The sequence below is a fragment of the Temnothorax americanus genome, unplaced genomic scaffold (assembly GCF_048541705.1).
Source record: "Temnothorax americanus isolate GAGA-0224 unplaced genomic scaffold, ASM4854170v1 Scaffold13, whole genome shotgun sequence".
Taxonomy (NCBI): Eukaryota; Metazoa; Arthropoda; class Insecta; order Hymenoptera; family Formicidae; genus Temnothorax; species Temnothorax americanus.
The window spans coordinates 1528224-2497975 of NW_027509264.1; the positions used below are offsets into that span (position 1 = coordinate 1528224).

Genomic DNA, 969752 nt, shown 5'->3' on the forward strand with positions numbered 1-969752 from the left:
GCTCTCTTCTTCATCTCGCCGCTCGCGAGCGACGACGGAGGTTCCGCGCGACGCTTCGGGTACGATAAGGTGATTAATATCCGTTTCTACAAATGTAGATCAACTTTGATCTCGATTTAACTTACTCTCTATACTCTTTTTCTAATTTTTTGGTAAAAAAAAAAGATAGAAAATAAGTTAAACCGAGATTAAAGTTAATCTGCATTCATAGAAATAAACATATAAGTCGATCATCACGAGGTACGTTAAAAGCCTAAGGATAATTCTCGCAACTGGAGCTCTCTGTTTGGACCTTTCGGTGATTCTTGGATACGGCGACACGCGTCGAGTCACGTGCGTGAAAAATGATTGCAACGTGCACGACACGCGACCTAGATGAGGCTCGTTGCGATGATTATGCAGTCCTTTAAATGCGTTTACCGTATCCGAAGTATCGCGGGAACTCCGTGCTCGCGGGGCCACGAGAAGCGCTCCATCGTCAACGGAACGGAACGATATATCATTCTTTATCGGTCGTATTATATATGTACAAAACGAAATATCACGCGACCGCCGCAAATTTCTCGGTGGCGTATAGAAAGAAGCGCGACGAGCACGTTCGACGAGCGGTATCTCTCGCGGCTCGCCTGTATACATTATATATATATTTATATATATGTATATAAAAAAAAGCGCATGATTTCCTTCATTTCCCCTCGCAATAACTATCGTTATAACGCAACTCGCATATTTATATATTTATATATATATATATATTAATTTATATATATCTCTTTCTCTCATGCGCTCTCTTTTAGCTTCTCACGCATCCTTCCTCACGCTCTCCTCACTTTTGACATATTTATCGTCGTCCCTCGTTCTACCGCCGGACTTTCGGCGGCGTCCAAAGACATACACGATAGTTACGAAGTATTGCTTTTTTTTTCCTTAGTCGCGGTGTCGATCGAGCTTCGCCGACCGCGATCCGGCGTAACAATAATAAATTTTGCATCCTCCTGCGACGAGCCGCGCCGGGAATCCCGCGCTCTCCCCCGGGTTTTTTTTATCTTCCCTCGATCGCCTTCGATTCCGCAATGTCGCTCACGAGGTATTTGGGATTCGCATTCGGGTATGAACATGTATCATTGGGTTTCTCGAGAATCTCCCGGCGTAAATTCGGAGATTTTCTCGGATCCGTTTGAAAACATTGGGAATCGAAGAAGCAAAATCGCGCTTTTAGCAAACAGTGTTAAATTCATAGCCAATTGTACTCAATTTAAATCATTTTCAATCATTCCTATAAAATCGCCACTGCTCCTACTCAATATGTCATTAATTCAACTAAATTAATGTTAATTTAACTGAACTAATAAAGTTAAAATAATACCGTTTTGCGTTAGAATAATAAATTTCGACACACATGGTAGTTAAAAATAACAAAATGTTATTTAACAAGGTATATTAAATTTCATCCTTTAATATTTAACAGTGAACGCGAGCGTATAGTTTCGTCGAGGTCTCTCGCAAAACTATATTTTACGTCAGAATTACTAAACAAGCTGAATGCTCCAATTTTTCTCTTTAGAATCTACGTCTTTCTTATAAATTACAGTAATAAATTACAATAATAACGTGTCCGATTGTTCTATTATAAAAATGTGAATTCGGTCGGACAAATCGTTGCCGGGACACGTCCGCTTTGTGGGGTTCATGAACAAAAGCGCCGAGGGAAAAAACCGATGGGGGACCGGAACTCATCCAGGCGGCTCCTATACGCTCGAAGGAAATATGCGCTAAGCGTAAAGTTAACTCGAGTACAGGACTTCTTCTTTTCCTAAACATATCGTATCGTTTTCTGTTTCTTTTTCTCTCTCCCGTTTTTTACGTATCGTTTTTTTTTTGCAAGTAGACGAGCACACATAGAAAACCGCTTGCAACGACCGCCCGGCCGCCACGCCGGGAAGCCGCTGCCGCACACACATGCTGAGCTTCTCTACGAACGACAATGCGCGCGTGTCGGATAACGGCGTGTCAATGGGCAACTCAGTAACAAAGCGCTACGGGATAGCATCCCCTCGAGCTCGCCGGAGCCGAGAAGATTGTCAGATATCGAAGGGACCCGCATCATCCAAGGTCACGCCCGAGAACATTGTTGGGGAGAGACGATTTCATTTATTTACTTTAAAGATATCCGCTTTAAATCGACAATGGCCGTAAAAGAATTTTGAGACTTTTCAGTTTTCCATGATAAAAATCAAATTGTTTCCTCTCAAGTTAACATACGGAAGTTAAAATCCTGGAGAAATGATATTAGCGAATAAAAACGCATTCTCGTACAATGTTCTCCGTTGCTGAATTGGATGAAGCTGAACCCTCTAGTTACCGAGGGGGTCGAAAAACTATTGCTCTCCAACGCCGTATTTTTATAATCTTGAGCAAATAATTTTACATCTCATGAATATTAAGTTCAACGTACAACGTACACGTCCCGGTGCGACAATGAAAATCACTTGCTCGAGATTACACTAATGTCGAGGAAAATCGCTCCGAAGCAATTTAACTACGGTTTCGAGGAGTTAATGTAGGCGAGCCTGTGTATTTGAAGCCGGGTTTCCCGAGGCTTTGATGGCTGAGCAATTTTCCGCGTCAAAGCTTACTGAATTTTCGCCCTTACTCTATTTATACGGAGGAAAATAAAATTTTGCCTCTGCGCCGACGGTTTGACATATGGAATGAATCACAGATCGACATGCCTCGTCCAGCCTCGGGCTCCCCTTCGAAGAAGCCGAAATTATTCTATCAAATTCAAGACGTTTAGACAGAACGTGTCGCGAAATAACAAAAATCCCAGCGGCGTGTCTGTTAGTCGTCTTTACAATATAAAACATACAATGGTTCCTATCAATTTATCTATTTTTTTCTAAAAGCGATGCGTGCGAGAGTGATATGGACAGGCCAGAATTTTCGTAACTTTGATCTGGAAAAAATGACGCAAGATTAAAAATGTGTATGGTCGTGTGTGAAAATTAAGTGTTGCAAATCAATGAGGCCCCGTCGCTAAAATCCCTTGTGATTTCGTGGTAGAAAAATCTTTCATGATGCGAGGACGTGAAGACTACTTTCGCGGAATAGTGGCGTGTTGTCGGCTATACACAACAGCCCAACAGAGATATGTACAGCGATGTTACTTGTAAGGTTCACTAGCACACTCCCTTAACCGTTCGCTAAACCCCACGTTAACTCGTCAACTAATACGTACGTTTGTAGTTATGATTATGTATTTTTATTTTTTTTTCTCCTTTTAATATATATCGTCTACGCGGAACACAACGTGGTGGAGCTGCGTTGGCTCGCACGTTGGCTCACCGTGTACTCCTATATATTTATATATATATTATGCGTTATATTTCGTTTTTTTTTGCATTCTTTACTTTCTATTAGTCGGTTACTTCATTCGACCCGAACCACAGACTTCTACACTTTTTACTTTTTTTTTTCCTTATTTACCCAATATTGATAAACACCGACGAGTTCAGCTATATCAGTTATAGAGAGGAGGGGCTAAGGTTGTGCCCTGTAAAAGATAGGTGAATTAAGATGAATCGAAAGAAATTTATTTCGGCGAAATATTTGATCTTCGAAGCCAGGGAGATTTGTCTTAAAAATGCGTTATAAGAGGTCGGGTTCGTTAACAACTTAACTGAAAAGAGAAAAAGCACTGATGTGGAATTTAATCCCGTAATGGAAAATTAATAAGGAAAAATTTCACGTTTCAAACGTTTCGTGAAAGTTTCTATATTCTTTTTCCTTCCCGATGAGAATTGAATGGACACGTATTAAGAGATATAGAAAAAGAATTCAATCATCGCAAAACCAATCCCCTATATTTTGAGGATTAGGAATTTATAACTTGACGAAACGAATCTCTCTGCATATATCGATTCTTGTTAATCCAACTATTTTTTTCCTGGGGATGCTCTCTTCGGCGGAGCGCGGGGGGTGAGGTTCTTTTTTTCACAGGGCGATCCCACATACACACGGTTACATAGGACTTCTTCGACGACACAATTCAAAAAATAATTTCTCATTTTTAGTAGAAAGATAGGCGGGGCATTTTTCCGTATAATGGTAATATATTATCGTTTTTTTTCCCATTATTATTATTACTCTAATTATTATTCTTATTACTTATCGTTATCGTATATTATTATTATTTTTAATTATATTATTATTTCTTCTGGACATTATTACTTCGACGCATCCCGTTACGACTGTCGCTCGTCTCGTCACGTCGCGTCACGTCATTTTTTATTACGTGACGATATCACGTCGCAATAGTTCTTACACGTTTACGTGATACGATACTATTTACACGTGTCTACGTTGTCTACGACAAATCGGTAGATTCGCTCAGGCAGTCACGATCAAAATTCATCAAGTTTGAAATCTATCTATCAAACTCAAATCAGATAATTGGGTATAATTGATAAGTGGAGCAGTGCAACAATTCTGAAACGATAAAAGTGATCACTGTCACTTTTGATCATTTTCTGATATCAATTTGTTTTAATACCATTTTTCAAGAACTTTTGCATTGACTAGGTATTGCTTTTATTATTGGGAAATCAGTGTATCACTTTACTTGCTTAAAAGCTTGTAAAAACTCCATGAACACTCTTACTTTAAATATTAAAGAAATTATATTTTTAAAATAAATTCCGAATTTTTTTTATAGATCTTAGGACCTTGATAGATTTCGATTCTAGATGTCACATTTATACTTGGCTCATTCAATTACACGTTCGCACGTGCCAGCAAAATCAATGAGATAACGTTGCCGATCATGCTATGCATCCGGCCGATTTGAAGCGATAGTGTGTTTCTTGTGTACTTGTGTGTCAATCGTGCGTAGGCCTGGGTCGAGATTTAAACGCGAACCGTCCGTTTCGCGCGAACGTCGCGTTTTCTCCTGACAGAATCTCTCGTGTTATTTATTAATCTTTTTTTATCGAAAAAAGATCGCGACGCGTCCGATATAACTTTGCGACTTTACCCCATTTCTTGCGTTCGAGCATATCACGGGGGCATAAGTTCCTATATCTTTACATGTTTGTACGTGTGTGTGTGTGTGTGTGTGTGTGTGTGTGTGTGTGTGTGTGTGTGTGTGTGTGTGTGTGTGTGTGTGTGTGTGTGTGTGTGTGTGTGTGTGTGTGTGTGTGTGTGTGTGTGTGTGTGTGTGTGTGTGTGTGTGTGTGTGTGTGTGTGTGTGTGTGGCATGTGTGTTTTCTTCTTTCTATACATATAAAAAAGCGGTATCGACAGTTCCACTTGAGTTTACGATCGTTTTCGCGGGTTACATTACGATATTTTATCTACATTTACCATTAAGAGTTCGAGTAGCTATATTTACAATTGCTTGTCTCGCATCTAGTACACCAATTTGCGCCTTGTTAAAAATATCTGCTGTATATTTGCTCTCCTTTGTCTCTTTCTCTCTCTCTCTCTCTTTCTCTCTCTCAATCTCTCTCTCTCTTTCTCTCTTTCGTTCCCTTTCAATCTCTCTCTTTCTCTCTCTCTTTCTCTCGCTTTTCCTACGGCGTCTCGCGACGCGATCTACGGCGACGTCCACGGACAGTTTGTTTAGATGTATCCACCCCCGCGGGGCGGACACGTCCCAATCAGAGATGCGAGGTGAGAGCATCCCGAACCGAGTGCCAGATAACTGGACGTTCGGAGAACGTCGGCGTATCTTTTTGTATTGAAAATTATCCTCTCGCCCCGCATCTTCCGACCTCGACGCGACGATACCTCGAGATACCTTCGCTCCCGCGTGCGTGCTTACTCGTGTCTTGTAGACCCTATTGAATGACATCGGCACGCTGTATTCGACCGACGATCCGAAAAAGTCCAAGACACACTCCATACTCCCCACTCACCCTCCTTTTCGCGAAAACACTACCGGATTTTCGTCGCGGACGGCACTTTGAAAGTTCACACGCACGCATCTCTTCGTCCCTATAATACCTCGATTTTCGCCACCTCTCCTTCTCTCCCTCCCTCTTCCTCGTGTCCCTCTGTCTTCCCTATAAACTAATTACCATGTGTAACAAGCTTTATATTCTTCATTTCGTTAATAATGCGACTAGCTTAATTTTGACACTTCGCGATCCGTCACCCACACCCGCCGTCTTCGCACGCACGATTGATCGATCTAGAAATCTAGGATAGATCGCGATCGCGTGGACGCGCTTATGGCACATCGACGGGGGTAGGTTTGCATTCGGACACGGGACGCATCCGTGGTCGCTCGTGGTAGATCATCGCGTCTCGACGACGAGCGCGGGGAGAAGAGACCGAGAGAAGGATCGAGGAGAGAAAAAGTGCGACGTCGCCGGCCGCTCGCGCTAAATTGCAATTTTACGACACGCGGCGGCAGAATTTTCCATTAACGCGTTGCTCTCTTTCTCTCCCGTTTCGTAGTACTCGGATTCACGCGCGAATCAAGTCCCAAGTTATACTCCAAACTCGCGTCGTAGTGTCCTCGAATCACGAGTCGTGCCTGTGAGTCCTGTTGCGCCTGTTGCCGCTCTTCCGCCTCTTCCTCTTGGTGTCGCGGGTAAACGCGACGTTACCGGGATCGTCGGCGAGCTGGGGATACCTGTGCACGCTGTGGATGTCGACGCCCTCATAGCCGTCGACCGTGCCGCGGCTGATCAATTCATCCTTCTCCTCCTTCGACCAGTCGCCCCTACCCTGGAAACCGGCTATCACCAACTGCTTCTCGATCTCCCAGGCTCTCTCGACCGCTCGTTTGTGCGCGTGTTTCAGAATACGGTGTCGTTCTTGCTCGGGATCGGCCCCGTACTTGATCACCACGGCCGCGTCCGGATTGTGAAGCCTCAGCTCCTTCCACGTGCCCGCACCGTGCTCCGTCGTCTCGTGCGTGGACACATTGAACATGCTGCCGAGTCTATGGAGCTCCTCCATGTCGTCGCGGATCTTCAGCGCGTTGTCCTTGACGAAGTAGAAGACGTCCTGATCGTGCACGCTGAAGTGTAACGGCAGGAAGTACGAGTTGTTGAATACTGACGTCACTACGTCCTGCACCACGCTGTTCACACCATCCACCACGCTCACCAGAGCTCGACCGCCGACGCGCGATACCAAAATACCCTCGCCGAAGACCGCTCGACGATGTGCCACTCGCGGTAGGAGGTTCCTCGTTTTCGGTTCCAACTTCAACAAAGGTTTAGGAACGAAACCGAGGTCAGAGAACTTCTCTTGCACGCGATTCACGATGCACTGCAGGCCGGACATCACGCCGAAGTCCGGAGTCAGTTGCGGGGATGTGACGGTCGCGCTCGGTTGATACACCATTTGCTTCGTGTACTCGGAACCGAGCATCATCGAGATGTCGTAGCCGTAGAGCTTTAGCCAGCTTCCCAAATCTGTCATGTATTCGACATTCTGCTTAAAGTTGACCGGATCGTTATTGCGGAAGCGATAGATGAAAATGTCGGTCGGCGTGGTGAGTTCATTGGCCATCTGTTCCCAAGCTGGCGTCATCCATTGTCCGACAGTCGGATCGTAGAGTCTCTTGTTCAGGTAGATCAACTTGGTGTTGGGATCGAAGAGACCTCCGTGGAAATCGATGGGCAGATAGAAGTCCGGATTGGTATCCTTAATAATCTTGCCGAAAGGAGTGCGCCGCATTTCTTTGATGAGATTGCCGTTAGTGTCAAAGAGAGCGAGAGGCGAGCCATTTTGGTCCGTCGCGACGTAGAAGCGTTGCTCGGACGTCTCCACGGTCATCAAGAAATCGCGCGAGTCATAGAGGAATCGGAACGTCTTGGACGATTTCGGGAAGTGCACGTGCGTTATCAGATCCGGAGTCTTTGGATTCGCGTAGAAGAATTGAGTGATGTTCTCTCGGTCGTCGTTCATGGACACCAGTCGGCCACGGTCATCGTAGAAGTACCAGATCTGGAATTTCTTGTGCTCCGACGCATGAATCAGCTGGCCACGCGAGTTGTATCTGAAGAAAAGAAATATCGCACATCGTTTATTAAAACATTTTTCAATCGGTATTCCACAAAATAGCTTTCAGCAAAATTTACTCTTATTTTATAAGTGTAATTTTAGAAATAGAAAAAGAACAAATATTATATCTTAATATAATCTTAATTTTATATCCTTAAATTAATTAAATAAAAATAGGAAATACATACCTATACTTGTGCTCCCCGCGAATCACAACGAAACCGCGTCCATCGTATGAATTGAACTCAACGTCACCGTACTGGACCACTCGATCGCCACTATCGTAGCCCAAGGCGATTTTCTCATTATGTTCAGTCACGCCGATCACATTACCGTTCTCGTCGTATGCGTACTGCCAATTGTTCTCCGTGTCCGCTACTTCCAGCACATGACCGTCTGCGTTATACGTGATCTTTTCCATTCTGGACCACTCTTTCTTCTCCATCGACTCCTTTCCAATCGTGAGCTTCCTCATCTTGATGCGATTGCGATTATCGTATTCGAGCTCCATACGGAATACGTCGAACGATCGGATGTTCATCAGCACGGTCTTGACGCGTCCGTGCTCGTCATAATCCGTAACCGTGAAGAACTGTTTGCTACTGTCCTGCATAACCGATCTGTTGAAGAGATTTCTATATATCCTGAGATCGCCGACGCCCTCCAGTACCCCGAGATTCTGGTTGTACTTGAGACGAAGTTGAGGTAGCTGTTTGCCGTTGATGTCGACCTCGATGCCGGATATTCGCGCGTTACCGTCGTACTGATAACGGTAATGAGCGTTATCCATGCCGCTCTTGCTGCCAAACTTGATCTTCTCGTCCTTCACGATACCGGCGTGATATTTGTATTCGATGCGCATCTCGAAGTTTGGCTCATTGATGTCGATGCTGCGCACCAGACTGGTTGTTTCTTGATAGGTGTAATGTATCGAAGAGAGACCTAAGAAAAGAGATTCGCATTATTTATATTAACAGATTGTGTCTCTAACGTCTTTGTTTTACAAATTAAGCGTAAATAAACAATATTTATCTTTTAACCACAACTAGTAAAATTTAATTAAAAAATAAAGATGAAATAGATATTATTGTGACAAAATTATATTAGAAAGAGCCACTTACCGGCAAGTGTCGTTTCAAGTTTTCCAGCGTGATCGTAGACATAAGCGACCTTTCCGCTTTGATGGGGATATACCTTGGCGAGAATCTGACCGTCGTCGTTGTAAAGGATCTCATATGGATGTCTGTTCATCGGCGAATAGTACTGATACTTGTAAAATCCGAGAGAAGTTTGAAGAGAGAACGTATGGATGTGTCCTCTTGGTGTGGTCAACGACTGTAATGCTCCTGCTTCGTCATATTGAAGAAGATAATCGCTTCCACGCGGTGTGGTGACCTTCAGCGGTAGGATACTGAACATATCTTTGAAAGCGTACACCATCGACGTGCCGTCGCTGTACTTGATTTCGAATAACCGGCCAGATCTGTCGAAGCCGTAGGTTTCGCTAATGTCACCCCACGTCCAGCTTGTCAATCTGCTAAATCGATCGTATTCCAATTCGACGCCGGCAAAGATACCGTTTCTCGGTCCCCACTTGACCGGTCTAGCCGTTCTGTCGTACGTGACATTCAACAGTTCCATCCGATCGTCCATGAACACGGCCACGGTGTTCGTCTCTCTATCGTATTCGAGAGACAACAGGATCTCACCGTTGACACGAAGCTTCCTGCCGACCTGGGCTATCGCCTTCGTGTTGCCACGATTCTTGTTCCCTTGGATTTTCCGGAGGAAGTATCGCCATTCGAAGCGATTAGCCAAATCCCCGGCAATTTCCGTTCTCTGTTTAGCTGGCACGGGATAGCTCTCACCCAGCAAAGGCTCGAGCTCTGCTAGAATCGAATATGGCATCGAGTCGGTGCTAACCGTGTGAGCCCATGGTGTCACTCTTCCGACTGAACCATCTGCGAGAACTGTCGTTCTCTGTTCGGCCTCTCCGATCTTCGTAACGACGGATGATCCTTTTATGAGCATCGAGATAGGCTTCCTGTTGTTCTGTCCGACTTTCACTACGGCACCTTTCAGGCTGAGATCAAATGTCAAGCTGATTACCTTGCCCGTAGGAGTCACCGCGCTCGTCAGTCTACCAAACTCATCATAATTATAAACGTAACTACGTCCGGTACTGTCGAGCTTTGTTTTTAGTAAGCCCGTGGGTCCGTGATAGTCGAAGGTAACATTGTAATCATCGGGCGTGCTCAATTCCTGCAGCATTTTCATCCTGGACATTCTCAATCTGCATTTTTGTCCCTTCGTGTTCTCGATCGAATTTACCTGACTGCTGTAATCTCTGAGTAAAAAGACCTTGTTGCCAGCCGCATCCGTCACCGTGCTCAGCTTACCGTTACTGGTGTTCACATTGTAGGTAAAGAGATACACGGTTTCGCCGGTCAAAATATTCTTCGTGGCAATATGTTGGCCGAATCGGTTGAACACATAGATCTCCTGTGTGTCGGGCGCATAGATTTCGTATTCGCGCGCGCCGCTCGCATCAGGAATGCTTGCCGTCACCGAGCGAATTCGATAATTAGCCTGGTCGCCGATATGAACTACCCCATCGGGGGAAACTGCCACAGCGGATATGGTGTTGAATTTAGAGGTGGATGCCAAATAATGATCCGCCTCGAAGCAGTCGCAGCCGCGCTCCAAACAATTGCACTTGGATTCGGCGCCGGCATACGGCGATATTTTGCCGTCAGTGCCGATCACGCGAACGCGATTGATCCTCTGCGAATCGCTCTCGGCGATGTAGAGATCGCCCGATGGACCGAACGCGATACTCTGCGGCATCACGAGTGTGGCATGAGTCGCGAGTTCCGTGTCGAACGAGGCCGATGGCGAAGCGCAGTGAAGCGGACGACCAGCGACGACTTTAACGCGACCGTCCGGCGCCAGCTGAAGGACCATATGATCGTCAATCATGTGCAGCGAATTGTCCAGAGGATTGATCGCCAGCTCGGTTGGCCAACGGAGGTGGACTTCCTCGACGTTCAACGTGCCCTCGCAGGGTATGGGCTTCCAATGCGACTTGTGCATGTGATTGCCGATCACGGTGGTGATAATGCCGTCCCTGTCGACCATTCGGATGTTCGTGCCGTCAGCGAAGTATAGGACATTGTCCGCAGAAACGGCAACGCCTTTGGGATAAGCGAGTTTAGCGTCTCGCGCGAGAGCGCCATCACCGCAATGAGCTTCATCGCCGGGAAGACAACGTTCTCCGGAGCCGACCACTGTCTCCCAGTTATGTTCGGGATCCGTGTAGTCGTTGGTATCGCGAACGCGAATAATCTGATGAGATTCTGGATCCGATATGTAGAGAACGCCGTCCAGAGGACTAAGAGCAATGTGATAACGATATGATACTCTGGTTGCGCTAAAAAAAATTAATTTAGAGTTAAATTAAATTTATGAAAAAAAAGTTATAAAAATTATTTTATAAACAGTATTAGTTACATACTTCAGTCTGACCACAGTTCTAACTGTTCCATCGACGAGGATCTTCCTGACTAGATTGAAATCACCGACGAAGATGGAGCCGTCTGCGGCAGTGGCGAGAGCAACGGGCGCCAAGAGACGCTGTTTCGAAGCTTGTCCGTCGCAGTCGTAGCAATCCAGCGGCCTTTGATGACCATCTCCCATCGTGGTGAGAATAACTCTCGGTTTGTGCTTGAGATAAATGTTCGAGCCATCTCCCTTTTGCAAAATACCCTCGTGGAAGTTATACCTATGATGAATATCCAGATTCCAACCGCCGACTTCCGAAATAGACATGTCATGACCGCTCAACTTCGTCGTCTGTACGTCCCAGATGATGTCCTTGCAGTCACTGTACTCGTAACCGACCTTGACCATAGCGGTCGTCACCCCGTAAACGCGTTGACGATAAACGTTCAGGCGGTTCCAGGCGTAAGTGAACTTGATCACGGGATCGGCCTCGAAGATCTTCTCGAAGAGTATACCTTCGATCGTGATTCTCAAGTGTATCAGATTTAACGTCGGCGGAATGACTTCCGGCGTCAGCTGCAGTTGTATGGTGGAGAGATAACCGGCCGCTCGGGAACTGTGATACACCAAATTCAGGCCCGTCCCGGGTATCTGCAAGCTTTCCTGTATGACCTGCGACTCCGCCAAGATAGCGCTCTTGTCCGGGCAGGCACCTTGGAATCCGTGCTTCCAGGTCGCCAGAACGACCGGCTTCATGAGATCGTAATCGTGAGCCGCGCACGCATGCGGAACGTGTATGGGTGGCTTCTCCTCGGCGGTGCTCATGATAATCTTGTCGATGATGACGACCTGTAGCAAAACAAATGATATCTTCATTATCTTGTCTTTAACCGTAAGATGAATATCAGGAGTTCCTGGTGACGCGCGATAAATTTATTTTATTACATCGTGAGAAATTCAGGCTCACCTCGTTCCAAGGCACGAAGACGATATGGCTCTGCGGCTTAAAGGGCGACCTGCCGAATTGTAAAGTTACGGCACCGCCGCCGTTCACCAGGAGATCGAACCAGCCGTCGTCTCTCGTGAGAGTGAAGCCTTCCAGCGGTGTGCTGGTGCTCACTCGCACCCCCATCAATCCCGTGCCAAGGTGCGTGACAACGCGACCACGTATGACTGCCGACCGGCTGTTAGACAACGACTGTGTTAATCGCAGGAAGCTCGCGAGCGAGTATATAGTCTAAGATCATTTCTCTGTGTGCTTCGTTGTACACTACCAACAAAGCAATCGCTATTCTCTAGGCTAATCTCAATCTACTACGTTTTACTGTTCACACTTCTCGGATATCTCCTCTTCCGAGTGCATACCGACGAAAAAATACTGTCACTTGATAACGTTCAATAAGAGGTCTGACTTTCAATATTTCGTTAAGAAAAAAAAACTTGACTTGGGCTGCGGTCCACTTGACGCTACAAATGCTTCGAAGCATTCCTCTTCTCTTTTCTTTCAATGAAGAAAGAAAGAGAAGGACGCTCCAAAAAATTTGTAGCGTCAAGTGGACCGCAGCCTTGATAGATAAATTAAACGCGTGCCTTTTTGTTTTTATGAATTCACAGATAATGAACAAATGTATGATAGAAAATGAGAAAAATCTTCTTTTTACTGCTAATAGAAGATTAGGAACATCTTTTTAATTATACGTTATAATTCGATGTGAGTTGTATCTATTACAATAAAGCGATAAAGTAGGGGTACAGAAAAGACCTCGGGTGTTTTGCTTCAGGCCCAAGTGGTTTAAGAATAGATCCTTAAGATTGATCCATAATTCGATATCTGTGATGGAAAGAATCGCTATAATTAAACGCAAAGTGCGCGTCTCACGGATGTTTAAAAAGACAGGGGCAATCGAGGGTGAATTTGCATCAAAGGGTAATGTGTGTCCATTTATATATGTGTGTATATGTGACAGAATCTTTTCGCCGGTTAATAATTATCTCGATATCGGGCATTAATCACCGCGTATGCAGATATGTTGAATATTTAACGCGATGTACTTTCGTCAATTTTGCTTCTCAGTGCTAAAGAGGAACCACTCGACTCTTCGACCGTCCGCTGCACGAATAACGGCGAACGTGATCGGTGCATTTCTTCTCCTTTTTTGTCATTTCGATGTTTCGACGAGATTTTCTCGAATCTCTCTGTCAGACTGTAGTTGCCTGTGGTTTATTAAATAAGCAATATAGTGTACGACAGTCGAACCTTCGTGCCTCTTTGGCACTGGAGCATAATAGTCGAGGACAAGTCACTACTTATATAAGTACAGTCAATATATATATTTATATATACACGAATAACACAAAGTCGGAAGCTCAACGTAAAAGGCACGAAACACAACGTAGGAATCAAAAGGTAACTGAACCATGCAACATGAGAATGTGTTCAACAATAACGGAGGACGAAGTGCGAGCTCGAACGATCGTGGAATGTGTTCCAACTGTTAAGATAAAGACTCTTAGATCGTGTATTTCGCTCATTTTTCATAGTATCCTGCCGCAAGTCAATGAGAGAACGTAGATATCACTAGCATTAGTGAGAGTAATCCTCTCCTGATGCTCGATGATTCTTGATATCTATGATAGATGTTGCACATCCAAGCTCTCTTATCATCTTGGAGACGATTGATACTCTAAATGTGAAATACACGATCGAAGGAGACCTGCTGAAAATTCAATCAAATCGAGATAGGTCAAGGCTTCTCAAGCGCAGTCGAACGCACACACGCACGGCTCGTCGCGATCGGGATGCAGGATGTATTTATGTACAGATACGTGAGAGATACCAAATGCACGAAAATATTATCAAACAGCAGCAGATTTTTTTATTACCGCTACGACGGATCTTATTACGGATCCTCGTTCATTTAGTCGAGCGTCTGGTTTTTCTTACCTTGTGTTGAAGTGATTCCAGAACATACTGACCGGGCAGCACGGATAAAACAGAGCCGAGTTAAAATGATGCGATTAAAGGCGAAAATAGGAGGAGGAGGACGCGGGACCGAGGGTACGGGTCGGGAGAGAGAAAAAAAAGTATCAAAGGATTTCCAGAGGCAGGAGGATGAAAATATAGAAGAGTCTGAGGAAAACTTTCCGCTTTTACGAAGAATTTCGATACGTCGCGTCTCCGGATTACTAGAATTTGCCGGTCCCTTCCAATGGACCCGACGCGTCGGGGAGAAAAAACTGTCCGGTTATTGTATCCCCTTCCTACCCCCTTAGCCGGCATGATGAGCGAAAAGCTCGAGGCTTAAACATGGACTCACACATTCACGCAAGCTCCACTCGGACGGACATGAGAAAGAGAGAAAGAGAAAGTATCGAAAGAACGGGGGGGGGGGGTTGGATTGATATACCGATAGATAGATCGTAAGGGACTGTGATCGGAATAGACAGAGAAAGAAAATGAAAGAGAGAAAGAGAAATAGATTGATGGAGACGAGGGCTGGGGGGGGGGGAGGCTTAGTGCAGGGCACACGCTCGCGCACACGTACGTACAAAACATATGTAGAAAACTGTTGGGATGTGATTTCACACGGGTCACAACAACGCAGATATAATATATTGAAATCTATGTATATGCATCCTCGTGTCTGTACTGTTCGGTAATACATGTGTACTGAGAGAGAGATGTACAGGAGTATGCGTGTATCTTGTAATATGCGCGCAGAGGCAGCTAAAAGATTACCGGGTCCCTGCGAGAGAGAGCTGGGACCCTATTCTCTGTGTGCGCGCTTCTTCCCGCTTAGTTAAAAATAGAGATCGATCGGCTTTGCTCGACTAATCTTTCAACCGATTCGGTTCCCGGCTCGAGTCAAAGGGACCGTACATATATTCGTATTATTAATAACCTTTAGTCGTCCCGTCAAGCATGCAACTTTTTCGACCTTCGCGATTCACGCTTTACACAGGCTCACCCCCACCCCCCATGCACTTCCTTTGCCATACGGATCCTTTGCCTAATTTGAAATACATGTGACCTTAATTAACGATGTCGAGGCACTAATAGTTTCCGAGCTGTAAGCTGTTGAAAATCTGGGAAATCTTGGAAGCTTTAAGAATCAAATTAAATAATAAAATCTTATTTCCTCACTCGCGAAAATGTCTTCAGTGAATTTTACGTCAATCAAAATTTTATTTAAAATTTAATCGCCATAAAGAAATTCTTGAAAAGTAGCGCTCAATAAAATTAATTTTATATTGTTCAAGAAATCCATATGCAAAAGAAAATGTGGCAAACTTGTGTGATACCTTGTGTAGCGTCAATGTGTTCCTATTTAATGCTGCCATTCTCTCGTGATCGCGCATGTGTTGAGATTCCTATTTCATTTCTTTACTCAGAGACACGCAGACTGTAGACGCAACATCGACATCGGGACGGACAATTTTCGCTAACGATTTCAACGCGCTGACGACGAGGATCATGACGACGACATTGGTCGCAAGGACGAGAGGGGAAAGTCTCGCGCGACGATAGACGGCGAACTTACCTCTCGTTGAAGGTCTCCTGACGAGCGTAGTTCTGCAGACTGCCCTCGTCGATTAGAAACTTCATTCTCTCGAAGAAGGATGCGGTGATGGCGGGCGGTTGTTTCCGTAGTAATATATCGATTGGCTTAGGAGCTGAAACGCACAGCTGGCTGCTGCGGCATATGTGATTGGAGCAACATTCCGGGTCGGCGCAATCAATGAGACCATCTAAAAGATACATTATTTTTCATTAAAGTCGCAAGAAAAAGATATACTTACTGATGACAGCCTCGGGCGGTTGCTTCATTTTGAACAAATATTCTAACTATAAATACTATTTAAACAAATACAAGATATCTAAAATTCCAATTTGCATTATCTCTTTTAGCCTTCAGTTCATTTTTTCTATCGTTTAACTTTGAATTTAATTAAATTATATTTACGAAATATATTATACAAGAATATAATAATCAAGTTTCTCTTTTACTATTAAATTAATGTAAGAAAAAATGAAACAATGTTTAAACGCTGTACCTTTATCGTTGTCTCGTCCGTCGTTACATATCTGTTCTAGAAGCACGCTGCAATCCTTGCCGTCCCAGCCGTTATAGCACTGACACTCCCACTGCGCGTCGTTCGACACCCTGCACTGTCCGTGGCCGGAACAGGAATTTGGACAGCCCTCCATCGTGCAGTGTTTTCCGTTCCATCCGGTGACGCATAGACACGTGCCATTCTTGCATTGTCCGTGCTCGTTGCAGCGAGGATCGCATTGCTTCAGATTGCACAGCTCGCCGGACCAGCCTGGCAAGCAGTCGCAGGCGTTGTCCACGCAGTGCCCGTGAGGCCCGCAATCAAGATCGCACAGTTCTGAAACACGAAGCGAGAGGCTTAAAACGATTGTTCGAAGTGCATGGAATAATACGAAAGTATGTTAGTCCAAGCGGACACTCAGAAGCAAAGCGATGATCGTTCGACAAGTAAATAAAAAGAGAGAGGGGGGGTCTAGAAAAGTGGACAGTTAATCGGGAGTTTCGTAAAAATTACTTCGTAAGTTCTGTCACCATCCAAAAACCTGGAAACACAGGAATCATCAATTCACCGAAAGTAGAATCGATACTCTTAACCCAATTCCATATCGCGTTTACTTCGCTGATTTTAAATGTTACAGGTCGACATAGACATCTATTCAATGTGCTAATTTCGACCAGCTTGCTAGCTCTTAAAATAAATTTATAAACGCATAAATGTCAAAAGATAAAATGAGTCGGTTTAAAATGCCTTCAAAAAGATCAATTACAAAAAAACCAATAAAAAGATACCATTTTTAAAGTATTGTAGAAAAAAAAAACTAACAAAAACTGTCTTTTAATTTTTAATCTCTTTTCTCCCATATATTTAATTCTACTATACAATACAGATAACTACTCTATTTTTAATCTTTATAAACTGAAAAATGACATATTCATATGTTATTTTTACTTCTTGTTCGATGTAAAATATTCTGAAATATAATTATGTTCGCTCATTCATCCACTTACCTTTCGAGCAATCATCACCGGACCACATGGGCTCGCAGAGGCAGGTCTGGGTCTCCAGATCGAAATTCCCGTGACCGCTGCAGTCCGGCAGGCACTGCAGTGCCTCTTTATCCATTTGACTGCAGTCGGCTCCTTTCCAGCCCTTTTTACAGATGCACGTTCCCTCGGCGCAGAAACCGTGGCCCGAGCAAGTCGGATGTGGACAGTCGACCTCTTCGCAGTACTTCCCCTTGTAGCCGCGTACACAATTGCACTTGCCGTTGGTGCAATGCCCGTGACCGTTGCAGTCGGGCACTTCGCACTCGTCGTGTCGCAGGGAGCACTCTTTGCCCTTCCAGCCGGGATTGCATTGGCACTCGCCGTTTATGTACTCGCCTAAATCGAAACGACGGGATTATTTGTTGACGGGACGCGAACGAGAATTATTTATGCGCACAAAACTCGCAAATTTGATTTCGGACAGAGACTTTCAAAGATTAAAGCTCCCGATAAGACGCAAATTGTCGCCGTAACTGATCGACATAGAAAATATTTGTATTTCAATTGATTGGATCCAGAAATTACAAGAGTGCATTAATGTACTTCTCTTGAAAAATAAGTTACTATATTTTATTCACAGTAAATAAACACAACTGCGTATCGCTTCGCGAGTGCACTGAGGGAGAAACTGGCGTACCAAGCACCCAGGAAATTAACATGTATCGCGAGTATTTGCAAAAGTGCAATACTGAAACGAGTGAAACGTAATCGGCTTTGATTTCTATTTAAAAGAAATCAATAAACGAAGCCGCGCGGAACTTGGTTTTTTAATCGGTTAAAAAACCTACCAATCGTTATTTCTTTCTATTTCAATAGGATTTTAATCAAACCCGTAACCAATAACCGATTTTTGAAGTTTATTAAAATTCCAATACGGATTTCAATTTAATGTTATTTTAATTAAACGGTTGAATCCTATTATCAGATTTCTCAATATTTTTATAGTAATAATTTTATATAATAATACATATGCATGCACAGATATACATAGTATATAAAACAATATAACAAAAATATATCAAAATAAATATAAATTATTGTAAAACCGATATTTACACGATTAAAACAAACAAAAGGCGATTAACGATTAACTTTTACCCGGGAATATTTTTTTACCAGGTAAGACAAGCTCACCTCTTTGACTGCAAAGAACGGGACAGACACTCTCGCTGCAGTCTTCGCCACCGAAACCAGGATTGCACTGGCAATGACCGAGAAGACACTCGCCCTTGCCGCTACAACCGTTTGGGCAGTTATGCGTCATATCCTCGGCGATTACGGCGATGAACGAGACTTCATGAGGATCTCCGTCGTCGTTATAAAGCGAAAGGAACCAATGTCCCGGCTCCATATACTGGGTTACCTCCTTCTTAATCGAAGGCTGTGAAAGTCATCGGAAATTGAAGTTAAACTGTCACCACTTGATCACGTATACATGCGTATTCGTCGTCGAGCGGGAGAATAAAAAAAGAAAAAAAAAAGACATTCTCTAGCCGAGATTATCGGCATATTACGCGAGAAAGTGAAATAAAAATGGGGTAGCGGCACATACAATAACACTAACATGGGACGCCCTGGTGGTCCGAGCCTTGAAGCCGCTGAGAACTTCCAGTAGATCGTACTGCGTGTGCGTGGGCAGCGCGTTCCTCCTCGCGTACACGCCGATGCTCGCACCACGCGGGATGTTGTAGTCGAAGCGAACGTAGGCGGCCTCCGATTGGTAAAACTGCATGTTCCAGTAGCCGTACGGCGGTATCTCCTTGCTGAGCTTCTGTCCTAAACCGACCTGAGCGAAGGTCGTTCCGTCAGGCGGAAAGGACCTCGCCGGGAAGGTTCGCGCACCTACGGACGGAAGTCGCAATCAGAAGCATGTACACGACTGAGGAAGCTCGAGTTTCCGTTGGATAATGTAAGTCGAGATCGTCATTAGTAATTTTAGTATAATTAATTGCGTAATCCAACTACCAAAAAGTGACTGCCTAGACTGCAACTTGTACCGAACAGCTGGCTTTAAGAGGAAAAGAGCAAAATTGGCGTTAAGTTACACAGCATCGAGATTACATTATCCGACAGACGTAAGAATTCACTCTTGAAATATACCCAAGTCTAGGCATGGATGCTTATGCATGTTGGTTACGTGAGCGTTATATCTTTTCTTTTATACATTTCATTTTTAAACGGATCGATTAATTTTAGTATCAGTTATTTCACAATTAATGGAACCGCGGTGAAAATTATTTTTCTTTTGAAAATAATACGCACTTTTGTGCATCAACAATAACTGTTACAACCGCTAACAATTAATTCGGGACATTCCGTGCAGGAATTTATTAAGGAATTCATACTGGTGACTTAAAACTACATCACCGTTATAATCTACGTAAATTACACTACCCACTACCACAAAACACATTACAATGACTACAACAGTACAGGCAAATCAGCGTAAACTCGCTTTTGACCAGTCCACGAGTGAAACGACAAGCGAAGAATTGAGCATCAGCATCAGCGAAGACGGAAAACACAGAAAGTAAAAGTATCAGAATAGAAGAAAATGGAAGAGTGATTCAGGAAGAAAAGATCAAAGATCAGAGAAAGAGAGAAAACGGGGCCTCACCTTCGAGAATCAGTATAGTGGGCTCTGGGGGTAGCGGAGTGCTCCCAGAGCAAGGCCACGCATCAGTGCTTACTTCCGGCTCGTAAATTGACGCGGAAGTATCGTTGATTGACTCGCCACTCACCGCGGTGTCGTCTGTCGACGAAGGATAATAGTCCTCGGTGGTGGAGGTCGCGTCAGGCCTTACCGAATCTTTCACGGATGACTCTCCGTCCCTCTTATCCGTCAGTCTCTCCCCCGGCTCCTCGGGGGAATTCTCGGCTAACAGAGTGGAGTTAATGCTCTCGAGCTGCTCCTGCTCGAGGTCGTCGTCGATCGCTGAAAAGTTGTCCCACTCGTCAGAGGATGAGCCCATGCAGGGGCAGGAGCACTCGCACTCGCCGCCGGCCCAGATCGGCGCCGGCGGCGAGGCAGGTGGCTGCGGCGGTGGCGGTAATCGCGTATCGATCGCGTCAATCGATTCTTCGTCGTTAGCTGGGATTTTTTTCATGCTTGCTGCGGATGGCTCCGATAGCCGCTCGGCCGTGCGCACCTGCACCTGATCGACGCTATTCCCGGATGAATGGCTAATCGCGCCGCTTTCCGTCGGCACCGACACCGACAGGACGTACAGCGGCCTCGAGGAAACGGCGGACGAGTCCTCGGTGGCGATCGTTACGTTTATGAGCACTCGATGCGATGACGATGAGAATGAGGACGATGAAGAGGACGAGGACAACGGCTGCGAATGACCGTCGCGGTATACAGGTACCTCTACGATCTGCACGCGTTGGGTCATCGGATGGACGGACCAAGAGGACCCGGGTGATGCGTTGCCCGATGAATCATGCACCGTTTCATGCAGGGGAGGTTTCATGTCCGCTGAAGGGGAGTTATAATTGGTCTTAATCGATGGGGAATTTTCAATGGATTCTTCAGCATCGATGGACGCCTCGTGGAATTGTTCTTTAAACTTCCGAAGAAACTCTTCGTCGCTCTTTTCTCTCACGACAATCTGTGGATCGTTTTTATTCCGATCCTGTCGAAGAGCGGCGTTCATTTTTACATCGTTGTTGAGACTCACGGATTCGGATGATTTAACAGGGCGTTCCGCTTTTGCGGTTTCAACGGGTTGTTTCTTGTGACGAAGGTTGACGATCTCCACCTCGTCCTGCCCGTAGCTGTAAATCGGGACGGGATAGTCTCGTTGCAGTTCCTCAGATTGCTCGGAAGTTCTAGTTATATTGGATGAGGTCTCGGATTCGGAAGAGGTAAATTCTCTGGAGAGCTCCCGCGTTTCTTTTACGATGCTGGATGTCTGGGATTCTACCGATTTCGCGGTAATATTTATCGTCTTTGAGATATCGTCGCTTTTTGCAGAAGTGACCAACCTCTCATTTTCGTCCGAGCTAATTTTTTCCTCAGACACGTCTTCGCGATCTTCGGCAACCTCGATTACGTCTTCCACAGATTTCTCGACGTTCTCATCCTGATTCGGTAGAGCATTAAGCGCCGTTTCATTATCTACGCTCATACTAGGCGAAACTGTGATAGCATCTACTTCTTTCTGATCCATTTCTACGGAAACTAATTTTTCGCTTGAATTACTTACGTCCGATTGTTGGCTCTCCGTTAGTTCCTTCGAGTGTATTTCTGTTACGGTCGTTGGCTCTACAGTGCCATCGTCTATATTATCACTGTAATCGACGGGGAAAACGTTACTGCCATTTTCTGCAATTCCGCCGACTACTTGGCCGTAGTCGGTGCTATCTGCGCCAAGTTTCGCGGACTCCGCGCCGGATGCAGACGTCGTAGCCCCGGTGCCGCCGGTGCTGCTTTCGGCAATGTCCGAACTTTCGGACGTGCCGGCGTTATCGGTATCGCGGACGAAATCCGCGGAGTCATCGCGGCTGAGTTTCGCCATCGGGACTTTCGAGGCGGCGTGCACCTCTTGATGCCGCGTCTCGGCGACGACGTCGATACCGTCGACGGCCGGGAACTTCGGGGTGCGTCTCGAAGAAGTGTCTTGCGGCGATGATCGCGGGGTCGTGCCGGACGTCTCGTTACGGGGCGATTGGCGAACGAAAGTTAACGCGAGAGAATTGCCAGAGCCGACAGAGACAGAGGACGAAGAGGCGAGATGATCGACAGCGACAGTGGTATGAGTCGAACGATCGTACGAGTAGTTAGTAGCGGTAGAAGAGACATTCACGACAAGCTGTACCGTCCGCGAGGAAGCTGTTGATCCCGGTGACTCCGGCGGCGCGTCCTCGGCGTTCACGGCAGCTGCTTCGCTCGAGCGGTCGATGGCTCCTCTCACCGGATTCCGACCGTCCGCATGCTCCGGATCATGCACAACCTTACCAGGAAACTCCTCCTCATGCAACGGGACTGACCGCTGCCCGGACTCCGAGGTCTCCGCCTCGGCGAGAGCGGCCGGGGTCAAGGGCAGCTCCTCGGGGTCACGAGGGGGTGGTGGCGCGACAGTTTGGTGCAACGCATGCTCGTTAAACGTGTCCCTACGTTTGCGGCTGTATACGACAACACCATCTAGCAACATGCTATCCGACGTGCTAATACTACCTCCTGACGACGACTGCTGCCGCGTCCTGCCGCTCGACTGCGACGACGTCGACGTGGACGATGTGGACGTCTTGTTCGTCTCGCCCGAAGACGGCTTGGCGTCGGTGTTCTCGCCCACCAGGACCGTGCACGCCTTCGTGCCTTGGTACGACCAGTTCACTAAATTCGACGCTTAATAAGGGATCAATTAGGATTGGATGTAGTGTTAGTTTATCAAACATTACGTTATGTTATTTTTCACGTTACGCCATATCGATCGCTTCAAGATCAAATTTCACCCGCAAAAATTAAAAAATGATCTAAAATACATCTGATAAATAACGACGCGTTCAAGAAACTTTTGCATTTTAGAAACGTCTCTCAGATATCCGTTGTTTAAGAGCAACGTGTTTAAACAGAGCTGTTAAATCTCTAACTCAAGATTACGCGCGCTCGATGTAAAAGACAGATATTTCGTAGAGCAAAGAAAGATCGCTCGGAATGCAATATGCGAATAATTACCTGCGACGTAGGTTAATGCCGCGGTCAAGCAGAGCGAGAGCATAATTACTACTATGGCAATTAGTTTCCAGCTGCACCAATCGATTCCCTTGCGGAAATGACAGCGGATGCTTTGTCTCCTCATCGGGATCATCGACGGGGCGTGCCCGTAAGGTAAAGGTACTCTGAAAACCGATGAAGGTCGATTTGTAGCCAGCCGCATGTAAATTCCCGCCACGACGGTTCAGCGGATCCCGCTGAACACGCGCATTACCCCCCCTCCGCTCATTAGCGGTCAGAGATTAATCTTTATCCCCCGCTGTTTTATCCGAAAAGTTAGATAGCCGTCCGTATACCCGAACCCGCCGTTACACGGCGTAATTTCTCGATGCGCCGCCATTGTAATTAGAGAAACACCGCCGTGGAATTCGGCACCTCGGTACAATTTTCAGGCACGTTCGCGGCCGAACTCTCGGAGTTTCGGTACGGCGTGGAGTTTCGTCCCTCTTTCTCCCGCTCTCTCCCTCGTGACGTTCGAGAAACTCGTAATGTATTCTCGCTCGTTACATACCTCCGTGGAAAAGCGGCAGCCCTCGAGTGTGTTTGTATTGAACGTTGCCGCCACCGCCGCCGCGTCGTGCCGCCGTTTCTAAGTAACTCACAAATGTCTAACCAAAATATTTAAACGCAACCGTCGGATTCTGAAGCGCGAGCAGGAAAGCGCGTTTGCTTTCGTTGCACCGGGTGATAATAGAAAAAACGTGAACCAAGCGGCGTCTACCAGGGCGTCCTCTCTCCCGCTTGTTGATTCTACGCGGATTGGACGCGCATTTTTTTTCTATCGCGCAAACCAAATAAAAGCGGACGATTTGGAGTTTCCCCGAGTGAAACTTCCGGCCTCTGAATTACCCATTTTGCAGCCCCCCGAATGTCAAAATGTTTGACTTATTCGTTACAAAGTTTCAATATTGAAATATCCTACGTTTTTGAACGTTAAGCCCTTCGCTTTTATCACATTTACATTTTCAGGATATTACGTTTTGATTTTTAATAAATATAAGTAAAATATTAATTTTATGCGAATAAAAAAGAATATTGGATCATGCCGTTTCTCGTAATTTTTTACTATTTCCGTAAAACGTCAAAAAATTTCACGATGTACAAATTAATGCAGGTACAAACGAATCACATTGCGCACTCGCCGGATCGGCCGAAAATTAGCATTGGCTATTATCAAATTAGTTTTCTCATTTCGTATTACTTCAATATCGTTCTATTCAATCTCTTAAAAATGACTCGCTCAACTTTCGAGCCGGGGCGTTAATGCCATTTAGCAAATTTGCATACCGTAAAAGCGGAGAAACTCGAATCTCCGTTCGCTCCCAGGGTGGCGCGTTATCAAATTCCATTCTCCTCTCTTTCTCTCTCCCCGCGGCCGAAGGAAGTTCGTTTACCGGCTTCGTAAACACGATGTGAAATCTCTCTCGCGGTAGCAGCCGTTTTGCAAGTTTTCGACGCGGCGCGCTCTTCTCTGTGGATCTGCGGCGAATGGCGAATGGTCCTTGTAAGAACCGTAAGAACCCGTAAGACCGACGATTTTCCACGGGCGGACGTCACGAGCGTAGGCGAGAGACGCACGCTTTCTTGAGGTACGACAATCCACGCTCAAACATTGACTCATTGTGCCGCGAGTCGACCGAATGAATGGATGATTCATGAGGATCTCTCGAGTGGCACGAAGAAAGAAGCGGCGGAACAGAAGTCGGCCCGCGCGGCCCTGTATTCGTTTAGCCTCGATCATGTGTCGGTTTTCGGAACACGAATTTTCTCTGCTCGGTATACCACGACGACGACGGTCCAATTCATTCACCATCGAGGACACCTCGCCGCCACGGCGGGGGGAGGGAAAAAGTATTGTGCGAGTGCGGTAAACGCTCTTACCTGTCCATGTTGTTCTGCAGCTCCACCTTTATTGGACTGTTCCCCGTGGACTGATTCTTGTTGTTGTATTCATTCTTCGGTATCTCTGCAAAAGAGAAGAGAAAACAGAGAATGAAGACAGTTTGTTATATTCGCGTCTGACAGATCGGCGAAATTTCTCGTGGGAAACAACGTGGGCGCCCCGTCAAGGTTTTTCCCCCCGCCCGTCCAAAATGTAAATGCAATTCAGCGCGATGTAGTTTACATTTTACGTAATGCATACGAAATCGTATTATACGGGAAGCGTCATAATATACGCGGAAAATTGGCGGTAAGATAGCTTTTTCGACGAGCTCGCGCACACTTGGCGCCTCCGAGAGGAGCATTTTATTCCTCAATTTTTAAAGTTGCGCGCACGGGATTAGCCGCCGCTCTATCAAGTTAACTGATTTACCGAGGTAAATGATATCGTTAGAGCCGCTAATAGACAGCACGTATTACGTTTTGACGTGGGATCTCTATCGGTTTTGACGGGGCTAAAAATGACCGCCGTCAATCCGTCGTCGGGATAATCGCGCCCCCCCCCCCTCGCTTACGTTTACCCTCGCGCCGGCCATTTCCGATTACGCGCGGAACGTGTAATTAGGAGCGCTCGAGCGCGGAGGCTGATGGAGCGCGCGAGGCGTGGCCGACCGTTAAATAAATTACGACAGAGAGAGCGTGTCGATTCTTCATTTTCAACGGCGCGGCGAGGCTTTTCCCCCCGGTGAACGACCAGACGCGATTCTTTGTGATGCTAGACGCGAACGTCTTTCCACTCGCGCGCGTTTCCCCACACGCGTCAGGCGGTCGCGGGGCTCTTGTTGAATCGATAAGTATATGATTCATCGCGGTTTCGACTTGAATTTCAAGCAACCGCGCGAAGGGAAGCCTGCGTATATGCGTTCTCGTGTCTTAGAAAACCGTCGAGGATTTTGTGTGAAGACGAGGAGAAATCGTAGGAAAAAAAGGGGCTTCTATTCAAAAAGAGGCTAATTTGGTAGTATAATGCATTGGAAATCGTGACTTTTTTCTTTTGTCATCTTTCAAGATCTCCGGAAGGTATGATCTCGGAAATCGAGGCGGTATACATCCTGTATACGCGATTCCGCATATTTGACGGACGATGGTGAACGTCGTGATGACTGGATGATTAGTGGTGGATGGCGGTGGTCTGAGGGATCACACTCTCGCAACAATATGCACGAGTGGTATTAACGCGTTAATCCTCAACCGAGGGAACCTCGAGCACACAAGTTTCGGGCATGAAATAGCGGAGTAACACGAATTCTATTACGTCTCTCGCGATACCCTACTGAAATATTAGAGTTAATATTAGTCGCGATAAAATAGCTCGTTCGCAAAACGCGCACTTTTACATTCATTCGCGGTTAAAATAATAATAATAATAATTAAAAAAGTTGAACATTTATATAGTCAGCGGAAAAATATCGCGGAAAAAAAATCAGAATTACATATTTAAATCCAGGTATAATAACTAATAAAATAGAAATAAGCACGTTGAAATGTATTTACATTTGAAACAAGCTGTGAATTAATTTTGGAAGTTTAACTCGAGTACTTCTCTCTCTCTCTCTCTCTCTCTCTCTCTCTCTCTCTCTCTCTCTCTCTCTCTCTCTCTCTCTCTCTCGGTCTCTCCGCGCGTCGAGATACGGTCGCGCGTGGTAGCGCGGTGCGCATTTAAAACGCAGTGCTCCAGCGTTTTGAATATTAATGAGCCACTTTACACGTTTACGCGCGCAAGCGGCATTCGAGTTCGAGCTTTGTTGTTCTTGACACTTAGCTCGTCTCGAGCCCGCTTCACGAAACCCCTTTTTCGAAACGTGCTCGATACGAGGAGCGAGCGAGGCAGAGTTTGGTTGCTTCAGCGCCCCTTCGTCTTCTTACGGGGAGCTGAGCTCGTCCAACTCTAATGTTCCTCCGCACCTTTAGGCATACCTGGGCGAAACGGTAAAACGCGGGCGTGGGAAGAGAAGAGGGCCCCAGAGCCGAAGATGCTGACCCCACCACCGCTAATTGTAGGTGTTGGCGCTCCGGCCTCGAAATCCGGTGATTATGCCATTTAGGCAGATATCGGTGATTACGGTGATTTTCGGGGATATACTCGGGCTCTACCCGGAGGGTGTCTTTCTCGTTTTTATTTTCCTCCGGGGTGCTTAGGCGCACGAGACGGCGACCTCCATCGCCCGGAATCGAATTAAAGGGGAATGTCTGCTAATCGGCGGTTCGCTGGCGAGAATCCATTCTAATTGGCGACCCGCCAGGTGATTTACCACCGATGATGCGCTCGCGAGAGGCATCCTTACGCGAAGAATAGCTTTGACGAAGGGTTGAACGTGAGTACGCATCGAATTGGAGCCGTGTTGGCCGTGTCAAATCATTTAAAGGACTAGAATCCCGGTTGCGCGATAATATTGAGCTATATATTTCAAGTCGAGAGCTGCGAGATAATTTTTCTCGAACGAAAAATATACGAAAAGAATTTAGCAAAAATATCTAGTATTAGAGACAGCAAAATGTAAATATTTTGCAAAAAGTTAACTAAGTATTTCACGAATTAAAATGCTTCTCTTTCATTACGTACCGTTGCAATTTGCGATCATGAGAAATCCCGCAGTAAACTTTTAAACACAGAAGAGATCAATTTATTAGGTGCACACAAGTATTGTCCAGGTAACGTAGTCCTTTTGGCACATAAATATGTTTCTCACTTTACACACCAATCACGCAGCTCATAATTATAACAGAAAAACGAGTTTAGAGGTTACTTTAGGTAGACTCGAACGAAAAAAAAAAAAAAAACGAGAGCAAATTCACTGCGTGAGCAAGTGGCTCTTAGGAAGGAAGATCTCGACTGTGGACTTAAGCATTATGCAGACGACCATAAGCGTCAGGCGGTGTCATAACCGGGCAGTCAATAAGACGAAGGATCGTAAGGCTCGTAAATCACCGTTCGACCTATCCCACGGATTTTAGAGAGAAACCTTTGAAGCGAGCCACGTTTGCTTTAGAAAAACATCAGGGTGCACAGAGAACGCATCGGTGGAAAAGTCAACCCCGGCGCTCGACCATGGAATTTGAAAAATCTTTACGACGAGCCGAACAAGGGAAAGGAGCGTGTCACCGGGTGCCCGAGTATTTGTGCCGGACACTTCCCGAGTCGCCGAGTGGACCGGGGGAGACTTTATACGTAGAAAAGCTTAGGTTTCGCCGTTGTTTTCTCTGTAGTCGATACCACGCGTCGGTGGAGTACCTCGGAAAAATGTCGCCGCAAGGCTCCCTTTTCTTTCCGCGAGTACGCTCGGTGGCGTGGGTATGGCAAAGGACAAGTGAAACTGTCAAGGGATTTGTCCTTCGCCGTCGCTCAGGGTTCGTGTTTCGCCCATTGTTCTCCATATGGATATATATCGCTCATTTATCTTCGTGCAATTTCTAAAAGGTCAAGTTAAATTTTAACTATAACATCGCGGCCGATATTACTTATATTAAAATAATTGGCTCAAACAATAAAATTTGATCAAACGACTCGCGACGTCACGATTCCAATGTTCGCGATCTCTCTGTTGCTTTTTTTATTACTTCCTCTCGTATAGTTACTGCTATCTACCAGTGCTGAGCATTTGTATAACATCTCTTTTTTATTCTGTTGAAAAGTTACCACCGGTATACAATGTTATTTCATGTTACGATCCTTTAAATTAGATTTGTAATTAATTTGCCTATGCGGGCGTAAGTTTGAAGAACTCGCGAAAGACTAAGTTGGCAAGCCGACTCGTATTCGCTCTCCGCGCAGACCAATCAGCGGCGACTAAATTTTGAGAATCGTTCGGCTTGTTAGAGTCAAGTTAGTCTCGAGGCTACTCCAACAAGTCTCGACTTTTATTTCGAACTTTTATTTCACGAGAAACCGCGTTTTCTCACGCGCAACACGCGCATCGCCGCGCGGCGTTATCACGTGCCTTGCTTTTCCAAGATAAAGCGGAGGGATATCTCTGGAATCCTTCGGCAAACAGACGAAGGCGTATACGAAAAGTTTGTTGAAAAAAAGGAAAAATTTCGGATAACGTAACGCGACTTTCAAGTCAAGTCTTAAAAAAAAAACCTGGGGACGATAAGATGCGCCGAGTACAAAAAGAAGTTAAAAAAATTATCGACACTCCTCCCTTCGGCTGATCTTCTCATTGGTTACCACTGATTACGACGTATACCCTCGTCAAAGATGTCACCCGCCGTCGTCCTTTGCTAAGCCTTCTTTCGACGGCTTGGCGCAAACATCGCCGACATTATCGGGGGGGACACATCCCACCGGCCCACAACAGGGTACTTGTGCTCGCAAAGGCGCGTTTTTCTCCCTAACAAATATTTATCCGTATTTACGTTGATATATGTATATTTGTTTGTTAATCACGTGATACTATTAAAAGCATTGGAGTTTCATATTTGTATCCTCGCGAAGATAAATCGATGCTTTAGAGAGATACGAGAGAACGAGGACAGCTACGGAAATAGTCTCTTTCATTTCGTGACGCGACTACCTGACCAGATGTGTGTGCGGGTATGTGAGTGAGCGAATGTATATGAGAAAGAGAGAGAAGGAGGGAGAGAGAAAAAGAAAAACAAATTCTCGGGCCAATATTCCTTAATTAAGATAATGGTGATCGCGAATCTTTTGACGGAGATGAAAGGGAAAATGTACGGAGTATTATTAAAACTATCATCTATAGATTCTTTGACCAATCTTGTACAATGGATAATTTTCCTAACAAAGATACAAAGATCGATAATTCTCAAGCTGTATACTACGTTTACGCGAGCGTTACTTCTGTAGTAACTTACGATAATTCCTTCGCGTAAACGGGATTTTGTAGTAACTTACGATAATTTACTCCGCGTAAACGTAGTAATAGACACATTAACACAAACAATTAAGAATAAGAAAAGTTCGAGCAATTCATTTTTTAACAAATAACATAACTTTACTGATCTAAATATTTTGTGTATTTAATATTTTTAAAAATGTGAAAATGCTATTGTGTAATTTCCGTTTCGTGTAGAACGAATCGATTTTAAATTGGCCAAAGGTACTCGTAGACGTAGGAAAAGGGGAAAGCTGTTTCCCACGTCTCTGTATGACTGCTCGCTCTCATTCCTTCTCTCTACTAAATCAGACTTAACGATCCCTGCCTGCGAACTCACTTGGTATATTGTAGAAGTTACCGGATGGGGTGCGTACGAGACAGGATGGCTCGAGATCGGGATCGCGTTCGTGATCGCTCGCTGCGTGACTTCCTGGCGGTCTTCCGTTGAGCCGGCTCATTGCGGGGTTACGGGGTGGCACATCAGGCGGGCCCCGTGGTGCCGAACTGTCCAACAAACACCCTGCAACAACAAAAGAAAAGGCACGCTCATTCTGGAGATACTGGACACCCTTTAACATCTTTCTTAATTGCGCGGGATCGGGGAACAGAGTTATAAATTTCGAAGTCCAGAGATAAAAATGTCAAAAAAAAAAGAATCTTTAAGAAACCCTTTGCCCGTGAAATTTCCCTTTTGAAAAGGCAGACTTTTTCTGCCTTTGTATTTCGTCCTTGGTCGCTGATGTAATAAAAATAAAAATCAACCCTTGCAAATTGCTACGAGAAGGAAGATTGCAGGAGGCGAAAAGAATTATCTTCAATAAATGGCTACTGAAAATACGAGACATTCTTAAAAAATTACCTGTCTCGGAATAAAGTTAGTTCTGACGGTTGGTAAGAAAAACGGCGGGTCGACACGACGCGAGGATTCGCCTAGAATCTAGGGCGGCTGGCGGTCTCGAGGCTAATAATGCTCGCACCGAGTAATCCAGGGCAGATGGCCCCGGCCTCGGTTTTCATCTGGCGAAGGGTTGAGTCAATCTCACAGATTAGGCACAGTTCACACGCGACGCCCCAACACCGCGACTGTCGCCGGGGGTGGATGGCAAGATGGAACACCGCTAACCCTATCCGCGAGCGATCTAGGATTTCTCAAGCCAAGATTTTTTTAAAGCCAAAGCCCCAGCAAAAGCTCGCTTTCGAGCATTGACACAAACGCGAGGCAGCGGTGCGGATTTGCGGAGTGTCGCGGATTAAAAAGTTGGGAGATATTAAAAATGGACAGCCACGATTCCTGATGCGATTCCTTGATTCGCGATGTGAGAGACCGTCTCATTATTTATTTCGATATTTCCTACGAAAGCGTTAGCAGATTATAGCTAGACGCGTACTGTAATATTCAGCGGGCTTTATGCACACCGGAGGTAAACGCAAGCAGTTGCGAAGTTAAATTTCGGTCGGATAGTTTTAAGCAGCGCCGTACGTACTCGCGTTTGCGTTAGAGAAATTTACTTGCGGTTTACTTTGTTCCAATATGCGATATTTCTCTAAAATATCACTTTATTTTATCGTTAGGTATTCTTCGTTAATATATTTCGAGAACAAATTTAAATCTCCAGTTTTAATTTCTGACGTGTGACCGTGTACCAGTCCGATCGTTGTCATTCGAAAATAGTCGAATTCGGGCATTACGTCAGCGAAGAGTCCGAAGGGATCCGGTATGGGAATATCGGCAAGAAATTCGAGCCGCTTTTTCTGCATCGAGTGCCAGCCAATGAGGCGGATTCGTTCGTACTCTTTTTCTGATAGTCGTAACGAACGTCGCCTGATATCCTATTGAACGATAAAGGGCGCAACAGGAGGCGGCGTGAGCGGAAGAAGACAGGGGGAGTAGCGAGGGGGACCGGGCGAGCGAAAGATGAAGGAAGAGGGTGCGAGAGGAGAGCGACGAAAAAAAAAAAAAGGAAAAAGTTTTATCCCGTGCGACGACAAAGGACTTTCTCAATCTCGTCTAATCGCGTGCTCGTCTCCCCTTCATCCTTCCTTCCACCCGTTCGCCGTAGCTACCAACTTCGATTCGTGCTTCGCTTGCGCGACCCTTTCCCCTGCCCTCCTTCCGGCCCCCACGACTTGGTTCAACCAAGAGCACTCGACCCTTTTACGACCGAACTTTCCCAGTTTCGACATTTCGCTCTTGGTCTCCCCCCTCTCCCTTTTCTCGGTGAGGCACCATTTGGCATTACTACAAATGTGCATCGGTCCATCGACGAAGGTATAGAGACGCGTAAACTAGCGTAACGTTTCAAGGGCAACGGTGCCCCTTTTCCAAAAGTCAGAACCCATCTCGGAAAAACACTCCTTTTACATATATAGGTACTCAATTAACTGTGCTTACAATGGAACCAATTAATATATATCGGCGTAATTAATAATAATCATATATTAATAATATATATCCCGAATGGGTGAAACTCTTTTATTGTATATCTTCCTTCCCAACCCCGGATCCGTGTTCGGCGCGATCAAATATGAATCCTTATATTAATATTTCCCAACTCGAGGTGATTAAATTTTAATTAATGCAACAGTACTGCCCAAGCTGTAGAACCAGCATGTGCGATATTAAATTTACGTATATGTAGATCTACATTTAAAAAATATTCTCAATCAAAATGATTATCTTGGTGCTGCTGCGAAATGAGCGTCGCGAGTCGTCATAATTTTTGCTAATAGAAATTTCAGCGAAGCGGACACTATATAGTCGACAGTGCGCCTTGTCAACCGTTTCTATTATACCTGAAACTTGTTAACCCCAGAATCCGTTCGTTACGTACGAAACGTCTGCGCAACTCAAGAGCTCGAGCGCTCGACAGGAGCCGCGCCAGTCTATTCATCCTTGCCGGAGCCATCGAGGCAGAAGAGTCTGTGGCACGTCGTTATTCTTGCTAATAGATCGGCGGGAGTGGGTATTGTCCTGACACAGTTACTTGAAGGATCTCACCCCGTCGTCGTCTTCGTCGTCGCTCCTTTTCTCACCGTTTTAACAGTTTGAGCGTACGCGAGAAGGAACGAGAATCTCCTCCTCGTCGTCGTCGTCGTCGTCGTCGTCGTTGTCGTTGTCGTTGTCGTCATTCGAGGAGAATAAATAAAAACAGACCGAGGAGGACCAGGAGAGAAAGTTCGAGCATCGACAAAAGGGCACGGGATCTTGCACGCCGCTATCCAGTATCCAGGATGAGCATCGCGCGACAAAGGATGCGCGCACGCGGGTAGGTAGGAAGAAGCGAAGCATCCGTGAATCGAATTATGCTCGCCTGGTTTGCGCGCGACTGAATCCACATTCGTGAAGAGCCCTAAGGGCGGAGGGCAACGAAAAGAACACGTCGTCACAGAGGACCCCGGGCTGAATGAGTCCCTGACCTCGAGGACCCGATGCCGCACACCCGGCCGACGTAATGGATGCGTGCCCATTGAGAGTGCGTCAAAACGCGTAACATAATATCGGGGCCCTTACGCGCAAGAGCCCATGCCTAATGGAATTTATTAGAGAAGGTACTTCTTTTTTTTTCCGTGATCCTCAGGTACGGAGAATCCCCAACGGATCGAGCGTTCGCCGTGTAGAATCAAGAGGTTCTCCAGATCGTCAGATTGTCTTCGGATCACTGGAGGCGTTCTTTCGATATGGAAAAGCTAACTGGGACGACCGTATATGGAAAGAAAGTTAGATCTTGAGAGCAATTGATCGCTGCTCACCTTGTGCGATGTGCAATCTGATCACGTCAAATGCCTCTTCGTAGTTTTAATTCGAACATCAAAATAATAAATCTTTAAGCGATAAATCTATCTAATTTCGTTATTAATAATATTATTTCTACAGATTTTATGTGTGCGTCAAGTCAATGTTATTCATTTAATATATGGGTATGATGTGTGTATATGTACATATGTATATGTATATAAAATTTGGCAACAAAACACCGTTACTTTAATTAAACGTTACTCATATGCGAGGATTAATAGCAATTTTATAATTATACAAATATAAAATTAAAAAAATTAATATACTAAATTAAATGACTCGCGGTGTATCGTGAATTCAAATTATGAATTTTTGTTTCTGATAAAAAGTATAGCCACCGCTTTTATTTTCGCCGAAAAAGTATGACTCATGTGAAACCACTCTCTGGGATAAAATGCCGTATAAAGCAACATCGTAGCAATATCTACGGAGATTTAGGAGGGGAAAGGCGGGAAAGGTGAACAAACGATTCGGGAGCCTGGTCACGTATCAAAAAGCAGAGTGGACGAATTTTGGGGTGCAGAGCGAAGAAAATGAACAAGGGTTAGTCTCGTGTCCGGATTAGCTTTCGGAGCGAAACGAATTAATACTATATCGCACGTTGGATAAAGCTGCGTATATTTCCACGTGCCAGCGGCAGTCGCGTGAGAAGCTTCGCGTATGGTCGTAGTTTTATAAATCCACCGTAAGAAATTAAAACAAAATTGCCTTACTTCTCCATGGCTCAAGTCTATTTATGTAACTTTTTTATAATTACATTAAATGTATGTGCGTGCACACGTAACTGGGATTTTCAGAAAATGTATCTGTAAGTTGTGAGAATAGCGAGTTTGACTCCTTCGAAATGAAAGTTTACAAAACGACACTTTTGCTTCCTTCATGTCAAATAAATATAGCTCTAGCACTGCTGCTTTTTAAGATTATGAGAAGTTATATAGTATATGAATAATTAAAGGTGTCTATTTTCGTCGCAGATATCGATAAACCAGTCAAACATTTCGGTCGAAGACGCGAAATAGCGTAAGCTCGAAACGAACTGCTGTCCTACTCACCAATTTAACAAACCAAAGTGAGATCGTTTAAACTTATGACGATGTAACTGAATTTCTGCGAAGCTGAAAATAATCGACATCCATGTCCTGTATTCTCGAACGGAAGGGTATCCCGAATCACTTAAATCATATCAAATAATAAGGTGCGCACAGAAAATGAGACAGAGATAGAGATAGAAAGATAGATAGATAGATAAATAGATGGATAAATAGATAGAGAAAGAGAAGAAGAAGAAAGAAAGAGAGAGAGAGAGAGAGAGAGAGAGAGAGAGAGAATCTTATAAAAATATTATCGAACGGATATACGCTATTTTGGTTCGTCGCATAACACAGAACGTTGGATATATCGGGAGATCCACCAGGCTTCTCGGTTCCTGGCGAATCCTAAAGCGGTTGAGCTATCTTGAGTTTACGTACATACACCCCACCGCCGATGCCGCCGTCGCAGCCTCTTCGTGCTACCCCCAGAACTTATGGAAGCCATGCCCAGAATTTGTGGAACAACCACTTTACTCCGAGAATCACTACGTCGCTGTAGTATCGGGTAGCGTTTGCAATTTATAGCAATATCCGGAAGTTTTCGCAAAAATTTTCTGCTGCTCGTTGCATCATGTTCCGCATGCACGCACGCGCGCTCGTATCAATTTACCATAATTTAATTACGATAAAACGCTTAACTACGCGCGCAATTAGTCTCATTAAGGATGTTGGGCAAAATGAAATATCATGTTTCTACGTAACCGAAGATCTTCCCTGAATCCATCCCTGTTCCTGAAGATCACGATCTACCGGCCGTCTTGTCTCGCGGTATGGTCGGACACATCGCACATTATGTCATTATCATTATATCATATCATTACTCGATCGTATTATAGCACTTATTATATATGAAAATATATTTTATTTTTGTTTATTTTGTATTCTTTATATTTATAATTTATAAAAAAGATAAATTTAATTCTTAAAATAAAATATATTTATCTGTTCCAATCATACACGAAGATATCCATATCTTCATTACTTTAATAATCGCGACCACCTGCTGACGGCATGTCAATAATCATTACTAATCCCCGCGTTTTCGTTCCTTAGAAGCGAATCGAGTTCTCTCGTTTCATCAGTGGGTCGGACGTGCGCGCGCGACGTCGTCGCATTACGTCTCGTTAGGAGATTTTCGCCGTCAAGTGACCCGAGAGCGAAGGGAAAGCCTCCTCGAAACCCTCTCTCACTCACTCTCTCTCGTTTCCTTCTGGCATCAGAGGAAAATCTTGAAAAATGAAGGGGCGGGCCGGCCGGTTTCTCCCCGGGAGGGGAAAAGAGCTCGGGTAGGGCGAAACAGTTTTAATTGGAAGTCAGAGGAGACGCGGTGCAGAGGGAGAGACACGATGTAGAGACGACGGGCGGGTTGGAAAGAGCGGAAGGGGGATGAACGGAGGGCCGATAGCGGCGGTTCTTTACCCTCGCGCTCGTTCTACGCCCTATGTGAACTCCCGTCCCTTACCCTCGTGTTACATACATTTTCGCGCGTACGTGGGTACATACACGTCCGGACAGGGCCGGCTGGAGATTCGATGAAACCTGGGGGAGAATATAAAATATATCATTTTTTCAAGTATCTTTTCTAATCAGACACTGTACGTTATACAATCAAATGCAGACAGATATCTTTAATGTCATATATTTTGAGCTTCGTATAATCTTTTTATTATTCATTATAATCAAGTTGCTTCATCACTTCATTGAGCTTATGCTCAATTATTTTCTTACTAATTTATCATGATTGCGTATATTGTCTTTCTTTTATTAATATAATTCATATAAGAGAGATAGAAACTTTTGTTGATTCATTATTGCAGTGAAACTATATCTTTCGCGCCGGCCCTGCTTTCGGACGAGCTTGCACGCCCGTGTAACTTCGAATGCACTAACATCTGTACCACGAAGTCGAGCATCGCATCTCTCGGCGGCCTTAAACCGCGCGGAATGGCGTGGCGGCGTCGGCGTCGGCGTCAGTGCCGCCGCTCGTTTTTCCTACGGACAAAGTGGAAACTCCACGAGGAGGAGCGATCCGTCGAGGGGAAGAGGTGGGAAAAGAGGGAGAGGAAAAAAAAGGATTTAATTCGTTTCCCATTAGAATTTACGTGGCTCGAAAATAAAAAGGGAGCGGAATAGACCGAGCGAAGTCGGAGAGCAGCGAGAATTCGTGGAACGCTTTCCCGCCGCCCAGCTCGACCATTGGATTTTTCACGGCACGCCGGTGTCCTGGAAAATCGAAATTAGCTTTTCCACGGCGGCCAAGTCCGCGAGAGTTAACAAGGACGGAAGTCGAAATAAATGGTAGCTAATAAAAAAAGAAAAAGAGAAAAAGAGAGAGAATGCGCTCGCGCGCGCGCGCGCGTGGCACTTGTCCCGCGTTCTCTCTTTGAAATCTCGTCGGCGCGTTTCAGAAGAAATTTGCGATGAAAACTCGCCTACGGACCGAGACGCGAATTCACAAAAAGTGTACGTGAACTAATAACGTTCCTGCACTTGCGCCGCGTGTTTACGGCACTAAATTAGGAAAACTGAAATCGGGAAAGCTCGTTAGTAACGCAGCACGGCAAAACTGTGCAACCGATAGAATTATATCTGTTTTAATCCTGATGTATGTGAATTCAAAGAGTTAATACGTTTTCTCATCGGACCGTGATAACTACGTCCGGTATCCGCCAAAGTTTGAAACGTATAATATAATTCACCCTAAATATACCGTCGTATTTAAGCCGAAGCTTTAGATGATACATGGTCCGGAAAATTTCTGTGTGTCAGCCTAGAGAGCTATTACGCACGTACGTGTAACGTGCAAGAGGGCGGTTGCATTAAGTACGATATATCTAAGAGGATCTCCTTCCGCGAAAGTACGCTGAAAACTTTTCACGTTCGGCGAAAATAAGGGGCTCCGGGCTCCGGGCTCCAGGCTCCGGGTTTCGGGCTCAGGGTGAGAAAATGGGGCGGCTTAATTCGTTTCCCATTAGAATTTATGTGGCGTGCACGCGCCGCCGGTAGTGGAAGAGCCGCGAGTGGGCTAGTCTTCTAGTTTCTCTTCCTTCTTCTCCGTCTCTCTTTCGCTGTCTTTACGACCAGGAAGTCCGGCGTGTCTAGTGTGTTCGAGTGGACCTCCGCGAAACACCTCGATACGACACCCTCGGCGATCCTTTCCTTCGAAAGGCGAGACTAAGCCGAGCGTGGAAAGACGAGGCATTTTCCAGACGGGAAACGGCGGTTCGAAAATCAAAGCGTCTGATCGTGTGAATTCGAGCGAATGCCCCTTACCCTTATCTTTTGCTCTCTCTATCTTTTGCTTTCATGTGAAAGCTCGCAGGATATCCCTGACATCATGCATAAAAATTGTTATTAGTCAAATAGCGCAAATCTTATATTTCCGGTTTTCTCTTTCAAGTCAAACTGAATAATATTCGAGTGATTATTTTTTTTGCATTAGAAATAAGTTTTACAGCATGAATCTCGCATACAACATAGTTTTTATAATATTCTATAGTTTTATAATATTAGTAGTCTACAACCTAATAAAGACTTTTGATCAAATTAGTTTTTAATTCCTTTAATCGTTAATATCATTGCACTGTAAAATGTTACATGATAAGAAGTAACATTTTGACCACACGTTAGGACGTGAATATCAACTTGACCCTGTTTAAACTGTCTTTCAAGGTATACTCAATAATTTAATCTTAATAATATCGCTCTCAATCTTAATAATATCTCATTAATTTTGTACCGTATTATAAGATAATATAAGAGTGCACGAAATAACTTATATTAATTTTTAATGATAATAACATCTTTTACTTTTTAATTCATAGCAATTGCTCACGCGAAAGTTCTGTGTCGTGGAAGGATACCTATCGATTGAGAGCACCGATCGCGCATAAAGTGTGTTCGCGAGCAAAGTGCAGGATGTCATCAGGAATTGCGGCCGATATAATTGGTACCCTGTTTTCGGCGGGCTGCATCGGCGAACCGAAAACACATGGAAAACGCTGTGTGTGTTCACGCGAGCGATCGCCGAGCGGAACGTACATACAACGAACGACCGGTTTTACGTCCCCTAACACGCCAATTAAGAAGACGCACGTGAGTTGAAACTCGAAATTTTTTTCGCATGCCCGCTTCCAGTCCAAAACGCATCTCTCGTTATAAACATTTCGATCAAAGTTACGAGCGCGTTGAACAATCGACTAAAATAATTTGGAACGTGCTGTTTCTCCGTGTAATATCTCTGCGGTTAAAAATCGGGCGCTATTAGTAATTACTTAAAGCGATCGGAGCCTCGTTCGTTCACGTGTCTACGTTCATTGTTGCGCGTTAATCACGCTCGAGAATGATAAGTATCTTCGGGCCGAATCGCAACGGTCTGCAATTCCGAAGTTCCGAACATCGGACGGCAATGGGGTCGCTTGTAAAATTGCTGCAATTTGGTACCGAAGAAACGCATCGGACCGAAACACCGCTAACACTCCGAGTAACCCTGTAAGCCGTTCTCATCGGCAAACTTTTGCGGTCGAGAGTCGGCCGAGCCGAGAGCCTGTAACTCGCCCACGTGTTCGCGTCGTCAGCCATTATCGCCGATCGATGATCGTGCCCTGACGATCTCTCCCCCCGCGCGCGCGCGCGCGTGGGCGAGTTCTCTGTTCTCTCCAACGTGGATGTCATAATATCTGCGCGCCGACCATCGTGTGAAACGCCGCGTTTCGCGCCGCGATTTGATAGCAAGTCTCGTATACGATCGCGCTTTACGCGCGCCAGTTACACGCCGGTTACACGGACACGTCGCGAGTAAATTGTCCCGCAAGACCCCGCCGAAGGATCCCGCCGATCTAGGACGCGTGGGTGGCTACGGGGTTCGCAATCGTCGGCGAATCGGTGCCTCTCGATCGCCGAGCGAGTCGCATTATTGTTTCACCGAGTGAGCGGTCGGCTCGGGACGTCGGCTAAGTATCATCGATACCGGCTCGTCCCTCGTCCCAAGAGAATTGCTACATTAACCGATAATGCGAGAGCTGTATCGCGGGTATACCGATATTCCCCTGAATTCTCCTGCGCTTTTATTTGCACAGATAAGTATAATAAGAGTAAGTAATATAGGTTTAGGTCTTTATGTCAAATTTATTTCAGATCATCTAAGCTGGTCTGTATCAATAAAGTAGAAGGTAACGTCAACCTATATATACCTGTGCAATTTGAACAAACGTGAGTGCATGCAAAACGATATGTCAAAGATAACATGTAATACCGACGATATATTTATGTACCTCGTTATTAGGATGTCGTAAAGGTTTATTGCGAAAGCAATGATCTTTTTCGCTCGTTAAGTGACTTTGCAATAATATCAGGCATCGACTAACTGCGAGCGGACGACGTTCGCGAAATTAATTAGTACGAACAGTCGTGGCGCCGCGCCGTAAACGTATCTCGGCAGCACCTTCAGGCATTTCGCGCTATCGTTTAATCAGCGAACTGAATAGTAAGTGTACGATTCTTGATAGTTACGCCGGGTTTTGCGTAATCGGGCGACACACACGGAGATCGACTCCCGCAGGAAAGTCGTTCCGCGGCCGAATGCAGTGCGCGCACGCACATATATCGCGGCAGTTATTTATTAACCGGTCATTTAATGGAGCTCCCCCATATAATGTTTTACGTTTTACCGCAATAGCGGCGGCCGTAAAGTGTTGCTAACGATTACCCATGTATCTCGCGCAGATCGACGAGCGTATCCCGTGTTACGTTTCCCCCGGCTCTTTATACGACACGGGCGACACGGGCAATTGGAGATCTACGATCTATACACGGGTTAGCAGGTCTTACCTGAGAAACGTGGAGAAAGAGAGAAATATAGAGGCAGGAAGAGAGAGGAAAGGAGAAAGAGAAAGAGCGAGAATTAATCAGCAACGAACATACGGGTGTTAACCGATCGCGCTCCTCCATCGGCATTTCGACGTCGGTATTCGTTAATCGGCGCAATTAACAGTCGATGGAAATCTTACGGCGATCGTTCTCATTCGATCGGTCTTGACCGGCATGAGAGCCTATCGGGCCCTTACGATCTACGTCCTACGATCCCATACGATCTACGGCTATCTCGCGCGGTTCTCTCTCTCTTCGCGGTGATATAGGATCCCGGAGAACGCGGTCCGACTATTAATTACAGGCTGCGGAGGAGGCAAAGTCGTTAGTACACCTACGTAAAGAAAGGAGTGATTTAGGACGCGCCGATTCCTCTCTCCTCCACTTCCTCCTCTTTTCCTCCTGAAACCCCCTCCTCCTCCTCTTAGAAACTTTCGAATCCGGATTTCTCGCGCGGCAAACGTACCTAATGAATAGGGCCACACTCATAGGAGGCGCCGATAGGTCGATAGATTTCGCCGAAATAGCCCGGGATATCTGCCAATGACGTCCGCAACGATATCTGTTATGTCCACAATGCACCGGATTTCTACTTCTAAGTCAAATTGCATTACGGAGTTGAAGACTCCCTCTTTGAAATTGAGTAAAGAAGGAAATTCTACGTTCTTTTTTTTTTCTGGCACTCCTAGACAAGCATAAGAAAGTGCAAACACAAAAATTGCAAGCGCCGCGCTTATTATCAGATTTGCAGCAAATTTTAAAATGAAAAAAATAAATATGCGCGCAACTGTATCAACTGCTCGTCACATAAATCTGTTTAGCAACCCTAAAAGTTAACCCGTTTTCTCGAAGGAGCAGAAGGTATCGTAAAATGTTTATCGGCTGCCATCCCGGAATTTCATGTAGGAAAGGCTCGAGAGATCGGCGCGATAACTGTATGCGCATCGTACGGCGAAATTTATTGCCGGCGGTACGCACGACGTTTGTACTACCCCCTTATGATTTTCCCGATCCCACGTCGCCATTCCTCTACCGTAATCGCGCGAAAGGAAATTATTTCTTTACAGAAATACGCCGGCACACGGGTTTTTCGGGTCGGTTAAGGCACGGGGCCGAAATAAATCCACAAAGCCGAAGTTAAAATCGATGCCGTGCGGCCGTTTGGCGAGGATAGAGCGAGAAGAGGCAGAGAGGTTGCCCGTCGGAGGAAGAGGAAGGAGGGAGGAAGGAAGGAAGCGGCGAGGGAGGTAAGGGATAGGAGCAGGGGAGGGAATAGGAAGGGTATAGGAGATTCGAGACGGGTGGCGGGCGACGTGGGCGAGGAGGAGATCCTGCGTTTGGCAGCTCGTGGATATTGGAAGGAGGCCCGCCGCGAGACGAGAGGAGGTCGTAGAAGACGATCCTAGGGGTCGTTCGTCCTCCTCCCCCCCTCCTCCCGAAAGCAGCCTTATTCCGTCCTTATGCCATTGAGATTCCGCCGCTCCCAAACTTTTGCTCGGGCAATCACATTTTCCGAACCGGCTCGCGAGCGAACGGATAACCGATATCCGTTGCAACTGTGCGCTATTAATAAGAGCCATGATTCTGTTAAATCGGTTACGTTTTTCGGTAACACTATATATTCGGAGAGAGCTTTAGCACACTACATTGTTTATGTCTGATAATATTCATTGGCGACTTAACGACTAACTTTGTACTACGTTAAATATATTCATATCTTAATCTGCAATATTAAAGTACGAAGTCCGTTACATAAACGATAACTATGTTAAGCAATTAATTCTAGTCTTGAATATAAATTTATATCCGCGTTTTAAAATAGTCATAATAGAGAGGCCTTTGGAATAAGATTAAAAGGTAAGATTTCCTATCTCGAGAAACGGCGATGGCACCTACGGACCAATGGAATACCAATTTCGCGACCAAAAGTGTCGAGTTCGTCTCGTACCAAGGAAACCACTAAATTAGTTGCCCAGTGGCCGAGGCACTCTAGGAATACCAAAGTTGCAAGTTTGCGATGCAGGATAGCTTCATGGGGTGCAAGATTGCTCAATTTCGAGTGCGGCATCCGCCGCGGCGTATGTATTAAAGTTTGGCCGGGCATGGTACGATGCGTTTTACGGTTCGGTCGAAATGACTTCCTCGACTACTCGAGGAAAATGGCAGCTTCGTCGATACCGTGGAACAAGATGCGGGGTAAGCAAACAAACTCGGTACGACACGTTAAGAGAGAGAGAAACATATAGATACAGATAGTATATTATATTGTATGTACATTATATAATATCGCACAGATATATGATATCTATAACGAATCCTATATGAGGAATTTAATCTTGTAAATAAGCGCTGCCTATTACTCTGATGTATACTTTGTAAAATATAACGCATAACCTGTGGAATGGAATGCTAAATTATATATTTTTTCCCGAAATAGATAGCATGGCTCGTACGAATTCCACGAAGTTTTTCATTTTCATAAATTGAGAAAATAGATATCAGCTCAGCTCGTATAAATTCCATGAAGTTTTCCATTTTCATAAATTGGGATTTTCCAGTGGTTGGCGGCATATTTTGTAAGCGCGAAACGGAACAAGTTCCATTGATGATATAATACTAACGAGTTTTTCTGTAATTACTTCAATAAATCGATCATCAGTTGTTTTTAGTATACTAGTAATGCAACAACATAAATCAATTACTATTATTTTGTTAAAATGTTGAATCTTTAATTACAGTTCAACACGTCGCGCTATATTTTAACATAACTTCATCAATCCCAGGATCACGGCATTGTCCGACACGTCCGATTTTTCGAAGTTCCGTAAAACAGCGTCAACCACGTTGAAAAGTTCAAGTTCGCATGTCGCGCAATGGGATGAAACCGCGAGAAGATTGCTCAATCTCGCAATCCGCGACAGAGCTGCATCAAAGTTTGTGGTCGTCTTATTCTCTCAAAGAGAGAAAGAGAAAGAAAGAAAGAAAGAAAGAGAAAAAGAGAAAAAGAGAAAAAGAGAAAAAGAGAAAGAGAGAGAGAGAGAGAGGAAAAACCGATGTTGTCCATCGATAATGACACAATCCGGCAGCGAAATCGGCCCTATCGATCCGAGAGAACCGGTAATTGCTCTCGTTCCTCTACCGGGATCCTCAAATCTCACGCGTGTGAGGGGCGAAAAGCACGCCTTTATCCCACGCGAACTTCGGTATAGCAATTAGATTGCGTGGTGGACCGATCCGAACCGTCTCAGAGCGACCGTGGTAGACGAGCAACCGATAACCACGCACGTGCCTTTAACGAGGAATCGAAGCCGCCGCTGCCGCGTTGCCGTTGGCGTTGACGAGAGAGCCTCTCGCCGTGGCGTCGCTTCTTGGATCGTTTCTTCCCTTCGCCTCGGCCTCCGTGGAGGGGAACCCCCGTGTGCACCACCTTACACCACCGCGCGCGCTTGTTATTACGAGACGTTAATCTCGACGGAGCAGCCTGCCGCGTAATTCAAGAAGGCCAGCCCCGTCATATAGGTATTTTAGCGCTCGAGGCGGTAATAGGCGCGCGCTCGCTTCGGGAAGGTTATTACAAAGGCGCTCCCTTTCTATCTCTCTCTCTCTACCTCTCCCTCTTTTGCTCTCGTATACGTCGGTAATTCTGGACATCGTGTTCAACGACTTAATACACGTCGGGAGATCAGCGCGATTATAATATAATATTACGGCTAGACGCGTGAAGAATCCCGCCGTTAACGGAGAGTTTATTACACGTGCGTCCCGCGCGCGCACAAAAAGCGCAATGCCCGCGTTTTTCACGGGGAATCGTTAATTATTAATTTATTCGTTTGGGTATACACTCTATCTGCATATCCGTTAAAAGCGCGGCTGGATTTGTATTGAAAGCACGCTTTCGAGGACTGACGTTTTCTGCGATTTCAAAGCGAAAATTTATGGCTATAACACTCTCTAAATTTTCAAATCGCTTAAAAATTTTCAAAATTGCTCTGGCACAGAGTAGACTAATAAAAAAAGGTATGTGCAGATATTGAAAGAAAACATTAAAATAAAATCAACTATAAAAAGCCATGATAGTTTATATTACTCCGTGGCATCTCTGTTATCCAAATCAATTCAGCTTTAGAATCAAAATACAATTAGACAACTAGAATATATCACTTTTTCCAAATTATTTCGAATAATCAGCATCTGCCAGTTACATCGCAATGTGCACCCGCTCTTCGTCCGGATTCCTTCAAAATCGCGCGCGCGTTAATCCACCGCCCTTCCTCTCTCGAACGATCGCGAACTCATCGACTTGTTTTATTTCCGTCGACGTTACGAAAGTTCGCGACGGTGGTGTACAACCGCGGAATCCGCGCGGCGCGCCGGAAACCGGAAGCGACGCGAGCCCGTGGGGATTGTCGGCGCCCCTGCCCCTGTCGGCCGCGTTCCGAGGGATATCGTTACGGTGCATTCAGAGGAACGCAGCGCGGACTGGTATATACCCGGGAAGAGACCCCGGCAGCCGACTCGAAACTTGAAAATAGTTAAAGTGAATAACTTTAATGCGTCGCGCGCAGGGCGAATCGGTCACGTTCGTATAGGGCGCAGGGCAACGGCGGGTATGGCGACCGCGATTTAACGTGCAAATCGCGTGGCACGGAGGGCGGCCCGAAATTAATTAATTCCCCCTGTGACAACGTTACGTTCGTTCTCGAAAATTGTCGCAGTTTTTTTTATCTATTCCCGATAAAAATGCTTTCACGAATTTGCGCTTTTAATGTAATCGCGACACACTTTCGCGGAATTAGAACGATTCGGAATAGAAACGACGACAAAAACACAAAGTCAAGAAAGATTACGTTTTTTTTTATCACGAATATCTTGCCTGCTTGAGGATCTGTCAAGATAATTTATTTGCCTCTCAATAAAATGTGCGACAATCGTATTTTGTTTTGATTTTCAAATTATCTATGAAACTTCGTTTTCTCTAATATAAAAAAAACATAATTTTTTCAAAATTATGCTTTGTTACTTATTGCAGTTATAATAACAGAATCGCTTCACATTTTCTTGACCAGGAGATATCGGAGATAAATTTTATCGACTTTCTGAAACTACTCGATAAGCAAATTAGAAGTAACACGGGAGAGGAGTCCACGACTTCATGTTTCAGCTTGCACCTGGCGGGATCGATCAGTTTCGAGATTGGACGAAATGCAGCGCACGAAGGACGTCCGATCCAAGATTTTTGTCACGGCGTGACGCCTCGTTCCATCCTTCGTCCACCGTGGCGTTAACTAAACCCGTTTCATATAATTATTGGCGATCGCGCGGCAGCTGTTCGCGGCGAGTACCCAGCAGCTTCGACGATAACGATGATCGCGGTTACGACTACTGTTACTACGATGTGGCGTTCGGCCACCACACGACGTCTTATTATGCAAATTTAATGACGTAGCCGATGCGATGTTCGTACTCTCTCACGGACGCGCCGCGCCGTGCCGCGCCACATCGGTGGGCGGCGAGTTCGTGCCACGGTGCCTTAAGGTTTCCACCGGGGAACACCTGATAAACCGCGCGACATTTGGAAATGTCAGGGTGATAAATACGGCTCCTGCGTGGTGGTAATGCAACCCGCTCCCTCTCGCTAACCCCTCGTCACGTATGTCTCTCCGCCGCGCGCGCGTTGTCGTTCTTCCCGCAGCTTTTCCCTGAGCTTCCACCCTCTTCTCGCGCTCCCCCCATGCTCTCTCACGGTGAAAGTGTTGCGCCCGCGGGCGATCGATTCGCGCCGGGGATAGAGTTTTTATCGCGGCTCGAACGCTATCGCGAAGTCGGAACGAGTTCGCGGCGGATCTTCGCGAAAAATGGCAGCTTTCCATTCAGCGAAAAATAGAGACACCACAATCACACAGAGCCTGATGGCCGATCCGCCACTTTCAGTCAATCAAACTTTCATTCGAGCAAATGTACGTACATTAAAATGAATAAAATTCAAGTTCTAATTGACCCCGTCACTGACACCGAAACATATCCATTTTTTAAGATGTTTATATTCCGCGCGAGAAATTTTTAAAAGAAAGAAATATTTATCTTACATACATGCTCCTGCATAAGGCATAATTTTTGCGAAAACCAATATAAAAGAGCATTAAGTTGTGCATTAATAAATAATTGTATTGGCTTTCATGTCAGTAACTTAAATTGTCACTTATTATAATTATTATGGTCCATGTCACACGATTCCAGCTACGGAAACATATCATTTGTCATTTCGAACGATTTCTGATTCAAAAGTCTCAAAGGAAAATAATTTTTAAAAAAATTCGCAGTACCGAGTGACGGGACGGCATCAAGAAGCGACGCTATATATAATGCCCCGTTTTTCAGCAACGATAATTATATTCGTTTTTCCGTTCGCTTCGTCGGAAAATCTTAATGGAAATGTCGTGCTTGATGCGTAATAGTGTTTAAACGGAATTTCACTCGACGGCTTGCATCGTGCTTCGGCAAAATGAAACAAGTTCCTGTTCCCGACAGCGTATGGTACCTGGAATTTTCCCACGTCCTAAGACGCAACGTTCTATAATATCAGAAAAGTCTGATGAGTTAGGCGCCAAATATTTTAACGTGCATAAATGACGTTGGGTAAATTTTCTCTCCCTATATCAACGTGGTGCAATCATTTATTTAGGACGCGGAGTTACGCACAATTTCAAAACTAGTGCGTTAATAGTCAAAATAAATAAATAAATAAATATCGGAATTACTATGACCATTCACCTGATTCACTTTCGATCGATCCCCTTTTCGCATCCATCGTGCAACACGAGTACGTCACGATGACAAGTAAATCCGGTTACACGATACCGCGTAAGATATAATACTGTCCACGTTTTCTTCTTTCCATTAAAACGCGGGACTCTCGTCGTCGAATAGTTAAGAGACGCATAATGGAAAATTTCATTTTCATACGCCGTAAAGCAGTTTTACACGCGAAAAAATTTCTCCGAATCACGCCTTGGATACACGTCGACTTGACAAATAGGGCCCGCGTGATAATGCAGTCGCGTGACACCCCTCTGCTCCATCTCTGCGGGGATGTTTTCGTCTTGCTGCTTTTTTTCATCGCCGCGGGGAAGCGTTGCCTCGGGACAATCGATTCGCGCCGAAAATAGAAGCTTTATCACGACAGGCGGGAGTAGTTGGATCGCGTTGGCTTGAGGATTCTTAATTATTATTTTGCCGGAAACCGGGTTACTATCTGGCATTAAAGTAACGAGCTTTTTTTATGAAAAAAATTATCGCAAGTAACATACATTTCCATAAGATTCGAGCTATTTGTTTATGCAGATGTCTGTAGATAATACGACCGCATATTATCTTTTTAACTTGCCGTCAGCGTTAAACAATGCTGCGTAATTTGGAATAGCGCGGCACAAATAAAAATAAATAAACGTCAATTTTAATAAAAATATTAGTCACTGTGTTTTTCTATGGAGAAACCGAGTTATCGGGAACACCACTCTATCAACGCCACTCCGTTTCGCATTGTTAAATATTTAACTACACTCCGATTCTCTTTGATTGATTGGCTATATTCTCCCGTATATTCAGGGAAGAGCTGCCTTTCATTTTTAAATTTTGCACGGAACAGAAGCGATATCGTCGTTACACGCGTCAGGATCACCCGTATTTGATTCTACAGAGTCTAACGGGAAGCAAAACCTTTTACAATATCGTAATAGCGTCGATAGCGCACAATGTTTCATTATTAAATTATCAATAATTTTCATCGTAATCTCAAATAATTTGTGCAGTTACACGATCGCGATATATGACAGGCGTAAGATGTAGAAAATTAATGCAATTAATTTAACGATAGATTAATTTACGACGAGAATTAGCACGCAGTTAAGTCCTGATGCCTTAAGTCCTGCCAACACTTCGACGAGAGATTCTCCTTCCAACGAGATTTCTCCATCAACGCTTCGCTCAAGCCGGTTTTGACGGCCGTGTAAAGAATAAAGAATGCATCGGATCGCGCGATATCGGGACGCGAACGATATATAGAAAATCACGTTCGTTCCGCGGCGGGCGCGAGCTGATTCCCGGTGGCCGCGCGCACCGTGGCGGAACACCGTGGAAAGAAATGCCACCCACCTCGACCACCACCGTAGCAGTACGTGTACTCGTTGTAATCCATGGACGGCCTCTTGAGTAATCCCTCGCCCGGCACTAGATCCAGCAACGCGGTGGGGTCGCACATGGAGGAAAACGTACGCCTCTCTTTGTCATCGACGAGAGCGAAAATGGAGACGCGGGCGACGAGCCGCGACCTCGTCGCGATCTACGGCTACGCTTCGAGGGCACCGAGTAAACAGCGTCGCGATCACATATGCACGCGTCGTCTGGGTCTCGAATCACCCCAGGAGAAAGAGAGAGAGGCGTGTATAAACGATCCTTCCGGTTTGAACTTCAAAGGGGAGAGAGACCCGCGACGTCGATGGATGACGCGCGCCCGCGTACGACAAAGCGCGCGCGAAACCCCACGGTATCCCAAATTAAACCTCGCCGCGAGCGCACGTAGTCGTTGAAATACGACGAGGCGAGAGAGAAAGGCGAGTGGAAACCCCCGGTGCACCTGTTCCCCCGTTTTACACGCGAGGGTGGGAAAGAAGTGCGCTCGTTCTCGAATTCGCGCAGTCGGACTGTCGTCTGTCGCGGACGGCGGTCACCTCGGGCATCGTTGGCGTTACCTCTTTTGCGGGGCACACGGTCCGGCACCGCATTCATTCACTTGCACTTGGCGATGCACAGAATTTCACAGGCACTCCGCGCACATTTCGCATCAGAACGTGCCCTTCGCGAGAAGTCGAGAAGTCGGAGCGCAGAATTGCGGGTCTAATGCGCAATCCATTGAGTATTCACGTTTGTCACTTTGTTACGTGTCACGAGTAACTGCGGGCAGCCGTGCGGTTCTCTTTCTCGTCACGACGGAGATTAATAATAATCTGTTTGGTCCCGTGACTCGCGCGGGACAGGCCGTGACCAATTGAAAGCGGGGCACAGCGTGGGACTAGTCGGATTGCTCCGAAAATTTTCGGAGTAGGTGACGAGGGTACGGGTTCAATTCGTTCCGCCGCGAATTTTTCGATCGACCGATAAACGACCACCGGCGATTCCGTCCTCCCATCGACGATGTCCAGCAACGTCGGGGAAGCGACTTCGCGCTCGCTCGTGGAAACCGGAAGTCCCCTCGGTCACGTCACTTCGCCGAAGGAGAGAGAGAGGCCCGGTCGATCGACGTCCTGTCGTGCAGACCGGAGTGTCAGCGGAGACGCGCGGATTGCGAAAATGTTTTCCGAGAAAATTTCAGGCGACCGCGCGATGCGGGTTGTCGGTGGTTCGTACACGCGACCGGTTCACGCGATCCTCGAACAATTTCCCTTTTATGGCCGCGCGATCTATCGTCTGACCGCACGAGATCCGACGAGTGATTCAACGTCCGGGATCACCGTTTTGTTTTTCCACACTCGATCGGATCGCGGATCGACACACGCATCGACCTTGCGAAGACCCACGCGACGCGATCTCCGTGGACCGTCGAGAACCGTTCCTCGTCACACTCCTTTGGAAGAACCGCACGCTTGCGCGGTCGGTGACAGACTGAGGATAGAGGGGCAACCGATGACTCCCGACACTGTGGAGGACGGTGGATGGTGAAGTAGTGGGGAAGGTAAGAGAGTGGGGTAGGGTGATCCTTCGGCGGCGCGGCGGGGAGGTTTGCGTAAGGGGCATTTTGGAGCAAGGGTGCGGAGGAGGCTTTGGGTGAGACTAGGCTGGTGAGGCGAAGGGGTCCGTCCGGGAAAAGGGGGCGCGGAGAGAGGGGAAGGGACAACAGCCGGTCCTCGACGATCACGGCACCCACTACTCCACTGATGCTGCAGCGGATCCCGTCGAAAGAAGACCCGTTCTCTTTCACGCGCCGCCGCCCGCCTGGTCCGGCTCTTCTTCAGGTTCTCGCACCTCATCTTCCTGCCATCTCCGGCGGCCAGGGGCGGATATGCTACGTGAAAACTAACGAAATTCAAGTCCCGCTCCACCGGAAAATCCCGCGAAAGAATATCCTTAGGAGTTCTTCCGATAAACATCGATGAGAGCAAGCTGACGGTTAACTAATTTCGCCTAGTTCTTTTCCAGCGTACTGTTCCTATATAGTAATTTCTTTTTTGTAATTTCTAGTTTAGGAGAAGCCGTGAAATCAATTAAACTTACAATTAGAATTAACTTCAACGTAATGCAGCCACGTTTCTCAAAAAATTAAAATTGTCGACTTTGTTACGTTAACGTATATCGCAAGAGCACATTTTTCTTCAATGTCCCTCTCGCTGTCCCACTGAATCCCAAAAATGATTAACTTCGTACTTCTCGAGGCGGGGCCACCATCCGTTCCTGGCCCCGTTCGTTTTATTGGGATGACCAGTTTCGGGCGGTTGATGAACGATTAAAGTGTATCGCGAATATTAAACGCAGAAAGGGAAAGGGAGGGCCCGCGAACGGGATAACGAGGTATGTTGCACCGTCCGTACTCTCGATCTTCGCCCACGATCTTCGATTATTATTGGTTCGGTGTGGGAGCGGACGCGCGGCAGACAGACACACTGAGGGAATCGATTAGCGTGGGCACGGCTTTGCAGATTGGAAATCGAAGAATTTCTCCGATGTTATTCGTGTGTGCGGGCGATTGAAATGCAGCGGGGCAGAAAAGGTGATTACAAGGACGGTAATCACGGCTATTGAGGTAATATGTCATCTCACAAGAATGCGCGCTGCATGAATGGGCGTAGCTTTCGTATAATAACAGACGTAGCATAAAGCATAAAGTATGAAGATCTACGAATGCAGAGTCACATTCCCGAACCTAGCTGTTACATTCTTTTTTTAATATCGTAAAGCACCAAAATAATAGCAAATGTCGACAAACGTAGAATATTTGCATCTATAACCGCTCGATCCACAATTATGAGGATTACATTGTTCTGTCACGTTATTCATTACGTAACGAAAATTGCTCGTGGTACCGGCGCATTTATTATTAATGCAAAAATATCTGAAATCCGTGTTGCTAGAATAGCAAATAATTAATGTTGTTACTGGATAAACTTTGGAACAATGTTTTTCTTCTCCGGATAACTTTGCGGCGCGATTGTGTATATGCGGTACACAATACAGGAGAATTTTAATCATTCTTCCTAACTAAAATACACGCGCACACACGCATGGTGCCGAAAAAAGAGATAAAATACCATATGCTACAAATATTGTAATCGTATATAATATTGTTGTTCCTACAATGCAAAATGCAAAATACCATGCAATGTAATCATCGGTTTCGCGCGATTTTCACATAATTTCGAAGAAAACGCAAATAAAATCTTTAATATTATATATTTGTTTTTTAATGAACATCGGCTGCAAAAGCGCTTCAGTGTTAATAAACTTTATGTTTGTACAATAGTGTTATTCGTTACGCAATTATTGCTTTTCGATCACTTTCAATTTATGCTTGTTCTCTATCCTAAACAATGTATGCAAACAACGGTTCTGTATGCAACGCGAGAGGAATGCGTTATGCACTATGTCTCGCTCTGGATTTAGAGAAAAATAGAAAGTTAAATGAAACGTTCTTTCCTAAATATCTTGCCTTATAGCACGTGAGAAAGAGAAAGAAACTCTCTCTACGTTATCTCATATGAAATTCAAATTCTGTAATTTCAATGACAAATAAAAAGATTTTGCACTTGATTTTTCTACAAGTAAAAAAATTACAATTTATGCACGCGCCTACGTGTGTATATGTATATATATATATATATATATATATATATATATATATATATATGAGAATGTACATGAAATCTTGTGAAATTTTCTTGCACATTGACTGTCGAGCGATAGCATTTATCAAAATAACAGGTTCTCACGTAGATTACGGATTTAATTGCAATTGTGTTTCCGCAAAAAACATGAGCAAGAAAATCGTTTAGTGCGTCAATAGAGAAATCTTGGCAGCGTCTATGTGAGTGTTCCGGAAAATGTTACCGATATCTTCTTCGTTAGTATCGCGTGCAATTTGCTCGCCGCGATTAACACCTCATTCGTTCACGCGATTTTTATCCCGCGGCGAGTTAACGCCCGAAAGTGCGAGTTAACGAGTCAATGGGTGACGTAATGAGACTTAAATGGACCAGAGAACACGAATGTTTGCGAACGGGAAAGTATTGGCGCAATGCGAATCAGGCAGCGGGTGATGATATTGCATTGTTCGCGGAAACAGGCGAGAGGTGGATAGGATAGAATAGCACCCCCGTAACGGTGGCGTCGTGCCATCTCGCGTTCAAATGTTTGCCAAGGGGTTGGGGGAGGGACGGGGGTTGAGAGATCGTCGACGACGTCGCGACGGCGGCTGGTCGAAGACCGGCTGCTGCCGGTCGTCCGACTGTCGACGACCGGATACCATTGGATTCGACGATCCGTTCTCTATTATGCGAAGTTTACCGCTTCGAATCTGCCATGCAGCGTAGTATTTTGATTTAAAAATCATCCCAATCTATACTCTCTCTGTTTCCGAATAAGGCTTTATCAAAAATCCCCTAGATAAATTTCATGCTTCAATATCTTTTGGAAACGTTTGCTTTTAACTGACCAATTTTTTAGGAAAATAATAAAGTAAATAGGTAGCAGTGATAAAGCGCGAAGGCTGAAATTTAAACGGAGGAATTTTACTCGCAATATATATAATTCTTTATTCGTTGGTATATAGTTTGTACACTGAACGAGCTATTTCTTTCCGGGCAATATATCGTTTAATTCATAGAAAACTGCGTAACACAGCGAAGAGAAAGAAAGAGAGGGGGGGTGGAGAGAAGATATATATATAGTTTTATAGTTTTAGATATACAATGGAAATTTGTTTAATATTTATACAATTATACGCGCGCAAACCATGTTGAAAACTTAGACAATAGCCATAGATTTTAACAGCAGGTTTATATACCGAGAAAGAGAGAGAAAGAGGATAAATTAAACTGCATTATCTAAATTCCCTCGGAGCATCCATTTAAATTCTCACGGCGCGGAATTATTTTTCGCGGGAGATTTCATACAGCTGGGTTGTTATAAAAAATTCATTTAGCGGTCGGCACGTCTGGCGCAGGGAATCCGCTCGCTCCTTTCGCTCCTTCACGCGACTGCTCTGAATAATGCGCACGCTTTCGAATTTCCCGGGTTTCGGCTATCGTTTTACCGGGTTACCCGGATTCTCTCGGGTTGCGATCTCGAAACACAGGGTGAGCGTGACCTAACAGATAGACGCTTCCCGTGTTTTTCTGTCGGTCCAAAACCGAGGCTTTCTCATCGCCGGCTGTGTGCCGCACCGCCGCGCCGTCGTCTCCATCGCGTTTTATCCGGTTGGACAGTTTCGCGCTACGGTGCGATTAAGTTGTACCTATCGTGAAACGAGAGAACGGGTAGATAAAAACCTTTCCCCTCTCGTCCGTCGCTTCGCGCTTTAACGGAGCCGAGATAATAAAGAAACCGAGTCGCGCGCGGTAAATTATGATGTTTCGAAGAAGGCTACCTGGCTACACGACCGCTTTGCTCGTTGAATCATTAAAACGGAGCGCTCAACGTGCTCTTCTAATTTGCGTACCACTTGTGTGGTATTGAAGTTTGTATTTGTATTATAATTAGAACGCGAAGCTGTAGAAATGATAACGGTATGTTGACTTAAAAGATTCGCCTCTCTCTCTTTCTCTATCTCTCTCGTTCTGTCTATTTAACTCTCTCGTTTAAGTGTATCTTATTATAAAATAAATTGCATGTAGCGAATGTAACTATTTTATCATCAAAGAAAAAGATATAATCGATAATTACAATTTATTGCAAGTATAAGCCACGCAAATACATAGGGATGGACTGTCCATTCGAAAATGAATGATAATCGAAAAAGATCAATTTTCTAATGCGGAGATCTATAGCCTCGATTTTATTTGGACGATTCAATTCTACCCTCTCTTCGTTACTTTACTCTACTGCGATATTGAAATCCCAGAAAAGCTTTCGGCCGTAAATGGTACTCGACATTCGCGGAAAATGGGGCTTTTCGTGATCCGAGTGCCGGGAGTGCTGCAGCGACCTTGTTTGCGGTTGAGAGAAACGAAAATGGTCCATGATACTTTCTACTATGCGCAACAAAACGATCTGATTCCATATGCATCAAAACATTGTTGAAATATCTCTATTGTACTTTAAATAAAGTTCAAATGTACTGAATATATAAAAAATAACACAAAGAATATCATATTTTTAATAGCATCTTTTTGAGATAAAACTGCGATATTATAAAAATGAATGAAATATATGATCAGAAATACTAGAATAATCCTGAGATGTGATCTTTCCTTCAGGTCGCTTGTTTATAAAATAGTACTTGATATATTATAATATTCGAGAATCTTTATCTTTATACAGCATCAAGAAAATCATTCATGATGGGTAGAATTAGATTACACGATAAAATCTATGCTATGGATGTCACATTAGAAGATTGAACTTTCTATAATTATCGTTCATTTTTAAATAAATAACTTTATGCTTGTAATACGTTTGTGATTCTTTCATGACTGCACCCAATTATTGCTTCACGAGAAACATTGACACATTGAAATGTGGCGACATCGACACTGATGTTTTCAACAGCCTTATCTTTGACACAGCCTCTTTGTCTCGGAAGAACGTACAACGTACTCCCTCAGGATAGCGATGGTGCACGTTTGAGTAACCCGACACTCTTCGGAAATCCATGTAGCGCCAGTAAACTTTCAAGGTAGACGAGGATGAAGGCGAGAGATCGGCTCGCGGATGCGGGCGGTACGGCACGGCACGGCACGGCACGATCACGGCATCGCACGTCACAAATGCGTTCGGCGTAAATCGACTTTTTATATCGGTGTTTCGCGCGAGAGACGCTCGAAGCCGCCGAAGCAGTCGCTCGTTAGAAAAAGGGTAATCCCCGTATCTTACGGACTTTATGTCTCTATATCGCGAAAGGCATCCCGCCCTACGGACGACTGCGCTTAATCCCCTTAATCCACTATCGGCTGTAAAATAGCCGGGGCAGGCCAATAAAAGTGTAAAAGTGCGAGCGCGTCGGGACTGCGCGGGAGGTCCCGATGCGACGATGAGAGAAGTCCCTCGCTCGCGCGGAGGGGGAAGGAAGAGGGATAGTCAGAACGCGAAGAAAGGGAGAGATAGAGGGGGGCATCCCTCACGGTCGCGGCATCTGCATACAAGGATGATGGCTTCGTAAATTGCGGCGCTCATGGCGATGGGCTCTCTCGCTCCGTCCGGCGTGCGCTGCACTCCGACGCACGTCGCTCTCGGTCACGACCGCGCGCGCGAAGGCTGGCTGCCACGAAAACTTCCTTCTCTTCCACCTTCACCTCCTCCTCGCGTGTGTACCTCATTGCCGGTGTACCGCGGATAAACATGCATACACGCCGGCCCGGAGTTCCGTGTAAAAACAGGTCGCTTTACGGCCGCGCGCGGCGCGGCGGAGAGATAACGAGTATGTAACGCCATAACTCCATACGGCAGTCTTTACACGCCAGGTGCGCGATGCGCATCGCATTTTTCGGCTCGATAATGCGGCCCTCGCAATCATTTGCATTCAAACGCGGACGCGATTTTGATTTCACGAGGCAACGGTGGTTGAAGAACGGACAGAGCGGAGAGGGATGAACTAATGTAGATAACATTAAACGCGTCAAGATCAGGAAGACGAGATCAATTCTAGCACCGCGGAAGAGATTAAAATATATCGCGCGAAGAATAATGGAACGTTTATCTTTCTCTAAGATTTGGATACAATCGCTTAAGAAGAATCGTGACCAAAACGGACCCTCCGGCAGCCAGAAGTTACTGCGATCGTCGAAGTTGGAAAGTTTCGTGATAACGGCATTTCCAATCATTCATCCGAATATGAAAATATAGGTAGTTTCCATAATCTTTCGAACTTCCGCGCTCTTTATTTCCTTAAACTTTGCATATCGCGCGGCACCTTGATGCACTCGCGGCCGACTAAGTCATGGGCGGCGAAGAACTTCCCCAAACGACCACCGGAACTTCGCTCGCACGTCGCCGCCGTGCTTCATCGTTGTTAGTTTGGTTAAACATGCGTTTGTCGCGTTCCCCGTACGAAGAACGGAATAAGTTGCAGTCTCCGCAGCGCGGAACTTATACGAAGCGTACACGGGGGGCGGATTTTATGAATAGTAGCGCGAAGTCTCCCGTGTTTGGCATAAAATTAACGTTTATAGTTAGAAACTTCAAACGATCGCCGTAATGTTTGCAATACAGCGACAGCACGCGATCGAGCGACAATCTATACCTAGAACGTAAAACCTTCTAATTTAGTAATTAATTTTCATATAACTTATCGTAAGAAGTATCGTCTTTTATTGCCATTAAGATTATCGGATCAAATTTATATCTATAAATATTTTAATACCCATTTTTTGTTCAAATTATTGTAAACAGTATTGTAAATAAAATATCATATAAAAAAGAGGGCGTTATTTAAATTAATGTCCTCTATTTTTAAACTGATAAGGTGGATTGGTGATGTGTAGTGGAAATGTGGCACTACATGAAATGATTCAGTTTGGACATCTGGCTCGGTAAGATGAATCTAAAGATTACCTTGTCCATCAGACTGCTGGACCCTCCGCTACTTGCTACTTGCAGAGTCACGTTGGACCTGTTCACTGAAATCTGTTCCCCCACGGGATATATGGTAGCGAGAACGCGTTTGTTCGATGACACGTGTAAAAATTATAAATTGATGCGTGGGAGCTTTCACCGGTTCGAAAGGCGAGAAGAGAAAATAACCGAAGAATAAGGCAGAGTTAAATAAATGATCCTCTCGAGCGTCGTTAAAATTTCTGCATGATTGAATATTATGAATTAAGCGGGGTCTAAATGGCAAATCTAAAAGGCACGGAGGGTACAGCATTTATCAAGCAAATGGGGTTACATTTAGTCGGCGTTTTTGTATCCAACTCGCGAGTGTTGGCAGAATTATTAAATCCTATTCTTTGAGGTAAATCTTTTAAAAATGCATTAGCTTATTTCCATTACCATTCACTTTCAGAACTGTATTATCAATCGCGGGAGAGAAACACGTTCCGAACTCTTTACCATAAAGGGGACCCCGTCCTCTCGTATACCTATAACGCGAAAAAAATGTTGCACGCGAGGGCAGATCTGATCTTTCCTTTTGGAGAAGCTCCCCCGTTCCACGAAACTTTTGGGACCGGCCTTTGGCATCGTGCCATTCCGCATGAAATAGAAGGCACCGAAGTGAGAAAAAGACGAAGAAAACGAAGAGAAGAAAAGAAAGGGATACCGAAAAGAACTATTGACCGGATCGGGATGAAAGGGTATCCCACCCTTTTTCGAAATCCGAGTGGCGCGCCGTCCAACGTGTGTTCGTGCTCCTATCGTATCCCATATCTCCTCGTCGACGAGAGCAACAGTTACTACCACCATTGCCATTACCGCGGGCCCGATCACCACGCACGTGCACCACGCACACGTACGGTTCACACGGAGAAGGAGGTGCAGCGCGCAAGGTACTTTCGTGCACAAACGTAGTTGGCTTTACGAGAGAGCTCGCCTGCCATCTGCCCGATACGCAATCCGCCTTAGCTTCTCCTCCTTCTTTCTCTCTCTCTTTTTTTTTAACGTAATCCCAGTCGTTTTCCAATCTTGGACTCACGGGCCTCCATCTCGCCTTTCTGCCGGGGTCACAGCCGTGAATCCATTCAGCAGCGGTCGTATTGGTCGTGTCGAAAAATCGAATTCGAGATTCCGGGCTTTTCGGATCTTCACCCCCTTCGTGCGAAGTTGTCGTGGGATATGTCAACTCATAACTGAGTGTTTCGATTCGACGCGGAGTTTTGTACTTCTGTATTGGTCCTGGAGGCTTCTAATTGTTGGAAAACCCTTTTTTCCATGTGAATTCGTAATGCTATATAGACTCGATTTGACACGCGGCTGAATATTTGCAAACTTCTTCGTTTGGTATTGAAGAGCTAAATATAAGATAGACAAAGTACTGTCTACACTAATCATTAATCGTATAACTAGTCAAAATTGGAACATATATAGGTATTCGATAGCGTAAATCGAATTATGAAATTTTATTTCTTCGATATTCCTCAAACTTCGTTAAGTTAGTTATAATCGGATAATAATAACACTACCTAGATTGCTCCAATTATTAAATGCATTTTAAACAATTATTAAATGTATTTTTACTTCGTAAAATAGGACAGATATTTTGCCGACAAATCATCATCTAAACTCGCTCTTTGAAAAGTATTGTGCGCTAAAAACTCTCAAACTCCCTCGGACTTTTCTCTCATCTTGGCACACAATGCGCTCTCAATTTTAAGATCTCGAAAAACTAACTTTCTGCGGGAAATTTTCCGTAGATCGTAATCTATTTGCGATATCTGCGACTACTATTTTAACCCGAGAGTAATACGGTGTCGAGTTAGCAGTCACAGTGGGAATACCCGCCGTTTCCTTAATGCACTTCCTGTCCTTACGACAGACTAAAGATCTTATCGAATAGGTTCGGAGCCGTATCTCACGCTTGCTTCCCCTCGTGTTTCGTAGCCCTTACTCGCGAGACCTTCGGGCTAGCTAGTTCCGGCCATCCCTCCGTGTCCGCGAGACTCGTGGGGGGTATCCTTGGGAGGTAGGGAAATGGGGGAGAAGTTCTTGCTAAGGTTTCCTGCGGGCACCTTCGACCGCTCACAAGCGGGGTGCATATCCGATTGTTGAAATGGCGCGATCGATGATAAGACGCCCGCGCTAACTTTAGCCCTCGCCCGAATAAAACAGAAATAGGTTGATAGTCGTCCTAATAACGTCATTTTACATGACTTACTAAATAATCTAAATAATAACAATTTAATATTATTTGACCTTTTTTACTGTCATTGTTTTATTGCTGTTTTTCGAAAGTATAATGTATAATGTATAATGTTAGAATTAAAACAATAATAGATTCCTCCGATTTATTAATAAACGGAAACACATTATATGGATGTAACATGACGTTTTTAATCGATAGTAATCAATAATACTTTTCCTAGTTCTATAAATAAGAGTGCAACGAGCACTGAATTGGAAGTTTCATTGCCGAGTCATACGTCATGACCTGGTTTAAAACATAATAACTAACGACATTTCCTTCTTGACCGATTGTGCGTCAACTTGCAACTGACGTACAAGAAACGTCAGAAATCCTATGACGACAGGAGTAAGGATAGTTACAAGAATATCTAGGACTATATTTCGCTAACTTGGACTAATCTGCGATGTCTGGAAATATTTCGTACAGCTACGGTACGTCATATAGCCAAATGTCATTGTCAAGCTTGAACTTTTCGCCGAGAATGGAAATTAATTGCGCCCACCTCTAAATTAAAACGGGAAGAAAATGTCTCTCTTTTTCTCTTGTTTTTGGCAAATGACGCAAGCGCAACCATAGAAGGTCATGAGCGCAACATTAAAATAACGACAATTAAAATAAATTTAATGTCAAATGTGACGCGTGAAAAACATCTATCTGCGTAAGCGATATGTATATATGTAAGGTAAAGGTACCACTACCCGGACACTTGAGCATCTGTGTCTGGATGCCTTTAAAAAAATATAAATTTATGAAACTAAAGCGTTTGGATATTATAACTGAAGTTTCAAACTACAAGAAAAAATACTTTTATCTTTGATTTTAATTCGCGTTATACTTATAAATAATAAAGGTGTCCGGATATAGATACATGTCCGGGTATTGGTACCTTTACCTTAAGTCCGTGGTGTGTGTAGGCAGAAGCTTCTTTAAGTTTGCGAGCGATTTAATGCTTTGTATGTACGAGAACAAAAGATAATTATTTTATGTATTGTGGAATTGAAATTATTGCATTCGAATGACGGGAGTACTCCGGCATCGAGAATCGTTATTTTACAACAGACAGCAAGCGGAGGGAACCTCCCAAGGCGTGGCCGACTCTTGATATCCTCGATTTAAGTGCTTCGAGCGTACGCCGTATACTAATGATAAGTAACGAGCGCCTCAGAACAAAGGATTGGAATAAATTTTCGGCAGTCGACATTGCGCGGGAGGAGCCGCTTATTTTCTGGCGTAAACGTCGCTGATGCTAATCTCGGAGGCCCTACGGGAGACCTTCGAGTGCCGGCTTCTTCATAGGCTTGCCATCTGACACCGGGGCCTCTTCAGGAAGGAATCTGGTCTGCGTTTCGGACTGAATTATGCTAATACCCTCCCTTCCTCCCCCCTCCCCCGACATCCGTGATTCACGTCGCCCTCTTTGCTGCCACGCGAATTGAAAGGGAGAGAAAGTGGTGTTTCTCGTGGCGTTTCGCTAAAAATCTCCTTATGCCTCTGCAACTGTTATTTTAAAAGTAAATTGCACAATATAGTGTGAATTAAATATTGATCATTGTGCGCGTATCTACCTTAAATGACATGTAAAGATTATCGCAAATTTTTATACGATTCACATCTTTTACATATTTGCTTCGTAATAATATGTCAACAATTGCTTTAATTATAAATAACTGAAAATAAAGCATTATCTGTTTATTAATTTGAAGTTGCAAATAGATAATTTCTTCCAGATAATTAATGTCAAAATGCAACTTTGGAGTAATTTTTAAAAGCAGTACGTAAATTTTAAACTTGGCGCATAATTATCAATAAATTTATTGGTTTTTTTTAATAGTAATAATTGTAACAGCTGTAACTCTGAAATAACATGAGACTATCGGTTTGATCGTACGTTTTATAATACGTAGAATACTTTTTCATATCGAGCATAAGGAAGATGCACCTCACGTGCATACACTTCAACTTTACAATTTACTTTTACAAAACATATAATATTGCTTTTAGGGTGCTTGCGTGGCCATGAAGAAAAGAATGCGGCGTGCAGCAGTGGTCGGCGGGCGTAACTGCAAACAATGTTCCGCCGGTTCCGCGTTTTGTGTAATGTATCAGATGCATAGGCACGCACGAAAAAACGAAACGTGTGTGGCTCTCCCGGCCGAGACGAATAGTATTGATATTTGGGGCCCACCTCCCTCCTTCTTTTCTCCCAATTCCGCACGTGAGCCATGTGTCTTTTTTTCATGTTACGTCATCTGCAGGCGAGAAAAGTGAATGCACCATGCGCGCGTTCTCGCAATATACCCCAGTGGTTCTCATAAACCACAAAAAAAGAAAAAAAATTGCGCAAAACAAATATTAATGTAATATAATAGTATAATATATACAAATAATTTATATATATATATATATATATATATATATATATAATATACTATCTCTTATTTTTAATTGCGATAAATACTTTCAGTTTTAATCTTTAAATGCGGTCACGGACGATTCGCGATAACATGTTAAAAATATATGCGGGCTGACCTCGTTGAAGGGCTCGCGTTCTATCATTAAACTGTTTAAAGTTTTGATTGTTTTGAAGAACGATATATTTATATCGGTCTATGAGAGATATGTGATCAAAATTAAGTCGTAACTCGGGAAGCGCGCTATATTCCCGACAACGCTGCTCTGCTATCGAGAGAAAGAAAATTCATTGTATCACTATTTCAATAGAGATGCTTTCCATTATTAAAAGTTCATCCTTAGAGCGTTCTAATATATGACTAAATTACTTATTATTCAAAGACGCAATTAAATTGCAGATTTACATATCTATTACGACGCGGGTCGTCGAGATTGCCCTACTTGCGTCTATACATAAATGCAGGAACATGATGGATGACACGAAATAAAGCGCGGAGTCGCCCTCAAGACAGAAGTAATTCAATTTCGCTCGGTGTAGGACAGTTTAATTTTCATATTAACGCGATTAAACGGGGTTTGACTCGAGGGTTTGACGTTACAAAGATCATTAGATCGGAAAAATTGGTACAACTTATCACTCGTCGATCTTTGCCTTCCTGCGAGCAGGTTAGAAAGAGCGGAAGAGTGAGAGAGTGAGAGAGTGAGAGAGAGAGAGAGAGAGAGAGAGAGAGAGAGAGAGAGAGAGAGAGAGAGAGAGAGAGAGACGCATTGTAACGGGCGTATAAAGCAGTAAGCAGCTTCTTCTATCGATTTCCGCTTTCAATCTGCGGACAATGCATCAATAAGGACAAAGTGTGCCGCGAGCAAAGATAACTTTGTGGAACTTCGCATACTGGCGCGTTCAATCTTCTCTCCGAGCTGTGCGATATCGGCACCAATATTGCGCGCACAAATGCAACCATCTGCACCACACATACACACATACTCGCACACACACACACACACACACACACATACACGCGCGCGCGCAAGTAAGCCTGTCTCGTAATCGAGCTTTTTAAATATACAGACGCAGAATGTGCACCCAATTTAGCGAATGGAGTTCTTGCGTAATAATAAGTTAGCGGTCACAAAAGCCAAAGTACTCTTTCTTCGCGAGACGATATCGCTCCCATTTCGATGGCGGCCACTTATTGAAAGCGAAATTGTCAACTACCGAAGATTTTCGTCAATCACAAAAGGTCGGCGGTACGTGAGTTCCGGCCGGAGAAAAGGGCCGCCTTATCCGCGATCCAATCTCCATTAGGCCGACTGTTACCGCGATTTTCGCGAACCGTTCGACATTTGGCTGCGACGGTCGATCGAGCGGCATGAAAGAAGAACTGCACGGATGCGAGCGGGGGGTACAACATTAATGTGTTCGTTGACATTGTGTTTATCTCGGCGTGTACACTGGCGAGCTAGGGGGTAGGCGAGAGGAAGGGCGAGAGAGATGAAGCAGCACCGGCTTTACAGGGATAATTGAAACGGGCAGCCGCTCAGAACGCCAAAAATAAACAAAGCAAAATGTATTTCAACCGTACTAATTTAAATAACTTTCAGGTCATTGTCCTTCCGATTTGATTTCCAACTTACGGTAGTCATTTATAATTAATCATGTTACTGGTATTAACTTGTATTAATAATTGTAGAGTTCAAAGCATTAGTTTAGAATTAATTATATCACATCGTGAATCGAGAAGAAAAAGATTGTCTTCTCTTTGGATAATGATGGCATATCAAATATTCGTAAATTTATCAATTTTCCTTCGCTTTAAAAGAGTCGACGTACTGAATCCTTAAAGTGATTAGTGAGCCAAGATTCGCAACCAAAATAATATCGCAAAATAGAGCTCTGAGCGCAACTGAACCGAGAGCCAATGTTGACGCGGGATAGTCGAAGAAAGGGAAACAGAACGCAGGTCCTGGTCTGGTCCGATGGACACAAGAAGGGGGGCAACGTCCCTCTCCCATGGATGATGGATGTCGGGGCCTTTCAAGTCCGTGGCGTACGGTCCCCTTCCGTCCCGGCCTGTGATTATCTAATACGACGACGCCGAAAGGGGGATCCGGCGGACTCGAAACGATCGTTCTCGTCGTGCGCAGGCGAGAAGGCAGAGGGGTACATTCGATGTTACCAAACCATAAACGCAACTGTATCGAGCCGGCTACCGGGGTTTTCTTGGGCTTTCCCGAGCCGCTACATCCTGAAAACTCGTTCGCATCCCGTTCCTTTCTCTTTGCCCCCTTCCCTTCCTTGCGTTGATCCCTGCCGAACGACATACGGCTACCCGGAGACCGAGCCGCTCGCGATGAATGGCGGATCCGCGACTAAAAAAAAAAAAATATGCACGCACTTACACACCGATAGGGTAACCCCTTTAATCTGTCAATGTGCGCTGCGACTCGCGCCGACTCGTGCAAGGAGAGAAAGGATACGCCTGGGATCGCCTTTTCCGGTGGGGCTTCTCCGGGCAATGAAATTACCGGGCTGCCACTCAAATTGGCCCGACCGGCGAACAATCGGGCCTATTACGTGGCATTTGTCAGCACGGTGCTGCTGTCACCGTGCGCAGCGAAGGCCCGTCTCGCATTACGCGTTTTCCTTTCGGTCTTCGCGAAAGGGGTTGGCGAGACGAGGGGTCCCGCGGGGACCCGCGGTGTTTAGGCAGGCAACAATGTGGCGTTCTTGCACAACGAAAAACAGGCACGATCGCCACCTGTCGCGACGCGTGACACCGGCAGTGGAAGCAGCCTTGCAGCAGCGTGGAGGAGGTAGATCGAGAATGTTGCGTAAATTAAAGCAGGCACACGTGTTGCAAATTGATTAATGATTGATGTGGGAATGAGGGGGTTGCGAAGACAGAGAGGTGGTTGAAAAAAAAAAAAAACGAGTGATGAGTTGGCAGACGAAGTACGCAAATGTGTTTCGGCCACATTGCAGAGTCTACGTTACGCTGTTGTGCCATGACAATTTATAAGAAGCGTGTAATTTCAGAACATATTCGAGCGCCGAGTGTTGAAAACGCCAATTTAAAGATTGAACGAAATCTGTCCGTGCTTTTAAATATTGATGATAAATTATTTATTGTATCACACTCGTCTGAGAACGAGTCGTCTCGTTAAGATTCGTCCACCTTACGATTCGTGGAATAGATTTAGGTTCGCATCGCGGGTTCGTGTCATTTGTCTTTGTCGTCGGCGACAAAGTCACGAAGAAAATGGCGGAGGACAAACTTCCCCTGTCTTGACCGATCCCGCGCGATCGGATCGTTTTAAACGAGCAGGAGACGCAGGTTGGTATCGACCGTTTCGGTTTCGCAGATGGCCAGCTGCGAGGGCTTCGTCGCTTCGATATACGATAAATATGGGCGGTTTCGCTTGGCAGCGACAGGTTTAAGAGGCTTTTAAGAACGCTTCGCCGATCGTTCCGCGATCTTTCTCCACCTAATCCTCGCCGTTCACTCTTTTCGTCTCCCGCTATGCCTCTCCTCCTCCTCCTCCCGAGATCGCAACGAAGATTCGATGAATGAAGAGCAACCTGCTCCTCCCGCTCGTATATATCCCGAGGAATAATACGTGAAGATCCTCGAAGCATAAAAAGTCGAAAAGCGAAATCGAACGTTTACTTCGAAGGGAGGGTCACCCGTTTTATGCGAAAATCATTTAGCTATAGATCAGATATATGTTTCGATTTAATTGTTCGAGTGAAAGCAGATCCGTTTTTAGATGACGTGTTATTCTTGAGAAAGAAACTAGCTAGATGAAAGAGAATTCAAGACGAGCGAGGAATCCAATTTGGCGAACTAAAATAATAAAAGTTACGAGAGTCCGTTAACGATAGTCCGAATCCCGTTGAATTTCATTAATTTATACTGGATCACTGTTTCCATACAAAGTCGAAGAGATCCTTTGCAAATGTATTTGATTTATAACTCTGTAAAACGTGATTGTGCGATCCGAAAGTTTTGCCCTTAATAAATGGAACTTGGACGTTCGCGAAGTACGGAGTGGTCCAATTATATTCCGCCCCTCTTATGTACGCTTTGTTATAAACTCGGTCCATATTTTTTATCAGTTCTGATAAGCACTTATCGTTAAACGACTCGGAACTTTGGAGGCGTGCCCGATAACTCCGAGGTATTATACTCGAAGTTTAAGCTCGGGAGAAGCGCGGAAGTCAGAATCACTTCGCACTGCCATCGCGCCGCGCCGTTTCGAGCCGTTTCGGCAACGGCGAATCGTTCCTTTGGACGCGGGATATTTCATCGAGCGTAAAGAAAAGCCGTTGAAATAACGTTCGCCGAGCTAATCGAAGCGGACAGCCGTCGTGAAAACTTCGCGGATCAAACTTAGATATTAAAAGCTATGTAGACCCGAATTAATTGACAATTGAAATAAATCGAAGAGAAACGCGAGACTTGCAGCTCAAAATATATATATTTTTTTCACAAAAAATTACATATATATGTATCATTATTAAATATATTATATTCTTTAGAAAAAATTCAATTTAAAAAAGTTTAATTATACATTTTTCATCCGTTCTCTCTAATCATAAATCGATGTTTTTCTTTTCTCATATAAAATATGTTATGTTAGCATAACCTACTTCTCGTTTAATACATTTTGTTACGGGCGACTTCCTTTAATAATGACATTATACATGTATATAAGTAGACGAATGTATACACAGTCGATATTAAAAGTTTATACATGATAGTATTAAGGATGTCTTATACCAGCTTGCGTCACATCGTTGAACATCAATAAATCTGATGTTTAAAAAGTCGAGCGGTCTGTACTAATATCCTCGTGTTTACCCTATTCGATCTCACCCTCGGATATCTGTCTTTTTCATTCCTTCTCTCTCTCTCTCTCTCTCTCTCTCTCTCTCTCTCTCTCTCTCTCTCTCTCTCTCTCCAGAACTTCTTTCCTTGCTTCTTGTCCGACGTTAACTGGACGGCAAGAGAGTGACCCACGACCGATTATTGGATCCTTCTTTGACCGCAGACTTTACCCTCTCGACGAAATATGCTCGTATCAGCACGCACGAGCTCTTTTATTGACGGTATATTTCTTTCTTTCCGTCTTCTGTCATGATGGTCCTCGGTGGACAGCTCGTAATACCTTTATATGGCGCGAGTAAGCGTCTGAGAACGACACAATGAGAAGAATCGAGTACTGATGCCGCCTAATCCTTTATCGACTATATTGCAGACGACATATAGCGTCATTTTATATAGATATACGACAAATTCTAAGATTTAAAAAAGTAGTATCATATTTTAAAAAGACATTCAATTTATCTTCTTTCTTAACAACATTTAAATTAAGGAAATCTAAATTAAAATTTTAATATACGCAAAATAACATAATACTCAATTTTCTCCTATAAAAAGGATTTTTAAAAATAAAATTTGAATCATTTAAATATTGACTCGTTTATGATAGAAGGCATAGTATTTTTGATATAAAAAAAGAAAATGACTGTAAAATAGACACGGATTCGATTATATTAGCGACGGGAAATAAGATCCACAAAGATGCAATTATTTCATGGAAAAAAAGTATTAAAAAAACGCTTGATGGATTACGCTGATGTTCGCGTCTTGAAAAGATTCGATTAAGGGTCTGATTGCTATCCGAAAAACCTCAAAGATTTTCTTCAGTTGGATCGGCGTAATATCGTTCGGCGCGTTCGCGGAGCGGAGTGTTACTCTCTCGAAAAGGGTTCGTTCATTTCTTTTATCGGGCTTGAGAGCAGTTTAGATTGCCAGGACAAGCGATTTCGAGAAGCAATTCCGATTAGGGGGGAACGGGCGCGGTGACTCTTCGGTTAGGAATTTCGAAGGGTGTCTAATTGCTTCAAAACTTGTCACGCGGCTTCGATCCCGCGATGCTCAGTTGGAGTCCTGCGTGATTAATGGAACTTTCAAAAAAGGACGCACTTATCTCGATCCCTTCTATGAACCAAAGAAGCCTGCCTCTCCGTAATGCGTTTTCCCGGTGATCTGGATCGAACGGTCTGTCATACGACGACACGAGCGAGAGACGGTTCGAATCATGTATATGGCCTTCCGAACGAATCCCGAACCTGTCATTAGCTTCTGTCTGCCGGAGTGAGCCTGTCTCCACGGATACAGATAATTATGAAACGAATATTCTCCTCCTGTTGGTTTAGACCGATAAGTATTTTCGCGTTAACAGTTAGGCCATTAACGATCAATCACTATTTTCGAAGCTCTTCAAGTTAAGTATAATTGATAGCCTCTCCTGTTATATATACCGCGTGACCTAAATCCATCGAACTTTTTACATAGCTTTTATTAATGAATTCAGAATGTACTTCTCTTAAAAAAAAATTCAATAAATTGGTTTTGTGCCTCTTTCTCTCTCTCTTCTAAATTTTAATATTAAGTAATTGTATATTTAATTTGTAAGTTTATTTTCATTCTCACAATTTTCTGACTGAAGTATTAGTAAAAGTTTCACTTGTACCACTTTTCCTACGCATTGTATAGAAATGTTCGAGAGAACGTAATCCAAGTCGTTAGATTCACCTAATTAAATAAAGTAGCGTATTATGTGCAATTCAATCGGCGAGGAAATAAGAAAAGTTGGATATGTTTCCTAGCTCACCGTGATGCCGTCTCGATATTATTGCGACGACAAGCAATAAATAACGCGAGAGAAAAAGAGATATATTCGACACGTTTTAATAATTCATTTAGGAACTTGGGTACTTTCGTTCATCGAGTCCAAGTCAATACTACGTGATACGATCAATGCGCTTCGAGTCGGTCGAAAAACACGAGCACCTGACTACTCGCTTCAAGTGACTGCAGATCCCTTTTTTCTCACTTGCTAACAAGAGATATCTTTTCTCTTCTTTTTAATAAAATGGCAAGAATCTCCGAGACACAAAAGGGCGATGAATTCCATTTGCCGTTCTTTCGACACATGTTAGACATCAAGTTTGACTCAATAATTTTCGCGATCGTCATATATTTAGAACTTTTTCTTCTTAAGAAATTTAGTGAACAAGTTCCAATCGAACCGACAAACAGTTATTATATCTGTTTATGTGCTTATTTCTTTATCCCATATTTACTAATGATTATATATGCAATGTCTAATGCAAATTAACATTCTTGCAAATGATACAAAAAATTAGGAAATATACCATTTAGTCTAATCGTCTAATAAAGACAGGCTAAAAGAACCTAATGCTTCGAGGCATGATACGAGCAGACATCTGCCACGTTCGACTCGGAACGTTGCTCCGCATGAGCGGCGCAAATGTGTTTGTCATATTTCCAGGCACTCGAGCATCGTCGCGGTGCTCCAAGGAATTAGGGGAGCGCTTATTCAAACACGCGCGGTTAAAAGTGTCCGCGTTCTCCCCTCTCGTACGTATTATCTCGGTACGTCTATTGGCAGCTTTGTACATGCCGCTGATGAGTTACACCATGCCGAGGAGGAGAGCGACGTGCATGCCGCGTCCCTTCTAGTCGAAGAAAGAAAGCACCGTGGCATGCTTATGGGAACGCAGTTGCGCGTGAAAAATCCGTGTATCGATGTGTCGGAGTCAAACTATAACGGGGGACTCCCAATTCCACGACTGTTGCGCAAACATGCTCGCGACTTTGTAAGTAGAAAGCTTCAACTGTATTTTTTTAAGCAATTAATTTGTCATATATCAATGTTATTAAATAAAAATGTTGAATTACTTTTTAAACAGTTTCCTCTCTCGTTTCCCGTTCACCTTTATTTTTCAAGTAAACATTATTTTCATTAAGATCACTAATTTTACGTAATTCAATAAAGTTCAAATCAATAATTTTAAAGTGCCACAAATTGAATGAGATAATAAAAAATTAAAAGACTTGAAAAACGAATAAATTCCAATTTCGATTAAATCGGCACATCTGTCGTCGCTATAAGGGTTAAATAGAAGGGTTAAATAGATGTGTCGCGCAAAGTACGAAGTACTTCGTATTGCTATTCCGCTTCCACTGAGTGCCAAGATAAATGTTGCGTGTCCGCGTGATTTCAACTATCTAAACGGATATTGGGAGTACGCGCGTCTCTTTGCGCGCGCGCGCGCGTGTACTCCGACGTGAGTTTACCAACCGCGTTATCCGCGCACAAAAGGCGATGCATTAACGCATACACGCGCAGCCGAGTGATATTGAGATGTGTTAAGGGAAGATGAAGGTTCAGATGGAACGTTCAACAGGGACTGGAAGGCTTGTCAAACATCGAGAATATCGACGCCGAAATCGGAATGTCGGCCGCCTCCTCGTCGAGTAGGAGCGTAGTTTTGGAGACGTGTAAGATATAGAGATATATGTGAAATGCGAAGCTGTAAAAGACCTGCCAACATTTGCGCAATCAGTATCTCGCGACATACTAATCGGATTAATTATTGATTATCATTAATTGCCGATCGTCGTCGTTGTTACGTTCTATTTATATGTGAGAAAGACATTAATATCTAATATTTTCGAAAACAAAAAATAGATAATCGTCTTGCAAACGAAAACGCTTCGTTCAAGATAGAGCCGACTGCAGTAGATAAATTATCTGAAACTAACGCGCGAGAATGGCTGTTTAGGGTGGCAAGAGAAATTCCTGACACGTAGCCGAGAGTATAGCGGATAGCATAAGAGTAACAGCGTATAACGGAGTATCGAGGGTCGTGATGTAGGGGATTAGCAATTTCTCCAAGTGCGTCTGTGTAATGTCTCTGGGGTATCGTATTGGCTTGCGATCCAATCGTCCGAACCATCGATCACCTTTCTGCTGTGGAAACGGAGCGAGAGTCTCTCTTTCGATTTCTCGGTGGTTACGGGACGTTCATATCTCTCGATATATATATACATATATATATATATATATTGTATGTTTATGTGTATGTATGTGTGTATGTCTGCATACATAAACATATGTATTGTATATAAAATGATCCACAATGAGAATCGCATTTTATTCTGTCCGTTTATAGCTCACAATCAGCTAAAGTCAATTAACTTCAAATTTTAAAGTTTATAGTCTGTCACGTTGTTTATTTTCGACTCTAATTTTAGAAAGAAACGAATAAGGTAAACTATGTGTCACTGCCGCGCCGTCGTGGTCAAATCAACTAAAAATATATAATAAAAGTGGCAATAAAATGCAGTCAACGATAAAAAAAGTAAGCAAAAATAAAAAAGAGGCCTATTTATATAAAATTATTCCAAGTATCACGTTGTTTGGTCAGATAACTTTCCGGCGTAACGTCACTTAACGCGCAAGATCACGCATACGTTTTCTACCGCGCGTGTGTTCGAAGTCCCATCTGGAACTGTTTGTGTTAGGAAGTGTCGTGTTTCGGGTGTTCCATCTGGGCGCTGCTGGGTCGAGGATCATGGCCGAACTCCGTGGAACGTGTAACTCATATGCAACTTGTGTACACATTGTGACACGCGGCCATCCTATACGTTTTCCGTAATATTGCCATCACCGCCTTTTAACATATCGGTTTCGTTTTCACGAACGATACGTATAATCCCGCCGCGCCGGCGAAAGAAACGCGCGCGAGTTCCCTCGAGAGATTACACACCGAGTCGTAAGTTTTTCGACGAGTTTGATGAAAGTAGCACCGTGTCGTAACATGTTCCATGCCGAGGAAAACGGAGGTACGCGAAACGGAATTAATCTAATTAATTTCCAAATGGAGTACCTTAGTACTCCACGTACTCGACGCTCTCGGGCATTATGGACTCTGTTTCATCAAACTTGCGCTTCCTATGTTCGGGAACTGACGGTCCGGTCGGCTAATAAGGAAAGCTCTCAATTTTCGAAAGTAGGGCGAATCACTCGGTCGGAATTTTTCCAACGTTCTCTGAAGAGAGTTCGCGACGCGACCCTCTTTCTTTTCCCGAAGTTTGGAACGTGCCGAGTGTCGCTAGATTCTATCTGGATTTAGCATGCACTATCGATGAATCTGTTTCAAGATGCGATTGTTCCTCGTCACGTAGCACTTTTTATTTCGGCACCGAACCCTATTTTCCTTTTTTCCGCTTGGATCGAGGCGTGTTATGCACGCCGCGTTATATTGACCGCAACTGGACCATCGAGAATTGTTTAGGGCGAACAGATGAGAGATTTCGCGGTCTCGAGGCGGCGGTCCGTCGCGTTTATTCGTGAGCTAAAGCCCAAAAGCGACCGAATCGTTTCGTTCTCGGCGCATGCATTGTCCAGTTCGCAAGAGAGATTTGCATTTTAGTCCCAAACAATCCTGACCGAAAGTCCACGGCGGGCACAAAGCCCGTTCGCATGGTCTTTTCTGGATGCCAGACAGCATCCTCACTGGGTGACCGGTTTCTTTTTATCTTCGTGGCCAGGGTCTGGCAGGCGACTGGCTAGTGAAAAGGACATTGGCGTCCCGTCGTTAGCGAGGATGTTTGGATTACGGGTCGACGATCCTAATTTCTTTTTCGTTGAGGACAATTAGCCCCTTTTAGCCTTTTAATATGATACTGTTGGTACGGGGAGTGGGTCTAAAGGGACCATCGCGGGATAGATATTTACCTGGGCCATGGAAAATTGGAAAAACAAACAGGTTAGACGAGGATCTGCAGACCGGAGTTATACGAAAAGAATTGAATTGTCAGTGACCAATGGGCTCCGAGCGACCACGGTGATTTCAGGTGCCTGAGTTGCTTGCGTAGAACGGTTGGTCACGATATTATATTTTTTGTCATTTCATTCGTGTTTGTTTGCTTTAAACTTCTAAGCAGTTTTTGTTAGTTGAAATGCGATTAATTTTTGTTTGGAAAGGACCTTAACCTTTTGTTGTTTAAGAATTGACTAATTGATCTTTTTAGATAGAATTTCAGCTTGACACATTTCGATACAATATTGCTACCTGTTGTAATTATATTAATGTAATTTCATTTTTTCACACATAAATAGTTAATCGTTATCTAATTAATGAACATATCGTTTTAAAGTAAGGAATATTGGTTATTGTTTTAGATTTAACAATTTTGTTTGTATATTTTAAATTTGTTAAATTTAATGATATCTTTTATATATATATTGTATTAAAATATATTAAAAATATATCGATATATAGGTTTTCATATTATGTTAAAATTATCGTTTAAAAGTTTTAAAAGTCTCATATTAAAATTTTTATCTGCGTTAAATGTGTGAAAAATCATAAAAGATTTTTTATCTTCATAAGCAGAGGTTTCCTTAGGGTTTCATGGAGTTTGATTCCACGCAACGTGAAGAGAGGGACGGTCATTAAAAAAACTATTGTAAATACCATTGGAGTTCGAGTTCTAAAAAAAAAAATCTACTTTTGGAGAACCGACGTTTAACACCGTGTGACATCAGTGAGGACTCGACGGTTGGATCTTTGCGGACGCCATTTGTCTCGGAAGCCGGAAAATTGGTTTCATAAACACAGGGTGCCGTCGAGGGCGCTCTGCATCGGTCGTCTTTCATAACGATCTTTCAATAAGACGCGGACGAGCGGGACGGCTGCATAAACATAAGACTTTTTCCGCTTGACGTGTCGACAAAGTGCGAATAGATGAGCCGTTAAAAACCTATTGGAATGCTAGCTTTGAGAAAAAATTCCAAGTCTGCATATGGTCTAATAACAGAGACGCGTTTCTTCCACCCGCGGTCATTGATGCTCGTGTTTCCGAAGGTAATCCTAAACCATCCCAAATCTCTCTCTTCAATCCCGCGAAATAATAAAATTACAAAGATGACCGAGCAATTTCATCCTTGTGTGTCGAGAAATTACTATCCTACTCGCAATTCAATCGGAGAATCCTAGTCGCGCCGAGATATCTCAGAGTCTCCAGCTTTCTACGAAATCGATTTCTGTGATCTACGCGAAAGCCGATGCGGGTGCGTGAATGTGAATTTTATACATACTAGACACTACAGACGCGCGCTTCGCGCGCGCTATTTAGCTTTAACATTATGCTATTACTATTAGACTATTAACCCCATGATACACACAACTGTCAAAATATACAATGACAGCTGTAAATGAAGTAAGCGCAGCAAGAGAACCAATCAGCATCGCGGAAAAGAGGCAACAATAAACTATCCATGCCTTTTTTAGAAGAGGATATAGCATGCCTATACTGCCTATATAATATCAATTTATCCTACCTGCGAGAATTCTTCTACGGAATATTTAATTCTGTTACCATCTATATACAGTGTGTATTAAATTTATATCGCAAATTATATATTGTAAATGTTGATCGCTAATTGCCACATTATTAACTGCATCTGATTGTCGGAAAAAATTAATAAATAAATACGTTTGATTAATTAACGTTACCCGGCACAATGTAAAAAATTATATCAAGACTTCTACAGTACCCTGAATTGCCGAAAGATGCATCTGGCTTGCATTAACGCGCGATATTAATATAAATGCGTTTTGCCTAAGTAAGAGAGCTTCTAGCGCACAATGCGTGGGATAAATCTCGTGAGAAAGGATACCGGCCGCGTATAGAACCGGTTTCGCAATTATCCCTAGAGCTTTCTAACCGCTAAGTGATTTTTAATTCGTCGGATAGTCTCGTTTCAGCGAATGTGCCGTCTGTGCGCGATTATTTTTCATAAAAGCCGCGAGACGTTTCTCGAGATTGTTCTCGCGTGCGCATTTTATCCGCGCGCGCTGTAATGATACGTTTTCTCAACGATATGGCTGATTATCCGTATTATCCGCGGTACTTCGTGATTGCGCGCGTATCCCGCTTCATTCTGCCGATAAAGCCGTTCTTACAAATGCGTCTCACGATCGCGTATCGGGATAAATGATAATACGTATACTCAATAGTCTCCGCGAGACTGTAATTTACACGCGATTATTTCGATAATGCGAGATATCTACAGTCACAAGCTGCAATCGATAGCGATCGTTAGAAATCGACGTGCCATTAACTCAATAACCGTTTAATAGCCGCCAGATTTAATCTATTCTAATAAATATGTGTGTGTGGTATTGATATAATCTCGATTTTTTAATTTGAATATATTCTGTCAGTTTTTCAATATCTCTGATATAGTTAGAAATCGTTTGTTAATCTCTATACCACAAATTAAATATAAATATTTAGAATAATGATCTCTCTCGCTCTCTTTCTCGGGAACAGATGGTTCAGTAAATTTTCTCATCCATTTTCATATTTCATCACTCGTTCTGGTTTAATCCAAAACTCGTTAACGAAAATACAGGACGTTCGTGTTACGCTTGTTTACTCTAAGGTCTATATGATACGACGGAAGCGCCCGTTAAGAAAGGGGTATAAACCGTAACGATTCTCGGCCCTCGGAAGGTCTTCTGATCGGCGGGTTAACCGTATGCCGTGAATACCAATAGTCGATCCCATTCGTGGTGGAAATCACCGCCCCTTATGAAGTCAATTTGTAAACAAGCAGAACGAGCCGGGGATCCTGCAAAGATGACTCGCCGATGGAATTGGGGACAGATGTCTTGGGACAGGTTGTAGGCTCGATAGGATTTTCGTTCTTCGAGGTTGCGCGCGAGCGTCGTGTTCGTTCAGTCGCCTTCCGTATGTCGCGACAGGTATAGGGTTGAAAAACCGGCATTCCCTCGTCTAGTGTTTACGTATATATTCTCGTAATCGAGGACCCTTTCGCTCGCAGGCCAGATTTTTTACGGTTGCCTTTTAATTCGAAACATCCGTCGATATTCTCGTTAAACAAAGATTAGTCATGTTGTTACTGCACTCTACGAAATTCTCATTTCCTGTTTTAAACGCTGATGCGCGCATCAGTAGTGATCAATTAAGACTACTTTAAGATCAACTAATTTCGACTTCTACATAATCAACAGCTATATGATTTAATCACCTGACAGATCTGTATGTTTTATAAACTTATAATTAATATCAGAGATAAATTTAAGGAAAAATTAAAATTTTTCACGGAATAAAAGTCAATGTCGTGTTTTGCTTTCATATGACGAGGAATTGTTTTTTTAACCGTCAGTTCTTGGCCGTTTAGTATCAATTATTAAAACAAATTAATTTCATATCAAAATAAATGCACTTACGGAATCCGCTGATTATGTTATCGTTACGTCGTCTCTAAAAGAGCAGTGTACATACCTGAAACAAAGAAAAAACAATCGATTAGAATAATGCGTAGCTGACAAAATCCTTGTTATAATAAAAAAAGTAGTAAAATAATACTTAATAAATATTAAAAATATTGCTTTGTGTTTTATATCCTACGAGATTATTTAATGACTTTTAACTAGTTTCGTATTCTAACATGTTTAAGTACTTGCGAACAGTTATTTTACGTCGCAATGTCGACGTTGATAACTACTGCTGATGGCAGAAGAGAATCTGCGTTCTCCACAAATTTAGCGTAATGCCGGACTCTGTAACATTCAATAATTACGCTATTGCGCCATAATAAGCTGAACGCAATAAAGCCCAAACAACGATTAATTAAATACGAGGGACTAATTCCCTGCCAACAAACGCATATATGCGTACAATAATATCAAGTTCGCATTACAGTATAGAACAGGTAGAGAAATAGAACTATTTAAAATAAATTGTTAAATGCACATAATCATACATCGACGTAATAATAATTAATCGCTCTATTTTAACGCGCACACCCTCGCGAGGAATTATGATAAAGAGGCACATCGCGGTTCAATTTGTTCAACAATCCGAAATGTGACGGTGATTTATACTTTAATCGAGTGCGCTGTCGATCAAACTGCGCCGACTTCCATTTCGCTTCTTTTAATTCACTTCGTAATTAAGCGCTCGCGCTCGCGCGCGCGCGCGCCATGTTTCCGCACATTTAAAACTTTACGGCGACTGAAATGGCGAAGTTCGGAATGTGGCGCGGTGCACGCTATCCTTCTATCTTAGGCATCATTAAATTTAAGGGTATTTAAGGGGCGATGCATGTTCAGGCGGGAAACTTTAAACTTTCTTTTCCTTTACGCGGATGACTTACGCCACCCCCACGGTGTCACCATCAATCTTTGGGGCGGGCGAATGGCTCGAGCACGGGGGTGTACAGAGCGCTATAGCGCCTCTCGGTTCACCCTACCGAATAGTTGCCCGAGGTATCCTTGACTCGCGAGGTGACGTGTGTACGCACACTCTTATGTACGGGCCACCCGATACGCTTTAGATTAAAACACACCCTCGGCAATATCAACTCGACTTTCGGTCGTTACCGGCGGTTATTACGTTCTGCGAGGGACATTCCGTTGACTAAATAAAAAAAGATCCAAGCTGATGCACAGCAAGTGCACACGATCTCGAGACCGGCATGAGACGACAGAAGGGGAAAACGCCATCAATTGATTACTCACGCTGTAGCGCGTGTGACGGAAATGGTGAATTAGAAGCGGAGATTTGAAATTATAGTAAGTTCATATTTTTTTAATACTACAAGCGAGACTACAAGTATACGTATAGGAATACACATTATACTGCAGATTATCCCACAATAAATAAATATGCACTTGCTGATTATATCATTTTTCCGATCTCGTCTCGTAAAACGTAAAACATTATTTACAGTCGGCGTGAGCGTCCTCGCGGCATTCAATTTTAACTGATGCACGAAGCGCGTCAGGCGAAATGGCGAACGTCTTCTTAATCGATCGCGGATCGCTTCAATCGAGCGTAAATTTCGCACGGTCTACGGTTTCGGCCTGGTAGTCACGTCGATATTAATGATCGGCCCCGGTATTGCAAATACTCGGTCCTTCCACTATCTCCCCAGGCGGCGGCGGGGGTTCCAGAGTTACAACTCCATGTAATTATCTGCAGGCAGGGTGAATGCTAATGGGAAGAAGAGAGACGGGTTCAAGGCGCGCGGGTGAAGGCCAGAGCCGGATCATCCGTTGGCGAAATACCACCTCCTTCTAGCCCGAGCTTAGGAGAGCAGCCAGTCAAGAACCTTCTTCTCCTTGCCTCCATCTCGCGCGCCGTAACCGCGCCGCGCGTCTCCTTCTCATAAGAGCGGTTCTCTTAGCCTCCCACGCGCGAGCGAACGAGCGAACGAGCGAGTGAGCGAGCGAGCGAGCGATCCCAACTTCGGCGATTGCCGTGGCACAATGCACCTGCACGTGCATCGCACCGAGAACTTCGAGAGCATCTCATGAGCGAGCCGTGTAGCAGGTGACTGCCGGCACGTACATAAGTTATTCGCATTGAAATACCTCTTGGAAACGGTCTTGAAAGAATAATGAGCGCCATTGAGGGGGATTAAAGTGACCCGGGTCGGTTATGTATCTGCATATACGACAAAATTGAATTCACCCGAGATACGAGATACAGACGGTCCCGTGCGAGGAAATTACAAATTTTTCCGCGTACGTGTGTTAGAATTTCATCATTCCCTCGATGCGTTACGTTATGCATCCGAATCGCGACTTTTACGTTATAGTGAACATGATATTTCGTACATTATGTGCTTCACCGCTATGGGATCTGACTGAGAGAAGGGAGATTTGATTATTTTATAACAAAATAATCAGGGTTATCACAGAAAATGAGTTTTGAAATTCTCTGACTTTTCCATGCTTTGCGAACGATAATGGAAAAGTTTCCATCACCAATATGTGATCTTAAATTTAAACATTTAGAAGCAGAGATTGCAGGAAAGATATAGCTTATACATATTACTACAAGCAACACAAGTTGGAAGTTTAGTAACATAATATAATCCTGAATGCAAATTCAAATCAACAAAAAATAAATAAATATTGTGCTCCAAAAGTGTTCTCTCGTAGTAACACGTAAGACATGACTTGTAAAATGCGTGAGTTACATTTGATTAAAAATGTTAGATATGATATTTAAAAAATTATAAATACTCTTCAGAATAAGAGCATTTAAGAATGTAAATAAAGTTAAAAATTCCAGGATTTTGTACATATTTCCCTGATTTTTCCTGGCCAGTTCAAATTTCCATAATTTTTCTTGATTTTCCCGATTTTCTAAGTCGTTTAGCAACCCTAATCATTTACTTTAATGACTTACTTTCATACGTCGAACACATGTTAAAATGCATCCTGTCATTTATGTATGTCATTCACAATGTCAAGGTCAGTTAGATGTCTCTTTTGTGATCGTATAAAGATTAATAGATGTCGTCTATTGTGATGAATAGTTTTGAAGGAACAGTCGAAATAACGATAAGCTATTCGTGGAAACTTTAAATAATGGTTTGGAGACGAAACACGTCCAACATGATCCATGATTGGAATTCGCTCAGGTACGTCACCGTCTCCGCTTTTTTTTTCCATGTAGGTTGTTTAACAAAATTGAGCCTCCCACGAATTCCTCCAGCCTCCGGCGACTGTCATTACCGGCAGGTAGGGTGAACGAAACCACGGCAAATTATCGTGATCGTTTGGCGGCCTGCTAGCAGCACGATCGATTTGCGAAGCACATTCGCGCTTCACATGATGTATCCACGGACGTCGCGGCGGGAAGAAAATTGCTAAGAATGCCCCGTGAGTATCGCTCATCGCCCACACAATTTTCTAAGCTTCCGACTATGATTCATTGCCACCTAACGATCACGAAATGCCGGAGACGTTTTCTCTCGGAGAAGATCGTCATCTTGGAAGGATACCTTCTTCCTCGTTCGCTGATCGGTGAGAACGTTATTTTGTATGCTGATGACTCGGTGCGGGCGGCTAGCAATCGCACGTCGTCCCGTAAACACCATTTCCCCCGCGGAAAGTTCTGCAGAAGACAGCGATCGTCTAGCGGACCGTTTAAAGTCTGGTCATAACAGGCGGGTGAATTAATGGAAATGCACGTCCGGCGGAACGGTCCGATAGACGTATGAGAAAGACCCCGAGGGCTCGGCCCCGGATTGATAAAGGCTGCTTTTAACCCTTAACTGGTATTCCCAGTACGTCTTAACGATGATATATGACGTGACAGGATCACGCCTGACCTTGATGGCCGTGCAACGAGGATAAATGGAGCCGTATACTATTTGGCCGATGCTCTCTCTTTTTGAATAATGATCGAAAGGCGGAGTATTTTTTGATGGCGATCGTTAGATGATAGGTAAGATATACGCGAGATTTGCACGATCGATAGAGTGCAGAAAAAAAACAAAAAGCAAGTCCTCTTACCTGAGCGACATAAAAGTTCGAGATGAGTCATTTTCACAGGACCAATCTTTCCAGACATTTCTTACAACGTCTCCTTAGACGCTCGTCTTTCGGATGGCGGATTTACATACGACAAATAGGATTAAATAATTGTCGATTATGAAGATAGATAGACACGTCTGCGTATTCAACAGGTGCCGCCGTAAGTACGAGTTGCCACTTTTTTTTCTTCATTCACTTTTACTCGTTCCGTTCGCCTGTATCATCCTTCGTTGGCACAACACGAAACGCGGGCGCGCGGCAGACGGACGGGGAAGGAATTACAAAATCTTGTCTGGCAAATATTTGTACGATAAACCGCGAGAAATGTCATCCCCAGAGGATCGCGAGTAATTGCACTGCCGAGCTCGCCGAGGAGCGACTCGGTCTCCACCGGGAGCGAGCGTGCACGAGACTGGACGACCGATTGGGTGCGAAGAGTTGTCCTCGCAGGCCAGGACGGACCACACACGAGGGGGTCCCATTGTTTCAGATCAAGCTAGGATCGCTCAGCAGCATACGCAAGGCTAGTCAGTAAGACTCGTTGAGACGTGCCTCCGTACTTGTCGACGAATTAACGTCGATTAGCATGCTCGTTAGGCAAATGCTGAATCGCGACGATTCACGACGACGGAACCGCTCAGACTGATTGAAATTTGCATTCGGTGTCTTCTTTGAGGCTGCCGATAAGTAGGTATAGTGGCACAAAAAATGGCTCTGTTCTTCTGTGAAGGGTTGGGTACTGTTGTAGCTTATATAATAAAGAGCAAAGCATTCTCGTTACTGAAACGTTTCGTCTGCAGGTTTATGGATGTCTCAGATTATTATAGATAATTAGAAACGTTACCATCGAACCTTTAGATAAAGGGAGAGAGAGGGGGGGGGAGAGAAAGAGACAGTGAGAAAGAGAGAGTAATATACGCAACTTCATGTATGTATACGTAAATCTTAGATTCACGATTACCTTTTTTCGAAGTAAATTACATGCTATTGAATACACGAAAAGGGAGAGTAATGTATACATTCTGTGATGCATCATTATGAGAATTCATACATAGTGGAGAAGCTTGGTCACAATGAGGATAATTTCAGGAGAGAGAGAGAGAGAGAGAGAGAGAGAGAGAGAGAGAGAGAGAGAGAGAGAGAGAGAGAGAGAGAGAGAGAGAGAGAGAGAGAGAGAGAGAGAGAGAGAGAGAAAGAGAGATATCCATTTAGTTATGGTGGATGAGTGTCTCTTTGGTGAAGAAAGGCACCACGCGAGGAGGGACGTCGCGTTTTATCCACGGGTAGGCATTTTGACGGATTTAACGGTCCCATTTCCATTCTTCGAAGATCTTTTTACCGCGCGGTATATACCGATCTACTCTCTCGTAATCGGTTTTGCGAGGCATTGCGTGGCATCTGCCCGCGAGATTAGTGCACGCGATCGAAGCTTTCAGCCTTCTGAAAAATTTATGAGTTATGCGGGGTGCAAAGCGAGAGAAAAGAGAGAGAAAAAAAGCCGCGCGTGTGATCAATAAGTATCGGAATGCGTCGATTTATTGTGCGAATTCTATCGCACGCTATCGGGGTGACAGTTTTAAGCGTTTAACTTTAGAATGAGTTTCAATTGCAGGCTTTCTTCGCAAAAAAAAAAACTCGCGCAATTTAAACAAAAAAGAAACAATATATTGAACAATATTTCCGATAAGATTTTGTACCATTTAACATTTCATGCTGCCATTAATAGCAAATATCTCTTACAAAATTAAGACCATTTAAAATAACTTTAGTCAATATCTTTTAACGGAGCAGATAATTCGATTTAAATTATATTTTTAATAAGCGCACTCGTGATTTTTTTTTTATTAAAGAGATCGTTTTTATTATGTTAAAACACTAACGAAACTTTTTTTTTCTAGAAAGATGCACAGTTCTGATGGCGACAGATCGGTTCCGTCGACGTTCGGCAACTGCTGGTTGCCGTTGACGTCCTGTGAAACGTGATGGAACGGACGTAAAACTGGGGACGACGAAGGAAAAGGGTAAAAATCGTTTCGATTTCCCTCGTCGACCTTGCGCACGATTTTCCACGTAGCGAAGCATGCTTGAACGGTTGCATCGTCCTTCCCGGAATAAAAGAGCGCATTACTCAATCCTTTCGGTGCTCTACCACCCGCCGTCGTTCCTTTGGGGAGAACAAAAAAAATATATATCTCGACTTCCTCTTCTTCTTCCTCGGCTGAACGAAAATCGTGAAGCAACTTCGGCTCCACGCCCCATTTGCCGAGTCGTTTCCGTAAATAGCTAATGGCCAGAGTATGCTGCCTCCAACGTGGTATCGTGTTTCTCGAAAGGCAAGCTTGGACTAACTGACTATCCCCCTCCGTGAGTCTCTTTCCTCACACACGTATATTTTCCGTTTGTGTTTCCTTCGTCTCGCATCGTCGTGCGGCTCGCAGCGACTATTAAACGCGTTCGGGAACATTACGTCCATAAGTTAGCGTTTCTCTAAATCTTTCTTTTCATTTTACAACGCGAATTTGGAACGAAGAAACGTGTTAAGCGTTAACTGCATTCAGGCGCGTTTGAGTTAGGGGGAACGATTTTTTTATTCTACAAATAAAAAATCTTTGTGGAAAAATGAGGAATCTATTCAAAGAGAACCTACAAATCATTATATGCGCTAATTATTTTTATAATTTATATGCTTTTGACATATCATTTATTTGCTTTAGTATAATATGAGCTAAAGATGTACACATAACAGTAAAATATTATATATAAAGAACAAATCGAGATAATAAAAGGGATAGAGTTTCTTCGTCACTGTTTTCTCAGCGATCGTTAGATGTATCTCGGCCTTTTGCGAATTCGAACGTCTTATAGGACCCATATCGTCTTAAGGGTGCAGGGGCGAGGGCTTGGCGGGGTCATCTGAAACTGCCAGCTGTTCGTGCCCGAAGACAGCTATGGAGAAAGGCAAAAGAACCAGGGCAACGAGGGGATGGCTATCGGAGAGCTGGTATAGAATCATAAAAGGAAAGGAAAACAATGCGCGAATCTCGCAATAAGATGCAACCGGAGATAAGTCTCGGCACCCCCCAAAGAGGTCGGTCTGGTTCAAAAGCGAGTTATTATTACCAATGGCACAGTCCTTTCGTAGTGCACCAGGTGCTTCACGAAGATCAAAGAGGACTGCGAGTTCCGCAAGCTGGAACGTGTTACTCTTTTAGCGTGGGGCCCATCGACGTTAATGGCATCGACATTTCGCGAGCGGACGAGTGTCTGCCGGGACGGTTCAATCGACAAGGATTCTGACAGATCTAACGCGCAATACGTGTGTCCTCCTTTGTGCCCCGAAATTGGAACATCGCGTTCTGGTCAGGGCATCAGAGCGAGGGACAGACATCTATATCCACTCACAACGGCTGACCCGCGCCCGTTCTCACCTCGGACGCATTTTATCGGCGCGCGTTAAAACAATTCCCCAGTACCGATGATGGACGGAATGGGAACGATCGCGTTCGGATTAAAGAGATCGCGGAATTTGATCGATTATTCTACGCGTGGATTGAAGAGGGTGCGTTTTTGCAATCAATCCAGTTAGACAATCTTTCTTAATGCAATTTTAAAATTTATATGTTTATCAAATTACTCTGCATTTCATTATAATTTATATATCAGAACATTAAAGTATTATTTTTGCTCGTGTTTTATCATTCTCTTTATTTCTTAAATATTTGTGTATACAAAAAGCAAGCATGTTTGTCTTAAAATAAATAAATTTGTTTATCCACCTCCAATATCAAAATGTATTTCTGTCACTATATTAGTTTTGTGTATGATTGCATATCGCAAAATGGAAATAATTGTTGGACCATTCACCGAATTACCTATAAATTTTGAATGACACTGATTTTGATAATAGAAATTAATTAAAGACGAACATAACGGATATGACGATTACTCCCATTGTTTGTCCCGGATCGATTTCGCGGTTCTATTACGCTTTACTGACGGCCCTTGCGCTCTAATTGCGCGATATTCGCGGATCGAATGCGAATTCAATGGAGTCACTCTGCGAGTCTATTACACCGCGGAGAGATCAAACGTTCGCGCACACGATCACGGATAGGGTTGCAGCTGCCGCGCGGAGGCCACAATTTCATCGAAAACTTCGCGACCTACATACATAAAACCACTTTGCGCACCGACGGCACAAAGGACGTAGCGCTCATTCATTTTGAGTTCGCGCGGTAGTGTATCGGTGTCCGGCTCTAACGTTGCTTTGCCCGGCGACACATTTAAAAGCTCGCGGGAGTTCGCGCCGCAAAATTTTTCGTTAAAACAAAAGAAGCGTGCGCGCATACGCGAGAGAGCGAGAAAAGAGAAAAAAATTTGGAAAGCTTCGAAGGTAATATATACGCGTGGGGAGTCTAAAATGATAATGGATAACTCGAAGGTATGGCCCCATGAGAGTGCAAAAATAGTTCGTTCGCGATATTTCACAGTGGTAGCTCGTTTGGCAGGAAGAAGAGAGAAAACATCGAAGAGCACACAGGAAAAGCAATGTCGTTTGGAGAAAGAGAGAGAGAGAGAGAGAGAGAGAGAGAGAGAGAGAGAGAGAGAGAGAGAGAGAGAGAGAGAGAGAGAGAGAGAGAGAGAGAGAGAGAGAGAGAGAGAAAGAGAGAGAGAGAGAGAGAGAGAGAGAGAGAGAGAGAGAGAGAGAGAGAGAGAGAGAGAGGAAGGCAGAATATAGCTTTCTACCGGAGTTTAATATTGTATATCATGCCAGAAAAGACGAAGCGGGCGTAAGAGAGAAGCATGTACCCGCACATGCAACTGTATAGAGGTATCTGCACGCGCAGATGCAGCAATGGCGTGTATTTATGTGTGTATATACGTATGTACACAGAGAGGACGAAATCTCTCCCGACTATCCATACAGCGGTGCGCGCGCGCGACACGTGCGTTAACGTAATATTATTAATGACTTTTTAATGAAATAAAGCGCGCGACAGGAAATTAAACGCTTCTCTTCTGACGCTTCTCTCTGCTTTTCTCTCCGCTTCTACCTTTCTCGCCGGTTTATCGCCTCTTCGCTTCCATCTTCCTCTTTTTCTTCTCTTTCCTTTAATTTACGTCTTCTATTTTTGGTATTAACGCACATCGCCTTTTCTTTATTTTACGGGTTAATTTTTAACATAAAGTACGTCGTTTCGTTAATTTTGTAGGTACCACATAACGGTGTAAATATACGGATTATATAAATTGTCACGCGTTTAATGGTTAAATTTTTGGAAAAAAAATTGTGTTACACTCCAGTACGTTTCAAATATTTCTGTCCTATCTTATATTTTTGACTGTTATACAAAAACAGACAAAAATGTCTATTTGTAAATTGTCTCTTTAATATTTCGGCAGCTTTAAATCTATGTATTATTGGAACTTTATTTAAATCCATAATCGGAAAAAGAAATAGAATTTTTGTTTTATACAAATAAAACCTAAAATTATATTTGACAATTAATAGCGTAGTGTATTGTTTTCGATTGACTGCGAACATTTATTTCTTCGCTTAATGAGAAAAGGATCAAAATTTTGCGCTGCAATAAGTACGTCGCGACCTCTGCTGGCCTAAATTAAATTTTAATTATATGAGAGTTAATTAAAATTCTGCGTGTTTAATAGACTCACGCGCGGAATGTGAATTAAAAATTTATTTCAGACGGGTTGTCTATGGATGCACATGTTTATTAACACGAATATCATAAAATTAGAACTGCACAGGCGTACATTTTAAATAATTATATAAATGATAATTAGCTACTAATTAATTATCGCAATCAAATTACGCTAAGAATAGAATGGATCTGATTTCATTGGCGATTTTATGAATTCTTTTTTTATTCACATGAACTCAAAGGTATAAGAAATTTTAAATAGATGTGTCGAGATATCCGTAAGCGCATATCAATTCTTGAGACATTCGCTCCTATGAATATGCAAACTCACTTCAGGTTATTTGTTCCGTGAAACGTGACGAATCGCGCGGCGTCCTTTGATTGTCGTAATGAACGTGCCAATTAGAAAGACAGATCTGACACGTGCGGGGAGAACCTGAGATGGCGAGGCATATTTGGGACATTGCATCGCATAATATAGACGAAGGAGGAAAGAAGAGACCGAGAACTTGAGGCAAAAGGCGCTAGCGATCGCGCGCTATTTAAAGATTTCAAAGAGCGGCGATTCGACTTGCTCATAAATATGTTCGACGTAAATCTTACGACGGACCCCTCGGCGGACCACAAAAATCCGGAATCACCCGCATGCGGGGACGCAGCCGTCATCATCACTGTCAACGATGCCGGAAGTCACTGATTTTTCACGCTCTTTATCACGGCACTCGCCGCCATTGGCTATTTGCGGTCAACATCTTTTTTCTCGACGAGAGTATAAATACATCAAAGTTAGATATTGGTATTAATTGTTAATCTGGAGAGTTAGAATGGCGCAAAAACTCTAATTTGAATAATTATAAAATAAAATTAATAAGCAAATATATCGCAGATTATACACGGAAAAAGGTATTCACCGTATAAGATCATGCAAGGCGGACCATGAAACGCGCTGCGCCCTGCCACTACGCTGGGCCGTGTCCCCCACTTTTTTCCGTCGTGCGCCCATGCAACGTCTTTCCTCGTACTAAGCACGGTATTTTTCCGTGCATTGCACCGGCTTTCGCGTTGCGAACGTAGCACGTCGTATCTTGCAGCGCTGCGCAAAGTACGAAAGCCGGTGCGATGCACGGAAAAATATCGTGCTTAGTACGAGGAAAGACGTTGCTGCGCGGCAGCGTGTTTTGACATGGGCGCACGACGGAAAAGAGTGGGGGACACGGCCCAGCGTAGTGGCAGGGCGCAGCGCGTTTCATGGTCCGCCTTGCATGATCTCATACGGTAAATACCTTTTTCCGTGTACGTATCATAATGTGATATGATATTATTTTTCCCCTCAATCGTTCGCATAATTTTACGATGTACCCATCAGATATCCTTTTATTTAAAGATTCGGATATAATCAAAATTGGATTTTTCGGAGCGCGACGTACGATAATTTTCCGGCAGCAATGAATTAATCATGGCGCCGCTGTCGAGCTCCGTCAAGTAGGAGACGCTTCGACCCTCTCGAGAGTTTTTCACGGCTCCAGCAGGGTCGTTCTCCTCTTTCTGGAGGGTGACTTGGAAACCCGCAAGATGGTTCTGTGGAGTACGACGGTAAGAAAAATATTCGTCATCGTGTTCGCGAGAAGCTAGGGGATAAGGGCGTTTCTTGCCGCTTCCCGGCGGCGGTTCCGGTCCGATGTGTTTCCGCAAGCGTGGCAAAAACCTCGCGGGGAATTGTACGGGGTTCGTCGTAGACTTGCCATTTTGGCGGGGTGACAGACGGACGACATTCTTAATTTCGTCAGATGTCGACGAGAGACAGGGGAAAGAGGAACCGACGGAAGTCATGAAGCTGGATGCGATTATATTCCGACATAGAGAGTATTCCGGGCATGTCGTGACGTTTGCGTCTATTAAAGTCCTTAAAAACGTCAAAACGACTCTGAACAAATACATTTTAGGTGATTATCAATAAAACATTAGTATTTTTTTCTGTCAAAGCATAACACGCATCACGTAGTTAGACTAAATTTCAATAGCCTAATCAGAATATTTACTCAGATGTTGAATCGGACTGTACAGCGATTTAATTAAATGTGCGAAGTAAAGCTCAGTTAATTAGTTGAAAGAGCCTCTTTGATGTCTCGAGTGCTATCGGAATTGTTTAAATATCATGCGATCCACATCTTTTAATTAATTATGATGAAATAGCTTAATATAAATTATAATTACGTGTAAGTTGATGTTTTAATATAAAATGTTTAGCGTGAACTCGAAAATGCTAGAAACAAACAACCATCAGGGATTAAATATAACGTTTGATGGAGAAAGGAATAATTGAACAAGATCATATAAATATGTTATAGATACGAGATCCAATAGAGTCTTTCTTCGGATGCGGAATAATACATGCTCATCATTGATGATAAACGTAAACGGAAATTCAATATTCAATTAGAAAATGACAGTCATCGTGCAATTAAATTTTAAATAAACAATAAATGATATTACACCAGATATTGCAGCGCGAAAGCCACATACACAAACTTTAGATACGGTATTTCAATACAATCCTCGAATTCACCAAATTGTGTATGTATACGTCATGCGTTCAGAAGGTTTTTTCAACCCGTTACAATACACACGCACACACCGGCTTTCAGATACGAATTCATGGATTTCGCCGAATGATGAAAGAGACTGACTGTTGCAGTCTTCCGCGCCACCCCCATCTCGTTCACCATCAATTTACTCTATCGGGTACGCGCGTTGGCCGATGACGATGGTACTAGAGAGATCGGCGTTTGGGCGTGGATTTCCATTGGAGGCAGTCGTTGACAATACCCGGGACAATACGAGCACCGGTGGGTGCCGTATGCCGACACAAAGGCCGACAATAGATTGCTAAAAAGAAAACCAAGTAAATACGAGAGCCCTCTCGTCTCGTACACGGGAATTACATTAATGAAACTAACTAATGCTGGAACAATGGAACCAGGAAACTTTGCCTTGGCTATCCGTCCTGAATCGCCGGCTTCAATCTCCCGCGTACCCCCTGCGCTCTCCACGTGCCCGTCAACCTGTACCATTCGTCCAGATTCGCGAGCGACGCGACGAGACGAGACGAAACGCGGCGCGACGCTTCGACATCGATGCGAAAGCACAGACGTGAAGCATGTCGCGGCGCGGATGAAAAAAGCTGCGATACGTTCGCATACTTCTTTGACAGGTGATTGACCCGATGCAGCGCAAACTTTCAGATTATTGGCGTGCAAAAAACGGAAACGGCGCATGTTGCCAATATGTTATCCCGATTTCCGCGTTTTTGATTGGTCAACTATAATTTATTTTTATTGCATTGTTACTGAAATCACAATAATCGTTATGATTTAACGAAAATTTGTTATACATATATCGTTCAAATTAATTTTACAGTTTACATGTATAATGCTAATAAAAAATCAATTTTGTAATAGTGGCTATCGATGATATTTTATAAAATGATATATTATATATTATAAAATCATAGTTAATTGTACGGCATTTCATAGCTGTAGTCTTTTTAATAGATGTCAGTGCTATGGATAAATTTCGGAATTGATTTGAAATTAATCACGCATAGAATAAATTATATCAATGTATAAATGTTACAAGTTAAAACAATGATTTCTCGTCAACTCAAATAAGAGATTAACGATAATAGGATTCGTATTCTAGTTATTACAGAGAAATATGACATGGTAAATATATGGGAAGGAAAACACGCGCGAATATCTCCAGAATTCGTTTATTAAGCTATATTTCATTATAACTCGGCGAGAAATTGTCTTTGCGAAATCCGTACGATATCAGTCGAGCGATAATTAAATGCTTTGTTAATTATTCTCGTTGGCCCATTCTACTGAAATTGGCCCGCGAAATACAATAATCGGGTAGTTCTCTGTGATTTCCAGATAGCCTTAATAGTAGGCTAGTGAGCGAGGAATTATTGCTGGCCGGATTCTTGAACCAAGGAATCCATTGAATTTCATGAGTTGCGTTTTATGCGATCATCCGTATTTCGCAATATCATTTCTTTATAAAAAAGAAATAAGATAACCATTGAGAGAGAGAGAGAGAGAGAGAGAGAGAGAGAGAGAGAGAGAGATTAAATTTAATGCCATATAATCACGTAAGAGATCAATGTTATAAAAGAATTAATTAATTTGCATCATATTTTTGTTATTTGGTAGCTGAAAAAAAGTTGTTGACGATGTGAGTAGAAAGAAATTTATTTATATAGTAATAGCGCGCATATGTGTAAAAATGAAGGATGAATGAATTTTAGATAATATTCTATAATATTTTATTCATTTTATTTTCAATCTGTTAAATACCAAATCTTTTAATAACGTAGCCCGCCGGTATTCGTAGTCGGATCTTATATGTTATTGTTATAAGATCGTCTTAAGAGTTCATCTTTATAGATACTCCGTAGCCTGCAATGAAGCGAATCGTAGAGCATCTAAAGATAAACTTAAGACAATTTTAAATATAAGATCTGACTATGAATACCGGCCTTAAAAACAAATAATTTTATATTTGTTCTCTATCTTTTCTAAAACGGAAGCTTTTTATGTTATACTTCGTCTTTTGCTCCAGTTATTTCTGTGCTTGTAGTAAATTATTAAAAGAATTTTCACAGAAATTATGTTTGCTGTAACAAAAATATCTCTCACATTATTTTGTGATTCCAATGCAAACTTAAATTAAAACCAGCCGTAGTTATTCGCGCCAGTTATTTGGAAATCCGCTTTATTGCTTTTCATTCCTCAAACCATTTCGTAGCATGGACAGTTTTAGCTACGAATCGCTATCATAAATTGAAAAAGCAATACACTGAAATGTTATTTCCGAACCGAGATTTCTGTCTGAAGTAATTGATCGTTCGGGCGTGCTATATAAAGTCAATCGAAAACTCAATCGCACGAGTTTACTGGTTTAATCGAAAATATGCGTTCAAATGGCCATATATGTTTATAGATGGATGCAGTCGTGTCGTATTACATTCATTCGTAAAGATGCTTATCTAAAAGACATGATATTGTAAAAAATTCAGGTTTGTAATCTCCGTAAACTTCATAAGAAAATCCAATATCTACGATAGGCAATAGCAGAGTTTGTCATTTTATCGATAAACTGTTACTACATATGGTTCAAGCATAACAGAAAGCTTGCATTACGTGATTGCTTTTAAAAATTTGGGGCAAAGAATTTTTATATATTTTCTTTGATGGAATCTATGTACAATAATAAGAAGAAAAATAATAGCAAAATTAAAATTTCACAATTTAACAAATAAGATACTGATTTCCGTTTATAAGTGAATGAAGATAACTTTGTAAATCTTAGTGAAAGCAACGAAGCAATTTCAATTTTTAAAGCAATCACTTTGCATATAAATATTTTATGACGAAAGAATAAAGATCCATCTATGTTTTAATATTAGATTTTCCTATGATTCCAGCATCCATCACTTCCCCAGATTGCGATTTGTTGTGCTTTTCACTTATTTATAATATCCGGTAAATTTCTCCGTATTTCCTCTGTTTCTTCTGTTCATTGTCAAGGTATTCTCCGACAAATTAGTCTTCCATCCTCTTAACGCACGTCGTCTTGCTAATTATATCACGATGGGAGACCATACCGTATTCTGTTTCTAGACGAGCGATTACAAATGGAAGCGCGCTATCCTCTTTTACGACGACATCAACCCCGCTCCCACAGAATGCATTCAGACATAAACTCCTCGCAGATAATGTCCCGATCGCACTCGACATCCGCGATCTTCACATACGGCTCTCCCGTTCAAACAGTCGACCCAATTCGACGTTCCATCACTTGGACGCCGGCGCCGGCAGCTCTCGCGTCGAGTCGTCGTGATCGTGGAATTTCCGTGGAATCGCGAGAAGATGGAAAGATAAGGGGTGGTGGAAAATACAGCAGCAACCATCACCATCACTACCACCACTATCACCGCCACCGCCGCCCCGAGCATCCCTTGGCCTATGCCACATTCTGAGAATGCCAGGGAAGCTCTCTCTCCCTGGCGCACCCTTCATTGCCGGTCTGGCGGAAGGAAGAAGGCGAGCACTGGGAGGAGGACGGAGGGCAACGTCGGGAGGTGGCTGGGGGGCAGGAAATCTGATTGCCAATACATTCCATAGCCCCGCGAATTTCAAACCAATTTCCTCGGTCTATTGCCAATCACAAAGAGCCCGAAATTCTTCGCTGTCGGTTCGGAACGAAATACTTCCCGTGGTTCCTTTCAGACAATCGCCGTGCCCCTTTGACCTCCATTGGTAGCGTCTTGGTAATCTTTGGATACCTCGCTCTCGCGTTACTATACTTAAACGAACGTTCGTTCACCGTCGGCGAGATTTACGACGACGGAAGCCGACTGCTCCAACCGTCTCGATACGCCAACGTATCGACGAGATTTAGGTATTTTGTAACCAATGGGATTGCAATTGATCGAATTAGATTAATGTACGGTTCGTAAACGTTTATATTTTCAGTATTGGCTCACTATGAGGCAATAATCAAAATATCATCATTCATTGTTGTATTCTTTATTTGTTATATTGGCGCAGTCTATTTAACGATCACGATAACCATGTTAATAACCCACCGTTGCACCTATTGATAAACGGCTTTAGAGATAGGCATCATCAGTGTTCTATGATTTAATGCAATTTATTGGCCAATTTTGATTGATGTTGGGATTAATATATGGGTGCATTGTAAACAAAATATCATTTATAATCAAATTCGCGGCGAAAATGTCAATTTTCTCACGTTACGGGTCTTTCGTATGAGCCGGCGATGTACACACAATGCTGCTGGCGTACCAATAAACGTCCGACATGCGTTCCGGATTTTGAGAAACACCCTCCATTATTCACAGGAACTTCGTATACGCCCGAATTATCCTTCCCTACGAAAAGCGTCAGTTTCAACCTCAAGAACGAAACCTGTCAGCGCGGCTGGTATCGAGAAAATTGATTTTAAAATCGCTCATTTCGGGACAATGTGGAACTTCCATTTCTCATTCACCCTTGGTGGAAATCCATGAATCCTTGAATCGATTTGCTTCGATGCACGCAAATATTTTTGCATGTATCGCCAATCTCAGTTTCATTTGCGTTCAAATTTTCGCTAGGAAGAAATCCGTCATAAGTTCCTCAAAAAATTTCGAAGCCAGAAAACTAGGAAAAAATGCTATAACTTTAGAGAAAACTTTTCTTTTCCAAAATATATCTAACAAAATTCGTGTCATACACTTTGGAGAATTATTATCCTAAATTCCTAAAACAACAAAAAAAAAATTAGCAGAAAAATATATACTTAATAATATAATCATAACGTTCGAACTTTTCATTCGACAAATGTTTTCTTCTTAACCGTTCGAGACGTGTATATAAAACAGCACACAAGTCTTTTCACGGAAGTCGAAATATGATCTTTTCTCTTTAAGTATAAAATGACGCCCGATTATTTCCTTCAAATAAACAGGTTGCAAACGCACGCACCATCGTCTTAATAATACCTCGATACAGTCGACGCGAAGTGGGTTCTCCTTTCAGAAAGAGATCGCGCAATGGGGGTTGTGGGGCGGGTGAGCGAGAAACTCGGCAAAAACTACCCCCCGGAGAGTGCCTTGCGAGCGGAATGTACTATATAAATCGAATCGAGGAGGCCAATTTCCCGAGCGCGTACAGTTACGTCGTTTTCGATAATAATTGGCAGCATGAATGGACGTCACGGCTCGCATAGAAATGCGACCTCGCCGCGTCGCGTCGGTCGGGGCGCTGCGCCGCGCCGCGGCGTGTGGCTGCGCACACACCACCCGGACCCGTCATCTGAATTTGATTCCTGGATGCGTCTGGTCATTAGCGAGTCCAGCTGCGTATATAGCCGTCGTTGAGTTCGCGCATACACGCGTATGCATACGTGCTTATTCGTGTGTGTTTGTGTGCGCGGCCGTCAAAGTCCATTCACGCACGCGCTACTACAAACGGGGCGAGTGACGGCCTTCGTCATTCCCGACGGAGCGCAGGGTGCAGGGCGCAGGGCGTGCGGGAAGGAAACGCGGTCCGGATTTGTCCACTGGCGACATTCTACAGAAGGGTGGCGCAGGGTGCGCGTACACGTACACGCGCACCCTGCACGTGGCACGCGGAAGTCGATTCCGCGACGTGAGGTAGGGTACAGCGGCAAAACCATCAAGGGCTCGCGTGTCTCTATATGTTAACTCTTTAAATGACGCTGATGTCGTTTTCTGGGTCGCTGGGGGTCAAATGTCGGAGACACGTCCCATGCTTGTACACGCATGAAATTTTCATCATCCGGCGATTATTCACTTTTGTCTCGCTTTTACATAAATAAGCATATGGCGTTATTTCAGTGCGGATAAAGAGATGGGCAAATATAACATGAGTAATGTGAAAACGAATGAAAAAAATGATACATGTATATGTATGTGTTTGGAGAGGATTCGACATTGGTGTTCGTGCGCGATATGTGAAAGTCCGTTTCACTGCAGAGTTATATCGTTTGAGATTTTCATCTGAATATTAATGATCAAAGGATGCAGCAAGTACCATCGTACTCGACAAATATTCACGAGCTGTTTCGTTATTTATTACATTCAAAAATTTTAAAAATATTTTTTACATAAATATCTCTAGGTATAATAGAGAGATCCCTTATTATCTTCACGTAATTATAAATTCATATATTTTCTGCCGTGGTTCTTAATACTCTTATTCGGTTGAGAAAACTTTTAAACACAATCAATCTCCTTTCTTCCTCCCCATTTATATCTACGTTAGCTCAGAATAAACGGCTACGTCCCAGTGAATCTTTCTGGACCGGTACGTTTAAGCGCTCTCGAAAAAAAGGTGATCTGTCTCCTATATAAGCATTTCTCTAAGTAGGTATTCCGAGCCCGAATATGAATCCGAGCGGATTATCGGCGGGTATCGATCCCTCCACAGCGGCCATCTAGTTATGGCCGTCTTTTCCTTGAAGGGAAAGGGACACTCGACCGTCGCTTGTTCCCAATTTCCCGAACGCAGAGACGTTTAATGCGCTTTGTGAGCGATTTGCCGGGCATTCTGTCGCAAGGTCTATACGCTGTTTTGTATCCTCTCGGCGTAAATCTGAGCTGCCATTATTGGCGCGTTTAAAAATGCTCGCAGCACGCCGGTAGAAAGACGGGGGAGGGGGAGTCTTCGGGGGCGCATTACTTTTAGCGGTTCCATTGTCGCTGCGAATGTTATTAGGGCATTACGGAGCAGACGGCGGATTAACGGCGTGACGGCGCACTGTTACGTGTTTCAATGGGCGAGCGGGAGGAACTTGTCCGTCAATGGGGTCTTTCGGTCCTTAAGCTTCCCCTTCCGTCCTTACTCGCCGTCTTCCGGTTTAGCGTCTCCTTAGGCCTCGCTTCTTCGTCGCGTTCCGCTCGCTCTATCATCTGCGTTATCGTCTTGTACGGCGAGCTAACTAACAACGAACATCTGAGCTAATCCTAGGGCGACATACATATATCGCAAACATGATCATAAACTCTATACTGGTTTATAATAAATCCATACGTATAATATTATCACGCTTTATATTATAATTTTTTTAATGAATACATTATAAGTGCTTAAAGATTATGAATTATTTAAAAAATGGCTTTATATTTTGTTTTATTTTTAATATCTTTTTAGATTTTTTATATATACGTAAGGATCATACTTCTTAGGATAACGATTGTATTAAGTTATGGTGATTGAATATATAATGTGGCTGGAAAACAATATATGTATAGAAATGATTTGATTAACATATATACGATATTTGTTCTCATGCACTGTTCAAAAGAACGCCAAGCATTACGTTCAATAGTTGCTCCAACGAGCAACTATATTGAAATTAATCGCGATCCTAAGAAGTCGTTGACATCTAATTGAGCATGACGGCAGCAGTAGTTGTTAGAGATCGCGAGGTTGACTCATTATACGACTCGTCGAGAAAATTGAATCTGCACAGAAGTAGAACCGGTATAATCTGTACGCATCATGCCTTGACTATAGTTGAATAAAAAATAAAATCTCGGATTTTCAGTTGTCGTGACTTGTTGCTTATCTCGATACTTTTTGCCACTCAGTATGAAGTATTATTTATCGAGCCAGGAGCTCATGCGAATATAATTCGACGAGATATTATTCATTTATGCATTCAATGATAATTAATTTTGAATGTAATGCTTGTACAGCACAAATATGAGCTATTTGGAGCATTAATAGGTAATCGTGAAACAAAATGTAGCCATACGTGGTAATTACTGTATCCCAATGTACAATTATACGATCAACTCCCATCATTTTGTCACACATAGAGTGTGAGCAGCGGCAACGTTGCATTGGAATGTAGACGTGCCGTGTAACAAATTATTTTACGAAATTAAATAGATAACGTAAAAATAACAACGCAAAAAATTAGTATAAAAATAAAGATTAATTTAAGACATCATGTGTTACATTGCTTTCAAAATGCTCTTTTATCGCAAAGTTTTCAATTATAAAAAAAAAAAAGTTAAATTACTTTTTTTTTCAAAACAGCTTCGTTAAATAAATCTTAAGCGTCGTCTACAATGGCAGCAGGAGTATGCGTAAGACGTAAGCAGTAAGCTATTGACCAACCACAGTCAATTATTCTTGAATTGTAAAAATCCCATTAGTCAATAACTTACTGCTTACGTCTTACTGTATACTCCTGCCGCCATTGTAGACGACGTTTTAGTCGCAATACTTTATATATCTTGCTCGATTCTTATACGAACAGCTGGTTCTGTGCGCAAAATCGCATAAACGCGACCCAATCCGGTAACTGATAGAGACCCGACAGCTCGTTAGTTTGTTATTGCGGCGCACCTTTGAAACGAGCGCCTTCTATAAAAAGCGGCGAATCGTCCCGCCGACTTTTATGACGAGGTACAGGTAATTGCGAGCTGGATAATTAGATACCGACAGCGTCAAAACTTGACTGTACCGACGCATTTTGGTAAACCGGCGTTCGCCGACGTATTATCGAAGGTGGCTGACCTTGGTTACGCTGGGCATAATAATTACGTGGAGGCATTTACGACCGTGGGTTAACTGTACCCGACCTCCCCTTTCACCCCTCGCGACGTTTATTACTTGCACTTCCTCCAACCCCTCTCATCGTTCGTTTCGTTGTCCTCGATCAGCGTCTGCTACCACCGCCATACTTTCGGTCTTGCGAAGCCTCATCTCCTCCGCCGCAGTGATTCTCAAAACCCTTTTCACTCAGCATATGACGTTACTTGTCATATTACATTAAAATAGATTTACTTAATAATAGTATCGAATAAATTAGATTTGAAACTCGGAACTTTATATTATCTCAGACTTAAATTCTTTTTTCCTTGTTATTTCATAAGTGAATCCATGTATTTTTGTATTAAATCGTCCAGCTAGTTTCATTAAATTAACATTCATTAAATTTGTGTTAAACGAAATTCTATATGAATATAATATTCACAATTTCGCGGTGCACGTCTACTGAAACTCCACTAGGATACGCCCTTTGAGAATGACTGCGTCATCATCGTCTCTCTACGGATCTAGTTTCTCTAGACCCCCTTCTTCGAAGCTGATGCACGCACGAACGATCAAGAAACCTCTAACTATAAATACGCTCGCGCAACGCATCCACTTTTTTACAGCCGGCTTGCGTCTCTATTGATGTAAACCCGACCAGTCCGGGCGGCGTTTATTGCTACCGTTTGCGCGAGCCATCCTGATCGGTATCCGAGGCCAGGATGGGTCGGTCAGTGTTAACAGGGCCGTAGAACGCACGATCTTGCTCAACCCTTGCCCTCTCCCGGACGTGGCTTCATTAATCATTAACCGGCACATTGAGGATCGATGGCTTCCGCGCAATTAGCGGCGGATGCCATATAGCACTTGAACTTGTTGAACAGGAATCACAGAAATCACCCAAGCGCATTCTCTGGCTTATATGATATTATTTTAGTGTATTTTGGCACATTGAATATTTCTTCTGTCTTCAATGATTAACATTTTTGAAAATAAACATTTCAATAAACTAAATTTCACATGCTTTTAAAGATTCAATACGTCATTTCATATTTATAATTTGTTATTGTAGCGATTACTCTATTAATTTATTTGATATTGATACTAAAAATTTTATCAATTTAGTCTTCAATAAAAGTTTCTCCTCCAAATAATATACTATTAAAATTAGATTAGATATCAAAATATATTTTTTCCCATTTTCCTAGTTACCCATTTAAATCTGAATTTTACATGTATAATTAGCATTTAAATTAAAACTTAAAAAAAAGAGAAAACTTAATTTTTTTACGATATCCACATCATACTATTGAAGAAAAACTATTTACGTGAAACGTTAAAATATAGTACGTTTATTTAATAAAGAGTGTAATAAGATTGACATTTTAATCTCGATCATGCAATTCCGCAAGCTCTGTTCGGAAATCGTAAGTTCGCACATATTTAACCGTGGCATTTAAAAGGCCGGCGTGTTTAGTGGCCCATTAACATTCGTTATCACGTCTCCGCCTTAATGAAAGCGGCACCGAGAACGCGGTTTATGATTATCGAGGATTCCTCCTGACTAAAAATGTTTCCTTCGAGTGTGCGTGTCCCCAGCGGCAAGCTCTTCCGCTTTTCCTTAGCGCGTAGCCTATTCGCCGTTACTTTTACGATCCGGTCTTTATCGTCCATTCCTCGCTCCATTCGCGCCGCGTGTATATGAGAGCGAGCGGAAAACTTTCCGTCGAGCGGCGCGCCGCGTCGGTTCGCAACCGCTTTAGCCGGCCCTGAACTCCCGTAGGACTGCCGTCGGGACTTCCCCGGCTAATCGGCGATTACGTTTTACGACGGGTTCCTCATATTTTTACGAGCGCCATTCCGCGGCAGAAATATTCTCGCTCGTTCTTCCTGGAGCCTGGAGCTGGAAATGTGCGACTAAAGATTTTTCCAGGTTCGCGCGTGCAACGGCGCGGCGGCGGCCATCGTCGACCCGGCGCGCGGCGCGGAGTATAACAACCGGTATATGCGAAATAATAAAACATAGCTCGATAGCGGGATACCTCCCCGATGCAATTACGTATTTTATAGCGATTCGATAATTCGACGGCGCCGAACAAAAATTAATTTCCATTTAATCGCACCGTTATTTCTTAATCCGTTATGCGTAAATTGCGTCAAATTCTGGTAAGTTGCATATATCGTGCCACGTGCCGCGTATGCGAGCGGAAATTGTATTAAAATAATACACTCTGGAATCCGAAATGTTCTAAAAATTGAAAACACTTGTAAAAGTAATTTCTTTTTACTTCGCAATTACATTAAGAGTCTCTTCGCATTATAAACATTTATTTTCATTTTTCGTAAATGTGCGAGAAATATTCGTCGCACAATATGACGCTGGTATATCGGGGCAGATTATCGGAGGGTTTCGACGACAAAAGCAGGCGAGCCTTTGCGGTTTTTCCGGGCCTCTAGAGGAAAGGAAAATCTGGAGGCCGCAGCTCGTCGTCGCTCCATTTCATTGCTGTCAATTTCGCATACGAGATATTTCATTAGGACGCGGTCAAAGAGGAAGGGAGAGCCCTACGTCCTCGCGTGTCCCTAGACGCTGATCATCGTGCGGGGAAGACGCACGAGAAAAAAAGAGGGGATTATGCTGAGCTTTTACTCGCGGGAACAGACGGTTACTCAAGCCCTCGCCCCCTTTTTCCTTCCCGGGGTATGCATTTTCATATATTGGCATTCATCGGGCTTTTGCGGCCGGCGCGATATATGAATATCATTACCGGATATGTTTTATGGTATTGCAGGCTGACGCCGTGACGGATCGATCAGCTGCGCGCAGCGAGAGGCACGCGCGCTTCATGAAATTCCGTGCGCAGGCACGGAGAAGAGATTGACAATGGGTTTCCTCTCGCTTTCTTGATTAGTCTCGCGAATTTCTCGCGCGCGCAACGTCGATCTCCATGCACGAACGTGTCCGGCCGCCTGTGCAGCTCGAGGACGACGTGTGAAATTTGATTGTGTACCAGCCTAGGAATTTAGTAGGGGTGGGGTTACGCTTGAGAATAATACCGTAGAGTTCTCATGGCCTTATCGTTATTGTTCACAATGAGTTCTGCAATTGCTATATACGCTTCAGCTCGTCCGGCTAATCTTCATGCCTTGCTCGTGCCTCACGAGTTTTCAAATTTTGTTTTGAATTGTGAGTATTGACTTTGAGTACTATTACTTATGACTTAATTCATTTTCTAAGAAATAAAAACGATTCCATTTTTTTTTCTTAAAAATACGAAAGATCTTTTTAAAAGACTGAAGTAGATAATATATATAAATATACATCCTCTGTTTCAGACGGTAAGGAAAAAGTGGCAAGTATATCTTTTAAGTATTTACTTTCTTAAAATGCTTGCTTTTAAACTTTCTTCGATTTTAAGTTTTATAATGCTTGAAATAAATAAATTCAATTATGTTATTAGGATAGCATTTCTACTGCTAAAAGCAAATTTTACTCGTGAGCTTCTTTTGTACAAATTTTATATCTTTATAAAGTTTCAACCTATATATGTATAAGTAATATACATACGAATTGTTCAAACATAAGGCAACTCACGCCAGTATTTTGCACTGTCGAGGGGTCGAAGCGAGAAGATGGTGTTTCCCGGGAGGTGCGACCATCGATAATCGAGAACAAACTCGATTACGGAGGAAATCCGTGCTCGCGGAGGTGTGGATGCCGGGTATTCTTTTCGCCGGCGCGTCGTTGATCGATGAGCTACAAATGGCATAGGAGGGTCGCTCGATAAAACGAACCACCGACCCCTCTATACCTAGAATGGATGCGTTTCGGGGGTGTGTATAGCTCGCGCAATAAGAAGAAGTTAATGACGCTGCAGCGGAGAATTATCTCTCGGCTTCACCCGGGTCGAGGGGTGGGCTTCCAGGGGAAGATACTCCGGCTCATCCCTGGACGCGTAACACGATATCGAGGAAACTGACGGCGGTAAAAGGAAAAAGCGAGAATCCACGAAACCCCTTCTCGTAGCGTCAGTTCCAGCTATATCGACGCCCTGAGCGGGATCTCTTCTTTATTTAACCTGAGAAAAGTTTAGCGGAGAAGATAGAAGAAAAAAGAGAAATACAAATAGAAGACGTCAAGATCTAACTTAAAAGAAAAAAATATAAATATATATGTATAAATTTTTATATTTGATAGACAAGGAATGGTTAATATATAGTTATTTACGTTTATACATTACGTAATTTATAAAATTAGACATTTTTGCGGATAAAAAATCTAACGTATGTCTTATATTCATATCTCATTAAATTTCGCAAAATTGAATAAATTAATAATTAAATCGAGAATGGTTTTGTATGATATTTAAGCTAATATAATTCCGGCGTATTTTACGCTTTTCACTTTTTGACATCCTTAGTGAATGTCTTGACCATCCCTGTAGACAATCGTTAACAAAGCTGCAAACGAGCAACGCAGGTTTTTCGACGAGGCACGTATAATTAGGAAACAAAGCCAGAACCTGTGGAAGAAGTTCTGTAAGCTTGATTGGCTTCGCGAACGGTCGAATAGCTGATTCGGGACTCTAGGTTTCCAAGGGTCCGAAGGGTCGGTCCCCGGGGTACTCACTAACGCATACGCAAAGAGACGCCCTTCCTAGAAGGAAACTTCGAATCTCTCTTGTTACGGGCAGGAGAGAACAAACGACGTTTCACAGCGGAAGCGAAAAAGCGTGTCTGAGTCAATGAGGACTGGACTGGTTGCAATTGAAGGCTGGAAGTTGGAAATCAAGTATAACAGCTACGTTTTCACATCTACTTTTTTTTAATAAAATTTATTAACCACGTACCAAAGTATAGTATCGAAAAAACGGCGTTGCCACCATTTACAAAATTATTAAATATTTCCATCAATTTATACCTGTCCCTATAGCTCAGAATATATAATTCTTGATACTCAGCTGGGATATACTTGATCCCTCACGATCGGGGCTACTGGGTTACGTTCATTGGTCACCGAAATGCCTCAGGTTGTAGAAATACGTCGACGATACCGATATCGACGTCCCGCGAATACTCCACGTGAGAAGCTCGCTCGCTCGTGCGGATGGGCGGCAAACCCGGACTGCAGGTACGCGCGTGAACACACGTAAAGGTAGAAGCGCGGGGTTGGCAGCTGGCGTAGCGATAACAATACCCGCGGTGCTCGTATAGCAGTCAGGGCAGCCCTGCACTCGCGCTGCTCCGTGCATATACGCGCGCGTTCTGAAATCTCGAACTGCCCTCCGGCCGTTCGTGCGCTCTCGCGTTGCTCGCATTAATCGCTCTCCCCCCCTTCTCCATCTCCTGCCCCCACTGCATATCGCACACCCCGACCGCGTTTTTGTAACGTTCTAGAAAAAGGGATGGAGATAGGGTGGCGTATCCCGCTATGGATGAAATTACATCGTGAAACACTCGCGCGTTTCGGTCGGAGATGATCGCGTGTATTTTTTCTGCACGCGTCGCGTTGCTATTACTTGCCTGTATCATTTTATTGTTACTCACCCTCCTCACCCTGACGAGTGGCAAAGTAAAGGGGGGGGGGAGGGGCGGTCGTATAACCCGAATCCGGGTTGAGGTTGAAGTTGAGCGAGTTTTGATTAGAGCAGTGTAAAATAGAATCATGCGTGACGTTTTCAGATACGGCTGACATTATTTTAACTCCGCACAATTTTGCTGGGTTTTGATCTGGGCCATCTCCATGTATCTAAATCTTCGTATCGATCTGTGCAATCTGACGATACGTATTTATCTCTGTGATTCGATTTCCCCGCGTTTTGTGGCGAATAAATCAGTTCTGTGGCGAGCCACGAAACCATGTCAAATGTTACCATATGGAAGCACAACATTTATTCCTCGAAGAACAGCCGTTTTTGATAAATAAACATCGAAAAAACTTGCGCGTCCATTACATCGTGCAATAGAATATCAAAATTTTGCCTTCTGCATTATTCATTGTTGCTGTTTATTAACAAAAATGTCACGTAGAAAATAATCTTTAGTATAAATGTAACTTCTCTTTAATCTTTTACATCGTCTCATAATAATTTCATGATCCGTATATTTAATAATCATAGGCTAAGTTTAATACTGTTATTCCCGAGTTATCGATACACAATCAATATTTATAAAATTATGAAGCTGTTGTGAATCTATTTAGACTGCAAATAATAATTATATTTGGTATTTGATATACTATATTTTGAGATACATTTTATATTTCGCATTATCTCGCCACATGGAAACGGTATATTATTAGCACAAAGTAATACGATAACCTGGACCGTCTATCAAGATGTCAATTTATAAAATGGTACGAATTACTTTTAATTGGTGAAAATTCTCCGCGTGTGCAGTTATGGTTCATTCTTAGCGTAATCGGAATAACCATCGCGCATGTTTGTTAAAATTACTCGAAATAAATCAAACACGCAGCAACGCTTCTGTTTACTACGTAAACACCACAAATATCGAAACTATATTTTGGAAAGAAAAACGCTGCAGAGATAAACACATTTGCATTGTTTATTCGATTCTCGCATGAAGCAATAGAATAAACGGAGAAACGAGATATAACAACTTTATCTCTCATGCTATATATATATATATATATATATATATATATATATATAACAAATTTCTGCCAAACGTAAAAGTTGATTATGTGAATGCTATAACATTTATTAACGGTTTTATAATTATCGTGAGATTCAAGTCATCAAATGATAATAATTTTTACGATGACGTAAGCCGTTGACGTAAAGCTGCGGAAACACTGAGTATGCCGGGCATGAGTGTCTCGTTTCCTGTGTCGCACATTTTTTATTTATATCGCAAGGTTATTACGCGTTACGAACGAAAACAATGAGGTCAGTTATTGGCACTTTGATGACGGTGCATCCGCGCAACGCGAATGGAACGAAGCAAATACTTTTTTTCCGCGAGTATTACGAGCTGCAACACGCTGCATTCCCGGTAGTCTGCGCCGTTACAACATACATGTTTTCAATTCGGATCAGCACGGCTGTGTGGCCGTGCCAGATTTCTATAATCGGTTGCCCATTTAGGCCAACCGATGGATGTAGTCGAAACGATGTCGTCACAAATAAAAACGCGTCGATGTTACTACCAGGGAAAATTGCTGGACAATCCGTTTATTTGTTAGATGATACCGACATCGAAATAGTTATTTCCGTACACGGGCACGAATATTTCGCAATAAGTACTATTTTCGCCGATATCGGCACGTTAATGCTCGCGGAGATGGCATTTGTATCCTTTTTTCAAATATTGTCGTTTGCTAAAATTTACGAAGCGGGGTTTGGATATGACGTTTGCTTTTTAATCTACACGCAGTTGCACGTATTTGTGCTTTTTATAGTAATAGTAATTTACCGACGAATGTACTTTCGATAATTCATACGCGCGTAACAATTTTTGCAGCACGGGCAGCTTTAATTCCGCGTCAGATACGGCTTTTCTGGGGTTCGACGAGGAAAATCGGTGGCTAAAGTTACGCAATATAATGCGAGCGTATCTTATGTTATCGATATCGACGCGACATCACTTTGGAAGCGATGATGAAACGGCCACGACCAGCGAGATCTAACGACGCGGACTTTCCGCTGCGCGAATCCGTACGTGAAATTCATTTGGACGGGCAGGCATCGACGCAGTTTTCAATCGGCTGGCATCTATCAATCATCGAAACTCTTGTTTCCTCCTTTTTCGGTTATCGTCGCCTCTCCCCTTCCCGTTCGTCGGCGCCCTTTTGCTGTCTCTCGACCTCCGTCCACCCACCCGCTTTTTCCCTTCCCTATATAAGCGTGTCCCCGGCTCTCTCCCCGAAAATATGCACCATACAAATAAAACGACGCAGGCTGCGCAGCGCATATCAATGCTGTTTTTATCGTATCGGTGCGCGACAAACGAGCGCACGGTTCACCCTTCTTCCGCCCCTTTTTTCAAACTATTGTGTTTTATCCGTGGGACAGGCACCGCCCGTATCCATGTTGTTGGCGACGTAATTAGTGATTGTTGTGCGTTCAGATCGATAACGAGTACTGAATGAGATCGTCTTTGAGCAAGTATTCATTGAAACTGTATGATCAACTTTGTCGAAATATTGAGCAGAAAAGAGATTATCGATGTAGATAATATTCCAATGATATCTGTTAACAAATAGTGAAATAATGACATAAAAGTAAGTTCAAAAGGTTTGGTTTAGAAGTTAGAGAAAAACCACCAATCGAGTTTGCTATTTCGCAGTTAAGAAATTTACGACTTTTTGGAGACGAATGTTCATATTTTATTTTGTTGACGCTCGGGGAAGCTCTCTGCAGTTTATGGTACCTGTTACGCATAAATCTGATAGCACCTGAAAAAAGGTATAGCATCCGGCGTTTTTCCACGTGACTTTATATCGATCGAACATAACTTTTCAGAATACGTAAATATGCATACTGAAAGCAGCGAGCGGAGAGATCGACATATAAATTCTGTATCATTCCGCTTTCAATTAATTTTACTTTGATCTCTCGTAAACAAAATTTTATAATCTCTTTATAAATGATCCGAAAACATGATAATATTGTTCATGTAGAATTATGAATATATATAAATTAGGGTAAAAATAATAAAAGATACTTAATATAAGGGTAGAGATTAGTAAAAAATACTTAATATAAAAGCCTCTTTATCTTTCCATTTCCAATATCCGTCTGTTGACTTATCGTAACATTCCATTTGAATGAAGAAATTTTATTCGACAATTCTCGATTTTTAATGACTTACCCATGCGCGATTGTTACAGATCGACGACGAGTCCCGTAGAACAATAATCCGGAGTTACTCATATAATAGACGTTCCCACACAAGCGCCCGTCATAGATCATATTCCACGCTATATAACGCTTAGTCGCGCACGCAATACGGCGCCACGCATTTCTCCCAGATTTTCTAGCCGCTTCTTTTGTCCCGGTTTCAAAAAGCTGAAATTTTTTCCTCCCCCGGGCGGATTCCGCATTGTAAGCAAATCCCGTGGGAGAGAAGGCGTAGAGGACAGTCGCGTCGAGGTATCGTCGTTGGGATTCGGGGGTACGGAGGGTGCCGAGGGACGCAGTAGGAGATCAAGTTCGAGGGTGGTGAGACGGGAAAGGGGGATCGAGAGAGTGGAATAGAGCGGGGAAGGGAGGAAGGAGAGAAAGGGTGGCCGCGGTAAAACGGACGGTACACCACTGGGCACAAGAACGAAAACATTGCACTCTCTCGGCCAACAAGCCGGGGTTCGTTGTAATTAGTTCCTGGCGGAGCGAGAGTTGAGCCAGCTCAGCACACAGACGCATACACACGCGCCGTCGGCCATTGCGCGAACGCGAGCGCGCTGGAGCACACACAACGCAGGGAGAGAAAGAGAGAGGAGAGAGAGAGAGAGAGAGAGAGAGAGAGAGAGAGAGAGAGAGAGAGAGAGAGAGAGAGAGAGAGAGAGAGAGAGAAGAGAGCTCCGCGCTATTGCGGCAACGCTGATGGCGGAGAAGCAAATAGGACGCAATAAACACGGCACTACATCATCCGTGGGCAACCCTTTATGCGACGAGACCGGGCGCGGTGCAAAATCCCTATGGACGGACCGGGCTCCGGGCACGCTCGTGGTGGCGGACGAGCGGGCGAGCTTCCGACGCGCGGACTGACAAAAAGCTGCAAACGAATCGGGATTCAGGAGCGAAGAGGTCGTGACGGACCGAACGCGGAATGTGGAGATACGTGTTCGATCGTGCGTACGTATGGTGTGTGTACAGAGATGACTTTCGGTATTCGGGCATGAGGGTGCCCTCAGGAGGGTGCTGTTAAAGATTAGTAGCATGCGGTTTCTGAAACAGGTAGCTTTCCATGGAACTTGGCGACATGGAGGTACCTCTATCGTGTCCTTGGGTATATTGTGTCAGTACCATAATACCATCAGGTGCTTTGAATTTCAAGAGGCACACTGATTTTGAGGTAAATTCTATTCAATGTGTGCTAATAAAAATTAAAAATCAAAGCATTCCATACATCTGGTAAAAATCACCGAACGTTCTATCTCATAAATACGCTTATACAAAAAACTCTTCTTCTTCTTCTGACACTAACATTCCCATCGCCCATCGCAGAATCTTCTTTATTGAATCTGCGCGCTGCACCAGACGATGCTCGATCTTCGACCTCGGCTGTTCCTCGAATCTCTCGAGAGATGATGATGACGACAGGCGAGCGACGACGCCGAGACAATGACGGCAGTTGATGTCGAGGCGCGATGGCGCTTATACGCGCAAGTTGTGGCTGAAGCACGACGATGAAGCTTTCATGAATGCGGCGATCTTGAGATAAACAATCGGTGCCATTGTGTGTAAAAGGGGAGATACCGCGCACCAGCCAATGGCAGTGCTCCTCGCGTGTTCTCGTGCACGTCTTGGCTTTTTCCTTCTTTCCACGTTTCGCCGGCGCTCTCTCGCGAGAATCACGTCGGGACCAAGCACAGTGCCTGGTTTGTGCCAGTCCAGCTGGTCGCGATTGAACGGTCTGCTGATTCTTCGCGTATAGAAAAAGAGAGAAGGTAGAGAGGGACGGAGAAAAAAGAGAAAATCTGGCCACTCCAGCGGAGTGGCCGACGCGGACAAATTGATGGCGACGATGAATTTACGAGATTGACGCAATTGTCGGGAACGCGAATATGCGTTTTGATTCCATGTTGAACGACAGCTAAAACGTTGCCGGCCGACGAATTGTCCAAAACTGACTCGCGGGTCACGAGACATCGCGCCGCCTTCGTGCTGTTACGAGTTTGAAACAACTAACGTTCCATTATGGCAATAATATGTTATGGTAATATAAAAGCACAGCACACTTATATATTCGATACGATAACAAAGTCGCATTAGTCTCAATGTAAAAGAATTCATACAGAGTTTTTCGCGAACACGATAATCACACACAATGACACAATTATCGTCTATTCTGTATGATTATTGCATATAATATGTCTTGTTAACGTACTCGACTCGAAATACTAATATATTTCGAAATTGTGATCTCTCTTCAGGATTGCCGCACTAGTATAATCCGTCGCGCGATAATCAAAACTCGCGCGAAACGCTTATATAAATATACTGAATCATCATATACTTAGCGAAATTGGACATCTTTTAATATTCCCTTCAGATTAGACAAATGATACTGAGAAAGAAATATGAAAGCGCGGATTGAATCCGGTTATGAGATCTCAGAGCTTAACTCCGCGAGGCAATTCGGCTTAATTAATCCTGATGCTGCTGGCAGACGTCGCAAACGACTTCGCGCGTTGAAGTCATCTCTTAATTAGCCAACGACAATGCTCTGGCTTGATAGCCTTACGTATCACAATTAACGTAAGATTACCGCGAAAAGATTCCGCAAGTTTTCGCTCGAATAAAGGGGCGCGCGTGCGCGAAGTGTCTGAATACATTTCGTAAATATCTCATAAGATTTCTGAAAGCTTTCATAATGATGATCTTTAATAAGGATAGACGTTGTCAGTTATTCTGCAGCGTAAAAATCTCTGGTTTAATCCGGATGGAAATTTGTAACTAATGGCTTATTATATAGTAAAAATATAAATTTTCAAAAGTATTCAATATATCAGAATATTAAAGATTTATTTTCACGGTATAATAATAGATATTCAAATTATAAAGATATTATCGCGTAATATTTCATTTTCTCTTTTTTTTTGGTGATATTAAATATCAAATGTCAAAATTAATAAAATATTTTTTTTTCGTAATGGATTAAAAGGTCACTGTAATATTAAATCATTTCATCAGTTATTATTAATAATTTAAAGCACTGGCCTTTAATTTACACGCAAAATTATGCGGAAAAATTTTGGTAAACATGATACTATTATTAATTGATATATGAGTGAGAAATATTGATTTTTGTACAATTATGTATTATAATCAGTAATATGAATTAATATTATACGTTAATTTAATGAGATACATTAATTGTTCGACACTGAATACTTATTATTAACGTGGCTTTAAATAAATGGCCTCTCATCACATCGTTCTCTCTCTCTCTCTCGCAAAAGCCTTCCATTCTCTGCTCGCCTGTCTCATCGGATTACTATGATTTGAGCTTAGGAATGATTCATCTTCTAATTGCATGACGGACCACCCTCCGATCCGCCATAATCAAAACTCCGGTTGCTCATTAATCATCTCGGTCGCCACCATCCTTCGTGCTAAAGGTGCAAATGCCTCGATGAATTGTCGTTCGGAACAAGGAAGAAAGAAGCACAGAGATGAAGAGACAATGGCGCGGAATGTTATACACCGTTTTCCACCCTGAGATTAATTTTTTAGTCGTCAAACGATTTATCATCCCGAGAGCTCCTTCGCGTGATCAATACTTAAGTCAAAGTTGTGAAAGCCGCATTGTCTTGGGGATAAGACGCCGGGGGAATCGATTTATCAAGGGAATACCCTCCCCCCCCGCAAAATCTGATTTCCGCAAAATTATCGTTAATTATCGCGTTAAATCGATATTTCAATAAGTATCAATTTGCGTCGAAATTTAGAGGCGCATGTAATATGTAAATTACGCGACTATCATATATTTAGAGTGAATAGATAGGCCGCAGCGTGTTTCACCGATGCGCGTGTCATTCTCTTTGGATTTGCCATACTTAGCGAAATATAGCCATTAGTCACGCTATAATAAATGCTATCAATCAATCCAATCTGCCTAATCCCGTCTGTATTATTTCACTGTCTTTTTATCTACCTGCCTATCGCGTCGACTTCCTCGCGTGTTCGCAGCTATGTCGATTCCACGTTCGTTTATCAGGATATAATGACTGTAACGAACTTTCGAGACAAACAGCTGCTTTCAGCTCTTTCACAAAATCGTATCGACTCGCAGATATATGTGTAATATACTTAGAGATATTTGACATTTTTATTCGTCTTGACACATATGTTATAAACTTGTTTGCTTCAATTGTTATTCTTGTTTTGAATACTTATGACGAATTATATGAAATTAATTATATTAATTATTGTGTATTCTAAACTGACGTAACAAAACTCCTGTTCTGGTATGGTATACCAAAATAATTATAGTTATTATATCGGGCAACCGATCATAATTACGGCAATTACTTATTTATGAATAACATGAAATTCTTATAATCGGCGTATTTTTTATTAAATTTTGAACTATTACAACTTAATATTGAGCGCAATTAATATATAAAATTCACGTGCAATTATATAAATTTTATTCACTGGTCTCTGCAATGCTTTTCATTTTTTCCGATTTGATTCCTTTCATCGCGGAATCAACTTTCCAAATGCCCGTTTAGAATTTCCCGGACTTTACCGCGATGGTTCCAATAACAACACGGTGGAAAACACGCGTCGACATATTCGTGAAACATGCATGAGCAGGTGCAACGGCAATGGAAATCTGCAAGCGCAGCTGCGCTTAATGAGTGATGGATCGCGGTATGCGCTTTACAACGCCTCCGCGTTAGTCGCGCAATTGCTCGTGCTCGCGCCAGATTTCACACCTGTTCGGCGCTTTTAGTCAAACGCTTCTTATCCGTTTCTCTCGTTTAACACGTTGACGGTCATCCGTGATCGACACCTGATTTTTCAATGACGCTCTGGCGATCACTAATGACCGGGATTGTCATTTTTTAAAAATCTTGTAAAAAATTAATACCATAATTTAATATAAAATTTTGAATGTCACGAATAGCTAGATAACAATGTAAAAATTCGCTAATATATCGAAAAATTCATTACAATAATTTTATTATATAATTATATCTCGTTATTTTCAGAGAAAGTTTGCTAAAATAGTTTTATTGTATCGTATCTTTTTAAAATATATATATTTGCACGTAAATGAGAATGCAATCTTAACGCCACCGCAATGTTAAATACAAATTTTAATGACCGGAATTGGTAAAAAGCACCAAATGGAAAAGTGAATTGATGAAATTTATTAAAAGTTATTTATTTTTACCATTCACTGGTACACACTGCGAGCCATTATCTATATATCTATAAAGTGTTTATTACATTCGCGATTTCATTACCAAATTGCAATTTTATTGTCGCGTCACGTCACGAGCCCGAAATAACGTTTCTACCAGCGTGTATGCTCGCCTCGGGGCATACCGGAATTCGTATGGTCGAAAAGTTTCGTTAAAAGTCTCGTAAGCCCTGATGGGATCATCCCTCCGTAATCACAGCTATTACCTTGAGCGCGCTTGTGTCGGCGTGCGTTTCACATGTACGAAACGATGCCCGGGGCAATCGATAATCCGAGGTGAGTAAAGGTGAAAAGGGGTAGGTGCGAAACGAGCGGCGAGGGAGAGTGGAAGATTTTCACGGATAATCATGGGGTGGTAGATTTTGTTCGCGCCGAAGATGAGAGCGGATCGAACACCGAAGGAGCATCGACGCATCGCTCGAGCTGATTTCGTGCGATAACATTTCATGTAATATAGTAAGTGCTTCATACCCCCATTTTGCATCGATAATGAAAATTATTTTGTATTTCATTAGCGCGGTGATCAAGTACAATGAGATCGTATTGAAAAAACTCTTTTCCATTCCGCGACATGAATATTAATGCCGAAAAGTATCAAAGAATTTTGACATGAGTACGACGTTGATATCTGTAAACGTACATTACAAAATTATTTACATGACAAATAATAAGTTAATGCAACAGTATAAAATTAATTTACTTAAAATCGTCGAGCATCTAAATTTGTTTACTTTCGCATTCAGTTATAGTAAAAAATTAAAAAAAAATACATATTTTTATGTTAAATATTTGATTAATATATTCGTATACGTGTTTAAGCATTCAACGTGTTATTACTAAAGGGCATAGAATTTTGGGGTTGCCGTTTACGCTTATCAGCATATTAGGTTACTTGATTATTTGGGTGTCGGATTATGCAAATTTGCAGGTATTAGTATCTCCGATCGATTAATTTACACGTATATTGTCACATTACAGCAGGCGTATTCCGCCAGTAAATGGTTTCGCGACTACAAAATATGTCGCGTAATTGCGTAAACTTGAATCTTCATTAATTTTGCGAGAATTCTTATTATTCCATAATATGGATATGTATGCTCTTGTCTGAACAGCTTGCTAGACTACGATACAAGGAAGTTGGAACCAGTTCTTCTTCAACAATGGAATCAAATCGCCCGAGGAGTCGAGAGAAAAGGATGCTACGTGGATAATAATGATATTCAGAGAGGTAGTGCAAACTTTTCGCATAAATGAAGACTAAAAGATGAATAACCTCAGCGGAATTAATGAGGAATTATCGGAAAAATAAAGAGATAGAGTAGCGGAACACTTTAAATAAAAGACCTCGCACAATCGATCGAACGTATTAAATACGTGAACAAGAAAGTTCACCGAAGAAGACCGGCAAGGTTTGCAATTCTTTTTGCAAACCTGATGATCTTTACGCTATAAAATTAGACTATGTGACAAATAATAGATAATTAATACGATTTATTTAATGCGTTAATCTCAAATGTTTCCTTTAAACCTTTTCTTTTTCTGAAAATTTTATTTGAAGATTTTTATACGATGCAGTAACTGTTTAATAACAGCGCGCGATTATGGATAAGCAAAATGAGAGCTAGTTATCGATGGATTGAAATGAAAGCTACTGAGCGCGATAGTAATCATAGCACGCGATAATAATTTATCAGACAATGAATATTATATCAATCGATTGTTTATTGTACTTACGCTAGAGAGAGAGGAATTATAGATTTGTGATTTCGATTTCGAGAACTCACCTGAAACAAAAAAAAGGAACATTTTGTTAGATAAATTTATATAAAACGGACACATCTATGTTTTATGCTCCGATATAAATCTAATTTATTACAAACAATTTATTGCAAACCGAAGATGTATGATGTAATCAACAGCGAAACTACCATAATTGTTATAATGTAGCTTCGCAAATGACATTTTGATACATTCAAATAAATTCCAATCACGTATGGCCGCTGCAATTTCTACTGGAAGCAATCGGTATGCAGATACGCAATCACATGCGGACCGCTTTAGAATTCCGCAACATATATACATATAGTATCTTCAATGCGCAAAAGTATTCACGACGAAGTTTTAGTCGCAGCTGCAAATTCGAAATAATACCTCTGAGATTTGTGGCTTCGAGCGAAGCGTGCGTTATATTTTCGTTATATTATCGGGATGATGGGTATACGCGGATACGAGATAGATAGCGTTAATGTTTGCCGTATCGCGCGGCAATAGCTTTTAATGAAATCCTGTCGATGGTTTGGCGAGCGGCATAACGCGATTTTAATATCCTCCTTTATAATTGGGGACGAAACTATTAATTGCCACGAGGAGCAGGCAAATTCATCTTTGCGCTCGAGCGGGATGAAGAAGGGGGGGGAAAACGACGGAGTATCGCGGTCGAGAGGGGTTGCATATTCCGGGGGTTGCGTCCCCGTAGCTCTTGGCGTTTCAACCTCCTCAGCCGTCCGTGCCGTCCCTTCGCCTCCTCGCGCTATACCTCCGCCGCTGCTTTCCTCGCCCGCTCTTCTCGGCCAATCTCCTATCTCGGTACTCCACCTCGCGGGCGCATATTGAAATATAATTAGGGGTGGTTTAATAAGCGACGGTCTGCGGCTTTCGCTAAGTCTCAACAGCGTAAGCATCAGCGGCCTGTTAACCGATACATCGGCCGTGTTCTCGTTTAACGAGCTACGAGCTACGAGCTCGCCGAGCTTTGCTGCGGTTGCATCGCGCTCGGGCTCGCAAGCCGACATGAAATGTGCAGCGCGCGCCGGCTGCATTCGACAGGCTTTCGAGACGGACTGCTCGTTCGGATGTGCGCGGAAGTACCGCCGCGGATGCGTCATACGTCTCTGGGGGCGAAATTTTATATTCGCTCGCGATACCCTCCGCGGGGTTATCTTTTCTTCGCAAAGATTATAGTTTCATGGAATTGTGCGAGAGCACGTCGGGTTCATGGAATTACGACGACCGGAAATGTAGCTCGTTTTATTAGCGAGATAATGGCACAAACAGAACGGTTCTCGAAGCGAACTTGAGGCATCTTATCCTGAGGCAGTGGACACCTTTACAAATAATTACAATTGCAACTTTTTATCTAACGCATATTCAACGTGTGATCGATTTATATCATTTTCATTTCGCGTTAGTAATGATGTTAATTCCGTTAACAATTGCCCAACGATCTTCGTGCGATGCCATACCTGTCTTCACTCTGAAATTTTGTGCGATCACGGCACTTTCGATGAACGCGAATTTTACCATCTGTGATGCAATGTGATAGATCGACATTCGAAATGATCGCGACGGGAAATCGTGGCACGCCTCGGCAAAGTCAGACGCTTCATTCCCGCGACAGAAGTTCCCCTGGCTCCGCGTGCTCGCATTCGAGCGAGGAAACTTCGCCGGCATGCTCTCGTCGATCGTAAGAGCCATGAGTGACGCGTAATTACTCGCATCCGAATAGCAGACAACTGGGATTGAAGGGTACCGAGGCTCGGAGTGACAGAGCGTGTCAAAGTTAAGCGCACGGGTAGAAAAAGATCGTGACACTAATTGCTCGAAAATATATACGCTACCCTGGCACCGACTCGCGGAAAACTCTACTCGCATTTTAGCGCGCGCGTGCGATCACATGCACGACGAGGTGAGAAAGTGGAATAAAAATGGAATCACGCTCGGATAGAATCGATTATGTAAACCGATTAAATTAAATAGTCATCGCGCAATGTCGCCGCTGATGGGCGATATATTAACTCCCATAAAATATTTATTCGACAATCGAATAATGTATTTAATTCGGCATATTATAAAAACGTTACATTTTTTTGGCGAATTTTACTCCGCACGCAGTCGACATTCGAGCGCGTTCGACATCACGACCGATTTCTTTATTACGAGATCATTTATGTTTAAAATACAATCATTGCAATATTTGGGAAGACGATTAATTTGATAGAGTAATTACGGCGATAATGATCGCGTCTCGACAACAGCCGATTTCGTCGACGATCTAGTGTATACAATCCCTTGTTATATCCAAGATTCCGCGGTGCAGCACGACTTCGATCCTTCCCAGAGAACCGGCAGACGTTTTGCCGAGAATTAATCGCCAGAACGGAAATCGTTTGGCGCTAGCGCCAGCAACGGTGCAGCTGCAGCCGTCTGGTACGGTCTGCTTACCTCGACACGCCGGAAGGTTACGACCTATGGCAAGGGGTTAGTGCATAAACGCTGCGCCGCGCGAAGGAGAGAGAGAGAGAGAGAGAGAGAGAGAGAGAGAGAGAGAGAGAGAGAGAGAGAGAGAGAGAGAGAGAGAGAGAGAGAGAGAGAGAGAGAGAGAGAGAGAGAAAGTCCCATCCAGACGTCCGGGGGCTGTGTTAAACAGCTACCACTACTATAGCCTCAGCTACACTATCTCGCCGGTGTGCTGCGTTTCCTGGGTGTTGCGCCACCCCCCAAAAATTCATAACTCGGTATAATAAGGGCTTAGCGAACGTAACAGCTGACGCGACCCGCAACCATCGAACTATACCAGCTACGCATTACGCGCTTAATTTACTGAACAAGTTTAATTGCCTTCCAAATGAACTTTGCTCAGTCAAAGAGAAGCGTCCCTTTGCCCCTTTTTTCTCTTTCTACTGGCACATCCGTTTTATCGAGGGATTTTTTGTTACCAGTCAGAAGTTAGGAATATTTTATTCTCTTCGCGTACTTTACGTATTAAATATCCATTACGGCTATATATAGATTAAATTTACTTTATTTCTATCTTATTTCTATGTGTATAAATGTATATATCTATGGATATATATGTATATGTATACATATGTATATAGATACAGAAATAAGATAACTTTAATTTGTAGCCGTGATGAATCTTAATACCTGTTATATATATATATACACTTATGTAACATATATTACACACACACACACACACATATACATAAGTATATTAAATATATATATATGTTTCACATCCGTTTAAATGTTTAAAAATTCAAGAAATCACAATGTACAGATTAATTAAACATATTGCAGTAAAGAGCAATTATTCGGCGGATAGTTGTGTGTCTAGTAATTCATGGCAGCATCGTGGACATCATGTATATCCATTTCGACTTGCTTTATGTGTTAGTATCATCGTCCTAAATCAGTTTATTACGCATGTAGTCTGCGCAGGGTCATCAATCGCCGATTAATCAACCGGAAATGGTCGATTTAATGCGTTAACGTTACGGCCGTGGATACGCGTTCGTATACGATACGATTTCGCACGTATCAGTGGCGTTAATTAATGTAATATAGGCGTCCGTGTTACCCCAGCTACGAGGATGCCATTTGGTGCCAGTTTTTCGACTAACTAAATCAATTTCGTGGGTAAAACGCTTTATCAGCGACAGCGGATGCTCCCTTCGTTGGAAATGCCGCTGTTCGGACATTGTCGTGTCTGTTTTACACGAAAAATACTCTCCCTTTAGAAAACCAGGGGTATAATCCTCTCGGATGTAATAAATCTGCTGCAGCAGGTTTATCTTTCCATTACATGCTTCGTCTTTTGCTGCCAGATTTGTCCGGTAAAACGCAATTTGTTCACTACTTATAGCGAACAGGATAAGATAAATTTATAGAGTATACGAAAAAATCCGACTATAATACCTGAGATTAGAATCATACACACCAATTATTTTAAACAAATAGTATGGCCAAATTTCTATGATATTCTGTGATAGATATGTAAGACGAGAGAGAAATACGTCTGCTCAATCCTATATCGGTAAATTTGGCAAATATTGATCGTCCCAGAAACTGTGATATGTACCTATATACATACGTAGAATCCTAGAAAATCGTATCGAAAACAGAAGCAGTATCCTCGTGCACGCGATATTAAGTTCCGTACACACATTAATCATTGAAAAGCAACTAAATACTGAAGCACTCTTAAATTATGCTACGTGTGATATATAATTTCACCGGTACGTCGTTCTCGATCGTTCGGTTAATTCTATTCCTGCTCACAATAACGAAAAACAGGGAAAATGGTTTGGTTTTATCATCCTTCGACATGATGACGACGTCATTCTCGGACAATCTCGGACAATCGATTTGCCCGCGTGCTCACGTGATGCAAATAATCTCTGTGGTCGTGCTATCAACGATCGCGAGTGGCGCTTCCGATAAGCAAGAAGCACTGGCCGGTGCATTTCATTTGCACGTTAATTAAAAATAAATTTAGCCTAGCCGCGGAGTAGAAGAGTATATGCACTGCGGCCCGATATCTCACGGTCGTTATATATGTACTCGGGCAAGATCCAAACCGCGTCCGTAAGCACAAAATAATAGATGCGAAAACACTCGGATTTTTATTGCAAAGCATCGCGTTTTCCTCTCGGTTCTGTTTGCCGTTTCTTTATCGCGACACCGTTGTCAATTTACAGACTTTTTATGATTTAATATTCAACAATGCTGTGAGGATGTTTTGTGCTTATAACTCTATGTGCTCTGTGTAAAATTGCAATTGTGTTTGTATATTTAGCTAGATAGCCGACAAACCGCAACGTTCTCATAAACCATAAACCGTATTGATTTAAAAATGATTAAATATCATTTCTATTTTTATATTCGCATAAATTGATTACTTGCGCTAAATTTGTGATATCTAGGTTTCATATCTCATGAGTCGCAATGCTAAAAATGGGAATTTACTTATACAGCATCCCATATAAATGACATATTCTAATAACATTCCGCTTCATCGACATCGAGAAATTTTCTGCACATAAGACTTTATAAGTTTATCACGAAAGCGACTTAACTTCGTTAGTATGGTTTAATCTACAACGTGTATAAACGACTCGCCGGAAGTTTATCGAATATTTGAAGCGGAATATTTAGAAGCGATATGATATTTTTATGCGGAAACGTACTCGTTATGCCGGATAAAAAGTTGGCCGACGAAGGAAGAAGGAACCATAAAAGATAACGCGGTGATCGAGTAACTGACTAACTAATTAACCAACCAACTCCCCGGCGAACTATCCGATTAATACGTAGAAACTCGGATAAACTTTGTTACTGCGTGCAAGTTCCATAACAGCTGCGTTTATCAGCGAACTTGCAGACAGGCAGTGGTATACATTTGTCTATTCCCTCAGCTAAGTATAAAATCCTAATTTATTCCGCTCAACGACGCGCGAATAAGTTTAGTTCGTACACCAGAACGTATACTATAGTAACAATAATGGTCAGTTCGAACATGCACTCGTATTCTTTTTATCAAATTACCTATAAACTATAAGTAAATTTCTCAATGACCTCTATATCATTAGTTTCATTCTACAATTTTTTCGAAAATTAGCGGCGATATATGTAATTATGATTAACTAGAGATACAATCAAATTAAAGTAATTAATCTTTTATTTTCAGTAAAAAAAAACATAAAAAAGCAAAAGCTTAGTAGTTGTTTCTCGAATTGCAAAGAACGTAAAGAAAATCGAAATATCATAAAGAAGAAATAATGATACGATAATCAAATTCCGTTAATAAATTAACGCGATGATGATTGTAATTCCTTAATGTAAAGCTAAAATAAAGCGGAGCTGGACAACGAAGTTAATATATCCTTTACTTCGTAAGAACTTTGACTAAGAACGTCTGCAGCCGTTTCTCATTGCAGTTCCGTGAATAGAAGCAAAAGACCCGTGCCGCGGCGCATCTCTGAGCAATTTGCGGCATTTTCGAGGTCGCGTGAAGAAACCGAATGGTGGACGGTACAAGGGTATCGTCATTCGCGCGAAGCTTGAGATGAAAGGAAGTGTACTGCCGGAAAAATAAAATGATGACGTATGACGAAGCGCCAGACGCGTGCCTATATATTAATAGAGGCGCCAGTTTCCGATCCTCTTCGCTGAAGTCGAATCTCTTTCCTTTCATTGAGTTCCCCTTTGCCTTCGATATAGAGTAATGGTATCAACGCGTTACGTATACATGCATCAATATGGAAGGAAAGTATCTCTCTCTTTGTCGCTAAATATGGAGAGAAAACTCTCGATAGTAAAGCATTAAATAAAAATCTTTCTTATTATCTCTTTTCTTACAATAATAGAAAAGTATCCATCGCGCGCGTATTTAAATTAAAAATAATTTCTAAAATAGAATATTATAGATGGATGCATTAATCACAAAAATTAACAGTAATATCCAAAAGTACGTTCTCTCCGAAAAAATATATTGTCGGCTCAATACCGCGATAATACATATGTAATCGATATGTATGTCGCGATAGTGGCAAGAAACTGTCGATACTTTCAAAGTATCAAGCGGAAAGTGTCGATGCTAAAGTATCGGAGTATCGGGGCGAGACTATTGAGATTGCTTCAATAGTATTGAATATCGTTAGCGATTCCATCTATTGCCGGTCTCTCGATATCGTCATTTTCGTACGAATGGCACACTCATCTCTGTCCAGGATTCGCCTGGTTGTTCTTATCAGTTAATTATCTCTCACCCGGATGGCGACTAATTATGGGCCGGAAACTAGAACGCGTTCCGAGCTTGACCGGAAGTGTCGTGCTTATTGTTCGAAATTCGTAGCGACGTGGGCTTTTCGATACCTTTTGGACGGAGAGCACACAGACAGAGAGGGGAAACACACAGAGAGAGAGAAAAAGCGGGATGTCCGATACAGCCGCCGGCTGTGAGCAGACGTGTAAACGCACAGAGCACTCGCTCGCTTTACTGGCTATCGGGTTTGATGCGGTCACGTATACAGAGAAGTGGCGCAGATGTTGCGGAATTGTTCATCGATTGTTTTTACCTAGTTCCGCGTTTTACGGAGCGCCGATATTATTTATCGACCTAACGCATCCCCCAAATTACGCGCTATTTCGCGTCTCCGCTTTTTATTACGAATATTCAGTAATATTTCGCCTCCGCGTTATATAATTCGAACGCGTATATAGAATAACATTCGCTACAAGTTAAAAAAAAAGTAGCCTACGAGAGCTAACAATGAAAAATATATTTTTCGTTCCGACTCAGGAGCTGCGAAATATTGGCGTATTGTTGTTCATACGTACTGTTTACATATTTTAATTCTAAAAATAGAAAAGAATGTTGCGTAATATGAAAAAAAAAAAAATAAAACGATTTTTTAAATATAAACTTAAGAGGACTCGACTCGTATGTCGAACAATGATTTCATATTACACGTTTTATCTTATTGTGTAATGTAAAACAAAAGAGTCGAACATTTAATCAATTAATATAGCAAAATGAGAAAAACATAGTTTATAATTGGGTAATAATACCTACTGATTTCCGATGAAGTTTCCGATTCATATATTCCTTTCCTGTCTCTGTCCTGAATTTTAGTTTTTCAATTTATGTCAGCTATATAATGAAAATCAATATATATTGCTCTTCCCCCATTCGTGTGCCATATACAGAATATTCCACTTTTCGTGCATTATTTTTTGATAGATTTTCTAATGAGTTATGATACATGCAAAATTGTTACAAATATAATTCTATACGGTCTAATTTTGTCATAAAATTATCTTGTTTCAAAAAAGGAGCTACTTTCAGTTTAAATATTAATGGGTTTCCAACATGTAGAATTTTAAAAACAAAATACAATAGAGTGAGATTATATCGAATCGTTTCACTTATTCGATGAAAAAATATTTTTGCCACTTTATTTACAGATTAAGTAAAGACTAAAAAGAGCGTCGCCTGAATTTTGTTAAAAGCAATCTGTTTCACGTAATTATGCACGTTGTTCGCGAATCCCAGCTTCAGTTCGAGTTTCCAGTCATGAGCGAGCGAGCTGACAAACGTCAGCGGCCGTAATTAGTAGTGAAATTACGCGACATAAAGTGACCGTCGTTGTGTTGCTGCCTTAATTTATTAATAACGCTCTAGAGGCTCTAGACACATTAGATAAATGCTTCGTCCGGCGATATTCAAAGTGATTAATGACAGCTGTCGTGACGGCGCTCGCGTACGCGATGCAGACGGTCGTTTTATCACATCCTGATTAAAATACTATCGTTTCCTCTCGGTTTCCAACATGTAGATAAGACTTCCGATTGCGTGCGGACTATAAGAATAATCAAGCAAATTTTTTTCGAGATACGCTCCGCACACGCTTATTAAGCGACGTCGAGTTACTGTGAGGAAATTTCATCCAAAATTTTACATTTTAGAAATCCTATTAATCTTCTGTTAGATACAATTAGTCGCAATTTGTTAGCATGTATTTAATTAATAAGTTTAAAAATAAAATTAATTATAATATGTTGTGCACATTAAATCCATACATGCATTTACTGATATATATATATTTTATGACAATTTAATAAATAAAATAATATTTTTTAGACATTTAAGCTAAATTTCGTGACGCCTTTTGTGTGAGAAGCAAAGCGTAGTCTCGATTTAATTTCGCTTCTAAATTAATAAGTAGCGACGACGGGCGGCGCGGATACTTCTCGGCGCAATATCGCTCGTTCTTTTATCATCATGCTGATAGAAGTTTCACTCGCGACTCGCAAAACGTTTCGAGTGAAGAAAACGCAGAGGAGGAAAGAAGAGAATGGGAGAAAGAGCGTGCGGAACGGTGTGCTTTTATTGGCGCGAGTCTCCATAATTGAACCGACATAAGTACTCTTTTTATATCATCGTTGCGAAATGATGGAAGAGGATTACGTCGATCCCGCGGGAGGGAAGCCTGATGACATCGTGGCAGAGACGAAGGACAGCATTACCAGAATGAATATACGAGAGAGACAGTGATATTTAAGGATACGGGGGGAGACGAGGAAGGATGAGAAAGTGGACGAGACGAATTTCCAGGTTTCTCTCGTCGACTCGTCTCGAAGCGAGCCGAGTCAGCAGGACGCTCCTGCGTCGTCCTTCTCCTTAACTTCGGCGCCAATATCTTTTCGTCTTCCTACTGCTGGCTCTGCCTGGCGTCGTAACGCTTCCTGCCACGGACATGCCCGGTTATAGCGAACGACGAATCGCGGAAAAGTGGTTCTCATGTCGCCAACCCCCCTGCGGCGACTCGCTCTGCACTCTCCGCCGACTAAAGTGGTCTTATGGAATCCGAGCTACGCTGAGAGAAGGAAGGTAAAAGTTTATTCGGCCCGCGGATCATAAAAGCCAGGCAAAAAGTATTCGAGGATACCGCGCCGGATAGCCGGATCGACGGCCGTAACCGATGAGTCGAATCGCCGTTTGTGAAAAATGGGGCCGACACTAAAAATTCGCCACGGCACGCACTCGGGCTACTTTTTTATCGCGCGGTTTTTCAAAACAAAGTGAAACACGTTTCTCTCGAGTGTATCGAAAAAAACTACACAGCTCTTCGCGATATATCTTAATTTATTCAGCAAGATATTTCGTATTCAAGTGCCAGAGTTTTGAATTCTGCATCGGTTTGTTTCCTCGAGTGAATTGTGCTGGCTGGCTAAAAATTGAATCGTGACAGACACAACAGTAAAAACCATATCGCGCAATGTATGATGTATATACTTTTATGCAGTTACAAAAACATGAGAAAAAAACTTTTAATTGAACAGATGGCTTCCAGAAAAAATATAGGGGTATGACGTTTTATTTTTACTTCATATTTTAAAATAATTTTCCGTGATTAAGCCTGTTATTACGAAATCGGTTCATTTATGCTATGAAAAATGCATGGTTGAAAAATGCATTAAAAGAGATTGACTTTCATGGTTCTTCTTGTATCCGAACAATTTTAATTGCAATGATTGTTATGTCGCATGGTAATTTCGGAAGGCAAAGAACGATGTAAATAGCTGCTCGTGGAAAGAATATGAGAATCCTTTGCTAAATTGAAACAAGGATGGAAGGCAGAAAAGGAAGGTGAAGTCGCGGTCTGCGCCGTGAAGCGCGTCGAGCTGTAATATTATTTTTTGTTTGAAGCCGGCCGGCGTTCTCTCACTCGCGCATCCAAGCCGACGATTCTCGACTGTCTTTCTCACCGGAAATTAAAACCCTTTTTGTCGCGAGGCCTCGATGAACACGCCGCAGAGATCTCGCTTTTTTCGCGTATTTTTAGGTAGACCTCCAGCGCGGCCACCCTCGCCGATGGCCGACAGTCCGAAGCTTGCGCTTCACGTCGAATTGCTCGAACGATTGTCAGTGGGACTAATTAGTGACTGACATTTCCTGTCGCGGCGAAGCATTGTTAGTTCGTTCTTTTGATTTTCAGAACATTTATCCATGTGGTTTGTTACGATGCGATGGTCCAAAGCGACAAAGAAATCGCTCGTCACGAGAATACTTGCCGAGGGTACAAAAGCATAAAGTCGTTTCGCAATATAAAAATGTTACCCAACGTGTATAAACAAAATACAAACAAAATACATACATTGTTTAAAATATATTTTAATTACGGCAAATAATAATTGTTAATTAGTTTCGAACAGATGCTTATTATGGACACTACGTCAAATTTTCATTTTCTAATCGCAAATATATAATTAATCGCATTTTGTTTTTCAATGACATTTTCTTAAACGATTAGTCTTCCGCGCGTTTGCTTTACGTGATAAGCACCTAGAAATGCACGATCCTCTTTTCGATTTATCGGTCATTATTTTTGACGAGCCATTTTGACGAACACTGGTATATTTTCAAGCACACGCCTGCATTGAGAGACACGTACGACGGGACGAGAAAGCAAAAAAACGACAGAAATGTTTGCTAACATCGATGTACTCTACCATAACGTGTTTGAAGGGAAAAGATAGAGTGGATTCCATGACAGCAAGACACACATTTGAAATTCAATTAACCGAACTAACGTGAAACTTTCACATTTCAAACTTCGCGTTTATTCTGATTTAATTCCCAATAGCTGAACTAATATACTGCAGATTTGAAATTGCAGCGTATCGAACCGATGTAATCGGCAGATTACTTTTAATTATCGATCTTCTCGTTGCTTATTCGCCACTTGTTGTCACACTCAATTTCAGATTTCAACCAGCGTGTTTGCGTTTGACATTATATTTGTTTAGATTGCGAGGTATCATACAGAGCAAACTTTTCAAGGCATTTTCAAAATATTGTTCGGGGTATGTTGCAGTTCCTGTTTTCTCGAAGGATTGATTCACGTGCATGTGTATGTCAGTCATAATAATTAATAATTAGCACTGTATACCATTATGGTAATTGCCCGTTGGATTTAGTTATTCGACATCAAATGGAATAGCAACGCACATTTAAACCTGACAAGTGTCGATGTAAGACGCAGTGAATCAGCTATTGATGTATTGAGCTAACCCATCATAAACAAATTTAAGAAAATAAATCTTATTACCTTAAGCCCGCACGGAGAGAAATTTTTGTTATATTTTACCCTTAAATTCACTACAAACTTGGGACAACTTGGCAACCAAGAAATTTTTAAAATATGCAAAAGACATTTTACAAACAACGTGATAAAAATTACCAAGCAGATTGGTAAATTTTGAAAAATTATTGAAATTTCCTAGATATATTTTAGTAAAATTAATCAAACATATTTTATATTTTAATGTAATAGATATTAGTATTTTTTATTATGACAGATATTAATCAGAATAGCTCGCATAAAATTCTTGGTGGTACATGTCCCACAACTACCATGATTTCAAGGTAAATTTTAAGAGAAAATTCTCTCCGTGCGTAAATATCAGTTCTATAATTAGGAAAATGCTCAAAGTTCAAAGTTTCATATTTATTGGAACACGTTCTAATTAAAGCCACTATATAATAAGAGTAGCTAAAATTCACCCAATTGACCCAATCGATATTCCGCCTCTCTTTCTGGTATTATCTCTTAAATCTGCTTTGACTTTAATTAATATCCCTAAGAGCTGCTTATAAAAGATGCCCGCGAAACACCGTCGATAAATGTATACAAAAGCAATCGCATTACGTAAATTCAAACGCGTAACTTGGTATAGCAAGCTGCTCCCGAGCGACCGTCTTGGATATCGGGCAGGAGGTTATTAAGCCAGCCGGGAGCTATCGTCGTACAAAGTAACCGCGATCCAATTATTTACGTGCGAAAGATCGATCTCTATCATCGGTTGCCGCGGCTGATCTCCTTCCCCTCTCCCCTTTCTCTCTCTTCTTGTTCCATCACATACACAACGTACGTCGTTCGCGAACCCTCAAGTATTAACCCGCACCCCGAGCTAATCCCGACCTACTATCGGTTGCTTAGGAAACTAACGGCAATGGTTTCCATCGACGCAATGGGCCGCTTGATGGATTTCACCCCTGCCAGCATCGCGCGCGGTGATAAACCGCTGGTTGACCCGCGCATAGCCAATGTGAAGAGATTAAGGGGTGATTATATTATAATTTGGTTACACCTTAACTATAATCGATCGGTCCGCGCCCGCGTTGTTAGAGAAATTTGCCCATTTGCCTGGAGAAAATGACCTAGTACCTTATAGCTATATGCGACTATCATCATCGTCATGGTGCTGTAACTCTAACCGCTCTTATTATTTAAATTTAAACAAAAAATATTTTTTTATCAAAAAAGATTTTAGTAAAAGAGAAATTATGCATTTCTCTATTTCGCTACGTTAAATGCTTTAATCTTTTTTTCTTCAAAGAATCTTTAGCTTCTGTATTTTAACATTAATAATTTATAACTATTTCGAACTATTTGTATATGCATGCATAATTAAAGAAAAATTAAGATTTTATACCGCATTTTAATATTATCATTAAAAACTCGACTATTTTTAAACATCGTAGTACTTTCTTTTACGTCTATTAATCTGGCTACGTAATCCATCGTGCTTCTTCCCGTCCATCCTTCATATTACAGATAGTAATCAGCATTAGTTCTTCCTCCTCTTTCCCCGAGTATGGTATTATTATTGATTCCCAGCCGCTCTTTCTGCCTCGCGTATCGGCCCGACCACGGTGTCAATAGTTAACAGTAATACAAATCGTAATGCAGAGCCAATGAGTAGTCCCTTTGCACAGAAAAGGCTCGTGTAATCAGACAACCTCACGGAGGATGTACACGATGTCCATATCGACTACGCGCTCTCTCCGCTCTCTTAACGTTGTACAAAGCAAATGCAGATCAAAGAGGCCATTCATCGTCCGTCCGCAGCCATCCGCGCATGTTGTATCACATGGCCACATAGCAACCCCGGCATCAGGGTTATTACTTCATCCCCTAGCGCGAAGTAATTCGTTTTCGCGGGCTGAAACTTCCGCGCTACCATCACATCACACGCGTGCGATACCGTAAAATGGAGTTAGATCGCGTCGACAAAGGCAGCTTCGCAGCGGAATAAGAACAAGCCTTAGAGCTACCCACTGTCAAAGAAATTCGGTCCTTTAAATTGAATCAGTGTCAATTTCAAGTAAAAATTAAAAATTTTCATATAGGTACTCTGCGTAATTTCTAAGAAGAAAATTTCGTAGCTATTTCATCGTGAATTGTAGCCAACACATTATTTTCTTCGAGTATTAAATGACGTTACAATCTCTATTTACCGTCGCGCAAAGCTGCCCCTGCGGGTGCAATCTAATCCCATCTTATGGTAATACATTCGCTCCGCCGTGTATGCTGTAACCTTTGGCGATCGGTTACATTCTCGCAAGTTACGTTGGCGCACGCGTAGCCGCGGGCACCATAATGCGATTACACGGGATTAATATCTGGCACGCATAATGCGAATGATCGAACGGCGAGCGAATATAATGCCGGGTATGGCGGCATTGCCGGTTACGTCGGTGTCGAAGGACGCTGCTGGATGGACGCTGGATGGAAATTGGATATTCGCGGAAACTTTGCTTTTCAAAACTGATATCCTAATGCTTCGTTAGCGAACAGTGCCGACGATTCGCAGTCGCGCGTAACGTGCGAAGGTAGAAGCGTTCGGCCCGGCCGCGCGCAGCGAGCAGAAAATTATTACCTCGATAGATTAACTCGATATCTCTATAAAATGGCGCGAATATTACTGTGCGTTGCCGACGAAGCGCGCGCGGGGACACGGATACATCGTTCGGGGCTTAATACAGAGTTTTGGAGATTAACGTTATTACACCGGACTGTTTCATCCGCGTAGCGTGAGCTAGTTCGTTCCCGAGAGCGATTTTTGGGAATATCTGCGCGGCCGCGTTCGCAAATGGATCTGAATTTTGTTTGTGAAACGTGTGCAGAATTCTGACTTATGTATGCTGAAATATTGCTGCGGATATGCGGTGCAGTATGTAGTATGCGCTTATTAAATACATAATTACAGGTAGGCATAATATTACCGAGGGTTGAGCGTAACCCTTTCAGACGAACCAGATTGCTTATTTTCTGCAAGTTAAATGCGAGAAACACATCGAAATTCTCTTATTTTATATTAATAGCATGTTGCTCTAAGCGTGTACAAATATTGCTAACGTATATAAATGTAATGATTTTATCATATTGAAATGTGTTCGCATAAATGTATCTATTACTGTCATGTTTATTAAATTATTTAGAAAGAGTTGGAGAATAACACACGTAACGCAGATATAATATATTTGTGTTTCGCAGCGTTTCCCGTTTATCAACCGGATTATTAAAGCGAAGCACATCCGGCGTAAATATAAGGTCTTAAATGTGAAAATGTGTCTGCAAAAGAAGAATTTGATTTAAATTATTTGAATAAAATATAGATAAAGAAAATACACTGATTTGTGCAACACAATGTGTTATTTTTGATTTTTCTTCCAATCTAATCCCGTAAATCAAATCATTCAAAATCTAGCGTGATTATCCCGTAATACCGTGGAAATACCGTTCGGTATAATACAAATCGCTTCTCGACAAGCCGATATCGCATGACTCGTCGCCGACCGAAGTAGGTCGTCGCGTTTCTGGCAGATAGAATCTTTTTGACTGATAGACAGGCGCAAGGTGGAATATCGACCCGTCCGCTCACGAGCGTCAGAACGAGGAAGAAAAGGAATTGGCGTTCGGAAGGGTAGAATTCTAGAGAGCGACTTGGCCGACTTGGAAGCTATTCGCACGATGCCCGAAGATCGATCTTTCCTGCATGGAATAAACGCCCTTGCATGCTCGCCTCGTGTATATAGTGAATGCGGTTTCCTATAACTCTCGGTCCCCAAGATGCTCATTGCATTGATTGTATTTCAAGACCGTATAAATTTACTATATATAGAATTATGCGTGCTTAATAATTTTCCTAGCACGGTCTAGTCGATTAGTCAATGACATCGAAAGGTAAGTCGATTAGTTATAATTTAGCGCGTACGCTTCTGTTTCATACGACGTAAAAATTCGTATCCCATGTGTTGGGGTTTCCGGTCTGCGCGATTTTCGCACACACTCGTGTTTTCATTGCGAAACTCAGGCCGCACGAGAGCGAGCGCGTAGGTTTCGGAGTTAGCGACTTCGTGGCTTTGCGCCCAACCGCTCACCCGTCCGTCCGCACCCCACCGCCAATATCGCTATCCTCGCGCACCTGCTGCGCTATCCGTTTTAATTTGAAGTCATTTAATCAATGCATCCAGGCAGCATTGAATCAAAACGTCCGACCGAGCCGGTACCTCGTGTGCGCCAAACAGTTCCACCGCCTCATCCTCCACTCCTCTGCATCGCTACGCGCTCTGCTTCGCTACGTGTCGCCCGTCTCTCGTACCCTCCTACCTTCCCGAGCACCCTACCGTTGAACATTCCCGCACTTCGCGCAATGAATTAATCAGGCAGAGTGATGAGGGACGCGCCACCGCGCGTATGTATACGTATACGTATACATACCGATGTCTGACGAAGCGCGGCGTAATTCCGTCGCGTCGATTTACTGTAACAAAAGAGATGTAAAACGGGGAAGGCCAAACGCTGGAGGCCAGAGATATCACTATGAGAATTACGCGAATCACGCATGCGGATCGCGAGTTGAGTATCAGTCTTGAAAACGGGGATGACTCGTCACGATTCGATTTCCACGATAAGAGTTAATGAAAAAGGTATTAAAGGCTAGAAATGGACGGGAAATAATGAGGAAAAATGGATCTTTAGTAAAAGAGTGTACACTTTTGGAATTTCATCAGTTAACGAAATGAATCTGACATTGCAGGACGAAAAAATTCCATCTTACAAATCAGAAATATACGTGTATAAACTGATAATTCTTTTAAATATAATTCGAAAGTATTACATGTTTAAGACATACGCCTTACTGTCTTTACATAATGAAACAAAATTGCCCTACATGGTCGAGAGTCAATTTTGTTTCATCGAGCACGGAATCAGATTTAGAGTATCGAAATGTAGTTCAACCATGCTCTCTCGTAAATAATGAGAAATTTTTGCGACTTTATGATACATTTTTCTAGATTCACATTGCTCAGACGTAAAGAAAAAAAAACAGAAGAAACTTGCTCAATATTTATTTTAAACAACTTTTAGAGACAACCATGCTTTCGATATTAAAAGTAAAAAAAAAAAAAAGAAATGCGCAATGATTTCGAAGAATCTAACAAGATTTGTTCAATGTATTACTGTGTGCACTTTATAGAAATTCACCATGTTATTTGCTCTCTTGCGAGATCATTTGGGCTCAACAAAATGGTACTTTGTGCAAAACTCGATACCTTTCGGCGTTATTATTAAACCGTGACATTAAGTGGATCATTGCATCGGGTCATTATATAATGAAGTATCAAGTGGCGCGCTGTGTGTTTACGTGTCGAAATTTCATATTATAATTGACAATCACGATGGAGCGATCGCGTGTAACGCAGATAAAGTGGGAGATAGCGTTGCGATATCGTTGTATGCAGGGCGGCCGGGCAACATCGTAAGTGGAATAACGTGTCGATAATTTAATCGAAAGCTCGTTCCGGCTCGTTCCCGCTGTGCGTTCCGGGCTGGTCTCCTCTCTCATCTCCGCGTTTCGCAACGCGAACGCGCTTTTCGTACGTGCATATCGCAGGAAGCTACCTACTTCGCAAACTATGCCTATTAATATCTTCGGTATGGATCTCAGTGACCGCACGGGCCAGAGGGAAGCTAAGGCAGATAGACAGAAGGAGGGTTGGCGATCAAGCGTGAAGCGTCGATAGTCGGAGCCAGAGTTGGCAAAGAGTAAGCTGTAGCCGAGAGATAGGCAGACAGCGAGGCGGGAGAGGAGAGAGGGGTAGAGTAAGAGCAAATAATCGGAATCAGGGAGAGAGGGAGAGGCAGAGAAACGGGGAGAAACGGAGGACGCGTGAGAGACACGGGCGAAAAGAGGCGCAACGTGCGACACAAGACGAGAGAGCGAAACTCCGATCACGGCCCCCTAGTCAGTTCTGTAATGAAGCTGGTGCGCGGGTTCGATCCCGGCCATCCCCGGCGCCGCAGCAGCCCCCATAGTCACCGACCGCCTCCTCCTGGGTCACCCCGTAATGCACCCGTTCGATCAATATTGCTTACGCGGCATCGATGCACGCGCTCCGTTCGGTATCGTTCGACCCGCGAGACGAACGGACGGATAGACGGACAGGCGGTTGATCGGTTGGTTCGAGGTCGAGTTCATCTAGCGCTTGGAAACCACCCTTTTAGTTACTCCTCGGAGAAATTCCGATACTTCGATATACGCGGGGTTGATCGTTCGGTATACACGCGTTTCCGTGTATAAGCGCAACTTGCTGCCCGACTCCAAGTCGATATACGCTATTAATAAGTCACGAGTCGTTTCTCGAAAAGGCGTTCGTCTTGGCGTTCCCTTTCTAAGAAACCAAAAGTCGAGCAACACAATGTACGACATTCTCAGAGTAATATCGTTTAATTCTGTGCGTTATTAATGTAGAATCATCATCAATCGATGTTAATATTAACGCGCAGAATATAATGGAAACATAATGAATAAAAATCAAAAGCGCAAGCTACATAATATTATATTATATGGCATACTAGTTGTTATAGATGTTATTTATAATATGCGCTATAACTCATTATGCTTATTATGCGAGCATGGCATTCGTAGAAGCAGACGCGATTCCGAGAGCGCAGCGAAGTCAAAAGATAAATCGATGGCGGGCACAGGGAGAGAGCGTAGGACGGCTCTCTCGATGACTTTTTCTCGTTCGACCTGGAAGGTTACTTAACCCCGTGTCCGGAGTAACTTACCTAACCCGGGGCAACGTAAACTCGCGCGAGGGATCGTGAGCGGCGTGTGCGAACCGGTTATGGTCAAGGAATCTGTTTCTGCTCCCACGCGTCCGCGGTCCCCTCTACACTCCCGGCAATCTCTTGATGCACGATGCATCTCTCCTCATCGTTTGCCATTCTCCTCCTCCGCACACGCCGGGCCGATCCGACGTGCCCCGGGATCAGAAATTACTGCTCCGTTCCACGGACGTGCATTGACCGGTCGGCGTGCGAGCGCAAGTAGGATGCGATCGAGCGTGACTCTTAACACGGGCTAGTCGTCCATGACCCCCTCACTGTTAAACGCGATGCTCCGAAGACACGTACGATTTCGTGCACGCGTACGCGCGTGTGTAGGGAGCTATGTGAATCGGAGCGTAGCGAGACTAGCGAGCGATGCATTTCGTTTCGGTCATCCGTGTTCTGATTCGCGAACGTCATTACGGGTCGCGGCGTGTATAGGTACGACCGATTCCGATCCTGGGAATTTCGGCGAGCGAGCCGCACACCCTCCGCATGACGTACGGTCGATGTGGTTTTCTGTCTGCATCGAAAAACTTTCCATCGTCGAGCGAGGTAACGTTAATGGATGAGTTTCGTCGCGTTAAATCATTGAAAGTCATTATCGCTCGATTATCCCCTAATTACGAATTTTCGTCGTGCCCCCTGAAATAATCGCTCCTCCTCTCTCCCATGTTTCGCACCAATCTCTATAAAATCGCGATGCTGCCCATTTAAAGTAATTACAAACTAGTTAAACTGACTTCAATGTTTATGTGCAATGTACTTTTTACAACTCTGATAATACATTAATTAGTGCACAATTTGATTTGATGTATAATTTCATTAGGAAACACTGTTCATACACATAAATTTACACTAGATGTAGAGAAATGTGGAAGCAGAAATATATTTTATGAATTTAAATCTAATGTCCTTGAACTAAATTTTAAACAACTTTATCTCAGGATTATATAATTATTTATAAAAAAAAATACCTTTTTAATTTAACAATCTTAAATAAAGTTTTAAATCTATCAAAGCTCCTTATTTGTAATTCCCACATTTTGCAATATTTTCTATAAATGTTGCATATGTATATATAAAGTATGTATATATAAAATCTCATTGTCAGTGTACATGTTAACAACAAAACGCTTCGGGCACCAAAAATACTCGTCGAGCATATTCTTCTATCCACCGCTTTCGTATTCTGAATGACGTGAGAATAATCCATTGTCTAAAGCGAGGAGAGAATGGCAGACAGCTAGGTCGAACATTTTTCCCGACGAGCGCTGTAGATACATCCGCTCTTTTATCTATCGGGACTTAATTGCCGCGAGGATTGCGGTACGAAAAGAAATTGATTAGCCGCTCGACGTACACAGTTCGTCGTTCGAAGTGTAATACGTGACTTGGCGAACGGTTCAAGTAGGGCGCCCAATGCCACTGTTCTGCGGCTTCTCGTTCGACGGCTCAGAAGATTGCGCCATTACGCTTCCCGGACAATCAGTGCGAGACAAATGAGAGGAATACTGATGCGAGTGCGAAAGAGAAAGAAAAATAAAGAAAGAGAGAGAGAGAGAGAGAGAGAGAGAGAGAGAGAGAGAGGCAGGAAACGTCGGGGTGGGAACGAACAAATCCCGAAGAGACCGTGCCATAGAGAAACGTGGACAGAGGCCGGGTGTTGGAAAAAGTTCGGGACGGTGCGACGACGCCGCCATTTGCATTCGGACAAGGAGGAGAAAGAAATAAATTAGGCGAGCGCCGAAGTGACTTTCAATTGGGGATGTACCAGCTTTTTCCTCTACGCCGCGGAGCTCCGCTGACGCGGCGCGGGAAAGAAGAGACATGGTACCCAGCCTCAAAAGAGGACTTCTGCTAATTGCATCCTGTCTAACGTCGCTCGTTAGCCGGCATCCGCGGCGGCGGAACCGACGAGCTCGACGAGCGGGCACCAGAAAGTTCGTGGTTTCGCTTCGTGGGTGAGGGAGACGGACGGATAGTCGGCCGGATAGTTAGCGACAGGGAAAGGGGGAGAAGGCACACGGCCAAGTATATATATAAGCAAGGCTCGACGAAGGAGGTTGGGGAAAGTTACTTGAAAGTGGTACTTATCGACGTCGGTGGTACCCGCGTAAAGAGACATACCTAATCAAAAACTCGACGGAGAGAACCGTGGCGCTTCCTTCGTGGAATAACGCGGCTCTCCAACTTCTTCCTCTCGAAATAACCACGTACGTAGGACGATGTTATTTACGTTTCTCGTGATCGCGTCGATGGCGAGAGCGAGCGAGTTATGAAACATTTACTACTAACCCTGAAGCCCGGTACATGTAAAAAGACGCTTTATGATGGCGTCTTATTTTTAGAATATTTACTACTATATATACTTGCAATGCACCGAGTCTTGCAATATGTTTGATTTTTAATTTGTAAGCTGCCTCGGTTGGCAAATGTAAATATGAATCATATATGCGAAATAAAATATAGAATCCAAGATTAATCTTTCTGTCCGCGCGCGCGCGCTTTTCCATTAACAGCCTCATAACAGCAGTGCGTTACTGATGTTGATGTTCCCAGGACTCGAATTTCACACGTGTGATCGATTGCCGACCGGGGTAACGCGCGAGCTCCCTTGCGTGCGATGTAAGATCGTGAAAGGCTTTCGAAATGCCGAGGGGTTGATTCATTAATGGAGTTTTGATTCTCCTTTCAGGAAGCGCCGCGTCGGCGATGCCGCGTCAGAGGGAATCTCCACGTGCAACTTTCCCGTTCACAATTAACACTCTTTTGTGCCGTGCGGTGCCGATGCGAGGATGGAGAACGAGGCGCGCCTCGGCTATCACGACGAAGCGTCCGCCAGCACGTCGCTTTTCGGTTCGTTCGACTTTGATCGAAGCCAGCCGTGCGCGGCGCGGCGCACCGAGGCCATCGACGTGCCGCGCGTTCTCTCCGGTAAAGTTAGGTTCATATCCGACGTGGTCTCTACGGGGCTCAAAATCACGCCAACCGACGTCGACGTCGGCTGACTCTGTCCGTCGGCTCGTTGTGTGCAAGGCATCACCATCGCCATCGCCATCGACCGATCCGAAAAAGAACGCCGTACGTCGACGGAGCACGCACGCCACGCTCCGCTCCGGCACGCGAGCTTTCCGACGAAAATTCGTCTCTCCCTCTCGTTTTCGACCTCAGCTCCGACTTGGTGTGTGTTCGTCCGCCCACGGAAACCACCACCCATCGGCTGCGTGGCTCGGATTACTTTAGCCGCTTGACAAAATGCCTCGTCCTATCAAGAGAAATCTCGGACCCTACCCTCCGCGACGAGGGTCGCTGACCATGCCGCCGCACGTCCCTTCGTTACGTGCCTGGATGCACCCCTTCCTGGCCCCTTCACCCTTTTCGACGACGGAGCTTTTGGCTAAATTGTCAGGCACTGGAGACCCGGCAATCGAAGGGTGACGCGTATTGCGTGTTCATCGACAGTTGATTTTGCTAATATGCAGCGACCCGGAAAGCGAGTGTCCATACCACATCGTTATTTTACTTTTCAATAGTCTTAAAATAATCATTATACAAGGAAATAAAAAAAAATTACAACTTAAAAAATTATATTTTCATTTTTCCCCACCTTATTTATCTAACACTTTTAGAAAATTATATTTAAAATTACTTTCACCACATTAGTAAGAGCTCTGTTACCATAATTCTAAAGATATATAAATTCCAATTTCTCCTTAGATATACGAAGGGAGAGTACACTTAATTATCTCGATGACAAAAATACTGCTTTTGCATTAAAACCGGATTATTCACAGAGTCACTAATTATTTTTGTGACTCTATCGGATCCTTCGTAATACTTTAAAGTACAGTATACAGCACTCTTATTACGTCGCCCTTATGGATTAACAAGCACAAGAAAATTATAAAATAGCTAGAAACATCGTTCATAAAATACGGATGACTACTTGAAGAAGTAATTTCTTTTGCCGGGGACTTCGCTCACCCTCGAGAGCAGCCCGGAGACTCGAGAGAGGTCTAAGAGAAGGTCTAAGAGGATATCTAATTCCAAATCAATTTTTATGCGATGAATATTACAGCGGGACCGAGGAAATAAATAAGGCATCAGTCGGACTATGGGAGGGTGCGCGACTCCACCTTGTTCACCACGTCCATTCTGCGCCGCCCCGCTCGTGCTCGTATGCCATGGTATGCCGGGGACGCACACTCGATAAATCGAAGCCTTTAATCACGGCTGAAGGGTCAACCGGCCCCACCGAGTCGTAACGCTGAGTTTCGCGTGGACTAGAAATACACAGTCGCGCTTCTCTTTTATATTTAGTAGCGTCCAACGTGCTGTTAATTTATCCGACTATTGCGACTTTTCTGTTCTGCGCTACAACCTACGACATAAATCCCCGGGACACTTCAATATTTCATCGAAATCGCGCTATCTCCATCGTGTTCGCGGTTCATTTTCGCTGCGATTCGCGGTGAACGACGAGGCTAAGCGGTTCCATAGGTATGAAGAATGTGCTTAAAACAAGAGTGGAGATGTATATCTAAAATTATACAACTCAATGGTGTTCTTTACATGTGAATAACGTGCAAAAGAATTAATTTCATTATTAGAAAAAAAAAACATTTTTCTAGATCCGAATTAAACAAACTGCGGCGACGAACTATGACGAATGGTGGCAATCTATATATATATATATATATATATATATATATATATATATATATATAGAGAGAGAGAGAGAGAGAGAGAGAGAGAGATTTATATATATATATATATATATATATATATATATATATATATATATATATAACAACGCAAGATTATTAAATATATTTATATTTTCGTATTTTTTTTTTCTATCGTGTTCAACGATGTCACGATTGTGTGATTCATCCAATAAAGTATAAAAGATCGCGAGCCCCCGATAATTAATCGTCAACGAAATAAATAGACGCAGAAGAGATATATAGGAAACGAGCACATAGAGGACGTAGAGAAATCGTTTGCCATTCAGAGCGTGTATGCAAATGAGCGGTAGATGCTCCGTTTTGGTACGTAAAAAAAAGAAAAATAAACGTAGCGAGTTGCGTGCGCGCTTGTCGCTCTCAGATAGACGTCCGATCCGGCAAATTTGCATTTTTAGCGAATTTACAATTTGATTAGGGCTAAGCCAGGGCTCTCGCGGATCCTTAAAGGTATTGCGAGTAACCGGAGCGTTATCTTGGTGCGCGCTTTTGTTGCTCGTGTCGTCTGGATTCATAGAAAGCTGAGATTTCGGATAAGTTAGGAGATTTTTCTAGCGTGAAGCATCTCGGCCGTTGGGCCGAGAGAATAGGACGATAAATGCAGGTAGTCGGAAGCAGCTTTATTTTCACTTTTTAGACAGCATGATAAATGTCCTGGCGTTTTAGGTAAGCCTTTCGTGAACAAAGAGATTCACTAGATTAGAAGATTAGATTTCTTAATTTTAATCTTACAATTAGAGATCTTCATTAAATGTAATCTTATTACATATATCTCGTTCTTTTGACGGACCATTTTTTTAATCTCTGTTTTTACGTTAGAAAATCAACGTTACGCGATAAACATTTCATTAAGGCATTAAACACGAGAGAAGTACGTCTGGATTAAATGGATTAATTAATGGACAAATTAAAGTAATAAGTAATTGAAAACTCAGTGATCAAGAAATGTACGCAATTTCTTTTCAAGCTTAACTTGATATCAATTCCTGATGCTTCATGCGCACTGTTCGATCGCACTCTCAAAGAACTACGATTAAACCTGCTTCAAGATCGGTGAAACGTCAGTCTTAACCAGTCTTAAAAGTGCAACGATGAGACTTTCAGAAGTCTCGCTTGGGTTCGCCGTGAATCTCTAGATAAATGTTTCAAGCACTGCTTTGGAACGAACGTCTGATTTCTCTCGACCTGTACCCTTTCTAGATCCGGACAGGCGTTCAAGACAGAAGTTGCGCGCTCCAGTTTCGCCTTATCTTCTTCCGTCTAGTTTTTCTTATCCTCTTCCTCTCCGTCCGTCCGCGCGAAAAAGAAACGGCACACAGAGAAGGACACGAAGTGCAGGTACCCAGGCGTCGAAACGGGAAGGCAAGCGTCGCTTTGTGTCTTTTTTTTCTCCCCTATCTACCGACTCGAGGGCGCGGGAAAAGCGCTCCGCGCGGCGAGGGAAAACGACGCAACAGACCCGACAAGCGGGTCAAAGAAGATCGCTGAAAAGAGCCCGGCTTAATCTAGTAATGTGATCCCCCAAGGAAACTTGGAAAAATCGCTACGAAAGACTAACTTTCCATTCTCCGTTCTTCGAGGGGGCAAATTCGCCACGATCCCCGGAAAAACAAAGTCCCGGGAAAGTGAGGTTCATGTCGCGGCCAAGCAAAGAAGTTACAAAATTCCACCTTCAGGCAGATACATTTCTTTACCGGCACCGACCGTATATCGGACGTGTTGCATTTTCTCCTTATTTTCCTTTTCTGGCACACACGCGAATCCTGATAAATAGTAGTCGTTATACGTACGAAATTTGTACCGTGCGAGATAACGATCCTTCGTGACTGCCTACGCGAAGGGCACTAATTACTTTTTCATTATCCGATAAGCGGTTGAGCGAGTACTCGGTCGTTTAGATCGCTCTTTAGAACCGCGCGCGCGACAGCGATGTAATGTTCACGTTATAGCGCGACAATTGAATACATATTGAATGAACACAGCTACGATCTCGACCTACATTAGAATTAGATCTAATTGCGATCTTTAACACAGTAAAGAGCTACGGCTTCGCGAAACCTCCGTTCGTTCTATTATTCACACAAATGAGCGATATCGATTCGTATATATATATATATATATATATATATATATATATATATATATATATATATACACGTACACGTTTTCCAATGAAGACATCAATATTCTTAATAATATGGTAACTACTACGTGTGTGTGTGTGTGTGTGTGTGTGTGTGTGTGTGTGTGTGTGTGTGTGTGTGTGTGTGTGTGTGTGATTATTGATAAATTTTTTAATCTAGTTAACTTTTTTACTCGCTCTCTGTAAAATAATCTTTCAGCCTCGCACATATGTGACATATGTATATATAGACACATCAATTCAGTATAGCATCACAAATGTCGCATCCGCTAAGTAGTTGTGTGTGTGTGTGATGATTACACAAGTACAACATTTATTTATCGTGTCAAGATGTTACGAAACGGTGTGTTTTTGTCCAAATTTCCGAAGATATCGACACACATAGTCGTCTCATGTTAGTCTACGTGTGGGTGTTCTTGTCGAGACAGGGCGTTCCTTGGCTATTAAGGTGCATCCACTTCAAATCACACACACATACACACGCGCGCGCGCGATGGATATGTACATGTACACACAGGGAAGTGCTTTCTGACGATGTAACCGGTAAGCTATCCCCGGGAGTTTTTCTCTAAGCTATCTAAACAATAGCTTTATCTTAGAAGGCGCTATAGCGAAGCCTGCACTATAATTCCCTAAGGGATACGTGGGACTTCCTTAGAGACTGATAGGCTAATGCCTCCTGGATAATATTAGTCTATCTTTATTATCAGAAGCCACCTGAAAGCATTAAGAATTGTTAACCCACTTTCGTCAAACGCTTCCCTCGAGGTCGACGATCATCTTCACTGCAAAGTTAGCAATAATATTGCGCAAACATTTCCAAGAATTCTTGAGCGATACTTTTCACGGAGACCACCGTTATTGATACTTGAGAATTTTTCTTTCTCCTTTTTAGCTTCAATTAAATGCTAATATTAATTGTATAAAAAAAAGTAAAATATAAATATCTTTATATCTTTTTCATGTTGTTACTTGTTTTCAACGCTTTTTTGTTTAGTCCAGTAATCAACGAGTCTATCAATGTCGATCAATTTAATTAATTTTCTATCTCTTTCTTTCCAAACCGCTAAAGTTATATGTATTATGTGTATGTGTATATAAATGTTATAATACATATACACGTAAAATAAAAGAAAAAAAAGGTTAACAAGGTTAACAAAGTATATAATTAACGATTGATATAGAATTCTACCTTGCAAATTCCAAAACAACCTATCATAGTTGTGAAAGAATCGACGCGGGGATCTTTCGACACAATGGACGCGATTAAAATCGACTGCGTACGCGAGAAGAAAGCAGAAAGCTTTGGCGGATTCGGTACCCCGAAAGCTCTCTTCTATGTCGAGCGGTGGTGGGTTACTTTTTCCCTCGGTATCCATCCGCGATGGATAAAGTCTCTTCTCATTTCGCGAGAAACCCATTCGCCCATCCCCAAGCCGTCTTCTTTTCGTCTTCTCGACTCTCCCCTTTACCCTGTCTATCCATCTTCCAACGCTTCGCTCTCGCCTCTCGCCTCGCAGTCACTCTCGCCCCCGATCGCGGCCTGCCTCTACCTCCGTCCTCCTTTTTCTTTGAATTTCCATCGGTGTTTTCCGCGCCGCTCGAGAAACTAGCTCCGCCTGCCGAAACGAATTCCACGTTTCTACTGATTCCCTTATTGCGGGCGGCCTAGACGACCGGGTAAACAGACGGCAAAGGATGTCCTATTTTTTATCCTCGCGTTCTTCGCATCGAAAATCCTAATATAAAAAAAAATCGGCCTCCTAAAAGCATATAGTGGCGATGTGCATTCCGAATAAATTCAACAAAATGTAGGCGTATTTTAAAAATATTTTTTCGAACAAGCCATCGATTCAAGAATTAAGTGTTTCTGTTACACATATAATTAAATTATAATATTTAAATTTAATTTTAATGCAATTTTATATTTTTATGAAACTTTAATTCGTATAGTTAGAATTTAAAATTTCGGAAAAATGTAACGCCAGTTTAATAATGCATCAATTTAATTAAAATGGTATGATAATATTTTATATGTGAAACAAGATAAACGCATTTCGTTGTGCTATAATAATTAAGCAAATAATTATAATACTAGTATACTTATAAGTAAGTGCATGATATTAATGAGTTCATCAACGCTTGTAATAAAGTATTCATAATTATATAGTCAAAATCATAATTTAGATACGCGATAATTCAGTTTAACATTATGCAAAACGTTTTTCAAAACGTCAAAACAATTTTATTTGTTTAAATATTTTTAATAAATTCTAAAAATAGTGGTTACTAATTATAAGCATTTGTATTTGCAGAAAAATTCTATTTCTGATATCTGATGGAATTTATCATGATAAATTAAATTATTTTCGAGTAACTTTAGAATCGATTCGGAATTGCTCTAATAGTTTTTGAAATGGCATTACAAAGTTAAAATTGTTCTAGAAATTATCGCTCGATTTATCTCTCAAACATAAGAACATCCAGTGCAATTTATATACCATTTATTATATTATACTAAATAATATACTAAATTTGCATTAATATAAGATTGTCGCGATGTCAAAATGTCGTAAATTCATTATTTTGAAATTGCTTTTACCAACGTTTATTCAACGTGATTTATCGTTTTTTTCAGTCGACTAAATCCTTTTTTTCTATGTTATAATTTATAAAGAATCTAGACAAGATTAAATGAAGCTGAATTGACTAATTAAGAGCGTCGATGAAAGTGAACCCTTACACGTCGATTAATGAAAAATCTGACCTTACCCTTATCATTGCATATATCGCGGGTGTTATCGCGGTATTACGTTAGTGTCGCTGCTACCCAGACGTGAGTTTGGAGATCGCTATCACCCTTTTGACGTAAAAGGGTGTGCGTCCAAGCGAGTTCGGGGTCTTATCGGCAACGTTTGATCATTTCCCGTGAAAAAAATTGCAGGTTGTTACGTGCGTCCGATACGTTTACATTACGAGATAGTGAGGAGAGACGGAAGAGGAGATGGTAGCTGGAGAAGTCGGTGGTTGATACGCCAGCTTAAAAATCGAGCAAAGTGTATCGCGCCAGGCTTTTCGACACCCCTTTTCGCATTATAACTATTCGCAGCTTGCAACCCGTTATTTTGCGGTTAGCCCTTCTAGCGATAAGTGCGTGTAGATGTTTGCTCGTTATCCTTCTCCCGCTCTTTTGCTCTCTCAGTCCCCTCCCCCGCTTCGCCTCCACCCGTCACGCCGCCCTTTCTGCGCTTGGTGCGAGAAATTTACGATCGTATGTCGTGGAACAGCGATAGCACCTCTGCACCGTTCTGCGATAAAAAGCTTCCTGGGAATTGGGACAGAAGCAGGGGTTGACGTGCAGGAAGTGGAAGTTGCGGCGTTTCTCGGCTGCCTTGCATTGCGCAGGATGAGCAGAAATTACAACTATCAAAGTTATGAGACGCTCTGTGTATTCTATTACGATTTGTCTGAGAGATATATCGAAAGTGATTCGTTTCTTTTTACCGTTTAAACTATAATTTCAAATTTGTATATAATAATAGTGCGATTGCTATTTGTATTACCATTACTAGAGAGTAAAAGGATGCAAGTAAATAGAAGGAAATGGATTATCATCTTTTTATCAGTCCTTATTATCAGGATTAATAAAAGAGTTTCAGAATTTCTATATAATTTCTGCCGCGATATTACATTTAAGGAAATAACATAGCTTACGGCAAGCATGTTTTACTGTCTAACGAGAATGGGGATCTCGTATTAATTACGCTTGGCAATTAAATTGTCATAGGAACGTCGAATTAGAGATCTGTTTTCTAATTAAAATGCTAATACGTGAGGGTGAATTCACGTAGGCATTATGGAAAACGCTTAAAACGTCGAGAGCGGCGGGGGAAACCTACCCCAACGGCGCGAATTAAACAATCCCCCAATTCCACTTAAAATTCCATGGTGGTCCACCAAAAAGGCCAGTCAGGCAACACGTTTACGAGAGCGGAAGAGAGCTGGCACTTAATTACCACGCCCGAAGTTATAATCTGTCGTAAAATCTGAATAACCGCGTCCAATTCCTCAACTTTATCTAAATCCGAATAAAGCAAGAGTTTCTATCTACGCATGGCTATAAGAGAGAGAGAGAGAGAGAGAGAGAGAGAGAGAGAGAGAGAAAGAGAGAAAGAGAGGTGAGTGTGTGAAAGAAAGAGAGAGAAAGAAATCCGTTATTTTCTTGTTTAAAAATATAGATTGTATATTATATATATAGTATAAAACTGCATCAAAAATTACTACCACGTGAGTGTTCATATTTTATATTAATGCGGTTCGCACACACACACACACACACACACATTTCTATTAAAATATTAAATATATATACCTGTCTTTTTTTAAAACCTAAAAATAGAAAAATTTCTTTAATCGAATATTTTTTCTCCCCTCCCACTCCTCTCTCATTTTCCAACAATTACGTATTCGACTACACGTTGCGGTGGGTATCTCATTTAAAGATCACACGTGGCAATAACGGTGGGTTAATCCACTCGTACGTGACACGCAATTGTCGCATATGCACGATAATCAAACACTAACAATAAGTAAGAGTAATCCACGATTTGAATTCAACAGACGAGTATCGTCATTGTCGATAGCAAAAGGTCAAGGTGGCCGTTTATATCACGAAGAATGAATATTCGGATATGGCAAGTCCGACGCGCGCGTGTCTAAGCCACATTCGTCAGGGGCGGTGCAAGGCGAATTCTAACAGAACCCATCCTTGCCGTCTCTAATATACTCATCCAACCTCCCGTTCTCCTCCCCCCCCCCCCACCAATTCTGCCGGTCAGGAATCTAGATAGAATCTCGGTACACTAGTTATGCCGCGCTTCGGGAGACATCGTGATAGCTGCGTAATATATTCACGACGTTTCACGGTTGCACGAGCCACCCCTTCGCGTTTTCACCCTCAACCCTGTCTCCTTCTTCGCCACGGTGCTGGTCTGCTTTATTCCGGCTATACCGATTTCGCACGAGCGATCATGATTTATGACACTTTTCTCATTATCGCGACGAATTCTGCCTGCATGGATCGCCCTGTGGATCGAGGATAGATCGGAAGGGTCGATGTCATTCCACGAACGCGAACGCATCAGACGGAATGGAGTAGGGAGGTCGAGCGAGGAACGGTCGCGTGCTTTCGATGCATCCGACGTCGGCATTTACATTGTTCTATGCCGTTAATAGCAGATTTACACGGCTTACGTGAATTCGGCACTAGCTTAATTGTGGGGGAACTGTTTTGCGCGAGAGCTTTGGAGAATATTTAACAGGAACTGCCGTAATAACGTAACCATGTTACATTTAATTGATTTATTTAGCTTAGTCAACTCGAGAGTGGTGTAGTAGTGGCTAATTAGCGTGTAGTCTGCATCATTATGGCAGGATTGTTTTACATAATATTCACCTCAATACTATGCGAATATATATTTCGCAGAATTTTTTCAGCGTCCTTATAGCATTAACATTATTTGTGCAATAATCCTCGGGATGGAAAAAATAAATAAATTATGTTCCTCCTAACATTATTGAGAAATACACGAAAAAATTTTGCCGCATCTCTAGTACGAATATCTTTTAAGAACAGTTCAGAAGATCCTGGCAGGTTCAGTTCTGCGAGAGCATTCCTGGCGCACATGCCAACGTTTGGCAGATCCTTTATGTCACTAAATATTCCGCACACAAAGACGGAATCATCAGCCTCGCGACGTTCGTCTGCGAAGGTACAGACTCGGCATGATCTGTAAGCACGTACCTATATTCAGCTCGCGCGGCACCTCGGGTCCTAGAGTCCTTTCAATCCCGCAGCCCCCTTGGAACAGAGTATAAAGTAGGAGGCGAATCGCGGCGAAGCGATCAATTGTGTTGCGGAACTGCGGAGAACTGCCATTGTCGGCGGAAAGTTCGGAATTATACATTGGAAACTTGGAAAATGGAAGGAAGGAAGGAAGGAAGGAAGGAAGGAAGCAACGGACGCGAACGAAGAAGCGCGAGGAAGGAGCGGAGTCTGGATTCGGTTAGGTGCCTTAGGTACCCAGTCGGATGCAGCGTAGGTGCCTGCGGATCTTCTTCTCTCCCTCCACCACCTTGTTCCCTCTATTCTCCTCTACCTTCGCAGCCACGTCTTGGCAATTCCCTCAACCACTGCCAAGTCTCTCTCTATCTTTCCTCTCTCGTTTAAAGTTTTCACGGCGTTGGAAACGGCGCTACGTGGAATAGGAGACGATTCTGGCGAAGCACGGTATGGCTTCGATTTAATTCGATGTTGATTCTGATTTAATTAACTACCGGCGCCCGCCGATCGGCCATAACGTCAGCGCCGTTGGTTGGTTCTTGAGGCTCGCGCCAATTCTTAATGGGCGCCATGAGAATGGTCGCCAACCCTCCCCTCGCTCAGCAAGTTTTCGTTGTTATTTCTGCCGGAAGAATGTGTAATAGGATCAGTTTGGAAAATAACAATATTTTCTAGTATAACATATTTGTGAAGTAAAGATGATATGTAGGATATTCATTTATGTGTAATACTTTGAAGTACTTGAAACGGTGTTATCTATGGTTCCTTTATATCTTAGAAGTAATAGAATTCTGATGAAACATAGATGTAATGATAACATTAGATAAATCCGAAAAAAGCATCCTTGATGTATCCTCTTAACTTCGCGGAGATTAATTCGCATTATAACAGGGGAATTTTTTTACGACTTCTTCCGTCATCGGATTGTGGAATGTGGAATGATATTTCAAGCGTGCGAAGATTAAGCATCACCTCTCTCTAAGAGCACTCCCAGATTTTTAAAGCTCAACAAAATACAGTACTAAATCCGGACACTACCGTCGTTAGTTTAAAAAACAGGGATCCGTTGGAAGAATCGGACTGAAAAGAGCTTGACGCAACGCAGGCGAGCGATAGATCGCGGTTTTGCCTTAGGAGGACACAAAACGAGCAGACCGAGTTCGCGCTCGTTAAAGTTTAATAACGGGAAAGTGCATATGCTGAGATGCTTGGGAGACGCAGAGCGACGTTTGGTCCCGGCGCGCATTACACCTCATATATGTATGTACTTTTGACCCAGTATATATGCGCGAATAATAGGCGCGAACGAGAGATGCGCTGGCCCGTCGTGCTTGAAAAGCGTATATAGATAACGAGGAAACGTAATAGCCACTTTGTCCGTGGTGTTTCATGCTGTATCAACAGCGCCTATATCCCCAGCTTTTACCTCTCCCGCATCCATTTATATATCGCGAATACATCTACGGCATACATCCGCCCACATTACATACCTCCAGTAGCAGCGCGCCAAATCCGCTCGTAGACACACTGTCTGGTCGTCTTAGCGCTCCATTTTGATTACTCAATCAGCATTGACAGATAACACCGTACAGTAATACCGCACTGGCTCCATCAGGATAATTGCGATACGCGGCGAATGTAAATATTCAGATATTTTTCAACATCGATGGGAAGACTTCGAAGCATCAATTGCTTTCATTATAATTATATTGTAAACGTAATTTTAATCTCAATTTAACAAATAATTTAAGATTCCATTAATAAATTAATTTACCAAACTATTCAGAATCTCTAACAATATAATTCTCGTAAAAAATGGATCAGGTCAAGAATTCCGGAATGTGCTGTACAATTAGAGTGTGTGTGTAACATTACTAAATCTTAAATAAGTAACATTATTAAATCTTCTCTACATTAAGTTTTAACAATATATATGTATAGGTACTATAGAGAGCGAAAAATACAAAGAGAGAAATAAAAAGAGAGATAAAAAGATAAATATATATATATAAATTTGGTAGCCACTTCAAGTAACCATTTAGAAACTCTTTTATTCGTAAAATGTCACGTATTCGAGAGAAAAGATAAGAACGTTGTAGTTTAATTGTTCTCGAGACAAGAGACGACCCTCTATCTAAACAATCACCCGCAGTGCACTTTGCGCTCCAATTCAAACGTCGACTAAAGTACGAATCTGCTTGTGCCAGCGAGTTGAGACAATTAACGAAGGCTCCACGAGAAGATGGAGTTTACAGAATTAGGGATCGTTGCATTTTGCAAAAAAGGAAAAAAATCGCTGAGATTAAAAAATAACATTTCGAATTTTTTATATTAATATGATGACTGAATATACCATTGACATCGATAAGAAGTTAATAAATTAAAATTTATCATAATAATAAGAGAAAACTTATCGTTGACTCATTAATGAGTTCATACTAAATTTAATTACATGGTTAAATAACATTACTAAAGTATCATTATATCGATTTCTTCCTTTTTTTTAAACAAATGTAAAGATATTTCACCGGCAAATTTTCAGATGCTGATTATTCTAGCAACGTGAGGTATCATCACAGACAATTCTGCTGAAGTTAATAATTTTCGTTTGTATCCCGCGCAGAAGAGTAATTGTCCAGTTAGCCTCAAATGTGTAAAACAGACCAGCGCCGCGTAGCAAGTCGATGCCAAGCGCAGCCGACGCGCGGCTATTTTTTCATTAAAACACTTGACGGCCTACGTAGGTTGAGCGGCACTGGCACACGGGGTGGCCGGCCTCCCTGAGCGTCGAGCGAGATAAAGGTCAGTTTCGCGACGTCGTCGGTCCGACCGGTAGAGCCGGCTAGAAACGAATAAAACTAACGGCCATTAATCAGGCCTTAGTTGTCCCGAGCGCTGCAGAAATAAGGGTGTCGCGCGAAATAAAGACCTCTTTTTCAGACGCTTTAAATCATGGAGTTTATTTTCCGAGATGCGCTGGGCGAAGGTTTCTTCGCGAGTCACGAGGCGGTTATTCGGTACCGGATAGTCGGAGACGACAGTGCGGAATGGAATGGTGTCTCGATGTTAGCTAGCTAGTTAACGCAACACGATTCACAGAGCTCGGGCAGTAAATAGAGAACGGTAGAACGAATGAACGAACGAGTGAACGAACGAACGAACGAAGGAAGGAAGGAAGCAAAGAGCACAGGAGATGGCGGTTGGGTCATCATCTCCTTCCACCGTTCGCAACAAAAGGCAGAGGCGAAAATCTATTAAGAGTGAACTCGAAAGAACAGAGAGGAGACGAAGGATGAGGTCTCCGCAAATCCGTTTCTCCTTTTCGTTTCTCTTACGTCTTGTCTCGGCTAAAGTGGCTTTGCGCGACGGCAGGTCTTTCGAGTTTTTCGACAATAAACAATGAAAACTGGACTAAAACGGACGAGCCCCGAGTCGCACGACGGTTAACGTAATACTAACAAGGTTGAGATTTAATTTGGAGTATCCTGAGCGACGCGCGTTGCCTTTCAAGCGCAACTTTAAAGCGCTGCAATGGTAGACTGCACATGCAACCGCGTTGCAACACGAAGCGTGCTTCCTTCACGGATCGATGCAATTTGTTCGTTAAGCGACGCTTTGCGCCGCGCACGGAAAGTAGTTTCGTCTCTCTATTCGCAGACTTTTTTAACACAGCGTTGAAATTTTAATTGCTGTAATTGCGTTGCGATGAAAAGAGTTGAGCGGTTTTTGTATTTAATCTTGTGGACTTTACAACTCTCTGTAAATTAGTTTTTCCGTTTCTACTTAAAGTTTATAATCATTTATACATAAAAATAAGTTAACATTTTACCATAAAATTTCTCGTTTATCATCGTAAAATGTAAATATAAAATATATTTGTACATAAAATATATTTGTACATTTCAAAAATATAATCGTTATTTCTGAGCTTTAAAGAATTTTCTCTTCGTGTTTTAACATTTTTTAAATTAATACTTAACTGTTCCTCTCAATATAACGTATTCTGTGCAAAACTTTGAAAATTAGTATGAACGAAGACATATTTCCGGAATAAGTCACGCACGTGACTTCTCACATAATCAACGATGTAAAACCGGATCTTCTTCCGTTACCCGAGGAAAACGGAGGCGGTTGACCTAATTTAAACTCAAGATCGACACCATCACGCGAACAGGTGCCAGGTGACGATATCATTTCGCTGAGGCAACTCACGATTGGCCCAAATTTTAGTTTAACCGACTTATTAGCGACCCCTATGAGTCTTGGCGCTCGGCCGTTCTCCGAAACGTGCGGTGACCCTCACCCGGAACACAATTAGTCACAATCTACCTTAGTTATGACTTATTCGCCGTAGCTGCCTGGTGCGCAAATTACTTAACTTGGTCAGCTTATGCGGGAGTTGCCACCCCTCCTTTTCCTTCCTTCCCGTCTCGCGGTTCCCATCCCAGAACTTTGGGGTTGACTTTATCAACCGTCGTAGATTCTCATTAGCCGGTCGTCGTCGGCGTCGCCGTCTTTCTCGATGTCCGTTGTCGTCGTCGTCGTCGTCGTCGTCGTCGTCGTCGTCGTCTTAGCTGAGGTCTTTGTAAGATTGCAGAATCAGGAGCGGTGCATTAATTTACATATATATATATATATATATATATATATATATATATATATATATATAGAAGATACAAGATTCGCGGTCTGTAACTTGCTGCTTAAACTCGCCTTAGAGACTGATACATTCAAAGTCAGTTATTATATAATATAATTAACAATTACGCGTGCATCGGAAGGACGTTGTTCCGACACATGGACGACATTTACAAGCGGGCACGAAGCGCGATCTTACAGTTCGCAAGAACAAGACGAAGAATTCGTTAACGTTCGAATGGTTGTCTGAGTTGTCTCGCGCGTCACGGAAAAGTGGATTATCGACTCGTCGCAGAAACCCCTCTCCAGCCTCCCACCTTGGTGGTGCAATGAACCACGGGTGCGCTCGGACCCTACTGGCGTTTACTTCCTCCCGCAGTAACCCACATTCGCGATGGTAGAACCAGTTTCTGACTTTTATCGATCGATCGTCGTGAGAAGGAGCGTTGTAGAGCGGAGCAGCGCATCAGCATGTCGGCGAGAGAACGTGTCACTGATGTAAGCCGCGGTAAAGCTCTCGCAAGATAACGGAATCGCCGTTGGCGAGCCGGGCTCGAGATCGGGCTCGTAACACGGCCCGACGCGACGTTAAGTCGGACGTGTTAGAGACGGGCTTAAAACCGAGCAATTCCTGGAAGCGACCGACATTAGAAGTAATTGTTGTCGGCTTTCCGTCACTCCGCCGTTCTCTTTCTTCTTTTCTCTCCTCCCCCCCCCCACTCTCTCTCTCTCACCCTGATATGTTAGGACTTGAGAAGGCTCGCAGTATTCTCTGGCAGTGCAGCTCTCGTGCTCTCCGGAGGACGCTTTAAACCGAGTTATTATCTTTTCGACACGCTTTCGTAATATTCGCGCGTGGATTTATGCGTACGTTAAATTTATATATTACACGTATTATACGAAGGTGTACGCGCGCCGAGTAATTTCTCCTGCTTCGTGTTTGCTGAGTTCGTGATGCCTCCGGGGTAAGGTGTAGATTTATCCTTGCTCTCCCAGCGTTAGCTTTTGTTCTCGAACTTGATGCGTTTTCCTTGAGCGGGCACGTTAACCTTTGATGTTTCTTGCGCCGGATGTAGAAAGTGCAAGAAAATGTGCGAAATTGATTCGTTTTTCTGAGCCTGCCTTTAATTTAATATTCTACCAAATTGTTTAATTTTAGATTATTCTTTCAAAATTTTCAATTTCAGAATCAGTGTTTAATAATTAGAAACTATACTCGCGTTATAAAACTTGTGCTTAGTTACCTGCATATTTCAATCAAATATTAACAAGTATGACGACACATAAATGAAGATAATCTACCGCATAAATATAATTCAGCTTAAGATTAAAAATTTCATTTCATACTCCCACAATAACGAAGTTCGTTTGCAAAGTGCCATTCAACACGCTCTATATGCGCGATATACATTTATAATGCAAAAGATAACCGCAGCACTTCAAAAGTTCTTGACCCCATATGAAACAAAGACATCGCGAGCACGATAGTTAAAGCTTAAGTAAAGTTTAATGCGTGCTCTTATACTTGCGGACACATGCTGTAGGACGGTACTGGAAGCATCTCGAGGGAAGGATGCGCGAGAATTCCCCCGCATGTGATGCGTAAACGCGCAAGCAGGCAATATTTTATGGCGCTATTTCCGATTTTTATGATATCATCGAGAAAGGCGCTCGCCCCGTTCGCTTTATCGGAGATAGATGAGGAACGGTATTTCGCGCCACGAAAAACTGCGTGCCGATAGCGAGACAAAGTGCGACAAGTCAGCGATCCGGAGCACATTGAGCGTGTGCACACAAACTGCGAATGGCGCGGTGCCGCCGCCGCGCCCATTTCCCACCCTTCGATGTCTGTTTTACGAGTCTGCATGCGGGCGACGTTTATTTCTTGCCTCGTTACAAAGATTCTAACGGTAAATAACGCGAAATTTCGAAATCGGATATAAGCGAGAACGTGTCGTAAAGCGATCGCGACGGTAAGCGTACGGGGGAGGAAACGATTGCCAGCCAGCCAGCCAGCATTGCGCTGAGAAACGCTTTTTACCTCGCGAAGTTACGTTTACTGCCACGTGGATAACGGCGCCGGTAAGGGGATAACGACGAGTTTACAGATCGTATGGCAGTTTGCGAAAAGACCGGTTCGATCACTGAAAAGCAGATTTGCCTCTGTAACGCGAGTGCGCCACTTGCACTTGCGTCTTATATCTCGCTGCAACAAGATAGATAACGTCCGGCAACTTTCTCACCGACCGCTCCGCTGTATCTGTTTGAGTAATGAATCATTCATAAGCTTCAAGCTCTTGCGTCGGAAACTTTATTTCGCGATATCCGTGTTGCGCGGCCGCGCGCCGTCGCTTGTTGGTTCTATCGCGATAATATATAACTTTGCATAACTACACCGCGTTAATTCGCGTTAATCCGAATTTCAAATTTCAGAGGAAATCACGGACTAATCTTTAACTTTTCCTTTCGGCACTTGAAGCTTTCGGAAAAGTTTTGAATACATTTATCTTCGACGTTGAGGAGGACTTATAATGGCATGTTAATAAATTTCCACTTTGAAATTACATTAAATAATCGATACTTTGCGAAATACATCTCAGTATATAATTTAACTTTGCAATTGATATCGATATATGGTCAATGTGAAGATTATTTTGAAAGCATTTTATTTATGGATGATGCTCTCGAACGTGAGGGGATATTCTAAGGCGATGTTGCATACTTAATGTTTTGTACATATCGCGTCTTTTAAGGAGCGCATTACGAAGCGTGCCACGGTGACACGACTAAATGGCGGAGCTTATATATACTGTCCTTTCAAACGTGTTTTCGTCGACGTCCGTTTCTGTAGCACTGTGAAAAATCGAGTCAGACTGCTGACTTCGGGGTCAACCGGTGCGCCCCATAAAGGCATTATTAATGCAAGCCAATCCCGGTGCGGCGCAGAACGAATTGCCTCTATAAAATGTAATTTCGGAAGAGTTCCGATACTAAATTTTGGATAACAGCGCTGCCCGGATATTCTCATCCCAATGTGGCAGTTCTTCTGACGATACTTCTAAAAAGAGAGCTGAAATTCCTTGTAAAATTCGGGTCTGATTATCCGACCTCTCGCGTTCTAATGTCTAAAACATATGCCATTTTACTTGATTGAGTTTTGTTTTATTGTATCTTTCATTTGAATCTCGGCTGATTTCACCAAATCAGATTCTCGAGATTTATCAAGAATATTTTTATCCCACTTTTTCAAACGACTTGACACTTGATTACGCTTTCGAGCTTTATCAAGCTAACAAATTTTGATAAATGGATGGACAGAGCAACCTGATACATAATATTGAAATATACAGTTTTAATTGGAGTTTCTGCCTGATAACCTGATTTTATATTGAATAGCGAAGTAATTATCATAATAACTATAATCATAACGAACTTACAATTACCATTTGCTCCGAGTGAAATGTCACGTGGCATAAACGTTTTTGTATATTTTTCCGTACAATGCACCGTTAATAAAAATAGAATGTTATTTATGATACAGACGCGATAAATTGAGATTTTTAGCTTTGATAGAGCAACCAGTGGAATTATCAACGATAATCCACCTTATCGCGACTGCTGCACGAATGTTTGCCTTCCATATCTCCCTCTCCCCGTGTGTGTGTGTGTGTGTGTGTGTGTGTGTGTGTGTGTGTGTGTGTGTGTGTGTGTGTGTGTGTGTGTGTGTGTGTGTGTGTGTGTGTGTGTGTGTGTGTATGTGTGGGTGTGTGTGTGACTTCTCGAATTTTTCTTCCATTTCGGGGCTGGCTCGTGTGCGCCTCGAGCGCTTTAGCAAAGAAAAAAGAAAAAATAGAAAGAATCCTAGTAAAAATGTCTGAAAATGATTCTTATTCCGGTCGGGACCGGAGCTGCAAGTTATCGAAATGCGGCCGTACTCGAAATAGTAAGAAAATAAGAAACGATTGGAGCGTACACTCGCGATCGACCGTAGCGTTTTTAGAGAGAAACACGGCACGGCGCGGTGGTAACTTTGCTCTACATAGCCAACTTCGAGAGAGAGATATATATCGGTGAAGGTATATTTATACCGTTGTAAAATTCTTATAGGCGCGGATAGAAGCCGATTGGATCTCACGATTCATCTGACGTCACGATGTATATACCCTATCCCTATCCGTATACTTATGTAACGTACATGCTCTAGGGTATTCACATTTAACTTCCGGCATTTTTAATTTTCCCTCGCGAGACGGTCCATGTGCTTCAGTTCGCATGGATTGAAAGAGAACCTGTGCGATAATCCGTCCCTTTTTGCCTTTCAAGAATACATGTAAAGAAATAGCAGACAACATAGTAACAACGCGAGACAAACTCCTACAAATGGATATTATTCCGAACGATAAATTTTGTTTTATCGAACAAGATAAACTCGTTCGATCGAAATCTCGTCCCGAAAATGCGAAATAAAAATTCTCTACCAATCGGCGGCTCGAATATTTTCATTTTTTCTCATCGAAAAGAACCTTCAAATGAACCTTATTCGCAACGTCTTCTTCTTCCTCTGTCCTCACACTCTGCTACAGGCGGCATCGTGGTCTTTTGAAACTAGTCGGAAAGGACACGATCGATGAATTTCGTAACGGCAAATTTCCGCGGCTAAAGCCCGGCGTTGCGGGTGTGGGGTTTTGCTCGGAGAGGGCATCGGGGGTGAGAGCCCGATGGATGGTGGGCAGGGACGAAGGGAGTGGACTGGGGGAGTAGGTGGCTCGTGAGTGAGGACGAAATCAATAGCGCCGTCGGGTTCATAGCGCCGCGCAGGAAGCGCGCCGTAGAAAAGGGACAAATGTAAATAAATTTAAATCAGAGCGGCAGCAGCACACAGCGTGCAGGGATAGGGCAACGGAGGTTGGTGCCTCATCCACCACCGCCGACGCCGCCGCCGTCGCCGCCGCTAAACCCGCCAAGCGGATTACCCGGTAGCGAGAGCCATAGGAAATTCGCTTTAATCAGCAAAGAGTTGAAAATCTCGCCATCCCCTGTCGCCGTCCGTCCGTCCGTCCCTTTCCTCCCTTTCGTTTTCGCATCCCCGCGACGTTCTGTAAAATATCACGACGACGACGAGAGACAATCGCGAACCTCGGCGAAAATCGGCGCGCCTCCGCCTCGTTAATACGCGCGATCCGGATCCGGATCCGGATCCGACGGATCCGGTTTCTTTTGATCAATCTTCCTCCCGGACTCGTCCGTACCCGGCATCTAACTATGTCGTCCGATCAAAGTCTCGGGCTTGCCTCCCGATTATCGGGAGTTTGTGAGTCAGAATCGAGGAACTGTTCGAACGCATCTATTCGAATTCTTAATCAGATATTTCGCGCTTTCATTAATTCTCTCGGTAATCTTTCAATTTTTCTTCTCTTATATATAATTGTATATTCGATATAAAAATACTTAATACTCTCACATATAAATTGTTTCAATAAAAAAAAAAGAAATAAAATGCAGTCTCGCTATAATATTTAATAGTAGTTAATATCTTATGTCCTTCTAATATTAACAGTAGTTAATTTTTTTTAGAGATTAGAATACCAGAAAAACACCGCCGCGAAGCACAGTAATCTAAATTCAGGTAAATAAACGTTCTCTCTGTATTCTGTTCAGAGTTAATTGAATTCCTGCGTTGCGTTATATTATGACGTTCAAATTCACGCGAATCTCGTGTCTCTTATTTCGATCGGAGCCGACGCTGTTGATCCTTGAACGAGTAACTATTACATGGATATGTGTTGAATATAACAGGGGAAAGGAGAGTGAGAGAGAGAGAGAGAAAGAGAGGGGGAGAGGAGTAAAAATTTAGTCCGCGTCAAAGAACTGAGGACCGTACGTGCTAGATGAATTTTGCGTTTTAAACCTGCAAACCAGTTTTTCACTCGATATTCCATCCTCTCTATACCCGCTATAACTTTATCGCGATATGTACTATTATTGTATTCTGTTGTCACCTCTTGCAGTTTTGCCGCACTGAATTATTGGTCGCTTTCCGAGGCTGTTTTCGGTTTTTGATCCTTGACCCACGAGAAAACTAAACAATGGATATAATCTGATAATTGATCTTTCGCAACGCGATATCGTAAATGCGCGTACCTATATTCTGCGTGAAAAACAAACATTTGACGTAGATTTGGAATACGGTAAACCGAGGGTTAGATTGTACCAGGGAGTGAAAAGTAATTTTGCTCCAATATAAACATAAGTTGTGCAAACATTCAAACAATGTCGAACACATTAATCAGCAAACAACATATAAGAGAATTTCTCGAATTATTTAACAACATAAGAAATACAGGAATTTCTTTTCGCCGAAAAAAACTGCTATTTACATACAAGTATATAACACTCCTTCATCCGTAATGCACTTTTAAATATCCCCCGCTATACTTATCGCGTGGATATCTAAACAAAAAATTTTTAATGGATTAAGTTATAAAACATGCTATTCCGCGACGGATAAATTCGCGCACACACCCACATAAGCGGCGTTCTGTTTAAATTTCCGGCTACGAATTAAGAGTTAAACAGATAAAAGCGGATTGCGATGGAGATTTAGAAATGTTTTAATCTGCCGGAACCGCCTACGTAGAATACGCGGAATTGAATATTTAAACGACTCGACGGTGGCGGCGGCGCCGCACGCGCGCGCGCGCGCCACACGAACGTTAATCCGATTTCAAAAATATTTCACGTGAAGATATTTCGTAGCTTACAGAGCATCGGTGAGAAAGAATCCTTACATTAAGCATCGCACAGGCACAGCGCGTTTCATATTTTTCTAGCATTTCTGTTTGAAACGTTTTTTCCGTGCACTGCTTACACTCGCAAATAAAATCGATTCGTTCGCATCTTTTTAACAACGCGGTAAAACTCTCATTATGTCTGACATCGACCCGATAATAGTAACGCTCAATGTCGTTATATGGAAAGAAGGGGACCCCGCGAAGTATCTTAACGATGCAAATTCGCGCGCGTTGAGGGTGGCGTTGATCGACATGATCGCGGGAGAGCCGAATGGATTTTCGGGATGAACGCGCGAAAATATCTGGATCGTGCTGCCGGTCGTCTTCTCCCGAAAATGACGGCTGAAACATATAACAATGGTAGCTGCGGTCGTTATTCACGAGTCGGTAAGAACGGCACCCTCTCTCGGCGCATTACGGGCTAGTCTCTCTCTCTCTCTCTCTCTCTCTTTCTTCTTTTATCTATCTCTTTCTCTCTCCTCGTCTTTCTCCTGTTCTTTCGGTCTACGGCCTATACCCGGCTTCCAACATCCCTTCTCCCCCTTGCCATTTTCCCGGCAACATAACGACTACTTGCTGACGTGATAATAAATTCCGCTCGTTCTTCTCGCGGCCTACCCTCCGACACCCTCTCCATATCCCCTTCACATTTTCCACTCTGCACCCCGACGATCGCTTACTGCCGCTTTTGCAGGTGTCCTTCCTTCTCTATTTGTGCTCTAAAATTTTCCAATTACATAAATTTCCTGCCGGTCAACGCAATGTATTACTGTAACTGTGTCTCGCGTCCAATGTGTGTGTGATCGCATTCCTATATTCTCGACTATAATTTACAGTCGCTTGCAATTCCCATGACAATCCTCGTTGCGATAGTCGGGGACACTATTACATACGTTACAATCAAACCTGTTTATACCACTTAAGGCCTTTCCACTTCACCATCTGAATGTCGGTTATCCATCGGCTATATCATATCGATTAATATAAATTGGTTCGATTTTGTATTTTCATGATATATTCGTGGACTATAGAGTCGAGCAATTACTGTACTTTTCTATGTTTATAGCTTCGAAAATTGGACTAACCAAAGTTCGGATCCGTGTGTAACAAACCATTACGCATGAAATACGCGACTCTCCACTTTGCATTTATATACATGGCGTTTATAAATAACCTTCGGTGGAGGAACTTCGGTTTGTGTGCAAAAGTCTCGATGTACCGGCGGGCACGAGCGATCGAGTTTTTCAACGGGGCTCTATTGCGCCGTCGAGGGGCGATTTTTCATCTGGCAAATTGCCGCGCGGAGCGCGGAACCGTAGAATTTACGCGCATTTCGTATCGGTAGGCGCGCGCATTTCTTTTAAAGGGCGAAGTACCAATATCGGATTTCCATTTTCCCGCGAGAGCCAGACCGCCTGGCGTGCCCTTCGGTATTTATTCACGAATACACGACGGCAGTGGTGGATATGAAAAAAAAAGAAAAAAATAGAGAAAAAGAAGAACGAGTGAGAGAGTAGAGTATTATACAGACTGATTCGCGAAGCCAGCAACCAACAGTGACGGAGTTTACGCCGCGGAAAGGCGACGGTATAGGTGGTAGGTATAGATGGAGAGGATGGGGTTAAGGACGAAAGGGACGAAAGAGAGAGTTGGAGGGAGTGGAAAGCGGGCAGACTCCGAGGCATTAGAATACCTTATCCTTTGCCTGGGGTGGTCGAATGCAGAAGAGTGAAAGGAGTCGCTGCGGTAGTAGGGAGGAAAGAGTGTAGACGGAGGCAGAGCAGCCCCAGGGATTGCACCACTGTAGGCCCTCCATGGTTTCACAACCCTCTTTTCACTCCGGCACAGCGCGTAGAATCGTAAAAAGAAAAAGAAAACCAGGAAGAAAGAAGAAGATGAATAATCAAATACCCGTTTTGAACGCACACCGGCGAGGCGAGAGTTTCATTCACCCACGGGGTTAATCAGACGTCTGGAGGAAATACATTATAAATAATTGTTTCCGACTTGGCTCGAGCCACGTAAAGGCGCATAAAAGGCACCAGAAACATCTCGCGAAATCTCCATGCGGAACTAAGACGAGGGGAAAAGAATATATATACAATTACATGTAAATGTAATATTGAACACGATGCCAAATCTAGTTTTATATAAAAACCACTTCGTTTTAATATAAATATTTAAATATTTTTAAAGCAATATTGCAAAAATTTTTTTGTAAAATTTTAATTTTAATATTCGCGAAATTCGGTCACAATATGATTTGAGCAAAATTTGATATTACAATCTCTTGTTCAGTTAGCTCGATTAATTTGGATAACTTGCGAAAGAAGTCTGATTAATAATTGTAATCGACAATGTAATAATATAGTTCGTGACATGATTAGCGTCCGCGCGTTCATGCGTTAAACGTGCCGAGATGAATACCATAGCCTACATTTATCTCGATACTGAGAATAATCGAGTTAATCAAATCTCTGCAGGAAATGTCTAACTATTAATACAATCACCGCGTAATGAGGATAACGTGTAATTAAAATGTAATTAATTGTCATTCGTTCCACGTGCTTGGTAGTGAAAAAGACACCACCGTCGAGTGTGAGCATTAAATGCGAATTGAATATATTCATCTCGGAGTGCTACGGATAATCGAGTGGAATTTAAAAAGTGGAGAGATGATTTATTCGAGACTTAGGCTTGAGGGTTCGTCCTTTTCTTCGTACAGTCATAATTTACACGATAAATTGTACAAAAAAATCGTTGATACCATTGGACATACGTGGAGTACGAAGAGTATTTCGAACGTTAAAGCAAAATTCATCAGCTATCATAAAGATATGAAATAAAAAAACGGTCGAGAGCGCGCCGTAAAAATTGCGAACAGAAACAAATGATTTTTCCGGTTAAAATAAATGATTTTTGAAAAACCTGTAGGATTGTAATAAAGTGTAAAGTTTATTTAAAAGAAATACATCTCCCTTCTATTATATGTATCTTTAAAAAAAAAATCGAAAAGAGTAATTATTTCCTTGTAAAGAAAGGACTTAATATTATAAAAAGTATAAATGGATTTATGGTATAAATGCGTTTTGTGTATTTCCGCGTACTTCCATTATTAATTTGCAATAAAATTAACTATTCTTTTCAAAGATATATTTTATTTAAAAAAATTGAATGTTGTTTATTAATATTTACGAATGTGAAAAATAGAGACGTATAAACTCCGTATATTTAAAGTACCAGACTCTCTTGTTTTCACGAGTTAAAGAGATCGGTAGTTTTAATATATGTACTCTTCCTAATCGCAGATCCTGAATTTTTCGCGAGCAAACAGACAAAAAAGCAACGGGGGACGAAAGAGCCTTAGTAAAGATTCAACGGCGGGTTTTGTCGGATGTCTTCGTCGGATGCGAAATGCATGATGCCGCGGAAGAAATAAATAACCACAGCTTCTCTCCCTCGAAACGTAATTTAGATAGCAGAAGACCGGCAGACAACTACGTGGCGTTCATTTCGCTCCGGTATTCACGAAAACTCATTTCTCGAAGGAAACTGTGGGAAAATAAGGGGCCATTATTTCCGAGATGGTTATTCAATGGCATTCAATTACTGCGTGGATCTTACGTTTTACGTGGATATCGTGTTTTGATGTTGACCGTGCAGTTAACTGCTCCAACATTTCATATTAGTGAACTCCACACGTATATATACAATTTATAAGATAACGCAAAAATCACTTCAACAAAAATGTCGGAGGCTGATAAATACAAATAAGATCATGCACAGAAATATTTTCTCTAAATATATACAAAATTAAATTGTGCGTTGTTCTTCACTATTTTTTGACGATTAACAATAAGATTGTATATCTCTCCCCCTATATTTATTTTTATTTATGAGAGACTAATATTTTATAAAAAGAGCAATGCGGGTATTATATGCGGAAGGCTATATGAGAATTGGTATTTGAAATTCGGGTATTTACTGTTACATAGTATAAATTCGAGCTATTATCTTTCTCCAAATATCGCAATCCTGCGATGCGTTTGCATTATGGTTATTAATGCTGCTGAAACCCTTGCAAATCGCCATTTCCGCAGATAGGTACAAAATCGCGACTCCGAATCGCTCGTAGCGTCTCGAAATGCTTTTTTAGTCTGGCCATTATGCGGATAAGCGGCTGCGAATCGTGCAATTGAGAAATATCGCCCCTGAAATTATCTGGCACGAGCCAGTCTGCGATATAGGTTTTGTCGGCGCTCGCAGATAATCGGACGCCATCGTGCTTTTGCGTCTCGGCGGCGCGGCGGTGGTGTTGGTTTTTTTTCTCGTTTTTCGTTCGTCCTCATTCTTTTCCTTCTTCTTTATTATAACGATAACGGCCCGACGGAGAGATGCGGTTAATATGAAGTATCGGCGATGAAGAGCCGGAAAGGAAAGAGAAAGAGAGAGAGAGCGCGACAGTAAAGAGCGAAATGAAAAGGGAAAGAGAGGGAGTCAACTACCAACATAGAGGGTTTGGAAAATGGAGAGAAGTGGGGCTGAATGAAGAGAAGAGAGAAGGAAGGAGGGAGAGAGGGAAAAGCAGCTCCCGAGGGAAAGACCCGTTGCTGCGAGGGTTTCGAAGGCCGAAGTCTCGAGTACCAAAGTCTACCATCCCTTCCCCATACCCTTAGATATGGCCTGCCGTCCAATCTTTACAATCCCCCGATCCCCGACTATACCCACGATCCCCTTCGGATTTTCACTAATTAATTCCTCGAATTCGCGCGCGGGTTGTCTTGAATTTGTTGAGGGTGTCTGAGAGCGAGTCCACCAATCAGTTTGCAAATCGAACCATCGTAAATGAATAAGATATTTGCTAATGACTCACAGTGGTAATCCCTCCCAATCGTTCACTTTTGCGAGCAGTCGGTCGGCCATTTGTGGACTTACCTAAAACAAGAGAAACAAATCGTGAATTAGAAGTATGAAATATAATGTATTATCTTTTCTTACAATCTATACAAAAATTGTATTTAAATCTTATTAATTAATATCACAAGTTTCATTCAATGTATCAGAGTAACTTTCATGTAAAATGATGTGAATCAATATTTCTCGGACAGAACGATTCGTTTATATTTATGATACGACTTGTCATCTCGTGTCAAGCTGATCACGGGATGTAGCAATAACGTATGACTTTTCGGCACGTTACTCGCGTGCGCGACATACGTCGTAAATGCCAGCTGCGTTAATTCGGTAGATTATGACGATACAACCTGTCCCATTATGGCCGATAAAACAACGGCATTTGGTGTGTTTATGGCGTGCGCCAAATTCCGTTACATCGCCGTGGTACATAAACCACCGGCGAACGCCGGAAATTACACGATGGCGCCGAACAAAGTACGCAATTAAAGTCATGGTCATTCGAGCCGATCGAAAGCCCATTTGCTCTCGGTAGCGGAGCCATCGTCGAAAATCTCATTTTTTTTCCCCCGCACTTTCGCCATCGTTTTACGGCAATTCTCGCGTTGTGTCTCCCCCGCGGTATACTTCGCATTTTCACGTGTTAAAAAAAAAAAAAAAAAAAAAAAAACAGGCAAAAAATAAAACAACAAAAAGGGGTGCGTCGGACTCGTCCAGCCGGCCAACCGACGGGGGGAGAGGAAAAAGAGCGACCACTGTGTAGAGCTCAAATTACGGAGCGGCGTGGACGGAATAATTGAAAGGCATCCTGTCACGAGAAGAGCAAAGGGCCGAGCCAAGTGCAAATTGAACCAGGAGGATGCTAGAGCCCAGAACGCCTATCTGTTTCCGGTGACCGCGTGCCCGGTACGAAGATGAAAGCGAAGTCATTAGATCGTCAAAGTAACATAGCTGACTTCGTATGTTTGCAGAGCAGAGAACAAATTGGCAGATTTGGTAGGCGCCGCATCTATGCGTTAAAAATACGGAATTTGTTGCCCAACAGAGATTTCGATTCAGAATAATTCGTTTATTTTGTAATCTCAGAAAAAAAAGAATTAGGACTATTAAAAATTTCACGTACACGCATTACATGTGCACGCGTAGATATTTCAGATTATGATCCAAAAATGTTTATAATTGCTACCATAATTTCAAGAAAATATTTATTGTTACATATTATAATTTTGGAAATTTATCGCTGTGTCTATAAATCGTACTTTTCGAAGGTGCCTACGCTGTCAAGAGATCGCTATTACGTTTTCGAAATGAAGGAGATACTAGCGGAGTGCAATGTCTACGTTGAAATAAATATACGTGCCACTGATTATTACGCGAGTAACCGGCAGCGCGGACGGTGTTTTGTCGCCGTCATAACGAAATCCAGGAAATTTTTTTCATTCAACGCCCATGCCCACCGTCCGTTAAGCGGATATTATTATCTTCACGTTCCTTCTTCTCGCTTCTCTCTCGTCCGCGTTATCGTCCGTTTTTCCCGTCGCAACGAAACTCCGGCATTCTCGCGAGAGAGTACACGCGTGACGTTGATGCTGTTGCCGACCGAGATACTAATTAAAAAATTAGCGTTAATTACGACGGACACGCGGCCGCGCCGGCGCGCGCGCAACCTTACGCATCACGCGCGACGACTGTCGGTATGCGAGAAAGGGAGTCCAGGTGAAAAACTCGACAAATGCATTTTAATCAACGCTTCGTCGGCTTTTCTTCGCTCCTGCGTTGCGTGCACGGACGGACGAACGAAGAATGTCTAAACGATAAGAGGATTCCCATTTGCTCTCTTACTGCGAACACGGCGGATTTTCATCTTATATATCCACGTTTCTATCTCATGCAGCTTGATTATAAAATACATTATTCATTAGTACCTAAATATAATGATAAATATCAGTATATTAACAATTAATGTCTGGTACAAGAATAATCTGTATCATATATAATTATATATACTACTATTATATTATTACACAGTATTTATATAAATTATAATATTATATTACATACTTATATTATTATCGTTATATATATATAATTATATATAATACTATTATTAAAAATGGTCTTTTCTTTCAATTTAAATCAATTCTCGTAAGCAGCTCAATCAGGTCTCTCTATTGCTAGTTTTTATCTTAAAGAATCTTGAAACTTCAATATACTTACGTACGACGTTACAAAAACACATCTTTGTAAATACATTTCGTGTCTCGCTCGCAGTTCGTGCGCCACGACGATATATCATAGGACTAATATTTTCATTGAGTATCTACGTTTATCCTTCCGAGTCATTAATTACCACAACGAGCTTACGCGAGGTAGATATCGATCGGCGAAGGAAAGCCCCGATAAGCTCAGTGTGACCGACTTGGGGCGACGACGTTCCGGCAATCGCTCCGACGCCTAAGGGTAAATCGCGCGAGGGTGAGGCGCCAAGGCTGGGCACGAAATAAAAAAGTCCATCTTCTTCACGACCCTAATTTAACGTAGGCTACAACGTCGAACGTGAATTCTCGCGCCTCTTACGTTCGTTCCCTTTGTCGCCGCGACCGTGCGATCGATGAAAGAAAAACCGGTTTGCCGGTCGCAATAACGTGCGGTCCGACGGAGATGATCAACGGATTAATGAAAGCGGCGCGAGGCTAGTCAAGCGATTTGAAATCGCTCGCCGGCGAATTTTTTCCGCGACCCGCCGCGCCGATATGCCGGTTATTAGACCGAATTAAAAAGTACGATCTGCGGCGTCATGGCCGAACAATAATTCACCCTTTCAGTCGACGTCGACGCAAAATGCACTGCGTGTCGTTCTACTGCTCGTTCGGTCAGGAACGCGGACACGTGCACACATATATGCAGTTTGCAGCCGCACTCGGCGTTCATTTCGAAAGCCATCGCGTACGACTCGCGCGTCAATCACGGCGTTGGTTGTTTATTGTCGTTTCATGACGCAGTTTAATTTTCTTCGACCACACGCGAGCGACGATCTTTATTGTACGGTTTGTACTTTAGAACTGCGATCAATGGAAGGATAAGAGATAGTGTCTGAATATGCTCTAATATTGCGCTTAAAAAAGTGGCATACTCTACTTTTGGCATAATGATTTTGCAAAATGACATTATTCAATCGACCTAAATTCCGTCTTTTATTATAAGAAATATAATCGCAAAGTTAATTTTTCTAGTATTTAATTTCTAAGTATGTCAATCATGTTTTTTTTTTTTAATAAAAAAAAATCAATAAAACATTGTTAAAAATAAATGTCTTGATTTAAAAGCGAGAATGATATATTACACTCCTCTATGCTTAAATAATCGAAGTATATCTCATTTTATATATAATATCTGTTTAGTAAATATAGAGAATGCACATTAATAATTTAATTTATAATACAATATTTGAGGTTTTATATGTAAAAAACGAACTACGAATTCGCTTACTTGTCCAAGAAGATAGTTGCTGGCTACGAAAGATAGGAAATGGAGAGGATTTCTCGGTAGTAGTGCCATCGGCATTTCAAGAGTACACTCGACATCTTAACACCCACCTCTTGAACCTCCGTAACCTGATCTCGTAGTGTATCCACGAGAAATCGATCCAACAGGTTAACAATCTTAACTACCCTCGATCGCCACAGACTCGCGCGTTCCTACTCATCTTTTTTTTGTAGGTTTGTTTAATGGAGAAAGGAGAGCTTTCGTCTCAGATTCTGGTATCCTCGTCAATTTCACTGCCCCCTTCCAAGCGCCATGATTTAAATACGCACAACCGGCACGGCCGGTTATCCCAGGATAAATCTCGGAGACCCCAGGAGAGACGAAAAGCCTCGGAGCTTAATTGAGTATTTCGCCATCCTTTTCTCTTATCCGCTTTCCGTCCCGCGCCTACTCTTCACTTCCGGCTTGATTAATTTGATTTTAGTTCTCAACCGTGTAAATAATTGCCGTTATGTGCGACAATCGCTACTATAGAATATTTGTTTGCTCGAAATTGCTCGCGGATCAAAAATTACTTTTACAGTTTGCGAGAAATGTCGTTATTTTCGTCAAATTTTTACAGATGATAAAGATTACCAAAGATCAAATATTTTTTATACGAGCAGTCACTTCAAAATTATCTGAAATACAATTTGAGGATAGTTCAAGAGTCATCCGTGACCGTTGAACGGTATTCAAAATTGATATCAAAGGATGATCAGTTTATGAACGATAAATGGAACGCCGATATGAGGTTTCTACCTTCGTGCACCTAGTATATCAGATGCGTTGCACATCATATTGACGATCAATGGATGCACCACGAGGATCATAACCGCACCCAAAATCATTAGGGGATCGGAAACTGATTAAGGGGAGAGGAGTTAAGCCCGGATCAAGCGTATGAAAAAGTCACGGTGGTCCCTCATTGTCGAGCCGACCTATTCATTTGGTGCATTATCTGCGTGATTCACGTGCGGTTGATACCCATCTATAATTTCGCGCCCGCCAGCGTCTCTGCCCTTGCAAAATTCAATATTTCTATGCGTATTAGTCACTAGTACTTCATCTTTTGCAAAACAATAAATAAAATTAAAGAAAAATAATCGGAAGGTATAAATATTCACATAGCACGAGTCATAAATTTCTCATTTCATAAATTTTTAAAGAAAACTGAATTTATCCTACAATATCGATCAGCGTAAATTATGTTATTTACAAATATATAAAATTGCAATGCATGGGGGGGCAGACTCCTTATATTTTAAAAATAAAATTAATATATATATACGGAAAGAGCAAATTGTGTAATATATAGGAATCTTTCTAAAAAGAAAAGCGATATAGCCATATACGATCTCTTGCAATAATATGCAATATTATTACGTCGGTTTAATTTGACGAGGGTCGGAACAATACTGATTACAATTAGGCGGAACGTCACGTCACTCACGTCGGTCGCATGGATATATCGGGCACGCCTCGACAAAAAGCGTTCCCAGCTACAGAACAACGTAGGGGTGAAATGAGTTTTGAGGCAGCCCCGATTTCCTGGGACATATGCGCTCTAGAGCAGTGTTGAGTAATAGTTGTGATTTATCGAAACGATATGTCGAGACCGTACTAAGGGCGGTCAGCTGGCACATAATCTTCGTAGGAACATCGAGGTATGACGAGGCGTTGACAAAAAAGAAATCGGTTTTGCAGGGAAGAGGGGGGGTAGAGGACAACTCTCTCATCTTTGGAATTCGATGAATCTTTTTACAAGAAGCAGTTTAGCGTAATTTTCCTTTAAACGTTAAACTCAACTTGTAGAAGTTTCTCCTTGAAAGATATAGATATAAGATATGATGTACAAGTACATTTCAATTTAACATGCGCAGAGTAAAATGGATAAAATGTGGACCAATTGCGAGCTTTGGATAAATGAGGCAATATAATTTTCAATAATAAAATTAATCGCTATAATTGTAATTTAATATACAACTAATTATGACCAATATAATTAACATATTATATTAATAACAATAATATAATATGGTCTTACGATGTCTGATAATAAATAGATGCCCGTTAGTTTTCAATGATCTTGTAATAATTATTAATTTTATCTGTACACACATTCGTTACGTATTGTCCCATTTAATCAACGATTTCCTACAATTCTATTCTCTCATACATAGATATCATATTATATTCTACTGTTCGCAGAATACTTAAATTTCCTTCACTCGAACCAATACTAATTTTGAGTTAACGAATGATTTGTCCCCATATTTTAAATGTACATAATATTGATTATATAAAACTTGTCGCTTATTATCGCTTATTATATATAACGAGATATATAATAATTATAAAAATCTAACAATTAATAAACATGCAAAATATTTATGTTATTACAATATGCACAAGCTAATCGCAAGGGAATGCTGTAAAACTGTATGATTAATATACATAACTCCATTAATGCATTCACTTCGCAAATGCATGTAATCGTCCCTGGGGTAAAAGTAAAACATAAATGTACATGTGTTCACAGACCTATTAAATTTTACGCATGATCCAATGTCTGTAATGTAAAATTACGGTGTTGCTTTAAAGGAACAGTGTACTATACCATAGGCACACATACTCTCTCCTTATCATTTAGTCCTAATCAGAGCATGCATCAGAATCGATTAACCCACTATTTAATTCCACCGTGGTCGCTTCATGACTCCACATGCGAAACCGATTCGTTGGGAAAATTATCCGAGCTTATGCTCTGAAAGGGTGAATCGTCTCTGGCGTATAGACGAGAGCAAAGACGAGATGGGTAGTGATGATTCGCGCAGGACGCTTTGGCTACCGAGGGAGGGTTTGTCAAAGTGACCGGTCGTGACTCGGTCGTGCTATCAGCTGGCTATCATTCCGGTTTGCATTCAGGAACGAAAGCAGAATGTATTCGAGTGGCTCTATAGCCGCCTTGGGAATAGTCGCTTCACGTTGTATGCACGGGGATGCTGTGTACCCCCTTTGGTATACATGTACGTGTATGTGAAACCCTATGTGGGTTGCGTACGTATCCATACGTACACACGGAGCTTCGCTACTCGGTCGCTCCCTCCTGATTGCATGTACGTGATACGCGTACGTTATGCGAACGACTCGGCTTCCGAAAGCCGCGTTAAGGGTTTCAAGGGTGCGATATCGCGATATTTTCGGGGCATCGATACTATTTTTTGATTCTCAGATTCACCTCGAGTACCGTATGTTGAGAATAAGCGTAATACCTCTTATAGATGCGGATTAGTTCAAATTTCTTACCGTATGTTCCTACTATATAGATAATATACCTATGAACAATGATAACATTGTTTAATAAAGATTAGGTTAAACAAGATCAGCGTGTTGTTAATAATCTTCCTTTTTAAGTTTTAAATTTCATTTTAGTTTAAACAAGATCGACCTTCCTTTATTTTTTTCACACACTCTCTAATTTTTATTTGATAAGTATGGAAGTATCTAAGGTTTATCTTTGACTTTATGGGAATTGACGTAAATATCAGCAAATCAATCTTGTTAATTTCTTTAATGAAAATTTACATAACAATAGATGGGACTATTGCAATGAGAAATTACTTGCGTATGTGATGACGCGTAAATGGACGCATTTAATCGAGCGTGAATACACCCACGCGATATGCATACATTGTGCAGGAGCCTACGATCCATGAAATGTACGTCAAAGGAAGGTTTTCAGGGATACGTTGGACATAGGATGTTATGATTACAAGTCCACATGTAATAGTAACGATTTGAATAACGATGCCGTCAAACGATAGCGTTCTGTACGCGCATGCGACAACGATCGTTCGCAATACACATGGCGCATCGATCAAATATTACAGCGCTTAAACTGAGCCGCGGTCATTAATGTTTCAAATTATTTATTTAACGAACCGTACACATTGCGAATGGCTAATGTACCGGCTATTGAAAGTGTTATGTTACGAAATGAGCTTTGATAAACCAAACTGTAAACTTGAAATTAAATCTTGTTCAGAATGATTCGAGAATCGCATGCTTCTATAAAGCATAACTAATAGTTACGCAAACTGCGCGCACAGTTTCGATATGCATCTACATTTGCCGAATTTGCCATATGTCTAGCGATGATATGTAATCTTGACGGAAAAAAAACATCTATCGAGGAACGCTCTGATTAAAATCGTACGCATTACATGAATAAGCATGTAAAATAAATGCGCCAGATATATCGAGGTGCATTGCAAGAACCAAACAAGATTTGTGTTATTTCATGCGATTTATTTTTCGCGAGTGATTCAATGGGCGCCGCTAATATCGTGAATTGAAATCATTTTGATTGCGTCGTTACGCATACTGTGCGTTTATACGCGTCCGTGGAAAGCGCAGCGACGATAACTGGCGGTCACTGGCGTGAATATGCATGGCTAAAAATCTGCACGTGCGAATCAATAATTGGATTCGCCATTCTCCACGGCACCATCGGCGGAGACGTAAAAAAGTGCAGTCGGTTTTGCGCCTGCAATTTTCTTCTCCCGTATAATTTTACCAGTTTTACCGATTCGCGTTGTACTTCATTTCTCTTTAAAGATCGCGTACCCCATTTTTGCTAGAAATATCGTTTATAAAATATGCGAATTTTATGATGAGCTCAGAGCCAATCTTTTCTCAATAAAAAGTTTGTAGGACATGCACCAGATGTGCAAATTTTAAATATTAATATATCTTAAGCTTAACGTTAAAGATATAATTAGACAAAATCTTTCAATCTTTAATTAAATAATTTCGTAACTATAATGCTACCTCATTGAAGAAAATAGTTATCTTTTTGTCTTGTTTTTATGTGGGTAGATAGAAAAATGTTCGTTGCTAATTATTTATTATCAATTTTACTGGGCAAGCTAAAATTTTTAATTCATTAAATGTACAAGGAGGAATCACCTCTGCCCGGGTATTTTGTAGTTTATACACGGTGAAGAGTTTAGGGTCGTTCGAAGGTAAGTTTTTCCTGGCGGGACCATTTCTACGAGTTACGGGCGCGCAGTCTTGAAAATCTCGCTTAAGGGATTCGTCCGGGTTAGAATCGTAAACGAAGAATTCCCCCGGCCATAGGGACGGACCCTAGAAACGTTCGTAGGTAGACGGGAAATAAGGGACAGAGGGTGGCTCCGAGCTGCCTTCTCCCCTCCCCCTCGTCCATTTCATCCGCCCGTGTGTCCACCCTTTGATTTATTTAATTTTGTTCCCCGATTTGTAGGAGATTGCGCACATCGATACCGTTCGGTGAAGTACGCCGATAAGTCGACTGCACGGTGCACAGAAACCCGATACGTTACAAAATCAATCATACTTCTAAAATTACCGTTCGGTATGAAGTCTCACGTTGCTATGTAGAAAACAAATATTGCTATTCAATTTTACATGGCCAACGTCATTGAACTATATATGTATCGAAAACGTACGACTTCTATTAAAAACAGATAGAGGTAACTTCTGCTGTCTATCATAGCTAAAAAATTCACCACCAATGTCTGTTACCAATGCATATAATGTCTTTTTCCGGATTGCTGTTAAAAATTCTATCAACCTGAATTGATAAAAGTTATTTCATTAAAAATAGAGATTACAAAATCCCTTATTGCCCATATAATCAAATTTTTACATTTCTATTTGCATCTGATATTTGTCATCATATTTTAAATTTCAGTATACATTAGGGAAAAAGTAAATTTCAATACGACAGTAATTTATAAACATTTTTGTCGTTGGTCATACGTCAATAACACAAGCAAACTTATGTTTTCAACCATTCGGAATTTACTAGATGATGAGAACTGACAGTTCTCGTTCCTTGTTCATAGCCACGCGAAAAACAATGACGTGCTCCGGTATGACATACGATTCAATGACTGCCGCAGCGCATAGCAAATGCGATTTTTGATATGCTGCATATAATAATATATATAACGAGACTTGTCGAATCAAGAGCAAAATTTAATTGGCGCAATTAAATTCCGCGATCACGTGTGACGACCGAGCGGAGGCAAGGAGTCGCTCGCTTACCCGAATATTTATACACGAAATAGTTCAATTACCTTTAATTACATTGGCGCTAACCGGAAGGAATGCCGGATTTCAGCCACGCTTATTTCGCATTCGTGCCATAAATGATTCATATGCGTCAATTCGCGATATATCTCGCGAGTATATTATCTCACGATAACGCGAAATTACCTCGATCGAACTGACAACCCGAAAGATGCTAAATCGATATACGACTCAAAGAGAATGTCCATCTCGTGCAATTTTAACTAGTGATAATACCCGTGCACGCAAAGTCGGACTAATCGTCCAATTACACACGATCACTCGTTCGAATCGATATAGAAACTCGAAGTGTTTCTCGCGTTTCGCTCGAACAATGGCTGCGATTTACTCTTTCTAACCGGTCAGCTTTTAGCCGCAGACGATCTCGGCAAGCAGGACGGAGGAAAAAAGCTCCGACGACTAGCCGCGAACTAACTCGGACCACGCCAGACGGAGTTTCACTTTTAATTAATTGAATTCTATAATCTAATCCGGTTTCCACACGGGCGTTCATAGCATAGCGACCCCGGTCGAAACCCGCACGTTCACGAATGAACTGCATGAACTGCGTGTACACGTGTGCGCGTACACATACACACACAGCTGTCGGGGCGTGCATTCAAATGGCATCGTCAATAAGCCAGCCAGTCGATTTTCCGTCTCGATAAGGTCGCGATAAAAGACACCCTCGCATGTGCACACACACGACCGGCGGGGGATCTCTTTCGTCGATCATCCGTGTTTTATCAGACCGGAATTATGCCACCCTCTGATAGGTGCGCGTATTCTCGGACGACTTGGTCCAATCGAGAGCGGTCGAGGATCCACGTGAAATGCAATAGGAAGAAAATCTATTCCGTAGGAATATCGAAGGGCCGTCCCGCTATCCCTCGCATCCATATGTCCGACTACGACGACTAGTCCCTCCGAAGATAGACGCCGATCCCGAAGGGCGCGGGTGGCCGCGATAGGATTCCGGGCACGTAAGCCTTTTCTATTTATTGCACCTTTTTCGGCCGGCCCGGCTTCGCCTAAATCATTGCGCATCCCTTTATTGAATGGGAAGAACGAGATGCATGGTTTACAGCCGCCGCCATTCGAGAAGCGCCGAGCGCTCGTCCTACGCTCGGAGCTTCGTCCTTCTTCACTGACAGCCGTGAATAAAGTTTCCAATATCCTATTCGATCGGACGCCCATGGCGTTCGGAGAAGAAACTCGAGAGAGAAAAGTCCGGACAAACTCTTTTTCTTCTCGGCGACGTTTATTTTTCGTGACTCTAACAGCTCTAAAACCTGTCGTCTCGCTGCTCTTTTTGCAAGAAAACAAAGGAAAAAATCGGCAAAAGCTAGAGGCTAGAGCATAAACCACGATCATGTCAAATAAGAAGGATATTTTTTTAAATTATAACAAAATTTTAATTACATAAAATCAATTAATAATAATTAACAATATGGAATAACAGACTGCCGTTGAAGATTGGATTGTTCTCTTAGTTAACGTACAGGCGCGGTATCGTTTTGCATGACCGAGTTTCTCAATTAGAGATAAGGATAATTACGTCGGCAATTTCCGCGATATGTGTGTGCTTTTGTGCATAGTTAGACGGCGTACAAAAGACAATGGACCGCTTCCCGCTACTCCGATATCACGTCGATACGATTGTATGGACAACGTTAGGAGTCACTGGAAGTAGCTATTTTGAGAGATAGATTCTCCGCAAGCAGAATTTAGCACGTTTTAATATTAGATTCGCTCAGTTGGACGCCATCCATACCTTCGACCGTGCAATGAAGATGTTTACACGATTGAATAACAGTCAAATTCGCTTTCTTGGCTTCTCACAGCACGAAGCGATCGTATTTCTTCGCGGTCGTGCCTCTCATCCGATATTCCTATTAAATAATATTGTTTAAACGGCACAATTTTAACTTATCACAAAAGACACGTATACATTCCACTAATATCGTGCAATAATCTGTTAATTCGTCATTCTGATTTTCTAAGTATTCTATCCACCAATGTAATCATTCACATAAATCTTAAAAATGTTATCCTACTTTTAAAACATTAAAATACTTTTTTGTTAAAAATAATTAAAAATTAAAAATTTTAACAAGTTATAATTATAATAAGAACAGAAGTATGTAATAACTAATAATAGCAGTGCTTTAATAATTAATTTATCAATTGCAATAATCAATCAATTTGTTTCTAAATAATTTGAAAAGCTGAGTCTAATTCGCTGTAGTTTGTCGGATTGATCGTGCGGTGCAATGGGAAGGTTAATTCGGCCGAATTAAACTTCGCTTGACCGGTGACCTTACGCAGTCAAATATGCGTCTCGCATCGGAACGTCGAGAATCGTGAGAGCCCGACCCCTCGCGAGAGGTCGAAACTCGGGATTCGTCGGTCAACCGTGCGAAAGAGGGTAAAAGGGATCCTCCGTGCTCGGTCGGCAGTCCTTTTTGCCCGACGAGGTACGAAAATCCAAAAGGGTTGCTATTTTTTTCTCCCCTCCTCGCTTAAGGAAGCCAGCGGAAAATTCTTTGAAAGCGGCCAGTGCCGCGGATTACTTTGCGCCTGCAGTCGCGGAGACCGAAAGTGGGGTTGGTTGATCAAAGGATACGATCGAGGTAGGTTGAGGTAATATCCGGCGATCCAGGTGTTAATGAAGGGAGTTCAAAGGACGCTCTCTCGCCAGTGGGCCGCGACAAGTAAAAAAGGGCCATCGACGCGCCTCTTGAAGGGACTGACGGCGGCAGGCTGAAGGAGCCGCAAGATTTCTCCCGACCGTGTCTGTGTCGGATAAAACGTAAACACGATGCACAACGGGTACTTCGGAGACGGTCGAGAGAGATTTCGACCTCCATTATCTCTCGCCGTCGGTCTCTTTTACGGTAACATAAATATCTTCACACGAGTAATTTCTACAATTTCTACGATGTAACGTAACCGCGAGTTTACTTCCGTCCCTTTTGTTGCTTCAAGTGTTCCTAACTTGTAGTGTAGACGTCTCTTCCTTTTCCACCTATGCTCCCTCTCCTCACTTCTCTCTGTCTCTATCGTTCTTCCTCTAGCGGAAACACATGGTAATTCTGGAGATAGCTTTGCACAATTAAACTTCGTGTCATGATTCCGCCCTCGCGTGCTTATCGCAACCGGACAATGCGGAAGGTGGTAAGCGGGACGTGCTTAGAAGGACGGTGGAACAATTAAGACTAATTGCAATGTAGTACAACGATCAGACGTTTTAATAACACGAGCTATTAAAATGGAGCATATTAATTCCACCTTCTAAGAGTTTGAAACTTGAGTCGATTCTGAACTCATCTTTCACGATTCTGAAATTTATTTTAAGAGTGCCCTGCAATAACCCTGATTTTCACTATACTTTTAGCGCTATATGGAACCATTTTAACTGTTTTAGCATAAAGATCGCATTTAATTTATTGACTCAAGACATATCCTATGTTTCAATTTATGATGAAAATAGTGCTGACTTCAGACCCACTTTGTTTCAGATTCGTTCGTCTCTTATTCGAGGCATCGTACTACAAGGGATTAAATTGTGTCTCGTAAGATTTTCGCATCGCTACAGAGTGCCATATAGTGGCATCCATTTATCCGAGTTTATTTTTAATGAAACAATTGGTTCAATTATAGAGGCTCACTATACGTTTGGGAATGCTGTATGATTGTATGTTAGTTCCCAACGAAATATGACGTGCCTTGTATAATAGAATAAAGTACTAAAAAAATATGAGGAAAATACAATATACATATTAATGCGACGATAAAATTTTAAATTATTTTTTAAATCATACTGGTGTATTCTTTTTGGTTATTATAAAACATATGTTTATCTGAGAAAAAAAGAAAATGCGATATATTAATTTAATAAATTACATTATCCACATATAACTTAATGTTCCTAATTTAATATCATATATTCCAAGCAATATAAAATTATTAATTGCGATACAAAACTTCATTATTGGCAAAAGCCCTCGGAACAAGTTGTTTGTTCTACACTATAACAAGCTTGTATCCTAGAATACAAGTTTCACGGCACTTTGCTTGTTAAACTATAGCCTTAGGATGATTCACATGTGAACCGGGCTGCGGTATAAGGAACACGTGCAACGCATAACGCATGTCGTTATGCTGGCACTCCTCGTCCGGTCGCTCAGAATGTAAAAGCACAAACGACTTTTAGTATCTAAATCCCGGCATGATTGGCTACGAGTTTACGACCGCGGCAGTTATAGTCATTAGCTGCTGTGTCATTGATAACGTGCAATCAGGATTGTATGCAATTCCGCCGCCGCATAAATATAACAAAATGGACTAACAATAATGTTGCGCATCCGCCTTTGGAATTATAATTAAACGCAAATCGCTTTTCTCGCTCCGCAGAACTTTCATATAACTTTCTTGGTGCGTATAAAATGTAATCGGTTTACGTGCTTCCATAATTATGATAAAATAAGTAATAATAATTTGTTAAAGCACTTTCGGAGACACACCACGTGTCTGAATCATTTTTAGTTCTGTTCTTTACATAAAAATTGCAATATTCCATTATTAAAAACCATGTGATTAAATATTTTCATACATTAATATAATAAAAATTTGTTTGATAAAAAATATGTAAAAAAAATAGGTTAAAATGATATTCGTAAAAAATCACTGTTATTTCTATTACTATTATTTAATTAACAAAAACGTAAATTAAAATTATAATTACATTATGATATAAGAATTTATCAATTTATATCAGTGTAGAATATATTTATCAGGTTTAAAAATAGTATGTCACGAGTACACGACACTCTTCGTAGAAGTTCTCCAAAGGGAACATTTCTATGCAGATGGAGCCTAGCAGGCACGACAGTCGTCGAGACAATTAAGGCATTTTTCGGTAATTAACTGGGCACGTCACGCGCCGGCCGTCGTCCGTGCATCAAATGAGAAGCCTTGTTTCTCTCTTACTCGAAGCGATCTCGAAATTCGTGTGCGACTGAGCCAGACGTTTGCAATCTCAAGATTCATTGCATTCATCCCATGAAAATAATTATAGTAGATTCTATTTTAAATTTTCTAAGACAGCATTTCTTGGAAAACTAAGCTCTCAAATTTAACCTTAAGTATTTCACGAAAATAAAAGATTATTGAAACAGATCAAATTTTTTGTACCAAAATGACTAAATAATGTTAATTATTATTATTTCTATCATTGTTGTTACTTTATTGTTCTTATTCTCGTTACCTTATTCATCTTCATATTCATACTTGTATTCATTTTTAATATTTAGAGATCATAATTTTGTTGGATCGTAAAAAATATCGTAATCAAATTAAAATAAAAATTACGGCAACAGGTATATTTAACAATGTTTCATTATTCTGTTGACAATGTAGATAGCGACGAACATTGACCCTATAGCAATGCTCGGTGTCACATGTCGCGGTGAAGACCACTACGACTTCGTTAGTTCTGGCACATTGTTATTCATCATAATTTCGTTTCTTCTGTCTTGTTGTTTTCACCTTTTTCCATCGAAAATAGTTTAGAAACTGTCATGGTTGATTTAAAAGCGCGCGTAGAATATCGCTTGGTCTAACGTAGGCGTGACGATAGTTTACGATTTCAAACAAGCAGACGGCTTTTAAAGGGTCAGTATCTTAGCGTGTCCATAATTTGTAAGATAAAGGAAACTTTATATACCATTGTGCACGCAATCGATATCGTCGTCAGAATTATAGGAGTAAAAGTTAAATATAAAAATGACCTCTCTACAGAAAAGCAGAACCGCCTCATAATTTTACAGATATTTCCAAATCAAATAAATCATGATAATATGGTTACAAATAAGATATAAGAAATACTACCATGAATATTCATAATCCTGCTCTGCACTAAAATACTCTAACATTTTTCCGATTAAGCTTCATAGAATTATATAAAGATTATTAGCATATCTAAATTAAGCAAAAATGACAAATATGTATAAGATAAAATTTGCTATTGTCACTACAATTTAGTGTAATCTGATTCTTACGTTAATTTGACACGCAACGTAGTTACGTAAGAACGTATGCGTTAACCGATTGTCAATGCGAGAGCGAGAATGCGTGCGACCGCGTATGCACTTTTCCCTCGTGCATATATACGCATCTGCGCGGCACGTGTCATCATTGGTTCGGTATCGGTTCAAGAATATCAGCTATTGTAAGGACCAATGACAGATAAGAGATTAGAAACACACGTGGCTCGCAGAGGCCTGCCGTCTCTGACAAGCACGTGGCTTATGTCATCGAATAGAAGGAAATAGAAAAGATTATAGGACTAGAGAAGAGAGATCGTTGCGCTCTTATCGCTAACCGATGCCACAGCAGGGATTGTATTGGATTTAACAAGGGTCTAGAGATTATTCGATTAAGATTTTTTTTGCGATGCTAGTGAAAGAATTAGCATGTGACGTCGTTGTTACGCAGTCTCTGAGTAATTTTAAGATATTTTTAAATAAATTAATATAGTGTTTTAAAAGTTTTAACATGACAAAACGTATAAGTATAAAAAAAATTAACTTTTTGATAAAATCATGAAGTAACCAGCATTAGAATCATTGAAGCACGGAAATATAAACCTAAAAAAATAAATGTTTCAACTAATAGTACCCAAAGTTGTAACACAATTATTTCTTAATTTTTTATTTCTTCATAATTAAATATCTTATAATTAAATATTTATGTAATGAAATAATAAATTTCAATGTGTAAACCAGAAATAACTCGGAATGATAAAATCCAAGTAGCATAACAAGATAATAAGCTACTTTTTTCGATCCCACGTACACGGTAGCTAATGGAAGCTGTTATCCTTATAATTAGCGTGCGAGCGACTTTATCATTGCGACGAGAAAGAGACGGTGTTGCGCTTAACGAGCGATCATTTCACGGGGTCACGTGCAACGCGTGGCGGCAAAGAACGAAGCGGTAAAAAGACAGGGCGAGTACATGCCATCAGACAGATACGAGTGGCTGGTTGGCTTTCCTCTTTACTCGTCTTTTCCTCCTTCTCCTCCACCTATACTCCGCCTTCCCGTATCCTCTACGCGCAGCGCCCCGTTGAAAAACGAGAGTGTTTATCAGGGCGCGTTTAGCGTAATCTCACGTCCCGAGGCACTCGCGTAATTAGAATCGCCTCCGTGGCCCTCCTCTTAGTCTTCCTCAAAGCACAGTACTTACGCGACGCAAACGTGCGCACATATAAATACATATGCGTACATACATGCAATATGCCGTGCGTAAACACGCGCGCGCGCACGTACGCACGTTCCACGCATTACCGACCAGTCTCGCTAATTTCTGTCTTTCGTTGTTTCTCTCTTTCGCATTCTCCCTCACTTCCACTCTCTTTACTTCACTCACTCCCTTCTCCCTCACTTCCATTCTCTTATTCGATCTCAGCTCCAATTTAGATTGAAGCATGAGATGGGACATAGAATGTGGTCCAATGAGAAACTCTCTCCGTCTTGGATTCTATCTTTATCTTCCGCACAGATTCTCATTTTTTTCTTTTACTTTTCAGACAGCTACTTTTTAACCAGAGAGATAGATTAAACTGTACGTTTTATATTTGTTAGAAACCATATAAACCATAGAAAACAATTAAATATTTCTTTAATGACATTTATATTTGCTGACATTTTGATACGTTCATTTCTTTGAAGAAAAATAATAAGTACCTAATAAATAAATGAATTTTATATATAATTAAAAAACGTTAATATCAAATTAAAGAAAAACGTTTAATCTGTAGAAAGTTATTATAATTTCTTTTTCTCTTCGTGAGGTTTTTTAGAAAATCTTTTTGACTTTTTAACGGCGAGGGGGAGGTGTATTGTAAAGAAGAGGACCGTCGTTAAGCTAACGAGCACGTTTGTTCTGATGCACGTTTCATTCCCCGGGGAATCACGATGAGTTTGAAAATTATCAAACTGATAATGAGTACGGTGCGGGTTATCGCGTGATTTACGGCAAAATACCAATTTCCTCTGTATAGAATTACCATGGATGGGTGTACAATTTCAGGGCTCGGTTCAGCGAGCGCTGAATGTTTGTTACGTTTCCATTGGAAAGCGGGCATTGATCAATACGACCTACATTTTTTGTATCAGTTGCTTTTTAATTGTTCCGACTTCCTCCAATTGCAACTTGATTAATACTGCTATATCTTTACATACGGCCGTTTATTTAATCGTCTCGCTTTTTTTGTCGCGCTGTGTACAACATTGCTGCATTTCCGTTATTTTTCTCGCAGTCTTCCCGATCGGTAGCGAGTAATCCAATCAACAAAGAGGTCAACATTATGCAAAATTCTCGTATACATGTGCTTGTGCAATTAGTTTGAATCGTTTGGGCGAATTGTGATTTCTTGTTTCAATCCTGCTCGATACAACAAACATTGTGAAAACAGCGTAATGTAACGACGAGTATCGCAATATCTCCGAGGATTAATTGACGTGACTAATTAATACTACTTGTATAAGAAATATATTAAAAAATCTATAATACTATAATATTTTCCGATAATACGATATTAAAACGACGACGATGGATTATTGTCGTAGTATTATTAATTTAATAAGAGAGTTTTAATAATAATTTCTTTTTATATTGAGCATTAAAAAACTGCAATGACTTGAAGTTTCAATGGACAGATAATAAAAAGATATTTCTCGTAAGCGCAACTTCAAATTACATATATTAATGTAAACTTAATTTAAGTTATCAACAAGTGATTTTGATTCTAGAAAAAGAAGAAAATAAAGAATTTGGGTCAAATTTTTCTTATTGCAAAGTTACACGAACGGTTTCAGTGACACTTTTCCCAACTTTTCATATAGAAATGGTCGTTCAATCCGAGGTGCACGGGACTCGGCACGGTCTGGTGCCGTCTGCATTAAACATCGGGGATCTCCGAGTACCTAGAGTCTCCCGCTGACAATACATCAAAAATGCGTTTTCCATTATCCGCTCGCGAACAAATCGCGTCGGTCGGGCCGGCGAAGCGACACTCACCGAATGCGATCGCTCTCGCACCGGGCACTGGGACGTAGGTCAATCTCCCAATCGTCGACATTTTTTTTTAATGGATAATCCCGAACAAACCAATTCCGCCGTGCCCTACTATCGCGACGTATGTAGACGCACGTATCACGATTTTCGAGCTTACGCTTCGCTACATACCGTAGCAGATGGATTTCCACGGATCGCCGCACCATTTTCGGGCGCTCATTCGTTTATTGCATAGGTAACTATACTGGATGATGGACGAGCACGAATGCAGATGACAGAATTGAAAGTGATCGCCCGGTCGGATGTGTCTCGCTGTCTCCCCTTCCTCTCAAGTTCTCAAGTAAAGATAACATTTTAACTAATAAATGTAACTAACTCGTGAATCTAATTGTCCACGTTACAAAAGTGATGCATTTCACAATTATAAATATAATTTTTTAATTAAATATGCAAAATATCAAACAGGAGAGAAAGAAATTTTAAAATGCATTCAAAATTCATTAAAAAGGTTAAGTATTACGTAGATTTCGTTTTTAATCTGTTCTAGCGATAAAAATGTGTATCCGTGGCATATGTTTCTGTTATAAACGGTAGTCTCAGATAGAACCGATTTGCTGATCCGGTTAACGATAGACTCATAGCCGGCGAGCCGATCAATAGATATTTAAACTTCGTGCGTATATCGAGCAACTGACCCGCGGAACTGACTGGCGCTGAATGGAACGAATAGCGGAGCGTAATTCTTTATTTATCGACTTCGCAATGGTGTTCTCGATAAAGCTCGCGCGCGTCCAGACAGCGAAAGGATCGTAAAACCGGACAACTACACGCATAAAAATCCAAACACGCCCGCGGTTCGTTACCCATCGAGCGGAATGCATTTTTATTTACGCGCAGCATCGCAACGGTTTCGGCACGTCCCCGATTATTCTTTGCATCGTTCATTTCGTTCGATTTCGCGCATCATGTTCGTCGCCCACATACACACTTCTAAATGTGGCGCTTATTTTCAAAACACCCTCCGGATTAGCCGTTTCGCCGTGCCCCACACAAAGCAAAGGCTCCCCTACCTTCCTCGATAAATGCGGGTACGTGACGAGCCAGGTGGCACGTCATCGCGATCGCGACGTTCCCTACCTTTTTGTCACGCTAATACGCATACCTGACAAGCCACAATGCCTTGCTTATTTCGTTACCGAACGCACGCTTCCCGTTACAACCCTCAATGGTAACTGTATATCTGTACGAGTGTTACAGCATCGAATTCGAAACTACCCTTATTCTCACTGAACCGTTTGCTTGTACGTAGAGTGGAGTAGGCTGAAAAAAGATCGTAGAAAACGCGGCTAGTTTTAAGAGGATCGACTAACAATGATAATAGTGTAATAGTGGTATTCTCATAAATCATATTTGAGCGCGAGAAGAATAGAATAATGTCGCTCCATCTAGCACAAAATAATAATTCCGGAAGCACAGCCGTTGTGGAATGTAATTGTATGAAATGCTCGACTTATTGTTAGTTCCCATCAGCTGTAATATTTCTCGCATTGTGTCGAGGGCGTGGTATAAAATATTGGAATTAAAGATTTCTTTTCAACGGACGTTATTGCATATCGAGTAATGTGACAAATTATTCGCTAAAAAATTTTATATTCAATAAAAGGGTCAATCAACGCAATATTTAAAGAAATAGGCGAACACATATTTGAATATGTTTGACCCGTGTTCAAGGGAGGTACGCTGTTTGACCAACAAACTCTTAGGGTGTAGCGATTGTCTCGACCGTTTTCCTCCTGCTCACAATTTTTGTGATATGTCTATATGAACCATGACCACCACCATAGAACGCTCTAGGGGGGAATCATAATACCTTTCCCGAAGAAAGAATTTCGTGGGTGGGCTGCGTAGGGTTGAATGCAGATAAGGGCAGGGCGTGCCACTTAAAAATCCCATTAAAACGATCGACTTGGAGTGTATCCCGACGGCAATCCCGACGAGAATGAAGTCCGTTGATACCGGCCAGACGACCCGACCCGTCGCGCCATATATGTGTGCACGTGTGTGAGAGCGTGCGTGCCACGCCAAGGATACTTTTCGTACATAAAACAGATCTTCTCTCTCGTACAAGCCTTTTTCCGTCTAACGATATTACCAACTATGCCTACCACGGTGCGGCACTTCATGCGTCGACAAATTTATGAACACCTTTTCTCTGTCCAATTTCCTTAAAAAAAAAAAAAAAAAAATAACATTCGTTCGTCCGTAGAACCGGTCCCCTCCGGCCCCATCTCATTTTTCATAAACGAGGCGTAACCCGAAGCTACCGTATTCAGGGGCGAGATGGGAAATGTTTTCTAGGATACGGAAAGCACGCCCTATATAGAAACGGTCGTTTACACAAATCAGTAGGGCCTCGCGAGGACACGAGTTCATTCGAGCTTATAACGGGGTAAAGATGAAATGTAGCGCCGTGCATGAATATGCACGCGCGCGCACATGTGAGCGTGTATATGCACGCGGGGATAATATAGTATAAAGGGGTTGCGAAATTTCCCTCGTATTGTCGCAAACCCCACCTAGAGGCTAGAGATATTTCAAGATTCGTTATCTTCCACGTCGCGCACGACTTGGAAGACCGATGCTTGGGATTACGCGTGGAATATGGCGACGATAAGCCACAGACTTCCTTAATAACAATCCGTTATTATCGCAGTCGCGTTCTGAGTACCTGTCACTATACGGCTAAAAATTAACAACGACATTTTTCGATAATTTAAAAATAGCAGATTATTTGAACGATATTTTGCCAGAATATATACATATTTCATTCACTTTGATTAAAATATGTACGTAAAACTGTGAGATCTGCTGTTAAAAAGATTCTTATTCGATAAAGTGATTGACGTTCTAACATGGAAATCTGTTCCAGAAGAGATGTTAATTATATTAGATTTGATGGATAGCTAGTTTTCATTATAGAATAAAAACAAAAAGTTAACTAAATATTCAGATAGAAAATCAGAGAAAGACCAGCAACAAATTTCAATTCGCGAAGATTCTAAAATAATTTCTTTATATAGATTCGTCGTCTTTATAAGAAAGTTCGTGAAAAGTATTAAACTAATGATACGAGAATCGTGCCAGAAATTTAACAAAATGTGAGTCATGTAATAATATTCTTTATTATAAAATAGGGTGTGTAACACGTGCGGGTTGAGAATTGGACACGAGTGCAACTTCCCGCACTTGTTTCACAAATAACTATTTCTCACTTTCTTAAAGAAATAATATACCACTAGCTCTTCAAAATAACGATACAGGGCACAATTAGGCGATGCGACGGCGCTTTGCAAAGTTTCATCGTTATGGATTTACTGTAATGCCACTAAATTTCAATTTGAATCTATATTTTTTATAAATGCTCTACAGCGATAACAATACGGCGCTTAAAATTGAATGTAAATTAATAAATAACTTTAAAAAAAAAAGAGAAAGAAATAAGACATGAATTAATAACAGTCTCCAAGAAGAAATGTGTGACTCGCAATTATCTTTAGACGAGCATATAACAGTTTGCGAGTATGTACACATATTTACGTATATGTATATAAAACTTATATGTATATAGACGCCTGATTTCACGCGAAACGATGTGCATATTTTTCGTAGCTGGCACGATGGCGAGTGAGCGAGGCGAACCATTGGCGTGCCTTCGAGATTCGCGATCTTGATCGAACTGTCACCCCGAGAACGCGTGCAGGTTGTACGCACAGATTTCTTGAGATGACGATACAGCACGTAGGTACACGTCGCGACGTCGTGTCGCGAATTTTCCTCGTCGGGGATTTAGCATAATTCCGTTGGCTAGGCGCCCCGCGCCACGGTGAGAGACGGTCGCGGGCGGGGGAAAGGGTGAGTGTGTAGGTGGCGGCGGCGGTTGTGAGAACGGTGACGATGGTGGTGAACGTGTTTTCTTTCGTTCTCTCTTTCGCTCTTTCTCCCTCGCTCGCAAGGCAGGCATGCCGTGACAGCGTGTGGGTCCATTTGGTTCTCAGTGGTCGCTATGGTAACCTCGACCACCCTCTTCTTCCCTCTCGACATCCGCCACCCGGTTCTCCGCTACCCGGTCCTCTCAAACTCTCGCCCTGCGCCACCCCCCTCTCTCTCTCTCTCTCTCTCTCTCTCTCTCTCTCTCTGCTCTCGCTCTTTCGGTATCCCTTCTTCTTCCACTCCTTTCCTCTCCTTATTCGAACTCGCGCGCGCTCTCTTTTTCCTGTAGTCATCTCTTCCTGGCCAACTCGTTTCGTACGATTCTCTTTTTCTCTCCTACGTATGGCTATATAACTAACCTGCTGTAGCTCCCTTCCTGGTGGCTGCTGTCGATCGGGCCACGCCAGTAGGCTAAAGGGTTAATGGCCCCCTTAGACACTCCCGTGACTAAAAATTACAGCTACCGTCGCCATTGGTCAACGTTCCTATAGACAGTGACAGGCTAAAGTCGAATCCCGTTCCTACCTTTTCGTCGCAAATGCACGTTTCGACTTGAGATTTCCCTCTGTTTTATATCACATGTGCCGATGTAGAAGCAAAATGAGTTTATTTATGGCCTTTGCGGCTTGGTACGTTGCGAGGAATTCTGGTTACGGTGCGAAAAAAGAATGAAACGTTTGGAAAACCGTGTATCGTCTCGCCGCTGGCATCTACGATTCTTGGTGAGCAAGCCCGAACGTTAAATAAATCGTTTTAAACCGAGAAAGTACAAATCGCGAGGAGAACGATGGCGCCAACAAATCTGTACGTTACCGCGTGATGCTCGAAGGGGAAGAAAGATGTAAAAGCTTTACAAAAAAGTGCTCATAATGATTTTATATTTATACAAAAGCAAGATTTAATTTGTAAATTTTAATTATATCAGCATTTTTTGAAGAAAATTATCTAGGAAATTTGTATTCATTTAAGCATATTATTTTGTAATTGATTCAAGCTTTACTCTAATTTTTATAGTGTTCTGATTTTGTCGAAAAATAAGAGATTTTTTCTCATCCTTTAATTTCGACATCATTGTATAGCTATACGTGTTAGGATTTAAGGAATTTCTCTCAAACATGTGTGGTCTGTCACAGATTGCCTCTATTCGTCTCTAGCAATGCATGCGTGCGGTTGTTTAAGTGCAGACTCTCTCCCGCATTCGCAGACTAATCAAATTTACGGTCTCATCTCCCCGTTGTGAACGTTTCTGCCGGTCCATTTAGCGTCTGTTCGTATTTAACTCATGAGGAGTTACTACGCGGGACAGTGTTCGAAGTTTTCTAAAGAATCGAGAAAATGAAAACGGGGTAACGTACAAAATTACAACGTATTGTTTAAACTTTGATCGAGTATAATTTTATATTTCCCTTTTGAATATTTTATTTAACAATTGAAATTACTATAATCAGAGAATCTGGGTTAATCTGAAATTAATATTTCAATTTTAAAACGACAGTTAAAATAATATTGGATAACGCAATAATTACTAATGTTCTAGTTAGAAACACGGTTTTGTAGCTTTAGAATTAACAATATTTAAGCACACAATTGACATTGACAGCACGGTTTTATTGTAAAATCTCAATAAGAATAAGATTTGTAATAAAAATAATATTACTTGGATTATAACGCGCATCACTGTGTCGGAGCCAACTTCTTGAAACTGTTTTGTGTTATGCTAAGAAATTTTACTTCGCACATTAATTCAAGGTATTTAATCCGAAATGCGAATGCGATCGATACGATATACCCGATATTGCGACACTGAGTTTGAGTTGGTTCGAGTCACGATCGACAGGGGCACGTCGACGGGCACAGCGGAGCAGCAGACTCGTCGTCGTGCCAAGCACGACCGGTGCCACGATCCCGCCCCTTTTCACTTCCGGTACAAGGTGCGCTCCGGAGCACACACGCCGTAAGCTAGACGGTAGGCGGATCGATAAGGAGACGAGTACGAACAAGGCTGCTCTACCTCGAGCGCGCGGAGAAGAAAGAGGGACGGAGAGTCGAGGGGTGAGATCGAGAGAGGGATGATGGAGACGCGGCGGGGAATGGAAACGCGGTCGACGACGGAGGGAGAAGAGCGGCAAGAGAGAAAGAGAAAGAGAAGGGGGGAGGGGAGTCCAGGTCGGCAGGAGACGTGCCGCGGAAGAAATGAATTCGAAAAGGGGTTATCCGCGCTATTCCGCTCGTATCTATAGCCGCGGCCTATCGATCTGACGGCATTATTGCTGCAGGAAGCAGCGACCTCAAATTCAGCCATCTGTGCCGCGAGAGCACCGCCGTTCATATTTCATCGCGAGGTGCTTGCACCGTGCCGTTACCGTCGCCGAGCCGCGGCACCCGACGCTTAGTATATGCATCGTTCGCTCTATCTCACAAGCATGCAAGCACTTTTCCTTCGTGTGTTGTGCGCTTCGTAGTCATTACTCCACCCCGAACGGTACATTGCGACGCGTTGCAAAGGCGCTATTAGAAATTTGATTAAAAAAGATCGCGAATTGACGAGATATAATGCATATTTTCTTTATCACTGTTGGATAAAATTTTGCAACTTCATATTGTAAATTTAACTAAACACAATAAGTAAACGCCTAATTTTCTGCTACGGACCATTGTGACGATCTTCATTTAAATTTGCGTCTTTATTCACTCCTGGAAGCTTCAAAATATAGTAAAAAGTGTAATTTTTTTTTTCAAGTGCACTAGTCGCACAATCACGCGCGCGTTAATGATTTATTAACAACGTATAATTAAATGATCAAAGCTTTCGTGCCGCAAGATCAAAGAGATAACGAATTAATATTGAAATGGACGCGAAAATAATAACGGAGGTTATAAGCAGAGGCTTCGTACTACTCGATATGCAGCTCGGTCGCTTCCGTGAGTTGGTCTAGCATTTTCTCCCCAACCGGAACCTTCACCCTATAATCTTGTCGTTACCTCGTCTTCTTTTGCAGCCCGCGAACGATGACATATCCCCTAGGAATATCGCGTTCTTCAGTAAGCGCGCCTCGTTCTTTAAATTCTTCGCATAAATTCTTTCTGAGACGCGCCGAGTAATATTTGCGACTTTTGAACGTGAGATTTTCACTTCTCTTCCTTCAGCATGTTTCCGCGTGCAGTAAGGAAATTGATGCAAACGACTCTATTCAGATATTTTTCTATTTCAATAAAAAAAAAGAACATATTTTTTGTGAATAATGTATAAAAGTTATCCTTATTGTATCTTTTTTTCTTGTAACATTGCAGCTGAATAGTTTAAATGCGCTTCCTTGATATTAAAAGATTAATACCATATATGTCGGACGAAACTGTAACATCTCTGGTGTTTGAGAAATTCAATATATTCCCTCAGAATCTCACTGTGCGAAATATAGTTCGCGGAAGCGTTGAGTTTACAGTGTGCAGGATAGCGATAGTGAAACAAAATTAATTTTGTGGTAACTGCAAACCTTGGCGGATTTAGGATATTTCCACGATTGATTTATCATCCATCAATTATACTCAGACAAATTGGATTTACGAATCGTTCTAAAATTGACGTCGGATAAAAACAAATGAATAATAAACTGTGATTGATCGATTTGCATATGATGCTTTCATCGCGATGATATATAGATCGATTTCCGTGATGGCTTTAATGGCCTTTAATCAAAATTCATTGATCAACGACCTAGGATCCTGCTTTCTATAAATAAAAAATTCCGGCGTGAAAGGGTTAATGAGTGGATTAAAGGTTTTCGCACGAGAGAACGCCGAAGTTATCTGTGCTAGCGCCTCGAAAGACGCAGATGGAGTTGTTGCTAGCGGGGGTCAGCGTTATAAAGGGTCTGCATTATTTATGAACTTGCTGCACCATTGATGAGAGCAGCTCCATCTTGTCTCTCCCTTGCTCTAGCGATACGAGAACGTGCGTCGGATTGGAATCGGTACCGGGCGATTCATCGTAGAGCGGAACAAATCGCGCGTGAGCAAATCGCCGCTCACATCTGTCGATTCTTGTAAATAATTAAAACGTGCGTCATCCTCGCGACATACGGGAAACTTGTCGGGCATATTAAACGAAAGGACTCGGCACTCGCTCGACTTTAGGAAGTAGCAAAAATGATCTATTAATTTTATCGTAAATACTAATGTTGAAAACGGCTGATTACTATATAACGGTGCAAAATCGTTAGTAAAAATTTATGGATCGAATTTCAATTAGTAATTAATAATAAAGAATAAATCCGATATGGGGAGTCGTGAAGATATATATTCTCTTCGTAAATTTATATTCTAGCTTTTCGTGAAAACATTAAATAGAAATTTGTTCTCCTGATAATGCGAGTTATCAAATGATACTGTCAGGACAATCGATTTATTACATCGGCTAAAAGGCCACACGAAGATCGCGGAGTTGAAACCCTCTGTAGAGCGCACCTAATTCCACGTGGGATTTGCTAATCCGGGGTTGCAGAGTCGGTCATTATTTGGTGTCGCGTGATCTCGGGGGTAAAGCAGCGCACGGGGCGTATCCCGGTACTACGGAACGCGCTGTATTTATCCCTCGATATATCACCCGAACCCCTAAATGCCCCGGAAAAGCTCGTCCGACCGAAACTAGGCGCGTATAGAGCGCCGCAGTATCATGGAGCAGAGTACGGGATAGCATTTAGCCATAACACGGCAGTATCGATTTTTAATTCGCTTAAAAATCGCTTTAAGCTGTGATAACGATTGAAATATCTTTTGCATTAGCAGCCGTTTGTCTAATTACAGAGAAGATTAAATCGAATTGCGCAGCGCTGCACCGGCCCGCGCCGATACATTCAATCTCTTTGATCGCGTCATTATTAATAGCTCTTTTATCGGTACGTTATTTAGTACTCCGTCCTTAGCTCTCTATCCTATTCGATCGCGTATCTCTTTTTTCATCCATATATAGTAATTGTCTTTTGTTCGCGCAGCTGAAAATTCGCTATTGAACTTATTGGAAGCGCGGCGAGATATATAGATAATCAAATAAACCAATAAAATCTAATAATTTCATGACAACTTATACACCATAAATGTTGGATATACATATCTATATAAAATATAGGAAAATTATAGTAACGTACAGATTATCTTTTCTCTAGCAAAAATATTGAATAAGTTTATCACAACTAACACACTTTTCGGATTTCGTTATTACATCTTTGCTAGCAAGCGTTACAAGATAAAATTTAAAAAAAATGTTATCTCGGATTGAATATATTTCAGAGATAGTAAGTCTGGTAAGGAGAATCAAAGTTTATGTCACCGCATTTATCACAAGGGAGATTACTAGTTGACTACTAAGGACAGTGCGAACCCAGCGCGCGAGGAAACTGAGAGAGAGACAGAGAGAAAGAGAAAGAGAGAGAGAGAGAGAGAGAGAGAGAGAGAGAGAGAGAGAAAGCATAGAAGACCGTGTGTCCTCGATCGGAGCGTGTGTCTACGTACAGGCCGATAGGTATCGATCCCGTTGACTCTATTCAGTGTGCACGACTCTCGACGGGGTGAGTTATATACCGCGGGCCGGTGCTGCTACGGTAGAGTAACCTCCCTTGTACACGCTTGGTAGCGTGTGTGCTTGTGAAAACACCGATATCGTTATTTATGCATCGCGCCGATGGTAGGCTGTATATCTCGTCTCCCGAATGTATCTCACTCACTCACTTTCTCTCTCTCTCTCTCTCTCTCTCTCTCTCTCTCTCTCTCTCTCTCTCTCTCTCTCTCTCCCACCTCCCTCCCCCCCCTCTCTCTCTCCCTCTCTATCTCTCTCTTTCACTTTGCTGCACTTGCAGTCCTTCGAAAACTGCGCCGCGCCGGGGCCCGTCGGTGAAGTTACGGTTAGATTGTGGCTTTCTCGGGAATTCTCTGGATTTTTACGTGCATTCTCCCAATCCGTCGCGTCGCGGGATTCGTTTCCTCGTATTCGATGTGTACTCCACTCCTCGTGTTTCGCTCCCTCGGCGATATCGTCAAGCATCACCGAGCCGCTCATCTCTTTCTTTCTTTCTCTCTCTCATCTTTATCTCTCTGTCTCGTCTCCGTTCTCGCAAACGGTGCCGGGATTTAATGCTTTGTGGTTCAGATGTTTTCCGTGTTTCTCGCAACACTACGTGAATTAATCACGCGCCGATTTGCCGGTATGCATGGTCAACATGCGTACATACGCAGGCAACGTTGCTATTTCGCAAATAGGCTAAACGCATTGTTGAACAGTGCGGACGCGCGGCAAACTCTATGCCCGACGAATGCAATCATTGCGACGCAATATTATTATATTTTGGGAGTAAATGTTTTGTGATGTTAGACAGTTATCACGTTCATGGGTGCTACAATGTAATCGAGCCCATCACGGAATCTGGTGGCATGCAATATAAGAATGTAAGTTTATTTCATAAAGGCAACATATATATGCAATATAATCGCTTTTATGCACTTGAGTTGAAAGTAATAGCGAAATAATATATTAATATTAAGAACAAAGAAATTATTGTGCATTATCTTTATTGTATATATTTAATTCAATCGTAAATTAAATGTATATAACTATCCATTTTTACATTGGCTGGAAAAAATGACCCAGCAAATGGAATTTTTATTCCCGATTGATGAAATCGAGCATTCAATAGATCAACGTTAACTATACTTTCTGGCACTATCGTTCGCTATCTCTCGCCGTAGGTTATTTTGCCCCATTTCCAATCTATTCATCGGGCATTGTCGCCGATTGTTCACGATCGCACGATTCAATATCGCGTTCGGTGTCTCTCCGTTAACGACCGTCAAAGTGCACCGGATGCCGTCAATAGTAGACGCGAAAGTGTTAACGGGCGCGTTGCGAAAAAAAGTGAGAAAAAAAAGTGCGAGTATATTGCGATCATCAGTATAAAATGAAAAAACGCTCCCCCGCGCGACGGCGGGATGGAAAATGTGGCCGAATCGTTTTTATCTCGACGTACGCGGCTTTAATTTCGCAGTCATTACCGTTATTATTTCTCCGCGTTCGGCCAAACAATTTACACGATGAATACGCTCGAGTATACAATAACGTACAGAATTAAAAAAGGGATCGACACGTATGAGCAAATATTTCCATACTGACGTTGCTGTACGAGCGCAACATCACCGTCCGACTGAACATTGGCTAATTAAAACTATTTATCCCAAAATGTGTATAAAGGTTCGTTTTAAAATCATCATGGAATAAACGCCGATTATTTGCTCCTATACGTCATCCGGTTTGGCTTTTCATATCATAAACGAATAAAATTATACGCAGTTAACAAAACGCCTGCACACATTTCATGACTCCTATATAATCCAGAGAAATGCTTTCAAAACCGAAATTCTATCAAGAAAATCTGACAGCGTCGCGATAAGTTTTTCTTACGCCACCAATTTCGTTTTCCAATTTCGACTCTCTTCAGACTGTCGAATAGCGAGACTTTCCTCGATGATCGTTGAGTGGATGCTCTCCTCGCGGCTTTGTTCGCCGCAACGAAGGCCAGTGATTAGAGGTGATTCCATTTTTCCAGTTCACCCTCTGGACTACCGCTTGAACTCTCATTATTATAAAGTCACTAACGAACCGAGGAAGCGCCCCGCAGACCATCTAATTTCTCTCTTTCCCTTTTTCGCGTCTGTTCTTTTTTTTAAATCTCTTCTCCCGTCCCCTCCCCGTCTTCTCTCCGATTCTCTCGGTTTCCTTATCGGCCTACGGCCAACGGACCAAATCGATTCCCATCGCAACTCGCAATCGCAAACTGAAGATTGAGGCACTTAAGCTACAAAGTAGTGACGACTTTGAAATATCTGCTTAAGTAATCATAACATATGTAGTAATATCTTGAACTCTGTTTGTTTATGCACCTGTCGCAAACTTTGCCTGCACATGCACTTATAGCACATAAACTTGTGTTTCGTTGGCACGGAGGCAAGTGCTATAAATAGTTTCAGAAGTTATAGAACGTTTGGAGTTTACGATTATGGAATGAATACTTTTATAAATTTTAACATTACGCAACAACTCTCTTTTTAATCATTTTAACATTGCAGATTGTGATTAATCAAAATTTTGTTGTTAAAAAATTTATATATTACATTATTTCTCGCATTATTTATTACAGTTATGGCATTTACTTAGTAAAATAAAGTAATATCATTAGAAAGTAATTATAACGATAAAAAGATTACAACGAAAATATCTTTTCAAGTAAATTGAAGTAAAAATTTCGATGAGAAGAGCCTGTGTTCCGGTACTTCAAGGAGTTTTCATACAATTGAGCAGATTCGATAAAGTTACCACCGGTTCGCATCCTTTCGCTCGCTTTCCGACGAGTTTGAATCATCGGTTTGAAACGCGGTAGTTCGAGCCATTCATTAACGGAGAAAACTTTTAATACCCACTTTTATCAATAACATCAATTCATCAGTGCATTACGTAAAAACGTACTTTACGATTATGCTTTTTGATGTTTTTTATACCTTACATTCTCAATTGTAAAAACAACGTAATTGATAGTTAATATATTCATATTAAATGTTAAATATATATATATATATATATATATATATAAAATAATAATAGAATAATAAACGAATATTGTTAAGGAAATATCACTTACATACTTATATAGGTATATAATCAAAAAATTAAAATATACATAATCAATAATAATAAGTAAAACACGACCGTTATGATGAACAATCATTTCTCTCTAATTCATGAAATACATAATATTTAAAAATAAATCAAATAACTGGTTATTCTGGCGCAGGAACAAAAAAATAGCTTTCCGAAAGCTTTAGCTCTATTTGAACAATAATAAGAGCCATGGGCGTGACAAACTTATTCGCATGGAAACAACGAAGTCTTGAATTCGAAGCTTTCGTAACAGCCAGGAATAATAAAGACTACCCAAGGTAAATGTTTTCACGACGGGTAAGTACGTGCGCACCATGAATATGCAAATCCGCAACAAATTTCCCCTCCTCGCTCCTGCTCCTGCGCCCACGAAACACCTTTTTCTGGTTGCCTGATTAACACCTCGTGAAAGTAAAATCAGCGAATTAGCGATTCCGACTTCCGCCATTACGCGCCCTTATCTTCAATTAATTCAATACGTTCCATTATAATCGATTAATTTTGTTATTAAAATCCCGACGCTCGTTCTTAATTCGCGGTAGATGCCCCGTAGCTGTTTTCGCTCTCTATGTGTTTTCTATGATAACTTCCGCAACGTCACGAAGCTCTTTAGCCATATCGAAGCAATTTTATCTCTCTCGTATCTTCTTTTAAGACGTGTTTACTTTGAAACTTTTAAACCGCCGTACTTTCCTGCGAAGACACTTGTTTTTCGCGTCATCATTCGACGATTTTATGTCTATCTTTAATTTGTTGTCTTTCGTATTTTTTCCAGAAATAATAAGCTATCTGAATTCACTCATTTCTCTCTCTCTCTCTCTCTCTCTCTCTCTCTCTCTCTCTCATTCTCTCTTTCTCGTTCTCTCTGGAATGTCAGTTCGAAGTTTCCAACAACGTCCAGAATAACCAGGTTAAAGTATCTGCGATGCGTGAACATTTCGTTTAATCTTGTTATATCAGATTTCAAATGAGCAGAGATATTCTCGGATGGATCTTCGCGGCAAAAATGCGCGGAACGATATTATCAGCGACTGATATTCGCGCTTTAGTTCGAAACGCAGGGAGAACTGCAGCTTCGCCAAGGTTCTCCGGATAAGGCTTTGTAAAAACTTTCAACCTCGCACCGACGTTTCAGCGTGTTTTATCGTCGCTCGACGTTAAAATAAAGTGACCGCGACGCGAAGCTCTCGCCTGCCGCTCTTTCAGCCATCCTCCTTTCTCAACCATACTCGTCTATCCGCCGTAGTCTCGCTCTTGCTCCGGACTCCGCTTCGCGTACACGGTCTGGGATATTGTTTTAGGGATGGCGTTCGAGCATCAACTGAAAATAGACCTGCCGTTGTGACACGCGTGCGTCTCATCCCTCTCTTTGCACCGTCGCGTCGCCTTCACGCCGGCCACCCTCGACGTACCGCTCCCGGCCAATGTCCGTTTCCCTTTCCCTTTTAACTCATTCACGCGAGTGCAACCCTCGCCTTTCGCGGCATTTTATGGCAATACTAAATTTCGATGGGTGCGTGAAATAAAACGATATCAGGCCTGTTTCCCACTGGCCACTGATACCGACTGCCTATTGTCGCTGAAACTGTCAACAAACCGCGTTTCGTGAGCTAAACCAAGGGAGATTATTCATCTCGTTCTCCAATCCGTGAACGTTTTTCCATTTTACTATCAACTGATATTGCACGACCGAAACTGAGCACGAATGTGCGAGATACTAAAATAATTCCTATGTGTGAGATAAATTTGATTAGTTTTCGTTTGTGACATGGAGATAGAGATAATATGACTGCGATAATAGAGAAAAACGATATAATATTGAAGGTTTAATTAAGCCAGAACAAGTTAATGTGTACTTCATTATGCATGGTTACTGTCGTAGTTTAGAATGTTTCAATGTAAATGTTGCCTGCAGCGTAATATCGATCGCTTCAATAACCTCAGCTAGATGAAGAAAAAATATTCTGAAAAATTCTGCTTTAATCACCAACTTCTATATTTACCTCTATATTAAACATAATTTTTCATTGATATTATATAATATCGTAGTATACCGTTTCGATATTAATTATTCAAATTAAGTAACATAATTAAATTATATTTGTACGATATCAAAATTTCAAATCAAAATTATGAAGAAATTACTTTGAATAATGTTTAAAGCTAATCGTTAGCTAATCAAGAATTACGATAATTATAATTTCGTTATTTATATTTTAAATAATAATATATATATATATAATAATAATAATAATATATTAAATAACGAAGAAAAGTTGTATTTTGTATATTCTATATGTTTTTACAAGAACAGATATCACTAGCGCGATTATTGTTCTAACTTCATGAAGTTTCTCCCTTCAGAAAATTTGACCGTGTAAGGACGACAAGGGTGGCCCCGCCGGAAGTGACGCCTAACAACGAGGAGGAAGGAACCTCCTCGTTTTCCCGGTCGCTGCAAAACACGACAGAGATTTATTAAACTCCCCCGAGAGACGGAAAAGAGCTGAACGAGGAGCGGCGAGCAAACAATAAATTTAGGTTTAAGAAAACAGGATACGATGGTTGAAGGGGGGGATAGGTGACCGCGGACCGCTTTAATTCGAAGGCGCCGCCCCCTGGAGATTGTGTTCAGGTTGATTTGTGACTTGAAGACGATGATTTTAAATTACTTGTTATTTTGCCGTACCGTTTGGCGCATCGGATCACGAAGGGATCAAGACAGAAATCTCGTTGGATATTATCGCCTTTTAGAGTAATCCTAAAGCGAAGTCGTGGAATAAAAAATGGAGAGTATGTGTAAAAAATGCACGATTAGTTTTGAAAAATGCATGAATGATGACATTTCTCACTTTTAATTTTAATGTGACAATTTAATTTAAAATGTAATAATTTTAATTTTAATGTAATAATTTAATTTGATATTTATATTTTTCCTGATGTAGATAACTTCTTGAAATGTTCATAAATATAATTTTCTTCAAAGCAATGTTTTTAATTACACTGAATGATCAATTCCACATAAAGACACGCACGATAGCACTAGCCGACCGTCTGTCTAGTAATCTGCATGGCATCAATAATTCAGCAGAGATAGTTAAGAAAGATTTGGCTTGAAATGACACGATTTGTAATACACGTAAAAATTATTCGGATACTTTTGAACGAACATGCGTTTGCACGCTGACTTCCGTAGGGAATATCATATTTTGCAACAGGAAATCGAGGAAATATGACAGAAAACGTATAACATCGATTGCGAACGGCGCAACTCGATGTAACGCACCACCGCCTTTCGTTGTTGCTGTACATTTCCATTATTGCGCACTTAAACGTGCCGAAACAGAAAATTCGAAAAATTCAATATTATCGTATTGGTGCATTTCGTGCCTATCGGAAATATGAAAAGCATATATCTATGCCGACACAAATTTTATTGTACTACCTGCTGCGCGAGTAAAAATAGTTTGTCGCGAACGTCGCGAATCACTGCAGTGAAATGTACAGTATATCGAATTCCAATTACTCAACATGCTGCAAGCGAGTTTTTATCTCTCTCAATGCAAAACTTTACCTTTCACCATTGAAATTCGTATCATACTTTAAAAATTAATTGCATCTTTTATATTGAAATGAATATTTTATATTAAAGCGAAACGGAGCAGCGCATTGAAAGCAACACAATTCATTGATTTATGTATTCACAAATAACACGTCAAGCCTAATATATAATAAACTATTTTCATATTTGTAATAAGCAGCACATGCTATCATAAATCTATAAATTTACGAATATTAAAATTTTTAATCCATATTTGTATAATTTCAAAATCTTGTTAAATAATAAATCTTAAATAGTAGAATCCTTAACAAAATAATACTACTTCTATTCATATCACATATATGATCAATGATATAAATTTTTTCCAGCAAAGTACAGATTGTTAATATTACATAATACAAAAATACAAAGTAACGGATCTTTCGTAATGTCTTTAGTTATTTTTTGAATGATCAGAAACTTGAATTTTTAAGACATTTCTAAATTATAATCTGCCGAATAAATTATAATCTGATATTATTACACAGCGTTATACAGGCGTTTTTCGCAAATGCTGACACATCGCCGTGCATTATCACGCCACATTCCTCTTTTCGTAAACGTGGTGCGGCTACCCACTGACCATGCCTGCACGTAGAAAGTGCCGCGCGTGCACGGAAATTCAAGCACACTCTCTCTTACTATCACAGCGGAGCACCTTTAAGGCAGCGTCTGCAAGCGAGGAACGTTCCTGGTGCATCGGTCGCGATAAGGAACGCCAAGGGTTACCGGCGATGGTCCGTTCTAATTAATCAGCGATTCGTTAAAACCGTCTCCGCAGGTCGATAACGCTCTACCGGGTTTGCGTTCGCCATCAGAACCCGAAGGACCAACCAGGGACAGGAGGGACGTGGGAGGAGGGCGACAGAGGGTGGGTGGCAAATCAGAGAGGGTGGCTCGGGAGACAGTGGAGGGTGCAGGAAGAGAAGAGAGGGTCTGGCCGGAGGGCGTAGCACGGGTTGCGCCGGGCTATACATTACGAGCTTTAGTAGGGTTTAGCCGTCGCTATGCGGTCACCATTCCGGACCACCTATACATGCGATAGCGCGCGTGTATCGTGCGTAGATACATATACACGCGTGAGCACGAGCGCGCGTGTAATCCCGCGCGTGGATTCGACGGTACATGCGTAGGTCAGCGCACGTGTGTATATATCTACTGCTCGACCTCTAAGTGCGTATCGAGGTGTGCGTAAGCTGTTCGCACGCACGTCATCGTGTGCGTGCTACATATGCGAGACACAGTGTGCTCGGCTCGGAATATACGGGGTGTGCGGAGAAGGCCCGGTTTCGCTCGAGACCATGTAGTAGTCTCCGTGACACTCGACCTCAATGCCCCATGCGATAATGTCTATCAGCTCCATCACGCACTTTAGCGACCGTCTGCGCCAAGATCTTACTGTTTCATCTAATCGTCTTGCGTTAACGAGTACGCTATATTAAAATTATTTCTTGCTCCTTTTTTTTTTTTTTAATCCGTAGCTAAAGGCAATATTTCTGTAACACCCCGTTGACGCTAGTATGCACTACGGCATTTGCGACTCGAGATAAACTGCCTACGTTTGGTAATTTTATGCGGGAATTTATAGACTCCGTGTACACAAGGATGTCTAATTACAATTACTGCGTGCCGCCTGTGCGCGTTGTGGCTTTTGTGCACGTATAAAAATAGCCGCATTACGAATCGCGAATAAGGAGGCGAACGAACAAAAACGTGGGCGATCCACTGCAACGCGCGTTTAGACGCTGCGTTGGATGGAGACGGCATAAGTACTGATGCGAGTCGCAATGAAAAGTTCCGACCGTGTAGAAAGCAAAGTTAATGCTTCGCGAGTTCGCGGATAAAGAACTTTTCCGCCGGCCTCCAAGTTAACTTCGTGACAATTGACAATTCGATGAGACGCGTTCGCGTATTTGCAAAGATGAGGAGATAACTCGATAATTTTCGCGCAATGTATTTGCATCATATCCTGTTTTCTGTCTTTGCGCTCTTCCGCGCGTTGTCGAATTAAGACGAGTAAAGTCACACTACCCACAACTATATAAATATGTGTATGCACACACGGATCCGTGCGCAAAATGTCATCAGTTATTAGATTTTTATAAGATATCTAAATATTAAAATCTGATTCGATTTTTCTCGAAATCTTTGAATTCAAACCTTGCTAATTTAATTAAAGAGATTTACGATCAGAACATATTAGATATTATAGTCGAAATATATATGCTAATAAGATACGATAATGAAATATATCATGGAGTACCTAATGTGATTTTATTTAACGATGTAATAATAAATAATTTAAAAAATACTCTTCCTACGCAAATATAGAAATCTAAATTCGCAGTAAGAATAAATTTGCATTTGTGCATGAGTAATTAACAATAAACCGCATAATAAAAGTTTCATTTAAATACGCACCAACGTTTTTGTTATTTGTCATATATTCTATTTGCAAATTTTTATTTAATTAATTATCATAAGATGACTTTTTTAAATTAAAAACGGTCTATCCAGAGTAATATTAGAAAGACCAATGTGCGCGGCGTAAATGCATTCGCCACATTTGACAGTTGGATATTTCATATAGAAGCGGACTACAATAAAGAGAGAGAGAGAGAGAGAGAGAGAGAGAGAGAGAGAGAGAGAGAGAGAGAGAGAGAGAGAGAGAGAGAGAGAACACATTTTCATGTATTTAAAATAGCGTTTTGTATAGCGTCTATACAAACAAGTATTATCTGTGGAAAAAGTCATGACCACGGTTTGTTATCGTCCTCCATCGTTTTCTGCGTAATTTGGAATACACGCATTCAAGAAGTCACGTTTTGAAGCTCACATATCTCGTCTCACGACAGGTGTTGCTATTCGCGCTTTTAACAAATTAAAGTGCACGGACAAAGAGAGACGTTTCTCCGGGACTAAAAGAGCCGTAGGGACGAAGGGTAAGGGTACGCAGTCAGAAAGAGATGTACGGATGGAGAAGCGGAGGTGGAGGCGAGCGAATTGGTGCTAGGCGAAAAGAAGAGAGAGGCAACGCATAAAGAGAAGCGTCGAGACGTCAGGCGTTTCTCGCTTGCACGGCTTCGTAGAACCACCTTGCTATTATACTGATTACATTTCCAAATGCGCCTACTCGGGATGCTCTCTCCTAACTCTTCCTCCCGGCTCTTTCTTCGCCTCCCGGTCTCTCTCTCGTCTTTCACTACTCCAGCAACATCTACGATCCGACATGTTCTATCTATTTTTTTGCGTCTCTACGGATTTTATGACACTTTCGTCGCTCTTTCTCCCACGGTGCAATATTTCAAGAAATCTTCTCCGGCCCCTTTATCTTTCTCAGACGCGATGTAAGAGCGACTTTCACGCGGAGATGCAGGGTGGACGATTCGCCTAGTCTCGCGACGAAATTCCAGCGAGTTTCCGTCCACTTCCATTTCAGCTTTGTGTGCGTATTGGTATAGAGAGTATCTGAATTTCTAAAAAGGCACGGCGGTCGTTGCCGAGACTCGATGACAATGCGCCGGTAAATCACCCCGGCACAAGACAAAAGGCGGAATTCAATAGGAAAAAGTCGGTCACTGCAACGACGTACTATGGACGCAAAGGCCTTCGTTCGACTGATCGATTTCGAATGAATATTTACGACGATCCGTGCACCCACCACTTTTTGACGCGCCGCGCGCCGATTAGCTCTAAGGAAGAGGTGCGAATAACAATAAGTTTGCGTTGCCGTGCGATAAACTCACCATTTGCATGCGCGGACTTTGTCCCTCTCGCGCATACGAGCTTATGGAAATTATGGAAATCATTTGATAATATCGCCGTAGTAAATAACGAGCGACAAAGAAAGTAACGCGTAGCTTAATAGAGAGTTCGCCAAGTTATCGTGCTATGTACGCCATATGCTTCGAGATATTCGCGAGCGCGCATCCGGTCCGCGTGATAATGCGACATCAATCATGATGATAACGAACGCGCAGAAAGAATCCGCCTGTCTACGAAATATCCCGCGCAATGACCGGACGAGAATAAATGCTGGCGAGTATTGGCAAACAAAGAACGTGTAATATATATCAGCGCAAACCGATTATATTTGCATGCCAACGATATCGACAGCGTTAGGTCATCGACCGACGACGAGTTAAGTATTTTTAATAGGAGACCCAACCAAAGAAGCTCTCTACTCTCGCATTCACTGAACCGTTCGTCAAGTGCAATTGATTACCGCTGTACCGAGAAGTTAATCACAGTCATTCGTTGTCGACTGAACGGAGAAATAAGTTTCAATCATATTAAGATTGAAATTTATTTCTCTTGATAAGGATCACTCGCTAATTCACATAAATATTGTGTATTATGTGAGTGTATTCGCGAAAAAATCTTACACGTGTCAAATTTATTTGGCTCGTCAAGTCAACAAAATATATAATTACATTCATGGATTCTCAAAAAATTTGTTTCTAAGTAACATCCAAGCGATTAAACAGTTAAAGAATTATATTATTTATGCACATAAGAGTATATAATTACGTACTATTTTAATGTTACAATAATATTAAGAAATGGAAAGTATTATAGACATCCCACGGTAGATTTCTTCGCACGCGCACGGTAGGACTTTTCTAAGGACCTTTCTAACGAGATGCGCGGGAGACGGTAGGATCAGCAATGCAATTCTAAACGCGCGGCGACTGTGCAACGCCGTCCGCAATTTCCTCAGTGCACTGTCCATTACGACTTTCGAGGGACAATGAGACTTTATGGACGATTCCTCCCTCACCGTTCTTATCCCCTTGTAGTACCCTACGTGACACCAGTCCTAATGGTGTGCCTGGAGGACGACACACCCTACACCATCAACGTACGCCGACGCGACTTTGCCTTTCTGCTTTATGCAACGTGCACGTTGAGACATGTGTCATTATTTTCGCGCAACTATCTTCCTAGTTACCAACGGCACGTGCGACGTGCCGCTACTCGAACGTGCCAGCGAGATAATACATGTTGCATTTGTTTTCGTTAAAACGCTGACAAAACGCTGCTTCCCAACATGGCGACCCTTTAATCTTCATTCGCGCCGTCTCGTTTGGGATAACCTCGTTTTCTCTGGCGACAATGGCCCTCTCCCTTTTATTGCCACGTGTTGCTCTATCGCGTACGTCAAAGTTCACGGTATTATTATCGCTATAACGTTATTTCTGTCGCAAATTCAAAGATGCACTTGTGTGCGCGATATAAGACATATATTATGTTGAAAAATATCAAGCTGTCGCTCCGAAACGCGACAAATGATAATTTGTCTTAGTGCATATATATATTAATAATTAATTAACTAATTAATATTTTAATGGGCTATCGTGGGATTGTTGGGTATCTACACAAATACGACTAGAAAACAAATATTCATTATCGTATGAATGGTAAATTTTTCTCTATTATTTCGACGCGTAATAAATATTCATTCGTCTTTATTGTGCCCACGTATTCGATACTGTGCCCGCGATAATATTACCATCGTTAATTATAATTTGATTCAATTTCCTCGTTTATAACAATATCCTCGTTAATCCGCATCATATTTTCACTTTTAATCCCGTATCGAGTACTGTCAACGAGTATACTGTTCACGCATTGCTGATTCTATATTATCGATCGTCGTATAATAATCATGTATAATTGGTAAATTACTTGTTAAGCGACCAGAAAATTATGCCGATCCAATATGAAAATCGAGATCATAAATACTATAACTTGTTACATATTATACGCTTCGGGATTTTCCGGCTTTGGCTGCACGTAAGGGATTAAGTGGCGTTGAAAATTACCATTCACCCCCCCCTTCTCACGATCAGATTTGCAACTTAAACGAGTTAAATGACAAACTAAAATGTTAATATGTATCATCAAGAATAAACATCAATAGTGATCAAATTTCATACAACATCATGCCACTTCGACACGTGATGACGTTCTTTTATCGATTGACAATTATTGTTGGTCCATCATTATGTCATCCAATTTATTGCAAAAATTAACAGCATCACATTATTCGATAATATTACATACTGCCTTCGTTACAATTTATATCTTCATAGTAAACCATTTAAGTGACATGACATCGTACAATAATTTGAAAAAAAATAATAATTAATCAAATTTTTTGTCTGTTCCTCAGACAAAAACGTTGAAAATATGTTTATATTATATTAGTATTCCTGCGGCATGACGAAAAACATCTCTTGCCGCGGGGGGGTCGATGTTTTCAAGGCACATCGGAACAGATTTCTAATCTAAAATGTTATTACGTTGTCAGTTCTGTTTATGCATATAAACGTCAATGTGTACATAAAATAATTCGTGCAAAAAAACTCGCTCCAGTTATTTTAGTTAATCAATGGTCAAAATTGTTAAAAACATATTCCATATATCAAAAGTCTGATCATTCGTTTCGTGAAACGGCGTTATCCCGTGACTGCGGTCATTAGAAGATAAATATGATTTCCATTTCGATCCCCGGATCATTTTTCTTTATCAACCAACAAGTTCAAGAATCAGAGAATAATCTATAAAAAGGTTCGCGTGAGTTCCTAATAATGCGCGTGGCAAACGTGCGTAAGAAGTATAATTTACAGCGGACTTTCGTTGAAAACCTCGAATAGAAAAGAAAAACGACGCTTTCGTCATCCTTAGAGACGCTGCAATCAATCTCTATTCCAAAGCGAGGTTTCAAACATTATCGCGTATATCGCGTGTGGAACTCACGCAAACGACAAAATAATCTCGGGTGAGCAATTCGTAGGAACTTATCTGCTCGACATTTACGAGCAAAGCGGAGGCTTTTTCGGAGAGAGCGGTCAGTAAGCCATATCGACAGCGCTACGTAAAATCAATATTTTCTTTAATACGTTTTTTTAGATATTTTCCAAATTATTAGTTTATTTCCAAATTGTTGTAATTATTATTATATTTGCATTTTGAAATAATTGAGATCTTAACTGTTTCTCTGATAAAACAAAATAAATTTGAAATATTTAGTATATTTCTTGATTCGTGTTGTAAAAGGTACATCATATCGTCGCAAAATTGTCTAAAGTGAACTTGGAAACTGGAAATTGCAATATAGCGCCGGCACGGTACCGGGACGCAATTCCAACATATCAATAGCGATAGAAAACGGTGCGAAACCATTCCCCCATCCGTTACACGTTATTCCGTGCGAAAATAGAAATAAAACGATGATTTTTTTTAACGTAGCGTAAATGCGCGTATAATTCGTGTTAATCGCGGTTTTCGAAACAAAATATCGTCTGCGCGTGAAACGCTCAAAGCTAACGGCTTAGCGGGGACTAATTTCTCCTACTTATCGAATCGAAGCACCGCCCGGACAAATTTATCTCCCTGCGCGAGCCTCACATTCCAGTATGCAAGTGCATCGAGACTCGATTCCCACCTACATGCCTATCTCGATGATCGAAATAACAATGGCATGACATCCATCTCTCTAACAGCGAATCGCATCCGCCTGACGTGCAATTCGGAGCACCTCTTTCTCGCTCGGTGCAGCGGCTGTTCACAAACGCTGGGCGTGGTGGGGAGACATGAAGCGCGCCCCGAGGCCCGAAAGGCACGCGACCGATCGCAGGGGCCAGGTATAAGGACTTGGGGGAGGGGAGCAGGAAAAAATGGAATGGAATAGAGAATCCAGCACGCGTAGCGATTATTAGGAACTCTCTTCGCATCCCCGAACACCCACCTGGCTGGTACATCTACGGTCCTCTATGCCTATCGGTCGTACGGTTGCCTCTATCATTGCACACGAGCACTGCACGACACTCTTAAATCACCATCATCTTCGCCACTGATCTCCCCGCTGGAAACCAATCTCTCCTCCCAAGCGAGTCAGCTCGATGGACCAATCAGCGAGCGACGCGGTACAGCGATCGGTCGGTTGGATGGTCACAAGGAAACACCACAGTACCAGTACCGCATTCGCGGATAGATCCAGGTAGAGCAAAAGCTTGCTCCGAGCTGGACGACACTACACTATTGTTCGTTAGCACTGCTGGTCCGCCGTCGATACCGGTCGCATTCCTTCCGAAAGCTCTCGAATGATGACTTGGGACTCAGGGTGGAACGACCTAGCACGCGACTCGAGCAGAGTTCGGGAAGCAGAGGTGGTAGAGTTTGTCGACCGAGTCCACCCGACTGCACCCACCTCGAGACGCGAGGGCGCAGACCGTGTTATACGCGACACGGACAAACCTACGGTGACATTGGAGACGCGCGAGATCGACGTTCGCGGTTCCGGGGCTGGCAGTGCACTGACTCCGGCCTCCTCGTTCGACCCGACAATCCGCGGCTCTGACTCCCACGCGGCGCATGCGTAGCTCAACATGGCTACGTTGCGCCGTCGTCGTCGTCGGTCGTCGTCGTCGTCACCGTCGCCGATGTCGTCGTCGTCGTCGTCGTCGTCGTCGTCTTCTTCATGCCCGTCACCCGTCTAGCTCGCTCCGTCTCTTTCCATTGTGATTCCCTCTGTGCGCGATCGTGCGTGTGGCATTGCGCGCATGTGTGTGTGTGTGTGTGTGTATGCTGGTACACACGCGCTGTCGTGCTTCATCCCCCAAATCGGCACCCCCGAGAGAGGAGGGAGAGGGAGAGAGAAAGAGAGAGAGAAAAAGAGAGAGAGGGAGAGAAAGAGAGAGAGAGAGAGAAAGGAGAAAGGCTTCTGCCCCGGCGGCAGCAGCCACGTCCCGCGAAAGAGGTGAGACAGCGCGTCGGCGGTTCTCGCGCTCTTTTCGTGTAAAGCCCGGTCTACATAGGCCGCAGTTCGCAAAACGCAAGCACACACACAGTCAACATGTCAACATAACCTCTTTGTTAGGTTGACATGTAGACTGTGCGTGTGTCTTGCGTTTTGCGAACTGCGGCCTATGTAGACCGGGCTTAAGAATAAGACGCGGCAGGTGGTTTACACGATGGGCGATTGCCGGCGTGCGCCCTTCTTTGGCGTACGCGATTATCGGGTGTCGAATGAGTTCACGTGATCGAGCACTTAAGTCATGGACTGTTCCCTGCAGCATACGAACGCATGACTTCTACAGGTCATGAATGAAATTAGGGTTAACTGCGGCGATTATGCAACGCATTGATGTACACCTTCTGTTATTTATAATTCGTGTGCACGCAGTGCACGCATTTAGACGCAGAACGGAATGAATAAAATACCAGTTACGAATACAAGGATAGAATTTACTCACCAGTCGATGCGTCGTCGTCGTTGCTTTCTCCGTGATGGCCCGGTTGCTCCAGGTTGCTCCAAGACTCGCACTGAGCCGCGGCAACTTTATACTAATACGCAGACCGTTTCTTCGTAATGTTGCGGTATCATTTGCACTCTTAATCGATGAAAATCACACACGCGCTGCGCTGCCAATATTTATTACGCACGAGATGTGTTTAGAACGATCAAACAACACGCGAAAAAACGATCGTTTGCTATTTATTAGTCCAGCACGCGACGCGTTCCGTCCGATGGCCAACTATGAAGACGCCACGGCAACTTGACGCACACCATTTCTTCGTGATGCTGCAATATCACTCTCGCACTTATTTGACAGAAATAACGCTTGCTCTACCGGCAACGATATGTTGTAACATTATGATCGTCCGATTCTTCGTTATAATCTGCACATATATGTCTCCGGCGCGAAACAAACAACTTAAAAAAAAACGTCGTGCGATCACCGCGGAGTACTTCGATAACGACTCCAACTTAATAATCGTGATTAACTGAAATCGATGCTCGTAATCGACCTTCGTTGCTTTGTTCTAATAATCTGATTATTAATCTATTATTACCATTATTCTCTCCGCCTTCTCTCCGCCGCGTTTTCGGTACATTACCTTCATTTAAAACAATTACTGTGAGCGAACAAGTATCGGGAGTGTCAAATCGGACGACGGCGAGAAGCAGCAAGCAGCGAGGAGGCAGGCTTCGATACCGGGCCAACAGCGGTGCGCCGACGGGTGAGTGAACGCATTTATCACATACGATGGTCTTCAGGGTAACGTGTTTCGAGTTACGAGTCGTGTGTATTCTTGCCTCGAAAACTAAACAAATTGTCGAAAAATTGATAATATATAGCGAAGTTGAACGGAAGTCTGGCAGCAATATCTTAAATTATTTATTAACCCGGGAACGGTCACCTGAGGTGATTTTTACACCTCAGTGTCGAAAAAAAGAGGCTCACGTCACAGCAATTTTAATGTGCCTTTTTCATCTTTTAAATATTTTTTCGATTTCTCATTTTTTTCCAGAAAATATCGTGAATAAATCTGTGTACCTACTTACTGTCCTCAAATACTAATAAATTATAAAAAAATATGCAATATGTAATTAATATCTAATAATTTCTTTTAATTGGAGGATAAAAAATATTCCAAAATATTTAAATGTGACCATTTACGCAAAAAAGAATTAAGTGACCGTTTCCGGGGTTCAACATCATTCATCAAACAAGTGTTACGTGTTGTAAGGTTGCAACTTTTTTTTTTAAACGACCAATTTCAAATTTAATGTCTCCTCCGAAAGATAGCCCAGTTTTCTTCGCTCGAGCCCCAATCGTGCGGGGGGTGCAGTTTGGAATATATAAATTCCTGTAATCAAGTGGACTCGAACCCGGTTCCTCGGAGTAACGAGTCTGGCGCTTTACCACAAAACCACACTGCCACCCTTTAAAAAAGAGACGGGCGCCACGCGCGACGTCTCAAACAGTATATAAGACAAAATTTTTAAGTATTGATCCACACACGGCTCATGTAACAGCTGTAGAATTACTGGTAAATACAAACAAGACTATAGTAATGCAGCTGCAGGTTGCAACGTGGTACCAAAACTCCCAAGCTCCCCAAGCTTGACGACCAATTTCAAAGTAGCTTCTAATTTTCTCACGGAATTTTAATATAAAGATTCTCTAAAGTAACATACATACATACATATTTGCGAAGAGACTGCCTATTGTAATTTAAAATCAGAAAGGATGATAAATATAGAAAACGGAAATGTCGATTATGAGACGCTGCTATGATAGGTTTCGAATTTACATATTTGTAAATCGCTTCGTTTAAATCTGAACCCGATTCTTAAGGATGATAGGATAATGACACCTCGCTGATGCATATGTAAATTGAAACGAAGCTCTGACTGACATCGAGAGACTGGTCTCGCCTTGGCATGTTGATCGAAACGAGATTATGCTGCAGTTGCTATAGGTATAACGTATAACATGCATAACCGTGATTTTCCAATGGAAGATACAACGCATTGATCGAAATAACATTGTGATTAAGTGGACGCGGTTATCCATATGTTATGACTATTGATCGAAAATATCTTTAATTGTTTATTGACATAACTAAAAGAATAACGCTTGCAGTGTAAAGGATAAAAATACGGGATAAATTATTCATATAAGAAAAAAGTTAAATTTCAAATAGATTTCCGACAAAAATTCTTTCTATACTCTCCATGCACTCCGCGATATCACGCCTTTATTTCCATACGCTGTCTGACTTTACGTATATATCCCGCCTTCCTCTATTCTCCTCATTCAAAGGTCGTCGTTTTATACATTGGACCATCTCTGACTCTTTCGTGGATCAGCTCTCCTTTCCGATCTTTCTAGGTATCTCGAAGAGGAATAAGAGGTACGGAACGGAGGCCTCGAACTCACGTCTCCTCTCGCGCTCAACCGAACGAACTATCCGCCTTCTTTGCCCGCGCCCTCCATTCTCTTCTTGACTGCATTTTCGTCCCTTATTAGATATTCTATTTTATTGAACGAAGCCTTCGTTCCTTCCTTCCTGCCTTCCTAGTTCCTAGCGTTCCCACTTGCAGCCTTTCGCTTTGCCGTCGACTATACGCGCGAGGATACGTCCCTCCCTTCCTGTGGGAATCTATCTACCCTATCTTCTTTTCAATCACCCTCCTCTCCTCCCTGCTACCGGTACCATCCGCCAGAAACGCCTGCCCCTCTTTTTTGACGACGTGCCTTTCGTCCGCGACATCGTTTTATTCCGCGTCTCGAATTTCAAACGTTATTATTCATCCTTCCGCGAAACTCCTTCGCGAATCTTAGATCTTCGTCGTCGAGTATTTCCGGTTAGGCGCGCGCCCGGATATCATTCTTCTTTTTCTTCTACCTTTCGACTTTCGCGGCGTTACGTGGGAGCTGCACGTTGATTCTGCTTCTCGCAAGGGAAACGGAAAGTTGGAACGACGATGGGATGGTTACGATGACCGAGGGAGAATGGAGAATGTAAGATAGACGAGAGTGAGGAAAGAATTTTCTCCGTATTTTCAAAAGAGGTCGAAACCGTATTTTGATGCGGTAAAAGCTAAATTTTATTCCCATAAGATTCTATCGGGGTGACTACCACATTGAATCGCACAATATGATCGTAAGTTTGTAAATGGTCAAGTTAAATTTGGATACGGTTTGACGATTCGAATTCGGTAGTCGACGAATATTCTCGCATCGAAAATTCAAACTATACCTGAAATTCAATTATTTCGTGTACTACGTATATTTCGAAATCGCATTGACTAAAACTATTGTATTTTCTGTTTCTAAATCGGCTTAATATAAAAGTAATTGTGCATAAAATATTTAAATTGATATTAATATTAAATATTAACTATTCAATTTTAAATATGAAAAATTTAAATGATTTTAATGCATACATTTGCCTATATAATAAAACCTAAACTGGACTAAATATTAATGAAGTAAATTATTTTCTGTAATAATATATCTATAAGGTTAAAGTGTACAGCGATAGTAATTATGATAATTGCTACCGGAAATTTAATATCACCAACACACACACAATAAATCCAACAAGCTTAATGCTTGGCGCAAATCATAAATTAACGCATTTTCGCTGACGAGAATAATTATTTAATGTTATGTTACGTCGCGCAATTTCCAAACACACTTTTTCGTTACTTTTGGCACTTTATCTTTCTTCTTATGCTTTTTCACGGAAATGAGAATAGGATTCATTCTATGCGACCAGTCAAATAATCGGTAACGAGACAGCGATCTCTTCATTCGACCCTAAGTAACTCGGATTCTTGAAATAACGAGGTACGAGGGGACGTGCGACCGTAGAAAAGTGGGTAATCTTCGTCCTCGTCGTCATCGTGCGAATGTCGTCCACACGTACGTGGCGGAACGGGGAACACGCAGAGTCTTCGGTCTCGTAATAATATCCGCCCGAACAGGACCCGCAGGGCGCACCCTTTTTCTCGTGGTTCTTCTGATCCGAACAATCATCGTCTCTCTCTCCGGGACGTCATCCTCGGATGATCCTACCGGGCTTCCCTCGTCGATTCATGCAACCGACAACGAAGCCTATCGCGTTTTAACATCCCTGCTCGCGCCTTTACAACATGCTTGTATGATTACCTTCCAGATACGGAAATAGTTATCCTTTATAGTTAATAATTTTTATTGATATTTTATACCAGGAACCATATACCAAAAACGTAATAATAAAATGTTAAAAGAAACTCTCTTATTACGATTAAGTTTTTATGAATTAAAAAAAGCATAAGAAATACTTTTGTATAAAATTATAAAATTATTTTGCTACATTATTTGCTATTTTAAAGATCGGAAGTTGTAGTTTTATTCTAGCCGTTTCTCTGTTACCTTCATCTCCTTCTTCGTATCTTTCGTCAACGACTGATTATGTCAGGCGGAGTTAAGACCGCGTTTGTTTATCTGATTTAACGTTATAACGGCAGGCAGTGAGACAAGCTACCGTAGAACGTCGTGGTGGTATATTTCGTGTAACTAAGATTGAGCAGGAGAAAGAGAGAAACGAAAATAGAGGCAGCAGGAGAGACAGCAAAGGACATGGGACGAAAGAGCGGGGAATGGAGGAGAGATATCCAAGACGCTCTGTCGCCGGAGGCGAAGACGGCCCTCCTTCGAAGAGCAGTTTAGTTACGATGAATGGACCGAATGAATCACGCGGACCAATTAAGGATTACAGTAGGCGACGCTCCACCATCACCGGTCCCGCTTTGGAGTCGATACCAGAGGTGCGAGGACCACACAAAGGTATCCCCAACATGGGGGGGGGGGGCAAACCGAGTTTCTTCATGCTTGCTTAGCCTTCGCTGGCTTGCACTTAATTGGAACTTAAGTATACTTTCCGGGCGCTACATTCCGTCGCTTTCCGGAGTTATATCGAGCTGAGAATTTCCTCAGATTAGAGACAAGAACAATTTTAAGCAAAGTATCGAAACGTTAAAATTTCTAAAACCCTCTTATTCCAATTAAGAGCACTGATCTCTTTTAGTAGTTAAGTAAATTTTTTTTTTATTTGCTTCCTTATAAAAAGGAAAAAATTATATAGCAAAAGAAATAGATAAAAGAACTGTTTTAATTATATCTCTCTTTATCTAGTATCTTTAGCATGTATATAATAGCCACAATATGATAACTCATCGTCAGTATAATACAATTCTTAGAACGAGCGTTTATTTGCTTGCCTCACTAAAGGTCTTACAAAAACATTAAATGATATCACATTAATAATATTATTATTAATCAAATTCATGCGATTGTAGTTAAAAGAGAAGCGCGGAGAGAGAGGAGAGAGAGAGAGATATTGTCAATTGATTTTGTGGGGTAACGCGCTATTGATCGGCAAACTATAAAAATTGACGAAAAATTTTTTTTTGTCAGAAAGTCGTATCTCTTGTTAAATATACTATCTCAGAGCTATACCGTTTTCAGGGCTAGTTACGAATGTTCCTTATCGTAACGTTCGATATAAAAACAGATAATAGAACATTTCGAAATGAAATGGAATGAGCTGATTAATCATCATGTTTTTTTATCCGCGCGGATAGCACTCACTAAATTAATCGAGAACTTGTGAGATATTTAATGGCTGAAATAGCTCTGTGTGTGTAAGTCGTTCACGATTTTCTCATTGATATATACAACTGTTAAGATATCTATTATTTTACCAAAATTTCAACATTTATTAGATTACGCAGCAACGTAAGGCTTCATTTTTGCCCTAAATCTCTAAATTTTATTATATGAAAGTTTTAGATAAGATGAAAACAGAATAGCACATCGTGCAGGATTAACACCGTGCTTTAATTTAGTGGGTGCTATACGCGTTCACTTCGTAGTTTCAGAACCAATCTACCGTACGCGCGCGTATATCTGAGCCATCTACTAATTTATCTCCGACAGCGCCAACCGAGCTACGTTACCAGTTACCACCTCTTTCTTCTATCGTTAACGAGATCATAGACAGCACGTCACGCTTGCAACATCGATAGATTTCACATGAGATTTTTTTCCGTAGTCTTAATCACCGGATAGATATATACCGCGTAATTCCAATTTCGCACATGTCGAAAGAACCCGCTGCGCTTGTCCGAAGTCCTGGAACGCTCCCAAAGAAATCCTTCTTTCGTGAGGTCCAAACGATCACTCGGATATTTTTGTGCCGTTGCCAGATTCGTTTCGAAACTCGCGATTCAGCCGTGCCTCATAGTAACCGTACAACGATAGTAGTAGCAATCGTTAAGACAAAGAAAGAAACGAAAACGACGCATCATACGACGTATATATAAAAGCATATAACTTATTCATGTTGATACGTGCTATATATATTCGCATCGATCGTTGCGAAAATTTTCAGTTGTCATTCGCAAACTATCACTTTTCGTCTTTCATGCGCGCGTTCATGGTCGAGCTATAAGGTCCACTTTAATATAATTTATACACGTACACTTTAGTAGGGCAGATGCTTCTAAGAATATCGCGAAACTAAACATATCTATTACATTACAAAACATCTTTAACAATATTGGTTTGGTCTTTCGTGACATTGTCAGTGTATAGCCAGTTAAGACACAATATCAATTTTATATATATCTACATGGCATATAAATAATTTTATTAAAATTTGAGTCAGACAAATATACTAATAAATCGCACGAGTATACTAATAAGTAATGCAAAGCAATAGAAATAGATCTCTTATTTTATTAATGTTATAAAACAAATTTATCTTTATCATTCGAAAGCATTTATTTAATTAAAGATAAGCTACTAATAAAACAATCCGATTAGATACAACTGCTGTACTCTAACTAATTAAGTTTGCACGAAGCTGATGTATTTAGAACAGTCAAGACAGTACCGAAGAGAAATATTTTTATTTATTAGCGATGATTGCTCGGTTAGCGGTGCATATACATCTAAAAATCCATATTTTAATTATAATGCAAAGCCCTTTCTCTCCAAAATGACGCTTCGAGAGACAAATAGCCACGTCTTTTGTTTAGCCACGTGACTTTATGAAGGGGTGATTATGCGGAGATTGGGGAGGGAGAAACGCGTGCCCGAAACGGAAGAAAGATTTTCCGCGTCGACGTAATTTGCTTCGTGGACACTGACTGTTGTCCAAACGCCGAAATTACTCGTACCATTAAATCTGAGAAACTTGCTCGCTATCGAATTAATAAACAAATGGGGAGACTTTCGAGACGTTCGGTGTTATATCCGTTCAGCGAGAAATCCCTTCACGTGCGACTAATAACAACGTTCGCCTTTTCTTTCCTGAAAGCCCGGAAAACTCGGTAACTATACGACCGTTCTCTACCGAAGAACTCTAATTTCTCGGATTTGGACTGTCACCGCTTCATACGACCGCGACGGCGCGGCGCATTTACTGACCGCGGTAGTACATGGAAAAGATCGTGACCAGCAAATGAAATAACCCAGGATCGTTTTTCTTTTTTCTCTCCTTATCCCGACCTGTCCTGTCAACTGTAACTCCGCAGACGTTCTACGCGAAGTCGTGACTCGGTCTGCCCGAAACGATGGAAGTAGCATCTCGTAAACGTACTCGGAGCCAACGAGTTGAAATCAAATGGCTATATATGATATTTAGAAATGGAAAAAAAAAACATTTTTTATTTCGCTCGGAAGCGTAGTTTATTGATTCAACTTATCTTATTTTTAGACATTATAATTGTTGGGAAGTATATCGTTAACTTTCGCATTTTTTCTATATCAGAGATATGTTAATGTTTATTCAAATAAAAAAGAAAATCTTACAAATAAGCAGCATATTTAAATGTATGCCATAAAAATCGAGATACTGAGCCTCCAAAGTTTCAATTTTTACCAAAATTTAGTAGAAGTTGAAACTTTGAGGCTCAGTAGCTTGATTTTTTATACCGCAAGAGGTACTGAAATTTATACCACGCATAAAGCACACCTAAATTAACGTATATTCAGAGTTTCACGAAAATCTATAGAAAATCGATTTTCTCTAGTATAAGGACCGGTGAACGTCCTTAAATGCGACTGAAAAATTGTAGAAATAGCAGCCTCTTCCTTTTCTCGACCCTTAATTTTCGAGAACTCGCGCCGAGGGCGCCCTACGAATCGCTTCGCGTCATCGATAACGTCCTAACATTCTCCGAATCCGGCAACGCGAACACGTACGAAACACGACGAAGAACGAGAGCCGTCGAGGCGCCCACACCGATGCACTCTCGCCGAAGCCAGAGCTATCCATCTTATACGCGCGTCTCTCCGAAGAGGTTTTATTCCGTGCCGTTCCCAACCCTCTGGCCCGTCTTTCTCCCGCGATAACGCCAGCCTTACAACTGATTGTGAGCGAGGGATGTCGCACCCTATTCGAACGTTCCTCCTACGTTTCGTTCGGGATCATCCGAGACAACTTAAATCTTCGACACCTTCCTCACGAGTTCACATCTCGATGCCCAGCATCGATCGCTTTTGGCTGAACGTTACTATACCCGTGTGTTTGATCCTTCATGATTATACTTTATTGCGATTCTTTGTTGCAAGCATTGCTTTTTTACGCGCAGTTTAGATTTTCACGAAACATAATGCCCAAATAATAGACGGATATATTCCGCGAGTGAAATAAAAAACAGTCGATTCAGACAGCCGCGTTAATTCTTCCGAATACATAGAACATATTACAAGCGCGAGTTTTTGTGCCAAGTAATTTGATGCGCTGCGTTCGAAACAAATGGAAATGCTTTTACGTATTTTCTATTTGAGATTAAATCACGAACGTTATTGTGCGTAAATTTTAAAAAGAGAACGACAGCAGTTATTCGATTAAATTTAATGGCTCCTCCGAAAGATAGCCCAGTTTCTCCGCACGAGCCCCACTCGTGCGGGGCGGTGCAGTTTGGAATATAAAAATTCCTGTGATCGGGTGCTGGACTCGATACAGTAACGATGTTATTGACGCGCGTAGTGTTTCGGCTGTCATTAGAACTCTGACGCTTTTAGAAATACAGGTATTAATAGCGAGCCCGCGTCAATAACATCGGCAATAGCAGTATCGTTGATCACACGGTAAACGTGTAGATATTAAGAATTCATTTCCAATAAACACGCGAATTTTACTTGCATAAAATTATCGCTCGCATAAAAGTGGGCAACGGGATTCGCTGATGATCAAATGTCATTTGCATACCATATAATCGCGTAACGAAACAAAAGTAATATCATTTAATTCAGTTATTTTGAATAAAAAGCGACTGCAGACAAATATAACAGTAATATAATTCGAAGCGCTATGTTTAAGCTTTGACTCAATAACGTTAAATCGATAATAACACGAATGGAAAATAATAATCGTGCAAATATACAGAATTATTCGGGTAAAATCCTGCAGGCTCTGTTTTCTTGGAAATTATATTGGAGAAACAGGAGAAAGAAATTCCCCCTTTTAATATTTTAAGCTTGTTCGATGTTAACCCGGAAACGGTCACTTAATTTAAATTCTTTTTTGCATAAATGGTCACTTTTAAATATTTTGAAATAAAAGAAATTATTAGATATATTAATTACATATTGCATATTTTTCTATAATTTATTAATACTTGAGGACAGTAAGTAGGTACACAGATTTATTCACGATATTTTCTGGAAAAAAATAAGGAGAAACCGGAAAAATATTTAAAAGATGAAAAAGCAGCACATTAAAATTGCTGTGTGTGTGTGACGTGAGCCTCATTTTTTTCGACACTGAGGTGTAAAAATCACCTCAGGTGACCGTTCCCGGGTTAATGAACAATTTATTAAGATATCGCTACCAGACCTCCGTTCAACTCCGCTATATATTATCAATTTTTCGACAATTCGTTTAGTTTTCGAGGCAAGAATACACACGACTCGTAACTCGAAACACGTTACCCTGAAGACCATCGTATGTGATAAATGCGTTCACTCACCCGTCGGCGCACCGCTGTTGCGGCCCGGTATCGAAGCCCTGCCTCCTCGCTGCTCGCTGCTTCTCGCCGTCGGCGCCGACGCTCCGAACATGCACTCGCGCCGGATATCGATCGGAAAAACGCGGCTAATTACGATCCCGCGCGTTAATTAATACGATACAATGATCGCCCGTGCCCGTCGTGTAACACGGCACTCCCGGCCCATATTGCACACGAGATCCGCACGGCGCTTGAAACGCGCGTAATGAGGACCGTCCGTTAGTCGAACGCATAGCGACGGACGAAGAACTTGGAGGGTACGCGAAGACAACTTCATACCGACGCCTCGCGCGGCCGGAGCGGTCCACTTCAGGAGGCGAGCGAGCGCGCACCCGAGCATTGTCGTTCGTCAATCACTTAATTAATTCGTCGCACAACCGATTATTCGACACTCTCGAAACACTGTCGCGCGTGCATTACGCCGAACAACACGGAGCGTTAACGAGTCCCGGTATAAAGTAGATCGTTTCCCGTCGCCGCGGAGCCGACGCCACGCACACCGGTTGCCGGAGAATTTCGACTCATCGCGACCGTTCCCGTCGACTTAATACCGCACGGCGATCGCCCATTGGCCGGACACGTATAGCGGCGGATGAAAAACTTGGCGAAGGTACGCGAAGACAACTTCACGCCGACGAAGACGCCTCGCGCGGCCGGAGCGGTCCACTTCAGGAAGCGAGCGAGCGCGCACCCGAGCATTGTCGTTCGTCAAACGCTTGATTAAGTCGTCGCACAACCGATTATTCGACACTCTCGAAACACTGTCGCGCGCGCATTACGCCGAATAACACGGAGTATTAACGAGTCCCGGTATAAGTAGATCGTTTCCCGTCGCCGCGGAGCCGACGCCACGCACACCGGTTGCCGGAGAATTTCGACTCGTCGCGACCGCGACCGTTCCCGTCGACTTAATACCGCACGGCGATCGCTCATTGGCCGGACACGTAGCGGCGGATGAAAAACTTGGCGAAGGTACGCGAAGACAACTTCACGCCGACGCCGACGCCTCGCGCGGCCGGAGCGGTCCACTTCAGGAAGCGAACGAGCGCGCACCCGAGCATTGTCGTTCGTCAAACGCTCGATTAAGTCGTCGCACAACCGATTATTCGACACTCTCGAAACACTGTCGCGCGCGAATTACGTCGAATAAGTACCGAAGTATCGATACGGAGTATTGACGGGTGCCGGTAAGTAGATCGTTTTCCATCGGCGCGTAGTCGACGGCACGCACCGGTTATCGGAGAATTTCGACTCGTCGCGATCGTTCTCGTCGATTTAGCACTTGAACAACGTTCCACGTCGACCGTGGGAAACATACCGAAGACGCGGAGCGAGTCTCGTCGCGGCGACGAACGGTCAACGGTCGCGAGTCGCGAATCGCGAGACACCTGAAACTATCGGCGGACCGAAATGCGCGACGGGACGGGAGGGGACGTGCGCGCGCACACTAGCCTAAGCCTAATACGTCATACGTCATACGACGTCATTACGCATTACGCCTCGCGCGCCGCGCGGAACTAGACGCACACAGGACCGAGCGTCGTTGAGTGGCCGCCGATCGCTCGAATAGTCGAAAATATATTCGTCCGATGCTCTCGAAGCTTCGCACGCGAGACGTGGCGGATAAGCGGGTGGTAACAGATTCCGAGGACCGTTCCCAGCGTGGTAAAGCAACGCTCGCTTGCTTCTCCCGCACAAGGTTTGGCACTCGATCCTTCAATCGCGTTCAATATGGCGGCGCGTATAACACTCACTTTTACACAAATTACGAAGAATTTCGGTTCGTCGCTGCAAGATGATCGTCCGTCGTCCGGTTCGACACACCCCATACTTGTTCGCTCACAGTAATTGTTTTAAATAGGGGAAAGATACCGAAAACGCGGCGGAGAGATTAGAGAAGGCGGGCGCGAGATTCCGGAGTACTGGTCGTATACGACTGCCTACCGGAGTCAAAAACATGGCCTTGCGTGACTCTCACGCGCGCGCTTAATATTTTCAAATTGTATCTCGCGAGGCCACACTGACCTAATATTGCCGAGCAGCCAGTAATTATTTAGTTACACGCGCGAAAAATATGGTTATTCCATTTTCCCGAAGGTCTATCGCGAGATATAACGAATAATAATGAAGTAATAAATATGTGATAGAGATAAGCGATAAGCATCTATTAAAATTAAACCAAGTTACATTTCTCGCTGGAAACGTGGAACGAATCTCTTCGTAAGATCTTAGAAAACTATCGTGCGACGATCGCGTCAGTCAAAACGAAACAAGTACGTCTTTGCGTGGACGTGTCTTTAACAATTCCGAATTGTATCTCGCGAGGCGAGGCATACTGACCGAATATTGCCGAGCAGCCAGCAATTACTTAGCTATACGTACGAAAAATATTCCGTATAAAATCCCCGAAGCTCTGTCGCGAAATATAACGAATAATGATAATAATAGATCAATAATCAGATTATTGGAACAAAGCGACGAAGGCCGATTACGAGCGTCGAACGATTTCAGTTAATCGTCATTATTAAGTTGGAGTCGTTAGCGGAGTACTCCGCGGTGATCGCACGATTCGGTCCTGCATTCTTTCTCTCGCGACAGTCCTTCCCTAACTGAATACCGATTATACCGAATCGAAAAAACGTATCTCGAATAACACGAAGCTTACCCTTAACCCTTACCTCGTCGCGGCGGCGGCGAGTGGTGGGGGTAACTTCGAGATACCCGAGGCGCACTGAGGCGTAATATAATCGCGCGGTCCGGGCCGCGGATCAAAACAAACGCGACGTCGCGCGACTCGCTACCGCCGCGGGCGTCGGCCGCGGCGTCAAATTCTTGGAAATCAACGACGTTTTGTAAGTTGTTTGTCTCGCGCCGCGCCGGAGACACGTTGCAGATTATAACGAAGCGAAGTTTCGAGTTTCGAGAGAAAGACTACTGAAATAAATATCGACGGCAGATATCTGCGAATACACGCGAACGAGAGACGAGGCTATATAATAATCGTTTTAAACGATAAGCGTTCATAAACTTTTGATATCGTTTGGTAATTAAACGATATCTTTCGTGCTCGTTTCGAACAACATAACGCATTTGTTCGATATAATCGCGATGGTGATTACGACGTTTCATATGACCGATTATCGTGCTCAGTCGCGCGTGATTTGAAATCGTGAGCAATGATAGCGTTCAAGGGAAAAATCCGGCGCGTGAAAGTGCATCGTGAGAAACGAATCGAATTATTTAATTAACGTTAATTATCATCCGCGGGATCGCGGTCAGTAGTTCCCCACGATACTTATAGACCAGCTCGTTTCGAATCAACGCGACGGCGCAACGGTTGTTCAGGCATTCTATTTATTAAGACGCCGTTATTCCGCATTATTTATTCGTCCGCATCGCATCGCGCGTGCGAACGCGGATTGAGGGTACACAATGGTATTCGTATTAATGAAGGTACTCGAGAATAATTTAACGCCGCTCGAATTTGCAGTCGTTACGTCTCGAAACGGCCGGCGATCGCTGTTTTTTCGCGTCATCTACTTGTCGTGTTTAATTACGCTCGAATAATCACGATGATCGGGAATAGCAACGTGATCGTCGTTAAATGGACGCCTAGCGAATCTCTCGAATTATTCTGAGCAAACATTAAAGGTATCTTTCAAATTGTCGAACGATCGGGATATTAATCTAGCCACCCACAAATTCATAAATGTCTCTCGTCTAATGAGAAAAAATATAATTCGACATTTTATTTCCGACTGTTCTTATATCAATTATTTCAGTAGGTAATACATATGTATGGATAGAGTATAGATTCATTTATATAATATTTAATTATTAAACACTTGTGTGCGTAGACATGTAATGCGTCGCATAAAAAATAAAACACGTGCTTTATATTGACCAACGTGATCGTCGCATACTTGGTTTCCAGAAATCTCGCGACGACTTGACATCACGACGAGATTTCCTTCGCGTTTTTCAAGAGAGCGAGCTTCGTACGTGGTTCGGGAGTGCCGAGAAAAATCGGATGATCATCATGTTACGATATATCGTTGCCGGCAGAGCATGCATTATTTATTATTTCTGTCAAATAAGAGAGTGATATTGCAGCATCGCGAAGAAATAGTGCGCGTCAAGTTGCCGTGGCGTCTTCATAGTTGTCCATCGGACGGAACGCGTCGCGTGCTGGACTAATAAATAGCAAACGATCGTTTTTTCGCGTGTTGTTCGCTCGTTCTAAACGCATCTCATCGTGCGTAATAAATATCGGCAGCGCGAGTGTGACGTTCATCGATTAAGAGTGCAAATGATACCGCAACGTTACGAAGAAACGGTATTTATCGTATAAAGCGAGGTATAAAGTTGCCGCGGCGTCTTCGTAATTATTCGGCCGGAACACGCAATTGTCGAGGACCGTCAAAGTGATGAACGATGAAAAAGCATTGATTAACGCGCGGGGTCAGTGACATTTTCTCGATCGAGACTTTGCGAGTGAATGACGGAGCGTTCCATCAATGCGAGTCTTGGAGCAACCTGGAGCAACCGGGCTATCACGGAGAAAGCAACGACGACGACGCATCGACTGGTGAGTAAATTCTATCCTTGTATTCGTAACTGGTATTTTATATACATTCCGTTCCGCGTTTAAATGCGTGCGCTGCGTGCACGCGAATTATAAAAAATGACAGAAGGTGAAATTTATTTTTATTTATTAGCGATGGTTGCTCTGTGAGTGCAGGAGAAACGTGTTATTCTTTTGCAATTCTTTTCTTTCTCCAATCCATCACATCGAATGCCTTTCGGCGTTTAATCCTTCGAGTCTGCATTCGTATAACATTATGATTTTGAGTTTGGCGACTTTTTCATTCTCGGCAATCTTTCACTTTACATTGCGAGTCGGGACGGCAGCGCGCCGGTAATAAAATGAGAGAAATCGGTGAAGAATGAGGGACGGGCGTGGGTGGAGGAGCGAGACAGAACGTGCGGCGCGCGGCTGCTGCGAGGGGGAAAAAAAAGGAGAAAGAAACATTGCGATGCCGAATGCATGACGACGGACGGATATAGGCGAGAGGGAGGAAGCGGCGCGGCGGCTCGCGGATTTCGTCGGGGTTCTCGACAAGTTTTCTGCAATCGGTTCGTTTGATGCGGATTCGCCGTCCGCGCCTCCACCCACCTGCGTCCAAATCGAAGGCTTTCGCGAAAGTTGTGACATTCCGCCGCGAAGACGCGGAAAAGACAGAGAAAATGTAAGAAACGAGGAGCAGGTAGATAGGAGAGCCGGAAAGGAGAGAGAGATTCCGAAGAGACGGAAAAGGTGAGAGCAAGAACGGTAGATTGATAAAGGGGAAGGGGAAGGAAGGTAGGGATGGCACGCGAATGTCTCCCTGCGTGAGTCGCGGAGGAACGGAGAGATTGCTGCGTGAAAACTTGCGGCGAACTCGCGCGATGTTTACCGCGACTCGCTCCGAATCAAGTCGGTTCTTCTCTCAACGTTGACGAACCGACCTGTTTGTTAACCAGTCGAGGAATTAGTTTCGGACTTGCGTGGGGGGGGGGGGCGGGGGACGTTTAATTAAAAATCTGGAGATTGTCGCTTCTGTCTGTCGACGACTGTCACGAGTAAATGTTTTTCCGTAAGGATACTGTAAATTTAAGATTGAAACGTTGTTATTCCTCTTTTGGTATCGGCAGACTCAAGTTACACGTCTTACGAGAGACATGTACAAAAAATCGAGGAATATAATTACCGCGAGACAAATTTTGATATTAGATTCTGTTTACGTTCTCGTTGTTTAAATACTGCATTTCTTTCGTATTAACAACACCATGTAGAATGGCATCATTTGTAGCCTTTTTGATTTATAAAGAACTGCATATTCGTCGCGGTGTAGTCAAACTTGACTCTTCGTTTCAAGAGCGACCGCCAATATTTGCTTGTCTCCGAGACGAAAGCCGTGAAGAGCGGCTCTAGCGACCGGAAGATAGTTGGCATGTGTGCGCGACGAGCGGAAGAGAGTGGAAAGAGCTCGGGTTACTTCGTCGGAATACCAAATACCCATTTTGCCTCGCCTGACTACCCTCGAATCGGACCACTACTTGCGCGGGACTTCCTAAACTTCTCAGAAAAGTGGAATTTTCTCGAAAAACCATTATTCTTGATTTTAGCCCCCCCTATACGTAACTGATCGCGCGAGAGCCAACAGTTTCTCTCATTTTGTAGCATTCATCGGATATTTGTTGTAAAATGACTAAGGGGAACGTTACGTCTCTTCTTTTTGTTTTTACGATCTTTATCATTGGATATGGCACGGTTAACTACTAGAGAATAATAAAACGCGTTTACGAAGTCGGTAATAAATAGTCACTGGCATGACTGTCAAAGTAGAAATCAGTGGCTGGTGAACGCTAGATCGATGTACGTATTCAGCACACAGGCGTGCATGGTGACGTATAGGTGACCGCTGCAGTATATCCTAGAGGTGGATGAAGGAAGGTGAGGATGCATCTTGCGTGAGTTAGGGTTGACCGAGCTGAATAATGCATTGAGTTGCCTCCGCCATAGCCTCTATATTCCCGACATCGTTGCACGCGTTACACGGTGTACAGCCGCTATATATGCAGTCTTGTCTTTGCTGTTTAGTAATTTGGTATATGCGCTTGTTGTCACGTAGACCCACGTTTGCCGTCAAATTTACGGGATAGGTGTATCTTTATCATTACGTAACAACGTGCTTTCGTATAATTTTTATACACTTATTACTATAAATCTGCTTAGGTCTGTAAAGCGTATTTTTATTTTTTATTAGTATCGTCGGCGCATTACAAAATAATTATACTATATACAAACTCACCGTATAAATATCCATGAGAATTATCATAAACGTAACTCACCTGCAACAAAAAAAGATAATTTTTATTAACATGTGTCAAAGCAAAAATTATAAATTTAATTGCAATATAAAATTATATTTATGTACGTACACACACGTAGTCGATAACAATAAGCATATGTGTACCTACATAAAAAAGATACAATATTTTTTTTTTCAAGATATTAATAATTCGTCAATTTATTGCTGCCTTGAAAATATAAGAAAACTTTATTACAGCAGCAGATTGTTTTGCATTTCCACAAAGAGCAAAACTTAAGCGTTTTACGAACAATAAGGACTTGTTCAACAGGTCCGGAAAGAAACAGTTTGCACGTAAACATTTTGCGCGTAAAACTTCTCATTTAGAATATCTTGTGTTTCTGTTCATGGAAACTATATCATATTACGCGACACCAGACACTTTCGTTTTCATCTTTGATAGGCAATGTTTGAAAGACAATTTTGTCATTCGCAGCAATGTATCGCACGTTCCGCTTTTACGTTCCAAAAACGCGATCTCGAAAAAAATAAACCAACGAGGAGTATTGTAAAGTTATATACGAGGAAAGCTAAGAAAAATTGATATATCTTAAGCTTTTCGTAGGGAAGCAGGCGTAAAATTATTTCATCAGGCGTTATCGTGTGTTACTATCATAAAGCAGTTTTTACTGCCATATACCGTGAAAAAAACTGTATTTTCATCAGTAAACACGACGGTCGTTTGAAAAAAGTGGGTGATAATCATATTTTTTTTTATATCTCCGCATCAAGGAAACGGCGAACTTCTAAACAATACAGCCGCTATTTCGCTCGCAGTATCTTATCTGATCGCGTAGCGGGAGAACAAATAAACTGCGAAACGAAATTCATATATTATTTTCTAGAGAAAACTCTTTCATAAAATTTGTGAACTATATTTTAAAAATTTGTAGGAAATTTAAGAGAGCTAAATCTATGTATAGAGAAGTTTGTAATCTTAAAATATGATATACATTTAAAATAAATTTTACAAGTTGTTAGTTTACTCCGTGTCGTCTCGAATTTTCTTAATAAATTAAAAATTTACGTAGAAATCATTTTTTTAATCTTATCAGCAATGCTACTATATAATAAAAATTCAGAACAAAAAACGGATGTGCTAGTACCGGTTTATTGTTAGCCAGCAAATTTTGTTGGATGGCGAAGTTTACATTGTCTGCGGATATCAAACTGGTTCACGGTGCGGATATATATATGCGCTATTCGTCTAACTATTCTCATTACTTCGCGCTTAAGATTTCCGTCAGAAATACGTCCGGTCGAGATTACAACCATTGCAGTTCAATTACATTCAGTAAGAGCTTATCTCGACGAGTGGATTTCGTCTCGCGTAAGCAGCTTGCAGAAAGTTCCGCAGATATGGCGACGATGCATTCCGGTGCGCGAAAATTTCGCGAATTCTAAGATTTCTTCCATCCGAGCGTAATCTTTCAACATCGCATTAAACGAATTATATCTAACTCTTGTTCCTTTTTTGTAAAAGCAGAAATTTGATACGCATTCGACAGCCAGACGGTGGGAGGTAAAATTTCATTATTATGATTGGTTCATCCGAGATCTTTCCTTTCAGAAGAAATATAATTCTGCGATACTATAGTAGAGAAGCGACGGGACGGGAGACTTGACGGGAGGGGATGCCGCGGATTAAAGGCGAGAATGTATTCAGTTTAAGCTTCTCAGAGTCGACTATTGGCTAACAAAAGAGATAATAAGCTGCTTGGCGTAACAAGCAGATACGTCAATAAATACCTATCGCAAAAGTATTTATCATAATAGTTATATAAATTATATCCAATAATGTTTGACTATCTATAGAAATATATAACACATTTAATATTTATTTTAAACTAATTTATCGCAGGATTCGAAATATGAGATGAATATTAACGTAATGTCAATTATGATTTTACAATATTATTGCTTAAATAATATTTTAGCAAGTTGTGATTTCGTGATATGTGTTAGCGTTAAAAACAGATTTTATTAGTGTTGAAAATTTGACAGTCGCAAAATAGAATGTCGAGGGGGGGGGGAATATCTGGTAGGATAGGAAATGCAGAACGGGGTGGAAAATTCAGCTTTTGTGGAGACGATGTCAATGTCCTTGCGTCCCTATGCGAGACCATCCCCTCTTTGTGAGGTTTGCGAGTCAAACCAGGCGAGTAATTATTATTAGCATGGGTGCTAACGAAGCCCTCGTGTTTTGGCGACCGCCAGACCAACCACCCTCGCTTCATCCATGAGCAAACCGCGCAGGTAGGGGGAGGAGGGAAAGAGCGGTATATAGCGACGGGAAAATAAATTTCACCGACTGTAAATAATCGTCGTAAATTGGGCTACCGCGAACAATAGACACCCAGGGTAGAAAGCTCCTTTTCCGGGCTGGCTTTACCGAAAGGAGCTATCGCCTCGCTACGACGGGTGTAAAGTCAGTGGAGAGGGGGGGGGAGAAAGAGGCTTGGGGTTATCAAGGAAATCCCATTATTAATTGTCGTAAGCAGCGATAATTGCCGCGACGGTATCTCGTTTATGTTTTACGAGGTTACGCAACGCCCGCGGCCGGCAGGCGTATTTCGTGTTAATTATCGGTAACGACTGCAATTACTCACGGAAAACTCCTCGTAAGGATCCCTCTTGCCGGTCGTTTCCGCGTGTCGTTTTACCCGACTCGCTCCGATTTCCCGCCAAACGCGATATAAACTTCCTTATTTTGTACCAATTTGATGATACCGTTCTGTGCAAACCGCCGACGAAACTTTTATACGATCTAAAAAGCATCCTTTTATGACGAGACAAATTCTCGCTCCAAGCTCCAACTGTTAGACGGAACCCCACATATTGCATGGCACTGAATGAAATGCTTAGATAAACATGATATTTCTATTATTACTTTATATAATTTTTGTCGGCGCTTTTTGTGCACGTAGAATAATTAATTTATTTATTATTAGTAATAAATTATTATTAATAAATTGTTAATTTTATTAATTTTATTATTAATTTTTTGGATAATGTATAGATCGTGTGTTGTATGAAAACATATAATCTTCGCGATAACAATGTGTAGTATGAAAACAATTAAGTGCACCGCTAACTGCGTAAATCAATATAATCATTTCACATTATATTCGTATAGCTTTAGCTCGATACTTTTTTATACATGATGCTCGTTATCTTGAATGCAACATATACAGGGTATTGTAACATGCACAACTGTATGCAGAATGATACGATCCTACATCTCCAAACATTTAGCAATTTCGCGAAACAATAATCGCGCACGATCCAAATTTATTCTGCATGCGTACAATTAAATCTATACGTTTGGGCATTTTGGTACGAACGTTTTTCGGTTCCTATACATTGAAATCATCATTGTGTGCTTGCCATTTGGTCGGCTGCGTCTACTTTAATTGCGCGAACGATACACAGGAATGCATACATTCGTCCATATACGTGATTTCACGCGGCTATATGAATCCTCCGCTTTGGCACAGCGCATGTGTACATAAACTCCGAGCAGGTCGGGCTCAGTCGTGTATATTTTAGCGTCTGTGAATAATCAGCAATCAGCAGTAGCTGCGGCAATGGCGGCGGTAACAAATTGCACGTGTACACACACAAACTAGACATGCAAATTCGAGAAGCGCGAGTCTCGACCTTACCCGAATCCTAGCCTACCCGGCCATTCCTTTTGATCTAACGAGTCGTGAAATCGCTACGGGGAATCGAGCTATCGCTTTTCGGACGGATTGGATTATCTATCGCGAATTTGAAATATCTACTGCTATTTCTTGGAGTGGAGATTTGTATAAAAAATTTTAATTTACCTATAAAAGTGTGTCATTGATAATTACGATATTTCGCGTATATATTGTGGCCTTTCTTATTAATAATTCAGCTATTTTTTCTTCCACGCGGTATATTGTAAAAACCATATAATTTTACGAAACAGTAAAACCAATATCTATATTATTACTTAATTTAAATAATATTTCATACAATTTGAATATTATTCATATTGCGATATATTTTCTAATAATTTATTGTATAATCAGTTGCATAACTGACAATTGTCGTTCACTTTTGACATGCATGCGATATGTTTAATTTTGCATTAAATATTCGCTCTTGTTTAGCCAGTTTGTCGTTAAATGTACCGATGTTCATGTTTCTATTATCATCTGCGACGTGTATTACATTTCTCTGATAAAACCGTAAATCGATATCAACGTCGTAAGCAAATGTACAGCGTGATGCTAATTCGCAAATTCGCTTCGATAAATCGTCACGGCGTATTTTCTGTGGTAGAGAATCTAGCAGAGATACACACAGAGAGCGATACGGAGAGCTAGAGCCGATGACACGGTTGGGGGATATAACGAGAAACGTAAACGTTTGCCTCAGCAAGCCATTCTCGAACGACAGCTCAAATGACGGTATCTAAATTGGCGTCGAAATACTTTGCCAAGTCTCGCATAAAGTTTATCAACTTCATCGAGACGCAAAGGTTCTCTCGATATTAATCATATAATTTTATACTCGTTGATTGATTATTAATTATATGAACTAAAAATGCATATCACATAGTTTTATATAGGGTACAAAATTATCATTAAATGGAAATCATATTAAATGGAATACCTATCATAATTGCTGGAAAATCAAAGATTATTAGATATACTACTCTAATTTCCATTCTTACAAATAAGACTCCTTGATCGTAAGCACTGCATGTCCCATAGAAAGAAATTAAGACACGTCACCGTAAACAAATATCGAACACAAGAAGATCGAATTACGAGATATTTTTTTGATTGTTATTATCAGATTGACCGCGTAAATGTACCTATCAGTGCTGTGTAACAACCTCTTGGCAGATCGACTAAGGATCGTTTCTCATGGTTAAAGGTTCACGGCCCAGGTAGATAATTGACAGGCCCGTGCTCTGGGCCCATCGTTGAGAATAATTGGTGATCTTATCGGGAGATGTCTTGTATACGAATCGTGAACAGAGACGAAACGCAGTCTTCCTTCTTGAAGAATGGGCCGCGTAGGTGCCGATCAATCTGATACTGATCTGATTGCGAGGGTGCGGTCAGTCGAGCAGCTTTGGGAACAGGTTAACGCACGCTGACCTGTTTTAAATTCATGCTTTTCACAGATAAGATGATCCGCTTTCTGCATCATTTGCATTCGCGATCATACAGGTGTGTCGATGATTCACACTAGTTTCAGGTTGTGAGACAAAATCTTCTCAATTGGCTATGTCGTCATAGTTTACGTAGAAATTGATTGAATCTTGCGTTTCAAAAATTTCAGTTTAATTATTAAATCTAAATTGACATCAAGCTTTTTATAGTTGCATTATTGTATAGATTGTAGTTTATTCGTTGAGTTTGTTCATGTATGCACTCCGTTCTAGCACGAAATATGAAATATAGTAGGAACGTATTTTATGCACGTTTCCGAGACATAAAATAGGGATTTATAGTTAGTAATTTTCGTATCGAGAGTGGCGTGTGCATAATTGAATAAAAGTAGGATACAGAATGCTGATTCGAAGAAAACGCGATAGCGCGTAGTTTCACGAACCGGTCGGAATTTGGGTTATTGTACGCGCATAATTTCTTGGACAATGGTCTTCTGCAAGAGAGACAGCCAGATATAACTTGTCGTGCGGAGTACGCTTGATATTGGTATCGATATCCGTTCTTATTACTCATGATGAAAATCGCATTCGATTTTTCGCGGGATTCCCGTCGCCGTTGTAAAAGACTTCGAGGAAGGATTATTCCGGCAATCGAATGTATCTTCGAAAGATGCCTTTTCGGAATTGCTTCTAGATACACTTCGAACGATCTTTTCAGTCTCCGCTGCCATCCACCGTTAGGTAGTCAAGTGCAACCGCAATTCGCACGCAGCGCATTCCTACGGGCGGTTTTATGGTCTCCGCGGAAGTAGAGACGTGGATTCCGGGCGTAATATGAACTTTTGATGTACTCGCTGCTCCTCGGCACGGCAACTTCAATTGCACAACATACAACGGAACTTACGTCGTCCGGCCGAGTATCGGTGCCTGAAAGGCGGCAGTTTATTGGCGGATAGATCGCATTACTTCGACAGTTAATCTAAATGCCGGATAAAATAAGGGTGGAGAATCTCGAAGATGAAACGGAAGAAGGATCGCGTTTAAGGTTCGCTGACTGTTTTATATTTTGCTGTGAATTATGGGACATAAATATTGTGGTGACTGTCGCACAGCACGCGCGATATCGAAAATTGTTATCGAAACGCGAAGTATTTCCACGCGAAAGAGTTATGATTCGAAATTGTAGTGTATACTTAAATTCACTATTCAGCACAGATATTCAACAGCATATTATTCAGGCAATTATATAACGGTAATCTATGTTAATGCAATAATTATGACTGTGCCTGTTCGTATAGAAATTTATTTTTCATGATTTTTAATATTCACTTTGCAGAATTCTTTAAGCAATTGAATAATCTGGAATAATCTGGACATGATATATAACAAAATTTATTATTTTATACTACCTCACTTATGTTTAAAATAGAGAATCGTTTCATCTTACTGTGCCCCTCAATTAATTCGTGCTCCAACAGCTGCGACGGTTTTCTCGTTTCGTGTCGCGCAAATGCAATTGCATGTCTGTGACCGAGCGCGTGCGCTCGATTGTGTATGCTCCATTATTTCATTGCGGTTGCACGTTCGCGTTAAAACACATGTGTACCAAGTTTTACGATGCAAATCATGCGAGGCATGGCATGAACTCTGTCGTACCGTTGTGCCAGTGATCGCGGTTTGTGCGAATAACAAATTTCAAAATTGCGTTTTCAATCCTTTCCAAGCTCATTGTCAGTTTAATTGAGAAGTATTGTCATGATTTAAGCGGATAAAGCTGTACATTTTAGATGTGCTTTATCCGCTCGTCAGATTTCCGCAGCGAGCACACGATATAAATTGCGATGCCACCTTGACACGGTGATGTCCATCTCCTCAGAAACTACTTTGCCCCTTGAAAGGGGTCCATCGGTCGTGTTCGCCGATCCCGTCAAGTCCATCGCGGCACGATTATCCGAGCGAGAAAGATTATTTCGCTTATTCTCAAATCGCGGCGCCCCGCTTCTTCTTCCTCGCTAGCTTTCTTCGGGATTGCTGGCAGGGCTGAAAAGTGGCGACGGAAAGGTCGCTCTTTCGCGAGCGCCTATCGGACCCTCGCGGCTTCAGGCGCAGCTGTAGACGTTCTCAGGATGCGGAAGACGCGGAAGAGCAGAGCGAACGGGCAGGAGGGGACAATGAAATTGAAATGGCGAAAGCGGATCACAGAATAGGTTGGCTTAACAGGGGGTGGCGGCGGAGAGCGAAGCAGGTCGCGCAGGACGAGAACGAGGGGGCTAATCCGCGCGGCTACAGCACTGTCTGCGAACGCGTTCGTGCACGCGCGCGCGTCTCTTGCTCCACGAAATTAATTTTAAATCGTAATATCTTCGTCGAGTAATCAATATCAGTTCGTGGAAATTTGCCCGTTACACGAACTCGGGTAATTACCCCTATCCATCGGGGGGGGGGGGGAATTTCGCGGCAGTATTAATAGCATCTGTTATTATTAATTGATTTTTTTGTACGATAAGCGCGAACCGCGCTATATCAGAATTTCTATATTGATGATATAGCTTATAGTTTCGCTGACTATGTGATTTTTTACCGCAAAAGTGTACGAGCAAGTCTCGGTTTTCATGTATTCCTATTTCGTCCGCACTTCACGGTCTGATTGGATTTGCTAACACGGGATTAATTATTACAAATTTGTAACTCGAATTATTCGTAAATTGAATACGAGGCTTGTGTTTCGTATATTAACTGGTCTAACGCTGCGCGGCTTTTCGTAGTGTAATTGGTAATTCAGATGCAGTGAGCAATCGTTACAGGTATATTTTCATCTGCGGAAACAGGGAAATAGTTTTAACCAGTATGTTACGCAACAGACGGAAAAAAATACGCGGACGATGATGGAAAGAAAAAAGAAAGAAGAGTTTGTCTTGAAACTTTTTTCTCCCTTCGACATCGTTTCCCTTTATCTCGTTCGCCTTTCGTACTTCTATTTCAGCCCGTACAGAGAACAACCGGTTCTCGACATTTTTCTACGAAGAGTTCTCGCGAGGACTTCTTACTTATCGATGTGGAAACACCCGAGAGATGAGAGAGGGCGGAAGAACATAAAGGAAGGAAGGATGGAGAATGGCAGGAGGATAAAGGGAAAGGGGAAGACGGCGAAAGAGAGAAAGAGAGAGATGAGAGCAGGGAAGAAGAATGACGAGTATAGGGAGAAACAGGAGGGCACCAGCTTGCTCGAACGACCAAAACACTTGAGAGTGGGACGAGTAGAGAGTCGGTTGAGGGGGAGACGTCGCGACTCCCCGGCACGAAAACTGGAAAAAAAGCATCTGACTTTGGAGAAAGGCGACGCGGCAGGTTCTCCATGTTCCTCGTTCCCATCCGCGCTTTGCTCTCTATTTTGCTCCCTTCTGTCTCTATTCCTCTCATCTCTTTCGTTCCTTTTCTCCCTCTTTCTCTCTCGCCTCTCATTAGGAGAAACTTTCATCGGAAGTTCTCTCTGCAGGCGCAGTCTGCAACACCGGAGGCAGCAGTGCGAGGCGGAAGCGAGTGCAGTGTAGTATTTATTTCAGCCCCTAATGAGTTTGCAGGGCGCTCTTCGTACACGCACACGCTGATCGCCGCCGCGCCGCGACGCACCGTACTCGGCTCGATGGTGCGCGGAGCGGCGCGGCGAGACGCCCGTCGGACGGTCGGCTGGCTTCGCCAAGTAGAAAACGGAGCTTAAGTTTTCGTTTCCCACGTGGAAGGAATCGGTATATACGCGCCAACTGGCTTTTTGGCATTTTCGTCGTGCGCCGTTTCTCTTTTTTCCGCGAGTCGTTTACGCCGCGCGAGTTAAAAGGGTAAGCGGCTCTCTCCCCCTTTCGGCACACCCCTCCCCCCGCTTTTACCGGGTGTTCCTCTATACACCTTTCGCCGCTGTCGTCGCCGCCACCGCCATTCCCTTCCATTCCTCTCTCGTGAATTTCTCCGCGCTCTTTTTGCGCGGTACTTAAACGCAGAAAGAAACGAGGCCGTTAAAATGTTCCGCCATGCACAATTTATCATGGGCTGCGAATGGTAAACGCACGCCCGGGCTCGTCTCAAAGTCCAGAGAAAAGAGACGCGGCTTAATAATGTTCCACGTTGCAGAGAGCGTTACCGGAGAGAGCGAGCCCAAGCCTGGGCGTGCACCAAGAAAGGACCGCCGCTACTTTTCTCGCGCGCGTTCGTTAGAGACGCGCGGACGAGAACGCCACGATGAACTCCTTTTCTCCATTTTTTTATAGACACTGCCGGCATCCGGCATCTCCTAGAGCCGCGTTGCGCCGCGGGAAAGGGCAGAATGCGGGCGGAAGTTTCGAAAGCGTCTGGATACGTGCCTTTAAACTCGGAACGTTTACGGATAACTCGTAAAACAGATGCGCTGGCATTTCGAAGCGCATAAAGAAAACAATAACAGGTGAAATACGCGAGCTCCGTACGTAAATACATGAATGCGTTACGTTTTTACTGCGAACGATACGTGCAATGTCGATCGGTCTTTTCGGCACCCATGATATCTAGAATTGAAAATATTGGAATGTATGAAAAGAGAAAGAGAGAGGAAGGAAGAGAGAAAACGAAAGTCATAAAGACTTTTTAATTAATTTTGCTATCAGCAAAGCGTATTAAATTAAATGCATGTATTATGCAGCGTGAATAACACGGAGGATGATTCAGTCGTTTCTAATTGTCGCGAAATACGACGGCATGTGTCAAACACCGACTGTTGCTTCTCACTTATTCACGTTCAATCGACTTTGAAGGTCCGAAGGTCGCGTCGACGTTTAATCAGCTTACGCTTAAATCCCTTTAAGGACTTAAGTCCTGCTTTCGTCGCACGGAGTTATCACGCAAGCTCAACTACTTGACCAAGGCTAGTAAACGTACTAAAGCGGCAGTAAAGTTCTCGCGGATTAATTGATGCCCTGTGTAGATGGTCGCGTCGCTTTTCGTACGAAGTTGAAGCACTCCAACACTTCACCGGTGCCACGGACGAATGGCTAATAAACTCTTCAATTGATGATGTTTAGGTAACTATGCGCAAATAAAAGCGTAGGTATAACTATACTAAATTAGATATCAGCTTAGTAACATAATAATATATGATCCTAAAATAATCGAGTACTGAATAACGGAGAAAATGTTTGATTATTAAGTAAGTAAAATATATCCGGATATATGTGCGGGCTCTTATATTTGAAAAATTGTTATAATATATTTATCCATTAATGGCAAGAAATTAACGGAGATAACAAGAATGTTGTTAAAAACAGCTCTATTTTTAAATTATTTATGGTCAAAATGTAATTTAGTTGTGCACATACTCGGTTACTTTCGATCGCGCTGAGCGCATACGTGGGTATTTGTTTTAATTAATAAATAATTGAAACAAAACAAGATATACCGCGATTAACGCACATGAAACTACGACTGTTTCCCACTGTTATCGATGCGTTCAACAAATCGTATGTACTTTCAATACTTTCGAAAATAACTATATCCGGATGCGTCCATCAAACGTGCAAATAATTTAGAAATGGAGACGTTCTCGAAAGTGAATTGTATTTTACAAATATATATTCAGTCACATCACCAATTATTAAACAATTTACATATTATAGAATAACGAACAAGTTATTGTCGATTTTTTATTTTTATTATAGATATTATTACATCGAGTTTATAAATTTTTTGTATCTCTAAAATTTGTTTTTATCTCTATTTGATCTAAAATCTCTCCTGTAGCGAAGTGACAATAGGGTAAATCTTTTTTAGCGAGTTCTCGCATTTAGCGGCACAAACCTACGTGATTTTCCGCAGCATTCATCGTCGAGCTTGTCGAGCTTTGCGAGGAAAGCTGAGGCGAGTTTGATCCGATCCCTTCGTTGCCGTGTTTACTTTGGAGTGTTCGTTATCGCTCGCTAATTGAGCCCTTGACGCGGCAACATTTACGCGATGTCTGTGCAGCCACGTAGTAGAGCATAGCTCATGCGTTGCAGGTTGCTCTTTCTGCTCTCTCCCCCTAGCTTGCTCCCCTCTTTCCCTCGTTTCTCTTTCTCGTCACTGCCGTCCGTTTCCTGTATTCCCGTTTGGCTGCGTTCACTGCCAATGCCACCAGAAAATCGGCGGTAGCGACACCGACAGCGCTAAAGACAGCCAGTGCGGTACCGACATCGCTCATTTACTTTGGCTCGCTTCGCGGAGTCGGATTTAATTACTGGATTTGTCGTGGCGCGCGCGGAAGAGCGTGACAGACGCGGAATGGCTGGAACGGATGGTTTGCATTATGATTCCGTCGCGAAACGTAAACGACAAAATTTATTTCGCTCGCGATACTCGGATGTCTCGGTGAACGAAGATCGAAATGACGCTCTGTATGCGTAACGAAAGATTTATTCGGTTGCTTGCTTTAATTTTGTTTTGCTTAGGAAGAAACAGCAGACGTAATCTCAGAATGATAGTCGTCATAATTATAATTTTGTATAAAAAGATCTGCAATATGGAGAGTTATGCATGTGGTACTTTTTTTTATAATATTGTTGTATATGTAGAGAAAGAACAAAAGATACCAGCACATTGACTTCAGTAGAATTAGTTGTGTAGTTTATTTTAGCGGTTTGTTGCATCATGTTTTGTAGCAACATGTCAAATTTCATCTCAGATATGTAGTTTATGAAAAAAAATACACATATCGTGTTGTAGAATGCGAAATTTAGTTGAAAAAATGCTGTTACCGTTATGTGTGTGTGTGTATGTGGAAATATTTAAATATATAGTTTTTAGAAAAAAACTTTTTTGTTTAGAGTCTCAGAGATATTAACGATGCGCAACAGGGTAAACAAACAAAGCAAATGGTAAAATTCAGACGTATTAATTGAGACACAATAACCATTCTTGTTCACATTTTTGTACAAACCACTGGTTATTTATTTACTATGTTTACTTGTACACACACACACACACACACACACACACACACACACACACACACACACACACACACACACACACACACACACACACACACACACACACACACACACACACACACACACACACACACACACACACACACACACACACACACACACACACACCACACACACACACACACACACACACACATGAAGTTACCAACGAATGCAGCTGTTGTCGATTTTCCCAGATGCGTTTGCTTTCAGCCTTTATTTTCGCTATACGAACTGAAAACGTTCCGAAGTAGGCAGCATTGCGCCATAGACGACGAGAAACAAAGCCGCGCGAGACAAAATACGGGAGAAAGAGTTAGGTACCGGGACGACTTTTCTTCGTAGCGAGTCCACGTATTTTCGAACAGAGTCGGGCGTAGTGACCGGAAGTTCGTCGCAACGGGTTTCTCGAGGGGCCATTCCGATGATGGATCGCAACTCTTGCGAAAGTTCGGCCTCGAACCGCGCGGAAGAGAGACTTCGAGGGAAGAAGTACTCTTTAAGGTATTACACGGTGTCGATTCGCCATGATTTCGGGAACTTTGAGTCACCGGCAGAGACAGTCTTTGTTCTAATGTACCGAGACTTCTGTACAACAACACATCTCGAAATAGGAAACGAGAAAATACTTTTCTATTGTACTATCGCGTTTCACGTAGCATAACTAGAATAATATACGAATATAGAAGATAATATTTAGAATTAATAAGTTTCTTAAACTTATAAATATCAAACATGTTTTCATCATACTTAATTGAGTTATACACAAGCGATCGATGAGATATTAATTGGGCGGTGATGCAAATCGCGATCGCGATATATCGCTCACAACAGACCTTGAGTACTTCTTCTCGTTATCGTCATAGACGGGAGAATGGCTGCGTTTCCGCGGACGAGTCGCCGGAGGAGGTGCCGGTCGGCGCGATAGGTCGGTATACGCTTCGTATCAGAAAATGATGATGCAGCCAGGCCGTGTGATGAAAAATGGCGGGTTCGAGTGAAGTCACCGGAATGAAATGCATGGATTGGTTTAGCCCGGGGCGCCTGCCACGGAACTGGCATAGACAGCAAGTGATGGATTACCGAGCACGGCCGTTCCGCGAGTTCCCTCGGCATGTTCGCGCTCTGAAGACTCTCCTCGTCTCCCTTGCCCATATGCTTCGTATACGTCACTTTGACGTATTCTACCAACACGCTCTCTCTCGCTACCTCTCTCTTCCTCTCGCTTTCTCTCTGTTATAAATTATAAACGATAAACACGTTAAATTTTAGCTAGAATATTTGCAGCATTATCCATGTTCGAAATTATGATAGCGGATAGTCTAATAATAGCGATAAATTCATAGCGGATACCGCGACGTTTTATCGATTTTCTTCTTAACTTTAACCCGTGCGTCGTACCGAAACTTGAGCCTTTCTCGGAGGTGCTTCGTCGAACGATTGTTTTGAAAACTTGTTGACTTTAAACATAGATAGGATCAAAGCTAAACCGCGTTATTTCGCAATGCTCGCGGTACATCATGAACTTACAATTAGTCCAACCATCCATAATAATTCTGAGAAGCCAATAGATCCATTGTCTCTGCTCGCTGTTGCCAGGGGCTTAAAGTCTCTGGTATGTTCTAGAACATTGTCAGTCAGTCATTATTTTCTTTCGATCGCGAAAAATTTAACAGTGAACGAAAATGTAACTCTAAACGAATTCAATCCAGAACACTCTCACTATTCGGTTTACGCGCAATTTCTTAATCCTAAACCTCGTGTGAATTTGTCGTTTTCTTTCTTTTTGTATATTTTGGTTATATAATAAAGTGACGCGTCAAGCTTACATCTTTGCATCTGTCAGTACGTTTTTCCACATTATCTCCATCTTTCTTCGTCACGTCGCATCGCGAACAATCCATTTCTTGTAATAATCAATCGATACGAGTCATAATTATTGGATTGATTAATTGAATTATTGGATTACTACTTGATTTGCTTCATACATTACTTCGATCATTAATTTGAGATATGTCTTCTGTCGTCTATACTTATAGTCAATCTCGAAAACTTTATATTTGATCCAACCATGAAATTCATTTATACTATTTATAGTCCTTTCTCCTTGCTTCGTCTCGACATGATTATATCACGTTTCTTTATGGACCCTTTACCAAAAATTCCTACGTCCTTTGAAAGCATTCTCGCGTGTCTTATGCACGTACACGCGCGTGGAGCAGATCGATTACGTCGCCCTTCCTTATTTAGTACCCTCGTGAAACGATTCACGAGTCGCTCGTAAATTTGGCAAAATGCTCTGCTTGCAGATGTTCATTTTGACGCGCTCCACTAAACGTGATGTCGCGTTGACATCCTATCCCTCTTTTTAGGCACAATGAAATTCACGTGCTGCCGAAGTATGGAGTCGACCCTTCCTGCTCCTTGAAGAAATTTCGGTGAATTCGATGTGGCTCTTTTGCCTCGACATTTCCCTCTCTCGAACTTGACATTCGCCTTTTCATCATGGTTCCTCTCGATGCGCCGATTCGTTTTGATCGTTCTTCCATTAAAACAGTTTCCTAGCCGTATTCGAATATGCACACCCTTCCTTTGAAGTATGTCTACGTTCTTAAACCCTCAAAGAATCGCGTGTGTGTTGGACAGTTATCATACAAAAATAAATTCTAATCAAGTTCCGCGAACGTTCGTATTAATATCATACTTTAAAACTTTTATATATTTATTATTACATTATAGTTTGGTGTTATTTATTATTTTAACACTCAAATAAATTAACTTTATGTTCATATATTTAACATACTTTGTTCCAATTCATTGAAATAAGTGTATTAAATTTACGCATGCATAACCGATTGCACGCTTAAATATTTAGCAGCAACCCGTTGAACTAGAAAACATATTTCACCGGTACATAGTCTGGTCGCAATTTCTCTTGGAGAAAACTTTGTTCATTTCGTAGTGACCGCCTAGCTATTCGCGAATACGTTTTACTCGACGACGTCCAAGACGTATGGTCATTTGCGACACAGGTCGAATTGTGTCCCCTTTCGTAAAAGTTGAAGCAAATTTCTCGTGCGAACTACAAAGACTCGGTCAATGTTTCATGTCGTGTCGGTCAGACCTTTCAAGATTGACGTTTATTTTCTCATTGACGCCGTTTCCGATCGTTTTGATCGCTCATCCTCGAAAAATAATCACTCTTTTGCACATACATCACACACACGCATGCTCGCACGCGCACGCGCGCGCGCGCGCACACACACACACACACACACACACACACAGTGGCTATTTCAATCGGTTCTCTCTCGACCGCGGTATCCCTCAGCGGAAGACCACTTTGACGTTATCTCGCTCGAGCGAGCTAGGGTTATCTCGTGAAAGCGGCTTTGAAGGCTCGCGCGTAAATAGGCACCTCGAATAAATGATGACGCTGGAACAGGACGGAGGAAGATGAGACGGGGAGGAGCAGCCGCGTTACGAAGATATCGCTTCTTCTTCCTTTGTACGGCGAAGTATAGCGCCGTATAGCATCTACGGGGAAAATCCTCGTGCGGTCGAGCAAAGGCGGAAAAGGATCGCTTATCGGCTACCCAGCGCAAAGCAGCGCGAATTTCACGCGAGAAGAGAAGTAATGGAGTGACGAGAATGATGACTTAAATAACTCGAATGATAGATGTGATTGAAATCTTCCTTTTTTGTTTTGAATTAGTATCATTATAATTGTACGGAAAAATCGACGAGATTGGTGGTTAGATATTAGTTGTCTGGATGAAATTAAATAAAAGCTGAATCAACAGCAAACTGGAACTCCCGTCGCGTCGTCGATTGCGAGAAATTCCATTAATTATATTAATTGACAAGTTTGTGTTCCATAGGGCGGAGGTAGGTGAAAACTTTCATATCGGCTGTAATTGCGATTTATATAAGTTGTCGATGATGAGGGGTTTCTCTCCTTCGGTCTTCCCGATCTGTCTTGTTCTTTCCGTTTTATTTTTCGCGAGCGATTCACTCCGCTAACTCGTTCCGTTACTCCTGAATGTTTTCCTAATCGGAAAGCCGACCGTGTCATCCGATCACAAGGAAGCGCGTAGAATTTCCTTAAAAAATGTCAAGGGCATGCGCAATACTTGTCGGAGAAGTGCAATATGATCTGGTTTCAACCTTGATCGCGCGGTAGGTAGGGTGACTCTTGCGGAAAGATCGCATATCCACGTTTACAAGTATAAGTGCAGGCAGGCATCTATTATGCACGATCGCGATTGAATTTACTTGTCGTTATGAGAACGGCCGCATAAACACATGATGACAGAATAATGTCGATATTAGATATCAGATATCACGGTTCGATACGACGTTAGCATAAATTAATATAGTACAGCTACGGTGCGCAGCAAGAAATACCGTACGAAGCTAGTTCAAAAAACTCGACATTTTATTATATTGAGATATCCCATCTTAAATGCTTTACGAAATCAGATGGATTTAATTTTCATACAAATATAATGAAATTTTAACATGATAACTGGCAACTGCTATATAATAACGATATAAAATTGATGTTTTATAACAGATATTTTATAACAGATCGTATATATCGCGCGTTTACTCGTAACATTCCGTAACACAGCGCTTAAAAATATTATGGCTCGATAAAGATCGCTTCGAGCATAATTTTGCAGTTATGCTCCTCGATAAACTTCCGTCGACTTATCGCCTCGTAAATATTATTGAGTTTCGACCGAATTCAGTTGGCAGCCGATGTGTTAAGCGTACAGGTTTTACTCGTCAGAGTCGCTTTAATTCCGCCGCGTAAATTCATAGAAATTCGTCCGAAATTATCTCCACTTGCGGCACTCGATGAACCGCAAAGTGCTGCGGACGCATAACTTTCGAAAGTGAAGTTTCGCGAATTTCCTGCCGCCATTGGCGCGGCTCTTGTAACCACCAGAAAACGAGGTGGTTGCGAAGGGTGAGAGGAAGGGATCGAGGGAAGAGTAAGCTCGCGCGCGGAGTTTCCGGAGTGATACATCAAAGTAGATAAGTAGTCTAGCACGCGCGCACACGCTCAATGCACCAGGTGGGTTAACGTGAGTGCAAGATAACGCAGAGTACACACAACTGTACGCGCTGTAAACGCGCGTGTAAAGTACACGTGGATAATGCGTAGGTTGTTGCGAGCACTCGAACTAGCGCGCGAGTCGGACGCGATACGTTGCTGATGTACTTTCAAACGTTATTAAAAGTTAATAACCGTCGATCGCGCGCTACAAGATGGCGCGGAAGCTTTTTGTTGGGATTTTTAGGCAGGCAGTTTGCTACTGATAAAAACAATTGGACAGAGGTTGCATAAAGAGCTTTTCCATACACACCAGCTCTTCATTTTTTTAATATCAATTCTTAGCCTCCTTTCGAAAAAAATTGCAAGTTTCCACACTTGTATAAAAATAATTTGATTTTAGCGTTACGTGATACCGGTGATACGTCTTAATGCACAAGCATGTGATTGTTAAATTACATTTCAACTTTCGATTATATGGCACAATACAAAGCTTATATCGGAATATCGTTTGATTATACGGACGGTATGTTTGTAGGTCAAAATGCATCAGTGTAATTTGATAATTATAACAATCATTAGGCTGCATTCTGCGAATGTCATCGTGCAATAGTAGCTGGGGATTTCGTGGTACTAACGCGACAAATTAGGTCGATCTTCGAGGCAGAAGTGCACGTCCTATCCGAGTCAATAATGCCGGTCGTGTACCGCCGAGATTGCCAAAGGCACGTTCACCGGTGTCAGACGGTTGGCGTGAATGCCGATAGGTATCGATATTTTCGGCAAATATACTGGGAGATAGTCGAAGGATATACGCTTCTCTCTCTAGGATCGCGACCCGGTATGACTGTTACATCGACGAGAAAAGCCATTCTATTATATGATTATAAGTACATATGCTATTCTATTATATGATTATAAGTGTGCATGTGCGAATATTGTGTAAAAAAGTTTCATGAACAACGGAACGAAAAGGTGAGAAAATAATAGATCGCATAAAAAGAAATTGGATATTATATTAAAATGCCATTAATTTATTAATTAAATCTATCACTTTATTGATCATCTTGCAACAGACTCAAAATATTTTTCATAAAAGAAAAGTTGAATTAAGTATTCAGATACATTTTTTTTTACATTTAAAACAAAGAATGAGAATGCCCTTGGATGTAGCGTGAGAATGTCTGCAGATGTAAACGTTAATACGGCGTATATGATTCCGTTCGAGGCAGTCTTTGGAGGATTAACAGACTTATTTAGACGTTTGCTGCCAGGTGCAGCTATAACGTGCGGCAGGTGATGCGATCGCTTCGGGACTTTTCACGGTCTTCAGCCAGCACATATATGGATGAACGAGATACTCTTGAGCGTATACGGGTCGTCCTTGTAAAGACCAGATTGTAATCATAAGTATTCTCTATGCCAGATTATTTCAAACATCACGATTCCCATTAAATGCACTTTATTTTTCCTAAAAGGATTCTTTTCAGATTCGGTATAATTAATCAATACCGTACAAAGTTGTGTTCTTGAAAATTTTATTTTATCTCCCTTTTTGTATTAAGTGAACAACGTTATATAAACATATCATGACTGTGTTTAGAAGATTTTTTTTGTTAAAATACTGAAATGTTATTACTTCGGACATTCGAAGAAATCACGTAATCCGCGATTAATGCAGTGTGATTTTATGAGAATGATCCGCGCGGAGTATAACGTATGACGACCTTTTGACGCGCGGCTTCGACCGGTATCTTCGTCCGGAGACATTCCGCAAACGTCATCATGAAGCAGATCCTCCGACGCCGACCTTAAATCGTCAGATACACACCTTAACGCCACAATCGCGCGCGCGATAATCCCTCATCAGGAGGGAATGTCACGCAGCCGGAGCTGGAGCCCGCAATAACTTTACTGGCGTATTATACGGCCAAGGCATCCATAAACGTAGATAATCGTATCCCTCGCACGACGAAACACACGTATTCCGCGACGATGCACTTCCCGTTCATGTCCATCAAGTCTCGGGGCGCTCGCTCGACGTTATATCGGTACTTGCCACGGCATGGGCATGCTTCAACGAGCCTGTCAAGCGCACACCTTATTCCACTGAGCCTCGTAGTTTAGGATAACGAGTTAAATTTAAGCGCGTACTGGCGCCGCGATTTGACTCTTGTGGGATTTAACTTGAGCGATAGCAAAAAGTCAAAGAAATTCATAGATTTCACAGAAGTAATCGGATTATAGTTACGTGATATTTCGCACAAATAGGATTTTATATAACAATATCAATGGACAGTAATACGTGAAAAACGATATACTTATATGTGTACATACATCTGTACATGTATGTAGAATAAAATTATGTAAAATGACACTAAACACTTCGTGTCAGGGATAATGATCAGCTTATCATACATTTTAGCAGTATATACTGACTCAGGCATTCGGGCATTCGGTAATCCGGACTTGTTACACGGCTGCTTGCGGTCGTAAAACCAGCGGCGGAGTAAACGGCATTGGATTACGTGACGTCTTATGAACTCGGCGCGTTTCGAAGACCGCTGTAAATATATTATTAAAAGTTTCCCGTTTTACTGAGTGAGAGAGAGAGAGAGAGAGAGAGAGAGAGAGAGAGAGAGAGAGAGAGAGAGAGAGAGAGAGAGAGAGAGAGAAAAAAAAGAGTCAGCGTCCTGAGTTAACCGACGAAGGTCGGAGATCGTGCCATGTTGAACGCTTTTTTCGAATAACGTCGGTTTTAGCGGGGAATCTATATAAGTCATGGGTTATCCAGTAACCGACCGTAAGCAAACGAGCTCGAAACCATAAAACCTAGAAGAAATAGAACTGAGACGTCCATCGACACTTATCGCTGTCATTTACGAGAACGTATCGCGGGAAAGGGTTACCGATGCTTAAAACCTACATCATCGAAATTTACGGCGGATATTCGTCAACTGTAATTCGAAGCACGACGATTGAGCGAAAAGGGGGAGAGATTAGGTGACATCTCTACGCTCGGAGCAACTCGATGCACCGCCGTTACGGTCAGAGAGAGAGAGTTTCATATTACACCGCGTTAAGGAGTTTTCGTAATGGGTGGCATTGCTTTAACGAAACCCGAAAGTATTTCCTCCGCTTTGACGTAATTATATAGTGACGTACCTATAATTAGGTCTCGCGAATGCCGTGTTCTCTCAAAACGTTAATGACAAAACTTTGACGGACTGTTTTTCAGAGCGACATGTAGCCTCTACTATATTTACACAGTTTATAAAAACTTTTGCTTGGCACATCATCATTATTTCTAGGTCATAATCGTACTATGTTCTATGTAACTTTTTTACAGAGATATATGTGTGCTCGACATTTGCATAATATGTCATTAAAAGTGATTTATTATTTTATTTATGGGCAAAAGTAGAAAATTGATTTAAATAGTACACTATCTACATTATTCGGAAAAATATAAACTTTTTCTCAAATGTTTCTAATTAAACGTCGAATATATTGGATACAATTTGGTTTTCATACTTATGCAAATTTTAAATGTTATAACATACGTATATATTTTGTACAAACTATATACAATTCTCTTGTTGAATCCCTCCCTCGTACATGTTTCAGTGTCTGCATGATCGATCAGGAATGAACTGGGGCGATCGCAATCGTTTCCCGTTTACGTTCGTCCTGGTAAGATCTTCACGCCGTTGAAAAATATTCACTACGTGACGAGTTAAACCTTAGCCGATTCGTTGTTCGTAGAAAATCCTGGATCTCGCGGAAAATAAACCCGACTTCAACTGCATACACACGTTATATGCCGGATTTAAATTGCTAAGACACTTCGATTTATCGCGATCTCGATCGCGATACTTTAAAAATGCAATTGAAGTTTTCTTTTGGAGTTATTTCTGGTAGCTGTTAATTGACATATAGGTAAACGAAATAGATTACTGTCAATATATCAAGCCGTATAATCGAAATATTATAAATATTAATTTTAATTATAAAATAAAACTAATTATAATGTTAAGTAATAAATTTACCGTTTTGAAATGTCTCATCAGAGTCTAACGAATCCGAAACTAGTCATAGCTAAAATCGAATATATGAGATCCTCCTTATCGGAATTAAAGATAAAGAATTTATACATTTTTAATCGGACTCTTGCTATAATGATGATAGAAATTGGAACTTTTAACAGACATAAATTATCGATAAAGTATTAAATTTGAAGCTGGATTTCAAGTTAAACTAGCATTAATGATGAAATTAAAACGAATTCAGTTTCGTCGCACTGCGGTATCAGTTCTTATTGATATAAGTCCAATTGTTTGGTGCGTTTGAATATAGCTGTATCAAATGGCAGCGCGAATATAGAATACAGCTGGAACGTTTAATCGAGATTACTTTACTTTTCATTTATGCCGGAAAATCTTTACCCGGCTTCCCTGAGGACCGATTGACCTCTCGTAGCGGCACGAAAACTGCGGATCTCGCGGGAGATAAACTCCACGTAGTTGGAGCGTATACTATATACACACAAAGTGCCGGGTTTATATCGACTTGGTGTATACGTATCGTCTTACGTGGAACGTTAAAGCCGCGCCGGGTAAACGCGGAATCTCGCTCTCCTTCGTCGAGTATCGCTTACACGCGACCGTATAAACGGGAAATGACGGGGTACTACGAGGCAAACTGTGCACTAGCGCTTTTTCCCTTCGCAAATTCCCGTTTCCACGTCCATCAGAATATCTTTGTCTTCCTCTTTCTCTATCAAAGCGCGACGAAACTTCACAGACTCGTATTTCCTTGGTCCATAAGCGCATCAATCCTGCTTGCTGGATTTTTTCAAGTGTCAATTTATTATTTTCTTTTTACATTAAAAAACGTCATATATAAATAACAGCTTTATATAGTTTTTCTATAGTTATTCTATATTATCATTATTCATTATTTATGAATTGCATTAAATCATCTATTGTACATTTTTGCATTATGATACTTATTTCAGCAAAATGTTTGCATTTAATTTCTTACGATATTTCACGAGTACATTTTATTTGGAATAAATGTGTCTCGACTTACCTTGACCGAACCTCGGTTTCTTCAAATCACTTTTCCAGTTGTGTCAAATAATTCTATCCATTTGTGAGACAATTAAAAAAAAAAATTTGTTTTACGAGAAATATTTTCAAGAGACAAAAGTCGTTCGGCAATTTAAGACAACTGAAATGTCTGGAAAAGGTATGTACGTCACGACATACGCGAGAAGACAAATTGTAAAGATACGACACAGCACGTATATCACTGTCCGCCAATGTATTTCAGTGGCCACGTGTCAATTTAAAATTTAATACTTACCTCGGTCGTATTATTGATGCGCGAGACGCACAGTAAAAAATATTTAGGCAGTAGTAAAAATTGTAATTCGGTTACCGCCTATAGCAGTTTTTCAAGTGCGCACATAAAATTTGACATAAAGCTCTTTCGCCCCTATTTATCTGCAACCTCTGGTTGCCGAACTTTACGGTGGTTATAAAAAATGATTTCGATCCACTTACAGACAAGGCAATAAATTTTTGGTTTCCGCCAAAGTGCTCCCATCGTGAGATTACCTTCTCGGAATATCGCGAGGTCACGGGTTTGTTTCCTCGCGTCATATAATATTTTCGTCTTTTCCGAAAGACGTCGGAATCGTAGCTTGATGTTTATCGAGCCTCTCTGCTTAAATCGTGCATTTAAAATGATTCAGCTGGTTGACCCGGTGTTGCGCATTTGTGACGTTACGGCGTGACGTTTCACGAAGAAAATTGTAAAGAGGGTCTCGATATGGAGGGTGACTTGCACCAGGTGTCGCGACAGTTACTTTTAAAGGGGTTATTTCGAGGGTAACTGCCATGAAGTGCACCCTTTCCCTACGTGCAACTCGCCACCCTCGCGACTTCGTGCGAAATTATTATATGAAGCAATTTTTACGAACACTTCCTTTGTCACCCGAATTTACTTGAACTTTGTTTGATAATCGTAGTATAGCGAAAGCGTCAACGGTTAAGTAAAAAAAAACGTGTCAGAGTAATCTGCGTTCGTATCAGATACTATATACATATATAGAGCAATAAATTCTTTATTTCATGTATGTCACATGTAATATGTGCATAGAAATTAAATATCTCTTTATGATCAACTTTTAACTTATTGATAATACGCAGAATGCGTAATTATTAATTAAAACAAGTAATGTTGTGAAAAACAAGTAAATTTCTAATAAGAAAGAACCAACGCGCGTTATTAAAATCTATATACCAAATTCATATTTTAATGTTGGAAAACCAGACCATCTATTCCCGTATCTTTGCCGCCGGAGCAACTTAAAATAATGAAGAGAAAGAAGAGAAAATAGAAATATAAAAACGGGTCAAAGATTTAAAAGTGTGGTTGAGGCGTTTCAGTAAACCGAAACTAATACTGCCATCTTGCCGAAAGCGGAGCCTGTGTAGGACGTGTGCGTGCGCTATGCATGCAAGATGTTTTTCTTTCGACAACTAACATTGCTGGCAACAACTCCGACCACTCCCGACTATCTGACTTTGGCGTGGCAAGAAGCAGCTAGGGAGATAGAAGGTATCCCCTATTCACCGCAACCACGTTGAAAAATTTAGTTGGACATAACGAGTACTAGCCGAGTAGATGAGGTCAGGCCGTTACTTTTTTTTCTTCATGATGAGGCAACATTCACTATTCTCTGTTCTTTTATTGAGGCCGCTCATGTTAATCTCGAGAGCTTTTATAAACAACGGTCTTAAAGATCCATCGCGAGGTATTTAATTAGCGCAATATTTATTTATAGTACATTTGCATTCCATATTACAAATAGCGATGCATTTGTTTTTTACGTAAGAGATTATAATAAACAAAAAATATGAAAAGAGACGAGCAAAAAATACGTATTATATATTTATCACTTATATACTTATCATTATATAATATGTGAAAAAATGCGTGGAATGTATACGTCATTGCAAAAATATAAGAGGTGTTTAATTAAACATGAACGAAATGGAGAGATCTGAATACTCGGTGTACGCTGCTGAATATGCACAAGAGCAAAACAAATGTGAGACGACACGATGCATAAATGCATCTGCCTAATGCATCCTCTACCAGCAAGTCATCCATATCATCGACGATGTATCACGATATCTTTTTTGGGCGGAACATTCGTAACAGAGGAATCAAGCTGCTAAATATAGAACTGCTTTGAAATTGTATGGACATCGTTCGCGCCGTAGGAAATAAAGCATATTGAAATAATACGTCTGTAGTATCAAAATTTCACAACGAAGTCTGGTATAATTCTTTCGCCATTTTCACACTATTCACATTTTGTTCGTAAAAACGTATGTGCATTTTTTAATAGAAAGAATATATTTGTTTGTATGTTGGTTTGTTTCTTTTTTCAATAAGATTGAAATCAATATAAATTATAAATGTTTGTAATTTTTCTAGTTTGCATGTTTTCTCTCGTTAAATCATTTCCGATTGTTTCAAATATACATGATTCTTTTACTTTATGCAAAATTATTAACATTTTCGTTTAAGACGTTTTGTTATAAAATTGTAATCTTCATTTTATTTACGGTTTCTTTAAATAATTTGAATCTGAATTTCACACGCGTGTGCAAATGTAAACGTATATATATTAAGTATCAAATCGACTGTGAGTCATACGTTGATAAACGCAGCTTACAATTAATTTGCAATTTAGCAGATTATTGCATGATTAGCAAGTATTATGACGTTCTGCGCGCGCGTGATCTTTCCATACAAAATTATCGATAGCTTGAAACGTAAGGAAGATTGACTGTCACACGTATGTCCCCCGACAGCTACGAAAGCGAAACTGATTGGCTGCTAAATCTCCGGCTTTTTCGTAGGATTTGCCTTTTTTCCACGACGTGGGTCTGAATTCGTCGGTAATTGGGTATAAATCACGGCTTGCCTTCACGACGCGGAATTCCGTGATGCCTTTGTACGCGTTGCATCATTAGCGAACATTATATCTGGCATGTTGGATGACAGCACCAACCTGAGCAGGTTTTGTCTAGTTTACATGGCATGTCCGTGCGTGTGAGTTCGCTTGAGTGTATGCGTGTGTATCCAACGAGCGTTCGACCAGCTGGACTTACCTTTTCCAACTTTCTTTATATGGATGCAAACACGTGCGCGTCATTTAACACAATATAAATGTGATATCATTCGATATATATATATATATATAGATAAATCTGAAGAAACTTAAAAAGCATTGTTATCACATTTTTAAAAGTAATTTAAAAATTCATACACACATCTATTAAGTCCCGCTTAACATATGTATGATTTACACATGTTAGAAATCAGTAGCATCATAATTGATTCCATAGGGATAAAATATTATGAGACCTAAAAGATTCATTGAAAATATCGAAGAAGATAATCTCGATTGTGTTTCGAAAGTAATATATAACGTCTATAAAAACACCGTGATTTATTGTTCGGAAGATGAGTCGTTTGTTGAGCAGGTGCACTTCCCATACAGGTATGTAAATCTTGCAAGCCCGCAGGCACGTGTCTGGTACTCCTGTACGAGGCACGACTTATCGCTTATATTAATTTTTGTTACAAGACCCAGACCGGGAACCGACAGTGGAGGCGGGTCGTTCTCGATCTTCGGCTATTAAGCAGGACGCATATATTTTTGGATCTCCTCGCAGCATTCGAGGGGATGACGGGTACGCGTGTTTCTCGGTTTGTTGTCGTTCGTGTTGCACGTGGTGCCCCGGCGTGCACCACGGGGGGTCTCCGGACCCCACATAATGCTCAAAGATACCGACTATAGGCTTATGTCACGTAATAGTAATTCTTTTTCATCCGACTAGATTATTTTTCTCTAATTTTTTCTTATGCGTCTATCGGGTATTAGAGAAATTTTTATCTCTTTACGCACGGAGATTAGGTATCGAAGAGTTAAGAATTTCCTGTCGGTCCGGGTTTTAATCCTGATTGATTGATACTTGAATTTCTTTTGCCTCTATTCCTTGCCGGGAACTGATTATTTGACGTTAGTCGCATATTAAGTCTGTCCTGGGAATAAAAATCCGTAGCAAGAAATCTGTAGTCAAGAGAATGGAATATACCGTTATTTCTTTATCCGTCTTATATGATTCATACGATGATACACGAGTGCACCGACCATATGTCTTACCATATCCGAACGTTTGTCAGACTTACTGAAGTAATACCTAATGTGCATGGGGAGTCGAGCGCCTTTCTATAAGTCAAGAAAATGGAACGTAGAATTCGTAGAAGAAATTTCGTTGTTCTTTGCATAAATTAAAAATTATACGTGTCATTTATCGTCAGCAATCGTTGATGGTTTCGGTAAACGGGTCTTTTCGAAGAAAGAACGAACGAAAATCGAGTCCGTTGAAGGTATAGTCTTGACCAACTTGACGACTGTAAAACGTTTGCCCCGAAGAGGATAAACAAAGGCTGTGAAAGCGGGGCAAGTTGGTCACCCTTCTCCTTCGCTGCTTTCTTCTCGCAATGTCGTGCTCGTTTCATCTTCCACCTTGCCTTCTCGTCTCGGGGATTTCCAAGGAGGCGCGCGAAGAAAATGAAATTCCAACGTGTATTTACTCTTCCCCGGCGTATTTTCCTTCGATATTAACACGTCGGCAAACAATCGTTATTAATTTTATTTCCGATTGTTTGCCGAAAGCTTTGGTGGACGTAACAAGGAACTTGACCGTCAAAATAATTGTTGACAACCCACACGCGTATATATGCATGTACACAACATACATTTATACTTTTTATTACTACACTTTCATACAGAAAAGATGATTCAATCATAAATAAGCAATTTTTTTTTTGATGTCTGAAATTATTAACAATATGAACTATGTTTCAATAATTTCATCTTACTACAAATTTTAAACAATATAATAGAAACTTTACGGGGATTTTAAAAAATTAATACGAAGGTAAAATTAAATAAAATAAAACAGTCATATTTAAAAGAACTCTATTATCAAGTTATTTACTAAATTTTGCAGTAGCATATTTAAAAACAACATGATTTAGCATAAGTAAATCGTGTTAGTGAATCAAAGTATTAAACTTTATTATTAGATTATAATTGTAAGTAAGATGTAAAATTAATTAGATACCGAACACTCTCAGGAAAGTCAAAGGAATTGATTGACGAACTGCTAATTAGTTTGAACGTTTATAGTCGCTTAGGACGGTTGATTGCCAGTAAATAGTAATTGCGCGACTGTCAACGGGTTAGCGATCAATGATAATTGATTTGAACGATTTTGTGTCAAGTAAATATAATTAACGATCTCATTTCGTTTAATAAAAGTACAATGATACGTTTAATTATATTGCGTCGTATTTGCATCTTACGCGTTTAATTTATACAACGCGGCAATTAATAGAATAGGGAAAATGCCACGATATGTCACGCTTGCCTTGCACTTGACTGGTTTGAATGACAATTTCATTGAATTATTAAACCAATCCAACACTCGGCATTTAAACGAAAATGACATTTCCGGTACGCGATCGTGACTTTTTCCCCCTGCCTAGTAAATCACATATCTAGTGCAAGTGTCGTTCAGTTCCGCGATAATAAATATCGGAGGACCGGATCAGCTATTGGAAGGAAAAAAGTTATTGAAAATAGAGTTCGGGATGGTCGGGCTGCAAAAATTTACCAAACGTGACTCTTTCCAGGGGAACGCATGCCAATCAGGATTTTCGAATTTCATGTTCCACGGTAATTACGAGGTAGCGCATTTTTTTTTTCGTTCTCGTAACATTCACCCGCGCTCTCTCTCTCTCTCTTTCTCTCCCCCTCGCGACCGGAACGTGTTCGGGCATTGCTCGTGACACAATTCGTTCGTTAACCGCGTGAAATAATAATTATTATCCCGCGGGTAGCCCTGGGCGATCGCACGAGCTATCCGAAAGGGAGGAGCAAACGAGTGGATGATATTTTATACTGTGGAACAGTCGGCCTGAAAATTGATAAATCGCTCGTCTCTTGTACGTTGTTCCGGCGGACAGTCCGCAATCGATGATAAAGTCGGCAAAAGGTCATTGATTGAAAATATTTCACATCAAAAACCAAAAACTGTGAATATAGTAAAAAAGACAAATAGTGGATCATAGGAACAAGCGGCGAGGGTCACGAGGTTGAATCTCAGTTACTAGCTTGAACTGTAAAACCGATTTTATTGAGCTTGGACAGTAAAACATACAATAGATGAGATTTATTTTTCCTTTTATTCAGTGAACTGACTAAAACAGGCTTTTAGCATGACAGTCCAGAAAATAATACAGCAAATTCATAATTATAATATTTAATTTTTATAGAAGACAAAAATATTGTTACTATTTATTGATTTAACTTTGCAAAAAACAATGTTCCAAATATATTTATTAATCGCTCCATTTTTATCTATTAGTCCATGAATTTTTGTTTTAATAAACTTTTATTGAATTACTTCAATATTCAAAGTCAACGTATTATTTATTAAAACTGTACACACGTGTTTTTTATTCATGTTATTCATAAAATTTATGCCTACACATATGTACACATACATCATATCTTTTTATATTTTTAGTTATAAATGTTATGTAGTTAACAGATCGTTCCGCATAGAGAGTAAAATTCTTTTGAATGCCGATTGTTTAGCTATCCTATTTCTAACGAAATAAACGCAGCCTGTCTACGAATTTTACCGATGGCAAAACGATCGCGCTCGACCGCAGCACTCGTAACTTCGTTTCAGAATTTCATCGACGTCGATTAACCCAGATACGCCTCAGGGCCAAGTCGAACCGCAACTGGGGTTTAAACTTTAGTAGTTTATTTAGCAGTTACGCGTGCACTGAAACGTTCTAAATAGTGGAGTGCTTTCCCGCGTGCAGTACATTATAACAAGCTCGTTTTGTTGGTGATATACCAAAACATCTATACCAATATTCCATAATAAATTATTTAAATTTCGCGAAAGCTGGTGTCGCGAAAAAATTGACACATTTTACATCGCGATCCTTTATAGATGTTTTCTCGCCAGTTGTATTTTTGAATAACATACGTAGCCAAAGATATGGGTGTGTATATTTATACTTTGCTTTCACATAACAATGCTTTATTTTATATATCAAAAGAAACTTGAACAATAACTATCATATGTTTAAAATATATATTCAATAATATTCAATTATCAGAGTAAATAAAATGGATACAGTTTGGCTTTGCTACATTAATTTTTTAATTGAGGGCATTTGTATTGTAACATTTTATGTATTATAAAAGAAATTCATATCTACGTACCATTTAATTAAAAATAATATATATCAACGTTATTGGGTAATGAAAATGTATTTGAAATGTTACTGAAATAATAACAATATGATGTCGTATAATTAATCAGAAAATACTACGCTTCTTTCTGTAAAAAATTCTCTTAATTTGGCCATTGCATCGGTTAAATTTAATAAAATTTACGCAATGCATAATATAAAACTTTCTAATATGAGTACACGTTTTGTCATGGAGAACATTCAAACGCTTTTCCGTCTATATGTATATAATTTTCGTCGATCTCGTTTTTATCTCAAGGTTCTGGGACTTGCGGAATACGCTGTTCCAAGCTTCCAGATGAAAACGTAACGTCACTCTGACTTTAGTCAACGCCAAAAGGACGGAAGTTGGGTCGATGAAATGCCAGGAATTAATGGAATGCTCTCGCGTGTTGCGTCTTATATAAAACTTAGTACGACGTTTTTGTAGTCATAAACAATTTTCAGACAGACGTCGTTCTCGTTAATGCATCGGCATACCTCCGACGAAAGGCGACGAATACCATACTTTGCGAGATCCAACGAGACCTATGAGATATGCAATGCAGTTTGATATGTATAAGATATATTCGTGTTGAGTTGAAAACGGTATAATTTCAATGAATAGTTTTTGGCAAGTTCCATTACAATAAAGAAAAAAGGACACATGGCTTGCTAATCAAAATGCGCGTTGTCATTATCATGGACAAATCTAAAAATTATTATTTATGAGATTAGAAGTTATCCAAGTTGCATGTCTATTTCAACTTTTGTTATCATACTGCACATGCATTTATTTTCCTTCGTCGTCGTTCTGTCGCAATAAAGAAGCGCTTTTTACGCGGTGTGTGGTTTCGACGATAAAGAAGACCGCTATATGGAGACCGGAGGTGCATCCTTTGTCGGTGATTTGTTACTTTGTACTATCGCCTTTAGGTATATCTATACGTATAGTTCGTTTAACCATTTCGCAACACTCGCTCGTCGTTCGCTACCACGATTGTACGTTGCAATCGGAGCATTATGCACCGAGCTGAATTGTCCAGGAGGAAAAGCTTGGCAATCCTCTCGGGTGAAAACTACACTATCCGCTTTATACGGTGTTTCAAATTACCGCGAATGTGCTTTCAATTATAAATCTTTTATTGAATTTAGGATTATTTTTGTGTAAGAAATTTAATTAGATATCATCATCTATTGTGATTTTGCATTTGTAAACATTAAATATTTTGGCATTTAAATCTTTCTTGAAGATCCGCAAATTAAATCGAAGTTTTATCTACGGTTACAGTATTATTATAGTTCTAAACTTTTGAATTCTCTTTTAGTATTCAATCTAAATAATATAAAAATTTAAGAGACATCTAAAGTATCCATAAAAATTGGCTTACTGGCATAATTTTTAGATATTTTTGCGATATTTTACTATCATCTGTGATATACAGATGACGCGCGTTATTGTAGTAACTGTAAATTTTCTAATTTAATTATTAATATTTGTAATTGGAAGGGTATTTAAAAGTAATATGAAACTGTCTGTATAAGCATAAGCGGATGCATCTACGGTTACGAATAAGGATTCTCGCGGTCGCGAGAATGTTCGAGTTTCTTGGCAAGGTTGCAACTGTCGGTTATCTAGATAGAATGTATCTCGTAGGGATAATTGATTGTTTGTAAAAAGCGCGGTTTATGTTGTCTTTAAATTGTACGTGTACACAAGTTAAAGTGATCTAGGGGCCGAATATTACCGCGAACAAAGTACCGTGAGCATGCAAACTATTCTTCCACTATATGCGATTATTCATGTTCCGTAAATCTTTCTCCTATTTGCACACGCGAGTATAATACTTTTATTTATAACTTAATTTTCCAGGAAAAGAGTACGCACGTACACGATCCTGGGATTTGAGCGTAAAGCATAATAATAAATAACACCGAGTTACTAAAGTTTAATATGTTAGTTGAAATACAAGAAAACAAATATAATACATACAAGTAAATAATCTTCCATAAATCTAATTGGATTTTTACATTATATCTCTTTAGAAGCTCTTACACAATTAATCTAAAATATTTCCGTCGTTCAACGGCAAGACCCAGATTTATATTAACGTCACAATAAAATATATCAAAAGAGTAAATCATTATACATACATTATACATTGGAAAAATGTGTAGTCAAAAGAGTTTATATGTACGTCTTATTGTAGGTATATATATAAGCAATACAGTCGTTTCAGGTGTAATTTTAAGAGGCTAATCTGAATAAGTTGCGCTCACACTTCGAAAGCTCGTAATTTCTTGTCCTAATACAGTCTCACGCTACATAGCTGTTGTCGTTATTGCATTACAAAGCTTTTCACGTCGCATTAACCCCTAAAGCTCGTGCTCGCGTAAGTCGTTCAGTTCTTAACGCGGTAGCACGGTAATGTTATATCGTGACTGCAAAGCCAGCCAATCGATCGTCAAAACCTGAATTTAAAGTGGAAAGGCTCGGCTTACGGCGGGATATCACCCAAGAAGAGTGACAAGGGTAATACATTTACTTTATCTTCATTGATGCTGATCAATTTTAAAGCACAATTATGAGTTTGCTTTACATATGTCGTGATAAAAAAAAATATATTCCTTACAGAAAATTTTATAAATTATAATACATTTTAAGGGTGTCTAGCGGTCGAAACCTGGATTTCCATGACCGCTAGACACCCTGATTTAAAGTAAAACTTTGATAAGTTTAGATGCTGATCATAAATATTTTAAAAGTACATATTTATGTAATAAGTTATGAAATTTTCAATTAATTGGAAGTTCTTTGAATTATGATTCGTGCCTACTATACGCTTCTTCGAAGCAATGTAAGCTTCCTGGGAACGTTCAGCGAGCATGTAACAAAGTCGTATCGGTATTATGCCCGATATGGCCGTTTCTGCAGATCATTCGGCTACGGAGCGTGTAATAACGATTATTGTGCACAGCATGCTCAGGAAATTGATGGTTCGCGGTGCTGGGAACCTGTCTATAATGCGATCATTGAAGCGTCGATGACTAGCAAACTGACACTGATCGGAATCGTCAAATTCTTGCCATCGGCGATCAGCATTTTTTACGAGGCGACCTTCTCTAACGGCAATTCTCCCGAGTTGGCTCGGTTAGGTGATGACAGAAAATTCGCTCGCACACACGTGTACGTGCACGTGTTCGAAGTTTGAATGTACCCAGTGCACGCGCCGACCGAAGCGTGTCGCGTGTTAGTGACACTGTCACTGGACGACTGTCACTGCCAGGTGTCAACATCCGTGGTAATACTCCCCGTTCTAACGGATGATCTATTCAACGTATTGTCGTTCACTCCTTTGTGAAAAATTATCCAAATTACATTCAAATCGCATATACAATTAATAATAATATTATCTGCGATAATTTAATAACTTTAAACAAAATTTCTAGCAAATGTAATTTTATATATTTTCATTTCTGATATATTTATATAAAATTTTTATATAAATTTTTAGAAGGTCGTATTTTAGTAGTATTTTTGTGCCATGTTTACGTGTACATCAGTAATCTAAAAAAAAGATCTAGCTTTCATATTGGGTAATACATTAGTATAAATTTTGATTATGCTGAGAAAATTGAATTGTGCATCAGAGAATTAATGTGCAGTTGATTTCCGAAAGTCGAGCATGATAGATATACTGATCTTTATCATCGCGGAATCAAATACGTTTATTTCGTAACCCTCGCGGCAATATCTTGGCAGGTACATTCATGTTAATGAAAGAGAATTTCGCTATTTGGGAGTGCAGCACCGAACCTAACACGCGATATTATCCGTTCTCCCTTTGATACGACTTGAATGTCGGTGCCGAGCTGAGTCACGGTTAAAGTCAGATACGTGCATGATACTCGTAAGGGGCAGAAAAAAACACAGCCGACGACGGAAACATCCGGTTCCGGTATCGCGGGGAAATCTTCCCCCGACCGAAGTTCTTCCGTTAATTACCGCGTGTGAAAAACATGCACCGAAATATATCAATGACATCGCTATTTTTGTTATATATGGGGCTCGATGATTTATTACGTCGTACGCAGATCTCCATTTATAAAATCGTTCTGTCATTTTGGAGGGAGTGATATTAATATGCCAACATAAAAGCATTGAGAGCGGCTTAATATTGCTATTATCTTCACTGTCTTATCTTCGTATCTTATTATTGCTATATGAAACTATATACTTTTTCAGCATTGTCAATCATCCTTTTAGATTTAGATTAGCGAATGCTGATGTCATTCACGTGTGACAAATTCGTTTGTAAATATCTTTTTATCTGACGCTATTTTGATTTAAAGAAATAGCGCAGTTGAATTGATAGAATGATGCGCGTTCGGACACACTTGCGATTCATTCGATTTTAATGACGACTCGAAGTAACGGTATTACGTTCGGCATTATCGGCCAAATGTAGGCCATCCGACTTATTGCGAGATCCTAAACTGCGAAAGAGAGCGGAAACATTGATGGTCAGTAACACAGTTATGACCAGTTATGACCACTTCTCGTCTCCGATATTACGTTACCATTCAAAGACTCGCGCTGCCAAATGCACCTCGGAGAACCGGATAAACGATCGCTCTTTATACGGGTTAACGTAATCAACGTAAAACGGACAAATAGAATTCGCGTGATTGCAGTTTTACGTTTAATGTAACATCGTCTTGCAACGCGTATCAGCATCCATTTATGCGCAATGCGCCGAAAAATAAATCGCGGCAATCGAAGTTCCGATGAGGTGAGGAGATCATTATGGTAACGTCAGCAATCGCGTGCTAGTGGAATCGGCGGTAAAACATTAAGGGCACACCTTCCGATGCTTCAAACGGCTCTTTGAAGGTCGCCGGTTCAATATATGCTGATCTTTCTCTTTCTCTCTCTCGCTCACGACATCGGGAAGTCAGGAGGTTTCACTTTGATCGAGAGCCTCGGGAATGATGCAAACGAGGGTTCATCGTGCTCGACCTAACGAGGATTCATTTATCTCTCGGCTGATGTATAAACGTAAATTCCGCCGCTCTAACTTATCCTCGGTATTCTACGGCAAGCACCCATGAAACGTCTCTTGTTGAAACCGCGCGCCTTTAATTGTACGACGCGAGTATATGGTAATTGGACCTCCTTATTTATAAATGAAAAATCGATGTCTGCGGGACAGCGTGCGACGCTATATAAACCTCGTCTGCGAAAGATTCCACCCCGTTGTACAATTTCTCACTGCGGCGTTTCTTAATGTCCACGGATTTGTCACGCTTCATCCGTAATTGTGTTATTTATTCTCTCGGTGAAGCAGATCCTTTAGTGGATTGTTCCAGTTATTGTATCGTTAAAATGTCTTTTTGAGTTTTTATATCGATACATGTTTTAAAGAATTTTTTTATTTTTCGGATATATATTAGATCTCATAACATATAATTATATGATTATATTAGATTTAAAAAAGACATTTTTTTTATGAAATTTGAGTTATATGTGAAAATCTGTTAATATAAATTTATTGCTTCGTAACTTCGTATTTTAGAAAAAAAATCTTGTATTTCATATTTGGTATTCTTTATGTTACAGAAGCAGAGCACGAAGGCACGAAGCTTTGCAGCTCGCTTTGCAGTATGGTAAGTCGAAAGTCTTTCTCTAAAACTGCATGCACTGCGATGGTCAATAAACGTTAATGTAATGCAAGATCTGTCCAATTAAGCATCATATTGAAAATACAGAATACTACGTGGAGAATAATCGATGCGTTTAAATATAGGAATTAAAATATTGCTCGTATCTGAGCCCCTGGCAATCGCGTCATCGAGAAACGTGTTAATGACCGTACTAATGAATCACGCGCGATAACCTCGGCATCGACGCTCGGTTATATTACATATGATTGACATTAATCAAGTGCGCTGAAATTTGATATAACGATTTAAATTACGTTTTTCATGCGTCATGGCGTATCGCCAATAGGGTGATATTCGATATTTTACTGCTATTGCGCCTGAATATTTTGCGTAAGGTCTGTACGGATAATATCGGTCGAGCAAATATTTAAAATGTTGTTTATTCTGGTGACGTCATTAGTGCATTATTGCGTCCGTACTGTAGGCTATATGCTATTGGTTGCTACACGAGACCGCTGTCCATCGCATCGGCCATGATCAGAATTATAGCGATGGCTTCGTCACATTTCGCGGTTTATCGAACGATCTTCGTACTTTCAATATGATGATGCACGTTTATTTAAACAATTACCTACTCTCGTAATATTCTAATCATTAATATATAAATTATTGCTTCAGAATTAATTAAATTACAGTTTTTTTTAAAAAAAGTCTCCGTTTTCAATCTAATTTTAAATCACATGATATCATATGTTGAGAAAAAAATGGCATTACATTAATGAATGTACATATAGAAAGTAGAAGTTAATGAAGCAAAATAACAATTTCAGCTATAAAATTTAACATTTAGTAAATTTATTATTGTGTTTTAAAAAACGCGTCTTGATTTTCAAATCAACATTTAATATTGAATTACTCGGTATTAAATTCAATATAACCGCGAAATGTATACGGCATGATATAATTATTTCACTGTTTAATTTACACAAACTGCTATGTTCCGAGATCATAAGACAAGATCTGTTTTACACTCGGTCTTATCTCGAATACAAGTACTATATCGGAAACTCCCGATAGTGCTCTAAATTCCTTCAAGTTTACGATTTCACAGCTACCATACAGTAAGTACGAAGTGGCGAATAAGAGAGAGTATCTTCGTGACGAATCCCAATTGGGTTTTCGCGCTTTGTAGGAATAATGCGTAGCGATGCGTACGATTAGGTAGCCAACACGTACATTCGAAATACATGTGACGTTATTCCCGCGGGTAACGCGACAGGCGTTTCCGATCGTAACACAATATCTCACGAAATCGACACGGTAATATTTCCATGAGAAGCGTTAACGACGCTGCCGAGATTCCTCTACCTTTGCGACTACGTAACTCCCTGCGCGGCTGTAAATACATTTCTTTCGTCGGGAAACGCCATGCCTGTCCCGCGTCCCCGAGGAAATCGACTCTGAGCGCGGACAGCCAAGTTTGGAATTTTCAACTTTTGCGCGGAAGCAACGAGAAAAAGTAGGATTATGGGGTGCAAAGAGAAAGTTATATCTGTTTTGACGTTTCTTAAATCCAATGCTTTTATTATTCAACGCACATCGAGTTTTTTGCTCTACTATTACTAACTACTATTATTAACTAATGTAACTATGGCATTGCGGTAAAAAAGAGTTCATATATTTTCTCAGTTAGTTTGCATACGTGAACGTGTATATTTAACATTTATATATACGTAACTTATTTGTTAAACGTTTACCGTATAAAAGAGAAAGTTTCAGAGTCATATAGAAACTTGGTTTATGACAAATCAATCAAAGTAACCAGTTTTTATTTTATCTCTTTGAACATATTTCAAACAGTCGAAGAGAAACATTGGAAAGATTGATTTATCTCTTAAAATCACTTTCAAATTGCGGTAGAAAAATCATTTAAGTTTTTATTCTACGTTTGCACAAAATATCGATTTTTCCTTACATTCATATGTTGCCGCAATTTTAAATATGAGTAATCGATGATAAAATTACATTTGCAAGGCGATCAAACGAAAAGATAGGGAAGCAAAGCATTAGAACGTATTCGCGTTATTATATGCTGAAAATTTGTTTTGGATCGGGAATATTGAGAATCTCGAATGCACATATTTGAATGGCGATAAGTGTAGACACTTTTACGTTTTCAAATCCTTCTTTATTCAATGCAATTACCTCCTTGTGCGCGGATACCCAATGTTCTACCCACTTTGTATTCAAATCCACGTATGCCATGTCGGAAGCACTCACGTGCGAACAAACCGCTTATTCCTTATTCCACGAACGAATATAAACTATTCACAAACGATACGAGCGGAATACAGAAAGTACCTATTTATTAGATCGACGAGCGTTCAGCCCTTACGCTCATCAAACTGAGAGCATTGAGCGATTCGTACTTCCTCGTTTTAAGATATTTCTTGGATAAGATATCTCTTGAATAACTTTACCGCTTCTTTAATCATACCACTTGTTAATTCCGTCAATCGTATATCATTGATCTGGAATCGATCTAAATAACACACAAGCCTAGATTAAAAGCGTTTTAAACAGATTTAAAATACATTTAGAAGATTAAAAATCGAACGTCTTTAGAGAATATTCTTCAGACGATAGTGTTAACTATTATAGAATAACGAACATGGAAAAAAATTTAGCTAAATTTAGTCGTAAAATATTTTTTGCAGCAAGAACTATATTTTTTGCAGCGAGAGCTATAGTTTAGCAATAGTAGCAAAACCTTTTGTTCTCGCTGCAAAAAAATATTACTCTCGTTGCAAAAAATGTTAGTTATTTATATATATTACGACTATTTTAGCTATAGTAGCTAATCTTTTTTTTCGTGAATAATTTATAAAGGAGTTCGGTTTATGTTAACGATGATTTTTCACGTATTTTTGTCCTGTAAATGCTAGCAGCTCGAAGATAATTCTATTTCGCGTAAACGACACGTAGAAAGCTTTGTTTCCGAGACTCGGCGTTGTAAATAACGAAGAAAGGATCAAGGAGATCGGGGTGTCTATCCAGTTACGACGATAAAGCGAGTACACCTGTAACGGTGGTGCGGAGCGGTACGAAGAGAAAGAGAGAAGATAAGAGAAAGCGGCCGAAAGGGTTGACAAGGTTCCTGGTAATTGTCACCGTTGCTCCGCCATTTTCATCACAGGCCAGGGGCAAAGCTCTCTGAAAGCTCTACAAATTGCGTACCCCTTGCGTTCCATTCACCGTGAAGCCTTGGATGGGGAGCCATAAATTTTCATTATTTTATAGTCAACGCCTCGCTTATATCCGCAACAAGCGAAACAAGAAAAGGCAGAGGGGAGAGACACGAGGAGGAGGAGACAATGAGTGGAGAAAAGGCGGGGGTTATAGAGGAAAAAATAAGCGAAAACTCTCTTTGCACGAGATACGAAATCTGCAGGCTCTATTTTGCTTTGATTTCGCATACCACTAATCGCGCTTTTTCTGTTTTTGTTTATAATTTTACATTTCCATGCAGTGTGTCATTTTTTATTGACTTGATTATAACATTCCTCTGCAGCTCTTTCCAATTTAATTCTCGCTGCACTATGGAAAGTATGGCAAGTGTCGCACATGTTGTTTTTAGTATTCGATTTATTTGTATTATTCGATGATTTATCATTAGTAATTAACGATACATGCGAGATGATGCTCTCTATAATAGCAAAATGAATACATCATCTTACCAGCCTTACTAATAATTATCAAGGTGCTATCTAGGCTGAAAAGTCAAGCCAGCGTAAAAATCATATATATATTCTCTCTAAACTTTTTTTTTATTACACTTTTCGGCCATTTTCGTGAGTTCCGAGAATACGAGTGGGACGATAATCACTAATATTTTCACCGGAGTCTTTTGCCCGCCTCGTATACCTCCGCGGCAGTTCCCCTGGCTTTAATTCCACGGCAGCTTCCACCTTAATAAACTTTTGCCTTTATGTTGATGGAGAATAAGTTCGGCCTTCGTCAAGACCCTTTGTCGCGAACCCCGTGTCGTGAAAGCATCACGACACGGGGCCTCGGCTACTATGTGGAAACAACCGTAGAAACAGCCCAGGTCCTCGAGGTGATTTACACCTCCGCCCGCAGTGCGACTGAAAGTTTCCAACGGGACGCCACGGTAGGTGGATAGGAGTTACGCTTATTAATTGACGATTTATAATTGCCGGGAGCTAGTCCGGTTCGCTGTATGGGGGCGAGACCGAAGTTGCGTGCACCCCCCAAGGTGCTGCCGCTAATAGGGCGGTATCCCGACGTTTAATTAGCCTGCCGCGAGATCTATGGATCCCCTCTCGCGCTATGCTCTTCCTTGCCTTTCTCCGACCACTTTCTAATATTCCTTCGTCTTCCCACAAATAGAACGCCGAGGGTTCGGCATAACCGCGGCAACTCAAGATTCTCGTAATGGATCATGCAGAAAACACAGAATATATCTGTAAGACAAAAAGGTTGCAGACGAAAAGATAATAATACTACACAGAAAATGTATGTTCATATTTTGGAATTCTTGTTGAAGAATTTTTGTGCCATATGAGAAAAAATATATTGCGAGCAATAATTATAAAACAGTGCTTTTACCGTATAAGATCCGGAAAATTGTAGCCGAGTCTATTAACATTACATTACTGGAAGTAGACCGCAAGTGAGAGTTTGAATACCTGACGCTCCAAGCTAAATCATTTTTACTTACAATAAAGTTGCTTTTACATCATCAACTCACATCACACTCACCTGCGAGATTAACAATAGAGGTGCAAAGGTCGATTACATAAATTACCGTGTGGGAGAGTTGAACATTGTCTGATACCACGAAGAGCCACCCATGCGCTTTAATTTATTGTAGTTGCTTAGCACGAGGATCCTCAGGGCTGATCGACGTTCCTCGGTGAGGCACGGAGTTAGACGTTCGTTGTTTCTAAGCAGTTACTTCGTAATATACCTTGATTTTTTTTGGATTACGGTTCCTCGGGCTACGAAAAGTCGGTCGTCGTGTTATGCTGTATATCGCGCTGTTTCGATTGTTCCATCATTATATTAAAGCGTTTAGACGATCGGTTCTTTTTTGCGAGTAACGTGCACGTTTCCGAATCGCCCTCGAAATATGATAGCGATCTCGAAGGGTGGTGCCCGAATGCGTGTGGGCGTCGTACGGATGGATAGACGGTGAAGATGGAACAGGGAAGGGGTGTTAGCAAAGAGTTGAAGAAAGATGATCGTCGGTTACAAATAACCGGCCTAAAGGCGAAATCGCTGCCCTGTACCTCGCAATGAATTATCGCCGTCGCAGGCCCTGAATTAAAGTAATCGGGCGTGTATACTCAGCGGGGTACTATATAGTACGTAAGACGGGATAAATGGACCTTCTGCCTCCCTTTGCCTAATGTATATATTTAATCGTTTTGAGTGTGTTTTCTGACGTTGTATACAGATCGTTCTAGCAATTTGGCATTAATCTTCAGAAACGTCTTCTTTACTTAAACACATTATTTAACATAACAATCCAGGAGTTTTGACAAATTACTCTCTTTAAGACGGAAAATAAAATCTTACTCTGGAATTAGTTCTCTCGTTTTTTCTTAAGCGAACTTTGTTTTAACAAAACTTTAATTTTAAATTTTCTTAGTTTATAATATTTAATATTGAAAAAATTTCATCGACTTAATTAAAATATAGAGTATTCAAGTAATAATCTATTTCATGCTAAACTGTATTTCAAACTTACTTTACAATAAATTTTCATGATAGACGATAATAAATGAGAATCCGCACGTGTGATGTAATATTTATCTTATCATTGCACTACATGAAATTCTATTCTTACTAAAAACCGTGTTTGCATGAGAATTAATTATGAGTGAGGGATGTTTGTCAATCCTGTCTGACTGCGGCCCTGGCTTCGCCCGCTGGGTGAGTCCTTTAAATTACTCTGCGCGCGGGAAACAATAAACTCGCGAAGTTTATAGCAGCGACCCGACCGAAAGAGGGAAACGATGGACTCTCGGTTTAATTTCACGAGAGCCACGTCGGAATAGGAGTACGTGAGTTGTGTACGTGCTTCCGTATAGGCGTAGACACGCGTGGCTGCAAGAAAACGGGCACCCTCGCCGAAAGGGCGAAATAATATTCAGATAATTACGGCACGCAACTTTAGTTTCGCAAATTGATGGGAAATGATTAATCATGCAAACCCAGCAAATTGTTCAGTCTATACCTTGTTATTTGTTTCATGTAAAATTTTGATGCTATTAAATAGGAATGGTTGCAAGAAAGCAAGCGACCACCATCAGCGGTCGTTCCGAATAATTCGGAATCGTGTTTAATTTTATAAATTAACACATAAATTATTTACGCAATTCAGTCTATTTTGTTTTATTTGTGAATTTAATACTATAATTTGATATAAATGAAGTTTTTGTAAGTCAAGAGATTTCACAATTTTAAATATAAGTTAAAGAAAATATTTTTTATATTTAGCATTTATGCATATTTAATATTTTCTGTATTAAATATGATTTGTTATAAGAGAGAGAAATTATAGACGCGCAATAAAATATAACAGCAAATTATAGTAACCGTGAATTATATCGTTATCGGGGCTATTGAACTTCATTATTTATATATTTATTGTTGTACACTTTTATTACACTCAATTTCTTATTTTAACGGCGCTTTATAGACGCTGCGTGCCTCGAGGCTGTCGCAGGCAATAACGAAATTTGCCTTCCCGACTTTTACTCTCTTCTGCCACCGCTTTTCTCTCTCCCTCTTCCACTTCCTCTATTATACCATCGCTCTTCCCTCCCCGACCGGCCTTGCAAATCGCATCCGCATCTTTTTTCTCCGCGCCTCCGTCCCCGTCACGTTTTCGCGCGGTATGTAAATGAAACTTTCAGCCGGCGTAATAAACGCGCTTTGCGATCGTGGCGTTTTACTTGAAACGATTTTTGTCGCGTCTCAGGGGGCATTATTGTAATCGGCCGCATTGATATCCTTTTCCTCCTGGAATCGACCGTTCTGAATCTCCGTTTCCCCTGCGCCCTTGCTCCCGTCTGCTTTTTTTCTTCTGCATTCATCCTGTTCATTTCGCGTCGCTTCTTCGACATCGGTTTTTCAGGTTTGGTTAATACCCGACTGCATATACCGTGCACGTGCCCGGAATTTTACGGCAGAGCGATTAGATTTCGGATTTACCCCGCATCGCGTCGCGCGATATCAGGTGTACTTTTCGAGTGCGCACGAAGAAGTACTTTCATTCTCGAAGTATATCCTGATTCCGGATGCTCTGAGCTTTCAAAGAGATAGCAAGAAAGTCAAAGTATCTGCTCGAAAACGTGGTCGGAATTTTGTAGCTGCGACATTCGAACAATTCTTAAACGTTGTTCTCATATCTTTAAAAAGTTTCATAATATTGCTACGGCATTTTACAGGATTATTTTTTATTTTTAATTATGAATTAAAGTCCGCTTCACACAGACGACTTCTAACGCACGTTAGATTTCAGAATAGATATCTAATACATTTTCATTTATTTTTTATATTATATATTCTGATGTATATATGTAGGTCTGGAAGTATGTTCCGGGACTTTTATTTTTGATATCGGTATATTCCGGGACATTTGGCAGTTTCCAGGACTGTCCTGGAAAAAATTGATGTCCTACGGCATTTTTTGGGACAGTTTTTTGAATCTGATTACATATATATGCGTTATATTCCAGGACTGTACATTTCAAAAAACGTAAACAGTCCCGGAACATACCTCTGGACCTACATATATATATATATATATATATATATATATATATATATGTGTGCATTCTAATATATATTTTATATATGTGTACATTCCAAGTTTTTAATTGTTTTTATTACGGCGCATAAAATCATAAATAGAATATTTTCTTGAATTTTGCTGCGAATTATAGATCGTCTAAAGTAGGTTTTAGATTCAGTCGTATCTAAAAAATGATCCACTATATCTAAATCTAAATTTTTATTTAAACATTAGAATTACAATTCATATTTAACTCCGTGATTCTGTGTTCAACCGCAAGGCGCCATTGAATAGGATTATTTGTTCTGAGTGAGAACTAGTAAATAAATATTTGCATGGTCACCAAAGGCAAGGCGAGAGCTCGACGATAGCATTAGGTCGTTGACGACAGAGAGACATCGAACCTCCATTATTTGCTTCAGCTCCGAGACACAATCAAATCGAACTGACGCCCATGCCTTTCGCTCGCGGATTCTCTGTATTTCCGTGACCCTCAAACAATGCGGAGACGAAAGAGAATGGGTTGTACACACGCGCACACGGCTCCGTGCTTAAGACGCCGTAAAAAGGCAACGGCAAAAGACGTAGGCAGGGATCGCAATGGGAAAAGAGTTCGGTTTCCCGAACGAATTGCGACTCCATGGACCATTGCGTAGGTATCCTCATAAAACATCAAAGCTACGACGGGAATGATTGAAATTGTTTCCTCGACCACCGGCATCGCGGAGAAAGCTCTCATACTTCCGCCGGACCCGTTTCAACTCGGATCCGTCTAGATCTTTATAGTCCTCGGACTCGTGCCCTCTTACGTTTTCCACGACCGATTCCTCGATTGTCTTCCGCGAACAACAAATTACATTCCGACGCTGTGTCGTTCGCCCACTGATTTTCTCGGCGCGTGCTTCGTCGTTTCGTTCCTTTATGATTCGCCTCTCTGTATTCAGTCTTCACTTATCTTCAAGTCCTTATGATATCGCGTACGTTAACGGAGCTTTCTTTCTTTCTAGCAACAAATTTTTATTTTTATATGTTCATAAGGTCTATGAATTTGCACGAGTGCGATGTTTAATTTTGTCTAAAAGAAATTATCGTATCTTTATTCTATCTTTTAGTGCGAATGTGTTACGTATACATTTTGTAATACCGTATACATAGATATTTATCTTTCTTATATACGATGATGTAAGAGATATCGTTGAAATCTTAGTTCGGAAGCAACGCGCAGACTAAGGTTGCCGTCTTTATCATATCTTTATTTCCGTCTATTGGAAATCTCGGTCAAACGAGAAATCCTTATCAGAAAACTCGCAGGGAGCGTGGGCTCGGTCCTGGATATTACAACGCGGAAGCAGAAAGAGACGTACTCGAAAAAAGCTTCCACCATCCGCCGCCGCGGCGGCAAATTATACGAATGACGTTATCGTAGAAAAGTAATTTGGTTCCATGCTAATAGGCCCTCTTTTTACCGCCCCACCACCAATTTCACGTCCACTCTTTCTCTGAATAATGCATAGGTTGAACTTGGGTTTGATAACGGCACGAAGGAGCTTCTCTCGGACCATTGGTGAAGAGAGGGGAGGAACATCATTTCCCACTTAGTTCGGTATTAAAAGGGATTCGGGTCGTTCTCTATTCTCAGTTCAAATGTACGCTATGTGCAACGAAGGACAAGTGCCCGTCCGACTAAAGTCCGCGGCAGTTATCGAGAATGTACCGTAGCGCTATGTAGATCTTGTGCTGAGCGAATCCTTTTCAATTGGAATATCGCTCACAGAGTAATATTCAAGTTAATAACGCGTCGATCGGTATAATTCGTTGCGACCAATTATGACATTACTCTTGTTGACGGATTACGGACAACATGGATATTAAAAGTACAATTTCGATGCCGAACAGAGATCGTTGCATCGTCGCAATTATACATATACTCTTTTAATCATATATACATTTAATAAAATAATTATATTATTTTGCTTGCTTTTTAATGTTTTATATTTCATAAATATTAAATCGCGTACTTATATATTTTTCAATATGGATAAACATCTATATATATTGCCTGTATAAAAAATATCAGGAACTCGCTAAAACAATAATCGTTTTGAATTACGGCAAAAAACACTGTATAAAGATTTGTCAACATACACATATACATACAGTTTTTTTTTTACTGAAACGGTTTGTGGATCTCCTGCCTTGTGGCGATTTATTCACGGAACATATGGGAAAAGTTCGTTTTCTCTCGATATGACTAAACGAGGTCCCGAGCGTAAAGAACGATAGAAGGATGGAAATGAGTCCGGTAATACGTAAACAAGCGAAGAAGGAACTCAAGGGTTCTAGAAGAGAAGAAAAAAGAGAAAGGACGTACGGGACGGGGTGCGATCGAACGGCCGCGAAGAGGCAATCGGAATCAGGCGTATAGGAGGTCCCTTCCGCCCCCGGGTATACAACTTGCTCGTGGCATCGGGGATGCTCGTGCGTAGCTGCGAGCAGAAAAGAAAAGATAAAAGGAGACGGTGAGGAGGAGAAAAGAGGAGAAAGAGACACTGAGAGACACGAGGGAGGCGGGTACTCAAACGTGACCCATGTACTCCGATACTTCGCCGCTGTCGCTGCCGGGTATAGGAGACAAACAGCCGCGTATCCTGCTCGCTTTCGGTAATCAGCTGGACATACATAAACATAGGCAGTCGGGAAGAAAAACGGAGAAAGGAATGGAAAATGGATGAGAAGTGTTCACTGCAGACATAATGCTCTCGAAGGGAGCCCCCGATCGTCTCTGTGCGCGAACTTACGTCTACGTATCAATAACATTCTAGCCTGGAAGGTGCTTCCAGTAATGGACTCACGTAAGGGTACTTTGTCACTGATGTAGAATCTCCTCGCGATCTGCTCAACATGTTAAAAGGTCTAGAAGCTTGAATGTTTGCGTGTTAAAAACCTGACCGCCGTAAGTTCACAGACACGTTACGTTAGTATAATATCTGCTTTCTTCTTTACATAAATTCCCGCTTAATTTGTAATGCGATTCATAAATGCTCATGAGAAAATTTATTTCGTGTTATTATGTTGAATAGTAATCACATAAATCCGCTTTGAATTCTCCGCAGGAAGGAAACATGCACCCGCTTGTTTATGATATTACGATGTATATAGTGGGCTGCATACAAATGAATATCACGTATCTCTAAAACGCAAATTAGAACGGCGAGTAAAGTAATTCTGTGTAGAAAAAAAGTCTGGAAACAAATCGATGACTTCTAACTTCAAGCTATTTTTGTGACTCGACGCGAGCTCCTCATATAAAGTCTTCCACAAGAAATATAATCGATAAAACAAAAGACTCTATTCTCGACTTTACGCCCTACGTGCCGTATTGAACCTGATAAGTTAGGATCGTGTTTATTCTGCCTTATCGGTAACCCAGATCTACACAATCTGCGGACTCAGCGCAACTTCTGGTATTCACGGAAGTGGGGTCTTTCGAACTGACTTGGGCTCGATCTCGGTTGAAATCGTATTCGTACGATTGCTGTTTGCCAACCGCAAAGTTTGACGTGTCGCGATCTAAGGGGCAAAGGATGAAGGGACTGAGGAGAAACGGGACGCGAATAACGACGACGATCGGATTTGCGAGTCCGTCGAACGCTCACGTTTGTTGAATCCAGCTGGAGCCCTTGAGACGACGCGGCCGAGATTAGTCTGTCTTCGAGTATAAGCGTGTGCGTGTGCGCGCGCGCGCGTCCGCGTTCGCGCAGAGTCGGTGAAGGGTTACCCGTATTTAATTAAACTGTTACTTCGCATTGATTGCCAAACTTGGGCCCTGGGCCGCTCGCTGCAGAGAAGATTATCGAAGTTCGCCGCGCTTCTACTCAGGCCATATCGAGAGGCTGCCAGGCAATTTTGCGAACTTCCAGCCACGCGATAGCGCCAACCTTCTTTGTCAGTTCCGCTTTATTACTACCTTCCGAGCGAGCCGATGCAGTTATCAGCATCCGTATCAGGGAAAAGTTGAAAAAATTTTCAAAGTTGAGAGTGCAAGCACGGAACAGGCGGTTATTGCTTTCAACAGGTAAACTCTGTTCCATAAATATGTCAGTCAAGATAACAGCAGCAATGCAAAAATCAAGAAAACGTCTAAAAGATAATTATGTTTTAATTATTGCTGTCATCGTCCAAGAAAAAGAACAAATAGGAACTGATTGTTAATCGTTAATCTCGCGCCGCGAACTTAACATTCGCAGACGTTACTCCGAATAGCGTAAAACAAGCTCCGCGATCGATCTAGGTTATTGCTTATGGTGATGTATGTAATAGATACGCTGAATGGACGACAAACGATAATCGAGATAGCGGTGCTGCAAGAAGCTAGTTAGTAGGAGTTCCGGTTTTGCATCGTGATAGTGACAGGGACGTAACAAACTGTTAACTAGCTCCTTGTGGTAAGTATCTGTGGCCGGAAAAAGAAAAGTTCAGAATGCGGCGCTCATCCCGCACGATCACCCGCTGCAATGATTTGACGCGAGGTGAAGTAGCTGCAGCTGCAGTTTCCCGCAAGTTTGCGCGATGATCTTGGCAGGGATGTAATATCTAACCGGTAAGAGCGGTTTAGTGATACTTCGGGACAATGTACTTCAGTGAACGCTGGATAATTCACCGTGCATAACGCATCGTGTTAATGCTGTTGACTATGTATGTGTTTCTCTATTGGAAATAATACACATCAAAGATCGCGATGCCATGAAAATCAATGATTAGATATTTGGAACGGGGTTGTTTAAGTAATAATTTTAAGAGTCAATTTCTCGCATGATGATGAATCTATCAAGATTTCTTAAATTTATCATATTATCGATAATTGAATTTAATTTTTGCGTAAAGTACGTTATATTATTGCTGTGCTAATTTCATACAACATGGCAAGTTTAAAGGAGATGATATTTGGAATATTCGATCACACATGGACATTTTTAACATAAGAGCGTGTTCGTAAACCCCATCATAATCTTGTCAAAAACATTGAAAGTTGCGTGTAGGAAGTGGTCTAGAGCGATTGGTAGCTATACTAGGTATGAAAATAGCCGTTGTATGTTCGTTGCGATAGAAAAGAGCTTTCCAGTGCATCCTTCCCCCGCGCTCTGTTCGCGCTACTCTACTTGCTGAAATTCAAGACCGGCGTCTCCTGTCGATCGAGGGGTAGGCGAGCGCGAGCAAGAGGGAGTTTCATTTAAGTTAGAAATTGCTTCTTCCGTAGCGATGATGGGCCGCAAATTGGGCGCGAAACAGAACGCGAAGGAGAGGAGTCTCGAACGCGGGCGAGATGACGAGAGACGGGTGACGAGGCGATGAGAGGGCGCGATGGAACAAGAAGGAACGGTGGGATGCGTGAACGAAAGGACGTATCGATTTTTTATTTATGCGCCTGTCTACCTAGCGAAAATGCAGTCAGCGCTAATGGCGGGTCTAGCTACTGGCTGTAATTCAGAAAACAGCGTCGCGATATTGCGACACGGTATCGCGGCGAGTTGCAGCGAGTAGCTCGGAGTGAATCGCACGAGTTTATCACGTGAAGCAACGATGAGACATCGTCAGTTGTAGGATCAAACGAAGTGTTAACGACCCGCCGAAGCAGAACCGATCGTTACGGAGATATTCGCGATGATAGACGCTAGTTAATGCGAAACGACGCAGATGAAATCCGATATTCTATATGAGCAACAGAGGACATTTTTTTGTGTATCAAAGTGCCCAGTCATCGCGTTCTTCGATATAACGAGCCATGATTATCCGAACGGCGACAAAAGCCCGCGTTACTAAAGGGTATTTGATAAATCGTGCGCGATGTTATCGACGATGTCAAATATATTCGTAAAATGCGAAATTATGGTAAGACATGAAGAGCGGTAACGTCCAATAGTAACAAAGAAAAAAAAATTTTGATAGCGTGTGATAAAAAATTTTATTTATTTATTTACAATTATCATAGTTTAGGCGTACCTTGTCGAAAAAAATTATACAGCAGAGAAAGAGAACACTAGGACTTATCTAAGAAATTTATAACACGTAAAGGAGGATTCCCGGAAGGAACGACGGGAATTCTTCCTTCGTGTGAATATCGAAAATCGGGGGAGACGACGACGTGGATTAGAGTGCACGACCGGAATTTTGCGGTGAAATCCATTTCTGTGCCGGAACTATGACCGACCCAGGAGGGCTTTCAACCAGGACGAATGAATACCCCGAAGGGGGATTACTTCCGTCTCATTAACGTGGCTCGCGATTCCGCGCGCGGAGGAATTGAGAAATTCGTCACGCCCGCCGCTCGTACACTGGCGAAAATCCTAATTCATTCGGCACTCGACGATGAAAACGGCGATTGCGTCGACTGTTAATCAGAGAATGATGTAACGTCGTTCATTCTGCTTTTTGCGGCAAATAATAATTTGTTTTTATTATTTTTAATCTGTTTTGCGCTAAGGATTTTGAGTAGAAAAATTGAAGACCGTTAACATAATCGAAGACACTATTAATTGGCTTAGAGTTATATACGGAGCATTGCAATGTAATCCGATCGTTCAAAGTATCAATACATATTTTATACAGATATAGAGATATAACGCGCATTACGCAATACACATGAAAGAGTTACTATGTAATTAACAAATTTAATATAATTAATTAACGAATAAAATATCAGTATCTATGCGAAAATCTCATAGGACAACGCAAAACTTATTTTTCGATTCAAGATACTTTCTGAAATTCTATCTTATTAAAATTAAAACAGCTTTAGGAAATATTTTTATTTTTAAACTATCAGTTAGGCATAATATAATCACTTTGGCTTGTAATGAATTCTTAATCCAAAAGGGAGGCGAATGTCATCTTGGTATGATCGAAGGCGTCGCTATTAATCCGGGACGCTTCATGGCGCAGTGTGCAATGATAATGTAATCGTCTAATACGCTCCCCCGGATGACGCGATGATTTCCACTGTCATGCTAATCCGCGTAGCCCGTAATTGCGCGTTTATGCGCGCCCGAGAGCTGGATTGACCTCGAGCATTATGCGTCCAGGATGTGTCCCGGGTCTGTCATAGAGGAGGAGGGAGATGGCAGGAATTATTTGCTCGTGGAAGAATAGAAGCGTACATATGATGGATGGCGCCAGCGTGTTGTCACGTTGAGGGAATAGGTAGAGGCCGTCATGCTGGAGATTGAAATCCGCAAGTTTCTCCCGCTTTCCTTTTCATCTCGTTGAGGCGCGGAGTCGTCGCAGTCATTGTGATTCAGCTGAAATCTTAATGGAGTATCGAGAATTACGGTAGGATGTATATTACGAGCCGAGCCTCGCCAGTCTCGCATTACGTCCAATAAAAGGGGAAGCTCCAATCGTATTTTTTTTTTCCGGAAACGAAAGTTGCACCGGAGATTCGATGCTACGTCACGTGCGCTCACTTACTGCCGCGATACTGAATACGTTTCCATTATAATGCTTCTAATATCCATTTGCGGAAGCTTCTGTATTCTTCCGGCTTATGGCGTATATATTTAAGCCTCATCGCGCGAGAAATCGTTTTTATCATTCTGCCATCCGCAGATAGATCTCCTATTACGTGTGGTATGCATCGTATTGCGCACGGACACTTGCCTCTTTTCTTTATTTTTTCGATTGGCCGATATAGTCGGTAGCGGCTGCGCGATGAATTGATTTACTCGTCTTACGCCGCACGACTGCAGTGATAAATACCTATCACGCGCAAGTGTCCGCTATGTTGAGTACGGAGTTAGCCGTATAGCTAGCTGGTTTCCAGGTGGTACGCGTTGGATGAAGGTGGTGCAGGATGGGCTAGACGGGCTCCGAGATATGGTGTATACCTTCGGAGCGATACGTCATCCCTGACAAGCCGGCGTGCCGATAACCCCCCGTCTACGACAAACCCCGTGTGTGGCCTCACACCTCATCGCCGCAAGGGCCATCCATCATGTTTGAGTAATGTAGGGGAACGATTTCGCGTTATTGCGAATGACCGACTCTGTCGCACGTGTCCTTTTACCGTTCTGTCTCTTCCTGTGGATTATCTTCAAAAGATTTGTTCCGTTAACGCGATGAACTGATATCATCGTGCTTTCACGACGGTTTAACATCGCTCCTCGCGATTTCGCGATCGAAGATTGGTTGAGCAAACGAGAAGCGGAAAAAAAACACGACACCTACTTGACGTCAAAATAAATTGCGACATGTTATTGTTAGCGCTCTTATAATTCTTCATCTCTTATTAGCTGTGAATGTAGATATTAGATTTTTATATTGGGTTGAATATAAAAATATATAAAACAATATTCTTATCATATACTTTATGCAATATGAAATACCACGAATAGATGTATATACAAATAGATGAATTTACTCACCGTTATGGACGAGCAGCGCAGAATCACGGGCAACAGTGATAAGATCACTATCGGTGAGTGTTTCGTCAGATGCGTTACCGGAAGTTGGTGTGTCGCTGAGGCCGGCACCACTGCCGGGCATATGATACAGGGGATGTTGTTGTTGCTGTTGATAGGCACGCTGCTTGTGTTGACTTGTGTTGTAATGATTGTGATGGGATTGGTTGGTTTGATGATTATTTTGCGGATAGGCGCGACTACGTAAACTTGAGGTATTATCCTCACCCTCGCTGCCACTTAGACTGTAGGCCGGATAAAGCCGTCCCTTCCCTGAAACAAAGGTCGAAATAATTCGTTATATATACCTCTTTTCGATGCTTTAGCTTCAAATAAAAGCTTTTGGATGACAATAATAATAAATTATGATGATTTCTAGAAAGTTGAAATTAAAAATATTTATCAGAAATGGTATTGTGGCAATATAGGCATATAGATATTAATTGATTTAGTTAACGATTCCAAATTTTTCAAAGAATCAACGAGAAGACTAAAATTACGATTAAATTAGAAAATTTCCTAATTTACATTGAGATGTCCTATTTATATTCTTTTTATTATTTTATTTTATATAAAGTTCATAAAATGTATAACGCATAAAAGTAGTCACAAAATATATCGTTGTTTAATTTCGGAGTTCGCTCTATCGTGGCACGAGATCTGACGGGGTTTGCGTTTGTCACAAAAAGAACAAAATATCGCTGGTATCTCAGTGCAAGCTGTCGCAACATCGGAAAGAGATCGGCGCGACGGCCGAGGATGCAAGAACGTGCAACGCATTAGGAGACTCCGAGGATCTCACGAGGAAGAGCTGGGAAAACAATCCTAGCGTCACGCACACTTGCACAAATAGCGAAGAAACGCGAGACTTCCGCATCCTTCGGCGCTAGACGCGGAGGATCGTTCAAGGGGAAATATCCGGTACGGAGACGTCTTTCTTTTGGATCCCCGTGATCGGCCTCTATGATTTCATCGCTTTTACCTTAGTCGAAACGGTCCCGCGAGACCAATGTTCGCGTGACACTTTAATGTTTCTTTTTTTTTTTCGGGGCAATAACAGCGCGTAAACGCGGGCTTCCGACTATCGACGGAGGAGGCTAATCGGTCCCAGGAGCATGCTCCTAGTTGTCATCGTTTCGGAAATATCTCAGGAATGTGGATTCTCCGCGGTGCCAGATGCTGCGTGACGACGAGTGAGAAAGAAAACCGGTTTTCGGTGATGAGACGGAAAAGAGAGAAGGGGGGTCGCGGACTGGTACGTTATGGAAAAAGCTGATGGCGCGACGACCCGCCTCGTTATGGCGATGCCTTCGGGATAAATCGCGCGAAAACTTTGATCGATGCTTCCCGCCTTTGACCTCTGACTCCTCGCGCGGCTTGTGCGGGGTCTTGCATCAGCGACATCGATATCGCAAAGTCGGTTTTCTTCCCTGAATCGGCGTCTTTGACACGCCGCTGGCCGATCGATCGACCTGTCGCCAAGAGTTACGTCGCGCCATAGAAAAAAGAGGCAGAGGTTCGTTAGCATCTCGTTGAGAAGCGAGGGATGAGAAATCGTGTTTCTCGATAACCCTGCGCTTCTTCCGCGCCGAGACAAAATGGTTTATGGGTGGACGTGTATCAGTGTCCCGACGACGGAATCGATTATCGACAAGTCCGTGGACATTGAAGAGAGAAAGAGAGAGAGAGTGAGAGATCGGATGGAAATTGCAATTCGATTAACCCTTGATTTGATTGCGTGTCCGATATGAAGCGCACAGAGTTGTATCTTTTTAATTATTTTAAATTAAGCAGTACAGTGTTACAGAGTCTTTTTTTCGTTGAAGCATTCCAACGGATTGATAAATATCGTCTCTGTTTATCTTTGACGTTGCAATCATCGGCTCCTTTTTGTTAGAGCTTCGGATTTGAATACAATATGGCTTTGCTGGGAGGCTCTTCTCTGTGTGATGGATGAAGTTACAGCGAAATGCAAATGTTATTAGTGGTATCTATCGGTAGCGCGTAATTCGACATTCAATTATGGTTTGCGCCGTATCGGACATAATGCATCGCGCGCTCATCACGATCTATATATATGCCACCCTCGTGTGTACAAATAATCTTCTGACGTGGGATGGACGCGCATAAAGGAGATTCTATTCGGCAGCATTGTTAAAAGCAAAAAAGGTACCGTTACCAATCACGTCGCGGCGGTTAGAGGGGTCCATTATAATTAGGTTTGACCGTGCATACCGTTAATGGACACAATATACGGAGCTGCGTAACAACGCGACTCATCGCTAACCGAATTATTCTGTCGCTCCCTCCGTCTATCTTGCATCCCTTCCCTTTTCCCTCTCTGTTTCTGTCGCGTTGCTTCCTCTTTTTCCTCTCTGTCCCATTGTTTACTTTTGTCCGTCCATCCTCCAAACGGCCCCAGGCTAAACAAACTTACGGGGTTTTAACGGTTAACAAGCTTAGTGATTTTGTAATTGGGTTACTGCAGTCTGCCGCGGATGGAAATCGTAAAAATTCTTATCCCGACGTGACAGGTTCCGAGTACAACGATGGACGAGTCGTGATCTCCTTTGTTGCTCGCGATTGAGCTCCCTGATACGGTTTACTACATATCGAATAAACCATACGTAAACATGTGCTACCAGTGGCAAACGACGTTCGCAACATTATTACGCGCAACATTAAACCGCGCATCGGAGAGAATAACCCTGATATAAACCTTACACGCGTTCGCATCCCATGCGTTGCAAGTACCAAAGAATATCTTTCGGTGCTTTGAATTTTACAGCATACCGAACATGTCGCAAATAAATTTGTAATGTCATGGTATGTTATATACGAGAGACCGAACGTCACATATCAGGTCCGAATGTCACGCAAACACATCGGGGGAAAAAAAAACAACAGTCATCGATATTGAAAAATGATACCTTGAAATTTTATTGCGAACTACGCGAAGAATAATCGTTTTCGAAATAGTTTCAGCATGAACGCGTGAGAAAAGAAGTAAAATACATATAGAAATTACATTTATGTTGTATACAATAATATTATCACATTTTCTGTGAAATACATACACGCGCTATTTTCAGGCTCCTTTATTGAAAAGGAACGGATTGAGATTTGAGTCTGTATCGTGACAAATGTGAGAAAGAAAACCTAGACGCGGCGTGAAACGATCTCGTATGCGCGGATACTCGCTTAAACATTTTCTATTTTCCTGCGGTAAGTGAGATTCTCTTCGAATTTCACGTATCCATAATACATTATCGGGTTACCATGGGGGAGCATTGTGGCCACCATACAGACTCCGTTCGTATATCGAGTACTCGTATGCGCGCATGTATATGAAAGCTTGTAAATTTCTTCGTAACCTTCAACGCGGATTAGGTTAACCCCTATAATATCACCATAATTCCCATGTTACCGCAACTGAACGCGTGTGTATTACGTGCACGTGATAATCTATACTTCTATAAATACAATGCATATGTACCGTGATGCGTCGACTTTATTATATTTATGGCGAAGAAACGATAATTCTCTAAAGAGATGTACAATTTTGCAAATCTCGTCAATTCGCGAATAATGAATTAATTGTGAGTAAATATCATTTTTTTATCTCTCTATCTCTTTTTCTCTTTATATATCATGAAATTTCGGATATGACATGTGGTGAAATCGACGCGCCTCCGCGACATCTGACTTCGCAGCAGGTTCAATTTCGTGCAGAGTATATCGCTTGTTTTATATATTCGAGCATGCAGATGGATAATATTCCGCAACGTGAAATATCGTGACATAACGTTACGACGTTTCGACACGCATAGATAACAGGTTTATAAAATATCTTCCGGTAACGAGAACAGTGAACTTTTCATTGTCGTGCTAGTTATGAGGGTAGGTTTTCCTATCAGTTACAGTATATTAATATTTGTATGGTATGATCATAACTATAGCTAAAGGTATAAATAGACGAGCAGATAACATACTTGCAAAACTGGAACAAGTATACATAATATATATATTTGTTAAATTAATTATTCATGCGCGATTTAATTATACCGATATGTAAAATATGATTTAATTATTTCGTTAGTTAATTATCATTAATTCGTAGATGTAGTACACAGCAGCATGAATTTATTTAAGTATCGTCTCTATATTCAGTGAATTCAGGACTTGTGCAATCTGCGCTATCGATTCGTTATTAAATCTATTATGCCGTAACGATATTTTTACTGCGCATATCGATCTGTCATCTTATTAATCAATTATTGATTTTTATCTGACATAATATTGATTTTTATTGTTCTACTAATTTTATCTTTTATCAATAGTAGTAACAAGTTTTTTATTAATAGCAGATTTTAATTTTACGTGTAAATGATTAAATTTATTTTTAATATAAATAGGTAATTCTCCTGGAAAAGTAAAACTGTTCGATTTTAAAATAAGAGGAACGAGGTGCCACACATTTCAATTTCTCGTTTTATTAAAACTACAAGAAAAGTCTTTGATTTATTAATAAGTCACATAATTTGAAATATAAAAGTCTAACAAAAAGTAATAGCAATCAATTTATTTATATATTTATAAATATTTTTTTTAATAAAAATAAAGTAAAGCGCATTTATATCAAATAGACAATTTGATGCGCAAAGGATATCTAGCTATATTCATCTAAATTACAATGATTTAACATGCAAGGAACAAAATATTCAGCGTTTGTATTTTACAGTACATTAAACGTTTTATAGATAACGGATCGGCTGGCACGCGGCCTTGTTTTTGTTTCGTATGTCGCGTTTTTTGTGTATGCAAGGTCGCCGCTCTATGATTCGCGCGCCAACCTTGCTCGAACAAACGGGACACGCTGCGAGCAACTCGGTGCATCGTCGCATTACTCCCCGAAGCGCGATCGCGACAAGTACAGGAGAAAACGCTAGCGCTCCCCACGAACCATTAGCGGTCATACCGCGCGCGATTAATTGATTTGCACGATTAACGATCCGTATTACGGCTATTTGTCGAAGCAGATATCTCGCGCGGTTGATTTTTTTTTAGAAATCAAAACGATAAAGGAAATAGAAGAAAATAAAAGTTATGAATTATCATTTTATAATGCTGATGGGCAAATCATTATTTCTTCAGCTTGGACACAAATATATTTTGCGTCGCATTTTGAATTTTTTGCCGATATAAATGTATTTTGTCGATTGCTTTCGCGTCGAACAATTAAAGCAACGGACAATTATATATATCGAATAATCCATCGCGTTTTCGTTGATTCGATTGTATCGAGTACGAATTAGAAAGTCATCGATATTATTATTCAATTTTTTTATCTTAATGGAACGTCACAGGTACAGAATGGATTAACTCTGGATTGTGAGATGAGTATCATCGCAACGCGTCTAATTAACAAGTATCATTATATTTATATTAATCTTGTATTAATTTTAATATTTTGTTATTGTATAGCACAAACGCGGTGTTTATCGATATGAGTTGTTGAAATCTTTTGCTGTTCGAGGTTTGTTCGTTATTCTCATTCGCGAGACATCGCGTGTATCAAGCAGACTTAGTGATCGGTGCGATCGTATTTTTCTGTTGCATTACAGCAAAGTACGTAATCGCGTGCGGTTGATATCGGGAATGCCGTGCAAAGTGATGCGCGATTATCTTATTCCGGTGATTGGTGCGCGCGCGCCGCGTATACGCGAGTGTTAAAAGCGCTATGAAGGAACGAGAGATGGAGGAGGTTTGGAAGTATCGGACGACCGATGGCACCGCAACTATGGGGTGAGCAATTTATTGTTTATTATTTTATTTATCATTTGCAAAATTAATCGTTTATAATTATATGGTGTAAACAGTTATTATATTTTTTGAAATATTAATTGTTTTGGACACTGGGTTGTAAAACCTGGATACATTTGTTTCTACAGATTAACTCCGTTGTTAATTATCATATCAGTAAGCGATAAATTATAACTTACTTTTTTCAATTTATGGTAATGGATCTGTTGAAGTCATATCAAATATGTATAAGATATTACAGACGTACGTATATATATGTATTAAGTTAAGAAAATAAGAGTATTACAAATAAATATTACATCTTATAGATCCATTAGCCTGAAATAAATGGATTAAAACAGATTACCATTTAACTTTGGGACATGCACAATTATTGAGTTATCGTAGAAATTAAAAAGACGTTTTATAACCAAAGTAAACTTGTTAAAAAGTAATATAACGAGTGCTTTCTGTACAAGAGAAATTGTTTCCAAATCTAGTAAAAATATTATCAATTCATATATTATTCATACGATTATCAAGCATTCTATACGCCTTAGTGAGAACACTATAAAGATATAGAATATATTAATAATAATATTCGAGATTAATTGTTTAATATTAAGTACATTATAATCAAGCAAATTCTCAAGTTTTGTTTAGATAATTGAAATTATAATTGATTTATTTAGTGAAAAATGCATGCTAGTAATATTTATACTTATAACGCACCGATTTTATGTTTATAGTTTATCCACAAACACGTTAATAACTTAATCACTTGAACCGAAATAAAATGCCGCGAGAGCTAAAACTTAATATTTGTAATTAACATTTCAATCGGTTGATGATTGCTATAGTATACGTAATATTTGGATACGGAGAATTAATAGATAATGAACAGTAAAGATCAATATTGCATGAGCTGAGTGAAAATCGGTAACATATAACAGATTATTATAAACGCAGTTAGATGTAAGTGTGTGAACTATAATTTTGATCAATTTTTATCGTTTATAATTTGAAGACCATTTTACCTTAACATTCCTGTATTCAGGTAAACTTTTACTCCAAATTAACTTTCTGAATATTAAAGTATTATACGGATGAGACACTATACCGACTTGATTATCTAATGTTTTACGCGAAGAAGAAACGCGGATCCGACGATTTTATTCTCGTAAGAGTACCTGGTCGGGTAGCTTATCGGGTCACCGAGTAAAAAAAATTCTCTTTGCCATTTTTCTCTCTCCCTCTCTCTTTTTTCCGAACCCGTTTTTTTTTATCTTGGATTACATCGCAGATAAAAAGATTGCATCGCCGATAGGACAGTAGTGTCCATTGCGAGATTGGATCGGATGTTTCACGATCTTTCTGGTAATGGCGACCAAGCACACTGTCCGGACGCCAGAATCGTCTTTGGATTAATCGATTTGCGCCAGTGATAGCATTCCCGAGACGAGACGGAGAGTACGCGTTTCACTTCCTTGATTTCTATTCGCTCGCTAAATGGAAAGAGCTTACGTCGATATCGCTCGAATCGAGGCTTATGGTTTTCTTTCTTCGTGGATCCGAGAGTACGTTCAATAAAAAGTAGCACCCACTATTTTGGTGCAGGCTATTTCGAAAAATGTAGTGCTCTTGATAATACGATTTCGTCACAGAATGTAACTTGGAAAAGAAAATATAGATATGTGTTATTTCATATTATTATATAACATTAATTTGTGTAATATGCAGCATAATTAAAAGCGGATTTTTTAGATAATATTTATTTAAATTTTCTCTTAACAGTGTGTGATGTTATTAATATGAAAACTATTAAAGTGATATTATTGTGACATATTTTTCTAAATATTTAAAGCAGAGTTTCATCAAAAGCCGACTGCAAATTTCACTGCGCGAAATTTTATTCGCTTAACTCGTTTGCAAAAATTCATGCCGTAATCTCTCGTCACACGTGTCTCACGTGTGAATGAATTTCGAGGACGAGATGCGAGGCGAAAGAAATAAAACAACGAATAAAAACTTCGTCGCGCAAGTCGGTATTGCGCCCGGTGGAAGCCCGGACTGTGTGCACGGTGATGTACACATGAGTTGCAAACCTCGCGTGCTCAACACGCGCAACCTTTCCTCGCTGCATCGCCTGCTGATATACTGACGTAGAGTATCGGCCAATTATTTGCGCTTAATGTCGTATTTGCACGGAGCGAAGCGGAGAACAAAAGGCAACGAAGACGAAGCGCGGACGGGTGTGCGAAACAGTTCTCGCGGTAACAGTTTCTAATGAAAAGTGAATGGCTGCCGATAAAAGTCGAGAAATACCACCATTTGTGGTCGAAACGACTATCCGGTTTTTGCGAGCTTTTTTAAGCCGGTAGAACTGGTACGGATGCCAACATGATCCCCTGCGTTTTGCCGTCATTTTTTACGTTTCATTCTGATCTTAATTACGGATATCAGATATTGTATAATTATAATATCTGATGTGATATTAGGTACAAGAAATTATGACGTGAAATGAATTCGTTATTTGTGAATTTTATAAAAAAAGAGTCATAAAGTTATTTCTATATTTAAAATAAACTTACTAAAGCTGATAATCAGAACCATCATAATATTATGAGAATCTCGTATTTTTAATTAAATTATAGTTAGAAATTTGTAACTATTACTATTATTTGCTAATTTGTAATTAATTTGTATTTTAAATGGGGGAATACATCTTTTTTATTTTTTTTATATGATCGTATATCAAAGAATCTTCGCATTCTTTGTTAATAATTGCAGATTTTTCGTTAGAAATTGCCGATTATTCTCAGCAATCTAAATTCCTTCTCGATACTCACACGAGTGCGTGCAGGCAACTATAGGAATATATAGTCCTCGTTTATAGGAAACTGTTGATTACTTAGTCATGGTATTAATACAACATCGCCAATATTGGCAGATTATCGGTATCAGATGCTCGTATTATTGCAGCGGCTGATTATTCCGATGTCAACAGCTCCAATATGCGCGTTACCCCCCGGAACTGATTTTCACTTCGAGGCGGAGGAACGAAAGCATAAATGTACGAGAGGGAGAGACCCCCTTTCTCCCGTGCCCGCTAGAAGACGTAAAACTCGGGATTACGGTACACGGCTCGTTTCGAGATGTTTGCGCGAAAAAAAGAGGGTGAAGTTGGTGGATGATCGTAAAGTTCGAGATTACGCCGTTCGGGTTTAACGGGGCAGAGCTCAGCCGCCCTCTTCGTCGCGCGAAATTTGCATGAAACTGTTGTAAGAGATCTCACAAGAAAGTGGCAATGAAGGCGCGAGATATATATAGGCATCGTTACTGGACTGACAGAGGCAGAAGAGGAGGCGCGTGCAAATAGGAGCCTATACGTTCTCGAAGAAGATGACGCTAGGCGCAGACCGTAAAAATGGGTTGTAAAAAAATGTCGAATGTCAAAGACACGGGCATTAAGGCGTTTCGCGACGAAAACGCGACGTTGTTCCATCGTATCGTGAGAATCCACGCGCGGTCGGATAGCCGCGCGCGCGCGCGAAACTTTGCAACCCTAATGAAGAAATAAGGGCTGAATTCATTCCGTCGGCACTTTTTATTTAAATTCGGAATTATTCTCGTGAAGCATCGTTGCCCGTGTGTACTCGTTCGCGTATTAGTTTATGCAAAACAGGATCGTTGCGAAACCCTTTTTCGGAGCACCATTAGGCGAAAATGCAAATGAGAAGCTCGCATCGGTTACCTTTCACCATCGACCGGCGCAGGGAAATGCAATTTCGTCGAAGATTTGATCGATTATCGAAGCGAAAAGTGGCAGTCGGATGCGCCGAATGCGCTCGCACTACTAACTAACTTGAAACTGGTTCTCAAGCAGAATCGCATGAGCGTAATAACGTTAAAGAGCCCCGGCTGTTACAAAGTAGCTACCGCGGCTCGGAACGCCCGACGTGCAAAAAAACGTGGGTCATATGATTGCACTTGGAGGATCCGCCAAATACGGCGTGACCGTTTGATGTCCGGCCGCCGTCAGGCGTTTAGAGAAAATTATCGAGTTCTTGCGCATCGATCGCTCGCTATTTGCCCGTTCGTGTCTCGTCTGCGCAAGGCGTGCTTCGAATATCGATCTAAAGTCAACGGTCCGAGATGTACGTACGTACTTGCGAGCGCTCGACGACAGCAAGACAAGTTAAATTTCACGTCCTCGCTTAGAGTTTTCATCGTTTTCATGAATAATAAATTGAACGAGCGGAGTTAAGAAATAGAGAGAAAAGGAGGGAGAGAGATCTGCAAAAATTTGGAGTACTCGAAAGTTATTATTGTAATATCTGCTATTGCACTTTCGAACATGGAAACTTTAACAGTTAATTATCAAATATATTTACCATCGCGGGATAAAAGTATATTTGATGTAATATAATCTGTTATGAATAAATATTTTGAATTTATAGAAGCTACCGCATATAAGGATATTACAGGATTTATACTTTTTAAAATATTATTGACTAAAATACTTGTCTCTCTTTTTTTTATGATTTATAATTTTATATCTGTGCATTATATATATGTGCATGGATAAAATCATATATATATATATATATATATATATATATATATATATATATACATATATAATATATATATTTTTTTAACAAGATATAGGTCGTATAATTTTCGTTAACGCTTGTTATCGATAAAAGAAAGAGAAATAGAGTGAGCAACTTCTATGAATTTACTTATTCGTTTAGTATATGCTTACCACGGTTATTTATAACAACTGTGAGCGAGCGCTATTATGTGTCCTTATATTATAGACACAGTGGAAATTTATCGATCATTACTAAATTTGTATGCTATTTAAAGAACAATTTTCATAAAGTGGTATAATTTGGAATTCGTATAAAGATCTAATGATACAATTAAGAAATAGAATATATACGGAAATATTATTTTATTAACATTTAATAGATAATATTTATTATGACTTATGTACTATAATATACAATATTGATCACTTATTATAACTTTTGTCTTTATATATTTATGAATGTAAAATTATGCACTTGCAATTAATTAACATGCTTTCATAAAAATATAATGTTAAAAATTTTTTTGGGAGCTAAATCAAATTAGACTTTAAATATTTAGTTAAAATATATATATATATAGGCATAGATATATCTTAAATATATTTAGGTTAAATATAGAAAACATAATATAAAGTAATACTATATAATTTCGATATTTCTATAAAATAATCTTGTAGGGATATTATAAGATATATGTATATATGTGTATATACGAGTATCTATCTTTCTCGTAAAGTGATAAGAGACGCATATATAAATGCTATAATATATTAATATATATTATTAATATTATTTTAATATAAAAAATATTTTCTTTCATATTATATTGCTAGAGATTAATATACGAAAGAAAAACATAATAATGTTTTATTTGCAATATTATTCCACAAGAGATGACTACTTATTTTATTAAACATTTTATATACAATTTTGTTAATTTTATAAATTTTTATTTATTGATTAATCTTTCCATTATTTATTCATTTATCGAATGTGGAATAAATAAAGTTATTTTTATGTCGTATTAAATTTCATCGTCGATAGATGCAAATATACATCGCAATGGTGACGAGGTCGACGATGATTCTTTACGTACGACTGACGCATATTTTATGCCCGTATAGAGCACGTGAAGCAACGAACTGCCGGAAGGCTCGATCGCCTGACAAACTGCCGAACGATTTTCGCGTCGCGCCGTAAAATTTTGGTCGATTGCCGATATTCCCTACGTACGCGTACTGGTGATCGATGGGTCGCTCGTGGATACGTGCGAGACTAAGCGCGTTTGTTTTAGACTATATACCGTTTTTTTTTAGCACAAGCTTTTCGTTTCTCTCTTTCTCTCTTTCTCTCCTAACCCCCTGCGGTCGTTCGCCAAGTGCTGGATTAAAAAAACAAGCTCGATAGCTAAAACCGCGTAAACCGTTTGCATCACGCAAATTGTAAACAATGCTGAAAATAATCCAGATGTAAGTAACGCTGCGGCTGCATTCTGCAATCGGGTATGATTTTGGCCGGTCTGCAAAATTCTCATAGCAAATTTTCGTGATTTTTCTGATTTTTCCAAGCTTAAGTCCATGTCATGATTTAGATCTCTACGAAATAATTACGTTTCTTAGTCACCAGTCGTTTGCTTCCACTTGTAGATTAATACAGAACATTAAGCTTTTTAGAGTATTTCTTTCTTTATATAATTTCGACGTATATCAGATGTGTCGCATTATAAAATCAATCGTTGAAGATGTCCGTTGAGTTTGAATAGCAGAGCTAGCAGGATCTCCTGTGCTATCAGTAACGCAATTTACGAGACGCATAATGTTGCTTTTATATGATGCCATATAAAATGCGCACCATACGTGCGCAATAGACACAATACACACGAAGAGTGATATTCATCGTACGGCGGCGTGTGCATGTGTGCCAGATGCGTGATAAAGGCGTCTGCGCAGACAGATAAACATTCATTCCATCCTCCGTTTATAATTACGCGCGCTGCGTTATTTATCGTGCTCATATATATAATGAAAGGGTAAAAACGAATTTATACGGCCGCATCGAATTGTTCAATGCATTACTTTCGCGTCGTTCGCATAATTGATGCGATCGGACCAACGCCGATTCTCAATTAATATTAACGCGCACCGTTATTAGTGTTATGAATCATTCGCGCAAGGTAGTCCGTGTGGGTGGTACTATTATCTACGAATTACCGAACTGCAGACGTTCCTGCCGACGGAAACCGGCGTGTTGTAAGATCTCGGTGCTCGTCCGACTTGTGTGACAAATGTGCGAGTTAGAAGGAACTTCCGGCGTGATCACGAATGCAATACTGAAATAGAATTAATGTTGCGCGAAATATGGATGGATAAATTCTTATCGATCACAAAGCTCGTGTTAATAATTACGTTGCAAACTGATAAAATAATGAAAAGTTGTTGCCTTTAGCAAAAGTTTTGCTATTTTGTAGATGTCATAATTTTTTTTGTATATGACGTATTAATTAGATTATTCGTTATTTTTAAGTAAGAATTATGGCATTTTTTATTATACAAATCTCTTGTACACATAATGTGGTTGTAGTTGTTAGTTATGCTTCACAAATATAACGATAAGATAGAAATTTGAGCATGCGTATTTTTCCGAAATCAAGAATCGAAAGATAAGGTTTTTCTTGCAACAGACGCGTCGTAATTTAACGATATCTGTAACGAACCAATTTAGAGAGACAGGCGATACGGCTGGGACCCTTAAAATTTCTATTAACCCAACGAAGAGTGAGAGGTCATTAAAAAAATTCTGGTAAAAAGTAATCTGCTGATAAAAAGGGTCAGAATGCTTCCCGGGAAAGGGCTTTTGAGTTCGATGGGACGAGGTCTAACTATGTTTACGTGGCTTATCTGTATCGGCCACCCTCTGACACGTGTGACTTATCAGCCAGATTATCGAGCTTTATTGGATCTCATGTTGATTTTCGAATTTACATAAATCTCGACGTATTTAATGATAAGCGCGGTATCTCACGCGTGGAATTACAAAAGACATTATATAGATATAACGCGATATTTCTTTTCCCAAGCGCGGCAGATAGCGTACAAGTGGTTGTGTGATGTGTTTCGCAAAATATTTTTTAATTTGAAACCTGTAACCCGGTCGCAATCCCCGCTGGCATTCGTTCACCATAAGCATCGTCCCATTGCGTTTAAACTTTGTTCTCTGTCTGACTCGTCCCTTTCTCACTCGAGCTTTTTATTTGCCCCGGTAATATCACGATACTAAGTGCCTGCCTCGTCACGTGGGACGTGGGTAAATAAGGGACGCTCGACTACCATTCCCCCGTCGTCGTTTTAATGCGCCGAAGCCACGATTCGTGTTTGCACAGCGTTACAACGCTTCCATAACAGTTTTTCCTCTTTACGCAAACGAGACAAACGATGGAATGGCCATTGGCGAAAAACGCGGCGCGGCGTGCCGCGGCTCCTCTCGGATTTCGCGAGATTTTTTTAAATTCCCGTTCAGACCGGCAAATCGAGATGTCGTCTCCCTGCTGTCGAATAGTGCGCATACTGTGAAGGGACATGCACGATTGTGTGTGTGTGTGTGTGTGTGTGAATGGGTTACTGACGGGATTAAGCTGGATATTTCGTACGACGTTGCACATTTCTACACTGCGCAGCTCGTATCTGAGTATTGATTTATTGTAATTTACGTGTGCGTGTATACGACCTCGGTTTGACTAATGATGAATTGTCAGAGTAATGGCTTAGCAACGAAATAAGCACCAAATTAATTTTTTACATTTTTCAGATATTTTGCAAATATATTTTCTAAACGAATATGATCACCTTCCTTTTTTCTGTTGAATGTTTTAAGCTAATTGATTTGTAACGTGATCGGAAACTGACTCGATTTTGATCCGCGAAAGTGACTTCGACCATAGGAACAACTTTCGCCATTGATCGAGCGTGAAGCTGGGAAGACATTCGGAGTCGGAGGGCTTTCTTTCTCGCATTTGCGAGAGTTAGCCGAGGAAAAAAGCGAAACCTGGCTCTGCCCTCTCATCGGTCCCGCGGTATACGCGAAACACGTACAGTTCTATCCATACCCACGCCGGAATATAAGGTTACGTATGTACACGCGGCCGCTCTCGCGGGTTCCGGTTCACAAAGCACGTCCCTTCTGTATCCTATTCGTCGGTTATCTGCACGGTCTAAGGCGCATGTCGCGGCGAGCCTTTGGATTTAGTATAGATCTCTCCTTCTCCTTCTCTCTGTCTCTCTCACCCTCTCTCTCCGTCTGTCCCTCTCTTTTGGAGCTGACCGTCCGTTAGTTACGTGGGCCCTAGGTATCCTCACATAAATTTCTGTATCAGACAATGGGTAATTGTGCGCGATCCACCCCTGTGTGTGCATGCGGCGGCGCGCCGGTGTGTCCGACCTACCTACCTGCCCGCACGGACAGAGCGAGTGACTGTAATACGCGGATCCTAGCGCGTATATACGTTTTCGCGCTCACACGTGGCGCGTATGTATGTATGTACGAAGCGAGCCACACACGCCGCGGCGCGCCCGCAGCGAAGTGTGAGTGGGCGTTGCTCTTCGAGATGCCAGATCCACCGTGCAGATAGTCCAAGTACAGCCTGAGTTACGTCCTCTCCTTCGCCCTCTATCGTTTCCCACCTTTCTCCCCGCTTCTCTAACTCGTCTCTTCCGCAGCCTTGCTCTTCCTCCTTCTCCTCCTCTTCCTTCGCCATCGTACCGAAAGCCATGCACTCCGGGCATAGCACCGAATTATATTGGTCCTTGCGTCCTTGGCGAATTGTTGTGAAGTCCGACGGACGACCGGCGGAAAAAATAAGGGATCGTTTGCACGAGTTTTAATTTAAATGGCCCTTGTATCTCGAGTCGTATCATATTTAGATCGATCAGACTGCATTTTCGGACATATGATATACGTGATCTTATTACGTACCACGATAAGACTGGAGTCCGGAAATATCTGATTACTACCTCTGTTTTCAACGTATCGTGTTAACTTGTACTCGCGCTATGCAAATTGTTTTGCAAAGCTAGTCCCTATACTAATTTACGTTAATTCTGATTATTAATAACGCGTAGAAAAGTAAGTAGAGATATTTTTGCACATTCTTTACTGCGAATGTTACACAATGCAAATATGGCGGAAGTAATACGTGCCGTGAATGCGGTCAATGTACTTTTGCCATATAAGACGGGTACGATATGATTTTAATACTTTGACGGAGTTTCCAGCGCTGCTCTATTTTTACGGCTCTCCAACACCTTCGCTGGGCTTTAGTTAAAGAGGGAGAGAAAGAGAAAGAGAGAGAGAGAGAGAGAGAGAGAGAGAGAGAGAGAGAGAGAGAGAGAGAGAGAGAGAGAGAGAGATGGGGGGAGCGAGAGAAAAGCGAATCTCGAAGTCCCGGAAAATCTGAAACTCTCGAGCGAGTCGTGCAAGCCGGGCTTTACGTTGCTGCGAGAAATTCGAAAATCTCGAGAATGGAACTGCCATTAGCGTCGCCGTTTGCGCGAGTCGGCTCTCGTTCCATATACGCGAATACGTACCCACCGCACGGTGAAATTGAACGGAATAACGTGCGTGGCTCGACGTTTTCCTTTGTTCGGACGGATTTCACCGGTCCGGCTGCCCGGTGTCCGGCTACGTCGCGTCGGGGTTTCGTCGTTTCGTTACCTCCTCCGACATTACCATATTCCGCGCATTGCCGCTTTAATATCGCGCTATGCCGCTGTTTCATGCGAAGTGCCCTGTCTCGCGAAATTACTTTCGCGAGGTTGTGCGGTATAATCCGGGCGCCGCGCCGGTTCTACGCTCCTACGTATCTCGCACACGGTTCTCCCCGTACCCTTCGCATTTATTCGTCCATCGACAGATCATCGAATTAACTGGCGGTAGCGCCACGAGGCACGAGAGACATAACTTACGATATCATTAAGATAGTTCGCGCACTTAAGGTAGTTTGACGGTAATTCCATCAATGGTCCTCGCTTGATGAGGAAAGCGGAAATAATTTTAAGTGATATATAGTCATCGCCGAAGGTGCTGCTCATGTTGCATGTGTTCAAATGTGCACATAAGTGTACACATGTATATAAACTTTTACATCGACATTATAATCGAGAAATGCAATGTACATATATATATAAAGATTTTTATTGCTCTTTATAATTATACACGGGTCGATATATTAAAATTTTATTGAGGCTGTATTCAATTTTCGATGCTTTGTTTACGTACGAGTAATGCGCCCTCTTATCGTTGTGTATAAATTAAATGTTATCAATATTAATATTTATCAAAGGGCCTCACATATAATGGCATTCCCCCACTAATTATTTCATTTCAAGCGCGAAAGGATTTTACTGTCGTGTAAATATCATATTTGTCAAAGAAACATTTTTATCATTTGCAATTTATTGTGTATTACGCGTTTTACAAAAAGGAGACACATAAGTAATGGAAATAAAATGTGAACTGCGTTATTATGTTGAAATTGCATCTACCGTGCAATGAAAATTTACATTAAGCTCTATCGCATCGAGTTTTATGAATATATTGATATAAAAGTTTTAATAACAATTTATTAAATCCCGTCATCTACAAAATTATTATGCAAATAAAACGTTCTATGAAATTCATTTGCTGAAATAAAGTCCCGCTTGTTCATTTTTTCACATTTTATTCTCGTTATGAGTACATAGACCACTTATGAATTACGTTTATCCATTATTCTTTATTTCTAAAAAAACGTCATGGTTTTTAAAAATTAATTTTGTCTACATTTATTTTTAACCAAAATTTAATTTTAACGTTATAATATTAAATATCGAACCTTAAAAGGTTATAATATTGATAATATTGTAATAAGTTTTACGCACAAAATTATGGAAAACTGACTGTGAATTTTTTATAAACTCTATAGGAAAGGTCACTCGGTGGTTCTCAGAGGCACTGTCATATTATAATATGTAACATATGTTTATTTTCTATGCAATTTAGTTTCTGCGCGCACAATGGAGCAGTGGGACCGGCCGACCTTCTTAGCAAGTCAAGTCCGTCCTTTACATCCTTAAGACTATTGTCTCGGACTCGGGCAAGAAAATCGTGTTCATTGTGTCGGGCGTAGATGACACGCGACATCGACTATATGTTCCATTCGTACGTATATTACACGTACCGAAGAACGGAAACATTGTTGCTCATCGTGTTAGACAAATTAGTACATTGTTCTTGTTGCACCGCTCTTGTCGCTCGTTGTTTCAGTTCTCTCCTGCCTGCTATTATGCGTTTGCGAGTTGTATTATATCCCAACCAGAAGTGATAAGTTTTGTCATAAATTTTTTCACTATATAGCAAAATTGCTTATAATTTTATTATAATTATTGAAAAGCACATTATGTGTGTATGTGTGTGTACATACATACATTGTGCACCTAAGTGGAGAGAGGATAATATTTCGGAGAACTTTTTGATATTTTCATAAATGAAATTTTCTTTTTTATCATAAAGAATCAAGACTATGTCCGTTCATTGTCATCAACATGGCTAATTTGAAAACTTGAAAGTGTTCTCGTCGATGTAAATTCTCCTCCGATGTTTCCGCGTTCGAAAATTTTTTCCTCAATGAGACGGCGAATATGTTCGAAGAAGAATGCGCGAAACTGAAGCGTGCTGTTAAAGGTCAGAGAAACTGTACGAGGATAGACGAACCAGCCCGAATTGAGTGGAATAAGAGAGGGAATGTGGTCGTTACTTGCCACGATGAGTCTGAGAGTTGGTTTCCCATGGGAGCCATCTTCAAGCTAACGGTTCCCCAGGAGTAGATATGTATCCTAGCTAACCGGGGTTGGTGGTAGTCTTCTCGTTCGTCCTGTGGGTCTTGGTACTTTCGCCCGCCTGGAGGGTTTATATTCTAGGTGAAAGTATTATTGGTATAACGGCGTATGTTTCGACTAAATAGCGCTGGTCTTGCATTCCTTTATATCATTTATTTCCGTGGTGTGGCAATCGTCGGATCACACTTGCTACGTGAGTCTAATATGATCGGCAAAATCGTCCATTTAGATTGTTCATACATATTCTTTCTTTCTCTCCACCTCTCTTTTTCTCTAGCTGCTCCTGCAGTTTCATAAGGCGAACACGACTCAGAGGATTTTTCCAAGTGTTATATAACGTTCTACTGTATTCTGTGCAGATCCGTGTTGCGGATTATAAGTAGAAAATCCCCTATGCGGGCGTTTAATCAGACCTACAAATAGGAATTAGTGTTGAGCCGCGTACAAACAATGGCGGGAGCGGTTGATTGACTTTTCGCTTCTTGTAGTGGCTCTTCGTGCTCCGTATCGTGTCATACCTATAGTACGTCGCCTTTTGCAGGACCCCTCTTATTTACCCCCGGGTACAGCAGGACCTACGGATCCCCATCGGTTAGTGCGGTAGGGCGTGATAATCCTGCACCAAAATGAGATCGCGCGTCGGCCCGTCAGATGAGATTTTCCCGAAAAGCACTAACTTCCATCGGCTTTCCTTATCGGATTACGTGGCCGAATCCAGACGATTGAAACTTGGCGCGCTGCGACCGATCTGGGAGATCGATTCTCGCATCGATAACAGCTGCCCAATGCGCAATGAGTACCGTGCAATTTAGATCAGAAAGTTACGATAAGCTGGGCGGATATACGATAATGATTCGACAGCTGGCGCGCTTTGTAGACGTTATAGGGAGTCAAGGAAAATTAGATTATCTGGCGATCGCTAGAATGTTGCGTAACCATCAGTTATTCAACCCATTTGCCAATATAACTTTTGGCTGTGATGTATAATAAAATTATGAAATGTTACGTATATAGAAATGTTACGGGATATAGAAGTAAAGTGAATATTTATAACAGTCAATTTGAAGTATACCATTAATAAAAACGAGCAAAAAGACGTGATATTTCTGTATGTATGCGATTTGTGATTTTGTGTCAGAATACCTTATGGCGGACCTAGATTTTTAACGACAATTTATGTCTTGCATTTATATCTTTTCACATTTTTCGGTTATGTAATAGCAGGTCTTTCTTAGAAGTTAAAATTAATTTTGGAGAAAGCAACCTTATCTTTTAAACTTTAACGTCGATATATTTTACAATATTATTATTATACCATACTGCAACCGGAAGTTTTACTAATTTTCTCGATACATATACCCTTACGCGCGGTCTGATAATTCATGCTCCGGATCTACGCTCGGCATCATCGAGCAGCGTACGATGGCGACGATATATACGAATCCACCCTATAGGACATATTTATTCGCGGTTTAATGCACGAAAACGAGCAGAAATGCGTGCGCCAGCGTGTTCGTGGAAAAGCAATGATATAACCAAGTCGTTTTGTTCGTGTTAGAGCGCGTTACCATGAGAGAGCGATGGAATTCGCTCACGCGCACGTCGACACAATCGGACAATGGAGCGATTAACTTGCATTGGCGGGTCCGTTGTTTATCGTACGGGTATTATTTGCCCGCCGGCAATCACACGCTTAAATTATTCGTCGCGGAACAAGTCCGCGCAGACTTTACATTGCTTTAATCGCTTGCCAATAATTTGACGACTACCGATGCTGCAATGCAAACTACCGCATTTTCCACGTTTCCGTCCAACGCAATTTGATCCTTAAACTTCACATGGGTGAGTGATAAATATATTTTTTCACCGAGAGACTCGCGCTCTGCCATTTTATAGATTAATGCAATTTAATTCGCGAATTGTTACGTTAAATAGGTCAGTCGTATTTGTCTCTTTTCCACAGCAAATGTCTACAGCATCTCAATTTTCTGCTGCATAATTAATCTTATTTCGAAGCTTACGATTTATAATTGTGTCTCTATTATCCCGACAACGTACAGTGTCAGCACATACGAAATTGTCGTGTCGTCGAGAATTTAATTATCGCTCGAAATTGAATTACTTTGTCAAAACAACAATCTACTGTGACGCACCAATGCAACGCGGTACAAAAATTTCCGTACCACGGACCACACACACGCACACATACAGGTGGTTGCAGCCTGAGTCGTATTACCTGACAGCGCGCTTCGGTATAATGTAGTGTAGGGCACTCTGATCCTACCGAACAAGGGCGCGCGCTTTAATAATTCTTTTTACGGCCTACGCTCAAGGATTACGCCGGTAGCCGGGGCGAGCGTTTAATTATTCATGGCCGAGGCACCGGGCAGCGTGACGATCGGTAGCTTCTCATTAACTCGTGACGGCGCGCTCCTTTTTTTTTTACGTGCCAATTTTTTACGGCGAGTTATGGCAGTCGGGCGAGCAGAAAATTGACTCGCGCTCAGCATCAGCGGCCGGCCAGCGGCGGTGAGTGATTCTCCCGATTGCCTCTTTTCTCTGATGCATCGGGTTTTCGACGTACAAAAACGCGCAGTTTTTGCCTCCGTCAAAATATCGTTCTATCAAGTTTGTGCAATTATGTTATACACGACGCATTCAGCTTGTTCCTTCTGTGCCGGAAATCGGAGAACAATTGAATTAATCGTTCGTTTAATTGATGCGCATCAATCTCTTGTTAAAATAATCGTGAACAATCGAAATCTGATATATTATATTTTTATTTTAAAATAACCTACAACTACAATTAAAGTACCGGTAATAATAGAGGAGAAAAATCTTTACAATCCTTCTGTCAGAGATTTCATTCCTGACTCGACGCCCTTATATTTATTTGGAGCACCAGTGAAACAGGAGCAAACGCGCGAATGGAGAAGCATCATTTTAGAAAACTGGAAAAGAAATAAAATAGCAGCAGGTCCGCGTGCGCAGGGTGGCGATGAAGATGAGAAGCAGCGAGAGAACGAGAGAGTTCAGTAATTCGTCGTAACGCCACGCCAATAATAAATTTGTAAAATAAACAGCTCCGCTCGTTGCAGCGCGCCGGCTGCATAATTGGAGTCGTTCGTTTAACTTTCGAACAGTCGGCGTCCAGCTCGCGAAACTTTCCGATGCTGTCTATACGTTCACAGCGAGTGGAAAAGAGGCGGGTTAAGGGGGAGAAACAGCAAAGGGGCGCTTGTGCCGCACCACCGTCAGCATCATTCGAGGCAGGCGGGCGATAGGCAGCCATCGTGGTTGCCGGTATTTCCGGAAAATGTAAAACCAGTCTTTTTCGCGGCAATCCTCGACACCCGCCGTCGCGGAACGAAGATACGCAGATGTAATCCGTCTATCAACACCGCAGCTGCCTCCGATCTCTGTAACGGCAGACCTATGGAACTTTTCCTAAAAATAAAACCACACACACACACACACGACACGTACACCACTCGTGCTGCTTAATCGCGTTTCGTAATTTTCAGCATTTCGTTGTAATCCGCAATGGTGAAAATTCCGATCTCAAAATGCTCTTTTAAAAGGTAATGTCACCTAATCAGTCGCGTAGCAATTATCTTTATTGTATAACTGTAATGGTGACTTTCTCTTTTTTCCTTTAATATCATTTTCTCGGTGCACACCTCCGTCGTTGCAAGCTGTCATTTCATTAAAAATCTAACGCTTCACTAATATGACTTGTCATATTTGCAATACTTGGTCTACAAGCATTACGGACGTTATCGGACATCTGCATTTATTTAAAGCACTTTTGCGAGGGCATTTTTGTCTACGTAGGATGACCGGAATTACCGTCATCGTGCCAGACGGTCGCTCCGACGGACGCAATTAAAGGCAGTAATTTACAAGGACGGATAAAGAAGGGGTGGCTCGTAACGCGGCCTGTCCGGTGGAATGTGCCCAGACCGTATCCATCACGGCAGCTATCCACGCGCAGAAAGGGTTTGTTAGGGGCGAGATAAGAAAACGCGTACATGGGCTTTGCGGGGTGGCCGGAGGTGGTATGCAAATGCGGAGGTCACCCGGTATATATTGCGCCAGCCGACGTGTACGCACGCACGTCGACCAGGACGCCACGTATCCTCCGCCGCGGTCTTTGTTATTGTAATGTCCCGCGAAGATATCGCATTCCCAGTTCGCTTTAGTAAAGTCACCCACGGGCATCCCACACGGCACACTGAGACGTCTGCTGCTTTAAAGCTCGCGTACGCACACACAGGTATGGATTCAGATTAAGTATGCGGGCATTCTTGCGTGCGTGCGTCTGCTTCACCTGCTCGCGTTCACCTGCGCACGTTAACATAAGTTGAAGTCGATCGACGCCGGGGGTCCTTATATTAAATCGTTGATACTCAAGAATCCTGTCCAGACGGGACGTGGGAGAGGTTGATCCGCTTGAGAATTCGAAGAGGATCACTTACAATTCGCGTGGAACTGAAAATGGCAATAGAGTCTGTATGTCACATAGAAATATATGCCTGACCGTGAGATTTAGATGCGCATACAATCGGATTAAATCGCCTTTGGGATTGAAAGGCACGTATTTAAGATAGAAATTCACTAAACGAGTATTCGCTTTAACTGAAAGTATCATTGACTTGTTTCAATCTTTATTTTACGAATAAAACATTGTTTTCGTTTCGTTTTTAATTGATTTTTTAATATTTACATTAATTATCGTTAGAAGTATTTGTTTTAGAACATATTTTCAGAAATGGATTTATCATTATCTAATAACGTGAAAATAAGTTGTCACGAAGCATTACAAATAGGTCGCTGAAGAGATTAAAATAAGCGCTCTGAGAACAGGAAAATATGAGTTTGCGGCAAACGTCGATCGATTTTATGTCAAAAACCATTTATTCCATATAGCCTTATATAGCCGTCTCTCTTAGAGGACAAATTTGTCCACTGCACTTTCCGTTGAGTGAAAAGCTATGTTCGTAGTCGCTGTATCTTGCATTACTGAAGAATGATTGCCGCCAGTTACAACATGAAAAAGTTTATAGAAGAAAATACGTAAAAAGGACTAAATTATATAACGGATTAGATTAAATGATATATTTGTTATTAAACGCAATTATAAGTTAATGAAATAAATCAAAATTAAATTAATCAAATATCAAACCGTAATTGACTATATAGAGATTTTTTGATAGTATTCATCCTAAATAACATTACCTGGCTAGATTTACGTAAAGGATTCGTATTTACAACCGTGTGCTAAAAATAATATAATCAATCAAGTATCAAATTTGTCAATCGAATTTTCATCTGATAAACGAACATCAATAAGTTTTTAAATCTTAAGGTGATCCTAAAGCCGTGATTCTAACCGGTTTTTTCTTAGCACTAATCTTTCAATTGGCTTTATAGAAATGCAAAATTCTTGTCTAGAATTAAAGTACGCATCAAAATTTAGGTCATGGTGGTCGAATTTATATCGAAAACGAAAAGAAATTAATATTTTTTGTTATACGTGACGACCACCACATATAAATTCGACCACCATGACCTAGATTTTGATGCGTACTTTAATTCTAGACAAAAATTTTGCATTTCTATAAAGCCAATTAAAAGATTAGTGCTAAGAAAAAACCCGGTTAGGATCGCGGCTTAGGATCACCTTAAATGTATTGCTATAATTATATTACTTATTTATCTTCGTGCGTTACACATATTGATGCGCCGTGATCGATCGCTGTATAATTCAACAATCTTGGAACGAATTTCGCGGCAGATTAATTAAAGCAATTCGTCCTTTGTTCTGTCTTTTGCTTCTTCTCTGTCGATCGCCTCGCGAGCGCGAAGCCGCGGAGGATTTTATCGGCGCGGTCAATCGTCGACGGATAAGGCCGGAAATCCGGCGTGTGTTCTCCGATATCAACGGCGGCTTCGCCCACGCTTTTCGCGCGGAGATGCTGCCTGCCTCTTTCTCTCTTCGTCGACCAGCTTTCCACGATGTCACTGAATATATATCTCTTGCTCGTATTCCGATGTGTCTCTTTGTCGCGACGAACGTGGAGCAGAGCACCGCTTTTCCTTTTCCCGAGGGGAACGTTCCTCATTTCTCGCCAAGTTCCGTTTCTTTTTTTTTCGTGGTGTCCGTGATCCCTAAGCAAGCGTTTCCGCGCGAGACGGACGAGCGAAGCTATTTTTTAAATCTGCTTATCCTTATCTGCGCGCCTGCTTAAAACCTATACCCGGACCCCTCTTCGGTTTCTTCCTCGCGGCTAGCTTTTCCTTACGTTCAGTTCGTTCTTTTCTTTGTGCCTTCGTCGTTTCGCCGTCGACTTACCGTTCTCATTAACCGAGCTTCATGCACAATGCAGCCAGTCGTTTCTTTTGTCCCTCGCCATCAGGATCTTTTAAGTGTATTTGCGCGCGAGTGCATGTTTGTTGCACAGTCCAAAGCGAGTGTAGCGCTATTAGCCACTTCGAACACCCCGAATCGTTCTGTCTTTGCGAGCTTTGAGGCTACATTTTGCGTGCTCGGATAATTTGACGCTTTGTATTTTGTCTCAACGCAATATTTCCACTGTTTTTTCTCATTTCTGGCGCGCGTATTTTCTCTGCGCATACCTTTGTTGCATCTCCGATTAATTTTTATACACTATGCGGTGTTTATTACACCGGGAGTATTTGCTGATTTAATTAAATTCCTGCGCGCGTGGTTTTGTTGTTACTGAAGAATGTGGCTCTAATTTACTCTGGACGTCGTTGTACGCATTAATTAGGAATGTCTTTATTTATTATTGGGGGGGGACAGATTATTCATATAAATAAATTAATGCTATATATACGCGTATATAAGGTGACTTTAATATTACGAGTAAATAATCTTTCTCTTCTGAAGTAACAATTCTAACAATTGCGCGTCGAACAAGCAATAAAACCTAGAAACATTTAATAGCGTAAGCAACGAATCCTCGTTATCGAACAACTTTTGGTATTAATAAGAAGGGATCGAGAGTTAGAGTTCCAGTGTTCTCGGTATTAGCCGTAGTTATAAATGAAGAAGGGCAGCGGTGCAGCGACAGGAAACACTCTGATGAATGGAACCAATTTACCGAGTTGGCGTCTAGTCTATTTTACTTCTTCCTAAGCCATGGACCTATTGATCTCCCGTTTCTCTCTTATCGTTATCGTGCTATGTTGGTGCACCAATACTCGCAATGGTCTAGTTAACGTCCTATATCTGATTAACGTCCTATATACTTTAACATTTTACAGCGTGTATGTCTTTATAACAAAATTATTTTATAATGAATTAGTTTAGTTGTCATGTCCCTCGCCTTGTTTCTCATTTATTTTTGTCTCTTTGATATAAAATTTATAAACCTTGTTTATATATTTTATATCAAAAAACTTATATTCATAAACGTAATGCTTTCCACTATAAAATGTGCTTCAAACGTTAACTATTTCGGACAGTCAAATAAATTTTAACATTGTATGACATAACAGATTGCAGAGTGTTAAGTAATGATCATTATCGAGAGTTAGCGCGAATCAAGAATTCAAGGGACCGATATATTGAACACATGCTAGGTGATTTAGATTAATAAGGCTGCAGATAGGTGCACGCTGATGCTCCCTCAGCACTCCCTCGGGATGATGAGCTCCCGGGGTTTCGAGGGGGGAGGGGGGCAAGGGGAGCACCTAGTGGAACCAGTCGCACGGAGATCTACCTCGCCCGCGGGATAATCCTCGAAACCCAATTATATTTTACTGCGACTCGACTCCGACTTCCATCCCGGCTCTCTCAACCGCAGAGGAACGAAGACGAACGAGCGCCGTTTAGGCGATGAAATACGGATTAGCCGTTATAACTGGAAATTGCCACCCTCTACTTTCTCTCTCTCTCTCTCTCTCTCTCTCTCTCTCCTCTCTCTCTCTTTATCTATCTATCTGTCTATCTCTGTTGCGTCCTCTCCATCCGATGCCACCCTGAAAATCCCCTTCGCGAGAATCAGGAAAGCATCGTCGGCAGCAAATCCTTAAAGCATTAGTACTGGCGTTAAATAATTATCCGTACTCAAAATTTATGTCATAATTACGCTGATAGTTAAACGGAATAAAATTCACGGCACGAATAATATAGAACGTGTTTAACGAATTGTGAATATTTATACATATATATGTACTCCATTGGCGACGTCGATTCTCATCATCTTATCTAGGACGAAGTTTCCTTGGCTCATAATTATAAGGGATTTTGTGGTCTTTGCTTTTTTCCGCTAATTTATATTATCTTTGTATATAGCACAAATAGTATAGTTCTATCGCAAATTTATATTATCAAAAGTGACATTTCCTGTTTACAATGCGTAAGGTCGTATTGCAACATTTAATGCCACATTTAATGAATTGAAATATTCATAGATCTGATGAATATAATATATTCGGATTATATATATGATTGATGTCTAGTAAAGAACTAATTCATTTAAATGAGCACACGCATATATTATTTGCCTTGCTGACTCGCGTATTTCAAACTTCATAGTGGGAATATTCATAGTTTTTACAGAAATCTTTTGTGCATTCTAAGGAATTTTCGAGAGAATAGAAAAATATTGGCTCAGAATCGCGAAGTGGGTCAGGGATTCCTTAGACAGTGTCTTCGCGGCATACCAGTTTTCATTCTGCGATCGCCTCATCCCCAGGTTCTGTTATTAAAAAATTCCCTTCCACTTTCCTATGGCTCAATAACATGGAAATTTTTTTTTTTTTTTTTTTATTGAAACCTTGCACATTTCAATATTAAAGACACAATTCTCCTACAAACCATGCGGTCGCGCATATGCGTGTTTATCTTTTAGCCCAAGGAATTCATCTCTATTCTTCGCCAAAATATGCTAATAAAATTATTTTACGATACCGCAATTGAAATACGATTTAGCCAATGAATAAAAATACTAGAAAAGTTTAATGTACATAGAAATCGTGTATGTACATTTTATTATATTATTTATGAAAGCCTGTTTTATACATCACTAGCATGCCCCGCCGGGCTCCCCCCCGGCCCCGGGTTTTTTTTTTTTTAATAGTTATTATGCTATTCGGGGCGGAGACGAATCCAACAAATCATAGATCATTAAAATCTGTCCAGCCGTTCTTGAGTTATAAATGATGGTGTAACTAACCCGACTTTGTTATATATATATAGATTATCTATTACAGTATTTTGGTATATATTGCATTGGTTTTCATTATATTACAAGATAATTGCTCGCGAAATTTTCATTATGTCTCCAAACGCGATAAGAACGAAAAGAACATAGAGATTATCGTATACTAGAAGAAAGAAGGGTAGTAATCGGCCGAATAGCCCTTGAGCCGTGCAATTACCCTGCTATCCTTTCGTTATCAGGACGACGCAAGTTAGCCAAGCAGACATGGAATGGCCACTATATGTCTTCCCTATATCTGCGCTAACGAGTAAGTAGCTGCCGCGGCGACGTTATCGTTTCTTTTTTCGAACGTAATTACTTTCATTTCGAGCGTAATTCTTTTCAATCCAGTAGGGAAGGCATATATATCGCGACGCGATAGGTTCCCCGTAAATCTGGGGATGACTTGATGGAGAAATTGAAAATTTTTCGAGCTCACGCTCGTTTTGTATGGAGAAATATAGAAATACTGGTGCTGATTTAAATTTTTGATTCTCGGTTAACTCGAGAATCGATCGGCCATGTTAAAATATCGTTCGACAATGTTTTTTTTTGTATCTTGTACGTTTTTCTATAGAGTCGATACAACTTATAATTTATTCTCATGTGAAAAAAAATTGTTATAAGGGAAAATTTGATTCCAAGATTGTCATTGTGGGGGGAAAGTTCCTTGTTTTTAAAAATCTGAAATGAATGAATTATATTTCTCTCAGCGTGTCTTTCGCCCAATTAAATATATCTTGAAGGTTTATGATTTATGCTAATTCCTCTTTCAAGTTAGATTAGCTTTGATAGCGGGAACTTTTTATCAGTTATTAGAAGCATTATAAGTGAGAGTATTGATTCTCCTGATACGAGAGATGAAATCCTTGAGAATATTCCAGGGGTGGACGAGAAATTCCTAAAAGAAAGTCCGTTAAAAAGTTATACCACCGTTGCTCGCGGCGGGCAACGCGGTATTACAACAGGGGTTGCCGTATTGATCCTGAAGGGGCGCCGCGCGCAACGTTCAGTTCTCGGGCATCTCCGACGATCTTCGTGGAATAACCTCACCCTCGCCCTTAATGTCTGTATCCTCTGCCACCTTGTCGTGGCGGTTTCCTAACCCGGGGCAACTCGAATTGCATATCCGCCTTTCGATATCTGCATCGAAGTGTAATAGCGACCAATAGAGTTATCCAATTGTAAACCTGCGGTATTAATGATCACGTCCATGTATGGCGAACTGCGCGTCCGTCGTTTATTGTCGTTTTCTAATACTCAAAACTCGAATTATATAACAAGATAAATTTCGAATAAAGTTTGCGACTTATTTATGGACATTTAGCAATGTGAAAAAGAAGTTGAAGAAGCGGTGTTCAATCAAATCTTCACTCGGAGAAAAAGTCAGGTCTAAATTGGTCAAAGAATCCGCAGATATAAAAGAAGCGTGATGATAGTTCAGCAACGTTGTATATTTCCTTCCTCGTTTTTCGTCTCGACTTGGATGTGTCGGTAAATCAATCGCGACGAGTCGATCCTGTTGAGAGCTCTTTGGAAGAAATTTGATACCGATTTGAAGTATCCGATAGGTGGATGTTCGATAAAATCAATTCAAGATAATAATGTCCCAAGGCTCGCGCCATTTGCGATTTGCGAAGGCAACTTTTTCGATCTCATCTCTCGTTAAACGCAAAGTTGTAAGAAGACGCGCCCTTAATTTTGATAGGTAATGGCTTTTTGTATTTATTGCATTGAGTTTGAGAGATATTATTTAACTATAGGAGAGTGAGGCAAGATAGAAGGTACGATATAATCCTTGCGATTTCATGGACGGATACTTCACGAGTTCGATGAGAACTTAACGAGCTTCGACATCTTCTAAGGGATAACGAGTATCTTCGCTCCACAGAGGAATAGGAGATAGCGCACAAATTGGATTTTAATTTGAATTAATTTTCCTTTATTGATGGCAGTAAGGGAAGGGCGCTTAAAAGCAAGAGTTTGCAGCAGTTACATCATAGAGAGATCGATTCCTGTGTTCATCATCCGTTTTCTTGAATTCATGCTCGATATCCTTTGATCTTTGAGCACATTTCTGAATTTTATCAGCATTATCGTTTTGCTGTTGATTAATAATAATTAATAGCGATATATATTATCGTGCACTAATATCTGTAATCAAAAATCTCATAAAAGGGAAATTATGATGAGCTTTTAATGGTAGGCTTTTAAATTTAATGATAAGTAAATTTGTTTGGAGTAAAAATTTACGACAAAAATCCATAATTTTTTAAGAATGTTAAAATCGATCATGCACGATAACATAAATCATAGATATGTAAGGGCACATTTTACTATTTTACAGAAATTTCATATTAATATTCATGTAAATTCGGAAATCGCGTAAATTATGGAAATACTCATTATCGGTCAAATTTTGCTGACCTAAATAACGGTAAACGCTATCACTCACGAATAATTATATGCAGTGCTGTTAAAATTTCCCGTTGCATTACTAATTGTAAACGAGAATTGGAAAGCTCGAAATCCATAAAGGGCTGAAAATCTGTCGGATAGTCGGTTAGTATCTATATGGTACTCAAATTACGGGGTAAGGGAGAGGGATTATATGTACGTAGTCGAGTAAGTCGAAGTCAGCACGCGATTGAAAGGAATTCTGATCAAACGAGAAATTAGACTTTCCGCGCGAACGATCAGACGATTCCGGAAAACAAAGAGAGCCGGGGGACTCTTTGGAATACTTTTAACGATGTTCCATCGAAGTCTATCCGGGCCGAATGAGAGTGGCCGAATGAGAGAAGACATTTTAAACGGAAATAATAATCTCGCTCCGGTGAAAAACTATTTCTTCGCGGCGGCGCGGTCAAAGGTCAGAGGAGGAAGAGAGATGAAACGACAGCTTCTGGGAAAGCGCGGTGAAAAAAAATCTTTTCGCACGCGCGCTAACGACGTGCGACATCGGAGCACGTAGTAGTAACACGGAATTAAACAGGATGACGGCAGATACAGTAATCGCGCTACGCCGCCGGAGAACGAGGTTATTTTTAAAGATATAACAGACGCCCTCGCTAGAAACGGACGTAGCGCAAATACGGCGCCTCGGTAGCGAGAGTTACATACACACAGCGTAAACATACAAATATTAGATCAGAGCTTCGTGCTATGTACATCACAGCGACGTGTGTCAAGGATTCGTCGTGCGGTACCGTACCGTGACAAAAATTCTAATGGCTTTACGACGCTCCTCGCCGCTTCACGTTATTGCGTTTTAACCCCTTAAATTGATAGACAGCGATTTTTTTTTTTTTTTTTTTTTTTTTACAAAATACCTTTCAACGCTTCTCTTCTAATAACTCAATATCTAATTGCATGAAATGCATAAATTGATATCCCTACCGAACGACCTTCCTCTTTGATTCTCGATATCTCGAGAAAAAGGTTTTTTACATATATGAGAGAGAATCAAGATAAAAAGAAGATTAAAATATAAATTAATTAATAGTAATTTTATCAACATCTCTTTAGTTATACAACGTTGGTATTATAGATCTATATAAATGTCAGGAGAGGTCTGATTCCAGCGTAGTTTTCCGAACTCGCTCGTTTATTCGTTCCGTGGTATAGGAGAAAGAGTAAAACCAGTGACAAGTGGTAGGGAAAGACAAAAGGGATGCCAACTGATGTAGCCCTGCAGATGGCTCCATTAACGGATTCGTGGATAATCTACGAAAATATTGCGCACGGCAACGGAAGTACCGTGCTTCCGTCCGGGAAATACGGAAAATTCGGGTCGAGAGGGCCCTTCTGCCGTCGTTCGCTCGCAATTTTTTCCCTCCGTACGAAAGAGGGAGGAAACGCGAGGAAAAAAGAGAAGCGAGTGGAAAAATAGGGAATGGGTCCACTTTTCTCGGGTGGATGAGAGAGAACTCGCGTCTACCCACTCTCTTTTATTCACCATGCTACCGTTCCGCTACCATCTCCTTTTACCAAAAGCCTCGCTGTATTGCAATCTCGTTGTATAGCTCTCTCACTCAACTAGATTTTTGAATCTGCGCGTCCGACGCATAACTGGAAACTCGTGAATTTACGATGAACTTTTCTGATATAATTGCGAGATACATATTTGAAAAATAATTAAGAGATTTTGTGAAAAATATTCTACGTATATAGAATTATGACTAATAGCTGTTTTTAACAAATATTGTAATTGTCCCATTCGTGAATAAAAAAAAAAAATCTTATGAAAAATATAATATAAATATAATAAACAGGATAGAGATATATACGTTTAAAAATTATAGACTATTCGTCAAACATATATGATTATATGTATTATTTAATTATACAGCCGTTTGTTCAAGTTTAAAATACAGAAACATGTATGTACAATTCTACCTGTTACTCCTCGAAGCAACAGATCTACGTTAAAAACGTGTATAGAGATTGTTATATTTGTCCACGTTACACAACGACCGCAATCCATAATGAAAACTCGCGAATCGATAGACCGATACCCTGAAGCGTTAATTGTATCGTGTCTGACGCGGAACGACCGATACGACGGTGGGGTCGGTGATAAAGGAAGAAGAGACCTTGACTGGCTTCGCGCGCTCCGGCAAAGACCTTCGAATACGGAACTAATAACGCCTCGTATCCGGAGCCGGGTTCTCCAGCCCTCAGCCCGTCGAACCTCCGCCACTAACTGTGCGCTCCGTGCCGCCGCAGTCGGGTGGAACAAGACGGGTGGAAAGAGACGATGGGGCCAAGGGTAAGCTACCTTCTCGCCCAACAAACGTTATTACTTTCCTTTAAGCGATCTTCCTTCCAGAGCCATCTCGACTCACACCTACAGACGCCACCGCTGCTTTCAATAAACCACCCGCGACTTAATGGGCGGTTTATGCAAATTCTTATCCTCGGCACAGCGCCCGACCTTCCCCCGGCAAGAGAGAGAAAGAGAGAGAGAGAGAGAGAGAGAGAGAGAGAGAGAGAGAGAGATATATATATCTCCGGCACCTTCTCTATTTCTTTCCCCGGCTTTCTTACGTCGTTCGCCTTTTCGTCAGGCCCTTCCTCCCTCTCATCTCCTTTCACCGCGGCCTTGTTACCCGTACCTAAGTGTTACATTGCTACCGAAATTTCCGGTTAATCCCTGTTTGCAAACATAAAATGTTTCGAAGAGATGTTTACTTAATATTCATAACATGGAATGATTAGTGAAACTTTCATTTTAACTTTGCATAAAGTATTTGAGAAGACAATGATGTCGAATCGAAATTTTGTCTTATCTGTCATGATAATTATCTACGATTTGAGAGAGAGAGAGAGAAGTAAGAATTTTCTTTATTTTTTATATAATAAATAAGCTTCTAATTATTCGGTGTATTATTTAATCTGTTTACAATGATAAAATATAAATTCTACTAAACATTTTGTACTTTTTGTATACATTGTGTTTTCTAACATTGCGTTATTGTACATGTTTCGATATACGCAAGATTATGATTATTATACTATATATATTATAACTATTATATATTGTGTAATATGAAAACCTAAAAAGGAATAAAAGGCCGCAAAGAAATGGAAAGAAGTATGGCATAAAAGAAGGAGAAAACAATTTACGTTAATTAACGGTAGCTTTTGTTCAACTCTCTAGTTCCGTCAAACAAAAAATAACGTGCTGGTAGCCTTCGTTAAAAAACGCTCGACACCCTTTGTTATAATTTCAGGACTAACATCGCAGTGCGCCTGTTCTTTGATCATTCTACGACAAAGCGCTCATTATGTATATCTTTTAAAATCGCGCGTCGAAATTATACATATAATTTAACAAATATATAACTAGAACAGGAAAGCAAACTGTTTTGTTATGAACACAAAGACATGAGAAAAATAATTTTATAGTATGATAAAAATTGATAATTCACAAGTTATTATATATTAGTATTATTATATATTATATATTAGTATTGAATTATATATATATATATATATATATATATATATATTAATATAAAATGACATTTATATGTATATCGGTTGCTGCAATTTGATGCGGATTAACAATTTGTAATTTAAGAACAAAGTATCGCAGAAGACATTCTAAATTATATCAGGTATCAGGGCGATTAAACAAAAACCAAATCCGTCATTAAGGGACCGATATAGCTAAGTAAAAATTGTACTTACTCAATTAAAACGAATCGATTTCGGGTAAAAGAAGTTTTCATTTTTTAGGGGTAACCGGAGAGAGCAATTTTTACACTCGATTTTATAAAAAAAATCAACTGTTAAAATGGAATAATTAAACATATACCAGATGCAACCTAAGAATCTAAAATATAGGGAAAATCGGTGTAATATTTTATTTTCGCGATATTCACACCGGCGAAAAATCATGAATCAAACGATTTTCATCGAATAGATTCGGCTTTCAGCACGCAGCGCATATTTCATGCAGAATGCATAGAGACGCAAGCCGTAACTCCACGGGATATTTGATACCTTACGTTACGCTCATACGATCTCATATTTGTTCTGCGCGTGAGTACTGACGAATGTTTGCCAATTTCCTCGTCTGGCCTATCGCGGGCCGTGATATCGGCAACGGATTGTCCCATCTATCGTAACGTTCGACCGAGTCCGACTCCGAGCGTGCACGTAGAGACGGGCGCACTTATCAGGCGCAGCGGGCTTCCGGTTCCGGTGACTTATCTGTACTCGCATTGCGGCGAGATTTCTTTTTCGCTCGCGCACGTCCCGCTTTTGCGTTCACGTGCGTTCCGGCCGGCTTTCTCGATCCCCTTTCGCAGGGAGGGCCGCGCGCTGGTCGCTGGCCCTGCCAAGCATGGAAATTCCCTGTCGACCCACCCACTGTCTTATCTCGTCACGCCTGCAACTTCCACGATGCAAATCTCCTCGGATCGCGCGCGACTGAGACCGCCAGCTCCCCCGCGGCGTGAGGATTTTAAATTGACGGAACCACCTATCGCTATCGCACGTCTCCACATCTCCGCTGGGTCGGAAACTGAATTGGTTGATGGATGCGCTTTCGCAACGAGCACGCCATTTTTCTCCGCGTGTGCTTGCATACTCACACTCGAGGAAATGATAAACATGACGTGTCGATAGGACGAAAACCTGATCCACGTACGAGCAAATATCAAGATCAATCTCTGTATTGTCTATAAGGATTGCCAAAATTATTACAATGATGACATGCCTCCCATCAGGAGTACATTTTATGGCTAAACTGTACAAATTATTATTGTAAACATTTGTCTTTATTCATTTTTTGAACCTTATTAGAGAAAATTTTTTTACAAACATTATTTCTTTAAATTTACTTCAAATATCACGAGCCTTATATTACGCTTATATTGTATTTCTTCTGCTAGTTTCGTAAAAATTATATAAGTATATTGAATAGATACAAGAGGAATTGGTATAGAGTTCAAAGGTCATCGTTGATGGTGACGTACGATTACGCCAGCACTCTCCTTGGGATACGAAACGCATACGTCACTTCCGACAACTAGCAGCGTATTTGTACGAACGTTGCATCGCTGGCAGATTTATCAGTTAACGCGAAATTATATGTTCTGTCCGTGTTCAAGATTCATCTATCATCTTACAATTAGAATCTTTTCCATAATTATACGATGTGTGATAAAAATCTTGGCGCTATAAGCCTACGGATTAAATGAAACATTAATTCCGCTGCAAATGATTTTAGCAGCAAAACAGCCTTGTCCATCAATCTTTTCTTATCTTCTATTTGCTAAAGTTATATTGGTCACATTTTGAAAGAGGGTTAGGGTTAAACTTACACATAGCGAATACATAAATTAAAATAGGTTAAAAACTTTCTTTCGGTTTTTAATATATCACGTAAAATTATATGTAATAACAAGCAAATATTCAAAATATTTTCAAGTTATTCAAAATTTTACAGAAAATGCTTGACTCAGGTAGCGTAGCGAAATTTTGCGTTTTCCGAAATCTTTGCATCGATATGTGCGTGTTTGCCCAAATAGGGAGCAGTCATGTAGTAAACCCAAAGAATGCGAGTGGAAATTGCTCTTGCGCGGCGCGGAAAGCACGCGCCGATGCATTTCAGTCGCATTTTCCGACGCGGATAAACGTTGCCTTGAAAACTGTCGGAATTTCTCACCGGGGACAAAGAGGAGGAGAGAAAGGAGATAAAGAAAAAGGAGAGAAAGTTCTTGCATAAGAGGATGGAAGTCTAGGAGAACACGTTCATGAGAAGAAGCGAAACGCGAGTTGTGCTCGCCGGGACGTTGACGTACATGGAAAATATCGAGGGAGAGACGCGCGCGCTAAGAAGACGTACGCGAAAAGACGAGGGCGAAAGAATGATCGATCGATCGAGAGGGGGAGATTGTCTGCTGGACCGTCCGTATTCGAGATCGCGAGGAGAGGGCATTGCACGGAAAGGCTCGGTTTGAGGGCATCCGCGCGAAAAGAGGAGCTCCTCTATGGCGGAATCGGTAAATTTAGATGCGAGACGAAAGAAGGGAAGGGCCGGGCGGGGGAGCGGGTGGTGGAAGGATATCGACGACGAGCATGAGGAAACGGGACGAAGTGCATCAGGCATGCGGCTCAGGCTTCGTTAGGCCGCCCCCTCTGTCTTTCCTTCTCGGGGTCTTCGTCGTACGCAGTTCTTATTCCTATCGCCTTTGGCAATTTCCCAGAACTCTTTGAGAAAGAAAAAGAGAAGGAACGCCTCTCCCTACGCGCATCGCTATATACACGCATTAAAGCGAATGTGTAATGTATAGTCGACTGTTGAGTATGCCTATATAGTTTCCCGTATACGGTATACCAGTAAATCATGACAACCTAAAATTAGTGATTAACAATTACATATATGAAAATGAAGTATCACGTATTGTATTAGAAGGTTGTATAAAAAAGTAGTAGTAGACGTAGACGCTGTAACGAGAATAGTGACGATATCAAAAAATTGTGACGATAAAAGAACTTTCATCGAGAAGTAAAACAGTTTATAAGACGGTATCTTCAGCTGTGCTATGAATTACCCGACATATTCTATATGTCGGCTGTTAGGACAAACGAGTTCGAGCTATAACTCGTGTTTCGCTGAGCATTTGCCTCGAGGCGCGGATACGGCTAATGCTCGACGAATTCAGTTTCGGGGAGAATTTATGTTTTCGCCATTGGCGCGAAATGGTTCACATTGATGCGCTATCCGCGTGCAAGTTTCTCGCGAGTGAAGTGCGAAATGTGGCAGGTAGATCGCGGAGCTAGGGAAAAGTTGCGGATTTCACGAAAGTTGGCTCTCGATATACAACACCGCGCGCGAGGAATTAACGATAATACTTTTTACGATCCTTCTTCCTCGTCTAGACATTATTTTATTCAATGCTACAAAGCAGATATGAATTACTTTATTATGTCACTCTGATAAAAGTAGTATATAGTTTCGTTGAATAATATTCTTTTGTAATGAATCACGTAGGTGCAAGGAAATATTTTAATAATTAAAAAAGAATTATTAATGAGAGAAAACATTTCATAAATCAGTGTGAAAAATACTTGAAAAAGGCAATTAATAATTATAGTTTTATCGTCATTGTAATGCTGTGGTATAATGCGATTTTATCTTAAATTATTAATTGTAGTGAAAATCTTTCTTGCAGTTGCGTGAAAACAATTAATCATTTGTATCTATTAACAGATTCTTTCAATACCAATGCATTCAGTATGCGCAACTTGAAATCTCGAAACGTGTCGCTTTCGATTGTGGACGTCGCAACTTGATGATTACGACCAAGCTTGCATATGTGTATATCCGCACACATCTATACTTGCCTGATGTGTACGGAAAGCGGAGAAAGTAGAAGAGAGGGCTAAGGTAATGTTTAACGCTGCCGCTGCGGCATTAAATTACGCGATGCCGACCAAAGGGGGTTCGTCGAGAATTCTTCAGACAGTGAGGATTACAATGCCTCCCCGTCTCCTCTTTAGTATTCATTCGATGTGAATAATGTACCATTAAATTATTGGTCTCGATCCGTGCAGGCGTTAAACGATCGCCGAGCCTCAAGCTCCACTTTGTTGAGGTGTGTTCGTTAGCCCCGAGGATTCCGACGTTGTCGATCGATCGATCCATTTTTACTTGCCTAATACAGGTACTAGCTCCGTCTAGTTAATGTGTTCGAAGATCAGATTGGCTCCTAGTGTTGGCCAAAAGCTGAAAGAGATTAGAGGCCGGCGGGAGATGGACGATAACGGATAGTAACGTCTTTTTACACTTCTTCAAATTTCTTAAGATTTTTCTTTTGTTGGTAAATTATATATTGTAAATTCATTTACCACAAATGGCTAAGTTTCTGTGCCTTCTCTTTTTTTGTATACACGATATGTTTTCAAAGCAAATATTTCCATACGTGATAAAATTTTTTAGATATTAGAAGCGCACGAAAAAGATTTTTTTAACTGATATTTTATTACGTTTGTATACACGTTTAAGTAAACTTCAGCGTTACCCCAGGACCTAGCTATACTGAATATATAAAGTTCCGCGATTGATAAAATAACTGTTAACGAGAAACACACATAAATTCTATTCGTAGTTTCATCGAATAACCGGTCTTTTTGAAATTTCAAAATTGCACCGCGTTTTTCTGTGATTTCTATTTTTTTTTTTTTAATAGGAGGGGAGAGCCGATATCTATTGGATTTTATGGTAAACCAAATGCGCTGTTCAGGTAATCGTGAAATTGTCCTTCTGCCTGCTTAATTTATTTTACAGTTTTGTTTTTTCTACTTTCGATTCTTTATTTCTTCCCTAGTCGCTCTTTCGTGACCGGCAAACCTTCGTCTCCATTGGCTCAATATACAAAAGTATATTTTCTTGATATGTAAGTTAATGCGCATCCACTTATTCCTCCATTCGGGACTGTGTTCGAGAACCACGCTCTTAGCGCTAGAGCGTCGTTCTATCTTTGTTACTTAGGAAAGTTAAACAAGGACAGAACACGTTCAGACTTAGCAATTTTCTGGACCGTGTGTGTTATGTACGTGTGTGTGCATTTCTTTTTACAATCCCTCGGTTTTTCCACTTATTCTTGGCAATAATTACATTACGTGCGCGCGCGTATCTACGATATTGGAAAAATTTCAATTCCGCATTTTTTAAGAGAAAAAGAAGAAGGAAACTGCTAAATGCGACCTGCCGATCTGTCACAAGAAATATATTAAAATAATAACAACATGTTAAAATATTAAACTTCACTTGTTGTATTTTAGTTAAATCCGATTTTGTCTAACTTTGTGATAAAATTTCGCTAATGAGTATATAAATTACTTTGTCGAGTATAAATGAGCTTAATTGCTGCCAATGACGACGTAGAGCCGTGAATCAACGTAAATTAATGCGGAACGAATTTGCAAGGCAGTGAACGCCGGTTTTAACGAGGTTTTTAAACGTTATCGATCGGGCTCCGTAATAACACGGAGAATAGACTGACTCTTATGTAATATCCTGTAGTGGATTCCTTTGAGATTCCGCCTCCCGATTCGGCGACTTTGTGGGATAGATCGTTCTCTTTCGTCAGGTACTTCTGATCGCCGTTGTTACGACAGTCGGATGAAAGATTCATCGACTGTTCAGGACAGAAATGTTCCTCGAAGAGGGCAATCGTACGCGCTGCCGAGCCAGGAAATGCAAACACGTATGTGTATGCATTGGAGATCATGTGTACACGTACATATATATGCGCTAGTATCAGGGATATTAAAGACGCCATAAAGACGCTCGATACTTGAATGAAGGAACCGGATATGAAATATAAATCACGTATATTCTCCGCTCTTATCGATTTACTGCATTTTGGGCTAGAAATATAAACGGGAATATTACCGAATCTATATTATCGTTGCCTCACTAATTATTTCATAGAAAGAACTCCAATATTAATGATATTGAAATTTCAAGAGGAATAAAAGCGGAATAATTATGCAAAAGAAAATATACATTACGTGCGTCACTAAAGATTAATTGATATTAATTAATTTCGTGGAATTTCCTCTTGTTACATAACAAAAACGGCGCGGAGTAAAACTATTGAAATGGCAATACTCGCTTAACCGTGAAAGAATGATGACGATCGCATAGCATACGAAGTTATCCATTTTACGGGTGGTTAGCGTGATTATACGCACAATGCGGCTTTTCATCCCCCTTTCGTCCACCCACCAATTCCAGTCACTCCCACATTCGCCCACATACGCCGGTCCATCCGGTCGACCCTTTAGGATAGACAGGAAACCGACTATCCCGAGGGACAGATGGACGATCCGCCATCGGTCGCTGACCAGTCAGCGTTTCCCACCAGCGCTCCATTTTCCACTTGGATATCGCCTAATAATTTCGGGGATTTTCACCCTAATCCTTTAATGTCCTTACTCACGGGCAATGGTCAAATCGAATATCCCGTCGAAGCGGTCGGCGCGGTATCACGCATCCCACGTATCGGAGCGCCAACGAGCGCGCGATCGCGCCGCCGATACCGATTATATTCCTCGCTGCGGATCTCGAGATTCGCATTTCCACGCTGCCTGAGTGCCTGCAGTTGAGGTTCTAGCGATGTTGCGAATAATCCATGCGCACATCATGCGCAACGCGCATAAAATTCAAGGCATATAAACATAACAGACATATAAATTTATACGTTGAGTCTATTTATATATTATTCTATGAATTTTTTATTATAAATATTACGTAACGTTTACGGATAAGTAAATCATGTTAATTTTGCTGTACACGAGTACCGTTCGTGAGTTTAATGATGAATAATGAAACTTTTGACATGCGAAAGAGCATGAACAGGAGGAAAGGCCTTGAGTACCTCTTAAGCAAGGCATTTGTACCAATCTCTCAATTAATAAACACGGACAGAGAACGTGTCTGTGTGGAACGAGACGCGTACCAGCAGGCGCAGTTTTTTCAGCCGTCAACGTGATGCAGTGCAGAGGACCGCCGACGGTGCGCTAGAACCTAGAAGATTTACGACCTCGTAATCATCTCCTGATCCACGAGCAGAGCGATCCCTCCCTCTGGTCGCCCATATTTTCTGTTTCGAGTATCCAATGTTCATTGTTCGTGGTTGGGCGTAACGAGAGAGAGGGAGAAAGAGGCTGATATAGCGAGGGCGGTGTAAGTGAGTGCGCGAGGGAAAGAAGTGAGGGAAAGAAAGATAGAAAGAGAAAATGTCACCGCACGCTTTTAATTCGTTTCGCACCTTCTGGACCAGTGAATCGAGAGACGGATGGTTCGACCGCTGAAATTTGCTCGCGCTCGCCGAACGCGTCGCGTCGCCTGCTGTTAGATTTCCTATGGTCGCCTAGATTATCCTAGTTTCACGATTATTCCCGCACCTCGGTTAATCGAAGTTTTCAATCAAATCGCCTCGAAATCCCTTGAGTTCTATCTCTCGCGAATTCCGGTTTCTCCGAAATCTAGAAAAAGTGCACTTACATCTCCAAGTTCATCAGCGCCAAGTTCGATTGCAATAAAAGAAAATCGGATCAAATACCAAAAACAATCGACTACTAAATTGTTGATCGACTGAAATTCTATAGAAACGAGCATTTAAAAATAAAATATTTTTACGGCTCTGGTCGATATCGAACACTATACAGTCGTTATTTCGATACACTGCAGTCGTGATTTCTCCGTTTGATGACAAAAATTGACTTGATGCTGCTGCGTTACTACACAGTGCTTCGTTTCAACAACGATTCGCGCATGAACATTTATATTGTATCTAGCAATTTGTGCACGAGAGCGCCGAATAATTGTTGAATGGTGAATTTAACGAAATTACATCATTTGCAACTCTCAAAGCAAATTCGAATGATCGCGTACGTTGTCTTTGATAAAACCGAACGCTGTTATATTAGAGTTCGTGTGTACGTCTACTAATGTGTAATCCGATAAATCGGCCGGGATCGTTGAACTCCACGATGGAATCGTTGCTGCAACGAGGATAACCGGGAACATAGCCTTGGGTCGTAGCCATCGTCGTCATCCAGTTGTGGCAACAGGATGGACATTCGCGCTATCGACTCTATTACAATTCACTCGTTCGCTTTGGCAACCCTCGTTATCTGAACGCAGTCACGCAAATACGGAGACACATTGTCCATCCGGACAATGCACGCGGATTCAGAAGCCCGCGTTTTCCGCCGAATGAAAAGTTGTCCATTATGTACTACCTCGGCGCTTTTTAACCATCCGTAGATCTCCGCGTGTTCCGGAAAACAAATTTTTCGGAAGGGAGTTTCAATTTTGTCATTGATATACGCCTTTTACGACATGATTGACGAGTGAATCGGAAAAACGGTTGTTTTGACTAATGAAATTGGACTCTTTTTTGAAATTGGTTTCTTTTGCAATTACGTTAGGAACAAAACCAATAGAATTTTAGATGAAGTGTTTACTTAAATCCTTTTAATTCTTGAAATGGTTACTATGCGCGATCATTTAATGTACATGAAAAATTTGTTTTGCAATGCAAATACGTTTAATCAAGAGCTTAGAGACACGAGGGTTTAAAGAGCGTAATAAAGACTCGGAAGTCGATGTTGCGAGTGGAAATAACGTGTTGTTTGGAAAGTGGGGTGCGACACGCCGATGGGGAAAAGGAAACAATGCGGGGGAAGGCTGAAACTTAAGGTATAGTAGAAAAGCACCTGCAAACCGGAGGAGGAAGAAGTAAAAGTGGACGAGAAATTCGTCGCGCGCGTCGCCATCGGTACGGCGGGGGAACGGGAGAAATCCGTTTTCACTTTCCACGCTGAATCCCAATGCCGCCGGTTGAGAAACGAAGGAACAAAACGCGTGAGTTGTCGGTGCGCACCGCAGTCAGACTGCGGCTCGGCATGCAAATGTGACCCCCCTTTCTCCCCTTTTCTCGCTCTCGCTCTTTCTCTCGAGATTCTCTCATAGCTTCTTTCCTTGTTTCGTTGTAAGGCCGAACCTAAAGGCCTCGCGTGGATGGAAGCTTCTTTTCTTCCATTGTAGTCTCAGGTTTTTGCGGTGAAAGCCGACAAAAGGGGGAGCTAAGCTCGTACGTGCGGTTTCGTAGATCGCAATTCAGCCGAAGTTAAAGATGCATCAATCGTTCCCTAATTGAACGCAAAGCAATAATCGGGGCATTTCTCAAGTTAATTAAACATGACTGCATTGATTTATACAAATCTCATTTTGTTCATAATATGTAAAACAACTTCATTCTCTCATATTGATCCATTGCACTGTATTAATTTGATTAAGTTTTTATCTTAGATAATTGAGACATATAATGTTGAATTAAATCCAGAAAGAAGATTTTAAAAGAGAATAAGAGTGGATTTTTTCGGATAAATGTCTGCATAAAAATTACTTTACAGGTAAAACAAAGAGATACATTGTAATATTCAACACATATACATGTATATTTATTGTGCATAAAATATCATTATTTTACTCTGTGCATTTCGATTGCCAAATAATTGTAGAAAGATAATCTTTGTTATCACGATGTCATTGTGAAGATATCACTTGATGGTATCGAGAATAAGGCGAAGTATAGGGTGATAGAATTGAGATGTGATGTCGCAGAAAGATCACTGAGTAAATCTTTACCGCGTACAGACAAAGAGATAAAACGAATGAGCAATAGAACGGAAAGAATGAATCGGGAGTTTGGAGGAAGAAAGTGCGATTCGAGAGGTTGGAGCATCGGGCGGGTGTCAGAGAACTCAGTTATGGCGCATACATCTGAACTCACCATGTACAGATATGTGCCATCTGCGCGAACACACGCTCAACTTGGTGCCGAGTTCGAGTTTGCGTTGACTTTATGAGATCTTTTTATCCCTCAATAATCTTCCTTGTCGGAGCATCGGCCAAATAAATGTATCTTTTCATTCTTCGAATGCATGGCATTCTGCATAAATCTAATAATCGTTGATCATTAATTAATCAACGATTGAAAGAATCTCTTGAACTCTATTGCTTTTTTAAATTAAATATTTTATTCATTAAATAAGGCAAAAATTATGTTTTCTTTATTAAAAAATTATCCTAGTAATACCTTATTAAAATTTTTTTGTAGAAAAAGCTCTTTTTTTAAATAAACTTTTGACTGGAAAATAGTATGAGTGAATTGAAAAATCGCTCTATATTTGTGGTGGAATAAAATAACAAAGTATGTTGCTATATTGAATATAATTATATGTATGAACACTAAAATATCTTGTAGAATCGATTTTTAACCCTACTAAGTAATTCAAGAGATGATACCCTATCCTATAGGATGCAACCCATTCTCTTTTGATCCTGTTTTGTATCGGCGCGTACTCGTTACTGAGAGTATTAGAATTAACGAGCAGCCACAAAGTGGTAATCGGGATAGTAATCATCGTTAACACTGATCGTTATCACAAATCGTACAAACTTGGTTCTTAGAAGCCAGCTAGTGGTTCGTTCCAAATTACTTGCCGTCTAGGAAGATTTGTTTCAAATTAGTTTCTCTCTCTCTCTCTCCCCCCTCCCTCTGTTTTAACACTGATTTATTTTCAAACATAAAGTCATTTGCGATATGTGATAGGTTTGTATTGTTTGAATTTAACTTGACAATCGATAGGCACTCGTAAAATTCCAAAGCGTCATTGTCATCGTGAAAACGTGATATGAATTATCTAATGATTGGCTTACGTTTTGTACTAGCTTGCAATAAAGGCATTTTGTACATTAAAATATATATGTATTCAGCTTTTATGTTAATTAAAATGGAATTTATGGTAATTTTAATTAATATTACTGGTGAGATGGATCAATTGAATGCCGCAATTTGATAACTACCGACAAACATGATAGCATACCAGCAAACATGATACTCAATGTTTTCATTAAACTGCAATCAAATAGATTTTATAATTCAATTCGATATATTATTTAGAAAACGACAATGAGTATATCAGATTTTGCATAAAATTTTTGCTATTGCAGTTAGTCTACACAATGCACAAGCGATTCCTCTCGTACAGTCACACCTCTTTTAATATCTTTGATGCTGATAATTATAATTCATACCGCATTACATACTGCCACATGCTATTTGAGGGTAAAGAAACGAGTCATTCACTATGAAGTGTATATGACAGTTATGTTTGATAATATATTACGTAGGTGTGTGTTTTCAAGTGCGTACTTGCACATGAAATCATCGCTTGCGTGCCTGAGCGAGGACTAACGACGTTAAGTTGTCGTAAAGACTCGTCTGTGATCGTTAACTCTGCCAGTTCGGTGCAGGGGGTAGCAGGGGGTTTAGCAGATTCTATTAACGAGTCGCTCTCGAAACATTCGTGATCAGTGTCTTTTTTTCGTTTATCCAAGTCCCAGGAGGATCGAGACGTAAGCCCATAACGTTGCGAACATATAAATGTTATCGGTATAAAGATAAATGTGCACATTATTGCGACAAGGGGGTGTGAGCGCGTAAGGGCTCGATCCGTTCGATTCGCTACTTCGGACGATTCGCTATTTCAGATACACCGAGAAAAGAAACATTTAAGAGACAGTATGACATGACGTCTCGTATCGATTTTGGTATCGCCACGCTGACTCACTCTCAGCAGGGCCGACGAGAAACAAACGGCCTTTATTTCGCCGAGTTATCGCTGCCTCGCGAACTATCTTAATTTCCCGTCTTCCAATTAAGGTTTCTTCGAAGGCGACCCGTGCTCCGAAGGTCACCGAATTATATGGACCATTGCTGATCTTTATGGCGAGGAAGTAACCGTGGGGTTCGCTTCCCCATGGTATGTATCTTTATTAGCGGCCATTGCAGAGTGCTTTATTCGGACGCGATAATGCCCAATGTATATATATACCCAACGTGGTAGTCTCGATATAAATTAATATTGTATATCTCTAGCGCGATATAATTCTCGTTCGGCAGAAATTTTAATTGGAAATATTCCCGAGTATAGTAGATGAATCGTGCAGATTATGCGATCGAGATTCTTGTCGATGTATTTCGGAAATGAGCTTTCTTCGCGCGTTCTTTGCACCGGAGTAACGGCGAAAATAACGACGACGTGGCGCGATCAACAACGCGTTAAGAGCGTGAATAAGGAATTCGATCGCGCCGGACACGCTCGACGCGGCTCGGAATAAACGGTTGAAATTCGCTCGTAGGGAGCTCGGGACAATAATTAGCTCCTGCATGCACGTGCGTTAAGTATAAATCAAGACAATGAACCGAGCATCGATTCAACTACCGCTGTTGCTTGGGCTCGCGTGCGCTCGGAATTAACCTGGCGACCATGCACCTTTCCGTGCATGTGCCACGTGCGTGTGCGAGCAAGCGATGCGGTCGCACACCGAGATGGAACGCGCGCCATAAATGCGCGCGTGCATCGTGATTCGCACACGGCGATACGCGTGCGAATATAACGTCGTTTTGCTTAACGCGCCCGCTCGTGTACCCCGACACGCATCTGCATGTGTGTCGCGCATTCAGGTTATATATTTATATCGGTTCGTGCTTCGCAACGACAACAACAAAGTGCAGATGCTGGACTACGCGGACCCCGGGATGGCGGCCTTTGATAATTTAATTTATACGCCGTGAACGATCTCTTACGGCCCGCCGACGTGCCGAGCTAATTGTATAAATTATTGCTGCCTGACGGTTCGATAACCGTCGAGTTCGCGATGCATTTCGCGCTAACGTGAAAGAATTCTGGTGGAATCTCTGCTCGCGCAGTGGCGGAATAACATATATGCGGCTCACGGAGCTGCGGAGGTGTGGTCCTTGAGACCGGAACATGGACATTGAAATAATAAAAATTAATTTATTGCATCTTTTACAAAAGTAGTTTATATATATTCTTATCTTCACTTTATATTATTATTATAAATATTTCTAGATATATATATTAAATATTATTATTAAAATTTTTAATAAGTGACAATTTGCGCCTTAGATGTTAATAATAATGGTAACTAAAAATTATCCAACATCTTGAGTTTTTTTTATTTTCGGCGGCATTCTCGTTATAGAAATAATTTTGTTCCTGTGAACTCTAATACGTATCTTAATCCGCCATTGTGCCTGCTGCAGATCGCCGATGCTGAGAACGAGTCGGTTGCCACACGATTGACCTCGTACATTTGGCGCGAGACGATGCACCGATAAAGTCTTGGAATTTTTATTCAGCGGATCGCGCGCGTCTGTGTTCGTGGAATTCACGAGGCGTGCCATCGATCTTTGGCACAAGTATTTACACAGTCTGGAGCCAGTGGAAAAAGAACGGCCTCGTCCATTCCGATCAATTGTGTCAAGTGTCGGAAAAGTTTCGTGAAGTCCTTGACACACCCGTCCACCATCACTGTGCGCTCCAGTTTCCTCGTTAGCGCGTTGATTGGACATGATCAAGCTGGCGCAATATGCGGGTTTAATTAATTAGCGTTAACCTGGGAGAGCTGAGTTTGCTCTGAGGAGTGCATAAACTCCTCGAAAGTTAGGAATATTCCAATATTCATCTCGCAATATTGCAACAGTAAATTTTTGAATGCATTTTAGCATGAACAGTTAATGCATTCTATTTTATATACATATTAAACTTTAATCTTTAATCTATACTAAATAGTTTTTAAGTTATTAACGTTCAAACATACACCACCCGTAAGGATTTTATATATTAGTATAGATTAAACGTCTGTTTAAACACACATTTTCTATAAAATGGGCGAATTTCTATATATATATATATATATATATATATATATATAAACTTATTATTATATATAAGTAAATTGATATATATTTTTTAGGTTTTATGAAATTGCTTATATATTATTATATATTGCTCATTATTCTATTTTAATCGAAAGAAAGGAAGAACAAGTAGTATATAAATTAAAATTGGAGTCATACCTACAATTTATTCATTTTCATAGATTTTTATCATTATCTCATTTTTTGTTATCAATTAAGAAATATCTAGAACGCATGAACGTCAGAGGTGATAATCATTCCCGTAATAGACAAGACCATTGGGAGCGTTTTCAAAAACTGACGCACGTGTCAGGCCCCACCTCGTTTCCTATCACTCTAATCTGTCACGATAGATCGTCGTTGACGCGACACGAGTCACGCCTTGTGGGTCACGATAGCTCGCGTTTCATTTGCCGTCCAATCGAACGTCGTTCATCGACGTTCCGTTACCGGTGCGTTTACACGAAGAGCATTTCGTCCGCGAATTGTTCCGTCGCGTAACTTCAAATCGAATATCGTGTCCAAATCGTGGCAACACGGTCCTGCAGTCAATCGCACGGATCGGTTGGCTCGCAATCCACGTGGAAAAGTAAATCTCAGCTTCGTCACGAAGCGTGACCGATCAAACGAACCGACGGCGCACCACGCAAAAGCAATTAATTCCCCTATTTATTATCCCGAATCAACCCCATAAAAACAGCAAAAGAGAAAAGTGTATAGCCGCAGCTATAACGATGGCATGTTGGGGAAAGGAAACGGCGCTGGGAAGAAAGAGAGAATTGAAAAGAGGGAGAGACAGAGAGCTCTTTCCCTGGTAATCGACGGAGATGGGAAACGCTAACAGAGCGCGAGACACGGCTGATGCGAACGGAGACCTGTATGTCGGTTCTGGCTAACTCATGCTGACCAAACGGTGCGCGGGGGAAGTGCGTGACGTCACTGATGACTTATGGCCGTCATAAATCAACCCATTGAATTTCACAGTGTCGATATTTCGCTGCGTCCACCCCGCGCAGCTCCTCGTCGTTCCACCATCCCCGCCCAAACCGATCGTCCTCGAGAGAGTTGGCGGATGATGACAAGCGGCAAGAAAGAAGCCGATGCGCGAATTTTTACCGGATGTCGTTTCGCATCGTTCCTTTCCCGTCGTTCGTAATTTTGTCGAAGAGAGATATCTGGTGTCTAGCCGAATTTTATTCATATTTTTCGTATTTTAAATCACAAAACTCAACTAATCACACAGCGAAATAATATAGACATTACTACACTTTATTATATATATTAAAAATTTTTGTATATTACACACACACAATAGAATTATTATCTAATATTGTGATAATAATTTTAATAATTATAATTAAACATAAACATTTATCTTTGTAGTCACCTGTTCGCTAGATTTGACATAAAATATGTATCTGAGCTTGTTACGTCTCTTTCTCTCTTTAGACTTTACTGACATTTCGTGATAACTAAAAATTATTTATAAATGTCATGAATGAGCGTTATCAATACATATTGCAAAGCTGTTTGTTAAAATTATATATCATAAGTAAAATATTGCGAGTCGATGAATTTGTTTTTCACTTGTATGGAAATATCGAGGGCTTCATGAGTGTTTTACTGTGATAAATTGACATAACTGATTGAAAGCATTACATTTTTATCAACCAAATCAAATGAACGCTAATTTAATTACAGCGATATTAATTCGTGTGCCGGCTGCTAAATTGATAAAGCGGACATCATCTGGAATTTTATTCAGCATTCGCTATGCAAAGCACGAAAGACCTAATACTATAAACATTTTTCATAAAATGATTGAAGTAACGAATATATAATATAAATCTTGCCGTTTTTCATCGATGGTGAATAATATAAAAGAAAAAAAATATGTAGAACACTAAACAGTTACTTCGAAACTTTTTCTGCGCAGTTATAGTGTCCTGCAGAAAATATCTTTTGGTCGCAAATATCCACCTTATAAGAGGCCAAAGTTTTGCTGCGTTCCGTTATAACGATGAATTTATCGCACGTGCAAATGAGTGGGTCTCCTCGAATGTATATACGGTTCTCCCTTGACGGGAGAATCGGATGAACAAAACGGGGGTGGCCCGTATTTCGCTGTTATTCTGAAAAGTTTCGGTACTTCCGAAGTCAGACCAAGTAGTATAGGGAATCTCGCGCTGAGCGTAGAACGAAGCGCCCTGCTCAACGGGAGCACTGGGCTATCGGGTTTGCGGTGTAACTGGACCTAGTAGCTATGCGAACTACTCTCTCGCGCTCTCTTTCGCTTTCTCTCTCCGACCCTGGTTCCTCTTATTTCGGAAGATTTCCCCCGGTGCTCATTGCCTTCTCCCTCAACGCCAACTCGTTTCTAAGTTCCGAAAGCTCGGCTTATCTCTTCCCCTTCTTTTCGCCACGCTTTTTTTCTTCATTCTACCGTGGTCATACTTAAGACAGCGCCATCCTCCCGGAGCATCAAGTTTCTTCTTCGTTTGTTTTCGAATGAACACTTTTTCCACTTTTTTATTTAATAACGTGGACCCACAGAAATCACAACGATCGTGGATAATTCGGCGTTCAAACATTGGTTTTTGGGATGAAGGTGCGACGCGAAGAAAATAAAGAAAATCTCTTGTTTATTAAAAATCTTATTCTTTTCAAGGGAGTTTCCTATTTTCGAAGAAAACTTTGCAGTAGTAATTCATCACTAATGAATTCTGCATATATTTGGTACTTTTAAATGATAAAAATTGATTATCGTTGAGCAAGACGTATTTTATATTCACTTTGATTTTCTCAATATATATACAGCAGTTTATGGTATTGTGTTTAAAAAAGTAAATATTAGACACATATATTATATATTAATATATTATAATATATTACACAGTTGTTCATCTTTCTTTATCTTATAAAAATCTTTATTAAAGGGTTTTAGGTCGTGGCGTAAATCCGGATGAGCGTACTATATCGTGTTACGAAATAAATGGGAGGTCGCACGTGCGTTTACGGGCATTTAAGCGTCATTAGTTCTCAGCTTTGCGCTCATTACCCTGGCATTAATATAAGTACTCGTCGTAATACTTAATGATCCGTAAGTAATTGTGTAGTGTCATTGGTATGTCGCTTGCTACAGACGTGACAATGAACATAACGCCTGCCAATTTCGGTAATTCGAAGCTCGGACGGTCGAATTCATTTGAATAACACAAATTACGCAAACTAGATTAACGAAATGTGGCGCGAATTCTAGCCCCTATCAAGTTTTATATTTCATTGAATATACAGTGGATAGTTGCACAAGCCCTTTGCTTAGGTAATTAGAATCTGCAATTGTAATTGACAGGATTTTCATACCTTTTTCGTGATATCTTATATGTACAATATGTACATCGTACTGGAACTGTACATATATACGGTTGCACACAATAAATAATGAGTTATGGTTTCTCATGTTGAGAGAGTATTATTAATATATGTATAATTGCGTGCATTGAGAATAAGTAGTAAACCATAGTGTTGCATTGGATTTGATTTCAAAATATTTCAATTATTAATACTGCTGCTGAGTATTTTGTCAAATATTGTAACTAATAATATGTGTTTATGAAAGATGAATAATTTATAAGTATACATTACAAAAAATACGCATAACAGCATACTTGCAATTGATATCATTCCCAAATTTATGTTATTATCCTATCATTGAATTTTTTAAAAAATTGTCGGAACAAATCTGTTTTGAGGTGAGCAAGAGGAATTCTGTATGCTTCTTACCGGAAGTGTCGTTAGTCTGAAGTAATTCGCGCGGTACGACGTTTCCTGAACATCTTCAACGACCCCTCGCGCTCTGATAGCGTCTTGCACGCTGGAATTTTCACACGCTCGAGAAACCAGAAACAAAGAGAAGCATCCAAGATTTCGGTGGCTTCGGAAGGCGTCTGCGAAGGGATGCAAGGGGGTGACAATGTCTCGCGATTCTCGTGCGCATTGTGCTGTCTCTCCTTTCTTCCTCTGTCGCATTCTCCCTTCCTCCTCTCCCCCTCTCTCTCTCTCTCTTTCTCTCTTTCTGTCTCTTCCCTCACACTTCTGCAGACAGTGCGAGAAGAGATCTTGGAGAGATCCTGGAGGGATTCCGTGAGTATAGATGCTGAGGACTCTCTCTACCCTCGCATTCTCTTGTGTGCCGCGTTTCTTCCTTCGTCTGCATTTCTCTGTTTTTCTCCCTTCCCCCCTCTCCCTCTTATTTAACTTAAGATTGGATTGCAGATTACACATCGCACTATCCTTGCTTTTGCCGTCCTATTCTTAATTTCAGTCCAGTGCCTCGGTGCCTCTGTTTTTTTTCTCCCTCTGTTCTCCATCCGCTGCACCTCGTGCCAGGGTCCGTCTAGCATCTTCGTCTTCTACTTTTTTAAATCTCGCTTTATATACCTATCCACCGGGAAAGCACGAAGTGAAATAGCGTCGGAAATGAGAATCTATTCCCGACCGAGTTGAGGGTGAAATTATTTTGCGGATATAGGCTAGCGAGAGTGAGTTTCTTTCCCCGTTGGAATGACTTGATTTTTCAAACCATTAAAATATAGAGGCGACGTGTTTCTCGCCGGAAATTGCAATTATTAAAGTTATAATATTATTAAATTGAATTTATAAATTGTTATGTAACTTAAAAAAATAAAATTTAGTATTTTAGAAGAAATATATAATATAATATACAATTTTGTTTAGGTTGTAACAAGTTTTTAACTATTTTTATCTATAGGCGCAAAGTAATATTCTTTAACTACAAATAATGTCGTTCTTCCATACAGAACTATTTGGGATTCCTCTTCTAAAAAGGGCATGGCGTAGGTATTGTTGTCGCTTTTCCGCGATGCCAATTGGTTCTCTTGCTGCGCTTACTTCATTTGCAGCTGTCATTTATATTTTGACAGTTGTGTGTATCAAGGGTTAATAGTGTAATAGTAATAGCATAATGTTAAAGCTAAATAGCGCGCGCGAAGCGCGCGTCTGTAGTGTCTAATAATTATAAAAAAGACATATTTAGATATCATTTTTCATTGTTATATATAGTGACAAATGGCAAACTTGAATTCTGCAATAAAGTCAAATTAATTCTTTATATCTCGCCTTATATATAAAATATTAAACTCGTACTACGTTCTGCGACAATCAGTTAAAACTTTAATAATTGGTCGCAGCCTTCCCTAGCTAATACGGAATATATATAACGCATTTTAATATTGCACACGCTGTCACAAATGCTTTTGACGTTCTCATGACCGCTCGGATTAAGGTACTAATTACGATTAGGCGACATCAGAACACGCTGACAGGTCCGCCCGGGCGTGTTTGTCTTTCTGTGACATCTGTCGATTCCGGAGTGGAGAGTACGCGGTATAGGAAGAAAAGAGGGTGGAAACGGTGCAGAGGAGAGAAGAAAATTGGCGCAGACAGAGAGAGAGAGAGAGAGAGAGAGAGAGAGAGAGAGAGAGTGAGAGAGAGAGAGAGTGAGAAGTATAAGAAATGAAAGGGGACAACCGAGAGAGGAGGGTGGAGGTGAGGGAACTGGGTAAATGAAAAGCAGTAAGCCGAGCCGAACGTGTTTAGGGGATGGCCGTATTTGAGGAAGGCACGTGACCGCGATTCGCAGCCCACGGCAGCTGCGAAAAGGCTTCTCTTCTGTCCATATCCCTCTCGCTCCGTCCTTCCTCTGGCTTTACTCTCTATTTACCCCCGCAATCATATCGGCAAATACGGCGTACAATTAAAGGCAATACAACGTGACCGCTTTAGACATGTGCATCGGCACGGAAAGCGCGCCTGGCAAACGGGACAGGAAGAGGGGTCGGCTCCTTCATATTCTCGAATGCGAATTTAATCACCGTTTTGAAACGATTAAATTGTTTGGCGTTTGCAATCGGCGTCCTCCTTCATTATGTTAAATCGTTATCGTCATCGGTGGATACGAGGAAACGCCCCAAGGTTTTCCGCAGCTACCGTAGAATCGTTCATTCAACTGATTCAAGTAGCGGCCGCCACGCACCACGTGCATCGATGGCAATCGAATCAACACCGCATTGCGCCGAAATAAAATGACGTTCAAGAGGTATTTGATTAGCGCGCATATTGTTTTAATGAAAGAGGATATTCACAAATCGTTCACTCGCAAACATCAGATAGGGAACGCGGCGATGATTTTGTTGTTTTCAGTAATATTCTAGCACTTGTACGCGCGCGAACAGTTAACGGCATTTTGTGTAAATTTTGTTACATATTTTTATCGAATTTCTCACGCATTATCTAACGGCCTGTGTCGAACATAATTGAAGAAAATTTCAATTTCAGAGATTATAGCCTATGATTGCAATCTGACATAATCAAGTAGAAATATTACGTCTCTCTTTTAATAGCTTTTTAAGTAATTCACAGAGGAAAGAAGTAAAGAGTAATGGACTTGAGGCAAAATTGACTTTTTTTTAATCTATTGAGATTTGTTCAATGTTCAATCTATAGGGAGCAGCAATCTATAGTGGCGAGAAGTTCATGGATTACTTTAGCGCGCGAGTCAGTACATTTGCAATTCCCTCTGACGGGGAAACTTATAATGCCCACCCTATAAACTCATAGCGCCAAGGAATTGCAAAGTAAAGATTTACATACGCGCCCGGACGTGTGCGTCAGATGCGAGCCGGAGTAAATTCGTTATTCCACCTTATACGGGAGATCAACGTGCCAATGACTGCGACCGTCGCGATGCCGGCAGGACGGTACAAAGGGACAGACAAAGAAACAAACGGCGAAAGAGAGAGATTTACGCGCTCGTTCGTCGGTTTCTCTTTGCATTCGGTGGAGACGCGGCCATCGCAAATAACTCCGACGCTATCTGTATACTACGGGCGCTTTGTGCGCCTCCGTTCGCCGGAGTTTATGTCGTGACAACTACGTGCTCTCTAATCGTGAAACGTGCTTTTATTTTTTCCCCGTTTAGCTTTCTTCGCGATTTTTTCTTTCTGCGAAACAATGTCACTATACGATGCAACAAAAGAGAAACCGCTGATTTACCGCGTTTTTCTCATAATTCTTCAAAGTGATATGCGAAAGACTGAGATACAAGAATGTAAAAAGTAGAGCAATATTATCGCTATGAAACATTTTGTCTAAAAGCATCTTCTATGATAGTGTAATTACTGATGGTAAATTAAATGCGAAAGAACATTAATATTGTAACAAAATAGCTTTATTCTTCGGTAATTTGTAAGATAATTATTAGATAATGATAGATAGATGGTATGGATGAACGGGCATAACCGTGGTGTAGGTATTTTCACCTCAATAGTTGAAAATGGGTTAATCGTGATGGCATTCTCGATGAAACTCGTCAACGCAGGGTTGACTGCGTGGAGAATGAGGTATAGAGTTCATTATGACCAATTTTCCATGAGACGTTCAGTATGATGAAGAAATGAGTAGCTTCGTAGATCGCGGGCATAAGACGCGGGAAATCCGCTTAGCATCGAGGGAACCCGGGCGGTGACAACTTATTTTCGCGCGGAGGCGACACAAAGCTCGCGTCGCCCCCAATACAAAGAAAACTCGGGGAAAATCTAGACACGCGCGGTCGCACGTACCTGAACGTGTGCCCCGTGTACCCTCATTCGGCGCATCGTATAGACGCTTTACACGCGGCTTAACAGTCGATGGTTATAAGTCGCGGGTAAATATTGTGCCGGTAAACAGCGCAGGATCCGAAAGGGCCTTAGGGTTCGACAGCAGCGAGTCGGAAGGGGTTGTACCGGTGGTTTGCACGTGCCGCTATTTACGCAGGGAGATACGAAAAGAGAAAGGGGGAGGAAGATAGATCGCATATACGCGGGCGTGGGTGTGTGTGTGTGTTTCCAAAAGGCTTATGGGCACTCCGGTATCAGTTACCCCGTTCAAGTGTCTGTCCGCGTTTCTATTTCGATCCACTTCCTGGCTTCTCTCGAGCTCTAGTCGTGGCTTACTCTACCGCGTACCTCCCGAGTATTATTGCGAGAGTTAAAGACCCCCCGTTCCACGTTTGCGTTAGCAACAGCGTATATACGTTCTTGCGGCAGCGATATGCGGTTTAACGACCTCGTAAGGTGGTGGTCGCGTACGTTTAGCGAGGATGCGGTAATTAGCCTAAGACTACTAAAGGATAACTCCAGTAATAACATCGTCTCTTAATTTAGGACAATAAAGTATGATATACTTAGAGCAAGTATGATGTGCCTGCAGTCTGCAATCTTCCTCGCGTTTTTAATCCCTGATTAAAGGTCGTTTTATCTGTTTCCCCGAATAATTATTATTATAGATTTAAAATGACAGATTATATTAGCAAATTAACAGAATATATTGTGCAACCAAAGCGGGAAAATAATCATTTTCCAGTTAACTTTGTCGCAATCAAAATTAATGAGCAGTCTCGATAATCGTAACGTTTCAATGATTTCGGCATAGCTGTGTCATAGTAGTCGGCGAAGTGCGTGAGTCGAAATTCCGCCTCGTCAAAATATTACCGTTGCGAATTGAGGTGTTTGAGTATATGCCGACGGTATTTGCGAATCACGCGAAGAACTCGAAGAATTCCTCTCGGCGCGGCGCCACGCCGCACCGCGCCGCCCTCAATACCCCGCGTCGGCGAATCTCGTGAACACGGTAATCGGATACTTTCGCGGCGCGAAATCCTCATAGATACCCATCCGCGCGATATATCGATACGCAACGAGGAGTACGAAGGAGTCGGTCCCCGAGTGTGCGTACGCGTATAGTTATAACGAGAGGATCAGACGTCACGCGATACACCCTCGCTCGGCTATCCAAACAGTTCGGTAAGCGTGACACACTTCTCCCGAGATGAAGAGGAGTCGGCAGACGAGCGAGTGCCTCCTCGTGCAACCAAACCGGACTGAATATAACACGGATCCGCATGGTAAATATGCTCTCCTAGTTAGTGCAGCCGCAAACATTGATATCCGCGTTATATGTGAGGTCGAATCGTGGAACGGCGAGCTGGAGGAACTTGCTCGCTACCTGCAGCTTGGAAACCGACGACCTTAGAAGTGTGCTCCGCCAGGGGAATGATATTCCGTTGATAACTAGGTCAGTTTTGGCGAGAGCTCTTCGTTAGTCAAGCACAAATATCGAAATCTTAAAATATATTTAATTCTCATGGGATATTTCGTTTCGCTGCCTGCGAGCCTACTTTTTTTTTAGAACTATGTGGTATGAATCTATTACTATTGCACGAGAAACTTATATTTATTATATAATTATTTATAATTAAATTTTCTTGTTTGTAAAATGTAATGAAATTTTTACATTAATATTATTATTATTATTATTATTATTATTATTGAGACTATGTTGAGAATTTCTAAAAGTTTTTTATGAAAATAATTTTCAAATATTCTTGCTATTTTATAAGATTTTATTTTTTTTAAGCATTATTGTCATAATATATTAAAGACGTGTAAAAGGATAAAAAAAAGTTAAAATAAGATACTTTTCTAATTATCTTTCAGATTTCAAATATGAATTAGACGCTACATTGTATTACCTTGCACGCTATAATGAACTATTAGAATGTTTGCTAGAAATAACAATCAGAAGTTCTTATAATTTTGAGCAGAGAGCTCCGGTAACAGGAAATTATTACTAAATGTAGGTCAGCGCTCGCGCGCGCGCGCGTCGAGTTTCTCTGCATTATAAGATCTTTATTCGAGTGAAATATCTCTTCCATTTTGCACATTTATGATTCTTAAAATTAGAAAGCCCTTTATATATGTCGTAAACACAAAAAATAGCTATTTAAGATTAAAAATATATTTTGCTATACTGAAATAAATAATATGTATTATCGTATATTTTGCATGATGAAAAAAATTGTTTGGCATCGCTATTTTAGCACCGTCTCAAATATATAATCAAACACAACACAATTAATACCTATATGAAATAATTTACTTAGAAGGACAATATATATTTACACAGTTGCAATAGAGATACAATATAATCGGCGTAATGTCTTTCGATCAATAATCTTCTTCTCCCTTCTATCAGAGAATTAAAAAAAGAAAACAAAAATTATGGAAAACACAAAAACTCGAACTTGTCAATTTAACTCGTTTCGTGGAAAGGATAAGAAGAAGAAAAGAAGATGATAGACCCTATGCGACATGCGTATGCGCAAACAGCCTTACCACACATACGTGACTGCAGTAGACTAAACAAAAATACATAAGAAAACGAAGACGCGAGTCGGGCATCCCAAACTATACCATGTAAAATTCTCGTGCATTTCCTAAAACAATGGCGTCACGCGCTCGGTTATTTTTACCCTCTGTGTATCGCGCTCGCGCGTATATCGGAGGATATCTACGCTTACGACGTATTCAAAAGGCAAAGTCGCGAGCCGTGGAAAGCACCGATTGTTCGCCAAAGGCTCGGGAAAACACCCGAACCAGACGTGGTTCGTGTTTATGGTTTCTCGGTCGATGCAGTGCGCCTCAATGGCATACGTCCCGGAACATTTCCTTACATTCCGAGTCAAAGACGCGGAGTACCCGCGTCTCCTCCCCCTTGCCTCTATGTGCAGTCGAGGAGAAAGAAAACGACGCGTTCCAGGACGGTATAGGAACGTCGTATCGAACGCGCTTTCCCCGTCGGGGAATGCAGAATTCTTAACTGGCGAGCGCGTACCGCGCCGCTCGCATGTAGTTTTTCCGTGCGGCTAACGGCATCAACGCGGGATTTTTTTTTCCAACAAAACATTCTGCGATACGGTACGGCACTTCGATGAACCGCTTTCGGAGTGTTAAAGGTTACTTTCCCAGGGGTATATGTGTTCAATATTCGCTATTTATTCGCGTTATTCGCGTATACGACAAGTGCATCAAACACGCGAATTTTGCCGTCTCAGGTGGCGCGTAAGTACGGATACGTTGCGACCGTGATAGAAAAGTTTAGTGCACCGTGGCAGGCAGATATTGCATATCAGAGAAATGCGACGCATCCCAGTAATTACGCGATATAGCAAGGACCTCCACGGGCGCTATAAGCGCAAAATCAGGTTATTGCCGAGAAAATCTCGATCGGCCGATATAACGGCATGCGTATGTGTCGCGTGCGTGTGTGTACTTCGCGTACAGGGAGTAAGGGGATAGAGAGAGAGAGAGAGAGAGAGAGAGAGAGAGAGAGAGAGAGAGAGAGAGAGAGAGAGAGAGAGAGGGAGAGAGAAAACGAGAGAGAGATGTGATCGTAGCAGCTTCGCGAGACGTTTCGAAAAATAAATGACGGGGAAAAATATTCCGGGCGATATAGGAACCGATCAAATTCCTCCAGGAAATTGCCTGTGATATTACGATGGTCGCACGCGGGCACGCTGTCTAGCTTTCCTTCTCTCCCTCTCTCTTTCGTTCTCCAGCTTCCACCATCCTCCTTTCACCTTCCCGGTGCTACGAGGTTGCCCCGTCGTTGAACGGCGACCTCGTACCGTCGTTCCCGGGAGAGGTCTCGAGCGGCCTTAAGCCGGAGCTAGCTCGCCGACTACCTGCGTTATTGTCATCGTCCTCGTTCTCGTCCTCGCGCCCTCGTTCTCGTATAGTCCTCGCAGTTCTCGTTGCCGTCGAGGAGTTTCATCCCGGGGCTATAGGCACGCCCGGAGCTTCGGCTCGTCAACGCTTCGGGTTTGCTGAAATCACACGCGCGCATACGCAAACCCACGCACATACACGCATTTACACACGCAGCGCCTCTCGAATGTGCGTAGTTCTGATTCTGCGGCAGGCACCGCGTCCGATATATACGTCTGGCTGCAGTATTTGTGCGTGATTCGCGACACCGAGCAAATATCCGTCCATTTACCCTCTCGCGACGCCAAGTCGAGAAAGTACCGTTGACACCGCGTGCGTTTGCGTTTAACTGGGCTCTCTCGCTATGTCGGAATCGTCGGTATTTGCGTGGACTATTTGTTAATGTCGGCGCATTTTGTTAACTTATAATGAACGGCTTGTAAATTGAGCAATACGAATAATTGTGCACACAGTTCAGATATTTAAGGCACTTTATTCTCAGACAATCTCTTAAATATTTCACAAGTCACAAGAAAACATTTTTTTTTTTTTTTTAGTTAGACTCCATTCTGATCTCTAACGTATCTTCCAACTTTACCAAATATAGCTTAATCGTACTGGATTATTCATCAGATTAGATTTAAATGGAACACTCGTTCCATTCCAGATCCATTATGGCAGCTTTACACATGCACATCGTTTTGGAGAACTCTCTTTCGAGATAACGGCGTTGTGTGCTAATGCGTTAACTTGGAAGCGAGCGCGAATCGTCCGAAACGAAAATAACGTCGAATCTGACTTTGTCTCGCGCTTGGATCGCATTAAGAAAACAGACCGGATAGCGCTCGCCTATATCCCTCGTGCTCTCACTTCTCATCTCTCTTTCTTTCTTTCTCTCTCTTTCTCTCCCTCTTTCTCTCTCTATGTGTGCGCGTGCGAACGCGAGTGAACACACTCGAAACCCATAAACCATGGGAGCCGAGTCACATCCGGTGCATAAATCTCGCGGGGGTTAGCTGCCGGCGGTGCCTCGACTTGCACGTGGGGGGAGACGTCGAGACGGCGGGGGGACGAGCACGACAGAGCGTGGCACGCACCCAGAATGGCACGACAAACGTGTGCCGCCGAGTAGGTGGAGCGGAGGACAACTAGTTAATGGTCATTAGCGAGTCGCGCCAGTTTTAAATCTTCCGCCGGCTGTCCGAAGGGGCGTGCTGGGGGCCGACCCCTGTCAACCACCGAAAAGGCTTCCACCTAGTTGCACGTAGGTTGGCTCAGCAAATTACCCTTACCCCACCTCCTAGTTAGCTCACTGGTTATTACGTAATTCGATGTTGAATGCAATCGCTCGCCCCTCGCGAGTCGGCCAATTATTCGGCCACGTCTCTCGCTTTTGCAAATTGTCCGTTCCCTATGAACGTAACGCAACCCCGCGCTCCGCCCTTCCTCACAACTACACGGATTCGCGTGTCACCGATTAATACTTGGGAAACGTCGTAAGGAAAGATGCGATTGATGTGTTGGAAAAAAAGACTGCCTATATGGATTAAAAATATCCTTCTGATTGACGGTAATCTAATTCTCGTTTTTTGAGATATATTGGATCAAGAGTGATCCACTAACAATAAGTCTGCAGCTTATGAACATTGCCAAACGAATGACATTTGATAAAATACGGGATATTGTTTTTGATCAATCTTTGACGGCTATTTAGAGATACTTTTCCATATTTTTTTCGATCCACATCCAAATTCCGTTTGACGCCGCGCGTCGCGGCCACGATTTTTATCGGCGCGACTGCGCGGCGAGTGCGGCGACCCAATTGAAGATATTTCACTTTTAAATGCAGCGGGCTCGCTGTTACTCGATTACCACCGACGAGCGCAATAACGTGTGAGGCCGACGAGTGGCTAATAACTAGTCGCTCGTACAGTGGTGGAAAGCAGTGTAATGTATCAACTGGCAGTAATTAAAAGCCGCCGCGTAGTGCGGTAATGGTCGAGGCCCGTTACGATCATCGCTGTAGCGCCTATAAATCGTCTGTCGTAGGTGGATGCGCCGTGCTATTGGTCATGCTCTTTTTTTTCGCGTCGGCTGATGCCGTGCATTCGTTTTCACCGACTATCTGTCTCTCCCTAGCGTCGCGCTCGGCTCATAAATAAAACCAAACATCTGGCGGATCGCTCTGTTAATAATCATTAGCGCGCCCAGGCAGTACGAACTTAAATCTCGACGATGCGTCGTCTACCGAGGGCAGTCGGCCTTTATATTCGGTCAGCTCTCAGAGTTTCTTTCGCACCATGGCTTGTTCTTAGGCCAGGGTCGTGTTAAATCGCATGATTGCTCGTGAGAACGTCTCCAGTAACGCGTTTAAAAGTTAATGTGTCTGCCGTTAAAATAATTAATTTTGTCATCATCTCGCTCAAGATCTGCCAAGTAGATCCGTTATCTTGAAGTAGAACCACAAATTTGAAGTTAGAACTTGTTTCTCTCTCTCGGACCAAGCATATATTCTAAAAAAAATTTCGCTCAAATAAACATCTATTCGAAAAACAATTTTTTTTTTTTCAAGAAGATATCACTCGTGATTATTCGCCGTTTATAAATTTCGCCTATTTTGGAATCGACGATTGTGACTAGCGCGTGCGGTTATATTCATTTTTGCTTGCGAACAATTAGTTTGTTTCACAGAGACGGTAAAAGGTTGCTGTTCCTAAGGGTCGGTTAGCGTATGCATTCATTTATGCATGTACGTGTGCACAGTGGCGAATGCGTTTCTACTAGGTTGTGCTTATTTCCGGCAGCATACGGAGATGCCGGTTTTACGAAGTCGGCGTTAATTGCCTCCGGAGATACCCTCGGTCGTACCATAATTCACGCATAAATACATGAAATTACTTTCCCTTATTTAGGGGCTCGTTAGGCAGATCTACTGTTATTGCCGACAAAGCGAAATAAACCGGCGCGCCAACGTTCTCAACACGGCTGTACGTACGCGAGAATGTTATAATTTAGATATAAGCGTTATACTTTTTGCGCCACCTCTGCGCTATAATGTCATTCTTGGGGATTGTGGTTCGATGATGAGACAAAAAGAGGCGAAATAAAAACAGGTAATTACATTTCTTGTACCCTAGTCCTTCACGTCGCAAAAAATTATAAAACGAAATTATTACGGAATTTTATACGATAACTAATCAAATATCCCAATTTATTTAAGGGATAATTTAAACCTGTAGAATTGGAACGTTTATTGAAAGTTTTCAAATATCTTTTAGACGCTTATTACTTGGATATTATTTCAGGTAGTTTGTAAAAGTAATGCTAAAAGGATATTATATAGGATGTTATTTTCTCAGAACAATTTCTCGAGATTTACGTCTGATTATTCACGGATATTTGCAAGCACTTCAAAAATGCCCGTAGTTTAATTTAGCCAGAAATTCCAGGTTCTATTAAAAGATAGCTCTAAGCTCCGCGAGGATTTGACGTCGCTGGCAAGCCCATAAGCTATTCAGCTAAGTAGGCAGTTGTATATTTTTCCGTGAGACAACAGTATCAAGAGAGTGACGCGGAACACTTGGGTATACAACTCATAACCGGAACAGAGCGGCAACACGCCACAATGTCACGTTGAACGAATGTGTCTGGTGACCAGATTTTCAGCGTTTTCTAATTTTGCAAAGCCGGATATTTATATAGCTTATTTTACCGCGATGCTTTATTTAAGTTATTTATGATCTGAACCTGAACACGCGTTTAATCCAAAATCAACAGCGACTGAAGCGTATAACTGATGAGACAAGTTGATCAAAGAATACGTTTGCAAATTTTAAGTCACATAATTTAGTTATATGTACATCCTGTACACAAATACCGTCTGTACTTCGTATCTAATTTAAGTTACTACGCAGGGGGGAAGCAAATATTAATTAAGTTTCTCTGCTACAATTCAGCAAGTTTTCTTCATTGTAATTTATGGAATGCGAGTATTTTGCCTCAGTCGGATCCGGAGTTACCGGACTGGTAACATCTATTGATTTAAATGAAATAGAATTAGCGTAGATAGAATAGAAAAATATATAACATTATATGAAGCTGTAACTCTCATTTGGAGGTACCGTCATAATAAATTTCGATAGTAATTACGCACGTTGTAGCTGCAGGACCGCGGCGATGAAGTACAAACTAGATAAACAGATAAACGAGGTTGCTGAGGGTGTTCATAACAAGGGTCGAACTTCGAAAAGCGGATTTGTCGGAGTAGTAATTCGACCCCTGTCCTACCTCTGTGGACACGTTCCACTAATTAATAACGATAAGTACGAATGCGTCTACACCGCAAGGGATAAAACGGCGGTTCACCAGATTCCCACGAGACAAACACACCGGCCTAGAGTTGAGCCGATAACGCGAGAATATGTGTGTGCGAATTTCTCTTTCTCTCCCGCTGGTCTTTTTTTTTTTTGGCAAAATCCATTTCAGTTGTTCGACTTTTCGGTACACCGTGTAACGCCGCTGACGAAAGCAACAACGCGAAATCTCATAAATCCGGTACCGCGCAATCGTAAAAATTCGCTCGTAAAGTTTCTCGTCAGCTTTGCTGCTAGAAATAAATATGGGTGGAGCCCGTGGAAGTGACAACTACGTGGTATCGATAATACAGAGGCCACAGAGACTTGGGCTCGATATCGGTAGATTTATTTTCCGCATGGAAAATACAAAAAAAGTCTCAGTTTTTATGAAAAGTATATTAATTATATAAAATTTAAAGCATATTCTTATTTAAAATATTACATTTGTTTCACTGTATTTTATTTTAATTTATTGTCGTAAATAATTTTATCATTTCAAGAGTACCTATATAATTTTATAAAGACCATCGAAAGCTGTTTTAGAAGAATTTTAAATGAGTCACGAATACAAGCAATAGAAGTTATCTAAGATTAAAAACTGTCTCTAATTACGACGAGACTAAAAGAATGTATAATGTGTCTTTGATAACTATCAAATAATTGAACCAATTTTAACGATTTATATGTAAAAAAAATTGCTGGCCTAGTTGTGCTGCGAAGCATGGTAGATCGTTATCACTTCTGGTTTTAAACAAAACCCATAGCTAGCTTTTGATCCTTAAAAAAACTCACACTCTAACAGTTATATTTTATATTATTAACGACTAAAACGAAAGATATAATTGAAACATTATAAGTATAACAATGAAAAAATTTGAAATAATTTATAAAAAAATTTATAAAAAAATACATAAATTGAAAAAGAAACTCATCACTGTTGATAAGAATCAATTTTAAATTTACATTTGAGCGAAACAGAAAGATACAAGAGCAATCATAAGTTCTAATTACTTTTGAAATGGAAAGAGAAAATTTGTAACAAAGCAGATTATCTCCGCAGTTAGATTAATATGGCATTTTAAGATAACGATCGCGTAGCCCTAAGGCACAATGGCGACGCTCGAGGCCCCGAATGCGAAGCAATACAACCTGTGAATAGCGATCCGTGGGATGCATGGGTCGGAGTTATAACTAGCTGGGAACAATCCCAGCGACTTTTGATGGTGTTGGATATTAAATTTCGCCTGTGTCTCCTGGTTTTATTGGATTACGGATAACCAGCCGGGGTATGGCGCTGCGCTGGAGTGCTCGCCACCCTTGTTCCTCTCTAAGTACCCTGCAAACCATGTCTGCATTGGCACGTAACACTCGGTTCGTCGAGTGTTGCTGGGACAAGAAGAGAGAGAGAGAAGGAGAGAGAGAGAAAGAGGGGTGAGAGAGAGAGAGAACGGTCAGAACTGTTTGTATGAAAATTAAATTCATAACGATAAAATCCTTTACGACCGGAACGCGAGTGCGCGTATACGCGACGGCGCATGCATATCTGCGACCCGAAGTGTGTCCGCCGACGAAATTTGGTTCAATGCAATCAGCCGGACTCGCGGAATTGAAAGGCGGTATTCGCTTGCACGATGTTGCGCGGGCAAGTCGAGTATCATCTGAGTAGTCAGCCGAGCGCGCTATCAGATTTCGCACACCTATAATATTTCACCGTAGAATTCGCAATAACATTTCCTTTTTTTTTACGAGTGTCCTCGGGAGTAAAAAGAGGAATTTCTGATATATATAGAACAAACAACGTAGATTTGACCATTTGATGCTTTATTTCTTTCTTTTATTAGGATATGCAATATATGAAAGAATGTGTTTTGTAACGCTTTATGATTTGTTCTTCAATGTATGTCGAATCTCGCGTCGAAATTGATCAATTGGCTAATGAATTTATGTACTATCGCTATATCTAATATCTGAGTAACACATGTAATAATAATATAATCTTTATTGCTAACATTGTACAAAAATTAATAAGTTTCATAATTTATAAGAGATGTAATAATTCGTAGTAATTCAAGTGTCAAAGGTCTCTATCATAAATATTTAAGACGTTCAAAATAATAGTTCATAAAGCATTATAAATTTTGACGATATTCGAATGTAAAACACGCGCTATCATGTCCATCTTAACCAGGACATTTAAATTTCAGTCGCTTTGAAAATAAATGACTTGTATGATTGAAGACGCGCCAATAGAAGTCAGTCATAATTAATTTCACGTCGATCTTGGTCGTCAATTTCATTAAAATGCTCTCGCCCTGATTTCACCAACGGCGCGAATAAAAGACGAGGTGAGGTAACGCGCCGTGTACCGCAAAATGAAAATTACGGCAGAAACCGCGCTTTGATCAGATCGCGTGGGGAGATTATCAAGCCGCGTTATCTCCCATAACGATAACATCGTGGAAGTTTGTCGGCGTACGACTAGCTGCACGCTACTCCGGAAATCGGATTCATCTCCGGGTTGATTTTTTCGTCGAATTGTGTAAATCAGTGACTCGGTGAATTGCCGGTATAGACTATAGACGGAGAAGTCGGGATTCGGATGATGAAGTAACGAGTAAATAGAGGCGGGCTCGTTTATTGACGAGGGAGTCGACTGCGCGCTCGTATACGGATGTAGAGACGGCAATGTTAGAGAAAGGCGAAAGAGACAGGGAAAGAGAGAGAGAGAGAGAGGCTATATACGATCGAATGATGGAGTGGCAGTGATTACGGCGATGGGTCAGGTAGCATCGAGTGCAAAGCAAACCTTCCTTATTCAAATGACCGTGCGTCAGTGAAAAACTGTGGTTTCGGTATCGATCCACCGAACCGATCCGCCCACTCTCATCATTAACGGATTACATTTCGTATAGCGACGATGCTGACGAATCGCGTGGCGGCCGCGGCCGCGCGGCACCGATATGTTGTCTCTCGTTGTCGCGTACGCGACATTCTATACACGCGCGTTAATGCAGATTCCTCGCAATCACGTCGCGCCGGGGTTTTTGATTAGCGCAAATGACGGTGCGTTAGTTACTGTGAAAGGTGAAGCGCGCATATTATCTGACGAGGTAATGCGTATGAAAAGCGCGCCGCGGAAAGGCTCTCCCTTCAATTCGATCGTTCAATGGAAACACAGAGTCGGGTCGGACTTCGATGCGCAGCATCACGGGAGCGAATGACGTATGTAGCCCCTTTTACGAGTGTAACGCATTCGGCATTCATACCACACACCGCCAACATGCTTTCGGGATGATATTATGGCTGGCTGATCAAAAGCAAGATCAACGATTCGTCGGGGTGGTATAGGGGTTCGCCTTGCAGAAATGAACCAGGTGGGGTTTTCGTCATAAATGGAAGAGCTCGACGATTTTCGAAATAATTAACTGTGATCGAGAAAAAGTCCTGTGTACACAGGGCAAATATGCGGCGCGTCGCTAGCCGAAAGAAAAAAATTAATTGTGGACATCTTTGCCGAATTAATTGCTAAATCTGTCTAACCAATCCCTGGTTTCCTAACTGTTTCCTGAAGCTATAGTGGAATTTTTCATCAATGGAAACGTCGTTTCACCGACGAGGCAAACGATCAACGATGTAGGTAGATATTTTTGTTACGCAGGCGCTGACCGAACAAAGCTGTCCACTTTCATCGCCCACGCGTTCCGCTCTCTTGTCTCCTTGCGCGTCCTCGAAATTTTATTTCATCGGCCGGCCCATCAAACGATAAATGTTTCATGCGTTTCACGAGAGACTGACCTGATCCGCGTCATTCGTTTGCAACGTCATTGTTTTGTGGTACGGCTCTGCTTTCCTCTCTTTCTCTCCTCCCCTCTCTGTCTTCCTCTCTCTCCTTCTCTCTTTCATTCTGTTTCTCGCGGAAGCACAGACCAATCCACCATTGCTGTCCTGAGAGGCTCCGGAAACGTTAGCGAGGGTACTTTGCGAAAATTGAATCCCTTCATTTTCTCGATGTTTACCGCGCGTGGAGGAATTGCTCTTCAGTTATGGTAACGTCAAACAGAACGTCAAATGGCGAGTCAAGGAAGAAAGTAAAAAATGCATCGATCTTTACATCAGTATTATATTGATGATGCTCATGAGAGAGACATTAATTTACTGGCAAAATATGCAAACGAGTTAAATGACAGTTGACAACTTATATTGTGGATACAATTTTTACGGAAGTCTTATTGGCGCACACCATGCTTTGAATTTCGCTATGTTTCTTGAAATATAATGACATCTTTTTAAAGCAAGTTAGTACACATATATGTGATTGTTCATAATAAAATTGTAGATATTGAAAATAAAAATTTTAATTTCAAAAATCAAAATTAAATATACGATTTTTTTAGATATGTACAACGAGAATGCATCTAAAAATGAGCATTAAAATGCAAGCGCGCACATTAGCTCGCATCACTATGCAGATTCTTGAGTCCTGATCTCGCGGTTCGCGATATCCCTTTTGCCTCGTTCAATCAATCCTTTTCTCTCTATTGTTCTTTGTTCCGCTCGCTGGCCATCATAATTGCCGGTAGGTCATTTTTCACTGGTCGTTTCGCGTAGCGCGACGGCGGGCGCAACGCAGTAGCGGGCAGAAGAAGGACGGCGGCGCGGCGGTGATTGATGACGTTGTTTTTTCGTTGTTTCATAAATCCGGATTCTCGTTATCGATAGATCTGTAACGATGCGCGCTTATATAAATTGTCACGCGGCGCGGACCACCCCGGTGGACGTTATCAACGATCGAGAAAGTCTCGATTAAGAGGAGCTTCTCTTCTTCTAATTACGAACAATAGGACACGAAGACTATCTTCCTACTTCCCTATCCCTCACCGTTCCTTCGCTCTATCGATCCGCCCGAAAGAAGAACGGGCGAGGATCGTTCGCGGAGAAATGGTTCCTGAAGTGTAATTTACGAGCCGGGAGTTCTTTATCCCCCGTCCCGCGTAACGAGCTCCCAAAGATATCAAAGTACTACATGGTCGTTTGGTCGCTAACTCGGCTCGACGAGCCCGCCGAATTTATCTACGGGACGCGATTCTTTCCTTTGTCCCGCATCGGTTAGCGGAAAACAGCGCCAGCCTGTTCGTAAACGGTTTAGCGACGTGACCGCGGATAAAGGGATGCGCGTTCGATCATCGCGTTTATCACTCACCGAAATGCGTCCGGTGGATCGGCTAACGTACCTGAAACAGATAGTAAAATGCATCGTTAGCGACGGCCTGAGCAAAAAGTTAACAGCTGATATATCACCACGCGCGATAATCATACATATGCAACAACTATTCGAAGCTATGTTAATAATTCGGATATGTTAACAATCTGTTACCAAACGAATGTATACGTGAATATGTCACGTTTTTTTTTAACTGTCCTAGTATGTATTCGAAACTGTTGAGCGTTTTATTTGAGTGACTACGAGTATATTGCCTGTTTACTTCTGTCTAGCATCTTGAAAGCGGATATCGAACTAAACCTGTCTCAAGGTTACAACTTTGAGTACGTCGTCTCTTCAGCCAAGATTACGAAGACCGACTTTGCGATGATCGGCGAACCAATGCCCTTTGCGCGCTGCCACGATGCAATTATGACGTTGCCAACGGCACGTCGACCTTCTGCCTTCCTAGGAAGCTAAGGCTAAGGCCGCGGTGCTTTGTGGTTTTACGCTGTGTAATATACACGCGTTGAAATTAATATCGGGCGGTTTCGTACCATCGGGGCTCATTGTCAGGTTGGCTGATGTGACGTCGCGTCGGGTTAAACGCGATCGTTTTACCACCCGTCATTTCAGTCGCGCGTTAAGTATTAACCCCCATGCGCTACCTGGGTCGACCAATTTGCATACTACCCGTCTATTACATCCTGACCTAGCGCTGACGGACTCCTAGACGGTGGTCGGTCCACACAGTTGCCGGGGTTCACTTGCATAATGGACCTAATTATTCGGTACTCGGGGCTATCCTTCTCGTTGCTAATTGATCGGTAATCAAATTGACCTACGGCGCACTTGTGCACTGCATACATTAGGTCTCGCCTTACTTTATGAAAATGTATTAAACGAATGGATTATATATCCCATGCCTTTACAGTCGCGCGATTATACATTTCAACTAATCTAATAATCTGCAGTTTTAGCGCTTTATCTGTATATCGTTAGCGCTTTATAAAAAACTGTTCGTGAACAGGGCGTGTCAAATTCATCTTAGCTCGTAAGCGGGTCATAAGCGATTTCACACTACGTCTAAACGACACGTTTTTAACATGCTAAAAAGCATATAAGCTGATATGTTTTTTAGTGGTCTTTTTAAACCTATATACAAAAGAGAAATGCAAAACACACCAGCAGGCGGTCCGCGGCCGCACTTCGTTGGCAGGTCGCGTGTTTGATAGTTTTCCGTTGATAAGCTTAGCATATAGAACGATAATAGGAGATTGTCAGTTGTGTTGATACAAAATGTGAACTGGGTACTTTTCTAGAAGAATGATTAATTATCACAACTCAGCATAATTCGCGTCTAATCTTACGTTTCTTTTTTGCATTTAATCTTCTATGCGCTTCGTCAAGGATGTTACTTATCTTATCTATCAATCCTGATTTGATTCTCGAAATTTTGGCTATCTATGAAAAAATTCTAAATGATAAAATAGGGTAAAATATATATTATCTTCGTAACTTTCAAAGAAAGTGTACATACCTGTCTCGAATAGGACAAGGCGAACCTTCCTTCTTTATACAAATTATGCAATTTATATTCCGTTGAAGGGTTGACATCCAAAATCTTATTATCCTGCATGTGCATTTTGCTAGCTCGTATTTTTATTTATTTATGACTAATATATTTTTTGCAAAACAACGCTGCAAAAACGCTGTTGAACTTTTCAATGTTGTTTCTGGATATTAACTATTTTATCTAGGATGAAAGTAGTTACATAAATCATAAGCATAAGCATAATTTATTTAAAAAAGTTACGGATTTTATATAATAATTTAACATTAATAACTTTCTATTACTTGCATCTAAAGCTTAACGCTTTGTCTTTTTAGTGGTAATATTCGCTTTTTTTTGCTGTTTTGGCACGCAATAAATATTTCAGAAAAATTTTAACAAATTAAACGGAAACATCACTTTCTTCGACATTTCGAAAAAAAACTTTACGGCTTTCCTCGCTCATGGCTTGCGTCTGTTTTCGAGGAGCGAAATGGGGGAGAGAAAGGAAAAGCGATCGCTGCGCGAGCGAGGCGAAGTCAGCGACGCGTATTATAAAAGTTCTGCGAAGGCGTACAATGGCATCGAGGGTTGCGGGGATGAAAGTTACGGTGAATCATTGGTGCGGCGGAGAATTGCTCTCCGGGTACACCGCTTTGCTTCGCTCATAAAATAAATCTGATATTACCGAGCCCTCTCTCTTTCTCTCTCTTTTTTTTCTTCTTCTCTCGCGGTTTTAGCATGCATATATCTCAACCCTTCTAGCCTCTCTTCCATCCCGTCTAGCGGCGCGGTACACCGGTATTCCGAAACACAATAGGGCGATCGTGAGAAGTACCCGGAGCTCGATTCAAGCGGCGCCGCGTTTTCGGTATCGGATCGCGCGCGAGAATCGAGTCGCTCGAGGGGCAGTATCGTAAAACGGATAGTTTTTGCAGTGCGGGTCATGAACGTCGCCCCGAGCTATGCGCTTCCCGCGTTGTCGACACGCTGGGTTAGAATGATCGCCGTGTATACTTTCGACCAAAACCTCCTCTTTCTACTTTCGCCGCGTTTTATACCCCACTGATCAATTGTTCGCCGCTATCAACACGTTTTGCGGCGGCCAGAGATAGCCCGGCCTTTATCGTGCGAGATACTACGGACTATTATGATCTGACTGTAAACAAACATATTTTTTTTTACATTTATATTTATCCTAGTGTGCACATAAAAAGTTACAAAAATATTTACTATTTTATAATATTCTTTGCAATTTTAATTTTGGCAAACTTTCTTTCTGAATATAAAATTTTCTAAATATTTGTAAAAATATGGGAAAATAACAGTGTTTAGATGTATTTCGATGTCACATAACGTTCGCAAATAAATTTCTCAACAAAATTAAAGGGCCACTTCTTGGTGGTCCTTCAATGTTGTCAGGGCCCCTTATAGTGAAGGGTCACCAAGAAGTGGCCCTTTAATTTTGTTGAGGAATATATGTTACCATTTCCTAGTCGCCACAGTATCTCGTAATACCAGAGATTCCACGATGCAGTGTGGCTAGTTGCGAAACTTGATGTTATTGCGAATAAGATCGCTGTACATCTCAAATTGAAAATTATTGTTTGATACTGTTCGAGAATTCAGCAAGTTTGGCACGGACCCCACATTGGTTCTACAGCTCTCACTCATCCATTTGTCTTCTTGTCGGAATTATTTTTTCCAGCGCACAAGGGGCGTCGGTAACTTTTACGGACGCTTCGATACGGTCGCGTCGAAAAGGGTCGCCCGGTCGTCTTTATTCGGTTCGTAAAATCGATTCTTGAATTTGAATTGCGTGGTCGCTTCTCGTAGCACGGCTAGGTTTGCACTTTTACGAGTGTATCCCAATAGTGTTACGAATGTGAACAACGCCAATCTGCGCGGAAAGACCGGAAGTAAAAGCGACCGTAAAAAACGTCACGTTTTAAGATAATCGCGGAATGGTTCCGGAGGATGAATAGCGACACATATCTAAAGCAGTTTACACCGTTTCGATGATCATATTAATGCACCCTTACAATATTGAACATATCAAACGTATCGAGATTGCTCGACGATAAAGTTTCAATTTTGATCCATAAAATGTTGGTAAAATGATTAACAAAAAACAGATTTAAATCTCACAATTATCTAAAAAGAATATTTCTTTATATCTAATGTGGCAATTTTAAAATCTAACATTTATTGCATAAAGTACATTCTTGACATGTCATTTATATGTTTAAGAATTTTAATATAATTTCTTATATAAGAGAGATTTCTCTTTAAAATAAACAATTACAAATGCTTAGTAATTTCAAATAATTATTCTCATATAATTGAAGTACTTTGGTAACAAATATTATATTCCAGTACATTTGGCATAAATATAATTTTTTTTTATCGGTTTTGAATATAAAGGTTCTGCTTACGCATCATAAAATGTAATGAAGTGGCAGTATGCTAAAATGCACTTTGCAGAGTCATGATAACTAAAATCAGGGGGGGTTACTCGTGCCGAATTTACAGTTATGGAAATTTCATATGCCATCCGGTAAGAAAGGCAGGGGCGAGTAGCATGTAGAAGAAATGACGTTGTACGGTGATCTGCATTCTGAAATATCGAGACTGTATTAACTTTTATGGTTGTGCCAACATTATTATCATCTAGGACATGTCGCTCGTAAAGGAAGTCTCGAATAAAGAGTTAATAAACTCCTCCAATGAAAAAGTTGTTATGTTCGTTGCTATATGAACTTTACGATGCGAGAATATTTCGCTTTGTTTGTCTCATAACGACACTGTTTTATAAACGATGCTTTTCTCTTTGATAATCTTGTTTCACAGTTATGTAATGCATAATGCATAATCTGTAAGAGGATTAATTCACGATAGTAACTATCAATTATTTTAAAAAATTTCAATATTCATTTGGAAAGACAATTTTAGCGCACCAGAATATTCTGAAATTAACTCGAAGCTTCTCTATATTTCCGTTTTATGATATCAATTGAGGACGGAAATGAAAGTGGCTGACGGTAGCGTTATTGAACAAAATTTTTTTTTACGTTATTGACCGCGCTGCGTTGCAAGTTTCCACCGAATAAATTCTTCCGATATCCATATCGTGCATCTTTTTCATTTTTCACATTAATTTTTTGTATTATTAGTGCATTTTTTATATTATTTTTATATACGTTCCATTGATTGAATTCCATTGATGAATAAATGTACTCGTAAAAATGCCGTTTTTATAACACATTATGAATTATTAAAACAAAAACCGCAACGGACATGCGACCATGAACTTCGCGCCTATGGAGACTGTCGTTATGTAGTTACATAGCGTTCGCGGACAGAAATTTCGAAATTGGTGTTTCAGTACGTTGAAGTCAGAACGATGGAAAATTCTCCCTCGACGAATTATGGCAGGGAAAGTATGACGTTGTTCTCAAGCGTTCCCAACGGATTACGAATGAATGTTATATGGGCTTCAGCTCCCTTGCTCTTCCTCGCCGCGCGGCCCACTCGTGTTCTCCTCTTCTGCGTTGCTACTGTCACCATATTTGCAGCACCCCCGTTTTGCTGTCAGCTCCCGGAGAAAAAAACGGCCGGACGACCAACCGTCGTATAATCGCGCCTACCGATTTTTATCTGAATGTCAATGATGTCCGTGATGTCAATCCCGCGGGCTGGGAAGCTCCGTGTAATAGAGACGATTTAAAAAATCTGCATACATCGCTCCCGAGATAGTTGTGCGTATAACGTCTACAAAAGGGGGACAAGAAATGAACAATCATGAACCGCCCGATCGTCGGAGATCGTTACACGGTTCCCGCTTCCGGCCAAATAAGCTCTCTCGCTTACGTGTAACGATGTCAGGGGCCGGTTGACATAATGAACAATTAATATGCAAACACACAGCGAATACTTAATGCTAAGTTGCACGGCAGATTCTGATAGGCTATTTGTGAGATTCATCGGCTTTACGGGAGTCTCCTCCTGCTCCATTTTTACATTTTAGCGTGATATACGCAAAAATATAAAATTAAAGCAAAAGATGCTTAGAAATTAAAATATAAAAGTAGCAGAATTTCATGTTAATATATAACATATAATATAAGTATGACACTTAAAGCTTGAATACTATATATCACTGATAACGAATCGATTTCATATTAACATTATATCAAGTTACATTGCTATTTTTTAACTATGTGCGATTTAATTCAATAAGTTCGTGAAAGTTCGTTTCAAGGCCGACGAAAGTGAGATACTGGCAGAGAATCAGGTACAACTTTCTTGGGCACAATACATTTAATTATGCTGCTTTTAGAAAAAGAGAAGAGGTGGCGATTCAGTATTGAATTGCCGTAGAGATGATGGGCTAGGCTAATTGGATTTTCCAGTCAACTTTCTTTTCTTTCAGCTAAAAAGAGTTCTTTGTTCGGCAGTTCATCAGCATCAAATGCCCCATTACCGTCAAAATCAAGTTATCCTCGAACTGTCTTCCTAATCAAATTAGATGTTATATATAAAACAGATATTTTTCTATTTTCCAATTCTATTTTTTCGATTCTATTTAAATTATTGCATATGACATTTATCACAAAATGCGCATTTTCATCTGTAAATTATTTAATAATTGAGTAGTTTTGGAACTTGACGACCCAATTTATGCCAGAGCTCTCTTTCTCTGCAGTCAATAATCTTCATCAAAAGCTGTGTCGTGGTGGCTCGTTGCCTCAGGGATTGGCTTATTACTATTATTGTATTTGTAAGAACCCTCTTCAAATCATGCGCGCGTTGCAGTGGATGGTAGAATATCGACTCCCCATTCCTAATTCCTTTCTTCGTAGTAAAAATGTAATTAGTTTGTCGCTGAAGACAATACTGATTAAATATGCAAAGGTATGAATCGAGCGTGAAATTGGCCGAATTGTTTTGCAATGAGCTTAAGCGAACGCGAGAGGGAAGTAGTACATAGAGTGTACAAGATTAATGAGAGAAGACAGAGTCATATTTTATTTTAGCGATGAAATCGATAATATGCAGATACTGGAGGAAAACTGGGATTCAAATATGTATCATAACGGATGCAAATTATTATATTACGTTCTAAGATATTTCTTTTTTAGATCAGAAGTGTATTAAATTTAAGGTATGCAGGAAGAACGATTTTGCTGAAGTATCTAAAAATTAGCTGGATACAGATCTGAAAATAATTTTGTTGGATTATCTCAAAATAATTATGTAGGACACTCAAACTGTTTGTTCAACTGCAAAATTTTTTGCAGTATTATCGTTATACTTTAGCGTTCTACTATAGTTATCCGGATGGTGAAACAAAATTATTTTTAGATCTGTATCTAGCTAAATCTTTATATACTTTAACAAAACCGTTCTTTTATAGATAACAGTCCAATTTTTTTGTAATATATGATAGCCCCGGGATCGGTGCGTCTAATCGAAAAGGAAAGGGTGAAAAAACACATTTCCTCGTCCATAGGCATTGCAACTATAGCCTGGCGTGCGTAATTTAGGAAAATTGAGAACAACCCTTCATGTCGTCGGCAGTGGTGTTAGAGGGTTTCGCGAAGGCGAGTACGCTCTCGAGGCACTTCGTATGGGTAGGTTTTAATAGCCAATCTGCGAAACATTGAAACAATCTCTCATAACACATCCAAGCGTGCGAATGTGTGTGCATTTTAATTCAAGAATACAGGAAGGCTTACATCTGTCCGCGATATAATAAGCAGGTTTTCATTGTCATTGCTCTTGAAGATGAAAATTTCTATTTGAGTAGAAATTTTAGAATTTAAGAGAAACATTGCAAGCTTATATTATGCAAAATGTGCTCATTTAATTGTTATATGTAAATAATTAAATTATTACGCAATAATTCTTTTACATGGCGCGGAAAAATATACGAAAGAATTAAGTTAGCACTTAGATAGAATATTCAAAAAGAGAAGAAAGAATTAATTTCTATATATGGTAATTAGTCAACAGAATCAACAGGATGTATTAGAATCGTCAGTATATTATTATAGAACTTGATCCATATATAAACGCAAATATATTTGCAAACAAAAAAAGCGACAATCACGAGACAGATGAAGCAGCTGGGGTTTTTTTTCATACACGCTATGAATTACGACGTAAAGACACTATCTACGGAGACGACTTGAAAGTAACAAATGAAATGACGTGACAAACGATTTCATCCCCTCGATTACATTCGACGTCACTCCCGCCGCGTCGCGCCGCGTCGCGCCGCGCCGGCACCATGCCATTCTTCGCCTCGAGGCGAAATATTTCAGCGTGGCGTAGCGGATACAGCCTACGGCGTGCGCCCGGCTTTCGAAATCGCGTGCTTAGCCACGCGAGAAATGGTCCGTGGGGTGTCTTCGAATCAGAGTATTTCAAGGGTGGTAATTATTAGCGGTGCCGATTCTCCATCGTGGCACGAGCTCACGCGCCCGCGAGGCCTAAAGGGATTCTCGAAGGGGGTCTTTCCATGGGCAAAATCGAGCTAACTATTTCGCCGGAACGACTCCAGGGAGGGATACGAGTTGAGAGATTGACAATCCGACGTTGAACGGCTGGACGAGATCGGTTCAGCTCGAGGAGGTAATCCAACATCCCTCTTAAGACCGTGCTTCGATCGAGGAAAGGAACTTTCCGGGCTTTCGTTACTATAGACTTTCGTTTCCACAATCTTGAGGGGAAAGACCGATATTGACGAGAGTACCTTGGAAATATCTTTTTTGAAGTAATCATTATATTCTGAAATATAGTAGAATATATACACATATATAGTAGCTAGAAAATATATTTTAATTACGTGTTTGAAAAATGCTGAAAGATGTTAAAAGTACTTTATAATTTTTAATTTACTTTGTTGCGTTCTAAAGTATTCGTTGAGTATAAAAGCATTAAACGAAATGATAATTTATTACGTAATTGCGTATTGTAAATTGATATATATTAGATATTTTTCATAAGATAAGAATAAGAAGAATTAAGAATTAGGTATATATCATTATGTAAGTATATGCGAAAGATATCAGTAATCGAACTGTTCCGGTCTGTTTCTAATCTCAAAGATATCTCCAGAAGAAGAGCTTAGGACTATGCAACTCGTGCACGAGCGAACTCTTTTCTTTTGCTTCGTACCGAATAAACATCAGGAGAAACGCGAACCCTCGTCTGTTCGTGTTCCTTGATCATGATCTAATCCGGGCGACTTAACTGCCCGACTTTACGTATCCTGTGGAATTAGGAAATAAAGATTATTAAGTGACAGGCCGAAGAGGCCCTTCGAAACGAAAGGACAGCCGGAAAATCCGGGTTGACGCGAGTGAGATTTTCTCAGGCCGTGCCGACTTATAAACGTCGTGACAAGAAACAAATTATACGCCTGCGGAGAATCATTAAATTTATAGCGTATTTATAATTAAGCGCGACGTGTCACGTAATACGTATGTATATTTGAAAATAAGCTCAAAATGTGTAATCTGTGCAGGAAAAACACTTTTGCTTCACTTACCGCAGTCCGTAAATATTGGACTTTAAATCCCGAGCATTTAAAAACTTACGAGAAATTTCCCGTACAGTTGTACAATCTGAGAGAAATTTTTGCATGGTACGTTCTTCGGGAAGTTACAGTTATAGCTATAGTGTTGTACGTAAGTTTCTCGCATACTCGTATAGGTTATCACAAAGCGAAATGGTAATCGGCCAACTCACGAAGTTATTTTTACTTTAGCGGTCTTTAACGTAATAAGTGGTCTTGCTGGTTTTCTTTCTTTCCTTATTAAAATATAAACTGCGAAATTTGTGCATTAACGTACAAATCTATTTTTTATCTTTGCAAGTCAATTTCCGTCCGATGCAAATTGGACTTGCATTTTCCTGCGGAATTTTTAACGCGAATTGGAATGAGGCGACGTGTGAGACTGCAGGGGCGAGCTAGTGCTTTCTCGCACAACTTGACTCTTAGCGAGAGGATGACGCGTTACAGAGAGGGTTGAGAGCAGTCTGTGAAGGAAAAAGTGAGAAAGAGACGGGTGCGTGGAAGATAACGCTGAAACGAGTAAAAGGATCCGTCGAGCGACCGAGGCAGATAAATAGTAGGAAACTGGTAAACTTTCCCAAAGCATAACCGTTACCGTAAGGCAATGACGAAGTGGCACTCTGCGCCTCGCGTACAGGTAGATTCATCTGCTCGCCCAAGGGTTGCTTCTTACTTCTTGCGCGGAAAACAGTCTCTCAGGTTACCGCGTGCGTCTCTGACGTTAGTCAAACTTCGCGTTCGCGATATTTTCCATATATCCTCGTTGCCCGAATAATATTTCCAGGTTTTCCAGCTAAAACCGAGTATATTATACCGGGGAATATTACGTGGGATGCTGGAAGATAAAAAAAAATCGAAGGGGAAGAATATTACATTCAGTACGTATGTTCAGTTCTCTTGTCAATCTTTTCAATAAAGTAACTCGAAGAAGATATAATTGAATTTTCGCTGGTAAATATATCGCGCGTATAATATTTTTGTGCAAGATGGAAAATCGAAGTCACGTAACTTTCTATATGTTCCATAGCTGCGCTCCGCTGCAATCTCTTCCTTCTTCTAGACTTCTCGTTTGCGTTTCGCGGTCCGATGAAAATTCAAGGAGTTATGCCCCCGAGGATGGTACGGTCCAGAAGGGTAATATCGGAGTGCCGTTTCGATTCGCGGACCATAGCCTCCCTCTCGTTCACGGCCATCTTTCCCGTCGATCTTCTCGTTAACGCGTCTAAGTAGCCAGGCTTCGTTCAACCTCGCTAATTCAATAATATCGCTGAATCTATTAAGCGGATAGGATCGACCGACGGAGTTGGGGGGACGATAGTGGTAGGGAATGGACCGGCGTTCTCTAATATCATCTCGTAATGCTCCTTACCTACCCCATACCCAACTCTCTCTCCGTGGTAATGGGTTTTCGCTACCCCTGAAATTTTGCCATATCCACCTATCGCAACCGACTCCACGGAAGCGCGACGGATCAAATTGATTCGATTCGACGCCAGGGAAGGTACCAAACTAATTGGCTATCATGAGTTCTGCATATCTTGAAATTTTGATTAATAGATACCTTCCCTCGATTGGAGAATGTCTACGGGGAATGTTGGCTATGTATCGTCGCGGTCGAATTTCGCGGAATTATTTCATCAAAGGGCGAAAGTATCGCGTTGGGATTTTAAACACCAAATATATATATATATATATATATATATACACTCTGAATTTTCATTGATCAGCGCTCGCAGTAATGCTCTTCGTTTCTAACCTTTTTTTAAAAATAAAAAATGTATATTTTACACTGAATGGGGTATATGCCTTTCAATAGCTCTTATCGTTTATCCCACTTGATCCGCGTTCTAAGGCTCTCGTATACGTGCAAATTTAATACTTCAGGGTCGCTCGATCGTCCGTGTCGAATCAAAAAGTCATTTTCTCTCTTGAGCTCACAAAGGTCAAGCTTCGTCGACGACGGCAAAAGCGGGGTAATCTCGTTCACCCATAGCCTCTTTCCCGCAGTCTCTCCAGGCGCGAACGAAATTTCATCTGGATTGTTATCTCGACGAACAAGAGACAAGTGATTCGCGAGAAGGAGAGAAAAAAACGCTATGAACCCTCGTGTTTGCGGTCGTAAGTTCTATGTCCAGACGAGGCTGCGGAATTTAACGCTATGCGTCCACACCCGCCGTGCAAACCTGTCTGGACGATGACCGAGCCTGTCTCCAGGCTCATTGATAAATCGTCCCGCGGCTCAGCATCCGCTCTCCGTCGACGACGCCGCACCGCTATTTTTAAAGAGGTAACAAATGACGCTTATAATAAGCGCATTCAGACCGAATAGCGTGTGCCCGCTTTGCGCAAACTTTGTCATGACCGGTCGCGCTTTTTTATTTACATGGCGGCGTATGACGCACCGAGAGAACTCTGCTTTCCTTCGCGCCTTTCGACGAAAACTGGGCGGAAAGCAGATGAATGGTTTTTGTCGCTGAAAAGATTCCGTAGTAATGCACGCTTGTTAAAAATATTAATGCGTTTGTAATGATTAAGGCCAGGCATCAATCTTTATGTTGTCGCTGCTGTTTTTTTTTTTTTTTATTATCCTGTACGTACGAGATGCTGGTGGACGTTTTATCACGAACGCATGTACAAGGAAACGCGTGTGTTCGATACTCGGGGTGTCGTCGTCGACAAGATGGATCGCGCGACATATCTCAGCCGACATCTTTTTCAGACAACGCAAAGAAATCAGCAACGACTTAGCGGAAGCCCATCCTCCTCTCCGCCACCCCCGGTTATACCACGGCCTGCTTCCTCCCTCCTGCTTCTTTCCTTTCCTGTTTCCCTGTCGGATTCTTTTCCTTTTTAACTTCCTCCGTCGAGAGAGAATGGCGCGTCGCAGTCGACTCTCGATTCAAATGGGTTTGGCGTATCGCGATCCGCGCGGATCACCCTCTGTTTCCGCGACGTACGACTCCGTTTCCCATGAATAACGCATCTTCCCGGGGAAATCGATATGCAGATTGCCGGAGTGTACCGACGTATACTCTCCTGTCTCTTCCTTCGCCTTAGTCATGCGGCAACGATTCGGGATATACGAATTTGGGTCAGGTTTTTTCACTTTTCTTTTCGTGCAATCGCGATTATTCCCTCGACGTGCAGATTCGTCGTTTAAAAAGCGGAAACTAGCGTCAAATTTAAGGTGATGTAATACGTGAGCATGAAATTGAATTGTCTCACTGTCAGTAAATATCTACGATCAATCTGCTCGCGATTGCCCGCGGGAGAAATCGCATCGGATTTCCGGCGACTATCGATTTTTCGTGACGACGACGCGACGCATCGCTGCTTACATAAGGCACGCCATGTTTTATGCGCGTAGGCAACACACCATATTACTTATTGCATATGGACAATCAACGATTGCCGATACATTTCTCGCAGCATCGCTTTTGTGCTTTTTGCGATTAAAAGCTGCATAAACTGGCGACGGCTCGTTTATTTCTAGCCATTTGAAGAGCGATTCTGCCGATATGCGATAGTCATACGTTATAACTGGTTCGCGTATTCATCTAAACATGATAAAAAAAAAAAACATCGCGAAAGGGTCACGCAACAATGAAATTGTTAATAACACGCCATTTCGGATGTTCGATACGTTCGATATTATTATCCGTTTTGCGTCCAATATTATGAATTGCGCGAATAAATTATATAATTCCGACAATGAGTAATGCAACGCGGAAGTGCTGCGTATCGTATAATAATACGTATCTACAAAATCGCGTTACAAGCGTAATCAGAAATTTGGTGTTTTTAAAGTGGATCGTTAGATTCTCGTGTGTGTCGAGTGTTTAATATCATTGATATTTAGCCACTCGGTATTAGTACATTTGCGAATGGTATGAAATTCGACCTCGTAATCCATCGTCTAGTGAAAAGCGTGCGTTTTCCTATCGCAAGATTTTCTATCGATGTCGGTTCGATGCAAATAGAACCTACGAGTCGAATCAAACTTTTACCGAGTTCTCTCCTCTTTCTCTCTTCTCGTCTTTCATCGACCATATAATTAAATCGCGCAGTTGAAAGCCAAACGTGAGCCAATTTACGACGAACCGTGCGTGCGTGCATGCGTGCGTGCGTGCGTGTAGCGGTGATAATGACAGCTCGGCTAGCACGAATCAATTAATCGTAGTTGACGCAGCGAAACCAAAGTGTCATTATCGACTGTAGACTAAAATAAAATGCTTTTGCAGGTCGATTTAGATTCGGTTCATTTGTAAAATCGCCGAGTAAATAACGAACGAGAGATTCGCGATCAGTCCGATTTGTCTTGCGTAATTTGAGCTTGGCAAACAGATGCAATCTGCGCCGATTCAATGTCTTTATTGTATCCAGTTCCGTTGGAAATTTAAATTGCCGAAACGAGAAACGGGAAACGCGCGCGCTGTGCCAATGGGCTATCGAACGTTAATCGGCTTTATGGATTCTGTGCATGTGTGCCGGAGTTATCGATCCGAATAAAGTTTACAACAAATTTTATGCACATCAGCATATTCTCTTTAGAATATCTGCACAAATAGATGTTTTTAACGGATAAGTTAAAATATCTGTTGTGTATATAAACACAAACATATTTATTCTCAACAGAATATATTGATGTCGTTCATATTATATAAAGTACTGCGAGAAGCGTACATTTTCTCATAAATAATTATGATAAAGATAAAGAAACGTAAATTATTAGATACTTAATTACATCTTGATAATTACTCAGATAAATTTAATATTGACAGGAAGAAAGCTATAACGAATAATGTATATAGTCTTCTATGGAATCTTTATTTGGGAAAGATTCATCACAAATTTTCTAATGCAGAGTTTTTCTTATCTTTTATAACATATATATAATACATATAATCGCGCGATCTATAACGTCTACAATGAAGAATGAGGTAAATCGGCAATCAATTTTCCTGCGTATACTTTTATTCTCTATCAGTTTTCATAATAAGATTTATTTCTCGTATTTCGCGGTTATGAGAGATCCTTACAATTTTAATTATAGTGATAATGTTCCTACTTTTTATCGCGTTAACGCTGTGATAGAGATTTTGCCTCGCGGAAATACGGCTACTATAAATTCGCGAAAGCTGATAACGCTTAAAGGTCTTTAGATATACGCGGAAGGAACGAACGCCAGCAAATTCCTTTGGGTAATTAGCGTGTTCGTAAGTAGTAGAATACCATGGGGATGATAGCGCGCGAGGTATAGGACACACACTTCGGTTGCATTTCCGTGATACGTGTATATACAGCATATGTGTATGGAGTTTCCCCGTTTCTCTCTCTTTTCCTCTATTTCTCTCTATTTCTCTCTCTCTCTCTTTCTCTTTTTTTCCTACTATCGTAGATATACGTGCACATACATTTGTGCACAAAGCATGCTTCTCTCGATTGGTAGCGAAACTGGGTCGGACTTCTTGCGTGGTGTAGCGTGATTGCGCGAGATGTACATTTAACATTCCTCATTGACCCCCGCGTTAGTTGGTTCGATCGAATAACCCGTTACGAACCCCTTCGCTTCAGAGGCAGGAGGTGCCCGGCGCGGCGCGGTGCCGAAACGGTATCCAGACGCACGTCATGCAAAGGCCGCGGCGCCACCCCGACACGTTCGATTTTATTGCGATGATTCAGACACGTGGGGAGCATCGTCGAACGCGCTTTGAATAGTTCCATTGCCAGGTTGTAAAAAATACGAGTTACGAGTCCGTTTTACGTGCTGCTCTTACATGAATGGTTCCGGACGCGTCTGCATGGAGATTTAATGGTCCAGACACTCATATCGAACACTATGATGCCATACCTTATGTATAAACACGTTTGATATCTTCGTTTAATATGCTTCCTTTCGCTCTTATTATTGCGCATTTAATTTTATCATTGCTAATTATTAAGAAATTTTTACTGTTTTAATATTTGACTATCAATAAGCGCCAAATATATAGCAACGGATGATTTTCGTATAAAAACAAATCATTTTCACTAACTTTTCACCGTCTTATTTGTTCAACTGCTCGTTTATTGTCCGTAGGCTTCCAATTTTGCGGTTAGATCCAATTAAAAATCACGAGGTCATTTATTTGCTCAAGGGATACAATCGAGCTTGAGGAAGGAAGGACGCGGGAGTGGGTGTAAATAATGGTCAAGCGGCCAGAAAGGTCGGCTTCTGCGAGAAAGGGTACGTGGCAAAGAGAAATTAAGGCAGCGGTTGCCAGAGTGTAATGAGTGCTAAAGCCGCACTGGCGTAAGAACCAGAGAAAATGCATAGAACCGCAAAATTTAAAACGTAACAAAATTGTAAATATAATAAGATAGGAGAAATGGAGAAAACGCAAACGGCGAGAGAAATTCATTTTGTTCCATTTTCCAAACATATTATTTTATTATAAATATATATACATAACATATACATATATATTTTTTTATTACATGTAATTTATTATTTTTATTACGTATGCATGCTTAATATCTCATTAATACATCGTGATTTATTGATGCGGTATATAAGCGATTCATTTTATTTTCTTTCAAGCACTTGATGCAGTTTTATGGGTGCAGTTCTTACTGCTTTTTTTCTGATCGAACGCGGTATTATATATGGTATATTATCCGTCTAATTGCGCTCATTAATTATATCCGTTCTTGACTCCATTCGGTATGGAAGATTAATTTTTGAGTCCGCGCGGCGTACGTTCCTGCACCAGTGAGCGGGCAGAAAGGATGGATTAGTCACCTGCACTCAGGGCATGCGCTCGATAAGAGCTCTTCTAACGTTAACCTGCCGAGTGGTCGCCGCTACCGTTGCAATTGCCATTGCTCCCGGCATAACCGCCGCGCCACTTAGATTTCATTACGAACCTTAAACACGCGCTATTTACGAACCGGCATCAGATAAATATAAGGCCCGTCGCGCGTATAGTTTGCTGTCTAGTAAAATACATATATATGTTTCAATGCGTCTTTCCAACGACTTCATTGAGATTTATACATGAGATTGACCGTCGACGGTCAAAATTATTGTACATGATGACCGCGAACAGGGCGTTGTATCCCGACGTATCACGACACGACTATCAAGAATGTCGTTAAGTCGTTATGACGTCGTTCTGACGAAAAAAAAGAAAGAAGTGGAAAGAAAGATTTGCGACGCTCCAAACGCGACCGTAAGTTTTAGGACAAGACGCTCTAAATTCGTAGAGAATTGCTGGACGAAGCTTTCGGGTAAATTAAGGATCGTATACGTAAGAGACGTTTCTGGCCATCCTCAATGACGGTAATAACACTAACTTCTCGTCAACCTTCGTTGAGAAAACCCTCGAAGGATTCTCTCGCCCAACATGGCAGTATTTCGTGGGAACGTCTTCAAGCGTCGTCCCGATGATGCCGTCCGTGAAGCGAAAGGAAGAACAATGAGATCATTTGCGAAAAGTGGATTGCCCGGTTGAAATGTGAATGATGATCGTGTTGTACTTGCCATGCTTTTAAACAATCAATTAATATTTTACTAACAATCGAGATGCTATTACTATTGCAATTGTCGAGTCTTTCCGAGCGCGAGTGGCCAGAGACTACTCATAGCCCAACAAAAGAAAAGAAGAGCTCTTTGTCTGATCTCATCGGTTACTTCCCTTAACCAATCAGTCGTCCTCCGCTGGAAATCCAATACTTCGATACAATTAAATTTCTCAATATTTCGATATTCTTGCCGATAACGAACGGGACAGCGATTGAACCGAATCTTGAGAATGACGGTTTAAAAGATGCGCGGGCGAGGGCCGAGCGAAAGGGCGGAGTTCCTCCCGACGCCGACGAGGAAAACCGGCTGTGGCTTTGATGAGTCACAAAGAGAAGGGCATGCGTATTGCTGCGAAACGGAACGCGAATCTCAGTCGTCAACGACGGCTTCGTCCTCGGCGATGCCGTTTGTGACAGAGAGGGATTGTGCGCTATAGAGGTACAGGAGGTTAGCTCAGGCGTGATCCAGCATAATGCGAGAGCAATTTGGTGAATGGAGTTAATTCAATAGAGGCCCTCGAGCACGCCTCCGGTACTCGGTGGGCCTCTTCAGCGTCTGGTGAACGTTAACCTCCACCAGATACAGCTCTCCTACGCTGTCTGTCCGTTTTGCTCCGACTGACGCGACGTACGAATCCGCGCCTCCGCGGCTCTTGCAGGTTCATTTAAGCCTCACGCGGCCTGAATCGGGACGAATCCCGGTGAGAAGAAGAAACACCCGTTTAAGTCACAACAGCTTCTACTTGTAACGTATTTTTTCCCTCACCGACTAGTCAGCCAGTCTTTATGATTGCTTTCAAATAACGAGCGGATTCAGAACGAATTTGAGATATAAGTGCGTTGCATATTTCTCTCTCAGGACAAATATTTTCAATTACATATATATATACTATACCGTAATAGTAGATATTAATTTTCAGCAAATTTCTAGTGTGTTTAAATATATAAGTTATAAATGTAAGTTCTTTTATTTAGCAAAAACACATATAAGTATATCTTATAGATATAGATCACTTTTCTCAGGTGTATCTTTATTTTTTTTCTATTATATTATATCTTCAATGTTTTATAAATTATCCCGATGCTATATGATAGAAAATAAAAGATTCAAGCGCGCGTAGATGTTCGAAATGCCTACGAATCAAGTAAAGAAAGAAAAATAACTTTTGAAGGGGCACGGAATCGCCCAGTCCACAGCTTGCTTTGCGAGGTTGCGTATATCCACGAACGAATGGATGATAAATTTACGACGGAAAATAAAACGAAGGCAAGAGAAATGAGGAAGATCTCCTCAGTCGCACAATGCGACTCGTTACTGACTCAGTTCCGTTCATTTTTCTCTCTCTCTCTCTCTCTCTCTCTCTCTCTCTCTCTCTGACTCTCTCCCTCCCTCCCTCCTTCCCTCCCTCCCTCCTTCCCTCCCCCCTTCCTCCCCCCTCTCTCTCTTTTCCTCGTTGCACTCGCAGACACACACGTGTTCTCGAGCTGTCTGCCAATCGAAAATCGTGTCGGCGATCAAATTGGATTTCCTACATTCACTTCTTTCTACTCGTTGAGAGCAGGGCGATCGAGAGTGGCTGAGGAAAAAATCTCACGGGATTTTCCGCGTTCGAGATGCGTGCGTTCGAGAAAGCAATCGCGCAGTAACTCCAACATCGCGCAGCCGTTCATCCGCTCGCATAATTGTTACGCGGGTTACGCCACCGACAACGGATGTTTCTATGCGCACAATAATGTTATCTCTCGATTAAATATCATAAAGAAATTAATAACGTGTGATATCAAAAATTCCACGCACCAATAATGAATAACAAAACGCCGCGTTGCTGTAACAATTTTTAATTATGTTGAACGTCAGTCTATCGGGGAGACACTTCGCGACGAACAAAAAGCCCCGTTATTTCCCAACGGAATAATAGCTTTCGTTTCCAGTTGAACGGCGGGCGAGTTGACGCGCGGATTGACCCTCGATTGTTTAGAAAAAAAAAAAAGAGAAAAAAGAACCGAGAAAAAATACCTACACTAAAATTGGCAATGCTGCGAAATGATCGGTCGCGTGTGTTCGCGCGAACGTCGCGTTACCAACCGCGACAACGTTGCCGGGACGAATCCGTTTTCGCGCCCGGCTGTCCGCGGCAGATTTTTGGTGCGGATACGTTATGGGTCACTCCGGGTGGCGGACAGTTACGTCGACGTGGACAATCGATGTTAGCTATCAGTTGCAGTTTGCGCGGGGCGGTTATGCCCGGGACAATTGTTATTGGCAAATCGTAATGTCGGTCATCAGTCATGACTATGACAGGGCACCTAGGTGCAGCGTGTCGTGCAGCGAACGGCGTGTTTATGCTCACGATGTGCGTATCTCCTGCACAAAGGCGATTTATACCGACGACTCCGAAGGAATTTCGTCGCTGATGAAAATTTTTGCGTTCTCGCTATCGGGAAAGTTTCCATCGGCAACAAAAGGAGAAAAATACAATTTGTCCTAGTTATTAAATTTAGTATTACACCAATCGTTTTTTTACTTATAAAAAAGACAGATATTACACTATAATACCTGTCCACTTTTATCCCTATAAATTATAAGCTCTTAATCTCGAGCTCTTAATTCTTAAATTGTCACAAATCATACATAATTTAATCAGCCGATTATGCGGATTACATGGATGTGTAATTTCTGTGTTACGCTTTTCATGCGCGTGATATTATTATTTTAATCTTGATTTAAATCGAGCTACTTCATCGTGTTTTGTACATCGACGCAACGAAAACAGAACGCATCACGAAATTAGTCGCGCAGGAAATTGTTCGTACGAAGAACACGTACATACCTGTATTACCTGTCAGTGTCGCAAAAAAAGTGCAAAGGCACCTCAACGTCTAGATCATACTGGAACACGGAGATGCACGGGGAGAAAATGTGAGTTTTCCACTCCAGGCGTCTGACGAGCATTAATTACGGACAGCGCATACGGTGACGTCGACGCGTTATCGGCATTGTTATTCATGATCACTGGCGGCGGGCGGGATCCTAGATGCGACAGACCGTAACGTCCAGGACGCCATAGGTGGTCCTGGTTTCTGAATGCTGCGACGACCTCCTGACACTTACGATTAGCGAATGTCTGCGGCATTTCCCCAGTTAGACACGTTACACACTTTATTATCATCTCGAACTGACAGTCAGCGGTATTTGATAAACGACGATGAAGTCGACCTTCTAATTCATGTGTGATTATCCATAATCCATATATACAGCTGTATAACAGCTGATTATATCCAATTTGTCGTAATGAGGATGGCACTTCAGTTTTTATCAGATTATTTCTATCGTTTGAGCAGACCGTTTTAAAATTTCCACTTTTCTGCGTGCGAAAATTATTTTCCGCAAAAATGAGAAATAATTTTCAGTCAAATATGTCTTCGTTAAGCGGTAAAATATTAAAAAAAAATGGGTATCTCTTTTTCCAATTTATTACTTTTACGCACGTGAGATTTGTGTAGATTTATACACAATGGAAAATTGCGCTTTGAGCTTGATGTGATAATTCTGATACATTAAAAAAAAGTCACATACATAATTTTAATATATTAAAGTCAATATTTATCGCGCGTTGTAATGCATGCATATTTAACGTACGTATCGTGGATTACGGTGCGAGTTCTCACACAGAAGGTGCTCGAGTAAAATTATTGCCGTCAGACTTAGAAAGGGGATGATAGGAATACTCTAGTGTGCTCTAAGTAAATCGGGCAATTCACTGGTGAAACGATCGTTCTGACACTTAAAAGACCATTAAGAACTTGATCACTAATTGTCATTTGTGAAAATTTATAATGTAATATAACGAACGTTACTTACAATACAAAATTTATTTTTCGAGTAAAAAATTGATATGAAAATGTAAAGTTAAGTAACAGGTGATTTATTTCTATATAATTCAGTTCGAAAAAGAAAAAGAAAAATCGTTTTCACTCATTCGTAATTTGGAAATCGACGCTCTGATATTTTTCTCAAACGAAAATATTCTGTAAATTAATTTAAAAATTTAAGTATGTGTAAAGAAAATATCGAAAAATATTTTGCACACATTCATGCAAATGTGAAATTACATTATTTATGCAAACCTATACGAGCATATAGCGCCCCGAACCTTACGTACATTGCGAGCTGGTTCGTATTAAATTTATATGGTTCAGAGAGCAACTCTGATAATCCACGTTCGAAACCGAAATTACGCGGAATATAACGGAGCGGAGGTTGGCGTTCAGTTTCGAATTATCGACCATTCTCGGGCGCATCGATAGAATCCATTGTTGGCTTGCACTCAAAGTGGAAGCGACATTCGCGGAGACGAGCGGAAGACTTTGGGCGATGAACGGATGGACATTCGGAATCGTGTACGAGCTTAGACTAACCCGCTCCTCTGCCAAAATGACCCCTGCTCTCTCGAGTCGAGGTTCGATGGGGCTTTCGGGGGGGGGGGGGGTGACGAGATATCGCATTATTCCCGACTGAATGGGGTAAATCAGGGTCTCGTAGAGTTCCAACGTGGAATCGGCGGTTCTCTCGGATCGCTGATGTCGAGAGGATGAGGGTTAGCTGGCGGCAACGGCTTCCTTGGGAATTCAATTATACCTACGGAACAATGGCCCCGCGCTGGTAATGAAGGGATCGTCGCCGGGAGGTCATCAGATTACGTGGTATTTACAATATATAAGCCGGATGGTTGGCGGATGAAGAGAGTTCCTGGCGGCATTTCTTTCTCGCAGTCCGACTCGCGTCCCCTTCCACGAAGCGCCGCATAAAGAGTTAATTCGTAAGACGGAGGTGGATTAGCGTCAATTTCTTAGATAGCTGTATGCGGAGAAAGCGGTTCATATCGCACAGAGTCACTTCAGCACTTTCCTCCGCTGTGACCACGTCTTTCACCGCGCGATTTCGCGCGCATGCCGCTGATTAAAGATATATGCATTCCATTTCGTCCCGCCACGTCGACGTCGATAGTTTCTATCCGAGTTATTTATCGCAATGAACAAGTAGATAATCTTGCTTTGGCTCACACCCGGGAACAATTCCTCCGTGAATTTACATCGATAAACGCGACGCGCGCGTTACGACGCAACCCATTCGGTGCACTCTACGTTGTAGCGCTGCAAATTGGATGAAATGGTAGCTGCGCGAACGCGCTACTCGTCGAGACCGTGTTACGCGATAACTCTTGACATTAACGTTGGTTTACGGCGGGTATTCGTTTGGGCAAACGCCTGAATAAATATCGGCTTAGCGCGAACGAGGTAGAGAAAATGTTGCGGAGCGGAAATATTTAGTCGTCTTTGACCAGGCCGGTGAGAGCGAGAGGGATTCGTAATTACGTTAAGGGTGAGAGAAAGCATGGGGGATAGTCTAACGGTCCTGGGTCTCTCGCTCGATCGACCATGCGTTTAGAACCGGGAATGGATTCTATCAATAACCTCTTTAAAACGGGCTAAATTCATCATCCGCCCTGTATTCGGCGGCCGTTTGCGTTCGTTTTCTACATTTCCTTTTCGTCCCTCGAAAGGAAGTTGCGACCGCGTTGCCATTCCCGCGCGAGGGGTTGCGACGACACCCAAGCAAACCGATCCGAAGTAAATTATCGATCGTAATCCTTTGATATGTAAGGAAAATTGAAAAGACACAAAATTGTAAAAGCAACATTGTATTTTTATCTTAATTTGTTATTCTTTTCCTATTCGTGTTTCAATTACGAAGGCTAATCAGTTCCTTTGTCTGTGCCTAAAGTCGTCAAGCAGTTGAAACACGCGAATGATTTATCCTCATTTCTCATTCGCGACAGTCGTGTATATTTTTCTCTTCTTGTCGTGCACGACAACGAGAAAGAAAAATATTTCTTTCGTACGGTATTTATGTGCGTTCTGTGAAATATGTTTAAAATATTCAGGACTTGTTTAGTGGAGAGTATTACCGCAACAAAAGAAATACAGAACGCTGTCGCTGCGACTCTCTTCTCTTTGTGCGTTGTTGAAGACCTGGGGATTGGAATTAACATGGGATCCGGAATGCGTTTCCACTGAGGGAGAATCGGGTGTCTCGTTAATATGGATTTCACTAACGATCCGACTAATTTGTACGCTTTTTTTCATTCGGAAAGGTATCCCTCCGTAAAATAGTAAACGAGACGAAAATGCTGAAAAGACGTTGCAAGGACAAAGGATGCAACGAGGGATCAGTGTCCGCTGTACATCGACTGTGGATCCGCTCATCCGTGGAGAGCCTATAGTGGTCGACTCAGCATACATTTGCATGTGAATGACCAGAAAGATGCTTAGATATTGGATATGTCCCCTATGCGGCTCTTCTATTAGGCAGGTAGACGAGATAACGTCCGATGTCAAAAATATGAGGACAATTAGGTCACGAGAGGGGGAGAAAACATCTTGACGGGACGACAGCACGTGTCATTGCACCCTCGAGACATATTGATTAGCTATCTGATCCGACACATACATGGACTGCATTCCCGATCAAAAAGTTACACAGCGATTTTAAAAAATTTTATAAATGGAAATGGGACTGTTAGGATATAGTCTTATAGTTTGTATATAAATTGTTAGAAAACTCGTTAAATCATTATTGATTAATTCAACTCTGAAAACTAGCGCAAAAGAAAAGACATCGTCAAAAATACATAATAAAGTGTGATACTAAAAAACATCACTAAATTTTTAAAGAAAAATATCGTCAAAAAACGCTTGGTCTTATTTGTTTCAATCTTTGCTTTTTCATAATTTTATATGTTGGAGAAATGTTCTTTCTATATAAAGATACAATATTAATATAATTTCCTTGAGTTTTTAATGCGTTATCGCGCTTTATTCTAATTGTAAATTGGAGAGGTTACCGCTCTATCGATCGCTCTTGTACCAACTAGACGATGACACGATGGACACGACAAAGTCAAAACCTGGAATCGCGTAACTTGGACCGTCGATTAGGCGATCCGTACACGTCTGAATCGAGTCGTTTCCCCTCGTTAAGGAATGCAGGTGGATGAGAGGGCGAAGATGGCGTGCGGATTGCGGAAGCAGTCGCGAGCGTTTTCGCGCTTCGCAGCCGCAGCAGTTCGGAGTTGCCATTCGGAGCACGTAGATTGCTAACCTAACTTGTTTAGCGGTTTTAGCGGTATTTGATTAGTTGAGTGAATTTCCGAACTGTTTCAGACCGCCGCCCGTTCACTTGGCCGGGCTGGAAATCGGACGAGGACAAACCTTCGGTGAATTCGATAGATACACGGAGATATCGGTGACGCGTCTCTCCCGTAAAGTAAAATCGTTCACCGCCGGGAGGAGCCGGGAGATGTATTTCTACGTTATATTTTAGAACGTAATATTATCGAACGGAATTGGCTTACCTTGCGAGTAGTTCATGTCCTTCTTTCATGTACCTCGATAGTCACTCCTTGTCGGAGTCGCGGTTATACAGGGACAAATCTTCACCTGGAATGAGCGAATAATTGAATTAGGAAGGTAAAGCTGAGAATAGCTTATTAAATTTAGAGATTATTAAAATTAGAGTGAAATCGATACATGTGAAAAATCATACATGATTTCAATATAACTTCGAACGTATAAGGCACGACAGAGCAACAAAATAAAGTTTCCAAACAGTTTCATTTGTAAAGAAAATAGGATGATATATATATTTACACATAAAGAGAGAGTGCTTCATCGACGATCACAAAACTAGGATAAATACGACATGTAGTACGTTGATTCGATCGTAGGTAGGTAATCGTACGTCTCTCTCTCTCGCGCGGTGCGGTATAATATAGGAATTCTCGGTATTCGAATTATATTCAGGCGTTATTATGGTTGACGACGTTGGATCAAAGATAATATTGGTTCGCAGTCAGAAAATGGATCGAGTGTTATATTCGTGTTCGAAGTTCGCTCTTCGCGACCGCAGCGATTTCGAGGACGATAGCCGAACGTGAAATAAAGAGGATATTCGGCGGCGGTGGCGGCGACGGCGACGACGACGCTGACCCTCGCGAGTAAATTAGTTCCGGAAACTATTTCCAAGCCGGTTTAACGTCCGACGTATAACCAGCAATCCCTCGTACGTAAGCTCGGAAACTCCCCTCGCCCATAATGCCGCCGAGCACATTCTGAAAACGTATATAACTGAGGCAATCCTTTTTTGACGATGGCGAACGAAACGTTGCGTGATTTAAATGAGATATCAGTCGTAACGTGCTTTTTTATTGTTCGAAGACGGCCGAATTTAATTACGTTATCTTAGAAGATATAATTTTACATTTATTTTTTTTTTTAACAAAAATTAGAAATGTGCGAAAATGTGACGATATCGTGGTAAACATAAATTACACGCAGTTATCGACTAAATAACGCTGGAATATTGCTTCCCTTTTCAACGATTGGAAATCAAGGGGAGGGGTGGTTACGTAGAACCGCCAAAGTCCGTTAGCAGCCTGCAATATACGAGGACTTATTACATAACTGAGCCAATTTTACCGCAAACGGTTTGTCCATCTGGCGAACTAATTAGCAACTTGCTATACAGAACGGTGCGGGCGGGCGCTCTAATAACGGTACGCGTATCGGCCGCGTTTTATTCGACGTATATGTAAGCCATAACACACTTGTAATTTCCTCCTAACACCCAGCGTTAATTGCGTTACCGATTTATACGACCGATAATAATCCTTTCGCGTTACTCTTTACTGCCGATTCGTAGCGCTCCGCAGCGGAAAATACGCGAGTAGACCGCCACGATTGATACGCGACCGCTATTTCCAAATTATCCATAATTATATTGCGCATTGAACCGTGAATGCGCCTTATTAGCAAACATCCTGGCAATGTGAGTCAGCAAAGTAACTTGGAATACCTCTTGAATATCGCAGAATTAATTGCAACATCTCGTCAAACTTTCGAGACGTTGATAAATCATATTCGTTGCCGTCGAGTAATAGTTTAGTTTCGGGATTGTAGGTCTGAGAAAATTTTAACAATTAACGCGCAAATATAAAAGACAAAATTCGCGATAAAACTCGACGTTCGATAATAGATTTTAAAGCTTTATGAGCAGTTCACTTACGTTCTATTATTTCTTTCGAGAATAACTCGGGGTTACAGGTAGAAGATGAGAGTTAAAAAATGTATGTTAACGTGGAAAAAAATATCGCGAAGAATCGCGATAGAGTAAATTTGTCCAGCATGTCTATTTGGGGATATTTATTCATCGTGACGGATTTCGCTTATCGCGCGATTGCGCGCGGGGAGGGAGAAACAATTAGAGTAAAGTGGCCAAAGTTTTCTCAGCAAATATCACTTACGAAAATACAATCGAGACTCGTCGCAATCGAAGGATGCATTGTAGGACCGTGGAAAATGGCGGTTGGAAATAATCGGATAATGTCGCTCGCGCTAGGACGTCGGGATGAGATGGGGTAGTCGGGGAAAACGGGAAAATAAGAGAAGGGAAAGACACTCACGGATACGATTCGATACGCTTAAGATAAATTGATACGAGATGGATTATGAACGAAATATATATACGGCTGTTATGAACCACGACGAATTGGTCAACCATTTGGAAGTAACAGTCGATGAAGGAAGCTACTGCTGTTAGGAGATTATTTTTGCTTTGAAAGATGTATAATAGATATATACGATGTGTAGAATATTGTTCCCAAGAAGAATCTTGAAGCTTTGAAAAAAAATTTAGAAAGAAAATATTTTCTTTCACGCGGGAATATTTTAGAATATAGCAGAAATAGTGATTAATTACACGAAAGAAGTAGCAGCATTTTTTGTAGGAGCATTTATTCAAAAAACATTATCTGTTTAATATTACCGCAGAAGCGCAAGAACGAAATGCAAATTTAAATTTCTAGTAGTACAATTCTAGTAGTATAATTTTGATTATATTAATTTAAACATTAGCCAGACGACGCTACACGCATTGTCGCGCGAGAACGTTGCATCCGAGAATGAGCATTTCAAAGATCGAATAAGGGAATATCTCGCGCGAGAAATTTCGCCGAAGGTGCGGATCGATCAATTTTCATGAATCTTTGAGAGGCAGTGAGTTCCGAAGGTACTTGCGAAATGAATTCACGGAAGACGGGTGGGATTCTTTATCGGGTTGGCTATTCCCAGCAGTATATGGGCGAATAAGGTCCGACCATTTGCAGAATAAAAGGTCCGGGAGAGGGGTAACGTCAGGTATGTATCGGTACAACCCGATAGAGCCAATGCACATCGCGCGGCCGCTGACGTGCGACCGAGGGATAAATTGAATTATCATAAAGAAATTGCGTCCGAATATTTCATCCGGTTTGTACGTTGAACGCCGGCTAGCAGATGAGAAGGCGTCGATAGCTTTTCCAATATCGTCGCGAGCCGCACCGGGGACCTGGGCACCGGAAATTTTAAGAATGGAGACTTTTCCTTCGGTATACCTCTCGGCACACGGACGTGCACAAACACGCGCTCTAAATCCTATACGTACGATATTTACACTCCTGCGAGGAGCCGGCGGAAGAATCGCGAAGGAGAAAAAGAGAAATCGGTTTGCACTTCGAATCTTTATCACAATGTCAATTGTCTGCACCGTTTCTCGGAACGAGAATGTACAGCTCGAAAAACTGTCCTGAACAAGTCAATTTAGTCGTAAGTATTCTTGAATCTGTTCCGATTTCACTTTAACCATACACGCACGCGTGGCAAGCATGATTTGGAAATTCGAAAACTTATCGTCGACGAATCTACTGGATTTATCTTACCCCTCGATTGGAAACCTGAATTCTTCGCTCGCGAACTAGTTGTAAAATTTAAATAATAATGAATTAGCTTCTATTTATTTCAAATTAGATCATAAAAGATTTAATCGTCGTTATAAATTCGATGAATTACGATGCTACAAATGCAATAACTGACAGATGTAAATTCGCATGAATTGATACCATCCTAGTGTATATTCATACATAAGCGCATATGATATGTATTCGGATACCTCGGCATATCGATATATCGCTTAATTTTAACTATATGAGTATATAATGTAAGCCCAATATCCTAGGACCTGCATACAAGCATACAAGGACGCCATACGTTGCATCCTGAGCACGGGCATCAAATACCCGACACCGCCATTATACGCTCATTTCAGGTTAATACTCGACTGATGCTGCTACATCAATCTAACGACTGACGCTGTCGGACATTAAAGTTGGCCGCCGTTGAGGGCTACATTGCCGAACGCATTGTCGGTCTTTACAAGATTACCGCGCAAAGTAAACGAGAAATATTGTCCAATCGAAATGTCGAAATTACATTAAAAATAAAATGAAATGATGTTTATTCGCGTCATTTATAGAATCTTTTTCCCAAGATTTTAAATCTTTTAGGTATTAATATCCTACCTTTTGTGCCGTGCACTGGAGATGTGAATTAATATTCTAATTGACTTTTATGTCGATACAATTGAATTTTATGTCAATAATTATTATTTTGCCTTTTTATCTCTTGGCCATATTCCAGAATTGATGCAAAAATAATGACATTTTCAGGCAATTAAAATTAAATCTTATTGTTACATTCTAACTCTTGTATTCTCCTTACAATTAAATTAAAATGGCATTAAAATGCGAAATATAAATTGAGCGATAATAAATCATTGAATATTCATACATATATTCTGCTGCAACTATAACAATTGCTAACGAGATAATCTAGTAGCACATACAGTTTTCATAACCTTCCTCTTGTATTGGCATTGTGACGCTGCAGCGGACAGACTGGATACAAACTCGCTATAGGAAAAAGGAAAAAAATTAGAGTGAGTTCAAAGGTCGTCTCGTAAACGAGTCATTTCGAAGCCTCTTTCCCCCGTTGTCGGCGTTTCTCTCCGTGCATTGCCGCGAGCTCGCCACCGAGGAAATAACTGCAAGTCGTAAAGTCTCGCAAACCGCCCCTTCGAAAGTCGCCGCCGCCGCCGTCGCCGCCGCTGCCGCCAAGCCTCACCGCTGCGAACGCCTCGTGTACACCCGCGCTCGTAATTCGTAATTTAATTTCAGAATCCGCCGACTTGGCCGGCGAAGTTAGCGTGTGGCTGCGTGGCACATGTGTGCGAGAACGTGAGTCACTGCCGGGTGCAAAAACCGGGCGAATCGTTAAGTAGTCGCGCACCCACGAAATCGCGTACGAGCAAATGTCACGTGTGTATGTGGGTGTGTAGGTGTAGTATGGGGCCGGGCGCGTATATATCGGGACGCGTCATGAACCCTCCGGGGGAGCGCCAAGGGGATGCGAGTTGCATCCAATTCATCATCGCTCACCCTTTGTGTCGCTCGCGCCGGCGACGCGGTTGTCCCGTCGGATTGCGCGAACGGGAGAAACTAAATTCGTCACGGTATATACGATTTGTATCGCCGTCTCTCGCAATTCGCGCGAGTGATTTCTTAAGGAATCCCGTCCGCGATTTAATGCACAGGGATTTCATATTGCTATAACGATGAAACTTTTGTCTGAGTAGTTGGGTTCTCAAGATTTATCTATCCAAGTCTCGCAAGTTAGCCATCACAAAGAGCAATGTTGGAGACAGACAATATAGTGATTGTTTGAAAGAAAAGAATTTGCAAGTTGTGCAAGCGATTAATTAAGAACACAGACGCGTAACGGTATTTTTTGTCATTTTTCTTATTATGCAGAAATATGATTTGGAATTTAATTGGCCGAATTTTTTGTCTTAAAAATTATGATATTGTGAATAACGATTTTCCATTAAATCATTGCTAAGATAACATTGGTTGCAAATAAAAAAAATCGATTTTCGTTAAAGAATTTATACAAAATATGTTTAACAAATTAAATACCGTTTTTGTCAATTTGTGTACAAGAATTTAATTGATCAACAATTACATTAAAAAAATTAATGTCAATGAAAGTCCACTCTAAATTTTGTGTTAAAATAACTCATTCATCGTGTTACTTGTTGACATTTAGAAATGTTATATCAACATTTTTTACAATAATGTATGTTTACAATAATGTAAAAATAATTTGTAAAAAATGTTGATATAACATTTCTAAATGTCAACAGGTAACACGATAAATGAGTTATTTTAACACAAAATTTAGAGTGGACTTTTATTGACATTTGGTACACAAAATTTTTTACTGTGTAGTAATTATGCGCGAATCTTTGAATTATATTTATACATAGGTATATAGAATTACATTATCGGATTAGCGTTTCGCTGTTTTATCAAACGCACCGTGTTGCCGTTTTATTATTAATATTGCAACGGGTCTGCCGCGTTAACTAGTTGGTCCAGATTTCGTAAAGTTATTAGGGGTTTGCTGCGGATGCAGCTTCATTATCTCATTCGGTTTAGGGCGCGCGGGTGTAACGAAAGGCATACCTGATTAAGAATGCACCCTTCTAACGGTGTCCATGACCCGCGGTTAGGGCTGGTGACATTAATAGCAAGCGCCGCCAACGATCCAACCCCAAGGCTTACCGACGTCTTATATTTAATTCAACGCCGCCGCTAATTCACTCCAGCGCATATTCAATTATTTTAGGATACGCGGAATGTAACGTCTTTATTGTTAGAATTTTCGCTTTATCACGACTAGGAACAGTGGCGAGTGAAAGCTCATTTGTCACGATGTAACGATGTGTCAACAAAGCTGATTAAATTAAATGTTAGCGTGCCTCATATTAACGTTGCAGCGTCAATCCTTCAAGGAAAGGATTCTCTTAATTTTCATTATCGATGATTAAAATCAGGAAACTTTTCAATATTTTTAATGATTGTAGGAAAGTAACATTTATTAATCCATTTATTTGAAGGATAAGGGGATAAGATATTAAACAGGCATGAAATAAGTGTGTTGACTTACGCGCGCGCTCCTGTCTTACGCAACATATCACATATCATACAAGCTTATATAAGCCTGCGATATCTTATCACACATCACTGGCGTCATTAACGTTATTTCGTTTGTTACCAGGTTTGAACCTTGAAATAAGCGGCAACATATATCGCGGCGAGTATATTGCAACGGTTGAGCAATGGAGTACCGTGCTGTGTCACCGAGCACGGGAATGATCGCCGATATTTTTCTCGCCGAGATTATCCCTTCAGGGGTGGCTCGTTTTTTACGCGTCGCAACTTGTCGATCTTACCCCTCTCTCCCTCCTCCTCCCCCGAAAATGAGCACGTATCGCACTGGAAGAAGAACGAGAGCGGAAAGAGAAGATGGTGGGAATGGAAGGGCCCAAAAAGAGGATTACGCTCACCATTTCGGTCGCTCTGTAAGGTAGCCCCCTCCCCGCCTTTTCTTTGCTTGCCTTCCCGACACAAATGCTTTCCCTTTGTATTCGCCCCAACTCGATATCGTTTCGCTGGCGCCTTCCACTTCGCAGCGATTTCCAGACGGCGCGAGGAAGTGTCTGGCGGAATACTAATTCAGGATCGCAAATTTACAGCTTCTTAATTTCGTAGGCAGCTTTATAAAACGAACTGGGCGCGCGGTGGTCCGGCATGCCGAACCGAAACGTAACGACTTCGGTATCCGCTTCCTCGCTTCCTTCCTCCGCGCTATTACGCTCAATCTCTCGCGCTTTCGTTCCTTTTGCTTCTTCTCTCTCTCCTTAACCCCTTTCCTCACTCCTTTCTCCGTCCATTTTTTCTCCCTTCTACAGAATACTAATCGTACGGCTCTGGAATAATCAAAGTCGCGCTGGGGAAGCGTGACCGGGGAAGCCGAAGCGTTCACCAAGCGGACGAAGCATCGGCTTTCCTGCTCGCGACATCCCCCTCTTTACTTACAATTTCGCATTTGTGATTCTCGCCGCTGCAACTGAAATCTCTTTCAGAAACATTAATGCCACTGAAGAGTAATTCGCATATAATGTGGTAATTATATTATTATCCCTAACTGAATAGATCATTGTGCTCGTGAAGAAACGGGAGAATCATATTCTGCCAAAAATACGAGCGTATATTACGAGCGTATATTACGTACTTACGTATGTGCACTCACGTTATATGTATATTATATAAATTCGTATGCGAGAGTAGTACGTTCATACATCACCGTCAAAGAATTATGCACTCTCAAATGCCGCAATAGTTGAGGCGAATAAACGCATTAACATTTTCAAAGTGAAGATATCGTGGAAGCTTCCATTTTTCTATTCGTCCGCTTTTCCGTGGGCGGATACGGCTCGCCCGCCGAGCAACGAACAAAATTTCAGTCGCTAGCATTACCGCTCGCATTACCGAGGAGAAACGATTCCGCCGCTCTCGCTCAATTATTTCAGGGCACTCGCGAGTACATGCGTACGTTACGGAGTGATGGATGACGCGCTCAGAAACCCTCCCGTCGCCGTCTCGCGCCCCCTCAGGCCGGCTCACTCACACCCTCCGCCGCCGCGCGCCGTACCCTTGCGTGACTCTCCCGCCACGGGGGATGCCGCTTGAATAATTACCCCCACGGCGCACTAAACCCGCGTCTGACTACGTGAAATCCGAGCACTGAATTCGCCAGACCACGTCTGCCGTACTTTAAGGCCGTGCCTCGCTGGTACTTTAAGGACGAGTCTCTAATTAATACGCGCCGACCGTGCCGGCTGCTGACCAGTTTCGCAAATTTTGCCGCGTTTCGCGGAAATGTAAATCGTTTCTTTGGACGTCGAGGGCTTCGTTAATCAAAGGCGAATGCCTGATCTGCTCCGCCAAGAGCGAACGGTTTCTGAAACGTCACGACGATTAAATGGAAAACGAAAGGGAAATGCGGGTTTTTATGAACCTTACGAGAAGATCGTAATTTTTGCTGATAACGTAATAACATATCACTAAAATTAATAATATAACTGTTATGTCTCATTGCAGAAGATATCATTGTATAAATATTAATGGAATTATTTTTGTTCTTCAATAAGATTATACATCAAACACATCATAATTATAATTATGCGATTGAAATGTCAGAAGCCTAAATCAGATTCATTTGATAACTGTAATTTCTGTTCAAGTTTTAGGGTGATCGCAAGGGGTTTCATAACAGAGGGCTGTATATACATGGCGATCAAAGCAATCGGTATCGCGGTGTCCTCGGCTATACCAGGGGTGCTCGTAACTGGAAATTCGATTTTGTGTGGGAGCCTTTTTTTCAATCAGTGTTATCGGCCAGTTTGGCAATTTCATCATCAAAGGGTGAATGAGGAGGGGGATCGTGGTGGCGAGTAAGGGTGCGGGACAGGTGTAGAGAAGGAGACAGAGCCGCGCGGGATAAAACACACGCGGGTTGACGTCAAGCGATTCAGCTCTTGCCTCCTCTTTCGTCGGGGTTGAAAAAGGACTGGCGACGGTTTAGCGGAGGGCTGCAACCTTCTAGACTCGCAGTCTCGGCACGTCGCCGATGAATGGTCTGACGAGACTCTGCGAGACTTTGCGAGACAATCACTGGGGAAATCTGGGGCCCTGCTGATCTACCCTTCGTCCTCGACTACCTCTCTCTCCTCTTCTCCTCTTTGCTTTCTCTTATTCCGTTTCTCTCTCCCTTTCTCCATTCTGTCTCTCGTACGACGCGTCCCGCGACTTCGTCTTGCACCCTTTCATTTCCCGGGACACCGTTGTCTCTGTCTCCCCCGACTCGGTCTCACGTGTATGGCAGCGGTGACATTTAATCGTACGAACGAGTCGCGATTAAATTTCTCGCTTGCACTGGAAGATCTCCCGAGTTACTGGCCCCAAGGTGCGACGCGACCTTTCTAAAGAAAATTGCTGCGAGTGTATATATACTTTGACGAACGACTTTAGGAACTATTAAGCTAAAAATGTTGGTGGGATCTAGGTCTAGGGTGACAGGTTACTGCGGACTGAACGTCTCTATATCTTGGAAATACGAATAAAATTTTACTCGCGCAGGTCGCCGCGTTCGATTTATCTATTTTTTATTTTGACGCCGGCTATCAATAAAATAAATATGTGATTTACGTATATATTTACATATTTACATAAACGGACGTTTAGCAAAGACGGTGCCTTTTGCATTTCTATACGCGCCGCTCTTCCGCAATTCATCGTCCTAACAACGTATTCCTTTTTGTTCGAGGGTAAGCCAGGGTGTGCTACCCTACTCTCTAATTCTCATTGATTCTCTGGCTAGCTAGTCGCTGAGGCGGAAAATTAAAACTCTGGTTTCCTTGATCACGCCACGTCGAAATAAACAGAACACACGACGCGACTCGTAAATAGATACTTTTTCTTTCTTTGCCGATAAAACGTCCCGCGTATCTACTTCCTTCTACTCTCCCTGGAATACTTTGGTCGGGATTCGAGACGTTTCTGAACATCCTGAATCGCTGAATTTGCTTCTAAATAAAACCGTGGAGAGCTTGATGAGAGTAACACAAGTGCCCGATTAGATTGCGTTTAGAGTTCAGGATTGCGTGATATCGATCCTTTAAATGTGCATTACAAATAATATTTATTTCAACAAAATAATGCCATTATTAATACGCGAGTTTCACATTTTAGCCAAAAATTTCGCTTGAACATATGCAAAGTTAATTTCATCGAAATTATTTATCGAGGATTTAAAATTCAGAAATATTTCAAGTTAAGCGAAATATATTTAACATGTCTTTCAATACAAAGTGTTTTATTTAATCAATCGATTTGTTTCACACATTTTATGCTATATTCATAAAATATTTTCACTTCGTATAAAATTGAATATATCCATCGTACCTTTATATACAGTATCTAACCTATTCGTCGATACAATTGATTTCACTGTTCATTTCCTCTACTTACAAAAAAAGAACGCTCGAAAACGTTCCGCCACGGAGCAGTCTTCCGTATTCCGGTAACGTCGATAATGAGTGTAATTAGCACGCCTAGACGATGAGGCAACCGCGTGAACAACCGACTCGATTATCGAGTACGCTCGTTCAACTTGTTTCACGCTTTGCGAGTCGAGGCTATCGGGAAATGAGCCATTCATGCCGTGCGGTTGTAAGAAGAGAAAGGTAGAAAAAAAAACGGTGGTCCCGTTTAACATCTTCATCGTCATAAAGGTACATTCACAATGGCGTAATGACCGATCACGCGATATTTATTCATTGATTGACGAAAGTGACGCGAGCAGTGACAATTTGAAGGGATGACAATGCGTTTGCCCTTATCTCGCTACTTTTCTACCTATTTTTCTGTCCTCTCCTCGTCCTCGTTCGTCTCTACAAGTACCGTAATCCGACACTGCGGTTTGACTGCCTGCAAACCTGAGTGAGAATCTACAGGCCTTCCGCGAAGGTATCCTTTTCCATGGACCACGTCGTTACGCAAGCATCAAGTATCCCTTCGAACGAATTTTCGAGGAAAATACCTCGACCGTCAGCTTCGCATACAACGACGACGTTGGCTGGGACGTTGAAGGAAGAAGATTGGATCGGAACAAACGCAAGAAAAGTATATAATTGTGTTTCGAAGGATATAGACTTGAGGAAATGCCGATGAGTTTGTGAATCAACATCAATTTAGGAGATCGATACGTGTTTTATTCTTGCGTTATATTTTTCTTATGTTAACTTGAATAAGAAATCAGACACTATACAATTTCAAATTAAAATACTTCATTGAATTCTCGATTTTCTTGCTGTGCAATTTGCATGCAAATCGACGTTACATATAGTTGTTTCAATAATCATAGATTATACACTACGTTTTCGGATGCCAACCACTTGCCGGACGATCGATGCTTGTTTCGACGAAACGATGCAAGCCATTACTGTTAAGCTCCTCCCAGGTGAAATGCACTTTAACGTTGCGACGCAGCGACCCTTTTTGCAGCACTACGGATAGGACAAAAGGGAAAGAAACGAACGATGTATAGAAAATAAAAGAAGGGACTGGAGAGAGTGCCGGTAAAGTAAGGCAAGGTATTTCGCATATACTCTGTACATGCGTCGTGACAACAAAGAAAATTAAGAACTTGCAGCAATAAATCAGTTTGTGGAATATGAATGGAGAAACGCAAAAATTTATCCGCGGCATGACGAAAATTTATTAGAGTAATTTTATTCGTCTTCGAAAAGTTAGAAAAAATTATTTAACGTGAGAAAATGATAACGAGGGCAGCTACAACTGTTAACATCGCTAAACTTCAGTCCATTTTTCATGTTTTGAGGTCTGTCGAATGGTTGCACTACTGTGTCTGTACATTTTCTCCCAAAATCCTTCTCCTTTGTGCTCTATAACACACTTCCGCGCCTCTCCATCCCTCGGGGCATTTTGCAGCAAAGAAATATGAGAGCGTTTGTAACATGGCGATCGAGGTAACTACAATTTTTATACATAAAATCGTAAACCTTCCTTGTTTGCGGATATCCTGAATATTTATTCTTCTTTGTTCTACGCTTTTGTTTCCGTTTCCACTATGAACTTCCTTTGGCAAGTCTCTGCGCGATGTGGATTTGACTTTTCAAGAATGTCGATAGAGAACTAAAATCAACTGGCAAAGGAATCGACATCTAAGATATTGCACTGTTCTTTGAGTTCTACTAGTGATTTATTGCAAGAGATTTCCTCTGTGCCGTGTGATCTTATTTTAAATAAAACTTGAATAGACTAATCGCGTGGTGGAAAATCAGCGAGCGACTAAAAAATATCAACTTCATTTACACATATTATAAATAATATTCTATGTATAAAAAAAAAATATATATATATGTGTGTGTGTGGGTGACATATACAAATATATTATAAAATAATCTCGAGGATATCTTCAATAGGTGTTTAAAATATTTATAACAATAAATGCAAACATAAACTGAAAACGAATAAAATGTTTTTCAACGAAGATTACAATCGATGGACTATTTCTTCCGATACGTCCAGTCAGTACATCTTATTTGGATTGCGCAGAATATTCGGTCCAGGATAACAAATCGGTCGAACTGGAGAAATATATATATATATACATCACATATACGTATTCGAGAAGCTGCTGTGGCTCCGGTCCTATGCAAATCCAGAAAATACCAAGCTTGTAATATTCGTCGAAACGTCCATTCTTGCAAAGGGTTCTATTTAAAATCGATTCGACTTGCCTTTCGACTTTATTTCCACGTACTTTAGGAAAACTGTAGATCACAAAGTAGATGTATAGATTATTCCGTAAGTAATAAAATTCATGATATTGAGCTCACATTGTGAAATTCTATTTATTCATTCATCGTGATTAATAATTTATTAATTAATATAAGAACAAGAATCTAATAGCGAATGATATTCAAATCCATAAATTTACATTAGCATATGAAAAGAAAATATTTTCTTAGACTAGGATATGATCCTTTTACGCGCGCGCGCGCGCGCGCGATAAAATTGAATTAATTTGTATGCGTTAAATAGTTTTCTCAGAAAGTATCCAGATACTTCCGTGATCATAGCAGAATCGTTATTTGATCATAAACACAATCGATACAGTTCGCTAGACACTGGTGCAAGGACAATCGTAGTTCCTGTTTTATTAGGAAGTGCATGAATGTGGATAGCGTCAAAGACATTTTGTCACGTTAGCCATGAATTTTGAAACTGTACGCCGCAAGCCGTCCGTAACACTGAATTCGTCAACGGAACTCGACAGAAATTCGTGTTTGGTGTAGACGGGGGCGCGCGAAACGGCCAAATTTGCATTCTTGACCGCACAGAGAACAGCCCGTCGCGCGGCCGGCAAAGCGGCGGAGCAAGGAGGTGAAACTAAACTGGCACAAACGAGCTAATTTGCTCTCATTAGTGTGACTGCGTACATTGTCCTCGTTATGAACGGCGGTGTGTTAATTACACTTACACGTTGTCCGAACAGCCAGATAATGCATCCGGTCACCCAAGGTACCCGCGTCCAGCGTATGTATCTACAGAGGAGAAACGGAAAGGACGATCTTTCATGTCGCGCGGCCCCTTCTCGGCATTTCCGGAGTCAGGAGCAATGCCAACTTTCAAATGAACGTTTTCGTAACTCAATTGTACATGTGTATACCCAAGTATATACACAAGTAGGAAATAAAGTTTATTTCTTAATACTCTATGCCCTACTTGCATTATTTTCGATAAAAATAAGCTACAAATAATTCACACTTTCTGTCAAATATTTGCGAAGAAACAATAGCGTTTTAAGTAATTAATCGCAATATTAGAATTATATAATATTATACTAATCGCGAATCTCTATACATGCTTTACGAATGTCAGTCAATCCCAGTAAATCGTCGTAACCGAAGAATCATCCACTAACGCAGTATGGACGAATGGTCAATGACCTGCTGTGACTGCCATCTCCCTTTGCGCGTGTATTCCCGTGAGAGATTTTTCCTCGCTGTTCCATTTGACGTAGGAGTACGTCGCGGTAACGCGTGATAGTCGTGGCATTGCGTCGCATCTCGCCTCAACTTATATCCTCCGTACCACGGCCGAGTTCCACGAGTTGGCGTGTATAGGCAAGAGAGCGACAGGGGATTTTAGTTGTATTTTATTCAGCTACTTTATTCCAAGACTTGTCGCAGTTTTACATTTCCATCGGCTGCAAGCAGCATGTGGTGCACCGTCGGCTATTTCTACATACACGCGATACGCAACGCTCACACGACGACGGTAGCAACAGCAGTAGCAGCAGCAGCAGTGGCGTTAGCAGTAGCAGCAGCATCAACTCCTCTTTCGTTTCCCTTTCCACCCCGCCGGTTTTCGCGGGCCACTTACACACTGTCACCGTTAGTCGCGACGGTGCACAACCGTCCTCGACACTCCATCTTCTGCTCCTTCTTTCACTTTCCGCACTACCATCCCCGACACTTCTTCTCCTTTTCCTTGTCCTCTTTCTCTTGTCTTCTCTTTCTTTCGTCGCCCATGACTCCAAGAATTTTACTGGCTCTCCCTCTCCCTCGACGTCCACCCAGCAGACTTCATTTCGTCTTATATCCTTCACTTACTCCTCACCCCTTCCTACCGTGCGCCTCGCAGTTTCTCCCCCGTCTCCGTCCCCGACACGCCTTCCTCGGTATCTTCATTACGCAGCTTTGTCACTACTCAGCGAGCTCACTTAATTCGCATAATTCGCGCAATTTCTGTCTGTCCGACACGCCCCCCTCGTTTTTTCGTTGTCGCGCCTCCACGAGCGAGGGTTCTTTCGAAAGCACAGCAGGCGCGCCCGGTGCCGTCTATAAAACGAGATTTCGGAAGATAATATTTTCTTGACGATGGTGAATGAGGAATTTAACGACGTTTTTTTTTTTTTTTTCGTTTTCAACGCGTTCTATTGCGATAATATCGCACGAAAATCTGAAGCTTAAATTAAAATTAGTTTTTCGCGTAACACGTTAAATATAGTGCTTCTTGTTTCTCGAATATAAATAAAAAACGCATCAGCTGACATTTAAAGCGCGATTAAATTTAAATATATGTTATTATTATTATTTTGAAAATATATATTTTGGATTACAGATCGGGCGAAAAGGAGAAAGGAGTTGCAGTTCTTCTTCAAATCAACGTAGGTAAGAAAACATTTTCTCTGAAAAACGCAACGTCTTTAGTACTTTGCCTGCAACGGTATTCTTAGTCATTAATGACGGAAGACGTGCATCTCGAGTACCAAGAGGATTTCTTCCTAGGAACGAGAGATTTTCCTGCTTCTCCCTTTTCTCTCTCTCCCCCCCGTTTTCCGTACACCGTGCCTATTTCTCTACTTCTCTCCTTCGTACCGAGTCTGTTCTGCTTGCTCTCTTGGATGGAAACGTTGCGGTCGCTAAATGGATTCGTGCGCATTACCGCGTCAGTCTGAATGTGGCTCAGGCTCAACCCGTGGAGTATACCCTTTTTACCCTCCCATTAGACCTGCCGCGTTTTCGTCGATACACGCGAGCATGTGCAGCGTACTATATACCGAGCCCGTATTAACAAGTTATATTTAACCGTCGAATCGATATCTATAGCATACTCGAAAGTTTATTTCGCAGTATGTGACGAGCCAGTTCTACGTTATACAACTTGTCCTAGTTTAATTCACGCTTTCACTATAATTCGTTATATTCACCAACTCGCGCGTTTTTCCTCTGACGGTCATAAAATTACAGACAATTTTCAACGCCGAACAGTGTCAACCATCTGCGCCGCAAAGTTTCGCGATCCATAGTGGCGAAACTCTCGACCGTATTTATCGCACCGAACGTTACTCGCTTTGTATGCGATACCCGAAAATATCGTTGAAAATAGCAGCGACGCGCATCACCACGATTGGTTCAATTCGCGCCGCGGTATTGCTCATGCATCGTTGCTCTTTCATAAACTCACTGAAAAGTAAATCGATAAATATGTAGATACTAAAACTTTTTTTACAATTTTTTTACAATTATTGCAGCAAAAGATGATACAATTGGCTTGAAAAAATTGTATCAGCTTTGTATATATTATATTCAGTAAGTGTAAATCATTCCTATATTAAAATATTTTCCGTATTAAATTTTCAACTTGCAATTTAGAAATTTTAGATTCATCAATAGAGAAATATGGATGTATATTCCAAAATATTTGCACAATATTTTACAATAGAAATAAATTTTTCCATTACCAAGTGATAGGATTACAGAATTAGGATTATGTCGATTAATGTCACATATTTTGAATATAACCAAAATATATTTAGAAATAACCGTAATCTATTTTTAATACAAACATGATGAAATAAAACAATTCTCGTGTTATTTTTTTCGGCAATCAATCTCATGGAAAGCCAGAGCAAATAATAACCATATCGGGCTTAACTGAATTTCAACACTTGCGCTGGTACATATTGGTTTATACAGCATAAAGTCCACGCATATATCACAGAATTATCATAAACTTACTTTTTTTCTAAAAATTTCTTTTTCTACTAAAAATGCCAAATTTTCTTAGCAAGAATATAGGGTAAAGAGACCCGATATTTTCTTTAACTGACTCGAATAACCTCTTCTTATCTTAACAGAAAAAATCTTTTGCTGAAAAAAAATTGCTTGCTTTTGGCAAGTTATTTAGTGAGATTTAACGACAACGCCAATCAACACAATGTAAAGTTGTCATCGTGATATCTCGTGACGATGGATATTGTTTCTTTTTATATTGATTGATGAGATATATTCTATCTCAAATTGCAAAAACATTATAAGTAGGTAAAATTATGGAGGACGAGATCGCTAAAGGAAGCAATGTTATAAATCATAATACAGTTTCACTTTTAAACAATCAAAGAACTCGTTTCGTGGTAGCTTTACGAAGATGAGGATCGAGTTTATCTTTCGCTTTCTATCTATACGGGTGCCCTACAAGTACGGGCTCGCGCGAGTATGTACCTACCGCTCTCTTTTAGGATTCTCCGTGCGGTACGTATAATGGAGTGATACGAAACAAAACAGAGAAAACAAAGGAAACCGCAGGCACGAGAGTGGGTTTCTGGCTCGGTCCAGCCACGTGCTGATGTAGCCCAGTCAATAGAGACATTTAAATGGAATTAATTCCGGGAAGCAATTTTTTTTTTTTAAATGTTTTGGAGGATCATGGGTAGTCTAAAACCGGATTTTCGGGATTCTAACCCTGGAGCGTTAGCCGCCATTTTGATTAAAAGGGTGATTTTGTAAATATCTCGCTTATTTTCAACTTTAGAGTGGAAGTGGACCAAACTTGTAGAACATTTAATACTCTACAATTTTGGTCCTTATCATTTTTCACCTAGGATCGATATTTTGGGTCTTAGACTCGAAAGTGGGGAGTAAAATTTTATTATTTTTTTTTATTTTTTGAATTTACTTGGTATAATAAAAAACATCTTTTCCACATCATCACGGGGGTAGAGTTTATAGCGCGCTTGTTCAAAAATTAAAAAAAAAAGGATAAAATTTCACCCCCCCCACTTTTGAGTCTAAGACCCAAAATATTGATCCTAGGTGAAAAATGATAAGGACCAAAATTGCAGAGTATTAAATTTTCTACAAGTTTAGTTATCACCACTTTCACTCTAAAGTTGAAAATAAGCGAGATATTTACAAAATCACCCTTCTAATCAAATTGGCGGCTAACGCTCTAGGGTTAGAATCCCGAAATTCCGGTTTCAGACTACCCATGACCCTCCAAAACAGTCAAAGAAAAAAAATTGTTTCCCGGAATTAATTCCATTTCAGCGGCTTTTTCGGGCTCTGTGTATACCAAGAAGATATAATGGACAGCTGGCAATTTTCTTTCTCTCCCTCTCTTTCTTGCGAATGAAAACTGTTTGCGAAAGAGCGCCCATTGTCCGTTTTATTATTATAACTAATTATAAATAAATGCTGCGTTGTCATATGCTCTTGTTGAACACCTCCGTTTTCAAATATTTCTAACTAGGATTTTTTACTTAAACAAACGTCTTCCAATTGTTTTTTGTACATATTCCGCGGTAAAATAAACACCATAGTAAAAATGGTATGATCGAAGAAATTACTCGAATAATATTAGATAAGCGTAACTTCAGTAAGTCAAACGCTCTCATTATACTGAGAACGCTAAATGCGTCCTTATTATACATGGACGTCGAATAATTGTCAAACTGTGTAACGAAGAACTACTGTTTATCAATTATTAACGTTCGCAGCTCTCAGCCAATATTGACACGTCCGTGCGCTTTGTCGCGCGTACATCGCCTTGCTGGCCAAACGACGCGCGTTGCAGCCGAACCGAATAGTGATAGGCCGATCGTGCCGCGATGTTAATTCCTGAATTATTCCCGCCAAATCGAATCCCCATTTATTAATTAACCCGCGGCACGATGCCCGTCCTGTCTGCCCGCCTCCCTTGTCCGCCTCTGTGTGTCGATATACGGCACGGGACGCGCGACGCGTGCTACCAGCAGCAGCGCAGCGACACGAATTTCCGGGCAAAATTGGGCTGACATGCCCCGCGCGGAATACACATTGGGAGTCGGGAGTCAGTCGATTCGATCGTCGGACGATTGCCTGTAATGCCGGGTACGTGTAATGCAGTGGCGCGCCACCGTCACACGGGAAACTGGGGCTAACAAGGTTCGCTATACGGGTATCGCGGTATCAAGGGATACTCGACGTCGTCTGGATGCGAGAGAGAGAGAGACCGCTATGTAAATGAATTAATTCGTCGTTACAACTCGGACGATTGTAATATTTATTCGTGCATTGTATCCGTGGAGACAGCGGAGACCGTATTACCAGGCTGGCGCAATTTCCGCCTGAGAGCAATAAAATCAAATGCGATGCTACATAATGCCGTTTGCGGAAACGTCCGAAAGTGGAAACGTTTCACACAAGTTTGACCGTGAAGATAATGTAAAATCATCATTTACGATCATCGATATTCGTACTGATTTACCCGAGTTGTTTCTGTCTCTAGAGACAGACTTTTAAACATTGATTAAAATATTTGCGCATCTGATCTTACACGATTTATCTGAACTTTAGCTTTCGTTACGTATTTATGCGGTTATATTGATTCATCATGAATTTTTAAAGACAAAGTGTCTATCGCATAACTGACATCGTGCGTTTCGGCGATAGCATTGTCAGGGGAGTCTATGATGCCGGGGCAGCAAGAGTTAACGCGTAAACGAATTATATCGCCGCATCGGCTAATTATAATATTTATCAAGTGCGCATACGATCCCGCAGTGTTGTCCCGAGCATACAAGTCGGTGTCACCGAAATCAGTTAATATGCACGGGCATAGCGGTCCAACAAAATAGCGGATACACGCGTACGTAGGCCGTGCGTAACATGAATGCATTCCTGCACCCTCCCGTTTAATATTTCAGTTCACCGTCTACCGCCGTCGCACGCGGGTTTGTTTCGGAAACGCTCGTCCTCTTCTCCGCGCGTTGCCAATTCCCATGAGTTCGTTGAAATAGCGATGGACTCGCGTTTTGAGACCCCCGAGCAGCTCTGCGCCGCGAAATCATGCGTCCCATCGCATTCTCTCGAAAAGAGCCTCGTGTCTTGGCTGAAGAATTGGGACTTGAGATATATAGAGAGCCAATACAAAATACGATGCGGCGATTTGCAAGGCAAGCTGCACGGGACTTTTATTGCCGATCATAAGCAGTGTAATAATTTTGGTAGTAATAATTCTTAAGCATAACTCCTTCACAATTATCAAAATTATTACATAAGCAATATAATTCTGATAATTCTGAAAGAGTTGTTCTTTATAAGAGTTAGCAACAATGAGAAACAATATGTGGATCGCGTGATGAGAGAACAAAAATTTATTTAATGACGTAATTCGCATTACAGTATTTTTTATCAAACTGCTGTTTGTATAAATACTTCTGTAAAAAGTGCGAGATGAACTTCAGCTAATTCCGCCTGTCGTGCGCAATCATATACCGGACGCGTGCTGTTCACAGTCACGTCGTTATCGAACATCGTGAAGCCGTGAAGAACATCGCGATATCCCGATGTTAATCGAGCGTTCCGACGGTCGCGAAACCACCCAAGTAGAGAAGCAGGAATGGGCAACACGTGTTCGCAGACGCGGGTATAGCGGACTGTTTCGCACGTCACGATTAATCTTACATGCGTTCTGCGAAACGCGTCTCACACGCGGCGAACACAAGCGGCGTGCGATCGTGGGGAGGATCGCAGTGACATGTACAGTCATCGGTTTTAAGGGAAACGACGTAGGGAAATGAAGACCCGCCGTGATCGCCGCGATGAAAGGCGCTCACTGGAGGTGATGCTGCGGGAGGCGCGATCAAGTCATAATGACGATGTTATCTTATCGGGTAAATCTTCCCCACGTAAGCAGAATCTTCTCTTCGCACCTTTTCTCGTCAATCCTTTCTCCTTCGTAGCCGTTCTGACGTGGATTTTTGAATAAGGTCCCAAGGTCTCCACCCAAGAAGATGTTTTCTGTCAACGGTTTTCTATAACGTTGCGTCACGCTGCGAAACGTAAAGTCAATTTCGCTAAAGGTCGAAAGTTTGTAGCCTTGTTCGAGAATAATATTCATATAAAAGGGTTGACTGTGCGCCGACAACGACCGGGTGAATCTTTTTTTGTTCAGATTAGACCGATCTGCAAGTGATGATTAATCAAAAGCGTGAGACGTTTAGCTCGCGCGATTCATTGTGACGTGTTTATACCACTTGTAATTAATTATGAATCACGCGGACTGTCTTCCAGGAACGCTTTTGTCGTTAAATTTAATACGCCCGTAGACCGCGTCGTACGCCAGAAAAGGTGGCCATTCAACAAAATAGCGCGTCAGCCGGGACAAAGGCGTACGTCATTGCCGCGGATACAGAGCAGAGAATGGAGATTGCCGTCGTCCAATGGCGCGAAATAGAGGCGCACAATTTGTCAAACGTTGACGCTAAGCCGCTAACTTTGCCGTGTAGCGTCATAGCTCATCTTACGAAACCCCGTTGTGAGACTTCCACCTTCCCGTTGTCGCTGTCGTCTGAAGGTTACCGCGTGGTTCGGATCCACCAGTTGTCTCGCAAAGCGAGCGTTCCCTCGGTATTCCGAGAGCTCTCTCGCATTCTCTCTCAACGCGAACGGGATTCGCGGCTAATTATACCAGCCCACGCAAGGTTGGGCACGAAATTTTCGACGCATATATCAAATGGCATCACCATTGGCACCCCAAGCGTAAGAGAGATCTTCCTGGGATTTGTTTGTCTAAATCGTGATTACCGCCTAAAGTTGTTTTTATCTTTTTCTGTAACTGTCATTACCTCCAACTATAATTTGTTTAATACGACATTTTTATTTACGTCGATAAAGATAATAAACGATAGACCTACATTTGAAACAGTTGAGAAAATGTTTAGAATCACGCTTTTACGCGTGATTTTTTTCATATGCGAGTTGGCGTTACTGCGACATGCATTAAAGAGTTTGAAAAATTGAGCTGGCCTATATTTCACTTCGAACGGCGGAGGCTGTAAAGTAAATTCACGGATGGGAGCATCCTGGAAAACGACATGTGCGCCAGTTGGCAACTGTCCTGCGGTTATTGGAAGCGTATACAGAGTCTAGTCGTTCGCTGGAACTCGTGACGTTTCGACTATCGGGAAGTTATTAGAGGATAGAAAGCGGCGTGGTGGAGTGAATGGCTGGTTAAATGGCAGCTGTATATGTGTTAAGAGTTCGATGCGGTACGCCCTAATAAATTTTGGAACTTGAGATCGCTCTTACTCACGTGTCTCGTGCCAGGATCAACGAAATTCTGCATTTAGGTCCCGCGTTAGATGACAAAGCGCGAAAGTTGCGCGAAAATTTCTTTAAACGTGCGTTTCATATATGAATACCGTTGTCGCTGAATGGCAGGTGGATTTCTTTCGGACCTGTATGCGCTGCATTCCTTTGTTGTAATAACGCATCCGATGTAGCTCGTTCCGTTTCTCATCCGCGTTAAAAAGCGAGTGCGTATACACGCAATGACACGTCGATAATGCATGACGCAGCGAGTGTCTAACGGCGAATCAATAAGTCCGTATTTGTGCGCCTACATCTCAAATAGTGCTCGTGCCTTGCTAATCGCTTTAGCCGACAATATATATATCTAGAGGAGTATATATACGTATACGTACCAAGAGTCGGATCCTCGCATCGGCGTGTGTGATTCTAATTGCTCGATGAATTACACGAGCCGAAAACCATGAAGCCGGGATGTAAACGCCATACGTTGAAATGGAATTCGTGCGCGTATAATGCCACAATATGATATAATTGCCGGGCGTTTCGCCTGAATAATTATTTGTCACGTTGACACGTGCCACGAGTCGTAACAATTAACAGTTTGCTTGCCGGTTTGCATCTTTTGAAGCGACATACACGCATTGCGTGGGACACTGTTAGATGAACAAGCGATATCGAGCGTTATCGAGGCATTTTCACGCGTTATACAATATGCGTGAATGTAATGAATAAAGGAAGATTGATCGTAAAACAACAGTCAGGATTTGTGCTTGAAACGCTTATCGCCCCATTTATCGTCTCAATTATCTGGCATTAGATCGTTACAAGGTGGAAACACCTCGTTCCCCATTCAGCGCGTTTAATCGCCGAGCCGGTCTGAAGAACATCTTGAAGAACATCGCGTAACCGATGAGCGGTGCATGCGTTACGACGGGTAATAACACGTTCACCAGTGCCAGTGACTTAGGGACGGAGCAATGGGGTTAAGTGGCCGACAAATGTAGCAGCTGGCACGGGTGGAACTCGTCTTTCCTACTCGATCACGGCATCGATTCACGGCGCTATGCGAGAGAACGCGCGCGCGCGCCACGGACGCCTTTGGCGACACGGACAATCTTGGGATTGGGAGTTCGGGAAAGTCGTTGCGCTCGGTGATTACGGTTAAACCGTCAACGGTACCGGCTGGTTGGCTCCGAAGTCGGTGCCAAATTACCAACATCGGCGAGAACCGGAGGGACCGCTTTCCTGTCCAATCTAAACAAGCGGAGCATAAAGTTACCAACTTTGCCGACGCCGCCTCTCCTTGTCACCGGCGCGCCGCTAGCAGTCTGGACGGCGGAGAGGTGTCCGGGCACACACAATACAACGAGTAACTAAATAAATTAAGCTGGCAATTTGAGAAATCGCTGATTTCACAGTACGCTTTGATTTATTTCCGACCGCGTGAATGAATTATTTCACTGATCTGTTTCACTGATCAGACGGTCAAAGTCCGAACGACGTTACTTTAGCACTTAAGAAAATATTATACAGAGCGTATTACCGCACTATTATCAATATCGATTTAAAATCTTGGAACACGCAGAACGCGAAATAATATTCTTTTGCTAATATTTCTTTTAATACTTACTAAAATTAACAATGTACGCGATATATTACATTTTTTCTCTCTCTTTTCCTGAGTTCGATCTGTTCATAAACTACTCGGAAGTTCAATGTTATAGAAAAATACAAAATAATCGCCCTCTTCGGTTTTGATATATAGAGCATCGATATCCCGCACTGGCCTACTAACGGAGATTCCCTTTATCGGAGACTGGAAATATTATTCGTAGGTAGACTCTGTCCACTTCAATTTCCGGGATTATTTCCTTTCTTCGTCTATTTCCTCTGTTTACGTTCTTTTTTTTCTCATTTTTTTTTTACTTTTGTCTTCGCCCGCGCCTCTCGCGGTTTTTACGACCCTCCAGAGAGATCGATGTTTCCGCTTCGAGATACTCGCGTTACCCCATTTTCTAGGACGGCACTCGACCATAAAGGGAGATAAGGAGGACGAAGTTTCGCACGGGTAAAAACTTCTAATGCCGCCGCCCGTTCGCGGGCATTTAAAATCCGTAAATTTTCATAACGCCCGTCCAAAGTTTCGCGCCACTCGCCATTAGTAAGCAGACGCTCGTCGTTTTCTGCCAGGGATACCGATACGTTCAAACAAGTTCTCCGTGTCTTTTACAACGTTAACAGTGGGTCACGTTCTATCCGCGCATGATTTCATCCTTAAAGTCGATTCTATACCGCATGCATAAACACGCTACGCGGCCGCGCCGTAAATAGAAGTTACACGAGCTATGTGATACGGAGTCAATTTTCAAACTTTGCTCTTCGTTAAATTACAGTTGTTATGAGCAAATATATACTGGTATAAGTTTCGATAAAAGTTAGACCATAGACACTTGAAATTACTTAGGCGGCTCTCACTTAGGTGCCGCGATATTAGTCGGAAGTCTTAAAAAGGGCGCTTAATAATAAATAATTCCAAAGTATCATTTTTCTAACTTGTGCAAAGTCCGTATTGTCCCTCCGTTAATTATGATCAACTCGGAATGTCTTGTACTCCGCGCAGCTTGTTGACTGTCGACGATATTATTAAAGGTTAGATCAGGATTCCCGGATGATGCTGCACGAGCTATTCTCTATGGATATAATGATAATTAGTCTTATCTGCAACCAGCAAGATTGCACGAGAGGGCTCAAGCAAGCGGGAGGGTATGGCAGAGGAGAGTTTCCAGACTGAATTCCTGCGCGTTTCTCTTTGCGTCTACAGTGCTGCCTAATATCCTATATGTCCTGACAAAATCTAACGTCGGATCTCGACGTTCTCGGCCTCGGGGAGAATGCCAATTTCACTCTTCCGGAAACTAGTTCTGAACGAGTTCGATTATCTTTCCGGATATAGAATTCTGCATTTTGCAGAAAAACTTCTCCACGATTGCGTCCACGATTGCACGATTGCGTCAGGGATATTGTTTCTAGTCGAGGCTTCCATTAAATTTTGATTTTGGGAAATCACTATAACAATAAGTTATTAGTATTTTAATTAACGACGTCCGAATATTATTCATTTATCTTTACATGAACTTTCTTTTAAAGGAATTTAGACGATAGCGCAACTATTTTTGTAATACTCGTTTCATATTTTGGGATATCTATATTGATTAGAATTTATTATTGAAGAGCTCACATTCTGTCTGATATTTTCTCCGTCTCGTTTATTGACACAGTACGGATTCGATTCGCGTCGCGACACCATTACGCAAATCGTTCTTGCTGGTGTAAGCAGCGTCGTCGTCGTCGTCGTCGTCTGCGTATTCGTTGACGACTCTCTGGAGAAGCGGTCGCGTACCTATCCAAACACCGCTGTGGTTTGAGAGGCTGAATTCGCGGGGGCTAAAGCGCGGGAGGTACAGCGGGAGGGGATTGCACGGTACTCGGTGAAACGCGAAAAAAGAGTACGTGCATTTCGTCGAGGACGGTTTTAGAGACAATCGAGCCAGAGCTTGTTGCGTACAAAAAGCACGACCGTACGTTACGTCTGAAACGACGCACTAGCTCCCATTTCTACGTGTGCGTGTACGTGTGTACACACGCAAATGGGAAAATATCTACGTTCCCAGGCACCTACACTCCGCGCGCTTTTGCTCAGGTACGCTCAGATGGGCGAACCTGAAGAGACAACAAGAGGGAGAGAGCGAGGAGAGAAAGGGGCAAATTCGAGGAAGAAGGACCTCTCGACGATTTGACTGCGCAGCCGAGGCACTCCACTTAAATTATTTACAGACAAGCACATGCGCTTCTTTTTACGGTTCCATTTTGTTTTTTGAAACGAAAGGAAGAATGAATTTTTACGCTGTAACGTGGGAACGGGGCGGAATGAGCTTTCCTCTCTCCTTGAACGAAATCGGTTCGATCGTCGATGGCTGCATTTTCTGAATTATTATCTTTTCTATAGTGTATAGAAACGGAGGGGGAGAGGTAGAGGCGAACTGATTTCTTTCCCTTTGGCTAGGATTATCGGGTCGAAATGCAGGAAAGTCAAATTGGCTATATCGTAAGATACTGGGTCTCATCTTTTTTACGACTACCACTCCGCTCGGTTAAAGAACGCCGGAAGGCAGCACCTCGACAATTCCTCCCTTCCCCCCTCCCCCAGACGAAGTCTGGGCAGCTAGCGAGTCTTCGAAGAGCAGTTCGCCTTAAATAATTTCACATCGTGCAGCGCGGAATTTTATCGGAAGCATAACCGTTATTTCTTTTCTTCTCTTCCGTCTCTTCCTCTTCCATCTCCTCTGGTCCGTAAAATGACCAAATTCAATATAGAACAGAGATCGCGCGCCAGAAGTTTTTTCTTGTTCGTCACCGTCCTCGTTTATAATATTGTCAACAAACATATCGAATAAACGAAGTTTCCATGGTAACAACGATGCTGCTGACTGGGATTGCGAATAACCTATCGACCTGTTTTAAAACGCGCGGTCTTCTCGCAGTGAGAATAATGCAAATAATCTTTGCGATTTCGCAGTGCATATTCAGATCGCAGATGGGAATTACACGTACGAACCAGCACGTGTTTCGAGTAAATCGCCTGGCATTACGACGAAGCGCGTCTGCCCGGCGGCCGCGATTAACTTGACGTCTCCTAAGGAGACGCTTTTTGCACGACAGGAAACGCGTAGCGTCGGCGGCGTAAATGCCGCCTTACCGTTGAAAGACGTTACGCGTGCGGCGCGAATGCTCGTTACGTTTAATGAGAACGCCCGGCGAGAGTAACGCGAGTAATAAACTCGTTGCGAACTCGTGTCTGCGAGAAGACGCGGTCTAACGAGATGTAGATGTATTGGAGGGGATAGAGGAAGTAAACGCGTAGCACGTCACTCCGCGGAACCGGAGCGACAGAGCGTCCGCCCGATCCGTTCTCTCCTCCGTTCCGGGTTCCGGGGGATGACGCGACGCGACGCGAGATCTTTGACGTGATGACTCCCGCGATCGGCCTGAAATGTAATAGCATATCATTAGATTCTAATGTGTTTGCAGGCTGGCTGGCTTTCTCTCTCTCTCTCTCTCTCTCTCTCTCTCTCTCTCTCTCTCTCTCTCTCTCTCTCTCTCTCTCTCTCTCTCTCTCTCTCTCCCTCTCGCGCGCGCACTCGCTCACATTGTCCATTCGCTGACAACGCAGCTTACGAACCTGATACAACCTAATTACCGCGTGTGCGCGCCGGTCTCTCGGCTGCGTCTAACCTGTTATTTCCACCCGATAGTATGGGCTAATGTAATTATATATCCATCCCGCTTTTGATGCGGCTTTAATCCGGTTCACTCTCCGCCAATATAACACCCCTCTACCATTTCCTTTCCCTCTTTTCCTCTTCCCTTCTCTCTCTCTCTCTCTCTCTCTCTCTCTCTCTCTCTCTCTCTCTTGCTCGCTCATTTGCTCTCGCAGTATTATCAAAACGAAACAACGAGTTTCCGGTCGTTGTTTCGCATTTAATCGCCGTATCGTGTTTCAACTGGTGCCAAGTGTTTTTTTCTAAACGCGAAATCTCAAAATGGTTGAGGAAACCAATTTTCCACGATACGTAATATATACACAAAAGGATAATGTTTGCTCGCGTCGAATCGATGAGCAAAATTAAATAACGAAATCAATGATTACGCGGAGATATTATTTTTCATGCGGAAACTTCGCGTATCAAAATATTATTCGATGCAAGATTTGCATGAATCGTTTAAAAATTACAAATAACAATGATGATGTATACAGGATATAGCGCAATGCTTTATTGTTTTTTTTTACACTCGTAATAAATTATTTCAGTTGGATGTATATGCCACAGTTAAGAAAAGATCCTTTTTACTATTTTCTTATTCTTCGTCGAATTTTTATCGTCTTCTCGATTAAATATTACATATAATTCGACAAATTCACTGAACTTTATCTGTCTGTCGTTTGAACGAATCATGGTATTTACCGATACTAATAACTCGTCAGCGTGAAAGAACTTTTATAATGGTTAATTCCATTATCGTTAGACTGACACGAATTTCTGCAAATAGACGGTAAGTACATGAGAAACCACAAACGCATTAATACGGGAAGCAGTCGTTCGAGCCATCGAGGAGGTAAGAGATATTTTATCGACAGTGAAACGCGATATATCCGCGCCATTCAAGCGGTAATTTGCAGCAACGATTCCCATTTCTGGATATCGATTACGGGCTGACTCGTTTTAATTCAGTTTTGCCTCTCGAGAGAGTCGATATTTTACAGTCGGTGCTGTAATCATAGTTCTAGAAGGCCACATTTTCGGTGTAACCTATGCTTAGGGGAGTCCAGTAACGAGGAAGGATCGGCATTTGAGAGCTGATTACGAGGCCAAAACACAGGTTAGCATGGAGACAATTGCCAACACTATGTCTTAATGAGGCGGAACAACCACAAATCTTCGACTAACAAGACATCTGATCGAGCAGAGCACCTGAAGAAATTTTTCGACGAAAGCTGTCCGTCGACAGGTGTCGACAACTCGCAACGGTGCTACTAACTTTTCAGATTATCGATTACATCGATAAAGTTACAACTGGAAGCTAGCATCCCACAGGCTTATCTAAGGGAATTAATATAAACAAAGCATTTTATCTCACTTCAGTATTTGAAGAATGCATACGTAAGCAGCTTGCCGTTATTTATAATATTTTAATTGAATGGCTAATATTTATCTATATATATCAGTTTCATAATGAATATATCTTTCTATGTTTATTTATTATAAAATCATTTATCACTCTCTCTATATATTATATGCGTATAATGGGCGCTATCTATCTTCTTTTCAAAATTTTTGTCTAAACTTACGTCACGTTTGACAGTGAGTAATTGCTAGCGAGAACATTAATAATGCAATCTAAAAACAAAACCGCTTAAGAGAAAGATAGGAGATGAAATATGTAAAGACAGAAATGTATCTGGCGTGCTATTAAAAAAATGTGTGTATTGTAGTATCATAATTTATAATATTACAAATACTCGTACATCTCTCTTCCTGTGAAAATTAAGATATAGATATCTATGCGAGGAATACTTTACATTATTGTGCTAAACAGCTGCGTGGAAATTTGTCGTTTTGAAACGCGTATCCGGCAGCTTTTATATTCAAAATGCATAATGCTCGAAGACTATCGCGTGCATATTATCTTTCGCGTACGATATAAATTTTATCTTACCTCGAGCGCACACGTTAATTTCATTAATGTCCTGTTACGACGAGGAGCAAGGAAGTGAATTATCTGGAATCCGGTTAAACCGAGTGCCTCCAGAAAGGCATAGAGAATGAAGTTTGGCGGCTGGCGGAAGTAGAAAAATTAAGGCAAAATATGGGAGGCGCGCTTTTTTCCTCGAAACAAGCAATAACTTTAAACCAATCTGAATTAGCGCTGTTGTTAACTAATATTCTGATTTTTAGATCATTTCTCATCTCTCTCTCTCTTTTTATTTTTATATGTTATCTGATTATACAATATCTAAAGGCTTAGTTATTAAATAAAAGGCAAATAAAATAACTTGGCGATATTTTTAGCAATTTTGACATGTAAAGAATATATAATTTGAGAAATAACTGTAGTCTTTAAGAATGTACTATCATCCATCTAAACGTGTCGTAGAAACTACCGTAACGGCTGTCTACTTTAGGGAATATAAGCCTTCTTTAAGTCCTCTTTACACGAGTATTAGAACGTAACAGAAGTTAAACCCATTCTATTCTTTGTACAGGTCTCCTTTTCATCCTCACAAAATTTACATCAAAGGGTTCCGGATTCTCTTCTTATAATTTCGATCTCGAGAAGGTCTCGAGATACTTTTTGATACGTGATCCGTAAAGAGAATTCTGATAAAAATATTTTAACCTGATCAGTAATTAGATAGAATGTGCAATAAAGTTAACGACGTCTGGATACGGTTACGCGTTCCCCGAAATCTAATGACGAGAATACATCACGGAGAATCCAACGCAGTTCAAAGATTTAGGGATGCAATTGCGCCCGTCCGATATCTCGCCTTTAATCCACGACGAAATCGTTTCTGTCTAGATACCCGGGAAGAAGGTCTATTAGATCAGTCCGGCGCATTTTTCTTTACCTCGTATCTGCCATCTCGATGCCTGCACGGCTACGTAGAAGGTGAAGCGGACGACAGGTCACCGTCGTGCGACAAGAAGACTCTCACGGTGAAAGTGTTTCTCGCGTAACGTCCGGAAAAAATATTGCGGATTGCGGAAGATCGCGGGAACGCAAAGAAGTGGGATAACGTCGCGCAGAAAATCGTGGTTTCTTTTAAAAATTATCCTCCGCGGGATTCGCGCGACGACGCACAATAGGTTGGATGGAGCGTATCCATCTCCTCTCACGGGGACTGTCCAGGAAGGTGCGTCCCCGGGCGGGTCGACGCTTAATAACAATTCCTTTGTTGCGACGGAATTGCCATTACGAACGCGACTACTACTACTACCTAAGCCAACACCATCACTATACCGCACCGGCGCAACCGCCGCCGTCGTCGTCATCACTATCACCACCGCCATACCGCAGCCACCATCACCAACGGATAATGAGAAGGTGGCCCGAGGGAGCCACCACGAGCAAGCGGAGGCGGGAAGTTGCGGCGCGGTCGCTCTTCCAACAACGCGCCAGAAACACACCGACGTTGGGCTGGCTGGCTGGCTGGCTGGCTGTTACTCCTCACACAAAATCGTAAGAGAACGTATACAGTATGCAAGGCGCGGACAACGTACACCATAAACACAGTGCATGCGATGCCGCAGCCGCAGCCGCTGAAGAATCGAGAGAGAGTTAAGCTCGCGAGGCGAGCATCTGCCGACGCAGTATTTTACCCGGCGTAAACGGGCAGCGACCGCCCGACCACGAAACCACCTCGCATCCCCGATATATATCTGATTGGCGAGATTTAACGAGGAGACCCGCGGCCCGGATAAGATTCATGGAGGAGATCTGAGCGCGCAAGAGAGATGGAGCACCTTCACGCCGTGAATAACGAGCAACGTGAGCAGGGCGTGGCCTTTCCGATCTTTGCGTGGACCCCGAAGACCTTATCGGTGGTCTACGCCGGACGGGGAATTTAGGCGCTATTTCGTACGGCGCGCGTCTGAATTCAGTTAACGTATATCATAAATCGCGCATAAATGATAAGGACATTTATTCTCGTTTAACTTCGAAGGAATCTTTACGTCTCAAAATGTTATAATTGATTATATCAATGGTCATTATCAATCGAGAACGGCTTAGAAAGACTGTGTGAGGGTGGTTATATAAAATTGCATAAAGTTTAGAAAAGTCAAGATCATTATGCACATGTTGGTTTACACATATCAGTTTTGCAAATTCTCATAAAGCGGGATTGTTAGCGGTCTGGGTCAGAAACAACGCCTGAATATTTATCGTAACATCATGACTTGAGAAGGGTAACGTAGTACGAGATGCCGTGAAATTTCATATTGCCGATGAGATAGTTCCCTATGAAATTGCCTTGAATGGTCCCGTCGCGGTCCGCCTCGTAATTTCAGGGCGCGCAGCATAATAAGTCGTGCCGGAGCGTGTTATGTATCGCTTGGAATAATGAGAACCGGAGTTGTTAACCAATTGCTAAAAAGCATGCAGTCCATGATACTTCCTATATACATGATGTTAAAAACAACATTCTTGTACAACTCAAACAGTTACGTTACGTAACTTCAACCAAAATATATGGAAGATATTCTCGTAAAATAAATACGAAATAATCTCAAATGTGCTGAACGTAAACGATTGGCGATGGAGGTTCATTAAACGAGCTGTAGAATGTTAAAAGAAGCATTACCGAGAGCACAAAATAAACGCCGTTGTAAAAACTGTGTTACGTAAAGTATCGCGTATCCATGAATCTGGAGTACGAAACAAATTTACCGTTTCCTCCAGATTTATTGAGCTTCGCTAGGCCATTCCACTTTATCTTATAAACCTTATTTAGGATTAATGACGTGGGAACGAACCGCCGCGAAGATCGATAGCGCCCAAGCCTTCGTTATAGCCTCGTATTTCTTCGGCTGACAAACAGTTATTTTTCTCGGTAAATCATTTTCGATATCTGGTATTATGGTATATAAGAATTGATTGTTCTTTATTGAAACTACTGTTCGAAGAAAATTAGCGATGTAATTGTTTATAATCTCGTACAAATATGGATCGTACATTAAATAGACGAGCAGGAATGCAGAGAGCGCGCAATGCAGCTACAGGATGATTATCAATCGAGGAAATCGCGAGCCCTTTGGCTTCGGAATACTATCGCGGGAAACAAAGTCTCTGCAGAAACTTTAATTCATTCCTCGCTTACGATAGACAGAGCCATGTCTCTCTGCGGGATACCAAAGATTTCCGATGATGGAGATATGGAATATTAAAAACGTTTGTCTCATGTGTATTCGCTTCGATATATACAACGACATTGTTCGTGCACGGCTTATAAGATGAATACTCGAGATTGGACGTCCACCGAAGATACATAAGTTACTGCGAAAACTTATCCTAAGATAGTATGTTTAAATTAAAACTAGTAGAATTGATAATCGTAGTTAAGAGTTACAGAGTAATCCTTTTTTTAATCCTTCCTTAACAATTATTAGCGATTCAAGAGAAGCCAAATTACTTTAATATTAAGCCGAAGCCAACGCAGATCGATATTTGTAAGCGATACTTTTCCACGGGCTTCAATATGTAATATATGACTTCCATAAGTAATGTATGTTTTCATCGGATACTTTAGTCATCCATATTTATATAACTACATTTTTTAAACTTTGTTGTTAACTTCTAAAAAGAGGATATATTTTTATAAATAATATCTACTAAGATTTTTTAATATTAAACACCGGATTTGTAAATTTCGTCGGAAACGAACCACACACTCGCCGATTGTGAACATCTATTAATGATTATGAATATGAAACGTACGTGTAAATAATTTGTTCTGAGCCAATAAACGTATTACGGCTCGTAAAACTACAAAAATTTTACAAATTAGTATGAGAAGTATTAAAACCGTTATTAATACAGAATCAAAGTGAAATGAATGCTTATTGAACGCCACGAATTTTGATAAATAAAAACCAAACTTACGTATACAACCATGCAATTTTTGGACTGGTTCTAATGGAGGGAGACGTGTTTTTGAAATCTATTGTGAACACAAATAAAATTTGAGATTATTTCATTCCGGAGTCACAGCAAAGAAATGTCAATTTGCAAAATTAAATATACATGCAGCCGAAAAGCTTCTTTGAAGAGGATATAACAAACTGTCCTCACATTTGAAAAAAATGCTTGCCATATCTCAGAATGAATACAGAGAATAATAATGTATATTATATTCAAAATGAGAAACATTTTATACCATCAAAAAAAAAAAAATCAGTCTGTTAATATTTGAACGTTCTAGTATATTTTACCATTTTAGGAAGTGACTGAGTTCTTAAAGACACTAAATGTCTTTGCTCTCTTAGGAACGTAGACGTCCCCTCGTCCTTAACAAATACCAGACCATCTTAATGAGTTCACAGTTTTCCTCGTATATTCCCCACTTGCTCCTCTCCTCGCTCTTGCGCTTTCATCATTCGAAGAGTGAAGAATCCACTTCGCATCGCGCAGTACCTGCATCGTCATCATCGTCAGTCGCGATAATGAGGACATCGTGTGCCGTTAACAAGACGCCGCGCCGTCACATCTCGCTGTTCTCCGCTCTTCGTGCCCTCTCTCCTGCGACGCAGGAATGTCATAACGCGGCAAGCTTATACGAATGTGCTTAGCTGACGCCGCATTCTTGCTGGCGCGAGGCGTCAGAATCGTGCGCGTCGTTTTGCGACAGCGAGCTCCTTCTTCGCAGTCGACAGCTTACAACGACCTTAAGAAAACGTACCGGAAAGGCGACGCGAACTGCACGAGACAGCGCGAACTATTTCTTGAGGTTGTGACCGCAATTCGTGAGCGCAATTCGTGAGGGCGGACGGCTCGTTAAGTTGCCAAGAAAGATGAAGAAAATTCGCATCGAAGTACAGTTGAAAAATTATAAAAACGTTTGTCAAAAGCTTTCAACCACTTTTAATTTGAATTTATTAATTTATTCTTTTCCAGATATCCGATCAAGCATCTGATGCAAACTTAACGTTGAGCCGATTAAGACGTCGACATGAATGAGAAGGGAGATCAAAGCGACAAGATAATGGTGCAAGATTGGTTATTTTAAATCGCGTTTGTTCAGCTTTTTCTGTACATTGACAGCGTTCCGGGGTATGCAGAAGATATAATGCCATCTCTCGCTCTCTATGTTAATCGATCGAATATTTTTATAAATATATCTTCCTATTGACATATCTATCACCGATTAGAAAGCGGAAATATTTGACAAAGGTGCGATCACATATAAAGGCAAACGAATAACAGCTGTAATATCAAACAGTCTCATAACTGGCGGCATCGTATTAACATATTAATACGTATTCACGTGCAACGCATCAGTATGCATGTAAGCCGATGTTCGCCGGGGCTTCGTCGTCCGGCTTAAACGGAGGGTGATCCCGGGGGCACTATGAGCAGACGATCGGAGGGGAACAAAAGAGGGAGGTAGAGGGGAGGAGAAGAAGAGAGTATCGTAATACTCGTGAGCCTCGGGACACATTAAGAGGATCATATCGTTCGCGTTCAAGATACGCAAGACATTTCGGTTTGATCCGAAACGCGATGAGCCCCGTGACGTATCCGTGAGACCAGACGCGCTTACAGGTCAGATTAGAGGGTATAGTCTCACGCGTACGTCCAGACGGCGGCAGCTCGTCGCTTTTAATGCGATAAAGGTGTTCGTGCCCTCCGGGTATATTACTCCGTTGAACTCTGCCCGAGCGGAGACTGGCATTACATGTAACTCTTTTTCCTTCGAGCCTCTCGAGAGACCGCTTTCATTTAACAATAAGTCATGAAGTCGGTGAAAAAGTGATATCTTTATACTCGAGAGTTCACTAACGAATACGATATATTTTCTAACGTTATTGTATTTCCTTTGTCTTACGTCACACAGCTTCAAGGGAGATTTTAACGCGTTACGTTGATAATTTATTTCATTAATCTTTTAAAAGATAGGCGAAGATAGAAGCGCGCAGTTTGTAGCGTATAATAATATTAGGAAAAGTGTGTATCAGATTCTTGATAATTATATTAAGATCAAATTTTATGTTCTCGCTGCGTTAGCGAAAGATAAGAGTAACATAATAATCGTATTTCATATACAGATGGTTTTGATTAAAGATAAATATTTTTGCGGAGAGATTTCATATTTAATAGTATCGGCTCAACAATTGATGTATCTCGCGTTATAAAGAATCCAAATGTAAATGTTAAATGCAAAAGCTATTTTTTTATTAACGCGTATAAATTGTATCAAATTGAAACCGATATTGCTACGATTCATTAACATTTGCGTCACTCATAAATATTCAATAAGGTATTCGATCATCAATTAATCTAAATTGATTAATCACCTCATGATTTCGCGTAAAACTTTTATGAAATATATTTATTACAGTAGAATAGAAATAGAGAAGCTGATATATATATAACAAGTGTAATATATAGAAAAAATAACTTTCTCCGCCAGTGATTAAAACCAAAATAATATTTTATTGCTCGACTAACTGGCACAATATAAAAAAGTATGCACTACGTTTCGGTTTAATGATTATTATTTATTTATTTATTATATTACACAACGCGCTCTATCGTTCCTAATTTTCAAACCGCACTTAAAAAGGGCACAAACCTCGAGCCAAAACGTAGTGCATACTTTTTTATATTGTGCCAGTTAGTCGAGCAATAAAAGTGTAATATATATTTGTAATAATTATTAAAACTGATTTTATATTTTATATATTTTTATTTTAGTTGTAATTTATAATTCATACATCTTTCCCATTCACGCATGTATATTGCACATATGTATTGCGTTATACATAAATAATATTAATCTTAAGAGAATACACGCAAGAGATAAGAATATATCAGTGTGTTTTCAGATTTTACAGATATTTGACCAGCATTTGTTAGATGTAATCTGAGCATGTATATATATATATATATATTGCTTTATTCATTGCTGCATGTTATATATTCAATTATATTCATTATAAACTCATATTTGTTTGTCATTCGCGCTGGATCTTATTTTGCCATATCTGACAAGTTGTTAACCCGTCATATTTTTAGGGGTAGTAGTAGTGGTGGTGGTGGTTGGGCAGCAACTGCGATCATAATCGCAGCAACAGTTTGGGAAAAGATAGCTCAGTAACGGACAATGATAAAGGAGATCCTCGAAAAATCCTGGTACGCAAGTCTATAAGTAAAAATAAAATATATGCTCAACACATAATGCAAATTGGAAAATATAATAATAAATATTTAAGATATATACAGTTTCTCACTGACCGAATGTTTCTGAATACAGTTTCAAACTGATCGAATGTAGTGCACAACAATTAACTACAACTAATTGAGATGAAAAAAGCAAGCGACGGTTTTTCAATATCAATATAACAATAAAAACAAACAAGTATCTATAATCTTGCTACATATATCTTCGTTTACGAATTTTCAAAAGAAATTCATAATAACGGTACGATTTGATTAGTTTCGTGTGAGTCACTTTATATATATATATATACAATACTATATAATTAAATTAATTTTAGAGTAATTTATTATTTTGTCTATAAAGAGAAATAAAAGATCTAGTTTCTGTATCAATACTTACAGCCTCTTGGATCATGACGAAAGTCATGGCAACGAGTAGACACAATACTGCACGCATGTTTAAATTTACTGCTGCGCTCAGCTCGATTTCTGGTGCTATGGTACAAAGCTATGTTGCTAGAGCATTTTTATACCGAGCTTATGAATATTGACCTATTTCTCATCATTGATATCGGATAATACGCTTTTGTATTGCCACTTGTCTTGCAGTTATGCTTTGTGGCAATTAGGTACTGACAATTCTATAAAAGATCGAACTATTACGCACTTTTTCAAGTGTGCAGCGTCGGTGGCAAAATTGTCTCGCATTCGTAAGGATGTCAAACTAACATATATATACGCGCATAAGTGTAGATGTATAAAATACAGATCAAACAGACACAAAACACGCGCCCTTCACCTATAAAATTACAGGCGTTCTTACCGCGTTTCAAACTGTTGCTCGTATAGATTATTCACAAGAATAGCTAATATTTTGCATCAATATTATTCGTCGGAATATTGTTTTCTCTTATACAGACAGTCAATATTTAAGTTGTTTAATCATTGAGAGATCAGAGAAATATGTCTTTGATGTAGAATAGGAGGTACCTACTATTGAATCATTTTGTAAAATCAATTATTACATCTATGTTAACGTTACATTTTGCTGGATTAGATGTTCGATTAATGTGAACTTTGCGCTCTTATTATAATGACATATTGAATTATGATGTTAGAGAAGATAAGAAAGTGACGAGAAAATAACCGTCGATAATACAACTTATTAGAGATACTTTACTTATAAGAGATACTATTATAAGAGATACTTTGTTACACGGATAATAACATTTCTTTATGACATAATGGATTTAAATGTCAGAACTCTAATGAATCACATTTAATTACGGGCTATTTTAGATGTATCATGAAAAAGTGCAACTCGGCTACTGTATACAAATTATACTGACGTCTTTTTTTCCCTACAAATCAAGCGGAAGAAAACGATGCTCGATCATCTATTATCGTTAGCATTTCATTCAGTGACAGTCGGTCGACCGACTACTGCCGCTGACTATGAAAGCTGTGTAAACTTGCCGAACAAACAAACGTTATACGGTTGTTCAATAGCGTCTCCGTAATGTCATGACGCATACGTTGCCCAGCGCATAAGATAAAGTGCATATATTTTACGGAGCAACGGCTGCATTTTTCATTCTCCAAGAAAAAAATCGATATTGAGTCTTCATCAGGAGAGCTCTCCCTTGTGTGTGCCCCCTCCTCTCCCTCTCTCTCTCTCTCTCTCTCTCTCTCTCTCTCTCTCTCTTCTCTTCTCTTCTCTTTTTAATATAATCTAATATTCTTTTACCAGAGAAAAATTCCAGAGCAGCTCTAGTTGCAGCTTTTACATACATTCAACGTCCCGCCAAAAACATGATGACATATTATTTAATCACGATAATATCCATTGGATCACATATCGCTCCGGTAAATAACATTTCTAATCATATTCTCAAAATTTAAATAAATCAGACAAATGTTTCTTTTTAATATCTAAAATTGAAATACGAAACTAAAGATTTAGCAAGCGCGGTATCTTAAGACATTTCTTTTTATTTGGACAGTTTCTCCACACACTTGTAGAGAAAATTTACTGCGTGACCGTCAATTTCAGCTTCGCGTATCGGCTCGCTTATCAAAGTAGGTAGCGCTTCGTAGCATCGGAAATAGATAGAAAATAGTCGGCCAATATTTACTACGACGCTTTGACTGTCGTTCCAGCCATGCCAGCGGCATTTCGCGAATCGATTCGTCTCGATCGGGACTCCCGTTACCGTATTCTACCGAGGAGGAGAATTTCACACCGGAAGCGATGTACAATCGTCGCGACGCCGGCGGGTCGTGTGCCGTGGGGGGAGGGCAGGGAGAGATGGAGAGGCGTCGCGGAGCGGTGCGGGCGCGGTGGATGGAGAAGCGGTAGACGCTCGCGACGACATGGAAGGTGAATTTGGGCGCGGGAGAGATCACGAGCGGAGTGAAAAATGAAGGTACGAAACGGGGAATCGCACGCGGGGGGGAAGCTTGACGCATTGCGGCGGGGAAATATGGGTCGTCCCGATTATGTCGGGACGAGCACCGCGCCGGAATCTGACAGTGGCAGAGTGACGCCGCAAAACCTCATACATCTCGTGTATAACTAATGTCCGCATATATCACCTCTTCGTCTCCTGTGTGTATTTCCTTTCTTTTTTTTTCCTCTCGCGGAGCAATGCATGCCACGCGTGCGCTCCGCTCCAGCGGTGGTTCGCTCCTCCTCGTGCGTTCGAGCGCGATGGAACCTGTCCGTTTCATTCAAATGCAACGCGGAAAACGCGCGCGCCGTGCGCTCCAGCACGCTTCGGGCGGTATAGACTTCATGGAAGATATAGGACGCGCGAGAGATGATACATTACCTTCTGCGGCCCCCGCTTCGCTTCCCCGATCGCACGCTCCGTGTCATTGTTTTTGAAAATCGTTTCCTCTTATTTGCAAATTAGTCGTACTCTCGGATATTTATAGGCGGCTCGCTTCGAAATGATTTCTTTGAAAATGCCGTCACTTGGTGTGAGAAATAATTGATGCATTAAAAACTACTGTGACTTTCCTGAGTGCCTTCAATGCTGTTTCCCATTGTTTATCGTGTCGTAATGACGGGAAATAGATATAAGAATATATAAACAAATTATTAGAAAATTGGCATTGTTTCCTTCATTTTATTATATAATATTTGGTCACTTCATCCTGCGATATTTGATTCACAATGATGGATGTTCGTCTAATTCTACGTGTCATTCTTCAATTTATTTTTGCAAATTGATAGACAAATTTCAATTACGCTTTAACCTTTAAATAATTTAATGTAATAAATCAGACGAGTCAACTGAAATTCAACGTCCTTGCCTCGTTGAACCAGCTCGATGTCTTTTCGTAGTAGGTGGTCCGAACAGTGGATGAAAATTAAAGAATAAAAGAGGGCATCGTGCTCGTTAGCACGATGGGTGAACCTGCTTCAACCTGCAACCGGCAGTTAATTGGTGTTCGGTCGGCGAGGAATACCGGTCTTTGACAGGTCTGTCTCGAGGAGCGGCAGTCTGAGGGTTGTGTTTACATTGTGGACAAAGTCAGCTAGCAAGGCCCGAAATGCCTGGTACAATGCGAAGTAGCGGCTGCATGGAGTGTCCTGGATCCTTTGCGGTCCGATCCCGTTTTCAAGCGCCAGCGTCGTTGTGCTAATCGACCACCGCGATCGTCACCATTGTTCTCATCGTGCCCGAAAGTCCTTTTGCGTTCTTAATCGGCGCAAAACGTCGTGCATCCAAACGTTCTACGTTTCGAGCACCTACCGATTTTTTTTCTTTTTTTTTCGTCTTTTCACATCTCTCCTTTTTCTCTGTCTCCTTCTCCCGGACGCGACGGCGACGTATCCATTTTTACTGGTGCTCGAAGCTTTGCGTTTTCTCGAGTGGATTCCCCGCTTCTCCCATCTCAACCTGCCATATTCCTCTAGCAGGTATGCGCGCGAGCATTCACCCCGGTACGAATGCAGGTGTGCGCTGGGCCGAATAAGCCCAGAAGAGGCGCGAGGATGATGGCAACTCGTGCGTCTCCAAGCTTCGTCGACGTCGTTGTCGTCGTCGCCGTCGTCATCGTTGTCGTTGTGTCGTCGTCGTCACGAGACTGCCGCGGCAACCACTTCCGTCTGCGCGCTTCTCGTTTCTACGAACGTTTCGTCACGCCTGTCACATGCTTACCGCACGAAAGAGACCGCGGGTCTGGTAAAAATATTGTGATGGTCGCGGCGACGTCGTTATTGTCCACCGCTCTGTGTTCGCCGCTACCTATCGGGCGGCGAACGATGCAAAAACGTATGCGGTTTGCACCGTAAAGAAAGCATGACATACGGCGTGGTATAGCATTATGTTAAAAAAATTCCAATGTTGAATAAGATACATTATGTAAAAGTATAATATTTAAGGTAAACATTGTAAAATACTTGTTGATGTGCAAGTCTCGACTTTGTTTCACGATAACGCGTTACGCAAGTTATTGCGATATCGTAGAATGACCTACATAGACCCATTATCGCAGACGAAGATGCTTACGCGGCATTTAAATACTGACTGCTCCGTTTATAACTCAAGTTTTATTGAGATTAATAATTTGAGGAGGTTGGTTGCTGTCGCGTTGCGGGGCAGACGACGGGACAGCGGAAAGCCTATAGGTGTGTTTTCGTCGCGTGAAATATAAACGAGTTTTAGCAAACAAATATATGGAATGCATTCAATTAGCTGTTTCTTAAGGTTTTAAATCGTTGTTTGTATAATTGAAACCCAAATACCTTATTATCAACGTTGAAATGTGGCAATATGCTGTTTTACAATTTCTTAATAACTATGTAGACAAATCATTTCAGTCTTCGTAAAAGTTCTTCCTAAATATGTAAAGAATATAATCTATTATTTATTATATGTATCTGCGATGGGGTCACACTCCTAATGTATAAATTAGATATGCATGCACTAATGTCTCGATAATGCACAGCTTATGAATATTATTTGCACCTTTCATTAAATTCTTATCATTTTTAATATGCTTTCGAGAGTTACATTACAGGTGTTGTAACATTTTTGCTATGTCGCCTGTGTATAAGAGAAAGATAAGAGTATAACTTTAATAATTAATTACTCGACAACCATGCAGACAATTGTCTTCAACGTTGGCATAGACGACAGATTCCCAGACAAATATCCTCCATAAATTTGTATATCATAATTTGAAAATCCTCCATAAACTAATTCTTATCACTTTGACTTGAGCAACACCATCCTCCTTAAATATACAATAAAATATTAGATAGGTCAGTTTAATTTTTTATCTATTATAGTTGAGAATCGTACGCGAGAATATCTTATCATCAAGTATGTAGATAACAGTAACATTTGCTAATGTTTGTTATCTGTGTTAAGTACATAAATAATCTATTATTTATTATATGTATCTGCGATGGTCACACTCTAATGTATAAATTAGATATGCGTGCACTAATGTCTCGATAATGCACAGCTTATGAATATTATTTAATATCTTTAATCTATATATCTACATACTTTTTTTTTCCTCTTTCTCTCTGTCTCTCTCTCTTTCTCTCCCCTTCCTTTTTCTTACATCTTATTACATATGATTATTTGCTTTGTATGATAAGCATCGGTTCACCTGGCAGAGACTATCTTTCACAAATGTAGACATGATAACACATTAACTTACAATAAATGCATTGTTGATACTCGCGGTAGGAAATCGCACGCATACAATATTTCCGCGGGGATATTCAGTGTGGATTTCGCATAAATTTTATTTTTGCTATACAAAAGTGAGCTATATATGTAAATATAAATATTAATATAAAATTATTTATATATCAACACGTTTATATATATATTTATCTTTACACATATGCATGTTATAATATGCAGGAAGATGATATCGTGGCAATATTATTATGTGTGTAATGTACCTAGCTTATCTCGAATTGGTTGACGGAAAAAGATGACACGTGTACTGAATATAATTCGGGGGGCGTTACTATATGTTAAGTGCACAGATATCCAAGACTGCGGGTTGTGGTCGGCGGGGAGTCCTAGGCTACGCTGCCGGAACGTTTCTCATCCGTTTGGACATGGGCTCACCAGGGAGACCCCATTATCTTCAGCCCATAAACATTAAGCGGCGTCTCGCCGACGAATGTCCGTTAAGAATGCTATCGTGTGCCACCGCGTATCGCGGCGAGAGAAGAGACTCGAATTTCGATGTTGGCGGCCTACCGAGATAATGGTTGGGACATTCACATTGGATATCGCGCGAGTAAGACCTTGCCATCGCCGCGTCGAGCCGTTAACGGAGACGAAACTGTCGTCTGTGCTTGTATAATCAATGCAGGCGCGTTTGGTTTTAACTATCGCCGGAGAAACGCGGCATGAATAACGGCAGATACCGCCGTGAAAACCGGTTTTAGAGAATGATCTCGTCGACTGCGACTGGTGGTGCCTTCGCTTTCAAGGAATCGTTTTTAAAAAGAAATGTACAACCTTGAGAGAGTATATAAAAAAGTTAAATAAATCAAGTGCAAATGATTATATTACTTCTTTTTCGCTGTGTTATTTCAATAATTATTCACACCGTTGCTGCCTTTAGTAGTAAAAAACAAGCTTTATCTACTGAATCTCTTTAATGATCGTGTAATTGCATTAAACTGCAAATTGTAACGTACATGTATAGAATACTATAATAACAGATAAAAAAAAAAATCAAAGTTATTCTATGTAATGACTCAGCAAATATAAGGCAGTGTTGTTTCACATTATGGAATCACCACTTATGTGCAAATTACTGAAAGTTAAAACGCAGCCGCTTCCATAGTTTAGTTTAGTGCTCGTGTGACCGCCGGACAACTCGTGTCGTACCGTCTTTCGTAACGCCATTCACACATCGGATTATATACCTAGTTCCGCTGACTGCATACGTCATTCAAGCATAATTTGCTGACGCGTTTATATATATCTTGTTATTATCTTTTCTCTGTTGGTGTTAAGAACTTATCGAGTATGCACGTGGAGTGAATATACGTGTTTTGAAACTATCCCATGATATATTTATGGATCTTTTTTTAATTTAAAGACAAGGAGAGAAAGACTTTAACGTAAGTATTAAAAATAAATTGACAGATTTCGATACATTTTTATTAAAAACATAATTTTTTTATTTATATAAGTTTTAAATATAAGGTGGAGGGGGAATAATTCAGAATATCGTGCAGACGTCAAATAAATGCTGTAAATTGCAATTTCACAGTATCAATTTCAAAAAAATCGAAATTTATACCTTAATTGATAAGTATTAAGTACAAAAAAAGCACGGATTTATATAATATCTACTTTTCAAAGTTCAAAATATCGTGAACCCGTACAGAGAATTGCATCGTGATATGAAAAACTTGAGCAAGAACGATATCTCATTTAGTAAACATCTAGTGTTAAAATTGGAATCGAAATCGGGGACTGGGTTGCTTAAATACGACATTGAAAATAAATTAAACTTGCCTGATATATCCGTTATTTAAAACATACGGAAGGAATAATTGCGAAAATATCTGTTTTTATACATCGTAGAGCACGAACGTTTCGAAATTGTTTTGTTCTACGTGGCAACATTATCGTTGTATATAATAGTCGGCTTACACATAGATACACGTCTGCCTCGTTGTTGCGCGAGACACTGCCGTCTCTCTTGATACGCGCGACCGTTATCGTTCGGCAAAGGGAATAACATATTTATTAGCGGAATTGAGTAAGGCAGTGAAGCCTCGAACCGTATTGACTTTACAAGTGAATGACAGTGTGCTTTTCGCTCTGCGGCGCGTAATCTCGCGTCGATATAGGAATGCTCAGCGCCGAGACACAAATCCAGAAAGATATTCGGCGTGGAGAAGGACTTTTGGGTATCTCGTGCATGGGTGCCGGCGTCTCATCGTCGGCGATATAATTCGATAGTCGTCCTCGAGCAGTTGAACGTGCGCGCGAGCGAGCAGCGAGACTGAATTGGTGATTATATCGATACGGAAACAAACGACGAAAACGGCGACACTGGCGCAACGATTTGAAACGTGATGGTCATCAATGTCATCGATTCATTAACCGAGGTCACATTGAATATTCAGAACAATGGGTAAGGAAATATTTCCTGTCATAAATTAACATTTATATAATAATAGTCAAGGATAACCATTTTATTATCTTCTACTTTGCAAGGCATATATTTATGCATTTTATATGTATATATAATAGACGTTTATATCTAATGTAACGTAATTTTTCTACATTTAAACGATAAATTTTACTGCCTTGTCATGATTCTCCTTGAATGCTTGATATCGTTAGTGTAAAAGAGATTTAATTTAAACCATAGTTATAAACTTACGTGCAAAAATAGATTTTTAGTATTTTCGATTTGGCGCATTGAATGAAGTGTAAAAATAATACATATTCATTGTTTCTCTTGCTTCTCTTTCTCTCACTTTCTCTCACTTTCTCTCACATTTCGGCACGTACTCATCGTGTAATAGTAAATTGTAATTTACTAAATTGCATCTTATAGGTTAAACAAACTTAATCTTTAATACATATTATTTTACATATCTTTTTTAATCTTGATTTTAGAGATACGCGTACGATACTTGTTCGCTGTAATGCTATGCATCGCGAACATGATCATTTATGGTCTGAAAGTGAATATCGCGACGGCTATTATTGGTATGGTGAAGAAAAAACCGGGTGTACCAGATTGGTCGGATGAGTGTCCGGAATTTGATGTTCCTGGGAATACCGCCACCGATATCGACGGTCCATTCGATTGGACGGCAAGCCAGCAAGGTTTGGTTATTAGTATATATTTTGCCGGATATCTCATCGGCATGTTTCCATCGGGATATTTGGCGGATCGGTAAGTGACTATTCCATTTATAAATTCTATATTTATAATTCTCAGGATAAATATATATTATATATCTCGATAAATTGTGGCAATGAAATTTATCGGTGCAGGTTCAACACGAAGTACGTATTGTTAATATGCGTGCTGGCAAATGGAATCTTAACGATGTTGGTGCCGATCGCAGCGAGCGAGCTGTACGTGCTATACGTCGTGAGATTTTTGACCGGTCTCGTGAGCGCGGCGAATCTTCCTATAGTAAACGTTCTTCTGGGAACATGGGTCGTATACGAGGAGAAAAGCACGTGGGTCGGCATCATATACGCCGGAACGTCGCTCGGCACCGTGATATCTATTCTTACCTCCGGATTGATATTAAATTACGTTGGCTGGGAGGCTATTTTTTACATCCACGGAACGTTACCGTTGATCTGGTGCGTCGTTTTTTATATATTTTTCGCCGATTGTCCGGAAGAGCAAAAGTATATAACGGAGCAGGAAAGATCGTTCATCGTGAACTCGTACGGTCATCGTGCGCCCGGCTCCTCAGAGATGAAGATCCCGTGGAAAAGTATATTTTCATCGGTACCATTCTTGGCTCTGCTCGTCACGAATACCTTAGGAAACTTCTGTTGGTATTTCTTGCTCACCCAGTTGCCGCTTTACATGAACAAGATATTGCGATACAATATCACATCGGTGAGTGCGAAATAGGGATAATAACATGTGTAATTTCTTTTATATTTCTTCACTATATATATAGTGTCATAGAGACGTAACTACGTACTACGTATTTCAAATTAATATATATATATATATATATATATATATATATATATATATATGTTAAATCCAAAAGATATTACGAGCGGAATAATATTATGGATAAAATAATATTTTGCATTTTCGTATATAGTAATATTATTTTATTCTGTATGTTCTGTATGACGTGCGTAGCTATGTGAAATATATCTCAACTCTTTGTGTAAATTTTTCCTGAAATACTTTACAGAATGCCGTTATCGTTTGCACGCCGTATCTCGTGAACGCCTTCACTAATCCACTAATCGGTAGGGTTTTAGATTGGGGGCGGAAAAAGGGATTCTGGTCGCAGACGGTTGCACGTAAAATTGCGGTTTTTATAAGTATGTATTTGAGATGGAATTCACCCCATAATAGTATAGCTCTATGAATATAGATATTCGTCGTTATATAGAAATATAAATCACATTTATAACAGATTAAGAGTAGTTCCGTAAAAAAACAGGATTTTTGTGTTCATAAAGAAAATCATAAAAATACTGTATTATTTTTACCGATGGTACGCGTAACTATATTATGGTACATTCTCTTTTAATTAATAAATAAAATAAGTAGCATTTCTTTCTCTTTTTTTTTTAACTTCAGCAATCCATAACATTAGCGAATGTAATAGCACAACTTAAAGAACTAAATTTAAATTATATCTACAATTTACATATTAATGAAAAATGGATGAAGTATTGTTTGCAAATGTTTTCTACGTGACCCTTATGGCCGGCCGAAATTTCGAATAATGCACGTGACATTGTAATTTCTGTTACTATTTCTAATAGCAATACACGTAACATATTTCTGTAACATTTATATCAAATTATAATTGATATGAATCAACTGTATTATGCATATCGTACTGATTGTTATACTTTTTAATATTATATACATAGATTTAAATATATATCTGAATAATTTGTCTGTTATTTATATTAAATTTGTATTAAATTAAATAAGTTCAGTTACATAACAGAGATTTTTGATATATTTATTGTATAATATATATTTAATATATTTTTCTTTCCAGGCACTATACCACCTAGCATTTTCCTCGTTATAATCGCGTACATTGGTTGCGATCGTTTGACATCGACCGTGCTGCTAACTCTAAGCATAGTAGTCTGTGGTGCTATATTCGTTGGCCATCTTTGTAATCAGAACGATCTGGCTCCGAATTACGCAGGAATCCTCATGGGCATTACAAATACTCCAGGCACTATTTCTGCCTTCATTTTACCACCAATAGTTGGTGCTCTCGTAGCGGAAGGAGTGAGTTGAACACTTAATGCATGATCAAACAAAAAAAAAGAAAGAAAGAAATGTCTGTTAAGAGCCACGTGACGTGATTACCAATTTCCTAAATTTTTAATAAGTCGTGCACAGAGATTCTACTTTCTTGAAGTTTTACGAAAGGTGAAACGACTTTAACCCGAGATAAGAAAGTTAAGCCGATATTCGCTCTAAAGAGGCACTGAATCCTAATTGCGTAATCAACTGCGAAGTGAACTTTATTGTGACATAAGATCTTTAAAATGAGAAATTTAATATTATGTTATTCGCTTGTCAAAATGTCCGAAGTAATTTTGTAACATATTAAATTTTATAGTTTGTTTTAAAAAGTACTAAAAATAACGTTTTCACATTGATGTGTCGTTTACTGTCTTCATGTTCAACCATGTCTTCTCTGACAGCATACTATAGCGCGTTGGAGGATCGCATTTTGGATTACCATCGTCGCCCAGGTTGTCGCTTTCTTGGTATTTGCGGCCTTCGGATCAGCCAAAATTCAACCGTGGAATTATCCGGTACCGGATGTTGAAAATTGGGACGTCGACGAAGGACAAACGCAACAAGAGCAGCGAGAACAAGAAACGAAGACTTAAATTGAGACCACCTTTGAATAGTTCTTATTAACAAATCAAAAGAAGCATATTTTTTTTACGAGAATCTTACAAGAATCTATCACGCCTATTGCATAGACAAGAAATGTTATTTAGATAAATTGTCAATAGGTACGATGAAATAATTTATCATAAAATGAAATCAAGACGTTTGCGATTGTTATATAAAACATTCCTTATATTTATATTAAATCAACTTTCTTTTTATATTTTGATATCTCTTATTATGAACCATTTTTTATGAATCTATCGAGATAGCGGATGTAATACTTAATTATATCACTTTATATGTTATACATATACAATATATCTATATATGTTGACAATATCTTGCAAAATATATTTCAAGCAAAAATTTTGTTGATAATATGCATTGTAGCATATTATTAATATCTAAGTTTTAGCTGCCTTATACGGGCGATAATTTTACAAAATATAGATTGTATAGTACATACATGTATATGCACATATTTATTTAGCACCTAATTCGGGAAAAAAGACAAGAGATCTTAAACAAAATTGCGAAAATGTGAATTATTTTGTACGCCTGCTTGACGATCTCAACGACATGCCAAAGTTCGCGAAAGTCTCAAGAGTGCCACTACTTGACGTCTTGACGTGTCAAGGTTTACTTACACTAAGATAACTAGGATTGCGGGACCACCCTAATGACGGGTAACCAATTAGGGGCCACCTGGTACAAAAATTCTCCTTATCCCAATTAGATCGCTACGTCGCAAGACATAGCCAGTCGGCGCGAGACGGACGAGAAGGAAACAAGATGACAGCACGAAAGGGCCGTGCCAACACCAGCAGCGATGAATATTTACGGCGGTTGAAATATTACGTTTGTAATCTATTTCCAGCCTACAGTCGCACGCTTCGACGATGCCGTGATGGGACGCGAGCGGTAACTGCTTTCCTCTCGCTAAACCATTTCCTCCTTCCTTTAAGCATTACTGACAACCTCGATATAGAGACCTGTGCGGTTCCGAATGAGAGAATATTGAGACCCTTCTGCTTCTTCGAGAATTCTTTAAAAATTTCATTAGAAAAAATCGAAGGGAACGAGATGGGTATTATACGCACGTTCGGCGCTATCAGATTTTATTTTCTTTCAATCTAGAAAATATATTGGTAGTCATATTAGAAAATTTAAAAATTTAGAAATTACCTTTTCCCTGACTAATATCATCTTTATATTTCAAATTTTAATCTAGCTTTTTTTTTAGATTATAAATCACGTCTCAATATACCCAAGAAAATAATATGTAACGTATTGTTACGAGACAATTGTCATAACATTTTTTTATATAGTAATTCTTTCGAATTTATTAATCACAAAATTGGTTGTATCTTCCGATAAGGCAAGCATGAGTGGCAAGAGAATCGTTTGGACTTAATATTCTGGTAAACTTTGTTGAAGGGATGGGCCGATACGCGAGAGCCAAAGCTTCTCTTCATTGTGTTTACTAATTCATGAGATGAATAACTTAAGGATAGGCGCTCACGGTATGAATAATGCTTATTCGTCTTCTTAACCCCTTGAGCAGGTGACCTGTTCCCTCTATCGATGTTTATGCGCGGTCCAAACCCGGTCGACCGATCGTTTCGATCATTACTGACGTGGGAAAACACCTGCCACCGTTTAAGACGCCTAATGCTGTGTTGATCGATGCAGATTTCTTTCAGAATGCCATTCCGCTCGAAACTTACGATTAATATTCGTCAATAATTATCTGATCGTACGTAGTCTAAACAAAGTATCTGCGTCGACTAATTTCGGAAAAAGTCGACTATCTTCTGTACTTATAAACTTTATTTCAAGCTGGATTTTAGTTTGGTATTATATATAGATCAACGTGTGAAGAAATTAGCCGAATTAATCTGAATATCCTCGCGTTTAGTGCAAAACGCTCTGAAATCGTTAAGATCCAAGTACGATTCATATATTCTTATTATGATGAATGTTTTCTATTTTCCCGACTTTTAACGTATAACTATAGCAACTTATACCGAAACCGATTCGTCCGGAATTGGTTGTCCGAAAAGTCGGCAGACGCGGCAGCTAATTTACATTGTCCAATATTTTAGAAAGATTAATCGATGCATACGGTATAGACGATCCGAGCACAACGGCGACGAGTCAGTGAAAAATTCCCTCCGTTTCCGAGTTATCTGTCAAAATGGCGATTAATCAAGCGGTAATTATAAGTTCCGAGGATCTTTCGTCGGGCCGTCGTCTCGTTTGCTTAGAGAAGCACGTAGTCCGTAGTTGCGGGTCGCTCGACAGAGGCGGTTAATCAATCCTGGAGCTCGTTACAGTCGGGCACTCCGGTACTTGAAGTGGCGTTAACGCATCCGGAGCGCCACTAAAATGTCAGGAATTGTTAATCTACCCCGTCGCGCGCGCGCGCGCGCGCACACACACAAACACATACACACATACACATGCTTAACGCACGCTTGATAACACACTGTCGTGGGGGGAGGGAGAAGTATCACCCACCCCTCGCGCGGACGAGGTTGCCGCGAATAAACCCTTACTTTCCAGTTTCTGCCCTCTGACCTCTTCCTCTTCGCGCCACGAGCTCGCGCTTTTGCTCTTCCCGGAGAACCTTGGCAAGGAGACATTCGCCGCCAAGCAGCACCAGACCGCACCGTTATTACTAGCGATAAATCGCCACCTTTAATAAGAGCTCGCGCGACGTACGCCAGACGGAAGTCAGAAACGACGACGACGACGGTGGCGACGACCACGACTACGACTACGACGACGACGACGACGAAAGGATGGTGAATTTAAGGGGCGGATAGGGCCGAGTACACTCAATTCAAACGATATCCGTTCAATTTTACCGAATCTTCGTGGCGATGGTCGACCGTGTGCTGTTCCTTTATTGTGCGCCATCCTCTGATGGCTCGAACGATTTAATTTTGAACATCTCGCCCCGCGCGATAAATATATTTCGTATATAAAATACCTACCGGCGTTACGAAAATTTATTATAATACATTTACTGGAAGATAATATCGTAACGCCTATATTCATTATTGTATGTATACGCGCTATCAACGTGGTATAGAGTTTTCGGTGCTTGATCCGGGGAATATGGTACGCTGATGATTTATTGCCGTGCGTTTTGATTGACGTTGTAACAAGATAGTAAACGTATTTCACATGGCGCCGCGTTTTAATCCTTTTCATCCCGATATCGACGTTACGCCATTATACTGCGCGTCAAGCTTTTATCTTATAGTATCAACAAGCAATTATCAACATGTTCAAATATTTTTTGAGACCTTGGACGATATACAGCCAATCCGTTTAGCATCGGCGCTTGCAATTGTCTTTGCTTGCTTAAAAAGTTTAGTGAAGTTATGTAATAACTATTATTTATATTGTACTTTGATTATTCTCTTGGATTATAATTGGATAATTAATATCCAATCGTTTTATTTAGTGTTACGTATGTGTGCGAATAAAAATTTTTAATATTACATAAAAATGTGTATAGGATAAAATTAATACGACGATAAAATTAAATAAGCTAAAAATATAGTCGAGTTTCAGCTTTTCTAGTTTTTAATTGTGAGACAGCGTGCTATTAAATACCCGAAATGCCACGTACTTGCACTTGGCTTAATTTGCACTCAGATGTGCTTCTGCGGGCTTATTATACTGTATAATCGTTATTTGAATTTTGTCTTCGAGTATATCAGAGATATACAGAATGGAAGCTTATATTTTGAGACGTAGACAATTCAATAGTCGCTGTTTGATTACAGAACTATTGAGATTACTTGGCTGAAAGACGAAATAATTATTCACGCGAAACTTGACTTCAGATTCAAAATACCGATTAAAGCAACAACAAGAATATATATTTTACGCGAAAAGAAACGTTTTACTCTAAATAAGTCATTGAACTTGGACGACAAGCGGCATTATCGCGACATACGAGCAAAATATTTTCGCAATCCGCCTCACAAACGTGTCGACTTCATTGTGACGCTCGGATCTCGGTCCACCTTACGGTTACGTTCAGTATATCGAAATTCTTTTACGTGAACAGGAAGCGACATTAGCGAAGAAACGGTTGCACGTTTGTGAACGTGAGCTGGGTCACCTACCGGTGGTTGTTGCAAGGCAGTCGCCAGCCACGGTTCCCGCAGAGAATCAAAAGACTCTCTTTCCTTACGGCGCATCTAGCAGTATAACGCGAAGGGAAAGGAAAGGGGAGTGATTTCGCTAAGAAACTCGATACGCCAGGTTGCCAAGGGATGCGGAGGGATAACGCGGACGCGCAGCGCGGTGTGGTATAGTTCGGGAGCTCGTAACTCGGTCACCCCGTTTCCAATTGACCGGCTTCCCGTCTCGCGCCGTAGCCCGCAGTCCGACTGCATTGTATGTACGAACTTCCTGCAGATTTTAGCTGTCACCGCGTTTCATATTTTAAACGGACCGGTAACTGGCCGGGCTGAAGGGGGGAGGGGAAAGGGAGGACCGGTCCGGGACGATCGACGTGGACACGGAAAGTGGACCGCGTGAGCGCAAACCCTGCGTATAAATATGTATATTCGAAATATACACATAGGGCATAGGGCCAACGCGCGGACCTATGTCAAACCGCGCTGCAGCTTCGCGGATTCGTTGACGGGGAGCTTCAGAAGAGACCGCTTAATCGGCGGTCGTTGCCGCCGCATCGGATTTTGATTAGCGCGACCACGTCACGTTCGTCCGTTCGTTTGTCGACGGATAAAAAAATGCATGTACACGCCACGGCGCATTAACTCATACATGGCTATACGCGTGTGCATGCATACATTGTACGTACATTCTCTTGACAGTCTGAGTCCATTTAACATTTAACATTTTCCGCGTTCACGTGCACAGGCTTTCTCCGCTTTTACCTTAGTGATTTTTTAATCTCTGCTAATTTACGTGTATATATATATTTTTTTTTTCTATCCGCGTAATATGCGTCCCGTGTTTCCGATTAGATCTTCTGTAACGCATGTTACACTCGAATTTGTTATTCGAATATTTGATCAATTGCTACTTTTCACTCTTGCACTGCTTTAGCTACTGGATTATCTTTTTGTCGATGAATTCTGAGCATCAAAGAATCCGTGATGTGCTCTTTACGCATAGATTAATTTTGTGACTTTTAAAACGCGATATTATACATGCACGTCATATACTGCTGAAAAAAGCTCCTATGTTTGATGCATAATTATATCTTCGCATGAAACACACATCGCTACGTCTCTCAATCCAAAATACAGATCTCTATCAAGTTAAAAAAAAAGACCGACATCTATGTATCTAACGAATACTCTCTACATAAAAAAAAAAAACTTGCAAAAAATATTAAATAATTGAATAAAATTCGTGTTGAAACATTAATATTGTAACCCAAGTCAGCGGGTCGTAAGATAGTTGATCGCGCGAGGACATAAATTTAGTGGACACCGGGGCGAATAGCCTGTATCTCGTAATTTAATCATATCTTCACACCCCTTGAATTGCAGAGTCGACGCAGGATCCCTTCGTTTTCAAGCCGAGCTATAGAACTGGTAAAGAGCTCGAGGTTATTAGGTGCGTTCATTGTTGTGCGTTTGTACTTTATTGTTGTTTCAATTACGTTTGAGAGAAAAGTTGCACCCTTTCGACTCGTACACTCTCTTCTTTGTGTGGCACCGTTAGTCCCTCTCTTTCTCTCTATCACACCCTCTCATCCGTCCTTTCGACTACCCCCACGGATCGTACCCTTCTCCGCGCCCAAACTCGCGTCCTCCTCCGTCCCCCTCCCCCGAAACGCCGTCGAAAGCCGTCAGCATATTGCGCATGCATAATTTAACGTGTTCAAACAAATAACAAAGTTTTCGCATGCTGATGAGAACGCCACCGCGTCCGGATTTCGACTGCCACCGACTGGCAGTGACATATTTTCATTTGACACGCGGAGAAAGGGGCGGGCTCGACTAGCGGCCGAGAAATTCCGCAAATCTACGCGGCACGATCGATCTCTCTTTTTTTTTTCACGTTCAAACGCGCCGGGCCATGAATACTCGGAAATAACCCGTGAAAAATAACAGACTGAACAACGAGCGACAAGCCGAGGCAAAGAATTTTGCATCGAATCGCGTCTCAATCAATAATAATTTGCATATGTTCGCCTAATTCCACGAAGAATGGACAAACTAGGAGATTCGAGGCGCCGAAAGATATGTGAATTGCACGGAGCATAATTATTAGAGAGGCCATTGAGTCCAGCCATCAGGAATGTACTTCCGGTCGAGGGACGCGATAACCGTTTACAGGCCTTGCGTGATCGTCGAGGCCCCCTTTCTTCTTTTTTCAACCATCAACCGCAGAAAGATGTACGGGGGTATGCCGTAAAAAGATGGCGCGACTTCGGCGAGTATCTCGGCTTTGCGTGTTCTGTGCGAGAGACAAAACACAGCCAATAAAGAACAACCCCAACCCCTCGGCGTGATACGGCCGTACCTCTCGGATATATTACTGGAAGAAATATCAATGGTAAAAAAAATGCAGATGGACGCAGATTTTATGTTCGCTTGCGAATCACCCGGCGAAACAAAGGATAATTATGCCTTTGAACAGGAACAAATGACGGCTATGGTTGCTAATCTTTCTTTTACTGCCTTTATAATCGTCGGGGTAGCGCCGCGGTTAAAGTGTTCAATTCCCGTGCCGCCCGCACGTAACCCGCAATTTGCTTTTATCGCGAGATGTTTTAAAGATAAACACGTAATGCTGTTTTAAAGACCATTGTAAAAGTCCGACGATATAATTGGCGTGGCTCGCAGAGCGGCCACGCCGCTTGCGCTCTCGCAAAATTTCTAATTCACTTTGCAAATGGTAACGCGGGAAAAAAAAATCTTGCCGATCGCTCAACGTCTCGACAACGGGGGATCCGAGTTTCCCACGTTCTCCTTTCCCCCCTCCCCGTAGGAAGGCGAAGTTTACGGTAAACGAGCCTCGTGCCTTGTAATTATTTACGTTATTCTCGCGATACGATCTCGGAGCGCGGCTTATGAACTCATCGCTCGTGACTTTGCTCTATTCCCTTTAATGGAAAAGCGTGTCTCATGTTGCACGTTCAGTTGACTAAAGCGTTATTAACTTCCAAAGTAAACTCACTCTTTTCCTCGTGGCACATTTTTGCACATAGTCGGATCGTTACATAATGCTCGATGAAAAGCTAAGCTCCTACATACGTATGCGAGTATATACGCCCGGTCCGGCTGGCAATTTGCCTTTGCATACCGTGGTCTCACTCGAAGTATGAATAATAATGACCCTGGATATGTGAATTACGAGGCGATTATCTACGACGGGCGGACGGGATGGAGGCACAGCCCGCCCGTTGGTTATTGCACTCTAGCGTATAGCGATGTCGGGAATCGATTCTATAATACGACTCGGAATAATAACAGAGATATACCAGATATATTTTCCTAACTCCGACGCTGCCGTCTATGTATGTCTCCTGCTCGTCTCCTGCAGTTGATGGATAAATAAGTGACGACAGGATTGACATAATTTTTCCATTACATAACGGCTTGAAGTATATATTTTTGTATAATTAAAATACGTTAACATAATCTTTTAATATTTGAATATAACAATTTAATATATCGAATAATTAATTTAGAAATGCAAAATGATATTTATTAAAACGATATAAAATGAATAATTAAAAGTTGTACTAATATTCTATATTACCAAGATTTAAGTAACTTACGTTGATTCTAATTATCAAGGATCAGATGATATCAAATTAAATATGTAAATTATTAAAGAATGTTATCTTCTTTAAGCTGTATATTCTATCGGGATATTCGGGGTGGGAAAGGGTGGAAAGTTAGTACAAAGCTTCTCCACAAACGGCGCCACCTGACGGAGCAATCCCTTCGAAGAAAATATTAAAATTTTTAAGGGCTGCTTATACCGATAAATGTAATTTTTTTAATTAGACTAAATAAATTAGCAGATATATAATGCATCTATTGGCTTGCGTAATCCTTTAAATTAAAGTAAATAGCTTCCATTTATAATCTTTTCATAAACAATGGCAGAAACAATTTAAAAAATTTTACTTCTTATTCAAAAATATCTTATCTGCCAATATAGAATAAATTCGTTGTATTGATTTATTCCTTTCCAATTTCTATGTAATATTTTCATATTTCATAAAACACGATCTCGCATTGACAACCTAGATCCCTTGTTGTTTTGGCGAATTTCGCATGCAGATTGACGTAAAGCATATATGCATACGGGAAATAACTCGCATGCGGTAAAGAACAATACATTTTATTTTAAAAATGCGAGAATATTCTATCATAATCTGAGACTAAACTTATCTTAAAGCCTTAAAGCTATTAACACAAATAATTAAAAAAAAATCAAGTTTGTTTTATCATACGATAATATTATGTTCGCGATAGTTTTGAGATGTAGTTTCATCTTTTGGATGCAAAATACGCAAACAATTACACATATGATTCATCTTGCTGTACTATACACATGTATATCTGTCGTCCCCACCGTCCGTTTCCAATTGTTTAAGTTTCGTGCTCGCGTTGAGCTCGAGAGGGTAGAAAGTCCAGACAAAAAGGATCCGCGAGTAGATATCCTCACTGTGATTTGTCAAAAACATTCCTCGACCGCAAATTTGAACCGTTTTGCCGTGATGAGTACACGCATATGATGCGGTATACCTTTCGTTTCGTTCAAACGAATGCCAGACAGAGGATAGCACGTGGATTGGAAAGAATAAATTGAGAAATAGTAAGAATATATTTGGCTCGTACAATTTTCATTATTCAGAATAATATTTAGATTTTACGATATCTTACGCATGATATGTGACGCACTTTTAAATATTAATTTATTAATAATTAGTCAATTTTTTAATTAGTATATATATTATATATATAATATATAGCATGGTATTTTTTTTATCCAAAAGTTTATTTTGATATCATCATTCATGCTTGACAAGTAACTGCATGAATAAAAAATTGATGACTTTCGATGTAGATAAGTGCAAGTTTTACATGTTTATGGCTATATAACAATTTCTATACCAGATCATAGAGAATTAAACAAGCACTTTTATCAATTCTAATATTGCCTAAATATCTGTTGATAAATATGAATGATTATATCACAGGAAAAATGTAGCATTTTCTATTTTTTTTTCATCTTTTATCGCTTGATTTTTATTAGACTATAATATTACGATGAAAATATTTCGTGTCAAACGTGTAAAATTGTCTTCCGGATTCTGGCTCCGGATTTCCAGCCATTTTCTGTTTCTAACATAGTTACAGTTGTTGAGAATACAAAGTTCTTATCCATTCGACAACAGTCTATGTAGGTCGAGCTTGAGAGAATCGTCTTTTAATTAACTACTTTTGAAATTAACGCGACAAGGTTGGAAAAACAAAGCCAGGGAAGTCTAAAGGAGAAGCCGTAAATAAGAGCGAAATGGGAAATGAGAATACGTAGAAAACTATTCGTTACTCTCAGTACATCAACTAATGAAAAGATATACACTATACTTTCCAGCGCTAATCTTACAAGAAGAAAGAATTCCGCAGTGAATAAATACTTGCTGCTTAAGAGACACACGTATTGTTCATAAATTATTAAGAAGAAAGAAAATGTATTAATTTATTCTTTTTTCTTGAAAAATTATATTCTTTCGAGAGAGTATATCAATATATCTGTATATGTACGTAGTACGTAAAAGAAGTTGGATTTTATATACGTATAATTGAGCTATTTATTATTTTTTACATACCGTAATATCATAGCAAGCAAACGTCGAGCGCATTGTACCGTATTGCATCGGATGCAGTGAAGACTATCACTTACGCTAAATTTAAAAATCAAGTTAATGGTCAGCGCGTTATTTCCACGAGATGAGCTACGCCCCGTTGCGCCTTCTTGCCACGGAGAAATGGAACGGGAGGGCTCTCCACCCGTTTCGCCATGATTGTAGCAGAATCCTCGGCAAGAAGTAATCTCTTTCTCCCGAGGTACGGTATCTCGCGCCGAGGCGGGATATTTATTTATGGTGATTAATCACGCAAAGCCGGAGACGCGGATCCGAGAGAAGTGCCCAGAACTGAAGGAGGCGCGAAAACGAGCAAACATTAGAAGCGAGACGATAAGACTGACTCGCATAATGCCGCGGCGAATGAACGAAACGCGGCTCTCTTTCTCTTTCTGTTTCTCTCACTCTTGAAACGTCACCCCCGCGCCGTAGTATTTTCTCAGTCGAACAAATCGCGCCCGCTATACTTACTTCCTGACGATTCATTCCCGAGAACATCGTTGCATTCGTTGATCTTTCAACCTTCGTCTGCCTCATTCCTGACAACCGCGAAACGTCCTCCCCGTCCGCACTTTTGTATTGTTCTTTAAGCGGAGTTATTCTTCACTATAATGTTACAGCTGATCGCTAACTAATTTCCAGACCCATATATTAATTATGTGCACGCAGATTTACATTCCTAAACCATTTACATTCGTGAAATACACAAAATATTTTATACACGTTATCTGTCCGGCGATTTTTGTATGTTTACTGTGTAGGGTCAGAGTAGAATTTTCATTATTATAAGCATATAATGATAAAATATTATGTAATATGATGAAATAAAACTATATTCTTGTAGGTAGTGTGCTGAGATTTGCGCACTTTTTACTTTATATTGTTATCTAATTATGTAAATTAAAATTTTATATTAAATTTATTTTTTACAAGTTTTAAAAAATTTTGATAGTGCCGGTCACTAGCGACCACAAAAGCACTATTGAGTGTCAAGCACTGGTCACAGATGACCGTGGCAATTAATGTGTTAACAGTAAATCGTCAATTTGAGAAGCGTGGATTTATATAAAACTATTAATTTATTCTACATAGCACACATAAATATATCTGATTGTGGATGAATTTTTAAGAATCGACGAGTAGCAATTTCTGGGGAAAGAGGTTTAGTCGGAAGATTCGCTTTGAGGTCACTTGATTTTTGCAGAGGTCCGATAGTTAACCAATTGGGGCACGAATCGACGAATAAATCGTTATCCACCTAGAACCGAGTAGAAATAAACGCCGACTCTACGCACAGATCGGAATGTCCGCGACCCGAACTAATGAGCAATTAGTAACAGAGCCGCTTGCTCTGTACGGGAACGAATGTGGCCGCCACATGCCTCACGCTAAACATTGCCGCCCAGCTGCCTATCGTCAAAGATTTATTGTCCGGCTACGTGTGTGTGCTCATTGCAAGAATACGTCCTCGCCAACGCGTATTTTCATAAACCGATGAGATTGTTCGTTTCGCGATACATTTTTTAACGACAATGTACTAAAGCGTTAAACTCGAATAAAACTTATCGTAACGTAAAATTTTAATCATTGTTAAATTGAACTATAGTAGTTACAATGTTATTTTACGACTAACAATTTAACGCTTGATTAAAGATTCTCTTTTATTTTTATTGAACGCAATATAACGCGTACGGTATCTACTTTTTATATTCTTCCTTTTCTTCCACTTTTAATTTTCTTCTACTTTTAATATGTCCTTCCTTTTCTTCTATCTTATTAAAGGAACCTATGTGAAAGGTTTATTTAATTGGCTGTACTTAGTCGTGAATGATAATTCAGTGCGAAATTATCGAAGAAAGTTAATTTGTTTTAATTGGTACATCCTGTTATTATCATATAATGCAGGCGCTTTTATGTCTTTAGTGGCTCTAATCACAGCCATTTACAGTAATTGTCACTTGACGTAAACGAAATTTTTTGCTGAGCATGATAAAACCGTTCTCACATCGATCTGTTTTATAATGGTAAAGTTAATTAAAAATTTACTCCGTGTTTTATCTGAACGGCGCGCTTCCGGTTCTTTTAGCTTTTTCAAGAATATATTTGGCGTCGGAAAATATATATTTCGACAAATTTGGATACGCATAGTTATGAGTCAGTGACGTTACGTAAAATAACCGACTATTCGACGTTGGATTACAACAGGCGAGAATATTCCAAGAGAAATTCGAGCTCGGGCGTTACGGGCTCGGGGATCAGAGAATACAATCACCCGCGCGAAATAATCGTAGATCTCTCGCGCTCGATTTATCGTGAAATTCACAATTTATTTAACCTCGGCCGGCAGATAGAAAAAGAGAGAAAGAGAGAGAGAGAGAGAGAGAGAGGGAGAGGGAGAAAGGGAGATAGGGAGAGAGGAGGCGACTCCTGGAGCTAGGGAAAATCAGAGATTGTGTAGCAAGGGTTAAGAAAATCGATCGTTCGGCAAACACGCGGACGCGCTGCCGTAGCTGCAGGGTTATCGTGCGGAAGGAATGACGGTAATTGCCGGTTTTGTCTTCCGACGAGGCGACGCTAGACGCCCTTTAGACGTTATGAAGCGGCGGCGGCGACCGACGCTGCCGCGTCTTTCACATCGGGATTTGACTTCGTCGTCGTCGTCGTCTTCGACGGCATTCGGTTCCGTAATATTAAGGCACAGTCTGGGGACGATGACAAGGACGTGTCACCTCGTGTTCACTGGCGCATGGCACAATTTTACTCGAAGAGCGTCAAGTAATTCTTTATTAAGTACGAACGAATAATTCACGCCGCGAGGCGAGCCGAGGTAGATACGCGTAAAGAGCCAAATGAAAATTGCATCCTTCTGAACAAAATGAGTACGATCTTAACCAACACTAAATGTTGAAATAATTTCTCGTCGTATTTTGATAAATTTTAAACATCGCTTGTCATTTTTTTATAATAAAACTTTAACAATAACGTGTAAACAGGAGAAAAAGAAAATTTTAATTAAGCACTTCTTGACAGTTAAGTATCGTATTAACGTTTTAATGTTAATTGTTGATATTACTAGAATATACGGATTAGTATGAATCAAAGATGCTAATGAAAATTACGGTATGATGCACATGTCGCGTGAATTCAGGCAAAATGACATTTAGATTTCGTTGATTAAACGTACAAAGGGATGGAGTCTTCTTGCTCCTCAGGCCATTTACAGGGCGAGGCGGACGGTGTCCTGCACCTGACGTCGTGAGGATGGACAAAAGGGGTGGGCTAGAGGTGGTACAAGCGTCAGGAAAGAGCCGAACAAGGAGAGGAAGGTCGGGCTAATTGGATGTCGGAGGCGCAATCTTGTGGTCTCCATTTGTCATTCGGTAGCGCTAGAAACGCGTCCCCCCCGTTACCGTTGGTCCACCTTGTGCTTCTCTATCTTTCGCTTTATCTCCATTTTTCCTCGCCCTTTCCACGCCCTTTCCACGCAAGCTTCTCTTTCTCGCTTTGACTCACGCGGAATCTATCTTTGAATTCGACGGTCGCGCCGCTCCGCATGGACGTTGGCTGGATATTACGAGAATTCTGGAGCACCTTCGAACCTTCCTGGAATTCGATCCACGTATCCCGGAGGTCGCGCCAAAAATCCCACGACTGCTGCCGATCCCCCTTCTTGTCGGCGCGCACCCGGCGCACCCCTAGTACGAGTACGAGTTACCCCGATTGGGATTCGAGAGATACGATCGATTAACAATCCAGAATCTGACAAGAAATTCAATGTATAGCCAATTAAACTACATCAAATATAATGGCTAAATTATTTTAAATTTTATTCAGTATACTGTTATATATTGTCATATATATATATATATATATATATATATGCATTTTTTTACTTTTGATAAATTTACTATTTAATGCTAGCCACAATGATTAAATCGAGATATAATTGAAACAATATAAAATAGTCTACTTGTGAACATAAATATAGACATACTTTATTGATGGGCACATGGCGTAGCGATCGACGGTTTGTTCGAATGGTCGCCGGATATTTCAAGAATCTAGACATTGCCTTTGACTTTCCCGGCATTTAATACACACATAACTCATCTCGCAGCAAAGTCCTATGACTCTCGTTATATATGTTCCACGAACTAATTACCGTCAAAATTTACATGAACGCGGAACGAAGCATTAAGGTTGACACAAAGGGTTGTCGCCTCAACCTTCTCGATTATAGATAAATGAACGATAATACGCTTTGGACAATGAAAATATCTCGTAAGACTTGACATTTCTATAAAAAATATAAATGCTGTGAAACTATATAAATGCTATGAAAAGAAATTAATGGACCAATAAAAACGAATTGATTATAGTTAGAAATTTTTATTCGAACAAAAAAAACGGCGTAAATCTGTTCATATCTCTTCATAGTAGACAGAAAAGCAGATTAATGATAATAAGGGCGATAAGAACTGAACTGAAAACATTGTTCCTCTACGAAGTTCCTTTAACTAACTTTTCTCTCGGCATTAATTGCGGCCAATGTCGTAGGAAATACGCGAAATACGCGCGCGACCGCTTTGAGTAACAATCAACGATAATTGTTCCGTTCTCGTAAAGTTGTTCTTAGTGTCATTAAAATTACGTCATAATATGAAGCAAAATAGACGTTTACTTACGCTACAGCTGGCCTTGTAATCAAGCCGCATTAATCGGGAGAGCTAGTTACGTACTTACCTGAAATAAAAAATGCGTTTTATTTAATATTTTTAGTTTCATATATATGTGTATATATAAACTTATATGCAAAAAAGTATTAGATTTTGAAATTGATAGATAAAACCATTTAAAATGATTCGAATTATTCCACGAAAACTGATTTCGAAACCGGTGGTGTTATTTGGTTTGCGCTGCCGGAAAAATCAATATCGAAGTACATATATTCGGTATATTGCATATTAACTACATTGAAATGGTTGCGCGAAATTAATACGCGCATTCCACGTTTAATAAAACAATTTAAAACAATTTAAGTTACTGAAGAAATAATGCGTAAAATATCAATATAATTTTTATTTTTTTAGCAAAATGGTGTATATTTTTATACATATTTTGATAATCGCTAGCGAGATGTAACGTGATGTAGATATGAATGCTGTGAACATGAAAGTGGAAATTTTCCAAATTTCTATGAGTTACAAATTTTTTTCAAAAATCTGTTTTTTTTCTGGATACTGTTATATTCGTTTATCAAATGCTTGCATTTTAATAAATATTAACACGTTCCCAGTTTTTTCGTGTTTCTTCGAGCTATTTCATTAAATAAAAGGACATACATAGAAATAAAACGATAAAACAAAGAATAAAAAAGAGAGACTTTTGTTGTATTTTACATTGAGTGACGATAGCTATGTAATTTCTGTGCGGATTGATTACCATTACATGTGAGAGATAAGGATAATTCGAACATAACAATCGTACAAAGAAATGGCGTATTTAAGGAGGGTAGAGTGTCGAAAGTAGAATTCTTGGTGAGCAATGGCAAGCGCCGATAGCACGGACGGCGTGATCAGTCTTCCATTATGCTCGCGTGAACGAGCCTTTATTATCTAAGGATTTGCTATGAAAGGCGCGAATAGGGTCATTCTTCGATTGCTACTACTTCCAATATTTCCATGGCGGTCCCTAAAGAAAAGTGATCTCCAAGACCATCCTTACAAATCAACCTCTTTGTTCGGAGGACGACTTATCAACGACGATAGACAAGGTTGCGAGAAACTATTTTTTCTCTCTTCGATCGAATACCCGAAACGAAAAGCGTACGCAGACATAAAAGCACTCTGTAACAAATTACGCGATTTGTCTCGACGCAATTTGTCAACGGGAGAAGAAACGAAAAATTGCTCAATTCCTAACCTTTTTCTCCGAAATTCTATTTCTGTTTCCTGTCAAATATTTCTTTTCTCAAGAAGAATGTGATTAATAAAATTGATCGTGAAAATTCTCCAGTTATTAGATAATCAACATCTTGAAATAATATATCGCGCACATTCACCGTCGATCTCAAGAGATTTTTGCAAAGTTTACAATGATAGAAGACGTCGGAAGTTTCACCGAAGTTATATAATTTTTACTCAGAGATCGTGATGTTCCGTATTAGGATCGGTAGGATTATCGGCAGTGGATCAGCAACTAACCGTAAGAATTAAGAACCGCCGTTGAATCGAATTCGTTCTCGAGTTTCCGAGGAGGTACGATAAGACGAGATGGTTTACACGAAGAAGAAAGTCGTCCGCGTCTTTGTGGCTGTGCAAAGCGTGGTCGCGCGCGTGCTAGCCTCGGTTGTCTATCTTAACAGAAGTCGTGCGAGAGATTAAGCTATCTCTGATAAGAGGGACCAGGTGGTGGGACTGGAGGGACTGGCAGCGGCCAAAGAAAGAGAAGTAGGAAGAAGAACTGTAGAAGAAAGGGGGCGAGAACCTTGCCTACGGGTCTGAAATCCGGAATAAGAAGTTCCGGACTGTTCGAGGCTGCGGGCTGTTGGTTAGGTGATAGCGAGAGGGAAGACGAAGAAGATGGGAGGAGCGAAGGGGGAAAAAAGAGTCGAGGGAGAATGAGAGAGGAGACCGAGAGATAAATCGAGAACCCGGGGCGACTAGATAAAAGTCACTAACAAGTAACAAAGGTTTCGTCGTTGGGTTGAGAAGCAAGGGAAGAAAGAGAGAGAAAGGAAGAGAGAGGAAAAAGGTGTGCTACATATTGGTTCTATCGCCTTCCTTCGTCCGTTGGTCCTCTGAGGTTTTTGTTCTCTTCTCTCGGACTCGCGGAAAAGTCCCTCGTAGTCTCTCGCAGGAACCGGCATCCGCCAATTTTGAAGTGCGAGTCTTCGAATTGCAATTGTTTCTAACCAGAACCGATCAACTTTATATGCCACTCAAAAAAACTTTCGAGCTATTATTTGATTGATTATTGGTTATTTAAACTTTGGCATTAATAAAAATATTGGCTCGTATTTCCATTTATCTACATTTATGGACATAACATAAGCACCGAAAATAAAATTGGTCACCATACGTCGTATTAATAATTTAAATAAAATACGATTAATTTGTTCCAATATAAAAACTCTTTTATCTCTATTCAGAAAAAAAGGTATTTGATATACCTTATATAAATGTAATTAGATTATCTCGAGAAAAAATACATAGTAACTAGAAAAATATTACTCTTTTAAAAAATATTTGGAAATATTATATATATATATATATATATATATATCATCTGTACTTTGATACAGGTCATGTATTTACAGTTAATAATTGAATGCAAATAAAGCAAGAAGAAAAATTGTGAAAAGAGAGGGAAAGAGAAAGAGAGAGAGAGAGAGATATGGGGGAGCGAGAGAAAGAGTCATTTGTTATGCGTGACCGGCGGCCACGGGCCAACTGAACTAAAATTGTGGTAAAAACAAGGGCCCGCCCAGCTGGCGGTGTAGAAGGTAGAGAAAGTAACTATAAACTTCGGAGGAAACTCCCGCTTGCGAAGAATAAAAAAGACAGAGTTTTACTTATCGCGCCTCCGACGAAATCGCGAAACTTGTACCCGCGAACTCAGTGACAAAACGCCGCGCAGTTCTTTCCCGTATAATATCTTCCGCTTCCTTTTCTTGTTAGAGATACGCCCGCGTGTCGCTTCAAATATATAATTTACTTTAGTTTGAAACATTTCGCACACGGAAGGCCGCACGTGCTGTAACAGAGTTTACGAAATCTGCTACATCCTTTGCACGATTCCAATTCCATATTTGCACGAAAAACACTTCGTTATAAACGAAAGTTTCGATTGGCTTTCTGCAGATACTGTCGAATTTGAGCATATTACGTTTGTAAATTGCATATAGAAGAATATCAAAATCACAGATTTATAGAACGCTGTTTTTTTCGTTTTACAAATGATTCATTTTTTTACAAGCGAAAGAAAAGATTCAAGAACATATTAATATTATAGCCATAATTATATAAAAAGTTATCTGTTTTATGATCAAAAGCTATAAAGATGTATACAAGAAAGGGAAATTCTGTTCAGTCGCGGTCAACGCCGTAACTCTTCTCCTTTCGGTTCGAAGGTTAAAAACGAGCTCTGAAAGCGCAAGGTCGATGGAGCGACGGTGCTATAAGGATGATATCAACTTAAATTATCTATAACCTGAAAGGTAAGGTGGCTGCCGACCTCCCATCGGCTTCGTAGCCAAGCTCACCTACCTCTCATCTCGCCCGCGCCGATACCCGACCTTGATTGAAAAGCAGATGACGCGGAATAAGGAGTTTTCCGGAGGTCCAAGGAAAATGTCTTCTACCCCCCGAGGCTCTCCAATTTCTCAGAAACGTGGAATTTATTTCATTCCCCAAGGTCTGATGTAGGACGAGGTGAAAAGGAAAAAGGAGATAGAACGGAAGAGGAGACATCCAGAAGCAAGCCTAGGCGATAACCCTCTGCGAAAGACATCTTCCAACCGACGTACATATTTTTATATAATACATACATACATATAAAACATATATATATTTTTGGATGTAACGTAAAATAGATACGACGCGAATTCTGCCGTCATTTTTGGTAAATGTATGTCGAGATTGCGGATTGCGTGTAAAACCTATATGCTCTTTGCACGGTAAATTTCCAATATTTTATACACATCGCTCAATTAATGCGTTATAACGAAGTAGTCATAAAAAAATATTGATATAATTAAAAAACATCTCTTGGACGTTAAAGTGAAATTAATTAATATTGGAAAGTTACGGCTACACGAGCTTTACTTTCCTGGAATGTGTATATGCGCATGCATGTATACGTATATATTGTATCGACGATGCAGAGTTCATGCCAAGTTATTCAGAATGCTGTACATAAAGCTTAAGGCGTGTAAAGGGAGGTATCAATTCCGATAAATTTAACGATTTTCGCAGGAAGTACACGGCTCGCGCGCTGGCGGAAGAATGAGAAGGCCGAAGTAGAACGTAACGAAAGGTCTCCGGGGATTAAATCGATGCTTTACGGTTGCACTGAGGTACTGGAGAACGACGGAGGTGGTTAGTTGCAAATCAAGATTAACGCGTGGTTCGTGTTATGCGTATGTGAAGAAACTCGGGCCGTGTTTCCCGGAAAAAAGGACTGCTCCAGTCACGTAGATTCTTTACGCGAGGAACAACTCACTACTTCTTTTTCGAATTACCGCACGAAGAAGAATCTTCCAACTTGCAAGGAGAAAAAAAAATAAGTGCGAAATAATAGCGGTTTCTATGATCGTGACGAACACAGGTCGATACGAATCGATTCAACCATTTCAATCAATCGATTACATATATTTCCGCTGTTTGATGAAAAAAATAAAAAGGATATATTTATATCTATAAGGGTAGTGTATAAAAGTATAAAGGTAGGGAATACTGTCGCAAAATAATATCTATTCAAAGTAAGTCGCGGCGTGTTAAGACGTAAAGGAAGTAGAATGGTCCCAGTAGAAACGCGTGATACGAAGTAGGTCGCCGAATGGTTGAAGACAACCTGGTGCTACGTCCACGGAATTACAGTGGTGGTTCGCGTTCACCTAAAGGACTACCCTTTCACGGGAATAAACTGGGTGTTGTAAAACCTCAGGGAGCGTCGTGAGGAGGTTAAGAATCCACAACGAAAGGCGAGCACGGGTTACGACTGGCTCAACGTGAGACGTTAGAGGAACGACGCGAGGCAGGGCGTAATGTGGCCCATGTTGGAAGTCGAGACACGCGGTGAACAATCCAGTGTTGATAACCGCACATCGGCGGCGGCATGTTAATGCCTCGCCACACAATCTCGTCCCGCTGCTCCCACCTTTCGCTTTCAGATCACTAGCAATCACTATCTATATTGGTCGACATCCCTTGAATATCAACCTATCGGAAACATGCGGCTGATCTGGAACTATCTCGCCTCTGTGTAACTTCTTTCCACCGCGCGTCATTTTAATAATTATCTGCGCACACATCTCCAAAATTTCTTCATAAATGTTTTATGGAATGATATACAAAATATGTATTCATTTTTTGCCATATAAGACATTATATAATACCTGGATTAATTGGTCACTCGGATAAAATTAATAATTATCGAAATAAGAATTATCATTCTCCCATCCTATATAAGATTAGATATGTGTAAACATCCTTATAAGCGGACTGCGTCGCACTGTTCACATCGAAAGATTGAATTCTTTAAATCGCGCGTAACAGAATTTAGCTTTACGATCGTCTTCGTGGACCCGCTGACCGGAAAACTTTCTGTCGAGGACGTAACGTCCGCGGGCTTTACGAGCCGCGCTCTACCCCTCGAGATTCTTCACGGTGGAACATCGTTCGGGGACGAGGTTCATCGTTGTGCGCTCGTGCGAAGGACGCGTCGTTACTCTTCATCTGCGAAATGACCTTTAATAGCGATGATGGTGAAATATCGCCGTGGAATTTCTTCGGCGCGAGGGTACACGAAGGGATGGCTGGCCTTGGCGCTGTTATTTCGTCGGGCGCTTGACAAACGATTACGCGGGCGCCACTTTCACGAGAACTAAGAAAACACTCTCGCTAAATCATAAGAAGCCATTACCGGAGGCGCGGACGCCGCATATAATACACGGGCATTTGGACGAAGGGCTCGTCTTCAGTCTTTCGTTTTTCGCGGCCCCCCTCTCGCCGCGATTTGTCAAGTTTCAAGGAAGATACCCTCGTGTTTGTCTTCCTCCTTATGCCCCCTTCTTTTTCCACACGCCGAACACTTTTGCTCGATGAATTTTGCAGGAGAAAACAGTCTCGGCGCGACGCGACGCGATGCGATCCGATCCTTCCAGATCCAACATAAAAATTCATGAAACTGGACACCAACATTAACGACTTCCACCCCGCAAGTAGTTTATCAACCGAGATTTATAATATCTTGGGAAAGAAGTTTCGCTTGTACATCGCGAAGTAATCCTGGCGTAAAAACGTTTAATTATCCCGCTACATGCGACTCGGATTGATCTCGACATCGATGCGCGCCACAAAAATAAACAGTGTACGTCAGAAAGCCAAGATTTCGCCGCAGAGGGAAGAATTTCCCGTCACGTTACCGCCGACGAATTTTCGGTGCCCAGGGTTATACGGGTTTAACACGATCTACCGATAATAACGGGGTCGTGGCCTCGTATCCACTCGGTTAGCTCGATGCTCGCGCCGAGTCACGCAACGCTATGTGTCACGCATAAGTACCAAGTATAGCGTGCCCTCGCGACACGACACGGCCCACGACGCCAATTGTCACAACACAGGAGATCCTTAATTATTGTCTTCGGGGGCCGGCCCTCCTCGTTAACGGCGTTGTATCCCTTTCGATGTCGTGCGTGGACGTCGAAAGGAAAAAAAATCCAGGCCATCGTGCATTTCGATGCTGATAGCTCGCGCAAGATAATCGTCCGCCCACCTTTTCACTTTGGCCATGACCGCCATGACCATCCTTCATGCTACATGAGATGCTATTACGGCACGCTTGAAGCTTTCGCGATAGTTTCCTCGATCTCCTTGATAACCTTCCAGCGAGTATACGGCTTACGTTATACGCGTTATACGTAATTCCCTATTCGTGAGTGCATTAAAAGCTGTTCGACCGCCAATGGAAATGCACGCAATTGCAAGATGATTGCCAGTAGGTAATCGCGCGCGGGGCGTATAGCGTGAGCGCCAATTAAACCTCCGGTTAGTTTTAGCTAATGGAGACGACGCTTAGGAATGTTTTATCTCAAAATTAGATGTTTTAACTTGTCAGCCAGAAACGATTAAGAATACAGGGCGGTTTAAGCCCTTAATGAAGTTGGAAGTCTTTGTTTATTCTTTGGATAATTAACAATGTCGTGCATAACTTGCTCGCGCTGCCTGCTGCTCGTCTCAAACCGGATGACTGCATCGGATCTGACACTGACACTGACACTGACACTGACTGCTCCCATCGGGAGCAAGCCCTCCGCAGGCCTTCCTACAGTCGGCTAGAATTGCTTTCCACTTACCTCACTGTATTGGCGAGCCCGAACACAGGCAAGATGTTTAACGCTCGAGTTAATCTGCCGACGTGTGATTTAACCTTCCGGTGAACCGGAGCGTGCACGAGATAGCGACATTTGTGCAACGTGGGAAACCACGGATTTGAGCATCTTGTAGAAATTTATATTGATACTAAAATTATCGTCGTTAAAAATTATATCAAGATCTGTATTATTCAGTATACTTCGCTATAAATGTGCGTAATCGATAATCTTCCCTAAAGTTATATTGCGACTGCTGAAAATTAATAGGATTATCAGAAATAATTATTAAGTTTGAGCAAGTATACATATTTCAGTTAGGCGCATCTCAAATTTATCTACGTCAGATAAAAAAATCTAGAAGAATTTAAAGTATAGTTGCTCGTTATACTACTGATATTCACTTCCTCTTTCTTCGAAAAGAAAACGAAAGTTTACGTGGACGGCGAAATACGAATAAAACATCGGCAACAACATAGCCACGACAGTAACGGCAGTCGCCTGAATATAAAACAAAGATCACTTTGCGATAGCGGACATATGCCTTGGACGAAATGAGCTATAAAAACGTCGTAAAAGAGTACCCGTGAAGTTTTCGTGTTTCAAACTGCAAGCTTTGCTTTGCCAATGCCGACTGCTTGCTCTTTGTGATATTTCATATTTTTCTTTTGCCCGCTTGCAAATAACACACGCTATGCGTGTGAATCCGCCAAAAGAACTTGTTCTTTAAACTGAATACCAACCGTAAATAAATTCGAAGAACGGCGCACGCAAACATTTCGATCTTATCACTTTAAGAAATAATATATTTAAGTATATTGAATTGAAAAATTAAACCATCGTATCTACTAATCTGTGAGATTACTGGGTATATCATATCATATAACGTTGCATAATTCTAAAATAATTAACTAAATTTAATCAGAGAATCTGCAAGTTTTCTAAAATATTGATCTTACGATTTTATTAATAATTTATTCAATAAAATCTTATTTGTATCGTGATACAGTTTTATCTGATGTTATGTAGGTGCAAGGTGTTACGAACTTAAATCGTAATAACGTGAGGGATAAAAGAGATAAAAGTTTGAGGAGCAGGGAGTATCGCGAAATTTATGAGCCATCGCTCCACAGGTCACTGCAGGCGATATTTCGTATTCTCGGCATGCTTTTAACGAACTTCCTTCTCCTTATAAGCGCGTCGTTAATAGACCTAGCAGCTACTAAAAGCGGTCCATGAATACGAATCTTTAGATAAAGACAGAGACCAGGATAGGACAACACGGTTTACGAGCTAAAATATATTATACAGGAGATGATAGACATAAAAGAGGCACTCGGAAGAAAGCAAACCAAAAATATATGTTGAAATATATTTCATCTGACTAAATCCAGAAGAAAGAAAGTGAGAGAGAGAGGGGGAAGGGGAGAAAGAGATAAGAGAGAGAGAGAAAAAGAAAGAAAAATGGCACTTTATTGCACAAAGATGAAAAAAAAATCTTTGTCCCGTGCTAAAGTACCGTACTCGTAAACCGCGGGGAAAAGTACTATTACATATGACAAGCGCAAACACATTTCCGTTTACACTGTAACTTTTGCATTTTCGGGGCAATAAAATGTGATGTAACTAAATTCAACGTTGAAAAGCGGAAACTCTATTTTTGATGTACAGAAAAGAAAATATCGTTAAATAATTATATCAATTTTTTTAAATCTACCTTGTGGTTTAATTTTAAAAATATTGCAGGAAAAAGACCATGAAATGATTAGTGTGACAATATTTATTTCACATGGAATCTATAATCACTGCTAGAATTAAATTTTGATTAGTCATATTCCTTCACATTATCTCTGTTAATTTAATGAAATATATAAATCTGGTCATTTAAATTAGGACATGTGTCAATTTTGCTGAAGATTTTTTGCTAGAAGCAACAAATATAATTTTATTTTTGTCATGATTTTATTAGCACAGTAGTTTCATAAATGGCGCGTTAGATCGACCAGTTGAGAAAAGACAATGAATATTAACGATAATATCATCGCTATTACGAGTCATGTGTTACTCGTGACAATGTGGCAACTAGAATTGTCGAAGCGTGACTCGTCTGCGATTCTGGTTAGCTTACGGAATCGTCGCGTAAGACAGGATGTCACGAGCCAATTCAATGGCTCGTCACGTATCTCTGCGGTTGCAAAGGGACGACTCAGCGACCCAGACATATCACGTTCCGTATTTATAAACGAATACCGTGCGTGTGGTGTATTTTCTAGGAAATGCTATACGAAATCGATCATCGACTCATCTTGACCCACAGTTACCACTTTAGCACAGTAATCGAAGATCATGGTGGCACGTTTTACCGTTAAAATTGACAAATCAATGAGTCACGTTTTACCCTTTGCTCTTCTCGAAGACCGTGCTCTATGATTAGCAAGGATTGTATCGCGCACATACTTATACTTTTCAATCTTCAAGTTGATTGTAAAGAAACGACAAAATTGAATTCATGTGCATACTTGTATAAAGCTTTTACATGGAAATAATAGTCAGATCGTAAAATTTGGTGAAGTTGACTGAAACGTTTGTTACAATAAATTTCAAAGGATTTATGAGACTGTACTGTGAAGTCACTTGAAAAAATCGGTCACGTATGATCAAACACTTGACTCGTTTCTCCTCGTTTGCGTCAAAGATATCAGAGAAAGTATTGAATCAGTAGACAAACAAACACTAAAAGTAGTACTGAGAGATTGAGCCGGCGTACGTATAACCGCTCGCACAAGAGAATCGTTTGATTTTGTTCCGCTGAGAAAGAGGTTTGGCTTAATGGCGTCATCTTAACTCTCGTGTGACAAAATCCCGTGAAAGGTGCTCGAGATGAGAATATAAAACAGAAATATGTAGGGAGCTAGGTCCAAAAGCATATACGATAGATCGAGGGAGGGTAGAGAAAATGGGAAGAAGAGAGATGGAAAAGGTCAAGAGCTACTTTAGACGCGCATGTTCAGTATAATGGGGTTCTTTTGACAAAAAACAGTCGATGGAACAGAGGCTGCGTGTGTAAGCCACTCGAGGAGCGTCGATCTATACGTATGCTTTCTCGCGAGATGCCCTGCAGCGACGATAAAGCTTTATTATTAGTCGTTATCTCATAGAGAGACTGCATAAGAAGAGGCGAAGAGAGTGAGATCATGATACATCGTTAGTACACGGTCTGTGATCTACATATTCTCTATTTACACATCCTCAGGGTCTCCAATGAGTTCATTACGACGAGTATATCATTTTATTGAGATATATGCCGGAATTCTTCGCTACAATTAACCGTTGGATCCAAACTATCCGACAGAGACTTTCTTTATATACACTGCAGATATATAATTATTAAGTTAGATTAAACATTAAAAAAACTAGGTTTAGCTTGTCTTTGAATTGGATAACAATCGATAATCGGCAAATGATTACATTTTATATAACGCCATTTTTCGCTCATAGGAATAAATTTGCAGACTTTTCTTAACTATTTTTGTCCGGTCAAAACTGCAATTACTTCAACCTAAATTTGAAAAAGTCATATAACACCTGACATATTCACAGTATTCCCTAATCAAATTCTATGACGTGAGCGCATTTTTGACTCGCGTAGAACAATACATAGATCATCTCGTACATAATGCAGTACTCTCAGGTAATCGACCGACGAAACTTCGTCCAACGCGGTTTTTCCTTTTCCCTTTCCCCATTTTATACGCGACATAGCCTCTTCGGCGTAGTCGATCCCCAATCTGCGTATAAATATACATACATTCATCCGCGGATTAATGAATATTGATGCACCGAGCGTGCGTCACGCGCGTAGATAACGCGAAAACCAAAAATAACTGCGGCCGGAATGCGCGAGCGCCAAAGAGCCGCCACGTGCGACACGTGGAGCGCGCGCAGAAATGCGTTTCGCGAGAGAGTTTGCGTTGTACGTACACTTTTATCTCTCGGGTGGCGCTTCACGCTCTTTACGTCGCCGCTGCAACCTTTAAAATTGCACGTTGCACGACATGAAAAGAGCAGATTTATTTTCTACCACCGCACACATCGTCCCAACGACCCTTTCGTGTCGGTTGTACCGCCGTGCCTCTGGTCGCTGTACCCTCCCCGCAACCATGCAAACACCGCGCGACCGCAGTTTCCCTGACTTGGTTAAACAATTCTTTCGTTTTTCTCTTCGATAAAAACTCGGCGACGCTGGAAACAGATAATATCTCCCGGGCGTGCCGGTTAAAGCGCGCGAATATTGTTTTCTCAGCCGAGATTTACTGCTGCTACAAAACGTCACTATCGTAGAAAATGCTCTTGTACTCGGTCGAACGCGATGCATTCGAATGTCACATCAGTATTAATATATATGCATAACGCGAATAACGTGAATGTATAACAGAGAGAAAGAAGTAACACATATATAAATATATGTTAAATACGCGGTGCAAACAAAGGATTTTAATTCCGCATTCTTCAAATTTCTCCAGTCTTCAAATCTTTCGTATAGTAAAATGAAACTTTTCAATTTCCGGTTGAAGTTATCTGATATGGTCGTCGCGTACTCGGCAACTCACCTCTTTCAATATCATTTCGTTATTTTCTGCCTTATCGAGCTACGCACGCCGCCGCGCCGGAAAGGATTATGCAACAGCGTATATCCGCGTGCATCGTTCGACGCTAACTTTTTCCCTTACGCCGACTATCTTCATCGTCATTGTGTCGCGCCGTAGGAAATGTCGATGCGTGCGCGGTCACTTTGCACGAAACGTGTCGCCTGACGCACCGCGTGACATCCGGCGACAGAAACGCGGGACCTCGCCCACCTCCATTATCATGTGCGTAACGTGCGAGGGAGAGGAAACATCTTTCTGCGTACAATCACTATCCGGCGTGTCTTGTTCCACGGAACCTTACCTGCCTGCCCGCTGAATAAGCAGCTATTACGTCGCGCAGCCGAAGGGGGTTGGCCCCTCGCTCGCTATTTCCTCCACTTTATGGTCTTCGTCGAGCGGTGTGACTTTCTCGCGGAAGTGGTTTTCGAGTGAACGGTTGCGTATTTTTTTTTAATTTTTTTTTTACGAAAGCGATGAGCATACGTGATGGTGCCCACACGCGCTGTCGTCGCCTTCGTCGTCCATTATTACAACGGCCACCGCGAATGCAGCGTCTATCGCAGCATATTAATTTGACTTGGCTCGGGAGGGTCAGGCGAAGGATGATTCATGAAAGAAGGCGTCACACAAACCGCCCCTTGAGTCACGGAATAGACATGCGTGAATTGTGTGTGCAGGTGTTCGTAGAAGAGTGCCGTAGATGGACTTTAAGATATACGTGTCACGCATAAGATGATTTATTGGAATATTAAATGCAAATCGCTGTAAATGGATTGCCCTGGATTATTTTGGAAAACGCTGAGTATTCTTCGGCTTAATATATCTTCATGCTTTACCTACATTTCGCCGACTTACTTTTAGTCAAATTGGTTGATGCAGCTCGACATAGATAGAAGATCACAATGGCGCAGCGTAATTAAACTCGCGCTTTAACGATTTCAATATGTATTAAAATGCGTAACAGAAACAGGCGATACTCGTTGTATCAACACATTTCGCTTACTTCCTGCGTGTCAACCCTGTCCAGGGCGCGTGTGAGTATTTTCATAAAAGCGCTGTCAGTCATCATTAGCGACGTGGCGGCCAATATCGCGACGCTATTGTAGCCTCGTTTAAGCAATTGTTTATTAACTTATTCCAACCATCACGCTGTAATCCGGGTCATCCCTCTTTTCTACACATTCAAACGCGCTTCTTCCTCGGAAGGCAAGATTTAATGAAAGAAGAGCGTTAAACCGGATCAACGTCAATTATCGGCACTTAGGGCATTACGTTTTCTACGAACTTATTATGAGAAAAATTTTTTAATCAAGTGAGAGAGGATGTGTAATTTAGAAATCAACAACTCGGTATATCTTTGTGAAAGTAAAAAATAAATTTCAATAGATTGCTACTGTTATCATTAAAATGTTATCATTTATACATATAACGCAAATTAATCTTATGTTTATCTAAATATTTGCTCAATCTCGTATCGATAAATATTCACATAATTTGCGTCATACACTTTAGTTAGTCTAGTCAAATAATTTTTATTATTAATCGATTATTTTTATCGTTAAAGATATTTTTTAAAATAAAGAATTGACGATTAAACACGATATTAATTATAAATGAGATGTTGTAAGTATGTCTAAGTGAGTTTTACGAAGATAAAGGAATTTCATGAAACAATACGACATATTGAGTATAATATGCAAAAATAGAAAGTAAAAGATTGGCAGTAACTCTCCATACTTTCGGCCTACACTGTCCATTGTCGTGCACTTCATCCACCAGCGCGACGACAGGGTCGTTCTCCGCGTAATCGAAAAGTGATTAACGGCCAATTGTTTTTCTGACAAGTCAACGAGCGTGTCATCCACCATTGCCGCTCTGTCAATCTGATTACAATGTAACTGTCGATCAACCGATTTCCCTCATTAACCATATCCTAATGGTCCGTGCACGTGCGATGCGGGAGGCATGATAATCGAAGGACTGACCTGCCCGGAATAGCACCGAACCGTAAGCATTTACTCCGAGTTTGGCCAGATACTATCCAAGCGTGTTCTACGAGCTATTCAAAATTACCGGATAGCAGATAATTACTTAAAAACGATTACTAATAATTCGCCGAATTACGACAATAGTTGCCTTTTTCTAGTTTGCATTTTAACAATTTTAATAATGGAAAAGTATTGAATCAAAACTTTAATAAAACAGTCATATAAGCTACATGCAAAATAAATTCTATATATCTATAGATATCTTATGCCATGTATATGTATAATTGTTTATATGTGTATATATACGTACGTTAATTGTTTGTTGTACATAAGTAAATATATAACTTTTTCAGATTTATTTTATTCGTGGTTTTCCCATAGATCGAATAACTTCTATCTTTATCAACGAGTAAACTGAAAATGTATTGAAAACCATGTACTACAATATATCAAATAATCAATGCAAACGTATCCGAAAAAATAATAGAATACCTGCGCTGCATATTGAACTTATTTCAATAGTTTATTGATTCGTTGACGAGAGTAATCGAGCACGCTGTCTGCTCTCGATATGCGACAATAACGATAGGATGCATATAAACCTATATAAATAATGGTAACGTTGTATTGTACATACGAGAGAATATTGTCTCTCGTACAAAACGGACGGTAAAAAAGATTTATCAATTTGTTGGTTTCAATCGCATATTAAAACATCATACTTAAGATTACTTTGCTAGTTAATATTTAAGAGATTATTAATGTCGCTAATTTATCAATATGTCTATAGCTATGTTTTTAAATTGTACGTAAAAGTATTGTTGCGTTTCAAATATATATAGTGTGCTGTCATAGTATTATAAATATTTTATTGAATATTTATGTATCTATTCTTTTCAAGTATTGAACATATATCCTATACGTAATCTGTATATGCGTTGCTCAGAATCTGTTAAGCCGCACTATAATGGCCCGCGCGCGCGTTCCGAGTTCTAATTCCGAGCTGCATCTATACGGGTAGGAGGTGAGAGGAAGAGGAAGTCAATCAACTGCTAATTAGTAGCTGGTGGACGGGCATAACCTTATCGGCCGCCGAAATGCTCGCGATGCGCGCATGGTCCTTCATCCGGGATGCAGATAGAAGCCACGTGGCGCACGTGCCAACAATTAATAATCGATTCAAACAGGAAGTTCCGTCGATTGGGCACGTCCGACCGTGACAGCTTCCTTCGCTCTTTATCGGATAATCTACGCGAACTACTTTGCGGAACTTCTCGCTCCCGGTGATCTTTATGTAAATTGAATCCATGATAAGTTTATATTAAGGCCATCCGCTTTATCGTGATTGATTTTCGTAACTATTCTGTAATATAATACAGATATGTCATAAAAATGATAATATATCGAGAAAAAGCTCTACTTTTTACTTTTTATATAGTACAAGTTCTCGATAATTATTGATCAGCGTATCGGAGTTTTATGCATTGCTTTATAAATATTATATCTTCAAATATTACTGTGCAGATATCAAAATTAATCAAATCACAGAGGATCTGTTAGATGATATAATTTATGCGTCAAAATTTACGTTGAATAATTTTCAAGAATTCGAGGTTTTCTTGCAGAGTCCACGTCCGTTAAAAACGCTCACGATTTTTACTCGAGTAACAGCGATGGGAGGCGTGCTTTGACGTTTACGTTTCGGAATGCGTTCCTGCAGGGTAACAATGATTTACGTTTCGTTGGGAAGACGGATCTCCCGTCCGTAGAAAATGACCGCCCGACAGAAATGTCCCGTAATAAACGTCCCGCGTTAAACGCGGCGACGGTCACTTATACCGTCAGCATGAATTATCCGCGGATCACGTTACAGGGCGCAAGTCAGCTACCAAGTCGGCGTGCGTCCATTACCACGCTGCCATTAAAGCGTTCTTTACGAGCGACGATCAAGTTCTGTTAACATCCGCCATAATTGATCGTACGTAAAAACGGCGAGGGAATACAACGGTCTTTCTCGCGGGTGCTTTCCATCCAAATAGTTTACTGTGGCCGGCTGAGATGTCAAACACCCTCGCTGAGAGGCTCTCGCGGAATTGATTTTCAGACGAAAGACAAAATTTCCGAGACCGATCTCTGAGATAATTTTCAGCGACCCTTGCAATCTCTGCTGATCGTCGAATCGAGCCGTGTCTCGATAAAAATCGTGATCTAGCGCTCGTCATGTCGCGGGGTTTATTAACGGAATTGGAAAGCCCTCGGAAATTACGGCATCGTTAGAGGCATGCTCCCGCGGCCTCCAATCTGGCGGTAAATGACGACATAGTCCAGCATACTGATCAAGGTCAAAGATCTTGAGAGACGAGAGGTTGCAACGGGGACAAAATAATAATGGGCGGACACCCGCCGACCGAAATACCTGCAGCGTGGAAAAACGCTGATGAGACATAATCGGGAGTTATGGAATTTAATGAATCCTTTCGTAAGAGTGCACAACGTTCTCCGTAAATCCAGACTAAATCCGTAACAATAGTCACATTGTTGAAATCGATGCAATAAACCGATATTGGAGCTCTGACTGGATACAATCTCCACTTGAGAGCGCATGCATCAGCGATTTGTCGTATTTCTTTCCTCAATGGCAACAAAGACGTCGTTGATGCTGCTGCTCATTGTTCGACAGGAATATTTAAAGATTGTCAAACAATTCTGAACTAAAAAATAATTAACTAACTAAAAATTACGTTATAGTAATATCACGTTATATAGAAATATGTAGCATTTATCATTAAACTTTAAACGAGTTTATAAAATAAATTAAGAGAAAGAATGTCCAACCGCGCGCGCGTGGCACGTTTATGAAATTAAAATTCAATACGCCGCTCAAGTCGTTCTCAACAGGTTTTTAACGATCCTTTCGAGAAGCGAGAAGCGGATGTGGAACGTAATGTCTCTTGGTTCGCACCCGAGCATGACGCGACGCGACGCCTCTGATTTATCGCTTTGGCACCTTGGGCATCTACGTCTCGGGCGATTATGGTAATTACGGTTGTTACCAGGTAATTCGATGATCGAAAGACCCGAAGCCAAACGTGCTGCTATCTGATGCACGACTCTGCGGAAAGTCTCTCTTTCGCGTATCGAGCGTTCGCGAGCGAGCTCGTGCGATAGCTCGCTTACCCGCTTGGAGAAGCGGAGAGCCCAGAGATGCGAGCGGACGCGAAAAAACGAGTATAGCGATTCTGTGCGCACTGGTGCGCCAGAGAAAGAGAGAAGAGGAGAGAGATTTATCGCTCGGTTCTTAAGATATGGAAGGCGGAGGAACTTATTTATGGAGTGTATATGAGAACGGAATCAATATCGGGGAAGTACATATAACCGGCGCGTGAGATAGCTAGTATATGTAGCGCTTCAAATTTTTCATCAGTGGTCCGGGAAAACGTCGAACAGCCGATAAAGCACCGCGGCTGTTGTGATTAGAATGATGTACGCAACGATGTCGGCCGGTTATTCGTATAGCTCAATAGACACGTCTGATGGCGCAGATTTTTAGAAAAATGACGTTGAAGTCAGTGTAGAATATGATAAAATTTAATATGTATATTTCAGATTTAAATGGAATGTGTCATATGTCACTATACTCACCTCACAGATCCCCTTCTTGCGATACAGCTACAGCGGTTGAGATAAAAACTTTTATACTAGGTTTTTAAATAAGTCGACTAGAACTGTATTAACATTGCTTCAATCCATTCCTCTACAGCAAATGTACAACAGAATAATAGAAAATATATCCATCTTTAATAAAACTTTCATACTTCAAAAAGTCAGCATTGTTAGTGTATTGAGAAAAGAAGATTATTGAGACAAAAAGAATTATTAAGAGCAACTTGCATTTATATCCGTTCTCGATAAAAACTTCAAAAAATACACTTCAAAAAATAATCACCATTACTGCAAAAAGGATAAAAGTGACTCTCGTTCGTATTATGAAACTCTGTATGAAATTTAAAGAAAGTTTGTAGAATTTAAGGCTGGTTTTTTAAATTTCACGTATCTTGATCACATACAAAATAAAGCCTGAGTTATTCATCAAATTTCATTATACAAATGCATGTGTTTAAAGTGTAAAAATGTAGAAATACGCGCGCAACATCAGGTCATACGTATACATAATTTATCTTAAAAATTATAATAATAAAAGAAATAGAATAAGATTCTGATTTAGCATTTGTATTTTGGGGGATGTATCTTTTTCGTTTTCTTTCACTCGCAACCCTATTTCATTAGCAATTCAGGAGCCCGACTGTAATGACGTAACGGCAATATCCCTCCCGGAGCAGCACGCTAATTTTTTGCCTTGAATATCCGTTCACTCTCTTTCAAATCTACGTATACAGGCAAGTTTGTCGCTTTGACCTTTCATAGATTCTTACAACCTTCTTTGAGCTCTTCAGCGCGAAAGAGTGAACTTCAGGGACGGAACTTTTGGAAGTCGAACTGGTCGAGTACACTGCCGGCTTCCAGCGAATTCTCGACGGCTTTATCGGAAATCCTAGATATTGGAAAAGGACGGGACGTTTCGTGAGAGGATTCGATCCGCCATCCTCGAGCGATCCAACAGTTGCAAATTCTATCTTGTGTCATTCCGGAACACAAAATTCTTCAGAGGATGGTCTCAATTGATTTTTCTTTTCATAGCATTTGACTATTAAGTTATGTCGCATCGAACGTTCATGAAGACCTATCAATACATATGCTACAATCGTTTATAATTAATCAGACTTCATGTACATATATGTATTATCTATTATACATCATCTATATTATTTTTAATACTAATATATGCAGTATATATAGTAATGTATTTTTTATCTAATTTAATAATTTGAACACTGAATATTAATAATTTGATTTTAATGATCTCTCCGCTATGGTTCTCTCAATAAAACAAAAATATTTTTATGAGAAAATATTCACACGAATTTCTTAATTTTTAACGCTATGTAATTAACATAATTTAATTGACGTCATAATTAAATAACTGATAATAAAATTAATCGATACTTTAACAATAATTCAGGCAACATCACTATTACAATGACGTGACAAACAGCGGATAATTTTCATCGCTTCGATCACGAAAAACATTTATTGTATGCGACGGGGACAAAGAGAGCAAGAGAATGTTAGGCAACTAACTCTATTCGATTGAAAGGTTGGACAGCCACACAATGAAACGGTCGGGGTTATCGAGATGGCTCACCATAAACTAGAACGCGTGTTACCCCGAGTACGAGCCAAAACCCAGCGGTAAAATAACCGTACGAAGGCTCGCGTACGTCCCTCTCTTTTTAGCTTTTCGCCGCAACATTATCCGTCTGCCTTCCCCGCTCCGTTCGGTTGCTCCCTTTGGATGCTATACGCGATCGACCAGTGACCAATATCGGTCGGTTAGGAAGTAATAAACCCTCGGGCGTCACAGATCATCCCTCCTGCCGCCCGTTATTGAGGCAATATTATGTGACACGGTGTACTCCGGCATATGCGTCTCGTAAAATAGCACGCAAACGCGAGATGTGCGAGTCTGTATACGAAAATGAGCGACGTAATTCACCAGGACCAAAGAGTAGAAGCCGACGTCATGGCCAGACTGCATAACGTTTCACGTTCAGCGGTTGATTTAATCGCGTGAGTCCGCAGCAAAGCAAATTCCCGTTACCACTGGCACGACACGGTCATTGAGACCGATGTAAAGTCCCTTTAGCTTATCCATACAACATTGACATCTTCTATTGAAACTACTAAACCCTACGCTGAGAAAGATATCACATCTCTCATTGCATTATAACCCACTTAACTTTTCACATAAGAGAACGTATGTTATTTTGATTTATGATAATCATAATTTATTAAAAACGAGTTGTTTAAAGTACTTAAAATAATTATTTATTATTTTATATTAATAACAAAAGTATTTTGCAAGAGCGTATGTGTATATTTAAATAAATTATGACACATTATCTAAATGCAGTAAAAATTATAATGAAAAAAAAATTATTCTCTAGATAGGTTAGGTACATATCAAATACATGTGATACCAAAATGGATAGTAATAGTTTTTACAAATTTGAAACAATAAGGCGAAAATTGAATCATGTGTATTATCATATTGTAGAATTGATGCAGTATAATAATATTGCATTGATTAAATTGATTTTGACTTATCGTTAGACATGGAATTATTACATATTATCAATTATTTTCAGCAGATCTTACCTTGGAATTTTTGCATAGTTCTCAATCCTCCTTGCTCGAAATCATTGTTTAAGTTAAGGAACGTCTCATAAATTTATTATATAAAGAAATATAATTAAAATATAATTTGTCAAACTCTCAGAATATTATATAATATATGATGTATAATTGGAATAAAGTCTCTTCTTATAAAATATTTAAGCAAGTTGATTCAAACGAAGAAAACCAACACTGCCACTTTCTTCGTGAAACTAAACGAACGAACGTCATTGCCATTTATTTCGAGATCCGAATTTAAGTAAGAGCACGCATACGTCACAGGTCATTTTCCTTCGAACGACTCACGTTTGACGTGTATATGTCTGTCCAATTCTCCAGCAACTCTTGTACAGTTTCGCAAAACTTTTACACTTTAACAGAACTTGAAGTTCCACGTCGCGCAATTCTTCAAGGCCACAGCTCGAATCATGTGCCAACAGTTGTCCAACAGAGTAACCAAGTTTTATCTTAGTTGCAGTCGCCGTTTACAGCGATTATTTTACAGCGACTATTTGTTGACTAGAACTTGCCAACGAGTTAACACTGGAACTCCAATAATTCAAAAATATAGTCTGGCACATTTGAAGTCGCAGAACATGCGAAGTCTCGAAGTAACAGGAAATTTACAAGAGCAATTAAATTTAATTGGCATTTTTGGAGATGACATAAGTGCTGCGTGTTTGCTGTACCTATATCTGTTTCCTGCGGCGGACAACTTTGACGTCGGGATTTTATCAGATGTATTTCTTCAAGTTGACCTCACTACGGCTAAATGCGTACAGTTCAGGTTTGACGCCGCGATAGGTTATTCTGGTTTGCTTATGCGAAACCTGTGAGCCAAAGTGCTCCGATGGCACCCTCCGAAGTGCTTTCCGATGGAGACGGGGAAGTGGAAGAGATCTCACGTGTTCGCCTGTCAATATGGCGCTCGAACGGTGCACTTTACGCATACGCTGTTTACTCAATATCAGATTACCTTAAGAGATGCAGCTCTGCGAGACGCTTCTTTCCGTCTTTGCGCAAATCACTTAAGTATGTGCGATACGCAGGATTGTCGAGTATTAATAACTCCGATATTCGTGGTATACCTTTCACACTCATCGGACTGACTGTACGTTGACGAAAACGACGTTTGTAGAATTTCTTTTCTTAAAATAACTTGTCATGATTACCGCACGTGTATACTTAGCAAGTCTGTCACATACAACGGTAGCAAAGTTACAACTAATAAAATTTTCTACGATGTGCAGTTAATCATTGCTTTTACGTTACGAATCGTATTCTTCGAGAAAAGCGACCGCGAATTGTTGTAAAAGTGAAAGGACAATAACCGAAAGATTGCGTAAGAATCGCCGACGTTCCGTTGGTAGGAAAACTCGCCAAGGTCGAAGTGCGAATCGCGGAGTCCTCCGGACTCGACTGACGGCACGAGCGGGTCATGGCAGAGCCGTTGGGTGCAAAAGGGGTGTCGGGAAAGGGGGGAGCGTAATGCCAAGATAGAGGGAGAGAAAGAGGGTGGCTGCGAGAACGAGAGCATGAGCGAGAGTTGAGGGAGGGTGTTGGACGCGCCGCCACCTTGACGCTGTTTCCGTGGATATCTACTTTCTACAGCGCGAGAAAGTCGCGGCGAAACGAAGGTGGTATGCAAAGAAGTCACCGCGGCAAAGGACAATCGGTACAGACGGAAGATGATAGGATGCCAACTCTATCCTCCATTCGAAGTTCCCGAGGAAGTAAGTGGAAATCGTGGGTTTCCATTCGCCAAACACGGACGTTTTGCGCCGTGTAGTATCTCGATATTCGTAATTTTCCCTCTTTGCCGAGATATACTTGCGCTTTTTCATCTCACATTAAATCGCGTATTCCTCTACATAAAAATTTGATCCGTCAGTGTAATATTGTGACTTAAATTTGCCCGATAAATGCATGACATTTATCGTTAAATGGATAACCGCGAGGAGATATTGAAGATGTAATACGCGAATAAATGCGCGTTGTTTGACGATAACCACATACGACAATGGAGACTAGTTGAGCTAAAAATACGAGTTATATTACAAAGATTAAAAACGGCCACGTCCATCTTCAAATTCCTGCAACTAGAGATAAGAATTTATGTTACATAACTAAGTGCATCGCGACGAAGAACGATGGGTGGCGGAACGAAATGGAGGCGGACAAGATAATTAATTTTATCGGCATCGAAAGAAGAATTGCAGTTTCGCCGGAGAATCAAGCCCTACAGGGTTCGGAGGAAAGGGAAAGGTACGGCTCCGGCGATTCTCCATCCACTTGGTGCGTGTCCCTTTCCCCATCCTTCGCGCTGGCATCCCTTCTCCCTCCATTAGCAAGCGCCGCGACGAAAAGGGAGAAATTAAAGCGAAAATAAAGCGGAAGGCAAATAAAAATAAAAGTCCTTTCCGCACTGTTGGGTCAGGTTGGACTGGTACCGACGTAGCGGCACAGCGGCAGCTGCGTGCACGGGACTCTGGAATAGTTTCATTTACCTACCCGTAATTTCATAGCCTTTCCAACCTCTCCTGTCTCCTCCCGCCCTACTACCTCCGTTGCTCTTGCACACCAGAATGCGTCCCCGTGTGGTACCGACGAGGAAACTGCGATCCTACCGCTCGTGCTGCTCGCCCCTATCTCTCGCTCCGCGGTCCGTCAAATATCTTTGTTTCATTGTACCTCTCCCGGAAGTAAAATTCGCATCCAGGGAAAGCGCCGACTGCCGCAGTTCCTCATAATTCGATTCCGTGAGGCACCAGTCGCCGGTGAACGTGAATTTTCGTGATTTCGCGTTCGAAATTTAGCTAAACAACCCACGCATTACGACGGATACGAAATAACGAATATTTAACACAGCGCACAGAAAGCAACGTGACTTTGTTTATATAGTATAATAAAGAGATCAGAGAGAAGAGTTTGTATATATAGCAGCTAGAATAATTATCATAAAATATCGATAACTTTCAATTTAATGAATCGTATTTATGCACTTGTAAATTAAGTCATTTATATGTATTAATAAAAATCGCAAAAAAGTATCTTAAATATATTTCATTATCACGCAAATAAAACATTTTATACTAATAAAGTGGTAAACGTGTTAAATCTTGATGAAATTTATCCTGTCGCGCGCATTTCTGACACGTGCAATTCTCATTTATGTATATATGCATAATTGAATAGCTTCCATCAAGATTCTTTCTACACATACACATAACACACACACGAATATGACAGATTGAAACAAACAAAATGAACAGTCACACACACACACACGGTCTCTCGATTAATAACGGACTGCGGTATTGTACCAATTCAGCTGCGAGAGAAAACGGAGAAGGAGTCCAAGACTCGAGAAAACATTTTGATTTGCTTTGGTGAACGCGTGCGCGCAACTGTGCAGAGAGAAACATAAATAAAGGCTGTGCGGTAACAGCACGAGAGTGCGCGGTGTGCACACATCGCGGCATCGGCTCGAATGCATCCAAGAGTCGTATTTCTCGGAAGCCCTTATAGGTAGGTAAGGCTGGTCCGCCTTGCCTTCGGAGTCGCGGGGCAAGCCAGGCGAAGTGGCATGCTCCTGACAGTTAAAAAATAAATATTTGCACGTATTTCAACGATTAGTATGTTATAAGCGACGCGGGACAACTGCCAATATGCTGCTCTGAAAAGCTGCCCACCTTCCCCTTCGGTTTCTCTACTTATTGTTTTGTGTTTCATTTGTTGCAATAATCTTTCCAATGACATCTTCGATGTTGTGTGATAGTGGAAAACTTATTAGTTTTTAAAAAGAGAGACACAAAACCTCTTTGCATATTTAATTAATTTAATATATCTCGTGTTTTTTTGAACGCGAATAATAAAAAATGTTTTATTGTACGAAAGATTGTAATTATCATTTTTAATGTAATATATATAAATAAAGTTAAAATTGATTAAACAGGAGTAAGTGGTTTATTTTTTTTTTTTTGAGCAAATGGATTAATTTGAGATTTAAATAATTTTGATAATATTATTATAAATCATTAAAGATATAACATTATGAAAAGGAATTTTGTATCTCTGTTATATGCAGTTCTAATCGCGTCTGGTAAATGGCAGCGGGACACAATGCGAATGTTCCTTGTTCTGCTATAGATACTCTAGATAGTGCTCTCGTCCGGCGCAAATCGTCACGAACGCGGACCGCGTTGGTGTACAGGACCGAATTGAATCTCCACGAAATCCCGGTAGGCGTTCCGCGTCGTCGTTGCAGCAGCGTTGCTCTAGTTGACGTTTCAGATTTCCAGCATTAGCATGCACCGCGCATCGCGCTTCGTCGATGCGTGTCACGTCGTCAGCCCGGCGTCGCATTCCTGTGGAAGCGCCCTTAAAGGGCGGCACGTTATGCCGTTTAACCAGTCCCTCTGTAGATCCCTTCCGAAACGATCTCCGACCCGCCCTGTTTCGGAAAGGTCACTGATCGCCATTGCGAACTAACGGTCCACGTCACAGAGGACTGCTGTACTTTGACTCAGCTAAAAGGGCGGCCAATACGTTCGGCCAATGAAAAATTATGTCAAAGTCGATGGCAAATATTTTTTTGTCCTGGTGAGACATTTTCTATATATTTTTAAGCAAAATTTTTTTTTCTTCTTTTTTTTAATGGTTTAGCAGGATAAATTCGCTCGCGATTTATCCTGCTGAACGTGAATCACGTGTATCTAAGGAAATGGAATCAAATGGCGGATAGTTTTTCCGTATCGAACGTATCGAGTCGTGCGCAGCAAATCCTTAACTGAGGAACTTTCTAACCGAGTATTCTAAAAGTCACTCTTTTAGTTCTGCAGCTTCGAAGCGGCGGCAGCTCGTACGTCTTGCTTACTCCTTCTTCCCATGAACGACTTCTCGTACGGCAAACTTATTCCGCGTAGATCATCAGGACGGGAAGAAATGACATTATCTACGAGAGGCATAAGATCGGAACGATGTTGGAAGGTAGAGAAATCTAGGGGATGGTCGCCAAAGATTTAAATCTATTGGAATTGATATCCCACTTCTGGGGAGATTATAGACGGCACTCTATACGTAGTTACGTTGTAAATGTAAAGTATGAGCTAGACGTGGAACGGGGTATAAAGCCAAAAGTTAATAGCATGGGCTGAGCATCATCGTCTGGCGTTTCTTCAGGTTGGCATGGCTGTTCATCCGTTATAGGAGCGCGGCACGGAGGGTGCTAATGTGCCGCCGTGAAAGACTAACGGCCACGCCATTTTACACGAAGAAATACGATGAAAGACGACGTATTATGAGATAAACATTATAAACCGCCTTGGCGCCGCGCTTATACTTTCTACGAGGACGTATTGCACACGTCTTAATGTTTTCAAGTTTCTTGCCATCAATGGCTGATCCAAAAATTCGAAGGGATGATCAATTTGTCTGGATTACGTATCAATCATAGTGTACGAGATGTATTATATTCTTTATTAAAGGTGTCTCATATTTATCGAGATGGAATTTTTAATACGCGCACAACGATCTATTTGTAACCAGGAGTTATCGCGCTTAACTGTCGGGAGAATAAAAGAACTGCAGATCCGCGCGGCTAAACAGGGATATACGAAGCATCGGTAGCGCGAAAGCACTATATATAGAAACGTCTTGTGCAGTTTCACGGCAGTTGGAAAGCAGTCTATAAGCAGCGCGCGTTGTACATCGCCATGAAATAACCTCCCGCATTATTTATTTACGTATCTTCCTTTCTTCCCGAGTTGACCGTGTGGTCAACCATTGTCCAGGCGCAGACATACGTATATATCGGCGAACGTAACCATCCGCCAATTTTTCTCATAACCAGCCGTCATACACGGCCGTTTTATTGGCGTCTGCGTAGGAAATAGCATGTGGAGATCGAGAGAATTAAAAGAAAAGAAAGAAAAATTATTGGAAAATTTTTCTGTTAAGATGAAATAACTTTCCTAAATTAAATCGTGGATGCGGACATCTAAAAATCTGACACGATAAAAATAACGCACGTTATATTTACGACAATTGTATATATGAAGAAATTTAGTCATTTGCGAAACTCTAGAAGAAAGCTCGTTGAGGAAACGCGTTGCGCGTTATTTAATTTTTTTTCTGCACGTACTTACCCGCTGCGAATTATCTGTGACAGATCGCAATAACTCGGCTCGAATGTTTAATTACACCGCTAATATAAACGCCCAACAAGTTAATAATACTCGCAGGAAGGGAAGTGACAGTCTCATTGGTAATATGTCATGTACAACGCGCGTCATTAATATCGCTGATGTGATTATCCCACTTCGCTGCGTTATATTTAGAAACAAGTTTTTTCTGTTGCAATGAGTACGCATAATGAGCTACCCGCAACGGTGGGTAATTGAAACTAAATGGAAATTATTTAAATAGCAACATAAATTCTATATAAATTTTTCAATACGTTTGAAAAAGTAACGTTCAAGTTAGGTAAATTAAATTTTGCTTTTAGTCATAAAAATGTGAGTTTTAAATTTTTATGAGTAGGTATACAAAAAGATAAAGAATGTTAATGAAAAACGCGTCTCGCAGTAAAGATAAAATGTATAATATATTTAAATGTAATAATGGGCAAATGTAGAAGTAGGCAAGTAGAAGATATTTCGCTCAAGTAACTCTGCACCTGCAGGATCATGTTCGACTCGCAATAAAAGAGTAAATGCACCGCGGAAGTTCCTCTACATCTGGCCACGCAACGTCGCGATAAATTGCATTAGAGAAATTTACGGAGCATCAAGAAGACCTAAATCAAGAGAACTAGAGACTGCTGGAATTTTCTTTGGGGCATCATTTGATTCTTTTATTCGGCTATTATAATAAAACTGTTCTTTTTCTTGTATTTATATTAACGGTTATATATATATATGTATGTATGTATCTGAAACAAAATACACATGTGTACATACAGGATGTACGGTGAGTGCATTTAACGTACACGATATATGTAATCCTAAAATCCTGAGGTAAAATTTTACTAAAAATTATGTTTTAAATTCGTTGTCTATTTCGAGTCGTATAACGCGCAAATCTCTTAGCACGGTAGACACATCCGCAATCGTCGAGGAATGCTAAGTAATGCGATAAAGAAGCATCATTGTGTTAGGCGTGAGGGGCCCTTGGAAAATTTGTAAACGAAGTAGCGCCCGATAATCTCTCGACGGCGGTAGTGGTGGCGGCGGCAGCGACGGTTTTCGCGTGCACGAAGACGTTCTTCCGTCTCTCGGCGTGAGACTAACGACGTTCTCGCCTTCTTATCTGCTCGGTCACGTATAGAGGCAGAGGAGAACGTTCTCCTTCGCTCGTTTAACCGGCGCGGGCGTCCGACGTCGCGCGGGCGGTACTCTAGGACGACGCAAAATGCGAGGACGTCGGGGGATAAGGATCTCTGGCATTCCCGGTTAATTTAGCTCGCTAGGAAGTGCCGTAAATAGGAAACGTCGCGGCGGCGACTTATTCTCCTTTCTCGAGTTCCTGGCTCGTAGACAGGATCGTGTCGCCTCCGCGGAAGCCTGCCTCGGAAAAGGGTGACCTGGCCAAAGTGGACATTGACGAAGTGAACAGTGGGACCGCATTGCGCAAGCGTATGGAATATTCATGTACTGCAGTTACAACCCCTGTATATATCTTTCATTTCTTCTGCATTTCGAAGGCTAATTCATCCGCGCAGCATTAATAATCATTATTATCTCTCGGCCTGTCTTTGCGACAATGTTATTCAGCTTATTGACGAACGCTCGCAACGTGAGAGTTTGCGAAGATACGCTTGCGGCCCACCGTATGTGAGCGCAAGTGAAAATAATCGAAACCGCAAAAATATATAAAACATATATATAAAAGAAAGAGAGAGAGTTATGTTGAGAGATGCGTAACATAGAGAATTAAACACAGGCCATGTGCATATATGTGACACGCAATAGCTTTTTGAAATATCCTGAAATATAAAATAATGTGCAATGTGTCTTTTTCAATGTGTCAATATTCCTTGGTAAAATGTAACACGCTCTTTGCACTCTCCTCTATCATTTTGCCGGCGAACAAACTTGCCGTTCGCAATGGTGCACGTGTAATGCGCGGTAATCGGTTCCCATTTATTAACTGCACTCCCATCACGCTCGTAACTTCTGCCTTCGACTATACTGAGCCTAAAGCATTGTCGAAGTATCCGGGGCTGCGCGTACACCGAGGAGATACTGTACACAAATCACAACAAAGCCGGTGCATTAGCGCGACATCATCCTGAACCTTGTATAACATGTCCAGTACTCGGAGCGACGTAAACTACCATGGTAAAGCCGCTCCGGCCTGTACGACCACGAGAGCGTATCGATCGTGGAACGAAATTTACAAACGCCGTTCAATTCCCTTATAATGGCGCGGGCGAAGATAACCAGAGCGTGATTCGATCTGCGCGGGGATACCTGCAAAAAGCTGCGACGAGGCTTGTGGCTGGTGATTTAATCGTCATACCGCGTAACGTAACGAATCACAGTTGTCATCATCAATGCGGAAATGGCGAAGCGTATCGTCATTCTCGGTTATATCAACAGAGCGAAATTCTACCATCCCAGTCCATTGGGAGGGAATACAAACACCGCAGTGTAGGAAACTTGGATTTTCATTTACATACCGGCTAGGAGACGGCGGAGTGCATACTACACTACGGGTGTGTATTATACATGCTTTCGCATTAGCATACGCCCGACATTTGCCGTGATACAATTAACCGGGGCGACGTAAGGCAGGTGTGATCTCTTAAATTTCTTCGAATATCCGAATACTCGCCGAAGTCCGTTGTTCTAAGCGTTTCAAGATACTCTATTTGCGTAACTTGAAGCGAGATACGTCGAGCGTACCGTGCAGCGTTATACGCAGAATATTTTCGGAATTTAATATCGTAAAAGTTTTGTGCCGCGTATAAGTGTACGTATTGAACGCGTTCACGTCGCTCGTATGCGTCGAACGTCGAGAAAAACCGTTAATATCGTCGAAAAGCGATATTAATGAAAGGCTGCTTGTGAACGACATCATTTCGTACTCGGCTCTTCGTTTTTTTTCCTCCCCGGTCGCAGGACGCTAACTAAAGCTTTCAGATCGAGCTGAAAACTTTAGACATCCGATCGAACTCCGCGCATGAAGATGAATGGGCCGTGAATTGCGGACTAAGTAGGATGTCACGCGGCAGCCCTCCTGCCATTTTCCACTCCCGCCTGGCCTGCACACTACACTGCAAATCTATCTTTCTCTCCCGCGATTCTTCTCTCTCTCTCTCTCTCTCTCTCTCTCTCTCTCTCTCTTCTCATTCTCCTTCTTCCCCTCCGTTTGTATCTCGCGTACCCTCGCGTGCTCTCTATCTCCACCACCCTTTATACGGTCGCCGTCCGTACAACTCTCGTTCCCTTTCAGTCGCTCGCTTATATCAGTGCTCTCGCTTCAGCCGATGGTGTAACAAACGCAAGCGCACGGCCGCATCCATCATGCGAGCCACTTTGTCACAGCGGGATCAACAGCGCTTAAATTGTATTCGCGATTCGAGAACAGCCCATAAATTCTCATCGCAACGACGGGGCTTCCTTCTTAACACGCGCCCGAGCGCCGTGATTCGACGGGTTTTCTCCTTTCATCCCATCTTTCTCGCGTCGCTGTATCCGTCCCATGATTTTACAGGTTATTTTCGAAACGCTATCGTTGCACGCTATACGTTTTATCATTCATTAAAGCAGTCATTCGCGAATAAAATTGATGTCACGCGCAATTCGCGATGTCGTAATATAAAAAAAAAAGAATTTCTTACAATTTCTTTTAATATATGACTTATATTATTATTTTTTGTCATGTATCTTCATTATTTTAGCCTATCGTTTTATAAAATACAACAGTTCTCTAAATTTAATAATTTCTACAACGTCTCTCTAATATTACACTATGTAAATACATATTTTTTTTCACGAGAAAAAAAGTAGCCATAAAATTGTTTGGTATGGATAATTATGGAATACTTAATAATTTAATATAACTTAGAAAAAATGAGATCGAACAGAAAATTTTGCTTATCGCTACAGCGCATCGTACATAACACGCGAGCAGAGAATTCGGCGCGCTAATACAACGCAGTACGGGCAATTTCTCTTGAAACATTTCTAATGGCACCGAGTCAGTCGGATAGTTAGCGCTCAAATACCTGTCGTTAACTAGAGCAATCTAGCCCGAAGCGTACGGCGAACGTATATTCATGAGGGAGCCGAATATATCATGTTCGCGCATCCCCCTCTCGACTACGTGTGAATGTTCGGCGAACAATAGTTAACGATGACATTTTCGAATCGTGTGCGGAGTACGGCGACCAGTTACACGAGTGCTTGTACAAGGGGAATGTACATAGTAATCTATTTGATTTGATCAACGGCTTGTGTGCTTAATACTCGACAAAAAGTTATTTTAACCCTGACATATATGACTTGTACCGCGTATACGGCGGCATAAAATGGATCAATTTTCTCCGTTCGCAAAATTAATTACTCGCTTATATGCGATGCATCACTCTTACTCATTATCTCTCGCTCACGTGCATTATAAAATTTAAAAAATAAAAAGAATGAATAAGAAAAAAAATTGAAATGAGAAACTAACTTGAATATTTAAAACTTTAATTTTATCATGTGAGTGGATGAAAAGTATCTAATATAATAAAAGAACAAGAAAATAGTTTTTTTTTAGGAAACAAGTTGTTTCACTACTAAATTTAATGTAACAATGTTGTATGTAATAATGTTGTAGTATAGGTATTAAAATTTATACGCGTGCAAAACGTTCGAGATTAGATTTAAAACGATGCCATTATTGAAACGATATATGATTATCGATTTAAGTCAACGTAATTACATGAACTTCTGTACGAAGAAGTTTAATTGGAAACCAATGAGCATCCCAAACTAATGCAATTAAGATAGTAATTAGAACGATTAATTGTATAATATTAATTTTGTTCCTATTACCAGAGCATTTCCGTTGCAACCCGACGAAAGAACTTCCGTCGACGATGCCCGCGAAACAGGTTACCAGCAGGTTTTGGCGTGTACGTGTGGAAATACAGATATTGCGAAGATACGACCGAGCTTGAACCACGCGCGACTGCGGTTCGGTACTTATGCAATTACTGGAATAGCCTTTGTAAATTGAATCTCAACCGCGGGCCGAGGATATCGCGGGAAAAAAAGTTAACGTCCACACTATTACTATCCCGGGGTGGCCCGAAAGGGGTGGGCGAGGCACACGGTGACCACCCGTATTCCCAGGACTCCTAACTGTTTCCGGATATTGGATATTACTGCTATTCGCAGACACGAGGATAGACGAATTAGGTACGTACGTATCGTCGAATATGATAGGCTGTGACGTATAGTGCATGGATTTTCATTTCGTTTGCAGCTCGCGTTTCATTTGCGAAATTCTAGGAAACGTATAATTGATATTTTACTTTAGGCAGATAAAATGATTTTCTCTGTAAGCTTCCAGGAAAAGTAGATTATTGTACAAAAAGTATGATTGTCTAGGAGAGAATTTTATCTTTTCATTTTTCAATCAAAAAGAAACGTAGCTGATATATCGCTATACATATATATACCTATATATAACAATATGATATATATATATATATATATATATATATATATATATATATATAATATTGTTGTTTGTATCATGTTCTCGGTTTTTTTTTCTGGCTTATCCAATTCCTGGACTATAATAGCATTGCAATCTGCATTTCAATTATGAAAGAGAGGAAGCTTGTAATTAACCATTTTGTAAGCTATCGTCATACAGGGCAATCTATGCTGCGCTATCTCTTTTCGGTTCCACTTGCAAATTACAATACGCAATTCTGGAACTGTTGCGGCTTCAGCACGAAATCCCGTCTGTCCCGTCCGCGAATCAAATGCGAACCATATACCGGTGCGATAACGCATTATTTTAAACACGGGATGCGCATCCTATTTGTATTATTAATGAGAACAACAGAGAGGCGTGTAACGCGCAACATCGCAATATCGCATTCCTGCTGTTTTCGCGCAACGTTTCGCGGAAATGCGCTGTTACGCGCGAAACAGGCCCGATCTCGCACGAATCGCACGATTTCCAGACGGCAATACGAGATAGAGAGCCATTAATTACGAAAAGAGCATTAGAGTTCGACGCGCGCGCGAAATGCGAACTTTCCGTTCCTCGGTAGATCCGCAAGCGGTCGTCTCGCGAGCGCGGAAGTAAGTAGGGCGCGAACTCGTAACGGCATTAATATCGAATCATTCGTTCGCGTTCAAGTTAGCTGAATTGCACCGAGCACCTCCCACGCGGAAGAACGGAAAGCTCGGTTCAACTAAAAGCTCCACGTAAATCCGAACCAGTAATTCCGGAAGGAGTTTTGGTGCTTAATCGGGGATTTGTTTCGAAGATTCTTCACGTTACCCTTTATCCAATGCGCCGTTTCATCGACAATAATGACATAATAACTATATATAATTCTATTTAATATTAATATAGAAACTTTCTTTATACTCTTAAGTAGCACACTGTTAAAATACATATGTAAGAGCGAGTCTCTCAAATTACGAGATTTATTCGGTTACAAATCGCTATTATTCGGGGGGTTATACATATTTGATATTATGTTGACTTATATATAACATTCATGATAATTGTAGGTAATAGTTACGTCAAATTTATCCTATGTTTAAAAATGAATCAAATAACCTAGTTTTTAATCAATCGACCAGTCGAAATTTTATTAAAAAAGATTTAAGAAAGGATCTATCTTTGCAACTCAAAGTCCAAGAATAGTAGATAAAAATGAATAAAATTGTACAATATTAAGAGTTAAAAATTTTCGGGAAATATGCGAGCAGAACCGAGATGAAAATGAATGAAATTGTCGCAAGCAGAAACGCTAAAAAAAATGGCGTATCTCTTTCGCTCTTTCTTTCGTAGCATTTTTAGATTTTATATTTTACCGACGAGCAACGATTCTGAAAAACTCGCTCGCTAAAATCTTCTCCGATCTCTTCGCCTACGAATACGAATGTCGAATGTTAACGCGCTTAATGTTAGCTTATCTCCTGCGTTTCTCTATCCGTGGATGATTGTGTGTGCGCAAGCACGAAAGTCAACGACGGTACGTGTACCCCATCGCGGAGCCGTCTCTTTTCTGTTCTCGTAATTACTTAATACATTATTAATAGACGGCTGACTTTACATAAGCTCCAGGGGAAAGTCGGAAAATTTCAAGACGGGAAGTTAAGCAGATTGCCAAGACTGGACATTTGCATACTGGCACCGTACCCTCTGTGCCGTACTGACAAAATCCCGCCTTCGTTTTACCGCACGTAGTTGTAGTAACACTTTCGTATAAGTAAAGTGCTCTGTTAAATAAATCTCATTTCTTTCAAAAAAATTTTTTGATAATAAAATAACGATATAACGTGAAAGACAATGCAACAGAGGGTAAAAATATCAAAAAAGCAATTAAACAAATTACATGATAAGTAATTAATTCAGTACAAATTTTGTATAACAATAATTTTTCACACGCGATACGTTTTCTCTTAGATTTCTTTTTGTATTTTTTTCTTAAACGAATTCTGTGTCTTCTCGCAACGAAACATCTTTCGTTTGTAAAACCAAAACATAATAAAAATGTCGTTTTATGATACACGCACGACTAAATAAATTTAAACAGACGTATTTCTTCGAGATAGCGACAGGATGGCTTTAGAACACGGATTTACATCCTTCAACTATTAGTCGAGGAATCGTTCGCAAAATACGACACCATCAACGCGCAACGGTGGGTAGAGATACCCAATCCTTGAAAGGAGGACAGTGGAGCTGCAGTGTAACTTTAGTGGTAAATTGGAGGTAATTTGCGAGAGAGGCGGTCACCCGGGCAGTTAGCGAGCCAACAACCGCCGCCAGAACAACAGACTTGCTCGTCCAGTGTAGTGCTGTTACCTGAACGTTGGCTTTACGAAGAAGAAGCCGCACAAATATTCTGCTTTTCTATCTACATTCGAAATTATTTTTTTCCGTTATTAATTTAACTTGACAAAGAAAGAAGTGCTGCAGTAACGTTAGTATAAGACGAGAGTTACGACAATTAAATAGTGGCTATTATTTCATTATTTTCTGAAAGAAAAACTTGAGAAAATTAATCTCACAATCGTGAAGATTAAATTTACATCAATATTCTCAAAATCTCAGAAACGTATGAAATTACCGCTGTACTGAATTTTTATATTGTATTTGCTATCGTAAAGAGCAATATGAATATATTCAACGCGAATATAAAGTTTGCGAGAATAATCCCGCGTCCAAGCTATAAATAGCGGTATCGCACAACACATATTAAACTTTTATAAAAATTTACAAAGCATCATAATGTAAATGTATTCGTCATTGCTTTCTGTGAAGAAGGAATACAAAAGGCTCGATAATGAAAAGTAGAAAGAAACGACCTATTATATATATATATATATATTTTATATATATATATATATATATATATATATATATATATATTTTATATATATATATATATATATATATATATATATATATATAGAAGTTAGCCCCCCACTTTTAGAATTAACATATTTTCACGGTTGTGTGCTGAATTGTTCTAGGTTTGTGCTATATTGTGCTCGAATATTATAACCATAATATGAAAAATACAAAAGAAAATTTAAAAAAACGAATTTTTAGGTCAGCCCCCAACTTTTTGTTTTTTTCAATTTTTTTGATTGTGCTGAGTTGTGCTAAGTTGTGCTAACATTGTGCTAAAATATTATTTAAAAAAAAATAACAGAAAGAGTTATGATGAAAAAATAAATTATATTTAAAAATGATTTTTTTATGCATTTTTTAGCACAATGTTAGCACAACTCAGCACAATCGAAAAAATTGAAAAAAACGAAAAGTGGGGGGCTGACCTAAAAATTCGTTTTTTAAAATTTTCTTTCGTATTTTTCATATTATGGTTATAATATTCGAGCACAATATAGCACAAACCTAGCACAATTCAGCACAACCGTGAAAATATGTTAATTCTAAAGGGGGGCTAACTTTTAATAGGTAAAGAAACGCGATGCAATTTAAATTTTACAACATTATTTTTATTCATCCCGTTACAGTTGGCCGGTTAATCACCTCTTTCTCCAGGAACTGCAATCAATACCGCCGTTTGTACGATTAGAGAATAAGTAAAGCAAAATGCGGCACTCTCTTTTTCTCCTTCTCTCTCTCTCTCTCTCTCTCTCTCTCTCTCTCTCTCTCCCTCTCTCTCTTTCTCTCATTTGGCGCTCAAAACACGTACATTGGAACGATAAAGCGCTCAATATAGAGTACAATGAAAAGCAGCGCTCTTGCAAGAGGATGAAAAGAGCTTATGTTTCACCATTGCGTACCGTTTGTAAATCATCGTCACCGTTTTCAGACCGCGGAAATTTTACTTCGTTCGATCCCATCCGCTCGCTTCTATTTTTACACACACACGGTGACCAGGCAGTGCGGCGCAGCGCGCAAAAAGGCAACGTTTCCGCGAATGAATCGTTTCGCTTCCTCACTTCCGCGGAATATGTGCGACCGCGGCCTCGGCAGCAACTTTTTCTTTTTCTTTCAATCTCACGAATATTTTCTATGCCGACGCGTATTTGCATTTTAACGAAGGGGCCGTGAAAGAAAGTTATAAATAAGAAACACTTGGGCACGAACACTAGATTAAAAGCGAGGTCAATGGAGGCAGCAAACGGGCAAGCGACGAAGTTATATTCACGATGAAGACGGTAAACGAAGATGGTTCTCTTTTTTTTGCAATTTGTTGAGAATCGCAGGTGCGTGCCTAATATAAATATAGCGACCTAAATAATAAAAAAAAACTTTATTTTCTTAATGTCTATTCCGTAGTATATATATATAGGACCGTTGCTAATCTCAAAATGCAAAAATTTAACAATTTTGACAATCTGCATTATGATGATCTTCGCTTTATGTTTATTTGTTATAATCTATTACTATTATATTCGCGCGAAAGATTTGAAAGAAGCAAGACGTATCGCCGTGTAGTTTAAACCTGCTTTAGAAACGAGGGTCTGGCGAAATGATCGTGCATAGTTGGAACGATGTACAAGACTTCCCAATTATCTCGAGGAACGTAGTGAAAAATCACGTCAGCGTCGAAGACGCTGGAGCTCAAGCAAGCCAGGGCCGTAATACGAGCTTAGTTGAAAAGCTGAATCGCACTCTTGGGGCAACGCCTCGCTCGTTGGCTCGGAACCCTTCTGACTTACGAGCAGATTAAGAAACTCCCCGGGTCTCGATAACCAGCCTCCAAAGTGCCTCGGGTCACTGCTCGGCCGTGAAACGATATCCCAACGGAGCCCCTCGGAATTCGGCAAGATATTATTTTCTGACTTTCTCCGTTCGTGTTAATTACAGGACAGCTTTATGTTATTAACCCAGGAACCTCGTGAATTCAACACTGTTAAGTTTTACGATTCTGGCGAATCGACGATGTCGGAGCGCCAGCGCATTACGTAATGATTATAAATATATATATCTTTACTTCGAAATCTCTGAGATATCCGCGGTTGAGAGAATCGAGAAAGTTGGGATGAAAAAATATAACTTCTCCCAATAATTAAATTAATTAGTATATTAAGAGAGAAAACCGACTTTCTTTTTAAATCAACAGATCCGATATATTATCGAAATAGGTTTATAAATCATAATGTGTGGTATTAATAATATATGTTTTAATTTATAGTCTTATATGAAATTCTATGCTCTTAGAATAAATATATATGTGTGTATATATTTATATACGTATATATGTATATAGTTGAGTTTATGCAGCAGTATCTCGAATAAATCTTATTAGACACCTATATCGCTGCTACCTTCATGAAATTCTTACACAACGGACGAAATCTCACTGGAAGGTGTATGCTAAGTCTCGAGAAAACACTCAGTCGCACCGGTTGAGGAATTTTTCGCGGTATGATGACGTTATAGAGTTTGTCCCATTTTTGCGCGAGGATGATTAAGATTTTAATTGTGCAGTACGTGGTAATTACAGAGCAAACTTCCTCTCCACGGGCTTTCTCGCACTTGTCCCGCTTCTAGAGAGAACCTACGATGAAATTCTCTCTTACTCTCTCTCTCTCTCTCTTTCTCAGTCACGCATCTTTTCCGTTCTTCCTTCTTTCTCTTATTCTCGGTGCTCCTTTCACACGAATTGTCGAGATGGTAGAAGTTTACACGGCCAGCTCGGAGCTCCACGATTGGATGAGTTTTCAGGGTAGCGCAGGCAGTTTTGCCTGCTGGAACAGGAGAGAAAGATCTTTTTCTTGGATGGAGCTGGAATAATATTTGTAGATTACGAACCGCGGAACTTATTCGCCGCTTGACAGAATGAGAGAGAGAGAAAAAGAGAGGAACATCGAACCAAGTCGAATGGAGTAAGTGAAGTGAAGGACGACGGAACAAGAAGAGTATCTAGATATACCGTGCACTCGATAGATCAACATTGGCAAATTTCTCACCTCGCTTTACTCATGCGTAAAGGATCACAGAATGATTACATCATGCCTGAATATACTTATAAAATATCTCGGAAATTGTATGAAATATACGTAATATGATTTTTGTAACGTCGATACAGAGAGGAAATCAATGTTCATAAAATAAGCGATTGATTTTAATCTCTTTTACAACTTTCTGTATGGTTAAAATATTTTAATATTTAATAATATGATATAATAATGTACTATGATATAAATATATATCAGTAATGCAAATGATTACTTTTTTTATTTTCTATGTATACAAATGCGAGCGATTAAATATACGTATATCGCAAGCTGGTAAATAGCACAATATATCGTGGTTAATGGCGTGCAACGGAACGAAGAGGGTAATAGGTCGTATGGTTAATCCGATGGATTAATTAACGTGTCGCACGGCGCATCCTCCATTGCGTTAAGGAGCAATAGGACCAGGCAATGAGTTGGCTCTACGGGTTTCTAGTACTTTCGGTGTGGCAAACTTGGTAAGCTCGAGGAGTTATGCGTTCTTCGGCAAACTTGCTCACCGACCCAGCCAGCACGCACCGCGCACCGGCAGCCGTGTTAGGTGCGGCTATACCACGTACACGGGCTAACTTGAATAATAGACATTGTTGTACGAATTAGGCGGGTAGGGGTAAAGTCTGTGGTAGCCACGAAGAGCTGTGTTACCGGCCGACCCTGCGAACGCGCACCTCCGACTTTAATTAACGATGTCTGAACATCCAGTCCGCCGGACGTATTATTAACTCGTCCCTGGTCGAGCTGGCGTCCCATCGAGGGAGTTCCGAGAATTCGTGGACGTCGATGGTTTGCCGATGATTCGTTCGGGAATGTCGTCTGTGTGACGGAAAGAATGCCGAAATGTCCTGATTAGTTTATTGCGAAATCTTGCGTCATTTAAGTTCGAACTCGCGATACAGACCCACACACGGCGCACCTCCGTCGATTTTCGAAGTTTCTAACTCGAATAAGATGATAAGAGAACTAGAGAAGAACATGGACGGATCGCGGCACGCACACAATTCGGCGATGTTGTTCGAGAGCTCGGAATCTAGAAACGGATACGCGAACAGATGCGCAAAAGAAGGCCGGGAAGAAGTTTTCGTCCGGTATTACGATTCAGTCCGACTATAAATAAGAAACCGGCGGTTCGATATAACTCACTGGATTATTTCCATACGATGATAAAATGGACGCTTGGATCCCGCCGCGATGATTTATACGATCCCGACGCTGCCCGCGTCGCGAAATCCTTTTCGTCGTCCGACGGTTATTCGGCTCGGCCTGTCTACGGATGTTTGCACGCGATAACGGAATGTCTCTCGTGTACTTTATCTTCCTCTCTGTTTCTAATTGTGCTGGGCGGACAAGCGAATAATGCGTAAGATTTTTTTTATTAACGATCCACTCCGCCTCTACGTCTACGTCTAAAGATCTAACTGTGCTTCGCGTTCTTTCTCGTTTTCGGTATATCGATATGGGTTACGATATGAGAGTTACATTCACCCATACACACATACAAGCGGTTTCCTATCAATATGTTTGATGAAATATGGATTATTCCCAGTAGACCAGGTCGATTCAGGAATACCAAGAAATCATCCAAGACGTCCGTATTCACGTCTTGATGTACGATCTGCGGGTAGTGCTGGTTTTCACATCACGTTCCTTTATTGCTGAAAATTTTATTTTAGTATCGGTAGAAATAAGAGAATTAAGCCGCGTATAAGCATTTTCTCCGTTCCAAATTTATTTTCGGAAATCTTTCAGCAAAATTTACCTTTGTTAAAAATTAGCAATATTATAGTTAAGAAAAGATTGCAATATTAAATTGTTGAAAATTTGAAGATAATATAATACAGGAATGTGACTTATACATTCATAAACGATTGACGCATTATAAATATATTTTATGCGCTCGATGATGACAATAGATATGATATTTTGATCCTAATGGAAAGTTATCCTAATAAACACGAATATTTTCAATCAGTGTTTAAGAAGTTGATGCTTAAAATCTGCAGTATCTGGTCGATTTGACGACACAATAATAGTGTGTCGAAAGATTTAATATCGTTGGATTGCTGCCCTGACGATCAATTAATGCGCGTCAGATTGTTTCGCGGAGTTTTCTCCTCGAGTCCGGAGAAAAAAAAATAGATCGACCATTGGAAGAGGGCCGCTGGTCCAAAATTAAATTATCTTCTCGTTTCTATCACGCGCTTCATTCTTTATCATGTCATTCGGACCGTGATATATCGTGTGATGCGCCAGTGCCGGTCATTTGTCAAGCAGCTCGAAAATATCTATGAGAAACTAGAAACTCTCGCGTGTTCACTCATGGATGTAGGATTGTTGACAAAAAGTTCCGCTATAAGTAAAACAATGAAGTTTTTTTGACATGGCAAATTACAAAATACTTCTCAGTCGTATCTATTATAAATAAATCCGTTTTTTCGTTTCGTACTATATTAATTAATTATAAAAAAACGGCAGTATCTTGATATTCATCTACATTTTAAATTAGACATGTGATAAGAGAATACATGGAAATGTAGTTTCATCTGAGGAAACATTTATAGAAGCTGATATAATAATGGATATGTTTTTTAAGTTATGTTCTTAAAGCTAGATAGTATAGTCAAAATTACATCATGATAAGATATATTTTGTTTAGATAATGACTATTTCCTATTTTCTAAATTTACGTTTCCGCCTGTCCAATTTTAATCAATCGTACTGTGCCACGATGCGGAGATAAAGTCAGCGATTTGATGAAAACTGTTTGATTATCGGTAAATTCGATGACAATGCTGTTAGAGACTCAAAGGTGAGAGAACGTATCGAGACAATCGAAGCAATTAGCGTCAGTAAATAGATTTCACGAGCGAAAAGGGAGGTTGGATTAGTCGGAATCCTCCGCATGGCTTCAACAGCGATCAAAAGGCCGAATGTACAATATCGGATACAATAAAAAAATCGTACGAAAGAAATGTAACTGTGTAGTTAACATATTAGAATATTTGTTGAGCAGCTTGCATAAAACGATAAATTAAAAGGTTTTATTTTATCACATTTGCAATATAATTATAATAAAATTGCATAATGCATGTTTTACATAATTAATAACATTATGTGTGATTAATATGTACAACAAAATAAATATGCTAATTATAGTTTGCTATATTTATATTTTGAATATAATATTGGAAGAAAGCACAAAGTTGCTTGTGTTCCAAGAGGAAATAAAGTTTAAAAAAAGTGTTTATATTATCGATTAACTTTTAACTCTTCTACGAAGCGAACTACGCCGATCAACAATCTCATTTTCCGTACAAAAGTCCTGAAGTTGTTCCTTGATGAGTTTATAAGTTCTAGGTGCCGGACTAACAACGCGTTCGTGAAAATTAAAGAAGTCATCGATAACAATTTTAAGGAGAATGCTTTAATTATTCCGCTGGCTTGCAAATCGGGGCCCGTCAAAGTTTTGGTAATAGAACGAGCGGGAGAGAATGACGAAGAAATAAGAGAAGGAATATTAATTCTCTATGGCGGTGACGAACATTCTCGTCAATTTTTAGTAGAGAAGAATAATGACACAAACGCGCGCGACAAGGAAGAAAGAAAGAGATAAAAAAGCGTACCGTTAATTAATATTGGAAGAAGCTTTAGCTAAGCCTCGTCGCAGAACTTTTATATTTTCCTCACTTTTATATTTTTCAATCTTTCGATTTATCGACTGGTATTGCATTCGCGCGCGCGCGCGAAAAATATTTCCCCATTTATGTCAAGGTACAAATATGTAAGTATTCAGAAAAATGTAACAAGAAAATGTAATATATTATTTTTTCTCTAGACATTATCTTATGCGAAGTGTATTCTATAGATTTCATTTACTATTTATCCTCGTTTTATTATTCTTAAGTTTATTATTATAAAACGATACGGAAGTTTCAAATATCGATAACAGCAATTATCCAGTGTACACGTATACATTGCAGATCTACATACATAAATTGGTTACAAATACTCAAACTTTATTTTAATTCATTTAGCAGCCGGCTATTTTTACGTGCGTTTTTTGTAATTTTGTATTGAAAATTCTATATGTTTCATTCACTTTGCGTGTTAAAACGATCAAATAAATCCATATCTGCTATAAAGTATACCGCAAATAAATATAGACGAGTATCAGAAAATAAAAGTCGCCTGATTTTAATTAATATCGGGAATGGAAAGGGGGAAAGAGTGGGATTCCCCCATCAAAAACTTTTCGTATTTTCTCGGTTTCTAGAACCCGTTGGCGAGGTCGCTAATCTTTTCGGTGCAGTCTACGAATTAACACGGTTTCGTGATTACTTCGGAGTTCGTCGCATGATTATTAACTCGCAGTATAGACGAGGAGAACTACGACGATCTCGATTAACATTTTGATGAACATAACAACCAAATAGAGGCATAGGATTTAAGAACAAATTGCGGTCGCCACAAGAATATTTTCAATTATACACAGTAAAAAATAAAATGTTACGCGTAACATTTTTCAAATGTCCCAGAAAGTCCATTCTATAAATTTTAAGTTAAAATAACTCATTCATCGTGTGTTACTTGTTGACAAATTAGAAATGTTAATTTATTGACACTATATTTTACATTTTTATACTTGTTCTTTTAACTTTAAGTATAATGTAAAAATAACTTGTAAAAAATGTCGATATAACATATTTGAATAAACGATAGTTATTTCAATTTAAGAGAAATGTTGTTTTGAACATTTGATTGTAGTAAATTTGATTATTTTGTATGTCAAAGTTTACGATTATTTGAAGATTTACTTTAACTTTTGTTTATGTTAAAATAACTTTAAGACGTGTTGATTTTTTGAAATGATTATGTTAAAAGAACTCAAAATAATATTCAATTTCTAAATGACATACATAAAGTGTTAAGTTATCACGTTGACATTAATATAACACATGAAAATGTTACAAAAATAATAACATAGCTGTTGTATGTTAATTTTACATTAAAATAATAGTCAAATCTTGGTAACACAAGAAATTTTTCACATTTAGACGCACGATTTTTTACTGTGTATCGATTATATAAATTGCAACTTTATTTTCGATCATTATCGAAGTTAATGTACGTGTATGTAATTTACCTTAATTTTTAAGTAAAAAATATTTACGTAATGATCGTTATTGTCTATTAAAATAATAAATTATAATGTTTGTGGTGCAATAATTATAATTTACAACACTTATGAGATTTACCTAGATAAACATTAACATTATTAAAAATTTATTGTTTTTTACAATTTATTTTCACAATTAATAATATATACGATCGATATAAAAAAGTAGATATGACCTACATCTACATCAATATATATAGTTACATCTCAGATTATAGGACTTTCTTGCACTGGGAATTGAGCTTCGATTATTTACGCGAGTTTCTTTTCGCGAAGCGAAGAACTTTTGTCAAGTCGTTTTCGTACAATGGATAACAACAAATTTATACGAGCTACTTATAAGCGATTCTCTCACTCCGTATATGGTTTACAAAGAGAGAAAAAGGGGGAGGGGAAGGTACAGAAGGAGAGAAAGAGACACGTTGTCGATTACTTTGTTTTAATAAGATATTCTCACGATGGGTGGTCATAGTACGAGAATACACGCTAACTCGTGTCCGAGGATTTTACGTGCCCAACCACAGTTTCCAGTTAATCCACGAAGATAAGGCCGGGGCAACTATATATTTCTATGTTTATTATACTCCGGTAACAAGATGGGAACGGATCTAGATACGACTGTCTGAGAAGCGACCCGGTAACGAAGCATTGAGAATTTCACTTCGGAATACACATATGTAAACAGCGATGATGGTGGAGGTACGTGCATGTGCCGCGCGTGTACGTTGCCAACTAGTTTACCTACATGCTCGGCGAGATCTGTTCTCGAAACAATGCGACGTATTATGCGCTCCATAATCACACGTGGAGCCATACAACTCTCTGTCTTCCCCGATATTGTTTTTTTATATGTTTCTATAAAAACTTTGCCATCCATGTGATAAGGGGACAGGACGTTCCCCCACAATCCTTAACGTACCTCTCATTACGCGCTTTAATTACTTAGAACGTGTATGCCATGCCAATGCACGACTGAGCTGTACAGCTCTTGACAGCGCGATAGTTGACGAGTCAATCGGCCGTAAGTTTCGCACAGCCGCACGCGATCGCGCTCATTTACATTTCTACGAGCCGTCTTAAAGGCGCGCGCAATTTTTAACCACGACGCGGCGAGTTCCGCGCCCGCTCGATACAGATCCGACCACCCAGCATACAGCATGCTATGCCGGCGCGCGATATTGGATTACACATTCCTATAGATCGTCACGTAGGTGTGTGCAGACGTTCGCTTGCATAGCGTACACATACGCCGTACATAATGTACAGACCTGGATAATGTACAAGGTGGATGGAACAGGTACGACATAACGTACGCGGATCCCCAACGCGAAACGAGGCTTTATATCAAATGCATAACAACGCTATTACTACACTCAATTGCTATAAGCCGTAGATTGCGGATTATCTGGTCCGCTCTCCGTTGCCCGGCAGCTTCCTGGCGCAAGCGCGTGTACACACGCGCGCACGCGCGCGTTAATGTTAATATAATATTAATCGCCTAATGATTATGAATGCCAATTGATATTAGCAGTCGGCGATAGCGAGCGGACGATTCGCAGCTGGAATCGCGCTTAATGCCATCGAGAATGGTGACTCGTTACACCATACGGCGATGAGACGATAACGCATTGTCGTTTTCACGGTGCGCGCGTTCGATTACAATATCAGGCGAAATTTTCTCATAAGTCAATAATCATAATTCAATTCAAGGAGATCAACACTTTTCAAATACTAATTATGCATATTGCTAATTATCGAGAATAACAAAGTAGAGATCGGAAAATCTATATAAAACACCATTATCCGAATTTCAAATTCGAGCGTAAAAATGTACTTTGACGTTTATTGGGAGCAATTTTATTAGTTTATTGGGAAGCGGGAGAAGAGAGGGAGCACACTTAACTCAGAAAAGTAAGAACGAGAGAAGGAAATCCTTCTTTTCTCACCCGACGTTTATAGGCACGAGAAGACCGGGATGTGTCGATGTTGATGTTTCAGGAAACGTTTAATGGACGTACGTGTCTGGGCTCTTGGGAACCACGGAAGTGCACGGCACGCACCTGTCGAAACGAACGAATGTCTTTCATTCGCCACGAAACCGTGACAAGGGGCATAGCCTGTTATTTATACCGGAGCAATTTTTCCCCCCGTTGCCGTGACGCGGTGCCGCGACACAGGGAAGTGAAGCTAACTGTCAAGATTATCTTTGTGGGACGACAGAGAAACGCGATATCTCCATCTCTTCGCTAGAAGCTTCGTAACGTCTTAAATAGTTAATAAGTGTACATACCAGTACACATAAGTATCATCTCATTCCACAAAACACTTAAAGCGGATGTGTGTGTCGAGTTTCTTTCGAAATTGGGTTAAATGGATGAAAAACTAATTAGATATGGCTAAGAAGAAGATGGCTATCTTAGCGTGTTGCTTAAGATGTTAGAATTTTAATTTTGTTATCTAAACATATTTTATACCTTTATTTAAATATTTCGCTTAGAATAAATCTTTTATTTTATAAATCTCTCTCTCTCTCTCTTTCTTTCTTTCTTTCTCTTTCTTTCTCTCTATTAGTAATTCTGCAATGAAAAATGAAATTAATTAGATATTAATGTTATCAGACTTTATATGCTAATAACAAATGTTGAAATAGCCATTTGTCAAACGTTACTCGGAAACCTAAAATGTTTAGATGAAACATCACCTTACTAATACGCGCAGATCGTAAAACCTCTCGAGTGCACATCTGGAAGCTCGCAACGAGTGACGAAGGACCGGAAGAGGATGCAAGAGGAGATCTCGGAGGGGAAAGATCTTAAGAAGATAATTCCTTCAAGCGGTTGATTTATCAGTTCCATGAATTGGAACACATAGTCAATTATCCATGTTAATCGAAATAAATTTATGGAATAGATAAATCGAACGTTGGAATAACTAAAATATCGAAATATTCCAGCGTTATATTATTTATAGTGGCAATCACTTGTGCTTCGATAATCTAAGTAGTTTTAATATTTTCATAGAACCGGTATAATATAATTTTATATTCATATTGAAACAAAGTGTTCCAGCATAATATAAATTACACAGAAATATGTATAGATTAAATACATATTTCTTATATGTATATTGTTTATACATCAAGACACAAGTTTTGATTTAAAGGGCAGCAAGTATAGTTGCAAAGGTTCCCCGTTGACATTTAATTCATGAGAAAGGACATATATCTTCGCTCGAAGATCCGTCAACGTTTCTCTCACTTTGTTCGTGGTCCTTTCCGTAGCGAAATGTAGGCACTCGGCCGGAATTGTCCCCGTGTCGAAACAATGGCTCGAAAAATATTCAGCACCTCATGTTTTTTCTCTATTTAACGCGGGAGAGGCCTTTTTCCGTTCTGACGGAGTTCTGCCAGAGAAATAGAGTGTGCGCGAAAGCCTAAAAAAAAAAAAAAAATTTGGATTCCCGTGGGGATGCGTCTCGAAACGACCCGTGCGGAAAAAAAATCGTCGAGCGCCTCGCGTGCGTTTTCCACGGCGTTTCCCGCCGCACGTTGTCGTCGTCCGCCACCTCGTTGTCGACGGAAAATAATGAAAATATTGACCCACGCGAGAACGACGGCGCATTATTCGGACGTTTCCCAGGGCTTGGGGATCTGTACCAGTTACAACGTCGTCGTCGTCGTCGACAACGGCTGTGAGTGTTTCGGAGAGAGTCGCGCGGCTTTTAACGCTCGGTTTTTCGGGCGTCTCCTAAGCAAACAGACCTTCCGGCGATGCGAAGGTCCACGCTTCTTTTTCCACCGTATGGAAGCACATGTCCGCTTTATCCGCCTCCGCGTGACCATATTACGAGCGATCGAGCGAGCGAACAGTGGTCGTCTACGTTTTTCAGGCTCGCGACCATTGACAAATATTCCACTTGTGCTGGATACGTGCGTAAACAAGTCGCGCGACAACCTGAGTCATCTTGCGTTCTTCGAGACACATGCACCTCGAAAACATTCCATGCGACCAAACGACAAGTTGAACAGCAAAAGAGTGATGCGGAGCAATCGTGAGGCGTTGAAGAATTCCGACAATAAGTTACACGGAAAGAATTTATGTTTGTTTGAAGAGGCAAGCGATAAATACATATATTATTAGATTTCCTTCTGTAATTTGCATAACGTTGAAGAGAAAAAATTTCTGTTAAAAGCTAAATCGGTGATAAACAAAGTTAACAAAGTTGTTTTATTGATTCGTGAATAGAATTTTGGTCGACAGAGTCACACGAGAATATAGAGCACCGTGATATAGAGAGAGCTTTAAAATTTGGAAATGAGATATGAATGCACGCTCGTTGAACTATCAGCCTGTCCGCATAAATGCGGATGCTAGGGAAGTGCATTCGAATAAAGTGCATGCAACGCGATGAATTGGCCGCGATAGAAACTCACGATGGCGCAAAATCGCGAACGCTATTGAATAGCGAGCCACACAATGTCACATTTGCAAACTGTAAATACGTGAAATGTTGAACACTTATATAAACGAATTAATACAATGTTACATCTATATATCTACCTATATATCTACCTATATAACCTAGCGTATATATAAAGCTCCGAAATATTGAAATTCAAATTTAATCTGCCTTCCGTAAGCTGCCATTCTTGTAGATTTCCATGTATTACTTCTTTAATTTAGTTTTATATATTTATCTTTTATATTTCTTTAAATATTTATAAATATGACATTATATTACACCAAAATTAAAAAAAAAGTTGAATTAAAACATTATTTTCGTTAATATTAGAAAAAAAATGCAATAATACCGTATGCTTTTAGATATCTGTGAAGTAGTCAGATTATTCACAGTTAGCACATGTAATTAAACTCTATTACGCTCTCTCGAAATAAATCTGTATGTAAATAATTGTTGGCCAGAAATACGTTTATTATTACAGCAATCATAAAAGTAAACACAATTAATAAATGATAACGCGTGCACTCGCTGATGTTTGTTATTAACAACGTAGAAACTGTTTTACTCGCGATAAAAAAGATCAACAAAAATAGAAATAAATTTTCCACCGCGGCATCATTCGTATTACCTTTTAAACTTCGTGACACAAAATCACCGAGAGATCCAGCGCTTTTCTTTTCCCATTTCTATGCTCGGAACGTGCTTCTGAAGGCTTGTAAAAATGGCACGAGCAGCGTGACTCTGTCGACACTATTCTACTGTATTTTCCGTCCTAATTATATCCCACCCCAATGCAAAACTCGTTACGGCCATCTCTCCACTATATGCGTCGTCTTGCATTAACCTGCAGAATGTTTTGCTCGCTTAATTACAATGGCAATTTCGTTAATTAGGTCAGGCATGTATGTTGCCGGATAACCATATATTTGAAGCATCAGAGTTCGATTTATACTTGGCTATCTATTTCTTTCCTAGCTTCTAGAAAATTGATATTAAAAATATCGCGGATTGATTTTAGTAGAAAATATTATTTTTTAGTAGATAAATAGAAATAATTTCAAGGTTATACTATTTTTTATAAAATTATTTTAAGATTAATTTCAGTTTAAATTTGGAAGTATATTAGATCGTATTTTGTTATTTCTTTGCTGCTTCTATCATAATATATATACGTTTCGTTCTATATTAAAAATACCTATTAAAAGAGAACGTGTTTTTCCAACCGACAGAAACAACGAAGATTTCAGATTTAAGACTGTTCGGACATTAATGGAAATGGCGAACGACGTAATCAGGTTGACAGCGTTACGACACTAATTTTGTTCTCAATCGATGATATAAATGTTACCGTTCTTTAATCAGTAAAGACATTTCTGTCAACTTTATTTCGACAAGGACGCTTTTATCAGTTTATCAATTTAATCCGAAAATGCACAGGTAAGATTAATTCTGAATTAAATAATATTTATATAAATATTGTTGTAATATCGAAAAAAGTATGAAAGTAGCTTATTAAAAGCATAAAAAATAAATCAATTCTACCGCTGTATCTAGTCAACATATACTTGATTAAGACTCGTATCTCTAACTCGCCAAATTAAAGTTGGAAAATATATTCATAATTTATTTAAACTTTTATAATATCTTTCATGATTCTATCCCGGATGACCAGTGTATACGTAACGTCAGCTCGTTTTTAGTTCTCCTTATCAGAGCCGCACAATGCGAATGAAATTTATAATGTCAAAATTCTCTGTAATTTGAGCCTTTGGAACATCATGCGATCCGCGAGCTTAATTATTGCAGCTTGTACAACTTGCAAATGCTTAGACGTGCACCGATGCGGCTTGGTACGGAACGTAGCGTCACGCAGCCTACATTACAAATTGGATATTATGCAATTACCTAGCGATTAAATTAGGCGTTGCTGACGCCGCAATGGTTGCGCTTGTACGCAACACGTACCGCTGTTCCTACGTGTAGCCGTGAACATACCCCGCGTCTGTAAGCAACCGCACTCACAAAGTGCCCTCAACAATACGAGCGTTTACTAAGCTCGCGAAATACTTTGTTCCACAACGAGCTGTGACTAATTACGAAACGTCGTTAAGAACATTCTCCGCGATTCTAAGCGCCCGTCGTTGCAGAAAGATAAATTGCATTTTACACCATGCATTTTACATTGTACGAGCGTAAAACAAAAACGCTTTAATATGCCGCTATAATGTGTCAAAGAGGATAAAACTTTAAAATCCAGTTTCTTTAAAATGATTCAGTGTATTCGGTGATATTTTCGCGCCATAACGTAAAGCAGTGGAAATTATATATTTTTTATGTAATATGTAATATATTTTACAGTTTTTTGTATTACACATCTATTTTAATTCAGTATATGAGGCAACAGATTAAAATGCGTTTGTTTTCGTCTTCTCGATATTTGTTTCGAACTCGGATGTGGTTTATGGCACGGAGTCTTTCATGCAGTTGAAAGATCGACGAGGGCTCAAAGGATTGTCGTTCCTGCGTTTTTATTTTCCCGCTTTCGTTCACTCGTTGAGACCATTAAGACCAGCCAGTTGGGTGGCCGATTTTCACCGTTGGTGTCGTCGTTCGCGCGTATGTCTTTAGCTCCGAAAATAGTCGCACTAGCGATGCACATAACCCGATATTTCTGAAGCCGACGGTTTCTATACTTGGAAATTCTCGGAGGTAACGATATTTCTGTCGAACGTGCACGGGTGGTCCTGCCTGCGGATATTCGCTATCGACATCGTGAGAATAATTGAAGTCGGTGATTTAAAATTGACGCGAAAGTCTATGAATTATAAATCTCGCCACAATAATACTTCACAGTAAATTGCTGCAATATTTCAGAGTGAACAGAAAGATTTAGAAAATGTATCATGTTATTAAGCTAATTAGTTTGTTTCAATATTGTAGTAACGTTTGCAATATCGCGTTCGCGTCGCGATAACTTATTCAATTATATTCCAGTTCAACCGGAGAATTAAATTTTGGTTTCTGTTACCGTATATTCAATGGTGCCGACAACGAAGTGCGTCGCGATCCGACACAAATCCGGGAAAATAAAAATGCCATTACGAGACGTTTGGAATAAAAACAACGGGGACTATCGCGACGAGAGACGTAAGCGCGAAATCGATTTAAAATACTACATGTCGTCGTGCAGGCGCGAACGCGTATAGGGAAAAATCGACGCATCCGTCTTGGCGGCCGCTGACGGATCGTTCGATTGCTTCTCATACATATCGCGGAGAAAAGCATTTGCGAGGAAGATTACCCCTTGCTGAGATGCTCCGGGGTGGTTCGAAGGGGAATACGCGATAACGTCCCGAAACGAGCTCCGAGGGGCTGGCGGAGCCTGTTTTGTTATTTATGGTTGCATTACCGAAAGCGGCGTAGGACAGTAAGTGCGTGGGAGATGCCGCGTGCGAGACTAAAGTATGTATAAAGTGGAGAAGCACATTTTTACGATGCCACGCTGAGCTTAATCCGCCTCTACGATCGATTTCACCCGCGCACTTCTACCCGCTTTCTCGCGCGGGGGTCGCGCCATTTTACGCGCCTCGTATGTTAGCGGCGGATCGCAGCTGTAACGGTATGTGAACGAATATTTTCGTAAACGCTAACGCTACGCTCGGAGGAATATATTGCCACGAAGATAATTTCATAAGTCACATTGTAGCAAAGTTGTAGCAAAAATTCACAGATCAATAATAAAGTAGCAAAACCATCTTCATTCAAGAAATGAAGATACATTACCGCTATCGACGTTTTGCGGTACAACTTTTTTAGTAGAAGGTTCTTCTCGCAGAGTATATGTTGAAAAATCATCAACATATTGGATTATGAACAACAAAATTTCCGATTTATAATCTGCACATTTATGTTCAAGTTAATCGCATCCAATTATATCATAGTTATTTTAATATTTTGTATATTATAATTTCTTTTGCCAAACTATACTACTTTATCGTCTACGAAATATACTGTAACCTACAGCTGAAAGCATGGTAAAAGATAAGTAGGCAGCGGTTGACACGACCGAAGAGAGCAGAGATATACGCGATGGGACCTTAATTAAAAGAATCTTCGTTTACCCAGTCTGGAGTGCCAATCACCGCGTTTAATTACTTGCCACTTTTTTATCATTTAAACTTTTCATTGGGAGTTAAGGAAATTTACGTGCGGCCCTCATTAACGTTTATCAACGTCAGCCGAGAGTCGAAAGTACGAGCTACTCAACGATTAGAAGCGAGCGAGTTTGTTTCGTCCACGATATGCTAATGAGGCTTTCCTTCGCTACGTAACGTTCACCTTTGTAACGAGCGATAGAAAGGCGACGTCACCACGAACGCAATCTCATTTCCGTCATGATATCATTGCAATGCATCGTGCTAATTTGTCAAGTTCGTCAAGATTTCTAAGTAAGATTTGAAGTATGCTTTTTGGCTTGTTAGTTATATGTTCCACTTATTTATATATAAGCGGAAGACAAGATGAGTAACTTTTAAAATTATATTAAATAATAGAAATTTGTGAATATTATATATGTATGTAAATATTTGCACGTTGCAAAAATAAAGCATTCAATTTTTACATCTAGAAAAAAGTGATAATACTGTGAAAATTTACTTGTACTATAAACAAAAGGTAAACGCTAAAACCTATAATTGTAAAATTACTTTTGGTGTAATCGAAAACGTTAGAATTCACGGAGACCAGAGATTTGGAAAAATATGTATAATCGTGAAAAGACGCGTTGAGAAACGCGAAAATTGATTTAAAATAAAAGAATATTACCAGCACACACATGGCTTGAAGTGTTTTTGCACTTCCGCACGTCTTGAAAAGGGAGCGTAAGCTATTGTCAGGGTTACTAGAATAACAAACTCGATCGACTCTACCCTTTGTGGGGATAGCCCAACCATCGTGGCTGTCGGAAAGCATTTTGAAACGGCAAGCTCTCCTTTCGATCATAACCTAGTCACGTTTGCGAAAGAAAGCTTCCGACAAACACTGCTTGGTTTCGGAGATGGATATACTTCAAATGTCAACGACGTGACGAACGTATCCTCGCAGATCCCTGCTGGCGCGAGCTTGCTCGGGGTGTATTTGAAAAGGCTCAAGATTGAAACTTATAGAATAATTTTCTCGCACAATATATCATTTAGAGAACATACTATACGTATTCTTCTTTGTTCGACGCAATTATGAAAGACATATCTAAGAATTTCGATTGCTTTCTCATCGAGTGAGTTTCTCTAAGAGTCTTCGTGATGACGAAAGGAAAAACGTTTAATTGGAGAATCACTATTATTACGCCCGTCGAACGGAATGTATAAGCCATTTGAGGTCAAGTGGCAAGGTCTTCACGAATAATTTAATAAGAAAGAAGCGAGGGGAAAGATAAAGCGGGATGTAGAGGGACGAGGAACTTAAAGATATCGTTCATTAATTTACGAAAGACGCGGCCGTTAGAGGCGGACTCCTCCACAGATATCGCGGAAACGATACGTTGAAATGCGCATTGTCGACGGAGTAATGTTGCTAGTCACAGAACAAACGACAATGTTATCGTCGTGGGACGGTAGGCCTGCATATAAATACTGATACGGCAATGTGGTACTAATTTATTGCCGAGCCCCACGGAGATCCGATTTCATTCCCTTACCGTTTCTCCTTCTCCCTTTCTTTCTTGCGTGCTAGCCGTGAATGCCACTATTATGCATTATGACGCGTAATTCCGGCCGCAATCACGACCAGATCGTCTTGCAATTTCGTCGGTGCCGTGAGTTTACCCGGTCGAAGGAAGAACGATACTGAATTCTTTACGTCAAGTGTAACGTAAGAGTCGTCGACAGATTCGTATTTAACCCTACTGATAATTGTGACGCCGAATTATATTTTCTCAAACAAAATATAAAGCAACATTAATAATAGTAATACACAAATCTATGTTTCATAAATCTTTTTCGATTCAAAATAATCTTATATTGCTGCAGAGGCTAATGATAAGTTAATGATACTAATATTATCAGAATTACATATGTAATTTGTAATGATGCGAATAATGGGAAATACACACACACACACATTATGCAAAATTTTAATAATACCACTTGCAAGTTTTAACAATATTAAAGCACTAATATAAATGTTTATAACTTGTAAATGTTAAACATACAAGAAGGATAATGCATCACTCGAATATTATGCCAAGCGAGGGTATAAACTATCTAACAGCGTTAACTTCCTAATCAGAGAGTAATTGATAATTTAATTTCTGGTATATCGTAATAATATGGATTACGTATTACTGAACTAACATTACTTATGGACAACGCTGCCAATCGACTGAACGATTCCCTAAACTGTGAGCAAGTAATTGTTTGCAGACGCAAAACTAGTATTTTGTAATAGTGTATGCGACATAACGCGTAAGAGAGAGTCTTGCGAGTCTGCGGGACGCGATAACATCAAAGTATCGCGAGAATTTTCTTCGCTCGAAGATATCGCTGAATTCGTTTCCGAGAGAAAAAGTATCGATGCACGAATAACGAAGCACTTTGAAAATCGTAGAAGCTGCAGCATTCTGGGACGCGCATCTGTAAAGGTGACTCGATAAAAGGAATACCGCGGTTGTAAACACCGAGCTACCTGTTTACACCTGTGCATGCTCGCGCATACAAAAGCGACTGCATTCACGATAAGCTTGGCGTTTTCTAGTGTTCGGAATGCTCGTTGATGCTATTGGCAAGTAAAGAAAATCAATCGTTATCGGAGTCGTTCCCCATCTTTCTCAACAAGATATTTCCGTTAAAAAATTATTGAATGTTACTTAACACTTTTTCTAAAAATATGGAATAATAGTTTTTACGAATAAAATAAAAATTATTCGTCCAATAATGTCATGTTTACGCATTATTGCGTGCGTTTCGATGTCGTTGCTTAAATATTGATGCTCACTACTGGCTCGTATCTCTCAGCATAGTCAGCCAAATCTTTAACGATTCCCAGAGGTTCTTGCCGTACAACGCTAATGGAGTTGAATATCTCAATACCTATCTTAATATCGTTCTCTCCCTTGTATCCTACCGTATTTCAACCGGCTTTGCTTCCTTCTTGGTCGTCTTCCTCCTACGTTTTTAGACTGGAACAATCGAGTGAGTCATTCCGCGAAATCGTTTGGCATAAACATGTCTCGCAGATACCTAGCAGTCAGCATGAATTACCAATATCAAAGATAGCTCAAGAGTTTTAAGACGTTTACTTTAGACGGACATTAAGATAAAACGCGAGCAAGAAAGTCCTTTCACGCGATAATAGCATTCACTCTTGCAATCGAACGCATAAAGTACGTGACAATACAAAAGTCACAAGCTTTTAAGTCATTTAAAAAACATGATGTGTGCTTTTTATAAGCTAAATTATTGATGAAATATATTCTCAAAACAAAACGTTTTATAATCGTTGTCAACAAATTAGATAAATGAAATAATGTATCACGTTGGCGTTTCCGAATTTTCAGAGAAGCGGAGGCAAACGCGAAAATCTAGTTTACGGGATGATTGCCACCACGTGATCCGCCATCATTGGGATTGTCACGGTATGATCAACGCCAGTGTATGTTGTCTCTTTTCAATGATTGAGGAGGGATTTGTTGGATGGTTGTGCGACACAGGGGGCGTGATCGCAAGTGCAGGGGAATGTATTTACATGTACATACAGAGACAGCAAACAAGCATAGCGCTGATTTAAATAATGTGACGCCAAACAGAATTCTGCAGAGGTGCGATGTAGTCGCTCTTTTATTAGCAGCCTGAAATCTCGTTCATTCGAAATATCGATTTACGCGGCATTCGCGCACGGGAAAAAATTTAACACATTGTAAAAATAATATCGCGCTCCAAATGCAGCGCGATAATAATAGGTCGTATGTGCTCAGGTCGCTCACTCAATTTCGATCGTTATCGTCTCAATAAATTATCATTAATTTACAATCATATCCTGTTTGGAACTTAAAGCAGATGTGACGTGATTACACCGCGAGTAATAATTTCGCTTCTTGTCCCACATCGTAACCAGTTTTCCCTCAGATCCGCGGTTACGCTCGCCGCGATTTATCAAAGTATTCCACGTATACCACGTTAAATCGCTCCGAGGTATTGGATCCTATGTCGTTCCGGTGACGCGCCGAAATGTGTACCAGTAGACGGTACAAGATTGAGCGAGAGAAACGAAAGATGAAGACAAGCGCTCTCCAACAATGGGAGCTTCACGAATGCCCGACGACGGCGAGACGAGCGGGGCGTGCTGCATGGTGGATGTTCCGTTGGGCGAAAGGGACAAGAGGGGACCCCCGTCGTACGAAGAGGGAAATTAATACGAAGTAGTATCATTGTCTCTCATTTCGCATCGTCCCTGATGCCAGGAACTCCGAGGAATTGTGGTCGGACTCGGTAACGGGAAAGTTGTAGGAGTCGGAGGCAACGGTGGATAATGACTTTTTGATTACAAGACTCATCGTCAACGGGCATCGTCTACGACGACGACAACGACGACGACGACCAACGACGACGGCGACGGCGTCGGCGATGGCGACGCCGACTACGACACAGGCACGAGAACGATGAGAAAAGAATAGAGAGTCGAGGATATAGCGGATGGGGCAGCCGGATCATCTCTGCTTCTGAACGATAAAAGTTCCATCTGTGCACGCCTTTCGTATCTTTTTTGGTATCTTTTTTAGTCGACCGTCCATTAAAAGTCATGTCATCTGCGCAACGGGCTTTAGACGTACCGGCGACCTACATTTCGCGATCTCCGATCGCTCGATCGGAGAGTATTAGAAAAGAATTACGTCTTCGAGTCACGAACTACTTCGTGCCACAGGTTGACCCATTCGCGAAGTATTTATCTGGCAAGTGCATCGGTAACTTTTCACATTTCTTATCATACTGATACGTAGTCAAGAAAAGTTTACTATTTCACGATTGTTCCAAATATTAGGTTATTTCTTTGATATGTCGTGCTATTTTAGAAATAGCACGTCGTGCTAGTTAAACAAAAATTCTACGAATATGATAGCTAAAATCAAGTAAACGCATTTGTCGCGATTTTGTTCTATTATCTTCTTCAATATTTTATGTATTATTAAGTTCTATATTATTTTTAATCTCTGGCGGTTTTGCAAATTTATAATACGTACTTGCTAGTTGCTGATTTATAAGTCGGTACTGGCCTCTGTTTGTAAATTTCGGTATACATACCTGTAACATACAAATAAAAATAACGTTAATAACAATGTGTAATTTAATTTAATATAAATTCAAATAAATATATATATAATTTCTCTCGACGTGTGACGAGAGGTATAAATTATTATGTAAAACAAACTTAGAGACGCCGGGCGTAGTAATCGTCTGAAATACACTATGTAGATAAATTTGCAGAATATCGGGCAAGGCTATAACTTTCCTCTCTCCCCCCTCTCTCTCTCTCTCTTTCTTAGCGTCTATAGCAGGGATTCGAGGATCATGCAGGATTTCATATCGATGTAACGCGCTATCTGGCTAGCTAGTGGAAAGGACACAGGGGGGATCTGAATCATTGGGAAATTCCACGTATCTCGCACTCGTACCCAGCATAGTATCGGGGACCCTCGGAATTGTATCGCATTCGCAACGATAAATAAGCGAGGACAATACAGGACGTACACCATACAGCACTGTTTCCCACCTCTGTGGTGGACACGTACAGAACCCATAAAGCGAGATGATCTTCTTCCTCCATTCCTCTCTTCATGGGAGTACGCTTCATCTGACGTATGGGATCAGTACCGAAAACCATAGATAATCGGATGCGATTCTGTCATATACGGGAGATACGCGCATGGATGAAACGTCGCAGTTCCTAGATTGTTCGTCAAAAAAATGTCCACCATGGCACAAGCATGGCATTTATAACGCGAAAATCGAAGTCGTCGTAGATATATAAAAGAGTACAATTAAAAGGATTGTTTATGAATTAAAAATTAAGTGTTTAATTTAAAATTAATTTAATGTGAATTAAAATTGCACCTAGTCCTAGAATTTAAGAATTTAAAGTCAAATGTAATTTTTTATGCAATTAAAATTTTATCAATTTAATATTAAATATATCTTTTTTTTTTATTCCTACAATACAGTAGAAATTCGAACTTTTTTTTCATAAGTTTAAACAGATCATTATTAATTGTTAAAATCAATTTGTTGAAAAGATAACAAAATTTGTTAAATGCGCAAATGTTAAAATCGCTCTTATGAAAAAAATTAATTTTCGTACTCGTCAGTCTGTGTCATGCGGGTACTAAATTGAAAACAATTTTTGATAAAAATTTGCTGTCGACGAACGAGAGAAGGTGGATTAATGGTTAAATGAATAAAACAACTGAGCCCCAATACAGAAATTCTATGCATTGGGATTACATTATGAAGAAAAATATAAAATATAATCAGAAATAATGTTCCATTTTGAAGACTAGAGCATTACGAGTAGAAATTCTTCAGGGATTCTGTTACATAAGTGCGCTTGTTGTGACAACGAGTGTGTATGCGGATAACCAGTGTAACTTAAATACGAAAAGTTAAGTTTACGGTACCACGTTGACCTAGGTTCATTTAGCGAAAAAGTTTTACGACTGAAAACGAGGAAACTGAGAAAACGCGCGGAAGGCACACGCATTACACATACAAGGCCTCGTAAAAAAGTAATTGCACGCAGCAGATCATATGGCCGGTTTCAACGTGGCAATGCGCGACATTTGGTCACGGCGGATGCAATAAAGTCGCGTTTACGCCCCCAACGTGAAAATTTAATATAAAACAACAATAAATGGAGATGTGCTGTTAAACCTGACACGTTAAATCGAAGTTACATGGTCAGACGTACAATCACTTTGCAAGTAAAATTTATATTTTATAAGAAAAGCTGTATATTTTAAACATTTGTATCAGTTGCATTAAAAATAAAGTTTTCTTGGATTTTATAGATTTCAAAGACAGTAGTGTATATATATTTATATTTTATTTAAGCATTTCAAATATACATGTAACACAGAAATCTTATCTATTTTATTATTACATGTTACAGAAAACTTTATTCAGTTTCAAATTCTTATGCAAGCTTTTGGTACAGAAATAATATTTCACTGTCCATCTTGCGTTACGGTAAAAATCACCTAATAAGATTTTCAACTGTAAGGACCAACAATAGCGTTGAAACCAAGATAATGGGATAGAAGTACGATATCTCGGCGAGCTTTCACCTGCAAGTTTTCGCGCACAATGGCGCGAAAGCAGGATCTCCTGTTTTTCGCCGTTTGTTTGCGTACAATCGCGTGACGGGACACTTAATCTGCATTCGACGAATCGCTCGCATCTATGCGAAGATCGTAGCGTAAAGATAATTGCAGTACAAACTACACGCCTCACATATCTCCGGTCAGAAATTACGTCTTCTAGGTAGCGCGATCAAATTTACGAGCGGGGCGACGCGAGGCACGTAATCGTCTCGTAAAAGCCATAATCGCGAGGCCTACATAAAACCCCTTGCGCGCGCACGAGATCTTGAAACACCTTGCCACTAATCCTAGCCCCGTGCCCAAGATTCCGTTCCTTCTTACATACTCTGTATCGTCATCGAGAGCGCTTCCATTGGATCGTTCGAGTCGTTCGACTCTGATGGAAGTTCCGTACTACCTTGAACAATCATTAAACCCATTAAACGGTGTAATCCTCACTTCTCATTTTGATTTTTCATATTTTTGAAAAGAAGTCAGGGTTCAGTAATTGGATTTTAATATTGAGACTTTTGGATTTTAATATAGATACACTAATATATCATCTCTTAAAGAAAGAGAATCTCATTTTCTATCTTATTAAAGAAAGTGTATAATTTATTTGAAGTAGATGAAATAGTCGCGTGTTAATGTATTTTACCCCTCACTGATAAGTATTCAATATAAATTACATAATTAAATCACTGACTAATTGATACGTGCAAATGGTGTCACGAACACACATGCAACCTACGATACACGTATTTATAGTTCTTGCAAATGCTGCGCCAGTTTAATTTCTCCGAAACTCCAACAAATTATTGCTTTTGCATATTATGCCGCGCGCCATTCGCCATACTGTGCTTCTTCGTATCCACCCACGGCACGTAAACGCAAAACATAAATGCACGCCGACGTGAGCTGTACTGCGATCGCATATAATAAGCTCAGACGTTATATCCGAACCTGGGTGCAGCTGCAGACGCGTTGGCGCATTTATAGAAGTACAATGCCCGACATATCCGGCCGATCGTCGGCTATAAATATCGAGATTTATCTCAATTAAAGTGCGACCAATATCCGCGTGCACGGAAATGACCCTGTAAGTTGTTGTTCTTTCCTTTTTTCTTGCGCGTTTTGCGTACTCGCACAATTATGGCAATAAATATCCTTTAAAAAATCTATTGTGTAATTATAATTATATCTATTATACTGAACGTGAGCATATTGTCTATTTGTAAACGTAGTAATTGATTCGTAAAATTCTTTTATAGCGCGTTTATCAGAATGCATAATCCTACGATTAAAATAATCTGTAGTCGGTAAGAATAGGTATCAGAACAGAAAATAATATTTGTTCCGAGAAAGCTTCATTATCTCTCGTAAAAGCTACGTGTTCACTTTCGATGATGGTATCCTGATAGAATAATTCATACAGGTTGCGAACATTTATTTTACTCATCGCGCACTGTATGTATTATACGCATATCGGAGGATGCAGCCGGGGTAATCCAATAAAGTCAATTATTCTATGGGGAATATTCCATTGTATAGGAATATCGACGAATCATCGACGGCAGCGAGGTACTCGCTTTGTAAAAAGGATTACGAAAGAACGAAAAAAAATCAAATTCAGTTGAAATTTTGGTGCAGGTCGACGATGGTGCGACGTGTTCGGACTTTTAACCCAGGTAGAAACCGACACGTATGCGTACTTCTCAATGCGAGCATGTCTAATACATTTCAGGGGTAGGAACTATCGAACTAAACATCTTTCTGATCAAAGTTTAACTGAAATACGAACGTATTGAAGAAATGTTGAGCTGTATCGTGTCAAAATATATGAAGCTAGAAATAAATTCCAAGAAAAATTTATGTAAATTAAAAATCAATTAAAAATCGATATTTTTGTGACTATTGTCGTATATTTGTAATTTTTCATATTATTTGAAAATCAAGTGATAGTAAATGATATAATATATATTATACATTTTAACCTTATGTTGCAATTTGGATGACTTAACTGTTGTCGCTAATTAAAGGCCGATCGAACACAAAGTGCACTGAATATTCTAACGCGTAACATGAGTTAATTGACGTTTGATGCAAATGGCTTTTAATGAGATTCCGCAAATCGTTTTCAAATAATCATTCGCATAGTACTCGACATCGAATTTCGGAAGTGGGTTCCAACGATGCCTGTACTGCAAAATTCATGTGTGCAGTTCGCTATTAAGTTACATCACTACAAAATCTGGAAGGCAACATTGGTAACTTTTTCAGCTCGATGGAATTATCCGTTATTCTAAAAACTATATAAATTTGATTCTGGTATTCTACTTTTGGAGTATTCTATTAGTCATTCAATTAAACAAACGACAACGAATGATAAGCTTTATAAGAGGTTATCTGATAATATATAATAAGTTTTTGGATTATTTTAGATCTTTTATTTTTTATTGTCAGAAAATAGGTTGTCAAAACAGACGTTAAAAAATTTATTTGTAGCGGAAATTTTCGTTTATTATTGGAAAACAGTATTTTGATAACGTAATAATGATGAGATGGATATCCAAGCTTCGAAAAACTGGAGAATATTCCTGGATATTTTGCTTTTAATGGAATAGAAATTGATTTTTTATTTCCAACTTGATGTTCTTTTACATGTAAGGATCATAATATATATTTTAATAGCTAGAGTTAATGTGTATTGACTTTTTCATTAATAAATTAATAAAATACATTAATTTTACTTTAAAGTTAAAAGGCTTTTAATTTTATTCAATGGTAATTTTTTATATCGTTTGCATCAAATATTCATATCTGTCTACTTTTATTTTTTTATTTACTTAGATAATGTATAATGTATATGAATTAGCTATATTTGATCAAATTTATTATAAATAAATATACAATACGCAATAGTCATACAACCTGTACGATCACATAATGGTAATTATTGATTTTGTTTGACGTCATCAATAATGTATATCTTGCTATCTTGCATTTATAATTACAGCCATTCAAACGTTCAACATACGTGGAAAATTGCAACAAGATAACAATATTATTTATATAACTTGTATAATTTGACTCTCTGTAATATTTTATATGAAAAATGTTACACGCGTAATACATAATATAATATTATCTATACAACCCTCAACCGCGATATGGAAACAAACAAGTCACTCTTTCATTGTATACACACACAGTTATTCACTTATAATAATTTATGACATAATCTATTGGGAATATTAGAAGAAAAAATATTAAATTTAATCCCTGTAAAAAAAATCTGCAATTATGTCTAATTTCTGAAATTCAAGAAGTCTTCAAACGGCTAACTACTACTTGCACACGTTTTTCTTTGAGTCTAATAATCGCCATTCTTCGTTTGGGGAAAACATGTATGCGCATAAAGATTCGAGTGGTTTCTCTTCGTCAAGATCGGGTCAACGGACGAATATGCTAACGACTCCGTGGGGTTAATGAGTCTTTTGAGCGAGGCTACTCTCTTGTCGCGCGGCTCTTGAGTAGACTAGCCTATCGCGGAACTACGTCAGGAACTCGTGACTTGAAGAATCTGCGGAAGACCTATATATACTTCGACAAACGTGAGGAGGAGATGCCGCCTTGCATGACGCTGCTGATAATAACAAGACTGATTTTGCTAGCTTTAATCACGGCTTGACATAAGATGATTATCTTTTTAAGAAAACAGAAGTGTGAAAAATTTATAAATATTTTATCAAAAGGATCAAAATTAGAATATGTATTCTACTTTTTATATCAAGACAATACTGTGAAATTTTCTGAAAATAGAAAGAATATTCTTAGAAATTAGAATGTCTGGGCTAAAGTAGATAATGTATGAATATTATTAGACATTGGATTATCTATAATTTGTAGAATTTACTGTAGATATGAATTTATTTAAAGTGAACTTTATAAGTGAACATATTTATTTGATTCATTTTGATTCTGATCATTTCTTATATAAATATAGAATTTTTCATAAGAAATGTAATGTGACTGCGTAAGAATTCTAGATATACATTCAACGGGGGAGAAAACACAATGTGAAGGATTAACCCAGTATCAGCTGCAGTATATAGCAAACTCTCGCAGAATGTACTTTGATATATACAATGTTCAAGAATAATATCGTATTACGTTAAATAAAATTCATGACCCCGAGCTTCTTCATACAGCTATTAAAAAAGAAAAAGAAAAAGAAGATACCAGCAGCGTAAAAAACGGGTTTACACCGAAAAACTTCGCGCCGCTCCTAATTTCCCTATCTCGACGAAAAAAATGCAATTTATATCTCGCTCGACAAAGCGGATATTCTTTTTGACTGGTTATCGCATGCCCATCTGGCTCCGTCCATTGCCTTGAAGCAGACGAAGCCGGCAGGAAGCCACGCGAATGCAAATTAATGTTCGAACGTTATACGCGCGATAGGGGAGCGTTATGGCGCCGCGGTGGAGCGCGGCGCGTTTACGCCGGCCTGGTCGGTTCGTCGTTCCTTTATCTTTATCGCCGCGGGAACGGCCGAGGAACAAGACTGTCGAGAACTGACTCCGAGAGTTCGTTTTCGTGGTGGCTGCATCGGCGCTCCACTCTGAAACCGCGCCCCTTTTCGCATAATGAGCTCGTTTGTATCGCCTTTATTGGAGAAAGAGACGGGGTATATTCCTGCTCCGAAGAGAAAATTTTCTTCCTCTTCCTTTCTTTCTTATAGTTCCTCCGTCGTGTGCCGACATACTCCATACCTTTTCGAGCACCACGCCATTAACCGTTCGAGATCCTCGCAAACGATGTTTAAATGTATTATGACCAGAGATGCGAGTTAGTTAAATACTTGAAAAATATATTATGCTATGTATATAGTATTGTTGAATAATATTTATGAACAGAGATCCTTAATTGAAATTCCAATACGTCCAATGAAATGGATAGCTTTTACACGATAGCAATTACACGAACGATAACTCGCTTTGCATATTTAACTTAACTTCTGCAGATGAAATCTCTTAGTTAAAAATATATCACTACCGGTTATAAAAAAATCTTCGCGATTATTAAAATTTATTTGCTCTCTTTACTCTTTTCATAAAAAAAAACTAAATAAAGTTTAAATTCTCGGGTAGCGCGCACATAGCGAGAGTTCGATGAACTTGTGAGATAACATGGAAAGCAGGCCACTGAATGCAAGGCATCTGATCTCATATTAATGCAACGAAGCATCTCGAGGAGCAACCCAATTTCTACTGGGTCAGATATTTTCCCGTGCTGTACCAGGCGCTAATGCTGCAGTGCAACGCGGAGTCAACTCGCTGAATATCGCACGTGCTCGCGACGATATCTCGTAGAGCACACGATAATTCACGCGGGAGCGAGCTATTAATAATATTTCTTGACTTTCGAGCAAAAGCCGCGCGCGAGGCAAGAATGGATGAAGAAGCGCCATGTGAGTGGAAGACCGAATAAGTGAGAGAGAGAGAGAGAGAGAGAGAGAGAGAGAGAGAGAGAGAGAGAGAGAGAGAGAGAGAGAGAGAGAGAGAGAGAGAGAGAGAGAGAGAGAGAGAGAGAGAAGAGAGACGCAAACACGAGCGCTCATTAAGTCGCCGCTCTCGTGGCGCGAGATGAATAATTAATAACGCGAAGGGCATGCGAGCCGCGCTTTTGTACTACAAAATAGTTTCGTGTAAGTCAGGCAGGTAGCAGGACATACCTGATGAGAATCGATAAGTGAACTTATTAAACCATATGCGTACGTGAACATTTTTCTCAAGTAAATCATCAAATATCGACGTTTATAATTCACAATTTTTCATAAATGTAAAAAGGTCTTGAAGAGCCATTATCGCAAATTAAATAATTGCGACAATTTGTTACAATTGTCCTGGCAATCAGTCAAAAAGTTAAATTTCTAATTAAATAAGTGCTAGTTGCGATTGTGTGACAGAAGAATAAAATTGAATCAGTTATTTTAAATCTTCATTCTTTCAATGTTAAAAATGCTTTTAAATTACTAAATTTTTTGTAATATTTATAGAAAAACCAAAACGCATCAAAGAACACGCGATTGCAGAAAAGTGCGATGAATCTTGTACTTCGCATTTTGTAAAAATAATCAACAAGCTCATGTGCTTTCGTTTTCGAGTTTGCATCATGATATAACTTGATTTTGCTAGAAATATATAGAAACGGGCGCATATGTTGTAAGTGGATGGATCGCTGAAGTAGTGATAATATAAAAGTATATGTCGCGCGCGCGTGCGCGTAACTCTCTCGGAGGATAGGCTATTGCAGCGAGCTACTGACGTCATAAACAACTCAGAAAACTTCGATTGTGAAACTTTTCTATGGATAAGGTGGCAAGACGGCAGAGCGCAGAGATTCCCAATATGCGTTATACGCCGCGTTCGTCCCAGTCCGGAAACAAATGTCACTGAGCTATTAAAACTTCTAAACTCGCCGCCGGATCGAACGTAAATAATGCTCTCTCCGCTAGCACTAACCTGATTTATCGACGTTTCCAACTTGGCTTTACTATTGGCAGGATTGCTGCGAAGGAAACGGGACGGTTGATATTTGTCTCGGCAAACATGGGGGATGATGACGAGGAGAGAACTTGGAGATAATTAAATCTCGAAACATCGCATATACCGTAATTACGTACAATAAAACATGGATCCTCATCTAACATCAAGAGAGCTTGAATTAATCCTTACATTTCTTACATACTGCGCCGAGTACTATTACCGTTTCCAGTAGAAGTAAAAATTGTTCTTTATAATTGATAATAATTGATGATAAAAAGTATAAGTTTATTTAAGTTTCTTTATTTAAGTAACCCAAACTTAAATACTAATACCATAATAAAATAGTTTGAAGCTTAGAAAACCCTAATTAATAGCAAAGAGAAAATTTTTGTCTTCGCGAAGCTTCGAATTTCCCTCTTTCTTAACATGCGCAATATCCTGGATTTCGTTCGTAGGCCGTTCATAGATCCCGTTTGTTTTCACAATTCATACCTAAGACAACAGCACGTACCGGAAAAAGCGATGCGTCACAACGCTTTCCGCCGTGCGGGCAAGTCCCGCGGAGCCACAGACAGCCCGCGCGAGAGTAATCGTAAAATACGGATATACCGCCGACGGGCGTGTTGGCGCATGCATCTCGAATGCAGCCGAGAACGCAGATTGCAGGTGTCAGCGGCTCGGTGGTCCTACGGTGAACTTTCGCCAGGCAGTATTTCATAAAAGTCGGCGCTCCGCGCACCGCAACCGCGCCGCCCTTTTTCCCCATCATCTCCTGTTCGCTTTTGCAAAACCAGCCACAGGCTCCACCGGTTCTTACAGCGACGCGGTTGCTCGCGCAACAGCTAGTTTATTCAAATTTGACGTAATGTTTTCGTACAGGATCTCGTGTATTCGTCCGTGCTTGGAAGACGTTCTTCTCGCCCCTTTGGTTGCGCGCATATTGAATTCCGCGGTGATTTCCGGATTCGAGATTCTCTCTAATATTACGCGCATCATACACGATGGAATAAGATTCGAAATAAATAAAAGATTGAAACAAATTATGAATTCAAGATAAAATGCAAATTCACATTTTGTTTTAAATAATATTAAAAGTGTAAATATATAAAATAATGTAATGTAGTAACATAATATGAAAGTAATAATTATTTTTTAAAAAGTTTAGTAAAATTACGAAGTGGCTAATATTACACTTCATTAGAGTTGTAACATTAACGGTTCGCAACCTTTTTAAATGATGTATCTCAAGCACGACCTACGTAAAATGAAGGCAACAAGTAATCTCGCGCGCGGTGATACGTCCAATCCGATTCAACGTTAAAACACGCCATCGAATATATCCGGATACGCTTTGCGCTACGAAATGGTTCGAAACAAAGCCGCTTCTGTGCAAAGTTTACAGCGATGCGTTATCCCGGCTACGCTTTTCCCGACACATGTGTGTGCGTGTGTGTGTGTGTGTGTGTGTGTGGCTACGGGAAACAACCGACGCTTCTGGATTCGCGATGACATCCTTCTTTATGGTAGCCGTCTGTGCGGATCGGCCGTGTCCAACGTTCTCAGCAAATAGCCCACGTCTTGGCCGGGAAAATCCTTCCTCGCCGAAGACGAAGAAATACGAGCAGAGACACAAGAGATGTCCCTTTCACTTTTGTTTCAGTCCGTAAAGACGATTCGCAAACGCGTGCAATTTTCTTTTTTATGAAATATATACACACACACACACACACACACACACACACACACACACACACACACACACACACACACACACACACACACACACACACACACACGCACACGCACGCACATAATCTTCTTGCGCGCGAACGAGTTAATAAGCATACTTGACACTTTCGTTAAGTCTTCTTGAAACTTTTCGGTTAGGCAAATATTAATTTTCACTGCGCTAACGGCCGTTCAACTCGGTTCCCACGATGGCAATCAAGGAGACGTATAAGGGCTCCAAACAAGAGTTTGTAAAATTAAATTCAGCTCGCCGAAACGATAAAGACGAGTCATTATCACCGATAATAGTCATCGACCGTAATTTCCGATGGCAATCAAATATCCAATATAGTAGAACATTTTATATTCGCGCGAGTAATGAATGGAGGAACATAGATAAATGTTGAAAGTACCGAACGCGACAATAATTAATCATTTCCGCCCAATTTATAAAGACACATATAATCCAACGCGATCATTGTCGCCTTTGTAACGCGTCGTTCGCTCATTTATGTATGACACTAATTACGTAGATAATGCGAGCCGCCGCCTGTCTGTCGGTCCGAATAAAAATTAGAGTGCATTTTTCTCACGATTTTTATCCGGAAAGCAAAACGGCGAGGCATATGTCGTAAATCACCAGCCTGAGACTTCTTTTACGTTCGAATCCACGACAGCGACGACATTACGGGTCAAATTTAACAACGTCAAAACGGCAAACCGTAAGACGATCAATTTTTCCTTCGTCAAATATAAAATATTTCAATGAGGTAAGATGGTAAACGACTGTCAAGTCTGTTCGTCTTAGGGGGATGTCCGTGCGTGACGTCAATCGGCGAGATAGCTGAGATAAACAGAAAAATGAAAGGCGCGGAAGAACGTAAGGCTCGGGGGAGCCTCTGCAGTAAGAATTTGCATAAACAAACGTCATCGTCCACTGCGTTTCAAATCTTTGCGGCTACCGGCATTGACGTTATTTATTCTTACTCTCTCTATCTATATAGCTATCTATCTCTATCTCTATCTCTATCTCTCTTTCTTGAACTAAATGGCATCCGAGAATTTCAACCGAGCAAGAGACGTCAGTGTCGTTTAACTGACGCAGCTGTTTTCTCTCTTTTCTCGTACATCTACTTTTTCTGCGCGGACATACTCCGAAGAATTCGCTTGATCGTTCATCTTTTCTCGAGAGAACATTTCGACGGTAGAAGAAAGTCGAAAGGTCCTGCTCTATTATTACGCCACTTGTTATATCACCCTTTTTGAATTATAGTTATGCAAAGCCGAACGATCGAATTTTATTCTGAAATTATTTATCGAAAATATTGATTGACGTGTACACAAAAGAAATTTTATACTTTGAACGATTCGCAGACTGTTTGACAAAATAGCTGCGAATTACAATAGTTTATACGAACCCGCGATGAATATAACAGCCTTGGGGAAAAAACGAGATTACATTTGATGCTATTTGGTATTGAAATAGGTATTGGAACGTTTTTGATAATGCAGTGGTATGATTTCATAGCATCAATTCTAATTAGCTAAAGTTATAAAAAAGGAAGAGATAACTCGGGGAAAAAGAAAACTCGAATGAAAGAAACGGTGGGCGGAAGTCGTGAATGGACTTCACCGGTATTATCGTTGTAATAGAAAGAATAACGTCGAACTCGATAGAAGCAGCCGGGCTGCGATAAACGAATTTCAATCTAGCGGCCTTTGTTTCGCGAATCAAGGAAGTGCCGAGGCTTTTCGTACTTCTCAAAGATAAGAACCGCGATTCAATGGTAGATGAGAAAAAGCGATAGGAGAGGGATGGCCGGAATGTGGGAGGGATACGGAAAGCGGCAAAAGTCAGAAAAAACAGTTCTCTCAATTCGCTTTTCCATTGAGCACGCCGATTCTGCCACGCTTCTAATTACATTACAAATACAAAGCCGGTCGGCTTTATTGAGTGAAAAAGTAAAATAAGTGAATATCCTGTATTCCCTTCTGACGAGGAGTAACTTAAAACACAAGCTTGAAAAAGAATATATATATGTATGAAAAATTAAATAAAATGAAAAAATATATATATGTCGCAGGGATTTCATGTAATTCGTTTTTCGGCAAAATTCCTAGAAAATCCACAAAAAACTGGGATTGTGGAATGAATAAAAATTACGCAACTAATGATTTTGCAAAATCCTGGTTCTGTCAGTGAAATTGTGAATTGAAATTCTTACTTATATTATTTTATATTTATAAATGATTTATAAATTATATGTTTATATATATAAATATAATTACACAAATTTATATTTATATTTATATTAATAATTTTTATTCAGTACAAAATATTCCGGTTTTTTGTGGATATTCTAGGAATTTTGCAAAAAAATAAACAAATTACACAAAGCCCCTGTGACAGATATATATATAATATATCTCTTAGAATATATATATATATATATATATATATATATATATATACATTATACATAGTGATTAATTAGGAATATTAGATCTGGCGATTAAATAACTTTCTCGATTACAGATTTGTAGCTTCATTGAGACAGCGACTATTTATCAAAGTAGATATTCATATGTAGAGAATATAAATATTATAAACATAAGTATTTTATTAAACACTTTCAGTGTCTTAATATAATCCAAATTATTTTCTATGCATTGCATTAACGGAATGGTGCCACGGCCGTCACAGGAATAAACAATTAATTATGTGCAAGTGACAAATAATATGAATAATAAATTACTTACCCCCACGTCGCTCCGCTGGCCGCTCGATGCCACCCTGACCTCCTCCTCCTCTCTAGTTTCACAGTTGTTGTTTCCTGAGTCGTTTTTTCCACGTAATTACTAGTCACTCGTAAAGAAAAGGGTTAGACGCGCAGTTATATATATCACTGATTACCGGAATACGTTAATTGTCCGTGCGACAGTAAGCATGGCACTCTCGACGTTAACAGTGCGTGGCGCGTACTTTATTACTTATAGCAACGAAAGAATGCTCTGTGTTAGAAAGAATATCGCAAAGGAACTACGATTTTAGCACTAAACTACGATCCGTCCGACGTGACGTGTCCCGTGTAACGCGACGCAAAGTGGCGCAGCGAATGAATCTCTAAATGGCGGCAGGCGGACGGTATTTGAGCAACTTCACGCTGCACTCGTTCATAGGGGCATTTTGGCGCATCTTCAAATAACAGTTACATGTTTCGAGACGATCACGCCATGTTGATACAAACGATCGATATAATACGAGAAAATACGAAATAAAATTAGATGAACATCCGTATATAGAATGCGAATTATTTAATCGCAAGATCTAATATTATTACGTTAGATTTTGACCATCAAGAATCTATATTATAAGATGTTGGGTTCTCGCGGCGGACAAATACGATTAACTTCCACGATTGACGACTCGTAGATGTATATATTGAGATTAGATTTACTACTTCGTTTTATCAAAACGAGTATTTTGCGCGATTCGTCCGAAATAGCGAACAGATATGTATTCGTATATGTAAATTATTATTTTCCTCTTTTAAAACATTGCACTTACTGTTTTAGGCTGCTGTTTCGTGTGTCGTACGACAAAATTTTCAAGCGTATTGATTGGCTAATTTCTAGAGACTTGAGAACTTTTCTGTCCTGTAACCAATCAACGAGCTTGAAAAATTTGTCGTCCGACAAATGAAATAGTACCCTTTTAACGTAATTTTACGCGTCCGAAATTAAGAAAAGATATTCGTTTGTAAATTATTATTTTTCTCTTTTAAAATACTTACGGATTCACCGTAATTTTACTTACGCAATTGCATTTTTAAAGAAGCTTGGATACCCTCACGTCGCAAATTTCAAACTTTCCGTCGCACCGGTTTGAACGTTAATTACCGAATCGGAGCGCGGAGTAATACGCGAATCAAGTAACGGGAGCAACGAACAGCCGTGATATGTCAATCGATTATATGAATAACACGTTATGTGTGCCTCGAGGATTTGTGCGTTCGAAAATCCTATAATCCGTGCAATTTTTAGACGCCACTTTCCGTCGGCAAGAAACAACCGTTAATTTGACTCGCGTAGCGTCGCGCGACACGGCACACGGCACACGGCACTAGGCGCGGTGGGGCGGCGGGCGGCGGGCGGCGAGCGGCGAGTCACTCTGCGTCTGTTGGCTGTGGGGGGTGAGTCGGGTGAATCGCGCACGTCGTAGATCGATGGTTGAGAGGTACGCTTAATTAATAAGCTTAATCGCGATGAATCACGATGTCTATCGACCGCAGAGAACGATCGGCAGAGGAATTCGTCGCTTGTGTGGAAGCTCGTCGAGACTCCGTGCACCTCGCGCGAGTCGTTCAACCAAAATCTGTCGCGCGATTTATCGGCGAATAGGCGACGACCGTGTTTCTCGGGCATCGCATTCCGCGGATATCTGTCCCACCGTAATTCGCATTCGTGTCAGGTTAAGGCGAGACAGAATAATCTCGTAAGATGCAGCGACTTGTGACTTGGTTTCATGACCAAGCGCGTGCCGCGTACTCGTGTTTAGTCGTGTTACCTGAAGCGCGGAAAGTGCGCTTAGTGCGCGAAGGTGCACGAGTGTCTCGGAACGAGTGTAGCTCTCCGCGGCTGGTAACAGTGGTGTCGTGTATCGTGTGAATTGGCGTGCATTCGTTTATCGCGGTAATTCGCGAGAATCGCGAGATAGCCACGGGTGTTTGGCGGATCGTAACTTGTTAGGAGAACGATCTGACAGTTCCTTCGCGTTGTCCCGTCGCGACGTAACAGCGGGAGTGCCCGAGTGCCGCGTAAAGTAGTGTCGGGCGATCGTCGTAGGTATATCTTCGGTGATTGATGCGCGAGCGATCGTAACCTTTCCTTCCGCGAGTGTGAATCCTGAATCCTTGTGCCTGGTGGAGCAACGACACGGCGCGGCGGAGCGGGGGAGGAGGAGAGGCGGCCCGGAGAGGCATCGGGCAACGGCGGAGCAACCCCGAGGTGAGCGATTTTTCTACTTCCTGTTATTATTTGTCCGTTGTTCATTATACGCGTAATTAATTGTGGCCGTGTGCTGTAATTCGGATATACCGCTTTGCTGCGTAACGTAAGATATTTTTTTTTATTATTTGAAAACAAGATATAATTTCGCTGAATTCATACTTGGATACCGAATGCAACAATTGAATCTTATGCACGAATAAACGAATCGTCGGAAATTGAACTCGCCGAAATTATACACGAGTTGTTTCGACTTTTGTTTTAAAATACTTTAGATATTTAATTGTCGCTCAGAAGCTGACTAATTTTTGCAATTTAGTTTTTATAAATTTTTAAATTTTTATATCGGAGTATATAATTAGCTTCTAATTTCATTATATTGTTATTTTTTGAGATATTAACTATTTTGGGCGTTGCTATAATGTATGAATATGTTTTTATTTTACAGATCAACGTTCCTGTGTTATAACTCCGCTGCTGCGCATCGTTTGTGAGTGTCAAATTATCCTTTATATTATTGCTATTTTCTAAGCTAATATGAATAATCGAATTGAAGTAATTTTTTACTACGATTAACATTGTTATACATTATTACACATTTTGATATTAATTTAACTAATATTTATTTGAAAAAATATGCGTATTCCGGAAATTATTACTTATTGCTAGATGGTTTCTTCGCTCGTAACTACCTACGTGTCGAGTTAAGAAGCTATTCGACGCAGTCGGACTCGATTCTGAACTTGGTAATACGCGAACATTCTCGAGGACCAATAAATAGCGAGGAAACGACCATCGGGCGAAGAGGTTTCGCATAAATAATGTGACTCTGACAGTAGAGTATTCCGACTGCATAGAGATTTTAGAGCGTGCTCTAACCATGACGAGTGCCATGTTTTATGGAATGTTCAACCGCATTTAAAGCTCGACGCGACAAGTCCGGCACGAGGGTACTTAAAATTCGGCGAGTAGCTCAACCACAGATCTCATACGTTGTCTGGGGCTGTTTTTTTCCACTCTCATATTTACCAATGATACTTGACATTTTTTTCACTCCCTTCTCCCCCAGCAACTGATAATTCACACGTCTGTTAGTCCGATTTTAATATTCTGCGTAATTTCGTAATAATATTCAGAAAAATTTCGATTCAAAATAATATAAAATAGTAAAAGCAGCCCGACGAATTTTGATATTCTTTTAATTTAAAAAAATGTAAATCTGCATAATCTACATACATAGAAATCACGAGGACGACTCTTTAAATTAGTCAAAGTAATTTCAAAGTAATTTCGAGCTTTTTATCACCGTTAGAGAATGCAAAATTGCTTTCAATATATTACGAAAAGATTGCCGCGTGTCAGTTGCCTGCAGTTCATGCGATAAAAGTTTTTCGTTTCGAAATTCCCTCTGTGTGTGTTTTTGGGGGAGCCGGTATTGCGCGCATCAATATTTCAGATAGAGGTGCTACTCGTTGCGCTTGGAATTCTCACGTCCGACACGTCGGTGAAACGAAAACCGGCGACGCTAATTAATTCAACCGCCAAATGAATTCAAATCGAAATGATGGGCACTCCTGTTTGCGCTGACGATCCGTCCGGTGACAAGAATGTTTTAATTACGCGCGCTGCACACCACGGCTGGCACACAAGCCGAGTCCAGGTTAATGCGGTAATTCACATGCACTTTGACTGTATTCGGCAAACATCGAGCCAAACTCGACAAGCCGGCTTCGATGTCACAGACCACCCTTTCGTACCACCCATCCTTCCCGTACGCCGGCTTGTATATCGCGCGTTTCCCCAAGCTGAAATATTCGATACTCGACTGCACGTTTACAAGCTCGATTTCGACGGAAAAATACACTTTGCTCCGCGCGTTCTTGGAGGGTGAAATATTGATGAAATCTTGGTGCCGTATTTCGACAATGAAAAATGAGAAGCGTGCGAAGGAAGATCAAATTTTCGCAATGGTTTTGGTTTGAAACCTTTAGATGAATTCGGAGTTCATTCGTTAATCGTCGAATTTATGTACGTGATATCTATAAAATTAATCGCGCGGTAGATATTTTTAATTATTAAAAAATTATTTATATGTAACATTTTCCGCAAAAACACGTAACATTCATTCAGAGTATCAGTGATGTGACGATGAAATCACTTTACTCGGTCAATCATCGTCAACGTCACGGCCTCGGATGGCAGCGATGCGTTCGCTAAAGTAACCGGTCGTCACATACTCTCTTCGCATACTTTCATTTTCCGCGTCTGCGCCGCGCCCAACAGCTCTCGCTGCTCTTTTCAGTTTAGTCGTGTTTCATTACTTCTCATTAGTCTTCCCGGTGGTACTTCGTTCTCTTTCGTGTTGCACGCGGTCTCCCGGAAAAGCTCGCCTTGGCTTTGCGAGAACAAAACATGGCGGGCACTTCAGCGGCACTTTAGTGGTGCGACTGAAGGCTCGGTCTTTCACACTTCCGAAATCAGTCGGTAGACCAGGCGTCGGCAAATAAACGTCTGTGAGTGGCGGGGACAAATTATGTTTGTCCAGCATTTAACGTTTTGCTAACACACGCGCGACGGCGAGTCAACCGGTACGTTCGATTTTGTCGACGGGTGACATTGTGTAACGAGCCTTTGTCCGCTAAATGCACGCGATGATTGTCGCTTGACAGTTCATTATTTTGATATTGTGTAGTTTTTGCTTGTTATAGAAAGAGAGAGAGAGAGAGGGAGAGTAACGGTTAACATATTTAGATAATTGTATCGAAGGCACAAAACTGTACCAATCGCCAAATTGTAGACTGCGAATAGCATGACGCAATAACAAGATATTATCTTTCCATAAATACACATATAAGTGTACACTTGATAATTATATTAAGCATATCAAGCATGCCTTTCAACTGATGTATTAATAATTATAATTTTTGTCTTCAAAGAATATTATAATACTAAATTTAAATTTGAAACATAAATAGAATTATGGATTTGGATGTCGAGAAAAACAAATGAAAAGGCGCGTGTAACAAGTCACCCTTGGGAAAAATATATGTTTGCTTCCATCGCAAACTGTTGCTGCCGCTTTTGCTTGTACAAATGCAAATGTCACGTTCAGACCACGGCTCATCTCAAACAGTATAACTGAGAGGACACTCCATTATGTTGGCAGGATTTTACAAAGAGATCCAGAGTGTACCATTGCTTTTATTGCTTCAAGAAAAGCACTTGAAAGGGGGGTCGTGGATAATCATTTCAATGCGTTTACATGTATTCACGTGCATTTTGATATCCAAATTGTTATTCACAGAAATTGTATATGCTATATTCTACACGAGAATAAATTTCTGATAATATTTATTATATTATTATTGAAAAAGATCAAAATCGCTATAAAATACTAAAAATTTTGTCATCATTCAGTTGAATGTATTTATATATAAACGAGTTATTGTAATTAAATGGAAGAGTTTGCGAATCAATGAAACAATTTTACTTCAATTTGGAAAATGTAGTAACTGGTTTTAACAAAATGCATCTAAGCAAACGCATCAGCAGAGAATGCGATAGAACATGACGTAAAAAGTATACAATGCGACATTGGCAGGCGCGAGAAACTTCCAGGTTGTTTTGTTTGCCAAAGAAAACGTGTTTTGTGCATACATTCTTGTCAGATACTGACTTAAAAGAACAAGAAAATTCACGTATAAATATAAATTAACTTATTTAACACGTATGAGAGATAGAGAGTTTTGATATCTCGCATTATCGGCATTATAACGTTTATATGTGTAGACTGTAGACCAAATATAATACTTGTCAGTTCTAAATATACATACATTTGACAATCTAGTTCATAAAATAGAAAACATATTCGATTAGAAAATCACTTCTAACGTCGCAAGTTAAAATTTCAGACAGAATAATCTATCTAGCGAAACATTGATCGCTCAATTCTCAAATTTATAATAATTATTATTTTAAGATCATATTTTTTGGAAGGTGCGCATGAAAGATATAATTTATACATATATAATAGATACGTATATATAATGCGAAGGAGAGCACGCGGTTGATAAAAACGTTATTTGGTCTTGGTTGGTGCGGAGTCGCGGAGTCAGTGTGCTAAAAGTATTGTCGTATAAACAGGCCGCGCGTAAAAACCGCTTGTATTCGTTCAGCAGACCCAACATTTTCTTTCTTCTTTCTCTCCACGTCTTTTTCTCTTCGCATTTCTGTCTAACGTTCGTTTAGCTTTTCTTCTTCCCCGTTATAGAGAGATCCGCGGTCTTTATAGACAGCTGCACTCACCTCGAGGCGGGGCAGGGGTTAAGTAAACACTCTTTACAATCTCACCCCCACAGCGCACTTCAGTCCCGTCCCTTTTTCTATGTCGACACCATCTCTATCGGCGTCTCTCTCGATCCTTTAGCCGCTTTTCTCTCGCTCTTTCTCTCTCACGGCCGTTGCGGAACGCTGAAAGTTGACGCGACCCTCTCATTAACCACCATATTGGCTTTCGTTGTCAACGCTTTCTTGCGCCATGTCGCCCGCGTTCGTTCCTTCCGTCGCGGCTTCGAACTTCAGCTTCGCGTTCGCTCGATAAATGGAAGAACCGGGCCCGCACACCGCGCTTGTTCTTCGCCGACGTGCTATCGTCGAAGTGCTTCTCAATGAGTTTCTCCCGAGTTCCCTTTATCGACCGGATTGATCGTCTCCTCCCCTATTCGCGTAGCCTCAAGATGCATGTACACGGATTCACCAACGTGTGAGCACTTGAACTTGATATCTCGTCGGTGGCCTTTGCCGATCATTGTTAAAGCGCAGGTGAAATCTAAACACTTTAATCATAGAACGAGCGTAAAGATCACGCACACACCACACTTAAGTGCAGAGAAAATTTTTAGTTGTGCTTGTTTATTTTGGTCATATTACATAAGAGTCATTACTGAAACTTATATGCTTATATTATTTCGGTAAATCTGTATTTTCAATTATTTTTATTAATGTTATATATTTATACGGATGTAATTACATGAATAAGGAATATTAAATCTTAAATGCGCGTGCTTGAGATAATCGCGCCAAGTGATTAGTAGGTAGAGGTATCTGTAGTAAAATATTTAACATGATAATAAGAAGAATAATGGAAAGAAAATAATATAATACGGATTATTAAATGTATAATTAATAACATATAACATACAAAGTATTGCAGAAATATGACGGAAAAAGTAAACGAGTACATTGTAAAAAACCAAAGTGTAAAAATAAGACGATTTATAACAGGAATATAAATATAATATATAAATGTATACATTTCTGTTACAAATTGCACAAATTTTACGCCCATTTGTGAAAGAGCAATTTTACTTGCTCTTTTTAGTGTAGAGAATGAATAATGGTTTTAGTAACCTCATTACGCGCTGATAATAACGCGATATATAATTGAATGACAAGATTCTAAGTTATTATGCCCAGTAACACGTGATGCACGCAATCTTACTTTTTAACGAAGGGAATATTTCAATTTAAAGATGTATTGATTTATTTTCTTACATTATGGAATGTCATTCGTGATGTATAATACTCACATATGATACGTTTTTTTCTTTGCACTCAAAAATTAAAAAGCAATATGAGATTCGATAAGATCAAAGCGAGATTAAAAGTAATATGCTTTTTGCAAGCGCGGGAATTTTTAGGTCGATTGACGGAATGGAAGGAAATCTCACGGAAAAGGAGAGAATTTTCCCCGCCTATCGAATAGCTCGTAAAGTTTTAACACCCTTGAGCCATGCGAGTCTATACGGATAAAATAATATGACTGCGTTTCTCAAAAGTGGCTTTTTCGTCCCCAATCGTCTTGCCGGTTCGAATTCGTTCGATTTTAACGAACAACGGAGGAACTTTGAATCGTAAAACTTCTCTGCCGTATGAGACTGAAGAGAAACGCTATCCCGATAAGACGTTCCAATTTCACGTAAATCTACGAAATAAATCGATCGTGTTGATTAAATCAGATACGAAAGATATAGGAAAGCACGTGCATGTCAAATAATCGATATATAATTTCTGTGGTTTGTTTTGAAATGTATTTTTATCTCTATTTCGTTAATATAAATATCTGTACGTTGTGGAGGACTCTGTAATATATAAATACTGACTGTGCAGCTGGATATCTTGATAGAGACGGTCGGACAATAAAACAGCCCGATTTGGTCGGTACACGGTTAAAAATATAGACACTGCGGTTTTTCTGCAGAACGAATGTCGGAATGCAAATCGAGCGGGCGAGGCTAGCTCACGGAGATTGACAAAGCGACGCAATCACGATCCTCGGCGGGTAATTAGTTAGCAACGCGCAGCGAGGCTTGATCGCTTTCGATTTTTCTCGCGCGCGCCGCTCGTTAATTACTAACCACGATCGATACGCCACCGCGAGCGGTGAGATCACAGCAACGCGATACAACTAATTTTGCCGCTGCGTATCGCGCGCGGCTTATTTCCGCGGTCGTAATAAAAGGGCCCGTAATAAATTTAAAGGACCACGTTAATTGTCCTAACCTCGCGCGTTTTAAACGCGAAATGCGCGAATCGCATTTGCCGTGTTATGTTTATCAATTCACCGGTAATTATACCGCTGATACCCGAACTGTATAGAAATTTTATGCCTCTATATTATTACACGATGATATTATATTATTTGCATTATATTAGTTAATCTAACGTACATTCCTCGAAATGTATATCATATTGTTAATTTAGTTATTGTTAATTTGATTAGAACAATATAACTTTATTAATATAACTGTAATTTATCGCGCGTTAAAGGGTAAATTGTGCTAAAGAGTGAATCGGATTTTACATTAGAAACTCGTTCAAAAACTTCTTTTCAGCGACTTCAACTTACTCCGCTAATTCTTTTTGTCGCTAGGAGAGAGAAATAGTTGCTCTTACGTCCAATTACTGTTTGCGAACACGCTTTTAACCTTAATCCGACTCATCCTTCACTCTTATTTATTCACCGTTACGATACTTTTTTATCGCAGATTGGGTTTCACTCAATCGCGAGAATATGGGCGATTGGGAAACACCGATAAAGTTTCACGGCGTCAATTTCACGCTGCCGCATAAACTTTATTTTTAGATAATGAACCGGCAGATCGTCGAAACAGTTTATCACAATATTTTCTATTGATGTATATTGTATACAGATACGAACATTCGAAAGCGATACTTTTTCTCCAGGATCCAGGATTCTATCAAAATTTTCGTGCATTTACAAACGAGGCCACACGGTAATATATATCCGCGATTTTTCGCGATAGAAATTTTACTCTCTCCTACAAAAATCCTCACTGGGCTCGCTTCAATAGATAGCTCGCTAACCCGAGATTAAAAATACGAGTTTAATTAATGCATTCCACATCGCGCGGTTTGAGATAACGCCCGTTCTCGATAGTTAACCATTCCAGCACACCAGAAATGTAAACGTCAGTTTAATGCAATAACGAAAAACGTGTCGATAATTCCATTGAATGTAATTGCGATCACGGGTCAATTTATCTGTAAACACGATTCCCATCTCGGTCCATTTACTAGAATTGCCTTATTTAATATTATGTTATAGAATATAGAGTAAATATTTTAAATATAATTTTTCTTTGCCGCATATACACACGCACATTTCCATGAATTAATGATTCGTCGTTACTATATGCGATATAACAAACGATATATTTATAGATCTTTATCTTATAATACCGCGCGCGCTGTTGTAACTTTATAATCAAATAGAATGCATTAGAATCAACACGTTTATTCTTCTCTTTTCTTCATGTTATTTTCATTGTCACGAAACCAGTACGATTTTAATGAGCGATGAATACTAACTAGTTTCCAATGTATCGACATGCGAGGATCGAACGACGTTCGGCAGTTTCGTCATTCAATTAAATTTCCATCTATATCGTATTATTAATCTGCCAACTCACCTGCGGTTTCTCGATCGAGCACGATGTCTTGTTCAAACAAGCCAATCAAATATCTTGCCGAGCTATCCCGCGGGACTCCACGACTCTTCGCTTCGATAAAACGTCATAAATCACACTGACGTACATAAGATCGGGAGTATTTATTAATTTAACCGAGACGGCCCCGAAATCCATTATGGGTGGTTACGAGGCAGAATACGATTAGCTACAATACGCGCTCTTCAACGGGGTGATGTCGGCCGTCATAAACTACCATCCATGCAGAAGATTCTTGAACGAGAGTTTCGTTGTTGAAGACGCGGGCAAGTCATGGACCCCCGCGTGTGCTCGATATATGGATTACCAACTGTGCTTGATGCACGATTAATAATCACCTGTTCCACTCTCCATCCCACAATACCAATCTTACCACTGAATACTACTGATAAATTGCTCATATTTGTAAACGTATTTTATAAATGAAAATTATAAAAGACATATAGCTCTACGTCTAACGAAAAATAGATGATCATTAATCTACCGTTAATACATTCACTTTTGCGAATGCGTATTTATAAGGTATTTTTCGGGATCAAGAAAGTGTGGGTGATCAATGTTGATGCGCAGATAAAATTAATTAAGATCCAAGCATGGGAGGAGTTATCAACCGCGGTGCGGGGGCTAGTCGGTGCTGAATGAGAAACGGGAGGGATGTGGGAAAGGGATGCAAGGGTGCGACAAAGGGGTAATGGAGAGGGAATATATATTTTTTACCGTTCCTGCGCCAGCACCGATGTGGATTAACGGCGAAAGTGGATAAACAGGGCGTCAAGGGCTGTATACCGGCGCAGGGGGGTACGTACTGCCAATAAAACCAAGGGACGGGGGGAGGGGCGAGGGTGTCAGTATATCACGTGGCTCTGGCTGGTCGTGTCCAACGATACAGTCCAATATATTATCCAGATAGCCATGCTAATTCAGCTATAGTCCCCACCGGTTTGCGCCTGACCGAGCGGCCTCCGTGTCACACGGTTGCTGTGCGTGTCGTCGTTTCCACACATATACACATGCATGCATTCACGCGCGCGCACACGCACACACACAAATATACACACACACACACACACAACACACACTTACACGCACAAACACACGGCTGCGCATAGATACGTTTCGTCATCCCGACGGATCCAACGGTCTCTCCGCATAGTCGTCCGGCGTGGCAGGGATTTCAGGGGGCATTGCATCCTCGTTACACGGTATTATACGATCGGGCGCGACAGGAGAAGATTACGTTGCATCGCGCCGAGCCGCGTTTGACCGGAACGAAGATCCGCACGCATCCTGCGGGGTCCATTAATAGGTTTATTCTTGAACGATTACCAATAGCGCGTTTGTTATCGGTTCCGATATCGGAGAATGCAGTGTGCTGATAACGTAATAAGCTGATTGCGCGACCGGTAGACGCGTGGCGCAGCCGAGAATATATAACGAACAAGTTCGCCTCAGGTTGTAAGAGAAGATGTTTAATGTATAGATAAAAACTCAGCTGAAAACACAAAAAGATGAATATGTACGCGTGTTTCTGGTTTTCTTATTAAATCTTTTTATGCTATACACACGTATATTGGCAATATTTGAAAAAACATTTTCTATTAGCATATAAATATTTCTTCTATTGATTATTATCCGCCCGTTTTTTTTATAGAAAAATATTTTATTCACCTTTAATTTTTATATTGGAATTATGGCGATCGATAATTTTTGCATCGGCGCACATGAATTACCGTTGCACTTACGCTGGGACTGCACTGTTACGTCGCGTCGGAAAATTGTCGTTTCGTTCGCTTTGAACTCCTAATTGAAGGTGCTCGCACGTAACAAAGTCCGGAATACAATTTTGCCGATTTTGGTGTGTTGCGCACGAGAATGGACGTTATTCAATTTCGTTACTCCAGCGCTCGTATCGCTTCGTATCGAGAGAGGGAACTCTTCTAGAAAATAATATTACGCTACGTTTTGTAACCGCGAGAAATGTTTTGAAAATTTTCGATGGCTATATTAAAACAGAATGTTCAGTATGCGATAATAATTTATAAATTATTACCTCGTTGAGCTCTTACTCCTGAAACATTTTGTGTCCAATTTTTTACAGTTAAGGGAGCGCGAGTTTATGATTTATTGTAGAGCGTTTTTTTTTTTAATTTTAAATTATTAATCTGACGTTGTATTAAGAGGGATATCTCTGGAAGCACCAATATAGATCTATGAACTATTTTTTTATCTCTCTCACTCTTTTTCTCTTCTCGGCTTCCCTTTCTCTCGCATAATATTTCCTCAACCTCCGGCTTAAAGGAATTAGCGCTTGTAAAGCGACGAAACATCCTCGTGTTACACCTGTCGTCGTGCAGTAAACTGGTTCCGACGGAGATACAAGCGCGTTTGCAACGGTCTCAATTAGCCTGGCTTCGCAGTTTGTTAGACCCTTTAAAACCGGTTTGCAGCGCTAAATGTTTTCAGTGATGGGAGCGCGCGAACGCATACACACACACACACACATGCGAAAACGCATGTAGAAAGGATGAAAAGCAAGCGGAATGAAGGAAGTGAACCAAGGTCGTTTCCAAGTGAACGAAATTGCGTAACGCGAGACATCGAGGGGTGGTAACTAGTTTAACCTGTGAAATTTAGTATGGTTTATTCCGACGGCGTGAAAACTTATATATTCTCTTACTTGATATTAAGATCGTGTTCTGTCGTATAAGCTTCGGTAATAGAAGCGAGGCATAACGCACGATACGCCGATATTTATGGATATACGATTACATTATTTTGCACTCATTTAACTGTTCGCCAATATGAACTTTAATTTATTTTAAATTATACAGAAATCATACAGCAGTGAGATAGGAAAAATATCGTTCTTTTCCAATAATCACGCTATATATGAAGTACTATACATCTAGAGATAAAATGGATTCTTTATTGTATTAAAACAATTTCTACGTACTCATTTGTTATATATAGTACAGTACAAAATAAAAGACATTTATCTTTGTAAAAAACTAACGGTTGTTATTGTACGGGTGTAAATAATGAAAAATTTTGGCACGAGAGAATCAGAGAATTGACAGACCAAATGACCCATTAAACGGAGTGGAAATATCGTCTGCGGAAAGTTTGTCTGTTACTGGCGGTCGAAGTAATTAAACTGAAAACGTGTCAAACGGACGTTTGTAATGTCAGCATTAACGAACACGTTTCTCACCGCGAGCAATAAAACTTCATAACTATTTCATAAACACAGATAGGTGGATTGTGCGAGAGATATCGATATAATTTATTTTTCCCGCTTATTTCCCCAGGGATTTTCCTTCTCTTGCCCAGATATTGAGACTTCTCCGAACGATACTCGCTTTTTTCGCTTTTCTGCACGCCTACCCCCTTTCAACTGAAATGAATTTATTTTTAAAAAGGATTGCGTACATGGTGAAAGCTGTATCTGCAACTGGACTTCGATTTATGGATAAGTGATTTGTGAAATGTATATATTTATCAACACTTGTCAGTTTTCGCATTCGTCATTCTTTTATTTTTTACGTCACATTTTGTAAATGCAATAAAAGAATGTCAAATCGAGACAATTCCAAAATTGTTTTGTGATGCATGCAAATTTAGTATTCGCAATTAACAAGTATAAATGGAGATGCATAATTAATCGAATGCTGATAAAAGCACACAATGCATAATTCGTGGAACCATCGAAACACCAAAAATTCCATGCAAAGGCGCTTCTTCGGCGTGTCTGCCCCCCCCCCCCCCTATTGAAGTCGACGATATTGCGCTCCCCCAGCACGCAGAATTCTTAATTAAGCACGCCTACGATTTGCGAGGGCTTCTGATTTCAACGATCGGCCTTCCCTCGGCAATAAAGCCGCGACTTAGCTTGAAGTTGAGAGAACGCAGGGATCCCATCTCTATCTTTCTCACTTTCTCTCCCTCTCTCTCTCTCTCTTTCTCTCTTTCTCCCTCTCTCCCGGTGCGCGAGTATTTTCGCGCAAAAGTTAAATCCGCGCGCGTCGCGTACTCGAGGGCTACCTCGAGCGTACATTATTTCATTAACCGTGCTTTCCTCATCGACCTGCGCCATCCTCTACCTCCAACCTCATCGTTACCACTACTTTCGCAAGCGGCGCGGACGCCCTGTTCCCAGTTCAGAGAGAACGTGCCACGGACATGGCCGACGTCGGTGGGTAATAGCGTCGCAAGAATGAAACCAAGGAAGGCGGCGAAGATAAGGCAGGGCGACCGCTTCGCCGCGCTGCCCCATTCTAACAGGCTCTCCCTTTTCTCCTTCTCTCCTATCTTCCTCTCTCTCTCTTTCATATTAATTAATTTGCTCGAGTTTTAACGACTTATTGCACTTCAATTAACTCATTTTAAATTGCATAATCCCCACACCTTGGGGGGTTAGAAACCGGTACCCGTGATAAACTACAATGTACTCTCGCTTCTACGCCACGGGAGACCGAGACTGACCATTTTATGCACGTATAAAGTGCTGGGCAGTCGCATATAATTTTGCGTATTCCCTATACGGCCTATTGATTTCAACTCAATGTAACATTTTACATTACTTATTTTATTAACGTCAGTTTTAACTTGAACAGTAGTTTAACTTATTCTTTATCAGGCTGTGAGTCGGCTAAATCAAACTCAATTAGGTAGTAAAAAATAACAAATTTAGACCAACCAAAAAATTTGCAATTAAGTATAATTACCTCGAGAAATGCGATGTATAATACTAATCAATAAATTGGAGTTTACGTGGGGAACAGAAAACAGACTGTTATTTAGGAGACCACGCGTACAATCTCCGGAAACGTTTCAAAAAGTTCAGAATCGAGACGGGGGCTCGCATAGAAAGTCAAAGCTCGCTGCCGCGGGGGTGGCAGACCGCGACCGATCTGAAAGGAACGGGCTGAAGTTTGCGGAGGGGCTCCGGGATTGCCTGGAACTCATTCGTAAGCGAAGACCGATCCTGCCCGTAATTACAATTCGAACAAAGTTATGCCGGTTCGGAGCGGCGGAGGATGTGTCAAGTATTTAATCAGTGCCGGGCCGAGTCTCTCTGCGTGAGACAATGGGTGGCGACCAACTCTCTTATACGAAGCTTGTCCTCACCCCGTCGCGACATCCCTTGCCCTAGCGTTCGTCTACTTCTAGCACGATTGCGGGTGTAATTATGTCGACCTCATTTTAGAACGGCTTTACTTCTCTTTCCGCGCATTGTACTGTTCATCCATATTTTCCTCCTCTATCGAATCTCTTGCATGTTCCATCTCATACTTTTCCCTTGTTTTTGTACACAATCTCTCTCTCTCTCTCTCTCTCTCTCTCTCTCTCTCTCTCTCTCTCTCTCTCTCTCTCTTTCTCTCTCTTTCTCTCTCTCTCTCTCTTAGCATTCTTACATCTCTTTTTTTAAAATCTTGTACGTTTCGCGTATTTGTAATCTGTTTGTTATCTAACTTATGGTGATACATGAACAAATTTACGTCTACTTAGACGGCGTTTTTCCTAGGGAATTTCAAAAATAAAAGTAGCTCAGTGGCATTTTGTTTGTAATCTTTGGTATTTGATCACGCGGGAGGCATGCTACCCCTGCAAGCCAGTACATCTACCCCTTGGTATTCGCCATTTCGATATACGGCAGCGACGTCTGTTTCTCGAATCACGCGCGGTCCGTACAAATTCCCGAGCTACACGCAAGCTGCACGTCAGTGGCTTTCGTAAAGAAATCCGTTAACTGGCTAAATAATTACGTTCTTGCGGTATAAAGGTTAATCCCCTCAGAAACCGCATTATCCTATACTTTGTTTCTTACATCATTCTGTATTTTTAAATCGGCATTAATAAATGTAATTAGTTAATATTGTAAATATCAACTCATATTTTAAGTAATTTTATACTTCTGCGAGAAGAGAAAAAGTGTTCTATTATTTGTCTAGTAACTAATCTATAATGGATATAATCTATGGATAACACACAACTATATATATCTATTGTTATATTATTTAAAGCCAAAAATCTCTTAATTAGAAAAACGTTGTTAATTTAATAATTATTGGCCTTTAGGTTATTAAAAGTTTTAAACTTGCCTCAATTGTTGGCAAAGAAACGTCATATATTTTATAATATTTGACGCACTCTTGATGAAGCGTTTCAAACAAATTCGCTGGAAATGGGCACATTAATAATATTACAAAACATATTAATGCGTGCCTGTAATATATTAACTCGTGAAACGTTTTACAACTAAACGTATTCCTGATGAGAATGACGTGCATGGAATATAGAGCGTAACGGCATTGGTTTCCCCCGTGTATTGCTCGCGTGCGGTTACACAAATATGGGCGAACGCACTCCAAATTAAGGTTTAGAGTTGGTACAAATCAGTATCGAAGTTATGGACGTGCCGAGCTGATAAATCTAAATCCCTCGCGATTGTCTGTCAATTATTTATGATTGGCGGCAATTTGTCCAATCGAGAATAAAGCTTTTTCCTACTGGATGGAGTTTACCGAATGCCATTCAATGTTTTGGACTGTATTATCCGTTTCTCTCTACCATGTTTTTCTCGTCCGTGCGTAGTGCCCGGACATGTGTTTATAAAAAATTTAAAGGAAAACAATTAAACTCATATTTCTCAAAACATCTACATTGCACCGAATAGAAATGTTATCGTGAACAAGCTACGCGTTGGTGTAAAGCGTAGTTTTGATAACAAACGTTACGTTATACTGAAAATTCAATCGGGGTCACGGAATTTCCATTTAAATTGTATTTTTGCATGGGATATAAATGTGCACTGCAAACCCAATTAATTAATTCTGACAATCAGTCCCGATTCTCTTCATCGTAAAACAACATATCAGGTGCAGCGACATTTCAATAGACATTACGTTATTGCAAAAGGTACAAAGGTAACAACGCACCAAGGATGATATTGACGCTATTTCCAGCCATACAATACAGAAAGTTGAAACAAAACTGCTAAGCTTCTAGTACTTTAACTCTGAAAAAGAAACTAGACTTTCCAGCTTCATTCCAACCAGCGATAAGCAACCGCATAAAAAGCTACTCGCGTGACACGTATAGAATTTTCATCTTTTATTTTTAAGCTTTTTTTAAATATTGCAACTCTGATACTGCATTCTCATTTATCCATTCTGTTATTTATTTCAATAAGTTGATAATTAATCAAATAGTAGCTGTGAGTTAACAAAACATTTCCGATAGCTCATCGGTGAAATCGCAAGTTCATACACCGGTACTGATTGAAATAACGTGCACCAATCTCGTATATCGGGTCTTGAATGAAAGCGTCGCAACACGGCGTTAATTAAGCGAAACGAGAAAATTAATGATGACTAAACTTTCGGCGCGTTGAATTACGCGCGCGCCCTCCCGACTTCGCTCGCGACATGTAATCATCGTGGCGATCGAGCCCTTTTTTTGTATCCGTCGAAATTTATTTGCGTGATGTTTCCCTCACAAGCCATTGCGTGACAGCTTTACAGGATTCAATAGAGGACCGGTCGAGTTTTTGTTCCTGCGTAGCGCTCATTTATGTGCGCCTCTTTTTCTGGTTACTTACTTAACTAAGTTTACGCAAAAAACTAACGTCGCGTGCGACTGCGGCGAGTTTTCTAGCGCGAACACACATATACGTCTATGCGACGTCGGGAAAAAGTTTGCGCACCGCAAGTAAATTAATTGCTCGTGCCGCAAAAGATCTAATTAATTTTGTTGCAAATTATTTTAGTTTTTTTATTCATATCATACGATGGTAATACAATTAGTCATGCTCTTAAGAAGTGAAATTTTGCAGAAAATATGAAATTATAAATTTTATTAGAAATTAAAAAATCTTTTCTTATAATATTAGTATATACATAAAATTCGTATTCTCCGCAACACAGAGAAATTAATATTTATTATTTATTTCTTATATTACACAAGAGATTTTATCATATTAAATGATATAAATCAATCAATTTACAAATTATTTAACGTAATATTGTTTTTTAAGCCGCATTAATTTTTGACATAATTGAGATGAATGCGGTGTTATATTTTTCATAAAATATTTATACGTTGTTAAAAAGTTATAAAGCTCTACGCGAGAGTTGTAAAAACTACACGCAAACTTTGGCAATTGATGACTTTATCAGCACACACATAAATCAATCGAATTCACGGTTGAACACGAATTGAATTAACATCTATATTCACGATTCGATAAGATAACGCATTTCTGTAAATATTCTCTTTGAATTTTTAAACCTTTGAGTTATTATGCATTGTGTATATTAATTGAACGAGATTGCAAGCTGCTCCGTTTTGCCAAGTAACAAATTGTCTCTCTTTCTTTTTTATTATCTGGTCGCGACACTTTGTTATGTTGCTATCCTTCCGTCCTTCTGTTATATTTCTGCTTTGTCAACTGTTTTCTCTATCTTTCTCCCGTTTACGGACCACCCACGACTTTGGCCAGCCTTTCCACTCACGTCAGCTTAACGTCACTCATGCTCGTACGGCAGGCCCTTTTTGTCACACTCCGCTCTTCTTGCGTCTCTCCTCATTTCTCTTTACTCTTCTTTATTCTAACGTGTACTATTTTAAAGCGTGGGTTCGAACTGACAGCTCCAGCGCTAAATATTCGCTAAACGTTTGCTGTACGTTTAACCAGCTATATTATCAGCTGTCATCTAATTAGTTATTTACGCAAGAGTGACAGATTGCTTGTTAAATTAGATAATTAAGTTAAATCATTGTCATTTTTTGTAAAAGATAAATATCTTTGTAAAATAATTATCTACATTATTATTTTATGGGTATATGAGAAAAGTGGAAGGCGTCTTGTGAGAAAAGTTATATGAAACTTAAACTGTGCTTGTGTTAACGATTGTTCAAACAAGTTTTGTTGCAGTTGTAGACGATAGCTGCATAAATTAATAGTAGTAAACATTGAAAATTTATATTCTTTTTTTGTCGGTAAAAATACGCGGCACATTCAATAAAGAGCCATTTATAATCCGATATCAGAAAAAGATTGTCTGACACGAAAAAATGCAAAGTCACACTTGTTGCTCATTTGAAGATGAACATAAACAATGGAGCCATTGTTACTTCATCGAGATTTTTCCCGTTTCTCTGATCAAACATTAAATAATTCTTTTACTTACATAAGTTTACTCTATAAAGTATTTCTTACGTAACATAATAATACTCAAACTACAGAGTTAGATAGACATCACGGATAAAAACTCACCAGTCTCACGTTGACGCAGCAATTTCCACTTCGGAAGTCTAACCAAAGTCTGTCTCCCACCGCTTTTTCCGTCTGTACTCTTCGGTCTCTATAACTCTCTCGTCATGTCACGTTCTAACTGCCTTCCAGCGGTCCCCGGAGTCTACTTTACACAGATTGCACTGCACGTCACAGCTGTCCTCCCTTTCCGTCTTCCCCTTTCCCCGTACAAATTCTTTAACAGTCGGAAAATATATCAAGGGTCCGCACGGCAGAGCGCCAGTCAAGTCAACGAGATATTAACGCTCTTTTCGTATCGCACAATTAGTGTCCGTAAATTCGAGATCGATGAATAGGATGTCGGCCGTTTGGAGAACCCTCCGGGAAGACTATGAGACTTTTGCTCTAACCTCGTGATCGAGCATGTCGTTGTCACGTGGTCAAGAGGAGGAAGAAACTGTCTGTCATGAGAGGTTTCAATTGCTTCTTCAAAGAGGTTTTCAATTTCAAAGTATAAATAATGTAAGAGACTCTCTCAGGAACGCCAAGAAACGGAGATGTCTCGAGAATCCGCTTGTCTGAAAAAGTAACGTCATAGACTTATCGGTGGTTACGATAGTTTAGAATTTTTGCCTGACAAGTTATTCATCTGTGCGCTCTGCAACGAGATTTCTCGAGGTCGTATCTCGAGATATAAATCGCGGCACGTTCGCGAGATCGACGGACGCGAATCGCGCGGCCTCCAGTTTTTCGTCCGCGCTGCCTGCCGTCCGGTCACGTGGCGGTGAGCGCCACGTTCATTGATCGCGGGCGACCTTCGTGTTGTGTGTCGCGATGCAAGCTCTCGATGAGGTCAGTGCATGCATGGGCCGCCGCTGCGCGCCAGCCTGGACGAGCCGCTTGGAGGATATTCTCGCCGCGTCACCGTGGCGCGTTCGCGCCGAAAGATCGACGCACAAGGAAGTGGGCTACGGCGAGGACGAGAAGTGATTCGTCCCGCGTGCGGATCGTAGGGTCGTTGCATTCGCGTGTGGTGCCCCGGTCGGCGGCACGAGTCGAGCCGAGACCACCCACGTCTCTCTTTGGTGCTAACACGCTCGTGTTTATGCTCGGGTACGAATACGTTCTCCAGAGCTTACGAGGAGGAATACGTCCGTTCGCGAACTGTTCGCCAAACGTACTGAGGAACCCGGCGGCTGGTTCGCCGGTGACGTTATGCCTCCGCGGGTTCGATTCCCGGATGGGCATGCGCCACGTTCTGTACTTTCGGGGGGAGGTTGCCGCCGCTGCTGCTGCTGGTGCTGCTGCTGGTGGTGCTAGTGGTGCTGCTGCTTACTGCTGCTCCTGCTGCTCGTGGAGGTGCATCCACCACTGGGAGATATAGTTGCCATCGGTGGGGTTGTTGAGGGCTACTTTCTTTCGTTCTCTGCCTATCGCGCTCCCCTTCGCTCTCGCGCCATTCTTGCGCTTGTCTCGCGCCGTTTTTGCCCTCGTCGTGTTAGCTAACAATTTCATTCTTTATTATTTTAATTTAGTCATCATAGTAATTATCTGTATATGAATACATGCCGAGTTTAATCATAATTAAGATAAAATTTTTTTTAGGCAAACGTATATTATGTATACATATATGTTCGCCTAGTTTTCTCTCTCTGTTTCTAATCTTGATTGCTTGAAATTTTATTAACCGTATAGCGTTATAATAAAGGAACTGGATTGTTTATTATGCTGCCATACTTATCTCATTTTTATAATTGTATATTAATCTCCATTAATAGCTTATATTGCATTCACAATTTATGTAAAATATCTAGTTTTTGTTTCTTGTAGAATTATGTTTTGTAAGGTATCATTTTTGTATGACATATTAATATGTTTATGGCAGAGTATAAAGAAACCTTCGTGATATCGATATGACATGCATATCTGACTGTTTGTGATGAGACGAACAATTTAAAGAATTCATGCAACGCGTCTTTTTGAAGCAGATGTTATAAATTTGATACTCTATTTGGCCGTTTCCATGAAATGTCTATTTGTTACGAGGTAACAGTTCGTGAAGCGAAATGGAGAGTAATTACGACTGGCGCACTTGTTGCTCTTGCTGTTGTTGCCTTTCTGCTATTATTGCTGACGAACATATCATACGTTTAAGTATTACGCACCTTCATTATTTTCAAGAATACGAAAATTTTATTATTACATTGCATTATACATTTAATATTTAAGTAGTACACGTGACAATATGTAAATAATTGATATGTTAATAAAAAGAAGTCAATCGCTGCTTAAATAATATTAGATATCAGCGAAATTCTATATCTTCTATATCTTTTACGACAAAGTTTCCATTAGTTTCCAATAATTAAATTTTCTATAAACTTGTCGATATATCTATAATACATATATGTATAAACCTGCATCGTTGTAATTCTAGTAAAACTAGTCTCTCCGACGATGTGTGTCCTGCGGCTCGCGGAAATGTGCAGCATGTTATTTATTTACATATTGTTTATGTTTAAATATATCGTCTCGAGTAGAATACACAACACGTGTAGAGCACATTGTATTACGTTTCTGTGCTTGTTGGCATCGCGTAATTAACGTTACACGTTCTGTAATACATGTTTCACTATGCGGGCGTTGTATCGCTGTATCGTAATTAGTAAGCTTAAAGGCAGATATTATTCACGACACGTGATAGTTATATTATACGCGCGATAGGATGTAGACTTCAAAGGATAAAGCAGAGCGCATAATTGATAGCGTGTGTGTGTGTGTGTGTGAAGAAAATCGCGCACGTATTCACCCTGGGAGACGTTTCTTGCTCCCTTTACGTTAGTGTATTGAGCCTTTCCCGATTTGTTTTTATTTTCATATTGTGTTTTTTTTTTAGGATTGATGATAAAATAATTCTTAATTAAAATCAAGATATTTTAATAAATATGAAATTTGTATGGATAGCCACTTCCATTAGAATACATATTCGAACAATCGAAAGCTTATTATCCGCACGATTAAAACGCATGAAAAAAATATCCCTTTTACATTAAAGAAATTTCTTTAAAAATTATAATGAAAATATGTCTCACTAATGTGAGCTACAGCATATTGCATTGCAAGAAAGATCGATTTTTAATTATTTTTGTTTGACTATTTATTATGAAATATTGTTGGCACTTATATGGCTATGCTAATATAAATACATATCAGGTATCAGGATTGTTTTGACCAAGTCTGTGTCGAATACACAAATAATTCTATCGTTTTATCGTAAATCTTTAAAATATTTTTTTAAACATTGATTAAACTAGGAAAAGCTTTAATAATTGTAGGTATCCTAATTTATAATAATTTAACAGCTTCCATAAACAAACATGGATATACGTTGCCCTATAGGAATTAACGTTAATACATCACGTTCTTGCTGCACTTTCACATCGCATAATTAACGTAAACCTTCTTATTTAATTTCGGTAACAATGTTGTAGCAAGCAACGCGAGATTTTACCTGGCTTATTACTTTCTAATGTCCCTCACCGAAATCTCAATTACTGAGCATAACTTGAGAAGTAGCGTCAGCTTCCACGATGGCAATCGCGCCAACTTCCGACGTACGTAGAGGTACATACGTCGGCGTTTCCATTGGTCGATCGGGCATGAATTTAGACGGTGTGCCCCGAATAACCCCGGAGATTGAGACAATATATGTCGGCTGTGCCGCTGCGGTTTGCCGTTGCAGGCGGTATGGCGCTCAGCTCCAGCGACGGCTCGGTTTGCTGCACGGCCGAGAGAACGAGAAACCCAGTTAACTCGGTAGGTTGATTACAGTGCGGCAGGTGTCACGCGCTGAACTCCACCAAGTTTCGTCTAACCGTGCGAAATATCTTGCGAATTACGAGTATACGGGAGAGTTTCCGCGCGCCGCGATGCCGCGCGCAACCATCCGCCCGCTCGTTCGCCCGTTCGATCATCTGCCGATATGCCGCAGTTAATTGCACTTGCTACAGGCGTGCACTTTCTATATCCTTGTAACGTCAACATAGGGTCGAAAGGGTCCGCCACAAGTGCACTTCGCACGCGCCACAGAGCACTGGCTCTTTTTGCCGATTGTGCTGCATTTCTCTCCGCTGGCGCTGTATATCTGTATAACATGTAGCGCGATATAACGTAGTCCGACGAAGCACAAGTGCAAATTTATATGCGGGATCAATATATATCAGTGTGTATGTGAATAACGTTAGCGATAGCAAATCAAATATCTTTTTTTTTATTGGCGTTGTTGCGCGATAAAAATTAATTAAAATTGGAAACGGTGGATTAGAGAGAGCTCGCTCGTCGAATGCAAATATAATGCCGATCGCGGTTTTTTGGGTTATTAGGTCAACTCATTATTTCTCTCAGGCCAAGGACTGAGTTGTAATAAAATGCCTCCGCGTTCCGCAAAATTGAGATCTCCGGGGGGAATTAATCTATTCCGGTGCGATCATTCAATCTTCTCGGATTACAGTTTTTTACATTCTCTCTCTCTCTCTCTCTCTCTCTCTCTCTCTCTCTTTTCCCCTCTCCCTCTCTTTCTATATGCGGCACAGTCGCACACAGAATATGCTCGGGATAAATCGAATCTGGCGAGTTCGACATTTGATTTCATCGAATGACCTACGCCGCGAATGGCTTTTCATGAAATCTACGTTCCCACATAGCGATCAATTGATTCAAAAATAGGGTAGGTCGTCAATTCGTCGCGGCTTCCAAATCGAAGTGCGCAACGATCAGCGGTCGATTGTAATCGCGATGAATTGCCGAGGAGTTACGATGCAACGTACACCGTTACGTTCATAACGAGTGAAACTAATATCTCGAAGCAGGATTTTTTGGAAAAATGGACATTCAATATAGAGCAGTTCATTATTGAAAGAATCGGTTATCCCCTCAACGCGAGAATATCATGATACAAAAGAGACTTTGTTTGAAATATAATTTATAATTTATTGTTTAAAAAATTATGGGAAAGACCAAAATTTCGACACGCAGTAATGTATATTAATAGTAATGTCAAACAATACACGATATTATTTTGTAACATGTAACCAAGTGTCATTTGTGACATTTTTAGTTCTGCGTCGCGAAATGTTTTTAAAAACATGTAGTTAAATTAATTCTACGAATACTCTTGTTGCGATACAATGGAATAATAAAATTTTATGTAGAATATTTTTTTAGAAACAAGCTGCAGATAGCTTAAAAAAACGAAGTTTTTAACTTGTTTTTATTTTCTATGGCATAGCTACATACATGGCATAACTACATCCAATTAAGATATTCATATTTCTCATGTGTAAGGGAAACGATAAAATATGATATAGACCGTAAAAAAATAGAAATGACATGAAAAACGTTCAAACGAAGGAAAAAGCGACGAAAGAAATTTCGAAAAACGTCCTATCTATCTTTATTCTTACGTCTCGGTATTAATTTTGCAATTATTAATTGCGAGGACATTATTAACTCGCGCCTCGACAGGGAGACAGTGGAGGCACGACAAGGTGACGGGAATCGCTTTAAAATACGCGAGGAATGCGCTCGAGAACGTAAAGGAGGAAGAGACTACGTTGAGATACGATGAAGGTCAGGGAAGCGGCGATAATGAAAGGGGAGTTAATCACTCCGACCAGACAGTACTACTGACAATACGCGCCGTTGAGAGAAGGAGACTTTGTATTTAGGGACACGAGCTATTCGGGCGCTAGTTGACTATGCAAATGCACTTCCGAAATTCGGGAGCTTGAATACCCACTACTTTAAAAAATATATATAACGTACGTGATCCGTCGAGATATTTTATCGGAGGATGCTGAGTTTTCATCTCGCGCGCGGTTATATATTTCGACAAACGATACTCTTCTCCGTTTTGTACCCACGTGTTATATTTCACGTTTAAGAATATTTACAGACGACGGTATTAGAAGCTGGAATGATTTGTCATTGGAATGGTATAAGAAGGCACATAATGGTATTAAATGCGGCTATGCATCAAGCGACGTTCGCCCTGTAAAAAGTGCAAAAAATGGGGAAAAGACTTTTTCCTTCCTCTCCATACAATTCGTCGTAAACGTTAGGACAGATCAAGAGAGAACAAGAGAGAAAAAGAAAGTAACGCCAGCTGTAGCGTTCCTCGAGGACCTTCGTAACGTTGAACCAAAGGAATAACTTATGCCCCCGCCTCTTCGCGGCGTCGAAAGAAAAATGCGTTTGCACCAAGCCAACGATCGGAGGGAACAAAATGGATGATGGAGATACAATTCTAGAGCTACCGACAGAATCTTAAATCACGATTTTTATGGTGAATTGTACGGAGCTCCGTGAAACTTACACAGCTTCTTAAAAACATCGTAAAATTTAATTTTCTTCGCGTAAGAAGACCACTCCAATTATTCGAGAAACCGCGAATCTCTACCTTACAAATCATGGTATCAATATTAAAATTTGTGTGTTTGTTATTTTATACAATTACATGTTGTATTGTTATATTAACGTCAAAAAATATCTGAAACATATACTAAAGAGTAAGAGAAAGAGAGAAGAAAGAAAGTTTTTTAGAGTTTTAGAGATTTGAAAACAAATTATATACCTATGCATGCACATATACATATCGTACATACGTAACACTATAAGTTACATATTCTTCCGAAGAATATCTTTCTCCTTCATACTTTAACGTCTCGCTCTTTCTCTCTCCTAAAATTTTTCACGTTTTTGTTTACATTAACGCGATAAAAGAATCACCAGTATCTCATTGTCAGTGGAATCATTGTTTTTAAAAGTAATCCGATATGTGTGTCTGCGGCCTTCAACTTTTTCCATGCCAATCGAGTGCTCGCTCTATCGCCTTCACCCTCGCAGAATCCCAAACCCCTCGACGGTGTCGCGAGAGAATCTAATGAATTTGAGCCGTCAATAATACGCGCGGCTCGTTGGAGGGGTAGCCTTCCCCAAACACACGCCCGAAGCGAACGATAGAGAGCAGTCCCGGTTTGTCTCGTCCATCCGCGTGCATTCGCGCGCGTGTATATGCACTCGCGCGCGGACAAAAGAGAACCCGCTCGGCGTGTAGGAGAAACGACTGTGCGCGCGGATGCAGTCACTGTGAAATTAACGAATTTTTCACGATGGACACATTAACTGTTGCCGGCCGGGTCAGCAAAAGCGTCCCCGATGCTTTATGACAACAATGCGAGCGATACTGCGAAACGATGAGCGCGACGATAAACTGGATTTACTGTCGCGCAGTGGCAGGGGTGAATTTATGGTGGATGCAAGTTGTATTACAAGAGAGAGCGAGATCCGAATTTTTGTACGAAGAGATAAAATAGCACATTATTTTAAGATTATATATTATTATCATCAATCGTGTAATAAAAATTATCTTTAGTATTATATGGTACCTATATAGATCGCTATTAACAAAAATTATTCGCAGCTCACAAACATTATTTCTGTGTTACATTATCTAGTATGAGATACAAGCATGAACAAGGGTTTACATGTGTGTCTGTCTTTTTATTTTTTCTAGCACGACGCAGCCTCGTTTTTGTTTTAAATCTTTCAAAGTTGATAGTATCGTTTTTGTTCTCCGTAAACGTTCTCCAAGCGCGAATTTATGGTGCGAATATTAGGTGTATGTGTGCGTGCATCGCTGGTAATTACAGATTTCGTGCTAGAAAGTTGTTCTTCGATTATTTGACGACGCAGTCAGCGAGCGTGCGTCCTTTCGGGGAGAGCGATCCAATTAACTTTCGAAGATGTATGCATATATGTATACGCGTCGTTCTCCTCGAAATTAACCTCTGGTTGCGTTCCGAAGTCGAGACTCTCGAAAAAAAAAATCCGGTACTGCGAAGTGCCTCCTCTGTTAAATTTCCTCCTTCCCGCACCTACGACCGTTGCGCGGGGCTAATAGGATTCGCGAAATTAATTACCCGCATTTACATAAGCCCCCGTAAACGTTTTTCTTTTCTTCCCTAGCCCGAGCCTCCGGCCTTGCCTACCTTCCACCGCGCCGAGCGGCATGCAGAGGCGGACGAATAATTCTCGTAGAGAAATTCGTGATTACGTTAACGATATCCCCGTCCCGTTTTCTCTTCCTCTCGCGCTTTGGCTCGCATCCTCCCGTTTCATTCCGACTGCAGTGCCGAGTCACTGCGTTACGCCTTTGCGTTTAGGTCGTCACGGCATTGTCCCCGTCGCCGTGCCGCGTCGTCGGCAACAGCCGCGACACGGGTAACGAGATTTGTCGTCCAAGATAATTAGATTATCCGCACTCTGGACGGCCAGCATAGCCGGTGTTAGTATGGGACGAGGAGGTAAACGCGCCGAACGCGCGGCGACCATGCCGCAGAGGCGACAACATCGTCCAAGTAAACGTTATTTGTTTGCTAATTTTTGTGAATAAAAGGAAAATACTCCACTGCTAGATCGCGACTGGGCTGTCGCGAGAAACGATTGCTGTCATCACGGCCTCGGAACTAATATTTAAATTCGTATGTAAAGAAGTAAAAATGAGATATATTTAATAGTCAAATTGCTCAAAATTATTTAGATTATATAATTGCAATTTTCTTGTTCCTATATAACGTGTTTTTCTCAAATTTAAGCAAAGATTTCTTTATTCCCAACGTGTAATTTATTCTAAGGCTTTTTTTATTTCCAGCACTAAATAATTAATGATTAATATCAATTTTTTCAATTTTAAAATTTGAAAGAAAGAGCTTAAAAGTTGGCGAGAACTTACGTTTATAATTCTCTGTATATTTCTCTAAGAGATTTTACTTTTACAATATTACGTTAGACCGTTATGAACGGGACGACGATATTGTAATAAAATTGCATCTTAGAGTATGCTGCTAAATATAAATGGGAATTCCATAGAGCCGCGTTTACCGTTTTCAGTAACACAATTGCATGCGCGCGCCGCGCCGTCTTCATGAAGAGGAGGCGCAAAGTAATTACTTGCGATCTATGTTTCTCCGTGTCCGCCGTTTGCGCGCGCCAAGTATAGGTATATATCGCGCCCAGTAACAAGAGGCAGCCTTATCAACCACCGGTACATGTCCAATCAATTTTCAACGTGACGGCGCACGCCGCTTTTGTGGTAATATCTATTATTCGGTATCCCGGGACCGGCTGCATTCTACCCTCACGCATCACACACGTGATCTCCTCGTGACAATGGCGCACGGAATACCACGGAATTCCCAGCGCGTTCCCGACTCCAGCTTTCCAGATCAAAAAGCGCTGAATGCTCGCAACTTCTGATGTCTGATGACGAACCGAATCTCCGAGAGAGACGCTTTGACCACGGTAACGCGTCGCGGTTTTTTGAGCATTTAATCTGATGAAAGATTTAAAGTTGCGAGGGCTGTCAAAAAATTTTTAATTGCACGTATGTTACATATTACCTTAACTTACATTTGTACAATGTAATCTCGCTTTATCTCTCTCTCTCTATAAGGCTTATATAATTATTTAATCTATTTAAAGTATACACATATAAAATAAGTAGTCCTAAATTTATAGTATTAGATATTAATATATACTTTGATGTGTATAAATTAACAAATTAATTTTAACTTTAATTTTATTCTGAGTATCTCTGACACACTTTTTGTGATACGTGATTCACGTTACGACTATAAACGTGGGTCTTACTTATTGATTCGTTATACTTTACGTTAACTGAACATCGTACCATCATATTTTACCTAATTATTACAGGCACGCAATAACTCCGTTTGAGATTTAATTGAGACAGGTGGAAGGAAAAGTATAACACATATTGGAGTTACATAAATGAATAATAACTTACGAGAAATTGTATTTTACGAGTCAAATTACTTTCTTTTATAAATAACTTAGCGAATTAATTTATTAGCGATTGTTCCCGCATTTTTTATATTCAAATAATAGATTATTTACTGAAATACTAACGTCCTATATAATAATTCGCAATTATGTAATCAAGTCAATTTTTATAATGACTCATTTCCATCAGCATTATATGCAGATGCGACTGTTTCTAAAGAAAAGAATTATAGTATAGCATGTGTGCAGTAATGCATGTTATCGTTCTAAATGTCTCTTTTTCTTGTCCAAAGACAAAAGAATATGTATTACGTGAGGAGACTCACAAATAACAGATAAAGATGGTAATAAGGCGTCTACGTAGGAGCAAAAAGTATTGAGAAATAAGTTTACAAAATTGGTCTGTTATACCTGCAGTGAATATGAATACTGAATACGGATTCTTGCATTATGTTGCATTCTTTGAACGTCTACGTGTATAAACTTATACATTTTACGTTACTAACAGAGGAGTGCTCTTTATCATCCATAGTATAAGATAGACAATAAACCTCAAACATAATTAATGAATGATAAAGATTAGAACGGAGAATTGGAGACGAGCAAAAAAAACAAGTATAAATTAATTAATATCAGATGAGAATGGCGATTGAAGGTGGAACGAGGAGAGGAAACCGACAAAGAAGACGGAACAAAAATTGCCGCCGCAGATCCGGGCCGAATCGACAGATACAATACGTCTAATGTATCCGTGGAAACAGCGGGGGCGCAGATACTAACCGGACCTTTCTAGCAGACGTATAGTCTCGCGCTCACGAACGCAACACCATTCAGAAATTGAAAGTCGATTGAATAGCGCCGCTCCACGGTCCACGGTGTCGGGAATGGATACATGCCGATTGTGTCAGTGAACTTGAATCCCGGGCACACAATGGGCTCAATGAAACGCATCATTATTGTCCAATTCCTCTCTCCTCTGTTTCGGCTTCTTCATCTGTGTCTCCTTTTTCGTCTCCTCCTACCTTTCCTCCGCTCCGTTTCTGCTCGCGCAAAGGTCCGACACCCGTTCCCTCCTATACGTCGAGATTTCGTTGATGCCATGCCTGTACGTACATACGTATACATATGTGTACGTACACGGCGCGATCTAGTAAAACATACGAGGGCGATTCATCATTCGATTCGTGAGCCGCTCTGTCGAGATAAACGATTTTGCGTCCCCGAAGAGCTTTACGTCCGCTCGAAAATATAATGTCAAATATAGTTGTAACAGCCGATAAACGGCTTATCAATAGAACGGCGGAACGATAAAAAATTGCTTAAAATTGCATATTAGTTTCAAAAGAGAATTCATCAAATTTTATGCTTTGGTAATCAACAGATTAACACATTAAACATTAATAATACGATACGTATTTGACATAAATTAACGTTATCTAATTCCTACGGTGAATAAATAAATAAATAATTAAAAATACAAGAAAGTAACGTGCATATTTATAGAAAGAAAGAACAACTGTTCATTATTAAATATAAGTTTTTATAGAACTTCTCTTTATTTGATTCGATATTTCGTTTCTCCACCAGGCGCGTAATCTACTGTTCACACGGTAAAAGCATTAATTTTCTACCTTACCTCATTGCAATGAAAGTCATTATTGGCCCGTTAATATCGATATGCATCGTGTGGAGCCATGTTACTCCATAAAAAAAAAAAAAAGAAATCGGATCGGTACGTATCGGTCGATTTCTTTCACCGTGGTGCATCGCGGGAGTTGATCAGGATGATTAATAACACGAGGGGTTAAATCATTAAGTGGCTTATACGTGGACCTGTAGTCGCGGGAGAGGACGGGGAGTGCAGAAAGGATTGGGTGGGTAAAAGAAACGAGCGCGCAGAGACGGAGGGGGTAAGCGAGAATAAGGGCCAGGCCGAGGTACTTTCGATGAGGGATCCTGCTGCGGTGCACAAAGAGAAAGAGGGAGCAGGGCGGTGAGAGGGGAGGGGTTGCGCGCGGTGGGTATTGAATGCTGCACCAGACCTCCATAGTTCGGCTCCGCGGCGGCAGAGCAATTCCCTTTAGTTTATTTTTCCATGGGTAATGAACCCCCGTCCCTACTATGCGTTGCATCGACAAGGCCGGTCGGCCGACCGACCGACCGACCGACCGACCAACCGACCATGCGCTTCCGCCTGCCGCTAACGAAACGTTATTTCGCGATTCTGTGTAGTACTTGACGTTTGACCGCGCGTTTCTACTTTTTTACTCGCGTCTGCTCATTTTGTGACTCGCGCTACGCGAATGCATTGCGCGATTGCGATTGAATGCGAATAACTATAACGGTCGAGAAAGCGGACTTTACGAATGAACTTCGTTAATGATCACTGATTTATCTCTCTTTCGTTTGATTATGTTATAAAATAAAGAATCAAATAAGGAGTTCATTGGTACTGAAACTTTTATTTTATTGGCAAGTGTTTTTATTTCGCCGATATTTCGTAGAATTTTTATCACGCGGAGGAAAACTATATATATATCTGGTATTTCAAAGATAAATCTCCTTCCAGCAGTAATTCTTGAACGTGCGGTATGGTCCAGCGATATAAACTGTTTTTCTTCCATGAGGCAGTGCAATGTCTCGCGCATTTACACGATGTCATGGCCGAATGTTCAGAAAAACGGTCCTTTTTCTCCGACTATTCGTATGCTCGCGAAAGGAGTCTGGCTGCGAATTCCTGAGGGTATTCCCTGTACCGTGGCCGAGAAGCTCGCTTTATCGCGTGCAACGAACATCACTGGATTAAGCCACGTTGCAACGGTAAGCGATGGCGCTCCGGGCTATTGGGTAATCTACAATTTTATACGCTGTATCTCATGTGGCGTAGTCGAAAAGAAAGTAGAGATTTGGTAGTTCTCGTAATTGCTTCGTGAATATGGACCAATAAGAATGCGCATTGGAGCAGGCGCTCCTCTCTACGGAGGCACTAAATAGTTTTACATGCAACCGAATTCTCGGCTTATGATGTGCAAAAGTGCTTATTTGATGTAACATATGATGCAGAAATCTAATATTTAGTTTTTCAATTTTTATGGTTTAGGAATTAAAGTTTATGATACTCTGTCTCACGCTTCTTGCAGTTAGCTATCAAGAAAATAACTAGACGATTATTATTTTAATTAATACGATTATTATTCGTCTCTGGTGATTCAAACAGCATAAAAAGACGCGATATATGAAAATCATAAAATGTTAACATTAGGCATAAGATTTTGTTTGATGATTGAAAATGTCTAAATTAGAGAAACGATACTGGAGATACTGGAGAGAGAAGCGTGGGATGTTATTGTACTAAATCACACATACTCCGTGATGCAGTAAGTGTGTTGATCGACAAGTTGAAACGGATCTCGAAATGGGTACGCTCGCCATTGAACTCGGTATTATCGATAAACATAGCCGGCGTAGAGGGCCGCGCTGAATTGTCGCGGATAGTCGGTGTTATTCGTACCCTCGCTATGCAACGGTATAGTACGTAGGTGCAGCGTGCATGCCCAACAGGCAAGCATGGTCCAACGCAGATCAGAGGGTGAAAGAGGGAACGAGAATAAGCGGGGAAGAGGAACAAGATACCAGTCGTCCGTATAATCTGTAGATCTGACCGCGCGTGTTCTGCCCATGCACGAATCCCGTGGGTGGTAACCGCCTCGGGGACCTGATTTACAGGTGTAACTTGCAATAACGGTTCGCGCGACCTATCGAATCCGAGAACTTAGGATCGTAGAATTTCGCTGTAGGTACCGATATCCCGAGAAGCTGCGAGGCGCTTCGCGCATAACCGTGGAAGAGGATTCTCGCTTCTCATGGCTCAAATAAAAATAGAATCTACTATCCAACTTAACGGCGAGAGAAAATTGTGCCTCCAGGAGAATGATTTTGCGCATTATAACGTGTGGATTCGTGCAGATTGATCCATTGTGCGAACTGCATGGGAACTTTTTACGCAAATTTGTCTGGCAATTGGCATATGTATTATCTGAGAATCACACACATATGTGCTTGATTCGAATTTTACGAGAAATTTAAGGATTTGTTTTGAAATATACTAACAATGTTGAAGAAATATATTGAAATAGTTCATGTTACGTTATATTATAGATTTTCAGTGTTATATAGATTATTTATTATTTTAGCACATATTTCAGATACTTAGAAATATAATTCGAATACGCAGTTGTTAATATTGAAAATATTAAAAAAATATGTATAATATATTAATATCAAAATATTCACAACATAAGTATAAATATTCATAGAAATATTTACCATACTAATTTATAGATAATTGATACATTGATACAAGATTTAGCTGATATCGAAATTATTGAATATCTATAACGTCTGTCAATCGCGTTAATTATTCTGAATTTTCTCAGAATTTTACATTTTTGTATCACGTAATTTGTTAGTAACAGTATATCTATTTAGATACGATCTGACTAATAAATAACCGTTAATGCTTTTGCACAATTCGTTATTTTGATATACTACAATACAAAATTAAATATGTTTCTATATAAGCTCACAAAACATATATCGAGCATTTCGCGTTGAAACTGCAAAACACATTGTAAAATTGGACGCTAATTAAGAATAATAATTGGCTACTATAGGCAAACACGTATTGCACCGGAAGAGTCAATTTACACAACTTTTGACACTAATTCTAGCAAAGTGGAAACCTCGGAAATTCTAATGCTTAACGGAACATTGTAATTACTAGCATGACGTGAAACCTGAGAAATCCGATTGACACACAAATCTCTCGAGACGTTCCCGATGGGTGCTACGTGATTTCACGTAATATGGCCGTGTTATCATGCAAAATCGAAGATGCACTCGATTGATATCCTTGTCACATCCATTGCAGGAGAGCTATGATGATTAGGAATATTTACAATTATATAATTTATATTAATTATCGAAAGACAATATATATAACAACCGCATTTCAGAAAAGAAACCATTACAAATGTTATTTATAAATAATTAAATTCTAGAGTTTAGTGAAAAATTTAAATAAAATTACTTTTTTCTTCAAAAAGGAAGAACGACTTATTACGCTTTTGAAGTTATTATAATATTTGCTCGCTTTCTACCGCGTTTTGCAGTTTGCAGAAATGTTTCTGGGAAGAAATTTCCGCATATAAATTGATACCGCTATAGAAAGTATCACCGCGGTATCGTACACGAGTATCGTTTGCGACGTCATTAAATACCATTAAAATTATATGGTAAAAAGGACGTATCTGATTACAAAGGGACGACTCCGCTTCATCTCTGCGATCGGGAACTCGCAATAGGGTCATCATGGATGCCTCGCGCGGTTGTAGCAAAGTGTAACCCAGTTTCTATGCGCCGCCAATTACAAGCAGGCGAAGTGGTTCGTAAAGCCTCAAAAGAACGCGACCCATTTTGCATTGATTTCACTTGCGCAGCTTTGAAAGGAAAGAAATACTTCTCGCCTTGGCTGCAATTACAAACGATGCGGATTGTAACCCAAGCTGAAACGCTTTTTTTAATGACATTGACTTGTTTCCTGCATTGACGTTGCTTGTTTTCAACGAGTATTATCATTAGTATCATTACACTGTTACGCACGGGCGCGCGGAGAAATTTGAATAACTATCGTTAACAACTCAACTCTCTTTTCATAATTCCATGGCTAATGAGCTCCTTTTGTCGAATGCACCAGGTGTATGAAATATAGGTCGAATATACAAGCTTTGTAATTTGATGGACAGGTTCTTATCAGTTTAAAGTTTGAATAAATAAAAGTGTATTAAAATCTTTCACTATTTGAGAACGCATGGCCACGAGAAACCGATATAATTGGTCATATAAAATTATAAAAATGAACAAAGTACAAATGGGTAAAGCAAAGGAATTAAAGATATCCCACAATATCTCTAACAAATGCGACAATTTAATCTTTACAAAAACAAAGTACTACAAAATGTTATATCTGCGGTAAAAACAGCGATATTATATACTGCAATTTGTTCCCACATATGTAGACATTATTTTTAATACATGTATCATACTTATTAAACGCGTTTATAAATATATAATTTACACATTAGAGAAACACGTAAAGATATTTACTTGAGAAAAATCACGCGTTTCTTTTTTCTTTACGATAAACATTTTTTCGTGATGGGGGGCTTTCGCCTTGGTGCAACATATGCCTTGCGAGCGCGATCATCAGGCCTTAACCCGTCGCTTTCGTAATTGTCGCTGAACGTTAGATTAGCTCCTTCTGTCGAGATCGCCGACACCTGGCGAACCACCTGGTCATCGATAGCCCTTGCTCGTTCAAGGGTGAGGGACGGTGAAACGATTCCGCGGGCCACACCGGCTCCGCTCGCGTATTCGCATTCGAACGGTCGATTCAGGTGCCTGGGACGATCCCCGAAGCACAGATACGAAATACAGGTAGCGTGCCCCGCAGCGATAGGATCTCCCAGGACAATCCGCGCCGCGATCGGAGAAATGCGGAGTACGGCGCAGCAGGTGCGCGCACGGCACTTGAGAAATCACTGCACCTCCTCTCGCTCTCCCGCCTCTCGGACTCTACCTCGTCCACCTTCTCCGTTTGTATCGCGTACGCGAAAAAAAAGGTGAAATTCGAAAGGCATACGTTTCACCTCGGCCCAGTCGCTCGCCAAGAATCGCTCCGTCGAATTAGCCCGGATCTCTCCATGTTGATGTAAGATCCAGATTTTCGCTACACGTAATTTCTTAATTGTACACCTGAAGGATTTGAGGGTTTAATCACTACCGAAGGTTTGCCGCAAGTGATTTCGCAAGCAAACTGTTTCTCTTCGCAATTTGGAGAAACGTTTTTTGAGATATGTGAAAGTATATATTGGGGTTTAGTTTTTTATTTTTATTTTTAACGCAACATTTACTCGCGTAATGTGCATCTAACTTGCCATTGTTAATTCTAATCTCTAAGGTCTAGTTTCACAAGTGTCGGTTAACTTTTAATCTTAGATTAACTCACTTTTCGTCTTCTTCTAACGTCCCCCTTAGAAAGAGACGAAGAGTGAGTTAATCTAAGATTAAAAGTTATACCCGACACTTGTGAAACTGGGCCTAATAGTGTTAATGTCATCGAGATACCTTAACCGCGATTAATTAAACTGTTTGTAATTTGGAATATGATTAAATTATTAATTGCAGTTATTAAATTTAATGCATCATTAGATGAGCACAAATGTCGTCGACACTTGCGGCCTCTCTAATTAAAATCGCAATGCAGCGCGATGTTGTTAAAACAGAGACAGAGGAAAACAGCGTGCAACTATGATTTTTTTCATTAGTAGGACATCGCGCATTTTTTCATCGCCCAGATGTAGTTGTCGTGCGCGCAAGTGCTCTGGCAGGTGACATCTGCGGGGGCTATGATATTATTTTTACTGTCATGCGTATTATACACGTACACCACGTATGTTCATAAATACCTACGGGTACAGCGAAATATTTTCCCTCCCTCCCTTCCTCCTTCCATTGTCTCTGATGTTATATCATTTCTCTCTGCATAGATCTTCATTTCTAATCTCCGTTTTACAAAGGAACCTCCTTAAACGCAACCTGGCGGCAAATTTTTGCTGGAGATCTATGTTTTTATAGTCATTCTAAATACACAGCAAACGAAGAATAATGAGCCTCTACCGAATTTCAGAGCGCGTTTGCAGTTGAAATGATGGTTGCGAACGTATATTTTTCGTTTAGCGAGATACGAGATACCGAACTTTTCCTATGTATACGCATTTCGAGCCCGCAAATTCCCATATATGTTTTCTCATTTATATCGAGATTGTCGATCGAGTTTGCGCGTAAAATTATGGGTTATTCGCGAAAGCAAAACTTTCTCCCTGCAATTTTTACGAAAAGAATCGCAATCCAACGTTCTACTTTGAGCAAATATATAGTTTTCGCAGGACTTCTGCAAAGTAAACGCTGCAATTGTTCGCAACGCTATGCGACGATGCGTTCGAACCAGTTTCAAACGCATTGTGCGCGTCACACGTATGAACACGGTCATAACGATGGATCAGGCTATTTGCTATGAAATTGCCGGCCAACCGCGCTTTCGGTCTCGCCGCTCGACAACGATATGCGCGATGCCACTGGTCCTGGTCGCTTGCAGAGATAAAATAAAAGAATGACAGACTGGCACTCCCCGAATTTCGCACCTTCCGTCGCGCCGCCGGCGAGAACGCTCGACATATGGGATGCGTCAAAGCGCGTAATTATATTGGCTTCTGGCGAGGAATTGATCGGCAAAACTTATTGACTGTTTCTCCAGTCGGATCGAAGGACAATCCCCAGAAAATTGTTCTTTGCTCTGAGAACGACACGCGATGGCAGTGTTTTGGTTTTGTCAAAAGGGCCTGGCGTTATTATTGATTTAAGCAGAAAATATCTTTTGCGGCAGTTGTCCATTCTATTTTTTCCTTTCGCTTCGCAGACACGCATTTGCCGACACAAATAAGTTAAATAAAACAAAATTTCTCAAGCAGTTAACCGATTAACATAATGTGAATCGACGATAAAACATATCACATGGCTTTTGACAAGAATATATATTGAAAATTTGATATGAAGATGAAGTTATAGCACGTATTAATTTAATAATTTCAATTATATTATACATATCGAGATACTAAAAGGATTAAAATTAATAAATTAATAATACAAGGATTAAGAGGATTTTGGTCAGGCTAATTAAAAGATCAGTTAAAGGACTAATTAAGAGGATTTGGATTACATGTTTCACTAATATATCGTCGGCAATATTTTAGTTAATTAGATTTTCTCCGCTTCTGATTATTACTGTTATTAGTCTAAAAAATGTAATTTTCTTACAATTAAGAAAAATATTCATGCCACGGTGGCTGTGATTAGAAATTTTGAAGACATAAAGTCACATGCAAATAGAACATCCGAATGCGGGTTTCTATACGTAATGCACAATCGTACATTCTCGACAGTTATGTCAGCGATAATAATTGAGTTGGCCGGGACACGAGCGAAAGCGTTAACGAAGATATTATGCAACCGATCGTCGCTAATCGGCAAATGGTCCGAGACACCAGATGTTACTGCACATGCGTGACTGCCTTTGATTTCGATATTCATGCGACAACTGATTTGTAATTCTTTTCGATGAACGACCCAACAAGATAGTTTTATTGTTACTGACCCCAGATTTGTTCATTTGCTTCCACGAATCTGTCACTTTCCGATTGTCATTTTATACACGATTGCACATTTACTTCCTTTAAATTATATACACGGGAATAAAAATTCTTGGAGAAACAGACATTAAACTTTCCTTTCGTATAAATCTCGCAACGAGTAAAACGGTTTCTATTACGTCCAATTTGTATCCATATTTATTATTCAAAGTAACAGCTCACTAAATACTTTAAAAGACCAGTATGGGAAATTGAAATCAAATCCGGGAAGTTCATACATTCCTAAATGTTTTATGGACGATTGCTACCTTTCCGATCAGCATTCGAAATGATGGATCATAAAATATAGTAGGTCAAAAGTCATGAAATATATTTTATTATAAATTACGGTGGATTAGCACTCGTAATGTATGAAAAGCGCGAATGTGTAAAACAGGTAAATCATATATCAAATGCCATTATCAGCCGAAAAAATATGAATAAATGAGCTCACCGTGATACGTGAAATATATTGAAGGTAGGCTACGCGGAAAACTGCAAAATGTGCTGTGGCGCAGTGCATATCGAAAATTGCAGCGTGTCCCCCTTTTTAGTATAGGTAATTATGAAGCTAATGATTTACATACGCAGTAACGATATTGGTAGATTGCAGTTGGTACAACGAATTATTAGAGCGATAATCAGTATCACGAACCAGAGAAGCCGATATCCCATATCCACAATTTGTAATTAAGAATTTTATTAGCGAAGATATTATGCGGCTAATCGTCGGTAATTGGTAAATGGCCCGAAAGCCATGTGCAGTAACCATCTCTCTGAATCGATTTTAGTGCCGTCCAGCCAGGGGTTGCACCAACTACGATATTTATTTGCGTTTTTATAACGTTAATCCGACGGTGACATATATTTTGGTGAAATACTGAAATCTACTAGAGCGGTCGTAAAATCGGAAACTTCGACAACGATAAATAAGCACGCGAGTTATTTCGGATTGAAGAATGTAATTGCGTTCTATTTTCATTGCATTAACTCACTAATCAAACCAGAAATTTATAAATTGCTTCTTTGCGCAATAAATTCTACAATAGTGTGGAACGTTTTACATTTACGGACATATAAGGTTATGTAAATTATTAATTTTTAATACACTCCTTCGGAAGTGCAGAATATGAGCTATCATATTCAGGGAACTCGCATTCGCTATCCGATGACTATTAAAATCTCATAACGAGAGACGGAGAGAAGGGACGTGTTGCATGAACGATTTATTCAAATCCGAACAAAGACGAAGCCCTATGGGCAACATTGTGCTTGGCGTCGTGATACGATGGGGTGCGCTAAACAAAAGTCATTAGGGGTAGGAAATCACTGTGCGTAACCAGTCTCCCCATATCGAAATCACAACCCCTGGAAACATGCGCGATTCATGTATCCACCATAAAGATATATACACAAACACATGTACGATATGCTCGTGCGTTACTTACTAACAAATTGAGATGTACAAAGGCAGAGTCGCGTTTCTTGATTGTTACAGGGTCTCCTCGATCTCTCCTCGAGGGGAGAGCAATGACGAAGGAGGAGAGAAGAGGGAGGGCGAGCGCGTTATAGCAAACTCAATCTAATTACGGTGTCGCGAGACAACGCTCTATCGTCAGGAGTAATTTTGTCGTAAATAAGTTTTTAAAACGATCATTAATATCGGAGTCGGTTTGCCCGGTCTGCATCCTTGCCATCCCCCCCCGCTCCATCCCTTGCCTTCCTTCTTTCTTTCGCAGTTTCCTTACATTCCAAGCGTGAAATTGGCCAACGAAAAAAAAGAGGCCACCCACACCTCGACGAGTTTGAGCGAGGCTCTTTTGCGAGAGGCCACCTCGAATGCGCGCGGTTCCGTCGTTGCACCATGCATATGGATCGTCGGTGCATTCACCGTGTACACACGTCGCGGATAAATATGTATGAGAACGAGCGGCATCGAGATTATCCACTACTACCTCGTTTTCTTCTACGGATACGGATACGAGAATGCCTGCGCGATTTTCCCTTCGTTTGCCGTTTTCCATGCTAAATTCTACGCATTTCAATAGTCCGCATACCGTCGAAAGTATCAATAATGCGTATTTACGTATTGCGACGCGTGCATCAATGTCTTTCCATATTAACAAAATTCTATAATATATTCGAAAAAGGATACGTGAAAAATAATTAGATAGATATTAGAGCATAATATATAACAATATGCAATAATATTTTTCTCTCTGCGCTCGACATATATCCAAATTATTATATTTTTCTCATGTTTAAATGGATTGCCATACACACGTAATTTTTTAATTACACTTTAACATTATTTGCAGTTGATGCTTTTTAGCTATTTATTACATATCCATCATTTAATTTTAACATTATTTTGGAGAGTAATATATCACTCATGTTTTTATTTTATGTTGTTTGGATTCAAAGATATTAAATTTGTGAGCTCAGTCCATTTATATCGATTTTTTTGTTTTGGTCACAAAATGTTTATTTATTTAAATACATCCATCCAGAGATATATATGTTGTTTTAAAATGTATGTTTTTGTAGTGGACATATAGGAATCAAGTAAAAGGCTCCGGCAACAATTTTTGTAAACATTTTATACATTTATTTATTATCGATAATTATTGTATCTTTTTTATAAGTAGCAATTTTTTTTGTATTTTTTATATTATTCTGTTTATTTATGTCAAAGAGATAGGTATTGCAGGATGAAGTTCGGTGAAGTGAATTGAGGGAGACAAAATGTTGGTTCTGAGAGGATTAATGAGACCGTGCCGGTAATTAACATGTCGAACGCAAATGGCACTGCGTAAAACAGTGCGGTGCCAGTTTACCGCATTTGTTTTATTTTTATTGATCCTTGTCGCTCGCCTTGTCGCGGGATTTCCACTATTCCCTTTTCCTCGCACACTCTTCAGTCACTACTGATGGAATCGCTAATCAACAATTTATTACCGAGTTGAATCACCGTAGATACCGATGAGTATCTGCAGTAATACGTCGATTGTTACTCTGACTTCCACTGAAGCTTGCATGACGAACGCATTTTCAATTTGGCCGGCATACATGTAACCATCGCTCGGGTACATGTACCTATTAAAGTTATAACGAGATATTAATGAATTCCTTAGATAGACACTAAACTCTTCTCGTGTATAATGTAATTGTTTCACAACGAATATTTATGCAAGTTTGAATTATGCCCAGCGATTTGCCAAACATTTGTAGATATTGATTTTGCAGATATTTTTAGTCTCGTAACTAAAATATTCTTGAAATATTATTAGCGCGAGTAAAAAACTTCAAGACGCAATGTGTTTGTATCTTTCTTGCTTATTGCGTGACTTATTCTATTAAATTCGACTAGAAGAGTAGTTAGTAAGGGAATTCTGTATATAGCCGAGTATAAGAAGATATCAGAAGAGATATTCTTTCAATCTAATCGGTTCCTATTTTACACGACGCAGCCTCATATTTCAGTCTCGGGATATAAAGCCAATTCAATCTCGGTAAAATTACCTACGCGGCGTTCCGCAGCCAAGAAGAGACTTTGTAAACGAATTTTCAGGGCGATAATCCCGAATGATTCATTCCCGAACAATATTTACGATACATCGTGGCTTTCATTCATGCAGCTTACATTATTATACGATAAAGCCGGATTCATCAATGTCGTGATTGAATATCTCGGAAAGGGATATCAGAAATATTCTGTTCAGGCCGGTAATATCGAATAATTCGTAGTACAATCATCGATATGACTCACTAATATAAAAATTTCGTCGTCCAGTAATCTCTTAGCATAATTCAATCTTGTATTCTTAACTACAGGTACCTAAATTTTTACGAGCGCCGCTCCCAGAATAAAATAAATTTTCTACATATTTTGATGACAATCTATAATTTTCTCTGCTCTTTATTTCCAGTTTTCTAACATAGAAATATATGTCTTATGTGCATTTGCCCCGAGATTTAACGATTAGGCGGTGCGAGAAAAAATTTCTTAAATAGTTTAAAAATATGAACCAATATATTATAAGCAATATTCAATTAACTGCAAAGCGAGGATCTTTGGTTTCTATAGACACAGGCAAGAGTTTAAAGGTCATCTGCTCAATATAACTGTGACAAAAGTAATACGATTTCCGGCTATGCGTTTTTCCTTTTTTATTTTTGTTGCGCACTTCGCTACCGGGGATTATGGAGCGAACGAACAAATTCCCCATCATAATTTATGATCCTATCCGGCCACGGCTCTTCGGATAATCCACCGTACCGGTCGCTTGTCGGCATAACCCCTCGATTCCCCTTCTAGAAGTTTATATATGAACCGGGCATGTGTGTGTGTGTGCGCCTATTGTCGAGAGTCACACAATTCGCGCCTTATGAGAGATACAAAATATTCCATTCTTATGCATGTTTGTACAGAGCATGCCATATTAATTTCCTGGAGTCTACTTCAATTTCCTTCACGTTATATGAGGATTTCAGTCTCTTTCCTGTATTACGAACAACGCGAATCGGTTTAAAGCAGAAATTTCTTTTAAAAAAATTTTTTTGATACTTTATATTACGAAATTACTTTTGATATCGTGTTTCTCATATTATGAATACATATGTATATATTTAAAAATGAAAGCATAGATATTTAATGAAGCATTTAAATTTATACTGTTAATAATATTAATCATTACTCACTGTATTGATCGATATATTTCTCTAATGCGCAAATATATGGAAAATTTTTGAACTATTATTTGCGCACGGCAAATCGTATACTATTACACGAAACCACGTGGACTGACAATGAGCATAAAATGTGTTATACATGTGTTATATATTGTGTCATACATTTTCAATTTAAAACTATCGTACATTTCATGTCGAATCAGCCAGATAAGAGAAAAACTCGTATGTCTCTTTTCAAGATTCGTTGAGAGCTCGATTGTAAAATTCGTTAGGAAATTTCGGGTAACGGCTCGGGTACGAGCCGCCTAAGTCTTGATAATATTCCATGAGGGAGCGCGCGTACCCCGACTTTTCTTTTGACGATTACACATTTCACAACGTCGGCATACACGACCGCGTGCTTACGTATTTATCTTAATGCGATATCCCGCCGGGCTGAACCTTCTCCCTTGTAGCGCTTTCAGGCGCGCTTCGTATACGAGCGAGAAATCGCGAATTCCTTGACGGTGCGTCGCATGAATCGCTTTAGCCGCAGCCTCGGCTTCGAACTTTTCGCCGTGCCGTAACTCGCGTCAGCTTTTGCCCTCGGAACGAGCAAGCTTCCCAGCAATTCCTCTCTCTCTCTCTCTCTCTCTCTCTCTCTCTCTCTCTCTCTCTCTCTCTCTCTCTCTCTCTCTCTCTCTCTCTCTCTCTCTTTCCTCTTTTGCTCCCTTTCACTCCTTTCATGCATCTCTCTAGCGGCCTCTTCCGCTTCTCTGGCTACCTGACTTCATCTTTTTCGCCCTTGCCAAGCTGAGTTTCGAAGCGAATGAATTTATTCGCGCGAACGGTAGCGACCGGTGAATCATTTACGTGAGTATCGGACACCTATGTTGGATATTATATCCAACCATTATTTCACCATTTTTCTTTTTCTCCTATTCGTTCTACTGACTGTTGGTAGTTGACTTCCCGCGTTTGAAGATAGATTTGGCTCAAATGTAATTCCATTTGAGTGAATATGTGTGCAAAAGACGCTTGAGCGTAATTTTATAAGATCTCGCTTCTACCTAAAAATAATATATGTCGATATTCTCTTTTAGATGATTTAATCTTTTTTATATGACTTACTATTAGTATCTCTTTTTAGATATGTTTTCATTCGAGATTGAAGTAATATAATTTAGATATATTTATGAGACCAAAAGACAAAATAAATGACTGATATAAGATTAATGAATAAGGCTCGGTCGTGTGTGTTTCAATCTATTAGTAAACCAACTAATAGTTGAATCATCATGATATATAAAAGAAATGATAAATGTCCGATATCATGAATAATTTTCTAGTCGACATTATAAATTAATCATTTAACTTATAAGTTTTAATGCGTTGGTATCATACACGTGAAAATTTGTCCAGGAAAGGTCAATAATTATTTTCTATGTAAATATGCATGGGAACTAATCCGTAAGTAGATAAATAATTGACAGAAATAATCCAAACGTAATGGCCAAAATGTAATGCGAGTACAACGTTGAACGTTAATAAAAAACGCTACAACAAGATATGACCGCGAGTCCAGGATTCATATTATCGTATCAGCGATCCCGTGGCGACACTCCAGTAAATCTGATAAACTTGCCTAATTTGAATATCCGGCCGCATTATCAAAATGCGATATTGGCCGCGACCACGGTAAGCGAGTATGCGTATCGGAACACGCTTTTAATGCATATAGATTAGATCAATTTATAATAAGCCGGTTTTACAATGTCCTCTTACTCTCCACCGGCAGCAGCCGATGCCCAAACCACGCCATTGGCCCTTGCGCGCTAAATTTCTATTTATATTTTGCGTTTATTGCCATAATGTCGCGGTATTATCGATATTTATTGGCCGCGCAGGTCGAACACACGTGCTTACAGTATTCGCGCGAGGATATCAATAATTTCTGGGAAAGTGTGTGTGGCGAACGCACACGTGGCCTAGTAATCATTGATAAAATGTTGAAAGCATTTTTACCACGTTATTATAAAATATGGAAATGTTGCAGGTATATGTAGGACATCCATAACTTATTTGACAGAATATTGGTATCAACAAAAAACAGAATTTTTTTGGCAATGGTCTGTAAGAAAAGAAACTTTGATTTTGACAAAAATTTTATTTGAGACTTAGTTAATTGTCCGCTCAGATATTTTTATTAAATAAAGTTTACAATGAAATATGTACACACACACACACACCATTTACCAATTTGCATGCTTTATTTGGATACTTCAGTATTATAAAAATAATTTTATCACGATCATCAAGTACGAAAAAATTTCATTTATTGCAAAGTTCTGTCTCTCATTCACTTCTTCGTTGATTATTTTTAGTACCTTATCGGAACACATGACAATTTCATCTTTTCTGCACGCGAGTTTATTTCTCTTTATCTTTCCCGCAATATAGAATCAGCGCAATAGTTCTGGAGAGTTCGTGGTATTCCAATTTTCAGGGATAATGTATCTTCCCAGTTGGCTCCAGTCTCTCACGAGCAAGAACGCGGGCTTGCCAACTAGGAGTTCATTAACGAACTAAATTATCATATCTGTTACTTTTATCATGTGACATCGCGAACGTATAATACACTCTCCGACCTATGAAATCATTCTTGACGATATTTGGCTCCGTACACAATTTCCGCGATTAACGGTGAAAAACAAAAAAGAGGGGATATACTTCCATGAACCGAGCGGAGTGCTGGAGGAAAGCAAGTGTAAATGGGACTGCGACTTCTTTAGATAAAGATACTTTAGAATATTTTGCGGGTATTATTTTATACATTAATCTCTAGCGTTAGTAGCTCGGCGTTTTCATGAAGAAGCGATAAATTTTACATTATAATACTACATAGTTCTTATGTTAAAAAGATCTAACTATTTAAAAAAAAATGAAAAAGTAGCATAGCGCAAGATTAAAATGACTGTTATAATAAACATTGACTTTGCCACTTGTTTGATGTAATATAACAAGCTTAACAGATTAGAATAATTTATGTAGCAAAGAGAAAAATGTCGGTCTCAAAAATCCAAGTCGACCTTTATCTATTTCCAAAAAAATATCAGTTACACAGGAACATAGCTAGCGCTATAATAACGAGGATTTTATTAAAGCAGTCTACCATTGACAGAATGATTTGCCACTCATTGCAAGAATTTATGTTAATGCTTTTGCGCGGTTTAAATTCATATGTAATTGTGATAATAGAGCCGCCGGCCATACGTTACATCCACTCACATCACATATGGCGGGCACAACTAAACTGTTATTTTTTAATTTATTCCTTCAATTTACTAGCTCAACGAAGCTCGGCCCAGGTACCAGAATAATTAATGCTAACCCGCCGGTCGCATGGAATTATCTACCCGATAATTTTTGTTAAAACCCACCATTAAACTATGGATATGTTGGTAATCGCCGTTGCTCACGCACGTGCGCCCGCTCATTTTCCCTATCGCGCGTAATGATGCCCATTTTCACACATCTTGTCTATTACCTGCATGCGCTACCATTTCCCTCTTCATCGATGTATAAATTCCCTTATGCCGTCATTAGAATTATTTTGTTCACGGTTAGTTTATATCTTTGCGCATTTAACATATTTTCGTAACGAGATAGATGCGTATCGTCGATCTCACGTTATTCCGCGTGACAACCTACACGTCTTTTTTTTCGCCAGATTTTTTTCTTTTTAATATCATACACGAAACTGGCTCGTAAGACCTTTAAGCCAATGGTAACGCGGTAATTGATGGTATTATTTATAACAACCCGTCAGACTGCGCGCGTTCGTGAAGAAGATCTCGGGCCTTAGAATATATTTTACGTACCGCGCAAGGATTTCGGCTGACCGTGGGCGGACGTCTATGTAGCGGGCGATAAATTACGGTGAACCTCATTGTTCTCGTAAACCGCATCTCTCGGCGCTGCGTTCCGGATCGCGGCCGGCACCAGAGCAGGTGTTTCTCTTCTTCAAGATCGACATACGGAAAAAAGGAGGAGCATCATCCCCGGTATTTCGAGTAACTATCCCGAGATACTGCGTATGTAAGTTCTCGTACCCTCTCGTTCCTCGAGGGCACTCGCCGCCACCCGAAACAATGGGCCTATATATCGTGCGGCACATGCGTGCGAAATCGTATTAATTTATCGCGGAGCAATTACAAGGAGCCATATATTAGGCAGCCGCGTACGAACGCGGGGCTGGCAGAATCGCAAACTGCGGAAGGGCGAAGGCAGCGAGGGGGGCATAGAGGGAGGGGAGAAAGAGAGTCAGCGGAAAGAAGAGGAGACGAACGATAGAAAAGAGACGGAAATAGAGTAACATGCGTTGGAAGGAGAAAATGGAATAGAACGACGGGAAGGATCGAGGAAGAGGGAAACGCGTGTGTGAGAGAGGAGAGACGAGTAATCCCAAGTTTATTTCGATTCGCGGGGGTGCCTGCAGCGACAGCGCATCTGTCGCCTTCTCCCTTTTCTCGTTCCCAAAATTCTGGACCCCAGCGTGCAACCGAAACGTACTGCGAATCTCATCGTTTCGCCCGGGAACCTTCTCCGCTGTCGATACTTCTGTTTATAAAGACAATAGGAGAATTCTTTTCTCTCGATTGCTCAAGTATAATCTAATCGCTATTGTTGCTTTCAATTGCGTACATAATTCCACGGAAGTTTTGTTCGTCGCGAAAGTGAAAAATGATCGTAAAGAATAGGTACTGGTAAATCGACGTTTTTTCCCCGTTCACGATATTTACGCGCCATCGATGTCTGCCGAAGTCTTCTTTTCCTTTTCTCTTTTTAGTCAGAGAGAGACTGGTTGGATTAAAAACCGACGGCGGGACTATTTGTTAAAGTCCATTTGAATGATAGAGATGCACGCCCCTCGACTTCGCTTTTTAATAAAAGCAAACTTGTAGGCATATGTGCATACCCATGACGTGCCGTATATGACTGCGAAAAACTCTGCTCCTCATCGCCTCCTATAAAACGAAATTCACGCCCTGCAAGCAAAATATTTGCTCTCTATTCCACTGCTATTTTCGGCTTCGTCCTGCATAGCCCGCAAGCTCGAAATTGCCAAATATGTATTCATTTTTTTCTGGGTATCGTGCCATATGGACGATAGTACGATGATGAAGCGCGAGAGAGAATTTACATTGCTTGTCCATGTTACCTGTTACAAGGTATACATGTAGCGGTAACACAATACCGAACCGTCGTAACCTACGTGTGTGTGTCTCGCTATTAAAAAAGATTGCGTGGAAATGCAATGTTGTTACGGTAAATATGACCCAATTCTTCGTAAAATGAACTTCGCAAAATCGCGTGACACAAATCCGCGGAATCAAAAAGTGTTTAGTATAGAGTTGCAAAGGTATTATTTATGAGGCTCTTTAGAAAAGTAATTTTCTGTAGAAATTTATTTTAATGTTTACGTAAGAACATTGTTACGTCATTTCGTGAAAGAGAGAGATGGGGGACTACAGTTACCGTATTTACGGGGAAGTAAATAAGAATTTGCGACTGAATATAAGCAGCTTTCCAACTTTGAGACGTGTACCAACAGATTGAAAGTCTTTATTGCGATATACGATATTACGTGCGATTTTCCGTACGGCACAAAACGATGCGGTTCGCGTCGTTTGGGAAATTCCGAAATGATATATAAGACGACCGGCCAAGCATGGAGGTTTCTAAGACCCGGGCACGTGAATACGTCGAGATATAGTTCTATCTCCCGAGAGATTGTAACGGGATGGAATTGGACTTCTCGAGATGCGATCTGCTCGCGAAAAAGAGAGACACCGTGAGCGCGCGTTACGAACGCCGAGAAATGCAAAACCGTTCACGGCGTTGTAAAATCACTTCGCGATTGTTGTTAAAATTGAAAGTTTCTACACAGTGGCTACGTTGTGGTGTGGAAATTTGCCTCGAGTACTTTCGTAACCAAATTTCCTCGAATACCGTTCGCTCGAATGTTTTCTATAGCGCTCACTGATCGGTATATTGGTGGGGTTTAATTGATAACAACAAATTATATCGTTAAAATAATATATGATTTGGCCCTATAAATCTTTTTTTTATTAAGAAAAATAAATTACAAGTGGTACTGAAATCGGATCATTACCGTCATCTTTTGAAGTTTATGAATCTACAATGACTACTGTCGAAATGCAAAGGATAAAAAAGCTTATATTTAATAAAGGTATAAGCTTTTTTCTTACGATATCTTATAAACTATTGTGGCTCTGTAACTCTTCTCGTGCGGTACTCGTAACGCCATCTCTTAGAATATGTGTATACCATTATCGCCGTTACTTTATCTCTTATACTTATAATTTGTTATTAGTTTTTTCTTTTTATTATTATTATTATTATTATTATCATTATCATCGCCGCACCAGTGAAACGCTTGAAAATCATATTATGTTTGTTCATTGCACGCTCGGCGCGCTGTAACCAAAAAACATATTCTCCCTTCGACATTGATCTATCTGGGGTTGATTTATCTGGGGGTCTGTCATCGCGTGCGGTACAGAGTGCCAAAGAATGAAAATCAGAAAGGGAAATCGTTAAATTTGTTTCGTGATTTGATTGATGCGAATGTTCAATCAGCGTTGCCGCGCGTTTCGCTAATTGCTTTGATCACTCAATGTGATTCAATGCGATGAAACATGTGTAACCTATAGACCTCGGCAACAGAGCCGAGAACGTGCAGGTGGAACTGTAACGTACAATAGGATATTATCTGGAAAATCGTATAGAGCATTACACTCCAAATCGATACGCTAATATATCATCATCCACGCGATAAGCCATAAATCGGAAATATATCATGACAAAAGTGAATTTGGTCAATAAATTTCTGATTTAAATGTAGCGTACTTATGGGCGCGAAAGTATTACAAAAAGTTTTTCTTATTTTACAAATGAGTATCGAAACACAATTTGGTCCAAGGTACGCTTGAAAAGACGTACGAAAAACGTTCGTCGTAACGTATGGCGAAGCGTTTGCTTATTTATTCGAGTAAAGTATCGAGTATCGCGAGCGTATCGAAAGACGAACGTACCGAAAGCGGCTTTACGCGCTGTAGTCCGGAGCAGACTCGGGAAAAGAACTGGAAACGATTGAAAGTACCAAGTTCATTTATATCTATCGCGACGAGGCGAGGCAACTTTGGCTAAAGTACGTGTTCATGAGAGGACGGGGAATAAGGGATGGCGAGGAGAGAGAATGGTCGTAGGGGGGCCACATGCAGTTACAACTTTGATTCTCTCTTCTCGGCCCCGTGCCTCCCTCGTGCCGAGAGAAGGGTCGATGCTTACGAAGAACGTGCGAGAGACAAAAGCGATCGCGTTAGAGAAAGATCGAGCGCGCGCGCGCGCGCGCGGAAGGAAAAACGAAGAAAGTACATCGAAGAAGAAGAAGAGGAGAGGAAAGAGATCTAGCTGGGCGGATGTGAAAACTGGCGTAAGTGTGGGCGAGGGCATGCCTTTCCTACATCCATTTGTCTCGTTATAGTTTACCGATACAACGGATGAAATGAGCCGAGTGGACTTGCGTCGTCCACTCTCGAGAGTGTGCGATGACACTTTTAAACCACTTTAAAACTTCGGACCGGATTCGCACGTGCACGTGAAACGGAGAAAAGGAGGTGGGTGGCCGTTTGCGCCGGAAAGGCGAGAGCGAGAGACGTTCTTCGCGCTGGAAATTTATTGGAAAATAATGGAACGCATTCTCTCTCGCTCTCCCTTTCTCTCTCTTTCTCCTTACATTAGATCGTAGGCATCGCTTACTCTTTCTCGCTCTCTTTCTCTTGCCGAGACGGAATTCGCTTCGTGATGTAAGAGGCCGTATCCCCTCTTATATATCCTTTATACCGGACAACCCTTTGAAGTCTAAATTGACCGTCGGTCGGCAACCATTACCAAGATCTTTTCTCATCCCACTCTTATTTTTTTCCCGGAACTTCCTCTTGTTTTTCCGGTTGTCTCTTACGCGCCTCGCGTTGCTTGGTTTCACTCCTTTTGACGACTTTCAAAGAATCACCGTTGAGAATTGTGACGATGCTACTTTGCAGCCTACGTAACGATAAACTGTGCAACAAGTTTAGGTCTTGTCGAGACGTGCAACGTAATTATAAAGTTGAACAACTAACATTCGCGCTTCTAAACTTGATATATTACGCGTATGACATAATCAAGAAAATCATTATAGATATTTCTTTTTGCCAAGATATCCGACTATTCTACCAAAGAATAAGAATAAAAATATTTTGCAACACAAAATTAAAACATGTGTATTGTTACAAGATGGTACAACTTATTTCTTCTAAGTATTTTTCCTAAGGCAATGAGTCTTTCTTTTATTTTAGAGATATCGAATCTTTTTTCAATAAAACATTAATTTGCTACTTTTGATCGTATCAGAAACCAATTATTGTAACGTTTCTGCTACGTATATGATTGTGGAGTAAAGTTCGGTGCAAAGTTCGGTGCGGTTGCAAAGTCGCAGCGCTGTAATTGCACCGGAAATAACAATCGACGATACGACCGCGGTTAATTAGACAAATACAAATGAACTTTATCACTGATCTTTGACGGTAGAGACGCACAACAATCCCATGATTATGAATTGTATTAACCTACCACAATAGATGCTTTAATGGTGTTACGACTACTGTTTTCCTCACTGTTTTGCCTTGTTAGAAATCACAGTAAATGGGTTTGGCTGTGTTAAAGCTAATGATTATTGTCTAATAAATACCATTTATTTTATTTATTATTTAAATATCTATATTTACGTGATATATTTCCATTTAGAAACGCGAAAGGCAAAATCCATACAAATTCGTGTAGAGGCTTTTATCATCCGGTTCAACTTTACGCCAATAACTTCACTCGTAAGTCCTGGTTACTATAAAGTCCGCAAACGCAATTTTTCACATATGAACATTAATATTGCATTTGTGGCGGAAGTCGAGATTCGCGGCCGATTCATTTCGAGGGTCTGTGCATCAGATCCCAATTTGCCAAGGTGCTCGGGACACGTACGCTCGCTCAGGGGCCGTTATTTCTAATAGGAGATTTTCAAAAGTTGCATCCGCGCAACCCTCTTCGTTAGAGGGTCAGTAATTGCACGGTAACAACGTGCTAAGATGCTGTCCGCTGGAATCGACCGGACGGCCCTGAGATGATGTCGGCACGAGAGAGGAGCGTGCGATAGGGTGGCGGTAAGTTAACGGGTGGGTGGCGAGGAGGGATAGGGTCGAGCAGAGGAAGCGGAGAGATGGGGCAGAACGTTATCACTGGAGATCACGCTAATCTAACGCCTTCATCCCCTGCACGATCGTGCAACCCTCAGCCTGATCCGACTTGACTTTTTGTAACGATTTCTTCTTCCACCTCCCACACCGACCTCCTCCCCACCGCACCGCGTCCTCATCCTTGGCCGAAGCCTTCCGCGCGCGCGCGACAGTAACCTAGCTTTCATTCCAATCCACAGCTAGAAGAACCCATTCCCGTAATTATCCGATAAGCGAAAGGGAACGCCTGGTTATCCGGCGGGCTGTTGATACATAGGACGATCTCCGGGTCTATTTCCAATTACGTCGTGGGACAAGAGAAAATGACTGAATTCGTTCGCCTTGGCTTTATTTTCACGTGCTTTTGCGTTACTTTTTTCTCTCTCTCTCTCTTCCAATCTTTCTCTCTCTTTAGTTCAATTAGTGCGCGTGGTTGATGTGTTGGCAAATGAGTTTCTTTGACAATCTATTTTCAAAGCTTTTCTATTAAGTATATTTCTGTACCTTTTTTTATTTTTTCTCCCAAACAAATTTTTTTTGTATTATATATATATATTTTTTTTTTCCCATTTTTTACAATTTTAAACCGTATTTAATTCAACTTCAATGAGTTTTAATCTTGTTACTGATTGAATGCGGTTGTATGAGCATACAGAATTGAGACGTTTCGTCCGCTTCTATATATCTATCTTTTTTTATTGCAAAAATATCAGTATTTTTATTAAAATTATTACGATACAAATACATATTCTAAATTGAAACTGATCACATTAAATTGATTTTAATTAGTATTTCATTATAGTAGTATACATTTAACATTAAAAGCGTATCTTTAACATAAAAAATTATTCAAACATAAGTCTTAAAAATTGAAACGATTGATTCTTAATAATCACAATTTATCTTACACTATTCCGACGAGAGACGTCAATTGTATAATTAAATCATTAAAACCAATTGGATCAACGGTAACAAATCGTTCGTTCGAAGGATCACTGGTCAATAAATAATGTTTACGTAACAAATAGTCGTATTACGCAGATCACGTGGGACCTTTTGCTCCCAATGAACACAATCCACACTCGAAACCCGGCCGGTACCGTCACGATGTTATCGTGATAATCGACGTTCGATAATATCCTCCAATAAATTTGTCCCGATAACAAAGAGGATTTATATTATTGGAGTATCGTGGACTATAAACGCTCGTTTCGACGAGGCTCTATGGGGCCAATTCGTTCCCCCTTTGACGTTTACCTAAATTTATCTATAAAAAGATAAAATACGATAACATTTCTTTCTGTTATCTCATTTTTAGGAAAATTCAGATTTTTATCGTAATATAGTTATGTCCATTTTCGAACAAGTTACGCGTGCCTTGCTTATTTGGAGAATATCAAGAAGTTTATTACGAGATAGATACAGTCAAATACAAGATGCCAGCTGGTACTGTTTCTTTCAGACGTATATAGGAATATGTAACGGATAATAAAAGATGTAATGCCAGCTTACACGATCCGCTGACGTTGGTGGTAAAACGCGACTGGATAATAGTTTTTTCAGTTGTAAAAACGCCGATACGATGTGGTCTCTTTGCGGACATTCTGGTCACACCAATGTCGCGGGAAGAGTCTAGGTGCGATAGTTTAGCGACTACATCTGCACGTATAAATTTTATGAACTGTCTTTATGATCGCATAAATGTTTCATGTACACCCGGGGTCTTTACAGCCTGCTCGTTTCGTGTTTACCATCGCCGATTTTCCGCAAACTTGAAAATTACTTCGAATTAAGAAATATTTATGATAGGGAACAGATAATTATGTAGTAGACAGAAAAATATAAAGTTAATTTAAAATAAATAATTTTGCGAAACATGCTTCGTTAGAAAGTTTTTAACGATATTTCCCGATAATCGGTCAATACACTAACTGCGGAAACTGCGTTTGACAAACTTTTTAGTACCTCTTAAAATATTGTCATCATTGGGCTTAATCGCGTAATAAAATGTTTTTGTCCCCTTGTTTGTCTAGGCGCTTTCCCTCAGCTTTCTCAGGGTTTGCACAGGGAGAAATAAATAAATCGCTATGGCGCATCGCCAGATCTTACTTTCTGCCTTTCCTAGCATTTTTCTCCACCCTTTTCTCTTTTCCGACTTATACAATTTAGCGACGAAAGGCCAAGGATGACGCTTGGTAACTTTCCTTTTTTTTCAGACGCGGCGATTCGTAGACTAATATTCGATCTCAACCGAACAGTAAATTTTACGTTAGCGCGAGAAAAAGAATTATCTTGCACACAGAGAGTCTCCAAATTTGTAAATAAATAAACAAATATATAATTACATCGCGCGGAAGTAATTTGTTGAAATTTTTCCCATTTCCCCGACGAAGGCTAAAGAACCGACATTAAGAACGCTAAACGGTCGCAACTTCGTAAGGCGTATTAGAATATTGGGCAAAAACTTAAGGTAAGAGGAAAGCGGGAGTGGAAACAGGATATAAAATACGGTGATGTGTGCCGTTTCAAACCACGGTGGAAAAGCGCTTTTAAGAGGCACTTACCGTTTTAACTTTTACGCGCTCGTTAAACCAATGGCCGAGCCCAAACCGGGCCGACGGCGATGTGTACGCCTCCGTCTTACGCATTTAGTTACAGCTTATTACGACGAGAAATATCTTTGTTTACATGACGGCGCTGCGAGAGGCGAAACGGCCACGTCTTACGGAACCGTTTTACAAAGCAAGCTGGCTCGAGGAAACAAAATCGTAGTCTTTGCCGCGCGAAAACACCAGCGCGCCGCACCGAGTGATTTTTGCCGGGATTTCGACGTTATCGAGGCGAGGAGAGTTTCTCATTTGCGTTTCAAATTCTAACGACGCTATCGACCTAACTTGAGAACACTTCGCGCGAGGGACGTTATATCGTTACTCCCGACAGGATTAATAAAGAGAGGCGTCTCATTTTGTACTGCGATTTAATGAAAAATCTCTCTACGCGCAGGCCCCTTATTAGCTCGCATAATTAGCATTTCACGCGCTTAGAATATCAATGGAAGAATAATTAAATTTCCGTTCGTCATTTGTGTAATATGACTTTATTGAAAAAATCTCAATTTATATTTACGTATAAAATGTAATTTACTTGTATTTTTTATTTTTCAAGATATACATTTGAATGCTGTTGAATTAATATTTAATTCGTATGCTAGATGATCAAATTAACTTTTTGAATTTGATCAGAAATTCAAATAAAAAAAGAATTTGGTTATATATATGTGAAATTAAGTCAATAGCAGCCGATCAAAACATTTTTCGCTAGAGAGCTAAAAAAAAATCAATTGTAATCGGTCTTTTGGGCAATACCCGAGCTATCGTGCAGTGCGGGAACGGAGAACGCGAAACGTGGGCTTCAAAGTCGAATCAGTTTAGGTCGCCAGTTCCATCGAACGAATCGAAATCGATATTGCACGGCCAGATCTCGTCGAGTATACTGCCGATCGGTTAGCTGAAAAGAGTCACGGACGCGGAAAAACAGTTGCAATTTATTCAATGCCAAATCGCGGTGAGGCCGTGTGTCGACCCGCTCCGCCCGTTAGAATTGGACTCTATCGGGCCATAACAATTATTAGCATTGCGACGCGGCGTGGAAGTGGCACAATAATATGCATAGAACATAGAGGGCTTACAGCATTTCCATTACATTAGCCCTCGCACGAGTGCGCGGGCGCGCCAAACGATCCGGAAATAAAGCGGAATTGCATATTGGAAACTTGGTTGCCTGGCCCGTCGCCAGCCGAGTGCCTCCTAATTCTGTCCTTTGGAAAAATCGACACTTTATTTGTGCGGCACTTTTGTAAGTTTGTCAGCGCGGTGGATCAACGACCAATCTGGAGAACAAGGGATAAAATAATATACCTAGAAAAGAAGCATAAGTTAGCATCTATGGCAAAGAGTGAAAAATGAGCGAGCTTTTATAAAGATATAAAAAGCAGTACATCGCAAACTACCGTGCAAAATTTATCTGTCTGCATATATTTAGGGAACATTTAAATATGTTGCATATACAGAAAGACTTTTAAGTTACAAATAACTTATGGTTTAATCGCGAGATTTACCGTCGATTTTCGAGCGCCGCTGTCCGTTGCCAGCAACAAGAAACTGTATTGTTTTGAAGTGTCGGCGCTTAATCAATCACAGTTGTGCTTGCGCCCAGCGGAATTGCAAGCCGACAACAAAACGTTGATACGTGCAGTTAGAAAGGAACTGACAAATCGCCTGCCGTGCCATTGGTTCGTCGTACAAACTGGTAATTAGCCGCATCCATTCGGTGAAAGCACTAACACGCTCCCCCCCCCCCGTCACCGATTTAATTAGTCTATAACTTTTGCGCCAGATCAGGATTCGGGCGTGCGGGCATTTCTACGATAACACAAATTATTGTCGAACCGACACGCGTTATTCTGGCTCATCTGGCATCGGAATGACACGTTTTACGTTCTGTCAAACGACTTGTGTCAATTTAAGAGAACGCGGATTTAATTGAGCCCGCGAATCGACATGTCGCCTGTTAACGAGCATTAAAACAATTCAAGATTGCTCCATTGAGGAAAGATTCCAATCTCTCGCAAGAAATTTCTGCGAATTTCTGCAAAATTTTAAGGAATTACGCGCGCGGTCAATTCGCTCAATGAAAGAAAATCGCGCGATTTCAGCGAAGTTTTAGCAGACACGGATATTTCTTTTGAATCGGCGTGAAGCGAAATAAATGAAATCGTATAAAGTAACGACTAATAGAGTATTTCACGAGATGGAACGTCGAAAATTCGTTGTGAGAACCTTAAAATATTATCTCGAAATCGTTCTCTCAACTATTCGCAATTGCTGATCGCATACTGATCAATTATTTTTTATTTGTACAATTTTAGATCGGTGAATATGTTATTCGACGATTCTCGCGTTTTTAGGTGAGTTTGACAGTTTAATCGAATCGACCTGATATCGTTGATTTTAATACCGGATCGGTCAAAGTTATGAAAATGCTTAAAATATTGGCGATTTCTTGCAGAGTCCCGATTACCGCTATACGATATGCTTTTCAATGAAAACCCATTTGCCGCAGGATCAGTTCCTGGGCTATGTCCAGAATATTCTAATAGCGTTCGCAGCTATCGGCGCAATTGCTATGGCTGCTATTGGCAAAATCCGATTATATCATCGACGTATATCGCTGCAAGAAAGCGGGGACAATAGGCAATATACTTTTTAGTCGTATATTTATTAGTTGTCCGTACATATAGCTGTACAGATGGGCAAGACCTAGCAAACCTTGCGAGTCCAACAATATGTTGATAATCGGATTAGTAACGACTAATATTGCATGTATCTCTAACTGGCTTAATCTCCAAACGTATTTACTGAGCTGAAATAGCATTTGATCAGTCTGTACGTCTTGATAAATTTACTCTATACTCGCGTTTTGAAATTTAAAATAAAGTACGTTGCACAAAGAGGTAGAAAGATTGAATTATTAAATTAAACAACTTTCCTCGACGTTTCTTTGAGCGTTGCATTAAAAATGACATTTTGCAACAGCGAATATTTCCAAGCAGACAGCTTTTAAAAATCTTCAGACATGCAGATGAAAAGGAGTACTTACGCTTTATTTAGCGCAGTTTTCAAACGCGGTGTATTTCAAAGCAGGTACCGCGTCCAATCCCGATGACTCTCATCGAGAGTTTGTCGGACGAACTCGTACAAAGTATCTATACTCGCTGGCATTGTACAATCGGATCGGGAAGCGTAATCAAACGCAGTATACTGACTTTGCGGGGCGTTTCTCCTCTCTCGCGAGTCTCTCCATCAGAAACTAAAGGCGTAACAGACAGAAGAGCAAGAGAGAGAAAGAGAGAGAATTTACCATTCTGCAACGTGACGATGTTTCCTGAAGGAAGATAACGTAAAGCAGCCCAATAGGATATATATAGCAATGTTCACGCTCTCGAGCCACAATTCCGTACGAATAGTTCGACTAATCCCTTTCTCGTCCTGTCGCACAGGACGCACTTATGTTCTAGTCTCCTTCTGCGTCTCCTCTCTCCCCTCTCTCTCTCTCTCTTTCTCTCTCTCTCTCTCTCTCTCTCTTTCAATTTCCCTGTCATCTTTCTCTCTCGGCGCCTAAGTCCTTAATAGAATATCCGCGTATTCTCAAGCGGGGGCGGTTTTACATGCGCGGGTCTAAACGCATGGACGTGGACCGTACCAGATGCACACAGGCATAGCATACGCACGCGAGCGAGAGCTTCGGCTTCAACAAACTTTGCCCGTAGAATCCGTACGAATGCACATCGCCCGGCCGTTGTCCTTTGTCATCGCGTGTGGGAGGACCGTGAAACTTCCTGCCTTCGACACACGGTAAATTTCGCCTCGACCAAGCGAGCCCGGCCAGTTTCAGAGAACGTATGAAGAGTCATATATGACAGTACGCCGTTTCACGTTGCTAATGCCACCGCGCGAATTAGACTTTTGTTCGGACGAGCGAGTTCTACTGTCGATGTAGTAGCAGTTGTCACATTTTCGCGTTATTCCGAACGTTTGGTCGCGAAGAGACATGGTGTTGTTAGTACCCCCTGATTTCTCTCTTCAACGCGCAGTTCTTTTCATGTCACTTTCTATAACTGACATTTCCCTTACTGATTTTCTTTTGTTCTAATTAAATAGTTATTTACTGACGTAAAATTTATAAAAAATCGAAAAGTTGCATTTAAAAAAATTAATACATCAGCAGTGCTATATATTTTAAGACTGAGCTGGAATCTAGTTGTACATTTCGGGCTGATTTTGTTGTCGACACCTACCATCCCCTTCTTGTCACTCGTGTCATAGTAATTAACGAACCACCAGACGCGTGTAAGTAGGCGTGGGATACTTCATCTTAGAAGCGTTCATACTATAATCGATATACTGATGGAATTGTAAAATCGTCTTAAGCAATATAAAGTAGATAGTTAATAATAAAAAATTTTAAATTATTGTATTATTCCAGAATTATTAAAAAAGGAAAGTTTTAACTAGACCGTTTTTTACGCGTTTTTTTTCCATAAAAAGAGTACCGACGTTTTTCACAATCTACAAAAAAATTTTTTTGCGCGTTTTAAAAAACGCCGGCAGTTTTTGAAAACGCGTATTAAAAGCTCGCTTTTTTTGTTAAACACCTGAAATATCAGCGTTATTTGAAAACAAATAAAAAACGTTGGCTCTTTAAAAAAACACGCATATAGAACGGGGACGTTTTTTCTTAAACGCGTAAAACCTAACCGCATCCTGTTTGTTTGAAACCGCATGCAGTTTCTTTAAAAGTGCAGCGGGACAGAAGGTTTAATCCTTCTGTCAATGCATAATTTTTCACTTTTCCATTAATATATCCGGGTACTGTGTGTTTTCGACATTGCACTGCAATAATTTCATTATTTTAGCAGTGGATATATTTTAATTAATAATAAAAGTTTGTGTAATGATTTGCGATAGCGATAGCGATGTTAATCCATCCTTTTAATTACGTAAAATTCTGAACCTTATAAAGATCAATGCATGCATGTCTTTCAAAAATGACAAGAGGGAAAAACTATGAGAGTAGAAAGAGGGAAAAGGATAAAGAGTGGAAGGTTAGGAAGCCAAACATGCGGGCGACTGATTGCTCAGACAACTTTGGAACTCTTCTGGTCTCATTACGATAAATCCTTTATCAAGGAAGAAATTTCTTCGTATAATCTATCGTTCAACATAATGATATCATAATTTTTTAAATAGTTTACACTTATTAAACGCGAATGTGATTATTCTCAAATTTAATATTACTGGTAAAAATATAAATATTATAAAAACTGTTTACGTCGGTTTTTTTCAGCAGAAAGCTCTTGATTAAGAAACATCTAAAATCGTTTTTTACTTGTACGCAATAATTCCGACGGCCGTTTTAGTGAGATCTTGATTAATAGCTGTCATCGCGTTCTTTGGTGCATCGCAGTCAATTGGAATGTGCGACCGCAAAGCACTTCGCGATCTATCCGCACAACTACATGTGAGATTAGAGTGGATTATTCTAATCAATAGGAAAACCAGCCAAACGCTCACGAATGAGAGAGTTGAAATGTCAGAGAGCAGCTAGAAAATCAAACAAAAGTGTCAGTAAATTCTACGTATAAAATATCAAATTTTATTTTTTGTGATTTATTGGCTTTTTTCTTCTTTCATGGAGAAAGTATGAAAGCTTTCTTTTTTATGAAAGAGTCGTTGAAGATTCTCGTTGAAAGTTTTTTTACGCATCGTAAAATATGACGATTGTACCTACGCAATAGTATTACTAGAAAAATTGATCGAAAAGTAAAAGATGTGCGTTTGTTAAAATATATTATATTATTTAAAAGGTACAAGGTACATTAAAATTTTATTTACTATTACTATATACTATTTGATTTCAAATAGAGCGTATTTTTACAGAATTTGTATTTTACATACCTGTTTAATGTCAGAATAAGATCGTGAAACATTACGAAGGACAAATTAATACCAAATTAATTTTATTTATTCAAAAGATTTAAACAATTTTTTTTTGATACAATTTGGCGATCATATATTAAATCGCAATCGTTTTAATGGGTTTTTTACGCAACATTGTCGGCGACGCGGGCCAAAACGAAATACGAAGAGTAAATGTCCGGTGCCATCCGTCAATTGCCGATGCGAGTAATATGACGAAAGCTCGATATCAACCAATTTTTTTATCCCAGCCCATACGAAAATATAGAAGGAAGCGTGAGAGATTACGGGGTGACGGCTGCAGCGCGCGGCCTGTCGGAAAGAGGATGGAGGTTTCCACGTCGGCGCTCACGGTGCATCGTCCGATCAACCGGAAAACGTCCAAACTCACAATCCGCCCCGTGTGAAATATTTCATTCAGTAGGAACCCCTCGGATTTCTCTGGTACTTTCTTCGTTCTTGGCGCTCTCGCGCTATATCGTGATCCGAAATTGAAAGCCAGCTTCTATATGTAAATTAAGATAGACGATGAAAAAGGAGAGTGAGAGAGAGAAAGATGCACTATATATATAAGAGAAGATAATAGGAGAAAGACCAGGAGAGAATCATTAACCTGCGCTCCCTTTGGATTTGACGCGGTCAACTGGAAAATTCGAAAACCAGTTCTTTACCCTTGTTATCGCGTCCATGCGACCGTTTCCGTACATTTTGCGTCGATAAACACACGGAAATTAAATGTCTCTCTGTCGATTTTGCCTAAATTTCCTTTACTCCGGCAAGAGCAGCGGTAAAATTAACCAAACGAGTTGAACGAAGACGTGATTGGCATTAGTAGTCATTAGTTCTTTACCCATTCCCGTTTTACATTCAATCAGCATGTACAGCATGATTTTTGTTTTGCATTTACTATTTTGCATTTACTTTTACATTTACTGTTTAAATAATCAAATATTAAATTGTTAAATTACTCTAAATTGTCGATATATAATTTTTACGATTTTCAAAAAATTGGTTATATATAAATTATATATATCATTTCTTGTAGAAGCTAATGCTGCAATGCATATATTTTATTTTTCTTTATTTTTTTAAAATAATTATAATAAAATACAAAATTCATACTAAAAAAAATAAATAATATTATTTTTGTATGTCACATATACGCTGAAATTAAATAATTATTGGTATAGCTAACAGTGAGGCTGAAATTATTTGTTAAATAATAGTTGTCTATCAATATCTTTTTTATTTTTTGCTCCATATTCATGCGACAGGAACAAGCCGATCTTTCGTATTTATTATGGCACGAGCCGAACGGAAACCAATTGGGGTGGAAATTCTGTCGCGGGTAACGTCGATCTTTCTGAAGCGTAAAATCCGAAAGAATCACAGTGCCGGTAAGGTCCATTTTTTTCTCCGATACCACGGGACTTTCCTTATTTTATCGTTATATTAGGCGAAAAAAGGGGGATAAGGGCGGACGGTCCGAGCAGCGCTCGGACGGGGCTTATCTTCACCGTTTGCAAAGCCTTACTTCATCCAGTGTATGTAAACTACATAAACTGCCTTTGAGGGGTGCCTCGAAAGACCGGCCAATCGCCGTCGATCAGCCGTTATTCGATGTAGGACCTTCTCAGTAAAATTGTTGAGCCTCGTGATTCGAATATTTGTCACGTTCGACCGAATCACTTCTACCTCGATGATCTCGGCCGTACCCCGATGTTTGTATTATTTATTTAAATAAAGTACTGTCCGACATATGTGGTTCTTTTGTGCGACACGCGTCCAGTTGGTCTCTTGCGTTTAACGATAGTAAATCCGCCGTGTAATTTCGTCCCCCGAAATTGACTAATGAACAAACGCGTTGTCAGTCAGACACTAAGAACTCACCAAAATGTTTTGTTACATCGCACAAATATATGAAGCAGTAAGTTTTCTTTATATGCCTTGTTACACATAAAATATAATATTGTTGATATAATACGTCTGATATACAATATAACGCAATAATCTGTCGTTATAAATTTTTCGCTCGTAACAGACCAACGGTGCGTCAAGTAGAAGAGAATGTATCTTGCGATGGCCTGAAAGGTTGCAAATAACGCCTCTCGCATAATTTCAATCGTTCTACGGCGACAGTACGAAGAATAAGCGCATAGTGTCGGGAAAGAGGTCACGTCGAGTTGCTCTCGCAATCGTCATCTCAGATCAATCACGGAATACGGGTAACGTAATCGGAAAGTCCTTTATATCTCCGACGAAACTAAGTTCCAAGGCAATTTGTGTCCCTCTTTGTAAGGAGTAGGTAGAGACGACGAGGGAGAAGCGAAGGAATCAGGCTGTGGGGGGTAAAGGAGGCGGTGGGTTACAGCTACGACAGAAGTAGCGACTTTGCATTGCTCGAAGCTCAGTTCAGACTATTTCGCCCTAACGCGAAGAACGGGTCTCTTCTTTTTTTTTCCTCGTAGTCCTCATCTTGGCCCTCTCTCCTAACACGTGGCCCACTCGTCCTTTTTTCCCTCCTTTGCCTTACCTGCTTGTCTGCAAGCCTTACCCGCCCTCGTCCGCAATTTCCTCCAATTCTTTTCTCGAAACAAGTTTGTAAAACGCAATTTTCTTGTAGGTTGACAAGTCATCTAATCGCACGTTGGAGTATGCTATCTCTCTTCTCGTCTTCGCTTCTTCATTCTATCCAAAATCGTACTTCTCATTTCTCTCTCGCTCTTTCACTCTTTCTTTCTCAGTCAAGCGCGTGTCACTTCTTTTTCGAGTACTAACAATTCTTCCTTCCCGCTACATTCACATCGACTACCATGGTAGGGCAATAGATGATTTAGGCTGCGGTCCATTTGATGTTAAAGTTCTTCGAAGCGTTCTTTTTCTTTTTCTTTCTTTATTGAAAGAAAAGAGAAGAAGAATGCTTCGAAGCATTTGTAGCATCAAATGGACCGCAGCCTTAGTAACGTCTTTTTAGAGCTATACCTTAAGAGTACTTATTGAAAATTTTCTAAATACTTGCAATTTATAAATATTTATATATGTAAAAGTATATATACAACAGAATGTTATATAAAGAGATAATTGTATATATGGTATATATACGCCACATTATATTGCAATGTCTCCACGTACTGATAATAGTCCAATCAAGACGTAATCTATATAAATGGTTTAAGTCGCCATCAGTAATTCGTGTCGATCTTACATATTGCCGATATGAATGATTAATTGACGTTCCTTGAGGTATTTGCGATCTAAATTTCATGGCATGCTTCTTACTATCCGTTTCTATCTGAGCTGCGGGGCGATCACATCGATGGAAATCGATTCTCCGAATTCGACTGTAATACCATTGTAGCCCGCATTTGCACTATCGACGGCGTTTGCACGTCATTCAACGTTGAATTATACGATTAATCTCTTACCGAAAATTAGGTTAGCAAACTGAGATCATAGCGGATGCTCGGATAGTTCTGTAAGGAAGAAAAGAAGCGCGGTTAACGAGAACGAATTAGGAGTAGCAAATACCGAAATTTCCGAATGTTTCGACTATAATTTTTCCGTAGTTAATGCTATATATTTGTCGATTTCACGGTCTATATGCTGTCAATACACTCAATACTGAGAATTGGCACTTTATAAACTTAATAATAATAAAAATTATTTGTTTACAAAGTTTTTATGCGGTGACGAGATATGTGCTGATAAGCAAAGTTTGTTTTTTATATATTTTTTATATATCTCCTTTATGCAATTTTTATAATTCTATTATTCTAGCAAACTGAAACCGATGTACGATGTACCAACCAAAATTTCCGATATCCGATGAGGAAAAATCCCACGATGATAATCGAGCTTTAAAACACAGTCAGTCATTTGCAACGTGTCACAAATTCAAAACTATTAAAAAAAAATCTCGATAATATAAAGAAGTTATTTCGAAAAATTTTTGTACGAACGAATTTTGATATTATAGTTATAATTTCATTAGATTCTAAATTATTCTATAATTTTTCACCGTCGCAGGCGATATTTTTCCCTTTACTGCTTTGCTCCATATAATAATAAAAAAACAATACGATTTATTTAATGTAATCTGTCGTTCCTTACATTTTCTTTGTTGACAAATCATAGTATCGAATTTGCCTCGACGCGAATATTTACGTCTATTCGCAAATTACATCTATTTACTCCTATTCGTTAAAATGTCGTTAGAACCTTATCAGGCACCCGTGACTGATCCCTTTGGAATCGAACTGAGCCAATTGCAAACAGGTGTAGAAAACAATGAGGGACTCGTGCCGGTTAAAGAAGAAGAGTAAGTATAGCGTGGCGTATAAGAAGAGTAGAGAGAGACGACGGATGGGAGAGGGGGGGGGGGCATTTCACCGATTACAGGGCGAATCTACAGCAGGATCCCTTTCATGCTCTCGTTCCGCGAACGAAGTCAAGTAACAATTCCGGGATTACGGCGCTCCCGAAATGAAATTTCATTCGCGAGTCCCCGAGGAGCGGCGCGTTTCAGGGAGAGAGCGGATCTCCGCCTGCACGGCCGCCTCTTCTAGCCGCCGGTTGGAACCAGTCGTCTCCAGTCTCTTCCAATTTTCTCTTCGTTTCGAGAAAAGCAGCGGGAGGTGCGCCACTAGGGAGTTTACCGGAAGGATCTCGTCGTGGGACGATATTATTTCTTATCTCCCCGTTCTCTCTCGCCCTTTCCCGTCCTCTTTTTCTCTCTCTCCCTTTCCCGCTTCTCGGACTTGTTCTTTCTTGCAAGTGGTAAACCTCTTGTAAAGGACTTTCGCGGCACTGTCTTTAGGCTCCGGTCGCGCAACTTCATTTCTTTCCGCCGCCTTCCTCGTTCTTAAATGATTGACACGTAATCAGCGCGAGGCGCAAACAGATAATTTACGAAGATTTTTGTTGATGGAATGGCGTGCCTAAACTTACGATTTACCAGTCTGTCTTACTTTAATCGTGAACTGGAAATCGCAAAACGAAATTGCGAATTGTCAAGTAGCAGCATTTTACCTGGAGTAAGTGTCTCACGAAAATCCACTGGAAAGAGAAAAGTTCCACAGAATAGAGGTTGTAAGATACAATGTCTCGCGATCACGGACGTATGAAATTGAAATGTTGAAGCTTGTGAAATCAATTATGTCGCGCAGTAAGGGCGAATATATCAGTTGCTGGATGGAATTATTTCGATGAAGTCGGTGATCCATTTTAAATTTATACGTGCCAGTTTTGCGGTATCGTACCGATGTAGCGTTAACTGGAGGAAACAGAAATGAATGGGCGCCGCCGACAGGCGTACACTGCATGAAATAGAAACGAAGCGGAAGTTAATCGCTGCCACGACGATTTGTTCCGGGATTATTTGGACAAATCGAGATAACTCTCGTGTGTCCTATATACAAGCGTAGTAGGCGTAGTAGCTCGTTGATTAGCATGCCACAGCACCAAGATAAGCGGCCTAGCCGTGACGATATAGTCAGCTAACCGATTCCGGTTCTCCTATAGAACGTTTCACACACGATAATCTGCGTTATTACCGCAACCGCCTACGATCCTGCATAATAGTTTTAGTGCACCGTGTATCGTGTTTGAATGTATTGCACACAAACTATCTTCAAAATCGAAGAACTCAGCAAGTAGAAATATAGTAAAACAATATCTACAAACAGCCTATTCTTACCACTATTTAGTTTATTAATTAATTATTACGTCAAATTTTTAAAATAATATTAATATTATTTATTAAAAAAATGCATTATCCAGATATTTTAGATATATTATATTGAAGAAAAATTAAGAAAGACTTATAATTTTCTATTTTGTACTTTATATAAAAAAGATAAAAAGAGATTTTTGATAAAGCACAGTAATTAGAAACTGTTAATTATATTAAACGGAAACTATCAATGTATCATCTCCATTCTAATCATGTAAATTCTGCTGGGTTACGTCGAAATTATTTTTCAAGTAAAGTTAGACAACTTATATATATTTTCTTGAATTATATAATTAATTAAAAAAATTTTAAAAACGATTGAAACTTCGTCAATGCAGAATTTAATATATATTCTTTGAACTTGAAGATTTGACTTGCTTGCGGAAAGTATACGCATGAATGCAATTTAGAACGTGCCTGTTGTAGGTTGGCCAACGCTTTAGCCCGGCGTGACGTAGATAGGAGGCGAACAATAATTGATCGAACCCCTTAAGCTCCAGCTATAAGCTCATGATCCTGTTATTCCGGATACGCATGGGCGCTGATAGCAATAAACTCACCTACGTTCCGCAAAATACGTATATTCTAATCAAAGATTTGACCGCCGTACTTCGAAGAACCAGTCGGAAAACGATTTTATTGGATGCATATCGAAAGAAACGAAAATATTGTATCTTTTTGCGATATCTGAAATTGAGTTTATCGTTAAAACTTGATAGCAGTAAGCCGCTTTTAATATGACCGTTGTATACATTACATAAAATTGCATTTTTAGTTCTCTCATTATGTCTTCACTGTTATTGAAAAATTTGTGTTAAATATAATATAAATCACATGTCCCAAACGGTCTACTCAAATTTTTGTGTTAATTTAACATAATATGGATGTGTTAATTGGTAACACCGATACTATGTTAAAATATTTTAACAGAAAGGAAATCTAATTCTGATCGTAATTTAAGGTTAATTATGTGTACAATTAACAATTTTTATGTTAAAGTTAAGATTGTAAGATAAAATCAACATTTTTCTTCTGTAAATTTTTATTCTCACTTCTGTTATAGAGTAAAATCAACACTTTTTGTCTGTAAATTTTAACACATTTAATAAATACGTTTAAATTGTGTTACTTTTACATATTTTTTAAATTATTTTAATAATTTTACATTTTAAAGTAAAATTTAATTAACATAGCAGGGATATGTTAAATCTACACACGTATGTGTTGATTATTTTACGCAAAAATTTTAACAAGGGCCTTTTTTAACAAAACTACAAAATTTTCCAACAATGTTTATTATGATAGCGAAAAAAACGTGATTGTTCCGAAACGCATCTCTTAAAATAATATAAAATATTTATTTATTTGGAACAACCGCGCGATTCCATACAAACGGCTGTCGGATTGTTGCTGTAATTCATTTGAGCAGCATATGCATTTATGATAAAACAAACACAATTGCGTTTGGATCGTTAGATAGATTTTTAAAATATCGTATTGTTATTTTTGTTATAGCTCTACGCCGCGGCATTTGAGTCGCATTATTGATGTTCATGACATGTCGGAAATTACTGGTGATCGCGTGCACGTGCGACGATAACTTGTCGCCATTTTTTTCTCTTTCCCAAAACAGATGCAGGTGAAAAAATGGTTGCGCGAGGTGCAGGGAAATGTGGAAAACTGGGTCTCGCGATAAATCAACGATAAAGTGCCGAGCTAAATATAAATTCTATCCGACTGCGGTGGCATTGTGCACATATTTGTATCCGTGCCTATATATGCGTGTGCTAGGGGAAAAAAGATTATAAACGCGTTATACCATCCTCTACTTCGAATCGGCCATGGTCACCACATGGTTCGGCATTTTAGATGGCCGGTGGGTTTTGTCGATCCGCGCGCGCAGGGAATAGAGGAAAAAGAGCGAATCGATGCGCGGTACAAAAGCATCGAATCGTCGACAGTCGCTCGACCGTGAATCGAAATAGCCATTGTTATTCATTTAATCGCAATAATTTGTTTCACCTTGCGGTGCAGTTGCACTAGTAATAATCACAGGGTAGCGTTGTTGTTGGTAGCGAGAAACTCGATATTTAGTTGAATAAAATAAAAAAAAAAAAGTATTTTTTTATTATAATTTATTTCAAGATTAGTGTCAGTGACACAATAATGGTGCGTAGTGCATGCGGCATTGTACGATTTGAAGACGCGCTAAGTTTCTAGGATTCACAAATCATCGATTTATAGTTACCAAACAGGATGGATGAGCGAATGCCTACGGGCGTAATGGGCCTGCAGCCATAAGCGCCGGGGTGCTGACAAGATTTGCATGACAGTACCCCGTCATTACGCGGGCTCGCCCAATCAAATGTCGAGCGCACACCGTTTGCTCATCGAGTGTTTATTGCCCATGCCCTATGTATATACACATATAGATTTGCTTCTACGGGGACGTACACATTGCTTGGTTGCATGAATAATCCGTCACTCCGTGGTGCGACATGTGGACCAAGAACACGAATTAGCATTACTTAGGATGTATCAAACGTCAAACCTGGTTTCCTTTGCACACGGTTTCTTGGACACCAACGTAAGTTGAATTAAAAGACAGATGCAATTATAATATGCAATAATTGTTTCGTAATATTCATGTCACGAAAAGATGTTCAAGGATAAACTTAGCATTTTTGTATAATAGCTTTTCCACGCGCGATGTTATCTAGCGAGATGTATCTAGCCTTACTTATCTCTTTATGTCTCTTGAGTTTAAGAATGTGCTCGAGGTAAGGTCGTTTAATAGAGAGACTATTTATCAAAGGAAACATAATACACAGATCGAGATGGTGAGGCGTTATCTCAAGAAACTCGACACGACAGGTCGCTTTCCAGACAAAAAGAATATTAAGTGAAGGGGTTAAGGTTATCTTGGACTGATTCCGTGAGCGTTCATGGAATTCGATCTACAACGCGATAGATAAAAGTATAACATTTCCTTTGACTTGAACTTAACACCTCTCTCTTATTCCACATTTCGCTTCGAGAAAGATTATATCATAAATCAAGATGTACAGTTAAACATGACTGTAATACTTTTTAAGCAGACACTTTGTTCTGTGAAATGTAGTCAACTTATTCTTCAAACTTATTCAAAATCGATTAATTCAAAACTTTAAAACTTAAGAAAAACTTAATGTATTGAAATTAAAAGGTGGAAATATATATATATATATATATATATATATATATATATATTTGAATTGCCAGGAAAGAAGTAACTCTGAGCGTCCACAGTTATCATTAATTGCACGATGGCACTGTCGAAAGTGTACCTGCGAAATATCCGCAGCTGATTTCAGCATTTAGTTCCCGAGTATTTGGTTACACGTCGAGAAAATAATAAGTCTGGGAGAGATTGCTTGGCGGTGCAGAATTGTTAGTCTCTTTAATCCTCTCCTTCCTATCCGGCCAGCCGGCGTCTACTACCGCGTCGATGCCATTGAGGAACAATAAATGATTATTGTCGGGGCTATTACCGCCGGAGTGGTGACCAGGCCCCATTGAAACTGTTCAGCGGTCAGTTTCTCTCGGCGAATGTGGCCTCGTATGTACAAGCGGCGTGCGTATACGTGCTACCATTATTTCTCGTATCTCGCGAGCCCATGCACAGTGCACCCCTACCGTCCACCACCCGGCCGCCGTCGGCCGGCCTTTCAACTGCCCTCCTTCCTTCCTCCCTCTCTTCGCTTCGTACCTTGCACCATCCCTGAAATACCGGCGACACGAGCAAACAAACTGCATCCACTTAATTCGACGCGAGAGCCCGCACCGGAAAAGATAAAACGATTTTTGTGACAGATCGCGAGATTTATTGTCGGGCAATAGAGCACTGAGAGAGTTTCTTACATCCAGATTTATTGGTCATAATCAACGATATATAGATTCCGCGTGTAAACGAGAATGTCTACAATTAATTTATTTTTTGATTTTATATTAAGATCACTGCTTGCAGATTGTATTTAAAACATTGTATTTAAAAGTTAAATAAGAGACCTGTTCTATTTAGCTGAACTTCTTGCACAGTTCATCTTTTCTCTTTTTCTCCCGAATGTGGGAAGAAAAAGATGAAAAATGAAGGAAGTTTACGTAAGAAAGTCAGCTATAAACAGGCCTATTATTCTTAGAGTAGCAAAAAAAATGGTAGGATTTAATCTTATAATATCTCAAATTAATCCTATCAATTCAGCAAGGGACCAATAATTTTTTTTATATTTCTCCCAAAATGAACGAAAGCAAACGAAATAAACAGTCGTTTTTAATCATTGACATGCGAGAGAAATAGGCTTGGCTGTTTGTGTCGAGCGGGAAATAAAACAAGTTACGATAGTCGTTGCACGTTATGCACTCGAATGTTTCTTCTGTCACGGGACGCTACAAAGCGACGAATAATGATGCCACGTTCAAGATCGTTATCGGCTAAACAAAGTGACCCGCTTCACGCACAGCGGAAGCCGTTGATCCCGAACGGTGCGCATCACTTTTCTCGCTTTGTGAGCGGCAGAACGAGGAATCGAGCGTTTCTGTCTTGTCGGCTATTGTTATCTTCTTCCCGAGTACGCACTCGAGAAGTACCGTCTTTCGACCACGTTTAACGCAAAACCAACGCGACGCGGTGGTCTGATAGGATATTACAAAGGTAAACACGCGACCCCGTATCATTTGCATTTCAATGGAACGCCGTAACAACGAAGATATATCATGTATGAGAGGTATGAATTAATTAGAATACTGAAATTCTAATCTTTAACACGGGATCTTTAACACAGGCGCGACTTCGTCGATTAGCGAATTAGGGAGTGACAATATAATTTGTACTTTTTCGTTTTTGCCGTATAAAATTTCTCATCAGATTATAGCACGTAGTAACATTCATCAAAATGTTTGCTCGAAATATTATGCTAATAGAGTCATACATGTCAGATATTATGAAAACTATAAAATAGAGTTTGTATTTTATTAGTTAAATAATTAATAAAATAAAAAGTCAATCTTATAGCTTTTATAACTAATTTTTCACAACTAATAGGAAGAAATAATAAAACTTTTTAAATTTTAACAACACTGAAAATCTATTATGCTATATTTTAAAGCGAGTTTAGAAAAGTATAGAAAAATAATGATTGATTTATGAGTAGTAACAATAAAAGAGTTAATACAATTAGCGTGCTGCATTTTAAATAAAATTGTTATGCGTTAGCACAGATGTGAACAAATTAACGTGGCACGAATGGATTTGTTTAAATCTAATCCTGTCAAAAGAACGCATATTTACATGAGAAAAGAAAGGATTTTTGAATGATGATTCAAAAGGATGTCCAGGCCAAATTGTCTAAAGAAATATATATATATATATATATATATATATATATGTATATTACGCATGAATTCTTCTCTTCCATACCATTGAATTACGCAGCGCAGATTTTATGCATTGCAACGTTGCAAAAAAATTACATTTCATCATATCAGATATTCTGTATCGATTGCATAGATTGCATGTTTTAAACGTTTTAAATAAAAATACTTCTGCTTTCTGTGTTTATTAGAGAAATAGTGTAACTTTTAGATTAACTCCGTAACTCTCGAAACAAGTCATATAAATTACTAACCTGCTTCGCGTGTGCTCACTTTAAAAGAATAAATGTGTAATTAGATTTTCTTTATACCATTAGTTACTCCTGCAAGAAATAGACTCACAAAAATCCTTGCGAACTAAAGATTCTTTTGTACTCTAGGCCCATCGAGAAGAAAAAAAAATACACATTAGGTAGATCTATTATCTCGTATTTTCCACTTCTAGTATCTCGTTTCGTTAACAACAAGAGCCCGCGAGTTTTGTGCAGGCCGAAAACGAGCGAGGTACGAAAGAAACGAAAGAGATTGTAAACACTACGTATACGCGAGGCGGGCGCAATAATTACGTAACATCACACGCGTAGACTCTCTCTACAATTTATAGTTCTCGCCGTAGTTCGTTCGAGGAGCTAATCGCCGACTGGATCTTTCCGGTCGATATTAGTCGCTCCGGCTCTCCGCTCGTGTTTCCCGCCAATGCAGGTAGCTGTAACAGGGCCTCCTCGGCAGGTGATTACTTTTCACCGTTACCACGCCGTTTCTCTCGTAACCGGCGATGCATTTCCCCCGCGCGACGCGTGCAATTACTTATCCCACCGTTAGCGCCGTTAGGTACCGTCGTTGATGCGCGTTAGAGTCGCTCGGAGACGAGAAAGAGAGAGAGAGAGAGAGACGGTCGGATCCGAGGCCCGACCGAAGGGCGGCGAAGGCGAAGGATCGACGGAAGGAAAGAGGGATGAAAGCTCGTAAACGCAGAGGCGGTAGAAGAGAGCGGGAGGAGAGCCGAGAGCTGCTGGTCTGAAGGACGAAAGGATGGGGCCCTGTCGAAAGAAATGGAGAAAGAACGACGGGGGCGAGGAGAAGCGAGCCGAAGGGACGGCGGTAGGGGTAAACGAGGTATGGAGCGGCGGCTTCAAGGCTCGATTATGTGATATAAAGTTGCCAGAGTGAGGGGTGACGAAGGAGGTCGGAGAGGGATGCACCCTCGTTGATTGAGCCGCCACCTCCAACGTGCCGTGAACACATGTGCTGGTGGCAACGCTCTGATTGGAAGCCAGATGGGCTCTTCAGCCTCTTACTTCCAAGCACAAACTCTCACCTCTACCTCCTCCTTCTCCTCTTCTTCCTCTTTCTCCACGGCTTCCATCTTCAGTGTCTTCTTCTTCGATATCCGAAACTCACAGTCACCCCGCGCGCAATGTACCGCAGTAAATGACTATCCCACGTCGGTTACCAGTGTTTCATCTGGATAGATATCTGCGATTGCCACGGGGCTGGGCTTAGGACGAATCAGATTTATCCGCGGAAAGAGAATACCTCGGTCGGAGTTTGTTCGCTACGCCTTATTACTGGTGCGATGAATCTCGATATTCGTCTGGATTTATTTTGATTAAGTATATTATAGCGTTTGACTTTGTATCATTGGCTCTATCCAGTGGAATACTCCGAGCAGATCCGAACCGTACAATTGTCGAAAGTTCTCTAACGTCCCCATCAAAAAGTTCACGATGGTTTTCGCGAAATGGTGCAATGCTTTATATTCAGTCTTTCACTTCTTTTTCTATTGCGTACCGAAGTTGCAGCTATAACGTCTGTTCTTACGTGCCAAGAGCTATTCAAAAAATCATTGAGAGAAGCCTACCGCTTTGCGTTAACGGTGTCGTTTAAAGTTCGCAATACCGCTCAGCTATTCTCACCTGATACGTCGCGATAGAATACATATTAACGAATCGAGTCACGGAAAACTTTCCGAAAGCTGCAAAAGTGCAAAGCTCGTTTTCGAGCACTCAAAAATATTTATAAGCTGAAAAATATTATCCTAAATACTTCTAAAAATATTCTTAAATACTTATAAAAATATAAATATTTAATACTCCTTAACACAAAATATATTAGTATGAGGTCAAAGAAAATCGATCGCGAGAATTCATAGCGTTGACAATTTTGACAGTGATAAGCAAAAATAAGAGACTTCCTAACTGAGATCAACAAAGACTTGTTAGCAGCAATTAGTTGTTTTCGTGCGATAATTGCTCGAGTTTATTTAACTTCGTAGTTCGAGGATATCATTTGTGCTCGACATGCGAAGCCTATTATGCGACGAATGTCTTTTATTCGATGTCTGTAAGAAATCCTAGTTAGAGCGAGTCGAGCAGGCCGTATTCTTCAAATCAGCGGGTGGCGTTACGTTCTGTCTAATGCAGCGACATCATTACCAGACACGGTTATATCTTCGTAATAAAGACTTGCCGCGATTATATTGTCGTGACAGACGTAGCCGTAATTACAATCGCAACGGTGGTCAATTAATATTATATATACATAATTCAGATACGAAATTTTTCCTCGACTTGAGTTCATTATATCCTTTATCGATTTCCGATTCCGAGGTTGGCACTGGACGCGGAGGAAAACGCGACGTTTCTTGCGTGCATCGTGGCGGTTTACGAGTGGACATAAGCGGGCTTGTTAGGACGAGGATGGCACCGAAGATTTTCACTGAAGGGGTTTGTCAGGACACAAGGGACAGTTCACCGGCTGTAGCCGCCGGCGGTCCCCAGAGGTGGCGACCCTGTTGCAGGCCGAACCTAGCCTGCGGTCGCTGGCTTGTTAGATCCAGTTTGGGGTCGCGGGGCATCGGGGCTGAAGAGGGACAGGGGAAACTGGGAGGAATAGGGTGGAGGGCGCTACTCTTCAGTAGACCGCAATCGGGTATGCAATTTACGTAGTGTCCGACCTCTGCGATCCGAGCCACCATCCCTCTCTCGTCTTCTCGAATCGGTGCTTCCCAACCCACTTTTACCGCCTCTCCGCTCCAGCCTCTATCCTTTCTGTCCCACGCATTTCGAGGATTCGCACTCGTCGGCCAAAACGAAGGGATTGGGTGCGATGCTACCGGCTCTTTGTATTCGATACGCAACAGTGAAAACGTCGCACACGGATGGTAAATTTTGACTATAGCTCTGGTTGACGAGAGAAGAAAAGAGAGGAGAAAAGAGAGAGAGAGAGAGAGGGGAGGGAGAGAGATTGGGGAACACGAGCTGAATGAAGCGGAAGAACGAAAAGTTGTAGCTGTCGCGAGCAGAAGTTTCTGCGTTGCTTAGGTGGGAGTTGGTTTCTTTTCTCGTTGCAGAAGGTAGCCACGATTTTACCTGGCCGGAGATCTTTATAGCCGATAACGCGCAGGAAATTGGTAACAGAACGACTGCTTGAACATGTGAACTAACAATCTGTCGACGTCAAAAAATGTTTCCGCCCGCCGTTACTTTCCGTCAAAGATTCTGCGCGCGTAACATCAGACGAATAGAAACTACTTAGAAAACCATTCGCAATAAATGTTTGATTTTACTCCAAAACGATCTTTCGACGATGTCATTTATTTTTGCGCAGAAAAGTACAAATAGTAAATCCGTTGAAGATAAAGGGATTGTTTTATCTATTTTGCATTAGAGGTCAATGTAATCATTATATAAGCATTGAGGAGTTTACATGTTTTACTTGATCGTATCTCCGTTCAAGCAGGGGTGCTAAAATCTCAGGTTGTTCGACGCGTACCAATGCAAATGTCAGGTCGAACGGCATTATCCGGCGTAACGTGCATGTTAATCAGACGAGGCTACGTCGGGCAATAGCACTGGTGGCATAATTCGCTCAATTTACAAGCATTATCGCGCTCGTTGCATTTAATCGCTGAAAATTAGGTTACGCCACCGAGCTGACGTGACCAGCGTTGCTGGATTTTGCCGTATTAAAACTTTTTTTTACGCTTTTAAGCATTGAGCTTGTAAAAAAAATGGTAAAAAAATGAAATTTCGCTGATTTAAAAAGCGTTATAAAAGCATTTTTAGTTTGCCAGACCATCGTAATACTCGTAACACCGTGATGCTTCTGATTTAATACGATGATGAAAGTGGAGAACTTGTTCCAGACGCATCTCTATATTTACATGAAATATTATATTACACAAATAGAATAATACGCCATGTGAAATACGTAGGTAATCCGAGTAGTCTTCAGTTAACATTTCTAAGCGTCGTTATGATCGTCGGCAACACTCAACCAGACAGACACATCTATTTTCACCTCTATGAAATTTATGTATGGAAATATTCGTATGTGCATATAACGCGACGTGGAATATCGCATCCAGCAGCTGGAGGCGCAGCCAGCCCCCTGTGACGACATTTCGTGGGAAAATAAATTTTTAGCCTAGCGAAACCGCCAACGGAGTGGAGATGCGCGCTCGAGCGACTTTTTTTTCCTTGCCGCTTTCCCGGGGCATATCTTGTACTGATTTTCACCACATTTCGAGGACGTTATCGTCCCAAATCCAGCATTTTTGACGAAAAACCCGCGGGCACGATAAAGAAAAGCGACGAGGTTCTTTTCACATTCGCGTACGCACCGCATATACATAAGTGTCATATCAGTCGCAATAACACTTTCTTTAAATTAGTAATATATATGAAGATTATGAAGTAATCACGGTAATTCGGTTTTAATATTAAAAATAAACCAATACTGCAAGACAGGTATTCGCAAAACTGATGTGTGTCGATTAGATCTGAACACACGTATGAAAAACGTATGTTATAATATTACATATACGTTACAAGAAAGTTCTTATAAATATATCTTTACCTGCCTCACTTTTCTGATTACCGAATATTGTACCGGATATTCGCAGCCGGTTTTCTTTCACAAAGTTTGAGAAATAACATTTATCCATATTTCAGCGTTTGATATATTTTTATTTATATTAATTCTTATTTCAGATATTATTTCAAGTAATAGTTTATCTTATTAACTAGTGCAACTATATAATTTTCTAGTGCAACTCTTAATTTTATTGTTGTTTTCCGCGATAGTTTTTGCATTTGTCATTCTTGCATTATCAGTGTGGTGTCCACGATCTCGCGTCTTCTTTATCCGTTAGTAGTATTATTTCTTGGTGTTGTCGTTGTTGTCGTTGTAGTGGTCCGGCATCTATGGTACCCCCGGCGCCCATATCGGCGGCCCCAAAAGAATTGTTCCTTCGCACACAATACCACGTCGTTATTCTTCGGAAATTCATCGATAAACAATCATGTTCGAATTAAAACTTACGGATTCCTGGAACATGGCGCACAACACGATCGTCAAGATCAAGAATATCGCTGTTAGTCTCATGTTGCAATCTTACGCTGCCAATGCTTGTACTGCTACACTGTCAATTCATGCACGTCATAGTGCAGCAGTGACATTTATACCGTATCGCTGACGACCCATTTGGTAATTAAGCACCGATAATGAATAATGGTGTGTGTCTGTCTCGCCACTTGCGTAACCCACTGTCAACTATAGTCCGTATGTAAAGAGAATAATTAATTATTTCACAAAGCATCGGTATGTTCCGCTTTCTTTTGGACACGTGTCGCTGATATGAAATTGTCACATGCACCCGGAAATGACGCCAGACAAGCATATTCAAATGAATTCTGGCGTTGCAGGAAAAAAAATACGATATTTAACTCTAAAAAAAGAAAAAAGAACACAATTATTTATTAAACATTTTATAAGTTTGTTTTTCTTTTCAGAGACATATAAAAGAACATGATTGGCTTAATTGTTATCGGCACATTGTAGAATATAGCTGAAGTTTGTGCCTAAATAAAATAAAATAATGAATGAATACATACATAAAAAAATTACTTAAAAAATTATCACACATATATACAAGAAAATATGATATAGCAATATTCGCATTTAATTTAATGCGACTCGCGAATAGAAATTAAGATATTTTCTCTCCTCGCAGAACTGCAAAAAATCTAAAAATACTTTCATTATTATTAGATCGGGATATTAACGAGGCATCGCGCTCTTTTTCCGCTTGTAATCGGATAATACGTCGACAATGACTATCACGGGACGTATTACGGAAGGGAATACAAGACGGATCTGAGCCCTTACATGCTACCAGGGAGGTTATACGGTAATATAACTTCCTCCCTCTCCCCCCTCTCTCTCTCTGGCACCCTCGTCAGCTCACACCATTCACGCCATACCCCAACAATCGAAGCCCGTCGCTCGTTTGGTATTTAATCCTCTCTTCCTCCCTGTTGTCGGCCGATTTGATAACGCCTGGCAGCACCTTACACGAAAGAGCGCGACGGGACGGGGAAAGAAGAAGAAACGGGAAGAAAAGGGTTCACACCTCATATAAGGGCGTCTTTTGATTTATATCGTCGCGTCTACCGAATGACGGCGAGCATCAATCATCTGAATGGAGGTATCGACAAGAGGCGTATGGGCCATCGGGCAGCCGCGTATGTGAATCTCGCGTTCCAATTTCACAGACGAATAAATGCATAGAAGGCAGAGATTTTAACGTTTCTCGATTATTGTTGGATATTTTGTTTAATTTCACAATTTTGCGTTGTTATCTCGAATGAAACATTTCTCATAAAAACTTTGAAACTTTTGTTATATAGAAAAATAGGAAAGCTCACCGAAGTTATTACGCCGAAGTACTAGGTTTATTCATGCTTTTATCTACGTCTTTTAAACAACTTGGAAAAACATTCAATAAAAATTATTTGTAATACTGGATTAAGCACAATTTAAAAGGAAGTAAAAAGTACAAAGAAATTATCTTATTATATTAAGCGCAAAATTCAGCCGCATGCTTTACAGATTAGATCCCGAAATTTTTGGATTGATTGTTGAAAGATGCAATATTTTTATGATGCAAAAAAATTTGCGAATATTTAATATTGAATTGTTTTTTTCTTATTTTTTAATTTTTTTATCAGAGTAATTTTTAATACATAAATATTTGAAATTGCATAATTGAAAAAAATAAGAATAAATTATTAAAATTATCAATTATTGTATTATTAAAATTGATATTACATACGTGTGTATAATATATGCTAAAATAAAAAGTGGATGTCATAATGAGCATGAAATATCTCATTTCTTTGATTTCTCGAATAAATTTAATCTTTATACGGATCACAGATCAATATTAATTTTACACACATCTACATTTGAAGCTTTATAGCCAATCAGATTTTCAATTACAAGAGTGCAATTCCATTTCACAATTATTTGGAAAAACAATGCAATAAATAACGCATGTATTATAAATCTAACGAAAACATTGCAATATGTTTAAAAATTGCTTTAGATTAGTTATATAATTTTTTCGCTGTATTTATAGTAACAAGAATATCACCGTGATCAACAAAAATAATTTAACAATAATGATTTAAAAGCCGATGATAAAGGAAGATATTAAAAAATGCGTCTATCGATAAATAACGTAATTTTATTTCAGTAACGCAGTTGTTTTTTCCTCTATACATGTATATTGTATATTCTTTTTCATCGCTTTATAGGCTTCGTTAGGTGGGCGCATGCATTTTTTTTTTCGAAAATACGCTTTGCAGTGTAGGATCATCTTCCGTGATTGTGCGCGGCTGGTGCACGTGCGTGATTGGCAGAAATTCATTTCGCACGATTTACATGCCGCGCGGAAATTGCGTGTCTGGTGCGCGTATGCCACGAGGCCCTTTGTTTAGATGGCAACGTTTGTCATCGGTTCTCTCAGCGTTAGGTGAGTTGTCGTCGTACGGCAGACAGTACGAGGGTGGCGGTAGGAGGATGACTCCAAGATAGGCGCCGGAATATTGGGCACAGATGCAAGCAGACTGTGTCACGATTACTTACGATCTTGATAATACCCAAAAGTTACATCATGCAGATCACGAGGCTTTTGTCCTATCCCAGCAATGAATTTTGATTTACAATGACTTTGTTTTTTTTTCTCGACGATTATTTGTACTTGCTCTATATGTCAGTTTAAATCAACTATTCATCTAAATTGTATAAATAATTATTTCCAATTTCTTTTTTATTCTTCTACATCCATTATTTTTTTATTTTACGTTACAAGCATTTGTAATGCTACAGACTAAGAATTTTGAAAACGATTGGCAGTAAACAAACGTAATCAAAAATATACGCGCGAAAACCAGGTGAGGGAGTTTTTAATGGAATTAAATGAGGCGTTTTACATCCAGTTAAAAGTATTACAAAAATATTTTTAAGAAATGAATATTTTTCACGTAAACACAGCAATTGCCCGTGTGTATGTGTGCGGCGTATGCGCGCCGGTTGCACTATTCAGGCCACATGCATCGAGGTCCGCGATGTTTGTCGATCAAACAGACTTTATAACGAGATGAGCGCGTGCAGCCTGTTGACGAAAAATATTGAACGAACGTAAGCTCTCGGCATTATCCTCGACAAAAGAGCGGCCAGTTTGTATGCGTCCAATGGAAGAACGCACCCCTCACTAGCAGGACGGACGACCCCTCGCGATTCTTGGATTCCACATGAAACAGGCCTGTTCAGAGCATAGTATCGAGTGCTCCTGACATCGATTCATGGAATATCAATTTAATAGTTGGAATTGACATTTGCTCATGGTTACCTGTGCAAAATTTTTCCGTCGAAAAAGGTCAATAAGTCACATGTGTAAATATAGTTTTTTTGATTATTTTTATGCCTAAATCAAATATTTTATTTGCGTTTTTCGAGATATTTACTGCATTTTGAGTATATAGTTCACTTTCAATAAGCGTATGTTTTTTTAAAAAAAAGGAGGACTTCTTAGAGTAAAAAAAGAACCAATAACCAGTAGAAATTTATCGTGCGCAAATCAACATCATTATGTCTCAATTGATCAATATACGTGCAGCTGAATGCACAATTACTAACTAGTAGAATCAAACAAACATCTGACACAATGACGATCGTTAGGAGCGCGTGATAAACACTTGAGATAGAAATGCAAATTAATCGACGCAGTAATCGCAAGTGATCCATTCACCTATGTCCATCCTTCTCCTACCAGCACTCAAACAGTGGCCTGGTAATGGGATAGCCCCGGCCACTATACACCCCTCAGCGAGGCGGAAGAGAAACAAGGAAACAGCATTACCCGGGAAACGCGTCGGTAATCCCGACCGATCCGAGAACCATCGGTATCAATAGATGTATCAGCTTTCAGTGTTACTATCATCGAAGTCAAGCCCGCATCAGCGTTCGAGATTCCAATCGATGATATAGACATTTTAAGAATAATCATATTAAAAACAAAAACGTACAATGTGAAATTTTAGGTAACTCATAGTCAGATCTTATATATAAAATTGTTCATCAATGAAACGAGTTGTACACCATTCGAAGAAACTTGAAACAATTTTAAATATAAGATCTGACTATGAATAATGCTCTTACATTTGGGCGCTCTCTGTATGCTTGAAACACGTCAATCTCATATCTCGCAATATATTAGGATGACGATCGTAATGCAAAACATGAATCGTGTATTCCCTTAATATACTAAATTACATTGTCTATTGAAATGCACACGGCAGTGTTATCATTGACTAATGAAGTGATCGGAACGAATTGACCTGCGCGAACGACGCTGTTTCAGTCGGATAATTGGCGCTCCGTATTATCCCAATTTCGCGGAAGTACATTGACACGAAAGATCGATTGTTCGCTCCGCGCTGATCTGAGCCGGAATGCGTTAAGCTCAGGATCGCGTGAATACGAACCTGTATGATCCTCTTGAATTTCCACGAGGTTTTGGTCAGTTCGGCCGGAGAGAAGGACGGTCATTCGAGATCCAAGGATTTAGGCGTGTGATACTTGATGAAGAGGCTATTGCACTAAGTCTAACCAACGCGCGGAGGATCGGCCGTTAGGAACGTCACTGGTGCTCCGTTAGGCGGCTTACGAGGTAGTTACCAGGCCGTTACCATGTCGATGGTGCCACTTGTCTCGAGAGGCTGCTACTTGCTCCAGCCTCACCCAGATGAATGACGCGATTTCGGCTTGGATATCCGGTCGCATTTAACCCATCAATCGTCGGATTGGTCTCGAGACGATGACTGCGAATGCTGATAATGTTTCCTTGTATTTTATCGCGCCGCGTCAGAAATTTTTCGAATTTTCATCAAATTAGAAAATCGCAACGCTAACGATTTGATATTTTTCAATATGTACGTTTCATAAAATTACATTTCAAAATAATATTTTCCTCAAACAGGGATGCAATGCTTCGTGTACTTATCAAATGTGTTTTACATTAAATTTTAACGAAAATTCAGAAAAAATAGTTACCGCCGGTTATAGTCGTTATTCATTTATTAATGTTATAGTTATATAAATTTAATTTATTGCGCATTAATTTTTTTCTGCAACTTTAACGAAGTATTTGTGACTATTTCGTCGAAAAATTTCTGACCCGTGCCGAACGTATTGTATATCGAGACATGCGGATGCAAGCAAGTAAATGGAAAAGGACGAGGAAATAAACGGCGCCTTAGGCGCATCGTCGGCTGCTGTTCCTCGTAGATAAAATAGACCAGACCATCCGAGAGTAAGATAGATGTAGCTGGTCGAGCAATGCGAGGGATCGGCGCCAAGGAGCTCCTTAAATCAGGAGTAATCATTTCTGACCAATCGGCGTACAAGCTTCGAAGATCGTAGTACGGCAATTTACTAGCGGATTTCTTCGTTTCCTTCGTAGACTGCCGAAAATCATTTAAAGCGATCTTTCGTGCGCTCCACTGCTTGTATTTTATTATATATATTTAGACAAGCAGAAGACGTAAAGAGCTTTTAAATTTTAGATACTCTACGAGATATCAATTATAAGTGTATAAAAATTTGTCAATATATTTCATGCAAATATATCCGTGAGGTACTAACAGATATATTCGGTGATACTAACAGATTAACGAGAAGAGTGAAAATATACCGTATCCAGCCACAGTGTTCGTTATACGATCGACGTCATTTGCTTAGGGAATTAAAGTCCTCTGTCACACTGAGTAACCTACTTCATTACAAGCGACAACGTAACTCCGTTACGTATACCGCAGTGCGTCCCTATATGCCTCCTTTCCCTTCGGCTACGTTCCCATCGTTTAATCCATTTCGTCCGTATTCTTTCTTCGAGATCACGAAACAATCTCTGTCACGACAAAACGATGGATCTCCCCGGGCCGCGCCGTACGATATCGGCTCCGTCTCCTTCCCCTTTTGCCCTTGTCTACTTTTATCTGCGTCTCCGTCTCGGTTCTCCTCTTTACCGCGAATAGTATCTCTCAACCAGAGACGATTTTTCGCCGGAAGGAACGAATCTAGCACCGTGCGCTGCCGTTTCGAACTTTCACAGCGCGCAAGTCAATCCGGCTCCCGCGGCGAAAATGGAAAGACGAAACTTTATTTGCGCCTATATCTAAAAACGTCGCCAAGATTCGAAATCTTGACGTTGAATCTCGCATATCTACGACCGATCATACGCGGTGCGCCCAATTTGCCTTCGATATTATTATTACAAATGTAACTAAAATACGATACTCTAATATACATCGGAAATAATATTTAAATTTAGAATGCTTATAGTAAAACAATTTTTACGAAAAGAAGATTACTAATTACATTATAAAATATTTCAGACTTACAGATTTATAGTATTGCAAAGTGTTGATTACATAAGACTAACATATTTATAACATTATTAATTACAGTAGTTGATAACGTTTGAACTAGATGCCGTCAAGGTAAATTATATTTTTTTAACAACTTACACACAGGGGGAACTGGCTATTCACCTTCAGGTTCAGACAGAAAATCGATGATCTCGACATTACTCGACATTCGTATCAATGATTCGGTTTTTCGGTTACATCAAGGTAATGAACTCGGCAGAGCTATCATGGACGATATTATGACGGCGGTTTAAAATAAGCAGAAAGTTGGACCGACTAATAAAGCGGAAGTATTGTAATTATGCTAATAGCCTCGGCGTTCAAACGGCCTGTGATGTGGTCTAGTGCCGGATTCGTTCAGGTCGGTCGATCAAACCAACTTTTCCTTCTACTTATTAATATTACCTGGTCCGCAATCATCTCTCTTCTTTCCTCGCTTTTCATTCGCCTCTTCTACCCGATCTCTGGTCCATCTTTATCTTTCTTTTTTTTTTACTCTTTTCAATATATCCCGCCGTGCAATTCCCGAAGTAAAAATCTTCAGCATTTCTTCATTACTTATGGTTCGGCCGCAAAGTTACAGCCGACAGAAAGTAAGGAGTTTGTCAAGAGAGCCGACAGAGGAAAGAGATACACGTGACGAGAGAAAGAAGGGCATTCAAGCTCTTTTACCGAAATGAAAATCTGCTTTATGCGTTTAACCAATGTAGGGACTAAAAGTTTTTTTAGATGATTATGTAAGACAAGTACTCGAATCAAATTTTATTTAATTATTTTGAAATAGTGTGCGTGTTAGCCGAAGAGAAAGTGGAAAATTTTTGTCGAGAGAAAATCAACTTTTAATTTTTTGAGAGATCCCCGTGATTGAAAGTGAACTGCATAATGCAGTGTCAGGAATATTCCGTATATAACAAACGCACATACGGATTAAGTCTTTGAGAGCGATATCTCATTAGAGACTGTTTGCGAGAATGCTGCAATATTAACGAACATACATCGTAGCGAATTTAACCACGAGTGTAACGGCAAAGCCGCAGTTGGCACAGTAAACAACCGACGTAACGCCGTATTTATTTACTGTATATTACTTACATTGCATTGCGTACTCCCGCCTTCTCGTTATTCCTGTTGCTCCACCATATGCTGTGGCTCGCTCATTAATAGTACCACAGAGTTACTTTTGCACGTAGATCTCAAATTTCATGCGTAAACTTGGATCCAAGTGTGTGTAAACTTTTGTACGGTATATGAATTTTTTCTCATAAGTAAAGACAAATATTATTACGTGATAGAAGGATAGAAGTACAAATGTTATAATTTTACAAAAATTTTTTAACTAGCAGTGTTGTATATTCACGTTACCGATAGTTTTGTCCTCAATGAAGTAAAGTTAAATGAGATCTATTGTATATAGGTACATGATGAAAAACAACTTAAAAAATGAGGCACATTTGACATCAATTTTTACAATTAAAATAAGAAAGAGGATAGCTTTTTGTCATTATCTTTGGTTAGTGACTTTCCGGGCAACACAAAGGCCGACGTCGCGCCGCGATATCGCCAATGTCGGCCCGACGTTTGACGTTGGGCGAAAGTCGGCAAACCTTACCTGGGGAAATAGTAGAAAGAAACAAGAATAAAAGCATAATTGTGATTTCCGATTTGATTAACGGTTTTATCGATGAAATAATATTGCGTTGCAGCTTTCACTTTGTTTGCCTGCCGTAATTTTAATAACGGTGTAAACGACGAGTTATTTTCAACGCGCGGCGCATTATAAACAACAGGCAGTTCCTATCTGCGCTACCGACGAATCTCTATATATATATATATATATATATATATATATATAATAAATATATTCAAGGACTTATATATATATATATATATATATATATATATATATGAAGAGCGAAATATCGTTGCAGTCTTGTGTCTCCGCCGTGGCTCCGAGCGAGAGGATATTATCTAAAGCTAGTCTGCAACCGTCTATCGAGCCGTACGTCTCGCTCGGTGCTCCATCGAATCTCACGGATCTCCAGACGTCGCAGGGGGGGTAGGACGGGAGGGTAAGGTCGGATGGGGGTGATCGGCGCGGAGTAAGTAGAGGAAAGAAGTCTGGATCCAAAGGAATATTTATCGAGTGGATATTGAAATTGATGGTCGCTACCTCAGACATGCTAATCCGACGAGCGAACGGATTTCTGATAACGCCCGGCGACGGGCAAGAAATAACAGAAGGGTAATTCAAATCGAAGACGCGCCGCCGGCAAGATTACTTATGAGGTTTACTTATGAGGCACCGTGGAAAAACGCCGTTCCGCGCACCCTCTCTCATCCCTCCCTCCCTCCCTCCCACCGTCTTTCCCTCGCGTAATCTCTGAGGGAAAGACATCCTGCCGAAATCAAGAATTCGCCGCGAGCGAAGGAGTTGCCAAGACGAACGTCGCAAGATGCGCGACAGTTTGTCAAAAGGATATAAAATGTGAATTTTAATCGTAGACACAATTGGGATCCGCGATAAAATGCAATGATATCCTAATTCTTTCGAACAATGCGCACATATATTGCACGACAATTATTTTCAAATGACATATGAAATTTTTATGCTCGAACCACATTTGATAGTATATATACTAATTACGTATCGATTTACTGATAGAAATGGAGTCCAGAGATTGCCTCTTGGTGATAGCGATAATGTGATTTCCAGTAGGCTTGCGGTGCAACGGGATTATCTCGTTAAAAATACATAACAACGGTCGCAGGCAGGTTGCGCGTAAATGTTCTCAGAATAGTTTTATCGGGGAATTAAGCGGAGAAACCGCGGCACGAGTCCGGTTTCTTTCTCTTCACAAAAGAATAATATTTGTGCGGTCATTACATTTACCGGAATAGAGAAGGGTGCGTCGTGATAACCGGTAACCACCCGGTTAACGCGGTCGATGCGAAGATGGTGGGCAACGAGAGACAGCAAAAAGGTTATAAAAATTCAATTAACTTCGCAATTTTAATTAATTCCGTATTTATATGACGCGATAAACAGAAACTGTCCCCCGCGCGGCAGTTTCGTTTAATCCCCGCTATTGTTGCGACGGTATACCGGCCGCATTGCGCAAACCCGACTTTCACGCGGCACGCTCCATTCTTCCTTTTCCGTTTCCACCGCTGATTCCAATTGCCGTTTGCTCGTTTGCAAGTAGAAAACGAGATTTAATAAGGATACTGAGAAAAGGCTAGCATCTTTCACGGCCGTTTGTAATTCTAGTTTCTGTCTTATTTCAGAAAATTTATATGCTATTGTCGAGAAAATCGGAAGTGGTCACTGAAATTATATGCGGTACGTACAAACACGATTGAGAACTCAGTGTCCAATTCGGAAATTGTATAGTTATCATATTAATAGTGAGAGGATCTTCTAACAAAGTTACGCGTAATTCGGTATAATAATGACCAGCAGGGATCACGTTTCAAATATTTAAAAGATCCAAACGCAAAGAAAGCGTGAGAGAAAAACGAAAGAGAATCTTGTTAGCCTGTGTTTTTACAGGCTGTGGAATTCCAACGTCGCTTGAAAGTTTCGTCGACCGTAAGTATCGCGCGCGCGGATACGGATTTAAATTCGGGCACCGCAAAAATTTTAGAACGCGCGGCAGGGGTCGGGTAGCCTGAGTTCGGGTCGCGCTCGTCGGTGCGAGCGGAGTCTCGCGTCTGGTTGCAGGATTGGCTGGTTAATTTCACACTCCCATGATTATATAAGCGAGATGGAGAACATTTATATTCGCGCGCGCGGAGAGCCGAGGGTGTCTCTCTGATTGGGTCCGATATTCAAGGAATAAAAAAGTTTCGAGCACCATGGAGCAACGCCGCACTCGCTCGTTGTTAATTCGCCTCTTCTCACACCCTTTTTTTTTCTCTCTTCATCATTTCTCTTCCCGCCAGCTGGTTGTCCCTGTTCCGCGCCGTTCGTCCCCGAACTTCCTCGAAAGCGTATGGATATCCAGGAACGTATAGACGTAATGCCGCCGTTCGCCGAATCGAAATGTTCGATCATACGCGAGATTGGCTCATTCTTTACCTTCTTGCGGCGTTCTATTTTTCGTAGGGCCAATGAGAAAAGGTGTGTACGAGTGGTATCTTGGTCGTCGAAAAAAAATGGATCGAATGCGTCGGGAGAAATCTTGCGAAAGTTAATTTGCGATTTTTCGAAAGTTCCCAAGTAGATAGTCCAAGTATGGTTGATTGTTGCCATTTAACTTCTACGAAAAGGATTGGATTTTGGATAGAATATACGACAAATATAAAGTTGACAAGCGTCGACGTTACTCTTCTATGTCTATTTTATAATTAACAACCGTCGTTTTTAATCATTTCACGATTTCTTTCCAAAAAATAATTAGAGTTTTTAATAATTTAATTTTAAAAATAAAATTATTCGATTTATTTATATTATTAAAGAAATTTTTTTTTAGTTGCTCGAATGACAGGAAGAAGTTTATTGTATTAAGCATATTTAATTATTATAATTCATTGAATAGTTTACATTGTACTACTATACCGTGTACTTATTTGTAATTTGTGGATTTGGTCAAGTAATTAGTCATTACATGCGAAAATCCATGTCGTAAAGTACGCCTCAATCAAGTGGGATCTAAGTAATGCCTATGATAACCATTTTACAGCTTATAGCCGCATAATCTGTAGCGATATAATTAGGTGATCTCCAATGGCATTTGAAACGCTACTGTTATTCATATATATATTGAAATCAGCGTTAAAGGTTGTAGCAATTAACACATTATAATATAATACTTTAAATATTTTTGGTGAATGATATTATTATCTTAAAAATATTTAAAATGACATTTATTGTATATTATATTTGTGGGTATTTCAAAGAAATAAAAGATACGCAATAAAACTGGAAATTATTGCATTATTTTTATTTATGAAATAGCTATCAAAATAGTGAAACGCAAATCTTGATAGCACCATCTTGATGTGCATTCTATTTTTTCAAGCATTTGATAAAATTCTTTCTTCGGCTTTGAACATTCGCGCTGATGCATTCTCGCTCGCGACCGAACGCGATATCCTGTAATCACGAAAATTTGGAAAAGAGATTCAGTGGACCATTGTAAAACGAACAGTGGTTGGGAGGGAGAGGATGAGAGAAAGGTGAGAGCGAATGGGTGGTAATCTGTAGCAAAAATGCGACTCGCGCGGGACTCGTTTCGAACGGTCGGGCTACGTTGGCCGCTTTTAGTGTGAAATGAATGCTTGTAATTACGAAGGGGTCGCAAGGCGGGAGAGAGGGGAAGGGTCGGGCAACCAAGGGGTGGTAGGTGGAGGCGTCGGTGGAACTGGTCGGGGTAGAGGATGGGGGTAACGGAACGGTTCGCTAAAGCCGCACACGCCGGTCGACAATGATAGACTGTACCAGCCGCTTGATCGGTCAGTTCATCGGTGTTGGTTTGGCACAGCACGCTGCCCATCCTATCATAATGTCCACTAATTGTAATAGCCACTCTCTGTCCGTCAACCGTCCGCCCTGTCGAAGATAAAGGGGCAGACGAAGCGAGATGTACGTAGCCTTGTGAGTAATGCGCGAGCAGCGCGCTCTCGGCACTATATCTCGGATGACGGAACCGCTAAATGACAAGAGGAGCTAGGAAAAAAAAAGTTAAATCGATTATAGCCGTTTCCGAGAATTTCTTGATCGATCTTCAGTCCTCCGTAACGAAATAAATGTAATGGTACGTTCTACTTCCGTTTAAATTACAGGCAAGCCACGTGCTGCAGCTCGTACAATCGATATCCGCTGCTTTTTGATCAACTGCACGATTTTTTGCGCAATAGTTCATTGAACATATTTGTATACGAATCATAAAAGTGAGGATGGCACATCTTTTTAATTTGGCTAGAAACATAAATGGATAAATTCTATAGAGCTACATCTCGCATTTAAATATTCATGATGTATAATATTTAAATCCTGGATTATAAATATAAATATCCGAATTATACAAAGTAATTATTATCCGATTACTCGAGTCCAGATATTTAAATTATTTAGATAATTCGAATTTTATATATATATATATATATATATATATAAGGCTTAATTTAAATGCACATGTATAGATGCATATATCTGTAAAAGATATGACTTCAATCTTTTAGTAACTAAAGATATTTTTTATAAGGAATATCGTTACATACTCGTATGTAAAATTACTGAACATTATCAAAATCTCACTAAGTTAATACAAGGAAGTGCCTCGTTATTTATACGACGCGCAAGTTCTGTTCTGCGTGTGCAAAGACATTCATTCGCGATCTGTGAATAAATATTCCATGCAACTGTTCGAGTGACGGCAGGAGGCAACGGCTGGTGTCGATCGTACGATGAATAGATACCTTCATAAAAGACCAATAGCTAGCACAGAGCTTACACGCGTATCTATCGTCTCTCGCGTATCGTGAATTGCCGTGAAGCGAGGAGGAGGGAAGCGGGGGACCAACATCTATCATCATATTGCAACATCATCCGCCACATAAAGCCTCTCGTCATGTCCTTTTCAGAGTCGACGCAAAATCTGCGCTGTTACGCGGATGCCCGACGTGTACAGATTTTATTAAAGGCGCAATCATGTTCGCGCGATATATAGCATGGCGAGCCGTATGGCAATATCTTGTCAATGCGACAGTATTCTACGGTAATTGCAGACATCGCAACGTGCGATATATGTGACGATAAAGAGAGCGTGTCGATGTATTTACGAAATAGTTTTACGCAGATACACCGTGATGAGAAAATAAAATTCTTATCGCTGATGAATTCTTATTGAAATGTTGTAAAGAGATGCAATCGGATTTTTTAGCCTCGCTTATTGTGACAATAATTTTGTTTATCGGTATTTTTACAGCCACCTGATGTGAGAAAATATTATACAGCGAAATGATTACATTACTTTCGTTCGGTTAAGTTTATGCTTTATTTATTGTTTCCTAACGCTGCAACATCATTTTCCCGGGCGAAACATCTACCCGCAATCGACTCGCGGCAGTCGCGGCTACATTAATTTAGTGATTCGGGGTAATATATTTCGGAGTTTGCAAGCTGAAGCAGCTTTATACGCCAGATTTAATTAATAATCTAGATTAGATATATGACTCGTGTTATATACGCGGCGAAGCGTTCTTAGTTGGCAGATTCGGCCTCGACTGTAATTTCACCAGTAATTGGACCGATACGGAAAACTTGCTTCTCCTCCTAATCGGTTGCCGATCGCGAAACTTGTGCCAAGTTAACTCTATGTATATCAGATGTATATTACAATGTAATAACTATTGATAAGGTATATTACTTTTATTAAAACAATGAAAACACTTTCATATGAGAGATTAAATTTCCGATAAAGCATTATCATAGTTTTTTATTTGATTTTAATATTTTTTTAAAATTTGTTTGGTTGTAAAAATTAAGAAAATTGTGATGATGGGAATATAGAAATAGCAGATAAATAAAAAAAGCAGTTCTTTTGTCTGCAATTTTCTCGTATGAGTTACCATTAGATATTTATTTTCTATGAAAAATAATCTGTTTATAATGCGGTAAAGGAAGGCAAATTGTGAAAGAGAATGAAAAAATATTCCAACAGTTTCTATCTTGTCCCATATTTTTAAGTATGCAAAAATAAAACGACGTTATTCATAGGAATTCATTAACTATGCCGGGAATAATTACGATTGTCAAGTCGCGACGTAACAAGATCTCAGACGAGCATAATTATGGCTATCAGATTCGGAGCTAATAGCTCCGCATCACCCTAAGCACGGAGTATTGTTGCCATCTCCCTCATTGCCTCGAGGCTCTCTGCGTAATTACCATTACCCACAAACCGATAGCTACCGTGCTTATCATATTCTGTGGCAATAACAGCGTTGATACTACCTACTAGCGCCGTGATTGCATTCGATTCGAGACGGTGTCCCGCGTGATCGAAAATAGTAAAAAAAAGCCAGGGGAGAAACCAAATGGAGAACTAAATTTATATGTCCGGTAAAAAATGTGAAGTTTTCTATCAAACGCTATCTTGACGTAATTCTAATATTCGCAAATGTATCAGATAATTATTTGTTAATTTTCGTAAGATATTCATATTATATTTATACATATATAAGCAAGAATAAAATTGAAGAAATTTGAATGTTATAATTTGGAAAATAACACAAAGTATAATAGCGAAGAATAATATTTCTCAAGATTTCGAGAATTCGACTAACAATCAACGAAAAGAAGATAGATATATAACGAAATATTGTCATTACATATACGTAAATGTATTATTGCGTGAATAAAAATCGATATACGTCAATCAATATGGGAAAGGTAACTCGAAAGACCAAACTCATCAAAGAGACGAAACTAGCCTTAATAAATTTTCCGCTTACTTTCATAGCGTCATCACTTTATTACCCGCGTCTAACTGTGCCGCATATTTACTTCTTGCTTAATATTCTATGCTTTCATGAGACGAGAGACCGCTTTACGACCGCCGCGAAGTACCGTATAATGCAGTTTTAAGCCGCGGCGCGACTCTTGTGAGCCCCGGGGACCAATGATAAACTGCCAACAATAATAACGCTTTATACAGCACGATGCGGTTGAATAAACGCTGGAAAATGCATTATTATCCCATGCATGATTTTTAGACTAAAGTAAAGACACGTTGCATGTGATTGTAAGTCGTGTATATACATGTAATTGCATTATTGATTTAAAACTTGTTAACAACGATCTCGGCGATTTCTATGGATAACCTTCATGCAACGTTATTTGTTGCATTCTTTTACATTTGATATTATGAATCTCTTTTTCTATTTCAATTGACGTAGCAATATTGCTGCATAATATTATCAGGGACATGATATAAAAAAATTCCAGATAAATATATATCGTTTTCTCTTTAGCGTCTTTCAAGGCGCAAATTGCAATTCTCCGAAAAACATTAGCTGATGTAAGTACGAAGGAGATTGTTTTTTTAAAGAAATTACAAATCTGCCGGGATGGCGCATCTATAAGACCGTTTGCTTGGTCCTGCCTCAACCGGTGGATACCGAAAGAAAGAGTTTCTCGAAGAGGAACAGGGAGACGCGATAAACAAAGGAAAAGCGAGAAGAAAGAAGGAAAAATGGGAGGACGTTTGTCGCGACGACGCGAAGGGCTGAACGAAGGCAGGAAGAAAAAAAATTAATTTCGAATAGTCGTCGTCGCTGCGTCAGACAAGACTCTGATTCGATCTATTCCGCGGAAGGACGGTAGAAGCGAACGAATATAGTATACTCGAAAATCCTACGGTGATATGCAGAGAATGAAATGAAGGCGGAAACCTCGTAAGCCCCTTATACGCTACCGCAATGCGTATCGGTTACGAATCAATATTTAATCAACGCGTAACGCGCTTCTACGTACGTCATATTTCTTTTTAAGCCTGTCTCATTCCCGTGATTCATTATTTCGCGTACTAATTTAGTCGAGAGATAAGGAGGATGTGTGACAAATTAACCGATGATATTTTTATGTTTGGAATTAGTCCAAAATATTTCCGAAGAATATTTCAGAGAGCAGGAAATAAAAGGGACAGGGCAGATAAAAGAGTTTTGCAGTAAATACGCGAGACGCGAACCGGACGTGATTTAATTAAAATGCAGCCCCAAGGCAGAAGGAGAATAAATCTTATTGTGCAATTAACGTATGCGTTTCTTTATTCGCCGGATTCTCTCGACGTTTCTTATTCTCGTCTGCGCAGCCTAGTATTCGTCCCTTTTCGATTCCGTCTTTTTCGCCCGTTTATTCTTCGCCAACCCCTCCGAAATTCAATTTCATTCTCTTTCTCTCTTTCTCTCTCTGTAACATTCTCCATCGCGTGGGAACCAAACGTGAATTCTTGTCACGAACACGTGCGCGCGCCGCAACACGGCCCGCCGGAAATGACGTAATAATTAATGGACTCGTATCAATTAGCAGGCGCCTACGCGCGCCCGTCGGTCGCTAGTTTTAAATCGGTTCATGCCACGCCGCAAATCTCTGGGTCTCACCTCTCCCTCCTCTCCCTCCCCCCTTTCGCGTACGAGCCGCACCTATTAATTACGAGAGGGTCCATCAATTTGGCACATTAACGTATCGCCGTTGCAGATGTCGCGCTAACGCTAAACCGCGTCGCCATATGCGGCGGAAAAATGCCGCTTTGTACGTGACCGTGCGCCGGCCGTTTTTGAAATTTTCCAGGAGCGAAAGCGATTATTATCGGGATTTAATATCGCGCGACGTCACGCGTTCGGCATCAATGACCTGATGTCCTCAAACACGAAGTTTGAACGATCATTTAGCTTAATGTATTAGCAATATATTCTTCGGGTGTGCCCCGGGGTTTTTCAAATTTCCTCATAGTAGGACGTACGCGCATATGTCACGATTATAATTCATCGCGAGTAATGCGCGATCGAGTGACAAAACATCGTGCCAAAAACGAAGGTGGAAGAGCGAAACCAAAACGTAATGCCACAGCTGGCACGTGAAAGCGGGTACCGTCGCGCCATTATTTATAGGGTTTACGGGATTTGGTCCACCGCAAAGACAACGGCACCAGGCGCTGCCCGCCCTTGAGGGCTCTGGCTCGCAAATCGAGGGTGTTGCCAAGTGGAAACTGAGAAGACGTTACTGTTTAGTATCTCACCGCGAAGACTCAGTCGGTCCTCTGGAGCATACGTTTGCTTATATTGTTGGCCCGTGGTCGCATTCTCTGGTCGCATCATCCTACCCCTTAAACAATGAGTTCCATATACCGAATGCTCCTCCCGGGAAGTTAACGACTGCCTGCTTAGGATAATGCGAGCATCAGGAAGCACTGTGGCTCGTAATGGAGGTACACGGACATCGGTCGTGCAATGTAATGTTGTGGGAAATGGGAAAGTGCCCGTAACTCCGCGTGTCACCAAAATGATCTTTATGTCAGTTGAAAAAGTTGTAGTGCAAAATTAGTCATTACTTCTTCTCGGGTAGAACAAATAATGTGCACTTTTTAATTGCAGGATTCACTCGTCACGTATAACGTGTTCCACTATTTTTTTTCGCTAAATAAAATGAAATTTTTAATGAATTTATTTAGGCACTTGTTTAATATAGCTACACATCTAAAAAAATAATAATAACGAATACAAATCAATGATATTTAGAATTGAAAAATGAAAGGTGAATAGATATAACGTTTATCTCAGACACGATAGTCGACGCGTGAATTCCCAGACCCAGACGACGACCAATTTGCAGAAATAAAGGTCGGGCGACCATTGACCATTGTTTGCCGATCTCGCACACGCGGAAATGCCGGCAAGACCCTCACGCTTTTTCCGCTCCATACATCTTACGTCTGGTGTCGTACCGTTACCTTTCCTTTGGACCCTTCAAGATGAAAACTCTTCTCCGTTTGACGTATCTCGTTTAAGCTCGAAATCCGCTTGTTTATACAAACTAAGGTATATACCGACGGTGAGAGAAATGGAAATAGCAATAGGGAGAAACGGAGGAGAAGACAAACGCTAGGGAAAAATTTTTCTATAGACGCTTCATACAATTTCATCCCTAACCGACAAACTTTTCTTTTTAGCCCGACAAGCTTCTTATTGCGAGAGACAATTCCAACAACTGACGTTCTTTCTCAACCTGCGTGTTCGTCTACTCTTATTTTCTTCTTTCCCCTTGTAGCTTGCACTTTATCTAACCCCTGCCTTCTTAGTTTCCTTTTTCACACTCTTCTCGTGTGTGTGATCTACGAGCGACCCTCTTAGACTTTCGCGTCTCACTCTCACTCTCACTTTTCGAGCTGGTCTCAACATCGTCCCTCGTAAATCATAGATATTTGTCTGATAATAGCTCCTCTCGAATATGTCGTATTTATTTCAACAATATATATTTTGCGTTATTACATTTTTGTAAAACTGTGTAATAATAATTATTTTTATATGCTAATATAGTAAAAGAACAAAACGATCCTTGTGTAGGTATATTTGCAAATTACATGTGAAAAGAGAGGCTGTGAACGTTTAACTTTGCTTTGCTACTTTCACATTGCTACTCTCAGATTGCCACGAAAGCTTTTCGATGACTCCGATTGTTTCAGCCTTTCGCATTCAGCATGCACTGACCTGTGCGCCAAGTTTGTTTTACGAGACATTCAGAAGTACATAGCAGTCGATTTGCATTTATATTAGTGCTCGTCGAAGCGTGAGTCTTAGACCATTGTTCGTTCTAACCCCGTCAATTTGAGCGGTACCCGTGAACCCCTGGTACCAGAGCACCCCCTTGAAAACTTTAAACTCTCCCGAGACTCCGTGTGTTCAATCGTATGGAATGAGCGCTCGAAGATACGAGGATACAATGTTGCACCGAAGCGCAGCGTCCGATCCGCGAGGATTAAAAGTCGATCGTCCAGCACGCGAGTTTCGATAGGGTACGTGTTAATATACCAGCTGACGCACGCCCGTGACACCCGTGACGCCATCTGCGTCTCATAAATAATTTGATCTGGTAGCAATAAATGAGACGGACAAACCGTCCATGAAATAGGCTCGGTCACGTCTGGCGACTGGTGGTTCTTGACGCGAAGCGAGCTTAATTCTCTAAAGGGAAATTGACACTAGATTTATGAACTTTCCTGTTATTCTCGCGAGTGTACTATTATATTTTTAAATGAAATTTTTATCGCACGCACATTTGTGCTTTAAGCTTGAATTATTATATTATACATTTACTGTTTAACAATTACAATAGTAATAATGGCATAGCACATCAATAAATTATTACAATTATTGCAATTCAAAAACATAATAAGTTGATGTAAATGTGCTATTTTTTTGAACAATATTTATTCATTTATTGTGCGCGCAATTCTTATTCATATGTTTTATGAAACATTTGATATTTCTGTTTAATTGTTATTTTATCTATACAACGTGGCAAATTTAAAGTTTGCAAAAAATATCACTGATCGAAATTTATACATTATAACCGTAACGTACATATAATCGTAACATACGTACATAATCTTGATTAATAACATAATTGCTCATTTAAAGTTTGGCCACAATCAGCAGTCAATGGCAAAAATATTGGTTGAAACGAAATAGAGATAGAGTCGATTTAATGAACTTCAACGCCAAATTTTATAGATGGCAATACATCAGCAACGTCCGCGATAATCAGGCTTAAGTTCATTGACACGAGCGCGAAACTATTTGATGGCTGAACGGACTGATTGGTCGATCTAATTATCGAGACCGATTATAGGCCCAAAATGCGAGCGCGTTCGTCGTTTCTCATCAGCGAGACGAAACATGGTAAATGCTATAGACGTGATCGCAACTATTCCCATCAGAAACTTTCGTGAGAAGTTTCCAATGAGCGCAGGAGAAATTTCCTTCGCGTTTTTCGCGAACCGACAAAATACTTCTATAACTAAACCAGCTTTCGAGAATCGAGTGAACTACTTTAGAACGGGGGCGAGATATATAGGACGTTTAAATGAAATCTAAACGTAGCTTTATTCAAGCTTCAATTTCTCGTAAACCGTCTCGAAGTTTTCGCGTTTTCGAAGTATATCGTATCCACGAATTACTGCACGCTTCGTAACACGCTAGACGTAACTCCTGCGATTACGCTCACTACCTAATTAAGGGCGCGTGAAAATGATCCTTTTTTTCGCGCTTTATCAGATCGCAGATATATGAGACGGCTCATTAATTATCGTCGCAGCGGCACAGTCGCGCTGTGTACGTTGGCCTCGGGTGGAAATGGGATAGCATTTCTCTCCCCGGGCTTATCCGGCATCACAAAATTCGTCACGAATGAAGCCGGACGATTTAATTCCGCGGTCTGGTATCTGCGATTAGCGCACGCGGCGGGGCCGCGCGATTACGTGTATATATCGCCGCGCGAAGGAGCGTTCACCCAGTGTCCGGTGTGCACGTTCTACAAAGTTTTTCTTTCCGCGCGCCGCACAGATGCGAAGGAAAAATCCTATCCGCCCGTATGAATATTCAGTTGCGATAAATAAAATTATGCAGCCTGCTCGCCTAGCCTGTGGGCGATCGCGTCTCGCGCGTGTACCGAGGCTTTTTGTATGCAGGCTCTAGAGTCTATGGAGGTAAGCACGATAAAATTAGCGTGTCCTCGATTACGGGTAAACTAGGAAATACGAAAAACTTCGGGTAACTATGGCCCGAATCTATGGGAGCGTTCGTTAAGTACCGCTTCGTTAAAGCCGGAGCGTATTGGGTGAAAAGAAAAAGCGAGCGCATGCGACAATGTCGTTAACTTTAGTTTTACAACTGCAAGATATCGGATCGTAAATAAATATTAATCTTGAATAATATAATTATTTATATATAGATAAATAACAATAGAATAATTACTATTGTGAATAAATGAGTATTTGTAGATAAATTTCTTGCAGATAAACTTCTAGATTTTCTAGGTGAATGCATAATAAGACCACATCTACATAGATAAATGTGGAATAATTATTTACACTGATAAAATCACAACATCTACGTTATATACTACTTACGATTGCAAATGAGAACAGTATAAGAACTCTGCATCTCGCAAGAATAACCAAACAGTCATGGAAAAGCATTTTTTTTCAAAGAGACATAAAAAATACTTTCGCGCTAAGTTAATTTTAATAAAAAGCGGAAATGAAGAAAAAAGAAATATAAAAGAAGCTGAAATAAGAATTGTAGTTAAGATAAGTATCTTTTTATAGAAACAACTACTAAATGATTATAGTCAAAGAAAGTCCGCTGCACAGACATTCGCGCAGCGATTTATCCCTTTGTCGTTTCCCGGAGATTCTACCACAATCATATCTGTTCTCGAGCCATTATGTTCCATGATCATTCGCCTGGCGTGCAACATAATTTAATGCCGAGCGTGTTGAAAGCATATTCAAGAAGTCGACGTAGTCATCTGGCGACGCGAACAGATATTAATTTAGGTATAGCATAAGTGAGGTACATACCGCGAGTTAGGTGCTACGTAATATTTAAGCTGAGTGCTCGAGGCCGCGTTTCGCTTTTATGTACGCGGGGGAGGAGAGATGTGCGGCGTACTAAGCTTGTCCACGGCCAACCCCTCGTCCTCGTCGCAACCACCTGAATTAATCGCGGCGCCCTGCGAAAATAATTATTGCTCGTCCCTTGCGTCGCGTGTACGGCGCGATAATTAACGTTTACACGTCACATCGCTCTTTTAAGCGTTCAAGGCGCGCTTTCCTCTCGGAAAGGGTTAACAATAACGTCGCCGCGAACAAAATCGCGGTGGCCACGCTATTCATTTCTTCTTCCTTTCTTTTTTTTTTACATGTTTTAGCGAAACGTAATCCATTGTCGCGGACTTTCTCTTTGACCAAATAACTATTTATCTATTACTTGTTTTCATAGAAAATATGTATTTTGTACCTTTTTTAACACTGCCATTCATTAAAATTAACTTTAGAATGGAAGTATCTTTTATGCCTTTTGTGTTTTTTTTTTTTGTAAAAAAAAATTACTTTTCTACGGCTGTTTGGTTATTCTCGTAGCAGAGGCAGGCAGAGTTCTTAGAGTCTGCCCTCATTTGCAATTAAAACTGCGCAACTTCGTTTAACGCGTAGCAAACGTATGTTTCGGCCGGTCGCAGTTTACTTGGATCACCGTAACGAAGCACCAAGTAAAGTGCAATTCACTTCAGGTGACGGAGCGTGCTTAGAATTCGACCACACTCGACCAACTCCAATCCGGTTTGCTAAACTCCGAGATTTTTGACCTGCCGGGTCAACGACACCCGCCGTCCGTCGAACGATTCGATCTCGTGATTTAGTTCGAATCCCACCACATCCCCTCCTCACCTTTGCCCTCACCTACCGTGACTAATCTAGGTTTCCGTAACGCTCGGCGAAAAGACGGCTTGGAGACTGTCGCAGCCTCTTTCGGCTGCGGATCACGTCTTGACCGCACCTCATCCCATCGAATCGGATCCCGGGGCCAACCAGTTGGACCCGGTGTCCAGCGTAGCGTAAAAGAGCCTGATTGTCCGTATTGTCCGGCCGTGTTAAGTTATGGAGATTCCTAATGCTAACCGGGTTGTTCTTAGTCTTAGCTTTGCAAGGAACGACAAACACAAAATCCGAGATGTATCGCCTCCCGGTGATACATCTCGCCCGAAACACGTCACATAATAAAAGCGAGATACCAGTATGCGTTTTCCCACAGCGAAAAGAAAAGACAATTCCACCGGTCTTTGGTACGTCGATGACGCGTCGGTGCTCGACTTTTCTCCTTTCATCTCGGCAATTGCCAAAATTTGTTCAACATAAACAAATACTTTATATTTCGCGTTTAGTGAGAAAAGACATGTATGTTTTTACGAGTTTCATATTTTTACATAAAAGTTAAATTATTTTTTATTTATGCGATATCAGAGTATATATAGCTATATTTTTACCAAGAAAGGAAACATTCTCGCTCGCATCTCGCATTCTTATCTGTCATCTGTCATCTTATTCTTATTTTTCGGGTTTGTTTAGTAATGTTATCCCGTGCGCGCAACGTCAGGTATTCAGAGATCATTGCCGTGAGCACGTAAGTCGCGGTTCAAGTTGCGCGCAGCATTATCCGCGGCAAGACGAGAAAGTAAAGCAGCAAGTTATGGATTTGCAGAAAAGCTCGTTGCATTAAATGACGTTAGTCCAGGACTGCTGGAGTAACGCTGAGTTGGCGACTGACTCGAGCCGGCCGGATAGAGAACAGGACGTTCCCGGCCCTCGTTAGCACCCTCCTACGTTCGGTTTGCGCTCTTTTTCGCTTCCAGGCACATCCACTTCACTCAACGGAGGCACCGTGCCGAACAATCGTCTCGTAATTCTTCCCAATCAACCGATTGTCAAAGCTAAAACTATTGTGTCTTTTTACCGCACCGAGAGCACCGGAGAGGCTGAGGACTCGAAAGCATCCCCTTAACCGGCATATAACTCCGTCGTCACCCCCCTCGTGCTGTCCTTCGCCTGTCCGTTGACGACGCTGATGTCGTCGTCACCTCGATGGCGACAGTCGGTAAAACGTTCCGGTCCTCGCTGAGTGCGGTCAATCGACCGGCAACGACAGCCATTGTGTCTCTTTGAGAGGTTAAAAGACGCGTTTACGTTTCGTCATTGTGGCCCTGACATTACCGTTCGCGATTTAGTGCGTTTAAGGGAATTCAACGATAGATCTCGGGTCTATAAAGCTAACGGTCGATTAAAGGAATGATGGAATGGATTCTTACCGCGATTACGATTTAATGCTGTAATTATTAATAACAATTTGTAAGGCGTATATACGTTAAGCGAGTTAGCTTTCTTTTCGACATATTTTTTTCCCCGAAATAAATCCGTACTTTCGATGATTTTTTACATATAACCAAATTTATCCTCTTGAATTAACTATAGTGACGTTAAATCACCAATTTGAAAGTTTATTTATGGAGCAGTAAAGCCGACGCTATCATTATGAAAATAATGGTGCGGTCTTACTTACCAGGTGTCTTTTTAACGGCGATACATTTCCCACGGCGTTACTAAGTAGCCATAGATTCTTGCTACTTGCGACGTAGCCGCGATGCACGCGATGAAAATGCCCGCCTGATTCTTTCGTCCGGGAAGCGGCGTAGATTCTCGTAGTAGTTTCCTCGAAACGGGTCATAGACGTGTCCGCAATATTGCTGCGTATATAAAGTCAACTCGAGAACGAGATAACGCAGATCCATTGCAGGAAGGAAGGAAGGAAGGAAGAACGGCGGGGCGGCAGCGGCATGGGTGAACTAATGATATCCATCGATATTAAAGTCGAGTGACGCCGCGCCACTTACGCGAGGTCATCTGCATTTAAATGAAATCTCACGGGGGATACGGTGGCTCCACTGGCTGGCCCGACCATTTTCCGCGTTTACAGAAACTTTTGGTGGCCGCGTTATCGATCGTATTCGCACTCACAAACGCTTCCAAACGTGCGATCCGACCCCTCGTCGCGGCGAAAGCCGATTTCGATTTGACATTATCCGAAACTATAAACGATGATAGAATATTGTTATCTAAAACATGCTTTTCTTCTCGCTAATTTAACTTTACCAGGAAATCCAAGAGCAACGGATATTGTTATTTATATTAAAAAGGAGACCGAGAGATACTGTCAGGATCTAAAAATAGATTTTACATAGTTAGAGGCATACGATACCAAGCATACCAAACATAAAATCGCAAAAAAACATAGAATTATAAAGACCTTTGTTTTATTCGGCTACGTAAAGTTTGACGAAATAGATGAGATGCGAGCTGTGGTCCCTATAAGCATTAATTTAATGGTCTAGAAAAACCCACACACACACACACACACACACACACACACACACACACACACACACACACACACACACACACACACACACACACACAGAGAGAGAGAGAGAGAGAGATTGCCGGCATCGTGAAATCCAAGCCGATGCATTGGAAATAACCAGCAACGAGAAACTGCCATTACCATCGAAGAGACGCAGCGTGGAATGGCGGACAAGTCGCATAATGGAATACTTTTATCCGCGTGGGCACTATCGTTAATTATTCAAGAACGAATTCTCATACGTTAACCGAATCCCGATGACTGTGCGGTGTTGGTCGTACGTTCTCGCGCGCTAAAATTCAATGTAGTTTCTGCGGTTGAGGCGTCTGCTTGCCTGAAATAGAGAAGCTCAATTTTCGTGAAACCAAAGCGCCGTTATTTATTGGCAGTTGCGAAGTGCATATAATTTACGTATAATTTATTAGAAATTATTTATCGTTAATCGTTTATTGTCAAGATAAATATGCCAGATTTTTCAATCTTTTTATATAAATACAAAAAGATTGAGAAGTTTTATATGTTCATCTGAAAGAGATCTTTTATATGTATAATATATTCAAGAAGAGCTTTTTAAGATAGTATTATATATTTAAATAGAGTTATTTTTTTTTTATATTAAGATGTTGGAGATCTATTTCGCTTCATAAATGTATTAGTACGACGTCGGCTGCAGAGTTCGCGGATCTCTGACTTCTCTATTAAGAAATCCACTAAGAGGGTGGTTAATGACCTGTGACTACTCTTGAGAGTGACATCTGAACTGATACTCGTTTCCACGTCGTAATCGATCAAATTTCTTCTCTCTGTCCGCCTAAGTATCGTATCTGATATTGTACAAGTGACTGCAACATTGCTTTCTGCATTCAATCATTTACGCTCACTGAAACGTCCATGACAACGGCATGAAAGAATATGTCATAGAATATGTATATACGATTTTTAAAAAAAGTATCTTATTTACGTTACACCCTTTTGATAGATAATGGTGTGTGTAACATTGAAAAATATTAAAAAGAAAAATACAACCAGGTGTTACTTGTCGCGACAGAGCTCGCAAACTGATTACAAGTGAGGGTAACAAATTAATCTCTTGCGGAAACAAGGGTCGGAGCTCGTGTATCGTTAAAACGGAAGTGTAACCAGACGTGATGCATCGCGTCGAAAGGAAAATGCAAAATGCACGATACACGTGAAATTCAGGAAGGCTGAATCTGACCGTCGAACGCGAGCAGTCGTGTTTAGGGGTGAGTTTTTTTTAGGCTTAACCCAATTGCAGCGAGACGACAACGATATATATGCCTTCCGCTTCAAAGGCAAGTTCGTAAATAACCACCCTTGCACGATCCCTCAAGCGTTCGCTAATGCATCGCGCCACCCTTACGTTCGAGAAATTTATCGTTTTCTAGTTGAATGAGAAATATTCCAGCCATCTCACGCGAACACTGCGATCCGCGTAAGTTTCCCGGCGGAGGTAGACGCCGAATTTATAATGAAATCACCCTCTCTCCGCCGGAGAATGAATATATTTTCAAGAATACTACAATTCCCCACCGCAAGTCGGCGCAGCGACTTGTCATCGTTCGCGCGTTACAAACTGATCTACGTGTTTATTCTTTAACGTAATATTTTTGTTACAAAATTCTATTTCGATTTCACGTAACTTAAACGTATTTGATAACGTCACCATACTCTCGTACGAACCCAAAGAATTGAGACTGAAAGACCGATAAGAAGAGCCAACGTCCTTCAATGCGACAATGTGTCCTTTGAAATTTATAGCCTTTGCTGGTAAAATCTGATGCAGCCTGTTACTCCGTAGAGCATCAACGCCGACAATCGCGAGCGTGGCCTCAACTTTCCAGCAAGTGGTACTCGATAATTCATGGTAAGGAGGCCTAAGTCGCGCATCCACGCGAGACTACCACGGGGAATGGCGTCGGGGCACGCTCAGACGCTGTCGTCTAACAGGTGCCGATAGATATATCATCGGAACGGCGGCAGGGTAGTTTGCATGAAGACCCCTCTGTCGACCCCGTCTTCTATGCCGAGGGTGACCTCGGCGGTGATAGATCGCCTGAATTATAGGCATCGCTAGTCTTGCGCGTCCTATGATGCTCCCCGATGCAGAAGCGGTTTTCACGGGGAGTTTCCCCTACACTCCGCGGGCGCGAGGTGATGCTTACTCAACTTTCGAAAATCCTTCGCGGTTAACATCGATCGACGTTCACTGGGAATTAATCCGACTCAGCGGAGCGAAACGAGCTATGCACTAATTTGTTGAACATTAAACCGTTGCTACCGTTATTTACGGATTTACTTTGGATGTAGCAACGCCGAATTAATAATATAATAAATGCCGAATTATTATCACTTATTTTTACAATATTTTTAGAATATTTTTTTATAATTTGATTGCGCATCGCTAGACGCTTTTCATTACAATTAAATCAGATTTTTCAACCCTTCATGAATGGTTGAAATGAAAGGAGAAGATCCGATATGAAGATTCTAAACGAAGATGTTTTTCGGGATCATATGAATTTCCAATGGGTGCCTTTTCAATAATCTATGCACACGTGCAATGGGGAAGGGGACGGCTCGCGCTGCACGAAAAAGAAGGTGGAGGTATAGGGCGATGGGCGCAAACGCGGGATGAGTTTTCGTATGGCGGATGTGAAGCTGGGATAGGAATCGCTCTTCGGGATTCTCAGACAGACCGAATCAATGCAAACAACTAGATATTGCCGGCAATATCAGTTTCCTTAGAGCGGCGCGCCGCTCAACTGCGAAACGCGCCCAGACGACGACTATACGGCGTCGAAGGTGCGGTCGGGACTGTGAGGAGCTCCGAAGGCAGAAGGAAAACCGTCGTAGGAAAGGGGGGTAAGAAGAAGCGGAAACGCATACCCCGTCGTAGGCGAAAGTTTGCCTTGCCACTCCGTATCCCCGCCGCTCTCCACGAGCCCGCCCGTTCGCATCCACCAACTCGCCGACTACGTGATTTATTCAGCCTATTTTATGCGAGAACCCGCCATATGAGATTTCCACGGACACCTTATTTCCTATCCGGGCCAGCCGGGTAAGCGCGGCTTCTCGCGGGATCGAAGGAGTCCGGAAGAAACGAGCTCACGGACCCGCGGAAGAATTTCTTTTTGCGACGCTCTCCGAAAAGTCATTCAAAATTATACAGTCTTGTGTGCCACGCTCGGTTTGCCTCACGAATAGTATTTTATGCGCCGCGATTTATCTTATACCTTTGCCGTCCGCGAGACTGACAGACGTCGATGAAATTACGGCCAAATTATCCGCGTGAAAGCTCGCAAATTGGTATGCGGAAGATACGAGGATACGAGGCGCGAAGTCAGTGGAACGCGATAAATGTTTAAAAAACGCTGGCCGGGGAAGAGCGAATCTGAGAGCTGAGAGAAAATTTTATCGCCTTTTCTCTCTTTTTCCGCTCGAGAGGAGGCCGACGCACGGAGAACGTCTCTGTTGGACGGGCACAATAACTTACTCGCAAGCTTGACAAACGGCCCGACGCGCGTACTTTGCGTTTTGCGTTTTAGCGCGCTAACGCATCGCCTACCGTCATGGGGTTAGCATAATGCATTTAACAACCCCAGATTCGCACTTTGGTCATCCACCAAATAAGGTCTATGCAAAACAGCCAGCACTTAATCCTTCTGGAATTACAGCTTTCCTCAAACGTGAATCGCGCCTTCTTGGAACAAATTCTTTTCTCGAAGATGTAGACTTTACTCGCAAATGCATACAATAGTTAACTATAAGCAGATGCTCGTTGAGTAGATGCAAAAAAGTTAGGTACACATACAAATTACTAGAAAATGATAAATTATTTTAGATAAAAAATGTGTTTAATATTTTGTTTATTAATTCTTGATAGTTATTCTTCTCTTTTTATTTTATATTTTATTAAGATATATTAGTATACTACTAAAGCGTTTTTTTATGTAATACTATACATAATAAGTCGCATAGAATGTTTTTTGTTTATAGAATTTGATGTCTTATAATATATAGAACAAGTTCTTCCGAATCTTTAAAATGTTTTACACCGCTATATAATAATCGCAAACGAGAATTTAATCGATTCAGGTTTACAACTACGCAGGTTTCTCAAGAACGTTCTTCGTCACAAGCGCATAATTTGCAATTAACTTACGCAGAGACTGTTCAACGCAATTAATGAGTACGTCAGAAACTCTCTCTCTCTCTCTCTCTCTCTCTCTCTCTCTCTTTTTCTCTCTCTTTCTCTTTCTCTTCTCTCTCTCTCTCCCTTTCTTTAGGTGCTCACCATGCTTCGATTAAGTCTATCAAAGAGTTTTATAGCTGCCATGTTAAGCGCTATGAAATTTAATTTTCGATACATCATCGGAATTAGCAATTAATTAGGAAATCTCACATTTCCTTCTGCATTACATTTTACATATAATATAAAAAGTGTTTTACATTATATCAATTGTTTAGACACGCTACAAAAATTCCAATTTTAATATCTTTCATTAACAATTATCGAATTACAGTTTGATTTATATGATGTAACATAATTATTTGATATGCCGATATACTGAAGAATTATTAGGTTACTTTGGTTACGTTTTGCAACATAATACTATTATTGTAATTTTAATATTTTAAACTTCCTCTTTCTCTATTTCCACGAGAAATATTTTTCAATGGATTTATATCTGTGTATTACGTCATGATTTTCGTTATTCGTGCACCAAAGGCTTTCGCATAGATAGGCACAAAACGTCCGGGCGTTGAAAATTGTCGACGTCATCTAAGGACGAAACGCAATTACCGACAGACTCGCGCACCCCTCGTATATATGTACGCGGGTACCAAGATCTGCGATTCCCATTTTTATCCGGCGCTAATGGGACGACGTCAAAGTAGACCCCTATTTGCCATCTTCGCGATCTTCCGGTTCATCGATCCCGAGGCTAACCCAATAAGTTAGGCGCCATTCGTCTTGAACGCACCCGCAGACTCGTGTAATCGAGAGCTAGAGAATATTACTGATCTTTCAGGATACACACGCGTATCGGTCGTCCACCTTGACTATTACTCAAACGCAATTAGGATTACGAGCGCGTTATAACTTTCACTTGCAATATCATCTCCGCGAAATTACAGTCTCAATTCGAATGTTCAAACGTCTCAAAAATTTAAAATATAGCCTGGCAAGTAGCTTAAAAAAGGTGGTATAATAAAATTAAATCTCAACATCATATTAAGCTAATTTGAAGCTGAAATTGAAATTAAAATAAAAAATACCAATTTTCTAAGTCTTAGGATTCTATATTATCTTACCTCATTTTAATTAAACATCCAATTTCGAAAACCCACATTATAACGAGAGAGATACGATTTATATTTTTTAAATATATTTGAGGCCGATATACAAAATATTGGCTTTATATCACGCACTTAAACGCCAGAATAGGAAAATCAAGCAATACTCCGATTTGTTGTTGGATTGACTGTACATCGTACATTCGAGCGAGCTGTGAGTGAAGATTCGAGACAATAATTGGCTCGTCCACTCAGCATCGCTGGGAGTGGCCGATGGATGTATTCGTTGAGATTACGCGAAATGGTTGTAAATGCCTGGAGAGTACCGGCCGGCCGGAGTAATTCTCACCGCCCTCCCCCATCAAAGAGTGAGCCACTATCTCGCAACTGCAGTTACAACTGCACAAAGGTTAATGCATGCTATTGTTGCTGCCAACCGGCCAGAACTGCCGTGCTTTCGTCGGATCGCAGACAAACGCATTCATACGGATGTGGACGAATACACCCTTACGTTTCGACGACAATCACGACAGACACATATTTAACAAACAGCACTGTTTTCACACGGTACTTAAGCTGCCTGTCTAGAGATCGATTTCGTGGTCAAATTCTTTGTGATATCTCCGGTATAAGATATATTGTGTCCAATTTTTATTTTTAAAGTTTGAGTCGTCATTTCTCAGTTTTCTAAAGAACGGAAAATTTTTTAGCTTCTCTTCTAGCATCTATAACTCAGAACACTAATTTTAAAATTCGTTTTGTATTTCAGATAACCGGGAGCGAATAAAAGCACCATTGAGTATACCATTCAGACTTTTCCGGTCTCACAGTTTTATTGATAGTATATGTTCCACTGCGAAATTGCATTAAGCAACCTACGCTGTTAAAAGTGCACGCCGATAATAAAGGAGCCGCCGCTAGTTCTTGGTCGAAGTGGATGAAGGGTGATAAAGCGAAATGAGAATCATCACGTGGATGAAAGCGACGCGGCTCAGATCGGCTCAGCTCGGCTCGGCTTGGCTCGCGGTACCACCTGATAGGGGAGAATCAGAATCAGGGCAGATCAAAGCGGCCGGAGCGATACGTAGCACGTCGAAATTGATGGAGAACGCTTTACGTTAGCGAATTGCGAGTCTCGTAGAGTCGGAGCGGCGCAGAACTGATGGCGAGACGATGGCGATGGAGGAGGGAACGAAGAGGAGCAGCGAGGGCGGACAGAAAAGACTAAGTCGATTTTAATTTAACCGGAGGACAAATTAAAAGGCATCAATCCGGAGGGCAAAGTGCTGCGGAGGATTAACAGTTGGCTCTCAAGGCTCTAAGAGGAGCGACGGGATAACGACAGGCCCTTCGAGTGAAACGACGGCCGTATACCTAATTCGCTCGGCCCTTGGTCTACCAAACGGGAGGTAGTCTTTCAGTTCACTGTACTCAAAGACGCACGTGCTGCACCTACAAATGGTACGTACATTTAAAAATTTTTCTATAAATTCGCAATCTTCTTATATCAAAGTAAGCGAAAAATTACGTTTCATTAATAATCGAGGGTGCAGATATTGCATTTTGAAATCTTTTAATTAAGAAAGAGCTTAATATCATAATATCTTCTATATTCGCATCGAGATTTGCATTTACTTGTAAAAATATATCTTAATAAAACATTGTATCAAATTTTATATAATAATAATATATAAAATTAAGAGAATGTATATTGGGACTATGTAGTGACATGATCTTTTGCGTTTTTTGAATAAAGAAATGCATGATAAAATTGTTAATAGGAAAGGTTTATATGTGCTTGGATTTGTAATGTACTGATTGCTGTGTGCAGTATACCGCACTACTCTGTTATCAAAATGCAATGTCCGTAGCCGAGATGGGCCAGCTAAATGGAGCAATTTTACTGTAATGATATTAAGGTTTAGCACCAACTTTAACAGAGGGTAAAACGATCGAAACCGGATCTCGTTGTTCGATAACGACAGCACGTAAGCTGCACGTTACAGTGGATTGTAAAATCAAGAATATGTTGCGCCTATGACCATCCGCATTGTCGCACAATCCGTAGGAAAGGCATATACGTCCCAATAACCCTTTTTAACAATTGCCGACTCGTCCTTTAAGCTTATCCCGTACGCAATATCGATTACGAATCGTACGTGTAATAGACAATTGAAGATAATTGGTGGTATACTTTGAACCTGATGCGCAACGGAAGATAACTGTATAAGTTTATCGCGTCTTTTCTTTTCTTTTCTCTTAAAAAACAAAAAGATTTTTTTAGGACATATAAAAAACGTCAGAATTCTCTCTCACGTTCTCCTTTAATGTCATGCATAAAAATGATTATATCACAATCGTATTCTGGGATACAATAAAAAAAAACGGAACATAAAATGCATTAATAAAAATCACGAAATCATAATTTTATAAATGGAAATGAAAAGGAGCCGTCGTAAACCCTCGAAATTCCTAGGTCGGCGTTTTACTTCGTTTCGCGCGATTAGCGGCACGGATGCAACATCGTTAGCGATTTATAAGGGTGGTAGGCACGTATAAAAGTTACCTGCGCGCGTTTCCGTTGAACCTCATTCTACAAAGGAGAAGTAAGCGTCTTGGCGCGAGCGCTGCGGAGAATTTAAGTGAAGCTAATTTCAGGAAAGCGGTTACGCTTCCAAGCTATTTCGAGTCATGTTATTAGCCGAAATACGATGCTGCTCGCTTTTCAGGTGTGAGACAAATGCGTTCTTCTTCATTCTAATCTCGTACCAACGTTCCTTTTATCATTAATGGTCCCGCCAATTCTACATTATAAATGAATGGAAGATGGAAGGTTTTATTAAATTAATAAGTTTTAAGACAATCTAAAAATTTTATATGTTATTAAATGAATTTCAATTCATTTTTTTTTCAAACCTCGCTTATTAAAACATTTAATATTAAATGTAATAAATTTGTTAAAACAAGATTATTATTATCAAACAAGCTAAGAAAACTGATTAGTATTATTTATAACTTGTTTATAACTTGTGAACAAGATCTAGTCCAGAATATAATTTAGAAACATGTAAAACAAGCAGTGTAAAATAAGAAGGTTAGATGAGATAGGATAATACATGTGGTATGCCGTGCTGTTTTAACCATTAATTCATTGTGGATTAATTAAAACAGTTTACAGGGGGATAGAACCCTCATACCCGTTGTTAATATTACTTCGAGACAGACAATAACGAAAGTAATATATTTCGTCAACGACAACCACTAAACTGCCCATCCGTACGTATACATGCACACCTAAACGAGCGTTAAGCTGCTTGCCAGACGTTACAAGGGCTACTTTACTCTCCGTCTGATGAAATTCTCTACTGAAATTATTTTCAGGCTTGGCGACGGGTTAACGAAGCAGCTCGTCGTCGAAAGGAGCGAGAAGATGAAGAAAGGGCCCGTTTCAAATTTTCACTTCGAGTCGTTTAATTGACGGATCGATGATCAATACAAACAAATTATAGGACGAACAAACATTGCAGTTATGCTTTTTATGCTGTTAAAGCTTTTGATTTTTTAGTATAGCAGAACTAACAATTAAGGCGGTAATAACGAAATTAAATTCGCAATCTTGCTGCTCGAGCATGTAGCTACGTAAGAACGTAATTATATCATTTAAATGAGTATCAAATTTTTGATAATTAAACAAGTTTTAAATAATTTTAAATCTGTCCAGTTTCTGTCCAATCTGATGCTAGCATTAGACGTACGATGGTTACGCGATACTATACTTAAAAAGCAATTTTTCTTGTCGCCGACGTCAGACTTTTGACCGCATCGGACAATCGGAAAAACGCTCGAGTCGCTTCGCAGCGTGCACCGCCTTGCGGAAGCGCGACTCCTGTCGATTGCATTCTCTCCCGACGCACAAACGTAAATTAAAAATGCTCCGACGCGGTTAACGAGCAAACGACAAAGGGACAACACTGAAGCGCGACAGCGCAAAGAGAATGAGAGACGGTGGCACGGTGGCGAAAATTAATATCACCCACTGCCTTCGACCCTTGTTATATGAGAGCGCGCGCACGGGGGAACCCCGTGCAAGCGCGCGTATAACGCATCAAAAGTGTAAACGCACAACGTTGAAATTCTCTTGCCACTCACCGTTCGGCGAAAGTTTCGTCCACCCCATTGTGTTTCTGATTCTTGCGTGTGTGTCAAGAAAAAATAGGGGAAATTGTGGGAACAAATCTTAATTGAAAACCAATCGAAATTTTAGTTTTATAATCTTAACTGTCGAGAAATTTTGCAGAACTATTTCTTTCGGAAATTCTTGTCAGCTTCTTAAAGTTTCATGCCAACCAGAGTTGCTCGTTTCTATGCTGCATAAATCTCCAAAAATGTAAATTTTGTAGGCTCTAAGGAAACTTACTATTCGGCTCTGAGTCAACTAATAGCGAATGCGCTTGAAATTAATTGGCTCGATATGAGATCAGAACGTGGCCTCGAAGCAAATTTTTTTTTATTTTATGTGAATTCACAGAAAAACGTAACTGGAGTTAGAGTTCCTATGTACAACCAAATGATAGCTTTGTCTCACTCCCACTAACTTCTTGGCTGAAACATATGGCGGCCATGATAGCTTTGTCTCACTCCCACTTACAACTTGTCTCACTCTTACTAACTTGGCTGAAACATATGACGGGACCAATCAAAAATCGTCACCACATTGGCTTAACTCTTATCATAGGAACTCTAACTGGAGTGAGATGTTCCGATGTTTTACTATCCCTCGTTCTCCAATCAGTTGCTTCGCGCTCGTGAAAATTACAACCGTGTCAAAGTTCAAAGCATGCCCCCAAGGCTGTAGCTCACCGAAAATAGCTAAATTGCTGACTCCTCGAACTAAACGTTAACTATAAACATTAATGACAGCGGCCGCGTTGTGTTGTTTTGTCGTTGAGCATGTCTGTTCTTACAATTAGTGCAAGATAAACTCATCCACATGTATCACGAGCAGTATCAACATATCAACAAGATACAATGTTAACATACCCAAAGTAAATTATCAAGTTAAACAAGATAATAAGTGAATATTTTGAATTTTAACATATATCAAACGTAAAACTTTTTTTTATAAGCTATCGCTGTTACACTTGAGGAAGCGAAGTAAGTTACTCGTTATAATTTTTTCATTTCTGTGATAAGCGGTTCGTTGGAGTCGCGAGTTTTAATCACGCATTTTAGCCGGCACGAGAAGGTGGAGGCGCATAAAAAGTTGTAAATGTCAGGAATAAGGCTGACCCACTGTGGCGCTCGCTGTGCGAGGTGGTCGTTAAATGAGGCGCAACTTTGAAAACGCGGAGGCCTGCTTTTAATAATATGCACGCGAGCGTATTGTCTGCGCTCGGAAATCTAAAGAGTGCCGGGATCAAAGGGATTCTTCAAACAAGTCCGAGCGGACGCATTGTACACCGCGAATCAATGTCGCTGGTATGGTTTTACGAGAAACTCGGCTTTCTCGGAGATCCTTTTAGTCGAGAGTCGAGAGCGGGAAGCACCGCGAGAACTGTACAATCCGCTTTGATAACGCTTTCGAGCATAAATATAATGTGATGACGATATATGCATATATGCAGTAGAAAATTGAATAAAAATTATTTTTGTGTATTATTAAAATTTTAAAAACGAACAAACTAAAGTTGCAAAATCGTTCGTTGGATAGTCGAATATGATTATCGAAATATATCGGTGATGATAATTTTTTACAGGCGAAAATAAAAATGTGCCAATATAAATTACTGCTGAAGCAATAATATTCACACTCACAGAGCGAAATTAAAACGTAGCATTTTAGCTGCCGCTCTCTCAAGTCTCGAGTGAAAGCATAAAAAAATTCGGAACGAATTACGCGTCAGCCATCAAAGAGGAATAAATTATTGCGAACTATCGTCGCGTGCGAACGTTATTAGATTCGTTCAACTCGATGCATTCTAGCGTTTTGCGCCGCATCAACGCTGTGTACCTGAAGAGTCATTAACACTAAGGCCGCCGCTACGATCATCAAGCGCAGCCTTAATTACGACGTTTAAGCGAATGGTCAAACGACCTGGCGACGCGAAAGAATTTAATTATACGTCGGTCCGAAAAAGGTCGCGAAGCCGAAAGCAGAGAACCGCGAATGTCACACTCTCGGCCTGCGACTGGAAAAGAGATTGAAAATGAAAGAACGATGAGAGAGAGAGAGAGAGAGAGAGAGAGAGAGAGAGAGAGACCCCGGAGTGAAGACTACTAGAATTAATTCGAACGCGAAGCTATGCAGCCAAAATGCGATGCAGCGACGTCATTTCGTCAGACTACCACTTTTTAGAGAAAATAAATGCAAAAAGAGAAGTCGTAAGACCCACGGAAAAAGTGGTGGTATTAAAGTTTCAAATAATTTTTAATACTTATTATTAGTAAGAATTAATATTTAATTAAATTTCTTTAAAAAAATTATTTTAAAAATTATTTAACAAAAATAAACTCATCAAAAATGTGTTATTAAAAATTTATTTAGATATAATAATTTATCATTAACACAATTTTACAATCTATTACAATATTTTGAAAATAACGCATTTTTAATTAAAAATATACAGTTTTAATTATTTATTAATAAAAATAATTTATCAAAAATATTTTTGCTTTTTTCTCTGATAAAAAAAATCCATCTTGCTGTTGCTTTATCGGTCGAAAGCAATAAAATTGCGTCGAAAGATCGTATACGCGAATGTCTCACGGCGATACTCAAAATGTTGCCGAAAGCAGCAAAGAGGGATGGGTGTAAAAAAGCTCGTACGATCTAGGAACGATGAAATGGTTGAACGTCGCGGGAAGGGGCAACGTCGAAGGATGTGATAGTTCAGTGCCGGCGCGGTCGGCGCGCGCGGCGACTCGTACAATGTCGATGAAGTAAAACGCAGTCAGGGTAATTGGCGCACCTTTCAGATGTAAATGTGGTTCGTTAGGGAGGTTTCCAACCGGCGATGCATCGCTGACGGTGCACCGGGAGAGAATCAGACTCGGCCAGTTGGTAATGCCGCTCTACATCGGGCGATGGTGGACTGACGCGACCGACTCTCTGTCTCTCCCTGTCGCCCTGTTGCCTACGTTTCCCGTTCCGTAACAGAGCAAGCCAGTCCACGCAGAAGTGTAACTTGCTGCGGGGCTAAGTGCTATGTATTTTGTCATGGTAATACGCTGTTGGGACTTTTTCACCTGTCACGCGGTGCGATCGCCGGTCATAGACGGGGCGCGATGAACGATATGCCGCGCCGGGCACGGACGAAAATTCGCGAACGAACTGTCGCGCAACGTACTGATTTCGCGCTTCGTCGCGCAACATTACAGATGCGATATGTTACCCTCGAAATGACGCGTAATATACGGTCCGATTTGTTTCGATCGCATGATATATTGGTGATTCTCATCTACCATTAAATCTACTCGTGATTAAAATTGAGTATTAATGTCCGCAAAGTGACTAACTGCGTTAAATTAGAATTGATACACGATAATATAATACTGTAAAATTATAGATTTTGTACATTTGAAGGGGTAAAAAACCACAGTGTGGTGTAAGTCAAATATTTTAAAAAAGCACTGTAGATTTTATCCCTCCATTTGATAAAACACAATAAAAAGATAAAAACTTTAAATCCTAAAATAAATTAGATCATGAATATATAATAATCATATATGTATACGAGATAATAATATTTCTCTTTACTCGATCGGTTCTTTAATATTAATACCCGAGAAAAATCGATACTTATTACGCAGATATATACTTTTAAACTAATCTAAAGACATACTATCATCATTACGTAACTCGCGCGCGCGAAGGGTTAATAGTGTATGTTCATCTTAATTCAATTTTGCTAATCTCGCGCATAGTTTGCAGCCAACGTTTTTTCCCTTCCCGTCTCCAACGGGGGGATTACCAGTACATAATGCAGAAAATTTTCGCTTGAAACGCCGTTAGAGGCGATCGTATCTTCCCCGACGAAACTCTCGAAGGTCGAATATACCGAGAACCCGGTCTCGTTACGAAGTTTCTCGTTACGAAGCACCTTCCAGTTTCGCCTTCGTACGGGGTAAACTGTCGGATGGGATAGGAGCGAGTGAGCCCGCGGATGAGCCCGGGACCCGAGATTGAATTCAGGGAAAATTAACGGATATTGTTTATAAGTGGAATCCCGCTGCGCGAGCGCGCGCGTACATTGCGGATTGACATGCAAGGGTGATTATCGGTATGTCGAGAGGCCGATCCCGTCTCGTTGGATCGCGCGATGTCGACTACATTCCTATCCGAGTTTGCGTTCAACCCCCGTGTAATCCCCGAACGCGTATTGAAGCCACGCGATGGCGATGCTTTGAGCATTTGTACATAATTACGTGTGACGAGGCAAAAGCCAGCGAATTTCTGGATCGAAGAGGTATATATGTATACCTTTCGAAGACTAAATCCGCATCACGTTTATATTTGCAGGCTATTAATGAAAACTTGAGGCATATATTATTGAATCTCTGGGCAAGGACGGAGAGAAAGAGGGGAAAAGAGAAAAAGAAAAAAATAAATTAATGTTTTTATTATTTTATATTGCAGTAGGTTTTATCTCTTGTTTTTTAGAATTCTGCAGGATATAGCATGTCGCATTTTTTAATACGTAGTTGTAACTTGTTAAAATAAATACAAATATAATTGAACGATTGTATATTGTATATAAAGCAATTGATCTATGTTACGATCACATGATCCAAAATTATATTTGGAAAGTAGTTTAAAAAATACGCTTTAAAACACGATTAACGTTTATATAAGATATACAGTCTTCGTGTCGCCGAGCTAGAAAACCATAATTCTCATTAGATTAGTAATTGCTAATCGACCGCCGCCAATGTATGATCATTCACGGAACTGTATCAATAGAGCGAGGAAATGCCATTTCCATAAGGTTTGGCGCGCGCTATTGATAAATCTTCGCTGACAGCTCGATTGAACGAAAATCACGTCAGCGTCACATGCAGCCGCGGTAGAAGGGTATTACCGTTCCGTAACGTTATTCATTTATCAACTATTCATATCCAGAGCTTGAGAAACGTTCATACGTAAACGTCTCATACGTATTTCATTTCGCATGCGTGAAAATCGTTACGCGCGCGTCAAGTTTCATTTTTTTAATACAATTTTAAATGCGAGTTATTCGGGCAAAGCGAGAAGCTGCAATGGAGCAAACTTTAATGAAAAATACAAGAACCAAATAACGCATTATTTTTATTCGGATTAGTTTTTTTATAGGAAACACGTACGCGTATTCCGATATTTTGATCTGCACGTCCGGGAATCGTCCGGCTTATCTCCAATATCGTAGAACAGAATCTATGAAACGCCGCGCGCCGGTTCACCGAGTTGCGGTGAACCGCTGATTAGCAGAAGTCAAGCTGCGGATTAATAGCGTTTACCGATCCGCATTAGTTACGGTTAGTACATTTCAACGCGGTGCCTTGAAATTAGGCACGTACGATAATTAGACGGCGAGCTCCACAGCACTATTCCGCTGGTCATCGCAGAGACCATAATACGCGCTGTAGAGGATGATTCGTATGGTCAATAGTTACCGTGCCCTGGGCGATACCGGTCAAGATTTAATCGATCGTTAGCTGCATAAATGAAGAAGCTCCCTCTAAAATGTGATCTAATTATTTCTAGCATGATCCTTAATCCTTATAATCTGTTGACACGTTCAAAAACTTTTACATAATGTAGGTATAACGCATACAGTTTTATTTGATCTCTTAATTGATATGAAAGTGAAAGATCATATTTAGTATCATAATATAGCTTTTCGCAAAATTTAACAAATTAAAAATATTTAATATATTTTCATATATTTTTTTCTAGGAGTCTAAATCTCGTATAAGAATCTATAAAGTTCAACATATTATTCTTGGTATCATTGTTTATTATGTAAAATTATTTCATTTAGACAGCAGAGGATCAATCGATCGCGAATAATTTGTCCCAGAGAACGTTCCAACATCCGGGGTGTTCGTGAGGAGCGAAGAGGGATCTTGGTTCTTCGCCGAGGGTTCGCGGCGCGGAAGTGGATAACGACCGCAGTGAAAAAAACTTTTAAAGTAAATATCGTAAAAATTCATTTCCTGCCGGCAATACGTTTCTATTCGTTTCCCGCTCGTTCCCGCCATCGCCTTCTCCAGCACCTTCTCCTTCTCTTCCGTCGCTCGTTTTTGCTTCTTTTGCTCGCGTTCCCGCCTTTGCACGCTCGAATACAATAATCCCGGTATGGGAGTTCCCGTATTTGCGAGCATTAGGGAGGTTCAAAGCACAGGGGATGGGATGGCTAGCGTTGGGTGGCTAGCAGGGAAAAAGGCAGAATACAGGTGTTAGCATACATCGTTTAAAGCGAGTCGGTTCTTTATAGTGAAATTAAAACAAGCGACCTCACGCGAATAGAGAACGGTTAGCGAATATTCGCCGACAATAAATCAATTTCGTAACATTGCAAATTTGCCGTTATCTCCGACCGTTAAGTACAACTCAGTTATAGGTCCGATTTCATATCCGGCGGACAATTGAAAATGTTATACAAATATCTTCCAAAATAAATGAATTTATTCGGCCGCACCGGTCGCCCAAGGAATTTTCACAATTTCTTGGAAACCTGTACAATACTTCTCGTCAACACATTTTTCAAGAAACGGCGACAAACGCTCCGGCTCGAAAAATGTCTCCTGTCTGATATTGGCGGAACTTTTCCGATTCGCCATTGGCAATGTAAACTCGCCTCTACGTGCATTATGCATGCCAGGAAATAGAACGAGTAGAGCGACCTGCACACATACGCCTATCAACCCCGCGAATGTGTCGGGGTGGCTCAGCCGGAGCCCGGAATTCGGATAATCATGTTACAGTGAACGAGTTGTAAAATTCATGCCTCGTAAATACGAAATCTCCATTGACAATGGAGGAATAGTCTGATCTCGATAACCGTTGTCCTTTTTTTCACCGGTGTACGACTAGTTTTGAAAATGATATGTCTACATTTCTCCCGCGTGTGTTTGCAACAAGAGAAAGATATACATTACATTTATTTAAGCTAAATTATATTTTTAGAAAAACAGAATTAAATTTAACGCAAACAAAATGACAGTCGATTTTGTTGCTGCACAGAATTTTATTTTGTATACGACAGATTGACGTACTTATATATAATTTTATTACTGCTTCAGACCTTTGTTACACATGTTGGTCCAAAATTTTCTGTTTCCAAAATGCTTTCTCTCCCGCTTCTGTGAATTGTTATTAAAAGCAAAATTACATATGGTAATAGCGCGCTCGTGATTTTACAATTAATTCGTCTCTGGTGACTATAATTCAAGATTTGCCATGCTCGTCACGCATGTCTTGTCATTATGACATCGATGACAACATATAGTAATCGCCAATATCACGTTTGTACGATCGGGTTAATGTTGATTGACGCCCTACGTAGGCATACGGAGGATGCTCCTCATCGTATGCACACACAGGAAGTATCGGAGCCGAGAGAATATGCATCGAGCCATCAGGCCATAATTAAACCAACACGTGCCATGACTGTTTGCCTCCGCATAGCCGGACAGCCTGTGTGTAGTGCTATAAATGCAACTAATCAAATCTGTGGCGGGACCTAAAGCAAAATCAATTTCGAAGTACGCGCAGAACATTTCTTGACTATAATATATATAACGGAAACGGAATTTACATCGAATAAAGCGATCAATATTATTTACAAGAATGCAGCTTGCAACGACGAATTCAATGCTGCGCGTTTTACAATGAAATAAAATTTCTTAAATTTTCTAAGACTTATCTGCAATCAATATCACAGTTTAATGGTAATCTTTTAAATTGAATTAATTATTTTTCTACTAGTTTTAAAAATATAATAAATTCAGTTCTTTATTACGAGTGAATATGCCGCAGAATTTCGTACGTATCTACTTGAATGCATTTACTATCGGCGATTAAGCCAGTTCAGCAATATTTTGTTTCTCAGAAAACAAAAGATCGGGAAGGTCGTCTCGGTTCGCGTCGAGGAGGACATACCACTTGCCCGACAGGATAAACGACAAAGAACCGTCCTTTCTCCCCCTTTCACCGTTCCTAGCGTCGACGTTTACTACTCAGGGAAAGAGTTGTATAACCCCCCGGTGCGCGGATCCGGTCCAAACGAGGAATCTGAAATTCTCCGTCTTATCCCTTCCTCTCTTCATCTAGCTTGTCTTGCGAGGGGACGCAGAAAGGGGGGGAAGGGAGGGAGATGGGATGAGTCGAAAGTCAATAATCTTCAAGTAATCCGTCTTTCCGGCGAAAGCTATTTTCATTGTACTCCAGATTCGCGGCGAGTCACGGTTGGGGGAGGGAGGAAGGGGGACGGTGCGTTAATCAACTAAAAGCCGGTAGTCTGGGTTTACACACCGCGTCTCAATAGACGCTATCGTCTCTACCTCGCATACCGATAACTTCGCCTGGCGGAGATGCATACATAAACGCGCGCGCGCGTGTGCAGTCGACTCGCACTTGATTCTGTAATCAGCCCGCGCGTTGAGTGATAGCCCATATTTACTTATTGCGTGCCATCGATCATTCAAGATCTCGGACGATAAGACCTTGCGTGCCACACGGCGCGACACACAGGCTGGGGGAACTGGTATCGTTATGGAGCGACCGATTCAGCGGCCATCATAATTGTGATTTGTCGTCACGTCGCAATATGTAATAAAAGTCCTACGGGACTGATATAACACCTACGACGAAACGTGTAATAGAAAATTGATCTTTTCTTCGTGTTCTAAACTGACATTCAGTTATCGCGAAATTTTCGGAAAAAAAATTGCACGTTGGTGTACACGTTGAGATTAACGCACGTGCAAATTGCAAGTTCGCCGTAACGTCAGCCGCTCGCAATTCGCAAATGGGTAAAAAAATCGCTGAACGAGCATTAAGGGATAATCGACTTCCGGCGGACAGTTACGGCCTGTCGCATTCACAAAGGAGCGTGTAAATGCGCTGGACGGGGAATAGTTACGATTGCGATAGCGTGCAGCGGCACAGAAGATACGATTCCGCGCGGATATCTATGTAGAAAGAGGAGCGACGTATCGAGGTGGAAACACGACGGCGAGAGCGAGGAGCGAGGGAAAACATTGTGCACGCTGCCGTAACTTCGCGTCACGGCCGGTGAGCTTCATCGATCACCGGCCAACTCAATTTGTCTCCATTGATACCAATCTGCTGAGCAAGCTCGGCCACTCTGTATACCTCTTTCTCCCCCTCTCTTTCACTCTCGCTCGCTAGAGCTCGCGTTCTCCTTCCCTCTTTCTATCGGCTAAAATCTCACTATCGCGGGAGGACGGAATGTGCTGCGTACTAAACACCCGGATGCTGGGAGCCGAGCCTCCGCATAATGCACGCGCGAAGGAGAACTCACGTGCAAATTATTCGTTTAGTTCTGTTTATTTGCAGGCGTCGCCGTACTCATCTTTAGCGCGATCGTCTAATATTTTGGCGTGTAAAGCGTGAAATTGCAAATTTTGTTTGAGGCAGTACAAAGGAATTAATGATTTCCATGCGACTACCGCGCGATTCTAAACCGCATGGTCGCGAATAACGCCCCGCAAAAGTTACGTATGCAATAAATCGCGCACACGCGTATACGACGGTGAACGATTGTGTAAAGTTGCGCGAACGTCGCGGAGGTAATCAACCGGCTAATTACGCAAGTCTGATTCGAGCGCGTTGCAAACATCGCGCGATGTTAATCAACATAATTAAACTATCCTCCTCAGTGATGGCGAATCCGATGGTTCATAACAGCGGCGTCAGCTCCGCCCGAAACAGTCTCACCATCACCGCGAGCCGTAGACACCTTGGGCCGGTAAGCATCCGGCTTCGCCGTGAGACAGTGGGTGTGGATACGTGCAGGGACACGTGTGTTGTAGAAGCGTAAGAGGAACCGAGCAACGAGACCCGTGTCGCAACGAGCCGAGTGGCACGGGAAAGGGGGATGGAAAGCGGAAAGTGAGGCGGGGACCGGTACAGACACGGGTACGAAACGGGTTTCTATCAAATTATAAGTTGTCACACGGATGACGACGCAGCGCAGCCGAGCTGACTCCGGGCTTAGCTTTCCCAGTTAACGCCGCCGCCAATCAGACCCGCCTCCAATCTCCTCCCTTTTCATCCTTTCGTCCTGCAACCCTAACTCGCGCCGCGCGTCTCTCTGTTCGTTCTCTTCCTTTCTCTCTCTTTCTCTCTCTCTTTTTCGCTTTATCAGTCTATCTCTCTGCCGTCTGTCTTTATCTTTCTCCGCCCCCATCATTCGTCTCTATGTCCATCCTTCTTTGTTTCTCCCCATTCTCTTCCTACTCCTCCTCCACTATTCAACCCTCTTCCCCTTTTTCCGCCGTTCTCTCGTTTACCTCGGCGTTTCGTACCGTGGTCTTTCCGCTTCTTGAGCGCTCGCATGGAAGGAAGCAAGAACTCTACTCGTATACGCATCGCAGCTGGCGGGCTCGGCATTTGCATGCGAGGAATTTATAATTGGGCAATGTTTATCTTATACCGGTGGAACTACCGCTGCTGTAACTACGGCGAGCCAAGGAAAAGATAGTCTCAACCCGGTTGGCTCGTTAGTCTGTCGGATAAATCGGCACGCAAACGAGTCGACGTGAAGTAGTGAGCGCGACTTTTCCAAATAAAGTACGAACAGTTTCTTGTATCATTATACTGTACAAAAGTAAATTACTTAATTCGATCCTCGTTATTTCCATTGAAAATACAAATCTTAACAACTTCAAAGAAATATGGCTATAAAATGTATTAAATGTATCTATTGTCAGTTGTTCTCGATTAAAAAGAAGAATTTCTTGACTTAAAATGTTTAGTTATTCGTTTGTAGCAATTTTACAAGTTTTTCAGTTTTACAAACAAATTATTTTAATTTTTTAATCTGAAAAACTGACTGTGTGTGTGTGTGTGTGTGTGTGTGTTATTTTCGAAACCACTGATTTGCACTTCGCAAATGGACCGTGCAATATTAGATGGAGTTAGGGAAACGCGTGAGAGAATAGAGCTTTAAAAACTATTGCTTTCCATTGGATCGTGCCAAAAGTATTTCAGGCTGTATTCCAAGGTGAAGTTACGAACGAGGACCACCGCGATTTGGCAGTCCTTCCGTTCTGCGTGAGCCCCCGTGTTAGGGGCGAAAAGATATCGCGATATTATACGATGATAATGGGGACCGCTCAATAACATCGCGAAGAGTAATAGCAGCGGCATTGTGCTTAATGGCTATGGTATTCTACGAAGGGAATCGAAGATCCGGTTTATCGTAGCTGGTAGGCGTTAGGGTTCCTCGGTGACGAATAGTCACGTCAAGTCGGTCCTGCAGGTTGCTCTTCCGCTTCGCGAAGTGTTACGGCCCCAATGAGAGCTATAATGAAACAAATTGACAGCGAGAAGGAGATTCTTGACTCTGTATTTTTATATAAATGAAAAGAAACAATCGTACGCCATGAAGTATTCTCGCAATAATCGTAAGATGTCAATAAAAAGATTTTTAATCTTGATTCGCGAGGTGACTATTGTGTGAAATCAATTTCATGCACTTGATTTTCATATTTTTGAAATGCGTATAAAGCAGAGATATTATTAAGGCAAATAGAATAATTAACTGGAAGTTAGAGAATATCAGATATATTATTAATGATCAATGTATTCCGTGCTTTTTTAAATATCAAGACTGAAGGAGAGTGACAAGTAAATCTGAGAGATGTGACTCAATGCTTTTGCTTCGGCATTTCAAAACAAATATTCTCATTTCTTCTTCACAAACGTTTATGGGTACATTTCTTTTTTGCGCACCATCACAAATTCTCAACTCGAATAATTTCCAACGGATTTCCATAAGAACTTACCCGATTTATTATAAACGCATTATGCTCCCTGGTGATGGCCCTTTTTTTACCCTAACCCCAAGCATCAGCTCTCCTCGCGGGGAAAGAGCCACGCAAAATTCGCGTTCCCATCCTTTCAAAGAGGATTTCTTTTCGAACTTACGTCCCCTGGACGGGTTCGAGCCCCGACAACAACGGGGCTTGAGTTCTTTCGCGACAGATTCGTGAACGTATTTACGCTGGATAATCACTCAAGAGAGGATTTTCCTTATCGTCGTGGGGATTAATGACAGTATACGGAAACACCCTAAGGGCTGCCTTTGAAAACGTAATACATTATTATGCCCAGTATGCTTTGTAATCTTGATAATAATATCAGTAACATAAAATACACACCGATACGAGCATCAATACAAGAAATAGGTACTAATAGAATATTGAAACGTTTTCTTTCTTTAAGAAAATTATTTTTACCGTACATTTACGCAGTTTGGCGTATTTGTGAGAAAAATTAAATCAACGTGTATGAAGAAAGTAGATTAATTCTCTTATTTTTGATTACTTGAAACTTTTGACGAATAATACACCAAATTGATCGAAATGTCCGTACAACAAGAGGCGCTGGTAATTTATTGCGTTCTCATAATAAAGTTGATCCAACGATCGGTCGTTTGTGACATGAATCACGTACGTCCGTTGATGTCAAATACCATGACAGTCTACGTCCGTTGATCGTGGAATGCGGCGCACGAGTTGCCGTGCCGCGACGCGTCGAAGAGTTACAAGTTGCCAGCTAATGTTTGCAATTTGCCCAAGCGTGGTGAATCTCACCGGCGAGCAAACTGGGCGGCCGATGCGGAAGGATTCCTAAAGCATTCCCGGGAAGCACGGTGAGCGCACTCTTCAGTCCCTGCCGCCACCGCCATCCCAGCAGTAGCAGGAACGGCATGGCAGCGATAACGGATAGCGCAGCAGCAGCAGCAGCAGCAGCAGCAGTAACAGCAGCAGTGCAGCGCTCTGCGCCAACGCCGCCAACCAGCACGCCGCATCAAGTATCACTCTATTTACCCGTCAAATATTTGTGCTTTTACCGTGGAGCGCCGTATCCGAAGACCCTCTCTTCTCCTCTCCTCTCCTTCACCGTCCTCCTCTTAGCTATCCACTCTATCCTCTAGTGCCACTTTGTATACAGCGAGCACTGTCGGTGCTGAATTTCCCTAACGAAAACTTGCCGAAAATTTGCAATTCGTAAAGCGGCACGGTGAAGGGAGAGAGAGACAGAGAGCAACGGGCCCTTACTTGCCGCGCGGGCGAAGAGACAACAAAAACTTCGAAATGACGACTTCGTTTCAACATTGAAGCTGGAAACGAGAGAGAGCTTCGTTAGATATTAGATAAATATATAAGAAAGAGAAAAATGCAAAAACACATTTTTCATCCATATGTTTCAATTCTTTACGATTTTTAAATGTATACATTAAATATTTGCATTTTTAGGCAGAGTATTAAAGACGTAAAAGGAGAGAATCAAATATATCTTACGAAAATATAAATTCTAAATTTTAAAAGCAACATTATATATACATACATAAATTATAATGAATCATTAGGTATTTGTGTGACAATAAAAAAATATATAAAAAATATTATAAAATATTATATATTAATACTTAATATATACAATAATTTTTATTATATCTACTTCTTTAACACTTCTACTTAATTACTCTATTTGCCTCGATAGTCTTCTATTAGTCTTCTATTAGAATCTATAGGAGAGGTATCCAAATTAGTTCAAATCAATCGATCAGAATATGGCGGACGACCGTTTCTGTATCTGGGAATAAACGGCGGAAACAGAACAAAAGACTCGTAACATGTGCCAAAAATAAAGGTTCCTTCAAAAAGAAACGGAGAAATGACGATGGCAAGCATCAAGGTGCCCGTAGGCTGGTCACGAATGTGACGCACGAGCTGGTACCGCATGGCTGTCATTCTTTCTTCCTCTTCTTCATTTCTTCTCTTTTGGCCCCTTCGGCCGGCCACTCCCGGGAATCCTAATATCTACGTTTGACGTCATGCCAAATACTTACCCTTACTCGTCTGGAATAAGGCAAACGGGCGACGCGACGGGCGCCGCAATAGGCGACGGTAGCAAACGGACGAGATCGGAAAGGAAGAAAAATAACAGTCGGCAATACGGACGTCCAGAGTCTCTCTCTGATGACGTATTGTACCTTACATGCGCATCCGTTCTACCGGAACGGAACGGTCATCGTTAAACATCCGGCGTAATAACCATAATTCCGCTTTCGACTTCGGCCATATTCGACGAACGTATAAGTCGTGCGCGCATCTCGCCGATCCCACACGGCGAATTTAAAATCGGAGGGACAGAGAGGTCGCGACGGAGACTCGTAACGCGTCTGTAACAATCATCGAATAGCGCGGAGCAATAGAATCGCTACGAAGCCTGGCCGCTAATATAAATCTTCTAATCTTGAACCTTGAACGAAATTACTATTTGTCATCGTAACTCGTTTTGTAGCATAGTCCAATTGTCGAAGATAATCAAGTCGATCCGTGAACTGCGATTAGAAACCCCGCAGGCTGCGCGACATGTCAATTCGAGCGCGTTACTTTTTACGGCACGAAACACATCCCTCCTGTAAAATCGACGGAGTTTGTGCCTTCCGAATTCAGTCCAGTCGAATGATCGCGGATGGAAATCAGAATTATCGGGAGCATGGCAGCCGCGTTATGATGGCTAGGTACGTACGGACAGAAGGCTCGAATGCAGACCGTCCGATTTGAATACGTAACTGGCCGGATATAAACGAGCCTATGAATAAAATTTAAATTCTAATCACAGTGACCGAACAATGCAACAATATGCGCGGTCGCACGGTAACAATTGCGCCATATACCTATAACGCGAAGCGCGAATGTTGTACTGTCGAGGCGCTTACGAACATCGACGTAAGGAATCGATTCAAGTGTGATGACTTTCCCAATGACAATCTCGATTAAAAATACCAGCAAGGTGGAAACATTTTTCAAATATTCATATATTTTTTCATAGACACGTATCACGAATCTTTACTTTATCTATAGCTACACACACATATTTTTTTCTCCCTACTCAATTACCGAGAAAAAGCTATTGATAAATTTGATACCGACAGATTTTATGTATCAATCGATAGTCGCGCCGGGAATCTCGTGACGAAAAGCAAACGTTATAATTGCCACGTAATTATGCGCATTTTAATTTGCAAGCGCGCGTTTACCATCGGCCATCCTCGTTCTCTTTCCTCTCCTTCCCCGCCCCTTGGCCTCTTATACATACATGCACAAGTGAAATCCCAGCAAATTACAATCATGCCTGTTTGACGTGCGCGACGGTTTGATTTATTAATCATCGACTCGCCGCGGGACGGTCCCGTATATTTTCACACCGACGGAGTACCGTAATTTTCTCCGTTGGCACACACGTTGTAATATTTATGTCCAAGTGCGGGACGCAGCGTCGCATTATCCCCGACCCTCTCGCCAACCCTCGCCGATCGACCCGATCCCCTTCGCGTATTCCAAACGTGGATAGGAGACGAGCGAGCTGTTTGACGCGGAACGCAAATGATTCGATGGAAACGCGAAAAGATCGATTAGCCGCGACAGACAATGGCTGTTATCTTTATCAGCGAATTTATGCAAATTAACGATGCGAATTGCCGAAAATGCGTGTCCGTTCGTTTGTCCGTTTAAACGCGTCGGGGCCGAACGGAACGATGGAAACGGAAGAGGGAAATCGGAAACCCGTTGGCCCGCGCGTAATTTTCGCGCCGGCAATTTTAATCGTGATTCCGCGTTTTTACTCCACACCTCGACTGCCGCCGTCGCGTTGATTGGTGCGAACGCGAAAACGATTGGGATTGACGGTAGAGCGCGAACGTCGCCTCGTCGCGCGTCGCGTCGCGTCGGTGCGGCCCTCGTTAACGTCGGCGCATCCGTATAGACGCGGCTGCAACCTGCATGTAAATCGCGATAATGTCGGACATATGTAACGGAACGTAACGTTGAATGACGCTAATGAGTAAATAATATGCGCACAATATTAACGCTCACAAACAACTCGGTTCGTTATGCTTTGTTTCCGCCGGCGGAACGTTTAATTATTGATATTTGCCGCGATTCTGGTAAAATGAACGCTGCCCGTTAACCCGCCCGTTTAACGAGCGACTTATGCGCGTTGTACCGCGTATTCTGTTTGCACAAAACATCGACGAGTGATAGGATGATTACTGAAACTCTATGAATTCGTAACTGCCACGAGACTGTATACTTTTATTATCCGTTATTATCGTTTTACGCTAAATTTACTCGAATTTGTATCTCGTTGAACTTTTTCTAACAATATACACGATGCCACGTGTTTTCCAAGTTTTATTTCGTGCATTGTTAAACTAATTTGATTGTTGATTGAATGATTAAATAATTTTATATAAACACTGGATTATTTTTTTATTAATTCAACTCAGGTGTAATATTTTATACAATTTTTTGGAGAATATAACTTTTATTTATTTTTTATTATAATAATTACAATTACATGTACAATTGTAAACAATTATAAATATTGCATGATATCATTTGACAAGATTGATTTAATTTGTTTGAACGCTAACGGAATTACGCTTTAACAGTCTGATTATATCATAGCGCTCTGATTAACGGACTTTGCTTCGATTCAAGGGATGCAATGTAGTATATATATTATATATATCAGCATCCTGCAAAGTTTCACGAACCGATAAACGTATTGGCGATAGTACGTTTTCGTAGGATCAAGATAAGATATATGCGTGACAAAGAAAATGTTTCACGGGTTCATCGTCTTGGGAACTTTATTGCATCATTAGTACCTTTTAATCTTTGTTCGATACATTATCTTTTACTGGTATTTTTATCGCGTTCACTCGTTGTTTCTTCTATACAGTAGTAGTAACAATTGTGTATATATTTTGTATTTTATAGCAATATATTTATTATTTATGACGTTAAAAGTGAAAACGACGTTTAATTATCTGCAACATAGTATACTTTATTTTAAATCAAACAATGAATCTGTAATTAAATTAATCTTAAAACTTATTTTCCAATTTTGGACATCATTTTTAAGTAAATATAATTAAAATAGTCGCAAATGCAATGGAGTATCAGGGAATGAGCTGCGATACACGGGAGATCTCCGATTTTGGCAAAATCGTAAAATGGAGGACCATCGTCAGGGGAAAGCTGGACAGCGCGTGGGAGAAAAGTGAGGATATAAACAACCGGCGAAGTAAAAGTCGCATACGAAACTCGGAGTAACTTATCACTTTCCCTTAATCGGGATCAGCCGCGCGACGGTACCAGCGACATTCGAGTCTCGTCCCGTTAAATATTCAGAAGAAGTCTGCCGCCGGTGTAAATCAGAGCGCCAACCGCCCTCTGCCAACCCTTATCCGAGACTCGACGCATTGCTCCCACGTGGATGCTGCCGACTACAAAGTCAACAGTCGTCGCTCGCCCTTTTCTCGCACGCTCTGTCATTGGACAACCCGACTCGAGAGAAGTAGGAAGAACAAAATAAGTTTTAATGAGCCGGAAAAGCTCCAGCACACATACCGATCAATAATTGATCGCGCGACATTAAATCCATGTGAGAAAACCTGGCAAATTCCTTCAAACTTATAAATCACGGATGTGATAAATGTCGAAACTTAAATTTAAAAAATATTGGAATGTATATTAAATTATTATAAATCTTTATGTTATTATTTGGAGCTGTATTTTGGAAAGAGCAGAAATAAGATCTATAAACGCAAAAAAATTATAGACGTTAATTTATTGTTTTTCAGAGATATTATAGACACATATCTTATTTAACTTGTTAATAAATATTAATTAATGTAATAATATATCATGCAACATTGCTGCGTGATATTAGTGTTTATATTACGAATATTTTAAGCTAATCTTGTCGAATTGTTCTTACATATAAACATGTATAGCAAGAAACATTACTGCACGTGTGCCAGTATATACTTATAGAGCAACTTTGATCGCTATCCGGCCTTTGCTCATGACGCTCGCGTCGTGAATACAAATAAGCCCCGTAATTCGGATTAAGGGAATACTTCCGCCTGCTTTTGATTCCAGCGGATAATAACGCAAACGGCGGTAAATCAAGATGATCAATGTCATGCGGTGCATGCGAGGATTCCGGGGAAGTAGAACCGAGGGTGGTGAATCCTCCAAGGAACGTAGGGGAAAAGAGACGGTCGAAGGGGTGGTGAGCTGCGTAGGGTTGAGACAGAGGAGGCTAGGCTATTACTATCAATTTGCATGCCTCCGGTCATTCGGCCTGCCTTTATCGTCCTTTCATCTTGGCGATATACCGGGGGCTTATTTCCGTCCATATATTTCTCAGCCCCAATAAGAGATCCGTAGCGATCCCTCCTTCTGCCCTCCTATTTCCCCTTGAGGACACTCTCAAGAAACTTCGTGCCAGGGTGCAAAGATTCTTGTTGCACGCTCCCATACGTTAACGTCAATGATTTCGACAAAATTAATTCAAGGGCTTAATCGATTTTGATGCACACGCGCAAGAGAGACATAAATATACATTAGAATATAAAAAAATCTTAAAAAGTAACGAGAGAATCTATTATTATTAACGAAATTTATTCTAATATTAAAATATTACAAAGTCTTGACAGTTTAACAAACATGAACTTAAAATAATCAATATAATTAGTAATTATTTATAATTTAAAGTATTTTGAAAAAACATTACTCAGTTTTTATTAATTATTAAACTGCGTCATGACAGTTGAATAAACCATTGTATTTTAATTCATTTTTTTGCTCATTCAATAACTCTAACATATAATTTATATATGAAATACAAATTATATATAAAATACAAATTATATCTATGTATTATGTAAACTATATATAATACTAACATAATTTGTTCAGAAAACTCTGGTTACATGAATATCTAGCATGACTTGCCTTTTTTTCTATTTGCGTCCGAGGATACTTCATCTTCCTTTCTCGGAAATTGCAAAATCATCACTTGATAGGGTAGCGAGAAGCAGAGTCGAATCGTTAGAAAACTTGTGCGGCGGATCTCTTCTTTTTGAGTACCTCTACGCGAGGAGGAGCTTGAAAAGGATCCTCAACGACTGTGGCTATACGCTTTACGTACAGTCAAAGGCTTCGGCGCAAAAAGAAACTTGGCCGGCTGAAAACAGCCAGATAGGAGGAACCCACTCGACCCAAAAAAATATTCAACGAAACCGCCGACGAAATGTGAGTGCGTCCAGCGCGAATATGACGGAAATCAGATGTGTGCGGACCGACAAGCACGAACTTCGCGGGCTCGCTTCTTTTCGATCCGCGGAAAAGTATCGCTCATAATTTAAAACCCGCGCAATGTTACGTATTGAAAACCGTGCCGCGAACAATTTTTCGTGAGCATAAATTATACTATCAGTGGAAATCCAGATTTCATAAAATTCCAAACTCGACGAATACCTGATTGATATTATAATACGTCCGTTCGCGAGAGATCGCGTAGTTCCAGATACTAAACTCGACTAACTCCGAAAGTTAGGCGGAAATGAACGCTATCTCGAGCCACGGCTCTCTGTACGGCATAGTTATACAATTTATATTGCATATCGATAACATAATTCCATTCGATGATTCGAGGGAAACTTCGATTGCAACCTGAACTTTAGGAATTCCATTTTGCTCCGGACCATATGTGTACGTTAATGTTTAATTATCGAACATCGGTCAGTCATCACGTTATTCGTTAAAATATTTTTAGCGAGTAATGTGAGAATCGCTGCGCTAATAGATTGAAACTTTTTTCATTGAATTTCTGTCACTGTACCTAGAGCGTCTAACCGTCATTATACTCGTCTACTCGTCCATGACAGAAATGTCGGACCGGAATAGCGGGAATCATTCAAATTGTATTTATGAATTCTAAAGTTTTTCCGGCAAACCACAGCACGGTCGGATGTAGGAAACTTTAAATAAAATTCATTTGGGAGATTCGTGATCCGACATTACCATAAATTTGCAAGCTACCGGGTGCGCGGACTTGGAATTTATTTCAACTTCAACTACCGGGACATTCCCTAGAAAGAGAAAGAGAATCTCAGAATTCTATGCTGAATACACTTCTCGAGTTCTTTGCTATTATAATGGTACCTGTAAATTGCGACGATCGTAATGAGAACATTGGTAGGACCTTAAACATTATAATATTTTTTTGCAACTTCTATAACCATTATTCATACCTCAAGATTAAAGTCGACAAAATTCTGCATAAAGATTTGATTTGTCTCTTTTACACATAAATTTTAATGCTCAAAGAATAAGCTTACAAACTACATTAATAACGTCATAAAATATGTTATAATGATATATATGTTATATTTATAAAATATAATACATATATATATATATATATATATATATATATATATATTATATATAAAAGATTAAATATATATACAAATTATATAAATTGTATATATATATTATTAAAACTATTATTTTAAGTCAATTATAATTCTTCGAAAAATATTGTGTTAAAGCACCAAATGCGAATTAGTTATCTTCGTCATGTTCCAACAATTATAGCGTTTCTTGTTACGTCTAATTTACAAAACAATGAAAAGTATTGTTCATTATGTTTATATCCTCCGTATTCTTTACTGGATGTTAAAGAACGCAGCCTCTCTCGCCACGATAATGCACACTCGCAATTATCCTTAAGAGTCGCCTGATATACACGCGACTCCGGCGATGTCCTACCGGTGCTTTAACCCCCGACAGCGGTGCCCCCGGACCAATTGTCTCCCTCATAAATTACCGAGGATCGTCGCCGAATTCCAGCCCGGAATTCGCAGTCGTCGCACTTAGGCGCACGTGTGCGTGTACTTGAGCGCGAAAATACGAGGTGGTGCGCGTGCATGAATTTACAAGGGAACTCGGGGCACGTAGACGGGTACGGCAAACACGCGGTACGCGCGCGTCATCGGCGTCGCCGACTCCTCTGCGTTGCGGGACAGTATGCGTGCCGTCCGGATGCGTCGCGGCGCCGGGTGTCGTTAGAGGAAACGTCAGCGCGCCCGGAAACGTCCTCGGTCTTCTCGCGAAGCGGCGAGTAGCGGGGTATCTCGTTCTCATGGACGCGACGCGAAAGACGATACGAGGAGTCGAGGAGGAGAAGACCGCGAAAGACCGCGGAGGACGACGGAGCTAGATATAATATTCTCACACCGGCAAAACGGCCGTCCCGCGATATTACAACCGCAATGCGTACCGCTCTTCCTGCGCGGCACATGCGCGCGACGGTATCGCCTACGTATATCCGGCCTAGCATTGGTGGAGACGGCGACGGTAAAGCGGACAGAAAGAAGCGGATGAGAGAATCGAGGATATGAGAAGAAGGAACGAGGAGAAAGACAAAGCGAGGGATCAAACGGGGCGCTAGACGGGCAAATTTTCTGCGATTGTCAAGGTACCGCTAGAACGCGGACGATGTTAAATGGCAAGCTGAACTGAGAAAAAAAGCACTTGAAAAAAAAATCGGAATCGATTGAATATATATAGTTACCATGGGAAGTGTTCAGATCTATTTCAGTTCTGAATTCATTGCATAAATTTAGATGTTATTATCAGTTTGTCACCAAATGTATCAAAAACCTCGCTTTCATGTTCCACGCTTAGAATGTGATATATAAAGTCGTAGAATTTGCAGACAATTACGCCATATACAAGGGAATCTTTGACAGTATTTAGTAGAACAGCATGTATTTCTCGCAAGTCCCTTCTGCGACCATTAAACGACGCTTCGCTGTAGTAAGTTTGCCCAGCTAAGACACACTTACTCCTATTTGCTTCCTCAACGATGTCACTTCTAACCCTTCTCAACGATGTTTCCCCTGGCCCTTCTCATTCTTTCCCCGCGCGGAACATTGCTTTGGTACATTACGGGCGCAGATATTCGAATATGCCGCTCGCAGAATATTAAAGTACTAGTTGAGCACTAGGGCTGCCAGTGTACACGCTCTTACACGCCCGCCAAGGCGGTAAAACAAAGTTACAGAGATAGAGCAGGCGATAGTAACGGCAACCAATAGGCGGCTTCGGAGTGCAACGGTCCGGACGGATCGTAGGGTTGGCGGGTAACTATACGCGGGAGCTTCCAATTAACCCCCGCATTTAGACAGTTTGAGCACAATAACATAGCCCAAGGGGTTCCTTGCACCAGTGAACGAGCGACTAGCGGAGAGCAAGTTGGAATAGTAGAAGGAGGCACTCTCCGCATGGCGCGCCCTTTCCTTCTTAATGTAGCTGCATTAATTTAACCACCGAAATAAGGCACACCGGAATATTTCGCTGCTACTCACACCCGGAAAGAAGAGAAGTCTCGATGGTCGTGGGATATTTGGTAGTGAATTTTCCGCGCTCCCGAAAGAATTCGTGCGAATTTGCCGCCGCACGAATTTCTGCATGCTCTTTGCGCCATAGATTAGCAATAAAATTCAATATATGTCATCTGCCAAATCACGAATTGCAAAATTTGATTAACGTTGAAACAAATTTCATTTTTATGTCCGTGGATTTGTGGCGCAAAATCGATTTTCCGTCGCATAAGGTTCAGATATTGAAAAGTAAATTGAAATCTTTTTCTATATACAGTTGATATAATTTACTTCAGATCTCGCGCAAACGATAAATGAATATTTAAATTATGAACAAACTTTTTTACAGTCCTTTAAATTTCGTACGTGTTTCGTTCGTAATGCGAAAAAAAAACTTTCGGATCGATTGGATCGCACTAACACACGCTTTAATCCCGGGTCGTCGGTCGCGCCGGTGGTACGTCGTCACGACATTTTAAGGGGCTTCGTGTCTCTCATTTTCGCTATTCGGCGTCGCTCCAGCTGACTCTTTCTCGATTTCTTCCGGAGCACATCTCTGCTCTCGAAAGCCCCGCCGCCGTCGCCGACAGTTCGTCGTAACGTTCCCTCGGGTAAAGACAGCCGCGACCCTTGCCTCTTACGGGTCTTCGAACCGCCATAAATGGTTTCATTCTCGACTCTACATCCCGCGATATAAAAATCTCTCCCTTGGATTCTCGCTGGCGCATCGCGTGTCGGAGAGGAACGGAGAAAGTGGAGCAGCAGCAGCAGCGTGCGACGAATGAAACGACGAATGGAATCAGAAAAATGCAGGCATCTCCGGGGAAATTAACGTAATGAGGCAGTTCGATTCTTCGCCCAGCAATGAAAAGGGCGATGCGGGAGGGAGGGAAGGAGGGCGGGAGGAATGGGGAAAAAGGGCGGTAGAGGAGGAAAGGAAGGGACGTAGTCTGGAAGCCGAGAATACTATCGTCCTCCGCAGTCGTTCGCCATCGCGAAGTTATTGGTTCCTTCGAGATGCTTACTTCCGTAATTCGTCGGGATCGTTCGATGAGAGGCCGAGCGTCTCATTAAAATTAGAGTGGATCTTCAACGGTAAGACTTCGCATTGATTACGGCGCGAGAGTGCCCGGTATCGTTCTCTTCTCGTTGCGACTGGTCCTTTCCAACTGCGTCGGGCTTGTTCTTAGGAGATGATCGATTTTGATTAATAAGTATGACAATGAGACCACGATTCTTGCGACGATTTTCTGGATATGCAGAAATAAAGACAGTCGGGGAGACAGCTGTCTAATTATTCTCGAAATATTATGAGTCGCGAAACTCGTATTTTAGTATTGTACATTATCGACTAGGACTAGATTCACTCGATTATCTGACATGTATTACTCACTACTGAAATCGATGCCAAAATCCTTTTATTCTTTCGGCAACACTGACAATTAACACTGTCCAATATATATCTAAATAAGCGTATCTAATATGATTGCAGTAAAGCCAATATAAAGAACGGCTGTATTTATAATTATATTTATAATAGTATTACACGTATTCACACACACATTCATTCACACACAGAGAATGAATTAAATAACCTGAATAAATATAATTAACAAAATAGACTTGGGTTATTGTGCGAATTACAGATCGAAGTTGCTTCAACTCAGGCACGGGTAACTTTTATTCGTCGATCGGGCATTCGCGAAAGTTGAGCCGGGAGATCGCGCATTCAATGAGAAAACTTATTTGCGAGCTAACGAAAGGTATCGGTCTTTTCTCAGCGGCCTCGTCGGCCTCGTCGGCCTCGTCGAGATCGGACAATTACGCTAAAGAGACTGTTACCAAAATCACGAATTGCTCGCGTCGTTATTCGATTTTACCCTCGACTTCCCGGACAATGCCCGCGTGATTCAAATATCACAATGCGAGGCTTGTCCACGATCGATTCAATTACATGACTCGAGAGGGATGCGGCGGACTCTCATTTTTCATCGGTACCCATTATGGCAAATCCTTTCCAAACGTTCTTTCGCTCTCGACAAACAATGCCCATTTTTTGCGCGCAATAACAATTGGGCTCGCGCCTTTGTCTCTCGCTCTCGCGCGCTCGATCGGCCAACGTGGAAAAGGAACAAATGCGAGTTAATAAAATGTCTCAACTACATTAGATACATATTTCCTAGTTTCTCCGGCTTTTTGCCCTCTCGCTCGAACCGTCTCTCCTCCCTTTCGTCCTTGTCTCCCATCTCTCTCGCGCCCTTTCGTCCCTCTCATCGCGGCACGGCCCTTTGCCTTTGAGCCGCCATAGCAGTTCAATTGTCCGCGAGAGGCGGGAGAAAGATTCTATTAAAAGTTGACGACGGGGACTGACGACGACGACGACGACGGATCCGGACTTGCGAGTTTTAATGCACTTGTTATAATCGGCCCTCTTACCGCGAAATGCCTAGCGAGAGCGCGCCTTCGTTCGTTACCCTTCAGCGTTTCCTACCCTCCTCCAAACTCCAACCTTCCCTCTGCATTCATCCCTCTCGGTAACTTTCATCCTACACTTGCCGCGCGGCGCCTTCTCGCGCGCGTCCTCGTAAATTGGGAAAATAATTTGCTGTTTTAAGAAGTGACTCGGCTCTCTACCCGAGCTCGGTCGTCCTCGTTCCCCTGTCCTCACCGCCATCCCAGCCCACGGCTAAACGCGAATCCTGCTTTTTAAGCGCAGCAGTCTCACAACGGCCGGACATTCGCCTCGTTTTCGTCGCGATGCATTTGACGCCGTCGTCGACGTCGTTCCCGTCGCTCCGCTTTTAGCGTAAGGCGCCGTTTTCATCGCTCGTCTCGTCGGATAACTAATTTTCATAATCTTCGGCCGCGCGAGAAAGTCGCCTGGGAGAAAGGGACTTGCGCGACGGATGGCTCGTCTTTTTATCCGAGTTCTTAAAGTTTAATTAAATTTTAATTTATCAATATCCGTCCACGGCCTCCGGCGAGAATGATGGATTTATTCTTAATACTAACGGGATTTTCTTTTACTTTTTGCTAAAAAGAATGTGCTAATGCTATATTTTATCCATCTGATATATATGTATGAAGAAGTTAAATAGTTTATTGCGTCTGTCTCTGATCAAGAGAGAGAGAGAGAAATCATAATTGCTTCCATTGGGTATTTTGTCTACATGAACTATATATAGTGTTAAAAGTATCTTGAAATATGGAACTGTTGATTTACAATTTATATATATTTATTTAGTTGATCAATAAACACATTTCTTTCACGAATAAATAATTTTACATGGTTCTAAATAATGTTGATCTCTTGACGTTAGTACTAAACGACGAAAATTCGCTAATTGAAAAGCTTATCCATATCTGATCGCGTATCTGCTGAGTTACGACGCTGTAAAAAAGTAGCGAATGAATTTTCAACTTGTGCGAGAACAACGGGGATCTCGAATCAAACGGGGGAAGTGCACCGATAGCGGGGCAAGAGGGCGAGGAGCCAGCTTAATAATACAATCTGAGCATCATTAGCCGCGGTAATGGTGTGAACTTTTAATTAGTTGTGCAGTTTGATTCGGAAACACTTGCCCGAGCAGCGAGTCCATTGTGTTTTTATTCATGACCCGTGAGATAGGCAACGCGCAGTCCCTATCTTCTCTCCCGAACCGTAATACTCGAACCGCTTCCATCCCCGCGTTAACCAGAAACCCTCGGGCCCGCGGAGGGCAAGGAAAACTTTAACTTTCTTTTGCTTCCTCTGTCGGAGAAAATCTCGAGAACGAGATGTTATGCATTTGTCCATTAACACCCATGGACTCTCTAACAATCGACTCGATATCTCGACTTAATCAAGGGGCGAAGGATTCTTTTCCAGAATACAGAGCAGTTTAAAAGACTCGATAGAAATACATGAAAAACACATGATCCTAAAAAACATACGTTGAGTAAGGCTATTAAATGGAATATGATTATATTAATACAACAAAAAACGCGCAAAAGAATTTCTTTATATTACTAACATCAAAAGATGTTGTAAATATTATCAAAATCTCGGGTACTTGCAACTCGTGTGTTTGCGTAAAAGATTTTATCAAGAGACACTAGTCTTTGAGACACTAGATTTGATAAAATCTTTTGTATTAGTATACGTTTGTCATGACTTATAATACATAATAGAGTGTCAATTTATTTTTAAATACTGAATTTATTATTAAACTATTACTGAAATATTGTTCTTATATTACGAAAAACGATATGCCAAAAGTCGACGAGACATCAGGAGGACCTGAAGAGAATAATTTCTATTTTATTTCCCATTAATTTTATCAGGAAGGTTACAGTAAAAGCTGCAATTCTTTTTGGCAGACATTAAAGCGCTTCATCCGGCGATCGTTCGGCAAGCCAAATACTCGTAAATATTCTCGCATTTGCGATGAAAGGAGTCGACACTTTAACGTGCTCTTCGCAGCGATCGGTCAGAACAGGGGGCAGGCGTTCTCTCCCTAGATAATGGCAGAGGTCCTTAAAAGGATTCGGTTTACTAATCCCTTCACGATCCGCCTATAAACTCAAACACTCTTCGCCTCAAACCACTGTGGGTCATTCAATAGAACCGACGGCATAAAACGGATTTGGATGGCTTTAATTACTCAGCTCTCGACCGGCGATGTAAATGACGGCCATTAAATCGCTTAGCTCGATGTTTACCTCGAAACCGCTAAAATGCGGACGATAGAGTCGGAGAAACGACTGTGGCTACACGTTGAACGAACGTTTTCATGCCGCGGGTATTTCGCGTCGATAATCGCATGCATTTCAATTGAATCCTCGGGCAACATACACGGGTAGAAATCAGCATTTTGAAATCTTGCGCAGCACAGTAAATTAGATTTGATACCACTGTGTTGAAAATGTTGCGGATTCATGAAAATCGTAAATAATTGAAACGATGGCGACAGGATTATCTATAATTAAAGTAATTGATTATTTTAGAGATCGCGGAAGCATCATGTGTAATCGCATTTTAATAAACTCGTTTTATTTACCCGTGTAAGAGCCGTAGGGCTCCGCGTGGGGTGCTTGACAGTGCAATCCTAGAAATAACAGCAAACGACTCGAGTGCCAATTCCGGTTGATTAAAGCGTTGCGGGGATATTCCGACGTGCAAAATTGGTTATTCGCGAGACGACGCGCGGCAGCGTATTTTGCAAAAAATACGCAGAAAAAAAATGGCTCGCCGTTTGCTTATAAACATGCAAATCGTGGGCGGCAGAGCGAAATTTTCATTACGCATCCCCCTCGTACGCTACCGCGTTCTCTCGGTTTCGCTTCGCGGCTCGTCGCCGGTTTTTGTCTCTCACGCGCTAAATTCATCGATGGTTATCACCGTTCATCCGTTTTCCTTTCCATTCCGTGTATAGGACTCTCTGCAACGAGTCGCATTCGCTATCAAATTTCGATCGTGCTTTTCTAATCCGTATTTTCGGGGGAAAGTGTTTAAATGAATTTTACCTCTATTTGAATTTTACCGACAAAGTTGCAAAATTTTCGGAACTTTGTAAACAGATAACCGCGTCTAATTCTTTCCTCGCCGTTTTGCCTGAGTATATGAGATGCGAATCGCGTATTCGAACGTCCACAAACTACACGTTATATTTCTTCGGCGTTCACGTCGATTTGGCGGGTCGCGTGATTGAATTTCCAAGTCCCAGAAAATGATGGCGGCCCTTTATCCAAGGATCTCGCCGGATGAACCTCCAAACGGTGCCAGATTATAATGTCACGTGGTCCACAGGCTCCTCGGCGTGGGCGAGGGGAGCCAGATATATTGTCTGTCGCATGCATCGCGTACGCGCGTATACGGATCTGGGGTCGACGAGCGTAACGCCGACGCGACAGATTGGCCGGGATAAATTAATTTCATTTACCGGTGATTTAGACGATCCGCGATGTTGAAGGGAGCGCCATTTGACATCCTCCATGCTCGCAACGTCGCGCCGAGGCTCGACTACGAATGGATATGCCTTTAGCGTGTCTTGGGCATCGCGGCGTTAACGCAGTTATAGGCGAACGTTAATGGAACCTCAATCTCGCAATGGCGTTAATCTCGGAATATTAAGAGTAAGTAAAACATATAGTGTCATTAAAATATATTGGAAATGTACGCATTATTAATATTTTGAATTTTCCGTCTTCTTTAAGAATTTGCCATATGCTGTTAAAATTACAAATTATTATGAAGATATACATATGTCGTTGTGACAACAGTTCTTAATCTTTTTATACTCGAAGGTACTCTATTATTTGAGGTTTCGATATTTCTTTTATAAGAAAAAATATTTTTAAACATTTATAGAATTAAGTGCAACTGATAGCGTTATTCATCCTTCATTTATGGATTAGCAAGCATTTATAAGCGATTAAGTAAGTTCTAGTAATGGAAGTACTTGCAAGAAACTTCAGAAACAACGACCTTGACCATAAACACGCTCGGCCGAACATTACATTCATCATCCGATGGCAGCGGAAATGTGTTGGCTAGCGGTACGCCACAACTTTCCGGCTCCTCTGTTCCGGTTTTAATACAATTACGGCAGAATCTAATATCCCACGAGAACAGGGCGTTTAATACAAAGGATGCGAGAGCATCGTCGTAAGCGAAACGAGGATTTACGTGTCAGGAATAGTAAGCGGCAAGTGTTTCACAATGGATGGGTAAAGAAGCGAAGGGAAAATAAAGCTAGATTATAAATTATAGCTTAAATTACGCAGTTATTTATATTTAACACGCGATTCTATATCAAGAAGCAATCGATATCAGATAAACGGTGATTCATATTTAATGCAAATCTCTGTTCTAATTCCAATAAATAATTTTAACCGTATAAGTAATTAGAAGCCAGAAATATATCAAACTATGCAAAATTATTATATTAACGATAAATATATCGTAATAGTGAGTATTACATAATGTTATGTCCGAAACATCAGCTCACCCGACCAATAATTGCGTTTCACCTCACAGTCTGTAAAGCTCAATCATTTGGAAAGCAATTTCGATTTTGAGGTCAGCACTATAACAATTTTCATCGTAACGATATACGTCATATTTTTCCTCTCATATAAATGCGTCCTTGGTCGCAACACGAGAGAAGAATCCGCCAACTGTTCCCCCAGGATGCTACAACCGTCGGGTGAGAGGAATTTTTTCTTGAAAAAAATCTTATGACGCAAAGTCGGGAGATTGTGCCGCTTCGCCGGGACTCTTCCGAAACACCATGTAGCCACGATATTTTCCGCGCGGACCGAAATTATGCGGCGGCGTCGCGCAAGGAGCGGGCGCAATTATGCTTGAAAAACTTTTTTTTGGGGGGGGGATGAGAGGAGAAGAGGTGGAAAACACGACGAGTTTAAGAAGTGACATTCGTCTCCCGAAATTAACCTCGGCCCGCACGTGCTCGCGATACGAAAAACGCCTCGTAGTTTTTCCTGTTCCACCCAGTCCCTCCCTCCGACCCGAAGACAACGAACGAATGCGACGCGCGGAGAAATGAAATACTTACGCCGGCACAGGCCAGGAGAGCCGGAGAAACGTAACAACGCGAGATTCGCCAAAACTTCCGAAAAATTATGTCGCGTTGCTGGAGATGCATCTGCAGACGGCTGGCTTATGCAACGAGTTAAAAGGTTACCGCGAGAAAGCTACGCTATACGTGTAGATTTTACGAGTTACGCTACTTTGGCGTGTATATACCCAACCGTGCGACCATTTATAGTCGCGAGTCTCAATAACCGAATTTAATCTATTATAAAAGCGGATTACAGTTTTATAATACGTTATCGTATTAATTACCACATGACATCGGCGAAAAAAATAATATTTTCTAGTAAAAATGGATTTGTGCGAAATATAGAGTATGTCTTTGCTTCATGCTTTTACTTCGTGTTTTTATTTAAAAACTCGAAATATTTTATTTTTTTATATTAAAAGTATTTTAGATATTTTTTTATCTAAAATAAAATACAGCTTTATTTTGTGTTTTTATTAACAAAACTGATATTTTCTCATTTCGTATTGTTTCCCCCTTTTGAAGCAGATATTTTTGTTTTCAATTTCTTCTACGATTACGTACTTCAGTTTTAATTTCTATTTTTCGTCGTGTTGCACAAAGCCTGAAAATCGATCTCTTCCTTTTTATCCATAAATTAAATGACATATGAAATCAAACGGGCGTTCGGCTCGCCGTTTTATCGTCTCTCACATCATTCGAGGTTGCCGGATCTAGTAAACGTCAAATCAGCCACGAATTATAATTAAACCGGGATCGCGCGGATCTAGCACGGTAGCTCATTTTGTTCCAATTTAGGATTTTCCGCGAGGCGAGCGGGCACTCTTGAACAGTCAACCAACCAGCCCGGCGCGCCAGGTAGGCTAGAACAGTGTAACGTGAAATTGGTACTTTGAAATTTCATTAGTGAAGTCAGGTGGCGTCACAGATTCAATTAGCTTTTTATTGGATTTCGAACTGTGCGAACTGTCAAAGCGGTAACCGCGCTAGCCGGTTGGCTCGTTGGCTGGCTGGCTGGCTGGCTGGCTGGCTGTGCTGCTGGATACAGCACGAATCCCGTTGCAGCCAACGCGCATATACATCGTGCGTGTACGCCGGAATGGGCGATCGCTTTGCCACGAATCGATATTTTTACACCAACTCGGATAATCGCTTGCACAACTTTGCCTTCGAATACCGTCGAAATAACTGATGGCTTTTCGAATGCCCGTGCAGTTGGTTTTACGCTTTTGCGGAAAACGCGCCGCTCGTCCGTCCGTTTATCTTCTTCGTAAAACCCTCTCGCGTTCGGCTGTCCGATAATTTATTTTGCAGTGTTCACTAAGGTTTTAAATAACGAGCCGCTAATCGGATAACGAGGGTTACTTTGCTCTTATACAGACGTAATTTCGCACAACAGCGAGAAAGCTGCCAGAACCAGTTAATATTATACACAAAAAATATTTTATTTTTATATGTATGTACTATTTTTTTTAAACTTTTTATTTAAACTGATACATTTGCAGATAAATTGAAAAAGCTCTACAACCAACAACTAATAAAAACAAAGTTTGAGCTTATGGATATCAATTTATATGTTTGTTATTTAAATGCATGACGAGATTTCCTTTGCACTAATAAAAAAAATATGAATTCGGTGACGTCTTTCTGTTTCGATCGTTGCCGTCGTTAACGACGTTCATGAAATACGAGAGAGAAGAGCAAGCAGACTTTGAAAGTCGGCAGAATTCGACCCCATGGTGGTCGGTACCGCTCGTGCATCATAGGTTTATGGTTCCACGATGGCATTTATAAGGTTTGCTCGACTTGGCAAGTAACTTCCACCGAACTCATTCCAGGCCTTTGGGGTGGCGATGCTGTGGAGGCGCGTCATTACCACCATGATATATATACGGGGAATATCCGTTAATGCGTTTTTGGGGTTCCTTATTGAAAAATATTGCGTTGATCCTGCATTAAAGTGGCAGTTCATTGTCTTTCTCCGTTTCTCTCGTAGTTGCTTAATATATTGCTACGTTTTTAAAGTTCATTCAACGTAGTAGTGTAATGCCATAGAGTGTCTCTCTACTAATAACAATTTGGTGTACTTGATATAATTGTCGGTTTAACCGAGATAATTATATTCGTCCTGTAGAGCAAGAAATTTAAAAAAAAATTTAACCGAGTTAATATATTTAAATATCTTACCTCTTGTGTGTGTGTGTGTGTGTGTGTGTGTGTGTGTGCTTCTGCAATCGTTTCGCAACAGCAAAACAGGCAAAGCGCCTGAACCGCATCGTTTATACAGTTGACTGATTACACTCCGCATCTCTTCGTCCTTTCCTTCTTTCCTCCCATCGGTGACCCCATAAATTAGGGTAGCCTATCGCGCTTACCTGCTCCCCGCGGGGAAACGGAACGATTTCGGACGCACGTCGCGGCGGCGTTACGCTGCCCTGACGTTGGTGGGGCTCGTTGGTTCGACGGGCCCCGGACGTCTCATCCCGCGATAAATCAAACTGGACGCGTTACACGCGGATGTGCAATGCGTTTTCTCTACGTGCAGGTGAAACCAGACCGGCCAGTAGTTTTATCAAGCGCCGCGCCGCCGACCGCGGCCGGTACGGTTACGCAAGTCCCAATGCGACACTAAATTCACTGAGTTAAAGGAAGAAGAAAAAAAAACGTGTTTTTATTTCTCGCGAGATCTTGTTAAGTCTAATTTCACGCTCGCAGGAATAGAGTTATTTCCGATCGAAGTGCGCTATCGGCTGAAAGTTATTTAAAACGCGCGTTTGATGAATGAAAGAATTTAATCCAACAGCGATTTAACCCACAGTTATACAAAAGCTCGAGAGAATTATTTTTAAGGAAAACTAATTTAGTAAAGAAAATTTACTTTCTTTCTGGAACAATTGAGATTTATTTGCGTATCAATACCTATCATTTGCAAAGAAATATGAATTCTTCGAGGGTTCTCGGAACGAACTGACAAGCGAAATATGCGAAACCGTCATATCCTATCATGGTAAAAAAAAAACTCTTCGCTCATGGGAACATATCCTAAATCCTGGCGAAAATTCGATATATATTCACAAATTTCAGTCACGCCGTTTATTCCTCACTTTCCACCGTCAAAACTACTCTTATACGATAACATCGCCAGGCAGCGCAGCCTGTAATCGACTTTTCCTCTAAATGCGTTCCGCTTTTTTTTTCAAAAATTCAATTACGTCGCGTCACTCCACGCGCGCGTACACACATAAACGTGGCTTCTAGATATATCTATACACATACACAGACATATATAGATATATCTAGACATATACACAATGTATATACATATATATATTTTCACACGTGAAGCAGCCCGATTGACGTAAAAGACAGAAAGAAAGAAAGAAAGAAGGCTAGGTATATCGTAGTAGATTAATTTCGGATAATCGCGGAGATGTCGCGTGATCTCCCGGCCAAACAATTTTCGCGACGTCGGCCGCGTCGATATAACGAGACAGTCCGGAAGCCTTAATCAGGCGGTCGATCTGCTGACACGGTTCTCTGCAGAACCGGGAATGGCAAACGCGGGACGTGTTTGCAAAGGATTTTACCTACAGGCAATTAGACGGGGTTATAATTAACCCAGACGAAGTGGTGATTATGGCATACAGACACCTACTACGGGCGCGGTACAGGCGAAGAGTCGACCAAACGTGGAATCAACGCCGTCGTATACTCTCTGATGTTTACCGAACATTCATTGGACATCGTGGAGGATTTGTTTGCATTACGGATTACAACGGTACCTACGCAATCCCGGAACTGGCAGACGTTTCTCAGTACACGGACAGTACGGTTGACACTGCGTCCTCTTACGGAGACTTAATCTCGTGGCACCGGCGACAAATTGGCGCTGATTGGGTTGGATGATCCTGTGATTACTGTCTCCTTCTTCGAAGAGATTTCTCTAAATTCTGATAAATACTGCAGTGATAATCTCATCGCATACAAATCATTCGTTTGAATCACTTGACATTAGTTTTTCTTTACACATCTCGCATCTTTTAGGAATGGTCTATACATCATACCAATAAAGTATTTGATTTGATAAGGCAAGCAGCTTGTAAAAGAGATGCATGGTAAAAACGTGTAATCAACTTTCACCCGTCGAAACTGCGACTCGTATATTTCTGATTAAAGTAGATTTCATGAAAGCTCGTCCAATATCGATTTCTGTCTACTACTTCTACGACTTTTCTATTCAGCGGCGACATTCTGTATGTTCTATTTCTATTCAATAATCTTATCTTGCTTTAACTCGCGACTTGATTACGAATTGATCTTAATATCTACGGGACTTTTTTTTTTTAAAAAGTTACCTTTATTTTTCGTGCTTGAAGTGACATTGATATCAAGGAGCGAGAAATGAGGTAATAATTTGTTCCGATGAAAGTTATCGATATTGCCTCTGAGATAGTTATCTATATAGATACGAAGCCTCTCTATAACTCCCTATATATATCCCTAAAGACTATTATCCGTATTCATGCGTAGACGATAAAGAAGAAGGAAATCCGTCACACTTTATCGATACTTTACCCCATCCTTCCTTTCTTCTTTAATAAAAAATCTGATTACATTATACTTCATAAAGTTACGACGCGCCATTTTTGCGTGTGCATGCGAGAAGATACGTACTTTCAATGTCTCAATTTCAATATACTGAAAACGTTACATGTTTATCGTAATTATAAATTGAGGCAATCACAATGTGTATCATCCTGCTATTTCACAGAAATACCTACAACCAATGTAAACGTCATTTTTAAATTATATATATTAAATAGATAGTTCTATTATTTTTAATAATATGTCTTAATTACTTTATTTTAATATAATTTACAGGAGGCGCGCGGTCTCCTTTTTTATGAATATAATATAAAGAAAAAAATGTAGTTTTTTTTTCTCATTAGTCTTAATCATTTTTGTGTTACAGAGAGACGTTAGCAGCTCGCGGTTTTGATTCCATGACTCGAGCGGGTTCTCCTTGCCTCAAAACACACGCGGATACGTGCGGATACGTGCACGAAAATGGGAGGAGAGAAAACGCGTGTGCTCTTTTCAGGCGAGAGACCAGCGTCGTCCTCCCACCTCTGTATAACTGACGTTTCATGAATTGGAAATGTAATTTTACCACCCAGCCGTGGCTCGCGGCGTCGTAACTGTTTGCATGATACCCAGGGCGCGAAGTAAACGAGCGCATAATTTCAGCCGCGAACACGTCCGCGGGGCCCGGCAGCCCGGGAGGTGCCAAAGAGTATATTTCGCCGTGTGCCGGGTGACAGCGCGCGTAATCGCGATCACCGTGCTTTCTACCTCAACGCGCGTTTCCCCTGAAAGATTGCTCTCGACGCTCGTCTCATCTTCGCTCACGATTATTAATCTTTCGCATGCAAGGCAATACCGCGGGACGGGACAATAAAAATCGAAATGCTTGTCCAGTGGGGTCAAAGGCAAATGTATACGCATGTGTAACGTAGGTCTAAATAATAAATGATTAAAAGTAACCAATTTTTGCGATTTTATCTATTTAAAAATAATCTTTAGTAATTTATATATAAGCAATTAAGCAAGAATACATAATAATGAATTTCTTTTATTTTTGTACAGTTGGAGCGCAATTACGCTGGTGCGAATATCGCGATCACCGTGCTTTCTACCTCAACACGCGTCTCTCTGAAAAGGCTGAAAGATTGCTCTCGACGCTCGTCTCGTCGCCGCTCACGATTATTAATCCTTCGCAAGGCAATACCACGAGACGGAACAATAAAAATCGAAATGGTTGTCCAGTGGAACCAAAGGTAAATGTACGCATGTGTAACGTAGGTCTAAATAATAAATGATTAAAAGTATCCAAATTTTTGCGATTTTATCTATTTAAAAACAATCTTTAGTAATTTATATATGTATAAGCAAGAGTACATAATAATAAACTTCTTTTATTTTTGTGCAGTTGGAACGCAATTACGCTGGTGCGAATATCTGCGATCGGGTTCATCGCTCTATGCGGCTGCTTAAGAGTTGAGAAGCGCTTGTAATTACGAGAGCATCATCCGCAAATTAAGGCGACGATTGCTTGCTCGCAAGCACAACCGTGGACCAAGAACTACGACGAAGAGATGAAAACGAAGGAGATGAAGGTCTCCCTTGGGCAACGTATACCCGCGCGCGGCAACGCTCCCGGGCCAATAAGAGTCGTGTCTTAATTCTTTTCGCGCCTTTTTCCTGCGACGGCATTATCATAACCGACCGGCGGGATTATCTTTTATTTGGCCCCCTCCCGGAGAGCCGGTCTCGCCGGCTATCCTCATCCGGTTCACGGTGCACGGTATACGACCGCTCGTTCTCCGAACCAATTCCGTTTCCGCGCCGCTTTTCCCTCCCATTCCATTCTGCGGGCTTTCAGCGTCTCACGCCACTTAAATAAATCATATAAATACGACTGCGCGCGTTCGCCATCTTTCGCGAACGGGCGACCAACGGGCGACGGAGGGGTGCGGGACAGCAGGGCACGCGGAGGGGTCTATTCGCCGTTTTAATCTAATCTACAAGCGCATGTAAGAATATATTAAAGAAAAACTTTGCGCGCCGTGCTCAAGCAGACGTACTCGCGAAAATTATACTGTCTCGAGCGGCGGAGCGGTGCTATCGAGCAAAAACGCGTCCGAAGACGATACGAGAAGGATGTAGGGAATATCGAAGGGAGAGAGAGAGAGAGAGGGGGAGGTACTAAAAAAGAAAGAAGGCTCGGAGGAAAGTAAAGAAGCGGAAGTAGTTCTTGCAGGCCGGTTCTATATCTATCCCGCACGTTTGGGTCTGTGATGCAAACTCCTACCGGCAACAACTATCTAGACCCATACATTTATTTACATGTAATTACGTTACACCCTCATCTCGCTTCTCGAGTGCTCGAGATCTAATAAACATGTAAGATGGTACCAACTCTCAGGGAGAACACCCCGTGTCGTTGCCGTAATTTATTTATGACAACGTGCAGCTTCTCTCGACGATGTCCAACGGATAAAAAAGTATGTTCAAATAATCATATCTGAAAGTTTTTTACTCTACTTGAACGAGGTGATTCATGATAGTATGTTTTCTGATGCAGATATGATAAACCCGAAGATTCTTCGAGTGCGGATATTTTGTCTTGACTATGAGATTATACTTTGCATGTATTCGCAATCTCTCTCTCGCGAGTCGCTACGCGCCGCGACGAGGGATTACGAACGCTACCGCCTAATTTGAGATGCACCTGTTACTCAAGTCTGCGCGCGGCTTAAGTGGAATCGGAAACCAGATGCGCGCCGGATAGATCGATGAAGGAGGAAGGAGAAGGATAATCCGAAAGGGGAAAGGAGAAAATACTCGTATAACTCGTCGGCGGACTTCCAGGCAGACTGCATATGGTGAGGTGAGGCGAGACGTATTGACACACGCTCACATGAGAGATCCTGGGGTTGACTCCGCAGCGCGTAGAGATGAGAGAAAGAGAGAGAGAGAGAGAGAGAGAGAGAGAGAGAGAGAGAGAGCAGAGGAGGGAAGAAGGAAGAGCGCCATAAGACACCTCCATAGACGAAGTCGCCGTTCACGGAGTCAGGCTTACTGCAGAGGGATGGGAATCGTCCGTGAGAGAGCGGCGCTACATGCCGCGGGAGGGTGAGGTGAACGTTGGTGGCTGGATGACGGGGGTTGGAAACCGGCTGCTGCCTTATCTCCGCGTAGCGAGATTGACTTCCTTTCTATCCATTCAGCCGCTCAAATGAGTTCCTTTGATAACTGTTGTGTGATCGAGTGCACTGAATACTGAAGGGTCCGTAGCCCAGCGGCGAATATTTCGCTGTCTGACGGCGCCGCGTCGCGGAAAGAAAATTTTGGTCCAAACTGGTGCGCGGCGTGCCCGTATCCTTGAAGTTTTTCTTATCTCAAAAGTTAATAAATGAATATATGACGATCGATTACCATTAGTTTGTGTGTAAACTTTGAGAACGCATTACTCATTAGAAAATATGGCGTTGTTAAATAATCTTGCCGATGCATATTTTTCGATAAATCGGAAAGTTATTATTTTTTAGCTGCGTGTTAAGATCAATTCACTTAACAATCTCGCACGCGAGCAAACGAACAACTTTGAACGTGCATAATTCGCATACGAGCACACGTTGATGCAGGATTAAATTCTTTCCGTCGACGGTACCCAAACGCTTCGCAACGTCTCCGTACGGAAGATTGCACCCTTTCCAGTCCTTAGAAGCTCTTAATTAATGGCACCGGCACACCGACATGGGGCCCTCCAACGCGCGGGGAGGGTAAGGAGAGTTTATGCTGCAGACCTGTAATCTCATGATGCCGTAAGTTATTCTAAATGCACTAGTGGGACCTACGAGATATCCTCTCGGTGTTCTCTGGGAGGTAAGTTTCGACCTTCTCCTCGCTGTTTCACGCGCCGCTATGCCACCCCTTTAGTGGTCGGTAGTTAAGCACACCTGACATTCCCGTAGTACAAACAGATAATATCAGGTAGAGAGAACGTTATGGAGCTCATTTAGAAAAGAAAGATGACAAAAAAAAGTAGAAAAACTTGTAAGCGAGTAACAGTGTTCTGTATCCAAAAAAGTCGCATGCAAAACGAATTTTCCGGAACCACGGCATATTACCAAAAAACAGTAACGTATTTAAATAACGAAGCTATTATACGAAAGAGAAAGAAGAATAATCGTATCTGAATAACATTCCATTATATAACCGTTAATAGTAGCGATATTTTTTACGATATAGTTACGTATCATATATGTATAATTATCTTAAATCTTTATAATAAGATAATTGCGATATGTAATAAATATATTTTTATAATGCAAAATCTAAGCGATATCATTGCCAAGTATTGGTATACTGTTACAGTTACACGAACGCGAGGACATGGCATTGCAAAAATTCCAGAAAAGTTGTAGCCTAAGGATAGTGTTCGACGTAAGTAACGAAGGAAGGACGACGGTTGATAATTGTCGGGATACTCCGGATTTGCCCCTGGCCCCACGAGAGACTATAGATTACAAAGTCTGCCTCTTCCGTCTCCTCTATGCGAGCCTTCTTCCTGTTCTCGCTGATGGTACGTACCTAAAATACGCGAATGGTACCGGTCGCCCTTCTTCTCTACAACCCTTTCGCTGTCGCTTGATTTATCACGCGGCAACGACATTATTAATCCCGCGGCTAGATAAGGCATTAACACTGCTTGTCTCGTCTTGTTTCAGATATCGGCCTTTCGAGAGCCTACGGGATAAGCCTAAGAACGCCGAGGATAATTAACGTGCCGCCGTATGACTCACGCGAGCGACTGTAATACATGTAAATTTCAAGCAAGGGTTAAGCGCAAGAATGTCCTTTTTCAAGCGATAACTTTCGCCACACGCCATTCTCCTTAAGAACTCGTTACTATTATTATAACATTCTTGTACAAAGAGGCTGAAAGGGATGATAAGGGAGAATTATTAACACGGAAGAATGTAGATAATAAATGTTTGATTTATATTGCTCGTACAGGCTAATTGAAAAACGTACATACTTTTTAAAAATGAATGTGCAAATTAAGCACATATTATGATAATCGCAATAATAAATTATTCTTTATAATTGAAATTAGAAATAGCATTTTTGGATTAGTGAAGTAAAATTGCACTGTAATTTGCATTACATTTTACGCAATATATAATTCTAATTTTATTTTACATGATAAATAACAATATCTCTCATTTTCATAATAATTCAAGAAGAATATAGAGGATTATTCAATATTTCTTAGCAGAATAGAAATGAAGAATAGAACAGACTAAGGAAAACAGCCTTACATTTACATACCTATCTTTTATACGCGTACAATTTGATTCTTTTCTTATCAGCTTTATCAGAAATCTGTAGGAATTATGCTTTGTTTATTTATAATAAGTGTAATATCACATTTTTTGTCTCCAGCGATTCCGATTTTTTCTTCGTAAGTACTACACAATACATCGCGAAGATTTGAAGCGAGTAAAAAAACTTACTGGGATTCTTCCATCTCTTCCCAAGAGGCGTCTTGCACTTTCTTGCATCTCGCACAAGCACGCTAGGAGTTTCCTCGAGTGCCTGAAACTGTCCCAGGTCTAATAATATACCTTGCGTACGAATCGCGAACGATTTTACTGTTGCATGTCGGGGACGCGAGAATGTTAGACCTACGCGAAAACAAGGAGCAAAAGGGAAAGAAAGAAAGAAAGAAAGCCTTCACCCTTCGCATTACGGGCGGCGGATCGAACGTCGCGTTGGACTGTTGCGTTGCTCCTCCGTACGCATCGCGATATACGTGCGCGCTCACGCGTCGCGACGCGACACGGAAGAAGCGGTCGGGGTTGCATCAGAAATTCTGAGAGGCGTATTTACACTTCAATAAACGTTATTACTGGATGTTGCGCTGCGGCACGACGTGCTCCGTCATCTCTTCCTCTCCCTCTTTCTCTCTCTCAGTTTGATATACATAGATTCGTTTTATATTGTATGTAAAGAGAGAGAGAGAGAGAGAGAGAGAGAGAGAGAGAGAGAGAGAGAGAGAGAGAGAGGTACCAACGGCGAAGGATATTGACGGGTTCGCTCCCTTTGCTTCATTGAATACAAAATACATTACTCGCCGCGTTAATACATTACTGGCCGGCGACCAAGAAATTCGACGGCGTCATGCGAATTCCCATCGGTCGGCCACGTGCCACGATCACCTTGCCGGATATTCTAAATCGTTGCGGAGACGCCGGGAACGGAAAGCTATTTCTGCGGCTCGAATGCCGGATGTTAACGCGCATTGTCGCGACCAGACGCGGAAATCAAATCTGTCGATCAAGAGGTCCTTGCTCGGAAATGGTCGGCAACGAATATTCTTTTTCCGAACGCTAGCTTCTTTGATGATTTTTGTGCTTAATGTTTTTTTGTGTAATGCGCGGAAGCACAAGATTTTTTATTGGAAAAACGGCTATCAGCGACATCGATGTCGAGTGCGAAAATTTACATGTAGCACACACATATACGATGTAAAAATCTAAATCTCTTTGAATTGCATAATTATCAATTATCATTTTATATTTTGTATAATAACAGTTTTACAATTTATATATGCATGAATTTATTGCTTTTTTTTTAAGTAAAAATCTTAAAAGAAATGCTTTATGTAGTTTTTGCGCGTTTTAGATCATGTTACTTCAAGAAACATTTTATACATTGATATTTAGAAAATGATTAAAGCAATATTTATCCATTACATTTGTCTCTTACAATTCTTTCGTTTTGCTTCTTCAAAAACAGAGTTTGAATTAAATTAAGTTCAAATTAAATTTTAATTGTATATATGAAATTTAAATATTCACACAGTGTAACCATTATTTAGTAGCGATTATTATTTGTATGTGATAATTGACAAGTGATTAATTTACGAATTAGGTTTCTTGCTTTAATTAGAAAAAATTATATGTACCAAGCCAAATATGCACGATTTGTAAAATATCTGGCTGTTTCATAAAGAGTTTTAGAGTTTCTGCTGCGTTTCCAAGAAAATTAGGGCTATTAACATACAAATCAATAAAAACTGAAATAAAAAACTTTAAAATATATTTTAGTTTTTATTTAAAAATTTGTAATTTAGAAAGAGTTAATATTAAGTCGAGAACATACCTAAAATATAAATACACGAATCGCAAAAACGAATGAAACAACTGAAAGACATGGCGTATCAATTATTTATTAATAACATAGTTTTACATAATATAGTTTTTACGAAATTATTGGGGTTGATTACTGGCTACTATACAAAATTGCGTATTTTTGATTGACTAACTATACGTTTTTATTAGCCATTTATTCGAATCTCATTTTTTTATTAAGCTACACGAAGCCCACTGTTACGTAAGTATCACATTACCGGACCAAAGATGCTGCATCTTTGAATATTTCATCGCATTAACAGAACGTGGTGGACACGAATGAATCGTCTCGGTCCTGGAACGAGTGACGTCGCGACTCGTTTAATTGTTAAGTAAAATCTATATTAACACTGTATATTTCTTATAACAATTCGAGTTTGCATGTCTATGTTAGAACGCGTATTTTACAAGACTCATTCTAAGACGTATCGCGCGAACACTATATCGACAAAGAGACGATCATATATTTTTGGATATTGCAAGAATCGCGGATATCTATATCTATATTCTATAATATTAATATGCCTATATTCTAATGAAAAATAATAACCGTCGTGAAAGGCGAATATGTATCATTTCATTGCTAAAATTGTGAAAGATGTGTGAACGCGAAACTAAAATTAAAGCGGGAAACAGACTTTTGCATAACGCATAATACGTAAGCATAAAGCTATTATGCACATGTGTATGGTATGGACCAATCAATTTTCGACGCGTAGCGCTCCCGCGACAAACTCGGCTTAAAGTGTTAATCGCGCGGAAGATGAAGTCGTTGCGACATCTTGATTGCATTCACTTTGCATTTGCTGAACGCGGCGGCGGCGGATCGACACGGGATCGACTCCAGAACAAGTGACATCGCAACACGCACGCTTAACTGGTAGAGGAAAACTCATATTAACTTTGCATCTCTATCATTTGCTGCAATACTTAACTATCACGCAATATAGATTTGGCGTTCATACATTGATAATTTGTTTCAACGCGTACCGTATTTCGCGAATCTTGTTCCACCGATGATTTATCGCATATAGATAATCGTTAAAGCGATTATATTTTTGGATATCTATTTGCAATTTCATCTTGTTTTTATTTAACTTGTGTAATGCGAGATAACGACCGTCGAACAAATATGAGGGTATATATTATTCATTGCTCGAAATGCGGGAAATACGTGAACGTGAAATTAAGAGTAGGGCGCCGCGTAGCGACGCAGCGTCACTTTTGGCGCGTGAAGTTTGCCGCGCGCGAGAGACCAATCGCCTCCGCCATGTTGATTACGTTCTCCTCTCTCTCACTTCCAGGCCGGCGGCCGGCCGCGGCTGACACCGGCGGGACCGGGACGGCGACTGACTCCGGAACGAGCAGCGTCGCGGGTCGCGGCTCGTTTAACTGGTAAATATTAAGCTTGCATTCATTATATACTGCAGTAAATATCTGTCGCGTAGTACATATTCGGCGCTCGAGTATTGATGATTCATGAAAATATGATGTATATCGCCGATGATATGTATATCGCGCGAGCGGTCGCGAAAGTGACGATGATATTCTTTAATGTCGCGAATATCGCGGATATCTGTCAAGACCACGGTCTTACATACGTATGTAAGGCCGTGGTCAAGACCATTGATACGCCTAATGCAAAATAATAATTGTAGTAAAAGGCAAGCGCATATATAGTATTTCCTACTCGAAGTGCGAGAAATGCGTAATCACGAAGTTCAGAACGGTACGCGTAGTGACGCCGCCGCCGCCGCCGCGCTGCGCTGCGCCGCTTATTTTAGCGCGATAAGTTGACCGTGCGAAGGGCCTCCGCCATGTTGATTATGTTCCCCTTCCATTTCCAGAGCGCGGCGGACATGAGACGGATCGGCTGCGGAACGATGACTGGCGTCGCGACTTGTTTAATTGGTGAGTATAACATGTATCGACCTTTTCATTTAATATTTATTGCGGTATTTTTGTCGCGTGGTAATGGATTCGGTGCTCGCGGGTCTTAATAATTCTTGAAAATACGTATTTCGCGGCGCTTGTTCGGCCGATGGTGTGTCGCGCGGGTGGGCAGTCGCTAGTATAGCGACGCCGCCGCCGCATATTGCGCCGCGTCACTTTTAACGCGAGAAGTTGGCCGTGTGAGAGACGAAGCACCTTCGCCATGTCAATTACGTTAATGTCGTTCTCCTTCTATTTCCAGAGCGCGGCAGACACGGGAGGATCGGCTGCGGAACGACTGGCGTCGCTTACTTAATTAGTAAGTACAACATGTATTAACTTTGCATTTAATATATTTATTACGGTACCTATCGTTAAGTATATAGATTCGGCGCTCGGATATTAATAATTCGTTGGAACGCATATTTCGAAAGCCTTGTTCGGCCGATCTATCGCATGAATCAATTTAGCGATGCCGCGTCGCTTTTAGCATGCACAAACGATCGCGCGAGAAACTTTTTACCATCATCTTAAGAACGTTGCATTTTTATTTGTAAAATATTGTTGATACAAACGTGCCATAATTTTTTCTTTTATTTCTCCGCTATCGCAATAGAATTAAATACGCGTCGCATGTGATTAATTTTGAAAGTATCGTACAAAGTACGGTAAAGTCACGCGATTATTGTATTCTAGTGATTGCTTGTAATTGCGTTTAATTGTAATCAATATTTTGTTTGTTTTAAGAAACAGATATGAGTGCTACGAAGAAACAGTAATGGAGATAGATGAAACAAGGAGAAGCCGATGAGGTGGCCAAGTGTGACAGATGAGGTGAGGTGAATCTATGTACTTCTTAATTGTTACGAATTAAAATAATTATTAATTTGTGCAGTATATCGTTTTCATCGTATAATGTGATAGTTTAATGTTTAATACATTGTCTGAAAAATACAAAATTTAACAGCTTTTCCGTGATTTGATTGTATATCTGATACGGTCGTATTTCACTTATTTATTGCACTTACTTATTGTTTAAAATATTTTAGATTATATTTTAAGACTTTTTGAATGTTTAATAAGTTATTTATGACTCGATTAATATTAGCAAATATATATAAAATATTGCTTGTTAATATTAATATATTTCTAAATCATTAAAATTTATAATAGTTTAAATTATATCAGAATTATATTTTTTTTATTAAACTTTATATAAGTTGATATATAAAAAAGCATTTTCATTAAGATGTTATTCTTTTATTTAATATTTGTCAAAATTATATATATGAATAAAATGATACTTGTGATGTGCAAAAGTTATTTATTATTCTTATATTATATTATTCTATTATAATATATTATTCTTCCATTTTTAATTTATTAGTTTCCTTTTAAATATTTTATAAATTGATGCAAGAGCAAGCAATATGTATTTATATATATCTAAAAAATATTTTTTAAATATGTTTATATAAAATAGAAGCATTATTTTTATTTGAATATTTTTGCATTAGATGTTACAGATCAATCTTGTGTATAAACTCCTCAGTTATGTGATGTGAGTAAAAGAAAGGATTCAAATGAAAGAATCCGTGAGGAGGATGAGGAGGCCTAGGAAAGGTATCGGGCGCCATTGGACCAATTTTGTGGTAAGCATTATTGATTGCGTAACATTATTCGATTAATTATTTTATTTTGATGATTTAAAAATAATAATTAGAGACAAAAATTAATATAAAATTTTATAAAAATGTATTCTTATGCAGATTTTTTTTGAAAAATGTATAATTATTTTAATAGATATTTAATTAAAAGTTATTAAGAAATTTTCTGTACATGTAAGAATTATCTTTTGAATTATTGATTATTTTGAGCACCGTTTTAATTTGAATCTTATGTTTGTATATTACAGAATCATCGTAGCTGATACGTGGCTGACAACTCCACTGTTGATCGGTGAGTGATAAAAAGCATTATTATAATGAGGTAACGGATCTGTTAAAAACTGATTGACATACATATTTGAATAAGATATTATTATAATTGTATTAAAAATAAATATAGAACCTTATGGATCCGTTATCTTAACCCTTCGAGGCTACCCAGACAAAAATTTAAACCTAATATTTTTAAGATAGTTTGATTAGATGTTTCATGAATTTTTACGTGCACATTAATTGAAATTATGAGACTGAATCCGTTTGGGTGCCGATCAACCAGTGTGGCCGGGGCATATTAAAAAAGAAGGTATGGCCTCGGAAGGTTAAAATGGTTGAGCTATAAAGAATTATGATAGATATTTTATCTCGGACTCATTTTGCGTTATATATTAAATTGGTATGCTAATATGCTCGAGGTTACACTCTCACAGATATACAGAGAAAATAGAAAGGATAAATAAAAATTAACTCAGATAATAAAAAATAATTTTAAATAATAATTTTAATTTTATAGTTTTATAGATGTAAGACAAAATTACGGAAACACTTAATTCTTAGTTGCACTAAAGTTTCTAAAATATGAAGATGAAGAAGGAATAAGAAAAAATAAAGTTGTATTGAGAACAAAATATTAGCATTTTAATAATATAAAGCTTTTATACAGATTTTTTTTTCACAAAAAGAATTAGTACAGAATATATATATATATATATATATATATATATATATATGCAAAATAGAAATAAAGAATTGTCTTTAGATAGGGAATAAATTATTAAATGAGTTAGGCATTTGTTTTCTTTAGCCTCTTCCCCAAATATTTGTCTGAGATTAAATATTTCTAAATTGGTAAAAGTGAGAAATATGTAGTATATATATCTATAAATATTTTTTTAAATATGTATATATATATATTATAAAATAGAAATATCTTTTATAGAAGAACAAAAAATATATTTTAATAACCCAATGAATTGCATTTATTTTATATATACATATACATATATTATATATATGTATATATATTTTTTTATAAATATGTTGTTGCAAATATAACTTTGATAATACATACTATGAAAAATGGAATAAGGAAATATATATCACGCAAAACCGTAAAAGTACAGATATATTGTGTGATAAAATAAACTGCCATTATCCTTTTTAGATCTCATGTTATTATTTTTGAATTTCTCACTTGATATGGATTTGAAGTGAGATTCGAATAACGATCAATCAACCAAGATTGCATTAAAAAATTATATAAAAAGATTTATATGTATATTTTTATATGTATATACCGTGAGTTGTTTTGAAAAAAAAAGATGTAAAGGAAAAGAATTAGAACAAGACTATTTTTTGCTTAAGTTATGCTCACATAAGTTTATAAACAATTTTTAAATTTTATTTGTCTATTTTCTTACACTGAGAAAAAATGTTCTGGATTTTAGTAAATATTAGTTTGCATACAACTGTGACTCTTTTTATTAAAATAAAGAAAATTTTCCTTTTTATTAGTATATTTTTTTCTCAGCGAATACACATATATTAATAAAAAGGAAAAGTTTCTTCATTTTAATAAATGGAGGAGTTGCAGTTGTATGCAAACTATTTACTAAAATCCAGAACATTTTTTTCTCATTGTCAGTGAGAAGCTCATGTTGATGAGGAGTTGACCTTCTCGTGAATTATTCGATTTTAGATATGAAACCAGAGATAGCTTCTCTATATTTCCAACTTATTAGAATATTAGAATATAGGGCTGGAAGTATAAAACATTTGCTTATTTAAATACACACATTTGGTAAATTAGTTTGAAGGCAGTAAATTAATTTAAAAGATAATTTTCTAACTTGCGCTAACTTTCTTCACGTCTATGTCATTAGATACTAATTAAATACATCTCAATTATGTGTTGTGCAATTCGTATTTGATGAAGACCACGTTATTTCTGTATTTTTGGAAGCGATCGCTAAGCGAAGAATCGATCTTCATCATGATGGGTTATTCTTATTGGCTCGTTGAAAATTGATGGCTCCTGTTGCAGAACCAGAATAAAATCTAAGTTTTTATGTATTAAACTCGGATTTCGGGAAGCAATAATTTCGGCATAAATTGGCGACAACGATTATGCAATTTCTATAGTTGAGTAAAATTAATTAATGTGTTATGAGAGAAAATGTAATTCTTCTCAATAAATATTTTCTCATTAATACTGAAAGTATTAATGGAAAATATTACAATAAATATTTTCTTATTAATACTGAAAGTATTAATGGAAAAATATTTATACTAGAAGTATTATAAACCCGAAAAATCCGAGATTTGTTCCTTTCTGTAGCAGGTCCCTTGACCTTCGATGAGATGCTTAACTATCTTTCATGAATTGATTTCACGAAGTCTAACAGAAACAAAGTACATTTAGTTAGTCTTCTTCATCTATTAAAGTATACTTACTAATACGTATATTAAAATATAAACGTAAATATAAACGCGTTTCTCTTTATTTATATTTTCAGATCATCTCTCTTATTCTAATGAGCTGAAAATAAGCTTGTTTGATTATATTTCCAGACATAATTGGCTTAAGGGAAGACCAACTTCCGTACTTATACTAATATAAGCTCTTGAAAAAGTAGTCTCAAACAAATTAAAAAAATTTGTTGATACTTATTTAAAATTATATGAACAAAACGTGTGAAAAAAACAAGTATTTCTGAAACTCCAATGGCACTCATTGTAACCCTTCGTATTTTCTATAGTTTTGATTTTTGGACTTTGCCCGTGGGCACTTTTGATTTACCTATCCTATAAACTACAATATATTTTAATTTTAGCCAATTTGACCGGAACTACAATACTTTTACACTTATAAAACCTATTTAGGGTTCTCTAAATGATAAGTAATTTACCGTATGTATCAAGTATTCTGCTGGCAAGCTGCACATATATACTTCCGATAAAGCTGCTAGAGACAATGTGAAAAAGTGAAACAGTTTAGCTATAGATTGATCTTATTTTACAAAAATTTAATATACATAATATTTTTATAACTTACATTTTGATACTAAAATTCTTGCAGAACCAGAATTAATGTATTAACTCGGATTTCCGAAAGCAATGATTTCGGCATAAGTTGGCGACAACGCCCATGCTATTTCTTCGATTCAAAAATCGAGTTATAAAATTAATCAGTGTGATGTGAGACAATATTTAATTTTTAGACATTGGCTTAGGTATCTCGAAAAGACTAACTCCCGTACTCACTAATATGAGTTCCTGAAAAAAATAGTTTCTTTAGGAATAGTTTTGAACAAATTTTAAAATTTGTTAATAATTACTTAAAATTATGTAAACAAAACATGTGATATTCTACTCTGATTTGTTATTTCAATTTGTTGTTTAAAAATAATTTTACGGCACATATTGTAAAGAAAATTATTCCTATATATATTTCTATATACATTCCTTTTAATTATATATATATATTATTCTCGTATATTTCTCTATTCTCGCGTACTTATATTCCTATATATCTCAACCAAGTGTACCGACCTAAACGTACGCGTAATCTTATCTTTTACAGGCTTTTACCGAACAACGGGGAAACTAAATCCAATCGTCGCCGATTGTATAAACGGTACGTTGCGTTTCATTTTCGCGAGTGTCGTTCGGATTATTCGGAATTCCGTCGTTTCTCTGCCCTCCGAGTCCGCCGAAAATCATCGAACGTTAATTCGCGTTTCGGGATCGTCGCGTAAATTATCGTTCTTTTTAAATAATTAGCATATAACTGCGTCAATTTCCACGTTCTCAGACGTGACGGCTGTCTCGTGCGTGGTCCTGTGCGGAAAGGTGCCAGGATCGCAAAACAAGAACTGCCCAGATAATTTGATTTAACTGCGCGTGGAAGGGTGCTACCATGACGTGTCGGTGGCGAGGGGAGATAACCCTCATTGTAGAAAGCTCGCTTTCTACTTTTCGAGGATCTCTCTTCTCTCTGTCGAACACTATTCAACTGGCCACGCGGGGCTAAGTCCTTAATCGGGCAAATCGAGTCAGTTGTCCGGCTCTGAACGCGTCGAGATAACGCGGTTATCGCGGAAATAATCGGGCGTTAATTCGCGTTTCGGGATCGTCGCGTAAAATATCGTTTTTTTTTTAATAATTAGCATATAATTGCGTTAATTTCCACGTTCTCAGACGTGACGGCTGTCTCGTGCGTGGTCCTTGGCGGAAAGGTGTCGGGATCGCATAACAAGAACTGCCCAGATAATTTGACTTAACTGTGCGTGGAAGGGTGCTACCATGACGTGTCGGTGGCGAGGGGAGATGATCCTCATTGTAGAAAGCTCGCTTTCTACTTTTCGAGGATCTCTCTTCTCTCTGTCGAACACTATTCAACTGGCCACGCGGGGCTAAGTCCTTAATCGGGCAAATCGAGTCAGTTGTCCGGCTCTGAACGCGTCGAGATAACGCGGTTATCGCGGAAATAATCGGGCGTTAATTCGCGTTTTGGGATCGTCGCGTAAAATATCTTTTTTTTTTAATAATTAGCATATAATTGCGTTAATTTCCACGTTCTCAGACGTGACGGCTGTCTCGTGCGTGGTCCTTGGCGGAAAGGTGTCGGGATCGCATAACAAGAACTGCCCAGATAATTTGACTTAACTGTGCGTGGAAGGGTGCTACCATGACGTGTCGGTGGCGAGGGGAGATGATCCTCATTGTAGAAAGCTCGCTTTCTACTTTTCGAGGATCTCTCTTCTCTCTGTCGAACACTATTCAACTGGCCACGCGGGGCTAAGTCCTTAATCGGGCAAATCGAGTCAGTTGTCCGGCTCTGAACGCGTCGAGATAACGCGGTTATCGCGGAAATAATCGGGCGTTAATTCGCGTTTCGGGATCGTCGCGTAAAACATCGTTCTTTTTTAATAATTAGCATATAACTGCGTTAATTTCCACGTTCTCAGACGTGACGGCTGTCTCGTGCGTGGTCCTTGGCGGAAAGGTGTCGGGATCGCATAACAAGAACTGCCCAGATAATTTGACTTAACTGTGCGTGGAAGGGTGCTACCATGACGTGTCGGTGGCGAGGGGAGATGATCCTCATTGTAGAAAGCTCGCTTTCTACTTTTCGAGGATCTCTCTTCTCTCTGTCGAACACTATTCAACTGGCCACGCGGGGCTAAGTCCTTAATCGGGCAAATCGAGTCAGTTGTCCGGCTCTGAACGCGTCGAGATAACGCGGTTATCGCGGAAATAATCGGGCGTTAATTCGCGTTTTGGGATCGTCGCGTAAAATATTTTTTTTTTTATAATTAGCATATAATTGCGTTAATTTCCACGTTCTCAGACGTGACGGCTGTCTCGTGCGTGGTCCTTGGCGGAAAGGTGTCGGGATCGCATAACAAGAACTGCCTAGATAATTTGACTTAACTGTGCGTGGAAGGGTGCTACCATGACGTGTCGGTGGCGAGGGGAGATGATCCTCATTGTAGAAAGCTTGCTTTCTACTTTTCGAGGATCTCTCTTCTCTCTGTCGAACACTATTCAACTGGCCACGCGGGGCTAAGTCCTTAATCGAGCAAATCGAGTCAGTTGTCCGGCTCTGAACGTGTCGAGATAACGTGGTTATCGCGGACGATTTTTCCACGGATAAAATAAGGCGTTATTTCACGTTTTCGGGAGTGATGTATTAATTATCGCGCCGTTATTGTTATCCGCGTTTACACGTGCTGCCGGTGGAGTTTTGTCGGACATCGAGGGAGCTAACAACCCGAAAGGACAACCTGAGAGGAGGAGGAGGCTTAGGAGAGGCATCGGGCGCCAGCGGAACAACTTTGCGGTGAATATTATTTTTTATTTTGTATACAAATAATTTTTTCTGTTTATTTTTGAGTTGTTTTATTTCTCCGTGATTTGTAAAAATAATATTATAGTTAGAAAAAAGTAGTAATTTAATATTTTATAAAAATTGATTTTTGTAAAGATTATTTTCGGAAAATGTATAAATATTTAGATAAATATTTTAATATTTATAGATTTAAATATTTAATTGAATAATGAATAAAACGTTCAGCGCGCATAAGAATTTTGTTTTAAAACGTTAGGTTTTTTAAACATTGTTTTAACATGAATTTTGTATTTGTTTGTTACAGAATCAACGTAGCTACGTGGCAGATATAATTCCGCTGTTGCGCATCGGGTCGGTGAGTGATAAATTGACATATATCTATTGAGATAATTGATAACTGATTTTTACTAGTTAAAGTAGTAATATGGCGTGAGATCCAACATATTTATGAAATAGAAGATTGTTTTAGTTGATTAGGTAATTATTTTAGAGTCAATCAGTTTTACTTTATTTAAAAATAATTTTGAATTAATATATTATATGAAAAATAATTTTAATAATTTGTAAAGTACAAAGAGATATTTTTATTAATTCTAATTGTGTGGGAAATTTATTATCTCTTTCGGATCTTACGTCATTCATCTGAATTTCTCATATCTGCATGCTTTTGAAATGAGAATTCAACAACGAACCGTTCGAATCGATGAGAATATGCATATGGGCCTTAGATTCTAACGAATGCCGAATGGCGTGTCTAGTAATTTTTATTTATTTATTTTTAAATTACAGTTTTATTATTTATATAAAGTTTGTATATTTGATAGTTAAATATAAATTTCATAATCGTGGATCGAATTTTTTCGAATCGAAGCACAAGTCGACATAAAGATTTCTTTCAAATTGTTTCCAATCTGATACGTTTATTTGTTAATTACTCGATACATATTTTAATACGAACAAACGCGCGTAAAGTATAAATGCGCAATTAATTTGTATACTTATAGAATTATTATTATTATTACTGTTAATTGTTAATTTTGTATGTTATTGATTTAATTAATGTGATGGCCCTTTCGCGCGACGCGTTCGTGTTTCGCGCATCACAAAAGCGTAAAATCTTACGCTTATTGTCGGCGATTATTAGCCGGCAGCAAAAGGAGTATTCCTCCTTGTCGATTTCTGGCTATATAAAGCCAGGATATGGCCAAGTGTTACAAAAGGTGAGTCTACTCTGGCCAGAAGAAAGAAGACGAAGAGGATCGTACTAGGTAGGTTGGTGTGCAACACCAATCAAATTTTAAAAAATACATAACGGTATAGCCTATATATATAACATAAGCCTATAAAGTTTCTTTTTGTATACGTGCAATTGTACATTAAAAAAAATTATTATTTGCAAGAAAATAGATTTCTTTGAATTTAGTTTCCTTAATTTAAAGAAGTATTAGATAGATTAAGAAAACGTTTTTCTGAGTTTAAAACGTTTTCTCGAATCTACCTAATATACTTATTTGAACTGAGGAAACACTAAATTCAAAGAAATCTATTTTCTTGCAAATAATAAATTTTTTCAGTGCACGTAATCAGACGGAAAAAGATGCCGTCTCTATTTCATCTAATTAAATCTCTATCCCGCATGAACTCTTAATAAAACTTCTAAACGATCTCAATTTAAAACTAAATTTACGCACGCTTTTTGCGGGTAACTGCAAGCGTAATTATATAAATGTACTAGATAAAGATACGGGTAGGTAGGAATACGGATAAAAATTAGATAAAAATCGGGTAGGTAGAAAAACAAATAAGTAAAGGCACAGGTAGGTAGGAATAGGGGTATGGTTTTCGACAAGAGAAGGAAACTTCATTAATATAATTGTAAAAAATTTAGGTATAGAAATAAATAAACATACGGGTAGGTAGGGATAAAGCGGGAGGGTATAATTCAACAAAAATTAATTTTTTTTAATTTTAAGAAATCGCAAATGTCAATTATATAAAATTGTATATGTATAATATAATTAAATTGTATATACCTAACTTGTGTAAACTGGATTACACGAAATCGAAAACGCGTATAACACAAAATTTCTTAAATTAAAACACTATTATAAATATACATTTTTGTTCAAATTTTTTATTTTATTTCCTTCCATTTTCTGTCTGAGGCTTTATCTTTAATATGCCAAAAAATCTTTCTCCATTAATAAATTCAAGTAATTTTTTTTAAATTTACGTTTTACACTGTCTCCAATTTTTATAACGTATATATATAATAATAATAAAAATTTTAAATAAAAATACAAAAATTTTATACTAAGCTAGTGATCGAATATTAACTTCTCACTCGTGAGATTTGACTTCTGTGTTTTACAGAATTGCGAATGTTATTCGAGAAAATGGTTCCGAGAATTAGGAGATGGCATTATTGTCAGTTACAAGTCAAAAATTCGAAACAAAACGGCTTAGTTCTAAATTCAGGAAACTAATTTATATAGTTCTAAATTAATTTACTAAATATTTTTCGGTAAATATATATATATATATATATATATATATATATTTGTGCTATTGTGCGAATATCGCGTTTTTACCACGTTTCTAGTCGCGATTGCTGTTTCAGCGATGGGGCCTTATCGCTGTCTCTCGCATCAGGTGAACGCCAGCAAATGCGTGGTTCGTATCAACGTAGAGTCGAAATATTTTTATCGTGAAGAGTTATTTCTTGTCAGTTTTCATGCGATCCATCCACGACGCCTAGTTAGGCGCCTTGTTGAAAATTTGAGGTTTCCGTTGCACAGGGGCAAAATTAATCCCACTTTTTCCTGACGATTTCCGGAAGCAGCAGTTGTGGCAATGAGTCAATGACGACTACCATGTTTTATAATCGCCGAATTAATTACTATATTTTGAGAGAATATTTTATTCTTCTCATTAAATATTCTCCCGTTAATATATATATATAGTATTATTAGTATTAATATTATTTTTAACAATAACGTAACTTATTAATAGTAACATATGCATGGGTATAACGATAAATTTAGACCATTAAGGAAATTAATTCAAGTCAAGAATCAGTTTGCACACTTTTGTCGATATATTCGAAACGTTCATAAGAATGTAATTACAAACGTGTATATTGTTTTTTAATTTTTGGTCTCTTTTCAGATACATGGGAATTAGCTGATTTGAAGCATAAATATTAATTTTTAAATTAATTAGGTTAGATACTATGTCTATAATAAAATACATGCGCAAACGGGGACATTTTATTTGATAAATTTTAATTTTTATTACTTTATCGGAAAGATTTAAAGTTTTTCTTTGTTGTACATTTATGAATGTAATAAAAAATATGCGGGTACTCAAAAAATTTGATACAAATCGAATGGGTACCCTGATATTAGATTATTGATAAATCGAATTTAAACGTTATAAAAAAGTTAATAAATAATAAGATATATATATTGCAAAATAATTGTATATAAAATTTTTCAGAATCTATTATCGGGTTCGACTTGTCTCGAATTGAGTTGGTACCCCAGAATTATTTGTACCCGCATATATTAAAGTTAAGATAAAGGCGCATTTTACTATTCTTAAATGTACTCATTTGTAATCATTTTAAAACTATTCTATCCATGTATTTTTTGATAGAAAGTATAGATATATATTATAGTATCTATATATATCTCGTAATAATGGGAGAACATATTTTCTCGCACAAATTTTTATTTCGCATATTATATATATATATATATATATATATATATATAGAATGATGAATATCGAATAAAATAAATATTCAGGAATTGTATAATTGTATTGTTAAGAAACAGTAAATGTTATTGACTCGTTGCCAAAATCACTATTATTGAAAACAGTCTGGAAGATATGGGATTCGCTTCCTCTTGCAGCGGGACCTCCGATAGTTGACGGATCGCTTAACTTTTTTTTGCAGATTGAATTCAGGGAGACTGATAAGAGACAAGACTTAAGTCGCTCGTCATTATAAAGATCGTTCTTTTCTACGTTGATTGCTAACCAGCGTGTCACTCGGCGGAGAGGCTTTGATGTGACCAAATTGTTGAGTCAGTTATTCTTCCTTCAACGTTGGCAATAACGAGGTCATTGTCGCAATCTTTTAAGATCTATAAGGTTTTAAAAGATAAAGCTTTATAGCGCTAATAGAACGAGTCCTATCGGGCGCGATTAATTGAAATTATTTAGAGACACGTACGAAAAACGCGTAATGCTTCTGAAGTTTTATTCATTGTCGTGTAAAATAAAAAGTATAAAAAACTCGCGTTGTGTCAGCGATATATTATAGACATTACGAGTAGCATGACAATTAGATATCGCAAGTATCGTGGATCAGTTTATTGGCATTTTATTGGCAAATATTCGATCGCAATTTATTTTATTCGCTCACTAGCTTAAACTGAAGTTTTGTGTGTATTTTTGCGCAACGGTGTTTGTTACAAATTTTTTTCAAAATATTGCAAAGTATGCCAATATTGGGAATATTTTTTTTATAATTGAGAGAGGATAATTGTTTATTTTATTCATAATTTTCTCAGTCGCGGTTGCTCGCATTGTAAAGTTATGTAAGCTTTCGTAATTTCAAATTGATAATTAATAATAATTATCGCGTAATTGTATATCGCTTATCAATATACTATTACGTTATATTATAGACAATGTGTTAGTATACGCATTTCAAACGTTTTCGTGTAATCTGGAAATAATCATGAATGTACACAAATTAATTGCATATGTTGTATTTTATCATGTAATTATGTATTACTTCGTTGTTTTATTATGTATGTATGTAAAAGTAAAAAATATAAAAAAAGTATATAGCTCATATATAAAGAAAAGAGGACCGTCGATTGGAATCGGCGGGGGTGGTGGAGGGCCTCTATAGGTCCGCTCATTTATATTGGACCGAATTTTAATTAAAATTGAATCTAAAACTTAATTTTATTAGTAAAATCTAGACCCATTTTAGTATAACAGAAATTACATTCAATTGTAACGATGTCCGATAAAAGGAGGGCAGCCTAAAAGGTAACAGGTAAAAAATTTTGTAAGAATATCGATCGTACACTTGCGCGGATCCGTTTGTTCTCAAATAAATAATCGTTGGTTTGAAATACAGTAATAGAGTCTCGCGATCAATTAACATTCGAATTTCATAATTTCGTATATTTTGCGCTGCATAAGTTAACATTAGAAGCCGCGATGTAATGTAATGTAATATAAATGATTGAACTAATGAAAAGGATGCCCCCGGAAAGAAGGGAGGCGTCTTATTATTTTCAGCCTTTATTTTCAGTTTTTTGATAATCATTCGTCAAAGAAATAAGATAAAGCAGACTCAAGAGGAGAAAATTAAAAAATGTACATTCCCCAGAAGAGAAATAGCTAGAAATATATAAAATACTATTGGGATAGGAGGTGCAAAATCGAAGAAATAATTGTGATTGAAGATACTAAGAAGAATATATTGACAAGATAACAAAAAAAATATGACGTAATAATGATAAAAGAACAAAGATTGGAGAGATAAATGGAAATCAAATAAATAAGAATAAAAATAAGAAGAAATTTGTCGAAGAAAGATAAAAAAAAACAGTGGAACAGCGATAGAAGAAGGAAGAACGAACAAATAAAGTATAAACAGCATCTAGAAAGAATTAACAGCATCGACGATGGAAATTATATGTAAGAAAAATCATGAAGATTTTGTGACGAGGAATCGAAATAAGAAGAAAAAACAACGTCAGAAAAGTATTATATTATATATTATTTAGCGCGTATATATAAAATAAATTGTATCTTACATGTAAATTGTACGATGAAAAAAATAACAAAAAGCAAAAAAGCATACATTCAAAGAAAAGAGGACCGTTGATTGTAATCAGCGGGGGTGGTGGAGGGCCTCTATATAGGTTGGTCCGTTTTTACCGAATTAAACTTTATTTGAATTCTTAAATTAAAAATATATAATTTATACAGGAAAATTACAAATTTAGTCGAAGTTTCTACCGTGATTACATTCGGTCAAAACGGAAAGTCTCAAAGGTTAAAATTGCTTGTACATCTTTCCGCAACAAATGTTTAAGTAATTTAATAAGAATTTCATGAAACGTCCGTATAATGGTGAGTGTAATACTAGAGGTATGCACTTGACGCTTTCTTTACATTTTCAAAATTATTTTTTAGTAATAAATATACGAATGACCGAATGTGTGTGTGTGGACCAGAGTGTGAGAGAAGCCAGCGACGCGCGCGCGCCACTCTTCGCAGGCCCCATCATCAAAGATATTCGCCCCCGTTCCACACTTTATCGTCAGTCTTTCCCGCGGCCATCGCGCATCGGGTGGTAGCGAACGGGTGGAACCAGATGATATAGCGCGTGAAATTTGTCGCCATTGTGCAGCGACAGAACTACGCGGGGGGGGGGGGTAATACGGCGCTGCCGCTAACTAGCCCTTGTTATAACACCATTCGTTCGTCGTTGTTCGTTCCCGTCGCACCCCTTCACGTCGACTCTCCACGCCACTCCGCGCCATCCCCCAACCACCTCCGGGGTTTCATTTTGACGGACCGACTAGCCAGTTTCGCCCTGTCGAGACGTCGAAACTATAACAGCTCTAAATGTCCTACGGTCCATGGATTTCGCCGAAATCCGGTAATTACCTCTACTCTGAACGAAGAGAGGAAGGTGGAAGGAAGGAGACAGAGAGAGAGGGAGAGAACAGACAAGTGAATTACTCGAGATCGACGATTTCGTGTCTCTCCGCCGTCGCCGACGTACGAGTTTTTTTTTTCTTGGCTAGTCGCACATCACGCAGGATCCTTATTCGTATCCTTCATCTCGTAAACAATTCGACTGTAAAATACGCTGTAAAACTCCGAGTAAAAGCTCATTTCTACAAGTACTGTTTAAGTTACGTTATATAAGTCTTACCGCAAGCGCCGCTTAGACTTCTCCTTGAGTAGAAAGGCTTGTAAAAGTTCTAGAGGACCCGTCGGGTCTCGGAGCGGGTTAAAGTGCGGCGACTGATTTCGCATCGATAAATATATGCCCGGTTTGCCATAAAACTGCATAAAACATTTGGCAAGCACGCGTCGTTGCACGGCGCACGATATAAGGGAAAACCAGTAGAGCGTGGGTTGAGGAGTGCGGAGATGGTGGGTATTAAATTTCATTTTAAATGGCTGAGACCTGTCAGTCCTTGTGTTTCCGCAGATGTTGCCGAGGAGTGCTTTCTATATTCGATATTTCGCGTCGCACGCTTCCCGCATTTGGCACTATATTTCGGCGTCACGACATGGAAATAGTGATCTTAAAAAATTGTCGCGTAAAAGCCAGTAGTCAGGAAATAACGTTTCAATCTATTACAAGGAGAGTCAACGTGAGAGAGAAGGAAACTTGAAAAACGGAAACGTTTTGAGAACTGATACCGTGATATGAATAAAGTCAATAATAGAAAATAAAAATTTTTATTGAATCTTATTGAGTTTTGATAGGAGTAGTATATATAGAAATTAATTCACATTATTTTTTTTTTACGATTCGCCGATCTTTGCCGCGGAGTGAAAAGTGTTCGAAAATAACATGTTTTCTTTTGAGCAATAAAAATTTATTATCCGTCCTTCTTTTCAACGCGGCAGGAATTCGAAGAACAAGGAACAAGAGGTTTTCAAGGAGAAACTCTACCTGCGTGTCCTTTGTAAAACTTTAACTCACTTGAGACAAAGTCTTTGAATGAATCAAAAGCAGGTGCTTCGGGAGAAAACCGAATAATGCCGTCCTTAGTGGCAACCGCAGAGCCGACAAGAAACTTGTCAAAGAAAAGAAAGAGATTCGGGTAGACGCCATTAACGATTTATGATTACCATCTGCATTCTACGACCGGCTGCAAAATCGAAGCGCCAAACGCATGAAGCGAGATGATATTCTCCGCTCGCGCAGATTTTGTAACGTTTTATATGAGACGTGCGACACCCTATCTCACGGGGAATCTCGAAAAAGTGCGATTTAATGCACTGGAATATTGGAGAAAACGGGAGCGCCCCCCCCCCCCAATAAGATGTCGGCGAAAGAAGAACAATGGACACTGTGGACCCGAAGAGCTTCCGGAGCGGCGGCACAGTGACAGAACAATTTGTGCGCATAAATCACCGAGTCGTTTCTTCATATCGTTTAATATGAATCGTCCCGTCTGTTTCGCTCGTAGAGTATATGCGTAAGGTACGGTGCGTCGAGAACAACGGTTGTACCGAGATTGATTGCGAACTATGATTCTGTTACGAATTGGAGTAACGTAAGTCGAGAAGAAAAAAAAGAATCGAAGACTCCAAGCCAAATTTCCACGTTATTTTCAACGTGCAAAAATTGTCGAGTGTACATATATGCATGCGCGAATTACCCGGACCTAATACTGTATGTAACAATAACAGTTGCTCTCTGTTCTTGGAAAATTTTTGATAGAACGAAAGCGTTTATCGCGACGTCAGAGCATGCACATCCAATATTTTCCATGCCGCGAACGATGCACGTTGCTTTTTTCGCGGATAAAGGCAGTGAGAGGTGAGAGAGAGGGAGAGAGAGAGAGAACGAACGCTGCTGAATTCGGCTCACGTACGCATTTATCCTTTTTGCGGAATGAGTGATAATTCGACGAAATCGAATTACCGAGCCGGTCCGGCGTGAAAAGCGCTCAAGTTAGCCGCGGTGGACGGTAACCCGGCGGTGCGCTGCACAGCGCGTTTTCAAAATTTAATTATGACGTGCTGCACGTGCGCGAGTATCTGCGCTCCGTGCCGCACATATATGATACGAGCCAAAGGAGCACGTATTGAAATGTAACTAGCTCGCTCACCGCTGTCAAAGACAGATCGTGGCCTGGTTCGGAACCTCTGCCTCTCTGTGCCTCAGAGCAATCTTCCGTTATTTTGGCAGCAAAAGTTATTAAATAATATTAAAGAAATTTGAACGGGACTTATGCAACTTTTCGCGATAAAAGTAATGTAATTCAAAACACACATGCATTTTTTATTATGCAATATATTATTTTTATTTTTTAAATATTATATTATTTATATTTTGAGTGCATATATTACCATTTTTGAGGAATTTTGATTTAGCATTTTACGTTTGATGAAATTCTTGCGATATTCAAATGATTTTTAATTCAGGGAAAGCGGAATTCAGAGATTTAAAAACATTTTTTTACTTTTTTTAAATTGTATTAATCCCATGTGTTTTGCCTCAGTTTAGAAGCGCGCAAATTGCATTCGGCTAAAATTTTAACGTTAAATGCGCCTGACCGACGCGTTGTTCACGACGCTATAAAATGTACATTCCCGGGAATTCATCTGTCGCACGACTTCCTGTCTATGAGAGATACAGTTGTTAGTCAGATGAACAAACACCGATGTATCTTAATGAAATCTTTTAGAATTTGAATGTTTGAAATAATGATATGTATATATATTTAAGTATATTTTATATATTGCAACACAGAATGAATTCTTTCCGTCGAATTTTATCATTTATTAGATTCGCTGTTTTTTCAGGAATATGAAGTTACAGAATTTTTTCTAAAATATTTCTGGTATCTGTCAAAAATAAAAAATATATCACAATTCGTCAAATTCACGCATTCCCTTCTAAAGAGCGTAAATAACGTGAAAAAAATCCATCTAGAATTCTAGGTATATTCACTTTACGATATTGACCATTCGAATGAGCATCCATAAGAAACACGTGTCCCACCGAGAAACGCATAAACATATGCGTTGGCCGAGATATTTTCACGAAAAGCGAGCGAGAAATGTGTATCCCACGAGTCCGCCGGTTACGACCCTCGAGAATTTATATCGCCGACTTACATGCCAACGATATCGAGCAAAAGACAGAGACCCGGGCCGAGTATCCGGGACGTCGATTTGATCCCCCTAACTCCTCGAGTTCGATTTATTACAAAACCCGGATCGTTTCCAGAGACGACGCATTATCGATAAGACGAGAGAGTGGCTTAACGCGCGCGCGCGTCCCCGAAACCGTGCGTATAATTCCGCTGTATCGCTATATCGCTCAATCGTTTTATTCTTTCGTTTTCTTCCCTCTCTCTGTATCGCTCCATGGCAGCCTGTTTCAGCTTCAGTAGAAAAAACCGTTGTTGGTCAGGCTTGTCGATCCGGATATCAAAGAATACTACGCACATTATATACAAATGGACATTTTCTTGACGAATCACTTAGTATTCGGAGTATTTGATAAAAATGATAAGACGAATAATTTCTTATTGCAAAATGAGTTTAATTATAAAAGTTATTCTAAAAGATAATTTAATAATCGTTGAGAAATTATCGTTTGCTTTTCTCTTACCAAATTTTCGTACCAATCGTATTCGTATACAGTTAAATACTAAAATCGACGATAAAAGGATCGTTATGATAATACGCAGATAAATAAAGAGGGAGCGGTATATCTGCCAGTTCAATTAAACTCTGACCGAGCCCAGCCGCGGAGTCTGTTCGTAGGTCGTAAGATTATTTGAACAGCTGAGGCCGAAGAGAGAGAGAAAGATAACCGGCGAATAAGCATCAGACTTCGCGATCCCAGCACGAGTTGAGTAGGAGAGATTTGATTCCCGGAAACGATGAGAGAGACAAATTAATCGGCCGTGGAAACGCGAGAAGAAGTGAGAGAGAGAGAGAGAGAGGGAGGGAGGGAGGGAAAGGATATCTCGCGATGCCGCGGTGGCCGATAAATTTACCGGAAGTTTAATTTCATTTTATAGGCACGATACTTTAGCGAAAGCACCTGCACTTTACACTAACGGCGCCGCGCTGTCGTGAGAACCGCGAGGGCGGGAGGATCGCTCTCGTCCTCCGCACCGTCGAGGTCTAGGAATTATACATTATACCGCTCTAAATCATGACTCGAGCGCGCAACCTCATGTAATTATATCGTCGTTTTTAGAGCCCACCCTTAATACGCCGTTATGCGGCCCGTGAGTCTTACTAACGTTTCGCGCCTCCCTCTCTTCTTGCCGTCACACACGTGAGCGCGTAAACGGCGCGTTGCTTTCCCGAGAGCGAGTAATGTTAACTTACAAGAGTAATGCCAAGTGGAAGGTAGCTTAAATTTTATAAATTTATAAAATAACGACTGAACGACTGGTTAATCTGAAAGATACACGACGATATCGTTCGCTCTTACATCAATATATTTTAAACATATCATCTCTGATTAGTATTATCTATATAATTAACGTAATTAATAATTTTTGTCATTGGTAAGAATACAGTACAAAATATTGTTGGTTCTCCGGAGATTCGATAAACGCAAACGATCCCTTAAATCAAAAGCTTCCTTGTTTACTGTCACGGCGCATCGAACGGTAAAACAAAGCTTACTACCACGCGAACGGATAGCGGCGTAATATAATATTAATCGGCTGTATTGTGGCGCAAGGCCCACGGAAGTCGGAGGGTGGCTTTGCTACAGTCAGATTGCCAACCGAACGAAGACAATGAGGGAAAGGGAGATGCTGATCAAACACTTGATTAAAGAAAGTTTCCGATAGCTACTCCGCGCGAGAAAACCGACGTCCCGGTCGCGGTGATTGGATACCAGGAATTTCCACGTCTCTCAACGCCCCTCTCTATCCATCGGCCCATTGCCGATGCCGTCCCGATCTTCCTTCGTTCTAAACTCGAAAGTTCTTCGAAGCGAAGCTGAAAAGTCTAGCCGGCTTCCTCGCCGTCGAACGTTCGTTTTTTCACGACAGATATTTCACCGTGATCTTCGCGGCGGTTTAACGATATTAATACCTATACGGCTTCTGTCGTTGTTCGCTTGTTAGACATTTTAAATCAAACGGAACGGTTCGTGCAGAATCTTACGATTTCCTTATAGAAATTTAATACTGTAAGTGATTATTTGGCTAGTGATTAATTACTTATTTTGAGTATTAAAAAGATTAAAAACAGTGCTTTTAATACTCAAAATAAGTAATTAATCACTAGCCAAATAATCACTTACAGTATTAAATTTCTGTAAGAGTTGTGATTATATCTTATATCGAATAATTTGCATCTTTCTGAATTTATGAGATATTCTTACATTTCTACATTTAATTATCTTCTTCGATATTTAATTATTTTTATATATAGTAATTGTACAATTTATAACTTATTTAGGGTCGGTTGTTCCAACCTGTTGGTAAATAGGTTAGAACAACCGGCCTTTTTACAATAAATACGACTCATAATGTGTAGATTTTTATATATATTAGCGTATTTATATATAATATTATCTTCAGCTACATTTTTAGCTTGCCTTTCTCTCCCGTTCTATCGAAAAGAACGAAGACCAATTAGAATTATATTACCTTTACCGTTGCGTTGGACGATTTATGCGGTCTGCATAAATCTTGCGGAAGACGGTTATTAAATTATTAAATATTCCAACGAAAGACGGGCGCGCCTAACGTTAAACGAATAATCCGATTATATGTATTATATTTAATATTGGCACGTTTGACGATATTTCGATCGGAGAGACAGAAACAGTTTAGAGGAGAAGTTAACGACATGCAGATACGAAAGGCCGCAGTTTTTAAATGACTCAAAAAAAAGAGGGAGAGAAAGCCAAACCGAGGAAAAGGCCCGAGGAGAGGGAGGGAACCGAAGGGCGAGACATTTCTAAACGAATGAAATGTAAATCGAGGAATGAAGGTAACGTTGCGGAAAATTAAATACCATTTGAATAACACAAATGCTAATAGAATTATCGGATTGATCGATTAAAGCAATAATACCGCCTGTCTTTCCGCCACTCGTGTCGGTTCTCGCTTTCATCCCCTTATCTACCAAGGACTTTACTTCCGCCCTCCCCTTTTTATTCCTTTTCTCCCAACTTCCTTTCGTATCACTTCCGTACCGCTGTCTTAACGAAGAAAAACCGTCCTCCATTCGAAATCCTTCCGTTCCCGAAAAGATCTTTCCTCTTTTCTCTTTTACTTTTTATCTAAAGCCGTTATTCGTGTGGTAAAAATCTCTCTTTCACTCTTTCGGAAACGATGATCTTTTTGTTTCTACTCTAATACGAGACGTTGAAGAAGCGACGTCGCGGAAGTCGATGGAAGGCACGGCTGAATTTTCGGGCGGCATCGGTCGGGTGGGAAAGCCTTTCCTACCTCAGCTTTCGTTAACGAATGCTACGCAGGTACGATTGTTTAACGCAGCAAGCGTGAGGAGCGAAGCTTTTAGCCAAGACGAATGAGACGACTGACTCAGTCTCGGCACCAACAGCAGGAAATTGCGTTTCATTGTAGCGAGACGGTGTTTGCTTCCAGGGTACGATACCTACCGTTCCCTTACCCATTCCATCAACTCCCCCTTCTCTTTCTCGTTCTCTACGAGCCTGGGCTGTTTGCAATGAGATATACGAATGACAATTACACCCAGGTATGTAATAGTCGTCCTTTGCCGCGAGTGACGGTTATTTAAGATATGTCTATAAGTCTATTCTGCGGAGGTTTAGAATCGTCAAAGAACGTTTATCGTCTTCAAGATAAACGCATAAAGAGAAACGTTCGGTTCCGATATACGAGTTCTGAAAATAATTTACAGAGTCTTATATTTCAAGAAGTTTCCAAAAAGGCTGACATATAAGTATATTGTACAAAAACTTGAATAAAAACTTTCGCAGCTCGTGAAAAGTGCCACGATAGCACGCCGCGTGGATGGTATACTATAATCGCCTTATAGAATGTGAGGAGCTGAACGTAGGAGATATAACTCATATATAAGGATGGCAAAGAGGACTGCCAAGCAGATTGAGCGCGACGGCGCGGCGCGGGCCTGTCCCTGCGTGGCCGAGCCTTGGTTATTTATATTCATATCGATGCATAGGGAAAGTTGGTAGCCTTCTTGCCTCCGCAACTGCCGGCCCTCTTTTCCGTCCCTTCGCCAGCCCGCCAGCGCGCGCCAGTTGCATCTCAGCACAACGGCCATAAATACGAAAAACTTGTGCAGTCAGCCGCTCGCGGGCGATTTATTGCATATGAGCTCTCAGATTTGTCAATCGCGTACCGGTCCCCTCTGACCGCGTCGCGTCGTCTCCCCGGTCGATTTCTCGCTAGTGTTCGATACTGCCGAACGCTTGTTCCAAGGAACAAACCCCATAAATCAGTCCTCCGACTACGATACCGAGGGCGAGGATATACCAGCAATCGCGGCGAGTAGTCACTACCGCCTATGTCAAACGATAATGCGTCTCACATATATGATTTAGTTAGCGATATACGAAACGCGATCAGGAAAGGAGCTTTGATGCGTTTTTCATATTTTAATAGTTGCCGTCTTTATTTTCGAATATATTAATAAAAGCTTGTTTTACATCACGTTTTACATCACATTATATAAAGTTATTACTGTTAATGTTATATCTGGGAGGATTGTTGAAGCGGATTTTATTTGCAAAAATATTCGCCCAATTTCGCGTGCACGTGACGTCTTTTACCGTGAGCCCTTAGTTCTCGTTCGAAGGTTTCGACGAAAAAGAGTGCTGCTAGTATTACGTACACGTACGGGATGCCCCGTTAGCCGATCGATTTATCAAGCGAGACAATTTACGAAGGAATCGCCGTAAAGCTCATCTCAAAGCACGGAGGTGGCAGATCGAACTTGCGGCCACCCAGAAAATAGGGTGTCCTAGAGCAGGCCGAGCGTGTCTACCAATTTATGACATGCAATTAAAAAGTCGAGCGTCTACGATATAGAGTCGTTGTTTCTTCAAGATATATTTTATTGACCGAAAATTAGGCACGAGTACGACGATAATTCTATCGAGTCTTAATTAATATTAACGAATGCATTTACAGTAACGATTAAAATTCTTTAGACAAGTCTATAACGAGACACTCAAGAAATGCTTCTGAATTTATCATTGTTTAACAATAATTTTATTTTATATAATTTACCATGAATTCTGAACCTCCCATATACATCCCGTATGAATTTAATTTAACGAAGAAGATCTGATTACACGTTACGATATTATTGTGAGCATATGCTCAATAAAATAACTGATATACCTTCGAATAACGTTTACCCAGCAAGAAATCAATACTTGCTTCCTAAAATAATTGTCACGCCTGCAAATCCTTCCATATAATTTCAGCGACTTATCCGTATTATCTCACACACGCGCATCCGTAATAATTATTTGTAAATAATATCAATTAACTCATGACGTCAACATTAAATACATCAAATGCTGCGCGCGAGCCGCGTTCGATCTCGACACGCCCGACACGAGCGCGCTTAAATTTAATCAAGATTTAATTAAATTTCATGTAAATTAATATCCGCGCCTCGAATTACATTTTATTCGCTTTGCGTTCGCGAACAATATTTTCGACGAAAGCGCATTACATCAGGCGCATTCTGTATTTGTACTGCAGTCTTAAATCTTAAAACTGTTTTTTTTTCCGGTTCGCAGACAGAATATTTACTCACACACTTGCTTCCTCTGCGCTATGCAATTATAAAGTTATATACGTTCGCACCATGGAATAGATGTTCGAAATAATATGTAAACGAACTGCTATTTTTTAATTTTTTTTAAGTATTAATCGTGTACAAAATTTTTGTGCGAAAAATTTTATACCTATATCAATGAAATGTATTTCCTGCAAAAACTATACATGGAATTAACTGAAACATTCATTTTAGTACATCAAATAGATTAACATCATTGAAAATATGTATCTCGATGTTTTATTCGTCAAAACATTTGCCCAAAAATTTTGTGTTAGAACTTAGTCGCATTTCATGGACGCGGCCTTGTTAATTTTGCCAATGGATAAAGTAAGGAGAGGAAAAAAGGGAAAGAAAAATGCTATCCCACTTCGTGAAGAAATGGCGAAGGAACAGGAAGGGAGAGAAAGGGACAGGCTGAGAGGGAACGACGCGATTGTCGCTCTCTTCTCATTATACATAGAACTCGGACGAATGCAAGAGCTTGCTTCCAACGGCAAACTTCCTTGAAAATTCAGGCTGCAGGGAGGAAAGTTCTTTTAATTTCATTTACTCTAATTTGTAAGGTAACTTTCCAATAGTGATTCTCTCTCGCAGTCGCGGCACCGGGAATATGGGTTGAATTGGCGAGGGTGTATCGGCAAACTTGAGCAGTTTCGCTGTCCTATCAGCTCCCGCTATTTTGATTCACTTTGTAACTTTTACGTTCAGATTGTCCGTTCGCGAAGACACGCGTATCTGCATGCATTCCAGCCGCGTGAATAGATAAAAATTGTGAAGGTGATTACATACGTAATAATTGTAATCAATATGCGCGAAATTAAAGTTAATTGATAAACAAATAATAAATATTTCCGACTAAACGTCGTTAAACAACGGCGCGTGATAGATAGCGCGATATTACAACTTTGTTGAGTGCTGGAATTAATTAATCTGTCTTTGAACAGATATCCCTTTACGAGATCGAGAATAGCTTTAAAAGGTGGCTGCCGTCGGTTGGTATTTATTAATTGAGAATAATCCGAATTTGTGCTTCAGCCTCTGTCTTGAGGCGGCTCTTCGCGTTATAATTTTTTCCAATTCATTTCCCAGCATTTTCTCGACTGTTCTTTTTGAACCCTTTTGCGAAACATTAAAAGTTAGGGATATATCATAAATACTCCAGATTTGGTTCCAAGAAACGGTCCATTTTACGCATAATTGATAAGGATACTGAAATAATAGGGGGAAAGCACTTTATTAATTAACCAAATACTTTTATTGTTAGCCATTAAATGTGATACAAGAAATAATTCGGCGTCTTAAAATCTATGAATTCTTCACACTTTACTATATATGGATATTAAAATATTGAAAATATCTCTGTATCAGTATTCAACGATCGTCAGTGAAACGAGTCATTTTTTACTCCGCGGTGGATTGATTTTTATTACAGCTGAAAACGCTGAATATTTCTATATAGAAAACTCCGATTTGAAATTCACGAACCAAACCGGTGCTGCTGTTATTTCAGGTAATAGGGTATGTTTATGCACGCGAAGTAACTAAACTTACCTACTCCTCAAACGAAGGAACGTAGCCTTTTTCAGCAACGGGCTCTCCTCCGTCTTTCGACGTGTCTCTTCTTCCGCCCGCCTCGCTCCATTCTGAATGATAATAAGATTTGACTCGTTAGAAGTTTCATTAGAGCTTTGTTTACCGCGTCTATGGGCGAGAGCGGGTGACAAACGGAACGGAGACGCAGAGACAGGTTGAACCTACTCCGCTTTTCGTGTCTCGTCGAAGAATACCTGGGTACTCATGGCACCTCGAGTGTTAGATCTGCGATATTAAAAATAAGCATGCGGAAAGTGTCAGGGTCTCATGTAAGCCATTAACAAACTATGCCGCGGCGAAACTATCCACTTTTGAATTTGTATATGCATAATCACTTGTATAATTGCTTGCTAATATTACTAGAAATTGATATTAATATACAATTATTTAACTTATTACTGAATTAATTCTTTCGCTTCACTGGCATGTGCATTTTTTCAGTTTTTATTCTTTTTCTGGGAAAAATTTTACGCTTTTCAAGCTGAAACGCGCACGTTGTGGCCTTTCATTTCTATTTTTTGCAATTCGAGCCTTCCATTTCCTGCCCATTTCCACGTTTCATAAGCTAAATTTATAAAAAGTATCATCCGACTCTTCAAATAGCACTTTCTGAGAGTCGAACAGCATTTTTAATTAACTCTCTACAAGTTTCTACTAAATTCATTAAAGTTTCTCTCATTAAGAATCTAAAACATTTTTTTAAACCGTAAGCTCAAGAGGATATGACTGACAGTGCAAATCTACTGACGTGCATTTCCATCCTTCGACGTTGGCGCTCGAAGCAGCCATAAGTGTTCACTCACGCCGACATTTCAATTTCAGGCGGAAGCCGGTTCCATTTTTACGTGGGGGGTCTGCAGAGAGAAAGAGGGAAAAAAGAGCGCTCTCGCTTTTACTTCGCGGACTAATTGCGTTCTGCGTTAATCACAGTGATTTTTTCTTTTTTTATTTTATTTTATTTCATTCTCCGCGCGCGCCGCTCCGCTCTATCTCGCTTCGCGCTTTTATTCAACCGTAGACACAAAACAGGCCATTTATAATCGCGACAGAAATGGCGTAGCTAAGAGATAATCAAGAAACGTGTGTCCGTACAATCGCCAAGTATAGATGAATAAGATGCAACGATATATAGCACACATTCACTGGACCTACGTAAACGTAAGCTCGTCTTGAAATCGTTCGATGCAACCGTATCGCACATCGTTTCACTTTCATTGTGTGTGTCTTTATAACAATCATAAATTTACGTAATAAATAAGTAATAAAAATCTACTTATACTTAAAACCATTTTTTTTTTACGCGCGCTTCGGCATACGTTTCAAGTCGACAATTTCTATTGCGGCGAATCTGAAACCGATTACGCGTATATGACACGTGAAATTGCACAAAATTGCGTTAGAGTTTATCAGAAGTTACATTATACAGGGCCGAAAAGAGTTACGAGAAAGCGCAGGAATCATCGTGCTGACGAATCAATTACGTATAAACGTGAATGCGCGACGAGTCTTTGGCAGTTAGAACAGATAGCGAGGGAACATGAACGCAGGCTGACTTATTGTCGCGAGGAGCGGGGTAGATTGACCCGCAGTATGAATGATAAATCCCGACTAGGCAAATACAGTGATTTAACATTCGCTAACGAGTCATCTATATGGTAAACAGAGGGCTGGCTGCCGGTTGACGCTCTCGCCTATAACGCGACCACCTCCTTCTCCCCATGCCGTGCTACAATATCAAATACCCCGGTCTCTTCCCTCTATCACCCCCTCGTTGCATGGATTTAACCGATGAGCTAACATTTGGACGAATTCCCAAATTCGCTTTTACCACGACACCGGCGCGGCGCGGGCGCCACGTCGAGTGCCAGAGGTACTATTTCGCACGGTACCGCGTTCCCTCGCAGTTGCGGGGCGAACGATAACGATAACGTTGACGTCCCGACGTCAACGATCGTGAAACGCTTTAATTGCTCACCCCTGAACTGGCGCACTTTGGTGGCAGGGACGAAGGACGCAACGACGCCCGTAATATCTTTTGTATTGGTGCCGTGAGCCAGAACGTCTACCGCGTTTTATTCGATTAATTTTTATCTCGTAAACCACGAGAAAGATTGTGCATGTAGCGCTCGCGACAAACTCAAGAGCGAATTTTATAAAAAAATTTAAACAAAAGATTTCTCGACGGTCTATATCACTTTAGAGATATCTGTATATGTAACTATATAATGTAACTATATACTAGACTATATAACTTGTACTTATATGACCGAGTTGCGCGCAAAATTCAAGTCGCGAACGTATAATGAATTTATTGGGTAAAATGTCTAATTTTATAGACCAAAGGCATATTGCGTCGCATCCATAAAGATGGAGCAAATACTCTTAGCTGAAGATGGAAGAGCGTTTCTTTTAAAGTAAAAGCATGAAACAGCATATTCTATATTTCATGCGTATAACCTTTTCCTTTTACTGCGAGGCATTCGCTTTGTATTTTAAAGTATGTGCCTGTGAACGTCATCACTTCCAAAAGGTCCTAATATCTTTACTCGCGTACTTCTCGATATATTTGTTGCGATAAACAAAAGCAAGCGCGTCTGCTCCGTTTTATTCGTACAATCTATTATTATTTTACAAACCGCGAGAAGAATTGTAGCACTGCCGATACACACTGCACGCACACACATACATGTAGAGGAGCGGATTTTCTTGCGATAAAGCAAGATCGCGAAAATATCCAAAAAGAAACTCTGTCATCTGAAAATTTAGAAGACAGTATCAATTTCAAGAATCGTGTCCCAGGTCGATTTCCCGATGTCGCGTCGCAGGAAGCGTCCGAGGAAGTCCCTTATTGAACGGAGAAAGTCAGTCTGGTACGCCAAAGCCATTTTTCCATAGCTTGATCTATGGTATCAATTTGGCTGCGGCGAATTCCTGGTTGACGTTTGAAATCGTTATTTATTACTCGTAAGTCCGCGGGAGGTGGAGCGTCCGTGAACCAAATTGGATCGAGATCGAACGAAAGTAACTCTCGGGTGCGGCGTGTCTTTTCTATATTCAATAGAGCTCTCTCTCTCTCTCTCTCTCTCTCTCTCTCTCTCTCTCTCTTTCTCTCTTTCTCTCTCTCTCTCTCTCTCTCTCTCTCTCTCTCTCTCTCTCTTTCTCTCTTTCCCTCCCTCCTTTTCTCTTTCTCTCGCGTGTTTAATTTCACGAAAATAGGTTTGTATTAATTTTTCATAAGCACACAAACCTGGAAAAACAGTATTCATACGGATGCGCATCGCGTCTTCCCGCGCGAAGATAATTGCAATTAAAATGAGTGTGCCTGATGCGTTATTCTAACTTTCGCCACCGCAACTTCGTCCGTATATATTCCGCGTCTACAAGAGGCAAAGACGCAGCCCAAATGCGTATTACAAACACTGCATAATTGGCAGAGAATTCAACAGGCAGCAAGCAAAGCGAAATCGCCGGCCCGTGAAGCGACACCGCGCTTCCGGTTCGCGTATTCGGCTCTGAAGTCTGAAACGATATCTATCTCGGCTACACCGAGAGCCTGTCTCGAAATATTTTCAAGAGCGAGCGCCAGACATCCCAGAGATATCGCATGGTTGCTGTTTCCATTTGGCCACCTGCCAAAAATTCTCCCGAAAAGATAAAAAAATTATTTTTTTTTTTTAAACATAATTATACGCATAATTCTGTTATATGATGTATCGGTTTTTTAAACATTACTTATATTTCCATAATGCACAATGTTTGTGGAAAAATCTTACGAAGAATTCGTATGCTATATCAAAGCAAAAGGAGATTATCACTGTGAGTTTGCGAATGTTCATAAATATCTTGACAAATATAAGCGAGCAATAATATAACAAATGAAAATGAGTTAAATATAATTTAATTGCACAAAATTCAGTTAACGCGAGCTTATTTACACGCGCGAATATAAGCGAGATGTATTTACTCGCGTTTCAATTCAAAATACTAAATCGCGATATACATTGGAAAAAAAAATTATGAAATATGCTGGCAAACGCGAAATGCATGCGACTCGAAGCGTTGCGAATGTCTAAGTATTAGCAGGAGGGACGAATCCACCGCGCCGCGGATACTTTCATCGGATAGAGAACCCTGAAGGATTTCGTAGGTTGGGGTAAGAGCGAACTGCTGTACCGTGCAATGGATCGGATTAAATATTATTATGAGGAAGAACGAGACGTGTCGTGCCGCACGGTACAGTCTCCGTTTCATCCCCCTGTCGGTCGTCGCACCCCTTTCCCGTCCCGCCGACTCTTTCCTATGCCGGCAACCCCCGGCAACCGCCAACGTCGCCTCGCTCCACGGGAGTGCTGTGCTCGCGCTCTGAAACCGAAGTCTCGAAAGTTTGGCCCCTTCCCAGCGCCGTTGCCGCCATCGACTACACCGCAAGGAATGCATTTTTCATATCCTCGCGATATTACCGCCTCCCGTTCCGTCCATTCTATTAATCGGTCTGGAAAAAGGGAGGAGGGTATACAGCGGGGAGAAAAAGGTCGCGCGACAATGCAACGCGAATTCGGGGTGGATTCGCGCTGTTGTCGGCGAGCCCGAGATAAGTAGGGAAGGAACGGCAAAGTCAGATGAACGTTAGATATATCGTTGGTTTTAATCGTCGCTCCTTACAGTGTACGAACGCGCGTGCTCGCGTACACATCTTTCTTCCATTTTTTCTTGGCTTCCGAAATTCGACGGAATTACGCGACGAAGCTAGAGAATCGCGCGTTACGATCAAAATGTAATTAGCTCTGTCGACTTACCGCGCCGCGCTCTAGCACCGGAGATATGCGCGACGAGGAAAAGTCAATGGGCAAAAAGTACCGTGGACCAGGTAATTAAAGCCGCTCGTAGAGCGAGACATGAAAACGTGAAGACCGCGCTTTCTTCGACGACGACTTTCCCACCCCTCTCGGCCGATATCGGCCAACGACCGGGATATTTCTCAGGAACACCTCGTATTGGACATCGGAGAATCGCTCGACGGTCCTCAATGAGCTCTGCTTTTGTTCCGGAAACGGCAGCCACAGACGGTAATCCTGCCGGGAGAGCACCAATAATTTTGATATGTAAATACAAAGTGGAACCCTTGCCTCGCGGTATCGGCCTGATTAAAATATCCCGGCTGTTTGGATTAACGTGGACTCGTCGCGGAAGCTGTCTCAGCCAGACATTTTATCTCTACTTAGGGGCTTCTTCCGATTGGAATGGCCGCTATAGATCAGGTAGACTTTATTATTGAATCGTACCAAGTTCCTTATTTTTTATGCTTAATCGTCGTAAAGTTGAACTCTACGCGCATTAGAGACTTTTAGAATTATCTTCATAGAAGAGCCAAAAATCTGTTAATTATAACGAAAACCAGATGTTCACAAAAACTGAAAATTGTTTGATTTATTAATCGATCACTATTCGTCCGAACGTTAATCGATTACACTCTCCATTGTACTCAAATATCGTGTAATTGGCAATAATCGTCGTCGCAATTTGCGCTCCTTATTATATTCAATGTGACTTGAATATCCATGAAGAGAAACGCGCTCTTCTTTCACGCTGAGAATTGAAAACGGCGTCAAGGCGCTGTCATCCGTTGTTTCCGCTGAATAATAATTAGCGTCAGGCACCGACGAGTCGTCGAATATTCGGGCGAGAATCCAAGATTTTCATCTCGCGATTCTTTCGCGATATCGAATTTACCCTCCCTCAGTTTCGCGCAAACGCGCGACGACAAAATTAAAAAAGGAAAAAAAAGGGAGCGCGTTGACTTCGACGAGGGTGAATGGACAATTAATAGCGGGAGCAAGAAGGGGTGACTCGATGCCGCTGTATGGCGAGTCGGTTGGGGAGAGGGAGGGAGTGGAGTGGCGAAACGCGAGGCGGTCGGGGTTATAATGACGAGGCACTAAATAACAGCGGCGACCGTTAAGGAATGACGAGATAAAAACCTTGGTGGATCGTTAGCGAGCGTCCCGGCCATTTCTTATTCTCTCTCCGCTCGATCTACCTCCGCCTCTCTTTCTTCTTCGCCGACCTCTATGCGAAATGGACTGCTCCTTCGCGCTCCACGTCGAATGTTCCTCTCTTCTCTCACGGCCGGTCGTCGTCCTCCACCCGCCACGCTCCTCCCATTTTCTCTCTCTTTGTGCCCTCGTCTTCCTACTCAATTCTCGCGCCCCTTACAGAAACTTTTAATGTAATTGCCGCGGGACGTGAAAACCGCTGATACCGTTACCCCCGGCCCGGAGAAATCCGATCCGTGAAAATAAGTCGAGATAGCGGCACCCCCTCTGAAATCCCACCCACTCGCTTTCTTGCTCTTCCCGGCTTGTCCTTTCTCACCCCCCTCTCCCCGTCTCCCCTCTCTCGCACCAAGCACCAACTCGTCGAAAAATTGTTTCATCTGCTCTTGCCGAGTCCCGTTTAATTTCCACTCTCGAGACCGTCCTCGATAACGTCGCGAACGTCCTCTTCTTGAGAATCTATCTCTCCTTGCACTCTTTTATTATGACCTCTTCGTACTCAACTTGCCTCTCTAGGTATGTTTTCCCATATTATATACTTTTTTATTTGCATTTATCATTTGTTAGTTATGATTTGAATATCGTAAAAGAAAATGCGATATACTGTTAGATATAAGGGCCTTTAGGCCGATATTCATAGTCGGATCTTATTTCAAGACCGTCTTAAGTAATATCTTAAGTTGCTAATACGGTCATTTGATTTGCTGGACGGAGTCTTAAGACTGCCTTTGACCAGACTTAAGACGATCTTAGATATAAGATCCGACTATGAATACCACCTTTAATGTTGTTATGAAATTATGGCACATGACTAGAATCCTCGCCAACCAAAGCCCAATAATATAGAGCGAAAAGCGATCTATACCACATACCCTGAATTTTGTCGACGTTGCTTAAACGTTATACAACGCCATCAGCGACGTTTCGAATATTGCAGGCACGGCCCGAATTGCACGCGCGATTATAAGCCGAAGATGCATCGAGCTCGGGACCAGGCCGTGATGTCCCGATGGCCACGATGAAGAAGCCCCGGACGCCGGCGATACCGAAACGCCTCTAACGATATTGTTACGCGGTTCATTTAAGTTAGATAACAATGACTCTATAGCCATCCTGCCGGCACATCGCGCGAGTAGGGAAACAGCTACCACGGTACAATATCCGCCACATCTCTCGCTTCCAGCCTAATTACTTTCCGGCCTCCGGCGGTGGCGGTGGTGGCGGCGGCGTCAGCAACCAAGCGGCAGAGAGTAAGGGGGTGGCGCGGTAAGGCCACCTCCATCGACCGACCCCCTTCCCCCCCCCCAAGCGAGCCAACCTCCGACCTAACGCAACGTAAGATAGGTAAGGTAAGTATAGATAAGCACGACGTATCCAGGTTGAGCACCTGGCCAGCACGGTTGGTGTCTGCCGTCTACTCGCGAGAGAGGAACGAGAGGATTCCTCCTTGCCGCGCGCGCGCTTCCCCTTTTATTTCATTTCTTATACTCCAGTTTAATTAGTTCCCCGATAATGCCCGCGCTATCTCTCTTCTACAGAGCGAGGCGAAGAATCTCCCTCCTCCGATGTCGGGGAGCCCGACCGAACATACCGACCCGTCGTCCAGCATCCCCCGCGGCGCTTCACAAACCGACCGATCGGCCAATCACCTCCGTCATCGGATCTAATTTCGACGATTGTCCCGCGGGCGTACTCACTGCGCGCTTATATGTATAATCTACAGGTTGTCACCAACGTTTATGGCACGCGTGTGCCTCCGCTTTTGACACTTTGCCGAGTTTTCAAGTCTTTTTGATATTTTTTGATCGCATTATTCGAGTACAAACAAATTGATTTTGTATCTTTTTAAATTTTTTGCCACTTTGTTCTTTTGTAAATTTGTTTTTTCTTTATTCTTAATCATAATCACGATTTTCACTCGGCGTAACATTAACTATGTATTCACCAACCTGCCAGAGAATTACAAAATCCCAAAATCTACCGGGTTCTTCTGCGATAATTCTACGCGTATAAACGCGCGAGACTTCACGAGGTACCAGTCGATCGGCACCAGTCGACCGAAACGCCAACAATAACTCGCGCCTTCCGTGTACGAGCCACGATTTCCAGGCAAGTTTCCAACCAGGAAACGATTCGACCTGTCCAAGTCGTATGTTTGTTTTGGAATAGCCGCAATGTGCCCTCCTACCATCGTACCATCGTGCCGGGGTCTCACCCCTCCGGCCGTGGTGACGGCGCCGCTATCTCCCGCCGCCCACCAATCGTCCATCCGATATGGTGACCCCATCCCGGCTGGCGGTGGTAGCCCGGTGAAAGAGCACCCTTTCGGAGTTTGTGATGCGTGCAGACGGTCGTGCACAGGGAAATCACGCGTGGCCGCGCGCAACTGCGCGGCTATACCGAATGCAAAACGTTCGGCCGACCGACGCCAATTAGGGCAATGACGCTTCGTGCTACCTATGATAATGGTAACGCTCGCCTGCCGATGCAACCTGTATGCGCACAGCAATGAGATGCCAAAAGAGATTACCGGAAGCGCGGTCGTTGCCGTGGTCACGCGAAACGCTACATCCTGGAAGGATGTGCCAAAATTTATTTCGAAAAGTATAATGTGGCATATTTGATTTATTTTAAATTCAATTCGTATCTCGAATGCGTATCGGGAAGTTATATTCGAATTAAATTAGAATTATAAAGAGAATTATAATTATTTTGATAAATTGAAATTAGAATTTTGCTGACGACTTTTTATCTCGTGTCAAGTTAAAATAAACGATAATAAAGATATACATAAAGATATATAAATTTTAATGTTTATCGCATAAAAATATTTAACTTAATTTTTAATGTCTAATTTAGTTTAATTTTTTAAATGTAATTTGTGGGATCTTTTTTAAAACAGTTTTAAGTAGAGTTGGTTTAATCAGAGTAATAGAGTAACTTTAAAAGCTTCTCTTAACTTTCTTTCATAACGGTTACTTTTTATAAAGAGATTTATTAAATTTATTTATGTGCGTGAAAAAGTTAATTTCATAAAATGAACCCATAAAAGGCTTATGGAAATATAAAAACTCTCGAGACATGTGTAGGTAATATGTTTGCCGTAGACAAAGGGTTAAGCGTTTTATGAAAATACTAAAGCTCGGCTCTTTATTAGAACACGTATCTCGAGCTATGTTTAAAATTCAGTTATCTATGCAGCTTTTATCCGCTTCACATCATAGAAAATTTGTGTGAAGGCGTGCTTACGTTATGCCAGATATTAAATTTCTTACGTTAGTTATGATGGATAAAGAAAGCTAGATGAAACGTAAACAAAAATCTTATCGTGTCACTATATAATATATCGCAAATATATTTTCTATTTTTTTAAGATCCAAAATTCTTCTCTTTCTCTAACTATCTCCTATAAAAAGTCCTGCTAGATTTTTCTCAAGATCTTACCAAGTTTTTCGCGAAGACATCTTTACATGATATATAGATATAGTCTAGTCATTTTATTTACATACCATATAACGGAATATTGAATAGAATTTCATGCATTTATATACGAGTTATATCAACCTATCATATACTATGAATTTTCACACTGTGCTCATTCACCGCATATTTTTGCTCAGTATAAGAGAAATATTATAATTTATTAAGTTCATAAAAAACAAGGTATATTCTTATAAATTCAACCATCAGATATAATGGCAATTGTATTCGGGACACCACTATCTTCGTTACACGTATTATCATAACGCGATCGTGCATTAAATATTTAATATAAACAGGAAACTTTTTTGCACTGAAAATAAAAACGAGAAAAATGCATAGCGCGAGTGAGTATCAATAACGATAACACACATCTAGTTGTATAACACGTAGATAAGGTGACACCTCCGTTACGAAGTGTGATAAAAAAATAAGGTTTTCTGACTTTATACGCGTTGTGTTACACGTTCGAGATTGCATCTCGAGCACGTGTATTCCCGCAACCGCACTCGCGCGAGTGTAAGATGAATGTTACATTTTTATAATAAAATAGCGAACTAAATAAATCAATATATTGCAACACAATTGCGCAGAACATCCATACGACTTGCGCAGCGTGACTCTCTTTTTTTATGTTGCTGACTCAACGCGGAGGTATAGCACTATGTTTAGAAAAATGTCATCTCTTTCATGCTACATATAGCAATGGTTCAAAGATACTATGCCCATAATCACATGTATGATTTTATAAATTGTGACATTGTAATTCGTGTAACAAATTAGCAGATATTTATTGATGAGCATACACTCTGTGGTTGCGAGGCATCGAAGTAATTCGCTGATTCCGGCGCAAATTTAAATTTAATTTTGCGATGAAACGCCGCGAATAATCCTCCTCTTCACGGGTTTCCCGTTTTCACATTTTTTCCAGCTGCGATATTCAAAATATTCGTCGGAAAAATTGTTCGTTCCTGCTGGCACGTCCGTTTCGGCGGTGGAAGAGCGAGAGGGGGGAGGGAGGGAGGGAGGGAGGGAGGAGGAGATAGGCGTACGTTTCAATAGCAATGAGCCGCGAAATTGCTTTACGCAATCGGCCATTATTTGCTTGAAAATTTTGCCGCGTATCCGCGAATGGCTCGCCGTTTGATACGATACGAATATTATTCAATGTGCATCGCCGAGCGCGTTTGATTGCGCGCCGATCGCGCAATTATTGATAGTAGCCGACACGGCCCTTTTGTCTATGTAATAAAACGCGACCGCATATGTGCATGCGCGCACCCACGCACACGCGGGGCCGCGCGCGCGTACTTACGCGCGAACGCGCGGTTACCGCGCTCGCGCCTCCGCGTAAGCGCAGACCGAAGGAGAAAGCGGGTGCGAGAGCAGCGATCAAATTTTTATCGGCATTTATCAAGTTATATTGGAAATTCGAGATAGGTGAAAACGAGAAACGGAATGATGAAAATGCAACGAGAATTAGGGATAAGAAACGCGAGGAGCACATTTTGCGTACTAGGGTGATACGGAACACGCATGATTCGCGCGGTGATGCAAAATCATCCGGCAGCGATTATGCAAATAACGCGCTGTTGAAAAAAGCTGTAACAGCCTTTCTTACGGAACGCATCACGAATGATTAAATACTGATTTGACGAGCTTTTGACTGAGACATCTTGAAAGTCATCGCTCTGAAATTTATTTCAGACGCGTCATCAAAACACTTTAGTCCCTGCTATTGTCAAATATAATTTATTATTCTACGCGTTCCTATATCGTTACTTCGATATCTCAGAGAAAAAAATTTTGCACGTGGCGAAAAAAGGCCAGTGATCTCACGAAATGTATATTTAATGGCATTAACAGTATACAGCTCGCGACAACTTCTAGATTGTACTCTGCCTATAAAATTTAAATTAGGAAAATTTTGCATATAATTCGAGATAGCTGTTTTTTTTTCTACGCAGAAACATAGCGTTACAAATCACGTCCGGTATGATTCCAAGAACTTTGGTTTTTCCGCGGAAGGCGTCTTATCTCTCGGCACCGCCTTCGATAACGCCAAGTTCGAGGTCGGCATCGTTGAGAGGAAGAGAGAAAGAGAGAAAGTATAGACGGCACGGTCTATAAGGGAGCAGCGAGTGGAGCGGCGGGTCGGGCTGAAAGGGGTGAATACCTTTTAGGAGCTTAGAGATTACGCTTGGGGACGAGCTATAGTAGTAATGCAAAGGTGAGTCTCGCGGGCGCAAGCCGCTCATTCCCACGAAGGATATTCGACTGAACTTATAATACCTTACGATGCGGTATCGGTTGCGGCACGCTCCGTGCGAGCGCGCGAACCCGTTCCTCCCGCCCGTTCCATTGACATCACCGGCTCATCACGTCGCCTCTCCCATCACGCGCTTGACGCATTCATAATTCAATATCAAGTGCCTCTCATTGGGCCCCCGCCAGAGCCTGCGAAATTACACACGGATCCGATTTATTGCCGTTGAGCGAGGCGCTTCCTTATCCTTATTGATTATGGAATAGGAAGGCAATTGGAATCGGATAGCGTTTGGGAGACGTAATAAGGATAAACGTAAATAAATTAAACGAATACTTCTTGCGACAGTACCGTCAGATTGTCCAATTAAACGTTTCGCGGAGTATAAAGTGGTAAAGTTTAATCGAGAAAAATTGTCCTGTTAAAATATTCGCATACGTCGCATATTTTTATAAAATATTCCTGTCTATTATGCTTTTTATGCGTCATATTTCGTACAGCAAACTTACTCTATCTATATTTTTTTCTTGGGACAGATCAAGACAGGCTCTCGCTGAGCCATTAAATTAAATTAAAATCGAAATTGGCTAAATCCTTTTTTCTACGTACAGCATGACCGCGTCACATTCCTCCTTTACCGCTGGCAAAGTCGCGATGAGACTTGTCATTTAATGCGAGAGATACTTTGAATAGCAATATCCATTATCGCGGAATTACACTTGAACGGACACCTCGTTTCATCGTGATCGGATTAGGCTTTATAGGAAGGCGCGCGACGAAGGAAGGTACGAGTCGCGCGTGAAAAAGGAAGCGGGAGATTTCTCAAAAGAGAGATAGGAAGGGAAAGTATTGCGTCATGGGGAGTGGTATCGCTTTAATCTGCCACGAGGAAATCTTGTAAATAATCGAAGCAATTATCCGGCTCGGTGGCACGAAGACGACGACGATCTCGTAAAAGAGACCGGCGCAACTTTTCCATCTTCGCGGAAAGAAGAAAAAGAGAATACCTCTCTCATCTCGTCGAGCACGAATTGATTAGTAATACGTCATGTAGTTCGAGAGTGACTTTTCGCGAGCCTCAAGGAAGAGTTAGTAGAGGATTAAGATATCGAAGGGACGCGATCGGGTAGCAACGATCGCAGGCGGCGATTAAAGACAACGTCAATTAAATCTGAAATTATTTGGATCATTTATTGTGTCTGAACGCTGAAAAATATTCAGTGCGCAAAAAGCGCTATTCGGTTCCGCGAAACATTAAGAACGACGCGACGCTCCGATTACGTCGCAAGGCGCATATCTCACAATTTACTTACATCAAATACTCGCGATCGCGAGTCGCGAATACTCCGGCCGCGCACACTCTACTCGCATTAACAATGTCTCTCCTGCCGGCTCTTTGCTGTTCTCGCAGCCGCTTCCCCAGACAGTGTCGCGTATTCACGTGCAACAATCCCGGATCCTGTAATGTGCCGACGAAAGCTTTCCCTGCATGAATACCCAAGTATGCAAATGTCTCCGTAGCGTTAGACGTTTCTCCTCGCCTTCGAGCGTCACTCGAGAGTTCTTGTTGTTCGGGATTTCCTCTCTTCCTCGCGCAGCATCATCGCCGCGCACGAACCTGTTTACGATCCTGCTCTAACCACATTTAATTGGCAAAGAAAAAACAACGGTGCTCACAATCGCGCAAAAGATCTTGTTTGAGATTAGCGGAATTTGATAAACGCCATGTAAGCTCAGCAGTTATGATTAGATTCTTCCAGTTATTATAGAAATAACTGCCAGCGTTTTGATTCTAACGTAGATGGCTTAAAATCGTCACTGACTTCTTCGTTTCTCACAAATATGATTAACTAAAGAATCATCTGCCTTTACTAATAAAGTTTAAGTAATTTTGAGACTTATTAATATATCCGCTGCTGCGATTCAATACATATTTCAATACGATGACAAAAATTTTAATTTGCGGACTTGGGCGAATTTCAAACTTGCCATGAAAATAGGAGGTGCAACTACTGCAATGCTGAAAGTTTATGTTTTGATTTCGTGGTATTTATGTTGGCGAGGTGTTCTTCGGCCGTTTGGCGCTGCAAGAGAGGCACATACTTCTCGAGAAACGCCGTTACGCGACGGCATCCCGGATGGTGCACACCGGGGAGAACGGAACCGGGTCTTGAAAATCGAGAGAGAGCGAGAGAGAGAGAGAGCCCACGATGGTAGTCAGGGCACGTCTCGCAGGATATAGAGGGTTGCGCGCGAACTCCGTCGTCGGCGTGTGCGCTCGTGTGGACACGCGTCGCCGTCGTGTGCGACGCGTGTGCACACGCTGCACGTGGACCAAGCCGAAATCAACGACAATAGAGAAGAAACGCGCAGCATTCACGTTGCGCTCTCGGGGAACGGGAAAAGCGGATAAGCAGCCATACTAACGAGACGATGCGCGCGGAGAGATCACGTCCGGCGCGCGCATTTCCGAAGAGACGAAGAAGGGTCGCGCTTCGGTCGGCGAGGGAGGCGGTGGCAGGGAGAAAGGGATGGAGGAAAAAAGGTCGGAGTATGGCTGGAACTTGGGGACTTGGGGAACGGTCGGGGAGAAGACGTGGAAATCGTAACACACCAGAGGCGCCGCCCGCGCGACTCGTCTTCTCTCGATAAAGTAAATAAGAACGTACCGACACGTACGTCGCGTGGTACGTGCGAGGCAATAACAGGCGGGCCCGGACGAATATTTTCTATTGTATTCCCTCTTCTGTTACCTCTTCACAACTTCCACGTCGCTTCTTTGTCCCGCGCGGCGTGTCACCGCCACCTTCATCAACGCCGAATCGCGATATCGGCGCGTGGATCAGTCATATTGCGAATCGAGGGAGGAGTTATAAGAAATTTCATGTCCTCATTTCTCCAGAATAGAAAGTTTAGAAATATTGTTTCACATAAAAAAAATGTTTACCATTATCGTTATTAATTTCTAAGATATAACTGAAATTGAGAATCGTCATATTTTTCGGATTTTTCATGGCGTTAGGAGTCACTTTAAAGAGAGAGAAGCGGAGAAAAATATATTTCGATTTATGCGATTTATGATCGATTATACGTAATTTTTGTACTTTTATAGATTTTTTTTGTAGAATTCTCTTATTCTGCTCTGATTATTTTGGATAACTAAAATTTTGAAATAAAGACATAGGAGGTAAGCTCGTAAGAGGATCGTAATTCGAGAGAGGGCTTACTTAGAAAAATCCGTCCCTAGCGTCCCTCCGGCAAAGATCCGCGTTCGACGGAGACGTCAAGGATGCGGAACAGCCCGCGATTCGGAACCGCTATCGAATTCCTGGCTTATGAAGACCCATGCTGATCCCGAGATCTTGAAGCCTAGAATTTCAAGGGTCCCGTTCCAAGGCTTTCGCTCACGGCCACGATCTCGCAGGGCATCGTAGTCCAAATTGGTACGAAGTGATCCGTGGCAGGTCGTACCGTTCGCGCTTCAACCGTTTCGGATTCCTCGGACGTCCGGGATCACGTTGACTATGCAATTTTGCGGCTTCATACCCGAGAAAGCGCGGGAACCAGAAGCACTCGTCGAAGTCTCCGGATATTCCTATATATATATATTTTACGTAAGGATTCCGCCGCGTAATAACGTCGGACCTCATTCAGTCCCGCGAAATATTTTAAATGCAAGTCAATAAATTATCTTGTTCTGCGCGCGATAAAATTATGGCAATCCCACGCAATTGTTTTAAATAGATTTTATAGATATATACGAATGTAATTCTATATTATATTATGTATCTATAACAGAAAATTTAATCGATATCAAATAATTCGCAAGTATTAAAAAATTTTGAACAAAATTGACTACACAATTCTCAAAATTACTCCGTTAACGTTAAAGAGACGTGAATACACTTTCTAGTTAAGATAATCTTACGGCTGACCAGCACTCGTGAGACTGGGTATGTCACGGGAAAACAGTACCAACACTTTAATAACGCGGCAAAATAAAGGGTTAAAAGTAATTGTTTGCGCGACATGTCACGGCCAAGCGTATCCGCGCAAGCACTCTCTGTGGTGTGACGTGTCGGCCAGTAGGGAAACCGGTAATTATTCTCAATGTAGCTGCGACACAAATAAAGATGTCAGATCGTAAGCATGAAATATGATCGACAACGCGCCGATCTTTTCAGTCTATGCAGTGCGTGTACGGGGCTATGTTTACGCGAGGGGGTATAAAGCCTTCGTTTACCTCCGTGTCCCGTGTGACAGACATAAACGAGGCAAACCACCGTCGCCGCGGCGGCGGTCGGGCGAAAGCAATGAAAACCGCCGCCGCCGCGCCGCCGTGAGAGCGGCGACCGCCGCCCGCAGATCCGTAGGTATGGTGAACGGAAGTAATCCCCGTGGCGCCATAAATGCGAGCGTAGATCACCTCACAGTGGATCCGGCCGTCCGAGGATCGCCTACCAGCCCGAGCGAGCGGTGAACATTATGCGCTCGCGCACGAGCTCTTTACGAGATTTTGTCTCGTAAAATATATCAGCCGTTTCTCCTCTTTAACCTACTAATGCGTATTTCCGCGCTCAACGCGAAAAACGTAAAACGTCCACGAGGCCTTACATCTAACAATATAAGTCTAAAATTAATTGCGAGTACACATCTGCATCTTAGAATTCTCCGAACAGCCTGCGAATGGCAAATGAAGTAAGCGAAATCAATATCGTTATCAGTACTTAACGATATTTGGTTTATTTCAATTGAAATGTTGTGACATATCAGTCAGAATTTCTTGAACGTTTAAAAAATACTAAGAATAACATATAATTGATTCGATACTTCCCTCTCCTTTTTCTCTTTCTTTCGATATAATACTAAAATAAAGTTTCATTTGTGATATATTTTACCTAAAAAGGCTATATGTAGAATTTGAATTTCAAAGTTAATTCAATATTGCATAATTATGTCTACTTTCTAATCATAATTAATATAAAAAGTGATGTGAAATCATACATCAAAAATATGTTTTGTTAAAGTCGTACTTTCGACAAACTCGTAAAATGTTCGTTTTCTACAGAAAGATGAAATGACAGATAGCTCATGGACTTTTTGATGCATAATTAGCGTTAACAAGACCATTTGACCACAGAATTGGAAGACAACAATGCGTTTCTGATGATTACATTTTAATGATGTATTTTATCGATCCTGTTTGTGTGTTACTCCGTTTTCATTGTGAGACGAGATTCATGAACTTTTTGAAGGCAAATACTTGAATCATTTTATTTCTTCTACATTTAAGAAAAGCAATCTTATTCGTATATCATTTAACAATAACTATAATTAACTCTGAAATGTTTACCGGATATTCTATCGAATTTCTTAAAATAAAAAATTAACAGATTTGTAAATGACGAAAGAATCCATATCGCAAACACATAACGTGTGCAAAATACTTACCAAAACGACAGGAAACACTGGTGAAAAAAAAAAATGGAAAAAATAGTGTGTATATAATATTTTCTTCATAATTTATTAACTTATATAATATAACGATTAATATAAATTTCCACCATTTCTCCATGTATATTTGCCAGCGTATTTTCTGTCTTGTAAATCGCACAACTGCAATCCGGTCATTATTTCCCCTCGTCTTTACCTTCAACCGAATTTGAAGGTAAAACATAGTCACTCTATACAATCGTCTAAAATCATTTTCGTCAAGTTTCCTCGCGTTCCCAGTCCCAGTCCGTTTCCTCCGACTTCCTTCTCTGGCCAGCTTCGTAGATCTCATCTTCCGCCGCCTCTTCTTCTTCCTCGCCGGGCCAATTAAATTTCGCGGAATCTTCGTCGGTCTCTGATTTCGTCGAGCTCTGCCGGTGATTTCTGTCGCGCATAGCTCTACTGCATTCCGTCGAGACCGAATCTGTCTCGTCTGTGCCGGATCTCGTCGAGCCGGTCCTTGTATCCTCCGTATCGGTGCTCCTACCTCTTAGCACCACGGTGGCTTCGACCGATTCGTCATTGGCGAACAATTCGATATCCTCGGATTGTTCACCGCTATGTTCGCGTTTAATTGGCGGTTCCTTCGTCTTAGTCTCGGATTGCTGCTCCTTGGAATCCTTTATGGTATACACCGAGAAGCCTTCCTCCTCCGATTTAGACTTCTGCATCTGCCAAGCTGTTTTGAAGGGATGTTCCCGCTCTTGCTGAACCAGTTTGGGCCTCTCCGGCAGGAGGTACTCGGGATCCTCCTCGCTCGCTTGACTCTTCACGATGGACTCTCGTTTGAACAAGCCAGTCGACGTCGGTTTGATCGAGAGATCGCCTTCTTTCTTCACGACGTTCCAACCGGCACTCGCCAATTTCTCCTGCGACAACTGCGACAGATCTTGCAGGGATTCTCTCTTGCTTCCCTGGGTCAACGTGAAGTTATAGTTGTTAATATCCTCCTCTTCCATGGACGTTTTCTGACTACTACTGGTGTAGGATGGCCTCCTCGACGTGTCCAGACTTGTCTCTTCCTCGCTTAGACTGTCTTCTCTCGATGGTGGACCCTGTTCGCGATATTCCCTACGTCGCATGTAAATATCCTCCTCGGGCTCACTCGGTTCCTGAGAGGATCCAAGAAGCGCAATCCGTGGACCAACACTAACGGTCCACGAGTCCATGTTATCTTCAGGCGTGATATCGTCCCTTAGCAAGGCTATCCTACCCTCCGCTGAGGATCTGCGTGTCAAGGATTCCACGCTGGCCTCGCTCTCCCCCTCAACCAACGATTCGCGCTGCTGAGCGATCAGTTTTTCCATAAACTGTTTCCTTCGTATCCTCAACTCACGTTCCCACTCCTCCTCGCCGCTCGTCTTTGCTTCGGAACTCGAAGCGCGTACCGGCTTCGCTCTTCCTTGGCTCGACGGCTCATCCTCGCTCTCGGAAGAGAACGTTCTACTCGTGATATCCACCGACTTTACGAGGAGCGGTTTCGATTCGTGCTGTTCTCTGGCGGATGAACCTTCCTTTCCGACGAATTCCCAAGAACGATCGTCCGCTTCCCTGGCCGACGTTCTTCCTCTGGATTCGGATCTCTTGTACTGCCTCGAATCGCCCTCGATCTTTTTTCTGCGTTGCCATTCTTCGTCACTTTCTCTATCCCTTGACGACGGTCTCTTATCTTTGGTCCTGGATAACGAACGCCTGTTCCGCTGAGCAACAGCCTCGTCATGTTCCCGTTGACTTCTGAGAAATTCGACAGTTTCTTCTTCAGAGTCATCCGTGGCGTATCTCTGACTGTTTATACCTATCTTACGATCCGTGTAACTCTCCGTGTCTCTGGATGGTTTTCTAGTCACTAGCTTGGCTCGATCTTTGCTCGATACCTCTTCGGAATCATGATCGATGAATGACATTCGCCTTCCGTTCACCTTCTTCAGTGTCGGTACGTCTACTATTTCCTCTTCCGTGTCGTGCCTCTCGAGAATGGTAGCACCGTGAACTATATCCTTCTGCCAGTCCCACCCGGTGGACGCGATTTCGTCATCCTCGAAACTATTTGCATGTTTGACCGCCACTTTCGCGGTTTCCACGGTTTCGGCATTTTTATCCTCGCTCGCGCGTGTCTTTTTTTCCTCGGAAACTTCGAGCGCCGAAACGTCCGTGCTTTCCATTATGACATTCTTCACCTCCTGCATCGGAAGATCAAAAAGTAACGTCAAAACGACTGACGCGGCTATCACTATCGCTACTTCCAGAGGATCAATCTGCAAACGTAAGAATAATGTACCCATATATGCATTAATTTTCTCGCACATAAAGTAGCATTAAATGCGGTCTGAAATTCGCTTTTGAATTATTTTTCTAGTGTCGTTTATACTTCTGAGAGGTATTTTATACAGAAACTGATAGTGTATTACTGTATTATATTGTTAAAGACAATAATCAGACAGATAGATTTAGCGCTAAATGTGCGGTGAGAATATAAGCTTATAATAAATCTACAATTTCAAGAGACTGCGCGGCTTCGTAAATTATTTCCGCTTCGTCCGCACGACTTACTGCTCTATGAGGCTGAAACTCCGTAGAGAATCTCGTGGTCCCAACATTGTAGAAAAATACTGCGAATTGCGTTAGGTACACGGCGTACGATATTCTGCTCAGGATCACTAGCCAGTAGCTGGAGAGGAATCTGTTAACGCCGCCTACAAAGCGAGTGATTATTGCGTCAGTGCTCCTGTCTATTTACACGCCTATCGAGTTGTTGTTACCGCAGCGTTACAACGGACCTCCGTGCCCCGTGAAGCAGGCAAATATTGACCAGCATAGAGCCGCGGCCCACAGCACCGGTCCGATTACTGCATAGTGAGTAGCCTCTTCAGCGTCGTACACGTAGTCCCGCCTGGCCTGGCGCCAGGGTGAAAATAACGACCATGAGCCCAAGGCCGTCGCAATCAACCAACCCAAGATCACTAACACCTGAAATTAGAACACTGCCACGATCACGCGCGATTATGATTATGCCGGGAGGGAGTACCCTGTGAATCCTGACGTTATTCCCAACGTAATGCAACAGCACGCCGAGGCCGACGCCGAAGACGTACGGCGTCGCTCTGTGCAGCGGCAGCGCGTAAGTTAAATTGGCAGTCTTGTAAAGGCGCTTTAATCTGCAATCAATGATATACCGCCAAAGTCTGCATTACTAGGGCGCGCGCGTAAGATGTCTGAAATATTGTAATACTCACGATATCCCGTGATAGATGACGAGAGATAGATAATTGTTCATTGTCGCTATGTAACGAAGAGTGGCAGATAGCAGGATGAGGAACGCCATCAGAAGGATACCAACGAGGAGTTTGTATTGCAGGAAGAAGACTAGGATAGGCGCCAAGAGCGACAGTTGCATGTCCAAGGCCAACTGGTACGTATGCGTGGCACACTGTAAAAGATCCATCGTTCCACGGATAGATACGATCCATAAATATTTTTCGATTCGTCGCTCGCTATCTACTCACCATCTCCTCGAATGGAAAAAAATTCTGCACGTACAACAGGTTCGTCCACGCGTTGTTCTTACAGAGTTCCGCGTTTGCCGCGACGACGCTGTTCCATTGCGGACCCGAGCCGATGTGTTCCATCACGAACGCATACCAGAAGACCACCGCGAGCAACGCCGGTGAAAGTCTGAAGAGCGTGCCAATGACAGAACATTCAATGCAACCTTTCTTTCTTGAATTTGAGTCGAATAACTGCGAGGACTTTTCTCATTTTTACTGAATCTAAAATACCTGATAAATCTGGCAACGAAACGACAAAACCAGCGAATTTCACCGCGAGTCTTCAGCTCCTTCGCCATGTTGTAAGCGGTGAGAACACCGCTTAGCAGCAAAAACGCGTCCGTGTAAACTAACGATACTCGCAGAACAGAGCTGGTCGGATTATTGGCGATCTATACGAGCAACGTTTAATCAATGAAACGATGTGTCGAGGCGTTCTTACACAAAGGCGAACTTCGTCCAACGATCTTACCTCGGTAAGAAAAGTGCGGTTGCTAAACGGTATTCGAGAAATTGTTATAAGCTGGTGGGCAACGTAAAGAACGATCGTAGCCAGGGCTCTTATTCCGTAGATACACGTAATATCCGCAGCGTCCGTCGCTTCCTTCAATAAGTCTTTAATCGTCCTTCGTAAGGAAAATGACATGATTATCCTCTCAGAATAATTTCCTACGAAGGAAATGCATGCATTATGCCATAATCGCCGCTGTATTGAAATATTCCGGCAAACCTAATTTCGTAAGAGATTAAATCTTATCGAGAGACCCGCGTACCTTTCCCTCGCGTCTCCACGAAGTAATCCCTCACAGTCGCTACAATAACGAGACAAACAATCATAGCGTAAAAATACCTACAAAATAAATTAGTAACATGGATTTATCACAATTGCGTTTCTTCGTGGTGTAATAAAGAGATACGTACAAAACGCCGATTGTCTCTTTCGAATAGGTCTGAGATTTTTGCTTGACGTAACACATGTTAGGATCGACGTTCACCGTAAATTTAATTCCAACAGTTCCATTGTAATCCTTTAAGATACTTCCTAACGCACGTTCAGCGTCCTCGGCAGAACACGCCGCGGGTAAACACAGCGCCCAATTCAATGTAGTGAATTTTGGAATGAAATGACCTGGCTGAAACATTCAATCGAAACAACGAATTGCTGAGAAGTTTCTAATTTAAAAAAACGAGTTATTTAAATTTAAAAAAATCAAGATTATTTTAAGACCTATTATAAAAATATTATTTAAAAAGTACCAAGTGATACAATTTAAAAAAACAAATTTTTAATTAAAAAAAATATGAATCTAAATAGATTTCCATTATCAATATCTTCTTTAACTTTCGTTTACATTTCGCTCGAGATACAGACGGTATATAAATTTCACAATTTATTTTCGTTTAACTTTAACAAAACTTCTCTTACGTCGTGCATATTTCCTCGTATAAAAGTGCGGGCTTGCATTAGATTGACCGGCAGCCTCATGTCTGAATGGGAAGCTTGCAGATCCACAGTAGCCAGACAATATTTCCCTTGAATTCTTATCGTCTTGTCGTCTATTTTAACATGCGCCAGCACACCCAAACATTGATCGTAATCACCGAACTGATTCACGTTTCCTCGTAACAAGCTCGACGGAATCTTTGCGCTCGAATCTAACACTGGAAACAAGACAGATCTTTGGTTCGATGAAATTGATGCAATTTTTCGAAAACAGAAACATTCCTCCGATCATTGTTTATATATAGATGCGAGCCGAAAGCTTCGATTAAAAAGCTTTGTTAATTCAACAATGCCCACGTATCCTTATTCAGTAACATAATTATTAGTCTGAACATTGAACAACTTTTAGTTGAAGTAATTAAAATAACTTTGGCTTCTGAATGAAAATAGAATGAAGAGTTATTTCAGTCAATCGACTCACTTTGCAGCGCCCACAACTTGTAACCTCTCAATTGTCGCAGGAATATCTTGCCATGTTGCTGACATTCCGGATTTTCAACGTTCGTAAAATTTGGCACGAAGGTCGGCACACGCAGAATTGCATCATTCACTTCGGACAATGTAATAGACGCATCTACATGTTTCTTCGATTTCGGCTCTTGCTTCGTCTCTTGCTCTAAAAAATATCGCCTGATTAATTACCTAAAATAAATTGCGAAATTTCTTTACGAGTTTTATTTTGAAATTTTGAGATGCGTCTATCTATTTTGAAATTCTGAGTTTGCTTGTATTGAACGAGGAAATAAAGATAAAGAATGTGCACTTTCAAAAAGGTCTATTTAAAGAGAAAAAATTTGTTTTAGTGTCCCTTAAGATTATTCAAAAGAAACAATGCAGAATTTCTACGCGTAGCAGAAGCTAGCGAATAAAAGATTACACACGGCTGTTGAATATTAACTTAGTTAGATTATTACTTAAGATACTTCCACCAGCGCCTATTCACGCGGAAACACTAAACGTCTTCGAATAAGCTCGCTTTTCGTATCGAACCATTTTCACATAATACTCACTCTCCGCTTGCGAAACTTCCTTCGACGGTCTCGAAGTTGGTTTCGCTGTTACTTTTTTGACATCCGCCCTTTCCGGTTGTTTCGCTTGCTTCTTAATCTTCGGTGCAGGTGTTAAAGTTTCGGGTTTCACTTGCGTCTTCGATTTTTCGTCCGTCTTCGTTGCAGTTTCAGGTTTAGGTTTAGGTTTAGGAGTAGCCTTCACCGATTCAACTTTTTTCGTGCTTTCAGTTAATTTCTTGGCATTTTCGACTGATTTCTTCGTGCCGTCGGCGGATTCTTTCGTGCTATCGATCGATTCAATTTTCTTTGTGCTTTCGATTGTCTTTTTCACGCTTTCAACCGCTGGTTTCGCAACATCGGCTGATTTTTTATCTTCTTGTTTTGGTTTTTCCACATCGGGTTTACTAGGTAAAATGTTAGCTATCCTTGTTTTGTTTTTATCGGCGAGCCTCACTTTCTCTAATTTTCTAGGTGCTGGGGTGGTTTCTTTTATATCAGATTCTTTACCTTTATCTTCATCTTCATCTTTGTCATCTTTTTCTTGTTTTTTATGTAATACGCTAAGTGGTTTTTTAAGTGATTCTATTACTTTTCGTTGATCTATTTTGGTTGCTTTTTTTTCTTTTTCTTTCTTATCATCTTCCTCTTCTTTATCATTATCATCAGTTTTACTATATTTCATAGATTTAATAATCTTTGTAGTTTTAATTTCCTTCACTTGTTTCTTTGAATCTCTTTTAAAAACTTTTTTATCATCATCACCTTTATCTTCATCTTTATCTTCATCATCATTATCATCATCAATAGGAAACTTTTTCTTCACTCTTTTTTTCTTATCCTCAGCATCTTCATTTGATAGTTCAGCCTCAGATGCTTCTTCTTCTTCTTCGTCTTCATCTGTCTTTCCATCCGCCTGATCTCTTTCAGAATCCCCCACTAATTCCTCATCCTCCTCCATGCTTTCCACTTCCACAACCGTTTCTTCCTCCTCCTTGTCGTCATCCTCCTCGTCACTTTCTATCCTGGAACTCCTCGGCATAGTTCCAGTCGTATCCCTGTCTCTCGGATGTTGAGTGATCTTCTCTATTCGAGCTCTTTCCGTTCCGACATCTGACGTCGACTCGGCAGGTGGTTTCCGGCCACCAGCGATGGTCCGCGGAACCGTGTCCTCGTGCCATTTCCGTGCCGAAAGTCCCCCGGTCGTCACCGTTCTGTCCGTTGGGCAGGCTCTGCCGTGCGCCGGGACGCAGACGGTCTGATGGTGCGTCTGCGGTACGATGTCGCGTATCCGGAAGCCATAGCAGGTGGCGTAGAGTATGACGAGACCCAGCAGCGCGACGCACTTGCCCAGAAGGGCGATAGCCATGACAGGGCAGCCTTCACATGGAAGAGGCGAGTACCGGACGTTGTTCGCGAGGCTCGACCCACCGTCTGCCGATGATGCCTGTCGCTTGATGCGCGAGAGCGATTTCCCGTTCAAGAAATCCGTCCAAAATGAACGGCTCCGCGTCTTTTCACCCGCGGCCTCTCCGCTTCTTCCGCAATCTTCCACTTCCCGTTTCGCGATCGCGAAGAAACCCTAGGATCTATCAACGATCTGTCGCGCCGATCGCCCTCCGACGTGGCAAACCCCGGGCCACCACGTCTACAGCCGGCCGTGCCTTCGCGGAAATTAGAGCGCATGGCATCGGTCCAAGCAGCTAGGAGTTTTATTTAGCATCAACATTTCGAGGCGGTCGACCGCCAGCAGAACGGCAGCGGCCTCTTCTAACCGCGGCTCCGACTGCATCGACGCTATCCGCTGCGGTCCATCTGACGCGTATTTATTACGCAAGATACCAAAGGATCACCAAGTGATCCGCGTAATTTCGGTGATGCTCGCGGCTTAATCTCCCGCGTCATATTATAAAGTAAATCTCACTGCTTTATTGTTGTCACGAAATAATTTGAGATTTAGGAAGCAGCGTTCACAGTTGTGAGAATCGATTCAAATGTCACTTTTAACAATGTGTATACAGCAATTATATTTCCGCGTTAATGAGATATCTATCAAATAATCAGCTTAAAATTCGAGAGTTTATTGACTTTATTAAAAATATTTTTTATCACATTTGCGATTAAAAATCTCACATAAATAAAATATATTTAGGTATCGATATTATCAATATTAATTTAATAAGTGTCAATGTATGTATTACATGTGTTCATTTTTATTAATTTATTTTCTCTTCTTCTTAATTATGACTAAACTATGAATAATCTCTTAATTTTTTGGACAACAAGTAATGAAATTTTAATGTGACTTTCCCGTAGCAGTGATTGCATTCAAATGAATACGTTTGGCTGATTATTTATTCATAGTCCTATTTAGGTTGTGGGACAGCAGCAAACGAACACGCTGATCCGCTTATTGCGAATTTAGTCAATCTCGACGGACGATGGCGAAATTTTGCGGACAAAGCTCACACTGGCCTTTGCAACCAGTAAAATCCGACGTATATTCGGATTAATCTCAATCACGTCTGAGAATTTCAAGGCATTACTATCGTGTATGCTTTCTCTCTCTCTTCATATAATTATATATAATAAACATTTAGCGGAACGTTATCTTATCAAATTATTTAGACATAAAAATATAACATAATTTGATCATATAGTCAAATCTTTTTTAGCGCTATTTTTCGAAATTTGTTCTTACAATTAGATCGTAAACTTGTACTAAACTGAGCAGCCATCTGGTTTAGCAATTTATTGCGTATTTCAGAACAATATGCGGACACAATGAAGAGCTATTCAAATTCCCAGATTTTGCTGCCAAGTTTAGCCAGCGAGATTGTCTGCTTCTTCGGGCACGAAACTTATATGCTACAAAAAGATGATTCTAAATTTCGAAGAATGTGCAAAAAATCATTTGCGACAGTAATAAAACGAAATAGGAAATTTACGATTTTGCACACTCAGAATCTTCAAATCGCAAATATAAATTCTTCTAAAAACAAATGCAAATAAATTAAATTTGTAGAAGTATATATACATAATTATTTATATTATGTTACTGTATATTTCTACCGATTTAATAATTTATATTTCTTTAATAATTTATTTTTCTTTGAAGTATTTATTTGCAAAAGTATGTGTAAAGAAGAATTGATTATTTTTAATATACGCATATAGTATATTAAGGAGATTGTAAAAAAAAATTAGAAACGTTATAAATTGCTTGAAATTTAAAACATAAGCTGCTTTATAAATAATGTCAGCATATATGAATGTTTTTAGATTCTATCCTCGGGATTAGTTTTTAAGAACATTTATAACAAAGTTCAAATTTTTTTTTAATGCTACTTTTATGTCAGTAAAAGTTTTATCAGGTAATTATCTATGTGTATTTTATACAGCGAAGCAATTGAAGCCAACATACTTTCTCATGTGATATAAAATAAGTTTATTTATTTTGTGCTGAGTTTTCGTTGTCTTATTTAAATCAATTTGATTACATACATACACGTTTTAATATCGATTTATTGCTACGCTGTCCTACTACACGGTGCAAATTTTAATATTGCAAGAAAACTATGTGTGTTGATATATTTCAAATCTTTGAAATCTTTGAATTTTTAGTATAATATTTTTTTTATATAATAAACATAAATTTATTTAGTTCTTAATATTTTTTTAATAGCTATTTTTGTATAGAGATAATTGATAGATATGCAGTTTCGAAACACGCTTGCTTCTTTCATAATATTCGAATATCTCAATTATTAGTAAACTTATGTTGGAACAGAACTCTTTGATTTAACGAAAATAGGAGAATATTTCGCACCGCGTATTGTACAATTCGCGAAACATTTCTAGCGACGGAACCAGTCGCTTCTGTAGCAGGCAGCAAGATCAATAGTCGGCCAATTATCAGCGGTTGGTCACTGATTTGATATATCTTTTTCTTTCCACGCACACACACAATTTTATAATTTTATATTTATATTTTTGTGAAAATTATAAATATGAAAACTACATTTGTCAATAATTCATTATTTATTCTTATTTGGGAGAATCGCTCTTCATTATAATGTCTCTTTTACGTCTCGTGTGAAGCACAAAACAGGAAGAGTACATTAATTTATTTTTATAATTAACACAATAATACGATTATATATTCTTACACATTGCACTTATGTAAAAAGGTTAGCAATATTTATATATTCTTACACATTGCATTTATGTAAAAAGGTCAGCAATATTTATCATATTTTTAGAAATTCTTAAGAAATATTGCGGAATACAAACCATAGTAGCACATGATGGAGTATATACGTTTCATATACGTTTCCTAAACGTTTAGGACGTATATACTCCATTATATGCTACTAGGGAAACTTGACATACCGCTGACGATTGATGCTTCTACATATACAGTCTAACAATAATTAAGATTTAATCACATGTAATAAATAATATTTCACGACTACTTATGACCATTTCATAATAAAAAATTGTTGATCATGATAAAGAGCTCGATAAGATTATAGTTTTGATTGAGAAAGATAAACTTGCATTCACATCTGATACAATGCGAAACGTTATCGTTCGTAACGTAATAATATCTGTATCTTATCGAACAAGATTTCCTCAGAATTTTTTTAGACAGAATCTACTTCAATGATCGTGACACATTCCAATCTTAATTGTCTTTATTATAAATATATCTAACGCACAGATATATGCAGAAGAGTCACAACGCTCGGAATCTCTCGACTGAGAAAAAGATATTATAAATAAATGGGAGCGGAAGAAAATATAGCGAATCGGTTGGAAATGCATGCACAAGTCGAATAAACGTTCAAAAGGAATGTAAGCGTCTCTCCCCGTGCTCCGCCATCTGTTTCCATCGAGGTAGAGATCAACGTTGCAGGGATAAACGTGAAAGAAAAATCTATTTTCATTTGCAATGCACGTCGCAATACAAGAGAGAGACGGACATCACTAACTTCTAGATCTTAACGCAATATTTGCGCGCTTCATGTTTTACCGATATCAAAGTAAATGCGCAAATAACAACCAATATTCTGTTGCGGGAGAAATGAAGTTTACTTATCTTTCAGCCGCGTTATTTTCAACTTTGCACGCTTGTTTAACCAAATGTTTAAACAAATATCCGATCTAGCTCAAGAACGGAAAAAGTAGGAAAAATAAAACATTTTATTTTCTTTTAGTGCGAAAATACGACTGGTAACGACCAGTTCTGCATTGTTTTATTTACATGAAATATAAAAATATATCGGAGTATCTCTATGTTTATCTATACGTGTATCGTATTGATCGTATTTTAAAGATAATGATTAGTCACGTTCTGCAGACTCTCATCAGAATGAAGTAAATGTTGCCTTCACAAAGATTAGATTAACTTACCAGGTTGTTCAACGAAGTTCATACAAAGTTATACAACAACTTTTACTAGATCTGATAGAACGCACTTTGAAAAATTCAGTTCCACACGAAGATCCGTAATGCGCATTTTAAATGCTTTATTGTGTTCAAATTCGCTTCTCTTTCCGTCTTCCACCGAAAGATACACGCCACTCACTCGAACGAGGCAGCGAATTTACACGACTGAAGAAGATACGCGGCCGCGCGCGAAGAAGAATGCAAATGCAAGTTCGTTCTACTCTTTGTCGGAGCGGCTGATACCGGCGACGGAGAGGGATGCACAAGCCTCTTGAGAAGATAACCCGGAGCTATCCGCGGAGGTATCGGGTCGGCCATATGGGCTCGGCTCAAAGCCGAGCGCGAGGTCTCTATAAATGCGTGGCGTTCGTTCATGCCTTCCAGTCGGTGGGAGATCAGCCTTTCCGCGGGAACGATACGGCGCGACGATACAACGTCAACGTTACACGCTTGGAATAAACGCGTCGTTTCTCCTCTCCTCCCTGTCGTCCCTTGTCTCTTCTTCTCGCTGTCCCCTCGCGGGCCGCCGCGGTCGGGAAACCGCGGTCGGTACGAGCGAAATCATGCCGCGGAATGTCTTTTAGCGCATCCGACTTTCCTTCGCGTTAAATCGAACGGAACTTGTGCCGTTTGGGTGTGTTACTCCTTGGAATGCCAGTGAGCGAGTGCGCATCCCCTCGGCGAAGAAACGGAGTGAGCCGATAATCGCTGCCGACGCAAACTGCGTGACGCAGCATAAGAGGAATAACGTAAGAGGAATAAAAAATCGTCGCTTATCTAAATGGAATTTGAAATAATCGCATTGGCGTAACGGAAACTAAAACAAATATATCACACCGAAAATTTTAATAGATTAATAAAATATACGTGCTTTTTTTCTTTTGATTATCCCCCGAGCTTCTTCTTCTCTCTTAAAAATTCCAAACGCTCGAACGAGACGTAGTATAAGTAAAAGCGGATGTCGATGGAAAGCCGAATTAATTAAGAACGATTCGATCGTTATTTTATATTATTATCATTACCACGTCGTAGTATAAAGTATACACTTCTCAACAAAATATTAAAATTGCAAATCGCGTACAAAATTTTTAGAGAAAATATGACCAATATATGTCTTACTGTTTCTTCTTAAAACTCTCAAGAATATTTGAAATCTCTGACACGTCCGTGCAACGTGCACGAGAGAAATCGAGCTGTGAACGACGGAAAGTTTTAACGCTAATGTCTTGACGTAGCCGTTAAAAGCAGCAGGTGGTTAAGAAGCGTAGGACTCCGCTAAACTGCGCACGCGTTTTGTATACATACGACCGGAGCTCGCGTGTAATCGGATATATGTCGCGCGCGAGCATGAGCATCGTAATCTCTCCTCGTGGTGCTCCTTTGCGCCGCCAAGTGTTTACGTTTGTAAAACGAATTCAAAAATAGACCTCGGTAGCTAAACAGCCGCGGCTGTTCGTTTGCCGCGAGAAGGATCCAACAACGTCGTAAATCGATTATGCGAACGATTCAGCGCGGCTATCGAGTAACCCGCTCGCGTCGAAGAGCTATCGAATGCAGTGTAAATTAAGGATTACAAGACACATTAATCATATACATGTATCTACGATAAAATTACATGAAAGAAAAACAGTTATCATTTCAGTCATAATAATAAATCATAGATTATACGCTTTTAGAAAGGCTGCTGCTATTTGAGACTCGCGCATTGAGCAGAGATTGAAAATGCTTGGCATCGTAGCGATATTACTGGATCCTTTTCTGCTTATCGGGCTCCTCCTCGGTAGCCTGTACTTCTATTTCACGGCAACCTTTGACTTTTGGGAAAGCCGCGGCGTACCGTTCAGAAAGCCGACCGTGCTGGTCGGGAATTTCGGTCCCTTACTCCTGTTCCGACAGTCTCTGCCGGAAAACGTGAAAGAGATGTATCAGTGGTTCAAGGATGAAAGGTTCTTCGGCGCATTCCGAGTAAGATCGCCCGTGCTGATCTTACGCGATCCCGATCTGGTGAAGAGCGTATGCGTCAAGGATTTCGCTTGCTTCCTGAACCGTGGGATTCCGGTCAATAACGATCAGGTACGCGCGACAACTAATCTCCTTTCCTGCTGTCTTCATCGCCGAGACGCTAACTGCTACTTCTTGTTAATATTTGTTAAAATACGCGAGAGCTCTGTTGATGAAATCCCATTTTAATTGTGCACGCGCCAGGATCCGCTCTCCGGACATCTGTTCAATCTCGAAGGGCGCAAATGGAAGGGTCTCAGGTCGAAACTGACGCCCGCTTTCTCGTCGGGAAAGCTGAAGCGGATGTTCTACTTGTTGGTGGAGTGCTCCGAGGAGTTGCAGAGACTCATCAAGGAGGCGAGCTGCAACGACGACCAAACCGTCGAGGTACGGGAACTGGCCGCGAAATTCATCATCGACGTCATCGGCAGCTGCGCCTTCGGCATACAGATAAACGCGCTCACTGACGACGAATCCGAGTTTCACAGGGCGGCGAAGAGGCTCAAGCCGAGTTATAAGGACTCTCTCTGGAGGATGCTACGAACGGCCATGCCGAAGTTGTACAGACTGCTGGGTATTCAGCTCGTTGATCCAAGTGTTACCAAATTCTTCATGGACGTCGTGTCGCAAATGATCAGCCAGAGGGAAAGTAACGGCACGACCAGGTACGACTTTATGGACCTGCTGATCGAGCTAAGAAACAAGGGTACTCTGGAGAACGAAGCCGGCAACCCGACGATCTGCAGCGACGAGGACGCCCAAGCGGCGAAGGAAGCCGGTAAATCAAAAATTGCGATGCGGAATATACGGCATCGTTTTACTTACAAAAGCTAAAAAAAATCCGTTATTTATAGAATTAGATCGGCATACTATCGCGGCGCAAGCATTCGTTTTCTTCGCCGCCGGCTACGAAACGTCATCGAACACGATCGCGTTCTGCCTCTACGAGCTGGCCTTGAACCAGGAAATTCAAGATAAGACCAGGCGAGAGATACACGACGCTTTACAAGAACGGGGTGAAAAATTGACTTACGACGCGGTGCAGGAAATGAAGTATCTCGACATGGTAATATTAGGTATGGACCTGATGATGTCATTGATTGAGAAATCCGAAAGTAAGGGAAAAAAATGTATATCCCCGAACGCATAACCCTTTTCTCGCAAACAACGAGATTCGGATCTCAATTTTATATCGCGATAAAAGTCGTCACGCGACAGTTCCGTCAGTAAAAATAAAACCGTTGGAGATAATCTGGGAATGCTTATTTAAATATATATATAAAATGTGTAGAGACTCTCAGGAAATATCCGCCGGCCCCGCTGCTCTCTCGAAGATGCGAGTACAACTACCGAATACCCAACAGCAATGTGGAGCTGCCGGCCGGCATACGGGTCATCATACCGATTTACGGCCTCCACCACGACCCGAATTACTATCCCGATCCGGCAAGATTCAATCCCGAGAGATTCACGGAAGAGAATAAACGCGCGAGACATCCCTACACGTATCTTCCATTTGGAGAAGGGCCACGAAATTGCATAGGTACCCGAATCTTGCGCTCACAATCGGAGAAAGACGTAGTACCAGCAGCTAGAAAATTGAGAGAAACAACGTAGCTATATATTCTGATAATTCTCATGACTTTATATGAAGGGGTCTTTATGCGGGTATTTAAATCTCATTGTCAGATGTGTCACATTATGGTTGCTAGAACTATTTTCTCTGAGAGTACTTAGCTTCTTAACGCACTTTTTCCTATATTTCGCGTTAAGTTGAACTTCCATTCTATCTATTACGGAAAGCTTCGAAAAATTTTCTATTATTACAGCATGATCTCTTTTTTTTTATCTATTTCTTTTTCTTCTCTTAAAAATATAAACAATTTTTGGCACAAATCGTCGATTTTAGCGCGAAAGCTGAAATTTTCTGCGAAATGTCGTAAGTTTAATGTTATCAGATCTAAGAAGAGTTGCTCAACATCGTTTATCTTCCAGATATATTTTAAACAGTTTTCGGACTTTTGTGCTGTTCGAACGAACGTCTAAAGTCTAAACTCTTAAATTATTTATTTTTTCCGTAGGACGGCTGCGAATGATATCGCAGTCGAATTGCGAGTAGAGAGATTAAGCAAACAGTGAATCCAGAGAATTCATAATCCGCTGACTCAACGCGCGACATTACGTCACGTGCTACGTCGCTCGCGTTCGAATAAAAAAAGGCTTATTGATTCCGGTCAGCACTTTAGTACCATGACAAAATTATTTGATGTCGATAAGAAATAATATCTATAGAATTCGCAAACACGCCGTGTAATCCCCGCTCGATTGTCTTATCGAGATTCATACACATTTTTCCCTTATCTCCGTTTGCCATGCTTCACGCAAGAGCGTGCCAATGTTGTTGAATCACAATCAGCCAATATTCCTCGTTATCTTTAAGCGATCGTTAATTCAACTAATAATCGACGGACGACAGATCGCATATTAAAGCGATTGCGTAGCGTGCGAAATTCGTCGTTTAAATAACTCGCTTAGCAATTATTAGCTCAAGAAGCGAGACGCACCGCGCTTGAGCGTGCAAATTTATGCGGCACGGAGGACGACGACCTTGATAATGTACCGTATATGCGCGTGTTTTATGCAAAAGCCACCGTCCCGATTTGATAAGCAAGCTTGCCTCAAACTCGTCGTTAAATCAGCAATTAAGTAACTGACGCGTCGTAAACTCGACACATTAATGACGATTTTGCAACTTTTCAGGCATGCGGTTCGCGTTGCTGCAAATCAAGATGGGGATAATATCATTTCTGAAGGATCATCGAGTCGAAATATGCGACAAGTCGACGGTGCCGATCAAGTTCAGCAGACGGAGTCTCGTGACCACGAACGAGGCAGGATTTTGGCTCGCCATTACTTCCTCTTCCTAAATACAGACTGCATTTGATAGCGCGTTTCTTTTTCCTTCGAGAAACCAGTGATTAACGTTAAAAATAGACGCGTATATAAATTCGCTACGATAATGTACTTAATTCGCGACAGAGTAATAGAACGTCAGTTGTCACTCGTTTGTTTCTTGCAAGTAATTAATGCAGAATTGGAGGAAGACTCGCGAAATGAATTAAGTTCATATAATATCTTTATGTTGTTTTTCCATCTAAATTCGAGATTAAGAAAAGATATTTGTTCTTGATTTTTAGAAATCTCAATCTTGAAAGATCTTTTCTTCTCGCTCTCCTGAAAAGTCCGAGTGTTTTAGTTTCTTCTACTTTTGACGCTTTTAATAGAAATCCTATATCTAGAACCGCGAAGGAATATTAAAAAAGGGAACGAAACAAGATCATTTTGAAATGTTATCGATGATTTATGTTTTATGTTACATCGATTTACCTATATGAATAACTTTTGCAATCGCGCATTAGAGATTTATGCTGCGCGCATAAATACAATCTTTAATGCGATATTTGTGAAAAATTATCCTATTCAGTCAAAGAAATAACGAGTGAACTGATACTTCTGAATCCCTTCAGAAGTCAAACGTGATCATTTTCACTTTTTGTATATTTCTTGATTTTAGTACCAGAGTATACGTAATTAGTTTATAATTTCATCAACTTTCTCTACTTTTTAATTATTTAATTCATGGAGTTGTGGTCGAGTTCTGAGAGTTTGAGTTCCTAATAGGCTCATGCCATATCCCCCATAAGTAGCAAAATATTTTTTAGAGGCTTTAAAAGAAAAGAGAATAAAGTTGTTTGCTGCAAATTTAACTGGAAAGATGGAAAATTGGAAAAAGTATAAGATGCGAGACGAATCGATTTAAATTTACTCTTTTAAGTTTCTTAATTTTTATTTATCAAATATAAAAAAAACCGTACGGGATGACTCAATATCCTAAAATATTCAACTAGATAAAGAAACGATATATATGTATACCTCCACTATAAGGAACATTAAGTCACTGTTATTAGCGACTCTCATTTCTGCAATGCGTAGGTACTTATACGTAGTTTTTGTCATATCAAAGATTTATCTCATTACATTAAATTCTAAAAGTGACTCGCTCTTAACTTTCCACGAGAGGCAGTGTACTTTTTATTCTAACATTTATAAAATATATTTATAAACGCAGCGTTTTGAAATAAAGTACCGCGCTGTTCAGACAAATTTTTTGTGTTACATGTAGCACACATTCATGCTTATCCAGCCGATTTAACTCTGAATCTACTTTTTTTTATATTTTCTCTTTATCTGTAAGTATCATTCTTTCGACGATAACGGTTCGCGCGAGAGCGTCGACTTCGTGAATATCACCCGGCACAAACAAACAAAATCGCGTAAGCGTATAGCAGTGTGGTGACGCGCGTTTCCATTTACGAAAGGAGAGTTGGCCGCGGTTGAGTTACATATACAGTTCGTCTCGAAGCGGAACAGCGGAACTCCTAACTGGCTGCGGGCCTACGCGCTCCATAAATTGAATCGGATAAGGCTCGCCGACGCGGCCGATCGGCGCGCGATCGGCGCGAGGAGCGCGCGGGCCCGCGCTCGTTGTCGGCGAAGCCACTTCCTCGTGACGCGCGCGGCGTCGCCCGCCGCACAGTGCCGTCGCGCGTGTTGACCATCAGTAACAGACGGTGTCTCGGTATTCGATTCGAGCGAGTCGAGTCAGTCTGTCAGTGTGACGCCGGACGTCCAGGTTTCGGCGAGCTCGGAGCTGCTCGGAACGAAGCGCGCAAGGAGCGAGATCCCCGAGCCGAAAACGCGCCGGAGCACCGGGGGGCCAGGAGCGGAGCACCAGGCGAGGGCGTTACTTTCCTGAGCGCGCGCGCGCGCGCGCATTAACGGCGCTGCGTCGGCGGATCGGTCCCGGGCCCGTTAATCGGCGAGGCGCGGCGGAGAGGAGGACCGCGAGAGCGAGAGAGAGACAGACGGCGGTGTTTCGCGAGCACCTGTCAGCGAGCGAGCCGAGAGCGAGCCTGTTCGGGGAATAATGCCACGGTGAGCCGTCGGCGGATTTACCGGAATCACTCGAACGTCACCTCGTGGCCTGGTCGCGCGTGACCGATAACGCGGCCCTTTAAACGCGCTCGCCCGCGCGCCAGCCGCCAGCTCCGGATTTTCTCCTCTCTTTATTATCGTCAGCCCTTTCCCTCTTTCCCCTCCGTTATTTATCGATACACACGCGTTTTCGTCGCTCGCTGGCGGCCAGTAGCGCACGCGTCGTCGCTACGTGCCACTCTGTTCGCGACCGACAGCCGGAGAGAGAGAAAAAAAAGATCCATCCGACGCGGTGACATTTACAGGGTGACACGAAACGACGCGGCGCACGGGATGCACGATAGCCGATAGATACTCCCGGGAGGGACGTCGTTCTCGAGGCCAGCAGCGATTTACTCGTCCCTCGTCGTAGCGGAAGTCTCTGCTCCGGTTGCTCCGTCGCGACTCCGCTCGATATAGGTTAGAGCGTGTGTGATCTACACGGGACACACCGTCGTCCGCTCCTAATTCGGCTGTCGCACGCGTTGAATCGCGCGTGGCAACGCACATCGTATCGGAATGTATTGCCGGCGTAACGGCGAGCATGATCTTCGAATCTGATTCCAGATGTCACACTACAGTAGAAACACCTGCGATCAAAAGACTGCGGTGATTGACCATGAAAGGAAGTATCAGGAGGACTTGGAGCAGGCCAAGGCCCTCAGTCTGGAAAGCTTGGCTCTGGAGAAGTACAGATTGGAGAAGCTGCGATTGGAGCTTAGTAACGTGCGACAGGCGTGCCTCGCGCAAAACAATGTGTGCAATACGAATAGCTTGTCGGAGACGGACAGCTCGCAAGGAGAAAGGTACATATTTTGACATTTCACCTTCCAATCGGCTGTTTTTAATTTTTCAAAATTAATTGTGTCTTATAATGTGTATCAATTTGGCAATTTTGATGGAGGTGCAACTCTTTACTGCATAACAATTAAGCAGTTTACTGCGTAATATGTATAGATTGCAATGCAGAAGTCGACCAAGACCAGGATCCATTAACACAAATCAAAAGAGTACTGTAATATTAGCACCGCCACCGCCCATACCGTGTAGAAGAAATTCGACGACTACCGCATCAAATCAAGATTCTTCTACCGACCTAATCAATTTTACAAGCCCTGTAAAGCAGGATAATCTGGCTGAATATTGTTCGGCTCCACCTCCGCCACCGCCGTAAATATATTTTTATAATATTTAGTTATTTGTATATTTAGTTAAGAGACAAGGCACTTTTTCAAAGAACTGTACTTATGCAAGCATATTTTTATAATTATTGTCTTTTACATACATATACGATGATTATATTATTTCTATTTCGATTTTGAAATAAATTATCAAGTTTATATAATAGCAATTTATACAGTTGTGACTTATTAAAAACTTTTTGTTACAGAAAAGCAGCATCGTTAGAGCCTAAATGGGATACCCATCCGTCATTATTGAAGAAACAATCAAGAGTGTCTCGAAGTAATAGCTCGGTCAGCGCGTATCATTCTAGAGACTTTAGATATCATTCTCTTTCCCCAGGCCCACGATCTTCCACAGCACCATGTACGCCAGGAACACCGGGAATTAGCCCTATCATGTCAAGAGCTAGTAGCGTTAGCAATAATGTACCTGATATTGCACCACAGGTAATAAAAACTTCTATAGAATTTGCCTTGTTCTGAAATGAATATTTTCTTACAGAAATCTTTTTTTTTTTTAAATTTGTTTGTTTACGGGATTAATACAAAACAGTTTGTTAAAACATTTTTCTTTGCAGCCTGCATGGAAATCTGTTATCTTTAAGCATTTTTTCTTCACGCAGGTATATCATATCTGAAGATATGGTAGATGCTTATTTTTTTTTAGCATAGCATTATTATTATAGTATTATTAGTATTATTAATAAGTTGTATATATATGTTTCAATTTATTTTTAATATTAAAAAAAATACATATATATATCTACATATTTATTATCTCAATCTTTCTTAATTATAAATATGTGAAATATACATATTCTATATTGTTGGTTTTGCTACTTTTTAAAAACAATTTAATTAATTAATGACGAACATTTCTCAAAATAGTTGTTTTGAGAATATATTTATACATTTCTTTTTTAGATTCCTCCATTGCCTATGAATTATAGACCAACTGTTCCACCTGCCATATGTGGAACACCATTTTTGGATGATGAAAAGTTGAATGTATTAAAAGTGATAGAGAAGAAACCAAATAGCAATCTTATAGATTTGAATAGTTTCGAGCAAACAGAGGACAAAACAAATGTACGAGTTAGCGTGTTGGAAGCATTCGATCCGTTACTTATTAAGACTGACAACGGAAATAATTCTATACCAGAGCATAAAGATGGTAAATTATCACATCTTATCTTTTCTAAATTATTAATATGGTATAAAATAATTACAGAATAATTGTAGCATAAAATAATATAATATGTCAAATTTAAAACTCGAAACATATGACTAAAAATGCAAGTACATTCTGTTATTTTAATATTAATAAATAACATTGAATAATTTTTGCAGATTCACAATCACAAGTTAGTGGCAGTGTATATGATCCATTCGATCCGTTTGATTATATGTACAGCACAAATGAAAGTGTCAACTCGGATCCCGTTTATGCTGCTGTGGAAAAATCTGCGAAATCGCCAGCTGTATCGCCAGCTGCACCACCTCCACTGCCTCCTCGAAATTCATCTGCATGGAATACCATAGAGAGACGAAGAACTTCCTTAGATCGCCGAGTAAGTTGCGAAAAAATGTCTGTCTAATTTTTCATAAAATAATTGTTATACTTCAATATTATTTTCAGCAGAAGCGTCAAACACGATTATATGAAAACGTAACAGTCATTAAAACTAGATCATCTCTGCATGATTGTGATCTGAAGGCATTTCACAACATGATAAAGTCCATACGAAGTTAGTAGAGAATCTTTTGTTCTCTATAATGGTATATTGATACATCTTTGTTGCTCACAATTTGGTTCAATTTCAGGCGAGTTTCCGTTTAATAATCCTAGTTCAAATATTGGATACGTTGTTAGCCCAATAATGGAGAATCTATATCCAGATGGTACAAGTATAAAATTAGTAGTCCATCCACAATTACTCAATAACGATAAAGATCCTGTATCATCTATTACTTTCACTTGTAATGGTAAGTTAAAAAGAAAATCTTTTTTTTTTTCCAAAGTAAGATTACTTTCTCTCTTTTGTATCTAAAGCAAATCGTTTTAAACGTTATGTTTCAGTGAATTGCAGTGTCGAGCATGTTATCTTGAACGTCGCTTGTTCCTTGGAGGATGAAGATACAGTAAATGTAGAAAAATATTGTTTAAGAGTATGGGGATTAGCTGAATACCTTGCACCTAACACAACCTTAGCACAATACGAATACATACATCTATGCATTAAATTAGAAAAAGATATCGAATTAGCTATAATGAGCAGAGCACAAATTAAACAATCCATTGCTCGAACGGTCAGTATCAGACATATATGTATATTGTATACGTATTATAATGTATCGCAAGCAGACTGTTCAAACCATTATTCTTTTTTTTCCAGCTGCAAGATGATAATTGTGATCAGACTCTAAAATTAGAAGATATTCTACCAAATGAACCGTCACAGCCTATTTCGTATGATACATTAGTTATTTTATTAGGTATATTTACACACACACATGCATATGAAAAGAAATTGTTTGTCTATAATATATTTATATTGCACATTGCATTTTAATATTATGTTATGGATTATAGAAACAGTAGAAAAGGAAATGGAACGCGTAGAAACTGCAGCGTTACAATTGGCAACCACAAATCAAGGTTCTACCTTATTACCTCAACTTCAACCGCACGGCGTAGTGCAAGCAGTTAAAGCAGTGTGTGCCTTAATGGGAAACATCGAGACATTCGAGATCACGGAAGCTATTGACAATTTCGTGAATGCTTGCTGCCAATTTTTGCCGCAAGCTCACACAGCTAATATAGACTGTAAAAAGCCCGAGATTATACACGAAGATGGCGATTATGCTGTAGTTACTTTGAGGAAAAAGTTTCCTGATGTGATTGCCTCTCATTGTCATAAAATTCGCGATGCTATTCAGGAACTCGTCGAGACCTACTGTCATGCGTTTAGGGTCGATTTTCAATTAAATAACAAAGGAGAATTTTCGACAAGTAAGAATCCTATTGCAATAATATACTTTGTATAAGAAAAAATTTCATGATATAATCATGATATATTTTTCCTTAACAGATACACTGATTGCGACAGAAGTAATTGATACTATTCTGGTGCGTGTTGGAGCTCTGCACAGGCTACCAACCACGTGGAAACACGATGATTATATAGTGGCAGCTCAAATCTTTCACGGAACCAGACCTGTGGGAAATCCAGTTTTATCAGAACCAATGACGGTTAGCACAAATTTTTATCCAAGGATTTTATTTAATTCGTGGTAAGTACGAAAAGACTCTTACAATACTCAAGAATGCCAGTTGGATTTAATAAAAATTATATAATTTATATAAGGTTGGAATTTCGTGGAATAAGTGTATGTCAAGTACCACGGGAAGCTAGACTTGTGTTAGTTCTTTACGGACGTACGCTGCAGCCTGCGGAGCACGAATCCAACTCATCCGCGGAAAACGCAATGCAGAAAGAAGAACTGGGATGGGGTGCTATACAATTCTTTGATTATGACGGGTAAATGATGTGTCTGCTACATTTCACGAATTGTTCCTTGCATTCGGCTTTTTATCTTCGAAACTTTTACAATATCAATTTACAATAATTGTATTTTTGTTGCTTCATATCATGCACGGTTTTATGTACCTTCATTTTAATTCTAGCGTTATGAGCCAAGGGAGTTTTTTTCTGTCCCTTTGGCCAGCCATTGCAGACAAACGATTAGGTCCGGCGCCGGCGCCTGGAATTCATCCACGTGGCGATACTCATCCTATAGTAGGAGTAGAATTACCCGATTATGGAGGAAAAGTATTATTCCCCAATTCCTCGGAATTGCGAGATTATGACGTGGAATCGTTAGACTTCAACTCGTTAGATCAAAATACACAAGAATTATTAATAGATATTACACAGCAAGATACATTTTCGAGGTATGTTTAATATATGATTAAAAATATAGAAAGACTTAAATTTTTTAAATCTTTGACATTTTGCAAAAGCTGATTCCTATTTCTAGACCGCCTATCGATGAGAGAGAAATTCTATGGGAGAAGAGGCATTATTTACACGACAGACCTGAAGCTTTACCTAAAGTATTACTAGCTGCACACAGTTGGGATTGGGCGTGTCTACCGGATTTACATGCGTCGCTTAGAATTTGGAGTCCACTGCCTCCGGTACAAGCGTTACAATTACTTTTACCATGGTATGTATTTCTATCGATTATTTCTCTATTACAACTCCTGAAGAATCGTCTCGTAGAACGCTGCAATTTCTATTTTTTTTCCTGCAGCTTCCCAGATATGAAAGTCAGAGAGATGGCAGTTGACTGGATTCGCGAATTAAGTAATGACGAATTGGTCGATTATCTGCCGCAGTTACTTCAAGCGATGAAACACGAGACATACGAAGCATCACCTCTTACTCGATTCTTATTAGAACGTGCCTTACTTTCGCCGAGAATAGCTCATTATATTTACTGGTTACTAAATCAAGCGCTGCCGGGACAAAGTCCCCAGGTACAGGTTGGGTGATCAGCATTGGTGACATTAAATGCTTACGCATTTGTATTAAATGCTTACAGTATGGATTGTAGATAAAGAATAACTTTTTTAATTAAAGCTGTAGAGAATTGCTTCATGCGATATATATTATTAATAATAATATAAATTTTTTTATATTAAATAATAAAGGCTTTTTATTTTATAGAATTCTGGTGAAATTGCCGCGGAAGATGATAAAGCTATCAGTTGTGCTCGTTATCAACGAAGATTGCAGTTAATGTTGAGAGCGTTATTAGCAGTTATCGGAGATGCGCTGAGAAAGAGTTTCCTCACTCAACAATTGCTAGTTAAAGTGCGCCTTAACTTTTGTATCTTGCTTATTTTAAACAGTCTTGTTTATTTCGAATATACTTTAAGTCGTAATCCGTACAGAACCTGCACGAAGTGGCTGAGAATATCAAAATTACAAAGGAATCGTTACGAATGGATACGCTTAAAACTGGTTTACAAAATATACACTGTCAGTTAATGGAAGACGATGGAACATGCTTACCATTGTCTCCCAGCAAACTAGTGTTCGGTATCAATGTACAGACATGTGCCTATTTCCCGTCGTTCACTCTCCCGTTGAAAATTAACTTTATCAGTTGTGACAATGTTATAAGCCCAGCAATCTTCAAGGTACGTTTTCGTGATGGGTACTTAATCCATAAAAATTTTTTACAAAACACTATTTTCTTCGAAATTAATATCGAAAAATTTGATATTAACATACATTGTACTTTTTGTTTCCAGGTTGGCGATGATTTGCAGCAGGATATGTTGACTCTCCAAATGGTACGCATTATGGACAAATTGTGGTTGAAGGAAGGCCTCGATTTGAAAATGGTGACTTTCGCCTGTGTGCCCACTGGTCACAAACGCGGAATGATAGAAATGGTAACAGACGCAGAAACGTTACGGAAGATCCAAGTTGAGTTTGGGCTAACCGGATCGTTTAAGGATCGACCGATCGCGGAATGGCTTGCGAAGCATAACCCTTCAGAATTAGAATATGAGAGGGCGGTAGAAAATTTCACTGCTTCTTGTGCCGGCTATAGCGTTGCCACTTACATTTTAGGAATTTGTGATAGACATAATGATAATATCATGCTAAAGACATCTGGTCACTTGTTTCATATTGACTTTGGAAAGTTTCTCGGTGACGCACAAATGTTTGGAAACTTCAAGAGGTGAGTATGTTATATTTCATCTATTTCTGAATTATATTATGTGTACCATATTTTTATTTTAAATAGAAAAGATGAGAGATATATGTAATCTTATGTTACATTTTTAATCAGAGATAGGACGCCATTTGTGCTGACGTCCGATATGGCATATGTTATAAATGGTGGTGATAAACCTTCAGCGAAATTTCATCATTTTGTGGACTTGTGCTGTCAAGCTTTTAATATAGTGCGGAAACATGGAAATCTTATTCTTCATCTTTTTGGACTGGTATGTTTTAAAATAGTTTTATGCTTAGAGGTAAATAATTGGTCACTATGTGGTACAAGTAACATATATAAATCTTTTAATTTCCAATAATTTTTTTGCACAAATAGCTATATACGACAACCTCCATTAAATTTTATTAACGTAATATTTTTAAATTTTAGTTTAGATAAATAAACTTTAAAAACAGCTCAAATTTAAGTGATATTGAATAAATTATTTTGGGAATATATATAATTTCAATATGAATAGCTGATATACATATATTTTGAATTAATTTCTATTATAAATGCACATTTTATGCAAAGGTTTTGAACAATTTTAGAATATATTTGAAATAAAGAATTTATCAATTGTATGGTCACCACACCGTTATGAAAACAATAAAACCACAACGGAAGAACATATCCGTGTGCTTTATCAGAAACCGGACCGCTATCTCACTAAACTATATGCGATGTAGTTAATTAGTATTTATCGCCCGCGCTCCCATAATATCGTATGTTGCAGCAGTCTGAGTCAATCATGTTAAGAGTAAAGTACCGTTGGGAGTGAATAAAAAAGTTGAGGAATCATTATAAAGTCCAATAGCATTTATATAAAGATCGCGCGGTGTAAAAAAATAGATTTATTTGTTGTTTTAATATTCAACGAATAAATCGCAATGGATAAGTTAATATCGCGAAAGAATCTTCTCAGTGATCTGCACAAGCGAAGTGTCATAGCGCGAAAGTTGCACGATATCGAGATAAAAGATCATTTAAACAAGGCAAGAATGAACGAGTACACGACTTCGCAGATGACTTCGTCCGGTATCCCTGGGGTGACCATGGACGCAGTTAGTTACGTGCAGAAAGCTTTGCTTCCTGGACAAACAAATCCCGAAGCAGCGGCGACCTTCGCTCGCATGATAGAAAGTTCATTGAAAAGTTGGTTTACGCAATTCAACTTCTTCCTGCATAATCTGGCGCAGATGAGATTCTCCGGAGAACACACTGAGGGGGAGCTATTATCTTTCATTCCACGCACGTATACGTGAGTTTTTCACTGTTGCTAAACGTTATAAGCAAACGTAAAGCTGACTGTATCAGGCGCAAAAAAATCGAAAATTTTTAAAGCATGACTTTTCCTGATTTTTCCACGGATAATAGTCAACGCGTATTCTAATACATATATTCTTGTAGAATGCAGCAAGAAGGTGAGTTAACAAGCGTCCAGGTTCATGGATATCAAAAACGTTACGATCCAGAGAAATATTACATGTACATTTTACGGATACAACGGAAGGGCCAACCGGACCCGACATATCTATTCCGATCATACAAGGAGTTTTGCGAATTCTATCAGAAATTGTGCATACATTTTCCACTTGCTAAAGTAACCAGGTAAATATCATACATATATCTCAGTCGCATATCATCCTTTCATATTCTCATTTTTATTTTCATCTTCATCTTACGATGCTTAATATAGCATAATATTATAAGATTATCACAATCTTATAGATATATTTATTTTAAGACAAAAGTTGTATATTAACATTTTCTTATATATTAAATTATTTTATATAAATATTACGTTTATGTATAATATTAACATGTTGCATATTTAATTCATACATAGTTAAATTATATCTTAATTTCGAATATAGTGTATAAATAATAAATGCGAATTAAGTAAATACATATATAGAAAGATAGAAGATGGTAAATTGTATAAAGATATTCAAATTGAGACAAAAGTATCCATCTTTCGTGCAAAATATTTTTATATACATGCATTATCTACATTTTCTCTGTATTAAATCACTAACTCGTTATCTGAAGAGATAGGACTTTTTGTATCTGACATATCATACCGATCTTTTGTTATCTTATTTGATTCGTCGCCGCATGTTGATTGCTCTTTTACATTTGGATCTTTGATGGAAGTAGAAGGTTCCGCATTTTCAACTGCATGATTGTTTATCTGTAATTTCTTATCATTGTCTTTTACCGTAATTTCATCCGAATCAGTAATTGACGATGATAATTGACTTGTAAGATCTGCTTTTGAACGGTCATATTGTACTGTTTCGTTATCGTCACTCGCCGTTGAATCACTTGTGATTGAAGGAGGTACACCTGAGACTTCTGCATTTTTCGGAATTGCCGACTCAAAGTATGAAACTCTCCGATAGAAGCCCGTCATTTCTGGAACTTTGGCCGCTTCTTCCTCCATCGATAGACTTGCTCGAAACCATTTTAGGCCCATTTTCTTCCAAATTTAGTATTAAATCTTTAGAAATCAGTTAATTTGTATTAAAGACTTTCAAGTCGTAAATGAATTCTTAAATTATCTACAGATAACATTTTCATATTTGTACTGATAAACATGACTGATGACATTAAAAATATTTTACAATCTTTCTGCAAATATTACAAAGATATTGTATAAAATTACTTACTCTTGTGAAAAGAAGTCTTTGATGTATTAACAGGTTGTGATTCCTCTCTTTTAAATATCAGGTATATTTATATAACGTAATTTGTATCCTAAAAAATTACGTTATATTTTTTATTTTGTTATTTCGCAATATTAATTTTTCTTATATAAGATGACGTGAAATGGCATGATTATTTGCTTGCAATTTTCAAAAATAATTTATGTACTTACAACACAGAACTGTCAAAGTGTCAAAGCTCCTGTTATTGCCCGTACTTGCTTTAGAAAAAAAAAGTATCAAGTACCAGATTGACTTGATTAGCTAAACTAATCACAGCTTTAAAGGAAAAACTGTTTGTATGTTACGTTGTCACAAACCAAAATACTTTTCGCGATTCTAAAGCGACACAGAACGAAGACAATATGTCATACGAACCGTAAGAGGATATCTTAAACGTAAAAGCTCTTCGCGCACAATGTCGTTCCTTTTGATATGTGTTATCTTCAGATCATCTGATATTAGAATCAGACATATCTCATATTTATAACAGTCTTAGTCATACAATGATTAATCAACGAGTGTGGAACAATTCGTTAAACGTTAAAGAAATACATTAATTAATACGACACTCTATTCAAAATAAAATACTTGAGTTTCAATTTATTCTTCCTCTTGCTACAAAGAGCTCTCACAATGTGACTACTACTTAATGCGGCCGTTTGGCCTCTGCTATGTTGTTTATTTACGAAACGATATAATGATACCTGTGTTAATTCTTCGAGTGTGGCGGGAATATATAGGAATGTTTACGAATACAGAACATTCTATTCATTCACTCACATTGCGAGAATAAGATCGATTCTCTCTATTTGTTTTACAGCTTACCAAGTGGAATGAGCGTGGGACGTTCTAATATTAAGCAAGTAGCCGATAAACGACGGGCGGATATAGAAAAGTTTCTTGTAAGTTTGTTTAAAATGGCACCAGAAATATCCCAAAGCGATCTGGTGTACACTTTCTTCCATCCGCTATTACGAGACCAAAAGAACCCCGACATTCGTTTACGTAAAGTCAAAGGTTTGAATTGACATATATTATTATTATTATTTGTAAGCGCTATTAACAGTTCGGAATAAATTTCCTTAAGCGCAGCAACATTTATACATTTGTATTAATAATAAACCTAACAATAAATTGAACGAAAACTAAATATCAATTATAACAAAATATTACAATGATTAAAAAGCAAATATATGTATATTTATATTTATGTAAATAGGATTAATATCTGACAAAATTATGTTTTGTGTCAAAAATATAATTTATCTGAAAATATCATATAACAGTTTAAAACTTATGTAATACAGTTAATAATTTATGAAATAATACATAAAATAATGTCGCTTTTATATATATAACAGTGGGAAATAATTGGTGGGCCGAGAAAAGAGTTCGAGACAACGTACAGAGCGGTCAGATCAAGTTGGCTCTTCATTACGTTCGCGGCACCTTATCTGTCATGGTTTGTCATGCCCGAGGACTCCCTAAAGTGGCTAATGCTCAAGAGCCAAATACGTACGTGAAGGTATACCTCAAGCCCGATCCTACAAAGGCGACGAAACGGAAAACGAAAGTAGTAAAGAAGAATTGTCACCCATCATTCATGGAGATGGTAAAATCAAATTTTTACGTCTTTAGATACACGGTCTGTGTCTTGGTAATAAACTATATACATTTAGAAAATGGATAAGCTCTAGATACAAAGATGCAATCCGTTATATAATTAATCAATTATATGATAAGTTTTATAACTCATTTTTTGCACTAGTTGGAGTATAGAATGCCCCTAGAAGTGATCAGAGAGAGAACGCTTGAAGCAACGATATGGAATCACGATACTTTGCAGGAGAATGAATTTCTCGGTGGTATAAGTTTGCCGCTCGGATGTCTCGACTTGACAAACGAAACTATCGAATGGTTTCCGTTAGGTAACGTACGATAAAGCGAGTATAAAGACTGCCCTGGAGTATATATAGAAGTCCCTTAATGCTCATAGATATTGTTGTTAAGATATAGATGATATAATATGTATTAGCGCACAATATTAAAACTTCTTTATTATGCACAGCCAAGTGCAATAATCATCGTGCTTTATGACATAAAAATAATTTTTATTTATATAATTTCGTGCATCTCTAACAGAGCTTCGTTTCTATTTGACGAAGTAAAGATCCGAAATTGATAAATGTGAAAAATTGTGTGATATTTGAAAGAAGATAACTATATGTAGAAGGAGAATCGACTTCTGCAATAATTGCTAAAAGAGATATACATAATGACAGTAATACAGAATCTAAAAAGCATCTAAATCGAGCCTGCATAATAAATAGATAAAAAGAAAAATGTTACAATAGTTCAGAATTGTATATCGTACGTGCATATTCTTTTAATTGTATTTTTGACGTATATTATATCTGAAAATCTGACAAATTCAGCATGAATTTATTAGATTTATGTTGAAAGTTTACTCTTTTATACAAAATTTTATACACTTATTTATTTATATCACTTTTTACTGACTAATAATCACCAATTGTAAATAGAATGTACTTTATATCATATAACGTTTATAACAAGCAATTCTACAATCTGAACGAAAGAGTTTGCAGTTTTCTATTTACAGACATATATCTAATCATATAAAATTAGATATAAAAATAGTATATAAAAAGTTGAATTTTGATATACAACATATAACAGAATCATGTTTCACGGACTTTTATGGTGTTATTTTATTAAAAGAGAAATCTACATAATTGTCTGTTTATGTAATGGCCTCATTTATAATGAACAATTGTATTATTGATGAAACTTGTAAATATACTATTAAATCTGTGTAATAAATCAATTTTAAATTATTTATTGCAGATATGTTACGCCATGCGTTATTTGAAAATTTTTATATTTTTAGAATTACTTTCGTCACTGACAAGTTCCGAAAATGTTTACTGCTTTATCTTAAAAATAATTGCACTCACTGCAATTAAATAAGAGAAATGCTAACAATCCTTGTTTCATATGTGTTGTTGAAATGAAAAAAAAAAAATCAATTTTCCTCTTTATCAGTGAAAGGTGGTGCTTATATACAAATATAATATCGATGGAACTCTGATGAAGTTTAGTTCGTAATCGCTCGTTGTTGAGGCGCCACTTTACTACTTTAATCCTGGCCCGCCAGAATTTCTCGCAGGAATAACTGATCCAGCTGAACCACACAGAATTTAGACTTACAGACCCAAACATGATACATTATTATGGACACTCGCACATCATGTATGTACACATATACCTATATATATATACACATGTTTATATGAGTAATAATGTAATGAATATTTGAGGAGAAAGGCGGAAGCAAGATACAATTCCTAGTTTAACACTATAATATTATACTTTGGTTTTTTATATTTTAGAGCGTATATTTAAACTTTTAAAGACCTTTAAAACCATCATAGAGGATAGTTTTACGTATTAACAGATATAAACACATTAACAAATATAATAATTAAGTTATGCCTATATAAAGCGTTATAGTTTTACATTCTATCGACGTGGTTAAGAATAGCTGCCAATTTGGGCGCTTCACGAAATGTCCGACGCATTATCTGCCGCAAACATAATGCGTCATTTCTCGCAACGTCGCCGTCGCCTTATCGGCGAGAAACGCGTTAACGAATTATTTCGCGTGCCAAAAATCGCTCGGAAATCAAAGAGCGACGGATATGGCGAGGACGCGGAATTGCTCCACTTTGCGCGGAAAGCTGCAATTTATTTCGAAACCCATTCGAAATCGTATAGAGTCAATCGACCAAAAAGTCCCGAGGTACGTGTTACAGTACTTTCCTCGTCGTGTATTCTTCTTCGTAAAAATTATGAAAAATTCGTTAGATTTTAGAACTCCTAATTACTCTGAAAAGAAATAAAATATTGGGCGTCTGCTTTTTCAAGCTAAAATGCGGAACAAACATCGACATGATGTAGTTCCTTCGTTCCTTTTAACTCTCTTTTCTTTTGTTACACAAATCTCGAGCGAGGTTCAGGCTAGAAAAAGTAAAGGAAAAAACGCAAACTACCTGGTTCGAACGTGCGGCACGTCAATTAAAGCGCCGCGGCGCCGGTTTGAAAATTATCGTTTTGCTGAAACGTCTAAATTTGAACTATGAAAAGTAGTCAGCATAAAATATACACCCCGGATGTTTCCGCTCAAAGGCAGTTCTTCTTAATGTTTCCCCAACATAGGGATCAACCCTTTCAATAAGCTTGGGCTCGAAGCCCGAATTTTACGTTTAGTTTTGCGAATGCACGCAGTAAAAGAGTTTCCAACGCGCGCAGAAAAGTAAACAGAAATCATTCGATGCGCAATTATTTTCGCGCGCGATTCATTGTACGTCGTCATTTGTCTCGTCAACTACTTGACAATGTGATATATCAGTTTAATATTAAAGTCTATTTTATATAAATACTTTTAATATAAATGTTTCTTACTTATTTATTTTGTATCTGCCTTATATTATTTGGCAATCTCTTAATTCGTTGAAAGAGGTAAAAGAAGGGGGAGAAAAACTGTTTTCATCAGGTCCCCGGCAGTCCTGCTGCTAATGAGTAATTTTCTGGCAAGTATCCCGCAATACACACGCGCGGAACGAGATAGAACCGCTATTCGAAACGCCATCGTAAATATTATGCAATCGCAATTAATAGCTCTCGTGTGTGCTTACCGAGATATCGTACACGCGCGATCGTGCGACAACTGTGACACATATGACACAGCGCATACCATAGACATTCAGTCGTGCGTATAAAATTACATTATTCTTTTAATTCACTTCATCGACAGCATCGAGTTTCAAAGTATGCAGAATTTGATGCAAAACGCGATTTCAAGTGTCAAAAACACATTAGTACGAATCGTCGTCCAAAATAAAGCGCAATAACATAAGCTTTTAATAATGAAAACTTGTGAAATTCTCACGAATAATTTTTTTAAATTAATTTTTTGGTTTTAAATTTTTTTAAAAAAGTCCGTTGTTTTTAGTATTTTGTTAGATATGCGACGATTGCAATGATATTAAACTCTAAAATTATTTTAAAGCAATATAATATATAATAACTATAAAAATATAAAATGCGAAAAATCTTGGAAGTTTTTTACACGCGCCTACTATCCTTTTCTTTTCAATTTAGCCGCATACCTTGAATCACATTTGAGGTAAAATCTAGCAATCTCCCGGTTATGTTATTACGCAGGATCTAATGTTATGCTCGCCGATTAAACATTTGAATTTCCGACCGGCCATAATGCCAGTGCGAGAGCTTTCCGCGGCCTCCGAGGCCAAAGGGCTTTTAGGTACTAATTTTATGTAAAGTTATGAGACGTTGCGGCGCGCTCCAATGTGCCATCATGTTTCCCGCAGGTGCTATAATCGAGAGGTTGCGCTTCACACAGTCGCCTCGCTGCAGTAAAACTAAATATTCTGACTCCAAAAATTCCGATTCTTTTGAAGATGATAGAGCTTTCGACGAAAATAAACCACGGCGCGACGCTTTGAAGCTCCGTAAAAAGTTAACACATATATAGATGAAAAGTGCACGCGTTGGAGCAAAATTAAATTGCTAAGGCGTATGTGCAGAGAAATAATTTATCTCTCCCAGCAACATTATTGCACACATGCTATAATATTATACATATTTACGATTTGAGAGATCAAACAAGCGATAATTGTTAAATGTTACAGTAAGATCTGTTTTATCGGTAGAAAAAATCTTTTACTGAGTAAGTTTGTTCACAAGAATTAATTTTTTTTTGTACAGAAGTAATCGGAAGTAATATATATATATTTTTTATTTAATTATATATATTATATATATATTTTTTTTCAAAACTTGAATTAATTACAAATGCTTATGAAAAGATATCGCCGTATAAACAAGCTGCAACAGGCACTATGCGCGCCTTCAGCGGCGAAGTGTTTATGGCATCGTAAAAAAATAAAAATAGGAAACATTTTTACGGGCTGATCATTAAAGCCGACTCGGCGAAGCAACGAAGATGTCCGCCAATTAATGTCCGTAGCCTCACGTAACTATAACTCTCCGGTTGTGCACAACGCGATGGGTATATCGAGTTATCCTCGTCTATTCAAGTTTTCCTTTCTTTTCGCGCGTTTATCGTGTTGTAGGAGAGAGAAATTATTTATTCTTCCATATTCAATGGCACGAAGTTACGAGTCATAAAATTATAGATAAAAGATATAATACAACTTAAAATAAATTAAGGAACGAAGGTTAAAAGTCATGGCAAAAAGTCACAGAAGTAAAAAAGATAAAGAAGAGTCACTGAAGTTAAACATTTTTAGATTAAAAATTATGAAAACTGCATTTATTGTCAATTGAATTAGGGTCTTCATTGTCATCATATTATATTTTAATAGCATTACATATTTACAAAATTATTCGAGTTCTGTCTATTTCTACTGGTTTTTATATACGTTCTGTTACAGTCACTTGCTTTTCTAATTAAAAGGGATTATATAGATTTTTATGGAATTGCAGATAATGTGTAAAGGAGTAAGAATAAATTTATTTGCTGACAAAGACAAGATTATCACGGGACGTTTCGTATCTATGTTATTATGAAGGATAAGTTTCAAATATCTAACATAGTCGATGATTAATATTTTCGAGCACATATATTGAGGAGACAAAAAGTTTACAACTAAAAGTAAACTACTAAATCTATATAAATTAGACCCACACAATCTGTAATAAAGAAACGAGACAAGTGTAATAATTATGTGTTTTATTGTCTGACTAACGGCATAAGCTCAATAAGTCGACGTTTTTGCTTTTCAGTCTGTCCTTATTGTAAATATTATTGGTATGGCATAAAGTTTAGTATCCGTTTGAAAGTGACTGTTAGGAAGAAAGACTGATTATAACTGATTGAGTCACTGAAACATTTATGACTAACTTAGGATAAACCCTTTAAAGACAGATCATAGAGAGGACATAAATACAATCTTGATAAAGAAAAACAAAAACTCGTGAACACGATCATAATTATAGAAGAAGAATCGAAACTCGAAAGTTAACGCGAATATTTACATATCAAATATTTGCATCGCGCACACAGTGCAAGAGAAATTATATCAATTATCTTAAATAATATTAATAATAACAGAGATTTGCGTAATAAAAAAAAATGGATTCTATATAAAACCAGACGAAAGGACGTCAATTTTAATCTGACAATAAGAAAATTTCGTGGTTATTGTAGGGATGACCAGAGAGAAAAAGTTTCCATCTTTCAAATAATTGGAAGGTTTAATAAATCGCCAGGAAAGGGAGCAAAGAAAGTTGCAAAAAAGAAGCGTGTCCTAAAGTGTCGTAATCGGTAGCGTGGGAAACCGTCGCAGTCGGTGGTATTCGGTCATTCGGAGAAAGGAAGAAAGGAAAAGGAAAGGAAAAACACACACACACAGGAAAAAAGGTGTGAAAAATTAAAAAAGGGATATATAATAGACCACCTTTTTTTCTTTTCACGTCATGCTCTGTACCATGTTGTGCAATACTGGAAGTTATATTACAGCGCAACAAGAGTCATTCTCGGAAAAGTATTTTTCTAACACGGACGGAACATTACAATCTGTTTTTAATAAAAAAAAGGTTGAATGGAAATGAAAGGAATAACGGGACTCTTATCTCACCATTGTGAAGAACAATTCCCTCTCTCTCGTCTCTATTCTTCCATTTAAAAATATTACTGTCAAAGAATAACTCTATTCTCAGGATATTCCTGTCTTTTTCGTGTAACTTGTGCGTGTGGCTAACAAAATTAATGTAGTCTAGATTTATAAAAGTGATCGCTCGTATACCACAAGCTTTCTAGAACTTTAGTGCACGGTTAAATTGTTTTTAGCCTTCTATAATTTTGAAAAGAAACGCATTCAACGCGAGCAACACGCGGTTAATTGTTTTCTATCTCGAAATCATTCTCGAAAATTGTATTTACAGGTGGAAATATTATAGAAAGTTGTTTCCTTACTTAAACTTCAGCAATTGTATGCCAGCATGTATTACCACGCTAAAACTACAGTCATCGATCTTATGCAATCACTAAATTTTTCAAGGTAATGACAGACACAAGTGATGACAATTATTTAAGATGAATAAGTATAAAGATCCGAAGATGAAAAAAAAGAAAAAAATTACAAAGAAAAAAATTTTTTTAGATCTCTTCAATAAAAAAAACTTAAAAGTTCCAACAATAAAGAAAAAAATATTTTTTTACGTCTATAATCTTCACACGATCAACATTCCGATATCAGTCTCAAATTTTTCTTCTTAAACGTGAAACAGCAAATTTCCAACATTTTAATCTTTAATATTGAAGAGATGTAGAATCTCTTGAATTTCTATGCTCTAATTTTATCTTTTAGCTTTTATACGCGTAATAAATAAATAACTAAAGGCGTTAGCATTAATGCAATAATTCTTCTTATATATTTTATTTCTTATATTTTAAAAAATTCACTTTAAAATGAGCCCTATTTGGCATTAATAACTCAATATTTACCAGATGCGTGATTTTTTATCATATAATATTCTAGGCCTCACGTCTCATCGAACATACTAAACGCATTTTAAATTTGTCCTGAAACCGATAATGATTTTCAGCTCCTGAAATAGTTTCCTAGCAAAAAATGGATTTTTAGGATTCATATTTCATCTTTTTAGATATATAGGAATATAAAATAAGATTCGTCTTGTCAATAGGACGCGTTACTGTTTTGAAACAATTTTTATAGCCATGAACAATCTGAATTGGCATGTCGTCACTCTATTCTTGTATTATTGTAAAGAATTTAATGAATTGAGGATCATTCACTTTCGAGAAAACTTAATAAGGGCAAAAAATATAGAGATGCATTTCTTAACACTGGTGACAGCTATAAAAAGCCATATAACTAATGCTCTATTATTAACAACCAGATAAGTGCTTACTACGCGATAATAGCCGACAAGTAGATTAGATATATTGCCATACCTAAATTACCTCAATAAAAATAAACATGAAGTGGTAATCAAATGCTTGACACCGCACATTGACTAGACGGTGAACCTCCATTATTGCGACAAAAACAATCTATGTCTAATATCAAATAGCTGCTTGTGCGAAAAAACACAAGTTTATTATACTTATTTGTGATTCGAGAATACATTTTGTTATTAATCTTTCGGACATACATATAATTTCAGATATAATAAATATTATACACATCTCAGGAAATCTTTGAGACATATTCTGTTAAAAAGTTACAAAACTAATTTAAGAAATAAGAAAAGTAATTGTAACAAACTACATTTTGCGATTTATTGCAATATTTTCATTTACGTGCAAAATATTAATACCTACATAATTGAAATAGAGAAAAAGTATCATATATAATATTGCAACTACAAACATTATTATCATGTTCATGAAACATAATGACATAGAATGCATCATTTGCAATAAAACATTCTGGCAAATAGTTGTGGAATAAATATAACTGTGCACAATTGCGAAAGTAAAATTGCAAAGAAACGAAACGTGATTTAAAAGAATAAAATATCCCCTTATAAGTCGGTTATTGTAGAACAGTGTTCGAAAATAGCGTTTGTATGTAACTTACCTAGCTCCAAAAGGCCAAAAGGCCACATTATGATTAAAGGTGTCCGCTACTATCTTCAAACCCGAGATCATTAAATCATTTTTTTCCAAGAAAGGCAAAACTAAAATGAAGGACACAACAAAATGTGGTCGTAATTTTCACATTTTTTTCATCTATCGTAAATCATATATGTTGGCACCAAAGGGCGAAAATCGTCCAAAAATTCTATGTACCAGCGGCTACATACCATATGAGAGATCTATAATAGACCATTTGTTGTGACTAGATCTTCTCAACCCTTTCGAAATACAATTTTGTTTTCATTTTGACGTCGATGACTCAATTTCAATTTAATGTTAACTTTGACGGGTAGATCTCTCGCTATCTATATAAAACTGCAATATAAAAGTGAAATCGAATCTCAAAGTCAGGAAAACTAAAAATGTTTATTGAAAATTAAAAAAACTTATTTTTACTTTTAATCCTTTTTCTAATGCATATTAAGCATAAAGCTAAAATTAAGACGAAAAACATGGTATACCTTTTAATTATAAATATTATAATTATGTATGATATATACAACTATTATATAATACTTACAACAGTTCTGTGTATATTATATAATTGTATATACACACAATAATGTATTTACACATTTTTAATACATTTAATTGGATAGGCAGTAATGTTTTGTTTTTTTCCTTAACTTCAGATTAATATAAAATCATTGTTTAATATTTTATTAATATGTAAGCATCTTTGTCAAAATAAATGAAAACGTTTAACATTTCCGATGCTTCTAAATAAATGCAAAAGTTTTCTTAGAATAGAATTAAGAGAGAAGAGAGGCAAACACACATGAATGTGCAGGATGAAATTTGACCGATCTCTGAGTAAAATTGTTTAGACCAATATAGATATATATAATTATATAGATATACATAATTATACATAGATATATATACAATCAGTATTTACACTGCATGGTGCATGGGCGACTTGAATGCGTCACACCACAGTGCGACTTTCGCGAGTATGTGGCTCCGTTAAAAAAGATGATTTAAGTGGCCCTAAAATTACAAATAGTTTATTAATAGAAAATACGTAAGATTTTCTTATAAAATCCGAAACTCAAGATTATCGAACGTTATGCGTGAGAGCAAAGTAAGAAAGTCATTGACTTATATCAGCATCATTCAGTATAAGTAGTTGGTTACACACTCATCTCTTATTAAACACATAACGTTCCCACTTCAACTTAAGTAAACGTAATAAACAATGATTATCGATCTTAATCGCAAGCCGCGATAAACTTGAGTTTTCGGTTCTAAATCATCTAAGCGACGAAATGATTTATGAACTTCTCGTACGGTTTATAAGTGTTATACATCCCGGAATCGGTATACGATTTTGTTACAACCACGTAATAAAATAATATATTACGCGAATGCACCGATTAATACTGTAGATACTGTGGATATTGTAGATATATGATACGTGTACTGTGCCGTGATTTATGTGCCACTGTGAGAAATCAACTTATGATTTCTTGTTAATGTGAGATCTTAAAAAAACCTATGATATATATACATATAAAAACATAATGTAGAAATACTATATATTTTATTAATAATGATGTATTGAACTTTAAGATAACGATTAAAAGTATCTTTTTTAGAAACAATCACATTTTTATACTATAAATAAATATATAAAATGAAGGCTGATGCGAGCCTGGCGCACAATGCGGATGCAAATAGGAAAATTTTTCATCATTATGCTAATCAAATATTTAGGAACATTACAATTTTTATCTCTCTACCTCATTTTCAACTAGAAACACAAAATCAAACAATAAATATTAAGATGCAAATTTTCTTATCACTTCTTTAAAATTTCTTGTGAATGTAGGCAGCTGCCTAAGAAAAAGAAAGAACGAAGAAAGTAAGAAGCATTTTGTTTATTAGACGATGCATGTGAAACTAATTATATGTGTATCATCAGAAGAAAACTGAGTTATCTGATCGATGCCATCATTAACATCACAGTATCATTCGTCCAGAAGATCACTAATTTTAATATCCTATAAGAATTACGTCTATCTTCATAATGCAGTCGATACGAGGAAAGCAACCGATCAACTTCCTCAAAAATGTATAAAAATAGCAACAGCGTGCCTATCGAGAGGTGGAGCTACAAGAACCGGCATCCCACTCTTTCTCTGGTTCTCTTTTTGTAGGCGGGCGACATTCCTACTGTTCGGCGACGTTCTCGTTGGACACCATTATGTTGGGTGCCGGATGTAGATTGGTCGTTCGATGCCGCTCGGTAGGGGCGGAGCCTACTGGCAGATCCCCACCAAGCTCCGTGTCTGTTAGATTTACTCCTCAGCTAGTAAACGCTGGAGTTACGTTGTCAGTTCAATATCGATATCGGACAAAACGCGTTTGTCGGGCACCAGCAATAACGTTGGTACGTTTCATCTGTGCCGGTTTTGTTGTTTGTGTCGCTATAAGTGTCGTGAATGTATAACGATTCACGTTAATTTACAATTTCTTGGTGACTTCAATTATTTTCTGTTCAAAGAAACAGACGTTTATATTGTGTAAGTTAAGCCCAATTCGCAGAACCGACATGCCATCGTTTCGTGACGACACCATCTCTGGAGAATCCTCGAACGTTATATCGAACCTCAGCAACATCGCCAACATGATGCACTATAATCAAACGAACCTCGCATATCGCCCACAGCAGCAACAGGTCGCTGATAACCCACAACAACATCAACTGATAATGAATCAAGCACATCAGCAAACATCGACGCAACAGGTCCAGCCACACACCGCGGTTGCGGTTGCGGCTCCCGCCGCCATTGAAGGTCCCCAATACTGGTACGGATACTCGACCAGACCCATACCCGCGACACCGGCGTTGCATCCTCAGCATCAGCCAAGTTCAATTCCTCCGCAGCTATTTAACCACCCCGAAATGCTATCCGGATGGCACTACACTCAGTATCCGCCGTATCTACATCAGTATCAATCGCAGCATCTACATTTTCAACCGCAATCGCAATCGCAATCGCAATCGCAATCGCAATCGCAACAACATCATACGCAAGAACTGGAGCAACATTCACCGTCCGAACAACGTCTCCAGCAACATTTGTCACAGCCACATCTGCAACAGAGTTCGCCGCCCGAGCAACTCTATCAGCACTCGTCTCCACAGCAGCACCTCCAACATAATTCGCCTCCCCAACAACTCTGCCAACAGCATCCGTCGCCTCATCAACACCTGCAGCAAAGCTCGCCGCCTCAACTCTGTCAGCAACACAGTCAACAATTGACCACTTCATCGCCACAGCAATTGCAGCAAAATTCTCCGCCGCAACAACATACCCAACCAAATTCATTGCCACAGCAGCGCATTCAGCAGCGATCGTTGCCGAAACACTTGCAGGAAAATTCGCCGCCGCAGTTCTTCCAACAAAATTCACCGCCACAATATCTCCAGTCGCAAATACCATCGAGAGAACAGGAATATGAAATTGCCTACAGACGACGGATGTTGAAATGGAGCATTAGAAACATGAATATCGATATGGCGATCCGTAATCAATATCCATCAGCGACCACGAAAATGAATGGTAACGTAGACGGCAATATGAACGGCAGTATGAATGGCAGCCTGAACGGTAGCATGAACGGCAGCAGCCATAGCAACAACAGCGCTTCTCCTACAACACCACCTAATTTTCATATTGTGCCATACGATGACTTACCCTGTGCGTCTCGCAACATGAATTTATCATCCACATCTGGCAATATAAACCTGGTACCTACAAACATGAACGTGCCGTCCACATCTAGAGATATGCCGTCTACATCCAGAGACATGCCGACCACGTCCAGAGATATGTCGTCCACATCAAGAGACATGTCATCCACATCAAGACGTCACCAATTATACACATCCCATAGAATTCAAGGGAGAAGGAGTCCGTACGAGTGGATGAAAAGGCCGTCCTATCAAAGTCAACCTAAACCAGGTTGGTAAAACATCATGTTTCTAGCACCACTAAATCTTCTTCAAACTCGCTTTCGAGAAATTAAAAAAAAATGTGGCACATAAGGATTTCAAATTTAATCATAATTTGAAAAATTTGCAATTGCATGAATAACAAACGCTTTCGAACACTGAAAGAATACATTCTCAACATTGTTTAATATATATATTATATATATATATATTTTTTTTTTTTTTTTTTGAAAATTCTGTATGCGAGAACAATTGTTGACAGTAAACATTTGGAATGGGTGAAACTGTCAAAATAGACGGACTTGAGATGGAAAAATTGTACGTTTCATTTTTCTTCGCAATTATCTTTTTGCCCAAAATTCGTCGTGTTATATAAAACATGATATTTGATGTTTAGTATAAAATTTTTTCTGTCTTAAAAGAATGAAATTCATTTACTGTAAAAAGCTTTTGGAATTATAACAAAATTTATAGCATGTGAAATAAAGATAAAGAGTACTTTTTCTATATTTCTTGCGAGCAGCAAAAGTTCGCCAAAATTAATTAATATTAAATTTAATGAATATATATTTATAATTTGGTTCATTTTACAGCATAATTGATATCGTCAAATAAATTTGTTACCTATCAAAATTCGATAATAACAGATTATGTTATTGTAAATTATACGCTGTATGTTGAAGGCTGCTCCTCTTCTTTTCTCTTTTACTTCGTAAAATTGATCAAAATGAATTCGACAACGTGAATAATGGACACGGCGCGCACCGTCGGCGTCGCCGTCGGATCATTTTATACCTCGATTTATCACTCCTTTTTCATGGTCCCACTTTATTTTTATCTTATCTTGCAATTGACTAAATGTAATGTAACGCAATTTACGTGGAAATTGTTGTAGATTATAATTAAATGACTTAAATTTTAATTAAGAGATAAAAACAACTATTTTAAGATGTTACTGGTTGTTCCTAAAATATTTGATTAAACTTCATCAGTACGTGTATTTTGCTCATCATATGAAGTGATAAAAATATCAAGTATGTAAATACATTCTTTTCGATTTATAATATTGATAGTTTTATTAATGAACCAAATAAATCGTCAAGAATATAATTATCTGCTCGGATATTGCAAAATATAATTAAACATTAGATATCAAATGTATAACACATGTGCTTCTTTCTCTCTCTAAAATTATTATTTATTATTTAACACGAAAAGAATGCAGTTAATTCTTTTACAGCTCTGAATTATATAAATTTACATTAAAGATAATTATTATTGTGAACATATAACAAATATTTATTAACGTAACACAAAATTCTAAAAAAACTCATAGAAGAATTTTTTAAATATAATTCAATTCAGATGCGGTTTTTTTAGGAAATTTTGCTTTAGCATAATTTATTTTGCCATAATAATGATTTACTTCCATCTTTCTTTAATGAAGAAGAGCAAGACAAATATTTAAACTTAATCGAGGTCCTGAATTGAGAAAATTGAGGAATTACCGTTGAAACAACGTGGAAATTCAAAAGATGTCCAAAGAAAATTTTTTCGATATTATACATATATCTGTATTTCCTGTGAATACATTTATCAAATCTTAGAAAATATATATACTGCAGATTTGTATCAATAAAACTTTTGCTAGAATATAACAAAATTTGATACTGACAATGAGAAAGCGATTCTGCAAATCGCGATTGCGAACCTTGAACAAACGACTCGCGTGGCCGAGCTCTGCCCGTGAACAGTTAATCTTCAATTTCAAGAGCTCGATTAAGAAATCGGATTAAAAAGCCACGTGACGAAGTTACGCGCCTAACGAGCACTTCTTTCGCGCATATCGCCCGCGGTCATAAACACGTCTCCAGCGGTCTAGATACGGCAAACCATGTAAACACGGTAACGGACGAGCAAACATCTAATTGCTCTCAAATATTTGTGAGATAATCCCCTTCCCTCCCTCCCTCCCTCCTTCCCTCTCGTCGTCCATCTCGATTTTTCACCGAATTCGAAAGTCCCATCCGTTCGCACGGAACGCGTCCTGAATCAACACACGCGACGAGGAACAATTAACTCTACGTTTCCGCGGGACCGTAATTCGGTATACACGAGCCGTTCGAAAATCCGGTCAATTTCCTTGTTCGATATAAACGCGCCTGAAGAAACAGCTTTTAGGTGAAAGAGATGTTCTTATTCTCAAATTGTTGCAGAATGTAACGCCGAAACTGTCGGCAGCGCGGATTCAACGTCGCCAATTAATGAACTCTGTTGCCGACTTGAAATTCTTGGTACGAATCATAATTAATTGATTGTCGATGTACACTATTACCTTTGGTGTTTGCATGCGTTATTGTACCACGATTGTGCATGCAGCCGATTGTTCTTTGGTAGAAACGTGTCTCGTAGATGTTTTCTAACTGAAGATATACGTCAGTTCTCAAACTGTCCAAGGAAAACAACAAGAATAATGAAAAGTGAGATATTTTAGAGAACCTGCAGTTTTCAAAATCTATTTTTAATGTATACAATGTATCATATACTTCAAAAAATAATGTGATATATTTTATAATGACTATCATGCTGACAATGTTACACTAACAACGCTAAACAAGAGACTAATTAATTTTAGCAATCGGAGGTGACAACGTTAGTCATTTTTTATTCAACAGGATCATAAATTTATCGGTTTGGTACGCTCTTCCGCGAGGGTGTTTTTACTTACACCTCATCGAGATCTCGATACTTTTTAATCTTCATCTCAGCGAATTTTTCACCATACATTCAAAACTGAAATAGCAATAACCTGGCAATTTTTCTTTCTAAAAATTTGCTCATGTTCCGTTCGTACGGTGTCTAATACAATTTCTTTCAGTATCTCCGAATTTAGGTATACTTATATTAAAAGTAGCATACGCGTATCGAAATATGAATTTTGAAATTGTAAACACGTAGACGATTATTTCCATCTCCATTTCTATTATTACTATTATTATGTCGCTATAAGACGCTTATTATGTTTGATGTTACACGTTACACGCATGTGTTTTGCGCGTGTATACATGTACACACGCGCAGAGTACAGACACACAGCTTCACGTATTTATACGTATTCACGTTTTCACCCGGGTGTCCGCTCCGAGTTTTTGGATGAGAAGCAGAAAAAGAATACTTATGTTTAAATTCTACTATATTACATTTATGTTTTCGTGAGCGACATTGACAAATTCTCTTCTAAAGAAAAGCGCAAAGCCATCAGCGTGCCTCATGGATATATTTGGTCAATCTTTAACCGCTAACGGGATTAACATGTTAATACATTCAAACTGCTTTGCCCCAAATCCCAAATTATTCCTCGCCTGATGCACTTCGCCATCAGGCGCTTCGCAGAATCCATCTCAATTCTTCTCTTTCGTCGCCGTCTCTCTCCTGTTCCTCTTATTTGCATTTTACCTCACGCGCGTGCAGTAAGTACGCACCTTAAGTACCTTGAAACGAGCGTCCCGTACCTTCCAGCGGCAATTATCTACGTTTTATGGTTATATTGCGGGCAGAAGCCGCATGGCAGAGCCTCTCACCACGACAATACAAAAACGTGAGGCGTGTGCATTACAATTTTGTGGAGGGACGGCCTCGTGCATGCGCTTTCTCGTTCGCGCATCGCGAATCGCCGCCGCGCCGCGCCGTTCGGTTCCGTGAGAGCGACCCTCCGTGAACACGCGATTTCTACCGCTTTTATGACGCCTTCGTCTGGCTACGATCCTCTTATCGGCGCGATTAAAGGTAAACAACAAAGAGGAAAGATTTAATATCATCCAGGTAAAGACATCGCCGACATCGGTCGTTATTATTCCTACCGATAATTATGGAAAATATAATTACTTAAAAGTGAATTAGCCCTTTATTATGTACAATTTTTCTTATCTTAGTAAAACCCATGGATCTTTTCCTTCAAGACGTCGCTTCGTCATTCGTCCTGTGAGATTTAAAACGTCTCCTTTCAATCTGACTTTGTTGCAAATCCGTAAAATAGACTCCACCTACCGTATCTGTGACTGGAACTCTTCATTACGGTCGAGTGTTTTGACAGTAGCAAGATCAACAGCAGGATCGGTGCCGATGTTGTCGAGTCTCTGGTTAAACCTTGTCGTCAGTCGATCCACAACGGAAACCCTCGAATCACGAGAGAGTTTTGGGTGTTATGCGATTCGGTTCGCAGCATGCCGTCAGACATTGGGATTTTTCCGTTCAAGGATGTAAAACGATTCATTATTGGCGCCGTGAGCTCAGTCTGGAATCGAGTTGTAGTGGACGCGAGTCACATGACTGAAGTAAAATACTTACACACGAAAAAACTTAAACGCGCGTCCACGAATTAAGCCTCTCGGTTGGATATTCGACTAAAAAAATCAGCTCCAGACTCACAGTCGAGAACCAGGGCACGGTTTAATATAGAATGGAATCCATGTGACCCGTAGTGTGAGAGAGAAGCGTTGAGAGAGTTAACAGAAATCTTTCAACAAATAGCTTCGACACTTTTGACTTCATTCATTCTTGTATACTCCTACGACCGGGCTACGTGCCAGTCCAAGGTTAAGGTAATATTTTTAAGTTATTTTACGATAATGTTCTTCTCTTGTCGTCACTAGCCCTATAGAGTTCGAATGGTTGCAAGACGATATAAATCAATCTAGAAGCTGTTGAGTTCCGTTTGGCCACGCGCTCCGCAGGTATACGATGAAATTTTCCACAGTTTCTGATCTTTTGTCTGTCAATACATGTTTGTTTGCGATTCGTTGCATTTGTCAATGATCACGGTATAAGAGAACCAAGTGTTAGTTCATTTAACGTATACTTGTTTCTTTTTCATCAATTAGCACGTACTGTTAAATTTTTTATCCTTTTTTTAACCCTCGATAGTTTTCTCAATTATTTTCTCTTTATTCTGTGTGTGCACTATACGTTTTATTTATATCCATAACAGTTAAATGTTAGATACGAGTTAAAATAGAATTCTTCAAAAATTTGCTAAATGCGATTATTATTAAATTAAACACACTAATATAATAAAGATTATAATATTAAGTTCTTATAACACACATACGCATGTAACTATGTATATATTATACTTAATCATGATACCAATTTCTTTTGTAAAATTTAATGTTACTTTTATGTATATACATATACTATTTATGTATATAACATTTATATATATATATATATATATATATATATATAAATTTATAGCATTTTTAACCTTGCAGCACGAAGCGAGAGAACCAATCAACATCGCGGAAAAGGGGCAACAATAAATTTGATGCGATTTAGCACAGCTTATTTAAGAGTATAGCTATACATATTCGTTAGTTACTTTATGGCAATACTGGACGTTACAAGATATTAACGAGTTACATGAAATATAAAAAATAAAAAAAAAGAAAGGAATTTTCAAGTGCTGAAAAGAAACGGACAGTTGCAGTTACATCGCGACTAAATCGCTACCACTCTCTTTCTCTTTCTCCCTTCGTTCGCGGGCACTTGATATGCGATATATACAAATGCGAGGTGGCACAATAGAGGTAATTGTGACGCCGCTGACGAATGGCACCCGCGCGAGTCGGCGCGCGGCTCCGGCTAGGCCAACACGAGATATCGTCGGGGGGTTGTGTCAAACGCCCGCAGGAAAAGCGGGGCACGCGCTTTTGCCATTCCGCGGCGTGAAATGGAAGAGCAAATGCTATAATGGGGTGGCAACGAGTCCCAGGAGCACCGTTTCTTCGCTCCCTCGCTCGCGTCTTTCTCTCCACGTCTCTCTGATGTCCTCCCGCATCTCATAGCGTTCGTAAAATCCGTCGCGTTTCCTCTCTCTCTCTCTCTCTCTCTCTCTCTCTCTCTCTCTCTCTCTCTCTCTCTCTCTCTCTCTCTCTCTCTCTCTCTCTCTCTCTCTCTCTCTCTCTCTCTCTCTCTTTCTCCGTCGCGCTCGTTCGCATTTCGCGCACGGATACTCGGGAGAAATAGCTCCGGTGAATTCGTTCGTTCGAAAGTATAGACAATGACGGATTCAACGAGCTAGATACATTTTAAGAAATCGTCCCGATGCTCCGCTCGTGGTGATAAATTTTAGCTAGCAATAATTGGTACGCATTTTAGATTAAAGATGGAATGACCAGAAATATTTTACAGCGTTAATTACTGATTTTAGAATATAGACTCGATTAAAATATCAATTGTCGTAATACAATCTTGCTATTGAGAGCATCTAGTTAATTTAAGTACATTTGCGTGGTCGCGATTGACGAGGCCGGATAATCGTAGGTGCGATATCGGTAAGATGAAAAACGCCGACGGTAATCCTTCCCTAACTCATACGCTTATGTGTTTCGTGCGTGAAACGAAAAAAGCCGACGACTTGCCCTCTCGAACAACAGCCTGTATACGTGCTAACCATCCGAGACTTGACGGACTCCTCCGAATGTAAAAAGTTCAACTCGGAGTCGCGCAAAGTTGCTCCGTTAACCGTAAAAAAGTTCCAGAAACTAGAAACGTCGATTTCTTAAGTCTCCCCTTCGTGTCGGATGTTACTACAGCGAAAGAGCAAATCATTCACCTTTGATATTTTAACTCTCAACTTTACTATTAATTACTTATTTTTCCCTTGTCGTGGTCAATTACCACATTTATATAATTTTGATTATAAAATTATTTAAAAGACGGTGTTAATACTTATTTAGATTATCATTACAAAAATTGTATAATGATGAAGTTTAATTTGCTATTTCTCGCAACAGTTTGCTGCTAATATTTGTCTTTAAACAACTGATTTCTTCAGTCTCGGTTTTTATTATATAGGTGAATGGTGCGACTTCTTTCGCCTCACGATAAAAATTGATTCGGAATCGTGAAATTATCTTTGCGAGTGTGGCGTGGCGAGTACTCACGAGAAATCTATCGTAATTAAGGCCAGTACCGCATACAGTTTGGAAATTTTTTTTTTTTGATTCGATTACAATCTTGAAAGATAAAGAGTCTGCCTTTTGATAAGGTTTAAGGATGTTTCATGTGTTTGTTTACGTGCATCAGGCTGCGCGACGTTTACTCTTAACGCGTCAAATATTTGCACGCCTAACAATGCGCGCAGCGTAACAGAAAAAAAGAGCGAGAGAAAGAGAAAAATCCGAGCTACATTACGCGATATCATATTGACAAAAACCATGGCGAACGCTGTCTAATATTTATTCCTCGTTTATCTCGTAACACTTTATTGATATATCAGAGATTAAATTAAACATTATGCAATCGCGAAGTAATCGATCATCGCGAAAAGAAAATTTGTCCTAAGTGACAATATTCCTTTTTGCAGACGTGTTTAGCTAAAATCTTCGAATTGAACACGATACTTTTTTTTAGAAAAGAAACAGCACAAGTTCTATTCAATTTATTCGTAAGAAAGATGACTCGTGTCTTTTTTACGCGTATTAATTCAATTACATCTTGATGACAAGTAAGGAGGACTGACAAGAAGTTTGTAGCTCACATTTTAAAATCGAAGTTGGAAACCAACTGATCGAAAAACTCGGTAGCGAATAAGAGTGATTAGTGGTGAACATGTTGATTTATTATACAGCACTTCTCTTACATTATAGGATATGTAGCGAAGACGTGATTCAAGCATTATTATAGATACGGAGAGTTGGAAGTGCCCGCGATAACAATCTCTCAATCTCATTCTGAGTAGATGAAAACTCAAAACCAGACAGTCCGTAATATATTGCTGCGTTATTTGAACAGATTACACGGATTTAAACCGTGAACACGCGTCGCATGCGTTGACATATGTATAACGCCTAAACGCCAACGTATCACCTAATTCTTCAAATTCTCATTGCTTACATTGCCTCGTATGAGTTTTCTACACAATCGTGTATAAGAAAGACGTTTTACAAATAAGATAAATCTTTCGCAACCGACTTATATAAAGACGTAGATATATAAAATTTGTTTTCTAAAACGCGTGTATAAGTTTCGATGTAAAACCCTTTTTTTTTTTTAAATGTATTTGTATCTACATATATATTTTATTTTATATATATGTAACTAAAATTATTAAATTATTGATAGGAAATTTTCTTTGCCAGTGAATAAATATCAATATACAAAAACTTCTTTGACTATAACTGACCGACGTGATATTCTTGTAAAAATTCGTACTCCACGGAATCCTCAATCAGAAAATTAATTAGCTAAAAAAAATTAATTAAAAATTTATTTTGTAAATTGAGAGTTTATCTTTCGGCCTCTCTTTGGTATCAAGATTTCGCAATCATTGATTTAAAAAATATATATACACAAAGAAAATCCAAAAAGAAGCACAAAGTAATCTGAGATCTCGAAGATTATCAAATATATCTGCAATAGGTGTCAATTCGATTCAATGAATTCCTTTCATAGAAACACTCGGCTTCTATGGATTCCATTGACTCCATTATTTATTCTTGCCATCCTTGCTGCGCATCCTTGCTGCCACGAGGATATCCTGCTCTGACCCGATACCAGCCATGCTGGCCTCAAACTGTAGCCATTCTGTGTACCGACAAAAAGTCTAAGGTCGCTTGCTTATTCGTAACGCCGCGAAGGCCTCGGAGTTCCCTTATCGAGGAGTGGTGGATTAACGTGCACGCCTTTGATCTCGCCGGCGGAGCCTTATCTAATCGTGTCCCTCTCTCTTGAGCCATCTCTCGCCGTTCCCACACACACTCGTATCTCTGTTTCTCGTCCCTCTCTCTCTCTCTCTCTCTCTCTCCATTCTATATTTTGTGCGCGTGGTGTTACCGCCAAGAACACCACGTCGTAAGAAACGCATTCACACCGTGCGCGAGTGCCAACGCACCTCTTCTTCGTTTTGCCGCCTTCTGGCGCGTCGTTTTCTCCCATAAGATATAATCGCGCTTCGCGTTATTTATTGCAAAAATCGTAGATGTGCATCTCTCTTTCCGCGAATGCCGTTGCTTCAAGCTACCGCAATTTTGTACATGTGCATGTATGAGTATTAGGTGTATATGCGTATTACCTTTTCTTTATTTGTAATCATTATATTTTCTGTAAAACATAAATTAATTTTTATTAAAAGTTAATGACCACATCTCTTTATTCTCTTTCCATATCTTCTCATAAATTTTTTTATGCTTAAAGCATGATTATAATTGTTTCAAACGCAAGCTATTAATGTGACAGTATATTTAACATGTATTCTATTATCTATTGATAAAAAATTTGTAATATTTCAAAGTAAAACTAATTTTGAGATATGAGAGGCGTCCTAGAAAGGCAATATATACAATATATTATTGATGTACAATTGTCTTTCTCAATTTTGTTTTTGTATCCTAACAATTATTTCGCACTACTGCAACTCTAATGTAAGATAATCAATTTCCCTCACGAGAGAGAAATAATTACTGTAAATTGTAAATGCGGCTGTTTTCTATTATATTCTTTATTACAACACGTTTGGGCGAGATCTTGAACGAAACGAATTGCTCAGTCGGAACATTTTTGACTAAAATTTACACGACTGTGTGTCTATTGTTTTCTTTTCTTATATCTTTTTTTCATTTTCAATATATTATATTGGACGTGGTATATTTGTGTTATTCGCAAGTACAGAATTGGCAGGCAGTTCGACATGAAATTAATTACGAAATATCCTTCACTTTGTTAATGTCGCCACGCGGTATACGCGTTCGCTAAAAAACGTTATCTCTTTAACGTATTATTGACAAGAGAATCAGCACGATAGATATTAACCGCGTAATAACACCGGCCGTTATCTACCTCTTTTTCAGGGAAGACTCGCACAAAAGACAAATACCGCGTGGTCTACACGGACTATCAAAGACTAGAACTCGAGAAGGAATTTCATATGAATCACTATACCACTATCAAACGCAAGGCGGACCTCGCTGCTCAGCTCGGTCTCACGGAGCGTCAGGTAAATCATGTCCATCACAGTGAAAAATTGTCGAATTATTACGCGGGACGATCGCCCAATCGTAACCGTCGCTTTTGCAGATAAAGATCTGGTTTCAAAACCGACGGGCGAAGGAGCGGAAGCTGTTGAAGAAGCAGCAGGAGCAATCGAGAGAGCGGCAGATGAGAGCGCAGGACGTAGTGGCGGCGGCCGCGGCGGCGGCCTCCACAACGTTGGAGGTGATGGCTGGAGGTATCATGGGTTATGCCACCGCCGGCACGGAAATGGGTGGGATGCTGGGCGGTCTGATGCAGACCAACGAGAGCACCTCCTCCGCACCGCTCCCAGCGACGCCGACGACGTCGACACCTCTGCCCACGTCGCAATCCACGTCGCAGCCCGCGTCGCTGCCCACGACACTGCCTATGCAATACCCGGGCCACTCTAATCCAATGTAAAAGGGATCCGCTGTCCGGATCCTTTGGACGGCTCCACGAGGTGGAGCGATGGCGAGGTATCCATCGTCTATCACTTCGAACTCAACGTACAAAGGGATTCGCAAGACAAATACAGCGACACTGGGACACCGCGTAAAATAATTAAGACGCGTAAGGTAATTAATTGTAGCTCGCACATGATACACAACGGCCTGTGATAAACGACCGTTAATTAAATGGATCGTTTGTGGATTACAGATCGTGGAAAGCGCATTGATCTCACTAATCTCGTCGGATTTACGTCCACAACGATCCCCGTTAATATGACGGTCGTGCTTCGATATTTTACGTTCTACATTCGTTAATTCCGCAAGAATTCCAAGTCGGAAGTGAATGTCGAATGTGGACTGCATGGATGCCTTCGCGCGCGCGCGCGCTTGGCAATTCTGAGATCTAAGTGTACACCCGTATCTAAGATATTCATGCAGCCTACTACACGATCGTGTTTCGTAATTGTACCTGGATATTAGGGAGGATCGAGGGGAAGGGTTAAAAAAAAATAGAGAGTTTGTTTGACTATCCCCCTATAATAGGGAGATTCAACCGTCTGCGCGAATCGAGAATTACGCGCACAGTCTGACGCTTTTAGCTTTAAGATAGGGATAGTAGTATCCGAAAATAATCGAGTTATCCAAACAAATGTATTAACTCTTTAACTACGGCATGCAAAGGAGCTTCTTTGTAAGTAACTTACAGGGAAAAATACTTGCAATTATGACATTGCACGAATTTATTATCTCCATCGGCAGATCGACGTCGTAAATTAACCGCGAGAAGCGTCGTAAATTTCACTTTGCTTTTACCGCAACTGTTTCAATTCCTACTAGATCTATATGCACGCATATTATTATATATATGAGAATAAATATATATGAAATATATATTATTGTTATATATAAATAGGATGGGCGTGCAGCATTCACAGCTGAAGAGTTAATTGGTCTCGGATCGGATTCAGTTCAAATCAAAGAGATCGGAATCGAACGCCGGATGCTCGAAAATTTTGGATATCACTCGTATATCACTAGTCAACGTAATTTACGGCGCTCGTAAATGTAAAATTGCAAGGCGCGCACTATGTAACTATGTACACGTGACGGTGGAACGTGTGCATGTTTAGGCGTCGATGAAAAGTGCTCACGACATCACACAAATTACTCTTTCTCCCATTTGTTGTGATTGATCGTTAGCTTTCTGTATCGACATTATCCGCGCGTGCGAAAGCACATATTTTCACGTTCGTCACGACGCGCGCGCCTTTTTTTCTTTTTTTTTCTTTTTTTTGTTTTATTTTTTTTTCAACAAACCGATAACCATTTCACGCGATTTATTATACCTGAGTACCTATGTCTTTTTTTTTTTTTGTATCGTCGCGTAAAACCCAATAAGTGAGTACTCAGCTTTGATCATAATAACCATAATCGATGAAAATAAACGAAGAAAATAGCGGCATTCGTCGGTGCCGCTTACGACGATCGGGTTTGCCGTACGGTTTTAGGCGTACCCGTGATCACGCTAATAAATAGCGTGAACCTTCTGTTAATACACTGTAAATACGTGCATTTGTATATAAACGCGTTGTAAATGAAATAAAATTGTAAATTATGAAATTAAAAGGGATACGTGCCTTAAGGTAAAGTATATAGATCGAATAATGGATAATGTCGATATGAGGATAATCATTTCTAATTCGATACCTTAACATAACGGCATAATATAATAGTGTTACATTTGTTAATAGCAAAGCAAGTGCTGCTTGAATTTGAATATTACGATAACATCCGCGAAGTCTATATTTTCCCTAGACTTTTCGTATATTTCTTATAGTAAATATTTACACGACAAAAATGGCGATCGCCTCGATCGGGACGCTATCGCCATAATTGTAAAATTAGCAGATAATATTGTTCGTTGTTTTATAACGTGAGAAAAGTAACGATGTAATATTTAAATCTCCGATATAATGGTTAAGAATAAATCTTATCTGTTATAATTTTCTCTATCTATAAGAATGTTTTTTTATCGCTGCAATCCAAAAAAATTGTCTAATCCTTTTTTTTGGATTATATTGTTATAATAATGCCTTTTTTTCGTGGACGAAAATATCCTGCATTTTTAATTCATATTTTTTTAGATACAAAGTGATATTGTTAACATAATATTTATAGAAATGTGATTCGTTTCTGTCCAGTATTTTATAATAATAACACGCATTGTAATAATATTATATAATTTTTTTTGTAAATAGTCATATATTCCCGCAATGAAACTAGGATGGAATTTTCACTTGTCCGAGCCACATCTTTGTCAATTCTTAATAAATTATATATCTTTTACTCGCCTTGACAAATCGTCTCTCATTTAAATATATACAATTTTATACAGTCAATACGACTTTGCTCCGTAATAAAAGAATTGACTCACCCTTCGATCGCTGCTGCATCTTGTCGTCACACGATATTACTGCTCGATCGAGTAACACGAAGTGGACAACCGTTGTTCCAATCCTGGTCTATTTTCCCGTATTGTACAGCACGATGGACCAAAACTCATCGAGATTAACAGGTCCAGTCGTCATTAAAACGCTAACTCGCGCTCGCGATAAATTTTCGGTTGAGAAAATCGAAGGTGATTCGGCGCGACGGTAACTATCGTGGACACCAACGTGCTAACCGTTATTCGAATTATTATTAACATTAGTACCTATAGAAATTATTTTAATCAATTCGCTGCGATCTCCCACTTGGGGAGATATTCCGCTATTCGCGTATTCTGTTCCGCTATTAAAATCCGTTTACCGACAATCGTCGGTGTCGTTAACAGTGTCGGCGCAGCTTTTACACTATATGCATGAAAAACCTGCGCAACGACACTTATCGAATCGACAGTTTTCGGTAAGGCATGCAATGCAGGAACGGAATACGAGCCCTGGCCGTTACCGTCGATACTTGGACTTGATACTTGCCTAGAATTCCCGACTCCATCCCCGTCTCGCACGTCTAGTAATAATTAAAGTAATACGCACGCTGAAAGGCGAGACGAGGACACGAACACCGACTCGGCGCGCGTTAAAAGAAAGTGATAGTTCCCTCAGATCGCGGCGATTAACCCTTCGTCTCCGTCGCGCGTCCGATTCCGTAATACGTGTAATATCAATAATATACTCAAAGCGGTCAGTACCTTGCTCGCGTGAATAGACGCGGAACGTTCTCATTGCGACGCGCGAAAGCCCGAATCGAAAACGCGACGTGAACTGAACGGCGAAAGATTTCAAGATTGGATCACGTGATGTTACAATTACCTTTTCCTTTGCGCGGAAAATTTCTTCGCGATTGAAAAAGACTGTTTCTGTTATAAAAGCTAATTTGACATGTCGTTCCGTGGGCGATGCAGGGTTTCAAGTTATTCCGTGAGCGGTTGCGAGGGTGACACTCGGACAAAGAACAATGCGGAAACCTGTCCGATGATATGTTTATTACTTCACGGTCGAAAAGGTACTGACTGATGTTTGGCCAATTTTGAAACGCCCGGAAAGTGTACGGTATATAAGAAACTGAAGAAAAACATCGGCGAGAACCTCTAAAACGTCCGCCGAGTATACAAACTCTAATTTTGAATAATAACTTTGAACAAACGTTATCATCAGACTTTTCGATCCGATATGATCCATGATTCTCTGCTACGTATTTCTTAACGACTTACTAGGATTAAATTGTCGTATAAGTTTAATTTCGCTTATTTCTCGTTCCTTAATATCGCTCATTTATATAATCGGAGGTGACTAAAGATGATCGAAGATTTATGGAATAATCGAAAAATAAAGCGATCGATCGTGATTCCTGAACGACTGATTATCATAGAGATAGCTTCATTCGTTTGATATCGAATACGATCGCTTCGCGGGCGAATAAATTACGGATTCGAACATTACGTACAGACTGGGGCAAAAAAATAGTGCGTTATTTTCTGATTGCTTTTGGATATTAATAAAAAGCGTAATATGTGCTCTTTGAACAGTTTTTTTGTGAAATCAATAATCAACGCACGCATGGAGTCTATTACCTCAATAACAATCGAAATGTTAATAGTATAAAACAATATATTAATACGAAACGATATAGTGAGAGAACGTTATATATAGTTAAGCGCGTTCTTTTTTCACGTCGTGAAAGTCGGATGCGACTCTTGGTAAGCGGTCAGTCCGAGATTATCCAATTCACACTGCCGGTCTAATCCCGATTTAGGAATTACGGGGTACGGAGTGTACCCTTTAGCGAATTGTTTGTCGCTCCGCGGCTGCGGCGGTGCCGCTGTCCGCTGACGCTGTAGGCGCGAACGGGTCTCGTTGGAGATCGCGCGGTAAACACAAACGTAAAAACGCGTAATGCGCTTTATGCGAGCACGCGAATCATCAACCCCCTCCCGTCCTGGGTCCTACCCCATCCACGCATACCGCGAGCGCAGACGAAGGTGGCAACGAGTCCCGCGGGGGCACTGAAGTTAACTACCAGATCGATGTCCGACCCCAGTCCACCCTCTGGTGTCCCCCCTTCTCCCTTTCCCTCCCTAAAACCAACCCTCCCGACACTTCGACGCAATCGAGCTGGTTTGTCGCGGCGAACCGAGAATTTTGCGCGGTTTATGCGACACACAGCTCGAGCCCGATGATCTCTTCCCGACGGCGAGACGTCTCTCGAAAGCTCGCTTCGTAAACACGCCTCGTAAACGATTGTGGGGTAATGGTTTTTAAAAAATTACTCGGCGCGATCGTGATCGTTTCATGATGAATAGTGGTAAAGACCATGCACAAGTAAGAAACGAAGAAAAATGCAATTTTTATTTACGGACGCACGTTTCAGTGCGTGATTATTTCGGCACAATATGAAAAATTAAATCTACATCACGCTCTTTTTAAAACCATAAAACAGATCTGTGATAAAATAAAATTAAAATACATTTTACATCAAGTGGTTTTCCAAATGGTACTGAATTCACGTAAATGAAAAATTTTACGTAAAAGATTATATTTTGATATAAATTCCCGAAATTATACAAGGTATGTTCTATACTTTTAATCACAGATGATATTGCTAGTGAATAAAGAAAATTTTTTCTCATCAAAAATATCGAGAGAGGTGTCTCTTATTCTATTTTTCCCTGAAAGAAATATATTTCAAAAATATATAATATATATTTAAGATAAATAATAAAAAAAATATATATATATATATATATATATATATATATGTAATAAATACATACAATAACTAAATATATATATATTATATTGCATAACTACTTTGCTCTATCTGTGCCAGAATAATTTCGTTAACAAACAATGCGATGCAAGGGTCTCGGATGAATCTGACGATTGCGCCCGACGGAATGAGAAATGAGCGCTGCGGAGAATTAATGGACGTGCTGTGGCATAATCGTATCTATGCTCCAATTACTACTATTGTTGATTATACGAGGGTTCGACATAATCCTCACCGATGTATCATTGTTTTAGCGGAAGAGGAATGTGAAGGGACGTCACCGTGGACGATATTAAAAGCGGAGATACATCCAAATTTTTGCAACACCTTATTTCCATTCGCTTCAAACTTATTCGTCAAGGACGACCACGATGGAGGAGACACATCGATTGATATTTATTCACGCGTCTAGACAGAAACGGATATCACGTACACATAAAGGTTTTTACAATAGCACGATATCGTGTCTCATAAAATTTCATAATCTAGATTTTGACGAGAATGTGATTTTTGCTCATTTATTCGCTGTAGTATTCTAGGAAACATTAATAGCGATTTGATGTTGCATGTTTTATGTATTACGCACGGCGTAGCGGAGGTAGCGGATATTAGGTACAACCGAAAAGGAGACATTCAGATTGAATTTATTCAGCGACGTCGTGCCGACAAAGGCCGCTCGCTGCTCATTCTAAAATCGCGACATAATAAACAAAAATGAATTATAAATTCTGAAGCGTCATGTTTTATTCATTATGCTGATAAAGATGTTGATACGACAAGGAAATCATTTATCTCAATAAGAAAACGCAAAGAAAATTAATTGTACATTACATATCCTAAAAATAAAATATTTGCATATACTCTATCTAAATTATAATAATGCATTTAACAGGTTTTCAAATATTTATTATACATCTTTGAATTAAAATTATTAAGTCTTAAAAAAAAAAAAAAAAGAATGCTACATTTGTGGCACATCTGTCCACCATTGTGCCGCATTGGGAGAAGAGGTAGATATACCCCTGCCATATTTTTCGGAACGCGAGGAGACCACAAGAGACCGTAGGGACTGTCGTGATATTCGCGGAACGCACGTGAAAACACGGTGTCAAAGATAACGGAAGGAAAAACGGGTGGGGTAGAGACTGGACTCGAGATGTGTGCATCGGCGTCATCCTTTGGTATCTTCGGGGATTAAATTCTGAAAAGGAAGGACACCCGGTCGGCAACCTGCGCGTAATTGGACCCGGAGACACGTAACACAGGCTTTACGTGGCGTGTATTTTTGAAAATTCCTCGGGTCTGCGCCAACGTAAAGGTACCTTTTTGTTCGATTCTTGCCTGAGTCCAGTCGGCCCAAGTCGGAAACACCAAATAGATTTTATGAGGGGGCTATAAACTGCTGGAATCTCGATTCTCGAGTATCGATGGTTCCAAAGGGGCTAATCTGCGGATGAAAACTGTAATAAAACGTTCGCCCTATGTACGTACTTCGGAATCCTTTTGCGCATTCTTATGCTTAACCGTAGGGTAGACCAGGTATCCTCCGCTCCTTCTCCGCACAACTCCCGAAAAAATTTGACGCGTTTCGTATGTTTTTGTGTTTCCTATGCAAATCGATTTTTTTATCTCATTTGTCACAGATTAATACTTGATTTATTTTTTGCTGTCAAATTCTATTTAAATTTTTTTTTTAAATTTCATGCTGCTAAAAATTTTACGGTGCATATAATATAAGAAAAGAAAATTCATTTGTCATACCCAATAAATAAAATGTTTACAATATGTTGACAGTTTCTTAGAAAATCAAGTTTGTTGAAAACAAATTTTGCCAAGTGACTGTTACAGTCTGTTCTGAAGAAAGGCAGAAATGATACAGGATCTATTATCTTCGTATACGTTAATTAATAAATTTTAAAACTCGTTACACACACACACATCTGCTGCTTATACAATCAAAATTACAATTGATTATAAAAATTATATTGCATTTAATTTAGTAACAATTAATTGGATACAACTAGATATAATGAATTAATAAAAAATATTTCAATAATATGAGAACATGAAACAGTTGCAAAGTTTTACGAAAGAAGTATTTTAAAGAAGGAAAAATTGTTGTTCCATTACCTAAGGCTTATTAAAAAGTTAATTTAACGAATAAAAATTTCTGGTCCAATTCTTAATTGTTTTAATATTACATTGTATCAGTTTTATTTTGAAAGATATCAGAAAGAAACCCACAGCCTGTAAAAAGCCAGAAAGCTGTCACATCGGTTCGATTCGTAAGATTATTAAATCTCCTGTACACTACCGCCAACTGAGAAAGTGGATATAAACTACATAGCCACATCTACCTCTGAAGACTGTTGGTAAATCATTCTTGGTGCATATCCACTTGGTGCTATATTTACAAATTGTGAGGAATATGTTTCTGTGTGTACGCGTTTTTAACGGAAAAATACATATATATTTATAATTAAACTATGTGCTAACAATAAAAGTGAAACTTTATTTGTTGAATAATTTTGAACCAACTTTATTTTACAATAAAAGGAAAACTCTAAAAACTTTATTTTGATGAGTGTAAATTACAGAACGCAAAGTAATAACAGAGATATTTTTAATTTTGATTGAGAGATATATTATCTAAATCGAAAATTATGATAAATGCGAAAAAAATAAAATTTTCAATCAAGAAGAATTACTCGGAATTGGTTGAAGAAATCCGGACAAATTGTTTACGAACACATTGTATATTCTCCGTTCTTCGTAACGAAAATAATAATACACACAAAGGTATATATACAGAGTGATAACCATCTTCCACTTAGTATGCCGGGATATTTGTCCGTACTGTTGAATCATTTCTATTTTCATATCTCTATAATTGCGAAGATGTACATAATAACGAGCAATTGTATAAATTTTGTAAAATGATTGAATACACATTATATTGAATGCCATAAACGCAAGAAATATCAAATTATTTACGGTCGTTTCTTCCGCATGATGTTCTTAGAATCAGCGCAGACATAGCAGAAGCAAACGTAGAAGCAAATTAATTAAATTGTTTAAGACGTATCCTAACTTGCGAAACTTACACAAAAATTACTTAGACAAGCATAAAAGGACTAAAACAAATATATATGCCTTAAAATATTAATAAATATGATAAAAGTTACGTATTAACGTGAGTTTGTTTTTCATTTTAAATGCGAGATATGTTCCAGCAAATATTCCATGTGGATATCTCATTGTAGTGTATTGCAGTATATCTTAATAAGTAAGTGTGTAACATTTTTGTGGTACACATTACGGTATACATAACGCGTTTTATCGACGTGTCTCTAAATTGTCCGGATTTCTCGATAACTCATCGAACCACTCGGAAGGGACATCCACATCGTTGAACATCTTATTTTTCTTGTTCTTCTTTTCTTCACCGATGCTCGCTGCAAACGAGTTTGAACAATGGGCAATTCTAAAAAAATATGTACGAACGAGTTTTCCGTTTTGCATGAGAAATTTGCACATTCAAGAGTAATTTTTTAACGTTTTTTTTCAAGAACTGAACGCAATATTCTCTCGATTTCCTAAGAGACAAATTAACCACATACATTGCATACAAGAAAAAGCGAAGCTTGCTCGTCTGAGGCAAACTTGAAAAAAAAATATCATCGAAAATATAAAGAAAGGAAATACAAAACAAAAGTCTTGCTTTTTTGTAGACGCTGGCACACTCATGCAATTTGAAAAGATTAAAACAATATGATTAACTGAAGATTTTAATCCTCTGATTGATCACAGACGAAACTACGTCACGGATATCAGTTGGACGCAGGTGTGAGAGAGAAAGACAGGCAAGAAATAAAGAAGAAACGAAAGAGAAAGAAGAATAATAAAGGATAATTATTGTATGACGGTGATTTTTCGAACGCACGCTTGCATAATTGCTTGGATACGCGCGTCATCAAGAAGATACACTAATAAGTCTTCGGTTTCGCTTTATAATCATAGTCGCGACGATAGCGAAGCGACACGCGGAGCTGGCGCTGGCCGTGATTCATCGGATTCCCCGTGCGTCCGCGGATTCCCCGGGTCTTCCTTCTCGCGCGATATCGTCCTGGAGGAGAGGGTACTCGAGGCACACTTATCTCTCATTTTCTTCGATGCGGTTCGTCAGCCTACGACGTGCCGCGTGCCGTCCCGGCCAAGTTGAATGATACGAGATACGACATGACCCGACTCATGGTCACGGTATACCCCACTACCGCACCATTCGAACGCGTCTTCGGCGCGGAAACTGTAAACGTGTTTCGATGCGTTTCGGTAGAGAACTGGTCAGTCTCGCGAAGGTTATTCGGTGAAGCCGTGAGAGCTTAGCTCCAAGAATTAGCACGCTGAACATCCGGAGATTGTCGTCGCAGCGTTGAATTCCGCTGAGGACTGCGGACCATCGAGGAGCGCCTCAGAGTGGTTTACCAAGAGGCTAGAAATAAATAGTAAATAATTAAATAAGAATACTTATGTGAACGCGAAGATATTGAAGAAGCATAACTCGACATGCATAAGAAATGTTCTAGAAGTGTTCTAATAAAAACACGAGAAACAATCGATACACCGATATCGACAGTAAAGAAATATAATAAAGCAGAATATTAAAGCGAAGGCAGACAGTTATACGTTAATATTGCGTTAATTCCTATTAAAATTTGAAATTTATTTAATGAAGCGGTGATATTATATACGTTATCCACTATTACCGGTTCGACGACTGTTGAATAATCAAGGTGTAAGATGAATATGTGCTCGTGGAATGCTCAAGATACTCTGATTCGCGCGCAGGTGTCGATTCGCTTTATGGAATCGTTCCTCTTCTAAACGTAATCTGGAAACGTGATTTAAAGAAGTTATCTGCTTATTGTTTGGAGTCGATATTTTTTAACAAAATTTTTTGACGAAAGCTTAGAGTGTTATTTCGTGGAAACGTTATCAAATTTGTGAAAATGTGAGTTGCGTCGTTAAAATTTTTACTTTTATTACCTGCTTGATTGGATACGTATGTCGTATACATTTGCTGTCGACTTTATACGCTACATCGCTCGACACTAGCATCTCAAACTTTTTATTCACTAATATGAATGATAAGTATTTGCCGTTTCGTTTGAGTCTTAATCTGTGTGGATTGTGAATCTTCATAATAATTTCTTTTTCCTGTGAACAGTTTCGTATTAAAAGATTTTCTTTGTTCGAAGTTATATAGTTAGCAAGATTATTAAATTTAATCGCTCAATTTTTCTAACAGATTGAACGTAATTAGATTGATCAACCTTTTTCGAATACAGATTAATTTGAAACGTACACCAGTTGAAAACTAAATGAAGTTATATAGAAGTAAAATTATTATCTGACCTCATGACGTATTGGCAGTAAAGCGTTTGATCTTTCAAGGGTTATCGAGCAAGGAGTAAATCCCAGTATTACATTATGTTTGGCTGTTGAGTTTATCATATTCATGACATTATACTTAAAAATGTATTCAAGCTTATATATATATCTGCGTGTTCTAACAGTTTTCTTGGTTCGCATATCGAAATCTTGTTTTCTAATCTCATCAACATATCAAAATTTGATGTATAATGAATAAATGGATATTAATTACGTAAATGTCAATTATAAAATCGCATTTGCGCATGATAAACTTGTATTTTCAAATTTTCTTTGGAACAAAGTTACAGATTTTTTTAAGTTCTTTTCGAGACGATCGTAACTTCCTTTCTGAATAAAAAAATCCATAAAGCTACCGATGATCACTTTGATTAATAATAATTATTTCAACATTGTTAAATAAAATATTAAACACGATTGTAAAAATAAAGTACATTTATAAATCATGTATTTTGTTAAGTTTGTAACAGAACCTCACGAGATGGCTAAGATTTGTATCCTGATCGCGTTGTTTCCGCAATTGCTTTACACGCTAGTACAAGGACAAGAATCTCCGTGTCCACAATATTTCACATATATAACCAAACTTGGGACAGATGAAACAATAGGACAGATCGAAATCCAATCTCCACCAAGAACTGGTGAACTCCATTTAAAAGTGTCCTTAAAAGTCGCTGCTGAGTTGCCTACGGTAAGAGTATCCTTTTTTTCATATTATTAATAATATAGGAGAGAAAAGACCCCCGTACTCTTTCTACGTAAAATAAGTACCAACCGTAAAATTTTTTTACAAAGATTAAGATTATTTCCTGTATATTTTGAACTGTAAATAATTTTTTGATATATCTAAATATTTAAAAAGCAAGGTCGAACATATATCTCCTTGCAATTTAAAAGTGGTTAAAAATGAATGATTTAAAAATAATTTAAAAACTTTGTTTTAAATTTTTATTTTTATGAATCACCTGGTAGCATTTTAATAAATAGAAATAGTTTAATCATCAATATGTTTTAGAGATACGTCGGTCGACTGGAATTGGCGCGATCGAAAGAGGAATCTGCTGCAGCTGTTCAACAGGGCAGGCATTTGTCGTATCATGTTTATTTTCCTTTACGCTATCCGATTCCGACATTGTCTGGAATATGGTTCAACGGTGAACGATATTGCTCGGGACGCGATGGTGAGTATTTATTTAAAATGCAATATATAAATGTCATATGTTTGATGACCTATAGGGCTCCTAGGAGCAAAAATTACAGAGTTCTATCAAGTTACCAATCAATTCTTATTTTTATCTAATTATGCGTAATTTCCAACTAAAACGACGAAGATAAATTGGAAGATAAAGCTCATTAAAACACTCGAAATTTTCTTGCACCATATAAATTGAATAGCATTATTACGTTTTGTTGTAGTAACGGGAAGTATCGTAACTACTATCACGTTGGAACATATTCTGTACCTGCCGAACGTGATGCTTTCGCAAAATTTCCTGCCCTTGCGTCAAAACTCGAAACCGACACCGAGACCATCGTCTGAACGGAACACTCCGAAGAGATCCACCACCGAAGAGATCACTCTCTCTCAACCAATTGGCAACAACATATTTCTGAAAATGATTCCGAGCCAATCACCCCCACAATACAACAACAACAACAATAACATATTCCTAAGGCCGACTCCGACTCAACAAGCTTCACAACATAATAATAATAATAACAACAACAACAACATATTTTTAAAACCCACCCCGGCGACCAATATGTATAACAATATATTTCTAAGACCGAATCCGGCCCAACCAGCCTCACAACCAGCCCCACAACCAGTCCCACAACCCGATAATAATAACAATAATAACAATAATAACAATAACAACAATGATGATAATTACAACGAATGTGGTATCAGCGGCCGCAGCGGAGGCACCAATCTTCTGATAGCCAACGGACAGAAGACGTTGCCAGGTCAGTGGCCGTGGCTGGCGGCACTCTTCGTCGTTAGAAATGGATACGAGTTTCAGTGTGCTGGTTCTGTTCTGACTACAAGACATGTTCTAACAGGTATATTATATATAAAGAAAAAATTTTTTATATATTACTAATATTCCACGTATATAAAACGAGCTTCTTATGCTATATCTATTTCTTTTCTTAAATTGCACGAGATTTATTTATTTATACCTATTCATATTTGCATAGTAATATACAATTTAATAAATTTTCACAAATATCCATGATTGATCCGAATATAATCGAGAAATGAGCATGCAAATATTTGGAATAATTAATTGTTTATTTAGATTTAGATTAGACACAATACCTTCAGATTGTTATTACAAAATACGCATTATAAAATACAAGAATATATCTGAAATCTATTTACCGCTTAATTTCTTTCTTGATAGACCGAGCAGATTATAATAAGAAACTATATTCATACATATGTTTTCTTATTACAGCGGCACATTGTTTGAAGTTGGGCCTCACTAGCAACGACACCCTACACCCTAACGTGTTAGAGGTGGCCTTGGGGCGATTTAACTTGCGCCGGTTTCGCGAAGAGGGAACTGTTAATCGGGAGGTCGCTAGCTACAAGATCCATCCCGAATATGCGCACAGGACCACCGGCGATTCCGATCTGGCGATTTTGATCCTCAGGACGCCAGTCGAGTACAGCCCTTTCATCAGACCTGTTTGCCTGTGGTCCGGTTCAATCGATCTTCAAAATGTCATCGATAGAACAGGATACGTCGTGGGATGGGGCCGAGACGAACACGGCCGTCGTTACACCGAAGAACCACGGATGGCGATGATGCCGATAGTGAGTTTGGTAAGAACGAGAGAATGATTTTCCAAACGTTCGAAACAAAGATATCTTCATAATAACAAAATCGGGGTATTTATATCACCGAAGAGAAGTACTTAGCTAGGCGATAAATACACTCCATTTGATTTGGCTACGTTTACAAATTTAATTATTACATTGTTATTCGCTGCATATGGATGGATTTGTTAGGCATCGCGTAACGAAAGTGATAAATGCAATAATTGTTATAAGGATAGGATAAGTGCAATCGCCGACAGGGTAAGGACTCTCTTCAAATTTTTGAATGCTTTTAAAGTAACACAATTTTACATAATACCAAGATACTAACGACGCTATCCGGGTAACATGGATTTCGCGTTACTGTTGTAGAATCAAATTCTACATATGATGAAGACCCGGTATTGTCGTATTAATTATAGGAAAACTGTCACTGGAGCTACCAGGGTTTCGTCTCTCTCACCTCGAACCGCACTTTTTGCGCCGGTATGCAAGACGGGACAGGTCCTTGCAACGGTGACAGCGGGAGCGGTCTGGTGCTTTTCGACGCTACCACGGGTCGTTATCAGTTGCGTGGCGTTGTTTCGCGGTCGGTGCTCGGCAATGAACTGTTGTGCGATCTCACAAAGTTCGTCGTTTTTGTCGACGTGGCCAAATACCAATCTTGGATTTTACAGCAAATCTCCACGTAGACCCTAGTCACTCGCCTCAGAACCCTCAGAACGCAAGATGTATTAATCGACAAGCTTTTTACGTAAAGTTTATTTGAAGTCACGACTGAAAGTCACGTACTTCTGACTTTTTAGTGATTCCTTTTATCGTAATGCATTTATTATGAATATAAAATAGAATATGTAAATTGATACAAATGTAACTACATATACCTGTCATTGTGAATTTATTAATAATTAAGAATAAATCGTATCACGATACGTGTTATGATACGCTTACCGATGTGTTTATACTCCGTCATATATATGTTTATCCGAAGCAACGGCACTTATATACGACGACGTGAAGATTAAAGTACTAGAATTTTATTTTTGACTTTTTACGGTAATTCCTCTTATCGTAATGCATTTATTATGAATATAAAATAGAATATGTAAATTGATAAAAATGTAACTATCTGTTATTGTAGACTTATTAATAATTAAGAATAAATCGTATCATATGATACGTATTATGTATTACCGAAGCGTTTATGTTCCGTCATATATTGTATTATTTAACTTATTAAATGCATTATATCAACATTTTACATCACAAAACATTATAAAAAATACAAAAAATATTGTCAGAAATTCTGCTCATAACTAGAAATATATAAAATAGAGATATATTAAATATATAAATCTAACGACTTAAGTTTTGTCTGTCTAGCATATATAAAAACAATGGTTAAACATATAAAATTAACCTACAAAGTTAAGTTATGATTTACGTATGTACTCTTTTTACACGTTATACTATTTTATAAGTCTTAAAAAATATTTAGATGTAATAATAAAAATTGTTTCCTGTTTTCTAAATATATGCGTTACCTATTGTAACCTTGTAATTTTCTTAGAAAATGTTATAAATAATAATCAAACAAGAAAGGAAAGAAGTGTTAAAATCACAATCCACATCACTTCGTTACAAAATCATTTAAACAAGATTCAATGCTGCATGTCCGGAGTCGCACGTACTTTTCATCGACATATGCAATCGCACGGCAAACACAAATTGACCGGTTTTAGCGTGTCCTCCAATCGTTGATCGTCAAGACATCGTTTCGAATCAGTCCCTGCAAATCCTCAAATGGCTACAAAACATTCGTCTCTCACATAGATGTCACTAAATTTCCATCAACTCGAATAAAATGCCCAAAACTTATGTTCTACTCGGAAATACATCATTAAATTTTTGCGCAACTACTCCGAGAAAAATTCTATATTTTCCTCTTCTGCCGCCGTTCTCCATCTTTAGAATTGTGCAAAACATTCTGCTGATAAGTTTTGAAGCAACATGCAAAATCGGCGGTAACTTATCGGACGTACGCGTCTACGGGTTTCCCAATCTTTTTTTCTTCTCGTGTGATATCAGAGTAAAAAGATGCGATATCCAGGAAAAGAGGGTATTTCATTTTCTGGTTGCGATTGTCAGCTTACGATATTCTGTTTAGCTTCAGACAAATTGAATGATAGGTACGACCTAACTCATGATCGCCTCGACTCGCGGTACCCCACTATCGCACCATTCGAACGCATCTTCGACGCTGAAACTGAGAGAACTGATCAGTTGGTGTCTCGATGGAGACTTGGCGAGGCTATGGAGAATCGTAACGATGACGCGCGATACTCCATTTGATTTCGCTATATTTACAGTTACACAGTTAATTGCTATTATGACAACGATGTTATATAACAATATTTGCCGCATATCTCCATGACAAATGGATTTGTCAAAGTCATTTTACGGCGATATTATTATTGTAATGAATTTATTACAATGATAAAATACTTATGTAAATGGATATAATTATAGCTATCTGTTTTTGTAGATTTATTAACAATTAAGAATAAATCGTATGACATGCGTTGTAATACGTTTATTGATATGCATCTTACGCAATATTCTGCCATACATCGTATTACTTAATTTAACACTTCGTTAATGATCTATATTATAAAGTATTACAAAAAGTATAAAAAATATTGCCTGCAACACTGCTCACACATGAGAGACTGTTAGATATATATTAAACATATATATATATTATAATTCTAGCGCGACTTAAGTTTACCTGTTTAACAGCATGTATAAAAAGATTGTTTAAAAATATATATGCGTATATATACTCTTTTTTTCACTATGTAATATTTTGTAAGTCTGAAAAATATTTAAATGTACACACCTTAATAAAAAAAAAAGATTTATTTTAGAAACACGTGAGTTACTCTTTTTTGATATATTATAAATAATAATAAGGCAAGAATGATAAAAGGAAGAAATGTTGAAATCAGTTCACAACAGTTCACAGAAATCGCTTCGTGACAGGATCATTGTTTAATGCTGACCACGTTCGCAATCAGAAATCTTTATACCGTTCCCGATCGCGGGAATTCAATTCGCGCTATCAACGTTCGCACCCGCACGCTTTAATAAAAGTTATTTACGATCGCACACGTACACATAGGTTCAAACAGTATTTTCATATATACCTTCAACTAGACGCCGTCGACAGCACGATAGAATCAGCTCTCGACGCGAAGAATATGTGGCTCCATTGCGGTATACTGATCCACCTATTCGGATTTCTCCTCGCGAAATCGTCCAAATCGTTCGACGATGCCGGGAGACATTCCTCATCTCTGGAGAGAAAATTGACGTTGAAATTGAAAACAGCGGCACAACTAAAGCACAATGTCGGGAAAATTCTTCACGAGTTGCCGGTAAGTTTCGTTTTTCCGGAAAGCAGAACGTAAGAAGTCATCCTTGCGTGGAAAGAGATCGCGATGCTAAAGATGTATTTTTGAAATAAATTAACAGAACAAATACATATAAGTTTCATTCAATCGTGAAGGTTGATGATGCTATGGTATTGATTTCAATAATTTTTATCTAATGTAAATAATGTCGGCTTTTACTGTTTTGAGAACTTTAGTTATGCACTTCATTCCGGCGCCAGAATTTACGCTCATTCGTTTTTTTTTATTCTCACAGATACAGAGTTACGAGATGCATCACTCCGTAAAGATCATCGAGGACTACTTGAAAAACGGCGGTTCGCTGCTCGACTGTCTCGACGTCTTATCTTCCGTAACGTACGCGCCTATCGCGGAGCAAGTGGACAGTATCCTTGGATCTATGGAAGACCGCTTACCCGAGTATCTTCTGCCGGCGATATCCTTGATACGGCGATCCCTGTCGGAGGGCTTTCTGAACGCCGACGAGATCTACAGGCCCACATTCGGACCGCCGAAGGCCGACCCATTGGAGAAGATATCTCTGCGAGAGTTAAAGGAAGCCACCTCGCCTCTGACTTATCGCTCGCCTGCCAAAGATGTCAAAGGACCCTGGCCGAAGATTGTTGGCGAGACGGCGACGTTGATCCACGACAAGATCATCCCTCCGCGTTCTGAATTGATTGCGTACATGTTAGCGAATCTGCGGATACCAGACGCGACAACGGAGGTGAGAGAATCGGTCGCGCTTCTCGTCGAACATCTAAGATCGCACGGCAAGCACAAATTGACCGGCTTCAGCATGTCCTCCGATCCGTACGCGCTGGTCGCCAACGCCGTCTCGAGTCTGTCCCTGCAAAATGAGACGCTGATAGCCGCCAACGTGTTACTGCCGTTCTTGCGGAGGCCCTCGGAGTGTCGAGGATCCGCCGAGTTCGCCAGCTTCTTTCAAGACAACACTCTGAATTACACTCTGCTGATATCTCGGGATAAGAAGATCTCTAGTTCGAAAGACGGTGTCGAGTTTCTTTCCATGATACAGCAGAACAATACGGATGTAGCGGATATCATAGAACAATTTTCCCCCTTTGAATATGCGTCCCGGAAAGATCTGTTGCTGGCTATCGTCAGTCATCTCAGGCGTCAGCAAAGTCATCAGGGCGAAGTGTCGAGCGTTGTAGACAGCGTCTACGGTGAGCTGATTCTGAGAAATAACCGGAAGCGTTGGCAACTTCCGAGGAACTCTATTATTGCCGCACCGGTGCTCACCGCGATAGCCAGAAGAGAGAATTTCGTCAAGATTCGAAGACTACTCATGGACGTGGCTGCGGACAGAACAGTCAAGCCGGCAGTCTGGCAAAAGGCACTTGCTTTCGCTTCTTCGGAGGACACCAGTGGGCCGATAAACGCCGTACTGAAAACGCTGAAGGCTCTGCTAGCTTCCGGTTTTCTTCCGTCTGGCGTCCTGTCGATGAATATCGCCGAGCTGATAACCACGTTCGATAAAAGACTCAATCAAGAACAGGCCGAGTGCTCCAATCGATTAGAAACATACTTGGCTAATCTTACTCAAGTAGAAATCGAAACCGACAAAAAGAAGACGATTGAGAACGTCGATGTCAAGGATCTTCTTCAGGTTTTGCCGGGCTTGGACACCTACACGGATGAATACAGAAGCTTGGAGAGCTTTTTGTCGCAGAGCGGCTTGGAGGCGAAGATAGGACAAGTTGATCTGAATGCCCATCCCACCAGGGGTAGATTGCTAGCGCAATTGTTGCAGATGATAGAGCGCGCCGACAGTGTCGACAATAATTTACGACGTTTGGCCGAGCAGCTTGCCGATAACGTGGCTTACGAGGGCTATGGCGCTGGTGCCTTGTCGTATCGTTCTAGTTAGTTCAATAATGAGCACGGTTCTTTCATTGAGTAAATTTCATATTTGACATTTCCGCCAATATCTCGTCCCGAACATTTCGGTCTATATTTAACGAATTAATTTAGTTGACCGAATTGTGGAACAGTTATTTATCATTAACATATTATTATACTGTTTGTATCGCATGATTCTATCTAATAAATTCTCGGAGAATTTTTTACCTATCGTTTTCCGGTAAAATACAATCAAACTACAACTATGCAATAAAATCAAATAAAAAGTGTTAATAAAATTTTTCCCATTACAGCGATTTAAGAAATAGGTTTAGTATCTACGAATTATTTTGTTAAACTCGAGTCGAGTATAAAGAGAAAAGATATTACAATTATATCCTTCAAAATTCTGCGAGCGTTGGAAGAAATATAGTTTTATTTTCATTATTTTACTCTTTTTGTTACTTTGTACAAATCGTCTGCATTCAAGTATACACTTAACTTTTTGCAAACAATTTTAATATAAAAATGCAAAAGTATTTTATATTATCTTAATATAAAATTAAATGTATTATACGCGTTATAATTATGATATAACATAATTTACATATAAACGTGTTTTGAAGCGTTTTAATAGAGAACTGATTAGTCATGAAGATTCGGTGAGTACTAGCGTAATTCCAAGGATTAGCATGCTGAATATCTGGCACCGCAACGTTCATTTCCGTCTTGTACCGTCAAGAAGCATTTTAGAATACTTCACTAAAGTGTCTCAAAAAAATAAATGTCTGAAAAAAGTATGAATAAATACAAAATAAACCAATAAAAATACGTAAAGGAGGTATCGAAATATAACTCGAAACGCATGAAGGCATATTCTAATCATTGATAAGAAATGGCACAGTATGGGTACTCTGATAAAAGACGCAAAAATAAGCAATACTGATATCGACAGTAAGGAGATATAATAAAGCGGAATAAAGTGAAGGCAGACAGTTGTATGAGAGGGTCGCGTTGATTCTCATCGGAGTTTGAAATTCGTTAAATACAGTGATGATTATATCCGCTACAACTTGTTCAGAAATCATACTGTATTTTGTTAGTTTTGTAACAGAGCCTCACACAAGATGATTAAGATTTCTATTTTGTTTGTGTTGCTGCCGCACCTAGTTTATACCATAGTACGTGGTACAACTGAGATAATCCAAGAAAGCAATACCAATAACAACGACAAATGCGGTATCACTGGCTACTATACCGATAGCACAAATAGTCTGATTCCCAACGGTGATTACGCATTACCAGGCCAGTGGCCATGATGCTAATGTTTTATCATTTTGATCAATGACAATTTTTTTCGAAATTGTGTCAAATATTAAAAACATTTCGTAAAAATTAAGTGCATTTAGAAACGATGTATTTTGTTAGTTTTGTAACAGAGCCTCTAGGATGGTCAAGATTTTTATCTTGATCGCGTTGCTGCTACTTTGGACCATGGTACATGGTGAAACTCCATGCCCGAATACTTTACATACATTATCGATCCTAAAACACACGATATATATTTGGACAGTTTAAAATTTCACCTGAGCCAGAAAGTACTGAATTTCGTTTAAAAGTACTTTTAAATGCATCATCTCTGCCAGTAAGCATTCCTTTTATTATTATTAAGAATGTAAAAAAGAAATTTATACGTATAAGATGTGGGCGTTGATACAGGCGATTTTTAATAATTTTTGGTACTTTGAACTAAACCGTTTTACAATAGAGTTTATATCTAATAAAGAAATATAGTTTCTGCAATTAGTTCTTTAAAGAAATAGAATTACTTTTTGTCTTAAGAGAGATACGCGTTGAGTATAATTTTCCAAATGTTTTTTTATTTATTAAGTAGTTTATTTGCTGCACATATATTGAGATATATGAAATATAGTTTTTCAATAGATTTAGATGTTAACAAAACAAAATGGAAAACATAGTTATTTTTCGCAGTTTAAAACAGAATGGTTAAGAAATAATTTAAAAGATTTACTTTAAATTTTTATCTAATTTGTCATGTGTTAATTCTATTTACATAATAAATAGAAATAATAGCTTATCTCAAAGTAAAAGGTGAGCTTTGAGAGTACAACAAGGTTAACAGTACGTTAATTATTTTACAATTTTTAATTTTTAATAGGGTAAACAATTATGAATCAGACCTTTCCGATCATATTACAAACTATGATCGTTAATCAAGTGTCACTTACGCTATTTTTAGATCACCTAACCTGGGAATATTGTAGAACGTGGGATTATATATCTTGATTTAATTTTTGCCGCATCGTTAATGGCTCAAGACAGATCCAAAACATCCGATTTCAAATTACGTATCTTATTAGTAATTAAAAATAACGTTAAAATCATCCTAGAGAAGAAAATGTTCCAAACATACTTAAAGATCATTTCTACTGCAAGCTGATTATTTAGCGAGATTATTAAACTTTAATCGTTCAATTCTTTTAAGTAGTTGGATTTAATTAAACTGATCAACCTTTTGAATGCAGATTGATCTAAAATACTGTAATCATCGTTAAAACAGAAATGTGCATATCAACTGGAAAGTAAGTGAATAAAGTTATAAAAGCAAAAATGTTATGCGCTGTCAAATAAATCGTGTCATGACATAGGTACGTTATAATATGCTTAACGATGTGTGTTTATTCAATATATTGCACCACCTAATCTAACGTTTTACATTATAAAGCATTATAAAAAGTACAAAAGTATTACTGGCTCTCTAATTAATATAACTCTAGCTCCAATATCACCGGCTAATGACTATTGGAGATATACAAAATCGAGCCTCGTATATCATCTCATCTATTGTTTTATGATATATTTTTGAGAACATCACGGTGACGAATATTTCATCTCTCAATTATATAAAAACTATCGTTGGAAATTTCGTGCATCTCATCACAAGAATTTTCTCAAATCACAAAACTTAAAATTGTTTCAAATCGCGTCTCTCACTTTGATTCCACTAAATTTGCGCTGACTCGAATAAAACGGAATTTACATTTTACTTGAAAATACATCATAATTTCGTACAACTGTAAAAAAAAATTTATAATTTTTCTTTTTTAGTGTCTTCAGAATTATAAAATTTTGCCGACAAGTTTTAATGTCATTCCAATTATTGCATTGTGCAAGATGCATCAAACAATTTATATGAAAAAATTAATATTAATATATCGCTTTTTTATATAAAACTTTTAGATAATATAAATACTTGTACAACAATAAAACGTATAAAATTTAATGCGGTTACCTCTAGATAATACCAAGTGCAATTGAAAGAAAATGGCGTGGATGTAAAAATGTGTAAAAATAATTTCCTTTTTTTTTATCATAAAATTATGATCTTTATTGTCCCATTGCAGAAAGTAAGCAAAGTTTCCGTTTCGAAAATAAATCACTAAAGAATGGATAGGCCCATAACAGGGATAAAAATATAGCAAAGTGTAACCACATCTTAGACTTAACTCGCATCAGGCTGAAAATATTGTCGTGCAACTGCGCCTAATACGATTTCCGCACTGTACACATCTGTAAAAATTCAAATGGAAAAAATTATGTTTAGTACAATGCACAATGTTTATTACGCTTAATATCTACTTAACTTCTCATTTTTCTTTATAATCAACTTTCTTTGTACAAAGAGAACGTGATAACAAAATATCAAAGACTAGTTTGATTACTTACTGATATTTGCACGCAAGACATCAGAAAGGAGATGGAGGTCATTGTCATGGGTCACGATAATATAACTTAATTTCCCAGAATTCAGCTCTTGTATTTGAGCGATTGTTCTACGCGTCTTTTCCATTGTACCTCCCGCACTTTCTATTATTTCCGCGATCGCCGAAGGAGATGGTATCACACTCGGCGTAACATAAAATATTTTACCCTGTTTAAGTAAAAAAATGGGAAAGCATTAAAAACAAACTCTCGTATTTCCATCTATGTTTAAAATATTCCTAATGTTTATTGTACAATTAAAAATCAATCTATATAGTGATAAATATAATCCGTTACCTTAAGTACTGTTCCTCGATTGGGACTCGTTAAAGTTTTTTCGATATTGCAATTAAAATTTTTCTCAAATTCTGGATCGCTGAGCACGTATGTACTTTCGTCCACGAAAGTGTTTTTTGCAGAGCATTCGAGCAACCATTGAAGACTGACGATAAACTTACATCGTGATAAACAACACAATAATTTTACCGTTCGTAATGGTGCCGACATTACAAGATGAGTGGCATCTCGCCAACTAGCGGCTAAAGCACCTCCCAATTCTCGAATCCTCTAAAAATTACATACTCTGTTCAAAAAATTGCAACAGCAGAACGCAGTAATAATATAATATTACAACTAATAGATTTCTATAACTACGAACAAATAATAAAGTTAGTACCTGTTAGTATGTGTATGTGTGACGGCAGGTATTAGGAAAATATGGGCAAGATGTACAAAAAAGGATATACAAATGGAAAAAAACTGAAGGCATAAGCTGAAGGAATGCAAAAGAAAAGAAAGTAAAGATGAGAATTATTAGAATAACGCAAAAGATTTTCAGACAATGAACGAGGAGGAACGACATGATAAAAGGTACAAGATGGTACAAGTAAAAATAACAATAAGTATACAAGTAAAAATAAATAATAAGTACAAGTAGAAATAATAAATACAAGTAGAAATAATAATGCAAGCACTTAACAGTGAAATATGTAGAAGAGTTAATAGAAAAATATTAATTGCAAAGAAATGGGTGCCCTTTTATAATGTCGGATATTCCGAAAAGCCAAATAAATGGTATTTATTTATACCTTGGCATGATTTTTAGGGTTAATACCCGAAAATAGTATTCTTGGTTGTTTATCAGGTGGCGGAGGATCAGGATTGCTAATGACAATCGGTTCTTCCAGACCTAGAAGATGTGGATCCTTATTCAACAGTGGGCCATCCAGGCGTGGTTTTTTGTGTTTTCTGATTGAATTTGGACCCTGACCAACCTGTTTTACTTTATCATACGATTCTTGCGAAATATTTATTGGCATTTTCCAAGCAACTAAAATCATAAAATTTGATAAAAATTTGGTATATAACATTTAATGTCAAATATATAATTATTTTATGATAATCTAATAAGTAAATTTTACCCATGAGATGAGGCACTAGTGAATAATCTAGTTTGAAAGGATTACTCAGACTAAACTGTTGATACTTGGGGCACTCAAGTTGATGCAAAGCATTCATCTGCCCGCAAAGTAAATCTATCAACCATTGTGCGTTTACCACAGCGGTTTGCCACTCGCGTGCTCTTTTATATTTCTGTCCCTCTGGCCTAAAGTTCATTTCAAATATAATTGTTATATAAGAATCAAATAATTATTAAACTGTCGATTAATAGAACATTAAAACATTACGTGGCATAACGTAACCAATTGATAAATAGTGCATTTAAAATATAACAGCCGAAGAGAACACGATCAGTACCTTCTACAAACAAGAAGAGTATTGTGTCTGGAAAAGTAATTCGTGTACTTTGCGCCCAAAGCCTCTAACATGATTTTGACTTTTGCTCGTTCCTCTCCCTCGAATCCGGAAAGCGATATGATGTGCTTGCCACATGGAAGCTCAGTTAAGCTAAACGGCGTTGGAAAATGAAGAACCTGCCAAGGTGGGATTACTTGCTGCTTACTGACAACGTCGGAAAGCCAATGTGCACTGACACAACGTTTTCCCTCGCGCAGCGCCTGCACCACAGTCGGATGTTTCTGCGTGATGGCTAATACATGCGTTGCACGAGTACAATATTGCGACTCCACTTCGCCACCATGTCTCTCAATCACTTGTTTCCAAACTGGAATGTCATCAGGACGCTGCACGTCGTATTCGACAATAACGAAGATACATCCTAACAAAAATAGTTCTGGCGGCACTAAAAATATATATATTATTTTCTCATTAATGATAATATAACAATATCAGATCTATATATAAATATAAGAATAAAATAACTGTTTAAATCATTATATTACTAATGTTATATAAAATGTTATCTAATTGTGTATCATATATATGTTATCTGATTGTGTCATATGTCGGTCGTATTTTATGTCATCTTATGTCATGTTATCTAGTCATTAAATAATATTATGATAAGATAACAAAAAAAGATAGAAACGTACATTTCAGATTTGGATTGTGACCGTAAAATTGAGCCTTAGGTTGTGGCATAACTGGAGCATATTGCATCTTTATACCTGGTGGTGCGCCATTCGTTATATTCCCTAGAGTTCTTCTCTGATAAGCGGCTAAGAGTTGCGGGTCCTGTGAAGGTGGCGGTGGAGGTCGGTGTTGCGCAGTCATCAATCGCAACTGGCCAGCTGCGCTACCCTCGGCAGCACCTTGCAATCTGTTAGTTAGCATATTTGCTAGCGCAGTTTTTGTTTTAGCGTTCACGACAAGCTGCTGATCCGGCGGAATTTGCACGTTATTCGGTAGGGACGTTAACGACGGTTCTTGCTGCGCGCCTTGTTGCTGCTGCTGTTGTTGTAAATGCTGCAATTGTTGTAGTCTAACCATCTGTTGCTGTTTCTGTTGTAACTGCAATTGCGCCAACTGTTGAGGGATCAACTGTCCCTGTTGAAATGGTTGTCCTGTTTGTGACACTTGTGGGCCTTGAACGGCCTGGCCGGCTGACACTATGACTTGATTGGAAGAATTTATTGGAGCTAATGCTGGTGGCTGTACTCCAGGATGTACCGGCTTCTGTCCTGGAGTTTGCGCGAGTTGTGGTCCCATCATCTGCGGTCGGGCTTGCTGAACCCACTGTAAATTGCCTGGCTGTACTGGTTTACCAGGGCTCCTTATAACGGCGATGTGCGAACCTTGCTGTCCCGGGCGATTCTGCACCTGTCTCTGCAATATCCGATGCTTTTGAATCCTCTGGATGAACTGAGCCCTCTGTTGTGGGTCCATTTGCTGCAATTGCTGATGTGTCTGTGCGTCCAAATGAATCAACTGTCGGGGAGGCTGAGGCGGTTGTTGATTCCATTGTCCTCCGGATCTCTGAGGTCCAATCTGTTGCTGTTGCTGTTGCCTTTGCAATTGCAAGTGATATTGCTGTTGCTGCCACTGTGAGTCTCGTTGAACAATAAATCCTTGTTGATTCGGTCCGATTAACTGCTGATTTTGTGGCTGTTGCTGTAATTGACCGTCCCTTATGACAAATTGTTGGGAGTTCTGCGGAGCAGATTGCTGTAGTTGCTGTGAGATCTGTTGTATCTTTTGCTGTTGCTGCTGTTGTTGCAACAAAATAAGTTGCCTTTGCTCGGGAGTAAGTTGCTGCGGTGAAGTTTGTTGTTGAGTCAATTGATGCTGACCTGCTATTTGTTGCTGTTGAGAAGGTAGTTGCTGCTGCTGCTGCTGCTGCTGTTGCATTACTATTTGCTGTTGTTGCTGCTGCTGCTGAGCTGCCAATTGCACTTGCTGCTGCTGTTGTGTCAAATGTGGCTGTTGAGTCTGTAATTGTTGTTGCTGAATAATTTGATGTTGATTTAACTGCTTTTGTTGCGGCGTTAATAGTTGCTGTTGCTGTGTGTTTAGCTGATGCTGAGGTAATTGCGAATTTATTGATTGTTGTTGCTGTTGAGGCGTTATAGATTGCTGTTGCCCTACTAATTGTTGTTGCTGTATCTGAGGCGACTGCTGCTGATTTAAAAGTTGTTGTTGGTTATATGATGGCTGCTGCAATTGTTGTTGATGCTGCGTGAGTTGTTGCTGCGTTAATTGCTGCTGCTGTATTAGCTGATGTTGCATATTTATTTGCTGTTGTTGTTGTTGTTGTTGTGAGGACAGCTCTTGCTGTTGCATTTGTGACGGTGCAGTTTTTATTTGCTGAGAAATGTTATTTTGCTGAGATGTCGGTGGAAGCCAGTTCGTTTGATTAACATCCTGATCAGAGACTGATGAAGCAACTGTGGAAGTGCTCAAATTGGTCGAGGAAACTGATCGTGAAACATGTGGTTGCGGTTGTATGTTCGCGGTATTTTGTCCGTTCGTCGAATAAGGAACTGTCACTGTACTGGTCGCACCAAGGCTGTGCGAAGCACTCGAAGACACTGGTGGACTCGGCTGATTCCATGGCATACGTTGCTTGAGTTGCTCCAACATGGCCTTAGTCCTGTCTTGCTCCTCTTGCGCAACGTTATTATCCGTGTCTTCGTCCATGAATCCAGTAATCATGGCTGTCGAGCTATTTGGAGACACTAACAGTCTAGGGTGATATTCCACTTCGCTAACGAGAGTGCCCTTTTTGCAACATTCCGTTATCCAGTCAGGCGTTACGACGAGTATATGGTGTCTCGTAGCAGCTTCGTACTTCACACCGTTTGCTTTGGCCGCAACCAAATGAGTGCAATATCTGTCCAAGCGTAGCTGACATTTGCCACCTTGCAATGTTATCATTGCCCATAAAGACTTACTGTCTGCTCGACTTACCTGAGATAAGCAGACACATATGTTCGAAAACAACTGATTCTCTTCTGGTGAGAAATATTGCGTCCTATTTAAATAAATTCATTAAGAAAATATACGTTCATAAATTTAATGGTATGTTTAATAATCTATCTCAAAGTGTCTTTTAAATGTAAGCTTTTTGTCTTTAACATTTTTTAATATTATTTCTCTTCTAAAAACTCGTTAAAAATTTCTTATTTAAAATATGAAAACATTTATACAAAAATTGTAATTCTAAATATAATTCTATTGTCATAACTGCTAGTACGTGTGTCTATGTTTGTGAGTGAACAAAATATTAATATTAAAATCACAGTCTTTCGTAAAAGGATACGGCAGAAGCTTGTTGCACTTAACGGAATACAAAATCCAGTTTTGTGTGACTGCTGGTATGTCATACAGTTCCTTCGCCTCAGAGATATCATTTTCTAATGCTTCATTGCCTGCTATCAGATGTGTAACGAAATCACTAAAATAATTAGACCTCTCAGCCCCACCTTCTTGCAATAAATTCAATATCTGTAAAAGTATATTGCCTGTAGTTAATAAAACAATAACATCTTTTAACGCCACGCATATAAATCTGAAATAATTCAGCATTGCAATTTCAAATATTAGAAAAAAAAATATTACAGGATAGAGAAGCAGTCCAACAATAGGACCACATTTATGTGAAATGGTGTTCCAAGCTATAACCTTCGTTGACGATCGAGATACATCAGTTTCACAGCGGAGGAAAAAATGAGCATCTTAACTCTCGGGGGGGGCATCGTAGCTCGCGCGTTCAGCTGAGCAGCGAATCTCACGGCTGTTGGATCCGCCGGGCCATCGGGACGGGAAAAACGCGGGAAACAAGCGGGAATAGTAACGTACCTTCGGGTCGCCCTCGCCGCTGACGTAGTATTTAACTTTGGCAAACAGAGCACCGTCGAACTTCAGGTCCTCGAGGCCAGCCCGTATGTCGCCCATCCTGTCGAAACCGTCCGCGATAGGTTCACGTACTCGGCATCACAACAATATCGGCGCGTACCGCGCGAAAAACCGTGGCCCCGAGATATGACTCCGCAATATTTTGATAACAAAAGTCCGTCGCGACGCCTTTTGTTATTATTGTGGTTGCAGGTTATGTCGCGAGCCTTTGCGTGGCGCTACGCTTGATCAGCACGCCCCACAGTTCGTCAGTCGGCCAGTGGCGCGTGATTTGAATCCCGAAGCGCTTCGTTTTACGACAAAATTTCTAACAATTGCAGACTGTTACTGCAATGATTTACTATCAGTTTACTATTAATCCAAAAGATAAGCAGAAATAAAAATTGGAAATGACATTAAAATTACGATAACAGGTGTAAATTCGAGAGATAAAGTATTTTCATTACATTAAAAGTGTAGAATAATTATTTTTTATCGTTTTTGTTTTTTAAATTCATATGTCTTATTTCTTATGTAAATATAGAATTTTTAAATTTTTATTTTATTTATTACTCACATAATCAGAAAGGCTAATTTTAAATTTTAAATTAATTTAATTTTAAATTTTCTGATTTTTCATGAATGATTCAATAATAGAGATAATTAATAAAAAGTTAATAAATTTCAAATCTTATTTTTTATACGAGAAATAAAATATTAATATAAAAACAAAAATGATAAAAAATGATCGTTTTCAGCATTAATCGATATCAATATGACTAAGTATATGTTCAATTAAAATCTGAATAAAAATAGATATTAATTGTAATATTTTTCCATGAAGTTTCAATAAAATATATTATTTAATATTATTTAATAAATTTTTATTAAATTAGTATATTATTTTTGTCTAATTTTAACATAAAATACATATTTTGCGTTATTCATATATAGATGTTAAAAAAATTACGATAAACCAATTACGAAACAGCTGCCAAAATTATTGCTCAGGGATTAGGGTATGACAATTGCGACGTTTGAAAACATTTGCTTTATTGTATGTTCCTTTCGTCCGCATATTAGGTACATATCGGCATCTAAAATGCTTCTCTCCTTGTAATCCAGTAAAATTCATTCTTGCACTAACTTTTATATTTTGTATCTCCTACTTCCTCTCTCCACAATCTTTCTCTCTTGCATTCGCTCTTCCTCTTTCGCTCATAAATAAATAAATTATCGACTAATATGTACAAGATCTTAATAATTCTCTTTTTCTTACTTTAATAATCATTTGTCGCTTAATAGACGTATCTTGTAAAGACTCTAGAAATATTGAGCTTGGTCTGGTCAGTATACGTAATATATTCTCATTAAGTTCTGTCGCTTCAAATTATATTTATATCTCTCTGTTTATATCTTTCTCTTTCGTTCTCTCTTTTTCTCTGTTTTTTTCTAAAATTATTTATGCCTCCTCTCGCTTCGTACAGCCGACTAATATCTCCATTCGTTCGTGGTGCAGCTTTTCAGGAATATGATTAAATGAATAAACCAGGAAGAGCAGAGAAGAGCGCTCAGACATTGCCAACAAAATGGCAGAAAGATACATATACTTCTGTCAATGAGATGTAATGGTGTTTAGGTATCGTTGCGCGGCATTCTAGCCCAAGTTTCGATTTTTGCCCTAGAAAATATTCAAATTCGTTTAAGAAACTCCCTGTAAGTCGCAAATCCTGCTATTGGTATAGAGCTACTCCGAGATATCTTGTAGTTCAATTATAGGATGTCTATATAATAAGAGAAGAATCCCATGTATAATATTTCCTCAGGCACACCTGTGAATATTTACAATCCAATGTACGTTTGAGAGAAAAACCAAATCATTTGAACTAGTTATATCTGCGATAAGATCGCTTTAACAGCGAAGAAGAAAAGCAGATAAGAAGAAGGCTGAGAAAGGAGACAAAAGTACTTGTTTTGTACGCGAGATAAAATATCGGCGCGATGGCAAAGAGAAAATTATTACAGGGTCGCCGATCCATCGAGCTGGAGACCTATCACAGATACTGAAAAAATTAGATGAAACGGATGAAAAATAGGGAGAAATAATTATTAAAATGCCCTACGAGATCGGACTACATCATAGTCTCACTGCAGCTAGTCATACTATCGAAGTCTACTAACTGTGAATATGGGCGATGATCGTGTTCGCAAAAAGCTGCACTACCGCTGGACCCAGCCAGCGGATTGCACCATCCGTCGGAGCGTAACGTGTTCGTGAGGTAACACAGTATTTCTAGAATCTCATTAATGCGCTAGGAACCCGGGCTGGCGTTATCGCCGCTTCTTCTCCTCTTCTCGAGCTGCTTCGCCAGCAGAGCGACCTCCCAATTGTTGTAGCCGTCTTGCCGCACGATCTTGTCATCGTCGTCCTCGTCGTCGTCCTCCTCCTCTTCTTCTTCTTCCTCGTCGTTCTCCTCGTCGCCCTCATCGCTGTCACCCTTGCGACGCCCGCAAATGTCAATTTCCTCGTCCGATCTGCTGTCGCTGTTCGATTCGAGGTCGATCGCAATATCCTCCCGCGGCAGTCTCTGCGGCACTATCGAGTTCGGCAGCTCCTGCAGCTCCAGGGTTTCTCTCTCCGAGTGTTCCTCCCACGATCGCCTGCTGCGCGAGCTCGACCCGACCGACGAGGACGAATGCCGGTCACGGGACCGTATGGACCCAAGAACGGTGTCCACGGAGCTGTCACGCATGAAGGGATGATCCTCGTGATCGTCTTCGAGATCCTCCTCCATAGAGGCGTCGTGCTCGGTACTGTCTCCGCCGGAGTCGTCCGCACCCCGCAGTTTCCGTCGCTCCAGCTGCTGGATCCGCGACTGTAGCTGTGATATTATCTCGTCACGCTTGTGGACCTCCAGCTCCAGCGACGTGAACTGTCGCTCGAATTTGCTCTGCATGTCGTCCTGCAACGTCAAAAGTGGCAGTATGATTAATCAGGACAACCGTCGTGTGTCACACGGCGTAATGGGGAACTTCTGTGAGCGGAGTTGGGATAATTGATGAGCTTGATGGACGTACATCTGGCGACGATGAGTACCAAGTTGGAGACTTTGGGAAACACACTTATAATGATAACGGGCTTAAATTCGCGGAATTACAACACGCATATGGCTTCTTTCCGCTCCACGAGGGAAGAAAAGTTAACAGCAGATTTAGAACAATTTAAAATTAAACATAAATTACCGGTAAGAGAGAGCGATGTCGCTTGAACTTATTTCCTCCGATAGATTAATTATTTGTACTGTCAATAAATATCGATATTGAGAGTGTTGTCGAGGGCGTCTCTCGTGTCTCTAACGAGAGCGGCCCTTTGACAAAGGCACTCCTGCGTAGTGACAGGGGGCGGTACACAAAGCTTGTCCATTGAAAGCAAGAACAAAGGAAACGGCAGGCGCTCTCTCTCTCTCTCTCTCTCTCTCTCTCTCTCTCTCTCTCTCTCTCTCTCTCTCTCTCTCTCTCTCTCTCTCTCTCTCTCTCTCTCTCTCTCTCTCTCTCTCTCTCTCTCTCTCTCTCTCTCTCTCTCTCTCTCTCTTCACTCACCAGGCCCGCCTTGATGACCTCGCCGACCCCGGAGAGCAATTCGCCCAGGCACTCCTTCTCCCGCGGCCGAGACACCGTTTGCAGGACACCACCGGCACTGCTCACAGGACGGAAACTAAATTTATTGGGCGGCAGCAGTGACGGCTGATCCTGAGTGTCGGACAGCGAGTAATTCGATGGCAGCTGCAGGGGCTGCTCGGACGGCGGGCTCTGCAGCGTGTACTTGTTGAAGGTCACGCTTTTGGACAGCTTCGAGTGCCTCGCGGCGTAACCCTCGATCGTCGGCGCTCTCATCAGCCTTCTCAGCTCGGCGGTCGCGGCCTCGCGATCCGGCGTGATTGTAGCCGCGGTCTCGGAACTGCCAGCCCTACTGCTGGCCGACAGTTTCTTCAGGATGCTCTTCAGGTTCCGCCTCTCGAGTGTCTCGTTCTCCGGCGACAGCTGTTCCGTCGCCGACGACCCCGCCGCTTGTCGATCCTGTTATTAAAACAAAAGAAATTCGATATTAAACAATTGTATTTAAATTAAAGTCTTTCTCTCTTCTGCGTCTATAATGATTATTATTAAGAAATAATCAAATTAAGGAAAACGATCAAGACTGGATCTTGGTTGCTTATAATATTATTAAAATGAATTTTACCTGTAATATAGCTAGAGAGAGAATAGCACAATCACATAATTAAAGTAAAAATCAATCAAGAGCAGTTTAATCCTGACCGTTTAATCTTGGCGTTTTCCTTATTTTGATTGTATATCATATACGATCTCTTGCATTCCTTAGTTATTGTTAAGAAATAAATTATCAACAATATGTCCGCATTTCATTATTAATGATTATAAATTACTGATTATTAATTATTATCGATATTGTCGATGCATTATCCAAACTTTACAGAAACGTTTCCATTGTATTTTAATTGGGTTCTTAAGTAAAATTTTTTTATTAAGCGGTATCCATAATTAATGTAGAGAATCTAAGCCGATTTTTAGTACTTTTTGAATTAAAAAAAAAAACCCAAATTTGAGAAAGTTATAGCTTTCTAAAGTTTCTTTGATGACGGCAACTTCAAAAGATTTCGCAACAACATTATGACGTCACGCACATTTTCGTGTACTATATTTTCTTCAATTTTGAAGATATTGCAAAAATTCAAAAAGTTTACAAAGAAAGTATGCCATGATCTATCAAAATATACTGTTAGGTAAAAGTCGGTTAAAGACCGAATTGTACCTACAAACAGGATATTTAATACTTTAAGCATTAATATATTGTATTAAGCAAAATCGTTCCAACAGTATATCTAGACCTCCGGAAATCGCCAAAATAGTTCTCCATTTTCCTCGAAAAATAAAGTTTGAATTAATTATATTCTACACAGTTGAGAGATTTAATTTCTTATGGAAAATTATTCTATATTTAAAAATACAATCTGTTCAAAAAGAGACCCTATATAGAACTTTTAATATGAAAGACTATATCTATTTATTCTATTTTATCATTGCCAGCACATTTATCCACATTTTTTTTAAATAATAAAAAGGAAAGAGGCAATAATAAAATCCGATAATATTGAATTTTGCCTTTAAAGAATCGGATTTATATAAAAAAAAAATAAAAAAATTACAATCTAATTTTTTCGTAATATCAGAATCTGATATTAATTTTTTTTCTTTTAACTAATCGATATGTAGAAATAATAAAAATAAAAAGTTCATTATGTAATGAGAAATTACTTACTAGATTAAATTTGGCCAGCTTCCTGGCATACTCAATGGCACAGGCCTCCGAGTGGCTCCTCGTAAGGTTGCTGTCGAACTCCGGCTCGGCATTCTCACCGCAATCGAGGGATGAGCTCCTGACTTCCTTCTCCAGCTCGGCCAGCTTCTGCCTCTCATTGAGAATTTTGAGCTTCTTGACAAACGGCAGACCGCAGTACTCCGGCGAGAGGTCGTCAACAGAGGCGTACATCTTGGTCTGCTGCAGCTTCCTGGCCGGCGGGCTTCTCTGCGGCGAATTGTCCTTGGCGGTTGTCAACGACGCGTTTTTCAGCGTGGTCCAGGGCTTCTTGAGCGCCTCGACCACGCGCGTCTCAATCTGCGAGGTCACGGTAGTCACGGCAGTCACGGCGACGCTCTGACGACCCGAGGACGACTGCTCGTCCGATTGCGTGCTCGTCTCCTCGGGAATGGTGTTCCTGGGCAACAGGGACTCCTTAGCGGGCATCTCCCTTTCCACTTGGGTGATCTCCTGCTCGTTCTTCGTCTTCAGCAGAAGTATCCTCTGCAGGAACGGCAGGTTCGGATTCGTAGGGTTCAAGGCCTCTGAAACTGGCGGCGCGTGCGGCTCTGCCGCGTGGCTCGATGTGTCCATCAGGTTATGCCGTTCCTCCCTCTCCTCCTTTTCCTTCAACAGCCTGAGCCTGGACAGCAGCGGAAAACCGGCGCCCAGCGGTGACACCGGCTGCTCCTGGGTATTGGGCAGCGACAGGTCCTGGCCGTCGTCGATCTTCTGCTGCCGTTTCAGAACTGGCGCCTTCGGCGCCAGTGGCTGAAGCTCCAGGCTCTCCTCCGGCCGTGTGTTACGCCTGCTCTTTCGCAGGACATTCTTTAGGCCTTTCACGTCGCTCTTCAGCTTGTCAACGATCCTCTTGCCGGTACTGTTGTCGGACGAATCATGACCGGGGGATGTAGGCCGGCGCGATGACCGCGCTACCCTTTGCGCTTCCATCAGCCGCTTTCGGCCGAGGCTGTGCAGGATCGATTGCGCCTCCGGGTAGTCCTTCATCGCTGCCAGCACGTCCTCCCGCGAGAGGCTAAACAGCTCGGAGTAACCCACCGAACGAACGTCGGCTGTGCGTCTGAAAGTTTTTCCGAGTTTTTGATTTTAAGAATTTTTATAATTGCAAGATTTAATTAAGAACGCACATAAAACTTTGTGGCTGCGATTTACATGAAATTTGTGAAAAGTTAATTTTTCAAAAATATTTCTCGTCTCACGTCTCCGAAATATCAATAAATATCTTTTTTCAGAATTTACAATTATACTTAAAGAAACGAGTCTTTTTTGCTGATTCGTACAATTATCTCAACTCCACGTTCCGCGAGATGAGAAGTACATCCATTATGGATATTCTAACGCGATCACACTCCGGGAAAGGGCCGGGAAAATTTTACTTACTTATTCAACCCGTCCAGGTTGAGTATACCAATCTCGCCGAAGAAGTCCCCGGCCTTCATTGTCGTGAGGACTCTACCAGTTTCGCTGATCACCTCTAGAATACCGTCGGCTATTATGAACATTTCACGGGCGACCTCTCCCTTCCGACATATCGAATCGCCGGGGGTGAAAATATAGGCCTTCATCTTCAGGACGAGATCGTGCAGAAATTCCGGCTGACATTCCTGCAAGATCGTACCGATGATTTGTCAGAGAGATTCGCGAAATCGATATATCGCGGTGTCCCAACAAAGTTACAAGCAAATCCTTAAAGCGCATCAAGTATAACTTGCCAAGTACTCTTGCGATTAATACATGTAAGAACTGAAATTACAAAAATCTTAATTACAGTATGTATTATACATAAATGACTTAATAATATTGATTTTATCTCTTACAATCTCTACGACATCAAACGGTTTGTTAATTGTTCTCACGATTAATATTATACGTATGTAACTCTACGCATTCGTAGATTTTATTCTTTGGAAAATTGATATCTTTACCTCTTTAGTCTTTTTCCAACGTCCTTTGAGCAATAAAAAAAAATTTCATTTCTAATAGGGACAGCCGTCCAGATTTTATTACATTAGCTTTAAAGTTCGAGAGTGAAAATTCCGCTTAGCATTTCTAACTTCATAATCACCTTGAAATTTAAAGCTTCTACGCAGTCTCTGTAAAAAAAAGAGACCATTTATGAAGACTTAACGCGTATTAAACATTAGCCTCAAGCCTTTATCGTATTTTCTACCTCGCACATCCGTATAATTTTTATCTTTTCATAAACCTTCCGTTAATCATGCAAAAATCTCCTATCTCTCCTAATGAAATTAATGATGAGTAGTTCTTCCGAGAAATGTGTATTTGCAATACATCTATGTTTTTATATCACACTCCGAAACATTATGGCGTGAATTATTTAATTTTTGAAGTAGAAAATAAAAAAATGAAATTTGTGATAAAGAGAAATTGTCGACTTTAATAAAGAATTTTTTCTAATAAGAAAAAATAGGAAACTTTATTTCTTATAATTTGATTTTATATCTCGATATATTAATAAGGTATCATATCTGACACATTAATTTACGTACTACGAATGACATTAACATCTTTTCAACTAGACGATTTAATGGATGAGACGGATCATCTACCACGCCTATTCCATGTTGTCCGAAACTCATGCCATTCATCTTATTCTTCAAGTCAAGTCGCAGATTCATGGATTTGCAGGCTTACAATTACACTCCATCGCAGTATATTTATACGTCTACTTTAATCTGATATAAACCGATATAAACTTTTATAAATGCGTACATGATTTTTTACGGCATGCTAATTCTTCATAATGCTGTCACGCGACATATTTATATAAAATTTAAGTTTTAATAAATCTGAAGGCAAGGAGCGAAGTGAGAAGAACAAGATGGACCGACGTTTGCGAGATTACGGCGGGACCTTTAGTCACATTTTGCTCTTTTGTGGCCCTTGACGGTCGCAAGACGACCGTCGTAATTCTTCATGAGATACGATTTCTTTCCCGGCCACCTTGTCGGTCCTCGGCGACCTCTGCTAATAGAGTCAATCTTCCACCGCGATATTTCATTCAATCGACAGCGCACCCCACCGATCCCACTGACGCGGGTTTTACACATCCTCGCACCGCACACTTTGATTTGTAACGAGAACACGACCGGAGGATATCTCGAGGCCCTCGAGGCTCTTATTCTCGATCATCGAAACCGTCTGACTTTGTTCAGCCGATCTACAATGGGCTTCGTTAAAATACGTTACAGTCAATGCGCATATTGGCGCGAGCACAACGAAAAAAAATACAGGGTGTCTGAATTGATGGCGTAGATTGGCGTATTTCTCCGGCCAGTTTTTAGTCGATTCAATCATGAGAATATTTACAATTTTTTAGTTACAAACGACGAGAACCAATGAGACATGAAAAACTTTTTCCGAGAGTCGGGGAGAAGTATAAATAAAATATCGTATTTTATTGATTGCCTAAGTTTTACCCCCTTAATAAAAATTTAATTTATCTTGGATAGAGAAAAATATTCGAGGACCTTTCTTGACAGTAAAATATCAAAATTTTAATTTGATATCAAAATATTTAATGCCGGAGATTAAGAATTTATAGAAAGAAGTGTACAATCAATTTTCCATTAAGGACGTTTGCAAATTTTAATACCAATTTATATCGTAATACCAATTTAAGCCCTATAGATATACACAGGACGGATTTTTAACAGCTTGCAGTATCTATTTTTGATGATATTAACCCTTGAAAACGAATCTTTTTATTCTTTTAGATGATCTTTAAAGAAGTTTTAAATTTCGATAATAATATTCCGATTATTCAATCTAAAATGATCAAAGTCATTATTCTGTTGAGCTTTTGCAAGATTTATTAGAAAATTATGCACGTTCAAGGGCTAAAGCTCTATACATTCCCCGACGTAATATTTGATGGCCGTCGTAGGAAAGCCGGGGTTGCATGTTGTCGCTACGGGTTGGTTATCATAACTTTAATAACTCGGCCTTTACGTGCACTGTGAGTGAGTAGCGAAGTCACTCTTGCGCGAGGAGCATTTTCAGTAAGTTGTGTATGCAGTCACGGTCGCTCGTGATGGTCTTGTGAAAATGCGCTCGCCATTTCGCATCTCTCTTGCTTGAAAGAAAAATGTATTTCTGCACTGAGAAAAAAAATTGTTAAACCCAAGAAATATATTTAGTTCGATACGTTCAACTAAACATTTTAATTAGTTAACTAAATATTAGTTGTTTCAACAATTTATTTCGTTTCTTTAATCAAGAATTAATTAATTCAACTAATGTTTAGTTAACTAACTAAAATGTTTAGTTGAACGTATCGGACTAAGTATTTCTTGGGATTGACAAATTTTTTTTCTCAGTGTGTGTATGATATATACGATCTATCTATATTACTGCACATCATATACATATTATTGCACACTCTTACGTAAAAATGTACTTTTTCGTGTCGATAGCTTCACTGGCGAATACCATAGCCAGTAAAACTCAAAAGATCGATTAAACTGCCGTTGACTTTTTGAGATACACGTATAATCATGAAGGAATATAAAAGTGTATTCACCTTTTCACATCTGACGTGTCTATGAAGTAATTAATCAGCAGCCGTTTTTGACGCGCCCTAGGTTTGGGTGCAATGGGCAAATGAATCAATGAATGGTGATTACGAGGCACCGCGCCGGAGGGTAGTCCAGAAACGTTCCTGTTGAAACGAGCGTGGCCGCAATTAAAAGTGGCACATAGACTCGCCAATTACAGGCGATCGTAACGGCACCTCGCGAAAATCACCTCCCTCCCTCTCTGTCTCTCCCTCCCTCTCTGTTCGCCCTGGTCGCACCGTCAATGCGCCCTTATAATTCCCTTCCCGAGGAGGTCGCGAAAGAGACGGGTGAAATAAAAGAGAGATCTAGTGGATTACGCGGACCGGATCACCTGGCCGCTTTAAGCTTGCGACTCGAGATCTCTCCGATCTAGATTCGCCGCACCGCCATACCGTGAACTTCATTATCTTCGCAGTGCGATATATATCGCATTCGCGCTTCTAACCGGAATAAATATGAGCCAGCGTGCGTATTTAGCATTGTAAAGCGACGACCGAAATGCTCGAGGAAATGAAAAAGTTGGCGGAAAAAGGAATACGAGAATTAACTCCTGTTCGCGTTGAGAGCGTATTATTAACTTTGTGATTATGTTATATCATATTTATAATCATCTTTTCTATTATGTTATTACGCAATGATACGAACGCTTAATACATATAAGTAATAAAACGTTTGATAACTGATCTAGCGCGTAAGCATCCAGAGTTTTATTTTTTCATGCCGGCGATTCGGCGATATTTTTAATAACATTCTCAACGCGCGTTACATAGTTTGTTACTGAAAAAAAAAAAAACATCACAAACGCGTAATCTAATCGGCAAAGAAAGCTGAAGTAGATTACGTCCAGTTCCAAGCTCGGAATTCCAGCTTTTTCAATCTAGATTTGGCGGCATCGAACGAATTTCATTATCTCTATGTAGGCTTTTTCAAATGGCAACATACAATTCGAAGGTAATTCTAACGATGACGATTTCGACCTGCATGCGGGTAACTATTTTAATTCTGACAAACCAATCCAATATCTAAATTTTTTATTCGGGGAGAAAGGAGCGATATTCAATTAATAATTGACGTCAAATATTGAACCAAGCTTTTACATATGACTTTTTTTCAATCGTTTACACTGGTCTAATTTTTCGGAAAGTTAAAAAGTTATGCAGAAACCCATCACGTTCTATAATATTCCACATCCCTATTTTCCAACTTCCTAATTTATTTAATTGGCATTTCTCTCGTAAATTTCTCGTAAGACGCGATGCCCCTTCTTTCGGCATTTTGCACCATTCTCTCATTTTTTTACGCTCCTATAGATTAGAAGTTAAATGATCCATGGCGCGCTTCATTAAACTTATCGCGAACTTGCCACTGCAAATTAGAAAACTGCTCGTAAAAAGCGTTTGAGGGAAATGACGAATGGTTTTCGTTTACCGTCAGGCAAATCAATATTTTCAGAGTATACCGCAGAACGACATCATAATTTGAGAAACTAACCAATTAGCTTTGACTTTCCTCTCTTAATTGCTACGCTAGCGCGCAATATTAATAAACTTTATTTGCTATCTGTATTACACATAAATATTGTATCGTAATTTGAATTTTTAGTTTAGTTTTTTATATTTTTTTTTAATAAACAAAATTCTATACCTTAACGCTGGATAGAATAAAAAATCTATGATTTTATAACTCTGAATTGAATTGTTATCAATTTCGCTTTTCGAAGATACCCTTTTTTTTGAGCTGTGACTCTTTTTTCCAAGGTGCGATACTATCGTACGTATTGTTTACGGAAAGTTATTAAAAAGATCTGCTTTGATAGGGCACTTTAAGCGTGCCATTGTGAAGCAAGTTGGTTGCTTCAAATGAATGAAGGGATCGAGCGAGAAAATGGATCGGAGAATCGGATGCAGCTGGAAATGAAATCATTTTTGTCTCCGTGTCCCAGCAACTGAACGTGGGACCAAGTAAATTTTCGATTAAAGCGACTTTCCACGCCTTCCGCCGCCGTTTTTTCCGCGCCTACCCCATCTATTTCGCGTCACGCCAGTCGTTTTCTCGAAAACATCCCCGAGGATACCCGGTTGACCCGAAAACCGCGGCCGTAATTTAGATCTCACCCGTAAAAGACGCGCGATAAGTACCTTCTCGGTTCCACCTCCTTACCTTGGAATCGACACCGGGGAAATAAAATAAATTTTATCGCTAAAAATAAAATTCTGAAGATCGGATAAAATCGCAAGCGGCTGCTTCCCGCGGCACGACCGCAATTTCAAGAGCTTCAACTAAATCGCGTTGGATGTAATCGTAATAAGGAAACAAGTGTCTTGGAAATGTATCACATAATGGATTCAAGACGCCTCGAGAAGATTTCGCACTTTTGAATATCTGCCTGCTTGTAACTTTTATGTAAGAAAAATCATAAAATAACGCGTCCGCGGTGTGCTCTAAGAAAAATATTGTTTATATGATAAAGTTTACACACATACCGGTAGTATCGCGAGATATTTGAAAAGAATTTGCTCGGAATGCGACACACAGTCGCTCGTAACTCTATCTCAGCGTCATTTATTTCTGCCTTCCTCCCGTTACTTCTCTTTTTCCTTTCATCGGTTTTCCTGCCTTCGAAGAAAAGGAGAGAAGCAGGAAAGGAAAACAGAAAGACGAGCGAAAAGGGGCGTCTCTAAGGTAATGGAAATTCTTCGGACGCACGGGATGTGACGGGGTCGAGCTTCCTTTTTCACCAACTCGCCGATTTCTATCTCTGCTTACATTTCTCTCTCTTGAACAATATCCGCTACGGTTATCGAATGCGGTAGTCTTGAGGTGTAAGATAGGTCAGGATGCACTTTGACAGGCACGTAGCACGACCAAAAAAGTAAATGATGAGCGTAGGAACGTAAAATTTATATAAATGTGATCTGATAAATCTATAATGTAGCTGATATAAAGTTTGGGAAAATTGTCAAAGTGCACAGTTTTATTATTTATTAAATTTAAAAAAAATTATTGTGTATATTCTTAATTTTATTTTTCCAGAATTATTAGGAATATAACGACAAAAATCCAGATTTAGGGAATAAATCAAACTGAATAAAATCTGGATGTACTAATAGATGCCGATAGCACAAGACAAATGCAATTTTTCTACTTTATTAGTTAGTGTTAATTATTTTTAAGAAACGAGCGATGATCAAAGACTGTAAATCACAACAACTTTTAATTGTCGTTATAATTTTCCAAGGCTGCGCGTTACGTAATTTACTAAAGCGCAAAATTGTCTACTCCGTAGTTACAGCATACTGCGCTTTGGCTGCGGCTTGCGAAATTCAATTTGTCGACGTATCGCTTTAATACGTTACCTGGTTGGTGGTTGACACAACATTGTGTTAGCCATCGGTCGTCGACATGGTGGTTAGCGTGTTAACACTTTGGCGAACATTATATGACGTCCGTAGCATGCAGTAACAAGCGTTATTGTATTACGCGCGTTCAGAGTTCCGAATAATCACAATTGACACGTATGCGATTTGGTCTTTGGGTCGTGAAGTCGAACAGCGTGTAAAAAAAGTTGACTACTTAACTCTACCGGATCGTCGATCTTTAATGGCATTGAAGGGGATTTAGCGCAAAAGTGATTCCGTTCTCTTAAGAACTTGACAGAATGGTCTTGAAGCGCGCGAAGAGTTTGAGAAAATTAAATTTAGGTCAGTTTTTTTTTCTAAAATTTTTAACAAAGTGGGTTAACTGCGCGATTATGATCTGCGGTTGCCCCCGAAACCAGCCGCCGCGAACGCATCCCTCAGAACGTGGAATTTATAAGATGGGATTCTTGCGCGTCGCGCATATAAAAGATATAACTGTCCCGTCGACTCATCGCGCCGCGCCGGGTAGTCCGTATGTGCGAAAGAGTTGAAGTCGGATTTTCTGCAGCGTGATTTATACATTTTCACGTCTCTTGTTATCGTCAGACTTTCCGCGTCGCGAGATAACTTCATGTTTTGTGGGATAAGTCGACGAGAACGGACAATATTTCAATCCTTGGGATATTTAAAATTTGAATCAGCAACACATATTGTATATTACATAGCATAACAGGTTTCTTGACTCTCGTCTGGATGTTTGATTTTGAGTTCTAGGATGCGAAATTCAAGATATTTCGATAGTAGCTTCGGTTCACAGGTGGTTTGGTACGCGCCGGAATTAGTGCGGCTCTGGCTTTTTCTGTTTCGGCAATTAACACCTGAACGACTCAATTTGTACGATCCGACACGGATTAATGAAATTTTATGGGCGAATTATAGATGTCGACCGACTTCTTTGACAGACGCCCGCAACGCGCCGACCTTGTTATCCTAGCCCGCGCGATAGCCTTGTTATACTTTAAGAAGAAAAACTGTACAAAGGCTTCTGACAGCCGCAGTCTTAGAAGAAGGTTGAACATCTATTTTCGCTCGACTTTATTTGTAAAAAACACGAAGCCATCCTGTTTCATAATCCAATTTTCTGCAGGATGTGACAGAAAATCTGACACAATCTCCGGGTAAAGCAATATAAACGTGATATATTGGAACACAACATTTATCGTATATCGAGAAAAAAACCCGACTTTGAAGGTGAAAAATCTCATTATAATTAAATACGTAGTTTCGCGAATATTATAAATAAAAAATGCAGCCGGTAAAAAGAGAGAAGTATTTTAATTAAAATATGTCCCATACGTCGATATCGTTCAATATGCATAATCTCCGCGTTGAGACTTACTATGATCTCCTCGTTAGAGGCGCAAAATCAAATTTAATCACGTCTGCAGCAGATGCTCGCGTTTCGCGCAAGTAACGTTATAATATATAGAGTAGAGTTTCCATGGCACGTTAATCTATTACTTACAAAATACGTTAGCAAATTTGTCTGAGTCTCAACGCGTATGAATTGCGCGACGTGATGCAATGTACTTTTGTAATAAATCAATCGCCGTCGCAATATTTAATTATTGTTCACACAAAACAAATAAAGCATTTTGTTTCGTGTTTAAAAATTTTATTGCGGTTTCAATAGAAGAGCGAAAGCCAAATATATATATGAATTTGATTGGTTTAATTTTCCTTTAATCCCTTATTGTAAATTATAATTCGCGATAGAATGTGAAGACAGAATTCTATTGATAATTAAACGTGTCTGATTATGAATTACAATTCTACCGCGATTGTGCTTAAAAAATATACGAGGAATAAAATTATAAATGTATAAAATATATGTGCGTATACTCTATCCCATACATAATTTTTCAAAGTTATCGAACATTCTGAGCAAGATCACTGGATGAATAATGTTGCGAGTTTACTATTGCAAATATCACGAGAGTTGAGGCAGAATTCACGAAGTTTCGAGCTTTGTTCCTCCACGGATAAATTTATCATGAATGAAAACGGATGCTGACGCGCGTTCGACAACTTTAATTACTTCTCTCTTTATAGTTGTATATTCTGGGAAGAGAGAGACTACATTATAAAATACATAGTTAATTAGAATCAACTATGTATTCGTACGTATGTATCTCTTGCGGGAATTTTCACACGCGGGATGCAGTTGAATTTTTCGAGTAGAGGAGATACGCGTTTCGACGATTACGATTTGCTGCAATTTCTCTTGATTTTTCTTCCTCGCCGAGAGCCCTCGAGAAACCTCGCAAGTTTCCAACGGCACTTCACTTTATATCAGTTTATCACGTGTGCTCCATTTACCTTCCAGGGACTTAACTTTTTAGCTCTACCTTTTCTATATCGCGTTTTTTTCCGTTTTCCTCTTCCCGTCGCCGTCGCCGTCGTAGGTCCCGTAGGTGAAAAAATATATTCCCCCGACGCGGTCGTTTTGCGACGCGTTAATAACGCGACTTCCGCAAGCAAATTTACTCTTAAGGTCAAAAAGATTACACATTTAACGATTCCGTCGTCCATTTTTAGCATACGAGACGATGCGGCGAGAAATTCTGCGCGGCGCGAAAACTCGAAGCGATTAAGAGAAAATCCACCGTGACGGAGCTACCGCGTCATATCTCTTCCGTAATGATTCTCCGGTCTCTCGCCGTAGAACTTTTCCAAATACTCCTCGCGCGCACTTCTCCGCACCTGTATTCTTATTCTTCTATTTCTTCTCGTTTTTTATCGGACGATAAGCTTCCGGCGGAGGAAAAGTGTTTACGTTTACAAGAGGTAGGTCGAGGCTCACGGATTACAGAAGCCGCCGCGCCACTTGTTCGGATAGCGGAACTTAAGTAGTTACGCGAGTAAATCTCCTTTACATTAAAGTTCCCGAATCATCCCAAGTTCCCGCGATCGGCCGGTAGCAACGTATAAACTGATCGTCCAAGAAAACACTCCTATCCTTAACCCCTTAAGTGGCTGCGCCGCCGAGAAACGGCTTGACCGTCTTACGATTACCCTCGAACTTGGCGGTAGCTTTTCGCCCCGTTAGAAAAAAAAATTATTGTAGTATCCCTCTATTTTATCTCTTTTAAGTTTATCGTGAGAATTAGAGAACGTACTCCGGAAGAAAGCGAGAAATAATATTATACGCATAAACAGAGACAGGCGGAAGAACTCTAATTGGGTCGTGTCATAAATGTGGTCGTCATGTCTTTAAAATCTCACTCTCGTGCTCTCTTGAAAGTTTTCCTCTGGACGTAGAGTACACAAACCAATGTTTTCGCTCAAATATTTGCCCGGCTTTAACGTCGTTCACTTAACAAAGATTCATATATATGTCCCGAGTCCACTGAAATTTTCCTTGCGATCATATTTCTCATGAAAAAACCGCGCGGTATTTTACCACCGATTCCACTTACATATTAACACATTGGGTCGCATGACACAATAAGACCGCAAAAGGGACGACTTCGATGTTGTTTCGTCGAAATAGAAGCTGCAAACTGCAGAATAGCTACAAGGATACATGAGTTATCAGAGAGATTTTTGTTACTGTACCCCTGAGAAGCTGAACTATTTTAACTTTAAAATTTATACTCTTTTCCTACGTGTCTTAAAATATCAAGCATATTTGCTTCGTTGCTGTTTACATCATTCATTACGAATTATACGAATATTTATTACGACATATTTACTGAATTAAGTTGTTTGTGCGATGTTATTAACGAAAACAAGGCAAATGCGAAATGCATCATCCCAGATGCCATTACTTTTAATCACATTTTCCTACGAATAATGCGAATTTACTTTTAAGCTGACAAAGTAATTATAATTGCTAACGAGATGCAGCTAGAGATCCGTGTGAATATGCTGATATGTCTATATGCTATAAAAATGGATATTTATTTTAAAATGAGAATACCCAATGTCTCATTTAAATATGTAGTAAAAATATTGTACTATTCTTACAGAATATATAATTTTATTTTAATTCTAATTTTTTATTCCAAAGCTTCCTGCGTTGCTGCAACGTTTGCAAATTGTCATATTTATGAAATCTTCATCAGATGAGTCTAGTCTATAATTCGTAAAGCCTTTTTTTCTGTTTCATCATACGAATTTATAAAAACTATGACATATTCTCGACAATTCCAAATTTGTTTCATTTGATTCTTTTCAAGCACAAAAATACAGCGAATTCGATAATTGGAAAATGGAAGCTAATAGCGTGTGTAATTCACATTTTGGAGCAGCAAAATTGCGAAGGTTTGCATATCCTTTCACGCGCAAGAACCGCGATTCCCCTTCAAATAAAATAAATCGAAGCATACTCTTTTTCGAGAACAGTTTGTACCTTTTTCCCACCTAATTCATTTCTCCGTTTACCATCGCGATAAAACTTGGAACATGATCGAGAAGATATTTTTCATTCTCGTCGGTTGTACGTCTGTGCACTGATTGAGCTAATTTTATTCTCATTTTTTGCGATATCGCGATAAGTGCGCACCTTCTCATTTTCATTCCCTTCTTTTCTCCGACTTTGTTCTCCTTTGGATGACGAGAAAAATCTCCGGTCGATGTAAATTTCCTCACAGAGAGAAGGGAAAGCGTTGATAGAAATCCAATCATTAGGCAAAACAAGTTCGTAACTAAATAACAAAGGTAGAGAAGTATAATAAAAGCACTCATTTTAAATTCAAAGTATGAAACAAAAGCATACCTTGAAAGTAAGCTTCGCATGAATAATCTCTCGTTTTTACTGCGAAAGTATTGCCTCGCGTTTTAAAGAATCGCGTTTTAAAGAACTTCATTTTCTTGCGAACGTTATCGCTTTCGCTATATGAATAATCCGCGCTACGCGTGTTCGATGCACAAATTTCAATGCACAATTCATACTTTTTATCCCTCGCAATTTTTTCGCGACTTCTATTACACCTTATTCGTAAAAGTAAGCGTCCTAACTTCAGATATAAGCGAATACCCCGATATATATGTTCCATGAGATCTGATATTTGTCGAAGCGTTCGCTTCAATGAACAATCATGAAAAACATTCGTCCCGCTTTCCTCAGATCCTGACTTCTATTGTGAGGGATCGCGGAAATATCCCCGCTTATATATCGCTGCTCGTTTCGTCGAATTTATTCATCATCGGGGGACGCGGGGGGAAGAGCTGCTCGCGCGTGCGTGAGCGGGAAAGCTCACCTGGAAAATAGTGACCTTCTTCAGCACCGAGAGATTCACGTGCAACGCCAGCTCGGTCTTGAGCTTGTCCGGGAGTAGACCGAGGGCGGTGTTGATGTCACCCCCGCCCTGTATCCTGCCGCGCGACCAGCTGTAGTCGTACCACCTGAGCACCCGTCGTTTCATACCGCCTGGCACCTTGTGGTGCCTCATGTAGGTCTTGGCGCCGTCCAGGAGCCTCTCGAACTCGAGACGGTTCGCGTTCCTGTTCGTGATGACGTTGCCGACCTGGCCGACAATGGTCGCGAATATGAAGACGCCAATCAAGTAGCTGACTATCGTGAAGACGTACCTGCAAATCAGGAAGGGAGAAAGAGAGCCGATCAGTCCGAGAGGGATGTGATCAGTGTCCTCCGTTTATGGACGAGCGGCCCCCGCCGGAGCCTTCCTCCTCTTTCTCTCTTTTATTTTCTCCCTTCTTTCTTACTTGCCTTCCTCCGATTCGTTCCTCTCTTTTCCCCCCCTCTCACACTCTCTCTCTCTCTCTCTCTCTCTCTCTCTCTCTTTCGAACCACCTCGTACACGTCCTTTCATTCTCTCCCTCGTACAACCCCTGCCTCTTTCCCAGTCACCCTCTTTCTCTGTCACATACTGATATGCAGACACACATACACGCGCTCACGTACATACATGCAAGCGACGCACGACAACCGCAGACAACTCGCTCTCGTATTCTCGGTTTGATCTCTTCGTCGATTCGTAAAACGGAAAGAGCGACGGTGAAACGAGTACTTTGCATTCGGCCGCAGAACCGTTCGTTGGTATTCTGACTGAACGTGATTGCTGAATCGATGAATAGTCGAGTGTCATTACGGATCGTTAAAATTCCTTGATTCTCGAAACCTTTAACGAACTCGGAACTTAGAATTCGCTTCTGACACAACTTAACGTTAATGGTTAACCGAACGTTAAGACATTGTACAACGCTTTCGATAATAATTTCTCAAAAATTTCGCAATTGAAAGATTAATTCATTTTTAAACTCTGGATACGTAAAACTTTGCAATTGGCTTGCAAAATTTAAGGAAAATATTCGCTCACATATTCCGCGACGTATAAAATTTATAGTTTTTTAAATAGATTTCACATAACCGAGTTTCGTCAGATTGAATTTTACACAGTTTCATCGATAATTTTCGAATAATTCATGATTGAAAGTAATAGACTTTTAGCAGCGGGGGAAAAAGAAAACAAATAATGGAATCATATTCCTCAAACGATCTCAAATTTCATTTAGTTGAGAGCTTACAAGATTTAAAGCCGTGGTTAAAATAACGTTCCGTGATTTCGGGACACTTCGTATTCTCTACCGTAATGGTATCGACACGATCCCTCTGACCGATATGCTCGCAACCGACAGTTTCCACCTCTTTGCCCTGTTCCGTCTGCATTTCACGATTCACCGTTCCTCTAAAGATACTCTTTCCGCTTTTCGTGTATCGTCGACACAACTGGCACATGCATACATATACACAAATGTACGAAAGCATACATACACACACATTACACTTAAGCACACTTTTCCGTTTTCTATCGACAGTTTCAAATCCATTCTAAGGTTTTTTAAGAAAAACACCCTTCCGCCCTCCTTCCTTTTGTCCCTTCCGGCGCAGAATTCTCGCGTTTCCGCCGGCCTCGAACTTTCCCCCCATTCAGTGTTTCTCTCATACGTATATATTCCCTGTGACGGCTTCACCCCGCCTCTCGACCCATCAGCTCCAAGGATGGGCGATGTTTTATCGATTAATCGGTACTCGAAGAATTTTCTTTTTTCATTTAAACATCGATTATATCTTTGATAATTCAAAAAAAAAAAATATACCATGTACCCATTGGTCGAAAAATTACATAAAAATTTTTTCAGAATAATTAAATAAAATTAATAGCAATTATGTCGTTTAGGAATACTGTAGAAAATCAAATCAACGCTTATATTGGCTTGATTAAATATTTCTTCGTGACTGATTATCGATTCTCCCTTTTAACATCGCTCTTTTAGATCACTTTTTGTTTTGTATTACTTTGTATTTTTACTTCAGCCATTTCAAACGCAGTTTAACCTTATTTAATACACGTACGCGTACAAATGTCCATTTCATCTTCGTCTGTTAATCAAACTGTATTTTTTTCTTTTTTTTTTATACATTTGTGCTCTCGCACAACTGTTTCTCTTTCTCGCCAAGTCGAGTTTGTACCACAAATTTATTTACTCGTTTTGCTGTTCAGTGATTTTTGTTTCATTAATGTGAACGTTTTCGAATTTTAAAATAAATTGCGAATAAAATGAATCACATCAGTGTGCGAGCATAAAATCTCAATTGCGTATTAATAAATGTCTTTTATTCTAATGAAACACTCGACTTATACATGAGTAATGTTTTTGAAAATAAGATAAACTGAGTTGTATATTGTTTCAAGAAAAACTAAAAATTACAAAATATATATAAATTACAAATCATAATTATAATTAATTAATCGTATCAAAAAATTCACCGAGAGCAAGTAATTAAGAAAGATAACTAAAATAATAGTTTCATCTTAGAAAACATTGAAAAATGGATTCATCCACGTTAGAACATAATTTTATCATGTACTAGCTGGTTACCCGGGCTTCGCCCGGGAGTCGTTTTTCTTTAAGGAGTTCCATAAAGAGTCGGGTTGATTTAAAGACGGTAGTTTAACTTTTACACATGAATAACACATTTTAACATTTTATGTGCTTAAGTTTTAAACTTTTTTGCTTAACAATGATCACATATTGGATCAATTTTCCAAATTATTACTTTCGGATAAAATTGATATTCGTAATTTGAATCATAACTAAATGTCTCTAATTTCAAAATGGACCGCATAAATGATTTCATGAATTAAACATGTCGTAACCGGTCTTTTTCTACTCAATTTTCATACTATTGAGTCATTTCCGCTTCTCCGATATTTCACTTACCGATTAGCGACATCATCCTTTAGTTTACCCTAACGTTTTTTAGGGAAATTTGAGATTACTCGCTCGCGATAAACACATAACCTCGATTTTTCACTTAAAAAACCAATGGAAAAAATCGGTAATCGGTAAGTGAAATATGACGTAGTTCTACGTCAAAACTACACATTCTATAGCACTCCCCGGAAAATTCTACCCCTATTTCATATACTTGTGGTAAAAATTCGGTCCAATAGTTTTTAAGTTATTAACGTTCAAACATACACCACCCGTAAGGATTTTATATATTAGTATAGATTAGTATAGATTATTTATTATAAAAATATATATATATATAAAAATCGTCTACCGACCTTTTTTCACTAGAATTTTTCAGATTTTTTAATCTACACCTATATTTTATGATATGACATACATTTTGTGATTGACATAAAAATGAATATTTGTTTTTAATGACTTTTTTTTAATATTTATAAAATTTAAAATCCGTAAAAGTTTTATATATATAAACATTTATGTATAAAATCGAAATATGACTATATAAATAAATATTCACATTTTATAGATACACAATACAAAATTTAATTGGCAAACATAATAAATTTAAAATGTATATATACGTAAATTGAATGTGTATATATATATATATATATATATATATATATATATATATATATAAAAGCTGTTTTCAATTTTTTAAATGTATCATCAAATATTTGTTAATATATTTTATTAGCTATATACAAGTATAACGCACAAAATTAAAAAAATATTATTGATTAAATTAAATAGAAAGAAATTTTACAATAAAAAATATAATTTGTGTATGTGTGTGTTTGTGTGTATAAAAGATTAAATTTATTCCAAAATTTGTAAAAAGTGTATACGTTTCTGTGCTCGTTAAATGGATTGAAAATCGCTGTTTATCCGTCATCCGACGCTCTTTCTTGTAAGAGAATGAAGTGTTCATTTCTTAAAAGTTTGTGACTGGAGGAAATTGTTTATTTCTTGAAACTTCGTAACTAGAGAGATTCGCATCTACTTGAGTGTAATAAATTCCGTTACCTTGGTGTAAGTATATACACTTCGGCTAGAAGTCGCCAGACGAAGACTAACAAACTTCTCCTAAACGTGTAATGCAGAAATAATGTTAGAATAATTTAATTGTTTACGACAAAAATTATCGTTGATAATTCCTCGATATTTTCGTAAAGCACTCGATATTTACCTAAAACAAATATCGATTTTAAGACCCTAAAATTCTCGAGTAGAAAGCGTATAATTAATATAGGGCAGCCCGTCTATTTTAAATTCATTGTTAAACGCAATATCTAATTCCATAGTGCAGTCGAACTAGAAGACTCGGAAAACCGAGCGTAAACAAGCGTATGAATCAAGGAGACACACCATGATCCGTGACAATTTACAAAAGTGCGGTAAGCTCGGCGAACTATTGAAGATCGAGAGCGGAAGTCTTGACCCCCCCCCCCCAGAGGAAACCCCCGAGGGCTACCGTCAAATCGGTGGGAAACCAGTTTGCGATTCGCTCGTAAGTAACTCGAGGTAAAGAGAGATCAAATTTGACCCCGACTAAAATGAGATTCTGACCGATCGTTCTCTCGCCGTCTAGAGTCCTACAGACAAATCGATCTTCCTGCAGGTGTAGGATACTCGTCTCTGTCGTCTGGTCATGCATTAAGCAATCTTGGCGTCGAGCTACGAGCCAAGGACCAGACAGCCGGAAACGTGGGCAAAGTCAGCGGCCGAAAAGTTCGCGAATCTCACGAAATGATGATTTGTTTCTCGTGTGTAATCGATTTCAGAATGACGTCGAAATATCGTTTGTCTCACGAGTGGTCTCTATGGATTTATTCTCCCTGTCGCGTGACGTTTAATTATATTTATATTACTTTATATAAGACCACTCAATTGACAAGATAAAAAATAAAAAGAATAATTTTCGCAATCTTTTACAAAAATATGGATATAAGCTTTGGTATATAGATACAAATCTCTGAGTCTTCAAAAATTCACTTTTACGTGCATTCAGTATGTCATCTCTCTCATAGCGACGCATATTAGGTGTTTTTGTCTGAGAAGATACTTAGTTTTGGTATTATGTACAACGTTCGTGTGTTAAATCGCGCTTTCATGGAAGCGACAAGGGGTGCGTGTATTGTATAAGGCACCATACAAACTTGTCTCGCTGAAGCAAAGCACAAGTTTCGCAGAGTAGGCCCTCGCAATTTCACGACCGCTTGAGTTAGCGTGCCAACGGCTTATGAGCTTTCATTCCCATTCTAATTAGCGAGACCTGCTGCCAACTTTAAAGCCAAAGAGAAGGAGAGAGACAGAGAGAGAAAGAGAGAGAGAGAGAGAGAGAGAGAGAGAGAGAGAGAGAGAGAGAGAGAGAGACAGACAGACAGACAAAGAGAGAGATATCTATTTCGACGAGCTCTGCCTCTGCAAAGTCCTTTTTAGCATTTCGCGCGGATACGCTGGTAACTTCCGATATTTTAATCAAGTAGGCAAAGCAATCTTGCCAGTCTCATTCCGCTAAATCGTCTCGTAAAGCACATTCGGAGGGTCCAAGAATAGATGACGCCCCTCGCCCCTTGAAGATATCCTCGCGGTAGTCGCGTCCAAGAGAAGATTTTAATTCTCGAGAAATTAGCTTCTCTTTGACTAATAACGAATCCGCCGCACGCCTTTACAATTCATTTCTCATTTCAAGATCGCCGATTATCGTTTTCGCAAGGAAAGGATGAGATATGGATGGCTCGACAATGCGATATTGCTAATTGATATAATATTGTTGATAAAATGTATTGCGAATGATAAAAGAGTGTTGTAATAGCACTTTTTAAAATTAAATAAAAATATTACTCGATAGAAAGATATATAATTGTAGGTGCGTAATATCGAATAGATTTTTCAAGTTCAACGATATCATTGAGACTTTCAAATTGAATTTTTCATAATGCTATAGTGTGATCGAGTGTCAGAGTAATTAATCAGCTGCTATAAGAAGAGCGATAATCCGCGCGACGTTGTTTCATTGAGTTCGTCTCTCATTGTTTCCCCAAGTCATTAATAATGCTGTGCAATGCTCGATACTTCGTTATTACTTTCGACGCAACGTGAAAGCGCGTAAAGAATATATTAAAAAATAAAATTAAAAAAAAAAACAGGATTATTTAGAAAAAAGAATAAATATATCCTTTTGTTCTTGTAACTTTGAAAAAAGATTAATAGCCTTTTTCATAAATCTTTGTAAGATGTCTACTTTAATTTGCGTTTTTTTTTTATTCCCATTACAAAGTATTATTGCAATAATTATTTTGCAACCTCTCTAATATCCTTTATAATAACTTTATGCAAATATTTATAAAGAATGTTTGCATAATTCTCATATAAAACACTCATTTTATATCAAAATATTTTCAGAATTTATAATTTTGTTTGGCATGATAGAAGAAAAAGAAATCGGGAATGGTCGTTCTGAATAATATCGAAATGCACGTTTTATGTATAGATAATTCACGTATATTAAAGGCGCGTAAACGTTCGGCATCGTCATTTCGAAGCTTTCCATATGTTAATTTGCGGGGTGGAAAATTCGCGGGATGGCATTCGGGGTCGCGTCGATTTATTCCGATCAATAAATCGATTTACGATCGTCAATGCGCGTCGCGCGATCGCTGAATCGCTATTGACGGATACCTACACGATAATTCCGCTAAGTCAAGGTTTGCTACTCCTCTCCGTCGAGCACGTCCGAAAACGGATATTGAATCGAGTTTCCATTTGCCGCGGCATTAAGCGTCGCACACGCGTTTATTTAAAGTCACACTAATCATAGTTACACGGAGAGCGATCAATATTGCTGTGTCAATCTCGTATACCGTGTATACTTATCGTATTATCGATTACATTGCGTCGCGCTATTGTTGCTATCGCGTTAAAATTGTATTTTCACAATATTGCTCGCCCATCTCACCGTTGCTACTATTTGCCGAAACGGATTTATTTTATTAAAATAGAGGATGAGCTGTGTCGGGTGACCAAAGAGAAATCGAGAATTATTGTTCTCACACGATAAATTTTGTTACTATTAGACACAACGCCAACGTTGTTCTCCATCGGCCAGCAATATCTTTCCTGACTTTATCCGTTTGAAAAGCAAATTGCTATCACCGATGTAACGATCTACCGGCCTTTACACGAATTGAAGCCGAGAGATAACGTTAACGATACCGAAGATCGATGTCGGCGCAATACCGAGGAGGATTGCCTCCGCGAATTGTCGCTGGTGTTGAAAAACTACGCTCGGCTTGGTCAGTAAACGAAATTAATTCGAATTAATCTCATATTAATGGCGCATTAGCGTCGGCCATGGATTTTGCGGCGATCTAATTACGTCTCCCTCGCGTTTCTTCCACAGAGACCGCAATTATCTGCGGCAATGAGACTAAAAGAATCGGACGGGGAGGAAGAACCCCAGCTTTATGTATATTACATTTGGATTTATTCTGTCCCCTGCGGTGTCTCTTACGTGTTTTATCTCGATTTGTCCTTGAATTATTCGTAGGTTGACAGAGCACTCCGATGGATACGCACGTGCGTGATTTAACGTAACGTAACATCACCTAGAACCTCTGCTAGCTGCGTATCGCGTTCGAGTTTACGTGATCAAATTGTATATAATCGAAGGGCAAGTAGATAAAAGCGGTGCATGGCGTTTTATTGGCATTAAAGTTGAATTGACAGTCGGTGTAACGCGACCTAATATTGCGCATGAAATGGGGATCCATTAAGGTCAGGAGCTAATCCCTGTTAATAATAATCGCGATGGTAATTTTGATCAGGTCACATAGTTGATGTCCATTTTCTCTCGACTTGTTAATAATGGATAAATTTGGTACCGACAAATTTAAAGCTCTTCTTGGACTTCGCGATGAAGTTACAATTTGCCGCGGTATTGTTAAATTATCGCTCTACATCCGACGTTAATTTACGCGAGCCTATTATGCAACTTCGCAATAATTCCTTATTACTTTTCTGCTGCTATTAATCACTTTGTTCTGTAAATGCTTTAATCTCGCAAAACAAAAAAGCCGCTTGATTATTATTGCTCTGGTTGAGTATTTTTGTTCCTTTTGCGAAATGAATATCGTAAAGTTACGTGAAAAGAAAAGAATATAATTTTCGCTCGAGGCGCAAATATCACAGCTGGTTGTAGCTCTGATGGATGATGTAGGTCAATGGAACTCGGATGCTATATATCGGTGCCCTGGGACAAGCAAATGGCAAATGCCGTAATGGAAGTTTTGGAAAAATCATAAAGTTCGTGAAATTCTATGAATCATGCTTATTGCCATTTTCGGATTTTTCATCCACGGCCTGGTACTTAAAGCCAGACAAATGCTCGTGGTTAGAAGACTTAAGGAAACGCTCATAAACTACTATCAAGTTAAAGTAATACAGATTGCTGCTCCCATGTTGATACGCAAATTGTATCGTGCTATGTTTCATCTACTACGATATGTCAAATTTTTACAAGTATAAAGAGAATCAGGTGAAAAATTTATTTAAAATTTCCTAAATTTAGATCTTATAATTTAAATGATATTCAGATTTATAAATAAGTTTCACAAACACATTTATAATTATAAATAATACTCGGACTTTTAAATATATGATATTATATTTAAATATATGATGATTATATTTAAATAAAGAATTCCACTCATAATGTTTTATATGCTGCTTGCTAACCGCGTACATATTGCACACGTTACGTATATTAGATTTGTAAATTACGTCAGGCGTCGCGGCGTTTCAATTGTGAATCTTCTTAGCGCGCGCGGCTCTGACTATTAATGTAAAACGACGCAAAGAGCGAATAAAACTTCGACGAGAAGGAGCTATAAAGATGCGGTCCAGGCGGTGGCAAGGGGGAAACAAAATGGAATATTCCCGTATAGGTATTATTCAAATTAGTTTCGGGTGTGGCTGAATACTGTCGCCGGCCGCGACAGACACGATTTGTAATGCTGGCTATTGGGGTCCCTGCCGTACGCCCGTAGGGGGATGGAGTTTTAACCGGGTCGTTGCCATCCCGAAGCGCGAGTTGAGGCGAAAACGCGAGTGTCTCGTCGCCGATATGGCCAGACTGCTCTCAAAACCTCGATGACCTCGTGCCTACTCTTTTCGGCAATCTCTTAAAGGCTTTCAGAGATATTAAGTTTGAGGCTGAAAATTAAGACTGTAAGACGTGACAAAGTACTCGCTGTGAAACTCACCCCGCATCGATGATGCACTTTGCGAGGTCAAAACTTACCCTTCGGGAGCTTTTTGTCTGTCACCGTGTAACAATACCCATGATCGATTAATTCAAATCGATCGCGACAGAAGCAGCATCGACGCGATGGCACGATTTTTCCGATCTTATTTAATTTTCCCGATATTCATGCATGGCGTGATATTCGTGGCGTGATATTCAGTAGTCTCATACAAAAAAAAATCGATTACATTTAGAATTGTAAAGCTCGGTGTTCCGAGCTGTCGGCAACATCTGTTTCATGGCTCTAACGATTACGACGGACGATTGTTCGTTCTCTCAGTTGCGCGCGTTGCGTTTAACATTTAAGTTAAAGCATAAATCGCGTTTCCCGTTCTCGCTGCGCACGCCGCGATTTCATCGGTGTAACGCGACTTAATTCTACATATATCGTATAGATTAGCGGCGATACATGCGGTGATTCAAGCTTACACGCATCTTTACGGAGGGAACATTGGATATTCCTCCTGTATGTTCTAACACCTAACCAAGAATATCGAGAGAGAGACTGCAGAAAGCAACATTAAAAAATTGAATCTCTTCACGGCAGAAAATCCGTTTTGTTCGAATATTTTTAGGTACAATATTTTTCCTCCTGTCTATACTTTATTGAAAAAAATCGTGATATCAGAGAAGAGTCGAAAATAGCGCTAGAAATATTTATCCTCTCATAGAGAAAAAAAAATACAATATGAATAGTTTCCAGATATTTCTTTTTTATTGAAACGAAAATAACTGGCGATAGGAAAGATACTAGAACAAAATATTAAAGAGATTGATTCTTTTGTAAAAAAAAAACGACTGACATTTTTTATGTAATTGTATAAAAAGGCATTATTAAAAAAAAAAAAAAACAAGTTAAAATAAATCCACAACCAATTCATAAAATACAATTATACAATTGGAAATAATTATATAAAGAGTCGATTGCCATTCCCAAAATTTTTACATTTATATCACAAAATATATCTATTTTACTTTAATTAAACATAAAAGATCTGATACGTTATATGGCGTTTACGTGTGTAATTTCGAAATCACTTTTGATGTAAAATATTTTTTAATAAATATTAAAACTAAAAAAAAACATAATTTTCGGGAGCTCTGCATTTATCGTACGACTACGCGCGATCGTATTATACAATAACCAAGCCTGAAATGTGCGCGGTATAAAAATGGACGATCAGATTATCTCGCTGCGAAATAAGCTACGTTCGACAAATTATGGACACGACACCGTGAGCGTCGTAATCGATGAATATTAGCGGTCTCACTTACGGAGTAGCGATTATGCAAATCGCTGTTACATTCATGCGGTTAGAATAAAATCAAATAAAGAGTACTTCGTGTTCCCGTTATACATTTTGCGCTTCGTGGAATGAAAATAGCCCGGCTCTCGAGTGACTTAGCGAGTTTCGCGAAAAAAAATTGCGTGGGCATGTACAAAAAAATCCCAAACTCTCGTCTGACGTGTTACGCCTACGTTCGACGTAAAAAAATATCTCGCGTTGCGTGACGGATCGCGGTGCTCGTTCCGATTGGCTAGTCGGAAACACCGCGTCATTGACGGCGTGTCCTCCCGCGTGGTACCGCCGACGTATCATCACTCACGTTCGACAAACATACCTTTACACAATGCAGTTTTCGAACAACAAATCTGATTTGTTAAATCTGCCTGAAACTTCAAAGCTTCAATTTTATACGACGAATACAAGTTTTGTAAACGGCAGATTTCGCAGCTGAATTCGCGAAGTACGCCAAATACGAAATTAAGAATACTTCAGAGAAATCCGCGATGACGTTTGCGAGGAACACCTCAAGAAGATGGACACGTCCTGTCCTCGAGAACCGAGTTCCTACGGATCGAAGGTAGTTTATATGCCAATCATATACGCTATTGTCACTCAACAATTCCGCCACCCTTATTGAACGCAGCTATTGTTACACTGGCATCCAGAGTATTCACTGGCGAACAAAGAGTAATTAGCTGCAATATGACTGACTATTTAGCCCGAGCTGATGGCCACCATATTCATGAGGATGAGTAATGGTCGGTGCGCGCGTTGATTTGTCGCCCAAGGTTGACGAATTTCTACTTTAAAGATTCCTTCTTGTTGCGAGCGCGATCGCTTGTCTCAATCGATTTTCTTCGCGAATGCCATCAATAACCGATTACTCGCGAGACAGAATAGACTTCAAAGAACAAGCGGGATAAAAGATTACGCTAATTTTTAACTTTCACGTTTTACTTTATATCTTGTCTGTTTTATTCCACTTTAAGCAACGTTGCAACCGTTTATTCCAATTTTACGCTTTCGCGCCATTCGAACTCTAATTTTATAGTTTTAAATAAAATTAATGAAAACAACCATTTAAATATACAAAAAATTATACTTTTTATTACGTTTTTTTCATATCTCCTCTGTTTTATTTCACTTGAGACATGATAACCGATTATATCCAATTTTACGTGTTTTCTTTCACCATTAAAACTTTCTCGATTTTAATAACACACACATAAATAAATAAAATTAATTAAATAAACAATAATTAACTCATCTATACAGATGAATTATAAAAATTCGAATCGTGTTTAAAAACATGGATGTCTATGCAATAATACAATTATATACTCTTTATGTGCTTTTCTTGTGTTATTTATGCGTTTAATCTCTATCATTTAGTCATTTGGGTTTTTTATTTTTATTGATTTAAGGCAAACGATTTGAAGTGCATACGTAACTGCATTAGGATCTCTGCCTTGTGGCATGTCCACAGCTATGAGAAATGATTCGCCGTTCGACATGAACCCATCGTTTTTGTCATCTCGCGGCTTATGGCTGCTCGTTTTACCCGTCGGTTCACGCTATTTTCTACAGACGCGATTTCGCGACATTATCAGCCTCGTCTCGTCCCTCTTTCCTTCGTAGCTCCTCTCCTCGATAAAATGTCCCGATAGCGACTCATCGATCACTTTGAGTCCGTCGCGAGTTTAAGAGAGACGTTTCCGACCACGTGTCGTCTCATCATGGCGACACTTATTCGCTGACATTGATGTAAAGCACTCATGCCGATACCTCCTCTGCCAAAGTGCATCTTCGAATAACCGTACCTTGATGCACTTTGCGACGACTTTAAGACAGGTAATAACTTTTCTATTTCTAGCTGGTAGTTTATGCACATTATACCTATAATATCTTGTATATTACAATTAATTTTAATTTGACCCCCATAATTTAAATGGCCTAACCATTTTAAATACCATTTTAAATTCGATCCTTCAATTAGATATATATATTTTGTCCCGAGTACTTGAAATTGGGTACCGGCTATATAAAGCGGTCTTTACGTCAGAGCTAACAATAAGACTAATTGCCCCGCCGTGGAACGGACTCGGCATCGTCTCCTGCCTCGTCCTCAAAGAGCTCAGAGATCGTGAATGTGCCGTCGACTTGGTCCGCTTCGACACGTGCTTTCGTGCACGCGCGTTTCCCCGCGATATCACGCGACGCATAAATTACCTTCCCCGCACGCGGTCTCGGTGGGTCAATAACCCAACGGAACGCAATATCGAGACAAAACGTTTTTCTCTTTCCCCTTTTTTATATAGACTCCCTTCCGCAGCCCCAATTGCTCGCGAAATATTTCGCGAAGATCCGTGAATTCTCACACTCGTAAAAATATTTCCGCATTCTACGAATAAAAACGTGATGGGTTCCTCCTTCAAACATTTCGTATCTACGTGTTCTAACTAAAAACGTAAAGAACATTGTGCACTAGCAAATTTATAGCAATACTTAGGTACTCGATAACAATTATTCAGACCGGTATGTTTTATTCTTGAAATAATATGTCGTACTTGACGACGGAGAGGATGCTCTGTTTAGGCGAGGATTATAAGAGTAACACGAAATCTACATCGATTAATTTACAATCACGTAGATAATTATCCCTTTCATATTATTTACGCGTCCCATACGTGATTGTAGGTATAAATTAATCGGCGTAGATTTATCGTCACTTTTTTATCGTCCAGTTATTTGCAGAACTGTTTGTCCACGTCTCTGTGGAGGGCGAAATCAGAGCGCACCAAAACACAATACTGTTTGGAGGATAAACACTGATCCGAATAGCCATTACCGCGCAATATCCGATGAACTTGAAACCTTTGTTCCCGAGGGAAAAATTTCATCTACCGCATCGCGTCGCCCCAGAAAGAATCCGTCCTTGCGAAAAATGCAATTCGGAATAAATGCGCATTGTTTGTCCCTTCTAATTACGCGATTGTGGATTTCGCGGAGGGATATAAATTCTTCGCTGTGTAATAAAACAACGATTCTCGCGCGCGGAAAATTCGTTACGGTTGAAAAATAACATCTCGGCAGAACAGTCGGCGAGAGAGACGCGCCACTTTAACATTATTGTACCAGTGAATTAAATCGCGCTCGATATACCGGTTGCTCCGGTAACGAGCAGCCCCGTCGGGATCCCGATCATTTTTCGAACGAGTATACGCTCCCCCTCCCCCTCCGCCCGCCTCCCGTAGCAACACAATGTCGTAAATGATAGGTGCTTCGATTCTTCTCTCCGCGAGGTATATACCATTATGGTCTAGATTTCGTTCACTTCGCCTTTCTCCCGCGAAATTCGACTATGCTAAAAAACTCCCGTCTCTTTTCTTCGTTCCCTGCTCTAACGTCAAATTCACCGGCTCCAAACATTTCCGAGAAACATTTCGCGATAGCCAACAAAAGAATCGGGTCTTGTAGTTACAAAACTCGCTCTTTTCGAATATGTGAAGACATATATATATGCTCTTTCTCTCTCAGAAACGAGTTAATCACTCTCACTCTTTTCATATCACTCTCTTCTCCCCTTTCTTCTCTCTCCTTCTCTTACATGCATTTTCTCTCGTTACATTCTCATTCACTCCCTCCTGCATACGATCTCTATCATTCCGACCCATTTCCTCCCTCGCACGCTTTTCCGCCCCTCGCACTCTCGTTCTCTTTCTCGCCTTTCTCTCTTTTATTCCCATTTGCTCGCCCTTTCTCTTTCCATTCTCTTATCGTTTTTTTTCTTTATTCTGGAAACGATACAGATACCCTCCATTATGCTTGAACTGCAGAAGCCGGGACAGTCGGCCGCGACGGGCGAGGCTCCGGGGATTGCCGCCCGCGATTCTGCCAACACAACAACAACAAGGCCGCTTCACGAGTCTAATTCCTAAAGCATCTAAGTTCACTAAGAGACTAACTTAGGAGAGACAATGGAACCGCCGGCGTTCCCGCACCATGCGCGCGGAACGCAAACCGGAAAGGATGAGATTCCAACCGCGAGCGGATTGTAAAGAGACACGGAAATTAATGGTTCAAATTGTTCAAGTAACGCTCGTACCTCGCTTATTTCGCAAATCAAACGTGTTTACAGCTGCATTCTCGCATGTCTTCCAAGGTGGACGTCGATTTTGCGAAACCCTGTACATGTTTCAACGACGACTTAACGACGCGACCATGAGAGACCTGCATGTTTGTCATCATCGACAGTGGCAAACGTGGCGATGCAGAAAATCAACGATAATGCATGGACAACTGCCGTTTCGTGACCGTTCAAAGTTGGACGGAGAGAAATCCACGTCGGCGGCGATGACAGCACGTGTGAAACAGGGCGATCGATCGTCAATCAATCAGCTTGGCTGATCTCGTTTCAACGCGATCGCGTTCGATCTGATCAAGCGTAGCGCGCGCGATAATACGGTAAAACACTAAGCGATATGCGACACCATTTAAGCCCGATCGTACGTTGCACGTGACATAATGGGCGCTTTGTCAATCGATTTAGCACCGATTAGCCGACGATTAATTTGTATAAGTTAATTCGAGGTACCGATTATGTTACCAGGCGACGTTAAATTACACGATATTATTATTGAAACGTGTTTCGCGTTCCGCATAGCGGCCGCGTACCGCTTGTGACGCGTTGAAACGCGCGTGAATTTAATGTTCCGCATTTTGCTTTCCACTCGATGTTCACTGAATGGAGGATCTTTTTTTTTTAATTCACTCAATGCTTGCGAAGCTAGAGCCCACTTTACACGATCTATAATTCGCGTCACATTCAAGATAGAGCTCTATTTATAATTTTTGATGTGCCGTATATTTTTACATTTGTATATATATGTTATTTAATATTATATATTTTATATATATATATATACATGTGTGATATATATTTTATGTACATTTTCCAAATGTTTTTCGAATTAAGGACATAAATTTATATATGAACAGAATTCTATTCTGAATTCGAATCTGGTATTCTGAACTGTAGATCGTCTAAATCAGGCTTACGGGAAGAGAACATGCTTTATTCATTGTAATCTTCAGAAATATATCTCTGTCGTTGCCATGATAATCCGTAATAAAATAAAAGTCTTTGACTTACGTAACGCCGCAACGTTTTGCGAAGCCAATCGAGGCTCGATTTTAGGACGCGTCAAATTCCAGGATTCGTCACATTAAGTAGTAGCGCCTATTCTCGGATTCAACGCTCACGAAATTCAGGACACTCCGAGGGAGATACCGCTGCATAACGAATGACTTGCAACAATGACATTCGGGTGTTCGTGTATCCTTCGTTTGCATCCAAATGATATACGAGAATTTGAACCCGACTCACGCGAGATGGAGAGCGCGCTCGGCCCCCCGGTCTAGTGGGATCTCGCTCTCGGGAAGCTCTTGATACGCGCGGCGTGCACTGTTACGGGACACGTTCCAATAACATGTATTGTATTTCCCGATGAATGTGACGCGCTTCCGAAAATACGCGAACCGACCAGGAAACCGGGAAACGTGGGGGGGCAAAGACGCGAACGTAATTATTGAGCCAATGGCGTTCTCTCGCGAAACGTTAATATTGGAATCGATACCCGTCGATATTGGAATGTTCGCTCGCATCGATTTATATGCCGTTCATTGAAATCAAAACGGATGTAACACGCTCGCTATGTCTGCGTGCAGAATAATTTGCTTACACAAAACCTCGAGGATAGACATCAAACGTAAATAATTTGTTTCGACGTGTGACAGTTGGACGTAATTTTTCCTCTTTATAACATCTCTTTTTTTTATCTGCAAACATCACACACAATTAAAATATTTATTGAAAATAATCTCTTGTAAATCAATTGTAAATCAACGATCGTCTGTTTCCGATTACTTTTTGTCTTACTCTTAAAATTTCTTTTTAACAACACTAATTTCGGTTTTAACTAACAACACGCGAGTTTCTTTTTTTTTTTTTTATAAGCACGCGAATTTTATTACGTGAATTTTATTGCGTAAATTTTTATTGCGCGGACAGCTTGATGGATCGCGAGTCGCGCGACCCAAAAACGAATGTCGTAAAGTAAATAAAATTATGCATCGGCTACCTGTTGATCCGCGTCACAGCCTGAAGGAGCCATCAGTTTTTAGGGTGTCATAACGTCCGGTGCGAATGCAAACTGAACCCGAGCCTCATGCTGACGTAAACACCTGAGACTTCGAGATTGAACGAGGTGCACATATCGGAATCCGCCACATGTGCCAGCATCAACGTAAAAATCTATAAAGGGTTTAGCGAAGGGTTCGCCTACGTTTGGAGGAACTTTAGAAAATCAATCTTACAATTAGATTAGAAGAGAGGTCGCTTTGTTCTCTTAAGTTTCTCGAAAGATTAGACCATTTTTACGCGGAACAGTTCGATACGAGTATAATTACAAAGATAAAAGAATCGATATCGTTGTAGAAACATATAAAGGGTTCAATAATGTTATCCACTTTTGAAAAGATTGCAGTAACCTTAGAAAGTCAGATTTCGATTAATTCTTTCGTACTTCCCGAAAAACGAAATTAATCAAAGGATAACATCTCGTCCGATCATATCGTACGAGAAATAACACGACACTCGGGAAACATGGTGGCGAAGTTTATTAACGGTAACTTTGTGTAAGAAGAATTTTCGAGGTATATTTACTAGAACTCTATAACTAAAAATTACACAAAGTGATTCTTTATGTTATCAATCTTCTTTATCCGTAATTAATTAATGAATTATCCAGTTTCCATGTTCCTCTGCTGTACATTATTTAAATTAACGTTTAAAAAAATATTGCACGTACTCTTTAAATCGTACATCGCGTGATATTTCGATGCCTCGTTAGCGATTTAATATGTACCGGTGCTCTCGTCGATAATTCTCGGTCCGAGAGGCGAGCGAAGGTCCGGAAGAAGGCGCGACGTGCCGACGTTCCATTCTCTCTTAAGCTTCGTCGTGACGAAATCGGGCGCGCGTAAAAGCGCGAGAGGCACGCGCGCGCGGTGCGATAAAAAGGAAAGGGGAAAAAAAAGAGAAAACGAAAGGGGGCAGCGGGGAGCGAAAGTAGTGTTGTACGTGTGTCGGTAGAGATTATATCACTCACTCGGCGTTGGTCTCCGGCGTGGGCAGGTCACCGATGGTCGTCAGCGTCAGGGTGGACCAGTAAAGGGAGCCGAGATACTTCCTGGTCAGGGTGGCGTACTCGCCGGGCCGGTAGGGATACACCCAGTCGCCCTGGAAGCTCTCGGCCTCGCTCAGCAGGTAGTAAAAGCAGCCGAACCAGTGCGCCAGTATGAGCAGTATGTGAATGAGATTCAGCACGCGCCAGAGATTCGGATAGACCGTCCGCGACTCCACCATGTAGTAATAATTGTACACTCGGTAAATCTTGAGGAACCTGGGAAACCTCAGCATGGGGTTGCTGCCGAGGTTCACCTGGAGCAGATCGAGCGGCAGCAGCGCGAACAAATCCAGAACGAAGGACTTGGATTTGAGGTAGTGACCGGCGAGCTTCCGGCTGTTGTAGACCATCAGGCCTTGCTCCAGGTAGCCGGTGCGAAACTGCACCGCCACGTCCAGGAAGAACACGGCGTCGGTGAAGCCGTCGCAAGCGAGCCAGGTGTTAGGCGCCAGCGCCTGCAGCTCTGGCAAACTCTGACGAACGATCAGCGTCCAGAGATTGTAGAGGACGCAGGCCGACAGCAGCATCAGCCAGTAATAATAGAAGTTCTCGTCGGGATTGACCACGGTCTTGGGCGGTTTCTGGGGCCTGCGGGGTCGCCTGCGGCGCCGGTTACCCGTCTCCTTGTCGTCTGTCGCGTCTCCCTCGCCCTCGGCGGTGTCGAGGGTCTCCTGGCTCTCCGGTATCTGCCTGGTGGAGAACCTCTTCAGAAACGAGTCCTCGCGCTTCAGTGGCGGCTTCTTCTGGATCGTGGAGATCGCCGAGGACAGCTGCACGGTCGTGCGCAGTTTCATCCACCGTTGATTGCTCTTCGTTCTGCGGACAGAAAGATAAATAGGTCGCCAGTCAAGGATGAAAGGGGAAACGGAGCGCGAATCCTGCGGATCTCTCCCACGCTCCGTCGGACCAGCCCCTGTCGATTTAGCTTTATCCGTAAATGGACAAATGCGCATCCGATTGTGCGACTCGTCGCACCTTTAATCAAATTATTATGTTGCCTTTTATTCGATGTAAATAATAAAAAGATAAAATTATTTTGTCCGCAGATAATTTATAGATAAAGAAAATACTCTGTAAACCGTGCTATAAAGGTAATCATCGAGTAATACGAAGGAGAACGTTACGACTGCCCCGGCTAAAGCTATCTTAACTTTCTTGCGGGTAAGAAGAATAACTGCAATAATAAAACCACTAATTCCGCCGCGTACGCTCGTCGGGTTAAATGGAGTCGTTTAAATGCATAAATTGCGGTCTAAGTAAACATCAACGCTCGCGAAATCGTCCGCGAGAATGAAACGCTCTCGTAAACATTATATGTACATACGTAAGCCCTCGATATTGGCGTCATATCCGTCCGGAATATTTTTGATATACTTACTTGAGCGACATGCGGAAAATAACATATTTTTCTTGCCGAAAGGGAGAATTCGTTAAAATTATATAAACTAAAAAAAGAGTTTGCACTGTTTAAATATCACTGTGCATCTTTCATATGCCGCGGCAAATTTACATCACGCGTTACTTTATTTGTTTTTAATCGTATGCACTGACCTATGAATTATCGGGCGGCGCCTGCATGCGAAAAGATAAAGTTCAAATGTGATAAAGGGGGTTTTCAATGTGCGATACAAAATGCCGTTGAAGATATCTCTCCTATCGATCGAAATCTCGTCCCGCGGCGATCCTATTGTTCCGCTGTTTCCCCGTCGCGCGGCAGAGGACCCGATAAGCACGGATTGTCGGCGCTCAATAAATAATCATGCGTCTCTCGCGTGTATCTACGCGGTATTAAATGAGCCGCGTGATATACGAGTATCCATTCCCGTAGAAACCGAGTACGTACTTTAAAGACTGATTTATCCAGACGGAAACAATCTGTTCCGATGACGCGCGTCGGATTTATGAAGGTAGTAACGGATAAAATCATTTATCATCCGAATAAAGAGAATAGATCAATGAGGGAGTCAATAATTTCTGTTCTTCATATCCGTATTTTTTCTTCAAATATGACTAAAAAAATTATATTTTTGTTCCCGTATATCATAACTTATTAATAAATATATTTCAGGACTTGCAAATTTTTACTTAGAAAAAATGCCAAAAACGCAATTTTACTTTTAACACTATTTTGTAAATGAAAATTTGAATCTGAATTAATCTATCGTTATAATTACGCTGCTTTTTAATGTATACCTATATCCATTCCCACAGCCAAGTACTTACTCCCCAAAATATGCACATTATATTTCCACTTTCATTATTTTCTGCAATGTTTTACAACTAAATAAGAATCGAAAATATATCGTTTGATAATTACGTATAATGTAAAAATTCTTCAAATTAAAAATAAGCATGAAAGTATCTATCCGATTGTAAATGAAAAGCAGATATAACAACGCAAACTACATGCCCGATCAATTTATCGAACTTTCAAGTCAATTAGAAACAATATTTTACACTTGATTTTACATCTCGCGCTCATGAAAACTGATTAATTGGGAAATATTACGATTCTCTGAATCGAATCACTCTTAAAGAAGACATGCGATATGCTCCCGTGAACGCAGATTCGAGTCAACCGCGTCTATCATCGCAAGCTGTTTGCGACTGATAGATACGATTAATCCGCTCGCGTGTTGAGGGATACGACGATAAATTCGCGTATTCGCGATTCGGCGAGGCATTATGTCAGTTTCGCTTACCGTAGTCGTATCGCCATCACACGCGCGCATATCGCTTCGAAGGAAACACGATCGCACGACGCACAAACGTAACTTTTAATCGGTATTCCGCGTGACTGCGAACGCCGCGAGTTCCTCGCGAGCCTCATGTATGCATGAGCTTCGTCGCGCGACGTCACACAGGAATCGCGCAGAAACTACATTACAAGATGCCTCGTTCAGCAGTCCTCGCTATGATCTATTTATCTAGCACACGAAGGTATATAAGTATATAGCCTACTGGTAGTTCCATTCTTCAAACCTAGTGAAATGGAAGAAACATATCATTCTCTTTTTTTTTTTTGTTCTTTTCAGGGAGATCGACTATACTTGTCGTACTCTCTAAGTTCTATGTAAGATATAGGTAGTTCTTGCTGGAAATATAAGAAACGAGCGAGAATCGAGATCAGATCAGTTAGCTAGAGTATTAGATGGATAGGAGGCAGACAGACAGACAGACATACAACAGACGGACAGACAGACAGACAGACAGATAGATAGACAAACAGAGACAGAGACACCGACAAATCGCATACGTTTTAGACAGAGACAATAACGGAACTAAAGATCGTTATTATGCCACTACGCATTCTTGAATCCTTAATGTAACATTTATGTACAGTGTTCTGTCGTTGATGTAAGTGTATGTTGTCGCGCATATTATGTAACACCCTGATCCTTTCAGATCTTTCCTTCTCTCTGCTATGACACACACAATCTATTTTTTTTCTTTCTGTTAATTAGAACGTCAAGCATGTAAACGTGTTTGTTGGAAATATCAGCTAAATCTGAGCGATTTTTTTAAAGCGATTACTGTCGAGTTAGAATAATCGTTTCGTTTATGGAAATTTAAGTGTCATCCGCGTGAAAAAATATCTCGAGAGGAAAGACTTCAAGCGCGAGTATAAGTAATTTTCATCGATATTTACCGGTATTTACCGATAGCTTTCTATAGAAAAAAGGAAAATAAAATTAAAACATTCGAGATTTCGAGATGTAGACGAGAATTAAAAACTCGATACCAATGCTGGTAACGCGAAACGATTACCACGTGGGATAGCTCGTTCCAAATCGTACACTTGATGCCAAGAACAAAAATATTTCAATTCGCAACGTGAGATCAGTTGCTGGCGGGCGGATATTAATTCAAGCGTATCGTATATCCTGTATAGTCAATCGGATCGCGCCGATACAAAGCAAATGGAGATCTGTGTTATCGATACATGCGTACGAATCAGAGCTAAATGCATGAGTGACAAGGTCACGAGTTCACGAACTCCGCTTTTTCAACAATACAAACCGTTCGATTTCTCTTGCTATTAGGGATGCTCATCGCGTCGCTTGGAATAATTCCCGTTTATTAAAAATTAATATTAATGATTTATTAATCAGAAACTTGCGCGGTAACCGAGATACCCCGTTGTCCACGAGTAAGAGCATCCGCGAGGTGAATAAAGCCGCTGAGCGGGCGATCAACGTCTAAGTTCGTGAGTTCATTATCAGCGTTTGAAATTACAAAGTGTCGCTGGATATCAGAGAATAGATGCAGCGGTCACCTGTCAGCTAATCTAATACAAAGTAGAACACGAGTCGTACAGTAATCTGAGGTAGTAGAATAGGAGAGAGTGAAGAGTGGTAGGCGAGAGAGATAGGATAGAGTTGCAGTGACGAGCGAGTAGCCAGTACTTTCGTGCGGTTTCATGTCGAATGCAGGACGACATTCACGAGGTAAAACGATCGGATCGACAATCGAGCCCCTTTACCCAAGACTTTACCCGAGACTGTCATTTTAACATCGACACTGATGTACTTTAAGACAATATTAAATTGTAAATTCGAAACCGTAAGTCGATAATCGTCTAAAGTTACATACGAAAATGTACCATCACTCGTAAATTTATTCGATTGTATTTTATCTCACTGATGCAAGTATAGTATATGACATTTTGTCACGCTCTAAAATGTGTAACAAACATTTGCATTTTTAGAAAAACATTTTTAGATTTCATAGTTTTCCTCATGTCGCTTTACGAGACTGTCACCTTATTACTAATTCTATCTACCTGAATTGGCCTTTTTCGTGAATTTTTGAAACGTACAAAGCCGATAATCTCATACTCAAACCCACACCATCGCCCTCGAATTTAATATAGCGACGTTTCATTTTCCATACAAACTTTATTGCAGTTCGTACATTTATTTAGCGCGCAAGTCCCGTGCCTTCGTAATTTTTTTACGTTCCTTCGTTTTACATCGGTGATTATTAGCCGTGGTATTGTGTGGATATGGAAACAATATCAGATCAGAGTTTCTACGTGCGCGCGTCGAGAGATATTCTTGAATAATTCACTCGGTGTTGAAAATCCGCGAAATGCTTTTAAAACTCGTCTCGGGGCCCAAAGCGTAGCCCTAAAAATCCAAATCCCTCGGAGTATTTCAATAGATTTGAAAATCTATCGTGTACACGAGATGAATAATTGACAAGATGCAAACGCCGACGCGCGCTACAAGATCTTCAATACTTTCAACAAAAACCGCTCCCGAGAATCCTGAGACGTTTCAAAGCCACGTGTAAACTGTAAACTAGCAACATTTTCTAGGAAACTAGGAAATTCCGCAGACAGTTACTAGAAATAATTTATTAAAAAATATATATAATAATAATCGTAGAATATCAAATATCAATTAATACGATACAATCGCGTCATTTATTCCTAAAAAATTAATCTATAAAATTTTACTTCTTTAGAATCTCCTCGATCCATATTGCTTATTAATTAATTACTCAGCTAATCTCAAATTAGAGTCTCGTTAAAAAAGAATTATTGCATTACGGATAATTGTTATATTAGATGAAGAACTGTACGAGACGTGTACGAGACAAACGCCTTTAAAAATGAAGTTCCAAAAGCATACACATATAAGGGTTGACTACAAGTGAATGCTTCAAAGGCACCGTGCCGAGTTCCCAACACAATTCATGAAAGTTTTGCGCGTCTGTGTGTGTGTGTGTGTGTGTGTGTGTGTGTGTGTGTGTGTGTGTGTGTGTGTGTGTGTGTGTGTGTGTGTGTGTGTGTGTGTGTGTGTGTGTGTGTGTGTGTGTGTGTGTGTGTGTGTGTGTGTGTGTGTGTGTGTGTGTGTGTGTGTGTGTGTGTGTGTGTGTGTGTGTGTGTCAGTGTGTTAATGTGTCTTGTGTGCGAATTACAGTGCCAGAGGTTTACCGTCCATATCGACTAATGGCGGGAGTACCTCTTGATTTTGCGTAGAGAGGAATATAACGCCATGACCGCGCGTACGTTACTCCATTTTTGCGAGCCCCTCGTGCTACGAGGCCTCCTGGATGCGGCGGGTATCTCTGTATCGAGGGCGTAGCTCTCCAGCGATTCCGAAGTGGTCGAGGTGGCGGCGGCGAGCCCAGCACCGACCGACCTGCTCGCTTGTCGATGACCCGAGATAGCGTGTCGTCGACGGTAGATCTCCAATGACCTGCGAAGAAGACACAGAACCCACACGGGTTGCCTCTCCCTCCCGCACACCCTCTTTCTCACTGTCTCTATCTCTCGCGCACGTATACACACACACACACACACACACACACACACACACACACACACACACACACACACGCGCGCGCGCGCGCGCGCGCGCGCGCGCGCGCGCATACACATTCTCGCGATCTCTTTCGTGCCTCTTCTCTCATACCCTGCTCTAGCGTGCTCCTCCTTTTCCTCTTTCGCACTTCCTTGATCTGATCCAGGACACACTCGCCTTAGGATGCGTTATGTATGAGCGAATGATACAACATTCGCTCCGGGTAAGATGGTTTCCTTTAATGTCGCCATGATTTCTTCACGCAAATCTGTACTACGTGGGACACGTCTGTTAGTTTTCCCCGGGTCCCGAGGGGGTACTCTACGCGTATAGCGTGTGTTGTGGATAAATATTAATTCTAAAAATACTAAGAGGTCAACTCGCAATAACTGCTCCTAGCGCGAAAAAAAAGAAAAAGAAGAAAGAAAGGTAGCCTCGAATATAAATTCTTTTGAAGTTTACTCAAAATCAGAGCAGATCTCCGCGGAAAAATCAACGTTCCGACAAACTTCCGAGTTCCTCGTTCCAAGTTGAAACAGGGGATGAGCTATTAATGCTTCGTATTTATGTAAGACGCGAATCGTATATGTCGTGAACGTATTTCTCTTAACAATGATTAATTCCCGATGCAACGTGACTTGTGATTCCCAAGCCGCACGTTATTCTCGAACCATGCTCGATAACACGTTCGCGAGGTGCTTACAGCTAACAGTGGTTTCGCAAAAATAAAAAGCTTTACTCACATCACGAGAAACGATCTCGCACGAAAGTAACGCAATACAGTTATGAACTCTAACATATATCATTGAGTACGTGAACAAGTTTCGTCATTCATTTCTTCTCTCTCTCTCTTTCTCTCTCTCTTTCTCCCCCCTCTCTTTCCCCTTCTCTTTCTCCAAGTCAATCTCGCGTTCTCTCAGACAGGCGCGATCACATGCAATCCTTCATCCTTTCCTTTCCGTGTCCGTCTGCCCATCTCCATATCACATCGTGAAAAACGAGCTCTCCGCTGAAAACTCGTCGGCTGATGCGACGTGACGCTAAATTCATTTGTCCCCTCACCCTCTTTCAGCCATAAAAAAAAGTGTTACCGTTCCCAACGACAGAAGTTCGGCGCCACGGCATATCGCGGCATTAATTGATGTGATGCGTGAATTCGATAACGCCGGCAGTTTGCCGAGTGCGATTTACCACTATGACGGAAGATTGCGGGGTCACGACTGCGGCAGAATCGCTGCCGTTTCCAGAGAGACGACGAGGGGTGCGAGCGGCCTGGGAAAATAGGAATCCGGTGCCGCGAAACTCGGGGATAGTGGATCCCGGATCCGCGCTGAATAAATAAAGGCGGAACTTGCTGATTGTACGCTTTGTTTGCGCGAGTCGTCACGCGTGTTGAGAAGTCACAAGGAAGAAAAAGAGACGAAGGAAGAAAAGGGAAAACAGACACGACGGGACAGACGGGCGAGCAACGAGGCGCGCGAGTCGGACGCAAAACTTCGACTTGGAAATTAATTGCATCGCTTCATCCAATTATTCTGCGCGGAAATTTTAATACCACTTTAATATTACAACACAAAACACAGGCTTCTCTCTCCTCCTTTCTTGGTAAATTCGATGCGCATGATGAAGCAAGATATTTATACTGTGGTCATTTCGTTCTGAACGTTATTATTCTATTATTTCTGCTACTGATTACTAAGCTGAGGACTCATAAAGTATAATAGTGCAATCTGTTTTTCTTTCATAAGAACTTAAAGAGAAAGGAGAGAGAGAGAGATTAATCCATATTTAATTTTAATTGACATTAGTCGCGTTAAAATGATGACAGTATTTATCCGGTTTTTACTTTGGCAATTATACGCAAAAAAATATGCTCGCACATCTTCCGCTTCGTGCTTGCCATTTCTTTCAACGTCCCTTCAGTTTTTTCCGTAATAATTATCATGATAAAATGATAATGCATTTGAAAGGAATGCACAAGAAATTCGTACAAAGCAGGGGAAGAGTTATCGCCGAAAAGTCATACTTGACTTCAAGTGTGTCCTGCTGCCGTCGGCGTCGCGTCTGATGGCATATGTTCTAATCTGTGACGTTAGTCTGCAGCTAGGAGCCTTTCCGAAACGTTTGATCAAACTTTCGGCGCAAACAGAAGCATTCGAGCCAAGAACTTTCAACTAGATACCCTATATCAAAAGATATATTCGGTACATCATATACTTTCGGCGAAGTCTGAGACACTACTGAGAGGAAACGATTACTTATTCCACGACTGCTCGCCTACTTTAAAATGACTGACCCCACTTAACTTAATTCTTAAGTTCTTTCTCATCCTTACAAAACTCGCGATATTACTTACTTCGGCTCTCTGTCAAGAAAAAACTGTTTTACGTTTAATACGTACTTGTATGTTCCATTAGCGCGTCGCTGCCGAGATGTTGCTTTATTGACTTTATCAACGACTCTAACTTTTCGATAGCGTCGCAAAAGAGAATTCGCGACGAGTACGATAAACGAATAATTCAACGTTCTTCCGCTCAATTTCCTGTACGCGCGTAACTGGTATAAAAAATTCTATCGAGATACAATCATTCCAAGTCGCTAGATATACAGATCGATTTTCAGCTTACGTTCTTACCCAAATTGCTCCTTTGTGGGAGAGTGCTTACTTGTATCGCGACCAAGCACGCGAGATTTCTTTGTGCGCTCGAATTAATGTAGAAACGGGTAAAGCTGAATTCGCTTTTCGCTACCGTATCCATTAAATCTAAAGCTAACGCGAGTCCCGCATGCACGGTCGCGTTCAACCGCAATGTTCGTCATTCCTAGAGCGTAGCTGGAAAAAATATAATCGAATTAATGATACGACAATCTCGTGTTTCCTTCAATCGTCCGAGAGCCGGTCGACGTCTTCTGAAAAGAAAATATTCAGTCTTTTCTATATCGATCTCGTAATTCTTGGGGCAATAAAAAATTCTTCAAATGACTCATCTTCACTTATTTATTCATTATTTAAAGCGGTACGATAGATTATTATAAATAATAAATTATAGATTTTATTCGGGAACATTCTTCAGATCACTTTGCGAAACAGATCAATCAATATAAAAGATGTTTCGTGCCTTTTTGCAAAAATATCTTATGTAATTTTAATATTAGTAGTTTTTGTAGTATCTACGCTTCAACGGATTAAAAACCTATCATAAATTTAACGGATTTTATCTAGAGTTTCAGAATTCAGCCTGGATGGAACTTGAACTTCCATTTTATTTATGTCCTCCCCTAAGAAGGAGGGTAGGTATCAGGTTTCGAGATGAAAAATATCGTATCTGTGTGTGTGTGTGTTTATCCATATATATAATATATTAAGAAAACACCAGGATATATAGCTATCTCATCTCACACGAAATTCCGGTCCTGATTGTTGAGTGTTTGCTTCTCGCTGCTTTCTGGGGAAATCGCGGAATGAAGGTATCTGCGATGTAATGGGAAAAACAAGAAAGCAAGAAGATACGTTGAATTTTCGCTCGTTTGCTTCTGCCGTGCCATCGTATCGTACTACATTAATAGATAAAGTTATTCATTAACAACGTCGTGACGGTCTATCTATTTAACGCTTCAATATTTCCACCTTAAATATTACATACATTGGTAAACTGAAATACTCTCTTGCGGAATTGGTTAAGAAAAAGCACGAAACGGATAATCTGAGATCTTATTTGAATTGTAGTTATTTAATTGCTGAGAGTTGAGGTATCACAAATTTCTATAATACGAGAAATAATCACGATATTATCGAATAACTCGAGAGAAAATTGAAAACGTTCTCGTTCGAGCCGCGGTTATTCAATTGTAATTGCTGAAAATCGAGAAATGAGGGCGGCAGAGGTGAGAGACATCTTTAAAAACTAAAAATAATAGTCCAGTTCGTTATACTATATATTTTCCAGCGGAACAGAGATAGCGTCGACGTACCAATGAACTCTGTTATATTCGTTCTTAACATGTCGGGAAATGAGGAATTTTCTATGTAAATATGACACGTTTGCCAGATGCTCGTAAAAGGCTGCTTTGTCGAGAATGATTGCACGACTTCAGAATATAGTGCTTATTTTAGTTTTAGAATAAAGTAACACGGCTCTGTTTCTCTACTTCAGAGGCACAAAGCATAATTTTAAAAATAAATTTTACATACTTAAACTCAAAAAGGAACTTGTTTTACCAGAGAATTATAAAATTAAGGCAAAAAAAGAAATTATAACGTAAAAGACAGTAATAAATAAGAACTGATAAATTTTTCTTTCAACATTGATATTTTTATGATGAATATGAGTAAAAGAAGGAATACGACAGTTCAATATTTAAAATAAAGAACATGATGTGATAATTTTAAAAAATGCACAATATTGTATCAGACAGTTAAAAATGGTAATACATTTACCGCTCTAAAAATTTTTGCTTTAACGAAAAGGTTTATGTGGAACGCGTGATGAAGCATTTACGCTGCCGATTGACGATGAAAAAAATACTCAACAATGTTCTCACTTGGATCTCGAATATCTCGAAACCCGTACATGCTTCTTCCAATGAACTTTCCGCGATTATGGTAGAGTACGGGTGATCACGTAATCTAACGAGTGCTTGGATTTTGATTAAAAAATCACGCCCGACATGCTCTTCACGTTTTCTTTCAGACGGAAAATGTACGAACAGCATTTGCAGTGAGATAGTTACATAGTTTACTTGAGATGCACGAGTGCTCTTGACTTAAATTACAGTCTCCACGCTTCAATCAAAAAGTAAATAACTTCGAACCGTGGTTTTATATGATAATTGGAACGGTCGCAGTGTGATGCGAATCTAACGAATTCAATGATTTTCCAGAACGTCGCGTCGTAGAGTTCCATGAGCGACTCGAGAAATGCAGTGTCCTGCATATTAGAATATTTAAAATACGTTAATAAAAAAAAAGATATATTTTGTCGCTTAAAAGAGAACAAAAGAGTTGTACACTTTGGAGTTAAGCTCTATCATTATCGCGCAAATCTCTGCTTCAATCTCTTTATCGAAGCTTTTCCTCGTTGAATTACGTGTTGCCCCGAGGAAAGAATCCGGTCTCGCGATAAAGAAGAACGCTTGTTTCACTCAATATCTCCGCGAGAAGCGATATTACGGTGCTCGCCGCGATCGGGCGCGACAACGAAATATTGCCTCGAGACATAATTCCGAGCCGGAAGAAAATCTCTCACGTTTTGCATCCAAGCGAAAACGAGTCGCGTATCAGCCCCCATCGAACGCGAGAACTGTAATTGGCTCGAGAGTAATAATCCACGCTGGGAGACCGCTGGATCGACGTTATTAGAGCCGCAACTAACGTCGTTAAAGCCAACTTGGTCAGCGCATCGAAAAACGTTATCATGTTGTGGGATTCTCCAGTATATAAACAGCGTATAATTCTTCGTATGTCTCAGTTTTGCCCTCCTAGTTAATTATGAAATCAGTTCAGGATTAATACTACGAAAGGCTAAAGTCGAACTTATAATTAGTCGAATTTGACTTACATTAGTTTCTCAACATTTTAATTCAGAATTTTATAGATGTATCACTCAAGCCTCACAAAATAAAAAAATTTAGAAATTACATTAATGTTTATACTACCATTCCGATCTTTGAAATTAATTGTAAGATTATTGTATTATCAATTCAATTTTTTCGACGTTAAATGCATTTCCAAGTATCTAAAAGACTGATCTCGCAATTTTAAGATTTTTTTCTTTCGGATTTATTAAACGCGATATCCAGTTACACGACGTCCTTTACCCGCCATGATTGATGAAGCAAGCTGAAAAGCTTTTCCGCAAAATTTCACCCTATTTGGATTTGCCGGATTATATTTTCTCGTGCTTACTTACGCGCAAGATTTCACCGAGTTATCATTCCCATTATCGCTTCGCCGTGAAACGAGCGTTGCCCAAGGTAGACCATATCTTGAAAAAGCTTCGACGCGATCAACCGAGTGTATAAGAAGATTAAGCCTCGCCTCGGTCCTCTCGAACTTCGAGAGCAAACTTTAATGGGGGGGCCGGAGCAATCGAGAGTTTAAACATTTTGCAAGAGGAAGGGTGAATTTTGAGAGATCACGATGAAACTTCTCTTTCATTTTGCTTTAATATACGTCGACATATTTTTTATCTAATTAGCGTAAAATTCGCACGAGAAAAATTTCTCATTCGACACGGCGTCCATGAACTTTTTGAGGAAATACATTGAAAAGAAAAAAATAAAAAATGTTTCTTTAAAAAATAAGGAATAAAGGTTCTCTAAAAAAAAGTATAAAATTAAAAAAGTTAATTAAACTATAATAAAATTTAAAAAATTAATTAAATTAATAAATATATTAATAAGAATAAAAAATAATACGACAAAATTAGTATGATTAACTCTTTGCGACCAAAAACATTATATGCCATACTGTATATCAACTCAGTCTCTCGTTAATTCAGTTGCATTTCGCGCGTGCACATATTCCTTTAATTTATACTACTATAATCAGATAATGCGCGCATGTATTACATGCGAATATGTATATCTACGTTTTCCACCATTATATTACGGAAAATATGAATGATTTAAATGAGTATACGACTCATTCAACATTCAAAACACGTCATTCAATATGCATGACCACAAAAGCCATTGAAGTTCCCATTTGCATTAACAAAATCAGTATAACAAAGTCATTTATGCTGAATACCAAAAAGTTTATGCTATCTAGTAATCTATATACAATGCAATGTGAAAAATGTTCTTCCGTAACGCTTCAGTTTTCAACATTCTCGATTCTTTTCACGTTACTGAGCTTTTGAAAGAGAAACTTTTAAAGACACAAGTTTTGAAAAATTAAAAATATATTCCACGTTTTCGATCACCGTTCTGTAGCCTTATCAATTTCAATTAATATCTTCCCCTTCAATATATTCTGATATCAGTACGTGCCGCTTGCACGATCAGGGGTAAAAAAAGAAAGTCATTATTTGTGACAAACACAATCAGTTGAAGCAAAGTATATACAGGCTGTATACACAGTAAATATTTCACATTAGGAATTAGTGTGTTCGTCGGATGAGCGTGTGATTACGAGGGTGAAATACTACGTATGTTTAAATGTTTGAAACGCGAGAGGGTGGCTCTCACTCGCAAATTCATCACCGCCCGATTAAAGTCCCATCCATTACGATCGCGAAATGTTCCGCCTGAAATTTACCGCGGCGTATTGAAAGCGCATTTTCGATGCATGTGACGTGGGCGTGTTGCCGAAACGCGTTGCGAAAATCGAATAATGAGGACGCGCCATCACTATTAGCTTTAAAGCGATTTGAGTTACTGCAATTTGCGTTGTAAAGAGTATTTTATGAATCGATAGTATTATGATGTTACTTTGCGAACATAACTTACCGCAATTACCAATTACAGAGAGACGATAATTAATAAACGCTTCGTTTAAATTAATTGAGAACGCGCGAGATTTCGCTTTACTAACATCGACAGCTATTAGTGGAAGTTGTCATCCGGCTACGATACATTGATATTTTACGTTTCGCTGTCTCGGTATAACAAATAAACGGGATAAAATAATACGGCGAGAATTTGTTAAATATTCGAAATGTTTCGATCAATCACTACGCATCAAAAAACAAGATAGATTTTCATTATTTAACACACGACATTTGCAGCTTTGATCACTACGATTGAAGCGTAAAACAGGATATCAATCCCGAATATCTGCGAACCTTTCACAGATGTAAACTTTGTCGAAAGCTTTTGACGTGTGTTATAACATTTGCATGACATTACGTTAAAAAAAAACTCACGATTAAAAGAGCCATAAACAGGATTTTAAACCGTCGTATCGTTTTAAATGGGAGATTTTATTTCTTTTATCGACTAAAGCAGCTAAAGTAAAAAATGTATTATAATAACAAGTTTATGTTATGGAATCTATATCGTGTATCGCTATATTACCAGGTTGCCGCATTTATCGTTAGATATTGGATATATTAATGCACGTATGAAAGCAAAATCGTTAGCGGCACTAAAGCACTCTCACCACGAGCGAGATCAAACGCAGACCAAGTATCGAATGAAATTTTCAAAGTATTGCGGTCGGCACGAGACGTCGCAGAAAATGCGCCACAGCCGCAATTGACTATCGTCAACGATCACGATAGAATTCGCGGGACGCTCGAAACAAAGTACAACGAAATTCATCGAGTTTCCCCAGATTTCGGATTTCGCGCAAATTATATCTCGTCTTCAAATCTGAGCCGACGCGACACGCAGTTATACTGTGAAGAGACAGACCTGTTCCGAGATTATACAGCATGTTGCTGTTAACTGGAACGACCGCCGCTCTTTTCTGAGTAAAGATAAGAAAATGTCGAGGAAAATGGCTAAAAGAGAATCTTGTATGTGGTTCAGCGTTATCTAATTTTTTTCCTGCGACCATATCTTCTCCGCAGAAATACATCTACAATTTTTTTTGCCATTTCTCTCCTCGTAATTCACGTAAAAAGCAGCAGCAGCAGCAACGGTTCGTCTGAATTTTCTAAAACCTCCCTGTATACGCGAGCACACATCAAAAGTATACCTATAGAAATTAATCGAATCACATTGATTGAACATCTAAATCACTGCGGCTGATTGATACACTTAAATTGGTATGCAATTAATCAATTGCACAAAGGGATGAGAAATATAGAATATTTCCCTGTGTTAATGAGAAATATAAAGTAGTTATCTCTAAGCAAATATGTACACATATAAAAGCAAATTTCCGTGTTTCTTTCAATCGCGTTTCTTAAATGCAAGCGATTAATAATCGATATTCTTCGTGCAACGTGTGCGTTATGCATTTCTCAATTATGTCATTATATTTCAATTTCAATGCAGCTACATTTTTATCTATAAAGAAGATAAAAATGTTATTAAACGAAGCATATATTATAAACGAAGCAGCTGTATTTATTCCATAAACTTTGATCTCATGCCGAATTGCATGATGTGCAGAATATAATTACAAGTTTAATCGTATGTAACAGAACACACTAGCGAGTTCATGTTTAATGAGCTTAACGTTAAATTATTAACCGATATATGTCGGACACGGAGATAGCATTCGTAACAAAGTGTAGGAAAGAACAATCGTTAGTTTCCGCACTAGCAATTTTTTAATTACAGCCATTTTAATTTGCATTTATGTATTTACGTTACTTAATCAGAAATTTTGATACATAAATTTAATCTGAATAATATGTAATTCAATCTACATAATACAATAAAATACGACATATTTTAACTTTATCAATTATATATATCTTAAATAAACAAATATATAAATTTAGTTGAATCTAAAGAATTTTAATTTTCGAATGTGAAGCATGAAAATCTGCTCGTATATATCGAGAACCATAAAAACGGGTCGAAAAACTGGTCAGTTGCGCGAATTCGTCTTTCGATCTATAACGTATTATCGCGCGCGACAAAATGCCAAGGATTAAAATCAGGATAATTACGAATGACCGGGATGCAAGAGTGTGTCGTGTGTCGAGAATCACTAACCTCGATCCTCCGTGGCCATTAGATCGCCTACCGCTGCTCTCGTCGTCCTCGTCGTCCTCGTCGTCCCTTGAGGTAGCCAGTGACTGGGGAACTGATGAGGGAGCGCTGCTACCGGAATCGGGCCCAGGGCCCATCCTCGAACCGGAAGCACCACTACAAGACGGCACCAGACCACCCTCTCCCTGCCCTTCCTCCTTCTCCGCCCGATCCACCTGCAATCATAACCATCCGAATTTGTTTAAATATCGTCACGTGCACTTGATGTAGGTAAATCGACGCTGATTGCGGACAGACAATCGATTTAATTTTCTTTTCTTTGTTCGAATAAGTTATTTAAATTTGTACTTTGTGTAAACTTAATTAAAACAGAACTTTTAGTTCAATGTTAAATAATATCAAATTCTATTCAATCAGTCCGTTAGAATATCGAGCAAAGGCGTTATAAACTTTCGAACTTTCGACGCGCGCAAACCAATGATATGCAATCGCGTGACATTTCGTGCATCAAAAATGCGGCAAGAACGCGGCGAACTTTTTCACCATGTCGCCCACAGATATCGAAAGATCACTGGCTTAGTAACACAAAAGATCATACATAATAAATATCGCAAATGCCAACGTTCAATAACATGCGATATTTGATCATAAAGCCAGATAGCATTACCATTTAAAAGAGAATTGTTTTTGCGCCTTCCGGCGTTTTACAATACGAAAATGGCTATTATAGACCAAGAAGCATATCGTTAATAATACTTCAATGCTCTGCTTCAATATCATGAAAGACGCTTTAACAAAATTTTTATTTGAAGCATTTCGTACTTCAATGTATCGTGTACTTAAATCGATATCCTATTCCGCAATTCCGCTGTGTTGAAGGACCATCACGTGCCCAGAAGATCATCAAACCGTATCCAGACCAAACAATAAGCGCAAACAAATACGAATAAACAACTTGCTTCAATGAGTGCATAACGCGCGGATGGCGTACACACTCAAAGATTGTTCGCGCTCGTTTGCTCAGGCTGGACTTCCAATCACTGATCGAATGCTCTCGTTTTTCGCCTTGTGACCGATCATGCGTGCACGAAAAACCTCAATGATCAGCGATCTCCGATCTCTCGGTATTTCGAAAACAAAACGGAATGTCTTATATGATCAGAACGAATTAAGTTGCCGAAATCCTAAGCTTTGCGATTTCCGGCTGGTTTTCGGCACGTAGCCACTGAAGATTGATACAGGAATCATGGCGTTGCGACCAGGAATTTCCGGTCGGAAATCGTAAAGCTACATGATGGGTTGCCTGGTCGAGAGAGTGGAAAACAGAATACGTAACGTAATCTACTTATTGTACCGGATACCACACATACTTTTAATTAGCTCTGACTGAGAATTGTAGCAAGAAAACAGAAAGCAAAAGAAAATTGGGTCGCGCGTATATAGGGTGCTTCTACAATAGATCTAAACTTGTAATCGTATTCTCTGGCTAATTTAAAGTCATCAGTTTTTAATTTGTTAGCAAAAGGTACAGGTACATCAGGATGTCACCACTTTTGGATTTTTCATAATTTTTTAACTTTTTTAAATGAACTATCTTGGCAGATCTCAAATTAAAATTCTGTCAAAGTATGTTTTAATTTAAAAATCAAATTTTTTTTTTTAATTAAAAGAATGTCTGTTAATACATGAAATAAAATAAAAAGTGTCGCTCTTATTTGTCTATTGAAACTCAATTAACAAAAGGTTTTGTAATTTCGATAGTTCTAAAGCTATACATGCACCTTAATATTTTCATTAAGAAGGGATTTTCAACTTTGTTACATAATTTCTCTGTTATAATTAAGATCGCAAGTTGCAAAACATCCTGTATTTCGCAGTTCCATGTGAGCGAGACAAAATGCGTAATTGCATGACAAAGGACGCGAAAGTTGTTTACATCCAAAGCTGAAAACAATGCAAAATGCACTCGTAAACTCGTCGCCATTGCAGAGATTATAAACTTTAATTAACGAGATGTTATATTGTCTAGCGTTTAATAAACGGATGCTCTCTTGTTAACTAGTAAATTCCACAACAATTTTTCTCAATTTTTGATCTCACAATAATATATATATATAATGCTTATTAAAGGATATCTTTAATATTCCTATAATTTATATTTTATGTTTTTAAGATGTTCATATTTTCTAATAATTAATATTCTAATGTGTACCAATAAATTGTGTTCACAAGTAAGTACATTTTCCAACATTCGTAAATTTTCCAACCACGCACATAATCAGACCTATATACACACAGTTGAGAAATGGATTTAACTCTCAATACCACTGCGGTTGGTTAGAACCTACGTTTCGTTTTAGGATCCTCCTCGCGGTTAAATCCCTCTGTTTAGTTACGGTTCTCAGTTCAAAGCCGTAGCAGCTTAACTAACTGACTTATTTGCTGCAATTCGGCGAAATATTTTTTGAAATATGATAAATAATATGTTTATACAGGAAATAAAAACTACTGTTTTTACGGATATTTCCTCTTTGGCTATATTTTAAACGTTTTTCCTTCCAAAGTGCACGTTGCTATTCGCGAAAGTGCCTTGATTACATTGCAATTTTTTCCTCTCTTCTCCGCTAATGTACGTTTTTATTTTTCACAAACGCGGACATGTCGGACGCGTTAAAACACAAATTATCCGTTTGTATATTCGAAAGAGTAATGCGCACGATAAGTGTTTAATGTGACGAAAGAAAAGTGATACGCGGATGAATTCCCCTGGTATGATATATGCGTGTATATGAATCCAACAAAAACAAGCACAAAACATATATAGTTTATATATATAGGACACAAATATATACATATATATATGGATAAGTGAGAGAGAGAGAGAGAGAGAGAGAGAGAGAGTTCTAAAAAAAAATATATATATATTATACATATATAAACCTGTGCAGCACTGCTGCAGCTGTCAGTGATGCTGCAGCCATTCCGATCTACATATTCGCTTGAATTTTACCGGAGCGCGCATACAAAGACGCACATACATGCCCGTATATTTCATTTTATTTCAAATTCAGATATATCGGCTATTCAGGTGTCAGAGCCGCATTAAATAAAACTGCTAAACAGCTCGTTCGTTCTCACTTCGTTTCTTTCGGACATACAGAAACGGCCAACATCGAATAATATTCATTTCGAAGGGCAAATAAAAGTTAAATGGAACTCACGGCCGGGGTATCGTCGCTTTTATCGGCAACGAAATATCTCGCGCTCGTAGCATTTACGTTATCGCATTATACGGGCAGTCTCGAAACCAAAGTTACGGCCGCAAAACGATGGTCGTAGCGTCGTAACGTGATAGTAAAGATAGGTTCGGCGATTCGATGTACGTTCGCTAAAATGTACAATATAACGTATTCAATATAACGTGTATAATATATAACGCAATGCGGAGCGTAATGTAATCGTGCAACTTTTGTGGACGGCGTAGCCTCACAATCGACACTCACGGTGCTATTTGTCTTGAAAATGTGCAAAACGACGATGCTGGGAGAAAGGAGAACTAACAGACACACACGTCTCTGAGATTGCACGGTGGTTGATATAATAGTCAGCCAATATGGACGCGTGTCCCGAATTGGACATGGTGCCATTGTTCTCCGCTCTTGTTCCAAGTACAGAGCTTAACGGTGCTCGGATAATAATAATACCTTTGTGCTAAAACACAGCCCTTTCGAATGTAATACTTCCCAGTGTCACCTACATCATTATAGTTGCCCGCTGTGTAAAGCACTATACTGCGTAAATCCTGTTAACAACGTTCGCGATATAAGCTGCGTTATTTTCTTCAGACCCATAGATCCCGTAGTTTGTTATGTTTGGCACGCTCTCGATATCTGTACAGTCTGTTCCGCGACGGGTGACTTTAATTTCGATCAAATTTTATGACTCAATATTTTCGTGAAAGAGAAAAATTTCTCTCCCCAAAAAAAGTTATCTATCGCAAAAGTTTATAATTTTTTTTTAAGCTTTTAAATTTCAAATAAGTATTAAGGTTTCTTTCAATACATTATTCTCTTTTTTAAATTAAATAATTTTAATGCACCCTTCTTCAAGCTTTTTTCATATAAAAACATTAATTATATTTTAAAAATTACCATAGGTAATATATTCAAGTGATAACAAGTTTGTTATATTGTTTGCATTTTTATTTCATTAAACGTTTCAAGTAAAAAAACATCGAGAGTCCTAATCCATTAGCTGGGAATTTTCAATATTATATTTCATCATTGTAAACATATATCTACATGTATATAAATCTCTGCAGTGTTTTATCGTTTCCATCGTAGACGATGTAGTTTCATTCGATTATAATATTATGGTCATCGCGCTAAGCACACTTTTATCAGGAAACCGGCGCCGTGCACGCTATTATCCCTAAATGGAACGCGAAATATGTTTCGCAATTTTGCGTTCGCGAATGACGGTGCCCCATTCGCCCGTCCATCGAAACGGCATAATACGTTGTCCCGGTCTAAATCACATATGCGCATTTATATAACTGGATTTCTAGGGGGATGTAGGCGGCACCGACTATCTGCCGAGGCTTTCTCGTCTGCGCGCAAAAAATTATGCGAGGGGAGGTGTAACCGATCTATTGTTCGTTCTGTGCTCTCTTTTCTTTTTTTTTTTTTTTTATACCGCGCGTGGCGAAAATTCCGCGGTGAAGGGGCAATTTGCAGCATCAGAGAGTCGCAGTCGTAAATTGGGCGAGCTGAGAACGCCGGTCGATTCACTCGACTGCGAGGCTCCTTGTTAAAACTCAGTTCCACCGAAAAGCTTATCTGTTCCTACAGAAACTTCAAGAAAAACTAACATTTTTGAATTTTCTCTGTTCAGAACGCCTTTCTGTAGAAATTATCTCAATTTCCTCGTTATACAAGCATCAATCACACAGATGATTTAAGAATTTCTGAAAGAGCATTTTTTAATGAGCAATTACAGCACTTAAAAAACACGTAAAATCAATCTCTCCACGTGCAAAAACATTATTTTTGAAATGAGTGCACCAAATGATTTATTTGGCTGCGCGATGAAAATAATTTACACAATGAGGCCGACTGTAACATATAGGTATATAATACTCTTCATTGCAGATTCTACATGCAATTTGAAGCAAGGCTAAATTAGGTCCACAACTGACAAAATATGTAAAATTTAAATACAGTAAATTTACGGCTACATTTAAATTCGAGATGCATCCATAGAAAATCTTATTAATTATAGGTTTCTGGATTTATGCACTCCGAATTCTTTTTGCATATATCGTCGAGTTATCTCGCGATATCGTTCGGCCGACTCCCGCGAGACATCTATCGATTACGAGCTCTTGCGCTCTCTCCTCTTTAAAATACTGCATCAAATTTTCGTACCGTAGATGCCGCGAAAAAAAAACCTGATCTGTATATGACGGCAAAACAACACAGCTTTTACCGCTGTGTGTGCTTCGGCTATGTAATTTTGTCTGTGAAATTGCTTGTTCGTGGCGGAACCATTGATCTTCAAAAGAGACGACGTGGAATAATAGATGGAAACAATTAAATCGTATCGTGTTTTTTTACCCGACTATATGCAGTGTAGTTCAGATTGAACGTTACGTGCTAAGATTTCGTGGAAAAATATATCATACAAGCACAACAATCTCTTTCTCCGTTTTACGCATGGAGAAATGTGAAATAAAGTTATTTGACTAGACGATCATGAACGATCATAGGCGATCGTTTCGAGAAAATATTACAAGTTCAAAAATTATTTGTTAATTATTATTAAAAATTTTAAATTTTAATTTATCTGTAGTAGAATAAAATTAAAAAGATAATTGCACGTAGGAAGCTACGTGAGCAAAGAAGTAGAATATACGACATTACAGAAATGATCGATTATTTATTGCATCTTATAAAGTACTTTGATCTTTTTATACGCGAAGAAACGATCAAATCCCATAATTGTCACGATCGCGAGTTTATTTACGTTTAAGCTAACTTAGATGCAAAATGATTCTGTCAACTTCGATCGGCATCATTAACGTCAGTCTCCGTCGCATCGTACCTTCCCCTTGAATCCCACGGACATTAATCGTGTTTGACGTAACATCCTATTTTCCTCTACCTCAAGATCCGGAAACAGGTTAACTAGATACTGCCAACTTTGCCACGGTGTCGTATCTCGTATCTCAAGGGATAAAGTATGCCGCACGAGTACCACGATGTAGATCGCGATTCGCCACCTTTGGGGAATTATTTAATAACGACCGTTGCACTTTAGCTCGCTGCAAATTATTACAATGAAATAAATATCATGCGAAAAAGTATAAATTAAAATAACAACAAAATAAAGTGTTATAGAAAAAAAAAATATCTTTTAAAAAAGTATTTTGTCGCTTTTTAAGGAACTTTGATAATAATTCTTACGTAACAGTAAATACTTTGGACAGAATATTACTGGACAGAAAGTTTAATGAATGCGTTATAATATCCATTTCGTCCCATAACACCCATGTCACAATTTATATTTTATGCAGTACCAACGGAATGTTTGTGAATTTCACACATTTCGCACCGTGGCAGATTCAGCATGAATAACATTCTCCCGTATTGCTTCCCTTTCAATTTTTTTTATTTACCGCGTGTTGTTGTTAACTGACAAACAGATTAATTCCTACCGTATATTGATGTACGGTCCGTATATTGATATAATTCGCGCGAATAAAGTGCCACTTATAAAATTGAATTGTCGTGACAAGTGTTAACAAGAGATACACAGTAAGCCGGAAAACATGAATTCAATCGAGAAAGGAATTTCTATGGCTCAAAATAAGTCAAAATGATAAAATAAATTTTTTTCGAATAAGATCTCGTTTTCGAAAAAAAAAGACTAAAAATTAATCGAGTACGCGTACACTTAACTGATATTTCTATAGTCGACTTGATTTGAGCCATATAGGATCACCATCTATACAATTCTCTTGTGCTACATTTTCCGGCCTACCCTGGATATATGTATATAAAGTAATCACTATGATATTCGTGTAGTTTTTAATGTTAAAAATAAACTAATACACGCTAGAAAAATATTTGCAAAACCGATGTATATTGATTAGATTTGAATACACATATTAACCCATTAAGTCCTAGGAGGCCCTTACACGCTTTTCTGTTTTAAACCTTTGTAACATGCATACTAATTAAAATTTTAGACCGCAATTAATATTTAAGAGCAAAAAGAGTTGCTCTTTCCGAAAATCTAATCGATGATAGGGTGATATCTGGAAAAATATATATATAAAGGTTGAAAGTGGAAGTAAAAAAAAATTATGTTTGCCTTTTTACTGATAAATATTCAACTAATAAATAATTTCGTCCATCTTTTTGAATAGAATAAATCAATATAATTATTATTTAAATGATCTGTACGAAAAATTCTACTCAAAAAAACATACAAAATTATTTATTAGTTGAATATTTATTAGTATTAAAAGATACTTGCAACCTTTATATCTTTTTACAAGGATTCCTAGAACCTAATGTAAGTTAAGAAGATATATTATAATAATATGGATTTTAATATTACACACATCACGAGAAAGATCTTATAAAAATACATCTCTATTAAAACGCTTACTTTTCTAATTACTGAATATTGTATCGAATATTTGCAACTAGTTTTCTTTCAAAAAGTTTGGGAAATTATATTTATTAATTACAGGCATATTTAAGCATTCAATATATATTTTTATTGCTATTCAATTCAGATACTACTGCCAGTGATAATTTATTTTATTAAGTGCACAAATAATTATTATATATTATTATATTATTTTTTTCCAATAAAATCTTCATATTTCGTCATCGTTTCTTTCCTTGGTAGTTTTTGCATTTCTTATCCATATAGTGCAGTTGTACCCGGGATCTCGTTTGCAATTGCCGTTGTTGTACTTGTTGTTGTGAACCTCCTATTAGGTGGCCTATTAGGGGGCCTATTAGGGGGCCTATTAGGAGACCAATTAAGAGTTGGCCTAAGTCGGTCTAGGAACCGGAACCAAGAGATCCGGTCAAAACAGATCGGTTCGAAGTCCGACCAGTCAAAATGACCCAATGGAATTGGGAATTGTATTGATTCCAATCGATGCTGATTTGGCCGATTATTAGATGCAATGGAACTGTCTGACACGCCATTTGGGCTGACGAACCAAGGTACTTGTCCCTTTGCGCAGAATAGTACGTCGTTATTCCCCAGAAATTCATCAATAAGAGATCATGTTCGAAAGACTTACGGATTCCTGGGCCGTGGCGCACACCACGATCGCCAAGACCATGAAGACCACTGTTATTTTCATATTGCTATTTGTGTTACCGTATTTGCCAATGCTTGCACTGTTAATGCTTGCATTGCAGTGCAATAACGATATTTATTCGCGCTGCTGACTAACGATCTGTTTGTACGCATCTGTTTTACCACTTGCGTAGCCGTATTCTACGTCAACTCTATTCTGTATATAACAAGAATAATTAATAATTCTACAATGCATCAATATGTTCCACATTCTTTTGGGCATACGTCACTGATATGAAATTGCCATATGTGCATGCGGAAACGATGTCAGACAAGCGTATTTAAACAGATTCCGTTGATGAATTCCATAAAAAAAAATATATATAACAATCAATTAAAAAAAAAAGAGAAGAAAAGACAACACAATCATAATTATGCATTTTAAGTTTCTATTTTTCTTTTTAGATATATAAAATAATAAGATGGCTAAATTGTTATTGGCACATTGTAAAATACGGCTAAAGTTTGTGTATAAATTAAATAAAGCACTGAAAATTACTTAAAAAACTATAATATATAAAAAGAAATATATGACATAGCAATATATTCGCATTTAATTTAATACGACTTGTGAATGGAAATTAAGATACTTCCTCGTATTTCACCATCTCCGATTAACTGTAACCTTCAATTAAACTCACTCTTCGTCTTTTTCTAAGAGGGATAGTTAGATTTATAGTATTAATTTCACGCATATAATCAAGGCAAAAGTAAAAATTTTCAACTTTCCAAAGCTGAATAAAAAGTATTGGAGTAGAAATGTGGAAACTCTCAAAATCGATCTCTGCTTATTGTCAGTCTTCTTGTCGAATTGTGGATACCTATAGCGTATCGTGTCGTTTTGTAACGTCTACATACCTCATACGAAGAAGACAAGCAGAAGATTTTTAGATTCCCCGGACTGACACGACTGCGTCTACGTTTAAATCTCCATGCTCGCTGTAGATCGAATATGTCGGCCGGCATTTCACGCGAGGAGGAACATTCGACGAAGATACAACTCGTCCTTCACGATAAGCGCAAATGCTCCGCTTAAGCAACCCCGGGCCCGACCGACCGAGTTTACGCGAGCACTCGAGAATAAATAACAATGAACGTTATTTGCTCTCACCGTCTCGGGGCTTGCCTCACACGAGCCGAGCTCGGAATCATTATCGCAGAAGGGTGAAAAGCGACTACGGGTGTAAAGTCGATTTATATCTAAAGTATATACCAGCACGTTGCAACTCTATCGTTATCATATCATCTGTGAGTCTTTCTTCAATTTAATTATCATTTCAATTTAATTACGTGTAATATTCGTAATGAGATGCCATTTTGTCTTTTAATAACGCGATCTGTTTCGGCCATTATCCAAGAAAATTTAATTTTATGCGATTATCAATTTAGAAGTAAATAATTTTATTTGCTGCTCGACGTTTGCCTCACACAAACCGAATTCGAAATAATTATTATAAAGAAATAAAGCGATGTCAGGTATAAGTTGATTTGTATCTAAAGTATACATAATATATCAGCATTTCTTAACGCTATTGTTATCGTGTCATTCATGAATCATTATTTTATGAATTACGTATAATATTTGTAACAATATTTTGTCCCTTATTGACGCAATCTGTTCCGGCCATGTAAATCCAAATTTAATTTATTCCACCACGTAGATTCGGAAGGAAATAACAACGTAATTTGCTTTCACATTATCAACGCTTGTCTCACACAAACCGTATTCGAAATTATTATAGTAAAAGGGTTTTAGGTATAAAAGTTGATTTGCACCAAGTACTATGTCGTCACTTTTGAGGCTATCATTATCGTGTCAAATGTTAAATCAATGTTTTATGAGTTACGTATCTTGTAAAAATAATACTTTATCTCTTAAAAGAACAATGTATTCCGACTACTCCAAATAAATTCGGTCAAACTGATTCCGAATTTAAATCTGTAGCGATGAATTTAATTTTTTTTTATTCTTGCATCGTATTGCGTTATAAAATATCTTCTGCCTATTTTCTATTTATGCTTTCGGCATATACATATACTAAAGAAATTTAAGTATTAATCTGTATTAGTTTATATAATATTTAACTTTAGAAAAGAAATACAACGAGGCCAAACGCTAAATTTGGAATAGTGGAAAAATAAAAATAAAAAAAAAATAGCACCCAACAAATATTATTAATTTTTCTCTACCATAAGTACTCCATTAATTTAGCCCATTATTATTGCACACACGAATAACGTAAAAATCTTGCCTCAATCTTTATCGTTTATAAGACATAAAAAATAGAAAACAACAACAACAAATTAAATTTTATTTATTACAATCATATTTTATTTTATTCACTTTTCTACTTTTTACTATTTGTTTAAATGATAAATTTGAAAATTCAATCAATTGTAATATATGTATGTATATGTTGCACTAAAAAGATTGTCTGAATATTATCATTTATATATCTTCGTATAGTGTTCTCAATTTTGTTTTCTGAAAATCTTATTCGCGCGCGCGAATAATGCCCGTGCATGATAAAAAGTATAATAATAATTGTATTAAATACAAAAACAATTTTTCTTTGGCGAAAATAACTCTATTAATGTCACTTTTTACCGAGCTTATTTCATCTGTAAAATATTTTCTATCATTTCTTTCTTTATGCCTGCAAATTTCTCTTGTAAATTTCCTATGTCTGGTGTATCTCACCTCATAATTGCTCCGTCGTCGTCCAGAGTCTCAAGCTCTCTCTTTCTTCTCCTCTTGTTTCTTCATTGCATTCGCACAACATTCATTTGCGAAAACATGATTAATTACGATCGCACAAATTTTGATCATCAAAAATACGATAAATACACTGCACTATGCACAGCGCTTCCGACGTTAATCGCACACGACGCGCACTTTACTACGTCACGACGGAAATATAACAAAAAAAAACAGTACGTTCCGCACGCGGCGACTGGCAGATGAACGTATAGCGACAAGGGGTTTTCAATAAATCATCAATATACAAACGCCCAATTCACGATAATAAGTGAATATCAAATAATATATGTATCACGTTATATATATCAAGTAATGTAATGTATTAAATAAAATTAACTATCAATGCAAGCTAAAATGCAAGATTAATTTACGATGATACTTACTAATTAAACGCGACACTAGTCGACTCGGTGTTGACTTTCCAACCGTTAATAAGCGATAAATTTGGAAATAATTGACGACTTTTCATCCTGCGACGCGACGCGATTGATAAAGTTCAACTAATGAACTAATAAAGGCGCGATAAACCGTCCAAAAGTATATAATACCGCGATTCAGCGTTGCGCAATACATTTCGAATGTATAAATCCTGCGAAAAGCATGTATTATTCATAACTCGATATATTGCTTTTCGTTAATTGAATTACTCGATCTCGCGATTTACGTATATCACTCTGCGCTCTCAATCCGAGAATGGGGAACAAATTATAATACATTCACGTCGGTAAAAATTCGAAGTACGAGACGTGAGATATGTTCCGATCCAAGCATCTCTGAACAAACAACCGTCGCTCAGTAAACAAATATCGTAAAACAATAATTTATAACTACTTTCGCGCTTGGAATTTTTACGTCAGAATGAATAAATCGCGCGAAATGTCTATCTCGATAAACAGTCGTTGTCGCCTAGATGCGAATTTTTAATCATCAGAATTAATCGCGCAGGATAGTAATCGCCAATTGTTTCTAGAAAATGGTCGCGAGAAATAATGCTCGCTTTTAGTTAGACGCTCTCTAATTCGTCAGATTTCAGAATAAAATTCTGTTTTTCTATAACTTTTTATAAGCCATATACGTATATATGTATTTCAATATATACTTTATCGCGTATATGTATATAGCTGTAATAATTCCTTAAAATGTGTTTCGTATTGCATAATATACGAAATGAAATTCTACCTCAAATTTTGCAACACAAATCGTTCGAGGAGATGAGAGCGACTCGTGTTACCTGCTCGTTCGACTACCGCGGCGCGAATGATAACACGGCAACCCGCAACCTTGTACAGGCACTGAGTTCGCCGCGATATACCGCCCCCCCCCCCCAAGCCGCAACATTAACAAAATGCCATAGCCGATCGTTTTGTTGTTATTACGAAATATGTAACGTACCATTGAAACGGAATAACTGATTATTCTATATATCCTGCAGTATATAATAGCTAAATAAAGAAACCAGAATAAAATCGGAACATTGCCTCTCACATCTCAAATTAATTTCGACGAATTATAAGCAAACCTGGTGTTTATCTGAAGAGTAAAATATGTTATTCAGATGGAAAAAGCATTTGTATAAATTAATCGCTGTTATTTCTCGCTCGGCAAACTTTTATATTAGAGAAATGAAATTTCTCAAATATTTCTCTATTATAATGCAATTTTAATGAATCAAGAATTGTTTCTATAATTTTAATAAAATAGGAAAATGAAATAAATTAGTCATAAAAATATGGTAATGGATTTTTTTCTATTAATGAATAAAATTACACAATTTTATTCCTCTTGGAACAAAAAAATTTTAAATAATAATAATAATAAATTATAAAAAATATATAGGTATATATGATTTATAAATATAAATTATAATTATTCAGTAGATATGTTTTTTAATCACAATAAAGATGAACTTTATTCTTCAAATTTAAACAGAACATTAATTCAATAGTTTCTTTTAAATAAAATAATTAATCACTTAAATTTAAATATGTTTAAATTTAATTTATTAAAACAAGGATTAAATAATTTGCGCATAGTAATTAAAATTTACTATTAATAATCAACTTGTTAATATCAGATTGTTGTTACGTACACTATGTACAGTATAAGAAACAAAAAAAAACAAAATTATTTCGAAAATTATTGTAAATTCGTCATTTTAAAGTTAACACATAGGAATATTTTCTTTAAAACGGAAAAATTCTTGTTAGTTTTGTATTATTTGATTTCATTGTGTACACGAATATTGTATAAAACTTCTTACAGCTAGGATATTTAGCGTCTCTTCCATTGTCACTGAAAGGATCAGATTTATGTAATGCTGCTTATGCAACTGCATAAAAAAAAAGTAGGCTACATCCGAGAGTTAATAAATGTATAGAATGTCTGATATGCAAGCTTTATCGACGTCTTGCACTTATACTTTAGTCGTTTTACACACGACAAAAAGTAACGCAATTGAAGAAAAGCTCGAATATGAAAATCGAATTCGGATATAACAGCTCTTTCTGTATTCCAAATTTTGTATTAAGTTGAAAATTTCAATTTTATGAGCTGTTGCTATCTCGAACTGGGTCATCGATTTAATTTTATCTAGCGCGAAAGAGTCGTTCAATAGAAAGGACATTTTTCCATCAAATCATACTTTACAAGCATAGACTGCTATGAAGAAATTTCTAAGACTATTCGCTGGGATGACCTTCGGTCGAATTTTTCATATCGAGAGATGGACGACTTCACTCGAGTAAGATATAACTAACAATAAGTCTGCAACGATCGGATACATTATATTATTTTTCTTTAAAATGTCTTAATTACAAATATCTCGTCGAAGAACACGAAATAAAATGATGATGATAATTTTTGTGCAGTGTTAAAACTGTCAGCGGTAAGTGATGGATGTGCGAAACGCCTGACAATTAAGTGTTAAGATGAAGACCGATTAGGTTTGTAAAAGTCTTAAAATGTTCATTATCGTTATATTAATCTTAAGAGATCGATTTATATCCATCCCGTCGTGAAATAAAAGCTTGACGGATGCGGCTAGTGTTGAATAAAGACTCGAGAAGAAGTCGTTTCTCACGAGCGGTTGCCGCGGCCACGTCGTAAAAATGCAGATATCGTACAACGAGACCAGTTTTCAATGCGGTATCACCTTATCGTGTAAAAAGATACGTCGTATAAAAGGATAACCGCGATACATCACGACGCCGATCAAATTTCCGGTAAAACTTTGTATATAGAATATCGCGCGGGAAAACGTGCGCGATATGGGAGTCCGCAAATGAGAAAAAACTCACTCTCACAGCATCTACAAATAGCTGACTGCGCATTGTTGTGCAAAAAAGATATGACAGAATCCGGTCGTGTAACAGCCCTTGGGATATAAACATCCGTCCAAAAATCGCGGCTTACTGGATTTAGATTTGAAATTATTTCCGACCCAAGTATTCAGATCGCGGTATTGTGAGTCACAATCGCGAAATTCTGAATTTTCAGGTTGATCCGACCAGAAATTGGAAGTCTTACACAGCTATATATTTCGCGCAAGCCTCTGTGGAAGGAAATGAGATCGTCGCAAAAATTACTCGATTTATATAATGTCTGAAATTTTCATTTGACGTTAGCAAAGCAAATGTCTCGTAATTTTAGCGCTAGTAATATTTACGCTACCGTTACTTTTTCACACAAAAGGTAGCAAATTCTAAAAAGCGCAGGCTGAATTTTCAGAGTACGTATTAATATTTCACGATGTTGTAAATTCGAGCGACAGCGGCACGAAATTTCAACCTTGGCTGCAGTAAAGATCTAGCGCATTTAGTGCATGCGACTAGAATTATTGTCTCGTACAGTACATAAAGTAGATTTCTCAGGAATGAAACTGGCGCGCACGTAAAAGTTTAAAGTGGTGCACATTCTTTTAACGAACTTACAACCGCTGTACTCGGATTAAATTATATGACATTTATTTACACTAACTGTACGAAGAAGAAATTCTAATGAAAAAGTTACATTTGCCCTAAACAAAATTCAACTTAAAATTTATCGAGTTGTTTCCGCGCATGGGCCTATCATTCCTTTTCTCATTTCGTGGATTACCTCATTTTTGCGTAATACCATTCAATTTTACGTTGCTTTACCGTATTATTATTATGTCGATTCAGTATATATCCATCCACCATTTTACCATCTTTGCGGTAACAAACCCCGTGGCCACTTTCATCCAATACGCATTAAAGGCGATGTTCTAAGAGGTAAACGTCAGGCGATAACGACGACGAGCGGCCTTCGACGTGAGAGAAAGATTATAGAGAAAACGAGAGAGAGAGAGAGAGAGAGAGAGAGAGAGAGAGCGGAGGGTTGCGCCCCGGCAATTCTCGTAAAGCCCGATAGATCGTTCAATAGCAAACTGAGCGGAAAGACGAAATCAACGTCAACCCAACGTATCCAGTCAACGGGCACACATAGTAGTCGCGCCAGCGTACCGATATCCATAAACGGCCTCGCCGTCATCCCGCACACGTGCGGACATGTGCCGCGACTGAGAACCAGAAGAATGCAAGTCCGGAGAGCCGATTTTTCAAGAGGAAGCTAAGATTCACGGCAACGTTTCCAGAAGGATAAAATAAATTCACCCAGGTCGCGAGACTTGCATGTAAAGTAAAGCAGACTGCTCGTACTTGTCTAAGGCATTTTGAAAACACTTTACGTGGAACTATACAACGGCGCTTTATCGTACATTACCAGCGTTGTGTCGTATAATGAGTTTCAGGAAGCCATGCTCGAGAGCTTTTATTTGAATGATTTTTTTTTCCTGACTTTTGGAGCTCATTTCTTTCAGTGAGAAAAGAACGCGCATCGCGCATATTTTAAAGCCAGAAATTTGCGATATATAATTTCTTATACTTCTTTTTTGCGTCGCGTAATTTAGGTCACCCGCACAAGGTACTTCTCGCCGCGGAATAACTAAGGAATTCTCCATTCCGTTGATCGTATTTTCCGCAGGAATGGAACCCGCTCCTTCGCGACGTATACGGCGCGACACACATCTTCCGAGCGCGAGGGTGCACACTTGCGGTGCTCGAATGCATTCGTATGTCGCGTTCGGGATACAGAGCTAGGACAGTTACAACCGACACTCGAGAAGCGTCTTGACTATTGTTAGATACCGCGCCTAACAGGACTTATGCATCTATTTAGTACCGCGCCATTGTGGCGGTCCTAAGAAACGGTTATGTCGTACCTACACGCGGCACCTTGCCGTCTTATTGCTGTTGCGAGACACTAATTGCGAAATATGGATCGTTTAAAGTGGTCGGGAAAATACCCTCGAAAGGAGAACACCTTCAAATATAGATAGAGTGGTATAAAGACTATAAAGCGTCGGGATTCTAAAAAGTATCGAAAATGATGCATTGTCGACAAAACGTTTCCAATAAAAATTTCTAAGGGGGAAATATGAACGTGTAACAAATTCTTTATAGCGTGAGCTTTTCACAGAGATATTAACGTCATCGATATGTGAAGATTAAAAATTATAATATATATAAATAGAGATTTATAAGATATTTATTTTGTCGAAATACCATGTACCAGAATAAAGTATAAAATAATAATATAAATAGTGAAACAAAATATAAATTGTTTCGTAAATTATCGATTGTTTTTACGATTTTACTTTGATGATTTTACATGCATAATGACGAAAAAAATGTAATTATATAAAAAGAGATTAAATATCTCCACTTGAAACATATCAATGATGAGTGTCACGTACAGTCATATATATTTATTTAAAATATATTTATTATATATATTTTCTTGCGGAAAATGTGTATATTATACAAAATCCTATTTGGTAAAATTATCGCTCATTGATTTTTCCTATAACTTCGTATATTTCGATACGATAGAACACGATGTGTATCGTGGGATTATATATATATATATATATATATATATATATATATATATATATAAACATCTGGAAAATCGAGAATTAACCAAGAAATCCAAGAATTCTACAAAACGGCTATATAAGAATCTTAAAAGATGTATTAAAGTCAAGGTTCTCGAAATTGGTTCGTCTGATACGCGAAGCAAAAAATTAAATATCTAATATTCTCTAGAAAAATGTCGCTCATATTTTATGATAAAACGAATGGATCGACCGTGAATATCGATAGACCAACCGCACTAAAGCGTTCGATAACTTAAATATCTTCGCATTGAAAAAAATTCCGCATTGGCAAGCGTCGTTACTATCTGCTTGTTCTCCCTGCTGACATTTCTCAACTAATGCTATTTGTAGCTCTCTTAAATTGATTTTACGTTATCTGCTTGTGTTTCCGAATGCGGAAACTCGGAAACGTCGCAGCAATCTGTACGCAAAAAGAGCCCGTAATGAACATCGGGTTCAATAAATCGATCGGAATGTCGAAGTAGCAGAGTTCGAGACCTAATTGTACGGCACGTAATTATCCTCGAAACGTGTCGACGGAAAAACAAACCTGATTTTGAAAATCTTCTCTCTCACATAGCTAGGAACCGATTCGACGTAATGTAGGTCATTCCTTCATCGTGGATTGATCATTAACGAAATTCTTATCCGGCGGTAATGGCAGTATTGAGACAACGCGTAATATGAGTAATAGTTATTCGCACGTTTGGTTTATAGAATGGCCAACGACCATTCTATATATCCGTCAATGGCAGAATTTGTCGTTGATAAATGACATCCGAGGTAACATCCGAGGTCTTCGTCCCGAAAGACGGCTTATGATGAATGATATCTTTTCATGCGCTGGTTGAACCGGGTTTAAAAAAAATTTGTCCGTCAAGAGGCACTTAATCCTGCTTTTGACGACCTGTATAATTTCGCGAGAAAACCCGCGATACAATTGTACACGTAATTGTAAACGACACGTTCCACGGAAATAATCTCATTTTTCATTCAATCAAAACGTGATTGTAAATATCGCCTCGAGTAGAAATTATAAACCTGTCACGCGATCAGTGTCACGCGATACACCGTCACATAAACGTCAAAACACGCATAGTTAATTTTGCTGTCATTATAATTTTGATCGTAAGGTGTCATCTAAATTTATCAAACGCGAACATTTAACAACCGAACGAATATTAAGCGAGATAAGAACGCATCATTTGGCGTCCGATCCCGGTTATCTTCCTCGAACGAACGGCAATAGATTAAATTAGTAGGGCGACAGATCGCCACGAGCGGTTCGCTCGGGATTAAAAGTGATGTTGCCGGTGGTTTCGCGCTGAAGGCAGCGGCCCATAAAGGATTAAGCGAGGAATTCTCCGGGAGAACGGGAAAGAAGGATAGGGGGGAAATTGCGGCGATTATGAGACGTAATTCGTCTCATAATAAGACGCCATTGTTGAAGCAACCCCCAGGTAGCCGCGTTACGTATGCATTATAGCCGAAACGAGTAGTTTGCATATGCAGGGCGGAGCAGCGCGCCGACACGTGTGCGCGATCCATCGTTTTCCGTGACGTAAAATGACCACACGCACACCCACACACATACACAAACGCGCGTCCACACAAAAAGATACACGTTCCTTCGCGAGCACCGTCGTCGAGTACAACGCATTTCGCACTTCGAGCTCCCGTCCTCCCCGCGCGCACGCACATATCGTTACACCTGGAAACCATCCTCGAAACAATGCGAGCTGAAAGTGGAGGCGAGTTTAAAAAAGGTGCGCCTCATTGTCGCGTCCCGCGAGGACGCTGACTTGCGGCGACGAGGGAGGATACCTCCCGCCGTAGTAATTATCATGTCGCACGTGGCAACGTAGCCGCTCGTGGCAGTATATCGACTGATCCGAGAAAGACTAAAACGGTAACGTCCGGATTATTGATCAGATACTTGGAAATTACCAAGTTAATTAACAATAACAATTAAAAGCTCACAAGGGAGATGAGGTCCGTCAACAAGAAAAGCAATGTTTGTCGGATAATATATAAGCGAAAAAGGTAGCTCGATTTGTGATGCAATAATATATCGATATAATTTATTGCTGTGCAATCGTGGAAATAATAACGATATATAAATGCGCGGAGATTTTGAAGCCGCGATATGTGATTTTATTGCACACCGCGAAATTGATATAAACAGTTCAATGTAGCGTAAGGGCGTCGGGTAAAGTAAAATAATTCATGGTACAACCTTTTCAATGACATGTTATCTGAAACGTGATGTCGCGCGGTAGCCTAGGATAAGAGTGGTGATTTGTCCCAGTGCATGATGCACTTCCGGTACACTTCACACCCCAATAACTCGCTCGCCTGTAAATTTTTCCTCCTCCTCGACGCACGGACGCAACGCGACGCGACGCGACGCGGAATTTTATCCGATATAAGCAATTTATGGGAATGGAGCTCTTCGTCTCCCGCATGGAAATTTGTCACCAAACGCCGTGTTTTCAAGATGAAAAAAGGAATATGGATCGCGAGCATTCCGCCGAGCTCCGAAATTATAAATTGGGAGACGTTTAGAACCGCGAGAGATATCGCGTCTCCGCCTCGGAGAATGACGCGAAACGAAAAATGAGCTCTATTTCCGCGCGAGTCGGAGGCGCGAGCATATCATACATTTCACCTCCGAGGATACCGCACGCGAATATATTTCGATCGCTGCGAATTAACGCGTATATACACGAAAAGTATCACGTCGCGTGGTCGATGTCGCTAAAAGTTAAGACGCAAATTCACTTGCTACAAATGATCGATATTTGTTCGGTTCCGTCACGTTTGCGAGACGGACAATCTCTTTCGACCCATCTCTTAAGCTGTCAGTCTCGAACGTCTACGCGGATAACTCTCTTCATCTGTCCAACTAAACTTTGTCCAACAACGGGGCTAACGCGATTTCAGTTCGCCGCGAGGTGTCCGGAAGGAAATCTTGAATAAGTTTATACACCACGAAAAAAAACTTTCTCAGGTTTCCCTGCATAATGTATGCGGAACATAGTAACATTTTCTCTGCCGGAGTGTGTTGTTTGTGGGTTGAAGCAAAATTGAACATCGAGTCTCGACCCCCGTAATATTCTCATTCATTAGAATCCCTTCGCGAGAATCTTGTCGCGCTACATGTTTGTCCGTGTCTAATTACATTTATGTAATGTCCTACTATATCTGCATACGTTGATCAACGTGGAAAATGTTTCAGGCATTTGTATATGTAAAGTATATCGTAACTTTTGTATATTTTTGATAGCAGATCTATATTGTATACTGACAAATTCGAAATCCTAGACACTGAGGTGTGTGTGTTACGTTGAAATACATTAAATAATTTAGAAACTTTAGAACATCGATCGGTTTGATTTATCGTACTCTGCTTTAATCGCCTCTAAACAGGAGATAAATGAACAGTACGTGTACTACCTTCTCTCAATTCCAATAGAATCTGAGTTTGTGATAGAAACCCGCGAACTCCATTCGATAGTCACGCGAGAGCAATAACTTTTAAGATTTCGAAAGGATGACGATCACTATACCACTACGATCTCGTCCTTTCGAAAGGGACAGTTGTTTCAATAGATCATCGGCAAAAAAGTTACTTCACTATCGGTATTAATCGCGAAATCGTGATTGATGGGCCGAGAAAAGATGGCTCACAGATTCCGTAAGAAAAATCTTCACCTCGCTGTCAATGTGCCGACTACGTTCGAAATCGGTGATTGATGAGGTTTCAAAATGCGAATTTAGAAAATACAACTAACCGTCTAAATTCACGACACAAGGAAAGAGACTCAAAAGTAGACTTAAGTCTTGCGTAAGAAAAAAAAATTATATTTTTAATAGAATAAATATTCTTTTCATAATATATAAGAAAAAAATTAGTATATTGGCTTTATTAATTATTAATATATTACTCTCTAATGTATAATTACATATATTAAAGAAAATAATCCAGAAGAATTGCTACGGAAACGTGATACAGAAGACCCAATTTTTCTTTAAAGTTTACAAGCAAGACGTTCAGAATTTGCTCTCAATATGAGGTAACTGTATCTGTTCGTCTTACACGTTCCTCTTCTCCTCTTCCACGCGCTCGCTATCTCTTACGCGCAAGTAACTCTAAACAGCTAAGTCAATAGCTCGAAATTTACCGCCGGTCCTTCTCTCGGAGCGAACATGAACACGTTCAAAAGTTATCAAGAACGCTCCGGCGCGGTGTATCGCGAAGTTCAGCCTCGGGCAAAAACATTTCGAATTTCGCCGCCAGTTCCTTCCGTGTCGTCGCGTCTTTTTTTTTCAAGATCTATTATCTGCTACACGGTTTAGAGGCGATAAAACGCACGACTTTCCTCGCGATGAAGCGTTACGTGACGTCGAGCAAGAAGTCTGGGGGCTGGCATAACCGTATAGTACATCGCTAAGGAAGTAATAACTGCGGGCCACTGGTTCACGAACTTATCCACCTTGTCTCTCACGTGCTCAACGTGTATACGTATGCTCGTACTTTGTAAATGTCCTTACGCAAAATATATATCTCAGTCCTGATGCGTTGACCTACTTCTATCGAGCACCAACTCCATTCTGCGGAATTGTTTATTGTCACGCCCAAGATTTTATTAAATCCCACAACGCGTGATTTCTATATTCTTTTTCAAATAATTGAATCCAAAAGACTGTGTCCGGCGTCCAAAGAAAAACATGGTGAAATGGACAGTAACATTGTTTGGAAAAAAACTGCATTCTGTTAGTATGACGCGCGTTGAACGTATACAAATATAATCGCGCGATGCATATACGTAAAAATAACACAACGCTTTATTGAAACAATTTCGGTTTCAGTAGTCGAAAAGAAAAATACTTTTTCCGTGTGTGTCATGCATACATGAAATGCACATATGTTATCGTTAACACACAGATTTGTAGGAAAAGAAAAATTCCTTTATTTTCTACTTGATCTACAATGTGATTGTAAATAATTAGAGTACGTAATTATCACTGTTTTCAATATTTCAATTTTTTTAAATATTGTGTATTTTATCCGAAAAATGTTGGTATTTTGATTTAAAATAAAATGTTACTAATGTAAACGAAACTGAAATATTATAACTTTATTTTGAAAATAAAACCGTCTGAATAATCGTTCCTTTCATCAATATTCGATAATATTATTTTACTTTTTCCTCTAATGGACCGGTTTCGTGGCAAATAGCTCTTTAACAAATGATTGAAAATATTCGACAATAACAAACCATTATCCGTACGAGTTGGAAGTTTTACGACTTATATATATATATAATATATGATTTGACGACAGCATCACCTGCCCAGGGATCACGAAAATGGCATAATTGTATCTGCATTCAAGAGAGGAGAAGCTCTATAGATTCTTTGTAGGGAGGAGAGAGCATCTCCCTTTCCTTTGTAATTTTTTGCGTCCGAACGAAAAGAGCGAAACAAAGCTGCGCTCGCACTCTGAAAAGCCTTCGCGGTTTTTCCCGCCCGCTTTTCTTTTACGACGTCAGAGCGGTCGATGAGGACCTTTCAGATGGAATGAGATTTCTTCGACGTAGAAAAAGTGGTGAATTTAGGCGACAATATATATCAGTAATATATTACATCTTCTCTCTTGACCTCAGATATCGACTCGCTGACTTTCCTTTTATGCTTATTACTATCGAAAATAATTGCATCATTTATATCGGCAGCAAAAATTACGGAACGTTCCCGACAAACAACTGCGAAAACTAAAAATGTTGAGATAGGGTATATTTTCTTTATATAAATGTATATGTGCAGATAGATACTATAAAAGTCTCTCTTTCTCGCGATATCGCGAGCAAAATTGACGAAGCAGAGACTCAATTTTAACGAATTATAATAACATCATCAAATTTTGAAATACATCAATTTACGTATCATTTAATTTTAAAAGTGCCGAATCTTACAAAAATAGTTATCATTTTGCTTCTATTCTCGGTTAAGCCTTTATTTAAAAAAATCGCTGTCTGTTTAAAACGAGTGAGAAGCGTAAACCGGAGGGTCCGGCGGTACATCAAGTAAATTACGTAAATTAATGTTCTCTCAGGTTGTCAGCGACATCCATTTATACGTGTAAATAATTAATGCTAAAAACTTTCGGGACAAGTGGCCCATTAATAAAAAATCTGATATTTAAAAGCAATCCCCGCCGGGGCTTCGTTACAAAAGCCGGTGTAATTCGTCGTACAATTCGTCTCCATTACACGGTATGTATTCGCAGTCAACCAACGGCGAAGGACGAAAAAAGATTACGTGTGTTATATCGTGTGCGTCCGCAGCTATACAGATAAAGTCGGCGCGTGCAAATGACCGTACACGTGATACGCGCGTCCGCACGCGCTGCGTGACACGAAGCCACAATTTACCAACCGCATTTTCACCGTTCTCGTGCGCCATATCGCCGCTATACACACGAATTTCTACGAACTGAAATCGTGGAAGATATATATAACGTATCTCAGTTTTTCGCCGAATTAAATGTCGGCTTTATGCATAATGCATATCGCGATATTTTTAATGTAACATTTCTGCCTCACTGAACGCCAGTGAAATTTTCCGTCATCGATCGCGCGCCGCTATTCGATATTCGTACTCAAAATAGAAGTGAACCTTGACATAAGAAACCGAATTTGGAAATAATAGTTGACGGGACGGGGGAGCCAGTGTTTTCGATACAATATCTTCTCCATTACATTTCCTACCTAAAGTTAGAAGAATGGGAAAAATAAAGAGAGAACTTATATGGAAGTCGAGCCTCCATAAAAAAAAGGGCCGTATAAAACTTAAATATAATATAACGATATCATTGCAGATATACGATAAGAGGGATCGGATACGAAAAATGTTTGAGCAACGTTACAATGGAGAAAAAGTCGATATTCTGATGGCCTCAGGAGCGGGTTTGGGATTTGTGCGAAATTTTGCATCGCGGTGGGCTCCGCATGCAGAGCTCTCTCGCATGACATTCGAGTCATCTGGGAACACCTAATCTCTGACTAGAGTTGACTAGCAGGCACAACGCCTCGTACAAGATTAACAACACGAGCGTCGTAACACACGTCCACGTCAATTGGCGTAGCTCTCGTCGTTAAGGGATACGCTTTTAACCCATTATATCCGGCGCGGTTGGAGTTCCTTTTGTCACAAGCCAGCGGGCGACTTGTGGCCAAGTCGAAAGATACAGAGGGTTTCGCCGACGTTTATGCACCGACGCGTGTGATAATTCGTCTTTCAGTTGCCGCGAGGTCGTAGGAAGCATAAACGATGTTTCACGCATTTCTCCTATTTTCGTAAGCAGAAGATATGTATACAGCTTGCACAATAGTAAACAAGGAACTCCACTTCTATACGTTACACGTAATTGCAAACCCTTTGATTTGAACTTAAAGGGTTTGCAACTATGTAATGACATTGTCTAAATACTGAAATATTCTCGGGTTTAACAAAGGATAACTTTAATAGACCAAAAGAAAAGCAAACATTTTTGAATCTAGATATGTATGACACATTCTATATTAATATAATTAAAGATCTGGATATATCTATAAGGTACTGCAAATATAATGGCGTTCACGATGTAACTTAGGCTGTAGAACAATAAACCCTGCGGATAGGTTCTAAATCCGTGCCTCTTGGCGAATTAAACCAGGAATCTAAATCGGTCAGCCGACCGCAGAGAACACGCGGTGCTGCATGGATCGCTGAATAGTTTCATGTCAGTCGTTCTAGTCTGGAAATGAGTGACCTTTCTCGGAAATTATGAGAAAATTGTGTGAAACTTTGTTATGCACGGCAACCGTGGCTTCTATCTTCCGAGTGTGTACCAAAACGGGATGTTATTCCTATTTGCAACACGCTTTTATCATCGCGCTTGCTGCGTGGCTTTGGTCACGAGTTACACAAATTTCCAATGGCTGAGATCGGCTGAGCCTTTCAAATAAGAAAGATATACCCAAACCTTCAAAGTATTAAGTTTGTATTAAGCCTGCAGCCTGGCAAGTGCGTATATCGACCGGATATGCAAATTGCCACCCCTATGCGCGAACGCGAAGTATAAAATTTCAAAGTAACAAGGCAAATAAATATTTTCTTCGACTTTGGACGGTTGCGAAAACTAGGTAAAACGATCAAAGACGGTGTTTACCAAGATGCCAAGTAACCCTGCAAAATAGAATAAAGTGTCAAAGTTCGCGCCTCGTTTCCATTCCTCTAGCAAACGCGTTGGTTGGCGAGAAACGCGCAACCAGGGCGTCGACGCGTACTTCAATGACGATACAAAAGCAAGCAAATCGGCTAACATTAAGGTGATTATTGCGAGTGTTTGTTAAGTCCACTTAAAATATTAACATTACCGTGGAAAAAAAACTTACTTTTGACGTAACAATTGCCGTTTAAAGAGATAATATTAGACTATGGCGCGAAACCGCGAGAGACAGGGAAGGTTTACATAACCCTTATGTATAATATAATAAAACTCAATTATTCTTATTACCGATTATTTTCAAAACATCTTCACGCCACATTTTATTTAAAGAAAATAGAAATCATGTGTGAGAAAGCTTTTCTACGGCTATGGTAAGCGGAGATTAAGTTATCTTTCCCTCTTGCGGTGTAATTGTATAATTATATTATCACAAGCGTACGATAATCATAACATATTTGCCGCATTATCGAATGTTGCAACAACTCTCCGGAATTATAACGATATTGTCGAGTTAGATATACAGCGAATTCATGAGAGAATTCCTCTCCCGGTGCAAGTTAATGATGTTGCGGGAGTTCTGACAGCGACGTAATCCACAAACTATAAATTGTGCTGCGAGCTATGAGAAGTAGTTACACTTTTCCGACAGGGAATAAACATCATTAAAGTTAATTTAGATCATGGTTATCGGAAAATTCGACAACGGACTCTCTTATAATTTTCACTTTGCACTTGGCGCACATGTCGTCGCGTTTCGATGCTAAAACCCTAAAATTGTCACACGTCAAACTAAAATATTTGACGCAATTCCGAAATAGGTCGCCAGATTTCGCGACTAGAACTGATTATCAATTAAAGAAAATATTACATTTTTCTCATTTCAGCTGTGAGATCCGCCTTTTCGCGTGTCTGCTACAAAAGAGCACTCGGTTTTTCCTGTTTCAAATATCAAGATCTACTGTCCTACTTTGTATAGAAAGGCACTCAGTATTTCTTCTTTCAGATAAGACCTTTCTCATAGTATTTTATGCAAGAAACTGCTTAGTGTTTTTCAGTTCAGTTATCAAACGTTTCATTCTCGTATTTTCTATGGCAGCGTACTATCTATTTGAGAAAATATTTTATATTTGCAATGTAAAACAACTCTCTATCTCTTCTCCTTTTATATTAAAAAAAGAGAATACTTTTTAATTAAAAAAACATTCTATTTTACAACTTGTAATTTTGCAATCTACACACACACACGCACATAATTTCATTATTTTTCTAAATAATTATATCTAGATAAAAAAAATCACGTGGTTAAAAAAAAACGCAAAAAATATTTTGTACTTATTAAACTTAAGATATAATAAAACAAAGTATTCTTGTAGTTAGAGAGAGAGTATGTATTATATCATTCTCGGATTTCGTTTTCAGGATATTTTAAAATCAGTCTCCTTTAAAATTTATTATCTGGCCCTTGATATTCGAATGAGAGCTACAGCAGGCGTTAAGAATTGCGTTATCTCTTTACCATAAAACCGATTTGATGTAAACGGAAAAAATAGTAAAAATTGAGAGAATATAACAAATTTATATAAATATGAATTTTTATAAACACAAATTCTGGGAATTTGATATCAATTTCTTCCTTTAAACGTCCTTCTCTCTTCTTTCCCCTCTCTCTCTCTCTCTCTCTCTCTCTCTCTTTCTTTTCCCCTTCAGACACAAGTAAATATATTACACAAAGCTATTAAGTTAATGTTGCGGACATATAATTCCACAGTACATTTGCAAGTTAATTGAAGAGATGCTTAACGGAATCTATTTAAATACGCTTGTCTGACGTCATTTCCGCATGCACACATATGGCAATTTCATATCAATATGACCAAAAGAATGCAAAACATATTGATGCATTGTGAAATTATTAATTATTCTCGTTATATATAGAATGGAGTTGACAGTAGAATACATCTACGCAAGTGGCAAAACAGACGCGTAGCAGACAAGCAGACAAGCAGATCGTTAGTCAGCGGCGCGGTATAAATATCGTTAGTGCACTGCGATGCAAGCATTAACAGTGCAAGCATTGGCAAGATAGCAAGATGAAAATAACAGTGGTCTTCTTGACGGTCGTGGTGTGCGCCACGGCCCAGCAATCCGTAAGTCTTAATTCGAACATGATCGGTTATTGATAAATTTCTGAAGAATAATGACGTTCTATTCTATGCAAAGGGACCAAATGACGTGTTACCATCAGGCATCCTCATTCCACCTAATAATCAGCCAAAGAATCCATTGGAATTCATGCTGGATCCATTTGGAATAATCCACTCTATTGGACAACGCTCTTCCCTTTGGAAGCCTTGGTTCCAGTCCCTACAACAACCTGGGTTAACCCCTGGAAGTATCTCACCAACTTCCGGAAGTGCAGATATAAGTGCACCAAGTCCATTTGGAAAAATCAGCTCTATTGGACAACGCTCCTCCCTTTGGAAACCTTGGTTCCAGTCCCTACAACAACCTGGGTTAACCCCTGGAAGTATCCCACCAACATCCGGAAGTGCAGATATAAATACACCAAGTGCACCAAGTGCACCAAGTGCACCAAATGCCTGGCCTGAAAGTGCATGGCCAACAAATGCAAATGACCAGATCTCAGGAATCCCAACAGTTCCACCACAATTTGCACCACAAGGATAAGAAATGCAAAAACTATCAAGGAAGGAAACAATGACGAAATATTGAGATTTTATTGGAAAAAGTAATATAATTATTTTTGCACTTTATAAAATACATTATCACTGAGAGTAATATCTAAATTATTAAATATAGCAACAAAAATGTATCGAATGCTTAAATATGAATAAATATAATTTCCCAAACTTTTTGAAAGAAAATTAATTGCGAATATCCGATACAATATTTAGTAATTAGAACAGTAAGCGGTTTAATGGAGATATATTTTTATAAGAGCTTCCTCGTGATGTGCGTAATATTAAAAAACTAATGTAAAAAAAAATTGCAAAATTTTAGACCCTGCAAAGAAGTAGTTCAAACTCATTTTCAGTCTAATAATCGTTTTGTGTAAAAAGAAAACATGCATAGCGTAATGTCAAAAATTTCCAGATATGTGTTGTGGATCTTGCCCCTTATTTACCGTAAAGAAAAAAAGTACTAAACAAAATCGAAAAATCCATTGATTCTTTTTGAATATTTGTAAATTCTAAGTGCAACAAGACCTTGTCCTCATTCGAAGGAACAGCGAAGGACTATGGAAATCATCTTTTCGCAGTGAAGAGACCTTCAGGCCCTATACGCACAGCTGTATCCCATTTTCCTAGAATATTGGATTTCCTGGATTCACAGCGTACGGAAGACAGGCCATGGTCACACTCAGACATTCCGCAATTATCCAGATCCGTGCCGCCGCGGATAAACGGGACAAAACCAGCAACCTGCGACCAGAATCGCGTCCTAAATTCTCCCGGTACGGCTTGATTAATCCAATACCTGTCGGTGCTTATTTCTAGCAATTTCGCAATTAACGTCGAATTGCTACAACGATTCTCGCCTCACCGACTAGTCGCCACTTTGATACCGCATTTCTTTCTTCCTATCACCTGCAATCTACAAAGCATGTCCCTTAAGAAGGAGTTAAGGCCTTGTTATTTTAAAGGCTATTTCATTTAACATGATGCAACAATTGCCGCACAAAGCGACTGCTATGCTCGAAACGATTGCGCGAACAAAGACTAAATTCACAGAAGATCAAAACGAGAGCCACATTGTGTTGATAATTGTTTCGTAAACATTTTGAAAATTTTCAATGTTTTATAAAAAGAATCAACAACACAAGATTGGGAATATTTCTTGACACAACAAAACTTTTCGGCATCAAAATGATATAGTGATCCTAATTTATCGCAATTTGTCAGTAATGTTTTACTTAGCCAACCTATTCACTTTTTTTTATAACACGTGCGGGAAGAGAAGAAAAGTCACGAAACTTCCAATAGTAATAATTAAGAGGACAGCATCACATGTCGAAGCCACAGATATTTCATTAACGTTATTAAATGATCCGTCGCAAAGTTCTCGACAGTGTCTCTTAGCGGAAGAGCACTTTGAGAGGACTAGCAGAATTTCATTAATCAACCGCGCCGATAATGGCGGTGACGTGTCAAACAATGGTCAGCTTGACATTGGCCACGCCCCGATCAGAATCTCGTAATTACTCCTCGCTCTCCTAATTAACCTAGATTAAAAGTACATCAATGTGATCGATTAACAAGTGAATAAGCAATGAAGGTATCGAAGTTACACTTTTTCTCCGAAAAAAATTTTTCCTCGAAACTACTTTTTATAAATTAACGACATTACTCCGCGCTTTTTTAAATTGCCGCTCGAAGTACCGCAGTTCGAAAGCTCTACATAATTAATTCCATAACTTGACTTTCAAAGTCAATAGTAGTCTCTACAAAATTTATAAAAAACGTACAATGACTAATGCAAATATTTAGAGATTATATTATGTGCAATGTGCGTATTTATTTTATATTATTTTTTTATCAACAGAAATTTATCGAATTAGAAATATTTCAAGATAACGTGATGACTGACCATTTAATCCGTGCATAATTCAATTATAGGACTAAATCACATTATTTTTTCCGCATCGCAAAGAAAGAATTTGAATTCGCATTAAATATGAATTAAGTAGAATGATTAATAGCGACATTACGACGTGGTAACGTAAAGGAACGTGCTAAATCAGTTAGGAAGACCGATGTTCGGATTCGAGCTGGCGTAGCACGTTCGCGTTTCCTGGATCAAATCCAAAAATAAGTTTGCATGTGGACGGCTGCGGGAAATTTTATAACGTCATTTATTTACCAAACATTGAGCGCCAAACGGAATCATCGATCAACTTTCGTATCGCGGTCGCGTACTGTACCATCGGTGCTTACATGATTTCCAGTAAACAAACTCATTTTCGTTATGTAAAACGCGGCATAACTCTCGTGGTTTCATCAACCCGAGACACGAACGAGGTGCGACGTAATCGCAAACTGACCGGGTAGTCAACGACCTCACGACCTGTGCGTTTATTAGTTCGTCTGGACATGAACCTTGAGCCGATTTGTCACCCCGCATTATCACCCGACACGTTCACGGTCTGCTTTGTATACCGAATTCAATTCATGTAACCGTCGAGTGATTAACCCTTTAACCGATTGTGATTGCTAAGTCGATCGCCGGATTTACGAGAGATTCGGCAAGAATACTCAATTTCCCAGACAAAGAGTATAGTCATTGAAAATTCAACGCCTGCTCTCAATAGGAAGTAGAACGGGCGCTTCAAAAGAAAAAGAGATAATACTTTCGTTTTTCTACTTTTTGATGAAAGAGTAAATTGTTTCGCTCCAGATTTGAGCTAATATTATTATGGAACAACATTTTATTATGGAACGAAACGTTAATGCTCTCAGAGAGCTTGCGAAAAGTACGATGAAAGCTTGGAAACGGTCTGTACGGAACGGCAGCGTGACAAACGACAGGAACAAGTGTCACGAGCGACGGGTGATATACGTACGCGCGTATCATAAAAGCGTGCCATTTGTTCATTGTAAAGGCGTTGCAAATTGCTTCTCCATCTGCGACTGAGCAAGCATGTTTCTCTCACTCTCTCTCTTTCTTTATCTACATCCACATACATCACTTACGCGCAACTACCATATCAATGTGCCTTTCAAACGCAACGAATTAGCTTACTCATCTAAGAGAATTTGCTGCCTCGCTTACGCATTGAGTCTTAACTCGCTACGTATGAGCTAAAGTAGAAATCGCTCGGTCTGACAAGATAGAAGGAGAATATCTATGATGTGAGAATAAATAATTCCACATAATTCTGTGAAATTAGAGACAAACCAAGAAATTGTGTTAAAGATAAATTAATAAGATAAATTCGACACAATCAGTTCTCGTATAATAAACTACTTTCTTGAAGATTACTATCGATAAAATAATCAGCATTAATGGCAGTTTTTTCTTAATTAAGCAATATCTTTCGTAAAAAAAAAAAATATCCGACAACAAGTAATTACAAGTTTTTCTCTTTTAACTTTCATCAGAGAAATTACTTCTTGCTATTTGTGAACGTGGAAAGTGTCAACATGTAATGCATTTTTAAGTGGCAAAATGAAATCTATGAGCACGTTAAAACTGATGTCGGATTCACGGGGACATTAATAAACGTCCGTAATGATACCGCAGTTACCAGCCTACCTGTTGAAGCAGCCAAGTGGAAACGATCGAACGGCAGGTTGTACCCTGCGGGACTATGATCACTCCGTAGCGAGTTATGGGCAAAAATTTGTGAGGCTGTCGAAATACCGGACCCATTTTTACAAACAAAAGTAAAAGCATTTTTTAAGCAAATTGGAATTAACGCAAAGCATTAATTCAATACTTAATTATAAAATTAATGATTCATCAATTAGAAGTCAGCAATAACGAAATAATATCAATATTTTTATAAATAATTAATATATGCAAAATAAAAGCCAAATTAAAAAATTAAAGTTACAACTTTCAGGAGGACAATCAGAATAGAAGTTAAAAGTTTTCACGCTGTGAAATACGCTATATTTTTCTAACGATCTCCGCACAGATCTCTTTTGTAGAATATAATATTCGCGTTGGGATTCACGTGATCCACCTCCTCTATTCCCTTACTCGTCTTCTCAGATGTACACCCGGACATTTTTCTCACAGCAATCACATTGACGTACCTCACCTGGCCGCTCTCGCGCATTTTGTTCACTCGCAATATTATATTTTCGTGACATTTTCAGGTCCGCCATCGGTTTCTGCCGGAGTACCGAATATAATCGAAAATTGAAAGATCGAGAATGACGCACACAATACTTGTGCCATAATAATTAAAAAATAATTTAATAATTAAACTATAGCAAACGTTCTCTCAATTTCTTCAATATTTTATTAGGTATATTCATTCTGTATTCTGTATTCTAATTCTGTATTCACATTTTATATTCCTTATCATACATAATTTCGTAATTTAACATTTCTCGTAATTTAAAATTATCGTAAGTAAACATGTTTAGATACGGTAAAACTAAATATCAGTTAAAATTATAAGAAAAATGCGATTAAATATAATTTTTAACCCAATTAATTTAATTATTATATTATCGAACTTTTCTTTTTAATTCAATTTTGAAACAAGATAAAACATCCAGAGACAATTTTATCTAGATCTGCACATATGTGAGAGGCTTTTCAATTTTCCTATGTAACTTAGAAAGTGGAGCACGAGCTTTACTTCTACACCCTCTCAATTACTCTTGCTAGGTTGCTTTTCCTACGCGAGAAGAATATCTGATTTTCCCTGTGCGACAACGCCCGTCCGCGCCCATTATATCGTCGCTTCGCTGATACCAGACGCCAAATTATTAGCAGGGGGTAACGATCGATAATGATTCCGAGTACGACGTCCTTCGGCGTACTCGGCTAAATTTCAACGAGTCGGACAAATTAAAAGGGCGAGGTCGAATATATATCGCGTCATGCAAAGTGCGGTGTGATGAGTAGAAAAACCCATAGTCCGGCGATCCCTCGATTTCTCACGCGCGTAACCCTTGGTCGCCGCGGATTCTCGCGCGCTCGACCGCGAGCACTCGACCCATTGATTTTGAGACGAGGAGACGCGTCGGAGGAGGAGAGAGAGAAGGAGGAGAGAGAGCAGGAGGCCGAGAAGAGCGGTGGAGGATCGGGCGGAGGGTGAACGAGGACGAAGACGGAGAGCGCGGGGGAAACGAAGAACGGCGGGACAGACGACGCCAGCACTTTTGGAACACGCAGACACGGTGGCGAAGGCCAGACTGCACCACCCTACTGGAATCGATACGTCAATCGTCCCTGCGGACGAGACGGGAAAATCGGCGGAGCGAATGCGAAGTGAAAGATGAGGAAGAAAAGAGAGAGACGGAGAGAAAGGATGAGCAGGGAGATATAGAGAAGCGGAGAAACGCGAGATCGAGGCGAGCGGGACATCTCGATGCGAGATGCTTGTACACATGCAGGAAAATTTTCAGATAGTTTTAGTGGAAATACCACCGCTAAATATCCAAGGCTACACAGAAGTGAAAAAGTAGAAATAGTGTAAAGAAGAAGAATAAGAGAGACAGTGTAGATACAGTGTAATAAATATTTCTATAAAGAAAAAATCCGGAGAAAAAGGAGTTTTCTGTAGGACCTTTCACAAATTTTAAGACTGTAAAATTAACGTATAATAAAATCTTTCTTCTAACATTTTTTTTTTCATCAAATAATATAATACGTGAAAAAATAAAAACAAATGAATTTTGCTGCTGCAGGCCAAGAACTTTATAAATTGAAAAATTTATATGAGTGTTTAGAAAGTTCGCACAAAGTTGAAGAAACTAAATGAATATGTTATGAATATGTTTAGCGCCCGAAGAAGATTCAAATATTTAAGTAGAAATGTAGCGTTAGTTTTAAATTAGTATCTAAGTGACTTTCCGATGACTTAACGGTAATTCTAAAAGCCATCTTATGTGTAATAACGTTTTTAGATTTAAACTTGTTCTCTAAATTTATAAATACCGTTTACGAGAAGTGAAAAGAGAGCTTATCATATCAAGTTTCTTCCTTGAAACTCACTATTCTTTTTTCTTATTTCAAGTACGTTTTTCTATCACACAGCAGCGGCTACAGTGTGCAGCAGGCCAAAGAGCGGTTTTAACCGATCGTTTCGGCTCATCTGTAAAGAAACAGGAATGTAGTAAAAATTGGTAGAATACGAATAACGTTCAGTCGGGAGAAATGCAATATGCCGGTTTCTCGAGCGAGCTAATGCGAGACAGATGAAAAATTTCAAAAATGTCAGTCGCAAATAAAACTGTAACGTTTTTCGATACTATACATGAAGAGGGATAATGTAGGGCACGCCAGATACGCATTCTTTCAGTTGCAGAAACTCTCTATCGGAGGTCATCTTGTTCTTCGGGAAAATTGATCAGACGCTATCACACTCACCGAGATCTTGTCGTTCTAGATATTAGTTCTCGTACAATCTTCGCAACCCTCGAAGAGACCGCACGCCCTCATCGCGATTAAATTCGCCTGAAAGTTCACCTATTTCCTTTTCTTTAAAGGCAAACTATTCTTGTTATATCCGCTTTGCGAGATAACGTTGCGCGATAAAATTAAGTCTCGTAAAATATTATCCTGCGTGTATTTATAAAGTTTTCACGGCGGATCAGAGCTTGGCAAACATCCTGTTCCGGACGACGTGGATAACAATTTTTAGATTTCCCGCGCAATCTGAAATTCCGTTATGGAATTTGTTATGGAAAGGAGGAAAATCAAAGCACGAGAAAGAAGCGTGAAAGGCACGAATCGGCTTGTCACGATGGTTATTAAACTCCGGATTCTCATGTATCGCGGATCGACATGCACAGGTGCTGTGTGTACAAACCGATTATTCGATTAAAGGTCAAAATGGAAAGAAGATGAATCAGGGCGATCATCCTACGGCAAAAAGTATGGCGACAAGGCAAAGACAAAGTAAGGGTAGGTTAATATAGAAAGATTATATAGAACTTCCATTATCCAAACTAATAGGGAGATGTCAATGTTCGAATAAACAAATATTTCGATAAGCGATAACAACAGCGCAGTCCCTGTCATCGAGTTGCGTCATTGAAAAGATAATAGAGTCTCAAAATCGATAGATTTGTTTACGGAGATACAATTTATATCTGCCACGCCAAACAAATTTTATGCATAGACTGTATCTATAAATGTCATTATACAAAATAAATTAATCGCAGAATTACTTTAATCAAGATAGACGTATAGAAAGCAGTAGTTGATATGTTGCTGTAAAAAAAGCAGTGCTTTAAGTAAAAGTTAAAGATTTTAATTTTCCAATTTAATTTACAAACATCAGTAACAATTCTTAACATTCGCGCACATGGATCTTCCTGTGCAGTATCGAATGTTTTCGAGTGTCACACTTGACGAAGAAAAAAATTCCTACGAATTCGCTCATGCTTCGTATGCTGCGTCTCACTTCGCATTAGACGACTCATTGATTATTGGAGAACAGTCAAAAAGTCTGGCACCATTATCCGAAATTCTTTTACGGTCTGTATACGCGTTCATAAATTACATCGGGCAATTTACGATCGAGCCTGGCTGTCTCGTAAGTAACGCTTGCATTTATGTCCGTAGAAACGCCATTTATGATCATGAAACTATCCGCCAGCAAAGCTTTTATTTCTAAGCTGCGATGCGTGTAATTCCAAAAGTCGGGGTCGAAATTACGCATCTCTATCACGATATGAAAAGAGCGTGTTCAAAAGACACGCAAAACAAAAGACGTTATTATAAATATTATATTATTAAAAAGTAAACATTATTTTCCTGTTACATGATTTTTTAGTAAAACTGGAATTAGAAAAAGTATTTAACGTATCCATATCACAGATTAATATGATGCGTTTTTTACTCTACAAATTCACGCAGAATTATTTTTGCTTCATTTGAAAATTAAATTCATGTAATGAAGATTTAAATGTTTAACTATAATAACATTCAACTAAAGCAACGCGAAATCGTCTTCATAACTTTGCTACATTTGTCCAGAATATAGACTGAATGAAAACTATATTTATATTCGAAATCGATTTATTAGAATTCCAAAAATCTTATGCAGAGATATACAATATATATAGGACGAGAACAAATAAATTTATCGGTCTTACAATAAATTCATGTATTGTAAAGATAAAGAAAAAAAAAGAAAATACAAGATTTCCTCAGATAATTATGTCGTGAACAGATAAATTAAACTCCGTCCTTCCATTTCTCGAAAATACCTATCCTCCATTTTTCTGCGTATTTTCCGTATGGCTTAGCAATTCATTCTGATTCGTGATATTAATCGTAACAATCACTCTGGGATTTAAATAAGTAAAATGGCATTCCATATCCATTTATATTTCCTATTAATCTTCTTTAACCATTAAATGATAAGAGTAAACTGTTTTTATTACATTACGAAATAATTATATCGGCAAACAAAGAAATAAACAATAAAAATAAAATAATCAGATAGTCGAATAAATTTAATTTCATGTAAATTCAACAATATAAATAAAATTAAGCAATAAAACTAAGTATACGATGCGTTAACAAATTGCACAACAAATATTGCTTAATTGACGTATTATTATTATCAACGTAATATTATTTCATCTTACCGACGTAACGCGTGTTCTCTATAGTCAGCATAATTGCTCAACATCAAATATTGATATTGACTGTAATATGCAAGCATTAATATTGATAAAAATGCAATTCTTTTAGCCATCAGTCAATTTTCCCGAAATAATTGAAAAAGGAAGAACAGAAATTAAGGAAGAACTCACATATTGAACGCTGAAAAATATATAGATCGCTTATGGTACATCGTACCCGAATGATTTTCCCTAAGTACGAACACGCGATCCCAGGATCGAATATCGTTTTTGGCATTATTCCGACAAGTGTAAGCTGTCTACGTTATACATCCGCGATGATTATCGCCTCCCGACAAGCGTACAAGCCACGAATGCATAGTTATCTTCGCGAGTTCGCATCTGCGCGATATATACAATCGAAGATATATATGCGAGGTACATACCGCGTCGCGCGTCTCGCGCGAGTCTTCGTTTTATGCCGGAAAGACAGATAGCTGCTACGCGCGTTCGAAGATTTAAACAATATAGGAACAAAGAACAAAGCTTCCTTTTTCCGTTCTTTTCGCAAACTATTGTGGCATCGTTTGGCCTCCCGCTCGAGACGGATACGCGTTACAAAAAGGGACCGTTTCTCTTGATAGACGAATAAACGCCTCGGTCCTACGAGGCGCTTTCTAATAACGTATAATACGCACAAAAGTTTTAAAAACTATTGGATATTCTTTTCATAAAAGAAATCCTACCAGCTAATTCAGCTTAAATTATTTTCCCGATGGAAATCTAGACGCCTACAATTTTCAAGTAATTAATAATTGAAAATACAGACAGACTGAACTTCTGAAAAGAAACTAAATGTCAAGATCATATACTTCTCTAAATGACTTCAATTGGCCTTAACTTTCATAAAATCTTAATTTGCTTTGTGTTTCACTATCCTATCTTTATTAAAATTTTAGATTAAATTTGTAAATTTTGATCTGTCTTACTATCAAGTCGATATTAAAGTACCATTAAAACGCACTCTTGTGTATTAAAATAAGAATTTATGTTATCCATTTTTCAGAGTTACCAGAGCTTTCAGAGTTTTATAATTCCCCAAAGCCTTAAAATATCTTTTCCTTGAAACCAGCCTCAAGCAACATGGACTTTTACTCACACCTTAATGTTTGAACCGGAAGCTTAACCGATCGTGTCACGATGCGAACCCGCACCTCCGCGTCGCAGAGGGCACATTAAACGCTGTTACCATAGTAGCAGGAATTTTATCACCAGAAAAGTCGTAATATCGGTCTTTATTGGGAAGTTCCTTCTGCGCGACGGCGTGAGAAAATCAGAACTATGCTAACGGACGAATAGATAGATAGATATATCCCTATTAGTCATTTAATATATGTTCCACATGATGTCCGTGTTATAAGCATTAATTTTACGATTAATATCATTTTTTGATTATCGCTTTATGGGTATGTAAAGTATAGAACCTTTAGCTTTGTAATTCATATGTTCGTGATTATATAATACACTTGCATTTAAATTCCGTCAATGAAATACCGCATATATTCGCAAATAATAAAGTCTCTTACACTTTGGAATGTTACGAGAAAAATGTAAATTTGTAAATGTAATTTCCAAAAAAAAGAAACTGCAAAAAAAACTAGATTATTTTCATAGATCTAATTTAATAGTCAAATTTATTAATTTTCTGATTGTTCTAATTGAATCAATAATAATCATGATTTCTCTGCTTTCTTTTTAATGTTTACGTTTTATCGGAATAACAGCTAACGTAGAATGCATTAAGTAATATTCTCCTTAAGGAGATATACTTAAGGAGTATAGCTCCTTGAAAAGTTTACTATACAGTGCAATTCGATTGTTGTAAAAAAATCAAAAGATTTCATCGTTTAAAACTGTTTCGAAAAATATTTCTCGAAGCAATCAAAATTTATTATATATTTTTTCTAAATCAGGAAGCTACTATACGCTTTCAAACGTCTAAATTTGAAGCTGGCTCATTTCCCACGACGTGCGTCAGCTTGTTAGTAACAAGACAAGTAGTATAGCACCATCGTATGTCAGGCGCTAATACTCGCGCGCGAGATGGAATGTCGGACCCCTCACGAGCGAAAGTAATTTCGTTCCTTGATTAATTTCCGGACGTAGCCCAAAAACGTCTCCTCCGTATAATTTTCCTCCTTCTTTTCCATCGACACAAAAAAGTACTGCAAACACATCTCTGTGTCATATATATATATACATATGTATAAAAATTAAAATACGAATAAAACTGAAACATTTTTAAATTAAAATCTCGTTAGAAAGAGATCTTGAAAAAATTACCAAAATTAAATTCTCGATAAACATTCTTGTCCTAAGATATATAAAAACGTGTAAATTATTTAATGCAATATATTTTTTGAAATATATGCTTGAAGCGATTCAAGCTATAATACTATATAGCTACTTTGACAAATTTGAAATCAATTTTGCTTCAGCAATAAAGGCAATTTTCTTTTAATCTTTTCCACATTGCAACAATCTCCATTTTACGAATTTAACAATATGGAAATAAGTTCGTCAATTGTCATATTATTTCACACAATTTTCCATTTACCAACATTACGTATTCCAATAGAGAAATATCAAATTAAATCTCGCGAATTAAAATTTTATAAAATTAAAACCTATAACCTGTGTCAAAATTATCAAAATTGTTTGCTCTGAAATGTTTTATTCGCAAAAAATTTTTACCCTCGTTAAGTGTACAGGCGTTTAACGCCTCAATGTTCTTCTAGGAAATAGATCGAGATTGCAAGATAAATCCAATTTATCAGTGCAGTTCGGATTTGGGGACGTTTCTTATAAGATATTATTCCTACATACATTATTATATATACAGTATCGAGTATTTCACGTGAATTACGGAATACATCCGTGTACAGTGACGTACACGGATGCAATTTGTAAACAGAACGACAAGCTCAGTCACAATGTTTGTGCATTCCGGAGTGTTCTCGTGAATACGGGTTGAGGAAGCACTTCCTCAACTGACGCAGACACGATAATGGCATTCCACATCGCGAATCTCTAATTAAATGGCATCAGTTCGGCTCAGTCTTGGCGAACAGCGATAAGCTAAGTTTCTATCATTTCTACCGAAAGTAATTAAAGATTTGCATCGCGTCAGCTCATCCCGCCGATTATTCGTCAAGATCGAACGTCAGTATTTTCGCGAACGGTAAAAGAGTAGTTGACGTAGCGTTTTTAAGGTATCCTAATTTAATTGAAATACCGAGGTAATAACAGAATTACAAAGATGCCAGTATTAAGAGATAACGAAATAAATAGTAGCCCTGCCGAATAAATTTGCTAAAGAGTAGAGTCTTGGACGACTGTTTAACGGAAAGATAATACGATAAAAGCAGGACAATTCTGTACATAATGCCTGTGTACTGACCCGCATTTTGGCGGAAAGCAGACGCCAATGCATTTGTGCGTTTCATAGATTTTTCTTTTTTCTTTCAAAGAAGAGAAATTTGCTTTTTAATTATAAGTGCAATACAGATAGTATGTATATACAGCATGTTTGCGTGCCGTGCTCTCAACGCTTCACTCGCACACGATATATGTACTTACAGGAGTGAAACATTTGAAGAACAGCATGATGGGTTGCACCCCTGAAATTCGTGAATTCATAACTGAGTATCATAATTCGATGAACAATGCACGTATCACACATAACCGAATCAAAAATATTTATCACACTAATACAAATCGCTTCTGATATAGATGATGACATTAATGGGTCACTATCTATTTGAAGAAATAAATATTTTTCGGGAATGTATTCGGCAATGATAAATATAACGCACTTAGTGATAGTAGTTGCACAATTGATGATATCACTCGTTAATAATAGGAAAATAGATATATGGCTGATTGATCACCCAATACCGTAATACAGAAACTTTATACTCGTTACACGTCAGTATTACTAATTGTTGCGTAATTGTCAAAGAGTTGATTCTCCTCGCAAAAAAGCAATATGTACTGATAAACTCTTTTTAAAGAATTGCACAAACACTTCTTTTGTTTTCAATATAAAAAAAGACAATTTCAGAAATTGTAAAATCAATAACCGACCAATCAATTAATAAAATAATTAATGATGTAAGTGTAAGAATATACTATGTTTTTATCAAGTTTATAAAAGATCTTTCATTTTTTATCATTAAAAGGCATCGGCTCATTTGTATCTACATATAAATCTAGATGAGCCAAATTATTCATTGCTTTGACATTTGCAGATAATGCATTAATTGATAAAATTCTTTACTCATGATAAAAGTCTGTATTCAATACACGTGATAATATCTTATAATCAAGACAAAATTTTAAACTAATTTGCCACTGTTACATCGATCTTCATCGTTTATTACTTGATTCTTCGGTTATTATTTGATGAGCAATCTTGCTTTGCGAACTTCCAATTATTCCTCAGTCCTTTCAAAATTCTTATAGAAATTCATAATTGTTAGATAATTTTTAATTCATCAAACATCGATTCATAAACCGCTCTTTATTCAACCATCATTATTGAAATTTTTACGTATTAAATAATTAAAATCGAACAATGAAATGAATTGAAGAGACTAATAATTTATTCATAATTCTCATACTTATTGTTACGTGTTAGCTATGAATATATGTTACATTTACCCCGCTTCTTTCGACACGTTGTGTGATTCAAGGAGGCTCGACATAAAGGTCACATACAGGAACGCTCATCTATTCATTTCAGCTCGGTTGAGCTTGCGGATAAGACTTGCGTCACTATAAGATATGTCGCGCATTCGGTCCAAGTCAAGCGGAGGTCAACACGCCATATGTGGACACGACGCCAAGCGAATATGACTAACAATAATGTTCACCACACGCTTATATTATACCGCCAACAATGCCCAACGTAGAAACGTGTAAAATGACCCCTTAATTAAACTATAATATTACGATTTAATCCTAATAATTCTATTTCTTTAGTGCAGTCTCGTTGAAACGATATCTTACGTTGTGCATTAAGACAATATTACTTCGATTCAACGATACCTAATGACGTGCTACAATGTATACCGTATAATTATGTTTCATAATTACGCTATCTCGGAATGAATATTTCAACCGATATAGTTTCTGTAAGCAAGTAAAATTATTTGATGAGCTACGATTAATTGTTTGGCGATTAAATGTTAAGAATTAATATTAATGTATTATAATTACAATTAATTTTAATATTACAAAAATATTTTCAAATCAAATAAAACTTTATTAAATAAAAAATAGAATTATACAAAGGTACCATCTTTTGTTAAAAATTGCGAAAATATATCTCATATATTGGTGTAAATTGTAAAACTATAAAGTGAAAAATAGTGAAATATAACTTGTGTGGGATGGTGAAATTGAATGAGTACAAATACAACATCAAAGGATCCGATTCGGACTCTGTAAAATCCATCAAAAAGTAAGTTTTCACCTAGAACACCTCTATTGAATTTTTTACAGTCGAAGCTTAATAACAAATTTTACAATCAATATTTTATTTCCACACAAAAGATTAAATAGTTTACTTTAAAGCTGTCTTAAAACTTCTTTTGTGAAGATTATCAAGAGCTTCAAATTTCTCACAATTTTGCAACTTTCTATTTTATAAAGATATGGAATTAAAATGCTTTAGAAACAAGCTCTTAATTCTTAATCATAAATGCAAAATAAAACATTTTTTTTTATTATTATTATTAATAGATGTGTCAAATTATAAAATATTATTATTAATTTTATTATTTTGTTATTCAGCTCGCAGTATCCTATTAAATTAGTAATTTCGACTAATAATCATTGTAATCTGCAGATTCCGATGTTTTATGCATATTTTGGCATTCCATAATAATTTTTGTCAAACAATATTCGCAAAGAAATAGCGAAAAATTAAACTTGACAGAAATATTACGAAAATATAGAACAGTCTTTGCACATAGATATAACGAGGCGAGGTAACCATCGCAAAAATATTGCGTAGGCAACGCGAATATAAATTGAATCTATATTATATTAAAATTCACATAATTTTCGCGTTTTGCGATATAAATGTACTTTAAGATAAATTTATAAATATTCAGTAAATTTCATTATTAAAAAAACTTGTAAGTTTAATATATCTTTCGTTATAAGTATTTTTTAAATAAATTCACAAATTACATCGTATATTTTGCCTCATGAGTGCAATTTTTTATGCGGCAAGAAATAATATAAAGTAAAGTAAAAAAAATATACATACGGAAATCTGTCAAAATCGCAAATTTTATTATATCATAAATGTTTGTCGAGCTTATTAAATTCGTTAATTATTAGATAATTAAATTCGATAAAATTTTAATTCAAATTTTGCTTCGCGGATACATTGTATAAGTATAAAGTGCAATCGATGTAGGAGGAGAAAGTTTTTCATTGTTCGTTTTAATTTGTTAGATTTTTTATTTAATATTGCTATATTTATTTTATACAGTGTATTGTTATTATTACATGTATTTATGTATTATTACTTTTATTTTAATTTAGAAAATTTTTATATATATATTTAATATATTTGTATATAGGGGGGGGGGAAGCGCCCTATTATGAGATAGGATCCTAATATGAGATGGCGGGGTTTTTTCATGATGGGTTCAACAGATGGGACCTATAGGGCCTTTTAGCTTAACATATCTCATATTAAGATCCTGTCTCATAATAAAGCATTTTCCTCTCTCTCTCTCTCTCTCTCTCTATATATATATATATATATATATATATATATATATGTCTAAATTTATGCAATTTTATTTTTTCACAAAGTTTTTATATCTTCATATATTTAATATCTTTAATATTTTTTTTACATATTTTTTTTTTTACATATATAGAATTATCTCTTGCATATTTATATTTTCAAATTTGCTTTGTCATGCAGTCTGTATATATCCTTTATTGCAATTTTTGCAATTCTATTACACAATTCAATTATTGTATCAAATCCAAACGACATTTCAGTAAAAATTCTCTATATTCGATGGAAAAATCCTATTATAATAATTTCTAATGCGATCAGGCATCATTTATAATACACAACAAACTAAGGACAAATTAAAGGTAAATCTTCATAAAACTAATAAACTATTCTAAAAAACTTCAGTGTAAACTCTCGAAATTCGAGACAATTTTTTCACGATAGCGTCAGACATTATATTTTCGTGCCGAACAAAATATCGCAAAGTTTTTTTTCCTATTGCTGCCACATGCAGACTCTCGATTAAAGATTAAAAACTGTGCAGAGCTATAAATATTGGTCTTAAAGTTTTCATACTGACACTTTTTGTAGGAATTTAAAAGACTCGTAAATTAACTAAAGTTCTTTACGTCGCGGCTATAATCTTTAATCGATTAAGCGCTGCCAGTTTCTGCTATATTTTTAAAGCAAGTAAAATCCAATAATTTCTCGCTCGCGTCTCCTCCCAAAAAGTCTAGGCATCGTGTCCTTTCCCGTTCGTCGGAATGACGTCGCGCAAATATTTTCGACGAGAAGAGGCGAGTAGAGCAGGCATTCTTCTTCTAAACCGTCGCAATGTACCGAGAATCGAGATATTTCCCAAAGGGCCGACGGGCGATGCCCTAATTTACGACGGGGTGTTTACGTCGAACCGCCTTGTATACGTAGAGTCGTATAACTCCCGCTACTTGGAAACGCTCGACAATGACATTAAGGGTCTTCCTAATACCGCGGCGCGCATGGGTACCGCAGTAGTCGTGAAGATCTGACCGTAACCGCCGCGTAAACACGAGTTCAAGTTAATAACTTGACGCTGCATTACAACTGTGCAAACTGTAAGTCATAAAGATGGTCTGGAAACATTTTGCACTACTGCATTACGCTCGTAATGCAGCGTTATCCGATAACGAAGTCACAGGCACATTTTAGCGATATTTAGATACGAAGACACCATCAGTATTTCAGTGTTTACTCAACACATTGCATAAAACAAACTGATGGAGAAAAGTTACGTGGAATTATGCAAAAAAATAGATTTTTAGACAAAGACAAACGATACGAAAGAGATATACTTATACACGTCTATTATTATATTATATTTATTATACATATTTCTCTCAATAATAACTAATTCGACAACAACACCGTGTTTTCTCTTGTGTCTTCAGTTTAGTTTAGGGACGCGTCTATAATATCAACGTCTAGTGTCAATGTCGTACACTTTGCTCAAGAACGACTCCTCTGGGTAATTCTCTTTTAGTCTGACTCTAAATAATGGAATAAAAGTGGGATCTATGCAAAGCTAGATGTCTCGAGAGACTTTACTTTACCGTAACATTTTTACGCCGATCTCCATTGTATAACGGGGTTGAATAGGAGTCTGAATACAGTTCTCAAATACAAAGGTACTCGTGCGCCTGTATATCCAACATCTCCACTTACGCCACCGAGTGACCGTAGCCTACACAATAATGAATAGAAACCACCTAACACCGCGCGTGTCTAAGGGTCTCCTCGGTCGCGCCGGGACCTTTCTCGTAATTAGGTTTAATAAACTCTAAAATTCTCATGTTTGCGATCGTAAAAATCAATAACAAGATAAAATTATGTTTTAATCTTCCATGCGCCCGCGCCGGCGAACCGCGCATCGAATTGCAAATGGCTCAGAAAATGAAGTACCGTGTAGTTCGATCGAGGCATCCTGTACAAAACACTCGATAAAATTTTCACCGTTGCAAGGTCAACGTCTTCGATCGAGTAATAAATTTTTTTTTTTTTTTTTTTTTGAATAAAAAATACTCGATTTTAATACTCGTCTTTTGTGAGATCAATAAGGAGTGAAAGTAACGGACTCTTTAACAGCCACTCGAATAGCTAATCTCGGCTCGAAATCGTAATCAAGGTGGAAGCGTCGAGTTTCGTTCAAAACGCGAAGCTAAACGTAGTGACATCGCGGTGCGAGATTCGGGATTATTACGTTATTTATTTCATGGAGATACTTCGTGAATAATGCAACCTTCAAATTTGAAGGAAGAACTTGCTGACGATTCCCAGCACGGAACAGGTCAAAATCCTACAACGATAGCTTTGCTGTGAGTCAGCAGGGTCAGCATGATTCTGAAGTGCGCAAAGTCCCCCCCCCCATCTCTCTCTCTCTCTCTCTCTCTCTCTCTCTCTCTCTCTCTCTCTCTCTCTCTCTCTCTCTCTTTCTCTCTCTCTCCCGCAACGAAAACCGCAATTGCCGCGTTCTAAAATTCCAATCATGCCTGCATTCACATGACCTGATAAATTACGGTTGGGTCACGTCCCGCTCGACATTGGCAGAATTCAGGGCTGCTGACAACCTAAGCGAAGATATTCTTAACTCCTCGGAGCAACGAGTTTTTCTCGACAAAACTTTCATAAAATTTAGATAATGATGTTGCAAGATACATCTAAGGCATTAATAATAGCTTTAAAAGAAAACGAATATTCTTTTCTACTCGTACATGCAAGTTCTGATTTTATATGATAATTATAAGTTAAGTTTACATCCAGCGCCGACGTTAATATTACAGAAACACGTGCAATGCTTACGCGAAGCATTAAAAATATTATATATGAAAGAAAACTTTAGAATCCTAAACTTAACACTACTATACTATATTTTGTAATTTCTGTAATCCTTTCGTTTTCAATTAAACGTTAAGATAAAGTAAAGTCATTCGAGAAACAATTGTTCTAATTTATCTCTCTCCAAATTTTGATACTAAGCCGCAAAAAGATACGTAGATGAGGTTCGCTAATCCAAAGATAAAGTTAATTAGCGCGAAGAAACAGTTATAATAAACGGTTATATCCATCTAATTAATAATACGGATTGTGCGGTTCTCTTCGAACAATGTAGAACTCAGAGAGAAATTTTCAACCAGATACAAAGATATGGCATGCACTGCACACAGCTAATTAGAAAATTTAACGCACACGACAATAGACTGATGACAAATTATTCTTTCATTTCGTCATTTTAGGATATAAAGTAGGAAAGTAATCCTATTATACGTAAAACAAACAGAGGTTAACGGGCAAACTTCCATTTTAGTGAATGATTAAAGTTGCTCGAGCTTATGTCTCCACAAAACGTGAACGTCACGTGTTCACCTATACCTGCGAGCCATGGGAGTATAGTCAGAGGACGAGAGAGAACTTTTACCATAATAGACTTAAACAGTTAACGTATAGTTGGCTCTCACCCTCAAAGTGGACGTTTCGCGCAGCGGTATTACGCGCGCGTATGCCAACTAGGTAAAGGCATCGGTTCTAACTAATCGTATTTATTAAGAAATCGCGGCAATTGTTACGGTAAGCTTTTTCGCGCTTATCGCCCTTCGACACGTTGCAAGTCTTATGGATTATTCCATACTCCTGAATGGATGTCCCCGAGTAAATCTCGTCGGTTCGAGAGGGAAATCACGGCAAACACACGTGGAAAGTTTCACTTTTCGCTCTTCTTTATTGGAAAAGTTACGAGATGAAACTCCCAAAACCGAATCACGTATACGGAACGTTCCACTTCCGCCACATTATTATTTAACGCATTAGTCAATATAAAGCTCCTTTAACTTCGGAAGGAAGAGTTGTTTCGAATTGATTACAAGAAGTGCGTGTAATTTTTAAATTGCGTATTTTTCTTACAAATTCATGGAAATACATTTTTTGCTCGACTAAATTTAATCGAGGACGTAAATGCAATTAAAATGACACATACGCGCGCGCAAAAACGTTTTTTTTTAATGAAAGAACCAAGATAAAATATTTATCGTAATATTAGAGAAAGCATTTTGCAAATTTATCTTCTAAAATGTATGAGCAAATCATTTTTGTATCGCTGTTCTGTTTGCTCTGACATAATCGTTCGATCTCCAACACGGGGTCGGTATGAATAGCCGACAAAATTGGACAGGTGAGAAATGAACGTATCGGTTATGTCTCTGGTTTTCCTTTGGTAAGCACGTCTGTTGTATAATCTTCAACGAATCCGACTTCAGTCAGACAAGCCTGGCTGCCATGCGGAATTTTCAGCAAAAACGAAAAATGGAACTTTCAAATCTTCGTTTGGTTAAATATCGAACACGAAGCGTTTTAAGTGCAATTGAGGATCTTTTTCGGAAGACTCGACAACTACAAAATTCTCAAGTTTCTAGAATTTTCAAGAAACTTGATTATAATTTGTTTTATTCTCATGAATATGCATCATTGAGAAATATAAGAACGCTGTACTGTTACGAGTAATTAATTATTACAGCACAACAGAAAAGTAATAGTAAAAAGTTAATTAATACCAAAATTTGTGGAAAACTCAATTCTAATAATTTTATAATTATTTAGTAAGGCTAATTTTTTATTGTTAAAATTAATCTTTTTCAGATTGGATGAAATCTATCAACACCATCGAAAGATTGTTGAGCTAATTTTTCGGAACTGCATGCTTTCCGATGCAGACAGGTTAATGAGATACACGTGATTACATAATTAATTTAACAAAACATATTGTAGTATTGCTTGAATCATCAATTAACTAACATTATATTTAGAATAATTGTCGCGACGCCAATTCATTAATTCTAATAATAATGTGCATGTCCATTGAGGTCATTTTAATCATATTAATAGCAATATTAATGGCGATATACACCGATATTGTACCGATACTCGCTCGTACAATCCATTAAGTAATAATTGCAATATATAATATGCAATACATAAATGTGAAACGCTATACGAAGCCACTCATTGCATCTAATCTTTGCGCGTCATCGGGCTGTTTGCTTAAGTAACAATTTAAAGGACGGCGAAGATATACGGCCGCCGGCGTTTGCTCGTTACACGGTAACGAGCAATTGTCGAACCGTAAAAAAAGCAATTTAAGTGATTTCACAACGTTATGTTTAGATTCGATTACGCGATTGCTGCCATGGCGCGAGCCATGCAAAAAATTACGCTCGTGTTGCATTCGACATTCGGAAACCGGCACTCCGGCACATCGTATACGGTGTTGTAATTAAAATGTCCCTAGTGATTAATGAGGCGATTACGTGCGCGACCAACTGTTCTTTCTTCCTTTCTCTTTCGCGTCGTCTCCCTCGCGCGTTTTCTTCACTCCGCCCCTACTTTGGAGCTACTCTGAGTTCAAAAGACAGGTTCTTGAGATTAATGAAGTACTTTTCCTTAAAATATCCATTTGAGGGCGCACGGCGATATCGATAATTGTTTACAAGCAAGTTATTCCTTTTATTTATTAATTAATCTCAAATTGCAATTAAAGGCCCACGTGGAAGAGAAAAGAATTTTTTTCAGGTATAATATAATCTACTATTTTGTTATAATGAAGGCCGCCGTATAAGCTCGCTTTCATGCGCACATGTTCATTAACTTATATCGCCTTTCATGAAAGCATTTTTATCTCTTTTTACGCAGAAGGATAGATTTGAAAAAGAATGTTTTTTTTGCAAATTTACTTTGATCGATATACGTGCGCGTGTAAGTAGATACGGAAAATAAAGTTCGCGTTTACGCATAAAATAAAACTCAAAATAATCGAGCTTGTATATTACTAACATGATATACTACACATTATTATCTTAATTAGTAAATTACGAATTTGAAAATATTATATCTAATTGAATCTTATTCAATAATTCAAACTTGCGTGAAATCGACGAGAGTTTGTATATAGGAAAAATTTGAAGAGATGCTGTTCTTAACGTACTCGCATGCGAATATTAAATCCAAAATCGATGCTCTCTACCTCGCGTAAGTTCGCTAGGCGAAATGGTTCGGCTTAGTCATCAATTATTAGAATTCCGTCGAGACCTTCTTATACGGTAGTTCCCGAAGGGAGGATAAAATGGACAAAATCTGTTCTATCGATGCATCAATCTTGACCTGTTTAGGAATTATATTCTCGATACGGTTCTATCAGCGGAAGCAACATTATACGTATCCCGGAGAAAATGCCTTTCCCAGAGCAAAATATCGTTGATAAGCGCGCGTTACGGGATTATCAAGTAGATCTCGATCAGGATATACATATATTGTACGTAACCAAGCATGACTAAAAGAATATAAGTAACAATAAGTATATATCATTTGCACAAAATCCGGTTATTCCTTGGATACTCGATAACGAGCTTCTACTCAATTAAGTACATTGCACTACCGGTAAAAAGTGTAACAGCTAACTTCGCTGCTATATTAATCACAAACTAATAGTAATGATATGCCGTAAATCGTTCAACTTTTGAAACAAGACATCAATCCGATATTCAATGGGACTTTGTGATTCAAAATTTATATTAATGTGTATTTCCACTATCTCGCACCGTAAATTAAATTATAAATAAAATTATTTCTATATTCTGTATTTTTTTCCTATTCTCTATATCTATATACTATATATTTTTAGTATTGTAATTCTAATATTTTTAATATGGTACTTGTAATTATTTTTATATTGTTTCAAAGAATAAAGAAAGAAAACGTATCAAGAGAGATAAAAGATGTTGGTTAGGCTTGAGGTTTGAGGGTTAAATAAATCAAAAGACCGAAACTATGACGGCAGCTTTCGACGGCGCGTCAGTGCGGTTCACGAGGCAGACAAATAAAGGATTTGACTTCGAAAATCTGTCGTCTCTGGCTAGGGCTCCCCGGCGGTTGATAAATCTGACGAGAACCAATCACGTCACACACGCTGTTACGAGATGCGTCAAATGTTCGACGAGCGCAGTTATAAAACGGAAATTGTCGCTGGCCCGTCACTGCGGGATACGCAATTAGGAGGAATTTTACGTTCGCCAAGCGCCCTCGACTGGTCTTTTCATCAATCGATTACTTGTCCAAACTATGGATCCTCGCTAAAAAATTGGCTAAAAAATTGAAGTCCGAAAATCGACCTCGGCTAATTAAATGTTATAACCGCTATCCTTTCCAAGAGGTCAACATTTATATTGAAAAAAAAATATAACGACTCTGGTAATAACTGTCTGACTTAATTTGCAGCTAATTTGCATTTTTAACCTGTACTTACGATGATGGTTTTAACGCGCGATATCGTAAAATGTCGAAAAATTGCACCAACGGAAGTAATTTCGCGGTGCAGTAGTAACAGAGATTATAGAGTCATTAAATGTCTAAAGATTATTTCATAAATCTTGGCTTCGATAAGCATTTTATTACATTTTTAGGACATATTAGAAATATTTAATTCGAGGACACCGCCAATGTTAAATTCAGAACCTTCTAAAAGGTCTCTTTGTATAACTTTGTTAATTTATTTATAGATTATATATTTAAAAAAAAATTATATAATATCATACGATACACGCATAAGTTTTAACCGCAGAATCTTATAAATAATGTTTCGGCTTAAAAAACATTGAAAAGCTGTTTCATTATCGTGCTTTTAATGTCGCGAAGTTACAGCGATGCAATTCTCAACCACGCCTTTTATGACGCCTTCAAGCTCAGGAATAAAGTCAACCGCATCAGCAGACCTGTAACTACCTTACGCTCACGTCTGAAGGCGGAGGGAGTGGAGAAACGTTCGTTCTTATCTGGCCAGCTGAGTAATTAGCTCTGCTGCAGCTTCGGTCTATAGGAAACGGTTCATTATTTCCCGCAGAAACGGAAATTTCCGCGTCACGTAAGAAAGCGCATTTGGACACACCGCGGCGCGGATTACACTCATTTTCCATTTAGCCGGTATGAAGCCGACACATATACTTATGACGACAGGTGACCACTTTGTCTCTCGAGCGGTGTCAAGCTAAATAAACGGAGTATGTAAATACATATATCTCTCCGTCCACACCACTGTGTTTGCGCTCGTGATTGTACCTCGTTAAACGTTCACAGCAGCCTGGGCTGCGGAACGCTACATTGTAATTCAGTGTTAAAATTCACCATCGGTCTTCCCTCGACACGGTCTGAAAATTCTCCTTATTTAATTTTCACGAAATGTATTGTTTCTTTTAAAGGGAAACATCTGCTACGCGCGGTACAGAGATCTCTCGCCGAACATTGTCGTCAGAATTCATCGTTATCGCGATTTTGTCGCGTTATTATAGAACTTCGTCCTATATTTTTAATTTTTTGATGCCATCATGAGCAACGAGGTGGCAAATAAGTGATAATAAATAGCGACTCCTTTAGCACAATGTTTTAGTGTACATATCTTCGGAGCATCCGACGAAACATAGATGAAAAGCATCCTCTCTCGTTATATAACAGAAAATAGCGCAGTGCGCTGTGGTGCAATAATTAATTCTCCGCGGTACTGTCGCTTTGCCGAGAATAGTGCCTCGTTTTATTTTAAGCTGCCCTCGACCCGACGTACGTACTTATCTCTACAAAATGTTTCAAGATAAACAGACAAAATTGCGATGACAAGTTTCTTAGCCGTTTTTTTTTTCTCTTTTCCTTTTCAACGCGAAAATATTGACACGCCAATTATATTTTAATATACAGCAGTTAAAAACGAAAACTGTTTCCGCATAAATTATATTCAATATGGCAAATAGAATAACATTCTTCAGTTAATCTCAAACGAGTTTTATATATTCTAACAGAATTTTATCTTTATATCTAAATATATCTATAAACACTGTATTTTTACTATATATATAATTATTAAAAGAATAATTTTTAATAAAAAAAGCATAAAGTTTGTGGAAAAGCAAAAAATTACTTAAGCTGTTTTCCGCGGTCACGTTGGCGTGTTTGGCTATAACGATCAGATGTTTTGCAACGTTTTTTCCTCGTTCAAGAACCTTTCGTACGTATAAGCAAATATTCAGGTATTTCCATTTACGTGCTTCATCCAGTGGAGAACCGTCGACGGAGATGTAAATGCGTTGCAAGCTAGTGCCGTTATGAAACAGGAGAGTAATTTTGAAACAAATCATACTCATGTTGGCTTCCGCGGCGTGTACGACGACGACGACGCAACGCCGCGATCGATACGCTGGAGTGGGTAAACCGAAGAAGATACGAATACACATCAACGAGAAAGACAGTGTTTTGCACTCGCGGGTCGCGTGTCGCTGTTTACGACGCACAGTTAAAATTTGCCTCGACGAACAAGAAATGTCTTATCCATTTGTACAAAAATATTTTATGAAAGTCTCCCGTCTCTATTTTAAGATTATTCCGCTCGAATAAAATAATATCTGGAAATCAGATTGAAAGACTTGAAGAAAATACGCGTATTTTTATATTAAGAATTGTGAAAAGAGAGAACAAAAAGCTAAGATAAAATGTGATAAGGCTATTACAGGTCTGCTTTTTCGATTTCTATCATCTTTAAGTTCCGTTGTTAATTGAATAATTAAAAATTACTTTATCGCTAACGAGATTTAATTGAATTAACGGTAATTGAAATTCGCTGTCTTCGTGACATGCATAATTAACGTTAACTTTTTAGTAGAATTATTGGCGAAGGAATCCTCAAATTAAAATTCTGTCAAATTGATTTCCGTTTTTAAAGCACGAGAAACGTAAAATACGACCTAGCTCTTTTACGAAGTTGTAAGTTGTAATGCACTTGGCGCGAGAATCACGTACGTATAATAGCATGCGCAACCTTTTAATTTGGTAAAATGCTTACAGGCCGCGCAACAATCTGGGACCAAAATTTGTGAGGTAAATTGTCCGTGTTAATTCGCGAAGTTTACGCGACCCAATTTAACGAGCGCATTTTCTACCAAGCGTCGTTCTCCATCAGAAGATCGTCGACATATGGAAGTGGTTTAGAGAGCGTTCCTGGCCGCATACGGATTTTTACGACTAACTGTCGACGTCGGCGCAATTTTACTCGCAATCGCGCGCGCGCGCGCTCGGCGGTTAATGGAAAACGAAAATATTTTATCCCCGGTAATTGCACTTATCACCGTGAGCAACGTGTCGCATCAGCTCTGTCCAATTTTTTGGGAATGATGCAAATCGAGTAAATGTAAATTAGTAAATGTACCAATGCCGGGACACTTAAGACCTATATCTGGACACCTTTATCATTTTAGTTTTTAAATAAATATAACGGGAATTAAAATCAAAGATAAAAATATAATGCAAGAAAAATACTTTTACCTTATTGATTTTAATTCGCGTTATAACTTACTTAAGAACTAAAATGATAAAAATGTCCAGACACAGGTACGTGTCCAGGCATTGGTACATTTACCTTACCCGCGTAATACGTGCTCTAATGCATAGATAAATGTATATCGAATGCTCGACTACGAATAAACATGTCAAATATCAAGGAATACGATGGGTCGATTTAAATGTAACATATATGCGTATATGCTCCGATAATTCTTTTACTGTGTTTTATATTTAGCTATGGTATTAATTAAAAATAATGGATATAGCATTATGCGTATATAGAACATGCTCACCAAGAAGTATTATACTTTATTTTAGAAAATAAATCCGATTAATATCTGATGACTATTCGTGCTACGATATATAGGGCGTAGGTAGCTATAAAGAAATGTAAGAATTTACGACAATAAAAATGACTATATAAAATAAGTATGCGTGTTTCCATGAAAACTATGAAGAATATAGGGATGAATAAGTGGCTGTTAATAAAAGAACAGGTCCCGCTACGTAACTGCATATATGAGAGGAATATAAGCGATTTCAACAAACGGAAATCCAGACTCGGCTATATAGGGTAGTATTTAAGACGATTCTATAAGGATCACTTCAGCTCGGTCGGCTTTCTTTTTTCTCAAAAGTGTAAAGAACACCGTTGTTCCTGACCGACGTTGCAGAATCGCCCGTGATGCTTTTAAGCCACGATGAGTCTCGTACGCCCGAGACTTAGCGGACACGCGAAAAACAATGACAAAAGCGCCGTCTCCGTTGCTAGGAGAAGCACGCTCACGATGTATCGGGGAATTTACATCCTACTAAGGATACGACGCTTTTGCGCATACGAAGTATGTAAATGCCCGTCTGCGTCCTACAAGAAGATGCAAATAATAGCGGCGCGCTTCGTATCTAATATGCCTGTTACGAACCTACATCCTGTAACGAGCAAAAGGAGATACGATGGGGGGTTTGCGACAACCCTCCCCGCAAGCAATTTATTATTCCCCCGGTAGCGCACACCCCTCTCCGTTCGCGGAGAGCGCTTGCCAGATATGTCGGGATTTTTCAGAGTGAAAGAACTTAATTTCGCAGCTGTCACGCGTGCGTTCAGTAATTCACTTTTTCCCCTTTAATTCGCGTCTAACTGCTCGATCGAGGACGGAACCCGAATGATGTCGACTGATTATGTAAAAAAACAATCGAAGAAAAAATAACAAAAAATAATCAATTACGGGCAATATTTATTGTTGAATATTTATTGTCGAATATCGAAGAAAAGTAATCAATCTTAACTTTTTGTGAATTAAAATCTGTCAATGTTACACACAGATCACGTTTAAATCAATTTAAATTTTTTTCTATCCTTAATTCTATTAATATTTATGAATAAAATTTGCAACACATTGTATAATTTCTTATAATCTTCTAATAAACCGAAAGAGTTCTCTCTTTCTAATAATCGCTAATTTTCTGATAAATTATCCCAATCACGAGAATTCATTCTCACTCCTTAATTTTACAAAATGTACAGTTCGTGTTCTTGAGAAAGTATTGTATTCACGTATAATTCCGCCCAATTCTTTGCGTGGACTTATGCAGCAGCGATATAAAGTTCGTTTTAATTAATAAAATTCGCAATCCCATGCACGCATGCACATACAGCTGTCCGAAGTTATACGTGTTTCACCGTGGAAAAGGAAAAAACAGAATGCATCTATAGAGCTGCTCGGGTAACGAATTAAATCCGCAACGTCGAAGAGAGAATAGTAATGTCGTTGATAAAAATCTTATATTTTTTATTATCTAACGCAAGTCGATTTTTTATATTGACAAATGAGAGCGTATATGGCGCTCTATACGAAATAAAAATAAATATACAAAAATAAAAATAATTTCGCGATTCCCTGAAAAGATATGCGTGTGATATCAAAATGGGGAAAAAACGGCAGGAAAACGGGTTGCGTTTACGAAACTGTCGCAAAAAGCTGACTCAAGAACGCTCATTAATTTCGCACCATCATAAATCATGATTGCGTAATGCGATATTAACACAGGTTCTTTTTCACACAATAAAGCCTCGTTCGATCGCGCGTCTTCTTTTTCACTCGGCCATTAAACGCCCTATTTGTACCAGAGATGTTCGCGTGCCATGCACAGTTGCCGCAACAATAAAGCCTCCGGTCTTCGTTTAGTCCAGATCCCGATCCGAAATAAAAGGTACGATCGAGATTTATGGTTTGTGAACAAAAACAACACGCGTCGTTCTTCTCGCATGACGAACACACATCGAGAGCACTCTGCGAATGTTATATCGCGAATTTATAACCAAAATCCAATTCCATGCACAATCCGATTTTATCAGTTACTTCAAACTGGCTGCTTATTATTATAAGACATGAACGTTTATGTCAAAACACAATTGTCATACTTATTAATAATTTTTTTCTTTAATAAGAAACATAAAATCTAATCGTATGGCATAGAACGCAATTTATTAAAATGTGCGCTCTCGTGCATTTTTTTCACTTCATGCAAAGATTTTCGGAGTGTTTTTTTGCACTTCCTTTTCGGTATCGTGCGAGAGACCAGCAAATGAAAAGTGCTTAGACTCGAAAGAAGTTCGACTTTTCAACATTAGTGAATTGAAATAAGAACGACGAACAACCAACGAACAATTCTCAACGGAATAGAAGCGCCAAGTCGATAGAACGGAAACACGAGACGCGTTTGCGAGAAACTTTATAGAAATGGACGAACGGAGATCAAACAGACAACCGAATGCTATCTCGTTGCAAGGCTAACTGTAATTTACATGCAGTTTTCTACTCGTTTCGATTTTACCGTGCTATTTACAAACTTCTTTACAGAGTCATACGTAAATTTACCAGCCGTTCCAGATCGGAGTCACCCTAAAAGTGACAAGATAACTAGCCAAAAAATAAATACATTTATTTAATCTAATAATAAGTAAATTTATTAGAGATTGTGTCATTTAATAGCAAGCGTAAGCTGGTATTTTAAACTATTTCTCTTATTGTAAGAAATATTTTCTCTTTACAGCTTAAACTAAATATTAGCAGAGAAAGATGGCAATGATGAAAATGTCGGGCTTTTCAAGACTATTTTCAAGAAGCGATCCTGAAAAGAGGAATCTCTCCGCACTATTTTAAAAACAAATGTAAATGCATATTTTAGAACTGTCAGCGCGACTTCTTCCGTCCAGGAAGAACAAATAGCGAGCATCTCTATTCGAAAAGATCGAGGTCCTTCCATTGTCCACAGAAGGATGAAGGAAAGTCGATAGCCGAGAGTGTCCGAGCGAGGATACCAGGTTCTTAATAATAGAGTTCTGAACGAGTGAAACCCATCAAGAAAAGGAGTCCCCCTTCCGAGAGTCTGGAGACACGTGCGAAATTAAGAAAGACGAGAGATTGATAGTTCTGTTTTCGTGCCAAAGTCTTATAACCCTAAGCATTTATCGATTCCGTGATACGCATACGCGCTATTCGCGTCCGTACGTATCGAAAAGTCACGTGCGATTAAAGAAAATATCAGAGAAAAACAAGACTCTACCACTCGGGTGATACGAAAGTTCAAAGTTTTCTATATAGTAGCGTCAAATAAAAATAGAGCGGAAGGAACGAAGGAACGAATTGCGATATCAACATTAATATGATTCTGTGACTAATTGTTTCAGGTTTATTATTATCTAATAGTTTTAACATCTTTTATATTACAATTTAATGTTCTCTTCCACATTTATCTCAATGCCGCAATGATATATAAAATCAGAAAATTTTTTATTTGTTTCTTTTTAATTGCAACAAATAACGAAACTTAGGTTGAACCGTGCATCAAGTTCTAGATTATATTATATATTTAATTTCAGATGTTTGTACGCAAACTTTGATATAAGAGAAGAATAACAATTCATTATTTTCCGTGCAGGATATACCAAACTATCAACTTCATTGTTTATCCACAAATTTTGTATTAACTTCAGATCAATTTTTCTCGAATAAGATTATCGAGGAACCAGTAATTTTTTTTTTATAACTGACCAAAAAAATAAGTTTTTTTTGAAAACTAAGCTTTAAAAATGTCAACAAATAATAAGAATTTATTATTTGGTTTTAAATAGATTATATATTTTTAAATTACAAATTAGTAATTTGAAAATTGTTATCAAGATATTTAATATGGAAAACTTACAAAAAACAAATTTCTTGAGATTTCCTTTTGTTAAAAGATAATTAATTCTCAATTAAACTTACAATCAGATATAAAATGTGTAACTCGTTAAGTCTTTTTGAGACATCTTTATAATATATCTAATAATAAAATTAAATCTTATTAAAAATGGAAATGAAAAATTGTGTCGAAGTTAGTCACGTTGTATATCAAAACGTACGGATTAAAAATCTTTTTAAAATGATATCTAAGGCATCAAGGAACGTTAACCTGGTCTCGAGATACTCGATACTGTATGGAGCGTCTACCGATTAAAAATTAAATGCTTCGTCGTCGCAAAGCCAATATTTGTGCAGCTGACATGCATGCGGGACGTTGCAGGGACGTGGACTCTCATGTAACCACGTGTTCCACCTAAACGATTTAATTCAATACACCTGTCCCCGAACAACTCAGTTTCGTAACTGCAAACGGCATTTCTCTTTGACACTTTTCACCAGCGTACACGTTATTTACAACTAGTTTTTTGACTCTGGAACGCCACGTATTCGACTTACTAACAGAAATGTCATTTCGATAACGCAAATAAAAGTCCCATAAAATAAAACGCGCAGATTTCGCATGCCAATAAAATCTAAAATAATGTAAAACATCAGTAACAATAATAAGAATCATAATGTGATATATCGTTTCTTAAGTCTTTAATCCGAGTATCATACTCGGACATTGGCCAAAAGAGATACTGGGGGATCAATCGCGACCCAGCATCCCTTTCGTTTCCCCACATTTAGGGAAAACACGCATATAAGAGAGAAGGCTCATGAAAAAAGCAGCTCGCGCGTCTCTTCGCGTTAGGGCGGGTGTGAGCAAAGGGAATGGTTAGAGAAAAACGGTAGACGATCGAGAGTAGTGAGGAAAGGAAAGTTGACTATATTGCGCGGCCATAGAGAGACAGTATGCCGTAGTCAAGAGAGAAATACGATTGGTGGGGATATTGATCTTCCTTGGGAGTTGCCATGTGCAACGTCGTGGCGGTCCTACGCTCGAGCGACTTCGCGATTCTTCTTTCGAGACAGCAACGCGTCGCGACGCCGCCGCCGCCGCCTAGCCTAGTTTTCCCCCCTTTATTCTTCGTCGTTTCCCATCATCAGCCGACTTCGAGAGGGTGCCGCCTTTCTTTACACTTCCCAGGAAATTCCTCAACTCGCTCGGTCACTCCTGATACGAGCCATTGCTCTCGCTTCACCCCTTTTCCCGATCCTCCCTCCAGCGCCACAGGTACCATTTGACACGCACTTAAGAGAAAAAAAATAACGGCTCCTGTCCCCGGAGACTGATAATCTACGCGCTCGATATTTCCTCCGCGTGAAAGAACGTCGCAGTCAAGAATATATAATTCCTTCATGTACAGAAAGAGAGAGAGAGAACGGATCGTTATTAATGATACGACGGAGAAAAAAACGTGATTTTACGTGAAAAAAATAACGCCGAGAAAATGGAATAAGATTTTTCTTGCTCGATTCGATTTCCACGCCTCTTTGATCCGCGCAAAAAGTCGTTGCTACATAATGTAGACCTTATAATTCCCTAGTCACACGGTGACACTACGAAAACAACGAACAAATTGATAGAACGGTAGAATCAAATTTTGCAAGAGTCGGTATGCTGTCCCTAAGTACTCGGCTCGCTGATACATCAGAGAGAAAGCCCTATCTGTCATGCCTTATATAAGGTAAATATGTAATGATTATCATCCTGCTTCAACGAGCAAGTGGAGATAATCCATGTATAGCTATCTCACAGCTTATCCTTCACTCGTGTAACTAGTGAAGCAGAGGGATCAAGATTCAGATAGATAATTACTAACTAAATAATTACCAAACGAGAATATCATCCAAGCTGTTAGTCCAAAGGGTGTTAGCGCAAAATTTATATATACATAGTCTCAATAACGAAACTTTTAAATGTTGTTTGGTTTACACACATACATAAGTCCAATATCGATGTTTTTCAATTTTGCAACTCCAAAATACGACATATACCAACAACAGGCTGCAGTATAGACGAAAAAAGTTTTTATTTCGTGCTCGTTGTAAACATGCCTTCATATACGTGTCAAAGGTAAAATACGAAATTAATGAAAGCGTTCGCGCAAACAACATTACGACTCGCAAAAATCAAATTCTGTCAGAGATACAAAATTCTTATTTCGTTTTTAACCGTGTTTAATTCTATTATTGCCTCTTACACACAAAATGTCTCGAGACAAGTCACGCGGACTAAAATCAAACCAAACTATCATGTTTGTTCTATCCAAGTTAGTATTTTTCGGTGGGCAATGCTATAACTTTCATACAATTATTCGTTTTGGCGTTTTATCGCTCAATATCAGGCTACTCGAGCGTAGATCCGCTGGCATCCCGCGCCGTGAGGCATCGAGCACCCGAAATGGGAATTCTACTCCGCGCGAGTTCTGACAGAGTGTTTGGCGGCATAGCAAGCTAATCGGAGTGCCTTTTCCTACCCCCGTCCCGAATCATGTCATTTCCAGTTGTCGGCCAACCGACGTTCCCTCCTTGTGCGAAAGTCTACTGGCACACTCGCAGACCGCTCCATTAACGATATAGAAACATCAAATCTAGGCGTAAGCACTTTTTTGTGTAACGGGGACGTTGACGTCCATCGATTTATCGTAGACAGCTGTCATGTGACCGGCTCACTTTTTACAGCTTTTTATATCTGGTATACTATTATATACGTATATTACGTACATATTTTTTAACAACACACTTTCTGATTTATATTTTCATTCACGCACGTAAAGGAGCACGGAAAGGAAAAATACCTTTTCCGTGTGACGCGTGATAAAATACCATATATGTAAAATGTATGTTATTTTGCTAGGATATAATATTGTATTCTCTTGGATTGAAGCAAGGTGTAAGCATGCACATTGCGCAACGAGCAAACCGCGCGTGTCCGCGCAAACAAACACGCCTCCTGTCGCATTACACATCGACATAGCTGTTACGCTTGTTTGTTGATTTCCGTAGGACAATATTACTCGCTTTCTCTCCCCAGGCAGTTTTATGCGACAACTGTTTCCAACAAAATAAGTAAACCCCTCCAGAATGACAATTTTTGCGGGAAATATGTCTGGTTGGATTGCTCGTTACAAAATCGCATGGTATGCACTGTTTGCTACAATCCCAGTAAAAAGATTGTTTTCTTCGAATATATCTCGCAAAACGATCGAAATTTCTTATTTTAACTCTGCAGAGGCTAAATAATTTATAACGATATTACCGGTGCGAGAAAAACCTCAGTTTTTCTTCCACAGACTTTCTCATATCTTTATGTGAAACAAATATTTCTCCATTTTATTCCATTATTCCGATAAAATTTCCCTAACTAGAAAAATCCTAATTTTCGGATTCACGTGCATTTTGAAATGCATGTGCGTTTTCGATGGCTCGATTTTGCCACGCGATTATGCAACTGAATCGCTAATACGGGAGAATTTCAACAAACTGCGCGACGATAAGGTACAGCGAGGAAGTTGAAATAAAAAAAGTACCATGTCGCAACGGGGTAAAAATTCCGACAAGATCCCCGGAGACGTGTTATCGTGCTCGGGAACGACACTTGGATACAAGTCCCAACGGCACGCGACCCAATAAATGCGTCGCCACGGCGCGGCGCGCACCGCGGTATTAAGAAATTTTCGCGATAGCTCGCTCTTCGTATGTACACAGACTTATTCCGGTAGAACTCAAACAAGCGTTATGTCGCGCCATAAAGCGCGATATTGTACCCATAGGACGTCCGACAACTTTCGTCCATCCCGACGGCATTCGGTGTTTGCCGTGTGCAATAAATAATATTGGTCAACGAAGCAAAATTTTGCTCTCGAACAAAGGGCTGGGAGATAGCGAGGCGCTGTTTACAAAGTAGATACATCGTGTATCTATCGCGTCGAAAAGTATACACATATATTCGAGAATAAAAATATTTCGCAGCAATAGAGAGAGAGAGAGAGAGAGAGAGAGAGAGAGAGTTTTCGTTTTCGATACTATAGAGGTCTACGCAGAGAGAAATCATGTGAAAATAGGTGACGTTATTATTGACGGTAAAAATGTGTTATTATTTAGCATTATATATACGACATTATGTTAATATTCACAAAAGAGCAAAATCTGTTCGACTATCGCGGAAGAAGGCAAGATCATATATGAATTTTCGTATTGTGGCCCAGAAAAAATGTTACGTAAAAGCTACGCAACAATTTCATTAATACGCAGCGTAGAATCTCGAAATTTTTAAATTCCAGAAACGAGAATTCTTTGTAATATCGACTTTTAACACAGTCCTTCTCGAAGGAAAAAAATCTCCTCGCGATTCAGCAAAAAAAAAGCACGACGCGAAATAATAACCTCGCGACCTGACAATTAAACGTCGCGCCGATGTAAAATAAGAAATAATTCGTGGAAATAACGTGCAATTGACCGTCCTCGAGCAAATCGATTAGCCGAAGTTTGTCCGATATCCGACGAAATTGGTCTGGCGAGTGACAGAATCGTGCTAAACGCGCGACAAAGCTCTTTAATTAAAACGTAAACATGAAATGTTATATTCGCACTCAAGTGTAATAAAATGTTGCTCCGGATGGAGAATTTCTAACATATTTCAATTAACTAATCGACACGTTTAAAAAAATATATATATGTATACGCGCGCGTTGCATGTTTCCTATATCGTTAATTTTCAATGTCGATCCGTTACTCAATGTATCTGAAATTCTCAACAACTCGATTCATTTTGAGTTTATTCATAAATAATGCAAACTTATTTGCCGCACAATGGCCACGAATTGCATTGGTTTCCCGAAAAGTGCATGTAGAAAATATCGTGCATTCCTAGTACGCGTCCGTTACGTAACGTATATTCGTCATACTTTTACAAACTTCACGGAAGATGAAAGACGCATTTTGCACGATATACACCCTCGGGGCGAGCTAATATGTTCTCGTCATTCCCGACATGCGCTTACATATAACGTTCTTTATATATAATTTGTCAAAATTAAAGTTTACTCAGATATTTATTAGGGTAAATGATAAATCATAGAGTGATCAAGTGTAACAATTACGGAATCAATTGGGTTTAAAATCGATATAATTTTTAGATCAATTCTTAACGGTTAAGTATGGAAAAGTCCCTAAGAAGAAGGAAAACAAATCCATCAATAACACTTTATTTTCCTGAAATCCTAAGCCATAAACTTTGCATTATTACATAAAGATCTAACTTATATACCGTCGAAAGTATACCGATCTCAATCCTTTGGAATTAGTTATGCATCAACACTGCGATTATGTCGATAGTTAGATTGAGATAGGTAATCTGACTCTAAAGTAAACTGAACTCTGAATTAGCGCGATCGTCGTCCGGATTACGGCCCTACTCGTAAAATGTAGATGGGGAAAGAAATTTAACTAATCGCCGCGATTGGTACTTCACCCTAAAAGGGTGAAAGCCACATCAACAGCCTTAACTTTGAATTGACAAGTTAAATCGGGGATGACGACTCGCTATCTACTTTAAGATGACAGCCTCACTTGCGATACAAGACTTTAAAATACGCTGCCAAATTTTTACAGCACCTTGAAAAAAGTTCACAGACGCAAAAAAACCCTCTGTGTACAAACGCTTCGGACAAAGAGTTCTAAGAAAATTACTATGCGTTACGATTTAAAATAATAACGTATCTTGTACTTAATTCTGTGTACTGTTTCCCATCCCAGGCAAGGCGAATTTCATATGGCGCAATACAATCGTAGAGCTCTTTTCAAACGAGCGAGTATACCGCATCGGACGTAACGCTCGCGAGTTGCGCGCTTGTTCTGGCTGGTATATACCTACGTATATATATATATACGCGTAATTAAAGTGGCATCGTTCGTGTCACGCGACGTATAACGCGAACCGCTTGTCCCGATTCTCTCGAAGCGTTCGTCCCGCAGGGGCACTTTGTGCGCGAACGTTCGAAGGGCAATCAGCGGTAATTGGGGTGCGCTGCGCCCGAACCGCGCGTGACATCTTTATTTCTGGAGAGTGGTACATTAACGAGAAGGTTAAAGAGTGCGCGGCACGAGAGAGAAAGAGAGAGAGAGAGAGAGAGAGAGAGAGAGAGAAAGAGAGAGAGAATGCACGGCACAGGAAGCTCCCGGTGTGTGCGGTTTGCGGCATTAATTTACCCAGTATTCGCTTCCCATTGAGCGAGATGTGTCCCGTGTTCGCGTACACTCGCCGCGATATACATCCGTTTCCAATCTAATCAACCGCACATCCAGATGTAACGCGCTATCGATTATCAGCGTCCATCCATGGCAGGCACAATGTCCGGATTTCTTTATCGGGTTACCGCGGCCACGTGTATTATTTCTGCTCGGCTATATACCTATACGACCAGATCGCGGACTCTGTTTATGCAAATTTATGCTCCGATTGGAAACGAGGTAGAGAAACAAGACCAAAAAAACCAATATATGGTTTTGCAATTTCCCCCCCCCCCCAAATATATATATATATTTTGCCCTCTTATTGTGAGATTAGCCAATTTCACGCTGCGGAGAGCCGCAATAGAGTCTCGTTTGTCAGTTTTCGATTTTTATAGAGGCTAACGCGCATTTCACATATCACACGCTTTTCTATCCTCGATCGTATTTGTGCAACCGTATTTTGACGTGCTTGGACATCGACAAGTAACGGCAAGTACAGCACGTGCTATCTTAATGAGGCATCAAGACGCATTAGCGCAATATATCAAAATGTCACCGTCTTCTTAAGAATAAGATGAAAGGTTCTTTGTTACCGCGGAGCAGACTCGAGCTCACTAAAGCTTTTTTCTCCGTCATATAAATTGATCTTTGATTACGGAAATTGTGTGTATTAATTGCAAAGTGTAATTAACTCCCATTCCATTAACAAGATAAGTGAATATTTTATTAGATAATTTTCACTGTCCAAAATACTGATTCTTACCTCTCTATGATTTTCCAACAGTATTTTCTAAAGTATAAATGTAAGAGATGAAATAAAAGAAGTTACGTGGATCGATTAAAGTTTCAAATTCTACAATTATTCGACTCTCCTTTACGTTACATAATAATGCGTAAAATTTTTTAAATTACAAAATTTTTAGTAAAAAGTTAAACCGATCAAAGTTAATGTATCGGAGTTCTCCTTATTCCGGCGTAAATCGAAAAATGTATTTTTGGCACACTTTTTGTATATAGCGAAAGAGAAACACATCGAAGTTTCAATGATACTGTATCGAAAGAGGGTATCGAGAAAGTTACGTGGATTATTATTATTGCTTTAACTTTCGATTGTCTCGAAATGTTTGAATCGAAGTAAAAAGAAGGTAGACAATAAGACTGTGACATGGGTTGTTTTTGCACTCTGGTTGTAATATCCATAATAATCTCACTAATAATGCTGTTGAAATTATTGAAACATTTCAGACGTATATAAGCAAATTGCGTTTTACACGATTCGAGTGAAATTAAGGGTTAATATATATTTAAGCTCGCTCAGAAATGTTAATTAACCTAGGTATATACGCTTGACACAACAGCTTCCTATTCGAAATATTGCACCGTGACATTACGAGACATGTTCCTCTGCACGCGTCGAACCGCACGACAGCAAACATTCCACGGATACAAATTAGTTGCAGACATACTGACAGTGCGATAAATTATAGCAATCTTGTGTATACATATATATAAGTTGTGTAACGCAACGAAAGGACGCCACACAGCCTCGGATCGAGAATATAAAGAAAAATTTCAATCTCAAAAGAGTTCCAGGAAAAAGGCATACGTTCGGAGAAATATTTCTTTAATAACGAAATAGCGCGCTGTGAATGCTAAAACATGTGATACCCGGAGAACGGACGACTCCTTGTATACTTACCGAGATACAGTACATATTCTACTACGCTATTTTTAAATAGATCAAGACGAGAATCGAAACAGGGAATCTCTACATCAGACAGTACCATAGAATAGGGAAATCAAGCAAATAGGACGACGAAAAATGAGCAAATCTCCATAAGAGTCGTACAAAATGTTAAAACGATAACACACTCTTAGGATACTCGGAAATTTCTACGCAATTTCTACGCAAGTTTCAGGCCCACATTAAGGCGATCTGTAATTCTCAGAACAAGAGAAATTGTCGTCGCGAAATTGCAGATCGTTTAAAATGAGCCTTGCAGATAGTGAGAAAAGAAAGTGAAACAATTGCTGATAGATAGAGTGGATTATAGATAGACTGCTGGGAATGGGCGCGTTCGTGCGATAATCTAAAGATATCAGACAATAGAGTAAAAACAATCGAATAGATATGTACTTTTACCAGGCACAATATAATTTTTCCTCAAAAAAAAAATACTGATGATGACACTTACGGGAAGCGAGATACGAACCACCGGCTGTCTTTTCGACATTTTCTACTGCGCCGTTTTTTCGACCGCGCGTTCTCACCCCTACGTTGCGACATTCAGAGCTGCATTCACATAGAAGAAACAATATGAATTTATACCACGCAATTGGACAACGTTGTAAAAAGGACGGTACTATATGCAGAGATGAGTCAACTTAAGAAAAATTTTGAAGAGGATCGATTATGCAAGCACTCGACCTGACGACATTCTGGATTTTGAGGAGATGATTGAGACAACATTCAGCATTGATACAAAATATGTTATCTCAGAATAAAAGTAAGATATTTAGTGTAAGAATACGCGTTATTCAAGAACATTATGCATACATGTTCATGTTCTTTTATAAATGATATCAATTTTTCATTATTATATCTGTTGAAAGCACGCTTTGTGTTTTAGACATTTATATCTATCTTATCTTTTCTTACATTTGTCATTTATTACAAGATAAATATTTCTTAGTGTTACAAGTATATAAAGATATAGCATAAAAAGCTATTCTTCTCTCTGTATGTATAGTATACATAAATTAAATTTTGTTAATTATGTTAGCATTTTAAGATAAAACAAAGATATCATATAATTCTTATACTTTAAAAGGATGCATTTGAATTGTTGATTAAACCTCTATTATTTTTCGTGGCTTATTAAACTTTAAGTTTACTCAAAACTACTTGGTACGTTTTTAGTTAACTCATTTTTACATAATACTGTCCAAATAAAATACATCCTTTAATTAAAACTGATAGTCATTGATTAATTTCTGACTAGCAATTAAATTCAATCATCTGTTGAATCAAAATATTCCGTTGCTCTAACAACAATTAGTACTAATTGAAACTGAACTGCTGGTTAAATTAGCTCACAAAATTTCAGCAATTAACCAGAGATTAAATCTACCATAATGTAATACATCTAACGTTTCACTATAGTTTCCAGCGAATATGGCAAACTCTGTCTGTAAATTGTACGTAAAAGTATACGCACGAACGTTATATAGAGTGTCGTACAATTATCGAAAATTGTATTTATTAGCGTAAAATATTGCATTATTGCAAAAAATATCTCATTGGATTTTTCTTTTAAATTATATTTAGATTCTGTGACAAGTTTAAAATCTTTTAAATTAAATTTTAAAAATTTTTATTAAATAAAAATATCGTTTTCAAATAATTAATGATTAAAAATAATTAACAAATTGCTATCAGCAAACTAAATTACACAATAAATAACAAAATCACATTTTTAATTCAAACAGATTTCACTTCCCCAGAATTTAAAATGTAATTACAAAAGTACGTAATGTTACAAATCTAAGAAAAGTACCGTGAGTGATGATTTCTTTCGATATTTTCGTTAAAAAAAATCAACAATTGAAAACCTCAAAATTTAAAACAGTGGAACAATATGGTTTTTGGACACCCTGTATCTAGCTTTAAACTATTCGTGCACAATGTGCATGCATCACAGCTTACATTAACGGAGAAGTAAGAGAAGCGAAGTGTAACGTGTATAATCGTAGTAAGACTTCGTCACCACCTATTTCACTATTCACTCAATTATATCGTATATTATGTTAGAAAAAGAACAATCGACCCCACGCAAATTGATCAAAGAGTCTATAGATAAAATATATTATTGCGTGGGAGACATATCTCGCATTAAATTTTTTAATCGTAATAAAGGGTGGTAAAAATTGTATATGGCCAAAAATAAAATTTCAAGCACTGTTATCTTATAATACACCGATTAAGAAAACTTCGTATAATGAGAAAGTGCCACGGCATACGAACCTTGAGGCCAGGAAGGACCGTCGCAAGGTCTGAGGGGGTCCGGGCCGAGGACGCCTGATTCGTGGCCCCGTAGCTCCGCTGTTGCTGATAGCTACAGAGATTCTTGTGAGCACTAGCCTGAGCTGTGTAAGCCGACACTGATAACTTCATTTCTCCCTGTTCCCGATAAAGGTTCTGATACTCCTGATAATCTCGCGGGAGAGGCCGAGGCACATCTTGGATCCCTCGTGATATCTTTAAGCCACCGTGAAGGGCGGCGCGCGGATAGGATAAATTGCCGCGCCAAAAGTTCCCGAGAAGTGAAAGAGAGAAGCGGGGAGAAAAGGATAAAACTTCGTTGAATTATATGCTTTCTCGCGTGACATTCGTGTTGCCGTTACTTTCGTTCACTGTTCCTCGATCTGTTCTCGAAATTCGTTTCTCGGCTACCTTGTCTGAAGAGAATTTTTTGAATTGTCTCACGGCGGGCCACGATTTTCTATCGGAAAACCGCACAACGTCTTTACACGCTTCTAGTTTCTCCGCTCCTTTCTTCGTGCTACGACCGAGCCGTTCTTTTGATCAGCAGCGAGCGGCGCAGAGAAACACGCCGGTAGATTTGCCATGAAGCTTGAAAATAATTATCTGGCGCGCAGTTAAAACGAGCATCGGTGAATGCCGGGAGAAGGAGCTTTTACGATTTTCGCGAATCGTTTTGAAGAACGCACTCCTAGACGCGCCCTTTCTCCCTTCCTGCTCAAACAAATCTCGTTTCCGTAGGGCGTGATATAACGATCGACTCGTTATCAATTTGCCGGCCCACCGTGATAAAGAACGACAACGTTGTTTCGCTATCCTTTGTACTCTTGACAGCTCCGCTCCTCGGTCGCTGATTTCCCGCGAGGGCAAAAAATACAAGTGTACGTGACCTCCCGCCTCCGCGTCTTCCTCTTTTCCCGCTGATGGTCCTTCCGGGCGGCTCTCGTTCGCTCTTCGGTGCCTCCTCTCGACACGTCGCACTCGGCTCGTTCCGCGACGTTTTAAAGCTCGATCGATCGCAACGATTGACCACCGTGATCCCAGAATTCCCTTTGCCGTTTGGTCGAATCTCACACGTCGACTGATCGATCCTCGCTTCCACTTCGTCGATCTCCCTTGACTTCTAATTCAGCACTCGGCCCTCCGATACAGTCACTTCTCCATCGTGACACTCTCTCTCCCTCTCTCTCTCTCTCTCTCTCTCTCTCTCTCTCTCTCTCTCTCTCTCTCTCTCTCTCTCTCTCTCTCTCTCTCTCTCGCGTGAGATTTCCGCACAATGCCCGGATTATCCGATCGGATACTCAATTAAAAAGTATAAGATATACGATTGAATAAAAGCCGATAGGATAAACTTTTCATCCCCTTTCGTGTGACGGATATATCTTTCGATTTTCGATACACATTTAGTGGGTGTTCCGTTGATTTTCGACGGTTCGACGATATATTTCCAATCGATAGACGTTATCTGGTGACTTGGGAATTCGTTCTCGCGAGATATGCGCTCGCACGTTCCGCGTTCTCGCTCTCTCGCGTTGATTGGCAAACTTATATTACGCACGTCTCCCCATCGCTCGGCAAACATCACCGACGGCACCCTGTTTGCTGATTCGTGATCAATCGGCGCGCTCGCGTTTAACGCGCGAATATACGGTCGGAGGCACGTCGCGGAGCCTCTCAAGAGGAAACGCACGGGTACGCAAATCCTGTCCTTCCACGTTTGTGCGACCTCGCGTTCCTCCGATTTCTCTCCATTCTTCGATACCGCGATGCTTCACTCCGTGATCACTCGCGCGAACAATTCGAACTGGTAATACGTCGAACGTGATCTAACGAGCCACTTCAATCGACCGATTCTTTGCTGATTAGATCATACAGTTGTAGGAACGATCGTTTGCGTTACCGTTTACTGCTTCTTGCCACTTGTGCATCACGATTCTGCGAATTTTCGTGAGTGAAGCCTACACGATCCGTATGTATGTGTGTTACGAATGTGTATGTGTATATGTATATCAATCGTTCGAGAGAACTCGAAGAGGAAGCTGCAAAATGTCCCACCAGCTTAGCCAATCGATCGAAACGATACTTGTATTCCTGTATTGTATGTACATTCCTTCCACCTTCGCCTTCGATCGCTCGTCTCCCACGTTATTCGCAGCTGTTGTCCTTTTTTTTACCCCCTTCGGGCTCAATTCTACAGATGACGTTTTACCACGAAAACAAGGGAAAGACTATATTCTAACTATCGTTGGACGTCGTTGGTAGATCCATCAGAACTGGAGATGAAAACTCTCTTTAATTCCTCGGTCAAAGCGAAATGCGGATTATCCCTGTCACGAATCACGATGAAAGTCTTCGTGGAAAGAAGATCGAGAGGCTCGTCGTGAAGCGGCACTTCTTGAATTCTGCAATATCACCGTGACGGTCCGAGAATTGAGAACGATGGCTGCGCTCGCGATTAAGTAAAGTTTTAATATACCCAGAACTATAGATATCTCACACACTTCGGGGTTCACGGGGGATCGTGGTGCTCGTGGCTCTTCGGAGATCTATATCAGTATATATAACGCAAGCGCGTATCTTTAAACGCATAATATAAACGCACAATGTGTACGCAACGGTCTTGTGCTTCGAGATGTTCAATCTCGTAATATAGAATACGACAACGGTATGGCGAAAAGACGAGATCAATGTGAGACACAACTAGTGCAAGCTGATGAAGAATACAGCTTCAATGTTCCAACCAGTACGATCTTTAGATCTATAATGCGTGACCATGTATGCATGCGACCTATAATCTTTAGATGTCCGTATATATATAATATTCTCCGAATAATGCTCTCCCGCGAGATGCACGAGATGCATTCGTAATTCAGTTTCGTAACCGCAAAGGGAAGATGGTCAACCGGCTACAAGGGGACGATATTCAATATCGCGGAAACTTCGATATTTTGATAGCCAGACATTTCGACGAGTACGTTAACTACGTTTCGACGCGACGCTAACTGCGGCTAGATCGCGCGAACAGGGACTCTACTTCCTCCGGTTCACACGGGATGCACAAGCACAACGTCGCGATCGCCAAGAACGGTTCACCGATAGGATGCGGCAACGGCGGGCCGTTACCGATCGACGCAGGAAACTATATTGAATGACTGAATGACATCGGCGCGCAATGCGGATGAATGGCGGATGAATGAATGACATATCGGTCGACGAGCGTGGCCGTCGTCGTCGGCAAGCAATCGTGTTAAAACGCGGACGCACAGCGCGTTAAGATCCACGCGACAAAATCACTCCGCGGCGTCACTCGCGCGGAAGAAGATTGATCGCGCGCCAGTTCGACCGCGTATCCCACGATCGAGTGCGAGCTGGTGAAAAAAAAAAATACTCGACCGAAGCGACCAGGGCGCGAACTGACGTAGCGTTGGTCAGCTCTCGGGGCTGTAACTGGATTACGTCGTCAACGACGACACAGTCGGAACGGAATAATCGACTGGCCGCGTCGACCGCACCACGTCCGAGAGCTCGCGCGCCGACGAGTGTGTGCTCGCGCTCCACGTACACACCCCCGTCTCGCTGTAACCGGATTAAATATTATCATAAACTGCATCGGGCACGAACCGACGACGTGCAGCCGCACCTCGACGCTCGCGATTGCGCTCGCCGCTGCGATATGCTCTTGAACGACAGTTCTCGGCTTGGGCGAAGCCGACAAATGGAGAAACGTATGTACATGCTCTTCCATATATAGATCTCGCCAGTCCGTGAACAAAGCAATGGATAAATTACGTTTCAATGCGACTCTGTCCTAATTCTATCCTCTATCCTAACTCTATCCGAAAATATTCATGTATACATTCGTATAAAAACAATAATTATTTAAAGATACTGATTTAAAATTAACTTTTTGTTAATAAGCGCTCTTACTAATCTATATAATAAATTAAATTACAGATATATAAAAGGTATATGTAATATATCGTTACATATATCTTTTATATGTCTATAATTTAATTCATTCCAGTTGAGAAAAGTCACTATTGCATGAAATAAGACTTTATAATTTAATTCGTCGCATTATTCTTCCCATATCGTATTCTATTTCATATTGTGCGTATAAACTTACATTTTTGACAGATCTCATTTTAAAAATCTTTTACAATTTTTCTTTTAATTTTTTAATTTTGTTTAATTTTTACTTTCTTGCAAGCACGTTCGTTTCAATTTAAAAGAAATTAAAAGTTGCAATTGCCGTCTTCTTTTCGTTTCTTTCGCATCTGATCGAGGAAAAGAAGATATAAGATTTCTGCAAGTCCTGTTCGCTTTGAACTTTGAGCTATGCGTGACGTGGTGTCAAAGGAAGTAAAATATAAAGTAATGTATACAGATAAAATTGTCAACGATAAACAGTGAAATAATAGGTAATTAATCTCGGCATACATAATATTTATAACACTTCCAATTTTTTAATGCCGAATGTGATTTCAATGTAATTACTTAAAAAATAATGAAGTTGAAGTTAATCTAAAAGATAAAAAAAAGAATTTTTATTAATAATTAAAGGTAAAATTGTGTTACGTTTAATTGACTCGACAATGTCAACGAAGATGACAATTCCAGTGAACGAAGCCGACGAAGAAACGTCGATTAAGGACCGAGTCCGTTCTTAAAACAATGAGAACTCCGAAGATTGTTTTTCAATCTCTAACTTCGTCGAATTAAAACGAAAAAGACGGCGCTATTAAGGGAATTATAGCCTGGTTAATCTCTTACAAACTCCTTTTTTTTTCCTATATCTTTTTTTGGTCGCGATCACATTCCCACAAAGAAGATCCAATTCCACGGCAGTTGCCTTAATGTTGGTTTACGCGATTATACCGTCTTCCCCTTTGCACGAGCCTTTCAACGTCGTATCGTTTTAAAACGGAGAAATTGTTGGACCAGATCCAATTATAACGTCGCTTCGCTTCCTAGATCTAAAGCTTTTTATAACTCACCCGGCCGCGGATACCTTATTTTAGAGAAATCGCTTTGAATTAATGATGTGACACCGCGAAGTTGATTTCGCGATATCTTCGTTCGTGCGTCACGACGTCGTCTTTGCGTGCGCCGGAGAGGGAAAAAATGTAATTGTTTTATCCGTTCCTCAACCGATAATCAAATATCAGTGACGAATGTAAAGAGGAGACGAACCAAATAGATCGCGATGGGATAGAAAACGAAGAGAAGGTGAAATGTGTCGAGCAACGCTCGCCGACGCGAACGTTACGACGATAAAAGCCGTAATGACGCAAGACGAGAAAACGACTTCTGATTACGGGATTGTCGTAACTCTCCGCGAAACGCTCACGAAGACTGAAGAAAAACGATGTCACTCGCGAAATCATTTTGATAACCAGTAGAGGAATGAGAGCCGGTTACGTGACGGCAGAGCGGATTTTAATGACGAAACTGCAAAGTGGCGGTAAAATTCGATCAAATATTGACTGTCGCGTCGCCCGTGAATCGTCTCTGATGTGATCGCCGCGATCGACGCACTTACGACGAAGTATCGGGGTCGACACCGCATTAAGGCTCTCCGCGGAGCAAACTGCTCGAAACTTCATTGACTACTTGAGGATACCCGATCTTTAACGGATGCCACAAGACACCGGATCCGCCGTAATCCCGGATGGAAACCATTTCAAGCAAGACGCGCGCACGAATCTTCAAGGAGCCCACCTCGAGGAGTGTCGTCCGCGACAGCTGTCGGCACAATCGCGACGATCAACGGAGCTGTCCGATGACGATGGATCACCGGGTTTCAGGTGTCGCGATCTCCCGCCGTCCTTCCGTGACTCGTGGATTCGGATCACCAAGTGTCATCCGACACGAGATCGTCGATCTCCTGCGGACCTGTCGCGAAACCGCGACTTCGGTGGATCGCCAACCACTGTCACCGATCGATCTCTCGCCGATCTCACGCGGTCGCGACGCCGACGTGGAACCACTCGATCGTCGGGCCGGGTCGAAATCGGGACCGGGACCGCGGGACCGGTATTCTCTCACGCACGTGTCACGCGACCCCCGACGACGAAAGTCACTAGGAGACCGGTAGCGACCCCCGCCTGGCGAGTAGCACAGAGGGTGTTAGAGAGAGGACGTCGGGACGACAGACGACGCGGCGGGAGGATCGACGACGGTGGTGGGGTGCTGGAGCGACGGGGGAAGAAAGACGGTGGGGTGGAAAGTAACCGAGCCGAGTCGAGAAGGGGTGGATGAGAACGGCGGTACAGGGAATGGAGTCGTATCGGCGGAAGGAGAGGGCCGTCCCCACCGCCGTTACATCCGCGGATTAAAAACCATAGTGCCTCCCCTATTCGCACCCTCTCCCCGTAGCCCCCTGCGTGGTCCTCGCTTATCCGCGCGGGATGCCGCGCGCTGCGCAGTCTCCGGAACGCTGACACAGTGCGCTACAGACACAGAAATAGGTACGCACTCGGCCCTGGATCCGATACAAACCGATAACAATCCTCCGGATATCGCGCGTCGCGAACCGAGAAGATGCGGAGGAGATGAATAAAAATCGGTAGAGATATATAATCATCCGGAAAAATAAGAGCGACAATAAACTGTACCTATACCTAATTTTATGGATTTATTGTATATATATATATACATACAAAATTATATTCATATTACTCTCTCTCTCTCTCTCTCTCTCTCTCTCTCTCTCTCTCTCTCTCTCTCTCTCTCTCTCTCTCTCTCTCTCTCTCTCTCTCTCTCTCTCTCTCTCTCTCTCTCTCTCTCTCGTACCAATTTCTGTAGCAGTAAATTTTTTGTTGTAAAAATAAAGTGTACTTACATTGATCCGGTAAATTTTTCCGGAAAATTCTCGAGATCTAACGAGATCTAAACGCATAGCTGTTTTTTCAGAAAGAATCGATACAAATGTATAATTACTTTAAATATGTGTGAAAAAGGGAGGGTGTGTAACGGAATTAAATCAATAATTAAAATTAACTTTTTTAAAATTAACCGACCAACGTCTAATTTCCGTGGGCAAAAAAATTTTACAAATAAATTTATTTTTCTAGTCTTCTCTTAAATTTTTATTTAATACAGGTGAATATTAAATTATTATCTATTTAATATTCCAATCACTCTCTCCAATATTACTCCTTATTATCCGAGTGTTTTTTAAAGAGTAAAAATAGTTTCGAAATTAATTATAGTCTTTATATATCGTAATTATGAGTTTTAGCCAGAATTGGACGGTTACGCGTAAAATATAATGATCTACATCTATACATGTGTATACGGTGTAAATTATGTTTAACGTATCATAATGTAAACGAGCAGTATCTATGGATCGTCGAACATTCATATTTTGTCAGAAATGTAGGAAATTTATTTTGTTTAAAATTTTATTTTTATATATGTCTGTAGATATAATTAATAAATAAATTGTAACTAAAATGCTTCTAAATAGCCTAGTTTAAAACTACTTTTTATTTTTATTTTTGACCGCAAAAATATAATTAAAAGAAATTAATCAATCAATCAATCAATTATTCATTTGCAATAATTTATAATAATTCAATTTATAACGGTTATATTGTCTACATGGAAAAAGTTCATGTAAACATATAATGTAAACAATACGTGTGCAATCCATGTAGATGTAATCTCGAAATTTACCGCAAATTAACCCTGGCTTTTTAGCATCTCGTCGATGCATATAAAACGCTGCGAGATTTGTATATATAAACAGTACTTCCCGCAGTCCAACAACCGCGTCTGCTTTTTCGACGCAACGAATTGCGTATATAGAAAAAAGACGATGCGTGCACTTACCTTGCAATAATCCCGCGCTCGTCGCGCTCGTGACGCATCTCGGCGAGAGAATAGCGTGCCGCCGACGAAGCAGGAGTAGCAGGAGCGGCGCAGGAGGGGTAGCAGGACGAAGAGTCCGGATCTCGGTCGATTCCATGCTGTTCCACACGCGCACGGACGCTGATCGCTGCAATCAGGAGATTGGCGTGTAACGGCACGCAACCGACACGCGACGTTTAACGCGTTACGACGGCGTATCGACACTTTACGAGGCGCTCACGCGATAATTCCCCGAAAAAAATACGGTACCGGATTTGAGAGCGATACGCGATCCGCAATTCGCGTCGTGATTCGTATCGATGATTGACAGCGACGCCAGCGACGGCGCCGAGCGCCGACGGCGAAATCTATCGCTCGGAGAACGACGCGCGACGTCACATACGCACCCGCGCGCGCGCGCGGGATCATTAATGGCGTACCGTATGAAGAGAGATGCGCATGTACTTATATATTGCTATTAGAGTTCCTACAAGGAACTCTAGGGCGGGTGCATGTTCGGAGCGCACGCTTCGTGTCTGAATATTCGCGTATATCGTGACTGTTGATAATAATTTAATTTTTTTTTTATAAAAACCTTGTGTCCACGATACTGCAAATCGCTCCGAGATCGCGGACGGAGAAAAAATTCACCGATCGTATTTGAATAATTCGGCAATTGACCAATTGCCGAATGCAATTGATTAATTCTTTCTCCGTCCGAGATCTCGGAGTGATTTCCAGCATCGCGAACACAATTAGGGCTTAAGAATAATATGTTGAAGAGTATATCACAACATTTTTGGTATCATTATTGTCATCGAATGGCCAGCATAGTCTCTCCATGATACGCGAATATTTAAACACGTAGCACGCAAATTTAACCCAATTTGCAATCGCATTAACTAATTTCACGCTGTAATTCGGTCTATTAATGGAATTCGTTTCAATTGCATCATATACGAAATGAGTCGTTTTACCCGTTAAAAAAGAAAGAGCCAACGAAATAAGTAAAAAAGTCGAACAGCAGCTCCGGAGCTGCTAACGAATATTAGATAATCAGCGCGGCTGCTGGAACAAAGATATGCATATATGTACATATATACCTAACGACAATGTTGAATTGCGCTTTTGATGCATTTCGGACGAGGAGAGTCTCGATCGATTTCGGGCGCACGGAAGCGGATCGTCGATGTCCAAATCACGGCGACGACACGGTTGTGCGCCATCTTTGACGCGCTACGACGAACACTGTCCGATATACTTTACGATGAGACGACACTCATCGCGGGAACTTTTCGCGCCCAGAGATTCGCTTTCAGGCGATAACATTCGTGTCTTCTCCTTTTTCTTCTTTCTTTGGACACCCGATTCCCAAGACGGGCTCGATACGGCGAATAATGACGTACATTCGTGAAAAATACACGATTCGATATACGATTTGAACGTGATCCTGCGTATGCGCGTATGCGTAATGCCGGTAGTGCGTGATCCCCCATCGCGGCGTGTCCTTCGACTGCCTGGTGACGACACGACACTGACGACTTGAGAAAGTTATCGAGAAGCGATATCGCGACTCTCGAAATATCGAAACTGTCGAAGCAGCGAACCAATCACCGCATTTATTCGATACAATCTGAATAAGGGTTGATTTATAATAGCCGTAACCGTTGATTTAAGCCGTAATCTTTAAAAAATTGACTAATCACAGTCGAATGTGAGAAGAATAATCGACTGTGATTGGTCTATTTCTTAAAGATTACGGCTTAAATCAACGGTTACGGCTATTATAAACCAACCCTAAAGCGCGAAATAATATTTATACAGCAAACTCTAAAATTCAAAACTTATTTATTTAGGCCAATTCCGGTTAATTTAAGCGGCCAACAATTGCTTGAAGCAAGATTTTTGATTACGCAATTCGTCATAATCTCGTCCTTTTTCCACATGAGAGACAGTAGAAATTAATAACTCTATTCGTGTTAACAAAACCAGTATTTCATAAGATATTAATTAATAAATTAATCCATGATTAATGTCCATTTCTACCAATGCACAGATTAACTTTTTCAAGGTTCCACCGTACAGTGGATACATCTTCTCGACACCGACTCTTTTAGCAAATTGTACTTTGTACTTGGCATTGCAACTTTTTATCTTTTTCTAGTTCTAAGAATTAGAAAAAGATAAAAGTATAAGTTAAACCGAGAATAAAGTTAATCTACATTGGTAGAAATGTAGGTATACATAAGTCGAATCATAATATTTGATCGAAATCGCCTTTATTTATAACCGGCCGCAATATTTGTCTCGCCTTGAGTTATGAAATTTTTTTTTCTTTTGTCGTTGGGGTATGAATTAAGATCCTTTTTTGTGCTATACACCATTAGGGTATAACATTTTTCCTTTGCACCACTGTTAGAATATAATTTTTTTTTGTCGCCATTGTTGGGATATAAATTTTTTCCTTTGCACCGCTGTTGCGATATAATTTTTTTTTGCGCCACCGTTGGGATATAAAATTTTTTTTTGCTCCGTCGTTGCATCACTATATCCACTGTGTCAGTGTGTCGTCTGTATTCAGTAGTCTGTGTCCAGTGTCAGTCGCGCAGTGACAGTCTCGATCGTCTCGGATTCTTGGATAAAATGTTGCGTACGGTCGATGCGTTGTAAAATTTTACGGAGCTATTATTATGTCGCATCTAGCGGGAGGTAGGCTGAACGTCGGGCTTGTTCAGGAACGGGCAAGAAAACGACTGCTTTGTCTGCTGGAGAAATGCGACGGCCCAAAGGTACTTCGACCTAACCTCTTCTCAAGGAATCGATTCTTTGATTACAAATTCGTACGTTCATATGTTCTTCTTTTCACTTTTGCACAGGCTATTATATGGGATCAGTCGTTGGCCGGACCGATCGGTCTTGTCGCCAAGTACAATTTGCTAGAAGAATACGGTGTTGCGAAGATGTACCCGCTGTACGGTGGAACCTTGACAATACCGCCTAACATTACTAATGTCATATTCATCTCGAGGCCGCAGTTAGAGCTCGTGGATCTGATCGCCGAGAATGTTCATGGGTGGGTATACGGCGAATATGTCGCCAGATACGTATGTGATTTTAATGTATCTAATGGCTTTCGCCTGTCTACAATAGCCGTAAGAGTATGCGGTAAGACCGAGTAAGACGTAAGCGGTAAGCTATTGACCAACTACGGTTGATTATTCTTGAATTGAAAAAAATCTCATTAGTCAATAGCTTACCGCTTACGTCTTACCGCATACTCTTGCGGCTATCGTAGACGAGCCGTATATATTCAATGATATCAACCGAGAGATCCGAAAGAAAGTCACGTGCAAATAATAAAGTCAAAATTGCGTATTGATACGGATATGAAACACGATACTGCTACTTTTTTAAATTTTATTATAATCCTAACATAAATTGTATATATACTTTTAAAAATATTTAAAAATATATTTATTCGTGTGTTTACACAGAGAAGAGGGTAAGAGGCCGCGTAAAGAGTTTCACTTGTTCTTTGTGCCACGCAAGAGTCTACTTTGTCAAAAGAAGCTCCAGAATCGCGGTGTCTTTGGCAGCTTCACGCTGATAGAAGAATTTAAATGTGATCTCTTTCCGTTTGACAACGATCTGCTGTCGATGGAACTGAGCGGATCCTTCAAGGAGTTCCACTTGGAAAATGATCCCACTTGCCTGTATCAAGTCGCGCAGGCCATACGAGGCTTGCAAAAATTGTACGGGAAAATCTCGAGAGTCACGGGAAGGGGACCAGCTGCCAGCAAGGTTTGGGAATTGCTGGAAAGGCTGAATAGAGAAGAGGAAGATAACAAATCGCTCCCGGTCTCGGGCTCTGTTGCCATTGAACACTTATTATTACTGGATCGATCCGTAGATTTACTCTCGCCTTTAGTTACGCAGTTGACGTATGAAGGCTTGATCGATGAAATTTACGGAATAAAGTACAGTAAGTATCGGTCTTATATATTTTCTATATTTTGAAATTGCAATTTTCTAACGTATACTTTTAATGTGTATACGATACGTGGCGTAGTGACAGGAGTATTTTTTTTTATTTTAGATACTGTGCAATTACCTGCAAGAAAATTCCATGATTCTGACGATTCTCCCACATCGATGTCTCTAAACGATAAGGAACAAATCATATTAAATTCAGGAGAAGAACTTTTTGCCGAGATCAGGTACGTAACTACGTAAAATTCTTTCTGACCATTCTTTACGACATTTCACTCTTGCAGAGATAAAAATTTCAACGGTGTTGGCCCGGTTCTCAGTAAGAAAGCTAAAGTAATTTCATCTCAGTTTGACGAGAGACACGGAGACAAGAGCGTGCAAGAAATTAAACAGTTTGTCGCGAGATTACCACATATGCTGGCAACAAAGCAATCTTTAGCGAGACGTAAGTAATAAATACATTGTATAAGGATTCGTGTTCCGATTCTTTCGCGATATTTATTATTTTTGGTCTTGTTTTAATAATTTATCGTAATTTCTCTTGAACTAGACACCACAATCGCCGAGATGATAAAAGAGGTAACCGACTCGAGCAACTTCTTGGAATCGTTGCAAGTCGAGCAAGAACTGTTAAACTGTATCGACACGGACAAGCCGAATGCGTACGTCGAAGATATGATAGCGCAGCGACAACCATTACTCAAAGTTCTACGTCTCCTTTGCATACAATCGTTGACAAACTCCGGTCTAAAACCAAAACTGCTCGATTACTATAAGAGAGAAATAATTCAAACTTATGGATTCCAACATTTGCCAACTATATTAAATCTGGAAAAGGCTGGATTATTGAAGCAACAGCAGTCAGTGCGACAATACGCAGTTTTAAGAAAAGCGTTGAGGCTCACTGTCGAGGACGAGAGTGAAATAGCACCGAAAGATATCAGTTACGTACATTCCATATATGCACCGCTGAGCGTCAGACTAGCGGAGCAACTGGTACAACTGAACGGATGGCAAGGATTGAACGACGTGATGGGATTGTTACCAGGACCTACCGTAAGCAGCGTCCCGTACAATGTATCCTCATCGGTAAGACGTAAGTTAAGACTAAATCTTGGTTTATTTATAGCTTGTTTAAAATTTTTTTTATTTTCAACAAAAAATAAATATTTATTTCAGGAAATTCTATTACCAGCGAAGATTCTAGTTCGGAACCACCAAAATTAATTCTAGTATTTTTTATCGGAGGATGCACTTTCGCCGAGATATCTGCTCTCCGGTTTCTATCGCAACAAGAAGACTGTGAGTGTCGTAATAGATTGCGAAGTACTTGTCTGCACAAATCAATAAGTAAAGATTTATGGAATATAAATATGACGCAAACATAATACAAATTTTCTTTTAGTAAATGTCGAGTTCGTCGTGGGAACTACTAGGTTAATCAATGGCGACACGTTTCTCACTTCTTTGATGGAAGATTTGGAACGCGCGTGAAAAGAAAACTGCTTCAATTCAAATACCGAAATAGAATATTTAAATTTTTTTGTAACAACGAAAAACTGTAAATATATTTCTTCTCTATTTGTTTTATATTCATCCAATTATATATATAACTCTTAAAAAATAAGAATTTTTTAACATTTATAAGATGTTAATTTATGCATTTTGTACATATATGCATATACATGAAAATACATTGCTGCAATAGGCGAATACGTAATAAGAATTTTTCTATTTATATTACAAAATTCGTCGTGATACAATACGCGCGATTTAAGCATTTATTAGTATTATCGGTACAATACAGCTTAAAAATTTACAGAGCTTTTATCTCCAGATATTAATAAAATTACAAAAATCTTCATTTTTTTAATAAACAAAAAGATTTTCCAAGTTTATAATTTCATAATTGAATTGGTAAAGCGCGCGAACATATCGACGACCTATTTACCGACACGAAGTGCGATCAAAGATCCTCGAGCCGAAGAGGCCATCCCGGCTTTTTTCGTGGGACCGTCGGGCGTCGAAACTGTCGAAAGCCCCTGTACGCTACCGCCAGCACATTTATTTTCGAAATTGGTACTACGTAGCCACGTTCATTTTCCGACACTGCCGATAAAACATTATTTTGTTATATATACCTATGTGTGTGTGTGTGTGTGTATATATATATATAAAACCTGACGCATAATGATTTAACAATTACAGAATCGTACTACAGATTACAGGCTTCTCTCTGCTCGAGCTTTTCGACGATCGATATAAGTGGGAAAAATCGTTCGACGCATAATCGCACCGCGATAAGGCAGCGCGACGACACAACCGCCAGGAGATTAGTTCGCAACGTGACCGGCGTAGAGCGCTACCGCCATCGCGAACGGACGGCTCTGAGAGCTCTCGCGCCTGGTGGCCTGGTGTGTGGTGTGTACGGTGTACGGTGTATACGGTGCAAGTACGGTACGAAGCTGGACGAGTGAAATCGAACGTGAGTCGCAGGTGGAGGAATCCTCGCGCACGGTCCCTGCGGTCGTCCGTGGACCCTAGGTACGGTGTGGACCCATAGTCGTCCGCTCTCTCTCGCGCGCGCTCACGCGAAAGAGAGGAGAGAGAGTGTGTGTGTGTGTATAGGACCGTGCGCGACGTGCGTATACGGCAACGACGACGACGGCGACGACGGCACGGCGACGAGGAGGCGTGTATTGTTCCGGGGCGCGGCGCACGATTCTCACGAATCGGCAACGGGCTCGCCCGAGGGATCGCTGGGCGCTTAATTATGCCCACGGGATCGGCGGCCAGGTACGGGAAAGAGAGCTGCTCCTTCTCCTCCTCCTCCTCCGCCGCCTCCGCCTGAGGAGAGCGCGTACACACACGGAGCCTGCGAGGCGCATGCTTTCCCCGCCCGCTCCCTCGCCATTTTGGTGGTGAATACGATTTTCTCGGCCCTGGGCGAACCCAGCGGGACTTCCACCCGCCGCGGAGTTGCGGCGCGTGAGACCGCGCGATGTCACGCCACCCGAAAGCGGCCGTCGTGAGTCGTGACGCGCGCGCTATAACATAACGCGAGGTGCATGTTATCGTCGTCGTCGTCGACGTCGACGGTGCAGCGTTGCACCGCGACGCGGAAGGGGTAGGGGGGAGGTGTGGTGGAGCGCGAGGCGGACGAGGACGGCGACGGGAAGAGGTGGGGTAGGGGGCCCGATCGGGCCGACGAGCGCCGAGGACCCAACCCTCCTTACGCCCGCATTTCTCCACCTCCTGTGAATTTTCTCGTCGTCGCCGTCGTCGTCTTCGTCTTCGTCTTCGTCTTCTTCGTCATCATCGTCGTCGTCGTCGTCGTCGTCATCGCTATCGTCCGGTCTGCCCGCAAATTTCCCTTTTCCCCTCTTTGCGAGCGAATTTCCTGATGTCGCGTCGCCACTGATCTCACGCGAGATCGAAGGATCGCGCTCTCTCAGGGCCCGGAGGTGGCTCGCGGTTAAGGATACTTCCCCCTCGGCGCCGCGCGTCGATAATTTTCTCTCTCTCGTGCGCGCCCTGCCGAATTTTGCCTCTCGAGCCCCTCTCCCCTTTCTCTCTTTCTCTCTTTTTCTTTTTCTCGTTGCTGATTCGATCCTGTCGCGCGACAGAAACGACGACCGCGGATAGTCTCCTCCTCTCCGCCGAGGATCGGCCTCCTCGGTGATACACACTAGTGTCACAGCCACTCGAGGCCGCGGCGAGTAACGTGACTAACGCGACAACAATGACGGGAGTGCGGCGGTTCTCGTTCTCGTCGCTCCTACGGGAAGAACGTGCCTATTTCTGTGTCGTTTGAGCCGTTACGTGTTTTCCTCCTCGCCCTTCTCGCCATCGCGACCACGGGGGAAAATCGCATTTAGATTCTCGCTCCCGCGGACGAGATAAAAAACGGAAACGACGACGACGACGACGACGACCGGGCTCGGACAATGGGCCGAGCGTGAACGTTTGTTATTGTGCTTTTTGCATTTTTCGACCCGCCGTGCTGCCGTTCACAGTGTGCACTTCCGTCCTTACGCTCGTAAAGCACGCGCGAGGTGCATCCGGCTCGGAGTAAGGTGCCTCCGACTTCTGATACACGAGCGGTCTCTCTCCCGAGAAGTTAAAGTCTCCCGACTTTTTTCATGAGCTCAAAGTTGAAAATTTCACGGGAGATTTAATTGCAAAACGTACATCGAAATTCGAGAGCATAAGTAGATAGGAAAAAATGTGTTTTCGAAATAATCTCTCGCGTGAGACTGTAGTCAAACTGGAAGACTTATCGAGATATCTTGATCTCTTTTGTAACTGAATGATGATCTGGTTAATTCGTAGCACTACGTACACCATTTATATAACTAGGCAAAGATTAATGGTGATGCCGTAAATTAATGAAATTTTCAAGTCAATTATTTACTTAAGGGTTTACTTATTTTTGCTGAAAAGTCATTCTTAATTAGCTGCGTGTATATGGTAACTGGTTAATATGATTTGCAAATAAAACAAGTAAATTCTTTATTAAAATCTGAGATGAGAATTATAGCGGTGCGATTATACATTGATTGCTGTAACTTTAAATTTTACCTAGCTCAAATATCTGCATCTGAAACATATTTCTTTTATAGATAGAATGTTAAATTTGGGAATGGACTGACAGAGGATTCAATAAAAACAGACGGTTCGGGCAAGGAATCTAAAGATAACGGGGCAAGGTATCTGGACTAGGCCTCGGGCATCTAATTATCAACAACTCGACTATGCCAGCTGTTGCAAGGCCTGGTAGTTTAAAAGACCCAGAGATTGCCGAATTATTTGAGAAAAATGATCCGGAGAAAATATTTGAGGATCTGCGCGAGATCGGGCATGGTAGTTTCGGGGCTGTTTACTATGCCCGATGCCTGGTTACCAAAGAAATTGTTGCCATCAAGAAAATGTCTTACCTGGGGAAGCAAACGGTGGAAAAGTGGCAGGACATTTTAAAGGAAATTCGATTTCTTAGGCAACTTAATCATCCTAACACTATAGAGTATAAGGGTTGCTATCTCAGGGACCACACTGCCTGGGTATGTGCGATACACCGAATTTTTATATCTGTTCAATCAATTTGTCAATATTTTAGATCTTTTGAAGTAGCATTTTATAAACGATATTAAAACCGTGCCGTTGCGTGTCGTTTTGCAGTTGGTGATGGAATATTGTCTTGGCTCTGCATCAGACATTATCGAAGTACATAAAAGACCACTGAAGGAAGAGGAGATAGCTGCGATATGCGAAGGTGTATTGCGCGGCTTGCACTATCTTCACTCTCTCGGGAGAATCCATCGTGATGTGAAAGCTGGAAATATTCTACTTACTGAGAACGGTACAGTTAAATTAGCTGATTTTGGGTCCGCGAGTATAAAATGTCCAGCCAATAGCTTCGTAGGGACTCCGTACTGGATGGCACCAGAAGTTATATTGGCTATGGACGAGGGGCAATATGACGGCAAGGTTGACGTATGGTCATTAGGAATAACTTGCATCGAATTAGGTACGTGTGTTAATATTTAATGTATTATTGAATATAATATGTTGTGTATAAAAACACCTATCGCATATAAGCATCAGTATCTTTTGCATATCAATGATTTAAAATAACTGTTACCATGTTAGAATTTGCACAATTATTTAGAATCTGAATTTATGATAATTTATTTTGTCGTGTTCAATAAAGTAACAAAGTAATTATTCGAGATATTGTAAGATATTAATCTAATTTTTCAAAGTTCTGTAATTTAATTAATAACTTAACTTTTCTATTTTATCAAAGAAAGAGTTATATCATAATTATTATTTAATCTAGCTTAAACACAAAACTTACATTATTTATATTATTGATTATAGCGGAAAGAAAGCCACCTTATTTTAATATGAATGCAATGAGCGCCTTGTATCATATTGCACAAAACGACACTCCAACGTTAAATTCGCCAGATTGGACTGATGTTTTTCGGCATTTTGTCGAGGTGTGTCTCACAAAGAGTCCAATTGAGAGACCAACATCCGGGAAACTGTTATCGGTGAGTTGTCCTTATGTATATCAGCGACACTTTACATCCGTATCTTTTCTCTCTTTTTTTTTTTATTACGTTGTATGTAGTATGTTAGTAGTAGTCTAGTTGTTCTCTTATAGGCTTTCAATTTTACAGCATCAATTTGTCACGAGACCACGTTCTCCTCAAGTTTTGATAGATTTGATACAGAGAACGAAAGCTGCTGTCCGGGAATTAGATAATTTGAATTATCGTAAAATGAAGAAAATCTTGATGATCGACGCATGCGAGACTGAGAGCACGGTTGGTGACGCAGACGGTATGTTAACGTCAATCATCTATCAACACTTGTAATTAGTGAACTTACTATTTTTACGTATCTTTCTCCTGAGTATGCTAATTAAATGTTCTCTACTGACATCTCTAAACCTTGAAAACTGCAATCACTTACAGATACTCCTGATGAACAAACAGGTGGTGATAGTAGCAAAAGCAATTCAATTACCTCAGAACACTCAATTCACTCGATGGGCGTCTCAGCAAGCTCTCAAAGTTCCTCCACCAATAGCCTGCCGCTGCCGAATGCTGATGGTAATGACTACTCTTCGGGATCTGTCAGAAATCGGCATAAGGTCACAGCAGGTGGTGTCACTGCCAATCTTCTTGAACACGGTGCCAATAATTTTGCAACAATTAGGACAACTTCAATTGTTACGAAGCAACAAAAAGAACATATGCAAGAAGAGATGCATGAACAAATGAGTGGATATAAACGAATGAGAAGGGAGCACCAAGGTGCTTTGGTAAGAAATTAAACATTCTATCTAATATTACAGATTATATTACAGAGAAATAACTTGATTATGATACATTTCAAAACTTGTATACTTAAAAGAACTAAAATTTTATGCGCTAAATGATTTAATTGTTTTAAAATATTTGTATTTAAATAAAGAAATTTTTACTCTCTATAAGCAATAGTTATTAATGATTGTGATAAAACTTTCAAATTTTATATTCACGATATAATATTTCTCTTTTTCTTTCACAGGTGAAATTGGAGGAACGCTGCAAGATGGAAATGGAATCGCATAAACAGCTGTTGGATAAAGAGTATGAAACTCTGTTGCAACAGTTCAGTAAGGATCTCGAGAAATTGCAGCTCAGACATCTACAAGAGCTGGAACGCAAGTTAAAACAAAATCAAAATGCTGAGAAGAAACTTAATAAAGAGATAACAAGTAGACAGGAGGCTGACCGTAAAGCTCTAGAAGCTCAACAGAAAAAAGAGTACAAAGTGAGTGTCGGCATAAAAAAATTTATCGAGATATATAAAATTTTAATGCATTTAATTTTATATTTTTATACGACTTTATTTATATAGGCTTATAAAGAAAGATGGAAAAAAGAACTCTCTCAGGATGAGGTAACTCCAAAGAGGCAACGAGATGCTACACTTCAAAGTCAAAAAGACAATTTGAGACAAATGGAAGCGCAAGAAGAACAACGGCTTGCTAGAGGACAACGAGAATACTTGGATCTTGAAATTCGAAAATTCCGTAGAAAAAAGTTACTCATCTTCCACAGTTTGGAGCAGGAGCTTCTTCGTGAAGTTCGTATCGTAATGCATATAAAAAGTTTTTTGATTACTGAATCATTGCATATTTTCTCCAAACTCTTGTCCACGTCGCATTTTTTTATTTTTGAATACTATACGAGTCAATATTCCTTAACGACAATTAATATAAAAAGATAATTTGATTGTAATTTATACTTTTTCCCTGATATTAATTCCGAGATCCAACTTGATTCCTATTAACATTTTTAACTTTTATCGAATGTGAATTTTACATTGAATATATTTATTAAACAGGAGTTGAATAAACGGCAACAGCAGTTGGAGCAAGCACATGCTATGCTTCTGCGACATCATGAAAAGACGCAAGAATTAGAATATAGACAACAAAGAGCGGTACACTCACTTCGTGAGGATCAAGTACATCGACAGCATTCAACGGAACTGAGTAATCAGCAGGATTATATGCAAAGAGCCGAACGTGATCTACGTAAAAAGCATGCGTTAGAACTTAAGCAACAACCGAAGAGTCTCAAGGTAAATAACAATATGTAGCAGTAGGTATTGATATTTGCTCTTAGAGTGAAAGTATAAATGTTTTCAAGTAAAACATTGATTTATAAATGTTTTCTCTGTATATTTGATATTGTATTGACGAATAAATTTTATAATTTTAGCAAAAGGAAATGCAAATTCGTAAACAGTTTAGAGAAACTTGTAAAATACAAACACGACAATATAAAGCATTGAAAGCTCAAACCCTACAATCAACTGCTAAGGATGAGCAAAAAGCGGTCATTAAGAAGTTAAAGGAAGAACAAAGACGCAAATTGGCACTTTTAGGTGATCAATATGAGCAAAGTATCGCTGAAATGCTCCAAAAGCAGAGTATACGGCTAGATGAGTCACAAGAAGTAGAATGCCATAATCTTAAGGTTCGATACGATAAAGATATATATTATTGTGTATTGTAATGTACAGCTTTATCATTATATGATATTAATGAAATATCAAATTAATTTTGCAGGAAAGGTTAAATTATGAATTAGAAATTCTAATGGCATACCAATCAAAAAATAAGATGCAAGCCGAGGCGCAGAGAAATAGGGAACGTCGCGAGTTGGAAGATCGTGTATCTGTTAGACGAGCTTTGCTGGAACAAAAAATGGAATTAGAAACTCAGGAATTCCTTCGTGAACGTAGTGAACGTATACGCTTGCTACATGAAAGGCAAGAACGGGAACTGCAACAATTTGATGAGGAAAGTGCAAGAATAGGATTCAGGTATGTGACGAGCAGAAAGTATAATATACAGTACAGAGTTTTCTTCAGTTTTTTTTGTGCAAGGAATATTTTTATATTCACCAGACGCAATCATTGTCATGTATTGTGCATTATAATTTTATAGTATTGTTCAAATTATTGCAGTGCTCTGGCGATAGCTGAGGCATCGAAAGAATCTTATCCGGACGATGAAAGCCTTAGCGGCTCCATGTTAAGTCTGGCTCACAGTAATAGCTCCACGTCCTTCCCCCCTAATAGTCTTTAATTTTAACCATATTAATATACGTATACATATATACTTGCATATATATGTATGTGTATATGTATATGTATGTGTGTCTGCCTGTAGTAAGTACATGACGAGTCTACCGACGTATAACAATTCAATGACTTACAAATATAACAAGGGTTGGCTCGTTGCGTGCATTGAACCGAACCTGAAAGATTTGTTAAGGTTGGGAATGTGTATTGGACTGAAATTGTCCTAGGCATGTATTTTTTAATCGTCCAGAAATAACAACACAATTTACCAGAAAAGAATGAGAAAGAGAGCTTCATATTGAAGAAGAATTTAGATGCTTTTTGCAACATTGTAATATTTATTAAACGTAACCAAATATTTCTGAGATGCAGATAGAGATAAAAGAAAGTCTTTTTAAAGCATTAATCTCATTTCTAATATCCATTAGAGAATCTTAATATACATAGGTCAGACGATGTCAGCATAGAAAATAAAGAATTTTATACACGCCCTATACCACAGAAAAAGAATTTAGAGACATTTATTTATTAATATGTTACAAATATAATAAAAGTAACAGTACGATAATTATATAATGCTCGAATTAATATATATTTTATTCTTTTTCCCCTAAGACTTCAGATAAATCTGAGATAGCTTTCTCAGTGTGGTGTTCTGATTTTTACGTTGCTTTCATGATGAAAACTTTGAAGTTTTTCGTGATAATTGAGCATCGCGCGCACGTTAGCATATTTTTTACGTATATTTCAAGATTTTAATTATATACATATTTCGTTTAAAGTAATAAAAAGTTATAGTGGAGAATTGTAAGTAATATTCTAATAAATTTAGCAGAACTATCTTTTCTTTTATAAGTATAAATATCAGTAATCAAACGTGCATTTCTCAAAAAAAGATTTAGATTCAGGATACAACGAGTTATCCTTTTTTTTTATTGTCCCTTTACTTTCCATCTCTTTTATATCTCAATATAACAAATTTAATGGTAATAAAATTATTGTTGAGAATTAGAAACAATTGGTATTTACTTTTCAATTCCTTTCAAGTTTCCTGCTATAATATTCTTTAACGTTGTATCTTGGATATCTTCTAAATATATAGTTTACATATAAAACTAATAACATGTAAAAATTATTTATGTGATATATTAATTTATGCATTGTCTAAACAAAGAATTAAATATTTACTTTCTAATGGAAAATTCTTGCTAACGAAATTTTTTTTTATTAATCAAAATATTTTCTGCGCCATTATTAAACGAACTTATTTTCAGTTATAAGAGTAGTTATTTAATATCTCACATTATTTCTCCTTTTCACTTCCGTGTCTTTATTCATACGGCATTAAATCTCAATCGAGTTAAAAGTATTTATATACGTTGAATATGATATTTAATGAAGAGAAATAATCGCGCGGATTGATTTTAAATTTACGATACAGATACCTTAAATAATAGACAAATACATCTTAAATAAGACAAATTGATATTATTGATGCATTAACTAAATGCTCTATGCTTTTATATTGATAGTTATGGTAATTTATTTTAATTTGGTATGTAAATTTCAAAAAATATTCACTTTTTGTAATGTTTCAATTATATCAATTATTTGCATTTCACAATTTTGAACAAACGTACAACGAACGTTTGTTCCTTCACATCTGCTTATAAGAATTTAAAATATACTTTTCGATCCATTGCTCCATTATATTTATATTGTATCACATACTATAAGTACATTCAAAATTTCATCCAGTACACATCCCAATATTATACTTTTACATCAAAATGTACATGTTTCGTTTTTTTTCCCATTTTTTTCATATATTTTTATTTTATATGTCACGAAACCATTATACATATAAAATCTGTATCCAAATGATTGTGACTGTTGTTCCTCCTAAATATTGTTCTGTTGTATGATAACTTAACACTTTCTTGTAAAATCAACGAAAAGCAAATCGTCTTGTTTCGTATTAAATTCCAAAACTACGTATTGAGAAAGTGTATTTCCATTAATGATAACATTTTTAAGCAGGTGCTACTATATTATGTAGTTAATACTTAGCAATGCATACAGTCCATTTATTTTTGGATTATGGAATGTCAGTAAGTTTTATTGTATAAAACATTTCATCGTTATCGTAAAAAAAAGTAAATTTTTACAATTCAATTATAATCTAATTTCGTTCTAATATATATGTGTATGTATGTATTATATATATATATATATATATATATATATATATATATATATATATATATATATATATATATAATATATCTATATATTTTTACACACACATATATACAATATATAGTATATATAAAAAAAAAAAATATATATATATATATATATTATATATGTATATGTATGTGTGGAGAGCAGTAAAACATGTCACCATGAAATACTTGTAAGCGATAATTGAGAAAGCCAATCAAATACTTGTATTATATTAATTAATGCGTATATTACAAAAAGAAAGAACTAATGTTCTATAATTTTATTTTACGCTTATAGCTTGAGATTCTTCACGTAAATAAAAATAAAAATGTTTATTTAGTTTTAGAAGAGGTAAAAGTAAATAATTATAATACAGATTGAGGGGCACGACCAAAAATATTGCATTTTATTTCGTAAGTTTCTTCTCCGTAATAATTTATACGTTTAAACAAAAGTGAAAAGCTTTAAACGACATTCACATAGTAAACGTTTTGTCATTCGTGTCACAATGGCAATATAGCATTGTACATTCCAATTTTCGTTATATATATTATACGTATAAATGTGTCTTTTTTTTTATTCTTCATGAAATTTTGACGCGAAAATTATAAGCGACTAGCATGCATCGAACGAATATCTAAAAGTGTGTTCAATTATAGTGATATGAGTGATTGTAGTGAAACACGAACAATACAATTGTTATCATGGTTATATGTTCCAAGATGTACGATACGGAAAACTGTCACAATCAACTTGAAACGTTCCCCATTATGATATGTAAATACAGACGCATAGTATACATAGTAATCGAGATGTAACGACTCATTATGGAAAAGACAGTAAAGATGACATCCATGTGTGTATGAAGATATATAAAAATTCTTCCTTAGGTTCTTATTAGGGAGAGATGTCCGAAAGTAATTACTATAATCAATTTGAAGCACAGCAGACTAACAGAGATTGTTCGTGCTAACAAACCGGACTCTAAATTACATAAGATGTGTGGTATAGGAAAACTGTTTAGACTAATTTAATATGTTATATAATACGTCTTTCTGTTATTATAAGTAACTAATTAAACAATTGCGATTATTAAAGTTTTAGATTTCAAACCTACCTTCATTGGGGAGGTTTTATATAAAAAAAAAATTGTTAAGTTTTATATGCACTTTTAATTATAGCACGAGTTGTGTCTCTGAGTTAAGTTGTATGTATGTAACAAAAAAATTATTCTCGACCATAGTCTGTGTAATCACTATAACTTGCTGAATACCCAATTTAGGAAATTAATTGTCGATGTTGCTAGAGTTTTGTAAATATTTATTCGCTTTACATAAAATTGCGATATGGAATTTTGATTATGATATCTAGTATTTAGTGAGAGAGAGAGAGAGAGAGAGAGAGAGAGAGAGAGAGAGATTTATAAAAATTTTCCAAAAAACGCGCGCGTGGCTAACTATCAGTTAACTTTGGAATGTGATAACTGGTAAGCTAGACAATTAATCATAGGCATAGCATATCAAATGTCATATTATCAAATTATGCTTGTGATTATTTGACGAGCTCGTTCTTCACTTACTTCCATTTAAGGTGTGATTTGGTAATGTTGGTGGTTTGTATTACAATGCAATTCATTGTCGTCAGATAGAAACGCAATATTTTTGAGATTGCTGTAACAATTACGATTCCAGTACCAATTATGTCTTCTTTACACTCGGCCAATTACAGGAATATTGTTTTTGTACACGACGAAACACCGAAGTGAATGTAACTATATACGTCAATACAATTTCTGGCTTTAATTAAAGACAAATCGTAACTATTTTTTTTATTTTCAACCGCCTTGCTTCTTTCAAGGCGAAGATGCGCGGAGTAGCAAGAATAGGCATTAGTCGTATTTGCAGAATAAATACCATTGATATCACGGAAAGTAGAAAATACTTCCAACTTCCAACCGATCATTAAACCGAAAGAATGAATATGCAAGATATTGTAATTTTGCGAAACAAAATGATTTTCCACAGATGTTTTACAAAACGAAAAATTGATATCTTTTGAAGACAACCAAATAGTGAAAACCAGATGTATATACGAGGTTGTATAAGATTTACGTTCAATCTATCTTCTAACGGACCGAAAATGATTTGTTTTTAACAAAACTTAAATCTGATCTCCTTTGCCAATCCTAAGCTTCATTGGTAATTAGATTTTAATTTATTCTTGCATTTTGTTCTTAAACGAGAACAGAACTCATACCAAACACCTTGTACCATATTTTGATAGTAGGATGAGACTCATGTCTGATGTATATACATAGTGTGCATATTAAGGCAATGTTTAATGAGGCCATTGGAATCTGGGATATTTATTCTTTATTCAGTTTTATAATATGTACAGCTCTATATTGAAATATTAATATGCAGATTCTCGCGATAGCGTTATACGAGCGTTAACTTTAGCTGCAATTAAAGAGAATAATTTCATCAAGAATTTTCTGTGGCAATGCTGAAGTGTTTTACATCGAATTGAGTGTAATTGCCTGAGTGGGTGAGTTAACATTTTGTAGTCAATATGCTCATACAACTCATTTGTAGTACGAGATAATAACGTAGACGAATAGACTAATATATTCTTCTAATTATTTTATTAATTTAATTTTATTGTTATGTGTGTTATTATTATTATTATTATCTCTATTATATTAACATAACGTAAAATGTAAAATTTTATTGAGATAGACACCAATAGCTTCCTAATAAATAATCGTGAAATGCATTATACGTAATGCGAATAATCGAATCGTGAACGCTCTTGATAACAATTATATGAATATTCAGTTTTATTTTCAAATTTAAGTAATATACACAGACATTTTGTAACTAAATCGATTGGGGAAAGCGTATGTACGGTGCGCTATCTATCGCAAATTAAGGCTTAAAGGAAAGAGCTAAAACTGTTTAATCCAATACATATTGATAAGATAATAAAGACGAGAAATGTTCATCAATAAATGCATTTTGATCCAGTTCGCCGATCCTTTAAGTAATGCGCAAATCAAATTTTATTGACGATTTATACATTTGACTAACACGATAAATTCAGAAACACCTTTTTCGTTCTATGTTATACCGTGCCACCTACATTTTCGCAATATATATTAAATACAATACGCAAAAATGGAAAGATATAGCAAGTATGAGAAAATCAGAATATATTGATATCGTATTGTCTTCCCGTGGAATGTTTTAAAATTGCTGATGAATGAGTTAGAAGAAAAAACGCATATAATTATATAAAGACTATTCCTTTATATCTTTCTCTCTCTATACATACATATATATATATAATGCATATGTTGTGATTCAACTGACATTTTGTCAAAAGCATGGCATTACACATGTAAGTATATATACATGTGTAATATATATATATATATGCATAAGATACACATATATATGTATACATATATATATATATATAAATAGCTGCTTTTGCCAATGTATAACGTCAAATGGTAACAAGCTACATCCTGCCAGTTGTAATACAACAAAAATTTGTAGCTTTTCTCATGCGCGTAAATAGTTCATACTTAAATCTACACAGTGTATACATGTAACAAATGTTTTTACAATATTACAGTCCGTACATATATATATATATTTATAAGAAATAACCAGTATAATATACAAATGCATTTGTGTTCGCACCCGTAAAACCTTATTTCGTGGGCGAAAACGAAGTTGGACATAATATGCGCGAATGCATTTCTCTTATCAAGGGTACGGTATAAGCGACACATTCGTCCCAACCGGGTGATCTCCAAGCACTTTCGCGCGTCTCCTTACGTGCCTGAAGATCCTTGTAACCTGAGAAGTAAACACAAATATTATTTAACGTGTGTGAAGACCGAGTATATGTACATAAAGGCAGCGTAATACAAACAATACAAGTTTCACTTACACCAAATATGGTGAACATTGTACAGTCTACCAATTTGCGAGAAGTAACCAGCAAACGGTTCGTCGTTGTTGCGTCTATAATTAATAGCTTTCGCCCAATTGTTTCCCCATTCTATCATCGTGCCCGGCTTCAAACTGTAACTGCGTATCTCGTATATGTTCGGACCTGTTCGCTTTTCCAGCGGTGGCCAATAACTGAACGCCAACAGATATTGCAAATGACGCGATCTTAGGTAATTCCCTCGTTCCTTGAGCAATTGCTGGTAAGCCTACGGAAATTAATTATTTTCCCATTAGTGATCACTATTACGTCTCTGGCATCTTTGTACATTACGCAGCAAGATATTTCGTACCTCATCTTTGGAAAGCACATTTTGCGCGTCATCTATGCGTCCGAATCCACCAGTATATTGCCATAAATGTAAGGCCTGATCCAAGTCTCCCACCTCTACCGTCCACGAACCCACTAATTCGCAATTCAATTCAGATTTTTTCGAGTGTATAAGGTTGACGTTCTCCTCGCTGGAATGACATAAAAAGAAATAATATCGATCATAGATAAAAAAAAAAAACCTTTGTCCATTTCTATTAACGTAGATTAGCTTTAATCTCGGTTTAACTTTTTATCTTTTCCTAGTTCTAAGAATTAGAAAAAGATAAAAGGTAAGTCAAACCGAGATTTCAATCTACATTGGACATTGGACAAACGGACATTAGTGTCACGGACTTGTTTACAGCTTGACAAGAAGGAAATATTAACGATAAACTCACAGACGTTACAAAACAAGTACATAAATAACATTCTAACACCGGTTACGCGTACAAAGCTGACAAAAAAATGACAATGTAACGAAATCCGAATGTACAAAAAATATACAAGCTCAAACTATATCCCCTGGGCCCTAGGGATTGCCCCGCGATATCTAAAAAAAACTGTGAACAATAAAAAATAAATAATTCAAAGTGTCGAATTCCGTTAAAGACTGATCGATCTCTATTGCATCGGGTTAATAGGTCAGTGAACCATCACGCACTCGGAGGCAAGGTCACAAAGATGTCGACTCACTAGTTGGCCAAATATTTGTCAATCGAGTCTGGCCGTACGTTATGAGTGTTCAACGCGTAAATGACCTCCTTGTGGGAGAGCATTCGCGAGTGCGGCTCCTTCGTCGGCTCGATCTTCCTCACCAGGAGCTTGCTCAGCCATCCCTCGCTGGTGTCGCAACAGATCGACGATCTCGTCAAGGACCTGCGGAAATGATACAGCGATTATCCGATCGGTCGCCGTCGGTCGTCCCGCTCTCGCGGACTCCTCGTCCGCGGATCGCGACGGATCGCTCGAGAAATTAAAGAAAATGGAAAAGAACAGCGGGGCAACTCGCTCCGCGCGAGTTGACGCGCGCTTACCGTGCGGCTACGTGCAGCGGCAAGCCCCCGTTGCCGGCAAGCGCGCTCGCCACGGCGCGGAATTGTCTTCTCAAAACGGCGGCCATTTCTCACGGCTACGGCCGCGCACGAATCTCCCCCGTCGTCCGCCGCCCGGTCGAGCCCGCGGAGCACCACAATTGCTGCGGTGGGATAACGCGCGGCTGACGCGGCCACGATCCGCCCGCAACGCGGCCCGCTCGACGGTACGCCGCGGAAAACCGCCAATTTGTAACACTTGGTCGGTTTATTTATACTCGTAATATCCATGCGCGACCGCCCGTTTTTTTTCTCTCTCTCTTCGCTTGGAGAAGCGAGACTTATGGTCATCGAGAACACGAATGAATCAATGAACGAACTCGCGACTCGCGACGGCGACGCGACGTCGCGACGAACGTGGACAAACACTCCGCGGAATCGCGTCGCGCGTCGCACGCAAGCGCATCACTCGCGGCGGCGACTTCGCGCGACTCCAAAAAACATCGTTTAGAACTTTAGTTCGACAAGAGCCAACAAAATACTTGAAATATTTCTCGAAACCTTGGAAAAATCGTCAAAGTATGTTATATTGAAGGAAGATTATGTAACGAGAGTTGAAATACAGGTCTTCCAAGGTTCTCGGATCGTCAAAGTTATCAGAAAAATCTCTAAAGAGTTACTAAACGAATATATATATGTATTATTGGGTGCGATCCACTGACGCTTCAAACGCTTCTTCAGATCATCATTTTCGTCTTTGATTAACATTTGACGAACGACAAGTGGTGCGTTCCACTTGTCGCTCTCCGTAACAACGCTCGTGGAATCACATTTCATCCTTGTTTATTCGTCAAATGTTAAACAAGGACGAAATGAGCGATAAGGATGAAATGTTTTCAAGAGCGTTTGAAGCGCCAAGTGGATCGCGCGCACCCTATATATGTATTGTCAACAACAAGTGACGCGAATTATACTACATTTAAATTTCGCGCCTTCCCGACGGAAAGAATTCCCCATGGAATTCTCGAGAGACCGAGCTAGCCTAGGGAATTTTTCCGCTCCCGGTTGGCGAGTCTCACGCCCGAGCCGCCATCGATTCCAGCAGCGAGCACTGGCTTGGAAAGTTCGCGAAGGAGGGCACCAGTTATATAGCCGCCAGCCGCCGACGTCAGCCGACGTCGGCCGGTGTTACCTACTCAAAAGAACGTCTCCCGTCAAGATACTGACCGGCGCCACCATTGTCGCCGTCGTCGCGTCGTTCGCCGGTAAACTTCACGGTCACGGTACCCTCGCACTCGCATCGGGTTCAGTAAGTTCAGTTTCGTCCAGTTTCGTCATTCAAAGGCAGTAGGCACATCCGAGGACGCACATAAACGTCCGCACTGTCACGCGAAATAAAGGACGACAGTCGAACGTTGAGGTGGGTGTCCCAGGTCGATCTGTCATTTTTTTCGCCCTCTGATGATGATCGTCCGGTCGTCCGGTCGATCGATCGGTCGGTCGGTCGGTCGGTCGGTCGACCGACCGATGGATAAAACAATGTCGTTGGTCATCGCGCGTTTACGCCGATCGTGCTTTTTACACGCTTCCTTTTTCACCGGCTCCCTGTCGTTCGTCGCGCCTGTCGGAAGTTAGTAAAAAGGTGTCGAAAGAGAGGTCAGCCGCGCGAAAACAACGCTGTGACGACGTTGAAACGGAGCGGGTTGGACTTGTCCGCGCTACGTGTCCGGTGTCCCTCGCCTTCGAACGCACATAGGCGTATCCTCTACAATTGTCTATAATCTGGGGAATTGGGACCGGTGGGCTCACGGTTTTAATTCCCAGCTGATCCTGCTGATCTCTGTTTTGATCATTCGCTCTACTGTGCACCAGATGCACCAAATTCCGATTAAACTTGCTTGACTTGGCTGAAGTAACGCTATTTTGTTAACATGAACAGAACTGTTAATTTTTTTTTTCAAATTATTGCAGAAGATATTATCGGACTGCCCAATATCTCTAGCCCACTTTCGGGCTAAATCTTGGTAGCCTAATGATAATTTTTCTGTGTGAATTTTGTATACTTTTTCCAACTCTGTAAACTGCACGCCGTTTGTTTTCCGGTGGAATACTATACAGCTTTCTGTTGGAATAGTAAATCCACATATTTAAATCGATAATCGATTTCATTTTTGATGCTAATAAGCATTCTTTTTTAAGTCATTACAAAGAATTTATCGCGAAAAATATCACCCCGGCCTGTTAATTTTTCATTTAACATACGAAAAGAAAAGAAGAATTGGAGATAACGAATTATACTGCAGTTAAGAATTTTGCTTCGGGCAATTAATCGGAGTTTGGCAAAAGCCGCCGCTGTAGGTGAAGTTTATACGACGATAAAGAGACAATAGGAACATCTCGAATGATAAAATACCGAATTTAATGTCATCGTATTTTTAGCCGAAGTGTACACGTTAAATTTTATCGGTCAAAGCGCTCGTATTAGATATATTTTTACGCTTCGATATCGAGAGACACGGTACCGCCAAATATATTTTTAAAATATAGGGATCCTTGAATGACACGATATACCTGAATTGCACGGAGCCTCGAACAGTACGGTAAAAAGTTATGACAACCCTGCTTTTTAAGTTTTTTTTTTTTTTTTAATAATCCAACAAAATTTTATACATGGATATGGAGTCTCGAATTGCACGATTTTCAATATAATCGTGTTATTCGAGGGTTATATATATATATATATATATATATATATATATATATATATAGGATAAAAGGATTGCCGTACATAAATATACATTTTATATATATATATAGCGCTAATAGAATATGACGTGTCAAGTTCGCCGTGCGTTGACTCGCGGTTCGTTTTCCCGTACCTATCTCACGGAAAAACTGACCTCGTCCGCGGCAAGTAACCGCGTGCGATTTCGAAATCTACCCGCGGCCCGGGCCGAGAACTTGATCGCGATTCAATTTGATGGCGAGGCGCCGAGCGCGCGGAAGGGATAAGTATGTATATAGTAAAATAGAAGAAGCCGCACCGCGCGAAAAGGTACGCCAGTGCCTAAGTGCGAATCGATCTGCCGCGCGCTTTTTTCTTTCGTCGATGCCGTCACTCCGGTGGTGTCACGTGTTGCGTTGCGAGCGGGCCGCGTGAAAGAATCGTCGGCGACATTATCCGCGAATGGATAAATTCGCGCGTACGTTCACCGAATTAATTCCGTTCGCAGCCTCGACCTTCCTCGGCCTTTTACTCGTGGAGAACGGATCCTATTTTCTCTCGACTGCGCTTTCTTTCGCTTTGAAAGTGGTAAGTCCGCAACGCGAGCCTCAAAAGTCAGAAAAGAAAGGAATAACTGTCGTTGAATAAGAAAGAGAGCGTATTTCGAAGAGACAGATTTGAACAATTTCCCGGCTATCTGCTATTTCCGATCTCGATTACGAAAGATCTGTGGATTTAACCGACTCCAAGAAAATGTAATGCGCCCACACATTCGCGGTTCCGAAGTAGCTGGCCGAACACGTGGTGCGCTGCTTCGATTTTACGTAACGAGGTAGCCCCAGCCAGCGTCTCGTGACAAACGGAGCACGTGGACCTTCGAATTCCGTGAACCCATTCGTGAACGACGCGAGAAACGTTTCGTCATCTGTTTTTGTTGTCGCACTTGAACAGTTAGACTTTCGCTGCATTCAGATATTTTACTGTCAACGACTGTCGGTACTAAAAATCTACAGTATACGTAATATATAAAAAAATATAGATTTTCAGTACTGACAGTGAATATCGGAATGCAGCCTTTATGTATTTTCTGTGACGTCGATGTTTATAATTTATTCAAAATAAAAAAAACCAATAGCCAATTTTTACTCAACATGTATTTTTCAATATACTTTATTCTTTCTTCTTTTCTTCGACGAAGCTCGAAATTACTTAAAAAAGTCTGCGTTCGTAGAGAAAAAAAACTGCAAGTTTATTTTTACCTATTTTCAACATGTACTTTCTAATGCAAGTTTATATTTTTGCATTTGCAATTAATTTAAGTTAGAAATAACTATTAATTTTTATATACTCTATAAAATGCATTTTTCAATGCATCTTATTCTCCTGCCTTTTTTTTCTTTTTTTTTTAATCGACAATGTTCGTTAATTTTGCATATACAGAGTTGGAGCCCTGTTATCGTTTATCGTAAGGATGGTGAGGTAAGAAATTTCGAATTGGTTACCAACCATCCCCCAATCGGCAACAAAGCATTGCATTGATTAAAAATTCTTAACATATGCTCCGGATTTTCAAAACTGTAAAGACGCTGATGGCACTCTTCGCACATAGCACGTGGCAAAGCTATATAGTGATTACTTCTTTACCTTGGCACATATATCCGTTTCTTATGTGTCTTCGATAATGTTCCCTCCGACGAACATCGATCGGAAATTGCCTGTCTTCAAAGAGAACGCGTGATTGAAACCGGCAATCGAACAGCGATGAATAATAAATCAACGAATCGAGAGAATAATTCAACGAGAAAGCAGGCAAATAATGATGCAAAACCATAAATTTTATTTTCCAAGGAGATCAAAGGAAATTCGATTCAATTCAAACTTGGCGACATTAATTCTTCCTCAGCTTCTTGCATGCCTCGTCTTCGAAGATACTTTCGGTTTTTCGTAATCAGATCGGAAATCGCGCGCTTCGACAGTTACGCGTGATTCACATTTTAACGCTACGAGATGTTCAACGTGCTGTGGACGCTTTAGACGCTTTATCGTGGTTGAGAGGTCACATTGATTCTATTGTGCATTCCAACGTCCAACGTTTATCTGCGAAATAGATTTATTCAATAGATCAGCAGGCACATCCGGGACGTTATCGAACAGACGCGTAATGAACTTATTTGCAAGACATAAAAGTTGAAAACGGATAAAAGAAGATATATAGCGTTATGTAAAAATACAGATTAGATAATCGTCGAGAGCCGGAGGTTCCGAAAGAGAATTGATGTTGAATCGACGCATTATAATCCGAGCGAAATACCTTAATCGCTGCGATACACGGCGTGGTGTTGATTAGCTCCAATTAGCGCGCCGCGCGCTATCGTCGCTTTATGATTTTAATTATATTTCAGATCCTGACAAAAAAGACAAAAACAAACAACGGATTCGATCTTTTCAATCGCGATATCTACGATAATATAAACATGATCGATTATTTTTACAACCTCTATCTTTACGATTTTCATTGATATTTTTATGAATTATGAAAAAGATCGCGAGAGCATTAACCGTCTTAAATTAATTAGTCTTAATTGCGTATAAATAATAGAAAGATTTATTTTATTTAAATAATTCACTTTTTTGTTTTAATATCTCTCATATTTTCATATAGTTTTCTTTCAAGCGTCACTTTAGATTCTCCCGTCACTTGTGCTAAAATTCAGAATAGAATTAGAAAATCATATCGACTTTTATTTATAATTTTATGTGCCGCGTGACGTCACGAAAAACATCAAAGAATCGAATAAATACACAGACATAAAATATTTATATATTAAGGTATTTACATCAAAATACAATAAAGAATTGTAAACAAAATTTTATCCCGAAATCTTACGCAAATTTATACAACTAAAACGAGCTTTAAACGGTACGAATTTCGGAAAAACTGGAAAAATTCGATCGTTATAATAAATATTGTAGTCTCGCGTTCTATCAAAAGAGTGGAACAACACTCAACTATTTGAATAGTTTTAAAATGCATCGAGCAGTTTAAATAAAAACTGCACGCGGATGAAATGCCTCCAGAATCGCCTATCGACGGATAACCCGGCGTATACGTGCAGCTTCCGACGAGAAGCGAATACGCTGATATGCATGCGTGCACGCGTGTGTTTATACATATGTGTGTATTTAAGTACTCCATTTCTTTTATCTTCCGTTATGAATGTCGCGCAATATCCGAGTACTTCATTTGTTGACGCATACTTATTTGCTTTAGATTGCTTTCGCACACCGTGCCGCGTGTCGTTGTGCGAAATGTCGACGAAAATTCGCGAAGGTCTTACGTTTTGCTTAATACATTTGCAAATCCAAGTTACATATATATGAAATAAATTATTTGAAACCCGCGAGTATATACATATATCGGTGATCTTGAACATAAAAATAAGAGCTCGACATTATTCTTTATCGCGTCGCTTCCAGGACGAGAGAAAAATCACGTTTCTTCAAGTTGTTGGTAGTTTCTCACATAACCCGTTCGCGCGTCATTAATCCACCCGATGGTGTAAATATCTTTTATTTCCGCGTAGGTTAAAACGCGCGCACCACGTGCGCGACGCGTGCCAATTTTCCGCGTGTCGCCTCGACAATGACGAAGACGACGACGATGGTGACACGCGCTCGCAACGTGACGATAACATTTTTTTAAAGATGTATTTGCATCACGGCTTTCGGCTAGACGCGCTTTAGCGAGCCGCGAATGACTCATCGCAAATCTTCTGCGGGTTCAATCACGAAAAGCAGCGATCGAGCCTCCGATAACACTGTACAACAACAAAAAAAGCACGAGAACGAACCTTGCGGCATTCGATAGTTTTTGGGACGCAGAAAACGATCCCGTTTGCCAAATTGCTCTGTCACGTCACAATTTTGAGATATTTGCGGTTAAAGTTGCAAAAATGGACTATTTTAGTGTATTTCGGCATATTATAACTACGATATGTGACGTATCGGAGAAGTTTAATCGCAATCAAAATTAAGTATGTTGTTAGGACTTTCAGCCCTTAAAAGGAATTTTTTGTGTCGCTTATGGTTGAAAAGATATTGATGATTAGCGTAGAGCAAGGTTCGTTCTTGTGCTTGTTGTACAGTGTAATTCTCGCGATTATAACCACTCTGATTTCCACATCTCGTTAACGGTATTTACTCGGAAAAATGTAACGTCATTTTTTCACTTTAATTACAATCCTGAAATCTTCGAAGGCTATTCGAAGAGTCGTTTTCATCCATCCTGAGATGTGTTAATCCTTAACTAGTGAAACGACAGTCGACACTATTGCGGCGCTTACGCTTCGCGATCTTTTCGAGGCGGTTATCGATAAGACCCGCGCGCTAGTCACTTATCTAGGTTCAACGAAAAGAGAGAAATATCACTATCTTATCTTGTGTTGTATAAAGAACATCGAACAATCGGCGGTAATTTATAAGCACAATTGTTTGCACGCTAAACAGAAAAATACTTGTTTGCTTCGCCAGTTCCGCGTCAGAAAATAGCGCCCTTACCGGTCACGAGTCAAGCTGATCGCGGTAGAACGAACGAATCGTCGACGATCCGCTAAAATTGCGTCACAACGCGGATGTCGCGCGCACGAGACAGAATTAAGGCTCGTTCGTTCGCAAGGTGAAGAGCGCGACCGTGGGCGATCAGCTATTCGCGGTCAGTGATCGATCATGCATCCAGGAGCGCGCTTCGCGCGATCGTCTGCGTCGCCGAGATCCGGAGGTACCGGTTCCCCGAAATCGCGACTCGGAGCGGGCGTTCCCCGATATCTCGGCGGTATCACGGAACGGGGTGCCGGGGGAGGGGTGTCACCCCGGTGTGTTTACATGTCATCCGACGGTGATGGGAGCGGCATACACAACGCCGTGGCATCTCGATCGCGGAGAGCGTATAATTGTGTTCGATCGCGCAATGACGACGGCAACGACGGCGACGGCGGTCGAGAGGGTCGCGCGCGCGGGTGGTGGTTGAAAGGTCGCGGCCTCCGTCATTGATATGGTTATAGGGAGCGCACTTTGGACCAAACGGTCGCGCCGACTTAAGAGGGATAAAGCGCGACGGCGTTAGTCGAGATCGGTTTAGTGTCGTCCCGGCCGCGCAACGCGACGCATCGGCGCAACCCGATCTTACCCGCTTTCGCGCTTGATTTTTTTTCTCTAAATTTTCCCCCCTTCGCTTTTCTCTCTCTTTCTGCTGCCGAGCCCGCGATCTGTATAAACCGGCGAGGGATAGAACGCCGATGAATCATGGACTCCAGTCAAGAGCGACAGTAAACCGCGCAACACGTTTCGCGCACGAGGGCCGATTTCTATCAGAGGAAAAAAAGAGAGACAGAGAGAGAGAGAGAGAGAGAAAGAATAAAAGAGCCGTATCTTTTCCGCTACTGTATACGCGTTAAACGCACGTGACACGCGACATTTCACGTGGGCAAGGACGACCGTGTCGACCACGGCCGCCAAACGCGATTTCGCCACGCGCTTCCCACCTTCACGCTCCCGCGTGAACCTGCCACGTTCCCATACCGACTACGCCATCATGTGGTCCACAGAACCGGGCAGCTTCACCTCCAACGGAAGCATGATCGTCGTGAGCAACAGGTTGCCGTTTGTGCTGAAGAGGAACGAGCTGAGCGGCCAGTTGGAGCGCAAAGCCAGGTGAGTGTTGCACTCTCTTTCCTCTTTCTGGCGAAGGAACAAAATAGGAGGATACCGTGCGGATGACAGCGTCGCGTGCGACGAGGAGAGAGAGAGAGAGAGAGGGGTCTCAGCTGTCATTCCGCATTTCACGTTTGTCGCGAGTCCTCGCGCCTCGTGCGACATGATTACATGCGTTATGCGGCGATCGCGTAATATGTTCTTTAAACAAATCTTATCTTCTTTTTTTGCATTTCGCTCGATATATAAATGACTGAAACTTTGCGGCGTCGCGCACGCTAATCGCACGGTACCTACCTGCTGTTATTATACTGCTGATGTAAAAAATTTTTATTTACATCAAGGCTCTGGAGGACGTGTCTCACACGTTTCCGTATGTGTCGCATTTTCTTTTATGTTAACCAAATGGACTGTTGTAGTTGTTGCTCGAGCGATTTCTTATCCCTTAAATATGCAATTTTTCGTAGCATTCTATATGCCTTTTTTAAATAAATAAGGACTGCAAATTCTTCTTTACCAATTTGAACCCTCCCAAGGGAGAACAGAAAGGCCAGAGAAGGTCCTTTAAACGTGCAAAGTCGTGCGTTTTCAGTTTGAACTTCATACGAGAGAGTATACGATCAATCGTTTTGCATATATGCAAAACTGTGCACTTAAGGGTTAAGATCGTAATGTCAGTTGCAATATTCAAAGCTTAAATTTCAACACTCGCGTCACCTTGCATTCCGTTTTTCACATCATATTTATTTAATTGAAAAACTGTGGCTCGCGAGGTAACGAATGCGACAAGTTACTTGCGATTATGTGTCTTCGGAGTTACATCACTCGCCGCTGTCATTATCTCTATACATAGGATACCGCCAGACAGTGTTATATAACAGACTATCGAGATACTACTGTAGCAAAACAATGATTGCACGTATCTTATTATATACACCGACTCGTTCTAGACTGTACTTAACCCGACGTTATTAAAGTAAAAATATGTACCAAGATGAAGTTTATTAAAAAAGTTTAAGCCGTAACGAATTTTTATAATATTTAGAAATCAAGTTTGATTCTTAAATTAAAAATTTGTAATCGATAAAATTTACCGATAAAAAACCCGTCTTGGTAACGTCGCGTTGAAATGTGAAAAATCGTAAGAATCCACGCGTTTCTGAGTGCAAGTTTCATTTTGGAGGTGGAAGGAGAGATATGTGTGGCGAACGTGCACATGTCACAAACAGAAGGAGCGATTATTTCAATAAAAGACGCGTCGTATCAGAAAATAAACATACGGCGTACATACAGTCAGCGCAGATCGGTGATGCGGGAGCGACAAAAATGTGAATAACAAAGTTCAACTTGAAACTTTCATATTTGGAGAACGCGATAGAATCTCTGTTCGACAAGACTTCTCGCTCGACAAATATGTTGACAAGACGATCTAGCACGTGGTATAGACGCTATTTGCGGCGATCGAGAAAATGCGCGCCGCAAAATCTGCCTGGAGAGAGCGATTGGAGATCGCCCCACGCGCGGGGCGATTAATTGAATCGAAGTAAATAAAATAAAAAGAATATATCGACTTGTGGCGGGGTGAGCGTGCGCAACATAGTCCTCTCGTAATCACATTCAAAATAACTTTTTTCGACGAGCGTAATCTAATCGCAAGTATACAAATGGTACCACTCTTATACTCTTACAAAATGTCACGCATCAGGATTTTTGTGCCGGATGGGGTTGGATTAGTGCGAATTCTTACGATCGTCTTCTGCTCGTATCATCGACGTCATCACCAAATTCATACAGTGAATAATCGTTAGTGATACAAATGCAATCGACGTGCGTGAAAGAAGATTCTTTGAAACCGATCTCCATAAATCCGAGTGTACGCTCCACTTATATATCTATCCAATTAAGTCGTGCATTCTTTATCTTGTGAAGGGAAGTTTCTAATTCATTTGAATATATATATATATATATGTAAATTTTTTTTATTCCAGACATTTATATATTACACATCCAATTAAATCTGCGTCCGTTGTTCATAATTCAAGTTTTTTTAATTTAGAAAACACATTTTTATATACAAGTCCTCGGCTATCTCGCGGATGACACGTCGGTCATTATTTCCGGTATATTCTTCAGGGCCAGCACATAATTACGCGATCGAGTCTTACGAAACCATAATGAAGTTTTCTTGGCACGGAAAAGTATAGGTATCGGGCTAACAAAGCGTGAATCACCTGTATCGTCGTATACGTGTCGCCCGCGATTGGCGATTACCGCACATTTACCGCGCATTTACCGCAATATTCTCAAAGTGGCCGATAAGCGGTCGCGTACGCCACCTGCGTTACATGAGTCATAATCGTCGCACGTGTCTACCGCGTGTCTGTGCCGGTCGCATACGCGCGTGTTTCGTGCTCTTGCTCTTACATCCGCCCACGCGATCCCGTTGCAGCTCGCGATGCTCGTATACCTGACGGTAGGTATACCTGCGATGAGCGACTCGCGCCGAATCGTGGAAAAATACTAACGCGAATGCAGTCGCTCCTGGTTACCGTTAGGTACTTGGCCGATAATTTTCAATGCCAAATGTATCAATGCGTTCAATCATGCCGGATCTGTTTATCGCACACGCACGTTGAATCGTTCGTGCCATGTGTGACGGGTTATAACGTTAATATAAATTTATCTCCTTTTTTCGTTACATCACCGGATATTGTTGCGCCGAATCGGTAATGCTACAATGTAGCGGGATTAATGCCAAGTTATCGAGGATTAATTCGAACGAAAGCGAATCACGATAAAACACATTTAAGACGGCGCTATCGCGACATGTTATGTCCGACTTGATAATTCTCAAAATCTCCGTCTCATGATGTCTTTAAAATAGATCATACGAGTTGCACACAGGTCGACGCTAATTTCAACGTCATAGAAGTGTCACATAAAAGGTCGAACAAACAGTAATTATAGCACTGTTAGATAAAATATATTGATCGTAACGGGGAACAGCGGCGACATAAATCGTAAACATTCGTTCGTTTCCATTTATGCCGAAGGATTTACGACTCGATATGTCGATTATTTAATAATTATATTAACACAAGGAAACTCGACTTAACTCGACTCCTTTTTCTACCTGACGTTTAAAGCAGGTAATCGCGTAAAATACAACATAGTTCACGGGGTGTCCCGGATTTCTGTAACGTCTCCCTTCATCTGCGTATTCTCTTTTGATCAATTTGACGCCGAGAAGAAAAATATAAATTGTGCATAATATTAGTGAACAAAATCCGTCTGAAAGTAGGCACGCATTGACTAATTAGCGAATTGTATCGTAAAAGCAGCGCGATAACCCAAATTAATTACGACCGTAGTGCGACTTCCGGAATGAATGTTACGATGTCGTCACGCGTTTACGCGCGATCGACGTACGTTAGGAAATCTCTCGGCTGATCACGGACAAAGCGAGCACAACCGACCGATGCATTACGTAAACAAGTTGGTCATTATACTCAATGTCGCGGCTTGAACGTGCCCGCGCTAAATGTATAATTAATTAATTAATTACGACAAACGCGTTCTCCGGCGAAACGACTCTCGAGAGTGTCGATCAATATACGATGTATCGTAAACTCATTCGCTCTCTCACAATACTTTTACACGCAAGAAATGCGTTTCTTTAATTTATACATGATTAATTAAAAGCGTAATTAGGCCGCAAAAGTGACGAGAATACAGTAGGCGTAACATCGACCTTTAAAACGTCAATTCTCGCCAGCAAGATTCTTTCTCGGCGCTCCGAGGTATTTGCGTTAAAAATAAAATTGTTTGAGACTGGATGCTGGATGTGTTAAACGAGCAACACCATCGACCATCGACCATCGACTTTGTCAGAGTCGAGGCACGTTCCGATAGTAACCTGCTTAGACGCGCGCGCACGCGCGTTTCCTACTTATTTACATTCTTTTTTATTACCTATTCTTCCCATCCTATCTCGGTAACAAATAATATTCGAGTTTTCCATCTGTTGCTTTTTTTTTCTAAATTCTCTTATGTATATACGGGATATTTTTGTCGCTCGACGAATTAAAATGGGAAGCAGAATTCCAATAAATGCGCTTGTCATGCATATACATAACACGACTGTCAAATTGTTTGCCACTCTATTAACGTGAACGAATTAAGTATCGGGTATAATTAGAACTCTGTCATCCGAAAGCGGATAGGTATCCGTTAACGCTCTAACGTAATTATTATAATGTTTTCCAAAACACTATTACGTCTGATAGGAAAAGGAAAACATTTTTACCTAAATAAATAATTTTATATAGTAGGTAAAGCATTTAATTATTTTTTTAGAATTACATAACTTATTTAAATATCCTGTATACTCTCTTCTCTCTGATCCTAATTCGCAAAATCTTACAAGAATTATTTTGACAGAAAATATTTCTTCAAATATGAGATTCTCGCTCAATCTTGGTTCACGCGTGTGCCGTTTATTTTTGCTCATCTGTACTTTTTCATTAACTCCTCTCTATCTCTTTTTTTACAGCGCCGGTGGTCTGGTAACCGCGGTAGCACCCGTTGTCATAAGCGGAAATGGAATCTGGGTCGGATGGCCGGGGATGCACATGGAAAACCCGAACGAGCCGATTCCCGAATCCGATCCCAACGATCGCACGCCCACGGCTGGTCTGCTATCGCGAAAGGTGAGCCTCCCTCCGTTAATTACGATAGCAATCGCAGCGCTGATATTTCGTTACGACTACAATTCGTGGCGCCTTACGTAATCGCGGTCTTGTATTCGTAACGTTAACGATCGTTCGTACGCAGTAAACAAAGAAAAACGGAATCGCTCAATCCGCGCGGATCACTATAGAAACCACTTTGATTCTTTTGTATGCAAATTTTCCAAAACAACAACCGATTAAATCGCTAGGAAAATCATAAGTTACTATCGCGTACTTAATGATGTATCTAACTGCCGCAACGCGTGAGAACGCCGGTTTCCCGTTTGTAAATAGGTGCATCGTTCAAACGAGCAAACAGTCCACGACTCACGTATTTAATCAAATTTTCTCGCATTTTCTTAAAGTTAAAGCGCCTTGCGACTTTTTGCCTTTTAAATTGTCATTCAAGATAGATATAAAATAATCGTCAACAATTTAAAAAATTGAAACTTGCAGTTGTTGAGATTTTTCTTCTCGCCCGCCGTGTATAGAGTGGTATTGTTTTTAAATGTTTAAACATTCCGGACTGCGACATCCACGTCTTTCGAATACTTTTACCGAAACGAATTAAATCAAGACGAAACCCGTAACTCAAATGAATCATAATGTGGGCCAAGCGGCACCTTATCATTTTCACCGCTTCAATTACGTGGAGTGTACTAACCTTGGCATTGACAGCGTGCGTATATTGACAACCTCCGGCGCGACAGGGATAAGAGTTCCCCACCTCGACCGACCTGTAATGGCTGTAATATTCCACGTCGTCGAATGTTCCGAATCGAAATGGTCACCTTTCGCGACAAGTAGCGCGTCGGCTTTCCTTTCTTTTATAACAACTAGGACCAGCGGCTATTCGATCGATAATGCCATGCTTTATTTTGCTAATTGTCAGAACAGTTTATCTACGAACTAACGAGTTTGCGAGGAGTTTGCGAGTGGCAGCATCGTTACGAAAATCGCCTTCCTCGATCGAGGAAGAAAATTGATGAAGCAGATCGATCGGAGATGCCCTTTGCCGTTCCCCTCGGCGCCAGAAAGTTCGGCGATAGTTCAAAACAGCTTATTTGTAGACTGTTTTCACGGCGATATCGCGTATTTTCCGGCAAGAGCAACGCGACTTTACTCCCTGATAAACGATCATTTTATTATCTTTCGGCACGTAAAGCATAAAAGCTCTTGTAGTGATTAATGCGCGCATTTCATATTCATAATCGTTATAAATCACTTTGCCGTTGGCGTAGATTGAAGCGCAACACGATGAAACGATGACGTTTTAACAGCTCTGAACAGCTCTTATTGGAAAACTGCCGAAGAGACGTTCAGTGGCCTTTTTTCCTTGACGTAGGAAGAAACGAATGTCGAAGCTTCTCTCTCTCTCTCTCTCTCTCTCTCTCTCTCTCTCTCTCTCTCTCTCTCTCTCTCTCTCTCTCTCTCTCTCTCTCTCTCTCTCCTCTCTCTCTCTCTCTCTCTCTCTCTCTCTCTCTCTCTCTCTCTCTCTCTCTCTCTCTCTCTCTCTCTTCTCTCTTCTCTCTTCTCTCTCTTCTCTCTCCGTCGTTTAGACACCGCCAACGCATTCGGAAAAACGGTGTCGAGAACGTAATAGTATTATTGTACATACGTTCCATGTTTATCTGAACTGGACTAACTGATCTTCGACCTACGATTATTAATTCTTCATCTGCGAGATCAAACTTGGATAAGGTACATTTTTTCTCGCGTATTACGTAACAACTAGCACAATGCCAAGCGCGTCCGTTAAAAATTGTTACTTTTTACATTTTAATTATTATTATTATCGGTCGCCTAACGCGATTTTGCGCGTGAATGAGTTCGAAATGAACTGACAGTGTCACGGATATTTGTGTCACGAGGTCGATCGGTGGGTTATCGGCTGCATGACGGCGTTGCAAGCCTATCGATAAAATGACGACTTCTGGCTAGCTGACTAGCTACGCTGGTGATTAGCGGATTAGCGGATACCACGTATATACACCCACGCGCGGACGTCGCGGCGGATCACGTGAATCGCCGCAAGAGCGCCTTTCAAGATCGCCGATAATGATGTCCAGGCGATAGCCTACGACACCGTTAAACAAAACAGCGGTATGATTAAGTCCGACGCGGACGCAGGCTGCGTGGCGACCGGCACGACGATTATCGTTACGTGAAAATTTTCAACGGCTTACTCAGGCATTGGATTTCTAAAAGGAAAAAAAGAAACGACTGTGTGTGACCCCGGAATGTGTTAATTTCTTGCACAAATCACCCTCCCGATACCGCTCGAGCAATTCAAAATATTCGAAAAATTAAAATTAAAATTAAAGAGAAATTATTTATTTCTAATCAAAATGACAATGATAAAGATAAACAAAAGCTTATATACGTCTTGATAAAAATACAAGGGAAAGGACTTAAAGAATTATTTAAAAAGATTATTCCTTTTCTAGAGTAAAATGCCTTTTTTAGAGAGATACCCTATTTGGAAAGACACCTTATTTATACCGGAATTATTTACACCAGCCGGTGCATGCCTACCTTTTTTGTTCGCTTTTTGAAAATGTAAAGCAATATTTGCCGATTTCCATCGGTACCGCCAGGCCTTTCAACACTTACTAAGAAATTATTTTTTATTTTTTATTTTTACTGTTACATGAAAGTCTTTCCTCTCGCTTCTTTCTGAAACTTACTTTTCCGCCTTACATCGATTTCATCATCGGCGTTTCGGTGGCTGCACATGCATCGTTCTTTGCTCAGCCGCTCTATTTTACCGTCTATCGCTGGTCGTGACGTTTCAATAATATGTTTGCATAACACGACGAGCATGTATAGGAAACAAAGAAGGCAAGAATGAAAAACAATGCTGCAAGGGGGGAAAGCCGACTATCATGTCGTGTCACGTGGAGCACGCTTGCGAGACACGCGATAACGAGCGCAATTAAAGTGTTTTCATTATAATCATTATTTCTCCTAAATGGACCGTCGGGCGAAGCGGAGATGCGAGATACACGTTTTCATAAAATCTGCCTATGCGTCTAAATAACAAAGATAACTTCGTACTGACAAAGATTCGAGATCATCGTGCCGAAATAATCACGCCGCGCAACTGGTATATGCGTCGGTATGCCAATCGGTATATCAGTCGAAACTGGTATACTTTTTATTTGCTGTCTAGTTTCAAAATATATTTTTCCTTGCAAATAATACGATCGAAATATTTCTGAAATTCTCCGCGCAATTATCGGATAATAATATCGCTACTCGTTATCGCGATCTGTCTCTCGGCTGCGAATTTCTCCAATCGGAAGGGAGACCACTTGACACGTGTGCGTGCAACAAATTCGATTGGAGGGACTTCTTGCTGACCGCGTGAAATGCGCTATTACGGCCCCATAATTGCATTTGTAATGCTTTACGCCGATGTTCGTAATTCGGGGCGACAGCGCGCTTTTAACACAGTTCTGACCCCGCGATCCCACAAATTAAAATCGATCGAGGTCATCGCTTGTTTCCACCCGATTTCGCTCGACGATTAAAGAAATCGTCGGTGAATTGATACGTTTTATCGTTCCGCGGTTAAGCAACTCCGACGCGTACGAGACTTTCCTCTCTCTCTCTCTCTCGTTCTCGCTCGAGATAAAACAATGACGATCTCCCAATCCGACCGGACTCATTGTACATACATACATACGCGACGGGGGAAAGAAGCCCCGCCGTCGCTTTCCCTGACCTCTCTTAATTAATATGCCTGTAAAACGGCGATATCCGCATCGAAGAGAAACAACAAACCGACAGTCGCGGTTGGTTGTGTCTATCGCAGAAGTATCAAGCCCCGCGTTATCGCCTGTCAGCGATTGCTCACTTGCGTCAGGCAAGCCGCGCGCCTCTTTGGCGCGCGGCCTGTTTTCACAGTCGCAATTGGAAATAAAGGAGGTAGTGTCGTGGGTAAAATAACAATGGCGTGAGATACTGAGAGGAGGAACCGGTAATCAGATTTTACACACTTTCACACAATCCGATACTTATCGCCCCTGTCCCATTTTTTATTATCAATTTTTCGCGATGCCGCTTCCGTTGAATGATTCTCGCGATACATATCTTACACATATTATACAGTTAGAAGCTTCTAAAAAAAATTTTTTTTTTGTTTGCTATACACAGATATAACTCCATTTTAAATCTTTTATGCAAACGTTTGTTAGAACAATGCAACTAATCCTTATGTCACTTTACAGTGTCCATTAAAACAACGATAACTGATAACACACACGATTCAACTCGAAGTGCTATACAAGATAACTCTTAATTGTATGTCGGTATATCAATATATATGATATATGTGTCTCTGGATAAGTCCACAGTCCCAAATAAAAATAATGATATATAAACTTAAATCGTTTAGTCTTTATTTTTCGAATTATAAATGAGGGGAAACGCTTGAAATGCCCGCCGTAATCATAATTCTGTATATATGACGTTATTGGACATTGTCATTTTAAATGAAATATATAATTATATATTTAACATTAATTATAATTAATAATAATTAATATGTAATAATATTAATAATTGTTATTAATTATTAACAATAACAATAACTTTACATATTTATGTGCCTGCATATGCATACATGGCTGTAGGAGATTACTCACTTCACATGTGGAACATCTAAAAATACAATTACACTTACTGGCAAGTTTGCCAAGGTGCTCCGTCATATTCTGATGCTATCTAATACGCTAATTGCATTGCAATATGCTTCCAACTCGAATTAATCCTCTTGAAATAGTGACAGAAATGCGCATTAAGAGTACGGATGATCGTAAAGAACCGCGACGAAGAATTCCCCTCAGTCTCTCAATCTTAATTTTCTTTTCTTTATTTTCAGGTTGTCGCGGTGCACATTGAACCCGGCGTCTTTGACTCGTATTACAACGGATGCTGCAATGGAACGTTTTGGCCCCTCTTCCATTCTATGCCGGATCGGGCGACCTTCATCGCGGATCATTGGCGCGCGTATTCCATTGTCAATGAAGAGTTCGCCGCGAAGACAGTACGATTTTATGCTTGTGATGATTATCGACCGCGTTTTTATTTGAGAATATCTTTTATTCCAACTGGATCTCATTAATTCACGTCTTCAACGTCATCTCGTAATTCACCTTTAATTCAATATTCCCGTATTCGCCCTTAATTCAATATTTCCGTTTCAGTAAAATGCAAACGTAATAATGTTATAATAATATTTACTGTCCTAATAATGCAAAAAATTTACAATAACTAAGAGCTAAATGTTATAAAAACACATTCAGTATTCCTGACGTAGTAATTAAACGATTTCTCAGTTCTTCCGAATATCAGATGAATACAGATGAATTTGTCTGACGTAGGTTGGCGCCTTGGAACAAATCCACAAGGAACAGGAGAAACAGCAGAACGGCACGCCGTTGGTATGGGTTCACGATTACCACCTTATGTTAGCCGCCAATTGGATCAGACAGGCGGCTGAAGATAAGAATCTCAGACTTAAATTAGGTTTCTTCCTTCACATACCCTTCCCGCCGTGGGACATCTTCAGGTTGTTCCCATGGGCCGACGAGATCCTGCAGGGTATGCTGGGTGAGTGGTTCTTCCTGATATCGCGCGAATTGTTTCTCTTCTTGGACCAATTTCTAACGTGACTCTCTTTGTGTCAACGTTTAGGGTGCGACATGGTGGGTTTCCACATTCAGGATTATTGCCTGAACTTCGTCGATTGCTGCCAGAGGAGTCTCGGCTGCAGAGTGGACCGTAAGAACTTGCTGGTCGAACACGGCGGTAGAACAGTGCGGGTAAGGCCGCTGCCGATCGGTATACCATTCGATAGGTTCGTCTCGTTGGCGGAGACCGCACCGAAAGTCATTACGACGAATCAGAAGATCGTCCTCGGCGTCGATCGGCTCGATTACACGAAGGGCCTCGTTCACAGACTGAAAGCCTTCGAGATGCTGTTGGAGAAACATCCCGAGCATCGCGAACAGGTCATTATCTAATGCACTTATTTGCGAGTTCTTTCCTCGCAAAGTGATTTGCCGATGGTATCAGAGCTGTCGAAACGGTCATATTCAAATCCCGTTTACGTGGCGTATGTTAGGTGACGATGCTTCAAATCGCAGTACCCTCGCGCACTGACGTTCGCGAGTATCAGGAGCTGAAGCTCGAAATGGAACAACTGATCGGCTCCATAAACGGTCGCTTTACAACGCCCAACTGGTCGCCCATACGTTACATTTACGGCTGTGTGAGCCAGGACGAGCTCGCGGCGTTTTACAGGGACGCCGCCGTCGCTCTCGTCACACCGCTCCGGGACGGCATGAATTTGGTCGCCAAAGAGTTCGTTGCCTGTCAGATCAACACACCGCCGGGAGTGTTGATAGTATCGCCATTTGCTGGGGCTGGCGAAATGATGCACGAAGCCTTGATTTGTAATCCTTATGAGATCGACGAGGCCGCGGAGGTGATTCACAGGTACACTGTCCATTTTTGTCGTAACTAGTCGTAACGGAACTAGTCTGCATAGAATAAATTATGTACTATTTGTCGATTCGAGGTTTTATTTTTCCTTGTAATCTAGTTTTAATTAAGATGCGCTTTGCGATACCCGTGAACGAAGTGAAATGATTTAAATCTGCTTTGACAGGGCGCTCACCATGCCTGAGGACGAACGCACGTTGAGAATGAACCACTTACGTCGGCGCGAAAGGATATACGACGTTAATTACTGGATGAAGTCCTTCCTTCAGGTAATGGGATCCCTCGAGGAGACCGATTCCGTGGGCGCTACCGTGATGCAGCCCGTGACCATGGATGATTTCGACGATTACTTGAGCAAGTAAGTATCATATCTGTTAAGAGATGTGCATGACTGGGCCCGACCAGCGCATGCGCATGAACGGGAGATATCCATAGACCATAAGATGTGTGATAATACACAAATATTTACATAAGTAACGAATATCGCGCAATTATTATCTCGCGCGAAGGGAGCACTTCAGGAAAAAGGCTCACTGCATTGATATTTTAGATTTAAGTTAAAATAATATTAAGTGAACCAGCTACGCTTTTGATACTCTTAAGCTGAGCATGAGTTTGGGTACGTCGCAGCGTGATTATATAATTGATTGGCTATGCTTATGACGTCGTCGCCGATGGCGGTAACGATGGTGATTGACGATGCATTCTCTTGCTATGTGAGATGTATTGATCCTAAATACCCTGTCCAAACATCCCCACGATTTGTAAATCGGGAATATACGAGATTGAGAAATCAAAGAACACGCTTTTACGAGATGACGGCGGGCCCACGCGAGCGAATGTTACCTGACTCATGACGAAAGCCGGATAACGATCCAGTGACAACCACATGTTCCCTAGGTACATCGGTAATAATTATAAATTGGCGCTTCTATTGGATTACGACGGTACGCTGGCACCCATCGCCACGCATCCCGACCTGGCGATTCTACCGCTCGAGACGAAGAATGTCCTGCAAAGATTGTCGAACATGTCGGACGTTTACATCGCCATTATATCGGGGAGAAACGTGAACAACGTGAAATCGATGGTCGGGATAGATGGTATCACGTACGCCGGGAATCACGGACTGGAGATCCTGCACCCGGACGGCAGTAAGTTCGTCCATCCCATGCCTGCCGAACTGGAGGAAGAGGTTGGGAGTCTGATGCAAACTCTTCAAGAACAGGTACGCGAGATCCCCATCGATCTTTGTAATATAAATACAGATATAAATATACATAATATCGCTTGCAACTCTTTTCGTTGATGGAAGATGATAGATGATCCATAATGACTATGAAATCGTTAACGGCGCTATCCATTTATTAAATGGATTAAATATTTATCACGCGAAATCATTAAGAGATTCAGATCACACGTTTTCTATATTTATCCTGACAAAATCTACAATGTATTTACGTGTCCCGTCTGCCGTGCTGATAAAGCTTTGCAGGGACGGCGCCTGGGTCGAAAATAAAGGTGCGCTTCTCACGTTCCACTATCGTGAAACTCCGATGGAGGGTCGCCCCAAGATGGTCGATCTAGCTAAAAAACTTATCGAGAAGGCGGGATTCAAGGCCTGTGCCGCTCATTGCGCCATCGAGGCGAGACCGCCGGTCGAATGGAACAAAGGCCGTGCTTCTATCTACATCCTGCGCACGGCATTCGGCCTGGATTGGAGCGAGCGTATCAGGATTATATACGCTGGCGACGATGTCACGGACGAAGACGCGATGAAGGTACGAAGTCGATCGATTCTGCCGCTTCTGTTCGAGCGAGGATATCTTTTAGTCCATCAGAAACGGCATTAGCGTATCTCGGTCATCATGAGAATTTGAATCTATTTCTGTCTAGGCATTGAAAGGTATGGCCGCTACTTTCCGCGTCGCGTCATCGCACATCATTCGCACGTCCGCGGAGAGACGTTTGCCCAGCACGGATTCGGTTCTGACGATGTTGAAATGGGTCGAGAGGCATCTCAGCAGGCGCAAGCCCCGCAACAGCATCGACATCCCGGGAATCCCGTCGCGGTTTCGACGGGGCAGCGGCGGTGTCACGATGGAAATGTCTTACACTCCGCCAAAAACACCCCTCGAATCGTAGGTGATGCTCAAATGTTCCCTCGTTAGCACATCAGGTATATACCCGGCGCCGGGCGCGATATATATCTATCATAGGGTTATAATGTATTCGTAAAGTCAACCAACACAGACGGAGGAGCAAGAGGTAACGAAGGGATCGCTGTGAGCAGGTAAAAGAGTCGAAGATAAGTTAACGAGACCAATGCCTAAACTCCAGTATAGCCGAGTATAGCCGCTGAGGAGACTGTCGCGATCGGAAAGTCCAAAGAAACAAGACGGTTCTTCCTAACTGAGAAGTGTGATAATGATATTGTATCACCAATGGAGTCACCAACACGGAGACTTAATTAACGATAAGAGATACGAAGAATCAAATCGTTACGTTGATTCTCCAGCTTTTAATGTCGATTGATGTATTTAGACCTTAATCCGAAAAAGATATCGAGCTCATACGAAGTACATCGTGATATCGCGATAAATGTTTTCCGCGCGACTAAAACTTCTACTTTGGCTCTAAACACAGAAAGATGTATATATTATATATCTATATTTTCGATGTAAAATGTATTCTTACCGAATTTACAATTGTATCATGTGAAATATGATATACGTATTCTCCATGTTTCTCCATGGAGATATAGCATTTAAACATTTGGGTTTTAGATCCGCGTCGCTCAATGAAAAGATAAACACTCGGCAATGAACATTCGAATTCTGCATATTACATTTATTAGATGTGTTTTACCTCGTTAACAATTTCTATCGATAGTATAGATATGACGAAATGAAAGAACTTGTCTTAGGATAATATTTACGAAGTATGTTTTGTTTTTGAAAATGTTTAATTAATTTATTTGTCTTTCTTCTCTCTCTCTCTCTCTCTCTCTCCCCTCTTTCTCCTCCTCATTTTTTTTAATGACCAACTGCACTACGAATATTACAAATATGAATCGTTAGCTTTCGGACAAGCGTGACACTAAGAACATTAGATTATATCGTTGTTTTGAGAAAAAGACGCATGTATATAATTTCGTATCACATCCTTTGATATTAAAACTCTCCCTAACGAAGCAATCGGAATCGTTCTTCATGTCTAAGAATAGAAATTTAGTTTGCCGTATTGGACTGTCTCTTTATATAATCCAGCAATCGAGTTATCAAGAAATGGAGTGCCAATTTGTATTTCGTATCACGCAATTTGCGGCAAAAATGATATCAACGTAATAGTAAAGAACCCTAACACACTTTCAAGAAATGATAATTCTGCGCTCTGTACGTAAATCCATAGCGAACGCGTAAAACTGTGGAAACGAATGAACGAGAAAAGAGCAAAATCTAAGTAGAGGTTCAAGATAGATTTTACACTTTTTTTTTAAATAGGATAAGAATATGCGATTGTGTAAAAAAAAGAGACGAATTAGGGTTACCGGTACAGTTATACTGGTATAGTTGCTTTGGTTGTGCGTATAATGATTAATGGTAGTAAGTAAGAAACGGCTAAATTAAGATCTATGCCTCCTACGTATCTAAAAGATATGGTGTCGTTGCGCATTTCTCCGTGCCGCCAGATAATACTGACTACTGGTACAAGCTGGCAACGCGTATCCGTCTCTTGTCGCGCGAGCTTATTTCAAACTGAGAAACTTTCCAAAAGTAACTCATTGAGTAAAGTAGCGTCATTAGTTGCACAAAACGCAATTTGTCACGATAGAGAGGCGTCTTTGAAAACGTGACGAAATGTAGCGATTTTAACGGATACAATAAGCAAATATAGAGATAGGTTCGTCCTGGGGTGAAACTGTATGAAATTGTACAAATATTATTTATTAAAAATATATATAAAAATTACCTTGAGCATTTTAGAAGGGGCTATTTCAGATTTTAATGCTATTTTATTCTTGCAGTTTTGTTCTAAAAACGAATTTTTTTTTAAATTCGTCTCCTTAAAGTGTAACGTCGCGTTTTATTTCGCAATTACTTTCCCTTACATAGCTACCCCTTATTTACTTCTTTAATCCGCTTAGCGGTCGGCGCGTTCTTTTCATCTGCCACCTGCGACGCGACTCGGAAGCGAATGTTTGCAAGCTAAATTAAAATACGTTTTATTCATCAATAAGTCAGTGATGTAATTATTGACGCTAGCTGCACATAGAGCAAAAGAGCTTAGCGGTCGGAAGATCAAACGTTGTGTAACACCTAATGAGAGCGATTAGCAATTAAGTATATAATATATATCATATACATATATGTATAATAAATGTCAATTATCGGTATCTCAGAGGCCTCGCGTATTGCGCGAGCGCAGGCCAGATTCTATAATCTCGTACTTTCGCCGCTATTTTTTTTTAGTCAATTATAATAATCGCCGGATAATGAGCGACAGAGGCTGATGATAAGGTGGACGAGGGAGAAGAGAATGAAGCGAGAAACGTAACGGCAATCAATAAGGAAAATATATAAGCACACAGCGAAATGTAAATTACTGTTACGACGTCGAGTCTACATCTATCGGAAATACCATACCGCATAACGTCATTTCCGTTGAAAGTATACGTAGGAGAGAGAAAAATAGAGTATGTCCCTGGTAAAAAAATTTCTTATATTTTCTTAGAAATTTTGTAAAAATTGAGACTTATGAAAATACTTTCAGAAATAATTGGATGAGGAATTTCCGAATATTTTAATATCCGTATATGTATGAAATTTTCTGATAAATTGTACAGATTTCCTCATATTTATTCAAATTTGTAGATATGTTAGCGGGAAAAATCTGAAATATTTTATTATTTTGTCTAAATTTTTTTAAAAATTGCAATTTCTATTTAAAAAATCTAAAAAATTCTGAGAATTCTTGAAAAAAATCTGAAAATTTTTATAGAAATTCTGATATGAAAAATAATACGAAGTAATATGAAAAATTCTGACATTTTTTCACCAGAGGTATGTATATATAACAAGATATGTATAAATATACGCGTACACGCGTACAGATTCCTAACACGTGCCCTTAAAAAGCAAAATTCTACTGCTCCCCGATTTCTTTAAAAAAAAAAGAAAAGAAAAAAAGATAGAGAACAAGATATTCTACGTTTTGTACGAGTACTTAGTTTTTACTTCGTTACCACTGTAGGTGTGTATGAAACGAGAATAAATCGCGCGAGATAGTGCGCGGGTGAACGATTAAAGCTGTTTTGCTCCCGTCATTGTCGAGCCGACTATATACGAAATACACAGCGCAGAAATAAACGATGTTTATAAATCACTCCCGCGCCTTCTTCTTTTTCTTTTTCCACGCCACGCCTACCTAGAGTACCCAGATATCCGCTTTCGACAATCTGAATTGGAGTCGTCGGAGTTTGGAATACAATTTCACTATGTAATTTTACATGTCGCATGACACGAAAATTGCCTGAAGAATCGGAATATATATAAGATATACATATATTAGAGCGCTCACATATATCAAAATATGGCATATAAAATTATAAATAGAGAGTCCAAGACAGAGATAAAATTTTATTTCTAATTGTGACACGAGAAACATATGTTATACGAATACACGCGTTTATAAAATTAATATATATATTTGATCAAATACACTACCTACAAAATTATATTATAGTGTTACTTCAAATCCGATGCGAATTATAGATCATTTAAAGTGGGCTCTTTCAACATTCCAAAAGCGAACACACTAGGTAAATTTAAGCGTTGAAAATATAAATAAATCAAATCATTATTTCAGATCTAAATGAAGCAAATTTAAAGCTATAAAGGTTGTAATAAAAAAAAAAGTATATAAAAGTGCGACTATTTGAATTACGAAAAGTAAGGTCCAATTTTCTGGATGCTCGCTTTAAATTTTTCCGAAACTGAATTTCGTCTATTCACATTTTCGCTTTAATTCATAACGATAACAATCTCAAAACGTATTCTCGAATCTATCGTCTAGGGCTGGGTAAACGTGGATAAATACTATTTTATAGATTAAGCCTTTCTCGAGCGTCGACTGTTTTTCGGGAGAAGCTTAACCGATTGTCTATTAACGAGCTCGTATAACGAGATACGAATTAAAAAAATTTTTTTTCTCCCTCGCAGGAGGTAAAAACAGCCGGAGGTATTATTTCGCGATCGTGTGTTTGCGTGCGATTTGATCGGGAGAAAAACGCCCCGTTTCCCTCCCACTCCCCTTCCCAGGAATTTCATTTCTCTGCTCCGGCAATAAATAACGATAGAACCGCCGGGCCGCGATATCGCCGTTTGTGTATCGCCGTTATTTTTCACGGCGTAACCTCTGATGCTGAGACATATCTCAAGCCAGCGATTAAAAGTGTTTTTTTTATAAACCGATGTCACCGATGCGTGCCCGAGAGCGAAGCGGAGCGGAGCGGGATGGAGCGGAGCGATGCGGCAGTGACGCAACGAACCGTTACGAGCGCGACTGCGGATAATAATAATCGTCACGGGTAGACGGTCGCGGGGGGGGGGGGAACACACGTGGATTTTTGTTATGTATTTTTTTTATTTATTGTTTCCTAATCGATCCAAGCGCAGCTCTGGAACGAAGTGTTAATATCCATTTATACTTTCCATTCTCTATCGAATAATATTGAGATACGTATTGTTTTTAGTTTTTAGTAAAACGTTATACGAATAAAGCGTATAACGTGAATGTCGTCTGTTTTAATAAAAGCTTCAAATACTCGTTTTAAAGTGATTAAAAAGGTCAGCTTTTATATATATATATATATATATATATATATATATATATATTAATCTAATATAAATAATATAGATTCTACGATAGAATTTTATTTATAGTTTTATATGTCATGTATTTTGGTATACGTGAATATTTTAATGTACGTTTGTGTGTGTGTGTGTGTGTGTGTGTGTGAGTGAATACAATATAAAAAATAAATACAAATTGTATACATTTTGATTCTTTTTATATATATTTTTATATTACATAGAAAATAGCATCATATATAATTCTATTCTGAATTCTGTGATGAGAAAATTGTAGAATTGTAGAACATCATAATTCTATATTGCATTATAATTCTATTTTGACATACGTGCGCATTTTATATATTTTATACAAGACATGTTTCCAAAGTTCTGAGAATTCTGCCGCGATAAAAGATACCCTTAAAAAAGCTTAAGAAAAATGGTTTTGCGCTAGGATAAGTATGTTCAGTTAAATAAAAACTACGTTGAAAGATTATACTGCAATGTTAATAAAAATGAACGAAGTAAATGGTTTAGAGAGCACGCTTCCCAAAACTTTAGAAACATCCCTCGTCGTTATGTATTATTCTGATTCTCTTAAATATTTTTTATACAATATACATAAACTTAGAATTATGATCTAAATTTTTATACGAATCATAAATTGTTTAAAATGTGCTTTATACTGTGTATTTTGATACATATCAAAATTTTGTATTTTAATATACAATTTTACATGGTTGCGCGTACCCTGATTCTCTTTAAATATATTTTTCGTATTATACGACACAAAAGTACAAATAGAATTCTATTCTGTATTATGGATCATTTAAAGTGGTCTCGAGACGAACGTGATCCTCTTTTTTCGCGTGTCACGCGGCTATGCGAATTAAGACGTGCGCGAAGGTACAGCTTCAGTGAAGGGTTCCGTTGCGCGCGTAATCGTGGAAGAAGGGTCCTCGATTTCCAGCCCTTTGAGACCGAAATGGGCCCCCGCCCCCCGCTCTTTCGATGACCGTGTGTCGATCTCGAGTTTGGAAACATCCAAATATTTTCATCAGACGGGCCCGTTTTGCGGAGGGTGGACCGCGCCATTTTCGCGGAGGTTTCTTTTCACGAGAAATCGATCAGGGCTACCTTTCACGCCGAGGATCCTCCTCTACGCGAGCGGGATCCTCGGCTAAAGGATCCCGGGCGATTCCCGCAGTCGCTGCATAAAGAGGCGGATTACACGGTGTCCATTTCAAGACGTACAAGGAACTGGTGTTTGCGGTAAGTCTTCCTCTCTTTCTCTTTCCTTCCCTCCCTCTCTCTCTCTCTCTCTCTCTCTCTCTCTCTTTCTCTCTCTTGCTCTCCCTCATCCGCTCTCTCTCCCTCTTTCGTTGCAGCCTCCGGGTCCTGCGGGCGTATACCGAGCCGGTAGGGGCATTATCTCCGCTGTTTTGCCGATTCAATTGTGTGTGCGGTGAAAGGCGGCGTTTAACAAGAGTTTAATAAAAGGCAAACAGCGCGGGATCGTCGGTCGTCCTCTCTCGCGGGCCATCCTCGTTTCTTCCGCTCCCGCGCGCGCAAGAACCGCTCTGCCTCCTCTCTCTTTCTCTTTCTGTGTTTTCTCTCCCTCCCCTCGTCCATCGTTCTTCCTCGAAGGGATTACCCGGGGAAAACCTAGGCCTGTCGGTCTGAAGAAAAGAGGGAACACACGCGAAAGGAAAGAGATTCGAGAAAGGATCGCAGCTGCCACGCACCGATTGGCCCGACCGAAAAAAAAGTAGCGATTCCTCTCGCTCGCCCATCGTATTTCGGTTTTCGCTGATCCGCGCGGGCGGATAGAGACGAGGAATAGAGCGGTACGTATTTTTTCTCGGGCGGATAGAGGAAGCCACACGGAGAGCGAGCGGATGGACAAACCTTTCCGTCAATCGCGACAGAGAGACGTTTCGGAGAACGATCGTCGATCGGGGAGCTTACCTCTAAAGCGTCTTAAATTCGTATCTGTAGAAATATGAATAAATTCTCGAATAGCGACTCCTACGAGCTTATTTTTCGCCCCCTATATAGCTTCGTAAGATATATGTATAAAAAGCGTCCCGAGTTTTCAAAAACATGAAGTTGTAAAAGTGACTCGGGGAAAAACTCCCGATTTTTCTTCTTATGAATTTTGGAGATTCTACATCACGTGCTTTTATCTCCTTTATAACGTTTCCTCTTTTATTAAAGTGATATTATTTTTTTCAACAAAGAAAATAAATGTCATTATATATTGTAAACGTGATATAAATAATGTTTAAAAGCATCAAACAGCAAATTCAATGAAATCTTGAGCAAAAACGAGAATTTTGAGGAACGTAAAGCTTTGATACAATGAAATTATTAGTGCATCGCGAACGCCCTTCGCAAAGTTGACTCGATATATCCTTAGAAGAAGAATATCTTCTTCTCTCACATATCTAAAACGGCCGACTCACGTTTGCCCGATAAAACGTCCGCGAAACTCAGCCGTTTAATTATAGCTCGAAAACGTTCGAGACATCTCCCCCCCCCCCCCCCACCAAAACGATCGATCGATCGTTAAACCGCAAAATCCGCCCCTTCTTTTCTTCTATTTTTTTTCTCTCCTTTTTTTTTCTTTTACACCGCGCGCTCAGCAGAAATGGGCGGACTACTAAAGTAAGTCAGTAACCCAGTGGAAACTCGCCCGGGGCGATCTCCCCCCCCCCCCGTTCCCCACCTATCCTGCTCTGCCGATCGATCAGTTCTGATGTAATTATCCAAACGTTGAATTTTTTATCGCGGTGAAACAATAACGCATTTTCAGAGCAAACAGCATCGCTCACCGGAGGCCGCGGAGGCAGCTCTCGCGCCGCTCTGGGGGTACCCGCGCGTCGTCCGCTTGTGCCCTCGGTGTTTACGCAACGTGTAATAGAATAATCTGCGCGTTACACGGGAGGTTGGGAGGAGAGAGAGGGTGGTTGGGCGTGGGAGCGAGCGATGTGCACCGCGAGACAGAAGTTCCGCGCCGCACATCTTTGTTTACCGCGCGCTATATCGGTTTCCGGGCCCGGAACATCTCTCGTCGCGCGAATTTGCGGAAGAATGGTAATCGCGCGATAAAACGCGCTTTTTTTTATCTTCTCTCCTCGTCCAGCCACATCGCTCACCCGTACTCCGTCCGTATATATAATAGTTACCATCGTCAACCCTTCGACTACGAAATGCCGTATCGAGAAGGAATTTTAGCAGGTATAAAGAGCAATGCTTTAAGTCGATAATCTATTCAGATTTTTCGTTACTAGATTACTCTATCTCTAGATTTACGTTAAGTATTTTTATCTTTAAGTTAGAGAGAAATCAGTTAAGATTTCTTTGTAAATTTTCAATTTTCAGATTTAATTGAAGATGATAATGCGTGTGGACAAAGAAGAGCATTTTCATCTTTAAGTTAAAAACCGGTTTAAATTTCTCGTTGTTAATTTACACAATTTCTAAATAGATTTTAAATAGATTGCTGACGGACAATTTCGTAGAGGAGCATTTCTATATACGCATATATACCTATAAAGGTCGAAGCTTGTTCAAATGACATTTCATCAATTCGCAGCAATTAATTATAACCAGCAAATAAAATACCATCCTTATATAAGGTTTAGAGACATGAAATTTCCCAACATGTAGCGGTTATTTCGAATAAGATCATATTAATTTCGTGCCCAAATGTTTTTGAATGTCAAGCGGTAACATATGCGTCTCGTCGGGAACGATTTTCCGAAGCGAGGATATTAAAGGCTGTCCTTTATCGGCCGTTTAATACCGCTATCACCCGCAATTAAGCCATTCCGGCTATTAACTCGCACCTCCGGATTTAATCATTATGCCGCTGTACAATCGCGTTGTATTGTGCGCTGTATAATGTGCCATACAATATTTATTATGCTATTATACGGTTTACGGTGATAAGTTAATGCGCGCGTCGAACGAAAGTCTTAACGCTCTTACGTTAACTTTATACGCGGCTTGTTTTTTGCGACGAATAAGGGGGACGGTACCCCCCGACGAGATGACGCGTCGTGTTTCCGCTACGCGGCGAGTGGCGCATTCTCGTTCGAGAGGGCGACGGGGCCGAGAAAGGGAGGCGGAGGGGCGGTGAGTTTAGGTCGCGGAAAATAGGGGTAATCCCTGCTACACGAAAACCTCATCGGGCTTTGCCGGGCGCAAGACGCAGAATCAACAAATCCAGCGGGATTAGATAACATCCCACGGGATTGCCGCGCGGTCCTCCGTCTATATATCCTCCCGTCGAATCACGCGCGAGAAGTGCGCCCCGTTGTTAGCCCACCGAGTTATTGGTATCACTTAGCGAAATCCGTATCCGTCAGGAAACGGCTTTAAAGGGCCCAGGCCCACCCATCTCCTCCGCCACCCCGGCTGCGAGTGGCAGCCTCACGCGTATACGTCCGGGCACTCCTATTTATTTATTTGTTTGCTTGCTGATTTATTTAGCCCGATAGCCCCGTGCGACCATTAACGGGACCGAACTGGTTCTCGCCGTACCCCCTGTAATTCGCGTGTAGCTCGATAATAATGCGCGTTTTACGGACGAAGCGACGTTCCTCGTCGGTTCATCCGCGTATCTTCATAATTTTGCAAAGAAAAACAGACAACACTCAACCGTGTCAAATCAGAATCCTCTTAATTAGAGAGGAAAAAAATGTTGAAAGATAAGACTTTTCACACCAAAACTAAGTATATTTCTTTCGACAACAAACTGGCAATCCATACATATAGTTACATGACGTTTCGACCTAGTTATAAGACTTTTCATTATTACGATCTACCCGTTGTATCCGGCGTTTATTTTCCAGCGGGTGGTCAACGAAATTACACGAGTGCGTTTTTTTTCTTTTTTCCCCTTTTTTTTTCGAATTCAGCCACATACCTTACGGCGACGACTAATTACGCTCCGCCGCTTGTCAGAAAACGCACTATTTGTCAGTGTCGTGTATCGAGTCCAATTTTAATGGCGTCGACATCGAAAAATGTGCACTCGGCGAGAACCGGAGTTGATTTTTCCGGCCAGGCCGCTCACCCGCGCGCAATTTTTTTCACCCGCTCCCCCTACCACCCCTTCGCCCGACGTCCCTCTCCTCCCCCCCGCCTCGTCCCGGCGTTTATTTCGATTTTTTGTGTTGGGTACGCTCTTTCACCTGAAAAGGAATAGGTGAAAACTGTTAATTGGTTCCCTGCTGAAAATACGGCGGTGTGGCCGGCGGCTGGTTGCGACGCATTTTAAGCAGAGACGTGTGCGTGGGACGCCAGGTCCACCGGGGTGTATGTACGCACATACGCGCGTACACCCGCGCATGCACACATATATACTTATATATACGTATACATGTATATGTTATATATACACAATATATATACACATATACATAACACATAATATGTATATATTAAAATATATATATACACACGCGTGTAACGAGCGTCAAGGAGTGTAGAGTACGTGCTCCGGCAGCGTGTCCGTCCAATTATGGAAAATTAATTGGCGATTGGTGACTCGGGGCGATGCGAACATAGTTCAGCGTCGAATAAACTTCCTTTGTATTCCGATCAGCCTTTGACAGCGGTGTAATAATTAAAGTAATTAACGTGCATGCCAATAAATTTGAGATCGTTGCGCATCGTCGCGTGTACGAGCGCGGACAATTATTCGTCGCGTATCTATATATGCATCTCGCGCGTATAAATGTATATGCACGCACACGAGGCGCGTATATAAGATACGCGTGTATCCGCGCGTACATATACCGTACGCTACGCATCGCGCAGCGATCTCGATAATAACTGGCAGAATCCCACGTAATTATAGGAACGTTGTTTATTCGTACGTGCGCACAGAGAATTTGCACTATATTTCTACGCTCGGCGGAAATCTTCTTTCCGCGGCCGGAAAGCCGCAGTTAGGCGCGTCGAAATTCTTCGTAAAATTCTTCGTGAACAAAAATTCTGTCACTCCGAAGGTTATACAAATTAGCCTATAGTGCTGATCCTCGCGCGATTTGCCCTTAGATCGTAATTACAAGTTACAAGTGCGATTATACGTTCCTCGAACGCTCGAGTCGCAGCTATAAAATGATCGCGCGGAGTGGCACCGGTTCTTACCGGATCTCACGAAGGTAGGGTCGAGGGCCTTTTTACAAAGAGTGAAAGAGGGAGCGTAAAAATCGTCGGGCTCTCGCCCGAATCCGGGAACGGGCAAATATTTACGAGGAACCGTAATCGACTACTCGCTAATCCTTTGTGGAACTCACGCGAACAACGCGCCGGACTCGGTCGGATAGATTAAGACACGGGCCCGGTCTCTCCGTCGCCCTTTTCCCTCTCGTCCTTTGAAATTCGGCATCCTTTGAGGACGCGCGCGCGCGCGCGAGGATCCGTGGGATATCCCGCGCGCGCGCGGGGCGTAGGAACAATATTTGCGCGCTGCATTATGAGCCGCGCGAGGGTAGGAATATATTAATTTTGCGAGACACATCCGCGACTCGCGGCGAAAGTGCACAACTCTCTCGGAATCTTCTCGCTTGATCTCGCTTACAACATTTTTCCACGCCGGTGTCCCGCTGTTTTTACAACTACTCGCGCCAATCCGCGAACTGTCGAGGGATTAACGGATAAAGAACCGCGCGGGTGAAGAGCACTTCAAGTCGCATTCATCTTCCGGCTGCGCGGTTTTAAAACTGCACCGCCCTTCGCTCTCCGCGAGAAAGTTTCCTGGGATTTAATTATGTAATTGTTTAAGTTGCGTTTGTTATGCAAAAGTCCCTTCGCTGTTGTTTATAAAGCATACTTTCCGCTCATATATGTATCCCGAGTCATATAGAGATGATTTATTTTAACACAATGTTTTCTCTCTCAAAGCTAACGAAATGTTTCCTGATGGAAAAAAAATGTTTAACATTAGTTTTACAGTTTTAGAGAGATAATATGATAAACTTGTATGTTATATGCGTTATCGTTTATCTACATCGACATTTCTTAAACGAAATCATACAATTCGATTTGATTTAATTTCAATGAACTCTGGGTGCAAAGAAAATATAATTGTTTGCAAAAAAATATGTACAATTTATGTAATTTGCAATTATATACTTTTTTACATATATAGATATAATATACTTTAAATTTAAGCTACGATTTAGGACGTCCCTTATTTATTGAGAGTCAAGGGTCGAATCGAACGCTTCACGGCCGATAATTGCCTTCCATTTCAATGCTCGTCACTTTCTCGAGAGCATAAGAAGTAAACGAGCGTGAAATTCCGAAAGAATCGACCAGCAGGCCCGGAATAATCATTCAGAATGCGAACCGAACAATATCTTAGGCCGCCGGAGACGTCAACAACGTCACGCCGTTCTTCGTCTCGGCGAGAACGATACCTATCAATAAGGTACGTCTCACCGGGATACGAAGTCCTCCCTCCGCCCCGCCGCGCCGCGCGCCGGGGGAAAATGGCGCGTCTGAATATTTCACGACGAATACAGCGTGATCGGCCGCGTCCTATCGGCTCTGCTCCAATTATTCGGGAAGGCAGGAAGGCATGCAGTCAAATGTAACCGAGAGACCGTGTCGAGTCCAAGGCGAGAGACGCCGGCGGGAAGAGACTTCGGAAGCTGTGGAGAAGATCAGGTATCGGGCCCGCCCGGCACCCCGCGGCTACGCCTTTAAGAATATCGACGCGGCTGCTTTTTCCAGCGTGTTCTCGCCCTCACGAGGAACGAAAGGGCGCGCGAGCGAGAGACAGGGAGGGAAAAGCGGGAAGAGGGGGGAAGAGGGCGAGATCCACTTAGCACGCCGCTTAGACGCGAAAACATCTGTATTGTCGCTGCATTAGCGCCGAGGATTCATCCCCCCGTGATTGCCGGGGAAAATTGTAATCTTTTTCGTGGAAGCCGCAGCCGCCCCGCCGAGAGCGCTCCTTACGGCGAGAGAGGTTTTGCCGGGAGAACGAGAGAAAGAGAGTGGGAGACGAACTCTCGACGCTGTCGACGAAGAGGATTCGTGTGAATCGCTAAACGAACGACATATGCGAGAAGGATGCGATATTTTACATCATCTCTCTTTCAGTTTACGTCTTTTTTTCGCCGCGCGCGCGCACTCGATTGAGATTCATTGCGCATTCGAGACGGTGCGACTTACCCCGCACGTGCCCTCCCCCTCCCCCCGGTCCATCCCGCTGACCGCGGTCAAAGTAAACTTATTTAATTTTGTTACCTCTCTCTCTCTCTCTCTCTCTCTCTCTCTCTTCGGAAAGAGAAGCGACATCTCATTTACAATTCATGATATTCGAAGGCCGGACTTGTATACCGATTTCGAAATAGTAATCTCGTCCAGCTTCACCGTTCGCCATTTCTCGCTCTCTCGGGAGAACGGTCCGAACGCGAGAGCGGAGCGCCGGGCGCGGATCGAGCAATCGCAAAAAGACCATCGGCAGATCAAGAGATATATCAGCGATGGCCGGTTCCCAGTTCGTTTCTAATAAAATTCACGACGTATCAGCGAACAATGGCCGTCCGCTGCAAGAAGGGAGAAAGCATGCAGGGCCCTCCTTCCTCGAGAATTCTCTTCCGCGGATCCTCGCGTGCGTGCGTGCGCGCGCGCGCGCGCGCGCGCGAGACAAGCTGTCTGCCGTTCTCTTCTGGTTTCGACAACGGACCTAAACCGGGTAGGTAGGTAAGTAGGCAGACAGGCGGATAGGTGGACATAATACGCGTACACGAATCGCGCAGAATGTGGGATCCGGCTCGCCGGGATCGGGCGTACGATTAACGTACGGATTAGGATTAAAGCTCCGGCGTGGATCTTGCTGCGCCCGGGCGGACCGCAGCATCGGGGAGAGGCCGGATACCTCGGTCAGGAGGGTCGAAAGGAGGGGCTCGTCGCGAGGGGTAGACACGGATGGCCGCGCGCGCGGGGTACCTATATGTATAATATCGGGATACGTGCGCGCCCCTCACGAGAAAAAGAAAGGCCGGGAGAGAGAGAGAGAGAGAGGGGGGAGAGAGAAAACTTTTTCACGCTCGATTCTTCGTGTATCACGATGCCGCGGTCTCTCCTGGTGCCCTCGCTCGCTCGCTCGTTACGAGATGGGGGGAGACGACAGTCAATGCACATTACAACGGTTTTATGTTATTAATACGGATGCATTGGCCGGGATTTGAATAATTGAACAGATCCGCGCGGATTCGCTAGATAGGTAGGTATTGTTCTCTCTCCTTCTCTCCCTCCTCTCTCTCTCTCTCTCTCTCTCTCTCTTTCTCTCTCTCTATCTCTCTCTCTCCCTCTCTGGTCGCGCGCAACCGCCATAATCCAGATCTACCGACGCCTGAGTTTCCGCGTGGGGTTCATCGCGTTCGGATTGGCGTTTGCGCTCGCTATTTGATCCCATAACGTCGACAAATCGATTCGATGATTTAAGATTACTGGTCGCAAATTTCTAATCTTAGCTCATACCCATAAGATTAGCTGATTATTGATATTCTAAACGCAAGCTGCGAGTAAGGCAGAACGAAAAATGGTGCACATTGAGACGATAATAACCAAATGCATTGACAGAGGGGTCATTTTGTTATAATCATACGATCATCAAGATTATAATAAAATTATGCAAACGTGCATTATTCCAACACCTACGATCTTAATTCTTTGACAATAAATTTCCCGTTAAAGAAAGATTTATAGCAAAAATATCAAACCGTCATTTTGCGGTAGTGTATGAAACAGCAGGGCTCTTTGCGAATTAAACTTAAGGGGAGCAAAAATGGATAACAGAGATTTGTTAGGTAGATGCAAAAAATCAAACTTTGTATATGAAATGAAATTAAAAACCAGGTTTTTTTTAAAAAAGGATTAAAAAATTTCTCTGTAAATAAAAAAAGAAAGTACTACATTGAAGCCCGTGGCGGTAAACTTGCTTCGATTTTGTTAAAATTTCGTTTTCAACTCTGTTGCATAAAAAAATGACAAATCTTTTACGTTAATCGGACAATGCTTCCAGTTTTTTCCCATGCGCGCATGGGCTTTACTTTAATAAAATTTAGTTTGATATCTGGGCATTACAAAGATAATATAAAAGATTTCAAATCATTTACAATGGTTTCTCAATGATTTTATTGATTGGGGTAAATTATAAGAGTGTCTTACAAATCTCACAAAAGTTAAATCAGAATCTCTTTCAAAATATCTAAATACTTTTTTTATATGAATGGAGATTACATATTGAAGCCGTTGGAATGCTTTCTAACACCCCGTCTCCATTTTCGAAAAGTACGGATTTAAGACAGTTTGCAAAAATAAGCTCCTCGATTCGATCGCGTGCTCCAACGACGGCAACGAGGGGGCGAGAGGTTCGGTAACCTTCGTAATATGCATCGACAAATATGTCGTTCGCTTCTGCGATGCCTCCTCTCTCTCTCTCTCTCTCTCTCTCTCTCTCTCTCTCTCTCTCTCTCTCTCTCTCTCTCTCTCCGTTAGAGGGTTATTTCGCGACCACCCTCTCCCGACACAGGCGCGCGTTGCCTCGCGTGTGTCTGTTGCCGCGGCGCGACATCCGAAAGGGGTGCGCTTCCCCCACCCCTGAGCGTCGCGACGCGATCGCACCCTCCGCGCGAGAGAACCTCGTCCTCGTCGTCCTCGTCCTCGTCCTCGTCCTCGTCGTTGTCGTCGTCGTCGTCGTCGTCGTCGACCCTCCGCTTCGCCCTCTCTCTCGCCCTCCGTCGCGCCCGCATTTCGTAACGCGCGGGGAAGGGAGATGCGAGGGAGCCACATCGCGGCGAGAGAGCGCGCGGGCCGGGTGGTGGAAAAGTGGACGGAGCCAGATAGGGCCACGCCCCGATCGCGGACAACGCACGCCAACCCGACGCGGCACCCGAGGGTGTCCCTCTGTCCGCCACCGACGCGGCTGGCGCGGCTCACGGGGGCCCACGGGGGTGGCTTTGTCGGCTGTGCGCGCGCGAGGAACGGAGCGGCACGGGTAGGGTAGGAAGATAGCGGCGCACCGCGTCCACGCGGCATCGCGGCGGCCACCGTTATGGCTAGTCCACGTATATCCTTTATCGGGGAGATGTCAGTCCCGTGTCCGCGACGCGCGACGCTAGGCTAGGCGCCCCGCGAGGGCTCGACGGCCGGTCCGAAGTGGATAAAGTGCGGTCGGCGCGACGGCGAGCGGGGGGTAAGGTCCAGGCACGAATCTCCCGCCGGTGGAGATCGGATTCGCGCGCCTTTCCCATCTCGATGCCTCGACGTCGGTGAGCGATCGTCTCTGCGAGGCGGGAGAGCCTCGTATCCGCACGGAATCCGGAACGGGATCTCGCGCGAACTTAAAACAAAACAAAAAAAAAGAAAACGAGATAGAACAGAGGCAGCGATCGGGAATCGCGTTTTACGATGCGAGCGAGAACGTAACGTCGCCGCGGGGGACGAGGATAGAACGAGGCGCATCCTTCGTTTTCGCATCTCTCGAGGGGTCGGGAGACTCGCGCGACGCGCATCTTGTCGCCGATACCACTTGTATACACCCGCGAGTTCGTGCCCCCCGGCCGTTGCGTAACATGGTAGAGAGCATTTATGCGAGCGACTCGCCGAGATCCCGCTCGCCCATGACGGAGCCGTCGAGTCCGCTGCACTCGGATGGTCCCGGGATATCCGGCTACGGCCACAGATATCTGTACAGCTACTCGCCGGACGCGCAGAATCACGTATCGGCGGTGACGAGGCGCAACAACAACAACAACAATCGGAACGAGACGGGGGCCGATGGCGGGCACGAGCGCGCGTTCGCCAGGAGCCCGATCGGCACGGAGGAGACGATGCCGCGGCATCACCGCCACGGCGAACCGGTCGTTCCCTCGAGACCCGCGACCGGCGGCACCTCCGCCTCCACCATGTCGTCCCCCACCTCGCTCTTCACCATCGACAGCATCCTGGCGCCGCGGCCGATCGGCAACGTCGTCGCCCCCACGAGCACCACCACCGTCGCCGCATCCGTGATCCAGACGCCGGAGACGATCGAGTCGGCGGCCGGACGCACCACCGCCGCGGCGATGCATCCGCTTCAGCAGCAGCTGCACCACTTGGCGTTCACCTCGGCGGATTTTCTCGGTGGGTATATACAGCACTGTCGCCGCCGCCCCCTCCGGAGGATCGGCGTGACTCTTCTCTCTCTCCGCAAGTTTGTCAAAGGGGCCGCGGCGCCTTAAAAGACGCGCCCTAATCCTTTAGACTTCTTCTACGGACGCCCTTTTACACTTTGAGCTTGAACTTCTGTCATTCGGGTTCTCCTATGCATGAAATTATAATTAACGTCGCTCCATTGAAGTCTCTCTGGAATCCCATAAGCGCATCTCTTATATACCGTTTATAATCATATATATCTTAAGTAAGTGAAACTCGCACAATTCGCGATTCCCATAGTCGTTAACGAATTAGGTTTCGTATTGTTGGATTATACGTTAAACTCCTACGTGTGACAAGTCGGCGGTAAATAGAGTTTCCGCGTTGCGTTGCGTCGAGAGACCGATAGTAATGATAACACGCTCCGGCAAATGAAGCGTTCGGGATCGCTCGTATTGAACAATTAACGCGAGGTCGCGAACGATTAATTTATGCCCGTGCCGCGTGGAAATGTTAATTGCATTTATTCGATTACATTACAGTTTTATCAAGCGACATCGGCGCAATATATCGTTCTTTGCAATCTTTTTCGCAATACGAATGAGAATGTCGATAATGTTCATAATGCCGGCCGTCAATTTCGCAGCGTTCATAATAAATCGAAAACTCGGCGACAGAGTCCAATCTCCACGTTCTTTCACATTCCGTAAATAAATTGGTAAATTATTCTCCCGGCACGGAAGCGATACGTGAAATTGAAAAAAAAAATTATTTATTAACTCTAAAACGCGAGGGACAAAATTTGGCAAGTTACGAAACGTTAAAACGCGCATCGAAGCGATTATTCGATTCTATTTCGCATCTGTGACGAGTGAAATATCGTTCGTTTTGTCCGATTCACGCGGATTATATATTTTTTTAACTATATTCCTTTATCAGGTCGCGCATAGAATTCTTAAGCGCGCACGATAGTGGAAATTCTTGTTTTGCGAACATTTCGAACGCTCGTGCTTTAAATTTTACACTGCCATTAATAGATATAGCGTTTCGTGTCTACTTTAAATCAGTATATGACACTTAGTATCTTCAGTTTTGAACTCGTTATCGCAATGAATAAATAATTATAAAAGTCGTGGAACTTCAATCCGCGCGCAGTGTTTTTCTTTCTGTCAACGCCGCCGACCTCTTATTTCCCGCAGGCTACGCTCCTTATCTCGTCTCATTCGCTTCTACAAAGCAAAGAATCTAATTCGTTCGCATTTCGTCAATTTTCTGTGGCTCGGTAAACGTATTTCGTTCCAACAGAGAGACGTTTAACACTTTACAATGCAAAAATTGTAAGACCCCGCGCGAAATCCTAAGAGAGCTCCCGCTCCGTTGCGAAACACGCCAAAATTTCTTTCACGCCCGCAGGGAGCTTTAGGTATTTTTCCCTCAAGGAAACTTGCGCGCTCTCTCTCGCATTGGGGATACGCGAGATGAAATCCGCAATCCGTTTCGATCATGCATGAACGATCTAGCTCCTTCCGCAATCCCGCTAGAAGACGGAGAACCGTGAAAAGGAAAGCATGCAAAACGCGCGCGAGAGAACGGGCGAGAGGGAGAGAGACTCGAAGTAAAAGCAAGAAATTTTTACCGTCCCCGCATTTTCATACGCAACGTCGCGTTTAAGCAGCTTTCTTCGAGATTTTAAAGTAAAACGTCCCCCGGGACGGGGGCGCCGGGCGACCTCTTTATCCCGAGCGCATGGCATGCGGTGTGAATGGGGTCCGCGAGTATTCGTATAAGTATCGCGGCGTTCCTCGGGCCTCCGACTCCGACCGTCCATCAGTTAACTCTCCGATCCGGGAGAAACATTGGAAACGCCGATCGCCGATCGCGGGTTATCGGGATTGACCTTTGCTGCCGCAAAGGATGTAATCCTTTTGTCAATCCCGTCGATTTAATGGCCGAATTACCGCGATTGTTACAATTATCGCTCGTCGCACAATCGATCCCCAGGTCCTCCCCCAAATGTTATAATCGCGACCGCGAGAATGTGGACGTTTGAATCTTTAATGCCGGCGCAAAGTTCAAATGGCCGCGATTGCGGCCGCCGCGCGGATAATCTTTATTGTCAATTCGGAGGGCTCGGGATGTAGCTCGATGGAACTCGTAGCGAATTTTCAAAATAGCCGGGGCGAGCTTTTATCATCCTATGTTTGTCATTTTCGAATTTCAGCCGCGGCATATCCGGGATTGTATCCCGGAGGATACGTAGCGGCGATGGCCGCCGCCGGCGTTTCCCTTCACGGACAGCCGGCCTTCTATCACACCGGTCATCCCTACCAGATAAATCCCATCAACAATCCGGGAATGGGCCCGATGGCGAAGAGAAAACGTCGCCATCGAACGATCTTCACGGAGGAGCAATTGGAACAATTGGAAGCCACCTTCGACAAGACACATTATCCCGACGTGCTCCTGCGGGAACAGCTGGCCCTCCAGGTCGACCTCAAGGAAGAAAGGATCGAGGTTAGTTTCGAATCTTACAGTCTATTAGTCTCGTTTGAATTCTCTTTATTTTAATGACTAATTCTTCGACGAAGAATCAATTTTACGCGACATTGATAAGTCATCACGATTCATTATAGTATCACGTTAATTATCTTACAATTAAATTTCGAGTTCAGAAAATTAAAATACACCCGAATTGAAACGAGAGTCGTATTTAATCGTTAAAATCACAGTCGAGGACGCTCCTCCCGTCGCGTCGATCGCGAAACGAGATCGACCACGTTGCGAAACAGCAGAACGATAAGAAAGAAAATAGCGTGTGTTGACAATTTTACGGGCTTCCGTTCGTCCACGGTCGGTTTCTAAAAACCGAGAAGATCGGCTACCGTTTCGAGGTACCAAACGGCAGCGAAGTTACGTCGCGCAGAGGCGGCGGGCTTAAGCCGCCTGCAGCCGATGACAAATTACTTTCTCGAGCCGTGAACGGAATATTGGATTTCGGATCGACAAACATTGACCGTCCGGATGGCCCGGGTCCGCACGCACAATTTGTAATGTAATGTCGGCAAACTACGCGCCGTCGCCGTCGCCGCCGCCGTTCCTGAGTGGGATGGAACGGCCTGTGTTTGTCGTTCTAATGCATAAAAGCCCATAATATTTTAACGCGGTCATTAAAATTTACCGCGGTGGGTATTTATCGGGGCCTCGGTCGACTTGAGCTAACAAGTTGCATGCTAGATTAAAAGCTTTAGCGATAATGTGTTTACTTCAATTATACATACGCTCGCGCGCGCGCGCTCGTTCGCACGCACACGCGTGCCGGATAGCTCGTATACGCGCGTCATGCAAATTATAATTTCTAAAGTGGTGTACTCTCCGCAGACAAGAGAGAGAGAGAGAGAGAGAGAGAGAGAGAGAGGAGAGAGAGAGAGAGAGAGAGAGAGAGAGAGAGAGAGAGAGAGAGAGAGAGAGAGAGAGAACGCGCGGTTTCCGCGTAGCGTTAATTTCGTATAAATTTACCTTTCAATAACCTCATTGTGTCGTCGCGATCGAGCGTTATTTTTCCAGTAATTAACGATCTAGCTTCTCAATCTGGCGACGAGCAACATATTGTGATTTCTGTGATTTTTACACAGCATCGCGGCTGAAAGCAGGATCCTTTTATACTGCAGTTTTGTACATACACTTCAACGCGTTCGCTTTCTATCAATTTGAAGACTTATCAAATCGTCATTAGTGATTTCTCGTATATTAAAAAATGTTAGAGTCGACTCTTTCAACGTCCAAATGAATAGTGCCTAATTAATAGACTTAAGTCTCGTGGGCGATTACTCTAAAAGTTAAGTATCCATATCTCGGATGGTCTCGACAACACGGAATCGCGAGGATGAAGATTGCGAACGAGTTGCGTAAAATTCATTCGACACCCGAAACGAAATCCCGGACCGACGACGACAATTCCGTCGAGCGATCACGGACTCTGAGAATCATTGACACTCGCGTGGGACCACCCGCGTCGCGTCGGCTTTGCCAAAGAAAGGTCCCCGGAGTCTCGAGAGTTGTTTAAAGACGGGAACAACATATACCTGCGTGTCTGGTACCCGGGGCCGGCTCTCTCGGAGCGAGAGTCCACGGTGTTTGCACAGAATTAGTAGAA

The 969752-nt window shown here is 40.3% G+C and overlaps 16 protein-coding genes and 6 long non-coding RNA genes across 80 annotated transcripts; 13 read left to right on the forward strand and 9 right to left on the reverse strand.

Moving 5' to 3' along the window:
- Positions 1-5130: 5130 nt before the first annotated feature.
- On the reverse strand, positions 5131-519750 carry Ten-m (teneurin transmembrane protein Ten-m). Of its 12 annotated transcripts, none has more exons than XM_077399999.1 (18): positions 518403-519750; positions 366271-366355; positions 273635-273943; positions 30457-30639; positions 25222-25306; positions 23302-23465; positions 20239-22959; positions 19174-19463; positions 18756-19002; positions 17583-17957; positions 16576-16911; positions 16062-16269; positions 14465-14491; positions 12488-12704; positions 11534-12369; positions 9141-11449; positions 8208-8961; positions 5131-8014 (listed from the first exon to the last, which is right to left on the reverse strand). In XM_077399999.1, the coding sequence occupies exons 2-18, from the start codon at positions 366284-366286 to the stop codon at positions 6526-6528; spliced, it is 10566 nt and encodes a 3521-aa protein (XP_077256125.1). In that variant the 5' UTR covers positions 366287-366355; positions 518403-519750; the 3' UTR covers positions 5131-6525. The 12 variants fall into 12 exon arrangements, with proteins under 12 accessions (XP_077256125.1, XP_077256126.1, XP_077256123.1 ...); XM_077400000.1 differs by having other exon boundaries at positions 19186-19463; positions 20239-22971; XM_077399997.1 differs by having other exon boundaries at positions 20239-22971.
- Positions 218020-404836, forward strand: LOC143894024 (uncharacterized). Of its 3 annotated transcripts, XR_013255988.1 has the most exons (5): positions 218020-219794; positions 257349-257395; positions 381403-381452; positions 396276-400285; positions 400368-401667. It is a non-coding gene; the product is annotated as an uncharacterized LOC143894024 (long non-coding RNA). The 3 variants fall into 3 exon arrangements; XR_013255989.1 differs by lacking the exons at positions 396276-400285; positions 400368-401667 and adding an exon at positions 404383-404836 and having other exon boundaries at positions 218029-219794; XR_013255987.1 differs by lacking the exons at positions 218020-219794; positions 396276-400285; positions 400368-401667 and adding exons at positions 256790-256891; positions 404383-404836.
- Positions 402191-410355, reverse strand: LOC143894025 (uncharacterized). Of its 2 annotated transcripts, XR_013255990.1 has the most exons (5): positions 410147-410348; positions 407736-407879; positions 407389-407481; positions 403033-403273; positions 402191-402615 (listed from the first exon to the last, which is right to left on the reverse strand). It is a non-coding gene; the product is annotated as an uncharacterized LOC143894025 (long non-coding RNA). The 2 variants fall into 2 exon arrangements; XR_013255991.1 differs by lacking the exons at positions 407389-407481; positions 407736-407879 and having other exon boundaries at positions 410147-410355.
- LOC143894020 (sialin-like) lies at positions 409464-414701 on the forward strand. 2 transcript variants are annotated; one of them, XM_077400017.1, is made up of 7 exons: positions 409464-409746; positions 410485-410771; positions 411263-411545; positions 411647-412232; positions 412546-412678; positions 413374-413615; positions 414038-414701. In XM_077400017.1, the coding sequence occupies exons 2-7, from the start codon at positions 410768-410770 to the stop codon at positions 414227-414229; spliced, it is 1440 nt and encodes a 479-aa protein (XP_077256143.1). In that variant the 5' UTR covers positions 409464-409746; positions 410485-410767; the 3' UTR covers positions 414230-414701. The 2 variants fall into 2 exon arrangements, with proteins under 2 accessions (XP_077256143.1, XP_077256144.1); XM_077400018.1 differs by lacking the exon at positions 409464-409746 and having other exon boundaries at positions 410386-410771.
- Positions 500279-652559, forward strand: LOC143894023 (uncharacterized). Of its 7 annotated transcripts, none has more exons than XR_013255983.1 (9): positions 500279-501098; positions 501547-501588; positions 607588-608279; positions 645839-646378; positions 646513-646703; positions 646856-647930; positions 648011-650014; positions 650160-650253; positions 650878-652558. It is a non-coding gene; the product is annotated as an uncharacterized LOC143894023 (long non-coding RNA). The 7 variants fall into 7 exon arrangements; XR_013255982.1 differs by having other exon boundaries at positions 648011-649314; positions 649807-650014; positions 650160-652558; XR_013255985.1 differs by having other exon boundaries at positions 648011-648316; positions 649807-650014; positions 650160-652558.
- LOC143893979 (uncharacterized) lies at positions 576198-576772 on the reverse strand. Its single transcript, XR_013255968.1, has 2 exons — positions 576574-576772; positions 576198-576500 (listed from the first exon to the last, which is right to left on the reverse strand). It is a non-coding gene; the product is annotated as an uncharacterized LOC143893979 (long non-coding RNA).
- Positions 652560-653782: 1223 nt separating the features above from the next.
- Positions 653783-663750, forward strand: LOC143893931 (uncharacterized). The gene is made up of 8 exons (XR_013255958.1): positions 653783-654023; positions 654476-654539; positions 654823-654879; positions 655308-655394; positions 656078-656212; positions 656476-656519; positions 660087-662348; positions 662662-663750. It is a non-coding gene; the product is annotated as an uncharacterized LOC143893931 (long non-coding RNA).
- Positions 663751-696827: 33077 nt separating this feature from the next.
- Positions 696828-704870, reverse strand: LOC143894156 (uncharacterized). The gene is made up of 13 exons (XM_077400267.1): positions 702875-704870; positions 702286-702480; positions 701787-702022; positions 701282-701493; positions 701134-701210; positions 700833-701029; positions 700592-700752; positions 700319-700487; positions 700049-700242; positions 699841-699970; positions 699593-699782; positions 699366-699508; positions 696828-699070 (listed from the first exon to the last, which is right to left on the reverse strand). The coding sequence occupies exons 1-13, from the start codon at positions 704238-704240 to the stop codon at positions 697034-697036; spliced, it is 5307 nt and encodes a 1768-aa protein (XP_077256393.1). The 5' UTR covers positions 704241-704870; the 3' UTR covers positions 696828-697033.
- Positions 704871-708713: 3843 nt separating this feature from the next.
- LOC143894158 (putative cytochrome P450 6a13) lies at positions 708714-714487 on the forward strand. Of its 4 annotated transcripts, none has more exons than XM_077400281.1 (6): positions 708714-709071; positions 709984-710395; positions 710528-711101; positions 711178-711399; positions 711615-711866; positions 713084-714487. In XM_077400281.1, the coding sequence occupies exons 2-6, from the start codon at positions 710045-710047 to the stop codon at positions 713248-713250; spliced, it is 1566 nt and encodes a 521-aa protein (XP_077256407.1). In that variant the 5' UTR covers positions 708714-709071; positions 709984-710044; the 3' UTR covers positions 713251-714487. The 4 variants fall into 4 exon arrangements, with proteins under 4 accessions (XP_077256407.1, XP_077256406.1, XP_077256410.1 ...); XM_077400280.1 differs by having other exon boundaries at positions 709999-710395; XM_077400284.1 differs by having other exon boundaries at positions 710003-710395.
- Positions 714488-714908: 421 nt separating this feature from the next.
- Positions 714909-727899, forward strand: Pi3k68d (phosphatidylinositol-4-phosphate 3-kinase catalytic subunit Pi3K68D). Of its 11 annotated transcripts, XM_077400277.1 has the most exons (27): positions 715354-715777; positions 715925-716163; positions 716315-716527; positions 716748-716821; positions 716882-716988; positions 717120-717164; positions 717466-717715; positions 717892-718112; positions 718181-718289; positions 718366-718527; positions 718622-718851; positions 718938-719037; positions 719135-719554; positions 719634-719835; positions 719910-720083; positions 720230-720496; positions 720583-720771; positions 720859-721090; positions 721275-721421; positions 721502-721750; positions 721865-722301; positions 722413-722569; positions 723366-723601; positions 723751-723951; positions 725872-726068; positions 726413-726663; positions 726820-727899. In XM_077400277.1, the coding sequence occupies exons 2-27, from the start codon at positions 715925-715927 to the stop codon at positions 726991-726993; spliced, it is 5283 nt and encodes a 1760-aa protein (XP_077256403.1). In that variant the 5' UTR covers positions 715354-715777; the 3' UTR covers positions 726994-727899. The 11 variants fall into 11 exon arrangements, with proteins under 11 accessions (XP_077256395.1, XP_077256405.1, XP_077256403.1 ...); XM_077400269.1 differs by lacking the exon at positions 715354-715777 and adding an exon at positions 714909-715318 and having other exon boundaries at positions 716748-716988; XM_077400268.1 differs by having other exon boundaries at positions 716748-716988.
- A 9210-nt stretch (positions 727900-737109) lies between these two features.
- Cad (homeotic protein caudal) lies at positions 737110-751518 on the forward strand. 3 transcript variants are annotated; one of them, XR_013255971.1, is made up of 5 exons: positions 737110-738755; positions 740962-741039; positions 748594-748739; positions 748820-749331; positions 749414-751518. XR_013255971.1 is itself a non-coding variant. In XM_077399947.1 (4 exons), exons 1-4 carry the CDS (start codon positions 737339-737341, stop codon positions 749174-749176), a joined length of 1998 nt encoding a protein of 665 aa, XP_077256073.1. In that variant the 5' UTR covers positions 737110-737338; the 3' UTR covers positions 749177-751518. The 3 variants fall into 3 exon arrangements, 2 of the variants coding, with proteins under 2 accessions (XP_077256073.1, XP_077256074.1); XM_077399947.1 differs by having other exon boundaries at positions 748820-751518; XM_077399948.1 differs by lacking the exon at positions 740962-741039 and having other exon boundaries at positions 748820-751518.
- A 7307-nt stretch (positions 751519-758825) lies between these two features.
- LOC143894155 (uncharacterized) lies at positions 758826-760378 on the reverse strand. Its single transcript, XR_013256007.1, has 3 exons — positions 759520-760378; positions 759240-759364; positions 758826-758965 (listed from the first exon to the last, which is right to left on the reverse strand). It is a non-coding gene; the product is annotated as an uncharacterized LOC143894155 (long non-coding RNA).
- LOC143894152 (uncharacterized) lies at positions 758838-764039 on the forward strand. Of its 2 annotated transcripts, none has more exons than XM_077400262.1 (6): positions 758838-758978; positions 760385-760615; positions 760940-761105; positions 761341-761988; positions 762387-762757; positions 763174-764037. In XM_077400262.1, the coding sequence occupies exons 2-6, from the start codon at positions 760406-760408 to the stop codon at positions 763441-763443; spliced, it is 1665 nt and encodes a 554-aa protein (XP_077256388.1). In that variant the 5' UTR covers positions 758838-758978; positions 760385-760405; the 3' UTR covers positions 763444-764037. The 2 variants fall into 2 exon arrangements, with proteins under 2 accessions (XP_077256388.1, XP_077256390.1); XM_077400264.1 differs by lacking the exon at positions 758838-758978 and adding an exon at positions 759354-759484 and having other exon boundaries at positions 763174-764039.
- Positions 764040-766011: 1972 nt separating this feature from the next.
- On the forward strand, positions 766012-770463 carry LOC143894151 (uncharacterized). The gene is made up of 2 exons (XM_077400261.1): positions 766012-766188; positions 766460-770463. The coding sequence occupies exons 1-2, from the start codon at positions 766012-766014 to the stop codon at positions 768095-768097; spliced, it is 1815 nt and encodes a 604-aa protein (XP_077256387.1). The 3' UTR covers positions 768098-770463.
- Positions 770464-770749: 286 nt separating this feature from the next.
- On the reverse strand, positions 770750-777779 carry Ptip (PAX transcription activation domain interacting protein). 2 transcript variants are annotated; one of them, XM_077400259.1, is made up of 9 exons: positions 777511-777779; positions 776972-777156; positions 774306-776683; positions 773611-774055; positions 773274-773458; positions 772941-773182; positions 772150-772419; positions 771817-772021; positions 770750-771660 (listed from the first exon to the last, which is right to left on the reverse strand). In XM_077400259.1, exons 1-9 carry the CDS (start codon positions 777604-777606, stop codon positions 771593-771595), a joined length of 4074 nt encoding a protein of 1357 aa, XP_077256385.1. In that variant the 5' UTR covers positions 777607-777779; the 3' UTR covers positions 770750-771592. The 2 variants fall into 2 exon arrangements, with proteins under 2 accessions (XP_077256385.1, XP_077256386.1); XM_077400260.1 differs by having other exon boundaries at positions 776972-777106; positions 777511-777778.
- An 800-nt stretch (positions 777780-778579) lies between these two features.
- Positions 778580-904849, reverse strand: LOC143894148 (uncharacterized). 9 transcript variants are annotated; one of them, XM_077400254.1, is made up of 11 exons: positions 904042-904849; positions 898303-900255; positions 829939-830150; positions 819982-820218; positions 813935-814828; positions 810579-810656; positions 796148-796478; positions 784325-784548; positions 782885-784004; positions 781147-781623; positions 778580-780509 (listed from the first exon to the last, which is right to left on the reverse strand). In XM_077400254.1, the coding sequence occupies exons 2-11, from the start codon at positions 898450-898452 to the stop codon at positions 779859-779861; spliced, it is 4374 nt and encodes a 1457-aa protein (XP_077256380.1). In that variant the 5' UTR covers positions 898453-900255; positions 904042-904849; the 3' UTR covers positions 778580-779858. The 9 variants fall into 9 exon arrangements, with proteins under 9 accessions (XP_077256380.1, XP_077256377.1, XP_077256378.1 ...); XM_077400251.1 differs by having other exon boundaries at positions 898303-900722; XM_077400252.1 differs by having other exon boundaries at positions 898303-900763.
- LOC143894154 (uncharacterized) lies at positions 837699-838418 on the reverse strand. The gene is made up of 2 exons (XM_077400266.1): positions 838262-838418; positions 837699-838191 (listed from the first exon to the last, which is right to left on the reverse strand). Exons 1-2 carry the CDS (start codon positions 838322-838324, stop codon positions 837868-837870), a joined length of 387 nt encoding a protein of 128 aa, XP_077256392.1. The 5' UTR covers positions 838325-838418; the 3' UTR covers positions 837699-837867.
- LOC143894153 (uncharacterized) lies at positions 857302-858182 on the forward strand. Its single transcript, XM_077400265.1, has 2 exons — positions 857302-857459; positions 857533-858182. The coding sequence occupies exons 1-2, from the start codon at positions 857403-857405 to the stop codon at positions 857998-858000; spliced, it is 525 nt and encodes a 174-aa protein (XP_077256391.1). The 5' UTR covers positions 857302-857402; the 3' UTR covers positions 858001-858182.
- Positions 904850-908505: 3656 nt separating the features above from the next.
- Car (vacuolar protein sorting-associated protein 33A) lies at positions 908506-911890 on the forward strand. 2 transcript variants are annotated; one of them, XR_013255962.1, is made up of 8 exons: positions 908506-908963; positions 909051-909247; positions 909669-910156; positions 910271-910391; positions 910449-910609; positions 910715-911253; positions 911344-911466; positions 911570-911890. XR_013255962.1 is itself a non-coding variant. In XM_077399851.1 (8 exons), exons 1-8 carry the CDS (start codon positions 908865-908867, stop codon positions 911656-911658), a joined length of 1824 nt encoding a protein of 607 aa, XP_077255977.1. In that variant the 5' UTR covers positions 908507-908864; the 3' UTR covers positions 911659-911890. The 2 variants fall into 2 exon arrangements, 1 of the variants encoding a protein (XP_077255977.1); XM_077399851.1 differs by having other exon boundaries at positions 908507-908963; positions 910715-911260.
- Positions 911891-912515: 625 nt separating this feature from the next.
- Positions 912516-924568, forward strand: Tao (Serine/threonine-protein kinase Tao). Of its 9 annotated transcripts, none has more exons than XM_077399574.1 (12): positions 912516-912960; positions 914787-915224; positions 915343-915691; positions 916045-916220; positions 916350-916512; positions 916647-916996; positions 917245-917490; positions 917578-917805; positions 918067-918306; positions 918447-918704; positions 918797-919053; positions 919198-924568. In XM_077399574.1, the coding sequence occupies exons 2-12, from the start codon at positions 914919-914921 to the stop codon at positions 919316-919318; spliced, it is 2694 nt and encodes an 897-aa protein (XP_077255700.1). In that variant the 5' UTR covers positions 912516-912960; positions 914787-914918; the 3' UTR covers positions 919319-924568. The 9 variants fall into 9 exon arrangements, with proteins under 9 accessions (XP_077255700.1, XP_077255701.1, XP_077255699.1 ...); XM_077399575.1 differs by having other exon boundaries at positions 914791-915224; XM_077399573.1 differs by having other exon boundaries at positions 912516-912708.
- Nipsnap (protein nipsnap) lies at positions 923896-927286 on the reverse strand. Its single transcript, XM_077399583.1, has 5 exons — positions 926907-927286; positions 926566-926748; positions 925853-926021; positions 925501-925768; positions 923896-925406 (listed from the first exon to the last, which is right to left on the reverse strand). Exons 1-5 carry the CDS (start codon positions 926990-926992, stop codon positions 925258-925260), a joined length of 855 nt encoding a protein of 284 aa, XP_077255709.1. The 5' UTR covers positions 926993-927286; the 3' UTR covers positions 923896-925257.
- A 625-nt stretch (positions 927287-927911) lies between these two features.
- Positions 927912-951962, forward strand: Tps1 (Trehalose-6-phosphate synthase 1). 4 transcript variants are annotated; one of them, XM_077399554.1, is made up of 11 exons: positions 927912-928168; positions 935232-935337; positions 939890-940046; positions 944953-945117; positions 945455-945683; positions 945768-946084; positions 946198-946571; positions 946744-946935; positions 947478-947805; positions 948065-948358; positions 948474-951962. In XM_077399554.1, the coding sequence occupies exons 1-11, from the start codon at positions 927919-927921 to the stop codon at positions 948720-948722; spliced, it is 2661 nt and encodes an 886-aa protein (XP_077255680.1). In that variant the 5' UTR covers positions 927912-927918; the 3' UTR covers positions 948723-951962. The 4 variants fall into 4 exon arrangements, with proteins under 4 accessions (XP_077255680.1, XP_077255682.1, XP_077255681.1 ...); XM_077399556.1 differs by lacking the exon at positions 927912-928168 and adding an exon at positions 928185-928323; XM_077399555.1 differs by lacking the exon at positions 927912-928168 and adding an exon at positions 934339-934405.
- The last annotated feature ends 17790 nt before the right edge of the window (positions 951963-969752 follow it).

Bases quoted from the DNA above. Each gene is read 5' to 3' on its own strand.
- Ten-m (XM_077399997.1), bottom strand. The intron at 25,307-30,456 runs GTGAGTTCGCAG...TCTCTTTTGCAG, and splicing joins TAACTTCTACAATATACCAA to AGATACCGAAGAATGAATAC. The intron at 8,962-9,140 runs GTAAGTGGCTCT...CTCTTTTCTTAG, and splicing joins ACTTGAAACGACACTTGCCG to GTCTCTCTTCGATACATTAC.
- LOC143894020 (XM_077400017.1), top strand. The intron at 411,546-411,646 runs GTAAGTGACTAT...TTATCGGTGCAG, and splicing joins TCGGGATATTTGGCGGATCG to GTTCAACACGAAGTACGTAT. The intron at 413,616-414,037 runs GTGAGTTGAACA...CTTCTCTGACAG, and splicing joins GTGCTCTCGTAGCGGAAGGA to CATACTATAGCGCGTTGGAG.
- LOC143894156 (XM_077400267.1), bottom strand. From the start codon at position 704,240: ATGGCTATCGCCCTTCTGGGCAAGTGCGTCGCGCTGCTGGGTCTCGTC. The intron at 702,481-702,874 runs GTGAGTATTATG...GATATTTTTTAG, and splicing joins GGAAGTTTCGCAAGCGGAGA to AGCAAGAGACGAAGCAAGAG. The intron at 699,783-699,840 runs GTACTCCCTCCC...TTCTAATTTCAG, and splicing joins ATAACGTCAGGATTCACAGG to GTGTTAGTGATCTTGGGTTG.
- LOC143894158 (XM_077400281.1), top strand. From the start codon at position 710,045: ATGCTTGGCATCGTAGCGATATTACTGGATCCTTTTCTGCTTATCGGG. The intron at 710,396-710,527 runs GTACGCGCGACA...TGCACGCGCCAG, and splicing joins TTCCGGTCAATAACGATCAG to GATCCGCTCTCCGGACATCT. The intron at 711,400-711,614 runs GTATGGACCTGA...TAAAATGTGTAG, and splicing joins TCTCGACATGGTAATATTAG to AGACTCTCAGGAAATATCCG.
- Pi3k68d (XM_077400269.1), top strand. From the start codon at position 715,925: ATGTCACACTACAGTAGAAACACCTGCGATCAAAAGACTGCGGTGATT. The intron at 719,038-719,134 runs GTATATTTACAC...TATGGATTATAG, and splicing joins TACATTAGTTATTTTATTAG to AAACAGTAGAAAAGGAAATG. The intron at 722,302-722,412 runs GTGAGTATGTTA...ATTTTTAATCAG, and splicing joins ATGTTTGGAAACTTCAAGAG to AGATAGGACGCCATTTGTGC.
- Cad (XM_077399947.1), top strand. From the start codon at position 737,339: ATGCCATCGTTTCGTGACGACACCATCTCTGGAGAATCCTCGAACGTT. The intron at 741,040-748,593 runs GTACGAATCATA...CCTCTTTTTCAG, and splicing joins TTGCCGACTTGAAATTCTTG to GGAAGACTCGCACAAAAGAC. The intron at 748,740-748,819 runs GTAAATCATGTC...TCGCTTTTGCAG, and splicing joins TCGGTCTCACGGAGCGTCAG to ATAAAGATCTGGTTTCAAAA.
- LOC143894152 (XM_077400262.1), top strand. From the start codon at position 760,406: ATGGCTAAGATTTGTATCCTGATCGCGTTGTTTCCGCAATTGCTTTAC. The intron at 760,616-760,939 runs GTAAGAGTATCC...AATATGTTTTAG, and splicing joins TCGCTGCTGAGTTGCCTACG to AGATACGTCGGTCGACTGGA. The intron at 761,106-761,340 runs GTGAGTATTTAT...GTTTTGTTGTAG, and splicing joins ATATTGCTCGGGACGCGATG to TAACGGGAAGTATCGTAACT.
- LOC143894151 (XM_077400261.1), top strand. From the start codon at position 766,012: ATGTGGCTCCATTGCGGTATACTGATCCACCTATTCGGATTTCTCCTC. The intron at 766,189-766,459 runs GTAAGTTTCGTT...TTATTCTCACAG, and splicing joins AAATTCTTCACGAGTTGCCG to ATACAGAGTTACGAGATGCA.
- Ptip (XM_077400259.1), bottom strand. From the start codon at position 777,606: ATGGGCGACATACGGGCTGGCCTCGAGGACCTGAAGTTCGACGGTGCT. The intron at 777,157-777,510 runs GTACGTTACTAT...ATACTTTTACAG, and splicing joins GCGGCGAGGGCGACCCGAAG to ATATTGAATTTATTGCAAGA. The intron at 773,183-773,273 runs GTAAAATTTACT...TTATGATTTTAG, and splicing joins ACTAGTGCCTCATCTCATGG to TTGCTTGGAAAATGCCAATA.
- LOC143894154 (XM_077400266.1), bottom strand. From the start codon at position 838,324: ATGAAAATAACAGTGGTCTTCATGGTCTTGGCGATCGTGGTGTGCGCC. The intron at 838,192-838,261 runs GTAAGTCTTTCG...TTCTGCGCAAAG, and splicing joins GCGCCACGGCCCAGGAATCC to GGACAAGTACCTTGGTTCGT.
- LOC143894153 (XM_077400265.1), top strand. From the start codon at position 857,403: ATGAAAATAACAGTGGTCTTCTTGACGGTCGTGGTGTGCGCCACGGCC. The intron at 857,460-857,532 runs GTAAGTCTTAAT...TTCTATGCAAAG, and splicing joins GCGCCACGGCCCAGCAATCC to GGACCAAATGACGTGTTACC.
- LOC143894148 (XM_077400254.1), bottom strand. From the start codon at position 898,452: ATGAAGTTATCAGTGTCGGCTTACACAGCTCAGGCTAGTGCTCACAAG. The intron at 814,829-819,981 runs GTACTCCCGCCA...TTCTGTCCGCAG, and splicing joins TCTCTACGCAAAATCAAGAG to AACGAAGAGCAATCAACGGT. The intron at 784,005-784,324 runs GTAAGTAAAATT...AAAAACTTTCAG, and splicing joins AACCTGGACGGGTTGAATAA to ACGCACAGCCGACGTTCGTT.
- Car (XM_077399851.1), top strand. From the start codon at position 908,865: ATGTCGCATCTAGCGGGAGGTAGGCTGAACGTCGGGCTTGTTCAGGAA. The intron at 910,392-910,448 runs GTACGTAACTAC...TCACTCTTGCAG, and splicing joins GAACTTTTTGCCGAGATCAG to AGATAAAAATTTCAACGGTG. The intron at 911,467-911,569 runs GTGAGTGTCGTA...ATTTTCTTTTAG, and splicing joins TCTATCGCAACAAGAAGACT to TAAATGTCGAGTTCGTCGTG.
- Tao (XM_077399574.1), top strand. From the start codon at position 914,919: ATGCCAGCTGTTGCAAGGCCTGGTAGTTTAAAAGACCCAGAGATTGCC. The intron at 916,221-916,349 runs GTGAGTTGTCCT...TCAATTTTACAG, and splicing joins CATCCGGGAAACTGTTATCG to CATCAATTTGTCACGAGACC. The intron at 919,054-919,197 runs GTATGTGACGAG...AAATTATTGCAG, and splicing joins AGTGCAAGAATAGGATTCAG to TGCTCTGGCGATAGCTGAGG.
- Nipsnap (XM_077399583.1), bottom strand. From the start codon at position 926,992: ATGGCCGCCGTTTTGAGAAGACAATTCCGCGCCGTGGCGAGCGCGCTT. The intron at 926,749-926,906 runs GTAAGCGCGCGT...TCATTTCCGCAG, and splicing joins CCGCTGCACGTAGCCGCACG to GTCCTTGACGAGATCGTCGA. The intron at 925,407-925,500 runs GTAAGTGAAACT...TTTACTTCTCAG, and splicing joins CAATGTTCACCATATTTGGT to GTTACAAGGATCTTCAGGCA.
- Tps1 (XM_077399554.1), top strand. From the start codon at position 927,919: ATGGAATTCTCGAGAGACCGAGCTAGCCTAGGGAATTTTTCCGCTCCC. The intron at 945,118-945,454 runs GTACGATTTTAT...TGTCTGACGTAG, and splicing joins AAGAGTTCGCCGCGAAGACA to GTTGGCGCCTTGGAACAAAT. The intron at 948,359-948,473 runs GTACGAAGTCGA...ATTTCTGTCTAG, and splicing joins CGGACGAAGACGCGATGAAG to GCATTGAAAGGTATGGCCGC.